Source organism: Felis catus, chromosome D3 (assembly GCF_018350175.1).
Source record: "Felis catus isolate Fca126 chromosome D3, F.catus_Fca126_mat1.0, whole genome shotgun sequence".
NCBI lineage: Eukaryota > Metazoa > Chordata > Mammalia > Carnivora > Felidae > Felis > Felis catus.
Genome location: NC_058379.1, coordinates 23796360 through 24949792, shown reverse-complemented (window position 1 = coordinate 24949792; position 1153433 = coordinate 23796360). Strand labels below are relative to the sequence as shown.

The 1153433-nt window shown below is 44.1% G+C and overlaps 7 protein-coding genes, 6 long non-coding RNA genes and 2 other non-coding genes across 51 annotated transcripts; 8 read left to right on the top strand and 7 right to left on the bottom strand.

The window, feature by feature from the left end:
* Positions 1-80667: 80667 nt before the first annotated feature.
* On the bottom strand, positions 80668-82871 carry LOC123381314. The gene is made up of 3 exons (XR_006588185.1): positions 82133-82871; positions 81500-81736; positions 80668-80936 (listed from the first exon to the last, which is right to left on the bottom strand). It is a non-coding gene; the product is annotated as an uncharacterized LOC123381314 (long non-coding RNA).
* Positions 82872-91949: 9078 nt separating this feature from the next.
* LOC109493286 lies at positions 91950-93736 on the top strand. Its single transcript, XR_002147432.3, has 3 exons — positions 91950-92399; positions 92874-93007; positions 93563-93736. It is a non-coding gene; the product is annotated as an uncharacterized LOC109493286 (long non-coding RNA).
* Positions 93737-106896: 13160 nt separating this feature from the next.
* LOC109493285 lies at positions 106897-108946 on the top strand. The gene is made up of 2 exons (XR_002147431.3): positions 106897-107806; positions 108580-108946. It is a non-coding gene; the product is annotated as an uncharacterized LOC109493285 (long non-coding RNA).
* A 25606-nt stretch (positions 108947-134552) lies between these two features.
* Positions 134553-179607, bottom strand: MN1 (MN1 proto-oncogene, transcriptional regulator). 3 transcript variants are annotated; one of them, XM_045041613.1, is made up of 2 exons: positions 175265-179604; positions 134553-134775 (listed from the first exon to the last, which is right to left on the bottom strand). In XM_045041613.1, the coding sequence occupies exons 1-2, from the start codon at positions 179067-179069 to the stop codon at positions 134594-134596; spliced, it is 3987 nt and encodes a 1328-aa protein (XP_044897548.1). In that variant the 5' UTR covers positions 179070-179604; the 3' UTR covers positions 134553-134593. The 3 variants fall into 3 exon arrangements, with proteins under 3 accessions (XP_044897548.1, XP_044897551.1, XP_044897550.1); XM_045041616.1 differs by lacking the exon at positions 134553-134775 and adding an exon at positions 137947-138033 and having other exon boundaries at positions 175265-179607; XM_045041615.1 differs by lacking the exon at positions 134553-134775 and adding an exon at positions 171977-172094 and having other exon boundaries at positions 175265-179607.
* A 42887-nt stretch (positions 179608-222494) lies between these two features.
* On the bottom strand, positions 222495-286673 carry PITPNB (phosphatidylinositol transfer protein beta). Of its 2 annotated transcripts, XM_003994761.6 has the most exons (12): positions 286544-286673; positions 281806-281836; positions 278651-278796; positions 267402-267493; positions 266756-266763; positions 266174-266248; positions 264503-264586; positions 244193-244270; positions 230914-231024; positions 229162-229284; positions 225750-225835; positions 222495-224546 (listed from the first exon to the last, which is right to left on the bottom strand). In XM_003994761.6, exons 1-11 carry the CDS (start codon positions 286561-286563, stop codon positions 225788-225790), a joined length of 816 nt encoding a protein of 271 aa, XP_003994810.1. In that variant the 5' UTR covers positions 286564-286673; the 3' UTR covers positions 222495-224546; positions 225750-225787. The 2 variants fall into 2 exon arrangements, with proteins under 2 accessions (XP_003994810.1, XP_003994811.1); XM_003994762.6 differs by lacking the exon at positions 225750-225835.
* A 62141-nt stretch (positions 286674-348814) lies between these two features.
* Positions 348815-976592, bottom strand: TTC28 (tetratricopeptide repeat domain 28). Of its 4 annotated transcripts, XM_023241623.2 has the most exons (23): positions 976375-976592; positions 937284-937562; positions 660636-660783; positions 650185-650457; positions 649092-649222; positions 530310-530817; positions 465642-466983; positions 463840-464363; positions 459941-460050; positions 457586-457715; positions 454954-455172; positions 452820-452985; positions 395454-395594; positions 379489-379633; positions 369583-369762; positions 366681-367401; positions 364432-364556; positions 361823-362054; positions 361178-361254; positions 359573-359596; positions 358728-358857; positions 355465-355572; positions 348815-354306 (listed from the first exon to the last, which is right to left on the bottom strand). In XM_023241623.2, the coding sequence occupies exons 1-23, from the start codon at positions 976474-976476 to the stop codon at positions 352673-352675; spliced, it is 7449 nt and encodes a 2482-aa protein (XP_023097391.2). In that variant the 5' UTR covers positions 976477-976592; the 3' UTR covers positions 348815-352672. The 4 variants fall into 4 exon arrangements, with proteins under 4 accessions (XP_023097391.2, XP_044898251.1, XP_044898252.1 ...); XM_045042316.1 differs by lacking the exon at positions 359573-359596; XM_045042317.1 differs by lacking the exon at positions 937284-937562.
* LOC102899825 lies at positions 429741-431834 on the top strand. Its single transcript, XR_002737244.2, has 3 exons — positions 429741-429934; positions 430487-430522; positions 431224-431834. It is a non-coding gene; the product is annotated as an uncharacterized LOC102899825 (long non-coding RNA).
* On the top strand, positions 511753-513683 carry LOC109493283. The gene is made up of 2 exons (XR_002147429.3): positions 511753-512775; positions 513110-513683. It is a non-coding gene; the product is annotated as an uncharacterized LOC109493283 (long non-coding RNA).
* On the bottom strand, positions 890653-890725 carry TRNAQ-CUG. The gene has a single exon. It is a non-coding gene; the product is annotated as a tRNA-Gln (tRNA).
* Positions 976593-982235: 5643 nt separating the features above from the next.
* CHEK2 (checkpoint kinase 2) lies at positions 982236-1029723 on the bottom strand. 25 transcript variants are annotated; one of them, XM_045042365.1, is made up of 17 exons: positions 1029572-1029590; positions 1026573-1026709; positions 1026217-1026390; positions 1025939-1025999; positions 1009398-1009522; positions 1009133-1009280; positions 1005923-1006013; positions 1001220-1001328; positions 998269-998322; positions 993618-993679; positions 991289-991388; positions 989884-989970; positions 988987-989150; positions 988673-988788; positions 987575-987660; positions 983288-983368; positions 982236-982459 (listed from the first exon to the last, which is right to left on the bottom strand). In XM_045042365.1, exons 6-17 carry the CDS (start codon positions 1009275-1009277, stop codon positions 982370-982372), a joined length of 1185 nt encoding a protein of 394 aa, XP_044898300.1. In that variant the 5' UTR covers positions 1009278-1009280; positions 1009398-1009522; positions 1025939-1025999; positions 1026217-1026390; positions 1026573-1026709; positions 1029572-1029590; the 3' UTR covers positions 982236-982369. The 25 variants fall into 25 exon arrangements, with proteins under 25 accessions (XP_044898300.1, XP_044898295.1, XP_044898294.1 ...); XM_045042360.1 differs by lacking the exons at positions 1025939-1025999; positions 1026217-1026390; positions 1029572-1029590 and adding exons at positions 1028117-1028275; positions 1028611-1028678; positions 1029036-1029156 and having other exon boundaries at positions 1026573-1026903; XM_045042359.1 differs by lacking the exons at positions 1025939-1025999; positions 1026217-1026390; positions 1029572-1029590 and adding exons at positions 1028117-1028275; positions 1028611-1028720; positions 1028813-1028938 and having other exon boundaries at positions 1026573-1026903.
* HSCB (HscB mitochondrial iron-sulfur cluster cochaperone) lies at positions 1029254-1060320 on the top strand. 7 transcript variants are annotated; one of them, XR_002147427.3, is made up of 7 exons: positions 1029258-1029603; positions 1031303-1031399; positions 1031750-1031839; positions 1032472-1032616; positions 1036516-1036563; positions 1059889-1059951; positions 1060075-1060320. XR_002147427.3 is itself a non-coding variant. In XM_019814842.3 (6 exons), the coding sequence occupies exons 1-6, from the start codon at positions 1029368-1029370 to the stop codon at positions 1054212-1054214; spliced, it is 654 nt and encodes a 217-aa protein (XP_019670401.1). In that variant the 5' UTR covers positions 1029257-1029367; the 3' UTR covers positions 1054215-1054474. The 7 variants fall into 7 exon arrangements, 6 of the variants coding, with proteins under 6 accessions (XP_019670400.1, XP_019670401.1, XP_019670403.1 ...); XM_019814842.3 differs by lacking the exons at positions 1059889-1059951; positions 1060075-1060320 and adding an exon at positions 1054177-1054474 and having other exon boundaries at positions 1029257-1029603; XM_003994765.5 differs by lacking the exons at positions 1059889-1059951; positions 1060075-1060320 and adding an exon at positions 1044860-1044998 and having other exon boundaries at positions 1029259-1029603.
* Positions 1060321-1062380: 2060 nt separating this feature from the next.
* CCDC117 (coiled-coil domain containing 117) lies at positions 1062381-1075166 on the top strand. The gene is made up of 5 exons (XM_023241615.2): positions 1062381-1062710; positions 1063384-1063434; positions 1068106-1068330; positions 1068770-1068907; positions 1072185-1075166. Exons 1-5 carry the CDS (start codon positions 1062529-1062531, stop codon positions 1072420-1072422), a joined length of 834 nt encoding a protein of 277 aa, XP_023097383.1. The 5' UTR covers positions 1062381-1062528; the 3' UTR covers positions 1072423-1075166.
* On the top strand, positions 1066819-1066921 carry LOC111557443. The gene has a single exon (XR_002737478.1). It is a non-coding gene; the product is annotated as a U6 spliceosomal RNA (small nuclear RNA).
* A 2622-nt stretch (positions 1075167-1077788) lies between the features above and the next one.
* XBP1 (X-box binding protein 1) lies at positions 1077789-1082683 on the bottom strand. Its single transcript, XM_023241614.2, is given in 6 exon segments — positions 1077789-1078934; positions 1079249-1079356; positions 1079359-1079394; positions 1080397-1080531; positions 1081337-1081433; positions 1082399-1082683. Coding segments are annotated over 6 exon segments (1176 nt in total). The 5' UTR covers positions 1082641-1082683; the 3' UTR covers positions 1077789-1078376.
* A 58270-nt stretch (positions 1082684-1140953) lies between these two features.
* On the top strand, positions 1140954-1147107 carry LOC123381356. Its single transcript, XR_006588246.1, has 2 exons — positions 1140954-1141012; positions 1146887-1147107. It is a non-coding gene; the product is annotated as an uncharacterized LOC123381356 (long non-coding RNA).
* Positions 1147108-1153433: the final 6326 nt, after the last annotated feature.

The following is a 1153433-nucleotide window of genomic DNA, read 5'->3' as shown; positions in this document are numbered from 1 at the left end:
ACTGAGCCGCCCAGGCGGGCGCCCCATTTTGGTTCCTCTTTTCAAATCTTGAAAAGAGACATCTGCCCAGCTTCTCATTCCACAGCTGAGCCCCCCCACCAGGAACCTCATCTCTGACCCTCCACCGCCCTCCCTCTGCTGCAGGGCATGGGGTCTGGGCAGGGGAGGTGTTGGGGATACAGATGCTTGGGGCTGCACCCTCGAGTCTCCAGCCAGCTCCAGCAGGGCAAGGTGAACCAAGTCACTCTATTCGTAATCTCCATAGCTGTCCTTCAGTTCTCCTCTCAGAAACACTTTGCCAGCTCCCTGCCAATGGCCAGTCCCTCTGCCACTTCCTCAGTCTGAGGGGTGGAACTGATAATTAAGTAATTTTTTCATTTGTCCACACAGAACTGGGGCAAGATGTAATCTCCAAAAACACATGGCTTGCTCTCAAAATTTATCTGTCCGTCCATCCATTCATCCACCCACCCACCCAACCATCCTTCCATCCATCCATCCATCCATCCACCCACTCACCCACCCAACCAGCCAGCCAGTCAACCATCTGTCTACCCATCCATCCACCCACCCAACCATCCATCCATCCATCCATCCATCCATCCATCCATCCATTCATCCATCCACTCACCCACCCAACCAGCCAGCCAGCCAACCATCTGTCTACCCATCCATCCACCCACCCACCCACCCACCCACCCAACCAACCAACCATCCATCCACCCACCCAACCATCCATCCATCCATCCATCCACCCACCCACCCACCCAACCAACCAACCATCCTTCCATCCATCCATCCATCCATCCATCCATCCATCCATTCATCCATCCACTCACCCACCCAACCAGCCACGCAGCCATTCATCCAACCATCCATCCATCCATCCATCCATCCATCCATCCATTCATCCATCCACCCACCCAACCATCCATCCATCCATCCATCCATCCATCCATCCATCCATCCACTCACCCACCCAACCAGCCAGCCAGCCAACCATCTGTCTATCCATCCATCCATCCATCCATCCATCCATCCATCCACCCATCCACCCACCCATCCATCCATCCACTCACCCACCCACCCACCCACCCAACCATCCTTCCATTCATCCATCGAACCATCCATCCATCCATCCATCCATCCATCCATCCATTCATCCATCCACTCACCCACCCAACCAGCCACCCAGCCAGCCATCCAACCATCTGTCTATCCATCCATCCATCCAACCATCCATCCATCCATCCATCCATCCATCCATCCATCCACTCACCCACCCACCCACCCACCCAACCATCCTTCCATCCATCCATCCATCCATCCACCCACCCAACCATCCATCCATCCATCCATCCACTCACCCACCCAACCAGCCAGCCAGCCAACCATCTGTCTACCCATCCATCCACCCATCCATCCATCCATCCATCCATTCATCCATCCATCCATCCATCCACCCATCCATCCATCCACTCACCCACCCACCCATCCACCCAACCATCCTTCCATTCATCCATCGAACCATCCATCTATCCATCCATTTATTCATCCATCCACCTATCCTTCTACACACCCACCCGTCTATCTATCCATCAATCCACCTACCCACCCACCCATCCCTCCTTTCATTCAACCAATGTTCATTGAGTACCTCCTCTGTATGTTCTACTACTACCGGAAAATCCAGGGCTGAAAATAGACCAGACATTACCCTCATAGAGTTCACAATCTTGCAGATATCAATCAAATAATCAACTGAATCATTGTTTCTCACTTCTTTTTTTTTAATTTTTTTTTAATTTATTTTGAGAAAGCGAGAGAGCACAAGTAGAGGAGGGTCAGAGAGAAGTAGAGACAGAATCCCAAGCAGGCTCTGCAACATCAGGGCAGAGCCCGATGTGGGGCTTGAACTCACGAACCGTGAGATCATGACCTGAACAGAGATCAAGCGTCGGACGCTTCTCCGACTGCACCACTCAGGTGCCCCTCACCGTTTCTCACTTCGAACTGATTCCCCCCGGTGGGCCCGGAGAAACCCTTGGAAAACCCAAATCCCTGACCCCCATTAGGCTGGAAACAATGACCCCCTCTAGACTACGGAGAAAATACCCTCTCGATCATCACTGCCAGAGACGGAAGGTGTTATAGCCTTTGAGAAGTGATTGTACTACAGCCCTGAAAATGTAAAATCTACCTTAGGGCCCTGTGAATCCCCCTCCCGGGAGTCTCTCCCACAGAAATAAATGTGCGGCACTTAAGGCCATGTGCTCTGAGAACGTTTCCCGCGGCATCCTGTGTGATGGCAAAAAATCAGAGAGGCAAAAACCCACACGAATGCTCTCAGTCAGGAAACAGTGAGTGCGGGAGGGTGTGTCCACACCACAGAATATTACAGAGCCCTTGACAGGAGGGGAAAAGGCTATACCAGTCAGCTCAAGAGTTTGCAGGAGATGTTTTGAGTGGGCAAAGCAAAGCGGAGGAAAGCGCGTGCGACACGCTCCCTTTGCTGTGAAGGGAGCCTCATTCACAAACCTTCACCCACGTTTTTGTATGTGTCTGGTTACGATGATGTGAGCACCGGGACAGTTATGACAATCGTAAAGGAATTAGGACCAGGTCGTTAACTCGGGTCACCTGGTCGGGCAGGTGGTCTGAGGTGGAAGGAGGGGGTGGAGGAAGCCGAGGAAAGAGAAGAGGGGAGATAAAACCGTCAGCGCTGAAGAAGCACACGGGCGACGTGACAGTTACACAGGTTCCTGAAATGACACACACGGGGAGGGTATCAGGGGATTTTAAAAGCTGGACAGAAAGGAAACTCGCCTGATCACGCCTCTCCCCACCCCCCACCCCAGCCCGCCCTCTGTCCTGCCACACGTCCTGTCTCTGGTCTCCTAGGCTCCCACGGAGACATAGCACGGGTTCCCCCACCTCTGTAAACAGCACCTACTGTTTACCAGGCCAGCTGTGGGGCTTTTTGAGCTGATTCATCAGCCTCATACGGCCCTGGGTTTACTCGTCTCTGTTCTGATCCATACTGTTCTTACCAAGTGCAATCACCTCCGTCCAAAGCGGCCTTTCCTTCTCGACGCTCAACTGCGTCTGACTGATTCCCGTTCTCGGAGAAGGAAACTGAGGTTCCGAGTGGCCCACATAGCTAGTGAGACAGGATTTGAGTGCAAGGCTCTGACCCTTAGGCCTGGACTCCTTCCCTTCCACAGAAAACTGCTCCTCGGAGAAGGAGGACAGGACGTGAGTCTGGTCCAGACGAAGCCATCTGAGGGTTAGACTCTCCCATCTCGGCTGGGGTCTTTGCTCAGACACATGTTCTGGAAACGCAGGGCCAGGAGTGGAAGCAGCCACCGCAGGCGTAGACGTGGTCAGGACCCCTCACGCCTCCCAGCGGGGAGAAGCCCTCGGCCCAGCCCCCCGCCTGTGGCCGTCACTACCGCTCACCTAATATTTACCTGCCTCATTGAACAGCCTCTCGCCGGTTCCCGACCTCCCAAGCACAAGCATCGTGACCTTCAGGGCAGGTACATAAATCAGCCGGCCTGTGGCCGGAAAGCAGGGGCGGGGCCCTGCCAGGCTTTAATCAGATGCTCCTGTCGTCGAGCTCTGCCCCCGCTGTTTGCGCCAGAAGTTTCCCCGAGCGCCCGAGGACAGAGGTTGCCTGAACAAGGCCTTATCGTTTGGAGCCTCTGCCGAACAGGCAGACGGGGAGCTATGGGCCATCGTAGGGCGTGGCTGTCCACTAAGATCTCTGACTGGGTGAGTGCCAGCCCAGAGAGGGGGAGCGCCTCGCCTGAGGCCACACAGCAATCTAACCAAAGCGGCCAATACTCCCCAATAACTCAGGAGAAGGCCACCTCGCATACAAAAATCCTCCTCCTCCTCCTCCTCCTCCCCCCTCTTCCCCCCTCCTCCCCCTCCTCCTCGTCATCCGGCAGCCATGGCCCATCCTGGAGGTCTTGCCAAGCCCCTGCCCGACGCTAAGGGCTCCACATGAGCGCCCTCAGAATCTAACACCCTTGGGCCATCTTACCACTTCTGCCCCCTTCCCATACCTCCCCAACTTCGTCTTTGTCTTTTTTTTTTTTACTCATTTTTTCCCACCTGAGTCTAAAGCAATAACGTCCACGAAACCACCGCCGGGATGCGCGCGTTAGGTGTGTGCCCAAAAGATACGAAAACAAACACACAAACAGGACACAGAAACGGTGCCCCCCTCCCCTCCCACTGAATGCAAAGTGCCCTTCGACGAGCGCCGTGAGCTTGCCCTTAACCTTCACGACGACCCTTCGTGGTGGGGAGACCACATGCCCATTTCAGCGGTGAGGCAAATGCAGGTCCACAAGGGCTCTCAGAGTAGCCTGGGCCACCAGCCCGAGAGAGGCAGAGACACGGTTCAGACCAGGGCTTGTGTGACAGGCTGAGGCTGGGCTCAAAGCCCTTCCATCTGCTGCTTCAAGGAGCCAAACGTGCCAGGACCCTCTCAACCCCGCTCGGCAATGGCAAATTACTAGAGGTGAAAGGCGTCACCCAGTCATCGGGGTTCCCCGTCTACAGATGCAGACACTGAGGCCCCGGGGGGCGAATCACCCAGCCACGGGCAGACCCCGAGCCGCCTCGACCCCTACCGCTGGCAGTCCCGAGGGGCCTTCCCGGCGCTTCTCCAACCTGCGTCCTGTCCTATACCTGTGTGCCTTTTACTTCCCGTGATATTTGTTTTGCTTCCTGAGATATTTGTCATTTTCTGAGATATGACAGGGGGAATGTCCGCTCAGTGAAGAAGCCAGGGAAAATGGATGAATCTTTCTACTGCACCGAGGCATAGAATCTTCTCAGGTGGGCCAAGGTCCAGGCCAGCCGGAGACAGGCGGAGGGAGCAGCGGCTGCAGAAAAAGAAGTTCCCTCACCACCCGCCCACCACCCCCCGCCCAAGAAACCCTGGAACAGCCACAGCACCTTCTTTGGAGTCCTGACCTCTGCACAAGGCCTTTCTCCTCCCAGAATGTTCTTCACCCCAAACTCGCCCACGGCCATTCAGCCTAAATGTCCCCGATGCTTCCCTGAGCAGCCTCTGCAGGTGAGACCCCTGTTTTTTCTCGTTCTCTGTTTTTACCAGGGAACCATCCAGCAGAACTCATAATCATGATTGCACCGGCGGGTTGACCCGATGAATGTCTCCCCCTGACTCCGCAGCTCCGTGAGGGTCAAAGGCCCGGTCTTCCTGGCTCCCTGCTGCTTACCAGCTCCAGGCACAGAGTGGGTCCTGAAGAAATAGTTGTTAAATGAACGCATGTATGAATGAGTGCCTTGCCTTGAAGACTAGACCCCTTATAAGTCTTAACATCCTCTTAGCACCCAGGGGAGGGAGGGAGGAAGGGAGGGAGGGAGGGAGGGAGGGGCACTGGGTGGCTCAGTCAGTTAAGCGTCTGACTTCGGCTCAGGTCACGATCCCATGGTTCTTGAGCTCGAGCCCCGCTTTGAGCTCTGGGCTGACAGCTCAGAGCCGGGAGCCTGCTTCCGATTCTGTGTCTCCCTCTCTCTCTTCCTCTCTCTCTCTCAAAAATAAATAAACGTTAAAAAAATTAAAAAAAAAAAAAAACAGGGGAGCCTAAAGCCCAGAGAGGGGAAAAGATTTGCCCAAGGTCACACAGCAAGACAGCAGCCAAGTATCAGAGTCTCTAGCACAGCCCTACTGGCCAGCCCTGCTCCCCCATTTTAGGCACCAGCGGCCGAGAAGGCTGGCACCGGCCGCGAGGGACCCTGGCAGGTGGCTGGCCAGAAGCCAGACTAATGCGGGCCTCCCGACTCTCCCTCCCGTGAGCCGCGCGGTCCCAGGCAGAAAGCAGTTGGGGAGATCGGCCCTCCTTGTCACAGACAATTGAATTCCAACCAATTTATCTGTCAGGACGGCACTCACAGACCCAAATCCTAGAGCTTATGACTCTGTAGTCAAAATACACCCCTGACGCCTTCCCCTTATGAATTATGGGCCCGCGTCTCAGGCGAAAGGCTCCAGCTGACCTACTTCCCTCTCGAGGCAGATCGGGAGGAGGGCTGCAGGCAGCGGCCTAGGGGGTTTTTACTTGCTGTCGGTGGATTCCCGTCCATCAGCTATGGGAATGGAGGGCTGGGCACTGGGGCGGCGCCTGGCTGGTCCTGGACAACTGTGCCAGCCGCGGCTCAGGGCCCAGCGGCCACGGCCCACAGATGGCCACGGCCCAGCGGCCACTGGCTTCTAGACATGAGTCGGGGGTGCAGATGAGGCCTGTCAGGGAGTCACCCAGGGCCTCTAAGGCCACCCGCCCAGAGAAAGGGGATGCAGCTTGCCCGGGGCAACCCACGTGTGCCTGAGAAGGTAAGGCAGGCACTGGTTTCTGCGTCTGCCTGTCTGTCGCTTCATTCATTCATTCATTCATTCAGGCTGTCATTCATTCATTCACTCACTCACTCAGTCAGCATCGACTCATCCCCGTGGCTTGTGGGAAAGACTCAAATTCTGGAGTCCGGCAGGAATTGGGCTCAGCTCCCGCCCCCCCCCCCCCGTCAGGCACGTTGCCCCCCCCCCCCGTTAATCTCTCCGTGCCTCACCTTGCTTATCTGTAAAATGGGATAAGAGCTCGATGGTGAGGCTATTGTGTGTAGCACAGGGCCCAGCACAAAGCAGCTGGTATCAGCCCTTGTAGTTACTATCAGGCCTCTAATTCAGCGCTGTGAAAAGACAGCAATCCTGGGAGCAGATGCATGAGCTAATTTCTTATTAACGAGTGTGACTGGGTGAGTAATTACTACATGCCAGGCACTGGAGCTTGACCCAGGGACAGGCGAAGAAACAGGTACCTGTAGGAGGGTACAGAGGGGCATGTATTCACAGAGGGCCTTCTGGAGGAGGAATCCTAAGCTGGGTTTTGCAGAACGAGTAGGAGTTTTCCGCAGAGAAGTAAGGGAAAGGCATGGCACACAATGGGAAGATCACGGTTAATAGCCTGGAGGCTCCAAAGGCCTCCTAGACTCAGGGAACGAGAAGGAGTTCCAGACAGCTGAACGTGGGGTGCATACGTGGACGAGGGAATCAATGAGGCCTGAACAGCAAAGCTGGGAAGCAATGACACTTAACCAGACTCGTGATTCCTGACGGTCCAACCACTGGTTCGGAGAGTCACCGAAGCCCTACTATGTGCCAGGCTCTTTACTGATGTTGCCTCCCTTACTCATCCAGCAGTCGGAGCTGGCTTCCATATCACCCTTCGGACAGATGGGAAAACTGAGGCCCCGAGAGTTAAATATCTGGCTATTCAAAGCCACACAGCCCGGGAAGGGAAAGAACCAGGATTCGAACATAGGTCCCTGGGTCTCCTCACTTCGCGCCTCTCCACGCATGCAGGCCTGGGCCAGGGGCAGTGTGGGTGATGCGAAATTGTCCGAATGTGGGCGTGCGCGTTGTGTGAGCAAATATATGCACGAGCACCCGTGAGTGTGTGAGTGCCGGGCCTGCCTGCAGTGTGGGCACGCGTGAATGAGCATACGAGTATGTCTGGGTAGATGTGTGCATGCGCGTGTGCATGGACACGTGCCTGCTGCGCGTGCTGGTGTGCGTTTGCGCAAACACGTGCACGCGCCTAGCCTGGGTAACGCACGGCCAGGCGTAAGTGCGCGTGTGGGTGCCCGTGCGTGTACACGTGGGCCTGACCACGGCCCATGCGCACGCGTGCACCCCTGTGTGCGCGCGCCGCGGCTGCATATAAGCCCTGAGCACGCGTGCGTGTGACTGCATTCCTTTGCCTGTGTGTGTATGCACGTGCACGCATGCGTACAGGCATGAACGCCTGCTATGGGGGATCCAGGCACGTGTGCGTGCGTCCCCGGAGGGGTGGGGGTCTCCCCACGTGCGCGTCTCCTGCCATCCCCTCCCCCCCCCCCAGCAACCTCCGGCACAAGCCCCAGAGGCTAGAAGATGGGCCTCGCTGCTCCTCTCAATGCCTCTCAAGCCAATGGTCCGACTCCGTCAATACCAGGAGGACGGACATTTTCAGGTAGTGATTTTCGTATAAAAAAAAATGACAGCCTCATAAATCAGGCCAAAGCTGCGGTCATCACAGCCTCAGGATTAAACACACCCGGCGGCTTGTTTCCGCATAAATCGCACGAATTGGACTTGGGCCAGGCTAGGTGAGGTGCTAGGTCAGTGCGGTCTGCGGGGGTCACTCTCTCCGCCGTCCGTCCGTGTGGGGCCCGGAACCTGCTGGGCAGGTCCCTAGAGGCAGATGCTGGAGGGTCAGAGGAACGGAGGGAGAGCCTCGGGCTCCTGCCCCAGCCGTGAGACTCCCCGCTGTGCATCTTCGGGCAGGTCAGTTGACCTTTCTGAGCCTCGGTCTCTCTCTTCTGTAAAATGGGAATATCGGTGACACTTCGCGGAGGTGTTTTGGGATTAGATGAGACGAAGCAGCAAGGACCTGGCTCCACGCAGTCCGTTCCCTGCTCCTGTGGTTTGCTCTCTTTTGCTGCCACGAGCTCAGATCTGGAGGCAAAGCCCCACCTCGGAGAGGGGACCCCGCGGGGCCCGCTCACCTCGTCTGGACGGGCGCTTCCTCCCCGGAACCCACAGATCCCTCAGGGAAGGAGAGGGAGGGGGCGGGCCGCCGTTTGAACGGCCTGGTCAGCTCTGGGCTGACGCTGCAGACAGCGCGGCCCGAGACGTCGTCTCGGCGGTGGCCCTCCTTCCGCGTGCTCCTGAACCCGTCCATCCGGAGGATCTTGCACCGCGATAGGGTAACATGTAAGCGTGGCCAGAATCCCAGGCCCTCCTCTGCGGCAACGCAAACCTCAGTTTCCTCATCTGCAAAATGGAGGCATACCTGCTTCCTAGAGGTGCCATCACGATTCAACAAGATAATCCATGAAAAGTACTTGTTAAGAATCCCTGGCTAGGGGCACCTGGGTGGCTCGGTCGGTTAAGCATCTGACTCTTGATTTCGGCTCAGGTCGTCGTCTCACGGTTGGTGGGTTCGAGCCCCGCGTCGGGCTCTGTGCACAGCTCGGAGCCTGGAGCCTGCTTGGGATTCTGTGTCTCCTCCTCTCCCTCTGCCCCTTCCTCTGCTCTCTGTCTGTCTCTCTCTTTCTCTCAAAAATAAATAAAAACATTTAAAAAAATTTAAAGCTGCACTTTGGTCCAGGTGAACTTGTGAAACGCACCTGGACACCCCTTAGCCCCATTGCCCCTCCCTGGTTGATAATACAGATCTGAAACGCCAGCCGGTGAAGCGGCCAGGGGGCGGGCCCTTCTCCTTGAGGAGCCCAGGTTGTCAAGCACCATGCCCTCTGCCCCCTTCCTGACCGGGGCCCCCGGGAGCCCCAGCTTTCTGCACCCCATCTCTCACCCACAGTGGGTCACCTGCTCACCTTTCTCCCAACACAGAGTCCCCATGTCTTTCCTTCCCTATTGCTCTGTGCCTGGAGCCTCGTGAACGTTTTGCAACTAATTCTGCTTCCTCTCTTCAAACTGTCCCAGTCAGGGCTGCCAGGACCTGACTCAGTTTCCCTCTCCTCCCCTTGCCCTTCTCTCCCGCCTCTGGCTCCTCCCTCCCTTCCCCTCCTCTTCCCTCTTCCCAGATTCCTCAAACTCCCCGAATCCGGTAGCCCTGGGTTCCCGTCCCGGCTGTAAGCTTCGGGCAAATTACGTCATGTCTCTGAGCTTGCTGCTAATAAAAGTCTTAGTCTCATCGGACTATTGAGGGAATTTTGTGAGAAAGTATACATAAGGCACTTAGCACCGTGCCGGCACCTAGCAGGCACTCAGTATACGCTCCTGCCTGTTACGGCTGCCCGTCCTCCTGCTGTTAGTACTGTTACTATCGTCCTTGGGCAAGAGAAAGCAGGGCAGGGTGATCGGGAAGAGGGAAGCGTCTCTGAAATATAATGTAACATGGCTCCTGTGGCGGATTGCAGGGAGGAGACCGCCAAGGGCGAAGAGACTAGGCCCCCGAAAACTTGTACGAAGTTTCCTAATACTCTGAGACGCCATCAAAGTTCCCAGTGTGGTCGGAGAAGATTGGCTTCCCCCGGGAACCAGCACAACATCCCTGTAAATCGCACCGGGTTAAATGGAGCCAGCGGAGTTGGAAACGCCTTCCCCACCCTCCCAATCTCCACCAAAGCAGCCTCCCAGGCCCCCTTCCTCAAAAGATGCTCAGATTCCAGGGCTGGGAATGGTGAGGCCCAGCCGGCTCTGGTCTGCAGCCCGTGGGGACCTGGGATCCCTCTGGAGCTGCCAGAGGACCAGAAGTCTCGGGTAAAGCCGCCCAGCGAGACTGACTTCCCCTCCATAGTGTGTCCTGTTCCCAGCAAGCAGCTCCCAGTGGGTCCTGCTTCTCTCCCGCTCAAGAACTCACCATGGCTGCCATAGCCTCACGGCCGCAGTCCAACTCCTCGTGCTGACACGTGAGGCCCCTTACAGGGGGCTTACACCTGCTTTCCCACCTCATTTCCTCGAGTCTCCATGCTTTCTCTACCCACAAATGCCACAGGTGGAGCCACACCAGGCTGTCCAGCCTGCCCCAGTGCCTCCCAGTCTTCAACTTCCTTCCAGACTATCTGCACAGGCTGCTCCCTCTGCCTAGAATTCCATTTGCTTCCTCCTTCCCTCTGGAGCACTTCTACTGATCCTTCAAGACCCACCTCACATGGTGCCTTCGCAGTGAAATTGGCATTGGCTCAGTGAAATTGACCTAGTTCATACAACAGTGGGCACACAAGCCTGTGACGTCACCCACGGAGACACAAGAGGTCACGGATAGAATGGCCCTTATGAATCATCTAGTGTCAGTCCTACTTTTCAGTAACAGGATTCTTTGTTCAAACCTAACTTTAAAGTGGAATTACAAAGTATAAAATGGATAAACGTAGGTCAGCCCCAGTGGAGGTGGGATAAGGGTCCACATTAGTTAGGAGTCTTTAGGTCACGAGTTATAGAAACTCAACTCATAATTGCTGAAGAGGAAAAAAAAAAGTGTTTAAGCTCATAGGCTCCTATAACTGAAAAGTTCTAGCCATCAGGTATGGCTGGATCCAGGAGTTGGAAAGACGGCATCGGGAATCTGTTTTGTATTTTGGTTTTATTTCCTTTTGCATTGGCTTCGTTCTCAGACAAGCTCCTCCCAAATCATGACCAAGATGACCCCCAAAGCCCTAGTCTCTCATTCCCCTGGCTCGGCCACCACAAAGGAAAAAGAGACTCATTCTAGCTAGTTCTAGGAAAAATACCAGGAAAAATGTTCAGTGGTTCTGATTGGCCACACATGAGTCATGTGATTGCTCTAAACCAAACACTGTGGCCAGGGCGATTTGCTGGTTTTACTGGCTAATCTCGGGTCAGAGCCACCCTCTAAAGCGAGGAGGTGGGTTCATCCCTCCAAAGCTACATAGACTAATAAGAGTGGGGGAAGAGAGATTCCCCAAGGGAAAATCAGGGTTCTAACACCCCAAAAAAGGAGTCTGGATGGTCTCCCCAAAACTGATGCCCACTCTGCTGAAATCTTATGTCCCATCTGCCTTTTTCTTAAGCTCCCAAGACCTTTTCTGAAACCCGGGGGCTCTGCAGGACATGCTTTGAAAACCGTACATCTAGTCCCATTCTACAGAAGGAAAAATAAAGCCAGAGAGGGAAAGTGGCTCCCCAAAAGTCACACAGCACACTCCATCCCCGCACTCCCAATCCTGAAAGAGCCCAAAGCCTCCTTGATGAATCTCTTCCCCGCTGGGTCCACAGCATCTCCATTACCCAGTTTGGCTGAAAGGATTTGTCAGTTGTCGGCTTGCTTGTCGAACTAAATTAATGCTTTACATTTCTCCTCCAGTTTGCAAACTTTTTAAAAATTAATCCCATCATTTCAACAAGTGTAACAACTAAATTATCATCTTTACATGATTAAGGAGCCTGCCGCGTCTTCTCTTGGCAAACACTGCATGCACATAATTTTACTAAATGTAATAAACCAACCATAGAACTATTAATTTTGCCATGGTATTCATAACAATTAGAAACGCATGAACCTTAAAATGATAAAAACCGAATGGAATACTGAAATTGCAGGAAATCCCCAACCCTCCCTTTACAGGCTGGAGACAATGTCATGAGATGCAGATTAGGGTCGAGAGATAGAAATTGGATGTCGTTTGCCTCATAGCTGCATGGTGATATACCCAGAATGTAACAGACCAGGGTAGGAGCACTTGGTTAGCTCCACGAAGCATCCCTCAAAATCTAGACGTCTATGGGAAACAAGGTACCAGGAAAAATTCCCCACCTGTTTGGAGCTTTAATAGCCTGTAAGAGAGTCTAGTCCTGAAATAGCAAATACATGGGGAAGATTCCATCACCGCATTTCCCACACCCATGGCAGACATTATTAATTGATCACAGAACTCTTTCCTGCCAAGGGCAGACATCTTGGCAATCTCAACACCTCCCTCCGAGGCAGGCGTTACCAATCAATCACAACATGCTCTTACTTACCGTTGCAAATTTAGCCCAATCCTGCAAGTTAACCGGGAGAGAAACTGCAGAGAGGAAAAGGCTGCAGAGAGGGAAATGACTTGCTCAAAGTCAAATAGAGATTCAGGGCAGAGTCTAAAGAGAAGTCGTAATGCTGTGGCTTTATCACTACAGGCCAAGAGGTTGAGCCCCCACTGACAGACTATTCCTGTCTTAACCTGCTAAAGAGAATGCTTTCTCTACAGATTCCTGGCAGATCAAATACCCCATCATCCTCTCTCCTTTTCCTTCTCCAACCACCTTATCAAATTTATACTGGCCCTTTTCTTTCCTGCATTATTGGTGGGACAGCCCATTGGTACAACTCTCCTAGAGAACAATTTGGCAGTCTGTATCGAAAACCTTCAGCATCAAATATCCTCTTGCTCAGAATTCCTAGGATTTATCCCAAGAATTTAAATGGACAAAGGCCCGGAGGTAATAGCCTAATAATTTGAAAATAGCCTAACAATTTCAATGATTTTAAAGACATTAAAGAAAGAGATTTATTAAGACAGAAGATGATAACAGTATTTTTTTAGTAACAAATACAAATTTTCAAACAGTATATGTAGTTTGGTGTCATTTCCACAAAAATAAACACGGACAGACATATATGTACGCAGGGTTGCCCTACACGGTGGCCCAGGTTGTGTACCGGACAACTATGATCACTCAAGAATGAGGTATGAAACGTGCCACTGGCAGTGGGCAATGCAACATCCCTGCATATAGCTTTAAAAGTATGAAAGGTTATCTGCCAAGATAGGAAGAGTGGCTACCGGTGAGAGTGATTTTATTTTTAATCCTCATCTTGATGTTCTAGTATTTTCATAATGAACATGGCTCACTTGTGTAAAACATGTAAAATAATAATTCTTCCAAAGCACTTCCTGCTGGAAATCCACTCGTTACATATCCTGGCTTATTTCATTATATATCCTGGCTTCGGCTTGTATCTGTGTGTCTGTGTGTGTGTGTGTGTGTGTGTGTGTGTGTGTTGCTTATTTTACAGTATTAAATAATCATTAATGAAGGACCTATGAGGCTCAGGCATTGTGCTGGGGACGCAATCTCCATCTTGATGAGTTTCAGATCTAATGAGAGGGACGTACATCAAGCAAATGACTTGCAAACCATTGTGAGCCAGAGCTGTGAGGGAGGGCTAGATAGAGCGTCCCGCCGTGGTGTGCCATGGGGGGAGGCTCTGGGAAGGCATCCAGAATGTTCCATAAGGTGCACTAGAAGGCAGCCTTGTCTTCCCCCAAGACTAAGCATCCGGTGGCAGATACTGTGCCTTGACATTCTTAGATCGCAGAACAAGAAGCCCAGATGCACCCCAATAGAGGCGGGGGCCAACTGGCTTCCAACGTGCACCCGTAGGTAGGGCGCTGAGCCTGACGCTCTCCATAACACTCAGTCTAATACCTCAGAACTTTGAAGTCAGCAGATCTGGGTTTGATCCTAGACAACAACTGAACCTCAGTTTCCTCGTCTGTGAGTTGAGAAGAAGCACAAGTTTCTAACTCCTGAGGATTAAAGCCACGCACGATGCCAGGCTCGGAAGAAATGTTCTGTCAGTGGTGGCATTTAGCATTTATTGTTGCTCGTATTATCTCGGGGGCTCGGCTGATGAAGGCAACAGCCCCACCCATGCTTTCCCACCGGGGCGAGCTCCCGTCGTCTCCGCCACGGAAGGCAGGGCCGGCCCAGAGGGCTGGGACAGCTGGTGGCAGAAGCGACCTAGATACCGCAACGTGCACCGCCCTCCCCTCCCCTCTGTCTACCATCCAGGCCCCGAGTGCTCGGCCCCAGACGTTTTTCCCCATAGACGGCAGCTCGTATCCTCCGAGGAAATTGCAGTCTGTGCATTTGTGACCCCTTCAGCAAAACTGAAGGTGATCTGAACAGGTCTGAGAAGTGGCATTTCCCTCGCCGGCCCCAGATGCTTCTCCGTCGGCCAAGAATCTCCCATTTAAGCTCGTTCCCGAATGAGAGGAGGTCGGCCCGGAGTCAGGAGTCCTGGCTTTCGGTGCTGGGTCTGTTGTAAGACTGGGCAAGGCTCCCTGGCCTCAGTTTCCCCACCTATAAATGGAGGGCTGGGTTTGAGGTTCCTACAGGGTCTCCTAACCCTGAGTCTGGCTGACTTTATTTTTTTTTTTTTAATGTTTTATTTATTTTTGAGAGAGAGAATGAGAGAGAGAGAGAGAGAGCAAGGTGGGGGTAGAGAGAGAGGGAGACAGAGGATCCAAAGCAGGCTCTGCACTGACAGCAGCAAACCCAACGTGGGGCTCGAACTCACAGACCCTGAGATCACGCCCTGAGCCGGAAGTTCAACCCACCGAGTCACCTAGGCCCCTGCAGTCTGATTCTCTGATACTGCACGGGTCTTGGCTTCAGACAAGCCTCCTTGTTGGGTATCTCCCTCCCCTCGGCCTGGGGCGATTTCCTTGCAGAGCCTCTGTGCCTTTGTACAGGCCCTTATACCTTCCAAAGGATGCTGTCCCCAGTCCAGTTTCCCTTCCCCGTCCTTGAAACAAAACCCAAACCACCTTTGCCCGAGGCCCTTCCCCGAACGACCACCGCAGGCTCCCAGCTCCCAGGGGAAGCAAGAGCCGTGAAGTCCAGGCCTGCCTCTGAGGAGCTCACGGCCTGGGGCAAGAGGATGGGAGCACGTTGTTTCCATATACCGCGGTTTTCCAGGGCTTTCCAAAGGGTAGCATGTGCAGACTGAGGTAGGAGAGAGGACACCCGTGCTATTGCTGGTGATCTGGTCGAGAGCGTGGGGCTCGGGCAGGTGAGTGGCAGCGGCCGGTGTGGGCCGGCAGGTGGGCGGGGTCCGGATCCGGTAAGTCCTTGAGAAGCTAGAGGAAAGATTTGGGGCGGGGGGGGGGTGAGTTGCATTTTGGAGGTGTCTCTGGCCGCTGTGTGGCCAGTGAACGGGGAGAGGGGACCGGGGAGTGCCCAGTGCAGTCCTCGAGGACAAGGAACTCGGCGGGACCAGTAGGGCAGTGGCGGTGAGGGCAGGGAGAGGCCGACAGACTCAAGACAGCTTTGTAAGGTAGGTTGTCAAGGCGTTGGGGACGGCTGTGCCTGGGGATTCGTGGGGGAGAGGAATTGAGGGCGCGTCCCGACAAGACAGAAGTGTTCCTCCTATGTACAAGGCAAACCACCGCAGAGGAGAACGAGGAGGGAAGGGGAGGGGGTGGTGGGTGCAGTCCGGGACGCGTTGGGTTCAAGGCATCAACTGTCTACACCGCAGATGCTCCAGAGCAAACAGATAGGTGCCAATAGCCACGTTGGTCCAAGGGCCCAGTAAATGAAGCCCCACAGAATGGACGCACTGCAGTGGAGAGGGGGCCGGGGTGTTCCATGAAGGCTCGGAGGGCCGTCTAGACCCTGAGGCCTGGCCAGGACGCCCTCGCCTCACCAGAGTCCTGTACCCACCGGAAGGCCCACTTCCAGATGTCAGAAGACCCGGGCTTGCCCCGGCGGCCGCTCTCCGGGCCTCGCAGGGTCGTCACGGGGGTCGGAAACCAGAAAGGGTGTGTGGGAAGGGGAAGGAGAACTTTCTCGGGGGGACAGAGGGAAAGTGCTAAGCAAGTCGTGCTGGGCATTGTTATCAACTGCCGGCCACCTGCCCAGCCACCCGCCCCTCCGGCCGGAAAATATTTACTTATTTTGAGAGAGAGAAAGAGAGTGAGCAGGGGAGGGGCAGAGAGAGAGGGAGAGAGAGAACCCCAAGTAGTCTCTACCCTGTCAGCACAGAGCCCAATGCAGGACTTGAACCCATGAACCGTGAGATCGTGACCTGGGCCAAAACCAAGGGTCAGACGTGGAACTGACTGAGCCACCCAGGCGCCCCCAGGCCCCAGCTTCTTAGGCCCGGATGGGCAAAGAGACGGCTCAGCCTCCCCGACAACCCCCAGAGATGCCCCAATCTGTGTCTCCGAGGGGCTGGGGGATGATCGTTGCCAGCAACCTGGTCCACACAGGGTCTGCCCACCGCCCCAGCTGGGACATCACCAGGACTCAATCGTGTCCCTTAATTGAGCAGCTTGTTCTGAAATGTGAGCGCTGGCCTCACGGCCAACCGGATAAGTCTTTCCGTTTGATTCGAAACTCCACATTTTTCCTCTTTAGAAACATGTCACTGACATTCCCCCGTTTCATTACTCTTGGTTGTCCGGCCCGGCCGTTAGGGAAATTGCCAGCCCGGGGAGGCTGCCTGTGCCCCACGCGGTCCTCGCTTGCCTGGACCGTGACCCACCCCCTTCCTGGGCTGCTGACCCTCCCTCCCCCAGCTCACAGGCCCCAGACCCCACAGGCTGCCCCCACCCCACCCCAGGCCTCCCCATGGCCGGCTCCCTGCCTTAGGTCTTGTCGGATGTCAGCTCCCCCTCTGCCAGGTGCTGACTGTGTCTCACCAAGTCCTGTCCCCTGTCCCCTCCCGGTCTCTCCCTATCTCTGCCTTTTATGGCCTCCGTCTCTCCTCCGGGCTGCCAGCACCTTCCTGCCTCTTTATATCTCCGCCTCTTTTTTCCTCCCACTCTGCATTTATGTATCCAACAAGCACATATTGAGCGCCTACTGTGGGCCAGGCACTTTCCGGAAGCTGGGGATGCGGCAGTAACATGCTGTCCCGAGTTCATGAGACAGTACACAAGAAGCCGACAGAGGCAGCAGATTATATTTTCCAGACATGACCACAGCAGTCACCCCCACCCCCCCAAACGGCAGGTGCGAGAGCCAAGGGAGTGGCTGTCCCTGTTTTAAGCCACTGAGTTACGCAGTACTCGACCCGGCAACATGGCCCCATGACGCCGGTGGGGACGAGCGCTAGCAAGAAGAATCAAGCCAGGTGAGGAGATGCGCAAAGTCAAGGTGAGGAGCAGGGGGGAGTGGAGCCGGGTAGAGAGGGGTCTCCCACCCAGCCCAGCCTGACGCCAGGGCCCACACGGCATCCACCACCCCCGCGGACATGCCGGGAACACGTCTGTTAGAGAAGAGGGGCCTCAGAGGGGCGCCCGGGTGGCTCGGGGGGTTAGGCGCCCGACTCCTGATTTTGGCCCAGGTCATGATCTCACAGTTCGTGGGTGCAAGCCGCGCCTGGGTTCCACAGCTGGCAGCGGGGAGCCTGCTTGAGATTCTCTGTCTCCCTCTTTCTCTGCCCCTCCCCTGCTCACTGCCTATCACTCTGTCTCCAGATAAGTAAATAAACAAACATTAAAAAGAAGGAGGAGAAGGAGAAGGGGAAGGGGAAGGGGAAGGGGAGGGGGGAGGGGAAGGGGAAAGGGAAGGGGAAGGAGAAGGAGAAAGGAAGGGGAAGGGGAAGGGGAGGGGGGAGGGGGAAGGAGATGGGGAAGGGGAAGGAGAAGGGGAAGGAGAAGGAGAAGGGGGAGGAGAGGGGGAGGGGGAGGGGGGAGGAGAAGGGGAGGGGGAGGGGGAGGGGGAAGGGGAAGGAGGAGAAGGAGAAGGAGAAAGGAAGGGGAAGGGGAAGGGGAGGGGGGAGGGGGAAGGAGAAGGGGGAGGGGGAAGGAGAAGGGGAAGGGGAGGGGGAGGGGGAGGGGGGAGGAGAAGGGAAAGGAGAAGGGGGAGGGGGAAGGAGAAGGAGAAAGGGAAGGGGAAGGGGAGGGGGTGGGGGGAGGGGGAGGGGGAAGGGGAAGGAGGAGAAGGAGAAGGAGAAGGAAAAGGAGAAGGGGAGCCTTCTGTCTAGTCTCACTCCTAGGACAAGAATTCCAACCCAGCCTCTGCTTGCATACTTCCGGTGATGGAGAGATCACTGCCCAGCCAGGCAGCCCCGTTGGATGGAACAGCTCTGGCTGTGAGAACCAGCCTCGTTCTGCCGAGGGGGGCCCGACGCCCTGCACTGCCTTCTGGGGCCCTGTGGACACAGACAGGGACATGGGTCCCCCCGACGGCCTACGGCCTCTTCTGGGCCCACGGTGACGCTTAAGGAAAGGACGGGACACCGTAAATGTAATCAGGAGCAGGGTGGAGTCCAGCCAGGGAAAACATCTGCCATCATACAGGGGAGGGGGTTACAGACGACATGTGGCCGAGCGTTTGAAGACTAGAAGTCCCGAGCCTGCATCACGACGTCCCTGAAATTTTAGCCAAGTCAGGCCTATTTGTTTGCAAGCTTTTCTGAGGGCACAGTCTACGAACCCTGACCCCCACCCCACCCCTTGCCAACATGAGAACAACTCCCCAAATAAAAACGTAGGTTTTACAGTCACCAAGACTTGTCACAGACTTGCTGTGTGACCTCGGGCAAGTGGCTGCCTCCCTCTGAGCCCCAGAGTCAAACCAGCAAGGATGCATTTGTGGCTCCCAGCAGTTTTTCCAAACTTCGCTGGTTGATGCGCCTCCGGCATGATCTCTGTGCTGATCTACTTAGGATATGCCTCTAAACTGACCTCCATCTTCTACTTGAAGTGATTTTTATGTTATTTTTAAAAGAATTGTATTTACTTAAATAAAGAGAGAGCATGGGAGGGGCAGAGAGAGAGAATCCCAAGCAGGCTCCACTCTGTCAGCGCAGAGCCCGATGCGGGGCTCGAACTCACGAACCCTGACCTGAGCTGAAATCAAGAGCCGGATGTTTCACCAACTGAGCCACCCAGGTGTCCCTAAAATTATTTTTCAAAGAAACTTTCTCTCCCCGCCTTCAATGGGAAACCAGCATTAGATGCCGTGGATAAAAAGGAACCATCAAAAGGAGGAAAAACTTAGAGACAAACACACTTCTCCACCTCACTTTACAAAAGGAGATAAACCAGGAAAGGAGTTAACAACACATTAGCACCCAACTGAGACTCTCTTGCTGGTGTTACCAGGAGGTTGAAGGGTAAACTACTGCCCGAGGACATGAACTGTTAAAAAACACCCTTTGTGCCACCAGGGCATCCCTCCCGGCCCTAGACAGGTGGTCCAGCCCTCGGGGAAGTCCTGACCTACGGCGACCAAGGCAGGGAGGGAATGATCTATAGAGTTCCAACAACGGCTTTTGGCCCACATCCCCCCGCTGACCAGCCAGGACGGGAAGTCCCAAAACTGCAGAAACCAAGAATGGGACGCTTCTACACTTGGGGACATTGGGAATGTGTCACCTTACAGACCACCATAGGCCTCCCAGACCCTGAACGCCAGCCAGCCTGGCTGCAGCCCAGACCTCGGAGAACGTGGGGGGTCAGCAAAAGGCTTGGGGCAGGGGCAGGAGCTCCGGCCCCAGGGGGGCTGCCCCGTTCTTTGTGGCAAACCCTTCCCTACACACACACACACACACACACACACACACACACACACAAACACACACACACACTGGGAACCTCGGTTTTGTCCAGCTCCTTTGTTCTCAGGTTATGTGTCCCTGAGTTAGCAGCCTTACTTCTTTGAGCCTGGGCTTCCTCCCTGTGCCTCAGTTGCCCCTCTGTACAGAACCAACTTATCCATCAGGCATGGCAGTCACAGAACCTAGGGCCCACAATAGCATTTGGGGCTTTGAAAATGTTTTCGTTTCTTTAAAATTTTTTTTTAATGTTTTTTGTTTGTTTGTTTTTGAGGGGGAGACAGAGCGCAAACAGGGGACGGGCAGAGAGAGAAGGAGACACAGAATCCGAAGCAGGCTCCAGGCTCTGAGCTGTCATCACAGGAGCCCGACACGGGGCTCGAACTCACGAACTGTGAGATCATGATCTGAGCTGAAGTCGGACGTTTATCCGACTGAGCCACCCAGGCGCCCCTGGTTTCTTCTAAAATCAGGAGAAAAAAAGAATTTTTGAACACAACAGTTTTCTATGTATAAAATTAATATTTTCATCGTTATACCAACATAGTCATAAAATACAATTTTTAGTATTTTTTTAATGGAGAAAGGGGCTCATGAAAACCAAAACGTGACCCCCTAGAAAACGGGGATGAGAAACGTGCCTGCGTGGAAAACTCTTGGCCCGGGATCCGGCACCTACTATATGCTCAACAAATGCTTTTATCGTGGTTCTTGGAGTCTGACACTGGTTTAGAAGTCAGGACATGGAAACCGTTCTGGGCCGTATTGTGTGATCTGTCTGATCTGTGTGATCTTTGGAAGCTGTCCCCTGGCTGGCCTCAGTTTCCCCAGCTGTCCAGGTGAGAGTCCCAGGGCCGGGGATCCTCTTCCGGCTCTTTCTCTGCCTTTCTGCTCGGAGAAGGAAGAAGCCACCCCCACACCCCCACACCCCCACACCCTCAGGGGAGGCAGACCAGCTCGGAACTGGAAGGCTCACTCTTCAAAATTATATTGTCTCCCACTCAGGTAAATATTACCAGTTCAGACAATAATTGTGGCGCCTCTCTCTCTCTCTCTCTCTTTTTTTTTTTTTTTTTTTTTTGTTTATTTTTTTAATTCCAGGATGTTTGATTTGGCCCAGACCCAGCTCCCAGTGTTTTCACTTGGCCATCTCTGATTCTTGCTCCCGGCACCAGATTTCCCTATGGGGACTGGTTAGAACCTCTTCCAGGGGGTTGATGAGCACAGTCTGGGCCGGGGGAAGTTCCTGATGGAGCCGGAGTTTGCAGGGTATAATCGCAGCAACCACTTCCTGAGCGCCTACTCTGTGCCTCATGCTGTTCCAGGCGCTGGGACTCTGCAGAAGAGACAAGAAGCATCTCTGGGAGGCAGTGCAGAGGGTAAGGCAGGCATAGAATACGTAAGTGCATGGGTGGCATGGAAGGGTAATGGGAAGGGAACTGGGAGAAGCAGAGGACAGGACAGGGCAGACGTCCCAGCAAAGGTCCCTCCTAAAAATAAGGGATGTCCAAGCTGAGGCCTGACACATGGAGGAGAGGGGAGGGAAGGGAGTCTTGGGCAGGTGGAATGGAATGTGCAAAGATGAAGGTTGTTTTCCAACCCAGTGAGGGACATTAGCCTCATTTTTCAGGTGAGGAAACTGAGGCTCAGAGAAGTCGCATACCCGGTAAATGGCGGAAACACCGCTTGCACACGGGCCTGGATGATTCTAAATTCTGACCGTAACAACTAGACTATGCTCTTCCCTGCCCCCAACCTCCTGCCCTGGCCTCGCCAGAGGAAAAGATCAGAACCGGACCACCTACTATGTCCAGAGAGGTTGTCTCCTCTGTGAAAGTAACTGCCAGTGCCCCAGATTCCACCATGAGACTCCATGGCTTATAAAATGTGACCCCCCCTCAGTGGGGCCCAGGGGCCCAGTGCTCTCCTCAGAGGGAACCCAAATGGGGACACTGAGGCTCAGGCAGCTGAAGCGCTTTGCTCAAAGTCACCCAGTGCCAGGGACAGAGACGTGGAGCTCCCGGTGCTAAGCCTCCCAGCCCCAGCCCTGTCTGTGGGCGGGACACCCCTCCCCGGACCCTCGCTTGGTGCCCCAGCCCCCTCCCGCCACTTCCCCAGGACAATGGGGTCTTTCACAACCAGACAAAGGGAAAAAGTTTAAAAGGCGAGAATTATGTTTCCACCCTGGCGAAGGGGGTGGGGCGGAGAGCCGGAGGAGAGGGGGGCTGGGAGGAGCCACCGCTGTAGAAACGGACGGTGCGTATTTATTCATGTCTGACACGACACAATTTGATTTTCCACATAAAAGATCAAATAATATTTCAGTTACAGTTAATTACACACCCCAAAAGCACATCAAAGGATGGTCCGAAGCCTCCCGGCCCTTGCTTCTCCGCATGCGCCCAGATTTCACGCCCCCTTTCCCGGCTAGCGAGGCGCAAGAGCTCAGCCTTTCACCCCCACAAGGGCCTTTGAGGCTGGACCCCAGGAGGCCAAGGTGCCTCCTGGCCCTCAGACCCCACCGCTGGGCTCCCAGGACGGTTTCATTGCCAATTGATGCCAGGTCTCCCCACCAAAATAGTAGCCCTGGTGGCAGTGTCTCACTAGGGTCCAGTATCCCCTGGAGGAGAAACACCCCCTACCTCCACCACCACTGTCCCCGCAGGCGGGAAGGGTTGAAAGGTGCGCCCCCTCATCTCCATTTGTTAGATGGGGAAACTGAGGCCCAGAAAGGTGAAGTGACTTGCCCGAGCTGACTGAGACGCTGCAGCCCAAATAACTTTAGATATGCAGAAGCAAAGCCCAAGCAGAGGGGCACCGGGGAGGTGTGACCGTGGAGGCTCAGCACCCACCTGGGGGCCTCGGCTGACCCTGCAGTGCTTCTCGAACAGTCATTTGTGCACAAGTGACAGACCCAGTGGTTGGAGAAAATTCTGGAAAGGCCGAGTCTGAGAATCACAGAATCTTAGGAACAGAATACTCGTGTAATAAGCTCAGATTAGCAGAGGCTGATGGGATCTTCAAATCACCAAGTTAGAAGACTCAAGAGCGAGGGGAGCCTGGGTGGCTCAGTCGGTTGAGCGTCCGACTTCGGCTCAGGTCATGATCTCACGGTCCGTGGGTTCGAACTCTGCGTCGGGCTCTGTGCTGATGGCTCAGAGCCTGGAGCCTGCTTCGGATCCTGTGTCTCTCTCTCTCTCTCTGCCCCTCCCCTGCTTGTACTCTGTCTGCCCCTCTCAAAAATCAGTAAACATTTAGAAACTTTTTTTAAAAAGAAAAGAAAAAATTCAAGAGCAGGAAGAGAGATTCCCAACCGATGTCCTTTCCAGGGCAATCATGAGGCCCAGAAAGGGTGTGTGCTCTGCCCAAGATCACCCAGCAGGTAGGGGCGGGGTCCTGGCCCCCTGGGGGCAGGTGGACAGCCTGTCCCTGCCTCTCAAATCTGGACACAGCCGCCAGCTGGACACCCCTGCACAGGCACTGTGTGCAGAGGGGTGGGGGGAAGCGGTTAGGCTGGCTTAGACTCAGAGCTTCTCAGAGGCACGGTCACCACACACCCACACCCTTTGTGTCCCTTTGTGTCCCTGCGCTCCGTGCCAGAAATCTCTCATGAGATCCACCTGCCTTCAGGAAGGGCCTTTGAAGGAGGCAGAAAGGGTCTGGTGCCAGCTGCCCCCAATGGTTGGAGCCCTGGGCAGCGCCCTGGGCGCCCTGGGCGAGCAGGGTGCAGAGATGAGGGCTGGGAGCCCCAGGAAAAGGGGGACCTGGCTCTGCCCACATGGAAGCATTGCCAGAGGTGGGGAACCCCCCAGTGCGGCTCCTTCTCCCCGCCACCCCCAGATCCTGAAAGAACCCAGGGCCCAGAGCTGGAATCTCTATGTGACCGAGAGGCCGGCCCGGACCGTGAGGTCACACAGGCAGCCCCTTCCCCCTGTCGGACCCTCTGCTTTCCCCCTGCTACAGGCTCGGGTCCGCGGGAAGCCCGGGGAAAGCAGCCTCGCTGCCGAAGGTTCTCGGCTGTGGGCACCGAGGGGGGTGGAGGCTGCCGGAGGGCGGGCAGGGGCCGGGCAGGGGGCAGGGGGGCAGGGTGAGGGCAGGAACTATTCTGGGCCTTTCTCCGGCACCCCTGCGCCCCGAAGCTCAGACAGCAAACGACCATCCTGTTTGCCAGGCAAAGATGTTTCCTGTGCAGGTCTGCGCCCCAGCCACCTTGGGACAGAGCCCCGCACGCCCCAGCGGGCTCCCCCTGCGCCCTTCAGCTGCCCCATCCCAGCAGCCTCGGGTCCCGGTTGCCCACACGAGAGTCAAAACACCGGACGCCATGAGCCGAAGACATCAATAAATTAGATCAACCATGGGGCTTGGCGCATAGTAGGTTCATGACTGAAATGTGTGGTTTTCTACGAAGACGCTCCTCGTAGTTTCCGGCACACGAGAGGGAGCTTGAGAGCAATGGCAGGCGATGGGCGCCCCCCCCCCACCGCCGGTCTGCCACGCTCCCCTCCCCTGCACTCAGCGCTGTTCCGCACACAGTGGGTGCCTTAGGGGCGTGTGCAGACCTTCCCCCTTGACATCATCGGTCTGTTTCCTTGAGGGCAGAGCTCTTTCATTTATCTCTGTGCTTTGCATATCGTCTGTGTTTCACAAATATTTATTGGATGGGTGGATGGACGGACGGATGGATGGACAGACGGAGGGACAGATGGACAGATGGATGGGTGGGTAGGGGAATGAATAGATAGACTGTTGGAAAGAAGAAGCGGATGGCTAACTGGATGAGTGGATGAGTGAAAAAGGAGAAACCAAGGGTGAAAACGCCACCCTTGTTACAGGACTCAAGCATCCTAGCTTCAAGCCAACTTAATCTGCTGTGCAACCTTGGCCAGTATAGTCACCCTCTCTGAGCCTGTTTCCTCATTTGTCAAACGTGCACGATGGCTCTGCCCCGACAGCTCCTTGGGAGGCCTAGAAGATTCCTTTTGGGGCTGGTGGGAATTACTTCCTAGCCCTGGACCGGTGCCGGGCCGCCCTGAGTCTCTGAGGGAGGCAGGCCTCACGGATGAGCTCTGGGGTGAGGCAGCCTGGCAGGTGATGGAGGCACAGAGGGCTCTAAGCCTGCACCCTGGTGGGCTCTAAGCCCGCGTGGCCGCCCTCATGGGCAGCAGCTCTTGCTCTAGTAAAATTGTATGGCCTCTGAGAGCAGGCAGAGGGCTGCTAGCGGTAACTTGCTAGAACTTTACGGCCAGCCTCCTCCCTCCTGGCCTGCCCTTCCTGAGCTCAATTCTCACCAAAACTGAGGCCCCTAGGCTTGGCCAGAGAGGCCTGAGACCCTCTGGCGGGGCAGGGGAAAAGGGGGCTGAAGTCAGAGCCACTCTAACTTTGTGGTGAAAGGCAGGGTGGGGCAATCTGGAAGATCTGGATCTGAGAAGCATTTGCTCGGCAAGACTGTGCGAGAGACTGAGTCACCCTGCGTCGGGTTCCAAAATTCCCTGTCACCTAAGGTCCCTTGGGGGAAAACAGGAATGTGGCCACAGCAGGTGCAATTGCCTCCTTTCGTCCCTGAGCGTGCCTGTTCGCTCCCACCACAGGGCCTTTGCACATGCTGCTTCCTGAGCCAGGTGCACCTTCTCAAACCGATCTGCATAGTGAACCAGGATACACGGGTGGCTCTGACGCGTGTAGACACGTGTGTGCAAGACGCGTATGTGAGTGCGTTTGTGACTCACCTGGCACACGTGTGGGCGTGTGAAGAGCATGGGCACGAGTAGGAAAATCCGGGGCCTCTGGTGGAGGGACACGCACGTGGTGCAAGTGTGCGGTGTGGCCACAGATGCCTGGGAAAGGGGGCAGCGCTCCCATTGGCGGGCGCTGCCTGGCCTATCATCACGCGTTAGCCCGCGAACCCAGTGTGGGCGTACTGGTATTATCTCCATTTCATAGAGGGAGAAACTGAGGCACCCAGGAACTCGCTGGAGAGGGGTTGCACCCATCTAGGAGGTGGAGCGGGAGGAGGGGGTGGCAAAGGAAGAGTCTCGCGTGGGCGTGGAGGGGCCGGGCTTGGGGTGAGCCCCCGTGGACCAGGGTGACTGTGGGGAGGGAAGGGGGGGGCCTGGGGACAGGGAGAGCAACAGGAGCCAGAGACTGGCAGAACAGAGCCGGCTGCACCCCTGACCCGGACCGGGGACTCTGGGATGCCGGTCCGGCTACCGGGTTGACTCCCGAGGGCTGTGCTCAGGCTGTGAGGCACCGGCCGGCGAGATCACCCCGGTCAGGCTGATTTACGGGCGCCCGCTGCAGGGGCCATGAGCTGCGGCCACATCTATTATTGATGAAGTTCCCGAGCCCCGCTTAAGCCGCCTGGCAGTGAGGGCTCCAATAGGGCCTGGACGCCCAGCCCGTGTCACTGGCTCCTCCCTCCATCCCCAGCGGAGGGACCAAGGGGAGAGAGTGCACAGGGACCTCGGGGCTGAAGTTCCATCTCTGTCCCAGCCCCGGAGGGGGGGGGGGATGGGGGCCTGCCGGGCTCTAGCGAGGACCCCCAGCAACGTGCTGTGTGACTTCAGGCCAGCTGCTTAACCTCTCTGACCCTTGGGCACGCATCGCCTAGACTGCAGCAGGGGACTGGACCAGTGACTCCCCTGCCTACCTCGGGCTGGCAGTGAGGCGGCATGAGCTTCCAGACTGGCCCGTCCAGGGGACCTGGGTACCAGTCCCTACTCCGGCCCTTCCCGGCAGAAAAGCAATGATGGGAGACGGAGTGGGGGGAGGGGGGACTTTAGTTGGGATTGAAGGGTCAACCTGGAGCCTGCTGGAGTAGAGGCTGGAAACATCAGGCCAGGAGCGGTGGGTAGAATGTTCCAGGCAGAGAACAGCCAGAACAAAGTGGTAGGAAGGAGGTGGGCAGCTTGTGAAGACCAGTAAAGACGAGGTGCACACACACACACACACACACACACACACACATGCCCGGAGTGGAGCCAGCCAGGAGAAGGGAGTCGCAAAAGGGGGGCAGAATTTGAACTCAGGACTGGGGCATGGAGAGAGGTTCCAGAGCTGCCTGTCCGGGGTCCTTGCCCCGCCCCCGGCCAGGAGGCTTCAGCAGCCGTCCCCACCTCCTCCTGGCTCCCAGCCCAGTTTGGCTCCTGTGAACTTTATATACCCCTTCTCATGTCCCCCCCACCTCTGGCAGGTTCCAGAGTCAGAAGGGAGACGCTCCCAGGAGGCACGGCCAGGACTCTGAACCTGGCCTGATTCTGTACATGAGGACACTAAGGCTCAGACAGGGCAAGCAACCTGCCCAAGACCACACAGCAGAACCCACCTCGTGAGCACTTGCTCTGCGGCAGATGCAGGGAAGAGAGGACCCCCCCACCACACACACACACATCCCACGTTCTCCTGAGCATCTCACCCTCCCGCCACCCATGGGCAGGGGGAGGCCTTGCTTCTGTGTCTCAGAAAGGAACTGGGCTCAGAGGAGAGACTTAGACTCAGGAGTGGTTTGAGAGGAAAGAGGGAGCTGAATTTCAGTTCGTGTTTTCTTCCTTTTTTAAGTTTATTAATTTTGAGAGAGAGAGAGAGAGAGAGAGAGAGAGAGAGAGAGAGAATCCCAAGCAGGCTCCACCCTGCCAGCACAGACCCGATGTGGGGCTTGAACTCACGAACTATGAGATCAGCACCTGAGCCGAAACCAAGAGCCAGGCGCCCCTGTCTGTAGTTCTTTTTTTTAATGTTTTTATTTATTTTTTAAAAAGAGAGAGAGACAGAGACAGAGCATGAGCATGAGCAGGGGAGGAGCAGAGAGAGAGGGGGGACACAGAATCCAAAGCGGGCTCGTCTCTGAGCCATCAGCACAGAGCCCAATGCAAGGCTCGAACTCACGGACCGCGAGATCATGACCTGAGCCGAAGTCGGACGCTTAACCGACTGAGCCACCCAGGCGACCCGTGTAGTTCTTTTCAATTGTCTTGGGACCTTCCTTTTCCTCCTCTTTTACTCAGTTCGTACAATATGTATCTTGTTCATTGTGGCTTCTTTCCCCTTTGGGTCCTCGCCTCACTCCCCTCCAGAAAGCAAAAAAAAAGAAGAAGAAAGGAAAAAGAAAACAAACAGGTTATTTGTGTAGCTGTGGGTTGTGTCCTTTTACATCTGCTCTCCGAGTCTCTCCTTTGGGGCAAAACAGGATTTGAAGTGAAATGAGGGTGACGCTGAGAAACAGAGACGGAGAGAGAAAGAGACAGAGAAACAGAGAAGCAGAGACAGAGACGAGAGAGACAGAGACTGGCAGAGACCGCGGAGAGGGAAGAGACACAATGAAGGAACAGCGCCGGAGTGGGACCCTGGCCAGGCTGAGGGCACAGATTTTCATCCCTGCAAGCAGAGAAGGCAGGGTTCTGAAGGCCCAAGCTGCCACTGGTGAGCAGGACCCAGTGGAATCCGTAACTGTAGGGGACACCCCTGGACTTTGTCGTAAAGTCTCCCGCCTTCTCTCCCCCTAGAGCACAGTCGCTCGATGAGACAGGATCAGAGCAGTGACTTCCCCATCCGATGTTCCGTCTGTGGAGAATAACGTCTCCAGACCTTGGCAGTCAGGGGGCTCTCGACGCCATGAGTGGGCAGGGGGTTCCCAAACAAGCGTCCCCAAGCACCTGGGTGCCGAGGAGCTACTGTCCTGCCGGTCAGGCTGGGCTGCTTTCTCCAGGAAAAGACGGGGAGCAACGGGGCAGTGACAGAACCAGCTGCTGAGCGACAAGAGGCTTCGAGATCGGCGGTGGGTGGGGGGTGCCCAGAGATGTTGTGTGACCCTCGACGAGTCGCCTGGTCTCTCTCGTCCTCCCCCTGCTCCCAAAGCCTTCTGTGAGCCAGGGGGAGCTTTTCAGACCAAAGGGGTATTATTATTTCTGTGTGTGGTCTTGTGGTTGTGTGAAAAGAAGGCTAAGAGACGGTTCAGGTTACAGGTTCGGAGCCACGCAGACCTGGGTTCGAATCCTGATTCTGCCACTTCCTAGCTGAGTGACCTCGGGCAGGTGCCTTCCTTCTCGGAGTCTCGGTTTCTGCATCTGCAAAACGGGTGTCAGCAGCCCCTGCCTCGTGAGCCGTTTGGAGTCAGTGAGTGGGGAGTGGAGGGCAGCTGGTGCTCTGGTGAGTATACAGTAGGCACTCAGTCATGCTGCTGGCTGCTTCCTCTCTGTCCTGAAGAGCAGGCCTTCTGCCAAGGCCAGCCGCCCCAGGGCTCCCGGCTCCCTCCTGAAAACACCTGTGTGGACCGACCCCTCCCTTCCAGCCTCATGGAATGAAAATTATGAAGAGGCCCATGCTTCTCCCTTGCCAACAAGGACCGAAAAATAAAAATTCCAAACTGTCCCAGGAGGCGGTTGGAGACTCGGGAAAGACTGCAGGGAAGACCCCGTCCCCTGAGCCCAGGGGGCTCGTCCTCTCGGATCCCAGGGCATCCTCATAGCTGCTCGAGAGCCTTCTGGACACAGAACCGCACCCCCCCACACACACACACACACCCCGGAGTGTAACACAAAGGCACTTAGGCGCGGCCGGGCGTGAGGAGGAGAGACTGGGAAAGTGCTTAGCTCTTTCTGGAGGATCTGAACGTTCTGGGCAGGAAAGCAGGTGCCACAGACTGTGAGACCGTGAGACCGTGAGACCATGAGACCGTGAGACCGTGAGACCCGGGGGCGATGCACAGACTGTGAGACCAGTGCCATTGAACATCCGGGCGACACAAGGCCACCTGATCCTCTTTGGCTCTCCTGATTACGGAGAAGGCCTCATCTGGGCTCTCCTGTGTCTCCCACATCTCCCAGGGAGGGTGCTGGGCTGGAGGGACCCCTGCATTTCTAATTCAGTAGTCACTTTTCCTTTACCGCAAGTTTGCAGTTCGAAGCAATGGTAGAAAGCTTCCCGAGGGAACCAAAAGCAAATCTCTTTTTTTTTTTTAATTTTTTTTCAACATTTTTATTTATTTTTGGGACAGAGAGAGACAGAGCATGAACGGGGGAGGGGCAGAGAGAGAGGGAGACACAGAATCGGAAACAGGCTCCAGGCTCTGAGCCATCAGCCCAGAGCCCGACGCGGGGCTCGAACTCCCGGACCGCGAGATCGTGACCTGGCTGAAGTCGGACGCTTAACCGACTGCGCCACCCAGGCGCCCCTGCGAATCTCTTTAAACAGGTTGAGGGGCGCCCGGGTGGCTCAGTCGGTTGAGCGTCCGACTTCAGCTCAGGTCATGATCTCGCAGTCCGTGAGTTTGAGCCCCGCGTCGGGCTCTGTGCTGACCGCTCGGAGCCTGGAGCCTGCTTCGGATTCTGCGTCTCCCTCCCTGCCCCTTCCCCACTCACGTTCTGTCTCAGTCTCTCAGAAACAAGCAAAATGTTCTTAAAATTTTTAAGAATAAAAAACAAACAGCCCCAGGTTAAGTTAGAAACAGTGCAGTGGGGTGTGGATGAGGTCAGCACTGGGAAGGAGGGATGGACGTTTGGGAAGGGTGTGGCCCAGCTCTCTGGACCGGTGGCTTTCAGGCCTCGTCTTCCCCAGGAGGGCACTCCTCGCGCGCCTGTTCGGCAGCCGCTGGCGCCTGGTGCCGGGTCGGGGATTTGTAATACTCTGCGCAGTCAAGCAGACACGGCCCGGCCCTCCGGAGCCCGCAGCCTATCAGGGAAACCGATACCTGGGATCCTCAGGGACTGTGAGTGGGGTGGGGGGTGGAGATTAGAGAGGGGGCAGGGAAGGCCCCCCGCAGAGGAGGTGCTGTATTTAAGCAGGCTCTGTTGGGAGCAGAGGCAAAGGCCCTGAGGCAGGAAAAGGAATTCTTGCCTCCCTGGAAGAATTCAAGGCAGCGGCGGACGAGGGAGGCGGGCTCCAGCCCACTGAGGATCTTGCGCGCCCCGGGGAGGAGTTGGGGGTTTGTTCTGGCTGCGATGGGGAGCCACTGGGTTGTTTTCGCTTTGTTTGGTTTAGTGTTTAAGTTTATTTATTTTGGGGGGTGGGGGGGAGCGTGAGCGAGGCAGAGGGAGAGGGAGAGAGAGAATCCCAAGCAGGCTCTGCGCTGTCAGCACATAGCCCAACACAGGGCTCCATCTCACCAACCATGAGATCGTGACCTGAGCCAAAATCAAGAGTCAGAACCCCAACTGACTGAGCCACGCAGGTGCCCCTGTTTTGTTTTTTAATCAGGAGAGGGGCTCGGTCCGGTTGGACTTTAACGAGACCCCCAGCCACCGCCCCCCCACCCCGCGCCACCCCTTGGACCGTGCACGGAAAGGGTCACAACAGAGGAGAGGAGGTCGAAAAGATCGTGGCCTCGACTGGGGTCCAGAAAAGCAGTCAGATCTGAAGATTTCATTGGAGGAAGAAGCGACGGGGCCGGGTGATTTATTCAGGCACCTAACAGGCACTTAGGAAGCGCCTGCTGTGTGCCCGACACCAATCCGGCCGCCGGGGAAACCTCACCGTTGCCGAATGACACCCACGGGGAATCCTGTCCTCGGGGGCTGACTCTCCAGGGGGTTTGCACCTGGCACCGTCCGCCCAGATCCGTAAGCGCCACACACACGCGTGGGCACGAGCCCACTAATCCCCTCTCTCGGGTCCACACGCCCACACCCATACACAAGCGCACCTGCCCCAGGCACCCGCACGCACACGCCCGGTGTCTTCACCTTTGCACACGCGCCGACCCACCGGCTTCGCTTGTAAAAATAACCTTAGCGATTACACTTCATCGAGCTGACGTCGCCAGCGAATAATTGAGATCCCCTCGCTCCCGCGGCACCTGGTGATTCATGGAGAATGCGCTTCGCCCTCGCCTCAGCCCCGCTGAACACCGCGAGCACTAAGAATACTTTCTTTTATTGTAGCGAATGACATTTGAATTCATTTTCCTGCCTATTATGCGCCGAGACGGCATTGACTGAGTGGTTATTACCTGCCCACCATTATGTAACATGACAGAAATACGACACGGCTCGCCGCGGTCGAAATGCCTCCGGGCCCGCCTGGACCCCGCGCGTCTCCCGGGCAAGAGGCGAGAGCGCTGCCTTGTAAGCCAGGTCCCGGCTCAGGCTTCGGGCAAATCGTCGGGTGGCCCGGGGCCTCAGCCTCCGCATCTGCTAAATGGGGGCGAGAGGGATGTGATGGGTGATCTCTGAGGAAATTTCCAGCTCTCGCGCAAGTCCCTTGGGGCTTAGGGAGCTGGGTCTCCTCCGAGGCCTCCCCTCTCCGGGGAGTGAGGCTGCCTTCCCTGGGAGGCTCACAACTCGTTCATTCACGGCGAGCGTGGTTCCGGACTGCCATCCGCCAGTCCTGCTCCAGGGATTGGGAAGACGTTGGCAAGCAGGGCGAAGTTCCTGCCTGACGGAGCTTCCGTTATAGTGACTGTTTCAGCAACAAATAGTTGTGAGTGAATGAACACATGCGTGGATGGATAGATAGATGGGCGAATGAATGAGTCTGGACTGGAAATGGAGGTTGGGGAGGGGTTGGTAGAGAATGGACATCAAGCCCTGGGGGTGGGCGGCAGATGCAAAGGCCCTGGGGCAGGAAAAGCCTGCCCCCTTGGAAAAACTAAAGGGGGGAGCGGGCAATGAGGCAGGTAAGATTAGGAAGAGCAAGAAAGGGCATCTGTGCTGAGCCCTGAGAGCTCCAGTGTAGGAGACAAGAAGAAAAGCTCACAGAGGAATCTGAAGAGGAGTGACCGGAGAAACGGAGCCCCAGGGCGAAGAAGTCTTGGGTCGGGGAGGGAAGGGGTGGTGGGGACATCAACAGTGTGGAGCCTTGGAGACAGCAGGAGAGGAGGGCCCTGGCTTGTCCGTGGCACCAGGGCTCCGTCCTGGCTGTGTTCAAGCTCTCCCCCCCCACCCGTGAATATTGGTCGAATGAATCCAGCAATGGCTTCCCCACCGTAACTGCTCTGTCGTGGCCTCAGAGCCACCACTCCCTGGGCCCGGCATAGAGCAAAGACACCCCTTGGAATCATCATTGTTTATCACAGGGCTATTCCTTGGGCACCTACTGCGTGCACCAGCCCTGAGGGCATTTTGCGTGCCTATCACGCGCCCTTGCCAATGACAGCAGGTGGTAAGAGTGTGACAACCCCATTTGACAGATGAGAAAATATACCCAGAGGGAAAGAGAACATTTCCAAGGTCAGCTAGCTCTCAAGGCAGGAGAGGGATTGGAGCCCAAACCTCTGGCTTCAGAGCCCGGAATCACCACCACTGACACACTAGGCGGGAGGACGCAGGAGGCACTTTGGTTGTTTGTTTGTTTGTTTTCATTAATGTTTATTTATTTTTGAGAGAGAGAGAGACAGAGCACGAGCAGGGGAGGGGCAGAGAGAGAGGGAGACACAGAATCCCAAGCAGGGTCCAGGCTCCGAGCGGTCAGCACAGAGCCCAGTGCGGGGCTCGAACCCACGAACTGTGAGATCATGACCCGAGCTGAAGCCGGACGCTCAACTGACTGAGCCACCCAGGCGCCCCTCAGGAGGCACTTTGTAAAGTAAAAATCCCTCTGCCTACAGGGGGTCCTTACCACTTGGGCCCCTGGGTACCAACTGGGGGCTGTATTTGGCTTTTCCAGGCCAGACCTCTATCCTCTTGGGTGCCCCCCACCCTCCCTCTCTAGACGCCAGCAGAATGGGGCTGGCACTGCTCCTGCCCTCTCTCCCACCCAGCAGCCACGCCTGGGAACCCCACTGCCCGCCACCCCACTGAGCCGGGTCCCCATTCCGCATGTTCAGTGGGGCCCACAAGTCCCCTACACAACGGCTGTCGATTATAGCACTGACACGTTAACCACCGAGTCCGGATGAGGAGCCACGCTCCACACTCCATTTAACGATGACCACATTATTTGACCCGATTCTTTTTTTTTTTTTTATGTTTATTTATTTATTTTGAGAGAGAGAGCGCGCGCAAGCAGGGGAGGGGCAGAGAGAAGGAGAGACAGCAGCCCAAGCAGGATCCGCACCGTCGGCACAGAGCCTGACTCGGGGCTCGAACTTCTGAGCCGTGAGATCATGACCTGAGCCGAGATCAAGAGCCAGACGTTTAACCGACTGCGCCACCCAGATGCCCCTGTTTGGCCTGCTTCTTAAGGCGCTGCCTTTGGCCTCCTGCCCCCCTCAGCATCGAGGCTGCTGGAAAGCCCCGCCTGATCACACACTGTGTCACCGGCCCTCGCCCCAGCCCCGTGTTCCCTAAGAGCAGCCCTCCATCACTCATCCAAGCCAGTAAGCCTGCCCTTGGCCTTTGTCCTTTGGTGTAAATATATCTTCCGATGCTTAACTTGCAAGTCGTCAGGGGGACAGGGCCCCACACGATGGGATTGGGGAGACGGGTCGATGGGGTCTCTGAGGACCCCCCCGTCTTGCCTTGGCCACCGCCCCGCACGCATGGTGTCCCAGCCTTGTTGAACTGAATCCCCTTCCACCCGGGAAGAAGCAGTGACCTGCTACCTCGCCAAGGCTTTGCCCACACTCTTCCCTCTGCCTGGAACACCCTTCCTTCCCTCCGTGCCTCTTCACCTGTCCCACCCAACCCTTCTCCCCAGCACCCCTCCCTCAGGCGGCTGCTGTGTAATCCTGACCTCTCTCTCCCCAATTCCTCCATGAACTTCACAGGGGCAGCAAGTATGTCCCGCTCAACGTCACTTCATAATACGGATCGTAAAAACAACGGATTATCGTAGCTACGATGCACCGAGCACCTATTAGGTGCCTGGCATAGCGCTAAGCCATTTACCATTACTCCTGCCTCAGGAATGAGGTTACCGGGACCCCCAGGTGGCCCAGCCGGTTAAGCGTCTGACTCTCGATTTCAGCTCAGGTCCACGAGCTCGAGCCCTGCATCAGGCTCAGCGCTGACAGCCCGCAGCCTGCTGGGGATTCTCTCTTTCCCTCTGTCTCTGCCCCTCCCCTGCTTACTGTCTATCTCTCTCAAAATAAATCAACATTAAAAAAAATTTTTTTAATAAAAAATAAGAAGAAATGAGGTTACCAGAGAGCCGAGAGGAAAAGCCACTCACTGCCCGTCCGATGTGGGCTGGGCTCCCAAACCCTTCACTGTCTCCAGGAAACAGAAGCTGCTTCCTGCTTCCAGCCCCAGCGGGAGGGGGAGGCCCCTGGCAAGGCGGGGTCATCCCAAGGCCTACAGCCCCTTCCCCAGTCCCCACCTGGGCCACAGACGCGAGGTTAGGGTCCAGTGGCTGTTCCACCCCCCTCCACCCCCTAAGAGCCCCGTGTTCGTACCATTACACCCCAGAGAAGGAATTTACTGTCTGGATCCTGAAACACGAAGGAAGACGTACTTACCAGTCATATCAACAGCATGGCCCCAGAGACCCGCTTCCCGCTTCCACAGAAATAAAATAAATACCCTGAGAGGGCCACTCCTTCCGGTGGGAAAGCCAGCCTTGGAGCTCTGGGGGGGCGTTGGGGCCGGTGTGGGGACATCTGGCCAGAGCCCATCCCCCTGGCAGCCTGGAGGGAAGATTCATGGAGCAAGATGGGGACTCCCCTCAATTCGGAGAGCGGCCTTGACCTTCCAGGCAGGGATGTTTTCTGCTTTCCGGACAAAGCTGTGTGCCCTGGGCCAAGTGGAGTGCCCTCTCTGGGCCTCCCACTTTCCTCACAGTCGAATGAGGGCTTTCTTTTTGGCCTCGGCTCCTCTGAGCATTGAGGCTCTATAAAAAGTGGGGAAATAGAGACCCAGGAAAGAAAGGAGGGGGTCCACACAGCAAGGCCAGCTGGCACTCAGACCAGCGCTGAATCTCAGATGGAGCAGCTCGAGTTCCCGCTGGTGGTTTTCAGACTGTCTTCCGTGGAACCCTGGGGGTTCCATGAAGCCCCTCAAGCCCCCTCCCCCATGGGGTATGGGTGGGAGAAAGCAAAGCAGGGCGTTCCAGCCACCCACCCACCCCCGTCCCCCACACAGGGCAGCCCTGCCCAACTGTCTTCTCTCTGGGGTTCTCCTCGATTTTGCTGGAACCCATGGTGCCACGGCTAAGAAGACAGAATAAGACCTATGGGATCAAAGCAGGCAGGATGGAAGAGGAGAGGAGAACATGAAAGGAAATGAGGGTTTCCTCCAGGAAACACAGTCGACTCGCATCCTCCCCAAGGCTGGTTCCCTTAATGCAGTTCCTGGTTCCTGAAGAGAAATAGGGAGCACTGGTTTTCCTGCCCCAGTGGGCATCGCCCCAAGAACACAGCCTCCCCAGCCCTGGGGAAACTTGACTGGCAAGTTTGGATGCTGCCTCCGGCCCCGACCCTGGCCGGGAGGAAGGGGACCCACCGCTGGAAAGGAAGGGTCCAAGGGGCTCCCTCTGGAATCCTGGTGGGGAGACACGGGCATCATCCCAAGCATGCTTGTTGAACCTGGGACCCTCGACAGGCCTGGGATTCCAGGAACTGTTTGTGGGGGCAGGGGAGCTCCAGGAACTGCTTGTGGGGGGCGGAGGGCTCCAGAAGGAGGAGCCAGCCATCCCAGGCAGTTCCAGGCCTGTGGGGCTGACTGGGCACATCCATGGTTCGTCCTGGGACCAGCCCAGCCCTCCTGAGCCCAGCCACATGCGCAGAGGTGACCTTCAGCCTTCGTCAAGTGCCCACACACAATACAAGTCACGCCCTTACCATCCCCGTGGGGCTCTCGAGCCTCAACCCAGACTGCTGAAGGATGGCATCGTCTGTGACCAAGGACCCACAGGCTCCCTGGGGGTCAACACAGGGACTCATCCTGAGGCCGGGGTGAGGGGTGGCGATGCCTGGGAGATTTGCGGAGGCCCCATCCCTTTGGAAATGGGGGCTGGTTTCTGATACCCTTTCCAAATGGCCCTCAAGAATTTCCCCCAAAGGTCCCGTGAGGGAACCCACAGCCCAGTTGATGGTGAGTTGGGGGCAATTTTTTTCTTAAGTGTATTTGTATTTGTTCCGAGAGATAGAGAACAAGCAGGGGAGGGGCAGAGAGAGAGAGAGAGAGAGAGAGAGGTAGACAGAGTCCCAAGCAGGCTCCGTGCTGTCAGTGCAGAGCCCGACATAGGCTCGAACCCCATGAACCGTGAGCTCACGACCTGAGCCGAAGTCAAGAGTCGGACGCTTAACTGACTGAGCCACCCAGGGGCCCCAGATGTGATTTTTACCTCAGTATATTCAAGTCGCAAGACAGAAAGAAAATGTCCAGAAAAAGAAAAAAAGAAAAAGACAATGACAGGGATTTTTCTTATCTCTTAACAATTTTTTTTACGTGTCTGGGGTAGCTGATTTACCCACAAATGAAGAAAGCCTCCTTCATACGGGGTAGGGGCAAGGGGGTCCTTCCCCCCTGCCCTCAGCCCTCCCCTGAACCTCCCCATCTCCCCTCCCTTCTATGCCCTGAGGTCTGAAATTCCTTTCACCAACATTGTTTGCTTGTTCATAAAGCCCTCTTAGTCTTTATCGGGTTTAACCTCCCCCACCCCCACCCCCAATATTTTCCGTGCGTTCCGATAGGCCATCGAGGACTTCAGGACATCAGGGGACTTTGGAGAATCAAAGGTTGGTAGCTGATGCCAGCTGTGAGGTCCAGGCCAACCCCATCCATTCAGATGCTGGGTGCTTTATCCAGATTGAGGTGGCCAGGGGTGGCCAGGCTCCTTGGTGCGCACAGTCCAGGATTTCCACAGTGGAAACATGAGAAAATCCCCGCTTTGTCGTCGATTAAAATTCCAGATTTGACATCTTGGTCATGGGGCTGTGAACTGGCCGTCAGACCATAAACCCCGGGCTGAACTGCGGGGACCCGTGGCTTGGAGCCTGGAGCCTGCTTCGGATTCTGTGTCTCCCTCTCTCTCTCTGCCCCTCCCCTGGCTCGTGCTCTGTTTCTCTCTCTCTATCTCTCTCAAAAATAAACATTTTTAAAAGTTTTAAATAAATAAAAAATCATCATAAATTTACAAAATAAAACGGGACTCCATTTCTCATCAGGGTTTGCTGCTGCTTGTCCTCACGTCCCATGTGCCGGGCAACAGCCACCCTAGTCTGCTCAGCAGTATGTGTCTCACTGTAAAATGAATACAAGGATGTCTGAAAGAGGGGTCTCTTACGTGTCAGGTCCTATTCCAAGCACCTCCCTCCTATTAGCTTACGCAGCCCCCCTGACAGTCCTCGAGGTGGGAACGATTGCCAATCAGCCCCCATTTTGCAGATGAGGAAACAGAGCCTCAGAGAGGTTATGGGACTTGCCTGAGGTCACACAGCACGTGCAAAGCGGGAATGCGACTCGAACTCAGGCAGTGCGGCACCAAAGGCCTCACGATAACTAAAACCGTTTCTCCTTCCCGGTGACGGGAGAGCAGGAGGCTTGGGGTCACCCAGAAGTCCTCGGGTCCCCCTTCCAACCCGACACCTTACAGCTGAGTGGTCTGGGCAAGTTCCCTCAGCCTCACGTCTCTATCTGTGAATCAGGAGACTGACACCTGCCACGGACCTAGTGGGTGTTCCCGGGGTGAGGGGAAGCCCTCTGGGGCCCACAACCCCCCGCAGGCCAGGAGGGCTGTGACCAAATCCCGCAGGGAAAGGAGAGAGGCTGGCCCAGGAGAAGGGCAGGGCTGGCTCACGGCCGGCCGGTTTTCTGTCTCTGAAATCGCTCCCAAAGAGGATGCCAGGTACGATATGAGTAAACCCACTCCTCATCGCCACGAGGACCCCACCTCCGGGGACCACGCGGCAGGGTCGGCAGTCACCTGGATGCCCCCACGCAGGTCTCTGTACACGCGGACTCACAAGCACCATCTCAGAGATGCCTCCCTCGGTCTGATACAGGACGCGCTCTTTTCCCTCCTGACAAGCCTGCATCCCGGAGTTTTAAAATACACGCAGAGGGGCGCCCGGGTGGCTCGGTCGGTTGAGCGTCCGACTTCGGCTCAGGTCATGATCTCGCCGTCTGTGAGTTCGAGCCCCAAGTCGAGCTCTGCGCTGGTGGCCTGGAGCCTGCTTCGGCTCTTCTGTCCCCCCCCCCCTCTCTGCCCCTCCCCTGCTTGTGCTCGCTGTCTCTCAAAAGTAAACATTAAAATAAATAAATCACTGGGGCGCCTGGGTGGCGCAGTCGGTTAAGCGTCCGACTTCAGCCAGGTCACGATCTCGCGGTCCGTGAGTTCGAGCCCCGCGTCGGGCTCTGGGCTGATGGCTCAGAGTCTGGAGCCTGTTTCGGATTCTGTGTCTCCCTCTCTCTCTGCCCCTCCCCCGTTCATGCTCTGTCTCTCTCTGTCCCAAAAATAAATAAATGTTGAAAAAAAAAATTAAAAAATAAATAAATAAATAAATAAATAAATAAATAAATCACTAAATAATACCTGTGGAGCCCCCAGACCGAAGGAGCGCGTCAGGTCATACAATAGTCAGGGCTACATCAGGAGGCCCAAGGTCCGGCCCAGGGCCTGGCAACCACGCCCTGGGCGGTCCTCAGCGAGTCCTCTTGGACCTCAGTGTTGCCACCCGCGAAATGGGAACGTGCTAGGGTCCCTGAGAACTAGTGCTCACTGAGTGCCTGCTGGGTGCCTCCCATCGGCAGGCCTGGGGTGGCATCTGATTTTTCATCCTCTGAAGGACCCGGGGTTGGGGGGGGGGGTGTCCTGAGGCACAGAGGCTCAGTTACCCACAGGCACACAGCCGAGAAACGGCGGGGGACCCCGGGACCCATGCTCCGTGGTCTCCGAAGGCAGCTTTGGGAGGAACGACGAGCCCCGTCCTCTGGAGTCGGGGCCCAGCTCACTCCCAGCTCCCTCCGGGGCATCCAAAATTCCTGTCCGCTTGGTGCTGGGGGATGGGGGGCTGCGGCAGGGCCCTCAGGATCCCACTGGGGTTTTACACTAACCACAGCCAAGCGGGACATGCCACTTCCTGCCCTGGGTAAACCTCACATCAACCCTGTGTGGGAAAGAGGACCGGTCCCATTTCACAGATGAGAAAACAGAGGCCCAGAGTGCTTAAGCAACTCCCCAAAGGCCCCCGTATTTGCTTCGTATGGCTCCTATAAGACATGCACACATTCGGTGGCTGAAAACAATGCGAATTTATTATAGTTCTGGAGGTCATGATTCCAAAATGAGCCTTCGAGGGGTAAACGCAAGGCGACAGCAGGGCTGTGTTTCTTCCGGAAGCTCTGGAAGAGAATCTGTTTCCTTGCGCTTCCCAGCTTCTAGAGGCTGCCTGCGTTCCTCGACTCAAGGCTCCTTTTCTGCATCTCCAAAGTGCGTCGCTCCGACCTCTGCCTCCGTCAGGACATCTCTGACTCACTGACCCTCTGCTCTTCCTATTAGAAGGACCTTCCTGCTCGTGCTGGGCCCACGCAGACAACCCAGGATAATCTCCCTGTCTCCAGATCCTCAATTTCAAAGTTTCTCTTGCCAGGTAAGGGCTCGAACTCACTGACCGCGAGATCATGACCTGAGCCGAGATCAAGAGTCGGACGCTTAACTGCCTGAGCCACCCAGGCGCCCCCAGAGTAAATAATTTTTTAATGTAAGTATGTCTCAGATAGTGCGTGGGGATATACTTATACCAAATTTCATTCATCATTTAATCTGAGATTAAAATCTAACTGGGCAGCCCATGTTTCGATTCGCTACATCTGGCAACGCTAAAAGCCAAATAAAATAATAATAATATCTCAGGAAGAAAAAGAAGCCCTGAATGAGATTTGGGTCCAAGGCTTAGATCCAGACAGGAGTCAGCCGGGACTACCTCATGTCCCCTTTCTGGACCTCAGTTTGTCCGTCTGTGAAATGGGGCTATGAGGGTCCCCCGCCCCCACAAGCAGATGCCATTGAGAGCACAAAGGACAAAGTGTGTGTGCACTAAAGAGACTCGTGCCCTCCACGGGAGCCGGCTCCAGCCCCCACTCCCCGTTCCCCGGGCCAGGGACTGAAGAGGCTATTCCCAGGGCCCAGCCCAGATGGGGCTTAAACTCCAGTCAGACAGGAGCCAATTTTCCCAGCTCATTATCCCAAACCAAATTAGGAGCAGCCTGGGCCGCGCCACTCGTGGCTTAATTGGGGCTCACAGACGTCCTCACCCCGTGGCTTCTTTCTTTGCTATTCCCCTGTCCCCAGCCGGGCCGTGCCTTGAGGGAGCCAAAAGCTGCCCAGGGCCTGCCACCTGGGCCCGCGCAGACGCCCCAGTGTAATCAATTAGAGCCAGGCCGGGCCCGGCTCGTAATGGGGTGCCGCTGGGCAGCTGGGCCCGGCATCGATCCCGGCCCCCGGTGACCCCCAGGGAGGCGAGGCAGCCAAGACGGCCACGCAGATGGCGGTCTCCAGGGCCCTCTGCCCCCACCCCCAGCCAGAGCTGGCCGGTGCACCTGATGGGCCCCAGATGAGCTTGGAGCCTGGACCTTGGTGTTTGGTGCCCCCAAAAGAGGCAGAAATATTCGGGAAACACTGCCCTGCTGGGGTCCAAGCGCCCCCCTTGATGGAGGTATTTTTCATCTCTTCAAAGCACCCAGATGCCCCCTCTGGCCCCTCTTCTGACCAGGCCCGCTGGGGAGCCACTCCAGAGGCTCTGAATGCAGCAGGGCACAGGCGGGGCCAGGGGCTTTCTCTGAAGAATCTTCTCCCAGGGGGGCCTCTCCCCGCTCCCTTCCCCATCACAAAGGTTGGTCAGGCTGGCAGGTGGGGGGCGGGAGGGGACAGGGAGGGGACCGGAAGCAGGCACAGGATTCCCATCTGGGGATCGGGGATCGTGAGGAGGCCTGGAGGGGAGGGGGTGGGACCCCCACTCGTCCATCAGTGCTGTCAGTGCCCCACACCCAACTCCCATCCCCCCAGGAAGCAGGGATGGAAGTTTGGGGACCGAGGGAGGGTGGCGTGGAGGGGACACTGTGGGAGGGGGCGGTGGAGACTCGGGGAAGTGACGGGCCTCCTGTGTGTGCGCGGGGCTGGGGTATGAGGCCGTGCGGGGGTGGGGTTCAAGGCTACATTGCCTGAGAGCAGGAATTTCTCTGGGTCTGGATGACCGTATCACCCAAGAGCACGCAGCAGGTGCTAGGAACTATTTGCAGTGTGGGCATAGCGTAGAATCTGTGTTTCTGAGCTCATGTGAGGGAGTGTGTGTGTGTGTGTGTGTGAGAGAGAGAGAGAGAGAGAGAGAGGCCGTGTGGCATTTTTTCTTCAGGTTGAGGATATACATCTAAGGATATATATCTAAGAAAGGACCTCAGGGCTTGTCTCCTTGGAGACTCCAGCCCCAGGAGCTCCCACCATGTTGGGGCCTCAGGCCTCAGCCACCTGCTAGACCTGCTAGGGGAGCTTCCCAGCCCCGGTCCTGGTGAAACATCAACTTGGGGGAAAATGATGTAATAAGAATAAAATAAACATCGCTTATCGTGACATCACCTCCCACCGCACCCCACCCCACCCAAGATAGATGCTTGAGTCTGAGCCCTCGCCACATACCTCCCTGTGTTCTCACGGCCTAGGGGGCAGGTACCAACAAGAGCCCATTTTACAGATGAGCAGAGTGAGGCTGGGCTCAGGGCTGAGCTGCCGACTGGAGATGCTGGGACGGGATACAAACCAGGCCTTAAGGAAAAGGCTGCCCGGGGGACACAAAGAAACAGGTTTCCTGTGGGGCTGGTGGCTTTGGGGGTTTCATTTTATTTATTTTGGGGGGGGGGTCATTTTATACACCAGGTGCCCATCACAACAATGTTTGTCGAATCAAATGGAAGCCAAGTCCAGCAGGCTTTAAGTCTGACACCAGCTACCCCTGGCCATGGTGACCTCGGGCATGTTCCTTACCCTCTCTGGTCCTGTTTCCCTGTCGGCACCCCCCCCCCAACAGCTTAGACCTCAGAGAGGGACAGAGATCTCTGTCCTGATAGAGGACTCCCCTGTCCCCCAGGAACCGATGAGAGGTCTGCCCAGCTACCGCTGACCCCCCTTGCCGGATGGGGAGCTCACTCCCTCCCAAAGCATCAGATTGCACAGTTGGCCACTTGAACCACACAGGAGAGGCGTGTGGACTGGGAAGCCAGACTGCCTGGGTTTGAGACTTGCCTCTCCTCACGTAGCCGTGTTACCAATCTAGCTGTGCCTCAGTATTCCCATCTGCAAAAGGGGGCTATCCACCTCACAGGTTTTTTGGTGATTTAGGGAAACACAGCTCCGCCTTTGAAGCTGCCCTTAATGCTATTTGAGTTGCTCTGAAGCCATCCACCCCTCTGTCTCCACCAAGAAAGGAAGCTTTGGAACCAGGGCAGGGTGGCGTGGAGAGGAGTTATTGTCACCAAAACCATGACCCTTGTCACCTCCGCTCATTAGCGCTCAAGCAAGAATGATCTCACCCATTTTACAGATGAGGAAACTGAGCCCCAGAGAGAGGAAGATGTTTGCTGAGTTCGCCCGGCCGCTTCCCGAGCAGTGAAGCAACCGTTCCCCTGGGGGTCTGGTCCCGCATCACGTCAGCCTCCTCCTCGTCTGTCTGAGGCCGAGCTGGGGTGGGCTGGGAGGGCAGAGAAAGGAGGGCGGGGGTCGAAGCTCCCCTCGGGCCAGCGGGCTGCGGTCCAGCCACCGGGCACAGGCTGGCTAATTGCCGACGCGCGGCCGCTGCCCTGGACCGTGACACAGGCCCCTGACAGACGTGATTTATGAGGGCCCTCGGCAAAGCGGAACCCACTCAATTGCCTATTACCTCACTTAGCAGACACCTTGTCACCGCCCAAGAGCCGGGTGTTAAAAATACAAACCAGGCAGCCGGCAGGCCCTGAGCGCTCGGGCCCTCCACCTGCTCCGAGCCAGATAACGCCCTGCCCTCCCCCTCGGGCCGGCCAGCCGGCTGATCTCCAGGAGAACACTCCGAGGCCAGATTAGCCATGCGGATGGCACCAGGCCCCAGCTTCTGGGTTGCGCAGCGGGCTGGGCAGAGCTCGGACGGGGCCCTGACGTTTAGACCAGTCTGCGGTCAGCACCCACCGCAGAGACGGGGACAACTGAGGCCCCGTGAGGCGTTGCTGCTTGTCTAAGGTCAGGGCCTGGATCCCAAGGGTGTCAGGGCCCCCACCCTCTGTGCCCCTGTCTCAACCCACCACTGACTCCACCCCAGCCCACTGGTTTGCTCGCTGCGGTTCTCATCCTCTGTGGTGGTCCAGCCTCCCCACCCCCGCGTCCGAGCCCCATATGCCGCGCCCTTCCTGGTTGGCATCCCACGGCCTTCCAAAACACCCCAACACAAATCTGGGTGCAGGTGGGCCCTCCCCCCGGGGCGTCCAGATCGCAGCCTCCCCCCCCCCCCCCCCAGGGAACACACGCAGCACCATCTGCATTATTCGAAGGCCAAGTGCACAATGACTCCGTGAGGCGCCTTGGTCGGAACTTATTAAGAACGTCAAGGTGTGCGTATCCCTGTGTGCATCCGTGTGTATGCATATCCGTGTGTGTGTCCGTGTGTGTCCGTGTGTGTGTGTGTGTGTGTGTGAGTCAATGTATGTGTCTGTCCGTGTGTGCATATCCGTGTGTGCATCCGTGTGTGTCTGTGTGTGTATGTGTATGTGTGTGTGTGGTCCTGTGTGTGTCTATGTCTGTGTGCATCTCTACAGGCCCTTACGTGCGCGTCCTGGGGGACGTTTTCAAACAACTGAGAACAAAGACCAAATCGAAAACAGTTGACTCATTAGGCGAAGCCTCACCCCTGCTGGTGAAACCTCCCTCCCGCCCTTGAACGATGGGACCCAGCCCTCCCCCGCCCCGACCCTACCCCACTGGTCCGTGTGAAGTCATCGGTTGGGGTCTGGGTACACTTCCGGAGCGGGGCTACTGGAGGCAGAACGGAACTGTGCCCGTGAGCCTCCGGGGGCTGGCGTCGGCAGCCTTCACTCACCCTCAGCAGAAAGTGGCCGGGGAACGTTTTCACCCCCTCCTTCCTTTATTCCGCAAACACATGGAGCCCCCCGCCCCGTTGTAATGATGGGGACCAGGGTGGCCACCAAATCCGGCCCTGTCTTCGGGGAGTTCACAGCCCAGTGAGCAATTTGGGTGGCACAGGGACCAGTCAGGGCCTAGAGGGGGCCACCAGCCCAGCCAAGGGGACAGGGGGGAGCTTCCTGGACGGGAGGGTGTCTGAGCAAAGACCTGCAAAGCAAGTTAGGAGCCAGAGCAAGAGGAGGGAGGGCCTCCAAGTGAAAGGGATGAACCAGCACAGCAGGTCCCTGGGGGCACCTCTTTGTTGGCTCCCCCCCAACTCCCGGTGCCCCTCCAGGCCTCCGTCTAAGCCTCCCCTGGTGTCCCACAAAGAAAACAAAACAGGGTGGGCCCCCCCCCCCATCTCCCCGGGCTTCCCCTTCAGAGGACACACCGGAGTGTGGCTAAGCTCGAAACTCCTGTCGCTAGATGGGGCACGCTTATCCACAGCTGTACCCCATAATCGACAACTGCCCCAGGCTCATAGGAGGTGCTCCGTGTCTGTTGCTCAAATGAGTGTGAGAGAAGACGGGAAGGCGTGCATCTGTTGGGACGAAAGATCCAGGAACAGCGGGAGCTGGAGAGATTAGCGCTATCGGGCCCTGTCCCCTCGAGACAGGGACCACGGCTGATACACATGTCACAGGTGGCCGCGATCGGGGGCACGGAGGCCCTGAGCCAAACCCTGCCTCTACCCCCTACCAGCTCCGTGACGTCACGAGACTCCCCTCTCTGCTCTGGGCCCCACTTGCCTCATCTGTAACGTGGGTCATGAAGAGGGTGAAACGAGTTAATGCAGGAAGTAGGTTTAGGACAGCATCTTGCACTTTGCAAATGCTCCGTGAATGTGGTCATTATGTGACTCCTATTCTCTGTCCCCCGCCCTGGGCACTCGGCGCCAGGCGGGACACTCGTGTGCTCTCAATGAACTGATACATCACCATCATCACTCGGGAAGACGGGTTGGGCCCTTGCTGGCCGTGGGCAGGGCTCGGTGTGACGGTAACAGCCCCTGACAGTCACGCAGATCCACCTGGGTGCCGCTCGCCTCCCCTTCCTCTTCCTGAGGAGCGGTCCTGAGGGCAGGTGCGGGCCAGAACTCTCTCTCTCTCCAGCATGACTCCGGGGCTTCTGCCAGTAGGCTTGCCCTCTGCTTCTCAACCCCTTGCTGTGTGACCTCTGGCTGGTTTTGTCCCTCTCTGAGCTCTGGGATAGATGAGCATCTCGGCCTCCTGGGGGTGTCCGAGCAGACTCAGGTCGAGGAGCCCCTGCCCAGAGAACAAATGTCCCCTGATCACAGGCTGATTAGCAAGTGTTGCCAGGCCTCAGAGACCCATCAAAGGCCCTGCCCCAAAATGGTACCTGCAACCGTCACGACTCCCCCACCTCCACGAGGCCCCAGCTCAAGTCCCCCAACCACACTGGGGTTGAAAAACAACGTCAAAAGAAGCTGCAATTGGGGCGCCTGGGTGGCTCAATTGGTTAAGCGTCCGACTCTTGATTTCGGCTCAGCTCGTGATCTCACAGTTTCGTGAGTTTGAGCCCCACGTCGGGCCTTACACTGACAGCACAGAGCCTGCTTGGGATTCTCTCTCTCTCTCTCTCTGTCCCCCCCCCCCCCCGCTCACACTCTGTCTCTCTCAAAATAAACTTAAAAAAAAAGGAAAAGAAAAAGAAGCTAGTTGTGGTCTTCCAACAAGGTCACGCATTCATTCAACAAACATTCCCGGCTGACTTGGAAGCTGGAGAAGCAGAGATGAGCCGACGTGGCCTCTGCCTGGAGGAGTTCATACTTCGGGTGCAAAGACAGCGTCTTCAGTCAGGACCGGGGCCCTGGAGGGGGACGATCAGGGAATGCCCCACTGACAGCTGACGCACCAAAGTGGAGATACGAGGATTGGAATTTGCTAGAGGGGAGGGAGTTCAGATAGAAGGAACAGCACATGCGGTGCGGGGGGAGGGGCGGGGGGGGCTGGAGAAAGAAGAGAGGGAGCACAGCGAGAGGGAGGATGCTGGGGGAGGAGAGGCTGGGTATTTTACAAGTGGGATTTTGCGTGGGTGTTTTCGGTCCGGATGGAGGGTCGGGCTGGCGCTAGCCAGCCCTGCAGGAGGAGAAACTGGGTGCTGACACCGGATACTGCCCACCACCCACCCGAGAGAAGTGGCTTATACGGCGTCCCGCACTGGGGGCTTTGCAGTCAAGGGATGGGGAGGAGGAGCCCGTGTGGGCCGCGTCAGGCCTGTCACGTGGTGCCTCCGAACACTCGAGGTTCTGACGGTGAGCGAATGGTGAAGTCAGCGGGGCATTCTCCCCCTTTCTCAGATGCAGACACTGAGGTCTGGAGATGCCAAGGCCAGTGTCATAGCCGGACCCGATCGATCCAAGGCCTCGTGACAATGAACTAGATTTTTTTGCCGAAAAGGCAGCCTCAGCACAGCACGCGCGCCGGGCCGAGCTGATGACTGATGATGTTGGTAACAGCCAACAGCTCGCATGGTCTTGTTCTAAGCACTGGACCCATTTGACTACCAACTCGTTTTCATCCTCGTGACCACCTACAAAGCAGGTGCTAATAGTATGCCCCTTTGACAGATGAAATAAAGCCACCAGCCCACCGGGAAGGGCTGCAGGAGGGTCCGCAGAGCCCCGGGTCCCCAGGGAGCATTTTTGTCCCCAGAACCTCCCCAATCCCTCCCTATTGCCCGCTCTGACTGGGAGCCCCGAGGCCAGAAGCCCCGAGGGGTTTGGTTCACACCTACCAGGTGGAAGCAGAAAGCAGTCTGGGGCTGGTAAGCAAAGCCAAAAGCCTGGGTTCAAATCCCAGCCCTACCCTGGCCCAGCCGTGGCTCCTTAGAACCACCACTGGCTTTTGTGAGCCTCAGTTTACTCTTCTGAGAAGTGGGAGCCCCTCCTCCCACCCGCTCTACCTCCCAGCGTGGAGGGTCGGGTCAAGCAGGCAGGAATATGCTTCCCTTCCTGCCGATGGGGAGGCTGAGGCCCAGAGGGGCTGGGAGTTGCCCAAGGCCCCCCACTGGGCGGGGACCAACCGCACCCACGGTCATAATGACAAGGGGGAGCAGAGGAGCACGGAGGGGCCAGGTGGCAATGTCTGAAGCTTCCCTGACTCCCAGGCAGGCCATCCTTAACCACAGAAGCGAGGGAAACACAGGTGCTGGAGTTGAACCCAGACAGACTCCTACGAGCCAGCCGGGTGGCCCTGGGCCAAGCACTAAACCTTTCTGAACTCTCTTTCGTCCTCCTCAAAATGGGGACAGTCACCGCAGGGTTTTCATGAGAATCTGGCGAGGCAGGAAGTGTGAAACTGCCTTTCTACAGGTGCAGCCTCGGAACTCCGAACTCGGAAAGTCGGCGGGAAGGGAAGGGGCTTGCCCGAGCCTATAGGGCACGCACGCGCACAGCGGCCAAGCAGAGAGATTCCCACCACCCCTACCTCGCCCACGGGTCTGTGGAAGGTTAGGGCCTTGCCAAGGATGGGGGAGCTGGGGGATGGGGACCAGGGAAGGACTCACAGAAGCCGGGGCCTCGGCGATCGCTGGAATGGTCCGGAAGGGCATTTCAGGAGGGGGCACAGCCTAGGCAAAGGCCCAGAAGTTGGACACCGTGAACGTGGGTGGAGAACAGCGGGCCATTTAAATGGCCAGGCCCAAGGACGCACGAAGGTCTGCCAAGAGGCATGCGGAAAGCGTCTTTTCCATCCATGCGTGTGTGCGCGCGCACGCGTGCGTGAGACCGAGTGTGTTTCCTCTGCCACAGAACGTTCCAGTATTTGTTTGCTCAGTTCCGACCCCCCTGCTGCCTCACTGCACCCCGTTTGCCAGTCTGCTCTCTCTCCCTCTCCCAGGGGCGCCATGGGTCACCGAAACCAAAACAAGCCCGTGCTCTGATCGTTAAACCAGATGCCCGGGCCCCATCCCGCCTGGGCCCCCTCCCGGGTCCGAATGAGCAATGGAGCCGCTAAGAAGGCCCCGCCTGGGCCGCATCAGCCCGTGGGGGGCCTCGGGTCCCAGGAGGGACAGGGCCAGACGAAGGGAAACCCAATCCCTGACACATGGAGATCATTTGCAGAAGGAACAAAATCCGTGACCGGCTCCAAATGGACACAGAGGGGAAGAAGGGGGGCTGGCCGGGGAGAGCTCAGGGCCAATGGGAAAGAGAACTGAGGCAGACTCCGGATCAGCCGCGGACCAGGTTCTAAGGCTGGCTCAGCGGCTGCTTTGCCAGGAGACCCGGGAAGGCTCCCACCCTCCCTGGGCCTCTGTGCCCTCCTCTCGGATACGGCGGGGACTGAAAGAGACCATCCACAGCACACAGCCATGCGTCAGCAAACAGGGTCGGTGTAGAGGTGAGGAAACTGAGGCCCAGAGAGGTTGTGTGATGTGCCAAAAGGCACACAGCAAGTCAGTGTACGAGTGGGGTTAGAATGGGGCACCGGGGTGACTCAGTCAGTTAAGCATATGACTTCAGCTCACGTTACGATCTTGCGGTTCATGAATTCGAGCCCCGCGTCAGGCTCTGTGCTGACAGCTCAGAGCCTGGAGCCACAGGGAGGCTTCGGAGACAGCCAAACGAGGCACGCGGTGGCCTTTTTCTCCCCAAAGGCAATTTCCCCTTCTTCCCGACTTACTGGGAATCTGAGGAGCCCCAGCCTACCCCCCGCCACCTGTAACTCATACACCACACAATATACCGCTTTAAAGTACAAATTCCAAGGCGGCTGGTATATGATTAATTTTTTAATTGTGGTGAAACACACATAACAAAGTTTGCCATTGTGAACATTTTCGTTGGACAATTCAGTTGCGTCAATTACGTTTCCGGTATCATAATGTTGGAAGCCATCACCCCAACGTTTTGTCTATTTTCACAACTTTTGCACCAACCCAAGGCAATTGGGCACCTAGGAAGCAATGACTGCCCCCCACCCCGGCTCCCCACAGCCCCTGTGAACCTCTCCTCTCCTTTCTGTCTCGAAGAATTTGCCTATATTGTAGACACATGGTGTAAGTAGAGCCACAACATTTGTCTTTTCAGGCCTGGCTTCTCTCACTTACCATTATGGGTTTTTTTTATTTTTATTTTTTTTAACGTTTATTTTATTTTCGAGACAGAGAGAGGCAGAGCATGAACAGGGGAGGGGCAGAGAGAGAGGGAGACACAGAATCGGAAGCAGGCTCCAGGCTCTGAGCCGTCAGCACAGAGCCCGACGCGGGGCTCGAACTCACGGACCGCGAGATCGTGACCTGAGCCGAAGTCGGCCGCTTAACCGACCGAGCCACCCAGGTGCCCCACCATTATGTTTTTAAGGCTCGCCCATGTGGTAGCATGGGGCAGTACTCTGTTCCTTTTTAAGGCTGAGTGATATTCCACGGTATGGATACCCCACATTTTTCTGTCCCCGTCCATCCGTGATGGGCACCTGGGCTATTTCCGCCTTTCGGCTGTTGTGGAGAGTGCGGCTACAAACCAGTCCCCGTGTACAGTCCCTTCAGGTGTCTACCCGGGAGCGAAATTGCCGGGTCAGAGGGGAACTCTAAGCTTCTTGAGAAGCCAAACCAGGACTGCACCAGGAGCCCGCAAGCCTCTGGCCCAGAGCCCAGCCTGCGGGAAGTTGCAGCGCCTGGGGCCCGGCTCCAGTCACCTCTCACTTGGACCTTCCCAGGAGACCCGACACCCTGCCCTCCCTGCCTCTGCCTCAGCCCCTCGAAGCTGGGAAGATGTCATTGCACCTTTGGATACGTGCCCCCCCCCCCCCCCAGCGCTCTCTCTGGATACAATCCCCTGGCACGGCGCCCTCCATGAGGCCCTCCGGGACACTGGGCTAGGCGGGGGTCCCCCTGAGGTCCTATTGTCGCCTCTGCCCACCCCCCCCCACGGCACTTCCTGGTGTGCTGGGCTTTCTTCTAACTCACCTGTCCCCCTCCTTGGCACAGAGCTCCTCAAGGTTAGAGACTGTCTTATTTATGATGCCTCGTGGTCTTCAAGCTAGGAGGTGCTCGCAAAATAGGCGCATTTCAGAGATGAAGGAACTGGGGCCCAGAGACAGCGACTGACGTGCCTGAGGACGCGCAGACGGCAGGTGAGGGTGACCTGAAACAGGTCTGATTCACGAAGACACTGGGTATCAAGTCCCTGGCACACAGCTGGTGTTTAAGTCATGCTAGGTGCTGCCCTCCTTCTTCCTCTCACCTTGGGGAGCCTCTACCCCCCTGGGTCCGGCTCAAGCCCTACCGCTGACCTGCTGTGTGACTTCGGGCAGGGCTGCTGCCCTCTCTGGGCCTCGGTTTCCCATCTGGGATCCGAGGGGGGCTGGAATTCGAGGCCTCTCTGGCCGCCACCACCCCCAAGCAGCTTCCTAACCGCTTAGCTGGCCCCTCAGCCGGCCCTCCTGCCCACAGGTAATTAGAAGAACGCAGTGGGGGTTGGGGGCAGAGGGAAGCCTCAGCAGGCGGCTCCTTCCTCTGAAAGGGGCCCCTCGATGCTGCCCGCCCAGCCCCCGCTGCGGGAACAAAAGGCCTTGTGGACGTTCAAAGCGAGGCGCTGGGCGGGAGGCCAGCGTGGGCGGCCGCAGAGATGGCCACGGGGCTCGTGGCGGGGATAGCCGGCGACTGGAAGCTGTCCCCATCCATCAGTCAGCGGTGACAGCTCCCGGGGCCCTGCGGCCCCCCGCAGCCCAGCCAGCTGACCATCCTGGCTGCAGCGGGCCCCCCCTCCCCCACCTGGTGGCTCCAGCCCGATGACCTGAATAATGGAGCCGCCGTGAGCATCCGGCCACGGCGACAGACATGTCTCTGAGCCTTGCGTCCCGTACTCCGCCACCGGGCTTACCTCCTCAGCCACATCCCTGGCCACTGGCCCCCACTGCGGAAAGACAGGCGTGACACATGTCACCGTCATTCTGATGGGGTGGTGGGGCCTGGCTGGGGGCCTGTGAGTCCAGGAGGTGACGGGAGCTAGGCCTTGGTTGCTGCCAGTGCTCTGTGTGACCCTGGGCGAGTCTTGGTCCCTCTCTGGGCCTCTGTTTCCCCTTTTGTGAAATGCAGGTGGCATATCTGATCTCTGCTATGTGACATCTGTTCTACTCAAGTGTCCGTGAAGACAAGTGAAGGCCATGGTGACATGAGCCGGGCAGACCTGGTTAGGGCTAGGGTTAGGGGTTAGGGCTAGGGGTTATGGTTAGGGTTTGGGGTTAGGGTTAGGGGTTAGGGGTTAGGGCTTCGTGTTAGGGTTAGTGTTAGGATTAGGGGTTAGGATTAGTGGTTAGAGGTTGAAGGTTAGGATTAGGGGTTAGGGGTTAGGCTTAGGAGTTAAGGCTAGGGTTAGGAGTTTGGGCTCAGTGTTAGGGTTAGAGTTAGGGTGAGCCGTTACTGGTTAGGGTTATGGTTGGCGGTTACAGTTTAGGGGTTAGGGCTAGGGTTACGAGTTATGGGTTGGAGCTAGGGTTAGGGGTTTGGGCTAGCATTAGGGTTAGGGTTAGCGGTTAGGTCTAGGGGTTATGATTAGGGTTTGTTGTTAGCCTTAGGGGTTAGGGCTAGGTGTTAAGGTTAGTGTTAGGATTAGGGGTTAGGGTTAATGGTTAGATGTTAGGGTAGCAGTTAGGGGTTAAGGCTAGGGTTAGGGGTAAGGCTAGGGTCAGGGTTTAGGACTAGGTTTAGGAGTTAAGGCTTGGTATTACACTTAGAGTTAGGGTTAAGGGTTACGTGTTAGGGTGAGGGCCAGGGTTTACAGGTTATGGGTTAGGGCCAGGTCACGGGTATGTGATAGGGTTACTATTTAAGGGTTAGGGTTAGTGTTAGGGTTAGGGTTAGGGTTAGTGTTAGGGTTAGGGTTAGTGTTGGGGTTAGGGTTCATCTATCATAGTGACCGTCTGGCCGCTGGAGTATCACGTATCAGCAAGGTTCAATCTCTAATGAGATTGTGGATCCAAAAAAGCCTTCACGGAATGTTCATATGCGGTTCTTGCTTTTTCTGAAAGTTTAAAAACCTGCCAGGCCGTGCCCTGTGTCATTTGTGACTCTACCCGTAAGGTAGTTCAAGCAAAGTTTGGGCATTATATGTCCAACTCGAGATGCCATCTCTCTTTATCCATGTTGTATGGCCCCTGGCAAGTCACTTAATGCCTCCTCGTTGGTGCCCCCAGTTCGAAGGATAATTTGAGAGATAAGCGAGGTGGTAAGTATGAAGCACCCAGCCTCGCGTGGAGCGGGTGTTCCGTCTTGGCGTTTCATCACGAGTGTGTGCCTGATGTCGTCTCTCGGTGCTCAGGACAGAGATGAAAATCGAGGATCCAGCCTATGGAACTCATACATATACAGCATGACCCCAACGACCAGGTCCTTATACCTATAGCGAGTGCTGAGTAGGAGAAACAATAAAGGGTCCGGGAAGGGGCCTCTGAGACAACATGAGAGATGAGTCAGGAAAAGCATTCTGGGCAGGAGGAATAGCAATTAAGTATGCTCAGCGTTAGGACCAAGGTGCAGGTGTTTGAGGGACCCGACGGTGGCCGCTGTGGCTGGAGGGAGTGTGCTGGAGGAAGAGGGACTAGATGGGACAAGGCAGCGGGTACACTCATTGGGCTTGCAATGCAGCTGGGTGACCTTGGGAGAGCTGCTTAGCCTCTCTGGTCTCCACACCGATGCCTGTCACTTGAGATCGACGCCCGGGTCTGCCTCGTGGCGTGCGAAGGGAGAAAGGAGCCTGTCAGCTACAGGGCTTGCAACACCCCCGGATGAAGTAAGCACTCAGTACCTGGGAGCTGTTCGTTTTCCTCGTCATTGTCGTCATCGGGAAGCACCCTTGAGCGGCTTGACAGGAACTATTGGCTTTCTGTCACCAGGTGGCTTTCTTTCCTAAAAGAACACTGGAGGCCGAGGGTGTCGACTGGTACAAGAACGTTCCTACAGCTTGGGTGGTAAAAGAAAAAAAAAATTGGAAACAACCTAAATGTCCATCACCGGGAGGATGATTCAATGAGTAGTGACATATTCATACCGTGGAAGAGTCTATCACGGTGACAGCGTGTCAGCTGGAGCGTCACGTATCAGCAAGGATCAGTCTCAAACGAGAACGTCGAGCCAAAAAAGCAATCACGGAACATACATATGGGATGCTTGCCTTTGCAGAAAGTTTAAAAACATGCCAAGCCGTGCCGTGTATCATTTGTGACTCCACACGTAAGGTAGTTCAAGCAAAGAGTGAGCCCAGGAATCATGTCTCCAACTCGGGAGGATCCGTTCTCCTGGGGGACTGACCTCCCCAGTGCCCACTGGCTCTCTTCTCTACTAGTTTGACCTGGTTTGTTGCCCGCTGGTCTTCCTTCAGTTGGAATGGAAGGTCCGTGAGGTCAGGGGCCTCGGCCTGAGCCGCTCTGTGCTGTGTCCCCAGTGCCTATAAGAGCGTCTGGAACATAGTGAGCTCTCAATACATATGTTCTGAATGGGCGACGCCTGGGGGGGTTCGGTCGGTTGGGCATCTGACTGCGGTTCATGAGTTCGAGCCCCGCGTCGGGCTCTGGGCTGACGGCTCGGAGCCTGGAGCCTGCTTCGGATTCTGTGTCTCCCTCTCTCTCTGCCCCTCCCCTGCTCGTGTTCTGTCTCTCAAAAAGTAAAAAAGCATTTAAAAAGTTGATATATATATTGAACGAAAGGAAGTGGAGAGGGAGGGAGAAATTAGCACTGCGGAGAGAAACACAGTAGGAAACACCACAGAGTCCCTGGTGACACCGGAGGGGTGGCCCAGAGCAGGGAGAAGGGCCATTCCCTCTCGCACCTCTGCCCCCCCACCCAGGGTGCCGCCCCTACCCCGTGGCCCCATCCTCCCCCCACCGCTGTACCCAACAGCTCCAGGAGCTGGAAGCAGAATGTGTACCCCAAGGGCAGCTCAGGAAAGGAGACGGGAGGCGAGAGCCTCGAAGGCCACAGGGACTCTGCCTGTCTTGGTATTTAAGAGATTTGTCGTCTGCATCAAAGTAGCCCAAGAAACACAAGTGCATCCACTACCCCCCCCCCACACACACACACACTGCCGGTCCCCATCTCTCCTGGACGCTGCAACAGCGTCCTTGGCCATTTCCCTGTCACCTCCCCAACACCCCCAGACCCCCTCCTCAGAGCTGGCCGGGCCGGTCTCCTGGCCCCGCCTCCACGGCCCCCACAGCCCTCAAGACACAGTCTTTGCCATGGCCAGAGATCTGGCCTGCTGCTCCCAGCATCGTCCCCCTACCGCCACCCCCCTCACCCTATGCCCCAGCTGCCTCCTCAGACGCCCCCCTCTCTCTCCCCACTCTGAGACTTTGCACATGCCTGTCCCTCCCCACCTCCCCTTCCCCCCCCCTTCCTCCCAGCTCCCAGCCACCAACCCTGGAAGGCTCCTCCTTGTCCTTCGGCAACTCAGCTTATATGCTCCCCACCGCCGCCGCCACCAGGAAGCCTTCCTGGCCTTCTCAGTCTGCCCCCGCACCCTGGGGTTCCGGCGACAAAGCCTGTCACATTTAGGAGCGCGAGCTGCAGCAGGACGGGAACCGCGTTCTACTCGTGACCGCACCCCAGCGCTTTGTCCAGGGCAGGTAACAGGTTAAACAGGTGAGTGAGTGAGAGAGTGAGCAAATGAACGAACCACCCCTGGACTTCCCGCCACCAGGAAAGTGGGCGTGAGCATTAGCATTCCCCTCGGCCCGGATTTCCCTGCAGGAAAATGCTGGGGCCCTAAGTCTCCGCGGGCATGAAATACAGCCCTGGGGGTGGGTGTCAGCACCAATGCTGAGAGCAGTCAGGCAGGACCAAACAGCAGGCCCATAAATTGCCCCGGAGCCGCTGCCCCGGAGGGCTCAGCCCAGAGGAGGCTCCCACTGGGGCCAGGCTGATCAGGAGGCAGAGGAGAAGGCTTGAGGGGCATGGGTGGCCTGCGAGGGGTTGAGTCTGAGGAACTTCAGACCCTGTAGGGTCCGTACAGATGTGCCCAGGACGTGGGGGCGCAGGGGGAGGGATTACTAACCCCTCTGAGCCTTCAGCTCACCCGAAGCCCTTTTAATTCACCCCTGTACCAACCGGGACGAAGGTGCATTCATCATGCCCCTGTTTCCAGGTGGGGAAACTGAGGCTCAGAGAGGTAACACGGCATGCCTGATGTCACATAGCTAATTAGTGGCCCAGAGGGGTGGGCTGAGCGAGGCCTGAGGATTTCAGTGGTGCCTGAAGGGAATGTCTAAGCGTTGTTGTGTGCTTTCTCAACTACTTTCTGTCCTTACAACTTCCTGTCTTCGGTGCCTCCCATACCCTCCAATTGCCTTTCACAACAGAGGGGGTGCAGGCCTCCCGAGATCTCAAGGAAGGGGAGGAACACCATCCAGTCAGGTGTCTCAGCACAGCGTTTTATTTTCATGGTGTTTCTGTTGGTGGTCACATATATTGGGTTCCCATTATTATCAGCAATGTGAAACTTCCTTTAAATATATATATATATTTGTGGGGGCACCCCAGTGGCTCAGGTGTTTAAGCATCTGACTTCCGCTCACATCATGACCTCACGGTTCATGGGTTCGAGCCCTGCATCGGGCTCTGTGCTGACAGCTGGGAGCCTGGAGCCTGCTTCGGATTCTGGGTCTCCCTCTCTCTCTGCCCCTCCCCCACTCACGTGCATGCGCACGTGCGCTCTCTCTCTCTCTTAAAAAAAAAAATATATATATATATATATACATATACATATATTTAAAAAAAAAATTTGTGTGTGTAAAGTGAACCAACTTACAGAAAACTATGGAGTGGACCATACCAGGGGTACTGAGCTATGGCCAAGTCCCACAGCACTCATGTCCTAACCTGCCACATCGGTCATTACGTGTGGTCACGACCCCTCTGTGAGGGAAGTCCACAGGGTAGGAAATTTTTGCCTGCTTAGTTTACGGATTTATCCCCAAGTGGCCTGGAACAGAGCTTGGCGCCTAATAAGTGCTCAATGAATATTTGCGAAAGAAAGATGGCGGCGATACAGGGGTGGGGTATCGCAACCTCGCGCAGCGGGCCCCAAGGAGTGCTTCCCGTGATTCTGAAATCCTGTGACCCCAAAGTTCTCATGTTTTCCGAGATGCGATGAGCCCCTACTGCAGACTTCCAAGTGCTTAGATCCCAGGATTCTCCACTCGGCAGTTGTCTGATTCCAGCGTTCTCTGCGCCTCAGCCCTTGTGCGGCTCAGCTGTGATAGGCGGTCACTCTCGGGGTCTAAGAATACGGCTGTTATTGTGTGATGCTGTGAGACAAGCAGGTCCAGACTGGGGAAGCAGGTGGTCCTGCTGATGTTGAGTGAGAGGAAGAGAGTGAGCGTTGGGAAAGGGGAGGGAGAAGGGGGGGGGGAGGGCGAGAGAAGGAAAGCGGGGAGACAGAAGAGAGAGGCGAGCAGAGATACGGAGGAGACAGAGGCCCCACATCCACGCATAGCCTGGCCGCTCATGATGCCTCCTCCCCACAGTCTTTCACCAGGACTAAGGGACAGGCTGCCCCCACGCCCCAGGGGTCACCTGGGCAGCGGGGCCTCCCTCCCCTCCCACAGGTGTGGTGTGACGTGGCTGAGCCCTCAAAGCATGAACTTGCTGAGGAAGACTAGGTAGAGGCTCTCCAGGCACAGGGGCTCGAGGAGGGGGTAGACACCCGTCTCCCGAATCCGGATCCTGGTGCCAGGGCTTCCGAGACACGTGTTGGCTGAACCCTTCCTCTGTGCCAGGCACACCTTAGGAACCATGCACACCTTTCCCATGTGATCCACACAGCAGCCCTGTGAGGGAGGTATGTTTGTCCCATTCTAAAGAAAAGAGAACTGAGGCACAGCAAGATTGTATATCTTGGCCTGGTCGAGAAAAAAAGAGCTTAATAAACATTGTGAGAATGGGTGGGTAGATGCATGAATGGAAGAAAGGATGGGTGGATAGATGACTAGGTGGGTAGATGGATGGACCAGTGGATGCGTGGATGGATGGATGGATGGATGGATGGATGGATGGATATACAGGTGGATGGTGAATGGATGGGTGGAAGGGTGAAAGGAAGGAAGGATGGATGGATGGATGGATGGATACACAGGTGGATGGTGGGTGGATGAGTACACATGTAGATGGGTGGATGGATGGACAGGTGAATGGATAGATGGATGGGTGGGTGGATGGATGGATGAGTGGATGGAAGGATGGAAGGAAGGAAGGAAGGAAGGAAGGAAGGAAGGAAGGAAGGATACATGGATGGTGGATGGATAGACAAATGAATGGATAGATGGATGGGTGGGTGGATGGATGGATGGATGGATGGAAGGATGGAAGGAAGGAAGGATGGTTGGATGGATGGATGGTTGGATACACAGGTGGATGGTGGATGGATGGACAGATGAATGGATAGATGAAGAGATGAACAAGTGGACAGGTGGACAGATGATTGGATGGATGGATGGTGGATGGATGGATGGATGGAAGGATGGAAGGAAGGAAGGATGGATGGATGGATGGATGGATACACAGATGGATGGTGGATGGATAGACAGATGAATGGATAGATGGATGGGTGGGTGGATGGATGGAAGGATGGATGGAAGGAAGGAAGGAAGGATGGATGGATGGATGGATACACAGGTGGATGGTGGGTAGACAAGTACACAGGTAGATGGGTGGATGGATGGACAGGTGAATGGATAGATGGATGGCTGGGTGGATAGATGGATGGATGGAAGGATGGAAGGATGGAAGGAAGGAAGGAAGGTTGGATGGATGGATGGATGGATACACAGATGGATGGTGGATGGATAGACAGATGAATGGATAGATGGATGGGTGGTTGGATCCACAGATGGGTGCATGGATAGATAGGCAGATGGATGGATGATAAATGGATAGATGGAGAGATGAACAAGTGGACAGGTGGACAGATGATTGGATGGATGGATGGTGGATGGATGGATGGATGGACAGAAGGGAAGGAGAGAGAATAACAGTTTAATGGATGACTACATGGCAAATAGCCCATCCTGGTACGGGAGGCCTCTCCTCTCCCCCAAAGTCATCCCAATCCTGTTCCAGACTTGTCCCTATAACTTAATATCAAGATAATGACCACAAGAAAGAACCACAAGGAGCTAAGAACAAAGCTTCAATTACTGGTGGCACCTGCCAGACAAGAAGAAACCAGCCCTGGGAACATAAAGAGCAAACCTTGAGCAAAGGTCTGAAGCGGGAGCCCAGTTGACCTTGGCATGTCTAAGGAGCACAGCTGAGAGCAATGGGGCCGGGGCCTTGTGAGGAACGAGAAGCCAAGGGCATGTGGTTGGCCGAGTTCACATTTGGTTTTAAAAGCCACAGGCTTTGAGGAGGGGGCTGACGTGACCGCTTACACTTGGCCAGGACGGCCTCCGCCTCTGGTGGAGAAGAGACCAGAAGGCACAGGAGGAGCAGAGCAGGCAGAGACGGTGGTGAGAGCGCGAGAGGGCAGAGGGTGGGTCTGGATACACTGGGAGACGGAGCCACCGGGCCTCGGAGGTGGGTGGTGCATGAAGGACTACCCAATCGGAAGCAAGCCATGGTGCCCCCCAGGCTTCTGGATCTAGGTTGTGAGATCATGGTGGGAGCGTATATTGAACCGGGGAAGCCTGGCTGGGGTGTCAGGCGGGGAGAGCCAGAGTTTTTCCTCTTGATTATTCATACAAAACATGGGTGGAGGGTCTCCTGGGTGCCTGGCACCGTGCTGGACTCACAAAGAATGTACCGACTCCCCCCACCTCCTGGCCACCCAGCACAGCGTGTACCCAACTAGCTTACCCACCAAATCCCCTGGGAGCGACACGGCCAAGTGTTCTGGGGTGTCAGGTTCTCCTCTCCCCTCCCCCGAGAGCAGCTGGCCCGATGACTGCCTCGCCAGGCCTCCCAGGGAGCCGGCAGCCTCCTCCAGTGGCCGTGTGTCCCTGGGTGCTAATCCCTCACCCTCCTCCGCCCGGACAGGTGCACACAGGACTTGCACAGTGGTGATCTGTGTCACCACCAGGGTCTATGCCCTCACAGCGGACAGAGCGACCACCAGCTGGCCCTCACCGGCTGTGTGACCTTGGGCCGGCCGCATTCCAGAAGTGACCACTCCTGGGGGCCGTCATGCTGCGGCCATCCTGTGCATAGCAACCTCTGCACGCCAGACTCTGAGGGAACAAAAATTAGGACCTCTCGGGACCCCCCCCCCCACTCCGCACCCTATAGTCCCCGCCCCGCAGCAGACGGATCCACACGGATTTCTAGAGTGAGGGCCTCCGGGGAAACTCAAGATCACATATCGCAGACACGCTTCCATCCATCCTGTCTTCACACCATCCTCAAGGAGACCAGGGGAGGAGCTGAGAGCCCATTGGATAGATGGGGAAATTGAGGTCCACGGAGGCAAAGGGTCTTGCCGGCTTGCATAGAGACTCTGAGGTGAGCCAGGTCTCAGACCCGCATGTCTGATGCCTAGCTGAATGTTCCTGGCTTGGCACCTGCTTCATCCGACCTAAAAACAGGCAGATGACCAGGTGGCCTGGAGGCTTTCAGACAGGGAGGAACGATTAAGAAAGGAGACGTGTTCTAGGAGGAGACCGATGAGAACTCGAGGGTCCCCCTCCGAACCCCCCCTCCTGATCGTTCCAATTCTATCCCTTCCAAAAAGGTTCCAAGAGGTCCCCGGATCCCACACAGGAGCCAGGCCTGGACAGATGAATCAGCCAGGGTTACACAAGGCTTTGCATGTTGCTAAATTTAAAACGGCAATGTGAACCTCGGGAAAACACTTGGGGGAAGGACGGGGGCCAAATAAAGAGCTTCGGACGCCGCCCCAGGCCCCCGGGGTGCAGCGGAGGGACGTAGTTCCCAGGTGCGACCAGAGAGGGGCTCCTAGATCCAGCCTTGCAGACAGCAGAAGCCTTACTCGCCCGCCCAGAGGGCTCTGCCGGCCTGCCCTGGTCCTATGAGCCATTCTCTGGTTCCTGACCGGGGAGCAGGGATCACTCCGGATTCCAGGATGGAAGGAAAAGAGAGAGAGAGACAGAGAAATGAGTGTCTTCAGCAGGGCTCGAGACAAATCCTAACACCTCCAGCAGAAAGAGCTGGCTAGGTTTCCCTCCAAACCCTTCCAGACAAATGAAGGTATTAATCAAGTTAATGAACACTGATATGAAATATTCTGCGCAAGCACAAATCCATACCTTACAAGCGCCCCTGGACGACTAGGTCGCGTCTGCCCGTCATGAGTACATATGTCACGCGCAACGCACACAGGTGCACAAAATACAGGCGTGTCCATGTGTTCCAGCATATGTGTGTACAGACATCCGCCCACATGGGCGTGTGTGAATGTGCTCGTGTGATAAGCCCAACATATGTGCCGGCTCGGATAAAATTCTGGACCCAACTCGCTGCACCCACCTCCCCCCTCCCTCGCCGACACATACATGCAAACACGCTCCATCGTCATCATAGCTGACCCCCGCGGAGAGCTTCATACGAGCCAAATTCCATTCTCCACGGTTATATACGCGCTATTCATTCAATCCTCACGACAAGGCTAAGTTCTATGATCATCCCCATTTTTGAGGTTCTGAGAGGTTACACACGTCTGGCAGCTGGCAGGGTTGAGATTTGAACCCAGGGAGGCTGGCAGCAGAATCGATGCTCTTAAACCCCACGGAGAAACAAGGGCCCTAATACACACACGAACACACAAATACATGCACTGGAAACTGTTCTTTCCGCTCGTGGGATTGTCACACACACATACACACACGCACACACACACACGCATATACATACTATGTAAGCACATGTATGAGAGTAAGAGGAAGAAAGACCCAAAGATGTGTGGGCCACAGGGCCTTTGCACCACATTCGCTCAACCAGGAACCTGGAAAAGGAGAGAAACTGAGAGGTGTAATGAGAAATGAGGGGCAAGTATTTTTAGAGGCAGGGTCAGGATCCGGGATGGGAAGGACATGACAAGGTCAGGAACAAAGAGCAAGAGCCCATGTTTGTGTCTTTCCTCCACCCACAAGACATTCCAACTTCTAGCCCAGCAAACTCCAGGCCCCTCGTGCCTGGTCTGCCTCACTGAGATAGGGCAACCCTCAGCTTCCTGATCCTTGGCATGGCCAGCGTGCCACCCCCCTTCCACTCATGCACGGCAGGGTGGTCAGCTGCTGCTCTGCAAGCAGGGGCCTGGTGGGGAGGGGACTAGGAGGAAGCAGGAGCCAAGTCCTCTAGGAGGCAAGAGCTTTGCCTGCAGAAATCACGGTCCGAGGCCTCGGTTTGGGCCTCCGTGTCCTCATCTGTAAAATGGACACGGTAGTAAAATCTGGGCCGCTGGGTGGTGAGGAGGATAAAATGAGGAAAGTCAGGTGCAGAGCTTGGCCAGGGCTGGGTTCTCGCGTACAGGCACCGTTAACGTTCCTATTGTTATTGTCATCGCTCTCTATGTTGGCTTTTTTGCCATTCACTGAACAGTGGAAGGAGGGGAGAACCTGAGGGAACCTGCCCTTGAAGGTTCTACCCCCCCCCCCACCGAGGGAAACCAAGGCACGGAGAGGGGGAGGGGCAGGGCAGAGCTGGGGACACTTCTAGGTCCCTTCACCACCAGGGGCCTGCAGCCAAGGGTCCACACAGGAGTAGAGCCCAGGAAGCTGCTAAGTGCCAGTGACACCCATACTGGTGGGGGGTGGCGGGGGGCTGCGGTTCCCCAGGTGGGGAAACAGAGGCACGGGCCTCGAGGTCACCTGCCCAGGATGCCAGAGCCAAGTAAACGATGAGACTCCAGCCAGTTCTGGCAAGTCTAAGATGTCCCCCACTCCAGCCAACCCCAAGGCCCCTGGTCTCCCGCTTCCCCCGGGGTCCAAACTCCAGACAGTGGCGTTTTCTTCCTGTCGCCCAGATGGCGCCTGTGTCTTTGTCTTGAAGGGTTGCCCCCTTCCCTTTTCTTTCTTCTCCCTTTCTTTCTTTCTCTCCCCCCCCCACCCCCAAGGAGGAGGAGGAAGGAGCAGCTCCCTGAATGGCACGTGAAAACAAAAGGGCTGCTCTCAGCCAGCCTGTGGCAATCGCACCACCCAGAGCTGGGGGATATGGAAATGAGCTGGTGTGTATGCAAATGAGGCTCCTGGGTGATTTGCATGGAGCCAGCCTGGGAGGGGCTGAGGTGGAGCAGGCGGGACAGGTGGCTGGGAATTCTGGGCAAGCTCCCCTTGGGCGCCCTTCCCCCAGGTACCTGGCTTCTCCAGGCCAGCCTCCCCTCCAGAAGTCCTCCCTGAATGCTCGAGCCTCTGCAGCGTGAGATACCTGGACAGCTGCTGGGGGTTTGATCATTCCTATTTATGTACATAAAATTAATTTTCTATTTGTTACCTCGTACGAACATATGGCTGGCTGGATTTTTTTTATTATATTTAGAGGGTAATTTTGATCTGACTTAACAAAGTTCTGCTGTGTGACAACCGAGTAAGAAAGACTGCCACAGTTAGGTGTTATGGATACAAAATATACAAAGGTGTCCCATCAGATCCCTGGGCTGAAAGCCCCAGGAGCGGGTTTTGATGTGGTTTGGGGTAATGCTGTGGTGCAGGGAGTGGGCTGAGGGTGTCGGGACATCCCAGCAGTGCCAGGGTGGGATGGATAAGGGGTGGGCAGAGGAAAGATAAGGCAAAAGGATGGGTAGATGAGGGGAGAAGCGAAAGAAGGGGAAAAGGAAAGGATGAGGGGGAGAGAGGAAGGATGATATATGAATGGATAGATGATGGCTGGCTGGCTGGATGGATGGATGGATGAAATGATGGAAGCATGGATGGATGAATGGATGGATGGATAGATGATGGGTGGATGAATGGATGGATGGATAGATGATGGGTGGATGGATGGATGGATGGATGGATGGATAGATGATGGGTGGATGAATGGATGGATGGATAGATGATGGGTGGATGGATGGATGGATGGATGGATAGATGATGGGTGGATGAATGGATGGATGGATAGATGATGGGTGGATGAATGGATGGATGGATAGATGATGGCTGGATGGCTGGATGGATGGATGGATAGATGATGGGTGGATGAATGGATGGATGGATAGATGATGGGTGGATGGATGGATGGATGGATGGATAGATGATGGGTGGATGGATGGATGGATGGATGGATAGATGATGGGTGGATGAATGGATGGATGAATGGATGGATGGATAGATGATGGCTGGCTGGATGGATGGATAGATGATGGGTGGATGAATGGATGGATGGATAGATGATGGGTGGATGAATGGATGGATGGATGGATGATGGGTGGATGAATGGATGGATGGATGGATGATGGGTGGATGAATGGATGGATGGATGGATGATGGGTGGATGAATGGATGGATGGATGGATGGATAGATGATGGGTGGATGAATGGATGGATGGATAGATGATGGGTGGATGAATGGATGGATGGATGGATGGATAGATGATGGGTGGATGAATGGATGGATGGATGGATGGATGGATAGATGATGGGTGGATGAATGGATGGATGGATAGATGATGGGCGGATGAATGGATGGATGGATGGATGATGGGTGGATGAATGGATGGATGGGAGGATGAAATGATGGCAGGGTGGGTGGTGGAAGGAAAGAAGGAAAGAAAAAAGGGGAAAGGGGAATAGAAGGTGCACTAGTTAGCTCAGACCACCAGGACAAAATACCGTAGACTGTATGGCTTAAACAACAGAAATTTATTTTCTCACTGTTCTGGAAGCTAGAAGTCTAAGATCAAGGTTCCAGCTGACTCAGTTCCCAGTGAGACCTCTCTTTGTGGCTTATAGATGGCTGCCTTCTGGCTGTGTCCTTGCATGGCCATTCCTCTGTATGTGTGCAGGGAAAGGGGTGGGGAGAGCATTCTGGGGTCTCTCCGTTTAAGGATACTAAACCTATGGAATCAGGGCCCTATCTTTATTACCTCATTTAAATGTAATGATTCCTCTAGAGTCCCCATCTCCAAATACAGCCACACTGGGGGTTACAGCTTCCAAGTATGAATTTTGGGGGGATACAAACATTCAGTCCAAGGTAGATGGGTGGACGGGTGGGTGAATGCGTAGACAATGAACATAACATCCTTCTCTTATTTCTTCATTCACTCAATAAGTCTTTCTAAAACATCTGCACCGAGGGCCAGGCTGGGCACTGGGACCAGAACAGAGAAGGAGGCAGGCCTGGTCCCCACCATCACAAAGTTCATAGAATATGTAGGCTGCCCTCCACAGAGAGCCTAGCAGAGAAGGGCCTGGATTCAGGGTCAGACATTCTGCCTTCAGATCCAGGCCGTGCCCTTTACCAGCTGAGTCACCTTGGGCTGTGGCCCTTGCCACGCGCGGTGTTTGGAGGAAAGCATACCCTCAGGGAAGGTCATGCTTCCTTCCAGAGACTGGCTGCCATTGGAGACTCATTGCACGGCCCTGGATACAGTCCCTCACTGGGCATCCCTTTCCTCCTCCATGAAACCAGGAGCTGGACCACATCCAGCTCCTTCCAACTACTCGATTTCCCTTTTTCTTGTCATGTTCCCTTTACCTCTGGGGAACTCAGCAGAAAATCTAGGAATTTTGTCAGCCCACTGCATAATTTCGCCCGGCATCATAATTCCACAATTATGTCACAGCCATCAGCCAATGCGAAATGTAGCCACCATCATGGCAGCCATTATCAAATATGGCCACCATCACGGAGAGCAGCGTTACTTCATTTTAATTCTCCACCTTCCGGTGAGAGCCAGAGGGCCCCTGTGGTAGGGTCCTGAAACAGCTCCCTTCCTACCTCTAGTGAGTGCCCCTGGGGCCACACTGCGCAGAGAGCTTCTCATTTAACATAGGAACTCAAACTCTCCCTGCTAGCACCCTAGAAAGGAGACCCATTCATAGCCTCATTGCCACAGTGCCAGGCGTCGGTACCCCATTGGAAAATCAAGTTTCCCCGGCATTCTGCAAGGTGAGCCATCCCAGAGAGCATGGAAGCACCGGTCAGGGAGGCAGACACCCTGAGATACAGTCCCAGCTCCACACGGCTGCACATGATCCCCATCCGGGTCTCAAACGCCCTAAGCCTGCAGCCAGCCTGCTGTGCAGCCTGGGCACGCCGTGTCCCACTCCGGGGCTTGGTTTCGTCCCTGGGTCCCAAGGGGCCCAGGGGCCACAGACCTTTTGAGGACCATCCAAGGCAATATCAAATAAGTTCCGGTACTCACCTGGGGTAGGCTTAGGAACCCCTCGGCGGAGCTCTGCCTCCTCTCTGGTGCCTCAGATCCCAGCCTCTCTGCTACATTCTTGCTTCACCCAAAACCATGTCGCTAGAGTTGGAGCAGAGAAAAAAAGTTTTCGGGGAACCCCTGAGTCCTCTCCCCATCCAACGGCGCTTCCAGACCCCGGGGCCAAGTTGTGCCCTCACCCTCCTCCAACGGCCGAGGCAGGCAGTAGAGGCTGGAGGAGGTCCAGGAGGCACGGGCAAGCCAGGAGACAGGTGACAACCCATTTGTTAGGCCCATGATGGGCAAGAAAGGAGGACCAGTGACAGGTCCCTCTCACTGCCTCAGGCCAGGGCGAGTAGGGCCAGGATGCGGCTGGGGACAGACTGCTCTGCCCACCTGTGTTCTGCCCCGCAGAGTTGGAGGGGTCCCACCAGGATCCCCACCCTGAGAAACACCAGAGGCTTATCACCACCCAATTTGGAGGGTGGTGGGGACAGGGAGTCTCCCCAGGGGTCAGCAGGAGAAGAGATCGGTAATTGTATCACCGTCATCATGATATTTAAGTGATCTAGTATTGACGCGGGTGTAGTAAGGCTCCCTTTGGGTTCAGACACCTCTGGGTTCAAACACAAGCCTGCTACTTCGTGACCCCGAGGGCTGCTTTGCCTCTACGAACCTTCGTTTTCTCGTCTGTGAAATGGGTAGAGAGGTCATTCCCGGTGGGGAGAGGTGTGGGGCAATTCCCACGGGCCCAGAGAGCTGTGCTCCATTGGCCCTTCCGCACGGCCACCGCAGGGTGGTTCTCATTCTGTTAGTCCCGTTTCAAGATGAGGGGCCTGCGTGGTGAAATCAGAAATAACTGCTATGATGATACAGAGTGAAGCTGGAATGAGGACTTAGGTCCATCTGACTCTGAGCCCCAGCTTGTTACACCCGCCTGGGAAGAGTTCCCCGGAGTCCCAGGCGAGGACGCACAGCACAGGCCTTGGAGACAGAGATCCAGGAGCCTGAGGACTGGGCTCTGCTGAGCAGCTTCGGACAGGTTCCTCAAGGTCTCTGGGCCTCCTGGGCCCCAAGTTGCTCCTGCAGGTTGGGGTGTGGGAGTTGGACCCGTCCATGTGGAAGTGCCCAGCTCGCGCCTGGCGAAGAGTGGCTTTGTTCCACCTCCATCCCTCTGCCCGCGGGTCCCGCCCCCTCCCCGATACCCCGACCCCGTCTCCCTGGGCCGCTCAATCCTTGCACAGCAAAGCCACCGTCAAAACAACAGAATGGCATTCTGCCAGCAGCGGGTTATCACTAACCCACAGGGGGGGCCCACGGGGCGCGCCGTCCTGCCCGTGCATTCACTCGGCAGTCACCTTCCACTTCACAGCAGGTGACAGATCTTGCCACAGAGCGAGTGAGGAGCTGGCCCAGGGTGTGACCCAGCTCTGCGGCCCACACAGGCCACATGGCCTCCGTGACTGGACAGCTACTGGCATTCAGGGGACCCTCCCGCGCCGCACGCAGCTACCCCCTTCCAAGAAGGTGGGAACCGGCCCTTAGAGATGGTTCCACTGAGCGCCCATTTTATGGCTTTGGAAACTGAGGCCTCAGGCCGCTCAAATATGTTCAGTGAGCTCCTTTACCGTGTCAGGCCCTGGGGACCAGTAAGGCCGAAACACAGGAGCATCTTTATTTTCAAGGTCACACGGGGAGGGGGTTGGGGCAGTCGAGGCTGGGTTAGCCTCCAGCCGGGATGAACAAGGTTCGTGGGTGGCCAGATTCCGGCTGTTCCACAGCCCATCTCATCCCCCGCCCCAGGTGTAGACCACGTTTCCGCGGTTCTTCCTTTACCTCTGCCTCTGCCCGGCCTGCTTGCTGTCAGTCCCCTGTCAGCCAGGGGACAGCTGGACCATCCCTGGCCCCAGACACGCCCCAAGGAGACAGTCCCACTTCCGGGTGTAATTACTGGCCGGCCATCTCCACGGGGCTCTTCGCATGGATTTCCTGGCGATTTAAGGTCTTCTCCGAATTCTATCAATAAATGAAGTTCTCAGGCCCACACTTTGAGGCGAGCAGTCCTGAGCTTCGGGAAGGTGAAAAAAATATCTCATCGCTAAACCGCAATGTCTTGCGAAATAGGATTCTGTGCCTTAACAGCTCTCTCCTCTTCGCTGCACTTGAATATTAAATGTTGTATTAATAGCTCACTCTTAATTATCCATGAGTAATGTACTACGGCTCGGAAATTAATGAAGGGAAGGACCCAAACGAGAATATTTCCCACTCCTCTGGGTGCCGCAGGGCTGATGGGAGGCAGGAGATTTGCATACGATTTGCATGAGATGCTGTGGGTTTGGTGGCCCTGGCAGGGAGAGTAGAAGGAAGACATGGGGGGGGGGGGGGGGGGGGCTGCTGTGGACCTGGCCATTTTCCAGCATTTTCCAAGGAGAGAACTCACCTCTCTCACTTCTCGTACCTCTCAGCTTTTGCCCTTCCTGGTCCCCCGGCCAGGAATGGCCACCTACCTACCTCCCTAAGTAGAACAAAAATGGGGCGCCTGGGGGGGCTCAGTCGGTTAAGCATCTGACTTCGGCTCAGGTCATGATCTAGCGGTTTGTGAGTTCAAGCCCCGCGTCGGGCTCTGTGCTGACAGCTCGGAGCCTGGAGCCTGCATCGGATTCTGTGTCTCCCTCGCTCTCTGCCCTGCCCCTGCTTGCACTCTGTCTCTCTCTCTCTCTCAAAAATAAATAATAAACATTAAAAAAATTTAAATAAGAAGTAGAACAAAAAGTACCACAATAACTACTATTTAAGGGCAATTTAACACTCAGACACGTAACCAATGTTATATGCTATGTGTTACATACCTAATGCACATGTACAAATACAAGTGTCCATGCATACTAATTCTCTCTCTCACACACACACACACACTTACCAGTTTTGAATTATTTCAGAAAATAACTCGGCAGTTGCTTAAAAAGTTAGACCCTACATGATCTCACCGTCGTGAGACTGAGCCCCCGAGTCAGCTAAGCGCAGAGCCTGCTTAACATTCTCTCTCTCCCCCCCCCTGCCCCTTCCCGGCTCACTCTCTCTCTCTCTAAAAAAAAGAAAACATTCAATTTAATTTAATTTAAAAAGTAAAACCTAGAGTTACCATGTGACCTAGCCATTCCTCCCCTAGGGACAGACCGAAGAGAAATGAGCACACACGAACAGGTGAAAATGTACGTGAATGTTCATAGCCGCGTAATTCGTGATGGTCAAAAGGTGAAAATAATCCAGGTGTCCGTCAACCAACAGACGGCAGATCAAGTGTGGTCGAGCCGTACAACGGAACTTAATTCGGCCACCAAAGGGGGTGATACACTCCACACTACAGCTCGGAGGTGCCTTGAACACATCACACAGTGTGAAGGAAGCCAGTGGCAGAGGACCGCATATCGTATGGCTTCATTTGCACGGGATGTCTAGACTAGGCAAATCTACAGAAACTAAGTAGATGGGAAGTTGCCAGAGGCAGGGGTGGGTGAAGGGCTTGGGGGCTAAGAGCTAAGGATACAGGGTTTCTTTTTGAGGTGATGACCCCGTTCTAGAATCCGTCATGATGATGCTTGTAAAATTCTTGAATAACCATTTATTTTTTTTTTTTTTAATTCTTGAATAACCATTTATTTTTATTTTTTTTTAATGTTTATTCCTGAGACAGAGAGAGACAGAGCATGAGTCGGGGAGGGGGGGCAGAGAGAGAGAGAGGGAGACACAGAATCCAAAGCAGGTTCCGGGCTCTGAGCTGTCGGCACAGAGCCTCAACCCACGAACCGCGAGATCGTGACCTGAGCCGAAGTCGGTCGCTCAACCGACTGAGCCACCCAGGCACCCCTTGAATAACCATCTTGAAAAAACCATCGAACTGTGCACTTCACATGGGTAAACTTTGTGGTATGTGAATTACGGCTCAATAAAGCACTACCAAAAAAAAAAACACCCACATACGTATACGCTATCCCATCTAGACTTTGCATATGCTGTTCCCACTGGCGGGAACACTGTTCCCCACCCTCCTTACTCTGAACAATGGCTGCCATCCCTCTGGGGGACTGAGATGCAGAGTCTCCGGTGGGGCATGTGGGGTCTGCACAGAGCTGTCCTACCTGTAGGCCAGCTGCACCCCTGACGGGCTGTGTGATCCCGGACAGGTCACTCTGCAGCCTTGGGCGTCTGCTGAGACCAAGCACGTGGGGTAGGTATCAGCGGACGGAGCTGAGCGGAAGACACTTAACTCAGGCTCTGACCTCAACTGGGTGCCCAGCGAGTTGTGGTCATCGGGCCACATCTTGCTGGGACACTGGAGGCCAGAGGGTGGCCGGGAAGCTGAGCAAAGCAGGATACAGCCAGCCCGGCCCCATTTGACGCCCAGAACAGGGGTGACAAGACTGGGGCCTTGCAGGGCAGGCAGGCCCCCGGCCAGGCCAGGGAAGGGATTTGCTGTTCCCATCTCCCTGCGGTGGGGGCGGGGGGGGGGGGGTCCCCGACCCTCACAGGTGCAAGGGGGCCTTGGCCTGTGGCCGGACTGATGCATCCCCCCGCTGTGCTGTCCCCCCGGGAGGGAAGCCAGAGGGCTAGGGGTGGGAGAGGGTCCCGACAGAGCCATGCACCCGGTCGCCGGTCTACAGGGCCTCAGCAGACCGCCAGCCACAGCCCCGGGACGGCCAGTGACCTTTTAGAACACGGATCCGGTCACGTCTCTCCCCTGCTTAAAACCCTCTTACCGCGGACCGTGAGACTGTGTGCCCTCGCCCTGTCCCCTCCCGCCAAAGCAGTCCCCGGGCCTTTGCCCTCGCCCTCCCTCTGGCCTCCTCGCCTCTCCCAACCCTTGAGCCTCAGCCGGGAGGTCAGCCCCCAAAGACACCACTTCTCCCCCCGCTCCGCTCTGTTCTCCCCCACCTCCACCCCGTCCTCAGTTCCCACAGCCCCAGTCGAGGACTGCAAACCGCTCCGCGATTTGTCTGGGTGAGACCCGGATTTTACAGCTTCCCTGGCGGACCGGAAGTTTCGGGAGAGCAGACACCCAGTCTGCCTGATTTGGCGTTGGTGCCCCAGGGCTGAGCACGGTTCCAGGTATACAGATGGTGCCCACTAGCGACCGTCCCGGCTCCCAGACCCGGGCCTGCCCCTGATTTGCTGCGAGACGTTGAACAGATCACACTTCCTCTTTAGATGATGAGCCAAATCTTTTTAGACAGGGGGCTCTTTCTCCTTTTTGATCAAAATTGTAGGTGACACCCCCTCCCCCCACCAATATCTAAAGGAGCCAGACACAGAGTCGTTCGGGCTCAGAGAAACTGGCGGGGGGAGTCCTCAGCCCCCAGGGACTGATTACGTTGACTGGGGATCCCCACACTTGGAATATCCCACTGCTGCGTTTACGTCTACGTGGATTTTTAGTGACGTGACGTAGAGCTAGCGGGTTATAAGATTATACAGCCGGTGTGATGCCAACCACGTAAAGAGAAAACCAGAGGGCAAAAGCCTCTGCGAGGAACTGCAGCCAGATGTCAACCTTGACAGTTCTGATGGTGGAAATAGGGGGCGGGAAGGGGGGGGGTGTTCTGCTCCTTCATACTTTTATCATTTTTCAAATTTTCCACGATGAATAGTTCTTTGTTCGTCAGAGTGAAAAGGTTACTAAAAAAAAAAAAAAACCTAAAAACATTTGAGAATGTAGGGCTAGATAATTTCTCAGGGTTCCTCCAGGTCTGGAAAATGCTTGAGCAGATAACAGGAGGGATTCTGGTCCCTTTCTAAAAGAAGAAAGGAGGAAAGGAAATGGGGGCATTTCAGAGAGAATGGCAGAGGGGTGCAGGGGACATCAACACCTGTGCCTTCACCCTTCCTTCCTTCCTTCCTTCTTTCCTTTCTTTCCTTCCTTCCTTCCTTCCTCCTTTCCTTCCTTCCTTCCTTTCCTTCCCCCCTTCCTTCCTTCCTTCCTTCCTTCCTTCCTTCCTTCTTTCCCTCCCCTCCCTCCCTCCTTCCTTCCTCCCTTCCTTCCTTCCTTCCTTCCTTCCTTCCTTCCTTCCTTCCTTTATTCTTCCTTCCTTCCTTCCTTCCTTCCTTCCTTCCTTTATTCTTTCCTTCCTTTATTCTTTCTTTCTTCCTTCTTTCCTTCCTTCCTTCCTTTCTTTATTCTTTCTTCCTTCCTTCTTTCCTTCCTTCCTTCCTTCCTTCCTTCCTTCCTTCCTTCCTTCTTTCTTCCTTCCTTCCTTTCTCTTCTTTGGTGGGGGCTTTTTTTTAAGTTTATTTATTTTGAGAGAGAGAGAGGCAGAGAGAGAATCCCAAACAGGCTCCACACTGTCAGCGCAGAGCCTGATGTGAGGCTCGATCTCATGAACCATGAGCTCTTGACCTGAGCTGATGACCGACTGAGCCGCCCAGGTGCCCCTTCACTGTTTTTTCTTGAGGTCTCCAGACTCCTCCTCATCTTGGCTACAGGCTTCTGGTTCCTTCCTTCCTTCCTTCGTTCATTCATTCATTCATTCATTCACTCACTCTCTCGCCTAACTCAAAGTTGCTTAGCATCCCTCCAACTTAAGGGTGTCATCGGTGAAATGGGGAGCTCTCTGTGAAATGGGGTGCCAGTATCCACCTCTAAGATTCACTGTGAGAACTCGTGGAGACCCAAACGTGTTTCATAAGGTACCTGGCGCCGAATAAATTCAAAATAAATGCATTAATACAAAGAAGACAAGGGGCGCCTGGGTGGCGCAGTCGGTTAAGCGTCCGACTTCAGCCAGGTCACGATCTCGCGGTCCGTGAGTTCGAGCCCTGCGTCGGGCTCTGGGCTGATGGCTCAGAGCCTGGAGCCTGTTTCCGATTCTGTGTCTCCCTCTCTCTCTCTGCCCCTCCCCCGTTCATGCTCTGTCTCTCTCTGTCCCAAAAATAAATAAACATTGAAAAAAAAAATTTAAAAAAAAAAAAAAATACAAAGAAGAGAAAAACAAGGTGCATATAACCCCACCACAAGGAACAAACCCAGACAACATTTTGGGTTCATTTACTCCACATGATTTTCTCTGTACAGATTGAGAGAGAGAAAACAATTTTCTACAAGAATCGGGATCGCATGAGAATTGTATTTTGGGGCACCTGGGTGGCTCAGTCAGTTAAGCGTCCAACTCTTGGCTCGGGACGTGATCTCATGGTTCATAGGACTGACCCCCACATCGGGCTCCACGCTGTCAGCACAGAGCCTGCTTGGGATTCTCTCCCTCCCTCTCTCTCTGCCCCTCCCCCTGCTCGCACACATGCACGTGCGCTCTCTCCCTCTCTCTCAAAATAAATAAATAAACGTAACAAACAGAATTCTCTTTTGCAACTTGATTTTTACTTTCAAGTAACAGCCTGAAAACTTTAATGTCACCAGATTTTCTTCCAGACCCCCATTTTTGTGGCCGAACCGTCTTTCCACCTAGACCGTATCTTAATTTATTTGGGCACTATTAGGAAAACTCTGTGAACAATAAGCCATCATAAAAAAGCAGCAAAATAAGCGATACCGGCTTCTTTCATGTTGGCCATTCTGTTTGTTTTTATTTGTTCACTGTAAACCATGCCGCAATGGACCTCCTCGCCAGTAAATCTTTGTGTGCAGGAAACAAATGTTTTCGGATTTCCAGGGGAACTGATCCCCAAAGCCAAGACTGTCAATACACCTCCCCGAGTGTTGTTGCCCCCAGGACGGGCTCGTAAGAAGGGGACACTCAGGGCCCCTGGGTGGCTCACTCTGTTAAGCGTCCTACTTTGGCTCTTGTCATGATCTCACGGTTCGTGGGTTCAAGCCCCGTGTCGGGCTCTGTGCTGACAGCTCAGAGCCTGGAGCCTGCTTCAGAGTCTGGGTCTCCCTCTATCTCCGCCCCTGCCTCGCTCACGCTCTGTCTCTCTGTTTCTCAAAAATAAATAAACATTAAAAGAAAGTATAGTGCTTTTCATCTTTTAGTTACTTCAATGGATACGCAAAATTGTAGCAAACCACCCTCCCGCTGGCTCTGCGTGAGGAAACCTATTCGCTCACACCATCACCAGCACTGGGTATCACAATCTGTATCGGTTAGTTACTGCTGCGTAACAAGCCACCACAAAACCAAGAGCTTCGAACGGTACGCATTTAGGACTTCTCCTGCGTCTGCGGGTCAGCTAGGCGGGTCTTCCCCGGGCTCACACAGGCATCTCTGGGTGGCTTCAGTGATCTTGACGTCTTGACGGGGGCTGTCCGACGTCCGTTCCACGTGGTCTCTCGCCCTCCCGAGGGCCAGCCCGGCTGGGTCCACCTGGTGGCGGCAGGGTCCACAGGGAACACGGGGGAGCCAGGAGGCCCCTTGAGGCCTAGGCTCAGAACAGGCAAGGCACCCCATGTCCCGCGTTCTGTTGGCCAAAACAAGTCACGTGACCGAGCCCTGATCCCTGGAAATGTATCATCTTCTGATGGGAAGAACCGTAAAGCCGCATGGCAAAGGGTCCAGACCCAGGGGAGAGTCAGAGAACTGAGAAAATGGTTGTGATCACTTTATCATATTTTTAGTGACATTTTCGAAACGGTTTTACAATTTTGTAACTTACACACACACGTGCACACACACACACACACACACACACATCGTCGTGTGTATGTATGGATCACTTACCGCCTACAAGACCCCCTTTCCTTTCCGTCTGTTATTACTGGCCATTCATCAAGGGACTCCCTGCACCCAAACGCTAGTTTCTACATCCACCCTGGAACACATTCCCCTCGGAAGTCCCGCTCGTGCCCCTTCTGGAAGCCAGCCGTCACCCCCACGCGGCGACTCCCCCTTCCCATAACGAATAGCTCGGGAGCCCGCAGGAGAGAGAGCTATGCCCGCCCACCGCCCGCACTCCCCCCCTGGGCAAGCCCCGTGATGACACCATCCATCACTGCCACCCTCGATGGCTGGGCGCCCCAGGCCCGGCCAAGGAGGGGAGGAAACGCTGCCCACAGCTCAGTGGAGCCCTTAATGATTACGTCAAGTGGCAAGCCATTTATTAGTCTCCTTAGCAGCCAAAAAAAATAAGGCCTGAGAAGCCGGCGAGCACCCTGGGGGGGGGGGGGGGGGGCTGTGGTTTTATTTTTTACGGCTGCTTCAAGCCTCAGACACTGACAGGGATGTGGAGGTGGGTGAGGCTTGGAGGCAAAGACAGGTGTGGGCAGGAGTTCTGGGCTCCAAGCCCGTGTCCACAGGGGGACCGTGGGCACAGAGTGGCCCGTCCGTGGTCACACAGCTGGGGCTAGGCTGGGTCTTCCCACAGGGCGACGTTGCCTCTCCCTTCGCGTCCTTATGAACAGCGTTTTACCGTAAATTGGCGTTGGACCCTCCCCGGGAGTTTGGTCAGTAGAAATTAGGAGAAGGCACAAGCGGAGAAAAACAGGGCGCTCCAGAGCGAGTGAGAACTGCAGGGCTCGCATCCCCCCCGCATTTAACTCCCTGAAGCCTCAGTTTTCTCATCTGGAAAATGGGCACGGTCAGGGTCCGTTTATGGGACCGATCTCTGCGGTCACACGGGGCCCCGAAGGGTCCGCACCAGCTTCAACGTTTCTCTGTTGCCGTCTTAAAATTCTTCCTAATTTTATCTTCTGAACCTGTGTTTGGTAAATGAGGGCCGGCGGGGCAATGGAGCGCGGCGTGCGGGCGAGCAGACAGGACAGGCAGAAGGAAAGAACAAGCTTTATATCTTAGTACCTTTATGGGCACTATTTCTGCGGTTTTGAACACGGAGCCCCCTGGCTTTATCGTGTACTGAGCCCCTAGCTTGGCACCTAGAGGGCCTCCCCGCTCCGGGCAAGGGCTCTGTCGTCTCCCCTTTCCCCCCACTCTTCCCCCTTCCATCAGAACCCCGGGGGTGTTGCCCCGGATGACATCCTCCCCTCTCCTCCTCCTGCCCCCTCCTCTTCCCTGCCCCCCCACGCCCCTCACAGCAGCCAGTCAAACCGCAGGACCCCTTCCATGGTTGCCCCAGCCCCCACACTGAGCCAGGACACCCCACTCTGGGCCCCAGATGTTCCCTCTCCCACCTCCGACTAACGGTGCTCAAGTTCCAGACGTTCTGCATTCTCGATCGCCTCTTAACAGCTCCCATTTATTGAGCACCTACTGTGCGCCAGGCCCCCGTGCGGAGCCTCCTCTGTGGGTCATCTCCCTGCCATCTTCCCAGGCGTCCCATGTCATAAGCGCTCTGAGTATCTTCAGCTCACAGGTGAAGAAACAGAGGCACAGAGCCCTCTGTTCACCTGCTCAGAGTTACATAGTAAGCGGCAGAGCTTAGATTTGAGCCTCACAGACCAGCTCCGGCACCCGCACCCTTAACCATCCCAGGACGTGTCCATTCTCTTGCACAAGCCAACACTTCCTCCAGGAACGCCCTTCTTGAAGGACTTCATCTGCCCTTAGCACTCCAAAAATATTCGCCAAGTCGATGAGCGAGTGCATAATTTTCTTCATTGCTGGCTGTGCGGCTTTGGGTAGATCACTCCCCCTCTCTGGGCTTCCATTTCCTCTTGCGTCCAAAGGGAGTGAGCTCAGCCCCACTCCCTTTGCCCACTGAGCAAAGACAGGCTCGGATTTACTGGGATTGGCTGAAGCGGCTGGGAGGGAGCAAGACAGAGGTAGCTGCCCCCTGGGGCCAAGATTATATCTGGGCCATGACTAAGCATGCTGAGCCCTGTCCCATCTGTCCGTCCAAGTCTGTCACTGTGGGGAGGGGTGTGGAGCCATGTCTCCGAGCTCCAGCCCACTAACACCTCCTCCCAAAAGGGGAGAGCTGGCCGCTGGGGCTACCTACTTCATCATTCCACTGTCCCCCCCACCCCCCACCTCCCAGGATCACAGCCCCTCCAGGGTCCACACCCTTCCTTCCTGGGCAGGAAGAGCCAGGAGGAGCCCAGGGCTGATCCAAGCTCCCCGTGCTGTGACCTTGAGAAAATCCTTTGTGCAGCCATCAAGCAGATATCCATTGTCCCACTAATCCTGCTAACCAGTGCCAGGCTCTGGGCCGACTCTGGGCCTATTTCTCCTTGAACTTTCCCCGCAACCCTGTGACTTGTGTCCCTCCCGTTAGATCCATTTCACGGAGACGGAAACCAACACACCGAGAAGGTCGAGACCAGCTGGGGATCACACAGAGGCTGGCTTGAGGCACTGGGCTTTGCCGCCCACCTTGGGCCGGCACTGGGGGGCACTGGCGGCCAAGGGTAAATCCAGAGCCCGCCTTTAAGAGGCTGCCGTGAGCAAGTACACGCATGTAAGTGACCCCTGTCACTCCTCACCCTCACCGAGGCATAAGACCCCTCCCAGAGCCCAGCCGCTCGCAGAAGGAGACAGACAGGTGCCCATCTCCCTGCTCAACCAACGTCAGCAGGCATTTGACTTCATCCCCCACCACCCGCCCCCCACCCCCTACCCCCGACAAGGTCAAGCTGCATGACCTTGGGGAAGTCTTTTTACCTCTCCGGACTGCCTTTTTCTCATTCATCAGTAGACCTGGCCCAACGAGTCAACCACGCAGCTTGTTTGGCTGGAGCCTCGAAACCATACGTAGAGGTTGGAAGCGAAGTCCCATTACCCAGATGTGGAAACTGAGTCTCAGAGAAAAGGAAGCTACCCATCTAAAGTCAGAAAGTGCATTAAGAGCATGGCAGAGGATGTGGGTGTCCACAGGGCACGGGTGCTGCCTGCCCAGACCTGACATGGGACCGCCAGAAGGGAGGGACTGTAACCCTTTCCTGGCCATGCTCCTCCCTCTCTTCGTCCTCCCCCTCCCCCTCCTGAGGCCTCCAAACAAAGATGCCTTTATCCAGACCTTAGCCACATTCCTCAGTGACACATGAGGACAAAGGCAGGGGGCCACCGGCAGCGACAGGAAAGCCCTGCCGCTCCAAACCAGTTTACTGCCTTCCCACGCCCTGCCCCCACCCGCGGGGGCCTCCCCGGGGCCTCCAGCCCAGCCCAGGGGAGCTCTGGGAGGAGGCTTGTCAACCCAGCCTCTCTTGCCCCTTTGGAGCTGAGCTCGTTGGCTGGTTGAGGAGGCCGGGCTCAGGCAGCCTGAGGCCTCAGGCAAGTCTCCGCCTCTCCCGGCCTCAGTTTCCTTGTCTGTAAAATGGGAATGGATGGCTGGGAGGGCTCAGTGAGCTAACACATCTGGGGAAGATGATCCTTGCTGGTGTCCTCAAGTTGCTTCTGGCTCCTTAGAGTGCCATTCTCAGAACTTTACACATGCTGTTCATTCCCTTGACCCAAAATGCTTCCACCCCTCATCTCCTCCCCATTAACTCCTGCAGGGCTTTTATTAAACACCCCCTCTTCCAGGCAGCCCACCCTGATAGCCAACACCCCCAGGCTGATTTAGGAGCCTCGCGTGGGCTCCCACATGCCCTGTGAGTCCCCATCACAGCTCCCAACAGCCTGAATCATCACTGCCTCTTGACCTGCTGTTCCCTCCACCAGGCTGGGTCTCTTAAGGGCAAATCCACAGCTGTGCTTGCGGAGAAAGGGGATGGATGGATGGATGGATGGATGGATGGATGGATGAAGTAACAGATGAGTGCAAGGCCCTGCTTCCCAGACCTGCTAAACCCAGAAAGAGAGGAGGGAAAAGGCCCAGGAGATCCCTAGGAGGGGAGGGGAGGGCAGGGTCAGGCATGCCTCCAGCCCAACAGCTAGAACTGGCCCCCTAACCCCATTCCATCCCCATTTTTGCCTCACCAAAAGTGAGGAGACCAGGCTACAGGGTTTCCGTGAAAAGAAAAAGTACAGGAACCTCCTCCTCTCCCGCCCCGCCCCTGCACAGCTCTCCCAAGAGAAAGAGCCCCCTTCTGAGAGCCAAAGCCCTCCAACCAAATCTGTACAATTTAGTGCCCAGATATTGCTAATGAGGCACTTATCCCATTGCCATGTTCACTCCCAGAGCACCTACTCTGTACCAGACAAGACAGAAAGTTCCACTGTCCCCAGGAACTCACAACCCGGACCCATAGTCCGAGAGCGACGTTGAGATGATCTGGCCAGACCAGAGAGGGGCAGATATTTGCCTAAGATCACACAGCAGAGTACAGCAAAGTGAGAATCAGGACCTGAGGTTCTAGACTCCTGGCCCAAGACACTCCCTTCTTTTCCAGTGCAGGTCAGGGTGGGACGGGAGGCCATGTGGCAGAGACCAAGAGAAGTAGGGATTGGGGGAGAGGGAGAAAGGAAGAGGTTCTGAGTGCCCAGTGTGTGCCAGGCCGGTGCGGGGCATTTCTCTCTCATCCAGGATGTCAGGAACCCTCCCAGCCTCCCTTCCCTGCCATGGGGCAGATAAGGAAACTGAGGCACAGGAGGGAGGGGTGAGACTGAGATTCAAGCCCCAGTCTGTTGAGTTGCAGAGGCTGGTCTTTTAACAACAAAAGTGGCCTGTGGATTCTTTCCTAGAGACCAGAAAGTACCGGAACAGCAAGAGCCTGGCTCAGGTGCTTAATAAACACCTTCCCTGGTTAAGGGAAGGGAGAAATAGCTACTCAAGGGCCACCCCCGTGTGTGTCCACATGGGACAGATGCCCAGGTGAGTGCAGGAAGCACGGGGGTCCTCCCCAGGCTCACCGAGTGACCGCACACGGCCACTGCCCACCCCAGCCCCAGCCCCAGACAGTCTCCAGCCTGGCTCCAGCTTGGATGGGCGGCCCCCAGGAGGCCGGTGGCCATTCAGCTGGACATAAAGGCTGCGTCTAAAAACAAACAAACGACTTCCGGGGCAGAGGGCAGGGAAGTGGTTCCAGGAGGGTGTTTGGGCAGCACGTCGGCCATTCAATCAGACCCGCTGGGCTGGGAGGGGAACGGCAGAGAATCAATCATGGGCCGTGTGTGTTTGCAGAAGGACGTGTGTGGCTGTGACAGCAGCGGGAGCCCCAGGGGAGGCCCCCCGGGGACACGTGTCCACCACCTGGGCTCCCACGCCCGCTGAGCCCCAGCGGGAACAGCTGCTAACATGCAGATTCCCAGGCCCTGGGCCACAACCCCGCGGCCCGATGGCGAACGCTGGGGTCCCGGGACGCTATGGTTTCTTTGAGGGTCCCCCAGACACTTCTGGTGAGCAACCAGGCCCGGGGACCCCCACGCTGCCCCCCCAGCCCCAGGCGAGGTCCTCAGGGTAGAATATGAAGGGTGGGAGGTTAGCGGGCAAAGGCAGGAGCCATCCACGGGAGGGATGGGGGCGGGGGGCGCTTTGCAGTCAGAAGACCTCAGTCTGTGTGTGTTTCTACAATAGCCGGCTCTAACCAAGGGGACACAGTTTGCCCAGTTACAAACTCAGTCCACCGGCTTCTCTCTGCCCCGACTCCGAGCCTGCCTCTAACACAAAGTAGGTGCTCAGTTAACGCTTGTGAAATGAGTGGACGAAACGTGCCTCGGTTTTGCTCTTCTTCTTCTGTCTTTCAATCTCTTCTCTGTCTCTGTTCCCCTCTCTCTCTACCTCACTCTCTGCCTCAAGCACAGCCTCTAGTAGTTGCTCAGTGAATATTCAGTGAATGAATGCCAGTCTGTGCGACGCTCTTTCTCATCTCCAACCCCCCCCCTCCCCCGCCCCGGCCCACCTGCGGTACCTGGAACCATCCACTCTCCAGCCAGGTTCGGGACACTCTACAAGTTCAGGAAGGAATGTCGAGGCTAAGGAGAGAGCCAGCCTGCCGGAGAGGCTGCATCCTTACCCCACCCTCAAGCCATAAGCGCCTTGCCGGCACCCCGGGGTTCCACCTTGCAGAGCACGGTCGCCCGTCTTTATTCCAGACAATCCCTCCTTCCCGGACCTGGTGATCACAGCCCTCTTCCGCAGCCCCAGCCCCTGCCTCTGTCCAACGCCTGCAAAAAGAAAACCATGGGACAATCTACTCAAGGCACAGATGGAGAAGATAAAGCAGGGAAGCCGGAACTACCCAGGGTCACCCAGAAAGTCGACGGCAGCCCCTAGGATCTCGAGGTTGGGGTGTTTTTTATCTCCCAAAGAGCCACTTAGAACCCCAGACTGGCAGAGGGCACCCGTTTTGTCCCAGTCTACCGCCCCACCATTTGTAGATGAGGACGCCGAGGCCCCGAAAGGTTAGGTGACCTGCCTGGGACCGTGTCAGGACCACAGTTCAGGCTTCGTGACACAACACTGATGTCCCAGCTGGAGCAGGAGATGTTGGGGTTATAGGTGAAGAACAACCGGTCGATCAAGAGTTAAGTCCTTAACACACTGGCCTCGCATCAGAACTTAGTTACAATGAGTCAAGGTCAACTTAACTAAACACGTCCCTCCCCCGCCCCAACGGGAGGCTAGGTAGGATGAGCAAATCCCCCGGCCCCCAGGATTTGAAGGGTGCCTGCCCCAAGCCGAGCCCTCACTTCTGGTCCCACACGTCTGCCTGGGTGTGAGTACCTACCTACTGCAGCTCGCTGTGTGACCCCTACACACAAACCTCTGCTTCGACTGGAGCCTGACAGGAGAAATAGTGATCTGTCCCAACGCGGGTGGAAAAACTGGCCGTACCGGATTTATGGAGAGATAGCAGTTGGCCCCCACATGACAGCTTCCCAAGGAATTTTCCAGGGCGTGTTGGCTGTTTGTGATGTTCCCCTTACACACCGTCCTCCGCGTGAGATGCAATCCCATGGGCTCTCTGGCAATTAAAAAAGAAACAAGAGACCTGGCACTTTTCTCCCATCTCTACCATAGTATAACCTACACGCACAAAGAAGCACACGCTGTAGGTCTACAGCTCAACAAAGGTTCACCGAGTAGACGTACCTGTATAACCGGCACCCAGAATTCCCCTCTCCTACCCCCTCCTAATCACTGCCCCCCCCCCCCCGGAGCTGGGGAGAATGGATATCCTGACCTACCTCACCATAGATCCCGTTCACCTACTTCTGTATGCCCTCTGCTATAATGAGCTGCTTTCCGGGAACATGACATCCCACAATGTAACCGTTTTACTCTTGATGATGTATCAATTAGCTATTGCTGGGTAACAAAGCTCCCCAAAGCTGGGTGCCTTAAAACAACAGCCATTTACTTAGCACGTGCGTCGGCTGGTAGATTTCGACGGGCGTCATCTAGGAGGTTCTTCTGGGCCGGGCTGAGCTGGGCTGATGTCGGCTGGGCTCACTCGCGTGTCTGCATCCGCGTGGCTGGGGCTGGCTGGTCGAGGAAGACGTCAGCTGGGGAAGCTCACCCACCCTCCAGCCGGGCAGCCGGGACTTCTCACACGGTGACTGCGGAGTTCCCGGAGAGCAAAGGGGAGCGTGCAACACCTCTCCAAGTCTTGGAACCAGCACGCATCACTTCTGCCGTGTCCTATTGGCCACAGCAAGCTGCAAGACCAGGCCAGGTTCCAGGGGAAAGGAAATTGACTCTGCTTCTTCATGGGATGGACTGCAAAGGACTGTGGCTGGTTTTGCAATTTACCGAGACAGGCATTCGGTAGTTTCCAGTTACAGCCCAGATGAATAATTCTGCTGTGAACATTCTAGTGCATGTCTTCCGATGATCACAGGACTTGTTTCTGCTGGGGATGTTCCCAGGAGTGGAGTCGCTGGGTTATAAAGAATGCCTTCATTCAGCCTACATAGACCCCATAGGGGCCGAACTGTTTGTCAGGCTAAGCAGAAGCTTCTAGGAGATTTGTTATCTTAAGGAAATCCCCCAAAGGGAGAATGTGCACATTCTGAAGCCCCGCCCACCTCCAGGCAAGCTCCTCCTTCATGCAGGAACTGCCCAGTCACCCTCTGTGGTTGATCAAAGCGTGCCCCACCCCCCCCAGAGACGCCTGCGTGCCTCAGTCGGTTAAGCATCCGACTCCTGACCTCGGCCCACGGTTCGTGAGTTCAAGCCCCGCATCAGGCTCTGCACTGATAGCTCAGAGCCCGCTTGGGATTCTGTCTCCCTCTCTCTCGGCCGCTCCCCTGCTTGCTCTCTATCTCTCTCTTTAAAAAATAAATAAATAAAAATAAGTAAACTTTGAAAAACAAAGAGTGTCCCCCCCCCCTCAAAATTCATATCCACTGAGAACCTAGGCATGTGACCCTCTGGAAACAGGGTCCCCGCAGATGCCCCCAAGTTACGATGAGCTCACACGGGTTAGAGTAAGCCCTTATTTAGTGGCCGGTGCCTTTAGCAGAGAATGGAGGGGAGACTTGGGTGCAGAGGCAGAGACATGCCAGGGGAAGGTCTGCCTCGTAACGACAGGGGCAAGTTTGGAGGGATGTCTCCATGAGCCAAAGACCCCCAAGAATTTCTGGCAACCACCAGAAGCCGGGAGAAGCAAGGAAGGATTCTCCCCTAGAGCCCTCAGAAGGAGCAGAGCCCCGTGGGCACTCGATTCCAGACTTCTGGCCTCCGGAACCGCGAGAGAATAAATCTCGGTTGTTTTATGCCCCCTAGTTTGTGGGACCTGTCTGTTACAGCAGCCCAGAGAAACCAGTATGCCCTGTTACCGTCTCCCCGCTCTGTGTCGTGGTCCAGAGCGGGAGCCGAGGACAAGCTCCTCTTTGCCCTTGGTACTTGACCTCTTCGTGCTGTTTGGTCCCCGGGGTCACACGGGGAAGCACGTTGCTCAGAAGATTTATCCCAAAGCACGCACGGGGCGCAGGCCCCGCGCAAGCACTGGCCGCCGGTTTGCCGTGATTTACTCCGACGCAGGGGGCCCCAGCCAACGAGCCTCTCTCATATATCAAAAAGGAAATCCTGAAGACATCCCTGTAAACGCAGCAGGGAGGAGAACCTGCCGCCGTAAACTTCCACGACATGGTGGCGTCTCTGGGCCATCTGCTGCTCTCCCCCATCCAGATGCGCTCAGCGGCTCCCTCCCACCTCATGGCTCACTTCTGCGACTCGGGGCACACCCCCGACACCCCCCTTCTCCCATCTTCTTGCTGCAGCATCGGCGGGCAGGGCCGTCTACGGGAGGGGCGCGCTCAGGGAACGGAGGGGGTCTGCATTACAGAACAGAGCCGGGTTCAAACCTCGGCTGAGCCACTGCTGTGTCTGGGCTCACTCCACGCTGTCTGTCTCTGAGTTTCAACTACCTTGTCTGTAAAATTAGAGAGCTTCCCTGGTGCGCAGGGCCGAAGGGAAACTTGAGTGAGAAAGCATCCTGCCCGACTCAATACACGCTAATTTCTCCTCTCGCTCCCTTCTGCTCCTGGTCATGAGTGACAGCAGCCCAACTCACAGTAGCTCAAGCCACAGCCGTTGTTTTCTCACAGACCTGAAAAGTTCACTTCAGGTATGGCTGGATCCAGGGGCTCAGCACACAGTTGGGACCTCCCCACATAGTTGGCACCCCCCCTGAGCCAAATCCGTATCCCACCAACTCCCCCCAGTGAGAAGACCCCACCCCACCCCTCCTCATCTGGGTCTTTCTGCCCTCCAATCGGCTGAAATAACCTTCCTCCATAGTGCCCTCCTTGGTTCATCCAGATGAGAATGGTTCCCATTTTTCCTTCCTTCTCCATGCTTTAGGCAACCTGGCTTTGCAAATTAATATTACGGCATATAAGATCTCTTCTCCTAAAAGACCATGAGTTGTTGGCCAGCGAGGGCCTATTTTATTCTCCTGTGTGTCCCCGATGCCTGGCACATAGCAGCTGCCCCGCTCCCATAAGACAGAAGGGGGTGACGCCTCTATTTACTCCCAGAGGCACTGAGTGGAGGCGAAAGCCCCCAGAAGGCACTTTCAGGAAGGGCACTGAACCATCAGAACTATACAGAGATGCAAAGGCCTGCCTTGTTAGATGGTGAGCTCCCTGTCACTGGAGGCAGACAAGCAAAGGCACCTTGGCAGGGAGACCCTTGCGAGAGGATTCAAGCAGCAGACAGGCAGTCGGTGACCTAGAATCTGAGCACCAGGAGAATTGGGTGGCGTCTATTTTTTTGCTCATCATTTTATGGTCGGGGTTTGACGCAACGCTTGGCTTGTAAGGGAACTTTTATTTATTTTTTATTTTTTTAACTCTTTTAATTAACAACATCCTTAATGCTTATTTATTTTTGAGAGAGAGAGAGAGAGAGAGAGACCATGAGCAGGGAAGGGGCAGAGAGAGAGAGGGAACCGAGAGAGCCCGATGCGGGGCTCGAGCTCAAGAACCATGAGATCATGACCCGAGCCAAAGTCAGCGCTTAACCGACTGAGCCACCCGGGCGCTCCTTGTAAGAGAATTTAAAATACTCCTGGGTGGCATCTGAATTTCTTTCTGTGCTCTCTGGCTTCTGCCGATCTGGCTCCCACCTTCCCCTCCAAACTATCTCCTCCCCATTCTCACTTCCCTCCAACCAGCTTCCTTTCTCTGCCCGCACAGGGCTTTCCTCATGCTGCTCTCGCTGCCCAGAATGCCCTTCCTGCAGAGCCTGGCATGGCCAGCCTCCAGATCTCAGGACAGATGCTATAGTCCCTTCCCAAGGAAGCTTGCCCTAACTACCTCGTTAAGGAACTGCTCTCCTCTCCCCGCGCCTCTCTGCACCATTTTCCGGTTCTATTTTTATCTGTTGTACTTGCCACCGTCTGTAATAATGCTATTGTTTTGTCCCCTGTCTCTCCAAGTCGAATGCAAGCTTGTTCCCTGCTACATCTCAGAGCTTGGCCCGGGGGCCTGGAGCACCGTAGATACTCAGTAAGTATTTGCAGACTGAGGTGTGTGTTTTAGGATAACATTAGATGCTAGAACAGGCAAGCCCCCAATTCAGTGGCTTGACACGATGATGGTGTTCTCATCGGTAGACAGCCCTCCAAGGACCCAGGCTCCTTCCATTTTCTGGCTCTCTCCTCCCCTAGGATCCCAGAGACTCTCACATTCAGCTGGTAGATGGAAAAAGGGAGAGAGCAAGGGATTTGGGGGTTGGGGGGAGGGGTTGTGAGCCAGGCCTAAACGTGGCTTATGTGGCTGCTGCCCACATTCTGTTAGTCAGAATTCAGTCACATGGGCGCACTGAAGAGCCAAGGAGGCTGGAAATACGGTCTATTTGCCTTGGAAGGAAGGGAAATGGGTTGGATGAGCAGGTGGCGGTCTCAGCCACAGGGGTGAATGAATGAATGAATGAATGAAAACAACGACTTTTGGGGGCACCTGCGCGGCTCAGTCAGCTCGTCTTCAGCTCAGGTCATGATCTCACGGTTCGTGAGTTCGAGCCCCGGGTCGGGCTCTGTGCTGACGGCTCAGAGCCTGGAGCCTGCTTCGGATTCTGTGTCTCCCTCTCGCACTTTCTGCCCCTCCCCCACTTGTGCTCTGTCTCTCTCTCTCTCTCTCTGTCTGTTTCTCAAAAATAAACATTAAAAAAAAAGAAAGAATAAAACGATCTTTTACGTATCTCGCAATTCAAGATCCCTTATAAGAGTCCGAGTCCTGCTGGCCAGTCGCTACCCGTCCTGTTATAACCGCACGGCTGGAATGATGGACACTCATGCCGGGGCCCAAATGCGTAGCCCAAGGAACAGACAGCCAGAGCGGCCAAGGTGCTGGATCCAGGTTTCAGCAACCCAGAGATCTGGGGCTTTGCTGAGAGAGAGGTACCTGCACGGAGCAATCCTCACCCCCTGCAGGGCAAGGGAGACTGGAGTCTGGCTCCGCCTGGGATACAGCCCGCCTCGCCTCGCCTCGCCTCGGGGGATAGGAGGGCAGCTCTCCAGGGAGTTTAGCTTACCTCCATAGGCATCAGGAAATATTTGCTGAGTGCCTTTCTCGGGGTTAGTAACTGGGAAGTGCTCAGGGCGCGCCTAGCATACCGTAAGCGCTAAGTAAGTGCTCGCTAGCATTACCCTTTTCATCCTTCCCAGGGACTCCATGCATTCACCCAATATCCGGTGCCCGTCCCTGCCCTTCGCTGAGTTCTTGGAAACTGGCAGTGAACAAGAAGGATGGAGCTGGAGAATTACAATAGACATCAATTGGCCCCCGACATCACTCAGCAATGGCACCAACGGAAGGAAAACCGCCTGGAGGAAGGTTCCAGGACTACCAGAGTGCCCCAAGAGACTTGACCCAGCCCCGTGGAGCCGAGCGGTCAGGTCTGGCTCACCCTCTCTGACCCCGCACGCGCGCGCACCCTCAGTTTGCGCTGGGGGCACCTGCAGTGGGGACATTCCCCCGGACAGGGCCTTCAGAGCCGGCCCGACCCCAGGAGATCCGGCCCATGCCAGCGCCCACGGCCCTGTCGTTCCCCACCAACCCGATGCTGCAGCAGCCTCCCTGAGACGGGGAACCCCCCCCCCAAATGGGGAGAGCCCAACGCGGAGGAGGGTCAGTGGCTGCGGGTGACAGCCGGCCTCCACGCTTCCCGTCTCTGGATCGCAAGGTAGAATTGTCCACCGGAGGAAGTGTCCTACGGCCGCCCTCCCCCAGGTCTTTCACCCCAATCAGCCGTTATTGGATTGAAAGTCAGCCGGCCGTATGTTCAGCTGTGAAGGCAAAGAGTCAGCTAAGTGGACGGGTACAAAATTCTGGAAAAAAGGCTATCAATGACTTGGTGTAAACACAGCCTACTCGAGGATTTAATAATACAGTTTAGCTTTCTGGGGATAACATCCTCACCTCTTTATATCATAAGAGCTTATTGCTTGATAGTCACACATTGGGATTTCATATCACGCATGCAAGTAAGGCGTGAATCTGGGGGGCTGGAGGGAGCGGGGTCCTCAACAGCTTGCCCCAGAGACCCCGCAGGTCTGGGACGAGCCGGCGTTGGGACAAGGGCCTGGCCACCAACCCCAGGAAAAGCCCCCCCAGGGAAAAGGTCGCCAGATCTGGAGGTCCCGAGCCCCCCATCACCACCAGCCATAGGAACAAAAGCCAGCCAACCTCTCCCTCCTGTCTGCACCCAGCCCCAGGAGCCGAGGGATGGGGGAAGGGGGCTGCAGGGGGAGGGCAGGAAGGGGGGGGGGAGAGTGGCAGGGGCCCGTTGCGCCTTCCTCAGGAGGCCAAGGGCACCCGGGACGTGGAAATTAAAAAGGAGGAGGGGAGGCCCAGCATATTAACTTCTTTAATCTTTCATTTCTGACACAGATTGTGGTCCCTCATTTCAAAGAATTTCAAGCTAATGTCTGGAGGGCAGAAAAATCTATTTCCCAATACGTGGCTCCGGCTTTTTCACCAATCGACTGCCCTTCCTGGTACAATCAGCCAAGCATTGATTTTTCTCTTTTTCTTTTTTTTCTTTCTCTCTCTCTCTCTCTCTTTTTTAATGCTAGAGCATCATCCAAAAATCTATCAATACAAACAACATCTTTGGAGAAAACACCAAGCTGCTTCTTAATTAACCCCGAAGCTGCTGGCCTGAGTTTGTGGGGCCATTTCTGGGAGCCTCAACCTGGGGACACATTTGTGTCCCTTCTCAGAGCATTAGTCTCTCTCCGGAATCTCCAGTATCCCTGTGTTGGAACGAACCCTGTAGCACTGGGACCACACGAGGCTATTTAAATGTAAAGTAATTGTCATTAGCTAAAATTCAAAATCGGGTTCCTCTGTCAAACGAGCCACACTTCAAGCGCTCAGTGAGCCACGTGCGGCCTGTGGCTACCATATTGGATAGCAGAGGCCTAGCGCATTCTGTCAGCAAAGAAAGTTCTGCTTTAGAAAAAAGGAAGCAGCAGCCAGGGACAGTATGTAAACAAATGTGTGTTCCACTAAAACCTGATTTACAGAAACAGGCATCGGGTCGAATTTGGCCCACTGGCCATAATCCAACTGTTGCTTGAGTGGCTTCATCAGAAAACATAAGGGTCTCAGAAGGTTGGAAATATCAGTGTTGGGGGCGCCTGGGTGGCTCAGTCGGCGAAGCTTCCGACTTCAGCTCAGGTCGTGATCTCGTGGTTCATGGGTTCGAGCCCCGCGTCGGGCTCTGTGCTGACAGCCTGGAGCCTGGAGGCTGCTTCGGATTCTCTCTCTCTCTCTCTGCCCCTCCTTGGCTCGCAGTCTGTCTCTTTCTCAAAAATAGATAAATATCAAAAAACAATGAAGAAATATTCGTGGTAGAACTCTAGAAAGGGCACGTACAGGTGTAAGGGCTGGAAACATTTCGTATCTTGGTTCGGGGGATGGTTCTACGGGGTAACGTGATATTTGTGCATTTTAGCGCCTACAAATTGTCTCTCAATTTTCAAAAAATCTTTAGAATGTGAGACTGTCCTAGGGAGATAGAATGCCTTGGAATGCCAGAATCCTTTAGGATTCCTGAGCAGTCTTATCGCATGGGACCCCACTGGGGTTTCGGAGGCCTCCCAGCTGGGGAAGATGCCTGGGGGCCTCCCGTGCGCAACCCCCTTCACCAGACCTGTAGTATTCGGAAGGGTTCTGGGGGCTGAGAAAAAAATTTAACAACGAGAGCGTCTGAAAGGTCCAATCTGTGTGTTTGTGGCTTTTAAGGAGGTGAGAATCCTTGAGAGAAGCCAATACGGGGCAGGACTTGGAACGGAACCCTGGTGGGCATGGGGGTGGGGTGCGGGGGGTGGGGTGGGACTGGGGCTGAGCCTGGAAGTTTCTGAGGCTCTAATGCCCACTTTGGCCAGGGCTCCTCCCATCTTCTATAGTTTGCACGTTGGGTTTCCGAGTAAGAACTCACCTGTGGAAATACTCCAGCTCAAATCGCTGCCTCTTGGCGCTGGAGTGTTTTAGCCCAAAGCGAGCGGCAGAGCGGAGAGGCAAAGGCACACGCTCTAGGGCCAGAAGGCGAGGTGCAGATCCTCGTGTTAGCTGTGTGACTCTGGGGAAGTCGCTTCCCCGCCCTGTGCCTCAGTTTCCCTCTTGGTTAAAAATGGGGTGAAGGATGGGACCCCATTTGCAGGTTGTTGGGAAAATAACATGCATTCGTGCTTGAAAAGCACTTTAAAGCAACGAGTGCTCAGCATCTGGTGTTGGTTAAAGAACAAGGACTTTGGAGTCAGCCTATGACCACCCCTTCATTCATTCCTCCAACGGTCTTTACAGATGGCGACACCAGACTTTGGGAAAGGGGGCAGACTGGCTAAGGCAGCTCTCTTTCCTTACCCCCCAGGCCCTACCCCATTGCTTATATTCCAGCCGCCCCACCTCCAGGTCCCCGCAGCCTGCCCCCTCGTTAGGATACCCAGGGCTCAGTCTTGAGGAGCTATCAGTGTCCGATGTCCCCGGAGTGAGCTGGGCAGAGAGAGGCTGTCCCAGAGCTGGCCCTGGCTGCCCTCGGCATCCCATCCCAATGGCCCAGACTCCCACCCGCGGGATCCTGTCCCCTGTCACCCCACAGCTGAAGGAGGCTCCACTCTGGGCCCACGAGTAGCCCGATGCACCTGCCCATCATCCATCCTGGTGGCCTCTTTCCCAGAGGAGCCCTCAGTCCCAGTCACTCACTTGACAACTATTTATAGGACCTACTACGTGACAGTCTGGGTTGCTGAAGGCAGAGGGGGGAAGAGAAACGCGGTCCACTCTTATGGACTTCATGTCTGGTTAGACGCTCAATAACTAAGTAAAGACCATTTCACTTGGCGATCAGTTAAGGAAAAAAAAATAACTGGACAGATTGGGAGGAGGTGTTGTCAGGGAGGGCTCCCTGGAGGAGGTGGCAAGCACCCAGAAACCCTACGGAGAGGAAAGAGCCAGACGCAATGCAGGTCTGGGCAAGGGGCATTCCAGGCAGAGGGAAAAGCCCGCAAGAGCAGTCAGTGCCCCACAGCCCTCTGTGTGCCTGTCTCCTGCCCGCTCTGTCATTCAATGACAGCGCCTGGCATGAGGGTCTGGGTTCAAATCCTGTTTCAATCCATTCTCAGCGGAGTGATCTCAGGCAAGGCCCCTCCTGGGCCTCAGTTTCCTCACTGAAAACTGGAGAGGCTCACGCACCTGCCGGGGGCTTCCAGTGAGGGTCAAAGCGGGGGTGTAAAGGGCTTAGCGCGATGCCCGCCTCGTAGTGAGTACTCCGCCAACATTAAGCCAAGACAGAAAATCCATCACCCCTGACGCCAGACAAGGCCTAATTATAGACGCCCAAAAGGTCTCTTTTCAGCTCCTTGTGACTCGGGACAAGGGCCAAGGAAGCTCGGGCTGCCCAAGCGAGGAAGGTTCTCCCTGCGGTCATGTGGTCTCTGCCAGCTGGCTGGCCCACTGCCCCTCTGCCGCTGGCCCTGTGGCACCTGGCCGAGCCAGACCTTGCAGCAGGCCGCACAGGGGGCAAGGGACAGGGACTCGGGCTGGCCTGACCGATGAGGAGCGGCAGGGGGGCACCTCGTTCTCCCCATCTGCCGAGGGGAAATACCCATGCAACTTGCTCCCCGGGGCTCTGTGAGGATTCAGAGAAGGGCCTGGTACTTAGGCGGTGCCCTGTTCCACCTCCCCAGTCTACAAGGACACGCGTAAATGTGAAATTAGTTGTAATGGAGGCAGATGTTCCCAGAGGCTTTCTTTTCTTTTCTTCAGCAAATAGATGCAGAGCCCCTTGATGTGTCTGGCTCTGTGTTAAGTGTTAGGTATACAAAAATGCCCATGACGGCCACCCAAGGGCTTACAGGGCCAATGAAGAGGGTCATTGAGGTGGCCGGGGCATGTTTAACCGGCTCAAAGAACAAACTAGCAGTTCTAGAAAGAACAGCCGCTCCTCTTTATTCTTCCACTGGCTTGTTTATTCAGCTCTGCAGGGCACCAGGCCTTGTCCAGCATGCCTTGGTGTCTGAAATCTGCTGGGCAGGAGGTGGGGGGACCTGATCTCCACCCCCGAATGTGGGACCCTCTGCCTTGACCTTGGCCTCCAAGATGACTGTACTTAGCTCAAGATCTGAGTTCAAGTTCTGGGCCTGCCCCTGCCCTTCTGGGCAAGTACGTTGCCCTGCTGTGCCTTAGTGTCCTCATCTATGACACGGGTGATGGTAACAATGACAAGGCTCCATCAGGGCTCTTTCGCGGGGTGTTGGCACACAGGTGATCTGTGTCTGTCTGGAGGATGATGATGATTCCAGCACCAGTACGAGCCTGGGCTCACCATTGGATGATTTGGGACAGGATTTTCCTACTCCGGGGCCATTTCCAGGCCATTCTCCGGAAATGAGAGTTCTGAGCTAAGTAGAGGTGACTACCCTAGATTCTTCCTTTCTTCCCGTTACCATAGAATTGTCGCCGGGAAGAGGTTGATCAGGCAGAGACTACATTTCCCAGCACCCCTGGCATCCGGGTTGGGTCACGTGACTCGCTCTGGCCCATGCACTATGGGAGGAAGCCGTGTGCATCACTTCAGGACCCGCACGGTTAACGAGTGCCTGTATTTACTCATCCCTTGTTTCCCCATCTGCCAGCCGAACGGACGGGACGCCAAGCCACATGCTGAAGAAGGTAGGACCACAGACGGAAGGAAGGGGCCAGAATCACTGCGTAGAGGGGGGCCACCCAACCGGGAATGCCAGCAGTGGTGTGATGTAATGAGAAACAAAGTTTTAGTGTGCCAGACCACAGAAGCCCCCATTGTCAATGTCAATGCGGCCAGCATCTCCTTAGTGACTACATACATACAAATGTCGTATATGCATCATCTGCTTTAACACTCAGCAAACTTCTAGAACCAATAACGCAAGCCGCTCATTTTGGGGGGCGGGGGGGTCATCTCTGCACCCAGTGTGCGGCTCGAACCCACGGCCCGGTCACCAAGAGTCGGGTGTCCTACCGACGGAGCCAGCCAGGCTCCCCGCAAGCCACTAATTTTTTTGAGCATTTAGTTGGGGCCAAGCACTATTTCCTCCTTTATCTTAACCACAATTCTATTAAGTTATAAGCTAGGCTCATAGGATTATTGGTATTCCCACATAATAGATGAGGGAACTGAGGCTCAAAAACATTCAACGAACTGCCCAGAGTCATCAGCGGGGAAGTGCAAGTAGCCAGGTGAGAAGCCGGAGTCCACATCCGAAACCGCTGTGCTCCCTGGCCTTCCAGAACCCACACAGGTGGGTGTGACAAGCCCAGCTTTACAAGCGAGGACGCAGAGGTTCACGGGAGGCCCCTAACTTGGCCGCAGTCACAGAACTAAGTGGCAGAGGCTGGCTTAGAACCCAGAGCTGTCCAGCTCCCCTCCTAGTGTGTTTGCCTCATCCACACGGCCGCCTCAGCTGCTGCCTCTTCCACAGGCGTTAAAGCCCTGGCCCTGTTTCCATCCACCGGTGTTACGGTGCCATGGCTAACGGCGACCCTGGCATCCACAGAGCCTGTTACGATGCTAAATAAATTTTTCTCTTGGCGGCCTTGGCGCTTATTAAGCACCTGGGAGGCTGTGAGTGCCTCACGCTGTCCAAAACACTCTTAATTACTGTCTAATCAAGATATCTTTCACCGCAGAAAAAAATCAGGAGAGGGGGGAAGGGTTCCGTGCGCGCAACTTTCACGGCCAGCGTTGGGCATCGCCTCCCAGCCATGGCATCCCCTGAGTCTCGGTCAGCGAAGGGGGGCGGAGAAATGAGGAGGGAGGGAAACCGTCTCTGAAAGAGGCTTTAACTTTCACCCAGCCTTCCCGCTCCGTGGACTTGATCTGGAGGTCAACGGGAACAAGCGAATGGTGAAGACGGACGGGCGAGAATACTACTCGTGATTCGGCTCAGTGTCGTCAAGGCGAAATATTGGAAACATCTAAAATGTTCAGCGTCAGGGCCCGTGTTAAATAAACAGGTGCATAGGTGTAAGGGAGTACTATGCAGTCGTTAAAAAGAACGCCCTGGAGCCATTTGGGCCGCCACAGAACAATCCAGAAGAAAAAGCTGCCTGCGGGACAATGCGCCTCCTGTTCTCCCATTCCAAAACGGTTACCGTCACCGCCAGCATGTTTTGAGAGCGTAAAATACTCTATTTCGGGGGATCCCATTCATGGCCTCACTCAACCCCTGCCAGAATCCTATGATGTAAGAGCTGTTACCTTATAGAGGAGGAAACAGAAGCTCAGAGAAGTTCAGTAACGCGTGGCCCAGGGTCACGTCCTTAGTGAGGGGCGGGGCTGGGATTCACACCCAGGAAGTCGGAAAGCCACCGCTAACCATGAAGGTGCACAGCCTCCCCAGACACAAACGAGCATCGTGGCTGACAGGACATTTCCGTTTCTTCGAAGTGGGGAGAGTGGGAGGTGCAGGGCGTGCGGGAGGTTGCTGGGAATCAAGGGGATCAAGTATTAACAGATCAAGAGGCGGGAAGCAAAGCCTATAGCTTTCAAAACATAAACTATTGGGAGCAAGACCTCCTACCTAAAACCAGGACCCCCAAAGGGCAAGAGACCTGAAGAAATAATGGAAGTAGGGGGAAAAAAAAACGCACACACAAGTGAAGGGCAGAAACATGGATTTTTGGGGCGCCTGGGTGGCTCAGTCAGTTAAGCATCAGACTTCGGCTCAGGTCATGATCTCGCGGTTTGTGAGTTCGAGCCCCGCGTCGGGCTCTGTGCTGACAGCTCAGAGCCTGGAGCCTGCTTTGGATTCTGGGTCTCCCTCTCTTTCTGTTCCTCCCCCACTCACTCTCTGTCTCTCTCTAAATAAATAAAGAAACATTTTTTTTAATTGTTTAAAGAAAAGAAACGCAGAGTTTTGTCTGGCTTGGCTTAGACTCGGTGAGGACAAAAAATTTCCCTTAAGAATTTGTCACCGTGGACCTACAAGGACACCACTTTGGAGTTTAAAGCTGTATCCCCCACATGGAAAGGAAGCTCCAAACTGAGACCAGGAAGGATGATGTCGTGGCGAACCAGGCAGAAGCAAATGCTAAATCTTTCTGGAAGGTACCAGACACACCCGCAAGCATAGCATCCAGGATTCCCGTAAATACTGGTCACGCCAAAGATGAGTTTGCAACCCCAGATTAACAAAGCACTACACAAATGTCTGGCAAGACACCAGAGGAACAGATTTCCCTCGAAGAGTTAGCCGTGAAGGGATAGTGTGGGGGCAAGACTGTGGCTTTTTACTTAATACACATCGGAGGCAGGTTGAATTTCTTAGAAGGAGCTCATACTGCTTTCTTCTTTCTACTTTAAAATACGAGATATTTGGGGCATCTGGGTGGCTCGGTCGGTTGAGTGTCCGACTCTTGATTCTGGCTCAGGTCCTGATCTCACGGTTCGTGAGATCGAGCCCCGCATCAGTCTCTGCGCAGACAGCAAGGAACCTGCTTGGAATTCTCTCTCTCTCTCTCTCTCTCTCTCTCCCTCTCTCTCCCGGCCTCTCCCCTGCTCTCTCTCTCTCTCAAAATAAAGGAACATTTTTAAATAAATAAATAAAATACAAGATATTTAAGCTGCACAGAAACACAAGAAGGAAGACAGGAGGGAGATGGGAAAAAAGAGAGGGGAAAAAAGCTTTTGTGGCCCCACTCCCCCCACCTCCAAGATTGTTCCCCCACCCCACCCCTCCCCCCCACCCCCGCTCTGGTCACGGTCGCTGGCCTTGGTGATGCTTCCTAGGACCGAGTTGGGATCCTTCCCATTTTCCAAGGATGTTCTCATATGTAGTGATCGGCTACTTCATGTGAAATCCATCACTGGGGTCTGTGGCCCTAAATTGCCTCCCCCAGAATCCTTTTAATTTTGCTCCTGGCATCAGTCGATTACCAATCTCCTTGTCTCTACCCCTCAAGGATCCCTCAAGCCCCACCCCCTTCCTCCTTCCCCAGCCCCTCCTCCGTCCCCAACACACCTCATGCCTTGCTCTGAGAGCATATTTTCTCAGCTCTTCTGCCCACCATCCTCCAGCCCATCCACCAGCCAGCAGCCAGTCTTCTTCCCAGCATGCAAATCGGATTCCTCGCCCTCTTGAAACGTCCCAGCGGGTTCCCTGTCGCTCAGAATAAACTACAAGTTCCTGGGTGACCCGGTCCCCACTGGCCCGGCCCCTGTGATCACCCACTGTGTCCCTCCTGTCCGCCTTCTTCTACTCACCCTGTTCCACTCACACTGGCCTCGTGCCAGGCCTATGACCACACAGCCCAGGCCGCCTGCACAGGGGCACAACCCGTTGCCTGGTCACATGTCCCCGCGCAGGGAAACCTCTTTCCGGTCTTCAGATTCAGGCTAAACACCTTTGCCTTCAGGAAGTCTCCCTGCGCCCGCCTAGAGCAGACGCTGTGGGTATCTGTGGTAATGATCCGCGCCCCCCCAAGGATGCCCATACCCTCACTCCAGACCCTGTGAATATGTGACCTTACCTGGCAATAGAGAGTTTGCAGGCATGATTCTGCTAAAGATCCTGAGATGGGAAGATTATCTTGGATTATCAGCGTGGGTCCGATGCCATCGTGAAGGTCCTCGTTAAGAAAGGGGGAGGGGGGGTGCCTGGGTGGCTCAGTCGGTTAAGTGGTCGACTTCGGCTCAGGTCATGATCTCGCGGTTTGTGAGTTCGAGCCCCGCGTCGGGCTCTGTGCTGACTGCTCAGAGCCTGGAGCCTGCTTCAGATTCTGTGTCTCCCTCTCTCTCTGCCCCTCCCCCGTTCATGCTCTGTCTCTCTCTGTCTCAAAAATAAATAAACGTTAAGAAAAAAATTTTTTTAAAAAGGGGGAGGGGGCTCATGGGGTGCCTGGGTGGCCCAGTCGGTTAGGCGTCCGACTTCAGCTCAGATCATGATCTCGCGGTTCGTGAGTTCGAGCCCCGCGTCGGGCTCTGGGCTGACGGCTCAGAGCCTGGAGCCTGCTTCGGGTTCTGCGTCTCACCCTCTCTCGGCCCCTCCTCCGCTCGCGGTCTGTCTCTCTCAAAAATAAATAAACGTTAAAACAATTAAAAAGAAAAAAGCAGTTTATCTTTTCCAGATACATCTCAAGCAGGACCTCTTTAGGTCTTCCTTTCTTGCCTTTTCGTAGACAACGCATTTGAGCCCCTTGGCCCACTTCCTCTGACACTTACTAATTTGGGTGCCTTGGCTCTCAAACGGGTTCCTTGGCAGGAACCCTGCCGGTTCCTCTCCATTCCCTAATGTTTGGCACACAGTAAGCGCCCAATGCTTGCTCACTTGTACAGCCTCCCCTCCTTGGCTGCAAACCTGAGAGGCCTGGGAGCTCCTCCCACACCCCTGTCCCATGATGGGTCCCAGGCCCAGCAGCTGGCCACAGCTGGAATCTGAACATGCTAAGAAGATTCCAAGAAGCCTCTAGAAGGAGAGAAAAAGAGATGGGGAGGCGGAGCCAAGGGACTGGGGCAGCGGGACAGGGCAACCCCTTCCTCCCCCAGCCCCATATCCCAGGCCCTAAGTCAGAATGAGGCACCCTTGCTCTGTGCCCCATCGGCATGGATGGTCCTGGAAAGAAGCTTCTCCATCCTGCTCGCAAGCTCCCCCTGGGTGGCGTTTGGAGGGCTCCAGGGGAGGGGGGTTATGAAGACACCCTTCTCCAAATCGCTGAACAAATAGATGAAGACAGGGACACTGAGTTCTGGATCCAGGGCCAGACTTGCCCCAGAAGGTCCACGCAGACAACCAGAGTGGTTCGACTGGAAGAAATGAACGAACACACTGCACACCCCCCCCCCCCCCACCCAGCCATGCATCCTGGGCAGGGCCTGGCCCGACTTGTCTCGGCCCTCCGGCAGGGCGGCTGTGACAGGTCAAGACGTGTGGTTAAAGCACTCCCTGGGACCTGCAAAAATGCACTCATCCCCTCGGTATACATTGGATGAACACCTACTGCGTGCCAGGCACCGTGCTAGGCTCTGAGGATCCGGCATAAAATGAAATGGGCAGAGAGAGTAAGGAGGGTGTCGGGACCCCTGGGTGGTTCAGTCCGTTGAGCATCTCACTTCGGCTCAGGTCATGATCTCGCGGTTCGTGAGTTCAAGCCCCGCGTCGGGCTCTGTGCTGACAGCTCAGAGGCTGGAGCCTGCTTCTGATTCTGTGTCTCCCTCTCTGTCCTTCCTCCACTCACTCTCTCTCTCTCTCAAAATAAATAAAGAAACATTAAACAAAATAATAGTAAATAAAGACCAAAAGAAGCCCAGGGAAAGTTTTGAGCAAAATCGGAGCCCACCCTCCGAGGAGCTCGAAACAGGTGTTTCCTCGCCTTGGCATTCGCAGACATCTGGGCTTTCCCCCCCAAAAAAAACCCTGCCTCCCCTTCCTGTGGGCAGCTGCTCCCAACTCTTGAATGCTCCTGGCACATTCTCAAAAATTAGAATCCTTGGCCACCCTGTCAAAACGATTAAATCACTAGACACGACACTAAACAAGTCAGGGATGGCGGTGAGAACCACAACACGGCATAACAAAGAATCCATGCCCGTCTCTCCTCGTATCTGGTCGCCATTTGCGTGGACTGCGCCCCGCCCTGTCCCAGTTCTCTTACATACTTCCAGGGGGAGTTCTGGCTCATGCCAGCAGACGCCTCATCTTTCTTTGGGTCAGTTTGACACTGGACTTCACCTCCTAACAACGGTGCTCCTTGCCATTGACCACGCCTTCTCAGTATGCGCCACGATGAAGCTTGGTTGGCCAGAAGGAGAGGGCGATGCCACTGTAAAGGCCTTCTGGGGAAGGATCCCCAGCCATCTGCTGGTGAGTAATGACTTGGGAATCGCAGGGGCCCCTGTTCTCCCCCCAGCTGGGTGCCCCCGGGGTCGATGGCATGAGTTGTCTGGGCTTCCTCCTTGCTGGGAATTAGATTCACCCACAGAGCTGGGAAGGAGTTGAAGCTGTCCAAGCCGGTGAAGGTCGGCGCGCTCATTCTGGAATGATCTCATGCAGCAGTGAGTCAGTGGTGTGGCTGTTGATTCCTCCATCAGACTTCTATCTGCCCCACACCTGGGCCTGCCCTCCAGGGCTTCTCGTGGCTTGGCGCCTGCTGATCTGGCCAGCCTCTCCTCCTCCCACATTCCACCTTTGCTTCCTAATTCCAGCCTCACCAAACCAGCCCATGGTTCCTCTTCATCCTCTGTACCTTTGCACCTGCTGGCCTGGCCATGTGGAACACCATTCCCCTCTTTCTGTCCCTGGCAAATTCATGCTCCATACCCAGCTAAAATGTCCCCTTCTCTGGGAAGCTCGTCAGTGTTGAGCCTGACTCGGATCCTCATCTGTCATTCTGGGGATGACACTCCCCCATCGGACAGGGAGATCCTCCGGGATGGACTCTGGGGTCTCATGCCCTCACAGTCCGCCAGCACCCAGTACCGACAGTCCCTTTGGTCCATGCACTTTAAACTCCCGGGCCTCAGTTTCCTCAGCTGGAGAATGGGATCATCGTTTCAGCCTCCCAGCCTTGTGGGGAGCTAGGCGTGTGGAGCTCCACACGGAAGGCGCACAGGTCAGGAGAAGCAAGTGGCTGCCCCTCACAGCAGCTGGGAGGCCAGAGCAATGCGGACCTCGGCCTAAGGTGGGGGGAGAAAGCAACAATTAGAAGCACAGACCATGGGTCATGGTCTGCTCAGAGCCACCTTCCTCCCTTGTCCTCCCCCGACCCTATGGAGCAGTCCCTGCCAGGCTAACACTCGCTGACCTCATACCACACCGGTCAAGAGACCAAAAGGAGAACTTTGTGCCCAGCCAAGGGCCAGCTGTCCTCACAGGAGTCACGAGGCTCGGCACAGAAAGCTGAACCCAAGGGTAGCCGAGGCTCTCGCCTCCTGCCCTCGGCAAGGCTGACACAGAACAAGGCAGGGCACCCCCAGGTCCTGGGGAAAGGGGTCTCCTGGTACCAGGAGCCTCCCACACATCACCTTAAATCCCACCCTAAGGGCACCTGGGTGGCGCAGTCGGTTAAGCGTCCGACTTCAGCCAGGTCACGATCTCGCGGTCCGTGAGTTCGAGCCCCGCGTCAGGCTCTGAGCTAATGGCTCGGAGCCTGGAGCCTGTTTCCGATTCTGTGTCTCCCTCTCTCTCTGCCCCTCCCCCGTTCATGCTCTGTCTCTCTCTGTCCCAAAAATAAATAAAAACGTTGAAAAAAAATTTTTTTTTAAATAAAAAAAAATAAAATAAAACTCAGTGAAAGTTTTTGCGGTCAACGTTGGTAGCCCGGGGACACCCTTCTACACCCCCGCGTTGGGATCGCTTGTTCTCTGGATGCAGCGAGGAGGCCTTTGGGAAATAGCAAATAAAGACTTGGGTTCTCATCAAGGCCCCTTGGTGCCTCCACCAAGGGTCCGAGGGCTCCTCCCCTGGGTAGCCCAGCTGAGCCGCCCCCATAACTCGCGGCCTGGACAGAGGAGGCTTGTGCCGGGAGGCTGAGCCTTAGTTGGCCCCTCCTTCTGCCTGGGGTGGGTCAGGACGAGGTGCAAATGCATGCTGTCACCCAGTGACCTGCAATTATTGAGTGCCTACTGTGTTTGCTGCCCAGAGAGTGGCTCTCTGGCACCTCTTCGCATGTGCCCTCGTGGTCCCACCTCCCAGGCTTTATGCCCGCTGGTCGGATCCCCCCCATCCTCTCAGCAAACACCCACTGATCCTCAGGGACAGGGCGGTACTCAGTCCCTTCTCTATTACCATGTGGGGGAGACAGCCAATCACTAAGTAAGTCAAGATTGCAGGGGGGGGTGGTGGGAGAAACAAGCTGAGCACCATGCAGAGAGTATGGTAAGTGTGCAGTCAGCGGGGACTGCCTGGAGGAAGAGGTCCCTGAGCTGAGAGCTTAGATGAGAAGACGCCGCCATGCAAAGGGCCGAGGGAGGATCCTGGATTGGGGGAGAGGAGTGAGAAGGATTTGCGCGGCCCCTGCCCCGCAGTGAGGCTCCATCAAGGTCATTCTCTGCGTCTGCCATCTGACCTTCAGCATTTGGCCACACCACCCTTCAGCGGCTGGTCTCCCATTGCAAAGCACTTGACAGTTTGTAAGACAGGTTCCTCCTCAAGAGCCTCCAGGCTCCTCACATCTGCCGTAAGATGCATAGACGAGGAAACTAAAGCTCGGAGGGGAAAATGGCATCCAAGGTCACACAGCTGGTGTCCCCTTCCTCACCCGGGCCCCTGCCCTTCTCCACCTGCCTCGCCATTTTCCCCAGTCGGCAGTGGCTGAGGGACCCCTGCCTGCATCCCCTCCCAGGCCCACCAGCCTCCCCAGAGGGGAGACAGCTCTGCACCAGCCCATATATAACCCACTCCACGTGCCTTCTCTGCATTAATAAATGGGGAACCAAGGGGTCATAAATCCTGGGGCTGCCAATGTCCCCGGGACCAGCTCTTTCTCTGGCCACGCACTAGTACTTTTTACAACCCATTAATTAGTCCCTCTAATAAAGTTTGACAAAATGATAACTTGCCCATGAAAAGTGTTGTAATAAATACATTTTCCCTAACTTTCAACCATTCGAGCATGGCCGCCTCATAAACCCTCCGCCATGGTTCACTGCCTTATTGTCTCTCTATATTTTTCCATCACCGTGGAAGTTCAGGGCCTGGGGCCTCATGGACTCAGGAGAGGCCTGGGCCTGACTCCGGGTGCCCGGCACCTCCGAGGAGACAGTCATGGGCCGTCCCTCCCCTGCTCACAGACCTGCACTGGCTCCCACCGCCCGGGACAGCGGTCCCTAAACTCAGGGATCATCTTCCTGAGTCCTGCTTTATCCCTGTGGCATCGGAACGAACAGCGTCTCTACATTATGTTGTCTTCAAACTGACGCGCTTTGAAAAATTCACTTTGCAAGGATATTTTATATCATCATTACAGAAAACTGGAGTGGAACCAGCCCTGAAAAGGAAATAAAAACAAACACGATGAAACAAAAGCTTGTCACCAAATCCCAGACAACCAGAACTACTGCTTGCCTATGCTCTGAGCCTGCAGCCCGCCTTGTCTCTGTTGGAAAGGGGGGCGGGGGGTCAGCCGGGACTAGAAAGGCGTAAAAGATGCATCAGCATAGAGTTGAGACTTTCTCCTCGGTGTAGACGGACGGTCTGAAATGGGACTGCAAGAACCTTCTTCCCCCTCGAAGAGTCTCTGTGGTTGAACGCCATGTCCCCAGAGGGTTCCGTTTTGCAGCCAGATTGGTACCCAGGGGGGCCCGGGAGAGGGTGCTGGCTAGAGACGCTATCTGGAAGCAGCAGGTGTATTTGCCATCACCTTCACATGAGACACCGTCCTTCACGTTGTAGGGAAAGTTGGGAGAACAGCCACTGTTCGTATGAGAGAGTAAGCACCCCAGGGCGTGGTTTGTGGGGAGCAGGCCGGAGGAGTACCAGAACATCACGTGGACCTTCACCGAGATCCGGTTAGCCGTCCGAGTCTCTGGGCTCACAGTCCCGAGCCTGCTTGGGATTCTCTCTCTCCCTCTCACTCTGCCCCTCCCGTGTGCTCTCTCTCTCTCAAAATAAATAAATAAACTTTTGAAAAATGGAATACTTAATGAAGGCATTACCTCCTTCCTGATCACTTTCTGATTACTTAACAAGAAGAAAGTCTCTGGGTATAAAGAAGAAGGAGGAGGAGAAAAAGAAAGAGGAGAAGGAGGAGGAGAAAACAAAGTCTCTGTCTGGTGCCTCCCCTTTGGCTCTGTCCCTTTGTGACAGACGACAAGCAGACCCCGGGCTCGGAGCCCTCCAGGACTGCAGCACCTGGCCGGGTTCTCGCAAAACTGCTCCGTTCTGTTTTCCCTGCATTTTGGTTTAAGGGCACCGACTATTTAGGGCAAGTGAAACGCACTTCTCGTTTACGATAGCAATATAACGTGTCCTTTTAAAATGCGCACCTTTAAGTTAAAAGGACGGGGCGATATAAAGAAAAGCGCCAAATACACGTGAGCACGGGTGGCCGTGAAGCCGAGGAAAGTCGTGAGTTGCAAGGTGAACGGTAGATGTGGGGGCGGCCCTGGCCGAGGGGCCCTCTTGGGGCGCGTGGCTGCCGCCAGCTGCACAGCCCGCTCGTCCCTGAACAGCAGCCCCTCACTCCACAGTTTACAAGGGCCCTTCCTAAGCTCAGTCTCAGCTGACGCGTCCCATGGCTAGTGACCCCTCTCCGCAGGCCTCGCCCAGGCCACATCAGTCACAGGCCGGGACGGGCATTTTACAGGCTCTGCCAAACCGCGCCTCGTCCGTAGCCTAAGAGGAGGGCGCGACATGAGCCCAAGCGGCCAGAGAAGGAGACTGAGGCTCAGAGAGGCTGAGGGACATTCCCAAAGCCACGGGGCAGCAGACTTGTTTCCTGTGGCTGCTGTAACGAATGACCACCAACTTGGAGGCTGAAAACAGCAGACATGTCTTCTTTTACAGTTCTAGAAGCCAGAAGTCTAAAATCAAGGTGTCAGCGGGGCCAAAGGCTTGGGGTGGGGGGGGCCTTCCTGGCCTCCTCCAGCTTCTGGAGGTCCCCAGGCCTTCCTCCGCGTGTGACTCTGTCCCTCCAGCCTCTGCCTCTGCCTTCACATGACCTCCTCCTCTGTGGCATCTCTCCTTCTGTTTCCGAGGACACCTGCCATCGGTTTTAAGGGCCATCTTAACCCAAGTGGATCTCATCTCAGCATCCTTAACTTAATTACATCTGCAAAGACTCTTTTTCCAAACAGTTACATTCACAGGATCTAGGGACCTCTTTCGGGGGCACCACCATTGCACCCACTACAAGCGGGGTGAGGATTGATACTCTGAGCGGAGGGTTCTGGATCTCCCTACTCTAGATGCGCACGCACACACACACACACACACACACACAGGAGCCCACCCCTGTTGCCCGTCCCACCACCTTCAGGCCCCTGTTTAATTAGGACAGAAGACTGAACTCTGCTCAATGATACCAGCCTCAACCCACCCACCTGCCTGGGGACCCATCTCTTTGAGGAAATTTATGGCCATAATTTAGTGGGTGAATTACGGCTGCCAGCACCCGTGCTGTGAGACTCGCCCGGGCACATTAAACCCACCCGCTGCCGCCCCTCCACGCCGGAGCCGCCCTCGGAGAGCCCATAAAACAGGGGGTGGCAGAGAACGGGGGCCCCCGTGGGAGCCCCGCGGAAGGCCCGGGACCGCAGCTGCTTCCGGAACTGGGCACAGAGGCCCAGGTCCCTGCCCAAGGGTTCCGTGGCTGGTTAAACTGTGGCGGGTCGTGTGCCCATTCTGGGTGCCAGCAGCCTGGCACGTGTCGAGCCTGGAGCAGTAGCACTGGCACGTCCACCGAATGGTTACAGGCGCAGGGACTCCGGGCCCCGCACTGCACGCAGACCCACATGTCAGCAGCCGCCCCCACCGAGGGATGTGTGAGCACAGTCACGTCTGAGAAGCGCTAGCGGAAAGCGCGGGTCGCCGCACAGCCCGTGCAAGCCCTGTGCACCTGTGAGGTGGCCCCAAACCTCTTGCAGACTTTCCTTCCTTTTCTTTTTAATGTCTTTTTTATTTGGGGGATGTTTTTTAATGTTTTTTTTTTTTTTGTCTTTTTAATTTTTCAATTTTTTTAAATCTTTTTAATGGTTTTCATGTTTTCTTATTTTTAAGAGAGACAGACTGCCAGCCGGAGAGGGGCAGAGAGTGAGGGAGACACAGAATCCAAAGCCTGACGAGGGCTGGAGCTCACAACGGCCAGATCCTGACCTGAGCCGAAGTCCGAAGTTCAACCGAGCGCCCCTCCCCCCCGCTTTTTTTTTTTTTTTAAATTAGAGCTGCCAGTGTCAGAGGTTAAGAAGCTCCAGACACTTTCAGTGATAAGGTTTCCTAGTGCCGTTAACACAGCCAGACGGATCCGATTTTTTTATTTCCTCCGAGCTGAGCTTTTAAAACGTTGAGGACCAAGGAAACCCTATTTCGCAGAGGTCAACACACAAACCCCCCTGTCCTGGAGGCTTGACTAGATTGAAGACAGAGGTAAATGAAAGCAATGACAATAATGATAATAAGGCCTCTGACCACAAGAGAAGGCGTGCAAACCCACGCCGAATAACCTCCAATCACCGAGGCAGGAGGCCACACAAGCCGAACTGGGGCGAGGGAAGATTGCAGAGGCTGCTGGAGCCGGCTGGCGAAATCCAGGAAGACTCCCTGGAGGAGAGGAGTCTCTCTTCCCCTGGCCTCGGGGCCCTCTACCCTTCCTGTGGTGACACACAGGCCTTCTCTCTGCCAGGCTGCAGCCTGGGCCTGGGTTTGCGGGCTCCCGCTTTGCACAAGTTGCCCTCTGCCGCTCTCTTCAGTCTCCTGGAGCTCAATCCAGGCAAAGATGCACTCAGAAGTGAAGTTCCAAATTAGGTTGTTTGGAATTCCTAACCGGTGCAATTAACAGATCCCAAACACTGTTAATTATGTTTCCCGTGGCCCGTGTACACAGAGGCCGATCGATCGGCCCCGGGCTGCCAATTACGGAGGCATCACAGCCTCCAGGCTCCCGGGGAGGGGTGCGCGGGGAGGTGACAAGGCTTGGGTGCCGGTGGGGGGCGGGGGTGAGCCTCTGGGGACTTGTCCCGGAGCGAGGCTTCACACAGACCCACCTGGTCATCTTTGAGGGGCGGCTGGCTGGCTCAAGCGGGACAGAGTAGGGACACCAAGACCCAGAGGGCAGGGTGCCACGAGGCCGCTTCACTTGGGAGGAAGAAAGTGACCTGATTTCTTTTTTTTTTTTTTTTAAGTTTACTTATTTATGTTGAGAGAGAGAGAGAGCACGAGCAGGGGAGGGGCAGAGAGGAAGAGAGGGAGAGAGAGAATCCCAAACCGGGTTCCTGCTGAGCGTGGGGCCCCATGCGGGGCTCAATCTCATGACCGCGAGATCATGACCCGAGTTGTCACCAAGAATCTGACATTTACCCGACTGAGCCGCTCAGGCGCCGCTCAAACGACCCGATTTCCGTGCGTACTGTTGTATGCGAGCAGCAGAGTGTGAGAGGTGTGTGTGCAGGCACGCGCGTGTCCAGACGTGGCTGTGGGTACACGTGTGCAAGCGCGTGCAGTGCCGTGAGCAGAGGGTGCATTCCGGAAGCTGTGGGTGTGAACACTCGCGTCTGAGAGCACGATGTGGTGAGTGGTGGAGATGGGTGGGGGCCGGGCTGAGTGTGAGCATATGTGTGAAAGGAAGAGTGTGTGTGTGTGTGTGTGTGTGAGAGAGAGAGAGAGAGAGAGAGAGAGAGAGAGGCGGTGAGAAAGCGAGCGTGCAGATGCCAGCCGTAGGAGGGGTCGTGTTCACGGGAGGGAGGGACGGCTCTGAGCGCAGGTGCACACGGCTGGAAGAGGGTGAGGCGGTGCGAGCGGAGGGCGCCCAGATGGTCAGGCAGTTAAGCCTCGGACTCGGTTTCCGCTCAGCTCAGGATCTCACGGTTTCCTGTTGGAGCCAGGCTCTGCGCTGACAGTGCGGAGCCTGCTTGGGATTCTCTCTCTCTCTCTCTCTCTCTCTCTCTGCCCCTCCCCCACTCATGCTGTCTCTGTCTCTCACAAGATAAATAAACTTAAAACAATGAAATTATTATTTAAAAAAAAAGGAGGTGTGAGGATGGGCACGGCGGGGGGAAGGTGAGCAGGTGCTGAGAGTGGGAATCGGTGGGAGCACGCGCGCTCGCAGGGGGCTCTCGGTGCGCATGTGCGCACGCACCGCCTCACTATTAGGCGTAGACCTCCCCTCCCCACCCTCCTCCACCCCCACCCTCCCCCCGGAAGGATGACACTTCCCCGCAGTCCTGGTGACCGCGTGCTTTGCTGCGGACAAGAGACTGTGAAGATGCCCTGTGTTCCCTTTGGGGCGGAGCTCGAAGAGCCAGGCTATGGTGCTCCCTTATCCTCCGCCACCCACCGCGGGAAGAGACAGTCCTCGCTGCCAGCCAGGGGGGGGGGGGGGGGGGGGGGGGGAGGAGCAGAGGCCACGCCCACGCGTGCTGGCGGGGGCGGGCGGGGGGGGAACCAGCCGCTGCTATTGCTCTGCCGTGCTGGGGCGCAGGACTGCTGGGGCTGCGATATAATCCAGCCCCCGCTGACCGTGTCCATGTGCGCGAGGGGACGTAGGGGTGAGCGGGCGAGACAGTGTGCGTGTGCGTGAAACGTCTGTTGCCCCGGCGGTCGGGGTGTTGGGGGTGTTTGTTACAGCCGCCTGACCCAGCGCACGCCGGCTGATGCAAGGACCGAGTGTCCTCGTGGCTGCAGGGACGGGGGAGAATTAAGGCGCGCGTGAGAGTGTGTGTGAGGATGCCCGCGAGAGGGAGACGTTGGGAGGGAGGAAGTGAGGCCACTGTGAGGGACACCATCCCCCTCCCTCCGCCCCCCACCGCCGTGTGCCTGCTCTGTCCCCGGGGCCCCAGGTCAGGCAGGGGTCAAGATCGGCACCCTGCCACACGGGGACTAGCCGCACCTGCGCTCCTTCCTCTTTACCTCGGAAACTTGTCTTGAATCTCTCAGCTCCTTCTCCCTGTCCTGCTGCCTCGTCCCTCCCTCCAGCCACCCTCGTCTCCATCTGGAGGGTACAGCTGCCTTCCTGTCTGGCTGCCCCCCACCCAGGCTTTTCTCCACACAGCCATCTTTCCAAACCCAAATTGGACCCTGTCACTCCTTTGTTTCAAAGCCTTCAGTGGTTCCCTGTGGCCCCATTACCCCCTCCTTCCCATGGCTAGCACCCTCAGCCTATGTCCCGTTCAACCTGTCAGGAGGCTTACACCTCCTCTCCCCTCGGGCCCTTTGCACATGCTGTTCCCTCCTCCCAGAATGCTTGTCCCTTATGCTCCCTAGTTCACCTCTCAGCCGCCGCCTCCTCAGGGAAGCCCTCCCTGATACACACTCTCGTCCCTCCACATGTCTCGCTTTTGAAGCACCGTATGCTCACGTCATGAACTTCGTCTCTCCCGGGAGTCTGTGGGCTCCTGGTTGGGCCAGGGCCTGCCCCGCCTGGCCACTGCCACCGCCACTGCCTGGCACACGGTAGGCACTTGATAAATGTTGGTGAGTGAGTGCAGGAATTAGTGAATGGGGCAGCCTCTCCATCTTCTCTGGCAGGCAGGGCGCTCGGGCCTCTGGGGGCAACTAGCAACGACTGAGCCCCTCCATTCAACACGGAACGGAGATACGATCTGTGTTATTCTCCCTCGTGAGGGCAGGTGTCCAGCCTGAACTCGTCATGAGGCAGCTTCGCATAGCAGAGCAGGACACATAGGTCGCTCTCCGGGGTGGGTTCGACTTAGCCAGCCTTTCCCAGGTTCCTGCAAGCGGCCAGGCTCCGTGTGGAGCACCAGGAGCCAAAGGCTGGAGCACCCCAGCCCCATCCCCGAAGGGACAGACCTCATGTGCTCTCACGGGGGAGAGGGGGTGAAGGGTCCAGGCAAGGAGTGGGGAGATCCGGCCTCAGCCGGCAAAGCAGGCTTGCACAGGATGGCATCCCTTCTACTAGACCCGGAAGGACAGGAAAAGGATTATCACACAGGACAAAAGCGAGGAGGGGCGGAGGGGTACGTGTTCCAGGTAGGGGCAGAGCATGAGCGAGATCTGGGAGCCAAGAAACTGATCTGCTCGAATCCTGGCTCTACCAGTGCAGAGGTCGTATGGGTACCATCCACCTTTGTCATCCCCAGAGCCTAGCACCGTAGCAGGTGCTCGAAAACTGTGGGGGAGGGGAGAGAGAAGTTTACTGCTCCGCAAGGCTTTTCTAAGTCAGTCCTCAAGCGCTGAGCTCAGACCGTGGTTCTGTCGTTTATCAGCCTTGTGAGCCGGGGCAGGTCACTTACCTCTTTGAGACTCAGTTTCCTCATCGGTAACATGAATACGAGGTTCACAGGCTGCTGGGATGGATACCTGCCTGCCCACCACCCATCCTCTCTTCCGGGATCTGCACACTGATTCTTCCTCGGGGACCATCCTCCCGCCTCCTGCAGTCGGTGAAGTTTGAGAGAGAACCCTTCCCCCAGCTGTCTCAAGGGCACAGGACCCAGGCGTGGCCAATCAAAGAACGCCACCCCCTGGTCTTATGATTGGTTCAGGAACGTGCATGTAACCCAAGTGCAATCAGTGATAATGAGCTCTGGAACTTGTGCTTGAGCTGTTGGGAAAGAGTTATTTTGGTCTGTTCATGGGGTTATTTGTGTTTGTGTGTTTGGGGGTGGGAGTGAGGGAGTTTCTGCTACGGTTCTGAGAGAATAAGATAGCTCTGGAACTGCCCAGAGTCCTTCAAATAGAGCCTGCTTGAAGACGAAAGCAGAGTCAGGAGAAGCCAAGTCCTAATGACATTATTTGAGCACCTGGATCCAGCTATGCCTGAAGGCGGCATTGAGCTTTTTGGTGCCTAGCACATAATAAGTATGATACAAATAGTGGCTGTTATTAGCAGCATAGAGTCTGGTAGACAGTAGGTGCTTGGCAATGTTAGTTCCTTTCTCCTTTCACTCCCATGCCCCTGAAAACATTGTAGAATTACTGCCATCCCTCTTTCTGCCGATTACAAATGCTTCACAGTGCATCGTGGGGCCCCGTTCAGGGCATGAGCAAAATGTGTTAATGACGGAACGTCTGTCAGAGCATTTTCCCATCAAGCTGTTCTTCTTCCCCCACTGAAGACACTCAGGGGACAAGACAGATGCTGAAAATAATGAGGCCCAGAGCTGCCATGATCTCTGCCTGGCAAATTCACAGCTTCCAGACATTCAGGCCCTGGGACAGCCTCGGGGTGGGGAGAAGGGGGATAGGGAACCTCAGAGGTATTCGGGTGCTGACACGTCTCCATCGCGCCAACAGTGGGTGCTAGGGACCGAGAGCTGAGGGCACGCCCCAATCTGCGGGGGTAGTCGGGCTATGAGTGCATTTAGTGTATGCCTGCTGGATGCTCGGATGCTGGGGGTACCGTGGTGAGTAGCACAGAGCCCTGCCTTCACTCAGGGCTGAGTCTAAAGGAAAAGACGGGCAGGTCAGCAAGCAGTCCCAGGAAGGAGTGTGGGGGAGCCATGGTTCCACATGGGGAGGGAACAGAGAAGGCTTCCTGGGGGCTGTTTGTGAGCTGAGTTGAGCCTTAACAGATGAGGGGAAGAGGGGTGGAGAGAGGCTCCCGCTCCGGGCAGGAGGAGGAAAGGAGGGAAGGAGAGAAATGGGGGCGCTCCAAGTACATCAGGGCCTAACAGATCTCGCTAAGGAGTGCAGGTTTTAACTGGGGCACTAGGGAGCCATGGAAGGGCTAGGAGCAAGGGCTGCCTGGCCTGACTGGATTGGGGTTCAAGAGAAACCTCTCCCACACCGTAGGGCAATGTAGAAGGAGAAATCCTGGAGGCCGTTAGAGCCCTTCAAGTGAGTGATCTTGGGGGCAGAATGACACAACAGATTCCAGGGGCAGAAGCAGCAGCCTGGGGGGGGGGGGGCGCGGGGGGAGATCCGAGGCAGGGTGGGAAAGGAGGCCCAGGGAAAAGATCTCAAGCTCAAGGCCTTGCCTCTTACGACCAGGCCGTAAAGTTCCTCCTCTGGAAAGCGGGGCTGAATAGTATGTGCCCTGCCAGACTCAGAGGGTTGGCATGAAAACTATGTGCAGGGGTGACTGGGACAGAGCCTGGAAAAGGGTAAAGCAGCAGAAAGCAATGTTCCTCGGTAAAGGGAATAAATGCAGCCACAGATCGATACACGAATGGGCGTGGCTGTGTTCCAATAAAACTTTATTTCTTGGCCCGCGGGTTGGAGCTGGCCAACTCCTGGTTTAAAGTGATACGCAGTGGGGTGCCTGGGTGGCCCAGTCGTTAAGAGTCCAACTCTGGATTTCCGCTCAGGTCGTGATCTCACAGTTCGTGGGTTCGAGCCCCACACCGGGCTCTGCACTGACATCACGGAGCCTGCTTGGGATTCTGTCTATCCTCTTTCTCTCCCCCTTCCCCTGCTTATGCTCCCGCGCTCTCTCTCTCTCTCCCCCTCCCTCCCTCTCTCAAAATAACTAAACATTTAAAAAATAAACTGATATGCAGACACCAAGCCTTCCTTTTCACCCTGGACATATCCTCTGTCTGAGCTCTTCCTACGTAAAGAAAGCTCTTCCTACTTTCTTCATCTCCATAGCCCGGAGGCAAAGAACATCCTGTTCCCTGGGCACCCATTTTATAGATGAAAAGGGGAAGAAGAAGGGGAACTTGCACTTAACTGGCACTTCAGGGGTGTTTTATTAACCGTTTATGAGGTAAATGACCGGACCTTGGAGATCCAATCCATGGATAGCACCCATACCCCCAGTTGCTAATCCCACACCCGTGGCAGACATCACTAATCAATCCCAGCACGCTTTTCCAGAGAGCAGCGAGTTGGCTTCCAGATTCTCCAGTCAGCATCCCGGGCAGCCACCTCCAGTCGAGGTCGACAACTGAGAAGAAATGGGATTGAAGTTCAACCCGCCTATGTTGTGGATGAAGGAATGGGAAGAGGGGCTCCCGGGAGGAGTCTCTGGGCCAGCTGGTACCCTCTGGCTGCCCGCTTTACCCAGCCGCTCCAGAAGCTCCAGAGCAGCCCTCATCCAGCTGGGCAGGGCGGGGGTGCCAGGGAGGAGCACAGCTGGGCAGCTGGCACGGGCTCACCCCAGTGCTTCCCGGCCCATCCGCGCCGCGATCGCTCTCTTCTCCGCCCGCCTGCTCCCTACAGCTGCTCTTTTGAAAGCCCCGCATGGGAAGCTGTTGATGTGGCTCTCTGTTCCCTTTTCAGACCATTGTCGTCTCTTTGGCGCCAGCCGTGGTCTTCTCTTGGCCGCTTAATTAACAGTATTATTAATGCTCAGAGGAAAGATCGCCTAGAGCCTTTCTCATAGCAACTCTCGCTTGGGAGTACGAACCGCAGGCAGACAGGAAGCAGGGGCCGGTGCCAGGAGATGCCCCCTCCCCACCTCCGGGGCCCTTCACTTGCCAATGCCCAGCTGGGCCGCTCGGCCCCACCTCCCCCCACCCCCCAGGGCAGCCAACGAAGGCAGGAGGGACGCAGAAGCGGCTTGCGGCAAACCTGTGTGCAGGTAACCAAGGCTGATGGATAAACCCTGTTCTGAGCTATGGGTGTAAGTCTTAGGCAAGAGACATGAGAGCCCAGCCCCAGGTTGGGCTCAGAAACCAACACTTGTGTTCTCACCAGCCCCATGCGGAGAAGCAGCAGAAAGAATAGATGGAAATCACGCCCAGTAGCTGTGTGACCTTGAGCCAACCCACCACTGTCTCTGTGCTCGGGTTCCTCTTGTGTGAAAGGAGCTTACAATGCACGCGGTCCTGGGCCAAGCCGCCCGTGCGCAAAATCGCACCCAGGCCTTGTTCTGGCAATCTCCTACCACGTAACAGATCACCCCAAAATTTGGGGTAGGGGCTCAGCAGAGATGGCTCACCTCTGCGCCTCCCAGCATCAGCTAAGGCAGAACCACGACTGAGTAGAGGGTCAACTTGGTCCATTCGCTCCGCTGACAGATCGGTCCTGGTTGGGAGCTCGGCTGGGGTCTCCCAGCCTAACCCTAGATCTAACCCTCGCCTAACCCTAACCCTAACCACGTTCCTAGCCACGGGCTGCCCGAGGTTCCTCGGAACGCGGTGGCCGGGGTTCCAGGAAGGAGCGTCCCAAGAGAACCAGTCACAAGTGCGTGGCATTTTTACGACCTAGCCTTGGAAGTCACAACGTCACCCGCACTGTTCCCTGGCGGTCCAGGCAGTCGCACATGCCCACCCAGGTTCAAGGTGAGAGGATTTAGACTCTACCTTTTGATGAGGGAGTGGTGAGCTCCTACCAGGGCACAACGGACGAAAAACATTGTCACGACCATCTTTGGAAAATACGGTCTGTTGCGTTCTTCAAAACAACCGCGAGGTAGGTACGGATATCACTATCCCCATTTCACAGATTAGGAAAATGAGGTTCAGAGGAGGTTAAACAATCTGCCCAAAGTCACACGGCCAAGTGGCTGAGCAGAGATTTGGACACGGGCAGTCTGACCTCAAAACTTAGGGCTTTCGTACTCTCTTCTTTTTTTCTTTTTTAGCTGCGAAGCATTTTTTTCTGATAAAATCTTCTAGGGAAGACCTGTGAAAGGCGGAGGTGGAGGGGACAAAGTGAGCGAGGGCCCTGCTGTGGCCTCCATGTTCTCAGGACCCCAAATTCCCAAGAAACTGTCTGAAAACCCCCAGGTAAGCTTCTCCCCAAGTCCCATCTAGGCAACGAGGAAACCTCATCCATCATCTAGGTGGTCCACCCGTTCCTCATCCCTGGGCCCATCATCTTGTTTTATGGGCCTCCTGAGTCTCTGATTCTCCTCCACGATAATCCTCACGACCCAGGTTGCTTATCCTAGCCCTATCCCCCCATCCCATCTCCTTGTTCTCATTGGAGGTGATGTGGGTTTGTGGGGTTTTTCTAATGTTTATTTACTTATTTTGAGAGAGAGAGAGAGAGAGCACGCATGCGAGTGGGGGAGGGGCAGAGAGACAGAGAGAGTGAGAGAATCCCAAGCAGGCTCCACGCTGTCAGCGTGGAGCCTAACGCAGGGCTCGATGCCACAAACCATGCGATCACAACCTGAGCTGAAACCAAGAGTCGGACGCGTAACTGACCGAACCACCCGGGTGCCCCTCGTTGGAGGTGATGTTTAAAACAGGTAAAGGAGGGTCAGGTGAAGGAGGGTGGGGGAAGGGTGGTCTAGGTGGAGGGATCAGCATGCACGAAAGCCCAGAGTACAGAGTAGCTTGGGGACGGAGCGTGAGCAGGAAGTGGCATAAGCTGAAGCTGGCAGGATGGCAGGGGTAGGGCAGGAAGGGGGGAGGTGGGAGGTGGGAGGGACTTTATTTTACGGACAATGGGGAGCAGAACCATGGAAGGGTTTCGAGCAGGGGAGAGAGCTGGGATCACATCCCATCTTCAGAAGGAGCACTCTGGCCATGGTATTATGGCCTTGGTTGGCAGGGGTGGGGTTGGAGGGGGCGGGGGTGGCTGGACTGGAGGGGATTCGGTCATTCTGGGACCACCGGCCCTTGGTGCTCAGAGCAGGTGGGGAAAGAATGCCTGGGGCTCTCTCTGGTTGGGGGACAGGGTGGCTGATCATTTCTAGCCGGGGCCACTGTCCCTGTGTCTACGAAACTCCCAACATGACAGCTCCCAGGGACACAGCATGAGATAGATGTTCGGAAGAGGGGTGACTCACCGGAGCCCCCCCCAAACTGCCAGCCTGGGTGCTCTGACGTCAGCCGGAGGCTTCTCCCTGGCCCCGACTGCTTGAGCATCACGTGGTGGCTTTGACAGGAACATGTTTTAACTTTAAAAAGAGGAGTTTAAAAATAGCCGCCTTGTCACGAGGTGCAGGGAAGAGAGACGTCCCCACTCACCCACCCACCCACCCACAGGAGAGAGGTGGAAAGTCACCGGCACCTCACAGAGCTGCGCCGGCGGGGGGCCACCCCCTCCTCGTCACCCTGAGCCGGATCGGGGCACCCTCGTGCAGGTTTCCTGGCGTCCTTGCGCTCAGGAGTCCTCTGCTGTGCCTTATGCAAATCATCTCGGCGTTCAGGGACATCTGCCAGCTTCGCTTCTCTCCTCTTGGGGCTCAGCGAGTGTGGGGAAAGAAGTTCCTGCAGCCATCATCGTGGGGAGGGGGGGCAGCTGTGATCCAGGGGAAGCTGAAGAGGTATCGCTCAGAGCCTGGCTCACCACACCGGTGCGCCTAGATTCAAGCCTTCTCCCTCTCCCCTCCTTGCTGGGTGACCCTGAGCAATTGATTTAACAACCTCTCTGGGCCTCGGTTTCCACATCTGTAAAATGGGACCCACGACCAGGGAGACCAGGGACGCACGGGGCGAGGGGGGCAACGTCTGGGAGGCTGGAGCCGGATCCCCCGTGTCGTCCACGCAGGTCCACTTCCCACCTCGGCTCTCGGCAGAGAGCATGGCCCGCGGGGACAGCCTGGGTGCCTTCGAGCTGCTTGATTAATGTTCCATTTAGTGCAATAAACAATACAATTACTCAACCCTTACAAACCCCACTCTGAGTGGGGTGGGCAGGCAGGGTGAGCAGGCAGGACCAGCCTTCCGAGTCAGCCCTGCGATTAATTGCAGGCACTTAAGCAGTTCTAGAAGCCTGTGTCACACCTCAGCCGCGGAAAGTGTGGCCGTTGGGGGGGCGGTGGACGAAGACGTTGTCTCGTGCGCCAGCAAAGGGGGCGCAGCCAGACATGGCTCAGGGAAGACACTCTCCCCTTCTCCCCCCTCTGGCGTTGCCTGTTCTCTGTCGCAGTGAACCTGCACGGCGAAATAATGACATAACCTCAGAGGCATCCAGTGCCAAGCCCTGATCGAGTGCTCCCACATCCGGAGTGGTTGCTCAGGTAGCTCGGCTCCTCTTGGCTGGGTTCACTCTCGTATCCGGGGCTCGACTGCAGTTGGCTAATCTAGGCCGGTCTCAGTGACTCCACTCCGTTCCGTGTGCCCCCCATCCTCCAGCAGGCTAGCCCAGGCTTCTTCCCTGTGGCAGCTGGGCAAGGGTTCAGGACAGAGTGGAGACAGCAAACCCCCTTGAAAGCCCAGGGCGGGCCTGCCATGGTGCCCTTTGGTGCCACGTTCTATTGGCTAACACAAGTCACAGGGCAGAGCCCGGCTTCAGGGCCTGGGAGAGAGACTCAACTTTCCAGGGAAGGAGCGGCAAAGCCACATTATTAAGCGGCATAGATAGGAGGGGCGCCTGGGGGGGCTCAGTCGGCTAAGCGTCCGACTTCGGCTCAGGTCATGATCTCACGGTTCGTGGGTTCGAGCCCCGCGTCAGGCTCTGTGCTGACAGCTCGGAGCCCGGAGCTGCTTCGGATTCTGTGTCTTCCTTTCTCTCTGCTCCTCCCATGCTCTCTCTCTGTCTCTCTCAAAAACAAATAAAACACGAAAAAAATAATAATAATAGGCGTAGATAAGAGAAGGGTTGGAGAGGAACTGAGGCCTTTTCCTTCAACCTAGCACCACCCACCCCACAGTATTGGATTTGTGTGCACCAGCAGAATAGCATAGACATTCTGGCTCCACCATTTGCCAGCTGTGGGACCTGGAGGGAGCCCCCTGGCCGCTCTGCATCTCCATTTCCTTATCTGTAAAATGGGGGTCACACTAAACACCGCCTCCGAGGGCACTGTAGGATACAATAAAATAATTCCTACGACAGGCTTAGCACGGTGGCTGGCACGGCACTGAGCTCTTCAGAAGTGGGGGTGATTATGATTATTAATATCTGTAAATAGGAATATTAATACCCATCTAGAGAGCAACTCTAAGAAACAATGAGGTTAATGAACCATGGAGGTGCCTTGGAAGCCAGGAAAGGCTTGCATTTATCAAAACCGCTTTAGTCGTATGAGACAGAAACGGAAGTCTAATTAGCTTAAGCAAAACAGAAGAAGTTCTCGGCTCTCGTCACCAAAACTTCTGTGAGGCGGGTAGGTGCGAGGATGCCAACCTCACCTGGACATTTCCTTTGTCTTCACCTGCTTCTCTCTTTACCGGACACCTTCTTTCTCTCAGACCAGCCTCTCTTCAGAGCCGCGGACATCCCACCCCCACCCCCACCCCCGACAGCTCAGGGATCTTCTCTATGGAGGAAAAGGAGCTGTCTCCATCCTGCCCAAGAGCAGAAATCCCAGGGAAGGGATCTGATTGGCCCAGTGTGAGTCACATGCCCATCTTTAAACCAATCACTGCAGTCCGGGGGTGGGATATTATGATTGGCAGCCCCATTCAGAAACACGTGTTGAGAAAAGCAAGAACAGGTGTCTGGAAGGGAAGGGAGTCTGGATAAACCCAAAAGGTCTGCTTTGGCTCTGCTCAGCCCTACTCTCCAGGGTCTGCTTGTGCCATTGAGCGGATAGAATCCCCTAAGTCCGAGCAAGGGAAAGAGACTCACCCAGGTCACACAGCAGGAAGATAAAACCTCATTCCCAACACTGTGTGATCCTGTGTCTCCCACAGGGAAGATCCTCTCACGCCCAGGCAGCCCTGCTCAGCACCTCGCCCAGCCTGGCCAAATTCCCCTGAATCTTGGTCCCTGTCCACGTGTCCCTGGCATGCTCACGGGATGAGCCGTGGTATTCGGTTGCTGGCACCTGGACGGGCCGCCACAGCCCCAGTGCTGCCGGTCCCGTTCCGCTGCGTCTGAGTTGTCAAACATCTCAGAAGCAATTGCCCACATATTTTAGGTCCGGCCAAGGCAGCCTGCCTTTGTCCAGAGTCATTCGCTGTATATTCCAAAAGAAATTGGATCCATATGCACCAAATTCCTCCACACTCGTCTCACACGGGCCAGGGTTTGGCACGAAAGGGCCGAGGGCTGTGGAAAGGCTTCTCCACCTTCCCCGGGGACCAGAGCACAGCCACCAATGCTGAGGGGATGACCAGCCCCCAGCCAAAGGGGCAGCCGGTGCCTTCAAAGTCTGAACCCATAGGATCAGAGCAGGACAAAGCCCGGGACAAGAGGAACCCTGCCACCTCAGTGCCCCCCGCCTGGGAGGAAGGCGGGGACACAGCCTCTCCCACCAGCGGCCTGAAAGCGGGAGGCGTGGAGTCCAGAGCACCGGTAGAATCTGTCCGCGGTCTCACTACCTCCAAAACCCCTGCTCCTGCTCAAAGCTCTGCCATGACTCCCACCGCCCACAGAATAAATCCCGAGCCCTTGCATAGGGCACAAGGGTCCTTCCTTCGCGAGACCCCGCCCCACTTTGTCACCCACACCCTGCAGTCTCAGGCACATCAAATGGTTTTCCTCTCTCCCAGGTAGAGGCTTTGCTTCTCCGCGGCTCCAGGCCATGCGCCCACAGCTCCCTCCACCCGCAGAGCAGAACGTTCCTCCCAGTTCCCTGTCAAACTCCCAGTGACTCCCCTGAGCTCGGCTCAAATGGCTCCTTCTTGATACAACTGCCACTAAAGTCTAGCTACACAGCATTGCCTGCGGAAGATTCTGGGCTTCTTTGTCATAAAGGGAGCTGAGCAAGAGGCAGGGTGGGGGGGATTGCTAAAGACACATTAGCACCAACAGTCGTCTCTCCCCGGTGTCATGGGAGCAGCCGGAAGGACGAGGCTCTCTCACTAGGGAATTTGATCATTTATCCCACGTCCCATGGAGGGGATTGTCACCCCACCCTTCAGGACCAGAAGGACGTGCCCGGCGGATGTTTCACGCAGGACTCAGCCTCCCCTGCCGTCCTCTCTGGGCAGAGCCAGCCTTATATTTTTAGGGGGTTCGCCTTTTCACGACTGAGGTTATGTCATTTATCCTTCTCTCGAGCAGACATCCCTGGCTCACATCTCGACCTCACCCTTTCTTGCCTCTTTGGACTTAGTTTCCCCGACCATACCGTGGTGGTACGAGAGGGCCCCGGGGAGCCCTTCCCGTCCCAGGCAGGAGACACAGGGGGGGGATCTGGCAGGCCTGTGCGCCATCCGGCAGGCCCGCCCACCCTGACTGTGAGAACAGGACCGACCTACCCAGCAGGTTGGCTGGAAGCTTCCACTGTGCCTCTGCTCCAGGTGAGCAGACTTGGAGAGGGGAATGCCCTCCTCCTTGCTCGGGGCTCTTGTGGGGCCTGAACGGTGCTCTCCGAGCACGGAACCCGGCACCCGGGAAAGCTCCAAAGACACTGGCTGTACCTGACTCCTGGCTCGCATCCATTCCGCTCCGGGAGGCCGGAGGCAGGAGAGCGGGCTGCGGAGGGATCCCGGGAGGCCACGAGCCCGGAGTGGCCAAACCCAATGCCCGTCCGCTCCGGGGATATGCCTTTAAAGCAGTAGACTGCGAGACAGAGGGTTTGGCTGGAACCGTAAAAAATAATAATAATGATAATTTCAGAGAAAATGCAAATGACCCATGAAAATGAGCTACAGATGGTACCTGACTCCCAAAAGAGTGCCACCCTGGTCCCCTCCTGGGCCCTACGTCAGCACCCCTCACCCTTCCCCCTCCCCACCCAGCTGACCCACTGTGCCCCCTAGGAGGGAGTTTCAGAGTAGCCAGCTGAGTGGGGGGGAGGGGGAGGGCGCAGCAGTCGCCTTCCTGATCGAGGAAAGGAGGGAGGGGCCAGACCTGCCTGTCATCTGCCTGCTGACCCGTGACTGCCTCAAACCACCTCAGCTGCTCACTCCTAGGGGTCAGGCCCTGCTCCGGGGATGCCATGAGGATTTGATCTGGTCCCTCTCTGCCCCAGGAGAGAGGCTGAGGCTCTAAAACGTCGATGCCCTAAAGGACAACTCCAAGCGAGGCTTGTCTACCTCACTGGCCCATCTCCTTACCACCCTTCCTGCTCTCCTTCCACTCCGGCCCCTCAGGCCTCCTTGTTGTTCTCTGCCCCCATCAAGTTCTTCCTGCCTCAGGGCCTTTGCACTTGCCAGTTCCCTGGCTGAAGGCAATTTTAAATCTCACCTCTTCAGAAGAACTTCTCTGATCCCCCAACACACAATAATCCCAACCGATTCTTTACTGAAGTGCCCAGTTCATGTGCTTCACGGCTGTTTTCACAACTAGTAACAGTGCACCGGATTGTGTTTGCTCGTTAACTGGTAGAGCTAAATTTATTTGTTCACCAGTGTTTCCCCAGGACCTCGCGCCATGCCAGGAACGCAGAGGTACTCGAGTATTTGTGAGGTGGAGAAATGGGATGTTCCTTGCCTGGCAGCTTGAAGAAACAAAGAATAGGCCATCTGAGAAGGGTTTTGAAGGATGAGTAAGAGTTCACCAGGTCAGGGGGGCGCGGGGGAGAGGTAGTGGAGGCAGAAAGAGCAGAGGGATGTGAGCAAGTGTGGCCCGGTTGTTCGGGGCCCACGGGTGAGATTCAAGTGGCCTGGGCTTAAAGCCAGTTCCCCCATTCGCAGTGAGTTTGGGGGAGTCGCTCAGTTCCCTGAGCTCCGTTTTCTCATCTCCAGGTTGATAGGGCGAGGGTTTGGTGAGAAGATTCGCAGGCTTGGCATGGTGCTGGGCTCACAGTCAGCTGCATAAACAAAGCAGCTGAGATTTTCATGCAGAGCCTCAGCTGAGGAAGGAAGGGAGGGAGGGAACCGGAGAGGGAAGAAGAGAGGGAGGGAGGGGGGGAGGGGGAAGGCGGCAGGAGGGAGGGAGGGAGAGAGGGAGGGAAAACCTGACACATCTCGGCCTTCAGCTCTGCCGGAGAGCCAGGTTCCAAGGAGAAATCTGGGCTAGGGACGTGGTCCAAGAATTGACCAGGTCGGGGATGGGGTTTGGGGTCACATGACCCCTGCGTCTCCCCTCTGGGGCCTCCAGCTCAAGCGTCTATCCATGCCTTCACCTCCCCTCCTCAAGGTCCTAGGCTTTGGCAGTTTTGCCCCGAAACCCTCTGCCGAGGCCGCGGCCTCCTCCGAAAGTGCCCTTTCTCCAGCTGCCGGAACCCTCAGCCACGACACCTTGGTCAGACGTTGTCACTAATGTCCCACCCTCTGGCCACTGAATCAAGGGGTGATCCGAGTTGTGGCCTCCGGTCTCGGGGTCTGGGAGCTTCTAGGCAGCGTCTCTAGGCTTGGAGGAGAGGGCCTCGTCCACCAGAGAGGGAGTGCCTCAAGGGCTGGGATCGGGTCAGTCTTGCCCGGCACATAGTAGAGAGTCAGCTAACATTTGTTAGCCGAGTAAATAAGCAAATGTTTGAACTACGGGAGGCGGGGAAATGAATGGCTTCTGTAGACTCATTTTCTTCTGTCCCTTCCCAGCACCAGCACCCCTCCCTGGGAGGCAAGCCTGATTTTCAATCCAAACACCAGAAGCTGAGGTCCCACCGGCGGGGGGCGAGGGGGGGGGCCCTAGTTTGGCAATCTACAACCTCATCTGGGCCTCTTTGGGCCTCAGCTTCCCCATCCGTAAGGGAAGCCGTGCCCGCGAACAGGGCCACCAGCTTCCCGAGCTGATGACCTACACAGTCCACAGGACCTCTTGCGCTCACAGGGGCCCGTGTTTCGTTTCAGGTTCTGCTGTCCCCATCTTAAAATTCATACTAGTTTTATCTTTGAACTTGGGTTTTCTTCTTGTTGTTGTTTTAAGTGTATTTATTTTGAGAGACAGAGAGAGAGAGAGCACGGGGGAGGGGAGAGAAGGAGGGAGAGAGAGCAAATCCCCAGCAGGCTCCACACAGGCAGAACCCCATGCGGGGCTCAAACTCACAAACCGGGCGATCGTGACCTGAGCTGAAATCAAGAGTCCCACGCTTAACCGACTGAGCCCCCGAGGCGCCCCTGAACTTGGGTTTTGTAAGTGAAGTTCCCGGAGACCAGGTGAGCCGAGGAAATACACGTAATTCACACGTCCGCTGCTGCCTCCCGCTGCCCGGTTCCCGTGTGTGGCTTTCTAGATTCCCGCTGTGTACGGGTGTCGGGCGAAAAGCAAATCCAGAAGAAGGCAAGCAGTCTGCACCTAAGACTGTGGCAGCTCCGAGGGGCCCCACTTTGCACGCGAACGTCCTCCGAATGCAGACAGAAGGCAGCGGGAGAAACACCCACGGACCGGACGGACAGCCAGAGAACTTCCTGGTCTCCCTTCTGATTCGCGTTCCCAGATGCTGAAAAGGAAGCTAGAACATAGAGTAACCTCTAATTCTTCTTCCTTCCAGTCTTCCCCCTCTCATCGGGGAGCGGGAGGCAGAGTGTTGGCAGAACGCGCGTGTCTCAAGAAGTGAAATAAAAACAGCCGAGCTCGGTTGGAGCAACATCGCCACGGCTCTCATTAAAACAAAATACACGCGGGCACGCGCACTCCGAATGCGAAACCGTGTGGTTTTAGCGATTCGGCGGAGGGACTAAAAGCCCTTCGATTTCTGCTTCAAGGTGGCCGTGCGCAGTATAAGGTTGAGCGGCCACATTCATGCTCATAACTTAAAAGCTTTAATTTTTCTTGGGCGCCTGGGTGGCTCAGTGGGTTAAGCATCTGACTTTTGCTTTCCGCTCAGGGCATAACCTCACGGTTTGTGAGTTCAAGCCCCATATCAGGCTCTGCGGTGACAGCGTGGATCCTGCTCAGGATTCTCTCCCTCTCTCTCTGACCCTCCCTCACTCGTGCTCTCTGAATAAACAAAGAAACAAACTTTTTTAAAAAATGAAAACAATAAAAGCTTAATTTTTCTTGGCTCAGAACCGCATTGAACAGCCAGTAAAAACCATCATGGCGAGTCGAGGGAGAGGCTCCAGAGGAAACGGAAAACTTTATATTTTAGTATGCTTTTCTCGGGCTTTTTGAACCAGGGGACCGTATTTTTATCTTGCACCAGGCCCTGTCAATTATGTAGCCGATCTGCCCTTAACTGGCAAGAAGACCAGCCCAGTGCACGGCCCACAGCCCTTGGTCCTCCAGTCCCAGAAGGAGCTGGCCTGGCCTCCCCACGACAAGGGGTTGGCAGTCACCAGGACGGGACAGCTGGATGACTGGGGTTTGCTCTCAACCTGAGCTTTACCATCTGGCCCAGATGTCAGAAGTCTACACCCCACATCCCGACGATCAAGTCAGAGAGTCTGGATGGGGGACCTGCCCTTCTGTGGCCTTTTTTTTTTCTTTTTAAATTTCTTACGTTATTTATTTTTGAGAGAGAGGGAGGGGCAGAGAGAGAGAGAGACATAGAATCGGAAGCAGGCTCCAGGCTCTGAGCTGTCAGCACAGAGCCCGACGCGGGTCTCAAACTCACGGACCGCGAGATCACGATCGGAGCCGAAGCCAGGCGCTCAACAGACTGAGCCGCCCAGGCACCCGTCTGTGGCCTTTTAACCATCCCCCGGCCCCTGCCCTAAGTGACACAGCTTCTGACCACAAGGGAGACACCCGCTGCAGACCCCAGAGAGAAAAGCTACTTTGTTTCCGAGCTTGAGCGGCTATAAATGCCTTCCACATCCAGTAGCTGTCATTCAGTCCTCCTGGAAGTCCTCCAAAGGGCTCCTTGAGCCCATTCGAGGGGTGAAGAGATTGAGGGCGGGGACAGCCTGGCTTGCCTTAAGTCACAGGGCCAGCAGGAGCTCCGACAGGATTTGAACTCAGGCCTAGCCGACAACCTTCCAGCGTTCCACACACATGCCTCCAGCCCCCAGTGGAGCCGGGCTCTGGGGACCGTTGACGATTCATTCCGGCACCGCCTTGCCCGCCGTGGGCACCAGTGGCTTATGGCCCAGGCTTGTTCTCTTATCTTCAAGCTGGTCGTGACCATGGTGTCCATTTCACAAGCCATTCACTATCCTATGCCCACACCCACCTTTAACACAATACCGGGGAAAGTTTCTGAGGAAACCTGAGTGCTCAGCGTAGGGTTAGGGGTTAGGGGTTAGGGGTTAGGGTTAGGGTTAGGATTAGGGTTCCTCATTGGCTTCCTCATCCTTAAATGAGGTTTGGTGACTCCACAAACCCGGCTACATGTAGACACGGGTGTAGACGTTAGGCCTCGCAGTCCAGGGTGCGCTCCGCAAAGCAGGGGCTTTGCTCCTGGGTCCTCCGAGGCTGACGCGGTATCCGGCATCTAGCAGATTCTCAATAAATATTTGCTGAATGAACGAAGGAGTGAGTGAATGAATTCTAGCAGTAAAGGATCACACTCTGTCACGCGCAATCCTGAAATCTAAAATCAGCAAGTTCTTAGATTCGTGTGTCCAGAAGCCTTTATTTTGCACCCTAATGAGACTATTCCCGTGCTTTCTTATATTTGATGGCAGCCCCCCGAAGGGTCACTGAGCACATGGGATACATCCTACGTTGCTCACCTTTTTAAGTTCTCCCAAATTCTGGATCTGGAAATACACGGGTTCCATGCAAGAGGGTCGCCTTGGCTTCTACATCAGCAATAGTCAACTGCGCACGCTATACATATAGGCAATGACCAGCCACCGCGAACCCGCATGTCCCCCAGTCACCCCATCTCACAGATGGGTAAATGGAGGACCCCGGAGGCGAGTCCTCAGGGTCTCACGGGGTTTGTGCGGCAGAAGCAGCCCTTCCCAGCTCTTGTTCTCTGCTCCTCCCTATACGCTTCCCCTCCCCCTCTGCCTGGCCTTGGTGCCTCAATGAGCCCTTTGTCCTCCGTGGGGCTCAGAACTCCTGAGGGTTCCTCCTTGGGACAAAGGCTGGAGGAGTAGAGGCTGCTCGGGGTGGTGGGGGGGCCTCCAAGGCAGGGCCAGGAAGAATGTGTTCCTGCGGTGAGATTCCCCTGGGGTCAGGCTCCTCCCACCCTTGGGGAAGGGCTGTAATGGTGGGGACAAAGGTTCCAGCCAAAGCGCGCACGGTCCAGGCGGTCCCCGCAGCCCCCACAAGCCCCCACTCCAGGCCTCATACATCCGGCCAGACCTGCAGGGCTCTAGCTCAAGCAAGAGGAGGAGTCAGAGAGGCAGAAGTTTCTACCTCCCACTGGAGGCGGAGGGCCAGAGGGGTGGCCGCCAGGAGCCCTTAGCCCGTACCACACCCTGCCCTGCCAGGAGGAGGGGGCACCAAAGTCGGGGGCCCCTTCCTCCCAGCCTCTCCGCCCAGCCTCTCTGCCCAGCCTCTCTTCCCCACCTCGTTGGTGACAACAGCCAAAAGGAAGAGGGAAGATTTGGCCAGGTCCTGCCCTGAGCAGGCAAAAGAGCATTTATCCAGGGATTACTGCACGGAGGGCACCAAGTGGGGCAGGAAAAACAAAACAAACCTGGCCCCGTGAACTTGAAAGCCTGGCGGGCTGTGTGTCTTCAGGTAAGTGGCTATGCCTCTCTGAGCTTCACTTGTCTCTCACCCAGTGGGAGCTGGCCAGGCCTGGCCCTGGGCCGAACACGATTGAATCTTCATGGCCCTGGAAGGGGGAGGTGCCGCCAGCTGCCCAGGTGACCTCAGCCAAGCGGCTTCACCTCTCTGTGCCTCTGTTCTGGTTCCTCCTGAGTCCCCACCATCGCTAGGAAAACAAGGTGACCACAGGGCCTTTGCTAGGAGGGATGAGTTTGTCGTCTGTTTGCTCAAACCTCTGTAAAAAGCACAAGTAGAAGAAGATGACCCCTTGCCAGCCCACAAGCTGGAGCTCAGATCTTCTGGGCATCGGCCAGCCACACAGCTCCTGGGCGAACTTGGCCCACAGATGTTTGCCTGAGCCTCCTTTCCTCATCTATAACCGAGGAAGGGTTCTGAGGCCCTCACTTCCCACGGCTGGTGGAGCACTATATGTACAGGATGGGTGCCTAGCCGGCACTTGGGGTACGGTAGGCAATCAATAACTGTTGGCTGGGCAGGTTCTGCTAACAGGCTAGGGTGTTCCCTCAATGCCCCCAGGAGTTCGCCATTTTCAATGTCCGCCTTCTATCTTTCCCTCGGAGAAAGCTTGCCTTGGGAGGCATCCAAGGCTGATACTGGTTGAAGCCCATTTTTCAGATGGAGAAAGTAAAGCCCAGAGAGGCGACTCTTGGCTGGTCAGTGGGGAATTTGGCACTGGCTTCCTCGCTCCACGTGTTCAGACCCCACCGTGGGCCCTGACCCGGCTGGGCTGGGGCTTCCTGGTGGCCACAGAGCACAGGCAGAGTTTGGGATGGGGATTCAGGCAGGCCTGGGTTCAAATCCCAGAAAATGGGGACAAGAAGCCTGAGTTTACAGTTGGAGCCTCGGAAGTCCCTGTGCACGTGCGCAGTGAGAGGCAAGCAGTACCCGCAGTGACAGCATTATTCCCGCCCTCCTTCCCACCCCGGAAAACCAGAAATGGGACCGGGAACCCCAAACCATCCCAAGATAAAAGGAGAGCTTCTAGCTCGAGTATGGGAGCATTCACGGCCATTCCCTGGTGCCCCCAGGTCTGCCTGCAGCCACAGGCCCCGAAGCTGTCGCCTCTGGCCTGGCAGCCTCTGCACACAGAAGTGCTTGTATCACCTCCCTCGCCAAAATAAAGTGAGATGAACAGCTGACACCCAGGGAGCTTTGATGGGAGCCGGAGATGCGCAAACCCGACAGACAGGCCAGGCCCAGGGAATGAGGTAGCAGGTGGGTGAGGATCGGGACACAGAAACTCAAGGGAACACTGTGGGATCTCAGGAGAGAGTCATAAGGCAAAGAGGATGCTGGGAGCTTACTTCAGTTTCAGTCTTGAAATGCCCCCGAGTAAGAGGGCCAGAGGGTAGGGACTGGATTCTGGAACCCCTTGCTGTTGTGTTTCTCGACAAAGCCCGCCGAGTGCAATCGTTATCACCACAGCCACCTCACTATTCCTCCAACGTGCCGAAGAGGCTCCCACCACAGGGCCTTTGCACATGCTGTTCCTGCTGTCCATATATCTCCTTGGCTTGCTCCCCTACTTTCTCAGCTTCTACTGCTGGCCCTTTATGAGGAAGCCTCCCTTTGCAGTCTAATGTCACCGTCTATTCCTACTTGTCTTCATACCAGGGCTCACTCAGGACCTGTTGTATATTTTGTGTGCGCAGCCATAAGCGGCCGCAGGAGTGTACATCAGCCAGAGGCAGAGTCTGAGCAATCGGCTCTCATCCCCAGACACAAGCGTCATTCTTCACCCCTTAACCTCAACAGTAGTCAAAGGTGAAGAGGTCCTCAAGCAAGAAAAGAGAACCGGGATCGGCCCCTTTTCTTCAACCCGTATCTCGTGAGGTCCTACTGTGTGCCAGGCCCTGTGCCGGCTGCTGTGGGTACAAAACAAACCTCCCCCCCGAGAGGAGCTACCCTGCAGCCAGACCTCCGGACGAGGGACGACGGGAGACGGCAGGGAGGCAGGGCATTTGGTTCTGACCCCATGGCTGACTGCTGCGTGACCTTGAGCAAGACACCGGACATTCTGAGCGTCTGTTTCTTCCCATGTAAATGGAGACACGGAGCGACATTTCTGGGAAGTCTGAGGCACGGTGGCACGAGAGGTGTGCAAACGCAGCCCTGAGCGACTCCCAACCTCCCAGCAACGCAGTCACCCTTTTTTCAACTCTGCAAACCTTTCTGTGGCTGCAAGGGGACGGTCTCTGCTCGTGCTACTGGGTCTTTGACACTTTTCCAACAGACAGAAGTCCTCGGGCCGAGAGCTTTCATCAGCCAACGGCGACATTGCCGTGTTTTCAAGGCGTTTATTTTAGGATTATGGTAGGATACCCTGGGACCTTTCCCCTAGACTCCCTCTATTCTGTTCCATTCTTCAGAGGAGGCACGCCCAAATTTCCATGTGACCCCAGCTGAAAATATGTCCAAAAGGTAGACAAGCAGCACAGAGGGTGCAAAAATACAGCCCAACACGCACAGTCAAATGACCCCCACCCAAGGTGGCTGAGGAGTCTACAGAGGAACGGCAAAGCTCTCCCAGCAATGCCACAGGACACCTGCACATTCTGGAAACAAAGAGCCCTTACCTTTGTCTCAAACCTGGACCAAAGTGTACCATCAAAAGCTAAACGCAAGACTGTCAGGCACGACCCTAGGGAGGAAACAGCTCTTGCCATAAAAGAAGCTTGATAAAATGGGTCGTATGGTGAAATTTTAAAACCTTCGCCCTTCAAAAGATCAAAACAAAAAGCCGCAGACTGGGAGAAAATATTTGCAACACACAGAGAAGGAGCTTGGATTAGGCGATGATAAAAAGACACTCAGCCAAATTTAAAAGAAAGAAGAAAGAAAAAGAAAGAAAGAAAGAAAGAAAGAAAGAAAGAAAGGAAGGAAGAAGAAGAAGAAGAAACAAAGAAAGAAGAAAAAAGAAAGGAAGAAAGAAAGAAAGAAGAAAGAAAGAAAAAAACTTGGGCAAAAGGTTTTAAGAGATACTTCGTGAGAGAAGATGTACTGATAGCAAATACATACATGAAAATATCCTCAACGTCATTAGGGAAATACACATTACAACCACGCTGAGATGTCACTACACCCATATTAGCATGGCTGAAGGTTAAAAAGACAGATAATATTGGGGCGCCTGGGTGGCTCAGTCAGTTAAGCAGCCGACTTCGGCTCAGGTCATGATCTCACGATCCGTGGGTTCGAGCCCCGCGTCGGGCTTTGTGCTGACAGCTGAGAGCCCGGAGCCTGTTTTGGATTCTGTGTCTCCCTCTCTCTGACCCTCCCCCATTCATGCTCTGTCTCTCTCTGTCTCAAAAATAAATAAACGTTAAAAAAAAAAAAGACAGATAATATCGAGAGTTGGCAAGGGTATTAGGAGGAACTAGAACTCCCATGCTAGGATTGCAAAGTGGTACAATTTTGAAAAACGGTAGTTCTTTTTTTTAAGTTTATTTCTTTTGAGAGGGAGAGAAAGAAAGAGATTGTGTGTGAGCAGGGGAGGGACCGAGAGAGAGAAGGAGAGAAAGAATCTCAAGCAGGCTCCACACTGTCAGTGCAGAGCCCAATGGTGGGGGGGGGGCTTGATCTCACAAAGCGTGAAATCATGACCTGCGGCGAAATCAAGAGTCAGACACTTAACCGACTGAGCCACCCAGGGGCCCCAGTTTGGTATTTTAAGAAGGGAAACATGTACCTGTGATATGACCCAGGCATTCCAGAAAAATAAAAGCCTAAGTCCACACAGAAGTTCGTATACACATGTTCAGTGGTACTTTTATTCCAGCTCCCTCAAAACTGGAAACAAATTTGTATCAACAGGTAAATGAATACACAGACTGGTTATGTCCACAGGAGGACATGCTACTCAGCAATAAAGAGGGAGGGGCTCCTGGCTCGTGCTTCCTTTTATAGGACATCAAGATGCAAGAATGGGAAAAGCTAATCAACATCCATAAGGGGTTCCTGGGTGGCTCAGATGGTTGGGCGTCTGACTTCGGCTCAGGTTATGATCTCACGGTTCGTGGGTTCGAGCCCCGCGTTGGGCTCTGTGCTGACAGCTCTGAGCCTGGAGCCTGTTTCAGATTCTGTCTCCCTCTCTCTCTCCAGCCCTTCCCCTCTCGAGCTCTGTCTCCCTCTCTCTCTCTCTCAAGAATAAATAAACATTAAAAAAAAATTTTAATAAAAAAACAAAAAAGGAAGTCCAACCCGTTGTTGCTTGAGGGGTGGGTTATTGACTGGAAGGGGCAGGAGGGAACCTTCTGGGGGAGTCTGTCCTGTCCTATGATCTTGGTTTGGATTACACAGGTGCAGACATTTGTGAAAATGCATCAAATTATACACTTGAGATCTGTGTGTTTCATCGTATATATTGTATATTATACCTCAGTTTTTTAAACGTGATAAAGGAGAGTGAGGAACGATGGGTTAAATAAACCAGCAAAAATCCCCTTCCAAGATGTAAAATTGTGCAACTACTTAGAAAGCAGGCTGGTGGTCCCTCAAAAAGTTAACCATGGGTTACCAAAGGACCGGGTGATTCCACACCAAGGTATACACCCAGGGGAATTGAAAACATATGTTCCTAGAGAAACTTCTACCTGAATGTTCACAGAAATATCATGTACAATAGCCAAAAAATGTGAGCAACCCTAATGTCCATCCTGGTGGCTAAATAAAAATGTGCTATAGTCATAGAGCAGAATAGTATTTAGCCATTAAAAAGGTGCAAACCTGGGTGCCTGGGTGGCTCAGTCGGTTGAGCGTTCCACTTCAGCTCAGGTCATGATCTCATGGCTCGTGGGTTCAAGCCCCACATGGGGCTCTGTGCTGACAGCTCAGAGCCTGGAGCCTGCTTCGCATTCTGTGTCTCCCTCTCTCTCTGCCCCTCCCCGCTCATGCTCTGTCTCTCTCTCTCTCTCTGAAAAATAAATAAACGTTCCAAAAACATTTAAAAAAAAAAAAAAGGTACACACCTGAGAACTTCAGGCTGAGTGAAAGCAGCCAATCACAAAGGACCACATATTGTACGATTCTGTTTATCTGAAATGTTTAGAACTGGCAGAGCCATAGAAGCAGGAAATACATTAGTGGTTGCCGGGGGCTAGAAGGAGGAGATCACGGGCATTTAGTGATCATGAGTACAGGATTTCATTTCGGGGTGATAGGAATGTTCTAGAAACGGATAGCAGGGATGGACGCACAACACTGTAAGTTTTTACCAAAATCCCTGGACTCTACACTTTAAAGTCATTTCGGGGGCATCTGGGTGGCTCAGTCAGTTAAGCGTCTGACTCTCGATCGTGGCTCGGGTCCTGATATGGTTGTGAGATCGAGCCCCACATCTGATAGTTATTTTGAGAGAGAGAGAGAGAGAGAGTCAAAGAGAGTATGAGTGCGAGTAGGGGAGGGGCAGAGGGAGAGAGAATCCCAAGCAGGCTCTGCGCCCCCAGCCCACGAACCGTGATGTCATGACCTAAGCCGAAATCAAGGGTCGGATGCTTAACCGACTGAGCCATCTAGGCTGTCCTTCATCCCCTGTCTTGAGATGGAGCCTCAACCCTCCGGAAGGTCAGTGCTGGGTGGAGAAGCTATGTGGCCGGACATCTGGCTAAGAAGGTGTTCCTCTGTCCAGATGGAAAGGTCAACTGCAACCTGTACCCTCCCCTGGAGCCCCCCGAGGCCAACATGCACCCCCACGTGGCAGCCCCCACGTCACATGTTCCCACCCCCCCCCCCCCAGTGATGTGCCAGTCCGTGGTTCTCCGGTTCTTGGGCCCTCTGCGACAGCAGGGGGACACAGCCCCTCAGTCATTTCACACTGACCTGAAGTCTCCCAAATGCCCACACCCAATGCTCATCATTCTGTCGTATCGCTTCCCTTCCTTGGGTGCTGAACGTGATCATACACCACTGTCATTTTGAGCAGGAGACCTTTAAAGGTTAGAGAGATTTTTAAGCGTCTCCAAATTAAAGTGGATATACGAGCCTTGTCCTTAAAACTCTATATTCTGACAAATATGCCTTTGCGTATATACAGAGACTCTGAACTGATAAAGGGAAGAAATACAACAAAATGTCTGCCCAATTAGGGTCAATTTATATGCTGGGATGAATAAGACGAACTCCTATTCAGCCTTCAAAACCCCACCCGGACATAACTTGCTGAAGGAAACCCTCCCTAAGCCCCCTACATGGGATTCATGAATCTCACAGAGTGACATTCATCCCTCATATTGCCATGGGCTATTGGGCATATTCTCACTTTTAACTGCAATTTACTTTGTCTCTCCACCCCCAAACCCCCTTTTGCAAACTACTGTTTTGCAATGACCTCGAGTCCGAGGCTGCAGGTACCAGAATGAAGCTGCGGCCCATAAGGTGGCAGAGCTTTTACGGGGCCGGGAACAGGGTTGGCGCTCATGGTAACCTTCAAGCTAGATGGCATGTGCTCCATTTCTGAGACAAGAAAATGGAGACCAGGCTTAAACCACCTGCCCACAGCACGTGGTTGTTCGCGGAGGAAGCAGCATCCAGCCCAGGAGAGCCCGAGCCCAACAGGCTGTCAGCTGTGCCCCGCTCTGAAAGGATACAGCGCTAGCAATTTATCCACATGGAGCCCTCCCACCTGCTGGGTCCACACGCGTTGTCTCCTGTAACTCCACAGATCTGACCCATTTCACAGATGAGGAAAAAGGGGAAGTGGGAGTCTCCAAATGTCGCTTGCAGGAGGTCACAAAGCTCCCTGGGAGCTGAACTCAGTGCTGGGACCCCAAAGAATAGCCACAGCAAGGCCACTCGGGTGGTCTCTCCTTGCCCCTTCCGTCCGGCACCCATCAGATACCAGAGGTTCTCAGTCCCAGGTGGCACCCAGTGGGTAGTGGCCAGGGATACTGCTGAACACCCCACAGTGCACAGGACAGCCCCACCGTAAAGAGTTATCCAACCCAGGCATCAACAGTGCCCAGGTTCCAAAACTCGGAGATGACCCAACTTAGAACAGCATCATCACACGCATGCACATGAGCACGTGTGCACGCACGCCCTGCAGCATCCAGACCTGTACTCCTGTCCCCCATGGAACCTGGGACAGACCTACGGAAAAAGGAGGGGGCAGAAGGAAAAGCAAGCAAAGCCCCGCCCACAAATGTACCACAGTCACCATTAACGTCATATTTATTGTTATTTAGCTGCTCAGGAAAACATATACAGGTATATACAATATGCATGAATACAGAAGACTGCACTTTACATATTTTTTTTAAAAAAGAAAGAAAAAAATAACACTCAATTTCATGAGCTATTGTCACAGTCTTCCAACCAAGCATTTCAGAAATGAATTTCTTTTAAGAGTCAAAAAAGATTACAGGATTGCCTAACACACAGCAGAGTTAAGATTTCATATTTTACATGTGCAATAACGTTTTCGTTTTCTTTCCCAAAAAAAAGTTTGCTATGCAGTACCGATTACCAGTGTTTGGAGTCTCGTGGGTTGGGCGTGTTTTTAATTTGCTTTGATTCTTTCCATTAAACCAAATTTAATGAAATAACATCCTTTTGCTTAAGGCTATTTTTAAAGCTGTTCCATTCTGGGGTCGTGGGGAGCAAGGAAGCTTAAAACTTCAGGGGTTTCCGACGTTGCGGGGACCTTGAGCTGATGGCCAGGTGCTAATGAACTCAACACAGGGAAAGTCAAGACGCTTGGCTCCCCGGCCTTAAGCAATTAAGGAGAAATCATTCCTGTTTAAAAAATAAAATAAAACGATGCAGCTTTCAACCTGTTGTACATGGAGGAATCAGAGGGGGTGTGGAGTTCTGCTCAGACTGTGACTGACCCTCCTGCAGCCCGGGGAAGGGGGACATTCTCTCTTTTTTTCCTCTGGAGGCAGAAAACGGTTCACACCTTCTGGAGGCTGATCAGTTCACAACCCCTTGCTTCTGCCTGCCTTCTACGGGGCCCGGGGCCGGGACTCTGGTCAGACAGTCCATGCAAGGACCTTCTAGTCTCAAGACCCCAGCCAAAAGGATCCCACCCCCGCCTTCGCGGGAAAGATGAGGGGGAGGGGAAAGAGTGAGATGACCCTCTTCTCCCTTTGTTGAAAAGTTCTTTGAAATAAAGTGTGGGTGTTGTATGGTGAGCCCCAAGCCTTCAGGTCACTTGCCAAAACACAACAACAAAAAAGCCAGGTCTGTGAACTCTTGGGGACCTGGGGGCAGAGGGGAGGGGACGCAAGGCTCAAAACGGGGCGTTCAGTAAGACTTGCTCTTGAACAAAAACTGAAGTCAAATAGGGGAGATACTGACGTGGGTGAGAGGCTATCCGCGGCTTCTTGTCTGGCCCACCTGGAATCTGTGTGCCCCCCACAGCCTCCCCACCCCCCCCCACCCCGCCGAGCCATACAAGCCTTTCGTAGGCGTCCACAGCACCCAAAGGTGCCTGCCCTACCAACTCTGGGCTCCCAATGACTGCCGGTCTGGGTCCCCCACTGGGTCCAGGAGCCCCGCTCTCTGATGCCACTCACCTAGCCGCCCCCCCTCTCAGCTCTGAGAGATTATTTCTTGGTGAGGCGCATAGGACTTGGCTCTTGTTTTGCAACAGGGTGACATTAAATCAAAAGATGGGTGGGGGGTATTCCGGGCTTACATAAAAAGGCCCAGGAATCAAAGTCATTGGTTCTATTCATTGTTTCCTTCCTATAACCCGCAGGAGCCCGCAAACCCCTGCAGAGAAATACACCCATGTTCGGAGAAGGGGGGCTTGGCAGGCTGAGCCTGAGGGCTCCTTCCCTGCCCTGGCAAACGCCCCATTCCTCCCAGGGATGGGAGGTTGGTTGCCCAGGTTGGAGGGGGAAAAACACAGATGGGGAGGTGGGGACAGAATGGGAGAGGTGAGGGAGATACACGCATCCCACCTCCTTCCTCCCACAATGCCTGCATGGGAACAGCTGTCGGCAAAGGTCAAGGGCTAAGAACTGATCCTCCCCTAACTTGGGCACCCACCACCCCAGCCGGGCCGGCTGCAGCAGGGCGGGAGCCAGGAGCCCCCAGAGGCTCTGCAAGCTGGAAAGGCACCATCCCCCATGCACACTAAGGCTGGTTAGCATAGCATGAAAATTCAGAGCCTGGGCGTTTGCACAGAGGCCCAGAAAAGGAGAGAAAAAACACCACTGTTGAACATTCCGACTCCTTCCCACTGAGCGGGCTGGACACATCATCACCTCCGTTGCAGAGAGGACAGCTTCCAGCAGAAGACAGAACGGAGCTGAAGGCTGAGCGTGTGTTTGTAGGAACAAAAAATATATCTCTCTCTATTTTCTTAGGGAACAGACAAAACAAAATCCCAGGCGGAAGACCTAAGGGGGGCATTAATTGTTTGGCTCCTGCCTGACTGATGACAGTTGGGTGTCAATATATAACATCGTGATGACAATTTGACTTTCACCCGGCAATCTTCCAGAACTACTATTCTCCAGGATTTCCATTTTAATAAGCAGTGAACAAAGCAAAAAGAAAAAAAAAAAAAAAAGAAAGAAAGAAAAGGCGGTGGGGTGGGGGGGAGGGGGAGAGGGACAAGAATAAAAGAGAATAAAAAAGAAAGTAACTCTTGTCTTATTATGAAATAACAATGCTTTGGACATACAGCAGCATGAAAATAAAACAAGGAAAGAGGTCATCTAAAAAACGTATGCCAAGATTACAGAAAAACGGGAATTATATCTAGCAGGAAAAAGGCTGAAGCAAAAGTTTGCTAACTGCAGAAGGGTTAACACTGGTAACATACTGTGGCAGACAAGTTTCTTTTTTAAAAAAATTTTTTGAGGCTTTTTTTTTTCCCCTTTAAATTAACCCTTTCCGGTCCATATGCCACTAAGCAGGTACCAACCTAGAAAAAAAAATCATCCACTCAGCAATAGTGGCCCTTTCAAATTACCAGGGGGGTGGGGTGGGCGGAGGGGGTCCGGGGCGGGAGGAGAGGGGGGTGGGGGGAGGAAAGGGCCCGGGGTGGGGGGGGGGGGGGGGGGAGGGGCATTTCTTGTCAATTCAAGTCAGGGCGGCCACGAACGTCCCGAATCTGTTGGAAATGTCGGAGTGCAGAGACCGCCAGGTGGGCACGGAGGCTCGGGCCTTGGTGTCACCCACGTCGTCTGTGCAGTGGACAGACAGGCACTGCAAGTGGTTGCCCGGCTGGGTGGCTGAGGCCTTATTTGCAGGGAGGTCATGGGCTGCAGAGAAAAAAAGGAAGAAAGGTTAGGAGCTTGCTCCGCTCTGCAGGAGGCCCTAAGGAGGGGGGGGGGGTGCGGAGTCGGAGAGACGTGCGTGGGAAGAGAGACACCGCCCACGCCCTCTTTTCATGCCTGAAGACCGTCAGAGGAGATCTAGAGACGTCTGGTTCAAATCCCCCTGAGGTTGCCTCTGACGTGGCTGGGAGACCTCCGCCAAGGGTAGGCCCCTGGCTCCGGGTCGGCTGTTTCCCTTCAGGAGATGGGAGAATTGGGCAAGGTTTGCCCATCTCTGACGGACTAGAGTTCCCAAAAGATTAACTGGATGTGGAATAAGTTGGGAAGGCTTCCTGGAGGAGGGGTATCTAAACTGGGCATTGAAGCATATGTAGGAGTTCGCCAGCTATACGGTCAAAGGGTGGAGGGGAGGACTGTCAGGGTCCAGAACACAGCTCATTCTCTTGTCATCCTCTGGACAGACACTCGCTAAGGGCCTACTACGTGCTGGGGACTTCCTGAAACAGCAGCAAACTGCTGAGACCAGTGTCCTTTGCCCACCCCAGCTGCTTCACGAAGGGACTTGCGCTGGTGCGGGTGAGGGAGTCGGTTCCTCCCCTACACCCTCAGCGAAAATCCCTTCAATTTCCTTCTCAGTCGCACAGCACCAGAAACACCACCGATCATAGTGATGTCTGGGTTCGACAGACTTGAGGGGCAAGAGAGTCTGACAACCACTCATAACTTAGTATGAATGACACTCAAAGAGAGCACGAGCTGGGAGTTCTAAGGCAAGGAAGGAATGGAACAGTCATTTAGGGGGCTGCTAACGCGCTGGAATTGGGGGTGGGGGCCCAGCTCCGGCCGAGGGAGCACACCCAGATACTGAACTCCGTGACCGGCCCGCCCTCCTCAGCGTGCTGTTGCGCAGGCCCGGCCAGGGCCCTGTGCCAGGCAGGAGTTACCCCGCCCAGCCCGCCCTCCGGGATTAAGGGGGGGAGGCCTCCCCTGGGAGCCGAGCCACGGCCTGCAGAGAAAATCCTCCCAGAGAATGGGCCAGGCTGTGACTAAGTGAGCTCCCACCCTGGAGCCCCAGAGACACCCAGCTCAGGACCGGCATGCTGGGAGGAGCTGGGACTGGGGAGAAGGACTCTCTCCCTGGCTCATTCATCCAGTTAACAAGCCTTTACGGAGTCCCTACTATGTGCCAGGCACGGCACTAGCCTTGCAGATCAGGGAGGATTCGGTTAAGGCAGACACCGTCTTCCTCCCCCTCCTGGGGTGGACAGCAAGATCAGGAGACAGCCTCGGTGGAGTCACAGGCTGGGGCTTGAACCCCTAATCCCTGCCACATTCCCCGGCTCTCTCCGAGCCTCAGTTCCTCATCGCCCCCCAGGTGGGGGCAATGTCACCTCCCTCGGGCCTTATAAAGGCCTGGCGCACAGAGCACTCCCCAGACGGGGCTGTTGGGACTGCCATCCGTTTCTGGGGCGGCCACGAGGTGAGGGGTCCTTGCGGCCATCCAGAGGCCCCCAAGCCTCGTCCCCACCTTAGGACTAGCCACGTGGGCCCGCTCCTGCCCACGAGACTGGAGTCTTTGCTCCCATTTCACAGAAGGGGAAGCTGAGCCAGAGGTTTCAAAGCTTGTTAGTGGTGGTGTCGCTGCTGATGCCACACCCAGGGCCTCCTGGGGACAAGGTACCCCACGAAGCTAGAGGCATCAGATTCAGGGTCCCCTAGCACACAGTGGGCCCCGGATTCCAGCCCCTACACCTCTGCTCTTGAGCCCAAGCTTGCCTTACTCCCAGTGACGCCCTGCTCCCTGGTCCCCGCAAAAGGGATTTTGCTCCAAGCACTGTGAGATCTGGATTGGGGGAGGGGAGCATCTGCCAGAGAGACACAGAGAGAGAGAGAAAATTCTGAAGGGGCTTCCTCACTTCATTTCGCACACATCGTCTCAAGAAGCCAACAGAGCAGTTGCCTGGGCCCATTTTACAGACGGGAAACCGAGGCCCCCTGCCAAAGTTTGCACAGCCGGAGAAAGACGAGACCCAGGCCCAAGCCCTGCCGCCGGGCTTCCTTGCCCTGAGGCTGTGGGATGAAGGGCGCGAGATGAAGGAACGTTCTCCAAGTTCTGTGCTCAGACGCAGGAGGCCTGGGGGCCCTTCTGGAAGCGGGCTTTGCTGAGCGACGCTTCCAGACTGACCCAAACGGCTACATTTCCTAAAGACGCTTTATTGCCAAGTTATGGACGACTCCTAAACACGCCGTGCGCCGTTTCTAGAAATAGCTGCTCCTCTTACTTGGGGAGGATTTAAGGAGGGAGTGTCAGGCATACAGCTGAACCTGTCCGTGTGTGATCTCATCCCAATCCCCCCCCCTCCCCGCAAGCCCAGCAGCTGGGTGCCCCTTCTCCCCAACTGGGGGCTCAGAGTGGGGGAGGGCCTCGCCCAATGTCACAGAGCATGGGCCCACGATTCCCCAGCCTCTGCCTGGGACGAGCCAGAGAGTCTGATATCCACGGGGAATATTTTTAAGAGAGAATATTATTCTTCAGTTCCTGACAACCCCAAAGCATGACCAAACTCATCCTCCCTCCGGATTCATTCCAGTCGGGGGGACCCAACACGCCCTAGGTCTGCCGCTACCCCCCCCACCCACCCCCACCCACCCCCCTCCGGCTGCGGATAAATCAGTCCCATGGAAGCGGCCTCAAGTCAGGGCCTGCCCCTACTCGAGAGAGGCCCTCACTCCCCGCTCCCCCGGGGGGCAGGCATGCGGCCCCCCAGGCCAGTACCCAGAGATACAACCACCCCTCGCTGAGCTCACAGGGTCAGGGGAGACCCTGCAGCTGCTCAGCGCACCGCGGAAACTGATGTGGAGTGTCACATTTTCCACTTGTTAGCTCTCAGCCTCCCCCGTCGGACTGTGCCTGCAGAGGGGAGAAGGTCTGTCTGTTTGCCACAGCACCCCATGCACAGGAGGTGCTCTGTTGGGACCTGTAGGCCGTGAAGTGAGCCTCATCCCTATTTGACAGATGGGAAGACTGAGGCCCCAGAGGGCATGGAACTGCCCTGGGGTCGCCGGGGGCCAGGCCACCAGCTTGGACCAGCCCTCTCCTTTTAGTCCAGGATTCCCCAAGGGCTGGGCTGAGGTGGAATCCCAGATCCCCCATACCTGGGCAGCTGGCCCCATCTGCAGAGTCTCAGTTTCTCCATCTGTAACTTGGGGATGGTGATCCCTGGCAGGCCCATCTCAGAGCGGCTTGGGGAGACCATACAAGAAAAAGAGGGGATAACAGTGTGCATGTGGGGGTCAGTCCTTGAGGCATCAACTCAAAATGTGTCACCCTGAATGTGCCTCCCCCCTGTGCAGGCAGCACAGGGGCCAAGGGGAGGAGCTTTGGGGTCACGGGACCCGATGTCACGCCCGCCCAGCAAGAAAGGGCTGCGGGGCAGTTTTTAAAGACATTCCCCTCTTGGCCAGAACAGACCACCTCAGTCCCCAATCCAGGGGCAGGGCCTGGAGCTGCCCCCCCCCACCCCGCCCCTGGCTGAGCGATCCCGCCCTTCCTCAGCTCCCCCTCCCTTAACAAGCTCAGCACTTGACTTGGTCATTTTTGCCACCAACTTGGAATCACGGTATCGGGGTACCGGCTGCCTCCGGCTCACCCCACTGTGAACATGAGACCGTGTCGGGTTTTGCCTTCAGTGCTTCTCCAGCCACGACAGGGGTCAGTGAATTCCACGAGGGGAAAGGCAGGACCCCGAGCCGGTGCAAAAGCAGGGAGCACACGAGTAACCCAAGTGATGCCACATTCCCTTACCGGGTTCAACAATGGCAGCGCCTGCCGTTTGCGGAGCACAGGACTTCTGCGCACTTCACTTGAGCCCCCCGAACCTCAGCCCCAGAAAATGGGGGAAATAATAGGACTGGCCGCCATGGAGGCTGTTACGAGGATTAAATGAAATGATCCATGTAAAAGGCTTAGCACGCGGCCTAGCACACAGCAAGCACACTCCCTGCCTGAGCGGGGAGACCCGCGGGGCCTGCCAGGACGGCCCGGGGACCCCTTTGGCCTGGGGTTGGAGGGAGGAGGGGAAAAGACACGCATCTGTCTCCCTGGGGACACCTCGTTGTTGATTTCACTTCTGGGGAGGCCGCCCACACCCATGGAGGGGACTGACTGAGCTTTCTTTTTCAGAGTCCGCAAAACAGACCTTGTCACCGCCTTGCCCTGCACTCAGTATCCCCAGGGCTGGGTTCCAATTCGCATGAGGCACGTGGCCCAGGGGTCGTGAGCTTGGTGGGGGCAGCTGCCCGCCCCCGCCTCCCCGCCCCGAACCAGGGCTTGGTGACACAGTACCTACCTACCCCTCTGTCCTCGAACCCTCAGAAAGGGGACTTCTGCCCGGCCACCTCCTGCCCACCCCACCCCCCCGCCCCCTGTTGCCGCCCTCCATACGGAAGGCCGGAGGTATGGGGGAGGGGGCTGTGGAGGTCAGGGTGGCCTCCCAACTGGCACCCAGATCAAGGGCCCCCCCGGGTACTGATCCAGGGTGTGGCCTGAGCAAGGTGCTAACCTGTGCTGTCACGGGCGAAGACTTGAGCACATGAGGAGCCTCCCCAAAAGGTTAGCTGCTCTCAGGATTATTACCCTCACTGTTCTTCAACAGCCCAGGGCCTTGCAGGCATCAGACCTAATACTGCCCGTACGCCAGCAGGGGATACTGGCCACGGGACCGTCTCTTCGTCTCCGTGGGCCCGTGGCGGGGGGGCGGGGGGTGTCTGCCCCACCCCCTGCCCACCAACGGGTGGGGGGACCGGGGTGCGATCCCAGGCGGAGCAGGCAAATTAGAATTCCGTGCGTATTTTTAACTCAAAGCTTATGTAAGGAGCAGTGTGGGCCCCAGCACACAATAGCGAATGACTCTCGCCCGACTCACCCTCGCCGGATTCCGACAAAGGGAAATGTATTTTGGTTTTTCCTTTATTTGGACCTGGCAGGGGGAGACACTGGCGTCTGACAGCTGCCACTCAGCTGGGGGGGGGGGGGGGGGGGGGCTGGGCCCCTGGGCCTGGAAGCAGAAGCAGGCCGGGGAGCCACGGGGTTGGGCCACGTCCCATCGGCCCTTCTGTCCTGCAGCCTGGGAGTCCCGTGGGCCCCCAGACACATCTGTGATCCTCCTGGCTCCTGTTCCCCATCTCCAAGAGAGGCCCGGCTAGCTCTGGACATTGAACATCGCCTTTCACTCCTGCCCAGGCCCCAGAGTCCAGGCACCAGGGAGGGAAGAGGCTGCCTCCAAAATCCACCTGCTTCTCTCCTGCCCCCCTGCCTCCACCCCGGTCCAGGCCCCCACTGTCTCCCGCCTGCGGTGGCCTTGTGCTGGCCCCCAAGCCCATTTCCCCCCGCTGTGAGTCAGGTGACTTTCCTAAAGCGTCAACCAGAGCAGGCCCCTCTCCTGCTTAAGCCTTCCATGGCTCCCCAGGGCCCCCAAGATAAAGCTCCCAGCTCCGCATAACCTGGCCTGCTCCCCTCTTGGGCCTCCAGCCTCAGAGTCTCAACAGAGCCCTGATCCTTCCCACCTCCACAACCCTGCTCCTGACGTTCCTTCTGCCTAGAACACCCTCTCCTCCTCACCCCTGCTGACTCCCACCATCCACCTGGCTGTCAGCCTTTTGGCAACGTTTCTCTGACGTCCCTACTCTGAGGCATGTGACCCCTCTCCCTGCTCACAGATGGCACCTCTGTCCCCAGGTCCCCCAGTGGCAAGGATAGCACCAGTGACCCCCTAGCACTGATACATCTCACCCTGGCAGAGGGGGAGTCCGGGTTCAGGGCCCCTCTGTCACAAGCAGCCAAAGATGGAAAACATCATGGTGGGGTGGGGGTGGGAGTGGTTTGGAGTCAGATGACCAAGGTCTGCATCTTGGTCCCTGGCACTTCCCCAGCAGGCTGACCTCGGGCAAATCACTGCCCCTCTCTGAGCCTCAGCTTCCTTCCCCGTGAAATGGGACAAGCACCCCACTCGTTGGCCAGTCACACCAGGCTCTCCGGTGCCCGGCACGCGGCAGGTGCTCAGGTAACGGCCACCAGCTATCACAGCAGACAGAAGCCACGGAAGGGAGTCTTGCCCAGGGGTGGCCAAAGTCCCCTTTCTAAGGCAGCACTAAGGCCCATCTCCAAGAACCCACCCCTGGGGATGTGGGGGACCCCTACCACCCAGCTGGAACCCTTCCGCAGAGCCCCACAACCCCAAAGCGGGCCGCTCCTCGGCTGCCCGTCCACAGTGCGTCCCCGGGCCGTGTCCCCTCCTCCGGGGAGGTACACAGGCTCCAGGAGACTCACCCACTTTGGGCTCAGAGCAGGAACAGCAAATCTAAACCGGATGCCGGCTGCACAAAGAGAGTCCATCCACAGAGCCACGAACCAAGCCGGAAAGTGGCAAACCCAAAGCCCCACACCAATCCTCCCCCACACTCGGCAGCTTTAGGGGAGCCCCGGCTCTGCGTGCGCTGAAGCCTAGATTCACATCCCACCCCCATCTGAATCTCACCAGCTCCGTGGCCTTGGGCCGGCTCAACTTGCTGAGCCTCAGTTTCCGCATCTGTAGAAGGGGATGACAATCCCTCCTGTGTCCAGTCCCTGTCAGAGGAGCCTGGTCTAGGGGCCCTGAAGGCAGACACACCCACGAGGATCCCAGCTGTCCCTCTGGTCCCTGGCGCACAGTAGGCACCCGATAAGGATTTGTTACATATTTTATGCTTTGCTGTGTGACCTTGGGCAGGTCACTCTCCCCCTCTGGGCCTGTTTGGGCCTCTCTAAGATGACTGATAGTAGACAGATATACAACCTCCTTGACTCTTTTTATTCCTTTGGGGAAATGAGATTTTACATTCGACGTGGGCAGGAAGTATCCCCACGTGAGGGGCACTAAGATACTCGGCCTGAATAAGCCCCAGGAAACGGCACCCGCAACCTCAGGGATCAGGAACGGGGGGCTGGTGGCTGGCGGCCTGACTGACTCTCCATCCGGGCATCTGCCGGCATCCCCTACCCTTTCTCTGCCCGCCCTTCAAGGACGGCTTCTGTGTCACTGTGACAAATGAGGAAAGGAAAAAGATGACCATGTCCCATGTCCCCAGTCCCATCAGCTCCAGGGATGTTAAGCGGGAGCACTGACCTCAGGCTCCCTGCGGGCCGGACCTCGGCCCGTATCTCATCGGATGACGCCAACACCTGGGGAGAGAGGGCCCGACACCCCAGCTCATTTCACAGGGGAGGAAACGGAGGTTCAGAGAGGGGACGTCGCTGACCCACGGTCACACAGCTAGCCAGTGGCCGAGCCTGGGTCACTCCCAGGTCTGTCTGATGCCAACGTGTGTGGGTGCATCAAAGTCACATGAAAAAGTAAGACGTCCCAGCCAAGGTGGCAGGTGTTACCCCCCCCAACCCCATCCCTCCTCTTTCCGTCTCCCTCTCAACACCCGCGCACTATTCTTTCTCAGTCTCCCTTGTTCTCTGTCTCTCTCTGCGTCTCTGGTGCTCTCTCTCCCTCCCTCCCCTCTTCCCCATCTTTCCCGGACACCAACGCTCGCTTTTTGGGGAAGGATCCTAAGGCTCACAGATGGGATGAGAATGACCCAGGGTGACAGAGTAGCCAAGGACAAAACCCGAGGCCCCATCCGAAGCTTTCTCCACGGACGCTGCCTGAGTTTCCACATCAGCCCCCTCTGATGGGGGCGACACGGAGCTTGCACGGGGGCTCCCGAGAGGTAGAAAGGGCCCCCCCACCAACGATCAGGGGGGGACCCTGTGAGGCCCCACCTTCCCCAGCCCCACGAGGGTGAAGAAGGGGCTCGCGCTGGCCCGCTGGGACAACGGAGTCTGGTGCGAGGCTCGGCCAGGCCCCTGGAAGGCTTCGGAAATTAATTGGAGTTGACTTGGCTGAGGGCAGCTGTCATTTAGATTGAGAACTGGCTGAGGGCTCCACTGAGGCGAAGCAGCAAGGGCATCGTGGGGACCAGGCTGCTGAGCGCTGGGAATGGGGGGCGGGGGCTGAATGCCGGAGACCTTCTGCAGCCCTGGAGGAGGAGACGGGGTGGCATCGGAGGCCCAGACTCCCCGGGATGGACGGGGCAGGCCCCTCACCCCAGCCCGAGCCTCCGATCGGGCTCCCTCTCCTGGCGCCTCTGGACACACAGCCAGTGACCTGTGACAGATGCAGCCCCGTGCACCCCCCGGGCCACTCCCGGCCTGTGTGCTGCAGAGACGTGACAGGCTGGGGAGGGGGGGGGGCTTCAGGCCGACCCCTGAGCCTGCCCCTTCCTTCTGACAGTGCCCACAGTGGCCCAGCAAGGGGGCCAGAGCAGGAAGACCACTCACGGCCCGCAGAGTCCAAAGCGCCAGGTTTCAGCCTCAGCCTTGGGGACGCGAGCTGCCCCCCCAGCCTGTGTTCTCATCCGTGAAATGGGGACGGAGGCAGTATTATTCTGAGAGAACCACCAGAAGGGTCCGGCGGGATCGCAAGCAGAGCAGTTAGCACCCTGCCAGGCACCAAGGACGCCCGGACAGACAGATGCTGCTATGAGCGTCTCTAGTAGGATTGTTAGATTTGAGACACTCTCCAGCCCCCGTCTCTGGCAGAGTGCTCCCAACCGTCTGTTTTCTCTCGCCTTCTCACTGGCAATTTGTTCCCCTTGGCACCGGAGCCACCCCCGGCCACCCCTGGCCAACCTATTGCTGGGTGGCCCTGGGCAGGATGCTGCCCCTCTCTGGGCTCCCGCCTGCGCACCTGTGCCCTGGGAGCGACCCAGCGCCAGGGTAGACACCTCCCCGGAGCCCCCAGCACCCTGCCTGGCGTGCAGCGGGCCCTTCAATAAATGTACTAAACTAAACTAAAACAAATACACACACACGTTCCTGTTGAGGTAGAGCCTCGTCGCTTTCAGCCCACGGAAGGAGAGACCAGATTTAGCGACACCTTGGAATTTAAAACAGTTTTTAAAGTGCTGATGCTTTAGGTGGAGGCTCTTGGGGACACCTGCCCCGCCCACCCATCCGGGGCCTGCGGGAGCTCTGCGGTCCTCCCACCGTGGGGGGCTGTGTGTCCCATAGTGCTTCTGCGTCCCCAAGGAAGGGCTCTGCACGGGGGTCAGTTGTGGAAGAGTCACGCGCTTTGCAGACAGGGGCTTGGATTCAAATCCCAACCCTGCCACCGTCAGGCTGGGGGACCCTGCATCAGCTCCTCGACCTGAGTCTCCACTTCCTCACCTGAAAAAATGTGTCCGGTCATTCCTGCCTTGCCGACAGGGGCAACGGGCTGGTACCCAGGTGCCTGGTACCCACAGGACCCTTGATGTCCCGTTCCCATCATCATTCTCCAAACCTGAGGCTTCCTCGGGCAGCCTGGAAGAGGGGGCCCTCGAGACAGCAATAACAGGAGGGCGATGGGCCAAAGCATCACTACTGAACAGGTGTGCCCAGCTGTATGTGGGGCACGGGACTCGGAGAAGTGATCCCAGCACAGAGCTCCCAGCACCCCCACCCAGAGTTCTCAGACTGATGGAGAGTTACTCCACAAACACGTAAGCGCAAAACAGAGCGTTGTCGCTCCCACAGCAAAAGGCTGGCCTGTGTCATCGACGCAGGGCACAGGTGGGGGTATCTGGGAAGAATTCACAGAGGAAAGGGCATACAGGGGGGCTTACGAATGCACATAAAGCTTCGCAGCAAGAGAAGCAAGAGGTACGCCCCAGGCCAGTGCCGTCAGGGGCCCCGATTCAAGGCGTGGGGGACAGGGAGGAGGAGAAATCTGCAAAGTTGAAATGAAGCCAGTCACAGGGGACCCTGGACGCCCCAGGAAGTGGCTCTGTTCCTGAGAGCAGAAGGGAGCCAAAGTAGGCTTGTGAGCCGGAGAGGGGCGTTGGGAATCTGTCAAAACGAGTAAGAAGCTCCCACCTCATCCATTCCAGCCTTAGCATGGGACACCTGACTTAGAAACACATTCCACTGGGGACAGGGTCCTTTGTGTTCCACCACTCTCAGCAAGAGGGGGGGTCCGATCCCAACCCCGAGAGAATGGTACTCTGGGAGAGCTCTGGTCTAACTGGATGGGCCGTTCCTCCCCAGCAGCTTCTGAGTTAGATGCCTATAACCCGGGTCCCCAAGAACCCTACTTCCGTCTTGCCATGTCTCAGCTGATGACCTCTGCAAGGCACTCCGCTCCACCTCTCTGTACCTCTACCTCCCTTCCACACGATGGACGTGAACATCGTGCCCTGTGCATTTACATAAACGAATTCTCTCTGAGGACACTGGTGGGGAAACCAAGGCACAAAAGACACACATCCCGGGTTATCCAACAGTAAGCAGAAGCATCGAGGGGAAGTTCCCTGATCTCTCTGCATCTGAGTTTCCCCATGTGTGAAATGAGACCACACACCTACCGGGCAGAGCAGCTGGGAGAATGAATACAATACCATTAACAATAACAGACAACAATTAGAGTTAATACCTGTCACAACCTCATCCCTCACCATAACCCTGGAGGACGGCTTCTATTCTCCCAACCCCTTTTTCACAGGTGAAGGACCTGCCAGCGTCAGCAACCTACAGTTCATGGATCAAGTCCGGCCCACTGTCTGACTTTATCAATAAAGTTTTATTGGTACACGGTCACACTCAAACACTTACATTTAGTCCATGGCTGTTTCATGCTACGGGGGCAGATTTGAGTAGTTGTGACAGAGACTCTGTAACCCATCAACGTAAAATATTCACTCTCAGGCCCTCTACAGTGAAAGTTGGCTGACCCTGAACCTGAGGCTTATAGAGATGACGTCACTTGTCTATGTGAGTTCACACAAGTAGGAAGGAGCAACCAGGCAGCCAGTAGGCACTCAATACATGCTTCCTAGAAACATGTTTATATGTGAACAATGCTGCTAATCTGTGAAGACCCTTAAGGAATCAGAAATGTCCTCCCTGTTCACTGTGTCCCTGGTATTCCTTCTCGGGCCACCTCCCTCCTCCCTGCCTTCTTATTTAAAAGTCAGTAGGGGCGCCTGGGTGGCTCAGTCGGTTAAGCGTCCGACTTCAGCTCAGGTCATGATCTCACAGTCTGTGAGTTCGAGCCCCGTGTCAGGCTCTGTGCTGACCGCTCAGAACCTGGAGCCTGTTTCAGATTCTGTGTCTCCCTCTCTCTCTGACCGTCCCCCGTTCATGCTCTGTCTCTCTCTGTCTCAAAAATAAATAAACGTTAAAAAAAAATCATTCCAGAATGTATCTACGACGCAGCAAAAGAGAAACGTGGGCCCTCCAAGGCAGAGTGAGTCAGCCACATCAGGCCAGGGGAGACGGGCGCCCCCCCCCAGAAGGAGGTTGTCACAGCTCAGTCTCCCCTCGTGGAAAGATAGGGACGGGCTGGGCACAAGCGGGCCCAAGGGGACACCAGTGGACAGAGCACAGGCCCTATGGCAGGCCCCGGGGTCTTCTCACTGGCTCATCTCGTTTATTCCCTCAGCGATCCTATCGGAGCCAAGGTCACACAGCGAGAAAGCGAAGCGTCGGAATCCAAACCCAGGTCTGTGTGAGTCCACGGGCCGTATTGTCTTACCCACCCGTGGCATCTGCCTGGCCTGGGGGAGAGAGATGGGTGGAACAAGGGAAGCTGGTCTGGGTTTGGGGGGAGCCGGTCGGTCACTCCCAGCAAAACAAGAGGGAACAGAGCCTCTGGATCGCCGGTGGCGGGCACACACATCCTGAGCTCCCGTGTTCCGAGGGATCTGGCAGGTCGGGCCTACACTTTAGAGGGGAGGTGTGCCTGCCACCCCAGCTTGCGTTCCCTCCCTCCCCTGCTGCAGGAAACCGGGGCCCAGCTCTGCCAGAAGCTGGCTGTGTGACTTCAAATGCATCACTCACCCTCTCTGGGCCGCCGTTCCCTTTTGTAAGTGGCAGGAGTCCCTACGGCCAGGCCTGTGATTCTGTGACCTAAAGAGGCCATCCAAGTAGGTACTGCCCACCCCAAATTCTGCTGTGGACTGACGGGAAAGGCTGGCTAAGCTGTACCTCGAGGACAGACAGGGAACGGCTCCGCCCTTTGTGTGCCCAGTGGGGCCTGCAATGCCCAGAGTGAGTCTCTGGGGTTGACCTGGGAAGAAGGTAGGGTATGGATTCTGCGGGGAAGGCGGGGGCCACCACATTCCTTCCATGGCAGAGGTCATACCCCCTTGTCCCTGTGGTTTTCTGAAAAGACTGGGCTAGCCGTGCTGTAAATTGGAGAAACTGAGGCCAGAGAGGAGTGAGTCAGGAGCAGAAGCGTGAATAGATCAGAGGACTCCTGCCTGCTTGCCCAAGCCAGCACTCAGTCCTCTCTTCATCCGTAAGGTCTGACAGTGGAGTTTGCAGTATGCTGTCACCAAGTGGTGGCAACACTACGCGTGCCTGCTCTCCCCTCTTTCTGGACCACTACGGTCACTTTTTTCTTCATCTAAGTCAACCCTTCTGTCTCCTCCTTCCTCAGGTAGGTCTTTCCAAGACCCTCAGTGGACTCCAAAGTGCACTGTATTATAACACCCAGTGCTAACCCTGACCCCTCATAGTTGTCCTACCCTCTACCTCAACCCCTAGAACACGAGTTCCATGAAATCAGAGCCTGGTCTCCCTTAATCACCACTGTGGCCCATGGTAGACCCTCAACCAGTTTGTGCTGACCCATCAATTCCTAGGAGCAGGCATAAACCCTAAAGGATCAGTGAAATAAGGAAGCTGAAACTACATCGCCTGGGCCTCCAGACAGACCTGCATAAGAACTTTTCAAGGCTTCCTGATGCCAATGAAGCAAGCCTTCATTAAGAGACTTTCCCACTGACCCCCACCCCAAAATTTACTGAGAGGGGCCACATCCCCTCACAGACTTATTATCCAGCAATGGAGGAATTACATCCACTTCCTTCCAAGTCTGGAGGCTACAATTCGCCCAATTTATTTTAGACCCTGCTCGTGCATGGGGAAGCCACAAAATGCAGATGCCTTTTGAACGGAAAGAAAAATTCGGTGGGGAGAGGCAGGGGTCCGCTGACAAATGCCAGAAATTCCCTCCCACCTTAGAACCACTACCCAGGAAGACCCCTTTCCCAACCAACACCCCCACCCAGCCCACCGTGATCTTAGGCACCCCTCCTGCCTACTGGCCCCGAGCCCCTGAACCCACTCAGACAGCCTCTGAGATGAGTATTCACGCGGACACCGGGCAAGGGAATCCGTTGAATAACCTCCAACATTCCCACCATCTCTGTGTTCCCTTCTTCTTCAGGGAAGGAGACCAGATCCCAGACACTCGTTCTAGAAGTTCCATGTCCATCCCTGCATCGGGACCTCCCACCAACCTACAGAAGGAGGGCCTGCTACTCCTTCGTAAAGGAGGCGGAAACAGGTGCACTTAAAGGAGGCCGAAACAGGTGCACAGAAGCGAGATGCCCGCCCAACGCCACGCAGCAAGGGAGCAACCGAGACAGGATGAAGTCAAGTCCTTTCCCCAAGGCTCGGGTACTTGCACAGTAAGCCAGAAAGACAGAGGAGAAGAGGGAGCGAAAAGAAGGGAGAGAGGAGAAGGAAAGAAAAAAAAGAAGATTCCCTCTCTCCTAAAGGGCTGTCACCCTCCCTTCCCTCCTGGTCCGCCCACTGTAAGTCTGGAAGCACCTGCCACTTTCTCGGGAGTGAGAAGAAGCTAGCATGCCATCCGACGAGGGCATCTGATCCAGGCCAGGCCCCGCCCACTGCAGGGTCTGAGCCCTGGGGAACCAGGCCTCTAGGGAGGGAAGCGGGACAATAGGGAAAAGCCTCTGCCCTCAGGTGCGTGGGTCACCCACCTGAGCGAAACTCTTGCAGAGGGAGGTTTCCAGTTGCCATGGGGGGAGGGTGGGGGGGCGCAGGGGGCAGGGCATCTGTTGCTAAGCAACAGGCTTGCACCAACAACCTACCCAGAGATCATGACATGCTTGGGTTATAACAAGTCCCTGATCTTGGGGGCCCCTATGACATAGCTCAGGAGCTCTGTGCATCTGAAACTGGGCTGTCCACGCTCTGGAAAACCGTGTGGATGATTCTCAAAAAATTAAAAATAGACCTACCCTATGACCCAGCAATAGCACTGCTAGGAATTTACCTAGGGGATACAGGAGTGCTGATGCCTAGGGGCACTTGTACCCCGATGTTTATAGCAGCACTCTCAACAATAGCCAAATTGTGGAAAGAGCCTAAATGTCCATCAACTGATGAATGGATAAAGAAATTGTGGTTTAGATACACAATGGAATACTACTTGGCAACGAGAAAGAATGAAATCCTGCCATTTGCAACAACGTGGATGGAACTGGAAAGTCTGAGTGTTACGCTGAGTGAAATAAGTCAGGCAGAGAAAGACAGGTATCATACGTTTTCACTCTTATGTGGATCTTGAGAAACTTAACCGAAGGCCATGAGGGAAGGGAAGGGGAAAAAATAGTTACAAACAGAGAGGGAGGGAGGCAAACCACAAGAGACTCTTAAATACAGGGCGCCTGGGTGGCGCAGTCAGTTAAGCGTCCGACTTCAGCCAGGTCACGATCTCGCGGTCCGTGAGTTCGAGCCCCGCGTCAGGCTCTGGGCTGTGGCTCGGAGCCTGGAGCCTGTTTCCGATTCTGTGTCTCCCTCTCTCTCTGCCCCTCCCCCGTTCATGCTCTGTCTCTCTCTGTCCCAAAAAAAAATAAACATTGAAAAAAAAAATTAAAAAAAAAAAAAAGAGACTCTTAAATACAGAGAACAAACGGAGGGTTGGTGGGGGGAGTCGGGGAGAAGGGAAAATGGGTGATGGGCATTGAGGAGGGCACCTGTTGGGGTGAGCTCTGGGTGTTGTATGTAAGCGATGAACCACGGGAATCTACTCCCAAAACCCAGAGCCCACTGTACATGCTGTATGTTAGCCAATTTGACATTAAATTATATTTTAAAAATAAATAAATAAATAAAATAAAATAAAATAAAATAAAATAAAACAATAAAACTGGGCTGTCCAACACGGCAGCCACTAGTCTCATGTGGCCTTTTAAGTTTAAAAATCAATTCCTCGGGGTGCCTAGGTGACTCAGTTGGTTAAGCATCCGACTTCGGCTCAGGTCACGATCTCACGGTCCGTGAGTTCGAGCCCCGCGTCAGGCTCTGTGCTGACAGCTCAGAGCCTGGAGCCTGCTTCAGATTCTGTGTTTCCCTCTCTCTGCCCCTCCCCAACTCATTCTCTCCCTCTCTCTCTCTCTCTCTCTGTCTCTCTCTCTCTCTCTCAAATAAATAAACATGAAAAAAATTAAAAACATAAAATAAAAATCAATTCCTGATTCACAACTAACCACGCTGCAAGTATTCAACAACCATCTGTGGCCGGTGGTCACTGTCCCTGACAGCACAGGCAGAGGACCTCTCCATCATCGTGGAAAGTTCTATTGGACGGCACTGGTCTAGAATTATCATCTACGAGGTCCCAGTCTGTGTCAACGGGTTTTCTTACAAAAGGCAAGCTCCATCGTTTTTCCAATAGAAGTTTCTATAGATGGAGGTAAACGGGGGGGGGGGGGCTGGGATAATCCTTTTCCCAGATTATCAACCACGAGGGACTCCCACCAAAACATATTTCCTCTTGAGCCCAAAGCACAGCACGGCCCGCTGACCGCTCACAGCCACTCCCTTCCGTGGAGCCCAGACACAGCCTCAGAGTCTTTCTCGACGCAGCGTGCGAGGCAGCCAGAACGAATCGATCCGGATTAGCAGGTGATATTCAGTCTAGAAATCTGACTGACCTCGCGCAGTCCCGGGAAGGGAGACACTGAGGCCCAGGGAAATACAGCTCTGGACGGCTGAAGTTCACACCCTCAAAAAGTGCCTGGATATGCAGTGACGGAAAACAAAAAAAAGTAGCAATAATAACGGTGATGCCTCTGTACTGATCATCCGCTCCGCGGCCAGCCCCGAGCCTCCATTTACACTGGTGCAATCCTTTATTGTCATGACAACCTATAACGTATGCATTATGATCTCTCCATTTTCCAGATGATGAGTGAAGGGAGGTGGAGAGATCCAAGGGGACCCACCCAAGGTCACACATTCGCTAACGGGGTGAGCATCATCTGATCTGGATAACTGGCACCTGGAGCCCTCCCAGGCAGGCCCTGGGCCAAGCGGAGAACGAGGGGTGCGCTCAGGCCCCCCACCTCTGCTTTTTCCCGGCTTTGTGACCTTGGACAAGGCACTTTCACTCTCTGGGTCTAGTCTCCCTGCCACGGGGGTAATAGGTCTTGCCTCGGTCGAAGAACTCAAAAATACGTGCGGATGCTGTATCCACGGTAAAAAGGAATGATTATCAGCCAGACTTTACAGTCCAAACCTGTTTTTAACTTACGCTAAAATCTACCATCAAAGGGATTTCGAGTCCAGAAAACGGTAAGGCCAACCGGTTCCATTTCTTGAGCAGCTTCTCTGTGCCACACGCCATGACTGCTTTCGCGTGACAAGAGCAAGGTTGGGTAGAAATGACAGAGACCGAGCGGCCGGCACAGCCACAAACCCTTCACATCCGACCCCTCACAGAAGAAGTTTGCTGACCCCTGCGCTAACTCATTGAAGGGGCAAAACTACCCCCGTTTTACAAATGAAACACCGAGGCTCGCGACGAAGGGAGGTGATTTGTCCGAAGTCCCACGGCCGGGCAGGAACTGCGGAAGTCTGGATTCCATTTCTGGAGGTCGACCCGCAGGGATCTTCTAGGAACAGCGGGTCGAGACACGTGCCAGGCCACCTGCTGGAAACACCAAGCCCAGTGGTATATTCGCCGAGGCTCCTCAGACATAAAGGAAGGGCGGGGGAGAGGGGCACACGCACAGCCTCTCAGCCAGCGCTGCCCACCGCCCCACGCCCTCTCAGCCTTGGCCTCGGGGAGAGCTCACCACTCCACGGGCAGCTCACGCCCAGCCGCCAGCAGGCCCGGCGCCTGGCCCGGTGGGCACCAGCTCGGCCTGTTTTATCCCACTGCCTCGTCGCCTCTCAGCAGAGAAATCGCCCAAGACTAATTGCAAGTAATATTTAATTTTATCAGGGATAATTACATGAAATTAATTCAGCTTCTACCTGGAAGCACTTTGTTACCATTCGCTTTCCCAAGTAGCTGGGGTGAGAAAAAGGAGGCAGGCAGGCAGGCAGGCAGGACAAGGGAGAGCCAGGGCCCCGACATACGCGCGGAGCAGGCAACGGGCAAGGTAATCAGGCGATGACGTAAGTGAGCGCCAACTGTATGCACGTGGGAAACGCTCCGCGGCACGGCACGGCGGTCACGCAACCCCAGGACAACCCTGCAGGCGGGCATGACGGACCCACCCCCCGACCGCCACTGCTTTGCAGAAGACGCCACAGGGTCCCAAAGGATCCCGGGCAGAGATCTGCGCGCCGTCGGGGAGAGATTCCTGCTTGGAATCGCCTGCATTCCTGCTCGGCCGCTTCCTGGGGGCATGACCCTGCACGGGCCAGCTCGCCTCTTGGGCCCAAGTTTCCTCATCTGTCAGATGGGTGAACTGCCACAGTGGTTTCCAGGAGTCGACAAAGTAGCCCAGACAACACGCTTGGCACGGGGTTTGGCACTCAGCAAGCGCTCCACGGAGGCAACCGCGACTATCATCATCGTCATCAAGAAGTGCTGCTTCCGAGCTGGGGCCTCCTGTCTCCACGGAACCCCGTCTGAGCCAGGGGTGGGGGAGGATCGGAAGAAGAATTTGGGGAAGGCCCGGCTTTCTCAGCCTCCCCAAGGAGACCCCACACACAGAACCTCCGAGCCAAGAAGTACAGATGAGGCCCCCAACAGGCCGAGAAACCCAGGCTGCTCCTCCCCAGGCTCTAGCTCTCCACCCGGCCCTCCAGGAGCCCCATTTGGGGGCACAGGCTCCCCCGGGGCACCAAGAAGAAAAGGGGGCCCCTCTCTCACAGCTGCTGTGGTTGCCAGCCTCCCAGAGGTCTGGGGGTGGGGGGGTGGCGGTCTGGAGCCGCTCTGAAAGGCCGCGGGCGCCGGGGGTTCATTTAGCTGTTTTCGGGTGGCTCCGATGAGTTCATTTTACCCCAGCAGAATATTAAACAGCTCCTGGGGAAACAGATGCTGGGCTTCGGTTTCAGAGGGAGGGAGGATGGGAGGCCACAGGCCGGCAAGGGGAGAATTCAAGTTCCCCTTCAGGCAGCTCTAAAGACCTTTCTAGGCTCGGTTCAGCCTGAGCCGTTGCCACGGTGACCGGTGACCAGTGACCAAATGCATGGCATCAGTGGGAGCCCAGGCTGGCACCCCCGAATACCTCACGTCACCTAGTCCTCACAGCCCCTGCCACGAGGCGAGAAATGTGCTATGCCCATTTTATAGAGGAGAAAACTGAGGCACAGAGTAGCAACCTGACTCACTCAAGGCCACACAGCAAAACGGCTGCGCTGAGATTTAAACATCACCTTGGTCCTCTGATCTCTCCCCATCCCCACGGCACCCTCTTGGAAACAGACGCCGAGCAAACGGTCTCGGGCAGACCCGAAGCTTCCAAGTGTCCCGTGTGTTCAGATTTCCCTCCACTCGGCAGAGACATGATCCCACTTTCTATCATTCTAATAATAATCTCTGACGTCTGAACAGCTTTGTTGGAGGCTACAGAAACGTCTGGGCATGTCGCTTCCTCTAAGCTTCGCTGCGATGTACCCATTCTGGGCAGGGAAACTGAGGCCTGGCCAGCAGAGTGGATCCCAGAGCCACTGCCCAGTTAAGGGCAAAGGCATGATGCAAATCCCCCTCTGCTCCCCCTGCAGATTCAAGGTCCGGACTCCTGCCCCCGCGGACAGAGGAAGCTGGCATGCCCTCCCACCTCCGGAGCACAGAGAGGTGGGGTGACTTCCCCAGGGCCACACAGCCTAGGCTCTGAAGTCAGCCCCTTGCGTACCCCCCGACCCCGCTCCCAGCTCTCACCGGCTCCCACCGGAAACCCTCACACTCCTGGCTATCCACACAGGTGCCAAGGGGTTTCTTTGGGAGTTTGTGGTTGCCTATAGTTTTTCCACCCCCCCGTATTTGGGGTAATTAGGGGATTACAAATCAATAACAAGTTAATATGCACCGGGTCTTGCCAGCTGTGAGTGGTCGGGTTACGGGCATGAGCGAATGTAGTCACCACAGAACCCCGAGGTGGATGCTGCCATCGTGCCCTCTTCACAGATGACAAAACCGAGGCTCGAAGAGAGTATTTATGGCCATTACCATATGGACCTCATGTGCTGGGAGCAGCTCTGCCAGGTGCTGACCTAAGCCGCTGACCTGACCCTGTCACCCTGACACCACCTCAGCCACACGTGCATTCTCCTGAGTCCCATTTTACAGACCATCTATGTGACCCCTGCCCTCGGATAACTCCACAGACGATGGAGACCTTTGGTCACCAGGCACGAACTCTGTACTATTTCCATGGACTGGTGGCGGGGGGTGCAGCTTGGCCCGGTGGGTGGAAAGATGGGGGTGCAGCTCCAGCTTTGCCACCTGCCAGCCACACCCACCCCTGCACCTCACTCACCTCATCTGTAAAATGGGTCCACAGAAGCAGCTGCTTCACAGGGGCGTGAGGATGCCGTGGGTGACTCAGAGAAGGCTCTGGCACAGGCTGGCCTCTCAAGGAATCCAAACGCCACCTCTGAGTCAGTCCCGTCCTCCCACTGGGCCCCAGAGAGCTCTAGGGATCAGGGTTCAGAAGAAGGACCCTAGTCCCATCCCTGCCTGGTACCAAATGGGAGACTCAGCACGTCACCACGGCCTCCAGGGCCTCGGTTCCCCCCCCCAACACTCTAAAACCCGGAACCCCCCGACTCTAGTGAAGACAGCAGGAAGAAGCACCCATACCCACAGGCAGGGGCTGGGCTCCAAAGGGTTAAGCTCGGCTCCGATTTCTCCCAAATGGCAAAGACAGAAGCTAAAAACCGCTGCCCTGCTCCCTGCTGCCTGAAGCCTGACCCCTGACATTTCCACTCCCAGCCGCACTTGCATTTAAAAAAAGGGAAGGAAGAAAATTTAACCATCCACACAGACAAACAGGTTGGGTGGTGGTAGGGGTGGGGGTGGCAAGGAAAGACGGGGGTGGGGGGGGGCTGCAGATTTCCTTTTGTAGAGTCCAGTTCACCGCCCTCCCCCCGCCCCTGCCAAAAAAAAATTTTTTTTTAAAGAAAGACCTAGAAGGGAGGCAGAAGGGGGAGAACAGAATAAAAAAGGTGGCAGACAAATTCTCCGGAATCACAGGGCACCACTAAATTTTCTGATTAATTAACCCTGAAAGGGGCCTCTCTCCCAGTCCTTCCTGGGGGAGGTTCTGGCTGGCGGAGCCCTGTTTGCGGAGCAAGCAAGCCTCTTTGGGGGGTGGGGGGGATTCACTCAGGGGTCCCAGGGCGGGGGGGGGGGGGTGGGGTGCTCAATCCCCTCTCGAGGCCTCGCTGTAGTTAAAGCCAAAGATGATAAGGAATTTATCAAACGAGATTTACACAGGGAAACCCTAATTAAGAGGTTAGTCTCCAGTTTAATTGCCTTCAAACCTAGGCAGGCAGGCCCAGACAGATGGATTTTCAGTCTGACCTCATTAAAATATAATAATAACCAAATAGAATACAGAGCAGAATCCCAAGTCCACAACGTGGCTAACAAGTAGGGGAGTGGGGCTCGGGGAGGGGCGGGGGGGGTGGGAAGGGCCGGGGGCCTGGCCTGACCCAGAATCCCCTCACGCTCGCATCCCCGGGGCTGGCCTCAGACCCCTGAGCTGGCCGGCATTGCCTCACCCACTCCTCTCTTGAGATCTGGTGATTCTGGACTCTTGGCCCTCGAGGCCTTTTCTCCTCCGGCCCCTGCCCCCCTTGAGGCTGGCACGCTGGAATATAAATTGGAAGCATGCATGCTCCCCCCCCAACCCCAGGTGGATGCTACATACCAGACAAAACGACTGCAGGCCTGGTCATCTGGGGTTAAGAATGGTTTTTGTTTTTGGCAGGGAATGTGGAGGAACCCAAAGGAACTGGCCGGGACATTGTTCCAGGAATGAAAGGGAGAGGGTTGAAAAAAGGGGTGGTGGGGGTTGGGAGACAGAGCAAACACCTGGGGAACCACAGCTGGGGATATTTTTCTGTCCCCCAGGGACTGGAGGGCAAAGAGTCTTTGTGACGGTTTTTAAAATGCAAGGAAGGGGGGCGCCTGGGTGGCTCAGTTGGCTCAGGTCACGATCTCGGGGGATCTGGGGGTTCGAGCCCCTGGTCCGGCTCGCTGCTGTCCGCCCAGAGCTGGCTTCCGGTCCTCTGTCTCCCTCTCTCTCTGTCCCTCCCCCACCCCTCCCTGGGCAGATAGGAGTTTACTTCCTACCCACACTCTTCTCCACCCCACTTTTGTTTGATTGAACCATAAATTAATGCTTGAGGCCGAAAACTCCAGCAGACGAGCTTGCTCAGCGTCACGTGGAGAGGAAACCCCAGCAAGATGAAAAGTCCTCCAGGTTTACACGGTTTTTCTGTCCCTAGTCGGTGACCCAGGCCGACGACAACGTAGCAGGTTCCTGGCGGCCAGGCACGGTCTGTAAGGGCTATTCACGGTATGTCTCCTAACAGCCCATGGAAACACGTCACTGTCCGCCTAGAGTCAAAATGTGATTAATACTCTTTACATTCTTTGTTAGCGTTGCTGCCGTAATTGCTAGAAAAGTTTCTAAGGTTAGCAAGGGACTGGTTTTCTAAGCCCTGCACTAACAGGGAACCTACGAAGTGGGTGTGCGGGACCAGGGTACTTGCAAACTCCAAGGGGCTCCGGGAAAGTGCACGATTCCTATCACGGATCCGTTTTCTCACTGCTTTGTGTTCTAAAACCCCCAGCCGTCTGGGGAATCCTTGCCCAACACAGCGGCCACCATCTCCACCCGCCACGGCACCTAGGATCACCTTCCCAGACCCTGCAAACTGCTCTCTGCCTGCTGGAAACCGAGTCGCCTGGTAAAGGGACACCCCCCACCACCACCTACTTTCTGCAGCGCGTTGCCCTTTCCCCTTGAAGGCTCCCGATTCCTCCTGCGGGGCGGGGGGGGGGGGTGCAAGGCCCGTCTTTATGTCAGAATTTAGTGACCTCTAGGATGTACCAAATGCTGGGTAAATTCATTAACTCCTGTAATCCTCGCTAAGACCCTGTTTAACCCAAAAAAACAGATGAGGACACGGAGGCCCAGGGCGGTGAAGGGACGGGTCCAGAGGGAGGCAGTGCTGGCCCAGACTTCGTGTGCTGTCCTCCTCCCTGATCTCTGGGGCGTAAAAGCCAGCGCTGAAGGCCAGCAGTCAGGGGACTAATGGAAAAGATTTGGGCACCCTGTGATGGCCCACCCAGGTCAGGGGGGGCGCTGGCATCGGTAACGAGCCTCAGGTGGGACGGGGGCTGTGTCCCGGGCCCCTGGGTCTCAGGCAAGCACGACCCATGGGAAGGAGGGGCTGGTGAAGACCAGTGTCGGGGATGGTGACGGGGCCAGCGGGGTGGGGACGAAGAATTCCAGTGTCCAGGGCGCCCTCCCTTCCCTACTCACCCCAGTCCCTCTGGAGGAAAACCCTCACAGCCCTCCCAGGTCTCAGGGCTGTTGGGGTGGCACTCAGCCCCCAGCCCTGGGACCAGGCAGGAGGCACCCCTGCATCTGACAGAGCCCCGGCCTTTGTTCATTCAGTCACTGGGCACCTACTGGCCACCAAGCGGCTGGGAGAGCTACCACCTGATGCTCATTCTGGTCTCGATACATACGTCGCAGTTGCCCAGCCATCCTGGGCACCCCAGCAGGCCCGCCCCAGACCCTCTTTCCTTACACTGGCCAGTTTCCTAGAGAACATTAACGATTGTTCTTTTTACCTGTGTTTCCTGGGTAATTCCCTCCCCCAACAGGCATGGTGCCTGCTTTGTTCACAGCTACGGTTCTGGCATGGTGCAGGGCACAGAGAAAGTAGGTGACAGATACATGGCAGATAGTCCCTGCCTATGGGGTCCCCAGAAGATACCAGTATTGACCCATTTGACAGACAGGCAGACTGAGGCTCAGCCAGGTTGCACGGCCTTGCCCCAGTCACACCAAGTCACCTGCCCGCCCCCAGGTCACTGCCCCTTCAACCTTGCGGGGAACCAAAGGTGAAGATCTCAATAGTCAATGGTGTGGCTGACATTTGCCAGAAGAGGGAGAGACCAGGAGCCCGTTCTATTTCGGGCATCTGTTGGTAAGAAATCAGCTTCCTGTCTTGTCCTTAGCGGTCCTGAGCATGGGATCCCAAGTCAGATGGGCCCAGGGGTGAACCGGCACTCTGCCCCCACTCCCAGCCAGGTGACCTTGAGCAGGTCACTCTGCCTCTCTGAGCCTCAGTTTCCTCATCTACAAAATGGGGCTTGGTATGATTGGTGCCCGGTGACTGTGGCCTGTTACAATTGCTTTGCAGCTCAGAGAGTCAGGGAGGAAAGCAAAAGAAAAGCTTCCAGAAGGTGGACGCCAGGCCCGGGTCACCCAGAGGCTCAGCCCTCTGCGCCTCCTCGGGCCGGCCTCGGCAGGGCCCGTGCCTTTCCTGTCCGGGTGACCTCTGTCAGGCATGGAGAACAATGCCTGGGAAGAGAAGGAAACAGAGTCTCCCTGGGCCGGGACATAAATCGTGGCCTGCCCAGATCAGGGAGCGGACGGACATCCCCCACACCCCCCACCTGTGGCAGGCTGAGCACTCCCCTTGGGCTTCGAGTGCCTTGTCCTGGGGGGGGGGGAGGGGGAACACGCCCCCTCTGCCCTAACCTGTGGCCCCCAGTGCTGCCAGACCAGGGATAGAGAGTTTCTGCCTCCTCAGAAGGGGCCGGGCGTGAAGAAAGAGGAGGGAACCCGACATTGTCTCAGAGACTCTGGGCTCAGATGCAACCCCTGTTAATTGCACATCTACAATGTGCCATCAGATCCCATCCCTCCGGCGCCCAACGCCCTCCCCAGGCTCCCCGTCATCCACACTCCTGACCTGATCGTGATGATAAGCCCAGAGTGGCCCAGCCCCTGCCTGCCTGGACCATCTCTCCCCGCTCACCAGCCCCCCCCCCCCCCCGCCCCCGGACACTGCCCGCTCCGTCCTGCCTCAGGCCAGGCCCCCGCACTTGCCGTGCCCCCAGCTGGAAGCTCATTCGTGCACACCCTGATGGGGCTCGCTCCAGGATGTGGAAACTGTTCAATATTCAGGGATTCTGCACGCCGGCCGAGGGCTGAAGTCGGCCACGGTTGGGAGTATTTCCGCCTAGGGAATCGGCGAACGCTACTGAGCAGAACTTCCTCCCTCCTCCCCCAGAGAGCCGGGTGTTGGGCAGTTACCAGCACAACACTGGCGGGTCCCTTCTCATTATTCAAGCGTCTCCCTTACCTGTCACCACCCCACAGAGGCATCCCTGGTGGCCCAGCCTAGAAACTCTCGTGCATGCCCCCTTCTCTTAAGTCTCCATACCCGGTCCTGCCCGCTGTATCATTCTGCGTGTTCGTCCATCTGTCCGTCCATCTGTCCACTCTCCTAGAATATAAACTCTGTGAGGGCAGAAGCTTTGGTCCGCCTGGCCCCTGGCTGCATCCCAGCACCTAGGACAGTGTTACCACGGGCTAAATGTTTCATTCACGTGTGTTGAATAAATACACATGCCAGGTGCTTTTGAATTCAGACTAGGCCAGGGGCGCCTGGGTGGCCCAGTCAGTAAAGCCTCTGACTCCTGACTTCGGCTCAGGTCATGATCTCACAGTTTGTGAGGTCAAGCCCCGCATCCAGCTCTGTGCTGACGGCACGGAGCCTGATTGGGATCCTCTTCTCTCTCTCTCTCTGCCCCTCCCCTGCTCTCTCTCTCTCTCAAAATAAATAAATAAACATTAAAAAAAAAAAAAAAAAAGGAATCCAGACCTGGCTATCATGGGTTGATTATTTTGAACCCCAGCCCTCCACCCTCCCAATCCCTCACTCAGCATGGTTCAGGGTTTCTCCGCACCGGCACATTTGACATTTGGGGCTTGGTAATTCTTCTCCGGAGAGGACTGGGGCAGGGACCTGTGCATCGTAGGATATTTAGCAACAGCCCCGACTTCTACCCACTAAATGCCAGCAACGGCTTCCCTCTCTGCAGTTGTGACAACCAGAAACATCTCCAGACATTGCCAAGCAATGGGGGGTAGGGGAGCGGGTGTCACATCATCCCCAGGTGAGGACCACGGCCAGACTCCTGAGGGAGGTGTCTTCCTCTCTCCAGCATATAGCCGAGGCCACTGAGGCTGGGGGAGGCGCCGTGACCTGACCAATGTGGGAACAGAGAGTGACTCCCCTCCAGTTGATTCCAAAGCCTTTGCTCTCACCAACGTACCCACCCCCCCGCTGCTCACCGTCCCCGCAGGGCACAGGGCTCATTGACCCCCACTGCAACCATCTTAACAGAGGGGCAAAGGGATTACACACGTGTGCCAGGTGAGGAAACTGAGGCTCACAGAGGCAAACCGCCTGCCCGAGGTCACACCGCGCACCAGCAGCGGGTCTGGGATTTGAACTCAGGCCTCGACAGCCAGCTCTTGCACCCTCGCTCTGGGGCAGGGCTGTTCCCGCACTCTCCAACGTGCTCGCTCGCTCTCTCTCTCTCTCTCTCTCTCTATTCAGCCCAAGCCTGCCAGGCTCCCGAGTCCCCACCTGAGGTGCCAGACACAAGGGTTTAATATTTTATCGCCAGCTCTCAAATTGTTTATGGCTGGCGCAGGCTCCTGGCAAAGTGCTCGGAGGCCGGGGACCGGCTCATCTCATGAATTCCTTCAATGAGAAGGCTGACCATTACTCACGCATATCAGGGAACTGTTCCTTCGGCGCCCGGGGAGAGCCGTCAGGAGGAAGAAAAATACCACAGCGCTGCTCTCCTAACGCCAGCAGCCCGTGCCTGACCGCGGCTGACCGCACCAGGCGGGGACCAGCCCACCGCGGTCCACGGGGGTCTGACCGCCCCACACAAGGAGAGGGTCCGGCAACGAGGCCCGAGATCGTCGCTGCGGGAGCAGGGAGTCCCAGCCCAGCCGTGCCCGAGGACCCTGCAACATTTACTCAGCACGTCCCCAGGGGCCGGCCCCGTGCTAAGCGCCAGATGCACAGCCCAGGCTGGGTGCCCTCCAGCCTGCACCACTTGATGGCAGAGGGCAAGTCACACACACGGCCTCTCTGTGACTCGTCGTCTCGTCCCCAAGATGGGACAAAAACAACAGCGGCAACACCAAGCTGGACATCCAAGCGTCGTGCATACGAAACATCTGGCATACAGTAGGCGGTCAATAAAAGCTGTGTGCTGGCACAGTGCCTCCTTTGTGACAGGCAGTCTTCTGAGTATCTGCTCGTGTATATATTAACTCGCCGAATCTCCCAGCCCCGTGAGATAGGAATGATTGGTGTCCCCTTTCGCCCATTAGGAAACGGAGGCACAGAGAGGTTAGGCAGCCTACCAAGGTCACACAGCCAAGAAATGGGAGCTGCTGGAGTTTGAACCCAGGGAGTCGGGCTCCAGAGCCTGTGTGCTTAACCACATCATTATGATCACCCTATTTAGCCTTATTCAGCTAAAATCGTCTGATTTAGCTCGCACAACACTTCTAGGAAGTAGGGACTACTTTTTTCGCTTTGCTCAATGTTCGGAGGAAACCAAGCTAAAAGCACTAAAAGGTGGCTACGGTCACACAGCTCAGAAGAGTCAAAGCACCAGGCCCGAGACCCAGACCGCTCGTCTGGCGGGATCCAGTGCTACTGCGGCTTCCCCCAAGGTCAGGAATTGTCTCCTAAACGACACCTACCTCCGTAAGAGGAAAGGGAGGAAGTGTCGCTGTCATCGGGAATATGTGTCACAGTGCTGTCTACAGAAGTTCTAGAGACTTCCGGTTTCAGAGGTCCCCAGCCCTAGTCGACACAAGGCCTAGCCAGGCAAAATCAGGAGGTCAAGAGCTAGTAAGGCAAGGCCAAGGCCAAGGGTTAGCTGTAGTCCAATCCTTATTCTGCAGCTGTGCTGTGTGACCATGGCCAGGTTGCTTGCCCTCTCTGGGCCTTGGCTATCTCAGCTGGCAAAGGCTGGGAGAAGGGGCCCAAAACTGGAAGAAGTCCTTTCCCCAGTCTAAAATCTTACCTCAATGTTTCCCTTAGCGCTGTTTCTTTTTTTATTATTTTGTTAAGCTTATTTATTTTGAGAGAGAGAGAGAGAGAGAGCCAGGGAGAGGCAGAGAGAGAGGGAGAGAGAGAACCCCATGCAGGCTCCGCACTGTCAGCGCAGGGCACGATGCGGGGCTCGAACCCACGGAACCGTGAGCCGAAATCGAGTGTCGGATGCTCAACCGACCGAGCCACCCAGGCGCCCCCTCAGCGCTGTTTCAACAGTGAAAACTACAAGCGCGTGTTTTAAGATGTTCACCTATCGCGACACCGCACGTCTAAGTTGCCAACGCAAGTCCACACAGTATCTCCACACATGCACACCCGGGCAGGAAAAACTGGGTCACCAGACACCAGCCGATGGCAGCCAGAACCATAAGCTCTCAAAGACTTTCCGCAACGAGGCCGCCGCAAGCTTCTGCTGGAATGCACGAAGCAGGCCTTCTAAGAAGGTCTGAATTTTCACTCCACCCCCAAAATGGCCACACAGGCCCTGGCAGAGAGCTGGCCCACAGGACCCCTCCTCAGCGTGTGCTCGGGGGCTAAGAGCACCCTCTCGCACAGCCCCCACATACTGGGGAGCAGAGAGTGGGCACCTGCGAGTCAGGGAGACGGGATGCTGGGGAACTTCCCCAGGGGAGGGGAGGAGGGGGGAGGGCAGTAAGGGGGCGAGGGGTGCCCGGCACGAACAGCTCGAATTTCAAGACCAGTTTCCGTACTTGTGGAAACCACCAAACACCGCCCCCCAAAACCCACCCCAGGAAGAAGGAAGGAAAAAAAAGAATGTGAGCAAACCCAGCCCTTCTCCCTGTGACAGAACCACCGTTTCTCTCCATCCTCCTGCATGACCTAACTTCAAAAAATCCTGGGTGCAAGGGGAGCAGGGAAGGGGCCTCCTGAAATCCGGGACACCAGTTTTTTTGCAGCCTTAAAAACAGATCAATTTTACTCTAAAGTTTAAAATGAAACATACCCCTGTTTGGGAAAAGAATTTCATTAGGACGAAAATATAATATAAAAATACCCATTTAGAAAGAATGTGCTATTAATTCTTCGCACTCTATACAGAAGGGAAAATTGCATTTTTATCTAAATGGTTTTTCTGCATAAGCCATTTACAATATTCTTTGCCTCTCTCTAATAGGTCCCTGCTACCATTAGTACTGGGACGACCAGGCTGAGGGCTGAAATCACCCTCAAACACATTTAATACATAACCCCTGAAAATCTATTCCAACAGGGACCTTAGCAAACAGGCCTGGCAGTCCCTTTTTAAGGAAGAAATAAATATTGCTGAGGGAGACCGAGGGCGGGGGGCGGTGGTTAGGAGTGGGGTACCGGTGGGGGAGAGAGGGGACAAGATGGTTTAAGTTAAAAGCAAATGCTCCGGGTCCCTTTAGGCAGCTGTAAAATCACAACGGGTCTTTGGCTGCACGATTGCAACCATTTGCGTGGCTGCGTGTGTAGAGATGTGTGTGCTGGTGTCAGGCACACACACGCACACACACGCGCGCGTGCACACACACGCGCACGCACACACACACGCACACACTCTCACGGGTTTCCATCAGACGAGCAAACAAGGAAAGGATGAAATTCAGGATATGAAAACAAACTATTTTTAAACGCTAAAGCAAACACGCCAAGAGAGTAATACTGCTATTTTCCCATTAAACTAAGTTCCTCTCAATTTGAAAAGCGAGAGTAATCTAAACAATGCTTCCAAACAAAATGCATGGAGTTCGGGGGTTGTGGCCTCCTTCGTTCTCAACAACGGGAAAAAAACCCTGCGTAGGAAAGCAAAACAGAGCAGGGACGGGGCCAGTCCTCTTTGCCACGTCCTGCCACGTCCCACCAAACGTGTCCTCCTCCACACCAGCGTGCCTGGATGTTCAGGCGTCCCCAACTTCAAAATGCAATACTTTTTCTTTTTTCCAAACAGTTAAAAAAAAAAAAAGTCTTCCAGTTCTTTCTCTCTTGGATTCCCAAAATAGCTACTTACTTAATACCAAATGTCGGGGAGCTAAATTAATTCATTAAAGAGATGTAGGGACTGTGATGGGCACGGAGCTGGGGGGTGGCGGGGCGGTGGCTGTGATTTCACTGCCAGGAGCCAGAACGCCTCGGGCCGCTCTCTTCCGGCTTTGCTGGGTCCATAAATTCTTCCTTTCAAAGCAGGAGTCCAGAAATGGCATAATTATAGCTGATACAGGTAACAGGTGTGCCCCTCCATCCCTCCCACCCCCTCCCACCACCATCTTCCAGATGAGCTTCTGGAAGATTTAGTGGTCTAGCCTGGGGTGTCGTAATTACAGGAAACGACTCCAGTTTTAAGGGTTAGATAAAGACCCTCTCCAAATTTAAGGCCAGGCACCAATGTCCATTAGACTTTAACGGGCCCACATAAAAAAAGAAATTGTATCCTCATCTCTCCAAATGCCTGTTTCCTCGGTGACTCAGGTTCATTTCGGGCTGGCTCCACGCCGAAAATACTCCTGTCCTGCCCTCGTTCCGCAAAGGCAAGGCCCTCGGTGGAAACCGATGTACAAGGAATTAAGCAAATGGGGTCTTGGCGGGGGGGGGCAGGAAATCATTCGCTCTAAAACTGTGATGGCCGAAACCCGTCTTTTAAAAAACAAATAACAAGGGAAGTGGAATTTTAACCCATCATCTGGAAGCAGAGAGCCGGGAAGGCTGTGGGGAGCCCAGGGAGGAAGAGGGGGGTACCCCGAGCCGCCCTGCCGAAGAGCCCTCACCATCAAGAGGACACACGCTCCCCTTCTGAGACTCAAGTGATCAGAAAGGCCAAAGCTGAGGGCTGTTTGGCTCTGTTTTGCCTTGTCCCAGCTTTTGAGACTCATGCATACTTTTTCTTCCTTCTTTGGAAGTCAAGCCATGCATTTCTCCAAAAGTTACGTGCGCGCACACCCCCAGCAGCTCCATTTGTCAAGGAAGCAGCATGGAGGGCGCTCCAAAAAGGTTTACGATTCGTCAGTCTTCTCCATGGCAGGACTCAGCTCCCAGGCAATTAACAGAAGTAATGCTCGAAAACTTTCCAGGGACCAAGGCACCAGGAGGAAACCCGTGTCTCCAAGGCTCCGGGAGGCTGGGTTTGCTGGACAACTGGGCTCTTTCTCCCTCCGCTCCCCACCACCCCACAAGTGATGGCTGAACGGGCCACTCGCCCTCTCTTCCTATCCTGGGGAGGTGGTGGGAATTGCAACCGGGGTTCTCTGCTCCGTCTTGGGGAGCGGGGCCCCCACGCACGCGCACCCACAATTATAATCCCAGCAAAATGCTTTCCACACTGAGCACAAAATAAATGCTTATTAACTAAACCGACCCAAAATAGTGAAATGTACAAGTAAATTAATCATGCCTCTCCCGGAGGCCTGACAGGATTACAAATTCGGCAAAAATTGACCACACGGAGATCAGTAAGCCTCTACTTAAAACTGAAAGGAACCAAAACTTTGTATGAGCTTCTTCTTGGGGGGAAAAAAACCATTTATTTGTTCATTTCTTATTAAGACTTCTCAGGCCTGTGTGTGTGTGTGTGTGTGTGTGTGTGCGTGTGCACAAGCAGAAACCGGCAAAAGGCATCCAAAGCTTTATGCCCAGACAATTTAGAAATAGTCACGGCATAAGGATCGTGAAATTGCTCGTGTTTAAAAAAGCCAAATTTTGGTCTACAGCCTCCGTTCCCTCAAATACTAAACAACCACCAAAAGTTACATTGCAGGGGACGAAAATGGTCAATTTGTTTTGAGCCAATTAGGCCTTGCTACAAAAGCATTAAAGGCTGCTGATGGCTGGACCGTGGGTCTCCCTCCGGAAGAGGAAGAAAAAGGAGACCCGAACCTCTGCGGCTCCTTTCCCCACTTGGCTTCTCTGGAGTCAGGGAAATCTTCCTCCTGCTGAATTCAACTGACTTGCCTTCCCTTTTTGCCTACCATTCAGAAAAAGGAAAAAAATATACATTGTGTAGGAGGGCGCTGCCTGCGTTTCCAGGCAGTTGGGGCCTGCCTGCGAGGTCTGTGAAAGGCAAGGTTATCCCCAAAGGGGCTGGGTGCTGGGAAGAAAGTCTCAGTGGTCACCTTATGGGGTCACCAGGGGAAAGGTCACTCCTTTTTCCCCACCCCCATCGTCCCTCTTTAATGGAAAGGTCCAGGCCCCTCTGCGAAACTCCGTGCATCTGTAGGGGGCCACATGGGGTCAACTCCTCTGCAGAAGGTGGCCACAGGCACTTTACAAGGGCTTGACCCACCCAGTGTCCGTCTGGGTCTTCGTCCTCTGCCCCCCCACCCCCGTGCACCTGCCTCAGCCACTCCCTAACCAAAACCGGGCTCTGATTGCTAAGAGACCCACCATTTCGGTCACCAGTCCCGTGCCGGATCCCTCCACATCTAGATTCTCCCCCAAAATCTGGGTCCATGTGGAGGCTCAAACCAGGAACTTTGTGTGCTTTCATGATGGCCAACGACAGCCCCCGAGCAATTCAGTCACCCCCAGACTCACCCAGGAAGTGTTCTGGGAATGACTTCCACACTGACAAATTATTCTGCACTCCTGAATCCCAAGTATCGGTAAATAACATTTCGACTCGTACGGACCCACTTCTCCCCGCTCCACCCACCCATCTAACTACCCTCTCTGAGAAAATCAACCGCACCCCAACCTCCATCCAGGCTTCCCACCGAGGGATGTTTTTCTCTCGCCTTCCAACTCCTAGGCAAAGAGAGCAAGGATATACACATCAGGCCTCTCGGGTCCTAACATTTGCAAAAGGACTCTTCCGACAGCCCACGCAGACAGGGCAGCACCCACTTACTTCTCTGTGAGTTCCCAACCAACCCTCGCTTTCTCGCAGGAAGGCTGAGCTTAGGAGATTTCACAGCAGGCTATGTTTTCTTCGGACTCCCCGCCCCCTCTCTGATCATAAGATGGTCCCTCAGAAGTATTTTACTCCTGGTGGTCGTTGCCAATCATTCGACAATGCTTGTGTTCCAAGATCCAAGGGCGTTTGAAAACACTGCTCCACGGTAACTGAAAAGGGTCATATCTTTTTGACACCCTACCCTGCCCTGGATGACTGGAAGCACAGGGAGCAATGGATATGTGTGTGCGTGTGTGTGTGTGTGTGTGCGCCCGTGCGCATGTGTGTGCAAGTGTGTGTGACGGGGTTCACTCATTAACTGTCACCTCACGTTCCAGGAGCTCCCAAATACAAGCAGGGACACCACACTGGGGCCCTCACTCAACTCGGGGGCATGCCACGCAAAGCCAGCTGCGTCAGAAAGGCCCGAGCCCGTGTTGGCCCAGAGACCCTCTGGACCCAACCTTTATGATCAAATTAAATCTTGGTGCCCCAACACTTGTTAAATTATTACCAGCGAGAAAAAGGGAAACCTAATTTTAAATCCTCAGAATCGATCTACGATCTATGAGCCACTCGGTTCTCACCAGACCGGCTGCCGGCAGGGGGAAATGGGGAAGACAGGGGCCACCGAGTGCCTCAGGACCAAAGTTAGTCCACGCTTCCTCCAAAGTCTGACAATCGCCGTCTATTTCTGACTAACCGTGGAGATCGTTTCGGGGTTTTTTTGTTTTTTGTTTTTTGTTTTTTTTTTTGAGACATGAAGGATAAAAGCAAGACCTGGTTCCCTCCCTCCCGGGGCGGTGGCGGTGAGGAGGAGGGGGGCGGTCTTTAAAGCACTCGACTTCCCAAAGAAGTCCACAGCAATGGGCCCCAAATAGGTCTCTGCCAAAGGGTCTCCCTGTCTCCCTGAACCACTCCCTGGCACATTTCCTAAGGCAAAACCAAACACTGGCACAGATAGGTCAGCCTGCAACCCCGAAAGCCAGGGGCCGCTGAAAGGTTGGGGATCCCAGGGCAAACATTTCACAAGGAGCCCAAGATCTTGCACAGAGAGGGAGAAGGTGGGAAAGGAGACAGAGACCGAGGCTTCAGGGTCAGCCAGTGGATCCCACCAGCCATTAGGCTGAGGTCTCTGGACCGCTGAGCTTTAAAGAGCAGAACACCACCAACCTGCTTGGTCACAAGGGGAGCCTGTGTTAGGGTGTTCGTTGAGGGTCTTCCCCTTGTGGGGGACAAATCTATTCCACATCAGATGCGCCTTCAGAGAGAGCCAATCGGTTACTGCGAATACACTCAGACCTCCAAACTGTTAAACTCAATTGCTTTTATGTTTAAAAGGGCATTTGGGTCCGTACGATGATGGATAAATCGTGAAAGGATTACGCACATGATCGCTATAAAGTTCTCCCTCGGATCCAGCTTTGCAAGGAAGCGGTGATTATGAAAACCTACCTGTTTTCTCAGCCAAGAGGGAGAATGAGAATTTGGGACGCCATAGCTAGGACGGACCCCCCACTCAGTAGGTACGGGAGCCGGGGGCGGGGGGCGGGCTGCCAGTCCAATGTGGCCTCGTCGGACCAAAGCTCAAAGCCATCAAGAACCTGAAAGAGCCCCTTAGATTTCAAGGTACGGGGGAGGGGGGACCCGTAGCAGTTCCTTCCCTGCTTCCTCTCCCGTGTCCTTTCTCGGCAAACACCATGTTGGGAGCAGACCCTTCATCTGCTTCCCAAACCTTGGAGGCCGCTGATTAAAATGCAGGCCAGCAGACAAAGCGGGCCTCGGCGTCCTGTAAGGATTGTACCCCGTGAGAATGCCGTCCCTCAACCGTCCCTCCTCACTCACACCCTGAGGTAACCGGTTGCCCTGCTGGGGCCGTGTGTCCCTGCCTGCTGTCACGCCGTGGCAAGGCGGCAGAACACGATCAGGGCCACCTCCTCGCTGGGCAACCCAATCGGGCACAATGTGCCGGGGTCCCCAAATCATCTCTTCCTTTGGGTCCCCTGCAGTTCCTCAGGGCCCGCGTGGCGTGGAGTTGGGGACGGTCAGCTGAACCGTCGTGCATCGAGACACAGAGGGTCCCCGAAGGCAAGGCCGTGACTAATTCGAAAGCCCAGCGTCGTCTCCTCCACGTTGGTACCAAAAGATTACAATAAAGGAGAGGAATTTCCATAAATGAGAAGCAGCGTCCGCTTCCCACAACTGGGAGGGGGAGGGGGGTGGGTGGTGGGCACTGATTCAAAGATTCGTCTCCCGGCTGGAGAGTGGGGTTAGCTGAACGCAGCCAGACAGACACCTCCACACACACACACTCACGCACACAACCCAGCAAGGGGCGATGTGCGTCTGCTACCGAAATACTCCAGATCAAAGTCACCCACAGCCCAGGAGGCCTGGGAGGCCGAGATTTCATAATTAGGATCTTCAAAATCCTCCGTCTATTTTTAGGACTTGTGCTCATTCAGTCCTTTACAGAATCAGAACCTGTCAGCTGATGCCATTGAGACTGAAGGTTTAGCAACTTTGTCCACTTGCCTTGGGAAAGCAGATTAAGGGAAAACTGGAGTGGCTGGATGATTTGATGGAGATACACTTGGCCGTGCATATGTATATGTGCGTGTGCTGGGGGGGGGGGCGCGTGGGGGAAGGAGGGGGGGGCTCCTTTACATGTTGAATTGCACGGAGCCTTGCTTTCCTCTCATGGGCCACAGGCAGGCCCAGACCCGACACCCACCTCGCCACGCTCTTTCGAGCCGGCCCCCAGACCACTTCCTTCGGCTTCCGTGTGTCCGAGAAGGTGAGGAAACTTGAAAATTTTCCACCAAATGTCTCTCTTCTCAATCACGCACTCATGTATATGCCAACATCTCCGCCACCAGCAATCAAAACCCACACTCAAATCTGTCCACCCAAGTCGGGCCTAAAAATAGACACCGTCCTAAAACAAACACACCGCTCGGCAAGTCACAATCCCGACTTGAGTCAAAATGATGAAGCCGGTTATTCCAGACCCTCCAGACTGAATATTTGGCTGGAACAAACAGGGGGACAGAGACGGAAGGACAGAGGTACCCCCACTGGTTACAGGGCCTGCCCTCCCTCCATCCCCGCCGGACAGACCCAGGTCCTCTCCGACATCAGAAGGTTTGGGGGTTTATGCTGCAATGTGCTGGGAGGCCTACTGGCCCCCCGCACACTCCCCGTCCCCGGACATCTGATCCTGTGACATAAAAGCTATAGCTTTTTATTCTCTAAAATTAACCAAACAGAGGTAAATACAGTGTTCCTTACTAGGAGTCTTTATCTCCTGAATGCCTTTGGCAAAGCAGATCACTCCCGGGGCAAAGAACACGACCCTATGTGATTGTCGGCCAAGCGGAGAAAAAGGTGATTTTGCTAAATCTTCCAGTGCGGAGTGGGTTCAGGAGAGCCTGTGAAAAATCCCAAGGACACAGTCAAGTTTGTCCTGCTAGAGTAGGAAGAATTTCCCCTCCTCTAATTTCACCTGGTCCTCCCGGACTGTTTATTAAAGATGTATATTTTATATCAGCAGAGAGTATCAAGTAACTTCTTGGCAAGGGCAGGATCTATTTTTCAGGACCTATTAAGATTTTCAGGGCCTATTAAGACTCTGTGTGGAAATTTAAATACCTCTGTCAGGCAAACAAAATCGTATCAGGAATCATAGAATTTCATTGCTAGAAAGAGATATTAGATTAACCAGCCCTCGCTCCCTTCCTAGAAACTTCAATAAAATAGAAGTACAGTTCAACAGTCCCTTACTTCCGGTCTGAAGGGCCTCACAAGAAATCTAAATGAATTTATATTAAAGAAAGCTATCCTTGAGGAAAACCCTTCAATCTACAAAAACCGTACACATTTATACACTCACAGGTACAGATTCACACATGGAAACAGAACAGAGGTCTCCGGTATAGATCGGGAGGCAGTGGCTATTTAAAATCAAAACAGCCAGAAAAACCCAGCGGTGGAAACCACAGCAAGTTCAACACCGATAAGCTTCAAACCCTTAAAAAATCCTTGTCCTTTATTAATATTTAGTAGAAATGCATAATTGCAGATGTGTGTGCTATGTTGGGGTTTTATGTCGGGAGGCGGGCAGAGAAGACAGGTTTATTACAGCCATGAAATATTAAACAAGCACCAAAGAACAGTAGTAGAATGTCCCGGACTAGCCGGGGAGCAAGCTGGCTGGAAAGTCAGCTGCACAAAGGGGGCTCCTATCTGTTTACATTACCCCTGATTAACACCTGCGAAGTTTTGGGTTACATCTTCCGGAGGCGCAAAAGTCACATGAAGGCATGCAACCCGTGCTGGGTGATTTCGCAGGGAAATGGGAAGGCAAGGAGCCTTGCCTTCCCCAAACAAGTCTGAGTGAGCCTAGAAAATTCTCTCCACGCTGTGGGCAGTGGGGGAAACGACTCAGGAAACAGCCCTAGGACCTCCCTCCTCCCCCCCGCCCCAGCCTGCTCCATGTCTAAGAAAACTCAGTGTCCAGATCCTGCCTGCCTACTATTTCTCAGCCCTGCTTACTGCTGTCTGACCGGCACGCTAAGAGAAGCATGAAATTCCAAAAATTTCTCCCGCATCACTGTAAAAAGATCATACTTCCAAAAAGGGCAGGATTGCATGCACAAGCATACATGAAGCCCTCTCCTATTTCAGTGTGTGTGAAGGAACGTTTCGAGACGACTCCGGCTTTCAGGACAGAGAGCAAGCAACGGAGTGGAAGTTTGGCAGGGATAAACTTATCACAGAATACGGTTAACTCAAGTTTTGAAAATCGTTTCAGGGCCCGGAGGGGGTGAACGTACTTTTTTCAGACTTAATTCCCTTTATCTGCAATCTCTCGGGGCTTTTTTTTCCTCCTCCTCTGTTTTGGAATTCCTCCAATAGCCACACACCTATTACAAGGATAGGTAGACGATGTTGCAAACTAGTCTCAAATTCATGTAATCCTCACTGATATAACAGATGTCTGAATAGGTCCCGAACTCAAGCTGGCTTTTTTTCTCTTCCCCCCCCCCCCCCACCGCCAGCCCCTCTGCACAACCTCACCCTTCCCCCACCCCAACTTTGTGCAAACAGAACCTCAAGATGAGATGCAGAGTTTCATTATTATAAAAGTTGTTTGGCGGGTGAAGAAGTCGGGAGAAGCGTCATTTGGAGAAGCTCGCTTACCTGGTAGAAAAAAAAAAATCCTAATCACACGTGATCCTGGCCTGGACTTTGCTAGAACTACAACTGGCCACTTGGGTTCCCTCCCCTCTGAAGGACATCTAGACCCCATAAGACAATCTGGGCACGTCCCACTGACTCCACGGCTTGTGCAGTTCTGAAGACTTATTCGTCCTCTCCAATCCCAGCACAGATCATTTCGTTAAATACCGACAAGCATTTTGTCATCGGAGCGAAGAATTTCAGAAACGGTGTTAATATTTAATCACATTAGTACTGGCGTGTTTTACGGCGTGACAAAATAAAATATCATTACCAAAACGGGCTTTGCCCGAGAGGGGGTGGCAGGGAAGGTCTTTGCCGGGGGCCGGAACCTCCAGAAGGTCTATTCAAAGCTGCCGGACACCCTGCCTCACGGCTGACGGGCCCACAGGCATGTGTTTAAGGGGAAGCAGAACGTTTTACTTTAAAAATTCTTCTTCGACTCTATTTTGAAGTGGCACACTTCACTCGGATTTCCAGCCAGGGGACTCGGGGGCCTGTTGAAGGCTCTGTGTACCTATTTATACAGCATGTGCAGATGGAGCCACAGGGTGTTATCATAATGAAAAGTTTAATCATCCTTATTTACTACCAGTAAGGGAGCGGGAATCAGATGCAGATACCTTATAAAGCCTTAACTAGCAGCCCCGAGGCTGCAGAAGCTGCAAGTGACCTCAATTCGGGGCTTTATCTAGGAAACTGTCCTTCCCACATCACAGAGTGGAAAACAAAGGAGGTCAAGTGGCTGTCCCTGCCTATGCTGCTAAGGAGGCCAGCCCCGCAGCCCGGTCCCTGAAGGAAGTCCCCCTCCGCGTGCAGGGGAGGGCTGCGGTTAGCTTACAGGGGAAATCAACCCTAAAGTGCCTAGCATCTGTTTCCAAAAAAATATTTTCGCTCCTCTGACTGTGATAATGAAACAAACAAAACAAAACGTATCTTTAGTGACATTTCTTCGTGCACAGCCCGCATTCTTTTTTTTTTTCTTTTTCTTTTTTTTTTTTTTTTTTTTTCCTGGAAAGGAAGATTAGTTGGGCTGGGAAGAGAGGGCTCTGTGACACCTTAAAAAAAAAAATCTTAAAACCACTCAATTCCTCTTCTCCTAGTCTACTGGAGGCCCTTCAGAAGACTCGAAGGCCACCAGCTACTGGTTTTTCTTCACTAATTCTCAGAATCAGGGGTTTTTAAAAAACTTTTCTCACCCCTATTTTGGCCAATATGTTCTTAATTACTGGGAGAGGGGGGAGGGGAGGACGGGGAGGGGGAGGGGCAGCCAGGCCCAGCCAGGTAGAAGTGACAGGGGCTGGGATTTGTGCTAACCAGCTATCGATCCATCCATCGGGAGGTAGGATCGAGATGTTGTGTACAAGAAAATAAAAGAGACGGGGTGGGTGGGGGAGGCGGCCCTGGGCATGCAGGGTGCGGTGTCCAACTCCATTTTAAAAAGGAAGGGGGGGAAGAAACAGGGAGCAGAAGCGGAGGGTCCCAAACTAACCAATTTATGGCCTTGCCTAGGAGAAGCCTGGAGAATGCTGATGCTAGCCTCGGCGTCTGCTGTGCATGCTAAACACCCAGCTTCAAATGAGAGAGCGGCGTCCCGGGCTGGGCAGGAGGCGAACAAAGAGAAAAGCCGCGAGGCCGCATTCATGAATTAGAAAAACCTAAGCGGGAAAGCTCCCCGGGACGGCGCGGTGAAAGCCCCGAGTTCCCCGAGCCACCCAACTCTGCACGCGCTTCCCCTCCCCCTGTCCCTCCTAAAACCTGCCGGCCACCTTAAACCCAGGGTCGGGAGGACCAGGCACACCAACACCGAGGAAGAGAACTCTAAGAGAGAGCAAGGATCTGGGGCCGCGGGTTTTAAAGGCAGAGGGTTCTATCGGCAGCGGCTGGCCCGGCCTCCACAGTAATATTGGGCCTGGTGAAACCCAGGAGAGGCAACTGGGGCTTAAAAGAAAAAGTGCGGATGGGGAGAGAGGGAATGAGGATGTTACCTAATTTTAAGAAGCAATTATCTGTGGGGTGGGGGGGGAAGGCCTCATTAAAACAAAATGGTTATCTAGTGCAGTCCGGTCCTCTTTTGGTTCAAAACAAAACAAAACAAAACAAAACAAACCTGTTAGTACTTTAACTGCAGTGGAGGTCCATTTACTAACCCCCACCCCACCCACCTTAAAGTTCCCACCCCCCACCCCCTCCAACCCCGGGCCTGGTGGGGAGGCTGCGCTCAGATTGCAAACACGAGCTGGGACCAGACATCTGTCACCAAAGCCTGGAGAGATATTGACAAACGCGGGTCCTTTGTGTCTTAAGAATATATACCCACATCCCCCCTACACAAATGATGCCCTGGCTGAGCCAAGCAGACCCCACCCCGGCCCCAGCACCCCCCCCCCCCCGCAACCAAATGTCAAGGAGATGCCCAGGGAAAGCGGGCCTGCCTCCCACCACCAGACAGGTCTCCAGGTTTCTAATGCAACTCTAATAGTTAAGAAGAGACAAAACAGCTATTCATTAGGAACAAATGTCAAATTAGGCGTTGCCTCTGAGTGATGCTGCTGACGCCAGCTCTGGTAACTTTTTTTTTCCCCCTAAAGATGCTGGCATACACAGCCTCAAGCTGGAGGCTCTGGATGACTAGGAAAAGGTGGGAAGGTATTAACACAACTTCCCAGGTACCCTACCAGGAAGGGGGGTGGGCAGGGGAGAGGCACGCAATTCCTACAAAGTAGAAGCGGCCCAAGTGAGGAGGGTGAGGAGGGGTCTTGGTGTGAAAGGAAAGGGGCCTGCCTAGTGGCCTGAGCACCACCGAGCAGCTCAGCTAAAAGTTGGTGAAGGGACTTTCAGATAATCCCCAAAGGGCTGCCATCTAAGTCCCCATGTGAGTGTGTACCTAGAATCTACCCAGCAGCGCCTGGAGGTTGGGGGGAGGGGCAAGTGGGGGATCTGCCCACAGAGCCCTTGCTGTACCCAAAGGAAGGGTATCCAGCCCCGGGCTGGGCACTACGAGGGCCCTGTGCCCTCCTCAGCCCCAAGGGATGGTCCCCTTGGATGGAGCATTCAAGGCGGAGGCTGAGGCCTGCGGTGGGGGGTGGGGACGGGTCTGGGGGAGTCGAGGAGGAAACAAGCGCATATACCTTCTTTGCTGTTGGGGTTCTGGGGTTTGGCCTTCTCCCAAGGTGCCAGCGTCTTGTCGTCGTCCGCGCCGTCGGCCAAGGCCTTGTCAGCGGGCATGTACCAGGTGGCGCTGTGCTCTGCCATCAGGGAGTCCAGGTCGATGGTGCTCATGGCGCTCTTGACCGCCTCGGAGCAGCAGCTGCCCAGCTCGCTGTCGCCATTCTGCGCGCCCGAGGACCCAACGGCGCACTCCCCCTTCTTGCCACCCTTGAGCCCCAGGGGCTGGTCCTCGGAGATGCTGAACTGCTGCCTCTGTAGCTGGATCTGCGCCTGGAGGATCTCCAGGGGGTGGATCTCGTCGGGGGGTGGCGCACCGCTGCTGCTCGTGGGGGTCCGGACCTGCTCCAGGCCCGGCGTGCCGGGATGGCCCGCGCCCCCGCCGTAGCTGTCAGGGGTGGAGGTAGAGGTAGACATGATGCCCAGGCCGAGCGGGGGCGGGGGCGCCTTAGGTCCGTGTTCCCCAGCGCCCACCCCACGGGGAGGGAGTTTGGGCGAGCCTGTCACCAGGGGGCTCCTACTCGCTTTGGCCAGGGCTGGGGGGTTGTCGGAGCTGGACGACACCTCGTCCTCGTTGGCGTAGCTCGTGCTCACCTCGTCTGAGGCAAACTCGCCCACGTGCGGGGAACTCCCGTCCGACTTGGCCCCGCCGTCCAGGGAAGCCATGAGGTCCGACTGGTCCCCCAGGAGCAACTCGGCCCCCTTCCCCCACGACGGCGACGTGAGCGCTTTCTCGTGAGGCGTAGGAGCCCCGCGAGCCTCGCTCGTGGAGCTTCCCCCGACGGCTGCGCCTGGCGCCTGCTGCTGCCCTGGGCTCACCCCAGGCGCGCCCCCGCTGTCTGGCGCGGCCGAGTACTTGTCGAAGAAGGTCCCGGGGCTCACGTGACCACTGTCCCTTTTTCTTCGACCCCGTCCCCGGCCGCCGCCCCCGGGGACCGGCTTGCCGTCGTTCCCGGATGTTGATTCCAGGGTGTAGTTTGGGGAGAGGCTCGTGCCGTCCCCCTGGGCGGGCGGGTTGGGCGGCCCCGAGGCTTTGGAGCCACTGTTACTAGTCCCCGACGGGCCTCCAGGCCCTGGGGCCCCAGGGGTGGTCCCCCCCGGGAAGTAATCCGAGCCCGGGTTGCCGGCCACAGCCGCGCCGTCGGTCTCGTTCTGGCTCAGTTTCCTCTTGCCCTCGGGCGGGTTCTTCTTGTTGAAGGTCACGTTGAGGTTGGGGGCCCCGAGGCTGGCGATCATGTTCTGGCAGGCGGTGGAGAGTGCGGCCAGGCAGCTCTGGCCGAACAGGTTGTCCTTGGAGCTGGGCTTGTTGAAGGAGCCCAGCGACAGCGCTCCCAGCTTACTGGCCGAGGTGCGCTGGCTGGGCTGGAAATCGGGCTGCGGCGGGTAGGCGCCCCCTCCGCTGCCGCCGCCCGTGCCTCCCCCGCCCCCGCCCGCGCTCGGGGGCGAGTTCACGCCCGGGCCGCTGTGTGGCGTGGCCTGCCGGTTCGCCGCGCTGAACGGGAAGCCAGGCTGGCCCCCGAGCGCCGGTGCTGTGAAATCCGGCGGCGGGGGCCTGCGCTCGGAGGGAGCGCTGGGCAGTCCCACCCCAGCCCCAGGCGACTGCAGTTGGCCCAGGCCGGCCAGGCTGCCCCCGAACTGCAGGCCGGGGGAGGGCAGCGCGGGCACGTGGCCCTCTCCGGGCATCCTCAGCGGCTCCTGCAGAGGGCCACGGAACAGCACTCCGGAGCCGCCGGGGGGAGGGGGCGGCGCCAGGCCGGGGTCGTGCGGGCCGCAGTCAGCCGGCAGGCCAGAGCCGCCCAGCCTGCGGGGCAGCAGGTCACCCGGCGGCGGGTGCGGACCTGGGAACCACGCGCTCTCCTGCGCCAAGTGAGGCGCCTGCTGCTCGAAAGTGCCCAGGCGCCCCGCGCCCGCGCTTTCGCGCTCAAAGTTCGGCTGGGCCAAGCCGCCCACCGGGCCACTGTGTACCAGGCCGCCCTGGCCCACGTCCCCGGGGTGGCCTAGCTGAGCCAGGTTCGGCTGGCGCAGCCGCTGCTGCTGATTCCGCGACGCCATCTGCTTAATCATGAGGGCTGCGTTTTGGCGCTGCTGCTGTTGCTGCTGCTGCTGCTGTTGCTGCTGCTGTTGCTGCTGCTGCAGGGACTGGTGGTCCGGGGCCGGATGCTGCAGGGGTGGCCCTGAGGGAAAGCTGTCGGGCACGGGCGGCGTGAACTCGCCGGGGAGGCCCGAATAGGCGGCGGAGGGCGAGAGGTGGTTGTCCAAAGCGCCGTTGGGCATGCTGCCGTTCCACGAGGCACAGCGGTCCACTCCCGCGCTGCCCGGGAAGTCAAAGCGCGGCCTCTTGGCCACGTTCATGTAGGGGGGCGCGTCGAAATGCTGCAGCCGCTGGTTGGGCGCCTGCTGGGGAGGGGGGTGCTGCATGTTGAACACAGGCTCCGAATAAGGGTGCATGCTCCGGTTCTCCAGCCGGTGGATGGGATACTCGAACTGTGCGTGCTGACTGGGCAGCATGGGGCCCCCGTCCTGCAGGCCGCCGCTGGGCGTGCCCGCCTCGCCCTGCTGGGGCCGCGGGAGCGCCGGCGGGCACGAATTTTGTCGGACCAGAAGCCCGGGTGGCGGCGGCTGCTGCGGCGGCGGCGGCGGAGGCTGCTGCGGCTGCTGCGGGGGCTGCTGCTGAGGGGGTGGCGGGGCCTGCTGGGGAGGCTGCATTAACGGGTGCCTGGAGCCTACTCCCGGCTCCAAACCCACCGGCATCTTGCGGGCCCCGCCGAATCTCTCGAAGAACACGCCGTGCTGCTGCTGCTGCTGCTGCTGTTGCTGTTGCTGCTGCTGCTGCTGCTGCTGCTGCTGCTGTTGCTGCTGCTGCTGCTGCTGCTGCTGTTGCTGCTGCTGCTGCTGCTGGGCGTGCATTTTGGACAAGCCCACCATACCTGCAGCTCTGGGCATGGCCGAGGCACCGGGGAAGGAGCCCCCGGGAACCTGGCGACCCGCCGCATAATGAGGCATCTGCCCTTCGGAATCGGAGGGCGAAAACATGTCGAAATGTCCCGAGGGCGCCTCGCCAGGGTAATTGTATTCCAGCGAGTCGACGGCTCCTTGGTTCGCCACCCTTCGGGGCTCCAGACTGTGGGAATCGGAGCCGCTGGAGGCGGGCAGGCCGTGAAAGGAGGCGGCTCGGTTAGGGCTCTGGTCCAGCGGCAAGCATGGGGCAGGCACCGCATGGCCCGAGGCGCCCGAACTGTGGAAGTCCGGGAGGTTCCCGGGTCTCTGCGGGCCGAAGCTCTCGGGCCCCTGGCTCTCCGCCATGTGGTCATAACCCTCAGCGAAGGGCGGCTGGCTGCCCAGGCCGGCGGCAGTGCCCCCGTAGCCAAGTAGGCGACCCCCGTGCAGGCATGAGGCCCCTGGGTCCGGACCGCCGAAGTTGCCCCCAAAGTGGGGGTGATGTTGATGGGGGTGGTGGCCTCCCGGGTGGCCGTGGTGCGGCTGCTGGCCTCCAAAGAATCCGTGCACCGGCTGTGCCTGCAGCCCCCCCGCGTGCAACTCCGAGTGACCACGCGCGTGGAAGCCGTAAGGCTCCATGTTCATGCTCAAGATCGGGGGCTCGCCCAGCGCGCTCATGGCAGGGTCCACGGGGCCAGGGGGTCCCCCCGCGTGGAAAGCCGGGGCCTTGAAGTGGGCATTCATGCTTAGTCCGGCCTCGTTAAAGTTCCTTTCGCCCTGGCCAGCGTTCCTGCTGTTGATCTGGGGCTCAAACTGGTCCAGCCCAAACATACTTGGCGGGGGGCGGGGGGATCAATAGGGCATGACAGCCTGCTCTCCGCGGCGCGCCTCCGGCCAGCTAAACGTTCCGGCCCAGGGTTGGGCGCTCCGGGACGCTCAGCACCGCGGGGGCGCAGTGCGCACGGCGGCCTCGCTTGCGTGTGGAGGCTGGGGGCTATCAGCTCCTCTCCCGAAGCTCTGGCTCTGCCGGACCCGGGCCTCTCACATCTTGCAGTGCCGCGAGGCCTCCAGGAGCCGTGCTGGGGGGCCCATGCCCCGGCAGTTGTCACAGACGCGGGTGGGTTTGCGCGGAGGGGACGGAGCTGCGGGCGAGTGGAGACAAAAAGTTAAGTGGGGGGGAAGGAGGCGGGAAGGAGGAAGGGAGAGCGGAGCGATCACCTTCTTAAGTCCGATCGGGGTCGGGTGGGAAGCCCCAGGACGTCTCCCGAAGCCTCCTGGAGTCCGTGGCGGAGCTGCTAAGGGGCCGAGCAAGGAGACCCTTCAAAGCCGTGGCTGGCGCCCGGGCATGGACAGAGCAGTCCCTCCCCGCCCCCCCGCCCCCCGGAGTCCCCGCGCTCCGCAGCCCAAGCCTCCGCCGAGCACGATCCGCTCGCACAGTCTCCGTCGGCCCCGAGCAAGCTGCTACTGTTTCTTCAGCGGGTCGGAGGGCCGGACGCTCGGCTCGGCATCACGGGTGCGGGCCCTGAGCCGAGGGCGAAGCGGGGCTGGGGAGGCGGCGGGCGCCCGGGGTCCGAGCCGAGGTTTGAGGGAAGGCGCGGTTCCCCCTGCTCCGTGGCGGGTGCTCTGCACCCCGGCGCGCCGCTTCGCGGCCACGTCCGCCGCCTGCCGCTTCTGTCCTCTTCTATTCGGTCTCTGAGTTCGAAGGGGTCTCCGCGCCCGGTTCCAGGCGCGGGCGGGCAGCGAGACGAGAGGTTGGGTCGCTCCGAGTCTCGGGTTCCGTGCCTCCGCTCCGAGGTGCTTCGCGAGTCCCCCTCGGACCCGAGGAGGGGGGCGTACGCGGGTTGGGGGGCCACGCTGGGCTAGCGGGCTGAGGCGTTCCGGCTACGCTCTACGAGCCCGGAATGGGGGGGCGGGGGCAATCCTGGGGGGGTCCGTGCACCCCTCTCCTGGCTGGCGGGGGGGCTCTGCGTGGGGCGTTCCGAGGGTCTCGGCTCCCCTCTCGGTGTCTGCCTCTCGCCCAGCGCCGGGAGAAGCAGCAACAAGTTTTGCATTTCAGCAATCAATTTCAGCCATTACATTTGCACCAATCAGCGCAGCCCGAGCTCCGGTCCCGGGGCGGGGCTCGCTCTTAAGGTGGTCCTGGTTGCTGGCTGCTGAGGCCCCCGCCATGAACCCGCACTTCGCCAGCTCCGGAGTACCCCGCTCGGGTTTTGCCTCGGGGTCCTGCGCCAGTGCGCTGGGGGGCGCGCCCTGGCCTCCTGGCGCATCGGGGTGGAGAGGGCGCCGGCGGAGAATGGCGGGAGCTTGGCTTTGTTCGCCCCCCTGCCCACTCACACAGTTTCCAACTCCCCACCCCTAACTGAAGCGAGACCTGCGGGTTGGGCAGGGGGCGGGGAGGTGGGCGGTAAGCGGTGCGGGGCGCTTAGACAATGGGGTCGCCAAGCAAAGCTCTCGGACTGAGCACGGAAAGTCGCTAAGAGTCAGCTGCGCTTCAGCCCCGGGGCGAACCCTCGGTTCTCCACCGCTGTCTGCCTACTAGTGGCACCCAAGTTAGCCGGCCCTCGGATTTTCCTGGAGGTGAAAGCAGACGGGGGATCCCGAAGTTAGGGTTCTCCTCGAAAGACCCGGGCGCTTGCTCACTTCTCACTAGGGCGCGCACAATTGTTCCCTGCCCGGGGTTCCCCGTTCTCGGTCGCCGGCTTCCGCCCAGGGGAGCCTTAACCGCTTGGCCACTTGTGGGGGGAGTGTGGAGCGGGGGGGGGGGTGCACCTCGGATGAACGCAGAGCCAGAAAGAAGACCCGCGCGCAGAAGGTGCACCGACCCGCTGGAGCATCCTACCCCGGACACCCGGGCCAAGGCCCAGGCCCTCTGCGGGCGCGAGGTTGGCCTCCTTAAGAGATCAATTAAACTGAAGAGGCCAAAGAACGGAATTGGGTTGTGATACTAAAATCAATAAGAGTAATTTAATATCTGCCCTGCTCTTTATGAAATATTTATCCCAATAATCTTAGTTAAAATGTTTAGATCTTCCTGATCCCCACTGAGGCTGAAATCTATCTTGCAATTAGAAGTTGGGAGTTAGAGGGGATGGAGGGTAGGGAAGGTGTTTATTCTGTGTGCCTGCGTGTGTGTGTGTGTGTGTGTGTGTGTGTGTGTTTTCCTCCCTAAAGTGCGCGTCAGGGAGGAAGGGGGAGAAGGCCTGTAATTTCCCTTGCCATAAAATAGCGCCAGGCGATTTCGCTAGCAGACCAGCATTCTTAGGAGAAGGGGAGGAAAAAAAAAAAAAGAACTTTCTTTGAAGTGCCCCTGATATCGCTATTAAATCTAAATAAAATTAAGCATGGTGTATAAAAATGCCTTTCCCCCCACAAAAGAAAGTGTTTATCACCCAAGTCTGTCTAGCGTTTGCTAAATTGCGCATGAAATCTGAAATGAAATAAACGTTATAATAAAACCAACCCCTGAGCCCTTTTTATTTAAAAACCTCAGATTAAGCACTCCACCGTCGCAGGCGGGAGTTAAAAAGTTACCACGTTGTGTGCACACGGATTCATCGCTCCCTGGAGTCATTGCTGGGAAGGCAGACTCTGGGTGTTCCAGAGCCAAAATGCCAGGGACACAGCTCAACTTCGGGTGAGGGGAGGACAGCGACCAGGGTCTCTTGAGGGACTCCGGGAGAAAATAACACCCCTCCCAAAAAGAATAAACATGAAAACAGGCAATAAAAACTTGCAACTTTGAAACTCAGAGAGCCGAAGCCAGCTCAGATCTAGGGCCCTTCCTGGGACCTTCCTGTGGTGGATGTCTACCCAGATTTTTTTTTTTCTTTTCGAAATTAAAAATGAAAATGACCCCCACCAAAAATGGGGTCCATAAATAAGCATCGGGAAGAAGTATTTGTACAGGGCGGTGGAGTTTTAAAAGGATTTTTCTGCAGGATCAGGTTGTTGGTCTGTGATTAAATATTGATTTTGTGTAATTAGTTTTCATGTGAACTATCCTCTTGCTGATAGCTTAGAGGTTTCAGAACTAGAAAGAAATGGAATCGGACATGGAAATTATTACTTAGCAAAGTGACAGGGAAGTGGGAGCCGGAAAAGACCGAGGCTTGGCTGATTTAGGCACAAAGAAATAGAGGTACTGGGTGGGCCTCCAGGGACCCCACCCACCCACCCAGTGCCCCAGGCCAGAGCAGGGGAGACCCTGAGCTTCCTGGTCAGGAAGGGGACGGCTAGAGGGGATGGTGGCCAAGGGGAAGACCCAGTTTGGGCAAAGGCCCGTGCAAAGCTCCTGACACCTGGTCACATACCTCATCCAGAGCCATCGGTGCCGGGTGCTGTGCGTCTCAGGAGGCCCTCTGTGAGGAGCATTATGTCTCCGTGCATGTCTGGAGGAAATAGTGGCAGTCGGACCTGTCTGGAGACCTGGGTGGGCCAGGGCAGTGGGAAGAATGGCCCACAGACCTGCAGTCCGGGGAGCCCCCCGTTGGGGTGTGTCCTAGGCCAAGGCATGACTTCACACGGGGGTGGGGGTCCCCTGAACACCTGGGCAGGTTTCCTGTGGAATAACTGTGTGCTCCAGGGAGGGGGTGTGGGACTATTTTTCTGGGGCTGTTTCCAAGAGTTCAGTCTACAAGGTGTGTGAGCGTCTGAAAGGAGGGTGTGTTGGGGCCTGGCTGGGTTTCTCTCCAGGATGTGTCTGGGTCACCTTTCCGTAATGTGCGGGAGGGCGACGTGCGGCTGCGTCCATGTCTTCGCCTGGGCGAGCGCGGCAGGGCACCTGCGTGTATCTGGGTACAGGCCTTCTCGGGTCTCCGGGTGTCTCCGTGAGTGTCCCCAGGAGAGGTGCTGTCTGTCCCCCAACCCTATGCCTCTGCGTGTGTGTAACGCCTGCGTTTGTACCCGCGGCTCTGTCTCTGCTCGAGCATGTGTGTTTTCTCTGTGAGTGTGAAAGTGGACATCGGTGCCCGTGGACGTGCCGGTGTGTGTGCCTCCACGGGGTGGGCGCCCCTGCGTGTGCCTGTGTGCGCGCTCGGCCTGCAAGAGCCTGCAGTTTCTTTGGAACAGACACATTGCCCCCTAGCGCTCAGACGACTCAAAGTCCCCACGGCGCAGAGCCGGGAGCAGCAGGGTCCACCCCCAGACCCTCCTCCTTCCTACTCCCCTTCCTCCAGCCCTGCTCTCCGAGGGGGGCTGCATGGGCCCGCATCCAGACAGGGGGGCCCCCTGGATGGAGAAAGGGGACAGCTGAACTGGGGGCCCCAGAGCTGAAGAGAGCCGCTCCCAGCTCGTGACAAGCAGGGGGATGCCTGGGATGGCCCCCAGTCAGCTACTGGAACCCTCCCTACTGGGGCTGAGAACCTGGCATATTCAAAAGAGCCCAGGAGCCCCAGTCTATGAAGGGGCCCCCACCAGCCAACACCCCATTCAACAAAAACGCAAAACAACCGATACTCAACACCCTTCACCCGGTACACACCCTGCTCTCACGCCCGCCCATCAGGTCCCCAACACCAACACAAGCACACAAACGCCCCTGTACACGCTTACACGTGTGCCTTCACACGCATATCCATAGTAGACGTGTGTGTACACAATCACACACGTGCACTCACATACACACCCATAGTGGACGTGTCTATACACACTCACACGTGTGCATTTACATACACATCCATAGTAGACGTGTGTGTACACACTCACATGCGTGCATTTACATACATAACCATAGTGGCCATGTCTGTACACACTCACACGTGCATTCACACACCTCCATAGTGGACATGTCTGTACACACCCACACGCGTGCATTCACACACACTTCCATAGTGGACATGTCGGTATACAATCACACGCGTGCATTCACACACACCCATAGTGGACGTGTCTATACACACTCACACGTGTGCATTCACACACACCCATAGTGGATGTGTCTATACACACTCACACGTGTGCATTCACACACACTTCCATAGTGGACATGTCTGTACACACTCACACGCGTGCATTCACACACACCCTCATAGTGGACATGTCTATACACACTCACACGCATGCATTCACACACACCTCCGTAGTGGACGTGTCTGTACACACACACGTGCATTCACACACACTTCCATAGTGGACGCGTGTATACAATTACACGCGTGCATTCACACACACCCATAGTGGACGTGTGTGTACACACTCACACGCGAGCATTCACACACACCCCCATAGTGGACATGTCTGTACACACTCACACGTGTGCATTCACACACACCTCCGTAGTGGACGTGTCTGTACACCATAATGGCTACTGGGGACGGAAGGCTCAGTGCTAATTGCTTTATGTCCAGGGTACCACTTCCTCCTCAGAAGGGGCCCGCGAGACAGGGGCTCTGAACCCATTTTACAGATGAGGACATGGAGCCTCACACCAGCCAGGTGAGTCTCCCAAAGTCAACCAGTGGCAAAGCTGGGATTCTGCGCCAGTCCACCTGCCCCTGAGTCCCGGCGCTTAACCGCTGCCTCAACGTTCAGGTACAGCACTTAGCACGTGTCAGGAACACGGGTAAGCGCCAAGAAATGTTGGCTACCTTTATCACAACTCCACTACTATCGCTATTCGAATTATTGTGGCCGTGACGAGTATTAGCAGTCTCTGTGGGTCCCTCTCTCCCACACAAACATGAGAAAACAGCGCCCACGCCCACATACATCCTCAGCCTTTTCTGCCCTAACCGCCTTGCCCTTTAGAGCCTGGGAGCGCGCAGGACTCCCAGCGGGCCCGAGTCTCTCTTGCAGCTAGTCTCCCAGGAGCCCCGGACGGGAACCTACTTTCCCCGAGGCCAAGGGTAGAGCGTCCACGGAATGACTCCCTCTCCTGAGTCAGCGGTGGAAAGGGCATGAGTTTTGGCATTCCATACCCAGATTCAGATCTTGTCTTCCCCGCTTTTGAGCTGGGCAACCTTGGACCACATACTTCCCTCTTCCTGGCCTCAGTTTCCCCTGGTGAAAAGGGGAATGAATGACGGCCAGTGCGGGCGGATCGTAAGGTTTGGAGGCAACGTTTAAAAAGTGGCCCAGAGCCTGAGAGATGCCCTCTCTTATTACCATTATTGTCGTTATTATTTCTTCTGTGTTTGGATCCAGGGAGGCGGAAGGCAAAACAGTGATCCCAGAGAAATCGGATTTATCTGACAAATCAGTCTTGCCTCACCAGCCAATCTTTGAGGGAAAGGATGACTCTGTTAGGTGGTCGCCTCAACGTCCCTGACTTCACACACTGTGCTGGTGTAACTGGGGGCAGGCCCAGCACCTGTCCAGGGAGGACCCAGGGCTGAGGCCTCCAGGAGGGCCCAGGTATGGCCAGGGCAGAGTACAGTAGCTCGCTAGAGGTTGGAAGGGATGAGACCCTCAAGGAGTCACAGGCTGCCGGTTGCTAAGCAACCACATCTCCTCCCTCTCTCTATGCACGATGCCCGATATTTGGGGGGGGGGTCTCTCCTCCATCTGTCCATTGAATAAATGTATATCGAGTGCCTACTATGTGCCAAGGCTCAGGAAAAAGTGGAAGTTGCAGCCCCAGCTCTCAAGTCAGACCAAAGAAACCGCCTCGCAGTATAAGCAAAAGGGACTACATTACACGCTAGAAGGGGCAAAATAACTGTGGTGGGAGGGAGGGACGACATTGAGGGATTCCCAGAGGTGGGTTTGGAAGGTAGAATAAAACTTCAACGACCAGCACAGAGTCAAGGGACTTTCGAAGCAGAGACATCTGATTATGGTACGCGGGGGAGGTTTGGGCAGCACTTTGTTCAGGGCTGGCTGAGGGAGAGGCTTGTCTAGAGGTCAAGAGATCAGGAGGGTCTGGGCTGAGAGGGACCACAAAGGCATCTGGGAAAGTTTGCCCATCGTTCTGGGGAATGATGAAAGGGTGTTAAGCAAAGCCAAGTGACACAGTCAGAGGTGAGTTTTAAAAGATCTTTGGAAGGTGCCTGGGTGGCTCAGTTGGTTATCGGCTCAGGTCACAATCTCATAGTTCATGACTTCAAGCCCCACATCAGGCTCTGCACTGACAGTGTGGAACCCGCTTGGGTTTCTCTCTCTCCCTCTCTCTCTCTGCCCCTTCCCCACGCTCGCTCTCTCTCGCTCTTTCGAAACAAACTGTTTATTTATTTATTTTGAGACAGAGAGAGAATCCCAAGCAGGCTCCACACTGTCAGTGCAGAGCCTGATGCGGGGCTCGAACTCATGGATCCGTGAGACCGTGACCTGAGCCAAAATCAAGACTCGGATGCTTAACCGCCTGAGCCAGCCAGGTGCCCCAATAAATAAACTTAAAAAAAAATTGTTTTTAAATAAAAGATCCTTGGAGACCCTCAGGGTCTCCTTGGCTTTCCAAGGTGGACCCAAAAGCCATCCTCACTGCTTTCCCTGGAAAACAGAGCCTGGGATGGGGAGAGTGACGTGCTTGTCCCCAAGCAGCCAGCACAGAGCCAGGCAGTACAAGCCGGCTTCCCCATGTCGGGGTTGTTTGCATGGACAGGGGCCCCCTCACTTCAGTGACTACAGATGCTGTCACCTGTTGATTAGGACTTCCCACCTGGCCCTCAGCTGGAGGAGGCCTAGGGACATTTACAAGGTGTCCTAGGTTCAAAGCCCAGTTCCCCCACCCCTGACCACACGACCATGGGCAAGATCTGGACTGGAGCTCCAATTTCCAAATCCAGAATCATACCTGTCTCCAAGGGTGTCAGGGAGGCTGAAAGCACCCAGGTCACACAATGGAATATATATTATATATAATTATTATATTACATTATAGTGCCTCATATATTATATTATGTAGCTATATATTATATTATATATATTATATTATATATATTATATTATATTGCTAACCTGTGAGGTGAGTTCTATGATTTTTCCTATTTTATAAAGGAGGAAACTGAAGCACAGAGAGGTGAAGGGATTTGCCCCAGGTCACCCAGCAAGTAAGAGGCACAGCAGGACTCACACCAGACCTGGCTTGACCCCCCCATCGGCCTCTATACCTGTCCGCAATCTATGCAGCCTCGGCTCCCCCCCCCCCAGGTCTGAGCCCCCCAGAGGCAGGAGGGGGAATTGGCCCAGCCAGAGAAACTCCTCCTTCCCCTGCCCTTGGGGACCCCCAGCCTGGGTTGAGGGCCCCCTCCTTCTCTTCTCCTTCCTGCCCAGCCCCTGCTCCCAGAGGCCTGTAGGGCCCGATCACAGCACGTCAGTATGACAGAGCCAGTGACCTTCCCCTTGAACCAGACCTGGAGAACTGGCCACTTTGCTGCTCACAGGGCTGGGCAGGGCCACCTATACGGGGAAAAGAGCTCTTGCCGCCAGAAAGCGTTGCAGCTTCCCGGGGACCCAGGCACCCGGGGGCCGAGTCTGTGACCTGCTTCCAGCACTGGGCCGTCCTTGAAGCCCAGCCATCCCTGGCACATGCTCCCCTCCCATGAGTCTAGCTCAGAGCCAGTACCCGCAGGCCTAGCTGTGACCTGGCAGACCAGAAGCAGGCCCACTGCTTGAAGGTATGAACACTGATAAGAGATGCCTCTCTTCTGAGCACAGAAACCCGCCTAGGCTTCATTTTATCTTGAAAGAGATCCTAGGAGCCGGGTCCCTCCACCATCCCTGCGAACTCGCTGGAGCCCACACGGCAGGGCCTGGTCTCAAACCGCGGTCCATAGGATCCCCAAGCTATCCGGCCAATCTCTCCGTCTCCGAGGTTTTCTCTTCCCCCAGACAGCATCCAGCTCTGAGCTTCTATTTTCCATTCTCTAAGCGGAGTGTGCTGAACCCAGGCCCCAGTCCCAAAATAACTCAAACCAGCTCCATGGGCTGGAACCAAAGTCCCGGCAACGCCATTGCCTGGTCCAGCCTCCCTCCGAAAAAGTTCTCTCTCCCGCAGCAAAACAACAGAGACCACGCACGAGGCGTCACGCACCACACGGTGAGTCAGAAAATTCGAAAGGTCGGCAGTGTTCATAATTATGCAACAAACCTGTTTAGCATGATCCCCCCCCCCAGCCCCCACCGCCTTCATTCCCTCCCTGCAGCAGTCAGCAGGGCGAGCTCATTACCACTGAGAATCTAGCTGGCAAACCAGCTTCGTAAACGGAGTCAAACAAGCATGTACATACGATGGGAAAACTTTGGACCAGCCCGTCGTTAGCCAAAGCCTTTCACATTACTTTGTCTGTTCCCTCACCCCCGCTGGGGAAGACTGCAACATGGTGGGGTCTCCATTGGGGTTGGGAGTTGGGGCACTGGGGAAACCACTCCAAGGCAGGGAGAAGGTCACCCAGACTTGGTCCTGCAGCGCCTGGGGCCGAGGACTCCTTCCAGGGACGATTCCTGCAAGGACCTGGAGTCTGCAGCCTTGTCCCGTGGGTCAGTGGCAGCGACAGCCGCTGGGGTTTGCCAGCTGGATCCCCTTAGCTTTCCACTTCGAAGGGAAGGGGCGGGCTGGTGTGGCTCAGAGCATCCCACAGATGTGAGATCTGTGACCTTGGACAGGTCATTCGCCCCCTGTGCCTCAGTTTCCTCATCTGTAAAAGCAGACCCCAGCAAATGGTGTTTGTGTGAAAAAGATGAAATGATGTCTCGAACCTCCCCTAGGAGGTAAGTGGGAGCCAGTGCAGAAAACCGGAGAGGGGGGGCGGCCTGGCAACTCACAACAGGAGGAACACGGTCTCCAGTTCTGAGTGCTCACTTGTGCCGGCCTCCGCACTGAATCCCCTCCGTAGGTTATTTCTAATTCCTAAGGCAAGAGGACACAGGGTTGTGTATGTGCCCATTTTATAGAGGGACCTTAGAGGAAGGTGCGGCGCTTTGGGAAGGAGCCTGGGGAGAATTGTTTTGAAATAGGCGCCTTCGCCTGTTCAGGCAAAAGACCCAGGCAGGAAATAAATAGAACTCCCTGGGGAAGGCTCAGACTCCCCCAGCCCACCCGACCCCTCAGGCTGTGGAGTGGACCAGGGGCTGGTGGGTTTTGAATGCCCTTCCCGCTCTAGTGAGGCAATAGAGCCCAGAGAGAGTCAGTAATGTGCTTATTGGAGTCAGATCCTTGGAAAAGTTCACAAATTATCGCTGTCTGGCCCGTGACAGTTCGAACAGCTCTCCCTCTGAGAGGGAGGCCCGGACAGTCTAGAGGTGCGCGGGATCAGCCTCGAGCACGGCCGCTCACAGTCGCTTTACCTCTCTGAGCCTCGGTTTCCCCATCCGTCAAATGGGGAGAATAGCAGTTGGTGGGGTTGTCAGGGGGGCGAACCCTGCACGGAGTACTTAGCACGTAGTTAACACTCAATAAACGGCAGTGCTACCGCGTGGAGCGAGGCCCCTGCAGGGCGGGCCCGGCTCCCACAGGGCGGCCCTGAGAAGGATTGATGAGGTGCCTGTGTCACACTTTTGCTCCCTCTCAGACCCTGGCTGTGCGGTTCGAGGCTCCGAGCTTGCATCCAGACCGGAGACCAGCACACCGCCGGCTCCGAGGAGGGGCAGCAGGCCGGGCGTCCCCACCCCGGGTCCTCTGGGCCAGGCCCCAGCTGCACAGGGCCCACCCTCCCCTGGCTCCCCCCCAGCTGGGGCCCAGCCACCTCTGACATTTGCCACCAGGCCACCTGGTGAGCTCCGGGCAGGCTCCCGGGCGCCAGCTGCCCCCACCTCTGGCTCGGATGAGCTCATCTGGGTTTGGTAACTTCCAAGGCCGCCAGGAATGTTTGCTCAAATGTTCCAGGCCCGGGGAGCAGAAAGAGCAGAACGGGGCCCCCGGCCCCGCTTGTGCATGCGGAAAGCAAGCTGCTATAACTCAGACAGGCTGGCTTCACCGGGCCAAGGAGATGAACGCCGCGTTTTGGAATCTATATCACCCAAAAGGAGAACGCCTCTTAAATCACAGGGATTCGGGCGAGAGCAAGGACCTCATGACACGCCGGGTGTGGGGCCACGAGGGAGGGACTCTCTCCAGGCACTGGACCTCCTCCTCCTGCCACCGATGTCCTGCCTACGCCTCCTTTGGAGGGATGTCAGGTGGAGGAAGCGAGGCCTGGAGGGGCTCACCCAGCCGTGACCATGCACACACGCACACGCACTCACACGCACGCACTCTCTCACATCCACATCCCCAGGCCCTGTCGACGCGTCTCCTGGCTCCTTCCCTTCCCCGGTTCTGGCCACCACCCCCCCGCCCAACACCCCGACCGCAGTCAGGATCGAAATCTGATCAGATCAGATCACACACACCCCTCCCCTGCCCCGCCCCCACCCTCCCCACACCCTTAACATGCACAGTGGATCCCAGTGTTGGGCAATGACGATCAAGTTCCTCGCCACGGTCTGCCAGCCACACCTTGTTTTTGTGTTTTGCAGAATTTGCAGGTGCAATGCCCACAGCTGGGAGGCTCTTTCCCACCCCTGCCCCCTTTCCCCCAGGTGAGGCATAGTCTCCCTCAGCTCAGCTACCGCATCCTTAGGGAAGTCTTCCCCAAAAGCTGACTTCAAAATGTTCTCTTCATCCCAGGCCTGGGTAGCGTGACATCCGTGACGGTGGACATCCATCCAGCTTTAGCTCGTGGGATCGTTCAACGACTCTCTGTCCACCCCACTCAATAGTGAGTGCCGGGCGGGGAGGGACTCTCCCTGGTTCTGGGTCCCTACTGTTTGCTGGCCCCAGGTAGGGACTGCTCAACATACATTTGCTGAATGAATGAATGAATGAATGAATGAAGACGTTGTGCCATCCAGAGAAAGTGGCAAGGTTGGGGGTCCAGAACATTTCTAAAACTCAATAGATTAAGCCCAACAGTTTTGCCAACCAGCAAGGGCCCTTGCAGTTCAGTCTTCCTTGTTCAGTCCCTCCGGCTCTGGGGCCTTCCCCTGGTCTCATTGTTACTTGTCTTTCTGGGCCCGGCAAACTCCTATTCATCCTGCAAGACCCCACTTCATGGGAGGGTTGTGACCGATTGATACGTTAAAAATCCATCTGGGGGTGGGGGTGTGCCTGGGTGGCTCAGTCACTTAAGCATCTGACTCTTGATTTCAGCTTAGGTCAAGATCCCAAGGTCGTGGGGTTGAGCCCTGTGTCGGCCTCCACACTGAGTATAGAGCCTGCTTAAGATTCTCTCTCTCTCTCTCTCTCTCTCTCTCTCCCCCCCCCGCCCCTCTCTCCCCCTTGTGCGCTCACTGTCTCTTTCTAAAAAATTAAAAATTAGAAAAAAGAAAGTGGGCTGGAGGTCACCAGGAGCTGGGGTAGGGGGCAGTGGGGAGTCACCATTTTATGGGTACAAAGTTTCTGTTCGGAGTGATGAAAAGGTTCTAGAAATGAGCAGTGGTGATAGTCGCACAACATTGTGAATATACTTAACGTCGCTGAACCTTACACTTATAAACGGTTAACATGGTAACTGTACATTATGTATGTTAATAATAAACAATCATAAAAGCCTTAAACTACCCAGGTAAGTACCCAAGTAAGATTTATCTGGTGAAACTTTTGTTTCATTTGTGTGTTTATTAGTGTATTTGTATAAAATATGTTTCTTACTTTGGGTCAACATCAAGTAATTTTGAAAAACCCTGCCTTTGGGGCAGGTGGGGCACGGATCCTCAGAAGCCTGCCCTGACCTTGGGGACAGTGACCAGCTCCCCGCTGTCCGTTCTCAGGCCCTTTTGCACCGAGTCTCAGCGCTCAGCAAGCATCCCTGTGGTCTAGCCTCACGTGTCTCTGTCGGTCACCAGAACTGGAGCACAAGCTCATGAGGGCCCAGGCCTGTGTCACATTTATCTCCATGCCCTCAAGACGCCAGGCTAGGTGCCGACACGTGACCAAGATGTAGGTGAGGCCAACAGTCCGAAGTCGGGATTCACCCTGACTTCAGGTCCCAGCCCCACCACTGTTACGCTGTGTGAGCTTGGGTGAGTCACTGCCTCTCTGGGCATTTAGCATCTACTGTGGGCCTGCCTTTTGTACGGCTCTGTTCTAGGCCCTGGAGAAACAATACTGAATAAGACTGACAAGATTCCACCCCTCGCAGAGCTGACCCCTTCAAGACCAGATTTGTGATATTGCATAAACCATCTTTTTCCTTCCTTCCTTCCTTCCTTCCTTCCTTCCTTCCTTCCTTCCTTCCTTCTTTCCTTCCTTCCTCCCACCCTTCCTTCCTTTCCTCCCTCCCTTTCTTCCTTCTTCTTCCCTCCCTCCTTTTCTCCCTCCCTCCCTTCCTTCCCTCTTCTCTCTCTTCCTTCTTTCTTTCTTCCTTCCTTCCTTCCTTTGTCCCTCCCTCCCTCCTTCCTTCCTTCCTCCCTCCTTCCTTCCCTCTCTCTCTCCCTCCCTTTCTTCCTCCTTCTGTCCCTTCCTTCCTTCCTCCCTTCCTTCCTTCCTTCCTTCCTTCCTTCCTTCCTTCGTCCCTCCCTCTCTCACTCCCTCCCTCCCTCCTTTCCTTCTTTCTTTCCTGCCTCCCTCCCTCTTTTCCTTCCTTCCTTCCTTCCTTCCTTCCTTCCTTCCTTCCTTCCTTCTTCCATTCCTGCTTCCTTCTTCCCTCCCTCCCCAAGGGTCTCACTGCTCACCCTTGTGTCATGTCACCAGCGGGAGGAAAACCATCTTCCAGCAGCTGCTAGATGGGTAGTGACCCCGTGCAGTAATGTCTTAGGGCTCCCATAAGAAAGCACCGCAAACTGCGTGGCTTCAAACAACAGGAATGTATTCTCTCAGAGTCCTGGAGGATAAAAGTCCAAAATCAAGGTGTTGGAGGGCCGTGCCCCCTCCAAAGGCTCTAGGGGAGGGTCCTTCCTTGCCTCTTCCAGCTTCTGTGGCCACCAGCCATGCTTGGCCTTCCCTCTAGTCTCTGCCTCCATCCCCACGTGGCCTCCTCCTCCTGTGTCTCTGTATCCAAATTTCCCTTTCTTTGTCCTACAAGGACACCGGTCATACTGAAGGTAGGGCCCACCCTAATCCAGTGCCTGCCACATTCTAACTTGATGACGTCTGCAAGTTCAAGCCCTGCGTCGGGCTCTGCTGACAATGCAGAGCCTGCTTGGGATCCTCTCTCTCTTACCCTCCCCTGTTCTTTCTCTAAACGAACAAACACATAAATAATAGCATTTCATTCTATTACAGTCAATCCACATTTCATCTCATGTGACATGTAATAGGTTCAGCCAATAATTAACAACAACAACAAAATTTTTTAAAAGAAGCTAGCTGCCGACCCGTTGGGTTTGAGCAACATACACATTAGCTTGTCCTCTAGGCAGAGGAAGAGTTTGATAGTGATTCTCCTCGTAGTCTTTAATTACGGGACAGGTTCCCCCAAACAGTTAATAATTATTTCCTAAAATGGAATTGTTTTTATAATTATGTTATTATGACAAGTATTTTATAACAATTATATCATTATAATAACGATTTTATAATAATTTTATTAAAAACGTATAATTTATTTCTGTTACTTTGGTCAACTGTATGCCACTGATAACTGTAATGATAACTCAAAATCAGATAACAGAAAAAACAAAATACTTTAACCCTTAGAGCTTCATAGTCAACAGAAAATGAGACAAATATTTTAAAATGTTAAAACTCTGTGTGCAGGGGCACCTGGGTGGCTCAGTAGGTTGAGTATCCAACTCTTGATATCGGCTCCTGTCATCATCCCAAGGTCATGGGATCAAGCCCTGAGTTGGGCTCTGCACTGAACCTGGAACCTGCTTGGGATTCTCTCTCCCGCTCTCTGCCCCTCCCCTACTCGTGCTTTCTTTCTCCCTCTCTCTCAAAAACAATAAATAAATTCAAATAAAAATAAACAAATAAACAAACAGATAATCTGTGTGCAGGGGCGTCTGGGTGGCTCAATCAGTAAGCGTCCAACTCTCAATTTTGGCTCAGGTCATATCTCATGGTGTGTGGGTTCAGGCCCTCATTAGGCTCTGTGCTGACAGCTGGGAGCCTGCTTAGGATTCTCTCTCTCCCTCTCTCTGCCCCCTCCCCCACTTGTGCTCTCTCTTTCTCTCTCGCTCTCAAATAAAAAATAAATAAATAAAAATAATAACTAAATAATCTGTGTGTAATAGTTTGGCCTGGAGACAACAGTGAGGACTGAGTCTGGGTGGTGACAGTAATATTTCTACAGTAATATTTCACGGGCTAACCCACTGAGATCCTGGTCATGTTTCTGGACCCTTCTGCTTCTGCCAAGACGTGGCACAGTGAGGAAGATCCAGTTTAGAGTCGAGAGGCCCTCCGGGGATCAGCCAGCAAGTTCAAAACCAGTCTCCACCCCGGGCTAGAACCAGCTTTCCTGACCCTCGCTTGTGCAATTCCTTAGACCCAGGAAATCAGAACCCCTCCCTCAACCCCCAGGAGGACTAACGTCTGCACAACTCCTCCAACCAAAGACTGCTACTTGAGAAGGCCTTGTAGCTCTGTGGAGTCGAATTTCGCCCTGGAGTCACCCAGAGCACAGAGGTGAATTCCACAGTCTCCCGGAGAGCCCAGGCTGGAGCCCAAGAAAGGGCAACGCTCTCCTGCACATCTCGAAGCTGAAGCGTCTCCACCACACCTCAGAGGCCCAGGGAAGCCTCAGCCCCCCAGGCGCAGACATTTGGGTGCCTCCTGGCAGTTCGAGGAGCGAGCGAAGGCGAGACGGTGAGCCCTGCTCACGCTGCTTCACGGCAGTACGTTTCAGTAACAACAGACCCTTCAACTTGGTTTGACAAGCCCCCTACCCCCAGACCTCTCTGGGGGCCGCATTTCTAAGACGAGTTCCGGACAGAACCCCACACCCACCCTGACCTCCGGCCATTTGGGAAACCACCCAGAGGGGCTCGACACTTTTTCAACCCCTTTTCCAACCCCTCTAAAGGAAATCTCATTCCCACGAAGCAGTCATTCCCTGTACCGTCTTCCCCCGGCCTCTGGTAACCGCCAGGCTGTGTGTTCTGTCTCTCCCGACTTGCCTGTTCTGGATACTTCATGTCGACGGGACCGTACAACATATGAGCTCTGCGCGAGGCTTGCTTCACGCAGCGTAAGGTCTTTGAGGTTCATTCAGGTGTCCGTACCTCATCCCTTTTCATGACTGAAGAATATTCCATTGCACGGATAGACCACGTGTTGTGTGTTCATTCATCCATTGACGGACACTTGGGTTATTTCTACCTTTTGGTTGCTGTGGATGGTACTTCGGCAGACAGCTGTGCTCATCAAGTTGCTTCTCGTCGAAGGAACCGACTGGGTGCCAGGCGTGGTAACGGGCATCAGGAAAGCGACAGGGAAAAAGCTAGGAACATGGCTGTTCCCTTTGAGCTCTGGGTCTGTGCCACACAGCATGAGATGACGAGGTGTGTGAAATTATAAAGCGGATCTCCTGCTGGACAGTTCCTCGTTTGCTTCTGCAGCTCCTGGCACATAGTAGGAGCTCAATCAATATTAGTTGAGTGAATGAACAAATGAATGAATGAATGAACCAATGTTTTTGTCCAACTCACTACTGGATCCCCAGTGCCTGGAACAGGCACAAACATACAGTATTCCATGTATGTTTGCTAAATGATTGGACCCAAAACCCAGTGTCTGGTCCCACCGAGAAGCATGGGGCTTACGTTCAGATCGTAGTTCAAATCCCAGCTGTGCCATTCACGTGTCGGGTGGCCTTGGCCAAGTCCTTCGCCTCCTCCTCATCCGGAAAGCTGGACTGGAGCTCTTGCCCCTCCTGAGGCTGCTGTGATGGATCACCACGGCCGGGCCACTTCAGGGAAGGGATTGTTGGCCCCTGCAGGGGTAAGGCCCTGCTGTATCACGTATCTGCTGGCCCTTCCTGCCCTGACAAAAGGCCCGATTTAACCCAGCGGCAGTCACCACTACCACGGCGGGAGCACAATACGGCAGGTTTGTGGCCGGCGACCGCCGATCAGATTTCGAGTAATATCCCCACCAGACTGCCCAGGCCAGCAGACAAAGGCCTCTTTGTTGCAAATATACTTTTTAAATCCCTAAAGATGTTAGAAGGGGAGATCACGCTGCGAAAACGCTGCAGAAATTGTGTAAGGAATGTATTTCGAATGCGAGGGTGTTCATTCGAATGGAATCTGCCCCGTGCTTTTTTGGGAACAAGATTAGCTCAGGGCAGACGTGGGCCTTGGACCCAGGCTGGGAAGTCTCTAAGGTGAAATAATCCTAACAGCCATCAGCACAGCGGTGCCAGCTGTGATTCACGGAACCTTTAACAGGTGCCAGCCGCCTACGCATGTTACTTCCATCCCTCAGCTCTTAGAGAGAGTTCGACTGGCAGTACCATTCTGTGGATGGGAAAACCAAGGTGGAGGGACGTGTTGGCCCGCGTGACACAGCCAGGCTTGAACGGGGTCTCTGGGACCTTCTAAACTATTTCCAGCCCCCTCCACATCCTGTTGACGGTCACAGATGTGGAATACATCCCCACCTCCAAGCTTTAAACCCCACCGGTCATCCGCGAGGACTTCTGACACCGCTCGGCCCCTCACACACCTTATTCCTTCAAGTTCACACGTGAGCACCTCTTCTGATGACCGTCTCACCTCCTCCGAGGCAATCCGCTGGCTCCAGACCATGCCTCCTCTGAGTTCTTAATTGAGGGCCGTGACGGTTCTCCAAGGCTGCGTCGTGCCCTAACACACACAGACACCTCAGGACTCCTCAGCACCAGGAGAGCGCTGGGGAGGACAGCTTGGATTCGAATCGGAAACACCAGCGCTACCTTGAGCTTCACAGGCTGCGTGGCTGAGAGGTTAAAAGTAGATTCCTGCTCCTCAGTAAATTCAACTTTAGAATTGCCAGATGACCCGGCAAGCCCACTCCTCGGTAGATACCCGAGGATATGAAAAAACAGATATTTGGGGGCGCCTGGGTGGCTCCATCGGTTAAGTGCCCGACTCTGGATTTTGGCTCAGGTCGTGATCTCGCGGTTTGTGGGGTCGAGCCCCGAATCGGGCTCTGTGCCGACCATGCGGAGGCTGCTTGGGATTCTCTCTCTTCCTCTCTCTGCCCCGCCCCCCGAATAAATAAATAAACTTAAAAAAAACACAGATGTCTGTTCCAACAAAAACTTAAGACACGAATGTACATCACAACGCTATTCCTAACAGCTGAAAGGTGGGGGGGGGGGGGGAACCCGGCGTCCGCCAACGGACAAATGCATAAACAAAATGTGGTGAATTCGTGTGATCGAGTATCATTCAGCAGTGAAAAGAGAGCGAACAACAGACACAGACAGACACACGCTACAGTATGGAGGAGCCCTGAAAACATTCCGCTAAACGAAAAGCCAGACACAAAAGGTCACATATTGTTACAATTCTGTTGCCGCGAAACATCCAGAATAGGCGGATCCATGGACACAGTGAGCAGATTAGTGGTTTGCCAGGTGCTCAGAGGAGAGGGGAGGGGGGCAGTTCCCGCTAATGGGTCCAGGGTCTTCTTTTGGGGTGACGTAAACATTTTGGAACTACCCCGGAGGTGGTGGTTATACAACAGTGTATATGTACTAAATGCCAATGAATGATACATTTAGCATGGTTAAAACGGTGGGTTTTAGGTTACGGGAATGTCACCACAATAAAAAAAAAAAAATTTGATGTCATCTCTCTGTGCCTCCGCGTCCCCTCCCTTCACACGGCTCTTTTGAGAACACGGCCAAATGGCGCATTTAAGGAGCTTCATACCCCATAAACAATAGCGGCCACTCTTTTTATTTTATTTTAGTCCCCAAACACCACTTTTCCGCCCCTGTGCCGAGATTCGGAGGGGAGGGGCCTTGGCAGAAGTCACACAATTAGGCAGGGGCTGCGGCAGGACTCTAATCCAGCTCGGTCCGGACCTCAGCTTATGTTTTTTTAATTTTTAGAAAAGGTTATTTATTTTTGAGAAGGAGACAGAGCACGAGTGGGGGAGGGGCAGAGAGAGAGGGAGACACAGAATCGGAAGCAGGCTCCAGGCTCCGAGCTGTCAGCACAGAACCCGACACGGGGCTCGAACTCACAGACCGGGAGATGGTGACCTGAGCCGAAATCAAGAGTCGGAGGCTTAACTGACTGAGCCACCCAGCGCCCCGCTCCCTGCTCTCTTAAAACTGGCCAGCAGCCTCTGTCCCAAGCTGGGATCAGTCTCAGGTGTGGACACTGGTTATCGTTTGGATTTTAGCCATAACAAGCTTTGGGCCAGTCCCTTCCCCTCTCTGGGGCTGACGTCAGTCTCCCCCTCTTTACAAAAGGTGAGTTTGGGCGACACCCAGGTTACCTGTCTTTGCGGTGCTGTCCCCTCCGCCCAAAATTCTCCCCTCATCCCTGTTCGCCAGCCGATGGCTCTGCCTCACCTGTTACACATCACCTGAACCTCACTTCCCAGTGGAAGCCCTGATGTTACATGTCTCCGTACTCCCTCAGGGGACACATCACAGTCCCCATTGTCCATGTGGCTGAAGGACACGTCTGCCTTGGTGGCTGCCGCAGCCCTGACGGAAGTGCCCAGACAGCATGCAAGTTAACGAGGAGGCGTAAGTGTCCGCATTCGTTTATTGACCTTCACTGGTGCCCCAGAATCTGTGCTGCCCCAAGTTCAACCTGTAGCCTCCTCGGTTAAGTTAAACATAGAGTCGTGCCTACGACCCAGCGAGCGCGCGCCTACGTATAGGCCCCAAAGAACTGAAAACAGGTGCTCCAGCAAAAACGCGTACCCAAGTGCTCAGTGGAAGGAACACAACGTCCCTCGACAGATGAACGGACACAGCGTGGTCTATCCGCACAGCGGAATATTACTCAGCCTTAAAAAGGAATGAAGTAGAAACACATGTTACCGCCTGGATGAAGCCTGACATCATTACGCGTCCGTGAAAGGAGCAAGTCACAAAAGACGGCGTGTTGTGCAATTCCGCTCGTGTGGGGTGGTCCAGAGCAGGCAAATCTATAGAAACAGAGAATATAGATTAGTGGTTGCCGGGAGCTCGGGGAGGAAGGGAGGAAGGAGTGACTGTTATAAGGGATTCAAGGTTTCCTTTGGATGTGAAAATGTTCCAGAACTAGTTAGAAGTGAGGGTTGCATAGGGGTGGCCAGGGGGTGGCTCAGTCGGTTGCGTGTCTGACTTCGGCTCCGGTCATGATCTCCCAGCTCGTGAGTTCGAGCCTTACGTCGAGCTCTGTGCTGACAGCTCGGAGCCCAGAGCCTGCTTGGGATTCTGTGTCTCCCTGCTCTCTGCCCCTCCCCCACTCACACTCTGTCTCTCTCCTTTTCGAGAATAAAGATTAAAAAATTAAAAAAAAAAAGAAGCAAGGGTTGCACAGCTTCGTAAATATACTCAACGCCACTGAATCGTTCCCTTTAAAGTGGTCGAGGGGCACCAGGGTGGCTCTGTCGGCTCAAGTCATGATCTCCTGGTTTGTGAGTTCGAGCCTTGCATCAGGCTCTGGGCTGACAGCCTAGAGCCTGCTTCAGATTCTGTGTCTCCCTTTCTCTCTGTGTCCCTCCCCCCTGGTCGTCTGTCTCTTAAAAATGAATAAATTAAAAAAAAATTTTAATGGCCAAAATTATCATTTTATATGTACTTTACCACAATTAAAAAAGAAAAAAAGCACTTGGGGGTGCCTGGGTGGTGCAGTTGGTTCAGCATCGGGCTCGTGATCTCAGCTCAGGTCATGAGCTCACAGTCCGTGAGTTCGAGCCCCGCATCCGGCTCTGCGCTGCTGGTGCGGAAACTGCTCGGGATCCTGTCTCTCCTTCTCTCTGTTCTTCCCCTGCTGTGCACTCACTCGCTCGCTTGTTCTTGCTCGCTCTCATAATAAACAAATAAACTTAAAAAAAAGAAAAGAGAACACTTGCATATCACTCCCCTTTCAGGCAAGAGGTGGCGTGGGGGCCGGAAAAGAGCATCAGAGGACACAGATCGGAGCTGAGCTCTTGCCCAACACGCTGGGCGCCCTTGGGCAGGCCGGCAAACCTCTCTGAGCATCTTTGTCCTCCTTCATGTTGCTCTCGGCCCCGCAGACCTCACAGGGCTCAGGGGAAGCTCAGGCAGGAGACCGCATAATGTTTCACATTGTGGTCATTGTATTGTGACCACGAGAGCAAAACAGGGCTTCGTGCAGTTGACCTCCCTTAGGTTGGTCAAGCCTTCTTCCTTTTTCCAAAGGGTGCTATTTCACCTTGTGCCCACAAAGTCCCTGGAAAGAAGGGAGGCCAGAGGTGAGGGGTGTTCTCTGTGTGTGACCTGCCGGGGGGTCTGCTTTCGAGAACGTGCCCTATGGGTGCACACACGAGGGGAGCCTTCTGGAGCCTGCCCGTGCCGGAAAATGCCCCCCTGTCTCACTGGCAATGTGTCTTGGTAAGTAAGGGGAGGGGTGGCAGGCCCGGGACACCTGTTGGCTCAGCGTGTCCCTTCCCACCTGCAGACTTTGCACATACTGTTCCCCGTGCCTGCAGCCCTCTTCCACTGTGTTAGCTTCCTGTTACTGCTGTAACAAACTGCTACAGGTCTCATGGCTTAAAATGACGCACATTTATTACTTTCCGGTTCTGGAGGTCAGGGTCTCACTAGGCTAAAATTAAGGCATTTCTTTCTGGAGGCTGGAGGCGAGATCTGGGTTCTGGGCTCTTTCAGCTTCTAGAGGCCTTCTTCCCTCACCTTCAGAGCCAGTAACGCTGCATCTCTCTGGCCCTCTTTCCGTAGTCACATCTCCCTCTGAACGGCCAGAAAGATGCTCTGCTTTGAGGGGCCCATGTGATTACAGCGTCCTTACCGACTACCCCCAGATAAACAGGAATAATCCCCCGTCTAGAGATTCTCAACCTTAATCGCATCTGCAAAGTCCCTTGTGCCACGCGAGGAAACGTAGTCACAGGTTTTGGGGCTTTATTGGGTACATTTGGGGTGCCACCGTACTGGGGGGGGGGGAACACAGTGGTGACCAGGACAAATGCAGCCTCTGCCAAATGGACCTCCCAGACTGGTGGGTCTCAGTATAGACGATCACTGCCTCCAGGAAGCCCTCCCTGACTATCCAAGGGGCTCCTAGGCCTCTGTGCTCCCCCTAGCCCAGTACCATCATCTTGTAAAGTCAACAGCCCATCTCTTCAACTGGATTCCTTAAGGTCAGGGAGTGTGTCTCATTCACTTCCGTAGTGCCAGGGCCCCCGTCTGGCGCAGAGCAGGCACTGAGGACACATGAGTTGAATGGGCTCCATCCCGGCTTCACTGCTTCCTGGCTGTGTGATCTTGGACAATCCCTTTGCCTCTCTCAGCCCAGTTTTGCCATTTCTAAAGTGGCTATACACAGCAGCACCTGGCTTCAGGCGTTGTTGCAAGAATTAAACCAGACGAGGTTCATCCTGCACACAGTAGGTGTTCAACAGTTTCTTTGTGTCGTTGTCTTGTGCCACGGAGGCAGATTCTGAGTTAGGTGACCGTTTGGGATGGATCCCAGGCCTCAGATTTCTCCATCAAAGAAGCAGGTCACAGGGGCATTCATCACGGCCTCAGCTAGGTGGTTGCAGGTGCCACCCCCCTGACCATAATTCCCCCAACAGAAGCACCAAACGCCCACTTTCAGAAGGCCGGTTGCAAGCTTGAAGGCCACGTCTTCGCTGGATATGCAGCAAGCAAGACGCATGAGGGGCGCCTGGGTGGCTCAGTCGGTTGAGCGTCCAACTTCGGCTCGGGTCATGATCTCACAGTTTGTGGGTTCGAGCCCCGCGTGGGGCTCTGTGCTGACGGCTCGGAGCCTGGAGCCTCCTTCCGATTCTGTGTCTCCTTCTCCCTCTGCTCCTCCCCCGCTCACGCTTCGTCTCACTCTGTTTCTCAAACATAAATAAATGTAAAGAAAGACACATGAAAGATGAAACCCTATCTATCTGCACACAGTGGGTGCTTACATCCACATCATGTGCTCAGGGGAGAGTCTGGACTTGGGAGTCACATAGAACCAGATTCAGATCGCCACTCTCCCGTAATCAATGATTTGCTGACCTTGGGCAAGTCCCATCGACTTCTCCGAACTTGATTTGGGGACAAGAGGACCTGCCTGCGAGGGAGAAATGAGATAAGGGAGAAGCACCAGGCACGTGGTCTGGTCTGGAAAGGACCAGATCCTTGCGAGCGATGATGAGCAGAGAAAAACCCCCATCACCGCTGAGGGGCGAGCCAGGAGACAGGGCCCCTGGAAATTACACAAGGTCAGTCTCTGATTTCCCGTAGCTTGGCGACTCCTACTCACCTCACAACTTTGGAAAATATTCTCTTAGCATTTGCAATTCTTGATCTGGGCCCAACACTGAAATTATTGCAGACTTTTTTCTTCTCCTCCTCCTCCTTTTTTGACAGCTTGAGCAAAAGGAGCTGTTTTTGAATTTCGGGAGGGGAAAAACACACGCGCACACATACACACACCAAACAGCATCGTTTTGCAGGACAAAATGTCCCCTGTGCTCCAGAGCGGGCGGCCCCAGCCCCGCTCCGGCTGGCCTCACAAACACTTAGTGTCACTGCAGGTTATGTAAGCGCGGTTTGGGCCTGCGAGGTTGGACGTGGCCTTGGGTTTTAAAAGGAGGCAGAGGAGTTTGGGTGAAGAGCCATTTGGCTCAAAATAAATCCAGGAACTCAATGCAGGGGGAAAAAAAAGTCCTCAAGACTCTAATCGAGGGAATATTCAGATGTATAGTTTGGAGCGTCAAGAACTCCAAAAACTCGGACCAGAGTTTGGCCAATGTGGCTTTCTCTGCCCCATCATGAGCATGCCTGACAGTAAGAGGCCAGGGAGTGCAGGGTGGGGTGGGGTCATAATGTGACCCCTTCAGTGGGACCCCAGTACTCCTGGAAGGCAAACACCAATCCTTAGCATTTTCAAAACCTGTGCCTTTGTTCACTAAGTTTACATCCCTTCTGTCGGGGCCCCAGATGTAGTGATTCCTACTGGCCGGTGACACCAAGGCAAGTAAGCAAGATCTTTCACCCAGTCGGGGGAAAGCAAGAGATGTAGGGCGCCCGACTCATCCTGATTTGCCTGAGACCTGCCCTGTTTTAAAACTGAAAGGCTTGGGCGCCTGGCTGGCTCAGCCGGTGAAGCGTCCGACTTCGGCTCAGGTCATGACCTCGCGGTTCGTGAGTTCGAGCCCCACGCTGGGCTCGGTGCTGACCGCTTGGAGCCTGGAGCCTGCTCGGATTCTGTGTCCCCCCCCCCCCCCCGTCCCTCCTCCGCTCACACTGTCTCTTTCCCTCAAAAGGAAATAAACTAAAATTTTTTTTAAAAATACTGAAAGGCTCGCCTTTAAGGAAACCCCTCAATCCGGGGTAGCCGGGGGCTGGTGGTCACCCTACAAGAGGGAGTAATAACGATGACCAGCATAGAGTATCTTCTAAGTGCCCTTGTCGTGCTAAGGCTTTATAAAAACATTGTTGCACTTCATTCCCTCAGCTACTTCTTCAGGTAGATTATGCCCATTTTACAGACCAGGCAACTGAGACTCAGAGGGGGAAGTCAAACAGCAAGAGAGTGGAAGATCCTCAGGAGCTTTTATTAAAATCAGAGATCCCTGGGCCCCACCCCTAGAGAATCCAGCTCAGTGGTTGGGGGAACCCTCCTAATGATTTTACAAACAAGTAATTTCAATGTGCAAAGCTCGACGAAGCTCCCCTGGGAATGGCCTTGGAACTGAACACAGAAAGGTAAGTTCAATAGGGACAAGTATTCAAGCCAAGGGAACAGCATGAGGAAGAACATAAAGTTGTGGGGACTGATGAGTGTGTATCTGAATATAATGCCCTTGAGGGACAGAGCAGGAGAGGAGACTGCTGTTGACAGACCCAGGTCCTTGAGCACCAGGGTCTGGACTTTATCCTGAAGGCATTGGGAGCCACGAGAGGGTTTAAAGAGTAGTAACAAGGTCAAATTTGTACTTTGGGAAGATGATTCCAGCTCCTATGCAGGAGTTACACCGGAAGGGGTTGTGACTGGGGTCAAGAGAACAGTTAGGAAGGAAGTAAAGAAACCGTGCTTGAGCAGTTTGAACTGGCTTGGAAATGCATTGACTTACATCATTGCATTAGCTTCAGGCATGGCTGCATCCAGGTGCTCAATTTAGAAACCAGCCTCTCTCCCTGTCTTGCCTCCGTTCCGGTGTCTTTCCAGATAGACCCTCTCTCTTTGACAATAGGAGATCCCCCAGAAACTCAAGGCTCGCCCCCTGTGGCTTAGCCACCCCACCAGAAAGAGTGTGTCTGTCCCATAGTACTTTCAGCCTAAGTCATAGTGTTACCATTTGCTGGCTCTCATAGGCCCATTTTTCAACCAATCACAGTGGTATCTCATTGGCCAGGTCTACACAAAGGCCCACACTTGGAGTGAGGAAGTGGGATCGGCCCCGCCCCAAATCCACAGTCTGGGATGGGAGGGAGACTGGTCCCCAGAGGAAAATCTGGATTCTGTTGTCCAGGAACCTCGATCATGACCTATGAGGGGCTAGAAATGGATCCCACTGGATTACCATCCCCATTTCCGTGAAGTGGAAACAGAGAGGTAAAGCCTCAAGCCACCTCTGGCCTAGAGCCGGGTTTGAACAGCGCCTGGAAGCCCCCAGAACAAATGGCTTCGTGTGGGAGACATGAAGGAAAGGGCCACAGGTTGGTGGAGCTGAGGTGCTGGGAAGCATGTGATACCCGAGGGACTGGCGGCCCAGGCACAGATGCACCACGACCCGCAGAGCTGTGGGGTCCGCGCGACAGGAGCAGGGGAGCAAAACAGCGCTGGGCGCCCCCTCACGGCCCAGCGCAGCATGACATGCACTGCGAGGTCGTTGCCCCGACCCCTGGGCCCCCTCCCTTGGGCTGTGAGCTCCAAGAAGGCAGGGACCTTGTCGCCTGTGTCCTCAGCACGCGCCCCGCGCACCGTGAGGCCCAAAGAATAGTTGTCAGATCAACGGGCGGCTGCCCTAATGGTCTTGCACACCTCAGGCACGGGAGGCTCACTGCCATGCGAGACAGTCTGTCCCTTGGTTGAATAGCCCTGCTAGAAACGCCACCCTCAACCCCCCGCAAAATGACAGCAAGATTCAGGGATCTCTCACTTTGGATTTGCTCCTCAGGAGAGAATTCGAATGTAGCAAAGACAAACGATCCACACGAAGATATTCGTTCCGGTGGTGGCGTCATGGCAGGAGTCTACGAACACCTCACTGGTGGCAAAGATTGTGTGCATGCATGAGTGCGTGTGTGTGTGTGTGTGTGCGAGAGAGTACGCGGGTGTATATGTGTGAGTGTGCGTATATGGATGAGCATGTGTGGGTGAGTGTGTGTGCTTTAGTTACTCCTGAAACACCACCGCAACGGACCCACTAGTAACCATGAAAAAACGTGAGCCACGAGGGGCGCCTGGGCGGCTCCGTCGGTTAAGCGTCTGGCTCCTGATTTCGGCTCAGGTCACGATCTCACAGCTCGGGAGTTCGAGCCCCGCGTCCGGCTCTGTGCTGACAGCTCGGAGCCCTGGAGCCTGCTTCGGATTCTGTGTCTCCCTCTCTCTCTCTTCCCTTAACCCACTCGCATTCTGTCTCTGTCTCTCTCAAAAATAAACAAACGTTTAAAAAAAATAAATAAAGTTTCTTTACGATTACATTCCCTCATCCCATAGATACTGTTATTCCCATTTCAGAGATGAGCAAACTGAGGCCAGGGAGGAGAAGCCATTCTGCACGTGGTGCTCCAGGGACGGACTGAGCAGCTGACCCTGAGTGGGTACCTTGAGCCATCCCCGGGGCCCGGGCCAGCCCCTTCCGCAGCCCTCCTGAGAGCTGAAGACAAAACTCTTGCCTCTGGGGACCTTCTCTTCTCCTTGCCGACCATTCCTGCACCCTCGCTCCACCCCACCCCCACCCTCCGCCCCGCACCTCCCCTGCCCCGAGACTCGGTCCCAAGTCTCCCGTGGCAGACCACACAGAGCATGGCCGGAGAAGGCTCTGCAACAGGCAAGACTGGCCTGGAAAACGTCCACACCGCCGCAGCCTGACTTCTGCATGAATCTCGAGAACAAAGGCCCCTGTGCCCACTTGGGCCGCGCCGCCAGGCGAGCAGACGGAGCAAAGTGTCAGAACCGCCCGGGGTGGCCATCTGCTCTCCAGTACACAATTAAATCTGACCCGGCAATTATGACTTTGAGGGCGGCGACGGCCTCAGAACCGCGGCGCGTCCCCGGGCACCAGGCTCAGCGGGGAGTTCTAGGGTGTCACCCACCAGCTAGGCAAAGAGACCCTTCTTCTAAGGGGAAGAAGTAACTTCTGTCTGTAGACAGGGCTGGCTTTGCCAGGCTACGCGCTCAGATAATCCTATTTACCCTCCCTGACAGCTCCTCGCGATGCGTGGTGCGTGGTTGTCTCCGTTTCACACAGGAGGAAACTGAAAAACAGCGTGTGGGCAGCGTCACCAGACCGGTGAGAGTCAGAGCTGGGCTTTGAATGAGCGCCCCGCCCCCCCCCTTCCTCCCGCACCAGCCCCAAACATGACCCTTCCCTCCAGCTCTGAGCTGCACGGCAGAAAGGAACACAACTCATTTCTCTCACCCCTCCCCGCCCCGAGCTCTTTGCTTTTGAGTCACTCTTTCAGGATCTTTCTTTAGACATAAGCCCCCTCCTCAGATACTCACTCAACGTACATCCGTGGAACGATGACTGTACCGCCAGAATCTGCAAGGAGGTAAGGAAGGCGGTGTGAGTAAAAGAGACAGCCTCTGCCTTCATGGGGTTCATAGACTAAACGGAGAGGCAACATTCAACAAGCACAAGGAGCTGGCAGTCAGCCAAGCACATGGCAAGGAGGGGACATGCCGCCATGAGAATGTGGGGCCACAGAGGGCTTCTCTGAGGAAGTGCCACATGGGCTAAGAGCTAAAGGTCCTGGGAGGTGATAAAGAAAGGAGGAAACAGTACTGTAGGCAGTAGAAACAGTATGTGCAAAGGCCCTGTGGTAGGATCCAAAAGGTCAGTGTCATAGGAGCATAGAAAATGTCAAGGAAATAAAATTAATTTTGACTAAGGGCGCCTGGGTGGCTCAGTCGGTTAAGCGTCTGACTCTTGATTTTGGCTCAGGTCATGATCTTGCAGTTCATGAGTTGGAGCCCTGCACCGATAGCACGAAGCCTACTTGGGATTCTCTCACTCCCTGTCTCTCTCAAAATACATAAACATTTAATTAAGTACTTAATTAATTAATAAGTTTTGATTAGCTCCTAACACCAGTGGCTCCAGCTAACGTTTGCTGTGTGGCCGCTGTACACTGACCCTGAGCTTCCTGTACCTAATCCCTTTAAATCTTTACAACACTTCCATGGGGAGGGTATTTCCCTCCTATCTTTCAGATAAAGGGAAATGGAAACTCAGACACCGAGAGTCTCCAAAGCTGGCCTTCGACCCCACCTGCATCCTCAGCCCGCATAGTTGGGGGGGGGGGTATTCCGTACTCAGCTCTGTGTGAGATATTTTATTTATTATACATTATTTCGATGCCTCCTTTCAGCAACCCGTGACACAGAGGCCTTTATCACCCCCATCGCACAGATGAGACAAGTGAGGCTCAGACAGGGCATGGGACCCGTCCAAGGTCACAGAGTGGGAAAGCCACAGAGCTGGGATCCAAACCCAGGTGAGCTGAGCCCCGAGCAGGGTTGCAGTAACTTCTAAGTGTCTGTGAGGGCCGGCACAGGCCTCACCCCGACGTCAGCCCCACCCCTGCACACAGAAGCCGGTGACAGATGCACACTGGATTCCTCGTCTTTTTGCCACTGTGGCCGTGTCTGCACCCTCGGCAGATCCTTGGGCTGAGCGCACCCCCGCTCCAGAACCGGCCATCCTGTGCAGTGGTCTGCCGATGGTTGTCTCAGGGCCTGGCCCCCCTCTCGTCCTCCCGGTGCACGGCGTGTCCAGCCAGCCTGCTTGCTCACCTGGCCAGAGAGTGCAGCCGCCGTGTGCAGGTGACCTCCCGGGTGGGCCAGGACACGTTGGCAGGGCATCGATTACAGGAATCATAAGTTTCTGTAAACTTGAAACTTCTGTAAATTTCCGGAAACCTGAGTCATCGATTACAGCCATCTAGTCCGGCAGGCAGCAAACGTTTCTCGGACCTCCATGTGCCTGGCAGTGCTATGCTCGCCAGCCTGGTACGGTAGAAACCATCAAGTGCCCACCATGCATCAGGCAGGCACCAAGCTGAAAATTCAAACGCGCTATCTTCAAATTAACGGGTGCGCGCGTAAGCATCCAAAAAACCCACTTCGCCAGATTTTACATCCCTTGCTTGCTGGCCATGGAAACTCGGGTGTGAGAATCACCTCGGAACCTCAGTTCTTCCATCCATAAAACGGGCACGAAATCAGCGTTCGTTTCATAGGGGTGTTGGGACGATTAAACTGGAGAGTTCCGGGAGGCACAGAGGCAGCACGCCGTCACCTGTACTGATGCTTCCTTTTCTTTTTTGTTTCTTCTTAGCACCGTATTTCACCAAATCTGGGACATGATCGGTTGTAAACCACATCCCAATTTTACAGCTATTAAAATGCAGAGTTGGCGGGGGGGTGGGATTTCTTAGAACTGACAGAAGACAGCCTTATTCCCGTTTTCCCTATCTGGGCACGGGGACTCGGGGCAGGGATAGAATACGCCTGTTTTCCCCGCTACGTTCCCCGCTTCCTGGCCCAGGATGGGGTCCCCGCCAGGCCACCCGGGTGTCAGGTTCAGGCAGATTTCGCCGTTAATGCCACGTTGCATGAGCCGACTCAACCCTTTGCAAGCCGTGGATTAACTTATTTTACTGCTGTGTCAAAGAGAAGCAGGAGTCTGGAGCAATTACGCTGATTGGGGACCCCACCCACCCGACACTCTCCTCCTGGCCTCCGCCGAGATGACTCAGCCCGAATTATCCTCCTAATTGTCTCAACCTGTGTGGACTCCCAGCTGGGGCCCTCCTTCCCCCAAACGCACAGAGCCAGTCCTTGAGGGCTGCAGACAGGAGGAAAGATCTGCCGTCTCTGAAATGGAATGTGGACTTCCAGGCCCTTCCAGCGTTCTTACAAACGCAGTCGGTTTTCGCTTCCCTCCGCCTTCCGTCCACCCACCCCTCTGCATGCGTGCCTGGGTGTCAGGGGCCTTTATGAGAGTTCCCGCTTGGAACAGAGGACCTCTCCCTTCGGGCATCCCCGCTTCTCCACCCCTGACCCTTGCCTTACGTTTGGGGACCTGCCTAAGGAAGGGGGAGCGTTCGATTTGAATCCCCCTTGAGGGGAGGGATGATCTTGCATTGACGTTTGGATCCCACCCAGCAGAGCCAGTGGCACAGAGAAGCTATGTTTGAGACACGTGGGTCGGATAAAGAGAAGGAAAAAAAAAAAAAAAAAAAAACAAACCCAACAAGAACCAAGGGGAAACCTGAGTCACGGCCAGGGAAAAGGAGACCTCCAAGGAATGGGGTGCTACAGCTGACCAGATTCCCGTAGCAGACCGAACAGCAAAAGCAACAGACACAACAGCCAGAACAGGCCGACGCAGCGGTGTTCCATGCAAATTAAGGGATCAGCAGAATCTCACAGGGAGACAGGAGGACCCACTAGGAGGTGGGTTTTTATATTCAGGATTCCGTAAAGCATCTTTTTTTTTTTTTTTTTTTTTTGGCCAAGAAAACTCCCCTACATTGGTTTTATGAATGCACAAGCCTTGGGAATTGAACAGGTATTCAATTCCCACAGAGGAGGCAGATTGAGGCTCATGGAAGCCAGGCCCGGACTGTGCCACCGTAGGCTGGGGGACATCGGGAGCCTGACTTATTTTTGAATATATTTTTTTTAAATGCCTGTTGATTTATTTTGAGAGGCGGGGAGGGGCAGAGAGAGAGGGAGGGAGAGAGAATCCCAAGCAGGCTCCATGCTGTCATCACAGAGCCCGAGCCGATATCAAGAGCTGGGTGCTTAACCGACTGAGCCACCCGGGCGCCCCTTTTGAACATTTTTCTTTAAGTAATCTCTATACCCAATGCGGGGCTCAACTCACTGACTTATTTTTGATTGACAGGTGCACAGGAATTAATGGATTCCCTCAAGGACACTCATCCAGGAGTACTCAACATTATCATCAGTCTGGACAGAACTTCCCCACCAATCCATTCCCCTTCCTGCTACCACAGAAATGGGCCATCACATTTTTAATGTAGTTGCATCCTCCCAGGACACCTGTCACCCGTTTATGTACATGTTTATGTATCCAAGAACAAAGAAGGATGCCTTGAGTAGGTAGTTTTTAAATGAACGTAAGAGACATCATCTTCTCATCATTGTTGCATTTTTTTTTCTCCATCAATACTAATTTTCAAGACTCATCCTTGCTGGTAAGTATAGAGGCAGCTCCCTTTTAACTCCTTTTTTTATAACTCCTCCTTTTAACTACTGTATAATATTCCATCACGTGACCACCCCCTATGTTATCTGTCCATTTCCCCACGGATGGACATGTAGGTTATTTCTAAGCCTGCCTTGCTAGACACTTCGGTTTCTTTCTTTAGTTCTCTGTTCTATAAAAATGAGGTACCACAGATGACTTCCAACTTTCCACGAGCTGCCCGCCTGCAGCACAGACCTCACCTCTCGAAAGTTCACAGTCCGATGGGAGAGATGGGACTTGCAGACTTGTACGTACGAAAAAGGAATTTCACTGCACAGCGGAACGGGGTGCCAAATACGTGTCTTAATTCTCATCTCTGCCGTCGGTCTCTAAACTTCTTCCCACCCTGAGAAAGCTTTCCACGGTGCCCAGCCCTCCTGGAAGAACGAACAAGGCCAGTGAGTGGTCTGGCACTGGGTGGGGGTGGGGTGGGGTGGGGTGCAGCGCCGCTGGTTTCGTAGGGAGGCCCTGCCTGGTCCGTCAATAACAGCCCAGGCTGGGCAACTTCCTGCCCCAGACTAGCAGGACGCATCGCACATCACGCAGCGGGAGTCCTCTCCTTGTTATTTATGTTGGCTGCAAAATCCAGGAAATCGCCACTGGATATATAGCCCAATGTCTCAGGATTAAATCCTGTTAGTATGAATCTCATTCCCCAGCACTCCCCTGGGATCCAGACCACGGGGCCTGCCCGATGGTGGATCCAGGTTTGTTGTTACAGGGGAAAAAGAAAGAAACCAGAGCCGTCGAGGAAGCTCGGAATCGGATGTATGGCCTGGAAGAAGCCGTGCCATATGCTTAATTGCGCTCCGATTACACAGAACGCTCCAGAATCGCTGCTCTGGGGTAGAGAGATGCTAATGGCCGTCATTACATTTGGACAGCCCTGTTCGGTTATGTTGTGATCTTTGCAACCACCGTGTGGTTCACTGAGAGTCGCCAGCCTAGTGTAACATGGGAGAAATGTTTGCATTTGCAAATGCGTCCTGAGAACCTTATACAAACCACACTTGGCTCCGGGAACTGAGGATAGGGAAAAATGGACGCTCGTGGAATCTCTAGTCCAGCTGGGAGAGACGCGCAGTATACACACACACGCATAAGTGCTGTGAAGGATAAAGAACTATGACACATAGGCACAGGGCCTGGTTTTATATGAGTTAGCCTGGGAAAGCCCCCTTGAAAAGGGAACATGAGCTGTGGGAGTGGAAGAGTGTTCCAGACAGCAGAAGCAGCCAGTGCAAAGGCCCTGAGGCGAGTTGCCTGGAGTGTTGGAGAAGCAGCCAGCAGGAGGCCAGTGTGGCTGGAGTGGACTGAGGGAGAGGCCTAGGAGGGGTGAGGGCAGAAAGAGGGTCAGAGTAGAGGGAATCTGTACTTCCGTCTGAGTTACATGGCAGGGCTTTGAGCAGAGGAGGGATGTGACCTGTTTGATACTTAAAGAAGCCCTCTGGCTCCTCTGTGGGAGGGGAAGGGGCCAGGTAGGAAGGTCTGGAGCAACCTCCCAGGAAGAAAGGATAGTGGCTGGGCCAGGTCAGCGTCGTCGTGATGGACGAGGTTCAGAAGGGTCGGGATTCTGGACCTATTTTGAAGGTGGAGCCCACACAATCTGAAGTGGAGAGGGAGAGACGCACTTGACCCAGTCAAGGGAGGCGTTGAGTGGGGCGTTGAGCCAGGTCTCCTCTTTGGCTGTTCCAGCTTCTTTCCACTGCAGCCTGTCGCTGGGGCCTTGATGCACTTGAACAAGCACGCTGACGGCCACTAAATCCAGTGGGTTCGCACAGGCGGGTTCAATCCCGGAAGGTGATCGCCTGGCTCCTAGAGTCGCAGACTCTACTCTTTGCATCTGCTCCCTCTTGCCAGCTTGATCCCGAGCAGGCTGTGGGACCAGGTTCCTGAGGCGAGGGTGGCGTGCTCACAGACAAAACCCCATGCAAACAATCCTTTGTGTTTGCACCACAATCCAGAGAAGAGGAGAGAAGAGGAGAGCCTTTCCATCTTTATCAGAGGAGGTGGCAGGTCTGTTACCCTGAGGCACCCGGGCAACTTGGAGTAACACCAGGGGTGGCGCTCAGGTGATGGGGAGGTCACATGGCTGGGCTCTGCCCGTGGAGGAGTGAAGGATCCTGGTGCTGAGATCCTGCTGGGGCCAGATACTAGTTCCCACTCCTTTCCCCTTGGCTCAGCTTATTTTCTGGGGTCCCTGGTCCCTGCTCCCCACAACCCCCACCCGGCTCCCCAGCCTGGAGATCTCACACATGAGTAAGTCTTCATGCACAGCTGTGATTGTCTGGGGAGAAGCAGACTTAAAACATTTGAAGGCACTCAGGGATGTCAAGCTGTGACAATCAGGTACAAGGCATCCGGCCTCTTGTTCATTCTGCCTACAGAAGCTCCCAGGACGATCAAGGAAGAAACAGCAATCCCGTCTTAGAACGTTCACAGTTTCACTCCATTCCATTTTAGAATTTCTTAGATCTAATTCCTTATTTGTTCCATCTTGGGACTTCTAAGGTTTTCATTCCCTTAAAAAAAAAAAAAAAATCCTAGATCTAATTCCTGCCCTAACTAGAATGTCCTTGATCTCATTTCTAATCAAGTCCATCCCAGAACTTTGGAAAAGTACATGGGAAACAGGTCTGGGTCACTTTCCCTACCATGGCTATTTGCTTGTATCTAATTATTCCTCCAGTTTGTTTGGAGTGTCGACTATAGGCCAGGCACAGAGCTGGGAACTAAGAATTCACAAGTGAACGGGGCAGAACCTCTTCTCCTGAGGGTCTCATGGCCGGCAGGGAGGCAAACACTCCACAGAAGTAAACGATGATGGTATCTGGTGCTAAATTCATGCAAAATGTCCTATAATCCACTCTGTGCCAGGCACACAAGCGAGAAAACATGGGCTCTGCGGGCACTTGTGGCTCCCTGCCCTGGTCCCCAAGTTCAGGTGCGCACCAGAATCACTGCTGGAAACTGATGCAAATGCAGAACCCTGGGCCTGAGACCTCAAAGGTTCTCATTCTGCAGGGCCGGGGTACGGCCCACGTAAGGTGACTGACAGTCCCCATTTGCCCAGACTTGAGGGTTTTCCCCGGGACGCAGGACTCCAGCACTAAACCAGCATAATTCTGAGCAAACTGGCACGGTTGGTCTCCCTTGGCCCAGGAGTCTGCATTTTTAAATCTTTTTTTTTTTTTTTGAAGTTTTTATTTTTGAGAGACAGAGAGAGACAGAGTGCAAGTGGGGGAGGGGCAGAGAGAGGAGGAGACACAGAATCCAAAACAGGCTCTAGGCTCTGAGCTGACAGCACAGAGCCCGACGCGGGGCTTAAACCCACAGACCGTGAGATCGTGACCTGAGCTGAAGTCAGACGCGCAACTGACTGAGCCACCCAGGCGCCCCCAGGAGTCTGCATTTTTATTTTATTTTTGTTTTTAATTTTTTTTATTAACATTTATTTTTTGAGAGTCAGAGAGAGACAGAGCACGAGCAGGGGAGGTGCAGAGAGAGGGAGACACAGAATCGGAAGCAGGCTCCAGGCTCTGAGCTGTCAGCACAGAGCCCGACGCGGGGCTCCAACCCACATGAGATCATGACCCGAGCCGAAGTCGGACGCTCAACCGACTGAGCCACCCAGGCGCCCCAGGAGTCTGCATTTTTAAAACGCAACCCCAGATGATTGAGATGTAGGCGGTCCACAGGGTCTCGTGGGAGCTGACCGGAGGCCCTGAGCCCCAGTCATCCCTGAGGGAGGTGGGGAGTTTGCACGGGCAAGGTTGGCTGGCCCGGGGGCAGGTAATCCAGGCACAGGAGCCGGTCTTGGGTGTAAAAGTGCCAGTTGAGTCTAAGCACCCTGAATCTGCTGACCTCGATCCCCTTCAGGCATTCCCAGCGTGGCAGGCTAATGTTGGGGAGAAGCAAAAATGAAAATGGATTGACGAGCCCAACTGGGCGGAGAAGACCGAGCTTGTCGATGAAGCTGAGCCAAATTTCCCGGCGGCCCCTGGCTGGGCACAGCTGAGCTACGGCTTCCGTGAGCTGCAGGATATTTGAAGTAAAGGCTCAACCTTGGAGAAGTATTAATGAAAATGTCACAGGCACTAAAGTCAAAGCAGATGCGAAGCCGGCTACACGGGCAGACAGAGCTGATAAGAAACAGCCCAGGAGAGAACAAAACCTCTTGAGATTAGGTCAAGGGCAGACCAAAAAAAAAAAAAAAAAAAAAAAAAAAAAAAAAAAAAAGACATCCGGGGGTCCCCCCATGGCAACTCGGAGGAAGGCTGTCGCTCCTATGAAACAAGCTGACATTTCTGCGCTGCTGTGTTATGTATCGACATCCCGACAGGGCAGCGTTCGGAGGCCTCCACATCGGCAAATAAATATTACGTCTCCATCTTCAGCTAAGCAGAGTTGTGGTGCATTCCTATTGCTTCATGTGGATTAACCATCTGGAAGTTGAATCAAGCCACAGAGTAAAGAATGGGATCCAATTTTGCATTCACCAAAATAAGCCGTACTAGTCTCAATTTATGGCAGATGGTTATGCAGTCTCAGCGGGCCAAAAAATCTCTCTGCAAAAGAATAAAGTTTATGCCAATTACTGTAATAGGAACCAGCACAACAACTGCGTGGGGTTGACTAAGATCGCAGATATCGTCGTACAGCACATAAACCACGGGGGGCCGGGCGAACGATGGGGACCCAGTTAATTCATTAAGATAACGCGAGAGAAATGAGGAGCAGAGTTAGTCATAAAACAGAAATATTTCCTCGCCAAGGATGGGAGGGGATCGGGGTGGAAGGGGCCTCAGCCGTGCTGCGGGCAGGGGCAGGGGAACGGTGGACGGTCAGTGGTTAAGGGAGACTGTGTGGCTGCTCCACACAAAAGGCACGGGAGGAGAGGGGTTGAATCGGGGCTCCTCGGCTCCATTCACTCCAAACAGATCTGTGGAGCATGGGACTGTGCAGTGGGCAGGCCCTGAGACCACAACAGTGGCGGGTGCTCCTGGCACCTGCCCTTAGGGATGCTGGCCTCATCGGGCGGTCAGGGGAAGCGTCTTTGAGGACCTGGACCCCCGGCTGAGGTGGAAGAAGGAAGTGGGGAGGGGAAGGGACTCCAGGCCTAGAGGACACCGTGGGCTTTGCTCACGAGATGCCGGATCACGGAGGCGAGGGGCCAGGATGGATGGGGTGGCCAGGCCCGACACGCAGGGCCTCTCGGGCACAGGGAGGAGGTTTGGCTCTGTCCTCAAAGCAAAGATGGAATGACTCAATCAACCTTCCTTTTGGAGCGAGCCCTTCCTGCAGGAAGCGCCGTCTCTTTTCAGCTGAGGGCAGCTTCTTGACCTGTGTGTGCCCTAGTGTCCTCAAGGATCGGGAAATGTGAGAACGCCCCACTCTCCCCAGGGGCGGTGTCAGGGTGCAAGTGTGGGCCGCAGCAGGGAATGTGCAGGTGGAGGAGAGACCCGCTCTCTCCCCCCACGAATGGCCCTGCCTGGGCAAAATGCTGCCGGGCCCTCCCAGCCGGCACCTGATCAGAGACCAACCTCCACCCAATCAGCACCCCTTACATGGGAAACTTTTGTGCCCTAATGAAGGCTGGAGAAAGGATTAGGCGGCTGGTTTGGGGGCACATCAGGCTACAAAAGGAAGTTGCTTGTCTCCTAAAAAATGTTAGTTCAGCTTTTGTACTTGCTTTTAAATGAGTGCTGCTGGCTTAAAGAATGGACATTTGGGGCTGAAAATAAGGTGACCAACTGTCCTAACTAAAGCGCAGGGCAAACGAAGTCCTGGCCAAACTAAGCCCAGGGCTGTCCCAGTCCAGCCTCCCAGGAAACTCCTCTCTCCTGGGTGAACTGGGATGGGCTGGTCGCCCTCAATGACTAGTAGGAGACCAATGAAGGGGTAAATCCAATGCTGCAGAGACTTTCACCCATTACTTACACATTTCCTGTCTCATGGCCACACTCCACGCTGGTGTTAGTACCCCAACCTTCACGGGCAGGACGCAGAGGCTCAGGGGGGCCGAGACTCACTCACTGGCCCGTTGCAGTAAGCGGACGTGGCCGACTCGGAACGCAGGCGTCGGACGCCGAAACCCCCTGTCCGGCGTGGCCTCTCGGAGAGACAGCAGCAGCGACCATTAGTAAAACCCAATGGCAGCGGTCGTGGTTGCCAAGCTCCACGTTCTCTGGGGAGGCTGACAAGGAAGGGAACAAAGTTCTTCGCAAGCAACAGTAATCCCCCTGTTCCTCGCCTGGCCAGACGACTCTTGCCGACTCACACAAAGGCCTGAGCAAACACAGGGGCTGCATCCTGGCCAAAAGGCCTGAGCAAACCAGCACTGCATCCTGGTGGCCCAGAGCCAGGGCTGGGCCAGGCTGTCCTCAGTCACCGGTAGAGCACCCCCAGACACACACACACACACAGCCTGGGGATCGAGAGGACCGACCGGGGTGGGGGAGGTGGGGGGAGGGTGAATTCCAGGGCGAGTGGGAGAAGCCCCCTCTGGAAGCCTGGGGCTCGCATGTGCGGGGAGCCCGCCAGCCGGAATGCAGGCGCTGACCTCAATCGCACAAGTGGAAAATCTGAGCCTGTTGGGCTCGGAAGGGGCCGGGAGGAATCCTGAAATCCTCCCCCACCCCCCCAGACGGCTTTCTGGCACGCGCCTCGGAAGAGCAGTGAGCTCATGGGCCACCAGATGATCTTATCCCCAGTGATAGAAGGCACTGCTGGGCATTCGCGGACGGGGAAGGGTTCTCGAGGCCTCGCGCATTACAAAAAGAGTTTTCAGTAAGGTTCTCCTGTGAAGTGAAACACTGAAGACGGTTCAGGGGGTCGGGGTGGGGGAGAGCTACCCACAATCCCACCACGTTAACAAAACAACCCCGGTGGCTCCCTTCCAGATGTTCACAGGCCGAGAGATTTCCTGCAGCTGAGGAGTGATTGCAGCTCTGATTTCTCACCTCCACGTTGCAGACATTGTTTGTGTTTCCACACGCATTTCAGAATTATCACTAAATCTCTTCCCCCGCTCCTCGCCCCCCGAGCACTCGGAGGTGGCATGGGTATGGAGAACCACAAACCCTCAATTTTCACAGCACCGTCACAGAAACCAAGCGGGAGGGCTGAGAGCGGGGGTGTGTGTGTGTCGGGGGAGGGGGGGGATGGGGGTGAAGGACTTATAAGCAGGAAGCCCTGCCTAAAGAGGCTGCCTCCGTTGGACATAAGGTGCAACATGGGAGCTGCCTGACACCCCAGACCGAGGGGGAAACCGGACACGGTCTAGGAAAAAACGTTTTCTCGGCTCTGGGCTCTGGGAAGAATCAGTTATGGAAGGGTGCTCCTAAGTGGTGTTTAAGAACAAAGGGTCCTCAACAGAATTTCTATCATTATGGCGGCTCCTTCCCTCGACCTTTGGTAAATGCCACAGGCATGGGACTCGGCGGGTCCTGAAAGACAGGGGGCAGGACGGGCAGCAGTTAGGAGTGACTCTGGTGCAGCCCCCTGGGTTAGAACCCCGGCTCTGCCGGCCGCCTCCAGCCCCCCCACCTGTTTGTGTAAATAAAGTTTTATTGGAACCCCACCACACTCACCCGTTTACATTACGTCTAAGGCTACCTCCGTGCTACAAAGGCAGACTTGAGTAGCTGCGACAGTCTGCGTGGCCCCAAAAGTCCAACGTATTTACCATACGGCCCTTTAGGGAGAAGGTTTGCCAACGCCTCATCTAAAGAAAGGAACGAGGGGGCCTGTGCGTGGTCTGTGCGCGGCTGTTCGGGGCCCGATTCTAAGCCTCCCTCCGGCCTTGCTCGGGAGAAGTCTCTTGTCCTACACGGTGCCTCTCTGGGAATGACATTTTGGAGCGACGGCTACAAAACACTCACAGAACCTCTTGGTAAGGCTGAGTTGTTTCAGGGCTTCCCAGGCCATGGGAAAATGGAGTCAGCGTTGCGACAACATGCCATCAGTATTCCAGGCTGCAGGGAGCCAGCGTGCAACGGGATGCCCAGAGGCGAAGCTTTTGTTTAGCACATACATTAATAAACACTGTAAGCCACTCCTCCGTTCCACTTCATGAACCTCCCTCAGTCTGCAGCGCAAGGCAATTCCGCCATCGACTGATTAGCAGGTGGTGTCAGAATATATAAGGGATCAACGAGGCAGAGGCATGTCACGGTGCTTTACTGCTTCTCAGAAATTCCAGGAGTAAACAGAATCGACCCAAGGTCGAGTGTCACGGACTCTGGGAAACAGGGCTGATTTTCTGGGCAAGGGCCCGGCTTTACCGCGCTCCATTAGGGGGGTCACGAAGCCAAGCTCTGGTTAACCTGTCCGCAGTGGTATCCCGAGAGCCAAATCTCAATCACGGAAAACGTGGAGGGCATCTGTGAGCTTTTCCAGGGGTGTAGCATTTAGCTTGGCGGCCACAGATGGTATCTCCTGGACGACAGACGACAGACAGTGATGTTAAAACATGCCAGTTGAGAAGTTTAGCTAAGCAGCATTATCTTCGCTGTATCCCGAACACCAACAGCTTTTGTTAGCGCGTCACAGCTCTGCCCTTCAACTTTCAGTTGGTACCGGTTGGGAGTCTGATGGCAAACAACAGCAACTGTCTTCCCAGGCTGAGCTCTATCTGTGGACGACATCCACACTACGCAGAGCAGACAGCAGCTCAGTCCCTTCCACCCGTGCCTGACCATCCAACGGCCACGAGGCAGAGGAGTATCATGGGCCCCACTTTACCAACAGCAGAATGAGCCTCTCGCTGGTCATGGGCTTTGGCTGCACTGGTCTCCTGGGCCTCTGGGAGCCACGCGGGTGTCAGAGCAGGGGTGCGGCACCGTCCGGGGTCTTCTAGAAAAGTCACGTCCAGCACAGCCTGATTAAGGGTATGCGTCCGTGCTCTAGACCAGAGCTTGGCAAACTACGGTGTCAGCGGCCAAATCCAGCCGGCTGCCTATTTGTGTAAGTAAAGTTTTGTCAGAACAGACACACAGATTTGTTTACAGACTGCCCGTGGCTGTTTCTGCGTTGCCAGGGCAGAGGAGAATGGCTGTGATACGCCGCATGACCCTGTAATGCCTAAAATGGTCACCACCCAGCCTTTTGCAGAAAGCTGACGGACCCCTACGCTAGATAAGAGGGTGGCTCATCAGAGCACAGCCTGGACTAGGCCGTATGAGAGGAGCAGGATTTCACAGGCGTTTGTGAGCACTTTTGAGACTCGTTGACCAACTAGGGTCCCTGGCTCGGGCAGCGCCGTCAGTGATGCAGGTCACGGACAGAAGAGCATACATCTGGGAAGAGGAGGACAGACACGGATTTGGCCGAAGACTCCTGGAGGTGCAAGAGTCGACCAAAACTCCGGTTTAGAGGTCCGAAGAGAGGAGAAAACGTGGGCCTGGAGCTCCCTCCTCTGTCCTCTTGCCACACTCACTACCGTCAGCTTCCAGAACTACCACCTCCTGTGGCAGCTAGCTGCCACACTTTCATTCTCCGAGGGCAGGAACCGGAGCGTACGGGTTTGGGGGCTGCGCTCCCCTCCCCCCAAGGGCTCCAAAGGGACCCTTGCACAGGGCGGGCAGGCATCTGCTGTGGGCAGACTGGGAAGTCTCAGAGTCCAAGTTCTCACAGGGAAGGAGGCAACAAGGGACAGGGTGGGGCGGGGGACGGCTGTGGCCCCTGCCCGGGCTGAGGTCCCGAGCTAACCTGGGATGCAAACCATCCAGGCACAGAAGATGAAGCGTCAATTCCCCGATTAGGGCAGCATGGAGCCTGCAGGTACCAAGCGAGGGGTGAGGACTGCTGCGGAGACCACGCCAGGGTGAAGGCTGGCTGCACGGAGACCAAGTGGTTTTCTCAGTGATCCCCCAGGAAGAGAGTGGGCATCTTCTTAGCTCTTGTTCCCTGTCCCTTGAACACGGGACACACCGGAGCCAAGCCAGAGAAAGGCGACCGGTGGGCAGCCGACGCTTTTCAAGGCTTCCGTGACTCTCGGGCCGCCAGGGCTGGGAACCCCTGGTTTACATACACGAGGAAGCCAGGAAGCAGTGGAGGCAAGCAGTTCTGAATTCCTTAAACAACAGGCTGACAACATGGCACTTCCAGAAGGAAGAAAGGGCCGGGCATCAGAGCACCAGGGGCCTCCAGCTGCCGAGCACGGCTTCAAATGCTCAGTGTGGCCTCAGATGACACGGCCTTGTGAGAGGCAGCTCTGGAATAACTGCAATTTCTACTTTTTCCCCATCCAATCTGGTTGAAGAACTGGTTTTGAAGAGACCGGCTGTTGCTTAACATTTCCAAGTCAGAGGACATAACCTCAAGTGACACTGGCGGGGTTCCCGGGAAGCACTCTGTCGGCAACAGATGCCCTGAGCTCGGAGGGACAATCTTCAACCTGTCCCCTAGCACCTTCCCTCCCTCCCCCGACCGCGGTAGTCTCCAAAACTACACTTGCCAGTGTGGACAATCTGAAAAAACTCAGAAGTCCTAAAACACTGTAACATTCAGTGGCTCTCATGCTATCAGATCTCAGGGTCTAAGAACAGGCAGAACTTTCTCCTTCCAAATGGTCAAGAACAGGGAATCCCACACTGACCCCGTCGGTGCAGCTGCTGAAAGATGAACAGAGCAACCGTCAGTGAAGTGTCTCTTCCTCCCTCAGAGACGTCAGGAGGAGGCTGGGCTGCGAAACCATCCAGCTTAGCAAGTTGGCAAGGGGAGAGAGAGGTGAGCTTTGGAAAAGCCAGGTGTTGGGTCCACAGTGATTTCAGATCAACCAGGAGGGAAATGAACGGAAGAAGGGAGCGATCACACCAAAGAGGGCGCACCACACGCTCGGGGATGCGACGCCTCAGCTGACCCTCAGCGCTCTGCAGCTGGGCGCTCCAGGGCTCAGCGAGCGGCCGGGAGGGGTGCGCCTGACCCCAGGCCCGCTGTTGGCAGCACTGGCCCGAGAGCGGCACTCTGGGCTCCTCGGGCCCCGGGCACCTGCTCAGCTGCCTTGAACCCGAACGTCTGCTTTGTCGTCTGTACGAAGCGGGCGAGGTCTAAGCGCTCTCTCCGTTATTGCACCGAGCTGTAATCAGCTGTGCACGCGCCTATCTCCCAGGCCGGGCTGTGGCGTTTACTCCCCTGGGTGCCTTCACTGAGCCCTGCCGCTCAGCATCCTGAACGGCAGACCGGCCCCACGAGTGCAGACACGAAGTCTGAGATAACACACTAAGAAGATCACCTCGGAAAAGAACATTCGGAAACATAACACTCTACATGCATCCACGCGTGTGGCCGGCCACCTCTGCTGACGCTGAGCGGCTCTAGAGTGTAAGGCGAGACCACGGGAAAATAGCTGCGAGGCGTCCAGAAACAGGAGAGTGGAAATGGCGAAGTCCTAAGAGAGTTTGTGAAGCGCTGCCCCGAACCAAAAAGCCGCCATCTTGAAACCATCAGACTGATGACAAAATCTTTACTGAGTGCTTTTGGAAATACTACGCGTTCTCCGTATTTATCCCCTTGAAATGTAATTTTTAAAGAACCTCGGAGACCAATAATAACCCTTCTTCAGTTTACTGCTTAGCTTTTAAAGGCAGAAAATTAAGAAACCAAACCTAACAGTTCAATGTGGCACAGGCACATTTCAAGAACGAGTTTGCAGTGAAAAATTAAAAAAAAAACCCACATCTTTTCTTTATTTTTCCCAGAGTGGTAGTGCCGCAAATTAGAGAATTGTTGAGAAAACGGCAGAGAAGTGGTCCACGGTGGTCTGAACCAGACGGGGCATCAGGGAAACAACCACTCAAGCACACAAGTGGCATTTTGTGATCAAATTTATTTTTTGTTTAAATTTCATTTACTTTGTTTTACTGTAATTTACACAAGAGACTGCCAAGTAAACTAGATATTTTACATTCACCACGCATTCCCTCAAATCTCCACAGTTGTTAGAAAAACATTAGAATCCATGCGCTGGGCTCTCATTTGCATGTGCGCCCCAGCTCCCGGTGACGCTACAGAGAGTTAAGTCCGTTAAAAGGAGAGGGCGAGACTCTTTATTTCACAAAATTAGCAATAATCTTCCTTGCACCAAACACTTTGCAGACAAAAATGATTATGCTTTGACAACACCTATCTTACAACAGTGCCCAGAGAGTAAACATCAGTCTTGATCCTGAGTACACGGAGGACATATGCAACGTGGGGTCCGTAGCCAAGGCTAACAGGGCATCGTGGGTGCGGCAGTGATCCTAAACACCCTGGTCCGAGTCACTGCCACCGCCTCGGTGGGGACACAGGGCGTGTGGGCAAACGAGAAGCGGGGCGGGCAGGACTGTCAGCAAATCAGATTACAAACTGATATGACCACAGGGGCCGGTGTGCTGTAGGAGGGACGAGAGGTTAAAGAAGACGGTTTGTGACCGGAAGGCTTCAACAATATCATTCTAGTCAAGCTTCCAGGACTGACAGGAGAAAACGGGTTTGGACAGAGAAAGCTGATAAAGATCTTACCTAGCTTCGTTTCCTTTTTTAAAGAAGGAAGAAGGAAGAAGGAAGAAGGAAGAAGACAAGGTGGCCGCGGCTGCTAACCAGCATGTTCGTGACGCTTACTCGTGACGGGTTCCAGTGGCGCCCTACTAGACAGCACTTCTAGTGAGGGCTAGGCCCTCAGCAGGGCCTCGGCCTAGGAAGGTGTGCGGACAGGCCAGTGCTGCCCCCCCAATTCCTCCCTCCCTCCCTGCTGTCTCAAAGGCGCCTTCTCTCTTAGGGTGTATTTCAATATGAAAAGAGCAAACCCTCATCACTATCTGTGTTCTACCTCATAAGCTGTGAGGAATCGAGATCATTTGCATAGTTTCCAAGCTCTAATTTCAGAAAACAGTCATTCCAGAAACAAGACTCTGCGGAAATGCTCTACTTCCAAGTTTTCCTGCAGCCTACAATGCTATTAATTTCTTCATCAATTTCTTTGCTTGCCTAACAGGAGCCTGAAAATTGTATAGTGTTTATTATAAATCACAAGCCGTCATCTCCATTTTTGCTAGGTTTGATGTAGAAAAATACTTGAAATTTAAAATACAAAAATCCAATAAAAACCGGAACTTTTTTTTTTTAAAACGATTTTTCCCTCAGGGCAAACAAGTTAAAAATTGGCAGGTAACTACACTCCTTACTAATAGACATTGTCCAATTTGAATTTAAGACAATAACCATCCAGAAATAAATCGGTATAAATACATTCAGAGTTTACATTCCAGATTCATTGGAATACCAAAAGATGTTGAATAAATTTTTCTGTGGGAGTCTGTTGCTTATGAGACTAAAATAAAATTTTATAAGAGACGGATTTAAAAGAACAGAAAAGTAATAAAAGGCTATGTTGTGTGTATACACACACACACACACACACACACACACACACACACACACACACACATTGGTCCACAATTCGACATTTATGAAACATACCAGCTAGTATTACATTGCAGTCAATTTGTCCATTAATGGTATTACTCTGATAATTATTAAAATCTGTTCCAGGTATATATATTGAAAATATTTTCTTTTGCATTCTTGCTGAAGATAGGTACAGTACTTTGGAGAAATTGTACTAATCCCTTCAGTATGTTTGTATGTACATATATACACGTGTGTGTGTTTTGATCTGTAGCTCTACATGCGTCTTATATACAGCTACAGACATACACACACAAACATATATACACACGTGGTTGGGAATCTGTGCACGTGAGTACATAATCACAAGCACACGTCTGGGAAACGTCAACACTGCAAGATACTGGTCAGATTCTTCTTCACTCATCACTGGCTGCACTTGTTCCCCTCACTTGACCTTGATTACGTAACTGTAAGAAAAGCAAAAGACAGTGCCATGTGTTAAAATACAGAGACACACAAAAAAATGTTATCATCTTGTCACACGTTCTCTGGGGCAGGGGGTGGGGGGGGATCCTCAACACGGCAAAACTTCTGGCAGAAAATGTACCCCATATACTACATTTTAAAACTTTAACCTCTTGAAGATTTTGGTCTTACTAATGGTATAACATCTTGTTTCATCAGAGGGAAAATAAATTGCAGGTGGAAATAAGTCACAGAACTTAGAACTTAACAAAAGTAACCATAACTTAATTTTTTTTTTTTTTTTTTTTTTTTAATGAACACTGAATTTAAACAAAGGGCTCTGGAGGAATCCTGGCAGAGTTCATTCATTCTTATTTGTACGACTACTTCTGTTCATGACTGAATACTTCATTTCTCCCGTGTTCAATAACTCGATAATTCGAGAGCAGGGAGCCCATGTGAGGGGGCAGCAAAGAGCCACAGTGAGGAGAGTGTTTTAATCTTGTTCTTTTCTTCAATAAACATTATAGTTCAATAGTAACAACTGATGATTTGTGTTTACTCACACTAGTTTCAGTACGTGGGGGAGATTTTGAGGCTCTTTTCTCCCCCTTGAGGAAAATCTCTTCTCTGGGTGTATAGATTTGTGTTAGGGAAATAAGGCCATAGAAATATTTTATATTACAGTGAAAACCAAAGTGTATCTATACATATTAAAGCTAACTATAAAGGTTAACTAAAGATTCAACATGATGGAAGGCATCCAGATGTTCAGAAAAAATTTCAGCTACAAGGAATCACTGAGGTTGGCCTTTATGGTATGGGACGAAGGAGCTCTGGTTTAAGATGTTTTTACATATTTCCTTACTAACCACATATGATCCTATTGAGAAATAGGTCAATTAAGTGGCCATCAATGAAAAATCAGCTGGCTTCTAGGATAACACTATGGTATGCTGGGCAGCTGGTGTGTGTCTGACCCTAACACTAAGAACTGGAGATGACTACATTCAACCTGCTCCCACAGATAGAACTCTTACAGAAGAATAACTCAAGTGTTCCATGTCAATCTCGAACATATGTATCTCTTTCAATTCTAAAAATTAAACCACATTGAACACTTAGTCTCTGCTCAGCAAGTTAACTACCCATTACCAAAAAGGTATTGGTTTTTAAACATTCTTTTTACCCGGGTCTTCACTTACACAGTTTGATATTGTCTCTGACCCTACAGGGGACTCATCTAGACATCAGCAGCCGACGTGCCTCGGACGGTACCCTTCTTACGCATCTAAACGTAAAATAAAATCATGAGCTGCCAAAATCACAGACTCTAAATTGGGTTAGTAAGCAGGGGGAGAAAAAAAGATCTAGGAAAGATTGTGAATGACCACTGCCTATTTATAACCACATCTACATTGAGAATGAAGTTCTGAGGCCCCTCCAGTAACACTGACCTAAGGAAAATCCTGCAAAAGGCTTTTCTTGTAACAGCACACACACAAAAAATGTGTATCTATTCTTGAATCTAGGAAACGGAAGCCTGCAGACTGATGATGTGGAATTATCAAAGACGGCCAAGGGTAAATGAACTGTTCACCAATACAATGTGAGAAAATGCCCCGACGGTCTGAGTCATATGTTCATAGTCCCTAGACCAGACAGGAAGCCATGAGGGGTGGCCACCTCTGCTGCTTCTGAGACCAGAGTCCCTGACAGGAGGAGTTCTTTATGGGAAGTTTATCTATAAGAGGGAGGACAAGAGGAAGAACAAGTGAGCATAGGCACAATGTATGAGAAACAAAGAAGGACACAAGGACACATCAGAAAGGACAGGCATTCATTACAGTAGCCTACGGACAATTTTTAAAAAACTCAATGAGAGAATCAGAAAAGAGCGGACAGAAAAGGAACAGATGTAATAAACACACTTCTGCAAGTAGGTCAACACTTCTCCCCGACCCCCAGAAGTGCCAGTTGTGAAATACAAGCACAAAGTTCACCCCCAGCACTTCTTCAGCAGCTAAGCCTAACCCCGCACTTCTCTTCAGGATTCCAGGCAGGGGCATTCCTGTCATGCCTAAGCTCTCAAGATGCAGTTCCTTTTCTCCAGGGCCAAAACCCATTTGAAAGAAATCCAGGTCTTAAAATATTTGTGAATTAAGAAGAGAATTATAATGTATCAAACTCCATCGTCAGGTGTCAGGGAAACAGGACGTCAAGAAAAGGGGAAATCCCTCTGTGGTGATGAGGACTCGGCAACCTCAAGCAACCTCAAGCCCCACCGTGAGGCAGGTGCTTTCTGGGTAGGCGCTTTGGCCTGCAGGCACGATGCCGCCCAGAGCCTGAAGACGCTCACAAACCAACCGTAGGGCTCAAAGCAACAGCAACGTGATGCGGAATAAAGCATTCCCCAATGACCCACAGCAAAATAACTTAAATGGGATTTTACGTGACGATGATCAGCATACAATGCTGAAATTGCCTTAAAACGTTTTTGCAATATTTAACAAAGAAACTGCCACGTCCCCCCAAGCCCTGAACCAGCAAGAGACTTCTACCGACGTCATGTGGGAATCCGTCAGTCTGAGCCGTACAGGCACGACAATGGTATCTTCGGATAAATGGGGCTTCTGTGTAACTACGCATCTACCTTATGGACCCGGCTTGGAGAAGCAAGAAGCTGAGCCTGCAAGGCCCATGGCAAGAGGTGGGAGCGGGCACCTCTACCTCCTGGTCAGGGAACTCACTGTGAGTACACTGGGACTGCTCTGATTTCTGCTGTCCTGACACTGAACTTGGCAAGGAAGGGAAGAGGTCCCTGCCAAGTTCTGTCTTGGGGTTCAGAGCTCAGACCACAGAGGGCTTCATCCCTCACCCTTCAACCATGACCTCTTCTCCTCATGTTCTGGACAGTCCTTGCAACATAAAAATGAAAACCAAAAGCGAACCTCCATCTTAAGGGCTCAAATTAAGAAAAACAGGTTTTATCTGAGCGCTGGTAAATCCTTTTTGAAGATACCAAGGCTGTGCCATGAGCTTAGTGAGAATGAATGTAATCATGCTGCTTTCTTTTTTAACGTTCAGCTGAGTCTAGCTGCCCAGAGGGGCTGGAGACAGGGCTGGCAGGTGTCTCTGGAGCACGTGGAGGGAGCAGAGCCAACCAGGGCAGGGGAGGAGGGACCAAAACTGGGTGCTGGTAGGAGTGCTTCTTAGAGAAGGGCATTGGACTCTTGAAAACGGGAAGACAGAAGTGGGAGAAGGGCATGGGGAAAAAAGGGGGGCAAGTAAACCATGGTTTACTCTTGGCTGTTTAAATATTTAGGGACCAGCCTAAAAATAAGGGGGTGAGGGAGAGTCCTCCCCACTTGCCATTCTACCACCCTACTTCCAAGACCCAGAACTGAAAGTCATACTCTCAGTGTGAGAAACAGAGGCAAAAGAGGTTTCTATTGTCTGGCCTAGAAACCGAACTCCAATTTACAATGTTGTCTCCATGGCAAAACAGGTTCCAAATTCCAAAAAATCAACTTAAAAACTTTTGGAACAAAATCCATTCATAAACTGGAGACTGCTGAAAGTTTACTTTCTGTATAAGATAAGGTTAAAACATTTTATTGCCTTATAAAGAAAATATGTCCTAGTCCTCTCAGAAGGTTTGTATAAAGCTAATTAGAAGCAGATCTGCCGTAATCACCAAAAGTAAGCAATTTTAAACACAGATTCTTTATGATGCTGTGTGCCAAATAGATTTCCTTCTGTGCCAAAGAACCTGATTTGCTGCCACTCTCCTGTGATTAAGTGGAGGTCCTGCCTCACACACAAGCGTCTGTCAAACGCTCCCGCCTTCAGGGCTTCCAAAACTAGGACCGCTGGCGGGACTCTGGACGACTGCATAGAAACCACCAGCCCATCCCAGACATTCCTTGGGCTCACGTCCCCCAAGAGGGCCTTACTTTCAACTGAAAAGCAGCGTGGCCCAGAGCAAAAGCAGAACCAGACACTTCTAAGAGGAAGTGGGAAGAACCCATCCCTGGCGGAAAGGGGGCGCTCACGCGCTGCAGGGTCTGCCCTGCCCGCGGGGGCTGGGCAGGAGCTGGGGCAGGCTTTAACTGCCAAACAGGGCTGGCTGACCTCCAGCCCAAGCATCACCCGAATTTCTGCCTAAAGCTTGCTAAAGAGCTAAGGATTAAGTGCTAGCTGTGGGAGGGAATCTCTGGAATGTGTGACAATATGGCTAGCCTTATCTAACTGACAGTGATAACAAAATGAGCCAAAGGCAACTTGGTCTGATAAAGTGAGTGTCTAAAAGGACTATGAACCAGGTCCCATCACAGAGAGCTGATGCATGACCAAGTATGAAACCACTGGGCATTTTACAGGTACAAACTCCAAGTCCATAAAGCTCTAGTCTACTTTCATGGAAGATGCTCAAATAAAGAGAAATCAGAACATGCAAAAGGATGTTAGTGTCTAAGAAACCCAATTCTGATGGAGGTATATATTTAAAAATGGCCTGTAATGACACTCTTCTTAATTCTAAGTCTACACTTACTAATAAGCACATACATAGTTAGAAAGGGGAAATGAGAGTTTCCACAGAGTGGGAAGTCTTACTGTTTCTAGTTCTTTCTGAGTTTCATCCTCCATTCTCCTAATGTCTTCCATTGTCAGATCAATCCACTTGTCAATCCAACAAAAAAGCTGGCGATGAAAGTTCGTAAATATCCTTTTTTCTTGCTTTTAAAACAAAGAAGAAAAGTAGTATAAGATGGCAAAAATAGAAGATTAGTAACATATTAACTTTTATATCCCAATTAACCCATGCAATCTACATATACTTGGAAAAGACCACTGTGTCTTTTGTATCATTTTGTAAAACAAAAGAAAAAGAAAAATCTCCCTGTGAAATGTGAAATCTCTCCCTGCAAAGGCAGCACAACATGTCAGGAACTGAAAAAAATGTGATGTGCACGTTGTGATCCAACATAAACTCCCGCTAGACGTGGTCTATTTGTACCTTTTTCTAAATCTGGTGACCAAGGGTCAACTCGATTTCTTCCGCTATAAAACAATACATGGTCATTCTTAACTTCTCTGCGATGCAAAGAATATTGTGAGGTTGAATATAATGTGTACGGAAACAAAAGAATCTTGGGTTCTTTGGAATAAGACGTTTATTTAAATTAAGGATTATTACATACTCTCCATCAATTTTTCTACTCTAACGTTACTCTTACTCTATAAAAAAACCATACATTTAATGAGTTGTTTTAATTGCTACGTTATTTAAATGTTACTAAAATTTCCCAAGAAGAGAGAAAAGCTCACTGAACAAAAACAGTACTTTAATACTTTTGGACAATCTTCAACTTTAAAATTTCTTTCCATGAACAGAAGGGACTTCATCAATTACATGTGTGACGAACTAGATTGTTAATCTATTACTATGATCCAAGAGGAAGCAAGGAAGCCAGTATTTACAGAGTGCCTACCATGGGCCAGCTGCAAGCAGGCCCAACAGTAATCACAGTGTCCAGCACATTAGGACCCTTTTTTAAAAAAAAATGTCAGAGTGGTTACAGCTAAAAAGTAGAAAAATTATGGTAGGACAGATACAACCATTTGTGGATTCAAAGGTACAACAGGGTTTCTTTATAATGATAATAGAAGAAATAGTCACACTACAGGAAAAGTAAACACCAAAGAAACTTTCCATATTTCTTATGTGTTTACAACATGTGTGTTTCTTTATACAGCTGCAATTTTCTCCTCCTTCTAGATCAAAGTGTCCATGTTACTTTCACTTTAATAAAGACAACATACGGAAGAGGTAATTAGGATTCGGGTCCTCAGATTCTGTCACCCTAGGTTCAGAGTGTAACTATTCTCAGTAAGGACCTCTAAGAAGACCTCCCACGAGAAAGTGCCAAGTACGTAAGAAAGTGTGTGTCTAGAGAGAGAGAGAGAGAGAGAGAGAGAGAGAGGTTGTGGGGGATGTGAGCAGGGAGCCAACTGAGGTCAGACAGAGGAGCCCCTCAGCAGGCAAGGCCTGGCCTCTCCCTCCAGCCAGTGCCAAGACCCCAGGAACCCTTGGGGACATGCTGTACACGGAGAGGGCTCTCTGTGAAAACAGCTGGGCAAACCATCGGGAAAGCATGTTGAACAAAACACGGCTACACTCCTCCCCAAAGAAAGCTCCTTAGAACCTGCTGGTATCTGTCTGCTGTTTCTAGGCAGAAAAGGGTAGAAAGGAATTATACAGAGACAATAACTGTTACCTAATAAGCGAGAAAAAGACATGGTAACAGAAAATATCCCACTAACAGCTACCTAAATTTAAGTCTCCGCATTTTGAACAGACGTTACCTTCTGAATGAAGTTTTCTACTTTGCTTTGCAGTCCCCACCACTTGAATTTGATGGTCACCAGCTTATAGGCACACATCTGAGGGCAGTCAGAGTTGTTTGCCAGCTCCTTCTAGATGACGAAAATTGAAAAGGAGAAATCGTGACTTCAATATTTGTTTTGATGAAAAGTGACCGTTGTGGAGTGACATCACAGACACAGGTGAAGAAAAGTACAATCTCACATGGGTTTAGTTTAGGTATTTGGAAATTCGAAATCATTTTAGCAACAGCAGCAGAATTCCCCTGCTGCAAACCCTCCTTCCACAGATGAAGTTACTTCTTGGCTCTACAGTTTAATAGGTGCACTGTTCTGCCTCAAATTACACTGTTCAGATTTTCTATTAAATACCAAATTCTATCCACGTCGTATCAGTAGTGAGCTTTAATACATAAGGGTTCACCTAACGCCATTACTGCACCGTCCCCATGGATGTGGTGAGGCACAATAAAGAACGATCAGGAAGTTTAGCCGTCTTCTGTGTCTTTCTAACGCTGGCATGTGGAGTGGCACTGTTTATTAACTGAGGTATTCTCACTACAAGGGGGATCTGAAAAGGGACGCGGCAAGCAGGAAAAACGGTCTACAATTACCAAGTGTTTGACATCCCGGCTTGAATTTGTACAAACGGTCACACCTCATAGTTGAAATGGCACAGTCAGGGAATCAAATCAAGAGTTGTTAGGGTAAAAAGGTGGTGGGGGGGGGGGCAGTATTTTTTTTTTTTTTAAAGGAGCAAGGGAAAGAAATGAGGGGCTATCTGGATGGAAAGAGACTAAAGAAGTATATAACGTCTATAATTTACTTTCAGAAAACAACGTTAAAAAGCAATTAGAATTTGGAACCTTAGATTATGTCACCCTAGGTTGAGCCAAAAAACTTTTAAATATGTACTTGTGTCAAGAGAGGGGGAGAGGGAAGGAGGGGAAGAGAGGGAACACAAAGATGGTGAAGCATCAACAATGGCCGAACCTAGGTAGAGGTGCTCACTGTTAGACGCTTTCGGTTTTTCGGTTAATTTTGAAATTTTCATTGTAAAAATAAGGCAGGGGATTGCAATCTATGGTTACTACTGCCCGTTTCTGTGAAACTTAGCACAGGCTTCTGCCTTAGCAAGTTCAGGATGCTCGTGTGTTTATTCGGGGGGAAGGGTTAAGTAGTGGGTGAGCCAGGAGCTCATGTGGGTCTCCTAAGGTGTGTGTGCAGGAGCCCGAGACAGTCCTGGGCCGACCCAGAAGAGCGCCTGGGACAGGCTCACTCACGGTAGCGAGCAAAAGCAGACACGGTCCCGGCTCTGGGGCTCCCAGTCTGTATGGAAAGCAGGCAGGTATCAAAGAATCACAGACTGCAGGCACGGACAGGGGAAAGGGCCATTCTGTAAACTCTCGGGCCAGGGCTGGTGCACCTGCAAGACAAAGGCTACGTCTCAGGACCCCTGTGGGGACTCAATCAGGTGGTGCGAGCCCCGTGCTTAGCTGGGGGAACTCAAGGGCTTACCACATATTACTTCACTCTCTTATTCTTTCATAGAGTAGGGATTACCGGTTTCAATTTGCAAAACAACTTTAGATAATGTTTCTCCAAAGAGTACAAGGTCATGCGGAACACCGTGGGGGCCCTTTTTATAAAAACGGGATGGCCAGGTGAAGAGATGAAGCAGTCTTTTAGGGGTTCCTCCCCCTCATTCACCACTGCTCTCAGCTTCACGCCACATTCAGGACATCACGACGCCAGCATCGGTCACACCGTGTGCCACAGTCCCTTCTTGTCAGCTGCAACCCATTCGTACATCCCACTTTCAGTACGTCCACTGTGTGTAGCCAGTATTCGTTCCATGCAGCCATCATGTACACAAATTCGAAAAATGACGAATTCCTAGGTCATATTCTAAAACCTCAAAATGATTCTTCATTTAAGCAATCACAGCACCAGACCACATTTCCCCCCAGGTCCTCAGTTAACGTTCTAAAGACAGGATAGATGGAAAAATTCTATCTTGGTATTATTAATATGACTCCAAAGTTCTACAGAGTCCTGCGTGATTGATCAACTTCTCTCAGAAAATCTCTTCGGTTGTAACATTTCATCTCATTAATGAGCTGGTACAGGGGTTAAATCGGTGAGGTACCACCACAAGCGTTTAAATAAAAACACGATATACAGCAAACTGTCCTGGTGTGGGTGAATTCTATGTCAACAGAAGAACTTGGCTGGCTGAGCTCTACTTTCCCATGACTTCCCTCCCATAAAACAGAGCACTAACATCATAATTCAGCAGGGATGCGTATGTACACACCCACACGTATCCGATCCCATACACTTTATGAACAGGTTTAATTCGGCAAGTATTAAGAGGGTGCCACTTACAACCCCATCTGTGCTAGGTGTTGTAAGAGGACACAAAAGCGGCCGGGAGAGAGGAGAGTAATTACATGTGCACAAATAATGACAAAACCACTATCCTTGGTGCTAAGGATCTCTGCCAGAAGGGACACCCTTCTGTCGCTGTGGCCCCGGCCTGAAACATATCTGCAGTCCCCCCTCCCTAGCCTGCAGACCCCACGCACTTCAGCTGGGCTCCTGTGTGTGGAACTAGCCCAGCAGCCTTCCACAAGACATAACTAGCTTCCGAGTGCCCAGCCTCACTGAGACTATCACACGGCTGGTCTTTCACAGATCGTTTTTTTTTCAGTAAGCAATGAGCCAGTATTGAGGTACTCTCTCATTCAACGAGCATCACTGAAAGCCTTCATGATGAAACACAATTTGAAGAAAACATGAAGAATATAGTATTTAAAATTATGAAATACACCTGCTAAACAGTAGCCTTAGACTAGAAGTAAGAGGATGTGGGTACAGTTCCCATTATGCAAAGTAACCTCCTATGTTAGGTGGGTAGGATCCTTAACCTCTCTGGGCCTTGCTTCTGCCAGTAAAAGGAAACACTGGGCTCAACTTTTCGTCTTCCACTGATGCAACGCTAAAAGGGTCAGTAAACTTAGTTCCTCCAGGGTCAGGGACGGCACATGTCCTTGGCATTCAGTGGCTTAAGACTTCCTATAATTTTGCATTTTATTCCATAATGGGCTTAGCAAAATATCCTCCTGCCTATGCACTTGGGCTGAATCGCCTCTGCGGCTAAGAACCTCTGATGCACCACTGATTAGCCCTAAGATACCTTCCAGACGGAACATTCCAAGGCCCTATTAATTATGGGCTGCTGATAGCTTCGTTCGGAAACTCCAAATCACTGGACACCTTAGTGTGCTAAATGAAAACCTTGGGTGTTTCCAGGAGAACACCGACTCCTCAGAATTCTACCATTTTATAAAAACGGCAGGAGGAAGCATGGTTCTAATTAAAGGGTAAGCGGAATTTAACACAAATATGCTTATACCACACTTGGGCTCCAAGAGCAGAGCATACACACATGACTCCAACAATTACCTAAGTTTGTTTCTCACACGCTTTCTAGTGACTCTGGCAGTCTGCTCAAATCAATTAAAGGAATAGTGGTAATTTACAAACAGTGATCTATAATATTTAGTTTAAGTCATGGGACAAAATGAACCCGTTCTCCAAACTATCTTCCTCAGACCTAAAATATACATTCCAGTCTCATCTGCTTTTTTTGTTTTTCCATACAACTTACAAGTGATTAAAAAAAAATTCAAAGAATATGTACAAGTTAAAAAACAAGTCAATGAAGAGCCTGCTGCCTTTATTTCTTAGCGTAATTCTTTACAGTATCAGCACCTCACAGTGTGAGGTGAGGGGACTTACAGAAACATAATGTCACCCACAGGAATAAACGGAGAACGTGGAAGCTACCTATTTTTAATATATATTATATATTATTAATACATATGTGAAATCTGGGGCGTTTGGGTGGCTCAGTTGGTTAGGTGTCCAACTCTTGATTTTGGTTCAGGTCATTATCTCACGGTTGTGAGATGGAGCCCCGCGTCAGGCTCACACTGGGCATAGAGCCTGCTTAAGATTCTCTCTCTGCCCCTCCATCTCTCAAAAAAAATTTTTTTTAAATATATGCAATATTTAAGGTCTCATTCAGTTCTTACAATGACTTATGCGATTTGCCTCTTAATTTGAGCTATGTATGACCTTAAGACTAGTGGTTAAGAAATGGCTTAAAAAGTGTCTATACCTAGGGGCATCTGGCTGACTCAGTCGGAAAAGCATGTGACTCTTGATGTCCGGGTACTGAGTTCAAGTCCCATGTGTTGGGTGTGGAGATTAAACAAACAAACGAGTCTCCAGGGGAGCCTTGGGTGGCTCAGTCAGTTAAGCATCTGACACTTGATTTCGGCTCAGGTCGTGACCTCACAGTTTGTGAGATCTATCGCCAGGTCAGGCTCTGCACCAACAGTGCGGAGCCCGCATGGGATTCTCTCTCTGCCCCTCCTCTGCTCTCTCTCAAAATAAATAAGCAAACATTAAAAAAAAAAAAAAAAAAAAAAAGTCTCCATACACAATGAAAATAAATAAATAAACATTTAGAAAAAGTCTCCACATGTAATGAAACAGAAAATAGGGAGACTGCCTAGACGTAGCTAAGTAAAAGCTGAAACAATCCTTGTGGCACCATCTTCTCGGAAGGGAATGTGACCCTCTGTCACTAAAAAGCCTTAAAGTTGTCCGTATCCTATGTATAACCCTTTAACCATGTAATTCCACTTCCAGAAACGTATCCCAATTCATCAGAAAACACTACGTATTTACTTATAACAGCAACAACGTGGACTTAATGGTGAAGTATTTTACAAGCCTTCCAAACAATGGGCTGCTACACACATAGACATTAAAAACCATCTTTTCAAAGAATGCTTAATAATGTAAAAATTTTTTAAAGGCACAATATGAACATAAACAGGTATCTATCCATGGTATAAACAACTATTAACAAAATACAGTACATAAATCAGGATATGTAACAGATAACAAGAATTAAATCGTGAGAATGTAATGGATTTTTACTTTCTTCTGTGTACAATTCTTTATTTCTGAAACTTAAGAAGTACACATCTTTCGTAATCAGAAAAAAACCCAACACGCTTCGACAATGCAAGAGTTTTTGCCCGAAGGTGACTATTTTAGGACAATGAATTCCTTTGCCCTAAATTATCTGGGTACTATTTTAAGTCTTCACTCTTCTTTTGACTATAAATAATCTAAATGTTTTCCTGCCTTTGGTTTTGAGATTTAATACATAAAAGCTAAACAAAATCAAGCTAAAAGCTGAATTAAGATCTTAAATAGATAACCTTAGTCCAGTCCATATTACATTTTTCCTAATCTTAAACTTCTAAAAGTAAAAATGAGGTACACAGGCAAAGTAAAATATGACATACTCTTCAGAGTCATCAGAAACATTCTTGTGAAAAGACGTGTGACTTTCAAAACGTGAAAAATCTCAATGGGGCAAATATTTGGCATTCCACATTCAGAGGACTGTTCTAGGATCCACAGAACCCAAAGGAGTTCCAGCTTGTCTGTCCAGTTCTCAGGATGTTCACTGGGGCAAAGCAAAGCTTCCTCTCTCGCCTTGAACAATACAAACGTTTTCCTCTTCATCAGGTAGAAAAATAAGCCCAAGGCAAATAAAGCCAAAATCAAAATTCAGATCATTCACACATTAATTCCGACTCAGCTCAAACTTCACATTTGCTAACCTAAAGCAAAAACAGGATTAACTCTTTCCTAAATCTAGTTGTAAATAAAATTACTTTGCTGATAAATATGAGTTTTATATAGATGAAAGCACAAACATTTAAAAGAACAATTGAAAATAAAAGGTAAAGACTGGCTGGTTACCAAAAGGCAAGAACAGTCAGGAGTTCTATAAAATGAAAACCACAGGCTAACAGAAGAACCCTAAATTATGACTCATCTTTACAGAATTTAAATTTCATCTGTAATGCAGCAAGCACAAGCTAGTGGAGAAAACGTTTCTAAAATTGTATTTCGTTTGTGTGTTCACTGAATTCCTTACATTTCATGTTTCTAACCATAAATGAAACCCCCAAACGCAAATCATGTTTTTAATTTAACAACGCATATTAGGTTACTCTGAGGTATGTGGACGAGGCCTAAGGGAGAGTAATGTATACTGGAGCCACGCAGCATAACTAAACAAAACGCAGCGTGTTTAACCGGAATGGCGAGCAATCAGCCCGAGTTATCCACAAGAACTAGTTTCTTGTATCTGTGACAAACAAATATAAACAAACGTACAAGACAATTAGGAAAAAAAAATGAAACAAGCCCAAAGGCATTATGGAAACTCATTTCCTAAAAACGTAGTCCTCTCACAATGCCACGCTACACGTCAACTCCACACACGCTCCTTCCTGGTCAAAATGCATGGGGATGGAGAAGGAATTGGTATGTGCTACAGATCACCAGATTAATACTCTGGAAGTACGCGGCAGGTTCTGGAAGGCTCACACTGCCTTCATATTTTAATTTCTCAATTTTAGGCAATCTGAATGCTCAATTTCAGCTGTTGATTTCATAATGTAAGTTTCCAACCCAGATTTCACTAAGAAAGTTAAAAATAAATGCACTGCTGGGGCTGTTGCCAGTGCACGCATCAGTAAATATCAACAGAGGATTACAGAATATATGTGAAGTATGTGTACTTAACTCTCAAGCAAAACCCAATTCCCCAACTCAGCCTCACCATTCCCTCAGTTTTGTTCGGATTTTTTTTTTTTTTTTTTTTTTTTTTTTTTTTTTGGCAGCCATTTAGACAGATCTACAGTGGACATCATATTCTCTGTAAGTACACAGCAAGTCCAACGTTTGGTTGCTTTTTATTTGGTTTAAGGCAGTTAACTTGAATCCAGCAAATACTTACTAAGCCTCTCCCAGGCACGAACCTCGGTGCTGGGCAGTGCCCCACGTTAAGTAGGTCAGACACAGAGCCCATGGCCGAAAACTCTAACAGGGACGAAGGGGGTGGGGAAGGAGGCCCAGTGAGCACACAGACCCCCCGCTCTGACAGGGGACACACCAAGTGCTATGGGAAGGTCATCAACAGAGGACTTCAGCAGAGTCCAGGGCTGGAAGATTCTTATCTGACTCGGCAAATGGGAAATGTTAAAGAGAGTAAGCAAATGCGAAAAAGAAGTTCAAAAGACTAAACTAATCACAGGCTAAACTAATTTCATGAAAACAGGCAAAATGAAGTGAAGACAGGAAAGCTTACTGCCTGTGACAGGATAATCAGTCACATTTTCCATGTCTCCAAACTTAGTGTTTGTGGAGCTCACACCCATTTTCCTAATCAGAACTATGACATGTGCTTCGTGCTTGTGTCCAATTACTCTAGGAGTGACACCATGTGCAAGGGAAACCACAGGTTCACTCTTCAGATAATGCTCGTGAAGAAAACACTGTCCCTGACAGTGTCAGTAAGAACCCTGCAAGGGGCCCATCCTGTCAGATCACCTCTCGAACCCAAGTAAGACACTCCATCTGTCTCCCTGCCTGCGTCCGTTGGTGCTGCCTGAGAACAGAGGCATTCAGTATCCACGATAAGGCTAGAACTACTCGTGTATCACTCCCGGGGCACTTAGCTTCTTGAAGACATGGGACAGATTTCTTGCTGTCCTCTGTAGGAATTGGGTAATTCACACAGACCAAGCGCTACTTATTTTTATACCGAATTAAAAACCTCATTTGCAAACCAGGTGCTCAAGAAAACAAAAACAAAACGAAAAAAACCTAGCCATGTTTTCAGGTCGGCTTTATTATACATAAGCTACAATATGGTCTAACCAGACACTAATTATTAAGTCTCTGTATGCCACCCACTATAGGTTTTTGAAAATGAGATGATAGGGAGGGAACATGTTTTAATGTCTTCACATCTTTCCCAGGACTGAGAGCCATGTCTAGATGAAGACAGGAAAGGACCCTCGGTCTCTCTCCTCGAGAGGCTATCAGGTGCTCATTAGCCTCTTGAGGGCTCTGGGCTGCCTTCTCGCAAGGCTCTATCTCAAAGAGATTTCCACAGCTGGGCTCTGAGCTCTCCCTCACCCCCGCTTCCCTTCTTCCCATCCCTGGCCAACAGAACCTTGTGGTATCTTCACTTCGGGCCACTGACAAGGCTCCCACCTTCTTTCCACAGATGAGAGGCGGGAGGAGAAAGGAGTCTTGGTAGTGTGGCAGGGAACAAATCAGCGTCCCTACAATCCACAGATGGCTGCCCTCCACTAGCTTGAAGGATCCAGATCAGCTTCACGGGTAATTCTAAAATGAGTCTAAAGCAGGACTGAGCAGGTAAACAGCACGACATACTGTTGTGAAAGCTCCAGCTGCCAGAACTTTCGCTCCAGACTGGAGTTCGAACATAAATAGGACGTGCCTTTATGGCTAGAAAAAGCATATGTACGCACACAAAGATAACATTAAAGAATCCCAATTTCTAGATCAACTTATTTATTTGACCTGATCACCTTATACCGCAATGTTGAGACACTGGATGGTTCCGAGACCCGTCAAGTACTCTAAGGGCCAGATACTCTGGCAAAGTCTCCTACAAAAGACCTTTATAGGCCTAATTCTTAACTATCTTATACATAGAGACAAAGAACTTTAAGTCTTCAGGAAGCGTCAGCATTAAATGAAGAAAGAAATTCGGCCTTGCCATAGGATGCAAATGACACCATAATCTTCAAAGATGGTGGTTCAATTTGTTAAGATGACAACCCTTCAGATCGGAAGAGGTAAACTTGAAAGCTAAAGGCATCCACACGTACACGGTTTGTGATAAACCATTAGAACAGGCAGCCATACCAATGTCATAGAACACACAAAGCCCTCAAAACATGGAAGAAACCAAAACATGTGCACACACACGTGTGCATGCAGTGCTATAAAGAAATAAACATTTACATCCGTAAGAAATGCACCAATCTACCTTGAAGCAAAAATCTTTACCAGGTTATAAATCCCTCCCCTATCAGTATGTACAGAATCACTTAAGTGTTGAACCCTAAATAACAAAATATAACTCATGTGCTCAGATTTAAAAAATTCTCTTTTCAGAAGGAAGATGAATCCATAACTAAAGCCTGCATCCCTGGGTTTGTAGTTTTTAAAAAATAAAAGGTATGTATCATACCCCAGGCAAAAAAAAAAAAAAAAAAAAAAAAAAGTCCGTACTCTAACCCAGTTTGAAAATATGAAAATCTACTCACTGGTGCTCCCCTGGCACCCTCAGGACCACTTACTAGCAAAGGTTCTCTAGCATTCATATGGCCTCTGCTCTTCGGCTGACCCACATTAAGCACTCGTAACACACACATGTTAAAGACAAGGGGTACAGACAAGTGAGTCAAGATGGGCTTGACGACTCCCAGCTATTAAGACAAGAGAACCCCTGGATACCAGACACAGAAAAGGGATAACTGTGTCATTAATAGGGCAGCTTGTGTATAGATCTCACCAACCCCCAGAGATGATGTGGCTTTTCATTTCCAAAGACCAAAGCTTCCTCCGCATTGGGAACGTAACACTCACTACTTCATTCAGTCCTGGCAACAACCTTCTAAGGCAGTGACAATGTCCTTCCCATTCTAGAGATGTGGAAACCCAGGCCCAGAACTAGGATTAAGTTAACGAAGTCACAGCCTATACCACAAGCGATAAGGAAATGGATTTCCCTCAGTGCCACTGTCACCTACAGATTCCCTGACCATTGGAAACGTACAAATGTTAACAGGAATTATCAAATTCTAGCAAATACCATGAGTACAGAGAGACACACACGTGGCCTGATGCAACAGGGCGTAAGAGATGCATACTGGTGATGTGGGGGTCAGAAAGCGTCACGTCTCCACCCACTACGCATCTCTGTGACTGGCACTGAATCAGGTGCCATAGAGATGTCAGACATCCTGCTGTTTCTCCTACAACTATTACCTGTGTTTCTCTGGCCAAGTTTCTCATCTATATAATGAAGCAGTTGTACTTACCCCACAGGAAGGTCGTGAAGATGAAACACGACCTCGCATAGCGCCTGGCACCAAGGAAAAGTGTCTTTTCCACTCTCCAGTCCGGCGTAGACAGCCAGTAAATACTGTGAGAGTTCAGAAGGAACACGCCAGCGTGGGGTAAGTAAGGAAGAGTTTGCAAGAGATCACAGAGTCTGAACCTGGTGCCGAATGCACTTTTGAATTTGTACTCGTGAAAGGGAGTTTCTCCTGAGGGGCGACGGGAAAGAAGACTGAAGGGAGAGGACGGGAGGGCGCACGGAAGGAAGGCCCGGAGCCGCCGCGGAGGGAGCGGGCAGCCCTTGCGCTCTTGCACAGGAGCATTCTGACAGACACTCTCGGGCAAGTGGGTCCAGAACAGGACTTCTTTTTCCTTTTCGCCTAATTACCACGTATTCCTCCCTTCTCTCCTAGTTCAGACGTACAGAAATCCCCAACTACCACCCAGCCCTACCATCAGTGCCATGGTGGGTATCGTCACTGGCAAACAGGGCCTGCCAAGCACAACTTAAATTTTTTTTTTAACGTTTTTATTTTTGAAGGAGAGAGAGAGAGAAAGAAAGAGCATGAGCAGGGGAGGAGCAGAGAGAGAGGGAGACACAGAATCTGAAACAGGCTCCAGGCTCTGAGCCGTCAGCACAGAGCCCGACGCGGGGCTCGAACTCACGGACCGCGAGATCATGACCTGAGCCGGAGTCGGACGCCCGACCGACTGAGCCACCCAGGCGCCCCAGGGCCTACTGAACACAATTACAGGAGATGCTGATAAGATCAAGTCAATCCACAGGTTCCTATTTTTCTATATGTTGTATTACCAGCTACCGTCATCCTTTTTAGTTTTCTTTCCTTCACAGGAATGCGTGGATGGCATGATTACAGTAGTCCCCCCTTATCCACGGGGAATATGTTCCAAGACCCCCAATGGATGCCTGAGACCATGGACAGTACCGAACTCTGTATACACTGTTTTTTCCTATATATGTACCTTTGATGAAGTGTAATCTATAAATTAGGCACAGTGAGAGATCAACAACTAATCACGAAACAGAACAATTATAGCAAAAACTGTAATAAAAGTTACATGAATGTGGTCTTTCTCTCTCTCTCAAAATATCTTCTTGTGCTGAACTCACCCTTCTTGTATGATGTGAGATGATAAAATGACCACTGAGATGAAGGGAGGGGATGACGCAGGCACTGTGATGCAGCGTCAGGTTACTGACCTTCTGACATCAGAAGGATCATGTGCTTCCAGAATGCAGTTGACCACGGATAAATGAAACCGTGGAAAGAAAAACCGCAGAGACAGGGGGGAACTACTAGTTATTTCTGGGATCATGGTAACTTAGTTAAGCTATAACTGAACTTTTAAGGGTAGCTACACTCACCATCATTTGGGTAAGGTTAATAACCAAGAGTTAAATAGGTAAAAAGGGATCACTATCAGTGAGCATTCTCCCAGAGAAATAATAAGTTATTGTTCCCCCCCTCCCCCGCGCGCGCGCGCGCGCGCACACACACACACACACACACACACACACACACACACACACACTGGGGGAAAAGACTGCTAAAATGCAACCTGAAAAAAATGTAAAATTCACATTCTTTCTAGAAAGTAAACCTATTCTAGAATTTTAATCATTAATTGATAATAAAAGACAAAGCAATGGCAGTCAAAAATCATAAATAAAAAAGGAATAAAAATCATCTTCCAGGTTCCTAAAACGTTGGAAATTAGGTAAAACTCACAGTGTCAAACTACATGTGCTGCCTGTTCTCAAACTGGGTGGGAGCTCCGACAGAAGAGACTGGAGCTCAAGCATGACAGCCCAGCATAAAATGGAGCATCGCCTTTTCAAGTGTGCACTTGAAAAGCTGACAATTTCAAGAAAATTTAATGTCTAATTCACCTGAGTCTCAACTTCGGGCCCCTCTCTTCCCTTGTAAAAGCATCATTAGCTAGAGTTAGTACTTACTGGAGCAAGATGGCCTTTGAGAAGATATGGCTGCCTTAGAGGCAGCCACCCATCTGCTGCTCCAACACGGCACTCCTTTTTGGAAGGCCAGGTTAAATCTCAAAGGGGAAAGACCTCTTCTCTGACTCATCAGTTCTAAGGTCCACATATAGAAATCTGCACAAGGATGGGGGAAATTCTTAAATCCACTGAACTAAGTTTAGATCACACATACTGAATTTGTTCCTTGATTTGTAAGTGACATAGATCACTTCCTGTGAATTCAAGTCAAAAGTCTACGGTCATGGCCATTCAACTGGGAGAATCTTGAACTGAACTCCACCCAGAGAACAAATGTAAAAATCAGAGAATTCTGAATCATTTCTCGTAGAACAGTCAGATCCATCCTTCATTTTAGCTGACGTGCAAGACAGTCCACACAACAGTCTGACACCCACCAAGAGCCACTCCACGGGTTACTTGTGGGGCTATCTGTCACAGTAATCCCCTATCTGCAAACAACAACTAACACCTAGAGGTCTTCTACCGATGACTGGTGACCGGCTTCGGCATAAACAGACTGGTTACCAAATAAAACGTGTTGGTGGAAATGTGCTCTGGGCACGTTTAGGTTTTAATGTTCCCCTGCTCCTGTCAAATTACCTGTAATCACTTGCCATCACCACAGTAAGCCCTCTTTAAGGGTCTCTCGTTTAGTTTAGTGGATGTCTTTAAAATGCCTTCTATTTCTATAGCAATTTAAATTATTACCTTGACATTGCTTTTCTCACTCCCGTGAATAAAGTAAGGGCGTGTTCTTTATTAGAAAGTGACTACTTGCCATCAAAATTGTTCTCTGGTGTTCCGGTTTCCAAGACGTAACTATTAAAAGGCCAGGAACACGAGCTCAGGTGAAGGGAACTTGTTCGGTTTCCACTAAGACTAAATTTAAACTATAAACCTTCATTTAACATGGATTTTTGTACTGCTTCAAGTCTCAAAAGAGAACACTACAATCCCCAAAGACTAAATCACTTGTCTCTTTTTAAGAGTTATCAGAATAGCATGATGCTGAAAGTGACAGTCTGGCTATGTTCTGTTTGTTAATGCAGCACAGACGTGCTGGCCAACTGCATCGCAAATACAACTATTTCTGTGCCATTTCTATTTTTCACTTAAACGTCACCAGCTCTCCCAGACCCGGGACCTGTCAAGTGGTCTGTTGCCAAGACTCTGCCTGTCAGAAAGGTCAGCATCCAGTACCTTCCAGTTGGGTCCCAAAGGGCCTCTCTTGGTCTTGACTGACTGGAATAACGCTGGGTCTTCATCAGCTTTGTAGTCCTGCAAAGCAAAACAAAGTCAGAGGCAGAGAAGGAACCCAGAGAAATTTCTTTAACCTTGCCAGAACAGCTCTTTGCAGCTACTAAAACACAGGACAGAAACTGATTAGGCTTATTACTGTGCCTTTGCGGAAAAGTAGGAAAACGCTTCGTTATGATAGTAAGTTTTGGGTTTGGTTCTGTTTTACACTTTAAGGCAAGATGACTACACAATATTTAGTAACAGAAGTCTTGACGAGCAAGCCACTGGTTACTGAAGAGCTCCACAAACCTTCCCACGTCTTTTAACAGTTTCAACATGTCGATACACATACAGGCACATTCAAGAAATAAAACCATCCCGGTCTTGACAATATCCATCGGTGATGACTGAGAGCTACCACTGTGGCCGGGAACGCAGATCAGAACTATCAATCCTGCGGCAGCACCCCCCCAGCCCGGCCCTGATCTCTTCCATGGCTGGGTCTGTGCTGGGTGCCTCAATGACAAGGCCAGCCTGTCCACACCCTTGTTCAGAGACCCGTAGGGTGCAAATCCCTCGGCTTGCTAATGGAAGCCCCTCGTCACAGGAGGTGAGCGAGGGGTTTATGCCTCCATCATAGAACTACCTCAGTTGTATCACGTCACAGCGGAACGGCCTTAAGACTGGTTTTATGCAAAGTCCTAGCGTGTGTAAATTCTATTTCCCTAACATCCTCTTCCTTATAGAATGGAGGAAATGAAAGAAGTAATCTTTTTCAACCTGCCTGCTCTACACATACACACATATACACACAACCTACAGATAGGAAAAAAACTACCTTAAAGAGTAAAGTTCAGATTTAAAAAAAGAAATGAGTTTCAATGGCCACAGTGAGCAGAGGTCAGCTGGTGACCTGAAAATACTACAAAGGGAGAGCCTTTGCCTTGTCACGCAGAATTCCTAAGCCCCTGAGCCTGGGGTCCTTCCCAACATTCATGGAAAGACCATGTACTTTAAGGAAAACACCCAGACAAGTCGTATGTGAAACATCACTGTTCTAGAGATAAAGGCAAGCACTGAACATCTCTAAGTATAATACAAACTTTCACAAATCAAAGAAAACATGTTGAGAGGCAGCCGCTCTGAGATTCAACATTTACTCAGTAGATGCACATGACGTGTCAGTAATTCCTAAAGAGAAAGTTAGACGTAAATTGTGTGAAGAAGGGAAAATGTGAGGTTCAAGTAGAAAACAACAATTCAAAAAGGGCCCAACAGTGTGCTAAAATTATTACACAAACATTTAGCTGGCTACACTGAGTCTTACTGCTTTAAGATCTGCAATGTGGTAGTAGGCATTAGGTCAGGCAGCACTATCCAGTTACGACAGACCAGAACAAGCCGCCTGCAAGGGGCCGGAGGACTTCTGGAGTTACATGTGTCTGGGCACATCACAGAAAGTTCAATTTCTGTCAACTAACGCGAATTCTTAAATTCCAATTTAGAGCCGCACCCTCAAAATTAACAACTTCACTGCTGAGAAAAGAAACCATCGTACAGGCAGTCTCAACACCAAGGTTAACAGTGCGCAACCAGCCGCTATAAACCATCATGTAACGCTATCAAATGTTTTCTCTAAGTCTGAGGCTTGGAATTAAAATCTAGAGACAAGCTTACTCTTCCCCCAAATTGAAAGTATTTAACATCCTATCAAATAATCACTTCTGACACCATGTCCCTCAATCGAATCTATTTATTCAGTAGCCACCACGTAGAAGGTAGCGTGCAGGATGCAAAGAGGGGAGCCCAAGGGGTCTGAGGACACAAGGAGAACCAGCACCTACCTGGTGCCAGCTCCTAGGAAGTCGCAATGGAGCTGGGAGAAAGGAAGAGGCAAACAAAGAACCGAAACCCCAGAGAGTAGGAGTTAACCGCCAACAGAGAACGGAGAGAATGAGAGTCAGAACTGAAATCAACGGACACAAGCCAAGGAAAGGCATTTTTAAAATCAGTTTTAACATCGTGTTTAAAAGGTAGAAAAACCTTAACTGCAAAGGTAGATGTTAAAAATTCTTGTGATTCAATTTTTAACTACCTGTATTACGTCCAGAGGCCTGGCCAGTGTTTACCATTTCAACCCACTTAAGTGGGGGGGCGGGGGGGGGGGGATACTTTTTTTTTTTTTTTTTAAATACCATCTCAGATGTGACCTCATTGTGGGCATGCCGTTCAAAATTTTTTCTTAATGCAAAATGTGAGATATGATGGAGCCTGGCATGGGCTGAATAGTAAATCGCACATTTCCTAAATCCGAGGGACTGTCAGAGCATGCTCCGCCATTTTATGTGACAAGAAGAAGGAACACAGCCAATGAAACATGCCATACCTGGCAGACAAACCCTAATTCTCAGTGTATTAAAACGGGAGGAAAAGCGGGCAAGGGAACCTCAGAACTGATGAAATGGAGCCCACAGAACGAACTTCTGTACGATTATGGCACCGGTGGAGGTCAAAACGAACAGACGGATCGGGTGGGCTTTGCTGACGACACCCCTTCAGGTCCTTCCCGACCCCAGCTCCGTACCAGGGTGCCCACCTCCGGGCCTTTCGATGCCTGTCTGACATACTAACTGAAGAGGGCAGAGTAACGCCTCAGAGCTTCTCCGCTCTGCACCTGTCACACTGTGGCAGAAAAAGCCTGTTTCCGAGCCTTTGTCGTTACTACCACGTACATACCCTGCGACACCTTTCGGAACTAAAGGATCCACAGAATTACGGAGGGAAACCCGCCCATGAAGACCATCCCAGCCGCCTCATTTGACAGATGAGGAAGCCACGGTCCCAACGACCAAATGGTATGGCTCTCCTAGCCCAGGACTTAACTCCAGCCTTCCTGGCCTCTGTCCCCGGCTCATTCTAGTGGACCACATGGGAGGCAGCAGAAGGGTGTCCACAACTGCCAGATAAGCAAAACCCATTTCAAAAACACCAAGAAGCAGCAGCAGCAGAGGCATCAAAGTGGATTTGCCTGTAAGGCAGGAGTGTGTGCGTATAAAATATCACACACACACACACACACACACACACACACACACGCACTCATGTATCTCCCAAGGTAAGTCTTCCCAGCTGTTTTCTCCTGACTAAAAAGCAGCAAACATTAAAGGTGTAACACTGAAAGTGTCACAAGACCCAATTATTAACAATAGCACCTTAACCCTGACAGATGAGGATAATGCATCTTGTCAAAACCCAGGAATTTTTTGTGTTTTAATGTTAGTTTGCATACGTAAATGTTTAATCAGTTGAATTAAGTGCCAAGGTATTACAAAGCAGGAGGCAGGTGTGGTTTTTAACAACGTCGGTTTTGTACCTTTATAACAAAACACTTAATTTTTCTGAACAGTTACATTCTTCGCTACGATTTTATTGTTGGATTGCTGGTTTGGTCTTTCTGCATTTGAAAACTGGCCGATTCATATCCGTATCACAATGAACAAATATATTCCTTCATGTATGACAGTTTCGGCATACAGAATGCAACCTCAGCTACCAATTATAGCTGCAAATGAGCAATAGTGTGGAATGAGACAGCCTGCTGGCTTTGTTAGTATTCTGTCTCCTTCGGGATCCCATGGGGAAAGGGGAGGCTCTGATGAAGAGAAGCCCTTGGCTCATGGTTTATTGTGCTTGCCACCAGCTGCAGACTTCTCATCTCATTAGTTCTTTTAGAATACTGTGGGTGAAGACAGCTGTAGCCTACTTGAGTCTTCAGCTCCTGGGTATTCTGAAGGCTGAATTTGCTATGCACTTTCTGTAATCCTTGGGAAAAAAAAAGCAAGCAAATTCACCAGGCCAAGGAAGTGTATTTTTAAAACGAGGTTTAAAATCGCGTTTAAAAGTAGAAAAATCTTATCGCTAAGGTGCACTGTGTTTAAAAATTTTTACGATCAAATTTTAATTATCTGTATGATGCCCAGAGGCCTGGCCAGGATAAGGGCTCGGTAAAACCATCATTATCAAGTTAGGTGTAATGTCCCCGGACACCCGTTCGCTCCACCAATACCAGGGCCTCGACGACAGAAAAACACAATGGTATCAGCATAAGGTACATTCGGATTAGTGGTAATACAACTCTATTTAATTGAAAACTCTCACTTAAGTAAAAAAGGAGGCAAGTGAAAGTCAAGACACCCTTTGGAGAACAAATAAAATATAATATGGGAAATAAATGGCTTACTGAGTCTCCATGCTGGAGCCACAGAGTACGTTCATTAAATTCTTATAAATAGCTGTTTTCTGTCACTGGAATACAAAAGTTGTGCTACCTCTTGGGTGTACATCTGTTAGTCTCTACAGCTCTCAACAGAAACTCTCAACAGAAACCAGATTCATTCTGAAGACAAAGAATATTAGTTTTATGAATCTCTTAGCAGAGTGGCTGTCCCCCCAAATGCAAGTACCAAATCTGTGCTGAGCCAACCTAAATGTCCTTGAGCCCAGATTTAACTCATGATTATGAATGGGAAGTGAGTGGGGGGGGGGGGGGGACCGGCAGGAGATTCTTGACAGCTTGTGGAAAAATCGAGATGAGCGCCACACGCCAGAAACTGCTCGGAGAACCAGGCATGGGTTGCCACAGGTGAGGCGAAATGGAGGCTAAGAAGAGGGCCTAAGCCACAGCATTAGCAGCCTCCGCACCTGCTCCTAAAAGGGCACCCTGCGCGAACCCCCGCTCCCCCCGCCCCGCCCCGCCCCCAGCACAAAGAAACCATTCTGCGGGGTAAAAAATAAAAACTTGAGAGAGATATTAGGATCCCGCAGCCTGCCGTAAAATGCTTTCCTTGAGCACAAGATGATTAATTAGGTGTCTATTCAAATAGCTCAAAGATAATCACGAAGTTGAGAATGCACGGGTATCGCCGCTCAACCTAGCAAAGCTTATTTCCTCTAATCACATCCTAAAAGTAAAGCCCAGGATGAGGGGGAGAAAACCAAATTAAATATGAAGATAAATAACAAACATCATCTATTAGCACTGCGCTTCATTTTTCAGTACGTATTGTGGCACTTGCAAAACAAGGCGTTCCTGGATCCTATCACCGCTGACCCCAGCGCATAACTAATTGGAGCTGACAAAATCCAAGCCAGACTCCAGAGGGGAAGCCCATGAAAAAAAAAATGTTTGCATTAAATTTTGCAACAGCAAGTAACAGAGGTGTAAAGACAAATAACATTTACGAACTTGTTTAAGAAACTCATTTCAACAGTTATTTTCAAATAAGCAGCTTTCTTTCCTATTTTTAATTACAGCTCCCCAAGGACCCCTCACCCTTTCAGGTTCCCACAGAGCACCATTAATATAGTATAAGTAAATCTCATTAATTCAGGTCCTACCACCTTGGAATTTATAATAATTCGGACAGGGGCTGGACTGAAGTTTATCTTTGCGTGATCTATGAAAAAAAGATTTGCTACACAAATTAATAGAGTAACAAGATCTCAGGAGGGCTGTTTAAACAGTTCAGAAGTGTTTTAGAGCAATTCAGAAGCATTCATTTGCATATAATTATTATGCTAATTACAAATCATTCTTATCTATTCATTAAAGCAGATTCCCAAAGGACCACTAATTGTCAATAACTTGTTGGCCTAGTTTCTGTTACTGAATGTACCTCTGAGGAACAAAACTGCATTAAAAAATATTCTCTAATTCAGCCTTCTCATTAATCCTTACCGGCTTCCCACCAATGAATCCTAAAAGGCTAATTTTTAAACAACTGCACTCAGAACAGAGAAATGCAGTCAAACCTACAGGGCTGAAGAGAACACTTTTTTTGTGATCTTTTTAATCTCCTGGAGACCCTGCATAGAGATCTGGGGTGGGAGTAGCGGTGGGGCTGAGCATGGGAAGGGGGCAGAGGCTGTCAACAGAGCTCTATGCTAAAAGGTGGCCATAGCTTAGAATAGTCAGGCTAGGGCACAGCCAGGCTAGGGGCACAGTGGGCTGGGTGCCTCTTCCATTCTTTCAGAGACCGCCAACACTGTCACGCTTATGAAGGCAGACCCCGAAAGCCTTTGGAAGGCTACAAATTAATAGAGAAATAGAAAGAAATCAATTTCAGCCCTGAAAAGAAGTTGCAACCAAAAGCCTGATGTGACAGGAACACCTGGCTGGCTCAGTTGTTGGAGCAAGCGACTCTTGATCTAGTGGCCGTTAAATTTGAGCCCCATGCTACTTAAAAAAATAAATAAAAATAAAATGAAAGTAAAAAAAAAACAACAAAAAAACAACCCTGAAGTGACAGACTCCATCTCCTCTTGCACACCTGCAGGGGAACCAGATAGTTGTGTTCTAGATGAGACTCAGGAAGGTGAGGTGCGGGGGAAAAGGAGTAAGCCCTTGGCGGGCGGGAAAAGGGATTCCTGGATAGCCCAGGGCTGGTGGGCTACTCCTGAGCCCTGCCCTCAGATAAGTGGGCTACTGGTTTGGGTAAGCCTATGTTTCATGCACAAATATACAATATATTTGTTACTGCCGCCTATTTACAGTTAAATACTGATTAGAGCATTTTAAAATGAATAACTCTTAATACTCTTGATATGAATGTTGAACATTACATTTTTAAAGATTAAATTGCAAATGCCTGAAATGTACGTAATGTGTTCAGGAAAAGTCTTACTTAACACAAAATGTATTTATTTCTTAAATGACAACAGATCATAAAACCTATCATATCAAATTCCTTAAACTAAAACCAGGGGAAAGCCCTAATGAATATTCAGGTGAGCCCTTTCCAGCAAAACCTCCATGTTGGTTTATGAGCTGACCTCAGACACAGCTGCTCCTAAGCCCCAGGACCCCAGTTAACCCATTAGCACTAATTTAACAAACATTAAGTAGGAAATAATTGCAGGGAAACAATTTTTTTTTTTTTACAGCAAGAGCAAAATCCAATAACCAGCACTATTCTTGCTACTATGTTTGGAGAACTTGTTATATGCCAGGCACATGCATTCTCCCAGCTAACCGTCACAATGCTGGAACACAGGTGATCCCACCATTTCTGGGGGTGGAGAAGTGAAATCCCTTGCCCTTGCAGAGCAGACGGGCCAAGACTCAAGGCAGCTCTGTCAACAACCTGGCCAACCACCACACTTTTGAATGCAAACATGTGATGGGATTTACGCTTTATCATCTGAGAGTACTCAAGTAATGAAGGGATCTTTGCTCCCCCTCTCCCTAAGAAAGAGTTACACTGCTGGGGTGCCTGGGTGCCTCAGTCGGTTGAGCGTCTGACTTTGGTTCAAGTCACGATCTCACGGCTCGTGAGTTTGAGCCCCAAGCCAGGCACAAGCCAGGCTCTGTGCTAACAGCCCAGAGTCTGGAGTCTGCTTCAGATTCTGTTTCCCTCACTCTTTGCCCCTCCCCAGCTCATGTGTGCGTATGCTCTCGCTCTCTCTCTCAAAAATAAACATTAAAAGGGGCGCCTGGGTGGCTCAGTCGGTTGAGCGTCCGACTTCGGCTCAGGTCACGATCTCACGGTTCGTGAGTTCGAGCCCCGCGTCGGGCTCTGGGCTGATGGCTCAGAGCCTGGAGCCTGCTTCCGATTCTGTGTCTCCCTCTCTCTCTGCCCCTCCCCCGTTCATGCTCTGTCTCTCTCTGTCCCAAAAATAAATAAACATTAAAAAAAATTAAAAAAAAAAAAAATAAAAATAAACATTAAAAAAATTAAAAAAAAAAAGAGTTGCACTGCTTTTAATAAAAAAAAAGGGGGGGTGGGAGGCTTTTATAAGGAGTACACTTAAAAAAAAAACTCGATTTGAAGCCATTTATGCGAATTTCTTTCAGCTGCTCAAAATGGCGTTTTCCCCCCAATCCAGAAACTAGAGCAACTCGACCTCACACCTCACCACCTCCACCGCCCCCCTACTTTTTTATTTTTAAAATATGGAAGAGATCAGAAGTAAACATTAAGTTAACAGGTTTTAGTGAAAAAGCATTTTGTGCAAAATAGACTTGTACATGCAGATTTTTAAGGGAAATTTAAAAGTCCTTGCTAAGATTTAACCAAGCTATGAACGAAGCAATATGTTATTTTCCCACAAGGGGGCACTGCCATGCAACTATGCCTTCAAATACACTAGGACATTCTCCAAATCCCCGGCTGGATGCAAATCTTCTAAGAGTTCCAAAAGTTGACCATGTAAGGGAGCAGAATAAAGTGGGGAACGTTTTTACATTTCTTTTCAATAAAAACCATGCCTATGTTTATTTGTATCTCCTTTAAGGATGGGGGGTAAACCTCTATAACTTACTACAAAAAGGATTTCGACAGTGGCTTGCTTCCCAGCATAGAAAAGGTGGGACAAGACGAGCATTTATTTGACAAGGGGAAATTTCTTAAGCAAATGCAAAATCACCGCTACCTTAAAAGCTATACTTGAGTTGTTTTGGTTTTTTCTTTCCCCCGAGTTCAAGGGGGCTACGATTACAGTTAGGAGCTGGGTCACACGTCTCCCCTCCTTACTCTGCACACGCTTTAATAAGGAACTCTTGGAGCTCTCGCACATACACCAGAGAGAAGTTTCTAACGCTTAGTCTACGTTCATTTTAACAGCAAAAGGAAGAGGTACTCTACTAGATCGAGTGTCTGCTCACGCCAAAGAGAACTGAAGCCGCATTTGGCAACCACAGGCTCTCCTTGGACTCGCTGGCTCTCAGTCACAAACTTCTAATAAACAAAAGCTCTTTTCAGGACTAAAGAATTAGGTAGCCCCTGCACAGCTCCGACAAGCAGAAAGCCCTTCTTAGGAAGCAAGCAGCTACAGCTGGAACAAAAGCAACATCTAGAATGCAGACCTTTTTGAAAAGCCGGGAGAGACGATGAAGTGAAGTAATGGTCGGTGCTGACTGCTATGGGTTATTATCCATCAAAGATTAATTTGGAAGGCCTATTAGGTTGACCCCAAAAATGTCATTTGTGTGGCTCAAAGCTGACAAATATGAACAATTTCACAAAGTTGGAGCTAATACTTAACTTTTTCTAGCCAGATTTCCTGTTTTTAGAAAAAATTTAGTCTTTTAAAGATTACATAGAAAGCATAATTTATGATTCTTGCATTTCCTTAAAATTAATGAAGTTTTTTTCTAAAGGCAGTACAGTAAAGCATATGTTGCCAAGACTATGCACTCAAATGTGTAACATCTGGGCACTGTCCCACAGAATGCCTGATCAAAGAAAAAGATAGGCCCAAATCCTTCCTAGAGCACGAGAAACAAGCATTGCTTAAGGTGTGACCAAAACTTACATGCCTAAATAAACAAACCAAGTTTCATCAGCTTTCCAAGGCTGACATTCAGGAAAAAGTATCTTTAAAAAACAAAAAAACAAAAAAACGGCAGTAACTAAACACAATATACACTCGTGGTTTAAAACAATTAAAAAGGGTCATTCATTGTTCAGGGTGCCTGGGTGGCTCAGCTGGTTAAGCATCTGACTCTTGATTTTGGCTCAGGTCACGGTCTCACGGTTTGTGGCACTGAGCCCCACACTGGGCTCTGCGCTGGCAGCATGGAGCCTGCTCCGGATTCTATCTGTCCTGCTCTCTGCCCTCCCCCCTCCGCTCTCTAAAAAAATAAACTTAGGGGCGCCTGGGTGGCGCAGTCGGTTAAGCATCCGACTTCAGCCAGGTCACGATCTCGCGGTCCGTGAGTTCGAGCCCCGCGTCGGGCTCTGGGCTGATGGCTCAGAGCCTGGAGCCTGTTTCCGATTCTGTGTCTCCCTCTCTCTCTGCCCCTCCCCCATTCATGTTCTGTCTCTCTCTGTCCCAAAAATAAACAAACGTTGAAAAAAATAAAAAAATAAATAAAAAAAATAAAAAAAAATAAAAAATAAACTTAGAAGTGTCAGAATGTTACACACTCAAGGGAACGGTGCATTCAAAGTAAAAAGAGCTAAATGCATGGAAAAGCAAGTCTTAAATATTCATTTTTCAAAGGCAAATGGGATTCAGAAAATCAGGTACTGCTTAGCACATTTCTACTCTCAACTAAAACTGCCTACCAAAACATACCAAATAAATGCATCATAAACAAAGAACAAATGGCCAAGGCCAGAAAGAACAAGCAAAAAGCCCAAACTTGTTTCTTTGAACATCACAATCCTTAAAGGGATTACCATGGAATTTCCACAAACGGCTTAAGGGAGCAGTTTAGAAGAGCCCAACAATTCCATTATCATCTTTTGGTGTACAACTAAAATGGGCCAGAACTCTTCTTTTAGTAAAGTACAAAACTCCAAACCTCTAGGCTCTAGTCAGCCTTCGAACTCGGACTTTGGCTACAGCCTGGAGCCCAGCACTGGTCTGTATCAGTTGTGTGGGTGGGGGTGGGGTGGGGGGAGGGGGGCGTCCTTTGGCACAGGGGCACTTAGCACCACCACACTCACTACACAAGCAACCAACTCCAAGTCACTTAGGAACACTTTAATCTGTTTGCTGATTAAGAATCTTGCACTCCCTTCAGACAGATACAATTTCTCTTTATCTGGAAAAATATTTACCATACCAACACAGAGCAAACAGTGAGTTCCAAAAGATGTTAGCTAAGTGCACATAAGAGAAAACGTATGGTGCTCTCTGTAAGCGCCCACACCAAAAGACATCTTAGGGGCTCCAATCCTTTTTTGTTCTCTTGCACAGATGCAAATTTCCAAATATCCCACCATCTAGCAGTTGCGGGAGGAGGTGACCAAGGCCACTAATGAAACTGCTATTTTGGGGAACCAGGGGAGATGGAAAGAACAGGTGGTTGATTGTTTGTTTAAAATAAATTAAGCATGCTCTTAACATATTGCAAAGGAAGGAACATCATATGGTGAGAAGATGCTCTAGAAAGACAAAAATAAGTCAGCAGCCCCACTTTTAAGTCCTGATTCCTCTTTCCAGTGCTTATGTGGCTCAGGGAAGTTACAGCACTTCCTCCTGGGCTCAAACTCCTTAACAGTGAAAATAAAGGCTGGGGTGAATGTTTTGGACCATGACCCTCAAAGAGTGCCCACTGTGCAATCTTCACTCTGTATCGTGTATACTTGAGCATGTCCCAAGTGTGAGCATGTACAGAAATCTCCTGGAGAGCTACGTGGAGCCCAGAGTGCTACCTGGACACTGACTGGGGAGGAAGCTAAAAATCTGCATTTCTAACAAGCTGTCCCTGGACAGACCAAGCTTGAAAGGAAAGGGACTTAAGCGTTTTGGCTGGAGTCCTAGCTAAGGCACTGAGAGGCAGGCTTGGGAGTTAGTTACAAGGCTCCCCAGAAGGCCTCAGAAGCCCTGAAAAGAACCTCTTTGCTTCCAATGGTCAGAGAACTGGACCTGTGAGCAGATCCAGCCCACAACTGGGACTCCCACAAGTACAGACCTGCCCCCCTAGCCACCGTGGGGGGGGGGTCTTCTCCAAAGGAAAACAAACAAGGGGGGTGAGGCTGAATGGGCTGGATTCCAGGAACTTCCAGGAAGGGTGAGCTGGACTGGCAGCCCACGCCCTCACCTGGGAGTGTCAGGGTCCCCTGGAGTGTGGAGGACCCCACTGTGACAAGGGAGTGGAGCCACGTGTTACTCCAGGCGCTAGGCTGGAAAAGCTGCTGGGGAGAAGGGTTCTACTGCCAAGAGGTGGCCCAGAGGGCAGTCCAGACTTGAGCAGTGTGTGGGGACCCAAGGCCCAGAGCTCAGGATGTCCAGCTCTGTCGGGCAGGCATCAGGGCTGCAGAGCAGCTTCAAGTCACGCCCTCCCCACCGCCCCCCAGGGGGGCATCTGCAAATGACAGGGACTGGGAGAAAAGGCGGAGAGTTGGGGTAAATCCGATGGGGCAATTACACTCACAGGCAGGTCGGGATGAAGGGACTGAGGGTAATGAGTAACAAGAGGTTAAAAGGAAGGTCAGAAAGAACAAAAGAAAGAAGAGGCATGAAATCTGAGCTTTAGTTTAGGAGCACAAGCCTACTGGGTCACTCACATTCAAAGGGGCTCCTTCAAGCTCTCTAGGGAAGTCCCCGAGAAGAACCCCGAACCCCATCAGTCGGAGCACACCCTCCACATCCTTTCTGTGACCCAGACACAACCTGGTGTGGTGAAACACCACTACAGTCACAAAACTGGGCACGTCTTGGTTTTGAAATGCCTCATCTGGGAAAAATCTTTCACCACAAGTGGATACACTCCAACATGCTGAAATAGGAGGGAAAAAAAACTCATTCCCTCTTTATATGAGCTGCATTTTAACAGGGAATAGATCTGTACTTTTATACTACGTCTTCCAAACAATGCTTTCCTACAAGTATTCGCTTATTACTGACACTTAAAAAACAGATGTTCAACTAAGTCATTTTGAGACCTGTGAGCCTTAAAATCCTGATTTAAACACTACTTCTACTTAAATCAATTCTTGGAAATAACAATAAAGTCACAGCATATACTACAGAGGTAGCAGATACTACAGAGGAAGGCTGATACAGTCCTTTCTGGTTACACATAAATACCTAAAAATGTGGTTCCAATTTCTTTTTGTTTTTTAAACCGTGCTCATTTTCTTTCAAATTACTTCCAAAAACGAAGGTCTCTCTGATGTTAATCGTGTGTACACTTCGGCTTACACTTTAAAGGGTCTTCCTCTCCTGGGAAGTGACTTTTGTATACAAATCATGAAAAGCTACTTAGACAAAGTGCTGGAGATGATTAAAAGGGGCCAGATTCACATTTATACCTTAAAAAAAAAAAAAAAAAGCAGAAGCAGATGTCAACTGACTCATTTGTATATATTTTGGAAATGAGTTGAAGATATGCATGTGCATTTCATCAGGACGTTTAAAGAAATCTCAACTTTTTTTTATTGTGGTTCTGTATCAACAACAACTGTAAAAATTTAAAAAAACATATATATATTCTGGTATCTTCCGTATGATAGAGAAAACCTTGATTCATTACAATGTGATCTAACTAAAACATTTTTCAATCTGACAGAAAGGTATTTGCTCATTCAGAAATGAATTTTTAGAACCGAGAGCATATCACCTACTTCATCACCTAGGATTAGTAAAGAAGGAACTAAAGCAGCATTTTGTTCATTCAATATTTGAATGATAAAAACATCAATTCCTCCAAACTGTCTTCTCCCCCTTCTTTTTTTTAGACAACACAAAGGAAAAAAATCTGCAAATTCTTTTTGATTCACCAAGCCTTTATTAAAAGTTCACTCGGTATCATGCACTGAGCATCTTGCTGGAAAGAAAGAGATGATGTCGTACCTCATCATCTCCTAGAAACACAGAGACGATGAGGTACAACAGAGTCTGGGCCCCCAAAGGGTACCCAATTTACTGTGGAAAAGAGGAAGGCTTTTCAGGAGCCATGCCAAGGTTAGATCTGAAATGGAAGAGGGGCTGGGACGGTGTGGGGATGGAGGAGGGGAGGGGGCTCAGGGATGTGTTCTCCTGGAATGGCTTGCCAAGCAGAAGGTAGCTTCGTTCTTAAGGGATGGAACACCTTAATACTTCACTACAATGCCTCTTTCCCCCAAAACAGGAAACCAGTTTTGAATAGTGGCCAAAGGAAACGGGGAGGGCGGAGAGGAGACGTTTATGCAGACATCCCAGAATCCTAAGCTTGTTTCATTAGGCAATCATGTATCTTCTAGGAAGCTACAGAGAATGGTGGCTATAGTAACAGTCCTATACAGACTTTCCATAAGTAATCAACAAAAAAAAGTGGATAAACCATATATTTATATATATGTATGTGTGTGTGTCTGTGTGTGTGTGTGTATATATATATATATGCAAATTACTGTGACCTGGGGTCAAATTCTTGTTCCTAGAGTTATTGTGACAATGTCACTCTTCAAATATGTAAATTATGTCAAAGGAGCCACTCAAATATTTAGTTACTCTGTGGGTCTTATCACATCCTTTCTGTGTACAGTGAGGTACAGTTCATAAGCACAAGCAAAAAACAGCAAAGTCTACAACAAGAGTGATATATGAGCTGTCTGACACCAGCAACCCAGCAGAGTTGATCCTTAAAGTAATCAACAGTCACTCTGAATTAAACTGTCCAGGGCTGTATTTGTGTTAAATCCCCCTGCAGTGACAGAAACCCCCCACCAGGTGGAGTTAACAGCAAGATTCACTTGCAAATTCTTGGGTTGGGTGTTTTTTTTTTTTTTTTTTAAATAAAGCTGATTTTATTTACTTTTGAGAGAGCATGCAGAAGCATGCATGCGTGAGTGAGGAGGGGCAGAGAGAAGAGAGAGAATCCTAAGCAGACTCCACACCAGCAGCACAGAGCCTAACATGGAGCTCAATCCCACAAACCGAGATCATGACCCGAGCAGAAATCCAGTCAAATGCTTAACCGACTGAGCCACGAAGGCACCCCCCAAATTCTTGGGTTTCCTGAACTCCCAACTATTTCACATTACTCCTGATTGGAGAGGAGACCTGGCTATTAATCCTCTCAAAATTACTAATTAACTGCTTTTATTTCTTTTAAAGCATGTTAATAGGCAGGAAAGAAATTCAGTCATTCAAGAAGTTTTTAGAAAAACTAGCTCATTCAAGAAAAACCAAAGTTCATTACCAACCAGATGAAAATCATGGATTCAGTAAGACTGAGACCAAAACCTCCAGGGGTTAAGGTGCCACAGCCTGAACTCTTGAGAGATCACCACACCCTCACAAGGTCTCCCTACTAAAAATCCACATCGTTGGTCCATAGTTACTAAACTCTCGATTCTAGTGTTCACTTTAATCCTTGAAGAGCGAGGTTTAGGTACTAAAAATTGACCGATGGCATGGCAGACGTGTCCCAAGAGGACTCCCACAACGAGTCACACTCCTGTACAAGCTCCTCCCCCGAGCACTGGTGGAACCCACGACATGCTTCTCACCAGCAGACTACATATGTGCGGCACAGGGCTGGCACTCCTTCGATGAGGTTGCCTTCCCTGGCCACCAAATTTGTGAGGCGTCGTGCAGCAACAGAAAACCGATACACTAAGCAAGAAGACGTCCCCCAACAGTTCGCTGCACACACGTCCGACAGACCTCGACTCTTCCACCCTGTTCCCCAGCCATCTGGCTCCCTCACCACCGTTCATGAAGGAATCACTACCGCCTTTCACTTTCTTCCCGACTGTCTCATACATGAGCAAGTACATGCATACAGATCTATTTTTCTCCCTTTTACGCTCTTACAAATGGAAGCATCCTATACGTACTCTTTTTTATCTTTCTCCCACATTACCTTGTGAAGGATTCCTGATCAGTACAAATAGAGCTCACTCCCTCTTAATGATCAAACTGAACTCCACTATACAGGTGACCCATAAGGTTCTTAGTCCCTGTTGATGGAGAAACATTTAGACGTCAGACTGTTTCCAGTCATACGTTTATACCTTTGTCACTTCATACTGAGTAGGATCAATTCCTAGAAATGGAATTCTGCTGGGTCAAAGGGCGTGTACATTTGTAATTCCGCAAAACAGGTTGTGCCGATTTACACACCCAGGGGCAATGTAAGTGGGTGCCTGTTTCTTCTCCCTCCTTGCCAACCCAGGTGTCAAGTTAACATCAAACTGATTTTATAAAATGTCTTGAGTCACAAAGATTAGTTTCATCATCATTCTCAAGCTCATCGGGTTCACTCAACAAATGCTGATGAAGTCCTCACTCTGAAAAGGGGATGAGTTTGAAAACATGGAGACCAAGATAGATCAATGAAACGAGTAAGAGCAGAAGGGTAGAGGATTCCAACGTGAATGAAATCTCCCTGGAAGAAATGCTGTCTGACCCTCAGGACACACAGGCCTCAGACAGAGAGGAAGGAGTACCGGAAGGCAGAACAGAACAAATAGCGGGGAAACGAAGCCAGCAGCTTGACGAGTGACAAAGCAGGGCCTTAGCTCTGAAACGGAAGACTGGAAAACTGGTGGAAAGAACTCTGGATTGAGAGTCAGAATTTCCATTGCTGGCAGTGGCTAAACGATCTTGGGAAAAGACTCGTTTACCTGGGCTTCAGTTTCCTGACTTGTAAAACAGGGTGGTTAGCCCCGAAATCAAACTTTCTGTGGCTGCAGAACTGTGTGTTCAAAGTCCATTTTATGGTGAAGACTAATGTCAGACAGGCAGGACTATGCTGGGAGAGGGGGACAGAGGGAACTCCTCAGCCCCATGTTCTAGTCACTCCATCCTGACAGCCAGAGAAACTGGTGAGCTCCAAGAAATTCTTAGGATTACACAAAACATGGTCTGAAAGCAATGAGGCTGAGGTAGCTCAGGTCCCCTTCGACTCTAAAAACTATTCCAACTTTCCCCTCAGTGTCAGATAACGCACCTGCACCTCCACTTGCCTACAATGCCTTCATTCACTGACTCAGGCACTGTTCAAGGAGCTGGGAAGACGACAGTTAAGAGTAAAAAAGACGCTTCCCTCCATGGTGCAATCTCTACTTAGGGAGAAGAGAAAAACAAACTTACAATGTCAGAGTAATGAGGATAAGAGAGAAAAAAGTAACGAGGGTGGGAGTAGACTATTCCACCCATCAAATCGTACTTTTCCTCATGTTACGCCTCCTCCATTCGGTCTTCCCAGATTTTCGTCCTCACACACTGTTCTTCTCTCTGAAATCCTGCAGCACTTTGGACCATGCATAAGGCTCTGCCATTTGTTCACCGTTTCACTGCACTGGGCTGGTCTCAGTCAGATTGCAAACCTCTGGGAGGTTCTGTACCACCCTGGACAGCTACTGCAGGGCTAGTCCAGCAGCACAGAACAGGCACTCAGTACCTGTGGACTGCTAAGACAACGCTGTCATTTGAGAATTGCAAATGTGTACTTTTCCCAACACCATGGACCAGAATTTTTAAGGAACATGAAAGAGCAGAATCAAATGAACCAATCAAAACAGAAAACCAAAGTGGATCTGGTTAAGAAGTAAAGATGGCCAGGTGGTCCAGATGTTTGCATTAGACGCTAATCCTAGGACAAACATTAACTATTCATGGCCAAATAGATGGGGTGGAAGCTGAAGGGAGGGTGTCAGGGTGAATGTCTGTGCCTGAAGTGTGGAAAGAAGAAGGTGAGTGGAAGAAAAGGGCAGACCCAGAGCCCCTGCCCCACTACGTCTCTTCCCTACCTCCTTGCTGGGATGGGCACCGGCCCCACAATTCACCCCCCGCCCACCAGGGCTTCACACACCCCTGGGTTTACAACTGCTCAGAGTATCCTCACCTCCCAGCACAGAGTTCCGTTCTCCCCTTTCACAGCGGTAAATGTGTATGTCAGGGTTCCTTTTGTGACGTCAAAAGGTCTGAGCATCCCTACATGGTATCAGCTGTATTTTTAGTATTCACAACTGACAAAACACATAAACAACTACTGTGACACAATGTCCACAGCAGCACCAGTTACAAGAGCCACAAGGTGGAAACAACCCAATGTCCATGCACAGATGAGCACATAAACAGACTGGACTGTTATCAGCCATAAAAAGAAATGAAATGATGGCACATCCTACAACGAGGATGAAAACACGCTGAAGTAACAGAAGCCAGACACAGAAGGTCATGTACTGTTATGAAGTCCACTTCTATGAATTATCCAGCAGAGGTAAATCCATGAAAACAGAAAACAGATTAGTGGTAGCCAACGGCTGGGGAGAAGGCAGAGAAGGGAGTGACCGTCAATGGGTGCAGGGCGTCCTTTCGGAGTGATGAAGACGTTCTGAAACTGGGTGATGGCGATGATGAGAATATACTTGTACAAAATGCCACCGAACTGTCCATCTTAAAGTGGTTAAAATGGTAAATGTTATGTGTGCTTCAACTCAAAAGTACTGTGAATTCAGTAAACTTTAAAATAAATTTCTATCTCACTAATCTCTAAAATGTAACTTGGAAAACAGGAGCTACGAACACTGAGTAATAAAACCACATATACATATTTATTTACTCCCCAACAATGCTTGGTTTGAACACAGGTCTCAGAACTCCTGCACAACTGTGGACAATAATGGCGAACATTTATTAAACTAGGTGGTGCTCTAAGTGCTCACATTTAACGCTGTGAGATAATTAGGCAGAGAGAGAGAGTAAACAACCCATCCGAGACTGAATAGCCAGCAGGTGGCAGAACCTCAAAATTTGAATCTGAAGCCAATCTAGTTTCAGAATGTATGTTTTTAGTCACAGCTCCATGGACTCACGATACAGACTCTTCTCATTTGGGCCCAATCCAGCTCTTTCCCTGCGGATCCATCCTAAACAACATTCCACACAGGGAAGCACCGCTCAGCCTTAGCGCAGCAGCTATCTCAAGTGCTGTTGTCATATGTCCTCGGGGCCAACAGTGCCTTTTCTCTCCTCGCTGAAGGCTGGCCTGGGGTCGAAGGCATGAGACCAAGGGCCTCCAGGGTTCTTGCACAATCAGCCTTCACTGCTCTTCCCACTTGCATTCATGCCTGCAAACACTGAGCACCCATTTTAGCCTGAGAACAAGAACAAAGAACCGCTCTTATGACGCCAGCAAGACCAAAGGTGTCTTGTATTCTGCAGGAGAACAACCTGGAATGCAAACCCATGAACCACAAGATCCGATCATTTTGTCTGGCCAGCACAACTTTTCCAAACACCAACAATACCACCTGAATGCCTTCCCTGGAGCACCCGTACGGCTGCTCGGCATGATCTGGTGATCTGTCGGTGCAGGCATGTAGGTCAGCCTGCCTCCGCCCACTAACCGACTCACGCACTGCTCACTCCCAAACACTGTCCTCCTACCACCATTCTTTCACACTCAGTGAATCGTGGCTGGAAAAGACACAGAGGGAAAAAAAGGCAAAACAGACACTTGAATATTGTTTTTAAAACAGAAAATACATTCACTTCTGAAGATTAAAAAAAAAAAATCCTATATCATTTCAAAGGTGGAATTCTCCTTAGAACTGAAAATAACTTCAAATCATAGCACAACTAAAATTTAAGAAGTTCTATGACAAGGGTCCCTCATTAGTGCTTACATTTCTATTAAGGGAGGATATCCTAACAAAACAGGATCCAGTCTAGCAGGTCACTGCTGGTAGTCTCGACCCCAGTGATTGCAGAGAAAAGGTGGGAGACCTCTGTTTTAGAAGGGTTACTTTTAAGTTGCAACAGCAAAACCAGACATTTAGTGTTGGGGTTTGTTTGTTTGTTTTTTAAGCTTATTTATTTTGATAGAGCATGAGCAGGGAAGCGCAGAGGGAGAGGGAGAGGGAGAGGGAGAGGGAGAGGGAGAGGGAGAGGGAGAGGGAGAGGGAGAGGGAGAGAATCCCAAGCAGGCTCCACGCTGTCAGCACGGAGCCCGATGCAGGGCTCAATGCCACCAACAATGAGATCACGACCTGAGCCAAAACCAAGAGTCAGACACTTAACCGACTGAGCCATCCAGGCACTTGTTGAGGTTATTTCTGTTCAACTTACAACGCTGCTCAGGTTCAGACAATAAGCACTGAAAATGAAACGGAAAGGCCATGAAATAAAAATCTAACTGAATACACTGGGCTTTCCCGTGACAGAAAGAAGGGATGCCTGCCACTCTTGTTTCAAAGCTTCTGCTCTCTGGACTAGCAGGAAAAGGGTCACTGGTTATCTTAACATATAAAAAGTCCACAACTGTGCCCTGCAAAACCAAGCAGCACCCAGCACACTCCAAGATAAGAACTGAGTTAATTTTCACAAGCTGCAGCAGAGTAATACAAGGGTCTTACTTTGGGAGAATGCAGGTCTTCACCTTTGGGGGCGGGGGGTGTTTTTATTAAGTCAAAAGCCTAAAGTACAAATATTTACATCTAGTAAAAGTCAAGATTAGGAAGCTGTACAACTGTTAAGCTTTCTTAACCACACTTTAAAAGTATAAGGGACCCGCATTATTTATAGAAGTTCAAGGGAGAATTCTTTTGTAAAATAATGTTAGTCCCTTTCCCCCCCAGTAAAAACAAACCTCTATATATCTCAGGTATACCAGCATTTCTCAAAGGGATCATTTGTGTAAAGGTGAAATCCACAATAAAGACAACCTTCTCTCCTACTCGCTGGTCTTTTTGTTGTACGGACCGACACCTGACCTCCAGACTCATTTCAGTGTAGAAATGCAGGCCGTAAAAGGAAGAGTGAAGATCATTTTTAGATTTAAGAGGCAGCAGGTTAAAATGTCACGGAGGACTATGCAGTACTTACTGCTGGTTCAACTTGACTTCGATCTGCAATATCTATGTGGACAATTTCAACAGTTTTCCACGTGTTCGGATCTAAACCATGTACCTAAAAATGACAAAGATAAATGAGACACAACAAACTGTAGACTATTCTTACTAGACAAAACTACTACAGTTATATATATAATCTTTATCTGAGCCTTTTGGAGCACAATATGAAGAATAAAAGAAACCCAAATTCCTACCTCACTAAATTAGTTGTCTGAAGTCTTAAGGGATCTACAAATCTTTTACCCCCTGTAGCCCTAAAAAATAAGTGTGGGGAAGGGGGAGGTGTGAGGATGCTGCCGATTAACAGAAACCCATCACCATTACTTCCTGGTAGCCCTTAGACATGAGCCATATAACCAAATGTACCGAACCTATGTTCAACCCAACGATACACAACAATGTTCTTGCAAGCCTTGAGTCCTAGACAAACATAAGGTGACATATTAGACTGCAAGAAGCTGCACTGTGTGGTTTAAAACCTATCCTGAATCTGATTATCCTAACGCTTTCCAGTTTCAGTAGGATCATCAATTCCTCCATTCCTTGTGTTGATTAATCATTTATTTCTGAAACTCCCTCTATGAACCAATTAAGAACGGTTTAAAAACCGCCACAGATACGCCCATTTGAGAGCTGGAAAAGGTACGTGAACTCATACACTGACTGCAGCATACCAAATCTTCTCATTTAGACTCGAAATTTTAGAATCACTATAAAAAAAACAACAGGAAATGTCAAATGATCTTCAGGAAGAAGAACTCAAATCAAATACAAGTCATAATTCAAAAGTTCTATTAATTGGCACCAATCACATTAAAGCAGAATCTACCATAACATGAACTTTCTCTCCTATGACAGCGCAGCACAAGGCTGGACAGTAGTTCTCAAACTGGAGCAGGCACAACACAGAGGACGCTGGACCCCCCAACCGGGGATTTTAGTTCAATAGGTATGGGATGGAGGCTGAGAAGGTGCACTTCTAACAAGCTCCCAGATGCTGCTCCTGGTCCAGAGGCCACATTTTGGACGGCCACTGGGCCAAGGGCATCAATCTATACCAGACGCCCTCCCCAAATTCTTTGACAAGCCTCATCAAAAGTTAATGATTACATTGAGTTCTAAATAATGATTTTCTTGAAATTTATTTTAGGGATAAATGTGCACCAACTTGTAAAAACCAGAAGCTTGTCAACATTTTTATAAAGTATTGAAAGCTGCTCTTCCCTCTCGCCTTTTGGCCATTTCTCTGACATCAACCCAGCCCCAGCCAAGTGGAGCAGAGGTGAAAATTAAAGCAGTCAAGTTTGCTTTGTAGACTCTGGCAAACATAGAGATGAAAAGGTGAAAAAAACCTGAAATTAATGGCTAAAATCGGTTTGGGGATGATCTGTGAATTTTATCTCTGCTCTCCCTATCCCAGATAAAAAACGGCAACCTCACCAGTCCACTCTCGCACCAAAGCAAGGGGACTGACAGGGAAAGCCCGTCTGTCGCTGGCTGCTTGCCTGCCTCACAGCAATCGAACGCACCCTGGTGTGTCCAGGTAGGTCTAAGGTAGATCATGGTCTGTCCATGACAAAATGGACTACGGTATTCCCATTTCCAGGGGCTTCTGCACTGAAAGCCCAGAGTTGAAACTTACATTTTCTAATGTTCCCAAGTCTGGTTTGTGCCATGTTTCAATTTTAATGAAGAAATCATCTTTCATATATTCATTCTGTAGAAAACACAACAGCAAAATAACAGTGATCTTTCACCGGTTCTTTGGGGCTCTTGTCTGCGGGAGCCTTCCCCCAGCGTAAGCATCTGCGCTTTGACTCTCTAAGACTGATCCTCAAGTGACAAAGAATGACTAGCTGCCTATTTTTATAGACTCACCAGGCAAACCAAATGCTGCATGCTTTTAAATAATTTAAACAACTCTACTTGTCATGCAGCATACAGGGCTAATATTAAAGAAGCTGAGAGGTTTGGTGAGCAAATACGGCATTCAAAGGAAGTAGCAGAAGCAAAATAAAGTCAACGGGGAGAGTTTGAGACAAGGCTGGAAAAAAACCCCATTAACTGGGAACATGCGGGAGTGTGTGGGCTGGTGGAAAGAGCACAGAGGAGCCATGCGGCGTTGGACAGTTTTAATTTAAAAAGTAAGCAGTGACTGAAAATAAACTATGTAAAGCAAAATTTAAAGATGCAGAGTATGTGACACGAAAATAGTTTTACTCACCGTTACAACTGAGTCATAATGGGCAGGTAGGCAATAAAAGGGGAAAAATTTCAGAATATTAATCAAAGTCAAAACAATCTGTCATATTACTTAATATCACGCAGATTAAACTACCTGAAAACACAGAACAATTAGTAGTTCATGTCTGCAAAGTTTCTACACGAGTGACACTACAGGATACCTTAGGTTATGAAATTAATAATTTTAAAACAATGGTAAAAGGAATAAGGTCACAAAAGCAATACATTACTTTAAGGCTAATTTAGCAAACAACAGGAAACTGTTTCAGAAGTCTGCCATATTCCCCCCCTATTATGTGGCAAGATGAGTACAATACTACTGAAACTACACCGAAAGACATTTTTGAGTGCGGATGACCTTTAAGGTCTCACCCCTGGAGCCAGTGCCATCAGCAAGGACCTCCAGGTGGCTGTCAGCAGGGAATGAATCAATGCCCCTCACAAAGGTCTCAGGAGAGGAACCCAGTGCAATCTCTCCTCTGCCACAGCACCTGCCATGACTCCCCAAGAACCCCACAGAGGGCTTTCTCAGGTGTCACCCTTCTCAAAGGCCTCGATACTGGGAGTCCCTCTCCCCCTGAGCAGTGGGGCAGAGGGGTAGAACGGCTGCCATGGACCAGGCTTACTTGTTCTACAGTAGGGGTATGCGTTCCAGGCTTTCTCGTGAAATACCAAGGAGCCCTCTGGAGCAATCATCCTCACGAATGCAGGAACTTTGCTGTGAGGAGAGAAATAGTGAATGTATTTTCAGTACTACCATTCCTTCTTTGTTGGCATCCACAGGGCTAGTTCAAGGAGTACCATCGTCAACAGTGATTACATTCTGAGTTTCATATTCCATGTTCAAGACTGTTATCAACAGTTTTATTTTCAATCCCAAAGTAACTAAGTGGAAAATTAATGTAAAAACAACAAAATGATTAGGAACATTTAACTGTATGCAGGATTTAAGGGGGGAGAAAAGAAACAAGTTTGTGTTGGGCTTCTGCTCTACTCCCTGATATGAAATCCAAAAGTTAACTGAGGCTATTCAACCTGTATATAATACAGCACAGAAGTTCTCTTACGTGGTTTAGATAGACCACACTCACTGTGGAACACAAAACAGCCCCCAGAATATTGGAGTGTCTCTGAATAAAAGCTTTCAAGTACATTGTACAGAATAAACCTAAAGAAAAATGACAATGTGAAGGACCCATGTAGAAATGTGATAGTAAAACATATCAAGTACAGGGGCGCTTGGATGGCTTAGTCAGGTAAGCGTCCAACTTCAGTTCAGGTCATGATCTCACAGTTGGTGAGTCTGAGCCTCGCACTGGGCTTGCTGCTGTCAGTGCAGTCTGCTTCTGATCTCTGCCCCTCCCCTGCTCATACCCTCCCTCTCTCAAAAACAAAATGAAAAACATCTAAAGCATATCAAATATAAAATTTTATATGTCTGGAAGATGAATGTTATTTGCTGCCTCAAGTATAGCTGGAAGAAGGTTAAGTACATAATACGGGAGTTTGTGCCAATTCATAGGACAGTCAGCAAAGATCCCAACAGTAAGTGGAAAAAAGACACGCAGGGATACATTACAAATAAAAAACACAACTGGCTAACCAACAAATGGGAAAATCAGTCTTTCCAGTCCTCAAAGAAATGTACATGAAACGACCACTTTTTTATTTTTTATTTTATTTATTTTGAGAGATAGGGGGTGGGGGGAGCACAAGCAGGGGAGGGGCAGAAAGAGAGGGAGAGAGAGAATCCCAAGCAGGCTCTGCACCGTCAGCATAGAGCCTGATGCGGGGCTTGAACTCACTAACCGTGAGATCATGACCTGAGCTGAAATCAAGAGTCCAGACACTTAACCAAGACTGAGCCATCCAGACACCCTTGAAATGACCACTCTTAATAGCTCAAGCCTACTGTAAAGAAGGCAGTTTTATGGGCACAGGCTTTTTATCCAGATCGGATTTAAATCCCAACATCACCACTTAGAAGCCGTGGGACACTGGACACATTACTTGGCTCTCTGAACTTGCTCATGAGTTGAACAGAGTCCCTATTACCTAACTTTGCAGGGTTATTGGGAGGATCCAATCAGATAACACCTGTAATGTGTTCAGCACATTGCATAGTACAGTGAGAGCCAAATTAACAGGACGTACTGCTTTTTAATTATCAGTTGACCTGGAGCTGAGTACTTTCAACGTGCCTTTCTTCTCTTATATCCAATAGCGCTGTGAGGTACACGTTAATTTATTATTTCATATAACCAGCATTGAAGTGGCTAATTGCAGGTCAAAACTATATCCTCCAACTTGAAGTCCTATACACTCTCTTCTGCATCCAAGTTGCTTCTCTGAGAACTTTCAAACACAACTTGATTTCCTAAAGTAAGAGAAAGAACAAACTAGGGAAACTTGGGCCCCAGAGAGGACTTCTGTCTCCTAAGAATCAGCAGTTGACCAGAGGACCCCCCTACACACACCTGTTGAATTCTGGAAGCTAAGCAAGGTAAATGAAAGGAACCCCACCAGCCAGAGAGCCATGCAGTGACAGAAGAGGTGGACAGCCCTTCCACTGTCTCCTCAGTACATAAGAATGTGCATATGACTTGGAGCTTCCCCTCCTGTGGCACATTAAACCACTGGAAAAGAAAAGCTGAAGCACCATTACATACAACATTAGAGCAAGATTCCAAAGGCATAAAGAGATTTACCTGTGCCTTTACATCCCGAAAAGATAGTAATACGGAGGAACTAATTCTTTGAGCACTCATTCTTTCCAAATCTTGGGAAGACTCATGTAAAGGGGCATGACTTCATAAAAATAAAGCTAAGAAACCGAAAATACTTTCACCTTAAAAGTCAACAAGTCCATATTACTTCTTTCATTGCTGAAGAACTGGAACCAAAATCCCTTCAACTGTGGGAGAGGTCCATTCGGGGTATAATGTTAACACATACGGGTGCTTTTCTAAACACAGCTACCAGATTACCTATCCATCTGAGTATGACAAAAAGATCTATCATGGATTCATTTGGTCAACTTGCTCAGAAACATATTTTAACTATCCTATTTATCCCTATAGTGCCCAAAAGTCTAAAAACTTTAAACATTCATCCAAAGTTCTAAAACTTGCTGACCCAAACAGAAGAAAATCGGTAGTCACTAAAGGCCAGCAAGAACCAAATCTACAAGAAAGTTTTGACATTTCTTCATTTTCCTCCCGAATGCCTATTACCTTATTTCCAGGATACTTTTCCACGATACCAATTCTAACAACAGATTTTGTTCTGACTTGGTTAAGAATGACCAAACCTTTGAGCCAGTTGTTTCAAACTCGCTGGCTTTTTACATTTAATACTAACAAACATCTTTCCTCAGTGAATCAAAATTATGGACTAAACAGAGAAAACACATAAACAGGGTAAGTAAATTTCAATTCTGCTTTAAGGGAGAAAAATCTTCACTGGTGGCAACTTTAAAATTTTCCTAACAAGGTGGTTCAAGCGTACCATTTATATGTAATTGGCTTTTCTACCTCACTTATCAACCTACCTAGCAAGTAATTTGTTTTGGAAGCTCAGGGTCTCACAAAAGGGACATATATTTACTGAATTACCAAGATGCAGGTAGGCCTTAAACAAATTAACAAGGACATTCCTCCTCTTGTTTTCCCAACTATCATGAAATGTTCTCTTGTGATAAACCAACATTCATGACAGGGCTTAACTCAAGATAGACACCTCTAGATTCAGCTGTTTAAGAGTCAGGCATAGAGGTGCCTGGGTAGCTCAGTCAGTTGAGCATCTGACTTCGGCTCAGGTCATGATCTCAAGGCTTGTGGGTTTGAGCCCCACATCAGGCTTTGTGCTGACAGTGCAGAGCCTACTTCAGATTCTCTGTCTCCCTCTCTCTCTGCCCCTCCTGCACGTGCACACACACATTCTCTCTCTAAAATAAACATTAAAAAAAAAATTAAGGCAAAAAATAATGTCCAAGAGCACAAAACGTTGTCATACATAGCCCTTTCCCCACCCCAATTCTAAATGCACACGAAGGATATCTAACTTCAGGGAAAAATTCAACCAAAATGTGTCATCAATTGTGTTGACAACACTAAGAGACAATTGTGGAGACAACTGTGGAGACAATACTAAGATCTGACGTCACTATAACAATGGCTGTGAACCCATTAAGTGGTTAAGACAATTCTGTCATAGTGGTACGGGAAAACAAAGGGCTTATGTGGTTTAAAAGATATGTAATAAATGACCATTATGTATACTGAACTCCTGATCTAGGAGCATAGTTTTTTTAAAAAATCTTGTTCCTGAGATATGTAATACCTTGGCAAATCATTTCAAACTGCACTTTTCCCATCAAAGTTTTATACCTACTTATAAACAAAATGAGCAAAACTGATCATTTCTATTTTTCCATCCTACATCCTACTGTGGATAAACACCAAAATGTAGAAAAAAACCTTATGAAAAAATCTGAAGACCAGATTAATCTGTCACAAATAAAATAATCTTTCATTTTATAATCAACTGAAACATACCTTAAATACATTGGGCACCTCACTCATTCATTCATTCACTCAAGTATTTACTGTCCATTGTATCAGGGGCTATGTAAATAACAGTACACCAACAATTCCTACCCTGAGCTCACCTTCCAGGGAAAGCAGCAGGAAACAGAGCAGTATATAACCAAAGGCAGTGAAATACCTCTCCCGAAGTGCAGTGAAGGAACAGAGAACTGGACAATTACGTACTGGGGTAAGGGTGCTCAAGGCCTCCCCGAGGAAGTGACACTACAACAGTGATCTGAGGGTGAGGAGGGCCAGCACATGAAGAGACAAGCCCCAGAATCCCATCAAATAGCAAAAGCCGTGGCCTACTTGGGTCCCTCTGAGGCCTCTGGCATGGCTAGCCTATAGTATAGGAGGAGAGGGACGGACACAAAATGATGATGGTGAGGTGAGCAGAGGGCAGACAGATCACACTGAGGCCCATTTTATAGACTAAAAGCATTGGGTTTTATTCCTTGTATGATGAGAAGCTACTGAAGGCTTAAAGGAGAATGACAAAACCAGATTTAAATTTTCAGAACTTAAAACTTTGTCACTTTAGTAGAGTCACGTTAGTAAATGAAAATTAACTGGAGTGCGCAAGAGTGGCAAAAATTAACTCAAAACGGATTAAAGATCTACACGTAAGAGCTAAAGCTATAAAATTCTTATTAGAAAACGTAGATGGGAAATCTTTGGGACCTTGGGTTGGACGATGGTTTCTTAAGTATGGCACCAAATAACAACAAAAGAAAAAATAAGTAAACTGGGCTTTTTCAAAATTATCAACTTTTTATGCTTTATAGGATACTATCAAGAAAGTGGGAAGAAAACTCACAGAATGGGGGAGAAAAAACTGCACATCATATATCTGATGGAGCTAGTTTCTATAATATATAAAGAAACTTACAACAAAACAGGCAATTAGAAAACAGGTAAAATATTTTAACAGATATTTCTCCAAAGAAAATCTACAAATTACTAGTAAGCACAGAAAAGATGCTCAACATCACTAATCAGCAGAGATATGCAAATCAAGACCTTGAAACACCATCTCACACCCATTAAGATGGCTATTACCAAAACAAAACCTGAAAATAACAAATATCATCAAAGATACGGAGACAAAGGAACCTTCACTCACTGTTGGTGGGAATGTAAAATGGTGCAGTGGCTTTGGAAACAGTCTGATAGTTTTTCAAAAAGTGAGGAGTGAACATATGACCCAACAATTTCAACTGTAGGAGAGTGCACGCATGCATGTATATACGCACCCTAAAAACATATGGCTACACAGAAACTTGTACCCAAGTGTTCACAACAGCATTATTTATAAGAGCCAAAAGAATGGGTAGCAAGAGATCAGTCTGGAAGCAACTGGAAAAGTTCAAGAGAAAACAGACAATGATAACTTGCATTAACGTGGTGGGGATGGAGATGGAAAAAATGGGTAGATTTAACAGGGAAAATTTACAAAATGAGTTAAAATCCTGATTTGTGGGAAGGAGTAAAATCACCAGACACAAATTGGCTAACTTTCAGGAGGTAGAACAAGGCTTTAAAGTTTTGAAGAGATATAGGGGCACCTGTGTGGCTCAGTCGGTTGAGCGACCGACTTTGGTTCAGGTCATGATCTCACAGTTTGTGAGTTCGAGCCCCACGTGTTGACAGCTCAGAGCCTGGAGCCTGCTTTGGATTCTGTGTCTCCCTCTCTCCGCCCTTCCCCCACTCATGCTCTGTCTCTGTCTCAGAAATAAACAAACATTAAAAAAAATTTTTTTTAAATAATAAATAAAATAACGTTTTGAAGAAATATCAAAAAGAGAGAGGGAAGGAAGTGTTTTTCACATAACAAAAGACAACAGCCATAAGAAACGTTAACATACAATGAGGAAACAATACACAACAGAAATTATTTCTGATAATCTTCTGGAACAGGATCATTCTTAATTTTTTTTTTTTTTTTTCAATGTTTATTTATTTTTGGGACAGAGAGAGACAGAGCATGAACGGGGGAGGGGCAGAGAGAGAGGGAGACACAGAATAGGAAACAGGCTCCAGGCTCTGAGCCATCAGCCCAGAGCCTGACGCGGGGCTCGAACTCACGGACCGCGAGATCGTGACCTGGCTGAAGTCGGACGCTTAACCGACTGCGCCACCCAGGCGCCCCTGGAACAGGATCATTCTTGACTTAGAAGTGTGAAAACTGTGCAGGGGCGCCTGGGTGGCTCAGTCAGTTAAGCGTCCAATTTTAGCTCAAGTCATGATCTCACAGTTAGTTCACTGGTTCAAGCACCGCACTGGCCTCTGTGCTGACAGCTCAGAGCCTGGAGCATGCTTCAGAGCCTGTCTCCCTCTCTCTCTACACCTCCCCCAATCACGCGTGCACTCTCTCTCTCTCTCTCATTCTCAAAAGTAAACATTAAAAAAAAATTTTTTTAAGTGCAAGCTGTGCAAAATTTAAGACTTAGAACTATATACAAAGAAAAAATTTTGTGTTGATGTCTAATTCTGGACTCAAGAATGAATTACTATATTTGCCTGATATTTATCAATGTCATACTTATTCAAAGATGCTCTCTGATGTGAATCATCTCATATAATCGATCTTTGTATTCTCAGGTGACTTTAAACTTCTCATTTTTAAACATGAACATAACTTTAGTTCCTGGCAAATGACTCTTTTGCCTACAAAAATGAGGTCTTTACTGGAACCACATGAAATTTTAAAATGATGTTCAATTAAACCTCTGCTGTTCCAATCTTTGGGGAATAAGATCATTCAGGAGTTGGCACAACTTTAAGAATTCTGCATCATCCAGGACTGACTGGAGATGGTGAAGACATAATGCTTACTATGAAGAATAAAAGAGTAAAGCTGATCTTCCCCAAGAAGGGAGAGAAAACAAAAAACAAAAGGACTGGTCAGTGTGTTCCTTCCTACAAAGTCTCAGGAGAGCTGCAAGTTTTTCTCTGAAATAACCATCTCAAAAGTTGCAACACACTTCCTTGCCTTGCTTCAAAATTCTTTGCCCAATAAAGTCTTTTCTCCCTCCCCACCGTCCACTGTTAAGTGTATATTAAACATAAGGAAACATACTCAAAACTTTTATGGTAAATGGGGTACAAGACAAATACGTACACATGAAACACATGGTCGGGTGTCAAAATGAGTAGATGTGACAAAAAGTAATGGGAAGAATAAAAGTAGTCAAGGGATGTCTCTGCAAAGGACAGCGCTGACTATGTGTGGGAAACTGAGGTTATGGGCAAGCCCGTATCACAAGAAAAGAACCTAACCAGCTGAACATGGCACTTCTGAAGGACAATGAAGAGACGGGCTTACTTAGATCCAATAGTCTGCACTCTGGACAGTTGTAACGGTTGAGAGGCATGGAGAAGTACACCTTGTCAAGCTTAACTTTATTCTGAAAGAAGGCTTGAGACTTTAAAGAGTTACAAGAACACGGGATATGGTGAAACCCATCATCTTGGAAGAATTTCTCAGTCAACTCCTTTGGTGTTCACTTCAGAAAATGGAAAATATTCTAACCCTCCCACAGAACTCAGCAGTAGAGCAAAGTGGTTAAAAGGGTAAGTTCTGGAATCACAATGCCTGCCTGGGTTCATGGCATGTCTCTGCTACCAACAGTAGTGACGCAGGGGCCAGTTACTTACACTTTTCTGGACTTTCGTTTCCTCACTAGAAAAGGCTGCTACGGGGAATCAATGAAGTCCCACATAGAATACTTACAGTGACCAGCGCACAGTAAGAATACAGTAAGGAAGAAGATCTAGTAAGAATACTAGATCTTCTGCTTACAATTACCATGGGCAGCTATTTACTGTAAGTTTTCAAAGGACATGGAAAGAATCTCATTATCCTGTAAAAAGATTACTATTTGAGATTCAAGGAAAGAAAAGTCCCCTGCAATGGTCACTAAATTATGGGTTTTTTAATACCTTGCCAAGACTGTTTCTCAATCTTCTGGTTAAGATGAAGTGTACATATCTTACCAAGAAGTGTCTTGCTGAAATGGGAAAGCATACTGGCCAGGGAATCCAGAGACGTTGATTCCACTGGGTAAAGCAAACCCCAAATTTCAAGTATCTCAAACGTAAAATAAGGTGTCGGTGGCCCTGGGCAACAAATTTCGCCAGCCAGGTTTGCAATTCTAGTGATGCTATAAAGTGAGAGTGCACATAGCACTAGAGATTACCCAATGGAGCAAATGCCAAAAAGGGGAACAGGGATTACTAGACACAACTTCCTCAGGGAAGGAACCCTAAAACTCTCTAGGAACTGTGGGTAAGTCTTCAGCATGTTAAACCTGCAGGATGCCCGCACAGGATACACGAGTCTGACAGGCTATGCCGCCAGCCCTGTGTCGTGACTGCCTTCTTTCCTATGGCCCAGCGAAGGCCCGGGCACTTACTGCTAAATGATTCTTTGCCCTTCCATAAAATAATTATCCTGTGGCTACTGTGCCATCGGCATGACACTGCTGACTCTGAGTGTGGACATCTGACTGCCTTGCCCTGGACCATTCTCTCCCCTGCACTACAGCAAAATCGGTTCTGGTTTTGTCTTTATTCCCAGACAGGTTTTCAGTGGTTCTTCACCACTGCCAGAGAGGCTATTACCTGCCACGCTGACCGAGACCCATTAGTGCCACCCTCTTTCCTTTCCCTTTCCTGTTTCAGGCCTCTCCATGCTGCTGTCCACAGCTGCTATGTTTGTGCGACAAAATCAGCCTTCTATGGGCATCAGATAGCCCTTACCATCCAATCAGACCCCCTTCCTCCCTTCTCACAGGACACCTGTGCTCTTGAGGTCCTGAGCGCTTGTTGTCCAGGACTTGGGACTGCCTACTTGTGACCAAAAGACCGTGGGATCAGAATCCAGAAAATCCAGGTCTCAGTCACCATTCTGCCATCTACTAGCTGTGTGACTTTGGGTAAACACGCACTTCAGTGTCCTCTGATGTACAACACGTATATTGCTTATTTTTCAGGACTGCCGTGAGAAGTAAATGAACACGTGACAGGGTAAAACCAAAGGGCACTGTGGAATGATTTTAGCTCTTTCTAGGAATGAAGAAACCATAAGTTCACTGGGAGGCTGGCCTCCGGAGAGCCGGTTTTCCTTTATTTAATCTATTAAAAGCCTGAGAGAAGTTCTGAAAGTCACCCCCAAATAAGCCCTTCAGAATATTAACAACTCTTGCACTACCCGTATTTATATGGCCCTCTTCAACTCAAAAGATTTCCTATTTATGGCTGGAATGTCATCTGAATCAGATGTTTCAAAACAGTTATCATTTTTTCCCTAATTAAACAATATAGAAGAGCAAAACAAATTTTTTTAAATCACCCATAATCCCACCACCAAGAGAAAAACATTCTTAACATTTTAATGAATCTCTTTATAGACTGTTTTCTGATTAGTTTTTTAAAAATATATGCATTGCATATTCATATTTACGTACATATCTAGCAACTAATCTTTTCCATGTAATGATATATCAAACATTTCCCCAATTGCCCACTCTCAGTTTTCAAATGAAGGGTATTTTGAATCTGTTTCAAGACTATTCACATATAGATATCATACAGCAACAGAAAGTTTTATGTATCAGACATTCTGGTTAATTTTAGAATCCCCAGAGAGTTAAATGTTTACAATAAAAAAAAGTTTTACATGTTGGTAAAATTCAATTAACGAGGAAGTGTACAATACTCTAAAAATAAGACTATTCAATATTACAAATGTTATGTAGATCATAACAACTAGAATGCCACATTTTTCTCTCAACTGACACATTTTTTTAGGTATACTTAGGGCACTAATAAATTAACAGGAACCATGAATAAGGCAGTCTCTATGGACAACTGATTGATCAGAATTATTGCCATTGTTCAAACCTGCATCAGAAACAAAGAAATGTTGTGTTCTAGGAGAAAATAAATACATAAATAAAATTTAAGATTCGATAAAGTCATAACCTTCTTTATATTCACGTGTCAGTATAAATCAAGCAGCTGTCTTAAACTGAAACAACAGGAAAAATACTGATCATCATAGCTCATCTACAACTTTGAGGAGCTCTACAAAAAACATGGGTGTTATTCATTCCAGTATGAAAAGAATAAAGGCAAGAAAAGATCAAAGATCTCTCCTACCTTTAATAAATTAGGGGGGAACTACTGAAAAAACGGACTCTTAAAAACCATTGATGATCTTTTGCCTTCCTTGGACAAACACTGGTATGCTTTTTCGGTTTTAAAATATTTATGCCAAAGATAGAGATCAGATGGCCAAACTTAGGAGAATGCAGAAAACAACTTCTATCAACCAAACAGATAAAAACAACGAACAAAAAAGATTTGAACAGTCAAGTCACATAAGAAATTCAAATGGTCCACTGATATAAACATTCAACTTCGCTAATAAAGAAATGCAAATTGAAACAAGAAACTATTTTTGTATATCTAACTGGCAAAAAACTAAACAGAGAAAATTATGGAAAATGAACACTATCAAATTCTTTGGGGGCAATCTGGCAGTAATATCAAAATTTTAAATGAACACGTCCTTGCAGCAATCCCACTTTTATACATTTCTCCTAGAGAAACAGTTACCGAAGGCATGAAGGCATGTACAACCACGTTCCCAGAAATCTTGTATGTAACACACAGAAAGGAAAATACCTAAAGCACCTATATTGACTCATCATTTACAGAATGGGTAAGTCAACTATGCTTTGTTCACCCTAGGAAATCTCACTCAGCCTTAAAAAAAATGCCACAGACATTAAGGACGTTCACGATGTGTCACTGCACAAAAGATAAAGGCAACTGCAGAAGTGTACGTATAGTATGATCCCATTTGTCGTAGAAAACAAAAAATAACACAAGTAACAGAGCTCTCAGTATATTTGTTTTTAAAGGCTTATTTGCATATGTATAGAAAATGATTCGGAAGGAGAAACTGCTTCTAGTGTTTCTCCCTGGGGTTACGGATATGTGATGGCAAGAGGTGGAGACTAAGTTTTTATTTTATAACCTTCTGTGTTGTCTGAATTTTTTAATAAGCAGTCATTACTTTTATAATTTAAAAATAACCAATAAATGGGGAGATTCTCTCAAAAAATTAAAATGCAACGCATTGTCGGAGTGAAATTTTAAGAAATACCTCAGAACACCTGCCAGGAAGTTAAGGGGTTACATGATCAACAATAAACTGGATAGTTAAGGCATCATTTTCAATAGAATGACTAAGCATCAAATGTGAACAATCAGCTTACCTTTTTAGGTGATAGATTTTGTGTGTATACTGTCCCTTTTCTCCATCTTTCTCGTAAGGTTCATTTTTTAAGACTTCGATTCCTTCTCCACCGCCAGTTTCATTCTTACTAGCTTCGGCAACAGAGTAAAGCTGTCCAACCTGATACTGGAATTTCAGAGCACAGAATTTCAGTAAGCTAGTAGTAACTGTGGAAACTTCCTATACTAAAATAGTACCATATATGATACTGAAAAGCATATCCAAAGCACTCAGCGCATTTGTTCCATGTGACAACAGGACTCAAATTAGAAATCAGTATGTTTAGGAAGACAAACACTAGATGATCATACAGCTTTAAGAAACTCTGTAATATTTTACAGGATTTCCATTATTTGAGAAAACTGCTAGTTACAAACACTCTGGGGCGCTTTAACATGTACCATTCACTTATCAAAAAAACACCTTGATGCTTGGCCCAACTTTTTGTATAATATACATTTGTGTTTTCCAAAGCACTTTCACATCCATTTTATCTCATTTAATTTCACAAAATTCTGAAAATGACAGGAATATAATTGTTACTCTGCCAATTAAGAAAGCTGAGCAACCAAAATACTATTCTTAACGATAAAGAGGAGATACATGAAGTATAATAATAAACCCTGAAAACGCAGAGAACCATTACAGCCCAAATTCTGGTGGACCTCTGGGGTCTTTTTTTCCCATAACTTCTGCCTGACATGCCCAATTTGGCCCTTGTCCACCAAAACAGAAGCGATGGTGGGTACTCAGGATCAAAACTGTTTATTGTAAAGTTCTCCAGTAAACAGAAATACTTTTTAAGGATTACACACATACAAGAATTATTATAAAAGGCAAGGAACTGCTGACAGTAGTTTCTATTTCATTAAAAAAATTTTTAATGTTTATTTATTTTTGAGAGAAAGAGAAACAGAGTGAGGGCAGGGGAAGAACAGAGAGAGAGGGAGACACAGAATCCGAAGCAGCTCCAGGCTCTGAGCTATTAGCACAGAGCCCAACGCAGGTCTTGACCTCATGAGCTGTGAGATCATGACCTGAGCCGAAGTCAGACCCTTAACCAACTGAGCCACCCAGGCGCCCCTACTGCATTTTAAAGTGAACCAGAATTCTCAATGGCCTGAACCAATACCTGTGAGTGGGGAGTGTTGTTCTGTGTCAATTTGGAGCTGCTAACAGTTCCAACAAATAATAAAAAACAAAGTTCTCATGTTCTAATTTGTTCTAGTGACTAGACCATGGCGCTATCTCCAATCTCTTCAAATTTGGCTAAATTTCTTCCTCCTGGTGAGGAAGGCCTAAAGAAGCGTTTTTCTTTTCTTTTTAAGCATGTTTTCAAAGCAAAGCTATCTCTAAAAATGAAATCATTCAAAATGAACATTTTATTTGAGACAAAAATAGGGGTAGTGGTAAGCTCAGTAAACACTCATTATCTAAAAAGCCCATGGGAGTTATGACACTGTCTTAAAGGTTAATTTAAATATACACTAACTCAATCACTCAATTTGGGTTTAGGAAGCTAGAACCAAACACGTTTCTTAAGAGCAACAAAAATAATTTCTGTAGGGGTTTTAGACTGCAGGAGGAGATATTTCATCTCTAGTTTTTGTAATAACACCACCAGGGTTGGTCCAGTAAGTTACAATCCTTAATTAAGTCCTTCAAAACGTACTTCTCAACACTGTCATATTTTTAAAGGAGGATTAAAATGTCTCTAAATCAGAAGATAAATTTAATCTCAGGCAGGAACAGAGTAACAAAACTTCACACAGAAACAACTAAACAGTATCCAAAAAAAATACATTAATGAACTGATATTCTATGGCATGCTACTAGGGTTTCATTCTCATTTTTAAGAGTAATTTAAAGACAGACGAGAGGTGTTTAGTAAATCTGAATAGAGGAAAAAGCCGAGATTATTTTGGATGACAACATCAAGACTCAAAAAGATTTCAACAAATTGATCTGACCAACTGAAACCAAAAGAAAAAATTTAACCAAAACAAACGTCAATTTCCACATTCAAGTTCAAACAATCAATCGCACAAGTAAAGCACAGGGGTGTCTGGCTTGAGTATTTTTATACAGGGAAACCTGAGGCACTACTGAGATGTATACAGCTGTGTTCAAGACTGCTTTGAACTATGCCAGCAGCTACTCATTTTTTGTTTCTGCATTTTTTTTTTCCTTTCTGTCTTCTGTCAGCTGTCACTTCTTAGGTTATCAGTTTGTTTTGTCCCACTTCCAATTCACTGCTTCTAATCTACTGTCAGCTCTAGGAAAACAAGAAAACTGAGCCAGTGCAAACTGTATGCGAGTTCTAGAAGGACCCAGCGGGCTTTGTGGGGTTTGCTACACAGATGTTTCTCCGGTTTTAGCCTCATTCCCGGCTATGCCACAGACAGCTACCACCGAAGGATGTACGAGTTCTGGATTGGATGTGTACTTCTGTACCATGTGCAGATCAAGGGAGACGATAAGCTCTCACAGTTACGTGCTGGTCAGGCTGTGTTTGGAATAGTGGTTTCAGCAGAGCAACAACTACGACGCATGTAGTGAGAGCAGCTGGTGAGGAAGTCTAGAGGTCATGTTAGACCAGGCCAAATGAATGCACTGGGAATGGTTAACCCTGTGACCTCATGTGGAGGAGAAGGAACAAAAGAACTCAAGGGGAGGAGCCAGAATGGCCCAAAGAAAACCTAAAGGGCTACCATATGCCAGTCAGAATAGGCTTATTTCCCCTGCACGAGTGGAAGGGACTGTAGACAACAAGCCTTACAGGAAAGCAGATTTGGGTATAAAGTCAAAGGTTTGAAATATCCGACAGTAAAACAGACTGTTTCTCTAAGCAGCAAGTTTCTTAGCCTTACAGTGCTCACACTGAGGTCGGAACCTCCTTTCTCTGCGATATTGTAGCCAGAATTCCTGAACTGGGCAGGAGATTAAACCACATTGTTTAGAGCCTTCTGAAACAAGGCAGTGTAACAGAATTCATTTATAATTAAGCATCTGTGATACACCATAATTCACTTGTACGAATGTAAAGGTAAGCGAACACAACAAGAATATGATTTGAGATTAATGTACCAAAACACAATGTATCAACAAAACAAACAGAAAACAAGCGAGACTTACCTCCTGAACAGAACATGGCAAAACCACACGGCTAAAACGACAAAAGAAAAAAAAAATATTTATCATGTATGAGAACACAGGTCTCTAGGTTTACAATAACTTTTACTTGAATTCAATGATAGCAGATCATCCAATACAAGAACGTCATTTAGAGAAGAGGGTCTTCACAATGTTTACAGCTCTAAATAAGAATTTTTAAACTGGTGGGGCGCCTGGGTGGCTCAGTTGGTTGAGCGCCGACTTCAGCTCAGGTCATGATCTCACAGTTCGTGGTTCGAGCCCCAAGTCAGGCTCTGTGCTGACAGCTCGGAACCTGGAGCCTGCTTCCGATTCTGTCTCCCTCTCTGGTCCTCCCCAGCTTGTTCTCTGTCTGTCTCTCTCAAAAATAAATAAACATTAAAAAAAATTTTTTTTTTAAATAAGTATTTTTAAACTGGGGAAGTAAGGTTACTGTTTCTGGGTCTCAATGATGATTCCCATTTAGTGTCCTCATTGTACCAGGACCCCAAATGCAGTTGCAGAGATTCTGGTGAGGAGAAAAGGAACAAGTGAAAACTCATCACTGAAAATTGCAGGGTGCCGAATATATTATCTTTGGACTGTGTGGTCAGGTTGCCCTCAGGCAATTTTTGGTATGGTTTCATTCTCCATCTCTACACTACGAATTTTGTTTTCATGATATCTCTCATTGGACATAGGTCTTGAACCACTTGAACGAACACTTCCAAAAATCGTTCCCCACTACCCAACTATTCCTCAGTTTTACTAAGAGAAAAACAAGTAAAAAGGTCCTTTGGACTTAAGAAGAATAAACTTTACCAAGGAAAACACTTTAAACTTTATAAATATAACCTTTCCAGGGTAGATTCAGTTTAAGGTTGACAGATGTTTGATCCTGTCCAAGAGTTTGTTACTGGACATACAAAAGGACCTAAAAGGAGGCTAATGCTCCTGAAAATATATTCCAAAAAAGAATACTGGGGTGAATTATTTTATGTCAGAATATTGCACTTTATCACCAGATTTTTATATGGAAGTATCTTCACTTATTTCCAGCATAAACTCTGAAAATCCCCGAGCATCAACTGTCTCGTGATAATAGCTGGTGTCCCAAGATAGCAACTTTTTTTTTTTTTTTGGCCTGATCCTTTTCAGACTTTTCCCTACTAATCGTTAAATGACACAGCAACGTCATTTAAAATTTTGTTTTAACTCTATTAAAAGGAGAGAAAAATCTCACAGCGGTCACCTCGATTTTCATTTTATAGAAAATTCACAACTTCTTCCTCATTCCAACTTCTCTTTGGCTGCACTGCCCACCCACCCCTCTTCCTATCCTCCTCAAACAGCTATGCTGGAGTGCTCACATCACCTTGATTTCCAATAGTATAAAACATGCCTCCTGTTATTCTCCCCTCCTTCACTAGGGGATCACTCAGCATTCTTTGTCTTTCTGATAATGGTCACCTAAAGACAAGTCACCAAGACTACTAATTCCTATTCTCATCAAGGATAAACTTGTTATACAAAAACTCCTTCCATACCTAATCCTTTTAACTGTCTCTTCAGAGTACACACTAACTTGCTATCTCAGTCACGCAAAATAAACTAGGGCCAAGCGGGTGCAGTGGTCAGAGGGGAAATAAGATACAGATGGAGAGTATATTTCGAAAGATAGAGAAAAATACAAAGATACAGGTTGGGAGCATATTTTCAGGACCTGGAATACAATGGTAAGAAATCTATTACATTTATTAGGCAACAAGGAATCCAGGAAGGTTGCTCCAAAAGAGAAGTGACATGACTACAGTTAATCTGAAGAAGCCATCTGTAGGTAATTAAAAACCATTAAGAAGCAGGATGTGGGGGAAAAGCCATCTTTGGGAAAGCTGGGCAAGGGTGTACAAAGGCCTGAACCAAGAAGATGGGCTGCAGAGGAAATGAAAGGAATAGAGAGGAAAGAGTTAAAGACTTCCCTGAACTTCCACAAAACCAAAGAATCACTGCTGAGTAATTTTAACAACTACTCACTGGTAGGAAGATCCCTATTTTTATACAACAGCACTTTCAGGGACTTATTTCACAAAATCTAAGTGGACTGATCGAGACATTCTGGATGAATGATGAGTCAAATAAATTCTCCAACATTTGCTTAATGAAAAGTGAAAGGAATAGATAGGCTCTGATTTTCTCTTCTTCTCAAAGTAGTACTCAACTTAGAGTGATTTGAAAATTGCCAAATTCTCTGAAAATCATCAGGAAAATAATACTCCAAATAAAACTAACAACTAGTTCTTTAAAATCAGGCCTTTCTGCGAACGGCAACTTCATCCATTGCTCAAGTAACAACTTGAAGGGAACTCCCCACCCTGAGAAGTCATTTTTAAACTTTTAATCCATGTCAAAAATAGATGACATTTTTTTAAAGAAAACAAACATTCGCCAAAGTATTTTACGGTTTACCAACATCTTCACAGAGGAATGACCTATTCATTGCTCCTGACCAAAAACAATTTTAGAAAGTTGACTTGCAAGCAGGAAGAATCATTTTTTCTTCGTCTAACAGCACTGAGCACTTACAGTATGCTAGCCTAGATGCTATGCTGGATACCAGGAATACTTAGAACAGTCTCTGCTCTCAAAAAGTTTAAGAGGAAAAAAAAAGTCTAGGGAGACACACAAGAGTGAACATCAAATGTAATTTATAACTCCGCAGGAAAAAAATTACACTTGGGCACATTACAGCATTCATTACCTCGGTGCATTTAAACTTTTATAATGAAAGTAATGGTTCACAAAAAGCGTATTGTGCAGATTCCCAGTGGGAACTGCTTTCCATGAGTTAGGTGGATACTCCTCACATAACTGTCAAAGGGATCTACTGAACACTTAATTCATATTTTAGGAAAGAGGAAATAACTCTAATAAAAATGACGAGATCGGTGATCTAAGATCAGTTCGGCAACCCACTTGCTATGTGACTTGGGCCAAGTCAATTTCCTTCTGTCTTGTTCCCTCCATTTGTCTTAATTTCTGCCACCTACCTACATTACAAAGATGTCAGTAATAAATAAAACTTTCATGATACAGTGTATAAATGACTTGGAAGAAAAGGTTTATATAAATCCAAAATTCAATACTATAAAGTTTAAGTGAAAATGTGTCTTTTCTCAGGACCCCGTCACTGATTAAAGTTGTAATTTTTCATTAATTTAACAAGTACTATTGAGCCCTTACTATGTTCCAAGGACTATTCTAAGAGCTGGGGATGTGGAAGTGAGCAAAAAGGAAAAATTCATGGAGCTTACATATAGTAAAAGAACACGTGTAGTAAAATAGATTTTAGAAAAGTATGTTGCACGTTAGACAGAATTGCTACTGACAACAATTACACAGGAAAGGCAAATACCAAATGGTGGGGATTGCAATTGGGTTTTCAGAGAGGGACTCCCTAAGAAGGTGATACTTAAGCAAAGACCTGAAGGAGGCAAGTTAGTTAATGAGATGAGGGAAGAGCACTTCAGGCAGAGAGAACAGCAAGCAGAAAGGCCCTGAACCAAGCGTTTTCCCTGAACTAATGAAAATGATAAGGAAGCTTGCGAGCTTGGAGTGGGCACGGGAAGGGTGGTAAATGTGATGAGAGCAGAAAAGAAAATAGCGTAAGACTTCTGTGCGCTATTGTAAGGGCTTTGTTTTTTATACACAGTGAAATGGGGGGGGGGGGTGGAAGGTAAGTAGAGAAACGACAGGAGTGACTTTTTAAAAGAAGTTTGAGAACATTAAAAATAAAGTGTCTGGAGATGGCTAAATTAAGCTGAAATTTGTTTAAGAATTTATAAAGAGAAGAGCAATTGAAAAGCCAAGGAACGGGCCACACTCGAAATCCCTAGTTGCCCACAGGATGCTGACGATACGAACCAGCTGTGACAGCTCAACAATCACGCCTAACCAGATTTCCTGTGATAGTCACAGCCCTTGCCGGTGGGAAATGCCGTAACTTTTCAGCAAAATCACTTTGCCCGTCCTGATGCACCTGAAAATCATTCCATGTGACAGACCACGTGTTAACTCCTCGTCTAAACCCCGTGAAGTAGGTGGAACCCAGAGTATCACCCCATCTTAAAGATGTGAAAACTGAGACTCAGAGCAGAGAGATGGCTCTCCTGGTAAGTCAACACAGCTGCCCTGGGGAGCGCACTTTTGCCAACTCCCAGCTCCTGCTTGAACTTCAGGGTGCCTACGTCCCACCTCGAGTCGCGGCACCAGGGCTGTCTTCACCTGGCAGACCTGTCTCCAGCGGGTTACAGGTAGGCTCCACCCCAGACGACAAATCACTGTCAGACCCACCGAGCCTCCCCATCCTCGGGGTCCGGCTCGATCCCACTGGCGGGCCTGCGGGTGGGCCCAGACTGAGACTGGGGTGGGGGGGTGGGAAGAAGGCGGGTCCCAGCGGAAACTCCCGGCCTCGCCTTCCCGAGCCACGCGCTCCGGCCGGGAACCCAGGCGCCTCCGCCCCAGGGGAGAAGGCGGCGGTGTTATCACGGCAACCTCAAGGGAGCGGGTCTGGGGGCGCGCAGTGGAAAGGCCTTCAGTGGGGCCGGGGGCGCGGGGGGGGGAGGGAGCGGCCACCTCGAGGTTCGTTCCTTTCTAGGAATATTCCGCTTCCGCCACTCCTCAGTCAATGAGTCTCCCACCACCGAGGTCCCGTAGCCCCGCACGCGCCCACCGACCCACTCACAATTCCTTGATCAGCACCATCTTCCCGGAACCCCCTCACAGCTGCCGCCGCTGCCGCCGCTACCGCCGCCGCCGCCGCTACCGCCCCTCACGGCGCCTGCGCGGCCCCGCCTCCTTGCCCCCACCCGAACCACTGCGGCGCCTGCGCGTCCACACCCTTCCGCCGCGACTCTTCGCGTCAGCGCGCGCGAGGGGCTAGCTCCGCCCCAGTCCCGCGCCCCACCCTAGGCTCACGGAGCCTCCACTGCGGCTGCGCGACTAGTTGGAAAGCGTGCACCTTCTGCGGTTGCGCAAACTGGGCTCGCGCTCGCACGTCCCTTAGGTGCCACTCCTCCCTACAGTCTAGTTTCCTCGGGTCGTGTGTGCAGCCTACGGTTTCTGGTGAGTTTTCTAGTCAGTTCCCTGGAAGTCGTGTTCTGGCAACCAGCGCTAAGCTTTCTCTCGCTGCTTTTGAGAAGAGGCCCTGTCCTTGACTGGCATGTCGTTCCGACGTCTACCGGAAAGTCTTGCTGACGCGGTGGGGAGGCCGACGCCACCGCGTTCTGTTCCCGTCGCGGGCCCCGTCGGATTGCGCGGGACACACAGAGGCTCACCTGGCTCACTGCTCACGTGCATGTACCAGCAGCTTCGTGAGTGCAGCCAGGGCCAGCAGGTGTGGCCACAGAGCTCCCCAACGCCCGAATCCACCCCAGAATCCAGTGACCCGATGGGAGGAGTGCCCACCACTCGCAGCGAGGGCCCCCGCGGGGAATAGAGGTGCTCGCCCTTAAGACCCAGGAAAGGGACCTGGGCTGGGAGGACAGTCGCGTGGCCATAGGGAACGCCCACGCGACCCCTTTCCCCCCTACCCCCCAGGCGCCCTTCTGCCCAAAAGCCTAGGAGGAGTGGTGGCCCCAGGAGTCATTAAAGCCAGGCACTGTTCTAGGCGCTGGGGATACACCTGGAAACAATCAGGGGGCACGCCCCCTGACCTCCCTTGGAAACAAATGAGAGAATTTGGCTTCCTATAAATAAGCTAAAATAGGGTAATGGAGGAGGCAGACTCATCAAGGGAAGGACTCTGGGGAGGCTATGGTTGAGCCTAATGGTATAAATTAGCCTAGCCTGTGAAGATAGTGGAGGAGACACTCCAGTTGGAGAAAGATAGTCCCTGAGGCTGGAATAAGCTTGGAGTATTTCAGGGCTGGTGGAGGGTAGGTGTGGCTAGAACGTCTTAAATGCGGGGGCAGAAATAAGTTGGGACTAAATAGGTCACTGGACCATAGTAAAGAATTTTAATTGTAAGAACCACGGGAAGCTGTTAAAAGGTTATCAAAAGAATTACATGAACGTTAAAACTTGTCCTATTATCTATATGATAGATACCGGATAGTATAGTATCTGATACTGGAATACATTCAATGGAGTTAGGGCTGTCTTGAAAGTAATAGAAGTGAAATTATTTACCAAAAAGCTAGAGATTTCCTCCTAAAGCAGTATCTGGGGATCATTTTCGTGATGCATGAAGCCCTTTGCTAGTTACTATGATTGCGAAGGTCCACGGAAACCTGCCCTTTTCAGGGAGTTTAGAAGTTGGGAGTAGCTTCCATCGATTGCGCACCTATTATATGCTAAGTATTGTGCGAGATGATGGAGATGCTTTATCTCATTTCCTCCTTAGAGCAACGTTATAAGATAGGTATTTTAGCATTCTTAAGAAAGGAAAGAAAATGAGGTACAGAGCGCCAAATTAAGTGAACTGTGCAAAAATCACTCAGCCAGCTTGTTTACAGAACCAGTTTTCAAATCCAGGTGTTAAAACCTTCCAAGTCTGGTCTTTCCACTACACTTTTTCTTTTCCTTTCTTTTCCTTTTTCCTTTTTCCTTTTTCCTTTTTCCTTTTTCCTTTTTCCTTTTTCCTTTTTCCTTTTTCCTTTTCTTTAAGAAAAAAGTAAGAGGTTGGGGCATGCAGACAATCTTTATAACAAATCATTGTTCTCAGTTATGGAAAAAAGAAAGTTACCAAATCTAGAAGATACTTAGAGATGATAATAAAGTACAAATTTGAATAGTATGCTCCTGTACATATATATATACATATATATGTATTAGAGTTACACACACAGAAATATGTTAGAAAATGTCCAAGGAGATAAATATTAATTGCCAAACTTGTAAGTAGTCATTTTATGTAGTAATTTCTCCCCAAATGTTATGCATGCTGCAAATATGCATAACAGCTTTAAAATATTTGGATGAGGGGCACCTGGGTGGCTCAGTCAGTTAAGCATCCAACTCTTAGTTTTGACTCAGGTTTCGATCTCACAGTTTGTGGGTTCCAGCCCTGCATCGGGCTCACTGCTGTCTGTGTGACCTTGGGATTCTCGGTCCCCCTCCCTCTCTGTTCCCCCACTTGTGCGCTCTCTCTCAAAAATAAATATTTGAAAAAAAATTGTGGATGAATTTGTGGTTGACCTGCTTTTATCAATCATTAAGAAAATTAGGATGTTGTATAACTCTTGGAGTCTTCCCACAAGTGTATGCTAATTTCATTGTCTGCTTAGCACAATTGCTGCTCATAGTTAGCACTCAAATGTTTGTAAAAGTGTGCTGGATGGAGCATAACTTTGAACCAGTATATCCTATGCATATTGTTTCAGATTCATATTAAAACATTCAATTACAGACCACAAGGATAAATTAAGAAAGCAACAAGTTTAGATGTATTTATTGAGGGAAAGAAACATACTAATTAAAATTAGGTTGACAATCCATGAAATCAAGATATTGTGCTTTATATCTGCTTTAGAGATAAAAGTGGGAGAATGAGGAAATATTGAAGAGAACTAGAAAGCAGCAAAGACATGAACCATTACCCCAAAATGAAAAAGGACACACAGAGAAATTACAAATAAAAAGGATGTTACAAATAAACAACTAACAGATTGCATGGCATAGTCTTATTTTGAAACTAAAGATGTTAGATCTTATGCATTTTGCAAATATGGGCGTAATACAGAATATAACTTCTAATTGGATGTAGAAAAAAAAATCCAACTTAAGCCTGATGTCTCTTGTTCTTTGTTCTTTCAGCCCTCAACAAAGGTAACCTTTACACACAAGATGTAGAATTAGTTAAATTCAATTGTACAAGCCTCCTATAATCACCAGTCTCATTTCTTGTATTGTTCTGGAGCAAAGAGCTCATTATAGTAAGAATAATGGTAGATTTTATTGAGGCAAATCAAGAGATTTCTGACCATGAGCAATGTTTGGAACACTTCTGCAGTAGTTGATAAAGTACAATTCTGGTCAAAGAAATTTGGTCTTTCAAATATTATAATTGAATTTCCCCTCTTTTTTTTTTTTCTTCCTAAACCAGATGTTCTTAACCAAAGGCTTTTTAGCGGGTGCTCAGGGAATTTGTGAACCACTGATAATATATACGTAATTTCATGCCTTTTTTCTGGGGGAGAGGTCTGTAGCTTACATTTGCCTTGCCTACTCTGCATTGGGTCTGTCCCATTTTGCCACCCTCCCATTTTAGATTTCTCTTGATTGAGACTCTCTATGAAAACTAGAAATATTTCCAAGAATGCCTTAATTTTGTCAAACCTTAGGGCATTGGTCATAATATTTTACCACTGTTGTTGACAGGATTGAGCTTTGCAGTAGAAAACCCTTGACCTGAATCCAGGCTCTGCTGCTGGGTCTGTACCTTGAGCGTATTATTCAATTGTTTGGAGATACTATAAAAGGAAAATCTACAACATAGGTTTGTTGTGGGGAATAATTTGTTGTGAGTTCCTCCCAACCATCTCCTTTCATCCCTGGAGGTAGCTACTATCATTAATCACTATTGATCCTAATGCATGAATAAAAATGCATGTATGTATACATGTGTTCTTATACATTCATATATGGCTATAACCCTTTCACTGCATATTCATATGTCGTTCTAACCTTTTCACCTGCAGTGCATACTACAGATTTCTGTATCATCACAGACATTTGGCATTGTCAGAATTTTTCATTTTTGCCACTTTATTGGTTTTAGAATGCCATCTCACCTATTCACTTGGCAATTCCCTGCAGGGTGTCGATCTCGCTGTTTACTATCCATGTTCATGGTTTTTTTTTTTTTGTTTTCCTATTTTTTTCTTCTTGATTTGTAGAGGATATATATATTTGTGTGTGTGTGTATACTCATATATACACAGTCATTTTGCATTTGAATTTTGTGTTGATTAGGTGCACTTTATATATATTTTTTCTATCTAGGGTTTGTTGTATCACTTTGTTTACAGCAGGGCTTCTCAACCTCTGCAGTATTGACATTTTGGGTCAGATTATACCTTGCTGTGGAGACTGTTGTGTGCCTTGTAGGATGTTTAGCAGCATCCCTGGCCTCTATCCACTAGATGCTGGTAGCACCTCTCCAGTCATGACAATTAAATATTTCTCCAGACATTGCCCAGTATCTGGGGGAAGGGGGCAAAATTGCCCGAGTTGAAAACCACTGGTTTATAGTGACTCTTGTGCAGTTATTTATCTTTAACAAAAGTTTATCTCACTAACATTTTTTTGAGTTTTTATATGCCAGGCCCTACATATTTCACATGACCTAACCCTAACCCGTTTACTCATCGTAGCACATATATAAAATAGGCATTATTATTACCCCTATTTTAAAAAGTAGAAACCTTCTGTATGTCTTCTAATGTGCAGAAAATGTTAATCAACTATACTAGGCTGTAATTTACATACAATAAGATGCATCCATTTTGAATACACAGTTTCAAGAATTCTGTCAAATGCTTTCATAATCCTTAAGGCAATCAAGGTGCAAGACATTTGAGTCTGTATAAAAGGTTTCCTCTTGTCTTTTTCCTGTCAGTCACCCCACAATTGCAGCCCCAGGCATGCATAGAACTGCTTTCAGTTGCTGTAAATTAGACATTTTTTAGCATATCCTATCATTGAATCACATAGTGTGTAGTTCACTACTTAGCACAGCTGAGTGATACTCCTCTGTATAGATAGATCAGATTTTGTTTATCCATTTACTTGTTGTTGGACTTTAGAGTTCTTCCCAGTGTTTGGCCATTATAAATAAAGTTGCTATGAATATTTGTGCAGAAGTCTTTCTGTAGATATGTTTTCATTTCTCTTGGGAAAGTTTTTCTTGGATCATAAGGGAAGTATATGTTTAATTGTAGCAGAAACTGCCAAATTGATATGCAAAGTGGTGGTGCTATTTTACATTGCCATGAGCAATGTATGAGTCTGATTCCTCCACATCCCTACCAACACATTTTAGCCATTCTAGTGGATGTGTTGAGGTATCTCATTGTAGTTTAATTTGCATCCCCCTGAAGACTAATGACATTGAGCACTTTTTTGTGTGCTTATTGGTCATTTGTGTAGCTTCTGTGTGAAGCATCTGTTCAGATCTTTTGCCCATTTTTTTTTAAGTTTATTTTGAGAGAGAGAGAGAGACAGCACAAGTGGGGGAGGGGAAGAGAGAATCCCAAGCAGGCTCTATGTGGTCAGCTCAGAGCCCGAAGAGGGGCTTGAACTCATGAAACCGTGAGATCATGACCTAAGCCAAAACCAAGAGTTGGACACTCAACTGACTGAGCCACCCAGGCACCCCTGCCCATTTTTAAATTGGTTTTTCTTTTTATTGTTGAGTCATAATAGTTCTTAACATATTCTAGATAGAAGTACTTTCTCAGACGTAGGTGTTGCAAAGAGTTTCTCCCAGTCCGTAGCTTGCCTTTTCATTTTCTTGTCGGCATATTTCAAACAGCAGAAGTTTTAAATTTTGAGGAAGTCTAGGCTATCAAGTTTTTTTGTTGTTTTTTTCTCTTAAGCATTTTTTAATGTTTATTTTGGGGGGGGAGGGGCAGAGAGAGTGGGGACAGAGGTTCCAAAGCAGACGGGCGCTGACAGCAGAGTCTGACGCAGGGCTTGAACTCACAAACCATGAGATTGTGACCTGAGCCCAAGTCCGGCACTTAACCAACCGAGTCACCCAGGTACCCCAATCAAGTTTTTTATTTTATTATCCGTGCTTTCTGTATCCTGCCGAAGAAATCATTGTTTATCCTACCCCCAAAGTCCCAAAGGCTTTATGTTACTATGTTTTCTTCTAGAAGTTTTAAAGTCTTTTACATTTAGGTCTGTGATACATTTCACGTTTTTCTCATTCAATTTTTTTATTGTGAAATACACATAAAATTTACCATCTTAACCACTTTTAAGGGTACAGTTCAGTAATATTAAATACATTCATAATGTTACACATCCATCCCCTTAGCTCTTTTCATCCTGTAAAACTGAAATTCTATTCCCATTAAATAACTCCATTCTTCCCTCTCCCTAGTCCCTGGCAACCGTCATTCTGCTTTCTGTCTCTATGATTTTGACTACTGTAAATAGCATATAAATGGAATCATTCAGTATTTGTCCTTTTGTGACTGGGTTATTTCACAGAAAAAAAGGTTCGTATTGTAACATGTATCAGAATTTCCTTCCTAAGGCTGAGTAACATTCCATGTTTGTATGTATAGACCATGTTTTGGTTATTCACCCTTCTGTTGATGGGCACTTGAGTCACTTTCACTTTCTGGCTATTGTAGATAATGCTAGTATGAACATGGGTGTACAAGTACCTCTTAGAGACCCTGTTTTCAATTCTGTTGGGTGTATACCCAGAAGTGAAATTACTGGATCATATGGTAATTCTGTTTTTAATTTTTTGAGGAATCACCGTCCTGGTTTTCATAGCTGCTGTGCTAGTGTGTGTTTCCACCACTAGTGTGTTAAGATTCCAGTTTCTTCACATCCTCTCCAACTCTTGTTATTTTCGGGTTTTTAGACAGTAGCCATTATAATGGGTATGAGGTGCTATCGCATTGTAATTTTGGTTTGCATTTCCCTAGTGATCAGTGATGTTGAGCATCTTTCCATGTACGTGTTGGCCATTTGAATCTCTTTTGAGAAATGTCTACTCACGTCCTTTATTTTCAAATTGGGTTTTTTTTGTCATTACTGTTAAGTTTTAGGAGTTCCTTATATACTCTGGATATTAATTCCGTATCAGATAGAAGACTTACAGATATTTTCTCCCAATCTGGGCTGCGTTTTTACTTTGTTGATATTGTCTGCACGTGCCCAAATTTTTGTAATTTTCATGATGTCCAGTTTATCTTTTTTTTCTTTAATTGCCTGTATCTTTGGTGTCATATCTGAGAAATCATTGCTAAATACAAGGTAATGAGGCTTTTGCCCTGTGTTTTCTTCTAAGAGTTTTTAAGTTTTAACTCTTATATTTAGATATTTGATTCATTTTGAGTTAATTGCTATATGTTAAGTAAGTTCTGACTTCATTCTTTTCCATGTGGGCATCCACTTTTCCCAGCAACATTTTTTGTAAAAACTCCTTTTTCCATGGGATGGTCATGTACCCTTGTCAAAAGTCATTTGACCATATATGCAGGGGCTTATTTCTGGGCTCTTTTCTGTTCATCCATCTATCTGTCTTTATGCCAGTAATACACTGTTTTGATTACTGTAGCTTTGTAGTAAGTTTTGGCTATTTGGGATCCCTCTGTATGAATTTTAGGATAGGTTTTTCCTTTTCTGCATTGGCATTTTGATAGAGATTGCACTGGGTGTGTAGGTGACCTTGGGTTGCTTCATTTTATGGGTGGGTACATGATAATTCCATTGTATAGTGCACTATAATTTCTTACCTGGCCTCACTGGGTTGTATCCGGTAGTTTCCCTTTACAAGAGTCCTGCAATAAATTGCCTTTAACATCACACATGTAGAATAGTAACTGTAAGGTATATTCCTGAAAGTGGAATTAAGCCAAGAGTATGTACTTTTGTAATTTTTACAGACTCTGCCAAAAAGTTCTCCATAAAGACTACCAATTTATGCTCCTACCAGGAGTGTATGAGAGTACCCATTTCCTCAAATTTTCCCAATGTATTTTTAAACATTTTTAAAAAACTTTTAATTGTAAAATAGAGTACAGATAAAAATTTTTACACAAAACAGATTAATTACAAATTAATTGTAAGGAGAACAACACTTGGTTATGTCTGCCAGACCAAGAAATAGAACTTTGCCAGTCTCTTCATAAGTTCTCCATGTACCTGTTTCAGCTACAACTCCCTTCTCCCTCCTTGACTTTTACAGGAATCACTTCTTTGCCTTTGTTTATAGTTTTGCTCACCTTAGTATGCATCCCTCAGATTCTGTTGTCTAATAATTGCTTCTTTTAATCTGCAGGTAATCCTATCCTGTTTCCCCCCCCATGCAGTTTGTTCAGGAAATCGTGTTTGATCTGTAGAATTTCCCCCACTCTGGATTTTGCTGTTCTCGGCAAACTGAGAGCTGACCAGGTTCAGCTGCGATATTTTTTGGCAAACTTACTTCATAGGTGGTAGTGTGTTCTTCCATTAAAAGAACACGGATATTTTCTCTTTTTGCAGTGATAGTAGGCATTTCCATTATTGCTAAATGCTTAGATCGACTAATTTATCGGGGATTGCAAATTGGTGATTTTTTTATTCAATAATTTCTTGATGTGTTGGCTGGAATGCTTCTATAAAGAGAAACTGGCCATCTAGTGGTAGGTACAATTTATGTAGGAAAGGCAGGAAAGAAACCTTTGATTTTTGCCCATTTTTTTAACCACTTTTCAAAATGAGAATTTGTTTTCTATCTTCCCCTAAAAGTGATCAATTACTATTTTTTAGTGTAGATTTAAACACATTTGAAGTACTGCTTTCTATACTATTTTTATTGTTGCCCACACTCTCCTATCTTGGGCCAGCTGAGCCTCTTCAAGTCGTCTCTGAGTCCTTTTGAGTGTTCCGGGTAGTCCTTGATAACTTTCTCTGTATCTCATATGGAAGGATCTGACATGAAAAGACCAATCTTGTACATTTTCTGCTGCCCCAGACTGGAATCTCCCATTTTGCCAAGAAACTTTGGTTTCTTTTGATGGCAAATAGTATTTCCAGAATGTAACCTTTGTGCTTGGGTAAGTCATGGCTAATGGGCTAGTAATTGTTTTTTTGGCCTTTTTGATAGGTATAGCTAAAAGACTTTGTACATTTGAAAGCATAGATAGCATATAAATGTATGAATCAGAAAAATAGAACATGAATTCTTGTTAGTGCGATTATGTAAATAAGATTTGTATATCATCTAAATATAACTTAACATATTTTGTTATGAATAGGTATTATGTATAAGTGATAGAATTTCCAAGCGTACAAACTATAAATTATATAAATATGAAAATAGTTTTTTGAAGATAAAGTACCTTATGATTTGATACTAATTAAAATCCAGGACTATAGAGTTTTTACTTAACCTCTTTTGTATCTTTATCTCCTCAACACCGAAAATCCTGGTTCCCACTGAAGAACTTACTATCTTCTATTTCTCCATTCCCGTTCTGCTTACAGCTCTCTTCCACCAAATTCTATTAGCTTTCAGTTTTATTACTTTTATGATTTAAAGGATTCAGAATTTTTGTCACTAAATTATTTGATTTAAGTGTATATTTTGAGGTATACTGACTTAAAAAGAAACCATAGAATTTAAAAAGCTTTAGTGGGCCTTGGGCATACCTGCCTCAGGTTTTCCCAGTGTAGAAGAGTGGTACCACTGAGAATTACCTGGGAACCTTGGCGAACTAGAATGAAGGTGGGAAAGCCAGTTTTAATGTTTTATGTGCATTCATTCATTTTCTGTTTTATTTATTTACTTTTTTATTTTAGAGAGCAAGAACGAACATGCAAGCAGGGGAGGGGGCAGAGGGGGAGAGAGGGAGAGAATCTGAAGCGGTCTCTACACGCAGCACGGAGCCCAACGTGGAGTTCCATCCCACAGCCCTGGGATCACGACCTGAGCCAAAATCAGGAGTCAGACACTCAACTGACTGAGCCACCCAGGCTCTGTTTTATTCTTTCATTGAGTTAACACTTATTAAGGCCCTCATGTAGCTGATGGTACTTATTGACATAGTCAAATATCCATGAAAAAGGATTCAGATGCCTCAATATTCTATTGAAGGAAATATTCGTAACTATTGAAACAGATGCTGAATTTTCCCTATTTCATATTTTATGGCAGAATGTGGTTTGAGACAACTAGTAGTATTATGATATTCAGGCAGTACTTTATTTTTTAATTTTTTTTTCAACGTTTTTATTTATTTTTGGGACAGAGAGGGACAGAGCATGAACGGGCGAGGGGCAGAGAGAGAGGGAGACACAGAATCAGAAACAGGCTCCAGGCTCTGAGCCATCAGCCCAGAGCCCAACGCGGGGCTCGAACTCACAGACCGCGAGATCGTGACCTGGCTGAAGTAGGACGCTTAACCAACTGCGCCACCCAGGCGCCCCTCAGGCAGTACTTTAGAAAGAGGGGCAAATGATACCTAAAGGTGTAGCTTGAGAAGTTTTATTTTTTTTCCATTTAGAACTATGCTAGGTTGAATAGCCTCCAAAATCTTGTGAATGTTTGGTTGAGGCTGGTTCTACAACTAGATCCCAGCGAGGCAACTAACACTACTGTACTCAAAGACTATATAAGTTTTGTTCTATGCAAACATCTTTTAAAGACTATTTAATGATCGTGCATATATGTGCATGTGTGCTAGCTTCCCCTCTGGACCATTTCTGTTAATGCCAGTGTGTTATAATGGAAGGGAATATTGGCTTTGGAGCCAAGAAAACTCTGCATCATTTATAGTATCTTAGTCCTATCTGTAATATAGTAATAATACATAATTTGAAATGTTAAATGGAAGATTTTTTTTTTTAAGTAAATAGAGTGGACAGTATTCAAAGACTGAATTTCCACTCATTCTCTTGGTCTCCATATCTGAAGAGATGTTCTTAATTACTCCCATTTCCTCTACCTTCTAACTAGGATTTCCTTTAAGTTTTTCACATTATTTTCTTTTCCATTTACATGGATACTATCTAATCTATGTCACCTTAGTCTCATGATTGAACTGGTTAGTATCTTTTGCTTGGTGTACAAGGGTGTTTGTTTTACATTTAAGAATTCCTCATATGGGTGCCTGGATGGCTCAGTCGGTTAAGCATCCGACTTCACCTCAGGTCACGATCTCGTGGTTCATGAGTTTGAACCCCGTGTCAGGCTCTGTGCTGACAGCTCAGAGCCTGGAGCCTGCTTTGGATTCTGTGTCTCCCTCTCTCTCTCTGCCCCTTCCCTGCTCATGCTCTGTCTCTCTCAAAAATAAGCATTAACATTTTTTTTAAAGAATTCTTTGTAAAATACTTCTGACATGAAGATAAAAGACTAATCTAATGAATATCTATATGCCTACCAGCTACTGAAGCAATCATTGCCAGTAAAGTTGAAGCCCTCATGTATACCTATATGATTGTATCTCCCTCTCTTATTTCTTGCCTTCTACCCAAAGAGTCACCATCCTGAATTATTATAGATTCAAAAATACCACATTTCTCTATCCAGAGATGATAAAGATATTCTAAAAGTTTTAAAGCTTCACATTTTGTATTTGGGTCATTAATCTACCTGGGACTTATTATTTTTTTTAATGTTTACTTATTTATTTTAAGAGCGAGAGAATGAGCGAGCAAGGAGGGGAGGTGTAGAGAGAGGGAAGAACAGAATCCCAAGCAGGATCCGCACAGTCAGCACAGAGCCCGATGCGGGGCTCAAACCCACAAACCATGAGATCACGACCTGAGCCAAAACCAAGAATCACACATTTAACTGACTGAGCCCCCCAGGTGGCCCTACCTGGACTTATTTTTTGAGTATGGTGTGAGGTATAAGGATCCAATATTTTCTTTCCCCACATGGATAACAATCTTACCATAATTTATAGTCTTTCCTCCGATATATATGCTAACTCTGATGTATATCAAACTTTTCCCGAGATCTCTTTATGTGTGACATTTTTGTAAAACGTGTGACTATTCTTGAAAAATCGGTTTTCTCCAGTTTTTGGACTATATTAGGCTAAACTTATTCATTGTGTTGTTCATATTTTCTAACTCGTGTGTGTGTGTGTGTGTGTGTGTGTGTGTGTGAGAGAGAGAGAGAGAGAGAGAGAGAGAGAGAGATACAACTGCTGACAGAGATGTGTTAAAATTTCCCCAATATAGTGATTGATGTATTTTTCTTTCCTTGTAGTTCTTTCAATTTTTTCCATATATTTTTGAGCCCATATGATTAGGTGCATAAAAAGTAGAACGTTTACATCTCTTAGGTGAATTGATGTTCTTACGATCTGTGATACCCCTCTAGCAATGCTTTTACCTTTCACCTGATGCTTATATAGCTATGCCAAGTTACTTTGGGTTAGCATTCTTTTGGAATATCTTTCTCTGTGCCTTTTTAAACTTGTTTGTTATTACAAAAGCAATTTTGTAATATCCAAGTTGGAAGACTGGAATGAATTCTCATGTGTGCATCACCTACCTTCAACAATTATCAATTTGGCATTCTTGTTTCATCTACTCTCCCTCCCCAGTTCATTTTGGTGATTTTTTTTTAATTTTAATTTTTATTTTTTAACGTTTATTTATTTTTGAGACAGAGAGAGACAGAGCATGAACGGGGGAAGGTCAGAGAGAGAGAGGGAGACACAGAATCTGAAGCAGGCTCTGGGCTCTGAGCTGTCAGCACAGAGCCCGACGCGGGGCTCGAACTCACGAACCGCAAGATCATGACCTGAGCTGAAGTCGGACGCTTAACCGACTGAGCCACCCAGGCGCCCCACACTTCGGTGATATTTTAAAGCAAATCCAAGCTATCAGGTACTTTTCCTACAAGTGTTATTGTTTTCCATTTCCTGACTATTCATCCTTACCTTCTATGTGGCTCTTGTTGACAGATTATAGCCAGATTATTGGGTTAGCCTTTATTTTGTGATTTTAATACATTCTAATACTCTTTCGAATGGTGGATTTTTCCATTTCACTCTCTCTTTGTATTCCCTGTCATCTTTTGGATTGAAGGAGTTTTCTCCCCTTTTTCTTACTCGGTTTTGTTCAGCCAACTTTTTTGGAATTTATATGTTTTTGTCTATTTCAATTTTTATCCTAGCTTTTATGACATGAATGTTTGAAGCGAGGGAGAGAGAGAGGAGAGAGCGAGAGGGAGAGCGAGAGGAGTAAAATTAAGCAGTATTTTTACTCTCCTCATGAATAATACAAGGACCTTAGAATAGTTTAACTTTGAACAAGAGTTGGAACAATTATACTGGACTTTATATTGGTCCCATCCTTCTTTTCTCTTACAAATCAAACATTTTTGTACCCATGTCATACAATCAACATTTATTTGGATTTGCTTACATATTTATCAGTATGTCTGCTCGTCATTCCTTTTGCATCCCAGCCCTACTATCTTGGATAATTTAAAATTTTTTTTCTTTAACATTTATTTATTTTTGAGAGACAGACCATGAGTGGGAGAGGGGCAGAGAGACGGAGACACAGAATCTGAAGCAGGCTTCAGGCTCTGAGCTGTCAGCACAGAGCCTGACACGGGGCTCAAACTCACAAACTGTGAGGTCATGACCTGAGCTGAAAGTCGGACGCTTAACCCACTGAGCCACCCAGGTGCCCCAGTCTTGGATGATTTTACTTTTCCCTGAAAGTCATGTTCTAAAGAATCTCTTGGTGGTAAATGACATATTTTTGGCTTGAAAATGACAGTATTTGAAATGAAAATAGTCTATCTTCATTCTTAATACTTTGATGTAGAATTCTAGGTTGAGATTTCAGGGTTTTGTTGTTTTGGGAGGGAGGTTTGGTTTTCCTTTTTTTGGCTTGTTTCAGATACCACGGCCCTGTCTCTAGCTCTCATTATTGAGGTAAAAGATGTTAGTCATCTAACTCCTGATCCTTTGTAGGTGGTTCATCTTTCCTCTCTAGTTTTTTTTTTTTTTTCAATTTTTTGAAATGTTTATTTATTTGAGAGAGAGAGCCCAAGCGGGGAAGGGGCTGAGGGAGAGGAGGACAGAGGATCCGAAGCAGGCTACATGTTGACAGAAATGAGTCCGATGTGGGGCTTGAACTCACAACCGTGAGATCATGACCTGAGCTGAAGTCAGATGCTCAACCAACTGAGCCACCCAGCTGCCCATTTCCCCTCTAGTTTTTTAAGGAAAGTTTTATTAAAATGTAACTTGTATCCAAAAAGTGCAAAAAATCATAAATATATCTCTTGGTGAGTTTTTAATAATTAACAACCACTCACATAAACACAGCTAGATCAAACAGAGCCCCGAAGTCCCTCTTGCAGTCCTTCCCAGGATTTACCATCCAGAGGTAATCACTCTCATCTTTTATCGTGATAGATTAGTTTTTCCTTATTTTGAACTTTTACATAGATGGAATAATAAAAGCAGCTTTCTTTTGTGTCTGTCTGGCTTAGCACTGTGTGAGATTCCTCTACAACTGTTCATTCCCATTGCTGTAAAATATTCCATTATAGGAATATATACCATTTAGCCATTTAACTGTTAATAGTCATTTGAGTTGTTTTCAGTTTTTGACTATTACAAATAGTGACACTATTCTTTAGTGACATTTGTACTAATTCTATTGTATATATACATAGATGGAGAATTGCTTACTGTAGTAAGAAACTGCCAAATTATTTTCAAAAGTGGTTGTGTCATTTTATGCTCCTAACAGAAATATATGAAAGTTCTGCTTGCTCCATAAACTCATCAGCATTGGTGTTCTCAATCTTTTTAATCTTAGTTATTGTGGTGGATGGATAATGTTATCTTCCTGTGGCTTTAATTTGAATTTCTCTGATGACTAATGTGCTTGTTGGCCATTCATATATCTTCATTCGTGAAGCATCTGTTCGAATTTCTTACCCATTTTTTTTTAAATTTTTTTTTCAACGTTTATTTTATTTTTGGGACAGAGAGACACAGAGCATGAACGGGGGAGGAGCAGAGAGAGAGGGAGACACAGAATTGGAAACAGGCTCCAGGCTCTGAGCCATTAGCCCAGAGCCTGACGCGGGGCTCGAACTCATGGACCGCGAGATCGTGACCTGGCTGAAGTCGGACGCTTAACCGACTGCGCCACCCAGGCGCCCCTCTTACCCATTTTTTTATTGAGGTATAGCAACATATAACATAGTAATTTGAGGTATACAACATAATAATTTGACATTTGTGTAGATTGCAAAATGATCACCACAGTAATTCTAGTTAACATCTGTCACCATATATACAGTAACAACTTTTTTTTCTTGTGATGATCTACGGTCTTAGCACCTTTTGAATATGCTATACAGTGCTATTAGCTGTAGTTACCATGCTGTATATCTCCATGACTTATTTATTTTATAACTGGAAGTTTGTACTTTTTTTAAAGTTTATTTTGAGAGAAAGAGCATATGTGAGCATGGAAGGGGTAGGGAGAGAGAATCCCAAGCAAGCCCTCACTATCACCATAGAGCCCAATGTGGGGCTCCAACCCATGAACTAAAATCAAGAGTTGGATGCTTAATCATCTGAGCCACCCAGGTGCCTCTGGAAGTTTGTACTTTTCAATCCCCTTTGCCAGTTTGACTCCCCCTCTTTCCCCTGCCTCTGGCAACCACCAGTCTGTCCTCTGTATCCATGAACTAGGTTTTTTTGTTTGTTATTTTTTTAAGATTCCACATATAAGAGAGATCATATGATGTTTGTTTGTCTTTCTCTTGCTTCCTTCACTTAACATAGTGCCCTCAGGATCCATCCATCCATGTTGTTGCAAATGGCAGGATGTCATTATTTTTATAGCCAAGTAATAGTTCTTTGTGTATATATACACCATATTTTCTTTGTCCATCAATAGACCCTTAGTTTGTTTCCATTGTAACCTTGGCTATTGTAAACAATGCTGGCAGTAAACCTGGGGGTACATATGTGTTTTTGAGTCAGTGTTTTCATTTTCTATGGTAAATGCCCAGAAGTAGAGTTACTGGGTCATGTGATGGTTCTATTTTTAATTTTTTGAGGAACTGCCATATTGTCCTCCATAGGGACTGCACCAGTTTACTTTGCTACTAACTGTACAAGGGTTCCCTTTCTCCACATCTTTGCCAATACTTGTTATTTCTTGTCTTTTTAATATAATAGCCATTCTAACATGTGAGGAGATACCTCATTGTGGTTTTGATTTGCATTTCCCTGGTGATTAGTGATGTTGAGCATGTTTTCATATACTTGTTAGTCATCTCTGTGTTGTCTTTATAAAAATGTCTATTTGAGCCAACCAGGCGCCCCAAATCCTCTGCCCATTTTTCAATAAAGTTTTTTGGTTTTTTGCATGAGTTCTTTGTTTTTTAGAGGTTAATGGGGATAGATCATTATTTTATTTTATTTTTTTAACATTTACTTATTTTGAGAGAAAGAGAGAGCTAGAGAATGTGAGCTGGGGAGGGGTAGAGAGAGAGGGAGTGAGAGAATCCCAAGCTGGCTCTGGGTTGTCAGCGCAGAGCCCAATGTGCGGCTAGAATTCACGAACCGGAAGACCATGATCTGAGCCGAAATCCAGAGTCAGATGCTTGACCGACTGAGCCACCCAGGTGCCCCATGAGTTCTTTATTTTGGATATTAACCCTTTATCAGATATATGATTTACAAATAATTTCTCCTATTTGGTATGTTGCCTTTTTATTTCACTGTTGGTTTCCTTTGCTCTCCAGAAGCTTTTTCATTTGATTTAGTCTCACTTTTGTTGCCTTTGCTTCTGGTGTCAAACACAAAAAATCATTGCCAAGACCAAAGTCAAGGAGCTTGCCATGTTTTTTTCTAGGAATTTTATGGTTTCAGATGTTGTTTTCAAAGCTTTGATCTATTTTGAGTTAATTTTTTTGTGTTTGGTATAAGGCAGTGGTCCAGTCTCATTCTTTTGTGCTTTGGCTGTCCAATTTTCCCAGCACCATTTATTGAAGAGACTGTTCTTTCCCCATTGTGCTGTTTTCTGGTTGTTTTTGTACCTCTTCTCTGTTCCTTCCTTTCTCTCTTTCCTTGTGATTTGGTGACTTTGTGTTATGTTTGGATTCCTTTGTGTGTGTGTGCACGTGCATGCAGTTATAGGTTTTTGGTTTGTGGTTACCATAAGGTTCATCTATAATACCCTCCTATATAGCAGTCTATTTTTTTTTTATTTTTTTTAATGTTTGTTTTTCACACAGAGAGAGACACAGAGCATGAGCAGGGGAGGGGCAGAGAGAGAAAGGGAGTCACAGAATCCGAAGCAGGCTCCAGGCTCTGAGCTGTCAGCACAGAGCCCGATGTGGGGCTCGAACTCACGAACCGGGAGATCATGACCTGAGCAGAAGTCAGACACTCAACCGACTGAGCCACCCAGGCACCCCAGCAGTCTATTTTTTGATGGTCACTTAAGTTCAAACACATTCTGAAAGTGCTACATTTTAATGTTCCATCTTATGTTTTTGATATCATTTTACATCTTTTTTATTTGTGAATACATTGTTATAGTTGTTTTTACTACTGCAGTTTTTAATTTTCATGCTAGCCCTTTAAGTGGCTGGTCCATTACTGTTATTATATCTGTTAGGTAGATCAGTTACAACTCCAGGTCTTGAAGGAGTGGTCCTATATAGAGGTGTCCCGTGGAGCCCGAAAGGACAATTCCCTTTGGCCACCAGAACCAGGTACTCCAAGAGTGGCCCTTGTGTGGGCTGTGTGCACCGTCCTGCTGGCTGCAGTGCCCAGCAACAACTGCTGCAAGCACACTGTGGCGGTGGGGGGCAGTGGGGGGCGGGTGCTCTTGGCACAGCTGGCTGAGGGGCCCAGCCTCAGCTACTGTGGGTATACTGGTGTGCAGGGCTAGCCCCTGGTGTGCCTGACCGCAGGGCCCGCCACAATTATTGCAGGTGTGCTGGTGGGTGAGAGCCACTTGGGGGGTGAAGCAGTCTCAGCCAAGGCTCCCTACTGTGCAGCAGCATGGGAACCACATTGGAGGGGCACCTGCTAGGGTGCATGGGTTGGCTGCACGGGTCCACAGGGGAACACCAGGGCAGGAGAGCAGTTCTAGCCAGGTAAATGGAAAATGTTAGAAATAGCACCTACCATTGCTAGACCAGCTAGGTAGAAGGAGGGTAATGAAAATGGTTCTCACCAGCACTTTTGTTCCCAGAGAAGGTATCCTACAGACCCCTGTCCCACCTGCACATGCCCTAAACTTACTAGATCATCGCGTAGGCTCAGGTGCTTTTCAAACTGCTGCCTCTGTGCTAGGTCTCAGAGCTAGTGAATTTGTGTGGGATACTTTAAGAGCAGAGTCTCTGTTTCCTGTAGCCGTCTAGCTCTCCCACTGTTAAGACCCACTGATTTTCAAAGCCAGACAGGGGTGTCTAGTGTGGGGCTTGAACCCTTCACTCTGCAGGGAAGGCTTTTGTACCTGGGGTATCCCTCCCACTTGGGTTGTTGGTTCTGAGCAGACCATGTCTCTGCCCTTCCTACCTCTTTCGATGTGTCATTTACTTTATATCTCTAGCTGTGGGAGAGCTGTTCTGCCAGTCTTTAGGCTGACCTCAAGAGAGTTGCTCTCTATATAGTTGTAGTCTTGGTGTGTCTGTGGACGGAGGTGAGCTCAGGATTCTCTTATCCTTCTCTCTTGATTCTCTCCCCACCTTTATTGTTTCTGATAAGAAATCAGCATTTTGAATCATTCATTGTTCCCTTATGTATAATGTGTTTTCCTCTGGCTGCTTTCAAGATTTTTCTATTTGATTTTGGTGTTCATCATTTGTGACTAGGTATATTTTTCTTTATATTTATCTTTGTTGGGGGTTTCTGAATTTCTTATAAGTTAATGTCTTTTACCCTGTTGAGTGAGCTTTTGGCCATTATTCATTTAGATTTTTTTTTTAATTTTCTCTCTTCTAGGAGTCCAATTTTACCTTTCCATTTTGTCCCAAGTCCCCAGGCCTCTGTTCATTTTTTAAAATATTTTTTTCTCAACCTGAGTGGCTCAGTTAATCATCTGACTTCAGCTCAGGTCATGATCTCACAGCTCGTGAGTTTGAGCCCTGTGTTGGGCTCTGTGACAGTTCAGAGCCTGCTTCAGATTCTGTGCCTCTGGTCTCTCTCTGCCCCCTCCCCTGCTCACACTCTGTCTCTCTCAAAAATAAATAAAGGTTAAAAAAATTTTAAGTATATTTTTCTCTATAAATATTGTCTAATTTCTACTGGTATCTCTTCAAGTTCATATATCCTTCTATTATCTTCAAACTGATGTTAACCCATCCAGAAAATTTTTTCTCTGTTAGATATTGTCATTTCAATAGTCCTTTTACATAGTTTCCATTTCTCTGCTGACTGTTTAATTTATTCATTCCTTACAAATATATTCTCCTTGTGTCCTTGAACATAATTGTAATAGCTACTTTAAATTCCTTGTTTATAAATTTCAACATGTGGGGTCCTCTCAGGGTCAGCCTTCACTTGAATGCTTCTGAGTATGGTTTGTACTTTCCTCCTTCTGTGAAGTACGTTTGGATTTTATCCCAGACATTGTGAATGATATGAAGACTTTGGATTCTGTTATATTCCTCCTAAGAGTATCGGGGGTTTTTTTTGTTCTTTTTTTTTTTTAAATCAGTCCATTCGGTTGGCTGAACTGGTACTAGAAACTTCTCTGCAATGGGTAGCAGCTGAAATTTGTGTTTGATCCTTTTACCATTATTGGCTACTTGGAGTCTGCCCTTCATGTGGGTGCTTTGGTGGTTAGCCAGATATTTGGGCAGTGTTTATGACACAATTTGAGGATACTCCTCTCTTGTTCTCTCCTTTGAAGCATTTTCTTTCTCACCAGCTGCAGTATTTGCCCTGACCTTTTTCCTATTAGACAAGAAAGTCTATAGATTTTTTAAAATCTGAATTTTTGCCTCTTGACATGGCATGGATTGGGGTCTGCCCAAAGTTGAAAGTGGAAGATTCACCCCACTGCTCAATGCTCCACTATGGAATCTTCTTCCTTCCTTCTCTTGATTGCTCTCCAGTGCTTTTAGGTAACTTTTAAAAATATATTTTGTCCAGAGTTTATAATTGTTATCTGTGGAATCATTATTTTCTGTAGGTGTTACTTGGCTATTATTAGAAGCAAAATCTCTGGACTTTTTTTAATGCCTTAGTTTTATTGACATTTGAGGAGAGCAGATTCACATGGGCCTTTTGGGCCCTATTTTAAGACATGAATTCTATGACAGCCAAAAATATTAGACGTGACTTTACCCTGAGCTTTGACTGTTACATTTGGCAGTAGTAACTGGGCCAGGGACCTTCCATTAACATTAGATCAAGTTATTTCTCTGACCCACAGGTCATGAGTACACTGCAGCCTTCTAGGGCCAGTCAACAAGTCTTACATTTCATAGTCATGTGGAGTCAAGTAAGGAAAAGTCCATTTCATGTGGTCAGTAAATGTTAAATCATTATGAGACACTGCTTCAGTCTTATAAATGATTCAAAATACTATATAATTTAGAGCAGTGATGGATTTGGGTGTGCCCAAGGAAAAGAAAATTGCCCACAATATGAGGAAGTTTCAGATACATAACCATCTGTGACTTGATGGAGGGGGGTGTAACATAAAGATGTATGATGCCATTTGTAAAACTAATTTCTCTTTCCATTTAATCTCTTGTTGCCTAAGAAAATGCAGCTAGTAATTAAGATACCATTTTGGTCTTGCTTGTAAGTGCAGTTGCCTTCATTAAATTTCACACTTGTGAAAAGGAGCTATTAAGAGACAGCCTAAGGTAACACTTTTGAATAGCTAACTTTGTTAAAAATACGTTTTCCAAATTTCTTGCAATAAAATGTAATTGCATTTTCTGTTTTCACTGGTGTAGAATCTTCTCACATATTATCTATTAGAGAGAGGACTCGGTGCTGGAGGGAATATTCTGCTAAACTGGAGGAGTACAGTGACTTCTGAGCTCTCCTTTCCCTGCCATTTATAATAAATAAAGTTTCATGGTTTCTCTAATTTTTCTTACAGTTCACTTCTCATAAGGTTAAGTAGTGGCGGGAGAGAGATTCCAGAATACATAGTATGTTAAGTGTCAAATTTTAAAAATTTAAATTTGAAAGTGTCAAATTTTTAAAAAAGTTATTAAACTGGTTAGGAAGCAATCAATAAATAATCCTTGAGCCTGCATTGCAACACTAGAGGACCTGATGGCATACCTATATAGTGAAAAACAAGGGGTATCTGGGTGGGTCAGTCGGTTGAGCATCCGACTTTGGCTCAGGTCATGATCTCGTGGCTCAGGTCATGATCTCGTGGTTCAAGTCCCGCATCAGGCTCCGTGCTGACAGCTCAGAGCCTGGAGCCTGCTTCAAATTCTCTGTCTTCCTCTCTTTCTTCCCCTCCCTCACTTGTTTTCTGTCTCTCTCTCTTTCTCTCTGAAAAATAAACATTTAAAAAATAATAAAAATTAAAGTGAAAAACAAAACAGGGTGGGGGAAAAAGGAAAAAAACATACAATTTTTTACTGCCAATAATAATACAAAAATCATAGCCAATGAAACCATGTTCTACCTTATAAAAACGGATACATAGTAAAATGTGTGCATCAATAGTGAATTTGTTATGACATGTCTTTACTACTTCAAGTGTTATGATTTTTCCATTAGAATTAAGTGTTCATTTCTGTGGCTGGTTGATGGTAAGTCTAGTATTCAAGATGAAAATGTTTTTAGATTAAATATTAGTATAACCCTTAAACACCCTATATCAGCTTAAGACAGATCTTAATTCAAATACTTTTATTAGTATGTCATATAAAAGAAACACGAAGTGCTTTTTTTTCTCTCCACTAATTGAAGTCCATTTCATATTTTTAAAAAGTGACAATATTAACATGCTTATTTCTAAAGCCCTTTCTGCACATAGATGATGTAAGCATTCTTTTCTATTTGTATTAATTTTAATCTCAAAAGACTATCTTTAAAAATGTCTAGTTTTCTTTTAGGTTTTTTTTTGTCATTAGCTGCTTAGCATTATTAATAGAATGTGCAGTTATTGATGATTTTCTGATGTGAATGCTTTTCTATAAAGAATGAGGCCAAAACTCTAAATTTGCTGAACTCAAGGGTAAGATGCTTTTGAATTCAACAATTTTTACTCTAATTCAAAATCAAATTACTCTAAGTTATATACTTCAGAGTGTGTTTTCTTCAAATAAACACATAAAAATCTATAACCTCATATATACAATGACTATTCAGACCAGTGGAAGAGAAATTATTTTCCAAAACAATCAAGTACTTAGGAATGAAGTTAGTGAAATGTTTAAAAGTTATATGAAGATAACTTTATGACATTCCTGAAATAAACAAATGTAGACTTGAACAAATAGACATTTTGTGTTCTTAAAAAGGATGTTTTAGTGTTGCAAAGATGTCAGTTTCTCTCCATATTAAAAAATAAGCACTGGGGTGCCTGGGTGGCTCAGTCAGCATCTGACTTCAGCTCAGGTCACGGTCTCACAGTTCATGAGTTTGAGTCCCGCATCAGGCTCTGTGCTGACAGCTCAGAGCCTGGAGCCTGCTTTGTATTCTGTGTCTCCCTCTCTCTCTGCCTCTCCCCTGGCCCCTCCCCTGTGCGTTCTCTCTCTCTCTCTCTTTCTCTCTCTCTCGCTCTCTCGCTCTCAAATATTAAAAGAAATTTTTTTAAATAAGCACATCCTAGTAAAAAATACCAAGTTTTTTTTTCAAGGAAACAGATTATATATAAAATTCACACGGAAAAATAAATAAGCAAAAATAGGAAATCCTCGAAAAAGAAAGGTAATGAATGATTGGAGTCTGGGTAGCCCTACCAAATATTGAAGCATGCCATAAAGCATTTACAATTCAAAAAGAGAGATGTGGTAACATTACGTATCAATGGGACAGAATAGAAACTCCAGAAATAGACCCATAAACATAGAGATTTGGTATATAGATATTGCCATCTCAAATCATTGGAGAAAAGATCACCGGATAGCAGTTGGGGGGGGGGGGTGGATATTGGATCTAAACCTCACACTGTATACCAAAATAAGTTCAAATAGATCAGAGATTTAATGTAAAAAATGAAACCATACAAGAGCTGGAAGAAAAACATGGATGAATTTCCTTTATAACCTGGTAGTGTCAAAAGCCTTTCTAACTCTGACTCATTCTAACTATCAAAGAAAAGATTGATGGTTGTGACTCTATAAAAATCAAGGAGCATTTGCATACCAAAAATACTAAAAGTCAATAGCAAACTGGGAAATAGTATTTGCAACCTATGTTACAGGGGCTAATCTTATTTATCTACGAGGAGCTCTCAAAAAATGAGTTCAGAAACCCAACAGAAAACTGGGCAGAAACTTGAACATTCAGTTCACAGGAAAGAGAGTCAAATGGCATTGAACACATTTAAAGATGCTCAAACCCACTCATAATAACTGAAGTTCAAATTAAAACCACAGTCTGTGATACAATAGAAAACTACTCAGCAATAAAAAGGAACAAACTATAGGTACCAATATTATGCTACGTGAGAGATGCCCTAACACAAGGTCTACATACTATGATTCCATTTATACAACGTCCTGGAAAAGGCAAAACCTTAGGGACAGACATCAGACCCGTGGTTGTCACAGACCAGGGGTGGAGGGATGGGACACAAGAGAAATGTATTGGGTGATGCAAATATTCTATAGTTTGGTTGTGGTTACACAAACATGTTTATCAAAACCCATCCAACTGTGAGCCAAAAAAGGTGAATGTTCCTGTATGTAAATTATACCTCAAAAAACCCTGAATTTTAAAACAATCAAAACCACACTGTGATATCATTTCTTTCTTACTGGCTTAGCAAAAACCTAAGCATTTTGTAAGACTTTTGGAGATGCCGTAGAGAAACAGGCACTCTCACAAGTAACTGGTAGTGCATAATGGCACGACCCTTTTGTAGGGGGATTTGGAAATTATATATGCATTTATTTTATCCGTTGACCTAGAAGTTGTAATAACAGCCTCAGAGTATATGCCATTGAGTATATAATTTATTATGTAACTGGTCCCCTTCTGGTGGACATTAAGATTTTTAACTTTCTTTTTAACTTTATTTCTATTACAAATAATGCTGCAAGGCAAAACCATCTCACACATATGCAGTATATCGGTAGGGAAAATTCTGGGAAATAGAATTGCTAGGTAGAATGAAAGGCGTGTGTTTAATTTTGAAGAGTAGTGTTAGCAAATTGCCACCAGTGTAGATGGTACCGATTTACACTCTTACCACTATCGTAGAACTATTTCCCCTCGGCCTTGCCAACAAACTGTGTTACCAAGTATTTGGATTTTTACCAAAATTACCTTATTTTAGTTTTATCCTTTGGTTAGTTTTCTAGTAAGCTGTTGGTCTCCTATATTACATTAGCCCTTTGCACTGTGAGTTATAAATATTTTTTCCACTTTGTCCATTATGTTTTGAGTTTGCCTTTAAGGATTTTTTTTTCCTGTAAACAAGTCTTCTATTTTTATGAGGTTAAATATCTTTCCTTTCATAGTTTATGTGTTTTGAGCCTAGTTAAAAAGGCCTTTCCCCATCTAAAGTTACTACAGAACTTTGCCATATTTTTTTCTAGCGTCTTTATCAAAGTGCTTTTCCATGTTTTACATTTAACTCTTTGATTTCATACGGTGTCCTGGTATATAGTGTGAGACAGAGATTCAATTGTATTGCTGGTTTTTTAGTTATCCTAACACCGTTTATTGAATAACCTATTTCCCTCCAGTGACTTGTGATACTGCCTCCACCGTGTATTAACTTTCCATGCATTAGATTCCAATTCTGTTCTCCCAGTTTTGTTTCATTTGTTTGCCTATTACATGCCAGAACCACACTTTTTAGGTTGAGGCTTTTACTGTTCGGTAAGGTTAGTGTCCCGTTCCTTCATTCTTTCATTCCATTCTTCTCTTTCCTTCCTTCCTTTCCTCCTCATCAGAGATTTTTTTTAGGTATCGCTACCTTTTTTATTTCCAAATGAACTTTTGAGTTGTCCTATCTAGTTGAATGACAAAACCCTCCAAAAATAGTGTTTGGTACTAATCAGAAACTTTTTTAAAAATTATTATTTATTTATTTAATTTACTTCCAAGTTAGTTAGCATCTAGTACAACAATGATTTCAGGAATAGATTCCTTAATGCCCCTTACCCATTTAGCCCATCCCCCCTGCCACAACCCCTCCAGTAACCCTGTTTATTCTCTGTATTTAAAAGTCTCTTGGGACACCTGGGTGGCTCAGTCAGTTAAGCATCTGACTTCAGCTCAGGTCATGATCTCATCATGGTCCATGAGTTCGAGCCCTGCATCAGGCTCTGTGCTGACAGTTCAGAGCCTGGAGCCTGCTTCAGATTCTGTGTCTCCCTCTCTCTCTACCCCTCCCCTGCTCACACTCTGTCTCTCTCTCTCTCTCAAAATAAATGAACATTAAAAAAAATTTTTTTTAAGTCTCTATGTTTTGTCCCCCTCTCTGTTTTTATATTTTTGCTTCCTTTCCCTTGTGTTCATCTGTTCTGTGTCTTAACGTCCTCATATGAGTGAAGTCATATGGTATTTGTCCCTCTGACTAATTTCACTTAACGTAATACCCTCTAGTTCTATCCACATAGTTGCAAATGGCAAGATTTCATTCTTTTTGATTGCTGAGTAATACTCCATTGTGTGTATATATACCACATCTTCTTTATCCATTCATCCTTTGATGGACATTTGGGCTCTTTCCATACTTTGGCAACTGTTGATAGTACTTCTATAAAACATGGGGGTGCATGTGCCCCTTCGAAACAGAATACCTGCATCTCTTGGATAAATACCTAGTAGTGCAATTGCTGGGTATAGGGTAGTTCTATTTTTAATTTTTGGAGGAATCTCCATACTGTTTTCCAGAGTGGCTGCACCAGTGTACACTCCCACCAGCAGTGCAAAAGAGATCCTCTCTTTCCATATCCTTGCCAACATCTGTTGTTGCCTGAGTTGTTAATGTTAGCCATTCTGACAGTTTTGAGGTTGTATCATTGTGGTTTTGATTTGTATTTTCCTGATGATGAGTGATGTTGAGCATTTTTTCATGTGTCGGTTGGCCATCTTGATGTCTTCTTTGGAGAAGTGTCTATTCACGTTTTTTGCCCATTTCTTGTTGAGTTTGAGAAGTTCTTTATAGATTTTTGGATACTAACCCTTTATCTGATACATCGTTTGCAAATATCTTCTCCCATTCCATCAGTTGCCTTTTAGTTTTGCTGATTGTTTCCTTCACTGTGCAGAAGCTTTTTATTTTGATGAGGTCCCAATAGTTCATTTTTGCTTTTGTTTCCTTTGCCTCCGGGGACATGTTGAGTAAGAGGTTGCTGCAGCCAAGGTCAAGAGGTTTTTGCCTGCTTTCTCCTCAAGGATTTTGATGGCTTCCTGTCTTACATTTAGATCTTTCATCCATTTTGAGTTTATTTTTGTGTATGGTGTAAGAAAGTGGTCCAGGTTCATTTTTCTGCATGCCGCTGTCCAGTTTTCCTAGCACCACTTGCTGAAGAGACTGTCCTTATTCCATTGGATATTCTTTCCTGCTTTGTCAAAGATTAGTTGGCCATACATTTGTGGGTCCATTTCTGGGTTCTCTATTCTGTTCCACTGATCTTAGTATCTGTTTTTATGCCAGTACCATACTGTCTTGATGATTACAGCTTAGTAGTATAGCTTAAAGTCTGGGATTGTGATGCCTCCTGCTTTGGTTTTCTTTTTCAAGATTGCTTTGGCTATTCGGGGTCTTTCTAGTTCCATACAAATTTTAGGATGTTTTTTTCTAGCTTTGTGAAGAATGCTGGTATTATTTTGATAGGGGTTGCATTGAATATGTAGATTGCTTTGGGTAGTATCAACATTTTAACAATATTTGTTCTTCTATCCAGGACATTGGAATCTTTTTTCGTTTTTTTTGGTGTCTTCTTCAATTTCTTTCATATGCTTTCTATAGTTTTCAATGCATAGATTTTTCACCCCTTTGGTTAGATTTATTCCTAGGTATTTTATGGTTTTTGGTGCAATTGTAAATGGGATCAATTCCTTGATTTCTCTTTCTGTTGCTTCATTGTTGGTGTATAGGAATGCAACCGATTTCTGTGCATTGATTTTATATCCTGCAACTTTAGTGTATCATGTCACCTGCCAAGAGTGAAAGTTTGACCTCCTCCTGGCCAATTTGGATGCCTTTTATTTCTTTGTGTGGTCTGATTGCTGAGGCTAAGATTTCCAGTACTGTGTTGAATAACAGTGGTAAGAGTGGACATCCCTATCTTGTTCCTGACCTTAGCGGGAAAGCTCTCAGTTTTTCCCCATTGAGGATGATATTAGCATTGGGTCTTTCATATATGGTTTTTATGATCTCGAGGTATGATCCTTCTATCCCTACTTTCTTGAGGGTTTTTATCAAGAAAGGATGCTGTATTTTGTCAAATGCTTTCTCTGCATCTATGGAGAGGATCATGTGGTTCTTGTCCTTTCTTTTATTGATGTGATGAATCACATTGATTGTCTTGCAGATATTGAACCAGCCCTGCATCCCAGGTATAAATCCCACTTGGTCATGGTGAATAATTTTTTTAATGTATTGTCGGATCTGGTTGGCTAATATCTTGTTGAGGATTTTTGTATCCATGTTCATCAGAGAAATTGGTCTATAGTTCTCCTTTTTAGTGGGGTCTTTGGTTTTGGAGTCAAGGTAATGCTGGCTTCATAGAATAAGTTTGGAAGTTTTCCTTCCATTTCTATTTTTTGGAACAGCTTCAAGAGAATAGGTGTTAACTCTTCCTTAAATGTTTGGTAGAATTCCCCTGGAAAGCCATCTGGCCCTGGACTCTTGTTTTTTGGCAGATTTTTGATTACTAATTCGATTTCCTTACTGGTTATGAGTCTGTTCAAATTTTCTATTTCTTTCTGTTTCAGTTTTGGTAGTTTATATGAGAAACTTATTTTTTAAATTAAAATTGTCTTAAATGTATAAATTAGCAACGAGAGAAGTTACATTTTCTTCCTAAGCGAGCACATAGCATACTTGATGCTTCAAATACTAGAATTTTTGGCTTTACATTTGAATGATTAAAATACTCAAAATAACATTAGATAGTACAATAGCAATAGCTACAATACAGTTACCACTAATGTAATAGCGTCTCACAATGTCTATGAAAGCATCACAATTACATTCACTAAGATGCTTTTAGCAGTGTGTCCCTTTTTGTGTGTAACTATTTACTTCTCGGACTATCTCCATATGTCCTAAGAAGCAGTTTCTAGTCATAAATGCTCTTAGGTATTAGCTTGATATTATGATAAAACTTTTCACCTATTCCTATTGTCTCCCTCTATCCCTTATCTTACCACTTGTTTAGATCAAATTGCATCATTAAAACACAAATATTATATGAATATTTTGAAAATCTGTAAGAATCAACTCAAAAAGCAGGAAACCACCAGATAGAAGCAACATTAAAAAAAAAACTTGCCAGTTATTCTATATACCAGAACTAATAGTTTGGAAAATATCATATAAGAAAAGACCCCATTTACAATAGCAATGGAACTACAATTACCTATGAAAAATAAATTTAACCAGAACACATACAAATATACATTTGAAGAAAATTATAAAATTTTAATAAATGAGAAATGTTTGAATACATAGAACAAGAAATTGGAAAACAGTATTATAAAACTTGCCTAAAATAATATTTGTATGTAATGCAATTCCAACAAAAATCACAAAAGTATCATTTGGAAGTTTAAGAGTTTATTTTATGAACAAAACAACATTTTTAGTTTAATAGGTTTATTTTAAAGTTTATCAAGAAGAGAAGAACCTGGAAAATTTTGAAGAGACATGCAAAAGACTTTCCCTGTAAGATATTAGAATGTGCTATAAAGCTACGGTATGTAAAACAGTGTGGATGTTTGGCAGGAGCATTGGATTAAAAAAGGAGGCGGAGAAGGAAAAGGAGGAGAAGCAGAAGCAGCAGCAGCCATAACATACCCGGAGCCTGTGTCAGTTTTTCCCCACCATTTTATCATGAAAATCTTCAAACGTGCAGAAGAGTTGGATTTTACAGCAAACACTCACATGCCCGGCACCTAGATTCTACCATTAACATTTTAGTGTTCTTGCTGTGTCTTATATCTATCCATGTAGTCCCCCTTCAGTCTAACCTTCTTTTCATTTTCAAAGTAAACCAGGTATCAGTGTTCTTCCCCTTTTTAAATCCTTGAGCATGTGTATTATTAACTGGAATGTTCTTTTCCTAATGGGGCTTTTATGTTTACAATTTTGGAACAGGGTAGACCTTTCTAAGCTTATCATAAAATGAAATTTTAAAGGGAAACATCAGGTACATTAGTAAATAAGTGAAAATTAATAAAATACCACCAGATTACCCCAAAGATTGCGATTTTAAACATAGGGAAAACCCAGTTTGGTCAAGAAGTTGAGGAGCCAAGCACGCTCAACGGTTGTTTATGAGTATTATATGTCCATGTGTAAATTGTGCAAAACCTTTGACCTAGTAATTCCATTTTAATTTGTTTCAAGGAAAAATACATATTAGGTTATTTAATAACATCATTTATAAGAGTGGAAAATTGGGGGCGCCTAGATGGCTTAGTTGGTTAAGCATCCAACTTCAGCTCAGGCCATGCTCTGGTGGTTCACGACTTGAAGCCCCACGTTGGGCTTTGTGCTGACAGCTCAGAACCTGGAGCCTGCTTCAGATTCTGTGTCTCCCTATCTCTCTGTTCTTCCCCAGCTCATGCCTTCTCTCTCTCTCTCTCTCTCTCTCTCTCTCTCTCTCTCTCTCTCTCTCTCTCAAAACTAGAGATTAAAAATTTTTTTAATTAAATGAAAAATTGAAAACTCAAAATAGGGAATTGACAAAGTAAATTATGGCCATTTATACTGTTGGGTCTGTGTATCTATTAATGATGATGAGTCATTGAAAACAAATTGGCACGTGTAAAGCTAGCCATATCAATAATTACATTAAATATGAACGAAGTAAGTATTCCAATCAAAGATGAAGTAGGCCTTGGGGCGCCTGGGTGGCGCAGTTGGTTAAGCGTCCGACTTCAGCCAGGTCACGATCTCGCGGTCCGTGAGTTCGAGCCCCGCGTCGGGCTCTGGGCTGATGGCTCAGAGCCTGGAGCCTGTTTCCGATTCTGTGTCTCCCTGTCTCTCTGCCCCTCCCCCGTTCATGCTCTGTCTCTCTCTGTCCCAAAAATAAATAAATGTTGAAAAAAAAAAAAAAAGATGAAGTAGGCCAAACTGCAAGATCCAAAATATATGCTGTATTCAAAAGACCTGAAATTCAAAGACACAAATAGGTTGAATATACAAGGATAGAGAGATGTGCACCATGTGGGCAGTAACCACAAAAGAGCTGGAGGAACTACATTAACATCAAGTGACGTAGACTTAAACATACTCCTGGAAACAAAGGAGAGCAATGTTTCATAATGACAGAAGGGCCAAAAATTCAGATTTTAAATATCATTAATGCACCTGAATGACAAAGCACGAAATATATGAAGCAAAAACACAAAATTCAAAGGAAGAAGAGACAAATTCAACAGCTATAGTTGGATATTTCAATAGTCTTAGTAATTAATATAAAACCTAGACAGAAGTCAGTAGGGATAGGGAAAACTTGAGTAGTATTATCCAAACTTTGTCTAATTGAAACACATAGAACTCTTCACCCAGTAGTGGCAGTATATGCTTTCCAGGTGCATATGGAGCATCATTTACAAGCTTAGAGGACTGAAGTTATTCAAATCATGTATTGAAATGCAAGAGAATTAGGAATCAACAAGTTATATTCTTCAACCACACATAATTAAATTAGAAATTAACAATAGAAATTTGGGAAATCCTTGAATACTTGGATATTAAACAATACACTTAAATCTATGAGTCAAAAAATCACAATGAATGTAAAATACATTGAACCAAATTAAGATGAATACACGTGAACATTTATGAGATGCAGCAGAGGCCGTGCTTAGAAGGTTATAACTTAAAACACATTAGGAAGATCCAAAATTAATAATCTAAATTTCCACCTGCAGTTAGAAGACCAGGAGCACCTGGATGGTTCTTTCGGTTGAACGTCCATCTTCGGCTCAGGTCGTGATCTTGTGGTCCGTGAGTTCGAGCCCCGCGTCAGGCTCTGTGCTGACAGCTCAGAGCCTGGAGCCTCCTTCAGATTCCATGTCTCCTTTCTCTCTGCCCCCACACACCCTCTCAAAACTAAATAAAACATAAAAAAAAAAAAAAAAAAAAAAGAAACAGAAGACCAAATCAATCTCCTGTAACTAGAAGGAAGTAAATAATAAAATTGATAACAGAAGTTGATAAACATAAAAAAATCAATGAAACCAAAAATTAGTTCTCTGAAAATATTTTTAAATATTGCCTTTTGCTTTACTAACCAAGGAAAAAGAAGACACAAATTACCAAAATGAGGACTGAATGAAGGGACATGATTATAAACCCTATAAAGAACTGTAAGAAGATATTATGAACTTCTCAAAATTCACAATGGCCATTGGGCAACTTAGAAGTCAGAAAGTAGACAATTAAAATGAAATAGACAAGTTCTTAGACACAAATGACCAAAACTGAATAAAAAAGAAATAGGTATTCTGAATATACGTGTATCGTTAAGAAATTGAATTAGTATTTAAATATCATCTAACAAAGAAGAGCCTCAGCTCAGATTGTTTTGCTGATGAATCCTACCACCTAAAAAATCAGTTCTTCACAAACTTGTCCAAAAAAAATAGAAGGGAACACTTCCCAACTTATTCTGTATGGCCATTTTTACTCTGATACTACAGACATCACAGGGAAAGAAAACTACAGACCAGTATCTCAAATATAGATACAAAGATCCTCAACAAAATGCTAGCAAACCAAATCCAGCAACGTATAAAAGTGTTTACACCAATACCAAGTGAGATTTATTGTGGAAATGCAAGGTTGTTTTAATATCCCCAAATCAATTAATGTACTATCCCATATTAATAGAATAAAGGCTAAATAACATCATTTCAGTAGATGCAGGAAAGACATTTGAAAAAGTTCAACAGTCCTTGATAAAAATCACTCAGCATACTAGGAATAGAAGGGAACTTCCTCAATATGGTAAAGGGCATCGAATAAAAACCCACAGCTAGCATTGTACTTGATGTGAGAGACTGATTTCTCCCTAAGACCATGAACAAAGCAAGAACATCTATTCTCCCCACTTCTGTTCAACATTGTGTTAGAACTTCTGGCCAGGACAATTAAGCAATAAAAATAAAAGCCATCCTTATTAGAAAGGAAGAAGTTAAGATCTCTGCAGATATTGTGATCTTGTACATTAAAAATCCTAAGGAATACACTGAAAAAATAACCAGGTTCAACAAGATGGTGGGATACAAAATCGGTATACAAAAATCAGGTGTATTGCTATTTGCTTTGAATGAACAAACCAAAAATGAAATTAAGAACTTAATTCAGGGGAGACCTGGGTGGCTCAGTCAGTTGAGGGGGCGACTCTTGATTTCAGCTCAGGTCATGATCTCACAGTTGTGGGTTCCAGCTCCAAATCGGGCTCCACACTAACAGATTCATTATTTCTCTCTCTCTCTCTCTCTCTCTCTCTCTCTCTCTCTCTCTCTCTCTCTCTCTCCCTCTCTCCTCCCCCACTCTTTTCCTCTTCCTCTCTCTCCCTCCCTCTCTCTCTCTCTTTCTCTCTCCCCCCCAGAAAATAAACTTTAAAAAATATTTTTAAAAAGGGGCACCTGGATGGCTCAGTCCGTTAAGTGTCTAACTCTTGGTTTCTGTGCAGGTCATGATCTCACAGTTCATGGGTTCAAGTCCCGCATCAGGATCTGCACTGATGGTGTGGAGCCTGTTGGGATTCATTCTCTCTCTCTCTCTCTCCCTCCCCCCTCCACTTGCACTATCTCTGTATCTCTCAAAATAAGTAAACTTAAATATTTAAAAAACAAAAAGAACCTAATTCATTACATGTATGGTAGCATCAAAAAGAATAAAATACTTAGGAATAAATTTAGCCCCGCAAAGTGCAAAACTTATCAGGTGGCCGGGTCTACCATAATAAAGCACCACAAACTGGTTGGATTAAACAACAGAAATTTATTTGGTCACAGTTCCCTTGGCTACAAATCCAAAATCAAGGTGTCAGCAAGGGGGGGTTCTTTCTGAGGACTGTGAGGGAGAATGTGTTCTATTTCTCTCTCGTAGCTTCTGGTGGTTTGCTTTCACATTCCTTGGCTTCTGCTGTATCGCCTTGATACTCAGTGTGTTTGTCTCTTTCTGTGTCCAAATTTCCCCCCTTAAAAAAATATTTATTTTGAGAGAGAGGGAAAAAGAATCCTAAGCAGGCTCCATGCTGACAAACATGAGATCATGACCTGAACCAAAATCAAGAGTTGGATGCTTAACCAACTGAGTGACCCATGTGCCTCCAAGTCTCCCCTTTTAATAAAGGCACCAGTCGTGATGAATTAGGGCCTACCCTGATGACTTCATCTTAACTCGGATCTATAAAGACCCTATTTCTGAATAAGATGACATTTACAGGTCCTGGGGATTAAGTCTTCAATATCTTTTGAGGGGACACAGTTTAACCCCATAACACTTGTACTCCAAAAGTACAAAACATCAAAGTTAAAGACTTAAATCTGTGGCGAGATTGCAGGAGTGCTGACAACATGGAATCCATCTTCGGCCCTCCATCTTGTTTCTGCCTGCGCGATGACCTCCATAGCGGCTACATGTTCCTGGCCCCATGGAGGTTAATGTATGCCTGACCAGAATGCAAGGAGGCTTCTTCTGATCTTCCCTAAAGTGCTACAGAAGACACCACTTTGGGTAACTAGTAGAGGTTCTCTGGTGCACAGAGTAGTTACCTAAATGGTAGTTACCTACCAGTGGCAACTACCATTTAGGTAATTACTCTGTGCCCCTTACTCCATAAAAGCTGGGGATTAAGGTCCAGACTGGGTGGAGAATGGCTGTGGACGGCCTGGATTGTCCATATACCTGCCTGATCGTCCGCCAGGAAGTGACCTTGAATAAAATGTGTAAATGGCATAGAGTGGCTTGCTTCATATCTCAGCATTAAAGTGCCTTCTCACTCTGGATGTTACATTGCTGACCCTCCTCTGCCCTCTAATGAAACACAGTCATGGCTATCAGAAGACTTATAGGATTATTAGTACTCTGTAAATTGATTGACAGATTCCATTCAATTCCTTCTTTACAGAAATTGACAAGCTGATCAAAAGTTCATGTGGAAATTCAAGGGACCCAGAATAGTCAAAGCAATCCTGAAAAAGAACAGTGTTGGTGGATTCACATATCCTGATTTTAAAACTTACTACAAAGCTACAATAATCAAAGCAATGTGTTACTGACAAAAATATAGGCATATAGACCAATGGAATATAAGTGAGACTTCAGAAATAAACCCACATGTCTCGGGTCAGTTGATTTTTGACAAGGGTATGAAGACAGGATGAGAAAGAATGAATTTGAACCCCCTGTTTATACAAAAGCGAGCTGAAAATGGATTAAAGACCTAAATGTTAGCTAAAACTATAAATCTCTTAGAAGAAAACACAGGCATAAAATCATTATGACTTTGGATTAAGCAATGGTTTGCTTAGCTGTGATATCAAAAATGAACAATAAAAGAAAAATGCATTGAACTTCATCTAAATCAAAACTTCTGTGCTTCAAAAAGCACCATGAAGAGAGTGAAAGATGACCTATGCACCTGGAGAAACTGTTTGTAAACCATATATTTATCTGATAAGGAGTTTTGCATCTAGAATAAAGCACTCCTACAATTCAGTAATACAAAGCCAGTCCAAATTAAAAAAATGAGCAAAGGATCTCAATAGACATTTCTCCAAGGTATATACAAATGGGTAAGAAACATATGAAAATATGTTCCAAGTCATGAGCCATCAGAGAAATGCAAATTAAAACCACAATATGGGGTACCTGGGAGCTTCAGTGAGTTAGAGCCTCACGTTGGGCTCTGTGCTGACAGCTCAGAGCCTGGAGCCTGCTTTGGATTCTGTGTATGTGTCTCTCTGCCCCTCCCCATCTTGTGCTCAGTCTCTCAAAAATAAATAAACATTAATTAAAAAAAAAATAAAAACCACAGTGCCTTCACTCCCACTAGAATGGCACTAGTGAAAAATGACAGATAATTAACAGGTGGTGGTGAGGATGGGGAGGAATCAGAAACCGCATCCACTGCCAGTGGGACGTAACATGGTATATCCACTTTCAGAAACAGCCCACATTTCTTTGAAATGTTACCCATAGTGTGGCTGTGTGATCCAGCAGTTTCGCTCCTAGGCGTAATTTCCAAGAGTAAATGAAAACCTACATCCACATGAAAACACTTCATAAATGCTCAAGCCATCATGATTCATAACAAATAGTGGAAATAACTCAAATGTCTGTCAGCCAAAGAGTGGTTAAGTAAAATGTGGTATATCCATACAATGGAATATTATTTAGCAATAAAAAAATGAGATACTCCTATATGGATGTAACACGGATAAGCCTTGAAACAAATTATGCTAAATGAAAGAATCCAGTCATGAAGACCACATATTGTTACATTTTCATTTATACAAAAGGTCCAGAACAGGCAAATCCACAGAAACATAAAATAGATTGGTGGCTTGTGGAAAATGGGGAGTGAATATAGGGGTTTTCTTGGGGGTGATAAAAATATCCTAAAATTGTGGTAATGATTGCACAACTCTGAATATACTGGCAACTACTGAATGTTTAATTTATGTGGATGAATCACATGGTATGTGAATTATATCTCAAGGCTGTTATAAAAAAAATGTCTCACCATGTTGATAGAAGTAGGGGAAAAAAGGATCATCTTCGATACAGAAAAATCATTTAACAAAATCTAACACTCATGTTTGATTAAAAACTCAACATATTAGGAATGGGAGGGAATTTCTTCAATATTATAAAGGCATCTTTAAAAAAACCAGATAACATCATACTTAATGATGAAAGACGGAATGGAAAAAAGACAAGGATGATTTTCACCTCATTGTTGGTCATAATTTCATGTTTCTTCACATGCCTGGTCATTTTTTTGGATGCCAGACATAATGAATTTTACCTTTTTGGGGTGCTGAATATTTTTGTATTGGTGACATATTTTGAGCTTTGTTGTGGAATACAGTGAAAGTAAAGTACTTGGAAACCATTTGATTCTTTTTTTTTTTTCAATGTTTATTTTTGAGAGAGTGTGAGTGGGCAAGGGACAGAGAGAGAGGGAGACGCAGAATCTGAAGCAGGCTTCACGCTCCGAACTGACAGCACAGAGCCCGACGCGGGGCTCGAACTCACAGACCGTGAGATCATGACCTGAGCCCAAGGTGGACGCTTAACCGACTGAGCCACCCAGGCGCCCCACCTTTTGGGTATTGCTTTAGAGACTTGTCTCACATGACCAGAGCAGTGGTCAGCTTCGGGCTAATTACTGCCCGCTCCTGGGCAAGACCCAGGGCTTCCTGAATCATGAATCTGGCTGGCTGGAGAGAGCGGGCACGTTTCTTAATCCTGTGTGGACACAGTTACATCTAATCCTGTCAGATGGTGCGCTCCCAGGCCTTGGGCATCTTCTTCACATGCACGTGCTGAGCATTACCCAGCCGAGTACTCAAGGTTGGTTGTCCCCAGATCTCCAGAGGTCTCTCAATACAGCTCTCTCCTCTCTGGTGTTCTGTTCTGCAAAGTAGTCACCTTGTTCTCTTTCTGCACCTGTGAGGAGTCCACCAGACTCCACGAGGTTTCCACTACTGGTATCATGTTCTGGAAACTACCAAGGCAGTAAGCTAGGACAGCTGGAGAGCTCTCTTCATTTGTTTCCTGTCTCTCAGGGTCACGGATCTCTGTTGCCTAACGTGTAGCGTCCTGAAAACTATGGTTTCATATATTTTGCCTGTTCCCTGGTTTCAGGCCGGGGGGTAAATGTGGTCACTATTACTCTGTGTTAGCCAGGAGCATGTGGCATATTAAACAAAGTTGACACGGCAATTTGCTGGGGAAAAGCTGGTCTTTGCAACATATGGTGGTGGACCAGTTGGCTGTTCAGGTGCAAGAAGGAGGCACAGGGGAAGGGAGAGGACTTAGACCCTTAGCACCATTCACTACAATCAATCCTAAATGAGTTATTCATAGGCCTGAATGTGAAATCTAAAACCATAAAGCGTCTAGAAGAAAATGACTTTCAGTGAGGCAGTGATTTTTACGTAACTCCTAGAAGGGTAATAAATTGGACTTTATACCTAGCAATTCCTAGGTATATACCAAAAGGATCGAAAGAAGGGGCTCACGCAGATAGCTGTATGCTGGTGTTCATAGCAGCGTTATTCACAGTAGCTAAAAGGGAGAAATAGCCCAAGTGTCTGTCAGCAGGTGAATGGGTCAACAAAATGTGGTCCACACGTGCGATGGAATGTCACTCATCCATAAAAAGGAATGAAATTCTGATGCCTTCTACAACGTAGATGAACGAACACCAAAAACGTTATGCTAAGTGAAAGAGCCAGGCACAAAAGGACAAATTGTACTTAACACGAAGTACCTAGAAGAGCAAATTCATAGTGACAGAGAGAATAAAGGCTTTTAGGGGTTGGGAGAGTGGGGAAGGAGTTACTGCTTAATGATGTGTTCCTTTCCAAGAGCTACCATAAGAGTCTACCACAAACTTGCACTGGCTTAAACAACAGACATTTATGGGGCGCCTGGGTGGCTCAGTCAGTTGCGTGTCCGACTGCGGCTCAGGTCGTGATCTCGCGGTTCGTGAGTTCATGAGCCCCGCGTCGGGCTCTGTGCTGACAGCCCAGAGCCTGGAACCTGCTTCGGATTCTGTGTCTCCCTCTGTCTCTGCCCCTCTCCCATTCACACTCTGTCTCTCTCTGTCTCAAGTAAGTGTTAAGAAAATTTAAAAGAAAACATTTATTGTCTCCATTTTGGAGGCTAGAAGTCCAAGATCAAGGTGTCAGCAAATCCCTGCTCCCTCTAAAACCTGTAGGTGAGTCCTTCCTTGCCTCTCTGGCTTCTGGTGGTTTGCTGGCATTCTTTGGTGTCTCTTGTAGATGCATAACTCCCATCCTTCATCTTCGCGTGGCATTTTCTCTGTGTCTTCATGTCACCGTTCCATGTTTTCCAGATTTCCCTTTTAAGGACACCAGTCACATTGGATGAGGCCCACTCTGATGACCTCATCTTATTACCTCTGTATAGACGATATTTCCAAGTAGGGTCACATTCTGGGGTTAGCACCTCAGCATCTCTTTTTGAGGGACATGACCCGTAACAAGTGGATACAGAGCTTCTCTTTAGGATGAAGAAATAATTCTGCAAACGTGTAGTGGTGACAGTTGCACAACATTGTGCATGGTCTTCATGCCTCCGAGTCGTGTACTTAATATGATTAAGATGGTAAATTTTGTGTTATGTATATTTCATCACAATTAAAAATGCTTGGAAGGATGGGGCGCCTCGGTGGTTCAGTCGGTTAAGCCTCCAACTTCGGCTCAGGTCATGATCTCATAGTCCATGAGGTCCAGCCCCGCGTCGGGGTCTGTGCTGACAGCTCGGAGCCTGGAGCCTTCTTCGGATTCTCTGTCTCCCTCCCTCTCTGCCCCTCCCCCATTCGTGTTCTCTCTCTCTCTCTCTCTCTCTCAAATAATGAATCAACCTTAAAACAGTTTTTAAAAAATGCTTGGAAGGACACTCAGCAAATGTTACATGTAGTTTTCTCTAAGTGATAGTGGGATGTGGGTGATTTTCCCTTTCTCTTCGGTAATTGTATGTTATTTTCAAATAAAAATATATTTTTTTTATAGTTAATCTTAGGAAGAGCATATATAAAAGTAAATTTCTCTCCATTCAAAGTTCCATCTTTAGTGGAAAATGAAACCTAGTTTCATGACATCCAGTTTGATAAGACAGAAGAAGCTTAGTGAAACTTTTCCCACCCTAAAATGTTTCTTCTTGTTTTTCTTCTCTAAGGGGTCTGGATGTTTGTAATTCAGATGTTTGAAGATCGTATCTTCTTCAGCATGAGACATAATTTTCTGTTCAGTGTTAGTAGAGCATGCCAATTCTGTTTTAAAAATGTAACCTAGAAATAAGTTCAAATTTAGATTCTCATTCTTTACCCTTAGGGAGTATTGGAAATGCCAAATGATTTCGTTTAGTTGTGATAAATCCAACCTCTGGAACTGCTACTTTGTGCTTGATTGTGCTAGTGTGCTGCTTTATGGAAAAATACTTATCCGTTCAGTTTTTAGGCATAATTTCAGATTTTGAATTAGTTGACCAAGGCCAGACTTAAAGTAACATGTCGATTTGGTTATAGTTTATCTTTGTACACATGCATTTGTAAACATCGTTTAATTGACAAAAAGGAATAGATCATTATTTTGAAGGACAGTGTTACCTCTTTTTCATGATCAATTGAAGAAAAAAATTCTCAATTTAAGTAACGTTTCTGCTTTATGGCAACTGTGGGCCAGTGAATCCAGAGTGCTTCTCAAATTAGAAATTTAGAATGGGGGCACCTGGGTGGCTCAGTTGGTTAAGCAACTGACTCTTGGTTTGAGCTCAGGTCATGATGTCGCAGTTTGTGGGTTTGATTCCTGCATTGGGCTCTGCATTGAAATTGCGGAGCCTGCTTGGTATTTCTCTCTCCCTCTCTCTTTCCCCCTCGTCAGCTTGCTCTCTCTTTCAAAAAATAAATAAACATACAAAATAAAAAAAAAAATGTAGAATGTCTTGATGTTTCCTTAAGTCACGCCGAATTTTCTTTTCGGCAAATTATCCTATGATATGATGTGTTGAAAGAAGAATTCTAAACTCATCTGGAAAATAATAGTAGGGAAATGTTTGTGTGTTAACCATATTCTAATCTAATCTGAGTTAAAAACTTTACTTTCATGATATCATTTTAAGGTTCAGCTTAATTTTCAGAAAATGGAAAGTAGAGTTACTCTTCATTGGCACTTTGCCCTTTAAAAAAACTTAATACAAGATTAGCAAGATATTAGAGCTGCGGTAATTGGATGTCTTTCAGGGTAATAAACCATTAAAGTTTATGAGTCACGTTAACAGAAAGTCCTCTCCACCATTTCCCTTTATCGGTTCGTTCTACAATAATCATAAAATCCTCTGCCTGGAGTTCAGAGCACAGCAAGGGAGAGAGGAAAAGCCAGAACAGAAACTCCAGAAAGTAACAAGCGCGAAGTGTTCGGTAACCTTTTGATCCTCAAGCTCGTGACAAATGTCCAGTGCTTCTTGGCTGGGGTGACACTTCCTCCCAGTGACTTGGTAACTCGTCTGTGGTCTCAAGGACTCAGAGACTCCCAGATACGTTTTCTGGAAGTCTTCCCAAAGCTACCTTGGTCATTAAAAAAAAAAAAGAAAAGAAAAGAAAAGGAGGAGGAGGAGGAGAAGGAGAAAAAGAAAAAAAGGTAAGAGCAACGTTGAGGGCTCTGGCCTTTGAGGAGTCACTTGGTCATTCCTAGTTGTTGGGGCTGCTGGTGGAAGCCTCCAGAAGGAGCAGGGTGTGGGCCACAAGCCAAGTCTCTGAGCATGGAGAGTATTGCCCCTTTCTGCCAATGTCAACCCCGAGTTTCGCAGTGAGAAGAGCACCTTGCTGTCCTTGTTGCTCTAAACCATCCCTACTTAGAGGGACTCTTAGGAAGAAGCCTTATGTGAATGAGTCACAGACCACGATCTAATAAAAGCCTCTCTGTAACTCATTTTCTCCCTTCACCCTCTTCTTTACCTGACTCTCTCTTTTTTAATGTTTATTTATTTTTGAGAGAGAAAGAGCATGAGCCAGGGGAGGGGCAGTGAGAGAGGGAGACACAGAATCCGAAACAGGCTCCAGGCTCTGAGCCGTCAGCACAGAGCCCGACGTGGGGCTCGAACTCACGAACCGCGAGATCATGACCTGAGCCGAAGTTGGAGGCTCAACTGACTAAGCCACCCAGGTGCCTTGCCATTTACTTGACTCTTAACTTTTAAGCCAATGGATTTTATTCTGTACTTTCACCTACAGCGCTCAAAGCCCTTTGGAAGTTGAAGAATATATATGTCTCTCCATGTGTTATTTAACAAGAATATCCAAATTGATACACTTACAAAAACAGGTTTTTCGGGGCACCTGGGTGGTTCAGTCGGTTGAGCGTCCGACTTCAGCCAGGTCACAATCTCACGGTCCGTGAGTTCGAGCCCCGCGTCGGGCTCTGGGCTGATGGCTCAGAGCCTGGAGCCTGTTTCCGATTCTGTGTCTCCCTCTCTCTGCCCCTCCCCCGTTCATGCTCTGTCTCTGTCCCCCCAAAAAATAAATAAACGTTGAAAAAAAAATTAAAAAAAAAAACAGGTTTTTCATGATTTGTGGAAGGCACTATGTAAATCTTACTGCATGTGGGTTTTCTTTCAAAAGAATCCTTTGATTACAGAGTTTCAAAACAAAAAAAGCCATTGTTTACAACTTATTTTTCCAAAAAGAATATGCTAAATGCCAGATGTTGTTTTGTGGCCAGGAAGATGTATCCAAAACATATCCTTCTATAGCAATATGGCAGCATCCTTCTGTGAATTCTGGAAGTTTGAACAGTCCCAGAGAAGTTCTCTGTGTGTTAGGATCAGGGTAGGAATGGGGTATAGTGGTTCAGGGACTGGGATGATCTCAGAAAGCAATCTGGTATCTACTCGGTTGTGAAATCACCGATATCTTTAGAACCTATACCCATAAAACCACGTTTACTGTTTTCTTTTGTTTAAAGATTACAGTGAAAGGAACCATTTTTAAGCCTCCATAGCCAGCCCAAAGGAATTTTTCATTTCTCACTCAGTTGTTTTTGCCCAAAGACTAGGAAAGAAACAACCCCACCCTGTTACCTCTGACGGGAAACTTTAGACCAGAATGTTCTCCTGTATACTCGTCTGGTGTGTGTCCACAATGCCTGATTAAAAATATAAATTTTGGTTCGTAAGTTCATGTCTATTGACGAAGCTGAATGTATATAGCTGTCTGTAGCCACATGGCAAATAGCCTATATACTATTACTCCTAAGTCCTGTTTGATAATGGCCATCCCACTCAGCCTTTCAAGATATAATAAAGCTTTATCAGTTATTCAAATCTGGACAGTTACTTGGACAGGCTCCAAATTAAACTGATAACCTTGACACAATGTCAAAACTAGCCGGGTGTTTTTGGAAGTTATTTGTCAATACAACGAAAGTTATTGGATATGGCCTGCATCAAACTTCCTGAGGATTACGTTTTCCAGAAAGTCCGTGATAAATGAAGCAAGGTTTTTATTTTAACCTCTTTGAACGGAAATGTTTCCACTTAGATTAGCAACAATTTTCAATAAAAAAGTTTCACTCTTAAAGAAAGGTAGAGAGAATCACATAATGAAAAGCCACATGTACCCTCCACCCTAGGAAATAAAACACCGTAAGTAGGATCGAAACTGTTGGCTGGCCGCCTGGACGGCTCAGGCCGTTGAGTGTCTGACTTCAGCTCAGGTCGTGATCTCACAGTTTGTGGGTTCGAGCCCCACGCCGGGCTCACTGCTGTCAGCCTGTCAGCTCAGAGCCTGAATGGGGTCTGTTTGGATTCCATGTGTCCCTCTCTCTCTGCCCCTCCCCTACTTGTGCTCTATCTCTGTCTCTCAAAAATAAATATACATTAAAAAAATTTTTTTAATGTTGGCATATTCCAGATTGTATTTTTACCTCCATACCCTCCCTGTAACTCTGCCCTTACAATTCCCATGCATGACCGTAATAGATTATTTTTACTCATCTCTGTTGATGGGATTTACCCATGCTGTATGTGCTGCTCTGGTTCATTCTTTTCCATTGCTGTGCATTTCGTCATTCTCTTCTTGGTGGGTATTTAAGTTGATTTTAACATTTTGTATAATAATACAACAAATGGCCATTCCAGTAGGTCTCTTCTTGGGCACATGTCAGTTTCTATAGACTATGTACTTAGGAGTTAAATTGCTGAGTCATAGGCTATAAACATCTTTCATACTCAATATCAAATTACTTTCCAAAATGTTTACACAGTTCACAGGTCAATAGTATCATAGAATGTCTTTCAATTTGAGTTTGTCTGATGTTCCCTCGTGATTAGATTCAGGTTTGGCAAGAATATCCCAGAAGTAAAGCCATGATCTTCTCAGTGCATCCCATTGAGGACTTTTGTTATAAAATGGCACATGATTCCAATTTGTCCCATTTCTGATGAAGTTTGCTTTGATCCCTTTATTAAAATGTTGTCTGCCAGGCTTCCCTGTGTAAAGTTACTCTTTTTCTCTTTGTAATTGGTAAATATTTTGTGGTGAGATACTTTGAAACAATGTAAATATCCCATTCTCCATATCCACTTCCCAGCCATCATAGAATAACAGGGTCCAGACTTACCCTGCAGTCTTAAACAGTAACAGAAATCTAACAGAATGTGGGAAACAGTAGTTTTGAGACACTGGGTGCCAGGCAGTGTTGGGTATTGAACCTTCAAATAAAGTGAGCCCCATGATTACTCCAGCTCACTGCCTAGAGAGAGTTTCCAGACCTCAACACAGGGAAGGGGCATTTGCACAAGCCCAGTGGTGTCTGTGAGTTGAGGTTGAAGATTTGGGGAAGTCAGTGTGGCTAGAGTTCATAGAGCAGAGTCGCTAAGAGGAGAGGAGAGAGCAAAAACAGAGTTCTGGAGATAGGCAAAAAGCCTGCAGCAAGTTTGTGAGGAAACTACCCAAGGCTGGGAATAGAACCACCATAATGAACAGACAGAACAATCTATAGAGCTCACAAGGACCGGAATAGAAATAGTTTATGTTCCCAACAGCCAGAGTGGAGAAACTTCATGATACATGGCTTTGGATAGAGCTCTCAGATGATCCCCTTGGTGGTGGAGCTGAATTAGCCTCCGACTATAGGTTGCTCTGCTCCTAACCTAACAAAGATTGAAAGCAAGCCCCCCAAAAGATCAGACTGTTTCCACATACCTTAATGATGTCTCAGAGCGAAGTGCAAAAGTATTTACAGAACAGCCCTTCTCCCCAAACCCCAGCTCCCTACAATGTAAAAATTACACTGTCTAGCATCTAACCAATAATCATCAAGGATGCAAAGTAGAAAAACGTGACCCTTAAGGGGAAGAAAACTCCTTCAAAACTGACAAGAAATGGCACAGATGATAGAATTAAAGAAACAAAGACATCGAAAGGCAATTCTAAGTATACTTCATGTTCCAGAAGGTTGAGGACAAAATGAGCGTGGTAAAGAGTCACATGGAAAAATCTTTAAAAAACAAATAAGCAAACACAGAAAAACAGACAAAAAAAAACCCACCCCAAATATTTCTGATAGAAACTATCTTATTCCTCATTTACTTTCAATATGTTCAACTTTTTTTGCACTTTTTCTGTGGACTCCGTTTCCCATTTAATGGATTGTGATTTGTTACTACCATTATTTATTTTGATATTCAAATTATACTTCATTTGGCCAGTGGACGCCCCAAAAGTTGTCATCTGTGCACTTTTGACATGCGCCACGCATTCTGAAAATCATCCATTTTCCAAGGACCTGAAATCATCCATTTTCCAAGGACCTCTGGTTTCTTTTAGCGGAGAACAGTATTTAGAAGCCAAGATCTGAACGTTAGGTGCTTTCATTCTTATGAGGCTGTGGCTGCTGCCAGGCCTTCCGCGTCGGAACCAGGGCATGTATCTATGTCTTTGAATTGATTGATTCTTCAACTGATAGATACATCAGTCAGTAATACAAACCATGAGTTTACATCAATGGCTCCCATTTCAATCCAGCACCGTATAGGGTTCATTCTAGTTTTCTGTATTTGGGTCTCTTCCAACAAGTGAGAAACCCAACTCCTCTTATCCTTAATATATTTGTGTATTTGATCAGTCCTGCTGTGTATGACGTGTCCCATGGCCACTATTGCCTCCACTTCTGCTTCCCTGGACGGATGCTCCCCTCACACACTCGGCCCCCAGTCTCCCACATGGGGCCATCCGCACCACCTTCCGTGTGGAAATCCTTCTCACCCAGCCTGTTCTCCAACACCCTGCACCACCTTCCCACCCCTCATGATGCCCTCCTCAGCCTGCTCAGACTCTCAGCCTTCCCATGGGGACGCCTACCTTACTCAGAACCATCTCAGGCTTTTGTTCTGAATGTTTGGGGAGGGAAAAGAGGAGAGAGAGCATGCTTAAGATGCCTTTTTGAAGCACAGAAGTTGGTTTCCTTTGTGGTTTATATTTTATTGCACGTGTCTTGTGAAATCTCTTCTTACTTTGCAATCCTAAGAATAGCCTATAGCGCTTACTGAAGTTATTTTTCACATTTAAGACTTTAATTCAGCTTGTTATTTTTTTTATGTGTGGTAACAAGTAGGGATCCAGTGTTTTTTCTTTTCTCTTTTTAAGATTTTAAGTAATCTTGGGGCATCTGGGTGGCTCAGTCGGTTGAGTGTCCGACTTTGGCTCAGGTCGTGATCTCATGGTTTGTTGAGCTCAAGCCCCGCATCAGGCTCTGTGCTGACAGTGTGGAGACTGCTTGGGATTCTCTCCCTCTCCCTCTCTCTCTGCCCCTCCCCTACTTGCTCTCTCTCTCAAAATAAATAAAAGATTTTTTTAATTTTTTTTTTCAACATTTATTTATTTTTTGGGGACAGAGAGAGACAGAGCATGAATGGAGGAGGGGCAGAGAGAGAGGGAGACACAGAATCGGAAACAGGCTCCAGGCTCTGAGCCGTCAGCACAGAGCCCAACGCGGGGCTCGAACTCCCGGACCGCGAGATCGTGACCTGGCTGAAGTCGGACGCTTAACCGACTGCGCCACCCAGGCGCCCCAATACAAGATTTTAAGTAATGTCACCCAACATGGGACTCGAATTCACAACCCCGAGATCAAGAGTCACACACTCTACCAACTGAGCCAGCCAAGTGCCCCTATTTTTTCTTTTGAAGTGGGTCCCAGCAATATTTATTGAATGGTTCATGTTTTCCCCACTGCTCTGCAGTTTCACTTCTGTAAGTATCAAGTTTCCATATCTGAGCTTTGTGTTGTATTAGTCTGGTTGTTTCTGTCTTGTTTACCAGGACTTCTCATTCAGACGGGGTCCAGTCAGGAAAACAAACTGCCCTCAAGTGCTTTTGAGCAGAGGTAGTATGGAGAACTGGGTGCTTACGAGCCCAGTGACAGGACCCGGAAGAAGAAATGTGGGAAGCGACCGACCTCCACCTGTCAAGGTTTGCCCCTGACTTTCAGGGTGTCGACAAGGTGCCGAAACCACAGGACATCTCTAGAAGTGATCAGCTGTCAACAAGACTTAGGCTGGCGATTTGCAAAAATCCCCCCTTGATGATGTTCCAGTCTCACATCTGCTAATGCCCGTCATGCGTGTGCCCCCACATTTCAGAGGGGCGCCTCGCATTGAGAAGCCAACCAGAAATCTGCTGGCAGAGTCCAGGGAAATGTAGCTCCTGCAGATGTCCGGTCCCGTGCGTCAGAGGAGAGCAGAGAAGGGGCATGACAGGATGGGTCTTCTGCAGACATTCTGGCATTGATCTACGTTGCTTGGACCCTGGCGTGGTGAAGCGGCCGTCCTCTCTCCACACTGACACCTTTGTCAGGCCGGCAGGGCCATCGTGTGGGCTTCGTACCTGCCGTGTGAGCTGTAAGGTGGTCGTGTTACATTTTCTGAAAACCTCAGGATTTTCATTGGACTTCTATCTAATTTTCAGACTGATTTTGGGAGAATTAACCCTTTTTTTTTTTAATGTTTATTCATTTTGAGACAGAGAGACAGAGCATGAACAGGGGAGGGGCAGAGAGAGAGGGAGACACAGAATCCGAAACAGGCTCCAGGCTCCAAGCTGTCAGCACAGAGCCTGACGCGGGGCTCGAACTCACGGACCGTGAGATCATGACCTGAGCCGAAGTCGGACACTTAACCGACTGAGCCACCCAGGCGCCCTAATGTTTATTTATTTTTGAGAGGGGGGGGAGAGAGAGAGAGAGCAAGCGAGCGAGCATGAGCAGGAGAGGGGCAGAAAGAGAGGGAGACACAGAATCCGAAATGGGCTCCAGGCTCTGAGCCGTCAGCACAGAGCCCAACGCGGGGCTCGAACTCACGAACTGTGAGATCATGACCTGAGCCGAAGTCAGACACTTAACCGACTGAGCCACCCAGGCGCCCTAATGTTTATTTATTTTTGGGGGGGGGGGGAGAGAGAGAGAGAGCATGAGCAGGAGAGGGGCAGAAAGAGAGGGAGACACAGAATCCGAAACGGGCTCCAGGCTCTGAGCTGTCAGCACAGAGCCCGACGCGGGGCTCGAACTCACGGACCGTGAGATCATGACCTGAGCTGAAGTCAGCCGCTTAACCGACTGAGCCACCCAGGCGCCCCAGGAGAATTAACCCTTTATGATATTCGGGCTTCCTAGTCATGAGAATAATCCATCTTTCTTTCTAAGGTCTTTTTAGTAAAGCTTTAGGACTTTCTGCATGAGGGCCCGCTGTATCTTTCATTATATTTAGTAATTCAACAACACTCAGTAAAAAATATGTGCTAGGCCCTATTCTAGATACTGGGGATATGATTGTGGACCCAAAATACCTCTTAATGGGCCTTCCAGACAATGAACTAATTATGATTTAATACGTGACCATGTAATAGTAAGAACTACGAGGAAAAGTAAACTGGCACAAAGGGGGTTGAACATCATGGCAAAGAAGCTTTTATAAATCATCTGGGAATTTGTAAGTAATGCTGCTGTAAACGTTGGGGTGCATGGATCCCTTTGAATTAGCGTTGTTGTATCCTTTGGGTAAATACTCAAAGTGTGATTGCTGGAGCATAGAGTAGTAGTTCCAACTTTTTAAAAAAATATTTATTTTATCTAATAATTTATCTTTTATAATTTACATCCAAGTTAATCAGCATATAGTGCAACAATGATTTCAGGAGTAGATTCCTTAGTGCCCCTCACCCATTTAGCCCATCCCCCCTCCTACAACCCCTTCCATAACCCTCAGTTTTTCTCCGTATTTGTGAGTCTCTTCTGTTTTGTCCCCCTCCCTGTTTTTATGTTATTTTTGTTTCCCTTCCCTTACGTTCATCTGTTGTGTCTCTTAAAGTCCTCATATGAGTGAAGCCATATGATATTTGTCTTTAATTTCGCTTAGCGTCATACCCTCCAATTCCATCCACGTAGTTGCAAATGGCAAGATTTCATTCTTTTTGATTGCCGAGTAATACTCCATCGTATATATATACCACAATCTTCTTTATCCATTCATCCATCGATGGACATTTGGGCTCTTTCCATACTTTGGCTATTGTTGATAGTGCTGCTATAAACATTGGGGTGCATGTGTCCCTTCAAAACAGCTTATCTGTATCCCTTGGATAAATACCTAGTAGTGCAATTGCTGGGACGTAGAGAATAATTTTTTTTAACGTTTGTTTATTTATTTTTTTTTTTAAATTTTTTTTTTCAACGTTTATTTATTTTTGGGACAGAGAGAGACAGAGCATGAACGGGGGAGGGGCAGAGAGAGAGGGAGACACAGAATCGGAAACAGGTTCCAGGCTCTGAGCCATCAGCCCAGAGCCTGACGCGGGGCTCGAACTCACGGACCGCAAGATCGTGACCTGGCTGAAGTCGGACGCTTAACCGACTGCGCCACCCAGGCGCCCCTAACGTTTGTTTATTTTTGAGAGAGCTAGGGAGGGGCGGAGAGAGAAAGAGAGAATCTCCAGCAGGCTTCACATCATCAGCGCAGAGCCTGATGCAGGGCTCGAACCCACGAACCATGAGATCATGACCTGAGACTAAATTAAGAGTTGGACGCTTAGCTGATTGAGCCCCTACTTTTAAATTTTTGAGGAGCCTCCACATGGTTTTCCACAGTGGCTGCACCAGCTTGCATTCCCACTGACAGTGCATGAGGGTTCCTTTTTCTCCACATCTGTTGTTTCTTGCAGCATCATTGACAATAGCCAAGATACAGAGGCAGCCCATGTGTCCATTGATTGATGAATGGATAAAGAAGATGTGGTCTCTCTATATAATGCAATAGTGTTTATCTATAAAAAGGAACACTGTATATTAACTAACCAGAAATAAAAACTGAAGAAAAATTGTCAGGGAAGTCCTCTGAGGAGGGGCGTTAGAACAGAAAGCTGCAGGGGGCGGTGAGCCAGCCAGGCGGACAATCGAGAAGGAGAACTGGTCAAGATGTCCGGGCAGGAGCGTGCTTACCACGTCCAAGAATCAGCAAGAAGGCCTCTGGCTGGAGCGGAGCGGGCTGCGAGGTGAGCGCTGGGGCCAGATCCCCCAGCAGTTCACAGGCATTCTAGAAGGCTAAAAGGAGCGCTTCGGAGCATACAGATGAGGTGAGCGGACATGCTTTACAGTGGCTGCTGTGGCCACCATGGGCGGAACAGCCCCCCAGGGACGAAGTCTGGCAGGAACAGGAGAGACCAGTGGGGAAACCGCTATGCTAGTCCAGGAGAGCAATGATGCGGGGCACGGAGCCAGCAGCCTGCAGGGGAGTGTTCGCGGTGGGTGAGAGCGAGGAAAAAGTTGAGCATGTCCTCATCAATCTAGTCCTGAACAACTGGACAGAGTTACCATTTTACTGAGATGTAGAAGATTTCAGGGGAAGAAGACTGGGGAGAAAAACCAGGGTCTGTTTTGTTTTTAACTTTATACATGTTGACTTATATAACACACATATAGAAAAGTACACAAATCATAATTGTACAACGTGATGAATTTTTTACCAAATGAACCCATCCAGGTAAACAAGTCTAAGTCTCCCTCCGCAGGAGTAAACGATATCCTAACTCTTACACCATAAATTTGTTTTGCTAGTTTTAGGACTTTATGTAAGTGGAAATACACGATATGTATTTTGTCTGGTTTCCTCAGATCAACGTTTTATTTGAGATACTCATCCATGTTTTACACATGGTCGCCATATGGCATTCCACTGGATGAATACACCACTGTTAATTTGTGCTTCAGTGGATCGTCCAATTGATCAAATATTTCCTTTATAGTTATTACTTTTTACATCCTGTTTAAGAAACATTTGCCTGCCTTCAGATCACGGAGACAGTCTTTTGTGTTCTCTTCGAAATATTTTCCCCAGATTTTCTGCCTTTTAGTTTTACCTTTTACAATTAGATGTGCAACCCACCAAGAATTGATTTGGGGGGGGGGGCACCTGGGTGTCTCAGTTGGTTGAGCTTCAGACTCTCAATTTCAGCTCAGGTCATGATCCCAGAGTCATGGGATCGAGCCCTGTGTTGGGGTCCACACTGAGTATGGAGCCTGCTGGGGATTCTCTCTCTCTCTACCTCTGCTCCTCACTCCTGCTTGTTCTCTCTCTCTCTCTCTCTCTCTCTCTCTCTCTCTCTCAAAAAAGTTAAAAAAGAAAAAATTTGATTTTTGTGTGTTGTATGTAGAGGTCACAATTGATTTTTGAAAAATATACCTGATTGACCCAGCTCTATTTATTGAAAAGTCCATTCTTTCTCCATGGTACTACAGTGTTATTTTTGTCATAAGGCAGGTGTGTGGGTCTGTTTCTGGGCTTCCTGTTGTGTTTCATTCATCTGTCTGTCCTTGTACCAATCACCTACTGTCTTAATTCTTACTGCTTTTTAATAGAGCTTAATTTCTGGCTGCAGAACCTGCCCAGCTTTGTTCTTTTTCCAGAATGCCTTGGATATTCTCAGCCCCTTTGGGTTGCCATATAAAATTTAGAATCAACCCGCTAATTTCCACCCACTCACCCTCCCCAAGCCCCTCCTGGGGCTTTTTATATAATTTACACACAATAAAATGTATACATTTTAAGGGCACAGCTCGATGAGTTTTGACCACTGTGTACACACTCATGAAATCAACACTGCAGTCAAGATCTAGAGCAGTTCCATTGCCCTCGAAAGCTCTGTCCCACCCCCTTGCAGTCCATCCCTTTTTCCTCCCAGAGACCACCACACTTTTGATCTGTATCACTGGAAGTTGGTTCTGACTCTCCTAGGACTTCGTATAAGTGGAATCAAAATATGAGCTCCTTTGTGCTCGACTGATCTGGCCCCCCATAAGGTTTCTGCTATTCACATGTGCTAGACATCAGTTCAGCCCTTCTTACTGTTAGAGAATGTTCCGCTGCAGGACTGGTCCCAACGCGTTTATCTGTTCAGATGCAGATAGCACCTGGCTCTCTTCCATCTAGGGGCTATGCTGAGAAAGCAACTGTGACCATTCTTGTACAAGTCTCTTTGTGGCCATCTCTTTTCATTCCTCGTGGCAGATACTTAGGCATAGAATCGGGCGTGTGTGTGTGTGAAGTTGCACGAGATGCTGCTGAACCATTTTCCAAAGCGGTTGTATCATTCCACACTCCCGTGAACAAGGGTGAGAGGTCTGATTGTCCTGCGTAGTTGCCGGCATTTGGTGTGACCCATCTTTTTAATTCAGCCACTCTAAAGGTGAGAAGTGCGTCTTTATTTCGATTTCAGTTTTCATGCCCAGATGGCTAATGATTCTGAGCACATTTTCATGTGCTTTTTGATCATCTATATATCTTCCTTTGTGAAGCGTCTGTTCAAATCTTTTGCCTTTATTGTTTGATATGTGAATATATATATTTCCCAGATGAAGGTCTTTTCTCAGGCAAAGGTACCACCATGAAAAATTACCAGGAATATCATGTTCTAGGCTGCACTTGCCTTTTCATAAATGTCAGTGATATCTTTTGAAGAGCAGAAGGCTTTAATTTTGATAGATTGCAATTTATTTATTCTTACATTTTTTAAGGCTTGTTTATTTTTGAGAGAGAGAGAGGGCAAGCAGGGAAGGGGCAGAGAGAAGAGAGGGAGACACAAGATCCGAAGCAGGCTCCGGGCTCCGAGCTGTCAGCCCAGAGCCCGACACGGGACTCAAACTCATGAACCTTGAGATCATGACCTGAGCCCAAGTCGGACATTTAACAGACTGAGCCACCCAGACGCCCCTATTCACTTTTCCTTTTATGTTCAGTGCTTTTTGTGCTCTCAAGAAATCTTTGCCTGACTCAGGATCAAAGATATTCTCGTATGTATATAGTTTTATGACTTCAGCTTTGTGTCTAGGTTTATGATCCATCTTGAATTAATTTTTGAGTATGGTTTGAGGTAATTGTTGAAGCTTTGTTCTTCTAAATGATGTGTAGTTGTTTTAGTACTATATATTGAAAATACTGTTCTTACTGTTGAATTACCTTGCCACCCCTTATTGGTAATCAGTTGACCATGTATGTCTGTGCTCTTGACCCTGCCCACTTATCTGCTTGTTTGTATGCCAAAACCACATAGTGTTAGTTGCTGTAACTTTAAAGTAAATTTTGAAGTCAACTTCAAGTTTGTTTTGACTATTCTAGATTCTTTGCACTTCCAAATAAGTTTTGGATTTAATTAGTCAGTTTCTGATAAAAAGTCTGCTAAGATTTTTTTTTTTTCCTGCCAGTACTTTGTTTGCAATTGTGTTGACTTTATAGATAAGTTTGGGGAGAAGTGATGTCTTAACGATATTAAGTATCCCATCCATGAACATAGTATCACTCTCAATTTATGTCTTAATTTTTCTCAGCAGTGTTTTGTAGTTTTCAATGTAGAAGTCTTCTCTTTCGTTAACTTTATCCCTAAGTGTTTTTTTTTTTCATCAACTTTACTGAGGTATAATTTACATATTATAAATTGTGCCCATTTTTACTCTACAGTTTAATATGTTTTAGTTGGTTATGTTTATTGATGTAATGGTAAACAGGACTGGTTTTATTTTCCAATGTTTGATGCTAGTTTATAGAAATAGAAACATCTGGTTGTGATGTCTCTTAAAATTCTTTTATTCTTCAAGAGTACATAGCCTCTATTTCTTCTTTATGATACTGGCTTGTTTATACATATGAATAAATTAAAATTATATTAAAAATTCAGATCCTCAGTCACACTATTTCAGTTGCTTCACGTGTCTAATGCCTACTGTGTTAAATAGCACAGATTGTCATTATTGCAGGAAGTTGTATTGAAAAGCACTGTGTGGGGGCACCCGGTGGCTCAGTCAGTTAAGCGTCTGACTTCAGCTCAGGTCATGATCTCGCGGTCCACGAGTTTGAGCCCTGCATCGGGCTCTGTGCTGACAGCTCAGAGCCTGGAGCCTGCTTCCGATTCTGTCACCGTCTCTCCCTGCCCCTCCCGCACTCACACTCTGTGCCTCTCAAAAATAAATAAACATTAAAGAAAAGAAAAGAAGAGAAAAGCACTGTGTGGAGTGGTTGGGTGCCCCCCCCCCCTTCTGGATTTGCCTCAGTGTTGTCTCATGATGTTGTGTAACTTGGTCTAATAATCTCTGTATTTACAGTGAATTGAAAGTGATATACATACATTTAAAAGCTTAATCAAATGCAGCTTAAACTTTTATTTTTAAAGTTTATTTTGAGAGGAAGAGAGCAGTGGGGGAGGGGCAGAGAGAGGGAGAGAGAATCCCAAGGAGGCTCCACACTGTCGGTGCAGAGCCCGATGTGGGGCTCAAACTCACAAACCATGACATCGTGACCTGAGCCAAAGTCGGGCACTTAACCAACTGAGCCACCCAGGTGCCCCCAGATTGAGCTTTTATTTGAAGACTACCTCACAAGTGATGCTGTATCCTTTGTACTGAATCACAAAGAACTAAGAATTGGTCAAAGATTTTGCTACATGGATACAGTTATTGGTCTTGTACTGGGGGCAAAATCTTGATTCAGGGGGGTGGGTCAGGAGTGAAGAGGAGGATGGAATTGGTGACACCAACAGTGACAGAAAGAGGAGGGGAGAAATGGTGTGTTCGCTGGATGGGAATCTGGGGCTCAGTTGGAGGGATTACAGCACGTTAATGCGCTGGTAGGCACGATGCACCCGCGAGGAAAAATCTGCCAGGGCGAGAAAGGGAGACTTCCTGACACGCTGGCGCTTAGTAGGCGAGTGAGAGCGGGTCTGGCAAGTGGAGGGGTTGGCCAGGGCGAGGGGCCCAGTGGGTCCCCCCGCAATCACGGGGCAGGTGAGCATGAGTCATACAGAAGAAGGCACTCGGGAGGGTCACCTGGGGGGCTCAGTTGGTTGAACATCCGACTTGGGCTCAGGTCATGATCTCGTGGTTCATGAGTTCGAGCCCCACATCAGGCTCCCTGCTGTCAGCGCAGAGCCCAGTTCAGATCCTCTGTACCCCCCCTCTCTCTGCCCCTCCCCTGCTCATGCTCTGTCTCTCTCTGTCTCAAAAATAAATAAAACCATTAAAAAGAATGTTTTTTATGATGCCACAGGTTCAAACATCCACAGTTATGGTCACTAGAAGAAAAAGAAAAGAGTCCCATTTAAGTCTCCCCAACTGGGAAGTCACAAGACGTGGAACCGTAGTGTAGCCTGGAACGTGGTTCCTTCGGGGACTTTCTTTGCCTCTCAAGGGGTCTTTGCTTCTGTTCTTTTCTCCTTACTCTCCCGCCGGCTTCTGCTCACGTCTAGTTTTTGCACCTCGGTGACTCTGGCTGCACGTGGCCATCCCGGCCCCACTGGCCACAGTTGACATCATCAGCTCTGGCTCTGGCTCTGGCTTCGGCTGCAAAGACCTGATGTAGACCTGGACTGAATTAGTGAGAAAAGGAATCTGATTGCAGGGACTTCTGAGGCTCTGACCTCCTGGGATCGCCCTGTTCTAGCCCAGTCAGCTACAGGCAGGAGGATAGAGTCCTCTGTGGTGCTCGGCCTCATCCGCCAGGGCTGGGCCGGGGCGGGGGGGGGGGGCATGTTTATTCAGTGAGGTATTTGAACTGTGTATAATCCAGGAGACAACAGTGTCTAATTAAGTGAAGTGCACAAGCTTTATTTTACGGACTTTTCAAATTAAATGTTTATTTATTTACTTTTGAGACAGAGAAAGAGAGAGATCATGAGGGGGGAGGGGCAAAGAGAGGGAGAATCCCAAGCAGGCTCCGAGCTGTCAGCACAGAGCCCGACGTGGGGCTCAAACTCATGAGCCGTGAGATCGTGACCTGAGCCGAAGTCAAGAGTCGGATGCCCAGCTGACTGAGCCTCTCAGGCGCCCCTGTTTTATAGGCTTTTAAACATCTCTTTTAACTTTGTTTATTTATTTTATTTACTTAAAAAAATTTTTTTTAATGTTTATTTGTTTTTGAGAGAGACAGAGACAGAATGCAAGTGGGTTAGGGGCAGAGAGAGAGGGAGGCACAATCCGAATCAGGCTCCAGGCTTTGAGCTGTCCGCACAGAGCCCAACACAGGGCTCGAACTCACGAGCTGTGAGATCATGACCTGAGCCAACGTCGGACGCTCAACTGACTGAGCCACCCAGGTGCCCCTCTGTTTATTTACTTTTTAATGGCTACGTTCTATTTATCGCTACAAACCCTCAGCAAATATTTGTAGAGTGATACAATGATTTGAAATGATAGATAAGAACTGCCTCCCCCCCCCCCCTTAATCACATATCAATTTTATTTTCTGCATTTTTGGTTCAAAAAGACAATGGCTACATATTTAAGAAAGCTCTGTAGGCGAGAGAGAAAAAAATTAGGCTTTTGGCAAAATGTCGCCAGGCAAATCAGAAGTTCCAATCAGCCAACTAGACTCCAAGGAGACTTTGCAGTTCTGCTACTGGGATTTTGCAAAGTTATTGTAGAATTTTAGGGGTGCGTGGGCGGCTCAGTCAGACTTCAGCTCAGGTCATGATCTTGAGATGGAGCCCCCCATTGGGCTCTGCCCTGACAGCATGGAGCCTGCTTGGGATCCTCACTCTCTCTTTCTGTGCCCCTCCCTGGCTCACGCACTCGCTTGCTCTCTCTCTCTCTCTCTCTCTCTCTCTCTCTCTCTCTCAAAATAAATAAACTTAAAAAAATAAAGTTATTGTAGAATTTTAAAACGTTTTATTTAACATAAATATATTGAGAATATTTATATATTTAAGAACAGTATTCTCTAAAACCCAAATGCACAGTTGCTACAAATTTCATAAATATCTTGAGATTGGATACAAATTCATTTGAGAGGCAAAGGGCTTCCTCAGTGTTAACTTGTCCCTTTAATGTATTCAGATCCAGATGTTTCAACCTCATTTGCTGGGGTGGATTCAGCCTTAGCCTGTCAGTTCCCTGCTGTTTACCATTATTTAGTATCATTAGAGACTGTGAGTGTGTGTGTAAAAAAGGCTTTAAACTGAGAAAGGTATCAAGCTGCGGTCCATGCCCAGAAATTCTGAGGTTAAAAACAACAAAATAGGGGCGCCTGGGTGGTGCAGTCGGTTAAGCGTCCGACTTCAGCCAGGTCACGATCTCGCGGTCCGTGAGTTCGAGCCCCGCGTCGGGCTCTGGGCTGATGGCTCAGAGCCTGGAGCCTGTTTCCGATTCTGTGTCTCCCTCTCTCTCTGTCCCTCCCCCGTTCATGCTCTGTCTCTCTCTGTCCCAGAAATAAATAAACGTTGAAAAAAAAATTAAAAAAAAAACAAAACAAAATAAAGCGACTAAATAAAGAATTGGAATACCAATACTAAAAAGCAGTTGCAGGAGCGCCTGGGTGGCTCAGTCGGTTAAGCGTCTGACTTTGGCTCAGGTCACTATCTCATGGTTTGTGGGTTCGAGTCCCACATCGGGCTCTGTGCTGACGGCTCAGAGCCTGGAGCCTGCTTCGGATTCTGTGTCTCCCTCTCTCTCTGCCCCTCCCTGCCGCTCGCACTCTGTCTCTGTCTAAAACTGAATAAACCCCCTAAAAAAAATTTTTTTTAAAGCAGTTGCAGTAGTGAAAAACAGTCCTGCACCTGTCTTTTGTATTGTATTAGCTCTCAGTTGAGGTCCTCAAGCGCATAACCAAATCTTCCTTGAGGCCCATTCTGTCCTTCCAGGAAGACATCTAACAAGACATATATTCCGCAATTGGATATGCAGCATTTTTCAACAGTACCAGAGACCACAGACCGTGTCTCCTATGGTAATAGGGACCACACTACCATGCTCGTAAATCCTTGCATGGCGCCATGGTAACCTTCGTCCCGAGATTTTCCCTGTAGATGATTATACTAAAGCCAATTCCTGCTTCAACAGTAATAGGGTAGAGTTCTTAAGAGATGGTAGAAAGGCTTAGAGTTTCCTTTACATTGACAGGTATTTTATGGCTCTTATAATAGGAGTATAAGAGAGTTGCTTCCTGCCTAATGACAACGTAAACCAAGTTCTCAGGGTAATCCTGTTCTCTGTAGTCAGATGGCGACTGGTTTTCCACACGTGAGGGTGTGTACAGATGCCTTTGGGTCAGGACTCTGGCCCCTCAGCAATGCCATGAGTGTGTCCGTCAGCAAGACTGATAATGCCCCAATAACTAATCCGTAGATCTACTTTCAAAGACACAGAGATTTAATGGCCAGTATTTTATGTAGGATATTTATGTCTAGATTCATAAATGAAATGGGCCTATTGCTTTCTTTTTTTAGACTGTTGATCTTGGAATTAAGAATACCGTCATGAAGGGACGCCTGGGTGGCTCAGTCGGTTATCTGACTCTTCCTCTCAGCTCAGGTTATCCTCTCACACTTTGTGAGTTCGAGCCCCGCATCGGGCTCTGTGCTGACAGTGCGCAGCCTGCTTGGGATTCTCTTTCTCTCTGCCCCTCTCCTGCTCTCTCTCTCTCTCAAAATAAGTAAATAAACTTTAAAAAGTTAACAAAAAAAGAATACCGTCATGAAATGATGTGAATATCTTTTATTATTTTTATGTTTTCTGAAGCAATTTGAAAAGAGATTTTTCTGGCCCTGAAAGTTTGCTGGGATACACGTGAAACCATCTGGGCCTGTACGGTTTTGAAGTCTCTAACGATACCTGAAGAGTCGGGTAAAAGGCAAGGAGGCACGATGGCCGTTGTAGCTTCATGGGCTTTGGTTTCTTTATTTTTCCCTTCTTGTGCCAGACCTTCTCATGTTTTTCCTAAAAGTCGAGAGAATCTAATTTATTGTCGTGCAGTTGCAAACACTGCGCCCGTTCTTGAATTCCTTATGGAAGCGTGCACACGTACGAGTGAGCAGAGCTGTGTGGCACCGTGCCGTGTGGAGTCCCTCGTGGTCGCTGCTTTGGAGCGGAATCCACCGCTTCCCTCCCCAGTGAAGGCGCCGTCGTCCTGCAGTCGAAGTCCGTCGTTCTGCGCCCCGTGTGTGGGCCTAAACCTTATGAGGCGCTACTTTGCATTTTCGCATATATTGGCACAAAATTGTTCGTAGTATTTTATTTTATTTTTTTAACGTTTATTTATTTTTGAGACAGAGAGAGACAGAGCATGAACGGGGGAGGGTCAGAGAGAGAGAGAGAGAGAGAGAGAGAGAGAGAGAGAGAGACGGAGAATCCGAAACAGGCTCCAGGCTCTGAGCTGTCAGCCCAGAGCCCGACGCGGGGCTCAAACTCACGGACCGCGAGATCATGACCTGAGCCGAAGTCGGACGCCCAACCGAGTGAGCCACCCAGGCGCCCCTGTTCGTAGTATTTTAATGTTTATTCTTTTTGTGTGTGTGTGTGAGAGGGAGAGAGCGGGGTGTGGCGGGGGGGGTGGTCAGAGAGAAGGGGAGAGAGAGATGGGTGGGGGGAGAGAGAGAGAGAATGAGAGAATCCCAAGCAGACTCGATCCACACTGTCCGTGCAGAGTCTGACTCGGGGCTGGAACCCATGAACCGGAGATCATGACCTGAGCCAAGACTAAGCATCGGACGCTTCCACGACTGAGCCACCCAGGGGCCCCATAGTATTTTAGGTTTTCATCTCTGCAGCACTTTGAGCTACATCCACTTTCTCTTTCTTTTCTTCTTCGGTCTTCACATACACAACCAGTCTTCCTAGCAGTGAGTGTACTTTATCTTTTTGGCAAACTTCACCCTTCTCAATCTTCTACATTGCTTTTTAATTTCTCTCTGTTCTTATCCCCTCTCTTCTGTTCCTTCTGGGTTCATTCTTTTGCTAACCTCTTGGATCAGTCGGCTAGCTCAGTGGTGAGGTTCTTTCCTAACACATGTCTGTACACGCGAGTAGGGTCACACTCACCCCTTCTTACTGGTTGGGGCTCATGCAGGTACATATTTTGAACCCTAGCTGTGAATATGAACCGTTAGGGGCTACGCATTTTTCTTTGAAATGCCACTTCAACTGCATCCCACTAATTTTTATGGGGTTTTAAATTAATTTTATTTTTTTTAATATCTTATTTATTTTTGAGAGTGCGAGCGGGGGGAGGGGCAGAAAGAGGGGGCAGAGGATCCGAGGCAGGCTCTGAGCTGATGGCAGTGAGCCTGATGTAGGGCTTGAACTCATGAACTGGGAGACCACGACCCAAGCTGAAGTCGGATGCTCAACCGACTGAGCCTCTCAGGCCCCTAATTTTATTAAGTTATTCTATAATTTACATATTCCTGAAATCATGGAAACAGAAATCAAATTATATATTTTACTTTTACTGGGGGGGAAATGACATTCTTTGTGGTCCGCTGTGAGAACTTCCAGTCTTGAATAAAACAAGTAAGAAACATTTCTGTCAATAAAAGTAAAGCCCCCGAACACCCAGGGTGGCTTTGGAGGCATCTATCGGCTTAGATGTGTAGTATTTTCTCGTTTCTCCCTTCACTTCTATGGTTCATATGCTCTGTTAGTGCATTTTAAAATACCCAAGTGTTTGGAACCTTCTCGCCTTCTTATTGGTGCTGACTTGGTGCTGTGTTCTCATCCCATGGAGGCCGGGATACAGACTCCTCAGTCTTTGCTGAGACTTGCTGCATGGCCTGTCCAGGATCTGTTTCCGTAGTGTGTCCCATGTGCTCTTGTGAAGAACGTGGATCCCCTGGCAGAGACCAGGTTCTCTGACGTTTCACGAGCCTGTTTGCCGAGTTATTGAAACCTGCCGTAGGCTTGCTGGCTTGTATTCTTGATCCATCGATTATTATTTTTTTTTTAATTTTTTTTTCAAAGTTTTTTATTTATTTTTGGGACAGAGAGAGACAGAGCATGAACGGGGGAGGGGCAGAGAGAGAGGGAGACACAGAATCGGAAACAGGCTCCAGGCTCCGAGCCATCAGCCCAGAGCCTGACGTGGGGCTCGAACTCCCGGACCGCGAGATCGTGATCTGGCTGAAGTCGGACGCTTAACCGACTGCACCACCCAGGCGCCCCGATCCATCGATTATTGAGAGCAGAAGGTGAGATCCCATTATAACAGTGCTGTCCTCCAAACACGTAGTTCTGCCCAGTTTTACTTGATCAATTTTGAAATGATATGATTTGCTGCATACAAATTAGAATTTTGCCTTTCTGCTAAGGTTTTTTAACATTAGAGAATGGATCTTCTTTGTTTTTATTAGTGCCTTTTACTTTCTATTTTGTTGACCTTTTATCGTCAACTGTTGGGCCTTGTGCTTTGGTAGGGTTCCCCCCCCCCCAAAGAGGCATATCGGGGTTTTTTTTGTTTGTTTGTTTGTTTGTTTGAACATTTATTTATTTTTGAAAGAGCACGAGTGTGGGAGGGGCGCAGAGCCTGACATGGGGCTCAAACTCGCGAACTGTGAGATCATGACCTGAGCTGAAGTCCGACACTTAACTGACTGAGCCACCCAGGTGTCCAGCGGCGTATCGTTTTTTTAAAGAGCATGTGGCATATTGCCATCATTATTACCCTTTAAGCTTATTTATTTCGAGAGAGAGAGTGTGCAATGGGGAGAAGTAAAGAGAGAGGGGGAGAGAGAATCCCAAAGAGGCTTCATGCTGTCAGTGCAGAGCCCAATGTGGGGCTCGGTCCCACGAACCGTGAGATCATGATATGGTGAGCTGAGATTGAAAGTTGGATGCTTGGGGCGCGCCTGGGTGGCTCAGTCGGTTGAGCATCCGGCTTCGGCTCAGGTCATGATCTCACAGTTCGTGAGTTTGAGCCCCACGTCGGGCTCTGTGCTGACAGCTCAGAGCCTGGAGCGTGCTTCCGATCTGTGTCTCCCTCTCTCTCTGCTTCTACCCAGCTCGTGCTCTGTCTCTCTCTCTCAAAAATAAATAAACATTAAAAAAAAAATTAAAAGAAAAAAGAAAAAAAAAGTTGGATGCTTAACTGACTGAGCCACCCAGACACCCCCATTCTCCTTTTTAATTGTTAAATTCAGTTCATTCGATTACATTTATTGCTAGTAGTTTTCTTTCATCTTACTTTACATTTGTCCTGCTTTTAAAAAACGGTTTCTGTTGTTCTCTTTTTTCTATTCCTTTAGATCAAGCAAGTTTTAAAAATATTTTTTTCTGGGCTCCCTCTGGCAGCACGTGTAACAAAAATATTTTTTTCCTCCATTAACTAGTTTGGTACAATCCTCTGTTTCTATTTGTGTGTCTAGCATGTGTTTAACTTACTCTAAAAATAGTCTATGCTTTCTTCTCTTCCAAACAACCTATAGCACTTTAACATCCGTGTGTTACACAGTATTGCCCGATATTTTTTTTGTTGCTATTTGCATAAGATGTTAATGTTTATACAATCACTATTTGTCTTTAATTTATTCACATTCACTTCGCTGCTCACACTTCCTTCCTGCTTCTCAGACGTTTACAGGTAGGACTGTTTTCCTTCTTTCTGGAATACCTCCTTTGGAAGTTTCTTTAGTTACAGGGGTCTGGTGGTAGTGAACTCTGTTTGTCAGCACATGTCCACGACTGTGGAATTTTCTGGTCCTCGGACTGGGATCGCAGATCAGAGGCGTTCAGTCTTCTAATTCACCACCCACCGGCAGGTCCTGTGCACCCTCTTGGGCTCTCCTCCTGGCAAACGTGAGGCTACAGTGTATTTATAAGGACTCCAAAATGACAGACTGCTCGTTAACGACCCAGGGCCATTCTGTGTCCCGCAAGGAAACCTGGAAAGTGCAGAATGTGTGCAGAAAGTGACTCAGACACAGCACTTAAAACCGTGGGAACTCATGCTTTAATAGACACTGAAATCACAAAGGAAGGCCAAGTGCCTTAACAATCTCAATAAAAATATGAAGTTCTTTTTACATGGTAAATTTCGTAATATAAAAAGTTTAATGCCATCTGGAAACTAATTTACAAAAAAAAAAAGTCCCTCTAGGCCAAGGATGGCTAACACGGCATACAAGGGGGTGGGGGGCGAGTGCCAAGCAGGGAAGGCGTCTGAGGCGGGGAGAGGTGACGGCATGTGTCCTCACATCTTTGAAAGAACCGTGACAAGCAAGGGCCCAGCTCACAAACCACGTGAACAATCCTTTCAGGTGAAACAACAAAATGTGTGATGAACATGACACAGTTTTCACCCTCTGCCTCCTTACTGAAAGCAACCAGAGTACCGCGCCCTATTTCTTCCACACTGAGCAGTAACTAACCAAGTGGTGGTGGGAGGTGGCAGGGGGGTCGGGGGTGGGGGTGGGGTGGGGGGGGGAGGGTCGGGCGTGTGCTGGGGACTTGCTGCAATGACCACTTACCGAGATTCACTGGGACGGCAGAGCGGGACAAGGACAGTGTGTCCTGCTGAGACCCAGCGAGGATCAGAGTGGACCACGATGTTTTTCAAACAGGATGAAGTGACAACATTTTCGTTTCACTACGCGCTAAGGCGGATCAAAACGTTAAGTTTCAGTAGCTCATTTTGTCCTGGTGTTTTGACTTGGTTATTAACAAGTTCGCCAACCGGTGAGAATTCAGATGGGATCTACCCCTTGCTTTGTGGTCATGCCAAGGAGGGAGATTTTATTGCTTGTGCTCAGTGTATCTGCATCTGATGGAGGAGGATGGGGGCAGGACATTCCAGTTTCCTGAGCTGAAAACGAAACGTATCCAATGCTTTCTGCACACGGTAAGGAAAAGATGGTTTTGTTCATTTTACCCACAGCCGTTGAATCATTCCAAGCGGGGCAAAGAGCCACGGACTGTGCGGGAGTCCTTTGCTTCTACCCCATGGCTCAGGGTTCCCATGCATGCCAACTTTATCCACGACTCGACACTCACGTTCCCTACACTGTAGAAACAAAACATTCTAATTGTGTTTTCTGTCTCCTGCACCAGGAGTCAGCACACTTTTTCTTAAAAGGTCAGGCATCCGGTATGGTAGGCTTTGTGGGCCAAGAGGCAAAATCGAGAATATTATGGAGGTACTTCTATAACTATTTAAACATGTGAAATCCATTGCTATCTCATGGCTATAAACAACGAGGCCTCCGACCAGATTCAGCCTGTGGGTCACGGTCTGCGAACCCCTGATCTGTACAAAGAAATCTGTGAATTATACAGTCTCACATAACTTTTAAGTGCATACTTTTTTTTTTTTTTCCATGGAGGAGCCTGAAAAATCTCCTGTGACTTGACATCCATTTCACTCATAAAGAAAACACCAAGACAGTAAACATAAGCAAGTGGCGATTCTACAGTGATTTTTAGGTTGGTCCTTATTGTTTCATCATGTTAAGCTTTCCTTCACTGAAGCTTATCTCTAGGACCGGAAAAAAAAAAAAAAAAAAAGGTCACGTACACCATTTGGTTTTTCGACACGAAACCTAAAACAATAGTGTGGTTACGACTAACACCGGGTCAGGGTCCACGAGACCTCCTAGCCGGCTCGATCACCACGGGAAGTGGTCTGGGTGGTAGGGGGCGTGCACTGGAGGTGGACAGGGGTGCGTGTGCTCACACGGGGAGCACACACCCCAGGCCGGTCCTCCGGGGCCGCTCGGCACTTGGGAAAGGGCGGAGATGGCTAAGAAAGGAACCGCCTGACTATCTACATCGGGATTCAGAAATTTACTCTGAGGTGTTGTGTTTGTTGTGGGGACCTGATTTCACTATCTAAATGCACAGTGCTATGAACTTGCTTTCATTGGCTACTCTGGGACTTCTATTACCGTTTGGTTTTTCCCTCCTGACACCAAGAACCTCGTGATTGCTTCTTCGTGAAGTGTCTGTCTTCCAGTGTCGGGGTCAGGGTGCGAACGGGACACCCTTGCTGTCTGTCGGGGTGAAGGCGAAAAAGGCCCTATGATGGGGCTCAGGGGGGAGTAACTCGCCGAGGAAATAGTCTCCTTCCCTCTCTTCAGGGTTCACCGAGTGACAGGGCAAGCGGTCAGTGTGTGCTGAGAAAGTGAGATCCTACCTGAGGCTAAAGACTCTACTTGGGGGTCTTAATGTTGGCGCCCCTCCCGCCACGCCTCTCACGTCCACTCCAGGTGTCGCGGGCCCAGCGGCCGCCCACCTCAGTGTGACACTCCCCACGGGGAGGGCGGGAGGATTTTAATTTTAGAATTCTGTAAAAGAGGTGTATTCGAATTCTCCAACTAAAGTTGGTCCTAGTGTGATTTTTAGCATTTCATCTCTTTCTTTAGAAGTCAATGCTTACCCCCACCTAGACTGTCTTTTGTCACAGCCTTGCTGACGAGAACCTGGGCATAAGGTCACGGCTGTTGGAGATGCCTACCCTGTTTGTTCAGGACAACACTTTCAGGAATGTCTATTTCCCTGCTCAGCAACCGTTTGGATGTAAATCCCAGCAAAAGCCACGCCCCCCCCCCATTCTTAGGCTGTGGACATTAAAGTGTAATGTCGGGGTGGGGGGGTGGGGGGGGAGGGGGCGGTCCCCGCTACACCGAGGGTGCCGCTCACAGACATGGGGAGCTGGGGCTGCAGGAGCCCGGGAATAGCTCTAGATGGGAGAGGTGGCAGAGGCCTGGAGTTGGGAAAAGAGAATAAAATTAAAGCAGCTGCCGAAGGGAATAGGAGCTGGAAGTTCCATTCTGGTTAAATCTAGTTAGCTGTGTTTTTTTTTTTTGTTTTTTTTTGTTTTTTTTTGTTTTTTTTTGCTTACAAGGAAACTGAATAATTTCAACCTCCCCCCTCCCCCGCAAACTTGATAATTACTTACTGATGACTATTCAAAATTTGACATTTTAAAAAATTTGAGCTTTTTAAAAATAATAGCTATAAATGCAAAGTACTATCGATAATAAAACCAAGTTGTTTATCCATGTACAAAAAAGGTCAATAATGTTTTCAAAGCACAAAGTTGCATTTTAAATCACAATTGCATAGTTCTAAAATGCCTGGAGAAGAGAGTTACATAAAATTTTTTTAGAAAATTCAAGTTTGGTTGACAGTGGGGCCCCAAGGACGTTTGTGGAGTTCAGGACGGAAGTGCTGTTGGACAGTGAGTTTATTGCATTGCTACTGTGATGTTATGCGATCATTCGACCAGAATTGCTACAGTTTAATTACAAATCATTGGCATTTTAAAAACCATTCTGTTTTTGGCTAATATCACACTTTCATGTAGAATTCAACTTAGATTTTATATATCCCTCCCCCAACCAGCACCTGAAAGCCTTTTAAAAAAGCTCTATTTGTATTTGTGTATAAAAGGTACTGCATATATGCCTCTTAGCAAAATATGTGCTCCCTTTCCTCTCCCCACCCAGAACCATGACCGTTTTGTAAAAAAAAAAATCCTGTGGAAGAGTCACATCAGAGATGAGAAGCAGGGAGTTCAAGGTAAACATTGGGTGAAGCATGTAGAAGATTCCACGAGCCTCCGGTACCGACACCACGGGAAGTTCTGGCTTGTGGTGGCTCTGGCCCAGGGTGGCCGCCGGCCGCGTGGATGGGGGCGCGGGGGGTGTGGCGGCGGCCCACGCCCCGAGGGAGCACCCAACGAGACGTGGCTGGTGGGGCCACCGCGCTCAGAGTGCGGGCGTGGGCCCGTGAGCGTGCGCCTGTCTCCGCGGCTGCTGCAGCCGGAGCCCGCGGCTGTGAGACGCGCTCTAGCATTTGGAGGAGGGGAAGAATCTCCCCGGGGACAGAAACTTGTAGCCGTTGCCAGAGGGAAGTCTGAAAGGGCGGGCGGGAGCCGGTGCGGGCGGGCCGGCGGGCAGGGGCAGCGTGCCCAGTGCCGTGGTCTCCGTGCGCCAGTGGCCGTTGGGAGGCGCTTTTTGTGGCGTTTCTCCAGGCTGCTGCATGGACAGTTCCTTAAGCTCCAGCTTGTCCACTCCCTCCTCCTTCTTGTTGTGCCGAGGAGACAAATTTAGGAGACTGAGGACGTCTCTTTTGGAAGTCATCGTCCCAGGGGGGCCCCGGAATATTTTCACTGGTCCCGCGGAATGCTGGGGTGCGCTCTGCCAGAACATCTTCAGGTTGTGCACGGCCTGCACCTTCTCGTCGATGGCTGCCATCTTCAGTTTGTCTATGTCGGGGGCGTCGGCGGGACTGGAGCGGGCAGAACCGGCCGACGAGTAGGAGAGGGCCGGGGACGGCGCGCTCCCGGCAGGAGACTGATGGCCGGAGCTGGGGGACACGTTCCTCGGCGACTTGGAAATGTGAGCACTGTAAGGAGAGCTGGGGTACTTGAGTTTAAAGAGAGGCTGGTCGGGCAGGGAGGTGTGGGAGTCCGCGCCGGGCGACGGCCGACCCCCGTGCTGGCTCGGGCTGTCTTTGACGGACGCCTCCGAGCTGGTGGGGCTGCTGTACCCTGAGCTCACCTTGGGGAGGGACGAGCTTCTGGCTGGGGGCTTTGGTTTAGCAGCGACCGGTGACGGCTGACCCTTGGGGTGCGAGAGGGGAGGCCTGCTGAACGCGCTGGTCTCTGACGCCCTGAAGACGGCCCCGCCGTTGGGCCCGGGGCCGCCGCCGTCCTCTGGGTGACTGTTCTTGCTGCCCTGGCCGCCGCCCCTCTGCAGCCGCTCCACGGCGATGAGATGACTTTGCGTCTCCTCTAGAATTTTCTGGGCCAACTCTTGTGGATCCAGCTTTGGGTTGCTCTCTTCTTGGGATTTCACGGTGCTGTCGGTTTCTGTGCTCGACTGGTCCGATTCTCCCGTGTCTGAACTTGCTAGTTTGCCAACCTTTTGGAAGGGAGAGTTGGGGCTGGGAATCAGAGTCATTTTAACCGGAGAGTTGGGTGTGCTCACGCTGCCCTTGGAGCTTACCGAAACCTTCACGCCCCCGGCCGTCCCCACTCGCGACTGCTTGTGATCCGGCGAGAAGCGCAGCTTCCGGTTTTCCGGGTAGGCCGCCAACGGCTCGGTGCTGATGATGGAGAAGCCCTCGTATTCTTCTTCATCTTTGCCGCCCGCAGGGCGGGTCTGGGGGGACAGCTGGCCCCGAGGCAGGGTGGACCGCTGCGGGTAGGCGTTCTTGGACCGGTCGTAGTCCTGCCGGCCGCGGGGGCCCCCGCCTTCCGATCCCGCCTCGGGCTTGGAGACGAAGCTCATGGAGGAGGCGATGGAGCTCAGGCTGTACACGGAGATGGCGTCCGAGGCAATGCTGTCCGCACCGGTGGGGGAGAAGGGCGGGTGCTGGTAGCTGAGGGGCAGGGCATTGGAGACGGACTGGGCCGAGGCCAGAGACTCCAGGGAGGATGAGCTGTCGAGGCTGAGGCGCTTGGGCAGCTCGGTAGAATCTGAGACAAGACATAAGTGCCCAGAGGGCAGTTAGAATTCTCTGTGGCTTCGATGTTATTTTCAAGGTCACAAGCATCCCTTTACGCGCAGGAGCTAGCTGGGGGCTGTGGATGTGCTGCGTGCACACAATCTGAATTTACCCCGGAATCCTGGGGAATGAGGTCCCGCCGGGAAGGGTAAGTGTCGTGGCTCGTGCTCCGAGCGGGGCCTGTGGGCCGTCTGTGCTGCCCCCGTCCTGAACTCACAGCCACTACCTTCTGGATTCCAGCAGCCTCCTCAGGGTCATTTACACTCTCTCTCTGCGTTGCCTTTCCTCCTCCCCCTTCTCCTAGCCCCTTCTTCCCCCCGCCCCCAACCCCCTCCACTCGAACCTCTGCCCTCCCTCGTTCCTGTAAACGTCATCGGCAGCATCCATGCTGCCAAACCCACTGTTCACTGCCCAGGTTCACAGTTGGTCGCTCCCTGCCCTCACTGACCTCTCCTTCCCGGGACACCTCCTCGTCTTTGCAAACTGTGAACCCCAGAGTGATCACAGGACACAGTCCTCTCCCCGCCGGCCTCTCCCTGAACTTCAGACTCCTGTAACCAGCCGCCGGCACAGGTGTCTAACGGCCATTTCAGAACTGAACGTGTCCAAGATGGAACTCAGGCCCGTTCCTCCTGCCACTTCCAAGGTCTCAGCAAAAGGTGGCGTTTGTTCCCCAAAACAAGGTATTGCCTGTGACCCTCCCTTCCTGTGACGTACACCCTTCAGCAGATCCCGTTGATTCTGCCCTCAGACCAGGGCCACCATCCTTGCCAGCATCCAGGCACCAGCCTCTGAGAGTGGCAGGCAGGCAGAGTGCCCCCAGGGGACTGAAAGCTGCTTCCAGCATGAATGACCGGGACCCGCCCCTCCCTGAGTCAGCGGCTGCCACCCCGTCTCGTCCCATCCTCTGCGTGTCCTCTTCACCGCACTAGGCGACACCTTGTCTCTACCACGTGTCGTGATCATGAGTTGGTGTGTTGACCGCCTTTGGACAGTTCTGAACACTTATGCCAAAACTACACGTTCACTTTTCCTTCCCTTCCCAAGATGCAGCCAGGCTGGCACGGGCATCTGCACCCCGGGCACACGGGGGGCGGCATGGAGGGGGTGGCGGGGGAGAGGCGCTTACCGAAGAGCGCGAGCAGAGACTGCAGGGCAAAGTGCACGGTTCGCCGGTTGGCTTGTTTCCCGGTTTTCAGGATTACTTCCTCCTGACCCACTTCACAGAGATCGAACCCTGGGGGAGCAAAGAATGTAAACATCTGCTTCCGTAGGGAAGAGTCCACGTCTGGAAAAGGCTGAGAGCCGCGGGGCTCCTTGGATGGTCTCACGGGAAGCTCCGCGGGCCCCTCAGCAAGCGCCCAGCCTGGGGTGGCCCCGGGTGCCAGTGCGGGGCCCCCCCGAGTGCAGAGTGTGCACCTGGAGGCCTGGCTCCCTCCCTCCTGCCCGTCCTGGAGCACCGGCAGCTTTCCCACCCTCAGCTGTGTTCCCGAGAGCCCCTGGTCCCAATCAGTCGGGCTCATTCCTTCCAAGAACCGTGCACTGAAAAAAGACTTGAAGAGGGACAAAAACCGGCCACTCCATTCGGCCCGGGGTCCAACGCTTAAAGCTGGTGCCCGGGAAGGTGGAGGCTTCTTAAGGGCAGGGACGGTGTCTTCACACGTGCTCAGCGTCTGCTTTCTGGGCCGAGCCACCCCACTGGGACTGCGCTCTGTTTGTTCTGCTGAAGTCCAGGGGGACCGCTCCCTGACGCCAACGGCTCTACTGAGATGCGGAGCGGGCACAGCAAAGGGCAGGAGCCGCCCGAGCAGGAGGCGAGCTACCGAGCTGCCACCAGCGCACGGAGACTTATTAGAGACCTCCCAAAGGCACCTGGCGCACTTCTCCCTGGGAGGCACACGGGAAGAAGGAGCCAAACGCAGACGCCGTGGCCAAAGGCTGTGTGCACAGACAGGATGTAGGGCCCGCGGAGCCCTCAGCACCCAACGTCTGCGTCCAGCCTCCCGCAGCGGATCACTGAGCGCCGCCTGCAACTGCGGAAGCGCTTGGTGCCGACGGCCCAGGGGGCAGGCACCTGTGATCCCGGGCCCTTCCCTCCTCTGACGTACAGTCTGCCGTAGCCTGCATGCTGTGCATGTCATGGCCGAGTGTTCGCCAAAGCAGAAGGGTGTCTACGTTTTCATTCTTATTCCAGGGTTCTGATACGGGTCTGGCGCTAATTCCTCTGGGAATTCGGTTCACTCGAGGAGCTACCTCGGCCTTCCGGTTGCTCTGAGACATTTTCCCCTCTGGGCTCAGAAATAAACAGTCCCTGGAAGCAGCAGGAAGGTCTCCGAGAACTCAGCATTTCAGGGCGAATAACTAATTCATATTAAATGTAAGATTTTGGTTAGAAACCTCTACTTCTAGCAGAACGATGTGACTTGGTTCCTCCAACAACACTGAAGTAAATAGCCAACAGCCCTGTGATGGGTTGTGATGGCTCCTGCTGGGTGCCGAGGGCTGGAAAGAGGGCACCCGGTGCCTCAGAGCCCTCAAGAGTGAGGGAGTCACTTGTCCAGATGCCCAGCCTGCAGAGACTTTTCCTCCTCCGGTCCCAGTCCAGGCACACTGGGTCGCCCCTTGAATATCAGTGGATTTGGAAAGTGCCAGGAAGTAGGAAATTACCCACAATTCCCAACACCGAGGAGAGCTAACAATCCACTTGGAAATATCCAGTTCACCGGTGAGGAGGGCTGGCTGTCAGACCCACACTGAAGGGAGGAGGTGTGGGCCCTGCATGAGGAAGACAGCTTTTCCTTTATAGAGAAAGGTCTTGGCTCCGTCTTCCCTCACCTGGGTCCTGTGTCACTGCTCCAGGGACAGGCCTGTCCTAGAGGTCAAACGAGATTCCTCCTGAGTGTGGACCTGGCTAACTGCTACTGACTATATTTACTTAGATATTAATTTGCTACGTTTATACCAAGAAGACTGTGCTTTAAGTCCACAGAAAGAGTACAAATCATAAAGGATGTCAGAGCATTGACTTATAGAGATTCAGAGTCCCTATGGGGCTTTGGGGGTTCCCCCATTAAAAGCAAACAGAGCCAGGGGCGCCTGGGTGGCTCAGTTGGTTAAGCGTCCGACTCTTGATTTTGGCTCAGGTCATGATCTCACCCTTCGTCGGGCTCTGTGCTGAGAGCATGGAGCCTGCTTGGGATTCTGTCTCTCCCTCTCTCTCTCAAAATAAATAAACATTAAAAAATAATAATTAAAAAACAAAAAAAGCAAATGGAGCCAGCCCTAAGTTGAGGCGGGCCGGGAAAGGTCACCTGCAAAATGGGTTATAAATGAGGCCTTATGCTGAATATCCAGGTTTCACAAGCAGAAGAAAACTGCCTAAGGACTTGCTGCTCTGCCATGTTGGATGGCCTGGTCCCCCTGACAGTGACTCGAAGCTGTGTCATCCTCCGGAACCCCCACTCCCTCAGGTTCAGACAAAGGCCTTCCCGTGGCCTCATCTGTCCCTGTGCCTCCTGCACCAGCATGGGTGCCTCACACATATGCTCACCGATGGCTCTTCCCTCTGGCTGGGTCTTTCCCCCTGAAGACACCCACCTGCCTCCCTGCCTCCTACCCCTGCAGCCATTGCTAGGACCCTAATGCTTCTGCCTGTGACCTAAGGTGCTCCCCTTAGGCCAAGTGTCTACCATATCTGCCCACGAGGCTGACAACTCTAGGGGCGCACGGTCCTCTGCTCAGTGCTGCACCCCCAGAGCCTAGCACCTTGCCTCACAGGACCCAGGCGTTCGCAGAGAAGCTGGTGGAGGGAATGGCTCCCGGGCAAATCACACAGGCACTTAAGTGGGACAGGAGAGCAGCCTGCAGCCTCTTGTGGTTTTCGTATCCAGAAACACATCTAGTAAAGGAGCAATGATGTCAAGCTGCCTCGCCATGTTACAGTGTCACAAAAGGAACAGAAAGCATCTGGGTGCACAAGAATCCTGGTGCGTGCAGTTCTAGGTCCCCAGCACCAAATCTAACAAATCTAACGGAGTTTCAACAGTAGGATAGAGACCGACCCTAAAACCCTTATTTTGTGACTTTGTTTTCTTTAGCTTTTAATCATGGCTTGATCCCCAATGGTGCTGAAAGCTAGCGCGTTTATATTAAGATGATGCCTAGAAATGAGAGATGAGACCAAAAGGTAGGTAGGGGAGATGGAACCAGGCTGGAGGGCCGTTTGGAAACTGGGCTAAAGTGCTGGAATCTTTGAACCATCTTTACATAACAAAACAGCTAAGAAAACACAAAGACCCCTAAGAATCTACCAGCCTTCCCCAATAGAAACTGGGAGAAACAGGGTTTTAAAAAACAGGAGTGAAGACGTGGGCGAAGGGTGCCCCGTCCTACCTAGAGCCGCCAGGAACTCATGACAGCCCGGGAGCCGCCACAGCTGGACGCTGATGGACACCTGGATGGGGGCCGAGGCGAAGTCCTGCTCCTTCTCGCCCGCCTGCAGCTGAACCAGCACCTGGTGGAGCTGAGGGACAAGAACAGGTGAGCCCCGCGCCTTCCCAGCGCCTCTGTCCCCTCCAGCCCGCCTACCATTTGTCCCCTGTATCGCTTCTGCGTCACCTGGTGCTGTCATCCCTAATGACCTCACACGTGCCCAGCACTGGAAGTTCCTTGTATGGCACCTCACGCCTACCGTCTTGGCTCCTCTGGGGAGGCTCAGGGGAGGGGGGGGGTCACAGGTCAGGGCAGACGCACCTCTTCCCTCCGCGCACTGGTGCTGGGGTTCGGGGGCTAGAAGAGGGGTGGGTTGTAGGACTGGCCGGCCCCCTCGTTAGTCTTTATTAGAACCCTCTTGATGATCTCGAGTTACACGGTGAAGGTATGTTCTAGAGCCTTAGCGCTCACAGAAGAACCCACACGACCCATTCGAGTGCCCGTGGCGACTCGGGTCAGGGTCACTTAAAGTCACTTCCGCCCCTGCTGTTCTGGTGGAGCTTGAGAGGTCAAATCAAGAACACAAGAAGGGTGGAGCAGGAAAGGGGGAGCCAGAGCAGAGGAAGAGGGCAGTCGCGCGAGGTGGTGGCCAGCGGCCGGGGTCAGCTCAGCCCGGGGCGCGCGTGGGCAGGTGCACGGGGCTCCCACAGCACGTGCGCCTGAGCTCACAGCGGGCCCGGGGGACGCGGGGGTGGCGGGTGCAGGGGCTCACCTGACAACAGTTGCTACTTAAAGTAGTTACTCACCATTCCAACCATATTTTTAACAGCCTTCGGCCAGCAGATTATAAGAAAAAGAAAGAAAAAGAGAGAGAAAGAAGAGAGTTTAGACTCAAGCACAGGTTGTTATGCAACACGAGCTGCTTACTGCTTTAGGAAGCGCCACACCAGGCCCGCGGCTCTGACCGGGAGGGGAGAGGAGCGAGAGTCAGCAGGGACACACAGGAAAACAAACAGCCACACCAGGCCAGACGCGGTCAGGGGTAGCCAGGCCCTGCCCTTCCTTGCCAGGAGAGGAGCAGGGCAGGCAGGACTCGGGTGGGAGGCGGGGGGAGGGGGTGCATAGGCCATGTACAGGCCACTCTAGAAACGTCCGTGGTTCCAGAGTGACTCAAGAAATATCCACCGTCTGCTGGCCATGGGGGGCAGCCCCGGACATGGTGCCTGGGGCCCAGCGGGATAGGAGGCAGAAAGTCCCTGTGATGCCACCCAAAGCAAGAAATCAAGCAGCTGGGTTTTGGGACCTCGGCCTTGCCCTGCAGATGTAATTCTAGAGTTCTCTTTCTTGTAGAGCACAGGCTTCCAGCCCTCCTGGGTTCAGGACGTTCTAGAAGTGCCTTCCTGATTCTCTCCAAAAAGGAGATGTAACACGCCTACTGCAGAGCGAGCAGGAACTAAAGAAGGGGCCATGTCATTGAGCTACGGTGTTCCAGATCTGGGCTGGAAACAACCCCAGGTAGGTGGGGGGCTCCAGGCACTCAGATTTTCAGAGGTTAATCCTAGACAGAACAGCTTTATTTCTGCACAGAAACATTAACATCTAATATGAAAGCTGATAAATAATATATATTGTTTTTTCAAATTATTACACTACAAGATGACCAGAGACAACTGTCCTGTGTAATTCATGGTCGCTCTACCATCTGGAAGCCCTCCCACACACAGCGGTCACCCTGGGGTTCACCATGTCACTTCCTCCCCTTGTTCCAGACCCTCACTGGCAGTAAGAAGGTCAGGAGCTCTGAGGACAAGTTGGGAAGGGCCTACATGATACTGAGAGTTAGACTCTTCCTGATTGCTGAATTAGATCTACGTTCCTTCAAAGAAAGCACATTTTTAAAAACCTGCTAACCAATATCTTGCATTAGAGTTGACTTTGTGTTCACGGCTGTGGCTACTTTGTTTCAGGCAGGGTTCGTACTCTGATCTGGACACCTGTTGTGGACCTGGCAGGCTAGCCCTACACCTGCTGGCTGAGGGAATGTGGCTCTAACACTTGTCAGCAGAAAAAGCTGGCGGTCGGGGGTGACAAGGTGCAGGAGGCCACTGAATAGTTCAGGAAATGGCCTGAGACTGCAGGGGACAGGGGCCCCTTAGGCATCCTCTGATGCCTTACTGCTCTCGGAACCCAGTGCCCAGAGAGGACAGCACAAGCATCTGCCCCCTGTGCATGCACATGCCTGGGGGGCCGTTTCACCCCCAGCCCTTGCCTTTTCTTTCTAATCCCAAAGGCTGAAAAAAGCAAAAGACAGTGTTACTTGCAGATTCCTATTTAGGGCCAAATCACCCCGTCTTTCCAGCTTGGCACGGCCCTCGGGCCTGGGCTCAGCCGCCCTAGCTAGCTCAACTCACCCGGCTGATGAGCTGCTCGCCAGTCTCCGAGGCAGTGATGAGCTTGCAGAGGGCTTGGAGGGCAGGGTTGGGCAGACCTAAACCAAGAAGAAGGTGCGTGTTACCCAGAAGAGCCTCTGCACTCACAGCCCTCCCCAGGCTAAGAGCCTGAGACACTCTGCGTCGGTGGCGTTTTCAAAAGCGTGGGACAGCCAGGCATGTGAGTCTATGTCTGACTTGAGAAAGGAGAGAAGGGGCTCAGAGAAAGGCCAGTCCTGCCCCTGCTGCAATCCTCCAGGTGTGTGGTCACGTTCCTGGGATCCCAGCCCTGGCTCAGGCAGCATCACCTCTGAGTGATACACAAAAGTCAGCCCTGAGCGCCTGCAGCCTGCTTGATGCTGGGGTTTGGCCACACAGCTCTGTCAGATCCGAAGCTGCCAATGAAATATTAAGGCAGCTACTGTCCGCCCAGACTTCCTCCGTGTGACTCCAGGAAGAGGCAGAGCCAGGGCCGTGCCCTGCTGAGGCAGAGAATGCTTTGCTATTTCAGATCTGCTCCACGTGAGGAGAGGTCTGTGTCTGCGACCCTGCCATGTTTTGGGACACTCGCTCCTTTCCAGCTGTGAGAGCCAGCATCCCTATGAATGCAGGGACCGTGAGGCTCACCCAGCAGGGACTGGATCGTGCTGCTGCAATGCTGGAGCCGGTCGCCCGGGTCGGAGGTCGGGAAGAAGACCGCTGCGGGCAGGCCGCTGGCAGGGGGGTCCAGCCGGAAGCCCACGGCGGTGAGGAGGGCCTGCCAGCCGGGGATGCCGCCCACTTTGTTCTCCACGCTCTGCTGGGACGTGTACATGGCGTTGCGCTGCCCGTTCTGGATGCGCTGCAGGGACTTCTCCACCTGCAAGGGCGACGGGGAGTGAAGCGCCACTCCGGGCAGGGGCAGGGGCCAGCCCCGGTTTCTCTCCCGGTGGCTCTGGGGACACACAAAGCCTAAGGCATGAAGCCAGTACGCGGCTGCCTGCTGCCCCCTGGGCACCCAGGCCTGGGGATCCTGACACCGTGGCAGCGGCCCGGCTTCTCGCAGGGGAGGGCACGAAGGGAAAGAAGGTTCCGGTGCACGCCAGCGAGGGCCGGGAGACTCGGAAGAATTCTGGCCCCTCCCGAGCCCACTCTTCTCCCGGCTCTCCCCCACAGACACTCAAGTGACTCATCTAAAACCCGCTCTCAGGCCTGCCTCAAACCGTGTAGCGGTGCCCCATCACTAGGACAAACCTTCAGGCCCCCGAACCCTCTTCGCTGGCCCACACACCTCACACACAGCCAGCGGTCCCCATCGCGGGGCTCTGGCTGGCGGCGCCCTTCTTCCCCGTGCCCCTGACTCCCCCTTCGTCCCTCGGCAGTGACCTCTAGAACCCATGCCTCCCCTTCCACCTCAGGTCCCCCTCCCACCTGCCAGGGCCGAAGCCATGCCTGGCACACGCTGGGCTCAGTGTGTCCAGTCACTACTGAGTCCACTCTCCCCGTGAGCACCTCCCACAGCCTCCGGCCTCCCCGCAGGTTTCTCTCCTTAGGGGAAAGCTCCGTCCCTCCGGAGATCCCGTGTGCTCCAGGGCACGTGTGCCATCACTGGAGGGGCAGAAGAACCGTCCAGGATGTCACCTGAGAATTTTCTCACAGTACGACCCTGGGATGCTGGGAACTGACTTCACAGGCAGGACAGGAGTGATCCTGGGCGGGACAACCAGCTGGCTGGCTGGCACGCCTTGGAGACATGCTGCCCACTGGGGCCCAGGGGGTACCCAGGGTAGTTAGGAGGCAAGGGCTGGTGAACTTGACCCATGGCCCCTGTACTCACCCTGGGAAACGAAGCCAAGAAAGAAGAGACAGCCCTTAAATGTGCCTGAGGGGCCGCAGGGCTGAGTGGGGAGCAGAGAGACCTGGCTCTGGCTCCAAGCCTGGTCTGGGAGAAGAAAGCCAAAGGGGTAGAGAGGGCACTTCAGTTCTCTCAGAAAAGCAGCTTGGGGGCTGCAGCAAGGAAGGAGGGGACTCGGGGGGGGGGGGCGGTGACGGGGCCGGAGAAGGTCCTAAGCCGAGCAGCCGAATCACTCTGTGCGGTTTCTGGGCACAGGTCCGAATCAGCCAGGAGAGTCTCCCCAAATTCTCAGAGCAGTGAGCTCAGCTACCTGGAGCAGGTGGTGTGGGCTGCCTCAAGTCTGGCCCGCGGGCCGCCTGGGGTTTGCAGGTGACCTCCTTCCTACCTGGCCACACACTGATGTCAGGCAGACCCTGAGCTCAGGAAACATACAGGACCGACCTACCACCAGGATCGCACTGAGCGCCCCCGCCCGGGCCCCGGGCCCATGGGGGCAATAAGCGTGCCCAGCTGAGCGGACGTGCCCACCGGAACCCGGCCCCCAAAGTAAGCTCCCTGCTCAAAGCCGCCAGCCTGCTCCCAGGGCCTGTGTGGATCCCAGGGCCCCACGTCCTCTCTCTCGAGCTTGGACAGAGCCACGGCGTGTGCACCTCTGTCCTCTGGGGTGGCAGCGGGCAGCTGTTTGCATCGGGTCTGGAAAGAGCGTGGATGTGGCATGGACTGTCCACCCACGCGGACCCCCCGGGCTGGGGCGGGGCCGGTCTTCCCTGTGCAGAGCTCCATGGAGGCTGACGGTTCTAAATTGTTAGAAGCCGCCTTCCAGGTTACCAAGTGGGAGAGCGGAAGGGATGTCGTGTCACTGCTTCTTGGCCCGATGTATAACTTTTAAATGTGTGGACGCTGATGTGGGGCCTCTGTCTATACCCTCGCGCCGGCCCCACAGAGGCTGGGATTGGCCAAATGCAGGGTCAGCGCTGGACTCTTCCTCCAACCAAATTTCAGGGAAGGCCCGTGCCGTTTGACTCTAAAATACCACCTCTCAGCCACTAGGACCCTACTGTGTTCCAGCTACTCACCTGTTCTCTAATCCTCCCGATGACCTTGAAAAATTCAAAGTTTTATCCCCCCTTCAGGATGGGGAAACTGAGGCTCAGGGAGACAGGCGAGTTGCCCAAGGCCACATGGCCCAGAAGCAGCCGCGACGTGGGCCCCAGGACCTCGGCAAAGACTGCCACAGCCGTGCCCAGGACACGGGTCGTGCCTGCCGCTCGACCAATTGGCTCAACCGGTTGAGGGGACGGTGCCCCCTCCACCTGCTCGTGTCCCCCGGTGCCAGGGAAACGCCACAGCCTCCCCTCCTCTCGAGGGCGTCTGCCCCCGGGAGCCTGGGTGAGGCGCTTACCAGGTGCAGCAGCACTCGCAGGGCGTCCCGTGCGCGCTCCGGGTGCTGGAGGATCTCCGTGAGGGCCTGGCCGATGAGCGACGAGGGGCTGTTGAGCTTAACGTCGCTCCCGATGAGCAGGAACCCTGTGGAGAACCGAGGAGGGCGTCTCTGAGCCCGCCCTCCCCTCGGTACCTCACAGCCGCCAGGCCAAGAGGGGCCCTCGCGGCAAAGCGGAAGGATGGATGGCGGGGATGTCTAACTCACCGGGGGACCCTAAGGTGCCTTTCTGTCCCCTCCCTTTTAGGAACTGATACTGTTTCGCTGCTCGGGGAGTGGTGGGCACTCGGGGAAGTGCCTCCGTCCTGCTGCACAGGAAGTGAGGGCAGAAGAGGCCGTGGGGGTCCCTGGGCTGATGGGCCGGGCCCCCGGGACCCCTTCCCTGGCTTGGCCACCATCCCCAGGAACACCGGAGACACCCTTGTGTCTGTCTGGAACATGTCCGGGGACGGGGCCACCAGCCGCGGCGCAGGAGGCATCCTTCTCTAGCCGTAGGAACAAGCAGGCAGCCGGGGCGGGGGGACCCACGCAGTGCCTGGGGGAGGGACGGAGGGGTCTCCTCAAGCCACCAAGCAAGCTGAGGACCAAGCTGCCCCCAGATAATGGAGAAAAGGGGATTTCCAAGGGCACGAAGGAGGCAGGGCTGTTTTTAAGGTGAGCAGGGCAGCACCATTCAGACACCGCTGTCCCCAGCACTGAGCGGTGACTTGTGTGTTGTCCGTCGCTAAAACAAGGACAAAGACGCCACATCCATCAACACGTTGGGAAGATCGGGGGAGGGATCCCCCAGAGAGGCGCAGGGTCCTGTCAGAAGCGCCAAGCATGGGGGCCCAAGCCCCTCTGACTGTGGGGAGCACACAAAAGCAGACGTCAGTGCCGCCAGGCCAGCCGTCATGGGGCTGCCGCCACCGGCCCTGCTTGCCGCATCTCTCGGTGGGGAAGCAGTTGAACAACACAGCCCGGCCCCCGGCCCTCCCCTCGCGGAACAGCCGCTGCCAGGAGGTTTCTCTTCAGCTGCATGAGGAAACGGTAGATTCTGTCCTGTTCTTTCCAAATGCCTTTTAGCAAAACGCTACGGCTGTGCCGCTGCGTGAAGCAAGCAAATGTTTCCATTTCTGAACAACACGGCTCGGTGGCCGGGCACCACCGCTGGCCCTCGCCGCTGCCGGGGTGTGGGCCCCCGGGTCCGCCTCGGGCCTCCCCTCCTTTGCAAGATGGCGCCACCCCTAGCAGCAGACGCAAACCCGCCTTATTTGGAGAGGAAGGGTGAGGCGAAAGCCATCTTGTTCCCGGTTTTTAAACGTATACGTGGATTAAAACGAAATATAAATGTTTGAAAGGGGTGTGTTTGGCATTTCTGTTTCTCGAGACTAAGACACTGTGTTTACGGGTCGGTCCCATTGCTACGGCACTGATGGGAACTTGGCCTTTGCTCTGGAGTGTCCTGGGAGGTGCAGGGGCCGCCCCTGAGAGACAGCCACAGGCTGACACATCGTGGGGTGCGTCAGCGACGTGGCCCTTGCGGGGTGAGGCTGGGGGGCGGGGCGGACTCTTCGTGCTGGCAGTCTGTCGGGGAGGGCTTCCCGCACGGGAGGGTCCCCAGGTCAGCCCCTGTCCCACCTGTGACCAGACGTCACAGACGACACTGTCCCCTCACTCCCAGACCTCCGAGCCCATGGCAGGCCCACCCGGAGCACGTGCTGTCTGTCGTAGCACACGTGGCACAGACACTGAACCCGCCCCCCCAGACGGTCCACACACGGACGAGGAGTTCTCACCCTCTTGTGACCAGTGAGGGCGCTGAGCTCCAGGAAGGGTGAGGCTCCGGTCACAGAGCCCAGGCGTGGGGCTAGGTCAAGCCCAGGTCTCCCGATGACCAAACCCAGGGTCCTTCTACCACACGGCTCTTTCCTACAGTCCCTCAAGGGACTTCACGCGAAGGTGCCATAAAATGGGTCATCCAGCATACACGTACGTGTCAGGAAAGGTCGACCCTCACGCTCCAATGGCAAACTATTCTGCGGCTCCCTCGTCAAAAAGACCACTTTAACACCGTGGGTGTAAACGACTGACTTGGCAGAAGGCCAGTCTCCGCAAACACCGCCCTCTCCCTGCGCCTCCTCGGGGCCCCGCGCTGCCCTCCTCACCCCCAGCCGGGGGCTGGCCGTGAGGACCGAGCCCCGGGGTCCGCCAGCGGCCCGTGCTCCTACCTGCCCAGTTGGATGGGTGCGAGAAGGCCTTGCTGCTCTGCACCGCCTTCATGGCCTCCCCCAGGGCAGCGCTGGCTTTCAGGCCGTTCAGCAGGGATGAGTAGAGGGCGTGGAGAAACATCTTGGAAGCGGCCACAGGCACGGGCCACAGGGACACGAGGACACACTGCGCGCCGGCAGCCAGGAAGGCCCGCGTCAACGCGACGACCCCGTCCGCCGTGACCTTGCTGTGGGACTCCTGAGAGGAGCCGAGGACCACCAGCTTCACGGGAAGCCGCAGGTCCAGGACGTCGGCGGCCGTGAGCAGCAGCTCCTGCAGGGGCGGACAGTCCGAGATGCTGTCCCCGTCGCTGGCGTCGTCCTGCACCCGCAGGGACTCGGGGATCGTGTAGGGGTGGCCGAAGGAGCTCTTGCCGCCGGCCGGGTTGCCGTCAGCGCCGGGGGTGAGGACCAAGGCCGACAGTTTCCAAGAGATGTGGGTGGCGAAGTGGACGCACTCGGCCTGGGTCAGGGCACTCATGACCCTCTCCTTGGTGGCCACGCTGCCCACCAGGGGCTGGCAGCCCAGCAGCTCTGACACCATGTAGGCTTCCTCCTCAGCCGACGGCATCGGCCCCCACAGCCATCTGTCCATCACCGCCGGCGGGAGCTTCGGGTTACCGACCACGGCCGCCATGGACGTGGAGCTGGAGGACGTGGGCGGGTTCTTCCTCAGGTGAGACTAGGGAGGGAAGACAGACCAGCGGGCCACCCGTCAGAGGGTGGCCCGCTGCCCCGGTGGCGGCAGCCGGCTCGGCCGCAGGCTTCCGGGCAGTGCAGGGCTGGGCCTGGCTCGGCTGCACCTGTTCCCCCACTGACCTCGTTCGCTCAAACGTTCCACACCTTTTAGACCCGGGTGCTCGTCTCACGGAGAATTACACAGTGATTCTCCATGTGACAAGCTCTTGACAGTTGGGACCGGACAGGAGAAAGGGCCTCTCCCGTTTGTGAAGCCCTGGGGGGCCGGGGGCAGGAGGTGAGGGCATGTGGTGCCCGCCTGCCCCACGCGTCTCACTCCCGCAGACCTCCCTGCGGGCCCTGAAATAAGGGGGACACTCATTCCCCAGGAGTCAGGGCTCTGGGAGTGACCAAAGGCAAGTCAGTCTTGGCGGAGCCAGGGCTAACTTAACACACTCTGTACTGGAGAGATCACGGCTGGCCTCTGCTCCCTGTGCTGCAAAATAGAAACATCACTGAATTATAAAATCGCACAGGGGCACCTGGGTGGCTCGGTCGGTTGGGCGTCTGACTTCGGCTCAGGTCATGATCTCACTGTCTGTGAGTTCGAGCCCCACGTTGGGATCTGTGCTGACAGCTCAGAGCCTGGAGCCTGTTTTGGATTCTGTGTCTCCCTCTCTCTCTCTGCCCCTCCCCTGTTCATGCTCTGTCTCTCTCTGTCTCAAAAATAAATAAACGTTAAAAAAATTAAAAAAATAAAATAAAACCACACAAAGTCCAGCGAAGTTCTGGTTGCCCCCCAGAGGTGCCTTTCGATGCTGTGGGGGAAACATCAAGTATCAAGTTATTTCAGAATAACTTGCTGGTGGCTCCACTAGGTGGATACCTCGGACTCGGCAGGAGAAGCGCCTGCCGGGCGTCGGGCAGGAGACGGGCCTCTCCCTCTTCCTGGCTACGGTGGCAAACAGCCAGCTCACTGTTGTCATCAGCACGAAGCTCTCTCAACACGGGCCGCCTCTGCCCCTCAGGGTGCCTCTGGCAGCAGGTGCAGCGAGAGGCCCTCCGTGCGGGACAGTGCCCAACGGGGCCAGCTCCCTTCGCATCTGGGGTTCAGAGTCGGCCACGGCCACACAAAATACTCAGAGGAAATAATTTCTTTCACTTCGAACTAATTCTGTTCCATGAGAAGGTTACAATCCAGCCACTGAAAACGGTCAAACAACTAAGGTGTCCCAAGCCCCGCGAGGCAGAAGCTGACCTGGTTTGAACCATGTCAATGACCAAGGTCAACAGGGGCGAAGGCAGATCCCAAGGGGGCTGTCCACACCCAGGGCGTGGGGTTTGGGTTCTTAAACGAGCCACTTTCTCCCACTAGGAGGGGCCCCGACTGAGCCGGCTCTGTGGGGCTCCGAGAGCGCCAGCACTTGAGGCCATTTTCAAGTTTGAAGACTGGGCAGGGCAGCTGGGCCGCCAGAGTGCATGCCCAGCGGGTCGGGGGCCGTGAGGGTCTGTGGGTTTGGAGAAGGGGAAGAGGATCGGGGTTGGCTGGAAGGCTCTCCTATCAGGTGGGTGGGCCGAGGGTGGCTGTGGGGTGAGACCCATGACTCTGTGGATGGCCTACTGTCGCCCTCTTGATTTTTGTGGACATCGCTTCTCACACTGACTCTTGTGCGGAATGAGACCCAAATCCCTGTCTGTCCCCTGAAAGCCACCTCGTTTGTACTCAGTTCTTTCGTTGGCCTGTGAGACCCATTTCCACTTGACGGTAATCTCATGTGTCCGCCAGCCCTGTCTGCGGCCCCTCCGCCGTGGGCAGACTCAGCGCCCGGTCAGCATGAGGTCGGGGGCGCCGGGGGAAACCACGTTCCTCAGATACTCAGCCTGGCCTCGGGCCTGACCCGGTGCCTCCGAGTAGCTCCCAACCTTGATGTCACGGCAAAGACCTCTGGAGAGAAATGACACACATCACGGCTTCCTGGGACAGCAAAGGACGGTCAGGGGTCAGGAGGGCTGCCCCCCGACCTCCGGACAGATCTACTCCCAGGGCAACCTACCGGGCCGCAAACAACAACATTAACATTGCGAAGGTATCACACCCTAACCCCCAGGAGCCCAGGCTGGCCAGGAAGACCGTCCTCCGGGCGCCCACCCCACCGCGAGGCACCGCGGTGGGTGCGAGGCTTACCTTGGCCTGTGGGCTGAGGGAGCGGATGGACGGCACGGCGATGAGGGCGAAGCGCTCGTACAGGTACTCGTTGGAGGAGCTTCCCTTCAGGAGGGCGAAGGGGATGAGGTAGAGCTCCCCCTCCAGGACCAGGACCAGCTGCCGGTGCCGGCCCACGGGGCCGCTGGAGTGCATCAGGCCCTGTTGGGAAGCGTGGACACCTGAGCCGGGGCCCGGCAGGTGGGGACCTGCCTGCACCGGGCGTTGCCGAGCCACGTACACGGATGCACCCAGGAAGCACCGGGCAGGCCCAAAGCGTCCATGTGGAGAGCGTGGGTGGTGGCTTGGGGTGCTGCCCACGGGAGCACCACCCCGTGGGGGCTTCTGTCTGCCTCACGGGCCCCACCCAAGGGGGAGGTTGGGAGCCAGTCCTGTGTTTTATTTTATTTTCAGAGAGTGTATGCGAGCGGGGGAAGGGCAGAGCGGGGAGAGAGAGAGAATCTCAAACGGAACGCAGAGCCCGATGCGGGGCTTAATCCCATGACCCTGGGATCGTGACCTGAGCCGAAATTAAGAGGCGGACACTCAACTGACTGAGCCACCCAGGCGCCCCAGGGGGCCAGTCTTTTTAAGTCAGCAGGGCAGGGTGAGAGACCAGGTCACCAGTCAAGGAGGGGGGTGTCCCACAAAGACCAGGACTGGCCCCAGTAGGTCTATGGGAGGCAGGGAATTGTTCCAGAAAGAGCCCTGTGAGTCATTTACCACCGAGGGCCAGGCCAGAGGATGCCGCGTTGGTCCGGAAACCCTAACAGCAGTGTAGGCGTGATTCCTCTGTGACACCGTTACTGGGCCCAGGCTGAGTGTGAACAGAGACAAAGCCAAGGCCGCTGCCACACAAGGGGACGCCACCCGGAGCCTACCCGGGGAGAAGACTGAGCGAGAGCATGGGGCGTCCGGCTGCTGGCTGGCCCTGGCCCTGGCTCTGGGGACAGTCACAGCCAGACGCCCGTCACCCCCACCCCCGCTGGCCTGTGCTCCGCAGGAGTGAATGTGCGCGCCTAATCCGTCTGACGTGCTGCTGTGGGCGCTCGACCGAGGCTGCAGAAGGCACTCAGCTAACCCAAAGTGACATGTGCCTGGCGGGACATTCAGTCCGTACAAACCCCCTGTGGCTCTTTCACTTTTTAAAAATTCTAGATGCATCGAAAGAAAGCAGAGATAAAAACTATTAGGCCAATTTGCTTGCTGTTCACTTTAAGAGCTATTTCCCAAGAAGGGGTAAAGGAATCACTGTACAACTGAGGGAGGAGGAAGTGGGCTGTGTCACACTGTGTGATGAATTTCTGGGTGGGCCCAGGGAGGCGAGGAGGGCCAGGTGCCTGCTTGGGCTTGGGAGTCCCCTGGGCCTGGTGGGAGTTCCCACCCACCGTGGCCACGCTGAGGGGCCCCCCCGGCCCTGCAGGTGGAGGTGGCCCCGGGAAGCTGCCCTGGATGGCAGTGCCCCGACCTTGCTGATGGGTCAGCAGCCTTACCGGAGACAACCACTCACTGCTCAGCGGGGGCCTCCCTGCCCGACATGTGGGCAATGTGGGGGCTCGGGCTACTGCCATGTGCAAAACCGGGCCCACTCTCGGCTGGTCCAGGGTCACCAGGCATTTGGTGGATGAGATACAGGCCCCACCCTCAGAGGCCCTCCTGGGACTCCAGCTGCCAGGGGCTGAAGCCCCCGATAAGTCTCTGCTGGCTGTCACCCCATAGATCCCGGGCTTCCCTGGGACCCACACCACTCCCGGACAAGCCCTCAGTCATGACAGCACACACACGCGGGGATCAGAATGAACAGAAGGGTCCTGGGCCAGTGAGAGCTGTAATGCCGAGGCTGGAGGCCATTCAGAGAGGCGTCACTGGAAGGGTCTTTGTACGGACTCTGTGAACTCTGCCTGCAAGACCTTATCGGGGGCCCCAGCCTAAACGTGGGTGATGTCATGTCCCCGAAGGCAGCATGGGTGTCTTCTCTGACAATAAATTCTGATCTCTACGAGGGGCAGTCAGCGTCATGTGGCCCTGCTATTGGGAGTCACTCTCCCTCACCAGGTGACAGCTTCTCCATCAGCCAGGAAGACTGTGGACCGGGGGGAAGCCAGAGAAGTTAGGAGTCCGGGCCTGCTCGCAAGCTTACAACGGTGTACTCAGAAAATGTACATAAGAATCCCTTACTGAACGAGGTGGTATTAACACAGAAGCCTAAAATGTCAGCCCCAGAGGGTGGCGGTACCCACCCAGGGCGTGACGACGGCCCTGCCAGGAGGCCGCCCTGGCTTGTGAGGGCTGGGGAGGGCCTGGCCCGGGCAGAGGAGGCCCGTGAGGTCAGCAGAGAACAAGGCTGGGGAGAGATGTAGAAGGCAGGCTAGGGAGGGCCCCGCCCAAGGTCAGACAGGAAAGCACGGCTCATGTCGGCTATAAGCACCTGCCATACGCTCTCTGCTGAGGAGCCTCCGATGAATGTGCAGAGGTAGGCCTGCGTCACAGGGGATGGGGCTGTGCATGCTAACGCAGATGAGGAGACAGCACGGAGAGAACGGGACAGAAGACTTGCCGGGACTTGGTGAAGAGTGACCTCGGTCGTGAGGAGAGGGAAGTCTCTGGAATTCTAGCCTGGAGATGGGGACAGTTTTCTCTGAGTGGACTGCGTCTGGGTCTGATACAGAGGTCTGGGTTCTCCTGGAATGGTGCCTCATGGCTGGTACTGAGCTGCACATGCGCACAGTCCTGGGTGGGGGCCCTGAATGGGACCCCTGTGCAGACAGTGTGGAAGGAGGCAGGCGACAGCAGCACCGGCTTGCGGGCAGACGGGCCCCACAGCAGACTGACAGCTCCAGTTAAAAGATATGGGGAACGGACTGAACATGTTGGAAAAGATGCCCTGGAAACTGTCTTCTGAATTTTCTGCCTCCAAGGATACACGTGCACTGCCTTTTTACCAAAAGATTAGCTATAATCCAATGTGAACTTGAAAATGGAAAATAAAGTGATGTCTCTATCCAAATTACATATCATCTATTAGATGGAAAAAGGAAAGACAATTCAAAGAAAGGCTCCTCTGTGCCTCCGAATGTCAGTCTAGAAAGGGTATTTGCTGGCTTCTTAAGAGTCCTGGGCTTGTAAGATAACGGGCTCAGCATCAGCCCCACACCGGCAACTAATACATTCCAACAAATTCCAGCAAAGACTCAGACTTTCTGACTTCTGAAGTGTCTAGAAATGGATCTTTTGAAATAGCATAAGATCAGAAGGCCAGGGGTGCTAAAACCTGTCTACTCCCCCAGTGACCTTGCCCATCCCAGTGTGTGCCAGGCCCGGGATGGAAAAGGGAGAGACCGAGTGCCCCAAAAGGCAGGCCTGGCAATGAGTGGACTCAGGCTAAGCTCAGTCTTTGCACGGGGGGCGGGCTATTCCTTTAGACAGGGCAGGCAGCGGGCACCCTGGAGGTGGGTGTGAGCGGCTGTTAGACTCTCAGCTCCTGGCACCTTGTCAACACCTGCCCTGTGACTGGGTTCCTGCAGCCAGGTCTCCTGTGGAGGAAGCTCGCTGCCGAGCTTTCTCAGGGGAAGGCACGGAGGGCCAATGCCAAGGGAAGGCCTAGGTCAGCGGTAGGTGCAGGGACGTGCAGCGGAGCCCAGGGCGTGTCTGTCTGGGACCCTGCAGTCTTGGCCTGGCGATAACCTTCCCACAGCCCTTTCCACATGAAAACCAGGTCCCGGGGACCCTGTGCACTCAGCAGGCCCCTGCCCCGGCAGGCACCTGGACTCTCACTGCATACCCTTGCCAACTGGAAGCCGACTGTCTGCCCGCCTGCCCCCATGCAGAGATGGCTTTTGCTTGCCGGCAGCTCAAGACGTGCTCCAGCCTGGCCAAACCAGCGGTTTGCTACCCAGTGGGCTGAACCACACCTTCCCTGGTGTCCACCTTTTCTTGGGTAAACTCCATGATGCCTGTGTCCTGGCTTCTGGCTTAAGAGCTATGTGCTGCACACAGGTCACCAGGGTTCGGAGGATCCGCCTGCACCCTCCATGTACAGGGAGCTTCGTTGTCACTAGAGGACACAGGAAGCCCCTCAGAGTGCATCACAGACCAGAGGAATAAACACCCCTGATCCTGGGTCCGTGAGTTTTCGGGCAGATTCGATTTGGGATAAAATGGACTTTACTGTCTACAAGGATTCCAGAAGCAAGAACTGCTTGGAATCTGGCCACTACAGAGCTGTGTTACAGGCTTGGGATTTTCTTCCTGACTCGTATTTTTGCTCAAGTGAATTGATCAGACCTTTCTAAGGTAGGGAAACCTCTTCCGTGATGTTTCTGGGAGATCCCGGCATCAGGGAAGGCTGCACACGGTCTCAGCAAATATCACAAACCTGTTGGAAGTAACGCTCAGACCATGACTAAAATCTATAGACTGTACACACTGCAATCCAACAAGAAAAGCAGGAGTACGGGTCAACCCCTTCGACTATGTTCTTTGGCCAGACAACAAACCACTGGTTTGCCTGAAGAACCAAATAAAGGGAGGGGTTCGGAATTTAGGTCCTGGGGAAAAGTGACCATCCTCCAGCCAGAGCCGGAAGGGTCTGCCGGCCAGGAGTGTTCAGCTCCAGCTAAATCAGCCAGAGGGGTTGCGTAAGCCGCAGGGGCCTTGGACAAAATTGGCCTTCTCTTTCTCGACAGACCTGGTAACAATGAGCCCTTGTGCCCTCAGGGGCAGGAACCTGCCAGGAGAGGCTGAGACAGCTGCTGTGGAACATCCACTCGAACAGAGCCAGAACCCAGCGTTGGCCCAGGTGGGAACAGCACTCACCTCATGGGAGCCTGCTCTCCCCGCCGGTTTTGGTACCCCAGAAACCGAATGGAGCTAGCTTATTGCCTCCATTTTTCCTTCTCCTAATCAGTTGTAGAAATGTTTGCTGTCCTCGTTTGAATATTACTGCAGATGTCTCACTCAGAAATCCATTAGACAGGCTGGTGGTGGGGCGGCCAGCCCTGAGCATGCCAGTCTCAAGGACCTCATCTTCCACTCCGCAGTCTGGAGTGTAGGTCTGATTGTTTCTAGGGACAAATACTCCCTGGCCATCTCCAAACCCTCAATCTATGTACAAAACAGGCACCCAGGTGGTTGTCTCCTGGGGCATTGCTCTGGGGTAAACTGGTTTATCAAGCTAACTGGATTTTGCAAGAGTCCTCTCCCCCAGAGCAATAATTCAAGGTACAACCCAGGCAGAGCTGAGCTGCGCACCACCCCCCCCCCCCCGCCCCCACCGCACCTTGCAGGCATTGATGAGAGGTCTCATGCTTCCCAGAGACCCGGTGCTCAGGAAGGCAGTTTCCCAACCTAACAGACCTGAACTGCAAGTTTTAAGCACGTTTCTGGGGATCCTGAAACAGGTAAGCCCACGTCAACAGGCGGGACAGGAATATTTTTCCCTCTTATCCTGGTCAGTCACTCTTTCAGTCTGTCCTACAACCTTGATTTTACGACTGTAAATATAGGAAACGGGGAATTTCGGTAAATGGAAGTAATGATAAGGATGACAGGGGACTATAGGAGTCCAAACTCCAATGATCCTGAAAGGGCCCCAAATCTGGACCTGTGGACAATGATTCGAGCAAATCCTGGGCAGTTCCCTGTTCTACGTCTGGCATCTTGATCAAGCAGCCTCTGGCTTTGGGTGAAGCCCCGTGTGCAAACTGAGGGGGTGAATTGGGACCTGAGTGAACAAGGGCTTCCCCTGAGCAGCCCAGGGGGGCCTCTTAAGTCCAGGCCCAGAAGCATGGCTTACTGTCTTTTACTCTAGTTTGAGTAAAAATGAATGCCAGGGACACAAACAGGGTCCAGTCCCTTTCACACTAAGCACTTGCAACTTTTCTTCGGTGACATTTCCTCTCGTGGGTGTCAGACAGGACTTCACTTAATGTCTGATGATGGGTCACGTGCAGATGCGGCCGGGCCCTCCTGGAAGAGAGCCGGACGTGCTCGTCCCTGACAGCAAAGGACGGCGTGGTTCCAGGAAAGAGCCACGGCAGGGTTTCCCTTAAGCCAGATTAAATCAAATACTGGTAGAAGCCTAGGGTAAAATATTATTTTGTTCCACTTTTCATACTGTCTGACCTAGTCCCTTAGCCATAGGACTGGGGCTAAACAAAGGCAGTTGTTCAAATAATTATAAGCCCCATGTGAAGAGGCTAATCGTTTTAGTCTTGAAGTGTCAGTGATTCATAAGCTTGGACCTTCGGCTTTGATTTGTCTTTTCATTGAAAATGTGGAAGAGGGTCTGACCCTGCCTGGGAGCTGACGGGGCCGGGAGCGGGCGGGCGGTGTCCTATCGCCCTCTAGTGGCCGCCAGAGCAGGCGGGTGTGCTGGCCTTAGGAAGTGAGAGGAAGCTCCAGGCCCCCTCCTCCACCTAGGCGGCCCGCTTGAGGAGGCGTCGCTGCAGCCCATCCCACCTGACATTCCCACACGGGATAGCCACCCGCTTTGCACCTCCTCCTCCGTGTCCGGGACGGTGTGTCCCCAACACATGTCAACAAGTACCTGGTGAATGAATGGATGAAACTTCTCAGTCAAGTGTTTTTACTGAAACACCACGGATCCCTTCAGAGAGCCTAGGAAAAGCTCTTGCTCTGACCATTTACTTTAATGGCCTTTGACAGGTTTCACTCTGGCTCCTTTGAGGCCGCCCACACTCCTTCACCGTATTTGAACACCTCGGCCACAAAAGAAAAGAGTTTAACTATCAGGGACTAAGGATACGCTTTCGAACTTAATGCCCCGTGTCAAGGTCAGACTGCACCCCGAAGGTGGGCGCGTGGGGCTCTGTCACATGTGTTCGTACAGTGTAGTTCCTGAACTGCATGCTGGCCAGTGGGTCTGGTGGCGGGGCTTTTCCCTTCCTTGGGTAATGCCACGAAGGCTGATTTCATTCGCTGTTATAACTTGTTGAGGGCCGTAAGCCTTCCCCTCCCCAGTCACCACCTTCCCCTGGCTCAGTGGGGTGGGTGTGGGTCCCCTGCGGGCATGCATGATCCTACCCTGAAGTAAGCTAGAATCCTGGCACCTTGCGGGTTGGCGGGGTCAGGGTCTCACTGGATTCCAAGGTGTGTAAGAGCAGGCCCAGCCCCTTCCTCCTGCTTCCCGACCTCCGGGAAAGCTCTCAAGTGCCGCAAAGTGGCCACAGAAAACCCAAGGGCTGATTCGTGCCTTGGGTCCTCTGCTTTGTATGACAGACTAGTCCCAAACAGCAAGTGCAGCATTCCACAAACATCACTGAGTGTCAACGTGTCCCAGGCCCTGTGCCAGCTGCTGAGGACACAGATGAGGGACCACCCTCGCCTTCAGGGAGTGTGGGGTGGGCAGCAAGAGAGGGAAGGTGAGGCTTGCCAAGAGCTAAGCTCTGAGTCCGGTGAGGTATGGGGTGCCATGAAAGACATGGGGCATACGTGGAACCCCAGTGGCGGGTGGGGAGGGGGATGAAGCCTGCAGGGTGGTGGGAAAAGAGGGCAAGGAAGGTTTCAAGGAGGAGGGCGCACGTGAGCTGGCCCAGAGAGAGGCGAGGAGCTCGTCAACTCCAGATGACCTGAGCTTCCAAGTATGCGCTTGGTCACAGCCAGTCTCCCCCTCTGCCCTCCGCCCCCTGCCCCTCCTCACCGCTCCCACCAGCCCCTTGCACGTGCAGGGACTAAATAATCTGGGACCCAGGTGCAAAAGGAGAAATGCACTCACTCAGAAGGCCCGAGTCAGTGAAAGAATGGAGGGTCCCAATAGCCTTCAGAGGGGCCGGGGGATCAGTGCACGATGCAGAGCTCAGGGCGGCAGGGAGTGGTAGTAAGTCACCAAAACGGTCTTTGTGACGACTGATGGCAGTAAAGAAAACCTGAAAAATCAGCCTAAGGGTACAGGTGTATATTGCTTCCCTGAGATGCGGCACACAAATCACACTCTGATAGCATGCTGTCGGAGGTGCTCTGAGCTGGGGCGCTCTCTGCAGTCCTGGCCCTTCCTTAAAAAGAGGACGCCGAGGGGACAATGGTCCTAAGAACAGGACAGCCCAGCGCATTGCAGGAAAGGAGGAGACAGGACTGGGCCTCTGTGCTGACGGGCCCAGGGGCCCGGGGTGCTGGGAGGGGCAGTGACCGGGTCACAGCAGCCACCTCTCACCAGGGACTCTCTCTGCTTCTGCTGCCCTGCGTGCCCCTCAGATCCCGCTAAGCCCAGCCCTGCTCTGACCTGACACACTCTGTGGGGTCGTCCTCATTTTCTAATGAGGACACAGGTACTCGAGGAGGAGAAACAGCTTGGCCAAGGTCACCCAGCCAGGGGAGGGCAGCGTCAGACAGGAGTCCAGACGGCCGGCCGCCCCTGGCTCCCTGAGCGAGGGAAGTCTGGAGGGCCCAGGCAGGGGGCACGGCCTCCTGAAAAATACCGGACGAGTGCCACGTGTCCTTGGCCAAATGCTTCTGCATTTCCTGGGGATGAGGAATCACTGTCAACGCGGGGTTTCCCGAGGAGGCACATCACCTCTGCCAGCGGGCTGCAGTGGGCGAGGGTGCTGCCGAGGGGCCACCCCAACGTCTGCAAGACAAACCTCCCACCTGGCTGCACACAGCAGCCAGGACGTGCGGGCTGGGAAGGCCGGCGGCCTGCTGTCCAAGGGCCCGTCAAGCACGTCCTCCCTGTCTGAGAGCCGGGCCCCCACAGATGCAGGCACTCTGGGCTCTCCGTGGGGTCTGTTAAGGACTGCCTGTCAGGGACACATTGAAGACCTAGCCCCCTGTGGAATGGTACTGGCGGGGGGGCGGGGGGAGGGGTGGGACATAATTCGGTTTAGATGAGGTCATGCGAACGGAACCCCCATGATGGGGCCGGTGCCCTTACAAGAAGAGCAAGGCACCAGAGCCTCCGTGTGAGGACACAGTGGGAAGAGGGTTGTCTGCACCCGGGAAGAGGGGCTTCACCAAGAAACTGAATATGCTGGCACCCTCACCTGGGACCTGAAGCCTCTGGAGCCATGAGAAATAGATGTGTGCTTTCTAAACCACCCGGTCCACACCGTTTTGTTAAAGCAGCCAGAGAAGACTAACACACAGTCACATACAAACGCGTCTGATAGGTTCACCATTCAGATTCAAAAGATCCCCGAGCCCTTTGGGTTCCCCAACCCAGGCGGAGAACCGTGTCCAGATGGAAGGATGATGTGCGAAGACCAGAGCCACAGAAACCCATCAGGGGCCGTTCTCAACCTTTTCAAGAAATCCAAAGTGAAAGGGTGTCTTTGATGCTGGACTCTGGGGTGGAGTCAGTGGCCCCTGACGGTGGCAGGGGCCGACGGATCCGTTCTCGGCAGACAGCACGGCCCTGGCAGGAGCTGCTCTGGCAAGACCCTCGGACGACAGGTGGGAGGCGGGGAAGCAGTCCCGCAGGGTGAGACAGAGCCACGGGCACAGCCCTCTTGGATCTGCTCGGGGCCCACGCCGATGGCGCGCTCGCGGCTGACCACGGTGGGCGTGTGCACAGCCCCGCGCCTCCCTGGGCCTCCCGGAGTCTGGTCTGATGAGAGGAGGGAGGAGGGCAGCCCTTCACCGTGTACCTGACGCAGCTGAGGCCAGATGTGCCTGGCTGGAAAGGAGGAGAGCTCCGACTTTAGCCTGGCAGCTGGAACCCGGGGCGTCACGCACTAACCAGCAGCCAACCCAGAAAGCGCTTCCAGACACCGACTGAGAAGCTGGACAGAGAAGGTTTGTGTTCTGGAAACCACCCCACCCCCCACCCCGGTTGTCTCAGGAGCCCATGGTGTATCTGAGGGGCACACATGGGCGTTGAGCGGTAAATGATGCGTCCTGACGCCTAGAAGCCTCTTGGCCCCGGGAGGCACTTACCCCTTCCATGGGCGCTATGAGCAGGTCGTACAGAGCGCGGAGCGGGGGCCTGGCGAACGAGCTCTGCCTCCGGGGGAGAGAGGAGGTCCCGTCCTTGATCGGCGACATGGTGTTGCTGACCAAGCTCGTCATGCTCTGGCAGCTCCTGGGGAGAGAAGGGCCAGGGGATTAGGCAGGGCACACGCGGGGCGGGCGGGGATGCGCCACTTGCTCCACAGCGCTCCGGGTCCCGGAAAGGGCAGGCAGGAGGCTGCACAGCGGGGGCCGGCCGGGCCTCCCTCCCGGCTTCGCCTTCCTCACCTTCCTTTCAGGTGATTTTCACAGAGCAGTGAGCACTGACAGAAACCGCAGGGCAAACCAGCTGCACACAACAGCTTACATTTCCATAGAGTTTTCCTGCATCCTCAAACGTCCCAAAGTGCTGTTCAAAGGATTTAATTACATCCTTGTGTGGAGCGACCGTGTGCAGGCAAACGAACGTGAGGACCATTGGAATCAGCGGCAGCCCCCAGGCTGATGGGGAGGGCCGTGCCAACTAATCTCTGGGCCGGAGCTGCGGACGAGACAAGGGACGTGTTGGCCCCAACCCAGGGCTCAGGTCAGCCGCCGGGTACCCGCCTGAGCCCCTCGAGGCACAAGGCCCTGCAGACCCCCTGGCCGGGCATTCCCTGCACAGCGGGTCTGCTCGAGTGGGTCTGTGTGTGGCTGCAGGCTTCTGTTTGCTTTTTAGCTTGTGCTCCGGTGTTGCCAGGCAGTTTTATTGGTACAGGTGGCATTCTTGATCCAAGGACCCCGAGTTTCACACTCCCAACACAGGACGAGAACATTCATTTCCTGGGGCACCTGGGTGGCTCAGTTGGTTAAATGTCCGACTCTTGATTTCGGCTCAGGTCATGATCTCATGGTTCTGTGAGCTGTCAGCACGGAGCCTGCATGGGACTCTCTCACCCCCTCTTGCTCTCTGCCCTTCCCCTGCTCTCTCTCTCTCTCAAAATAAATAAATAAACATTAAAAAAAGAAAGAAAGAAAGAAAAGAAAATGTTTCCTGAGCACCAGTTATCTGCTAGGCACTGATGTCGGCCCTGGGGACCTACAGAGGACACGCAGCAAAGGTGAGCAGAAGAGACAGCAGGCAGGGAAACACGCCTATTTACAATGGAGGGACCGGGCTGCCCCCACTCTTCCCTCTGAACCTGCCCTGTCACTCAGCCAGTGTGGCCTCAGCACAGCCTCTGGGGACATTCTCTGCATGACGGCTGGACAGTCAGTAGTCTCTCAACCTTGTTTCAGACACTCTGCTCATCTTTGGAGTTGCCGCTACGTCCTCAAGGACCTTAAGGGGAAAGACCAGGTCTGACACGAGATACACCTCCGAGCTTTGGTAAATACTCTGGGCTGCTGGCGGTGGTGGCAGCTGGGGCGTTTCCTGAGAAAAGACCAAAAGGCAGCTTTCCCTCCTGGGCCTGGCCGGGATCCACAACTATCGAAAGAAGTGATGTGAGAGATCCAATTTGCGTTTTCCAGGTAGAGTTTCTACCCCCTGGCCTTCCCCCCCTGGTCAGTGTTCTTGGCGACGTCCCGCTTGACCTAAATTCTAGGGCTGTGCCAAGCTGAGCTGTGAGTGCCCCCGGCACCCCCTACCCCCTGCAAGAGGAGGGAGAGCAGAGGACTCGGAGGCCTGAGAGCCTGCTCACGTCCGCCCCTCTGTCTCGCCTGCTCAGGAAACATGTCATTACAAGCGACTGGGCGGAGGTGCATCTTTGCCATCAGAGCCAGTGAAGCAGAGATAACCCTGGAGTGACACTCGCAGGCTCTCTTAATTCCACAGGATACACCGCAAAGAGCAGTGCTCCCCCAAAGGAGAGAGCCAAATTGCTGTCCAGAGGAGCCGCTCTGGTGGAACGCAGTCTGTCACGGGCCTGTGTGCACATGCGTGTTATTGGCAGACGGAGATCACGGCCCTGCCATCGGATCGGCAGGACAGGGCGGCAACAGACCGCTGGGTGCCCTCTGCACTCCCTAGACAGGCGTCCGCCCGGATGGTGGGCCTGTGACCCCACAGGAGGCCTCTGAGTCTGATCGGTCCAGCTGCAGGTGTCCAGGGAGAGTGCTAGGTCCCCAGACGAGGCTGTGGCCACAGGTCTTCACATCGACTGATGGGGCACCCCACAAATCCCAAGGCTCTGAACTAACAAGCTTCTTCTGGAGAAAGAGACCCCCATGAGCTGCCCTCTGGGGTAACAGGAGACCAGCACAATCCAAGCTGCATGGGGGAGCCCCAAGCATTCCACTTACTCCCCAAACTTGGAACCACGTGCTGATTCCCCCGCTGCTGGCAGTGTGAGGTGCTGAAATATGGATTCTGGAAGTGGCCAAGGAAGTGCCTGGGAAGGAAGATGTCTGGAGGGAGTTAGGGAGATGGGGAGGTACGCGGGGAACAGACCTGCTAGGTGCGAATCCCAGCCTGGGGCTCTAGGCCTCGCTTTCTGCACCTGCACAACCGGGAAATGCTGCCCACGGGCACAGAGTGGCAGGATGGGAGAAAGGGCTGCAAAGCACGCAGCACTGAAAGTCACTGGGAGTCTCAGCTGACGGGACAGCGAGTGAGGCAAAGGCCTGGGCAGGAGGGTGGGACGCGGGCTGGGATTCCAGATCGCAAGCACAGATGGCCGTGGCGTCTTCTTATTGAAACCCACGGAGTGCCAGAGGCATCTAAAGGGGCCAACAACGCTGACCTATTCCACACGTGCTGCTGCCCTCGATGGGACAGGCCTGCGGGGTCCCTGCACCGGGCTGCAAGGAAAGGGGACGGTTCCAGCAGGGGTCTGGGGGCACCAAATCACAAGACGCTGACCAACTGCTGGTCAGGCAGAGCCAAGAGAGGGCTTTCCGGGAGAGGGCCGTTCGATGTGGGCACCATCATCTGGAGTCAGCTGCCTGTGGACAAGGTGGAGAAGGCCATTCCAAGCTGAGGGAACAATGTGGGGGAAGGCACAGATGTCAGGGACAGAGACCGGGGTGCCTGGGGCAGTGAGTGTAGGGGGACAAGCATGCCAGGTGGGCCTGTGGCTCTGAGATTGTGCTGTGGGGAGGCCGTGAACCTCCTTAAGCATCAGGCTTGCCCGAACAGGAAGCTCCTCCACCCAGGCTAATTCCTTCCCTGGGGTGATCCGAGGAGGCCCGTCTGCAATCTACATCCTTCCCTCAGAACTTCCCCACTAGTGTCCGGGGCTGGGCTTGGCAGAGCCCCCGCGATCAGCCCGTGTACAGCCCACCTCGCCCCTGGCCGGCTTCAGTGGACAACCAGTCAGATGTCTCTGGCTGGGGCTGGTAGACACATGGACGATCAAGGTGCCTGTTTACTCTGAGGAGGTTTCATGGGACACACTCTTGGGGCATCTGTTTCTAGGGAGCGCAGATTCTTCAAGAACCAGGACCTGGGCACCCCAGGTCACACAAACCCGCAGCGGACGCCCCATGTTTGAGCCTCAGCCGAGCCACCCTGCCTGGGGCACCTGACTATGTCCTGTTCTCTCCCAGGCTGTCGAGCCCACCCACACATCATCTATACTTGCTGACTGCTGCCCCTGGATGCCACGGGAGTGCCGTCTCTCAGCCTCTTACCCTGGTCCCTCGCGAGGCCTGCTGGGTCACAGATGAGCCACCTCTGGAGCAACAGCTCCTGGGCACTGACCCCAGCCAGCCCAGCCTGGGCGGGCACACCTGCACCTGAACACATGGCTTCTTACACAGGTCAGGCAGGAAGCCCCAGAGATCAAGCCTCTGACCTGTGCTTCTATTCAGTGGAAGGCACCTATCCCTAGAGATACCATTTTCAAAGTAAAACCAAAAGCCGAGAAAATAGTTTGTGTTTGAAAAAAAACTGACCAACCTGAAACCACAATTTGAGGTCAAAGTAAATCCTCTTGACCTTCCTTCCCTGAACGAGAGGCATACTGTTGCTCATGCTTGAGCCAGCCACTGCGGGGGGCTCATGTGCCCTCTGCAGGCAGGACCGCCGGCTGCTTTCCTGCTCTGGCACCCCCCCCCCCCCCCGCCACACCGGGCTATGCCTGGACAGCAGCAGTGTGTGCTGGTCCCCGCCGGAAAGCTGGCCCGGGGGAGGGAAGGAATCGGAAGGCGGCACACCAAGGCCAAAAGCGACTGAGCACCCCGTGGACCCCAGGGCCCTCCTGAGGTGCAGGCCCGGGGAGGGTCGCAGGCCAGGACCTTGGGGGCAGTGGTGGTGCCCCTGCCACCCTGTGTAGACTGCAACCAACGAGCCCCCCCTTCATGTGCTGCTTCTGTTTTCACCACAATATGTACAGTGACCTCCCACAGCTATTTACTGGGGTACGTTTGCCCAGACATCTGCATAAAGGCCTATTCAATAATTCAAAACAGCCAAGCAGGCGGCTCCTTAGCCCTGAGCCTGGGAACGCTTACCCACAGCAGCAGACCTCCCGGCGGCCTCTGTCCCCTACTGGCCATGGGACTCTGGCAAGCACGTCACTCTCCTACCTCCCTCTTTTCCTCGCTTGTAAAACGAAGGGGTTGGACTAATGTCCTTGTGGGTCTCTTCTAGTCTTAATAATAAATTAAAAATCGGGGAGCCTGGGTGGCGCAGTCGGTTAAGCGTCCGACTTCAGCCAGGTCACCATCTCGCGGTCCGTGAGTTCGAGCCCCGCGTCGGGCTCTGGGCTGATGGCTCAGAGCCTGGAGCCTGTTTCCGATTCTGTGTCTCCCTCTCTCTCTGCCCCTCCCCCGTTCATGCTCTGTCTCTCTCTGTCCCAAAAATAAATAAACGTTGAAAAAAAAAAAAAAACTTAAAAAAAAAATAAATTAAAAATCAACTCAGTCTAGGAAACTGCTGAGATGATGGTGGCTTTTCTGGCCCCTGTGCTGACCGACAGGGCCCAGAGCCCAGCAGCCCTCTCTGTGCTCGCCTGGTATGACACCCGTCCCGGGGAGAGGTTCAGAGTCACGGCCAAATGGCAGCGGGTGCCCAGGCTCTGAGCCCCTGATGGCAGTGGGTGGTGGGTGTGAAGGGGCGTGTGGGACGGTACGCCCCTGTCGTCCTCCTTGCAGGCACACCTGCCTCTTCCCTGGTGCGGCCACCATGGTAGAGGAGAGGCCATGGAGTGGGCTGGGGGTCCTCTGGGGTGGGACCTTGGTTACTGAACTGCTTTGCCTTCTGTGGGGCCTTTTAGGCTGGCTGACTTCTCTGTGCCTCAGAAATCTGACTCTAAGAGAGAGAAAAATGCTTTCCACTTATCAGAATGGGAGGGCTGACTGAGATGCAGACGATTCCCAGGTGGCAGGAGTGTGAGCCATAGGAGGGGTGCATCCAGGCACCTGCCAGACTGGCCACGTCCACATGCCTCTCTCAGGGTCCTAGGAGGCATGGTTGCTCTCCTTTACAGATGAGGAACCAAGGCTCCCAGAAGGTAAGAGACCTGTACAAGGACACAGAGCAGGCCAGGGGCCAGGTGGGCCTCCCACCTGGTGGGGGAGGGGTTTTCACACTGAGTGACCTGCCAACCTGCACCTGCCCCTGGACACCCCCCCCGCCCCCCGCCTTCCCCGCTGCTGGGTCTGTGCTGGGCAGCTGACAGTCGGGAGCCTCTCCTGGGGGCTGCTCTGCTTCTCTGGGCTTTTTGGGATCTGCAAGGAGGGGCCAGGCTGCCGGGATTCACGGCAGCACCACCGCGCAGCTCCAGCAGGTGGCACTGGCCCCCTTTCCTCAAGGCCTGTCCGTTTATTGCCAGGGACCCCGTGGGGCTAATTGACAGCCTAACTCTCAGCAGAGATTTTCTCACACCACACCGTCTTTATTAGCTCATTCCTCAGATGATTTTTATTAATTTACTCCTGGAGAAATATTCGTTTTCTCCACCGCATGGCTGTCTGCGTGGTGGTGGGAAAAGGAGAGGGAGCGAGCCCAGATCCAGGGAGCAGGGAGGCCGGCAGGCAAGGCGGAAGCTGCCGGGTCTCTGCACGCACAGGATGCAGAGCTGGAGATGATGTGTGAAGCACTACCGGGGAGGGCAGAGGCATTGGGGTGTAGTTTATGTCTCGGGAATGATGACAAACACCAGGCGGCCTGGGCGGCACTCGCCGCTCATGAATCTCCCTTCAGGGACGAAGAGATCTATTCCCCATGCAGGGCGATTTATAACTGGGATGGGCCTGCAGAAGACCCCGCGAGCTCGGACGCGCTCGGGCTCACACACGCCGAAGCAGCCCAGGCTGTGGCTGTGTCTGGGCTGGACGTGTGCCTGCCCGGTGTGAACAAGCCCAGCATGAGGGGAGGCAGTGGGGGGAGGAAGTCCCCATCCAAACCGTGGCACTGTGTGGGCACCAAGCCAGTCGCCCCTCCCGTCAGGGCTCCATTTGAGGAGGGGAGCTAGGTCACTGTGCACACGGCTGAGCGGGCTAGGCATCCCCACCGCACCACACACATCGGTCTCTCGCACTTTCATACCCAAACATGGAGAGCAGAACAAGCAGGTGGAAACAAGGGAGCAGGGGCCCGATCTCGCTTGCTCGAGAGAGACTAAAATGGGTTCCTGCTCAAGCTTGACAACTCCAGGAACGGCCAGAGCCACCGGGCCTGGAGATTCCGTCCCACTGTCCCTGCGGCACGGAGACAGGAACCAGCGACCCAGAGCTGAGTGCAACCAGAAGCCTTCACTGCGTATGAACAGACGGGCTTTGGCTTTCCCCTACGTGCACTTGGACCCTGAGGCAGGCAGGCCTTCGAGGGCAGACCCTGGCGGACTGTGAACAGGACTCCCTCTGCGGGGGAGGCAAGAGGCCCCGGCAGAGCACAGGGGAGCCGCTAGGAAAGCTGCCATTTCATGAAAAGGCAGAGGGGCAAACCAGGGCAAACCAGCGCTGCTGGGGCTCTGGCCCTCAAGTGCCAGGAAAATCCACTGCTCAGTCTCTCAAGCAGCGTGTGCTTACTGGTCACCCAGGGTGACTGCGGACGGGCATCAGTGAAGGGAGGAAGCGTCAATCCCCTGAAGACGGAGCGAAGCCTGAGATGGCCAGAATGTGTGCGTGTGCATATGTGGCCTTACAGCCTGGCCGCAGGCAGGAGGGCTGAGGCCACCATGGAGCACATTGTCCTTCCCCACCTCCTTCCTGGGCCCCATCCATGTTTCCCACCAGACACTCGGGGCCTTCCCCCCTGTCTGTCTGTCCGGATGGAGGGCTGTGGAGTAAGGTGAACCAGGAACACTCACCACAGGGCACACCCAGCCCTGGCATCTTCAGGACCAGCAGGAGGGAGAGGAGGGGAGGAGCAGGAAGGGAAGTAACTGATGGGGGGCATCCTCTGGGGTGGGTGCCCCTCCTCAGTGCGGTCGGGCAACAGGAAGCCTGCAGCCTGGGGGGTGGCCTGTGTGCTCTGGGGAGCCCAAGGCCTAGAGCTGTGTTGATCTCAGGCCCCGAACTTCCGTCTGGAGTGCGCCCTCTCCCCCCACATGGCAGACCCTGCATGGAGCACCAGTTTCCAGGGACCCTCCGTGAGCGGACCTGGCCTCCTGGTCAGGGCTGTGCAGGGAGCAGGGAGGAGGAGGAGGCTGCTCCCCGTAGTGGGGAGCCTGCTGCAAGTGCGGCCGCATTTTCTCAGCTGTATTTCCTCCTCGGCTCGGTTAAGGGCTCCTTACCCTCTCGGGATGTCTTCATCGCACATTTTCACTTTCTAACGGCCACTTTGGGCAGCTCACTCTCTGTGCTCACAGCCGCAGGGTAAGTCAGGCGGCCTGTCCTGGGCCCCGGGGGAGTCCTGCCTCTGCTCCTCTCAGGCCTTGAGAGCCCCTCCACCTTGGTCAGTGGGGAATTCCTCACAGCCGAGCACTGTTCTTGGGAGAGGCCCCCACCAGACAGTGAGCGGAGCCATGTGGCTCCGTCCTCCCTGCCCTCAGCCCTGCCCAGGATGCTTCAAAATCCCCTCCAGGACTCTGAATGCTGAACTGAGTCTTCTGAGGGATGGGAGCCGGCCCGAGATTTGAATAAGTACCTGGGGTTTAAGGTACTAGTGGAAAAAATTAATTGGCAAATCCATTATATTCAAGTAGCCAGAGATGCCTCAATTCAATTTAAAAAGGACTCTGATACCATTCAGTGACTCCTGCTGAACATCCTCCCATGAAGGGTTGTCTCCTCTGGGAGATGAAGGCTGTCAAATGCATTTTAAGTACTTATTCAATAAGCTGTCAGCACTTTCTGCCTACTCACCTCCTTAATTACCAAGTGGCTGGCTCACCAGGTCTGGCTCCCTCCTCAGGAGAAGAGCCACGAGGCTGGGTGGGCCCACCCAGGCAGGGACCCTGGCTTCCCAGCAATGCTGGCTCCTCTTTAGCTCAAGGACCAGCCTGGGATTCCACGTGGCTTCTCTTCTCTTGCTCTTGGAATGTTGGGTTTGCGGGCAGGTTCACGGCCTAGGTGAATGGCTGTGGCACAAAGCTCTACCAAGAGGGCTTGGGCCCACCCTCCCATGGGAGACACAGCCTCTGCCCACTTGGGGTGCTTTGCTGTGGCCATCTGTCCTTTGCCATAACGTGCATGAGGCTCCATGGCCAAAGCTGCAGATGGTCGCCTTGGGAAAACTTTATGCCCAGGCCAGGCTTGCACGGGCTTTACCCGCTGACTACAGACAGCGCTCGGGACAGATGGCCCAAGCCAGGCAGTCAGTGGGGGACAGCTTTATCGTGTACTCTGGGATGGAGAGAAGAAAAGATGATCCTGTGTGTGCTGGCCTGTCCAGCTGATGCGTGTCCCGCAACGCAGGAAAACTCTTCTCCAGAGGACCTTGCCCTCATACACAGTTTGTGAGTCAAACCTGTCTGCCTCCCCTGCACCTAACAAGCCTATGAAGTCTCACCTACTAGCTCATAAAGAACCTCCAGGGCCATATTAGTATCGTCCAAAGACAGAAAGTACTACCTCCGGAGGTAGTGAGCTCCCTGTCACTGGAGGAGTTCAAGCAAAGGCAGTGATCATGTGGTAGGGGTGTTAGATGGGCGGTGATCTGGGGACATGAGCATTGTCTCTGGAGACTGACAGATGTGGATCCTAATGCTGCCTCTGTTACTTACTAGCTGCGGGACCTTGGGCAACTAATTTAGCTTCTCTGAGCCTCAGGGCCCTCATCTGTAAAAAGGGGTTGCAATTGTACCCCTCAAGGCTGTTGTAGGGATTGACTAAGATAATACATGTAAAGCCCTAAGCACAGTGTTGGGAAGTAACCAACAGGCATTCACCACTATCATCATCATCACTATTGTTAGCAGTTAATGTCTGTCTCAATCCTGGCTGGCCTGCCTTCCTTCTTTCCTTCCTTCCCTCCTTCCTTCCTTCCTTCCTTCCTCCCTCCCTCCCTTCCTTCTCTCCTTCTTCTACCCATTCTTCCTTCCTCCCTCCCACCCTCCTTCCTACCTTCCTCCCTCCCTTCCTTCCACAAATAAACAAGTACCTGCACCCACTGAACATAAGGCAGGTGGTGAGGTGCCCCGGGGGATAAAGAGAGAAATCAGATATGATCCAGCCTTGGAGGAGCATGGGGCCTGGGTCGTGACAGGACACGGATATCCATAACTAAAACACAAGGCAAAAGGCGGTGGCTCCTTTCTCGACAGATAGAGTGCCAGAGAATTTCAGAGAAGGAGAAAAGTATTCTAGTTAGGGCAACCCAAGATGGATTTGTGAAAAGGGCTGCTGGAGACAGCACCTCAGGGGAAAGCCTTCCCTGGCCATGTCCCGTGCCCAAGTCAAGGTCTTGAGGTGAGAAGGGGCAGGGCCAGGGTCCCTTTAGGTTAGGACAGAGGGTACTGGAGAATGGGGTGGGAGGTGGGAATGATGGCAAGGCCGGGCCATGAGGACTCAAAGACCAAACCCTGCCACTTCAGTCCCCTGGGGCCCCAAGAGAGAAGGTGATTATTCAGGACATGAGCTCCAGCCAGAGCAGGACAGCGAAGACCAGCGGCCCGCAGGCTGGGTGGGTGGTGAGGGCAGTAGCATGGGCAATGGGGGCTCAGACGGCGGGAGGGCCAAGCCCAGCTCTGCGCTGACAGGGTGGGAGACTTGGGCCACTAACTGCTGAGTGACGGCAACCTTGCAAGCATGCCCCTAGGACTGCATTAAATGGCCATCTCAGGGGGACAGGGAGCCCCCAGGAAGGGTCATGGCAGTGGGAACAGACAGAGGGATGTAGACCATAAATGTCACAGGGTTGACCCGGCAGGTCTTGGCAGTGACTTGCATTTGGGAAGAGAGCTCCCCAGGGGGTGTGCGGGCAGGGGGGTAGCCTAGCGGTTACTGGGAACGTAGGAGGAGCCCCTAGGAAGGCTCAGCCTCAGCACCGCACTGGGCATGGGCTTCAGGCAAAGTTGGAGCAGCACTTCCATATGAAGCACCTGAGGACTCTGCTAACACCAGACCGTGAGTCGCTAAGTCTGGGTCAGGGTCGGGCCGGGGCCAGGCCAACACTGGCTGGGCTGACCTCTCTGCTTTGGCACACGTTCCATATATAACTTTTATTCCCCTTCCTCTACCTTTATTTTCCCTCTCTCATGCTGTTCTCCTCCATTTATTTCTCTATGATCTGGTGGCATTTGTATATTTTGGTAAAACTGTCTTAAGTAAGTCCTGGAACAAGAAAGTGAATAAACGAGTGACAAAACATTATTTATAAATTAAATTGTGCCTTATATATTGGTAAGCTTGATGGTCAGGGGCAGCCTGCGGGGAATCCTTTCGCATTTTGAATAAACTTGTCACTACCCGGTAGGCATCACTGTACAGTGACTTCTGGTAGAGCATTCCAGATGTCACAGTGGCACCTTACTTGTATATGTGCCGCCTGCGGAGAAGCACAGACTGGGGCGTGGGGGGGCCCATGTGTTAACCTGGCAGATGCCTCGCGGCAGGGGAACTGGACAGGCAGGGGCCTCGAGGAGGGCTGGCTAGCGGTGCCTACCATTCAGTTGGACGCCAGGACAGGGGCTCCTGCTTGAGGCCCGGTGACGAGACCCACCTCTGCCACAGCTGTTGGCAGGAAGGCCTCTGGGCAGGGGGAGACACAGAGGGGCTGGCCCAGCTCAGAGTTGGGGAGAACGCTCAGCCCCCTTGTTGGAGCCAGCAAGAGAGCAGAATAGAGTCCTGGCCCAGAGTCACAGGGCCACCACCAAAGAGCAGAGGGCAGGGCTGGCGGGACACCAGCCAGAAGCTGCGAGTTTGGAACCTCGAGGCTCAAGGTCGGGGCTGTGGCTATAACAGACATTTCATTGGGTCTGCATCGTTTATTCAGTCTTTCTGGTATTTGGGGGACAGAGAGAGGCTGTAAGGGAAGGAAGCATCAAGCTATCCAGTCAGGTTCTGGGGCGGAGAGTCAGTTCACCACCCCCCGCCTCAACCGCCACGCACACACACACAAAATGGGCCTTTGGTGCCATAGGAGCCTCAGACCCAGGTGGGGAGAGAAAGAAACTGCTTACTACACAGCAGATCTGTCTTTCTATCACCACACTGATGGCATCCTCCTGACAACTCCCACTGTCATCGCCATTTTCCAGATGGAAAAATAAAAGGCTCAAGGTCACCCACTAATAAAAGTTCCCAAATCCAGGTCTGCCTAGCCCCAGAGCCCTAAGTCCCCTCCCCCACCCCTCACTCTGCTGCACCACAGAAAAATGTCCAGGCGTACAGAACACAGGCATAACCAGAACACCGTCTGTACGGGACCTCCCAGTCTGCTGCAGACCTTGGTGGCACTGCTGCGGCCTGCTTCGGGGAGGTGCCAGAGGCAGGTGTGATATGGATGCTTATAAAGAACTGTAAGCACATGTCCATGCAGACCCATGCATGACACAGATGCAGAGAAACACGGGTTTGTGCACTCTCCGGTGTACTGACTGGGCTGACCTTGCAGAGTCAGCTTTATTCCTCTCCGGTCCCTGCTCTTCCCCAGGCCTCTAGGAATCTGGGGCAGAAGTGGTCCCCAGCCTCTTGTCCAGTGCACATCTCATCCCATCTCACCTCCCCCGCAGACCAGGCTTTTGCTCATGAAGTTGAAGGGCAGGGCAGGCTCTGGAGCCCTCCTCCCTCCCCACTGCCAAGGCCTGACTCTCTGGGGTTGAGGGCGGGGGTGGGGGAGGAATCAAGTGCTGTTGATGCCCCTCCAGGTGACTCCCTGTCCCCAACATGGGGCAGTCAGATCTGGGGGGGGGCAGTCCCCCAGTGCTGCCCCAGGCTGCACAGCCCGTGACTCATTGCTGAGGTCCTCTGCCCAGCAGGCAGCCCCTCAGTGGCCGAGTCCACATGATATACCTATTGGAAAAGGCCTGTGCCAGAGCCACACTAGATATGGCCGTGCAGACCACACCATGGCCTGCCCACTCTTGCCCAGGCCTTCCTTTAGGCTCTCCTCTTCCTGCCCCGACAGTCACAGGGGGCTGGTTTCTATGGGATGGTGACACCTCTCCTCTTCTTTACAGGAACCCAGCCTTTGTGAGGGACTCTCTTGGGGCACTCAGACCAGGCCCAGGACCCTCACTTGCCAATTCCCCTACCTGTCTTCTTTTAGAGGCAGTGGGTGTGTGGCTAGGGTGCTGGCTAGAGGTTGCAGAGACCTGAAGGAAGGCCCTGGTGCCTATCTCTAGAATGAGGATACTTAACACTTCTTTGTCCACTGTTTAGGCTGTCGCCACTCATCTCTGGACAACAGGGAAGCCCCTTGGCACACCGTGTCACACACAGCCATACATGTGGAAAAGTAAAGACATATGGTGCACACTATACCAATGGTAGCAACAGAAAGGAGGACATTCCTCTCTGGGAGACCTGTCCTCATTGATCCTGGATGGGTGCACCTTCAATGCCAAGGCACTGCCCTTGGACCTTGAATCCATTATGCAGTCGAAAGCTGTCCAATTCTTCCTCCGCTTTCCTGTAGCAATTGTGATCCGACTGCTCCCAGGTTTGGCCCCACATATGTGTGTGCGTGTATGTGCACACACGTGTATACACGCGCGTGCACACACACTCCTCATACACACATACCCCCCGCCACACGCACACGGGCACTGGCCTTCCAGTCTTCAGCATAAGTTCCAGAACACTCTGCAGGATAAGGGGCAGCCTCTCTGAGGCCTGCAGCTCCGTCCTGCAGCTCCGTCCTCTCTGAGGCCCGCAGCACCAGGGTCAGGGTGCTAAACAAGAGAAGAGTCCTCCTTTTTTCTCATTAGTGGTCCCTGCCCTGAGCTCAAGCAGTGTTTTCTACCAAAGTTCACAGGCAACAAGAAAAACAGTGGGTATGGAGACCTCAAACTCAAAGACAGAACAAAGAGCCAGTCCTGGGGAGGCAAGAGAGAAGACTCTGATGCCAGGTCTCACGTGACTTGCACCAGCCGTGGCAGCCTCGTTGCCAAACCAGGCCAGCAAACCATCCCGGAACAAAAAGGCCAAAGAGCCCACGAATCACCGAGCCGGAGAGCCCCGGGGAGGGGAGCTGGTGCTGCCCCAGTGCACAAGGCCCCACACACATGGCTGCCTCCACTTCACCTCTGTGGGCTCCTGGGGGGTGGGGCGGGGAGAGTGGGGAAGGGAGCACTCTGCAAGCCCTTAGTCAGGATCAGGCGTCTGCAGAAAAGCCACTTCTTAGCCGTTTCTGTTCAGAGACAAACCAGCTCACCTCCTCAATGACATTGCTGGACATGTAAGGGGCAGAGAGGAAGGCCTGGGACCCCAGGGCAGGGCACACGGCAGCCGTCGAGGTGCAAGGAATGTGTGGGGGGTGCGGGCTGGCAGAGCAGCTGGGAAGAGTGACCTGAAATCCAGCTTTGGCACTGCTCCTGCGCAGGTCTCCAGCCCCTGGCCCACGTGTGCCCCTCAGCTGTGAAATGCAAGGCTGGACTGGATGCACGCAAGGGCCTGCGCTGCTCCAGCTGACAAGGACACCTTGGCCTCTGTGGTCCCTCCCTTAGCTCTACTCCCCTTGGATGAAAGCCAGAGCCTCCTTCCCGGGTGCATCGGGGGGGGGGGGGCGGCAGAGGGGACCTGGCATGGCAAACTGTCCTAGGCCTCATGGGCTTGCTACGTGGAAGCTGAACAAACACAGGCTGTCTCCCTCATGCAATCTGCCCTCAGAAACCTCTAGAAGGTGAGGATTGGAAGTATCTGTGGATGCTGCTGAGGGAACTAAGCGTAGAGCAGTGGGCAGTGAGGCCCAGGCTCCCCACCCAGCCCGAGGCTGAGATTGCATTGTTTAAATGAACCCACAAATTAATCCATAGTACTGATTGTGCTCATAGGACCCATGTTAGAACAGATCTGAAGGACAAAAACCATTTTCCCAAACGATCAGCTCCATGATCCACAATTCACACCACTTCACACCCAGGGATGATGAACTAGGATCTCAGGTATACCTGGTCTGACCCCTTTCTAACATACGCCTAAAGCCCCGGACGAGGGGCTCCCGACCGCTGGTGGGCCTGTGATCAGGCCGCCACGGATGCCTGATGGCCTGCCTTTGGCATTCTCTCACGTGAAAGACATGAGGTGCCATTGGAAGAGGAAGGGGAAGAGGAGGTGAGGCCACAGCCCTAGGTGGCCCCCACTTGCTGCACGCAAATCTCATCCCTTCCCAAGTTTATCCCTCCACCTTATCTTAGGAATTCAAGCTCAGCACTGTCCTTCCCACTTTACTCAAAACAGTACACCCAGCAGGTGTATGGCACCTCCTATGCATTAGGAAGTCCGTCAATATGTTATTTATACGTTAGCTCCTTTAGTACCCGTGTTAAGGGAACCCTTCAAGGTAGAAAGCCTGTCCCCATTCCGGTGATGAGGAAACAGCCTGACAGTGTTCACACAGCTGGCGAGCGGCAAAAGCAGAACCCGAGCCCTTCACGCCGTGGTCCCCAACCACGATGGCCACACCTGGCAGTCAAGAGTCACCTGCTTCCCAGGCGGAGACCCTGGCAGAAGGGGACATGAGCCCAGGCCCGGTCCCCTGCCTCCTCCCACCTGGCCATGTCCCTACACGAAACTAAAAGGACGGGGCAATGAACCAGCTTAAAGTTGTGGTCTCCTTCAACCAAGCTGCGAATTCCTACATCCCTGGCCCTTGGCTTCCATCCCATTCAGCAAGCCCCTGGGAAAGTAAACACACATTTGTCACCCCGACAGCACAATAACGGGAGGAAACCAGGGCCTGCAGCAGGAGCGGACAGGGCACACCACAGCCCACAGAGCAGGGCCGCCAGGCAGGGTACAGTCACTTCCCTCCTGCGTTCCAGGCTCGACCTGCTGCCCTTTAAAGTCAAGGCTGTGGCAGGGACCCAAGTGTCTGGGATGTCTTTCTGGAAAAGTTTATCTGGCTGTGGCTGGGCAACCAAATGAAAACGGGACAGTTGCCCCTCACCACCCAACTGCCTGCCCCCGTTTATCTGGATGTAGCTCGGTTATTACCCATGATGAAAAGATGGGGGTGTGCGGGTTGGCAGTTTCAAGCCCTATTTGGTCAAGTACTGGAGAGACTGGGTCTCAGGGTGGATGGGTGGGCTGGGGTCTGGACAAGTTCTCCCCCAGGAAGGCTGGCATCCCTGCTCTCCGTGGCTCCCCTCAATCTCCGGCGTCTGGCCCACAGGTTACTGACAAAAGTGGCCCAGAAGTAGGTGGCTCTGCTCTGTGTGGCTTCTGCCTGCTGTTCGGGCGGCCGGGTGGCTCTCTGCTACATGAAGAGGGGCCTCCCGTCCCACACAAACGCAGATTCTCACATCTAGCCTGTCACTGTTTCCTCGCTCGACCCAGAGGTGCTGCTGTGGCCCCGAGGCCCTGACGAGCGCGGGGCTGTGGAAACTCATTGGAAACTCATGACACGGGCCAGAAGCCCAAACGGCCAGAAGGAGCGTCAGCGCGATCCTGCAACCGGGCTGGAGGACAGAGCCCGCACGCACCTGTTAAAGAGGTTATTGCGGCGAACCATCCGCAGAAAGCCAGTGGGGTCGGTAACCGAGTTGAGCTTGTTGTTCATCTCTTCAAACTGCTGGTCCGTGAGGTCTCCGGCTTCGCTCTCTGTCTCACTGCTGGCACAGGGCCTGCAAGGGAAATCGCAGGGTCAGCCAGTCGGAGAAAGACGCGCTCAGCTGTGGAAGTCTGCTCGAGGGCCCGTGCCACTTCCCTGCCCCGCGCAGGCCTGGTACTCAGGGCCTCCCCGAGGCGGCATCACCCAGTGCCCCCTCGGTGTCCCTGTGGCCCTCTTCCCTCCTCCATCTAGGGCTTCTCGAGATGCACTGTGGTTGGTCGTTGCTGGCTGTCGCCCCAACTCGGCTGTGAGCTCTATCGACAGTAGATGCTGTGCCTGAACCAGTGTCGCACTCCCGGCATCCAACAGACACCCGAAAGCGCTCAACAGCCGGAGCAGAGCCCGGGTGGGTGTGGCGGTGTGCAAACTCCCCAACCCACGTTCCGGTCTAGCCCATTCCAGAAATGGTAACTGAGAGCCTCACGTGCGCCAGGCACCATGCCGGGCCTACGGGACACGCGGCCTGAAAAGGCAATTTCCCCGCAAGGAGACGGATACACGTACAAGTGGCTATAATGCCAGGCAGAGCGGGCACTGTTTGAAATGGAGGCTTGAGAAGCGTTGCTGATTGGGGCCCATTTGGCAAGCTCATCATGAGGAGACTACAATTTTCAAATTAATAAATTCATATTTCCCCTGTGACAGACTGCAATAGAACATCTACAATGGGTTTTAAATAAACAGAAATACCCAGGAGTGCCTCGATTCATCAGCACGATTAAAATGACAAAAAGCTTATGAGCTGTAAACGCTGAGTACTTGTGGCCCAACGTGACCCAGAAAGTGGGCGAAGGAGTGAGTGCATCAGAGGCAGCGCTGCCCATCTGGAGCCCGTCCCCCTCACACCTTACAGGTGTCGCCACACCTCACAGGGCCTTGAGGCTGATACAGCAGCCCTGCCTGCCCGCCTTAGCATAAGAGTCACACTCAGACTTTGTGCTGCCCAGACAATGACTCTGTTTGAGGTCTCCTGCTGACTAAGAACCAGGGTGGAAGAGAGGAGGGCATCAGGGCCCTGGAGGAAGAAGACAGCCGCCAGGCACAAACCTCTCAATGCTGCAGAAGTGGGGCCTAGAGAGGGATGGGCATCCCGGCATCCAGAGGGAACAGGCTCTGCACATCAACACGTGGGTTTAAGGTGAACTTGACCTGCTTAAAACAGGCTGGTGAACCTGTGACATCAGAATGTCATGACAGGAAGGGCAATGAGCCCCTCACTGGGTCGTTATGGAGCCACACAGTGTGAGAAGCTGCCCGAAGAGCCTGAATGCTCTGTGTGAATGTTAAGCCTGGTGTGATGGGCCAACCTGACTGGGTCCCTCCGGGATGACTCTGGGTGTATCTGTGGGGGTGTTTCTGGATGAGGTTGACATCTGAATCTGAAGACTGAGGAAAGCAAACTGCCCTGGCCACCGTGTGGGAGCCCCGTCCAATCCGCTGAGGGCCTGAACAGAACACAGAGGCTGAGTTAAGAGAGAATTCCATCTCTCCCTGACTGTCTTCAAGCTGGGCCATTAGTCTTCTCCTGCCTTCAGGCCTGGACTCAGACTGGAACTTACTCCATTGGCTCTCCTAAGTCCCTAGCTTGCTGATGGCAGATCTTGGGACTTCTCGGCCTTCCTTACCATGTGAGCCAATTTCTTGAGTGTGTGTGTGTGTGTGTGTGTGTGTGTGTGTGTGTGTTGCCCTATTCGTTCCATTTCTCTGGAGAACCCACACTAACAGCCGGTAATTAGGCACCAGAGCCCTGATTCAGCCATGTTCCTTACAGAAGGTCGTGCAAAGGCCTGGTCCCTGGGAAAGGTTCCCAAGGACTGAAGCCCTAAAGGTGTCAAAAGTGGAGCAGTCTTCAAAGACAGCACAGAGGTATGCTTTGCGGGCCAGCTACTCGGCTTCACCCCAGAACCATGCCAACAGCTGGTACAGCCATTAGCCCGCTTTCCTTCCGGGTGCACACTATCTGGACAGCACTTCAAAGCCAGCACAGGGCCTGGCATGCAATGAGTATGCAACAAGAAACTGGTGAATGAATGAATGGCGCAAGCCAGAGAGCACTTTTTAATATGCAAAGTATTTCCCATTTTATTGTCTGTGACGTGGCTCTTCTTGTCTCCAACTTACTTCTGAGGAGACTGAGTTCAGAGAAGCCAAGGAACTTGGCCAAGGAGCCCCAAGTGGTAGAGCCAGGCGTGAACCCAGGTCTTAGGTGTCTCCTTCCCCACTCAGCCTCTCCCCTCTAAGGCTCCAGGCCTGTCACTCCCAGCTGGCGTTTGGCTAGGTGGGGGCAGGGGTGAATATGGGAAGCAAGAGAAAGCAGGAACCATCTGAGCACCTAAACAAATCACCCTGGCTTCCACCCTGCTGGAGAGCAGGGAGTGAGGTTTAATTCCTCTCTCCGCCCACGGGCAGCAGCTGAACAGGCGAGCAGCTGAAGGTTTGAAATGCTCCCTTGGGGGCCGAGGGCCCTTCACAGAGACCCTGGTAAATATCACTCAACAAGCTCCTCTGTCCAGGGACACATTCATCATCTGAATGCGACTGCCTGCTTGGAGCTGAGAAATCTGCTTGTCATTCGGTGCTTTGCAAAAGGGAGAAGAATTGGCCGGAACCAGTATCAGCCTCCATTATCTTGCAGTTCCACTCTTGCTGTCAGCCGCAGACAGAGCCCTCAGAATCTCATGCTTAATGGGGTTGTTTCCTATTTTCTGACCCTTCAGAGTATTAACACCGAAGGGAAAAACAAACAGGCGATGTCACAGACAAAGGAATCTTCCATTTACAAAACAAGCCTCGTCTCTACAGCAGGGATCCCAAGAGTGCCTTTGTGTCACGGTCACCATCGCCACCCCCCATCTCTCTGAGAGACCTTCTAGAGATGGCACGGCACCTAGTCTGATTCCATTCACTCTGACTCCACAGATTACTGGGCAGGACCCATGTGCAAGGACTGCAGAGGCTAAACAGAGGAGGGTCACACCACACCTGTCTTCAAGGCACTTATAAGCTCGTATGACTAGAGGCTACCGGCTCAGGTGGCTTATGAAGGAGCACATGGAGGGTACCAGCCTACGACCAAGACAGGGAGGGCATAAAAGAATCTGCTGCAGCCGAGAGGCATCTTGAAGAATATAACTTTGGTAGGTAAAGACTTGGGGGAGTGCTTCCTGGCACAGAAAGTGGGATGAGCAAAGGTGTGGAGACAAGGTAGTGTGGGGGCTCTTTGGGGCCAAGGAGATAGTCCAGCTGAGCTGGAGCAGAGGGTACGAGTGGCAGAGGAGGAGGAATACATGGTGGAGGGCTTGGAACTTGGAAGGCAGTTGAGAACTGTCAGCCCAGGCCTCTGAACATGGGGTGATGGGCTCAGGGCTGCTGTTTTGGGAGACAGTCAACTGGCCCAGAGAGGAGAATGTGGGGTAGTTGGGTGGCTATTACCAGCACCCACTCAGAAGCAGCCCTGAAGGCCCAGGGTTAAGCTCACTGAAGCCTGATCAGCCCCAGGAACCCACCAGAAGCCCCATTCTTGGGAGCTACTGTGCTAATACATTAAGGTGCCTGCGCTTCGACAAGCCAGGTGAGGCGAGTTTTCCATAGAGCTCTGGGCTCTGAAATCTTGATAGGAGCTCCTTCCTCTGCTCTAAGTCTCTGTTCCCTGTAGAAACAGACTGTCTGGGCTGGCTCCCCCGACTTTTGTTTCTCTATATTGTCACCAACATGGTTCTGGCTTGTCTTGTGGTTGGGCCAGCCCCGTTAGTCCAGACATATGAACTAGGGTGGCAAGGTTAAACTGACAGGAGAAATGTTACTAGAAAGAGAACTTATTTGCCTGGGCAACTCACAGAAGGGACAAGTAGCAGTTAAAATATGGCGGATGGGCAACTGGTGGCAAATGGAGAAACTGAAAGTAGAAGTTGGTCTCAGGGGGAAGAGGAGTGGGTTCAGTTTGGACATGCTGAACATGCAGACAAGAAGGGTAGTTGGTGACGCCAAGTATACAGATGTTGACTCAGTTATTTAGACACTTCCTTCCAGAATGCCTGTAGGCTATGGAAATCCAGGTCTGGTGCTCAGGGGAGAGGTCAGGATCAACTCTCTGATGCCTCATTCATTTGTTCACTCAACAAATGTTCCTAAGTATTTTTTACAAATATCCTGCTATACTGGGTTCTGGCTCCAGGTAAAACAGAGTAAGCACATTCCACCCCATCCTTCCTGCTGGATACAACTCTAAACCATGGATGGACTGCATGAAACAGCTATCTGAGGAATGTGAAAAGTAAATAATATCAGGCAGATTGGGGAAGAAGACCAGAAACTAAAGTGCCACCAAATCAATAGTGAGCTTCACATTGTTCTGTCTCTGGAATCCCTCAGCCAGGTCTCCATGCAGCCCAAAACACAGAAGTGGGCATCAGTGGGAACAGACAAAGCTCTGGGAGGAGCCCTATATTTCTTACTCAGAGAGAACAGAAAAAAGCCACCCCCTTTTCTTATTCTCTCATCTCTGTTCTCATGTTCCAGGCCACAAACGTTCCTGAGTTAGTAGTGGCAGTGAGAGCAGCAGCGAGGGCGGGAAGGAGTCCAACTCTAAGGGAAAGGAAAACTTTGGGTGTAACCAGAGGAAATGTGGCCCCATAAGGGCAGGGTAACCCCTCTGCTTTTTCTCTTCCTTTCTCCCCCTGACCCTCGGTCCATGATGTGAAAGGCCCTGCAGGAAAGGTGTAGCGAAGGGGTGGGGTGACAGTGTAAATAAAGCTCCAGCTTTTTGATGAGTGGGCCAAAAAGAAGAGCCCTGGGGAATTGAAAACCACTGGTGACAACACAGGTAAGGATTGAGGAAAGGGAACACATATAGTTGTTTATGAATTCCTGGATTCACCCCAAGTTGCACATGTGTAGATCTGACCCTAAAGATTATGAGAACCTAAACACAAGATGGGCCGCTGCCCAGTTCCTGAACAGGCCACTGAACAGTGCACCTGTGGGGCAGACTTGAGGAGCATGGTAAAAACTTTGAAAATGGAATTTACAATGAAAGCTGGTCACAGCTTATGACCTGAATCCCAACTGCCTACCTAAACAAAAACACCAATATCCTCCATAGGAGTCAAACAAGACCCAGAGTTTAACACAATTCAATAACATAATTCAAAATGTCCAGGATATAATCCCAAATTACTCAGCATCTGGATAACTAGGAAAATCTCAACTTGCAGGGGAAAAAGCAATCACCAGATGCCTTTTGGAATTGTGCTAGAATAACACAAATGTTGGAACTGTTTGCCAAAGACCTTAAAGCAACTATTTAAAAGTGCTACACATAAGGGCAAGACTCTTGCAAAGACGGCAAGAAAGAAGATCTCAACAAAGCACATGAGCTATTAGGAAGGAGCAAATGAAGGGCACCTGGTTGGCTCAGTTGATAGAACACATGACTCTTGATCTCAGGGCTGTGAGTTCAGGCCCCATGTTGGGCATGGTACCTACTTAATAATAATATTTTTTTTTTAAAAGAAGGAGCAAATGAAAAATTTGGAACTAAAAACAAATAACTGAAATGAAACCTCACAGTAGGGGCTCAATAGCAGAATGGAGATAAGAGAAGAAAATCGATGGACCTAAAGATAGAAAAGCAATAGAGATGATCCAATCTGATCAATAGAAAAAAAAAGAGTTGTGTTTGTTTTGTTTTGTTTTCTGTAAAATGGACAAACCCAAGGGACCTGTGGTTCTATACCAAAAGACCTAACGTTTATGTATTCAGAGCCCACGAATGAGAGGAGAAAGAGTGTACAGCAGAAAAACATGGAGGGAATAATGAATGAAAATTTCCCAAATTTGGTGTCAGACATAAATCTACAGATCAAGAAGCTGAGTGAACCACAAACAGAATAAACCAAGGGAAATGCATGACCAGATGCATCATATTAAATGGCAGACAACTAAAGACAAAGAAAAAAAAATCTTGAAAGCAACCAGAGATAAAATATGCATTATGCATAGGGAAAATAATAATTCAAACAACTGAGGATTTCTCATCAGAGACCGTGGATACTCAGAAGGAAATGGAAATTTATTTTTTAAATGTTGAAAAAAAAAAAAAGAATGACCAACCTAGAATTCCATGTCCAGTGAAAATATCCTTCATAAACGATAGTGAAATAAAAACATTCTCAGATGAAGGAAAACTGGCACCTGGAGGTTACAGACATACTCTCTTGTTCATGCCTATGCAATCTATCCCCTCCCTGAGGGTGGGTAGGACCTATGACTTTCCTCTAACCAACAGAATATGGCACAGTGATGGGTGTCACTTCTGTGATTATGTTATATAAGACTCTAACTTCTACTGCCTCTTGGTTTGTACATGGCTGAGGTAAGCAGCCATGTTGGGGAGGACTACATGGCAAGTAATCCAGCACGGTGTTTGGCCAACAGCCAGGAAGGAGCTGAGACTCTCAGTCCAACAGGCTAAAAAGAAATAAATGCTGCCAATAATCAGGTAAGCTTGGAAATGGATTCTTCTCCAGTCAAGCATTTAGACAAAACCTCAACTGTAACTAATACTTTGATTACAGCCTCAAGACAGACTCTGAAACAGAGGACCAAACTAAGCCATGCCAGGGTCCTGACCCATAGAAGTGGTGGGATAATAAATTTTTATTGTTTAAGCCACTAAATTTTTGGGAATTTGTTATTCAGCAATATATAACTGATATAAAAAGTAAGAGAATTCATTAATAGATGACCTACACTAAAATAATTGTTAAAGAAACTTATTCAGACAGAAGGGAAATGATACCAGAAGGAAACAAGGAACATCAGGGAAGAAGGGAGAGTAACAAATATTAAATGTCTGAGTAAACATAATAGACTATTCTTCTCCTAACACTGTTCGATGGAATCTTAATGTATGTAGATGCAGTATACAAGACAAATGCAAGATGAGGGTGGAGGGAAAGGTCACTCCATGGTGGTAAGATTTCTACATTTCACTTGAATTAATAAAATATCAATAGTATAGAGCTTGCAGACTGTGAAAAGTATGTATATTATAATCTCTGGAGCAACCATTAAAGAGCTATAAAAAGAGATCTAGTCAAAGATATAAGAGATACATTACAATAGGTTTTTAAAAAAAGTTCAAGTAACCCAAAAGAAGGAAGAGAAAACAGAGTAATGTAAATTGAAAAACAAAACAAATATTAATATGACATACATAAATCAACAGGTATCAATAATTATATTAAATATAAATGGTCTAAACATGACATCAACAGAATGGAATTAAAAAACATGACCCAATTAAATGCTTCTACAAGAGATTCACTTTGAATAAAATGAAACAGGTAAGTTAAAAGTAAAAAGATATAAAAAGATATACCATGCAAACACTATTCAATACAAAGCTGGGGTTGGGGCGCCTGGGTGGCGCAGTCAGTTAAGCATCCGACTTCAGCCAGGTCACGATCTCGCGGTCCGTGAGTTCGAGCCCTGCGTCGGGCTCTGGGCTGATGGCTCAGAGCCTGGAGCCTGCTTCCAATTCTGTGTCTCCCTCTCTCTCTGCCCCTCCCCCGTTCATGCTCTGTCTCTCTCTGTCCCAAAAATAAATAAATGTTGAAAACAAAAACAAAAACAAAAACAAAAAAGCAAAAAAACAAAAAAACAAAGCTGGGGTGCCTGGGTGGCTCTGTCAGTTAAGCATCCAACTTCAGCTCAGATCATAATCTCACAGTTTGTGGGTTTGAGCCCCAAGTTGGGCTCTGTGCTGACAGCTCAGAGCCTGGAGCCTGCTTCAGATTTGTATCTCCCTCTCTCTCTGCCCCTCCCCTGCTCACACTCCTTCTCGGTTTCCCAAAAATTACTAAATGTTAAAAAAATTAAAAAACAACAAAGCTGGAATGGTTATGTATATGAAGATCAAATTAGACTTCAGAGCAAAGAAAACTACCAGGAATAGAGAGAAATATTACACAATGACAAAAGATCCAACTCACCAAGAACATAAAATGATTCTAAGTGTGTATTTACCTATCAACAGAGTTTCAAAATACATGATGCAAAAACTGACAGAACTGAAAGAAGTGGCTGAATTGGCAGAGGCTTTCCACATACTTTTCTCACTAGCTGACAGAATTGGTAAACAGAAAATCAACAAAATTATAGAAGAATTGAACAACATCATCAACTGACTGAATAAAACTGACATTTAGAGAACACTACACCCAATAACAGCAGAATATAAATTCTTGTCAAATGCATACAGAACATTCCCCAAGATAGGCCATACCCTGGGTGGTAAAACAAACCTTAACAAATTTAAAATAATTGCAAATTTGCAAAACATGTCTTCTGCCCACCATGGAATTAGATTTGAAAGAGAGAAAAGAAAGATAACAGGGAGATCTCCAAACACTTGGAAACTAAGCAACACTTCTAAATAACTGTCAAAGAAGACTTAAGGGAAATTAAAAAATATTTTTAGCTGAAAAAAACGGAAAATACAACATAAAATCTGTGGGCTATATATAAAGCCTTAGAGTTACCTTTATAGCATTAAGTGTTTATATTAGAAAAAAGATCTGGGGGTGCTTGGCTAGCTCAGTTGGTATAGCATGTGACTCTTGATCTCAGGGTCATGAGTTCAAGCCCCACATTGGACATGGAGCCCACTTAAAATTAAAAATAAAAATGTAAAACAAAAAAAGAAAAAAGATCTGATATTAATAATCTAAACTTGAGCTTTCAGAAACTAGGGGGAAAAAAGCAAAACAAACCAAAACAAGAGGGAAAAAAATAATAGAGCAGAAATCATGAAACTGAAAAGAGGAAAACAAACCTTAAACATTTTTTTGTTAATGTTTTATTTATTTTTGAGAAAGAGACAGAAACAGAGTGCAAGTAGGAGAGGAGCAAAGAGAGAGGGAGACACAGAATCCAACACAGGGCTCAAACTCACAAACTGCAAGATCATGACCTGACCTGAAGTCGGACACTCAACTGACTGAGCCACCCAGGTGCCCCTAAAACAAATCTTTTAAAAAAAAATCAATGAAACAAAAACTTGGTTCTCTTTAAAAGAAATCAATAAAATTGATAAGCCTCTGTCCAGATAGACCAAATATATAAGAGGGAATGCAAAAATTATCAATATCAGAGATGAAAGAGGAAACCTAACTAGTGAGCTCAAGGAAATTAAAAGGATAATAAGAGAATACTACAAACAACTCTACACATATGAATTCAACAACTTAGATGAAATGGACTAATTACTCAAAAACCGCAAACCACTAAAACTCATCCAAAATAAAACAGATAACCTGAATAGTCCTACAACTACCAAAGAATTATATTCATAGTTGAAAACTATCCAAAATGACATCCAGGTCCAGATGGTTTCAATGGTAAATTCTATCAAACATTTAAAGAAGAAATAATACTAACTCTACACAATCACTTCTGGCAACTAGAGGAAAGAACATTTTCCAGCTCATTTTATGCAGCCTGTATTACCCTGATACCAAAAGTGGACAAAGATAACATGAGGAAAAAAAACTCTACAAACCAATATTCCATAGATCAAGTGAAAACAGACATAAAAACAATCAACAAAGCATCATCAAATAGAATTCGGCAACATATACAAAGAATTATATACTACAGTCAGAGGGGAATAGGGCTAATCCTGGAACATAAGGCTTATTCAATATTTGAAAAATCAGTCAATATAATCTACCATATTAACAGACTAAAGAAAAAGATACATGTTTATATCAATTGATACAGAAAAGCATATGACAAAATCTGACATCAACTTATGATAAAAATTTGCAAATGAGCAATATAAAAGAACATGTCATCGACCTGATAAAGAGCAACTACAACAAGCCTGCAGCTAATATCACACTTACCTTGGGGACAAGGTAAGTATGTCAGTTCACACCATTCATATTCAACACAGAGCTGGGAGTCCTTATCAGTGCAAAAAGGCAAGAGAAAGAAACAAAAGTCCTATGGATTGGAAAGGAAGAAAAGAAAGTATCTATTCAAAGAAGACAAGATTGTTATGTAGAAAATGCTAAGGAATATACAAAAAGACTACTAAAGCCATTGAGTTTCATAAAGTTGGAGGATATAAAAGCAATGTACAAGGGGTGCCTGGGTGGCTCAGTTGGTTAAGCATCCAACTTTGGCTCAGGTCATGATCTCATAGTTCATGGGTTTGAGCCCCACACCAGGCTCTATGCTGACAGTGCGGAGCCTGCTTGGGATTCTCTGTCTGTCTGTCTGTCTGTCTGTCTGTCTCTCTCTGCCCTTCCCTGGCTCGTGCTCTCTCTCTCTCTCTCTCTCTCTCTCTCTCAAGAATAAACAAATAAATGTTAAAAAAAAAAAACAATGCACAAAAAGTCAGTATTTTTACATAGTAGCAGCAAACAATTCCAAACTGAAATTTTAAAAACGATCTCATTTATAATAGCTCCCAAAATGAAATACGTAGGTATAAATCTAACAAAATATATACAAGAGGGGCACCTGGGTGGCTCAATCGGTTAAACATTCAACTCTTGGTTTCGGCTCAGGTCATGATCTCATGGTTCATGAGATCGAGCTCCAGATCAGGCTCCATGCTGTCAGCATGGAGCCCATTTGGGATTCTCTCTCTGCCTCTCCCTATGCCCCTCCCCTGCTTGTTCTCTGTCTCTCTCTCTCTCAAAATAAACAAGTAAACATTAAAAAAATTTAAAAAAATATACATAAGATTTGTAGGCTGAAAACTACAAAATGCTGATGAAGGAAATCAAAGATCTAAATAAGCAGAGAGGCATATCGTGTTCATGGGTTTTAATTCAATATAATAAAGACAGCAATTTTCCCCAAACTGATCTACAAGTTTAACATAATTCCAGTCAAAATCTCAAGACATCTTTGTAGCTACAGAGAAGCTGATTCTAAAATTTATATAAAAAGACAAATGAGCTAAAGCAGGTAAAACAATTCTGAAGGAGGGGCACCTGGGTGGCTCAGTTGGTTAAGCGTCTTGATTTTGGCTCAGGTCATGGACTTGTGGTCATGAGATCAAGCGCCCACATTGGGCTCTGTGCTGAGCATGGAGCCTCCTTGAGATTCTCTTTCTCCCTCTCCCTCTCTCTCTACCCCTCCCCTACTTGTGCTCTCTCTTAAAAAAATAATTTTTTCAAGAAGTATAACTTAGCTGGAAGAATGACTGACAGATTTTAAGACTTACTATAAAGTTACGGTCACAAAGAGAGTGTGGTATTAGTAAAAGTATGGACATGTAGATCAATGGAACAGAACAGAGCCCCAAAATAGACACCTGAATACAGCCAATTAACTTTTGACAAAATGCAGAGACAATTTAGTAGAGGAAGCAGAGTCTCCAATAAATGGCTTGGGGACAACTGGGTATCCACATACCAAAAAAAAAAAAAAGAGAGAGAGAGAGAGAGAGCCCTGTAAAATGAACCTCAGACTAAACTTTACACCTTACACAAAAAGTAATTCAAAATGAATCACAAATCTAAGTATAAAAATGTAAAACTCTAGAACTTTTAGAAGAAGATATGGGAGAAAACTTTGTGACCTAAGGTTAATGACAGACTTCTTCAACATTTTACAAGAACATGATGCATAAGGAAATAATTGATAGAACTGATGTCATAAAAATTAAACTTATGCTCTGTGAAAGACACTGTCGAGAGAAGAAGATGACAAGCTACAGACCAAAAGAAAATATTTGCAAACCACATTATCTGTCAAAGGACATGTATCCCGAATATATAAAGACCTTTCAAACTCAACAAGATGAAAACATACAACTCAATTTTGAAAAGTGGGCAAAAGATTTGAATGATCACTTCACCAAAGAGAATGTAAGAATGGCACAATGTAAGAAATAAGCACATGAAGAGGTGTTCGGTATCTTGGCCATAAGAGAAATGCAAATTTAAACCACGACAAGATACTGACAATGCTGACAATATCAGGTGCTGACAAGATGGAGGAACTGGAACGCTCATCTACTGCAAGTGGGGGAAGCAGAAGGGTACAGTCATTCTGGAACGTGCTCTGAAGTTTCTTACACAGTGAACGATATATTTACTATATGACCCAGAGAGTCTACTCCTGAGGAAATGAACTTATTTACCCTGCAAACCCTCAGGTAGTAATCAGTGAATGTTTCAAGCAGTTCTAGTCGTAATTGCCCCAAACCAGAACCAACCCAAAGGTTCTTCTATGAGTGTAAGCAAACAAGTATATCCATACAATGGAATACTCAGTAATAAAGAGGAATGAGCTGCTGATACAGTCAACAATACAGAAGACTCAAAAATTTTAGGTTGAGTGAAAGAAGCCTGTGTTGAAAGGTTATGTAAATAGTATGATTCTATTTATAGGACATTCTCCAAAGGAAAACACCATAGTGACAAAGAACTGATCAGTGGTTGCCGGGGATTAGGGGTAGAGGGAGTTATACAGTAGAGCTATAAAAGATATAGTTATTTGGGGCACCTGGGAGGTTCAGTTGGTTGAGTGTCCGACTTTGGCTCAGGTCATGATCTTGCAGTTCATGGGTTCAAGCCCTACATCAGGCTCTCTTCTGTCTGTACAGAGCACTCTCTCTGCACCTCCCCGCTCGGACTGTCTCTCTCTCTCTCAAAAATAAATAAACATTAAAGAAAAAGATAATAGTTATTTAGGATGATGGAAGTGTTCTGTATCCTGATTGTGGTGGCAGTCACACAAACCTACATATGGATTAAAATTCATGGAACCGTACACCAAAAGAGTAACTGTGACTGTGTGCCAGTTACCCATTTATTGCCTCTGTGCTCCAAATTCATCCCTCATTGCCTGCTCCAAAATAATGGATCATGGCCATTTAAGGGCCAGCTGGCACAGTTTTGAGCTTTGTCAGCAGAGGGCGCTGGAGAGACATAGAGGAGGAAGAGGTTTTTTGCCTTCCTGGTTGCAGCGTGCTGGTTCAGCAGGCTCCTGAAGCAGGCGCAGCTTCCCTGGGGTCTGGCTCCTTCTGCATGGGCAGCTTCTCCAGTGTGCAGATCATGAGGTGCAAGCAGTTTCTCTGGCATCTGGCTTTTGCCCCACCAGAGGTTTCTCCAGGACCTCGTTCCTGCAGCGGCGGGGGCAGGGGGACTTTCTCCACAGCACCACTTCTGCAAAACACAGCAGCCGGCACCCCCAGGGGTCATCAGCCTCCCGTGGTAACCACTCCTTGGGTGGTTCTGTAGTAGATGAAGGTATCTCCCTTTCCTCAGCACCCTGGAGAACATATGTTTGCAAACTCTGAGGGTGGATTTCCAGCAAGTTCCACTAGTGTGAGACCACGGCAACTTCTCCAAACAGGTCCACATCTCAGCCCTCAGTTGGGAGTGGGGACCCTCTTCCTTGGGCACTCTGTCTCAGTCCTCAAGGGCAGTGACTGCTCCTTGTATCTGTGATTCCTGTGTTTTTTAGAATACTTTCACTAGCGAATCCCTCTAATCTAATCTCTGTTACAGTTTACAAGGATTTTTAAGTTCATTTATTTAAAGGGAGAGGCAGAGAGAGGGAGAGAGAGAATCCCAAGCAGGCTCTGCACTGTCAGCACAGAGCCTGACACGGGGCTCGATCCCATCAACTGTGATACCGTGACCTGAGCTGAGATCAAGAATCGGACGCTTAACTGACTGAGCCACCCAGGTGCCCCACACTTAACAATTCTTTATCTTAAATTATCCCTGTTCGAATTAGCATGGTTCCTTGTTCCTGCTTTGGTCCTGGCTGGTACATACTGTAAGTTAAACTTAAATAAAATAAAATAAATCCTGCTAGCACCAAATCCTGAGAGGGATTTAGAAAGGTAAGATACACTTTGGTGCCACACATTCATCCATCCGGTCATCAGGTCAACCAACCTCAAAAACATTCATTGTGTGACCAGTGTGTGCCCAGCTCTTGGCTGGGATTATTCCAAATGAAAACAAGCCTCTGCCCCTGAAAAGCTCTGAGAAGGTGCTAGATGGGCACACTAATCCCTGCAACACAAGAAAATAAATTGACACGGTGGTGTGTGTATGTAGGTGTGTGTGTATGTGTGTACACAGAGAGAGGCTAAGTGAACAATCGGCAGGCGATGGGAGAGAGAGGATAAAGGTGAGAGTATGAATAAGTAAACAGCCAGGGGTCGTGTAGAAAGAGTCCCTGGAGCACTTTGACTCATGGCCTGGCTTTGGCCACTCTTCCAAGGGCTGTGTTGTGAAATAGAAGGAACAGTGGAGAAGTGTTGGCTCTGCAGATAAAACCAGTAGTCACGGTTCAGCAAAGGGGAGACCAGAAGGCCTCGGGGGAGAGGATGGGAGCCAGGTGGCAAGGCAGGAGGAGTGGAGGGGGGCACTCCTGACCCAGTCAGCTGCCCAGCACTGGCAAGCCGGGGATGCACCAAACCTCTCTTCTCCCCGTTCTGCTCACATTCCAGTCCTATTGACCCAGCTTAGGACTCTTGGCTGGCCTATCTGTCCTGCCCTCTGGGCCTGATCACCACACTGTCTCCTCTTTCCTGCGGCTCTTGAGGCCTAAGGTTTCTGGCTCGGACTTGGCCCTTTCTACTCCTGGACCTCCGAGAGAGGCAGAGGTCTCTGTTCTTGCTCCAGGCCCCTGACCTGGCACTTCCCTGCTGGCCGGAGTCCAGGCTGGATCCCGCCCCAGCCCCTGCATGGAGTTGGGTGGATGGCTGAGGTTTAGATCATCTCAGTCACAGAGAACAATGAAGGCGAAAGGTTAAAGTCAGTAGAGGACGACAGCACGGGACCTGGAGCGGGGCTGAGAGGGGACGGTCCAGCAGGTGGGCCGCAGCTTCTCTGTGGTGCCCACCTGCCCTGCCAACATCTGCTCCCGGGACCCCAGGAGAAACCCAGCCCCCGCCTACTCCAGGGAATATAAATCATGCCATCGCCACAGGCAGGCTCCAGAATGCTGTTCACATGCAGCTCTCCCCCAAGAGATGGAAACGGCCCATGAATCAAGCACCACAGAGCTGTGCCAGAGCCCATTCTCTTCTCAGGGACAGGGCTTGGCAAGAGGCTCGGGAGAGGATTTTCATTTGTAAGTATGGCCTCCTGATCTCTCCAAGTACACACTCTCCGTCATCTCTCTGACAGTTGTGACTGAAGCTCCACACTTTTATTTATGTCTCGAGACCCCTTGCTAACTCATTCTTTCTTCCTCCCCGCGAAAGCATCTCCTGGCTTCTTTTGCGCTGATAACCAATTCCTTGCCAAAGACCAGCCGCTTGCAACCCTGAAGATAGAAATGGTGCATGAGAGACCGACCCATCTTCGGTTTCTGGTGCACAGGGCGGTGAGGCAGCTCGTATGCCAGTAGCCCTGTGGGATCACATCGGGGCAGGAAAATGCCCCTTCTTGCAAAGCAAAGACCTCTGTGTAATTGACAATACTTGAGGAAGCAAGAGTTACTCGATTTGCCGCCACTGTGTATTATCATGTGGGGCTTCCTGATTGCAAGAGGCCACGTCTGACTGGTGCACCCAGGTTAGAGAACCGCAGGGCTGCACAGCAGAGCATGTCTTAAAGATATGAACAGATGTGCCTATGATAAGTAATGTGGATGCCCACCAGGCTTTACACGGCCACTCTGCCAATAGCTGAAAAAGACCCATTTATCCCAGAAGCCACTTAGCAAGAATCCCAGAAACTCTGGGACTTCGGGAACTCAAGATTTCTGAGACCTCTGAAATTTTCCCAGGCAAATTATTTGCTAGACACTGTCTGTTTTTTTTTTTTTTTTTAATAGAGACTAGAAGTGAACCTTTAAGATAAAAGGAGCCTTGGGCTTACTTTTAGGGAGAACAAGAAAAGGCGAAGCTGGAGAAAAAGCATCCTATTCCATGCATTGTCTGACATAAGAGAAAAATCCAGAAGCAGAGATGTGAGGCTTTAAAGCAGGAAAGCAGGCCATTCCTTCAGGAGGAGAGAAGGTGGTGGCGTACTAGGCAGCACTGGGGCATCTGCCCTGATCGTAAAGATTCTATTCTAGAAACTGCCTCCCTGATCCACAGGGTCACGGGCGTGAGTTCCCAGTGCCAAGTTCATACCCGAGGACCCCCAGTGCTGACTGGGCCACAGGTGGACATCAGGTCCAATCAGGTTCCTTTCCCCGACATTTGTGCATTGGAGTTCAGGGAGATCTGAGCGTGACTTCCTGTGGCTAGCTCAGTAAGCTGTATGTGAGCCCAGGGGCCATTCTCCCACTCTGGGACTGAGAGCAGGCAGCAAGGAGTGTGTTGTACTTTCAACTGCAAACTGGACATCTGCAGTAGGAAGTGTTCATGAAGCAGATGGCCGAGTGGCGGTGAGAACCAGCCTGCCCCATGCAGCCCCGGGACTCCCCACTGCTTTCCTTTTCTGTTCCAGGCTTGCCTTGGATTTCACGGGACTCCTCATCCCCATAACCTTATTAAGCCCCCCTCTTTGGTTTAAGCAAACTTCTGAGAGGCCTGCTGTGGGGGGCGGGGGACTGGAAGGCGACCTCAGGGACCATGTGGCCTTCCTGCAGAGCTAGAAGCTGCTCTGGCATCCTTCAACCTTGTGGGGCACATGGGGAATAGGCCAGCAAGAGTCAATGGGTGGGAAGAATGTGAGCTGCATGCTGGAGGAAGGTGCTAGAATCACCCATGAGGACAAGGACAATGTGAAGGCTATTCTCAGAAAATCCCTCCCTGTGAGTGCACTCATATCATTGTCCAGACTTTACAACCACAGGGGATGTGGTCCAGCAAGCACACACTGTGAAGTCAAACCCACTAGATCAAATCCACACTAGGGAGTGGCCCCTCCAGCATTCCGTGTTGACACTGCCCTGCAGGTATTAGCATTTCTCATCAGAAAGCCAAAGTCACTGTCATACACTCCTCTCTCTAGAAATGCTTCTCTTGTCTATTACTCTAGAAGTTGCTTTTCCCTGTATCATCTCAAGATTGTTAATCCACACTATTATCTAACAGTTACCAGAGAACAAACCTTCTGTGGATCTGAAGACAAATGATTGTTTACCTGCCAGGAATCTATACACACATAATACACACACACACACACACACACACACACACACACACACACACAGAAGCAGTAAGTTCTGATATGTGCTATGGTTGTTAAGATTATAATAAAATGTCTCTTCTGGGGCATCTGGGTGGCTCAGTCGGTTGAGCATCCGACTCTTGATTTCGACTCAGGTTATGATCTCAGGGAAGTAGGATCAAGCCCTGTGTTGGGCTCTACGCTGAGCATGGAGCCTGCTTAGGATTCTCTCTCTCCCTCTCTCCCTCTCCCCTTCTCGCATGCTTGCTCTCGCTCTCTCAAAAAATATTAATTAGTTAATTAATATGTAGATAGCGAAATAAATAAAAATTCTTCTTCTGAAGTGCCTTGTTCAGATGATCATTTGAATCAAAAACCAAAAAGCCCTGGTGTCTGGGGTCCAAAACAGATGTGCGATTTTAACTCGAAAGCCCTTTGTAAATACTCTGCTCATCTTATGACCTGGAATTATCTAGTCTGTACTTAAGTGTTGTGAGGAAGAACACGGGATTTTTTTCCCAGCTTTTCTTCTCTTGGTAAACACAGCGATCCAACAAATGAGAAGGTCTTACTTCCGCCTGTTCAATAGCCTGTGTGCAAGAAGCGGAAAGAGTGTAATCAATTGGAGGGCCCCATTACTTGGGCTCTTGAGTTTTGAAATCTTTGCTGAGAAAGTGTTGGCCATGGGGTCCTCCTCCCCTGATGACATGGAACTCTCTGCCATCAATTTGGCCTTGTCACATCAGTAATGCCCAAGTCGACACATAAGGACACAGTTGTTGCAGTAGAGGTGGCCGCAGCCCTGCAATCTGGGAGACCCAGGTGTGAACTTCTGTGAACACACATGTGTATTGTGTACGCGCCCAGATATGTCCAGGAAAGAGAGCCATCCCGGCTGCACAGGGTTGCTCTGAGCACCAGATGATGAGAGCACAGGTGAAGCCCTTTGTGCAGATGGAAGCTGTCATTGTGTCGTTGTGACAAGCACTTAATGGAAATGTTAGCCATACCAATATTTGGCAGCAATGTGCGCTTTGCTTGGTGAAAACAGCAAAAGTAGAAGTAAAATATACTTACTTGCGGCAAATATTTAAATTGGTTCAAAAGGTAACCAAGTGAAAACGTAAATGCTGCTCTGTGCTCCCACCAAGTGGACACCGCTCCCTTTGTGTGTGACTCGAGGGGCCCGTAGGACAGCTGTTACGTGTGCGAATGTGCGCATATGGGCGGTGGGTGTGTTGGACACGTGTATAGGGAGCAGAGTTTCAGAACGAGACCTTTCTGAGATGCCCAGACAGCAAATGCCAGCCACTGGAGGACGGGCGCTCGGTCTCAGCTCCACGTACACAGATGCACACAGGAGGTGGCTCTGAGACTGTGCCCCCGGATCTTGGGTCCCCAGCCATATCAGGGGTCAGAGAGGACCCCAAGAAAAAGGAATGAGGAGGCTGGAGAAGAGAGTTCTTTGGAGAGAGCTACCCCCATACAGCGAATCCCTTTGGGGCAAGGAGTGAAGGGCACCTCTCCTACTTTAAGCCTGGAGGGCGTGTTCTCATGGGGGGTACCACTCAGAGAGCTTGGAAATGTGCACCCTGAAGGCAGGAGAGAGACTGACTGTTGCTAAGTGGAGTCTTACTGCTCAGCTGGGAGCAGGGGACTGGCCGGCGCTGCTAGAGTTTGTGGGGCTCTGGGATACAAGGGTGTTTCGCGCAACCAGATGTGGTCCACGGTGGAGGCGGGGAGCTGGCACGTCTCATCTCAGGCTCCGCCCAACAAGGCCACCTGGAGAGGCCAGACGAGGTGGACCGTAGGATGCCAACGGCTGAGAAGATGTCTCAGGGTCTCTGCAGAAGAAAGACAGAAGGGGCACCTGGGTGGCTCAATCGGTTATGTGTCTGACTCTTAATTTCGGCTCAGGTCATGATCTCATGGTTTGTAGGTTCGAGCCCCACAATGGGCTCTGTGCTGACCGTGCAGAGCCTGCTTGGGATTCTCTGTCTCCCCCTCTCTCTGCCCCTCCCCTGCTCCTGCTCTGTCTCTCTCTCAAAAATAAATAAATAAACTTAAAAAAAAAAAAGAAGAAGAAGAAGACAGGACGAGAGGCACATCTCTCCAAGTGCAGCAAGCTGCAGGACACCTCTGAAGAGCCTACAAAGGACCCACATGAAGCAAGATTCCACTTTAACCATCTGCCACCTAACCACACACCTAACCGAAGCCGCCTAACCACACAACAAGGGTCCTGTCTCCTTATCTGCCCTCCCTCCACCCCTTGTGATAGCAGTGAGTGAGCAGGCCTGCCCCTCACCCTCAGTAAATCTCCGGCCCAGACCAGGCCAGGTGTGATACTTTCCTGGGCCATCATGGGACAGACCCTCGCTGCTGTGTCCGACCACATTCAGGTGAGTGGGAGAAAGACTAACGTGGCCTTGTAATTTATTTGATAAGAAGAATACACTCTGGCTGTCTCCCCTTCCTGGATCCAGGAAACCACTGCCTTTCGGTGTGGAGGAAGGGAGGCATCCATATCCTCCTCCTGGATGATGTCCTAGAGTCAAGCTTTTGGCCAAAATTGAAGGCAGAACTGCTCTGTTCCTCCCACTCCCCAAAATGGGGTTCTGCACTCAGAACCAGCTTCCTGAGCTTTTGAGCAAGAGGCCACACTTGTCTACATGGGAGATGTTTTCTGCCTGGGAAACCCACAACTGACTGGGCTCCTGGTCTCTGAGAAGGGAAGGCGAGGGAGCCGAAGTGTCAAGAACACAGAGTCCCGGGTCCTCCTGGACTGGAGGGCCTGCAAGGCACAAGCTGCTCTGGGAGATCCCACAAAGTGTAAGAGTCTGTGGCCTCAGGAGCTCCCAGATGAAAAGCAGAGCTGAAATACGGATGGATGTGACCACACCACAAGCCAGGAGCTGCAAAGGTCCGATGCAGAAGGACACAGGGGCCAGTGGCAGGAGGGGTGACCTTGTATGGCCTCGCAGAGGTGGTGGACTTTAGGACGACTCAAGGAATGAGGGTTGGGGCAGGTGGGAGGGACAGAGTAGGGTATTTTGGGGGAGGAAACAGCTAAAGCAAAAGGACAGAGGTGGCATTAAGATGGAAATATTGTCAGACGAATCATCCTAAAGCCAGCAGCCCAATTAGGCATTAGCTGCACGAACACCACAGATGCTGGCCTAGAAGACAGGGTGCAGAAGCATGGTGCTGGAGACCACTGTCATCCTTTCCAGGCCTGCTCCATCCGGACCAGCCTACTCTCCATCTCACAAACCTACACTGCAGGTGTCATTTCTGGTTTGCTTTGGCCGTGCCCCCAACCTGGACTCCCCCTCTACATCACTCCTGACCCTCCCACCACGCAAGTGGGAATTATGTCTCTCTCTCAAAACCAGCTCAGATGCCTTCTCCTCTAGAAGTTTCCCCTGGGCACCTCTGTCCAAAAGTGAGCTCCTCATACCTTCAGGGCAACAACTCCTAAGCTCCAGACATAGAGCTGGTTACCCCCTCTCTGGATAGACAGGTGTGGGGGCAGGAACCCTTTCTCACATGTCCCTGGTCCTCACAAGGCCTAGCGCAGGGCAAGCTCCGCACAGGCTGGGTAGCTGCATAGGGACTACCAAGGGCCTCTCTGGACGCATCAGAGGGCCTGGGAGATGTGTCTCAGCACCAGCCCTGTGCCACTGATACAACTGTGAAATGGTTGGGGCACCTGGTGGCTCAGTTGGTTAAGTGTCCGACTTCCGCTCAGGTGATGATCTCGCGGTTCGTGAGTTCGAGCCCCGTGTCCGGCTCTGTGCTGACAGCTCGGAGCCTGGAGCCTGCTTCAGATTCTGTGTCTCCCTCTCTCTCTGCCCCTCCCCGGCTTGCACTCTGTTTCTCTCTCTCTCAAAAATAAATAAATGTAAAAAAAAAAATTAAAAGACAGCAATAACTGCGAAATGGTACCAATGCCAAAAACCCCACCATAAGTTTAGCCTCAGCCCCTCCCAGAGAACCAAATCAGTCACTGGAACAAGGAAACGGGCACCTTTATATAAATAGCGGGTCAAGTAATTGTAAGATGCCTTTCTTCCATTTCCTTCCTGGAATCTTGAACTTTCCTTCTATGAGGCGACCAGAGAAAGGGGCAATTGTTACAGAAGGATTTTTTGAAAACCAGAGTTGGATCTTGGGCAAAACTTCTGGAGTGCTGGAGGCCACTGTGCCCTTGGAGGCTGGTCTGCGGCACTTTCTAAAACAGGCCTCGGCTACTCCTTTCCCCACCCCAGTTGGGGACTGTCTAGGGGCTCACAGGGGCCCCGCCTCTCCTCATTGTGGGTGCCCGCGTGTGGGCACGGGTGAAATGGGGAGGGTGTGCATTTGTCAGGCTGGGGGTGTCTGCAAGTGTGTGGCAGTGAGGACATGAGATGAGCGTGTGTGTCACGTGGATGTCGCGTGAGGGGTGTGTGTGAACAAGTCACAGTGTGAAGTGAGAGCGTCACATGAGCGCTGTGTGTGGGAGAGGTGTGTCTTGTGAGGGTGTGTCACATGCGGGGGAGCGAGGGTGGGTGCAGACAGAGTATCCTATCAGGTGAGAGGCTCTGGGCCCTTCCCCTGGGCATCTGAAATCAGGTACGCCTTCTCATCTGTAGGGCCCCTCAATTCCAGACCCAGAGGGCAATAGCATTGACTCGTGTCATTAATAAGAGCTGAAGCAAACAGCTGAGCACCAGGGCCCTGCTGGCAAAGCTGGGGGGTACATCTTACCTCTCTTAAAGGTGTTTTGAGGGAGACTCGGAATTTCAGGCACTTGCCCAAGGCTCTAACTGCCAATAAGCAGCAGAACTGGGCTCTGGAGCCAGGGGAGCTCGAGTCCAGGCCTGTGTCTTCCCACACACCAATCCAGCCCCCAAGGGCTCAGAAGCTGCCTGATCCATGGTCACATTTTCTAAAGGCAATCGGGGACTCTGAGGCCCAAAGTCTACAGGGGTGGTTCCATTAGCTCAGCCCTCCGAGCAGCAGGAGCTCCTATATGCTGTGCATGCTTTTAAATTCCACTTGATTCTATGTTCTTATGGAAAACAGGCTATTAGAACAGAAAATGGTCTTCAAAGATCACCATGAGGTCCATTTCCCTTGAACACTAAGACCCAGGAAGGTCGCTGGGAGGAACATTTGCATATGTGACATACACACTACATACTGTTCAGAGGCATTTATATGGAGAGGGGTTTGAGCAGCACAAAGGTAGAGTGTAGTCTGGGCACACCTTTTACTGGCCGTTAACAAGAGACAGCGTTTAAAGATTTGGGGTCAGTGTTTAAAGATTTTGGTTTCCTACCACGGCATTAATACAGGTTAGGTTAAAAAGCCAAAGGGCTCCTTTAACAAATGAAAAAGAGATGACGGGTTTAGGAAAATGAGAATATTATAGCAAAGCTCCTTTTGTGTCTGCTCGTAATGTGAGTCCTGCAGCTAACCTTCCACGGAAAGCTGTGAGAATGCCCCTCAGAGTTGTTACAAATGCAATCAGCCCTAATATAGCATAATGCAAATGCATATTCCGATGCTGTGTGATCTCCTTAATGAGGAAAACTAGAAGGGCTGTGTGGTAGTTTTACCTACAGTCCTCCAAACCTAGGTGAATTGCACAACTTTGAAATTTCTTGTACAAATAATGTCACCAGAGCTACCCAATGGAGTCTGTTCGGTGTGGATAATGAGACCTCTTGGCAGAGCAAGTCAAGGTATGACTAGAGGCTCAAAAAAGGTGTGGGGAGAGGTTATTTTTCACATGAGGTGTAGTCCCTTAAAGCTAGGGTGACTTGGAAAATCCCGATTCCCTAGATCTCTTGTGAGACCTTTTAATGAAAATGGAAAGACAAGAGGCCAGGGGGAAAGTGACTCCCATGCTTCCAGAAGGAATCACGGTGAGTCTTTGATCTCCCCATCTCTGTGCTGGTTTTGAATAGTCATTTCTGTTATTGTTTAGATTGAACTTTGGGCGGAAACAGCTGTCTGTTCACGAGCAGCGTTTTCCTGAGAAGATCTCCAGGAGCCCTAGTTTTCGGAAACAAGTCCAAGTAATACGGGCTTTGCCTTTGTGAATATCGAAGGCTTTTACCTCTGGGGGAGAACCTTTCCCCGCACCCCAACCCACTCTCTCAGCAAAGCATATTTCCCTCTCTCTAATTGGATTTTCTAAAAGGATCCGTTTCCTCTTCTCTATTCCAGATGCTCGCGGTACAGCACTGTACAAAAAGCCGCTGGCTGGTGTCGTTCTTGTCTTTTTCTGCCACATTAACCCGGTAGGGGGTTTAACAGCTCGAGATTTTGAAAAGCTGTTGTCAAGTCGTGAAAGCCCCCAAATGCAACTTAAATGGTTATTAGCTGGTGGGAAACGTCCCCTGCATTCTAATACCTCCATTTAAATAACAATAATAGAGCAAATAATAACAATAAGAGTAAACTCCATGCCTTCGCAGCCATGATTATACCCCACTACCCATAGCCTTGCTCGGTCCACAGCTAATTTACTCGGGGCCAGGGGGTGAGGGTGCAGCCTTTGGCTTGGTGCGCAAGCCTGATTTTGCAGCTGGCCAGCAGGGGTCGCCCGAGTCATCCAGCAGCCAAACCGGAGCTTTCCATGACATCCTGGATAATTCCTTTAAACAATCCAAGGCATAGACAAAAGAGCCAAGGGGGTTCCTTGCTCTATTAAAAGCGCTGAAACACATGTATTTGCCAAATGGAAAGGTGCAGAATTAATTGGAAAAGAGATGGAATTTGTATTCCTCAGCTCCCTTGGGGGTTTTATAATTAATAAATATTTGTAAAGCCTTTGATAAGTATGAAGTACCATATATGTGCTAAACAAAACAAGCTTTTGTAAGCATCAGAATATACTTGTAGTACATTCCATGTTAGATGAAAGAGATGAAAAGTAAGAATAAGAGAACTGATAATAGTGCCACATAGTGACCCTCTGTCCTGTGCCTGGTATTTTCCTTTTATTATTTTCATCATAATGATCCATCAAGGTAGACGTTATTATTATTCCCAATTCATAGAGCATTTTGTTAAAAGCTCTACAAGATTCAGTCACTTTTGCCCCAGGAAGCCCAGCCAGTCAGTGGAAGAGCTCAGATTTAAACTGGGCTTTCTATCCAACCCTTCCCAACTCCCAAATGGCGTTCTTTCTACACCCCTTTTGTATATAGCCAGCATACCAAAATGTATGAATTCCTTATTCCAAGGATTCCCTAAAATAAATCCTACCACAGAAAAGAAAAAACAAAGATCAGCCATTTTCAAGAATAATTAATTAAGTACAAATTGTGTAAGTAATACCAAAAAAAGAAAAATTGAGTTGGCTATAGGGCTTCTAAAATAATGTCTCAAGTGCTTTTATTTCCTTATGTATATTCAATACTCTATAAAATGTCTACAGATGTGAAAATTATAGTAAATATGTTCTGCAGTCTTAATTGCTAAACGATTACAAACTAACTAAACAAGAGGTGGCAGGTTGCCCTGTGGCTTTATTCATCTCTTTCCGGAGAGCAGCAAAATCATAAAGTCTTCTCCGACACAACAGGTTTCTATGGTTACGCGAGAGGTAAATATATTATATGTCCTGTGCGACGTGAAAGGACCAGCCAGGCGCTGTGTGTGCAGCAGACCCCCAGAGGGAGAGCACTCATGTAGATGGCACTCCACAGCCAGCTAAATATTTGTTTCTAGGTTTACAACAGGGTAGGAGCAGTGCTCGAGAGACTGCCTACATAGCTCGGTGGCTGTATCGGCATGTTGGTCACAAAGAAAGGCAAAGAATGAAATGGCTCCTGCTGTGTCAGCCTTCAGAACCAGGCCTTGGTGAGCCACGTGAGGCAGAGGCTTTATCCATCGTCCCTCTGGATCAGGATGGCCTATCTTCTCCCACTGGGCATCTGCACAGAATCTACTTGGATCCAAATTATTCTGCCAGTGGTCTGCTTTCTCTTTTCTTTCTTTTTTTTTTTAAACCTTAAGGAAGCATAACTCGGTAGTGGCTGCTGAGCAATCAAATAAGGGAAGTAGTTTCCATTCAAGATAGGATAGAGTTGAGAATTACTACCCCTGAATCTAGGATTTACTACATGTATCACGAGAAGCAACAAATTGCAATATCCTGCGTCATTAAGGCTCAGTATAGAATATTGGCAAAATCCAAATTCAAAGAGCAAGGGTAATAACAGCTTAGATCACCCCAGAGCTATTTTTATGGCATGAATTGTGAAGCAATGTTAAATGGAGAAATGCTGCTGCCCATTAAACAGAATCCCTAAAACCCTAGACTGTGGTCTCTCCCTGCTTAACCCTGAAGGGTTTCACAGATTGCCTGCCCTTGACTGCACATATTCCAGAGGCTCAGGATCCTAGAAAGTAGTAACTAAGGCAGCTACATTTATTTTTTCCTTCTTAATGATTAGAGAGAAGAAAAGGAAGGCAGGTCAAGAACTCCTAGGCAAAAAAAGAAGCATGCTCCTTTGGAAAGACTGTTTTTACCCAAAGAAAGTGCCCCCTGGTATCATTTGGAGCAAAGAGTAATGCCTGCTGATGGACACTTTTGCTTTTAAGGTTTTCAGAATACATTAAACGATTCTTTTAAATGTAAATGTAATCTAGTGCTTGTTAGCCAAATGAAGGCTTAAATCCCTGGAACATTTACCCAGTCAGTCAAAAGGGATGATTTGGGTCAGGAAAATAGCATAGGGACCCCTTTAGCAGAAGAAATGGCATATATGCATATCTGGCCCTCCTGAAGAGAATGTAAGGAAGCTGCTTTTCTCAGCTGTCTCCCGGGGTCCAGAAATGTGGCGAAGGCAGGAATGATGAGATGGACCAAAGGGAAGGCAGTGGTAATCCCAGGACGGTCCCGCGTGCAGAAGAGCGCTTGCCGAAACAAGGCCTCCTAATGAGTAGTTTGGATTGATTTGAAGACACGGAAATATCAGGCTGAGGCTGTTGCCAAAGGACCCTCCTGGGTGTCAGACCATCTCAGCTGGCTGTTTTCTGCGCCAAACACAACGCAAAACCAACATTTCCGGGCTGAAATACAGGGTTCCAAGTGTGTCATTTGGATTTCATTTTACAACCAGGGTTTGAGCCGGTCTTTGGCCCAGATAAAAAGAAAAGGAGGTGGGGACCAAATCAAAGATGAGATAAGGGTGTTGCAAAGAAACAGAGCAGAGAGAGGATGGTGATGGCTTCCAACTCATGAACCGCCATCTTGTCCCTTTATGTCATGTGATAATCCTGATAAGCAGCCAACACCCCACTGTGGGTTCCCCTCCAGCACATATCTGCTGCTATCATCAATCCCCAGCTCATGTCACTCTAGACCCTCGGAATGTTCCACCCTCTCATTAGATGTCCCACATCACCCCCACCAATAAACTCTGCCTAATACTCACCTCCTGTGTGAAGGCAATCTCTCTGACTACTCCCGATTGCCTTTGAACACCCAGATCCTTTCATCTAACGTTAGCATTTGACGGTTTAATTATGTGAAATATAAGACCGACTTTCTGCTCTAAAATGTTATCATTAGTTTCACAGAAAGGCTGAGAGAGCACCCACAGCAAAGAGAGGGTCCTTGTCTTTGAGGTCACTGTGTTTCTGGAGTGCCATACTGCAGCAAATCTGGGCTGGGTCCATTCTACTGCTTCTGTGTGTTTGGACAAGTTCAGCAAGTCTGGCAAGTGGGTAAAAGCCATGATAAATCAATATATTTAGTAGACAGTGCTGAATGAAAAGCACAGTGAAAAACAGGTAATTTCTATTCATTCATGCATCAAATATTTGCTAAGCCCTGTCCATGCAGAGACAAGAGAGGGCGTTACACAGACACCATCTCTGCCCTCCTAGAGCTGCCGCTCAAGAGAGAGGGACACAAGGAACTACACAAAATAGTGCTGGGTGACCGGTGGGCAGAGGGACACTCAAGCTACACTCGGAGCCCTCAAGAAGCTATGGAATGGTTACTGAAAGACACAAAGGACACAGTCACAAAGCAACTCCATATGTGTGGGACAAAGTGGGACAGAATGGAATGGGCTGCAAGTATGGGCGGTCTTTGGAAAAAAAGAAGAGGCATGCTATTTGTGGAGTTAGAGAAGCTAAGCCCCCTGAAGGACACCAAGGATTTAGATGAATGGAAAGAAAAGAAGAAGAATAGACCTTTGCTGAATGTCTGACAGAGATTAAGGGCTGTGCTAGGAACTTCCTGGACATTCTCCAGTGTTAAGGCTCACAACTCTGTGAAGTAGAGATCAGAATGCCCATGTTACAGAGGTGAAAAGTGAGTCTAAAAAATGTTAAACAATTTGCCTAAAATGGCATAGTTAGTAACTGGTGAGGCCAAGATTTGGCAAAGTTTAATGATTTTCCATCTACCATCCACCTCCCCTCCCTCTCTCCCCATTACCATCACTGTCCACACAAGGCTTCTCTATCCAACACCCACCTGGCACCCATCCCGTCATCCCTAGGTCCCACTCATGGTTCTTTCCCCACTGGCAACTATTCTAATGTGTTTACTGCATATAATTTTGTCTGAACTTCTACCCCTAAATCTAGACATAGGCATTTTAATCATGTAAGTGATACTGTATTATACATTTTATCCTCTTATTTTTCCATGATGTTTTTAAGATACACATGTCCATGTTGCAGTTCTACATTTTCCCAAAAACTCTACTATGAGAAAATTAAACATAAAGGAAACTTGAAAGAATTTTATAATAAATACCCAAATACTTATTGCCTAGATTCTAACATTAACATTTTAGTAAAATCGCTTTATTGCATATCTATCCAACGATTTTTCTCTTTCCATTCATAAACTCACTTTGTATTTTGGATGCAACTCAAAATAAATTTACAGGCTTCAATTAAAGTTCCCCTAAATACTTCAGAAGGTATGTTACTGGAGTACAATATTTGTTTATAGTTTTTAATTTAAAATTTATATACAGTAAAAAAGTAAAAAACAATTACATAAAAAGGACTGCACAAATCTCAACGTACATTCAAAGATTTCTGACAAAAGTATGCACTGGGTCCAAAAACCTATCAAGATATAGAGTATTAGTCTCCCCCTAGAAAGTTCCTTCAGCTTTCTTCCTAGTTAATCTCTGCCCTCACCACCCCAGAGGCAAACACTGTTCTGATTTTTTTCCACCATAGATCCATTAAGCATGTTCTATAACTTCCGATAAATGGAATCATACAGTACATATTCTTCTGTAGAAGGCTTTCAGGCAGTAAAGTATTTTTGAGATTCATCCATGCCATTGTCTGTATCCGCAGGTTGTTGCTTTTGATTGTTGAGTACGACTATACTATATGACTCCTGTTGATAGACATCTGAGCTGTTTCTCGTTTTGGGATGTTATGAATAGCGCTGCTAATAACATTCACATAGAATCCTTTTTGTGAACGTAGATTTTCATTTTCCTTGCGTAAATACCTAGGAGTGAAACTGCCGGCACATAGGGTAGATATATGTTTAGTTTCATAAAAGCTGCTGGAACTTTTTCCAGGGTGAATATATATTTATAGCCACTCCAATAATACATGAATGTTCCTGACACCTCACCAATGTTTGTGTTGTCAGTCTTTTAAATCTGATCCATTCTGGTGGGAATGTGGTATTCTCTTGTGGTTTAACCTACATTTCCTTGATGACACGTGATGGTAAATATTTTTTGGATGGGCACATTGCCATTGTCACATAACTTTATGAGCTGTATGTTTGAAACTTTCTCCATTTTTAAATTGGATTGTTTGCCATCTTACCATTGAGTTGTAGGAACTCTTCACATATTCTGGGGTACCAGTCTTTTGTCAGATATATGATTTGTAGCTTGATTATTCATTTTATTCATGATGTCTTTTTAGGGACATTGAGCATTAAACTTTGATGAAACCTAATGTATACTTTTTTCTTTTATACCTATTATTTTTTATGACCTGTCTACCCCTAAATCAAGAATGTACTTTCCTCTGATATTTTCGGCTATTATGTTAAAGTGTATGATCTATCTTGAATTGACTTCTGTGTTTGGTACGAGGTAAGAGTTGAGATTCATTTTTTTTTCTCATGGGGATACCCATTTGTTCTAGCATCATTTGTTGAAAAGACTTTTCTTTCCCCCATTGGATTGCTTTGGCATCTCTGTCAAAAATCAAATGACCATTTAAGTGTAGGTCTGTATCTGGGCTCTCTATTCTGCTCTACTGATCTTCTTGTTAATTCTTATGCACCACACTGTCTTGATTACTATAGGTCTATAGTGAATCTTGGAGTCAGGTGGTATAAATCCTACTACTTTATTTTTTTTCAATATTGCTGTGGGTATTCTAGGTCAAGGGTCAGCAAACTTTTATCTAGAGCCAGATGGCCATATGGTGTGTGTCATAACTACCCAACACTGCCATTACAGCATAAAAGTAGCTACAGATGATATGTAAACAAATGAGTGCGGCTGTTCCAATAAAAGTTTATTTACAAAACTGGCGGGTCCACAGGCCATAGTTTATGAACCTCTCTGTACTAGGTCCTTTGCATTTCCATGTAAATTTTAGGACGGCTTATCAATTTGGGGATTATGATTGGTATAATGTTGAACCAATAAATGACTTAGGGGGAATTATCATCTTAACAGTACTGAGTCTTCCAATATGTTAATACAGTCAAGTATATTGACTGATTTTTTAATGTTAAACCACCCTTGAATTCCTGGGATAAACCCTACTTGGTCATGCTACATTGTTTGCTAATGTTTTGCTAAATATTTTTGCACCTGTGTTCATGAGGGATATTCTTCTGTGATTTTTTTTTCCTGATATCATTGTCAGATTTTTGTCTCATAGTACAAATGAAAGAGCATTTCCCCTTCTACTTTCTGAAAGGATTTGTATAAAATGGTGGGGTTTTTCTTAACTCTTTGATAGAATTAATCAGTGAAACCATCCAGGCTTTAAGCGAGCTTGTTGTTAAAAGGTTTTTTAATGAGTTAAAATTTCTCTAATAGATATGGGGCTATTCATATTTTGTTTCATCTGGTATTGGTTTTGGTACAATGCATTTTTCAAGGAATTTTTCCATTTCATTTTAGTTGCCATATTAATTGGTCCATAATATTCTCCTATCCTTTCAGTGTCCATAAGATCTGAAGCAATTATGTTTCTTTCAGCTCTTACATTCATAATTCATGCTCTGTCTCTTCTTAGCCAGGCTCACTAGGGGTTTATCAATTGTTTTCTCTTTTCAAAGAAGCAATTTCTGGCTTGGTGATTTTTTTCTACAATGCTTTTCTGTTTTCTCTTTCACTGATTCTGCTTTTATCCTTATCATTTCCTTCTTTCTAATTCACTTTGGGTTTGCTGTGTTCTTCTAACTTTTCTAGGTGTAAACGTAGGTCATTGACTTTCCATCTTTCCCTATTTGTTATATAAATATTTAAAGCTATAAATGTCCCTCTATGTGGGTTTAGCTACAGGTCACAAATTTTGATATGTTGATTTTCATGACCATTTATTAGAAATATTTTTTAAATTTCCTTTTTGTTTCCTCTTTGACCTATGGATTATTTAGAAGTGTGTTTAATTTCCAAATATCTGAAATCAGAACACATGCTCTATAGTATTTCAATAATTAATTTATTGAGATTGGTTTTATGATCTATCTTGTTAGAGGTACTATAGGGCGCTTGAAAAGAATGTGTATTCTTTGATTTGGGGATGTAGTGGCCCATAAATATAATTAGGTCAAGGTGTTTGATGGTGTTTTTCTATCATCTATGTTTTACTGGTTTTTAGTTTTTTTTTCTAATTGTTTTATCAAATTCTAATTGTTCTCTCAATAAAGAGTAGTGTTTAAATCACCAAATAGAATTGCAGAAATACCTACTGCTCCCTTTAATTCTATCACATTTTCTTCATGTAATTTGAAACTCTGTCACTAGGCAAAAATACATTTATGGTCTTTATGTATTTTGAGTGAATTAATCCTTTTATCATTAAGAAATGTCCCTCTTGGGGTGCCTGGGTGGCTCAGTCGGTTAAGCATCTGACTTTGGCTCAGGTTATGATCTCGTGGTTCACAGGTTCAAGCCTCATGTTGGGCTCTGTACTGACAGCTCAGACAGAGCCTGGAGGCTGCTTCAGATTCTGTGTCTCTCCCCTCTCTGCCCATCCCCTGCTCGTGCTCTGTCTCTCAAAAATGAAAGGAAGAAAGAAAGAAAGAAAGAAAGAAAGAAAGAAAGAAAGAAAGAAAGAAAGAAAGAAAAAGAAAGAAAGAAATGTCCCTCTTTATCTTTGGTAATATTCTGTCCTGAGATCTATTTTATCTGACTGAAGGCACTCCAGTTTTCTTTACACCTCCTGCTAGTGTGGTGTGTCTTTTACCATGAATTTACTTTCAATCTACTTGTAAATAGCAGATATTTTGGTTCTGCTTTAAAAAATCATTTTAACATCTCTTCTTTAATTAGAGTAGTTAATTCCTTAATACTTAATGAAAGTAATAATATGTTGGATGTAAGTCCTACCATTTTATTACTTTCTGTTTGTTCCCTATGGGCTCTTTACCCCTCTTCCCCCTCTCCTACCTTCTTTTGGATTATCTGAATGTTTTCTAAAATTCTGTTTTAATCTACATTGGCTTTTGAGCTATACATCATTTTGTTTTCTAAAGTGGTGGTTCTAGGGATTACAACATACATCCTTTTCAAAGCATCATTTCAAGTAAAAAAGTAGAAACCTTGCAAATGATTGGTCCATTTCACACCACCTCCAGTTTTCATCATATACGGGATATGTCATGCAGCTATAGTATAAACATCATGGAATGCTCTGATTTTTAAATTTGTTTTATAACATCTCTTTAAAAATTTTTTTTTATTATTTTTTTTTGAGAGACAGAGCGCGAGCAGGGGAGGGGCAGAGAGAAAGGGAGACACAGAATCCGAAGCAGGCTCTAGGCTCCGAGATGACAGCATAGAGCCTGACACGGGGCTTAAACTCATAAACTGTGAGATCATGACCTGAACCAAACTCAGATGCTTAACTGACTGAGCCACCCCAGCGCCCCTGTTATATATCGTCTTATGTACTTAAAAAAAAAAAAATAACAGGAAACTGGTCTTTTGTTTTCCATTTCTGGAAAACATCTATTTTCCATTTCTGATGGTCTTTATTTCTTCTTGAAGATACAAGTTTCCACCCAGTATTTCCCTTCAACTGGTGAACTTCTTTGAGTACTCCTTGTAGCTTAGATCTTATGATATAAATACCCTCAGCTTTTTTTGGTTTTAATCTGAAAATATCTTTATTTTGCCTTCATTTTTGAAACATTCTTTTGCTCTTTATGGAATTTTTTTTTTAAGTTTACTTATTTATTTTTGGAAGAGAGAAGAGACAGCGTGTGCACGTGAGGCAGAGAGAGGGAGGGGGAGAATCCCAAGCAGGCTCCATGCTGTCAGCGCAGAGCCTGACTCAGGGCTCCAACTCGCCAAATTAGATAGTGACCTGAACCGAAATCAGGAGTTGGATGCTTAACTGACTGAGCCACACAGTCACCCCTGCTCTTTATAGAATTTTTGATTGACAGTTTCTTTCTTCAACATTTTAAAGACATCATTCCAAAGCCTTCCGCCCTCCATTCTTTCTAATTAGAAATTCATGTCACTTGAATCACTGTTCCCTTCTGAGTAATGTTGATTTGCTCTGGCTGCTTTCAGAATTTTCTCTATCTTATTCACAAAAGTTTGGCTTACGATGTACCAAAGCATGGCTTTTTAAAATTTATGTTGCTTGGGGTTCTCTGAGATTCTTGAATTTTTAAATGTATGCCTTTCACCAGATTTGGGAATGTTTTGATCATCTTCAAATATTTTCCCTACTTCATACTCTCATTCTTTTTTTTCTTGAACTCTGATTATATGCATGTGAGATCTTTTGATATTGTCCCACAGATTTATAAGGCTCTTTTCTTTTCTTTCCCTCTAATCTTTTTATCTCTCCTAAAATTAGATATTTCCCACTGGTCTATCTTCAAGTTTACTCTTTCCTGTGCCAGTCCCATTCTGTTGTTAAGCTCATCCAGTGAATTTTTAATTTTAGATATTATTATTTTTCAGTTTTAAAATTTCCACAGTGTTCTTTTTCAAAGTTTCTAGTTGTCTGTTGAATTGTATTTTATATGTTTCATTACTTTATGTATATTTGAAATATACCTGATAACATATTTTTATGTATTTTATATATTTATATGTTATTCTGCCTTATATTTTCATTCGTTGTGAGTTATAAACGCTTTGAAATCCCTAATTCCAACAGTGGCATCATCTCAAGGTTGGTTATCAGTTGACTGTCTTTTCTCTTAGAATGGAGTCCCCTTTTCCTGCTTCTTTAAACGTCAACTAATTGTTCAGTGTATCCAGGACATTGTGAAAGTTAAGATGTGAATTCTGTTACTTTCCTCTAAAGAGTATTGATCTTGTTGTTGTTGTTGTTGTTGTTGTTGTTAAGTAGGCACTTGACTTGATGGGATTCAGGTGGAAAAATCTGTCTCTTGAGTACCAATTCAAATCTCAGTTTTGTTCTATCTTTAGCCAGAATCTGTCCCAAGCATTTGCAGTTCAGGGGTCGGCCAGACATGCGGGCAGAGTTTCTACGCAGGCTGTAGTGGCCCTGAATACTGTCATCTTACTTTTCAGACCGGAACGGCTGCAGCGTTCTGTCGAAGCTTTAAATGCCACATGTGGCTGCTGAGGGTGGTCTGATCTTAGGCTAAAAGCCACAAAAATGGCAAACGCCCTCCGTGCCATCTCTCTCTTCCGTGTTTTGACGCCCGTCCGGAATCTGCTTGCATGTGTTCACTCTCTAGTACCTTCAGGTAGGTGGTTTCGCCTCCCCGCCTAAGATCTTAGTTGTCACCTGTGGGAGGACTGTCCTGGAAGGAACTTCTTTTGCCCCGGAAATACCGGAAGTGGAACCATTACGACGCGTCCCCGCACAATGTGCAGTGGTGCACTTCCGCCCTTGACCTAGCCGCTCTGCCGGGCACGGAGGCCCAGCTTGATTTCAACTCCCCGGTGACATAAACAACGCATTCCGGTGCCTTTCCACCACGCGTGTCTGTGGCAGCAAGGCATCTGAGCGAAGATTCCACCCCAAACAAAAGCAAAGGGCCGGCACGCGAGGAGGCAGAGTAAGTGCTGAAATGAGTCACCACAGCCTTGTCATCAGGGGAGCGGCAGGAGGGCTGCGGTTTAGGAGAGTCCTTGTCCCTGCGGGGGGGGGGGGGGGGTTGTTGTCCTGGACAGCACAGAGACTGGGGCCCACGAATCTGTCCGGTGTCGTTTCTGAGCTCAGCTGTGACGGGGTATGAACCAGGAGAAGCATGGTGGGCAGGGCCAGGGGTAGATGTAGAACTGACAGGGGCGGACTGCTGTTTCTGTGGAAGAGGGACGGGTGCACTACTGCTGGGCGCTTGAAATTTAGTTTGCGAGGCTGCCCTCAGAAGCGCGAAGATGAGAGAGTGGAAGGAATGTACTAGAGCTCCGTGTCTGTGGTTTGGTATCTCGGGAGGCTGATGGTATCACTGACACCACAGATGGGGGAGAGAGAATGACTTCAGGCTGGGAAGGAGTCTCCCAACAACCTCCCGGGCCTGACTTCAAACCTCTCTGATTCCATGTTTCCGAGTGTGGTTTTATGATCCCGTTATTTATGTTCTCAAGCTTATTTGTGTTACTTCTAGGCCTTCATCTTGATGGTAACAGCCTGAAACCAGGAAGTAAGCTTTTACTTCTTTAATATTCGATGGGATTTTTTTTTTTTTGGTATTTATTTTTTAATGTTTATTTGTTTTTGAGAGAGAGAGAGACAGAGCACGAGCGGGGGAGGGGCAGAGACAGAGACAGAGACACAGATTCCGAAGCAGGCTCCAGGCTCTGAGCTGTCAGCACAGAACCCGCCGTGGGACTCGAACTCACAAGTCGTGAGATCATGACCTGAGCCACCCAGGTGCCCCTATATTCTATGATAATTTTAACAGAGTTCAACACTGGAGTTTTTGTCATCTTCTTAATAACTACTAATAATCAAGACTTGTACCACTCTGTTGGATCTTTAAATAAATAAAGTATCTCTGTCACAGGGATAATAACCATTTCTGCTCTGGCCACCCAATCTAGGAGGCAACACTGCGTGGCAGAAATAGGCATAGATCTGGATTTGAATTCCAGCTCTACCACTTTCAAGTTGTATAACCACTGGCAGCTTACTTCATCTCTCTGTGCCTTAGTTTCCTCAACTGTAAAATGGGTTAATACCATCCAGCTGACAAGGCTGTGCGGCATCAAATGACATTTGTAAAGCACCTGGCACAATGCCTAGAACAGAGAAGGGCTGAGGTTGGTTATAATGAGATATTTTTCTTGGGGTGGGTCGTTAACGACCCCTCACAGTACTGCTTCTTCCAATATTTTATTGCAGGTGAGAAACAAAAGGATTTCTAAAATCAGAACAGAGTCCATTTACAACTCTAAGTGTGTGGTCATGGAGAAGAATCCCCCTCACATCAGACCTGCATCACTGGACAGAAGTATGAACTCAAGGGGGAACAATTGAGCATCTCTGGTCTCATGCTGCCACTGATTAGCCGTAAGACATAATGAAAGGCACTTACTTTCTCTTCACCTCAGTTTTATGAGCTGTAAAATGAAGATAATAATACCTGCTCTTACCTATTTTCTAGATTGTAATAAGGGTAGAACGAGACATGGAATAAATATGTTATGGCTATAAAATATCAGGTAAAAATCAATGTTTTATTGTTAAACAGGCCTGATTCCCCTCCCCCAAATAACTTCAAACTTTTAACATCAGCTCCGAGTTGAGAAGTAAGGTTGCAAAATAGGTTTACTGCACGTATTGTCAAATACTATGGCTGCCATCCAGAAGCAAGGAGACAGACGAATCAAGAGTGAGTGGGTGGGACACCTGGGTGACTGAGTCGGTTAAGTGTCTGACTTTGGCTCAGGTCATGATCTCACACTCCGTGAGTTCAAGCCCTGCTTCGGGCTCTGTGCTGATGGCTCAGAGCCCGGAGCCTGCTTCAGATTCTGTGTCTCCCCTTCTTTCTGCACCTCTCCTGCTCTCTCTCTCTCTCTCTCTCTCTCTCTCTCTCTCTCTCTCTCAAAAATAAATAAGCATTGAAAAAAAAAAAGAGTGAAGGGCTGAGATTTCTTGTCTGGAAAGGTACCGAGGAAACTGTAACACTGGCAACTCCAAGAAGGAGAATTAGGTGGTAAGAAAAAGAGATGAGAGGGAGGTCGTTCACCATTTTCCCTCTGGAACGCTTGAATTTTGTACCATGTGTGCATACAACTTCTTCAAAACCAAAAATAAAAATGTAAATAATGAGTGAATAGGAGATGAATGTTACGAGAGCTATCAGGCATCAATGCATCATTTTGATACATTATAGTCAGGAATGTGTGGCCTTCCTTATCACATCCAGAAACCAACGGTGCCTCCAGAATTCTGGCCAGGCCACCCCCTTGCATAGAGTCTTGGCAGCAGCCGCTAAACCTCACGAGGCCAGCCAGGCTGAACTCTTACCACGCAAGGGTATTTCCTTTCAGTGATTATGGACACACGTTCTCTTCCCAGAGTGGCACATGCAAGGGTCATTATGCTTCCCACCAAGATGAGATTCTTCCAAAGAAGGAAGTGGAAACCCATGGATGCAGAAGAAAGTACTGGTTATTCTGCCACAGTTCATGATCTACATACTTAGCCCTCGGTTCTTTCTCCACTGACTTGGTGTGTGCTCTGAGGTCACTGAGAACCTTTAACCTAAGTTAGCGGACATTCTTTCCAGACTGCGCTGCCATAATGACATCATTATTCTTCATAAAATGATCGGGCCAACAAGCGTCAGGCATGCTGTGATCATTTTTCATTTAAGAAAACACCCTATAAGGCCATAATAATTTAAGAAAACATGTTTTCTAAGCTAAACTGAGGGCCCGTGAGCTTCTTTGACAGCTCTGCGGCTGTAATATTTTAGGACAGCTCACATATTACTCCTCCTCTGCCCTGCAGAAAAAGGAGACCATTTCTTCCTACTGTTTTCTTTATTTTTTACTGACACCATGACGAAAGTATTCAATTTTAATTCTTTTTTTTTTAATATGAAATTTATTGTCAAATTGGTTTCCATACAATACCCAGTGCTCATCCCAACAGGTGCTCTCTTCAATGCCCATCACCCACCCTCCCCTCCCTCCCATCCCCCATCAACGCTCAGTTTATTCTCAGTTTTTAAGAGTCTCTTATGGTTTGGCTCCCTCCCTCTCTAACTTTTTTGTTTTTTTCCTTCCCCTCCCCCATGGTCTTCTGTTAAGTTTCTCAGGATCCACATAAGAGTGAAAACATATGGTATCTGTCTTTCTCTGTATGACTTATTTCACTTAGCAGAACACTCTCCAGTTCCATCCACGTTGCTACAAAGGGCCATATTTCATTCTTACTCATTGCCAAGTAGTATTCCATTGTGTATATAAACCACAATTTCTTTATCCATTCATCAGTTGATGGACATTTAGGCTCTTTCCATAATCTGGCCATTGTTGAACGTGCTGATATAAATTTTAGGGTACAAGTGCCCCTATGCATCAGCACTCCTGTATTCCTAGCAGTGCTATTGCTGGGTCATAGGGTAGATCTATTTTTAATTTTTTGTGTAAATAGGCTAGAAAGAGACTTTGGTACCATTTCAGATGGTAGGCTGTCTCTGAGTCAGGCCCTGGTTGTGGCTGGTGGTTTGAAAGAGAAGAGGTTTTGAGGGCGCCTGGGTGGCTCAGTCGGTTGAGTGTCTAACTTCGGCTCAGGTCATGATCTCATGGTTTGTGGGTTCGAGCCTTGTGTTGGGCTCACAGAGCCTGCTTTGGGTTCTCTGTCTCCCTCTCTCTCTTTGCCCCTCCCCCTCTCATGCTCTGTCTCAAAAATAAATAAACATTAAAAAAAGATTGGGAAAAAAAAAAAGCGAAGGGGTTTGGGTTTGCACTGCGCATGGCTAAAACCTTGCTGGTCCCCCTGAATATTTATCCTGGATAGGTAATTTTCCACCAACACAAAGACATTACTTAGGAAAGGTACATATTTTATGCATGACTTACTCTTAGAGCATTTGCTAGACCAACTTAGAATATTATTTCCTGGTTTCCTCTAAAACTAGAAAGTGAACCTTCCCCCACTGGCATGCACAGTATTTCTTGCTTGAAGGCTCAACATGACTTTTAACTGTCCAGCAGGTTTTTAAAATGGTTCTCTTCTTTTCCTTAAAATAATAGACAATGTAAAATATTTAACCCAAGAGCCTCAGGCAGAAAGGGCAAAATGATCTTGAGATCTCACTGGACAATTTGGACCACAGGTTTTTCTCAGATGCGAACATCTGGCCCCTGGCTACAGGGAGAGCCACCCTGACCCCCACCCCCCTCCGCCTGCGTCCACATAACATCTGGCTCCTTTGCACCTGTAATAACAGGGTATTTGGGTCAACGTTCTTCCGATACTTTATATTTCGACTGTGTTGCCGTCCCCACATCTCCTTAAGTGTGGCAGCTCTCCGTCCCTTGCCTCAGCTCATGCTGTGCCCTCCACCTGGATTTCATGCTGCTTTGTTGGCAAGCAAAAACCTGCTGCATCTCGCTTTCAGCTCAAGCAGCACCTCCTCCAGGAAGCCTCTTCTGACTGAGCTCTCCCTGAGGCACAGGTGGCTTCTCTGACCTCTGTGTGTCTCTCCCAATTTTCTCATAATTATTGACAGCTACAGTAATTGGCAATTACATGTAGGCTTATGTGCCCAGCTCTCCTGTACTGCTTTTTGGCATTATTGTTTTATAGTTACAAAAACTCCACGAGATTGAATGCTTGCCCAAGGTCATGCAGCTAGTAAGCAGCAGAGTCAGGATTGGGCATGTTTGTGTATTGTTTCTCTCCTATTAGATGGAGAGCACTGGGCACCTGGGTGGCTCAGTCGGTTAAGCCGAAACTATTAGTTTCGAAACTGCAATAATCTTGCAGTTTTGTGAGTTCGAGCCCCAGGTCAGGCTCTGCAGTGGCAGCATGGAGCCTGCTTGGGATTCTCTCTCTCCCTCTCTCTCTGCCCCTCCCCTACTTGCACTCTGTCTCTCTCAAAATAAATAAATAAATAAATAGACAAATTAAAAAAAAAAGGTGGAGAGCACCTTGCAGCAGGAAATCTATTGATTTCATCCCTGTAATCCCAATATCCAGCAGAGGACCAGGAAGACTGTATGCATTTGACAAATGTTTGCTGAATGGAGGTCTCACGAATTAGGTTTCTCACAAATAAAACTGATGGCAATATGTCTTCTAATATGAAATACTAAAAATTCCAGCTTCTAGAAAAGATTTGGAAATTTAGGGAGCAGGTAAACTTGGTGCCCATTGTAAGATGAATGCTGGCCCTTTGTGAAACTTATACTTGTGCTTCTGGATGTCTCTATTCATGACACCCACAAACCTGCCGGTCTGTCTCCTCAAGGTCAGGGAATAAGTCTTTTCCTTTGAACTCTCGAGCCCCAGCACAGTGAGTGGCATTATGGGGATAGTCAGCAAATAGCTGCTGGATGAATAAACGGGTAAAAGATTTCAAGCTTTATTTGGACGCAAGGCTAACTTACTTGGAAAGATGCTTCTAAAATTGTCCACGATATCTTTATTCCAAACACTTCCCAGCTGTTCTTGCCCCCAGAGTTGCATCACACTAAGTGACTCTTTATTTACTTCTTCTTTTCTATCTTTTTCTTATCCAGCTTCAGATGCATCTTGGAACCCATATGCCCAAGCTATGTAGAAGGAGACCAGTCTACTCATACACTATTGACTTAAATTGAGCTCATCTTAAAGCGTAGTGTTACACAGGAAACAATTCAGAACTTCATTATCTCAGCTCAAATTCCATTTCTATAAATACTGTTACAAACTCCAGGCAAACTCACATGTCTCAAACATAGGAAAAGCTCTATTATAGTCAAAGATTTTGCACAGGCCTTGGCAAATCTAACAAGAGCTTATCCACAATAAATACTTGCCTCCTGAGAGAGACGAATGGCTTGATGGAAAGAGCTGCAGACTGGAGGCTGGGGGCCTGAGTTCAAGTTCTGACTTTATTCTTTAGCTGTGTGACCCCGGATGTGTCCTTGTCTCGAAAGGAGGCATCCTACCGATCTCAAAGGGCTACTGTAAAGATAAACCAAGGCACTATATATGAAGATGCCTGGCAGACATTCTAGAAAGTACCACGTACACAACAGGTGGTGCTGTTATTGTTAGAGCTGATACCTCACTCCACTCTGAGCTCCCAGATGCTTGCTTCTCTCCTCTCTTCTAGTCCCCACGGGCAAAGGGCTTAAGCCTCTGAAGTCTCTACTTCTTTAAAATTGCGTCTCTCTTTCAAATAAAGTCAAATATACAACAGATCCAAGTCTGTTTCAAGGTTGAGCTAAAATCACCAAGGCAATTATTTAGGGAGAGTTCAGGGAATTGTATGTAAGATTAAACGATCACTTTAATGTTTGAACAGAAAATACGTAACTTCTCAAGGACTGTTGAATTATTTCTTTCATGATATGTCTTGATATGGACTATTTTCATTTCAAGAAGTATCTAGGGTAATGAAGGATTTCTTTTTTGAAAATATTCTTCAAGTCAAAGGACTTTTATTTCTCAATGAGAAACCAGTCTCCTTGCTCTCAAATTCACCATAGTAAGATTATTTAAATGATGTGTTTGACTGCACTGGAACAGAATGTTTTTCTACTTTTTCATCTTGTATATTTTTCCACATTTTTCTTCCTTCCATTTTACTGCTGAGGCCAGTGAGACTAGAGAATACCCAGTATTGGAGACTCAATGGAAGTTTTCAGAAGGGGAGGAGAAAAGTCGACCAAAATCTCCACAGGGACAGCAAAAGTCTGCAAAGGCAGTGAATGAGTCATTTTCTGTAGGTCTTTTTCTCATCCTCAAACAAAATCATTTGAGGACGGAATTCTAGAGTCCCAGGAGGCATGCTGGCACTCTTTGTTTATGAGAAGCCCTTTCTAAAGCCCACCCTTGAATTCCAGGTCTGGCATTTAACTAGCTATGAATCCTTGACAATTCATTGAGTTGGCTCCAAGTTTCAGCTATGTAACATGGGAACCACAATCACAGCCTCAGAGGATATTAAAAACATCTATGAGTTTGTACACCTGTGTCTGACATGTGGAAAATGGCCACGTGAGGCCATTTCCCTCTTCTTTGCAACCTGAGAGGTCCTCATAGGGAGGACCATTAACTTGGCATGACAGAGCACCCACCAAGGCATGTTATGCATCTTGGTTTATTAATATTATTTAATAGTGTAAGATGAAATGAAAGCTGTATCCATCTAGTGGAAAATCCTATCTACCACGGGAAAATGACTCGTATTTTACAGACTCCGGATTCTTTTGCCTGTTTGACTCATTTTCGAAGACAAGTTAGACAAATAGCTTTTTTTCCTCCTTGCAACTTTCTTCCAACTATAACTCTATCTCTTTTAAATTTAGCCATTTCCAACATTCAAAAATGCTGTAATCCAAAGCCCTTACCCACTATAAACTATGCTGAGTTTTTATCTCTGGGGCTTAAAACTCAACATTGAACCAAAGTAGGAGGAAGGAGACAAGAGAAATACAACAAAACTTTAGTTTATGCTTGATTGAAAGAAAGTCTGTACAGACAGACAGACACACACACACATACGCATACACTCTTCTTATACTTTTTCATTTTACTGTGGTGTTAGCCCAGTTTGCTCATTCTGTACCCTTCTTTGGAAATGGTTTTTCTCATACATTGCCAGACCAATTCTAGCATTGATCAGAAATGGTCCTAGCTTTATTTATCCAAAGGATACAAAAATGCTGGTTCAAAGGGGCACATGCATCCCAATGTTTATAACAGCAGCACTATCAATAATAGCCAAATTACGGAAAGAGCCCAAATGTCCATTGATTGACAAATAGATAAAGAAGATGTAGCATACACACACACACACACACACACACACACACACACACACACACACACTGGAATATTACTTGGTGACCAAAAAGAATGAAATCTTGTCATTTCCAACAATGTGAATGGAACTAGAATGTATTATGTTAAGTGAAATAAGTCAGAGAAAGATAAATATCATATGATTTCATACATATGTGGAATTTAAGAAACAAAACAGATGAATATAGGGGAAGGGAAGGAAAAATAAGAGAGAGGGATGCAAACCATAAGAGACTGCTAAATACAGAGAAAAATGGAGGGTTGCTGGAGAGGTGTTGGACAGGGGGATAGGCTAAATGGATGATGGGGCATTAAAGAGGGTACTTGTTCGGATGAGCACTGGGTGCTATATGTAAGTGATGAATCACTAAATTCTACTCCTGAAATCATTATTACACTGTATCTTAACTAACCTGGATTTAAATAAAATTTAAAAATTAAAAAAAAGAAACCTTCCTAGCTTCAGCTTTCATGTAATTATGAATAAGCCATGTTCATATGGAAAAATGAAAAGGGAGGCCCATTTCATTTAGTCATTCAGTGACTAATTCCCTGAGAGCCAGCTACGTTCCAGGTACTGTACTGACGATAAATTAGACCCAATCCCCACCCTCAATGGATCTCTAGTCCAGAAGGGGTGGGGGGAGACATTAGAAAATGAACCCTACATAATAAATAATACTGTGATGAGCGGCAGCCAAGAAGGAAACAGGGAAACCCAAAAACCCACAGCAGCAGAACTACCCGGACCTGACAAATAGCTTTTTCTGAAACAACCCCACAGAGACGTTCTACGTTCTCAACAGAACACAAGGGATGCATGTGGCACCCAAAGCATCATTAAGGAACAAGCCCAAAAGAAGAGATGGTTTTCAGTGGATACCTACAGGAAAGGAAATCAATGTCAGGTACCACTTGGTTTTTCCATTTCATCTTCACAAGAAAGGCTGTTTGCAACCTTGAGGTGATAATCAATATGTGATGTATACCGTTTCAACCTGGTCGGTTCTAATTAATAAATGTATATGGGGGCACCTGGGTGGCTCAGTCGGTTGAGCATCCAACTTCAGCTCATGATCTCAGAGTTCGTGAGTTCGAGCCCCACATTGGCCTCTGTGCTGACAGCTCAGAACCTGGAGCCTGCCTCAGATTCTGTATCTCCCTCTCTCTCTGACCCTCCCCCGCTCATGTTCTCTCTCTCTCTCTCTCTCTCTCTCTCTCTCTCTCCAAAATAAATAAACATTAAAAAAATAAAATAAATGTATATGTTAACTTACAGTAAGATCTGAAAGTTATCCCATGCCTGTATCCTTTCATGGACAGGATATGTTAATCCGACTTCTGGTTTTAGATGGAGGCATCCACTGTTGCTTGGCCCACCTGTGACATTAAGGGTGAGGACACAGAAAACGGACTGCAGCCCATATCAGCAACATGCTCGAGGGGGACCTGCGTGATCAGGCAGGGGAGGGCAATGAGTGTGGGACAGCTCTGAGCCAAGTCCTGAGATGGGAAGGTACTCGAGTCCTTCCTGAAAGCAGGAAGCTTTTGTGAGGGCTGCCAGAAAAATGAAGTGTTCTCTCCTGATGTTTCTAATTAGCAGTGAGATGAGCGGCATGCGCAGGAATAAAGAAAAAGACAAGTTTATGATGATAACTTTGTCTCCATCAGACGGTATGTTTTTGGAAGTGACAGATCCTTAAATCAATTCTGCCTCTCCCTGCTTATTAGCACTGACTCCTCACTGCATTAGCATAACTCTATCAAAAGCCAGGAAAGAACATCTCATTACTTCTGAAGCCTTAACGAGTTTAATGGGTTCCAGTGAATCCAAAGAGTTTCATGTGCTGGCCTACGGGTCGAGTTGTGTAATGTGGATGTTAGTTCGAGGTCTGCCTTAACTACCAGATCTGGGGAAGTCCACCTCTTCGAGTGTCTGGGATAACACCCTGCTTTCACGCTACTGTGCAGGGGTGGGAGTGGGAAAGAAAAGGCCAGATGCTAACTCTGAAACACGTGTTAGCGCTTGTGTCATGCTTTGCTACACGGATGATGACACACCAAGCATACATTAATGATGCTCTATCGACTACGTGTCAGGAGCGGGTGTCTTCCCACTTTGGAGGTGCCCCCCGCAGTTCGTTCTTGCCCTCTTTCTATTACCCACTCATCCGGTGAACCTTCCTGGAGGCCTCTTAGGTAATAGGCACTGCTAAGAGCTAGCAATGTAGAGATAAGACGTGAGCACATGGCATTCACGGACCCTCCTCGTTGGCAGACTGAGCTGATTTATACAATTGAATTCCAGTTAACCAACAGGGATACATCAGAGTTCTATGCACTGAGTGCCCAGACTTTTCTAAATCCTGGATGGGAGGTAGAAAGAGGGGAGGGGCAGGGTGGGTGAGCTCCACAGCAGCACCCCCTACTTTGTCTCATCTCCTTGGTACCTCCCCGCATTTTGGCTTCTATCCACCTCTGTATGTAATTCCCGCCTTCAGAAAAAGCAATGCCCTGGGAGAAAACCCCAGGGGATCCTAAGCTGGCAGAATCAGAAAGCAAATGTGTAGGCACGGGGACTACATGCACGGTGTGGAGGTGGTTGGGGGAAGAACTGGCCCCTATTCGAACAGAGAGTTCACACCAGGAGATAGAGGGGGATAGGCTGTACAGGACAATGGAGCCGGAGGACCAGCTTTACCTGAAGGTACTCCCTGGCCACCACCATGCTCTGTGGGCTGTGCTGTATGCAGAAGTGCTCGGATGACAGAGGAGCTTTCACAGAAGTGCTCAGATAGCAAAGGGCCAGGAGCACTGAAGGAGGAGAAGGGGACAGAAAGGCCAGGCTGGTCATGGGGGGCATGCATGCCGTAGTAAGAGCCTGGCCCAGAGCAGGAGAGAAGAGAGCAAATGGGCAGGATCAAATGGAGTTTAGTGACTGATTATAGAAACAGCAACAGAGGAAAGGGAAACTTCAGAACAAATGATTCAAAGCCCTCAAAACTAAAGAACTTGGGGAGGAAAGATGGAGCCTTTAAAACAAATGGGAAAAATTGGGACTAACAGTGACAGACAGGGGAGCTGCCTGAGAAAAGGTATGATTTTGCATGTGCTGAGCTACAGGTGAATTCCAGAGGGAAGGTCAAGCCTAGAAACCACAGGAAACACGGGGCTAGGGATGTAGATGTGTGCCCTTGCGGAAGATTATGTTTCCAAGGGCAAGCCCAAAGGCGAGTGAGAAGAAGATGGAAAACCATCGAAGGAGATGAAGATGTGCTTGCAAAACCTCACCCGCCTGTGTGTGTGCTGTGTTGAGGGGAGAGAGATACAAGTAGAAAAAGGGTCAACAATCAGATGCCGAAGGGACCCAAAGCATGAGGCCTGAACAAGGATCATCCTTTTTTTTTTTTTTTAATTTTTTTTTCAACGTTTTTTATTTATTTTTGGGACAGAGAGAGACAGAGCATGAACGGGGGAGGGGCAGAGAGAGAGGGAGACACAGAATCGGAAACAGGCTCCAGGCTCCGAGCCATCAGCCCAGAGCCCGACGCGGGGCTTGAACTCACGGACCGCGAGATCGTGACCTGGCTGAAGTCGGACGCTGAACCGACTGCGCCACCCAGGCGCCCCCATCCTTTTTTTTTTTAAGTTTATTTATTTATTTTGAGAGAAAGCACAAGTGGGGGAGGGGCAGAGAGGGAAGGAGAGAGAGAACGAGCGGGGGAGGGGCAGAAAGAGAGAGAGAGAATCTGAAGCAGTTTCCGCACCATCAGCACAGAGCCTGATGTGGGGCTGGAACTCACAAACCATGAGATCGTGACCAGAGCCGAAGTCGGACGCTCAACTGACCGAGCCATCCAGGCGCCCCAGCAAGGATCATCCTTATCTGTCTCCAGGTCTCTATGGGTCGGGGACAGTGGGAGACAGTGTTACTGTTGAGCTCATATTCACTCTGTGGGAGAGAGATACTTCCTGCCTCACTGATGTCCGGCTTAATACGTGATTTGCTTTAGCCAATGGAACATGAGTGGATGAGAGGTGAGCAGGGCTTTAAAAGTGTCTGTTTTCCTTGGTCCTTTACAATCCTGATTTCTGCTATGAGGAGAGTCTTATCTAGTCACCACTGGTCACAGAAAGATGAGACACAAGGACCTAAGCCCAACAGGCAGCCTAAGGAGAACCAGCCCAGGTGATCTGCAGCCCCAGAGCAAGAAATACATGTTTGTGGTTAGAAGTCTCTAAAATCTTCAAGTGTTCATGACACTACTGGAGGCAAACCCCATTGTGTGGAGCACAATGTGAGCTGTGGGCCTGACACAGTAAAATGCACTCTTTTAAGGATGGCACCCCTCCAGGGCCTCCTTACCACTGTGCTCAAATCATAAAAGTACAAACAGGATGAAAAACAATGCCTATTTTAGCCAGTTCAAAGACGAAACTTGGTGGCTATACTGGGGTCATTTTCCCAAAGCAAGGTAAGTCAAGAGTTATATATTAAATGTCTTAAATATCGATTGTTAGATAAAGCTGCACAGAATCAATCAGAAAGAAAAGGCCAGGGAATTTCACTGGGGCAAAGGGCAGGATACACAGAGTCAGGGATATTGAGATTTGACTAGTTCAAAGAATTTTTACAAAATTGGTCATGGCAACAGCCAGCCAACAGTTGAAGTGAAACTGAGAAGGAAGAACTGAATGTCTTGATTGGTCAATAGATTTGCCCCACCCTTTGGGGCCAATGAACAAAGCTTTGGGGCGATGAACAAAGGATCCGAGACAAGAGACAAAAGAAGAAATGCATGGGGTTGCCTGGGTGGCTTGGTCCGTTGGGCATCCAGCTCTTGATTTTGGCTCAGGTCATGATCTCCCAGTTCATGAGTTCGAGCCCCTTATTGGGCTGAGCACTGACAACACCGAGCCTGCTTGGGATTCTCTTCCTCTCCCCCTCTCTGCCTCTCTCTCCCCCAGAATAACTAAATAAACTTAAAAAAAAAATGTCTGGGGTAATAGTGTCCCTGCAAGTTCTTCATGGCATCTACCAAATGCCCCCCCACCCCCAACTGTGGCCTGGGTGCAGAAATGTCAGCTCCTGGCCCAGGAAAACCCAGGCCGTTCATGATTCCAGGCCTCACATGGGCTGAATGACAGGCATGTAACACTTTCCCCTGCATCACTGCTGTCTGCTTTTTGTCTTTAGGCTGATTCTACCATTTGCCAGATCATCCCCGCCACGGATAATGGGAAACTCGGCAATTTCAAGAATTTTGCTTTTTAAAAAAGTTCATCAAAAATGTGAAAGGGGATTCAATTTAGCTATGTCAGAGGTCAGACGAGAAGACCAACTACACTTACCCTTCTTGGTAAGCTGCTGACACACTAAGAAGCTTTACCGAATGAAAGTTTCTTTTTAAAAAAATTTTTTTAAAATATTCATTCATTTTTGAAAGAGAGACAGAACATGAGCGGGGGAGGGGCAGAGAGAGAGGGAGACACAGAATCCGAAGCAGGCTCCAGGCTTTGAGCTGTCAGCAAAGAGCCTGACGCGGGGCTTGAAGCCACAGACCGCGAGATCATGACCTGAGCCAAAGTCAGACGTGCACGTAGGTGCCCCTCGAACGAAGTTTCTGAGCTTATTTTGTATTCAGCCTTTTGGGAAGAAGCTAAATTCGGGAAATCAGGGGCCCAAGACCAGAGTCTATAGTGTGTTCCACTCATTTCTGCAGCTGTCTCTCTTCAGTGATGTAATCCCTAACCTGGCATCATCTTTTTTTTTTTTTTTTTCCCCTCAAACACATATAGTGAGCCCGAGTGAGTCACCTGATGGATAAAGCCTGCCTTCTGGAACCCAGCCATGTCCCAAGAAGACAGGACACAAGAGACCCAGACAGGTAGACCCACCCAACAGAAAAGGAGCCCAACTTCAGATCCTGCAACAAAGAGGTGAGCCTCAGGAGGCAGCAGCTGAGTGACTGTGATGTGGGAGACAATTCTGCAGCACAGGACAGGTGAACCTCCTCTTGCAAATCGCCATTCATCATCAGGAGGCCTTGGGCCTCTGTGCCTTCACCTGGGGAGGCATTCCCTTGCTCACAGTGACTATTCTCCCCTCACTCCTCAGGGCTCAGATCAGATGTCACCTCTCTGGAGGCCTCTTGAACCACTGCCTTACCTCCAAATAGCCAGAGTGAGGTGCAGCCTTCTTTGTTTAGACCTTTACCATAACATTTTGCACGTGGTGGATTAATAATTTACACATTTGTTGCATGTTTCACACTGTGAGCTACTGCAAGGCCAAGAATTCCAGCTATTATTCATGCATGTATCTCCAGGCTCAGAACCAGCTCTGGCACAGATTGACTACACGCTCATAAAACATTTTCAAAATGGTACTACCCTAATTTAGAATGAAATTGGAAACTCTTTGTTTTAAGAAACAAAATAAATGCCCCCCAATTATTATATCCACTCTAACCTCACCTAATTCTGGAAATGATTTGGGATAAGAAAACAAATATTTGATTTAAAAAAAATTTTTTTTAATGTTTTATTTATTTTTGAGACAGAGCATGAGCAGGGGAGGGGCAGAGAGAGAGGGAGACACAGAATCGGAAGCAGCCTCCAGGCTCTGAGCTGTCAGCATAGAGCCCGACACGGGGCTCGAACTCACGAACTGTGAGATCATGACCTGAGCCAAAGTCGGATGCTCTACCGACTGAGCCACACAGGTGCCCCAATATTTGATTTTTAAAAGAAAAACTTACTAGGTTGGATTAACTGGAAGGTCAGCCTTGATTAGCAAAAAGCCAGAGTTAGAAAATATTATAAAAATAATTTTAAACTTTCAAATACCAACTGTAACTTAAAATAAGCCAACAGTATAACATTGGCAGTCTTGGGTACTTGCTTAAAAGAACAGATACAAATAATTTAAATCAGTCTGTCAATTGTCTATTTACATGGATTAAATATGTCCTAGTTGCAGTCTGGCTTTTGCAATTTGTTTAAGAAACCTGCCTTTTTTTTTTTTTTTTTTCCTTTTTCTTTTCTGGGGGTTGGGAGAATCTCTTTGGGATTGGATTCATCATAACCTTTGATTGATCCATGCATGGCCTGCTTTCATCGACTTACTTAGTAATTTTTAATAACTTAATAAGTGCTCACAAAACCACTATGCAAAACAAAAGCCAGAGAATAACACATATCTTATCTGTTACCTCCCATGGAGCCCATGCCCTGCCTGCCGAGCCCGAGGAAAATTCCATCACAAATCCCATGGTCATGGTCCCCTGCCTGTCCTTTCTATACAAGTTTTATTGCATCTAAATGTATTCCTAAAAGCATGTTTTTATTTTAGTTGTTTCAACTCTATTAAGAGGACAGCAAGCCATAGGTCATAGTTGGGGATCTGCCTTTTTTCACCTATTATTCTATTTCTAAGATGTAGCTGCAAGTTTGGGTTGACCGATGCTCATCTCTTTGCTACTTAATATTCCATTTTGGGACTATTATTCATCCACTCTCTCACTGTTGGCATGTGAGTTGCCAGTATTTTGCTGTTGTTTACAGCGCAGTTCTAAAAATTCTTGCTCATGTACAACAGTGTCTCTTGGATGTTATGCCTACGGTGTATACCTGGGTCAAAGGCTGTGTAAATGCTCAGCGCTCAAAGGTAATGCCAAGCTGTGTTCTGATGCAGCTGTTCCTGTTTATTCTCCACCAGCCGCATATGAGGTATCGCATGGACCCACATCAACACTTGTCAGACCTAACCACTGCCACTTGTTACCAGTCTAGAACTAACTGAAGGCATCAGCATTTACAAACTGGCACAACCTAAATTAATCCATGAAGTCAGAAAATGTACTGGATTATAAAAGTAACTTGCTGTAAAAAATTTAGAAATACGGAAAAGCACTGAAAGAAACAAAAATAACAGCTATAATTTATCAAGGTTTAATATTCATTACCAGGAAGGAATATTTCCCCTATTATGAGTGCAGTCTATAATCACAATTTATTTAAAATCCCTTGGGAGCACTCCTTCCAGACCCACTAGTCTTCTCGCCGGTCAGCTTAGCGTCGCCAAAGTGCCACTGCCCTGTCCCAGGTGCCAGGCAAACAGCAAGACTCTGGCTAAATATCAGAATTAAAAACTGAAGATGTGTTTTGAAATTCATAACATCTCCCTTATGGGAGGTTCATGTTCTGTACAGTGGCTTCAATCTATGCCTCTTTTGATCTGGGAGGAAGGAAGGGACTGGAATTCTTATTAAACACTTAATAAAAGCGGTTCTTTTATTTTAAATCCATTTTCAGAAACTCCTTTGTAGCACTGTACTTCCTTTCAGCAGCAAGATGCCATTAAGGAAAGCAAAAACGGTCTGCAGAATAACAAGGACACCACAGCCAGGCTGTGGGTAATTGAATGAAGGTGTTCCCCAAGGCACGGAGACTCAATTTCTAGGGGCACGGTGTATTTTACATCCACTAGAAAGAGAGAATCAGTAAATCAGCCCAGCAGGGACAGAGAATCTGCTCACAGCACATCTTCTGGTGACCGGAACTCAAATTTATGGACATCTCACTATGGGCCAGGCAGTGTGTTAGCAGCGCGTGTTCAGAGAGGACACAGCACCTGCTTTCCATGGTAGCACCGTCTTCCCGGGGAAGACACACGAGTCAGGTGATTAGGAAGCAAGGAAGAACGAAGTAAGTGCCATTATTAGGCACCACTGAGGGGGAGCAAAAACCAGATTTGGACCTGGGGCTCTGGGTTGTCCTGGTGGAAACGGTGTGATTGAACAGGGCTCTAATGGGTGATCAGAATTATCTGTAGGAAAGGTAAGGCAATTCTGGCAGCAGGGAGAAGGACTCAATTCATTCACAGAGTCAGCTGGTTGCTCACTTAATAAGCATATACAATGTCACAGGACTGCCCCAGGCCCTGGGTATGCAGAGGTGAATGAAATCAACATGGAAACTTCTAAAGTTACCACTGAAGCAGGAGTTGGAAGGCTGAGAGGGAACCAGCCATGCCAACAGCAGTAGGAAGAAATTTACAGAGAAGGAAGGGCAGGAGCATAACCTTAAGGTAGGAAAGCCCTTGGAAGAGCTTGAAAGGGGAGGGGCATAAAGGGGGGCACACAGGGACATGTCAAGCTGAAGGAGTAGAGATGCCATTCAAAGGACAGAGGCCAGGTCACCTTGGCTTGCAGGCCGCCAACAAGGAATGTGAAGTCTAAAAACCCTCAGAACCTTTGAAGGGGATTAATTGTGTTTGGGGTACTTTGTGATGGGGAGGACAAGGAAGCACAGTCCCAAATCCATCTATGAAGGGTCACTCTGGCTGAAGGGGACTGGGAGGCAGAGAGAGGGGACAGCAGCGGTGGTTCAGGATAGAGACAATGGGGAGCTGCACTATACTTATCATGGTGGGGACAGAGTAGACAGATTCACGTGTATCTTTCACGCCTTTGCTTCCATACTATTTTTCCACAGTGGCCGCAGCATTTTACATTCCTACCAACAGAACACAAGAGTTCTGATGTCTTCACATCTTTGCCAACACTTGTTATTTTCTGATTTTTTGATAGTGGCCATTTTAACGAGTGTGAGGGGACATCTCATCGTGATTTTTTTTTTTTAATTTTGAAAAAGAGAGAATCTTCTTATGTAGGCTCCACGCTCAGCACAGAGCCCAGTTGCAGGGCTGAATCTCACAACCCTGGGATCATGACCTGAGCTGAAATCAAGAGTTGGATGCTCAACCCACTAAGCCACCCAGGCGCCCCTCTCCTTGTGGTTTTGATTTGCATTTTCCTGATGATTAGTGATGTTGAGCATCTTCTCCTGTGCTTGTTGGCCATCTGTTAATCTTCTCCAGAGAATGTCTATGCAAGTCCTTTGCCCATTTTTGAGTCAGATTGTTTGTTTTTGTTGTTAGGTTGTAAGAGTTCTTTATATACTCTAAATATTAACCTCTTATCAGACATGGTTTGAAAATATTTTCTCCCATTCCACAGGTTGCCTTTGCACTCTGTCGATTGCTTCCTTTGTTGTGCAGAAGTCTAAATTTCATGTCGCTCCACTTGTGTAATTTTGCTTTTGTTACCTGTACTTCGGGTGTCATAGCCAGGCAACTGTTGCCCAGTCCAATGCCACGAAGCTTTTCCTAGGAGTTTTACACTGTCATGTCTTATGTTTTAGGTTTTTAACTCATTTTGAGTTAACTTTCATATATGGTGTACGACAAGGGTCCGACTTCATTCTTTGGCATGTGGCTATCTAGTCTTCCCAGCACCATTTGTCAAAGAGACTATCCTTCTCCCTAATGTGTAGCGTTGGCACTCTTGTCAAAGATCACTTGACCTGTATGTCGGGGTTTCATTCTGGGCTATGTTATTCCATTAGCCTGTGTGTCTTTGTCTTTATGCCAGTACCTCACCGTTTTGATTACTGCAACTTTGTAATGTTCTGAAATCAGGAAGTTTGTGGCCTTTGGCTTTGTTTTGCTTCTTCAACATCGCTTCGGCTTTTTTTGGTCCTTTGAGATTCCAAATGAATTTAGGTTTTTTTTTTTTTTCTATTTTTGCAAAAAAACGCCATCAGAATTTTGATAGGGATTACAATGAATCTGTAGATTGCTTTGGGTAGTATGGACATTTTAATAACATCAGTTCTTCCAACCCATGAATATGGCATGTCTTTCCATTCACTTGTGTCTTCTTTAATTTCTTTCAGCAATATTTTGCAGTTTTCAGTATATAAGTCTTTCACCTCTTGAGTTAAATTTATTCCTAAGTATTTCATTCCTTTTGATGCTATCATACATGGGATTGTTTTCTTAATTTCCTTCTAAAATTATGCATTGTTAGTATATAGAATGCAACTGATTTTTGAGTGTTGATTTTGTATCTTACAACTCTGCTGAATATGTTTATTAGTTCTTTTTCTTATAAGTTTATTTATTTTGAGAGAGAGAGAGAGAGAGAGAGAGAGAGAGAGAGAGAGCGCACATTTGCAAGCAGGGGAGGAGCAGAGAGAAGCAGGCTCCATGCTGTCAGTGCAGAGCCCGATGTGGAGCTCGATCCCATGAACAGTGAGATCATGACCTGAGCTGAAATCAAAATCTGGATGCTCAACTGAGTGACCCACCCAGGCACCCCTGTTTATTTGTTCTAATGGGGTTTTTTTGGTATAATCTTTAGGGGTTTCTACATATAATATCATGTCATCTTTGACCAGGCATCATTTTACTTCTTCCTTTGCAATTTGGAGGACTTTATTTCTTTTTCTTGCCTAATTACTGTGGTTTGGACTTCCAGTACTATGTTGAATAGAACTGGCAAGAGAGGGCACTCTCGCCTTGTTCCTGATCTTACAGGGAAAGCTTTTAGTTTTTACCACTGAGTATGATACTAGCTGCAAGCTTTTCATACGTGGACTCTATTATGTTGAGGTAATTTCCTTCTTTTTCTAGTTTGTTGAGTGTTCCCCACCATCCCCCCCCCCCATTATGGAAAGACGTTAAATTGTGTCAAATGTCTTTTCTGCAACTATTGAGATGGTCATGTGGTTTTTGTTCTTCATTCTGTTGATGTGGTATGTATTACAATGACTGAGTTAGGAGAGAAATGGAGAAACTCAAGAGTTGGGATTTGGATATTTTAGATGAGAGATACCCAGAAGATACCCATGCAGGGATGTTTAGTGAGCAGCTGCACTTACAGATTCAGTGGTTAAAGATGCCTGAGTTAGAGTGAAGGGGGAGAAGGCACAGGGTACATTCAGAGGACAGAGAAAAAGGTATCGTAGCTGGAACATGGTGTTCACCAAGAGACAAGATGGAAAATAAACCCAGAATGCCTTCCTAGAGCTAGATCATGGTGCCAGGCTTCAAAACTTGGATTTTATTCTCTGTAAACCTATTACAGAAAGGTTTCCTTTTTCCCCCTCTTTGAGTGATAGAACTGCTTATTCGTGGCTATTTATTCCTAATATAAAAAGTAATATATGCCCATTGTGACAAAACTGAAAATAAGGAAAAGTATGAAGAATAAAATACTAAGCATCTATAATTCTACCATCCACCTATAATTACCACTAACACTATAGTCTGTTTCCCTCCAAGGATTTTTTTCTTACTTTTCATACCCATAATTTACATATATTACAAAATTTAAGTTATATTATATATAATAAATCTATATCCTATTTTTTCATATAATATTTTGTCACAAACATATGGCTATGTCATTAAAAAATCTCTGTGAACATAATTTAATTACAATGTAATATTAATGTATGTAAAATAATTTGACCTTCAATTATTGTGGACATTCAGGTTTTTAAAATTTTCTATAATATATAGACCTATTATAAATAGTCCTATGTACACTTCTTTACTCCATTTCCAAAGTGAGAATTATGGGGTCACAGCATTAACATTTTAAAGATTTTTGATACTACTGGCAAATTATTTTTAGAAAGGCTAGAACACTTTATATCCCTACTGTATAGACTGCTCATTCACTGCATCTTTATTACTATTAAGCATTACTACTTTAAAAATATTTAACAATTCAATAGATGAAAAATAATTTGTCATTGAAATTTTCATACTGTTTTCATGAAACTGTGAGGCAGAAACCAGAGTCTCACAAAACTCCATTCTAGTAAATTCAAATCATGCTACTGAACTGTTCAATTTTGAGTTTGAGCTCACAAAATATGAACACATTTCTAGTAAGACTAGTCCAAAGCAGCAGAAAAGACCTTACTTCTGGCAGTCTAAACTGGGTATCGAAGCTACCAAGGACAGCCCAACAAAGTCATGCTAAGCATCAAGCCACCTGACCTAAAGATCCCCAAAGACTCATCCTAACTTGTCTGTACAGAGCAGAGGAAAAGATTAACATGGGGAATATAAGCCAGTTACGGTCCCTCCACTCTCCCATTGATGAAGAACTGAACTATAACCCAAAAGCCATTTTTTTCAATTCAAAAGTCACCTGGAAGCAAAATTACTCAACCTCTAGTATCATATAAAAGAACAGCTTGGACACAAGTGTTTGGAGTTAAACATGGTACCCAATGGGAGGTGGGAGTAGGCACTGGGAAGAGTCCAAGGGTAGTCCCCTTCCTCCTTATGATGAATATTAATCTAGACTGGGATCAAGTAAAATCTATATTTTCACACAGGCTCAGCCCCATCGTGGTTGGTTTGGACTGAGCTGACCCAGGTGTGGCCACGATGGTGCCACATGGTACAAAGCAGGTATTCCCATAGTTGTGGAAGGGGATGGGAGGTGGCAGGAGGATAAGAGAGCATGAAGACTGCAGGTCTACTATGGGAACAGACTTCCAATGGAACTTCAAGTCCCTTAGCCACGAGTCTCTTTTTGACAGTGAAACAAATGGGCGCTGCCGAAATCTGCTCTCCTTTCTCTCCCTCATTTTGTGTTTCCACCACTGGCCAACCATCCTCTTTAACACTCGCTTGGGATATGCAATACCTTAGGTCAGGTTACGGTGGAATCAGACTGGCTGATGTGCCTTTCTGTCTGCTGAAGCAGCTTTGCACAGCCCTAGACTAACCTATTTTATGGTCATGTATCATTAAATTTCAGAGAACAGCCTTACTTCCAAGTTCTTGGGATTACCACACTGTCAAGCCCCTGTAATCACCACGCTACTACCCAGGGTTAAGGAAAGGGATGCCCCAGGATGCACCACAGCCTTAGAAGAAATAAGACAACACTGTGTGCACGTGGCTGAAGCCTGTTCATACTTTATGCACACAGAAGCTGGAGATGACATTCTTACATGCTTCGGCTATTTTCTCAAAATATGATATTAATTTTGATAATTAAAAACAGAACAAGCAGTGGCCTGGGAGTCTGGGTGAGATCTCTGTTGTTGCGATCCTGGCTTTGACACTAACTTGGCTGTCAGCAGTCTTATTCCATGCTGGCTTCTGTTAAATAAAGGAGTTCAGCTAGAAGACCCTCCAGCACCTTCCACACTTGACATGACATTATCCAAGTGCATCTAAGAACTCGTCTCCAACTTCATAAATATCTCAAAGATCAATCCAGCTGCTGGCATTGACCAACACACACTCGGGAGTCTGGGATAAGCATCTCTAAAGAATTATGGGGATATCTTAGGATTTCCATGATTTCGCAACTGAAATCACTCAAGAGACAAGCAGATGTCCTGGGGACCTGACACCAGCTAACACAGCAGATTCTCTGACATATGGACCTTCTCGACACTTGTTAAGCACAGGATAGACTGGGACGCCAGGAAATTCTGCTACCACCCAGCTCTATGGTACCCTCTTCTTTTGATTTTCCCCAGGAGCAGGGTGCTTGTAGAAGTGATTTTCCATATGTAAAATAGTCAATCATGATAAAATGTTTCCATAAGCATACAGCTTTTATAATCTCTGCAAAAAGCACTTCCCTTCTCTGTTCTCCATACTAGGAGTTCAACTTCCTTCACCTCATCCCCACAGCACACAGATTTGTGCATAGATCCTGTCACTAGTGTCAAATTACTTTCCCAGACAGGCGTTCAGCTACAACAAACAAACTCATTATTAATCGGTTTATAAGCCCCAAATCATCTCAGTTTTAATTAGCTGGGATGTTAAATTCGAAGTCCTGTGTATGTTTAAACATTCTACAAACTCTCCTTAGAAAATGGGCATCTCCGATGAGGCCTTTCCCCGTCTGAAAGGAAATTACCAGAAAGAATAAAGACAGCCCACAAAGGGGTTTGCACTCCAGAGACACATATTTGTTTCTCCTGCAGCAACTGTGAATAGACTAAGCACAAAAGTGCAAATTCCAAAAGATTTCTTCCATTTAGCTGGAACAGGCTGTTTACAAAAGAAAGAAAGAAAAAAAAACCAACAACCCTAGGATTGTATCTGAAGAAGGGGCTAGGGACGCTGTACCACTTGCCTTGAGTAGTAAGACTCCACCCCCAGGGCCTCCCGCACACTGGCGATGTGCTGCTCCAGGGCCGAGCTCGTGGCTGTTGGAAGGGCCGCACTACTGGCAGTCTGGAAGTCGCCGGAGTTTTCCGCTGTGTTATCACCCAGGTAGTGTTCGTGAAACTTCAGAATTCCTGAAACAAGACAGGCACAGCCAACATTATGCACGATTGGGGTCTCAGGAGGGAGAGGTGGAGGGTGGGGCACAGCCTTCTCTGGCAAGCATGCCATCCAAAGCAATCAAGAAAGAAATCCTTCACAAAGAAATGTGAAGAAATCCTGAAATCCGAGGTCACGAGAGAGCTTTCCCAAATTTGGTCAGTACCCCCTTCTACAGCTTCCGCCATCAAATTTGGTGCTTGAAACCAGGGAATTCAACATAAGGCTTCTGCTTTTGAAGATATACTCAGAAGCTCATGGAATGGTGACTTCATATGTATTTTGAAATAGCGGCTTCTCAGAAGCACCAAATAGGGAAGGTTTTCTTTCTCGAATAGTGCATGAACATGCCAAGGTATATTCTCCCCAGAAGCTGAAATCCTGAACACAAATACAACTAGCCAAGTGGAAACTGTGTTACTCAAAGACCTTTCATTTCACAAAAGCAAGGCAAAATAAATGTGTAGTACAAAGGCCAGATAAAAAATGTTTCCAGCCATTTTTAAATAAGACTAACTGGTCAACCATCATTAATGGATTAAAGGAGCAAAAAATTATGGCTGCATGAAACTGAAGCAATCCATAGTGGTTTTCTGGCAATAAACACAGGACATATTCTCAAATGGTAATGAGGTGTGTCAGCCCCGGAAAATGCTGGTCCTCTCTGATTGGATTAGAGCCCCAGTGAAAGCTTCAGAGTCTCATTAAGAGCAAAGAGGAAGGGAAAGAGAAACAATAGGAGCCTCATTATACATGGCTCATTATTACAGAGATTTGGATATACCACCTGTCAAATCATGTCCCCAAAACATAACAATGACAGAGAGAAAGAGCTTGATGCCTCCATCACCAGCCGTGTCTTCCGAGGTATCGGTGTCCCTCTGAGGGGGCTGGGATACACAGGGATCCATTCCATTGTAGCTGACACTCACCAAGTCACCATGAACATCACAACTAAAACCTTCAGCGTAGAAAGGTCAGAATGTTCTTTATGGAAAGCCCATAAAAAAACATGGGATTAAGGGGAAAAGATTATAAAAAATAAGGCTGAGGCACAGAATGTATGGGCAGGAGTGCTCAGAAGCCAAGAGGCATCTGAGAGTTGTCATTTAGCCATCGTATCTGTTGTTTTTTTTTTTTTTTTTTAAATCAAAGGGATAGAAACACAATCAAGAAAATCTTGTCAATTCTCTCTGGCAGTTGAACTTTTTGAAACTGGCTTACAGATAGTCAAGAAGCCCATTCTTCAAGGTTCCCAATTATAAGATCCACTTCCCCAGTCAATAAACTCTAATTGGATCTGGTGTCTCCAACGTGGTAAAGCCATCAGCATTTTATTATGCAAAAAATATGGCCCTAACAGCTAATTAGTGGTTCTGTATTTAGTGAAACTGTTTCAGCCTGAACATTTAATGCCGATTTAATCAAAGGGGGTTTTTACTTCTAAAATAGATTTACAACAGAACTGGTTAAAATGGGTTCTGCTAAACTCAGAAATTCCAAGCATAAGACTTCATTTATATACTGTGACAAGAGTTGCCATTCTCATTTTAGTCTGTTTACCATGACAAAGGGTCACAATTATTAAATCATATCTAGAAAGAACTCGTTAGGACTTACAGTCAGCGCTTTATTAGCTAATGAACAACAGCTGCCTAAAAATAGGGCTGCTGGTGAAATTACTCCTCCCGCTCTTCGTGTTCCTTGATAAATGCTTCCACATTCACCAGCGAGGAGCAGCGATTTCTTGGGGGAACGGGAAAGCTGGGCTGTCTTATTAATTGACCACCCCGCCATGGAATATCCGCCGTGGCTGAGGTTTTGCTGAAAGCCGACGCCAGCTCCTTAGTCTGATCTATGGTAATGCACCTCTTCCACCTCTATTCCTAAGACTTTCGCAGTCTAGCGTCTTAATTGCCGGTTCCCACAGAAAGAGATCTTACCTGCCCCAGGAGCAAGCAGCCAGCTATACAGGTAGCCAGCGGCCAGGGAATAGTAAAGCACTAGTGCCCTCTGGCCATTAACCATCTCTAAGATCTGATCAATGGTGACTGGGGAGTACGGGTCGGAGTCCTGCTGTCCTGTCTGTCGTTCTACCAGAAGATCGGCAAATGCCCTCGTCCGTCCTCTTTCTGCCACGGCCAGGGCTTCATCATGATGGCCTAGGACACAAAAGTCATAAGGTGAGGAATCCCTGGAGAGTGTGTTTGTCCACCAAGGGCCATCGGCCACAGAGGCCCTGGGCAGAAACCTCACTGTCTCTGCATCCCTATGTGGGGCCCAGTCTCAGTTTCAAACCCAACCCCCTGCCTCAGATGCTAAGTACAGTGCCTACTCTTCTAAAACCCCAGTTTCAGGGGCACCTGGGTGGCTCAGTCTGTTGAGCGTCTGACTTCGGCTCAGGTCATGATCTCCTGGTTCATGAGTTCAAGCCCTGCATCGGGCTCTCTACTGACACCCCAAGCACATTTCATATCCCCTGTCCCCCTCTTTCTCTGCCTCTCCCCTGCTTATGCATGCTCTCTCTCTCTCTCTCAAAAATAAACATTAAGAAGAAAAAAATAAAACCCCACAGTTTCAGATTCCACACCACCCTAAGCCACTTTCCCCCCATCCGCAGCCACACCCCAAGAGAGTCAACTTTGTTCAGAGGATGGTTCTGAGCCCCGCTCGTTCTCCAACCCACAGCCTGAGCTGCTCCCTGGCCTCCTGGCATCTGACCCCCTTCACTTTAGCTGTTTGGACCTAATGCTTTGCACTCGGTTACCCCTCTCACTTTGCCGCTCAACTTCGATTCTGATTTGGCCTTGGCAGACAAGCCCTCCAGGATGTGCAAAGTCCTGACCATCTTTCTATCTCCCTTAGCTGTGGCCCCTCTATGCATCGCATTGTCCAGCCCCACTTGCACACCAGTCCCCCACTCCCAAGTTATACCTCTCTGCCTTTACACAAGCCAGACCCTCTGCTCAGTGTGTCTTTTCCCTGTTCATTGACCTGGTCTCAAAAGGAGGGTCCTAACAGTCACCCTGCCTATTTCGAAGGGCTACTGTAAAGATTGACTGCAGTGCTGTGTGTGAGGATGCCTGGATAGCTTATTCAAAGTACCACATAGAGAAAGGTGATATTATTATGGTGAGAGCTGATCCTTCATTCCATTCCAGGCTCCCACACACTCGCTTCTTCTTCTCTGCTTTTGTAGTCCCCAGGGGGAAAGGGTTTAAACCTCTGAAGCCTTTAGTTCTTTGAAACTGCTTCTCTCTTTCAGAGCTTCTTCTTAGTCTTTCAATCCAATTTCTGAGCTCGCTTTCCCTAAGACACTAGTCTGTTATCTACTTTAGAAGTTAATGCACAAACATGAGGGCACAAAAAAATAGAAAGCAACATGCTTTCAAGCAAGGACTGTTTAGAGTGTTTAGAAGGAAAATAATGCAGAAGCTTTGCTTGCATCATAAACAGAGATATAGAAGATTTGCCGGAATGAGGGCCCAAAGCGAGAGCAGGCAGAGGCAGGAGACCAGATGCTGCCACTCCCAGACACGTCAAGGATGCCTAGCTTCCTGCAGTTCCAGCATCAGTAGAAAGGGGGGATTTATATGTGTGTATGCAAATGTGTTCTTTTACCCTATTAAGTTATTAACTGGAACAGCAGGGATGATTTCTGTGCACATTGGAAAATCGGCCCCAAAGTGTTAGGCAGACTTAACACTGTGATTATAATAGATAATAAATTGTAATCCCAGGCAATGAGCACATTTAATAGATACGTTTTTCAAGGGGAAGTTCTGAGCATTCACAGACACGCAGCAGAGGCCAGGTTACTGACGAGGCCTCGACATCCAACCTCCAAGACCTTGTCAGTTCTGCCGAATACCTCCTCCACCCAAGTTCTGGGTTTGGGGAAACGGTCTGCAGAGCCGGACAGGCCTGAGAAGAGGCAGAGGGCAGGGGAGCGGGAAGAGGCGACTGTTCAGGCACCAGTGAGGGAGATACATGCTGCCCCAGTGCGAGGCAGCGCCCAGGCCCGGGAGAATTACCCCTGAGCACGCCCCAGCCCGGAGGGCAGACCCAGACGGTAAAGACATTCACTTGACAGCAAAGTAAAAGCTGTGTGGCAGAGGAGACAGGGAAGAGGCCAGGCATCTCCTCAGGTACTCCCCCCAGGTATTAACAGTGAGAGGGAACCTGAGGGGGCAACGCCTGGCTCAAGCATCTCTAACCCCAGGATACTTTCTTTAGCTCCTGGGTCTGTCCGCCAAAACGCTTTGTTCTCACAGCACCCGAGTTTCTTTTACCCTCGCTCTAGTCACACCATATGGACTCACTGACTTCTGCCTTTCAACGGGCTAACTGCTTCTTCAGGTCAGGAACCAGGCCCCCAGGGCTGGCACACAGCCCACACATAGTAGGCGCCCCACAGATATTTGTTGAATGAAACGAACAAAGGTTCAATGACTGGGTTGCAGTTGTGGCTTCACTGTCTGTCGTAACAACAGATCGTATTTGGTCACAGCCATCGCCGAACGACTCAGACACACAGGTGCACATGCACGAAGCGGGAACCCCAGCCGCTCTCACCGAGGCTGACGAGCACCCGCTGCAAGGCCTGGTAGGAGGAAGTCTGCAGGTCAAAGAGGGACAGTTTGTAGTCTGTGCTCAGCTGCGCCTCATGTCGGATTGTTTCAAACAAGGCCGATGCCCTGTAGAGCTGCAAGCAGGACACAGAGAACATTATTCACTCCCTGGAAACCACCGTCCAGCTGTCCACTGACCAGAGACAACTTCTGCACACGACTTGGTGCACAACGTAAAAACGATTTTTTAGAAGGTTTCAAAGGATGAATCTTTATTTCCAGTTAGGTCCTCGTGAACCTGAAAAGGCATCAATCAGATCACACCACATAAATTATAGTTTATGTGCTCAATTAGAATAGGGGATCTAAAAAACAAAGGTTATGGACTTACAGTGTGAAAGTTGTGGGGGAGGAAAAAACCCAGCTATGAATCTAGTCAAGTGCTGATTTGGATTAAAACAAACAAAAGGCCTCTCCCCTTGTCATCAAGCGGCCGTAATTTACCACCAAGGCCTCAGGGAGCCCAAGGACTGGAATGAGAACAAGTGGGGAGCAGGCAGGCTGGAAATGGCCGAGGCTGGGGGAAATGAGCTAAGGCAGCCACACTTTCAGGAGGAGGGCAGCTTTTTGCTGGCAGTTCAGCCGAATCAAACACCACCCTCCGCAACAGTGACCAGGGTCAGGTCTTCCCTGGCTTCCTCCGGAGCCACACCCGATCACAGGGACACCCGCAGGACCAGATGCTTGACGCTCCTAAAAAGACACCATCCTGCTGGGACGCCTGGGTGGTTCAGTCGGTTAAGCAGCTGGCTCTTGATTTCCGCTCAGGTCACAATCTCATGGTTCATGAAATCAAGCCCCATATCAGGCTCTGTACTGTCAGCATGGAGCCTGCCTGGGATTCTGTGTCTCCCTTTCTCTCTGCCCCTCTGCATGCATGTGCTTGTTCACTCTCTCTCTCTCAATAAATAAAAAACTTAAAAAAAAAAAAAAAGACACTGTCCTGCTGCTTTAAGTGGTTTCTCCACCAATGAGACTACAAGACATTTCTCTCTTTTTAATGTTTATTTCTTTTAGAGAGAGAGAGAGAGAGAGAGAGAGAGAGCGCAAGCAGGGGAGGAGCAGAGAGAGAGGGAGACACAGAATCCGAAGCAGGCTCCAGGCTCTGAGATGTCAGCACAGAGCCTGATGCAGGACTGGAACTCATTAACTGCGAGATCATGACCTGAGCCAAAGTCGGACACTCAACTGACTGAGCCACCCAGGTGCCCCAAGACTTTTCTCTAATATTTATATGCTGGAAATTTATATGCTAGAATTTTAAGTTCATGCAAATTTAAAAAATGGAAAGAATTTGGCTCAGGTCATGATCTCGCGGCTAGAGTTCGAGCCCTACGTCAGGCTCTGTGCTGGGAGCTCAGAGCCTTGAGCCTGCTTTGGATTCTGTGTCTCCTCCACTCTCTTTGCCCCTCCCCCACTCGTGGTTCCCCCCCCTTCTAAAAAGTAAACATTAAAAAAATTTTTTTAATGGAAAGAATTCCAAGACTAAGAGACTTAGACTTAGTATCCCCAACTCTACCACTAATTAATTATGTGACTTTGGGCAAGATCTGGAGCCTCAGATTCTTTTCTATAAACGGGATGGTCATCATTTTACCTCACAGGGTTATGTGAAGAATAAATTCAGTGAGTGACTGTACTTGAAAAATTGAAAATCGTTATAGCAGTATAAGTTTTAATTTTTAAAACAAGGAAATAATTAATTCTTTAAACTGCCTTTAATAGTTTAAAAAGTAAAGGGGTGCCTGGGTGGCTCAGTCGGTTGAGCGTCCGACTTCGGCTCAGGTCATGATCTCACGGTCTGTGAGTTCGAGCCCCGCGTCGGGCTCTGTGCTGATAGCTCGGAGCCTGGAGCCTGCTTCGGATTCTGTGTCTCCCTCTCTCTCTGCCCCTCCCCCGCTCATGCTCTGTCTCTCTCTGTCATAAATAAATAAACATAAAAAAATTTAAAAAATAGTTTAAAAAGTAGAGTAGAATACCATAACATTCTAGGATGCCAAGGCACAAATTCCTGAATTACTTCTGTCATAAAATGCATGTAATTTCATATTACGGTTTAATGAGGAACAGTAGCACATAATATAGGAATTCCAAAGAAATCATTGAGAAATCTATCATACAAGTGAGTAAGAATCTTCACTGTGGTTCAACACTTCTGGGTCAGAGATCCTATACATTGACCCAAGGGTAGAGGTTATAGCACCTTCCAGCAAATGTCATCACTACCAGGACAATAATCCCAAGGTCTTCCGTGCTTCTGGAAACAAAATCCACCTGGGACAGGTGTTCCTCCGCTCACCTGGTGTTGGGCTTCCTCCAGATTCCCACTAGCCCAAAGGGACAGACCAAGACCGTGGCGAATTTTGGCTTCATCTTCTCTTCGGCCCAGTTGCTCAGCTAACCTTAAACCTGAAATCAGAGAAATTTTAAGGACACATAAAAGACAATTCCACCCTGCCCAGGAGTCCTGGCAGGGCATTCTGCCTCAGGTGGATACAAAGAATGCTAACAACACAGCTAAATAAATTGCAGGACAAAAGTACAATCAGCCAAGGCAGAGTAAGCATTCCCTTCAGATTCTGTGTTGGTAGCGACCTTTCCAGGCCACTCCAAGATGCCCTGGCAAGAGCTGAGGTGATGGGTCTCAGCAGGAAACAGGTTTGCAGGGCAGGCAGAAACAGTGAAATGAATGAACCTAACCTGGCCCCCTCCCAGATGTGAAATCCCCAGCTTTGCAAATGAAAACTCCTGGCCTATAAATTTATCTAACTTAATTCTTTGGCAGGCAAAGGCTTTTTCCTGACAGTTCCATAGTCAAGTGCAGAAGCCAACCTAATACTTCTTCCTATCTCACGTACATAGCATCCAGTCAGTGTTTATGGGAGACACATCTGATGTTCTCCCCAAAGCAGAATGCTCACACAGTCTGACCCTGCCTTCTGTTACTGATGCCGCTGATGCATTTCATGTCCAATCTGTTTTTCCTTTAAGGCTGAGACTTTGATGTGCCCCAGCAGGGTTGTAGAACAAGTGCTATTATGAGTTGAAAGCCTTAAATGAGACTGTCCTCATTCTAATGGCCTTCAGAGGGACACCTGCAGTTTGGGTCACTTACCTACAGCAAGCTTCTGGCTTCCAGGACACCAGCCACCTCCAGGGCTTTGTGGGAGCCAAATCTGAGGGCAACCATTTATTGTACTGGCCACTAAGTGGTTCTCAGGATGGCTTTGTCCTCATGATTTGGCCCTCTGTACGCAGGAGTTCCCTTGTGCAGAAGACACCATGAAGGCTCCCACACTACAGCTATACACACAAAGGAAGGACTTCCTTTTTTGAATCTAATTTAGAGTGCATGGGAGCCTGCCTCTGAGCATGCTGGGCCCATGCAATTTCTGACTTTTGAAAAGGAACGGAGTCAGTTGAGATGATAATAGAAGTGATATTCAGGTTCCCGCTCATAAAATGTATGCATTTCAAAATGCACATAACTCAGAAAACTTAGAAGCACCACATTATGTTTAAATCATGTCACTGGGTAACAAAAATAATACTTGGAAATTATTCACATTTTAAAATACTTCCTAGAATAGGAACACAGATGGAAGAAGATGGTTCTTGGTGACAACCAGGGGAACGCTGGTTGTTTTAATCTTCAACATGCTGACCATATTCATTCTTCAATATGACTATCCCTGCTAGACCTGGGTCTATGAGTCAGAAGTAAAATTCATTGAGGTAGCTAGCCTCCCTAGAAAGTTCTCTGTGAGCAAGGACTTTTTTCCCCACTGGATCTCCTCATGTTGGACACACTCCAGTCCAAAGTCAGGTTTAACAATGAAGAGCTAAAAGCCACTACTAGGCAGACATAGTACCTGTCCTGCCTGTTCCTATCTGCCTCTGCTCTTAGGGATCTAACCCACCCGTCCAGCATCCCTGAAGTCTGGTTTGCTAGGAACTAGCTGCATGTAACTCTGCACAGGTCACTGAATTGCTCTAGGCTTCTTTCTTCATTTGCAAAAAGAGAGAAAGCTGGACAAGACCAGTGGCTTTAACCGGGGATGTCTATACAAATCACCTGGAGCACTTATACAGAAATCTCAGAGCAGGCCCCACCTGGGAGGTTCTGGTGCACTGGGCAAGGTGACGCTGACTCACAGCCCTCTCCGAAAGCCAGAGAGGGAGACAGTGCCAAGGTGGTCTCTGACTGAACCGTTCCCCCAGTGCAAGATGCTGCAGACGTGACTCAGAGCTCTCAGAAAGGGCCTCCCAGGTGTCCGCACCTGTAACAGCTCATGAGAAGAGGCATCTAACTTGGCTCAGGGGACACACCAGGCTCTCTGGTGGAGCACATCCACGGAACAGACACCAGGGAGATGCCACAATAAGAATTTAGATCTCTGCAAGACTTAAAATTACAAGAAACAATAAAAATGAAATTGAGAGTTTTCCATAAATATAGAATTATGTTACAAGGTCTTGGGCAAAAGCAGCTGCTTTATGGAAACAATATTTCAGGAAGTACAAAAGAACACAGCTGAGAGGTTGTCATACGCTGGGTCTGAATTTAATAGTTTTCCCAAATTCAACTGCAAATCGCCCCCAGTCTGTTGGAATTTTACCACAGTCAAGTTTCGGGAAACCAAAAGCCAACTCTCATATTTAATGCATTGAAGCAGAGCTGCCATTGAGTGGGAGCCAGAGAAGGTCTGGGAAGTGGCTCCCAGCCTCTCGGTAACCTCTCAGCCTGCAGGCCAGAGCAATCCCTGCTCTGCGCAGAGGATGACAGCAAACCGTCAGCTCCTGGCCCATTCTCCACTTTGCTTCCTGCTTCCCTCGCTCCTGGCTTCCCAGCTGGGGCTCAGGAGTAAGGGGGAATATTTGACTACTCCAGCCTCCCCAAGGAGACTTGGGAGGTTAGAAACAACTCCGCACAGGGTCTTGTGTAGTTCCTGGGCTTAGAAACCTTGGGCTGGGCCCCATTACACCCCAGACTGACCATATGGTCAGGACCAAGCCACTGGACTCTCCGAGCCTCAGGTCATTTGGCTGTGAATGCGAATAAAGACACACCTCCCTTGGGGCGCCTGGGTGGCGCAGTCGGTTAAGCGTCCGACTTCAGCCAGGTCACGATCTCGCGGTCCGTGAGTTCGAGCCCCGCGTCAGGCTCTGGGCTGATGGCTCGGAGCCTGGAGCCTGTTTCCGATTCTGTGTCTCCCTCTCTCTCTGACCCTCCCCCATTCATGCTCTGTCTCTCTCTGTCCCAAAAATAAATAAAAACATTGGAAAAAAAAATTAAAAAAAAAAAAAAAGACACACCTCCCAAGGTTACTGTGAGAATTAAATCCAATTAAAGAGACTATATATGTGAAGAGCCCTAGAAACTATAAATGAGAGTTTTTACTTCAAGTCGGCAACTATTTCCTTTGACTAGTGAGCCAAGAACATCGTATCTGCCATTTTTCCCGCCCAGGATGGAAAGATGTTATGTGCCCGTGTGAGGGGAAGTGCTTTCCCGAGTAGTAGCTGCGTGGAACCTGACAGCAGCAGAGGCGGGGGTGGGGGTTGGGAGTGGTGGAGGGGGAAGGGAAGGAGGAGGAAGAGAAGGCCGTGGCAGGGGCAATCACTTTCTGTCACTTGTGCCAGGCACAAGGCTGCCACAGCACCAGCTCAAGCACTGTGGACAATATACACCGGGAAGGAAGCCTGGCCAACTGCTGGAGTGACCCTCAGACTGGATTAGATCTCAGCTGCCACATCAAAATTGACTTCTATACAGTTTTGTTACAGTTTACGTATTTTCTAGAAGGACAACAGGGCTTGCAACAGATGGGTCTTTTCCTAGGATTCAGGCCCTTAAATTTCACATGACTAAATCTTACACAATTCCTCTTGTATGGGAAAGTGTTGTTTGCTCTCAAGAGCAAGGGCTCTGAAGAGCAGAGAGGGCATCAGCTCCTTGGGCAGCTGGCTACCAGTGTTACACAACCCAGGTAACATGTTCTGGGCAACGGAACGCCTTTGTGCTGTTAAGGAACACCCGGGGGGGCACCGCGGTTTGGGGTTGAACTAACGATATGGCCTCTGAGCTCCTCACTCCAAGCAGAGGCAGTCACTCAAACTGTGTACCCTTCCTTCCGAGTAGACTCTGAACTCGATCTCAGAGTACACCGAGAGGCCACCGCAGACCTTTTCACTCACCTTCCTGTAAGTACATTACTGCCTGGGAATAGTTCTGCAAGGCATGATGGGTCCTTCCAAGGCTGCTATATGACACCGTCTTGGCCACCAGGTCGTTCATCTGTGCCGCGATGCTCAAGTGCTGTTCTTGATAGACCACAGCCCTCTCGAAGGTGCCCAGGGATTCGTATGTCAGGCCCAGGTTCCCGTAGGCTCGCCCCTGGCACGTGGGGTTATTGGTTTCCTCTGCTATCTGCAGGTCAAGCTGGTGGTACTGCAGGGCTGTATCATACTCCCCCATCTGCTGGTAAACGCCACCGAGGCCACAGGCCGCGTCACTTTCCAGCGCTCGATCTTTCATCTCTCTAGCAATGTTCAGTTGGCGTTCCAGGCAGGAAATGGCTTGTTCGTAATTCCCTAATTGGCTGTGCAGACTTCCTAGCTCTCCATAGGCCTGGGCTTTATTAAAGGCCTCCCCGAGCTCATGGGCGACCACGAGCCTCTTTTCAAAGCACACGAGGGCCTGCTGCAAGCTCCCCATTGCCCTGTGGGGATGTAGACAGAAAAGCAATGATATTATTTTGTGCAGGTGCAGACATGCTAAAGCCCCTGAGAAAATGAAAAGCATTTGTCACTGTCACTTACTATAGAAGCTCTTAACTCCTCTTCTAGCTAGAATCTATCATGTGCCCTTAGAGTGAGATACAGGGGAATTTCATAATCTGGAAAGCAATTCAAAAGTCATCTCTTAGTGACCTTCCCAAGAGCTTGAGATTCAATGGGATATACACCCCAGAGGAAACATAAAATATATTAATAGGCACAATGATAGCAAGTGAACTGTTTGGTTCTTTGGGCCTCCCAATTTCCACTACCGCTTAGACTATGTTTTTGAAATCACTTTACAATGGCTATAAATCTTTCACCCTGAGCTCCTCAGAGCACTCTGTGGGTGATGATTTAGTTTGACCCTTGCCCTTCCTCCACTCCAGGAGCCCTAATCCCCTGCTGATCTGGAAGGGCCGTAAATTCTGCAGACACAGACACCTTCTTGGGTTCCCCACATTCAGAAGGAAAGCATCACCTTGGCCAACAGTGTCTTTTTTGTGCTGCTAAGAGATGACATGATAAGGCTGGGAAGAGCATGGATGTTGGCGGCAGACCAAGCCAGTTGTGTGGGGCACATGAATTCCTTTCCCCGAGCCTCTGTTTCCGGATGATAGTAAATCCCACATCCCAAAGCAGATCATAGTAAGTGTAGAGTAATACAGGACTGCCATAAATATTAAGCAAGATATCACTGCAAGGTGCCTGGCATGATGATGATAGCATATGTTTACTCACTCCTGCCATCCTCAGATGACTTTCCCTAAAAGCAATAAAGTGGGAGTCCTAGTAATTGGTGGGGATAGATGTTATGTTAATAAACACAAATTCGTATAATGTGAGAGGCCTTCGGTAAACGTCAGTTGAATGGATGCATTCACCTTTCCTGTTCCCATTATCCCTTTTATCCTGCTCACTATGAATGCAGTCAAAAAAGCACTGTATTTTGGGTCAGACAGCCCTGGGTTCGACTCTGGGTTGTCCTTTCTAAGCTGTGCAATCTTGGACGTTGACCTAACCTCTCTGGGCCTTAGTTTCTTCCTCCATAAGGGTAATAACATCCCTGCTACATTCACAAAATTATCGGAGGAGCCAAATAAGACACGTATGAAAATGCTTTGTAGTTAACAAGCTGTCATGCAGACTTAAGTTGCCATTACTGCCACAGATGCTCTTTGTGCGTGTCATCGACCACATTCGTCCCCTGTCATTTTTACCTGTGTCCATTTCCTAGCCCCCGGTAAGCCTTGGCTTGGTCTTGCATGCGATTAAGACTCTGGGCAACAGACAGATACTGCTCGTAGTACTTGATAGCTTCCTCATAGTCACCCAGGGCCTCGTAGCAATCTCCCAGGTTGCCGTAGGCCCGGCCCCTGTCGAGCACAGACTCATTTCCACTTAGCTGCTGCAGCATGGCCAGCTGCTGCTCGAAGTAGCCAATGGCTTCTTCCATCACATTCATGTTCATCTTTGTGATGCCCATGTTGCCATAGACCTGGGCTTCCAGACTGGGGTCCTTCAGCTTCTGCCCTAGATCCAGCTGCTCTTCGTAACACTTGAACGCCATTGTGTATTTCCCCAGGGCCATGTAGACAGCAGCCAGGTGCCCGTGAGCTCTGCACTCCCCCGACAAATCGCTCAGCTCCTGATAGACCTCTAGTTCCTGCGTGTGATAACCCAAGGCCTTGTCGTATTTCTGGATCATGCGGTACGCCGTGCCCAGTGCTGCATACGCACTGGCTTCCAGTCTTCTGTCCTTTACATGGTGAGCTAAGCCCAGCTGCTGCTCATAGAATTTTATTGCACCGTTTATATCTTTTTTACAGATGAATATATCACCCAGGTTCCCTAGGGCTCGAAATTTAGCCTGGGAATTATTCAGGGACTGGGCGAGGGACAGTAGGTACTTTTGACACTCTTCAGCTTTGCTGAAGTTCAGCAGAGCCTTGAAGGCTAGGCCCAAGTTGCAGTAAGCTTTCGCCTGGCTCAATTTGTCGTGAAGGTCTTTGGCCAGCGCCAGATCCTGCTCATAGTACTTTACTGCCTCCTGGTAATTTCCAAGGCAGTAATGGGCATAGCCGAGATTGTGGCAGACCTTCCCTTCTCCTTCCATGTCTTGAAGGTCAGGAGTGAGACGCAGGTACTGTTCATAATAGGGGGCGGCCTGGACATACTCCCCCCGAGAGCAGTGGAAGTTGCCCAGGTTGCTGAGGGCCCGGGCCTCGCTCTGGATGTCACGAAGCTCCCGAGCAATGTTCAGGTGGTTCTGATAATGTTGCAGGGCCCGGTCATGGGCACCCAGGGCCTGGTAAGCCACAGCCAGGTTCCCGTGTGTGGATGCCTGGGAGGCACGGTCATTCACTTCCATGGAGATCTGCAGCTCCTGCCGGTGGTACTTGACAGCCTGGTCGTACATGCCCAGAGCACTGTAGGCATTACCCATGTTCCCATAGGCACGACCCTGGGCAGCGTAGTCACTCAGCTCCTGGGCGATGCACAGGTGGGTCTTGTGGAGTTTCAGTGCAGTATCATAATCGCCTTTCATCTGGTGTATGATTCCTGAGAAAGAGAATAAAGGAATAGAAAGAGGTTAGAATAACTGATGAGCAATTTGGGGAAAAAAAATGTCATTCGCAACTCAATTTATACTCAAATAAAATCCAGATGAATTAGAGAATTTAAAGTAACAGAAGGTAGCATTAAATATTTATCAGCTCTCCAGAGGGGAGATAGCTTTCTAAGTTTTGAAGCAACAGGAAAACAAAACCAAAAACAAACAAACAAAAAAAAACAAAAAGGACACGTTTGATTACAAAATTAAGAAGTTTTGTACTGAAATAAATATCTAAAATTTAAAGGCAAACACAGTGCTGGAATATATGTGAAACGTACATGACAAAACCCAATAGCTATTGTGTATAAAGATTTCACTTGGTTTGATTAAAAAAAAAATCAAAACCCCAATTTACTGAAACAGGCAAAGAACAGTAAGTGTGAGCAGACAACTCACATCCAAGAAATACAAAGAGTAACCACAGGGGAAAATGCTAATTTCTTTTAATAATCAAAGAAATGCAAAATAAAGCCATCCTGCAATACCATTTTCCTTCAACTTAATTAGCAAACAAAAAACTTAGGAACCACCCTATACTGAGGAGGTTGCCCCGAAATTGGTAAACACATCACTGGCTGGACATCAAGGAGAAGAGACCGTACAGGAGCGCGATGACAAGAGCCACAAACATGGTCCTGCTCAGACCCCGCAATCCTACTCCGGGGAATATATTCACAGGAAATCACTTGACAAATGCAAAAGCTATTCACATAACAATCTTCACTACAGCATTTATAGATTAGTGGGAAATCAGAAACATCTGAAACAGCCAACACTGGGGGGCTGTGGAAGTACATTTTGGTATATCAACTCGACAGAGGATTATGCAGTCATTAAAAGATAATTATGAAGTCTATGTAGAAAAATGGGGGGAAAAGGTTCTTCCGCTAATAAGTGGAAAAAGCAGAAAACAATGCCGCACGCTCCCTGTGACAACATCTAGGAAAATAAATGTGCGCACATGGACAGGACCTTGAGGGGATTATGCAAAAATGGAAACTGTCGCCTTGTGAGGTGATGGCATTTGAATGATTTTTTTGTTCCAAAATTTCTTGTAATTCTGTCTATAGCTTTTACAGTCGATAATAACAGCACTTTAAACCACCCTCATAAACTATGCTATAGCTGCTAAGCTATTGTTTCTACAAGCAGTTCAAAATGGGATAGATCATCAATATAAAAAATATAAAGTAGTTCCAAAGGAGGGATATCATCAAAGTAACTTGGCAGACACCTTTAAGCAGAGCCTGGCTCATCCCAGTGGGGCCTGGGGTGAGGTGGGGCGGGGCGGGGGGGACACTGGAAAAGATGGAGAGAATCTAGTACACAAACAGGTTTCTCCTTGCCCTTGGCTTTGAACACACTCTTCCACGACTTAGTGTGTGACTTTTTCAGTGACGACCTAAACCTGCAGAAGTACAAAAACACAAAAACACCAAGCTGGGTTCTTGTTAAGCGTCTGAACTGAAAATAGACACGCCGAGAAAGAAAGTTGTCAAAATGCAGCCCCCACAATTTGCTTATCTCTGTGACACATTTCATTCACTCGCTCATGCGCTGGGCCGGGATTTACCGCGTGCTAAGCCTTGTGGTAGGCAGAGGGGGCAGACAGTGAAACCAGACACAAGGCTGCCCTCAGAGAGCACACAGGGTGTATAAGGGGGACAGTCAGGAAACAAATAATGTCAGCACACATCAGAAACGCTGAGGCGAGGTGGGGAGAGAGGAGCGCATGAGGGCTGCCCTTCTGGCCAACGTCCTCTCCTGCCTGGGGTAGAGGTCTGCCCCTCCATAGGAGTTGCCCAGCCAGCTCTTTGATGTGAACTAGACTCAGGATACTGGATAAATCATTTAGCCTCTCTGCGCTTTTCGTAGTTCATCTATAAAGTGAGGAAAATAATAATCTCGATGCCAATCTGAGAGGCCAGTGGTAAGGATCAGATGAAATAAAGTATGTGCAAGGGCACTATAAACTGCAGACTGAAATTCAAATATTAGTAACTGAAATTAGGCTGAAAATAGGCTTCCTGGAAAGGAAATCCTCAAGGTGGTAGAGTTAAACAAACTATGGTTAATTAGTCTGTGCATTTTCTTATGAGTGTAAAATATTTCCCAATTTAAAAATAACCCAATCTATCCCCCAAACCAAGAGCACATTGTATATAATGTATGTTAGCTAACTCGACAATAAATTTTATTAGGAAAAAAAAAACTCGGTAAATCATGGTCTTCTATATAATGGAATAACATAGTGCCATTAAAGATGGTGAAGGAGGGGGGGTGGTGCCTGGGTGGCTTATCAGTTATGTGTCCGACTTCAGCTCAGGTCATGATCTTGAAGTTTGTGGGTTCGAGCCCTGCGTTGGGCTCCATACTGACAGAACAGAGCCTGGACCCTGCGTTGGATTCTGTGTTTCCCTCTCTCTCTGCCCCTCCCCCATTCGTTCTCTCTCTCTCTCTCTCTCTCTCTCTCTCTCTCTCTCTCTCTCTCAAAAATAAACATTAAAACAATTTTTTTAATGGTGAAGTAGGAAAAAACCCTTTTGAGTTTGCCCTACAACAAGTGAAACTTAATTAAAAAAAAATGGTGGGGCACCTGGGTGGCTCTCCTTGTCTGTCTGACTCTTGATTTTGGCTCAGGTCATGATCCCAGGGTTGTGGGATCAAGCCCCATGGTGGGCTCTTCCCTGAGCATGGAGCCTGCTTAAGATTCTCATTCTCTCTCTCTTTGCCCCTCTCCCCCATTCACTCTCTCTAAAATAAAATTTAAAAGAAAATGGTGAAGTAGAAGATTATATAACGACACGGAAAAATTACAATGTTAATGGAATATATGGCCACAAAACAGTACATTTTAATAAAAACATTAATGTGTACATGCATGCTTACATTTGTATGTACACATACAGCATAGAATTTATTTAAATGTTAACAGTAATAATCTGGGTGGTGAAATTGCAGGTATTTTTTCATTTTGCTTACCTGTATTTTAAGTGTGTTTTTTTTTTTCCTATGATGAATGCATAACACTTGGCTTAAAAATTACTGAAAGTATTTTTAAAGCTCTGATCCATCGAGCAAAGTAATACTCCTGGGGATTGGGTCAGGTCATTCCCTGCGTTGGAGATGTCACCGGTATCCTTGCTGGAAGGATCAGGTTTTTCAGAACCTGTCTCAAGGTTAGAAACTCTAAGCTAACCAAGAGGCAATACCTTAGCATCACCTAGAACCCCATTAGTGGTGAAAAATTCTTAGTGACAAACATTTCAGTTCTGAAGACCTGAATTTGGCCTGTATCCCTAAACTGCCTTTACGTAAAAAGAAAATTTTTTAGATTTCAAATTGCCAGGAATTCTTCAAGGATATGAATCATTTGCTCCCTCTGTCCTCAGCTTCTGTGTTTCTGAAATGAGAGTGAAAATATCTGCCCAGACAAGAGTCCGTGGGTGGGAACAGAGTCAGAGCTGGGGAGGGCAGCAGGGGTGCCCACATTTCCCTCTGAGCACTTGCTCCCACAGCAAAGCCTTTGCATTGATCCCTCCCCTCCCCCACAGCTTTTGGATTTCTTTGCAATGGTTTTTAAAGCCAATATGATCATTAGTTGGTTTCCAAGATGATGTTAAGATGTTAAGCCATGTGAGCCCTTCAGAGAAGGCAATGGAGGCAGTGGAGGAAGCTTGAGTGTTTTGCATGCTCCCTGCCACCAAGGACACAGGTCTCCCTTGCTAGTCCCCCCATACACCATCCTCCAGGAAATTGGCTAAGTGTCTGGAAGGCACATGACCATGGAAAAGGCACAGAACTTGAAGTCAGCAGTTGTGTTTTAAAGCACAATGGGAATGGCTCCCATCTTATTTGGCTGGGTACCTTTGAAATAGTCAACTGAGGTCTCTGAACCAACCTTCCTTCCTCTTCCTTCCTTCCTCCCTCCCTCCCTCCCTCCCTTCCTTCCTTTCCCTTTCTTTCCTAACTAAAAACTTTTTGGCATTTTTGTTTTCTTATTTAGGTCAGGTTACACCATCTCAGAGAAATGGTATGAGAATCATAAGAGTGTGTATCAATAGGCTTTGTGACCTGCAGCGTGCTGTCTGAACGCAGTACCAGCGGTATTTAGACAGAGACAGAAAGGAAAGGAATTCTCTGTTTCCTCGCATGGCCTCAAGAGTCTGGCTTAGTTAATAGGGAGCAGTTGGGATGATAATGGCTACCCAGGGTTCAATGAGTTGTGAAAGAAACTGCCTGCTGGTGATGGCAAAATGATCTGACCCCCAGCCAGCTCGCCCGCGCACTCCCCTTCCTCCTCCCCTTCTTCCTCGTCTGCCACTTCCAAGGCTCTATAGAGAATCATCGGAAGATTCTCCAAAACAGACTTCTGGACAGGGGTGAGGGTAGGAGGCGACGGGCCTGGCTGAAATGGGAACTTTATCATCTTGCCCTGTGTCTCCACTGTCGCAGCCTCTGCCAGCCTGGAGAATTCTGAACAGAACATTACACACTCTTGGCAGCCGTTCTCTTGGTTGAGGCAACATAAAAGCGGCCCTGAGAACTGCCAGCAGAGTGACTGCACATGCTGAGGAGATAATCTGCAGATCCTCCTTCCCTTTCGAGACCACAGCTTGATTTTCCAGGGCCGTCACTCAGATGAAGACTTACAGAGAGCCTGTCAGCAGGGGTGTGCTAGGTGACAACGTGCTGCAGGGGAGGGGGATTAAATGAAGATTAGCGGGGCAGAAGATCCTCACAAAGCCGCGTTCCTACAAGGGCGCGTGGAGAAAGGACACATGCGTATGGATTTATACGTCACCACGGTAGGCCTCTGCCTTGGCATCAGGAATGGTCACTGCCTGGGATTAAGAATACCTACTTCAAAAGCTGTTGGGAGGGCCCAGGAGACGATGCTTAAGACAAGCCAGCACCAGGGCCTGGGACATAGTAAATGCTCAATACAGTCTGCTTTGTATGATTAGCCATGACCAGCTAAGACCAAGGGGTATGGGATGAGCTAAGCAGAATTTCTACTGCAGTTAGAACATTTAGCGTTTCAGCAGTGACTTCCATCTGGCTGCCTTTTCTCTTGTGAATTCTCTGGAAGCAGGGCTTCAGCCTGCCTCCACAAACAACGGAGGTGCTCTTCTCACTTACTGAAGGTATGATTGCTCTACTTATGAATAGTATGTGATCCAAGTGGGGCTTTAAGAGCTCATCTGTTCTCTCCCACTGCTTTCCAGCGGGGTGGGATCTGTCGCAGCCTAGCTAAAGCCCCAGCTATTCTCAAGGGAAATGGTGAGCTGGGGGAGCCGGAAGAGGCTCTCCCTCAGGCTGACGTTATGAGTGACGTGACCCAGGCCCAGTGAGAGGAAGTGAGGCCATGGCAGAGTGGAGGGAGGGACTCTAGGCGCACGGGCCCTCAGCTGTACCAGCCCATCTGCTTCCAAACAGGAGGCATAAAGGAACTGTTATCAGTCTCCTGGGGGTGGGGGGTACATGGGACAGCAGCTGTGCTAAGAAGTTCTCCTCTGTTAGAAATACATCTAGAAGTATTCACAGATGAAACGACATAGTGGCTGTGGTATGCTTTAAAAACACTCCAGGAGGGGAGAGAAGTGAGCACGTGTGGGTGGGTGGGTGTGGGTGCATTTATGAAAATAGATGAAAGCAGATTAGCAAAATGGTGATAACTGGGTTATGGGTACGTGGGGGTTCATTATACCATCCCCTCTACCGTGTGTGGGAGTGTGTGTGGGGGTGTGACAAGTTCCATAACAGAAAGATAAACCAAGTAATCAAGACGTTCAGAGAGATCTGTGCTGGCACATCCGTCTGTAGTTCCTTTTGGGTCAGGAAACTTCCCCATAGCTAAGTCCTGATGTGGATATTCAGGTTCATTTTTTCTGTCTTTGGGACCTCGCGAGAGACAGAAATCAGCTGGTCAGCAGCGTGTATGGGTATACCAGCCTCCATATCCCTTCTCTGGGCTGAGAGGACTGAGAAAACACAGTGCCGTGTCCTGCCGCTGTGATTTACTTATGCTGACAATGTTGAGTTTTACCTTCACTTTCAAAGGATCGGCACCCGTTATTCCAGCTCATTTGGCTCCCTGAATCCTCTCCCTCTCAAGCCTCCACACAGAGTTTTCCCACAATGTACCTAAAATGTCCCCAGGCTTGGAGTGGGGAGGAGGGGACAGAGCTGCCTAGTAAACAGATGGCTGGAACCGAAGGCACGAGAGCAAAGTGCTCTGTGTTGGAAATGCAACCAACTGGATGTTTTATCTCATTTTCGGGTTACTATTTGTGAGCCTGGAGACCAGCCCATTATTTTTGCCATTGGAGGACAGCAAAGGTACAGAAATCTTTACATGCGCTCAATTTCAAAATTAACTTCTCATGTGATTTTAGCCACAAGCATGTTCCTGGTAGGTAAGCTCTTCTGAAAACCAGTGCCTGGCCCTCTACTTGATAATCTCCTTCATGCTTCAAAGCAAACCTGTGAGGTCACTATTGTGGTCTCAGAGAGGTTTCAAGAACTCACTTGGGCCTGTAGAGCTCCAAGTGACAGGCCTGATACTGGGACCTAGGAATGAAGCTGGAATGCCTTCCAGTGAAAGGCGGTCACGATTTTGGACCCACTCGTTCTACATTAATGTCAGGATTCTGTTGTGGCAAACCAAGCTTGTGGCAGCTATGAAAGAACAAATTGCTGGTCTGGCTAAATCCGTATCTAAAGCAGAGAGGTGTACATCAGAGAACAGGAAATCCTAAGAGGTGTAGGAATGCAGGAGGAGTAGGCAGATGTAATCACTTGTGGGGGCGTCACCTCTGGAGAACTCTTGGGCCACCACGAGGCTCTTCCGCCATCATTTATCTTAATTACATCTGTCTACCTTTTCTATGCAACCTACCAGGCTCTTCCTGTTCCTCCAAAGGGTAAGTGAAGTTAAGGGCCTGTTATCTTCTTTTGCTTCAGCAGCAATTGGGGATGTCTTCTGTGACACTGAGTTCAGGGGCACTTCTGTCCCAGGTGCCAACTGCCCTCCCCTTCTGTTTCAGTTCTGAGGAGCCCACTATAACAAGGTTGAGGAAATCCCTCATACGCCACCTCTCCCTCCCACAGACAGACTCCACTGAAAACTGTCTTTTTCTAACCCCGCTTTCCTGAGGTATAATTGACAAAACTGTATATATTTAAAGGATAGAATGTGATGATTTGATATGCGTATTCACTGTGAAATGATTACCACAATCAAGTTAATTAACACATCCATCACCTTTTTTTGCAGTGTGAATACCTAAAGATCTATTATTCTCTTAGCTACAATAGGTATGACTAACTACAGCCACTGCCCTGTACTTTAGATCCTCAGAATTCATTCATCTGACAATCAAACTTGCAGGAAATACAATGCTGCTGAAAGAGAAACAGAGAGGCCCTATTTGCTCAACCCCTGGCCCCTGAGGCTCTCCTTAGGCTGAACAGAGGCACAGTTTAGTTCCTCTGTCACCCCCTCTTGCCACCATCCCAAAGGTGTGTGCTGAATGACAGTGACAAGAAGCCAGCCCGGAGTCCACTGGAGCCCACACTTATTTCACTGCCTTCATACATGGCCCCACTTCCTACTTCCCTCAGAGAGTTAAAACCAAGGCTGCAGGTGAACAGCTCGGAAAATCCCGGGGCCTGTACGGCTGTAAATCCTGAGGCAGTGGGGAAGATTAATTGTACCATGAAGTAGGGGAAGTAATAATTAAACCTATTAAAAAGGAGGTGGCTGGAGAGGGGTGCTCCGGAGATGGATGATGAGGTAGGAAGTGCTAGGCACAGTCATCCCTAACGGCTGTGGCCTGGCCACTGTGAGAGAACTTGGTAGGAAGCCCGGAGCAGAGTGAAAAATACGCTGGGCCTGCCTGGCGCAGCCCCGCCATTAGTCACTGTTTGGAGAAGGCAAAGTGTGCCTGGTTTTCATTCTGAATCACAATAAGAGGAGGGAAGCACCCTCATAAGTTAACAATGCAGAGAATGTTACAGGGAGTTCGTTTCAATACGAAACAAACATTTCTTTTGTTTCAAGGTCTGGGGTTCAATCACTGAAATGCAGAGATAACTGGTTCTGCTTCTCCCTTGAGCTGAGCCATAGAAAACTGGGCCAGTCCCACCTCCCGGGAGCACCTGCAGAGTCCCTCTGGCCTGCAGAGTAGAGGGCACACCAGTGACAATGGCATTTACAGACTTTGCGCGGACCCGGTACCAACCCGGCCAGTCCTGCCCCATGCTCCTTATGTATGGTACACCAGCCAAAGAAGCAGCCCCACTGGCCCTTTGGCTCAGTCCCACCCTACCTGGTATGCCTGGCTTTCCCATCGCATTTGCTTGGTTTGAGCTGCCTTTCTCCCCTCATCTGTGGTAGACTCTATAATGTTCCCTCCTCTGGTTCTCTTCTACACCCAGATGTGTATTTCCTACTCAGAAGAACTCAGGCATGGCCAAGGGACTTGTTTTGCCCAATGGAATGTGAGTGGAAGCGATGTGTTCCTTCCAGACAGAAGCACTTAAGAGCTGGAGTACAATATTCCGTGCTCTCTCTTCCCCTTCCTGCCTGACTGCCGAAGCTACGCGTTCCAGATGGCGCTGCTGCTATTGGAAGGTGGAGCCGTGGCAGGCCCTGATTCGTGAGGAGTATCCGGGTGTTACATGAGCCTGTGGTAGCCTGGGTGTGAACAGAATACTCTGTTGTTTTGGACCACTGAGATCTGTGGGCTGTTGTTACTGCACCAGACCCTAGCACATCCTCATGGACGTACCATCCAATATCAACCCTCCAAGCCCTTGTCATAACCTACAGTTTCAAACTGTCCGTGTCAGGGGAAAGACACCTACTAACAGAAGTTTCCTGAAGGGATTCTGAGTCATCCATTCCTCTGGATGTCCTGAACTCTAGCCCTGAATCAAGCGAGACCACTGAAATCCATAACTTGAACAAATGACCGTGAACCCACACTGAACAGGCTTCAGTGAATTGAGGTTTAATCTTAACACCCTAGGCTTAGTTGATTTTTTCTTCAAATTTGTTATTAGAAAAAGCACACCGAAATCTATTATAATCTTTGCTGCTAAAATTTTAGCTATACTATAAATTTTGTTACCATAATCCCATATATAAAAATGTCTCGAGAAATTTCTTTTAGAATTCAGCTTTCCTGAGGAATTCTATGCTCCCATCTTTTGGGTTCATAAGAATTATGTGTTTCTCTTTTTGCTTTGGCCACAAGGAAGTTCTCACTTAGATATGAAATGCTAATGATAACAACCATGTTAGCCTGTAGAGACTAACACTGTCTCATGCCCTTAGGAAAGTAACTACTTTTCGTGGCCTCCTGTTTTCACCTCTCTCAGATGATGATTATGAAGATCAAATAAAACAGTGAATGCCAAGGTGTAATACTCCATTTTCTAGGGGCTGATATTATTTCAAACAGCTTCAGTTACCCCCGTCCTCAATATTGCAAATAACAAAATCAAAATATGCCACTCCCTACACCATTATATTACTGTAGAGTGTAATTCGCTCTAAGTCTTAGATGCCATCTTATTTCCAAGGCAAGCACACCAAAGGGAAGTTGATAACAGCTTCTCTCGTCCAAGAAGAACACAAAGTTATGGGCTCTTGAGAATATTATAGCCAAGCTCTGCATGTGACATGAGAATGGGGCCCATTGCCTTAAGAGTCTCAGTCTGTGCATATAGGAGAGGAGACTCCTCCCACCCCCAAGGACATTTGAAAATGAGATGGGGCATTTTTGGTTGTCACAATATCTGGGAGCCCACACTGTCGGGTTGGGGGTGGGGCCAGAGGGACCAGACAGCCTGCACCATGTGGGAGAAGTCCTGCACAATAAAGAACATCACACCCTCAAATGTCAATACACCACAGTGAGAAACACTGGATACTCTGAGGTGATTTTATACCCTGGCACTAATTAATAATCTGAAACAAAAAAAACAAAGACAACTTCTGTCCTGTCATCCAGCTGAAGTTGTTAAAATAAATCATCAAAATTAATTATTTGGGAAGTATTTTGGCTGGCATCCAATAATTTAAGCAAAACACTGAGAAACTAGGAACCTTAATTCTAAAATCTGGCTTACTGGCTGAATCTTAATGTTAAAATCTGGCTTACTGACTGACTGCCTTCACCAGTTTCTTACCCATGAAATATAATTCACTAGGAAGATAAATTAAAAGATACCTACAGGGGTGCCTGGCTGCCTGAGTCGGAAGAGTGTGTTGACTCCTGATCTCAGAGTCATGCGTTCAAGCCCTACATTGGGTGTAGAGATATTTAAATAAAAACATTAAAAATTAAAAAAAAAAGAGACACCTATAATGGGGCTTCTTTCCAATTTCATTATGATAACTAATAAGGGAGAGGGGAACCTTCCTAAATCATAAAAATAGTAGTAGCACTAATAATAGTGACAATAATACACAAAATTCTCCTTTGTGAGCTGATTGAATTCCTGACACCAAGAACCAACTGTGTGGGCTCCCAAAGATGCATTTCCAGCTCGGACTTCTCTCTGAAATGTTAGTCTCCTAAATCTGTCTACTGGATGGACCTCAAGTAACCTAAAACTCAATGTTTCCAAAGCTGTTTGTTGAATTGTTGAGCAGAATCCAATGAAACACTTCATGGCACTTGTCAGTTTTCAAAGTCCTTGGGCCTCCATTAACTTCTCTGACTCTAGAACAAAGGCAGGGTTGGGGGGGGGAGGGGTTCTGCTTTCGAAGACACTCACAAAAGCCACAGGGCCGCTAAGTTACAGAGCTAGGACCTGAACCCAGGCTCAATGCCTCCCCCTACCCCCGCCCAGCACCTTCCCCCTGAATTATTTTGCCCCTTTGAGAGTCTGAGGCAGCAAGTGCTGCAGAATTCAGCTGTGCAATCTGGGGTGAGGACAAAGCCCATCCCCCAGGAATGCGCCATTCCGTCAGCCCAGAGAGGACAAGAAGATGGCACAGTGTGCCCAGACCAACAGGGAGCCCTGGAAACAGACAGGGAAAGGGAGGAGCAGCAGAAGAGCTGGCCAAAAGAACAGCCCTTCAAAAATGATTTCACTTTGCAAATTCAATTGCAAAGACAGATGGATTTTCCAGCCAGGCTGGAGAGCAAATTATAAAATCTGCTTTCCCAAGGCAATCGGGTCTGAAAAGCTTCATTTTAAAAATTCACACTGGATAGAAAACTCAAACTCTATGATTGTGTGAAGTGTTCTAGCTAGATTAAGCATAATGCTATCAAAACAAGTGATTCATATATTCTGCTCATTTTTCTATTAGTACATGGGCTTTTGGTGAGGGCAATTTCAAAAACATGGAAAAGAGCAAGATGGGATTAAAACTGTGAATCCATTTACTGCTTTCAGTTTTCCTTCTCTTTCTGCTTAATTGAGAGGGATTTACTTAGGAAATTAGAGGCTCCTGAGGCTGGCTCACTCATGCATAGCACAGAGATGATATTTAAACATGTACTAGAAAGCTCTTGTGAACTGCTTTAAATCTGAAGTCCCATTTACCTCCTTTATTCAAGTTGTAGACTCCCGAGATAAGGGGAACCTGTAGAAACCACCGGAACTCGGGCTTCCCAGAACATTTGTTAGTTCTTGACATATCTCAACCTCGCTACGTTAGGAAGGGGTGGGTCCCTGTCTGTGCATCTGGCCAGATCAGTCAGCTGTCCATCTACACTCTTACCTCTGGCCAACCACTTCTTCCACCTACATACAAATAAAAGAACCACCTAACCTCTTCTCCTCTGATTATATACAGGAACATTAATGCAGAATACAATCAGTGTCAAGAGCCAGAGCAGACAATTTTAAAGCTTCTGTGGCTTTCTTTTTGTCCTTTTGGTGTGCATATTTTTACATTACTGGGATTCCATAATGATCAAAATTGAACATAATAATCTCAAGTATATTTTTTCAATTATACAAATAATACATGTCAAAAAAAGGCTTCCAGAAGACAGCAAAGTTTGGCTCAGCCAACACTCATTTTCAACTTCCTGCTTCCCCTAGCTGTCCCTGGCTGTGGGGCTGGAAAGCTTTCCCAGTCTCCCTTGCAGTTAGGGAGACACTATCATGGTCAGTAGACAAAATCAGGAGTGTCCTGGCATTTTAGAAAAGCAATCGCTTCTCTGAAATAAATAAAAGGATACTGAAGCAATTGGCTCAGCATCCCTTGCTTCTACTGACTTGAACAAGTCATGATGCCTGGAACTTCAGCAGCCACCATGTGACCATGAAGCATAAGGTACTAGCCTGAGTAAAAGGCCAAAAGAATTAGTTGCAGAGTAATAGCCCCTGTTATTCTTACCCTCTGAACCAATGTCAGATACCTCACACTGTGTTGTGAGAAAAATAAGCCCCTGTTGGCTTCAGGCATTTAAATAAGATTTCCTATTTCTTAGCCAAGGGATTACTGTTACCATATTCAATGTCAGAAATATGAAATACAGAAGAGCTCTCTCTCACTTGGTGACTGTCTGAAATAATCATTGCTAACATTCTAGTATGGTTCCTGACAATCTGTTTTGGTGTTGGTTTCCATTGTTTTGGTTATATTATCAAGATCATATTACATGTGCTGATTTTTAAAGATAATGAAAACAAAGCCAGGTCCTTCCTTAAAGGAAGATAGTAATAAAAAGAATTTTGATGACAGGTATCTGCCAACAGGTCTTTGTTTAAAATTAGGTCATTTGACGGGGCGCCTGGGTGGCTCAGTTGGTTAAGCGTCCAACTTCGGCTCAGGTCATGATCTCTCGCTCTGTGAGTTCCAGCCCCGTGTTGGGCTCTGTGCTGACAGCTTAGAGCCTGGAGCCTGCTTCAGATTCTGTGTGTGTCTCCCTCTCTCTCTGGCCCTCCCCCATTCATGCTCTGTCTCTCTCTGTGTCAAAAACAAATAAACGTTAAAAAAAAATTTTTTTTTAAATAAAATTAGGTCATTTGATATGAATTTAAAGGATGTAGACAATCATCATTTCTCATTTCTTGGTAATGAAAATGACCATTTCTCTAAGCTCTGCTTTGTAGAATAAAAGAATGCTTTCAGTTCAGTAACCCTTCTGACTGTGTTTTGACAATGTAAAAGTAACTATGCTTTTTTTTTTTTTTTTACTTAAAAGAGAGAGAGAATGCAAGTGAGCATGAGCAGGGGAGAGGGGCGTGGCAGGGGGGAGAGAGATAAGGAGAGGGAGAGAGGGAGGGAGGGAGGGAGGGGGAGAGAGAGAGAGAGAGAGAGAGAAAGAGAGAATCCCAAACAGGCTTCATGCTCAGTGCAGAGCTTGATCTCATGAACCATGTGGTCATGACCTGAGCCAAAATCAAGAGTTGGATGCTCAACCAGGTGCTGGGCCAGAAGTATATCAATTATGGCTTTCAGGGATATCATACTGTACAAGAGACTCCATTCGAGACCTGAGGTGAAGGATGTGGCAAAAGAAACACATTTTCTGGTATCGGTCAAGGAGCCAAAGAAGGGCGGTTGACAGGAGCGTGGCAGGTTCAAACTTCTCTTGGTAGACATCAACCGACTACAATGTGGGAGCAAGATGGGAAAAAGACCCTCAAGTCCTATGCTAATATCTCCTAATTCTTGTCTTTGTCTCTGTATTCTAGCAGAGCTAGAATATTCCACTTCACTGATTAGGCTTCCCACTATATCCGTTATGCCCAGTTCCACCTTTATTATGGGTTTTATATGGCTAGGTTCCTTGCAATTCTTCCTTCTTTTTTTAAAAAACATTTATTTATTTATTTTGAGGGGGGAAGGGCAGGGAAAGAGGTAGGTAGAGAATCCCAAGCAGGCTCCACACTGTCAGCACAGAGCCTGATGCAGGGGCTCGATCCCACAAATTGTGAGATCATGACCAGAGCGGAAACCAAGTCAGAGGTGTAACCGACTGAGCTACCCAGGAACCCCTGCGATTCTTCCTTCTATAACCCGTCTTCTTTTCCAGCTGCTCCTTGTCCCCCATATCAGCCTGTGTTCTCCTTATGATTTCCTATCCTGTTTTGTGTCTTTTTGCATCTACCAAGGATGCCAAACTGGTAGAAACTTTTCTCTTAGTTCCTACAGTAGACAATTTTTAAAGCTCTACTTACCTTCTGAAAATCAAGGTTGCCTCTGTCTTATTCTTTAGAAATTTTTCATTTATCTCTATTTTTTTTTTCTGTCTGACCTTCAAATAAGGCAAGCTGTATCTAATATTTACTCGTAAATAAAGTACGTGGTTTGTGCTCCAATGGGATTTGGCCCCATTCTCCACGTGCTTGGGCGCTGGCCAAATCCTGGTCTCGGATCTATAGTTAGATGACAGAAGGATGATAAATACAGTGTCTAGAGCAATCCTGGTATATAGTAATAGCCACTTAAATAGCCAAAATTACTGAGAACTTACTCTGTGCCAGGCACCATTCTAAGTATTTTATATGTGTTGATGTAATTTTCACAAGAGCATATGAGTTAAGTACTATAATTATCCTCACTTTCCAGATGAGTCAGAGAGGTTAAGGAATTTTTGCTCAAGGTCATACAATGAGAAAGTAACAAGCTGGGATTTGAACTCGGGCAGTCTGATTCTAAAGTCCACGCTCTTTTTTCTTTTAAGTTTATTTATTTATTTTGAGAGGGGGGAGGGCAGCGAGAGACGGAGAGAGAATCCCAAGCAGGCTCCACACTGTCAGCAAGGAGCCTGAACCGTGAGAGCATGACCTGAGCCGAAATCAAGAGCTGGCTGCGTAACAAACTGAGCCATCCAGGCATCCCTAAAGTTTAAGCTCTTAACCATTATATTTGATAGCATTTAGTGGTACCAGGGCAATAAACCAATGCTTCTGTGGGCAGGATATGCAGGTAGAAAATGGAAAACTGGGGGGAAAGCACTACCTATGCTTAGTGGCTTCTAAATCATCTCTGGATTGCTCACCTGAGATAAAGTCATGGGTCTTCAGTTGTGTCAGGTTTTCATTTCATCAACTTGCCATGGGGGTGGGGGAAGGTGACCCTTTAGGACAAAGTCCTACAGGTTCTCTAATACTGAGAAGACGGATCCGAAACTGGATGGATTCTAAAATGCATATCCAGCCTCACCTTCCACGTCTCACAGTGTGAACCCTCCACCCCAGCTAGCTCTCCTCTGTGTTCTTCAAAGGAGTGAACTGAATACATTGCACACCCTAGAGAAATAATAACAGTGGCAATTATGATGACTGAGTGTTACATAGATCTTGCCTCCAAAGAGCTCACTATGCTCTCATCTCTGTCTTCCCTTTATCTTTATAGTATTACTCGGAGGGATGCAAGGTTATTAATCATTCATTTTCCAGATGGAGAAATTGAAGTACAAAGAAGGGGAGCAACCTACTCAAAGTCAGACAGCTGGTGACGGTTAGTATGTACCTGTTTCCTATCTCATCTCTTTAGGCTCGGGTCCTGAGAGCCCTCCAGAGTGCAAAATAACTTGATTTATTAATCTCTGTTGGCCTGGACATAATTCGCTAAACTGCCTTTATCGTTCTTTCGGCAAACATTTACCGCAGTGCCACAGTGGGTCTCAGGGATAAGAGATGATGAACACGAGGTGCCTGCTCACAACCTGGATGGGGAAGCACGATCACAACACAGGGTAGTATGGGAATGAAGATGCCTGCAAACAAAACACAGAGCCTCCAAGCACTGCCAGGTGCTCGTCCTGATGACCACTGATGCTGCCCAAGTCTCTCTCTCTTTTTTTTTTTATTTAAAAAAAATTTTTATGTTTATTTATTTTTGAGAGAGACAGAGTGTGAGGGGGGAGGGGCAGAGAGAGGGAGACACAGATTCTGAAGCAGGCTCCAGGCTCTGAGCTGTCAGCACAGAGCCCTACACGGGGCTCGAACCCACGGACTCCAAGATCATGACCTGATCTCCTGCTCGTCTCTTCTAAAGTGGGGGACAAAAGAATAAAAAATGCTTTCATAGGGCACCTGGGTGGCTCAGTCAGTTAAGCATCAGACTCTTGATTTTGGCTCAGGTACACACTCTTGTGGTTTGTAGATTCGAGCCAGCTCTGTGTCCAGCTCTGTGCTGACAATATGGAGCTTGCTTGGGATTCTTTCTCTCTCCCTCTTTCCCTGTCCCTCCCCCACTTTCTCTCTCTCTCTCTCTCTCTCTCTCTCTCTCTCTCTCTCAAAATAAATATTTAAAAAAGTGCTTTCACACCTTGAACTTTGGTAATGCAAAATAGTACAGATCAATACTGTGTTAGCCTACAGGGAGGATTTGTATTTCCTTTTAATATGGGGTTATCTGGGGGTGCCTGGGTGGCTCAGTCGGTTAAGCATCCGACTTCAGCTCGGGTCATGATCTCACGGTCTGTGAGTTCGAGCCCCATGTCGGGCTCTGTGTTGACAGCTCAGAGCCTGGAGCCTGCTTCCAATTCTGTGTCTCCCTCTCTCTCTGCCCCTCCCCTGCTCATGCTCTGTCTTTCTCTGTCTCAAAAATAAATACAAACATTAAAAAAATATTTTTAATATGGGCTTATCTGCAATAGTTCAAAAAGGTCTGTTTGAAAAAATGATTATCACCAGTCATTAAGACATGTTAATTGGCTTAATGGTGATTTTTTAAAACAATCATTAATGAAATTTATTTGGCATAAAAATGAATTCATAAGTAATACACAAATACTTTAAACATACCGATCCATTAAATTTTTTAAAATGTTGCATAGCTCATTACAAAAAACTGGGTAAGAAACAAAAGGATGAGTTTTCTCTTATGAGGCATCTGCATAAATTAGGTGAAAAAAAAAATACCACACTTGGGGCTTAGAGACTGCACGTACCCGTCTACAATTCTTAGAGGGTCTGGGGAAATGGAAATTAAAAAGCAGCAAAGTCACTACATTCTCTGTTACTGAAAGACACTGCATCCCTGAGGCAGAGAGCAACACACAAAACAAGAAAGAATACTTTGTCCTAGAGCGGGCTGGAGAGGAAAGGAGAGAGAGAGAGTGAATCTGGCTCTCCGGACAGGCAGATGTGAAATGATTCACGGTAGCATTGAGTGGTTTCTACACTGACCAGAGTCTCCCAGTTTCTGGAGTAATGAACAACGCATCCTGATAACAGTTCCTAAACGACAAGCTGCCAGGTGTTGCCAGTGAAGGACAAGCATCGCTTCCCCAAAGAATAAGCATGGTCTTTCCTTAATGTAATCTAATTGTGAAATTATTTAATCTAATTATTAGGCTGGACATATCATGCAAGTTGATCAAAATCACAAACGTAACTATAGTTGGCTTGATGATAGGGTACTACGGGCTTCCAGTGTTTTGTAACCCAACGTTGGGCAGGAGTTCCAGCCTCTCCTGGTATGTGAGGTTAATCCATGTTCCCTATTCCTCTTCATGTCCTGCTTTCTACAACAGTTCATTCAAATACAGAGTGACTCCAATCTAAGCAGGTGCAAAGACAATATCTCCACAAAAGTAATGGTAGTTCTTGAGATCTGCTGGCCTTTAGAGTCACTCTCTAGTCTGTACTATATAAATGTAGATCGAAAATGGAAAGGTCTATGCCTTACCCTTCTAGTGGGAAGGGCTGCCATTATGTAAATACAGGGTCATAGCAAAGTAATCATCTAGTTTTGTGTTTTCCATACCTTGCTCCACAGAGCAGCTGTGTCCCATGAGAGGCCAACAGATGTCCTGAGACACATGTGTCTTCTGTGGTCGACTGTATACGAAGCACTGGATTAAACGAAGTTAATATAGGACTTCTCAGCACCTTTCAGATGCTAATATCTGCAGGATGAATTTCCTGGAGGGGGATCTACTATCCCAAATTATTTCATCACAGAAAGATAGCTTTTACCCACATCTCCCAGAAGAGGGATTCTATAGAACAGTTTGTGATCTAGCCAGTTTTTAAAAATATTCTAATGAAGTAAAACATCTATTGTTCAGATAGATTCTTAAAAAGTTTGATATGACTATATTCATTACAAAGTTAAGCCCTATTAAAAACACATGTTACTGACACGAAGAACCAAGGGGTCACCAGGCCTGGGAGACACAGGTAACTTTTCTCTAGGCTGGGCTGACAAACAGTCTGTCGAAGTTGGAATCAGTCATTTTGTTGAAATTTTGATATATGACAGCATCTACAGCTGAGGGTCTCTAAGAAGCATGACTGTATTATTTCACTGAGTGTAGAGATAACAGCCTAAGGAACACAGCATTACACCTTTCCCAATGTGGGGATTTAAAAGTAGAAAATGGTAGCCAGATCAAGAGTTGGATGCTTAACTCATTGAGCCACCCAGGCGCCCCTAATATATTGTTAAGTAAAATGTATTATTAAAATGAATCTCACTTTTTTTTTTACCTTTTAAAAATATGACTCACATTTAAATTACAAATGTGGCTCCCATTATCTATTGGGCTTTGCTGCTCTAGCCGTTTGTCTACCCTTCGAGACTGTGAGCTCTGTGAGTCAGATGACCTTACCTTCTTCATTCTTAGAGTTCAGTGTCTGGCTCACATCAGAGCCACCAAAAGTCTTTGTTGAACTAACCTGAATTCCCAGGGATAGACTCTATAGCATTAGACTCTCCTTCTTATTAAAAAGTGTGGCAGAGAGAAAACCACATGGGCTGTTTGACATTATTTTGAGTTGAATCGAAGCTCCAGCAAATTGTTTACTTTCTCTGAACCTCAGTTTGCTCACCTGAGAAGCGGGGTAAGGTGGGGACTAAATGAAATACTTATATAATGCACATAGCCAGATCCCATCACCAAATGATGGAGGATTAGAATTTTGCCCTTTGAAACATTTCCGTGCCTAAATACTTGAGACCCACTTGCAGACTTACCAGATTTTAAGTAAGGGTGATTGGAGCTGAGGGCCAGGCTGTGTAAGGAGTAAGATAAGAGAACTGTGCTCATCATAAAAATAACAGAAGGTATCTATCTGCCTTTAGACATTTAGCTGTATCTCGATGGACGCAGTCAATTTTTCTTTCCCTGGACACAATGCGATTGTTGTGTTTAACAATGCATGAAATGCTTTAGGTATTTATGCCACTGCTCTGTCTGCCACCTCAAAGTCTACTCATACAACAAGTAAACCGAGGCAGGTGAGCTGTTCCTGATGGAGGAACTGTCAACAGTGCCAAACAGACATTTTGTCTGTAAATCAGTGGGTCTCAACCTTGAAGGGCACAGTAGAGTCATATGGGGAGCTTTTAAAAATCTCAGACTGCAGACCAATTAAATCAGAACCTCTGAGGGTGAGTGCTATGGTCTGAGTGCTTATATTCCTGTGATATTTATATATTGAAACCCTAACCTCCAAAGGTGATGGTATTAGTAGTTGGGCCTTTGGGAGATGATTAGGTCATGAGGGTGGAGCCCTCATGAACGGGAGGTGTACCTTATAAGAGAGGCTCCAGAGATATCCCCAGCCCCCTCTGCCATGACCCGGGAGAAGATCACCCAACCACACCCAACCATGCCGGCACCCTCATCTCAGACTTTTTTTTTAAGATTTTATTTTTAAGTAATCTCTACACCCAATGTGGGGCTCAAATTTACAACCCTGAGATCAAGAGTCGCATGATCCACCAACTGAGCCAGCCAGGCGCCCCACCCCTCAACTCCCAGTTCCATCCTCCAGAGCAGTAAATTTCTGTTTTTAAGCTACCGCATCGGTGGTATTTTGTTCTAGCAGCTCGAACGCACTAAGACAGTGGAGTGGGCATCCGTGTTCTGTAATGTCCCCCAGGCAGTCCAAAATGCAGCCAAGGCTGAAGTCCGCTGTAGTATCCCCTTCTTATTCTAGCATGTTCTTGAACACTTGCAAAGAGCAGGGGCTCTGAGATCAGGGAACTACGCAGGCTCAGGCTCTAGCGTTTCTTGGCTGTGTGATCTTGGGTGGCTCACTTACCCTCTTGAGCTTCGTCTTCCTCAACTGTAACATGAGGCTAATAACCCCTTCCTCATGAGGTGTGGTGAGGGTAAATGGGTCTCATCACCTATGCAGAGTGAATGGTGTACAGCAGGGGCTTAAGGAATGGCTGTTGCCATCATCATTATTTCCCTCACCTCAGGGGAAGTGATTCCTGCATGTGGTGAGGTCAATATCACTTTCTCCTATGTTCATGCTATGCTGGCAGGGGAGTGATACACATAAAAGTACTTTGCAGACCAAGGCTTCTCAAACCCTAATGTGCATGAGAATCACAGGGGACCTTGTTAACATACAGAAGCTGATTTCCTAAGTCTGAGGTGGGGCTGAGGGGCCGCATTTCTAATAAGTTCCCAGGAGATGAGATGCTACTGATCCGTGGGCCACACTTTGAGTACCAAGACTGTAAATGGGACAGCTCTTTACAGAAGTGAAACATCACTACTATTTCCTTAACGTACCTTTGGGAAATATCATCATATACCTACTCTCTTGAATCTTCAAAATGTTTCTTTGAGAGGCTTTATAGCAAGTTTAACACCTATAAAGAAACTAGTCTAAATCAGAGATCTTATATGAAAACTTTAAAGGTTTAAGCTCGTTGGTTTTCTCTTTAATAGTCTTTTCCTTTTTGCTATTAGTCAACATCTGATTCAACTTAAGGCACACATATCTGGATCACAAGAGTGTGGAAAACACCCTTGCCCTTCTTTCCCCCAAGAATTAAAGATATTTCTCCCTTTGTTTGCTTCTGAGGAAAAGCAGAAGATGCAGTAGTAACTCCAAGGAGCTTTGGGATTCTCCCACGCCTTGTGGAAAACAACAATAAGCTGCCTCTTTGATGCTTCAGAAACCTCCCTCATTTTGTCTTCATAATGACAGTGGTGTTTCCCAACGCCCATAGTTCTGTTCTAGCATAATAATCTTACATTAAAATAATCTGTGTGCTCCCTATCACAATGATAGTGGAATTTTTGTTTTATACATATGGACCCAGCTTTACATAGAAACGTCCTCAAAAAATTGTGCATAAGAAACTTCTGGGTAAATCAAACACTATTTTAGATGCAGAAAAACAGCTGGCTAGTTAAGGTGTCCACGTAAAATAATTTTGAAAACCACCCTTGAAAATCTACTCTGGCTTTTGGAAAATTTGGATTTCCGTTTTGCTACACAAGTGGAGCGACTCACCTCCACCAGTGATCACTTCTACAGAGGTTCCCCCAGCCCTATCGATTCTGTTTTCTTGCTTTTTGGGGGGGATACAACTTTATCTGTCACCACAGAGGAGTAGGCATTTGGTGGTTTGGGATAACAACTACAACGGCCAGGATGCCCAACAAACATGCACTGGTGATGCCTGCTATGTAAGTATATAACTCAGGGCCAGGTGCTGGAGGTGTTCAGGCAAGTGTCCGACTTCGGCTCAGGTCATGATTCACAGTCTGTGAGTTCAAGCCCCACTTTGGGGCTCAGAGCCTGGAGCCTGCTTCGGATTCTGTGTCTCCCTCTCTCTCTCTCTGCCCCTTCCCCATGCATGCCCTGCCCCTGTTTCTCAAAAATAATAAAGGTTAAAAAATTTTTAAAAAGATTTATCAGATAATTGGGTATTATGTTGAGAGGTTTCGTTCTGTTTCTAAGGTTAAAAAAAAAAAAAGCTTCTTCAAGGTAAATATCTTTTGGCTAAAGACCAGTTCCTTGATCAATTTTATGAGATTTGTATATCTACCATGTACCAACTCTCTGACCTTGAGTAAGCCTCAGTAAGACCTTGAGTAACACCTCTCTAAGCCTCAGTTTCCATATCCATAATATGGTCATAACACCTACTACAAAGGCTTATTCTAAGGATTAAGTGAGATGCACATTAAGGGCTTAGCACAGTGCCTGGTGGAATCAATGCTCAATAAATGGTAGCTATTATAATTTTTATTATATGGCACTGAATATTCAATTGGTTGTTATGATTATTTTCTTCTGTCCCTGGACTAATCCCTAAAACAGCACTGGGGGAAGACACCATTCATTAGAAAGATTGAGAAATCTGGATTTCAGAAAATTGTGGCCATTATGCAAAGTAAGCTACAGACAGACCACTAATGCTATGACATCTCCGTGACCACCGTCTCCAAGGTCACACTCTAGGGAAAAGGAAAAATGTCCACCTATATGCAACTAAAAAAAAAATAGAAAAGAAGAGAATGAGGAGATACTAAAAATCAGCTGCAAAAGTCCTTGGATATCAACGTGTGAATGCTTCCAATGTATATCCTTTGAGGGTGGGGAGGTAGAATCCATCAGGTGCTATCACGTTTTGTTGCTCCTTAAAATTACATATTTTAATAAGGCGGCCCTTTTGAGACGGAATAGAGAGAGAGGCATTGGTGGCCACTCATCCAGTCATCTCCATACCCATCATAAACAAAACTCTCAGCCTGGTGACTTCAATAGGATCTGCAATATAGCACTGAAACAGTCGGGGGACATGTGTTTTTCTCTTGGCTTCACCATGAATCTGTTGTGTGAGTTCAGACTAGCCACAGATCTCCCCCAAAATAAGTTTTCTTATCAGCAACATGGAGGAGTTAGACTAAATAATATTTTATTAAAAGCTTTCTCAATTCTGACATTTCATGGTGCTGAGATCCTTTTAATACTAAAATATGCTAATATTCTGATTTTCTCACAGGTCTCTGACAGTGTCCGGAAGCACCCCACTAACAGCTTGATTCAGGCGATGAGTGAACGGTACCAAAGGGCAGAAGCCACCTCAAATTCTTCAGCAAATACAAATGCAGTAAACTAGGGGCGCCTGGGTGGCTCAGTCGGTTAAGCGTCCGACTTCAGCTCAGGTCATGATCTCACAGTCCGTGAGTTCGAGCCCCGCGTCGGGCTCTGTGCTGACAGCTCAGAGCCTGGAGCCTGCTTCGGATTCTGTGTCTCCCTCTCTCTCTGACCCTCCCCCATTCATGCTCTGTCTCTCTCTGTCTCAAAAATAAATAAACATTAAAAAGAAATGCAGTAAACTATAGAATATGCCAGTGGCTTTTGCAAATGCCTCCAAGTGCTTCTGGAAGTCAAGTAGGTTGAAGAATTAGAAGAGTTCACCAGTTTGGGCATCCAGATTTGGCGTTCTGAGACCATATGAGCAAAATCAGTTGTTTCTTGAGGGTTCAGAATGGTAACCAGGATTTTGACAAGAGCAAAAAAGCACTGTTCTCAACCCCAGCCCTGACTCTGGCTGGCTCAGTGATCTTTTTGTTTTTCTTTTTCTTTTTAAATCTTTTACTTTGAAATAATTACACTTCCACAGAAAGTTGGAAAGACAGTATGGAGACTTTATTCTCTGGAATCAATACCTAGGAGGGAATTTCTGGGTCATATGGTAAGTCAACATCCTTCAGGGTGGCTTTACCGTTTTGCATTCCCACAAGCAAAGTAGAAGAGTTCCTACTGCTCTGCTCCCTCACTGTATTTGGAATTATCAGATTTTTGTTTTCATTTTTCCATTCTTCATTAATTAATATGATCATGGGAGTTTTCTTCTTGAGCCTGTTAATATGGTGGTTTACGTTGACTTATTTTTTTTTAAATATGAAATTTATTGTCAAATTGGTTTCCATACAACACCCAGTGCTCATTCTAACAGGTCCCCTCCTCAATACCCATAACCCACCCTCCCTCCCTCCCTCCCACCCCCCATCAACCCTCAGTTTGTTCTCAGTTTTTAAGAGTCTCTTACGTTTTGGCTCCCTCCCTCTCTAACCTCTTTTTTTTTTCTTCCTTCCCCTCCCCCATGGGTTGACTTATTTTCAAATATTGAACCAGTCTTGCATTCCTAGTATGAATCCCTCTGGTCGTAGTTTATAATTCTTTTTATATGTCGCTGAATTCTATTGGCTGATATTTTGTTAAGAATTTTGGATCTATGTTCATTGTATATACATGCATATATATGCACATGATTTTTTTAAATGTTTTTGCTTGGTTTTGGCATCAGGGTAATATTGGCTTCACAGAATTCAGTTGGGAAGTGTTCCCTCCTCTTCTATTTTCTGGAAGAGATTGCAGCATTGGTGTTAATTCTTCTTTAAATGTTTGGCAGAGTTCTGCAGTGAAACCATCTAAACTTAAAGATTTCTTTTTGAAGAAGTTTTTAATGAAGAATCCAATTTGCTCAGCAGTTAAAAGACTATTCAAATTCTCTAGTACACATTGGGCAAGCTGTCGTAGCTTGTACTTTTCAAGGAATTAGTCCATTTTATGTAAGTTGTCAAATTTATGGGTGTAGAGTTGTTCATAGCATTTTGCTGTTCACAAGGTCTATAGTGATATTCCCTGATTCATTCCCAATATTAGTAATTTGTGTCTTCTATTTACCTTTGTCAGTGTCGCTACACGTTTGCCAATTTTATTGATGTTTTCAAAGAACCAGCTCTTGGTGTTATTGATTTTTCTCTATTGTTTTTCTGTTTTCAATTTCATTTGATTTCTGCTCTTGCCTTTATATTTCCTTCCTCTGTCTTGTTTTGGGTTTATTTTGTTTTTCTTTTTTCTAGTTTCTTCACGTGGAAGCTTAGATTATTGATTTGAGACTTCGCCTCTTGTCTAATGTAATCATTCAGTGCTATAAATTTCCCTCTCAGCACTACTTTAGTTGATTCCCACAAATTCTGACATGTTGTATTTTCATTTTCATTCAGTTCAATGTATGTTTTCATTTTTCTTAAGACTTTCTCTTTAACCCATTTGTCATTTAAGAGTGTGTTCAGTTTCCAAGTGTTTGGAGATTTTCTACCTATCTTTGTTATTGACTTCTAGCGTGATTCCATTGTGGCCAGAGAACATACTCGGATTTCAATTACTGCACATTTGTGGAAGTTTGTTTTATGGCTCAGGATACGGTTTACCTTGTCATGTTCTGTAGGTGTCTGGAAAGAATGCATTCTTCTGTTGCTGAGTGGAGTGTTCTGTAAATGTCAGATCCTGTCGGCTGATGGCGTTGTTGGGTCCTTCCGTATGAATTCTTGCTGATCGAAGAGTCCTCTGTATTTACCTGTATTTTTGCTCTTGTGTTCTTCCTTCCTAATGTTACAAAACTCTTTCCTTCAGCGTTTTCTTCCTGTTAAAAGCACTTCCTCTGGCCATTTTAGAGTAATATTCTCTTAGTTTTCCTTCAACTGAGAATGTATTCATTTCCATTTTTACTGGTTATAGAATGTTGGGTTGAAACAATTCTTCTTTCAGGATTTGAAAAATGTTATGCCACATCCTCTGACCTCCATGGTTTCCAATAATTCGACTGCCATTTGAATTGTTTTTCCCCTATAGGTAATGTGTTTTTTTCCCCTCTGGTTGCTTTCAGGGTTTTTTTTCCTTTGGGTTTAGTTTTCTGAAGTTTGACTAGGATGTGTCTTGGTGTAAATTTCCTAGGGTTTGTCCTACTGAAGTCTGTTCAGCTTCTTGAATCTGTAGGTTCATGTTTCCTGCTGGTTTGAGGAAATTTTCTTCCTATTTCTCCTATTCTCTTTTAGCCCCTTTTTGAGACTCAAATAACACAAATAACTCAAATAACTGAAAAAACACAAAGTAGTCCCACATGTCCCTGAGGCTCTACTCATTTTTTTTCAGTCTGTTTTCTCTTTGTTTCTCAGATTGGATAATTCCCATTGCTCCATCTTCAAGTTTATTGATTCTTTCTTTTGTCCTCTCCATTCTGCTGTAGAGCCCATCTGCTGTGCTTTCATTTGTTACTGTAATTTTTTAGTTCTAAAATCTCCATTTGGTCCTTCTTCATACCTTCTATTTATTTGCTGAGGCTCTTCATTTTTTCCATTTGTTTCAAGCATGTTCCTAATTGCTCATTACAGCATTTTTGTGATGTTTGCTTTAAACTCTGTTAGATAATTCCAACATCTGTGTTGTCTTGGTGTTAGCATCCATTAGCTATCTTTTCTCATCAAGTTTGAGATCTTCCTGGTTCTTAGTATGATGAGTGAGATTCAATTGAAACCTGACCTTTTTGGATATCATAACATTCTGAATCTTATTTAAATCTTGTGTTTTGGCAGGTAAAGAGGAGAAAACAACCCTGTCACTGCCAGGTTGGGGTAGAAGCCCAGGTCTGTGCACTTAGCCTCTGTTGAGGGAACTCTCTACTATGGAGTTCATCACCATGTTGTTCTTTGGGCCCTGAGATCCCTAGCTGGTCTACCCTCTTCTTTCTACCTTTCTGAGTGTTGTTTATGTGTCCAGGATTTTTAGTTTTACTTGAGAGGATGGAAGAGGCATTTTTGTTTGCTGGGTAGGCATGGAAGTTTAGCCACCACTGATATTAGCCTGGTGGGGAAGGGTAGGGTCACCTCATTACTATGCCTCACATGGCCTCTACTGATACCATGAGAAGGGGGTGGCCTTGTTACCACACTCTACTGAGAGGTGGTAAAAGTCCTGACTCTCCAGTAGGCCTTCAGAGAAGAGATAGGAGGGGTACCTTGTTCTTGGTGGGTAAGGGTGTAAGTATAGGCTCAGCATGTGTTACCCACCGACTTGGAACAGCAAGGGGGTAGTGGCCTCATTACCACTGATTAGTGATGAAAGTCTTGACTCTCTGCTATGTCTCCTTGGACCCCACCCCAGGAAGGGGAGGGAAGAAAATACATGGTTACCAGCAGGAGACAGTGGAAATCTAAGCTCCTCACATGGTGGGAGATGAAAGTTGCACCTGATAGGATAAAATTTCTGGCTTCTCAGTTGTCTTCTCTGGTAGTACCCCAGCAGGTGAGCTGGGGGGCCTTGTCACAGTCTGGCAAAGGTAAAAAGTTTCGGCTCTCCACTCAGCTTTTGCTGATGTGTGCGGGTGGGGCGTCAGTTCCTTCAGCGGTGTTGGCTGGAGTACAGAAGGCTAACAATTTTCTGTCTTGGTAGGCTGAGTTTCTGGCTGGAGAGTAAGCTTTACTTGGGGCTTTTGGGGGAGGGGAGGGGTTGTCTGCACCCATTGGCTCTCCAGGTTGCTACTTTCTCCAAAGTCCAGTCTGGGATATATGAAGCAAAAAAGAGACCAGGGAACTCACCATCATGTCATTTCTTGGGTCCTAAGGTCCCTAAGTCAGTATCTGCCTTCTTCTCTCTACCTTTCTGAGTCTTCTTATGTTTGTGTTATATATAATGTATAGAGTTTTTAGTTGTTCTTAGTGGAAGAAATAAGAAAAGTATGTCTGTTCCATTTTCTTAGAAATGGAAGTTGGTGGCATAATCTTGAGCAAGTCATTTCACCTCCCTAATAAAGAATTAATGTGCCCAGTGCTTAACAAAGGGAAAGGTAAATAAATGATAATTAAGGTAAATCAAATGAAATTGAAATGTCTTAAAATGATGGCAGTTCTGGGACGCCTAGGTGGCTCAGTCGATTAAACATCCGACTTCAGCTCAGGTCATGATCCTGAGGTTTGTGAGTTCGAGCCCCAGGTCAGGCTCTGTGCTGACAGTTCAGAGCCTAGAGCCTGCTCCCGATTCTGTGTCTCCCTCTCTCTCTGCCCCTCCCCTGCTCATGCTCTGTCTATCTCTCTCACTCTCAAAAATAAACATTAAAATTTTTTTTTATATAAAATGATGACAGTTTCATCCTGATCTGGGATGAAGAGAAATTAAGAGTGAATCAGTCCATGTTACTCTGTGTTTGATTTCCAGTATTACTTTCTTTAAAAAAAAAAAAAAAAACAACTTTACCTTTTACAACTGAAAACGTGCTTATTCACATTATAAAAGCAGTCTTTACAAAATAAGCCCAATGGTTTATTAACTCCATTAAGGAGCTGAATTTAAAAAAATTTACCCTCTGGACAATGTATTCCAGTTTTTGTTAAGCAGAGTTGTTGAAAAGCAAAACCCCAGCACTAAGAGGAGCTCTAGAAGCCAAAAGAAGGAGGAATCCCAGGAAGGGTGTCACGGGTGGCAGACAGGGGGAAGAGTTCAGGTAAAGGAAGCGTCAGATCAGAACACTGGATACTTTAGCAAAAGAAACTGAAAAGAGAGGTGGGAGAGGGATGGGAGGAGGGAAGGCAGCTGTAGGGCACTTGAAACGTAAATGGGATTCGAGAAAGGAGAACGCGACAGGAAGGGGAACAGAGAGGCGAAGCCAGGTTTGAAAGGGGAGGGGAGGAAATACAGGCATTTACACCTGAGAGCTGCTGAGAGTACTATGTACTTGTTATTCTGTTAGCCATTTCTGAAGAAAGATCAAAAAGCCTTACAAACAGAAGAGATGTATGGAATAAATACACTGAAGAAATAACTCCAAAATTGACTACTCTTTGAACTTTATATACTGTAGAGTCGTGCTTCTCAAACTATCTTGTGAAGGGCTAGTTTGGGGGCTCTTTACATCCCACAGCCTGTTGCAGTGAAATGCAAGAAAATATCACAGCAACGTCCCGTTGCTATACTGCTTACTCTTGCTTTTCTCTCCTTATCTTCTCAGGGGCAGGAACAGATAGTCCCCAGACTGGCTCTAGCCTGCGCCTAGAGCACCGCTGTTCCCTGAAGCTGGACTTGGGGCTGCACAGATCTCTAATTCAAAGCCTGACTTCTCAATTGAGCTCCAGATGTGCAGGGAAATGTCTAACGTGAGGGCATTCTGTTTCCGTGCCCCTGCTTGTACTAATCAGGGTAGGCTAGGTTACGCTGTCACAAAAAACACTCCAGGCTCAGAGGTTTACCACATGTCTGATTCTTACTCACCCCGCACGTCCAAGGTGAGTTGGCAGGAGGTTCTGTTCTACACCCCTCCCCCACCTCAGTGGCTGTGGCAGGAACACAGACACTGTGCATTTTCCATGGCCTCCCCTTTCATTGGCTAGACGTAGTAACCCATCCTTCCCAGGGAAGCTGGGGAACAGACGTGCCACTTTAACCATAAACAACACAGAGAAAGGTCTGTCCAAGTTCGACTGGAAAACAACTAGTGTAGAACTACTTCTCTCTTCCCTCACTCCAGTGTGCTGGGCGAGGGGGCACGGAAAAGGACAGGTGACTCTTACTTAACCAGTATTTTCTTGGCAATGCTGCCCTTTGCGTAGGCATTCAAATGCTGACTCCCATTTGTGGGAGTCTTTTATTTTTTTAGAGAGAGAAAGACAGAGAGAGAGAGAGAGAGAGAGAGAGAGAGAGAGAGAGAGAGAATGCAAGCAGGGGAGAGGGGCAGAGAGGGAGAGAGAGAATCCCAAGTGGGCTCCACGCTCAGTGTGGAGCCCAACGAGTAGGGTTCGATCCCATGACCCTGGATGGGATCATGAGCTGAGCCTAAATCAAAAGTCAGATGTTCAACTGATGGAGCCACCCTGGCACCCCCGTGGGAGTCTTGTATAAACTGTTGAGAGCCTCTGGGCAGAGACCTACCCATTATGCGATCCCTGATATGGGAACCCTCTTACAGATCCCACCTGTAGAGTTACACCCCACAGTTTCATGCTGCTGGGGTTTCCTCAGCCAAAAGAAGCTCTTGTGGGAGGGGTTCTGGAGAGTTGTCTCAAGCCAACTTATACACCCCTTGGGCCACAGGAAATCTGTGTGTATTTGGTTTGCCAAATAAGCGAGTGCCTGTTCTCTGCTGCTGGCCCATCTCCACTTTGCTCCTCTCCCTCTCAGGAAGGTACAAACAGCAGAACAACAAATTCACTACAGAATCAGACATCTGTCTGAAGAATATGACTCCCATTCCCTCAGGTACCTCAGATGTGATGAATACTTCTCTTAGCGGCTCCTTCTTGGCTTGAAGGGGGGAATACCACTATGTTCCTCTACCAGGAGATGAAGTTGGAACATTTCTCACAGCATGGGGCTGACTTCTCCCAAAGTGAGTGGCCCAAGTGGGAGAGAGCCAAGCAGAAGCTGTATCCGTTTTATGACTTTGCCTCCAAAGTCACACAGCATCACTTCTGCCATATTCTATCAGTTAGAAGGTTGTCCCTAATGACCCACCTTCAAGGGAAGGAGAATGAGACTCTCCTTTTTGAAAGAAGGAGGGTCAGGGAATATGTGGATGTATTTTAAAATCACCACACTCCCAAACCCTTTCTAATTCAGTCTGTGGGAATGAACTCGTATCAACCAGCCAGACTCGGAAGCAAACAAATGTCTGACACAGAAATCATTATAATCTCAAGATACCGTAAAAAGCTGTCAGAACTCTGCTTTTATAAATGTTTAATAACGGGTAACAGGATGAACTGCTAGACTCTTGGGAAATGAGATCCAAAAATCTTCAAATGTTCCAATAAATCTCTTTCTGCCACAAATTTTTATAAAACACGGAGCAAATGTTTACAAGTATTTGCACAAGGGAAAGCTTTAATAACCACTAAAGTAAGCGAGTTGAAAGTGTGAGATTCTGCATCTTTCCTCCTACCCAGGACCCACGCCCACTCCAGCAGAAGCCCATCTCTCCACCTGCATGGATGATGGAAGAAGGAAACAATCCAGGAACACATTGCTGTTTAGAATCGTAATGATTTGGTCAATGCAGCTCTGGCTTTAATAGCTTGGGAAAATCCTGAGGCTTATCAAGGCCAAACAACTGGCCCAGAGATAACCCCACAGGGAGGACAGGAGAGGCCCTGTGCCCCTACGACTCCACAGCCTCAGCTCCTAATCACTAGGTGGCGGTGCCTCTCCTAAGCACCAAAACATAACTCAATATGCAGGAAAAGATCGGAGGTGGCTTCTGTTCCATTAAAAGGAAATCAATATCGTTGAACTGAACTCAAAGATACGAACAAAAATAGAGGACACTTCAAATGAACAAAGAATAACAATGACCACTAGTTCTCAAAACACAGATACTTAAAAAGACAAACACGGGCATGAATCACGAGGCTCCAAATTTTCCGGCTAACTATCAGGATTACAGAACAACTGCTTTCATCCTGAGTTTGGTGGGGGGTGGGGGGGGAAGGGTAGAGTGTTGTGGGAAAGAGGACAGGGTGGAGTTGAGGGGATTGAGGGAGATGCATGTTACCAAAACAGAAACATTTAATGAAAGCCTTCTGAGGGTCATGCGTTGCACGAGGGGGCACAATCCAAGCTCAAAGGGCCTGACGCCAGGCCTTCAGGGAGCTCACAGCCTAGATGGGAGGAGAGGCATGGAGGAAATAAGAACACCATGTCGTGATACGTGAAGCAACAGAAAAAGAAGACACGCTTCTATGAAATGAGCAAATGCCTCTAATACCCAGTGAGTGCCACTTCTGTGGTACATTCCTGAATCAAGGAGAGGACGGTAAGGAGGACAAACCCTTACCATCCAGTAACCAGGATAGGATGGCCTTAATCACTGTTCTTATTTCAATTAAGACATTTTAATCAGGACAGTTTTTAGAAATAGGAAACTGTCAGAAATTCAAAGGCTATCCACGGCAGGAGGGAGATTAAGGAGAGTAAGCCCGATACAAGGAAGGAAAATAAAACAGAAACTCATTTGCCTGGGCATTAGAAATGCCACGCTTTCACACTGCTTGGCCACAAACCAGCTCTGTGATTTCAATCCCTCAACTTCTCTGAGGTGCCATTTAGTTTTGATCTGTTCTGTTTTTCTCAACATTAGAGGGATTGGATTATGCAATCACCACAGTCCTCCTCTTGCTCTAAAATTTGTGATCCTAGTGCTCAAGGAAAGTCTCTTTCCCTCTTAGGTGCCACCTCTCCCCGACATGGTTCTCTTTGGCTTCAGCCCCAAGCCAAACCTCTTTTCTCTCCCCTCCCGGCTTACCCCCTGCTAATAACCAGGATCATAGCACTGACCCAGATGATTTCTGTGGAACCATCTGCCACAGGTCAGTAGCTCCTGTGCTAAGGAGGGTGGTCCTCCAGCATGGTGACCTTGGGGGAAACTTGTTCATGGGCTTGGATCTGGGTGTAGTCTTGGCTTCTTGGGTGATCCTGGATATGTGCATTCCCTGCCCATCAGGTCAAGTGAGTCTGCCCTGACTCTCTACAGGGTTGTTAATGGGGATAAAATGAAGTTCATAAAGCACTGTACAAATACAGAATATTACAGTGATGACCATGACGGCTGACTGCTCTGGATTCGGGGGCTCCTCTGGCCAGAGGTCTTGCTGGGACAGAGCTGTGTGCTGTATTGCTCCCTGAGAGGAAACTTGATGTGAAACAGACACAGCCTCATGACTGATGTGCTGCTGAATCACTCCCCAGAGCAGCTAGTGGCTCTAGAACTAATAAGGTCCCAGTGGACTCTTTCTCTGAAGAAGCTTTTAATGTTACCGTGAACTGACAGCAACACTGTCCACATCAGCCCAACTCAGATCACAGTCTCTAGCACACATCATGTTAGAAATTCTAACTGTAGAACTTTTCTGTCACTTCCCACTTGGGTCAACATTCATACCACCCACTGTCCCATGTGAAGTTCCAAGGAGTTAAGATCTCTATTTGTTAAAATTGACTTTTGGACTCCCCAAAAGACTTTCATGGGACAATGGGCATTTAGGGTCACTAAGCCATCCATCCACAGGCTGGAACTTTCCTGAAATGGCCAATTTCATGTATTCTTCCTTTCAGTAAAGGAAAAGATTAACTGCATAATTAAATATAGTTAATTTTTATAACTCCCTTGAATATTTATGCATATAAATAAATTCATAATCAGAAATTAGTATTTTTTTTTTCAGATCAGATTCTTGAGTCTCGACTTTTTACTTGGAAAATATGGGTACTATAAATTTTATAAACTCTGAGTTAGCCAGCATGGTCATAGAGTATAAATCTGTAATATTTATTTATTTATTTATTTATTTATTTATTTATTTATTTAGAGAGCACACAAGCAGGGTGGGAAGGACAGAGGGAGAGGGAGGGAGAGAATCCCAAGCAGGCTCCACTCTCAGCGTGGAGCCCAATGCGGGGCTTCATCCCATGACCCTGAGATCATGATCTCAGCCAAAATAAAGAGTTGGATGCTTACCCAACTGAGCCACCCAGGTGCCCCATATCTAATCTTTAAATGCAAAAGAAAAAGGAGAGGAGTAGGAAGAATATCAACAAAACACTAAATATATTCATGCAAGCAAGGCTTTATTAGCTGCATTTTCACAGATGATGAAACTGGTTTAGAGAGGTCCAATAGCAAGTAAGTTACAAGCGTGGAATTTGAACCCAAGTTTGGCTCACTCCGAAATGCACTCTTGCTTCCTTCAGGTCTTGGCGCAAGCTTTACGTCCCCACAGAAGCCTTCTTTGACCTCACCATGTAAAATATCCCATCCGTACTCCGATTCCCTCCTTTCTATCCATCCTCTTGCTGTTCTTTTCTATCCCCTAACCTGCCTTCATTTTCCTACGTGGCACTTATTTATTTGTTTAAAATCCAGATCTCCTGTACTGGAGCGTAAGCTGAGGTTCTGTTTCATTCATTGCTTTATCTCCAATGCCTATAATCGTGCCCGAGACAGGGTGCTCACTAAACAGTAAATAAACAAATGAATACAAAATCCTAAGTGCATGCATTTTTCATCACATCTCACTGGAGGGTATGGTTAAGAAAGCAGATATGTACATTCATATACATGTCTTACTTCATAGTTCTGTCCATATTCTGGATGGTTTGATCATAGAGTGAAGGTTCAAACTGAACCTTGTGGAGACAACACATCAGTATTTGTAGTAACAGATGAATGTAGCTCTTATCTTCTTATGTCCTTTCTATCAGCTCTGTAACAGTAATTGATACACAGGACCCTTTTCATGAAGGGTCCAAGAACTTGGTGGGATGATTTTTATCTTACTTCCACCACGCAAAGGACAATTTAAGACCATACAAACCTCCCAGATTCTTCATATAGTTGATTCCACAACCACTAAACCTCTTCTGATTCACCAACATGAGCCACATCAACATGAGAACAAGGGCTTCATTTATTACAACAAAACAGTCTCTTTAGTGCTTATGAAGTAACTGCAATTTTTGGCCCATTTAAATAATTTTGCATTTAAAGGAGGCTCTGTTTCCAGGTCTTTCTGAAATAGTTGGAAGATAAACGTAGTAAAAATGCATTTCAACAAAGAGGAACTAAACAGATTATGGAGCTTTTGGGTCATCTGGGATTATGTGGGAGTTATCATTCACTATCTCATCAGGCACTTACCCCAGGAAGATAAAACTTTAAAAAGAAAGTGATGACTCCAAGGGTACATCATCAGGGCACACACTTACTTTGTTCAGATAGGACGAGCATCCGATAAATGTCGATTCGCTAACCATGTATAGCTTTAACGTTAACAGACACTCTGCTGTGAATCACATACCTAATATTCAGCAGTGTGGCCTGCAACAGAGGGGTGAGCCGTGTCTGTGGCGGGGGGATGTTGGGGGAAGGGGATATGCTCTTCTCCCCGATACCCATAAGCAGAATGCTGTTGCACAGACCCATTGTGTGTTTTTATAATTACCCAAATTCTCTTCCTTTGTCAGAATTCATTCTCGGTAACAGCTTGAGCAATGTAGCAATCATGCTCTGAAATGACTTGTAAACCACAGACACAAATATTTGGGCCAAGAATGTGGAATCCATTGCTGTCACATTCCATTATTTCTGGTGGAGCAAGTCACTAACATTTTGGAATCTAGATCATAAATTATGCAGAGCCTCAGCAAAAGAGCTGAGGACACAGACCGCTATAATAAAATTCCTGTTACTGGAGCCATAAAAACAGAACAAAGGAAAAGGCAAAGAAGGAAAATCAGGGTTGGACTTCTCTGACAGTCCTTGTCCACCATTGTTAGCGGTTTGACAAAATGAAAATGTCACATTTGGGAAGCCATCAGACAAGCCAAAAAGGATAAGATGGGCATACTGTCATTCATAAACGCCACCACGAGATTCCCCAGAATAAAGTGAGCTTTTTGAAGAAAGTGTGAATGTTGACATAAATTAAAGTCCTTAAATGTACAACAGAGCCATCCGTACATTTTTCATGAGTCTCAAAGAAGGGGACATGCCCTTCAACCACGGCACCTGGGCAGTGGCCACATTTTCTGTTGGGATGTATTATAAAATGGCAGAAGAGGAGAAGCTCTATGTCACTACGTAATCTGGAACAAGTCCTTTCTCCTCTCTGTGGAAACTGGGTTAATGGTGGAGCTGGAACTAAAACCCTCATCTCTTCACACCCAACCCACTGAGTTTTCTCTGGCCTAAGTGATGCCTCAAGCATGGTAGGTGTCCAAAGTTATTTGGTGGGCAGATGGGTGGAAGAGTAAGTCGATGTTTGGGTAAATGGATAAACGGACAAATAAATGAAAAAAACAAAGCCAACCTCTGTGTGGTTCATAGTCAGAAAAGGCCAAAGAGAACACATCATTCGAATACTTTAGAAATAAAGAACTGAAAAGCCAGACAGATCATATTTAGCAACCACTGCTAATCTGACTCCAAGAATTCTGTTTTTTTTCAAGTCTAACTTTGTGTTGGAGAGCACTAGTGTACGTGTGTGTGTGCGTGTGTCCCCAAAAGAATGAGTATGAGAACGAGTATAGGTCAATATGTTTCTTAAATGGGACTGCTATTATCTGACAACACTGAGTATGACTCCATTCTTGGAGATGCACCATGAACAAGGGAGAGCAAAGAAGGCGAAGTGGGCAAAGGCCCTAGTACAGAGACAGACTAAGGGTCAGGCACATACTCTATAAGCACACTACTGCTTCTGGAATTATTACAATCATATTTAGAACAAAACAAAATGCTTTTCAAGATCATATAGAAGGTCTGAAATGTGAAAACAGAAAAAAGGGGGGCCCAGTACAAGTTAAAACCATATAAGGGAAGAGTTATTTTTTCCCCCAACATGGGAGGAAGCTCTTCTTCTAGCAAATCCCACAGTTCAAAAGGAACTAGCTCCAATCATCTGTCTAGGTCGGCAATCTTCAAATCTTCCCCAAAGAAGTACTACTTTAAATTTCTCCAGAGCCTTGACATCACTCAGGAGGAGGGAAAGGGAGGGCAGAAGAAGGAAAAGGTCCTAGTGATGTTGCACAGAGGGGAGGTCTCAGTGCAAGGCCAGCCATGATTTTCTGAGGCTGTGCTGTGTGCCTGGCATCGGGCAAAGCACTTGGCATACGCTGTCTCGTTTAATCCTTGCAGGAGCTGCAGACTGGACCCTCACCCAGGAGGTTCTATTCTTAACTTCATTTTACAGACGAGGCAACTGAAGTTTGAAGAGCTTCTAGGGGGGTGTGGGTGGCTCATTTAGTTGACCGTCCGACTCTTGATTTCAGCTCAGGTCATGATCTCACGGTTCAAGAGTTCAAGCCCCACGTTGGGCTTTGCACTGACAGCACGAAGCCTGCTTGGAATTCTCTCTCTCTGCCTCTCTCTCTCCCCTCCCCCACTCTCTCTTGCTGTCTCTCAAAATAAATAAATAAAAAAACACTAACCAAAGGTTTAAAAATGAAGAGCTTCTAGAATTTTCCCAAGGCCACATGTTCCTAAATGGCAGAGCTAGGACGTAAACCCAGGCCTGTCCTCTCTGACACAGCCTCCCTGCCCTCTGGGAATCCCAGGAAGCTGTGGCTTTTACCAGGCTTCATAGAAGAAGATGGTTTAGAAATCTACCAGGTATGCCTTCAAGTTCTGTCAAGACTATGATTTGAGATCACTGGTCAGAGTTTTAAAAATCTGGGTTCATCATTATGAAACAACTGGCAGTTTTTGTCTTTCTTTGGTAAAAGCCTTCTGGGAAGCCAAAATTGCTGTGCTATGGTCATTCCTTACCCACGTCTGCATTTTAACATCCAGCTAATTGAGATGAGTGGAGACATCTGTAAGCTTATTTTAAAAGAGACAAATCTCTCATAGCATAACAACAGCAGTACCACTTACTGAGTGCTTGCTATGTGCTAAGCACTACTCATCAATTCATGAGGCATCAAAGATTAACAAGCAGAGAGCTAAGCACGGGGAATACAAATGCATCAGATGGGGAGCCCGCAGTTTCTCCAAGGGCCTGCAGCCTGAAGGGAGAGACAGACCAGGAGGCGGAGCAGGCAGGGCAGCGAGCATGCTCCCTGCCTCTCAGGCACGGAGCACTGCGAGGGTGCAGAAGAGCGCCGATGTGGGTTTGTGAAAGCTTCATAACACCGCAGGACGGAACCTGAGAGCCAAAAAGATGAAGTAATGTGAAAGGTGCATAGCTATGAAATGGGCTGACCCAGGTTTACCTCACTTCAAAACCACGCTCCGCCCATCACTCACTGCAGCTTCGCAGGGAAATGTCGCCCTTAAAGCTTCTCCCACAGGTTTTCTATCTTACAAGGGAGAGGCTGAACTAACAGAACACGTCGACTTTAAAGTTCTCAGTAGGGTCACATCAATGTGACTCTTACTTGTTTAGTATCTAACAGTCATCAAAGCACTGTCACGTTCACATTTTCATTTTGAGCTTAATCACCATCTTAAAAAGAACAAATTAGATGGCCTTCTCTAGGTCAGAAAACTGAGGCCCAGAAGGAGAAGTGATTCATGAAAGGTAGGGTTCAGAGCTCTGGTTTGGGCCCTCGAACGGCTAACTCCCAGTCCAGCCACCTCCGAGTCACAGAACACTAACTTATCACACCTGCTTAACTTTTTCCTTTCTTGGTATCCAAAACTGACTGCCTTACCCCAAAGATCAGTGAAAGGTGGCAGCCATGTTAGAATCTGGGGTATGTTCTCTCTTAGTCAATGTTTTGATTTGGATTTTTTTCCATGGGTCTCTTTCATTTGAAATGTTTCTGGTCAGAAGGATGCAAGCCAGTGACAACAGAGTGTTTCAGTCAGAGATAAAGAGATCAGAAGTAGGAGTGATGTCACCAAGATGGCAGAGTAGGAGACCCCAGCCTCTGTCCCCCAACAAAGATCAACAGTTAGGCAGCTGTCCATGAACAAAACAGCTCTAGGAGAGCTGTGGAGTCAACTTACAAAACTTCAGCAACACAGTGAGACAAAAAAACTTGAGAATAATCACATACAAAGGAAAGGAATAACAGCTTCAATTTGCCTGCATCATCCCATCCCCCAAGCCAGCACTGCTCAGTGCCAGAAGGGAACTTTCCCACTGGAACTTTCTCCCTTCACTGAGAAAAAAAGAGCAGGATAAACAACTAGCTTCCTAGTCTTTTGGTGTACCACATGATGTCCCTGCTTCAGTTTAACCCCACCTAGAGGCCAGCAAAGCTGGAGACACACTGAGAAGGAACAAGGAAGAAAAGTAGGGCCTACCAGTAGCAGCCACACAGTAGGAATGTCTGTGATTCACAGTGAATTGCTCTGTAGAAGACTGCATTGCTTTTATGAACACTGAAGAGACCAAGAGCAAGCATAGCCGCTGCAAACTATCTACAGATTTCACCGGTTTTCAACCCGTATCTGTTCAAGTTTGCCGATGCCAGCCACCTGAGTGCCTCCCCGCCTCTCTTTTCCCTCACTGGAGCCCAGGAACTGCACAAGAAGGAAGCCTAGGCCCATGCTGCTGTGCAAGTGTAAAACACCAGCCTACTCCCCTGCAACTGACCCCCACCACTATATGCATGCTCAGGGCTAGCCCCGCCAGCTGTCCACCTGCATGCCCCTGGCTGAACTCCCATCACTGGCCTCCAGTGCCATGCACACAATCAGAGAAAGACTGTGAGTCATGAGAGAACACAATGAAATGTAAATGGATTAAAGTCTCCAATCAAAAGGCACAGACTGGTTGAATGGATGAAAAAAAAAAAAAAAAGACCCAACTATATGCTGCCAATAACAAACTCACTTCAGCCTCAAGGACACATAGAGGCTCCAAGTGAAGGGATAGAAAGAGATACTACAAGCAAATGGAAACCAAAACAGAAGGGGTAGTTACATTCATATCACACAAAATAGACTTCTAAGTAAAAAAACTGTAATAAAAGATAAAGAGGTTCATTATATAATAAAAAGGTCTATCTGTCAAAAGGATGTAACAATTGTACATAGATATGTATCCAACATAGGAGCACCTACACATATTAAACAAACAAACATTAACATCTGAAGGGAGTAACAGACAACAATAAGATAAAAGTAGGGACTTCAATACCTCACTTTCAACAATAGATAGATCATCCAGACCAGAAATCAATAAGGGAATCCTGGATTTACATAACATTTCAGACCAAATGGGCTTCAGAGACATCTACAGAACATTCCATCCAACAGCAGCAGAATATAACATATTCTTCTCACACACACGGAACATTCTCCAGGACAGATCATATGTTGGGTCAGAAAACAAGTCTCAGCAAATTTTAAGATTGAAATTATGCCAAATATCTTTTCTGACCACAATGGTATGAAACTAAGAAATTAATCACAGGCAGAAACTGGAAATTTTACAAATATGTGAAAATTAACACACCCCTAAACAACCACTGGTCAGAGAAGACATTAAAAAATATCTTGAAACAATGAAAATGTGAACACGACATGCTATAACTTACAGAAATTTGCGAGGGCAGTACTAAGAGGCAAGTTGATGGTGGTAGGTGCCTATATAAGAAAGAAGAAAGATCTCAAATAAATAACCTAACTTTACACCTCAACAAACCAGAAAGACAAGAACAAACTAAGTCCAAAGTTGGCAGAAGGAAGAGGATAATAAAGACCCGAGGAGAAATCAGTAATAGAAAAGTCATAGAAAAGATCAGCAAAACTAAGAGCTGGTTTTCTTTTCGGGTAAAGAAAACTGACAAATTTTTAGCTAGGCTTATCAAGAAAAAAGGGGAGAGGACCCAAGATCAATAAAATGTTAAATACAAAGGAGACATCACAACTGATATCACAGAAATACAAAAGAGGCTATCATGAACAATTAGATGCCAACAAATTTGACAATCTGGAAGAAACAGATAAATGCCTAGAAACATATAACCTACCAAGTCTGAATCATGAAGTAATACAAAATCTGAACAGAACAATAACAAGAGATTGTATCAGTAATCAAAAACCTCCCAATAAAGAAAAGTCCAAGACCAGGTGGCTTCACAGGTAAATTCTAGCAAACATTTGAAGAATTAATGCTAATTCTTCCTAAACTCTTGCAACAAATTAAAAATGAGGGAACACTTCTGAACTCATTTTACACAGTCAGCATTACCCTGATACCAAAGCTGAATAAGGATATTACAAGAAAACAAAACTATAGGCCAATACCCCTGAGGAACACACAAGCAAAAATTCTCAATGAAATACTAGCAAACTGAATCCAACAGCACATGAAAGGAATCATACACCATGATCAAGTGGGATGTACTTCTGGGATGAATCATCTCAAAGATGATTTAACATATGCAAATCAAAAATATAATACATCCCATTAACAGAACGAAAAGACAAAAATCATATGATCATCTCAGTAGATGAAGAAAGAGCATTTGACAAAATTCAACATCCTTCAACATTCAACCTCCCAACTAATTGGGTATAGAAAGAACGCACTTCAGCATAATAAAGGTCATAAATGACAAGCCCACAGCTAACACCATACTCAGTGATGAAAGGTTGAAAGCTTTCCCTCTGAGATCAGGAACAAGATGAGAATGCTCACTTTCACTACTCTTATTCAACACAGTACTGGAAATCCTAGCCAGAGCAGTTAGGCAAACAAACAAACAAACAAACAAAAGGCATCCAAATCAGAAAGGAAGAAGTAAAACTGCCTCTGTTTGCTGATGACAGGATCAACATATGGAAAACCCTAAAGACTCTACCCAAAACTGTTAGGCTTAATGAATTAATTCAGTAAAATTTCAGGATACAAAATCAACATATAAATGTTGATTTATATATTGAGTGGGGATGCCTGTGTCGCTCAGTCGGTTAAGCATCCGACTTTGGCTCAGGTCATGATCTCACAGCTCGTGAGTTCGACCCCGCTTCAGGCTCTGTGCTGACAGTTCGGAGCCTGGAGCCTGCTTTGGATTCTGTGTCTCCCTCTCTCTCTGCCCCTCCCCTGCACATGCTCGCTCGCTCTCTCTCTCTCTCTCTCTCTCTCTCTCTCTCTCTCTCAAAAATAAAAACATTAAAAAAAATCATTTGCTGGCACCTGCAGGGTCAGCACTGATTTTTATATGTTGATTTGGTTTCCTGATTGAAAGGGGCACATGCACCCCGATCTTCATAGCAGCACTGTCAACAATAGCCAAATTACGGAAGGAGCCTAAATGTCCACTGACTGGTGAATGGATCAAGAAGGTGTGATATTTATACACACACATACATATACACACAATGAAATACTACCTGGTGATCAAAAAGAATGAAATCTTGCCATTTGCAACAATGTGGATGAAACTAGAGTGTATTATGCTAAGCAAAATAAGTCAGTCAGAGTAAGACAACTATCGTATGATTTCACTCATATGTGGAATTTAAGAAACAAAACAGATGAACACAGGGAAGGGAAGGAAAAATAACATAACAACAGGGAAGGAGGCAAACCATAAGAGACTCTTAAATACGGAGAACAAACTGAGGGTTGCTGGAGGGGCAGTGGGTGGGGAGATAGGCTAAATGGGCGATGGGCATTAAGGAGGGCACTTGTTGGGATGAGCACTGGGTGTTATATGTAAGTGATGAATCACTGGGTTCTATTCCTGAAACCAGTGCTACACTGTATGTTAACTAACTCGAATTTAAATAAATAAAATTTTTAAAAATCAGTTGCATTTCTACATACTAATAATAAACTATCAAAAAAGAAAAGAAAACACTCCCACTTATAATAGTATCAGAAACAATAAAATACTTAGGAATAAATTTAACCAAGGGCATGAAAGATCTATATGCTGAAAGCTGTAAGACATCGGTGAAAGAAACTGAAGACACAAATAAACGGAAAGGTATCATGTGCTCACAGATTAGGAGAGTTGATATTTTTAAAGTGTCCATACTACTCAAAGACATCTACAGAGTCACTGCAATCCCTACCAAAATTCAAATGGCATTTTGCCCAGAAATATAAAAAGCGACCCTAAAATTCATATGGAACCACAAAACAAACCCCTGAATAGCCAAAGCAATCTCCAGAAGGAACACAGCCAAAAGTATCACACTTTCTGATTTCAAACTATATTACAGAACTATAATAATCATAACACTATGGTATTTGGCATAAAAATGGACACACAGACCAATGGAACAGAATTGAGAGACCAGAAATAAACCCATGCATACATGGTCAACTAATATTTGACAAGGAAACCAAGAATACTCAGTGGGGAAAGGATAGCTTCTTCAATAAATGGTGCTGGGAAAACCAAAGATCCACATGCAAGAGAATGAAACTGGACCCCTATCTTACACTACTCACAAAAATTAAGTGAAAATAGATTAAGGACTTAAATATAAAACATGAAGAAAACGCATAGAAGAAAACACAGGGGAAAAGCTCTTTGACATCAGTCTTATTAGCAAGGGTTATTTTGGATACGATACGAGAAGAATAAACAAGTGTAGTACTAAATCAACCTAGTAAGTTTCCACACAGCAAAAGAAACAATCAACAAAATGAAAAGGCAGCCTATGGAAAGGGAGAAAATATTTGCAAACCATATCTGATAAGAGGTTAATATCCAAAGTACATAGGAACTCACACAACTCAACAGCAGAGAAACAATCTAATTTTAAAATGGGCAGAAGATGTGAATAGATGTTTTTCCAAAGACATACAAATGGCTAACAAGCACATGAAAAGGTGCTTAGTATCACTAATCATCAGGGAAGTGCAAATCAAAACCACAATGAGATGTCATCTCACACCTGTTAGAATGGCTGTTATCAAAAAGACAAGAGATTAATGCCGGGGCACCCGGGTGGCTCAGTCGGTTAAGTGTCCGACTTCGGCTCAGGCCATGATCTCATGGTTTGTGAGTTCGAGCCCCGCGTTGGGCTCTGTGCTGACAGCTCAGAGACTCAGAGCCTGGAGCCTGCTTCAGATTCTGTGTCTCCCTCTCTCTCTGCCCCTCCCCCTGTCTGTCTGTCCATCTGTCTCTCTCTCAAAAATAAATAAACACTAAAAAAGAGAGAGAGATAAATGCTGAAGGATGCAGAGGAAAGGGGAACCCTGGCACACTGTTGGTTATGTAAACTGGTGCAGCCACTATGGAAAGCAGTATGGAGGTTTCTCAAAAAATTAAAAATAGAACTACCTTATGATCCAGCAATCCCACTTCTGGGTACATATCTGAGGATGAAAACACTATCTCAAAAAGGTAATCTGCATTCCCAGGTTCATTACAGCATTATTCTTAATAGTCAAGACAAAGAAAATAGTTAAGCATCCACTGATGGGTGAATGGATAAAGAAAATGTATTATATATGTAAAATATATAATAAATGCATAATACGTGTAATATATATAAATATATACAAAATATATATTTAAAAATATGTTTTACATTGACATATGAATTATATACAATAATATATTACTAATTTTGTATTTATATATATTACATATACATATGTAATGGAATGTTAATCATAAAAAAGAAGGAAATCCTGCCACTTGCAACAACATAATGGATCTTGAGAGCATTATGCTAAGTGAAATGACAGAGCAAGACAAATACTGTATAATCTCACTTATATGTGGAGTCTAGAAATATCAGACTCACAGAAACAGGATAATAGTGGTTGTCAGGGGCTGAGGGGTGGGGGAAGTGGAGAGACTTTGGTCAGTTAGAAGAATAAGTTTGAGTATCTAATGTACAGCACAATGACTATTGTCATCCACACTATCCTGTACACTTGAAACCTGCGGTGAGTGTAGGGCTTTAATGAGCTCAGCATAACAACAAAACGGTGGCTGTGTGGGGTGAAGGGTGTGTTTACTAACCTCATCGTGGTAAAACATTTCACAATATGTACACGTATCAAATAATCACACTGTATACCTTAAGCCTATACAACAGTTGACGTGTCGACGATTCTGTCTCAAGAAAGCTGGAGGGGGGAAAAAAAGAGATGAAGAAATAAAATGTACTGTTGGTCCTTGATAACCACCTTCAACTTTCAATGGATCAGAATTGTCTGAAGCGTAAGAAATGCTATGGATTTCAGTAGTATTTTCACCTTTCTCTTAGCATCTTAGTTTTGGATTAACAAATGGTATACTCCTCCCACACATAATAGAAAACTATGATGATGATAGTGATTATAATATTTTTGAGCATTTATTATGTGCCAGGCATTGTTCTAAGGGCTTTATGCATATTAACTCAAGGTGCTATAATTATGCTGATTTCACAGATGAAGAAACCAAGGCAGAGAACAACTGAGCACCTTGTCCAATATCACAAAGCCCGTAAGTGGCATAGTTGGGATCCAAAGTCAGGCCATCTGACTCCAGCAGTCAGGTGTTTCATAGGCATGCTAGATGCAGGGCGACTCTATATCCTGTATCCCGGGGGTGCCTGGGACTGTCCCGGTGATAAATTACACAGTCATCCTTGCTGTACAATACTGTAAAAGCCTGTAGTGTTAGCAGTGAAGACGAGCCACCTGTGAATGGCACATCTCAGTGATCAAAATGGGGAAACCAGCATACAACCTCAGTGGTTTCTATGGTACCAGGAAGGAAAAAGAACAGTCCGACAGGATTCTTATGCAGAACGTCACCGCATCAGAGGGCAGAAAGGGAGTAGGGGAGAAAGGTCATAAAGGCATATTCACCAAAGGATTTAGCACATAGGTACTTCTGACTCCCTTTGTCACACACAAAGTAGGGCAGGTTCTTCACTGACGACAAAGAGGATGTCTTTCTCCATCAGGCATTTAAGAAGCACCAGGAGTTGTCAAGGCAGACATGCCAGCTCGCCGGATGGTGCTGTGAACTGGAGAACACCATCTGTTTTGTTAAGGTTGACAGTCTGAAATTTCTGGTTAAACTCCAGATCTCCTTGTTGTGAAGGGCTTGATAACTTTTAGTCCATTACCTTCTGCTTACTGAGTCACAGAGCATATTATATCTCCCTCCAGAGCACTCCAACAGCTGGGCCATGTTATAAGCTGTCTTTGTCTTATTCGGTATTAGATAATGGATTTGATGGGACCTTCCATCTGAATCAAGGAAATGCAATTACAGAATTGCTGTTGTTTCCAATAAGTGGCCAACTCTGACATTCTGGCTCAAGAACGCAAATCCGTTACTTTTTTGCCAGTGGGGTTGTTCTGATGAGGGCTTGCTTTACAAGCACATTGGACACATAACAACAAAGCATTTACTTCACTTTTTAATTGCTCTTGGAAACATTTTAAATGGCACCGATGTAATCTTTACTAGAAAATGAAAGCGTTCACTTCCCCAAGTAACTTAACTCTTCAAAGGAGGGCAGAAAGGACCACTTTATAAAATTCATTGAAAACTGAGTGCCTGTATTCAGGAGCTAACAAAGCTGTTTTCAGAGTCAAGTGGGGACACGCTGAGTCAGCAATACCCACTAGAAGTTGCATTCCAGCTTTAATCCAATTCAACAAATGCAATTTCTGCTGTGTCAGAGACAGCCTTAAGAAGAATTTGCAGAACAACATGCTGAAAATGGCTCTTGGTGAAAGCTACGTTTTGACGGCACCAAGAAATTACTAATTATGCTGAAGAGAGTCTTAAACACTTGAGCCTCTTGTGGATTTCATGCTGGAAAAGAGAGGAGAGTTCAGGTTGAGGTATGTGAGCAGCCACACTTCTGCCCTGCGTTCAGTCTGTAGGTGTGGTATGCGTGTCCCGTAGAAAGCGGGATGAGAGAGACTGAAAAGAAGCCGTGGATGAAGGGAAATGCTCAGTTTCCATTTTTTCCAGTTACAATGTCAAATGGTCCTAGTCACTCAAAAGTGCTAGAGCTTTAGCTCTTTCCTAAATAATTTTCGGCATTCGCTTTAGAGAGGCAGTGGGGCATGATGTAGAGCGCAGACTTTAGGTTCAGACGGCTCTGGGCTCAAAGCCCAGCTCTGCCACACACTTTCCGGGGGACCTTTGACAACTAACCTCTCTGTTCTTTAGGTTTTTCATTTCGGAATGGGAATAAGAAGCCATACCTTTGTGAATTTTTAAGTGAGCTAATAAAACACTGCCGAAGAAGCTACATCAAGTATAGCGCTAGCACACTGGAGGAGGTCCAGGAGTGTCACTGCTTTCATCATTATCATGACTTCTGTGCTACTTCAAGGGTGTGTTGGAGAGATCACAAAGGCCTTTTCATATATTCTCTATGAAACCTGTTATTTGAATACCTAAAAAGTACAGCTAGTATCAGTTTCCTAAGGCTAAGTGTTAAATGCAGAGAATAGACCATTAAGTTCATGTACTTAAAAGAAGAAACAGTGTGATACTCTAGTGATCTTCTTGTCCAAAAGTAACAAATATTAGGGTTCTTCAAACCTGCACAAAGGGCCTTGCTTTGTAAACTTCTTGGCTGAAGATCCAAAACGGTTAATATATTATTTAGTTAGCCGACTAATCAGACTGTCTCATTTAGCTATCGGGAGAAGGACTGTGTAAAAGAAAGAGAAAAATCTGCTCGATTCAGTATTCCTAACTGCAGGGAGTAAAATTAAAATGGCATCATAAAACCTAATCACTGCCTGCTGGTTTCACTATTTCTCAAGCTGATTATATTTTTGGTTCATTTAAAAGGCTTTAGGAATCAAGTTCCAGCTTCCATATACATTGTCTTTCCATGAAAAGATTGTAGAGTTTCGACTTTTTAGAGCAATAAAGAGTTTTAGCGATCATTTACACCGATGAGAATGTGAAGGTCCGATATAAAATATACAGAAACTGCCATTGTTTCCCAGAATTAGCCTTCTTGGCAATGGGATCAGAGGCAGCCGGAATGATATCTGAACTTAAAGGGAGCAGTAAGGCACAAACGGATGAACACAGTAAATATGAAAGAGGTGAGAAATTATTTGGACTTCAGACTCCAGTTAGTAATTCCAGGCATTTTCCATAGTGCTTGGCTCTCACCATCCTTCATCCATCCAAATTACAACATGCGCTGTGCCTACTGTGGACCAAACATTGGACACTAGGTAATAAGGACACAAAAAATTTAAGATACAGACCTTACCTATTCTTGGCATTTATGATCTAGTTGGTAAATAATGATAATACTTAATAAGTGCCAAGCACAAAACATAAGGGGAACACCAAATTTCCTAGAAGAGCCTGGGGGGCTTGATTAAGAGTATAGGGCATCTGTCTGAAGTATGAACAAATAAATAAGACTTCAAAGGCTTGAGAGAAAGAGAAAGATATTCAGGGTGGAAGAAATGACATGGGAAAAGCCATGGAGGTATAAAAGTGCTCCGAGGTTTGGAAAGCAATGAGTGTGAGGGGTGATAATGGCAGAAAGTGGCATCACTGAGATGAACGGGGGCCAGTTCCTCACAGAAGAGTATTCTGACAACCTGCCTCCCTCTTTTTTTTTTTTATTTTTTTTCAACGTTTTTTATTTATTTTTGGGACAGAGAGAGACAGAGCATGAACAGGGGAGGGGCAGAGAGAGAGGGAGACACAGAATCGGAAACAGGCTCCAGGCTCTGAGCCACCAGCCCAGAGCCCGACGCGGGGCTCGAACTCACGGACCGCGAGATCGTGACCTGGCTGAAGTCGGACGCTTAACCGACTGCGCCACCCAGGCGCCCCAACCCGCCTCCCTCTTAAGTTTACACCCCCGTAATCCTTTCTGAAATCACAAAGTACTTTCCCTGTGAGCACTTGAATCGCCTGGTTTGTCTACCAAACAGCCACTGGCCGGTTCTGGTACACAGTAGGTGCTCAATACCATACCTTTGAATGCTGAGGGCTGTCAAAAAATACACATGCCAGGTATAAACAGAGAAACTCGGTTTTATCCTTCCTACACAAGGAAAAATCCAGTTGTTCATTTTTGTGTTTCTCTCCTCAGAGCCTCCTTTACTACTCACACAGAACGGACTTCAGACACTTCTGGTCACCAAACGTGTAGGGGGTTTTCCCCAAAACAACAAGCAAGTCGTTGACACCAGCTGGATGTCCTACAGTATCATTCTGACACGATCCACCCAGAGACAGCGTCAGCCCTCACAGGTAAGGAAGGGCTCAGTCTCACAGGATTGCCCCCCAGGCCCACATCAGACGCCAGCTGCAAGCTCAGGTTACCACCTGTGCTGCTGACTGGCCGGTTACGGGCTGGCGGTTCCCCATGAGCTCCTCCTCAGGTTTGATTAACTTGCTAGAGCAAGAACTCAGGGAAATGCTTACTTACATTTACCAGTGTATTAAAAGATACAATAAAGAACACAGATGAACAATCAGATGAAGGGATACACAGGGCAGGTCTGGGAGGGTCCCAAGCCCAGGAGCTTCTGTCCCCCTGGAGTTGGGGTGCATCACTCTCCTGGTATGGACGTGTTCACTGACCCAGAAGCTCTCCGAAACCCCCTACCACGGGGATTTTATGGAGGCTCCCTCTGGTCAGCATGATCAATTATTAACTTCATTTCCAGCCCCTCCCTACTCTCTAGGTGGTGCTGAAAACTACAACCTTCTCTTCTTGGCCTGGTCTTTCTGGTCGTGAGGCCCCCATCCAGGAGCCATCCAGTTCACTCAGTCACCTCATTAGAACAAAGGTGCTCCTAGTGTTCTTATCATGTATGGAATGAATGAGTTTTAGGTGCTCTGTGCCAGGAACTGGGGGCAGATATGTATATCATATACACAATATGTGTATATATGTAATACATATATACTATATATATATATATATATATATATTTATATATTTATATATACATAAAATCTCACACCAGGCCTAGGATTTTGGACTTCATCCTGAAGTTAATGGAGATCCACTGCAGGGTTGTAAGTAGAGAAATGATTTGATAAGATTGAGCCTTGAGCAGTTGGGGTTTTGAGAGGGTTACCGTGAAAGAAATGTGGAAAATAATCTGGAGAAACTAGGAGACCAACATGGAGGAAAATGCTGTAATGACCCAGGCAAGAGATGACAAGAGTGAAAACACAGCCTTGCAGATGCAAGTTGTATGGGGAGGCAGACTTCTCAGGACTTTTGACCAAGCAGGTCTGGGCCATGAGGGAAGGAGGCAGGGATCCCAGGAGAACTCTGAGATTTCTGGGTTGGGCACTGAGATTGCATTGCCGTGTTCAGAAAAAGGGAACACACAACATGAGGTCACAGACTTGTAGAGAGACCTCTTTGGGGCCTCTGGATGAGGGTGTGTGGGAAGCAGGAATAGACGGGTATCTCAGAAGGAAGTCTGATCGCTCTCTGCCCCTCCCCCACTCATTCTCATTCTCTCTCTCAAAATAAATAAATAAACATTAAAAAAAAAAAAAGCAGTGAGGTCTGGGTTTGGGAAGGTGGTGCATGGTAGTGAAAGCCACAGGCCTGGGTGGAATCAAGAAAAACGTACATTTCCAGGTGCACTCTACCCCTGAATGCAATGTGTTTTTAAAAGTAAACCTTTAAAGTATAACATTTTGTCAGAAAGGTATGAGACTGCAGGCATACAATTCAGCACATTTTCCCAAGGTGAGCAGAGCCACATAACTACCATTCAGATCAGGAAGCAGCACACTACCAGGATCCCTGCAATGCACTTCCCAGCAAAGGCACTCACGGCCACAATCGTGGCGGAGGCTTAGAGACCTGGAGTCTGCACCTCTAACGCAAAGATGTCTGTAAACAGAACCCACCGGGCCAGAGAACCACAGAGACCGTCTGAACAATCACATGCCATGCCATCTCATGTCTAAGAGGCCCGATGCTAATACTCTACCTTTTCTGCTGTTATTTCAATTTTCTGCAGAAAAAATTGGTCAAACGTAAATTCCTCCAAAGTTACCCCAAACAGATGGCTTCCTTAAGGAACCAACATGAAACTAAGAGCAGAGCCAAGTGATTCTGGAAGAAAGACCCCAAAGCTTATCGCCGTCACGTAACAGGGTCCAGCGTGCAGCGCCCGGCACAGATGGCAGGACCCAGGGTCACATCTGCACCCATCGCTGCTGGCAAAGCAAGGGGTAACAAAGGAACGGCTACAGATGGAAAGACTTAGGGACAGGCAGGTGTGGGAGGTGCCAGCGCCAGGTGTGGGTGGCAGGAGCCCATGACTAACATCAGTGTGAGGCCTCCCTGCTCACCGCGTGGTGCCAGGCAGCACCGTTCGCAGGAAAGAGCCACAGAAGAGGAACTGAAAGTAGGACGTGTGCCAAAGTGGCAGTGCTCCTGGCAGGCGGTGCCCACCTAAGCCTGCGAAAACACAACTGTGTTCAGAAATCAATGTTCTTCAAAGTGATCACTCAAGGGTTCCTCTCTGAAGTCCTAACAGAAGTGTTATCAATGCTCAGGACCGGGCTGCCTAATGGGAAATGCCCCCATGGGAGCTTTTGACTCATAAACCTATTCAGCCTCACATGTTCATAATCATTTGTGTAAAAAGAAAAAAGCTCCAAGCACTAATTAGAAAGATAGAGCTGTTGTATTTTCCTCCGGATCACCTTATCTTCTTTATTCAGTTCTTGAAGACTCAGCTATTAAAAGAAATTAAGTAATTCATCAAGCCCATTTCAATTACCTGCTGCTGATAACATCAGATTACAATTAGCATCTACAAATGAACCAAGTGCCAACTGCCAAGCTGAAACATAAGCTAATTTACTGCAAGACTCTGCCTGCTGGAGACAGAACTCTGGGATCTGGCAGCAAGCATCCACTTCATTATTCCAACAACAGTTTTGCAGCCTCTCCTGCAACGGTCCAAAGTGCGGCTCTGACCAAGATTTACCGCCCCGTCTGCCTCTGCTCACATGTTTACAGATGCACTGTATCTGTAAGCAAATCACAGCTCCTTTTAAATAGCAATGTCTAGACAAGCAGGGTGACAAATCTTGACCTAAAGTAGAGAGTAAATATTATTAATATTTATTAGGCACTGATAGGTGTGGGGCACAGCACGGGATGTGCATGTCACAACCTTAATGAGGGTCTGAATCATCTTCTGTGAATCCTCTGGTGCTTGATCAGAAAAACTCCTGTCTTGGTTGATGCTCCCCATTTCTCATTTTTCCTTTCAGGCAGGGAAAGCACATTCCTGTTACTTTCTTTAGATGTCTAGAAATATCTTTTTCCATCTCTGGGTCACTTTTTTTTTTTTTTTTTTTTTTGCTATTTACATTTCCCCTTTTCATGACACTTAACAGGAACTGCTTTGAATGGAAAGCAGAGGTGCGTGCTTTGGCTTCCTATACCATGGACATTATTAGATTCTGACGATCTGTGTAGTCTCAGCTACACTTTTCAAGCAGAACTAACTGCTCAGTGAATGTGTGGGTCCCAGAGGGGGCCTGTGAGCTGTATTAAAGGACAGCATACGGACCCGAGTTTGGATCTTGCCACTGAATTTGAGCCAGCATCTTTCCTTCTATGCCTACCACACAGCTTTGTAGTGAGAATGAAATAATGTACGCAAAGTGTCTATCTCAGTGCAAGTACTCAATAGACAACAGCTTCTCTGGGAAAAGAGAAGAAAGGGCTCTTCCGTTCTGATGGTGCCTATACTTCTCTAGGAGCACTTGCTGTTTTGTCCCTGGGCACAAGCAGGGACCACTGCTTCAAGGTGACCTATAACCCTTCTAGTGGCGCTTCTTCTTTTCCATCTTCTACTATGAAGGGTTGGGTGGGGGGGACGGTGTGCAGAAGAGGAAGCATCATTGGCTTTGAGCCCTAGGCGGGGTAATCCTAGCATAGCTCCTTAGTGGAGTCCACCCTTCTAGTGGGTATGTTCCCTCACAGAAGGGTCTGTGGACATGGATCAAATCAGAGACCTGAAGTCCAGCCTCAAGTCTGCCTCTCACTCTATAATCTTGGGTGACGCACAAACATTCGGTAATCTCTGAATAACAATAGTTTACTTCACAGGGCTATTAGAAAGACCAACAAGTGCTGTAAAACACAAATATGGTGAAATCACATTGCCATGCCAAGAACTTCTAAGGGATGTCTCAAAGACCCTTTGGCATCTTGAGCAGTTATTTTGAAAATGGCCCCATATGGGGCACCGGGGTGGCTCAGTCAGTTAAGTGTCCAACTTTGGCTAGATCATGATCTCATGGGTTTGTGGGTTTGAGACCCACATCAGGCTCTGTGCTGACAGCTCAGAGCCTGGAGCCTGCTTCGGGTTCGGTGTCTCCCTCTCTCTCTGCACCTTCTCTGCTCATGCTCTCTCTCTCTTTCTCTGTCTCAAAAAATAAATAAACATTAAAAAGAAGTTAAAAAAAAATGAAGATGGCTCCACAAATCACACTGTGGATTTCCAAAGAAAACACTCAGTGTAAATTAATTACTACCCACAATTATTATAAACATTTTACTTATAAAGCCAGGTCTCTCTCCCTGTCTCCAACACATAAAAATTGAAATGTGAAAAACAGATGAAATAGAGTGAGTGCCAGGTTACAGAATATTTTTTCATATACAAAGTAAATTTATCATAAGATTTTTTAGAATACTGAGTTCTACATATCTTCATAGTCATGATTTAATTCATAAAATTTATTCAGGAATAATATATAATTAAGGTACAATATGTGTATCCATTATGTAGACCTATATGATGGTGTTGTCCCCCTTTCCTTGGGGATTCAGAACTTTCTGATTCACATTGCCAAAATTTAATTTTTCAATATAGTTATTTAGGTGACATTTCTTAAATCTTAGAATTAGAACAGCTGAAAGTCAGCGCTTCTGGCGATTATCATTTATCATTTGCGGCACTGCAAATGAGAGGCCTGACGTTTACCCACCAGAAGAGCTACCAAACTTTTACTCTGACACATGACTCCCAGGATGGTTTGAAAACATGGTACAAAAAGGCCAAGCATTGTTTTATGAGATCTTAATGAGTCTTTCACACTATGGATCTCCTGAGACTAAATGGATCGAGTTTTTTTAACCTACCTGGGCTGTGATTTTCTCATATGTAAAATTAATTAATACTCCTGACCTCATAGGTTTGTGGAGAGGATTAAATATGAAAGTGAATGCAAATGTGGCATAGAGCAGGTCTCAGTACATGCCTGTTAGATGGAAAACCATAAGCTCCATAGGGGCTGGAACTACATTGGTTTTTCTCATTAAAATGTAGGCACTAATGTGCCTATCTCATAACTAATGTTCAATAAATGTTTGTTGAACAAAAGAATGAATGATTAAATGAACAAATGAATTCATGAACCACTTCCTTTTCTCTCCCAAAGAAGCTACCTTCTAGATCTGTCTTTTCGACTAAAAAGGGACAGTTATTTTTTAAATTTCAATTATTTTCCATAGATGGATTGTTAGATATTTGACCCCAGGATTTGATGGGGTCTCTCTCTCTCATATTTGACCCAATACTAGAAACAAAACCAGCCTGGACACTGTTGTATGTGGGAAGTAGCTTCTGAAATGTGTTCACCTTTATACATATTCCAGGGGCATAGTGGCAAACTAAGAGGTCACCCTCATCTGGAAGGAAGGCTATAATGGAGGGAGAGAGAGAGGGGAAAAGAGGCAGGAGAGGGAAGGGGAGGGGAGGGGAGGGGAGGGGAGGGGAGGGGAGGGGAGGGGAGGGGAGGGGAGGGAAGGGAAGGGAAGGGAAGGGAAGGGAAGGGAAGGGAAGGGAAGGGAAGGGAAGGGAGAGAGAAAAAAAACAAAGAAAAGGAAAAAAAGGAAGAAAAGTGAAAGGAAGGGAGGGAGGAAGGAAAGAAAAACTGAAACTAGCCATCCTTTTAGTGGTCTCCCTTCTCACTTTCCTGACTGTAGCTCACCCCAAGTAAGATGAGAGGCAATTGTCTCCAGTGAATGAGAAGACCTAGGATGATGACTGAGGACTTTAACTGAGGCTTTGTTCCAGTGACCTACTCTACGGCCTGAGATCTGACTCCAAAGTGCCTAAATTAGGATCATAAAGAAGGCCACCAAAAACCCAGAGGCTACAGAAGTACTGTCATGCGACTACAGTTGTTTTGAGTATAAAAGAAAAGATGGACATTTTCTAAGCCAAAATTAGCATTAACAATATTTTCACAAAGACACATGCTTAGAAAACAGCTAGGCTATTTGTTATTGTTCATAAGAAATTTGAAGAGTCTAAGTCATTTCTACTTCTTTTATCTTAAAATAAATAAAGGTGGATAATAAATATCAGTACGTGCTGAACACCAAGGACAAAGATTTCTTGTCTTCTCTACCTTCTCTCCATCTCCACAAGTTCTAGCCACTTCCCCCTCAGATGTGCACAGGAAGTTTCTATTGTCAGAAAACCTTCTTAATGGCTCAAATCTCATTGTCCTTGGCTTCTGTGATATCAAAGTGATATGTCCTCCACGTCCTGAAGCTCTCTTCTCCCTAACCTCAACCTGGATCCCCTCTACCCTCTGTGATCCTAACTCAGTCTCACTGGCTGGCTTTCTGTCTTTATCTTATAATGCCATTGAGATGATGCCCTCTTAATACCTCTTTCCAGTAGCATTTAATCATGTTACATTAAGTGAGAGAAATGCATATGGGACATGCACAAAACCAAACATCACCTGCTTCCCCAAACTAGTTCTTCCTGTCAGCCTTCCTGTTTCTTTTAAAAGGAACCACTCTTCCTCCAATCATCTGGGCACAACATCTGGGGATAAGCTTTCACTCATTCAATCTAACTATATAAGCATTTACTGAGTATCCACTATGTAGATATAGTTATAGGGGTTCTACTCAGTGATACAGAGACTGTAGATAGAATGCTGTTCATACTTCCATTGAGTTCTAATCCAGTAGAGGTACCTATACAAGTACACAAATAACCAAAATTTGTGATTGAATATAAATAAGAGAAATTTTGTAAGTGTTCCTAGGGCTGAGATGAGAGAAAGACTTACTTTTTATCAAGAGACTTCAAGTAGTGAACAGTATTTAGAATGATCCTAAAAAAAAGATGGGTAAACGTTAAACGAGCAAGATAGGGATGCAAAAGGCCTAAGTGGAAAAAATAGCTTGAGGAAATATAGTCAAGGATAAGAGCACAGCCAGTGTGGTGAGATAAAGGGAAGGTGGAAAAGCCCAATTTCAGGGAAAGTAAATAGTATGTACAGAGGAACAGTGCAGTTAAATACTAGAAATCGTGACAAGCCCCACTTTAAGGTAAGGACCCTGACCACACAGCTGTGTGCACTGTGGAGCAACTACTACCTGCAGAGCAGTTTTGGGAGAATCGGTCTCATACTGATGTGTGGGGTGGAGGAAACATGGAAGGGAGGGCATGGTGGTAAGGAAAACCCAACTAGTAGGCTAATGCAGCCACCTGGGCAACCAGGAAGGGACAATGAAAGAAAAGAACCCTTATGAGAATATTTATTTGACAACTGTTAGACTGTCAGTCAACTGAGAAAAAAAGGGAAGAAAGCAAAGATGATTTGAGATTTCTAAGACAGGCTGAATAATGCCACCCCCGCCCCCATATGTCCGCGTCCTACTTCCTAGAGCCTGTGAATGTCACTTTATATGACAAAAGGGCCTTTGCAGGTGTGATTAAATTAAGGGCTTTGAGGTGAGGAGACTGTCCTAGATTGTGCAGGGGAGTCTGATGTAATCATGACAGTCTTTGTAAGAGGGATGCGAAAGGAGTCGGGGCGGCAGAGAGGGCAGTGCAGTGACAGAAGCAGAAAGGAATGCTGCACGCCATACGTGGAGTAAGAGGCACAAGCCAAGGAATCCAGGCAGCCACTGGAAGCTGACTGTCCCCTAGAGCCTGCAGAAGAAACCAGCCTTGTTGATAAAATAAATTTGTGTTAAGCCACTAAGTTTGTGGCTGTTACAGCAGCAATGGAAAATTAGTACAGATAGCCAGAGGAGTAAGGCTGTCATCACCAAACTTAGAGAAGCTAGAAGAACTCAATTTAGGACAAAGAGACTTCACATCTGGACTCACTAACTCTGACAGATCAGCATGAAAATCGGAAGGAGTATCCACCAGGCCAATGGAAATTTGCAAATGATGCTCAGGCAGGAGGTTAGTGCTGGTGCGTATGGATTGAGAAACAATGCACACTAAAGCTGTAGTTGAAGGTACGCTGGTAAAAACAGTAAAGGGAGATATACAAAGAAAGAACAGAAAACAATCAAGGAACAAAAGACAAGAACTCCCATATTTAACAAATGGCAATACAATGGAAAGGAACCGTTAAAAATAAGGTAGGTTATCTGAATGACACAGAAAAAGGCCTTAGAAGGTAGAATTAAAAAAGCAGGCTGTAGGAAAGTCTATGTACTATGATGGAAGTTTTGGAAAAAAAGGAATAATCTGTAGACATGTGTATATTTATACATAGGATTGTATTGCCACGTGTTTATGTACATACTAAAAAGGTCTGGAAAGATTCTAACCAAATTGTTAACAGTGGTGAACTGTGAGAAGTGGAACAGGGAAGGTAAATAATGTAAGAAGGTGGATCTTTCTCTACTTTATTCACTTTGGTATCATAAGATTTTTTTTTCTTTTACAGAAGTGAGTATCACTTTTGTAACTTTTTTAAATTGCTTATTTTTTTTTTTTTAAAGAGGGACAATAAAAGCCAATGTAAAAGGTCCAGAAAGAGCAGTCAAGAAGAAAATCAGGAGGGCAGTACTTCACAGACAATAGAAGAGGAGAGAATTTCAAGGAAAAGTCTGAGGATACAAATGCTGCATATGACTAGGGAAATTTAGAACTGTCGGGGCGCCTGGGTGGCTCAGTCGGTTAAGCGGCCGACTTCAGCTCAGGTCATGATCTCGCGGTCCGTGAGTTTGAGCCCCGCGTCGGGCTCTGGGCTGATGGCTCAGAGCCTGCAGCCTGCTTCTGATTCTGTGTCTCCCTCTCTCTCTGCCCCTCCCCTGTTCATGTTCTGTCTCTCTCTGTCTCAAAAAAAAAAAAAAAAAAAAGTTAAAAAAAATTAAGAAAAAAAAAAAAGAACTGTCAAAAGATCTCTCAACTCAGCCATGAGGAGATCACTGTTGATCTTTCCAGGGCACAAAGGTGCCCAAGGCAAACTTTAATGGTCCGAAATGAATAGGAGGAGCTCCACTTCCAGTAATGGAGGAGAAGCTCCTTTCAGACCAGCCCATGTCTATATAAAGCCCAACTTTATAGTTATAAGGTCTCAGGGGGTGGGGAGTGGCCGGGAGGGATGCAGGGGGAGGAATCCACAAAGAGACCCAGTGTAACCAAAATCAGTGAGGAACTGTAGGAGGGTTGGAGTTGACCCTTTGAAGAAAGGAATAGCATTGGTTAAGTCTCCTATTTTTGAAATGCCAGGGAACCTTTTTTTTGGGGGGGGGGGTGTTGTGGCCAGAGGGAAAGCCCCAATTAGTGACATGTGGTCAGGCTACAACACAGGTAGAAACACAATGTTACTGGCTTGGAGAACTAGAAGAATGAGCCACAGTGGGAAGCCTTCAATTCTGAGTATAAATTCTACCCCAATCTCTATCTCCTGAAATATGCATGTGCAAGGCTGAATCTAAGCAGCCTAGTTAAAGCTAAAAGATCAGAACACACATTTCAGCTGCAGCCCACCACAAAGACTGAATTTGGAGCTTGAATTAAGCCAAGTTAACGGGTAAAAGATCAACAACAACAAAATACTGTTAAGAGAAATATATCAGAATCCATAGTCTCTCTAAAGTAACATTTACAATATTGGATATAATCCCATATTATTAAATATACAAAGAAACATTAAATGTGACTCATATTCAAAACAAAAGGCAATCAATGCACACTTCTGTGACTATATTAAAAACCACTGAATTATACACTTTAATTGGGTAAACTGCACAGTATGTGAATTATATCTCAATAAAGCTGTTATAAAACAACATTAACAACAGGCAATCAATAGGGTCTACCTCTGAAATAGACTCTTAACTACAGACAACAAACTGATGGTTACCAGACGGAAGGCCGGTGGGGAGGTAGGTGAAACAGGTGAAGGGGATTAAGAGTATATTCACCATGAGGAGCACGGAGTAATGTATAGAATGGTTGAATCACTATATTGTATACCTGAAACTAACACAACATTGTATGTTAACTATACTGGATTTAAAAAATAACGGGGTCTAACTCTGAGGTGACTCACACAGGCTTAGCAAACAAGGTTTTAAAAGCTTTTGTAGGGGCGCCTGGGTGGCGCAGTCGGTTAAGCGTCCGACTTCAGCCAGGTCACAATCTCGTGGTCCGTGAGTTCGAGCCCCGCGTCAGACTCTGGGCTGATGGCTCAGAGCCTGGAGCCTGTTTCCGATTCTGTGTCTCCCTCTCTCTCTGACCCTCCCCCGTTCATGCTCTGTCTCTCTCTGTCCCAAAAATAAATAAACGTTGAAAAAAAATAAAAAAATAAATAAAAGCTTTTGTAATAAATAGGCTTGGCTATGTACAGGAAAAATAGATGTAGTGAGCAAACATAAATCTTAGCAGAAAAACTGAAATGTTTATTAATAGAAACAAATTCTAAAGCTAAAAATACAATATATGTCTGATAAAAAATTCACTTACGCAGTAAAGAATTAACCTTGCCCAAAGAGAGGTCTGGACTTTACCCTCAGCTCTGGGAAGCAATCTCTAAGCCCTCAGAATGCTCTAAGAGTGTCTTTGTTTACGTGAGGGTGTTGACCATTGCCAAATAGTTGATGCTAACCGTGTGATTTACAGTGGGGCTTTTCAGCTCAACCTTCGGAGGGCTGGAAATGAAGATCGCCCAAGCAGGTGGTCAACCTATCTACGAGACCAAGATCCAATAAAAACTGGACAGCGAGGCTCAAGTGAGCCTCTCTGATTGATAATAGTCTGTGCATATTGTCAGATATTGTTGCTTTTCAGGCACTGGCACTGTCTGTGACTCTACTGGGAGAAGACAACGGAAAGCTTCCTGCTTAGAACTCTCCTGCCATGTGTCTCTTCCCTTGGCTGACTTTAATCTGAATCCTTTCGTTGTAGTAAACCATAACCATGAGTATACCAGCTGTCAGTGAATTCTGGGAGTCTTTCTAGTGAATTACTGAACCCGAGGGTGGTCTTGGAGACCCATGCTCATGGTTGATGTCTGAAGTGAGAATAGTCTTTGGGAATCTCAAACTTGGTATCACTGGATGGGTTTAAAAGCAGACTGGACATGACAGAATAAGGAGTTATTGAACTTAAAGGCAGATTAACAGAAATTTTCAAATCTGAAGAATATAGAGAAAAAAAGATTTAAAATGTGAACAGACCCTCAGTAATACATAGCACAATATTGAAAGACTTAAGAGTAATGCAGAGTCTCATGAACAGAGGAAAGAGGGAATGGGCAAGAAGAAACATTTGAAAAAATAATAGGTAAAAAATTCCTAAGTTTGGGGAAAGATCTGTATCTGTAGATTCTAAAGCTCAAAGTAGCAGAGGAAGGAAAAATATAATGAAATCCACATTTAGGTAAATTTCAGTTAAACTGCTAAAAACCAAAGTAGAGAAAATCTTGAAAGCAATCAAGAAAGAATTAGCACATGCTCTACATACTTTCAATTCTACTAACATATCATCAAAATAATAGTGACCAAAAAACAATGGAAAGACTACTTGAAACTGCTTTTTTAAAAAAAATCCATCAACCTAGAATTCTGTATCCACCAAAAATATCCTTCAAGAACAAAGGTGAATAAAGACATTTTAAAGTAAGTAAAAATGAAAAGAATTCATTACTAGCACACCTGCACTACAAGAAATGCTACATGAAGTTCTTTAGACTGAAGATAAATGATACCAGATGGAAACTCGGATCTCCATGAATGACTGCAAGTACCATAAATGATAAATAAGTGCGTAAACAGAAAATCTATTTCCTCTTAATTCTTTAATATAACTGTATAGAACAAAAAAACACACTGTATTGTGAAGTTTACAAAGAATATAGACATAGTAATATATGTGACAACTACAGCATAAAGAACAGGGAGTAAGGAATCAATGGGTTTATAAAGTTGTGAGGCGCTTACATTTTAAGGGAAGTGGTGTGGCATTAGCTCAAAGTAGATTGTGAAAATTTAAGGATAATATAATGCAATCTTCGAGCAACCACTAAAATAAATGCAAAGGGGTAAAGCTAAAAAGCAAATAGACAAGTTAAAATAAAACCTATCTGACTAAATTAACCACAGATTGTAGGAAAGGAAGAACAGAAAACAAAATATAAATGGGACAAACAGAAAACCAACAGTAAAATGACAGACCTAAATATAACACCAATAATGACATCAAATGTTAAATGAGTGAAATTCTCTAATTAAGAGGCCATGATTGTCAAAATCAATAAAAAAGCAAAATCAAACTAGATGTTATCTGCAGTTAACAAACTAAAGACACAGATTAAATAGAAAGTAAAGAGATGGAAAAAGATGGACCATACAAACAACAGGTATAAGAAAGTAGCAGTGAGTATATTTGTAGAAGATAAAGTAGACTTCAAGACAAAAAGGTATGACCATTGACAAAAAAAGAAATATTTCATAATGATAAAAGGGTCAATCTGTCAGGAAGACAAACACACAAATGAACATTTGTCCAATGACAGAATTTCAAAGTCTATGAAGCCATGTTTCACAGAAGCAAATGGAGAAACAGACAATATCACAATAATAATTGGAGATTTAACAATCTCCTTAGCAATTGACAAAACATACAGACAAAAAAGAAAGAAAGAAAGAAAATCAAAACAAAGATGACCTGAGCAGCACCATCACCACTGTGACTGACATCTATGACATTACATCTGCTGAAATCCTACAAAGTATGTTTTCTGACCACAATGAAATTAAGCTAAATTTAAAAATAAATAAACTAAATTTGATGATAATAATGTGTCTAGGAAAATCCAAAATATTTAAAATTAAATAAGCCATCTAGGAGGTAAAGAGAAATCACAAATGATCCTAGAAAATATTTTAAGTTCAGTGAAGATAAAAACATACTCTGGTAAAAATTATTAGATGCAGGTAAAGCAGTGTTTAAAGAAATTTTATATTTTTAAATGCTTGTATTAAAAAGAAAGGTCAAGGTCAATCACCTGAGGTTTGACTTTAAGAAGCTAGCAAAGTCAGTAGCAAGAAGAAAATGATAAAAAAAAAAAAAACAACCAGAAATAAGTGAAATAGAAAAGAGACAACAAGCAATAAAAAAATTAACAAAAGCAAAACTCAGTTCTTCAAAAAGATCAAGAAAACTGATAAATCTCTAAGTAGAATGATCCAGAAACGGGGGCGGGGGGGGGGGGTGGTGAGGTGGTTTTCAGGTACAAAATACAAACTACCAGTAACAAAACTGAAAGAGGGCACCTCACTAGATAGCCTACAAGCACTAAAAAGAAAATAAGAAAATATTATGAACAACTTAATGTCACTAAATTCAACACTTAGATGAAACGAGCAAAGTCTCTGGAAAATACAACTTACCAAACCTGACACAAGATGATAAAGAAAATCTGAATGGTCAATACGCACAGCCTTCTAAACTCCACGTTCCAAGCCCTCCAATCTATCCTACGTGCCACTCACTTGCCTTCCTTAAATATCTAGTCTATCTTCTTACTCCTACGTTTCAAAACCCTCAGGAGTTTCTGCTAGTGTATCTCTTGCCTAGTTTTCATACTAATCTGCCATCCTCTAGTGTATTCCTGAAGGGTACTCTGCCACCGTCCTTCAGACATGCCAATCCGTTCTTTTACATATGCCTTCCCATCAATGCCATCTCATTCCTGGCCAAATCTCACCTATTATTCAAGGTGTAAAGAGGTCTATAATCTCCTCCAAGAAGTTTCCAGGCTATTCTCAGCCCTTGGGGTCTTCCTTCTTGCAATTTCACGGAAACGCCAGCATCACTAATACTGTCTTGTAGAGAAGCCACTGTTGCCCTATGTATTTGTCTTATTTTCCCTACTAAATTGTAAGCTCTTTGAGGGCAAAGTTTTTTTTTTTTTTTTTTAACATTTCTATCCCTAGGGCAACTATTCCAGGATTCAACACTGAGTAATGATTCAATAAACACTTGCAATCTATTGAATGAATATATAATGCCAAGAGCTTATTTCTACGGTTCTTATCAGACTCTCTAGACTCTCATTCGGATCTCGATACTATCTTCAGAGTAATCTCCAGGGATCTGCCAGACATTTTCTAACAACTATATTCAGGAAACATATGGTTACAATAAACAGAGGTAGAGGTGACGGAGGAGTGCTAAAATTATATAAATAGACAAGGGGGTGCCTTGGTTTTGTAGGTCGTAAGAAAAGGGGGCTGAGTTTTACCTTCCGCTGCTACTAATACCTGATAAACATACACTAGTAGCAATAAGGCGACCTTCTCCTTGTCCTCTCCCTGCCCTGAGTCCATGTGGACACAGAACAAACAATGGGACTCGGGGATGAGTTCAGCTCATACTTGCAAATGCATCTGTTCCCTCCATTCATCGTGTACCCACATCTGTTTGAGTAGAAACAAGGTAACAGTGTCTTCTAAAAAGCAGCCAGTTACCAATACTTACTGTCTCTCACCATGACATATAAATTCCACCAAATTTATGTCTTAATTATAACCAAGTACTATCAAACAGTGACTGCAAATCTAACTTATTTAAATAGATCTTTCAAAAATAATTTTGCATTTATACTAAAACTAGCAGCGTCATTTGTGAATACACACACTTTTGAGGCAAAAATACGGTTTCCTGTGGCATTAAAGCCACCAAGTAAAGAAATCCCTTTAAACAAAATTCTTCTCAAATTCCCTTCCATTGATGACTTCCTAGCAGCTTCTCTTTCATTTAAAGCAAACATAGCTTTTATATCCTGATTTCATTCTCTTTCTCTCTAATTAGATAAATCTGGTTGCTCTTCTCTCTAAACAGATTACAAGGTTGGGGTGTTTTGTTTTTCCAGTATTCAGAATTCTAATCCTTGCAGCACTGTGATGGCAGGAAGGACCGTGTGATTTAGACCAGGCAGGCTCTAAGGAAATATATCTAAAAGAAATACACAACACACACAATGCGGAGATTCTTTTGACTACAGACACACAGATTCCTGTAAGAGATAGTGGGCTACCTCAGCTATTTCCAGCCCCATGGCATTGACCCTGAAATCCCGCAAGCAATCCTGTCCTTACCCAGATTGGAGGACGCTCGCCCCTCTGCAGCCCGGTCCTTGAGATCTTCAGCAATGCCCAGCTGCTGCTCATGGTACTGTTTAGCTCTCTCCAAATCCTGCATGCACCTGGCAGCATGGCCCAGGCCGGCATAGGCCCGCATCTCAATGGCCTTCTCCATCAACTCCTGTGCCAGCTCCAGCACGTAGTTGTGATAAGACATGGCCTTGTCAAAGTTTCTCCTGTAGTGATAGGCACTGCCCAGGTTGCTGTAGGCCCGGGCCTCTTCTCGCTTGTTCCCCAGGTCCTTGGCTATCTTCAGATGCTGCTCATGGCACTGCACAGCGTTCTCAAAGTCACCCATGGCAATATACACAGCTCCCATGTTGCCAAGTTCTCGGGCCTCCGAAAGCTCATCTTTGGATTGCTTGGCAAGAAGAACACACTGTTTGTGACTGGCCAGTGCATTGGGGTAGTCACCAATGGCTGTGTACACGTGGCCCAGACTGCTCAGGGCTGATGAAGCTGCCTGGATGGGGAAAGGATAAAGCAGAGAATGAAAAGCACATCAGAAAGTGGCTTTGGCTTGTTTTAGCAGATAAAACGTTCAGGGTTTGCCTGTGACCATCCAACTCAACTCCTAATGGTGTTTCTATCAGTGGGCTGCAGACCTGTGCACAACTGAAAAAGAGCCCATCCAAACAGCAAGTTCCTAATAAAAGACAACTGTAGTTTAATCAGTAACTTTTAATACCTAATCTCATAGAAACATAGAAAAAGGCTGTGTTCCGTATAACCTTCATTTTAGTTTAAAGACTTATTGACATTTCTAGTATTCTGCTATAACTCTGTTAATGGCCACTAACCTCTGTAGTGTAAGAAAATGTTGAGGAAAACCAGAATTAGTTATGACATATAATATAGCCGAGGAAATTCATGAAAAATCCATGCTTGGGTCTTTGCATTCTTGGGCATTTCTCTAATGCTTTCTCCCAAAGCAAATGGATAGATTAGTGGTAAGGGAGATGTTTAGGATGATAATTGATAATTTTGTGACTCAGGACCCACTGGAGGATCCTGTTCTCTTATCTTTTTGTTCCCTCAGTGGGACTTTATCAGTGCTGATTACCACGGAGGGCTTAGATTTGGACAAACCCCAGAGGAAAAAATGGGTGGTTCCAACCTAGGCCTCTAACTGGGGGGGGGGGGTCGGTCCCCATCTGGCCTCACCACCTCTTTTCAGGCCCACACTGACTCTTCCAGCTTTGTTCCTCATGCCTAGAGGCTCTTCTGACCCTGGCCTCTGTGCACAAAGATGCTATATTCCTCGTCTCCTCACAATGCTGGCCTCACCTGTGGTTCTTGTGTAAAGAAAAGTACGTGAGCCTTTTTTGTCTTAAAGGTTTCAGAAAAGGACTGTATGTTGATAGAGTGAACCCAATAGGGACAACAAAAACAACAAAAGAGTTACTAGGGTTCTGGAATCTTCCCCAAGTGTATATAGTCTTGGATTCTAGGTCTTTGGTTTCTAACTCCTTTGCAGAGACATAAAAGGGAAGTTACACTGGGCTTTTTCTAACCTCCTTATTTTTTTAATTGCTAATAATTAAGTTTTTATTTAAATTCCAGTTAATGAACATACAGTGTAATATTAGTTTTGGGTGTAGAATTTAGTGATTCGACACTTCCATACGATACCCGGTTATATGCTCATCACAAGTGCCCTTCTTAATCCCATCACCTGTTTAACCCATCTCCCACCCACCTTTTGATTCTACAAGTTGGAGACTTGCCTACCCTTCCCTTCCTTCATACTGTGCCTACAGCTAAACCCATGTATCCTTCTTTCTTCATAATGAACCCTCTTCTCGACAGGAGCATGTGATCCCGGCAGAACCAAGGGTGTGCTCAGTCACAGGTAGGCAAATGATTTCCACTGGGGCCCCAAAGCTAGGGAATAACAAGGAAGCAAGGCTGTCCCACCTGGAGCAAGGGTATTTCTTTATGAGATGTGTTCTTCGTACACTTCAGAACACTTTTATTAATATTTTATAGAAGTGAGTGATTTGCCACTCTATTTCTTTGCCTGCGAAATAGCAGTTCTTGATCAAAATAATTCAAGCACTGACCGTCTTTATGGTATCTGCAAATTGTGTATTTGCAAAGGGTTCCATATCATTTTAAGTTGCTTTTATCATTTCACAGATGTTCCAACAAAGAGATTTGGGAAAACAGAGGGGAAATAAATACTTAGAAATTTACTTTTTTGGGTTTTTCTCTGAGTAGAGAAGAGCACAAATGATTCCAGAGAGGTCACAATGCTGCAGTAGTGTGTTTCTAGCAGGAGCAGCAATGACGTCACCAAAGAGCACACCACTTGGACATATCCTGGTCTCAGCTTCCCACTTGAGGAGTCTCTTTGGGACAAGGTTAGAAGTGCACATCAGCACATTGCACACGGGCCTTTCTGCTGCCCACACCTCCCCTCCCCCCACCCAACAGTCTCCTTTTCCTCCTTTGCTGCAGGCCTAGGGACTCAGAGCCTCTTTCCTCTTCTTCTGTAATGGGTCCTCCCACCTCACTCTCTGGGGTTCTCCACCCAAGCCTGGTTAAGGAGCAGAACACAGTCCACTAACCCTCCTACCTAGAAATCTTTGTTGCACACAGATTTTTCACTAAAGAGCTAGTGTAACTTAGAATCAGACACACTTGGGGTGCTTGGGTGGCTCAGATGGTTAAGCACCCAACTTTTGATTTCAGCTCAGGTCATGATCTCATGGTTCATGGGATCAAGCCCTGCGACAGGCTCTGCACTGGCAGTGTGGAGCCTGCTTGGAATTCTCTTTCTCTCCTTCTGTCTCTGCCCCACCCCCTCTCACATTATCTGTCTCTCAAAATAAAGAAACTTCAAAAAAGAAAAAAAAAGAGAATCAGACACATTTGATTTAAAACTGTACTGCCCATTACTAGCTCTGGGACCTTTAGAAACTTAACTGCTCTGAGCCTCAGTTTTCCAGACAGTTCTAGGTCCCAGCAGTGCACCAGGAATTGAGTGTTTTCAAACTCAGCCATGAGCCTCCGTCAAATGTAAAAAACATAAATAATTCACTAGATAATTCCAAATCGTAGATCTGGTTGGAGGCAATGAGCCCTCAAACACTGCAGGGGATGGACTTTATAAGGCCTGGGGCAGGCACAACACCCCAGGCATCTCTGATCCTAGGAACTTCCAGCTTATGGCAAATGATAGCCACGGGATCTCCTGCTTCGGATTTTCATTTCTCTAAATGCTACGGAGACACAGGAGCTCCATGGCTGAAGTTCTCTGAACATAAGGAAAGGGAGTATTGGGGCATTTCCCCTCTGGGGTGTGGGAAAATGAGGGGAGGACTACTATATTCGCTCTTCCTGGGGCACCCTCCAGTTACTAGGCAGCGCCATCAGGCTGTGGCTCTCCATGGCAGGTATCCCAGAAACCAGCATCTCTAGAAAGGATAATATAATTTATGAAGCACACATCACAGCCTCTGAAATTAGAGAGGCAGTCTTGATGCAATATAAGGATGGAACAGGATTTAGTCAGAAGCCCTGGCTGTGTAACCCCGAGAAGTCACTTCACTCCTTCATCCAGATTTCCTTTATATGTAAATTGGACTGATAAGGACAGTGTACATACTTTCCAAGGCAAGGATGGGGACAGATGAAGCAGTGCATGTGAGTGTCCTGCAGAAACCATAAAGTTCTCTGTGAGTGCATCACTAAGGTGTGGATGGATGGTTTACGACTGCAAGCTGGCTGGGCGAAGCTCTGTCACCTAGCAGAAGGCAGTAATGGCAACTGAAAACATCAGTCATTATGACCAAACAACTATATTCCTATCAGTTGCCACAGGAAATAAAGTCCAGTGTTTTACAGCCCTTGGGCAAATAACATGGGATGATATTTATCAGCTAAGTGAATTACAAATTAATCACTTGTCTTTGTTCCTGTTCCTGTAGAATAAGCTTAGATCTGAAACATGGTTTCGGGCTGTTAACGAGAATCTGAAGATCCACCCTCTATAGGGAATCACAGGCCCCACCTCAAGCAGATGCTACATTTGCCACTAAGGTTCACGCTGCCTTTGTAGATTAATCTCTTTGAGATTTTTGTGCTAGAATAGCAGCAGCTGCTTCCCACAGTGGAAACATTTTGGAACATCTGTATTTGAATACTAAAATGCACACAAACAGTTATGCTAACAAACTATCTGGTTGGGATAAGACAATACTTTTCTCTTTCTACAGGATATAAATTACTCATGTTCCTGCCAAAGCATGATATCAGCTGTAGACATAGCACACAGGAGTCCTCACCCTTTGCTCTGTGACCTGAATATTTGCAGAAGAACCACATCTGACAAGTCTGTTTCATGAGACTAAAGAAGGAAATTTGCTCATACATTTTCAAACCTTTAAACTTTTAGCTTGAGCATAAAATAGAGAAAGTTTAAACTACCCAAACTATAACCACATTGATAACATGACCATTAAAGATTATTTTATTTTACTTTATTTTCCATTAAAGATTATTTTAAAGCCTATGATTGTTTTCCTTCACATCTAGCAATCCCCCCCAACTCTTACTGTATGTATTTTTCATATGGGTTATATTTTGTGGGGAGATTAACTGCACATACAAAGAATACTGCAGGTAGTTTCTTAAAGGGGTAAATACAGGGGCATCGGGGTGGCTCAATCAGTTAAGCGACCGACTTGGGCTCAGGTCATGATCTCAGGGTTTGTGAGTTCGAGCCCCGCATCGGGCTCTCTGTTATCAATGCAGAGCCTGCTTTGGATGCTCTGTCTCCCTCTCTCTGCCCCTCCCCTGCTTGGTCTTGCGTGCTCTCTCTCTCTCAAAAATAAACATTAAAAAAAGGGGGGGGGGATACACTAGCTAGTACCAGAAATGTGGTTTTTCTTCTTTACTGACTAAATCCACATGCACCTTGTATTCCATGCCTGCGAGTTCAGCATCCACAATCCCAAGGTCCTAGGTTAACCCACTACAACCCAAGAGGGAGAGCGATGTAGAAGAAAAGGGACAGACTCTCAGATCAGGCACACACAGGTTCAATGACAAACTGTGTGATGCTGCACAAGTTATGTGATGTTTTTGAGCCCCAGTTTCCTTGTCTGTAAAATGGGACAATACCTTCCAGTGCTGTGGTGAGTACTAAATAAAAAGTTTAAAGATGTGGTAGAAAATGACCAGAAAATAGAACATGAAGTTATGTCACCAGAACTAAAAAGACAACACAAGACGCTTGCCCCACTGATGGTAAGATGTATAATCATTTTCATATACTGAAGCGCATTACTCATATTCTTCTTCAAATGTAGGCATGAGAAAATTCGCCCTTTACCCAGGGGTATTCTAGAATCATTGGCACATCCAACACTTAATATTGCTAAAAGCACTTTACTTCAAGTGGTCAAAGCCGACACAGACATTGGCATATTTAGGGTCTGTCGGTTGATTTGTTCATCTTTTCGTCCATTCGTGAAAAGTCTCTAGGCTTACATAAACATAGTCAACTAATTTTTGACAAAGGAGCAAAGGTAATTCAATGGATAAAGGATAGTCTTTTCAACAAAGGGTACTAGAGCAACCAGACATGCACATATGCAAAAAGGTCAACCTAGACGCAGACCTTACATCTTTAACACAAGCTGACTTGAAATGGCTCATAGATCAAAATGTAAAATGCAGAACTATAAAACTCCTAGAAGATAGCATGAGAGAAAATCTAGGGGACCTGGGGTTTGGCAATTGAATTTTCAGATATAAGACCAAAGGCATGACCCATGGGGGAAAAAAGTGATAAGTTGAACTTTATTTAAAAGTGCTATGTAGGGGCGCCCGGGTGGCTCAGTCGGTTCAGCATCCAACTCTCGGTTTTGGTTCAGGTCATGATCTCACGGTTTCATGAGTTCAAGCCCCACACTGGGCTCTGCACTTACGGTATGGAACCTGCTTGATATCCTCTCTCTCTCCCCCTCTCTGCCCCTCCCCTACTCATGCAGTGTATCTCTCAAATAAATAAATAAACGTAAAAAAAAACTGCTCTGCAAAAGATACTGTTAAGAAAATAAAAAGATAAGCTATAGGCTGGGAGAAAATATTTGCAAAACACATATCTGACAAAAGGCTTGTATCCAAAATATGCAAACAAACAAATAAACAAAACCTTAAAAGCTTAACAAAAAATTAAAAAAAAAAAACAATTTTAAAATGGGCAAAAGATCTGAATAGACACCCTCACCAAAGAAGATATAATGATGGCAAATAAGCATAAGAAAAGATGCTTCACATCATATGCTACCAGGGAATTGAAAATTCAAACAATGAGATAGCACTACACACCTATTAGAATAACTAAAATCCAAAAAACTAACAACACAGAATGCTGGTGAGGATGTGGAGCAACAGGAACTCTCATTTCATTGTTGGCAGGAATGCAAAATGGGACAGGCACTTTGGAAGACAGTTGGGCAGTCTCCTACAAACTAAGCATATTCTTACCATATGATCCAGCAATCCTGCTCCCATGTACTGACCCTAATGAAATAAAAACTTATATTCACACAAAAGCCTGCATATGAATTTATAATTACTAAAAACTGGAAGCAACCAAGACGTCCTCCAAAAGGTGAATGCATAAACCCTGGGACATCCTTACAATGGAATATTACTCAGTGCTGAAAAGAAAGGATGGTGCCACAAAGAGACATCCAGGAACCCTTAAATATACATTGCTTAATGAAAGAAGCCAGTCTGAAAAGGTTGCATACTGTATGATCCCAACTATTGACATTCTGTAAAAGGCAAAACTACAGAAAAAGAAAAAAGAAAACAGGAAATCAGTGGTTGCAGGGAAAGAATGAATAAATAAGTGGAGTACAGAGAATTTTTAGGACAGTGAAACGCTTCTGCATGATACCTAAATGGTGGCCACAGGACATAATGCATTGTCAATAGGCTGTACAATACCAACAGTGAACCCTAATGTAAACGATGTAAACTGTAAACTTCAGCTGGCAATAATATACCAATATTGATTTGTCATTTGGTTTTTTTTTAATTTTTTTTAACGTTTATTTATTTTTGAGACAGAGAGAGACAGAGTGTGAACAGGGGAGGGGCAGAGAGAGAGGGAGACACAGAATCTGAAACAGGCTCCAGGCTCTGAGCTGTCAGCACAGAGCCTGATGCGGGGCTCGAAGTCACAGACCGTGAGATCATGACCTGAGCCGAAGTCGGACGCTCAACCAACCGAGCCACCCAGGCACCCCTGATTTGTCATTTGTAACAACTGTATCACACTAACACAAAATGTTAAGAATAGGGCAAACTGAGTGGAGGAGAGCAAGCAAGTGGGATCTCTCTGTACTATCTCCTCGATTCTCTATAAATCTAAAAGTGCTCTACAAAATGAAGTCTATTAATTTAAAAATAAATAAATTGGGAGTTTTGCTCCTTTGAGGAGTGGATAATTCTGGGAAATGGTAACAGTATGAACAAAGGCATGACGTCTGACAGTGTATGTAATTATTGGAGAGCAAGAAGCCACTCAGACCTGGGAGTAGGGACAGTAGCTACAGGGGAGCAGGTATGGAGAAGTTCTATCTGCCCGTCAATTTGCAAAATCTAAAGCGTTTTCCATTTCCGTGTATGTTGCTTCATTTGATCATTATGACAACTCTTTGAAGTGTGTTGTTATTATCATATACATTTGTGAGATAACACTAGATTCAAAGTGTTAACGTGACATGCCTAAAAGTATGCAGTTAATTGCAAAACCAGGGTTCAGACCCACACACTTCAGACCCTAGTTCTCATGCTCATTTGACTACATTACAGTTGAGCCTCCACTGAGGAATTTACAATCCACCCAGTGAGGCAATAGTGGCCACCAGTTTAAGCAGGGGGCTGACCCGATCAGATCCGTACTTTCATGTATTTCCATGAAACAGGTAAAAAGAGGGGAGATCAGTAGTCCCAACAACATAATGCTTCGCTGAAATGACAACCAGTTAGAATATAATAAGATTTATTTTAAGCACCGTTGATATCTAACGCAGTCTTTCGAGATGTTCACAAATATTCTGGCTTCTCTCCTTCCAAGCAGGTAAGATTCCCATCGCTGCCTACATGAAGTCGGGTGTGAGTGGCTACATGACCTTCTTTGGCCAATACATGTAATCGCATCCAGGTGAAACTTGAGGAACGGTGGGTGCTTCACTGTGTCCTCTCTTCCTTTTGCCACACACTGCTTCACCAGGATTGAACTTCAAGTGACAAGCAGAGCAATATGGCACAGAGCTGACCCTGGCTGACCCTGGCTGACCCATAATGACTATGCACTGGGCACAAGAAAGGAATCTTTGTTGTTTTAAGCCACTGAGATTTGGGGATTTATTGTTATTATAGCATAAGCTGGCCTAGGCCTTATCAATGTGATACTTAGCATAAGTCAGTAATTTTCATGCTCTAGTCATCATAGTTAAAGTTAGCACTACCTAGTCATTCAATTATTTGAATTATCATGTTTCTGGATGATGAGAGTTTAGGCATTTGCCAATTACCATAGGCTATGGATGTGGAAATTTTAGATATTTTTATAGAAAAACTAAATCTGAGAAGATTTAAGTACTAAAATCAGAACTTAGTTAATCTTCTTAAAAGCTTTCTTTAAAAAATTTTTTTTAATGTTTATTTATTTTTTGAGAAAGAGACACAGAGCGTGAGCAGGGGAGGGGTCTCAACCCAGAGACAAGTGCCTACTTGGTAATACTTTAGCCAAACTGGAGGCCTCTTTAGAGGGAATCAATAGCCACCCCAATAGAAAACTTCAGAAACAGGAGACTGAATTAGGTTCTATGGGGTCTGTGCACTTCCTACAGTCTGAAATGACACACACTCTATTTAATAACTGTACTGTAGCTTGAAAAGTTACCCTTATCAGCAACTGAGCTGATAAAGTAAGTCTGTGTAAAAGGTTAATGGTCATGAACACTCAGAGTGACCTACTCAACAGTCACACAAAACCAACTGGACAAAAATAATCAAAAGAAATTATTATCTGTATTATTGAGGACATTGTCCACAGTATTACCCAATGTCATCTTTTTAAAGACCAATGGAAACATTTCTTTCAGATTTCAATGCTTCTACCAAGGAGATGCTATGGTTTTATCTTTTTAAAAAACTGTGAATATTATAAGTGGTCAAATTTACCTTTTTGTTTGGATTACCAGGAAGCTTATGGCTCGATGCAGAGTTTCCCTAGACAGAATCCCATAATATGTGTGGACTCTGTCCTGGCTTCAGCCTTATGACATAATCCTAATGCGCTCATTACTCTGATTTCCTCCCATATATGTTTTATGCCCTGCTCCCACAAATCCTTCTTGGATTTAAATAGAGAATAAAACAAATCAACAAAACACAAACAAAATAATTAAATACTGAAGCTGTTGGTAAGAAGAATGCTTCCTGAAAGGGGATCTCTAAGATTTGTGAACAGCCAACAGCCTGAGGAAGAGACTTAAATACCACCCAAACCGGCAAGTTTTAATTATATGGTCTTTGGGATTCTTCAATCATTTTTGTGCGTGTGTGCTCAATAATTGGTGCCAGCTTTATCATACTCAATCTAACTAGTTTGTCCCAATACCTAAAGCTAGGGTTGGAGGCCTGTTGTGCACTTGTTACTGAAAAGAAAAGAGGGTGGTTTGTGCACATCTGAATTCTTTCCACCACGTACTATGCCAAAGTGGGAACAGTTGGTTTGAATCTATGACTCTGAGCTTAGAGAATGGTTAGCGGTCGTTACAGCTTCTCCATAGTAACCTGTCAGCCTTTTCTAATAGTGTGGGGCCAGAGGAGCTTTCGTAATAATTATTTTTATCAAAATTATATTAGGGTTGGAAGAATAACACAGTGTCAGAAAGATCTATTACCTAGACCTAAGAGTTGCTATCACAGGTGATAAATTATTTATAATGCCCAGCATTAATACAGCAATGTTTTCGAACCAAGGATTTGTAAATGTCCTTTGCAGATGCAAATTAACAGATTAATAAGGAAACAAGCTTTCTTGTATGAGAAGCTGAGATGACAGATTAGCTATTAAGAGCAATTTATAGGTCATAAGATATGAAAGTTGGCAAGAAACACCACCTCGGCTGGCTCTATAAATAGTAAAACTGCATTTAGTTTCCCAGAGGTATCCTGTTAGACATTTTAATTATACCATAAAAACTGCCAGAATTTATAATGGTTTCATTTTTTAAAAAACTTGATGCTCCATGTAAACTTGATGCAATACAACAGGCATCTGTACTATGTGCTGTAACTGCCAAGTTGCAGCCTACGGAAGAGCGTGTGCTACTTCTCACGAAGGTCCTCAAGCGGTAAGGTCGATGCTGAACACCAGAGGAAAGAAATGCTACTTCCTAACATCTCCTCCAGGTAACTTAAGGATTCCTCTCCCTCCTTCAACATCCTAACACCTCCCACTGCAGCCCCATGCTATCCACCTAGGATGCTTTTTCCAAACAACTGTCTCCATTCTACATAGCTCTTGGGCCACGAAATGATGACCATGTAAAAATCCTAGAGTCTTGGTAGTCCTTTTAGGGAGTTGACTTTACCTTACTTCCTTGAAATAGTTAAGATCATTTTTGGAAACTTATTTCCCATTCTCAGTTTCACCTACATCTTCGGTTTTATTTGGGGGAGTGATAGGCAGATAACCTAGTCCCAAATAAGTTTTTAAATGACATAATCCACTCAAGTTTCTTATGCGATAATTGGACCTGGGTTAGGAGACATATTCTGCCAAAATGCTGTCTCAGTCCAATCAAAACTGTTCCGTTCTACACTTGCCGGCCAACCTGACTTTGAGTAGGCTATAAAACATTGTTCTGTAGGGGGTTGGAGTGTACTCAGTCACCCTTTGAAGACAGTACTTACACTGAATCGTAAAATCTTGGCTTTGGCTGGGCAGGATATAACAGAGAAATTTGGAGAGAGAGACAGACAGAAAGCATGTATGTGTTCGAGCGCATATACAAGGGGCAGAAGAGACATTTCTTAGAGGGATGAAAGCCCAAGAAAGGACAGCTTATTTGCAGGGGCCAGCAGATAATGGTTTAAGCAAGAAATTTTTAAACTGGATGGGAAGGAGACCCCAGGGGTCCTGGAAATATGTTAGGAAATCAAGAAACAACTGAGAACTTCTGCTACCACTCAGGAAGGAATATCAATACAGCCCGTTCACTGTAAAGGATAGGTCCTAATGCAGACTTAGACCTGAAATGCATGGCTTCTGACTGTTCAAGAATAAATGGCCCACAATCTCAGCTCTCTGTACATTTGCTCACTCCAGAAAATCCATTCTATTGCTGTTGGATGATTCCAAACTCAGATTTCTGAACAAGAGACGGAAAATTTTAGAGCTGGAAGAGACCACCGAATCCACCAGTTTTCAAACTTTGCTTAAAACAAATTACAAATATGTGTGATTTGTGTGATTAAAGTATACTTGTTTAGGTTAACTTGGACTAGGGTTTACTCTTCTCCCCAAGCTATTAAGAGAATCGATGGCACCCTGAAGGATTCTGTACGGCAGAGTTTGAAAACCACTTACCAATAAAACTCCAATGTCTTTTGATGTAGAAATTAAGGCCAAGTGATGTCAAGTACCTTGTCCAAGGGTCAACCCACTAAATGACCAGCAAGGGCAAGTCTAGAACCTAGGACTTCAGGTCCCCCCACTGGTACCTCCTCACTCTGCTTTGCAAAATCCCACCACGCCATCTCACAGTCACCTCAACCTCAAGCCCTCACTGCCTTTCCCAAGTCTCCTTCACTCTTGTGACTTCCATGATAAACAAAAGAAGTGAATGCTATCACTATTTCTTCCAACCAGTCAAAAGTTCAGCATTATCTATCATTCACTTTTCCCTGTCTTATGGCCCTCACATTCAGTGACCACCCAAGACCAGCTTTATTAGATTTCTGAAATTATTATTACACTAGTTTTTATTTAATAATCTTTACTCTAATGCCAATGGTTTATATACGAGATCCACTTAGAATGAATTTCTGACAGTTTTATTTTAAATAATAAATATTATTCTTCAAAATTATGTGGCAGTGTTAACAGAAAAGGTTGGTGATACATTTTAAATACATGCTGCTTTTCTCTCTAAAATCCCAGCTGGCTATTCAGTGACAAATTCAATGGCAAACTTTAATTAAACTTTAGTAACTTTTCTAACAGCTACAGATTCTGTCTCCTGAATAATAATGGACTTAGCAATGCCAAGGTAATACAGTGATTAGAACTATCTAGGTTTGAATACTCTCTCTGCTGGCTATGTTCCCTTAAGGAAGTTATTGTCTCTGTCCTTGTTTCCTTATCTATAAAGTGGGGGTAACGATATCTGTCTCATGGAATTGTTATAAGCAGTCATTTAAAGAGCTTAGAATTGTGCCTGGCATGTAACAAGTATTCAGTTACTGCTAGCTGTTATTACAGATGCTAAATACTAATAAAATTGAGTAAATTAGGTAATTTTAAAGTCATATATTTATATTCACTTAATCTGTTTTGTACATTTATTTAAAATTTAAATGCACTAAATTAGTGCCTTCCTTCAGCTCTCTCATTATATTAATTTAAAAAACCTGAAAATGTCATTTCCCTTGTGTTGCATTTGTCACTGTTCCTCTGGCACAAAATTTATTTGGGCATGCAAGCACATAACATTCCTTTTTGGGAATCCCCAAAGAAAGGAGACATTACACCAAGATCTAAAAAAGGAACATAACACAGTCACTGAAGAAAACCAAAATTTTAATTAATATCCTAGCTTATTTTTTTAAATATTAGCTTACTATACAAATATCCAAATTGACATTAAACATAGGTTACACTGATAGATAGAATTTCTAATTACAAGTATGATCAAAATTTTCACCATGTTAGTTTTTATGTTTGTTTTTCAGTGGTATGCTTGTTTTGGATGAAAGTGAACACCAGAAAACATATTAAAGTTTCGAAGGAAATATGCTCTAAAGCAAAAAGAGATGATTCATATATTTTCTATTTAAAGCAATAAGAAAGGATGTAGGAAGGAGTGAAGGGGAAAGGAGCGTAGCAGGAGACAGGTTTAGATGGGGGCTTCTGGAAGCCAAGAGTTGTCTTATTCATCTCTGTAACTCCGGCCTCTAGCACGCTGCCTGGCACTCAACAAACACTTGAAGAACAAGACTGATGGTCACTGGACTTGCGGTCTGCCCAAGGATATAAAGGAAGAAAATTCTATCCTCCAAAGTAAGAATGCCAGAATGAGCATGTGGTACCAGCACCTCTCCGTAAGCAAAATTGTGGTTCACTAAAACTTTCCTACTCAGGTGCCACCTTGGTGTTTGTCTATGCCGAAGTCATGAATCCCCCCCATATTCGTCCGTGCCCTTCTTCTACTTGCTACTCCTCATCCTATCAGTCATATTCTTTTCTTTTTTTTTTTAATATTTATTTATTTTTGAGAGAGTGCAAGTGGGGGAGGGGTAGAGAGAGAGGGACAGAGGGTCCGAAGTGGGTGCTGCACTGACAGGCTGACAGCAGCAAGCCTGATGTGGGGCTCAAACTCACCAACCACGAGATTATGACCTAAGCTAAAGTCAGACATTCAACTGACCAAGCCACCCAGGCGCCCCTCAATCAGTCATATTCTTGCTAAATCGTAGGAAATCTCCCTTTTACCTTCTCATTGTTCACATGAGACATAAAGGGATTAAACAGGAGCCACTATTATTTTTTGTTATATTACTGTTATATATATTACTATTCTTCCTAAGAATAATTATTATGGTACTCCAGATTAAAGTCTAGGAAAATTAGAAAAATTCAGATTCTTTCTGGGTGCCATTAAAATCTTTCTTAGAAAAAAAAGTATGTCATAAGTATAACTACTATTCAGTGAGAGCGAGGCACACCACATTTTGTCAATTCAAAGTTGTCATCAATTTAAGAAGCACTTTACAATAGGTACCACAAATAAAGGGACAACAGTGTTGCAATTCAACAATGACGGCATGCTTACTCATTGAATTTAAGATCATCCTGGTTTCGGAGATACTAAAATGTGAAAAAAAAATGTACATCTGTGAGTCAGTGAATTATGATGTATCGGGTGCTTTATTTACATTATCCCTAATCCCCACCAGGACCTATATGGTAGGAAATTTTACCTTCATTTTGCAGATGAGGAAACAGCATTAAGCAACTGGTTCAAAGTCAAATAAACAGCATGGTTTGGATTTATACCTAGGCCTACCGGACTGTAAATCTGAGTATTTCCATCAGGTTGCAATTCTTCCAGAAATCTCAGAGCAAAAACCGAAGAAGAAGGCAAAGGCACCGGTTCTGAAGAGGACTCATTATTATTGCTGTTTACAATCAGGTGCTTAGAAGAGCTTAGCGGGCAGGTGTTTCTAATTTGCCATATTTAATAAAAAATGGCTATTGTCCAACTGTATCACAAACTGGATACAGACCTGGAATTTTATTAAGACTGAGGGAGAAAACACCTGCAACAATTCTCCTACACTGTAGTAGCACCTTACAATTTTTTATTCCCTCTACCCTAGATAGAAAAATGACCTGTAGACATCTTCCAGTTTGCCAGCCTACCATGAGTCTAAAAAGAGATGCATTTTATTTGATTAATACTATCCTCAGGATTATATATAAATGTTGACATATAAAGTGAAAAGTTTAGAGAGTGTGCCAAGTCTAGGACTGGTTAATGTGTCTGGCGTGCCTGAAACATTCCAGAAAGTAGCTCCCAAACGTCTATAATTACAGACATTCAGAGGATAGGTTCTGATTCAGGTTTAAGTTTACTCTATGTTAGGGACAGAGATGATTTTCCACAGTGGTATCGGGCTGTGAGTTCAGGCAGGACCATTTAAATGTCCCTTAGTAATGTATGTATGCTGGGAGCAGGACAGGAAAGAAGAATTAGCCCAACTCCTAGAATGGCAGCATCCATCTCCAGAAGGTTCTATTCAAAGTCTTATGGCATTAAAGAGAGACTACTGGGAAGTGTATCATTTTATGGAAACCACAGAAGCTTCTCTCTACGAAAAAACCTGGGATTAGGAGTGGATTGGTTTACCTGGCTCCTAGTGAATGCTGAAAGGGGAGGTAATGATTGGGTCGCCGCTACAGAGAGAAAGCACCAGGAGGGAGAAGGTGGAGCAGTGAGTGATGACACCTGGAATGACGCCCCCTTCCACACGGGGAGGGGGGGGATACAGACTCTTCCTGTTCTGGCTTCTCCCCAAGAAAGTAGCAGCACATTTTCCCCAGAATACACACATGTTGTATCATATCCGATTACAAGGAAAGTTTATTTTACTTACTTTTATGGCTCAGAAGAGGAAGAGAGAGGGAAGAAATAAGGAGAAAACCAGAGGATAAATAAAGTTTTGCTTCCAAGATCTAAGATTACTCTACTGGTAGTGACTCTCCAGGTACTTGCTTATGTACTTGTAACTTATGAAAAACAGGTAGAAATGCCAAAAAGGGGCATTAAGTGACAGTAAGGATTAAGATGAACATACAGAAGGAATGAAAATTTTTAAAAATGGAAAGAAGTAAAAAAAAAAACAAAACTAATACTAAAACATTAATCTATCACAAATTTCACTAATGTGAAAGTGTGACACCTGGAATTTAATTTAAAAGAAACAGAGAAACTTGCTTTGCATTCAAGGAGTTGCCCAAAAGACAGAACTTTTGATTTTTTTTTTTTTTTTAGCCTCATTTTTAGTGTAACAAAATTAAACTTGCTGAACCGGTCGGTGATAAGAGGCAGAGGCCACTATCCATCCACACAACCTCACTTGGGCTCCATTCAGGGATCTGCGTCTTTCCCAGCAGAATGCAGATGTGCCCAAGCGCGAGTTACACTCCCCCCTGGGATGCTTCCTCCTACCTCTTCTCTCTAACAAGATAAACAGTGGCCCTCAGACTTCTCATGGGTGCCATCAGAGGCAAAACCAGAGCAGTGCATTAAACACGCGTTGGGTACTTGAGAGCTGTGTGGTGATTAAGTCAGCTGGGGGCATCAAGGATGTGCTTCAGGGGGCTGGTAATAAGAAGCGGGGAGATATATTCATCATTGGATACTTAATAAAATCCTCTGCATAACAATGCCCACTGGGAATTCTAAGTAACTCGAGCATACTGTGAATAACAGCTGCATCCAAAGGAGCTGGGCCTCACCACAATGGCAGAATCTAGCCTGGCACTGCAGGCACTCTGCTTCCAGAAACATCAAGAAAACAAATGCTTTGCGAAACTACCAAAGAATAGCTACCATTGATTGATTCACTCGTTCATTCAACAAACTTTGGAGTGCTCACTATGTCCTGGGCCCTAGGGACAGAGAGTAAAATGAGATAAGGCATCTGCCCAGCTTAGGAGACAGACAGGAAAAAAGTCAGTGCAATAGACCTCTGGGTGACTTGGGCAAATGGAAACCCCCAAGTTTCTCAACTTCTGGTCAGAAACCCCAGTAAAACAACAGTGAAAGAATTTTTTTTTTAAGCTGTAAGCCCATAAAAACAAGAAGATTGAGAAAGATGACAGCAGAGGAGAGAGATCCTCAAAAATTTGGAAGATGGAAAGCAGATGGATGGATGGTAACTGATTCACTAGGACAGGAAGAACGGAAACCAAACTGCCTGCAAGGAGGGGTGCCAAGTGCAGCTGCAGAACGCTGGAATGAGAGGGAATTGAGGCACTGAGGCTTCTGAAGTTCAGGGGAAGGGATTCAGAGCTGAAACACAGGATGGGATATAAGCTTATGTAAGAAGCAAGAAGCAATTAGAGCCTAGATCTGCTTCCCCAACCTGGCAGAAGATGGAAACCTACTTCCTGCAGACATTTAGAGGTGAAGATAGAAATGAAAGGCTACAGGGCCACCCGGGTGGCTCAGTCAGTTAAGCGTCCGACCTCGGCTCAGGTCATGATCTCGCAGTCTGTGGGTTCAAGCCCCACTGTGTTGACAGCTTACAGCCTAGAGTCTGCTTCAGATTCTGTGTCTCCCTCTCTCTGCCCCTCCCCTGCTCATGCTCTGTATCTCTCTCTCTCTCTCTCTCTCTCTCTCTCTCTCAAAAATAAATAAAGATTAAAAAAATTAAAAAGAAAAAAGAAATGAAATGCTACACTAAACCACAGGGAGATTGTGAAAATCTGCATTCTGAATGGTGAGATTCTTTTCACTGGACACCCCTCTCCATATCACAAGCCCCTTTGCTCTGCTCAGTTTCTTATTTTAAAGACTTTTTTTGTTGTTGTTGCTTACTTATTTATTTTTGAGAGAGAGACAGAATGAGAAGAGGAGGGGCAGAGAGAAGGGGCACAGAGGATCCGAAGCAGGCTCTGTACTGACAGCAGAGAGCCCAAAGCAGGGCTCGAACTCATGAACCATGAGATCATGACCTGAGCTGAAGTCAGAAGCCACCCAGGCGCTCCTCTGCTCATTTCTACTATGCTGGCGGCTACATGTATATATTCTGGCAGGAGACTAGAAGTTTCTGGGGAAATTGGTTCAAAGAATATGGTGCACATATAAACATGAGGGGATTCCCCAAATTAAAAAATAAACAAAACAAAACCCCTCACAGTCTTTTCAACCTGCCTTGAAATCTTTCTGTGCACAAGACCCACCCAAGCATACAGAGTCTCCTATCAGTTTTTAGTGCCTCACTCCCCATATGAGCAGTCAGCCAAAGATTACTAGACATTTGAGGGATATTTCCTCAAAGAAAGACACGGTCACTGAAAGACAGTGACCAAAATGACCAAACAAACAAAGAGCTCAAGAGGGAACAGATGTAATGAAAGGATGGGGAAAAAACTTCCAAAAAATTATAAAGTCTTCAGGGAAATCAAATAAGACTGTAGCCAGGAACTTCTGAATGCCACACAAAAGAACTTTCAGAGGACAAGAGAGAAGCGTTCAATGTTTTAAATGACAGCAGAAAATAGCCAAAGTAGAGCAAACCGAAGTAGGATTTTTAAAAACAAACAGAAAAGGGAGAGAGAACAACAAATAACACAATTAGAGCATCAACCCAAGAAAATTCATATCTGACTAATAAAAAGTTCTAGCTGTAGAGAACAAAGAAAATGGAGAGGAATAAATTATAAAAAAAATGTTTAAAGAAAATTTCCCATAAATTAAGCACATGAGGTTCTAGACAATGAAGAAGAATAAAAAAGAATCACTATGAAATTTCAGGACGATAGAAATAAAGAAAAGATCCCAAAATATTCCAGAGACAAAGATCTGCCAATACACAAATAACTAGAAATCAGTAGCATTTGACTTCTCAAAGGCAATTGAAAGCTAAAAGACAATGGGTCGGGGAGCCTGGGTGGCTCAGTCAGCTGTGCGGTTGAGCGTCCAACTTCAGCTCAGGTCAGGATCTCATGGCTCATGAGTTCCAGCCCCAAGTCAGGCTCCATGCTGACAGTGCAAAGCCCGCTTTGGATTCTTTCTCTCCCTGTCTCTCTGCCCCACCCCTGACTTTCCCTCTCTCTCAAAAATAAACATTAAAAAAAAAAAAGACAATGCCTCAAATACAGTCAAAACTTCGGGGGGCGCCTGGGTGGCTCGGTCGGTTAAGCGTCCGACTTCGGCTCAGGTCATGATCTCGCGGTCCATGAGTTTGAGCCCCACGTCGGCTCTGTGCTGACTGCTCAGAGCCTGGAGCCTGTTTCGGATTCTGTGTCTCCCTCTCTCTCTGCCCCTCCCCCATTCATGCTCTGTCTCTCTCTGTCTCAAAAATAAATAAACGTTAAAAAAAAAATTAAAAAAAGAAACAAAACTTCGGGAGGAAAACATTCTAATCTAGAATTCTACTCCTAGCCAAACTACAAATCAGTTGAAAGCAAGATTAAAGAATTTCCAGATATTTAAAGTCTCAAAAACTTTCCCTGTCATGCACCTTTTCTCAAGGAACTAATGAGAATGTGCTCTAGCAACATATGTGTGTAAACCAAAAAAGAAAATGCAATTTAGGAAACAGAGGCTACAAGACAGGAAAGCGGCAAAGGAATTCTCAGGATCATGGGGAGGGAAGTCAGGGAGGGAAGAAGGGGAGCTGTGAAGGGCCCTACAGGACAACTAGTCAAGCTTGGAGCAGGACACAAAAGCCTGCAAGAAGGATTTCTCTAGAAAAAATAAAAGGTATGGATTACCTGATATGTCTGGCTCTAGAAAAGAGTTTTATAATTCAGTTAAAAATTCTTATGTTAGTGATTGGCATGTAAGCAAAACCACAGCAACAAAAACGAAAGTAATAATTAATTCTAGTTTTGCAATACAGAAAGATTACCCGGGCAGTGAGGAGGATGAACTGTGGCAGGGACCGGACTGGAGACAAGGAACATAGGAGTTGAGTGACAAAGGTGGGAGGAAGTTGTAAGGCCTGAACCAGAGCAACAGTAGAGGGGATGGAGGTGGGGCCAACTTAAGGGAATGGAGAGTTTGGAAGGTAACTTCAAGCTCAATCTGGAACCTTTTTTTTTTTTAATGTTTATTTATTTGTTTTGAGAGAGAGAGAGAGGGAACATGCATGCGAGCGGGGGAAGAGGGAGAAAAAGAGAGAGAGAAACCCAAGCAGGCTCTGCAATGACAGCGTAGAGCCCAACGCGGGGCTCCATCCCATGAACTGCAAGGTCACGACCTGAGCTGAAATCAAGAGTCAGCTGCATTAACTGACTGAGCCACCCAGGTGCCCTCAATCTGTAACCTTAATCACAGAGTGTTGCTGATAAGAAGCTAAGGCAAAGGGAGAATTTTTAAAGAAAATAAAGTCATCACAATCACAGTTAATTAACTGGGTAGAGCACTCAATTTTGCTTTTCTCATTAACAAGCCTAAGTAGTTTCAAAAGAACTCAACAAATCTAGGTACTACTAGACCACTCTATTGGCTCCTTTAATAGACAACAGAATTAGGAAAGTATTGTTATTCCCCATTTTATAGGCCAGGCATAGAGAGGTGAAGTAATGTACCCATGGTCACACAGCTGAAGAGTGTTAAGAGATTCAAACCCAAGCCAGCTGGGTCTACAACCTATTCTCTTAACTGCAGTGCTTACTGTAATAACTACTTAACATAATAATGATCACCTAGGGGTGTCTGGGTAGCTCAGTCAGTTAAGCATTCAGATTTCAGCCCAGGTCATGATCTCACAGTTTGTGGGTTCGAGCCCTGCATCGGGTTCTGCGCTTAAGCATGGGAGCCTGCTTCGGATTCTCTCTCCCCTTTTCTCTGCTCTTCCCCTCCCCCAAGTAAATAAAGTTAAAAACTGAAAAATAATAATTATCACCTAGTATCAGAGGACTCTGTGCCAGACACTGGCCTACACATTTTATGTATATTTACCCACGTGATCTTCAGAACAATCCTATGAGATAAATATTATTATCATCCTCATTTCACAGGTAAGAGATAAAGTGACTTGCCAAGGCCACCCAACTAGGAAGTCACAGTGCCAGGATTCAAGCCCAGTCATTCCAGCTCCAGAATGAGCTGTGCTACATTGTGGGGCTGCACCTATCACTATACCATATCACCTTCTCCGAAGTTGTCTTGATTCCTCTCAATCTCTTTCTTTCCCTATATCCAATGACTGGCAAATCCTACTGAATCTACCTCTGAGGTATGCCTAATGTAGCACATGCTGGCCAGCAAACATGTTTTATTTGGTTTGCACACAGTTACTTTTTTTTTTTTTAATCAGGAAACCTCACATAAAAGTCCAGGTTTACAACTTCCCTATGAACAACATAAAAATCGAGATAGGACAACACCAACCGACACTCTCACATAGGAAAACCCATCTAACTGAAGAGTCGCTGTTCTGGTCAGACAGTGTATATATGCATTTCCACCAGTCTAAGCATACTTCATTCATTCATCTACCCACTAGATGAGACCCAGCCTGGCTCCTTTTGGGCATCTGCTTTTTGAGACCCCTGTTCTTACCTCGGACCCTTCCTACTCTGGGCCTTTGCCTCTCAAGTGCATTTGCTTTCACAGCCTCCTAATGGGTCCTACAGCCTCTACCTCCTCCACACTACTCACTTAATTTCCCTAAAGCATAGCTCTGATTATGCCATCCCTTTGCTTAAAAACCTTTGATGACTTCCCAATGCATACTAATCCAACCCCTAGGCTTGGCAAGTAATGATTTTCACAATGTGATGCCAACCTCCTTTTTGCTATTATCTCCCTCCTTACAACCCAGACCTCCTGGCATATTTGTTGTTCTCTAAACATCCACAAAATTTCCTGCTTCAAGGCCATGGTTCATATTTGTGTTAAATTTTTAATCATAAGAAACATATTTAAATGCAAGTTTATCTTTTCAAATCATGCTAAAGGCTTCTTTAAAAATCCTGGTTATAAGATCAATGGAGAAATAAAGGATTATCAAGAAAATGGAAATGGAACAATTGGTTAAAAATATACAGTTCTTCAAAATAAATAAGACAAATAAAAAAAGGTTAAACATGAAAAGAAGAACACAAAAACCTAGAAGAAATTATAGGTGATTACTTAATCTCTGAACGGGGAAGGAATTGCTAAGTCTAAAAACAATAAAATTCCCAGAGAATAAAATCAAAAGATATGACTGTACAAAAAATTTTGATTTCGCTATGTCTAAAACATGGCAAACATCACAAAGGAAATTAAACGGCAAGAAAAAAACAGGTGCCATAAATAAAGGATGAAAAAAACATACAATTCACCAACAGAAAGTAAAAAACTGAACATGGAAAAATTCTTTTTCATTAGTAATCAAGGGAACACAAAAGAAAATGAGATTCTATTTCAACTTTCAAGTAGCAAAGTATAAAAAAAAAATTATTAAAACAAAACTCATTGCATCCGTGAGAACAAGTGAGGCAGTTACTCTCATGGGCTGCTGATAAGAAGACAAACTGATGAAGCCTTTCTGAAAAGCAACTTGACAGAACAAATCAAAAGTCCTAAAAATGTCCCTTGATGCAGTATTTTTACTTCTAGTCTCAAGACCAGGAATTTTCGGCTGTGGCACAGGTGATATTTTGGGCTGGATAGTTCTTCACTGTTGGGGGGCTGTCTTGGGCCTTGTAGGGTGTTTAGAAGCATCCCTGACCTCCACCCACTAGATGCCAGCATGCCAGTAGTTTCTCCTCCAAGCCTCCCTTCTCCAGTGCTGCACCAAGTTGTGACAACCAAACACGTCTCCAGACATTGTCCCCTAGGGGTGGGAGTGGGGCGGGGGGGGGGGGGGCGGCAGTAAACAAATCTTTCCCATTTGAGAACCACTGTTCTATATAAACAAAATAATGAGAAAATTAGATGAAGATTTTTGCAGGTAAGTTGTCACAACACTGTAAGACAAAATTATAAACATGTTAGATGCTCAATAATAACAGAATGGTTAAATAAATTATGGCATGACCATATTATGAGGTACAATACAGTTACTTCTTTTTTTATTAATTTTTTTAAATGTTTATTTATTTTTGAGAGACACAGAGCATGAGGGGGAGGGGCAGCGAGAAAAGGAGACACAGAATCCAAAGCAGGATCCAGGCTCCAAGCTGTCAGCACAGAACCCAACACGGGGCTCGAACTCACAAACCGCAAGATCACGACTGAACTGAAGTTGGACACTTAACTGACTGAGCCACGCAGGCATCCCCATATAGTTATTTCAAATGGTGTTTTCAAAACAATAAAACAAAAAAAAAAAATTCTACCAGTGAGAATAACACCAGCTGCTGTAATGAAGGCCAAATTTTTACTAATTTAGCACCAAAAAAGTTTATTTCTTGTACAGTCCAAGGTGGTGCCAGACTGGCAGACACAGAGCAGGGTGGAGGTGGGGCTCAGTCCCACACAGGCTTTCAGAAACGCTGGCTTCCAGCAGTTCGGCCATCTTCACTCTGTAGTGTCAGTGTCAACCTAGCAGCTGGAAAAAGAGCTTGAATGATCGTGGCTGGGAGTTTTTTATGGGTCAGACCTAGACCTAGACATTCACATTCTATTATCCAGAATTGGGTCACAGGCCACTACTAACGGCATAGGGGGCTGGTATATGTAACCTAGTCATGGGTCCAGAAAAAAGAGAACATAGATTTGGTAAACCAATAGTTCAGTCTCTGTCCAAGTCATGAATGATATAATGTTAAGTAAGCAGAGTGGGATAATACACTGTATATATAATGCAATCACAATCTATTTCTTTTTACATGTTCCCAGAAACGAGAGTAATATCTTGCAACCCAGAAATTCTACTTCTAAAAATATTCTCTAGAGAGATACACACAAAGAAATAGGTATAAAGATAATAAAAAAAAAATCACAGTCTAAATGATCATATGGGAGACAGATCAAACTATGGCAAACCCATATTCTGGAATACTACCCATAAAAGAAAAAAGGTAGAACTATATGAACCATGTTGGAGATATCTCTAAGGCATCCTGTTAAAGGCAAAAAAGTAAGAGGTAGAACAATAAAGTATGGTGTCACATTTAAAAAGCATAAAACTAGGGGCACCTGGGTGGCTCAGTCAATTAAGCGTCCGACTTTGGCTCAGGCCATGATGTCGAGGTCCATGGGTTCGAGCCCCGCGTCGGGCTCTGTGCTGACAGCTCAGAGCCTGGAGCCTGCTTCTGATTCTGTGTTTCCCTCTCTCTCTGCCCCTCCCCCACCCCCCCTTCTCTCTCTCAAAAATAAATAAACATTAAAAATTTTTAAATAAAACTAAAAAATAAAAAGCATAAAACTAAATTGTGTATGTGTGAGCATACACGTGTTCATAGAACAAGGTCTGGAAGAGGGTTTCTCAACAGTGGCACTACTAACATTTAGGACAAAATAGTTCTCTGTTGGATAGGGAGAACTTGTCCTTTGCCTTGGAGGATGTTTAGCCACATCCCTGGCCTTTACCCACTAGATGCCAATAACAACTCCGCCCACATCCCCCCATGCCTCCCCCCCCACCCAGAAAATACACACTAAATGGACAAAAGTGTTATTCTGGGAGGACGAGGGGAAGAGATGGAATAGGAACAAAAGGTACATTCATTTTACGTGTGATGTTTTTAAAATTTTTTTTTTCAACGTTTATTTATTTTTGGGACAGAGAGAGACAGAGCATGAACGGGGGAGGGGCAGAGAGAGAGGGAGACACAGAATCAGAAACAGGCTCCAGGCTCTGAGCCATCAGCCCAGAGCCTGACGCGGGGCTCGAACTCCCGGACCGCGAGATCGTGACCTGGCTGAAGTCGGACGCTTAACCGACTGCGCCACCCAGGCGCCCCTACGTGTGATGTTTTAAAAATTTATCATGAAAATCTATCCATGTATATCTACATACCGTTTAAAGTATGTAAAGTAATATTAACAATAATTATTTTTGAGTCATAAAACAATGGTTGACATTTGTTTTTTTCTGTATAACTTATTTACATATACTGATCCAGAAAATTTTTAAATAAACCTTATTTTTGAAGAAAATGACAAAGACTGAAAAAAATACAAAATGTTAACAATGCTCGCAGATGGAAAATGAGTTGACATGTCATTTTTGTCTTTTTGATCATTGCTTTCTATATTTTCTATAGCAGTATGCACTGATTTACAATTCAAAAAAGTTTTGCTTTTTAGAAATCCTAGTCTTCTTAACTCTGAATTAAAAAGAACAGTCCCAAAAGCATAAATTAGGACCGTTAAATGGGGTCAGAGAGTTGTTACCTGGCTCCTCTTTACAAGGCAGTTCAAAATCCTAGCCACAGAGATGTGACCCAGGGTTGGGAATGAACAGCTTAGAACTGGGTCTAGAATTGCAGGGCTAGGAAGACAGCTCCTCTGAGAACTTAAGAGCCACAGGAGGGCAGTTAGGGCCCAGAATGGGGAACAAACAAACCAATAATACAGTCTTGAAGGCTCCCATCTCCAGCTAGCAATTAAGGAGCAATATAAACAGAGTGGTTGGTTAGAAGGCTGGAAATGGCCTGGGGACGCCACTAGGTAGGAGACAGATTAAAAACTCTGCTGAGATAAGCAGTTCATAATAGGTTCTCAGAGACTTGCTCTACTTGATTTACAAGTCGGAAAGTTAGGTTGTACATTACTCTATAAATGAGTAATAATTTTAGTTTTTATTTTTAATTTTTTTTAACGTTTCTTTATTTTTGACAGAGAGAGAGAGAGAGAGAGAGAGAGAGAGAGAGAGAGAGAGAGAGAGCATGAGCGGGGGAGGGTCAGAGAGAGAGGGAGACACAGAATCTGAAACGGGCTCCAAGCTCTGAGCTGTCAGCACAGAACCTGATGCGGGGCTCGAACTCACGGACCGTGAGATCTTGACCTGAGCCGAAGTCAGACGCTCAACAGACTGAGCCACCGAGGCACCCCTAGTTTTTATTTTTAAAAAGCACAATTTTATTTCTTTGGGAAATCTCTGTCTTCTGGCCAATCCATTTGTGAAGGAAAAACAGTATTTCATTCAGCACACACTGTGTGACAGGCAGTATACGTACACTGGCTCACTGACAACAAGCTGGAGTTGGATGGTGTTGTCTCACTTCAAAGGCTAGGAAATTGAGGGCCAGTCAGGTCCTCCAACAAGGAGCACACAGCGAGGAACATGGAGGAGCAGCATTTAATGGCTCTCGAAATTCATTCCAACAACCAAACCAAATTTTCTGAGTGCCCATTACCTGTCAGCTAGGCTGGGAATAGAACAAGGACCATGATACACTCTGCTTTCCTTAACAGTGAAAGGCTGGCAGAGAGCACAGACTTCGAACAAGAAGTTACTGTACAGTGTTTGATGAAGCCTGGGCAAGTGCCAGAGATGAGGGGAAAACAGCAATACTTAACTCTGGGTAGGGATCAGAGAAGGCCTAGAGAAACTGAAATTTAAAATGAAGCCTGGACCAACAGGTACATGAGAAGATGCTCAACATCACCAATCATCAAGGAAATGAAACTCAAAACCTCAATGAGCTATCACCTTATACCTGTTAGAATGGCTATTATCGAGAGAGAGAGAGAGAGAAGAAAGAAATAACATGCGTGGGCCAGGATGTGGAGAAAAGGGAAGCCTGGTGCACTGTTTATGGGAATGTAAATTGGTGCAGCCAATATGGGAGGCAGGACAGTGGTTCCTCAAACAATTAACAAGTAGAAGAACCTTACCATCCAGTTTCTGCCTCTGGGTTTTATCTGAAAAAAATGAAAACACAATCTCGAAAAGAAAGATACAGGACGTCTATTTTCATTACAGTGTTGTGTTCTCTCTTTTTTAAATGTTTGTTTATTTCGAGAGAGAGAGAGAAGGAGAGAATGGGTGAGGAAGGGGCAGAGAGGGAGGGAGAGAGAGAATCCCAAGCAGGCTGCGGCACTGTCAGTGCAGAGCCTGATGCAGGGCTCCAACTGAGGAACTGTGAGCAGAAACCAGGAGTCAGATGCTTACCCAACTGAGCCACCCAGGTGCCCCTCATCACAGCGTTATTTTCAATAGCTAATGTGGAAACAACCTCTGTGTCCCTGAAGGGAAGCATGGATAAAAAAATCTTGCTGTATACACACACACACATAAACTCACAAGGGAAGACTATTCAGCCCTAAAAAAAGAAGGAAATCTTGTCATTTGTAACAAACGAATGGACCCTGAAGGTATTCATGCTAAGTGAAATAAGTCAGAAAGAGAAAGACAAAAAGGAGCTTGTAGATACAGAGAACAAATAGACTGGTGGTTGCCAGAAACAGGGAGAGGGGTGGGGAGGTGAAATGGGTGAGAAGGTCAAAAGGCATGAACTTCCAGTTATAAAATAAGTAAGTCATGGGGATGTGATGTCCAGCGTGGTGACTGTGGTTAATAACACTGTACTGCACATCTGAAAGTTGCTAGGAGAGTAGATCGTAAAAGTCTTCATCACAAGAAAAAAAATTTTGTAACTGTGAGGACGGATGTTAACTAGACTTATTATTAGGTGGGCATTTCTCAGTATATACAGATATCAAATTATTATGTTGTACACCTGAAACTAATTTATACCTCAATTATACCTCAATTTTAAAAAGAGGGTGTGGAATAAAGCTTGAAGAGTAAGTCAAATTAGATAGGTGAGGTGAGGGCACCTGGGTGGCTCAGCTGATTAAACATATGACCAGCTCAGGTCATGATCTCACGGTTCCCGAGTTCAAGGCCCGCATCAGATGAGGTCGAGCCCTGCTACAGGTAAGCCCCACTTCGCTCTCTCTCTCCCTCCCTCCTCCCCCCGCCCCACTGTCTTTCTCTCTCTGCCCCTTACTCACTTATGTCCTCTCTCAAAAATAAAAAAGGAAAAGAAAAAAAGGTGAAGTGAGACAGGGTAGGTGGACAAAAAGCAAGAGGCAAAGGAGAGCATGGAACTTCCGAGTTACTGGAAAAAACTCAGTATAGGTGAGTCATTGGATGGCACAGAGAATTGTGAGGAAGAAGATGAGACAGGATGACAGGGACAGCCCGCAGAGTGCCCAGCAGAGAGGATGAAAGGAGGAAATGAGCAAGGAAAGGGTGTGGTCTGGGTTGGAAGCAAAAAACTTGGAGGGGAGCTAGTGCGGACACAGAATGATCAGGTAAGAGGCTGGGTGTATCAAGTCCAAGTGAGAGATGAATGTAGCTGGAACGGAGGTGATGGCCCTGGGATTAGAGAGAAGTGAGCAGATTTGAGAAAAATATAGGATACAAAATTAAACGAAATTAGCATTTGAGTAGAGCTTCAGTGGCCAAATGAAATAACCTACTATGAGGATGAATTCTGTGCTAATCTTTACATGTTGCCTGTCATATGTCATGTTAGAGATCCTGTTATGTCTCATCCCATAGCAATCCTGTGAGATAGTGTTTAACCTCATTTCACAGAGGAAGCAGAGGCTCAGATAGCTTTTGTCACTCCGCCTCAGTCTCACAGCTGTCAAGGGGCACGGCTGGGATTCAGACCTTGGTCACCTTGATCGGTCTGACTTCACAGAGCCCTGGCTCTTTTCAAAATACCACCCCACATCTCAACAGATTCCTAGGGCACCTGGGTGGCTCAGTCAATTCAACATCTCTTCATTTAGGCTTTGGTCACGATCTCACAGTTTGTGGGTTCAAGCTCTGCATTGGGCTCTGTCTGTGCTGATGGTGCAGAGCCTGCTTGGGATTCTTTCTTCTTCTCTGCCTCTCCCTCTCAAAATAAATAAACAAACAAATACATAAACATACAAACAGATTCCAAAAGTCTGAAATCCTCCTTTCACTCAAGAGTTTAGAAAAAGAGAGAAACAAGGATAGGTAGAGTTTTCCTTGCCTCATCATTCTGTACCTTAGATTTATAAAGCTATAAAGATGTCACACTAGCCGGGACCTTGGTCATCCAAGAACCATTGAGTTTTATAGCTATCCTAGAGGGACTTCTGAAGTGTACGCACGGTCTCTTTCCTCCTAATGCCAATGCCACCAAAGCTCTCTTTTTTCTACCCTGAGTATAGCTTTATTTGTTTTAAAATATAATTTATTGTCAAACTGGCTAACATACAGCATGTACAGTGGGCTCTGGGTTTTGGGGGTAGGTTCCCGTGGTTCATCGCTTACATACAACACCCAGAGCTCATCCCAACAAGTGCCCTCCTCAATGCCCATCACCCATTTTCCCCTCTCCCCAAACCCCCATCCCCCACCAACCTTCAGTTTGTTCTCTGTATTTAAGAGTCTCTTATGATTTGCTTCCCTCCCTCTCTATTTGTAACTATTGTTTTCCCCTTCCCTTCTCTCATGGTCTTCTGTTAAGTTTCTCAAATTCCTCATATGAGTGAAAACATATGATACATGTCTTTCTCTGACTGACTTATTTCACTCAGCGTAATACCTTCTGGTTCCATCCATGCTGCTGCAAACGGCATGATTTCATTCTTTCTCATTGCCAAGTATTATTCCATTGTATATATAAACCACATCTTCTTTATCCATTAGTCAGTTGATGGACATTTAGGCTCTTTCCATAATTTGGCTATTGTTGAAAGGGCTGCTATAAACATTGGGGTACATGTGCCCCTAGGCATCAGCACTCCTGTATCCCTTGGGTAAATTCCTAGTAGTGCTATTGCTGGATCATAGGGTAGTTCTATTTTTAGTTTTTTGAGGAAACTCCACACTGTTTTCCAGAGTGGCTGTGCCAGTTTGCATTCCCACCAACAGTGCAAGAGGGTTCCCATTTCTCCACATCCTCACCAACATCTGTTGTTTTCTGAGTCGTTAATTTTAGCCACTCTGACCAGTGTGAGGTGGTATCTCAGTGTGGTTTTGATTTGTATTTCCCTGATGATGAGCGATGTTGAGCATCTTTTCATGTGTCTGTTGGCCATCTGGATGTCTTCTTTGTAAAGTGTCTATTCATGTCTTCTGCCCATTTCTTCACTGGATTATTTGTTTTTTGAGTGTTGAGTCTGCCACCAAAGCTTTCTATGTGGTAATTTAGGGCTGGTTTTCCTTTTGTTTTTAATTTTTTGACATTAAAAAAAACCTTTTAATGTGTATTTATTTTTGAGAGACAGAGACAGAGACAGAGTGCAAGTGGGGGAGGGGCAGAGAGAGAGAGGGAGACAAAAAATCCGAAGCAGGTTCCAGTTTCTGTCAGCACAGAGCCCAGTGAGGGGCTTAAACCCACGAACTGTGCAATCATGACCTGAGCCGAAGTCAGACGGGTAACCAACTGAGCCACCCAGGAGCCCCTAATTTTTTGACAAAGAAAAGCATGAGAAAAGAAATAATACAATGAATACCTATGACCCAGCTTTCACTAATCTTAACATTCTCCCATATTTGCCTCAGATTTTTCTTTTCTAAGGAAAAGAAACATTACAGATACAGTTTACCTCCTTCTCCCCTTTCCAGAGTAACCATTATCCTGAATCTCCATGCACATTTGATACTATTACTGTTATTATGAATTCCTAAAAATTATTAGTGTTTTTGTATGTTTTCAAATTTTATATAAATGGTAACACTGTACATATCATTCTGCAGCTTTGCTTCCCCATGCTTATTTGTACATACTTGTATTTTTTAGTGGAACACAGCATGGTGAAGAGAGGCAAGCATGGACTTTGGGATGGCCAGGTAGGCATCTTGGCTTTTTCACTGAGGCCCTCAAGCAAGTCCAGAGCTTGTGATTTGTAAAATGCAGATAAAGAGCTAAGCAAGGCTATGAGGGTGTAAGATAGTTCCTATCTTTAGGCCTGGCACAAAGCAAATATTTCAATGGATGTTAACCATTATTTGTCCCAATAGAATAGTGTATACTCAATAAATGCTACTATTTTCATTGTAATTTGTAAGCTCTTCCCATTTGTTCAGGAATCCTACATTTTAGAATGGCACCAAGAACCCCAATGTCTGACTGTACTCATGTAACAGGAGGAGTGATAATTTCCAGGTCAAGTCTCTGTGAATTTTTATATATTCCCCTATCCAGCGGGGCTTGGCTTGTTTACTTTAATGGCCAAATTAAACCGCTCTATCTTTGATCTCTGCTGAATACCATACTAAAAGCCTAATCCTGTCCCCTAGCCCCTTCTCCTGCCCACCTCCCCTGTGGACTAACCCATCCCACCACAATTCTGTGTCATCCATATATCTGATGAGCATCCATCTGTGTTTTCAATAAAGATGCTCAACTCAGCCCAGTACTAACACCAGCATTGCTGCTGACGTCATCTCTGCCTCACCCTCACAAGAAGACCGACACTGTGCCTTCAAAAGCTCTCCTGATTATGTTACTGTTCCATAAAAAAAGAAAAACGTTGATTCGTTGCCTTTTTTTAAGGCCTTGATTCCACTTCTCAGACCTACCTCTGCCTGTCAAAACGTCATCCATTCTTCATGATTCCTCTCAACTACCAACTCTTTGATAAAATCCATCCTGACTTTCCCCTCCCTGACAGGGGTAATGACTTCTCTCTCTTCTCAACACCCGACCACGTGCCTGTTGCACAGAGCTCGGCAAGGAGTTAGCTCTGCATAGCCCTGATTCTCTGCAAGCTCCTGTGAGGAAAGACATCCTCCTCACTTCTCGCAGGATTCAGAGGTGCTCATTATGAATGTGCCAAGTTGAACTCAGTAACTACTAAGACTTGGGACACTACGATGGGACGTTAGCTCATACGCAAACCGCAGCTACCATGTAGAGAAGGCCAATCTGCTTATTCCGGTATCCACTAGGATTAAAGACCTTTGTCTGAGGGGCGTTAATAATAACAACCAGCAGGAGCCTCTACCATGCCTGGTCCTTTATCCGTGTTAGTTCTATTCTCATATTAACCCTGCAAGAGAAGTGGAATTGTCCCCATTTTCCAGACTGTGCTAAAACTATAATTCACATCCAGGTTTGTCTACCTATGAAGCCCATCCTCCCCCCACTCCATGTGTCCAACATAATAAACACTCACATCTCATCGTGGAACAACTACCTGCCATACAGAACTGGGACTGAGGCAAGGGGTACAATGAGTAAGTAAATCAGTACATCCTCAGACACAGCCAAACATTAAGTCATAAAACACCCATAATCTTTCCCAAGATTCCTAAGCCCCTAGTACTGCCAACCCCCAGAAAAAATCCCAATCCATCTAGGATATTAATTATGATAAAAACTTATTAAATACTTATAAGTGCTAAACACTACAGGGAATGCAAGAAAAACACTGCTGTGTACCTATGCTCTTTTCAAAGAAAATGAAGTGTCTAAATGATGAGGACTCCAGGTAGCAGTAAATACTACTTTATCATTTGCAATTCCCCAACCCTCTCTTTAAAACTGTGTATTATTGGGCACCGGGGTGGCTCAGTCAGTGGAGCATCTGACTTCGGCTCAGGTCATGATCTCATGGTTCAGGGGTTTGAGTCCCGCATCAGGCTCTACACTGACAGCCCAGAGCCTGGAGCCTGCTTCCAATTCTGTGTCTCCCTCTCTCTCTGCCCTTCTCCTGCTGTTCTCTCTCTCTCTCTCTCTCTCTCTCTCTCTCTCTCTCTCTCAAAAATTAAATAAACAGTAAACAAAACAAAAAACAAAACCTGTGTAATGTTTATTTAGTCTCTTGGATTTTAGACCAAATGCCAAAAACTAATACATTTCAGGAAAAACAGGATCTTAGTGGAGAGCATACAACCAACTCACTATTGGCCCTATTCCTATCATAAGGGTCCTTGTGAAATATTATCTATAGTTTTTTCACATTTCTTGGCTCCTTCTTGGACTGAAATGGAATAAAAAGGGCTTAAGCCTTTTAGATGAATACAGTGAAGATGAAGGGATGCTCTTTTACTTAAATGCCAGAAACACATACATACACACACGCATAACTCTGTTGAACCTCATTCACTTCTCCATAGATCTGGGTTTTTTTTTCTTATAAATATCCTCAAATTTTTAAGACTCATTTTTCTCAGAACCTCTATTCAAGGTGCTGCGACAAAATAATTAATACGTGTGACAAGACCACAAAAGATCATGTGCACCTGAAGCCCAGATGAGAATTTACACCTGATGATAATTCTGCCTGGCTGCCCGTACTCCAGGGTCAAGTTGATATTAAATTTTCATAAAATGACACTTCCATCTAGCGGCTTCCAAAGGACTGAAGGAATTGCGATTAACATAGGAAAATATCAGAGAGGTGAATGAGTGACCTATTTGACGGGTACGAATTAAATGAGAATTTTCAACAATGAAGATGTTAAATGAACAAAAGAATAAAACATTTGATGGGATACATACAAGTTAAACAGGGCACAGCCAACTCTGAAATTAAGGTATGATTTCCTAGATCAGGGAAGGAGCCCAATAAGCCCAAATCGTCTTCCCTTGCTCATGCATGAATTCCTTTAACAGGCCACAGAATCATTTATTTCACCATTAGAGATCCAGCTGAAATGGAAATAACCCCTTGGAAGAAGTAGCACATTGATTTTCATGAAAAACATTGATTCCCCTCCTCCCCCACTGATTCACACTAAGGTTTAAGTATATGATGAGTACGAGAGGGTTACTGCAGACTCTGTCTGCACAAACCCCTAAATACTCATGAAATGTCAAAAAAGAGGGGCACGTTACTAGAAATTGAGAAAGGGAGAGGTAGAGTCCTAGGGTCTAAAGCAAAACATCATTGCTTTAAAATTCCACCTAAGTCCCTTGGAAGCCAGCTTGCAAAATCTACTCCCATGATTATTCTAATTATGAATTGGGTCAGCTGTGAGATATTCTACAGTAATTGCTAATTAAAATACAAAAGTCTATGATCGCACACTGGTAAGTGATGATAAATATATGCATTTACAGAAGGATGGGAAAATCCTAAGGTTTTGGTTAACAAATGCTCTAGTCTCCTCAGATTTCTTTGTATAAAATCTATGTTTACTATGGGCCCTGGCACAAGTTATGATCATATAGCACCTCCAGATCTTTTGCTGTTTAATTCTATGGAGAAGTAACAAAATGTGTCCACTTTCTAATCATCTCTCAACTTTAATAACATTAGATGCTAATTACAGTATTTGTGCTAACCCAAGCAGCAGTTAAGTGTCTAGAGCCAATGCAAGAGAACATAGTTTGTCATATAGCTCAGACATTAGGCCATAAAGGAAAATTTAGCCTACTTTGCTGATGTACAAATCTGGTTAATATGTCCCTTGCAATAGATGAGCTCTGATTAGTATTTTCTCTGTTAAATCATTTAAGACCTGGGAGCTGCATTTTGCCTTAAATAGCACTAGGGCTGCATAAACAAAAGAGATGGGTCTTCTCATCAGGGCTTTGAAAAGTCACTGAATTTTGGCTATGGGGAGGCCAAAAAAAGAAAAGTGACACATTTCTATCCTGGGAGCCACACTAGATTCTAGTTGCCATCCTCATTAGTACTTTACTCAGCACTATTGCAAGAAACAGCCACTCAAAAGTAATTTAAGTGCAATTGACTCATGTTGTTACAGATAATGGCCAGAAGTCTGTACTCCGGGCAGAAGAGGGGGGAGGGGCCAAGGCAATAAAACTTGAAGGACAAAGAGAGAAAGGGCTAGTCAGGACAAGTAATTCATTCTAACATTTCAACACTGGATAATATAAATTGTTATTAGGTAAATTTGGGACAATCCTCCGAATGTAAGTGATATTTAGACTGTTCTAGTTGGGGATTATCCATTACCGAGGCTATCTATGAGTTGAATATAGTACCCTTAAGAAGAAAATGCTGAGTGCAAATAACCAACAAACCACTAAGTGCTTTGAAGTAGATGCCACTTGATTTCACGGGGCTGAGTAGCTGTAAAAAGAGGCACAAAAAATAGGCCTTCAATAAAACTTCAATCACTATGAGTTAATTCATCCTAAAAATCACTGTAGCATTCCAGTAGAAAAATACAAAAAAACTCAGAAAACACTGACCTGCAAACACTATCCTTGAATGTATGGCATAGTGAAAAGGGCAAGGGTCTACCTTTGGAATCAGAAAGATGTGGAAATGAATCTTGGCTCTACTATACTACTTAACATGCATGACCTTGGGCAAGTTACTTATCCCTCTGGGTCTCAGTTTATTCAGCCTACAAAATGAGGCCAAAAACACCTACCCTTGTAGATTTTTAACTATGGAAACCCACAGCAGAGCACCTAGAACACAGCAGGTGTACAGAAGAAAAAGATGTTTCTAAACTCAGCATTAGAGCTGTCAAGATCAACACCAAAGGGTGGGTTTCAGAGACACTGGGAAGCTAGAGGCAGAGACATGGTTCAGGGACACACAGGAATGCTCTCTATTTTCTCTCGTGCAAGGGGTTGACATTGCTCCCACTAAGCCTGGTGGAGGACCCAGGAGCACCTTTAGTTTGTAAACATACTTAAAAGAAGCACATATGCTGTAAGTGTAAGTTTCTGGAGCTGTGGTTTCATCTTGAAAATAAAAGGATGTGTGTGACTCATCAACTTGTATTCATTAAATACATACAGCTTTGTGGATATCAATCATACATCAATAAAGTGGTTTAAAATAAATAACAGATAAAGTATAATAGTTTTTAAAAGGGTTATAAAGTAGGAGGTACTCAACATGGTAGAACTTGACTTCCAGGATGGTCTCAGGAGGCTGTGTACCCTGTAGGCAACCAAGGGGCAAGAAAAACACTAGGCTGCACCCCTGACCACTCTGCATTAGCCACCTCGGTTCTACGAGCCCTATGTACATGACACAGTAAATCTAGAGCTTGCAGGAGGGGCGTGGTTGTATGTGTAGTCTCTTCCCCCCATTCCACAACTTACCTAAAATACTGCAAGGTGCTTAGTATTTAATAAATAAGGGACACACAGATTTCCCAAGAAGCACTGATATCTACCAATCCCAATTTCTTAATGACTAAAGACAAAGTAACTTAGTATTAGTCAAATCTAATAGTGTTTACTATGCTTCTTGTTCTCCTTCACCAGCCCTCATGAACACTCCACCCTACATTAGGCTCTTCAGCCCTATGATATGTGACTAAAACAAAGGAATGGCAGAGGTCGCTGGAGTTGCTGCACACTTACAGGGTGGGTTGGTATAAAGGGCACCACACTAGAGGAATCGGCAGAACGAGGGTCAAGTCCCAGCTCTCAGTCTGAACAATTTCTAACTTCCTTGTGCCACAGCCAGAAAACCATAAAGTTCAAAGATTCTGGACATCTAGGAATATAACCGGCCACACACTTACATATGACCTCCCCTGATTCACCGGTCATGGCTAGAGTCTACACTTGCACAACACTCACTTGTCTTTTTCTACAGAAATTAACAACCTATGAATTCAAGTTATAACAACCCAATCGTCTTCTAAAATACAGTATTTTGACCTCTAACCAAAATGTAAAAAACATATTTTCAAACCTCAAAGATGGGAAAAAGCTATCCTCAACAACCTGAAACTGACGCTAAGATTGATAGACCTGAAATGTCAGACAATTGTGTGCTCAGATTTTAGACTACAGGTGCTGATCCTCTACCTACTAGAGGGTCAATCGCCAATCATTCAGAAGAGCAATTGCTCATTAGAATCATCAGGGACCCGCCAAGGAAAATTACTTTATAGCCACTGACTCAAAACAGGTCAGTTGAATTAAAAGGTTTCTCAGAAACACACTCTTGTGAATCAGACTTAGCATACACCGAGAGATCACCGCTCTCATTGCTTCATAGAGATCTATAGACGGGCTACCACCAAACTAGCTGAGAAACTTCAGGGAAATCATTTCACTTCTCTACACTTCAGTCTCCTTAGCTGTAAAAAGGGAAATGGGATCAGATGCTCTACGTGGTAGCTTTTAATGCTGAAATACCATGTTCACTCATAGCTGCTACTATAGTGCTACCATTTCATACACTACCAAAGGAAGGCAGTTTTTTTTTTTTTAATGTTTATTTCTGAGAAAGAGACAGAGACAGAGACAGAGAGGCAGGGGCAGGAAGGGCAAAGAGAGAGGGAGACACAGTCTGAAGCAGTCTCCAGGCTCCGAGCTGTCAGCACAGAGCCCAATGCAGGGCTCGAACCCACAAACTGTGAGATCATGACCTGAGCTGAAGGTGGATGCTTGACTGACTGAGCCACGCTGGCGCCCCAAGAAGGCAGAAGTTCTAATGATAGATCACATTAACTGCCTTTTATTGTGGAAAGTGTCTCCCGTGCCCTCTTTGTTCCTTGTCTCCTTATTTGGCAATTTTCTTCCCTACAATAGTGGCCTTACTGTGGAATTTACCTCTAAGGAAATTAAAGCAAGGCCATCTCAAGTTGGCAAATCTCTAAAATGATTTTAAAGCATGCACACATATGTATGTGAGGATATGTTTGTGAGCATAGGTATACTGCGGTTGAATCAGAAGACCAGGATCCTAGCGACTATGTACAAAATGGGAATAAACCCATCTTCTCTACTTCTATTAGGGATACTGTAAGAATCAAATAAAGAAGTATGGAAAGAACTCTGTTAATTATTAGGCATAGTGCATATATAAGGCATGTATTTATTAACTTTTCTTACTCTTATATATGAAGGGTCCCTTAAAATCAGACAGAAAAAATCCAGACTTACACAGACTACAGGCTCACTAAATTCTGACTCACGAAAAACTTACATACTAGAAAAGACTGTGAATGAAAAGCACCATACCATTCAATAGACATTTTTTGGTAAGCCCTTACCCTATAGCAGAGCTTATTGGGCTAGGTGCTTAGGTATACACATGCCTAAGTTCTGAGAGGACAGGCACTTTGGGTCACTGCTGCATCCTCAGCACCCAGCATAACAACTGAGAGGGGCAGGGGGCACTGACCATTTGCAGAATGAATGAATGAGACGTTCCTATCACTGAATTGTTTACAGTATGGAGACTTCGCACATGACAAGCGCAGTAATTATCACTGCTTATTTGGAAAAAAGTTCATATGTTCAGGGCATGAATGAGGGAGTGAACAATTCAATTTGGACTGGGTATGGACAGAAAGTCAAAAAAACCTTTGGAGAAGAGGTGAACTTGGACTGAGCCTTCAGTGCATAAAATCATTAGAGTCCAACTCTCCTTTAGCCATAAGGTATCAGAGCGAGATATGTGGTGGCGCGTGTAGTTATGTGTTGGAGAGTGGGGTATAGTTACGTGTTGCAGAGTGGGGTGTAGTTACATGTTGCAAAGTAGGGTGTCATTACGTGGTATAGATTGGGGAGTAGTTATGTGTTGCAGAATGGGGGTAGTTACGTGTTGTAGAGTGGGGTGTTTATGTCATCTCTGCTCTGCATACTCCTACTGTGTTGAATTTGTAGGCCTTACATGGCCTCATTTATATATGGGGGAAAGTTTAAAAGAACAAAGCAAAAGGTAGTCACTGAGGAAGAGGGGATATTGGCAGTTTCCACAAAGGCCTAGCAACATCACACTCATTAATAATCCTGATGTCCACTAAAGCTGTTGATGACAATAAATATTAGTTTCAATAATAAATTTCATGTGATGAAAACATTTGGCTCTAATGTGGAGAAAACATTAAATACCCACAGATATAGGCAAGAGGTTTGCTGTAGTCAGTTCTAGCATATTCATTAGGTGTCATTAAGTGGTCCAAGTCAGAGGACTCACTGCTCCTAAAAGCTGAGTGTTAATGACTACCCAAGATACACATCGTCCTAAAGCTGTGGTCCCAAGAATCACTCTACTACACAAGAAAGATGGAAGGGAAATAATTAACAACCCCAATTTATATGGCTTCTAGACTGCAAGGCTAAGGAATTATTTCAATGGCAAGTTGGGCTACAACCTACATAAACTGGTTAGTAGAACAGTCTACAGTTTTGAACCATTAAAATGGAGTGTAACTTGCTAGAAAAATCTACAAACAACCTAACAATAAATTCAGACATGAATATACAACAGGTTTCACTACATACTTATTTATTCAGCCAAGTCATGTCTAATTCATGGATTCTATTTAGGAGAAAGAAATTGTTGTGATGGAGGAAAGTGGTAATTGTATATAATCTCCAAATATCATCAGACTTCTTTCTCAAAAGCAAAATCAAGGCTAATAAAGAATAAAGGTGAGTGCTCGCTTCGGCAGCACATATACTAAAAAAGAATAAAGGTGAAACAGGCTCATCATCTTTAGTGATGGGACTATGTATCTTTAAAGTGGGCATTAAGGAGGGCACTTGTTGGTATGAACACTGGGTGTTATATGTGAGTGATGAATCCCTGGATTCTACCCCTGAAGCCAAGACTACACTGTATGTTAGCTAACTAGAGAATAAAAATATAAATACATAAATAAGATAAAGTGCCTTATCAAGTTAGTCTGCTTATAACATTCCATTTTTGTTTCAGGGTAAACATGTAGGTATAGCAAACAACACAGTATAAAAGCATCAGTTCCAAAAACACTTTTTGATCTCAGAACCCCTTTTACACACCAATATTCAATATATGAGAAGCTAAAAATTGCAAGAAAATTTAAATATTAACTATTAATAATAATAAACCCATTATAGGTGAATATAAATAATAACCCATCATACATAATATAAGTAACTCGATTCTCTGGAAAAAAAGAATAATGAAAAGAGTGGCATAATTTTACATTTTTTAAAAACCTTTAATGTTTGATTAATAGAAGACAGCTGGATTTTGCTATCTGTTTCTGTAATCAATCTGTTGCAACTGGTGTTTGGCTTGAAATATATAAAATCCAGCCTCACACATATATGGAAGTAGAAAAGGGGTAACTGTGGATATTATTCTGCAATACTATACAAAAATGTGACAAGTGATAATTTTTTAAAGGTTAGTTACAGTGTGGAATTTGGGACTGTATCAAACTTTCTTTACTCAGAGTAAAATACACTGGTCTATCCTACACTTTGAATGGATCTTTTACCTATTCATTTGGAATATCACCCACTGGTTACTTGGAAAATACATTCACTGAGTGTACAAATCTTTCAAATGTTGACACATTTCATGATACAATATGAAAATCTCACCACCAATCTCATCAGAAAAAAAAGTATTGGGAGTCAAGCTCAGAATCACACTGATGAATACAAGTTTTCCAAAATTCTAAGTTTTCCTTAAAAACCTTGAATTGGTAACAAATACTACTTTTCTTGAAATGATAGGCTCATTCATTCTTTTCATTCATGTTCTAACTGAAGTATAATTGATATACGCTATCCTATTCACCTCAGGTATGTATCATGGTGATTCAATATTTTTATACATTACAAAATGATCCCCATGGTAGGTCTAGTTACCTCATCTGTCACCATATGAAGTTTTTATAATATTATTGATGATATTCCCTATGCTGCAAATTACACCTCCATGACTTATTTATAACTGGAAGTTCAGACCTCCTAATCCCCCTCACCTATTCTGCCTGCCCTCCAACCCCTCCCCCTCTGGTTACCAACAGTTTGTTTCCTCTGTCTACGAGTCTGTTTCTGTTTTATCTTGTTTATTTTGTTTTTTAGATTCCATATGTAAGTGAAATCACACAGTATTTATCTTTGTCTGACTGAGTTCACTTAGCATAATACACCCCAGGTCTGTTCATATTGCCATAAATGGTAAGATTTCATTCTTTTTTATGGCTGAGTAATATTCCAGTGTGTGTGTGTGTGTGTGTGTGTGTGTGTGTGTGTGTGAGAGAGAGAGAGAGAGAGAGAGAGAGAGAGAGAGAGAGAGAGAGAGAGAAAGAGAGAGAGAGACAGGGAGAGAGAGATATGTATGATTTTCAAATATCTTTTCCCATTCAGTAGATTGTCTTTTTATTTTATTGATGGTTCCTTCACTGGGCAAAAACTTTTCAGTTTGATGTAATCCCATTTGTTTTTTTAGCTTTATATATGTATACATAGCCAATCTGACAGATGTGAGGTGATATCTCATTGTGGTTTTGATTTGCATTTTCCTGATGATTAGTGATGTGGCTGTTGGCCATCTGTGTATCTTCTTCAGAAAAAAATGTCTACTCAAGTCCTTTGCCCATTTTTTAATCAGGTTGTTTTGTTTTTGATACTAAGTTGTGTGGGTTCTTTATATATTTTGGATATTAACCCCTTATTGGGAGAATGATTTGCAATTATCTTCTCCCATTCAGTAGGTTGCCTTTTCGTTTTGTTGATGGTTTCCTTTGCTATGCAAAAGCTTTTTAGCTTGATGTAATCCCATTTGTTTATTTTAGCTTTTGTTGCCTTTGCCTGTCACTCATTCATTCTGGATAAAATTTCTCCATACACTGAAGTCTGGATAACCAGTTTTTCTGTCAGTCATTCTTTCAAGTAAAAAAATAAAATAAAATAAATGTGTTCCATGGGTGGGGAGGGAAACAGCCACTCAGCTCACAACCCAAACAACTGCCCAAGTGCTTTTCTTCTAGACAACCATAGTACTTTGGTTGGCATGCAGGAGAGGTGACTTATATATACCACCCATTTGGTCACACGGAATATTAAAAAGTGATGTACTCAAGGACTGAGTTTCAACAAAACTAATGTTTTTTACTGCTTCATTGAGGACATTCTTAAGTGAAACTGGCCTTTCCCCCCCCCCCTCCTCCTTTTAACTGCAAGTTTATAGCAGTGAAAAATATAATGACTTCTAGTACAGTTTGGTGCTGTTGCCCAGATTTATGCTAAGGCACCAGTGGTTTTCCCCACCATTGCTTTTGTACCAGGAGTGCAAACATCAATGCAGTAAAGACAAAATGAAACAACCCCCCCACCCCCAACAACATGGATAACACCTTAGAACCATTATGAAAGTAATTTTGACATCGTACATTCCCTACAAGGATCTCAGGGACCCCAAGGGGTACACAGATCAGAATCTGAGAATTGCTGGTGCATAGGAAAAAGTACTGAAGTCATTAGGATTTAAATTCTGTCTCTGAGACTTACTAGCTGTGCGCTCTTGGGCACATTACTTAACCCCTCTGGCCTTAGTTTGCTCACTTAACAAAATGAAGATTTAAAAATAACTCCATTTCCTACACCTGCTGTGAAGATCATATGAAATGTTAAACAAGTAGCAAAGTACTCAGTAGGTGTCCATAAAATGTTATTTTTAACTCTCTTTCCCCTACATAAAATACAGATTATCCCAGGGGCTCCTGGGTGGCTCAGGCAGTTTAGTGTCCGACTCTTGATCTCGGCTCAGGTCATGATCTCATAGTTAGTGAGTTCGAGCCCCATGTTGGGCTCTGTGATGGCAGTATGGAGCCTGCTTGGGATTCTGTCTCTCCTTGTCTCTGTCCTTCCCCTGCTCACATGTGCTTGCTCTCTACCTCTCTCAAAATAAATAAATAAACCTCAAAAAAATACAGATTATCCCATTTTTACATATACGTTAACGAGGTTAAATGAATGAAGATCAGAAACACTAGGAATAAACAGGAAAATCACTATACGAATGATGCATAAGGGCACCTGGGTGGCTCAGTCAGTTGCTTAACCAACTCTTAATTTCAGTTTAGGTCATGATCTGAGGGTCGTGGGATCAAGCCCTGGGTGGGGTTCCATGTTGACAGTGCAGAGCCTACTTGGGATTCTCTCCTTCTCTCTCTCCCTCCCTCTCTCTCTGCCCCTCCCTTGCTTGTGCTCATGCTCTCTCCCTCTCAAAATAAATAAACATTAAAAAAAGAATGATGCATAAATAATAGATCTAATCTGTTCTGAAACCTAAAGATTTTAAAATGCTTTGGACAAATGTTTACATTTTCTGCCAGCGAACATTTGTAAACTGTCTCACTTCAAATGGGACAGTAAATACTCTTCCTGAAGCATTTATTACTGTATTTCAGACATTACTGGCACCTTCCCCAACACTTTCAAGAATACCTTTAAGAATTCATTTGTTTTTTCTTTGTTCTCTGCCACACACAAGGTTGAACTCAACATAGACTCTGTGATTTTTTAGTTTTCCCTACTACAGCTGCTGGATCCCATCTGGTGTCCCTTATCTAGGACACCTGTTTCAGGAATGAGACAATTAAGGTGATGAGCCAGTTCCTTGTAGAAAATAAAAATTTCCCATTTCCTTAGGAATGTTAGTAGGAGAGAGAAAAGAAAATGTTTAATAAAGCACAACTACACATCTAATTACCAGATGTCAAGTATTTAACCAGAACAGATACTCTAATTGTTCTATCTTGTTTTGCTCCACAGAGACACTGTATTCGTTATCTATTGCTGCATAACAAAATTAGCACAGGCTTAGTAACTTAAAATAACACACATTTATTTCACATAGTTCTTTGACTCGGGAGTCCAGGCACAGCTTAGCTGGGTCCCCTGAAAGGTTATAATCAGGGTGTCCGCCAGGATTCTCATTTGGAGGTTCAGATGGGGAAGGACCTGCTCTCATGTTCCTGTAGTAATTGGCAGTATTCAGTTCCTTGCCATTGTAAGACAGAGAGCTTCGTTCTGTTTGTTGTTGTTGGCTGTCAGTAGAGACTGCCCTCAGCTCCTCAAGGCCACCTGCAATGCTTTGCCACACAGAGATCCCCAACATGGCTGCTTAGTTCCTCATGGCCAATACGGGAGAGACTCCAGCAAGATGGGCGCCATGGTCTAATATGACATAATCACATACATAGAGTCATGTATATCCTGTCACTTTTGCCACATCCTATTGGTTACAAGCAGGTCATAGGTCCTTCCCACATTCAAGGGGAAGGGATCATACAAGGGCATGAACACCAGGAAGCAGGGTTCATGGGGACCATGTTAAGAGTGTGTGTACCAGACACACTGGAGCATGCAACGTGGCCAGTGGGAATAGAAAGACGCTGAAAAGTGCCAAGGTTAGGGTGATAATAATTCATGAATTTGACAGTTATGGGGAAGGAGATTATAGGCTTATTATCAATATAAGTTTATGTCCATAGAGATCAATAGATCTAGGTGAGAAGTGAGATAGTATTGCTGTATAAGAAAGTCTGATTTGGTGGGTTGGATACAACTGGAAGAATTAAGAGGCACTCACAATAAGTAGGTGATGATGTGGTGTAGCTCCAGAAAAGCTGTCAGGTGGAACAGGACTCTGGTGAGCAGTGGGAATATGGAAAGAAGAACCTAAGCTCTAGGAGGAGGGCTGATAAGACATACACTCCTTGTCTGGGCTCCAGCTGAGGAGGCAGAAGCCTACAGCAAGTTCTAGTTCTGGGAATTGGAAAGCTAATTAGGAAACCAAGCAAAAGCCCAGTCACATAGGACCAGGTGAATAAGCATACAGCAAGTGTCCAATTACAGAGCTCAGGAAGCTTGTGAGTGTGTGGGCATACTACAGTCTAGGGCAGCAAAATGAATTCTAGATTCCATTGGTTAATAACCCAGAACCACTTTTGCTCCAGAAGACTGACTTGGGCCAGGGACTAAGGTGAAGCTGAACTTTAAGATATTGATATTGAGAGCGAAGCCAGAGAAGACAAGAGAAGACAGAACTGGTCCCTGATAGTCTGTCATTTCACAGGACACAGGAGTCCATAGCACATTACAGTCTAAATCCACAGTATGATATAAATGCCCCCCAAATCCAGCCTCGGTTGGCCCATTTAGTCTTATTTCCCTCTGTGTTGACACTCCCTAGATTGAAACCACTGGAACAGCCTGCCATGTCCCAAACATAGCTTGAACTTGAATGCCTCTGAGTCTTATCTTTGTTTACTCTGCCTGGAGTGCCCCCTATCTCCTCCATCTACATCTGGGGAACCCTTACTTGCCTTTCAGGACCTGGTTCAAATGGTACTTTCTCTGTAAAATGTGCCCACTATTCAGACTGCTGCTGCAGCACTTAATGATTGTTTGCTTTGTGTGTCTTTATCTTAATAGTCTAGAGGGATGAGAAGGAAAAGGCTTTATCTGCCCACTCAACTTTGTATCCTTTACACCTGGCATAGTGGCTGGCATCTCATGGTTACTCAGTAAAAGTTACTGAAACAACATACCCAGGAAACAATTAAATCATGCTTTACTGATCTTGCATTAGGAGCCTAATTCTGTTCCCCTACCCTCGCCAACACCCCTCATCCTGTTGCTACACACCCACTTCTTGAGATATTGACGGCAGCTCTATGTATATGCCTGGGTTCACATAACTGCTGCTCTTTAATGGGCATTAATGCAGTTGAAGCCTGACATAGTGGGCTGAAAAAACAGCACTAAATCTTTTATGGACAAACTGCAAATCTGCGTGCACAGTCAGACATTTCCCCTGTTGACCCTGAGCTCTGATCACCAGATGTGAGAAGTAAAGCAGAACACAACACCCACATGTTTTCAAAAGACAGAAAATCCCAAGTGTAGTTCACAACTGCCACTGTGGGTAACCCAGAAAATCCACATGACCTGAAGGTGATTTTAAGTCCCTCTCCCTTTGCTGACAAGAAAAACATAAGCCTTGGCACTTGGTATCTTTAGCATATGAAGCTACAGTAAAAGTATTTCCTCTTCAAAATTCATTCTGCATGTGAGAATGGCTTCCTTCTGCCCTTGCATGGGAGATTTTAATGACTAAACCTAACGTACAAGCACAAAGTTGGATCGCAGACACGGCAATGACTATTTCTGAGGCTGGCTATTGAGTTCAGCACTAAAAAATGCTCTGAAGCTCTGTACCTTCACTGGAGCAAGAGAGGAAAGGGTTATTCATCATCCTCAGACATACACAACAGTATCAGTCAATTCTTCTCTATGGCAAAAGATTTTAAGTTGAAATGAATCCTTCAAATCTGATTGTTAATGTACAAGATGACCCCTACGGGGAGTGGCTGGAAACAAGGTCTCAGCTAATCTGCATGATACCTTTTTGGTCTCTTAATATGGATATTAAACCCTGGAAATGGGAACAAATTATGCACACATCTTTTCATTTTATTTTAAAATATGCATAGATCCAGGTTTTAAAATGGCCCTTTGGCCTACGACAATAAAAACTCCATTCATAATGAGGAATAAGCATTAGATATGCTGACCAAAAAAAAAGAGAGAGAGAGAACTAATTTGCTTAATATGTCCTTAGAGTCGATCTGGTGGAGAGAACATGTCCAAGAACTGGAAGGCCCTTCTGTCAAGACGCTCTCAGCACAACCCTGAACATAGCAGGTGCATTCCATGGGGAGAGTTGGTGAGAGCCAGCATCTCCTGTACCATCACGGCTGTCTGCTTGCTTTTCAGTCCTTCCTTCTTTCCATTCCACAGATATTCATTGAGAGCTTACTCAGTGCTATCACTACAATAGACTCTTGCCTCCAAAAACAGAATTTACATAGTAGCATAAGTAAGAAATTAAGGATGTGAAAAAGGAAGTTTTAAATCACAGTAGGTGAAGCCAACAAAGTCCCTTTGGAAAGCATACTTGGCTTACGTCTCCAAAAGAAAATTGAAATTGAGAAAATATTTATTTCCACTGTTCATTGTTAAAAGTTTAAGGAAAGCTATTATAATGATTTTGGCTTTTATAATCCATTTCCATGAGCTTCAAACATCTGTGCATTAGAACTTAATTATGTGAACTGGATTTGATCTGTTTTTACATCTCTACAGTTGGCCACAGTAGTGGAACTTCCTGAATGATTAGAGCTTGAACTTCCTAAAGAGATTTATTTGAAAAGGTCTCACTGGCAAATGGCAGAAGTATTTTACAGCAAACAAACAACAACCAAACAAGTGGCTAATTTCAAGATTTAATGTGCACATGATATCTATGTGAATAAACATTTGCTACTATATCAGAAAAACGGAAAATAAAAAGGAATAGCTTTCTAAACTAATGCAGTATACAAGAATGTTACATAAACTAATATTAGGAAGACATAAAAATTCACCAAAATCCTGATATTAAACCTATCCTTTCACACGATCTTTGGCTTTTGTGGCCAAATCCCAGCAGACTAATATTCATACAGATATTAATAATTCATAAAACACTTTCCATGTTATTTCTTTCAATCCTCTATAGCAGTGGTTCTCAACAAAAGTGATGTTCCTACAGAGCACATCTGGCAATGTCTGAAAACATGTTTGGTTGTCAGCTGGGGTGGGGGTGGGAGTTGCTACTGGCAACTAGTTGGTAGAGGTCAAGAGTGCTGCTAAACATCCTATAAAGCACAGGAAAGCCCCACCACAAAGGATGATCCAGCCCCATAGATCAATGCTGAGGTGGAGAAGTCCTGCATTAAGCGGTGCTTCCTTAGTGTCCATATTCATCACATGAGGTTAAAATGCAATGTTTGGGGCAGGGCCAGGGATTCTGCATTTCTCACCAGCTCCCAGGTGATACTGACGTTGCTGATCCATAAGGTACCAAGGTTCTATACCACCACATGTAGTATTCAGCGTGCCTGTCTTATGCAGCCCTTCTCAAGAATCTGTTTTCAAAGCCCCAGGTGAGTGGGCTACATGACTCCATCCTTCCAGCCATGGTTCGTTATACCTCGATGAATCCCAGATCCCAGCTGAGGCAGTCGGATGACCTCTTGTGAGAATCTGGTATCAGGCCTCAGGGACTCAAGAGTTTTTGCTGAAGACTAGGAGCTAGCAATCGATTCTAGAAACTAGAAACTTATGTAGGGCTAGTTTAAGAACACACAGTTCAGGATGGCTGTGTACCTGGCCAATATGCAAAGACAAACAGAAGGTTCTAAACTAGGGAGGAAAGGAGAGAGTGAGAAGGAAGGAAGGAGGAAGGGAGGGAATGCCTGATGAGAGACAAATATGAGAGAGTGATCTCACCTTGGTTCCAGTCCCTCCTGGGGCTCCGGCTGAATTTTCTGCCCCAGAATTCATTAGATACTTCTATATCCTGTGATTACATTCCTTTTTTTGCTTAAACTAGTTTAAGAAGGTTTCTTTGCTTAAGATTATCGATTCCTGACAAAAATGTGTTCACAATGACCCTCTTCAACGTTGCAATGTGTAACTAAGGCTCAGAGGTTAACAAACATACCCAACATTAGCAAGAATCAGTAAGTGGCAAAGCACAAATTCTTTACCTCCAAACCCCATGCTTATTAAACTACACAGTCTGCCTATCAATGATCCCATAACAAACCTTACAATTACGCCATATCTCAGAGAAAGACAAGAGTTCCTCAAATTTTCATTCCATGAGCCCAAGTTACTCATTCTTGCTTCCACTGGGGGTGGGGGGTGGGGGGAAGTCCCCAATCAACTCCTCAAATTGAGATTAACTTTCCTGCCACGGGTGAACAATAACACATATATTAAAAGAAAGTATAGGGATCTGAAGAAGGGTAGAACGGCATGGATAATTCAAAACAGCACGCAATTTATTTACTAAGGTAAATGACATAAAATAAACAGCATATATTTGAAATAAGTGTACAATTTGATAAGCTTTGACCTATGCATACGTCATGATAGGCAACATGGTGAACATATCCCATTACCCCCCAAAGCTTCCTCATGCCCCTTGTTAATCCCTACTCTTTGACCCTCCCCACTTGTCCCCACCCCCAGGCAACTACTGATTTGTTTTCTGTACCTAAAGATTAGTTTGCATTTTCTAGAGTTTTATATAAATGGAATCACATAGTATGTACTCTATGGGGTGGGGGTAGGTTTCTTTACTCAACTTAATTGTTTTGAGATTCATCCATGCTGTTACATGTATCAATAGTTTGTTCCTTTTTATTAGTGACAAGCATTCCATTGTTTGGATAAAACCACAATTTGTTTATCCATTTGCCTGTTGAGGGACTTTTGAGATTTTCTTCCCAGTTTTTTGGCTATTACAAACAAAGCTGCTATGAATGTTCATGTACAAGTCTTTGTGTACGCAAATGCTTTCTTTTCTTTAGGGTAAATACCTATGAGTGACAATGCTGGATAGTATGGTAGGTGTTTAAATTTTTAGGAAACTGGGAATGCAAGCTGGTGCAGCCACTCTGGAAAACAGTACAGAGGTTCCTCAAAAAAAACCTAAAAAATAGAACTACCCTATGACCCAGCAATTGCACTTTCTTTTAGGAACAACAGTGAAATAAACATTTTTAAAATAAATAAATAAACAGAATGAATGCTGTTCATTGTTGAGGGGTTACTCAATTCCTAGAAATACACACAGCTATCTCATTTAATCCTTAGAGCAATGCTGTATGATCAATAGTATCATTCCCATTTTAATAGTAAGGAAATGTCCAAAGTTATAAGCCAGGCAGATGTGAGATTTAAACCATTTTCTAGCTCCAAATCCTACTGGGGAGTTTGAGAAGGTCAAGGAGCAGGGTGCCTAACCAAAGACAGGCATCACAACTTCCTAAAAAGCTTTCAAAAATGTACATGCTCAAACCAATTGCTTTACTATACACTAGCAATGAACAATCTGAAAAAGAAATCAAGAAAACAATTCCATTTGTGATAGCATAAAAAATAAAAATAAACATAAATTGAATAAATAAACAAATTTAACTAAGAAAACAAAGGACTTATACACTGAAAACCACAAAAGAAATTAAAAGAAACTAAAAGAAATTAAAGAAGACACACATAATGGAAACATATTCCATGTTCGTGGATTAGAAGACCTGGTATTGTTAAGATTACAATACTACTCAAAATGATCTGCAGATGCAATACAATTCCTACAAAATTTCTATGGCATTTTTTACAGAAATAAAAAAAAAATCAACCCATCCTAAAATTCATATGGAATCTCAAGGGACCCTATATAGCCTAAATAATCCCAAAAAAAGAAAAAGTTGGAAGACTCCCACTTCCTAATTTCAAATCTAGAAAGACAGAGCAATCAAAAACAGTGTGGTACTAACATAAAGACGGATTTATAGGCCGATGGAATGGAATTGAGAGCCTGATAATAAACTCTCACATATATGATCAACAGTTTTTCCATCAGAATGCCAAAACCATTCAGTGGGGCAGATAACAGTCTTTTCAACAAACAGTGCTGCAAAACTGGATATCCAAATGCAAAGGAATGAGGTTAGACCCTCAGATTACACCATATTCAGAATTCAATCATAACTGATCAAACACCTAAATCAAAGAGCTAAAACTATGAAAACTCCTAGAAGAAAATATATAGGAAAATCTTTGTGGCCTTGGATTTGGCAGTGGTTTCTTAAATATGATGCCAAAAGCAAAGCAACAAAAGAAAAAACAGAAAAACTGAAATTCATCAAAATTAAAAATTTTGTGCAAAAAACACTATTAAAGGAGTGAAAAGACAATGCAAACAATGGGAGAGAATATTTGCAAATAATACACTTGATAAAGGATTAATTTTCAGAATATATAAAGAATTGCAACTCAACAACAAAAAAACAAACAACCCAGGTCAAAAACAGGCAAAGGATTTGAATAGACATTTCCCCAAAGAAGCTATACAAATGGCCAAGACGTATATGAAAAGCCATTTGACATCACTGGTCATTAGTAAAATGCAAATCAAAAGCACAATGAGGGTGCCTGGCTGCCTGGGTGGGAGGAACATGTGACTCTTGATCTCAGGGTCATGAGTTTGAGCCCCATGTTGGTATAGGGATTACTAAAATAAATCTTTAAAAAAATCCCAATGAAATACCGCTTAACACCCATTAGGACGCTATTATGTTGGGAAGGGAAGGGAAGGGAAGGACAGAACAAGTTTTGATGAGGACCTGGAGAAATTAGAAGCCTTGTGCTCTGCTGGTGGGAATGTAAACAATGCAGCAGCTGTGGAAAACAGTATGATGACTCCTCAAAAAATTAAACACAGGATTCCCATATGACTCAGCAACCTCACTACTGGGAAAATACCCAAAAGAATTGAAAGCAGGGACCCAAAAAGACAGTTGTATAACCATATTCACAGCAGCATTCTCTACAAGAGCCAACAGGTAGAAGCAACCCAAGTGTCCATCACACATGAATAGATACACAAAATGCAGTATATACATAAAATAAAATATTATTCAGACTAAAAAACGAAGGTAATTCTGATGCATGCTATTACACAGATGAATCTTGAAGACATTCTGCTATGTGAAATAAGGAAGACACAAAAGAACAAAGATACAATTCCTTTATAAGAGATATCTAGGGTAGTCATATTCCTTTGTAAGAGATACACAGGGTAGAAAAAGAAAGCAGAATGGTGGTCACCAGGTGCCGGGAGGGGACAGGGAGGAGAATGTGAAGTTAGTGTTTAACAGGTACATACTTTAAGGTGGCAAGATGAAAAAGTTCTGAAGGTGGATGGTGGTGATGGCTGCACAATGTCAATGCACTTAATGCCACTGAACTGTATCCCTAAAAATGGTTAAAATGGTAAGCTCTGTTATGTTTTACCAAAATAAAAAGTAGATTAAAAAAAAGATACATGCTCAGACTACAACCTGGATCTGAGAAGAGTCACTCTAAGATAATGCAGGCCCCTTTATGGGTAGAAATTATTTTTTAAATTTTACTTAAATCAACAAATGGAATAAAAATATATTCCACATTATTTAAAAATAAAAAACACCCTGCAATAAGATAATCAAATTAGTTTCAAAGGAAAAATAGCTAATCTTGGATCTCTTGAATAGATTATCTACTACCTTTAAAAACGACACAAAAAGGGGCACCGCGGTGGCTAAGCTGGTTGAGCGTCTGACTTTGGCTCAGGCCATGATCTCACCGTCGATGAGTTTGAGCCCCTGGTCGAGCTCTGTGCTGACAGCTGGGAGCCAGGAGCCTGCTTCAGATTCTCTGTGCTGACAGCTGGAGCCTGCTTCAGATTCTGTCTCCCTCTCTCTCTGCCCCTCCCCTGCTCACACTCTGTCTCTCTCTCTCTCAAAAATAAACATTAAAAAAAATCACACACAAAAAAACACATAAGCCTTCCATTTTTCTTTAAAATACAAGCTAAAAAATTAAGATAGTTAAAATAAGGGGAGACGAGTGGATCAAGAAGATAATTAACTTTTAAGAGCTGTATTAATGAACAACTATCAATGTTTCCAGCAAAGGCCAACTCTAAAACTTTTCAGTTCAACTTGGTAGCCCTATACTAATGCAAACTAATAAGATATGGAACCGACTAGAGCTCATTTGAATACTCCAGATTCAATTAATTTCATTTTCTTATTCTCCTAACCATTGAGATTGTCTAATTAAAGTCAATGGATCCTCAAAACAATGTTCCAGGTTAGTAGAAGGCAAAAAAGCAGGGCTTTCTAAGAGCTGCTAGTCATGAAAGCTTGTTCCCCACCAGCCCCTTCCATTCTATAAGCATAAGAATCAGGAGTGAAGAATGATCACCCAGGGTGGATAGCAAGAACTCTAAAGCCTCATTCTGAGCTCTCTGGGTTAGACACAGCATAACTTCTCAAAAATCTCTTCTTCCAGATATAAAGGATGTTTTCCATTCTCAATGAGAGGACTGTGAGAATTACGGGTCTAGAAAACATTTTGAGATGTTTAAATTTTAAAAAAAAATCTTAAAAAGGGAAAAATTCTATTGCTAATGACTACCTCATGATGTGGTAATAAATAGGATACACACACACACACACACACACACACACACACACACACACAGTGTGTCTGGGTTCCAGACGGAATATTCAAAGAGTGGGAACCTGCTCTCCAGCCTGGTCACCAGCTGACAGACGCCAGTTGGAAATTAAAGAATGGAAAAAGCCATTGTGGCGGTAGCCTGTATGCTGCAATGGCAGATTCTGATTGGCGTCACTTCTGTGAAAAGGAACAGATCCTGACAAAGAAAAATGCAGGCTCTTGTTCTACTTGCAATGGTCACATCAGCCCAAGTGGCAGTATGATGTACAAGAGAGACAGTGAAACACTGAAGGCAAATATCCCTGGCCACGGAAAGGCCCGTTCCAGCTAAGCTGAGGCAGAATTTCTAGTGGACGGGCAGCAGTTCATATGGAGCTCTGCTGGCTGTAAAAGGCTTATTGATCCTGCTGAAGCTTTCTGCAGGTTATTAAATCTAACTCAAGAGATCCAGACAAGACTTATTACAATCCACTCACAGGCGAATGCAACAGAAGAGTGCACCTTCACACCAGGGGCAAGTTCTTTGTCTCTTCATTGCCTAGAAAAGAAAACCCCCTTCTCATTCTCAAGTGATGCCTGGAACATCACAGGAGATCCTTCAAAGGAGATTCCTCAAGAGCATTTCCTTCACATGACACGACAGAATCATCCATGGGCTTTTCTTGTATTACACTAATATTTGGGGACATAGAGAGAGGCTGGGAGGGGTTTAGCAGAAACGGGATATTTTCCCTTGGAAGTATATCCTTGTAATGCCAGCTGGGAAGGGTCTGAACACTAAGTCAAGAGTGAGCTGAACCCCAATTTTTTTCTTTATTGGCAGGAAAAGTTTCCCAGACCTGTAAACCCTTGAGCTCTTGTTCACTCCAGTGCTAGGATTCTAATCCTTCTCAGCTGAGAGCAGTGACCTAATAGGAAGTCTAACCACATTACTCAATTCTTTGTGTGAGTTTTAGACAAAAAATATACATAAGTAAGGGAGATGTGTATGACTACAAGGGAAGCTTGTACTGGTAAAACATGTTTCAAGTATTTTACAGGTATGAATGATAATAAATAATAGTATATAACATTGCTGATCCCTCTATCTGACCTTACTTAGGTATGTTCTAACGTTAGTATCTCCAGCTTTTCTTTCAAACCTCTTCATGCCTCAGATGTGGACTACAGAATCCAGCACGTGTATTAGTGGGCTAGAGATTGGGTTGGGGGGAGCACGCACAGATGGATTAAGCATTGTCTCTGCACATGAGGAACCAAATGTCCACAGGAGGAGACAGATACATAAAACAAATGCCCATATAAGATGATAAGTGCTTTAATACAGGAGCTATGGAAATCCTAAGAGAAAATCATAGCATCCGAGTCTGGGTTTTGAACACAAGGCAAGAGAATGGGCCCAGAGTCTTATTTCTAATTTTTAATTCCAAATCCCTGCAGAGGTCAAAATGCACAGCTTGTATCTAATAACTCTTCTAACTCCTCCTAGAATCACAAGATAAACCCGATACAAGAGGGGCTGGTGTCTGTAGATCACAGCTGGGAACAGCTCCGAATTCTGTTTGGTTTACAAGTCCTATGGGGGGTCGTGGAATGTTAGCAGTTTACACATGGCTGATGGGGAGAGGCTATACAAGAGCCGTCAGGAGCTCAGCTCTGACAGACCAGGCATGGCCATTAGGAAAGTCCATGAAAATAAATGTCTGGAAGGAAGATATTTGTTGTTCCAAGGAATAAAAGAAGTCTACCATCAGGTCATTTCCCTCTAACCATATATTAATTCCAGCTTTGATAATAGCAAAGAAACAAGGAAAAATGGTTTATTTCAAGGAAACTTAAAGTATCAATCAATGGCTTGAAATTTTCAGGGAAGTTTTCTTTCTGATTTGCTACAAGGCTTAAATATTTATTCTAGACTTAGGCACTTACAGGCCACGGTAGTTCTCAGCAGTGCTGAGAAAGTACCTAGCAGAGAACTGGGAGCCATGGATACTTGTTTAAAGTGTGAACCTATAGCCATGTAAGTCAAGTATAGATTTTCTTACATCAGACAAGCTACTGATGGGGAATGCCAGCCTCCAAGTCCTTGTTAAGGGAAACTGCTTCTTTATCCCAGACCCTGATGAGAGCCACAGCTGGCTGTCTTGAGTACCACAGTATTTCAACCACCCATCAGAGCTGGTTGAATCAGCATCAGCATCTGACCAAAAAATGACCTGGTTCGTGGTCCGGAATTAAAAAAAAAAAAAAAAAAAAAAAAAAAAGAGCTCCAATCAGATTAATCTACTTTCAGGAATTTAAACTAATAAATTAATTAAACTAATAAATATTAAGAGAATGAGGCAGTTAAGAGTGAAGCTAAAGCTGAAAGGATACATGAAAAGAGAGGCCTCACGGGGCAGCCTTGGCGCCATGGGCACTCACAGCAAAGCCGCGTGATGACAGGATGACTCTCAGAGAGCGGCAGAGTCCTCAAGAGAGAGACACTGATTGGCTCATGGGATGGAGCAGCCAAAGCTGGTGGTCCTTAACGGAGTTTCTATTCCAGGGTCCATGTATTCTCATACTAAACTTCTGTTCTCTTCATGCATTTTTCACAAATTTCTGTTTCTTTTTTTTAAAAAAAATTAATGTTTATTTTTGAGAGAGAGAGAGAGAGCATGCACGCGGGTCAGGGAGGGGCAGAGAGAGAGGGAGACACAGAATCCGAAGTAGGTTAGGTTCTGAGCTGTCAGCACAGAGCCCGACACGGGGCTCAAACTCACGAACTGCGGGATCATAACCCGAGCCAAAGTAGGAAGCTTAACCGACTGAGCTACCCAGGTGCCCCTTACAAATTTCTGTTTCCTGAAACCAAAAGAACTCAAGTACAATCTTCATTTTATAAAGGAAGAAACTAAGACTTAGTGTAATTATATAATCAGTTTAGTGGTAGGGCTAAGATTGATTCCTGTATGTGGCTCAAGACAGAAAATAGCATGAACAGATAAAATAGTTTGACTAATGTATCTTGCAGATTTATGACTAAATGCTTTTTCTTCTATTTGGGGTTCCTTTGGTGACATTACATTGTTTATGTAGTGTTTTTTTTTTTAAGATGAGAATGTATTTTTTTTTTTAACATTTATTCATTTTTGAAAGGCAGAGAGAGAGCGTGAACGGGGGAGGGGCAGAGAGAGAGGGAGACACAGAAACAGAAGCAGGCTCCAGGCTCCGAGCTATCAGCACAGAGCCCGACGTGGGGCTTGAACTCACAGACCGCGAGATCATGACCTGAGCCGAAGTCGGCCACTTAACCGACTGAGCCACCCAGGCGCCCCTGTAGTTTTTTAAAGCTTACATTTAAATTTAATTTAGATTTCCTTTACTGTGGTATGATTATTGATAATACAATATTATTTGAGCATTAAAATTCTGGATTTTTTTCAGTGATAATTTGGGAGAAAATCAAGCACATTGGTAGAAAGAGTAATGTAAAGTGCTCTCAATAAATCTATATTTGAGTTTTGGATATTTCTTCATACTTTACTGCTTTTAGATAGTACCATATAGATCACACAATTATGTTCATATTTTAATTATTTTAATTTTCCTTCATTATCAGAAGATGTCTCTATATCTCATGCCATGCACACATTTTTATTATTGCACTATTTATACACTCTTCTAGAATACTGCCATGTTATTTACCATGTGAATATTTGTCCATTATATAACTAGTGAAATAGTGAAAAATAAAATGATAATAAAAAACCAACCCAGGCCGTTGATTCTCTAGTTGCACATATATATTCTGAGTATTGTTCAGACATTAAAAATTTACCAGCAATACATTACACTACTCAAAGCCATGTGCTGTATTTGTTACAAGAGCACAAGGACCCATAACTAATGTGCATTCTACAGCCTAATACATCATTGGCTAAATGACAATGGAAGAATTTGCTAAAATTGTTAGGGAAAAGGGAATTCACCAGGACTCCAAACTCCACTTTCTATTATACTAGCCTCATCTTCTAACTTAAAGACCTTACAGAATTAGGGAGAGCCAGAGATCCCCTGAAGTATTTATCCATACCTAGTGAAACAAAGGGGTAAATAATTTACTTCTAAATTAGACCTACAATGCTGAACTGTTCCAGTGGGGTTGAGAACTTACACATAATAAGCTCTTAAAATATATTCACTGATAGGCAATCAGCCAATGATTACCTCCAACTTAAGTTGTGATCTTTTACATTACCTTCAAGGGAAGGGCGAATATGTATTACGAGTGCTTTTTCTTGGAGTCTTTTTGGATACACAGTATGATGAGGTTTGAGTCAAATAATATTAGAAAAGGAAAGACTGAGGTGATTAACCTGGCCCACTCATAAGGCAGATGGGAAATCAAACTCCAGAGAGATGAAACAACTTTTCCAGAGTCACAAAGGATGTCATGTCAAAGCCACGGCAAGTCTCCAGAATCCCTTTCTCTTAGGCCAGGCTTTACTATTCCTCTAGTTATTCTCATAATATCTCATTGGTTTATTTATTTTATATTTTTTCCATTCTAAAATAGGCAAGACCAGAGACCAGAGGAGGAAGTAACATTTGTACTAGCATTTGATATCTCATCTACTGCCTTTCTCAGCTGCATGTAGGAAAGATGCTTCTCCCCCACAGAATCTCCACAGGAATCAGTGGCAAACTTAACAATCTTGAAAACTCAATGTTCTCCTTGCCTTTAACAATTTCGTATATTTAAGGTGAAACACTGATTTAAGTGAGGTTCTAACTAAAATGGGTAAGAGTGGCATTTAAATATGGGCTTTCAAGCTATAAGGGAAGACTAGCCCTATCAGATATGAAAACACACCAAAAGTCTCTAGGATGAAACAGTGCAGTAGCAGCAACTGTACAGACAAAGTGAACAGAACAGAATACAAAGTACATAAGGAAATTTAAAATATGATGATCATAGCATCTCAAGGCGCTGAGGCAGTGATGGACTTTTCAATAAATGTTGATGGGGAAAACTGAAGAGCTTTTGGAAAAAGATAAAATAGGTTCCATACTTCAGACCATACACAAGAATAAACTCAAAAGGGATCCTAGATAAAAATGTAAAAACTGAAATCATAGGATTGTTCCACTGTTCACTTGGTTAAGCTTGGAACTACATTTCCCAGAGCCCTCTTCCCCACAGGGTTTCAAGTTCGAGTAGGGCCACAAAAGAAACTTGTGAAAAGTTCGGGAGGCAGAACTGAAGCAGCAGCCCCTATTCTCAGAGAGGCGTCATGGTCTAGTATGGTGGCGGGCAGATGGAGAACCGCCTGGGATGTTCCAGAATGTATCTTTCTCCACTGCTCCCCATCCAGGTTTTCATTCTCACTGCTGACCAATAGCAGGCCCAGCACTCCTCCCCCCACCCTCAGATGCCAGGCAGTACTTACACCAAGGCAACAGCTTCCCCACAGACCCCTCCATGAACTTCCCCTTCACAATCCCACCTCAGCAGCTGAACATGCTCAGCTTCTGAGATTCCTTTCCAACCTCCAACGTGTCTGCTGTGCCAGTGTTTTAGGAGGAAAGATTAGTGACTTTTCCACTGATCCGCCAAGCCCTCCTATCTGGACTTTCATTTCCTTAGCTACTGCCACATTTGTGTAAGGTCTAACTCCTTCATTAAACCCTTCATACCCTAACACTCAGAGTGGATTTGTTTGCACGGCTCTTGCAACTATTGGTCTTGGAAATGGAGTTCTAAGGTAACAGAATGACAGAGAATCTAGAATTGCTTCTCTCTCTCTCTCTCTCTCTCTCTCTTTTTTTTTTTTTTTTTTTTTTTTTTTGAGAGAGAGAGAGAAAGCATGAGCAGGGAAGGGACAGAGAGAGAGAGGGAGACAGAGAATCCCAAGCAGGCTCCATGCAGCCAGCATGCAGACGTGGGGCTCAAACTCAAGAAACTAAGATCATGACCTGAGCCGAAATTAAGAGTCAGACGCTTAACCGACTGAGCCACCCAGGCGCCCCGGGCTCTTTTTTCTGACTGAACTTAAAGGGGTTAGCAACCCTGTAGCCAGTGTTAAATGGGATACTGACAATGCATGGCATGTAGTGGGGAGATGGATTATAGAAGTATTACCTGTAGTCACCAGGGCAAGAAGCTGCTGGCAAGGCATGCATTAGTGGAAATAGAGTATAAAGACTGAGGGCTTGATTGATTGCTTCTAAGCATGGTTGGAGAACCTGAAGACAGAAAATTATGAGCTCAGCACTTTAAATTCCCAGCCCAAGGTCAGATTAGGAAACCAGAAAGCTTCTATGAGTAGCCTGAAAGAAGCTCTTATTTTCGGAAGCCAGATTTAAGATTTTTGTAAAGTAATGTTGGCATTAGTAGGTAGAAATGGGGCCACTGAAAAAAAGGATAAAGACATATGGGTATATTCTAATGAAACTGAGGACCTCAAACCCCAAGGGTTAGTCTTCTCTTGCCTGATAACCTATAATGAATAGCCTCCCCTGAGCAGTTGGCTTGAAGAAGATGCTAATCTTCCTTGAGCCCTGACCCCACCCCTATCACCTCCCACTGCCTCTAGACTAGGGTTTCTCCATCCTGGCACTCCTGACATTTTGGGATGAATAACTGTCACATGGGAATGTCCTATGCGCTGTGGGATGCTGAGCAGCATCCCTGGCTTCTATCCACTAGATTCCAGTAGCACCCCACCCATAGGTGTGACCAATAAAAACACCTCCAAATATCCCCTTGGGGGGCAAAATTGCCTCCACTTGAGAACAAGTGTTCTAGGCCAATAACTAGTCTCAGTACTGGCAGCCGCAGGGGTGACATGTGAGGAGGAACCAAACACCAGCAGAATTAAAAGATTTTGTAGTTCATACCACCAGAAACCTGAGGACCGTATTTGAGAACTGATCTTAATGGTGCCACAGTGAAAGGAATATAATGAAGGACAAATTGATTCGTGGAAATTCAGTGAGCCCAAGCAACTGGCAGCAGGCTCAACAATTTGGATATCTGACTAAAATCTGGTACTTCCATCTCCTCCTGTTCCTTTTCCCCCACTTTTATCCCAGCTTCTTCTGGATCAATGAGCAATTTTTAGGATTTCGTTTTCTCTCTTCTATTGGCTTACTAGTTCTCTTATTCTCTGGCCCATCCCTACCCCCATTGACACCCCCCCTCCATCTCTCTCTCTCTCTCTCTCTCTCTCTCTCTCTCTCAGTGGATGTTCTCACAGCCTCTTCAACTGGGATTCTAGGACAGAATGAAGCCCTAATGCCCTAAGGTAGGCACTGTATGCAATGCTTTAACTCTTCTTCTCTGCATTGCAGAATGGTACTAATTACATTCCACCCTTAGGAGAATTGAGACAACAGTCACTCAAATAATTTTCTGGGTTTTGCAGTTGCAGTAAGGAACTCCCCTGGAAAAAGGCTGCTAGGGTTTCCAGTATACATCTTGAACTTATTACAGTCTACCTTTAAATAATATTACACTGCTTCCTATAGAAGGTAAGAACTTTACGACAGCCTCTTGTCCTTTGAGCTAGTATTGTAATACATACTTCAGCATGTATAAGCCCCACAACACATGACTATTATTTCTGCTTTACACAGTAAATTATCTTTAAATAAATGGAAAATACAAGGGAACATGTCAGTTACATTTATCCACATATTTGCATTTTAAGCTCTTTCCTTTGTGTGGACCCGAGTTTCTCTTTGGTATCATTTTCCTTTCACCTGAAAAGCTTCTTTTAATAGTCACCCAGTGCAAGTCTGCTGGCAACAATTTTTTTTCAGCTTTCGTTTGTCTGAAAAGGTCTTTACTTCATCTTCACTTCTCAAGTATATATTGCCACGTATAGAAGTCTAGGGTGACTTTTTTTCTTTTGGCATTTCAAAGATGCCATTCTATTGTTTTCCCGCTTGTATTGCTTCTGAGGAGAAGTCAGCATTTTATCTTCGTTCCCCAGTATGTAATACCTTTTTTTCTCTGGTTGCTCTTCAGACATTCTCCTTATCTTGTATTTTCAAGTTTGATTGTAGCATGCCTCAATGTGGGTCTACTTTATGTTTATCCCGCATAGATGGTGTCTACTGAGCTTCTTGGTTATATAATTTTCATATTATTAGGAAATTCCTGGGTCATTATTTCTTCAGTATTTGTATGCCTTATTTGGGGAATTCAATTACACATGTGAGAGAACACTTAAAATTTCCAATGGACCACTGAGGCTCTATTAATTTTCCTTGGCCATCTTCCCTTTTCTTCAATTTGGATGGATTCTACTGTTCCACCTTTAGGGTCTTTGATCTTTTCTTCAAGCTGTGTCTAATCTGTTAGTAAGCCCACCTGGTAATCTTTCATCTTCAATGTTGTGTTTTCCCAATCTAGAAGTTTCCTTTGGTTCTTTTTGATAGCTTCCACCTCTCTCTTCATTATAGCAAGTGTTTTCTTTTAAATGCTTGAACATATTATTTTTTTTATTTTTTATTTTTAAAGCATAGTTGACATACTAGTTTCAGGTGTGTAACATAGAGAATTGACAATAACATTAGGAAATGTTCACCATGATAAGTGAAATTACCCTCTGTCATCAAAGTCATGACAATATTATTGACTATATTCCCTACACTATACTTTTCATCACCATAACTTGTGTATTTTGTTACCGCGAGTTTGTATGTATCTTGTAACCCCCTTGACTTACTCTGCCCATTTCCTCCATCCCCTTCCCCTGTAGTAATCACCAATTTGAAATCCTTGAACATATTTATAATACCTGTTTTAAAGTACCTACCTGTTAATTTCAACATGTGTATCACTTATTTGCAGATCAATTCATTTCAAGACTTCCTTTGAAGTTTGTTAGGATGGGCCCAGCATAGCCTTTACCAGGGATATTTAGTCCTACTCCTGGCATTTTTCAAGTCTCTCCTCAATGCTGTGGGCATTTAACCAGGTCTTTCCAGTCTGTCCCCATGGTAGTTCTAGTTGTTGATCAATACAGCTCCCAAGTAGTCGTTTTGTCTGGCTTCACGGAAACCAGCCTTATGCAAACACAGCTTTGCACATCCAAAGTGCACATCCAAGACCCAGAAGATCCACATGTCCTCTTGATTTCCAGAAGTCTTTCTTTTTTCACCCATCCCTGTTGCTGTTCCACAAATTCCAAATACTTCAGACTCCTCAAACTATGACCTATTTTTCCTCTACTCAGTGAGACTACTGTGTACTGTTTGGGTTCCATTCCCTGCACCATGACCTATTAAGTGCCTCTAGGTAGAACCAGGGTAATTTAAGACTCAATTATCTTATTTCCTCTCTCTCAGGGATCAGAGTCCTGTACTATTTGTTTAATGTTTGAAAACAGTTTTTTTCCATGGGTATTGGGCAATGTTCTAGTTGTTTACAGTGCAAGGACTAATTTATTCCTCGTTATTTCATTATGATCAAATTAGAATTTTCATTCTTTTTCTTTCCTTTTTGTCCCCCCACTTCCCTTCTATCTAACAGAGTCTGTTCAATAGAACTTTCTACAATGAGAGAAATATTCTATAATCTTCTCTGTTCAACATGGTAGCCAACAGCCACATGTGGCCATTGAGAAGTTAAAAGTGGTTAGTAACTTCTGGTTTTAGCTTAAAAATGTAGAACACTGGAAAGAGCACCACTCCATCACAAAACTGGACAAAATATAAATCACTGTGTTTTCATGAACTGATCGGACAATGGAGGTCACAGGGCAGACAACTAACCTGAAATCTAGAGAAAGACAAGCAACTTTAGAAACAGGACCTAAGCATTTGCTACCTGAGACATAAGCTGTCAAACACCATAAAGCCAATAAGAAGATTAAACTAAAACTTTTTAATCAACTGCTAAAGGCTTAGTGTGGTCTGGCATAATAATGTAAAGCTCCCTAGAGAATATCAACACAGAGGGGTTATCACCCTCTTGCACCCTCCTTCTCCTCCAGAAACTACCAGGTTCTCACAGGAGAGATCAAGAAAAAAGGAATGGAGATAACAGGCATATTCTCATGATGCTGTAGAAGACTTTAAGCCCCCAAGGGTTAGCTTTCCCTTGTCTGAGAGCCCATAGTTGCCTTTCCTGAAGTAATTGCCTTGAAGGAGAGGCAAATCTTTCTGAGACCTACCCCGACCCCCATGCCCCCACCACATCTCACTGCTTATAAATCAGGGTTGCTCATCATTGGCACTATTGATATTGGGAGATACATAATTATTATGGGGGCGTCCTGTGTATTGTAGGATATTTATTTTTAGCAACATCCCTGAACTCTATTCATTATATGACAGAAATAAATGAATTTAACTGTATTTCAAATGAATAATATAATTATATCAAAGAATGCGAACCCAAGGAACTTGCGAATCAAACTTTTGAACTTTTGATTATGCACCCTCAGACAAAGACAAAAACAGCCCTAAACAAATACTGAATCCAATTAGGGAGTTTGTTTTTCACAGTAGTGTGAACTGGTACTTCTGCAACAAATTTTTGTACTCAAAAGGACTGAGAAAATGCATTGAGGATAACAGAAGTCTGGTTTCTCACTACGGAAGAAAGGCGTTACAAATACAGAAAGAAGGAAGCCTAGAATGAATACTTGTTATGGTTTAGACTGGAAGTGGAGGTATCTGCAGGGAGTAATGATTTTTAACACATGATTTTTTAAACAGTTAAATGTAGAAATAGCTATAGATGTATATGTGTATGTATATATACACATGTATGTGCATGTGTAACATATGTATCTGTATATACATCTGCATATACACAAAGATATATAGAAAGAAAAGAGAAAGATATTATGTATACACCTATTTTTCCCCACCTTAGTTTACAGAGAGGAATGCTGATAACACATTAGCAATGAGCACACCTATAGTTAAAATCTTGATTTCTAAATCCATTTTCTCCTCTAAAAGGAACCCAGGATAGTTGGAGAAATGGTGGGTTCTGATACTTGGGCAGGGAATGTAGCTTATGAGCCTGGAATATTCTGTTACACCAGAAAGTAAAGAAATGCTCAAAAAATAATAGAAAATGTCAAAGGACATATGAATCAGCTTAAAAGGGTTCCCAAGTCTGGGACAACTTGAGAATCAAATCAAATTAAACAAAAATAGAAACAGACTTTTAATCCATTTACCGAAATAAAAAATAAATTAAGAATCCATGAGACCATGCCAATATAAATGAATAAACAAAGGGTAGAAAAGGGAAAGCTCTGTTTTCTCTGGTAAATGTCAACTAACAAAAGTAGAAGGGATAAACAGGAAATATATGTAGTCTACTCTCAAAATGTATCCCCACGAGTTACTTAAAAATTACAAATAAAAAAGTGACTTCAAAGTAAAGAAACTTGGCAGACCCCCACCTGAAATAAGTGATCAAAATTCACCTGCCCAGGAATGAGGCATTCCAAAACCCTGTGGCTCCTGAGAGGATGCATTGAGAAAAGTCAGCATCACTTCTGTAGGATTCCTGTCCCCAGAATGCATAACTGGAATCTAATCATCAGTACACATCAGACAAACCCAAACTGAGGGAAATTCTACAAAAGAAAGAGTCTGTACTCTTCCAAAGTGTCAAGGTCATGAAAGACAAAGAAAGACTGAGAAATTATTCAGATAAAAGGAGGATTAAGAAGAAATGAAAACTAAATGCAATGAATAATCCTGGATTGGATTCTAGACCAGGAAGAAAACAGCCAGACTGAATGTTATTGGGACAATTGACAACATTTAAGTATGAGCTGTGGAGTTAATAATAGTATTGAATCAATGTAAATTTCCTGAATTTGGTTAACTGTGCTATATATAGATATAGATATAGATATAGATATAGATATAGATATAGATTCCTTATTCCCAGTTACAAATCAAAGAATTTAAGGGTAAAAAGGAAATGTTGATAATATGCTCTCAAAAGTTTCAAGATAAAAAAATATACAGAGATCTATTTTTAATTTTTTGAGGAACCTCCACAGGGTTGATGGAGGGTGAGAGGGAGGGGAAAATGGGTGATGGGCATTGAGGAGGGCACCTATTGGGATGAGCACTGGGTGTTGTATGGAAACCAATTTGACAATAAATTTCATAATAAAAAAAAATATATATAGAGAGAGAGAACACAACATAGTCAAAATAATGATTGAACCTGGGTAAAGGGCACACAAGAGTTCTTATACTACTCTCTTTTTTTTTAAGAGTTTTTTTTTTTTTTTAATTTCCAGAATAATTAACATGCAGTGTTATTATTAGTTTCAGGTACAAAATATAGTGATTCAACAATTCTATACATTACTCACTGCTCGTCATGGTAAGTGTACTCTTTGTACTACTCTTACAACTTTTTTGTAAGTTTGGAATTATTTAGAAAAACAAGTCACCACAAAATGTGCCTCCTCTCTTCTCATGATTCCAATACGGGGCTTAAAGTAATTCAGTTATAACAATGTAAGAAAGTGATCATGAAGCAGAGAAAGGTAAATTAAACAATCAAAGGATTGGGATGTATCACATGGTTATATACTAAAAAGACCATACTCTTTTGGAAGTTAAAAAACAAAACAAACAACAAAAAAACCACTAAGCGAGGATATGAATGAAGCATTTATAATCACAAACAAGATGGCTGAACACTAGAAGTACCAAAAGCTTAAAAGGAGTACTTTGAAGAAAGGAAGGATTCATTAATAAAATGGCACAGCAGGGGCGCCTGGGTGGCTCAGTCAGTTAACCATCAGACATTGGCTCAGGTCATGATCTCAGTTTGTGAGTTTGAGCCCCATCTCGGGCTTTCTGCTGTCAGCACTGAGCCCGCTTCAGATCCTCTGTCTTCCTCTCTCTCTGCCCCTCCCCAGCTCATGCTCTGTCTCTCTGTCTCTCTCTCTCAAAATAAATAAACATTAATTTTTTTAATTTAACCCAATAAATAAACAAACAAATAGATAAATAAATAAAATGGCACAGCAGAAACTATTTTTAGGGATCTTCCTACCAAGACGCAGATTATCCCCGGTTAACCTGTTCCCTCCATAAGACACACTGCCCAGTGCCACAGCATACCCATCACTTATGACTGCTGTCTACTCTCCAGTATTCCCTGGCACCTTTAACTAATGGAGCAGTACACTTACCAGAACTCTGCTATGACTGCTCCCAAACAAGTTCATGTCACATTTATTTGTTACAGTAATTATATAAGGTAAACTCATGAACTATGAGCTCAAAAACAAAGCTCTTATTTCTTGGAAAACAACACTAAATTCTTTAGAAAGATAATGAATTCAAGGTGAATTCAATATAGGTCAAATAATTATCAAAAATTTTTTAAATCATAAAAATCTAGAGAGGTTCTACACCCAGATTTCTTTGCAAATGATATACTCAACTCCTCCTTCTCTTTGAAGAAACTGAAATTGTAAGTGGATACGGTTTATGTAAGAGCAAGTCTACCGAAATCTAAGGACTAAATTAAAAGAAAAGGCCTTGGGTTGTTGGGTCAGTGTTTCTTCTAGTTTGTGTTAGTTGAAATAATATGCCTTGATATGTACATATCCTTGTTATGATTTCTATTCTAAATGACTTTTCCTATTAACCAATTACTGGTGTTGACTGGTTTAGATAAGTTTCAACTTTACTTAAGGTCTAAGACCAATAACCTGTAAAGACAGAGGTAATAATAACAGATTCATTTCAGATGGCATGTTAAAATTGAACTGACATAAAGTTGGGCCACCATGCCCTGAGACAGTGCTTCTCAAGCTGTTCTTCCTACACTGGCCCTGATCTGCAAACTACTTGTTACTGGTGCGCAATAAGATATGTACAGAAATTGAGAGTAAGTACAGAAACATTTTTATCGAATCGACATAGTCATTTATCTATTTAACCTAATTTAAAAATTCTGGCTTATATATCTATCTTTAAAAAATTTATTTCATCTTTGTTTTGATTTTGCTTTTGTTGTATTTTACAAATGTGTCAATTTGTGATGGGTTGTTTTTGTTTTCTGTTTTTTCAAGATTTTATCTTCAGTAATCTCTATACCCAACACGGGGCTCAAGCCCACAACCTCGAGATCAAGAGTCTCACACCACTGACTGAGCCAGCCAGGCACCCTGCAATGGGTTGTTAATTTAAGACTGATTCCGGGGCGCCTGGGTGGCTCAGTCAGTTAAGCATCCCTCTTCAGCTGAGGTCATGATCTCGTTATCTGTGAGTTCGAGCCCTGTGTTGGGCTCTGTGCTAACGGCTCAGAGTCTGGAGCCTGCTTCAGATTCTGTCTCCCTCTCTGTGTGCCCCTCCCTGGCTCACGTTCTATCTCTCTCTCTCAAAAATAAACATTAAAAAAATTAAAAATAAAAAGACTGATCCTTGGCCACAGAATGTGAAAAGCCTTGCCCTAGTACAGTGTAAGCTTTGATGCTCCTATCATGACTACAGACTATAGACAACTACAGAGATAGGCAAAGTAAGATCTGAGCTGGCAGGGAAATTCTTGGAGTTTTAGGCTTGAATTACAGGGAATAGGGAACAGATATCTTCTGTACACCCAGCTCACTGCTTTAGTGACCTCACAAGCTATGTGGAGGGGGATGGGAACCAGGCCAAGTGAGAGTATCCTCTGGTATAGAGAAGACAAGCAGGCTAAGATAAAAGTGAACAGGAGAGGGGATAGGGGGAGATCAGACAAGGAAAGCGGAGTAAACATAGAATAGCTTTTTCCCCAATTCCCTTGAACCTAGACAGTTCATCAATTCATTCAACAAATATTTATTGAGCTCCTATCATGTGACATGCACTGTTACAGGCACAACACAGAGAAATCTCTGCCTTTGAGGAGATTATATACATTTTTTTCTTTCTTTTTTTTTGAGAGAGAGAGAGAGAGAGAGAGAGAGAGAGAAAGTGAGAGTGTGTGGGGGAGGGGCAGAGGGAGAGAGAGAATCTTAAGTAGGCTCCACACTGGGTGCGGATCTCATGACCCTGAGATCATGACCTGAGCTGAAATCAAGAGGTAGATGCTTAATTGACTATACCACCCAGGTGCCCCTTTGGAGTTCATGTTCTGAAGGTAAGAAAGAGACAGTAAGAAAAATCAATTACTATACATATTTATTTTTCAGACCTAAGATGTCATTGAGTGTTAGATGCATTAGAATGTCGGAGATGTCAAAGCATGAAATACATATATGCCAAGAAGCAAACAACATGGCAATAAGTTAGATGGTACTAAGTTCAGAGGAGAAAATAAAGCAGGGAGGGAGGCCAGGCAGGGTTGGGGCAGGTTTGAATAAAGGCCTGGAGGAGGAGAGCGAGCGAGCGAGCGAGCGAGCGAGCTAAGCAGAGAGCTGGGAGAAAACACAGCAAAAGCACAAAGTCTAAACGGAGATGAGCCACTGCTTTACCGTGCAGAATGCTTTCACAGGATGATGTGGATCCGCTCTGAGAAATCTCTTCCTACCACATTTACAGTTTGCCTTTATCTCCTTTCAACTCTAGGAGAAATATTTCACTGAGAAATAATTTACCTCAGTTTTTTAAATCAAAAGGCAGGCCAAGAAGGCTTTAACTATGGAGAGGAAAAAGACTCACATAAACACACAGCTACACCTAAGTCAGAGAACAGATACATGCTATCAAATGCCTTAACTGATCACAAGATTATTCTCTTGCTAGCAGGGTATAAAGAAGGGAAATAAAAATCTGAAAAAAGCTTCTAAAGAGAAACCTGAAGCTCTGCATTTTCTTTTCCCCAAGTACTAAATGCATGCTCTGAATTCTCAGCACCTCTGCTTCCAGGGCTCTTGATACATTCATTATTCAATGTTTTTAATTCACGACAAATTACATCCAAATTTCCTCACTCATGTTCATTTATGGGACATTTTTATCTTGTCATCTTTTTTCATGTACCGTGCAAGCAAGAAGAGAACATCCAGCACAACATACCCTTCAGAAACAAGCTAATGGCACAATTTGGTGTCAATTTCACAGCTCAGTGAAGTGAAAGTGATCTAGCTGGCCATCCACACACACCTAGGAGGAGGTCTACTGAGAGTGCCCAGCCTTGATGTTCCCTGTGTCATGCCTACAAGCAAGATAAGTTCAAGTGGAGACATTATGTATTAAGAGCGAGAGCAGTTATCATTCAGATGCCCTTACAGCTTGCTAGAACAGAATGCAGAAAGAGAAAGCAGGCCAGGCCTTCATTTTTATATTGTGGAAAGTTGTTTTTCAGAAGTCATGCTTACATTCACAAATGGCAGGGAACAGTAGCTTCCCTTTGGGGTTATGATAACATTTAGAAGCAGAAATTTCTTTTAACAGATACATGAAAACTGAGTAACTATTTTAACAGTTTTCCATGCTTCATGATGGGGAAAAAATCATAGACTTACAACTATTTTTAATATAAAACCAAAATGCAGTAGGAAAATTACATACCTCCTAGTATTAACAATTACCGTAATACCAATACTATCATTTGTTAGCACACAATAATGATACCATTTCACCCTTAGGCCATTTCTGTAAAGTAAAGGGGTATATATTAATGATTTCCCTATTTTACAGGGAAAGGAACTGAATCTGAGGTGACATAGTTAATAAATGATATAGTCAGAACTTAAACCGTGTTTTTCAGTGGGGGATTAGACTAGATAGTCTCTGGGGCCCTTTTCTGATGTTTAACATTCTGTGATTCTTAGAGGAGCTAATTTTGTCACTTTGCATACAATACCCTACATTACTACTTACTTGTTTCATGTGTCAATATTTTAAATCCCCCATAGACCCTAGCAGACTTGTATGTGGTAATGATCTCAGTGACCAAGTATGTGGCAACTTCGTATGTATAAATAAACTCACTGAATCCTCACACCAAAGACATAGGAACTATCCCCATTTTCTTTTTTTAAAGTTTTTTTTTCAAGTTTACTTATTTTGAGAGAAAGAGAGAGAGAGCATAAGTGGGGAGGAGTGGAGAGGAAGAGGGAGACAGAGAATCCCAAGCAGGCTCCGTGCTATGAGAGCAGAGTCCGATGCTGGGCTCAAACTCACGAACCATGAGATCATGATCTGAGCTGAAATTGAGTTGGATGCTTAACCAACTGAGCCACCCAAGTGACCCTATCCCCATTTTCAAACAAGAAGCTAAGGCTCAAAAGGGCCAAGCTGCATGCCAATCATAGTCTAGTAAGTGGTGAGTTCAGCTTTCCCCCCAGGTCCCAGACTTGAAAGCTCCTCTCACTCCTGTTTCGCTATATGGCCTCCTGGGGGAATAGTAAGGAGAGGGAAGGCCAAGTATGGCAAACCAGTAAAAACAGTAAGATAGAATAAAAGGCGAGGGTATGCTATACTCCCATCTTAAAAGTTTTTAAACCATTGTGTACACATCCCAGCACCTGGTTAGGAAAATGCATTTCTTGAGGGTAAACAGCACGCAAGCACATGCTGAAGCCGTAAGAAACCACCAGAGCCCAGGCTCAGAACAAGATCTGTCCGACTCTGGACAGCCATGCCAAATAAAACAGAACAATGATTAAGATCGAGATATGAGGCACTCCTCCTAAGATACGACTTTTCTGCTAACTGTAAACAACAGAAGATGTGGCTGCTGGGTGCCTCCGAGGCCCACGAGAGACAACACTCAATAAAGAGTGTCTCTAGTGACAACCTTTACGAAGGAAAACAGATTGTACGGTTTGTATAACTGGGCTCTTCAATCAAGGAAAATTGAAAGAGTCACACTGCTGGCCAGTTCTTTAGTAGGAACTTTCTCATGATGTGGGTGTGCGAGGCACTGGGATAAGGGATTTAATGAGAATCATATGTGACGGTGTCTGAGTGAGGCTCAGAGTTGCTTACAAGGCAGTTCACCTCAGTTCAAGAATCACCAGTGACTGCCTGTGCGTTATTCGAGGCACTGGGCTGGGCTGGGCACCTAAGGGTGCATGGGGAAACGCATGTAGGCCAGCCTTCAGGAGACAGAGACAGGAACACTGCTTCAATATCAGTAGGGTAAGAGAGGGGCCTGCCTATGACAGATGACATCTCACCATTCTCCCAGCACGCAGAGGAGGAGGATGCCAAACTCAGGCTGAGGGAAAAGAAATAGGGAAGGCTGATCTAAGTCTTACAAAATGAGAATACTTTACCTTCACTAAGAGGAGAAAGGCCTTGTCAACAAGAGGCAGAAATAAGCAGAGGTCAAGGGAAGGCCAAAAATGGTCTGATATATGTGGCTGGCTAATAGCAATTCAGCCTTCTAGAAGTAACAAAAGGGATGGGGCCACAGAGAAGGCAGAACCTGGTCTTGAATGATGTTGACTATCATGAGTCATTGAAAGGTTTCAGCAAGGTAGATACATGGCCAGATTTGCATTTTGAATACATTTCCCTCCAGAAGCACCTAACAAAATGCGTGTTCTTTGCAAATGAGTTTGGATATTCTTAAGAAATAATATCCTTGTATAATAAACATTCTAAAAGAACTAAGTCACACTGTTTGCTGCTTCCTTGTAACAGGGCCCGAGCGCCAGTCAGTATCAGTAAGTGGCCTATGATAAATGACCCATTCAACTCTGTAGTAAGGCTAGGGACAGAGAGGGGTCTGAAGTGTCCCTAATGGAAACAGCATGTGTTCTTGTATTTGTATTCACTGAACACACCACATGTGGTGCCCACACATGGCTGAAAACTCCAGGAAACCTTAGAGCCCCCATCTATCTCCCTGACAGTTCTCACTGTAGCCAGCTTAGAAACCAGGGGCCAGGCTGGGGGTTGAATTTACTTTAATCTCAACTTCTTTCTTGGGGTCTCATTCGCCATGGAAAAAATGAGAGTTGATTCCAGAGGTGCTCTTTAATTAAGGAGGACATTAGAATTGAAAACAAAGCACAATTCTCAACACTGCCAACTATGAAAATATTGTGAAGGTAGCCAATATATACCCTACCATATACACTACCCAAATAAATAGGTAGGTTTTTTTTTTTTTATTTCCAGCTCAATAATCAGTAAAGAAGAAAGACTTGGAATATGATCCCATTTTCTGGTCGTAGCTCTGTCCTTCATAATATACACCCGCTGAAGCCACACTAGAGTGAGCTCTCCATTCATGTTTACTTACGGAGAGAGAAAGGATCCTACCCAAAGTGCCTTGTAAACCTATATGGCTTCTGATCCATAAGGTTAAGAATAAAGATCCACACTCTCATCTCACATCATAGTTCTCCTAATTCATTAGCCTAGCTTCTCCACTTTTCCACATGGTAAGAACAAACGAGAAACTTAAAGCCCTATGGTGTATTTAACACAGGGAGGAAATGCAGAACCATGAAAGTTGTTTCCTTTTATACCAACCTTACCAAACATAAATACTACTCATGTTCATTAATAATAGGTAGGACTCGCAGGAATAATATTAATTCCTTAATGCCCCCAATTCTTCCATTTGTATTGTATAACTTAATTCTTTATAGAGCCTAATAATCTATTCCCAGAAGAAAACCACAAGAAGACAAACGAAGTACCATAACTGGGGAAGTGAGAATAACATAAAGGTTTGACCTGACAGCTCTTGAAATGAGACAAACCCAGGTTTCAGACCCCAACTCCACCGCTTGGGAGCTTTAACCCTGAGCCTGCTCGTCTGTAAAATGAGGACAAGAACAGTATCTGCTCCACTGGGTGGCTGTGAGGATTAACTAAGTGCGTGCATAGAAAGTTTTTGCTTCAGTATCTGGCACATTGAAAACGTTCAATATATATAAGCTCTAATTATCTTTACCATCATTACTTCTCAAAGGGTAGCGAGGTGACCCTCCATCTCCGCAGATCTTAGAAGTAGGTAGAACAAAATCTCCCACGGGTAATTTTTTTAAAAAAATACATCTTTAAAATTAATTTTGAATTATGCAAGTAGTACATGAAGACATTCTCCTTTGCCAGAGATAATTTAAGTGAATTCCTACTTGGGAGTCAGAGGGCTGAATGAGATAATGTCTTATAATCTCTTGGAGCTCTAAGAACTGATGAATTTCCCAAGGACAAGGGCAAAAGGGCAGCACCTCCGCCAGGACTTGTAATGCAGCTGGGATTCAGCCAAGCTTCACTTCCCCCGCGGCAGCCTTGTATGCCCTCCATGGCCGCCTTGAGCTCTCACTGAGACGGGCAGGCCCTTAATGGTAAACACATTGTCCAACAAAATGAGAGGATGGATGTGTTTCCAGCTCAGGAAACTTAATAAAAATTCTTTATCTATTTTATTGAAAACTCAGTTCTGAGACATTACCTCAGAGGTCAGGCCGTAAGACCAGCCACTCACTCGCTATTTCATGTTGAGACCAATTCACTGTTCCTCAGAGCAGCATCTTTGAGATTTCGCTCCTCTCGTAGTGATTAAAATGAGGACTCTCAGCCACTTAAATATAACATTTCAATTAACATTCAACTAAGAAGTTAATTCTACACATCAGAGAGGTGTCGGATGTAAGTAACTGGCAAATCATGGTCCTGGAAGACAGTTGTGAGATTCATAAACCATTTTCAATATTTCAAAGGCCTCTAGGAAACTGTAAACGGTGCAGTGTAACTAAAATGTCACATTTCTCTACTGTGTCTGGAATTACATCAGCATAGTACAGTCATGATGATATTCATACTGATCGTTTCAGTGTGATGTTTTCTTTTTTAATGTCCTTAGAGGACATAAACAGAGAAGACCATACAGGCATTCTTTGGTTTATTTATTTATTCACTTATCATATTTCAAAATTCAGAACTTCACTACACTCTTCAGATTTCAAGTTTAGTTTTCTGATTATTCTCTTTATAGCATCACTTTTAAAGAAAGGCTACTTTAATTTTAACTTAAAACTCACTTAAATGCTTTAAACTACAGGGGTACCTGGGTGGCTCAGTCAGTTGAGCCTGATTCTTGATTTCAGCTCAGGTCATGATCTCACGGCTCCTGAGAATGAGCCCCACACTGGGCTCCATACTGACACTGCTGAGCCTGCTTGGGATTCTGTCTCTCTCTCTCTGTCCCTCCCCTTCTTGCACATGTTCTCTCTCTCAAAAATAAATAAATAAACTTTAAAAATGCTTTAAACTACATTTATAAATTTAATATATTCAGTTCCCTTTAGAAGTTCTCTAGTTATCTGACAGAGAGTATGGGTAATTCCTGTAACTAAATGTTCAAATATGATAATTCTTGGGCTCTCTAAAATATTCCAAAATTTGTATGAACTTAGGCATTCTAACTCAAAATCGTAAGTCTAATCAATTACTCAATTACATGTATTAAGAATCACAAGGCTGACCCATTAGTCTATTAGGCCAAATTCTCTTAAATTTGCAAAGTACATATTTTCTAATGCAAAAATGTCAATATTTGAATTTGAATAACTTCTTTATTTTAATATATAATTCTAAAATGATGCTTACCCACTGAGGATAGGCTTATGCCATCCCGAACAATATTGAGGCTTCTCTTGGGAAGTAATTTTAGGGGTTAAGTTAGCTGCTTGAGGCTGCATAGTGACTGGGAGGCTGGCTGGGATGTGAGCCTCCAGATGCAGACATCAGGAGCTCATTCTCACAACCTGATGGCAGGGTAGGCCCATTTCTGTGGTTGGCATGTAGCAGACAACAGAAGCTAAAGAAGGAGGTAGGCAACTAGCCCAGGGCTTGAGTTATATGATTCTCTCATTTTCAAATCGTCATTTCGGTGGCTGTGCCCTTGATAGGAAATTGGCATCTGAGTGTCATAAGGCAATATTTGATTCAATAGCCGGAGCTTTTAAGAAACATGGCCATGATGGGTTTTGATTGGCATTACTTTAAAAATGAGAGAGTGAGCTTATTATTATTCAATACTGAGTTTGTTTGAAAGCCCAACTTAAAAAAAAAAAAAATGAGAGGGTGAAGAGATACACAGATGGGAACCATAAAAGGCCTTTTAGTAAGAAGTTTGGAAGCTACTGGTTTAGACAAAGAATTGGCCAAATCCCACCCACCACCTATTTTTATAAATAAAGTTTAATTGGAACACAGCCACACCCATTTGTTTGTCTATGGCTGTTTTTATGCTACAACGGCACAATTTCATAATTGCAACTGGCCCAAAAAACCTAAAGTATTTGCCACCTGGTCTTTTACTGAAAAAGTTTGCCAACACCAGGGTTAGAGGAATAGCCACAGAACTGGAAATGAGAACTGGACTCTGATACTGCTAGAAGAAACAAAAATATAATATGTATGAATCACTAAAAGGTAAAATGATTCACAAATATATGCTGGCTTATGATCAGTAATTAATTGAACAATCTTAACCAATTTATTCAACCTATTTTGAGCTGTGTTTCATAGTCTAATGTATAGAACAGTAATATCTATCCTAGCCAATGATATGAAAACATGAGAAAATGCTTACTCTGAAACATTAAAAGGGCTATGAAATAGGTTACCTCCATTCCATTATCCATAAAAAATATCCTGGATCAAAAAACTCTTCCCTCCCTCCCTGCCTGCCTCTCAGTATTCCATATTCCATGTGATTAAAGGCAAAACACATACATACCAAGACCATGAACATTTATCCTAGACCCCCAAGACAACTGGTTATTATCCATGTCAGCTAGCTGTAAGACATTCTCACTCAGTTACTAACTTGTTTTAGGAGAGGAAATCAAACTGTTTTATACCCAGTAAGGACACAAGTCAGAAACTGCTACAAAATTATTCAGCATCATAACTTGTGCATATGAGTAACATGCTACGACTCTCTTTCCAGAACAGCCAAGGGCCGATCCGATATAGAGTGGTTTCACTGCTATCTTTTTCTCCAACTCAAATAAGGCAATTCCAGCAGTGTCAACAACTTCCGTCCCGCTATCCAAGAGAAGCGACACCACTGGTTAACATCATTGACAACTCCCTAACGAAAACAGAACTCCAGTATGGCACTGAGAAATAAGATGATAAGGTCTCCAATCACCATTTTTAACCTGCCACACCCGCTCCTGAAATGGTCTGAGTTGAGAATGGCCGCAAGATCAAGAAAGGAGGGGAGGAGGCGGATGATGGCATGTATTTCTATAAAACTGAAGCCAGATAATTAAGCTCTAACTGCCATGATTAAACCCATAAATGCAAATGGTGGTGTCTCATCTCTGAGAAGCATTTATCTAAATGAAACAGCTGAAACCAGAGAGAAGCTGTTCATTTGCAGTAAGCTGGATGCTGGAATCTTTTTTTCCCCTCATTTCAGAATGCCAGGTTCATCTCTATTTAGCACTGCTGGAGTCTTTGAAAGATGAGGACATTAGCGGAAAGACTCAGGTTTGTGTTCAAAGGCCACAAAAGACCTGGCACCATTCTTTGGCAGAAGCAGACTATGGGGGCAGATATGATGGTAGTTAACTCACCTGGCAAGCCCAGATCAATGTTCTGCCCCTCTGCTCCTCCCCCAATAGGAGTTATTAGTTACATACTTGTTTTAGAAACATGACTGACTCAGCACCAACAGTAGGAAGCCAAAGAACAGCATAACGTGGATGTAAAGATACCCAAATATACACCTTCCCATTAGATGACAAGACAGGGTTTAGGTACTCCAGGGCTCACTCGTTCTATAAATACTGTTTGCTGTTACTAGTGTTTTCTGAAAAAGTCACATCATTTTAAAGACACTTGCAAAAAGCTTACATAGATATTTCAGAGAATTGACTAGAAAACAAAATATTAAATGAAAATTAAATACTCCTGGGGCACCTGGGTGGCTCAGTTGGTTGAATGTCCGACTTCAGCTCAGGTCATGATCTCACACTCCGTGAGTTCGAGCCCCACGTCAGGCTCTGTGCTGACAGCTCAGAGCCTGAAGCCTGCTTCAGATTCTGTGTCTCCCCCTCTCTCTGCCCTTCTCCTGCTCATGCTCTGTCTCAAAAAAAAAATTTTTTTTTTAAAGAAAATTAAATACTCCTGAGGAGTATATATTTCTACTTCTGGGAAATTTTCTAAATATAACTTAAGGAAAAATCCACCATATAAAATATCTGTATAGTTTAATGTTTTTTTTAGAGGAACACATTTTAATAATGTAATGGAAACAACTGTTTTGACTTTCAAATTTTAAGCAAATTTAAGTTTTACATATCTAAAACTTAGAGAAATCGTCATAGCATGGCATTTTCTTGAACTTATTTTAATAACAGATTGAATCATCAAGTCAGATTTTATTCACATTCCAAAACACCAAAACCGCAAGTTACCTAAATCACCACTAGGTAACAATACAATGTCCCTGCAATGCAATGATTTATTGCTCCCTAACATATTATACATTATACATTTATTTCTTCAGTATCTCTTGCATACGAATGGAAGCTCCATGGGGCAGGGACTTTGCTGTCTTAGTCACTACTGTGACCTCAGCACTCAGCACACAATACTTGGCACATAGTAGGTATCCTATCTATACCTATATGAGTATAATATGAATGAATAATGAGGATCATAACTTGTATGGTAGTAGGAATAGAGAGGAGATATCTAAGGAGATATGTAGAATAGCATTTCCTGATATCTGGCTAGATGAGGAGTTGAGGGAGAAAGAGAGGACGAATCTATGGTAAGAGGCCAGGTTTCCTTTGAATGACCAGGAAAACAGTGTCATCATTAAGTGGTATCAGGAATTCATGCAGAGAAATGAGTTTTGAGAGGAAAGTAATGAGCCCAGGTTTAGATAAGCTTAGATTGGGGCACCTAAATGTGTATGTCTGGTGGGCCAATGGATATACGAGGAAAGGAAGGGTAAGTCTGAAAACACATTTTTGTTAAAAGTTACAATACTGAAAATACAGGGGAACATACAAAGAGAGAATGTAGAGAAAAACACAGTGAACGATAAACTTGAAGAACATCAACATTTGGTGAGTGGGTATCTTTGGGAAAGCCCAAGAATGAAAGTAAAAAAAATGCAAAGTGCTGACAGAATCAGAAGAGAAAAAGCCAAGGAAGGAGAACATCTCAAAAAGAGAAATTCAGTACTTCTGAACGAGCAGGAAATGTATGGTAGGATAAGAGGCTGAAAAGTATCCCTGGGACTTGACAAAATGGAAATCAGTCACTGAAAAAAAGGTATAGTCTAGTAAGGAAAGAAAAGACACACTACAGAGAGTGACTAAAGCCTGGATGTGGACCACCTCCCATTAAAATACATAGAAATGTCAGATATAATAATATGCTAAAATCTCCCAGGTGCTACAAACAGAGGGAACCCAAAACCAAAATATTAAATATGGGAGCCGGTAGGGTGGTGGTCCAGGGCCCTGATGAGGAATAATAATTGAATGGGGTGGGGGAAAGCTGGCCTGAGGTTCAAAGGAGGCAGACAACCAGAACTGATACTCTTACTATAAAGCAAGGACCCTGGAGAGGCCTCCCCTTTGTACTCCCCACGACCAACTCCACGGAAATGGGATGAGAAAACCTATCCCTGGAAGACACAAGAAACCTTGTCATCTGTCTTCTGCATACAAACACCGCATCCAGGGGAAAATGAAAACCCCAGGTCTGAGTGACGCACAGCTGTTGAGTCTGAATTTAAACCTCCCAAATTGTATGGAATCTTGAACCAAGAAACCAATATGAAGAACCAGTTCTAAGCCAGGGAAAAACCCTAGTTTCTTCAGCAGAAGCCAATGCAAAGTCAATCTGCAGGAACTCTTCCACAATCACTCCCAATACAGATGGGTGCACAATTTGAAAAAGGCATAGACCACATAAGAAAGTCGTTCACCATGAGGGAGCCACAAGACATAACAAATAGAGAATTTGAACCCCTGAAGTGTGGATGTCATTAGTGCTAATACCAAATATTTCCAGCCTTTTGCCTTCGAGGCACATAATATTGCACCTTTTAGCCCACTTGTAGGTGAGCAACATGTGTTCGTTCCACTTTAAGACCCTTCTTTTCACTCTCCTTGAGCAGCAACCAGTGATGGCTGATCAAGATGGTGATTTCAAGATGGTGGCTGATCTCTCAGTCTGGGTCTCCAAGTGACTACAATGAGCAGAGACTCTCTGGCGACCAACAAAGAACATACGGCATAAAAAAATACATGCACCTTTGTTGTTCCAAACCATTAAGATTTTAGGGCTGGCTGCTATTGTGGGATACCCTAGCCTGTCCTGTGTGAAAGGAGTTTGGTTTACAAAAGCTTATAACACAAAAATTTCAACATGATCAACGAGATTTTTTTAAAAAAAGAGTGATTAGAAAGTCAGAAAGTGTCAGTACTAACTGTAGACCTACAGATTATGTTTTGGAGAAATGTAGCCCACATTGGTGGTAAAGAAATAGCACAGGAACTAAAAAGGGACACAAGGTCATGGGAATTTTTTTTTAACATAGAAGAGACTTGAAGATATTCATAAGGATGGTGGTGAGGAGAAAGAGGTTAACATTAAGTGTTAAAGACAAAAGAAAAACTATGTATCACTTACTCAATTTATTAAGCTTTTTAAGCAAATCTTATAGAAAGTCTTAGTGGATTCTGGGACATCTGGGTGGTTCAGTCAGTTAAGCGTCTGACTCTAGATTTCTGCTCAGGTCATGGTCTCACAGTTTGTGGAATGGAGCCCCACATCAGGCTCTGCATTGACAGCTTGGAGCCTGCTTGGGATTCTCTCTTCCTTTGCTCTCTGCCCCTCCCCTACTCACGCTCTCTCTCTCTCTCTCAAAATAAATAAACTTAAAAAGAATTGTTTTTAAATAGAAAAAAAGTCTTAGCTGATTCTTACCACCACTGTCCTCAGAGAAATCTTACTTCTTTTCTTTACGCTAATTAAAAGCCACTGGTAAAAGACCCCGAGAATTTTCCCCAAAGAATAAAATACTTGCTCTCTATACACTTTTTTAGTCCTCCTATCTTCCACATTCATTAGCTGAAGCCAAATATAATTTTATAAACATACTATAATTGGAATTAGTTGGAGCCCTAAAGTAGTGGACACCACCTAGCAATGCTCTTGTAACTGGTCTCTGAGAGCTGTGCCCTACGATAGATAATCTGTTCTTGAAACTGTGAACAAAGGTTTAATGTTCACAGGTCAAACTGGAATTTCATGTTACAAGGGAAGTTCCTGTTCTACAATTACATCCAAGCTGGGATCTTCAAGGACGCATTTTCAACATTTTACATATGTTCTTCAGCCTTATTCTTTTCCTTCATTTACCAGGAGAAGTCAAAGAAACAGTCAAATTGAGGACAAAGATGTACTATTTTGGGCAGGGCCAGTAATTTTTCATCTTTATCTCAACTGTATTAGTTTATGAGACCTACATATCTTTTTTTGCTAGTATTAGCACTTTTATATTTAAATTTCCATTTATTTGTATAAAGTAAGGGCAAAATGCAAAATATATAAATAATTACATAACCTCACTTGCAATACAGATGCCAACAAGACATCTGCAATGTCTAAAACTGGAGAGTGACCTGAACTCTTTCATTGAGCATATGAAAAATGCTTGAAAATTCACTGGACAGTAACCCCAACAGTAACAAAAATGGCTAACAATTTATAAAGGAGGAGGGGTGCCTGGGTGGCTCAGTCAGTTAAGCATCCGACTCGGTTTCAGCTCAGGTCACGATCTTGCAGTTTCATGCGTTCGAGCCCTACAGCAGGCTCTGCGCTTGACAGTGCAGAGCCTGTTTGGGATTTTCTCTCTCTCCCCCTCTCTCTGCCCCTCCCCTACTCACGCTGTCTCTGTATCTCTCGGAAAAAAAAATAATAAATAAACTTAAAAAAAAGTTAAAATGTTATAAAGGAGGAAACTCAAAGGCTAACAAAGACTATCAGTAGATGCTGCTCAAATTCTTTAGTAATGAAAGAAACGCATATTAAAATGCTGAGGAAGCATTTTTATTCTTGTTACAGCACCAAAAATTAGAATGTTGAAGAATGCCAGGTGTTGATGGAAATGTGAGACACAGGAACATATTTGTAGATGTACAGACTAATACACCTACCACAGGGAAGAACGTGGCAGTTTGGGGTTAATCAAATATATATATATATATATATATATATATATATATATATATATATATATATCTCCTGTGACCTCACACTTCCACCTCTGAGTGTACGTTTCAAAGAAATTCCCATACAGGTCCAGACACACAGGTCCAGAAAGGAACAAACACAATGGTGAAAAGCACTGCCTGTGGTGATGGGAAACCGAAGACAATATCTGGTTTTCCATCACTGTGGGGGGCAGGGGAGTCAATTGGTAAAATGGGGTAGATGTGGACATATCATGGGCAAGCCGTAGCTCTTCAGAAGCAATTTATTGTTGCTATAATTGTTGTAACCTCCCTGTTTACTCATCTGCCTTTCGTTCTGGATTGTGAGCTCTTCAAAGACAGGGACTGGATCTTGCTCATCTTTGTATCACAGTCATCATACATTATTCCTAACCCATAAGAGATGCTCATTAAATATTCAATGAATGAATAAAAATGAATTTAATAAAACTTTTAAGATGCAAAAACAAACCATACAAAGTCTGAGAATACAATTTTCACTTCTACATAAAACAACAATTTGGCAGTAACAGCAAGAACGGTGGCAATTTCACATTTTGTTTTTTTCCGTTTGTACTCAGAGTGCTAGAGATAACAAAGTAATTGATGTTGGTTCAGAAATGCTTAGGTATGTCACAAAGCTATGAGAAATGGCTGTATCTCTAAAATGTAAGACAAATGCTAGAAAAATTTAGTCCAGACTATTGTAGATATCCTCAGATCAAATCACATTTCTAAGGAAAAAATGTGTTTCATGTTCAATGGATGGAGCATCAAATGTGAAAAGACAGCTCAATGGGTTTGCATCATGATTTTTTTTTTAAAAAAAAGAACCAGCCAGCCACCTTTATGTATGATGTCTAGAATCCACTAAGAGCAGCTATAATGGAAATGTCAGATGAAACTACTTCACTATTTGCCTTTAAAAGTGTTGTGCTGCATTTTAAAGACACTTAGATATTTGGCATTAAAAACTGTGGTGACAGGGTCACATGACTTCTCTCAGAGGAAATTGCAAGGAAAGGGGAAAAGGACAGTAGGAGACAGCGTCTGGCAGTCGAGGCAGAAAGTCGGTCTTTAGCCCCAAACCCTGACTCCTGAGGTTTTCCTCTAATCACAACAAATCAGCTGTCAATGCATTTATCAGAAAAATGTCTTGCCACAATTCTGGTCTTTTTGGTTCATGCCATGTTCTCTTAGATGAATGCTTCAGAGAAAAGACGGTAACAGATGTGGAAGACGTAATAATTTATTAGGAACTAGCAGAGTTTGTGCTTTGTTTAGGGCACGCACATGTCCTAAAGCATAATCTCATGGGACATAAATGTACGTCTGAACAATTCTCTTTTTATGAAGCACGAGTGGAAGAAGTGAAAAACTGGTAGTTGTGATTTTGAACTATAAAATTTTGTGTTAAAGAAGACAAATTTTGGACCAACTCTCCAGGACACTACTGTGTCCATTCTTTTTAGCTAATGGAACAGAAGGGGTGTGTTTTATCCATCTAGAAAAGAATGGGGCTGGAAGTTTCCTTCTTATTTCCTTTTGATAAATATATGATAGAAAGAAATCCCAACAAGTCAGACAGCTAAAAAATAAAGCCTCTATTTCTTTGTGGCAAGAACTAGAATTAACATCATAGTACGAAGTAAGTTTCCACATAGCCTACGGCTGTTTTTTTTTTAAAGACAAAAAAAAGGGGGGCGCCTGGGCGGCTCAGTCGGTTAAGCGGCCGACTTCGGCTCAGGTCATGATCTTGCGGTCCATGAGCTCAGCCCCGCGTGGGGCTCTGCGCTGACGGCTCAGAGCCTGGAGCCCGTTTCGGATTCTGTGTCTCCCTCTCTCTCTGACCCTCCCCCGTTCATGCTGTCTCTCCCTGTCTCAAAAATAAATAAACATTAAAAAAAAATTTTTTTTTAAATAAAGACAAAAAAAGGAACTCATTTTAACATGACAGATTTGGAAAATAAAAGGTGAAATTGTCAAAATCCAGAAACCAAATGAACAGGCTTTGCAAAAACAAAGCAGAACAAAACAACAATAGCAACAACCAAATCTATCAATGGAATAACAGCATCTTCTGAATTAATCTGGTCTTTGTATAACTTGTTTGGCATGACTGGGCATCCTGTAAATATGTTGTGTAAAGAATGATGGGCCAGTGTCTCCTGGACTCAGGACCAATCCATCTCTGGACTATGCCATGCCAGAGGGCTGCCCTCTGTCTCAGGCCATGCCAGAGGGCTGCCCTGTCCTTTCATGTGACACCAGTCGTAATTACAGGAGAGAATAGCACAGTACTCTACATCACCTACTCCTATTTCCAAAGCATCATTCCTAATTTCCTCCTACTTCTCCTTATTACCCTTGGTCCTGAGAAAGAAACTGTCACTGCATTCACTGTACGAGATCATAATATGCCTACTGTCTCCTCATCCAGGAACTTCCTGGAAGGGATCCTTCCATCCTGTTTGTGACTCCGATCCCCCTCCTGGCCCGCTGGAAATGCAGATGGTAAAAATCTGTACCTTTCTCTTAGCCTGAGATCACCCTTATTTAGATTCTTGAGTTCTCCCAAGGACAATTAGCTCATCTAACAAATACTTACTGAGGATCTACTATGTGTGATGCATTATTTTAGATGCTGTGGATGCAACAGGTAACAAAATACTACAAAAAATTCTGTTTTCATGCAACAACATTCTAGTAGGAATAAACAGACAATAAAAAAATTAAATGAGGTAAGGATGTAGTCAGTAGAGTAGAAGACGTCACCTGCCCTGGAGAAAAATAGAGCAGGAAGAGGGATAGGAAATACTGGCAACAAGGTGATCTGAGCAGGCCACACCGAGAAGGACCAGTGTGCCTAAACCAGGGGAGGGAGTAGCAAGAGAGGTTAGAGAGAAACAAAAGATGTGACCTTGAAGGCCACTTGGAGGCCACTGTCTGATGTGAACCTGTTTTAGTGTTTTTTGTTTTTTTTTTTTATGTTTAGTCATTTTTGAAAGACAGAGAGAGACAGAGCACAAGCAGGAGTGGGGTGGAGAGAGAGGGGGACACAGAATCTGAAGCAGGCTCCAGGCTCTGAGCTGCCAGCACAGAGCCCGACGTGGGGCTTGAACTCACGAACCATGATATCATGACCTGAGCCAAAGTCAGATGCTCAACCGACGAAGCCACCCAGGCGTCCCTGTTTTAGTGGTTTTGAGCAGCAAAGAGGCATACTGTCTGAGTTACTAGTTTTTTTTTTAAGCAAATTTATTTATTTTTGAGAGAGAGAGAGAGAAAGAGCAAGCATGAATGGGGGAGGGCAGAGAGAGAGAGGGAGAGAGAGAGAATCCCAAGCAGGCTCCACACCGTTAGCGCAGAGCCCAACGCGGGGCTGGAACTCATGAACCATGATGATGTCATTACCTGAGCTGAAATCAGGAGTCGGACGCTTAACCGACGGAATCATCCAGGCACTCCTGAGTTTACTATTTTAACTGGATCTTCCTGGTAGATGTTAACAGGTGTTCCACATAAAAAGAATTCAAATAAATTTTGAATTTATTAACCCTCTCCAAATAATCCCTTTATGATTAACAAAGCGCCTTAACACACTTAAAGCTCTGAGAACTCTGCTGGAAAAAAGCCTACTAAGCTTACTTTTAAACCTTAGGCATCACATACCCACTATGTCCATAGAACCCTTTTATTATTAGAACACCTTGGGGCGCCTGGGTGGCGCAGTCGGTTAAGCGTCCGACTTCAGCCAGGTCACGATCTCGCGGTCTGTGAGTTCGAGCCCCGCGTCGGGCTCTGGGTTGATGGCTCAGAGCCTGGAGCCTGTTTCCGATTCTGTGTCTCCCTCTCTCTCTGCCCCTCCCCTGTTCATGCTCTGTCTCTCTCTGTCCCAAAAATAAATAAACGTTGAAAAAAAAATTTTTTTAGAACACCTTTTCACATCTTACACAACCAGTTTAGAACCCAGTCCAGGAAACACGGGGCTAGGTGATCTTTTAAGGTCATTTGAGATCTAACATCCTAAGTTTCTGTATCAGAAATATTTTAATAGAAGATTCCTAAGTAAACCGCTATTACACAGGGTCAACAAAATGAATTATGAAAAACAGATGAAACAACTTCAGGCTTCAGATATCTATCCTTTCCCTCTCTTGCTACAGTGAAACAATGACAAAGAGAAGGGAATCAGGAACACTTGGAAGCGAGGTCAGCAAAATCAGCAAAATTCCTCCACATGCTGTAATACTAGGCAAAATTCAAAGTTAAGGTCATCAGTTCGAGCAAAGACTCCTCACGGGCTCTTGTTTGTCACCTAGTAGTTGTACAGCTTGAACTATTACAACTAACACAACCCTGCGGCCACTTGCATTTGACACAACCCCACAGCCATTTGTATCTGACACAAATGTTGATCTCAGCTACTGACTTTGTAAATTAGAATTTATGCAAACAATAGTTCTAAGCCACTAAACTAGAAAAACAGAGTTTTCCACACTGCAGCAAGGCTAAATTGGAATTACATTTTTCAAAGCAATATATTCATTATCCAATTGGTTTCTTTGATCTTCTCTTATTCACATCAAAGTATCCCAAATAAGTCTCACATGTCCACAGTATCTCTTAGCCACTGAAACTTAATAAAAACGAACGGCCTATTTCTATAGCTTCATCTGTGATACAATTAACTACGGGATTTTTCTTTTAAAGTTAAAAAATATGTATGAAGTAAAATCAGTCTTAATGAAGAGATCTAGACTGACAGATCTAGCATAGGACTCTTTGTTAAGAATGCCGACAAGTCATGATACAGAAATCACTCAGTGAAGCCCTCAGGCGGAGATTGGCCACCGAACATTAGCCTAAAGGGTCTGACTTTTCCGTCCTAAGGGCAGGTAAATATAAACAATCTGTCATCCCACAAACCCCAACTGACAGTGACGAACCAGAGCCTTCCTCAAGGAGAGAGGTGGTTCATGAGTCTGGAGAAGGACTACCAGAGGTCAAGCCCATCATGAGACCATGAGAGGTCTAATATGGTTGACAAATGAACTTAGTAGGTACAAGGTAGGAGCCAAGTTACAGAGCCTAAATTAGGATGGCAGGCAGGGGCAGATCAAGAATTAGGACTGGAAAATAATAGGAAGAGGAGGGCGGGTAAGCAGAGAAGGTGGTCTGGAAGAATTCCAGAATAAAGGTTATGATGGACAAAGTAAATTTTAAGGAGGCCACGGGATAGTCTTTCATGGTGAAGCTTTATGTTAGGTGTTGAGTGAGATAAGTAAGAGCAAATGAGATAGTTTCTGGCATCAAGAAATAAACAGTAATAATAACAAACATCTATTACATGCTTACAAGGGACTATGCATGAGGCTAATGTGTGACATGCATTTAATCTCTTTAATAGCCCTGTGCAGTATTTTCTATTTTTGTCCCCATTTTACAGGTAAGTAAACAAAGGTTTAAAGATGCTGAAAAGTTAACTCAAGTTCTTAAAAAAATAAAACTCATACAACTCAATAACAAAATATAAACAACCCAATTAAAAAATGGGCAGAAGATCTGAATAGACACTTGCCCAAAGAAGACATCCAGATGGCTAACAGGTACGTGAAAAGATGTTCAGCATCACTGATCATCAGAGAGATGCAAATCAAAACCACAACAAGGTATCACCTACCCCGTCAGAATGGCTAAAATAAAAAAACACACAAATAACAAAGGTTGGCAAGGATGTAGAGGAAAAGGAACTTTTGTGCACTGTTGGTGTGAATGTAAATTGGTGCAGCCACTATGGAAAACAGTATGGAGGTTCCCCCCCAAAATTAAAAATAGAACAACCTTATGATCCAGCAATCTCACCTCTGGGTATTTATCTGAAGAAAATGAAAACACTAATTCAAAAAGATGTATACACTCCCACGTTCACTGAAGCATTATTTATAATAGACAATGTATAAAAACAGCCTAAGTGTCCATCAGTGGGTGAATAAAAATTATACACATATATGCACACACAGACACAGACACACACACACACACACACACACACACACATTCACACACACACTGAAATATCATTCAGCTCTAAGAAAGAATGAATGAATCTTGGGGTGCCTCGGTGGCTCAGTTGGTTAAGTGTCTGACTCCTGATTTCGTCTCAGGTCATGATCTCACGGTTTATGAGTTCAAGCCCCCACACTGGGCTCCATGCTGACAGCACAGACAGAAAGACCAACTCAGAGACTGCCACCTCAGATTGCCTCTTCCGTCATTTGTGGAACAACACAGAAGCTAAAAACAATTTTAAATGTGTTCAGCAGAAGATGATGAGAGCTTGGACAGGGCCCAATGCCTGCCTTGGCTGTGGAGAACGTGAGAGGGGAGTGTGGCTGCCAGGTCTCAGCACTGGGCATCAGGGGATCCAGGAAATCAGAGAGACCACGTGGGAGGGAGAGGAAATGAAGACCTCAGGTTTGGACCCGATGAACTGAGGATCATGACACACACAGGCAGAGCTGCAGCGCAGGAAGTCTACAACAAGGGTTTGAAATTTAGGAGCAAGGTCTTGGACGAAGATATAAATCTGGTGATTTCTTAATGATTCCTCATCTTCCCTCACAGATAATAGTACTCAATATTAGGGTAAGCCACACAAAACTACCAGTGTTCTTTTTTTTTTTAATTTTTTTTAATGTTTATTTATTTTTGAGACAGAGAGAGACAGAGCATGAATGGGGGAGGGTCAGAGAGAGGGAGACACAGAATCTGAAACAGGCTCCAGGCTCTGAGCTGTCAGCACAGAGCCCGACGCGGGGCTCGAACTCACAGACCGCGAGATCATGACCTGAGCTGAAGTCGGCCGCTTAACTGACTGAGCCACCCAGGCACCCCTATTTTTTTGACCTACAAAAATGACAATTTTAACAAAATGATCTACTTGATCCATGAGTACAATACGTGAATATACAGTATTTGTAAAATGGACTCTGCAACAGATATTTCACAAAGAGTCTGAAAAAAAAAAGTGATTAACATATACTTGTGTTTCCTGTGCCCATTGTTTTTTTTAATGTGGTTTTGAAAAATTATTCTTATTAGCAACTTACACAAATTACACAATTAATGGAACTGTAAAGACTGATGGATTGCTCAATTGTAATTTCAAGCAAATGTCTTTTGTGGGGTCATGCATACAATGCATCCATCCTATGATTTTTCTGCCTCTGTGAGGAACTGGTAGCTTCAGCTTTCCAAATGGCTTATCAGTGCTCATTAATTCACTCTCTCCCAGTCAGCCTTTGTGAAGGGAAGCAATGAAAAGAGGTGAGCACCAGATCAGCTGCTGAAGTATTTCCTCAAAGAAGGCACCTCAGTCTCCACACATGCAAAGCCTACTTCTGAGAAGGTACTGCATGTACCCCACGGGACACAAGAGGCTCGGTAAACGGTAGCTAATGTTATGATGTCACAGTTTTGCCAAACGACCAGCTGCACTACTCAACAACCATCTCCTATGCCAGGTTGCTAAAGACTGACCTCTACCAACTTATTTACACACTTAGAATTCTGACAAGACTAATATTAGAAGGCGTAATGTTGAAACAAAAAGTCAAAGTCATTTGGCCAAGATAACACAGTAAATGAGACAAATACTCAGAAAAACTATGCAGTAGCCACCGAATCATAAAAATCTCACCATAGAAAATAGCCTTAAAAACTTGTCAACATTCCTTCAAACACACCCAGAGAGAGGTGAAGAAGCCCAAACATTTCAGGGATAGCAATAGTGATTAGAGTGATTCAGAGTTCTTGTAGATTTTTGTGGGCATTAAATGGAAAAAGATATGAAAGGGCCAGGCAAGCTAATTCTAGTCAACTGTTGTTCTGCTCTTCCTTCTGAGGACACGAACAGTAAGTTATATTACTTCCTCAAAAGGAATCATATTGAAAACAACACATATTAAGGTATTTGTAACCTGGAGGTATCACTTTCAGTCATGCTCATTTATGAGATGATGAAGCCACCACCGCACTGTGGTACAGTGATTGCACTGATAGCCCCAATTCTTCACGCCTCCCATTGAGGATGTGGTGTTGACTCTGGGCTAAGTCAAGGCCATTTGCTTAGGCCAATAAGATGTTAGCAAATGTGACAGAAGCAGAAGCTTGGCACGCACTTGTGACTCTCTGCCTTCACCTTAAAAGCAAGCCCAGGATGATCCACTGGAGGATGAGACACATGGAACAGAGTCTGTTTGATCCACATGTCCCAGGGAAAGTCTCAGATATAAGAGAAAGGCTACCTAGCCACCACCTAGCTGACTTCAGCTGACTGCAGGCATGGAAGTAAATGCTGCTGAGCCCAGCTCTGATCAGAGATTTGCAAGCAAAAATAAGCGCATATTGTTTTATGCCACTGAGCTTTTCTGGTTGTTTTGTCATTGGGTATTACTGTAGCAGTAGGAAAATGATATACATGATTATTAAGCATGTGAAAATTGTTTACTCCCTAACCCTATAAAAGCCGAGGCTCCACCAGAATGACTATATGACAGCATCCCAACAGTGATATAAGTTATGTGTGTGTGTGAACAAGGATTTGGGAAATCATTGTTCTTCAGGTGTTTGTAAATAGTTAGATTTTAACATAGAGTTGTATCAAGTAAGGGACCTTTCCTATTATACTACTTTTAAACTCAAAATCAGAAGGCATCAATGACATTGAGTTGCCAAGATTCTGTCCATTTGAGAAAATTATCTTGCATAGTAGTTGATTTCCTAGATGCATGTGGGGGAGTAGTAAGGTATTATACTAAACACAGGCTAAATCATCTGCAGTATCTTTCCTATTTTCAATTTCTGTGATTGTTTATTCTACACCTTGAAAGAAGCCAGTTACCTAACTATACAGAAACATTAGTTTCTAGTGAGAAGGAAAAGCAGCTGGATTTCTAGTCCTATTTCCTGGAAAGACTTCTCCAGTATTCGAGAGTCTAATCTTGGCATATCAATCTAGAAGAAACTTTATAAGCTGGGAAATTCATTCCTTTTAATAGCCACTCAGGACACTAAAACAGCTAGGTGCCAGGGCAAATCACACTTAGCAAACTGGAATAAGGCAAGCCAAATATCTGTTTCTGAAATTGGGTGGGAGGAAGGCCCAAGTCATTGCTTTCTTGCGATCCTTTACCTATGTCCAGCTCTTTATGTAACCAGGAGAAATAAAATAGAACAAGAAGAAAACATGGATGTCTGAGAGTCATAATACCTAATGTGCTAAGGATATAAAATATCTGGAGTTCTTCAGAGGATCATCATATAAATTAACCTAGCACTATTGATCCTATTGTCCAATCGCCACACATGAATTAAACCGGGCAGTACATAATCAGAAGTGGTTATTTTCTGGACATATTAAAGCCAATAACATCAATTAGAATGTCTCTAAAGTCAAATGTTTTTGTCAAGGTTTCAGTAATTGCTTCTGCAATCTCTCTAAAATGATTTATATCCCACATTCCTATGTAACAGTACAGGACAGAGATCAAGTCCTTTGGGACTAGGGCTGGTCAGCCTCAGTGAAATCCTTTTACTGACATTTTCCAAGTTTAATATCAGGTATTTTGTCTTATTTAAACCTAAAGGGCATGTCAAAGTCTAGCTGCCATCAAGAACAGGCTCTTTCTGGGGCGCATGGGCAGCTCAGTCGGCTGACCGCCTGACTTTGGCTCAGGTAATGATCTCACAGTATGTGGGTTCAAGCCCCACATCAGGCTCTGTGTTGACAGCTTGGAGCCTGCTTCAGATTCTGTGTCTTCCTCTGTCTCTGCCCCTCCCCGACTCGTGCTCTGTCACTCTCACAAAAATAAACATTAAAAAAAATTAAAAAAAAAAAAAGAGCAGGCTCTTTCTTGTCCGTTTAGAATAGAGATGCATACTCTGTACACTCAAGAGATTAAAAGCAAATAGAGTATATGAACCAGATTAATGGTCTGGTCCCTGCAGCCCTAGCAGAGAGTTTACTTAAAATGAAAGCTTTGGATGCTGATCCAACTTTTTAGATTTAACCAAGGTTCTCACTCGAACGGCCCTTGTAACAGTATTAGCACTGAAATCCTCCAGCTCATTCTTTCCAAGGCCACTAGAAACAAGAGTACTGCAGAGAAATGTGATCCAGACTACTGCCTGCAGTGGGCGCAGGAAAGGAACACTACAAGTTCAACAGCAGGGACAGGGTGGGGTGTATGCCAAGAAAAATCCTTTTAAAAGACTGATTCATAAGGTTGGGTAAAAATCTTTTCATCCAGGTCACTGAAACACATCCTTGAAAGCAGACTGACTTCAAGACTCATCTATGTTAATGATATATGTGGGAATGAAAGCCAGTTGCCACGGTAATGCATACTTAGTAGCAAGAACCATTGAACCAGAGCAGGCTCTGTGACATAGTAGTTTGAAAATATCTGATTCTAAGAGAGAATCAGTTTTCCTTTCAAGCTGTAATGAGAATTCCAGATCTTCCACAAGTATGCATTTAATGGGAAATGCAATGATCCTCACCATACCTTCATGTCTAAGTCCTACTTTTTCCCCCTTTTACAGATTAATGAAGAATTAGTTTTTTGTTAATGGTGGTGGTGTTCCTTATCTAGACATCTAGTTTCTTACTTATTAGCTCCTAGACGCCCTTCACTTCATCAGTCTTTTTGAGAAAAGCAGTAACATTTCTTCTTCAGTCAAAATTGTTTAATTTCTACTTCTCTATTTTGGCAAGGAAGAGTAACACGCTTATTTACAATGGCAATCTATTTTTTCTGATCCATTTTCTATTACTTAAAAAAAATCTCCTTACACTTAGGATCATAAAGAAAAGACACCCTATCTTTAATAAAATGCCTAATTCAGGTCTTAACGTGCTGGCCAGTGAATACTTGAATACTGCCAATACCCAGCGGCCTTCTGGCAGCCGTGGGCCTTCTAAAAGCTGTTCTCTGGCAATAGTCTTTCACGCAAGCACTAATTTTATTATAGTGAGTTTATGATTTTCTCTCATTTCCCTGCTATTTTTAAATGTGGGGCTGTAATAGGAGGCGTCTAGAGGCCCAAGAGATGAAGGAACCGTTGCACACTGTTGGGTCTCTGTGGTATCAGTGGCCTTTGGAAGCTAAGAATTCAAATGCAATGTCAAAGAGTATTTGAATACAGGGTCCCTCAGGGGAACTCTGCCCAACGAGAAACACATTGCTTTGCTCTCTTCGTTTTCCTTTTAATTTCTGCTTTCAAGTCCTTGTGGTCTCTCAACACTCTTCCCAGTTTTGTTCTTTAAAGTTATTTTTGTACATTGCCCATCCTAGCCAGACCTAGTTAGCTACATTTAACAACATTGTCTTGGGGGATGAGTTTTTGACTTCTTGCATCATGTACCAATACTGACAGCTGTAAAACAATAAAGCGGCTTGTGATGCGAACGAGACTTTGCAAGAAGGCATGCCAAAGTTACTAGATGTCATGCTACATGAAACTTTGGGATGCAAGCTTTCAGAAAGATTGGCTCTGAATTAGCTTAATATATGCTAATCAGAAAAAAAATTGAGAGTAGACTGATTCTTCAAGGATCATTTGTCGGGATAAAGAAAAACATTTATGAAGTGGTGAGGGGGAGAACTGTGTGCTTTTCTTAAAAGCTTACTTTTAATAACTGAGATAAGCAGAGCTCTCACATAGGTAAGTGGTAACTGAACGCCCTGGACCCATCCTGTACTACACCAATCAATCTCTATAGTCAGAAAAGTGGGGAGAAGCCCAGGATAAAGCCCAAGCTGCACAATGATAAATACCAAAGAAGCACCCTTACTTTAAGTTAGAATAAAACATACGTGAAAAAGTGAGAACTGAGATGGGAATCGGAAAGCCTGCGGATTAGTTCCAAATCTATCCCGAATCAGCTAGCTACATAGACAACCCACGCAACTTGGTTTCTTCACCTATAAAATGAGAAAAGTGCCAGAGATGATCTCCCTAAGTCCTTTCCATCTCTAAAATTCTTTTTCTGGAATTTTTATGTGTCTCCAGGCCTGGATACAAAGGAATCACCGAGTTATTTCCTGTTGCTTACCTTAATGGAATTACTAATTTATTTCCTGTTGCTTACCTTAGCTTATTTTCATTTCTTATTGTCTCAATTCTTATGAAGAAAGTAAAAGGCAAAAGACAAAAAAGAGACACACTAGGGAAACATTTGAATCCTAAAATGACATTAAAAAAAAAAAGGGAGCAAATAATAGGAATGTTAGTCTTCAGGATTACGTTCATTCTTAAAAAAAAAAAAAAAAAAAAAGGAAAAAAAAACCCAGAGAGATGAGAAAAGTCACAAGCACATAAAATTATGGCTCTGGCAATACTATTAAATAGCAATAATCCCTGGATCAGACATTGCCTAACAAATGTACTTTGTCTGGAAAAGCTGTGAGCCCAAAGCAACACGAGAATTCTTCCCCAGACTGTCATCAAGTACAGATTACACTCTGCCATTTTAAAAATAAAACAAACAAACAAACACTTTAAAGTAGTTTCTACATACAGGGGTCAAACACGAAGCAATATTTATTCTCCATAAATGTCTTCTTCTATTTACATATTTCCATTACCTGTGTTTTACTTTTCCTAACATAAAAACTAAAAGGTAAATTGAATGCAACCCAGATGCTACTTTATACTTCCCTGTACAGCACGAGAAACCAGGTAATCAAGCTATGCTGCTGTAAAGCAACTGTCAATGGCTCCTCTATGGATCTATGGATCCATAAACCAGATCAAACTCTCTGGGCAGAGTCAGCTCTGTTCACTCTGTGGTGTATCCTCTGAATTTACAAATAACTTTATCCTTTGTAAGAGAGGGTATCAACATGACTGATAAATAAGACTAAGATTATCCAAACATTCTGGGACGCCTGGGTGGCTCAGTCGGTTAAGTGTCCAACTTCAGCTTCGGTCATGATCTCATGGTTCATGGGTTTGAGCCCCAAGTTGGGTTCTGTGCTGACAGCTCAGAGCTTGGAGCCTGCTTTGGATTCTGTGTCTCCCTCTCTCTCTGCCCCTCTCCTGCTTGTGCTCTCTCTCTCAAAAATAAACATTAAAAAAAATTATAAAAAATTTAAAAAGATTACCCAAACATTCTGCAAGTAAACTGCGAAAGTCCCAGACAATATTCTTTGGTTTAGCACCACTGCACATGATTCTATAGATAAGTCATACATATCTTACTCTTCTCTGACACACCCACAGAGCTAAGCTATTATAGTTAATAAATACTTTTCTATAGGGCTAGAGATGGGCATAATCTGGTAATATTCTTTGTGAATTATCCTCTCTAGATTGAAAAAAAACTCATTTTATATATAGAATCTAACAAAAGGGGGAACATTTCATCTTAAATGTGGGTATGTTAAAGAGTATAGGTAGGGCTTCCTAGATGTGCTTGTGACTTTACAATGTTATAACAACTTCAAAATGTAAGCTCTTTTTTTATATAATATAAAGTCCATCAGAGCACTATCATCACTCAACTGGGTCAAGGTTGAGTTGATTTTATAGAATGCTGGTTAGACATGGTTTATGACCTCAGTTAAGTGAGTAGAAGTCACAAATACTACATTATCAGTGATGCAGTGTAAAAGCCAATGGACTAGAAGCTGAGAGCCTCTGATGTGAGAACAGTCATTAATGGGCTGGATGGTAGGTCTTTCTGTCATAGGGTCCTCACTGTCTCTGCTACAAAATGAAGTCAAGGTATCTCTAAGATCTTTATATGACCCCAAAGCTGTGATTCTAAATAAATAAACATCAGGAATCAAAATATTCATTGGTAAAAAGTACATAATAAACTATTTCCAGCTATGACAGACCAATCTGTAGCAAAAGAATTAATTTGCTAAACACAACTGGAAAAAAAATGGATTAAAAAAAAACCATTTGAAGGTACTGTTGTGGTATCAAGGCATTCAAGACTTAAGTGACCAAGAACTTGGACAAATTAAAACTCACTTAGGTGAGTATGATGTTCTCTGGAGAAATTTTCCAATTTGAAAGGGTCATGGAAAAAAAGTTGAGAGGTCAAGCAAAAAAGGGGCTACTATGAAGCACAGAAATTTAGTAGATCTTTCGGCAATCACATGGGACTAAAGAAATACAACCTGATGTTCAGGACTACCAATGAAGTTGGGATTTGACCAATAGTATAGAAAAGAGAATCCAAGAGCCTGAGCCATCTTTACCCTCAAGACAGTCACTCACTATTTTAGAACTAGCACGCACCTACAGGAGAAGACCAGTAGAAAGTAACTGCAATAAACCACGTTACTGGCATTCCCATGGTACTGGTAAGATAAAAATTAATGCTCATTCTGCCATGGTGGTGGGATGGGAAAGGACCCTCAGGTTTACAGTTGGGACTGCTGAAGGAGTAAAGCCTCCAAGTAAAGTTGAACCAGAAATTGATCTGATTGAAACCCAGCTCTGAAATAATTCATTCTTATCTGCATTAAGATGATCTTCTCCTCTCCTAAATGCCTATCAGATATTAAAGAAAATTCTACCTGGGGGAAGATAATATCATTGAAATCTCTTAATATTTTCACACAAAAAGGCAAGTACTCAATAAAAAAAAAAAAATGAACCAGGCACAACAAAAAAAGGACAAAGAGAAAATAGAAGAAAAAGAAGAAAAAGAAAATAGCAACAAGCCCGTGAATTATCAGACATGAAATTTAAACAAATTGTGATTAACATGTTCTTGAAAAAATGATAATATGGAGAATTTCTTTTTTTTTTTTAATGTTTTTTTATTTATTTTTTGAGACAGAGAGAGACAGAGCATGAGCAGGAGAGGGGCAGAGAGAGAGGGAGACACAGAATCCACAGTAGGCTCCAGGCTCTGAGCTGTCAGCACAGAGCCCGACGCGGGGCTCGAACTCACAGACTGCGGGATCATGACCTGAGCTGAAGTCGGACACTTAACCGACTGAGCCACCCAGGCGCCCCAATATGGAGAATTTCAACAGAGAACTAGAATATATGAAACAATAATCAAACTGATATTCTAGAAAAATAAAATTACCTAAATTAAGGATGTGGTAGACAGGCTTCATATGAAGGTAGACACAGCTAAAGAGAGAATATTTGTGGGGCACCTGGGTGGCTCAGTCATTTAAGTGTCTGATTCTTCATCTTTTGGCGTAGGTCCTGATCTCATGGTTCGTGAGTTCTGGCCCCGCATCGGTCTCTGCACTGACAGCACAGAGCCTGCTTGGGATTCTCCCTCTCCCTCTTGGCCCTTCCCCCCAAACATGCTCTCCCCGTCTCTCAAAGTAAATAAATAAACTTAAAAAAAAGATCTCTATTGTGATCTAGAATACAGGACAGTAAAAATACCTAGGCAGAAACACACAGATAAAAAGGATGGAAAATACAACGGAAAGCATAAGATACAAATGGAACATGGTGAAAAGGTATAACTCACATGCAAGTGGAGGCCCAGAACAGGAAGACAGAAAAAACAGTGTAGACGCAGTATCTGAAGAGGTGATAGCTGACAATGTTGCAGTACTGATTAAAACATCGAGCCACAATTTAAGAAGCTCAGTGAATGTCACACAGAATAAATACAAAGCAAACCGCGGCTAGCAAATATCATAGTAAAAGTGCTGAAAACTAAAGACAAGAAAAAGCAAGAAGAGGGGCAAAAAACATCTTCAAAGGATCCACAAAACACTGAAAAAGTTTTCAAAAGAAAAAATAGAAATGATCAAAATGAATAAATAAATAAATAATATATATCCATATAATAGAAAACTACATAGAAGTGAGAATATATGAATATTGCTACAGGCATCAATCTTAATGAATCTAACAAATATAATGCTGAGCAAAAAAGCAGGCAAGCACAAAAGAGTATCGACATACTATATAAATCCTTTTGTATAAAGTTCAAAAAAGGACTTTTAACCTAACTTTTAACTCTTAACCTACACTATTATAAGTCAGAATAGAGGTTATCCTTTGAGGGTAGTTAACATTGGAAGGAGATAAGAACAAAACTACCAGGTTGCTGGTAACATTCTAGCTCCTGATCTGAGTGAGGTTAAACAGGTATGTTCACTATGTGACAAATCACTTTAAAAAATGATGTGTGCACTTTTCTGTGTATATACTGTATTTCAATAAAAGTTTACTTAAGGGGCACCTGGCTGGCTCAGTTGGTTAAGCATCCGACTTCAGTTCAGGTCATGATCTCACAGTTCATGAGTTCAAGCCCCACATCAGGCTCTGTGCTGACAGCTTAGAGCCTGGGGCCTGCTTTGGATTCTGTGTCTCCCTCTCTCTCTGCCCCTCCCCCACTCACACTCTGTCTCTCTCTCTTAAAAATAAATAAACATAAATAAAAATTTTTAAGTTTACTTAAACATATGCACACATTAACTGTAGTCCTTAAATTGCAAATTCATTTCACAAATGATCCATAGACAATTTGATTCCTTTCTACCTACTGTTTAATAACATATCTTTGAACTATCCATTCCTTGGGTTCAAGAATGAGATAATCTTAGAAAAAGAAGATAAAGCTTTAAGTTCATCTACAGATTATAAAGTGACCAAGGTACTGAGGGCCAAACTGGAAACTTGATCACATAAGATGTTTGTTTCTATAAGGAAACAATTTCTTTAATGTTTATTTTTGAGGGGGGGGGGTTGTCGGTGGGGGAAGGGGCAGGGACAGAGAGAGAGGAAGACAGAATCCGAAGCAGGCTCCAGGCTCTGAGCTGTCAGCACAGAGCCTGATGCAGGGCTCGAACTCACAGACTGCAAGAACATTACCTGAGCCGAAGTGGGACACTTAACCAAGTGAGCCACCCAGGGGCCCCATCTATAAGGAAACAATTTCAAATGTAAGCAAAACAAGGGGCACCTGGGTGGCTCAGTCATTCAAGCATCTGACTTCAGCCTAGGTCATGATCTCACTGGTCTGGAACTCTAGCCCCACATTGGGCTCTGTGCTGATACCTCAGAGCCTGGAGCCTGCTTCAGATTCTGTGTCTCCCTCTCTCTCTTTGCTCCTCCCCCACTCACACTCTGTGTCTCTCTCTCAAAAATAAATCAAAACCAAAAAAAAATTTTTTTTAATTTTAAAAAACAAATGTAAGCAAAACAAAAAGACTCTAAACAAGAGGGAAGTAATTATTTACTAAGAGCAATGCCCCCTGCCCCCCAAAGAAAAGAATATGGATTGTAGGAAAGATGCTGGTAAGGATGTATTAGGAGATGAGTAATTGGATAGGATGGATCAAGAAAATAAAGACAATATCTTGAACCTCACAGGAAGGGGTCCATTCGTGATAGACCAAAAATTCAGCAATCACTGGACGACCAAGAACTTTAAAATAGGATGGACTATTAGGCTGCATTACCTAAGCCTTCTATGAAATTCTACATTCCTAAGGCGACTTTCAGAAAATCCATCAGTCTGCTGTAAAAGCCTTAGCAAAGCCCTTTCTCACCTCACGTATATTTCGCTTGAAACAAAGAGAACACCCTTAATAAATTCCCACCATCATGAGTTTGTCTAAGACAAGACCAGGACATGCTTTGTGATAAAGACTGTTCACAGAGCTGTCTTTCAATCTGGCAGCTGTTCTTTCCTAGCCATTCTTCCAGGCTCTCATACGCAGTGAAGGTGGCTTTAAACCTGGACAACGTTAGGAACCAGAAACCCAGCACAGGCTTTACAGGTACTGACTGTTCTTCCATTCCAGTCATTTAGTAAAGGAAGCTCTTACCAGATTCTGCTGAGCCTTGGGAAAGACAGTCGCTGATGGAAATATTCCTACTTGAACTTAAAATTTTTCTTACATCAAAACGCCCCCTCCAACCTCTCCCTTTTAAAGAAGGCACTCCAGTCGTTTTTCTGGAGAGAGTGAAGGTATTCTGCACTAAAGAAAAGTGACAGGTGTTAACCTATGGTTGGGAAAGAGGAAGTTTCTTTGAAAAGAATTGTTTTCAAACTATGCTTTTGACCACTACGCTCCATTACACTGAGACGGCGAGAAGACTGAACCAGTAGCTGTGGTGCTAGAAGGAACCTGGCATGTTTGGTTTAGAAAGGCTGGCCAAGTGGTTCTGATCCTCCAGCTGAAGCAGCACAGGACAACAAATTACATGACACACAAAAAGTGACAGGCTTTGGAGACAGCTTTATAGATGGCTAAGAGATCAACAAAATGGGGACTGTCACCACCGTTTTTATAGGGGTACTTCAAATGTGTCGATACTCAAATCTTGGCTAGCCTAAACTGCTGGGACCAAGAAACAGTAAAATTATACACCAAAGGAAAAATAAGCACCTCACCGATTTGGACTCAGGAGAGAGATGAATCTGAGTTGGTAAGATTTGATTAGACAAGATAGAGGTATGAGACTGTCAAATATAGACAGTAACCAGAACTGCTCTAATAGCTGCTTTCACGGCTAAAGAAGAATACCGGCAGGGACTCCCACGGCAGCTAACACTTACCAACTGACCACATGCTTTGTGCTGAACATTATGCTGAATATTTTATTGCATATTATCCCTACTTTATGGATTAGGAGACTGAGGCTAAAACAAGCTTAAGTAACTTACTCAAAGTCACACAACTAGATAAGTGTCAGAGTGAGGACCCAGCCAAAGTCTGTGTGATGCTAATCATACTCTGCTTATAAATTCTGACGAGCATAATTAATTCCTTATATGCCTCATATTTCTGGACAACTTGGGAATCCTATTGTCTTGAGAATTTTATCCATCTTGTAATCATTTTAGCCTCTTGGTTTGCCTAGTAAAACCTCCTGAAAGAGTTAAAAGGTAAAAATTTAGGCTTAACCAATGATCACAAATTCTAAATAGAATCAGTTTAATTAACTAATTAGTAAAGTATTTTCAGAGACTCAAATGGTAATAAAAGAGAGAGAGAGAGAGAGAGAGAGAGGGAGGGGGAGAAAATTCTTGGCACTCTTAACCTCAATCTTGCAGAAAGGCCCACAGACATACTCTGATATACCTCTAGAAACCAGGGGACACCTGGTTAGTGAGTCTCAGAATAATGTGGATTAAGAAAGAAAAGCAATAAACAATTCAATGGTGATTTCTTTGGGATGTGATTTCTCTGTAGAAAAGAAGAACTTTGAGATTCATACGTGTTTTATGGTAATTAGAGTAAAGTGTTGTTATTCAGGGAGAATAAAAGATTCTGATTAGTGCTTTGAAAACAGACTTTTTGATAGTGAACTAAAATTCAAAATAAGAAAGGATTCCTAATTTGGATCATCTGTAGCAGTGGATGGGAAGGACATTGTTTTTACAATCTATTCTCATCAGATTTTAATTGTTCTAACCCACAATGACATAAAATTAAACAAACCTCAGTGATGTCCTTACAAAATTAAAATGGACTGTCGGAAATTATGGCTTTTGTTGTTGTTTTTGTTTTGGAAATTATCTTTTTTAAAAGCTGGACACCCAGGATAGATTTCATTTCAACAAGGATTAACGATTTGTACCAAAAAATTTTATTCCAAGAAGCTAGCAGAATGTGTTTCATATTGTTTTCCAAAACCATGATTCTAGTCCTTATTAGCTAGCTGTGTGATCTAAAGAAAAATCACCCATCCTTCTGTAGCCTTCGTCTTCTCAACTAGATAGTAGGAATAATACCACTAATTTGCTTCAGTTTCTCCAAGTTTCCATGGTCCCCAGGAAAAGAGAAGTCCAAGGTTAAAAATCGACGGAGTGCCAGTGAGTCCAGCAGCTGTTCTGTTGGAGCAGAGGCCCCATCTGGGCCCCCCATCAGACCAGAATGGCAGTGTCTTACCATTACAGATGGTCCTTAGTGACTTTAGGAACAATAGCCCTCAAACTCCTCTCAGTCCGGCAATAATGCTTCTGCCTCCCATAGGTCAGAGTCTAAGTCCTTTAATTTCAACTCTTTGTGCTCAAATTTCTTCACTCTTGGTTCAGCTCACTGTCCCTAATAATGGTACCATATGCATCATCAAGCAGAAGGCTTTTGGTATATTAGCCCAGGGAGCCTGTCTCTTTGGGAAATTACTGAAGAGCATCACGTTATATAAAAATCTACTCCTTATTCTAGGATGTGTGGGAATAACATGAAAAAAATAAGAATTTTTTTGTAAATAGTAAATATTTTAATCACATACACATAATTCATGATCACTGATTGTCATTTTAGATGACTAGGACATAACATTCTACAGACAGCATCATTATAGAGAACACATTTGACTACTTTAGGATCTTTAGAAGTGCCACACGTGATCACAAAAGAAAACCATTCTTAAATATAGCAAATTGAAGCAATTCACTGTCGATCTTGGGCAAGTCACTTCATTTCTATAGATTCCCTATTCCTTAGGATAAAATGAAAGGGTTAGCTCTGGTGATTTCTAATAAGCTGCATAAAATACTTTTTTCCGTGAGACCTGTATCTTACTCCCTACCCCATCCCACCACCTTATGGTAAAGAAGAGGTGAATCCCCACAGCCAATACTACAAGAAAAGGTCATTGGCCATGCAATCAAGGTGAGCGCCCCCACCTTCACTAAAGCAGAGATCAGACTGCACTCACTCCCTCCTTCCACTCACACACCCAAAGTACTTTACAAGGCTATTGTGTAATTCATAGATTTCTGACATTTAGTTAAACCTGGTTTTGCCAATACATGAATATTTTGTTGCAGTGCTACTCCAGGATATGCTGGAGAGACAGAAGAGACAGAAAGGAGTGGGGAGTTGTGGTAAGGTCTTGTTTTCATAGCATGGGGGGCAGAGATAGCAGCATCTAGTGAAATTCATTCCACATGGGTCAGCTCCCACCAAGAGACTGATCATTAGAAATACTGCTTAGGGGCGCCTGGGTGGCTCAGTCGGTTAAGCCTCCGAGTTCAGCTCAGGTCACGATCTCACGGTCCGGGAGCTCGAGCCCCGCGTCAGGCTCTGGGCTGATGGCTCAGAGCCTGGAGCCTGCTTCCGATTCTGTGTCTCCCTCTCTCTCTGCCCCTCCCCCGTTCATGCTCTGTCTCTGTCTCAAAAATAAATAAACGTTTAAAAAAATTTTTTTTAAAAAGAAATAATGCTTATTCCTCTTTTACCACCTAATCCTTTGTTCTTCAATTTTTCCAACATTTTGTGGTGAAAAATCACAAAGACAAAGTAAAGTTTTAAGAATTATACAGTGAATATATATGTGTGTATATATATATATATATATATATATATATATATATATATATATGATACAGGAGTATATTAAAGTATTTTATTCAGGGAGAATAAAACATTCTGATTAGTGCTTTGAAAACACGACTTTTTGATAGTGAACTAAAATTCGTACGTGTGAACTAAAATATATATGTATATTTCATTCCTTCTCATTGCCACGTAGTACTCCATTGTGTATATAAACCACAATTTCTTTATCCTTTCATCAGTTGATGGACATTTAGGCTCTTTCCACAATTTGGCTATTGTTGAGAGTGCTGCTATAAACACTGGGGTACAAGTGCCCCTATGCATCAGTACTCCTGTATCCCTTGGGTAAATTCCTAGCAGTGCTACTGCTGGGTCATAGGGTAGGTGGATCCTGAGAAACTTAACAGAAACCCATTGGGGAGGGGAAGGAAAAAAAAAAGAGGTTAGAGTGGGAGAGAGCCAAAGCATAAGAGACTCCTAAAAACTGAGAACAAACTGAGGGTTGATGGGGGGTGGGAGGGAGGGGAGGGTGGGTGATGGGTATTGAAGAGGGCATCTTTTGGGATGAGCACTGGGTGTTGTATGGAAACCAATTTGACAATAAATTTCATATATTAAAAAAATAGTATTGGATTAAAACCCGAAGTATAATATATATATATATATGTATACATATCATATATGTATGTGTATGTATGTATGTATGATATGTATACATATCATATATGTATGTATATATGATATGTATACATATCATATACGTATATCATATCATATACGTATATTATATACGTATATATATCATATATGCATGTATAAAGATTCTGCAATTACTAACGATTTACTAAACGTGCTTTACCCAGAAAGTTCATTTATATCCCTTCTCAGTCAATCCTGGCCCCCATTTTGGCTCCCAAAGGCAAACACTGATCTGTTTTCACCACAGATTAGTTTTGTTTGTTCTAGAACTTGTTGCTAAAGCAATCGTAAAATACATTCTTTTGTTTTTTACTTCTTTCACACAATCTCATGTTTCTGAGATTCATTCATGTTGCTGCATGTATTTCACAACTATATAGCAGTTTATCCATCCATTCTTCCATTGAGAAATATTTGGGCTATTCTCAGATTTTGCTATTATGAATAAAACTGCTATGAACATTCTTGTACAGGTCATTTTGTGGACTTATGTTTTCAATTCTCTGGGGTGAATACCTAGGCGAGGACTTGGTAAGCCAAAGGGTGAACGTATGTTTAGATTTTAAAGAAACTGCAAGACCTTTTCCTAAAGTGCTTTTACCATTCACATTTCTAACAAGGAAAATCCAATATGTGACATCCATGTATGCCTCAGAATCCTACAATTTGATGCTATAATTTTGGCTTTAAGCAGCCATATGCATATTTTCTAAATTATAAGGAAAAAAGTATAAGCAGTACTTTATATTTACCAACCTATTTATTATTTATGGTGCTGTTCCTCTTTCTCGAAGATCCATTTTCTTGAGTTTCCATTTGATACCATTTGCCATAAGCCTGGAAATCCTCCCTCAATCTTTCCTATAGTGCAGGTCTGTTGAGTCTTCTTGGTTTTCACTTATCTTTATATATCTTCTTGAAATATTCTTGAAAATTCTTTTTGCTCATTCTTGAATTCTGGGCTAACAGGGTTTGTTTGTTTTCCTTTCAGCATTTTAAAACTTGTGTTCTGTCTTCAGGACTCTAATATTTCTCGTAAGAAATCAGCCATCATTAGTACAGTTGGTCCCTCTCTATGTAATGGGTAATTTTTCCCTGGTTACTTTCAAGAGTTTTTTCTTTATAATTGGTTTATAGTCATTTCCCTATAAATTGCATAGGTGTGGTTTCCTTTGTATTTATTATGCTGGAGTTTAGCTAGATTTTTAGAAACTATAAATTTATTTTTAAAAAGTTTAGGGAAATTTTAGTCATATTTCTACCAACATTTTTTCATTATTTTGTTTATTTTATCCTCCACACAACATTGTGTGTGTGTGTGTGTGTGTGTGTGTGTGTGTGTGTGTGTGTGTATCATCCTCTGTCCCACAAGACAATGAGGCTCTGTTAATTCTTTTCAATCTATTTTCTCTCATTTTCAGATTAGATCATTTCAATTGACCCAACTTCAAGTTCATATTTCCTTCTCTGTCATCTCCAATATTCAACCCACTCAGTGAATGTTTTTATTTCAGATATTGTACTTTTCAGGGCTAAAATTTTCATTTTACTTTCTTTAATTTTTTTTTAGTATATTTTTAAATAATTTTTTAAATGTTTATTTATTTTTGACAGAGTGTGAGTCGGGGAGGGGCAGAGAGAGAGGGAGACACAGAATCCGAAGCAGGTTCCAGGCTCTGAGCTGTCAGCACAGAGCCTGAGGCGGGGCTCAAACTCACAGACTGTGAGATCATGACCTGACCCGATGTCAGACACTTAACCAACTGAGCCACCCAGGCACCCCTACTTTCTCATAGTTTCTATTCCTCTATTGATATTTTCTTTCCATTTATTATGAGCGTATTTTACTTTCCATATTTGAATATAGCTATAACTTTAAAAACTCGTATCTATTAATTCCAACCTTTGGGTCATTTGGGGTTGGTCTCATTGCATGCCTCTTCTCTTCAGTATAAATCATTTCCCGGTTTCTTCCTATGACTAATAATTTTAGAATATATCCTGAACATTGTGAATGATACACTGTAGACACCCAGGACTTTGTTATAGTACCCCTACAGAGTATCAACTTTTTTGTTTTTGCAGGCAGTTAACCCCAACAAACTCAAACACCAAACTGCCCTAAAGTGAGCAGCAGCTGAAATCTCTTCAGTTCCTTCAGCCTTAGCCAAATTGCTTGGATGCTTGGAATCTGCCCTCATATGCTTCAGAGATTACTCAGAAATTTGATCAGAATTTATACGTAGAGGGGCATCTGGGTGGCTCCAGCTCTTGGTTGCGGCTCAGGTCATCATCTCACAGCTTCATGGGTTTGAGCCCCACATTGGACTCTGTGCTGGCAGCACAGAGCCTGTTTGGGGTTCTCTCTCCCTCTCCCTCTCTCTCTACCCCTCCCCGTTTTGTGCTATCTCTGTGTCTCTCCAAAAATAAGTAAATAAACGTTAGGGGAAAAAATAATTTACACATAGAATCTGGGTCTTCTCTTTGTAGATCTCTCCTTTCCAGGATACCCTCCTTACTTTCTGGTTACTGTTGTTGAGGACAACTCGGTCCTCTGATTCTACAACCAGTAACGCTGCAGGTTTCTGTATACATTTCAGTAGCATTGTGGTGTATGGTGCTGACACTCTGGCAATAAAAACATTAAAAATAGGGAATTATTATTTAGAATGGCCAAATTATGGAAACAGCCCAAGTGTCCATCAGCAGATGAATGGATAAAGAAGATGTGGTATATATGTACATGTTGCCATTGCAACAACATGGATGGATCTAGAGGGTATAACGCTAATAAATGAAATAAGCCAAAGAAAGACAAATACCATTTGATTTCACTCATACGTGGAATTTAAGAAACAAATGAACAAAAGTAATAGAGAGACAAACCAAAAAAACAGACTCTTAACCACAGAGAACAAACAGATGATTATAGAGGGGAGGTGGATGGGGCGGATGAGTAAAATAGGTGAAGGGGATTAAGAGTACACTTATTTTGATGAGCATTGGGTAATATACAGAATTACTGAATCACTATATTGTACACTTGAAACTAATATAACAGTGTAAGTTAACTACACTGGTATTAAAATGCAATTTAAAAAAAAACGGAAATTCATCTAGTGTTATTCCCTTCTTCCAAGTGTCAATTCTCCTTCAATTTCTGCTGGCTTTTGGTCACTCTCCAGCACCTCCATGCAACTGTTTGTTTTATATTCTTCCCAAAGTTCATAGTTGTTATATGTGGCTAGCTACATTGCCATTATCAGAAGCAGAATCTTCCCTCTTATCCTGTGTATCAACAGAAAATACAGATGAGTCTAGTATAAATGTCAGGTACTATGGAAAAATGAAGGTGGTCTGTGATTCACACTGATGCACATTTTTCCCTCTTATTAAAAATCAGAACTACAAAAAACTTCAATAGTTCTACTTGATAAAACTTTGAGATAATAGATTTTTTTTTCTGTGATATCTGATATGGCAGCCACTAACCACATGGGCTATTGAGCACTTAAAATGTAGTTGTTGTGACTGGGGAATTGAGTTGTTTACCTTAATTCTAATTAATTAATTTAATGTAACTACTCTTGGCTAATGGCTATGACACTGAACAATAAAACATGATCTGATCTGGTCTTCCTGTTTATAGATGGTGAACCAGCAATCAGAGGGCTCCCAAAAGAGGTCTATATATGGCCACTAGTTGCAAAACCAGGATTCGAATTCAGCTCTCCTTATTCCTAGTCTGAAGTTTCTTCTACTCTGTAGAAGAGACTACAAAACACTAGGCCTGGAAGAGGATACCCAAAATGGGTAATGGGTGAAGCGATGATAAAGCAGAACTTGAAAAAATTAGCTGGAGAATGGAACAGCTAGGGGCAGAATGATTTGCAAACATATCAGACATTACACATACATACTCATGTATTCACTGGGTTTGCAATTTCTTTTGAGGCAAGAGCTATTTTATCAGTATGAGAAAAAGAGCTTTTTATAAGTCATTACAGGCTCAAAAGCTCTGGCTCAGCTAATTTGTAATACAAAGTACAAAGAGCACAATCAAGAAATTGATGTCCTATCTCCATTCCTCACAAGTGTCTACTTTCCAACTCTTCAGTGATTTGAAGAGTTACAGCTTAAGAATCTTATTTGTTTCTTAAAAGCCTGTAAGATACACACCACTGAAAAGATTGCCAAGCATTCCCCTCCTGAACTTAATACTCCCTATGAGGACATGGTTCTCTGCTAAACTGGAATGCTTTTTACCTTTTAACCTACACTCCTGTACTACTGGAAGTAAAATAATTATTTCACTACATTCTTTGCCTCTGTCTCTGTGTGTCTCTCTCTCACCGCCTCCCCCCCCACAAATTTTTGTGTGGATTTCATACTAATATACTAATACACACAGTGTAGAAAATACTGCAAAAAGGTCCAAGAAAAATAGCATTGTTTTCAGAGAAAGAGCTGTGGTCACGATGATGTCATCAAAAATTGTCTAATTAATTTCCTGTAGCTACATCCTAAAGGAAATCTGGAAGGATCAATTTTCTCAAAAAGTCAAGTAGTCCTTTGGCAGGGAGAAGGACAGGGGCAGTAACAGTTTCTGTAAACCCACAGGTTCATAAATTGACAATGATTATCATTTATCTTTACTTTTCAAAATCACAAAGAATGAAATTTCATTTTAAAAATCTTCTATGTCAGGGTGCCTAGGTGGCTCAGTCGGTTAAGAGTCCGACTTCGGCTGGCGTCATGATCTCACGGTTTGTGGGTTCGAGCCCCGCATCGGGCTCTGTGCTGACAGCTCGGAGCCTGGAGCCTGCTTCAGATTCTGTCTCTCCCTCTCTCTCTGTTCCTCCCCCACTTGCACTCTGTCTCTCTCTCTCTCTCAAAAGTAAATAAAGATTTAAAAAATCTTTTTTTCATCTTTTATGTGATAGATATTATCAAAATATAGTCTTCTGAATGTAAACTTTAGATTTTAGTTACTGACACAAAGGAGCTGCAGAAAAGGAGAGTAAACTTAGTTGGTATTTACAACTGGGCTTCCATAAGTCTTCCTCTCCAGCTCTGAATAAAATGAAGACCACCATTCCTAAGAACCAAGATGATGAAAGCACTCTTTACCTCCTATAACCCTCAATGTTTTTCCTCTAGGCTGATACGCATTTATGGACACTGGACTGGAACACTGCAGATGGCTTACCGGAATATTTGAGCCCCTTGAGGGCAAGAACAATGGCACATTCACCTTTATACCCAAAGGCATTATAGCATCTGGGGCATAGTAAACATGTGTTGAATGAGCGAATGAATGAGATTATAGATATAAATAAGCTATTCTCCTCTCCCTCCAGAAGCTGCCAATTACACAATGGGGAGAAGAGCACCATTACAAACAAATGATAAGTGCTATAACTGAGATATCACTAGAGGCTACACTTTGCCAGTCAATTTGAAAAAAAAAAAACAAAAAAAAAAACAAACTAAAAGACTGATATCAAGTGCTTACAGGCTTAGAACAACCTTTTGTGTGTACAATTTGGGAAAATCTTTTAATTTAAAATGTGTATAATAGCTGTGCACCCAGGAGTCCCACTTATTAGACACTACTCCTAAATGTATATAAAGTGACTTGTACAAGGTCTTTTTTGTTGCGACCATGTTTGCAAAAAGAAAAAAAATCTCCCTGAACATTCCATCAGCAGACGAGTGGTATATCCATAATACATAGCACTACACAGAAGTTCAAAAGAACGTGGTTGATCTACATGTGCTAACATGAAAAGAGGTTTAAGACTATTAAGTGAAAAAACTATTTGTAAAACAATATCATATTTTCACATATGAAAAACAGAACCCTAACAGAAAATGGGCTACAGCCATGCTGCCTAATACAAATGTAATAATTTAAACTTTCTAGTAACCACATAAAAATGTAAAACAAGAAAAGTGGAATTAATAACATATTTTATTTAATCCAATGTATCCAAAATATTATTATACTGCAGTCAATGTAAAAACTTAGTAATGAGATACTTTGCATTGTTTTCATTGTAAGGCCTCAAAGTTTAGTGTGTATTTTACACTTACAGCACATCTCAATTCAAACTATTCACATTTTAAATGCGAACAGCTACATATGCGAACAGCTACATATGGTAGTGGCCACCATAGTGGGCAGTGTAGATCTAGAAGGGAAATTCTTCAAACTGGTAACCGGGGTCGCTTCTGGAAAGGATAACGTTTGAATCTTTTACATCAATAATTAATTCGTATATTACTTACACAATGGTAAAAACATAAGAATGAAAAACAAAGTGGTATGGGAATATAAATGTCTGAGCAAATTGACCTGTTCCAAGGGTTGTTGAATATCTGGGATCAAGGAGGAAAACCTGGGAAAAATAAAATTTTAAAATACCATTTACAATAGAGAACTAATGGTTACCACAGGGAAGGTGGATGGGGGGGTGGGTGAAATTGGTGAAGGGGATTAGGAGTACGCTTATCATGATGAGCACTAAGCAATGTATAGAATTGTTAAATAATTATATTGTACACTTGAAGCTAATATAACATTGTATGTTAATTACACTAGAGTTTAAACATAAATAAAATACTGCTGAATTAAAGGAAAATAATAAAATATCATTTACAATAAAAGGCACAGGTGCACACGCACACACACCTAACACCTAAGGATAAAACTAAAGGAAATTATGCAATAGTTCTACACTGAAAACTATAAAACATTGCTGGAATAGATTTTACAAGGCTTAAATAAATGCAGAAATATACCATGTTCATGGACTATTAGATTCAAATATACTTACAGATTCAATGCTATCCTAATCAAAATCCCAGCAGGATATTTGAGTGAAGGAAAGGGGAACAATAAGCTTATTTTAAAATACATAGATTTACTTACATGTATATAAATGTAAATAACCTGGAATAGCCAAAGCAATCCTAAAGAAAAATAAAGCTACTAGAATTCCAGACTCATTAAAAAGCTGCAGTAATTAGGCAATATGCCACTGGCGTAGACAAAGAAATCAACAACACAGAAAAGAGAGTCCTTATATACCTTACACCTGACTTACGACAAAAGGAGCATATAGTGTGGTCTTGTGAATATATGGTTCTGTGTTAATTGGATATGTATATGAGGGAAAAAGCTGAACTTTGATCCCAAACCAAACACAAATGTAAATTCCAAGTGGCAGGAGACCTAAATGCAAAAGGTAGAACAGTAAAGCCTCACAGAAAAATATTTTGATGACCTTGGGATACACAAACATTCTCTTAAACAGAACACAAAAGGGATTAACCATTAAAAAAAAAAAAAGATTGGTAAAGTGGGCTTCACCAACATTTGTATGATAATGAGTAAAAAGATAAAAATTTTAAAAGAGCTTTCATGGTGCAGAGGCAATTTAATGAAACCCGAATACGGAACATATTGCTGAGGGGTCAAAGAAGGGGTCTTCTATGCAGACCAGAATGAGTAAAGATACGGAGGGGAAAGTATAAGGCACATTTAACAAAGTATGAGAAGCAGGCTAGTATGAACAGATGCTAAGGCGTGTGACATACTGAGTAGCTGAAGCAATGGGAAAAGGTTATTAAGGGGGTTGGACTTTATCCTGAAGGCAAGAGAAAGCTGTCAAAGGATTTTAGGCAGGAAAACTGTGTGATCAGAACTAAATTTTTGAGGGATAACTCATAGATCTCTGTAGGTGATGGATCAAATTGAGAAGAAACTAGAATCAGGGCAGAGGTAAAACAGATTTCACAAATTACAGTATTTACACTTTCCAGTATGACAAGAAGTACACAAAGCTACCTAGCAAATAAACAGCACTTTTTCCAAGAGTGTTGAGTTTACTTGACTATCTGGGGGAAAACAATTTTACACTGAATTAAACTCTAATATTACATAGGCATGTGCAACTGCACGTGACTCGTTTAAATGATGGTGCCAAAGATAATGCCAATAATAACAGTAGCACCATTTTTGAATTCACTGTGCTAAGAAAACACTTTACATGAACTCATTTGATTCTCACAACAATAAACAAAGTAGTTACTACTAGAATCACTTCCTCTATGTAACTACACACGCAGGGACGCCTGGGTGGCTCAGTCAGTTAAGCGTCTGACTTCAGCTCAGGTCATGATCTCACAGTTCGTGGGTTCAAGCCCCGCATCAGGCTCTGTGTTGACAGCTCAGAACCTGGAGCCTGCTTCGGATTCTGTGTATCCTTCTCTCTCTGCCCCTCCCCAACCAGCGCTCTGTCTCTGTCTCTCAAAAAATAAAATCAAAATGTTAACTACACACACAGAGTTATCTACTCAGATATTTGTGTTTCCATATACCTTGTTCTTTTTATTTTTTTTTTTAGTTTTATTTATTTTATTTTGAGAGGGGGGAGGGGCAGACAGAGAGGGAGAGAGTGTATCCCAAGCAGGCTCCATGTTGTCAGAGCAAAGCCCGACATGGGGCTCGATCTCACAACCCTGGGATCATGGCCTGAGCCTAAATCAAGAGTTGGACACTTAATCAACCGAGCCACCCAGGTGTCCCTTTTTACTTTTTATTTATCTGCTATTAAGGCTTCACATCCTTTATATTGCTGATGATGTAACTTGGTATAACTACTTCGGAAAGCTGGTAAAAATTAATAAGTCTAAACACATGTATGAAGAAACATTGCTGATGTTTCCCAAAAGACAGCTACAAAAATGCTTACTAGCAGCTTTTTCATAAAAGCCAAACATTAGAAATAACTCCCATGTCCATCACACCTAGAAGAGTCAAATAATTTTCAGAGTCACATGGTTAATAAGTGTCAGAGCCAAAGTTCAAGTTTGTCTAATACTGAAGTTCACATTCTCAGGCACTGCACTACACTTGAAAGAAATTACCTAGTTAACGGCGGCAACTTCAGGCTGTGCTCATAGGTCCGAGCGGTTGACACCTCTCCTTTACTTGTAGGAGAGTACGTGTTAGAAAGAGTGGGAAGTTCTACAACAGTCCAGGCAAAAGATGGCATGAGAGAACACAGGAACAAGCCAGAGGTGAGAGTTAGGTGGCCTGGCAACAGGAGGACAAACAGCGAATGCAGAAATAGGCACCGACTGAGGGCTAAGTTAGGAACTGAAGGTGGGTGTCCAGGAAGCAGTTGGATAAAGAAATATGACACCCAGGAGAGAAATCAGACTGATGAAAAAACCTTCAGAGTCATCAGCATATTTGCATATCAGATTCCTAAATAGAGAACAACATCTCTAATACAGTATAATTTATGCACTCATCTGGCAATTAATATTAGCTCATAGGAAGGTCTCTATGGGCACCTGAAATTAATTTTCAAACCATTAGAGCAGATAGAAGGTTAGTTAGAATGAAAAATTCCTGTGGAGAAGGTATCACCTCCCCTATTAAGTTTCTGAGAGTAATTGTATAAAAGAAAAACCTACTGCTTTTTAAGTACGTGGACAGAGTGGTTTCAGGCTGTTACCTCACTATTTGAGAAAATATTAAAATATACTAGAGCCAAAGATATAAAATGCAGAAAGATGTAGCTTGGTATCCTCATAACAACACCATTCACAGTGGTTAGCTTTTGCTTCAAAAGTCAGTGTCCTTGGGGCACCTGGGTGGCTCAGTCGGTTAAGCGGCCGACTTTGGCTCAGGTCATGATCTCGCGGTCAGTGAGTTCAAGCCCCGCATCAGGCTCTGTGCTGACAGCTCAGAGCCTGGAGCCTGTTTCAGATTCTGTGTCTCCCTCTCTCTGACCCTCCCCTGTTCATGCTCTGTCTCTCTCTGTCTCAAGAATAAATAAACGTTAAAAAAATTTAAAAAAAAAAGTCAGTGTCCTATATTTTATTTCAATATCAAAATAACGCAAAAGGGAAACCAAGGTACATTTTGAGGTCACAGATACAATGTAAGAGTAGGGTAATCATAGAAAGCACATTCTCTGATGGGGCACGTGGGTGGCTCAGTTGTCTGAACGTCCATCTCTTGATTTTGGTTCAGGTTATGACCCCAGGGACATGGGGTCAAGTCCTGCATTGGGCTCCACGCTGAGCATGGAGCCTGCTTAAGATTCTCTCTCTCTAAAAATTTAAAAAAAAAAAAAAAGTACATTCTCTAGCTTTTTGTACTCAAGAGGAAGAGTGATTCTTTTGGGGAGAATTCTCAGAGTTCCACCAGTGCAAAAGTTAAGAGAAAAAAAAGGTAGAGATATAACATAAGGAAAGAAATGCACAAAACTATCATTATTTGCAAAAAACTTCCATTACAAGAAAATTCACAAGAATCAACAAAAAATTATGAGCTAGGAGAGAATTTTCACATGCACCAAAACATGCAAAACATGTAAAACAAACACCTTTCCTATATATCATCAGTACCTAGTTTGTTTTGCTTTGTTGTGTTTCCTTAAGATTTTATTTTTAAGCAATCTCCACACCCACCGTTGGGCTCAAACTCACAACCCCAAGATCAAGAATTGCACGCATCAAAAACTGAGCCACCCACGTGCCCCCATCAGTACCTAAATTTAGAAACCTACACACAATGGAAAGAAATATCCTATTTCCAATGAGATACATTAAATATCTAGGAAAAAATTGCATTGAATTGTGTAAATTCTTTATATATTTTAGATCTTAATCCCTTATTGAATATATCATTTGCAAATATTTTCTCCCATTCAGTAGGTTGCCTTTTTGTTTTGTTTGCTTTTCTTTGCTGTGCAAAAGCTTTTTTTCCTTTTTTGATGTAATCCCAATGGTTTGTGGGTTTGTTTTTGTTTTTGTTTTTTTTGGTTTTGCTTTTGTTTCCCTTGCCTTAAGAAACATATCTAGAAAAAATGTTGTAGCCAATGTCAGAGAAATTATTACTTGTGCACTCTTCTAGGACTCATTTAGGACTAGGACTCATTTAGGTCTTAAATCCATTTTGAGTTTATTTTTGTATATGGTGTTAGAAGTGGTCTAATTTCTTTTTTTTTTTTTTTAAGTTTATTTATATAGTTTGGAAGAGAGAAAGATGTGGGAGGGACAGAGAGAAAGGGAGAGAGAATCCCGTGCAGGCTCTGCACTGTCAGCACAGAGCCCAATGCGGGGCTCGAACTCACAAACCGAGAGATCATGACCTGAGCCAGAGTCAGACATTTAGGTGACTGAGCCCCACAAGTGTCCCAGAAGTGGTCTAATTTCATTCCACATGTACAGTTTTCCCAACATCATTTACTGAAGAGACTGTCTTTTCCCCATTTCATATTCTTGCCTCCTTTGTCATACTTTAATTGACCATATAAATGTGGGGTTATTTCTGGGTTCTATATTCTGTTCCACTGATCTATGTGTCTGTTTTGTGCCAGTACCATATTATTTTGATTACTACAGCTTTGTAGTATATCTTATAATCTGGAATTGTGATATTCCAGGTTTGTTTTTATGTAGCCCTAAAAAAAAGATGAGACCATGCCATTTGCAACAACATGGATGGAGCTAGAATGTATTATGCTAAGTGAAATAAGTCAGACTGAGAAAGACAATTACCATATGATTTCACTCATATGTGGAATCTAAAAAAACAAATGAGTAAACAAACAAAAAGCAGAATCAGAACTAAAAATACAAAGAACAAACTGATGGATGCCAGAAGGGAGGGGATGGATGGGGAAAATGAGTCAAAGGAGTGGGAGATACAGGCTTCCGGTTACGGAATGAGAAGTTGCAGGAATAAACTTCACAGCCATAGGGAATACAGTCAGTGATATTGTAATAGTGTTGTGTGGTGACAGATGGTAGCTACATTGTGGTGAGCAATATATAAACTTGTAAAACCATTATGTTGTACACCTGAAACTAATGTAACATTGTGTGTCAACTACATTCAAATAAAAATAAATAAATATGGAAAAACTCTCCCTAAACGTATCGATCGCTGAAGGGCATAAAAGGTGAAACGCAAGAGCAGACCAGGCTCCTCAACAGAAGACCAACTATTGAAAGGACATCAATTTATCCATGATTAATATGTAAATTTAATATAATTCCAACAAAAATACCAATGGAAGAGTCTCCAAAATTCAACAAAGTGATTTTAAAGTTCATTTGGGGGTACTGAGGGAAGATAAGAATATTCTAGATTTTTTTTTAAAGAATAATGTTATGAAGCTTATAGCAGATATAAAATGTGCAATAAAGCAACAATAATTAAAACTGTGCATTAGAACACAAATTGTCCAACAGCTCACTGGGCTGATACTGCAAGGCCTAGTATCAGATCAATATTAAATAACCAACATCAAAAAAAAACATAAAAAAATAAAATAATCAAATATCACAACAGAAAAAAAAGGATGAGTATTCAAGCTTTTTATAAAAGAAATTTTTAAAAATAGTCAGCCCCAGGGGCACCTGAGTGGCTCAGTTGGTGAGGCGACTAACTTCAGCTCAGGTCATGATCTCTCCGTTTTTGAGTTCAAGCCCCGCATCGGGCTCTGTGCTAACAGCTCAGAGCCTGGAGCCTACTTCAGATTCTGTTCTCCCCCTCTCTCTACCCCTCCCGTGGCTCACACTCTGTGTCTCTCTGTCTCTCAATAATAATAAATAAACATTAAAAAAAAAAGTCAGCCCCAATAGCAATTAAAGAAATGCAAAGTAAAACAGCAATCAATATACCACTTTTTGGTTTTACTTATCAAGCTGACATTTTAGTTTATGTTATTTATTAGTTAGTAATTCCAAGTGTTGGCCAGTGCAGGGAAATAGAACCTCTGATACATTGCTGGTAGGACAGAAAACAGATATAGCCTTTCTGAGAGCTATTTAACATTAAGTATCAGAAGCCTTAATATGATTTTTCCAAGCAAGCCTACTTTTAATAATTTAGCCAAAGGAAATGATGAGAAATATGTTCAAAGATTTATCTACAAAGATGTTTTTCCAGATTTTATAATACCAAAAATTTTGAAGCTAAATATATAACAGCAGGGGTAGAGATGAAATAATTTGTGATAAAACCATACGACTTCAGTAGAAATTTCATAAAATGCAGAAATGGGGGCGTCTAGGTGGTTCAGTTGGTTAAGCGTCCGACTTTGGCTCAGGTCATGATCTCACAGTTTGTAAGTTCAAGTCCTGCATCAGGCTCTGCAGTGGCAGCTCAGAGCCTGCTTTGGATCCTCTGTCTCCCTCTCTCACTGCCCCTCCCCTGCTCGCTCTCTCTCTCTCTCTCTCTCTCTCTCTCTCTCAAAAATAAATGAGATGAACATTTTTTTAAATTAAAAATAAATAAACAAAATGCAGAAAGATAAAAAATTAAGTGGAAAAAATTAACAAAAAAACAAGTTATAAAAGTATCATAGTAGGATTTCAATTTTTCTCTGAATAAACAATTACATGTGCATATTTGCTAAAAGATTATACCCAAAATATTGAAAGGATGGTAGGCTTATGGCTGGTTATTTTCATTAATTTTTTATATAACTGGGTGAAATTAATAACTATTACTTTTTTAAAAAACTAGGAGTCTGTGACTAAAACAAACAGGATGGTACAAAATAGTATCAGACCTTTGTTAACGGTATGAACTAGCTTATCCCTCATGACTGATATGGTGACCAGGTTTTAGAACCCCGCACGCCAATTTCTACATCTCACTCAGGGGCCAGCTTGAGTTCCACCTGTTTCACAAAGCTCGCCCAGGTCTATACCTTGGAGTCTCTGTCTCCTCTGGAATTTGAGAATCTTGGCAGCGATTAAAGAGAATGCTCATTATTTATTGCTCAAGCGCTGTATTAATAATACTTTTGTTATATTCAAGTTCTGTCTCAAAGAAAACATCAGCCCTTCAAGAGGAGAGACCCCCACACCCATTGTCTAGACCCAGAACCCTCAGCACAGTGCTCTACACATGTTAGGTGCTTTGCGAGCAGGCATCACACTTCACTGAATTACATCACAGAAGACTAGCCAACTAAAACTTTGAAACTGAATGAAATACGCATTACTGCAATAATTTCTTTGTATGTTCCTTTAAGTTCTAGACCAATATTAACTCCAGTCTTCAAAACCATTGGCTGGTTTCAGGGATGTGGGAATGAAGATTCCCTGTTTAATTAAGGCAGAGAAGCAGCAGCACTCAACTGCAACCTTAAAAATTAAGGGAAAAGGTAAGAAAAAAGCATTAAATTTTCAAGAAAATGAATGGTACCCTAGGATTCCAGGGGCAAACACAACAGAAGAGACACTGTGAGAGAAAAGAGGAATTCTACAGGTCAGTCTAGAAATCAGATAAATATGCTTTGGCAATACAGAGCAGGGGCATGGGCTAGATAGAACATCCCAAAACAAGGTTTCCCCTGTGGCCGACACTAACTGGCAACCAGAATGGGCAACAGTGAAAATGAAATAGTCAGGAGGGGGGTGTAAAAATTATTCCAGTTTTGATAATGAGAAACTTTGAAGAGAAAATTAATGGGAAAAAAAATACAATTAATGGGATTTTCAGCTTGGAAAAGGAGAGGCCACAGGCCATTAATTATGGCTGAACATTCTCTGTCTAGTCCCAGAGGGGATAAAATCAGTCTTACTTATACATAAGAAGGGTTTCCCAAAAGGCAGGTTTGTGAACTAGTGTGGTGGTGAAGTAGAGGCCAAAAGAGGGGGAGATGGAGTGGCTGTGGCAGGCAGAAATTTGAAGATGGGAAGATTTGGGGAGGCAACTGGTTCCAGTATTATCTCAAAGTCCCTTCCATGCTTATAATTTAATGATTTCTTATTATTATACAGCAAAGGTTTATAAAACCCAGATAATACAGGCTATAGAAAATTACACTATTAAGAAGAGGGAAGCCAGAAAATTTTCACTTCTCCTTTTTAATACCTATGATAATCCTATGCCCTAATTACAAGTCTTTGGACCCAATTCAGTAATTGGGCTAATATATATGCATCCCAAAGGTCAGGACAATAGAGTACAAATGCAGCTTTTGACATATGTATAGCCATGCGAGCCTTCACTAAATGGCCCTGTTAGACAACTATGCTGGTTTAGTTCTTAAACCTGGCTCTCACTTAATGCCATCAGTATATCTGCATCTAGAAGTCTCTTTTCATTCCCTCAACATGAAGAAGTCAGATTATCTGGCTTTTAAGAACTGTTTGTAAACTAAGAGTAAATAAACAAAGAGAAAAGTCTTTAGTATTATCTTGAGAATAAAATCACCTGAAGTCCATCTCCCTTGAATGATATATTTTGGCAGTTTTCAAAGGCTTTTTTCTGACATCCATGGATGAGAGAGACTTTATGGAAGTCTCTCCCATTCTCAAGGGGAGATTCCAGCACACCACTGAAACAAAGGTTTTTTTTCTTCCCCAGTTCGCTCCTAGTGACTGACCGTGTTCTAGAGACTTGAAGATGCTGAGTCATTTAAATAATATAATTAATCTCTATAATGTCCCACAGTGAAATTCTAAGATAACTAAATATAATAACTAAATATATTTCCCAACACATAGATTGATTCATAAATTTGTTATTACCTCTCCTATTACCCTCCTCTTGTTAATAATATTATAGTATAGAAGCTACCATTTATGCAATTCCAAGTACCATGCTAGGCACTTTACATATATATATTATTTATAATCCTATCACAGTTGTGTATGGGATAAATACAATCATTATTTTCTAAATAAGAAAACAGGCAAAGAGGAATTAAGTAATACTTTCCCCAAGATCTCTGAGCCAGGAAGTACCAGAACAGGGATTCCAATCTGAGTCTATTTCGCTCCAAACCCCACCCTCTCTCCGCTTGGCAGGCACTTTCTCATCATGCTGCATCTACTGGATACCAACTCTCTGAGAAGATTACATTCCGTTTCTCTAATAAAGATAGACAGTATTCTTTATCATTATAATTCATGTCTCTCAATCAGACTTACTATGCTTCTACCACCTGAGTTAAAAATCCATCAAAGACACAACATGAAGAGCTTGCACTAAAAATACCCCATCTCAAATAAAGCAAATGTGTGTTTCTTTAACTTAACAGATATATCATGAAGATACATTTTTTGTTAATTTTACATAGGTCTCTTCCTTTCATATTTGAATAGAATAAGAGCAATGCATCTAACGATGCAGGCTGTTAGATCCTGAGGTCAGGGGCCAAGTCTTATCCATCTCTGTACCCTCAAGGTCTATATGTGGTAGACATTCAATACCTGATTGTTGATGAAAGATAGAGTCAATGATCATCAACTTCTAAAAGCAACATTTTAGGGTGCCTAAAACATTTTGAATGGCAAAAAAAGACTCCATGTTTCCAAAAAAATGTATAAGGTCTGCAGGTAAACTTCCTACCTCTCGATCCTTGAGTTTCATGGCGAGCACCAACTGGTGCCTGTGGTTAGTGAGAGCCTCCCGATAATTTCCTTTGGAGAAGAATGCAGAGCCCAGATTCCCATGAGCTCGGCATTCTCCTGTCTGGTCACCTGGGTTGGATTTTAAAAAAAGATAAAATTTCTCTAAGTTATAGTGTTAATTATAATTTGTAATGCCCATATTAATTTAAGAACCACAGATTTACTAGCTAAGATTTCACTTCCCTTCTTTTAGAAAAGTACTTTCTTCTTCTCCAAGACTCTATGTAGTAAGTTATGGTCCTAGAACTTGAATCTCTGGACAGTAACTGTAGTTATAACATACAACTACAGTCGGGGATGTAGGGGTCCTAGAAATGAGAGGATAAAGAACTTGACACAAACCAGCTGTTAGGAGTCAGCTCAATGCTCTGCTAATGACCTCTGGTTCTGAACAACCATCAGCTTGTTGATTCAGTGATTTAACTACAAACCTACTATGATGTGTTGCTTCTTTGCAAGTATGCTGATGGCAGACTTACCGTGTCTCTGCTCTTACTGCAATCCTGCAAGTCACTGAATAATTGCTGTGACAACAACCGTAATCATAAGCCACATGCATTTTACAAATGAGGAAATGGTAGCACAGACAGCTGAGGCAACTTGCAGAAGGTCATATGGCTAGTAAGCGGCAGAGCCAGGGTGCTAAACTCAGCAGTCTGGCTCCACAGGCCCCACTCTTAACCAGTGCACTGTACTACTGCCTCTGACAAAATGGTGACGCCTCCTAAGGGAGGCAAAAATTAAAATTAAGATGAAAGATTCACCCATCAATACTATCATTTGGAATATTAAATCTGTGAGCCCAAATCTCTGAAGAGGGCAATGAATATGTTAATCCATATATCTTGGCCTTTGGGGAGCCTTGGTATCTTGTTAGAAGAAAAGCCCTGGAGACCCAAGCACTCTAAAACACAGAATGTTCTAGAGACGCACTCACTTTTCATTGCATGTGCTATCCCTATCCATGTCAGGCTAATCAGTTTTCTTTATTTCCTTTCTGTACTGAAATAAAAGACAGAAGCATACCCTACCTAAGGTCTTGGCTACATCCAAGTCCTGCTGCATGTATCCAGTACTCTTCTCTGTGTTTCCAAGAGACCAGTAAGCACTGCTCAGGGCGGAGAAAACCGAACCTCTCAGTTTGAGGCTGCAGGTGCCAATCTTGAGAGCAGCTTCTAAGACAACCACAGAGGCGCCATGATGGCCAGCTGTCAGGAGTTCCTGCCCAACCACAGATACGACCACAAAGGGGCTCTTGTCCAGTTTCATTTTCTGAAGCTGCTGATAAGTGGGCTCGAGGGAGTCTGGGAAAAAAAAAAATGGAAAGGAGAATGTAGGATGATATACAAAACAATCTTTTGTAATATGCTTTAAAACATTTGTTTATTTGTTTGTCATACCTTTTTATGGGCTATTTCGAGAACAAACTCTTCAACCTTTACTCTAGCACTACCCTCAGGGTCTGCTTATACATAGGACTCGGTAACCCCAATCTTAGTCCGGTAATTTCCTTCTCTCCACTGCGCATGCATATACCACACTCACCTTCTCTTCCACTCTTTCTTTGAATATGATGTGCCACTTTCCCTGAACAGTTCTCCCTCCTCTGTCCTGCTGTCCTCTCAAAATCTTACAAGCACGGGGCACCTGGGTGACTCAGTCAGTTAAGGGTCTGCTTCAGCTCAGGTCATGATCTCACGGTTCATGAGTCTGAGCCCCCCATCAGGATTCTCTGTCTCCCTCTCTCTCTCTGCCCCTCCCCTAGTCATACATGCTCTCTCTTTAAATAAATAAATAAACTTTAAAAAAAATCTTACAAGCACACCCCTCAACTTCTGACTCTACCATGTGGTATTCTCAGGCCCTCCAGCCCACATTACTCTGTATCTAAACTTCTGCCGCATTTTTAGAGTTAATATTGCACAGTTTGACCCCTAAGTATTTTAGACTTGTTCCATGTGTGTTAATTTTTAAGACATTTCCCCGGCTAAATCTGAAGACCGCTGTAGGAGTGTTTAAAGGTTTATAGTAATTCCATAGCAATTGGCACAATGTGGGCACTAAATTGAAAACTTACCATTGCCACACCATTGCCACATAGGTGATAGTCCCTAACCCATCTGGCATTCAATAAATGTTTGTGCAATCTGAATCCGAATGTCTGATTAATAAAACTCCATCCACCTTTTCCCTAGATGATGCAATAAAAGACGCTCTCCCAACGAAATCTCCATCATCCTCACTGCAGCCCAGTGTCCACTGCTGCTTCAAAGACCAGTATGACCAAATAAAAAAGTATTAGGGCTCCTGGGTGGCCCAGTCGGCTGAGCATCTGACTTCAGTTCAGGTCATGATCTTCACAGTTCATGACTTCGAGACCCATGTTGGTCTCTATGCTAACAGCTCAGAGCCTGGAGCCTGCTTCGGATCCTATGTCTCCCTCTTTCTCTCTGCCCCTCCCCTGCTTGTATTCTGCCTCTCTCTCAAAAATAAATAAAACATAAAAGAAAACAAATTTTAAAGTATTATTAGTTTTTGCCGTGGTGACAAATGAAACCATAAAATCATCTGCATTTGCTAAGATAAGACAGAAGACAAAATTAATGTTAATCGCATTTTATTTTCACATGGTGTCTGGAAAGGACAGAGACTAGGGGTCAGAAAGCCACGAAAAGATTCTTTCCTTCTGAAGCTAGGTTTGAATGTGGATGACCTCTAAGTGCCTTCTCCCTCTTCTCCCATTTTTTCAAAAGACAATTGCAGAGCCAATGGCTATAACCCTACACTGATGTGGCACTTAGAACGCATTTGTTAGCTTTCCTGAAAAACTATTTCACATTAGTTGTTCCAGTGTGCACATGTAAAAAACTATTAAAAGGCTGGTCTCTTTAAATCTTGAATCTCTCAGCCAACAGTACTGCATTAAAATGTAATTTTTACAATTTATGACTTTGAATTTCAGCTCTACACTAAGGAGCTCTCGTCTGAATCAACATTACCACAGAAACCTCGAAACCTACTGGTGCCTAAAGCATTTTTCCCCTTCAATCAGATCACTAAGCAGAGAACAAAGAACATTTTTACACCTGTCAAGATGCAAGCGTGCACAGTACCAGTAAACACTAGCTAACCAATAGGGTTAAATACAGGCACAAGAACCCAGGAATTACTGGAATAGAAAAGACCAGTACCATACTGAAATAAATGTGAACAGAATTTGGTGGTACCCGCTGATGGGTTTGGCAGCCAATGATGATCACATTAGCGTCCCACCAGTCAATTAGCAGAAGCAAAAATAATAGAACTTAGAGATGAAAAGACCTTGAAAATACCCATTTTAAAAATGATGAATCTAAATATTTAAGTGATTCATCCAAGGTCAGACAGTTTGGGACAGAGCCAAGACAAGAACCCATTGTAGGCCTCTACGTCCAGGCCCTATGACACCACACCAGGCAAAATTCTTAGTTGTTGACAAAAGAAACCAGTCTTGGCTGGTTATAAGTAGAAAAGAAATGCACAGAGGAGCTATTGCCAAACGTGAAAAATCAGGCCTCCAGACCCACAGTCAAAATCATGCCACAAAAGCTCCACAGTGAAAACAACATGAATGTTGCAACTCAACACAGGAGACCACAGGTTCCACAGCTGCCTCCATCACTACTCCATGCCACCCTTAGAAAACAGATGTCACGACTGCCAACCAACACGACCAGAACAAATTCTGTGCTACCCTTTCTTCTTTGAACCTTTAGCTCCTGATTCACAGGTGGATCCTAGCTTCACAGGAGGATGGGAAAATTAGGATCTGATATTCTCAGCTTTTACTTTGGAAGGAAGGCAGTAGGCAGAAGTATAACATAGGGAATTGCCAAAACACAGCAAGAGGGTTCAGACACAGAGAGCCCAAAATGACTAATGGCCAGCAAAGATACCATGCTTCAGCTGGTGATTTTTCCTTTAAACATGGCAGCCATGGCCAAGGTCAAAAGAGGAGCCTTCTAATTGAGCCGCTAAAACTACAGAACGGTATAAAGAAGACAGAACATTGCCACAGTTGGAGGACTGAGGGAAATACCTGGAAGATTACCCCCGCCAAAAAAAAAAAGAAATCTTCAATTCTACAAATGTTCAGTAAATAAAAATGAAGTTGGAGGTACAAGAGGTAAAAGATAAAATCTTCATTTGCAGTATATAGGAAGGAGAATGTAAATACATTAAAAGATAAATGCAAGCTCATATACAGTGTATGTTACAAGAGTTTAGAAAAGGGAGTGACTTAAAGGTAATCAGAAAGCTTCATGGAAGTATAACTTGATTAAGTGAAGAAAGAGTAGGTAGGACTTAAACAAGTCTTTGTTTTTTTTCTGAGAGTAGAGGGTATTTTACGTAGAAGTTTTATCCTAAAGAAAGGTCCCAGAAGAAGATAGGTACATGGAATGATAGAGAATGATGAAGAGGCCAGCTTGAATGGACCAGAGACTATTACGAGGAAGGAAGCAAATGTGAAATAATGGAGGAAACACTTAGTGAAGAATAAAGAGACCTGGATTTCAAAGCCACACAGCCTCGGTCTTACTGTGTCAAATGTATAGATTGCGATTCTGGTGACGGTTACATAAATCTATACATGTGATAGATATGTATATGTCTATACATATTATGTACCTGTATGCATAAATATATACATGTGTGTACATCTATGCATGTGCACAGATATATACACAAAAGTCCATTTCACTTTATGTAAATTTAACATTTTTAATGTCAAATTTCTCTGCTTTTGGAGGTAATTATGTCCCCTTGGCCCACACTCACTAGTCAGAAGTTCTAATTAGCAGGCGTGCATGCTTTTGATAAATAAAAGTGGTAGGACAAGTTTTCCTGATGTATAAAAAGTACAGGCTAGATTAGTTGTCTCTGAGATTCTTTCCAACTCTACTATTCTATTATTCTAATTCCTATTCTAGAGTAAATGCAGACTCTTAGTAAAGGGACTAATTTTGTGATTTTATCAGGCTAGGTGAAACAGAGATTTGGCAGCTGTTAGGATGTTTTTCCTTCTAGAAACTATGCATGATATATGAAATAGCCAATATTAAGCCAACTCCACAAGAATGTAGAGGTCCTCTACAACATTCATTGAACACCAGTTATGTGCTTTCTAAATGCACAGCCTTTAAGAATTTAAGATGAACACAGTCACATTTCCTGACATGTGAAGAGCTTTTAGGAATGTAGTAGAGACCATTAATAACAATCATATTTGGCTAAGAGATATACTATATTTCATCAGTTCTGAGATACACATTTATTCACATATCAACATCTCTGGATTTGGGATTTAATGTCTCTGAACATGATAGTGCCTCACAGTGGTATGTCACTTCTGTGTCTAAAGGGTTCCAACAGAGCTCTTTCAGTTTATATAAAATAAAAAGTTAAATGACAAGAATTGTGTCATCATTTAAACATCAACATTTTCTTAGTAACATAAAATAATGATACAACTCTTGAGTCAGAATTCTTGGCATTCTCCTTTCCCAAAGGAGAAAAGTGCTAACCCTACCCACGTAGGTCTGGGAATTCTTTCCACAGGAAGGGACCTCTTACTAGAAATTGAAGATATAAGGGGGGGCCTGGGCGGCTCAGTCAGTTAAGTGTCCAACTTCGGCTCAGGTCATGATCTCACGGTTTGTGAGTTCGAGCCCCATATCGGGCTCTGTGCTGACAGCTCAGAGCCTGGAGCCTGCTTCAGATTCTGTGTCTCCCTCTCTCTCTGCCCCTCCCCTGCTCTCTCTCTCTCTCTCTCTTTCTCAAAAATAAACAAACATTTAAAAGAATTTAAAAAAAAGAAATTGAAGATATAAGAAACTGTTTTTCAGGAACTGCAGGTTGTTTTAGTTGAGGATGTCCTGGAGATGAGAATGAAAGAGAGGAAAGATCTCTGCTACTAAGGAGGCTGTGGCCTCTATCCTGTAAGCAATGGAGAAAACAGAATTATGAATAAAAGAACGACCTATCAGACTTACATTTTAGAAAGTTCATTCTGGGAGAAAAACAAAGCATGGACTGGTTTAGAAGAGATAAAAGCCAAGAAAACCAGTTAGAAGCAAAGTCCTGAATTTTCAACAACAAAAGAAATGGAGAACAAGGGATAAATTTCAGACACAGAATAAAAAAATTTTTAGAATTTGAGGAATAAATGCATTTAACAGACACAATGCCTTATTCCAAAGGAATGATACTGTACTCACTCTCTCCTATGGATTACCTTCAAGGTAATTAACATTTTTACAGACTTGAATTTGTCTACAGCACTATGAAGACCTTCTGGAGTCTTCCAAGTTACCCTCATAACATTTCCATACATACATGATTAAAAAGGCTTCAATTTTCCTGAAAACCTCGTGATACTACTACCAATTATTCTTGGATACACCACTAAAATATAGTACTGAGCTGCAAATCCGGAAGACTGACAGAAAGAATCCTGAAATGAATTTCCAAAACGGTGACTCAAAGAGAGAACAGCAACTATCGAAAGGTAAGAAAGTAAGCAAAGTATGATGAGGGTAAAGTATTCCCAAAAAACAAAATTTAGAGGTAAGGCTCATAACATGCATTTAATTTTAATTTTCATCTTTCCTTAGGGTAATTCCTTAAAAAGGAAACTGAAGACTGCTGGGCTTGTCACAAAAGGACAGCTATTGTATGATTCCACTTACAGGAGGTATCCAGAGTACTTAAATGCAGGACTGAAAACAGCATGGTAGTTGCCCCAAGCCGGGAAGAGGGGGAGTAGGGAGTTACTATTTAATGGGGACAGAGTATCAACGTGGGAAGATGAAAAAGTTCTGGATGGTGCTGATGATGGCATAACCCTATAAAGGACATAAGGCCCCTGAATTGTATCATTAAAAATGGTTAAAATTGGACAATTTTATGTTACATATATTGTACCACAATTAGAAAACTTTTGGTTTATACAAAAAGTCAAACTTAACCCTCCTCAAGAAAACAAAAGGAAAGAAAAGAAAAACAACTGACATGTTCAGTACTTTGTCTAAGTGCTTTGCCACATTTTCCCAAGTTTGTCTGTATAAGGTTTCTAAAAGGATTCAGAGGCCTTCCACAGAAATAAAGGTAGAGAACACAGAAGTCAGAATGGGTAGAAAGTCAGGAAAAGGCAATAAAACTCAGCATACAGACAGGCCAACTCTAAGGGCTGGCCCAGTTCCTTAAGGTGGCCAGGACACTGGGCTCTATGCTTCGTAGAGGACAAAGCAAAAGGAGCAGGGATCACTTTTAAAATTCCTAGACCTTTATATATATGTACAATGGAGTATTACTCAGCAATCAAAAAGAATGAAATCTTGCCATTTGCAACTACGTGGATGGAACTAGAGGGTATTATACTAAGCGAAATTAGAGAAAGACAAATATCATATGACTTCACTCATGAGGACTTTAAGACAGAACACAAGGGAAGGGAAGTAAAAAGAACATAAAAACAGGGAGGGGGACAAAACATAAGAGACTCTTAAATAAGGAGAACAAACAGGGTTCCTGGAGGGGTTGTGGGCGGGGAGATGGGCTAAATGGGTAAGGGGCACCAAGGAATCCACTCCTGAAATCATTGTTGCACTACATGCTAACTAACTTGGATGTAAATTTAAAAAATAAAAAAAAATTCACAAAAGGAATAATTTTGGGATAAAAAAATAAAAATAAAATAAAATTCCTAGACCTTGAAAAAAAATTTTTTTAATGTTTACTTATTTTTTGGAGAGAGAGAGAACGCCCGTGTGAGTGAGGGAGTGGCAGAGAGAGAGGGAGACACAGAATCCAAAGCAGGCTCCGGGCTCCGAGCTGAACTCACAGACCGCGAGATCATGAATGACCTGAGCTGAACCCACTAAGCCACCCAGATCTCTTACATAAATTCCCAGATCTTTTAAATAAAAATATACCTACTCGGGAGAAATACACTCTTCCTGACACTGAGGCCCGAGACCAAATTTTCCAGTGAGTGCTCAGCAAGAGGACCACATACAGTAGCACAGTGTTCATTCCACACAACGCCGTGCCTGTCAAAAATCCAAGAGCAGGCTTACTACTGCTGCTATGTGCACTCCTCAGCGAGGAGCACATCGCACTGAAGAGGGGAAGGTGGCCTGCAAGGACCAGCTTACGCTTTCTGGTGCTGGATTCTCAAAACAACATCAGGAGGTGTATATTGTCATTTCCCTCTTACGGGTAAGGACTGAGGTGTAGAGAAAGGAAGCAACCTTGCTCAGTCAATGAAATAGCAAATGGCAGCACTGGGATTCGGTTCCAGTCTTTTTTTTTTTTAACATAACATTTCAGAAAACAGGCCTCCTGTGAAGTGACTGCCACCTAAAAGAAAATCAGAGAAAGAGCTCACCGAGGGGGGGTGGCAATTAGGCAAATAAAAGGTGAGCCCCAACTTGACCCTCAGAGAAAAGCTTATACATTCAACAGCCATTTTCCACCAGCACTCCTTAAATTAGCTTCCCTGGATCCTCTGGAGCTGGTAGAAACACCACGACAGGTGATAGCCCATAAATGTAATAGTCTTTAGATTACCAAATTAACGGGAGGAGAGAAAATATACACAAGAGAACCCTCAGCAAGAAGCAGCCCTGGCGTCTTTAGAGGAACAAATAAAGGTAAACTCAATCTCACTTTGTAATTATATTATTGAATTTGGGTGGCAATAGCACTATCCTATCCCATCCAAATTTGCATAAGCATTTATAAGATACAATGTGCTGAGATTGCTGACAGACTATCTCAAAAGGAGAAACAGAAAATAGTGAAAGGATAACTTGAGAAGGTCATGAAAAAGAGTATCATTTTATATTTATGCTTATTTTTACATTTTCATTAATGATTTAAGGAAATACATTATATATAAGGACGTAAATATATCCACAGGAGAAGTAGTTTAACTGATCTCTTGGTTGGTGAACATGAGTGAAATCATAAAAATAAAGTAAAACAGACTTACGAATTCAGTTAGCAGTATCAGCAACACTATAAAAAAATCAAGTAAGTTTCAATATGGATAAATAGAACATATTTATGTGGGAACAGGGCATATTAACATAGATTGGCCCTACCTTTAAAAATAATGAAATCTTAGGGCACCTGGGTGGTTCAGTCGATTGAGTGTCCGACTCTTGGTTTCAGCTCAGGTCATGATCTCACAGTTCCTGGGTTGGAGCCCCTGCTTGAGATGCTCACTCTCTCCCTCTCTCCCTGCCCCTCCCCTGCACGTGCTCTCTCTCCCTCTCTCTCTCTCTCAAAATAAAAATAAACTTAAAAAAAAAAAAAGAAATCTTGAAACTTCCCCAGAAGACCAAACCACAGGGATGCTATGCACACCACTAGAGCTTTGTTTCCTTATAGAAGCACCTGGACTAGGGAGCTTTCTCTTTTGCATTTAAGAATTGTAAAAGAAGAAAACCAAAACCAGAAAAACGATGTAACAGATCAGACCTATATGTAAAGTGACCCAAACTGCACAGATACACAACAATGGCAGGAACTCAGAAAGCTGCAGGAGGCTAAAATAAACAGTGGGTAAAAAATGGGCAGCAAATGATGACAGATTTTGTGAATTGCAACCATATGACAAAAAGAGAGGTCATTAAGATGTGAAATGATGCACAGAACAACACCGTGCCAAGGAACAGCCTCTATAAAATGTTGATAAGAGAAGCCCACCTGGAATAGGTACGGGGGTAAAGGCAATGCTAAAAATAAATGAGATAAATCAAATCGCCTTAAGGAAAGAGAAGAAAATACTGAAGTGCTCCAGGCACCTGTAAGATGCGGCTTTCTCCAGGGTCAGCCTTAGGTCATTCGGTATAAGATAGGAGAAAATGCAGCACAGAAAACCCTAAGGGGGACAGGACAGCAGCACTGAACTCTTTCTGGAAGTGCAGGAAGGTTTTCTTACATTTATCTAAACAAATTGCTTCAAAGGCAAAATGGTAAGTATGATTCTGCTGATCTCAACACATTCACTCCAATATTCTAAGGCAGCCCCAGAAACACCTCAGAATAAAGAAGTGATATCTTCAAGAACTATATATATATACATATATATCCCATGTAAATGTATATATATTCCATGTAAATTACTTGCAGAAGGATGTAGGGAGAGAATGAGAAAATGCCAGAAAATGGCAAGGAGAGACAGATTGATTTTTGTTGTTGTTGTCCACTTCCCCCACCCGCCCCAAGCCCTGGAGCTCCAAAGCGCATCTGTTCTAAGTCAGAGTTTATTAACAGCAGGTCCCCCAGTGGGAGAAGCCATTAGGTTCCTACAAGCTAAGACTCAGCTTTGTATGGGGTTATAAAATCACATGAGGAGAGATTTCCTTATCACTTTTTTTCTAAAACATGAAATATTCAACTTTCAGGAAAACATTTTTTATAGCTATGAATTGCCCAGAGATGGAGTACCATTTAGTTCATCAAACTTTTACTTAGCTTTTATTTTGAGCCAAATAGTGTATGAGCCAGTATATTAAAACTATATAATGCCACAAACATTTTCAAAACTAGATGTCTAATGACACTGCCATCAAAAATTTTAGGTTCATTCAGAAACGTACCATTTCAGAGACAAAGTTCTGCCTGACATAATCTAATATGGAATATTATTCGCTGTCTACTATTTGCCACCAATCTGCCTCAGTGTATCCATCACTGCAAAGATGACTATTGGTGTACCCTTTCAGCCTAATCTGTCCAAGAGCTCATTCAGCAAAAATCCATGTTTCTCAAAGTGAAGTCAATCGGTTTGGGGCCTTAGAACTCCTCCAACCTTTGATACTGGTTCCAATCCACTGTTTTTCCAGAATACCAATTGGTATAAAACAGAAGTAACAACAGGAGAAAACCATGTAAACTAGTGTCTGTCTTTTCTCTTTCCTTTTAATTCAACATAGTTTTTTCATGTTCCTCTGAAAAACAGACATAGCCTACAGTTAGATCCATTATTTCCTTTTACGCAATGTTAGAATATCTAATGTCTTCTCTCATTTATTTCTAGATGGCATATTGGTCCAACTGAGCAAATCAATTTACTACTAGAGGTGTTGTGATTTAGAGGTACGGAATCTCAGAACTATTTTTTTAAAAAGTATTCTTTGGATAACCCTGAAATCCAGAAAAGTTAATTCACTCACCCTAGTCATAAAGTTAGTTTATGAAAAATGTGAAAATATAATCCAGGTCCGTAAGCTTCTGCACCAGTGTTCTTACCACCATCCTGTTCTGCCTCATTAACACCAGCCATGGACAGTGATTCTTGATCTTCCTTTGTGTAAAATATCCAATCTTGGCCAAAGCAATAACCTACCAATTCTCAATGTCCAAAGTCTTCAAAGGCTAGGAATGTCCTACTTTAAATTAGTGTCAGACCAAACACTTTCATCATATTTACCTCTCATGGGAGATTTCATGGCCGCTTCTACCATCCCCACCAGAAGCTGGAGACTCTTGGGGTCCTGAGCCAGTCCAGATGCAAAGGCTGCCAGGGCATCGGCATGACGTCCGAGGTACTGGAGGGCAACACCCTGTCGGAAGTATGCCTGGGAAGAAAGAAAAGATAATGCGCGTTTTACTTATATACTATGCTCGAAGAAGGCTGATGGTGATTATTAGAAAAACTGGTCAGCAGACCTAAAACTGACATCATCTTGGTTCAAAAACCTAGTAAATAGTTTGAAATCAATTCTGATTTCTTCCAGCATAATAAAATGTTAGCATACTTCTTTCAAGGAAATGATATTAAAACTTTCACTCTTTGGGGCTTCTGGCTGGCTCAGGTGGAAGAGCATGCAACTCTTTTTTTTTAAACAAAGTTTTTTTTAACGTTTATTTCTTTTTGAGAGAGAGAGAGAAATAGAGTGCGTGCATGCACTTGAGCAAGCCTGAGTGGGAGAGGGGCAGACAGAGAGGGAAACAGAATCTGAAGGCTCAAACCCACAAACCGTGAGATCATGACCTGAGCCAAAGTCGGACACTTAACCGACTGAGCCACTCAGGCACCCACAGCATGCGACTCTTGATCTTGGGATCATAAGTTCAAGCCCCAAGTGGGGTGTAGAGATCACTGAAATAAATTTTATTTATTTATTTTTTTATTTTTTTTTCAATGTTTATTTATTTTTTGGGGACAGAGAGAGACAGAGCATGAACGGGGGAGGGGCAGAGAGAGAGGGAGACACAGAATCGGAAACAGGCTCCAGGCTCTGAGCCATCAGCCCAGAGCCTGACGCGGGGCTCAAGCTCCCGGACCGCGAGATCGTGACCTGGCTGAAATCGGACGCTTAACCAACTGCGCCACCCAGGCGCCCCTGAAATAAATTTTAAAAACTTAAAAAATTTTTTAAACTTTCACTCTTGTCACTTCTAGAACATTTATTAATTTTATCACATTCTTTGGCATTTATTTACAAATCCCTTTTAATGTTTTCTTGATAATTTTTAAAATACATTTTAGCCCGCCTTTAAGCTCCTCAAAGTCAAGGTGTTTGGAAATTTTTTTATATCTCACCAAAGTATCTGGTACAGTGCAAGATAAATGAGAGACACTCAAATTCTGATTATTTCAAATTTTCCTCTTTTCTATAATTAAAGGGAAAAATCAATGTGTGATGGTTATTAAGATAATTTTAATAATGAGTGCTATAATATAGCTACATTTAATGTGGTGTTTCAGACATAATATTTAAAAGCTGTTATCTATGTATGCTTAGAAACAAAATAAGATTACTGGCCTTTGTGTTCTTTAATTGGATTAGTTTGAAAAACTAGTATGATCAATTCTGATTAGAAGAAAACAGCCTTCCTTCCAGCTAATTGCAAAAAGGGCCAGAAAATTAATAAAATATTTAAATTTTAGAATAGTCTTAAGAACATGCAGTTTGTTTTCAAGCACACAGAGTCAAAAGAAGTAAAGAAGCAAAATGTTACTAGTATATAACCAGGTAAGGACCTTGTACCTGATTAAATGATACATAAAAATGACATTAATGGCTCACCTAGGGGACTCAGTCAGTTGAGTGTCTGATTTCAGCTCAGGTCACAGAGCCTGCTCAGATCCTCTGTCCTCCTCTCTCTTGGCCCCTCCCCTACTCATGCTCTCACTCAAAAATTAATAAAAACATTAAAAAAAAAATTAGGGCACCTCGGTGGCTCAGTCAGTTAAGCATCCAACTTCGGCTCAGGTCACAATCTCACAGTTCGTGAGTTCAAGCCTCGTATCGGGCTCTGTGCTGACAGTGTGGAGCCTGCTCGGGATTCTTTTTCTCTCCCTCTTTTTCTGCCCCTCCCCAACTTGCGTTTTCTCTTTTTCTCTCTCAAAATAAATAAACTTAAAAACATGTTCTAAATGACATTAATATATTCATGGCCTATATGGCATCTGTTTCTAAAATACCTGGCCTCGTATTTAACTTAAATACTCTTCTAATATGATATGTTTGTAACACAAATTTAACTCTTTCAGTCCAATACACTTTGAAATTGTCACTGATTATATTCATGGGATCTAAATGAAGCTTCAAACAACTCCTAAAACTATCACTCAGTAAACTTAATAATTTTATAATTTTGTATATTACATACACACTGAGATCTCTCGCACTTATCATGTTTATAAAACATAGGTACTTACCTTATCTTATTTCATTTTTATAACTACTCTTTGAAGTAATTTAAGACAGGTAATACTATTAAGTGTTTCTATTAAGAAACAATCCATAAACAGAATGAATCCTCAATTATGGGCTATTCAGAGTCCTATTAGTTTAAACTACCAGCAGCTGTTAAAACTCAGACCCTAGTACGACAATAACCTGTAAATGCACTTTCATTACTAATTCATAAGATCATTTCCTTTCAATGGACTCAGCCACTGTTTTAATCTTTAATGTGTTTATAGATATTTTTCACTACACTTTGCACGTCACATTTTAGGTGATTTCTAGAATCCAAGAGGCAATATATAACATAGGAATTGAATAATATTATATTGAATAATAAAATATTTAAAATATTTATTGGACTCCCCTTACATTCTGTTGGTCTGTAATTATGTATTCTTTTTGTGGTTCTTTTCTCATTAACTCATAATCAGAATAGTTAATTTTATTGTGTACTTTCTCTGTGTTAGGTACACTGTGTGAAATTCTTTTTATTCAATCACAGTAACCCACAGTCTATGTCTTACCATCAGCAAGTGAACTCCATAGTGGCATTTCTGTCACAAAAGTATAGAGAACTAATTTTTATTCAGCAGCTATTTGTACATGCAATGAATATATGAATATATGTACATGCAATGAATATTCCAAATAAAAACAGCTATAGTTTAGCTTTAGTGCAGCATTTGTAGAAAATGTAAACTAAAATAAGTATACTTATTTATATAATATATATACATGTATATATGCCAAATACCTGTAAATTATAATTATTTATGGAAAGAGATAAAAATCTCTGTGGTTATTGATTTCAGGTATATATTTTAAGAAACAAAAATCTATTATGGTAATCATTTCAATTACAGTTACAATACATGTAAATCAAATCATGCTTTGTACACCTTAAACTTATAGTGCTGTTATTTCAGTGAAGTTGGGGGAGAAAAACACACAAAAATCCTATAGTAGTCTCGATGAATTCTGATAACTTCTTGTATATTTAAAACAAAACATTATCATTCATTACTTCACCGAAAGAACAACCGATTTCCCTGTCAGACAACGAAATCATTTATCTATTCTGTGTAGGTAAGCAAAGTCCAGTGTTAAATGTAAGTTAAGGTCTCAAGTTTTACACAGTAGTTACAAAAAAGAAGAGTATGCATGTTTTGTTTTCTTAGGGCACTCAAAAACAAGATGAGAAAAAGTACGACTTGGCCATACTGCCCACAACCTGGCTTCTTTTCTTTAGAAGGTTTCGAAAAGAGATGTAAGAGAGAAGACTTAAAGGTCTCTCTTATGCCCCTCCAGAATCCCCAACTCAACTTTATAAGATTTCCTCAGTGAAAAGCTTAAAAGTTGTATCCCTGTCAAGACATAGCACAATTAGTCCAAACTCATAGATTTGGACTCCCCCAACTTTTTTCTATACGATATTCATTGCATGTACATATGTTCATATATTCATTGGATGTACAAATAGCTGCTGAATAAAAATTAGTTCTCTATACTTTTGTGAGAGAAATGCTACTATGGAGTTCACTTGATGATGATAAGATAGACTGTGGGTTACTGTGATTGAATAAAAAGAATTTCGCGGTGTGCCTGACACAGAGTAAGTACACAATAAAATTAGCTATTCTAATTATTAGTTAATGAGAAAAGAACGACAAAAAACACATAATTACAGACCAACAGAATATAAGGGGAGTCCAATAAATATTTTAAATATTTTATTGTTCAATATCATTCAATTCCTATCAATGCTTCATTCACTTCTCTCCTTGTTCCCTAAAAGACTGTCTGCAACTGGGAACCCACTGCTTCCAGACAAAATTTGAACCACCTGACTAAAACAAATCAGTATTATCAGGTCTTGGGAGATGTAGCGGCCACCCACAGGATCCTATGCCAGTCTTTTTCAAAGCAAAGGTCAAGATGTGCTGAGATCCACAGGATTTCCCACAGCTTCAAGAAAACTCATGTGATCTGCTGTAGCCCATCTGCTTCTTCCCTACTGGTCCCTGCTACTACTTTTTCTCTTACCATCACAGATTTCACAGGAAGCTGCTTCATCTGGGAAAGGGGCAAATTTTTATCATTTGAGATTGAGTAGAGACAGTATATGGGCAGCAGCGAGGGAAGGTGGGGCCCAGGAAGCCAGGTCGAACACTTGATGTCTCAACAACCCCCTCACATACACCACATTCTGGCCAGCAGGTGGAAAAGGAAGGGCAATGCAGCAGATGGAAAAGGAAGGGCAATGTGGATTCACTACCGAGAGCACCTATACCTGAGAACAATGGTTTTAACCTGAAGTTTTAGCTAAGAAGCGAAATTTGGAGGGAGTTGGTGAACACACGGGACTAAAAGTGGGATGCCTAGAGTTTCAAGTGTTGGCACTCATTCATTTCTTGTTGTTCATCACAAAGAACCCTCAATGATCAGTCCACACATGCCACTAAATGATCTCACAAATAATAAAAATACAGTTGGGTCACCAGAATAAGTTTCCATGCTTCCTTCCTTCCATTAAATTCCCTAAAAATATATAGCATTAGGCACTGCGATGTGTACCACAAATACAAAGAAGCAGTCAGGGCTCCTACCTTCAAGCGATGCACAGTCTAGAGAGGAAGAATATGAAAAGCTCTAAATATCTTGACTGCTACCTTCAGTAACCACTTACTAATAGTAAGGGCTTGTAATATTTTAGCAATAATGAAAAAAATGTAACTAATGACCAAAGTCTTTATGCCCTGTTTTTAAAACTGTTGATACTTGCTTTTTTATTATGTGGCCATTCCTCTCATCTCAGAGAGTTTGCAATGGACTGAATGTTTGTGTCCCTCCATATTGCTATGTTGAAACCTAATCCCCATGGTGATGATATTTGGAGATGGAGTTTTAGGGAAGTGATTAGGTCATGTGAATGGAGCCCCCCATGAACGTGATTAGCAAGCATCCTTATAAAAGAGATCCCAGAGCTCGGTACCCCTTCTGCCATGTAAGAACACAGCAAGGAAACGGCCAGCTATTAACCAGGAAGTAGGCCCTTACTGGACACCTGCCGTCACCTTGATCTTGGACTTTCAAGCAAGCAATAAATGTTTGTTGTTTAAGCCACCCAGTCTATGGTATTTTGTTATAGCAGTCCAGATGGACTAAAACAGGGTTAAAGTACAAATACTCAAAAACTAAACATGGGAAACAATAAGTTATTCACCCCTCAAGCACCCCTGGAGTTTGACCGTAAGCCTTTACTTCCAGCATTCCATTTCTGGTTTCCAATTCTATTTTTTTTCATTTTCTTTTTTTTAATGTTTATTTATTTTTGAAAGAGAGAGAGAGAGACAGAGACAGAGTGTGAGCAGGGGAGGGGCAGAGAGAGAGGGAGACAGAGAAGCCAAAGCAGGCTCCAGGCTCTAAGCTGTCAGCACAGAACCTGACGTGGGGCTCAAACTCATGAGCTGTGAGATCACAACCTGAGCCGAAGTCAGACGCTTAACCGACTGAGCCACCCAGGCACCCCTGGTTTCCAATTCTAAAACATCACTGAACTCAGTAATAACATAACATCCTACTCTCCCACAGCTCAAATGAGTGATAAGGTAAATTACTATGCATGTAGGTTCATGTGTATATTCAGGACATAAAATATAGAACAAATACATGTAATATATAATGCTACACAAAATTAAGTGTGTTTGCTTACATGTACAATCTATTACTTAGTTCAATCATTCACAAATATTCTGCTTCAGTTTAATCTGTACTTTCTCACGTTATACTCTAATATTCCTAATCTGTCTTTCACGGTTTGAATTTGAACATTTTTACATTTTCTCAAGATTAAATAAGTCTATAACATGGTGATATACTTTTCTAGCCAATCATACCACCTGCTACCACATCATCACCACCTTTTTCAACGATGTTTATAAATTGTGTAATTATTTTACTGAGTTTTCCTTTACTATTTTATTTAAAAATGAGTAGTAATAAGGAAAATAGAAATGCCAATTCTAGCTTTTTAAAAGGCAGCTGTATTAATCTATAATTTAACACGACTGGTTGAAAAATGAAAATGATTACAGGGTGCCAAAAGCAGAAAAACTTTCACATCCCTGGATGTACACGGTACAACTAAGCACGGTTTTGTTGCGATGGCGAAGAATAAAACCAGAGACGATGTAAAAATGATTCTTGAAAGGAAAGGCCTGATTTGATATTTCATTTTTTAGTTATCTAGGAATGAACACTTTCCACTCACTGAACCTGTCAATCTCTAGTTTAGTATTGTCCTACTTAATATTTTATATATTTGACTTTCATATACTTCTCCAGGAATGCTTTGTATGGGAAAATAAAAGACTATTACTTAAAAGATATGCATATGAGCAAAATGTAAATATGCACACATCACCGACCATAAAATTATATAATATAAATTACACATGATATCACATAAAACTGTGATATATAAAAATGAAGGCACAGGACCCATATCCTTACTTAGTTTTCACCATCTTACATCATAGATACCCATATGGATACATACGTGCACATTAATTTTGTTATGTATATTGTTGTGTAAGTTTCCCTTAGACAAAGGGAGAGAATACTAGAACTTCTTGCAGTAATATAACTGTTCTCTGTACTATCTAATAATGGTAGCCACTAGCCAGCCACACTTGGCCACTGAGCACTTGAAATGTGCCTAAAGTGACTAAGAAATTAAAGTTTAAATTTTATTTCATTTCAATTACTTTAAATTTAAATAGCTACAAGTGGCTAGTGGCTACTGCATTGGACAACGCAGTTCTAAAATTAGGTCCTCCTCTAGCAACAGACCTCCAAAGACAAATCTACACTGAAAGTTGAAAGGGGAGATATTAGGGGCACCTGGGTCGCCTATTGGTTGAGCGTCCGACTCTTGATTTCAGCTCAGATCACCATCTCTGGGTCATGGAATCAAGCCTCACATTGGGCTCTGCCTGCTTAAGATTCTCTCTCTCTCCCCCTCTGTCCCTTTCCCCACTCGTGCTCTATCTAAAATAAAAAAAAAAAAAAAGAAAGGGGAGATATTAAACAAGACTAATAACTACTGAACTAAAGCTCTGAATGAGAGCTATGTGCCTTACTCCCAAGGCACCTGTGGTGGAAGAGAAAGGACTCATTAGGCTCTCTGGAATCCTATCCTAATTACTTTTTAGCTGTGTGCCTTTGGCCAGGGCACTTAATGTAACTTCACCAAACTTCATGTTTCATTTCCACTTATAGAGAAGATAATAATGATGACCTCAAAGTGTTGTAACAATGACTGCTGACTGATACCACATGAAATATAAAACACAAGTAGCTACTTTTTAAAAACTTGAACTGAATTTCTCACTAACCTTCCTCTTATTTGGTATTTGCTGTTTAATCAAGTGGCTCATCTGCTTCACCACCTTTTTTTTTTAACTTTTTTTTTATTACTTATTTTTGAGAGACAGAGAGGGAGCATGAGCAGGGGAGGGGCAGAAAGAAAGGGAGACACAGAATCTGAAGGGAGGCTCCAGGCTCTGTCAGCACAGAGCCTGACACGGGGCTAGGACCCACAAACCATGACATCATGACCTGAGCCCAAGTCGGACGCTTAACCGACTGAGCCACCCAGGCGCCCCTGATTCACCAGCTTTTGATCAGAAATCACCTTCGGTGAAGTGGGTGAGGGACTGATAAAAATTAGGCATAAAACAAAAATAAGTGATCATAATGATCACCTTGAGTCACTAGGAAAATAGTTATGCTTGGCATCTTCTGTTTAAGAAGCCTGTAAAGTAGGAAATGCGTTTGAAGGAAATTTTAAAATCGTAAGTGTTTTTAAAAATGTTCACACTTTGGGGTGCCTGGGTGGCTCAGTTGGTTAAGCATCCAACTCTTGATTTTGGCTCAGATCTCGATCTCATGACCTCAAAGCCATGAGATGGAGCCCCGCATGGGGAGCCTGCTTAAGATTGTCTCTCTCCCTCTCCTCTGCCCCTCGCACATTCCCACTCCCTCTCGCTCACTTTCATTCTCTCTCACACAAAAAAATAAAACGTTTACACTTTGGCAGTTGATTGTGTAAGCTTCAATTTTCTAGTAAATTCATTATTTGGAAAAACATCATATGCAGTTTAAATAAGGTCCATCGACCCAGGTGAAAAAGAAGAAGGAGGTGGCAGAAAATAGATGACCAAAAAAATCTATCTATAGAAACATGAAACAGTCTTCCAGAGACTTTATACTGATAACACTGATGAGAATTACAAGGTGTTGTAAGGCCCAAGCCTGACACCTATTTTAGAATTAATGAGAGCCCCGCCTTGCTATATATAAGCAGTCCCGCCACTGTAAATCATCATTAAGTTCTACGGCATATAAGTAGGTGTTTTATTTCCCCCCAGTTTTTCTGGTTATTTGTTGAACTGCTAATCCTGTACCCCGCACAGGGCTAGGTGCTTTCCATAGTTTATCACTAACCCTCATGCTATCTTGCAAGAAGTTCCTACAATACCTTTTGCCCAAAAGAGGTGGTTATGAAACTTGCCCCAAATCACACAGTTACAAAGCGAGACAGACCCACTGCCAAACTATTTCTCTTTCCAGTATTCCACACTACCTCTTTGATAAATTAATGGTGTGCAATTAACCTCTAAATCAAGGTTTTTGTCTGAGAACTCTTATGCTCACAAAATTCACTCTATGCAGGCAGAAATGAAGGAAAATCAGAAATGACACAGAAAATTTATGAACATGAATATTTAATCTCTATTCCATTAGCAACCGTTGATTGTAGAACAATTTTTAATGAATTGAATGGAGGAAAAATTCATTTCATTAACCTTTCATATAAATGTATTATTATTGAACCAAACAGGCCACTGTACTTGCAACTCAGTTCGATGTTAATTAGATTACAAGCATGAGGCTTTAAATCATCAAGAAACAAAAGGAGCCATCAGCAAGCTTCTCAGCCAATGCTTGTTTGTTTGCTGGCTGAAATGGATTTCTACCTGCAATACAATTTGCTAGGCTTCTTTTATTTTCTGACATTTTCAAGTGAATTTTCTCTTGCTTCTGTCTGCTGACACTTTATATTAAAAGTAAAAATAAAAATAAAGAAAACCCTGAGAATCAGCAAAGAACACATTCTTCATGTAGCAATATGTTTTACCTGCTCAGCTGGGAGTAATCATTCCTATCTCTCCAGAAAACTACACTTCTATTTTTTTACTAGTCTGCCTGATTATATGCTGAAAGCACATGCAAGAGATTGGAAGCTATTTTAGCAAACACCATTATTGAGTTTGCAACCCAGAGTCAGAGGCCCAAATGGCCTAAACATAATGTTCTAACCAAATCTGCAGCTGTGAATTGTTTTTCTCCCCAACATCGGCTCTGGGTTCATTTAATATCAATTTCTAAAGGAAATCGTCTCTCAGTCCTGATTGTTTCATATTGTATCAGCTATTTCCCCAAATTAATTTTTAACTAATTGTATCAAAAGTGTTAAGGTAAAAAAATTACAAGGAAATCCTATTTTAAAAATAAATTAGAAATCTGATAAGAAGTTAAAGAAAAGATGAAATGACAACCAGGAGTTAAATAACTAAGTAGATGTCATTTTCTAGTGTTGGAGGGACTCCCAATGTTAATGTTTATGTCAGATTATAAAACGTGTGTACCATCATCTGGAGTTTCTCTTCTAAGCTTTAAAAATAAACAGTGAAAGAAGTCTGAGGTCCCTTAGAGCAATGGTTCTGAACTTTCCATATCTTGTGCCTTCACTCTATGGGTGTGGCATAGGAGGGGTGTAAAATCATGCCAAGAGGAAAACCAGAGAATTTCCTGAACATTCTCCAAGAAATCACCTGGCTTTCACATGAGTTCTATGCCCCTACCCTACCAATTCTCAATTAATCCTGGAACACAGAGTTTGTGTGCCTTCACACACACAGCCTGCTCCTGGGGAATGTGCGAAGACCAGAAGCAAAACGGAAACAAAATAGTGGTGGACAGAGAGAATGGTGGATGTGGAAAAACAGTGAAGCTAACGATGTGGGAATTAAAAAAGACTGAATTCTCACCTACTTATTGAAAAAAAAAAAAAAACAGTTGGCATGTCACCTACCATAATGTAGCTATACCTAAACCATGCCAGGTTAATGGGAATGCGTTCCTTCCAGAAAGCAGCCTAACAGAACTGACTGCCATAAGTGCTGTGTATTGGGATATAGGAGTTCTACCTAAGGTTTCTGTGAGCACATGAAACTCCGCCATCAGTAACTCACTCCATAATTTTTCTATCAACCCTTCTTTTTCTCATAAAATGATAACTTAAATGGGAGTCCATAGCATTCTACCATGGAGAAAGGCAAAGCTGTACAATGCCATAACACATCTCCTGAAACGTCACATTTATTTGAAGTTGCTGGGAGAGAATTTTTTAAATTAATGACCTTTATTTTTAGAGCAGTTGTAGATTCACTGCAAAATTGAATGAAAATTACAAAGAATTCCCATATAAGCATTGTTCTGACACACTCAGGACTTCCCCCACTATCAGCATCCTGCCCCATAGTGGTACTTTTTTTTTTTTTAAACAATCAATGGGGAATTATTTTTATATGAGAAATTCTAGAAGAAAATGAAGAACTCACATAATTTCTTAAAAAGGAAAACATAAAGAAATGCCCATCTCTACTCTGCCGACAGTCCTAATCCCTGGAAGAACCCCTCTCTTCTGACTTGAGATGTTTGGCAAAGCAAAATTTGAGAAGCACTGCAAACACTACAGGCAACCTAACCTTTGTCAAGGGGTTCGGCTGCTAGCTCAGAGGAGGAGTCTCCAGAAAAGAGTAGGTATTCGGGAAAGGGACATAAAGAAGGTGACATGAGCAAGGGGTGAGAGCAGAGCTGAAAGTAAGAATACATGCCCTCAAAAGGCTTGCACAAGGATTTCACTCGTGTTTTTCTAAATGAGAAACTTCGCTGCCTCTATCTTTCCCCTTCCTACGTTATATAGTCTTTCCACATTGGTGCATGTGTGTTCAGGCAGCACATAGCACAATGAAAAACAAAAAAAAGGAAAATGTCTGCCTTTTGATACTTACTAGCACAAAAATGTAACTGTACACTTTATATCTTTTCAAAAGAGAAGGGGGTTCCATTACTCCATAGGCAACATGGAGTAAGCATCCAGTCTTTCCCACTGAATACAACTACAACCTAGAAAGACTTTATGGAACAGCTGAGGACTCTGAACGGTAAATGGTAGCTGATGAATTAAGGAAAGAGTCCAGAATTCAAAGTAGTACCAAATCAGCAATGGGTTTTCCATTTTGTTTATCCTTCCCATCTGGTATTACCTGGCTTGGATTCAAAAGCGGCTCAAAATAAGGAAGTACTCATTGGATTCAAACAGAAAACACTCCAAAAAAAGTCTCTTCCATCTGGTCAAAGAAGCAAAAAAGAGGACTCCTGAGGGTGAGAGTGGAGAAAATCCTGTGTTTTAAATCCTCTTTCCATTCTTTCCCAGTCTAACACTCCAGGCAAGTAACGAGGGAGGGATAGCAATAGTTGCTGGACAGGCAGCCCAAATTTTGATGAAGGGGACCCTTTCCTCTGGTCACAAGAGCTATGGTCCCAAGAGTACAGGATGAGTCCCAATGTGTTTTTTTTTTTTTTTCCTCTGTCTCTCTCTGCCCTCTTACTATTTGATGCCTCATATAGAAGTAATGATGGGATATGCCTGGCAAAGCAGGGAAAGTCCCAGTTTGGGCTCGAGGATGGGAAGGGAGGTGGACAGCCAGAGAGCTGGGAAGTGTCAAGGAGATCAGATGATAGGAGGGAGCTTTTGAGAGGTGTTATGGATCTGACCCTAAATATCATACCAAAGGCTTTGAGAACAAAACTCTAGGATATAAACTACCACCTAGTTCTCAGACTGGCCAACAGGTGATAGATACATACAAAAAGAAAGGTCCTAGTAGAACTTGAAAGGTTCTGAAAACTTAACTTGACATTGGAACCAAAGTCCATAAAACGTGGGTCAGGGCTTATACCCTAAACCTAACCAATTGTCAACTGTTTATTAAAACAAAACAACAAAAAACTCCATGAGCTAATCTAGCTTTCCCCTTAGAAAGGAAAATGGCTTTTATTTTATGGTTGGAAAAACTAAGGTAAAAAAGGTTCAAGTTCACGGTGCCGTCCTCTGAGCACATTACCCCTGTGAACAGGCAGTTCTTTTCTGCACATACTATTTACAGAGACTTTAATCCTGAAAGGGTTTATGCCAGGGATTCAGGTTTCCCATTTTCTTTCTTTGTTTTTGTTTTCTTAGGTAGTTATTTATGTGACTGTCCTCCTAACTAAATGGACCAATCTGGGCATAAACCATTTTCTCATTTTCTCTGCTTATAGAAAGGAATGGTTTATTTCAGCACTACAGATAACATCTTGAAGTCTCGGGAGGATGACAAATTGAAACAGTCTCTTTCTTGCCTAACATTTCTTACCCAAGAGTCAAGTGATGATGTTAAGGAACAAACCTCTCTTCTCCTGACAATTTGCACTTATTTTCTTAATAGCCCTGCTAAGATTCAATGAATTTCAGTTTGCTTAGAGCCTACTTAGTGCCTGCCAACAGGCACAGGAAGCTCTCATTCATCAGCATAATAGTCCTTTCCGTGATGCATTCCTATTGAAATTATGGCAGCAATTCCAAAAAAGAAACATCAGAGATGGGGCAAATGAATTCCCTTTCAAAAAGAGCCATCAGAAAAGTATAGCACTTCCTACATAACTAGAAACTTAAAACATTATTTTGATTGAGAAATGTTCAGAAATTTCATTCAGGTTATCACTTAAATGCAATATACATATCAAATATGATCAACATAATATCAAGTACCTATTCAATGGGATTATCTATATTTTACAAAATCATCTGAAAACAGGCACAACCACCAAAACAACTACATAACTCTATTAATAAACCTAGGTCTTGGTAATCGTGCACCAACAGTAACATTCACAGTCAACTGGTGCCTGGATTGGCTAAACAGTTCCAGATTAATGCTCTTGTTTGACCTGGTATGGTCACTTGCACCACATCACTCTGGTATGCCATTGGACGCGTAGCTTTTGTTGGAACAACGATGGATTCTGCATCTCTCCCGAATGTTACAAGTTGCTAAACTGGAAGCTCCCTCTATCATTTAAGCTCTCTCTGAAACTTTTAGACTGAAACATTTTCTAGTATCATTCATTGACAAGTTTCAAACTGCAGAATCAAAATGATTTCACATTTTTTATTAATTTAATCGTTCATGGTTTTTTCTGTAATTCTATCACCTTTTATCAAAAATGTGTTCTCCACCTACTGTGTATAAATGAATTCAGTGCTACAGGGGTATATAAGAAGAGATCATTAATCTCAGCTTTCAGAAAGCAAATAATCAACCTGGGGAGATACATAAAAACTGCACATCAAATAATTAAGGAATTATTTCAAAGCAACATATAAACAAGTGCATGGAAAAACTGAATAGGGGTCTTCCCCAACTTACAAAGGGACTGTCTTCTAAAACTTAACTTTTGAGTCAGTTACTCAGCATGTTTTAAGCATTTTCACCATAAAAAGAAATTATCCTCTAAAGTATGGTTACGTTACCCAGCCAGTTCACAATGATCTACTTCAAACAAAATGTCACTGGACCACAGGACTAGCAATATTAAGGTAAGGATCAGAAATGAAATTGATATGTGTTAGCATGTGGCAAGCTCCTTCACATAAGTAATGTTATTTAGTCTTAATAATCCTGTAAGGCAGACTATGTCTTTCTTTAAAGATAAGGGTCCTGGGTGGCTCAGTTGGTTAAGCGTCTGACTTTGGCTCAGGTCATGATCTCACAGTTCATGAGTTTGAGCCCCACGTCAGGCTCCACGCTGACAGTACAGAGCCTGCTTGGGATTCTGTCTCTCTCTCTCTGACTCTTCCCCTCTCTGTCCATCCCCTACTCAATGCTCTCTCTCAAATAAATAAAAATTTTTAAAAATTATTTAAAAACATAAAGATAAGAGTCCTGAGGCTAATAAAGGGTAAGTCACTTGTCCAAGGTAATAGCTTGTTAAGCGACAGAACACAGATTCAAACCCAGAACTGTCTAACTCTGAAGCCAGGTCTCCATTCCTATAGCGTGCAGCTTCCCGCTAAAACATTTACAAGGAAACACTTTTTCTGTGCTCCAAATAGGAATGTCAGGAATATGTTCCACAGACTGAGTGCTCTTGAAGTACAGAGACGATGCCTTTTCATCTTTGCGTTTCCAAGGTGGTTATTTGACACAGAGTCAGTACCCGATGATTACTGAATGAACGAACAAATGAACGAATGAATTAATGGAAAGTGAGTTCTTTCAAAGCAGGGGTATTTTTTATTCATATCTGCATAGATACAACCTACCACAGAGATATAATGTATCCATCAATAAATATTTATTAACCTAATAATTCCATTCCACTAGCACACCTTCTCTCATTCTGCTTTTCCTAAATTTGCAATCCTAGCTGCTTCCGCATTCATGCCTTGAACTCCATGTCTTTCACAATCTCAGCTCTCTCCTTCCTTTGCTCAGACGCTGAAATCCAGAAAGACTAAATCCATATTTACATCTTTTATATGGCTCAGCATGCTCCCCAGCCAGGACAGATATGAATTTAACCTAGCAAGCTTTACCCATAACGCTCTTGGATCTCTGAGTTTGAAAAAGATGCACTGCCCCTTGGGGAGAAATTATCCAAACTAATATCAATGAAGTGGATTTATCCTGTCCAGAGGAAATGCAAATGTACTTGGTTGCATCAACTTTCTGAAACTACACTTCTAAAGCAAATTAAGAAACCCATTTCAAGTTGTTTGAAAGGAATGTTGGCTGACACTTGCAAATTAGTCTTCTACAGAGAAGCAGCTCTAATTCTGCAGCTTATCATTTCAAATGATCTTACAGATGAATATTCAGATCCTACATCAATTTTTAATGCAATGGATAGATTCCCCAAAGCTTAAAAACTAGGTTCTACTTCATAATCTGTCATTCTCTCTACCTTCTTGCAGGATACATTAATTTTTTAATAAGTTCTTTTAAGTAGCTCCTAAGATACATTTTTAACCACTACAAGTTCAAAAACGATATGCAAAGCCCCTAATTTAGTTGATATCCAATGTAAAGAATCCTTATTAATTATAAAATTGTGACCATAATTAAATAAAAATATAGATGTGATGGAAACACAGGTTCTGAAACTCTCATACTAAAAGTCTTCGAAAAAAAGACAAATCATTTTCTTAAGCTCCCAGATGAACGCATTTAATATCCTTATATCAACCATGTTGATTATTTTCAAAATCATCCTGAATATTATTAATGGCAAATGTTAAACGACCAAATATCCTGTAATATTGATAAGTACTCTCTAAAGACATGGCTCAGCAATTTCAGTGTATACACTTCGTGACACAAGAGAACCAGCAGTACTTTAAGAACAACAACAAAATCTTCATCCCCTTCAGCACAATTGGCTCAGAGCAACGAAAGAGAAATACTTGTTTTTAAAACATACTTTATATCTACATTTAAATGCCTAATTAATCCTAATAATCAAATGCAACCACTAACCACTTTCTTCACAAGATCTCTTTTTTATTTCCATAAACTCTGGAATTTAATGGAAATCATTGTGTCATTATGGCCAGGGTAATAAATGCCTATTGGTCAATAAGCTCTGAACCTTAACAGGCAGTTAACTAATTCAGTTGGAAATAAGACCAATAGTTCTAATGGCCTCTAATTTCACTGCAAGAGTCCAGCCTTATGAACTATAGATGGTTTTCGTGAGCTCTTCCTATAGCAGAGGACAGCAATTTAAATGTAAAAAACATGCATCTGAAATTCAAGCGCTTACACTGATTTCACTTGCCAGGGAGACCACAGATCAGAAGAGGTCCTTCCTGAAGAAATATTTCAGCGCAACAAGCAGAGCCAACGCAAACAAAAATAAAACGATTTTAAATTACAAGAGCTCAATTTAGTCTATTTGAAAATCATTCAAAATTTCTTATGGTTATTTCAAACAATGTGAATAGTTTGCTTTAAGACTGGACAAAAGTAACAACTGTAAAAACACCTTGTAATCAAAACAAAAAGGGAGGCTTCGAAAGTTGATCTCTTCCTGCTGTCTCACTCATCCTCCCCTGAGAGTGAAGGCCTCTAGATTTCAACATAAATAGATAGAACTTAGTATACGGATATCAGTATACTGGAAATCAAAACAGTCTGGAGACATCAGTATCCGCTCAAAACCTGATCCTTTTAGCTTTTGTCTCACGTTGCAACGGCAGAAAGAGCCCTTGAAGCGATGAGGTCAGAATGTCCCTTTGCCCTATGATGCCAAGGGGTGACTTCTAGGTGAAAATGAACGAGGTTATGTTCATCGTTCTGCCAACGTTCAATTCAGACCTGAGTGTTCGCTGCTTCCATCCAGCCTTCAGCAGTAGCTACACCTACCTCTAGGAAAATCTCTTAAGTTACATATTTGGTCTCCTTTATTCCAAATGACATTTAATTTAAAAAGCATTTACATGCCAAAATTCAAAATTCTTATACTTACTCATCACTTACTTTGTTAACTGTGGTGAAAGAAATTAACGTTCTCTGGTACCAAATTTTTTACAAACCTAAAGAAAATAAATTGCTGTATTTTCTAGTCTCTAGTTCAATCATAATCGCATTTCCCGTAAAACATTTAGACTAGATTAATCTTCCTGATAGCACAGCAATTAAAACAGTAACAATATATGGTAGCAAACTGGAACACTGTACAGGGAGTAAAGAAACCTTGGGTTGGTCCAACCCTTGTTACTGACCTGCTATGTTAATGTCAATTACCTTCCCTCTCTGGGCCTCCATTCCACCATTTCTAAAGTGAGGGGTTGGGTTAAGTAATCTCTTAAGGTTCCTTAAAACTGTAACATTCTAAAACCCTACCTCTTCTATGAAATGAGATCTTTATTTATAGAGTGGCTAACTACTGAGGCATTCCAAATATCTCCTTAATACTTCCACATTCACAACCATTTAGAGCCTTGTGATTGCCACACTTGGTTTCATTTCAATGTCTCCTTTTCAAACACCTTCTTCCTAAAGAGAAAACCTAATGTAAGAGTTTTGTGTAAGAAATCTGCCACACCCATCCCCCACAAAGCAAAGCAAGCTTTTCCTTTTAACAAAACATTTGCAATTGGCAAAGAAGGGTGTGAGCCAGTCTATTTCTTTTCCATGTGTTAATGAACCACCTATTGCCAAATGGAACTCTTTCCTTAATTCCAGACCAGCAAACACCATTTTCTGATGAAGTAAAATGACAAAGTACTAATTAGAAGGAGCCTAATCTGAAGTCACAATTCTCATTAATTGGAAGTTACTACAGTAATTATTAACAAGTCACATTATCATCAGACCAAAGAAAACGTCAAAATTGATTTATGCACTCAGGAGTCTCTAATAAATAGGGTCTGCATCCAAGGTCCTCTCTAAAATGACCAGAGTAAAGAAAATAACATTTTACAGGTTAATGAATCCCTTGAAAATAACCACATTTTTCATGGCTCAGAGGCCTTTTTCCAGTACTAAGCATACCCTGAAATATTGAATTAAACTAGATGACCAGAAAGAGAAAATACTTTAAGGTCTCCAAAGAGTACAACATCCAGCATCTCCAAAAGCCTACAAGGATCACAATGAGAACTAAGGCGCTGACGATCCGAAGATGCATCCATCTTCAAGGTCAAAAGAGTACTGTCTTAGTTTAACTGGCTAATTAAGATGAATTGAAGATAAATGAAAACAAGAATTGTGGGCATTTGGAGACCAATATATTAAAACAGTAGAGCAAGGGAAAAAGCTGCTCAATTAATTGCAAAGTCATAAAAACATGGGTACATTTCATGTTTCTTTTGAAATCTGTCAGACTTCCTGATTCTTATGGGGTTTTTTTTCAATTTTGAACTAGCTCAGCCTATATCATAAAAACATGTTCATGTTAGCAAATTTTGGTATGTATTTGCACTCAGGACATACTTTTAAAAACTGTTGTTTTGTGTTAAATTTCCTAATTGCTACATATGGTCTAGGTTAAAAAAAAAAAAGTGTTCTCAGAGCATAATTAACATGTTAATGTGATGGTGACGTGAAAAGGTAATATTACCTATTTTACAGTACAGTTTGCAATTTGGACTCAAGTTCTTTACACTAAAACATTTTTCATATTATTAATCAAGTAAAATCATGTATTTCTCAACAAAAAGGTAGAATAAGTTTAAGGTTTTTCTTTCAAAGGGATTTAAGCTACATTTACTTTAAAGTATTTGTAGTATTCTCATTAAAGAATATGTGTTCATTCTAGAAAATTTAAGAAAAATATAAAAGCACAACAAAAGTAAGCCCATTGTTTAATCCTACCACACAGAGATCACTTTGATTTTAGCTTTTATACTGCCAATATTTTTCTATTCAGACCTAAGACATATATTATCTTATAAAACTTGGAATTACTCTAACCTTTTCTTTGGGCTTAAATTGGTTTAAAATAGTCATTTCGTTATATAATCTTCACAGACAAAAGTAGACAAAGCAAGATGAAGTTAATTTACAAGACCCATGATTTTATGTACGTATGTATGTATGTATGTATGATACACACAAAAGTGTGTATAAAATTAAAAATATACACACCTGCATATATGTAAAATCATGTGTTAGAAACTCATCTTTCATACAGATCCAATCAAATTTATATTTCAGAGCTGAAATCACACCATAATTTTGTCAAATAAATGTATCCATGCAGCATGTCTAATTTGTAAAGCAAATTGTTGATCATATTATAATTATAGAATGGAGACTAACAGATAAGAGAAACTAGAATAGCTTAAACTATAAAGTATTTTTCAAACAAATGTGAGAAATTAACATACACATTCAGACCTACACTAAAATTTTTATTAGACCCACAAGAGGAAATTCCAAACACCTTTTAATTCACATCAGCCTCTGCTAGTAGAGAACCAGGCTATTCTTACAAAAAAAGTTAAATGAAAAGAATTTTTTTCACTCTGACAACTTCTGGTTGGTGGCAGAAGGGAATATATGGACACATGTACACAGAGTGAAAAAATACAACGCCTTATAAATGATGTATACAAAACCTATAAACTTATCTAATAGTCAACTATCTCCAAAATACAGAATCCAAGAAGTTGTTTAAATTTAGAATAAAATGCAGTAGAGATTAGATAGAAAAACCCAGATGGGAAACTCATGTGTGTTTTTAGAAGTTTCCTATACAAAGGAGTAACAATGTCCTCAATTTAATTCAAGAATTCCAAAGGATTACTTTTATGGAGCACAGGTAAGTCCTTTTTGTGAGATTTGTAGAATGTGGCACTGGAGATGAATATAATTTCATTTGGAACATGTGCAAACGTCTATAAACATCTACTGAAGCCCATTCTGTTTGCAGCGACATTTTCACTGAGTTCTGCATTCTGCGCACCAGTACAGCTGCTCAACAGCTTTCAAATGCTGGTATAAAACTAGTTTCTACCTATTTAAAAAATTACATGAACAGTAAAAACTTGGATTAATCCAGTGTTCTGGTATTTTTAATTTCCTTGGGAGCTTATAGAAAGGATGAAGGGAAGGATTCTTTACTTCAACATTAAGCATATGCTGTTGTTTATATGTGAACACAACCAAAGATAGATATAAATATATAGATATGGATATATACAGATATAGATATACAGATATAGATACAGATGATATAGATAGATATATAGATATATAGATATAGATATAGATATAGATATAGATATAGATATAGATATAGATATATAGATATAGATATAGAGACACAGACACAGATATAGATATAGACAGACATAAACATAATCATTACATATCACTATATACATATATCACTGTTGCTTTTCAGTAATATTATAGAATTCAACAGAAACAAATAACACTTGTTATTTTAAACAGCCTCAGTCATTCTACTAGTCATTTGGTGTCTGGTCTATGCCCATGAAAGAATGTGCTAGCCATACTCACAGCCATCCTGTGATCACTGGTCTAACAATCTAGTGCACTGTCTTATAACTCAGAAATCAGCCCATGTTCAAAACAAGTGCATTTAAGCTGCATTTTGAAGAAGAACCACTAACCAGAGAGAATGAAACACATATCCCCTGAAGCAATATTCCCAAGAAAATAACAGCCAATTCAACCGTGTTCTCTCTAAAATAACCTAACTCAAAATTTCTTCAGCTTTCCTTCCTGATACAAAGAATCTGATCTCAAGATATTTTTGAAACATGGGTAAGACTCAACACATGACAAATACCTTGCCGCTAGTACTGAACCACGATCCTACCTGCCAAACCCAAGAGTCTGAAAGCATGAAGGAAACTGTAGGGCTGAGCCTCTAACATGCTGAAAAACAGGGAATGTTTAAAAGAAACATAACTGAGAATAATAAATCCATTCTTCTGACTGGAATTATTAGCAATGAGAATTATTATAATTAACAACCACACAGGCGCTCCATTTATGCGCCAATCTCAAAGTTATTTTATAATCATCCTAATTCTATAATCTGCATGAAATAAGATATAGCTCACCATTGGGATAAGGAAGTTTCCCAAAGGGATGAGAAAATGAGTCTCCCCAACCTTAATTAGGAGGAGGAAGGGGGATTTTCTCTTCTTTCATCTCCAGAGGAACTGGTAAGGCTCTAGCTCTATGAAAACCAGAGGCTGAATTCTTTTACGAATAAGGAGTGGAAGAGGAAGGATAAGAAAGAAAAGTACTAACACGGGTAGACCCTTACATATAGGACATGTTATATAAATTAATGCTCTCAACCACCCTGAAACATAAGAATTAGTCATTTATTTTTTCAAGTGAGGGATAGGAGCCTCTGCGAAGCTGGGCACATTGCCCTATGTCACACACACTCTATTACCAAATGAGCTGGGATTCAAACTCAGATCTAACTTTCAAAGCCTCTGTTCTTTCCCATTGTAGTATGCCGCCTCCCCGACTGAAGTTTTATTTAGCACGGTTTAGTCATAATACCTTTCTGTATCAAAATAAATAGCTTTAACCAGCTGGTCTTAATATTACAGGAACTGAAATTAAAAAGAAAAACCCACAACAGCCACAAATATTTGGAACCACAAAGGAGTATGTCATACTACAGCCAATAAAGGGCTAGTTAACAGAACTTCCAAAGCTAGACCCCCAAAATAAAAGCTCACAGGAAAGAAAAAAAAATAATAACTGCTGCCAAAATGCTAATAATCACCCCCTAAAATTCCTTATACAGTACACGGGACTATTGACTCCTCGAGTCCAGAACCATCTCCTTCGCCAGCCAGCCCTCCTGCTCTCCTGTTTCCCTCAAGCCCCACTCCCCTTAGCTCAGGACACAGAGTCAGCTGAGGTGCCTGCAATGACCTTTTATGGATCTGCCTGAGCTTGCTCACAGAGCCCAAGGCAAAGCAACTTTGAGCATTTGGCAAAGAAACTCAGTTTTAGTTGTTTTTATTTTTAAAAGAAAACATCATCACAAAAACATTAATGCTCCGGTTACATAAACAAGAAAAATTTCTTATGAAGCTCACTCTTCTTTTTTTTTTTTCCAAAGACTTTTACTGCATAGAAATCAGAACCTAAAACCCAGAAAGGCATATTATATTGGTTTTTCAAAAACTACAAAGAGCCATAAAACTACAGGGCTTGAAGGGATCTTAAATAGTTACATAGTCCATCATTTCACTTCAAACAAAATTATATTAAAGTATTTAAAATAATTGAGAATTCATTCAATGTTAAAACCTTTTCTCAGAAAAAAAGTCAGCATTCACAAGCAAGAAATTATTTCATATGTAACTACACTGAATCATTCATTCTGTCTTACAAACCTGTACGTTCTTATTAAATCTTCAGGGTAGGAGTTGGTGGCAGGGATGGTTTGTGTGGAAGAAAGGAAAACAAACATTAAATGTCAGGCACGAACTACCCTGGATGTTTTTTATATATATGTTATCAGTTAACCTCTGTAACAATCTGTGAGATAGGTATGATTAGCCCAACTTCCTGAGCAGAAGTTAAGGTTCAGAAAGGTAAATAAATTGCCCAAGGCCATGAGGTAATAGGTGGCAGATCTGGGACAGGAACCCAGGTCTGTCTAACTCTTCACATGTCGGTTCACAGTTTATCACTGTTTATACCAGATATGGCCAACCTTGTCAAAATGGGGCACAAAAGTTTTACACTGCTTTCATTCTAATGTGTCATGCTGGATTAGGGACAGCAACTTGAATAGCTGGGGCTGAAGCTGTGTGTTGGACAACAGTTCTTATTCGCAACACTGGCTCTACTTCATGCTCCCTGGAGAAAGATCTAAAAGCCCGGAGGGGCAACACCAGCTCCAAATTCTCACCAGAGTCTGAGAATGGTATTTAAACTGGTTGGCAATGGGCCACAGAATATCAGGGAAATATCCAAAAGCTACTACCCGTCAGGGCAGGTGGCTGACAAAAGCCCCTGCAAGTGACAAGGAGTGGGACTTGCTGATATAACCTCCTCGAGTAGCCATGAAAATGGCCTAACAGCGGGGCTTGGTACATACTCCACAGATGGCCAGTCTCTGAAACGTGCAAGATTTCTTACATATAGACAACGCAGGTATTGTAGAGGAAGGGGAGTAGGGAGAGAATACAGTGAAATAAAGACACCCAATCCAGGGGCACCTGGGTGGCTCCAGTGGGTTAAGCATCTGACTTCAGCTCAGGTCATGATCTCATGGTTCCTGAGTTCAAGCCCCACATTGGGCTCGCTGCGGTCAGCTCAGAGTCCACTTTGGATCCTCTGCCCACCTCTCTCTGTGCCCCCCCCCCCACTCATGCTCTTGCTCTGAAAAAATAAATAAAACATTAAAAACAAACAAACGCACAATGTCTGATCCACTGTTCCAAGGAGATGGGGTAGGGGCTGAGAGTTGGACAAGCACACTGCATAGCACAGCAACAAAGAAAGCAACCAACTTAAAAGGAAACAACAACAACAAATAAATAAATAAATAAATAAATAAATAAATAAATAAATAAATAAATAAATAGAAACAAAACAAAAAAAACCGTGAAAATCAAGAAACAAGCAAGCAAAAAAAAAAAAAAAAAAAAAAAAAAGCCAAACCCAAAAATATTCAGTGAAGTACTCAGGGTGGAAACAAACTGAAGATTGTAAAGGAAAAGTTCTTCAAAGTCCCTGCCCTTTTCTCTTCTGTACATGCTCCTCCAGTTCCTTTTACTTACCACTGTTCTCCATTTACAGCACATTCCATTCAATTTCATATTTCATCCCCAGGGTTTCGTTAATAGAGTTTCACCACAGGTAGCTTGAGATACAATGATCAATATATTACTCAGCACTAATGTGCATGCATAAAGCACCTAACTGCCCCAGATCAACAACACATTTACTCCTAACAGATTCAGGGCAGGTGAGCCTACCAAGAAGGATGGCAGGAAGAACAGTACCCATGCCAACTCACACGTTTTGAGAAAGGGTCTTAACGCAACGGGGTTTTGACATCTCCCTTCAGAACTATTAGATTGGTATCAACCAATCAAAATGAAAGACAGGCCTGCCACTCAAATATGAAGCAAACAGGAAGGAGCCAGGCACACGCCTTTCCAGTGTTCCAAGTTAGTCTAGAACCTGTGCCTTGGCTTCAGACAGGCCACCTAGTGCTGGAGGGCTGTGGTAGGAGAAAAATCCCCCATAAAAGTTATAGAAGAAAACAACCATTACTCTCCTAGCCACCAAGAACTGCAAAACTCAGAGAGGTCTCAGTTTGTCAAAAGAAAATATGAAAGCAGTAGCTGCACCCTCAGCCTCTGTCCACATGCATGGTGGCCCTCAAGTCCTCTCATGTGCCTCCTATCCTTGAAAGGTGGAATATAGCTGAGGGGCTCAGGCTCGCTGAGGCTCCAAGAAGATACTAGGTATAAGCCTAGCCCAACATACCACCTGAGGTTATCTGAGCCCAAGATAAAACACACAGATTTCCTAAAGTCCTTGGATTTGCTCTCACCTTAGAGGAGGTGAGGTTTCACTGAAGCTCAGTGGAACTAGACCAACTTCCCCATGTTTGAATCAAAACAGGGCAGATGTCCACAGGCTGAAGATATACCCAATTATTTGGGGGCTGACTTTCAAACATGTGGAGCTTTCATTCATGATCGAATGCTATTTAAGAGTTATAGACTACTGCCAACCAATCGATGGCTTCTGATCCCATACTCCCTGCTCAAGTGAACATGGAGAAACGAAATGTCAGGCTCTTTAAACATGCCAAATGGAAATCAAAGTGAAATGCTGAAGGAGAAGTGACAGCTCAGTGTTTCTCTCTGGTATAAATTCCCTGATGTTCCCTCTTAAAAGAATCATCCCGGCCCTTTCCTGTTTGACATTTCCTTCCCAGCTCAAGCTAAAGTGGGCCCTGTGCATAATCACTGATGAACTAAATGCCCACAAGACCACCTCAAGTGACACACACAGTGCCCTGACACAAAAAACAAAATCAATAATCTGCTGCTCTATGTCACATGGAAATCCTGACTGCTGTCAGCAGACAGGAGGAAGAGGCTTGGGGGTTGCAGTAGAGACAATTAGAGCCCTTGGAAAAGCAGAGCAGAAAGTAATGAAACCTCCCCAAGTTCATCAGTTACACACACACACACACACACACACACACACACACACACACACACTCGTGAAATGAAAAGGCCATGTAGCCAGAGGTCATATTTTTCCAGTCTGCTAAATTAAAGTGACTGAAAACCTCTGTAATTACATAGAAACAGATGAAATTGTTATCTTAACTAAATTGTAAATGCACTTTAAATGTCATAAGTTTTGATGCAATTTAATATTTTAAATGGACATTGCTCAGTATAGTGACTGATTTTCTACCAAGCAGATGGGGACATAATCCATGTCCATTACCAAGACTGAACAAACGCCCATCCATCTGCCTGAGCAGTACAAAAAGATACTGCAGAGAAAGTGAAGAGCAAACGCTCTCTGCCTGGAGTTACAGAAAAGAGCACTGGAAAGGAGCCAAGGGGCCTGAGTTCCCATCGCAATGCTACCAGTTACTCTGTGACCTCAGGCAAGTCACAACCTCTCTGGGCCTCAGTTTCCTCTTCTGTGAAACAGAGATCAATAACCCCTGACATACCTGTGTCACAAGTTACTATGAGGACAAAATGAGATCAAATAAGTAAAAATGTTCTGTAAACAGTCAGATACAAATATATGCAGTTATGATGATTCATGCCATTATGTATTGGGGGCAAAATAGGAAAACAAATCATTTTGTACTGTAACCCGGAAGAGATTTGAATTATCTTTCCACTAATAAGTTGTTTTAAAAAAGAAAGTGGATGAATGACATGATCCCAGTGTACTTCCCTTAATCCCCCAGAATCCCTGACACTTTAAAAACTAACCCAGCATATGTTACAGTGAACAGGAGACAGTAATGTTATCTTCAGGTACAAAACAAGCATACCTGTCCAGTATGCACCCAGAAGGTTGAAAGAGTAAGTAAATGTACTTTTTTTTCATGTCTAACTCATTAGCAGAGAGCAACATAAGCACTGGAGAGAAACAGATCCATTATCTCTCACCTTTCTTTGTCCCTTCCTACACACACAGTATATAAAACAGCAACTAAAGAAGGCTGTAAGAGTGGTACTTAAGTGGCAAGTTTAAACATTAAGCACATTCCAGATAAAGCACAGTTGTCTCATAGGTATTTCAACTTATTTTTCTATTATGCATTCTGTGCACCTAGCAGATTTACTAGCAACTTAAGAACTGAAGGGACTGTGTACATGAATTTATACTGTAAGAAAACCTGGATCTTTATTCTTAGTTTCTAGGCTTTTTGAAGTACTAATAGTATTAGTTATCTGTTCATCAAAAAAAAAAAAAAAGTTGTTTTTTTTCATGGTTTAATGTGTTTTGCTTAGGCTCCAAAAATTTGCTTTGGGGTTAATCACAAGAATGGAAAGTTTTAGCTTCGATGAAATATTTTTTGAGGTCTGGATTAGGTTAAACTAGAATATATTTCACACTTTGAGCTGTACAGGACTCCATGGATGAAGCTGTATTTTTATAATCTGTCTTTTTTGTAACAGGAGGCTCCACCAGACTGCTAAAGGGGTCCATCCCACCCCACCCCCACCCCAACACACACACATACACACACATACACTTAAGAATCCCTGAGTTCGTGGGAAGCCATCACAACAATGCCATCAGAAACAAAGACGGCTGGAGTTAATGTACCGATAGTGGAGAAACAAAAAATGATTCAAGAGCTTTTTAGGAGACCCCCCACCCTTACCCAACTTTAGATTTTAAAGCACCACTCTATGAACATAGAGGAACAGATAATTTTTATAGTAAATAAAGTTTGAGAATCACCGTTATAATCTTCAAGAAACATTTCTTCAAAGCTGTTAAGAAAGGACTGGTAACACAGCACACAGAGTGCATCCTAACAACCTGTGCTCTGCAAACAAAAGAACTCACTCTCATAACAAACAGATCTCAATTTTATATGTGTAGAAAAAGGGTTGTTTAGTCCACCTAAAAGGAAAAATACCACCTAAATAAAAAGGAGAACATCATGTCTTAATACAGTCTTCCATCGTTTCAGCCTTGGGCTCACTTGATCTGAAGAATTCCATATATGCTCTGAGAGGTGAAAAGCCTTTGTGAATAATTGAAGACAAAATAATGAAACCCTAGAATGTCAGAGACATAATATAGTTTTGTAGAATTCATCATGGAGCTTTTAAATTCCCAAATACTACATGCTGAATAATTTATTCCTGTGTCAATATGGGGCCAGCAGATGTTCATTCAAAGCCAATATTAACCCTCCTCAAGCTGAAGAGCAGAAAAATAGGCTCTGCCTGAGATGCAAAGAGGCACTTAGTTTAAGTGAGATTATCTTGGTATTTATGAGAAAATTAAAGCAGCTTTGGAAATCAAGAAAAAACACACTACTTAGTCGGCAATCTTTTATCAAAGTCTGCTTATAAAGATAAGGAGGTGAATTTCATGAAAAAACACAAATGGTTGGTACAGGGGGAGCTGATAACACTGCTCTTTCCTTTCAGAAGAGTCCCTGGGGGCTTTTCACTGATTCTGTCTAAGAATATCTTTTAGTGGCTTATTGATATGTACCTCCCTCTTTGGATCACTAATTCCTGATGCAGTTTTGAACTCTCTACTGTGTTTGGTTTCTGGGTATTCTTCTTTCTACAACCCACCCTCTAATTCAGTTCACTTTAATTAAAATAGGGTATGTAGTTCATCTAAAAAGAGAGAAAGGCAGTTAAAAACAAAAACAAAAACAAAACACAAAAAACCAATAAGCAACAATAAACTTTAAAGTCTCACCAATGGTCTACTACACTTCAAAACTGGAAACCAATGCCTTAGATCTCATACATTCATTCAGTCATTCAACAGCTAGTTACTGAGTACCAACTCTATACAAAGTATTACACTAGAGCTGAAAAAAGAGGAAATGTTTAATCAAAGATTCTAAAGACTTATTGGAGAAATGTACATGTACATGTCCAGATATCTGCAGAGGCTTCCAATATGGCAAAAATGGCATACTGGACTCCTCTGGAAAGACAGCAGGCAATGTGAAAACACAAAATGAGTAGATTCTATGAAAATAATTTTAGGCTACATGTCCAAGCTTGTATCTAAGGAAGGGAACTCCCCAAGTGCTAGAAACAAAGGATATAAAGACAGAGTGGTGAGCAGGAGCTAAAGCCAATAGCTTCCAGGAAGAGTGAGTACTGGAATTAGTCATAGGCTTTAGCCACTAGAAGAGCACAATGATGCCACCTTGGGGAGAGGTGCCCGGGTGGCACTTTTCATGCATGCTGCTCAGTGGACATGAACTACCTGAGTAAAACCAAGAATCACCAAGGTCTGCCCATGAAGACTGGGGAAACCTCACCTACCACCCAGAGTGGTGATGTAGATGGCAGAATTTGCACCACAAGAGTTAGGCATCATCCAACAGACTAAAAGAAACTTTAAGACAACTATGTTTAAAATGTTGAAGAAGACAAACAACGTAAGAGAAGTAACAGGGTAAAAATGGGCAGTATGAAAAATGACGAGGCATGTTTGAAAAAAGAATCAAATAGAAACTCTAGAAATAAAAGGAGGAAGGGACCTTATTTGGTGGAAAGGACCTCAATAGGTAGCCTGAACAATACAAAGCAGATAATTAGCGACCAGGAAGATTAACCCAAGGAAATCACCCAAAATGCAGGACAGATGAGGAGATAAATACAGGAAGGAAAAAGAAGGTGAAGCAAGGAAGACAGAATACGATAGTTCAGAACACATCTAACAAGGGTTCCAGAAGAGAATACAGAGAAAAATAAGATAAAGACATCACTGAGGAGTTATAACTGGGAGAGACCTTATTTTTACAAATGACAAAACTCCAGCCCAGAATCATCTTCAATCATACAAGCTTGTTAGAGGTGAAGCCGGCAGAACAGATCATCAGCTGCCCACTCTTCCATTATCGAACATAAACCCAAAGGATAATCCCATTAAAAAGAAACCACATAAGCCTAAATATTTTTAGCTATCTTATTGAGTATTAAAGTGTGTCTGACTTTGCACTAGAAATCTTTATATGTTATTACATTTAATTTTCATAACAACCCTATTTTTATTTTCATTTTACAGTTGAGATAACTGAGGCTCAAACAGAAATCACTTGCCCAGTCCTACAAGTAGCGAATGCCAGAGCCTGAATTCAGACAAAGATATGTCTGATCCCAAAAACCATACTCTTACTCACTATATAACAATGCCTCTATAGTGATACAGCTTTAAAATAATAAGGCATCTCTAAAAGTTACAAAGATCAAATTTATTACACAACAGTCTCACTGCATACTTGGAGCATGATTTTTATTTTAAGAATTATACACCAGTGGGTTGCCTGGGTGGCTCAGTTGGTTGAGCGTCTAACTTCAGTTAAGGGCATGATCTCATGGTTTGTGAGTATGAGCCCTGCGTTGGGCTCTGTACTGACAGCTCAGAGCCTGGATCCTGCTTTCGATTCTGTGTCTCCCTCTCCCTCTCCCTCTGCCCTTCCCCTCTTAGCATTCTGTCTCTCTGTCTCTCAAAAATAAATAAACATTTTAAAAAATCTTTTAAAAAGAATTATCGATCAGTTTAGTATATTTTGTATTGCCTTACATGTTGGCAACTATAGGAAACTTCTAAAGGACTCAAATTTTTGCAGCACTCACAAATTTTTTCAATCTGCTACTTTTAAAATTTAAATGAATGAAGGTAGGGGTGCTTGGGTGGCTCAGTCAGTTAAGTGACTGACTCTCGATTTTGGTCACGAATCTCACCGTCCTGAGATTAAGTCCCACATTGGGCGCCAAGCTGGGTGTGGAACCTGCGTAAGATTCTCTCTCAACCTGTCCTTTGCTCCTCCCCCACTCCAACATGTGCTCTCTCTCGAAAAAAATAAAATGAAATAAATTCCTTAAATGAATGAGTGTATTAAAGGCAGACAGAACAGAAACCTATCCTAAAATTTGTATGTACTCTCAAGGTTTCCCAAATAGCCAAAATAATCCTGAAAAAGAACAACAAATTTGGAGGACTTGTATTTCGATTTCAAAACTTATTACAAAGCTACACTAATCAAAACAGTGTTATACTGGCATAAACACAGACATAGGCTAATGGAATAGAATACAGAGCCCCAAAATAAACATTCATATATACATTCAGTTGATTTTCAATACAGGTGCCAAGTCCATTCAATGCGGAAAGGACAGTCTTTTCAACAAATGATGCCAGGCAAACTGTATATCCATATGCAAAACAATAAAACTGGACCCTTATCTTATACCACATACAAAAATTAACTCAAATGGATCAAAGACCTAAACATTAGAGCTAAAAAGTATACAACTCTTAAAAGAGTTCATGACATTGTGTTTGGTAATGTGCTTGTGGTTATTAACACCAAAAGGACAGGCAACAAAAGAAAAAAAATAGACAAATTGAACATTATCAAAACTCTCATATAACAAAGGATGCTATCAAAAGTGAAAAGACACCCTACAAAATGGGAGAAAATATTTACAAATCAAATATTTGATAAGGGATTAATATCCCAGAATATGTAAAAAACTCTTTTTAATTTTTTTTTAAGGTTCACTGCATTTTGGAAAGAGAGAGAGAGAGAGAGACATAGCACGAGTCGGGGAGGAGCAGAGAGAGAGAGAGGGAAACACAGAATCCGAAACTGGCTCCAGGCTCCAAGCTGTTAGCACAGAGCCCAACAACAGGGCTTGAACCATGAGATCATGACCTGAGCTGAAGTCAGTGCTTAACCAACTGAGCCACCCAGGTGCCCCTGTAAAGAACTCTTACAATCATCAATAACAAAAAGCTATCAACCCAATATAAAAGTGGGCCAAAAACTTGAATAGTTATTTCTCCAACAAAGATACAAAAATGGCCGACAAGCACATGAGAAGATACTCAATGTCATTAGTTATTAGGAAAATCAAAACCACAATAAGATACCACTTCCCAATCATTAGTGTGGCTAGCACCAAAAAATGGAGGAAAAAAAGTGTTGGTGAGGATGTAAAGAAAGTGGGATCTGGTGAATTACAGGTGGAAATGTAAAATGGTGTGGCATCCAACTCTTGATTTCAGCTCAGGTCATGATCCCAGAGTCATGGGATCGAGCCCTCTATTGGGCTCCATGCTGAGCATGGAGCCTGCTTAAGATTCTCTCTCTCCCTCTGCCCCTCTCTCCTGCTCATTCTCTCTCTCTCTCTAAAATATACATAAATAGGGGCGCCTGGGTGGCGCAGTCGGTTAAGCGTCCGACTTCAGCCAGGTCACGATCTCGCGGTCCGTGAGTTCGAGCCCCGCGTCAGGCTCTGGGCTGATGGCTCAGAGCCTGGAGCCTGCTTCCGATTCTGTGTCTCCCTCTCTCTCTGCCCCTCCCCCGTTCATGCTCTGTCTCTCTCTGTCCCAAAAATAAATAAACGTTGAAAAAAAAATTTTTTTTAAATAAAATAAAATATACATAAATAAATAACAGAATCTTGACATAATCTCAAAATAATAATTACTGCTATTATCTGTTGAGCACAATACGCCAGCCACCGTGCTCAAATAAACTTCTTAACAACACCATGTTACATATTAGTATCATCCCAACTTTACAAGTAAGGGAGATTCACAGACGTTATAATCTACTTGCCTTTATTTATATACATGCTATAAGGGAAAATATTTTCAAAAAATAAATTGGAGATATTTTTATTTATAAAAGCATCTTTTCCTGTTTGGAAACTGAATTATCACGGAAAGCTTTTTCTCATTAGAAATTTCATCCAACATAATTTAAAATTTTAAATTGATTTTGCACACGCTGGAATTTTTGTTATCATCTCTATTGCATCAAGAAAGGCATATGCACACAACATTTAATTTAAAAAAAAAAGAGGAATGAGAAAGGAAAGTAAGATTTGTCAAGCATCAGATCATGTGCCAAACACTGTACCAAGCATTTTAAGTATTTTATCTCATTTAGTCCTGTCAATTGGGGAGGTAGAATTATTTACACTTTACAGATAAAGAAACAAAAATATAGTAACCCACAATACTCCTATTCACTACTTTCAAAATCTGATAAATATTCTATTCAAGTAGGAGCCAATTAATTCCAATTGCCTAGGGAATCAAAGAATAGTAGTCACTGCCAAAAACTATCCCAGATACCTGAAGCAGCCAATATGACAGCTGCCCCCAGCATGTCGCATGGCTGAGTATTAAAAAGCCCAACAGATCTCACACCCAAACACAGTGTGCAAGGGCAGAAGATCATCCTGCTGTACTATTGAGTCAAGAAGAACGGATTGTGTGGCCTTCTGCTCCAGCACTAGCCCATGACAGCTGAAAAGACAGCCAAATACGGATGGCCCTGAGCCATGTTAAGGGGGTTCACACTGTCCTCCCATATTTGCATATAAAGACTAGATTCTAAAGCGTCTTCTGGTGCTTTGGAAAATGAAAGCTTTCGAATCTCAGTTCAAGAATGTACAGCAAAAACCATGCAATACATTTTCAGTAAATATTTGGAAATGATTATATTTAACTTTTACCTCTCGATCATCTTATTAACATGCAAACATGTTCATTTCTCTTAAAACAAACAAACCAACAAACAAAAAACGAAGAACCCTTCCCTCCATTTTATCTCCTCCTCGGGCTACCTCTCTTCCCTACTCTTCCAGGCCAGTCTTTTGAACAAGTTTGTTTCAATTGCTGTCTACACGCTCACCTTGCACTCACTCCTACATACACTCCTAACTGGCTACTTCCTACTCCACCCTTACCAAACTGCTCTTGTCAAAGTCTCTATTACCTATCCTCATTGGGGCCTTGAAGGGGCTCAGAGAAATCCCTAGGGCCCTGTAGGGCAGAGTTTGAAAACGACTATACTTGGGCCTTGGTTATATATTTTGTGGGGCAACTGCATAATTTGTGGAGGCCAGCGCAAAATAAAAATCGGGGGCCTGTTTAAAAGAAGGAGAAAGAGCTTTTCCCTTTTTTTCTATCGTCTTTCTCTAAACAAGTTATGGTATTTTTTAAATTTCCTACTGCACATCGGGGCACGAGGATGTTCATGGGTCGATGCAGATTCTCACAGGTCGATGGGAACCACCAATGACTCGGTGCACAGGGTACACGCTGGATCCACTCCTATGCCCATACCCGAGTTCCTGCCAGGAATGGTGGGTGGCAGCAGTCTCTGGACAGGAGCAAGAGTGGGCAGCCAAGAATTCATCCCAGGGAGCTGAGAAGTAGCCAAACACTGGATCCTACAGGCTCCACGCCCACAGCGCATGCTCTATCATCCCATCTGACTTCCACTTCAAAATACAATGTCTTTTTATGTTTATTTATTTATTTATTTATTTATTTATTTATTGTTTAACGTTTATTTATTTTTGAGACAGGGAGAGACACAGCATGAACGGGGGAGGGGCAGAGAGAGAGGGAGACACAGAATCGGAAGCAGGCTCCAGGCTCTGAGCCATCAGGCCAGAGCCCGACGCGGGGCTTGAACTCGGGGACCTCGAGATCGTGACCTGAGCTGAAGTCGGACGCTTAACCGACTGAGCCACCCAGGCGCCCCTATGTTTATTTATTTTTGAGAGAGAGAGAGAGACAGAGCATGAGTGGGGGAGGGGCAGAGGAGGCAGACACAGAATCTGAAGCAGGATCCAGGCTTTGAGCTGTCAGCCCAGAGCCCAATGTGGGGCTCGAACTCACAAATTGTGAGATTTGAAAACCCAATTGATCAGACGCTCGACCGACTGAGCCACCCAGGCACCCCCAAAATACAATTATTCAGAATTTCACACAACGATCACAGCACATTAAATTCCAAGCACAGGACCCACTTCTGAGCATGAGATCTTAGGTAACCGCACTGGCTGCATTCCCACGAAGCCGGCCCTCGCTATGCTACGTGATAATCATAATCCCACCTAACATCTGCATAAAACATCATAGTCCACAAAATAGTTCCAATTTCATTCTAGGCTCACAATAAACCTATAAATAGAGATGCATAGATAGCCTCACTTTACAGATAAAACACTGACTCGGAAGGTGAAATGCATTGCCTGAGGCATGGAAAAGCAGGTATTAAACCCACACCTTCGGACTCCAAGTTCTTTCCAGCGTAATGTGCTTCCTAACCAAAGGGCAGATGGGAGGGGATGAGAACAGTGACCATTTCTCTACATGAGCCACTGGTTTCATCATTAGTTGGAAATTATTTCTGTCAAATTTCTGCCAATTCCAGTCAGATTTGAAAACCCAACTGATTTTTTTTTTTAACATTCTAGAATACAGTGGCTTTACATAAACACGTAGTCTATAAAAAAGAAACAGTATCAGCTGCAAAGGTAGTTTTTTCCCCAATGTACTCCATCCAGTATGCGCACCTTGCCTCACCAACCTTGGACCCCCTAAACACACATCAATCACCAGCAGCCAGCCACAAAGGACTAGAGAGCCAGCGGATGAAACCGTTCTACAATATACTTCCACTACAGGAGAGCTGATTCCTTGATTTGGTTGGGAGAAAGTTCAACTAAATGCCAGATAGGTAGTAATATGAGGGATGACAGGAAGTACTTAGCTGGGAGATATGAAAAGCAAGGAGGGAGTTATCTTCTTCAACCTGACTCTTCCTTACCATGATTCCAGCTACTTTAGAGAGCTCAGTCTATCTAGACGGTGAAGTTGTTGCTAATCTTCTTCATGTTAACATAAAGTACTTTATTTTGAGAACTCAACTCTCAACTCATTCGTTTCCTAATTCAGTTACTCAAAAACTTCCCCTGAAAGCACAAAGAGAGCATTTTTGGTTGAACTAATATGCATTTGTTACAACCATTCGCACTGGTGACCCTTCACACTGGCTGATCACCCAGAAAATATCCAAGGAAAAAGAAGTACAACTGAACGTTAGATCCAAATAGCACAATCTCTCAGCTCACTAGAGCAGAATCTCTCTCTAATACATTGGTCACAGGCTATATTACTAGCTCTTTTTATCCTATCTCTAGGTAGAAAAGCTATAATTTAAACTGACAGCATTACTTGTCATGAAGTCTGTAGGTTTACAATTTCTAAATGTCAGTTTGAACTTCTGACTAGTTCCTTGGAGCACTACTGTTTGTTTCTAAATGAGGCAACTTGTCAGCTCTGCATACATAAAAGCAGTTAATCAGCAATTTGCAGTGCGACACAAGAGGAATCAGCTGGTATGCTAATAGTGAGCCCACAAAGCACCTCCAATTAGGACAGAAAGCCTTGTCCTAAGCCAATAATATCCTCATATATCACAAAATTTATCCTACTACTCAATAGATGAAACATTTTATGCCAAGGAACTTATTATTTTGAAGTAATTGTCTGCCTCCGGCCTGACATACCCATGTTCCCACTGGCCTATCATGGAGAAGCCGCAGGCAGTGAGTGAGTGAGTGAGTGAGTGAGGACCACCATGATTCCTGACCCTCCCCACTGTGGCTTCTATTCAGTTCCCAGTGGGTTCCTCTTTTTTTTTCTTCCTCAAAAATTTTTTCATGTTTATTTTTTTTTTCCATGTTCATTTATTTTTGAGAGAGAGCAAGTGAGAGCACGTGCGCACGCGCTCTCGCACAAGTGGGGGAGGGGCAGAGAGCGAGGGAACAGAATCTGAAGCAGGCTCCAGGGATCTCTGAGCTGTCAGCACTGAGCCTGGTGCAGGGCTCGAACCCACAGACTGTGAGATTATGCCCTAAGCCAAAGTCAGATGCTCAACTGACTAAGCTGCTCAGTTGCCCCTCCAGTGGGTTCTTATTCTTGGCCCTGTCCCTGTTTCCTGTTCTGCTGCCCCCTTTTCTATGCGGTCTTCATATCTCCTGTCTTCAGCTCTCTAAGTAAAATGAGATGGGATCTTACCTGAGAAGTATCCCGGTTCCTCTAACCTTCTAGAAAATGACTGAAACTATACACAGAGATCCATTCCTAAAACAGTAACAATGATAATGCTAATAATCAGATTGTTGTATTAGTAAGAATACCCAGTCCAGGCATAGAAGCACTTTGGCATAGTCTTAACTACTACCAGATTTGAGCCTATGGTCTGGATTTTAGAATACATATTAGAATGACTAAAATTAAACACTAAGTAAAGGAAAGGGGTCTAAAAGACTTTTAAAGGAAATGTCTTCCATTATCTCCAGTGCTTATCTCAGGTGTCCTAACAGGATCATATTGGGGGGGGGGGGGGAATGGTTTGTTTGCCTGTAGTCATGGACCTCACCCACTTAGGCAATAACCTTTGTCTGTGATAGCCTCTCAAATCAGATTTTGAACTGATCAAGCAAATTTGGTTTAGTGATTGAAGGAAAAGAGCTGCCAGCCAGAATCCAATAATCTATTTTTTTCTCATATGAGACACATTTTACTGGAGTTACAGGATAATGCTTCTGAATATGCTTCAGGGTTTTTCTTTGCGCCCAAGACGTTGGTGGAGGAGGGCATGTAGAGGGGTGGAATCCTTTCTGGATCTGATGGCACTCACCTGCCTATCAACTAACAGATAGTATATGGGCAGATCCCAAGAAACAGAACATGGCTCATGGTAAGCCCACATGCCACCAGGCAACTGTTGAGCAGACACTCACTGGTAACCAGAGAAGCCATGTCTATGGATCACAATAGGCTAGCGTACAGGGGGAAATTCTGAGACACTGGAGTGGGCTCTTACCAATGTCAGGCTTTGATGGCTCATCATGAGATCGTTTGGCCTGGGAGAGTGAGACTGGCAGAGCCAGAGCAGAGTTCTGATCTACATACGCTCAGGTTGCCCCTATTCTGAGCAGGGCATAGGATATTACAGAGATAGTGTATACCGTGAGATCACTACCTAAACCTCTCTGCCTCCATTTACAGAAGAGAAAATCAAAGCCCAGAAGTCATTTGCCCAAGAAGACATGGAACTAGTCAAGTCAAGTCTGTTCTAAAACATCTAATCCCTAATCCAACACATTTACTTCTCCTCCTTCTCTCCTTTCTTCCTCTCCCTCCCTTCTTCCATCTTCCCTCCTCACCCCCCATCCCACGCCAGCAGCAGCAGCATCTTGAAGCAGCCAATGTCTTTCTTGAAACAAAATTTTAGCTAGAAATCCACGATATAAAATAGATTTTTTAGGGCCTGCCTAAATGCAAACAGAGAAGGGAGACAGTGTATGTGCCAGAATCCTACCTGCTTAACTGAGTCTGCAAACTCCTCTGGGATCCTAGGCAGAACATTGTGATCATGGGAACCTCTTCCTTGATAGCTTGCAATAAAGCTAGCTACAAATACTAATTAGGATCATGTTTTTATATAAAAGTATTATTTTCTGAAACACTGGCAAAGTATACATTGGGAAGGCAGGTGCTTTTAAAAATGTTATTTTCTTGTGTGTTTTATTTCAAGACTTTATTTTTGGGGGGCAGTTTCAGCTTCATAGCAAAATTGAGAGAAATTTACAGAAATTTCCTATATGCACCGCCCTCCCCCCCACATACATAGCTTCCTCCATTATCAATATCCCCCACCAGAATGGTACATTTGTTCCCGTTGATAAACCTACATTAACATAACACATCATTATCACCCAAAACCCATAGTTTACATTAAAGTTCACTCTTAGTGTTATACCTTCTGTGGGTTTAGACAATGTATTACAATATGTATCCACCATTATAACATCATGCAGAGGAGTGTCGCTGCCCTAAACATCCTCTGAGCCACACCTAATTTTTTGTTTTAAAACAAAGTCCAACATTCTCAGAGTTGGGTACAAGGGTATCCTTGCCAGGACATCAATACCAAATCTGAAACTGACAAACACTAATTTTCTTTCGATACCATCAGCATACACAAACAACTCTAATGTGATACATTTATTTAGGTGACACTCAAAATTAGGAAATAAGGTCATGAAATGATTGACAATAATGAAAAATAAGTATCATTCCTAACAGCTTAGCTACCAGAAAAAAAGGCACAGGAACCTGAAAACACAGAAGCAAGCTTTGGGACACTATTTGTAGCAGAAAACATACATGGAATTACCACATGCAAACACCAGACATCCGATATCTTATTCCCTTGGGTGACTCTTTTCATTAGTGCTAATGGGCTCAGGGCCTCTGTTTGGAGACTGTTTCTGCAAATGCTAGAAGAACACAAATCTTGTTCTGTTTGGTGAAGACCATTGCCATAAACAAGAAAAAAAATGAAATCGGTGTGTTGACATTAACACATGTACACATGCATATTTGTCTGTGTATTGCTTCTAATCACTTCCTTTAATTTGAATTTATTAGTCTTTAGAAATCTTGCCAAACATTACTGAGTAACACAGTGTAAAACGAGTACCAAAATTAGATCCCACGGACATTTCTAATTAAATCTCTTTCATTGGGATAAAGAATTTTTTAAAACTATGTGCAAAAAGGCAATGGCATTAAATGTCATTCACCACAAGGAGCTTAAAAGCAGTACCACAAAATATGGCACGTATCAACTGTATATTCAGTAAACACCGATTTGCACATGGTTAAACGCTAAACACTATGTAAATCTGCCCCCCCCCCATAAATAAGCATGTGTCACAATTCAGCAGCTGTTAACTCAACAATTTCTTTCCTCTTCCTTTACAGGTATATATGTTGAAAATACCATTCTCCACATACATTTCTTGGTTACTGTCTTTTGTTATTTTCCTTGATAATTTACTAACTGCATTTAACTATGTAAAGACACAATACCAAGAAGGCTGTTGAAGTTGATAAAGAAACCCACGGACATATATGTAGTCCTATCAAAGATTTCCTATAGCACATTTGACGTTCTGATCACAAAGGTGAACCAAATGTAAACACAATGTATTTTCTTCTCAATGAGTTTTTCTTTTAAAATACTCACTTCTACTTTCCTCTCCCTTCTCTCAAGCACCGATTCTTCTAACATTTTCTTACTTAGCAAGTTCTAGCCATTGAGATACAAAGATGAATTAGTCATGATGTTGGTACCGTCTTAGTCTGTTAAGAAAGACAGGTAATGCAGGCCATCAGGATAGAAACTAGCAAGTACTCTGTAGAGGTCTACAGTGCTTTCGTGGCACAAAGGGAGCAGTTAACTTAGACAATGGGAGGTTTCGCGGAAGCATTTGGATGGACTTCACAAAGGAGTTGGTGATTCACTGGGAAAAGGGTATCTTAGGCAGAGGGAAGAAGTTGTGGGAAAGCACAGAGGCATGAAAGCCAATGACACAGTCAGGGGAACTGAAAGCAATTCCACACCGTAAAACAGGGAGAGATGGGAAGAATCTAGTCACGGTAGGAGATGAACAAGGAGAGTTGAAATGGGGCCAGATTATTAAAGGTCCTGTTTATTTTCTAAAATTCATTGTTTTTAGACAAAGGACAAAGGCAAGGCAGTGAAGAAAGGATAGACTTTTCAACAAAGGATGCTGAAACAACTGAATATCCATATACCCTCTCAAGTGTGGATCCATAATTCAGACCAAAAATCAATTAAAATCAACCTTAGACCAAAACATAAAACATAAAACTATAGTTATGCCTAGAAGAAAACAGGAGAAAATCTTTGTGACTCTGGAGTAAGCACAGATTTCTTGGATATGACACCCACCAAAAACACAATTCATAAAATGACAGATTGAAAAAATGGACTTCAACAAAATTAAAAGCTGCTGCTCCTCAAAAGACAATCAGGAGAATAAAAAGATAAACCAGTGACGGAAAGAAAACTTCCAAAGCATATATCCAATAAAGGTCTTATATTCAGGGTAAAAAGAACTCTCAAAATTCAATGAGCAGAAGACCAAAAACCCAATTTTTAAAAATTAGCCGACCAAAGATGTATGGATGGCAAATAACCACAAGAAAAAAAATGTTCAACATCATTAGGCACTCCCGAAATGAAAATTAAAGCCATAATGAGATACTACTCCTATGCACCTATTAAAGTGACCAAAATTAAAACACTGACCACACATGCCAAGTGTTGGTGAGGATGAGGAGAAACTAGAACTCTCATAAACTCACAGTGGGAATGTACAATGATGCAACCAGCTTTGAAAACAGCTTGGCAGTTTCTTAAACAGTTGAACATACGCCTGCTATATGATTCAGCCATTCCACTCCTAGGTACGTAAGAGGAGATGAAATATATATCCAAAGACTTGTACACATATTCTTATAGAAGCCTGATTTATTAAAAAAACAAAACAAAACAAAACAAAACTGGAAACCACCCAAGTGTCCATTAACAGGTGAATGGATAAATACATTGTGGTATATCCATACATGGGAACTACTCCTCAGTAAAAAGGAATGAACTATTGACCTATGCAACAACAGAATTGCCATCTCAAGATAATTATTCCGGGTGACAGAAAGTAGACACAAGAATATATACTCTATGATTCCATTTCTATAAAAATCTAGAAAATGCAAATGAATTTATAAAAAGGATACTGGTTGCCACGTGGGGAGGGCATTGCCCATAGGAACTACAAGGGCACAGCCACAGAAACTTTTGAGGATGGTGAATGCCGTGAGGATGGTTTCATGGGCATGCACAGACGTCAACACTCATCCAACACTACACTTTAAGTATGTCCCATTTATTGTATGTCACTTATATCCCAATAAAGTTATTTTTTAAAAAGCATTAAAGGGTCGTATTCAAGTATGAACAATCATCTCACTTCTACCTTGCTTTCATTCTTCTTTGCAAGAGCACTGACTTATGGGAGACAATGCAAAAAGGCACTCTCTGAGTTTTGCATTTCAGACAGTTTTCCATATTTGTGACAAGGTTACATATGATAAAGTGAATAAAGTAAACAAGGATGGAATATGCAAGTTGGAAGAGCTTAAACTTTTCAGGTACCTCCAGAAGCAATCTGCTATCTATAAAGTAGCTGCTTTTCCTTGTTTTTTTTTTTCTTTTTTAAACTACCCAAACAATTTATTTGGAACCTATTTATTCCATGACTCCAAAGCTTAGTGATACATAATAGTCTTATTTTTAATTTTACTATAATGACGAAAAACTACCAAGACTGCTTCCATCCCATCATGGTAACAGGATGCTGTAATACTACTGTGAAATCCCATTTGAATGTGAACACTACAACATGTAAATGCTCTGTCTAGTAAGATGCGTGTTTAAACTGACAGAACAGTGAAAAGTGCTTAAAGAATGTGCAAAAACATTTAAGAGAGTGAGAAGACTTTAAAATTTTTAACAACACCCATTTCAAGAATTTATAAAAATAGGGGCATCTGGGTGGCTCAATTGGTTAAGCGTCCATCTCTTGATCTTGATCTTGGTTCACGGTTCATGGGATCAAACCCCACATTGGGCTGTGTGCTGACCGAGCAGAGTCGGCTTGGTATTCTCTCTCTCTCTCTCTCTCTCTCTCTCTCTCTCTCTCTCTGACCGTCTCCCACTCATGTTCTTACTCTCTCTCAAAATAAATATATAAATTTTTTTAAGTTTATAAAAACATACCAACAAAATAATACTCTTTAATACTTCAGCTTTCCTACATATGTGCCCTAAAAAAATAAATGCTCTAAAAAGGGTAACAAATTAAACCATATTAGAAGGGAAGTAGTTCCAACAGGCCAGAATGAGATCATGTCTCACCAAGGGTGCATACACTTGAAGTTACTCTCTCAAACTACAACGGTAAGACAGTGTACGTTAGATCTGAAACAAAGACTTACGAGAGTGTCTGGCTTTTCAAGGAGTCACCACTTAGGAGTATCCACTGCTTCTTTGTCTATCCTAAACCACTTTCACGAAACACACACACACACACACACACACACACACACACACACACACACACACGTACGAACCCCAAAACCAAAACGACAGCAAAAGAAAACCACCCAGCTCTTTTCTTAAAAGTCTAGATTTGAAAAGTTAATACTAGAGTAGTAGTATACTCTGAAGAGTATGATGATCAGGGACTACAAATGAACCAGGGTGTCAGGAAGATACTGGCCCCATTATCAGGGCCAGGAGTTATTACTTATCGTGTGTAGCTCCCTCTAAGTAGGCAGTGCAAGGGGGACTAGCAAGGCTAGAGAACTCTCCTATCTTGAACACAAAAGGGTTACATTTAAGGGCAGACTGAAGCACTTATTTGTTTGTAAATTACTAAAAGTTGTTAGGATTTCACTGTTGTTTTGTTTGTTGTTTTTAAGAAAGAACTTTCTCATTCAAAGGGTAGGGTCTCACAGTACTACATGTGACTCTAATGGCTTACAAATAAACCGAGGCTTATAAACCTCTAGAAAGGTAGTAAGTGAGTGGGGGGGGGGGGGGGGGAGGGCCTGGAGGGCAATCCAAGTTGTATCGTGAAGGTACGTTGGCTACAGGCATATTTGAAAAAGGTTACATTCTGTGTGATCAGTTGTAACAAGTACTATAATTAGATTAATAACACATCACTCAAATGAAAAGATCAGGTGCTAAAATAGAAAGAATCCTTTCTTAATATAATCCATGTACATCAGAGAACTGGTCATGTTTTAAAAATGAACTGGCAGGTTCTTCAAACGTTCATGCTTAATTTAAAGTATCTTTCATCAGCTTGAAAAGAAAATGTCAATTTGACCAACTAGCATGTCTCTTTTTCTTGAGTATAATAAAGATTTACAAAAGTAAATAAAATCTACAGAACAAGTGGATTTTGGCTTTTGGCATTTATATAGAACTCCTTCTTCTTAAAGTATTCACAAGGCACAGTAAAAATTATTTGTAAAAAGCTTAAATGATAGATGTTAAAAATACATATAAATAAGATTAACAGGAATGTAACAGTAAGCATGAGATGAAACCACAGATGTGCTTCATTTTACATTAAGGCTGAATTCTATGTGTAAATCAAAATGTACCTTTTCTGTGCTAATAATTGTTTGCTGTCCCCTACTCCCTTATCCATACCCTGCCTTGTTGGCTCCCTCTATGCACCAGGAGGCCAACCTCTATGGACAACCATGGCTCTCTTACCCCCAGCCTCAGGTTGGGCCCAGCCAATGGGAGATCATAATGCAAGAGGAGAGAGGTACCAAAGTATTCCTGATCCCTCTCCCACAACTCCTCAGCTCTCTCTCTGCTTCAACATACTGTTTCAGTGACTTCATTCCTCCACAATTACAACTTCTAGCACATAGATTTCTTCAATGCCAGCGCTCAGGCTTCATCAGAAAACCAGTGCCTGATATCTTACTATCCTTTTTCAGTTATTTTAACCGTCCACAAACCTCTGTAAATGGTGCCTTCATTAAATTCTCTTCAGTTAAACTCTTTATTTTGGGGGGGAGGGGGGATTATTAAGATTTTTAAATTTTAAATTTGTTAGTTAACATACACTGCAGTATTGGTTTCAGTGATTCATCACATACATACAACATCCATTGCTCATCACAATAAATAGTACCCATCTCCCATCTAGCTCATCTTCCACCCACCTCCCTCCATCAACCCTCAGTTTGTTCTCTATAGTTAAGAGTCTTTTTTTTTAATTTACATTCAAGTTAGTTAACATATGTAAACTCTGGCTCTCTATATACTGCACTTCTTTAAAGCAAGATACACCTGTTTTGAGGGATAAATGGACATTTTATATAAAGAATATTCTACATTTTGTCCAATCTCATATTCCCCATCTATCCAAACCTGTGATACCAATGATGGCACATACCAATCTGCAATACCACTGAATTTATAATTATAAATGATAAAAAAAATCAAGTCTTATGGCAGAAGATAAATAATCACCTATAGTTTCTTGATAATTCAGTAATTTGGTAGAAAATATATAGTACATAAAACTTTGAAACACTGAATCCAAGGAACATTCAAACCAGATGCAGACCACTGCATCTAACAAACCATTTATAGAAAAAAAGACTCAAATTCATAAAGAACTCAGTTTTTTTAAGTTATTTATTTATTTGTTTTTGAGAAAGTGGGGGAGGGGCAGCAAGAGAATCCCAAGCCGGCTCCACGCTGTGAGCATGGAGCCCGCAGCAGGGCTCGACCTCACAAACTGCGAGATCCTGACCTGAGCCGAAACCCAGAGTCAGACGCTTAACGGACTGAGCCACCCAGGCGCCCCAAGAGCTCAGCTTTTCAAGGCCCTACTCATTCTACCTTGCATCCGCATTTCTTTTTCACCAAAACTAAAATGCAACATATGTTTCCAAAAACAACAGTATCTTCTAAAATAGTTATTAATTATCCTTCTGTTCAGTGATAATAAGTATAGTGTCCACAGCACTAAAAAGTAAAAAGCACTCAGCTGGGCCTTTTAGGCTTCAAATTATCAAGTATTAGATGTTATGTCCCAATAGTGATAGCTCCAGGTAGTTTCACAAATATGAACTATGTCCAATACCAGCCCAAGCAAACTGTTTGGGAAGAAAATTCTGTTGTAATTAGACAGTGTATTCTAAAGTAAGTAAAAATGGAGGGGCCTGGGTGGCTGTCTGTTGAATGTCTGACTCCCGATTTCAGGTCAGGTCATGATCCCAGGTTCCTGGGATTGAGCCCCACACTGGACTCTGCACTGAGCATGGAGACTGCTTAAGACTCACTCTCTCGCTCTCTCTCTCTCTCTCTCTCTCTCTCTCTATCCATCCCTCTACCCCACTTGCACACACTCTCTCTATAAATAAAAAATGAAGTAGACAAAAATGATTTTTTGCTTACATTACCCCTTACCTACACTAGTAGAGATAATAAAGAGATGAATGAAATGTATTGATTAATCTTAATTAAACCCAGAACATAACAAGCCCTATTTTTACAGGAAAAGAAATTTACATTTTCATGAAGAAATGATCCAAACAAGAATCTGAACAAACTAACCGCCAATATTTGAAATGTCCTTTACCTAACGACTTTAAAAATCACAGAATGTCCTGGCTAAAAGGAGCCTTGGAGACCATCTAGTTGAACTCATATTTTACAGATGAGGAACTCAATGCTCAAGATTAAGTTTAATTGGTCTAAAATTACTAGCTAGCTAGCTAGTTCTAGACTAAGCTGGTTTAAAATTAGTAGCTAAATAGCTGTTCTGGACTAAATCTTAGGAGCCAATGGATGTATGGCTGCAAAAAGTATGACTTCTTGAAAGGTAGTATTTAGACTACGGGAGGAAGTCAGCTATCAGCTAGGATTACTGGATTCTGAATGACCACCGTAGCCTTCTGTAATGACCAAACCAGCCTGGGGGATTTATGTGCTTTTCTAATACTTTTGAGGGAACCATGATCACCTCTAGGATGTCTTAATGTCTAGCATCCCTACGGTGAATAAAAATTCAGCACCCCCACAACCCATCCCTGGCATTGCTTCTTATCTCTGAGAACAGGGAGACAGAAGGCTTTGGCTTAGGCTCAAAATGGGAAATACGCCATCAACATCATTAAATACTGGTCAACATTCTTCATTGAACATGACTGTGCTCTACAATGTAATTCTGTGAGTGTGGTGTGAGCATGCATGAGAGAGCAAGAAAGAGAAGGAATAGGCTGAAGGAGGAGATAAGCAGAGAGAGGCAGGTTGTCAGAGAGAGGAGATAAAGGGGGAAGGCAGAGGAGGGGAAAGCAGAGAGAAGCAGAGGAAGACAAGGCAGAAATACATGGAGAAGGTAAGACAGAAAACGTGTAAAAACAAAAGCAGAGAAAGACAGAGGTGGAGAGACACACAGATCAAAAGGCAGAACTACAAAAAAGGCGGAGAATAACATAGTGAAACAACACTATGAACTCTTGCTATTCAACGCTGTCCTTGGCCCAGAAGCATTAGCACCACCTGAGAATTAGTTAGAAGGCAGAAACTGAGGTCTTGTCCCAGATCCACCAAATCAGAATCTGTGTTTTTAAGAATATCTCGCAGGTGATTCAGGCACTACTCCCATTAACTCTGTTTACTCAAGGTCATTTTAACTGTTATTAAAGCGGTGAAATGACTGTTTCCATATGCAGAGTCACAGGGTTCCATCACTTGGAAACCCAGTATAAACGTTCATCTCTGACCAGGTAGCCTGCATGCAGACATATAGATCCAACCTAACCACCCTTGCTACCACTTTTGTTCCCACGGTAGGTTCACATCCAAGAACTTAATAGTAATAGCCATTTGTTGCCCTAGAAATTTTCTTTCAAGAGTTCAGAAAACAGGAAACCTTCAAGACTGACAAATGACAGATTTAATCAGGTAACTCTGAATTGATTGTTCATAGTGGGAAAACTTCTGGGCAGCTATTAAAAAAGATATAATTTCCTTTTTTAAAAAAATTTAAGATGTAGCACCCATCCCATGATGACACATGTATTTAAGATATTCTGCATCTCAGATACAGAGTAAACATATAGTAATTTCACTACGGGATGTTTTTATTAAACAGCCAAGCACATAATTATAGGATTTTCAGTGTAAAATTACTCCCGCTTTGAAACTCCAGCATTTTTTCTCTCCCCACAGTCCCAGTCATATTCCCTGAACCCTCTGCCAGTTGCCACTTCCTCTCCTCCACCTCCCTATTGTTCATGCTTTGTCTTATTTATCATTTTTTTCCCAAAGGAAGAAAGTAAGTATAAGACACTGATATCTATTTTTCCAAGATTATGCTCTTCGTGCTATGCACTCGGTAGAAACAATAACTATTCCTAACAGAGGGGCCAGGGTGGGGACTCTGGGATGCTGAGGGTCAGCTTCTCCTTCTCCTCCTTCCTTTTCCCTTCACCCTTTCAATGAGCCAGGACCCCTTGCCCCTGCCAGTATGACCTAGCTAGCAAATGTCTAAGTGGGAAAAGCAGCAAGACTTGTGCTACATGGGAGCAAACACTGCAGTCAGAAGAACTGAGCTCTTTCTTAAGGTAGGAATATTTCCATCAGTAAAACTTGGGTGAGCTAATTAATACCTTCCAAAACAGTCTATGCTTCTGACTGGAGTTTGCATTTAGCTGAATCTCCCTTTTCTTCTAATATACAGCAAAGGGGTGAAGAATACCACAAAAGCAGGGTAGATGAGCATGGAGAGCAAGTTTAAAGAGAGTAGGGGGGCACTGGATATCGGGGAGCTCACCCCTACTGATAAGTTCATATATGGCAGTACCTTTACATAATTCACTGGATTCTTTCATTTATTTATTTATTCAAATAAATCAAGTGCCTACTAAATGCCAGGTATTGTGCCAGATATTCAACATAAACATGAAAATATAAGGCAAGTTCATTCCTATTTCTACACACACACACACACACACACACACACACACACACACCACCTTGGAGTTTGACTTTCATTTTAACTCCTTCAGATACTTTATGAAGCCCTTCCTTAATATGGTAGACAAAGGTTTAATTGCTTGCAAGCATCCAATGTTTTGTGAAAGATGAGAAAATCAAGAGGATCCCAAATGCCCAGGCTGCTTTGTTCACATAGTGACACTTAGCATCCTAGGGCATTGTAGGTCTATTGACAGAATTCTTCCATTGCAGAAGAGGAACACCCATGAAGAACATGAAGAACATTCAAGTCCAGAGATTCCAACCACATCTTCAAAACTACCACTGTTTAACATCTGCACTTACTAGACATTTTAATTACGAGAACGGGGACCACTGACTGCAGATTTATCATCTAGAGTAATCTGTTTAATATTTTTTAAAGTTAGTTTTAAAGATAATTATGAAAGATATAATCAGTAGCGAAGGAAATAAATAACCACCAAATAGCTATGCTAAGTTTACGGGACTGGACCAAAAATAGCTTCTGAAATTGACAGCAATCTTCTGCCTAAATCTATAAACAATGTAGGTAAAATAACAAAAATTGGTCAAACAGGCTCTTTAAAAGAATACAACTATTCCAATACTAGGGAAAGTAAAGGGAAGAAGATAAAATACCACAAATAGGACATAATAATTAACATATAATTAACTGCCCCAAAGGAAATTCTCTCCCTGTAAGAACATTATAGTGCAGGCAAAAAATGTGAAATAAATGTTGAAGTGCTTTTTGTTTTGTTTTTGTTTCTAATAGCAAACACAGAGAAACACAGACATTTTCAAAATAAGGACTATTTTTCAAAGGGAACAATTGGAAACGTCCATCATTTGAAACATCCTGTCTCCCTTCTTTGCTTTAAATTCCACAAAAGTTATTTCGAGCTTATTGCTTTGATCAGATTTAGCTGTAAGTAATTATATTTAGTCATAGACATTTGATCTATAAATGGAATCTACTAAAGGAATTACTGTAACTTCCATGAAATTGGCAAATAACAGCTCTATGAGGTGATTCTAGAAAAGCTTTATCCTGGGGCGCCTGGGTGGCTCAGTCGTTTCAGCGTCCGACTTCAGCTCAGGTCATGATCTCACTGCTCGTGGATTGGAGCCCCGTGTGGGGCTCTGTGCTGACAGCTCAGAACCTAGAGCCTGCTTCAGATTCTGTGTCTCCCTCTCTCTCTCTACCCTCTACCCCCCTCATGCTCTGTTTCTCTCTCTCAAAAATAAACATTAAAAATTTTTTTTAAAAAGAAGACCTTTATCCCGAAAAGACAATGCAATAAATGTACCTACATAGAAGGTAATTGCTTTCAAAATGAAAATCTCTCGAGTATAGTTACACATCTACATTTTGAAGACAGAACTATCATTTAATAGTGTCCTACACAAATATGTATTAATTTCTCAATAATCACTCATTTTGGAGAAGTAAAAGTGAAAGAAAAATTATGTTCTTTTCATAGATATCATACAAATAATATCTATACATTGAATGCTGGCCACTAAGCAAAATCAAAACAGTAAGACTTCCCATGATCCTTTCCCTGGAACAATAGAACGTCCACTGCAGATGATACAGTATGCAAATCCAGACACAAGTAAAATGTGTCACTAGGAAAAAGCACGGGTAGTGCAAACAACCCTTAAACAGGAGTTGCACAGTCACTGGTCTACCTGTGGCTCTGTCATCTACTAGCTTTTTGGCCCTAAGTTCATCACTTTTCTTTTCTGAGCCTCAGGTTCCTCACTGAGAAACAGAGATATAGATATAAGCATCAAATAAGATAATGTATGTGAATACATTCTATAAACTATAAAGTGATACTCAAATACTGGTATATATATTATATATTATATATATATATTAGTTAGTATATATATTATATATTATATATTATATATATATTAGTTATATATTAGAAAGAAAAGACCACTAACAGAAAACCACTACCTACAAAGTTGGAGTTAGACATGATGATTTCAATTTCAGATCTCTGGTAGTAACTTTACTACCAGGAAAGCTAATAGCCACCATTTACCTACCGTTTACTAAGTCCTAGCTGTGTGACAGCCATTGTGCTAAAGGGTTTTATGTACGTTAATTTAATTCTCCCAACAACCATATAACGTATGTGGTGTTGCCCCATTTTACAAATAAGGCAACTGAGGAATAGGCAAGCGGAAGAACTACACTGCAGCTTAGGAAAAGGGGAAGCAAGGATTTCAGTCCAAGTCTGACTCTATAGACTGTGTTCCTAATTGCGATACTGTTCTGACTTTGAGGGCGGAAAAAGGTTTCAAAGAAAGTTACTACGTTCTACATTGATTAGGGTATTAAGAATAATGTTTTAGGCATGATAATTAAATAAATAAATAAACAAACAAACAAACAAACAAACAAATAAATAAACAAACGGGGGAGTGGGGAGGGAGAAAAACACTAATAGTTCTTGTTTTTTTAATACTTATAAGTCAGTTCAAAGTGAATCTGAATAAAAAAGACTGGCTCATGATCCTAGTTCCCCAGACTAGCTCAAACCATTCTCTACCCCTCTGGTGCCAGTAGTAATAACTGACATTCACTGAGTACTTAGTTTGGGTCAGGAACCGCAGTAAGTGCTTTATGTGATTCATCTTATTCAATCCTCACAAATCCATAAATATCATCTTCATTTTATAGATGAGTACACTAGAACATAGGAGATTAAATAACTTGCTCAAATTCTGTCTCTAGGAAAGATGGAATAATAGGGACAAGACTTATCTACCTAATTACTTAACTGAAAAGCTGGGAGGAAATACACAAGAAATGACAGTTTCCAGACACTGGACAAGAGGCAGCAAAGGGCAATGAGCCCTGAGAGAGGACGAAGGAAGATGTAAGCCATATGACTGGCCAGGCTCACGGCACGGAGAGTTTTCGGTTATGGAAGAATCCAGCAGTCCCCTTAGCTGAGAAGACTGCATGGGGAGCTCAAAAGGCTATGGTGGGTAGAATTCACGTGCAGAATACTGGAGAGGAGAGAGCTGCACTGAGAGAAAACTGTGGAGATCTTCAGAGGGTCCTCCCACCTCAATCTTCATCTGAAAATTGATCTGCACATCAGTTTGAGAAAATTATCCAAGGCTGGGGAAAGAACCACCAGAAAGAAGCCGGTGGAACCAACTCTCTGGACCTCAGAGAAGGCCAGGAATATTCTTCTCACCAGCCAGAATGAAAAAACAAAACAAAACAAAAAAAACTCACAATTTGTGGGACATGAAGTATTCTAAAGGGTACTGCCCCAATAGTGGGGCAAAATTAGTCTGGACTAAAGGCTGCTCTGGCCTACCTAACAAATGTTAAAAAGCAAGCCTCAAAAGGATCAAACAATTTCCAAGTAATTTACAACAACAAAACTTCACAACAATTTATTTTTTATTTTTTATTTTTACATTTTTATTTATTTTTGAGAGACACAGAGAGACAGAGCATAAGTCGGGGAGGGGCAGAGAGAGAGGGAGAGAGGAATCCCAAGCAGGCTCCAGGCTCTGAGCTGTCAGCACAGAGCCCGACGCAGAGCTCGAACTCACAATCTGTGAGATCATGACCTGAGCTGAAGTTGGACGCTTAACTGACTGAGCTACCCAGGCGCCCCCACAACAAAAATTTAAAATATTGTGTAAATACAAGAGTACCTAGAATCTGAAAAAGTAAAATCCACCATATCTGACATCCAATCAAAAATTATCAGGGGGCGCCTGGGTGGCTCAGTCGGTTGGGTGTCCAACTTCAGCTCAGGTCATGATCTCATGGTTCATTGGTTCTAACCCTGCATCAGGCTCTGTGCTGACAGCTAGGAGCTTGAAGCCTGCTTTGGATTCTGTGTCTCCCTCCTCTCTGCCCCTCCCCCACTCACGTTCTGTCTCTCTCTCTCTCTCTCTCTCAAAAATAAATAAACATTAAAAAAGGTTTTTTTTTTTAACTATCAGGCAAGCAAATAAGTAGGAAAATACAAAAATAAATAGACATTAAAAAAAACAAGGCACATCATGATCAATTTTCTTAAATGCATTAATAAAGGGAAAAGTCTTAAAAGCAGCCAGAAAAAATAAAGATTTAACACAAGAAGAATGGCAACACACTTCTTTTTGTACACAATGCAAAAAGACAAGTGAAGCAACACCTTTAAATCTCTGAAAGAAATTTCTAGACTTCATGAAAATATCTTTCAAACATCACAGCAAAAAATAAAAGAAGAAGACATGTTCAGACATACAAAAGCTGACACAGAAAACAGTATAGTAGTTCCTCAAAAAAAATTAAAAAAAAAAAAAAGAACTACCATACGATCCAGCAATTTCACTTCTGGGTATGTGACCCCCAAAATCTGAAAGCAGGGACTCAAACAGATATCTGTACACCAGCGCTCACAGCAGCATCATTCACAATAGCCAAAAGGTGGAGGCAACCCAAGTTTCTATTGACAGATGAACCAATAAACACAATGTGGTAAATCCTTATGTACGATGGAATACTATTCTGCTTTAGAAAGGAAATTCTGATACACACATACACAGGTTCCTGCTATAACAAACATGAACCTTGAGGACATTTTACTAAGTGACATAAACCTGTCACAAAAAGAAAAATAAGATATGATTCCACTTATATAGATACCTAGAGTAGTCAGTCGTATTCATAGAGACAATGTAGAATGGTGATTGGCAAGGAATGGGGGGAGGCAGGAATGGGGAGCTATTGTGTTAATAGGCACACAGTTTCAGATTTGCAAGATGAAAAGAGTTCTGGGGATTGGTTGCACAACAATGTGAATGCACTGAACATTACAGAACTATACACTGAAAAATGGTTATGATGGTAAATTTTATGTGTATTTTATCTCATGCGTGGAATTTGAGAAATTCAACATATGTACATAGGGGAAGAGAAGGAAAAATAGATAAAAACAGAGAGGGAGTCAAACCACAAGAGACTGTTAAATACAGAGAACAAACTGAGGGTTGATGGGGGTGTGTTACAGGGGTGACAGGCATTGAGGAGGGCACTTTTCGAGATGAGCACTGGGTGTCATATGTAAGAGATGAATCACTGCATTCTACTCCTGGAGCCAAGACTACAATGTATGTTAACTAACTTGAAAATAAATTGAATGAGGGGCGTCTGGGTGGCGCAGTCAGTTAAGCGTCCGACTTCAGCCAGGTCACGATCTCGCGGTCCGTGAGTTCAAGCCCCGCATCGGGCTCTGGGCTGATGGCTTGGAGCCTGGAGCCTGTTTCCGATTCTATGTCTCCCTCTCTCTCTGCCCCTCCCCCGTTCATGCTCTGTCTCTCTCTGTCCCAAAAATAAATAAACGTTGAAAAAAAAAATTAAAAAAAAAAAAGAAAATAAATTGAATGAGTGAATGAATGATTGAATAACTGGATGAATGAATGAAAGAAAGAAAGAAAGAAAGAAAGAAAGAAAGAAAGAAAGAAAGAAAGAAAGAAAGAAAGAAAGAAAGAAAGAAAGAAAGAAATAGGTATGTCTGGGTGGCTTGGTCGGTTGGGTACCTGACTCTTGATTTTGGCTCAGGTCATGATCCCAGAGTCATGGGATCAAGCTCCACATCTGTTTCCACGCTGAGCATCGAGCCTGCTTAAGATTCTTTCTCTCCCTCTGCCCCTCTCCCCCACTCATCCTCTCTCTCTCACTCTCTCTCCCTCAAATAAATAAATAAATAAACAAATAAAAATATTTTTTAAAGGTGAAAAAATTCATCATTAGCAGAACTGCACTACAAAAAAAAATGTTAAAGGAAAGACTGACAAAGACAAGGAAGGCAAGCCACATATTAGAGGCAACTTAAGGAGAGGCAGTGTGGGATCCTTGACTGTATCCTAGAGCAGAAGGACATTAGTGGAAAAACTGGTGAAATTTTGTATGGGCTGTAATTTTGTTAATAATACTGTACCTATGTTAATTTATTAGTTTTGATAACTATACTATGGTTAATCAAAATGTGAACATTAAAGGAAGCTATGTGAAGACTATATAGGAACTCTCTGTTCTGTTTCTGCAAATTTTCTATGAAGTCTAAAATTATCCCAAAACAAAGGTTTTTTTTAAAAGAAGAAAGCATTGTTACCATACCACTTCTGAGAAGAGTTAAAAGTTCCGCTGTTAATATACATGAATAAAGTCCAAAGTGAGCATATTTTAGGTCTTAGAGGAAAGAGAAGCAATTTTGTTTTGTCTGTTTTAAACAGGAGTATACAGGAGAATAAAGTCATCAAATGCTGCTGGAACAACACAAAAATCATGGTATACATTTATCAAAATAAAAAATGCCTCCTTCCCAAGGTTGTGACACATGTGACACAAAACTAACCCAACCAATGTGGGGATCCAGGCACATAAGAAATGCAGGAGGAGCTAAGAATAAGGAACATGCTTAAAAGGAGTGGGCTGTGTAATTCTGTGTGCTGTAGGAAATCCAATTACTTATAATCAGTCCCTTCTGCTAAAGAGTAATAATCTGTTGGTTAAATTTCCATAAGAAAAAGCATGTTTTTTCCTCTACTGTTTTTGTCCATGGGATACATGTATTTAATTCTCAACCTTCTTATCCACTCCAATCCTGAGAGGCAGTTTTATGGAGTAGAAAAAGCATGAAACTGACGCTAAATTTATTGATCAGCTACTCTGTGCCAGGTACTGGTCTACATACTTTATACATGGGTTATCTGATAATCCATTTAATCCTCACAACAAGCCTAAAGAGAATGTGCTATTATACCCATTTTTATAGATGAGTGCCCTAGTCCTAACTTTTCCACTATGTCACAGGGAAAGTTGACATGAATTACAACTTCTCTGGGCCCTCAGAAACCAACACCTGTTAAATGTCACTGCCAGCATTTGTTTCACGCCTGCCTTACCTATCCTATTCTGAACTACTACAGGGTGGGACACTATTTACCTTGGTATTAGGCACACACATGCGTTAGATTTTCAGTGTTTAAAGAGAGATTGTTGGGTGAGAAAGCTGAACTAACTAGAAAAACGAACCACTCAAGTTTCTCACAGCTCTTACCATAAAAAAAAAAGAAAAAAAAAATCAGGAGACCCAGTGGAAGGAATAGACTAAGGATGAGGAATTTGGGGTCTGGTCCCAGCTCCACCACTGACTAGCTATGTGGTCTTAGGCAACTCACAAACCTCTCTAAGATTTCAAACCAGTGCCATAGAAATTATAATATCTGTCCTTCTTGATTCAGCAGATTGTTGTGAGGAATGAATGAGTCTACTTTAAAGGCTTACTGCAAACCTAAAAGAGATAAAATATATAAAGCTCCTGGTGCAAGATCAGTGCCCAATGGTATCAGTTCCTTCCCTTCCAACACAAAGATTCAAAGACGGAGCTGCCTTATTAGTAAATGGTGCCTTCCTGTCTGCAGCATTTTAGGAACCTGGCATTTTCACTCTGACGATACTTTTTGTGGTATCCTACAAATGTTGGTATAGAGAGTGATTCATCATGTAAACTAAAATCACAGCTTGCAAGTAAATGCAAACTGCAAATTATAGGGAGAAGAGAGGTTTAAAAATGTACTTAAAAATAATAAAAACTCAAGTGAAGTCACTTAATCCAATATTTTATTGGAAATTGGACCACCTCCAATTCTCTTAAGGGTACCACAGTTTGGTAACCAGATGTTAATACTGTTCCTCTGCCAAAGAAAACTGCAAGATTTAAAGACTATTTTTTCCTTAAAAATTATGTTCTATTTATATTTCAAAACATATTCCTCTGATACCTCAGCAGATTAGGTTAAAAACTAAGTATCCCTTCAATCTCCACACTGCTCTAAGACCTATCTGACGTGCACTAGCAGGAGGCACTGGAAGAGAAAGTACCTACTCGTTATTTGGCTAAAGAACAAAATGGACCACAGTAGACAGCCAGACCCAAATTCAAATTTACTAAAAGATAAGCATTATGGAAGCAGCCCAGACCCAATAGAACTTAATTACTCTATTGTAACTAGCAACATGAGCTTTATTAAGGGATGGGTGCAGTAGTCATGAAGGAACGTGACTGTTAAGATGATCCAAGCTATCAAAAGAAATAAAGCAAACCATCATCCAAACCAACCAAATGTCAAATTAAAGCAAATCCTCTGCATTCTCCCTCAAGATACAAAAGTGAATATACTAATCTATAGTATCATAGTAGCAATTATGACAACTATACCAAGGCATTTTATTACTTCCTATTAGACTTGGCAAGAGCTCTGAGCTGCTTCGCCACATCATCACTTGAGTAGTCCCTCAACCCCAAAGCTGTTTCTGACATAAACGAGGCACAGAAAATATGATATTCACCTGTGTCATCTTCAGAGAATAGATAACAGATCAGATTTTATTTTTTGACAGGATGACCTATGGACCTGACCTTTGGCAAGTGCTTCTAAGTTCATCAGCTATCCAACACAAGTAAATGAAGAAATGAACAAGACAGCTGGAATGCACAACACTGGACCAAACCCACATATCTGAGCAAATAAATACCTCATCTGAAAATCTTAATTATCAGTGAATATGAGAGCCAAACTAGATCAAATCAATCTTCAAGTGGCTACAGCCAATGGTCATATTAATATCAGATAAAAAGTAGACCTCAAAACAAAGAATAGAGACAGAGATAAAGAGGGATACTTCATAATTACAAAAGGGTGAATTCATCAGAAAGACATTATGATCACAGGGGTGGCTCAGTCGGTTAAGCGTCTTGACTCGGTTCGTGGGATCAAGCCCCGCGTGGGATTCTCTCTCCCTCTCTTTCTCTCTGTCCCACCCCCCAAATAAATAAACATTTTTAAAAAGACAGTATCATCACAAATGTGTACATACCTCATAAAAGAACTTCAAAATGTAGGAAGTTATCTATTCTTTGTCACTAACTCATCTCACATTTTCTGGAAACCTTCCCCACCAAAAACTTCTCTAAGCAAGATCACCAATAATCTCTGTGCTGTCAAATCCATTGATAAATTCTCAGTCTCATCTTAACTGACCAGTCAGTTCCTCACTCTTGAAATGTGGACTCAAGGACTCCATTCTCTCTCCATTCTTCTAAAGTCTAACGTCTTTCCAGTTAAGAAGTGCATTAGACAAGAGATGGCTGCAGAAAGAACAGTTGAAGTCATTCATTCACTGGCCATTCCTTCTTGGTTTCCTTTCCTGGTTTCTGATCTTCTCTTTTGAATATCCAGTCCCCAATACTTGGCTTTCAGACATCTTTTCTATCATGTTTATTGCTTTATTTATGCACTTTCTTTGATGAAAATCAAAGACTTTGAGACACTTAACCTTTGCCCGCAGTAGTGACATGTTAATCTCATATTGTCCACATTTCCTCACCTATCTCTATTTACAGTTTGTGATTTCAGGGTAACTGACCAGTTGTGATCTGCAACTCTCAAATTTATAACTCCATTAAATCCCAAATGTATAGTCAAATCTCCACTTAGATACCTAATAGGCATCAAAAACTGAAGTCTTCATTCCAACTCCCTCCCTCTAAAACCTCTTTTATGTACATTCTTCCCATTGCTCAATAAATAGCAACTCCATTCTACCAGTGAGTGGCTCAGGACAAATACCTTGGTTCTTGGTTTCATAGCCCATATGAAATCCTTCAGCAAATCTAATTAATCCTACTTTTTAAAAAATATCCAGAATCCAACTAATTCCCATCATTCTACTGCTATCACTTTGGTCCAAGCCATCATTTTCTCTTGTGTATATTAAAACAAGGGCCTCCCAATTGATCTCATGGATCGGACGCTTGTGTCATATAACCTACAGTCCACACGGCAGCTAGAATCATTCTGTTGAGCAACAGTCTGATCATGTCACTACTTTGCTCAAAGCCCTCTGATGTCTTCCCATTACAGTAAAGTCCAAAGTCCCTACCATGGCCTTCAAACCTGGCCTGATCTGCCCTCTCCACAACAACCTCTTTGACCTCATCTTCTATCATTATGCCCTTCATTTTCTCCAGTCCAGCCAAACTGTTCCCCTCCCTAGTCTGAGTGCAACAAGCATATTTCCTCTTGTGGGCCTTTACCTTTGATGCCCTCTGCCTGAACTACTCTTTTTCCCCCCAGGAGCCACATGGCTTTCCTCCAGGTGTCTGCTCATACACCACTTCTTAAGAAATGCCTCTCTATCCTACCCAAGATAAAATTGCATCCCATCCCAACGTATTTACATATTCTCTCTCTCCCCCCTCCATACTAGAATATAAACTCCTTGAAAGCAGGGACTTTGTTTTGTTCAATGCTAAACCCCCTATTGCCTAAGTCAGTTTTGGATGTGTGATAAATACGCATTGTATATCTGGTGACCAAATGAAGACATTGTCTCTCAGTTAAATGGGTATCTTCAATACTTCCCCTCCCTTATCACCTTCATTCCTGTGAAGTTCTTTCAAGTCTACATCCATAATCCTTCTTTATATCGCTCCAATTATACTACCACCGGCTTCCCATTGTCTGTCTTCTGCAACAGGCTTACATTTCTGCATTCAACCTCTTGTCTAATACACTTGCCAAGTGGAAAGATGATAGACTTCAAAAATAAGACAAGTATGGACTTCCCTTGAGCAGTCGATTACCAGCTATATGAACTTGAACAAATCATTTCAGGGTTTCAGTTTGCTTACTTGTAAATAGAGAAGATTAAACCTGCTCTTTTTTTCAACTTTATTGTTTAAAAAAGTTAAGCACATGAGTACACTGTAGTAAAAATTCAAATAATAGGTAAGTATATAAGTAACAAGTGACAGTTCCCCAGTAACACCACCTCCAACCCCACTTCCCTCCACAGAGGGAAACTCTGGTAGCCACCGACCATGCCTTTCCAGGCTTTTCTGTTCGCTGACGTTCATGGACACACCTAACCCTTTTTCTTTCTAACATATTAGGATCACCATTCTAAATAGGCCATGAATAACACCTACTCTTACAAATTTTATAAACCTTATTTTTAAAAACAGTTTTAGGTTCAAGACCGAACAAAGGTTGGTCTTGAAAAGTTCCCTTGTAAGACCACCATACACAGAAAACCTACTTTTTCAGGACTATTATGAGGAATAAATAAGAATATAAAGCATATAAGGTTAGTAGCAGTGTACATGGTAGGCACTTAACTATCATGCGTTTGCTTTCCTTTCTGAACTCTGATCATATATTCCCTGGCTCAAAATTTTAACTGGCTCACAACTATATACAGAATAAATTAAATTAAAAAAAAAAACAAACTTTTTTTTAAGAGCGAGCACGTGAGCAGGGGTGAGGGAGAGAGAATCTCTCTCACAGGGGCTCGATTCCACGACCCTGGTACCATGACCTGAGCCAAAATCAAGAGCCGGATGCTCAGCCAACTGAGCCACCCAGATGCTCCAGAATAAATCAAACCAAATCTTGAGTCTGGTATCCAAAGGCTTCCACAATTTGACTCTACTCTGCTTTTCCAACTTTATCTTTTACTAAACACCCCCCATCAATGAACCAACACACAAACTTTACTCCACCCACAACTCTACTCACTATTTCTGATCACATTCAGCATTTTCCTATGTGTATTCTTTGCTTTAAAAGTACTTTTCTCTTCCAGTAGGTCTGCCAAAATCTTGCTCTCCTTCTAAGCCCCACTCAAATTCCATTTTTTACTAGAAGATGTCCACAGTTTTATCAGTTGGCATTTATCTCTCTTTCTCCTACACTTTCATGTTACTTTGTTTATGCCTCTTTTCCCACTCCCTCTTGATGGGCAGGGACCACATCTTAGTCAGCAATTAGCACAGTGCTATGCAATACTTGGTGTTCAGAAAAACTGCTGACTTGAATTCACTGACCTATACAATCACAAGTTACTAAAGAGAGCTAGAGATCCATCCCTAAAATATTTATCTTTGAATGGGTACTAAGTCAGATATAAGTATTCTCTCTGCTCTATGACTCTATGAAAGACTCTTCACTGAGAGTTTTTTTAAAATATGCCTTGGGGTGAAAGAGAGGAAGTATGAGGGAGAAAAAACACTGACAATCTCATAGCTGTAGAATCTTAAATATTGTAGAACTCCTCAGAAGCATTAATGTTTTTTATTAAGTTTTTTAAATTCCAGTAAAGTTCACAGACATAGTTATATTCAACAATATCGTGATTCAACAATTCTGTACATTAATCAGTGCTCATCATGGTGAGTATACGCTTTAATCCCCTTCACCTATTTTACCTACCCTCCAGCCCCCTCCCCTCTGACAACCCATAACGTTAGTCATTTGATAATCATGCACTTTGTTATTTCTTGCAGTACTGTCTTGAGCCCTTTTGAAACCTTTCATCGTGTAACTTTACTTCTCATATTCTCAACTAGATGATCAATTCCCTGTAGGCAGAGTCTATATCTCGTTCTTTTACAGTCTGTTCTGCAACAACCCATGTTTCTATAGCACCACTTAGCTCATGTCAATAGCATATTGAAGTCGTATTGGTTCATATGTGATTTTTTTTCTCTTACACAAGAGGAGCTGGAAGAGCAGACTAGAATTATAACCTTCAGAGGGAAAAGTAAAATGGCTTCAGCTAGGCTGCTACGCAGACATGGCCTTTTGCTCCATTTAAGAAAAATAAAAAGTGAATGCTTATACACAAGGCTAAGAGAGGTATAATTTCTGGTTCTCATCTCAGGGCTAGTCTTACCTCCTTCCATGCCCACCAGTGGCTCAGGGCTCCGGGCTCCACTTTCAAATGCATTATCTCACACTTCTGCAAGTCAACATTTTTTATTCTTTTTTTTTTTAGTACATTTTTAATATCTATGGCAACTTTCCACTGTCCCCCACCACCACCCCTCATGCTGAGCTGCCTGCCTGGGCTGTAAGGCTATTGGGTTTTTTTGATTCTGTGGTTCAGAGTTGCATAGATTTTTTAAAGTAGTCTACACCTACCTTTATTTTTTTCCCATAAACCTTATTACTTTTAGTGTATAATTTTGTAGAATGTATACATATCATATCATATCATATCATATCATATCATATCATATCATATATCATAGCAAAAGCCTTTTTATCCAAAGTTACTAGCACAGTGCCTTGGATACAACACTTACAAGTTTATTGCATTTAATTTGGAAAACAACTCAAGACGTTGTATTTTACCACTGTTCCCATGATCTCAAATCTCAAATCCAAATTGTGGGGTTCCTAAAATCCCTCAGCCTCACATAAGGAGTCCTTCACTGCTAAGGTTTTTGTTCCTCATACCAAAATCACTACCTAGACGGTTTCAGCTGATGCAAGATTCAACTTACTGTTATAAACAAAACCTAATCTGCAACAGTATCAGGATGACTCGCACACCCCAATAATCAATGTGACCTCTCTGCTTGGTGATGCTAAACTTCTGGACAAAATGAATGGAAAAGCCGAGACAAACAGGGACTGTGTTCTATTCACTTTCACAGCTGCTTGGGCTACTGCCCAATCTCCTTAATGAGGGTGGTCTCTTGCTTTGTTTTCATGAAACCTATAGCATGTAGAACGCACAGCATTTCAATAGTGCAGCCTTCAGGATATTATATTGTCCCCGGTTGCTTGATATTTTGTCTCTCTCCTCCTCAGGATAGTCAGAAACACATTGGAGCTGTAACAGTCGCTATGACTCCTTGTGAACCAGCTTAAATGATCTACTTCTTGTCAACAAGATGAATAACCAGCATACCATTTTAGGCAAAAGTCTCCATGCTTTAATTCTGAATTTCAAGTCCCCAGGCAGGGACTTGAATTTCAGATGAAAAATTTGGAGATTAGAAGTACCATATCCCCAATCAGGTCTGACAATGCTGCTTTAACCCAATTTAGAGATGGGTACAATGCATGCGCATATTTTCAAGGATATAGCAACAGGATTTGTTTTGAACACACACAAATATCTACCATACATTTTTTTTTTTTTTTATAAAGCAAATCAACCTCCCTTTTTCCTTTATTCTTCAGGGAGGCAGTTGCAGTGCCAGAAAACATTTTCCTTCATAAAACAGCAACAATCCCAATATTCATTGTTATTGTGTATTTATATAAACCTTGTGTAAACAACCCCCATGTCCTTGTAGGGCTATGTCATCACTGGCATACGCTGCTCAACCAAATTATTTACATTACAAAATATATTCAAACAAAAGCAACATTTTTAAACACCATGTACCCAAGGCCTAATCACCATTTGGATATGAACTGTGGCTCATCTTTCATTAAAGCAGGCAAAATCAAGAAAGGCACTGATAAATTTCATATTTCTTAGAGTCTGAAAAATACAACTGTAACTCATACAAAAAAATTCACCTTTGAATTTTATTTGTTTGTTTGTTCGTTTGTTTGTTTTTAAAGAGAAACAAAGGGGAGAGGGGCCAAGGGAGAGGGAGAGTCTTAAACAGGCTCCATCCGTGCTCATCACAGAGGCCAACACACGGTTTGATCCCATGACACTGGGTTCATGACCTGAGCCAAAATCAAGAGTTGGATGCTCAAATGACTGAGTCACTCAGGAGCCCTCCACCTTCGAGTTATACTCTTAGGCCCTAAGTTCTAGAATTCTAAAATATCAACTTTAAAGTAGCCTCAAGATCAGATATTCCAACCACCTCATTTTCACACAAGAAAATCTAATCCTACAGTGTGGAAGTGACTGGTCTAAGGTCACAATGCTAGAATTAACAGGTCTGCTAGTTCTTGAGTACCACAGTTCTTTTCTTTACAGCTTGAAAAAAATGATTTTAAATCAGATTTTGAAATGTAAAATATCATCCATAGGAATTTTTTGCAGATTTCTGAACTGTATATGCTAATTTAGTAACTGTACTTAGTTAACTCTGTTTTCTTCTTATAAAGTGGTCTGTATTTCTAGCACCAAGATGACATTCCCTTGAAACTCCAAACAATTTTGGCAGCCTTTTCCATCTATTGGGATGTGCTAAGAAAATATACGCTACATTAAATATTTGTTGAAATAGAATCATTAGGAAGCAAATTCATTAGGAAAACAACCAATTAATAGTCACACTTACTAAGTACCAGGCACTGTAATAAGAGTATTGCCTAATTTAACCCTTACCAATCTTAGGAAGTGAGTATTACTGATATCACCATTTGATAAGATGAGGAAACTGAAAGAAAGAGATTAAATAATTAGCCAGGATCAAATATCACCTAGGAAATTGCAGAGCAAGGATTCTATCCCAGACCTTCTAGCTCCAGAGCCCATGCTCTTAACCACTAATACTACAGGGTCTCTCTATAAGAAAAGCATAGATTCCCCCCCAAAAGAATAGACATTATTTTTCTATAATGGACATAATTTTTCTTTTTTTCAGACTAGCTGAAATTTGAAAGATTAACTAGACTACGTTTCATTGAATGACAAAATTTCCAAGTTCAAGGAAACCCAGAAGTCATTAATCCAAGTCCTCCACTTCAAACACAAAGGAACTGATGCTCAGAGAAGTTAAGTGATATGTCCAAGGTCACACAGCTGTTTGGTGACAGAACCTATTTGTCATTATAGGCTAATGTTCTTCCCATTATTCCTCATTGCTCCCCTCTGCTAACAGACAAGCTAGCGAATGTACTATTTGAAGTAGCAATACTAGGTATCGGATAAATAGTCTAAAAAGAAAACCTGACTTGGGGGAAGTAGAATTTCTAAAGAGCGACACATCAAAGAACAAAGTATGTGTGTAATTTGGTGATTACATGTTCCACAAACAGGCAGAAAAGATTTCACTAGCTCAAAGAAAGTCAAAGCCAAAGGTTACATTCTCCCTTAGAAAATAAGAGATATTTTTCTGGAATTGATTGGCCCTAACTGAGCATGGTCCAAAATGATGTCTGGCAGTAAAAGCACTGTGTCCACTGCCTGGCTGTTCACACCTGGCCACATGGCTCAACTTGTAAAGGCCATAATTCTGAGTTATCAGTTTGTGGATGCAAGTGTTAAACAAAGCCTACAGCAGCAGCCCAGATCATTTCCTCCTCCCCCCCTTTTTTAATGAAGCCACAAATTCAGTGGAGTCTGGAGATTTAAATTCTAATCATTTTCCCTTTGCCCTTTAACACTGGTGCTCCCAAGGGAACCTTTACTTCCAAGCATTACTATTCTAGGCCCCTGAATCAATAACCCACAGCTCTAAAAGGCAAGAATGCCAAGTAAATGCTGTTCTCTCTCCCTCCCCATCCCAATTAAAGAAAATGAAATCTATAAGGCTGTGCAAGAGCCTCCAATAGACATACTATAATAATAAAAACCACTCAGAACATTTCAAACCAGACTAAACAAAATGCTGTTCTCCACTTGCTTGCGCACAGCGGCCATGCGAGAATCCAGCTGACTCTGTTCAGGAAGAATGCTTCTCAAAAGACGGCACCTAAATCTCTGACGGTCTTTTTGTCCCTGCTCCACATCCAAACCCACCCAAAGCGCCACTGACTCACCTTGCTCCTCTGTGCACAGGATGAGATCTACCCATCCGCAGCTGGGTCTCTGCGCTCCCCATTCCACTTGGCACGGAGGAGCTTGGCTGTGCGGCAAACCAACCCAATATTAGGAATAAAAATAATCTGAGATTTCAGTTTAATGAATATTTATTAGCGAGTATTTATATGCCAAACACCGAGCCACACACTGGGAACAAAGTAAAGAAAAAAGTCTAGTTCCTGGTTCCAATAATCTTACTGTCTAGTAAGGCAAAGAGGCAAGCGAACAAACAAAAATCTAACAAAAACACCTACAGTTCTGTAGCCCTTCATAACCTTATAAAAGTCTTATAAAACTTGTGCATCCCTTTATAGCTCATTGATCCTCACAACAGTCCTGAGGTAGGTAAGACAGTTCCTACTATCCCTTCTTAACAGATGAAAACACAAATTTGGAGTCCAGACGTGCTATGAATAAGAGGCAAGACAAGTATCACACCACAAAGCTAATGCCAAAGAGTGCATTTAATGAAACCACAAATACCGTTGCATCATAATTATATGAGAAAGCTCAGCCAGGCAGTGAACAGCTCTAACAGAAAAACAGCGCCGAAAGAGTGACCAAAAAATATATAGCAACCAAGGATGCTTTTACAGGCTCCAAAAGTCTGTGATACCCTGATTGTAACTCTACTGAATTGTTGCTGATTTGTTTAGTGCTATTCTGTTTTATTCCCTTCAATTATGTCACCAAAACTCTATTAGAAAATACGCCGCAAACATAAAAAGCTGAGAAATGATGACCTAAGAACACAGGAAGTAAGTCGTGGTAGAGAACCAAGTTTCCCATCTTTCATTCAGGGCTCTTTGTATTATAAAACACAGTCTCTCAAACTGTACAAAGGAAATTCAGGTCACATGAATTTCCTTTTGGAAAAGACTCCTTTAATACTCCAGAGCACTTTCAGTCCAAGATCCCTGGGTATGTCCCAAGTCTCAGGTAGCCTCAAAATTAATCCCTAGAATCTCACACATCCTCAGAATTTGTGAACACAGCCCTAATATCTTTTGTTTTTTAATGTTTATTTGGGGGGGGGGGTGTGTGCAGAGAGAGAGGGAGACACAGAATCCAAAGCAGGCTCCAGACTCTGAGCTGTCAGCACAGAGCCTGATGCAGGGCTCAAACCCATGGACCATGAGATCGTGTCCTGAGCAGAGATCAAACGTTTAACCGACTGAGCCACCCAGGCATCCTAACCTAAATATCTTAAAGGTGTCTAGACCAGACTGGAAGCTCTGAAAGTCCAGTTCAAACCCCATCTACAAGATGACCCCAGGGCTAAAATGGCTCCAGAAACAAAGGTGTTATGTAACGTACAGTATAAACCTTGTGAGGCTAGAACACCAGTCCCCATCCCATTTCAAACCACAGAGGATTTGGTAAGTGCCTAAAATGGTCATCCTAAGAACCAGGAAGCCCAAGTGGTTATAGTTGCCCCACATGTGTGCTCTGGAGAGATGGAAAGAGGGGGCCAGGAGAGAAAGACAACAGAGGAGGGAGATGTGGAAGAAAGGAGAGGTGGGAAGGGAGGCAGAAAGAGAGAGAATGATTATGGGGGGGTGAGGGGAGGGAACTCTGGGAACAAGAAATGTAAATGTGGACGTAAATTAAGGGATGAAAGTTGTAAATGTGCTCCCTCTTCAGTCAGCCTCAGTTTCTATGAGCCTCCCCTGGTGTGACACTGCCATGCTGAGGGTGGTTCTAGTGTATAAAGCATTACTTTTCCCTAAACATCATGTCCATAAATGCAAGCCAAGTATATCTGGGGCTCAACCAAAGAAATGTTGCTTTGTTCTAACACTGGGGGAAAAATCTGCTGTGTCGAGTTTACTGATCTCTGACATGGAATTTTTAGAGGGACTTTTCAAGGTCACTTTGACTATTCCAGTTTTCACTTTAGGTACTGACTTTGGAACCTACTTCCCAAGTAAGGTGCAGCTTCATAAAATTTTTCTCAGGGTACATGTGACTCCCCTGCCACCTGAGTATCTCCAGCCTTTTGCCATCATTCCTTCTCCTAATTTACTGTTTATCCTTTCCATATCCCTCTTCCTATTTCAATTTAGAAAGCAGGACTGCAATAAATAGCTGGTTCAAAAATAATGTGAGGTTTTGGGGCGCCTGGGTGACAGTCAGTTGAGTGTCCGACTTCGGGTCAGGTCATGATCTTGTGGTTTGTGGGTTCAAGCCCGGAGCCTGCTTCGGATTCTGTGTCTCCCCTCTCTCTGCCCAGTTGTTCTCTCTGTCTCTCAAAAACAAATAAATGTTTAAAAAAACACTTTTTTTTTAAATGTAAGTTTTTAAGCGTCAACGTGGACTGAAGAAACCAATGATTGTTTTTATTTTTTATTTTCTAACTTTAGGGATTTGGCAATGAAAATTCATTGCATTGCTGATGATCCTAATATATGATGCACTTCAAGTCTACCAGACTTTTTCATTTTGCAGCCAACTGTCTCCTGTCAGCCTTTGTTTGAAAATTCTTAACTCCTGGGGATTTCTGCCAAACTCTTAATACCATGAACTCGGCATTATCTCTATAAAATTTAAATCTCAGGCTGGCTTCCCTAGCCACCCAGATCATTTCTGAGCTCTTTCCAGTATAATCTGCGTATAAGAAGAGAAACTGATTTTATTATCATTCTGAAACATAATTAGGAAGGCAAATTTCTCATCATCACAAAAGTTGATAAATTTATCTTAAATGCTATCACTTAGAAGAAGTTTTTTTTATTCTTGATGTTTTGTATTATCAAAGTCGCTGTACTTAAGTCGTCCAGGCACTTGGTCCCTTGTCGTGCCTCACCTGGCCCCACACCAACAGCCATCGTCCTCAACAACCGAAAGGAGATTCTACCAGATACTTCTCTTCAACAGCCAATTTTCCAAACAGCCTTCTATAATAATAATAGAAGATGTGCACTGTAGGAAATTAGAAAATGCCAATGAGCCAAAAAAAAAAAAAGTTTTTTTTTTTTAAATAAACATTTCACATTCCCAACATCCAGAGATAGCACTGTTAACATCTTCATGTGTATCTTATTAGGTCTTTCCCTTTGGCCCATGTACACATACTTACATGCTTATTTTCATGCAAAAAGCATTATATGCCACATACTCTTCTGCAGCCTGCTTTTTAAAGGCTTCGCCTTTCTATCTCAGTAAGTTTCCATCTTATCTAACGCCCAGCCCAAATTCAGTTCTCTCCCATGGACCCCGGCTGATTTGTCCAAATTAGTATCAAATCTACAATCAGCAGCAGCCAATTTTTACTTGAAGCTATCTCTCCCAAGCCAGGTATGACCTGCCTTCTTCCCTTTGCCAAGGGAAGTCTTTCTGCCAGGACTCCTCCCCTGAGCCCCAATATACGTATAGTTACATATAGTAGTAATAGCAGCAGCAGCAGCAACAACACCACCACCTTACACTTGGAAACATCTCATCATCATACACATACAGAGCTTAATGCAAAGCAAAAACTTCTGAGTTAGTAAGCAACTCATCCTCAGTCTGGAAAAAACAGAACTTTGAAGTTAGAGGCTCTATCATCCAGAATGATGGAGAAGATCTAAATGAATTTGTGACTCAATATGTAAATATTGTCTAAAATATTTAGAAAAGCCCGGATGGTAAAAGCAGCAGTGACATTAGTAGTGAATATTAATATATTTCTCGTATTACTGTTTCAGGTCCCTATATTTTAAATAAGTGTGTGTACACAAGAAATCCAATGAGATCCAATCTAATTTCTTCAATTCCTAGACTCTGAAACATTTTTAAAAATACACGTACATATTCAAACACTGAAAAGGCAGACATTTTATTCTTATTTTATTTTTAAAGATTTTATTTTTAAGTAATCTCTACACCCAACATGGGGCTAGAACTTACAACCCGAGATCAAGGGTGGCATGCTCTACTGAGCCAACCAGGCGCCCCTTATTCTTATTTTAAATAAATGTTTCAGGGACACCTGGGTAGCTCAGTTGGTTAAACGTCCAACTCATGATTTCGGCTCGGATCATGATCTTGCAGTTCATGAGATCGAGCCCTGTGTAGGGCTCCACACTGACAGCACGGAGCCTGCTTGGGATATTCTCTCTCCCTCTCTCTCTGTCTCTCTCTCTGCCCTGCTCATGTTCTCTCTCTTCTCAAAAATAAAATAAAATTAAAAAAAAACTTTAATGTTTCAGCTTCTTTAATTCTTGTTTACATTTGAGTTGAGAAAGAAGATAGAAGTAGTAAGGGCAGGAGAAATGGGGGTCAGGGAGGTCTGATAAGAAAGATAACACAGAATAGTTTACAGTCTAAAAAGAAAACAAAAAGTTAGGTTGGTAGAGATCCAGAGAGAAAGGTAAACAAAAGTAAAATTCAAAAGCATATTATAGCCAGTCGAGGAACCAGTAAGAGAGAAGCAAATATTTAATGGCTAAAATGACCCTTCCTCTAAAGGCACGGCCTTATATTAGCAGCAACAAGGTTACTCAAGCAATTTGTCCACAATAACATAAAATCCAAAGCTTTTAAATGCTCCTAAAGGAAACGGAGAGAATTCAAATTCAGAAATCTATTTGTACTCCTTCACTCATTCCAAAGTATTTGTCAAAATCCCCAATGTGCCAAGCTCAGTGCTGACCAATAAACATGCATGTCACACATCCCTGATGTCAAGATAATTATTAGCAAATTAACACAGTCTCTTTATCAGCATGTAAGTAGAATATTTAAATCATAAAATATCCTTAAGAAGAAGAGCCACCACTGACAACTTATCATTTTATCCAGCTCAAATAATATTCTTAATTGGCTCAAGTCTCCTAAGGAAGATCAATCATCCACTAAACAAACTAAACCGTTAGACTCACAGCAAAGCACAGACAAAAATCAACTACTGTGCTGATCTATGATGCCAAGCCTACTTATCAACTTGTTGGAAAAGATCTGTGCATTTAATTCACAGCTGCCATGTTTCAGACACAGGGTTTTCTAATTGACCCCTTTCTTACATAAAAGTCAAGATGTCCCACTCATCTGCTTACCGGTTGAGTTCCTCTACCCTCAGTCCCAAATTTAAAGTCTGATTTCAATACTAATTACTCTTAAACGTGGGCTTCCCAACAGTACATCTCTCTATAAACACTAATGCACTGGAGACTGAAGCCTTCAGCTCAACCCCTGAAATGGTAGAGTAGGAAGTGCATACACAATACCACCACTTTACATGAACTTGTCAGAAGAAGCATTGGGATGGTAGGCTTAGGAGAACATCTGTTTTCAGTAGCACTGGTAGATGGATGAAGGAGGAAAAAATAAGTTCCTGGTGTCCACACTGAATAATGCCTAACGTGGTGACAGGAGACACCGGGCTTACAAGCACTGTCGTTTGTAAAGCATAGAAGATTATTAAAAATCCTGTGGTGGCAAATGCAAAAAAAAAAAAAAAAAAGAGCTATTAATACTCTCCTTTACCTGAAAGCACCCTGGAGTGTTAGTTAAGTAACTCACTCCATAATTCATTCTGATCATCACATGTTATTGGTTTGTGATCTTTGATAATGTGTTGAAAGCTCTCCTTCCTGGGCTTCTATGACTTAGAACTTTTGGCAGTACTTCTTTGTCAGCCTGTCTCTAATTTTTTTCTTCCTCTTAAAGCACACGACTCTAGAAATCATGCAGCACACCTGTGTCAGATGGATCCAGGTTCAAGTCCCAGATCACTAATTATGAATTCCAAGACTGTCGGCAAGTTATTGACCCAGTCTTAGACTCAGTTTCCTCCCCTGTAGAGCAGCCATTCTAAAATCCTCTTGCAGTATTGTTAGGATGTGAAGTAGGTAATGATGTCAACACGGTGCCTAGAACGCAGGAGGAACTCAGTAAATGGCAGCTATTATTATCATTAGCGTTGACAATTTTCCTCCACTTCGTCTGTGCTTCTGTTTCAGCCCCATTTGCGAAACTGGAAATGAACTTCAAAAGTTTGATCTCCACTCGTGCTCTTACAACCAAGATTTCAGATGTTCTAATTATTTAGAACTAGTCAGGTCACAGACTAGTAAGAGGTCCGCACAGCTTCTATACAATCTCCCAATCTCTGGAAGGTAATTTAACCTATGGAAGTAGTCAGTTTCAAAGGTTGTAGGTACCGTGATTTCATATCTCTCAACTGTGCATCAATCTGTTCATTAAGCAAACCAAGAGATATACACGAAAGTTTACTGACAGACTCCTGCCAAACTTACCAGAAGGAACACAGATTACAATCTTTGCTCTTTGCTACTGGCTAATTGTCTATGGTTACTGGCCAAATCCCCAGCATGACTACTACAAGGCTGACACATGCAAAAACAACTGGCCCCAAAACATTTTGTTTTACTCACAGACTATCCAGTTATGAACAAAGCTGCTACCCCCTTATAACATTAGTGATACTGAAGTCCAAAAGGGGTATGGCAATGAATGGACAGATGGGTTCCACGTGACTGTTCAACTTATTAAGTGGACAATTACCGTGATCCCTTGTTAAACATGACACCAGGTTCTCAAGTCAAAGCGTGGCTAACATTTGTCCATGTTCTCTCCTGTGGTAGGCCCTTTGTACAGATACTATCCTGAGTCAGCTGTCTCCATGAAGGCCCATTTTGCCCTGCTTCCACCTACCTTCCTCAAGTGCTTCAGGAAAAGCACTAAACAGGGGCCTCTTTGACTCCCAACATACCTGGCAGCTGATCAAAGCTGTCTCTTGACCGTAAATAGCATCCTCTCTCACAAATGCCCTATTTCTTCAGTTTTACACACAACAAGAGTGTAAGAGGCTACAGGAGAGCACGAGACAGGTTTTACTTGGCTTCTTGCCAAAACTGGTGAACAGTTTTGTGTGTTTCAAAGCACTGATGGGTCTCATTTTGTCATAAAAACCATCTCTGCAGCCATTCACACCACAGGTCTGAGGAGGTCAGTCAGAGCTGGAAAGGCAATCGGAAAGACAGATTTTTTTTTTTAAGTAAAGAAACATCTGCCCAAAAAGCTGAAGTAACAAGCTTCCATCCTCATGTGACTGGCTTAGCTTTTGATCCCTCTGCTTCTAAAATGACAGGCTCTAGAAGCAAAAGACACACAACCACTAATAAAAAGACAACCTGAATACAAATAAGATGGGGAAAAAACCCAGAATATATGCATTGCTTTTTTAACACAAACACACAAAAAGGAAATGATGTTGTTGGCAAATGTGGACCACTGTTCTACAGACACTTGATATCCTCTCCAAGGCGCTGGCCTCCCCATCATCCCAGCCTGTTCTCTCTACAGCTACTCACTCAGCCCACACCCCAGCGCCTCACCTCTGGTTTCCTCCTTCTCTCCAGTCATTCTTTCTACTACCTCTCTCCTACTCACCCCTGATTTCCTTTCTCCTATCTTCTCAAGTGTCCCTATAGGACTTACTACTAGCAGCATTAACAGTGGCATTATCATTAGCTGCCAAAATCCTAATGTTTGTTTTACGAGAATTATCGAGGGAGGACAGAGCTCTAAGGAAGATGGGGTCTGGGGAAATGAGAATGAGAATGATCACCACACCAAGGGTCAGAAAAGAGTGGGAGAGCAGCTGTAGCGTTTATTTTCAGATTCATAAAGGGCTGCGATTCAAAATGAGCAGCGACTGATCAAAGCAGGGCTCGATCGAATATTTTACTTTCTAATTCTTCCTCAAATGCATGGCAGGTTTTTTCTGTTTGCCAGTGAGTTTACCTTTTAATAGTGTGTTTTGCCAGAACAGGAGCTCAGAGCTATCACTGATGAATGAAGAATTCTATCTTCAAACTGAGTTTTCTTAAAGAAGGCTTGATAGACTTGGTATTCAGTCTGCAAGGTTTTGTTGATTCTGCTAAGAGGATCATGTCAGTTTCTTCTCCTCTAAAATTCAGCATGCAAAAGTGCTTTTTAAAATGATCTTGACTGGGGCACCTGGGTAGCTCAGCTGGTTGAGCATCTGACTTCGGCTCCGATCATGATCTCGAGGCTTGTGGGTTCCGGCCCCACATCAGGCTCTGTGCTGACAGCTCAGAGCCTGAAGCTGCTTTGGATTCTGTGTCTCCCCTCTCTCTGCCCCTCCCCTGCTCACACTCTGTCTCTCTCGCTCAAAAATAATAAAATAATAAACATTAAAAATTTTTAAATGATCTTGACTTAGTGTTTTTGAGATTTTAAAATAAAAACATCACTATATACCTAAAAACAGGTTTTCAATCCCTTCTCAAGGCAGGGAATATGATGATATAAAATAGATTAAAGTCTATGGTAAGATGTCATTTCTTTCTATTGTCCTTTCAGTCAACAAACATTACTGAGAACCACAATGTGCAAGCCATTGCACTAGGCTCTACGGGAGACCAGAGAGTTGTCAGTCATAGAGCCTGCCTTTAAGGAAAAGTATTTATATAACATGTTTATACAAATAGCTACAGCACAAAGTAGAAAGAGGATACAGAGGAAGCACTCTGGGAATTCAGAGAAGGAAGAAATCAATTTCAGTTGAGGGACTTGTAGAAAAGACAGTAGGTATTTCAGACAAGAGGCTATTTCACCATGTACTAGCATTTCAATATTTGTGAACTTCTCTGGCTAGCTAAATCTTACCCTCTGGAATTTATAGGTACTCCATTTGTTGTTAGTGTTCCTGGTCATAACACTTCTCAGTTTCTTCTTCTATTCATTGAAATGAAAATATAAGAAAACAAAAAAAGGACTCCAACTATTTTCTTAATTTTTTAGTTTTATTTAAATCCAAGTTAGTTAACATATAGTGTGATAATGATTTCAGGAGTAGAATTTAGTGATTCATCACTTACCTATAACACCCAGTGCTCATGCCAACAAGTGCCCTCCTTAAACTATTAAATCACAATAAAATTGGTAAAGGGACTGGAATACAAGCATAATTCACTCATCCATTTGTATTTGATAGCAATAATCCCCCAGCAACTAGAAAACACACTTATCTTATTAACGAGACTGGAATTATTTCAATTAGGTATCTCCACATGCACCAACTGTTAGAAATCAGACTGTTTTGAAACAGTTGTTAATGACTTCACACGGCAAACGTTTTCCTGAATTTCAGGGGGAAATCTATGATTGAGACAGATGGGGAAGAGCCTGGCCCTGCTGTGTAACAGAGGAACAGCCTTGTGGGCCTAGAAATGCATTTTCCACTGGGATCCAGCAAAACAATCCTAAAGACACCCAGAAAGACAATCAGAAACTTTGGCAACATCTGCTACATTAAAAGTTCAAAACCTGGCACCAGTAAACATCCAGTTATGGGAAGAAATGCTTTAGCTCGGAAGCAAATCTCTAAATTTCAAACTCATATAACATCTACTGAGAACATCAGGAGTCCAAGGTCTAACCCTAGTCCTCTGCTTAACCTGGGTGAATTTGTGCTCTGCCTCTACTGAACGCTTCCCTTAGACAAGAAACAGGACTCATAATAGAGTTCCATTCAATGTTTCACTTCCTGTAGGAAAGGAGGTTGTTTTTAGCCTACTAATTCATGGAAATGCTTTAAATCTTTGAAAAGGCTGTTAATATATTTACAGAAATATTTACAGGGTCAATTTTGACCCTCTGGGGAGGGACATGCCCTAGAAATTCTAACCTGTGCTGAGGTATGTATGTGGTCTGCCTGAAGCAAGTTGGAGATACGTTCTTTTAGTTGTTTTTAACACATTCTATGTTTTATCAACTGGGTAAGTACTATCCTTTTGACACTTCATAGGTGAGTATCGGCCCACCTATTGAGAATAAATCCATCAAAAATGGCACACTATTAAAAATTCATTCATTTTCACTTATTTTCTAGCCTAATTCAGAAGAAAAGTAATAGAGTTCTCTTCTAATGTGTCTTGTCTTTTCCTAGACCTAGGCTAAAAATACTTCTGGAAAAAATAGGAGGGAGAAAAGCAAACACAAGTACAGCAATGCTCGTTTCCAAGGTTTATGGTATGCTGGGGCCTAGTAGTTCTCCAAGTGTGTGATGAACAACAAAGGTCTTTTCCTGGTATGCCTATCTAGCCTGCCCCAGGCTCCCTGGGCTCTAAGGTTTGGAAATATGAAAAAACAGTTATGTACATACGTGTCCTCTCTCTCTCTCTCTCAGCATTTTATATAAGGTTTTGGTGTTTGGATAAAACAGAATGTCTTTTGATTCTCCATAAGGCTGAGGGTCAAGGGAAGTAGAGCCTAGTAATCCGCTTACCTGCTTCACTGATTAAATTTTTGAGCTCCAATCTTCTTTTACAAGAAAGAAAAAAAATTTACAGCTGTTACAAGGTATAATAACATCTTTACTCTGGGTATTTCTGCAGTATAATATACACTGCTATTTGCACATATAGTAAATACAACAAGGACTGAATTACCCTAGTGACAAATCTCTTATCTCCTCCATTTTTCTAGTTCTCACACAGCCAATCTCTTCCATTGGTGCTTAATGACCAAACACTCATTCTATTGGATCTGGCACAATGCCAAGTATACAACCCAAGAAACTGAATTGAATGTCACAGAGTCAACATTTTGACTAAGGGAAGTGAGTTTGATACAGAAGTTAAGGCCACGGGCTTTCAATTAACTATCAGGATGACAAGTAGAGGCTGGTTCTGTTCAATGATAATATTCCAGAAAAGATGTTTGTTAATTTTTAGTAATCTCTTATATTCTGGTTGCATGGGAAGAATTACTATAAACTCAGCTATAGTTTCTCCTGTTTTGTAAACACATTTTTCAAAGTAGACTTAATTAATAAGATGTAAGTAAGCAGAGGGCACCTGGGTGGCTCAGTCAGTTAAGCACCTGACTTTGGCTCAGGTCATGATCTTGTGGTTCGTGAGTTCCCACCCTACATTGGGTTCTGAGCTGACAGCTCAGAGCATGGAACCTGCTTGGGATTCTGTGTCTCCCTCTCTCTCTCTCTCTGCCCCTCCCTGACTTGTGCTCGCTCGCTCGCTCTCTCTCCCTCTCTCTCTCTCAAAAATAAATAAACTTAAAAAAAAAGCAAGCAGGCTTCCTAAAAGTTGCAAAGGATTGAAAATAACAATAAAGTTTCTAAAATATCACTACTGAATGTGGCAAACACACAACTTGCCAGTCCCATTTACCAATGAGTTGCCTGAGTTCTTTAGAAAGAACAAGGTGATTGGATCAAGTGTCATCTAAGGTACTTTCTACCAAGAAGATTCTGGGGTGCCTGAGTGGCTCAGTCGGTTAAGCATCCAACTTCTGCTCAGGTCATGATCTCACAGTCCATGAGTTCGAGCCTCACGTTGGGCTCTGTGCTGACAGCTCAGAGCCTGGAGCCTGCTTCAGATTGTGTCTCCCTCTCTCTCTGCCCCTCCCCTACTCATGCTCACTTGCTCTCGCTCTCTCTCTCTCTCTCTCAAAAATAAATAAACATTAAAGTTTTTTTAAAAAAAGATTCCATGATTCTCAAGGTAATGTTTCATTTCATAATACAATTAGCAAATACTTTGAGAAAAATGTCCCAACTTTTATTTTTTTAGTGTTTACTTCTTTTTGAGAGGGTGTGAGAGCACATACTCACGCGCAGGAGAGGGGCAGAGAGAGAAGGGAACAGAGGATCTGAAGGGGGCTCTGTGCAGACAGCAGAGAACCCAATGCAGGGCTCGAACTCATGAACCACAAGATCATGACCTGAGCCGAAGTCAGACGCTTCACCACCTGAGCCAACCAGGTGCCCCCCAACTTTTATTTTAAAAGCTCAGTCTTAAAGCCAGGGCTTTTCTGCATCTGCTCTGCAACGACCACAGACCACCAACATGTATGAAATTAACCTGTAATTAAAATGAACTCTTCAAGCAAATCCTGATCACCTCGAACTCTGAGAGAGATGGTGAAGGAGAACTGCTTCTCATTAACAGAAGATACAGTCACTACAAGTCACTTAAGAACCAGGCAACAAAGTATTTCTTGCACAGAATTTCTTCAGATCATGTTTCATTATTCATTAAACTTGGAGCCGAATCCTTTCTGAGCTACCGCAGGGTGAAGGAATCAGTTCCAAGCTTCCAGCTGCAATTTATGACTCTTATCATTGCTTCCCTATCCTCCTTGCAACGTTATACAATATCCGCCTTCAAGATGTGGGAGTTTCACTCCACCCTTCTCCTGCTGTGAAAAATTGGTGATAATCATGGGAAGAAAAATAACAATTGTTAAATAATATGGTTCTAACCTTAAAACTAAAAGAGAGGTCACTCTCATAATCATGTCTATTGTTTACTGACTCCTATATTATTAAAGAGCTAAGAAAGTACATCTTTCAGAATCAAAGAAACAGTGTAGAGGTCATCCAGCGCAGTCTCCTCCCTAATGCCTAAATCCCACCAACAGCAGCCCTACAGCACATAACTGAGCATCTCCAGTAACAGAAAACTCACTACTTTCAGAGGGAGAGAATTTCATACCTTGAGACCATTTTAACTTTCGAAAGTTATCCTTTATATGAAACAAATAAGCCAAGACATGTTCCTGTCATTTCCACCAACTGGTCCTTGCACTATTTTTTTAAAGATGTAATTAATATACCATCAAATGTACCCCTGGCACACTTTTTAAGACAATGTGGAACACAGCTCATTCTTCTTCCATGTGATAATCCTTCAAATACTTGAGGGCAGTACAATAGGCCCCTTCCTACTACTAAATAAATCCACTTCCTTCTGTCACTTCTCATTTGAAATAGTCTAAAAGCCACCCCTGTCGTCCACTATTTTGGCTGTGGTGCTGATTCTGAGTATACCCAGCTAGTCTATACTCATCTCAAAGTTACTTATGCTTCATCATAAACATGGTAAATAATGAATAAAAATAAATTATGGAACCCTAATAAACATTTTAGAGTGAGAAGTAACAGAGATTGTATGAATGTGAGAGAAAAGAGGAAATTATGACTTGTAAGCACAGACCTTCGTAATCAACAGATGATGTCTGGGATTCAGAAAGAATGAGATCAAAGAGAGAGAAAGCCAAGGAGGCTGTGAGGAGCCTGAGAAAGGCGAAAGCAATATGATAACAAAACTGGTATGTAGTGAGATAAAATCAGTCAAGTGTTTGAATGAAGAGTTTAGGTACACTTAGGAGGATAAAAAGATAAAATGTCTAGAAATAGAGAAAAGTAGTAATTTGGTGAAGCAGCAAATACAGTGAATATAGAGGGCAGAATCCTTTTTCAATCTTTTCAGAGAAAAGAATTCCATCTTTAATGATACAAACTTCAATATACAGTCTTTTTCATTAAAAACTCTTCACCTTGGACACGGATAAAACAAAACACAAAGATAACCCGAACAGCTCTCTCTAAAACAATGATTTGGGTACGCTATGGCTAAGACTTGATTTTTGCTCAATTATTTTCATGTTTGTAAGAAAAAAAGTGATGAACTAGATTCTCTTGCTTTACAGGTAAATTTTGTTTTAATTTTTTTTAAAGTTTATTTATTTTTGTGTGAGAGAGACAGAGTGCAAGTGAGGGAGGGGCAGAGAAAGAGGGAGACACAGAATCTGAAGCAGGTTCCAGGCTCCGAGCTGTCAGCACAGAGCCCAACATGGCGCAAACCTGCAGACCATGAGATCATTACCCTAAGTCGGACGCTCCACCAACTAAGCCACCCAGGAGCCCTTACAGGTTAAATTTTTTTTTTTAATTTTTTTTTTCAACGTTTATTTATTTTTGGGACAGAGAGAGACAGAGCATGAACGGGGGAGGGGCAGAGAGAGAGGGAGACACAGAATTGGAAACAGGCTCCAGGCTCTAAGCCATCAGCCCAGAGCCTGACGCGGGGCTTGAACTCACAGACCGTGAGATCGTGACCTGGCTGAAGTCGGACGCTTAACCGACTGCGCCACCCAGGCGCCCCAAATTTTTAAATATTCTAATGAAAATCTGTTCAGAAGGTGTTAATTTTTTAAACATATTCAGCAAAACTCCTGATCAAATTCTTCCAACAGGTTTCAGATAAAAGCAGCATTATATTTTTATGATGCTTGGTCACCCTTACAATTTCTCTCAAGTCCAGCTGCAGAGTCAATGACAGCCACACGTGCAGACCCTAGCTATCCAGAGCCAGAAAAGCAACTGCAGAGTTATTCAACTCTTAAGGGAAGGCATTACCACTCACAGTTCAGCCATGTTTATCATATTTAGTAATCTAAAAGCGAGCCTTTTCCAATAGCCCATTCCCGAAACACAGTGTTGAAAGGAATCATCTTTGTCCATCCTCAGAACCTCAAAAAGAGGTTCTCCAAAGGACAGGGTCCCTGCTGTAAGAAGTCATCAGAAAGCAGCACTTACAAGATAGAACCGTGTTCCTTGACAACTAAATGAGAACTACAACCTTTCCAAAAAGGCACCAGATTAAATGATGCCAGCAGGAAAGTACCAGTTTCACGGCAACGGTTATAATGTCAGTTTAGTGGCCTTCACTCCATAGTCCTGCTCTCCATAGTCATAAAGGTGGTGAAAAGTGGTACCTTAGAAAAAGACCAGTCCTAATCACTGTAAGAACTACAGCTACAACGTCTACTGTTAGCGAGCAGTACACAAGCAGAAGCAAATGTAATGCTCAAATCATTTACATGTTCTTTATAAGAGATATGAGAAACAACCAAACTCAAAGTCCTTTGTTGTCCATCTGACATCTGGCAAACAGAATCCAAACACACGAGTCTTCCGGATCCTGTTCTCTAAAAGTTCTAGACCTTGCCAGAGTTTTCTAAAATCAAGACCACCCCCACATCAACGTTGTTTCAAAATAAAATATTTTAAAGCACTGTAATTTCAAAGTAATAAGAACAGTACAGTGGCGTAAAAGTTATAAGAAGAGAGAAGGCAAGTTCACAAGTAGGTTGACAAGTCACTACTGGCCCTTTTACCCTGTTCTAGTTGGAGAGGGAAGCTGGGACTTCATAAGTTCCCACAACAATATGTCTTAATAAGACCAAAGACTGCCTTCAGGCATCGGAAGATTTGTCACATGGGAGATGAGTGAAGGCTGTGCCGGATGGTCAGAACCAACATGTTAGTCCAGCTCTGTTACTCCTTGACCAAGAACTACTGCAAGATACCTCAGGAGTTAGCAGGTCGTCTTGCTACCCCTTCTCCACAGCTACTCCTTTCCGGTTCATCTTGCACCATGCAGTCTGAGGCAGACCGTGACAGAGAGAGAAAAGATGACCATGGTTCTTTCCCAAGTTTGGAAAACGTATCTTGGATTTCGCGGCCTCCTACCAAAACTAAAGCTCCTAATCTCAGCATACAGACTTCACAACATGACCCCATCTATCTTCCCCTGCCTTCCCTCCCTCCGATTTCCCACCAAGCTCATTAAGATCCCACCACAGTGACCTCCACCTACCAGGCAGGCCATGTGTTTCACAATTCTACACCAGACCCACCCTTCCCGGATCCATCCTCCACCTGACAAAATTTACTCCTTTAATGCCTGCTCTGCTCTCGGGGTTCAAGTTTGTCACTCAGCTTGTTGACTTCATAGTTTTCACACATACTGTGTTTTCTTATAATCTTTTCTCTTTCTGTGTTTAGGAAGGTTGATGCTTGGTGACAGAATGGGCAGGGATTGGGGCAGGTGGGCTGCGAGTAGACAGGAATGCAAAACAGTTGTAGGCAAACGTTCTCCATTTAAAATATTTTATCTAAACCCTTGGTTGTCAGCTTTTTAAAAAATCATCTCACTTGCTGCATTATTTAGATCTCTAATGTCTAGGAGCACATTCAGGTGAGCTTTTAGGAAGAATCCAGGCACCAACATGCTTAATTGACTCCTTTAAGATCAGACTATTTTTAGGCATCTGATGTATCATTGAAAAACAATGTGAGCTGCATTCTATTTTCATGAAATAGTGGGAGATAAAAGCTTAAATGCTATTAATGAACTCTAGTACTTACACTGATACTGGAAGCAGCCTAGAAGGCAGCCGCAGGGGTTATACTCAATTTTGTTATAGGAAAACTTATTTTAAATGTATAATGCAGAAGGAATGCCTTATACTTCAAAATGCCTTGTCAACATCATTTAGGATGGTAAAGAAACAAATCTATGTTTTCAGAAATTTCAAATTGAGGGTTCAAAAAAAACTGGGTAGCTTCCCCTACCATTCCCATGATATGTGGTCCCTATCACTTATGATGATATGAACAGCAGAACAAATGAGGGAGAACTATTTGCTTTGGGTTGCTCAAAAGCAAAGTCCAAGAATAGCCAAGTGACATAAAAAAGCAGCAGAGAGGTGCAAAGCTTGTGTCATCTTGGGGAACCTGGGTGGCTCACTCAGTTAAGTGTCTGACTCTTGATTTCAGCTCAGGTCGTGATCTCGCAGTTCATGCAGTTCTTGCAGTTCATAATAGCACGGAGCCTGCTTGGGATTCTCTCTCTCTCTCTCTCTCTCTCTCTCTCTCTCTCTCTCTCTCAAAATAAATAAATGAACATTTTTTAAAAAGCTGTGTCACCTTAGGTTTTGAAGGGGATACTATAAATAATGAGAAGAATAAACTACTAAATCAAACTCAGAAACAATTCTCTGTTTAATTCACCATGAAACCTAGACGCATGTCAAAGCTTAGATGAGCTTAAATATTTTGATTTACCTATTTCTATTAGTAACATGTCACCTCATCGTCTAATATTTTTGTTCTGTGCAGCACATCTGAATGGAGACTTCACTTCTCTCCTAAGTAAAACAAGTGCACAAAAGAAAGAAGACTGTCCTCTGGCTTGAACTCCTTTGGTTAGAATTCACACCAGGAAATGACCTTTCAGAAACAAGCACCCTGCACAGACGCGGCATAGTTCTCTAGCGATCAACAGTAAATCTGAAGCTGATCAGACAGGAACTGGGGAGTGCCTGCAGGAAGCAGTATCTGAAACATCTGCAATGCTAACAGCACCCCTCTAAAATAATGTAAGGTGATGGAGAGTGTGGGGAGAGCCCAATGTGTTATGTTCTGAGAAGATAGGTCTTGTCAGACTAAACTGTCTCAGGACTGAGAAGTTAGTTCTGAGTTCAAAACTGCAGCAGAGTTAGCCTATGGTGGGAAAAGCATTCTTGATGGAGACAAACCACCCAGAGGCAAGTGCTTCAGAGAGGCAGGGGCAGTGTAGACAAACAGGACGGAAAAGGAACAAGTGTCTCAAGAGCCAAGGTTATCTGTCCAAATATTCACATTAGTGGGGAAAGGGGGAAGAACTAAAGAGAGGACAGGACGAGGACGTAAGCCTGTCCCCTGAGGGAGGAGAAGTGAACATGCAATGACCTAAGCACCAAAAGTGGAGTAAAATCCTGCTAATTTTCCAATAAATTCCCACTCTGTATCGTTCAATTTCCTATTTTTTTTAGTGTTTATTTATTTTTGAGACAGAGAGACAGAACACGAGTGGGGGAGGGGCAGAGAGAGAAAGAGGGAGACACAGAATCCAAAGCAGGCTTCAGGCTCTGAGCTGTCGGCACAGAGCCCGACGCGGGGCTCAAACTCTCGGACTGTGAGATCATGACCTGAGCCCAAGTCGGAGGCTTAACTGACCAAGCCACCCAGGTGCCCCCAATTTTCCATTTTGTACAGAAACTTCAAGAAATACCTTCCTTTGAAATAAATGGAGTAAGGGGCGCATGGGTGGCTCAGTCGGTGAAGCGTCTGACTTCGGCTCAGGTCATAATCTCGCAGTGCGTGAGTTCGAGCCCCGTGTCAGGCTCTGTGCGGACAGCTCAGAGCCTGAAGCCTGCTTCGGATTCTGTGTCTCCCTCTCTCTCTGCCCCTCCCTTGCTCATGCTCTGTGTCTCTCTGTCTCTCAATAATAAATGAAGGTTAAAAAAATGTTTTTAATAAAAAAATAAATAAATGGTGTAATAGGCAATAATCAGTACAATATTTACAACTTTTAAAAACATGTAATCAGACTGGACAGACTTGATCGATTTACTTTTAATATTTTAATGGCATAATATGTTGAATTATGGCAAAACCAATGATCTAAAACTGTATTCCAGTAAAATAACTTAGACAGGGTCTCAGAGTATAATTCACAAGCTTAATTAAAATTGGCCTAATATGAACACTGCCAGATGGATTGAAAAGTGGCTCTGAGATCACATAGGAAAATGATAAAGGAAAATATGTCAAATGGGAGGAGGGCCTGCTGCATGTGCCAGGGTTGGTATCGGGTCTGAGTTTAATTAACACATTCGTTAAATGACAAGAGAAAAATAGGATAATATCGGATAGATGAAATTCCCTTGAGATAAATAAGAAAATTTTTAAGCAAAGAAATAATTACAGAAAAGTGGAGCTTATCTTCTGGAGTCATACAGATAAGCATTATCATTGTTATTAGAAAAAAATAATATACATGGTATGGATTTAAGGAAAAAATGTATCACTTTATTGAATCAGAATGAAACATATGTTCAATGTGAGTCGAGAACTATGGGGAAATCACATTTAGAAATTAATAGAGAGTAGTTTAAACAGAGATTTACTTATAATAGACCATAGTGACCACAAGGTAAATATGATTTGAAACTCCCTTTCACAGAAATTATAATAATGTATTGCTTTACAGTTTCCCAATTGCTTTCACATATATTATCCCTTGAGACCCTCATAACAATCTCTGAGGCAGGCGAGGTTCCTTATCCAGTTTTACAGATAGGAAGCCTGAGGCTCTGCATTGGTACATAATGTGCCTGTGATTACACAGCTAGGACACAGACGAAATGCCAGCAAACCTCAATTTTCTGACTTACATCTCAATGAAAGGAAAGGGATAACATCACTGGAAGAAAAAGCTTAGGCTCCTACAGTTGTAAATCTTCCTTCAGTGCTTTACCAGGCAGTTCAGCCTCTAAACTGGGCAAAATCCAAATAATGATGCAACTTATTAAAAGAGCCAAAATAATTTCCAAAAAAATCTTTAAAATGCCAAACGCATACATTTCCCACACTTTGCAAACTTCAATAAAAAGTTTAAGAATGTATATATTTACAAAGGGCACAAATTTTCTGGAAAAGTCCTTGAGTAAGGAAAAGGACATAAAAGCTTTCTTCTAAAGAAGTTCCAACATTTCAGGGTACCTGGGTGGCTCAGTCAGTTAAGCGTCTGACTTTGGCTCAGGTCAGGATCTCAGTTTGTCAATTCGAGCCCCACATGGGCTCTATACTGTCAGCACCACTCTGGATCCTCCGTCCCTGTCCCTCTCTGCCCTTCTCCTGTGTGTGTGTGTGTGTGTGTGTGTGTGTGTGTGTGTGTGTGGTGTGTGCGCACGTGCACACGGCTCTGTCTCTCTCAAAAATAAATAAACATTAAAAAAACATACAGAAGTTCCAACATTTCAAGATTAAAATTTGAGTTTTCCTGAATATTTCTATATGAAAGAAGACTCTACATAAATTGCCTGATTTTAATTTGCGCAAGTATACAGAACTTGAGAAACCACATTGGAGAAGCCATTCTCGGTGGGGCTTTTTTTTCCTTTATGTTGATTTATTTATTTTGAGAGGGAGAGAGAGCAATGGGGAAGGGGGAGAGAGAGAGAGAGAGAGAGAGAGAGAGAGAGAGAAAGAATCTGAAGCAGACTCCATGCTCCAAGCTGTCAGCACAGAGCCCAACGGGGGGCTTTGAACCCACAAACCATGAGACCATGACCTGAGCGAAAGTTGGAAGCTTAACTGACTGAGTCCCCCAGGTACCCCCAACACTCTCAGTGGTTCTAAGGAGTACACTCAACAGTCTTATTCTCCAACTCTAGTTCCATTAATTTCAGCCTACTAGATCCTAATATTCTATGGATCAGTTGTTTTAACTCTACCCTTTGAAAGACTTCCTCTTAGCAAAGACATTTATCAGTTGAGAGGACATTAGAGGAAAATATACTGACAGAGTCACGGTTTCCTACAGAATTCCAAACAGTCGCAGCAGGCAATGCCCCTCTGTGTATCAATTTGAAGTGAGAGAAAGTATTTAGACATCCTGTGGCCATTTCTTACTGAATACAAAGTCCCAAACCTCTACACCCAAACAACTTTTACTTTGCTAGAGACAAACCAGAGGAAGATTTGCCAAGCTACAAAATGGAATTTGCTGCTGCGGCTGCTGCTGTTGTTGTTGTTGTTATACTCCTAGAATATTCTTTTCTTACATTCATCAATCTTACTGCTTTTTGATAAAACACAACAAGTTAGGTGAGCTCCAGCAACATGGCCTGGCTCAGTTTCCTTGCTCCGAGGCTTTAAGTTACTAGTACCAATCCTTATGAGCCACTTGGGAAAGCACAGTGCACAACATCGAAACAAAAGGCTGGCTGAGATAGTAACATGCTCCACAAAGATAGCTGGGAACATTCGAACCAAACAGGAAGACTGCAGTGAAAGGAAAGATTTAGAACCCATATGATAAAATGTCATTACATCAATTCGATCAACCAATATTCGCTGAGCACCCTCTCCCTATATAAAGAACACATTCATAGAAAATGGCACATCCATAGCATAGCCATAATATTAATAACTTTCCAAAAAGCAATTTTTCAAAGCGAATTTCTTATAACATAGTCAGTTTTTCCCCAGTGTGGACAAAATTCAGAAACACATTTGCTTTACAATTGCAAGAAGAAGTACCTTATGCTGACATGAACCCTAGGAAAAAGAATGAACTCACTGTGTTCTATGTTGGAAAGAAATTCTAAAAAGGCAGACGACATATGGCTGACTTAGATGACTCAGGAATTTACAAGAGTTAGATTCTATCTACCTACCAAACACTGTGGTAGACATGTTCACATAGTTTTATTACCAAGGCATATGCACATGCATTTTCATTACGTTAGTAAGTTACAATACCCCAAGTCAAGCTGCCTGACAGAAAAATGGCACAATGTTTGATTACTAATCTACATATCAGGCAAAGCTCTGATGGAAACCCAACAGCTCTGAGTCTGAAACCTCAAGATCTCTCACTGCATGGATGAGGACAGTTGGTATGATTCTTAACCCAGGAATTACTGCGGCTTTGAAAATATTAGCTATCTGGGCTCCAAATGATAGTACTCTATCGTTTCTTTAAAATATAAGCAACTTCTCACAGTACTCCCAACACACTAAAATACAGATCTTTTCCCTTTTGTCTGACTGCAGCTAAGAAAATCCAGTTTTAAACAGCACGCAGGTATAATCCACAATCGAGGCAATCTCTTAAGATTTGAGTAAAGAAGAATTAAGAGGGAAAACCTTGAGAAGACAGTAATTGGGCCATTGGAGTTTCTTCTCACTAATTATCCCAGAGTGGCCATTAGCTATGTAACCAAGGAGGAAAGTGTGTCAGACTTCAGCGAAGCTGTGTCTTCAGCATCTTATGGAATGCACCCTAAAGCCACTGTGTAATTAACTGCCAGGAAAATGCTGAGCGAGTAGAATAAAGAAGCTATAACAAATCAAATAATACTGCACAGTTCAACCCTCAATGACAGCAGTTGAACTGCTTAGAACTTCAAAATACTCATCAGCACACATTCCCTTTTCAGAATCTAGAGAAAACAGATTTTTGGTTGAGTGAAGAAGCAAGCAAAAATACAGGCTACAAAAGAGCCTGAACATCACAGAAATTTTCAGCAATAGGACTTTCTTTACCTAGCCGCCCCTCATGATGTTATAGGAACTTAGCTATCAGTGATGCTCAAAGCATAAGCCACAAGGAACCTGTAGGGTTTTTCCAAAAATCTAAGTGCATTACATACTGTGGTCAAAAACAGAGAGAATAGACCAAAAAAAAAAAAAAATTGAGTCCCTTAGAGGAATTTACTGTGGGGTACTCTCCAATACGACCTTAAAACTTTTTATTTTTAGTACATTTTACTGGTTCAACAAATATTTATTGAGCACTTATGTGCCTATAGCTAAGAACAAATTCCCATTCCACTTGAACAGTGAAATTTCAAGCATCAAATAACTAAGCATAGATTGAGATAAAACATGTCTATTTGTTTTCTTTTGATTTGAGAACTTAGGAATGACAGGAGGAAGGTTATATTCTTAGTGAGCAAAAAAAAAAAAAAAAAAAAAAAAAAGCTCGTGAGGAAGTCTATCTTCCAAAGCTGGCTGGACAGAATCACAGAGAACTTAAAATCTTGAACTTGAACCCTACCCAAGATGTACTGAGACAAACTAAGAGCAGAGTCCAAAAACATGCACCTTTTAAGACTCTTAGGCCTAGATAATTATAATGACCAGCCAGATTTAAGAATCACCCTTCCACTGGATATTTGGTCTCTCTTAAAGAACCAAAAAGCTAAATAGCCCTTATTAAATAAACATGGAATCATAACTAAAAATTCTATATAACTACAAAGCCACAATTACTCATTGTATCAACATTTCCCCCTTTCAAACTCATTACTTGGAAAAACGAACATCGTTTCTTAAAATACCTTCATCCCCCATATTCACTTGTGGAAATTCCATCCATCTTTCATGACAAATGAAAATGCTATTTCTTTCAAGAAGCCTTCTCTGTGATCCCTGGCAGAACTTATTCCCTCCCCGTGTTCCACACTACCTGATAACAGGTTTCTTCTAATCTTTCTTATATCATGCTAGCTTGTTTGCATTAGTCACCCTGACAAGAAGTTAACTGCTTTAACAGATGCAACCTCACCTATTGAGACACAACTACTGAGAACCTCTATACCTACTCGAGCATATAATTCTTTGCTCAAAGCAGATATTCCACACACTTTATTAATTGAACTAAAACTCACAAACCAGAAGAGAACTTTAGTCTTTTCTTCTGAGAGCATTATTAAGAAACACAGCTGACTTAGGACCCTTGCTGAAAACATGGATGTTAAATACCAAGCAACCAACTAAATAAGAAAACAATGGAATGTCAGCATTCTGGTTAAACTAGAGCCCTCAATCATGAGCAAACTGACCATGACAAAACACAACACCTGTTTCTCTCACTTTAAATAAAATCTCAGTCCATTAAGTATAAAATTGCAGTTTCTGTTTCGCTTCTTCCAAGTATTATACATATACAGATAGCTTAGAATGCCATTTTCCCAGTAGCAGCTCTAAAATGAGTCTGAGATTCAGTGCATTTCTAAGGAAAAGAACTACAGATGATTATAAGTAAAAGGAAAATGTTCCCAAATCCATATTACAAGATACTCATTTATACATTTATCAGAAGTTAAGCAATTGAGTTACCCAGCTTATCATGAAAGGCTGATTTATTTCATATAAGGTAAGCTTGATTTTGAAAAGTTTCATCTTTGATTCTTTGGCAGCTGCTACTGGTGTTTGTACAGCCCTTGTCATCACCCCAGATGACTGCTGATTGACAGAACTAATAGATTTTGTTTTAATTGTAAAAGAAGACAGATGAAAGGTTTTGGCTGGATGACTAACTGCTCATGTTGAGTAATAAACATGCTGATTTCTCTCCCCCCATATTAAAAATCTATTTTTAATTCACTATTAATAAGTAGGATTGCAATTTTTTTTAACGTTTATTTATTTTTGAGACAGAGAGAGACAGAGCATGAATGAAGGAGGGTCAGAGAGAGGGAGACACAGAATCTCAAACAGGCTCCAGGCTCTGAGCTGTCAGCACAGAGCCTAACGCGGGGCTCAAACTCACGGACTGTGAGATCATGACCTGAGCCAAAGTCAGCCAATTTACCAACTGAGCCACCCAGGTGCCCCAGGATTGCAATTTTTAAAAATGGCATGAGTATAATACAAAAGTTCAAGTGTACGTATTTGAAAAACTAAATTTTTCTAAATTTGATACCAATTAGAAATTACTAAATACAAACCTAGGTGAAAGTTAAGTACTTTCCTGGTAGTTTCTTGTCTCTGCAGCTGTAGTAATTCTCAAAACCACACTTAAAAGTACAGAGACTGAGAGAGAGAGAGCACATGCCTCAAATCTTTGACCTTCTGGCTATCTCTTTTTTCTCCCCAAGCAGTTGACAGAAAGCAACTCTAATTCTGTTTTCATAGTCAAAAAAAAAACAAGAAATACAACATTTAGACATAAGGTTAGCTGAGACACACCTGGAGAAGACAGCGAGGTCTTCATTCTTTTTGCTATATTTTTTATTAATTGATGTATGTTCAAATGCATAACGCCATATTTCATCCCACAACTATACACCATATTTATGACTGACCAAATAAAAGTTCTATACCATTAAAATGGCACAAGAAAGACTTTACTCTGCTACAGAGCTGCAACCTGCAGAGGCTAGTGCTGTTATTAACCAACGACCAAGTGTTCAAGAAAGAGCCATAACGTATCTGGTGTACCTGACAAGCAGTCTGTAAAGATGCTGTAATAGGACCTCCTATTGTGCTCCCATGTATTTCTAGGTATTTCTTTCCACTTTCTTCCTTGCTTTTGTTCTATATCACCTAACTACAGAAAAGGAGCGTGGCATATCCTATTCTGTTCCTTCCTTATACACACATATCCAAAAGGATGCCTAAAAGATACCTTGAGGGGCGCCTGGGTGGCTCAGTCGGTTGAGCGTCCGTCCGACTTCGACTCAGGTTGTGATCTCACAGTTCGTGGGTTCGAGCCCCGCGTCAGGCTCTGTGCTGACCTCTTGCTCAGAGCCTGGAGCCTGCTTCAGATTCTGTGTCTCCTTCTCTCTCTGCCCCTCCCCCACTCACGCTTTGTCTCACTCTGTTTCTCAAAAATAAATAAATGTAAAAATAAATAAAGAAATAAAAATAAAAGATACCTTGACTTTCAAAATTAAACAAAGCTTCAACCCTGGAAAATTGGTTCATCTCAATCTAGGAAAATACAAATAACAGAGTGAGACCTTTAAAAAGAATTTTGATTCCATTTTACATAGTAATTTACTGGCATTTTTTGAAGAAAACTACAAATAAGCACATCATCAAAAAAAATAGGAGACCAAGAGAGGTGTCTTATATTTCTCTGATGACTAATGAAGTTGGAATGTTTTTTCCATATACATTAGCAATAATTACCATTTTATGGATGATTATCTACTTGAAGAAGAATATCATTTACACAAGAACTGATGAAATTATATAATTGTTTAAGGCATTTACCAAAATGCCTATAGTGCTATCTCAAATCAAGAAGAGCTATAATAAGTTCATAGTCGGGGCACCTGGGTGGCTCAGTCAGTTAAGCGTCTGACTTAGGCTCAGGTCATGATCTCATGGTTTGTGGGTTCAAGCCCTGTGTCCGGCTTTGTGCTGACAGCCTGGAGCCTGCTTTGGATTCTGTGTCTCCCACTTCCCTCTGTCTCTCCCCAGCTCACTCATTCTGATTATTATTAATAATTTTTATTATTAAAAATAATAAGTTCATAGTCAAGAAAAAACAGCAAGAAATGTGGTCTAATATATACACTTTAAACAGATTCAGTGGAGAGGTCATGATCTTCAGTTCTATTTCTCTTAAAAATGATCACTGGAATTTTTAAAGAGGAAAGGAATAAATGAATAGATGTATCTCTGGTAAGTCCACAAAGCACAGAATGTTATACTCAACACAATAATAATAATGTAAAGCTCAACAACATGAAAAGAAAGAGGCCTTCCTCTCACTTTATACCTGAATGGCCTCCCTGCTAAATGGCTTTGATGAGCAGTCAGAGAGGGGTTCTATACACACATAGGCAAACATATGGACGGGCTTCAGAGGTCAATGGTCAAAAGCCTTTTTGGAACCATGTAACTCAACACTACAAACACTCACATTTTTTCATTTGTGTTCTAAAACCTCATATATCTCTAAATTCTACTAGTCTGCACCTTTTGCCATTCAATAACATTAAATAAGTTTTATCTGTGCCTCTAGAAGAAGCTTAAAAGCATTTTAAAACTCAGAAAGCCCTTATTTCATAACCACTAAAAGTCTAATTTTTATTTCAAAAATCAATTGTATATATTTTTAAATGTGTTTTTAACATTAACGACTCCTAACAATGAATAATAAACTGCAGTTTACTGTTTCCAGCCACCTACTTCTTCACTCAAAATACTGAAAGCACAGGTCAGTTTTTTTCATGAAGGAAATCCAGCTCTTCCAGACCATGTATCTGACATGAGAAAGATTCCAGATGAACACTCAAAAACCTGAAGACTGCTACAGATCCTTGATATTCCTAAAGATCTCCGGATCATTCCAACTCCCCCACACAAGTCACTAAGATATGACTGAAAATTTTAGACAACACTTTTCAGACCCTCAATGGTTCTATAAATATCGGACTTCAATAATTTATGAGGCCATTAAAATAAATCCTGCCGTGCAAATAAACTCTAAAGTCCATTAAGTTACATCATTACAATAGCTACATTAACCTTACCTGTCTGCGCAAAACCAGAGCAATGCTTCCAAGCGCTGATGACGGCCCCTGCAGACGACAGAGGCCATCATGATGAAGAGGAGGGTGGAGGACACCGCACAGCAGGGAGGAGGCAGAGGACACTAGCAGTAATCCAGATGTGGGTGTATTTATGACAAGGTTCAATATGAGGTTGCTGGGTGGCCAGCCATGCTCACTCATTAGCTAAGCAACTCACAGGTGACACAGGGGCCACTGTGGGCTTCATCAAGGTCACAAATTTCTAGATCACTCTTTGGGATCACTAGAGCAATTTAAATTTGGATGTTGAATGTTACATCTGGAAATGCCAAGTTGTTTGGTCTATTTAACTCGTGTAAAATTAACCTTATGAAATAACTTGGGAAGATACCTAATAAAATAATTGGAAGTGAAAACATGCAATAAAAGGTTGTCCTTGCATTGACTTAACAGATGCTGCATTAAACATTAGAAAATATGACTAAGAAATATATTTTCCTGCTTATTTATCATTTTTTCATGCTATTTATATCAAGGAATATAGAAAATCGGGCTCTTACAAATTACTTGCCCATCACACTTTACACTCCCACAATAAACAAATAAGTAAATAAACAAATGTGTTGTAATGTTTCACATCATCCTGCCTTTGCCTATGGTGATGTATAGGTGTTTCCGCCTGAAACAAAAACCTTCTGCCAAGTGTTGGGAAACCATCTGTATTTCCCTCAGTGCTCCTTTCTCAGTGGTCCCATATTTGTAGTATATACTTTCATAGGAACACTGCATTATACTTAAACACTAATATATGCTTCCCAACTCTACCCTGGCAGAAATCGTGCCTTTTTAGGTCATTTTAAAGTCTTATTTCCTTATTCAGGCCATAGTATAAGTCTGATAACAACTTCCTTTGAATATAGCCCCAGGAAAGAGCATCTCATATCTGATTCTGTGTTTGTGCCATAGCTGTTTCCAGTAAAGTTCTTTCTCACCACTTGGCTTTGATATGAGGTCATTTCTCACCTCTGGGCTTTACCATACCAAACTATAACCACATTTAGTCAAACATTTAGATCTTTGCTAATTTCCAGTTAGCCCCTATCCATATGTTCCCCTTTCACAAACCTCCTGGATTAGATCAGTAAGGAATGGCTGCTTGGCAGCTGTTTGCCATTCAATTTTGCTACCACTAAAGCATGTGAATATTTCATTGTTTAGGCATTGCAGAGACTCTCAGCAAACATTTACTCTGGGTTCTTGGATTAGAAGAACATTTGTGGTAGGCAAAAGGTAAATAATAAACCACAATGCTACTCAACCAGTGACCTAAAAGCCTTTTGACATCTGACTCTATTGCTTACTAAATCATTGTGCATATAAACAAAGATCCGACCCTCTGTTTCTACTACAAATTATATTTCAAAAACATTAGTTCTTCAGTTATTTGATTTATTTAAAATAAGCTAAAGTAAGGCACAATAGTTCAGTGGCTTGTAAACTAACATAAAAAGTATCAAATATGAATTCATCTATTACAGACTTACTAAATACAGCTGGATGTGTCACTTAATATAAGCTGTCAGAACTCTGGTTTCCTCCAATATAAGCCTATTATACAAATTTCAACTATAAGGGAGTAATATCCATGAATTTTCAGTTCTGTGTAACAGAAACAAAAACAAATTCAATATATTCAAAGGCACTTGCTGAAGGCCTTGCATAGTCAGGCACTATGCTGGGCACACGGAAGAAGATGAGCAAGAGCCATCATTACTCTTAGGGGCTTAAGATCTAGTGGGAGAAAGCGATATAGACAAGCAACGGCAATGCACAATTAGTTCACTGAAGACAGGGATAGAGTCTTACTCATCATCCCCTTCCCTGATATGTTGAATGGCCGATATATTGTGTTTAACAAACACATGTTGAATGAATGAATTAATCAATCAATTCATTGATCAATTGACCAAACTGCGAATATTATTCTAATACTAAGGGAAAATAGTGCAGTGAAAGAATGGATCAATTCCAACTGGTGAATCTCAGAGAGCCTCATAGAAAGAGGTCTTGAGAGGCCCTGAAGGAGGAGTTCAGTTTGATCAAGTTGAGATGGAATGTGGGACTTTGCAGGCAGAGTAAGGGAAAATCTTCCTCACTAACAAAGCCCAACAGTATCTCCTCAGTCTCACTTTCCCTGGGGTCCACCACTTAGATGTTGTTGTCACCATCTCACTGGAACCAAGAGGTGTGTTGTTTGCCTCATCAGAATTCATTTTTTTATTTTAAATTTTTTTTAATGTTTATTTATTTTTTGAGACAGAGAGAGACAGAGCATGAATGGGGGAGGGGCAGAGAGAGAGGGAGACACAGAATCGGAAGCAGGCTCCAGGCTCTGAGCCATCAGCCCAGAGCCCGACGCGGGGCTCAAACTCACGAACCGCGAGATCGTGACCTGAGCTGAAGTCGGACGCTCAACCGACTGAGCCACCCAGGCGCCCCTGCCTCATCAGAATTCATAAGCACTTGCTCAATATCTGTTCAGTGAATGACCCAACTTAGTGGGAGTGGAGAAAAACAACGACAAAACCTTCCTTTGGTTTTCTGAATCTGCATTAAGTTAGTTGGGTTGCCCCAGGAATTGCATGAGGTCTCTCTCATTTCTAAAATAGTTACATTCTGTATAAAGATGTGGTGTGTGTGTGTGTGTGTGTGTGTGTGTGTGTATACACACACACACACAATACATACATTGGAATATTACTTAGCCATCAAAAAGAAAAAATCTTGCCATTTGCAATGACATGGATGGAGCTAAAATGTACTATGCTCACTGAAATAAGTCAGTCAGAGAGAGAGACAAATACCATATGATTTCACGCACATGCGGAATTTAAGAAACAAAACGGATGAACATATGGGAAGGGAGGGGAAAATATAAGAGAGGGAAACAAACCACAAGAGACTCTTAACAATAGAGAACAAATGGAGGGTTTATGGAGGAAGTGGATAAGGGGATAAGGAAGTGGATAAGGGGTGGGCCAGATGGGCCAGGATGAGCACTGGGTGTAGTATGTAAGTGATGAATCAGTGAATTCTACTCCTGAAACCACTGTATGTTAACTAAAATTTAAATGAAAAAAAAAAGTCACATTTTAACCCCAGACAGTCTCTACAATTTCTCAGGTTTCTTATTTTATACTTCCTAAGGCTACTTTGATGGAAGGGGACTGTTTGGTTATGCATCGTGCAAGAGCTAACCGGAATATTTTGACAAGACTTAAAACATGCTCCACCCACTCAATTCCTGTTCTCATCTAAGCTATCTGGCAAGAGTAGACAAACTCAATGGCTCTCTCTGACCTCCTGCTAATCAAGTTCAGATTATGCAGTAAAAGCTCCAAAAGAATAATAGCACCCCATTGAAAAAAAAAAACAAGAAGTAACCAGACAACCAAACAATTCATACAGTATCAGAGATTTAACTACTACAGTTCATACCATCATAGGCAGCATCACACTCAGAGATTCTTTCCATACCACCTCAAACTTACCTGTCCTTAAAGAGTCAGGAAGGAAAAGAAAGGGTCCCTGAGTGGCTCAGTCAGTTAAGCATCCAACTCGGTTTCGGCTCAGGTCATGATCTCACGGTTTTGTGAGTTCAAGCCCCTCATCAGCCTCTGCAATGGCAGCCCAGAGCCTGTTGGGATTCTGTCTCCCCCCTTCTCTCTGCCCCTTCCCCACTCACACTGTGTCTGTCCCGCTCAAAATAAAAATAAACTTAAAAAAAATTTTTTTTAATTTAAAAAAAAAGTCAGGAAGGGACATGTTTTCCCAATTGTGAAATTCACCGAAGTAATTCAGCTCTCTTATCTAACTTGATATTGTTAAAAATTTTAGTCCTTTAATAACAAAGTGAAACCTTCATAATATTTTTCAGGAAAAACAGTAGGGAAATGTCTTAAGCACTGTAAAAATTAAATGTGAGAAAAATACTTTGGCACTTAGCAATATTTTCATATCTCTAGGGAAATGTTAAATCCAGGAGCCTGATAAATGGATTTCACTATGTCACATTTTAATAACATTTTGTAGCCTTTACAAGAATTTTTTTAACCTTTCTGCTGCTACCATTATTTTTCTATCACATCTCTCTACTCCTATAGTCTTCTCGTTTTATTTCCTTCTCTTACCTTCTTTCTTGTTATTTCCTTCTAATTAATTTCAGTCCATAAGAAAAGAGTATTTCCATATTGATTAGGTATATGAATTCTTTCATCTAATCCAAAAACAAAGATAAAGAAAGGAAGCAATTCCCAAAACAGTCTCTTTAATAAATAATGCTTGGACAACTAGACAGCTACATGCAAAAGAATGAAACTGGACCACTTTCTAACACCATAAACAAAAATTAACTCAAAGCGGATTAAAGACCTATATATGAGATCTAAAACCATAAAAATCCTAGAAGAGATCACAGGCAGTAATTTCTCTTACACTGGCCATTGCAACACATTTCTAGACATGTCTTCTAAGGCAAAGGAAACAAAAGCAAAATTAAACTATTGGGACTACGTCAAAATAAAAAGCCTTTGCAACAGCAGAAGAAACTGCCAACAAAACAAAAAGACAACTTATAGAACTGAAGAAGATATTTGCAAATATATATCTGACAAGGGGTTAATATCCAAAAAAGTATAAAGAACTTACACAATTCAACACCAAAACAAACAAACAATCCAATTAAAAAATGGGCAGAGGGGGCGCCTGGGTGGCGCAGTCGGTTAAGCGTCCGACTTCAGCCAGGTCACGATCTCGCGGTCCGTGAGTTCGAGCCCCGCGTTGGGCTCTGGGCTGATGGCTCGGAGCCTGGAGCCTGTTTCCGATTCTGTGTCTCCCTCTCTCTCTGCCCCTCCCCCGTTCATGCTCTGTCTCTCTCTGTCCCCAAAAAAATAAACGTTGGAAAAAAAAAAATTAAAAAAAAAATGGGCAGAGGACCTGAAGAGACATTTTTGCAAAGAAGACACACAGATGGCAACACATGAAAAGATGCTAAACATCACTAATCATCAGGAAAATGCAAATCAAAAACATGATATCACCTTACACCTATAATAATGGCTAAAAAAAAAAGACAAGAAATAACAAGTGTTGGCAAGAATGTAAAGAAAAAGGAACCCTCATACAGTGTTAGTGAGGATGAAAATTGGTACAGCCACTATAGAAACCAGTATGGAGGTTCCTCAAAAAAGTAAAAATAGAGGGGCACCTGGGTGGCTCAGTCGGGTGGGCAACTGACTTTGGCTCAGGTCATGATCTCACAGTTCGTGAGTTCGAGCCCTGCATCGGGCTCTGTGTGGACAGCTCAGAGCCTGGAGCCTGCTTTGGATTCTGTGTCTCCCTCTCTCTGCCCCTCCCCCACTCACACTCTGTCTCTCTTGCTCTCAAAAATAAATATTAAAAAAATATATTTAAAAAAAATTAAAAATAGAATTACTATATGACCCAATAATTCCACTACTGGATATTTACCCAAAGAAAATGAAAACACGAATTCAAAAAGATATATGTACCCCTACATTTATTGCATTATTTACAACAGCCAAGATATAGAAGCAACTTAACTGTCCATCAGTAGAAAAATGAGTAACGAAGATGTGGTGTATATACACAGTGGAATATCACACAGCCATAAAAAAGATTGAGATTATGCCATTTGCAAAAACATGGATGGACCTAGAAGGTATTATGCTAAGTGAAATAAGTCAAACAAAGAAAGACAAAGACCATATGAATTCATTCATATGTAGAATCTAAAAAACAAAACATGTGAATAAAACAAAAAGCAGAATCAGACCTATAAATACAGAGAACAAACTGATGGTTGCCAGAGGGGAGAGGATGGGAGATGGGCAAAATGGGTGAAGAGGAGAGGGAGATAATAGGCTTCTAGCTATGGAATAAATAAGCCACAGAATTAGTATATGTGCTGCCGAAGCGAGCACAGTAAGCCACAGAATTAATGTTACAGCATAAGGAATATAGTCAATGAAATTATAATAGCATGACAGATGACAGCTATACTTGTGGTGAGCACAGTGTAATGCATACATCTGTCAAACCACTATGCTCTACACCTGAAACTAATGCAACATTATGTATCAACTATACTAAAAAAAATTTTTTTTAATAAATTTTTAAAAAGTTAAAATAAGGGGCGCCTGGGTAGCTTAGTCGGTTGAGCGACCGACTTCGGCTCAGGTCATGATCTCACAGCTCGTGAGTTCGAGCCCCATGTTGGGCTCTGTGCTGACAGCTCAGAGCCTGGAGCCTACTTCGGATTCTGTGTCTCCCTCTCTCTCCGCCCCTAACCCACTCACATCCTGTCTCTGTCTCTCTCAAAAATAAATAAACATTAAAAAAAATTTTTTTAAAGAGGCCTTATTTAGGAAATATTTCGTTGAATAAAGACAAAGAAGTCTCTTCTTTCTTTCTTCCTTTCTTTTCTTTCTTTCTTAATTGTAGGACTTCACACAACCCTCACAGTATGCCAAATCAAATCTCCAAAAGGAAGACCGTGTGTACACCTCTTCCAAATTTATTCAACCATAGAATTTTTCCTCCTCAGTGACTCTAATGGAATACACTTTGAGAATTGCTTTCTTAAATTAGAAATTAAGGGAAAAAATTAATATACATATAATATATTTAAAAAGGTCTGTATATTAAAGTATTTTTTTAAGGAAGACATTATGTCACAAGGAGGAAAGAAGGAAGGAAGCAAGCTCAAGGTAGCACTCATTTGATTAAGAATCCAACTGCGAAAACTAGTATGATTGGAGGTGGATACGTAGGAAATGCACGTTTATCTCCAAAGTATTAAAAGGAAATCAAACTATGATACGATAACATGGAAATAATAAATGAACTCAGAATGTGGTGAACCCTTTAAAATTAGTTTACTTTTGAAAATCATTGTAATAAAAATGAAAGAATAAGTGTTGAGAAAGTCTTTATTCTAGATATACACACTGGTTATTAACTTAGACAACTTCTACACATAGTTCAATGCTTAGCTCACATCACCTCCTCCTCCTCTTGTCTACTGCTTTTCAATGTTCCCATAGCACCCCATATGTGGTACCGTTGTTATCATATTGTATTGTAATAATTTATTTTCTCCTCTGACTTCCTGTCTAGACTGTAAGCTTCTTGAGAATGGGGATCATATTATATCTGATTCTGTACTCCCAACATCTAACACTTCATAAATTATTAGTGTGCTTATACTTAGTAAATTAGTTGGTTCTCTCAAATTCAGTAATTACTAACTTACTTAGCAAACATTCATAAGATTAAACTGAACTATCCCAAAGTTTGAGATAATGGAGTTACCATTGAGCATTACTCATTTTTCCTCCTCATTATGAAATAAACAGCCAGCCTCTGGCACATAATGGGCCCTCAATAAGTGCATATTGAAATAATTATTCAATCAATTAACCCTAGTTTGACGACAAGCTTAGGTCTTAGTAGAAAGGGCAGGACATTTCAAAATCAAAGAGCTCTTGAATCACTTGTGGCTTTGGCCACTCACTAGCTCCACCTGATCCTACCTAAAACCTGCTATACTATACTCAAGCATGGCTTCTGACTGCTGCTAAGTATTGTACCTGGCATCAGGGGAAAAAGAAATTTTAGCACCAATGCACCAGTCTCAACTCACTGCAGCCAAAAGAAATTCGTGTATAATGTGAAGAAACGGGTGCTAATTGAAAACTCAGAATTGTCTAAGCCACCCCAGCAGCTCTGAAGACTGAAATCACTTATTTTTGTAGACAGTCTATGCCTAACAATGAGTTAGTTTTCCATACTTAGCACCTTTGTCACCTATGGAGACATGTGTCCATCATTTCTTTTTCAATATTCCAATTAATTATAGTCTAGTATAAATCCATTCTTCCCAATCCAATTTTCTGTCTTAACTACATACAAGTTACCTTTCCCAGATGGTATAATTAACTACTTAAAAATAAAAAAGTAGTCAGAATGTTGTCTTCATAAAAATGCCCAAAGACACAGCATTCCTTTTAAGTCATCACAACTACCCATCAGCCTAAAGGCCATCCACCTAAATTTTAAAATCTCCAGGGAATAACATGACAGGTGAATGCTCCAAGCTCTAGTTAAAGACTCTTTTCACCACCCAGACTATGGCTTCTTGGGGAGTTTATTCTCCTAGTAGAGATGTACAATTCTTTTACAATTTGCTTAGGATGGACATGTAACTTCTCTCCAACAAGAGCTCTGGAATATGACTTTTTTTTTTTAAGTGAAGACTGCATTTAACAGAAATTCAAACAGAAGCATGAACTAAAAGGGTAATTTCAGATGTAGTGAAAAGCTGTAATGTCCATTCAAAGTAATGAAGGCACACGGCATTAATCTCCTAAAAAGATTCAAATGCTATGAGAAGAGCAATTCTATTTCTTAGTAGGAACAAATTAAGATGATTTCCCTTACAGAAATTGCCATAATTACAAGTAATTATCTTGTACTCTCTAAATTTACCACTATAGCACATTCTGCAAATATCATTCCCTTCAAGTACTTTATTTGGAAATACAGGAGAGATTGTCGCTTTGTGAATTGTGCTACAGACCTCAAACTGATTGTTTAACAGTACTACATAGTATGTGTAGTAAAGAGATGACATTCTGAAGTTGGAAGGCCTTGGAATTCCAAATTTATGATATTCCTATCATCAGGTAACTAATACTACCCAAGAGAGTACAAACAAAATGAGAATGGCAAACATTCAAAGATAAACTTGAGTCAAATGTGGACTTACACAGAAACAATGAAGAGACTCATTCTGATATGCATAAGGCAATCATGAAAAACATATAAACAGCTGCTGTAGTATTTATAAAAATCCTTGCAGAGCCAAATAAAATCCCATCATTTGCAACCTACTCAGTTTTTCATTTTCCTTTAATAAGAAAGTGTGAGAAAAACCAGTTACTCATCAAGCATTAAGAGGAGAATAAGCATGGGAAAACCTAATTTCACCATCTTTGGGGCCAATTACTGTCCGGATTTCAGCTGGCATTTGAAGCTTATCCTCCAGCCAAAGTGGGATTCCTTACCATGTTGTAAAAACATGCTCAAAGCTTGCCTTTCCCTACGCTGTTCTCACTGCCTGGAATGGCCTCCTCATCTCCGTCTGGTAAAAATCAGCCCACCAAGTCTAGTTGAAATGCCTCTCCACCACGCGGACTCTCTTGGTCTATGAATTCTTGTTGCAAACTCCAACCAAACTCTTCCCTTTCTTCTACCAAGTCAGCTGTGACTTCTCCTTTTATGGACTCTTTCCAGTGATACTTAACATATGCCACCTCCCATTTCAGTTATTTGAGCACTGGCCTCATCCTCCCTTCTAGAGAAAATGTGTCTTCTTCATATTTGCATCCTCAACAGCTTTAGTAAATATTCAGTAATTTGATCATTTAAAAGAAATTTGATTTTTAAAATTATTCCCATTTAAAAGGATGTATCGTTGGGATGTCTGGTGGCTTAGTTGGTTAAGCATCCGACCTCAGCTCAGGTCATGTTCTCATAGTTCCTGAGTTTGAGCCCCACATCGCAGGTCTCGAACTGTCAGTGTGGAGCCTGCTTGAGATTCTGTCTCTCTCCCTCTTCTCTCTGCCTGCCCTTCCCCCATTTGTGCACATGGGCACTTTCTCTCTCTCTCTCTCTCTCTCTCAAAAATAAATAAACTCAAAATAAAAATTTAGAAGAGCATGTATCATGGAAACAGTCTCTAAAATGGCTACAGAATCCATTAAGAAATTATACACATTTTAAACTCTCAACAAATATCTGGTTCTATTTATCCAAAACCTGTACAATTTTATATTAGTGTTTAAAACTCACCCATGATGAGATTATAACCTCTGTGCCTATTAACTTCCCTGGTTTATTTGGTCAATATAAGTGTTAATTATACTTGCATATGTAGTAACACAGTCAGTGACCTATAGTTGAAGATCTTTCCTTTAACTGGTATCTCTTAAAGTTAGAATTTTTCTGTTTAAATTTTTAAGAGATAAATCTATACACTTTCTCCACATTTTTATCCTCTTTTAATCAGCTTCTAAATGTCAGCAGAATAGCCTATAGATTTATGATAAATTTAAATTATATAAATTTATAATTTAAAAATTGGCTTTAGAAATTTGACATTCTCACTCACTCTTAATCCAGTATGGTGCAACACAAAGATACAGTATATATTCACTTTAAAAAATAAAAGAGAGTTCTGTTCAAATTAACACAGACAATTTACCCACAGTTACAATTATTTACTGAAAATACTGGTTTCCATAATAACCCAGTTCTTCTAAATTGTTTGTTTCGTGACCACTATAAATGGGATAGCATTTATATGGTTCATTAAAATTTCTCAAGAACCATAGCTATCATGAGAAATAATTAGAACAGAGACAAGGACATCCTGGTATGATTTACTTACCAGTGAGGTCTATTTCACATTTGTGTAAACCTACATAAACCATTTACTTTTCAGATAAGTTATTTCATCTTTATTGCTAATAGTCATGATTTTTTCTTCCCTGACTCTTGGTTCTTTTGCATCAACTATTTTGACCCAGAACTCATCCTCCCATATGAAGTATGTGAAGTTTGTCACCCACATCCTCTATTTCCACTTTCAACTGTTTTTCCTCTCTCCCCATATCACAGACCCCTTCTTAGAAGGTGGAGGATACTGATAAAGTATTCCCCAGACCAAGAAGGCACTTTAAGACCAAAAAACAGAGCAATATGTTTACACCCCATATGTTTACAAAGAGTTTTATTCAGGGCAACTTCCTGACAGGGGTATCTGGCAGATGGATGATCCAGGTTGTAGGCAACCATTCTCTGCCCCACCCTCCACCTCTATTCTCTGCCCTGTTTGGACCTCAAGCCACAGCTTTTATAAAGGTAGGGGGACAGTGGTGAGGTCCTGGGGTAGTTCTCCAAAGGGGCACCATCTGTGCACCAGAGGCTCACTACTAGTTATCTAAAGTGGATCCTTTAAGGTAGGATCTGAACAAGACTTCCTGCATTCTGGTCAAGGCACCCGTTACCCTCCGGGGGCCTGGAACGCGTACCACGGAGGCAGGTCGTCGCATGGGCAGGGACAAGCTGCAGGGCCAGAGATGGAGTCAGTGTTTCTGCACTCCCACACCCCTGATTGCTGCTTCTCGGCTACTCGTGGTCCCCATCAAAGTAACCCCATCCTCCACCTCAAGTGAGGCCTCTCAGTGACTAAGGTCCTGATGGTTCATGAATACCTCCCTACCAGCTATGATAAGAGGTTATACAGATTCCGTATCTGAATGTCTTGCTAAGCAACGGCAAAACTAAGAGCAAACAAATGCTACTATTTGTTTTCATATATTCATTTTACTATGGATTTTTAAAGGATGAGCACAAAGGAATTTTAGGGAAATAAGTCACAGAAGATGTAGCTGAAAACAAAGCAAATTTCTCGTGTCTTTTTTTATAAACAAGCCCAACCCTAGGGAAGCCCAAATTCCTAGGGAAGTACAAGAAGTACAGCCCAGTGGATATGGCCTCCACTTGGAACACTCAGACCTGGGGCCTGAAAAGCTATGTGATTCTAAAGGTGCCAGTTGGGGCACCTGGGGCACTCAGCCGGCTAGGCATCTGACTTCAGCTCAGGTCATGATCTTGTGGTTTGTGGCTTTGAGCCCTGCATCTGGCTCTGTGCTGGTGGCTCTGGGCTGACAGCTCAGGGCCTGGAGCCTGCTTCGGATTCTTCTCTCTCTGCCCCTCCCCTGTTTATACTCTGTCTCTCAAAAATGAATAAACATTAAAAAAAATTTAAAAAAAGAAAACAAAGGTGCCAGTTTACCCTACTGGTTGGGACTCTGCTTCCTCATCTGGAACACGAAGCACTCCTTAAGGTCCTTTCGTTCCGAAAAATGTTTTAGTCTCAGTATCATAAATACTGTCTAGCAAGAGCCTAGGCTAAAACCAAAAATGTTGTTTAAGTAATATTTGTGTCAATAAAAAAATAATGTTTTAGTTAATTAATGTGTAACTAATTACTATTTAAATAAATCCCACATCCTTCGGTCACTTCTTCTCAAAGGCAATCACATACATTCCCTAAGATACGCAATTCTACCCTTCACATTAACTACTGCTGCTGGTTCCTTCTGTGTGTATACATGAACAAGTTATTTTTAAAAATGCCAAGCCAGACACACCAAAGCAAAGACAAAGAAAAGAAAAACGACAGTGGTATTTATCAAATCAATTCAAATGTTTTCATTTTCAAACCCTGTGATCATGCCTCCTCATATATATCTAACTCTTGGTAATCAACAGCATAGTAAATATCTCACTTATCAAAAGGTCACTTATTTAACCACCTCAACAACCTAAAACCTAGCCTAAAACCAGAAAGTATTAAAAAAGCAAAAAACAAAAAACCTCTATGCTGTCAAAATAGAAAGCCACAGTTCACACTCTAAAGTTCACATACTTGTAAGAGAAACCCTCGTTCTGAGTACTTACTTTCGTCTTAATCACAAGCTAAGACTCAGTTAGCTGGGTTTCCTACCCACCACAGACAGGAAACAGATACACACAACAAACCGCAGGAGGTAGGCACATGACAGCAGCATTACTGTGGGCAACATGGAGAGACAGAAAAAAACTCTACAAAGAAGACGTAAAAGTATTTTTAAAGAATCAAGGAACAATCTAGGGTCATTCGGTATAGGAACAAGTAACTCTACATTCCTTAAAAACTCCTATAGTATTGCTATACTATAGCAAAGTAGAATAACTCATGTTTGTGATAATATCCTAAGCAATCAGAAGTTTGTAATTTTTTTAAGTTTATTTATTTATTTTGAGAGAGAGAGAGAGAGTACGCCCAAGTGGGGAAGGAACAGAGAGAGAACAAGAGAGAGAGGATCCCAAGTAGGCTCCACACCGTCAGCACAGAGCCCAATGTGGGGCCCGAACCCACAAACCATGAGATGATGACCCAAGCTGAAATCAAGAGTCGGACGCTTGACTGAATGAACCACCCAGGTGCCCATCAATCAGAAGTCTGATTCACATTTAGTACCTTCTCTTTAAGAAGGCAGGAAATGTGTAATACATTTTAGAAAACTTCACATCAAAAAAAATGTTTGAAATTTAACAAGGGTTGGCAGTTGATGAATTAAGTTTGAATTAACAAGGAATTCACAAGAACACCATAGATAAACTAAATATTAGTGTAGTGATTTTCCAAAGAAACCATAGTGACTTTGAAATTAATTCATAATTAATCCCCCAAACACATTTTAGTCTTTTTTTAAAATTTTTTTTTTCAACGTTTATTTATTTTTGGGACAGAGAGAGACAGAGCATGAACGGGGGAGGGGCAGAGAGAGAGGGAGACACAGAATCGGAAGCAGGCTCCAGGCTCTGAGCCATCAGCCCAGAGCCCGACGCGGGGCTCGAACTCACGGACCGCGAGATCGTGACCTGGCTGAAGTCGGACGCTTAACCGACTGCGCCACCCAGGCGCCCCCACATTTTAGTCTTAATTTCAATATTTATCACCACCATTCCTAACCCCCCAAATATTAATTAAACCATACTAAATTTCCATTTTTGTAGGTAAAAGATGGTCAAACGTCAACAATTTCACAGTTCAACCTAAAATCTTTGCCAAAATTATTAATAATAAAACAAAGTGGTTTGCATTTTATCTTTTCTATCTCAAGCCTACCCTCTATCAGAAAAAGCTAATTATTAAGTAATGAAGACCCAAAATCCAACCAAAATGAAAATGAGTCCACAGTCACCCCCTATGACATTTTCTTTCTACTCCTCAAAAACAACAACCTTATTTATGCCTGAAAATCTCAACTCCACAAACACACACAGCTCCAACAATACCCGATAGGTCTGGGCTTAAGCACTATAGTTTTTCATAGACACCACAGTTGAACATAATACTGAAATGTGTGCATGCATACCTATTACGTTCATTTATAAATATTTAAAAAATAAAATATGCTTAACAACTAATTGTCAGAGCAGTTAAGTATGATCCAAATAAATATAATGAACACTCAAGGGTGTGTGTGTGTGTGTGTGTGTGTGTGTGTGTTTTAATGTTTATTTATTTTGAGAGACAGAGAGCGAGCATGAGGAGAGGAGGGTTGGGGGGGGGGGGCGGGGAGCAGAGAGAATCCCAAGCAGGCTCCATACTGTCAGTGCAGAGCCCAACGTGGGGCTCAATCCCACAAACCGTGAGATCATGACCTGAGTTGAAATCAAGAGTCAGACGCACAACCAACGGAACCACCCAGGCGCCCCATGGACACTCGAGGTTTTTAGTTATATAAAGTAAGTTGGGATTCAGTCTGCTTTCAGATTCAAAATATTGTATTTTGATGTTCCTCAAAACAAGGAACACCTATATTGGACAAACTAGAATAAGGAATAATTTATCAATGGGGGAAAAAAGCTATTTCTAATCTTGCCAGTGTTGTTATGCCAACATAGGATATAACAAAGTTATCCTAGGATGTGCAAAAAAGTTTCCTTATGAGTTTCTTCCTTCCCTGTGCCCAGCTAGTATCTTTCTAGGTTCAAGTCTACACGTACTGCATTTTGGGAGAGTACGTGTCCAAACACAAGGAGTTCCCACAATGACCTCCTGGCTCCCAACTCCACGTTGACCCTATTCCAAATGTCAACTGCTCTCTAACTCAGAATTGCCTCCATATGTGTGCCTCTACAAGTATGAATCCCCTGACATGATATAAATACAAAATATTATCTCCCACAAATTAAATAATGCTAGCAATATGGGTGCATTCAAGAATGGACAGTTGCTTACATAATCAGACAGAACCCTGAGAAATTTCAGTCCTTTAAGAATCCAAACTGAGAGACATCTACCAGCAAAAGCTTATGTGCAGCTTTGATAACTGTCATCAAGCCTATTTCATGTATCTTTTCTAAAAATGCTAAATTTATTACACAGAAGGTATAAGCCAAATGACACAATTTTGTTTTTTTTCTTAAAATATATGCTAAAAGCATAGAATACTCAAAATCACAAAGACAGAATACCCTAACACAATAAATAACCAAGGGCTCAATCATATGAGAATACTCCTCTTAGCTACAAAAACCTAAAAGGCGGGTTGGGGGACTGCGGGGGGCGGAGAGACACCAAAAAAGTTCAGGACAAAAGATTCATATAAATCCTGAAAATGTCTGTTAAATGATGTAATTTTTATAGCTTTCCATAAAACTACATGGTTTTAACACATCAATAAAAGCAAACTCCTAAAGCAGAGACATACATTGTTATTAATGATTCAATGAATTCACCGTGGAAGCTAAAGCTGGCGGGGCCAGCCAGGACTTCAGGTTTTCTCTTGCTCCCGCTGTGTTTTGCACAGTGTGTCATCACTGTAACTGACTAGCAAAGTGAAGGTGGCTGCTGGCGCCCTTTTTTGAGGTTGGGCCAATTAAACTCTGTAGCCTCTCACACTGGCAATGTTTACTGGCTAGCTCCTGAACACTCAAGGTGCCAAATCAGATTTTCTCCTCGCTGACTTCCTTCACTTCTTATCAAGTCTATCCACCGTTCCCAGCTTCGCGAATGTTCCTGGAAGTAGCTTTCTATAGATGACCATTCCTTACCAATCTTACAGAATCAAAAATATTTAAGGCTAAAGGGAACAAAGATTTACTCTGGGGGTTTACAACCACGGTGTTGCTGTACTGATGTCAGGGGATGTGTCACATACAACTGTTAACTTTCTCTCCCCTTTTTTTCAATTGGGGCGAAACGTATATAATACAAAATTAACCATTTTAAAGAGGTTTTTTTTTTTTATTTTAGAGAGAGACAAAGACAGAGACAGAGACAGAGCATGAGCATGAGCAGGGGAGAGGAGCAGAGGGAGAGAGAGAGAGGGAGAGAGAGAGAGGGAGAGAGAGAGAGAGAGAGAGAGAGAGAGAGAGAGAGAGAGAATCTCAAACAGGTTCCATGCTCAGTGCTGAGCCTGATGCAGGGCTCTATCCCACAACCCTGGAATCATGACCTGAGCTGAAATCAAGAGTCAGACTGTCAAATAAACCCCCCCAAAAAAAGGGGGGGGGGCCTGGGTGGCTCAGTCGGTTAAGCACCTGACTTTGGCTCAGGTCATGATCTCAGGTTCGTGAGTTCGAGCCCTGTGTTGAGCTCTGTGCTGACAGCTCAGAGCCTGGAGCCTGCTTCAGATTCTGTGTCTCCCTCTCTCTCTGCCCCTCCCCCACTCATGCTCGCTCACTCTCCCTCTCTCTCTCTCTCTCTCTCAAAATAAATGAACATTAAAAAAAAAAAAGAGTCAGATGCTCAACCAACTGAGCCACCCAGGCGCCCCACAAAATTAGCCATTTTAAAGGGTACAATGCAGTTGCACACAGTACATTCACAACATTGTGCAGCCACTACCTCATAACTGTGACTTTTTCTTTTTCTTTTAATGTTTATTTATTTTGAGAGAGAGAATGAGTGGGGGAGGGGCAGAAAGAAAGAGGGAGAGAGACAATCCCAAGGAGGCTCCATGCTGCCAGTGCACAGGCCGCTGCAGGGCTCGATCTCACAAAACATGAGATCAGGACCTGAGCCGAAATCAAGAGTCAGACGCTTACTTAACCAACTGAGCCACCCAGGCACCCCTGTGACTTCATTTTTAATGGGTGCATAGTTAAGATTACCCCTTCAATGAATCACCCTCCCTCGGAGTCAATATGGTGTTCTAAGAGGGTGAGAAATGGGCAGATATAAACTTGCACGTTAGGCATCTTCAATACCTGGCAAAGTCAACCAACTGGCTGAAGATCACTGACCACCTCTTTCCATAGATGCATTACATTTTTTCAAACATTCACTCATTCAGTTATGACCCTGTAACATTCCACTGGTAGAGACGGACACACTGACAGCTACAGTGCAGGGCTATGACTGTAGCCCATACAAGTACAGTCAAAGGAGAGTGTTGCCAGCTATGCCCAGCAATGACAGAAGAATTCACGAAGGAGAAGAAGACTGAGTTAGCTCTCAGAGTCATGACCAGTGACGAAAGGAAGGTAAATTAAGGAGAGTACTACAAGGAGAAGAGATTGGAGGCAAAGAAGGAGTAAACGCAAATGCACGGCAGCCATGCCCTGATGAGCCATGGCCAGCTGCATTGTAGGATACAGTCACACCAACAGGCAAAAATGCAGTAAGCACATTTTAGGTGCGAGGCGCTCCTCGTACGCATTTTACATCATATCCTCATAGTCATACTAGGAGCTAAGTGCCATTCGCCTTCAGTAGATGAGACATCTGAGGTCTAGAGAGGTTAAGGAATGGCTACACAGCTACAAAGCGGCTGAGCGAGGCAGTCAATTCACAGCCAGGCCGTCTAGCTGCAGAGCCCATCCTCTTCATCTCTATACAGTCTACACTACAATTTCCTTTCTTCTTCTTCTTCTTCTTCTTCTTCTTCTTCTTCTTCTTCTTCTTCTAATAAAATTAGTCACTTAAGGCACAATCTTTCATGATGGAAACTACAGTCGACCACAGCACACTGAAGGTCAACAAACGACTGACAGGAACAGTGAGGGGGCACCACTAAGGATCCCTGGCGGCCTCTGAACCAGTGAGCACACAAGTGGCAAGCCATACTGGAAGATCAGCAAAACTTGATTTGTTTCTTATTCTTTTAAATTAAAAAAAAAAAAACCATAAAAACAGAAGTTTTCGTATTTTCCTCATAACCCAGTTATTTTCTTCCACATCCCCTAACCCAAGGTGTGCCTACCCACTTGGAAGACCTCTACTAAACAATGGAGAGACACAGCAGGGTTTTAAGGAGGTGAATAATGTGAACATGTGTGGGGGCAGGAGGAGGGGAGGAGGCTAACAATAACTCTAAGAGGAGTAAGAAGGAAAAACCAGAGGAAAAAAAAAGAGACCAGGAAAAGAAAAATCATTAGGATGCCATTTGCAAGACATCCAGCAAGTGATAATGAGGTGCTAACCTATAACAGTGGGGGGTCACATGTGAAAGATTAAATGACATGCCCAAGGACACAAGTCATGGGAAGCGCCAGAACAAAAACCTCGGTCTCTAGGTTGCACTGACCTGGGAACGGTGTATAGAATGGATTTGCAGAAAGACCTTTATCATGAAATTTGTGAGACTTCTCTTTACACGTACTTTTGTCCACAATGTTGGATTATTTTTAAGTCTAATTTTATACTATTACATTAAAAGGGGGGGGGGGCACCTGGGTGGCTCAGTCGACTAAGCGTCTGCCTTTGGCTCAGGCCAGGATCTCACAGCTCCTGAGTTCGAGCCCAGCATCAGGCTCCGTGCTAACAGCTCGGAGCCTGGAGCCTGCTTCGGATTCTGTGTCTCCCTCTCTCTCTGCCCCTCCCTCGTTCATGCATTGCCTCATTCTCTCTCTTTCTGTCTCTAATATAAATAAACATTAAAAAGAATTTTTTTTTAATTTGAGACTTTTCACTTTCAAATCCAGAAACAAAATACTTTATCATAGAGAAAGTACAGGGATTTGAAATACACCCTTCTGTAAAAGGAATAAGCTATTCCAAGACACAGATTTACAGGATGGAATCCTTACAAGTGAGCTTCCAAACAAGCTTTTTAAATGAAGTGCTATCAGAGAAGTCATTTAAGAAGCCAGATTCACATTGTATTAATGTGACAAGTATAACAAGATAAATACATCATATGATTCTCAAATGACATAATTAATGTCGCTTATGTGACATATTCCTATTAATGATCTTTTATTATGTGTGAACAGTAAAATAACATTAGATAAGCAATGAAAAAATCCAATCAGCAGCAGCTTTCCTGCAGGTTTTGACTGCAGTCTTATTTACACAGTGTTATCTGATACTAATCCTTGGATTTTAAAGAGCAGGAATCACTTCAGAATTGTAAACAAACATGTTTCTATGCAATGAGCATTTTAATTACTATCATTTCTGCAAGTACAAGATAAAAATAATGTGTGGTATGATAGCCTCACAGGGGAAAGTATATTTTGCCAGGCCAATAAGGTTACATTAATAAAAGGATCATGACACTGAATCAGGAGTCTGGTCCATGGCTCCTGGTAGTATGTCATTTTAACAATGAATGCCATGGATATTCTGTGGAAAGTGTGGCTGTCCCCTCCCTTCCTAACATTCTCTACAAAAGACCAGAATCAAGTGTCAAAATATTCTGGTGCTCTTTAATAATCCACTACAGTCTAGTATCTATGAATCAATTGAAATATTTTGTATCTTTTCTTACATGTAAACTTACTACTACCTCTTAGAATAAGAAAGTCTAAAGACCCAAGTTTTACCAAGTAATAGTTCTTTTTTACTTTTACGTCAATATTTATTGAGCAACTATATTACCCTGGACACCAAAAAAACAGGTATGAGATATGGTTCCCAAACTCAAGGAACTTGAAGTGTAATTGAGAGGCTGGATACGAAAAGAGATTTTTTAAAAGATTGCTATCTCATGGTTTCATGAGTTTGAGCCCCAAGTTGGGCTCTGTACTGGCATCACGGAAACTGCTTCAGATTCTCTCTCTCCCCTCTCTCTCTTTCTGCTCCTTCCTCACTCATGCTGTCTCTGTCTCTCTCAAAATAAATAAATAAACTTTAAAAATTTAGTTAAAAAAAAAGATTGGTATCAATAAAAGGCACTCAGCCTAGAAGAGCATAGATTCTAAATGCTCCAAGAATTCAGAGGTAGATAAAATCACTGTGTCTCTTCAAGAAGGAGAGGGAAGAAGAGCATCTTGGTGCCAGTATCCAGAAATGAGGGAGCAGAGCTATGGCTAACCTTCTTATATACTGAGATCACCTCAGCAATCAGCCTTTATCTTTCCTGGATAAACTCCCAAGTACAGGGGTGAAGAACACACATCCTGAAGTAAACAAGGGCTGGTCCAATCCTGCCATGCTATGTGACTCTGGCTAAGTCATTGCATCTCTCTAAACCTGTTTCCTTCTCTGTAAAATGCAACATATAACACCTGCCACCTCACTGAAAAAGAATTAAATGAATGGATACGAGAACAAGTAGAGATGCCTACTGGCATGAAAAAAATGGCAGCATGATATTAAATGTCATTCTTACCACGATGCAATCACAGTTGCACAGAATCTTACTTTTTAGGGAGAATTACAGGGCTCTGGGTAGGAGGTCCCCTATGCTCTGGAAGACTGGGTCCTAAGTTCCTCACTGGTTGTGAGGGTGAAACGTGATTAATCACGTCTTGGTGGTTTCTTGGCAAAAAGTTTAGGAGACCCTAATTGAATATTGGAGCACACATCTTGAATTTTAGTATTCAGTTTAACTCAGCAAATAAAGAAAGAGGACTAAGGAGCTCCCCTCCATCAGGTATCCCAGCTGTATTCTCAGAGACAAAGCAGCCTAGAAGCTATGGTCATTCTCTTAGAGTTATCCCAGAATTGATAAAAGCCAGGACTGGTAGCTGACAGGACACCAGGACAGCGAGTTACCAACCAATCCTAGTCATAAAGCCCAGCTATAGACAAATGCTATTTGGGGCAGCCAGCATTCTATAGATGATCTTCCCAGCTTTGTTAAAATCACATCAATGCAGTATCACTTTTCATCTGTAGCGTAAAGGATTTTTATGAAACAGTTTGGCAAAACACATGGCATGTGACTATTCTGCTACAAATGTGTTAGCAGACCCAGCCAGAAACCATGGCAATGATCTGATCATGAGAGTATTCTTGAAAGAATAAGAAAATAAACCTAATTTTTATAAAGACTTACTGTTGCCCTACCGGTTTTGAATACTGAGTATTGTCCAAAGAAGCTTCCATTTCCAATGTAGAAACATCAAGAATTGTTCTCAAGCCACCACCAAAAAATCACACAGTATTTGATGGCTCAGCTTATTTTTTAATCTTCTATGAACTCTGCAGAATTCTATCTGGATCTTTAGAACATGATGGTTTGGGATTATGAATACAGTGGATAAACACAACCTTCTGTTATAGCCATTTAAGCATCATAGAGTGAGTAAATACTGCAGAGTGAATCCTAACACTTGAAACAGAATCTTCCAGAGTCCAGAAATCCACCTGACTGCCAAGAATAATACTTCCGTGGTTCAAGCAATACCAGTACCCAGAGGGGTTTCCACAGACATAACTGCATGAGTTACTGCATATTGGGTAAAATAGAAAAAACAGACATTTATGAATGTATAGTTTGCAGACGTCTTAAAAGTACTCATAAATATGCAATTTACAAATACAGAAGAAATGGGGGAGCACTTTAGGAATACACAGTATCTGTTTAAATTGCTTAATTATATGGTTTCTTCTATGGTTTTCCTCAACCTGACTCTGAATGTGATTGGGGATTAGAAGGAGGTGATACGTGGATCTCTTTTAACTAAAGTACATGAAACCAATCTCACTGAAAGAAGCTCTACGATGAGAACTAATATATGAGAGATTCTGACTTCAGGAGGAGGTAGAAATGACTTAGTGTCAGAGATCAAAATTGCATTAATTACATATCAAAGAAAACCTTTCAATTTACCAGGCTATACTAAAGCATGGTTTGTTAGATTCTCTAGCAATATAGCAAACGCACAATATCAGAGAATCATCTCCCACATGATTTCTATCTCAACTCTGGTATAAAACGCGGTATCACACATCATGCCACAAAGAAGGAGTCAGTTTGGCTAGTTCAAGTAAAACACCATCCAGCTGCTAACCGAGACAGGTCAAGGCTGGGGAGGGGCACACCACATTCAGTTCGCTGTGCTTTCCTTTAGAAGAATGTCAATAAAAACCATGGCCAAACGAGGTATTTGGGGGGGGGGGGGGGGGAGGGCGGGGGGAGGTCCTGCTATGCAGTGAACCACTGGGTTCACCTAACAGCGCCAGTCAGACAAGTTAGCAAAAGGGAACCCTAGCCAAACCTACAGCCGCCAACAACTTAAAGAAAGCTGTCTTTCTCCCTGAGCGTCCTGGGGTAGGGACCAGTCCCACATTTAGAAACGTTATTTCTGGGACCAATAGCAATTTATTTTGATAGAACCACTGGATTTTTTTTTTCTTGAGTTCTCAACAAAGGAGCCATATTAGGAAATAATCTCGCAAAAAGCAAAGTGCCCCCTCCCCCTCTTCCCCACGATCGATGCACACACGCCCGTGCACGCTGACACGCACAGACACACACCCGTGCACAATGGCCGGCGCGCGCACTCGCGCGGGCCCACGCGGCAGCCCGGGAGCCCCGCAGGCAGAAGGCCTGGGCCGGCCCCAGGCGCCGGGGCAGGAGGCCCCGCGGCCGGGCTGCCCGGGAACCAGCTGCTGGGCGGTTGTGCTGGGGATGTTCGCCCCCCAGCGGGGCCCTTGGGAAGCAGCTGCCAGAGGCTCGCAACCTATTAACCCCTTGGGGAAGTAGGTGCTGCAACACCCACCTGCAGGGACGCTGGAATGTATGGGGGGGGGGAGGGTGCGGCCCCAAATGGCCCCCCCAGAGACAGGGCGCCACCGAATCCTTGGACTCTGGCAGCTCTTGGCTGGGTCCTTGCAAAGCTAATTGTATGGGGGGGGGGGAGGGTGCGGCCCCAAATGGCCCCCCCAGAGACAGGGCGCCACCGAATCCTTGGACTCTGGCAGCTCTTGGCTGGGTCCTTGCAAAGCTAATCGTGTCGCTGGCTTCACGGGGCTTCTAAAGCAACCGGGTGTTTCTGAGCTGTCACCCCTGAGACTCCAGGCACACCAAGAAGGAAAAACTTAAGAGGGCAGTGGACGCAGGCTAGACTTAGTAACTCGTCCCTGGGGGACTGGCGCCAAGTCCCTAAAGGGACTGAGATGCTTGGACCGGTCAGCCCAGCAAACTACAGGAGGGATGGAGGGACCCGAGGGCAACCGCCCCCAGTCACCCTTCCCTGGGTCGGGCATCAGGGCCCCGTCCCCGCTCCAGGACACTTACCTTCTTCCGGGGCTGCCATTTCATCATATTTGTACAGCCGATACGTGGAACATCAAGATGCTGGCTGGGGGCTGGGGGCAGATGCAGGGCAGCCGCGACTGCAAGTCATGCTGCCTCCCTCCCACCCCCTAATTCTTCCCCATATTCACTGCGAAGGGAAAAAGCCCAGGAGAGTCCAGTCTTTTCGCCTTCAGTTCAATGAAAAGTATCCCCACACCACGAACACACTTCCCACCGGGCTAGGAAGTCCCAGCAGCAACCAGCGTACTCCTGCCAGAGCGGGGCATTTTCCCCCACCCCAGCCAAGCGCCTGCAAAAGGAGCCTGCGGCAGGGGGTCTCCAAGCCGGCTGCAGAGACCCTCCCTCAGAGAACAGACTCAGGACGAGAGCTGCTGCAGAAACGGAGCCGGGCTCCTGCCATCCAAACCCCTTTTGGCGAATTCTCCTCTTCTCAAAAAAAAAAAGATTAGACAAGCAATCAAACCCTCACGCGCAGCCTGGAGCAACTCCCAAAATTCTGGGTGTATTTCTCGTTTGTAAAATTTAGCAAAGAAAATTCCAAAGATCTGTAATCAGAGCTTCTTTACGCTGCTTTTTCTTCCTTCTTGGCTAACTTGGGGAAAGGATCTGCCTTTCCCGAAATGCCTACCTTCCCTGAACACTGTAAATAGGAAAACTTGGTTTGTGTGTTTAGATTTTTTTTTTTTAATTCCCAAGAACCTTAGTGGGGAAAGGCTGGAAGGAAATCCTGCAAGAACCCAACTCCACAGCTCAGTCTGCACTAATGACTTCCTTCCCTTCAGTGTGAGCACAGCCTGCCCAGCTCCAGCCACACAGAGCAAACGGTTTCTGGGTCTTAGTGCCACGACATCTGCTCCAAAGCAAAAAGTAAGCATACAGTTTGAGAGGCACCCAGCAGCTCCCAAGGAATCAGAGCCAGAAGAGACCTACAAAATCAGGAAACCATTTCAAAAGATGTATTTCAATTTGTGAGTTACATCAAGAGAAAACAAAAAAGGAACAGAAAAGGACTCTAGTCCAAAAAGCTACAAAATCTCAATGTGTGATCTGAAGAAAAAAGATTTCAGGTATGTTAAAAAAATAAAAAAATTTAATCAAGAAAAAACTCTGCTTCTCTAAATCTAGCACTAATTTCATTCATCTTCTGTAAAATGATCCCATCCTATTTAAGGAGATACATCTCCAAACGCAAGATACTATGTAATTCCACTATTATTTGTCATCCAACATGTCTATCAAGTCCTATCCCACCATGAGGCTATTTTGATAGATGGGAATATAATGGCTGGTGTAAGCTTCTAGAATACTAATGTACATAATAACAGTAACTGATGTACTATGAGTCCAAGTTCCAGCAACATTTAACTTATTAGTGTCCGAGTTCTATATGCATTGGCAGGATTGGCTGATGTAGGTGATTCTATGCAGATTGGACACTAACCGTATCTGATTATAAATGTTACTAAAATACACAAAACAGTTATCAGAAACAGGTTACTTTTGAGATCTTTTCTAAGCCTAAGAGTCTGAAATTCAATAGTGAAAGCATTACCTTTTTTATAATAATAATATTAACAATTACAGCTGAATGAATAGGTATTGTATCTTAAACCACTACTCCGTGCCAGGATCTATGCCTACATTCATTATCTGAAGCCCTGCAGGGAAGGTCTTATCGTTCCATTTTCCAAATGAGGACACTGAGATTCAGAGGGGTCACATGCTCAACCAAGACCACAACGCACGGAAGGTGCTGGGGCTGGTATTCAGACCCACAATAATGTGATTCCAGGGCCCATGAGCTATTGACAATGTGCATCATAGCTACCTCTCATCTCAGTAGAACTATATTAAGTGCCTATGACCTAAGCACCTATTATTTGCCAGCCCTTGTTCCAGGCACTAGAAATATGAGTAGGAGGCTGTCCCTGCTCTTGAAACTACATACAGTAGTCAGCAGTCAAATAATACCAGCAAATAACACCAATACTCTGTATATGTTCTGACATACCCAAATCATTCTACACAGCTTAATGTGGTTACCCTGCTAGCATGCAAAGGTCAGTAAATTGCAAACCAAATTCGTCTATCTACCCCAAAATCAGTTTCTCTTCCTAGCTTTCCTTCATCTGTCCATAGCACTGTTATCATCCCAGGATAACAAAACCTTGACATCATTCCTTATATTTAACCACCAAGTCCTTTCCCTTCTTTCTTAGACATCACTTTCAAACTCCTATTGCTGATCTCTGAAGCAAGAGCCTCACCAAACAAACATACACTAGGTACAAACATACACTAGATACAAAGCAAAATTTAGGACAGAAAGGTGTAATGACGAGTCCCTATGCTAGAGGAAGTTACAAAGAAGTTAGGACAAAACAGAGGACACATAAGAAGACAACCAGGCATTGCCTTAGTCAGTTAAACAACAAAGGACGTGGTCAGCAGTTGTGCCAGGAGTTAGAGGCAGAAATCATTGTCAACAGGGATGGTCAAGGAAGGTTTCACAAAGGAATGTGAAGTAAACATTCAGAGGAGATACAACTCATTCTAGAGCCAAAAGCCAAGGTGCTTACCATGGTCAGTAATTGATCTTCAGGATCTGGACCCTTCTACCTTTCAGAACTCATCTCTTAGCGCTCTCCTGCTCGCTTTCTCCGCTCCTGCTCTATTGACCACCTCACTGTCCCAAGGGTGCACCCTTGGGACATATACTTGTTGCACCCTCTGTCTGAATCACTCTTCCTTCAGATAGCCTCTTGTTTCTCTCCCTTGGTTCCTTCAGGACTTTGTTCAAATTACCATATTAGAAAGGCTGTCTCTCACCATTCCTTCTAAAATAATAGCACCACGGCCCACACACCACTACGTTCTATCTTCCTTATTCTGCTACAATTTACTTCACAGCCCTTATGACATATATTTTATTTGTCTGCTTAATGTCTTATTCATCTCACAAGAACATAAATTCCAAGGGAGCGGGGACTATGCTCTGCTATAATACCAACACCCAGTGAAAAATACCTGACACAATCAGCGATCATTAAATATTTGTTGAATGAAAGAAAGAGAAAAGGAGAAGAGTATGAACAAAAGAGACAAGCATATATAAGATGTATTCAAGATACACAATACTGACCTGCCTAAAATATAAGGCTTAAGTATGAGAACGTTAGAAGCAGAGTCTTTGCCTTGTTCAGTTTTTGTAGTCTTCTGTGCCCCAAGTTGTATCTGGCACAGCAGAAGTGCTCAGTATTTAATGGAAAAAAGAATGAATGGGGACAGGTGGGTGTGGGGGTAGGTGTTAAAGGGTGAATGAGTGAAAGTCAGTTCCGTCCTATACAAAGTAAAAGGTACTTTGGTAAGGTATTCTGCAACCAAATGGTAGGGGATGTTGTAAGGCAGAGAAATTTGGACTTTATCCTATAGAAGGCACTGAAGGTGTTCACGGTAGGAAAAGGGCATTAATTGAAGCAGCATTCTTTTATTTTTACATTTTTAGTACATATATTTAAATTGTCTACAGGACATTACTATTAATTTCCCAGTCACCTAGTTCTACTTTTTTTAATTCCAGTATAGTTAGCACACAGTGTCCCATTAGCTTCAGGCATACAATACAGTGATTCAACACTTCCATACATCACCCAGTGCTCATCACAACAAGGGCACTCCCTAACCATCACCTATTTTCCCCCATCCGCCTCCCCTCTGGTAACCATCTTCCCCACCTCCCCTCTGGAAACCATCAGTTTGTTCTCTACAATTAAGTCTCTTTTTATTTCCCCTTTGTTCGTTTGTTTTGCTTCTTAAATTCCACAGATGAGTGAAATCATATTGCATTTGTCTTTCTCTGACTAACTCATTTTGGTTAGCATTATACTCTAGCTCCATCCACATCATTGCAAATGGCAAGTTTTCATTCTTTTTATGACTGAATAATATTCCATTATGGTATGTATACCACATCTCCTTTATCCATTCATCTATCCATGGACACTTTGCTTCCACAATTTGGCGATTGCACATAATGCTGCTGTCAACACAGGGGTGCATGTGTCCCTTTGAATTAGTGCTTTTGTATTTTTTGGGTAAAGCAGCATTTTTAAGCAATCTAATATAGAACAAAATATTAAACCAAAATATTAATTATAAGGCTGTTTTTTATATAAACCTTTAGATTTTTTAAAACTATGTAAACTATTTAAATGCTTATTACTCTGACCATTTGACAGATATCAAAACTAAATTTCAGAGGGGTTAAGAAACTTGTTCAATGCCACACAGCAAGCCAATGGCAATGGAAGGGCTAGAACCCAAGGCTTATAAATCAACACCTCAGTGATGAAAGCGGGAACCTACAACTGCTTAGGGGGTCAAGGAAAAAGTTTCTATTTTCTACTCTGCCTCTGACTTACTGATATAACGAAAATTTTCAAAAGGGCAAGGCAGGTGACATGACTAAGTAAAACAGTCAGGGATAAGACAAAAGAGAATTGTGAATATGGTAAACCTTGAGGATACATAAATAATGTAAAAGACGAAGCTGAGACATAACTTTTGTCAATTGATATCATGCAGGAATATCAGTCTAACAGTGCCAGATACTCTAAATTTTCATGAGAAGCTAAAAATTTCCTGATTTTTAACCGTTTGCTCAAAAATTTTAAAGCATCCTAAGAGGCCAAACAAAACATGCCTGTAGGTCTAAATTCCATCTGCATGTCATAATTTGTGACTGCTGACTTAAGCCACTCAAGGCTTTACTTTCCCATATGTAAATTAAGGGACCTACATGGTTCCTAAACCCGGGGGCTGTTCTGAAAGTCGTCTGTGAAGCCATATGCACACCATGCACAGACTGTGGGCTGAAGAGTAATCTCCCATACTCAGACCATGTTGGACTTAAAAAAAGACAAAGTTATTTAAAATGGGGAAGGGGGCCCTGAAAACAGTGGACTGTTATCAGAAAAAAAAAGAGAAAATATATGTATGTTTCTATGAAAAGTCAGACTCAATCCAAAACTCTAAAGTGAGGGGCACCTGGGTGGCTCAGTTGGCTAAGCATCCAACTCTTGATTTCAGCTCAGGTCATGATCTCGCAGTTTGTGAGTTCGAGTCCTTTATCAAGGCTCTGCTCTGGCAGCACAGAACCTGCTTGGGATTCTCTCTCTTCTCTCTCTACCCTCCCCACTTGCATTCTCTCTCTCTCCAGTGTAAATAAACTTTTAAAAATTAAAAAAAAAAAATAAAACTCCCAAGTGATACAAGGTTTTAAACTCATTTTCAATCATTTAGGTTTATGTCCCTTGGATCACTTATTTGTATGGCATTTCTTCCCCTGCTGTCTGGGGAGTATTTCAGGTTTCATTTAACAGGTACCACACGATAGAGGACCATTACCTAGAAGCCTTTAAATACCAATACGATCTTAAATCACCTTATTTATTTTATGTCTTTATTTTGCTTAATCCAAATTGAATCAGTAATTCTATCTGAAATATTTATAAAATTACTATTATACCAATACACTTTCTCCATCAGTAATTATTTATAGAAAACCACCAAGCTAACACAGTTCAAAATGTTGTAATTTAGCTTCTTGTTTCAAAGATCCAATATCAAACAGCAAGAACACAGTTTCTCAGATCCACAGCTACTAAAAGGCATTTTTACAACTGCTTTATTTTTTAACATAGCACTTCGTAAATCATTTCTCTAAAAGCAGATATTGTAAAACAGCTTTTTAAATTGTATTTTCCTCAATAACTACTTGTCTATTCAAATCTGAACAAAAGCAAGAAAGAGGAAATGAATAAAGAAAACATACCTTTTTTCATTGTTGTAAATTTTCTTGAGATTTCCTAAGGAATGAGATGTCTATCTTTGATCACAGGGTAAATGCCTGAAAAAGCCAGCCTCATATTTATTTACATTTATTGTGTTTATAAGTAGAATATTCAACTCAATGTAAAACAGTATTTAGAAAATATACTAATTTTCCTAAAGATCAAATTATTTTCAAGTATCAACTAACTAAAGAGGTGGTAGGAAAGTAAAGGAACAAAGGGAGAAGTGTATTTGAGATAAAAAAAAATTTTGCCTCATTAGTGATATTTCACACATTTGTTTGCTTTCAGAATGTAAAGGCCTTGCTTTGCTAAAAAAAAAAAAAAAAAAAAAAAAAAACTAAAATAAGTTGTTACAGTAAGAATTCTGCTACCACAGCCAAGCTGATGCGGGACTCTGTTCCCGTTCCTCAGGAGGGAAACTGATCCAGAAAGGATCACCTCTAACCTTAGCCATCTCACTTCCTTCCACTCTCAGGCAGAGTCAGAGAAAAAAGTCCAATCCTTTAATTCCAACACACACCGACTCAAGAACTCATTATAAACAAGGGACTGTACTACAGTGTGGGAGGAGACAAAAATGCATCACGTGATTTTTGCCCTTGAGAAGACAGCAGTCTGAAGAACACGACAAGCAGACGACTAATAAAAATAACAACAGCAACTAACGAACACTTACGCATCTTGCTATTTTTCTGACTCTTTAGACCCGAACTCTTGGCACAAGCTAAGAGCTAGAAGAATGAACTAACTATAATGGTATATTCCCTCATTAAGACTAGGGAAGCCCTAAAGGGTAATTAATTCTGACAGTGGCAAATGAGAAAGGTTTTGCAGGTAAGGTGGGACAATATCCTTTCAACAAGCAGAGAAGAGGCTTGGGGAGCACTGTTCCAGACTGAAGAAATGGAGCCAAACATGAGCCAAAACATGGAAGTGTGGAAAGTGTGGGCCACATTAGCAAAGCATCCACTAGATCTGAAACCTGTAACACAAGGCAAGGTGTGGTGGAGTCAAGGTGAGAAGGCTGTCAATGATATTATCTTCACAGTAATAACTTTTATTTATTGAGTATGTACAAAGTATTGAAGTATTTCATATATTTTTTATTTCATTGATTCTTCCTAACACTTTCATGAGGAGGAACTATTATCTTGCCCATTTTACAGAAGAGGAAATTAAGATTAATGGGTTAAGTAAATTCCCAAAGTATTATGGCTAGAAAGTGTCAAAAGGAAATTTAACTCACATTCTAAAGCCTTGTTCGTTCCTAACTCCTGACTTAGAACACAATGATGAGCAGCATAGGGTTTTAATCAAGGTATTGGCAAATTCACTTGATTTTTATGCTAACTCTGAAAGGAAGTACTGTGAGTGACAGAAAGAACAGGAGAATAAAAACAGGAAGACCAAGTAAGTTTCTGTCGCAATTGCTCAATAACAGAGGAAGAGGCCTTGAATTAAGACAGCAGAAACAGAAAAAGGATCTTAAGAGACATTTCATAAGTAAAACAGGTCCTATATACCTGATAGAGCAGGATCTCAAAATATTTCATCATCCTTTAAGAAAAGACACAGCCCACTAACTGAGGTAGGGATCACAGAAAGAACAAGTAGGTACTAAATTCAATTCGAGACCAAGTCAGAGTACTGATAAGAGATACACAGGAATGTGGAGTAGGTAGGTAGAAAGGGGTGTTCTCTGGAGTCAAGGAAACATATCTATAGCTATAGATTTGGGGGTCATCCACATAATGATGATATTAAAAAGTTTTCAGTTAAAAGATCCCCTCAGGGTTGGAGTTCGAAGCAAGAAGATGCGAGAGAGAGAGAGAGAGAGAGAGAGAGGGAGAGAGAAAACACAGAATTGAATTTGGAGTAATGCTATAGTCTTAAATACCAGACTGTCCAGTGGAGACAGGTGGGAGATCTGAGACAGTAATTTTTATTGGCCAATACTGCCTGATTCAAACCTTAGATCCACCATATACTAGCTGTATGACTTTGATTACTTCTTTTTTCCGTACCTTAATCTCTAATTCTATAAAATGTAGGTAATAATAGCCCCTACATAAACGTGGCTGTTGGGAGGATTAAGTTACATATATTTAACATATATAATACGTTCCATACATAATGCTATATGTTTAATATTGTTGTGGTTGTTTTACTGTGCTAATCTGATTTTTTTTTTCTTTCTTTATCACACCATGGGTTTTGTCCTGGTGTTAAGACCAATAAACTGCCAGAACTAATGTTCATGTGTTTCAGTGGTATAATTTTTTTTTTTAATGTTTTATTTATCCTGAGAGGTAGAGTGCACGCACACACGCACACGAGAGGGGGAGGGGCAGAGAGAAAGAGAGGGAGAGAGAATCCCAAGCAGGCTCCACACTGTCAGCACAGAGCCCAACATGGGGCTCGACCTCACAAACCATGAGATCATGACCTGAGTCGAAATCAAAAGTCAGATGCTTAACCAGCTGAGCCACCCAGGTGCCCCATAATCGTTTTTCTAACAGGACTTCTGCTTCTGTTCACAAGAGAGTAACTGGGACCAAGTTTACTCTCCTGACATAAGTAGAATATTGGATACAATATAGGAAAAATACTGTTTCCATACCGTTTCAGATAGCAGGCAGCACAGTACTATGAACACTGAGAGAAGCAAAACAAATGATGTGAGCCCTATGATCAGATCACCCTGGCTTTCTGCCTAGAGGCACTTTCTGGACCACAGAGCAGGAAGGGGATCACAAGCAGAGCACAATGGGCTTGCTGAGTTGAGGAGATCATAATTTGAGAACAAAATATCTGGAACATTCAGGGTAGCAAAATGGAGAAGATGAACTCTAAGGAGGTTACAGGGACAAGGTGTTCCAGAAATCAACACACAGGGGCTCCTTAAGTCTTGCCTGAATACAAAGGTGCCCAGTATAGGGTGAAACACCACAAGGCTAGGCAAAGGGAAGCCATAAGCTGAACAACTGCCAGAGCTCACCAGGGCTGCAAGACTTTCATGTTCCAACAGCCAGAATAGGGGGAACACCCAGGACATTCAGAAAAGATCTCAGAAAAGTCACGTCTTTACAGAAGGGTAAACTAGCCTAAAGTACAGGGGACCTTTGATCTATACAGATTTGAACTGCATGGGTTCACTTACACAAAGATTTTTTTCAATAAATACAGTACAGTACTGTAAACTTACTTTCTCTTCCTTATGATTTTCTTTTGTTGTTAAGTTTATTTATTTATTTTGAGAGAGAGAGAGCACGCATGAGCGTGGAAGGCAGAGTGAGAGGGAGAGAGAATCCCAAGCTGGCTCCGCACTGTTAGCACAGAGCCAGACTCCGAGCTCAGTCTCATGAATCATGAGATCGTGAACTGAGCCAAAATCAAGAGTTGGACACTCAACCGACTGAGCTAACCAGGTGCCCCATCTTCCTTATGATTTCTTTAACAACATGTCCTTTCCTCCAGCTTAATTATAAGAACACAGTACACAATACATATAGCAAACAAAATATGAGTTAATTAACTATTTATCTTCTCACTATGGCTTCTGGTCAACAGAGGCTATAAGCAGTTAAGTTTTTGGGGAGTCAAAAGTTATATGTGGATTTTCGACCTTGCAAGGAAGAGGGGGGTTGACACCCCAACCCCCACATTGTTCAAGAGTCAATTGTATACTCTAAATTCACCTCAACAACACTTCAAAACAAATCTTGAAAGAGGCAAATTCAATCTACAAGTAACTTAACTATCTGCCAGAACAAAGTCTGACACTCTTTGAAGGAAGACAACAAAATCGAGCACTCACTGACAAAGCCCAGCATTCATTTTCCCATAACACTTACCAACGAACATGGTGCTAATCTGGAAATGCTCTGATATCTCTTTGGCAAACAATTAGTCTTCTATGCTAAGAATGCTATGACTGTATTATAATTTTTCTCATATAAATAAGATCAATGAACTTATTGGGACTTTAGTCGTGTTCTTTCTCTGTACCAGAGAACCATAGCCTCAGAGCATGTGTAATTTTGCTGTTATATAATGTATCAGTCTGGGAGAAACTGCAGCATATGTTATCTTCAGCTAAAATTTACAGAATTTGGGGCACCTGGGTGGCTCAGTAGGTTCAGCGTCCAACTTCAGCTGAGGTCATGATCTCACAGTTTGTGAGCCCTGCATCGGGCTCTGCACTGACTGTGCGGAGCCTGCTTGGGATTCTCTTTCTCTCCCTCTCTCTGCCCCTGTCCTGCTCTCTCTCTCAAAATAAATAAACTTTAAAACAAAATAGAATAGAATATATAGAATTTATCTGAAGTAGATTCAGTGGTCAGATATTTGGGTCAGAATATGCACCTTTGGATTTATTAACCTTCCTAAAGAAATCCTGAGTGTGCCACAGTAGTAATTTTGTGTGTGTGTGTGTGTGTGTGTGTGTTAATATGTCAAATTTTACTTTAAAAAGATGCTTGAACTTGCACCTTATTTACTTGAGTGTTTTTAGCTAAAAGAGGCTATACTTCTCTGGCTATGGTTAAAAAAGAAAATAGGGAAGTGAATCTCTTTCCAATCCTAGGGCAGGAAATAGACAATGAGAAAAGAAATTGAGTAGAAATATTATTCTTGAGGTCCATTTGGAGGCCCTCTAATGACTTGTTTAACTCTATGTTATAAATTTATAAGCAACCAAACAGATTACATTCACAAAACTGACACTTTTTTTATGGCGGTTGTTGAACTGCCCAAAATCTGAACTCCCATCTGGTCTGGGGGGAATTTTCTCATTAGCTAAGTCTTGATGAACACAGGGAATATTTCTCATCCTGGAAACCAATTGGGGGTAATTACGCCACCATCTGATAGCTAGGATGAAGACACACACCTAGGCTCAATTCTTTGTCAGAACTTTGAATGTGAAGCAAGTTTCACAAAGAACAGTGATGGAGAGAATTTACTCTGGCAGCAGCCACAGCAACATCCAAGTTACTACGATCTTCAGTGCCAAGCAGAGCTCATCACGGTCTCTGTCTTCCAGCTCAGGCAGTGGTGGTTCCAGCTCTGGCACCCAGGGTTGCTGTGGCACCATTATGACTGAGACCTAGGTACCCTTTGATTGAAGCAGTCCCAATTGTTTTCTGTTACTTGCAACTAAGAACCCCAGCTGACTCACACAGAGACATTTGATTTTGCTTATATTGAAACACAAATTCTTCCTGCATGAAGAGACATGTATATATGTTGGAAAGCCTTAAGGCCCAGTCTTCTGCCTTCTTTTCTGCCTGTAATTACTCCCTCAGATATCTCAGCCACTCCCAAGCCTCTAAATACCATCTCTGAATTGATGGCACCCACATTGATGTCTCAAATACCTACTACCTCTTTCCTGAGCTCCAGACTTGTATAAATAACTGCCCACACAGCATCTTCACTAAGAAATCTAGCAGAAATCTCAGACTTGCATAGCCAAAACCAAACTCTCGACTTTCCACCACAAATCCAGTCCTTCTTTGGTCTTATTTTATTTCAACTAACAGCATCTCTAATCATCCAGGTAACTTTACAGTTGCTTGGATTCCTCTCCTTGCCTTGCCCTCAACATCTAACTAGCAAGTCCTCAAATCTCTACCTAGAAATTCTAATCCAAATTCTGCCACTTCTCATTACCTCTACGCCTTCTTCTTTATGCCATTAATATCAACTGGACCACTACAATAGATTCCACTTTGCTTCCTGTGATTTAGTCTCTCCATGTAGCCAGAATGATCTTTCTACAATGTAAACTAGATTATGCATTTCTCCTGTTTAAAATTCACTTAAGGGGGTGCGTGGCTGAGTATGCAACTCTTGATTTTGGGGTTGTGAGTTTGAGCCCCACGTTGGATGCAGAGATTACTTAAATATAAAATCTTTAAAAAAGAAAAAAACACTCAAGGCCTTCCTTTGCACAAAGAATAAAATATGAAGCCTTTACCATGGCCTACAAGGCCCTACATGATCTAACTTCTACCTTTTACCATCATCCCTTACCATGCTTTCCCTTCACTGTGCTGTAGCCAGACCTGCCCTCATATGCTTCCTTCATGACCTTGATGGTTGTAGCTATATCTGCCTGGAATTCTCTTCCTCCAGAATAGGTATTTCCTTCACAATAGGCAAGTCTCTTTTCAAATAGCAAGTCCTCAAAGAGGTCTCCTCATCAAATTTAATTCCCCTTCTCACGTTCATTAGTTTATTACTTTGTTCTCTTCAAAGCACATGTTATAATTTGTAATTGTATTCTTTATTCATTTGATCTGTGTGTCACCCAACAGATCGTAAGGTCTATGGAGTGGTATCTGTATTGTTCAGCACTACTGAGTCCAATATTTAGAACAGTTCCCAGCACATGCTAGGTACTCATTAAATAACTGTTGAATGAATGAGTGAATTTAATGTCAGTTACAGGATAAGATTAAACACATAGAGTTTTCTTTCCAGTAAAATTTTCAGCAAGGAATTTATTCATTTATCAAGGGATATTTGTAAAACATCTGGCCTAAGTTTAAAGATGTTCAATGAAAAGAAATACAAGCTTCTGAAAATAAGCAATAATTATTCTTAAAAATAATTTTTGTCCAATAATGTTTTGCATTGAAGGAATTCCAGTACTATCACTTTCTATTTTCATTTGTATTAGGGAAAATCTTACATTACCCAAAATGGATGGATAAAACGATCTTTAGATAGTTTAATAAATAAATTAAAAACACTCTGAAATCCTTAGATGAAGTACAAATCACTTGTCAAAAGTACAATCTCATTTGTCAAAACATGAAAATGAAAAAAGAGAAGACACAGAAATAACAGGCTCAGAGCTGCCAAACTGACAGGCTGTCTTAAGTAAGATAGTCAAAACATTCATATGCTAATTTTTTAAAGTGCTGTCTATCTGGCCACCCATAAAAACATGAGAGGGCTTTTTCTTCTGATTTCAAAAGTATATGAATGGGTCAGACAGTGGACACTCTGCCAAATTAAGCAACAGGAATTAAGGTCCTAAAGAATTTTCCATTCTTCTGAATGTACATGTAAGACAACTACTAACTGACCTGCATGATAAGTAATTCCGAAGATCCAATCCCTACAAAAACTCTTATCAATTACACCATGGAACATAACCCCTGGCAGTCATCTGCGTATAGAACACAATGCAAAAGATAACTTCCCATGTTAGCAGCTGGAGTTTGCTCTATACTATAAATGGCAAAAATCGAATAGCAAAACACTACAAAAATAGGGCTAAAGATGTAAATAAAATGTACAAATATTATTTGTAATTATTTTCCTTTTTTTAAGTTTATTTATTTTTGAGAGAGAGGAGGAATGCAAGCAGGAGAAGGGCAGAGAGAGAAAATCCCGAATAGGCTCTGCCCTGTCAGGGCAGAGCCCGAAGGGTGGTCAATCTCAGAAACCGGGGAGATCATGACCTGAGGAGAAACAAGAGTCAGACGCTTAACCAACAGAGCCACCCAGGTGCCCCAATTGTTTTTTGTTTTTTTTTTCATTTAATATTTTAAATGGTTGCCTTGTTCACATTTCTTCTAAGCATTCCTCCCTCTTGTAACATCAATAATTCTAAACAAAAGAGCATCTCCTTGAAATGTTCCCTCCATTGGGTTGATGCACTCACCATCAAATGCACACTTTCATGAGTCACCCCACTTCCTGTGATGTGGAATCCAGTCTAGCAATAAAACTGAAGTTTTGCTCAAATACACTTTGGTAAGAATGCTGATGTTTCTAGACTTGGATTCAGATATTCTGCCGCTAAAAATAAGAGTGACCACATTTGTACGATTACATTTGATTATATGATTACATTTATGTGAAATGTCCAGAACAGGAAAATCTACAGAGACAGAAAGCAGATTAGTAACTGCTAGGGTCTTAGGGCTGGAAGAAATGTGGGGTGGCTGCTAACGGGTACAGGGTTTCTTTTAGGTGAGACCAAAATGTTCTGGAATTGGATAGGAGTTGCACAACTTTGTGAATATATGGGGGGAAAAAAACGCTGAATTGTACACTTTCTTAAAAGGGTGAATTTTATGGTAGGTGAATTATATTGCAATAAAGCTGTTATTTAAAAAAAGCTGTTATAAATGTGGTCAGCTTTCTCCAATTCACAAGGAAGTTAATACATAATTCTCTGTACTTAAAACTTCTCTCACAAATTTTTTAAGTCTTTGGCATGAGCAGTCAATTTGTCTTCTAGCACGAGACAACAAAAATAAACAATTAGCAAATGACTGTTAGCATGAAAACTTGAGAAAACAAATCAACATTCTTAGTTGAATGGGCTACTTTATTCACAGATATGTGCGGATGATAGAAATCTGTTATAAGTATGTATCACAGAATCATTGTTTTATGTTTTTTTATTTTTTTCAATGTTTTATTCATTCTTGAGAGAGAGAGAGAGAGAGAGAGAGCATGAGCGAGGGAGGAGCAGAGAGAGAAAGGGACACAGAATCCAAAGCAGACCCCAGGCTGTGAGCTGTCAACACAGAGCCTGAGGCGGGGCTCGAATTCACGAGCCACAAGATCATGACCTGAGCCGAAGTCAGACGCTCAACCGACTGAGCCACCCAGGTGCCCCTCACAGAATCATTTTGTAATTATCACTGTCTATGGTGCGTTTGAAAGATGTAATAAAATATGTCACTATTCCACAGCATTCTGCCAAGAATGCCATGGCTATATATGGTGTCTTGTTTAGACACGTTAGAGCCACTGAAACACAACAAAGCTACTAAGACCAAATAAAGTTGAAACTAATCTTTGTCTTTATAACAACATATACTAGCCTAACATATCTCATCCATGACTACAAACTCTTACAAAAAACAACCTTTGCACAAACCTTTTCTCAACCCCACAAAAAAGTAGGTGGAAAGGTTGTTTCTTACAATCCCCACCACTTCAAAGATAAAATTTTAAGATTCCAATCCTAAAACACAGTGCCTATTATAAGTGTCAAAATCTGTTCCAACTTTAAACCTAAAGACAAAACAAAAAATCTGCTTCCTGAAGCATGGTCGGATCTTAATGACAAATAAGTCACAATTTGCATATCTGAAAATCCAAAACTCATGTTGTATATAGAAATTTCTAGCTTCTTAGAGCTATTCTTCTGTATATAAATTTTAAATTGTTGTCATAGTCAAATCAAATAGTGTCATACTGTTTTCATTACTGCTTTTTTTTAAATATTTATTTACTTTTTTTGAGAGAAAGAGAGAACAAGTGTAGGGGAGGGACAGAGACAGGAAGAAAAAGAATCCTAAACAGGCTCCATTCTGTGAGCCCAGGGCCCAATGTGGGACTTGATCTCACTAACCATAAGATCATGACCTGAGCAGAAATCAAGAGTCAGATGTTTAACCAACTGAGCCACCCAGATACCCCTTACTATTGCTTTTTTTAAAAATATGATTTATTACATTATAGGATTAATCCCCTTTTATTAGCTTTATTTTTGAAAAAATAATTAAAATAATCTTTGATATTCTAACCTATTCATTCCCACACAAATTTCAAATTAATCATGTCAATGTTTCAGGAAAAATTTAGTTGATATTTTTAACCATTTTTGTTATATAAAATCATACATAGTTCTTATTCATATTGTTCCTAAATAATTTTTTCTCTGATAAATGTGCCTTTTTTCCCCACTAAACTTTCTAATTTAGGTGGAATCCTACTTATTATCTTGAGCTGTTATTTTTTCTAGTATCTTAGTCAACTTACTTGGATTTTTCTAGTATAAAATATATTTGCAGCAAATATTTTTGTTTTAATTTTATACAAAAATATGTTTTAATATTTTACCTCAAAAAACTTAGAGTATAATTCAAAACAATAATAAAGCACATTTAAATGAATAAGAAAGCAGTGTCTAAGGATTTCTAGAGATAGAAAACTAAATGAATTAAACAAAGTAACAAATTCATCCAAACAGAAATACCAAACCTATGAAAGTAGATTTCAGCTTGAAGGTAGTATGGACTTTATTTCAAATTTAATTCTAAAAACCACTCTTAAATGGGTGAGACAGTTTGAAAAATTCCAGATGTATCTAAGCCTGGTTTTCAATAACTTTCATGATAATCTCCCCTGAAATAGTTCTAATACAAACCAGGATTTTGGTAAAGACAAAAACATCAAAAGATATGTTCCTGAATAAGAGGCTTAATCTTTTTTTAAAGTCAGTTTCTGAAAGATAGCATTAAAATGTTTACCAGGATAGTAACAACGTACTCTGGTTTTATCAGATCATTAATGTCTCATGTACCCCAGTAAAAGACATTGAACACAACATCCAAAGCCCAGAAGGTCTCCTACCTGCAGGTGTGTGTGTGTGTGGGTGTCTATGTGTGTTTTGACAGAGGGGATGGGAGTAGAAAATAGTTTCATTTGGGAGTTTTATATTCCTACTCCAAGATACTATTTTTTTCCCAATAGCTTAAAGAAGGTGGATAGAACCTGACAGAAACTGCCCTGTTCTATAACCTTTCTCTCAAAACAGGGTCAAAGCGCCACTTGCTTCCTTCATCCAGGTCAGGCCCATCCATACTCCAAGACCAGATCCAGTTTTTGGCTGGAAGTATGTATTAGCAGCCTCCCTTCTTTTTTTTTTTTTTTTTTTTTTTTACTGCTACTGCTCCATATTATGCAATTGCCTTGCCCTTGTCCTAAGTCTCCAAACCTGAGGCTTGACTCCTTGGTGCCCTTACCCAAATAGTTTTCTTCTTTATCTCTGAATACCCATAAATCTGAACCAATGCCTGGCTCTTGCCCTCAAGAAGACCTTGACACCTGGCCTACTATCTGGCTCTGATATTTGGTATGCACCTTCTTATCTAGATTGTCCTCTATTCTCACTCAGGGCACCTGGGTGGCTCCGTCAGTTAAGCATCCGACTTCGGCTCAGGTCATGATCTCACCATTTGTGGGTTCGAGCCCCATGTCAGACTCTGTGCTGACAGCTTAGATACCATGTCTCCCTGCTGCTTCAGATACTATGTCTCCCTCTCTCTCTGCCCCCCGCCTTTCTCTCTCTCAAAAATAAATAAACATTAAAAAAAACTTTTAGATTGTCCTCTATTCTCAAATGGCAGTCATTTTGGGAAATGTTGCTTGTGCTGGGAGGAAAAATGAGGAGGTGGAGGAACATGTTCATTGAGAAAAAGGGTTCAATACAAACAAATACACATTTTTAAATGCTTAAGATGCTGTGATGACATGTACATTTTGCCACCATAAAAAAATTGAAAATAAATACAAATAATAGAAGTGAACCTCGGAATCTATAGGAAGAGAATAACTATTTGATGAGACTGTAAAGCCAACTACTGTTATCAGGACGAAAGAACGAATGGAAAAAGCCAGGTCAGAGTTGAAGTATATTAACATGTTGGCATTAGTACCAGGATGTTTGAATACAGAGATAAAGTCATGGGTAAGATAAAGGTTAGTTACAGTGAAATATTTTTTTATTTAACTAATTTTAATTTAAAAGTTAAAATTCAGGGCACCTGGGTGGCTCAGTCAGTTAAGCATCTGACTCTTGATCTCAGCTCAGGTCTGGATCTCAGGGTCCTGAGTTCAAGCCCCACATTGGGCTCCATGCTGGGCGTGGAGCCTACTTTAAAAAAAAAAAAAGTTAAAAATGTATTGTGATAAAAATGCAAACAGATAGAAAGGTATAAAATAAAAATTTAAACTCATCCTTTCTATCACTGCTAAATTCTTCTATGCATATAGAAACATTTTTTTCCAACTCACATGACAGAATACTTCACATAGGGATTTGCAACTTGCTTTTCCACCCAAAAGAATATCTAGGACAGGGGCACCTGGGTGGCTCAGTCGGTTAAGTGACCGACTCTTGATTTCAGTTCAGGTCATCATCTCACAGTTTGTGAGTCTGAGCCCTGAGTCAGCCTCTAGGCTGACAGTGTGGTGCCTGCTTGGCATTCTCTCTCTCTCCCTCTCTCTCTGCCCCTCCCCCACTCACGCATGCATGCGCACACACACATTCTCTCTCTCTCTCTCTCTCTCTCTCTCTCTCTCTTTCTCTCAAAATACGTAAAATAAACTTAAAAAAAAAAGAATATCTAGGACATTTCCTGAGGTACCTCCTTTAATTTTAAATGGCTACATTATATTCAAAACACAGTAACTTAACCATAGGATCTGATTACCTACTGTCTGCCTCTTAAAGAACATCTGGCACACTCCATGCTTGTTCCCCGTTGTGCCTCCTTGCCTACTGTCATTACTGCATTTCTATAGTTATCTTCCAATTGCCTAAAACTTGGTTACAAGCAGAATTTCTGTCATTTCATCTTTATATCTCCAGTACCTGCAATAGTGCCTAGTAAACAATGATACTTAATTGCTTACTTTGTTGAATAAATGAATGATCATTGACCTATCCAAAGATAAATGGCTAATGAGTGGCAGAAATAGCACTATAAATTCTCAATCTAGCCCCCTGTTTCCATTGGACCTTATGGTTCTATTGAGTCTATCTTAAAAATACCCTGCTACCTACAATATCAAATCCAATTTTTCCCTTGGTTTTTAATAAGGTCATCTATAATCTGGGCTTATTCTCTCTTGCCAACCCTAACCTCCCTAACTCTAAATCAGGCTACCTTGGTCTATAAACAGTGGTCTCTTCTCTGCCCTTTCTACCAGTTATGCTCACGCTGATCCAGACCATGGCACAACCTGGAATTCTCTCCCTTCTCGTGTCCTGCCACCCCCATCACAGCCATCATTTGCCAGCTAACTTATCTCGTATCTTCTCTTCTCTAAACCCATATTATAGTTGTACTTAGGGGCACCTGGGTAGCTCAGTCAGTTAAGTGTCCGATTTCAGCTCAGGTCATGATCTGATGGTTTGTGAGTCTGACCCCTGCGTCAGGCTCTGTGCTGACAGCTCAGAACCAGAAGCCTGCTTTGGATTCTGTATCTCCCTCTCTCTGCCTCTCCTCCACTCATGCGTGCACGTGCTCTCTCTCGCTCTCTCTCTCTTTCTCTCTCCCTCCCTCCCTCCCTCAAAAATAAACCATAAAAAAATTAAAAGAATCCCTCCTTCTGAGAGATTGTTTGGAGATTCTAGTAGGGGAGCACACCCTGACATATACCCTTGAATCAAAGAATGGTCCTCCTCTTTGGGAGAAGGTTGTCTTCTTCAACTGAGCTTGCAGCTTCAGGAGGGACATACATGGAGCACTGAGGGAAGAAGGGGACACTGCCCAGCCAGCCAGATCAGCCAAATCAACCCCAGCAATCAATGGGGTGACAGATGTCACAGCCAGATCACCCTCACATCCAGAATCCCTCCCTTTGAGATGAGTAAAATTCCTGCTTTAGTGATGTCAGGCTTGGCCATATCACTAGCTTTGGCCAACAGAATGAGAGAAATGGCATATACCACATCAGAACAGAATTTTAAGATCTATCACATAGTTCCATCACATCTCTTTTTCTTCTGCTATGAGACCGGCATGTCTCATATAGGGCTGAGCCCAGTCTGGGTCCTGGAAGAAAAAAGTTGTGGAGCAGGCAATTGACCTGTAGCCAATGTAGAATATGCAACGTGAGTGAGAACTAAACCTTTGTACTTGTAAGCCACTGAGATTTGGGCGTTGTTACCCCAGCATAATATAGCATAAGCGAATACTCCCAAATAATACTCCTCACGCTGTTGCTTTCCCCGCCCCTAGCTTTCCAGTCTATACAACAACAACATTAGAAATTCCAAGAGAATACTTGGGGAGTCACATGGCATTCCCCCTAAACCTAGTCCAAGTAGAGCTGGGGGCTTCCAAGAAAATTAATCATAAAGATTGAGAGTACCTGTGGTAAGAGAAGACTGGCATCTCCTTCCCCATTTGGAAGATCAGTTAGACCAGCTGCTCAGGCATTTTAGAACACAGATTTGTGGGCCCCATCAGGGCCAAGAATTTACATGACTAATAAATTTCCAGGTGATGCTGATGGTGCTGGTTTAGGTACCACTTTTTAAGAACAACTGGCTTAGACTATCAACAATAGCCAAAGTATGGAAAGATCCCAAATGTCCCTCAATGGATGAATGGATAAAGAAAATGTGGTGTATATATATATACAATGGAGTATTAGTCGGCAATCAAAAAGAATGAAATCTTGCCATTTGCAACTATGTGAATGGAACTAGAGGGTATTATGCTAAGTGAAATTAGTCAGTCACAGAAAGACAAAAATCACATGACTTTACTCATATGAGGACTTTAGGAGACAAAACAGATGAACATAAGGGAAGGGAAACAAAAATAATATAAAAACAGGGAGGAGGAAAAAACAGAAGAGACTCATAAATATGGAGAACAAACTGAGGGTTGCTGGAGGGGTTGTGGGAGCGGGGATGGGCTAAATGGGCAAGGGGCATAAAGGAATCTACTCCTGAAATCATTGTTGCACTACATGCTAACTAATTTGGATGTAAATTTTAAAAAATAAAATAAAAAAACAAAGAACAACTGGCTTAGGCACTGAATAACTGATCAGGCCTGATAATCCGAAAGAACTAGCAGAGAGGGGGCAACAGTGGAATACCTTAAACTCCCATCACTGGCATGGCAAAGATGCAAGAATTTCCAAAATACAGACACCACTCAAGATAGCTTGGGACATCTTACTGGTATCCCACCCCAGCGGACTGCCTAGTGGCAAGGACATTCCAGCAGCAGGAAGCTTCTGACTGTACCACTAGAGGTGGAGGCTGACAGGCTGGAAGGCACAGAAGTGGAACTTAGTCTCTCATATTAAGAAACTGCATTGGAGAAGTTCCTGAAGGGTCCTCCAAAATATTCATACATGTGACTCCGTAAGAGAACCAGCATTTTGGACACCTACCAATGTTGACCAGAGAAACTGCAACCATCAACAGTGAGTGAGCTACAACTGACCAATAAAGTGAGAGAAACATTTAACCCTTTCCAACTTATTCCTTCTAATACAATGGAAATTCTAGAGACCCAGAAGACATGGGGAAGAAGTTTTCCAGATGAAGCCTGGGCCACTGGCTTCAGAGAAAGGAGAAGGGAAGAACTTTAAACTGTATGTAATACTGGAGTTTTAAAATGGACCAGAATGAATTTTTTAATACCCAAAAGCACACAGAAAGTTATGGAATCTGGAAACTGCCCAGAAAGAGGGATTTGGCAGAGCGTGGCTGAAAGAAGTGATTGTAGAAAAAAGGAAAAACATGTCATGTTTGCACTCCATAGAATTGGTGAAGAAGCCAGATGTTAATTTACCATATCGGCACCTTCGTTTTCCTGATTACACGCATATCTTTTATAATCTCTTGATGATGCTTACTTTTCAATTTTCTTTACGAAAGGCTTTTCCTATCTATGAAAAAGACTAAATTAGAATGTGATAAGATTCTATTGGTCTTCATTTGCTCATTTCAGAAGAGAAAAATGTCTCAGACTTGTATCTTCTTTAGAACAGAATTTAAAATGAAATCTCCTTTCTCTCTCAGTATCAGGACTTGTAGGATATCTCCACTTTTTCTACTATCTCCCCTGTTATCACTTCATTTTCAACACGAGAAAAGATGATACTTGCCAGTATTGACCCTCCCAGGATTTTTATATCCACCTAACTGAACTACAGCAGTCTTCACTGCTTTAATATCCTCTTCCAGAACAGGAGGAAGCAATACCACTTGGAAGCCATTTATATTAAGCCACATTTCAACTCACAAAAGAACCTGACCTGATACTGTGGTCTTTTATAGACTTAACACCAGATGCTTTCCATTTTATAGACTCCCCCAAAACTTCAGTTTCTTACTGCATTTCTGCACCTCTGTGTCCGGTGATCATATACAATCAGCAGAACTATAAAACTGGTTATGGACTTAGGTAATTTCTCTCATTTGGAAGAAAACTATTTTCTTTAGTTGTCTTCCTGAAACACAATTATTGAGGTAAACTCTACGTGTAGAAAAGTTGCAGGAATATAATAGGTTGGACATAGATATTGAGATAAAAACCAGAAGCCAGATTTTAATTTTCCTTAAATATTTTTTTAAGTTTATTTATTTATTTTGAGAGAGGGCTCACATGAGCGGGGGGGCTGGGGGGACAGAGAGACGGAGAGAATCCCAGGTAGGCTCCATGCTGACAGAGTAGGGTTTGATCTCATAAACCGTGAGATCATGATCTGAGCCAAAATCAAGAGTTGGACACTTAAAAGACTGAGCCATCCAGGTACCCAGATTTTAATTTTTTTTAAATATATATCTAAATTCTAGAGATGGTCAATTCCCCAACTTTATTACAGGCACAAAATAAGTCCTATCTTGGGATGATTATTTTACTCAAGGTTAGATTTAGCTGCAGGTACCACATAGCTCAAAATAATAGTGGGTTAACTAAGAGAGAAGTTTAATTTTCTCTGATATAAACAAAGTTCAGTGATCAGAAGCCTAACGCTGATATACCATCAAGGGTCCACTCCCTTCTCTTGCCTATCCCCATCTTCAACACACAGCTTTCCACTACAGTCCAGCTAGCTCCTTAAGCACGAGCCATCATATCCACATTTCAGCCAATAGGAAGGAGAAACACGGAAAGAAAAGCATATCCCTCCCTATAAAGATATGTCCTAGAAATTGTACATGACACTTCTCATTATATCCCACCTGCCAGAATTTCATTTTATGAGTACACCCGAGCTGTGAAGGTGGGAAATCTCTATGGAGATCTCTATTCTGGGTGGCCAAAAGTCCAGTTAATCATTGCAGAGTTTATTGCTAACAGAAGAAAAGGAAGTGAATACTGGGGAACAGTGAGCAGTTTCTGCCACAGTGATGATCACATTTCACTGTTTTTGAGCACCAGAACTTAAATTGTGACCTCAGGCAAGTCAATTTACAATTTCTCACTCAAAAGTCTCCCAGTTCTTGGCATGAAGAACATCAACTAGAAATACGTAGAGTACGAAATTCCAGTCATAATATGAGTAAGTTCTTGAGATCTAATGTACAGTATGGGGATTACAGTTAATAATAATGCATTGTACACTTGAAAGTTGCTGAGAGAGTAGATCTTGAATGTTCTCACTACAAAAACAGAGAGAGAGAGAGAGATGGTTATTATGTGACATGATAGAGATGTTTGCTAACACTATGGTGGTAATCATTTGCAATATATAAGTGTTTTACCCAATGTTCTATGTCAACTATATCTCAATAAAGCTGGGGGGGGGGGTGGATGAAAAAATGGCAGAAATTATAAGGTTATACTGAGAATACCAAGAGATTCATAACCTAGAGGCAACAGTAAATTTACTAAGGATTTTGGGTAGCCTTTGAGCAATGAAAAAAAAAAAAAACAAAACCACGATGATTTGATGCTGTTTCCTCTTTCCCCTTGAGATTCCCTCTTCTGTGTTACAGGTACAGACATCAAAAATTCCACTATACAGCATGAATGCTGTATAAAAGATGGTATACCAAACAAAAGTAATAAATCTAAAGAAATCATAGCGTACCAAGAATGTGAAATGTGATTTGGCACTAAGACTATCAAAGAGCAGCACAGTGCGTGATTAATCCTGCATGGCCACATTTACATCTCTAATTTGCTCATATAAATGCATTAAGCCAGATGGTTTTAGAGACCAGCACTCTGCATGTACTCGTGGGTCAGCACTCAAATCTTCTGCACTTTAAGAAGCCTGGGTGCCCAGGCTTTGGCAGCACCCACCCCTCACTCTTCATTAGTTTCCTAGCATAACCCCTTTATTCTTATTTCCCCATGTCCCATAATCAGCATTCTCACATCCACTATACCTAGGCCAGTATCTACTGAACTTTCTAAGTAATATAGTAGAGGGATGTGAAGAGACAACTATTACTTTAACTTAGAACATATTCATCAGACAATTTTGAAAATGGGTACTTTAGGGGCGCCTGGGTGGCGCAGTCGGTTAAGCGTCTGACTTCAGCCAGGTCACGATCTCGCGGTCCGTGAGTTCGAGCCCCGCGTCGGGCTCTGGGCTGATGGCTCAGAGCCTAGAGCCTGTTTCCGATTCTGTGTCTCCCTCTCTCTCTGCCCCTCCCCCGTTCATACTCTCTCTCTGTCCCAAAAATAAATAAACGTTGAAAAAAAATTTTTAAAAAGAAAATGGGTACTTTATTCTATTTGTGAAAAATTAGCATCCTTACCAAGAAATAGGAATTGTATGTTTTACTAGTTATAAATCCTATTCCATCTTTTAAAGAATAATCCATCCTAATAACTAGAATTCTTGAAAATTCAATAAAAATTACAAAGCCAAGACTTTTATTTGTTAAATTTTAATACTGATTTTCAATTATTATAATAACTCTGTACTTATTGATCTGTTGGCAGATCAATCTGTTAGCTCCAACCAGACACATCATGTGAGCCTATTCAGTAAGGCAGCTGTGGTGGCAATTTGTTTCTAGACTAACAATATACTGTTGAATATGGTCATTTTCTTCTATCTCAAGTGCCATCAATTAATGGATCATCAATTAGTCTTCCGTATGGAATTGTCGTATTAGGAATTATACATGACAAGCATATATCAAAGAAAGGCATGCCTCAAGCATTCACAAGCTTAGAATTTTTTTTGTCTCTGACAATAAAAGAAATCTGTAAGATCCCAGAAAAGATGTGTTTTATTTTAAAGAAATAAAATACAAAGTAAGGATGCTATGCAAATATAATTGTATGTCCAAAAGGAAAACATCCCCAAAGAACGCAGGCATGATTTTGGAGCCACAGACACAATCCTCTGTGAGAAGAAGCTGAATGGACCCCCATGGCAAATCCACAGCCAGTCTACAAATGGTAGGAGCAGTTAAGGGAGGGGATCTTCAGGTTCACGATGTAAATCAGAGCTGCACCTATTGCCCAGGTTGCAACCCCAAGATCCACAGAATCTATTTATTTCACTGGAAAAAGCTATTTAAATCAACAATCTCAGGCGAACTATCTAATTCTCAGTCTATGTGTCCTATCCCTCCTCTAAACTTGGACTGTCATTTCTTTCTTCCTCTCCTTCTGTCACACATGTTAAGAGTTTACCTCTTATGCTGCTGTGTTGAGGGCCCCAATTGTAGAACTGGCTCTCATTTGGCTTTGAGAGCAAAGGGATAATTATCATTCAGTTTCAATGATTTCGTGGTAGAGCCATCCTTCTCATTACAACCAAAGCATTCCAATTATGATTTTTAAGAACATGTATTTATTCTGTCTCTGGTTATGACTAAGTTAACAACCTCAGTTTAGGTCTCCTACTTACCCTTGTTTCTCTGAGAACTGCACCTCCTCAATATGACTGAGAGTTTGAAACCATGTTTGTTCCACGTAAATCTGCTTCCCGCCCCAGGAAGATGGACTAGGGTTGGACATCTTGCCAAGTTAGGCTTCAAATAGGAATCTGGAACTGACACTCAATTCTATTATCTACAATCACATTATCTTGGACTATTCTCTTGTGAACCCAGGATGTAAAGCTGCCTTTGTAGGTTAGGTATGCTCGGTACCTATATTGCAAAACAGAGAAAGCTGGTCTTCAGAAAAAGAAGCATGAACAGCTGCAGACAGAGGTACAGCAATAAGAGACTGGTAAACTGAATAATTGCTCCCAAATATATCCAGGTCCTAATCCCTAGAACTAGTGAATGTTACCTTATATAGCAAAAAATAGTTTGCAGATGTAATCTAGTGAAGGATCTTGAGATGGGGATTATCAAGGTAAGCCCTAAATATAATTACAAGTGTCCTCATAAGAGAAAGGCACAGGCATGGGGCGCCTGGGTGGCTCAATCAGTTGAGCGTCCAGCTTTTGATTTCAGCTCAGGTCATGATCCCAGGGTCATGGGATGGAGCCCCTCATCAGGCTCCACACTGAGCATGGAGCCTGCTTAAGATTCTCTCTCTCTTTCCCACTACCCCTCTCCCCCACTCACATGTATTCTCCTCCCTCCCTCTCTCTCTATCTCTAATAAAAAAAATGTAATAAAAAAAGAGAGAGAGGAAGAGGCACAGGGAGACATTACTACAGAAGAAGGCAATGTACTGATAAAACAAGATGGAAGAGGGGACATGAGCTACGGGATGTGAGAAATGTAGCTCTAGAAGATGGAAAAGACACAGAACACAGATTCTCTCCTACAGCTTCTGGGAAAACATGGCCCTGACAACACCTTGATTTGGGCCCCCTGAAACTGATTTCTGACTTCTGAGCCTCCATAACTTAAAGAGAATAAATTTATTATTTAAGCCACTAACTGCATGGTAATTTGTTTCCAGTGGCAACAGGAAACTAATACAGAGACCATGCGGCCCTACAGAGAGACATTGAGAAAGTGGTTGCCTGAGTTCCTAACTGCTTTTTTTTTTCCCATTCCTTCAAGTGCTGGCTTGCACATCTTGCCATTAGGTTCCACAAGATACCAGTATTTTGTTATATTATATCAACATTTTACTCACACCAACCAGAGTATCAGGTAAAATGTAAAGCAAGTCCAATAAAATGAAGTATAAGAAGATAGGCAGTGCATTCCTATACACCAATAATGAAGCAGCAGAAAGAGAAACAAGGAATCGATCCCATTTATAACTGCACCAAAAACCATAAGATACCTAGGAATAAACCTAACCAAAGAGGTCAAAGATCTTTACACTGAAAACTACAGAAAGCTTATGAAAGAAACTGAAGATGACACAAAGAAATGGGAAAACTATTGCCCATGGATTGAAAGAACAAATATTGTTAAAATGTCGATACTACCCAAAGCAATCTACACATTCAACACAATCCCTGTCAAAATAACACCAGTATTATTTGCAGAGCTAGAACAAACAATCCTAAAATTTATGTGGAATCAGAAAAGACCCCAAATATCCAAAGTAATGTTGAAAAAGAAAACCAAAGCTAGAGGCTTACAATTCCAGACTTCAAGATGTATTACAAAGCTGTAATCATCAGGACAGTATGGTACTGGCACAAAAACAGACACTCGGGTCAACAGAACAGAATAGAAAACACAGAAATGGACTCACAAATGTATGGCCAACTAATCTTCAACAAAGCAGGAAAGAGTATCCAATGGAAAAAAAGACAGTCTCTTCAGCAAATGGTGCTGGGAAAACTGGACAGCGACATTCAGAAGAATGAAACTGGAACACTTTTTTACACTATATACAAAAATAAATTCAAAATGGATGAAAGACCTAAATATGAGACAGGAAATGATCAAATTCCTACAGGAGAAAACAGGCAGTAACCTCTTTGACCTCAGCCACAGCAACTTCTTACTAGACATGTCTGCAGAGGCAAGGGAAATAAAAAGCAAAAATGAATTACTGGAACTTCATTAAGATAAAAAGCTTCTGGGGGCGCCTGGGTGGCTCAGTCGGTTAAGCGGCCAACTTCGGCTCAGGTCATGATCTCACGGTCCGTGAGTTCGAGCCCCACATCGGGCTCTGTGCTGACAGCTCACAGCCTGGAGCCTGTTTCGGATTCTGTGTCTCCCTCTCTCTGACCCTCCCCCATTCATGCTCTGTCTCTCTCTGTGTCAAAAATAAATAAACGTTAAAAAAATTTTTTTAAAAGATAAAAAGCTTCTGCACGGTGAAGGAAACAATCAAAAAATTAAAAGGCAACTAATGGAATGGGAGAAGATATTTGCAAATGACATATCAGATAAAGGGTTAGTATCCAAAATCTATAAAGAACTTATCAAACTCAACACCCAAAAAACAAATACTCCAGTGAATAAATGGGCAAAAGACATGAATAGACACTTTTTCAAAGAAGACATCCAGATGGCTAGTAGACACATGAAAAGATGCTCAATATCACTCATCATAAGAGAAATACAAATCAAAATGACAATGAGATACTATCTCACACCTGTGAGAATGGCTAAATTTAACAACTCAGGAAACAACAGTTGTTGACAAGGATGTGGAAAAAGGGGAACCCTTTTGCACTGTTGCTGGGAATGCAAACTGGTGCAGCCACTCTGGAAAATAGTATGGAGTTTCCTCAAAAAATTAAAAATAGAACTACCTTACGACTCAGCAACTGCACTACTAGGTAGTTACCCAAAGGATACAAAAATGCTGATTCAAAGGGGCATATGCACCCCAATGTTTATAGTGAGTGGTGCTATCAACCAATAGCCAAAGTATGGAAAAGGCCCAAATGTCCATTGACTGGTGTATGTGTGTGTGTGTATGTGTATATATATATATATATATATACATATATATATGTATACATACATATGTATACATATATATATGTATACATACATATGTATACATACATACATATATACATATATATATGTATACATATACATATATATATATATATATATATATATATATATACACACATACACACACACACATATACATACATATATGGTATATATATACAATGGAATACTTACTCAGTGATCAAAAAGACTGAAATTTTGCCATTTGCTACAACATGGATGGAACTAGAATGCATTATGCTAAGCTAAATAAGTCAGTCAGAGAAAGACAAATATCTTTGATTTTACTCTTATGTGAAATTTAAGAAACACAACATATGAACACAGGGGAAGGGAACGAAAAATAAGATAACAGAGAGGGAGGCAAACCTAAGAAACTCGTAAATACAGAGAAAAAACTGAGGGTTGCTGAGAGGAGGTGGGTGGGAGGATGGGCTAAATGGGTGATGGGCATTAAGGAGGGCACTTGTTGGAGGGGTGCCTGGGTGGCTCTGTCGGTTAAGTGGCCGACTTCGGCTCAGGTCATGATCTCACAGTTCGTGGGTTTGAGCCCCATGTCAGGCTCTGTGCTGACAGCCCAGAGCCTGCAGCCTCCTTCAAATTCTGTGTCTCCCTCTCTCTCTGCCCCTCCCCTGCTCTCACTCTGTCACTCTGTCTGTCTCTCAAAAATAAATAAACATTTAAGAAAAAAAAATGGAGGTCACTTGTTGGGATGAATACTGGGTGTCATATGTAAGTAATGAATCACTGGGTTCTACTCCTGAAATCAACACTACATTGTATGCTAACTAAATTGAATTTAAATAAATAAATTTTTAAAAAGAAGCTATGTCGTATAATTGGAAAAGAACCATAATACATGGTATCTAGATAAAAATGTACTTGCCACAAGGTCAAAAACAATGCCCCAAATTTCTACCACAGTAGTCACTCTGTAGTTAATAAATATTATCTCTAGAATGTCTTGCCTTAAAATGAAACTCTATTTCTACCTGAAAGTGGAATTTCCCAATATAAATCCATCAACCGAACACATCACTATGGATTTGTCAACAAAATAATGTAACAAAATATTATTATATTTGGCCCTAAAAATAGGACAAAGAAAAGGTATATTTGCAAGAAGGACATTGGAAGAGACTGGAACCTAAAATAGCATCTAAAAAAGGAAAATTCAGTAAGGTGGTTGTGATACAGTAAGAAAAACATATTTGGTCTTTGTCCTGGGGTCTTGGCACACAGCTCCTAAAATCCTTGGCATCTCTGGAGTGGTATTTGTCTTTGGTATGCTAATGAGATAACTGGTTGATGAGGGCTAGTATCCAGAAAGACTAAGACATGCTTAGAGATTTGGAACTTTCAGCCCCACCCTCTGACCTCTAGAGAAGGGAAAGGAACTGGAGGCTGAGTTAATCATCAAGGACCAATGATTTAATCAATTACACCTACATAATGAAACCTCCCTATAAGCCCCAAGTGATGAGGCTCTAAGAGGCTTCTGGGTTGGTGAACACCTCAAGGTGCTGAGAGGGTGGTGCACCCAAAGAGGATATGGAAGCTCTGTGCCCCTCCCCCCATACTTTGTCCTATTCATCACTTCCATAAAATGTTTCCCTGAGTCGTGTCAGCTGTTATAGCAAATTATTGAACCTAAGGAGGAGTCATAGTAACCCCTGATTTATAGTCAGTTGGTCAGATGTACAGGTGGCAAACTGGAACTTGTAACTGGTGTCTAAAGTGGGGCAGTTTTGTGGGATGTAGCTCTTATTTAACCAGTAGTTTGTGCTAACTCTAGTTACTTAGTGTCATAAGGGAAATGAATTGTAGGACCCTCACATGGGGTCTGGAGAATCAGAGAACCAGTTGCTAGTGCAGCAAAACCCCACGTGCTTGTAAAGAAAAAGGAGGAGGTTTTAGCGGGAAGAGTACAGTCGATGAGAAGTAGGTACCCAGACAAAATTAGATACAAAACCCAGAGATGAAATGAGCAGACTCTGCCCACATATCAGCCGAAGGACTACAGATTTAAGGATCAACAGAGAAACCATAATGTGCTATACAAATCACACCTATTTTAAAAGCTTATTACAGAAATCAGATCCTCCCAATATGAATCACTAGATCTCAAAATAAGAGAAGCAGTTTTCCATTTCAACAAGGAGAAACAAATAGGTTCACTAAATCTTTTCATGTTTCAAAGCCTAGAAGTTGTACTTTTTTAATGAAAATTATTAGTCTGTCAGTCTGTTATTTACCTTTTTAATGGAATGTATGCACAGCTCTGTTTCCAAAGAGTATTCTCCTTGCTTGTAGTACCTTAATGGGGCAGACCATTATAGTGCTGGAATTCCTAGTACCTCAATCTTCAATTCACATTAAAAGGCAAGATGTCATTAGGAACTGTTTGATTGGTGATGCAGAAAAACAAAATCCTAACATAGCACAAACCTAATCCAGTTTTAAATACTAAGGCTAAAATCATGGGAAATAAAGATATACTAACGTAGCAAGGACTCTGTGACAAAAGAAAATGATGGGGGGGGGAGAAGGGGGACGGTGCACGGATGGGGATGCATCCTTAACATAAATTGGAAAGATATTGTATCATTTGGTGAAGAAAAAGCAGAATGTCATGAACAATCCAGAGCTAAAGTGTCCATTTATCACTTGGAAACAACAGAGAATATGGAAGGTCAGAGCAAGGGAGCAATCGCCCAAACAGGATTATTCGTGAACTCTAAATGCTTGTCACTAATTACAAATTATCCACTAATACTGTGAAATGATCAAATAGGTTAATACAGGATTTGAATTAATCTTCCTGGGTTTAAGATTTTACTCTAATCCACTGAACCTTGGAATCAGTGAAGTGCAATTCTGTATAAGATGAGAAAGAACACTGAGAACATTAACATAATATTCCAATCTCTTGCCAGGCCAGTCTCAGATACATCTCTTTTGCTCAGGCAAAAACTTAGTGCTTCATGTTCTGACCTTTACTAGGATCTACCTGTTAAAGAAAGGTCCATTTGAAGTCCGAAAGCATCTTTGAGCTTCTGGAGGGCAGTGACTGTGCTCAATGTATCTTTGAATCTTCAGTGCTTAATAAATGATGTATGATTGGTTGATAAATGACACAAGTTAACATCAAAAACCTCTCTTCAAAGATTCTGTTTTTCTTGTACAGCTAATTAAAGCCCCAAATATAAAATCATACTCTAACCAACTAAGAAACACAAAAGAGCATCTACTTATATCTATCATTTCTTTACTAATTTATATCAAATATCATATCTACCTCTCACATTCCTATGCTTGATCCTGGATGATTTTCTTCCTGATGTCCCTATCACTCTCTTTTTAATACAATGACATTTCTTTGGTTAAATAGCTGCTATTCTCTTTACAAAGAATAGTAGTAAAGACTGTCTTGTATAGTTATTCTTTAACCAGTGAAGATTATGAGCCTCTAGCAGTGAAGAAACAATTATTGTGGGAGATGGGAAGTAAAATAGGAGAACTGCAATCTATTATATGTCCTGGGTGGTAGTTTCCCAAGTGTTTGCTCAGTGATAAATTACACATCTTGTTTTGTATACTTTTGCACTTGTAAATTACACTTTGATCAAAAAATGTATATGTGTGTGTATCCTCAAATGCATAAACAGGGAAACTGCAAGCATGCAATAAGAACAGGTTACTTTAAAACAAAAACAACATCAACACAACACTTCAGAGTATCAAAAAGAACTCTTGGAAATTAAATATAGAATAAAAATTAAGGATGCACTAGGAAGACAGAAAGATAAAAAGAAGGAAGGAAAAGGATTTGAAATCAAGAGAGAAAAGACAGGGAAAAAAATTCAAAGATCAATCCAGAAGAGCCAACATATGCATAACAAATATTCCGGCAAAAGCCAATAAAGTAAAACACAGGGAGAAAATCATCAAAGAAATGATTCAAGAAAATTCCAAAGGTGGTGAGCATAACAGAAAATACAAACTTGTTGAAACACTGTGTTGTATACCTGAAACTAATGTAATGTTGTATGTCAACTATAATTTTAAAAAGGAAAATTTCAAAGGATATTAATTTCCAGATTGAAAAATCCCACAAAGTGCCCAATACAATGAATAAAAATACACTCACATCAAGGCATCATATCAAGAAATTTGAGAACACTGAAAATCTTATGAGCTTCTAGAGAAAGGAAGATACTAAAGTTATCATGAAGAAAGTATTTGGAATCAGAATGGCTTTAGACCTCTCAACAGCAACACTCTACTTAAGCTTTGGGTGAGTTTCTAAGTCTTGCAAAAGAATGGCAAAAGAGCCTTAACTAAAATATTACCCATCTCATTGTATTTGAGGATAGTGTAACTCAAAAAATAAAAAGTGACCCATAATTGTTCCTATAAACAGAAAAGATATCTTTATAATGAAATGAAAATAAAATGGTATATGGTTAAAAATAATAAAATCAATTCATTTGATACATGTCAAAAATATTCTTGTCATGGGCTGAATTCATAAGTTGAATCCCAAGCCCTAGTATCTCAGAATGTGACTGTATTTGGAGACAGTATGTTTAAAGGGTAATTAGAGTAAAATAAGGTCATATGGGTGGGCCTTGATCCAACATGCTAGTGTTCTTTTAAGAACAAGAGATTAGGACACAGATACGCACACAGGAAAGACCATGTGCACGCAGAAGAAGAAGGCAGCCATCTACACGCCAAGGAGAGAAGTCTCAGAAGAAATCAACCCTGCTGACACCTTGATCTCAGACTTCCAGACTCTAGAACCATGAGAAAATAAATTTCCGTTGTGTATGCCATCCAGTCTGTGGTACTTTGTTCTGGCAGCCCTGGCAAGTTAATACAATTTTGTTAATACCCTGTTAAAATAATGACTAGTGGCTGAACATGGTGAATTAATAAACACATGCATTTAGGTCTCTTTGTCTTCCAAAATGCCACTAAAATGACAATACAAGGTTTTTATAAATGGCATAAACTCAATGAAAAAAATATCAGGAGAAGAAGCAAAACCAGCAAAGTTTTAAAAGCTAGAAAGCACATGGACAAGTGGAACTGACTTAGCAGAACCAAAACTTAAGCCAGTGAGGAACACTGTGAAGCGACCCAATTTAGACTGCAGGGAGCCCATCAGGCTCAGGAAGTGGCAGCACCCCCTACCTCTGGAAGCTGAGAAGGCAGGCTAGCAACAGGAAGATGAGTTGAAAATCTGTTTAAGAAGCAGGTACACTTGCTCCTCCCTCTTCTGGCAGAAGTCTGGAGAAAAGAAAGCAAGGGTCTCTGGGCTGACAGGTAATAGTCATGGTTGCAGGGTTCCAGGGTGAAAACAGGTGGATGAATTAAAGACTGACATATTTGGCTCTCAGAACACTGACAGGCAGCCAAACATAAATCTTCAGGCAGGAAAACGAAGAGTTGTTGCTGGAGAATCTATCTATACCCAAAAGGGGTTAAAAAAGACCCAAAGGAATTCTATAGCTCAGCCAGATCACCATCTGATGAAAAGCACAGAAAATAAGTCTCACCCTTTGCTTAGAGAGTCCATTAAGTTTTACCATACCTCACTCTTAAATCTAAGCAGAAAATATGATGGTAGACATATTCTAGAAAACATCTAATATAAAAAGCAGACACCAAAACTAACAGGAAAAAATAAGGTGGGAAAAAATAGAGAATATGTATACAGGTAAAAATTTCAAAAATGTATCAATAACCTCAAAGATAGTAAGAGAAAATACTGCCTGAATGAAACAAGAACAGAGTGTACTAAAAAAGAACACTGGCGGGTGCCTGGGTGGCTCAGTCGGTTAAGCGGCCAACTTCGACCCAGGTCATGATCTCACGGTTCATGAGTTCAAGCTCCTCATCGGGTTCTGTGCTGACAGCTCAGAGTCTGGAACCTGCTTCAGATTCTATGTCTCCCTCTCTCTCTGCCCCTCCCCCGCTCATGTTCTGTCTCTTTCTCTCTCTCAAAAATAAACATTAAAAAAAATTATTTAAAAAATTGGGGAGGGGGCAAAGGGGACATACATACTACAACACAAACTGACCTGGAAAGCACTATGTTAAATGAAGCCAGAAATAAAAGGCAATGTGTTATATGATTCCATAGTTATGAAATGTCCAGATAGGCAAAGCCAAAGAAGCAGAAAGTAGATTTGTTTTTGCCAGGGGTTGGAGAATAAGGAGAAAAGAGAATAATTAATAAGTAGGGATTTTTGGAATGATGAAAATGTTCTGGAATTATATTATGGTGATGGTAGCACAGCCTTATGAGTAAACTGAAAACCAATGCATTGGATATATTTTTTTAATGGTGGACTTTATGGTATGTGGATTATATCTCAATTTTTTAAAGAATTTTTTAAAAATGTTTATTTATTTTTGAGACAGAGAGAGACAGAGAGACAGAGCGCGAGTAGGGGAGGGATAGAAAGAGGGACAGAGGATCCAAATTAGGCTCTGCGCAGACAGCAGAGCCTGATGTGGAGCTCAAACTCACAAACAATGAGACCACGACCTGAACTGAAGTTGGATGCTTAACCGACTGAGCCACTGAGGTGCCCCTAAAAAGGAATTTTTAACAGATTTTTTTAAAAGGCTCCATACCCAACAGGGGGCTTGAACGACTGAGCCAACCAGGCACCCCAAAAAGAAATTTTTGAAATTAAAGAAATTACTCAATAGAAGATTTGAAACACAGGGTAGAGGAGATGTCCCAGAAAGTAGAGCAAAATGGCAAAGCAATGAAATTAGGAGATAAAAACTGTAAGAAAATTAAATGACGGGTCCATAAGGTTGAAAATCCCAGTAATAAAAATTCTAGGAAGAGAGAGTAGACAAAAGGAGTAAACTATAAAATTCTATGCCTGTAAGTTCTGTAAAACATTTACCTGAAAACAGAGAATCAAAACATCCATGTTAAGGTACATTGTTGTGAAACTACAGAACACTAGGGATAAAGAAAAGATCTTAGAAGCTTGTAAAGAGAGAGGAGCAGAAAAACAGCTTTCCTACCAAGAATCAGGAATCAGAATAGTACTGGACTCCTCAGTTGCCACAATGAAAACTAGAAAATGATGAATCAATGCCTTAAGAATTCTGAAAATAATTTCTAAGCTAGAATTAATTGTGAGAATAAAATATATCTCTTATGCTTCTTTTCTTAGGAAAGAACTGGAGAGCATGCTCTACCAAAATGAGAGAATCAACCAAAAAAGATGAATACACAGCATTCATGGAAAAGAAGATCCAAAAGGTGAGAGGCAGATAGATTCCCCCAATGATGATAAAGGGAAATCCTTGGACAACAGCTATACTGCAGAGATAAAACAAGAGAGAAGGAAAAGGAGAAAGGGAGGCTCAAATTACAAAGCAAAATATGCACTACCTTTTTTGGTTGGCTTTTGTATATGTGAAGAATCAGGTTTCATTCATCAATCCATCAATAAAGGTTTATTCTTATTTATATTCCAAGTGATAACATAAATGTTGTAATGAAGAAGATGCCACTCAGACCCCGAATGAATTAATAAATGAGGAATTAATGCTATAAATGTACTTGAAGTAAGTTGTTACCCAAGTTTCTAAATGCCCACTTAACGGGAATTTGGACCCACATACTGAAGACGTATGAATGGGGAATCACTAACCCAAGAGCCATAGTGTATGGGATGGGTCTGCCAAGTCTGTCTGCTTCTGTCAAAAACAGTGCTCCCTTCCAAGCAGAAGGCATGAACTAGTTTTTTCCTATAATAGTTGCAACAAAATCTGCTGTCAATGAAATCAGTCCCTATTTTGCCTCATTATAATCCATAGTTCTACATAAAAGCCAGAGTAATTATTTAATTTGTATGATCTCTTCAAATATAATATTTGATATAACAAGAGATATATTGAAGATTACATTTAAGTTATAAACCAATCCAAGACCAGAACATTACCAACAACTTGCATCTACCTCCGCCACTCCTTCCACCTGCCTCCTGCCTGAGGAAATACTCTTAATGCAGTCTTTACCATCTTCTTGCCTTTTTTGACATAGTTTTATCACATTATGCCTGAACAAAATATTATTTAGTTTTGTTTGCTTATTAACTTTATCAATGATGCATACAATTGTAGTTCATTCATTTTCCCTAATATGTAATACTATAATGCATGAATATGCACAATTTATCCTTTACCCTGTCCATGGACATGGGTAGTACTTGTACTCATGGCGTGCTTGTACAAGAGTTTGTCTATCTAGGAGCGAAACCTGCTAGGATGTAGAGTATAAAGTTTAAAATTCAACTTTCAAAATACTGCCAAATTGTTTCAAAATCAATTATACCAGTTAACATTCCCACTACGGCACTTCTATAATGGCACTTCTTTTTTTTTTTTTAAGATTTTTATTTTCAAGTAATCTCTACACCCAACATGGGATTTGAACTCATAACTCTGAGATCAAGAGTCACAAGCTCTACGAACTGAGCTAGTCAGGTGCCCCTATAATGGCACTTCTATAAATCTATTAGGAGAACGTAGTATTTCACTTCGTCTTAATTTGCATTTCCTTGATTATTAATTGTAATGGTACAATTTTAAAAAGCAATTTCAATAAAATTGAAATACACTAAACCATATGATTCAACAGTTCCACTCTCAGTATTTGCTCAAGAAAAATGGAAAAAATTCACAAAAGACTTGTTTACATAAAAATATTTATAGCAATTTTATTCATAATAGTCAAAAAACTGGAAACCACTCAGATGTCCATCAACAGATGAATAAAGAAATTTTAGTATAGCCAAACCAGTATACATTACCTAGCAGCAAAAATAAATGAATTGCTAATGCCTGAGACAATAAGGATGAATGTTACAGACATTATGTTGAGTGAAAGGAGCCAGATACAAAATATTCTATCAGAATATCTCCACTGATAAGAAGTTCTGTAACATGTACAACTAATCTGTGACTTCTAATGTAGATGTTAGATGTTCAATATCTTGATTGGTATAGTGGGTACATGTGTGCACACATTTGTCAAAACTCATCACCAAATTTTACTACGTTTAAATGTAGCTTGGATTGGGGTACTTGGGTGGCTCAGTCAGTTGAGCTTCCGACTTTGGCTCAGGTCATAATCTCTGTGCTGACAGCTCAGAGCCTGGACCCGGCTTTGGATTCTGTGTCTCCCTCTCTGTCTCCCTCACCTGCTCACACTCTGTCTCTCTGTCTCCCTCTCAAAAATAAAGAAACATTTAAAAAAACTTAAACGTACCTTGGATTTATCAAAAACAAAACATGAATCAGACGATGTCATCCCCCAGCTCCAAATCCAGCATAGTTTCCCAACTGCTCTTAGATTAAAACTCAAGCTCCTTCCCATAATCTACAGGGCAATGAATGAATTAGCCTATTTCCTCTAAGCCTTGCCTATTTTTCTATCCCTTGTTACTACATTCCAATAATATTGGCCTTCCCAATGTTTATTAAAAATTCCAAATTCTCTTTTAAAAAATAAAATACAAGGTGAAAAAGAGAAGGGAGAAGAACCAAGAAAAAGCAGTAATCACAATGTATGAACTTGACTTGGATTCTGACTGATACAAGATGTAAAAGAAAATTATTTACAGCATTTATGCTACACTGATGGCATTAATAAACTCAATGAAAGGCTTTCGTGAATTCACCCCCTTGGTCCTGCGTCCTTATCGCCTCCTCCCACTCTGACTTGGTTTTTGCTCAGTGGCACATTAGCAAAGGTGAGGCAAGCAGAGGCTTGAAAAACATTCATTCATTTGTACCTTCTCTCTTGAACAACTGAGCTTTGCTCTTGCTCCTGTGTTTTCATCATGAAAACACGCCCAAGATTGCCAAATGGAAGAAAAGATACGTGGGGCAGAATCAAGTTGCCCAGTCAAGACCCTAAATATTTGAAAATCCCAACCAAGATCAACAAAATCACCTAGTCCACCCAAAGCTGACCACAGATACACGAGTAAGTCCTTCCAGCCCAGCTTCGAGCAACAGAACCATCCAGCTGATCCACAGACTCTTGTTTACTCTCTAGTATACCTCTGAGGTCTTATGGTTGTTATATTGCATAATTGTGACAACAGATAACTGGTAAAGCATTTATGAGACAAATGCAAGTTAAATGCTGGCTAGATATTTGATAATATTTTTTAAAACACTGTTAATTTTTTTCTAGTTATAATCATATTCTGGTCATTTTTTAAAAAGAGCCCTTATCTTTTAGATATACACTGAAATATTCTTAGAAAGAACAATATGAGGTCTAGAAAATAATATGTCAAATAATAAGGTGGGGTGAGAAGGTTCATCACTGAAACTGATGATGAGTATATCATTACACTGTACTTTTCTGTATGTTTGAATCTTTCCATTATAAAAAGTGGCGCTTTTTTTTTTTCCAATCTAAGCTAACCAATCCCAGGGTCTTTGCACTTGCTAGTACTTCTGCCACAGCTCACCGAGGTCTCAGTTAAAATGTTACTGTCCCAGAGAGGGCTTCTTTAACTACCCTGTCTAAAGTAGACCCTCTCCAAGTCACTCTGTAGCACATCTGATGACTGTCTTCTCTGTACTTTGATCGTCTAAAATCATCTTGTTCATTTATTTGTTATTTTCTGTTTCACCACCTCCACACTCCCAAATGTAAACTCTAGGAGGCAGGTAACTTCCTATCTTGTTCACTTCTGATTTTCCAGCATCTAGCACACGTTTGACTCATAGGTGCTCAAAAATTAAAAAAAAAAAAAAAAAAAAAGGAAAGAAATCAAACCACAGCTTCCTGAACTGACTTTCAAATGCTTAAGTTGAGGCAGTGTACGTGGGCTAAGTACAAGGGAGAAGAAATACTTCCGAGATGTCTTTATAGAGCTAAAACCACACGGGGTAGTAAATGCAGAGTAGCAAGCTGATCGAATCAATGGTCTCTCTTGATAACATACAAGCAGTAGATGGAATGAGGAGAGTCATATTAGCTTAGGTTATGAACTACAAGCAGCATGGTTTTTCCATAATAACCACTGCATTTCCAGGGTTTGTATCGGGGGGAGTACAACCCCATTAGGGGGACGTTGAGTGCTAACGCACAGATATCCTCACCATAAACTTTCCTGCTAAAGGTAGTAAATATTTTTTGCTTCGGGACTATAAAGACCTATCTAATCACAGGAGGATGACAAATCTGACCTTAATATGATTTTACACCACTGACTCCTTGTTGAATTGAAGAGAATTTCTATTCTAGTAGGCTGCTCTGATTTCCCCTTTCAGAATTAAGCCTCTAATGAATTAAGTATTCAAGTCAGTGAATCAAAATTACTTAACAAACTTTTTCAAAGGACAGTAGGTAACAGGTGATAATCATAAATCTCAAAGCTTAAAATGACAAGTGTGTAAATTCTGACACTAACCTCAAAATAATCATCTCCCCCCACTCGTATATCCAGTGCCCCCAGCCTCTTCATCCTTACTATTCCGCCATCCATTCTCAACTTATCTCTTCCCTTTCTCCTTTTCTGCCATATCCATTCCAGTCCCTCGTCTTATCCTTTCTTCCCTTCCCTTCCAAGCTTCTGTTAAAAGGAACTCTTTTGTTTTTTTAAATATTTACTGAATAATATAAGAGATGAAAAATAAAACTATAAAAAGATATGGTTTTTACCTATCACATTGAGCATCTCCCTCCTGAGGGAGAGAAAAAAGGCAAACGGCAAGCTCGTATTACAGAAGACGAGGCAAAGCCAAATGGGGGTTATCAATATGCAGATTTTACAAGTCTCCAGATGTGAACTGTCAGTCACAATGATTACCACAGCAATCTCACAAAGGCTATATATGAGAAACAAGAGTGCTGCTACAAGCATTCATTCTAAAAGCATTTGTTTAATGAGTTGGGAAAATTCTTGCAAACATATCCAACAATTTTCTTTCTCTTGTTTTTCAGACACTTGTTTCTCATGTAACTAAACTCTGCATAGAGCCTAAAGTTTTACGCCAACTATCTTGCTATAAAATTAAAATCTTACACTTGTGACCTCACCATCAACTTTCTGGCAATAATACCAGGTCACAGACTCCACAGAAAGACTTAGGAATATAAGCTCAGTAGGAATCTTGAAATGCTCAGAAAATTAATTAGTATTTGGCATGCCGTTTAAAAAGCCTTTCATTCTGGTTCTGTCAAAAGCAGTCTGGCACATTTCTCCAGCATACTAACAATCTGATGACTGGTAAACCGATGTTTTATTTAGGTCCTTTCTACAGTTCTTCAGTGTTTCATTTGCATACATACATAAGAACCAAGTCAAAATCTGAGGTTCTGGAGGAAGAAGGGGCATTGCATTTGTCACTTAGCCTACTTTTAATGTTTTTCAATGCTTTTAAGCCCACTCCCTATCAAATGAAACAATGGTAAGAATAGCTAGGGAAGAAAACGCAGCAAGAAAGAGAAAATAGAGTCAAGTGTTCACAGCTACAAAAAAAGAGAAGTTACCTTGCTGATTTTCTTACTGTATTTTCAAATTCATTAATTTAAAAGAATAATCACCCCTTATTACAGGGCAGACCCCATTTTTTTTCATGGCTGTACATACCAGATAGGTTGATCATCCTCATTCCGTAAATGGATCAGCTGAGGATTACTGAGGTTAGATAGTTTCTCCAAGGTCAAGGTCACACAGCCAGCAGATAGCTGAGAAGGCATGCAAGTTCAGGTCTGTTTCCAAAAGCCTGTGCCCTTAACCACTGTGCTACTCTGTTATTCTATTCTTTGTTATATATTATATTACATCTATAAAATTTACCCAACATAAGAATCTAACTATTTCAAGACAGGTGCTTTTAAAAGAATGAAATGTTTCTTTTTAACTTCTATTTCTGTCATTTATATGACAGGTGACCTACCACAGAAATTTCAGTTGCTCATTATTAATTTCCATAGAAAAGCAGTTACAATCTACATTTTAGAATAACTCTGGGCTTACTGCTTATATATTCCCCCATTTTGAGAGATGCCTATAATAGGGCAACCATTGCCAATAATTAAACACATGGGAATACAAACAGGAAAGGAAACATGGGTAGAGTGAGGGGAAAAAGTACTTCCCAACTAAAGAACATACCTACAAGGCCTAACTTGAGTTCTGAAAACACCAAGTCTGGACACCTGGTTATAACTTACAATAATCCAAATTTATCTGGATTCTGATTAGCAAAATGCAGGAAGTCTGCATGTGACAATCACTGTGGAGCCCAACAAAGCTACAGAATGAAACTTTGTGAAAATATGGGTATAGGGAATTTGTTCTATTTTGAAGAAGAGCAAGCTTCCCTAGCTGCTGGGGTAAAATGACTGGATTCAAATGTTGAGACAGAATTTTAATTTCTCCTTCATTCCCCTCGGAAGAAAGATCATGTCACTCAACAGCGATACTTCTAGCCAATTAAAGGATGGTTTGGGGCTGCAATGCTTCCATTCACCTCCAAGCTGGAAATATTTCAGCTGTAATATAAGATCCACAGTAAGGATAAAGTAAGGAAGGGTAGGTAAAATGAGCTCTGTCACATAGGCAGTCAGTCTCCTGGGAAGGAAAGAGCCAAAGAATGAGCATCTCCGAGCTTGACAAGTGAGCAGCACAGTCACGGAGATTCTATATGCACCAGCAATCTTACTTATGCTGCTCTGTCCCTCCTATTACATGGGTTTTAGGAACTATTTCTGTATGTGCTCCATGTCACTCAAGTCTTTTCCTTCTCCCATATGAATCAAAACTTCAGTAGAATTTTAGTTTCATCATTGCTTGTTCCCACTCTCCCATTTTGCTCAGATCCCAGAGCTAGTAATTGGAAGTCTTACACAGTATCCTATACACAGCAAACACTCAAAACAGACCACACTCATTGTTCAGCAAGCAAGCATTTTAAAAAATAATTTATTGAAGTAAAATTCATATAACATAAAATCAACCATTTTATGTTTATTTATTTTGAGAGAGAGAGAGAGACAGAGAGAGACAGAGAGAGAATCTCAAGCAGGCTCCATACATAGCACAGCGCCTGACTCCGGGCTCAAACTCACAAACCATTGAAGTCATGACCTGAGCCGAAACCAAGAGATGCACGCTTAACTGACTGAGTCACCCAGGAGTCCCAAAATTAACCACTGTAAAGTGAACAATTCAGTGGCATCTAGTACATTTAGAATGCTGTACAACCACCACCTCTATCTGGGTCCAAAACACTTCCATCACTCCAAAGTAAAACCCCACATCCATTAAGCATTTTCTCCCCAATTCGCCCCTGTCTGTCGGCTCCTAAAAACCATCATTCTGTATTCTGTCTCCATGAATTTGTCTATTCTGGACATTTCATATAATATCATATAATATGTGACCTTCTGTGTCTAGCTTTTCTCACTTAGCAGAATGTTGTTAAGGCACATTCATGTGATAGTATATATCAGATTGCCATTCTTTTTATAGCTAAATAATATTTTATTGTATGCATATACCACAATTTGTTTACCCATTTATTCATTGATGGATGTGCTGGCTGCTGTAACAGTGTTGTTACAAACATGGATGCATATGCATTTATTTGAGTACTTGTTTTCAATTCTTTTGGGTGTATACCTAGGAGTGAAATTTCAGGGTCACGGGGTAATTCTACATTTAACTTTTTGAGAAACTGTCAAACTGGTTTCCACAGCCCAACAAGCATTTCTCTTTTTAAAATGTTTATTTATTTTGAAAGAAAGAGTGAGCACACGTGCAAGTGGGGGAGGGGCAGGGAGAGAGGGATAGTGAGAATCTGAAGCAGGCTCCATGCCTTCAGCACAGAGCCCAAAGTGGGGCTTGATCTTACCAACCATGAGATCATGACCTGAGCCGAAACCAAGAGTCAGACGCTCAACCAACTGAGCTACCCAGGAGCCCCTCAACAAGCATTTCAAAGCATCAACCATATGGTAAAGTCCCTGTTCTCATGACATTTACAGTCTAGTATGAAAAAAACACCATAAACTAATTACTAATTACATATATAAATATATGCATGTGTATATGTGTATATATACACATATATAGTGTGTGTGTGTGTGTGTGTGTGTGTGTGTGTGTGTATATATATATATATATATATAAAAGATCATATCAGATGGTGGTAAGTGATACGAAAAAATTAAGCAGAGTAGGATACAGAGAGTTATGGAAGGGTACTATTTCATACAGAGTGATCAAGAAAGACCTCTCTGATACACAAACGACATGAAACAAGATCATTAAATACTTTTAGACACCTCAATAGTCAGTGAAACATTATTTTTTATGAAATGTGATTGCTTATATGACATTTTTTCAAAGTACTTTCATCTTTTTTGCTAGAATAATCTTCCCTTTGTGACTTTTTTCTGAATGTTAATTCAGACTGGTAACTCTATATAAAGATTCTTACTATTTATTTTGTTCAACACAAAATAACACCCACCTGGTGAATTCTGTATGCCCTGTGGCAACAAACCTACATTTCTGATATGGTTACAGTTTAGAGGTAATCACCAAATAAAATGTTATATAATGTCAAGACTCTATAACCTCAAACCATCCATTTCCCAAAAGAATGTAACTAGCAAATTATGAACTCAGATAAAATATTAAACCCCAAATGTGGGGCAAATACACTTGGCTAAGGGTTAGAAACCCCACTTCCTGCTCCACTACCTTGGGAAAGTCAGTTACCTTTTCCAGATTTCAATTTTCAGAAAGTGTGGTGGGGAGAGGGCAGAAATAATGTCCAAGTTTCCTTCTGGTCTAAAGTTGAAGAGATAGGTTTTGAATAGTACATCTAGAAGTCACTAAGAGGTAGGTAAAGAAACCCAAACATAACACTATAATAACATAGTGCCTTGGCTATCTTTAAGTCAATTTAGTTGAGTGAAAAGATGGCTATCCATAATCCTACTTTACAAAATAGCCCCCGTTTATACAGGTGAAGTGAGAAATCAGAAGGTTATACCCCAAATCAGGATCACCATCTACATTGCCAAGGAACTCTAGGATCAACGTAACATATATTGAAGGGTAGTAATGTACAGAAAGAATTTTAGCTCAGCACAGAATATCATAAAACTGTCTTCTGAGTGCCTAATACATGTCTGGTATAGTTAAGCAAATATACATACATACATTACATATAACATATACACGCATATGAATAGAGAGAGAGAGAAATCCCATTTTACACATGAGAAACTAAGACTGATAAAGTATATGTTAAAGATATACACAATAAAAGTGGGATTCTAACTCAGATAGGATTGAATGATTCCAAGTACACTATTATAGTGAAAGATCTTAACAAAAGATAGATTAAACTTAAGTTTTCACTTAAGTTCACAATATTTCATTTATATAAATGAACTCAGGTTGTAAACAAAACCCAATATCCTGGCTAAAATCAAATCAACTTTCTTAAGTTTTTTCATCTAAAATTTGCCTCTTATATTTCTTCAGTCTAAACTCAAACTCCCTTATTAACTACTTATTTGACTTTCTTTTTTTCACAGACAACATATCTTTTAGAATAAAATTCTCCATTGTAGAATGCTAGTTCTTAACATATTTTCCACCCACACTCTGTCCCCCACCGGGTGATTTCACTGACTACTGTCATTAGAGTGCTTATGACTCCCACATTAATCCTGAGCCTTAACCTCCCTACTAAGGTACAGACTCCTATGTCCAACTACCTCTCAAACATTTCCAGCTACATGTTTCAGAGCATCTCAACTTTAACAAGGACAAGACATAATTTTGTAGTTTCCTTGACATATCTATACCTCTGCCAGTCTTCCTTTACTATAAATAGTACCTCTATCCAATTGATCACTCCAGGTTAAAACTTATAATTCATCCTTGATTCTTACCTTTCTCTCCTCCCTATATCCATCCTACCACCTAGTCCTGTCAGCTCTACAACCAAAGTCCTTGTCTCTCCTTCTCTTCTGCTCCTTGCCTAGTTCAAGTCAGCACTGGCACACACTCAAACTACTGCCGTAAGACTTGCCTCCTAACTGATCTCCTTTCCTGACCTCCCATAATCTGCACAGCGACCACAGTGATCTTTTTAAATCACTGATCAGATGACGGCACTTTGAGGCTTAAAACTCTTCAGCGGCTTACCGCTGCACTCACATGAAATCCACACGTCTTACCAAAGCCTACGGCAAAGCCTCATGACCAGGTCTCTGCCAAACTCCCTGACACAGTTGCCTATCACAACTCTTCACTCTCCTTGTTCCTGCACACTGATCTTCCTGGACCTCAAGTATACCAAGTTCATTTCTCTCTCACAGTCTTTGCATTTGTTGTCTTCTCTATCAGGAAACTTTGTCCCCAAATCTGTATGTGGCTAGCTCCATCTTGTCATTCATGCCTCAGTTCAAAATGTTATCTCCTCACTGAGACCACATCACTCTCTATCTCATCAAACATTTTATTTTCTTAAAGCATTATCATTATCTGGAATGATTTTTCTAGTGTATTTATCACTAGATTCCTCTCACAAACATGTAAGTTATTTGATAGCAGAAATCTGGTTTTTGTTTATTGTTGTATCCCAAATACAAAAAAAAAAAAAAATCCCTACCACATAGAAGACACTTGATAAATTTTAAATGAATAAATGAACAAATAAACCTACAAAGTACTTTTAAAAGTTAAAATTATTGTATTTTTAACATTTATTTATTTTTGAGAGAGAAAGCACGCAAGCAAGCAGGGGAGGGGCAGAGAGAGTGGGACAGAGGATTCAAAGCAGGCTCCATGCTGACAAGCACAGAGCCTGATGCAGGGCTCGAACCCACAAACTGCGAGATCATGACCTGCGCCAAAGTCAGACGTTTAACTGACTGAGCCACTGAGGCACCCCAATATATAGTTAAAAATTATTAAACTATCCTCTACCAACTAATGCAGAATGTGTGTCTAACTCACCTTTCCATTTCCAGAGAATTTCTACAGTCAGTACCTTGTACACTGGACATGTACAAAAAATAATGATTGAAACAATGAAGCAAATTATGTTCTAAAGTGTTTAGAATATCCTTAACTATATACTTACAATATTCTTAATTATATACATTTATATTAACATTTATTGAGTAGTATACACCAGGCTCTGCTCTAAATGCTTTATGTATTATCTCATTTGATACTCTTAACAACTCTATGAGGTAAGCAATATCATTATCCACATTTTCCAGATGTAGGGTCTAAACAAAAAGAGCTGGGGGGTACCAGGGTGGCTCAGGTTGCTTAAGCATCCAACTTCGGCTCAGAGTATGATCTCACGGTTCAGGAGTTCCAGCCCTGGTGTCAGCTGTGCTGACAGCTCAGAGCCTGGAGCCTGCTTCAGATTCTGTGTCTCCCCCTCTCTGCTCTTACCCCGCTCACGCTCTTTCTCTCTCTCAAAAATAAATAAACATTAAAAATTTTTTAATAAATAAATAAAAATAAGATAAAAATAAAGAAATAAAAACAATTTTTAAATAAAGAGCTGAAATAACTTGCCCAACATAACACAACTGGTAAGTAGCAGAGCTAAAATTTGAACCTAGACATTTCTCCTCGCAACAAGTACTGGTATCAGCTAAATGAATATTCTAAGAAACTTAGGTCTTTTCAGAGAACGTGTGGTTCTTCCAAACTTAAGTAAGACAAAAGTTTATTTAGCTCACAGTTTTGAGACAGTCTCACCTGATTGTTACTTTATGTCAGAACAGGTAACCTTATAGAATAGTTTTCTCTGCTATGAGGTCCCAGACAATGCCAGAACAATCTGTGAGCAGTGAAAGAACTGTATAGCATAAACGTAACTCATAATCACTGGAGGGAGAAATTGGGTTTATAGCTTACTATTAAGTATATGATCCACTGTGAAATTTAACAGGGTACTGCAGAAGTGGAAAAAATTCTGAAATGTTTGGCTACACATATGAAAAGTGATATGAAATATACCACTTCACAACAGGGTTGGTGAAAAGTTAGTAAGAGCTTCTATTTTTTCATAACATATCATTCAACTCTATAAAGACTGATAAGCAATAGCCTTTTGTCCTTGCTCTTCAAAAGCTCTGGTACAGTCATCACCCAACTGTTTTATTTACAGTTTTAAGATTCCAGCACTTCAGAATGCCAAACCTACTTGTAAAAAGAGGCAAACCCCATGGTTTGCCATGTTTAATATCTGGAACTCCTCTGATCCCTCCCTGGAAGCCTCAGGAGTGGACAACCTCAAAAATGTTCCCTATAGTCATGCCTTAAATTTAAGTCTATAATTATTCTCTTCCTCTGCTTCTCCAGGTCCTCTACCAAAGATCACTGCATGGATCCTAACTCATGATAGCCTGGGCCAGAAAGGAAAACCCTCCATAACGCCATCCCCAAAAGAACCTTGAATGACAAGACGATGTACATTTTCACTGAAATAATCCAATGAAAGTATATACAACAAGAGGAGTAAGTAAGCAAAAGGTTAAGAGAAAAGAATAGCAGACCAACCTTTCAACTATTCTCTGAAATCTACACTCTTCTGGGCTATCTTAGAATCCTCAAACATGATTTATGTGTCTGATCTGTCTCCTCGGCTTGACACTAAGTACACTGAATAGCATAGCATCTGTAAATCTCCCTAATAAAAATATCTGTAAATTGCTCCCCCTAGAATACCCCTCAAAGTCCAGTATATTTTTACTATGCTGTCAGTTTTCTGCCATGATATTATGACAGGGTTATTTCATTTTAAAGGTTACCATTCCTTCAACTGCCAAATATCAGTGATCACAGAGGCAAATAATGGAACAGCATTTCTGTAATCTACATAGAGTCAACATTTTTTTCAAAGGTTGCGAGTGAATGAGATGATTCAATAATTCTAAAACCTAGTCGGATGAGAAAATTAGAAAGACTTCCAAATCTTAGGAAAACTAAAGTCCTTCCACTGTGAAACCGGTATCATATCATAACTGAATCAAGCCATTCCATTCCACTTCATTTTTAGTTATATGTAAGTCAATATCCTATATATATTATAAAATAATCTGAAAACCAGAATAATCTGTAACAGTGGCTTTTATACAGCCTTTCTTTAATTTTAATATAAAAATATAAACTGCTATCTTAACTCAAAGTCCTTGCTTAATTCCTAATTGACTTCACTTCCATCTTTGCCTTCCTATATCTTTTCTCATTTGGTCGACTTTAAATATATTCATGCCAATTCTCCATGTTCTCACCAGCATGATTAAAAATTTTTTATACAGCACTGGTATGGGAGATGATTGATAACAATCTGATTTTTTTTCAAATTGTTTCCTTGCTGGGTCTGTGGGGTGAAAAAAAATGTTAAAAGTGATTTAAATGCTAGATTTTCTGAAATCCCAGTTTTTCAGATGAGTATCAAAAGAGAAAGAAAATGAGCATGTAGTCATTCTACCTTTAAAATGAGAAGTCCACTGTGAAAATAGAGAAAAGATATATTCAAAGAGACTGAGTGATAAACTGCTCAAGCCATTTTCTGAAAAGAAATTGCATTTCTGGTTGTAACTGTTAAAATTATAGAAAACAACTCCCTGTTCTTCAAAAACCACTAAATTATGTCCCCCATATCATAGGTATTATTATTTTGAAAATGTAAAGGTATTAAGAGCAAAATTACATTGTTAATAAATGTGAGTAATGAGCTGTTGTGCTGGATGACAACTGTGGTAAAATATACACAATACTAACCCATCTTGCCAAAAAAAAGACAAAGAGTAATAAAGACAATTCTAAAATTGATTAAATCACTTTAAAAGAGAGGTGGACACCTTTGAAGTTCTTTAGCATGCCATTTTCTTCCTATGGATATTGCACAAATGTCTTTGTCTTAAGTGTAGTAAAATTACAAATACAGACTCATACTGAGGAAAATTGCTTTTACTTATCAGGTGGAAAGAAACAAGAAAGCCTTGAAAAACAGGTATTTCCAGGGAAGAAAAGTAAAGCAGGAAAGTGAAGGTATAATAAAAGGACTATAATCAGAGATATGGGAGGAAGACAAAGTGCATTAATTAATTTTCTTTAAGAAATGAGACTAGCTGCACACTGAGATGAATTGTCTCATTTGCCAAGTGTCCCAAGTGGCAAAGTCAAACAAATAACTCTGTAATTCTTCATTAGTATTTCATCAAGTTTAACCATTTGCAGTCTGCCAAAAAAAGGAGGGGAAAGGATCTCTCAAATCTTATGAGAATTACAACTAATCAACTTTTACGTGTATTTTCCAATATCTTCCTTTGGTGAAACAACCAAGTGCCAAATGAAAATGGCAGAAATACAGAGCAAAACCAAATAAGATAAACAGCAGGAAGGTCCCACTCATGGTGGGAGGCCACAGGGACACAGCAAAGCCAAATCCTTCAGAACTGGGTTTAAATTCTCAGTCTTCCACTTCCCAGTTAAATGCCTTTGCCCCATTTATTTACTACCTCAAGTCTCCATTTTCACAAACATACAAGATGAAGGATACACCAGCACCGCGGGGCCATGGTGAGAAGATCATGACAACATCATATATGTAAGTTACCTGACTCTTACCTTTGTAAATGTCAATTCCCCTAATAAAGTACACACGTCAGGCAAATATTCATTTAAATGTTTCATATTTACTGTTAAATGTTCAAAACTTTGAGTTTACTATGTGATCTTCCGTAGCCAAATGACTCTCGCTCAACATTTAGTTGAGAAATTTAGTCTTCAATTTTTATGTACTTTCACCACAGAGGTAAGACTTTAGGAAAGATTTGTTATAAATTTCCTTTTCCTCTGGACATAAACTTTTTTTCCTCAGCCCCAGGAAAAGGTAAAATTTTAAAGCAAACCCTAGCTTTTATAACACATAAGACATTATTTTCCAAAATTAAAATACCTTATCATGTTTATAATTATAAAATTAATAAATTTTCCTTATTTTTTTAAGCTGGATATTATAAAAAATATTATAAAGAAGCATTTTTTTAATCACTTGAAATCCTACCACCCAGAGATAATAATGGTTAAGGCTTTGATCTATAAATAAACATAAACACACACCCCTCCATCTTAGACTTCTTTCTCTGTGCAAATGTATACATAGATTTTAATAAAAACTAGGAGATTAACACACTTCAAATAGGCTTTGAATGTCTTTTATTAACTATATAAAATCATAAGAACAACAACTAGAATAAAATGACAGATACAGTGGTATCATAGGAAACAGAAATAAAGCATATTGCTTTTTAAAAAAAAAAAACTAGGGGCGCCTGGGTGGCGCAGTCGGTTAAGTGTCCGACTTCAGCCAGGTCACGATCTCGCGGTCCGTGAGTTCGAGCCCCGCGTCGGGCTCTGGGCTGATGGCTCAGAGCCTGGAGCCTGTTTCCGATTCTGTGTCTCCCTCTCTCTCTGCCCCTCCCCCGTTCATGCTCTGTCTCTCTCTGTCCCAAAAATAAATAAAACGTGGAAAAAAAATTTTTAAATAAATAAATAAATAAATAAATAAATAAATAAATAAATAAATAAAAAATAAATAAAAAAACTATATTTTATCTCTACATTAAAAGATATTTACACTTCCAGAAGGTCAGAATTCAAAGCTTTATTTCTGTTTCCTATGATACCACTGTATCTGTCAAGCATGTGAAGAACATATTCCTCCAAAATCTCACCCTGAGAGTACTTTAAAATTTCACCCTTCGTGAACTGAAGCTTGATTTTAAAATAGCCATGATTTTTTTTTAATCAGTCATCTATAACTTTTTGCTCTTAACTGCCTAAATAGGGGAAACAGTACCCTGTTTTTCTGAGTAACTAAGTCTACATTCACAGTACATTAATAAAGAAAGGCTAGGTTACACAACAGCAACACAAGTCTAAAGCACTGTGACTTTAAAGAACAAGGTTGCTTTCATGGCTCTCCCTCTATGTCCACTACTCTGCTCTTCACAGTTCTCACTCAGGGATAAAAGCTGCAAGATTTTCTACCTTATAAAACAAGAGGAAAAGGAGAAGGAAGAGTAAGGGGAAGAACGGTAGGAGGAGGAGAAAGAAGGAGAAGAAGAAATAATAATAACAACAATTCACTAGTCTTTGGAGAATGTAAAGGAACCGATTCATTACTGTGAAAATAGGAAAATGAGGGAAAGAAGCACTCATCCTTCTTCTCTACAGGAACCACAACACAGGTAACCAAACAGCTGACTGGGGAGGTGCAGGGGATAGGTTTATAGAAGTTTCTACCTAATAAATGCAGATGGAACAAAATTAGAATATCTTCATTTTGCAACCCCAAATTAATGTAAGGGTCCAGGCAATGATCACCAGTGGCTGCTAACAACACAAATGAGAAAACAAGACATTAGTGCCTCAGGACAGAGGTATGCGACAACACTTCTGAAGTGGTCTTGCCCCCCTACACGTGCACACACACACACACACACACGCACACACAAAACTGCAATAGTGAGTCTAACAAAGCATCTAAATCAAACTATTAGGTTGTAGTTTTTAGGAAACGGAAGAGACACCATAACATGTTAAAGATAACACAAGGATATAATCAGCAAAGTCCAGACTGAAAAACAATATGATGATTGACTCTGTTTCTTCAAGTAATTTTCAAGAGGATAGAGAAAGCAAGAGAGCAAGAGAGCCAGCGAGTGAGAGAGTAAGAACATTTGAAGGGGGGGAGGGGTGGAGACACTAAGAAATTTACAACACATAGCAAGCAATATGTAGATCTTAATTTAGATCATGAGTCAAATATGCTATGGGATGAAAATGGGAACCATTAATGAAACAATGAGGGAAATCTGAACACTGATTAAACTATCTGAAGATAATGAGAAATTACTGTTAATTATATTTATGTGTAATGACTGTGTGGTTATGTTCCTCATTTTTTAAAAATATCTTTTGCCTTTAGAAATACATATTGAAATATTTTTAAATGAAATAATAATGTCCAAGACTGCTTCAAAATAACAGATAAAAAAGGATTGGCCAGGATTTAGTAATTGTACATAGGAACTGCTCTCTCTCTACTTGTATATACCTAAAGTTTTCATAATAAAAAGTTTATAAAGCAGTTAGACCTCCCCAGTCACCCAGATATCTATTTTCAAACTATGTAAGAGCTGTTTCCCCCACCCCAGCAGAAGATGGCATAGATTTGTCCTCTAGAGAGGTTAAAACATTGGGTCTCTGGTATAAGGGGCACCAGGCACCATCAAGTGTAGGATACTGCATGAAATGAGAATTAATTTGAGGCACCTGGCTGGCTCAGGTGGAAAAGTGCGCAACTCTCAATCTCAGGGTTGTGAGGTCCAGTGCCACAGCGGGTGTAGAGATTAAAAAAAAAAGAATTAAACTTAAAAAAATGAAAAATTAAAGTTTATTTAATGAATGTTGAGATTCTTCTCTAACCTCCTTCAAGTTGACTTCAAGAGCATTGGCAGTAAGAAGACTACACTTCAGGACAGAAGCTGAAACAGTCTTCATTACAGAATCTCACAATCCGGGGCGCCTGGGTGGCGCAGTCGGTTAAGCGTCCGACTTCAGCCAGGTCACGATCTCGCGGTCCGTGAGTTCGAGCCCCGCGTCGGGCTCTGGGCTGATGGCTCAGAGCCTGGAGCCTGTTTCCGATTCCGTGTCTCCCTTTCTCTCTGCCCCTCCCCCGTTCATGCTCTGTCTCTCTCTGTCCCAAAAATTAATAAACGTTGAAAAAAAAAATTTAAAAAAAAGAATCTCACAATCCTAAGAGAAAAGGCATAAAAAGACTGACATCAGGAGTTCCTCCCAAAGACACAGCCCAGCCAGTCAACCAATACCAGCATGTACTCTTAAATAGTGCACAAAATTCAAAGACTATCTAACATTTGAGAAAAGCATTTGTTTTTTTTTGTTTGTTTTTTTGTTTTTTTGTTTTTAATTTTTTTTTTCAACTTTTTTTTGGGACAGAGAGAGACAGAGCATGAATGGGGGAGGGGCAGAGAGAGAGGGAGACACAGAATCAGAAACAGGCTCCAGGCTCCGAGCCATCAGCCCAGAGCCTGACACGGGGCTCGAACTCAAGGACCACGAGATCGTGACCTGGCTGAAGTCGGACGCTTAACTGACTGCGCCACCCAGGCGCCCCAAAGCATTTGAATATAAAAGATAAAAATTTAAAATACCGAAGGAAGAGGGGGAAAGGGAGGGAGGGGAAACTTGGAAGAAATAGCCTAAAGAAGAAAATTTCAAGACAACTATTATACCCTTTGAGAAATGAGAAAACATTGCATATATAAAACAAGAATGGAAAGCTAGAAAAAAGGAAAAATCAGAAAACAAAGTTCTTAGAAATAAATAAGAGATATTTAAAAACCAAACAGAAGAGTTAAGATTATAGAGCTGAAGAAATATTGCAGAAAACAGATTTAGGAACAAGAGAGATGGAAAACAAGAGGGAAAAGGAAATATTAAATTAGCTAAGAGATTAGGGGTGCCTGGGAGGCTCAGTCAGTTTGGCGTCCAACTTCGGCTCAGGTCATGATCTCGCAGTTCACGGGTTCAAGCCCTACGTCGGGCTCTGTGCTGACGGCTCAGAGCCTGGAGCCTGTTTCAGATTCTGTGTCTCCCTCTCTCTCTCTGCCCCTCCCCCACTCACACTCTTTCTCCCTCTCTCTGTCTCTAAAATAAACATTAAGTAAAAAAAAAAAAAAACTGGCTAAGAGATTAGATATCAGAATAGAAGTAGTTTAAGAAATGAGACAGAAAATTATGAAAATGAAATTAAAGAAATTAAAGAAATTTCCCAGAATTAAAGTACATGAGTTTTTAGTATTGGGAGCTGGCCATTAAGTGTCCTGCACAATTTAAGAAAACAAACTGCTTAGAACACATTAAAGACAGGGTGCGCCTGGGGTGGTTCAGTCCGTTAAGCATCTGACTCTTGATTTCGGCTAGGGTCATGATCTCACAGTTCGTGAGTTCAAGCCCCAAGTCGGGCTCTGCCCTGACAGTGCAAAGTCTGCTTAGGATACTCTCCCCCCCCCCCTGCCCCACCCCTGCTTGTGCTCGCTCTCTCTCTCTCTCTCTCTCTCAAAATAAATAAACTTAAAAAAAAAAAAAAGAACACACTAAATACAAAGAAGATTCTATAAGCTTCCAGAGCTAAAAAAGTTTTCATATAAAAAATTAAGATTTTAAATTGCATCAGAATTTTCAGCAGCAAAAAGAGAACAATGGCTGAGTAATCGATTACTTCAAAACTCAGAGGAGAAATAATTCCTAATCTACATTACTATAACCAGCCAAACTATTCATCTCTTGTGAGAGTAAATTAAGACATGGCTAGCAACACATGCAAGGTTTCAACATTTGTCTTCACTTGTTTCATTTCTCACACAACAGCTAAAGAATGTGTACCTCTAAAACAATAACGATGGGAAGATGACATGGGATCCAAAAAATAATGAATCAAACGTAAGAGAGGGATAAGAGGTATCCCTCAGTTATAGTAAATGATGAGTGTAACAACAGCTGTAGAGGAACTGGTACCAACTGAAACAGTTTGGAAGGCTCCAGAGAGATTTCTTCAACAATAGAAAATTGTTAGAATGTCTCATGTGTCTGAACATATTAATATAAATTTCACAGGAAGATTTAGGGGACTTAATTCATAATATATAATATTATATATATTATATAATTATAATATATAATATATATAATATATTATATTATAATATATAATTATATAATTAAATAATATATAATAATATATAATATATAATATATAATTAAATAATATATAATTATAATATATAATATATATAATATATATAATATATATAATATATAATATATATTCACCACCCCCAATCTCCTTGTGTCACAGCCATTAAGTTCCATGCTGCCAAATCCAACAGTTGAAAATTTTTTGAATAAAAAGAAAATGGAAATACAACATACAAAAATCTATGGGATGCTGCTAAAAACAGTTCTAAGAGGAAAGTTTAATAAATACTTACATTAAGGGAAGGGACCTCAAATGAATAACTTAATTTTACAGGTCAGCAAACTTAAAAAAGAAAAACTAAGTCCAAAGTTAGCAGAAGGAAACAAATAAAGGTCAGAGCATGAATAAATGAAACAGAACAGAAAAGCAACAGAAAGACAAAGCTAAGAGTTGTTTTTTGAAAAAATCAACACAACTGACAAACCTTAGCTAGAATAAGAAAAACTTAAGAGAAAAAACTCTGAGAAAAACTCAGAAGACTCAAATAAAATCACACATAGATATGATATATATGTGTGTATATATATGTGTGTTTGTGTGTATACAGAGAGAGAGAGAGAGAGAGAGAGAGAGAGAGAGAGAATATAATACAGAGAGAAACTGCTAGGCCCTTAAAAATAAAGAAGCACAAATTCATGGCTCCTGTCCTGAAAAAACTATAGTTAAGGAGACAGCATACACAGATAAGATAACATAAGATTTCAATTCTAAATTAGCCTATTAGGTAAACTCCAGCACCATGATTTGTTTTTTATAGAAATCTTTTAGTTTTTTTAACTTTATTTTATTTTTTTTTAATTTACATCCAAGTTAGTTAGTATATAGTGCAGTAATGATTTCAGGAGTAGAATCCAGTGATTCATCCCCTACATATAACACCCAGTGGTCATCCCAACAAGTGTCTTCCTTAATGTCCCTTGCCCATTTAGCCCATCCCCCCACACACAACCCCTACAGCAACCCTCAGTTTGTTCTCTGTATTTAATAGTCTCTTATGGTTTGTCCCCTCCCTGTTGTTATATTATTTTTGCTTCCCTTCCCTTATGTTCATATCATTTGTATCTTAAATTCCACATATAAGTGAAGTCATATGATATTTGTCTTTCTCTGACTAATTTCACTTAACAGAATACACTCTAGTTCCATCCAGGCTGTTTCAAACAGCAAGATTTCATTCATTTTGATTGCCAAGTAATACTGCATTGTTTGTATGTATGTATGTATGTATGTATATATGTGCGTGTGTGTGTGTATATATATGTGTATATATATATGTATATATATAAATGTATACACACACACACACATATACATCTTCTTTATCCATTCATCTGTCAATGGACATTTGGACTCTTTTCACACTTTGGCTATTATTGATACTGCTGCTATAAATATTGGGGTGTACGTGCCCCTTGGAAACAGCACAACTGTATCCTTTGGATAAATATCTAACAGCAGCATCATGATTTTTTAAATAACAACTTTATTGAGATATAATTCACATACCATAAAATTCATTAAAGTATACAATTCAGTGATTTCAGTATAATCCATCACCACGGTCAACTTTAGAACATTTTCATCATTCCAAAAACAAACTTCATATCCATTAGCAGTCACTCCCCATTTCTGCTTCCTCCTAGGTCCTGGAAACCAGTAATTTACTGTCTGTCTCTACTGATTTGCCTACTGTGATAATTTCATATAAGTGAAATTATACAATATATGATCTTGTTTCTTTCACTTACAACTTACATTTTCAAGGTTCATTCACGTTGTAGCATGTATCAATACTTTATTCCTTTTTATGGCTGAATAATATTCTATTGTATGGCTATATCACATTTTCTCCACCCAATCAATAGTTGATGTACATTTGGGTTGTTTCTAATTTTTGAATATTATGAACCATGCTGCTACAAACATTCTTGTAAAAGTTTTTGTGTGAACATGTTTTCAATTCCCTTGATGTATCACTAGGAGTAGAATCACTGAGTCATATGGTAACTCTAATGTTTTGAGAAGCTGCCAAACAATTTTCCAAAGTGGTACCATTTTATACACCCACCAGCAGTGTATGAGGGTTCTAGTTTATCCACATTCTCATGAATATTTGTCACTGCCTTTTGTTTTTCATTTTAGCCATCCCAGTGGGCCCAACACTATAATTTTTGAAAATACATCTTATCATTTCACAATATATGTGTATATCAAATCATCACATTGTGCTCTTTAAACTTACACAACGTTATATGTATAAAGCTGGAAAAAATGAGGTACACATATTGTTGGAACTGGAAATACACACACACACACACACACACACACACACACACACACACCCCTTAGGGACTGCATCAAACTAAAAAGCTTCTTCAAAGCAAAGAAAACCATCAACAAAATGAGAAGGCAACCTACAGAATAGGAGACTGTATTTGCAAATCATGGGTTAATATCCAAAATATATAAAGAACTCCTACAACTCAAAGAACAATCCAATTTAAATCTTCAGACTAATAGACATTTTTCCAAAAATGACATCTTCAGACTAACTAAATAAACATTTTTCCAAAAATGACATATTGAGGGCCAATAGGTACATGAAAAGGTGCTGAACATCACTAAACAGGAAAATAAAAATCTAAACCATGAGATATCACCTCATACCTGTTTGAATGGTTATCATCAAAATGACAACAGATAACATCTAGTATTGATGAGGATGTGAAATAGGGAACCCTTGTGTGCTACTGGTGGAAATGTAAATTGGTGCAGCCACAATGGAAAACAGTATGGAGGGTCCTCAAAAAATTAAAACTCCGGGGCACCTGGGTGGCTCAGTCGGTTGAGCGTCCGACTTCAGCTCAGGTCATGATCTCACGGTTTGTGGGTTCAAGCCCCACCCTGCTGACAGCTCAGAGCCGGAAGCCTGCTTTAGATTCTGTGTCCCCCTCTCTTTCTGCCCGTCCCCCGCTCATGCTCTGTCTCTCTCTGTCTCTCAAAAGTGAATAAAGATTTTTTAAAAATTTTAATATTTTAAAAAATTTTTTAAAAATTAAAAATTCAACTACCATATGCTCTAGCAATCCCATTTCTGGGTAGATATCCAAAGGCAATGAACACAGGATATTGAAGAGACATCTCCATTCCCATGTTCACTGGAGCATTACTCACAACAGCCAAAAGATGAAAAAAAAAAAAAACTAAATTTCCATCAAGGGATGAGTGGATAAACAATGATATGGTATATATATATATATACAATGGAATATCATTCTGGCATTAGAAAGAAGGAAATCCTGCCATTTGTGACATAATGGATAAACCCTGAGAACATCATGCTAAACAAAATAAGCCAGACAAAGACAAATACGGCATAGTATCACTTACATACATAAAATTGAAAAAAAAAAAAAAAGTCAAACTCAAAGAAACAGAGACTAAAACAGTGGTTGCCGAGGCTAGGGGATGGTAAAATAGGGAGAGATGGTAAAAGGGTACAAACTCTCAGCTATAAGATGAAAAAGACCTTGGTTGATACCATTGTATTATATAACTAAAAGTAGCTGAGAGTAAAATGTAAATGTTCACACCAAAAACAAACAAATACATGAAGTGATAAATATATTAACTAAATGGGGGGAACCCATTCACAATGTATATCAAATCACTATGATGTATCTTCAAATATCTTATAATTTTGTTAATTATATCTCAATGAAGCTAATAAAAAATAATACTGTACTTTAATTCTAACATCCTTCCAAACAATATAAAGTACTGAATAAATATTTGTTCAATTGATGTGATAATGTTAAATCTTTTGGAGAGCCTGCAAAAGCGAGGGAAGCCTCCAAGAAGGAATCATCACTGCCTTAACCTAAAAGACTTCCATGAGCTCTCTGACAGCTCCCGCACTTGTCTGGAATCATCCATGCACATGTTTTGCTGTTAGAATTCCACGGTCAGTGTGGCTCAGATAATTTATTTTAATCATTGTGTCTATATGGCTTTCTCAAGCTCGCTCATAAAACAGGAAGTTAAGAATTCAGAGGTAATGTCAGAGACATGTACTAACCTTTCAAAAATATTTTTCTTACAGAAGGATCCATCATTACAAACAGAAGATGATTACAAAATGGCCATAGTAGAAGTACTCTAATGTAGGTCCAACTGGCCCTTAATATTCAGATTAGTTTTATCCTTTGATTAATATATAATCTTGCTAGGACACAGTTAATTACATTAAAGTCTACAATATGCAGAAACCTCAACATTTATAATAGACAATTTCTTATCACAATAATCCCATAATTTTCATTAGCAGTAATAATTTCTATTTGTTAGCAGTAACAATTTTCCACATGATTCCTGACAACTTGAGTTTCATAAAGCTGTACAAAGAATAAAATAAAGATTTAGATAACAGTTTCACAAAATGAGACAAGAAGAAGAAAAACTAGAAACAGACCACTTGAGGTACTGCACTTTGTGGCTGGAATAAAAATCACATCCCCCACTCCACTATACTTGCCTTTATTTTTATTACAAGCTTGAAAAACAGGGTGTCCCTTTTTTTTAAGTATAAATAACATACAGTGTTATATTAGTTTCCAGTGTACAATATATGATTCAACAATTCCATACATTACATCACAGTAAGTGTACTCTTAATCCCTTTTATCTATTTCACCCACCCTCCCACCGACATCCTCTCTGGCAGCCATAAGTTTGTTCTCTGTATTGCCTCTTGTTTTTTGTTTGTTGTTTTGTTTCTTAAATTCCACATATGAATGAAATCATACGGTATTTGTCTTTCTCTGACTTATTTCACTTAGCATTATACCCTCTTAGATCCCCATGTTGTTGCAGACAGCAAGATCTCATTGTTATTCTTTTTATGGCTGACTAACATCACATTTTATAGATATAGATGATACAGATATATAGATATAGATATAGATATAGATATCACATCTTTTTTATCCATTCCTCTATTGATGGACACTAGGGTTGCTTCCATATCTTAGCTACTGTAAATAATGCTACAATAAACATACAGGTGAATGTATCTTGTTGAATTGGTGTTTTTATGTTCTTTGGTGAGATACCTAGTAGTGGGATCACTGCATCATATGGTAATGCTATTTTTAATTTTTTGAGGTAACTCCACACTGGTTTCCACCGTGGCTGCACCAGTTCACATTCCCACCAAAGCTGCACCAAGGTTCCTTTGCCTCTACATCCTCACCAACACTTGTTATTTCTTATCTTTTTAATTCTAGACATTCTGACAAGCGTAAGGTGTTATCTCATTGTGGTTTCAATTTGCATTTCCCTGACATTTAGTGATGTGGAGCATCTTTTCATGTGTTTGTTGGCCCTTTTCTGTATCTTCTTTCAAAAAATGTCTATTAGGGTCCTCTGCTCATTTTTAATTGGATTATTTGGGGGGTTTTGTGTTGAGTTGTATAAATTCTTCACAAATTTTAGACACTAATCCCCTATTAAATATATTATTTGCAAATATTTTCTCCCATTCAGTAGGTTGCCTTGTCATTTTGTTGATAATTTCTTTCACTGTGCAAGAGGTTCTTGGTGTATCCCAATAGTTTAATTTTGCCTTTGTTTCCCTTGCCTTAGAAGACATATCTAAAAAACAGTTTCTATGGCCAATGTCCAAGAAATTACTGCCTATGTTTCCCTCTAGGAGTTTTATGGTTTCAGATCTCACATTTAGGTCTTTAATCCATAGTGAGCCTATTTTTGTGTATGATATAAGAAAGTGGTCCAGTTTTCCGAGAACCACTTGTTGAAAAATCTTTCCTCCATTGCATATTCTTGCCTCCTCTGTCATAGATTAATTGACCGTATAAGCATAGATTTATTTCTGGGCTCTCTATTCTGTTCCATTAATCTATGTGTCTGTTTTTGTGCCAGTACCATACTGAAAACCAAGGTATCTTACCTGATAAAATTTCAGAGGCCAGAGGAATATTTCTTCCTGGTGTGAAATTTGCACATTTCAGAAAATATTTCTCAGTGTCTATTTCTAGACTTCTGCAAAAACTGGTAAAAAATAAAAACTTACAGAATACTACATGCCAAGCATATTAGGCACTAGATGTACCAATAAAGAAATAAAAATGACCATTTTTCTCAAGGAGTTCACAGTCTAGTGAATACATGAAATATAAGCATCATAAAAGCTAACATTTATTGAGCAACTAACATGAGATAGGAACTATATTAAAATCTTTAGATGGATTCAAACCCAGGCTCTCTGACTCTGGGCCTGTTGTTAATCATATGAAAATGTAGATATGTAAGATGTTTCAGGTGAGGAAATCACCTGAATCTCAAAGCAGGAAATGATATAGTGTGTGAAGGAAACTGTGAATAGTTCAGAGTACATGGAAAAACAAGTTAGAGACAAGGAGTGCAAGAATTGGGGCTGAAAATTTTAGTAGCAGTCAGGTCATGAAGGGTCTGGAATGCCATGCTGATGAAAAATTAAGGAAGACCTGTATCATGTTCATGGATTGGAAGATTCACTATTAAGATGTCAGTCCTTACCAAATTTATCTATAGAGTCAATGTAATATAATCAAAATGCTAGCTAGTTTTGGTAGAACCTGATAAGCTGATTCAAAAATTTATGTATAAATGCAAAGGACCTAGAATAGCCAAATAGTTTTTAAAAAGAACAACGTTGGAGGACTCACTACCTGACTTCCAAACTAACTGTAAAGAGACCGTAATCAAGACAGTGTGATGATGTTGTCATGATACATGTATAAATCAAAGGAACAGAATAAAGAATTCTGAAACAGACTCAAGTGTATATAAAGTCAACCCATTTTCAACAAAATTAGCAAGTTAAGTCAATTGTGAAAAAGATGGTTTTTCAGTTAATGGTACTTTAACAACTTGGTATCTATATAGAAAAAAAAAGTGCATCTCAAAACCTTAACTCACACCATACACAAAAATTAACTCAAAGTTGACCACAGACCAGATGTAAGAGCTAAAACTACAAAACTCTAGAAGATATTCACCATCTTTAAGTACACAAAGATTTCCTAGACATGACACAAAAAGCATGAAATCATTAAAAGAAATATGTGATAAATTTGACTTCACCAAAATTTTAAACTTCTGATCTTTGGAAGATGCCATTAAGAAAATCAAAATGCAAACCAGACTAGGAGAAAATATTCTCAATGCATATGACTGAAGAAGGATTTGATCCAGAATATATATTTAACTCAATAACAAGAAGAAAACAACCCAACTAAAAGTTGGCCAAGAAATCTGAACAGATACTTTACAAGAGTAGATATACCAGGGCACCTGGGTGGCTTAGTTGGTTAAGCATCCAACTTCAGCTCAGATCATGATCTCACAGTTCATGGGTTCAAGCCCTGCATAAGGCTCTGTGCTGACAGCTCAGAGTCTGGAGCCTGCTTTGGATTCTGTATCTCCTCCTCTCTCTGCCCCTCTCCCACTTGTTCTCTGTCTCTCTCTCTCTCTCTCTCTCTCTCTCTCTCTCTCTCTCTCTCTGTCTCTCTCTCAAAAGAAAATAAACATTAAAAAAAATAATAAAAGTAGATATACTAATAGCCAATAAGCACAGAAAAAGATGCATAATTCATCAAAGAAATGGAAATTTAAAACCACAATAAAACACCATTACACATCCAAAAGAATGGCTAAAATTAAAAACAATAGCAAGAGGTCAAAGGAGAAATCATCAGGGAAATTAGAAAATATCTTTTCAGGGGCAGAAGTGAGCAAGAGGCAGAGAGAGAGACAGAGAATCCCAGGAGGGGCAGAGGGAGGGAGAAATGGAGAGAGAGAGAGAGAGAGAGGGAGGCAGGGCCCAACAGATGTGGGGCTCATGCTCACCAGAAGCAAGGCATGAGCTCACCCAAAGGGGTTCAAGCTAACTAAAGTGGGAATCGTCTTCACCCAAGGCAGTGCTCAAGCTCATCCAATGTGGACTCCAACTCACAAACCATGAGATCATGACCTGAGCCAAAGTCAGATGCTTAATGACTGAGCCACCCAGGTGCCCAAATTAGAAAAATAAAAGTGAAAATACAACCTACCAAAACTTATGGGATGTAGTGAAAGTAGTACTAAGAGGGAGGTTTACTGCCATAAATATTTAAATTTAAAAATAAGGAAAGTCTCTTCAGCACCTGGGTGACTCAGTCAGTAAAGCATCCAACTCTTGATTTCAGCTCAGGTCACAATCTCATGGTTAGTGAGATCATGCCCGCATGAGACTGTGCACTGATATCATGGAGCCTGCTTGGTATTCTCTCTCTCCCTCTCCTTCTGGCCCTCCCCCATGTTCTCTCTCTAAATAAATAAATGAACAAATAAATATTTTTTTAAAATAAAAGTAAGAAAGTTCTCAAATAAATAACCTAACTTTACAGCTCAAGGAATTAGAGGGGGGAAAAAAAAGGACAAACTAAACCCAATGTTAGCAGAAGGAAATAATAAAGATGTAAAGATTAAAGGGAAAAGAAATGAAATAGATAAAAATAATAGCAAAATTCAATGAGTCAATGAGTCAATGAGTCAATTCAATGAGTCAATTCAATGAGTCAATTCAATGAGTCAATTCAATGAGTCAAAAGATCAACAAAATTGACAAACCCTTTTTTCTTAGATAAGAAGAAAAAGAGAGAAGATTCAAATAACTACAACCAGAAATGAAAGAGAAGACATTACAATGGATGCTACAGAATAAAAGGATTATAATAAACTACTATGAACAGTTACATGCTAACAAATTGGATAACCTAAAAGAATGAATAAATTCCTAGAAACATACAACATATCAAGACTGAATTACAAAGAAAAAGTATGAACAAAACTATAACTAGTAAGGAGATTGAACCAGCAATAAAAACTTCCCAACAGGGGCACCTGGGTGGCTCAGTCAGTTAAGCATCTGAATCTGGCTCAGGTCATGATCTCGCAGTTCATGGGTTTGTGCCCCGCATCGGCTCTGTGCTGACAGCTCAGAGCCTGGAGCCAGCTTCAATTCTATGTCTCCCTCTCTCTCTGCCCCTCCCCGGCTCACATTCTGTCTCTCCCTCTCTCTCTCAAAAATAAATAAACATTTTAAAAATTTTTTAAAGAAAAAACATTTGACAAAATTCAACACCCTTTCATGATAAAAAACACTCAACAAACTAGGAGTAGAAGGAAACTACCTCAACAATATAAAAGCTATATCTGAAAAGCCCACAATTAACATCACACTCAATGATAAAAATTGAAAGCTTTCCTTCTAAGATCAGGAACAAGGCAAAGTTCCCCACTCTTGCCACCTCTACTCAACATGGTCCTTGAAGTCCTTGCCAGAGCAATAAGGCAAGAAAAAGGAATAAAATGGATTCAAATTGGGAAGGAAGATGTAAAATTACAATAACATAATATTTCTTAAATATAGAAAACCCTACAGATTCCTCCTACAAAAAAACATGTTAGAATAAATGAATTCAGCAAAGTTGCAGGATACAAAATCAACACACAAAAATCAATGTGTTTCTATACACTAACAATGAACAATCCAAGTAAAAAAAAAAAAAAAGAAAGAAAAAGAAAAAAAAAAGAGGGGCACCTGGGTGGCTCAGTCAATTGAGCATCCATCCGGCTCTTGGTTTCCACTCAGGGTTGTGATCTCATGGTTCATGGGGTTGAGCTGCACATTGGGCTCTGCACTGACAGCACAGAGCCAGCCTATTTGGGATTCTCTCTCTTCCTCTCTACCTTCCCCCACGCACACTCACACATGCTCTCTCTCTCTCAAAATAAATAAGGATTGAAAAGAAAAAGAATCCCATATACATCCCATTTAGCATCAGAAAATATATATTTAGGAGTAATTTAAATAAGGAGGCAAGGGGCGCCTGGGTGGCGCAGTCGGTTAAGCGTCCGACTTCAGCCAGGTCACGATCTTGCGGTCCGTGAGTTCGAGCCCCGCGTCAGGCTTTGGGCTGATGGCTCAGAGCCTGGAGCCTGTTTCCGATTCTGTGTCTCTCTCTCTCTCTGCCCCTCCCCCGTTCATGCTCTGTCTCTCTCTGTCCCCCAAAAATAAATAAACGTTGAAAAAAAATTTTAAATAAATAAATAAATAAGGAGGCAAAAGACTTACACAATTAAAACTAAAATATTGCTGAAAGAAATTAAAGATGATACAAATATATATTAAAGCCATCCCACATTCATGGATTGAAAAACTTCATATTGTTTAAATGTGCATACTATCCACCCTGGGAAGAACATAAAACTTTATCCCCACCTCTAACCATTTACATAAATTCAACTCAGGTGAATTATAAATCTAAATGTAAAATAATAAAGCTTCTAGAATAAACATAAGAGTACATCTCCATGACCCTGATGAAGGTAAACAAAGATATAAAAACACCGTCGTAAGGAAAAAGAATGGTACATCGGACTACATCAAAATTAAGAACTTTTGTTTATCAAAAGCTATCATTAGAAAAATAGAATGGCAAATCAGAGTAGAAGAAAATATGTGCAATGCATGTCTTAACCAAGAGTTTGTATCCAGATTATATAAAGAGCTTTTACCACAAATCAGTACGAAAAAAACAAAAAAAAATCAACAGGAGACTTCAATAGGCACTTCACAAATTAGGACACCCAAATGGCCAGTAAACAAAACATGTTCAACTTCACCAATCAAGAAAGAAAACATAAATGAAAGCCGTAATGAGATATCACTACACAATCACAAGAATGACTAAAATTAAATAGACTGAAAATAACAAATGTCAGCAAGGATGTGGAAAATCTTGAAGTCTCATAAACTGCTTGTGGGAGTTCAAATTCGCACAACTGTGTGGCATTACCTATGAAGTTGAACACACACTTACCCTATGACCCACTAATTACATTCCCAGGTACAGCCAGTGGAAATGCGTACACATATGCATTCAAAGATATACCCAAAAATGATCACAGCATCCTTATTCATAATAACCGAAACCTAGAAACAATCCAAATATCCAACAACAATAGAATGGAAAAGTACACTTTTGTATATACAGCATTAAAAGTGACAAACTACAGTTTGTTCATATGTAACAAACTGACCTATGTAGTATAAGTTAACCTCATAAACATTCTGTGAAGCTAAAGGAGGCAAACACACAGAAGCCACCAAAGAACATGTATTGTTGGATTCCATTTAAAGGAGGGTTGGGTGCCTGGCTGGCTCTATGGACTGTGGACTATGTGACTTTTGATCTTGGGTTGTGAGTTCCAACCCCACACTGGGCAGAGAGATTACTTAAAAAAATAAATCAATCAAAAATCTTTTAAAAATAAAAATAATAATAATAAAGAAAGGTCTAAATCTATCATGTAAGATATCAGAACAGTAGTTATCTTTAGAGTTGGGTGAGGAAGTAATGATTGGGAGGGGCCAAAATAAATGCTTCTATAACATTGGTAATATTCCGTTTCTTCAATTTGAGTGGTGGTTATATGGGTATGGTCACTCTTGTACATTCATGATTTTGCACTTTTCTCTGTCTATATTATATATAAACAAAATGGAGTTTTAAGTTAATGTGGGTCATAACTACAACCACGGCAGTGGGAATAGAGAGGAGAACATGAAATTTTTTTTAATTGCAGGATGCTCTATTTGATATAATAAGGGATACAAAATAAATATGATTAGAACATTACTTCAAAACACATATACCTTATGTTGTACATTCCTATATAGACACTTCATATATAAATAAATAAATGTTTATTTATGTTTTAAAGAAAGAGAGAGACAGAGAGCAAGTGGAGGAGGGGCAGAGAGACAGAGAGACACAGAATCTGAGCTGTCAGCACAGAGCCCAAAGTGGAGCTTGAACCTATGAACCGTGAGATCATGACCTGAACCAAAGTTGGATGCTTAACTGACTGAGCCACCCAGGTGCCCCAACACTTCACATTTTGAATCTCAGAACAGCTATACTACAGATCTGATAAAGTCAGTTTGAAATATATGATATTTATTCCTATTCTACTTTTTTTTTTTTTAAGTAGGTTCCACACCCAACATGGGGCTCAAACTCACGACCCTGAAGTCAAGAGTCACATGCTCTGGCTTGACTAAGCCAGCCAAGAACCCCTCCTATTCTACTTAACAAGATCTCCTTCAAGAACAACTTTTATATAAGTCTGAATAAATCTTTTGACTATTTTTAATAAATCTATCTATTGATCCAGATTTTTTTTTAATGAATTACAGGGGTGCCTGGGTGGCTCACCCAGTTAAGCGTCCAACTTTTTGGTATCAGTCCAGGTCTTGATCTCAGGGTCATAAGTTCAAGCCCCCTTTTGGGGTCCATGCTGGGTATGGAGCCTACAACCAATCAAGCAAGCAAGCAAGCAATCAAGAATTAGAATCTTACTGAGTTCTTTCCCAAGTAAATTTCAAAACTTATTTTCATGATAATGCAAATAGGTAAGACGAGTTAACAGTTTTCAATATGCTATCTTTTGGCTTTTTTTACATAATCTATGCAATGTTAAAAAATATACTTTTTTAAAATCATCACTTACCTGTTCACTTTTTTATATCTATTCTCTTTTCACGCAACGAATTTTTTAAATGCCATTAAGTTTTGAAATTCATAGTATGTTCTGATGTTTTAAGTTAAAGGACTGATTGTTACTAAAAGCTTTCTTTAGTATCTATAAAAGCATTATGTTTTTTCACCAAATCTTTTTAAGGCTTACATAGTTAATATAGTACTCTCATACATATTTCCCAAATGTAACAGAATTACTATTTTTGGCGATGGTCTGTAACAATCAGTCAGAGAAGAGCTGCTGTTTCTGCAATGTAGCACCAGCACCTGTCAACTGTAGCCTAACCCCCATTATTCCTGCACCTGAGAGAGGTGCAGCCCGGAAAATGTTTGTCAACTGATTTCAGTATCCCTAAGTATCACTTACTTACTGGCACCACAATGAGAATCAATGCAGGCTCCTTTCTAAAGAAATTACAAAGGAAAATGTAAAGGCAGCACCCAGAGTTCCTTCTAAAGAGCTGCCTACAAGATTGTGTCACTAAGGCTGCCGTGGCAGAAGTCGTGGATAACACAGATCATCCTCAATTCTTCAAAAGCCAGAGGAAAGGGAGTAATCCTTTAAAGCAAGCATAAAAGCAAATGTATCCTAGTTTGGGTTATATATGTTATTAATAAAAATTGACCATATAATACCCTATGATAACACCATAAATGTACCCATAAAAGTCCAGGGCTGGCTTCTGGCAGCTTTTTTTTTTTTTTTTTTTGCATTTTTAAATTTAGACCAGAAGTTTGTATTCCTTCATACTGCATCACACATTGCCTCATGGATAGTAGACACAAAGCTCTGTTGAAGTTTTTGCTAAAAAGCATTAGATTTGGACCCTAATCCCAGCTACCTCTTTAGACATCTTTTCTCTCATTCTTTGTGCTCCAAACACACTTGCCTAATTTCAGTTTCTAAATATAACAACAGTCTTCCTCTCCCGTCCATGCTGCTCCCTCTACCTGGAACACTCCCCCCACCTCCTCCCCTTTCTTCAGAATTCAGATGAAGTATTTCCCCAGGGAATTCCAGAGTAGGTCAGGTCTTCTTGGTTGTACACTCTCATTTTGCATTGTACTCCTTCACACCATTAATCACAATTGTAATTAAATAATTAATTCCATGATTGATTGCTTTAATATCTGGCTCTCCCTTAGGATGTAAGTGCCACGAGTTTTCACAACTTTATTCCCAGTGCCTTTTACAAGCAGACTCAAAATGAGTATCTGTTGATAAATAAATGAGTTTGAACCCTAGCTTTACAAATTACTAAGTAAATTTGAAAAGGCCACTTAATATCACTGGGCTTCAGTTTCCATATCTATGAAGTGATGATAACAAAAAGGCTATCTTCCTGAATTGTTGGGATTTATGGAAAACTAAACCTTAAAATGTTGTGTCAGAATGTTCATCTATTATTATTCTCAACAATGATACTTCACACTGCACTATAGCTAATGTTGTCTTTGGCTATATCTTAATAGTATTAGCTAAAGTCTTTTAAAACATCTCATAGATTATCAAGATGCTAATACAAAATGGAACTATCTGACAAAAATTAATAAGCAGTCATCAGTTCCAGTCAGTAAAAGCTTGTGACAGAGTCCAAGCACTGTGTAACAATTGCCAGTTTCATAATAACTGTCCATCTCACATGAAAGCCTGGCAGGCCCACTGTAATTCATGCTTCAGAAAGAAGAATTTTCTGTGGAGCCAGCCTTATGAGCAAATACACCGGTTAAAGTGTGGATCAATAGTGGAAAGATGAGCTTCTCCAATTCACTCACAACTATACTTGAGTCAATAGATTCATGTAAATCAATAATTTGTTATATTTGTTACATTTATGGATTTTGATCTTTAATATAAACCTGGCATTAAAACAATATCCATTTCTTTTCCTGTGTTCTACAGTAATCTGATCATGAATATGGCAAAGGAAAAAACCATTTTCCCTCTCACCTGTGCAGTAAATAAAAACCAACTGTTCATTAACCCCTTTTGGTATCTTTTTTCTGGTAACTGTCTTCATGAAAGGACTTAAAAAATTGTATGTAAACAACTAAAAGCTAGATGCACAAAGGGTAATCATTAATCATATGTAATTTTATATCTTTGGTTATATACTTTTAGATATTCCTATAGTATCCTATACATATATGAATGTGTATATATGCCTGTATGTACGTATACATGTATATATATGTATGCACATACGCGTCTCTCACACACACATATATAGGATACTATACATACCTATACACACACACACACGTGTATGTGTGTGTATAAATTCAATACTTGCTACACTATATTATAATTATGCGGTGTTTACCTGTATCTTCTCCTAGAAAGTGAGTTCTTTGATGTCATAGTCGATATCTTTTAAATCTGTATCTTCAGGAGTGCCTGGCTGGCTTAGTTGGTAGAGCATGCAACTCTTGATCTCAGGGTCATGAGTTCAAACCCCACACTGGATATAGAGCTTACTTTAAAAAAAAAAAAAATCTGTACTCTCAGCACCTAGAGCAGTGTTTCAGTATAGTAAGCATTCAGTGAATGTTTGTTAATGGATTTTAAAGTTTCTCTCCATCATAACATTGTTTCTGACACCTGATTCATACTTTATAACAGTTACCCTCTGGGGTTGTCCACTCCCAGCTCTGAAGGGAGACATGCTCTTAACAAAAAATGCTTTCCTAGCATACAGACAGACATTACACACATATGGGGGTGTGCCTGGGTGTCTCAGTGAGTTAAGCCTCTAACTCTTGATTTCGGCTCAGGTCATGATCTCACAGTTCGTGAGATCAAGCCCACGTGCGGCTGTGTGCTCAGAGCACAGAACCTGTCTGGGATTCTCTCCCTCTCTCTCTGCCTCCCCCTGATTGCTTGCGTGCGTGCTCTCTCTCTCTCTCTCTCCCTCTCTCTCAAAATAAATACATTTTTAAAAAAAGAAAAAGAAAATCCAGTGAGAAGGCTAGGGTGATATAAAGGCGAAATAAGATTGTCTACTAGCTGATAATTTTTAAATTTTTATACAGATTCATTATACTTTGTTCCCTATATCTGCATATGTTTGAAATTTTCCATAATAGAACTTTTTACCTGAAAAAGAGTAATTTTCCATATAAATTTTGCATACTATGCTGCTTTTTCCAACATTTTCACCTGGAATTTTTTTCTTTAGTACTCATGCTTTGAACTACACACTAAGTGGTGGTTATTAACCAGCCCATACTTTGAATTTCTGATGCAAAGTCAGGAAGATATTAGCTTCTGTATTTTATCTATAGTAGTCATGCCCTGATACAAAATGAAAAGATTCAGCGTGAGAGTTAATGTGTAAAGTAATAGCTTCAGCCACCTCACTATTTAATCCCACCCACTGCTTCCTTGGTTCAAATTTTGGGAGCTGAAATGGAAGGGTGCATTGACTCTAGTCCAAAAGGCAGCATTTCCTTTTTAAAACAAAAACTGATTTCTTTCTAAAAACGAGATTTCTAAAAGCATTTTAATGGCATGAGAAAATCTCATGATATACTATTAAGCAAAAATAGTCAAGAAAATATTAATTTCAAAGGGTTTCTGAATTTTATAAAAATTAAAATATACACTTATGTGTATATACACGCACATATGTGTTCATGTATACAAGCATGTGTACATATACAGAAAGAAATCTAGAAGGAAATAGATCAAAATGTTAAAGTTTTGTTACATATTTTATTATTTAATTAAAATTCTATTATATACTTTTTTATGTTTTCTGTATTTACTATAAGATCTAATGCCCAAGTGTGCAAATATGGCTTTTGTTTTCATAAAATTAAAATCACACTGTTTGTTACATGAAATGGTCTTTATGTATAAAACAAGAGTTGAAGATTTTAAGATCGCGTATATTCAGGCTTAAGAAAAATCACACTGGAGTTTTACTAAGGACACCGTGACTTGCTAATAAAAAATTAAGAATGAAATAACTGGGTATTCACATTTTTGCATTTCCACGTATTCTTCGATCTTATGGGCTATAAATTCCTAACAGGAATCAATTGCTTTATTTATTTGACATATCCATTATGTACCATTAGTGCATAATGTCTTAAATAATAGTAATGAGAATAATTAAAACACAACAATTATATCCTTTCTGATATATTAATGAGTGGAACAATGATTAGCACCACGAATCTCTCAGATAACCCAGCTCTACTGGGAAAAGGAGAACAATTTGGCAAGTTAGCTGAATCAATTAATCATTTCCATCTGCTGTAGACCACGCACGCTAAAATACTCTCCCAGCTTTACTTTAATGGAGAAAATGGAACTTTCATTTGGTGTTCATATCATATCAATAGAAAGAACATGCTGAATAAGGCCTTCAGAATGGACTACTTTGAGAGCCAACAAAAGGCCGGAAGCTGGAGAATTAAGAAGAGAAAACCTTACACGGAGTATTCGTACTTGGCAGCTACTGGTGATTTGATCAGGCTCAGGACAGAACATTCTTGTTTTACTTCTCTGTATTTTCATAAAAATGATTTTTCCATTCCAACACTTACATATGCCTGTGCACGGCAGTGAGAATAGCATTCACTGACTCTCAATACATATGGTATGCATTCAATGACATCATTCACCACTACGTTTGCCAAGTCGAACCTCTCCTATAGACCACCAAAACACAGTTTCACAGTCCCTGTGGGGCTAAAAGAGTAGTTCCAAAGCAACAGGTCAGTCCGGCAGAATGAAGAGGTTATTAATGTTTCATCCCATATACTCCATACCCTCCCTGTCCCCTAATAAATAAAAACCTTTGTAATCTTGTAATGTATTCAGCTTTTATTAACTCTTTCACTGTTGTTTTGCATAGTGAAGCGAATGCAGACTTGATGCCTCTTAGTGCTACAGTGCTCTAGCAGGTGCTGTTTACTGTCTTTTTATGCAAGAGATTACAGAGTGAATTTTTATTACGAAGATAGATGAAAATTACTAGGCGAGTTGTAAATCATAATCCGTGTAACTGAAATTTTTAATTAATGATGATGAAATAAAAATCAAAGCAGCTTTTCTATCAGAGAAAAGCTTTCAATAACATTCTGATTTTCTAATTTAAACATCCACTTAAAAGATTTTTAAATGATTGTATAATGGATTATATGATCTTTCAAGATACTTAGAAACCTTGGTAATTATTTTCAAAGAGGTATTAAAGGCCCTTAATTATTCTGAAACCAGTAAAAGAACTGGAGGAAAAAGCAACAGTACTCACATAAAATTTTTGTTTTTCCATTGTTCTGTAATAATCAACTACACATGTAAGTGCAGGAAAAGTAAAGTAAAAAGATATTGCTGAAAGATTTCAGGTGGGGTCTTGCTTCATGGCATGCTGGTTATTAAGATAGTTTAGTAAATAGCAGAGCCCTTAGCACAAACTGTTCAGGGTTTTAAGGCAAATGTCAAGAACCCTAAGCTTTGAGCAATGCAATAGAGTTTAGAGGAGAGCACTCTTTGTCGAAGGGCCTCAGCACCTCTTCATTGAGCCCTCTTCACAGGAGGCTGGGACACAGGTTAGTCACTATCCATGTGTACATGCAGTGGGGCCTCAAATCTTGCAAATTACAAAGTGTGTCCGGGTTTTTTTTTTTTAATGTTTATTTATTTATTTTGAGAGAGAGAGACCAGGGTAGAGGGAGAGAGAGAAGGAGAGAGAAAATCCCAAGCAGGCTCAGCGCTGTCGGCACAGAACCCGATATCGGGCTCAATCTCACAACTGTGAGATCATGACCTGAAGCGAAATCGAGTCGGATGCTTAACGAACTGAGCCACTCAGGCGCCCCAAGTCAGGTATTATATAACAAACTTATTATATATATTTTTATAAAAATGGATGGTAACATATTTCTATTTGTAAGAAAATTTTCAGTGAATTCATGTGACTTGGAAAAGAGATTTTATCCACGTTTTTACATAAATAGTAAGCAAATATGACAATGCCATGAATTTTCTGAAGCATGATCATGTCTACTAGACATTGTGATGCTTCTTAAGAATTATTTAAGCATTTCAAAACCAAAATCTATTTAGAAATGTAAGACAACAGTGGCTCTGAAAAATCAATGATTAAAATGTAAAATACATGCCATTCTCCAGGATAACGATAGTTTTCATGTGTCATCAATAATATTCAGTACAACTCACTGGTCTGTAACGAGTAGATAATACTCACTACAACCCATTTTGTAGCTGAGGAACTTGGGTTCCGAAACGATACCTTGCCCAGGGTTGCAGTTAGTAAGTGGTAGAGCTAGGTTTTCAAACCAAGTGTTTCTGACTCTAAAGCTTTCCTCTACACCAAACTGACCAAATTTAAAGAGACTGACTATAAAAGTATAAAGCTCCAATTCTCTAAGGACTAGTTAGTAGAAAAGATTGGGACAAGAACTACGGTTTCTGTAATATGGAAGTAAAAAAATAAAAGCAGAAATCTTCCAGCATTCTTTGACAGCCAGGTAAAGATAAATCTATTAACTAAGATCAAATAAATACTAACTGTTCAGTCAAAATACATGTAACTCAAACTTCTCCCCAACTCCCAGTATGTACTGGATGCCCAGATATAGTTCATTTCTAAAGTTCTGTCATTCTATTTGTTGTCCAGTGTTGAGGACAATAGTCCCCTAAAACCAAGAGACAAAACTGCCTCCCCAAAGGTAAAAATTAATGGGCCCTAATTAAAACAATCAAGTGTAAGGAAGTGGCTGAAGAATATCTTCCAATCAGCTTTTGCCCAAAGCAGAGCTTCAGTAATGACATGGCACAGCCAACAAAATTACCAATCTAAAGAGAAAAAGAAAAAGTTCCACCAAAGATAGTCAAGTACCCACCCTCTCACTTCCCCCGAACCACTTTCCTCCACCCAAAAAGAAATACAGAGAACTCTAGGCAGAGCCTCGTGGAGACAGAATCATAGCTAGTGAACTTCCAGTTAGGTCCAGCATGCAAGCCAATGGCAAGGCTATCTTTGTGGTAAAAAAACTCTTGTGTACCCCTAAACTATGTAAGGTCTCAACCATCAGACTTCAAGAATTCAAGATCTTCCTTTCCCAATAGCCAGGTTAACTTAGAGTCCCACAGTTCATCCAACTGAAAAAACTTCATAAGGTCATTTAAATTTCTTAAAAATACTTGTTAAGTACATATTAAAGCAACAGTCTGACTATTCTAATTAAAACTGGGAAGAAAATTCTTGCAACTCTTTACTTCCCCAACACTGCTTCAATACTTCACAATATTTTAAATGTGAACTCATTCAAAATGACTACTGAGCAACTTCTCTGAAGTTTTTAGACAGAGGATTTTCAAACATTTATTAACCATCTATAAGGTATCTACTATAAATAACAAATATTCTGCTGTCTCTCTTTCTCTGTGGGCATTGCTAATGCTGGGCAAAGATCAAGAAGTTGACAATAAACAGTAGATATATTACGCTCAGCAATTTTTAGCAGAAATCTTCAAATATTCCAGTCATTGGCTTTTTCTGGCTTCAGCATGGAGATTTCAGATTCATGAAAATGAAGACTGCTGTAGAGCTTCAGCATAGATTTCAGTGAATTGAGATGTTAAGTGGTTGGTTTATATTAATAGATAACTGTTCTAAGATCACAGATGACAGACATACGTTTCTGAGAATTAGTATGTAAGATTAAACAAGTCTAAACACTTAACACAGGAACAAACCAAACTGATGCTGAAGTAAAACGTCTGGCAGACTTCGTCTATCAATTAGGAAACACATAACAGGTCTCTGAACATTCAGGAATGATGTAATTTAACCCATTAGAGGCTGCTAGCCTCAGGGCCTAAAAAATAAAAATGATGGAAACATTACAGACCGGGCTATAGTCTGTACAAAAGAAGATTCAGTTCTTCTTGTCCTGTTAACTAACTGGCTATGTATTTAGGCAAAGCACTTAATTTCTCTGGACCTCAACTTCATTACCCATTAAATTTTAAAAAGCTACCCCAGCTACCTACCCTCTAATGTCCTAAAATGATATTCTTATTTTTTAGGAGAATTTGCCATTGGTAACCTAGTCTCCTGAGAAGTAGCAAATCAAAGATAGTGAACCAGAGAGGGAAGAGGAAAGTGCAACAGAAGCAAACCATTGGTAACGGCATAGGTAGAAGCTGACCAAAATATTTTAACAACCAGGGATCCTTACAGTGATCTGGGTCTGTTAGGAATAGAAGAAAACAACTCTTCTCTCAATGGAGTATTTAATAGGCCTTATTTCTCTTCTGTCACTTCAGTTTTGCTTTGGTCATTTTACTAAACTAGAGGATGAAGAAAAACAGACAAGACAGAAGTAAAATTTATCACTTTCGAGTGTTGACAGGTAAAGCAAAACCCAAAACTATTTGTGAGCCTATGTTCTACTTAGGACAGATTAAAGAGAAAAAGAGAAAGTGTATCCTTTGAGTATGTCTGTAAGCTACACACTACTTTACAGTTATAATACTTTATTAGGCAATGAGACAAATTGATTTACACAAGAACCAATTTCTAGAGTTCCAAATGGGGGAAGGTAGGAAAAATATATTGGGTTGCAGGTCATATGACTTGGGCTTGAGACCTAATTCTACCCAAAAGCAACAAATAGAAGACAGAAGGCAAGTCATAGTCTTTTCAAGTTCAGCTCTTAATTGGAAAATTAAAGACGGTAACGTTTATCTTCACAAAGTTGAAAGGACCAAATGAGTGTAAATCTTTCAAAGTGTTTTATAATTATATAAAAACTTTTCACAAACTAGTGTCTCATATGCACATCTTATAAATCTCTAACTCCAAGGTGTGAAGTAATTAATATCAAAATTTTACCTACTTACAGTGAATAACTAGTATAGATATGCATAGATATGAATAGATATAAATAAACTATAAAAGTTAGTACGTTTCTCTAACCAACACTGCTCAACGCACTCATTAACAAAAGCAGCAAGATTACTCAGCTAGGTCAAAACACTGATTTCAGGTACAATGAAGTAGTTTGTTACAGACCAACTCTTCCATCAAAAGTATTCCCAAAAATCCAATTTTTTAAAATATTTTTAAGTTTACCTATTTATTTTGAGAGAGAGAGAGAGAGCATGAGCAGAGGAGGGGCAGAGAGAGAGGGAGAGATAAAGAATCCCAAGCAGGCTCTGCACTGCCAGTGCAGAGCCCAGTGAGAGGCTTGAACTCACAAACCCCAAGATCATGACCTGAGCCAAAACCGAGAGTCAGTCAGACACTTCACTGACTGAGCCACCCAGCACCCCTCAAATATTTTTAATTTTTTTTTCATGTTTATTTATATTTGAGAGAGAGAGAGAGAGCAAACAGGGGAGGGCAGAGAGAGAGGGGAAACACAGAATCTGAAGCAGGCTCTAGGCTCTGAGCTGTCAGCACAGAGCCCAATGCAGGGCTCGAACTCATGAACCATGAGATCATGACCTGAGTCCAAGTCAGACACTTAACCAACTCAGCCGCCCAGGCGTCCCTTAAATATTGCTTTAAGTTTATTTATTGAAGTAATCTCTACATCCAACATGAGGCTCAAACTCAAGACCCTGAGATCAAGAGTCACATGCTCCTCCAACTAAGCCAGCCAGCCATCCCCAAATAATATATATTTTTAAAAGTGTTTGACATCGGAGAGCTGATAAAGCAGCTAGGACTAGAGAATCCAAGATTCCAGAGAGGAGACAAGAATAGAAAGGTGAGCAGATAATCTGCTGCCCCTCTTTCCCCAGAGGCATCACTAATTCTGGGCAAAGGTCAAGAGACTGAGAATCCATTTAGGCTTCCCTCCAGACAGAAGGTTGCTTCTGGAAAACAGAAATAAGCAAAGCGTTTGCTTGTCTCCTAGGACTAGTAAAACAAAATTAGAAACTTGAAGGGCCAAGATCTCAGAGAGGAGAACGAGGTAGAGAACTAAACCTGACATACAGCCAGCTTTCTCCTTAAGACACGTGCCAAATAGCGCAGGACAAAAGGCTAAGCAGAAAACTTTCAAAAAGCAGGAAAAAAGACAAGAATTAGAGTTCAGCACCTATCAGAGCAAGAAGCTCTGGTGAACACAAAGAGCTCTCAGTTGGAAGTTCCAGAAGGCTAGTTTTAGCTCAATCTGATTGGATTAAAGTAAGCAATCCCACTCTATCTGCCTAGCAGAGGAAATAGAACCTCTCCAGAAGAAAACATCATGTCTACACACAGTGTCCACCTTTCTATGAAAATTCACCAGATATGCCAGGAAAGACAAGGCAGACAACCAAGAGAAAAAACAAACAAGAAAATCACAGGTGATTCAGAAAATAGAGGCACCTGGGCAGCTCATTTGGTTAAGCAACCGACTCTTAATTTCAGTTCAGGTCATGATCTCATGGTCCTGTCAGGCTCTGTGTGCTGAGCGTGGAGCCTGCTTAAGATTCTTTCTCCCCCTGCCCCTCCACAACTTGGGCTCTCTCTCAAAAAATAAAAATTAAAAAAAAATCAAAAATTAAAAAATAATAAAATCACAGACAATTCAGAAAATAGAGTTAGTAATCAAAAACTTTTAAAGTACCATGATTAATATGTTTAAGACAATGGAGAAACAAATGGAAAATACTGAAAAAAGATTGAGAGTTTCAGCTGAGAATTAAAATATACCAAAAATATAAAATTAATCAAACAGAAAACATCTGAAATTTGGATTCAGTAGATGAATTTTTTTAAAAAAATTTTTTTTAACGTTTATTTATTTTTGAGACAGAGAGAGATAGAGCATGAACGGGGTGGGTCAGAGAGAGAGGGAGACACAGAATCTGAAATAGGCTCCAGGCTCTGAGCTGTCAGCACAGAGCCTGATGCGGGGCTCGAACTCACTGGCCGCGAGATCGTGACCTGAGCTGAAGTCAGACACTTAGCTGACTGAGCCACCCAGGCGCCCCTATTCAGTAGATGAATTTAACAGCAGATTACTATTAAACTAGAAGATGGCCAATAGAAAATAATGAATTGAGGCTGAGCAGGAGAAAAAAATTTTTTAAAGAACGAAGTATTAATACATGCTATCATATACATGAGCCTAGTAAACTATCTCAATGAATGAAACCAGGCACAAAAGACCACATATTGTATAATTCCTTTTTTTTTTTTTTTTTTTTTAGATTTTATTTGGGGTTGTCTGGGTGGCTCAGTCAATTAAGCATCTGACTCTTCATATCAGATCATGATTTCATGGTCATGGGATTGAGCCTGTGTTGGGCTCCTTGCTAAGCATACAGCCTTCTTGGGATTCTCTCCCTCTCTCTGCCCATCCTTCCCCTCAAAATAAATTAACATTTTTCAAAAAAGATTTAAGTAATCTCTACACCCAATATGGGGCTCTAACTCACAACCCCAAGACCAAGAGTCACATGCTCTACCAACCAAGACAACTAAACACTCCTGGAGGATTCTATTTATAAGAAATGTCCATAATAGGAAAATCCACAGAGAAAGAAAGTAGATTAGTAATTGCCAGAGGCTGGGAGGTTTAGGGGGATAGGGAAAGTGGGTAGTGACTGCTAATGGGTATAAGATTTCTTTTTGCAATGCTAAAAATATTCTTGAAATTAGACAGTAGTGATGCATGCATAACTATGTGAATATACTAAAAGCTACTGAATTATATACTTTAAAAAAATATACATAATGGTATGTGGATTATATCTCAATAAACCTGTTGCTGGAAATAAATGGAACAAAACCCAATATGTGACCTACAAGAGACACACTTTAAATATAAAGATACAGAAAGATCAAAAGTATAAGGATAGAAAAAGATACAACACATAAACAGTATCAAAAGAAGGCTGGTTTAGCAACATGAGTATCAGACTTTAACAAAAGTAACATTACCACAGATAGAGACATTTGATAGCAATAATATTAAAAGTTAATCCAGCAATACGATATCACAATTTTAAATCCATATACTTTGAGGGCACCTGGGTGGCTCAGTATGTTGGATGTCCAACTTCGGCTCAGGTCATGATCTCACCGTTTGTGGGTTTGAGCCCCACCCTGGGCTCTGTGCTGACAGCTCGGAGCCTAAAGCCTGCTTCAGATTGTGTCTCCCTCTCTCTCTGCTCCTCCCCTGCTTATGCTCTGTCTCTGTCTCTCTCAAAAATAAATAAACATTAAAAAAAAAACTAAAAAAAAACTATATACTTTCACATGATAAACTGGGTTATTATCCAATAAACATACACTTCTTTCTGCATCTCACTAAAGGTATTCTCCCCTACTCTTTTTAATGTTGGGCTTGGCCATGTTACTTCCATTAGCCAATAGATTCTCAGTGAGCATGACACGAGAGGTCTTAAATGTGCTACACAGTTTAGATTGAATCTTGTGCTCACTGATCTACCATAAGAAGAGAATGTCCCAAATAGTCTTACTCCATCAGCAGGAGCTACAAAACAATGACACCAGAAGTGGAACTAAACTCAACCTGCAGTCCAAAGCAGAACTTCAAAGTCAACCCCAGGCCCATGAGCAAAAAAAATAAATGCTTACTGTTATATGCTGCACAGATGTCTAAGGCTTCTTTTTCATGCTGCAAAAGCTAGCTAATACAATCCAAAAATATATCGAAATATATACTGCAAAAATTGACAAAACAGAGGAAAGTCAGACAAACCCACACTTACTGTGAAAACTTCAAATACTTCTTTTAATTGTTGACAGAGAGAGCAGACAGAAAATCTACAAGAGAACTGAGGAACTGAATATCCATTTGGGTTTAAAATAACAAAGCATTATATCTCCTTGGTTAATAATAAAATTTGAGTAATCTGAAAAGATTGCAGAAGGTATTATTTGTCATGTTCTCACAAACAAGGGTAAAACTGAAGTTCAGGTCCTACATATAGCTCACTCTTAGCTTGAGGTTTAGCTTTAGCTTTAGAAAATGTGCCCTTCAATGCCTGCTTCACAGGTTTGGGATAAAGTCACGTACAACACTTAGGCATGTAAACTACTAGATATCACCCCATTTCTCTGCTTCCATTCACAGCTATGCTTCCCCCAAGATACTGTCCCCCAATCTGGCTAACCCCCAACGTTCTCAAAACCCCCCTCACTCTTCCTCTCATATGAATATAGTGTCTGGCAGGACCACTCCACTGACACCACCTACCAAAGCCAACAATATCTTCACGTTGGCAAATGCAATGGTCACTTCTCTGAAATCATCTCACTCAACCTCTCACTTGCCTTTGGCACATCTGACTGTGACTCTTCATTGAACAGCAGTCTTTCTCAGCCTCAATGACACTGCTCTTCCACTGTTGCTTCTCTTGCCCTGGCATTTCCCTTTCAGTCTCCTTTACTGACTGTCCAGCTCAAGCTCTAAATGCAAGAGATTCACAGGATTCAGTACAAAGCCCTCTTCTCTTACTTAAACTACACATGATCCATAGTGAGCCCATACTATTCCAAGGCTTTAAATGCCATTTACATGCCAGTGATTCCTAACTTTTATCTCTAGCCCTGACCTCCGCTCTGAGCTGCAGATTCAAATATCGAACTGCCTATTTGGTATCTCCCCTTAAGTTTATCCAAGGTGTCTCAAATTTAACATGTCCTAAACGGAACTCTTGATTTCATTCCTCTCCTGCACTAGTCTGTCCCTCCATACAGTTAAAAAAAAAAAAAAAAAAAAAAAAAAACAGAAACCTCAAAGACATCTTGCCTTCTTTTTTTTATTATTATTGCCATGTGGTATTGACTACTTTTCCTTCAATCTGTGAATTTCTTTCAGCATATATGTATTTCTTTTAATATTATCAAGTTTTGTTTTTTAACTCCAGCAAAGTTAACATGCAGTGTTAAATCAGTTTCAGGTATACAATACAGTGACCCAACAGTTCTATATTTGTGCTCATCATGATAAGTGCCCTCCTTAATCCCCATCACCTATTTCACCCCTCCCCCAACCACTTCCCCTCTTGTAACCATCAGTTTGTTCTCTATACTTAAGAGTCTGTTTCTTCATTTGTCTCCTTTTTTCCCCTTTGTTCATTTGTTTTCTTTCTTAAACTCTACATATTAGTGAAATCATACAGTATTTGTCTTTCTCTGGCCAGTTTATTTCGCTTAGCATTATAGTCTCTAGCTCTATCCATGTTGTTGCAAATGGCAAGATTTCATTCCTTTTTATGGCTGCATAATATTCCATTGTATGTATATATACTATACACACACACACACACACAGATACATACATATATAACGGGCTGCTTCTATATCTTGGATGTTATAAATAACACTGCTATAAACACAGGGGTGCATGTATCCCTTCAAATTAGCGTTTTTGTATTCTTTGGGTTAATACCCAATAGTGCAATTGCTACTCAGGGAGTTCTATTTTTAATTTTTTGAGGAACCTCTATATTGTTTTCCACAGTGGCTGCACAGTTTGCATTCCCACCAACAGTGCACAAAGGTTCCTTTTCCTCAACATCCTTGCCAACACTTGCTGTTTCTTGTGTTTCTGGTTTTAGCCATCCCGACAGGTGTCATCTTTGACTCTTTCTTTGCCCTGTACCACATTTCATTAGCAAGTCCCATCAGTGCTATCTCCAAAATTTATCTCCTATATGCTCACTTCTTTCCAAACGCTACTACCAAAGTCCAAGATATCACCACATTTGACCTAGACACCAGAGTAGACTCCTATCTGCCCATTTTCACTTTTGTCCCCCCTATAATCTATTTTCCTCCCAGCGTCCAGAGTGACCTTCTTAAAATGCAATTCAGGTCATGCCACTTCTCTAATTGAACCCATCAAATGGCTTCTTACTGCTCTAAAAATAAAGCTTCTACATGTTCTGGCCCCTGCCCACCTGCCCAATCTCTTCTCTGACCACTCTGTACCTCAAGCACTGTACTGCATCCTGGAGCCCCTCTGGCAGCACACACACAGAACACAAAGTATCTCTCTTACCTCAAAGAATTCACGCTCCAGGCTCCTCACAAAGCTAAATGCTTCTTAGCTTCCAGGTCTCATATTAAAAGTCATCTTCTTAGGAATGTTTCCCTAACCAGCCTCTCTAAATCAGGTCTCTCCTATTATTCCCTAATACTGTGCATTTACCTCTTAGTATTTATCACAACATATATTATTTTACTTATTGTCTGTCTTCTCAGCTAGTATATAAATATGAAAATTCTGTAATCACAGATTCTAAGTCTATTTTTTCACTGCTGTATCACCAGTGCCTAAAAAGGCAAAGCAGGTAAAATGTCAAAAGCATATGAAGCTGCTAAGTGTCATTAAAAGGAGCCCAAAGATCCCTGTTCTCACGTATTCAGGGTATTAATTTTAAAATAAATAATTCAGTTAACCTCGTGACAGATTTACACTATAACCCTAATGAGGATTGGCAATTCTGAAATCCAAAGAGGAGACAATTTGGAAACACAGAGGCCTTCCCACTGCGTTTACCAAGAGACCTCATAGTTGAGTCTTGGTGTGTTTTTATCCACCCTTTGATTGGCTCCATGCTATTGGAAGCCAGGTTATCCAAGTGTTTCCTAACAGAAATTTTTCAGTTAAAAGGGTGTGAGCCCCCCAAAAAAGGTGTGAGCCCATTCCAAAGGAAAAACTACACGACCTGAATCATCACTGCCACCATCACCGGGATGGGGCTAGGCTGATCCCTTAAGACACTCTTCCAGACAGCACAGATCAACAACACTCGGCCTAGGAAGCCACAGAGATCCGCCCTTCAGGCACTTCAATGAGCCCTGCTCTCTCAGGCTCTCAAAGGGAAGGCAGGACAGTGGGGACAAGGCAGGAAAGGCAGTATCTGCGAGTCTCCTACGTGCTCGGCACTTTCCATGTACTGTCTCATCGGGCCTCGAAATAGCCCAATGAGTCTGCTGCATCATTACTCCTATTTTATAAGCAAGGACACAGACCCTCAGAAAGATTAGATGATTTACTCATGGTCACTCAGCGAGCAAAGAAAATAGCAGAGCCACGGTTCAATGCCAAGCCTATTGTTGAAATGACTACTCTTTTCAGAAACCTAAGGGAGGCACAAAAAAAGGTTAACTAGCCTGAATATGATCTAAGGCGAGTCCTAGTTGAAGCCCTTGCAAAGTATGCTCCATAACCTTCCAGCAGGCCCTCCATCTAATTTATGTTTTACCCAGAAGACAGAAACAACACTCTGTGCTTCACAAACTAATATGAAAACCACTTGGCAAAGAGGCAGTGGTGGAGAAGAAAACCAAACCACAGGAAAACATGGTGCATCTTCTTGCAGTATCAATTTTGCTCACTGGAAAGTAACCTGAATCATCTATTATTAAATACAACATGTTATGAAGTAAAATGCAAAATTCATATGAATCACTAAGTTTAAAAAAGAGTTCACCCACTCTCATCGGCCAGCTCTGGACAAACTTCACAAGAAGCAGTAATAAACTCTGTCTTTAGGGATACACTGATAGAAAACTTGAAGAAGCACTTAAGCAAATTATCCTAGGTTAAGTAATAATTTAGGTAACATGAGGCAAAAGAGAACAATGGTTTTTAAATTTTTATAATTTTCTCATCAGAAAAGTAGAGAATTAAAAAGGCTGGTGATGAAGATAAGCAAACTGGAAATCTAAGGAACAAGATAAAGTGTAAGTTTTTAAGCCAAACAAAATCACAAAGAATTGGACAAGTTGCCTTTAACTGAAAGCCATAAAATGCAAATTACTCAAGACCATATTAATAATTATTTAACAAGGAATGAGATAATGATGATTTTGCCCCTCCATTTTTCATTTGTTTCCGTTCCTTATAATTTACCAAGGCCTGAAGTCTGTTGAGTCTCAGGAGAAGGGGAATTAACCAGCCAAATATTATTTATATGGCAGTCTCCCTATGCCTTTTGGAAACCTCTATCAATAAAAACTTTCAAGCCTGCAATACTATGTGGCAGGGAACTATGGAGACTAATCATAACCTATTATATCAGAACCTAGATTAAGATAAATCAGCCATTCTAGCTTCATTAGTAAGTCGCTTCCCTAAAGGGCCTGCTTTAGGAAAATAAAAAGCTAATGATGCCATTATTTAATAGTTTTTTGTCCTCTCCTATCAATCTATGCAGTCATTGCTGAGTACTTGTTTGCACCTTCAAAATACATCACAACAGGGCAGCTATGAAGGTGAGAGCTTCAAGCGTGGGAACAGCTGATTGTTCACACAAAATTTTTCTCTGTATTAGTGATTTTTTCTTCCTTTTCAAAAACATAATGCCTTCCCTTAGGCTTGCTTATGCTCCCAAAAGATGCTTCTTACTCAAAAAGCCATACTGTCCAAAATCCCCTCTACTAAAGTTACTTCTTTGGTGGAAGCATAATTTTCAGAAAGACCCTTTTAATAAGAAAATATATAATTGGTGAGATTTAACCTGTCAAGTCAAGGGTATCTTTTTAGGTGTGCCTGGGTGACTCAGCCAGTTAAATGTCCCACTCTTGATCTCAGCTCAGGTCATGATCTCAGTTTTTTTAGATCAAGCCCCATGTCGAGCCCCACATGGGGCTCTGCAGCACGTGCTTGGGATTCTCTTTCTCTCTCCCGCTCAGCGCGGGTTCATATTCTCTCTCTCTCTCTCTCTCTATCTCTCTCCTTCTCCCTCTCCCTCTCCCTCTCTCACTCTCTCTCCTCTCAAAATAAATAAACTTTAAAAACAAAAAGGAATATATTTTCAAATACGAGCAATGACTGATCACTTACTATGTGCTGGCACTGAGCTAAACATTACATTCATTTCCACATTTAACCCTCACAGGAAACCTATGAGATAAACATTTTATTTCCATTTTACAGAGGTAGAAACTGAGGCTCAGATAGATTAGGTAATTTGTTCAGAGTCACATCTGTAAGTAGTAAAACAGTGAACTGAAGCCTGATCTGCCAGAACCCAAATAGCTAAAATCTTAAAAAGCAGGAACCTAAATAAATTCAATAGAAAACAAGTATATTTTAATAACAATAGCAGTGGCAATACTAAGGATTTTTATGAGGTACTTAATAAATGCCAAGAACTTTACATTGATTATCTCATATATGTTCCCTCCTTTTACCTTTTCCCCTACTTTTCCTTTTCTGTCTTCAAATCTACATGAAGGCAAAATAGTAGTTAGTAAGAAAACCTGGAGGAGGAATAGTGTGAAAAAACAGATCCTGAATAATTCACAGTTTTATCAAAATTCCCCCTTATTAAAACTATTTTTAACACAGTCTGTTTGAAATTTTAAAAAGTCATTTTTGAGGGGTGATGAATGAACATGAATAAGTAATTTACCCTCAAAAAATTAACAGTAGCCAGTAAATATATGCAAAATGTGACCCTTACTAGGAATCAAAGAAATGTAAATTGACAAAGAAACCATTCTTTACCTACAAAAAATACAAAGTTTTTTTTTTTTTAATTATAACTTGCAGCACTGGCAAAGGCACAATGAAAATAAGCACTCTCATATGCCTCTGATGAATATATAAATTAATAAAACCTTTTTGGAAGGCCACAAAAATCAGAGCAATGCCCTAATTGTAATTATAATTGAGGGAATTTATACTAAGGAACAATCCTGGGCATGTATTATTTTAATGTTGAAAATTAGAAGCTATCTGCAGGACCCCAGATAGAAAGATAGTTAAATAAATCATAACAAAATTATAGTATCTGCATATAATAAAACAGTATTTAATTATTCCAAGTCACATTTTTCAAAACTTTCTATAACAGTGAAAAGTTGCTCAGGGCATATCAGATGGAAAAAATGTTTACTGGACTTACTGGTGAGCACTTAAATTACTTGTAACTTTTCTTTATACTTAATATATCTTTAAAATGGTCACAACTATGGGGCGCCTGGGTGGCGCAGTCGGTTAAGCGTCCGACTTCAGCCAGGTCACGATCTCGCGGTCCGGGAGTTCGAGCCCCGCGTCGGGCTCTGGGCTGATGGCTCAGAGCCTGGAGCCTGCTTCCGATTCTGTGTCTCCCTCTCTCTCTGCCCCTCCCCCGTTCATGCTCTGTCTCTCTCTCTCCCAAAAATAAATAAACGTTGAAAAAAAAAAAATTAAAAAAAATAAAGTAAAATAAAAATGGTCACAACTAAACATTCTGGCCTTTAACAAAATCTTTTCATCCAAAATTTTGTTTTTATTTAGTTACTCTCTAACACAAATCGTTCAGGCAGAAATTCATTCACATATTTTTCAGGTGAACTTAGATTAAAAGTAGGATCACTCTGGGGAAAGGAAAAAATTTTTAAACTGGGACAACATTTCTCCTTTTACAAATAATTTTATTTAAATTCTGATTATCTATATTCCATGAGGTTTCCGACAAGAAGGACATAAATGCTACAAATGAAGTCTGTGCAGGTGTCCTGAATGTAACAAATTCATTCTTATATCCTAAATATTAATTTAAAAACACAGGAACATGAAAATAAATCTGTAAACCAACAAAATACATTTTTAAGAAGAATTAACTGACCTATTATAAACCTAACAGTATTTTTTACTTATAAGTACATAGTACAATACTTAGAAATATTTGCATGGCGTTCTAGATTGAAATCCAATTTAGCAAACACCTACTGAGAATCTACCATGCTCCCTGTAACATAAGAATTCATCACAACAAGAAGAGATGGCACCCCATTTTTGCACTTAAGAGGCTGCCATTCTAATGAACAAGCCAGACACCTCAGGACACTTTTTTGACTTCTTATACCAACACTATGAACAAATTTGTGCTTATTCATACATCTGTAAGTATGGGACATGCACTGTGAAATATCTGCACTCAAATACTAGCTGTAAGGACCTCTCTGAGCTTCAATATCCTTGATCTGAAAAACTACTAGAGGGGTGCCTGGGTGGCTCAGCCCAACTTCAGTCTGACTGGCTGGAAGTATCTGACTTCAGCTCAGGTCATGATCTCGCGGTCCGTGGGTTCAAGCCCCACGTCGGGCTCTGTACTGACAGCTCAGAGCCTGGAGCCTGTTTCGGATTCTGGGTACCCCCCCCCCGCCCCTCCCCCGCTCATGCCCTGTGTGTCTCTCTCTGTCAAAAATAAAACATTAAAAAAAAATTTTTTTAACTACTAGAGATAACAACTACCTAATATTGTAGTTGAAATAAAATAACATATTTCATTTCATTCATGGTAAATGTTCAATATATGCTGGATATAATTACTCTACCAAATATCTTCCACAGCTTTAAATTTTTCTTTCTGTAAAAAAATGCAGGTTCCACCTCCAATAATGGCAGAGGGGTTAATAGAGTCCCTCCCAAATAAATGTCACAAATGATGAACAAATTGTAAAAAATAACTATTAAAGGAAAATAACCACCAGGATCAGGCAGAAGGTGGAAAGGAGTCAACCCTTGAAAGAAGAGGACTGCAGTTGGCAAGAATTGTACATGTGTATACACATACATATATATATATATATATATATGTATATATATATATATGTATATATATATATGTATATATATACATATATATATATATACATATATATATATGGCTTTCTGTCTAAGAACACTCCCAACCACACAGTGCGGGTCAGCTCAGACTCAAACACAAAGTGTCTTACTGACCTGAGAATTAGACGATGAATTTGTCTGTTATTAACTTATTGTCTCTCAGCCTCAAATTCACCCTTCAATGCCTGCTCTGCAATAATGGATGGAAGTCTCCCTTACAGTCAACCTGATATTGAGCTTTCTTGGTAGAGGGCACCAGAGGACCAATGTAGAAGAAGGAGTTCTCCTGATTGATTTTTTCTAACTGCTGCATTGGGGATCAGTGGTCTCAGGACATCTGGTGGTGCTCTGACCCAGCGAAGTGTTAAGAACATACAGTCCCTTAGCAAATTCATAGCTCCTGACTCATCCTGGTGATTACTTTTCTGCAGCCCTCTCCACATAGATGCTGCACACTCTAGGCCTCCTGCCCACAATGATGCCTCAACTGCTGCTTGCTCCTTCCCCTGGAGGTTCCTACAACCCTCCCAATGCCATATCCCAACCAATGTGGACACCATGCACTCCAGGCTTCTTGCATGACTGGTACCACAGTTCATCTGCATTCCCATGGGACTGGTCACCAGACTCAGGTGACCAGTGTAAGGCTTATCTATGCCCAAGAGTTGCTTAGTGCTTGTTTATAAGTTGCAGACCAGCTTCGGCCCAGGCAAACCAGAAACCTCTACCATCCAATAGGCTACAACTACACCTTGCCCAAGAAGGTCCCCAGTCCTGAGGAAGGGACACCCTTCCAGGTTTGTCCATTCTTGGGTACTCTCCCTAAACATTAGGGTACTCTGGAGAATCCTCCTAACTCTTATAGACACACTATTATCACAGCTTAATAATTCTTTATACTAAACTTCCTATGTTTAAATCACTGTCTCCTCCTTGGACCCAGACTGATACAGGATTATTACAGGATGTGGTCGAAAGAGACTTCCAACTATGGGATTCTGGGATTGCTCTGTTTGGGTCCTTGGGTTTAAAGGAAGAATGAGCTCCTTGCCAATGGGAAATGAGATGCTAATAACCCATGGCATGCAGTAACATCACAGTTGATCAAAATATCACCTGTAGTTGTTTATAATAAAGTAACAACTGAAGCAACTGCCTTGGTGTATTCCACAATTTTGATGACTGTAAGGACTGTGATGTGAGATGAATTCTTGTTAAATGCACTTCAGTGCTTACAGAGAGAAAAATGACAAACTCAAGTCTGTTGACTCTCAGCTCAAGTCATGGTCTGAGCTTCCATGACAGCCCTAAAAAAATATTTTATTTCTTATAGACACAAGGCATATCTTGCTAAAATCAAACACCCAATTTAATTGTTCGGGTTGCTGAATGACAACAACAGTTAAATTCATAGTCTCAACGAGTGTTTCATCTGAAATTTAGGACACTGATTGAGAAAGAATGGGATATTGAAACTTGAAATAGGAAGATTACATATAAGAAATAATAAGGCTATTGTCAAATCACTGTTTCATACCTGAAATTAATGTAATATTCCATGCCAACTACACTTGTTAAAAAAATTTTTTTTAAAGAAATGAGGCCAGGGGCACCTGGGTGGCTCAATCAGTTGGGCATCCGATTGTTGATTTAGGCTCAGGTCATGATCTCATGATAACTGGGATCTAGCTCCACATCAGGCTCTGTGCTGACAGCGCAGGGCCTACTTGGAATTCTCTCTCCTTCTGCCACTTCCCTGCTCATGAGTGCACACGCTCGTGCACGTGTACTCTCTCTCTCACAATAAATAAACATTTTTAAAAAATAAAGAAATGAGACTAGAAGACAGTATCTTTAAATGTTGAAAGAAAAACTGTCCATCTAGAATTCTTCAAAAATTAAGGCAAAATAATTTCTGGAAAAGTAAAAACTGAGGTCTGCAAGCCACCCCTATGAAAATTCTAAAGAAAAATTTTCAAGCTGAATTGATACCGCAAGAAAACTCAGATTTTTCGGAAAGAATGAAAACAGAAAATATGGTAAATTTGTGAGTCAACATGAAAAACATACTTTTTTGGGGGCACCTGGGTGGCTCAACTGGCTTAAGCTGGGTGGCTTAACCAGCATCTGACTTCAGCTCAGGTCATGATCTCATGGTTTGTGAGCTCAAGCCCCAGTTTGGGTGAGCTCGAGCCCCACTTCAGGTAAACATGAGCCCCACTTTGGATGAATACAAGCCCCTCAATGGGAGAGCTCAAGCCCTACTTTGGGTGAACATGAGCCCTGCTTTGAGTGACCCCGGCTTCTCTCTCTCTGCCCTTCATGGGATTCCCTCCCTCCCTCCCTTGCTCTCTCTCGCTCTTTCCCTCCCTCCCTCCCTTTCTCTGCCCCTTGCTCACTTATGCCCTCTCTCTCTCTCAAAAAAAAAAAAAAAAAGAAAAGAAAAAACATATCTTTCCCTCCCTCCCTTTCTCTGCCCCTTGCTCACTTATGCCCTCTCTCTCTCTCAAAATAAATAAATAAATAAATAAATAAATAAATAAATAAATATAAAAACATATCTTTTCTTCTCTTAATTTCTAAAGGACACATGACTGTTTAAAGCAAAAGTCAAAACACTATATTGTAGGGTTTATACTGTATGTTGCAATATCACAAATATCACAAAAAACAGGGACATAATAAACAGAATTATACTGTAATAAAGTTCTCACTTTTTATGTGAGTTGGTACCATATTACCTCTCAGTAGATTATTAAGGATAAATATTATAATCCCTAGAGTAGCATATTAAGCATTGTAAGGAAGTTTGCTTAAAAAGTCAATATAGGTGAGGCGACTGGGTGGCTCAGTTGGTTAGGTGTCCAGCTCTTAGTTTCAGCTCAGGTCATGATCTCACAAGTTGTGAGATCAAGCCCCACATTGGGTTCTGCACTGGGCATAAAGCCTGCTTAAGATTCTCTCTCTCCCTCTGCCCTGCCCCAGCAAGACTGTGCGTGCTATCTCCCTCCCTCCCTCTTTCTCTCTTTCCCCCCAAAAAAAGTCAATGTAGGACTTAAAATGGAATAAAGTTCACATGTCATAATTCTGTAATATTTTAACATGCAAAAATATTTTGATTTACACTTTACTGGGGATTTTGTGAATTTTATTTGCTTTTCAATTTCTGAAATACCCTTTATGCTTTAATTTTTTTGGTTTCATTTTCAAACAGACTACTTTAAAGAGAATAACTTGAATACATCTGAAGTATCCATAGAAATCAAAGTGAAACACATAAATAAGCAAGGAGACACATAAGTTTAAAAATACCAATAACATGTAATCAATAAAAAAGGATGGAAGCTTATATTTTTTTAATTTCAATAAATTAAAAGGACAGAGCTACTTCCTCACCATCATAGAGATATATGTATGTATAGATAGCCCAACATAAAAACCAGCATCTTATTTAATGAGGAAACCTCAGAACTACAAAGTCAACACTGTTCTAAAAGTAACAGTTCATGTAATTAAGTAAGAGAATAAAAGTTTAAACTTGGGAAGAAGAAAGTAAAGCTATATTGCAAATAATAAGGTTAAATTACTGGAAAATGCAAAGAAATTAACTAGAAAAACTGTTTTTTAAAAAACCAATAAAATTAATATAAAAATTAATGGTTTTCAAATATATAAGCAGTAATCTAAATTAAAGATATAAGGAGTGAAATTATTCCATTTACGGGAGTAACAAAGAAAGATGAATGACCTAAGAATCAAGTTAACAAGAAAAGGACAAGATCTACATGATAAAATCTTTTAAAACTACTAAGGACAAAATAAACATGATGGTCTATAATGGACAGAAACACTCAATGACATAAAGGTATCAATTTTTTATCTATAATTTTATTGTTTTATAAATGTAATGCAATCTCAAAAAATACCAACAGAATTTTTAATTAGGCAACTTGATTCTAAAAAGAACAAAAAAAAATGTGAGTAAAACTGGGAAGATATTCAAAAAAATAAGTAATAAGGAATACCAATCCAACTCAGACATTACACTTTCGTTTTATATTCTAATGCTACGATAATTAAAAGCATTGTTATATGAACATACAGACACATCAACAAAAAAGAAAAGAGAATCCAGAGACAAGTCAAATATACATAAAAATTTAGAACATGATAAAGATGAAATTTTGTATCAGTGGGAAAAAGATAGATGGGTAGTCACCTTGAAAAAAAAAAAGAATCCTCTCATACCAAAATGAATTGTGGATTAATTACAGATTTAAATATTAAAATGAGCATTTTAGAAATCTTACAGTAAGGAAGGTCTTTTAAGGAATGGTTAAAAGACCCAGAAACATAAAATATTAAAAGATAAAAATACATAAAAACTGAAATTTTTATGTGGTAAAAAATAAATAACAAAAACCCAGCATAAATAAAGTCAAAAGGCAAATAATAATCTAAGATAAATATAAAAGTTACAAGTAAATTATCCATTATAGCCCTGTATATAATAGCAAGAGCTTGAAAATAATCCATTAATGGAGGATTGTTAAATTATAATGCATCCAGGTGTTCAATATAAAGCCACTGAGGGGAGCCTGGGTGGCTTAGGGTTAAACATTAACTCTTGATTTCAACTCAAGTCATGATCTCATGGTTTGTGAGTTCCAGCCCCACATCGGGCTCATGCTGACAGTGTGGAGCCTGCTTGGGATTCTCTCTCTCCCTCTCTCTCCCCTCCCCGGAGCTTGCTCTCTCTCTCTCTCTCTCTCTCCCTCAAAAATAAACAAGCATTTAAAAAAAGCAGCTGAAAAGTAGTTCTCTATAAACAGATATAGAAAAAATTTTTAAATACAGAAAGAATAAAAACATGGGACACAACAATGTAGGTAACAGCATGTGCATATGCGTATAATTTTAATACATATAGAGGTATACTTTGATATGCACAGGCTATTTGTGCTAGTACAAACAAGAAACTGGTAAGGAATATTACTTCTAGAAAGGGGCTCTGGAGACAGAAACTAGATTCATCAAATTTGGGGTGGGGTAATAAGGTGATAGACATATTTCTATAGATAATCTTTAGCTCATTTCATACTTAGAACTATGTGCACGTCTTACATAATTAAAATAGTTAATTTTTAAAGGATTGGGGTGATAAACTTTAACAGAAATTAAGAACTAATAACCACTTATGCAGTTGTGCCTCTCTGCGCAGGAGGCTGTTTCTAAACGAGATACTATGCAAACTCACAGATATCAGAATAGCATTTTACCAGATAGTTAGAATGTGCAGTATTTATGAATGAATGCCCTTTGTACTATGATATCCGATACTCTAAAACCATATTCATCCTTGATTTGTTATTTAACTAGATCAAATAAGGAACAAACTTTGCCAGAGCCAGAAGCCAGATCCTTCATTTTTAAACAGTTTAACTGGCTTCAAAACTTAGAATTCAATCTGCAGTGACATTTATAGATATAATATAAAATGACAGAATTTTGCAACTGAAAAGCTTAAGATCTTAGGTCAGTCTAATAGGCTTCCTTCATTTTATACAGGAAAAAAATGGAAATTTTACTAGTTTCAGTATGTCTAAAGACATATACCACAAATCAATGGCAAAATGAGAATGAATCTTTCCAAATCCAATCTCCATTCCATATGTCAGGTTGTATCATTCCACTCTCCTAACATTACCATAAAACAAGGGGAGACTAGTTAAAAGGCAAGAAGAAAAGATCAGACTACCTTCACAGACCTGCATTCAAAATGAATCTCTGACAGACTTCTATGTTCTTTACCACATTCTCAAAAGTGTTATGAACTACATTAAAACCAGTGGTGACTTCCAGCCACAATAAGGTAATAGAGACCACATTTATGCTCTGCCACAACTAGAAAACTCAACAAAATATGTGAACCAACTGTTTTTAGGCACTGAACAACAGGCAACACAAAACTGTGATGCCTGAAAGAAGGGGAACAACTGAGACAAGCCCTATGGTGGGCCCTACTTTCTGCCTTTTAGGACCTTGTGCCTCTTAGGAATATTCTGGAGCACAGAGAGAAATCCAAAACAAGGCACAAAGGTCTGGCTGAGTAGGAGTCGGAGGTCAAGGTTCAAGACTAAAGCAGTTGAAGGTGAAAAGCGGACTCCCAAAGGGGAGGAAGCTACACAGATCTGTAAATAACTACCTACTAGAACACAGCCAAACACTTTTTAAAGGAAGACAACAAAATCCAAACACACAAAGGAAAACATTACCAATGCCCATAATCCAATCAAAAATGTCAGAAATGAAAATGAACAAATCAGGAGACTATAGATGCTGGAGAGGATGTGGAGAAACGGAAACCCTCTTGCACTGTTGGTGGGAACACAAATTGGTGCAGCCACTCTGGAAAACAGTGTGGAGGTTCCTCAGAAAATTAAAAATAGACCCACCCTATGACCCAGCAATAGCACTGCTAGGAATTTACCCAAGGGATACAGGAGTACTGATGCATAGGGGCACTTGTACCCCAATGTTTATAGCAGCACTTTCAACAATAGCCAAATTATGGAAAGAGCCTAAATGTCCATCAACTGATGAATGGATAAAGAAATTGTGGTTTATGTACACAATGGAGTACTACGTGGCAATGAGAAAGAATGAAATATGGCCCTTTGTAGCAACATAGATGGAACTGGAGAGTGTGATGCTAAGTGAAATAAGCCATACAGAGAAAGACAGATACCATATGGATTCACTCTTATGTGGATCCTGAGAAACTTAACGGAAACCCATGGGGGAGGGGAAGGAAAAAAAAAAAGAGGTTAGAGTGGAAGACAGCCAAAGCATAAGAGACTCTTAAAAACTGAGAACAAACTTAGGGTTGATGGGGGGTGGGAGGGAGGGGAGGGTGGGTGATGGGTATTGACGAGGGCACCTTTTGGGATGAGCACTGGGTGTTGAATGGAAACCAATTTGACAATAAACTTCATATATTGACAAATAAAAAAATAATAAAATAAAGAAAAATAAAAACAAAAAAAATGTCAGAAATGTTAAAAAGTAAGGAGAATGTGAAACATAACCAGGAAAAAAAACAATCAATAAACATAACCCAAAATGACAGAAATTATAAAATTAGACAATGAAATTTTTTTTTCATTTTTTTTTTTCTTATTTATTTTTGGGACAGAGAGAGACAGAGCATGAACGGGGGAGGGGCAGAGAGAGAAGGAGACACAGAATCGGAAACAGGCTCCAGGCTCCGAGCCATCAGCCCAGAGCCTGACGTGGGGCTCGAACTCACGGACCGCGAGATCGTGACCTGGCTGAAGTCGGACGCTTAACCGACTGCACCACCCAGGCGCCCCTAGACAATGAAATTTAAAACAATACTATAACTACGTTCAAGTGTTTAAAACTACATTTTTAAATATTATATATAAACAGAATATACATTCTGGAATGGGAATTATTATTTAATGGATACAAAGTTTCTATTTTGCAAGATGGAAAAAACTTGCGGAGTTGATGGTGGTGAGGGTTCCACAAAAATGTGAATGTACTAAATGCCCCAAACTATATGCTCAAAACAAAATTTATTAAAACAATAAAATGTCTTATTTATTTATTTATTTTTAAATATTTATTTATTCTTGAGAGAGAGCGCGAGAGAGCGCAACCGAGCACAGGATGGGGAGGGGCAGAGAGAGAGAGAGGGAGACAGAGAAACGAAGCAGGCTCCTGGCCAAATTGTCAGCTCAATGCAGGGCTCAAACCCACAAACCATGAGATCATGACTTGAGCTAAAGTCAGATGCCCAACCTACTGAGCCACCCAGGCTTCCCATAAAAATAAATAAATTTATTAAAAATATTACATTAGACATCAATAACAAAAAGCTATCACAGAAATCCTGCAATTTTAATTAAAACACTCTTCAGGGTCAAGGGACAGAAATATTTTTGAAGTGGTTGAAAATAATCACACAACATTTAAAAATTTGTAGAATACACCTAGAGCAGTGCTTGGAGGGAAACATATATCTTCAAGTGGTTACAGTAGAGAAGTCAAGTCCAAAATCAATGAAATAAGAGTAAGAGCAAAGTAAACTCAAAATAAGAATGAAGGAATAATAAAAATAAGAACAACTATCATGGTGCCTGGTTGGCTCAGTCGGGTAAGCATCCAACTCTTAAAAAAAAAAAGAAAGAAAGCATCTAACTCTTGATTTCGGCTCAACTCACAATCTCACAATTCATGAGTTGGAGCCCCACATCGGTGAGATCGAGTTCCATGTAAGGCTCTATGCTGATGGTGTGGAGTCGGCTTAGGATTCTCTCTCTCTCTCCCTCCCCTACTCATGCTCTCTCAAAATAAATAAACTTAAAAGAGAACAAATATCAATAATTTTTTTTAAATATATAAAGACAATCAATTGCACCAAAAGCTGTTTTCTGAAAAATTAATAAAAGTGTTAAAATGCTAGTTAGTCATTAAGAAAAAAAAGAGACAAGGCATAAATTACCAATATCAGGAATGGCAAAAGGGGATATTACTATAAATTTTATAGACATTAAAAGGCTATTACAGGAATACTATGAACAGTATTACACCAATAAGTTAAAAATCTTAAAGGAAAAGGACAAATTTCATTTTGAGAAACATGATTACCAGAACTGGTTCAAAAAACAGAAAATCTGAAAAGCCCTATATCTAGTAAGACAGTTGAATTTATAATCTAAAAGCCATCCCATGAAGAAAGTTCCAGGCCCAGAAAACTTTACTGGTTAATTCTATCAATACATAAATAGGGAAATGCCAATTCTGTGCAAACATTTTCAGGAAAGATAGACAGACAAAACACTTTCACACTGCTGATAAAGCCAACATTACACTGATACTGGAAGCAGACAAAAATATTACAAGAAAACTACAAACCAATATCTCTCATAAACAAAGATGAAAAATTCTGAACAAAATTTTAGGAAATCAAATTTAATAGTATCTAAAAAAACAGTAATACACCATGACCAAGTGAGATTTATTTTCAAATGTTAAACAAATCTTGCATTCCTAGAACACATCCCACCTGATCGGTTTAACATATGAAAATGAATTAATGTAATTCATTATGTAATTCTGCCATATTAGATTAAAAAAAGAGAACCATGTGATCAATTCAATAGATGTAAAAAAACAAATGATAGCATTCAAGATCCATTTATAACTTTTTTTAAAAACCTTCAACAAATAACTAGAAGGGAACTTTCTCAATTATGATGTGAGCTTCTACAAGAAAATCTATAACTGGGGTGCCTGGGTAGCTCAGTCGGTTAAGCATCTGACTCTTGGTCTCAGCTCAGGTCATGATCTCATGGTTTGTGAGTTTGAGCCCTGCATTGCGGCTTCTGTACTGACAGTTCAGAGCCTGCTTGGGATTCTCTCTCTCCCTTTCTCTCTGCTCCTTCTGTGCTCACTTGCGCATGGTCTCTTTCTCTCTCTCTGTCTCTCTCCCTCCCTCTCAAAATAAATAAACTGTTTTAAAAAAAAAAAGAAAATCTACAGCTAACATCATATTGGATATGAATGACTGTATTTTCTCCCTAAGATGGGGATATACATTATCACCACCTCTCTTAAACAATGAACTGCAGATTCTGGCCAGTGCAATAAGGCAACAAAAAGCCTAAGGAATCTACAAATAAACAAAAACCTTAAATAAGTGAATTTAGAAAGGTCAAAGGATAGAAGGTCAATAAATAAAAGTCAACTGTATTTCCTATACTAGCAACAGACAATTGCTATTTGAAATTTCAATTCCTAATTTCAAATAAAAATACTTTTAGACAATATCATTTACGTCATCCAAAAACATTGAACAGTTAAAGATAAATTTAACAAAACATATATAAGAAAAATTACACTCCTGAGAGAAATTAAATAAAATGAAATAGAGAGCTATACCAAATTTCTGGATTGAAAGACTCAATATTCTTAAGATGTCATTTGGTATCCACATTATAGATTCAATGCAATCACAATAAAAACTACAATAAACTTTTTTTGTAAAAGTGGTAAGCTGATTTTAAATTTTATATGGAAATGCAAAGATCCTAGGCTAGCTAGAGCAATTGTGGAAGACAACAAAGTTGGAGGGCTTACTCTACCTGATTTCAAGGCATATTATAAACTTACAGTAATCGAAACTGTGGTATTTGCGCAAGGATTGATACAATATAGGGACGCTTGGGTGGCTCTATAGGTTAAGCGTCAGACTCTTGATTTCAACACAGGTCATGATCTCACAGTTTATGAAACAGAGCCCTGTGTCAGGCTCTATGCTCTTAGCTTGGGATTCTCTCTCTCCTCTTTCTCTCTGCCCCTCCCCCCACTTTTGCAAGCTCTCTCTCAAAAATAAATACCTTTTTAAAAAAGATAGATGTATCAGTAGAACATGGTAGAAAATTCAGATATAGACCTTATGTATATGGTCAACTGACTGCTGACAAAGGTGTCAAAGGATCGATGGGGAATTAAATGAATGTCAATATTACCTTGTGCCATACACAAAAATTAACCCGAGGCAGGTATAGACTTAAATGTAAAAGTGAAAAACATGACACTTACCGAAGAAAACGTATGAGAAAATCTTTGGGGTGGGAAAAGGTTTTATGGACAGCACACATAAAGCATACTCCATAAAAGAAAATGTTGATATATTAGATCTTGCCAAAATAAAATTTTTCTTCTATAAACTGTTAAGAAAATTAAAAAGTAACACTGAAGATAACACAAGCAAATGGAAAGATATTCCATATTCATGGATTGGAAGAATACTGTTAAAGCAATCTACAGATTCAATGCAATCCCTATCGAAATTCCAATGGCATTTTCCACAGGAATAGAACAAACAATCCTAAAATTGATATGGAACCACCAAAGACCCCAAATAACCAAGGAATCTTGAGAAAGAAGAACAGAGCTAGAGGTATCATGCTTCCTGATTTCACACTATATTGAAAAGCTAAAGTAATCAAAACAGTATGGTGTTGGTATAAAAACAGACACATAGGTCAATGGAACAGAATAAAGAGCCTAGAAATAAACGCACACATACATGGTCACATCCACATACAACTTACAACAAAGAAGCCAAGACCATATGATGGGGAAAGAACAGTTTCTTCAATAAATGATGTTGGGAAAACTGGACAGTCACACATGCAAAAGAATGAAACACAAAAATCAACTCGAAATAAATGCTTGAAAATAAGGCCTGAGGGGCACCTGGGTGTCTCAATCGGTTGAGTGTCTGACTCCTGATTTCAGCTCAGGTCATGATCTCACAGTTTGTGGGTTCAAGCCCTGCATCAAGCTCTATGCTGACAGTGCAGAGCCTGGTTGGGATTCACTCTCTCCCTCTCTCTCTCTCTCTCTCTCTCTCTCTCTCTCTCTCTCTGCCCTTTCTGTGCTCTCTCACTGTCTCTCAAAAATAAATAAACTCTAAAAGAAGAAGAAGAAGAAGAAGAAGAAGAAGAAGAAGAAGAAGAAGAAAAGACCACCTGAAACCGTAAAACCCCTAAAAGAAAACATAGGAAATAAGCTTCCTGACACTAGTCTTGGTGAGGAATTTTTGAATTTGACACCAAAAGCAAAGACAACAAAAGCAAAAATTAAACAAGTGGGATTGTATCAAACTAAAAAGCTACACAGCAAAGGAAACAATCAACAAAATTAAAAGGCAACCCACCAAATGGGAGAAAATACTTGCAAATTATGTATCTGACAAGGGGTTAATATCTAAAATATGTTAAAAAATCCAATTAAAAAATGACAGAGGACCTAAATAGACATTTCCCCATACAGATGACAAACAGGTACATGAAAATGTAGTCAACATCCCTAATCATCAGAAAATGCAAGTCAAAATCACAATGATATATCACCTCACCACCTGTTAGAATGTCTATTATCAAAAAGACAAGAGAAAACTTGGCAAGGATGTGGAAAAAGAGGAATCTTTGTACACAGATGATGGAAATGTAAATTGGTATATGGAAAATAGTATGAAGGTTCCTCAGTGAAGGAAATGAAAACATTAACTTGAAAGATATATGTACACCCATGTTTACTGCAGGATTATGCAATAGCCAAGACATGGAAGCAACCTAAGTGTCTATCAATGGATGAATGGACAAAGAAAATGCAGTATATATATACAATGGAATAATATTCAGCTACAAAAAGGAATGAAATCTTACCATTTGCAACAACATGGATGGACCTTGAGGGCACTATGCTAAGTGAAATAATGCAGACAGAGAAAGGCAAACACTTATGATCTCACTTACGTGTGGAATCTAAAAAAAGAACTCATAGATACAGAGAACAAAATGATGGTTGCCAGAGGCAGAGAATGGAGGGGGTCGGGGGCAAAATGAGTGAAGGTGGTTAAAAGGCACAAACATCAGTTATAAAATAAGTAAGTCATGGAGATATAATGCACAGCGTGGTGACTATAGCTAATAATACTGAATTGTATATTTGAAAGTTGCTATAAGAGTAATCTTAAAAGCTCTCATCATAAGGAAAAGAGTCTGTAGCTATATGTGGTGATGGATGTTAACTAGAGTTGTTGTGGTGATCATTTTGCAGTCTATACAAATGTCAGATCATTATATTGTACATCTAACAACTAACATAATTAGTGTTATGTATGTCAATTATATCTCAATTAAAAAAATGAAAAAGTAAGTTTCAGACCAGGAATAAATATTCACAATATATATCCAAGAAAAGATTCCAGAAAATATTGAGAATTCCTACTAACCAATAGTATAAACTATAAATAACCCATTAAAAACACAAACTAGGGCACCTAGGTAGCTCAGTCTGTTGAGAGTCCAATTCATGATTTCAGCTCAGGTCATAATCCCAGGGTCATGGGATCAAGCCCCGCATTGGGCTCTGTGCTGAGCGTGAGGCCTGCTTAAGATCCACTCTCTCTCTCTCTCTGCCCTTTCCCCTCCACACACGCACACACTCTCTCTCTTCCAATCTCTTTCTAAAATAAATTTAAACTTTTTTAAAAAACACACAAACTGAAAAGACACTTTATAAAAGATATTTGAATGGTCAGTAAGCACATGAAAAAGTGCCAAACGTTAGGAATCAGGCTAAAACACAGGACAACCACAATGAAGTATCATAATACATGCATCCAAATAGCTAAAATTAAAAAGACTGAGCACACCAGGTGTTGACAAGCATGTCAAGCAACTGGAACTCTACATTGCTAGTGGGAATATAAAATGGTACACACACTTTGGCACTTATCTGGGGATGGGCATTTTCTCCCCCTCCCCCCCCCACCCCGTGTGTGTGTGTGTGTGTGTGTGTGTGTGTGTGTGTGTGTGTGTTTCAGTTATGCTACAACCTTCTATGGCTGTGCTGTCCGGTGACTGGGACTGCCAAATAAATTTTTCCCGGCACAAATGCAGCCAAAGATTCATTTAATCACCATCATCCTCCTATATACCAGCTGAATAAATGAAGGAGAAATAGTAGAAGCCTCTACACTTAATTTATTTCAACTAAGTGGTTCTACCATTAATAAATGATGTAAAACTCCACTCAAGATTCTCATCTGTCTTATAAAGTATGCAAAATACTTCCTGCCTCTCATACTAAGTGTCCTGTCTGTTGTCTTTCCACCTCTAGTCTATGAATCTAGTATTCTAAGTCACAACTTTATACTGCAATCAAATCCAAGAAGCTATCATTTTTTATTTAACATCTATGGGCTGTAGTCATGAAAAATTTACTCACTGTAATATGGCTGGATTCCTTCCACAGTCAGACTCTTACGATATAATGCAATATTCTTAAGGTCATTTGAAGGCTGAGGCATGTTAAAGAAAAATAGAATAAGGGGCATCTAGCTGTCTCAGTCAGAAGAACATGTGACTCTTGATCTCAGGGTCTTGAGTTCGAGCCCTATGTTGGGTGTGGAGATTACTTTTTTTAAAGAGTATAATAAGGGGCGCCTGGGTGGCGCAGTCGGTTAAGCGTCCGACTTCAGCCAGGTCACGATCTCGCGGTCCGTGAGTTCGAGCCCCGCGTCGGGCTCTGGGCTGATGGCTCAGAGCCTGGAGCCTGTTTCTGATTCTGTGTCTCCCTCTCTCTCTGCCCCTCCCCCGTTCATGCTCTGTCTCTCTCTGTCCCAAAAATAAATAAACGTTGAAAAAAAATTTAAAAAAAAAAGAGTATAATAAGATAATTCTTGGGGCACCTGAGTGGCTCAGTCAGTTGAGCGTCTGACTTCGGCCTCAGGTCATGATCTCACAGTTTGTGGGTTGGAGCCCTGCATCAGGCTGTGCTGACAGCTTGCTTAGAGCCTGGAGCCTGCTTCAGATTCTGTGTCTCCTTCACTCTCTGCCCCTCCCTCACTCACGCTTTGTCTCACTCTGTTTCTCAAAAATAAATAAATGTAAAAAGAGTATAATAAGATAATTCTAGAGACATGTATAACTTAATTCTCAATAGCCAAAAGAAAAAAAAAATTAAACTGTGCAAAACCAGAGTTTATGTTCTTTCTACCCCTATCTCCTACTAAATCCTGTTCTTAGGGAAAGATTAAGAAAAATCATTCATAGTTAGCTTAACAAGGACCATTCTCTAAAGATATGTATTTTAACAATGGATAGTTAAAATTACTTAATCTTTAGCCAGTGTTTAAAGTGAAGACATCTTTATAGTTTTTTTACCCACTACAATCACTCCATCAAGAATACTATGTATGGGGCGCCTGGGTGGCTCAGTCAGTTAAGCCTCCGACTTCGGCTCAGGTCATGATCTTACAATCTGTGAGTTTGAGCCCCGCATCGGGCTCTGTGCTGACAGCTCGGAGCCTGGAGCCTGCTTCCGATTCTGTGTCTCCCTCTCTCTCTGCCCCTCCCCTACTCATGCTCTGTCTCTCTCTATCTCAAAAATAAATAAAACATAATTGATTACATAAAAAAAATATGTAAACATATGTAAACAAATAAAACATAAAAAAATTTTAAAAAATAGAATACTATGTATGAAAACTGTAGCTCTCTAATTTCTTTCTAATCACCCAACACTGCTGCTCTCTTTTAAATTATTTTATGTTACATAATTCTAATGAACCAGTCTTTTTATTATTACTTAAATGTTGTCTAACAAAGGACAAAAGCTCTATCAAGTGACATTTGATTTTCTTCCCCCACCTCAACAACCACGTCTTTGACACTGACTTATACTAAGGGAGAGGAGTACAATTTATGGTCACCATAAGGGATCTAGCCTAGTCCCCAATCATCTTGGAAGGATAACATAGTCCCCAAAGCAAGCCTGAGGATTCAACTCTGTTCTGGGGCAGGGCACAGGCGGACTCCAATACAAAGAATTAGTAAACTTGGTTTTGTGCTTTCAGTTATCAATCTCCATCGAAAATATCTTCCTAGAGATCCGACCAGAGGCATCTAAAGCTAGACTGGGCATCCCACATCTATTCTACCATGGACCAACATTCTGGAGGCTCTACCAAACTAGAGTAATCTGATAAGTAGGTATCTGTTAGAAGGTGTATTTAGTATTAAACTGTTACTATATCCTAATGTTCAGAATTTGGATAGATAGTTCAGACTAACTCTTCTTGTACTAGATCAATAAATATTGAGAGGCTAAAATCAATCAACAATGCTTGCACTTGGACAGCTCATACAAATTGTATTACTTTTAAATATAATATATAATAAAAATATAAATATAAGTAAAGCTAATCAAGAACTGAGCAGTACGACAAAAAGATACTTCTGGCTCATAAAAGTGAAAGTATATACCTTGTGAACAATTGTTAGCTTCATTCTGTTAGGAACATAAACATATCCCCCAATTGAGTATTTTTAACCATATTGCAATTGTTAGGTATTTTATTATATATATATATATATATATATATATATATATATATATATATATATATGAATTTCATTCCCAGCTATATTGTTCTATTGCCCACAGAGATTCATAAATTTTAGAACTGAAAGAAAACTCAAAGATTACTTCACTGGGTTCTCATAATCTGGTTTCTGCAATAAGGAAAATGAACAATTTTATTCAAAAAGCATATAACTAATTAACAGGCAAGGGTAGAGAGAGAACTCAGTTCTTCTCATTACCAGTCTATATTGTACAGTTCCATCCAATAACTAAATTCAATCCTGACTGTTACACTACAAAGACCCATAACATTATACCAACCTATAATTCTCTCCAGGTGAAGCTCTGAGCAAAACTGCAATGTGAGGGGTGACTAGGTGGCTCAGTCAGTCACCGACTCAGTCAGCTCAGTCACCGACTCTTGCTCCCCATTCCAGTCAAGATCTTATGGTTTGTGATATCGAGCCATGCACTGGGCTCTGCACTGTGCTTGGGATTCTCTCTCTTCCTCTCTCTCTCTCTCTCTCTCTGCCCCTCCCCTGCTCACCTGTGCACACTTACGAGCACACTCACTCTCTCTCAAAATAAAGAAAGCAACATTTTTTAAAAAACCATAACGTGGTGGCACCTGGTTAAGCATCAGTAGATTAAGCGTCTGACTTCGGCTCAGGTCATGATCTCATGGGTTGTAGGTTTGAGCCCCACACTGGGCTCTGTGCTGACAGCTCAGAGCCTGGAGCCTGCTCTGGATTCTGTGTCTCCCTCTCTGTCTGCCCCTTCCCCGCTTGCACTCTCTCTCTTTCTCTCTCTCAAAAATAAGTAGACATTAATAAATAATTAATTAATTAAAAACGAAATGTGGATATGGGGCACCTGGATGGCTCAATCAGTTAAGTGTCCAACTCTTGGTTTCAGCTCAGACCATGATCTCGCGGCTCATGAGTTTGAGACCTGTGCACTGTCAGCATGTAGGCTGCCTGGGATTTTCTCTCTTTCCTTCTCTGCCCTTCCCCTGCTCACATGCTCTGTCTCTCTCACTCCCAAAAATAAATAAATAAACTTTTAAAATATAAAATAAAATAAAAAACTGTAATGGGGAGAAAATCTGTCATTGGTTCTTCAAGCCTCTTTTCTGCCATTTGTCCTTTAACTTGTGGTGCTCCCTTACTATTTTTCATACTTCACCAGCATTCGAAGAGTTTATATTCTTTCTACCACCTTTCTATTAAATACTAATCTTGGGAAAAGACTGAAAAATAAATTCACTGTAAGCTGAGCATGGTCCCTTCTCCAAAGATATGTGTTTTATTGGTGGGCAAAGAAAATAATCAATTGATTCTGGCACCTCAAGGTGTTGAGGAAATAGGGTGTGTGGTGAGCAAAGAGACCTTAAAGTCTGGTATCATACCACAGTGGTGACCTCTGAATAATCAGGCAAGCTCAGCCTATCCCACACCATTTAAAGTTATATTTTTTTAAGTCATCATGAAATATTAGTCATAAATCTTGAAGTGATGCTGGTTTGCCAGTTTTCACAGTGGGCAGCTTTACTGATACTAACGTTACCATATCTTGCCGCCTATACCTCTATGGAACCATCTAACCAACTAGCTGAGAGGCTGCGGGTGAGGCAGGCTACTGGCAGACGGATATAGCTAAGAGCAGATCAGTTTTGACTGTAAATGGCAAAACTACAATTCGGAATCTAAATTCTTTGCTCAAAACACCACTTACCAATACCACCTTATTACAGTTTATTATTTTCCAATAGGTTATTTTTTTATAGGCCCATAAACGTCTTTTCTCATTTCCCTATCAGCCATGTTCTCCTCACCTATAATGCTGCCCATATTCACATCCAATTCCTAACAATCCTTTAAGATTTAAGTCCCACTTTCTTCAAGAACGCTTCAACTGACCTTTCAACTATAAATTCTGATAATTAGCACTCCAAATATCATGTTTTAAAATTGTTTTAATGTTTCCTCCAAATGGTAATGCCTCTAAATTCTAATTATTTAGCATATAATTATTGATTATTGTCTATTGTTCAGTCTGGTTTTCTGCATCTTATGATACCTGAGGGCTCTAAATTTCCTGAGGGCAACCACCAAGTCCTTCCCATTCATTCAACTACCCTTCAGTAAATGTTTACTGTTGTTGGGCCCTCTGCTAGGTACCAGGAAGACAAAAATAAAAACAAACAGCCCTATTCTCCAAGGATTTAGAGTCTACCCTTCTTATTTTCAAGTGTATCTTAATTCTTTTGTCTTCATCACAGTGCCTAGTATGTTAATAAGTCATCAAATATTTGCCAAATATCTGTTTAGTGATGAACAAGAACATCACTAAATCTAAAAATACACAACTGTATCTTATAGTTCAGATACCTGTTCAAATGAAGAGCTATGTTATATGCCTATTACATTTGACAAATCTGTAAAACAAAACTGTGCTTTATTTGCTAACAGGAAGAGAAAAATAACTGTAGAAATCATGGCCATTAACCTTTTTCCTCAATCTAAAGATCAGAGATCACTAGTTTTATAAAACACAACATAATTATATCATACACCAAATCTCCACATTTCTATATTTCATAAGCTGAAGTTTTAAAGTTACTTCTTCTCACAAATAAGGTCTGCACTTTAATTTCGCAAAAATTGTAGTGCATTGAGAATTGTGATAAATTCTTAAGATCAAGGATAACCATCTTCTGTATAGCTGTTCAGTGAAATGATATTTTGTAGTGATGAGCTACAACAATTTAACAGATAACATTTTTCCATTTATAAAGAGTGACTCTTCACTATATTCCTGAAAAAAAAATGAGGTAAATGATATTATTGACATTTTACAGGAGCAGACAGTAAATTCTTTTAAAGAATTTCTTAGGGCCAGAGAGTCATAATGCCAGAATTCTGACTATAATTCATTTTGAAATTTTAGTCAAAGCAGCTTAAAACCTCATTTCCCCTCAAAAGTGTAAAATGTCAGTAAGGTTTATCTACATTAGCATGGTTTCATTATTCCTTATTCAAGCTATAATTTTTTAAAGACAAGATGGTTTTAGTCATTTCATCAATCACATGATTTCTACACACCTATTCAAATAACTTAGTGTCCAGGAATCAGCTGTAACTGCAACGACTTTTCCCTGTAACCAACATTGCTAATGATTAATCAAGCTTCCATGCCCTGCTTCTATCAGGAGTTCACCTTTCCCCTTTGCATGGTGGCAAAGCTAACATAAAAAATGGTCTCTAAAATTATTTTACTCTATATAAAACTATAAAAAGAGAAGAATGAAACATTAAAAGGTATTCATGTTCCATAAGTTCTATTTTATTGTAGAATAACATCAATGGAATGATTTAATGGACTTGCACTTCAGCAAAGCATTTGATGAATCTTGACAGAAGTTTACCTACCACTCCCAACACTAAAAAAATAAAAATAAAAAACTAGTGGAACAATCCCAATGAAGTTATTTTGAGTTATTTCAAAGGACAACCCTGGGTGTATTCAGTAGTCATTCACTTAAAATAGATCAGATGTTCTACATTTTTATTGGCCAATTAGAACCATAATCTGCTAATATAGAATGTTATGGCTACCTGAGCCACTGGTGAAATATAGGGATATCTGGACATTTATGCTACCTAAGTGGAAGGAAATGGTAAAAATATTCATTCTAACTCACATTTCACAACCTGCCCTTCACCGATGTAAATCTGATACAATATACAGTAATCTTGGAAATTTCCAGTTAAAAAACAATCATCTGAAGGCTTGGCCAAAATTGATGCTAATTGTTGGCAGGAGGCCTCAACTTTTTGACATTTGAGCCTTTCCCTGGGCTGCTTGAATGTCTTCATGATATGGTGGCCGGCTTCATACAGAATGAGTGATCCAAGAATGGGCAAGGTAGAAGCCACAATTTCTTCCATGACTTAGCCTTTAGAAGTCATACTTCTTCATTTGCACAATATCCTATTTATTATGAAGGTCAGCCCTGTTAAGTGTGGGAGAGAACTACATAAGAGTGTGAATGATAAAGGAAGGAAGGAATTATTGTGGACCATCTTGGAAGCTGCCTATGAGATATAGTTTTTACCTCCTATGTGTTTAGGTATGAATTTATTTCATTTATTCTGCTTTGTATATATTGTGTTTCCTATAACTATACATTCAAGTCAACAATTCTTTAAATTCTCACCCAATAACTCTTCAAATATTGTCTCTCCTGCATTTTCTAGTCTCATTTTCTGGAATTCTGATATTAGACCTACATTATACCTTTTTATTCCATTTCTCTTAACCTATCATATAATCCATTTTTCTGCCTCTGTGATGCATTCTGTGATTTCTTCAAATCCATCTTCCAGTTCATTAGTTCTCTCTTTAGCTGTGTCTAATTTGCTGCTTAACCAAGCCACAAAGAAGTTTTTATTCCAACAATATTTTTCACTTCTAGATATTCTAACTGGTTTTTTTCCTAGTCATATTTGATAAAGCTTTTCTTTACATATTTTATGCATTTTTATTTAATATTCTACACCTGATCCTTCCAATATCTGAAGTCCTCAGAGGTCTAAATCTGTTGTATTTTCAGCAAACTCCTGAACAATAACTTGTCTCCTTGCATGGTTGGTGATCTTTGATTATGACCTTCATATGTACTTGATCTTAATCTGAGAGAATCCTGGGGGGCGGGGGCAACTCAAGAATCTTTTCCTTCATAGAGAATTTATATTTGCTTCTGCCAGGAACCATGGGGCTCTATCAATCTCATTTTAGCTCCCTTCTATGATACTTGGCTTAAAGCTAGAATCTCACATTCAGCTTTCTTACTTTGTCATCAGCCTAAAGCTTGGACTCTTAACCACTGTGCTGATATGGGCATTTACATGCAGAGTTAACATTTCAAGTATGTTTATCATTTACTGTTCCTGTGTCAGTTCACAGTTTTTAGTTGGGGTGTTGTTTTTGTTGTTTTGTTTTGCTTTGCATTTGAAAGATGTCACATTTCCCTTAATTTCTGTAAGTCCAGCAACCCATTATTCAATGGCTTGCAGCGAAAGGTCCCTTTAACCTAACTTATCTAGTATTCTTTCAGAAGTGAAAGTTCTCAAGTCCTTTCCTTATCCATTCACCTTTTACCAGACAAACAATTCCAGAGAAACTACCATGGATTCATTTTAATATTGATCATAAACAATTCATCATTTAGAGTTCATTTGCATAGTAAGATGTAGATTATCACCAAAACCCAAAAATATGTCAGTATTTTAATCATATAGCACCTCATTAATGTGGATGTCATTAATGTAGACATTAACATGTAATGAGGACACAGCATGTCAGAAATACTGCCAAGACTGAATAACAGAATTCCCTGAGGAATTTCAGTTTCTTTATTTCCAACTGCATAGTGAACCTAAAAAGAGTTGCTATGTAGAGGGTCTGCTCAAAATTGATTGCTTAAAAAATGGTTTACATGAGTTGATAATGCCTATAGCAATCTCTACCTAATCAACATGCTTAGGAATACTTTTTCTGCAAAGGTTAATTGATATGCCCTAATCCAAAATATTGGTTAAATTGTCATTAAATACAGCTGCCCTTGAACAACACATGTTTGAAACACATGGGTCCACTTAATACATAATTTTTTTCCCTACTGTATAGTACTATAAATGTATTTTCTCTACCTTATAATTTTCTTAATAACATTTTCTCTAACTTACCTTATTGTAAGAATATAGTATATAATACATATAACATATAAAATATGTGTTAGTCAACTGCATATGTTGTCAGTAAGACTTCCAGTCAACAGTAAACTGTTAGAGTTAAGTTGGGGGGCGAGGGGGAGTCAAAAATTATACATGAATTTTCAACTGCACAGGGTTGGTGGGGGGAGGTCAGTGCCCCAACACCCATGCTGTTCAAGGGCCAACTGTAGTTTGATTTAGCCAAACTTGTGTAATTGACCAGTTCAAATAATACTAAAACCTCAGCTTCTAATGTATCAAAATATACTCCAGCTGCAATAACTTTAGCTTTTTGTTTGCTTGCTTAAATACTTGTGTTTTAAAAGTTATTTTTTAATTTTTTAAATGTTTATTTTTGAGAGAGAGAACGCACACACAAGTCAGGGAGGGACAGAGAGAGGGGGAGACACAGAATCTGAAACAGGCTCCAGGCTCTGAGCTGTCAGCACAGAGCATGATGTGGGGCTTGAACCCACAAACCATGAGATCATGACCTGAGCCCAAGTCAGACGCTTAACTGACTGAGCCACCCAGGCACCCCAAGTTTTTTTTAAGTAATCTCTACACCCAACATGGGGCTCAAATCACAACCTGTAAGATCAAGGATCACATGCTCTGCCAACTGAGACAGCCAGGTGCCCCTAAATACTTTAGTTTTTAAAGTTCAACCTTTTCAAATATTATACCTAAAACCCATAACACTCACCCCATACCCAACTATCAAGTCTGTTTATTCTGCCTCCTGAATTTGCCTACAACTCTCCATCCCTATTGCCAATGTCCCAGCATAAGGCACTATTTGTCAATTCTCTTCTGTGTAGCTGCAACAACATTCTATTTCCCCAATTCTAATGTTGCCTTTCTGTAATCCACCATCCATACTATATCAAAGTGGCCTTTCTTCAGAACATATCTCAGTATTTGACATAAGAGATCAGTCCTCTTTCACTTAACTTCCAGGATATCATATTGTCCAGTTTTTTCTCTTACTACATTGGCTGCTCTTCCTCAGGTTCCTTTGCTCATCTGTCCACCTCTTGCCAAATCTTAAATGTCAAAGTGCCATAGGGGTCTTCTCTCTTCTGTATGTGTGTATGTATGTGTATATGTGTGTGTGTGTGTATGTGTGTGTGTGTGTGTATTTATATTTTTTTCTAAGGATCTCATCGAGTTTTATTATAACTTCAATTACCATCTATGTGCTAATGAACACCAAATTTACAGCCTGAGCACTGATTCTCTCCCATGGGCCAAAATACCTACTTGTCATCGCCACTTGGATACCTAAGAGGAATCTCAAATTTAAACAGAATTTTTAAAAATACTCTGGGTTTTATACTACTCCCTTCCAAAAAACGTCTACTTTTCCTTCAATCTTTCCCATCTCAGAAGTAGCTTCAGCACTCACTCAGTTCACAGGTCAAGGAACTAACAGTCATCCTCTCTTTCTCTTACAATCCACATTCAAATTCTTCAGCAAATCCTATTGACTGTATCTGCCAAATATATCCTAAATTCAACTATTCTCACCACTTCAACAGCTAATACTCTGGTCCAAGTCATCATTATTTTCTTCCTAGATGGTGGCAACAAGCCTCCTAACTGAACTTCCTGCTTCTAACCTCACCCCTTTATACTCTATCCTCTATGAGAAGCCAGAGTGATCTTTTCAAAACTTAAGTCACATTGCTCCCCTCAAAACTTTGCAATTGCTTTCATTCACATTTAAAAGATAATCCAACTTCTTATTATGGCTTACAGGGTCCTATTAAGCAAGGACTCGGGCTGTACCTATCTCTCTGACCTCATTCCATACCTGTCTTCTCATTCATAAACTTCTTGTAATTCCTCCAACATATGAAGCTCATTCCAACCCAGATACTTTTCACAATCTGTTTTCTCTTCCTGGAAGTCTTTCCACAGATCTTCATAGGACTCACTTTCTTACTTCATTCAGGTCTCTGCTCAAATGTCTACTCAGAGAAATCTTCTTGGATGATCTCCTCAGGGTGAACTTCCCTGATCACTCCACCTAAAATTACTTCCTCTCCTTCATTTTCTATCTCCTTACCTTACTTTGTTTCTTCTATAGCATTTATCAAGATGATTCTGAAATTATACTGTATATTTGTCCATCTGTTGCCTGCAACAGAATGCAAATTCCAGGAGGCAGGAACTTTGCCATGTTACCTCTGTAGCCCCAGGCTTAGAAGAGCATCTGACATGCTCTATGTAATTAATGAATATAATGTTATTCCTCTGCTAGGAAAAAACCCTCAATGGTTTCCCATTGGCTTTCAGGTAAACTCCAATCTGTTTAACATAAATTATAAAACCCACTATGATACAGTTCCTGTCTCAACTGGAACCACTCTCTCAATGCTGAACCTGGAATGCTCTTCCATATCCTCTCTCTCTCTCACATCCAGCTAACCTCTAATCATTGTTTAAGTCTCATCTTAAATGAGACTTATCACTTAAGAGATGCTGTCCCTGAATCACCCAACTAGGTGAACCATGCTTAATCCCTGCCGTGTGCTCTTATACTATCCTGTTTTTTCCCTATCAGGAAGTATTAGCTTTGTAATTACTCAATAGTTATATGCCCTGTCAAAATAAAGTATTCCTTGAGAGCATGTCTGAATTGTATATCATTATATTTCTAATATCGAACAGAATATCTGGCACATATGGGATGCTCAAGTATTTATGGAATGTCAGAATGAATCATTAAAATGTACACTCACACAAAAAGGTGAAATAGATGCTTAGACCACCTTTAGAATACTGAGTAAGCATGGTAATTAAGTACTTTTAGTAAAAATAAATAATGGGGCAGGGCACTTGGGTGGCTCAGTCACTTGAGTGTTTTAACTCTTGATTTCGGCTCAGGTCTCAATCCCACGGTTGTGGGATCAAGCCCCACATCAGGCTCTGTGCTGAGCATAGAATCTGCTTAAGATTCTCTGTCTCTCCCTCTGCCTTCTCCCCCGCTTGTGTGCTCACTCTCTCATTCATAAATAAATAAAGGCAAAAAACTTGTAATGGAAAATGAATCATGTAATATGTGAAGAAGAGAATAAGCCACCTTTATTGAAGTTAATTAAAAATGACTTCATAGAAGACAGACACAGGAACAACTACTTTGTATTTGTATCTTCATTATAGATATCGTAAAAATATATGTGTTTGAGCAAAATAAGTTATTTTACATTTATGACATGTAAAGATGAGTTTGAGGGACACTGTCATGAAGATTTAATTTTGAAGACTTATCTCTGAAAGGGCAAGATAAAGTTGGTTTCAAGGATGGTGTAAAAACTAGAGACTCAAACCAATTGCCACTGCCAGGGTAAATATCATTGTTAGAGTGACACTGAAAAATGCAAGCAAACAAGAATAAGCATATAAATTCTCCTACTTCCTGACTTCCAGTCTCCTTCTAGCACTTTGCACTAGAAGAAGAGAGCAGCTGGCAAAAAAGAAAAAAAAAAAAAAAGTAGTTTGCAGAGTCCCATCCCCAAGATCACAGTGTATAAAAAGGTAGGTTTGGAGCTTGAGAAACAATAGTTGACCAACCAGCACACCAAGCTTAGTGTCAAAGATTACCAAAAGCCCAAAAGAAGTCCTCTGACATCAAAGCCAATCACTCCATCAGAGGAAGGCTGTTAAGGTGTTTCAAGAAAAGAAACTAATATAACATTATATGTCAACTAGATTTCAATAATAAAAATAAAATGAATACATACTGGGGTACCAGGTAGCTCAGTTGGTTGCATGTCTGACTCTTTATTTCGGCTCAGGTCATGATCCCTGGGCATGGGATTGAGACCTGCATCGGGCTCTGCACTGAGCATGGAGCTTGCTTAAGATTCATTCATTCTCTCTCTCTCTCTCTCTCTCTCTCTCTCTCTCCTCTCTCTCTCTCTCCCCTCCTGCTTCCCCTCTCCCCCACTTGCTCTCTCTAAAAAAAAAAAAGAACACCTATTAATGAACAAAAAGAGTCAATCAAAAAAAAAATAGAAATCTATAGAAATATTTTAAAAGAATTCTTTTGCTCAAAGACCTTAAATGGGATATGTATATTTGTTATCCATTTCTTACCAATGACACTGTCAATAATGCTGTGACCATGCTAAAGGGCAGAGAAAACAATATAACATATATAGAAATCAAGTCTTGAAAATTTCTGGGATTCTTTGATATGAGGCAAGTAATTCCTGTCAAAGAAATTGTGAGTTGAAATGATGTGCTTTGCACCTACTATAAACACCTTTGCAAATCAAGGTGTTTAACAATTCTTACCATCAAAACCAAAGATTAATGCAAAGAAGATATACAAATGACCAATAAGCACATGAAAAGATGCTCAACATCATGAGTCACTAGGGAAATCCAAATGAAAACCACAAGGAGGTACCAATTTACATTCACTAGGATAGCTATAATTTTAAAAAATGGAGATAACAAGTGAGGTTGTAGGGAAATTGGAGCCCTTATAAACTGCTAGTAGGAATGTAAAATAGTGGAACGGCTGTGGAAAACAGGTTGGCAGTTTCTCTAAAAGTTACATGTAGGATTACTACATGACCCATGTGATGTTGTGATATAAGGAATACATATTTGGTCCTCATCCCCAGTGCCTGGCACAGAGGTCCTAGCACTCTTGGAATTTCCTGAGTGACAGGAGTGAGGAGAGTCTTTTGTTATTCATAATAAGCCCCTTTCATCTATATCTGAATTTGTGCTAATGAGGTAGCTCTTGGAGGATGGGGATCGCTTGCCACAGGAACCAACCATGTGATTAGAAGGTTGGAACTTTCAGCTCCACGCCCAACTTCTGAGACTAGAAGGGCTGAAGACTTACTTCAATCACCAATGGCCAATGTCTTAATCAATCATGTCTACATAATTGAACCTCCATAAAAAAACCTTAACTAAAGGGGTTCAGAGAGCTTCTGGGTTGGTAAACATATTGAGGTGCTGGGAGAGTGGCATGCTCAGAAAGGCCATGGAAGCTCCACGCCCCTTCCCACAGACTTTGCCCTATGCTTTTCCATTTGGCTGTTCCTGAGTTGTATCCTTTATACTAAATGAGTGCCAGTAAGTAAAGCACTTTCCTGAGTTCCGTGAGCTGTTCCAGCAAATTAACAAACCCAAGAGGGGTTTGCGAGAATTCCCAATTTATAGCCATTTGGTCAGAAGTTCAAGTGACAACCTAGGACTTGGAATTAATATCTGAAGTGGGGGAGCAGTCTCATGGACTGAACCCTTAACTGTGGAATCTATGTCAACCCCAGGTAGTTAGGGTCAGAACTGAATTAAACTGTAAGAGATCCAGTTGGTGTCCACAGAGAATAAGAAAATTGCTTGTGGTGAAGAATCCACACATTTGGTGTCAGGGGTAGTATAAAAGTGTTAAGTGTAAAAGGAAATGATAGTTTTCTTCTTTTACCCAGGAATTCCACGTCTAGATATATACTCTTAAAAAAGTGAAAACAGGGACACCTGACTGGCTCAGTCAGTGGAGCATGTGATCTTGATCTCGGGGTTGTCAGTTCAAGCCCCACGTTGGGCACAGAGCTTACTTTAAAAAAAAAAAAGTGAAAACAGCACTCAAACAAATGCATGTACACACAAGTTCATAGCACCAATATTCACAATAAGCAAAAGGTGTAACTAGCCCAAAAGTCTGTCAATGGATAAACAAATTATAATATATATACACAATGAAATAGTATCCAGGAATAAAAAGGAATGTGGTACTGATAAATACTACAAAGTAGATGAATCTCAAACACATTACGCTAAGTGAAAGAAACCACACACAAAAGATCACATATTGTATGATTCTAGCTATGTGAAATTTACATAATAGGTAAATCCACCATCAGGATGCACATTGGTGGCTGGCAGGGGGTAAGGGGAGGGAGATATGGGGAACAACTGCTTACGAAGTATGGAGTTTCCTTTTGGGGTGATGAAAATGTTTTGGAAAAACTAAAGACAGGTGGTGGATGCACAATATTTCAAATGTACTAAATCCCACTGAATGGTTTACTTTAAAATGGTTCCTTCTATTTAATGTCAATTTCACCTCCTTTAAGTGTAAAATTTTTGAAATAATTTTTTTAAACTCTAAGGTTGAAATCAGATGCAGTGTCTTTATTTTTATTCATTCATTCATTCACTCATTTATTCAATAAGCTCCATGCCCAATGTGGGTCTTGAACTCACAACCCTGTGATCCAGAGTCACATGCCCTACCAACTGAGCCAGCCAGGCACCGCTCTAAAGCTGAAACCAAATTAATGTCAAAGAACTTACAAGATGCCACTTCAAGGAGTACTCCACAAAATAGATTTAATGGTCTATTCAGACTTAATTCTTTTATTTGCCAAATTTGGTTTTACTTTAATTTTTTAAGGAAGTAACCACTAAGTTTTTAGTTTTTACATTAAAATGATATTACCATAATGCTTTACACACAATTGTTTCATTTTTGTCTGAGATAGTCTCTCCATACGTTTTCCACTCAACACTCTAAATATCTGAACAACACTACACAATGCATAAAGTGGCTCACTCTAGCAGTGAATTTTCAAAGAGCTAGTCATACTTCAAGGAATATGAGAATACTTCAAAGAAAATAAGAGAACATATATAAACTTCAAAACATTTCGAATCATTCTGATCCCTCTCTCCCTGTGCTCATCTCACCTTGCCCCACCTCTGCTATCAATCTTGAGAACCACTCACTGGTCTACAAATTATATTTATTCCAATGCAAAACACTAAAGTGGAAACAAATGTGTTGACGTACTATTTTGGGGTGAAGGTACAGGAAGGGAAGTGATCAATAGCCTTCATTAGGCTCTCAAAAGAGAAATATGACCCAACTCCACCAAAGGTGAAAATCCCTGCTACATTCAGCGAGGATCATCCATATATAGTACAGTTCTCCAGGCTGACAATTTAACAATCCACAGCAGAGAACAACTATCACTCACTTCAGCTGGGAAGACAAGAGAAACAATATATCTGGGTAATACAGGCCTATGCTCTGTCTCTAGAAAAAGAAAATTAAGAACAATTTTAATTTACCAAAATATCCACAAAAAATTAAATTGCTCCAAATGTACCAAAAAGGACATTTTAGGATACCTGGTTGAATTTAATAAGATATGGTACTTGGAGTGGCTAGTAACACTATCAAAAGGAATTCCTTGATTACACATTTTGATATATTCTTAAAACACATATATTCACATAATCCATCTTTCAAAGAACTGGATCTGATCCAAGAGTTTCCAAATGAAAAGCAGCTAAAATGGAATCTGCACATCCCAGCCAACTTCTGGAAATGCCATAAGAATATAAAAATAGCTCTTACTAACTGCTTACTAATTTCAAATTCGGTTTTGAGACTACATCTCACAAATCATGACTGAGAATGACTGATTCAGAGTTGGAAAAGTATATTTACTATTACAGATGGAAAAAGTTCAGTAGTGCTGAAATCATGTTAAAAGGAGATGACAAAATTTTTCCTGATATATAATGAAATGATTAATTAATATAATTGGGATGATATTTTTGGATTCTCCCTTATTGGCAAATTTCTCTCCCTATACCTGCCATTGTAGCTCCAGTCAAGGGGGTAGGACACATACTACACTTCAGAAAAGAAACAGCAATGAAATAAAGGACCTTCCAAATGTTAGGAGGAAAGAGAAAGCCCACCCCTTCTATGCCTAGTATGTAAACAAGGGAAAAATCGAATATAGCACAAGGCTTTTGCCTAGCTCCCCACATGAAGCCCTGAGAAAAGACCATCATGCAGGATGCTCCTGGGGCAATATGGTCTGGAAGGAGGAACAACAGAATCTTAGCAGAGGAAAGAAGCAAATAAATGAGCTTGAGGCAACACTCCTGACTCCTATGACCTACATATATAAAGAGGATCCAGAAGCTTCATAAGCTCTGGAAGTATCAATCCCAAAGGATCTAAGCAATCAAGTAAGTCCAAGACAAGATTAGAGAAGCAACCCACAATGGATACCAATGAAGACCAATGACCAGTACAGAATTTCAAGATACTCTCTACCACCTTCACAAAATCACCTGAACCCACCCCCATAGCACTTAAACAGCATCTTGATGTACAGCAGGGGCAAGCAGTGGGAATAATCTGAAAGACTGAGCATATACCTAAGAGAAGCTGAATTAGCTAATGAAAGTGACATTAATGAGCAAGTTCAAGCTGTGTAACGCTGTGTTCCCTTGCCTAACACCACCCAACTGGGTGAGAGGCTTGTAAGGAAGATTAGGATCATTACAAAAAATAAAGAAGCTATATTTTCTTTGAGTAAGATGCAAAATTTTCAAACTTGCTAACAATGTTTACTAATTTTTATTTCATTTTCCTTTTTTCATTTCCTTTTCTTTTGTTTCCATTTTGTAAAAACAAATCAAAATTCAAAATTACTATCATAAACATCCTCAGGTAAGACACTACTCCATGAAACAAGACAAGGTAGTTAAAAAAAAAAAAGCAAAGGAAAAGTTCTTAGAAATTAGAAATAAGATAACAGAAACAAAAATCTCAGCATAAGAATTAAAAGATAAAACAGAAAATATCCTACAAAGCAGAACAAAAAGACAAAAATCACAGAAAAGATAGTAAAACTAGAGAGTCTAGGAATTACAATATCTGTAAAAGAGAAGTGCAAGAAAATGTAACAAGATGTTAAAGGTGTAAATCAATAATAAAGAAAACAGAATTGATGACATAAATTTCCAAATTAAAAGAAATTATCAAATTATATAGACCCAAACTAGTATTCTTCAAATAAAAAATATCACCAAAAAATTTCATAATATGGGGACCCCTGCGTGGCTCAGTTGGTTAGGCAGCTGACTCTTGTTTTCGGCTCAGGTCATGATGCCAGGGTTGTGGGATCAAGCCCCATGTCAGGCTCCATGCTGAGTCGAGAGCCTGCTTAAGATTCTCTCTGCCCCTCTCCCTCATTCACATGCACTCTCTCTCTCTCTCTCTCAAATTAAAAAAAAAAAGAAATTTCATAATACTATGATTAAAAAGAAAATGCTTTAAAACTTCCATATGGAATAAACAGGTTTGACACAAAGAAGGATTCAGAAGGTCTTCAGATTGAGAAAGTCTGGTGGAATGGCAACCCAGGCAAACGACAAGCAAAACCTGAGGAAAAATAACTTCTAACCTAGAATTCTATAAGCAGTCAAAATATCAAGTGTAAGTCAAAAGAAACAGGTATTCTTCAAACCTGCAGTGTCTCAGCCAACCTACCTCCCATCCACTCATTCTCAGGAAGCTACTGACCGAAGTATACCACCAAAAGGAGGGAATGAATAACACGTGAAGAAGATATGGAATCAATTCCATATTTAACTCAAGCAAAGGGAATTTTCAGGCGGATAGAGAAGGGAGATCCAAAAATGACAACTGCACATTCGGGGAAAGAGCAACCAGTCCTAACCGAAACCAGTCAGCAGAGCCATCCTCCAGAAGAGGAAGTTGATGGAACACTCAGTGTGTCTAAATGCAATGAGAAGACATTTAGAGAATTAGGGGGTAGTTTGGTAATGGATAAGTAATACATACATAGAAAAACTGGGGGACAATTATCAATGACTCAAGAGAAAGTTTTCTAAGGAAAAGTAATCACAGCATGCCAAATAATTCAGCTGTGAATTACCTGTTCAGAGTAATACCAATACAAATAATCAATTCTAATCCACACAAATTTTGGATATAATTACACTGGGAGAATGAGAGTATAGGAAGTGTGTATATAAGTGAGAGAGGGGGAAAAAGAGTTGAATCCTCATCTTTCATGTGGGACAATAGATAATACCTTAAAATTCACAGCAAAAGTGGTGATGGCTGTGTGGCAATGAGAATGTACTTAATGCCACTAAATTGTACACTTAAAAATGGTTAAAATAGTAAATTTTATGTTATATATATTAACTGCAACCAAAAAGAAAAGAAAAGGTAGGGGCTCTGGGTGGCTCAGTCGGTTAAACGTCAGACTCTTGGAGCCCCATGTAAGGCTCCACAGTGGGCGTAGAGCCTGCTTGAGATTCTCTCTCTCCCTCTCACTCTGCCCCTCCCCTACATGTACACTCTCCTCCTCTTTAAAAAACAAAAGGTAAAAGCAAAAGCATACAGGAGGTAAATGACAAAACAAACTGCTAAGACTTGAACTTTGTTGCCTTTAAAGAGAAGGAAGCTAGATGGTTGAGGGAGGGTAAGGAGCGGCAAGATATTGCAGGGGAGCGTAGGAGTTCCTCAGGCCTTTAAAAGAGTTATATGGGGGCATCTGAGTCGCTCAGTCAGTGAAGCGTCAGACTCTAGATTTCAGCTCAGGTCATGATCTCACGGTTCATGAATTTGAGCCCCACGTGGGGTTCTGTGCTGACAGCATGGAGCCTGCTTATGATTCTCTCTCTCCCTCTCACTCTGCCCCTCTCCTGCTCGCACACTCTTTCACTCTCTCTCAAAAATAAATAAACTTTAAAAACTAAGTAAAATAAATAAAAAAGGTATGTAACTTTGATAAAAATTAAAATTAAATTTAAAAAACTAATCAGGAAATTTTAAAGCTGGCCCTTTTTTTCCTGTCTATATAGGTAAGATTTAGACTACTCTTAATTTGATCTTTCAAGTACAACATACATGGGGCGCCTGGGTGGTGTCCGATGTCAGCGCAGAGCCTGTTTGGGATTCTCTCAACTTTTCACCTCTGCCCCTCGCCTGCTCACGCTTACTCACTCACTCTTTCTGAAAATAACAAACTTTAAAATAAAATAAAGTTCAACATACAAAATTATGATATGCATGAACATTTGAGGAAAGCGTATGTCCTGAATAGGTCTATGCTCATAAAAATATGTTTATGCCTATTACCCAAAGCAAAGTATATGAGGCTACATGCAATTTTGGACATTAGCCAGATTAAGCAAAATAAAACTATGCAGAGTAAATCTCTGGCACCACTTCTTCTACCTGACTCAAATTTCTGTATCATAACTAGAGCCCTGCATATCCGTTCTAATTGAAGGAAATAATCTGGATAAATGAATTTAACATGAAACTATGCAAATTCTCTATTACATTCCCTTAGCAATTTAGATACCATGAATTCAGAATTTACAATAATTCAGAAAAGATACATTCTTTTTAAGAACATGTTTAGAAATTAGAGATTAATTTACTATGCTTTCAAATCAAGAATCAGCCATAAGTTTTAGTTATTTAAGTAGTTAAAAGTGCATTACAACTTATTCAATTGGCAAACAATTTAAACTGTGTTAGCCAAGTATTGGCAAGAATATGGAGCAATAAGAACTCTCAAATTTATCCTGCTGGTGGCAGGGTACATTGGAACAAAACTTTGAACACCAATTTTGCATTATGTATTAAAGGTGAAAATATGTATGCTCTGCAACCCAGCAATTTAACTGTAAGAGGAACTCTCTTACAAAGAATTGTTCATAGCCATATTCAGAATGTTCATAACAGGGAAAACTTGGAAATACGAATAGTGAAATACATAAATAAATTGTAGTGTGTTTATGCCAATGGAATTCTATAAAGAGGTAAAAATGAACAAGCATTGACTATATTGATCAAAATTGATGAATATGAAAACATGGCAATGACCTAAAGAAATAGGTCACAGAAGAATACTTAAAAGATCATTCTATTTATAAAAAATTTCAAGAACAAAAAACTCTAGGTATTGTATTAAGAGAATGATTTATCATAAAAACCAGAACACTGTTTACCATATTGGGAGAGTGAGATACGCAGGAAGCAGCATGTAAGGTAAGGCAGTATGTAAGGTACTGGTAATGTTGGTTTTGTTTTTGTTTTTTTTTTTTAATGTTTATTTATTTTTGAGAGAGAGACAGAGCATGAGCATGAGCAGGGGAGGGACAGAGAGAGAGGGAAACACAGAATCTGAAGCAGCCCCAAGCTCTGAGCCACCAGCACAGAGCCCAATGCACGGCTCGAACTTGGCAAACCGCGAGATCATGACCCAAGCTGAAGCCAGATGCCCAACCGACTGAGCCACCCAGGCGCCCCAGTTACTGGTAATGTTCTATTTCTTTTTGGAGGTAGTTATAGAACTGTTCACATTATAATTATTTTTAAAGGTACACATACACATTTTTTGTATAGTTATGTAATATTTCACAAAAAGTAAAGAAAAATTAATCCTATAAAAAAAGAGGAACATTAAAAATTGAGAAAAATGCATTGCGTTAATGTGAGCCTATTGTGAGTAACTTTTTCATTAATTATTTCACATATTAGCATTTAAATACAGTGTAGTTCATAATATTAACTGTACCTAAAAGTAAAAAAATTTTACTTTATTGCTTGTTTCTTTTTAACTTTAATTAAATACTTGACTCAGTTCAGCAACTACTGAGAACTTATTATGCACCAGGCATGGATTAAGCACTGGGGATACCATGACAAAGAAGTCATAGCCCACAGCCCTGCCCTCGAATGGCCTGAGGACAAAGATATACAAACAGAAAAATATTTTAATTAATATCTATTTTATCCTGATTAAAGCAATATTTTTTCAGTATTTAAACCTTATAATCTCAAAGTAAAAATGAGGTAACAAAATACTTCTATGATTCCCACTACAAAAATAGAACCACTTTGAACATCTTGTACCAGTAATTGTCACTGAATCCTCGTCACCATAAATCCTATCACCCTTGCCAATGCCTGGGCATGAAACCCAATTCGAGGCTATGAGAAAGAAAGGGAAGTCAGCTGGGAACTTCTGGGAAAGATGTGCACACTCCTAAAGGAGAAACAGGAAGAGAGAGCTCTTCTTCACTCTCTGGAGGTTCTCATATCTGGGAACTGTTGTGGCCAATTGGCTACCAGCCTGATGACAGGCCAACATAGCACATTGCCTCAAATAGATAAACTGAAATTTATATGACCATCTACCTAATATAGGGCTTTTGGGTTGTCTTCGGTTTTTCATTATTTTTTTGAATTATCTTTGTATTTCATGTTATTTCTTTAAAATATATATCTAGGCAAACAGATAATTTCAATGTACTGTATGACAAAAAGCAATAAGGCTACACATAGGGTAATAAGAAAACACAGGGAATAGATACTCTGTCCAGCCTGTAGGTAGTTTTTGACTTAATACTCCTACTCCACCAAATAATAGGTAATTATATAGGTTGGAAGGGTAAGTGTACCTTCCTAATTTTCTCATTACAGTGCTATGTCTTTTAATGTGATTCTTCTCCAAATCTTGTTAAAGAACCATGCCATCTTTTTTATTTTTTTCCTCAGTGAAATGTTTCTACTTTTTCCACCAGCTTTATTGAGATATAGTTGACATATAACATTATATAGGTTTAAGGTATATAATGATTTGAGATATGTATATATTGCAAAATGATTATCACAATAAGTTAATACCCATCACCTCACAGTTAACATTCTTTTTCTCGTAAATAGAACTTTAAAGATCTACTTTCTTGGCAACCTTCAAATATACCATACAGCAGTCACCATGCTGTGCATTAAATTTCCAGAACTTAGTTCTTATAACTGGAAGTTTGTACCTTTTGGCCACCTTCATTCATTTCCCTGTCCCTCACCCCCACCGAGTAACTACCAATATGTTCTTTAACAAGCTGTGGCCATCTTGCACCACAAAGCCATATCATCGGTTTCACTTTCCACTATTTCAGTTGTCCGCAGTCAACTGCGGTCCAGAAGCAAATAATATTCCTTTCCAACACATCATCAGAAGGTCCACAGCAGCCTAATGATCAGTCACAATGCCTACATCATTCACCTCGTTTCATCTCATCACATAGGCATTTATCATCTCATATCATCACAAAAAAAAAAAGAGTACACTAAGATATTTTGAGAGAGACCACATTCATAAGACTTTCATTGCAGTATATTATTATAATTGCTCTATTTTATTATTAGTTATTGGTAATCTCTTACTGCACCAATTTTATAAGTTAAACTTTATCATAGGTATGTATGTATGTACAGGAAAAAAAATATGTATAAAGTTTGTTACTATCCACAGTTTTAGGCATCTACTGGGAGTCTTGGAATGTATCCCTGTGGATAAAGGGAGACTACTCTATCTCTTTACCTCTCTACAGAGATTCCCTTTATGACATGTTCAATTTATTCAGGAGTCCCTTGAATTCACCCATCTCCTTAGAACTAATGCCATTTTTACACAAATTTCGAACATGGCTATGTTTAACTAAGCATTTACTAAAAAAATATTTACCAAACACCAGTAATGCTAAACACTATATAAAATGTAGAATAAAATATTCTTCACACTGAATATAGAATCAAAATTATTTTTACCTGCTTTTCTTTGATAAATCTGGAATTCCTAAAGTAATCTATAAAATATGGTATTTTGGGAGAAAAGAACTGGCTCGTTGGGTTTTACAAAGGCTGTCTCAGGAAGCTAAAATCCCAGGGGTTTCAAACTATAGTTGACTCCTGAACAACATGGTTTTGAACTGCATGAGTCCACTTATACGCATATTTCTTCCAGTAAATATAATACAGTACTGTAAATACTTACATTTTCTTAGTAACATTTTCTTTTCTCTAGTTTACTTTATTGTAAGAATACAGTATATACTACAAATAGCAAACAAAATATATGTTAATTAACTGTTTATGTTACCAGTATAGCTTCCAGTCGGCAGTAGATTATTAGTAGTTAACTCTTTGGGGAGTGAAAAGTAATATGGAATTTCAACTGCAATGAGTGGGGGGGGGGGGTCGGTGCCCCTAACCTCTGTGTTGTTCAAGGGTCAACTGTGTATCTTCTAGGACTAGTGAAAATTAGTATTTGTTTAGACCAAATATTCTCATACTATCATTGTTTGATTTTGCAATAGCGCTCTTCCTTAAAAATAATTTTTAAAAATATATCTATGTTAAATAAATAGTAAGTTTTACTTTAATAGTTTTACATCATCCTTGAGATAACTGATATACCTTAGAATGTCACAAAATAGCAATCTGCTAGCAAATTAAGTAATATCAGGAAATTCCAAACAATAAATATGTAGTATGTTGTGATTTCATGGAGAAAGGTCTAAAAAAAGTATTTAAAGAAACTAACAATCATGAGTAATTATCAGACACATGCATACAGTCTGAAATTTCAACAAGTGAGAGCAAGATGCCACTAACAAACAGAATTCAGTGATTTTATCTATAGATATCACCACAAGAACATTTCTTCCTTTTGCCACATAGTTATTTTCCTATGTATCCATGTTACCTGGCATGATCTTATTAGTAGATCATGTATCATAAATAACACACTGATGTATGTGGCATCTCAAGTACCTGAGATAAGGCCTAAAAGAGAGTCAAGTGTATTTGAAAGAGTGTCTTATTTAGAATGTTTTGGCAAACACAATGTTTTTATCTCAAAATAATATCTGGTTCATTTTTTTTAAACAAAGCAATATTATTATTATTATTATTATTATTATTATTATTATTACAAGCAAATATTCATGCCTATAATTACCATCTATTTTTCTCAGCTAAGAATGGGTGATTGATGACCAAGCTCATCTAGTATTGAGACTTAGACTGTCTTAAAAATATTTGCTATAACATTAAGGAGTGATGGGGAGAAGAAGATCCCAGAAAACAAAGGGGAAAATGCTTCTTAGTGCCACCAAGAAGCTATGATAAAAAAAGTTCCATGGTTAAACACCAAGCAGCCTTAAAAATACACACAGATTATGGCTCACAGAGGATAAATAAAATGAGCCAAATGATCCAAGATGTTGAAAATGCTCCATATTTCTTTCAGGGAATACCTGGTTGGTAACAACATTCTATAAAAACAGTCTAACAGTTGCAACTGTGTATTATTTAAGGAGGACTAAGGTGAGATGACATCTAATTATTTTTTAATATCAGAGTAGTAAATGTGCAAATGAGAAAAGGAGATTGAAATCCATGAAATGGTATATGTTGAATTTCAGGATAACCCATCATGACTAGAGAACTAGCAAATCCAAAAAAGTCCATTAAAGTTTTATGTCTAAAAAATTGGAATGCATCTTTTTTACAAATTAAAGACAGATTGTAAAGAGAGGGTTGGAGTTGGAAAGTTCCCTGCTCATCAAATTAAAAACAAGAGCTCTATTCATAAAAAAAAAAAAAAAAAAAGAAAAAAGAAAAAAAATTTAAAAGAATACTTATGTGGTCAAGTCACATTCTTTGTTCTGAAGTTTTTATATGCAACTTGGGGTGAGCATTTTACTTGTGATTCATAAAGAATCAATGTAAGTAAAGACAAGTTTAACAGGGGCTCCTAGAGCACATGAGTACATTCCAGGTGATACGTAAGTAGCCGTGTAAGATACCGTAAGAAAGGAGAAAACACACCCTAAATACCCAAAGGAAGGAGTGTGGTCACATGACCAACAGCTGGACTTGATTAAAAAGAAATACCAGGTTAGGCGCTATGGTAGTTCTTCCATAGTTACATGACAACACAAATGAGAAATGCTACATTTCTCACAGGCTGTTGCCTAGTGATCTCAATGCCTGCCCCTTTATCCACCCTCACAGTACAACCACTTCTCCCTTTCTTCCTCTGCAGCACTGCAGTATTCTCATCTTACAACATCATTTTTTAAAAGAACTTTATGAGGAAATGGAGCAAGTGTAAATAAAAAATCAGCTTCACTTATAATCTGTGATTCGTTTTCACTTTCACAAGCACGACAAAATACAAATTGAAGTTTCCTCGTGAGTAAAAGATATAAATGTAGACAAACTACTTTAAGTAGATTACATTGTGCTGGGACAGTAGAATGCCTGCTTTCTGAGGATCCAATGTTCAAATGCAGGATAGAAAGCGGATGACAAATGTAACACATCTTTCTTTCTTAAAATTGGCTGTGCAGTAAGGCAGGAGGTTAATACACAATGTAGTACTATGGAAACAACATAGTTTTACTGAACTGTGAACTAAAGAGTTACATTAAATACCCACAATTCCTTGTGAAAATCTCTTTGTTTTTCTGCTTGTCAGCATCTGCATTTTACAGCTGCCTCCTTCAGTATGGACCCTGTCTTGTAGAAGTTTGGGAACTTAAAACATTAATATCCAGGAGCTTAAAAACATCACAGCACTAATAACTTACACAGATGGGAGTAAAACAGTCACAGCATTCTTAACTATAAGCTGAACAGAAAATAAATCTAAAAACTAGTGATGACGATTTACAGAATATAAGAGCAAAATTATCTCTTTCAGCTTGGCAAAAGCATTTATACTTGCAAAATTTTCCTATAAGCCAAAAAAGGAGACAGATTAATATCAGGTCTAAGGTAACATTTACCAAAAGGTTAAAATCCCAAGAAACTATTTCTCAATCAACTTATTATTTTCTTATAATAATAAAAGTACTTTTTTTGAGATAAATGCTCAACCTGATGCAAAAAAGTATCATTTAATCAATGAGATTCTTTTTATTCCTCGTAGTTCAATATAATGACAGAAGTTATTGATATCAATATAATGACAGAAGCTCCTGCCCCTCCCGACACCATAATCACTCCTGCGGATCTTTTAAAGTAGTCCTCAGGGGCGCCTGCATGGTTCAGTCAGTTGGGCGTCTGACTTGATTTCGGCTCAGGTCATGATCTTACGGTTTGCTGGTTCAAGCTCTGCACTGGGCTCTGCATTGGTGGCACAGAGCCTGCTTGGGATTCTCTATCTCCTTCCCCCTCCTCCAGTCATGTACATGCTCTCTCTGTTTCTATCTCTCTCAAAGTAAATGAATAAAAACATTCTTAAAAAAATAAAGTACTCCTCATTTCAAGGCAGCTCCAGCTTCTCCCTGAGAACCCTGACTCTGCAGGTTAACAATATGAGCTCTCGAGCATCATCACCTCTTGGCCAACCTCACCAGGTCTGGTATAATGCCAATCTGTCTCCCTTTCTCAAAAAAAATTCTGAATTTAGATGAGAACTGTCCAAAAGGACTTTATGTGATAATGAGAATATTCTGTATCTGAGCTGCCTGTGGTAGCTATGAATCATATGTGGCTACTGAACACATGAAATGTGGCTAGTGTGACTGAGGAACTGACTTCTTATATTTTATTCAACTGCAACTAAATATAAATTTAAGTAGCTGCATATGACTAGTAACCTACCAGAGACAGCACAAATCTAGAGCAAGAGTACTTCTTCTCCTACCGGAAATCATTTATTTTATCCTGTAGATGATGGGAGAGTTACTCAAAGGTTGGACTTAACGTTTTAGAAAGTGTTTTCTGGCTGCTTTTTGGGAGTATGATTTTAGAGGCTGGGAAGGGAAAGAAAATGCTGAAGGTCTGTAAAGTACTCATCGGATTTGGCAATTACAAGGTCTCTGGTAATCTCAGAATGAGAATTTAGAGTGGAGAAGTGGGGTTATAAACTTCAGTGGAAACAGAGATTGCAAATTCAGACCACTGTTTCAAGAAGTCTGGCTTCGAAGGAAGAAAGAGAGGAAGTAGGGAACAAATATCATGAAGAACCTCTCGTGTGCCAGAATTTTAAAGAAGGAGCTTCACATTGATTACTCCATTTCCTTTGCTTAATCTTCAAACCTGCAATAAACCTCCTCTTACAGAAATTGAGAAATGAAGCCTCAGAGGGGCTGACTTGCTCAGGGACACTCTGGTAGGTCTGGGATTATAAAACTAGAGTCTTTTTCAGGCCAAACTTCATTCTCTTGAAGGTCAAGCAGAAATGCAGGACGGATCTGTGGAAAGATTAAAGATAGGAAAGAGTGATAGAGTAATTAATGAGCAAGGCTCTGGAGAAGATAGGGAGAAATAGAGTCTAGACAAGAGATATTAACCTCGGATGAGAACAGGAAAATCCGTTCCTCTGAGATGGAAACATAGAAATCCAGTAAGTGTGAATGTGTACATGTTTATACTACAAGGGGTTTAGGGATGACAGGAAACAGCTGAAATTAAAACCTGATGATCTTTATTTTCCCTGTGAAGCAGAAGGCAAGACCTTGCGTGAGAAGATGAGAGCAAAAGTTTAAAGAGGATGGTCTGACCTAGCCATGATGGAGAGAAAGGGAGGAATGGGCCTGAGACCCAAAAGAAAAAAATTTTTTTTTAAGTTTTTAACGTTTATTTATTTTTTTACAGACAGAGACAGAGCACAAGTGGAGAAGGGGCAGAGAAAGAAAGAGAGAGACAGAATCCGAAGCAGGCTCCAGGCTCTGAGCTGTCAGCACAGAGCCCGACGCGGGGCTTGAAACCACAAACCGTGAGAACATGACCTGAGTCGAAGTCAAATGCCCAATCAACTGAGCTACCCAGGTGCCCCCCCCCAAAATTTTGTCTTAATGTTTATTTATTTTTGAGAGAGAGAGCGGGAGGGAAGGAGGGAGGGAGAGGGCGAGAGAGAGATGCGAGTGGAGGAGGGGCAGATAGAGGGAGACAGAATTGGCAGCAGGTTTGGCACTATCAGTGCAGAGCCTGACATGGGGCTCAAACCTAGCAACCAACGGTGAGATCATGACCTGAGCCAAAATCAAGAGTCAGACACCTAACCAAGACACCCAGATGCCCCCAGACCTATTCAGATCTTGAATTGTGAACTGTAAAATGGTCTTCCTAAATTAAATAAACATTATTTTTTTAATTTCTAAAGTATCAATGATTTTCCTTAAAGCAGAAAAAATATATACTAATAAAAACATGATGTTACTAAGAGCATAATATAAGTTAAAATATGTATAAAGCTATAAACTTCAGTAATGAAGCACTATGCTTTCTGGCATTAATAACTATAACCCATTTATCTTTATATATCATTTAAGCTTGGCTATGATAGAAACAAAGTTAAAATTTTTTAAACATCATAAATAATTCCTGGCTTCCATTTAGGATGTATAATGCTTGAAACAGAGTTGCTCCCACTTGTCCAATAAGAAAAAAGTGGGTAATCTAAACAAATATAATTTTTCTGGAGACTATAACTTAGAGAGCTAAGGTTGTAGGACAACCAACTACCCTGAAATCTAAGGAAAGACAGATTACTCCAAAGAGAAAAAGGAGGCAAACACTTGCTTACTTGGGCACATACCAAGGTGCTCTACACCTGTAGAAAAAAATTCAGCTGAATTTTTTAACTGCTAAAAGCCAAATGTGGGCTAGCATGAGAGTGGAAAACCCCTGGGAGCCACAGAACAAGAGGAGCCTGCACCTACTCACAGATTCTTCTCTGGAGACCTTACCGGGTGCTGGGGAGAAAGTGTGGGGGCAAAGTAAGAAACCAAAGAAGGCCTCCTTTGAGCTGCAGGCCCAGGAAAGGGAAGCAGCAGCTGTTCCAAGGAATGCCTCAAGCCCCTTCTGAATCGTTCTACCCCACAGAACAAAAGCCAAAACCTGACTGGGAGAAGGGATCAGAAAAACACACAAGGCAGGGGAAGAGACAGGGAAATCTCCACCTCTGAGAGAACTGGAATCAGGAACACTAATAGGACCCCAACCCAGCAACTGCCTAAAGCTGAGGCTGAACCAGGACAACAGAAAACACCCATCCCCCACCCCCAGTACCAGGTTAGGAGGCACTGAGTAACAAATAATAGCAGATCCACTGCTGGGGGAAAGGCAGGAATGTGGAAAAAAGCCCTCTCTGAAGTGCAGATTCAGAGGGAAGCTGAGGGTGGATCAGATTTTGAGGAAAAGTCTCTGGTAAACCAACCCTCGCCTGGGCACAAGATAAAACACCAGATGAATCTGAAGCACTTGGAAGACTAAGGAAACCCAAACTCAGCTCAGCTTCTGTCCAACCTAACACAATTCCTACAACAAAGGCCAAGCAAAAGAAGAAGAATGACCATTTCCAAGCATAAATAATAGTGACTTCTACCCAAAGATGTCCGCTTTCAATCAAAACATGAAACACAAAGAAGCAAGAAAAGATAACATACCTTCAAGAGACAATGCAATCAATAGAATCAGCCCAGATATTGGAACTAACATATAGAGAATTTAAAATCACTGAGATTAACATGGTAGATTAGTGGGAAAAGCCTTTTTCCTTAAAGCATCCTTTTTTTTTTTTTTTTTTTTAAAGAAAGAGCGCATGAGCAGGAAACAGGGGCAGAGGAGGACAGAGGGGGGGCGGGAAGAGAGAGAGAGAGAGAGAGAGAGAATGAATATCAAGCAGGCTCCACATTGAGCACAGAGCCCAACACAGGGCTCAATCTCACAACCCTGGGATCATGACCAGAGCCAAAATCAAGAATTGGACACTCAACTGACTGAGCCACCCAGGCATCCCCAGAAAAGCCTTTCTAAAAATTACAATAGTTGAAATGGAAAAGGCATAGCTTTAGGTCTATCTTCCCAACTTGATTCTTAGTTCCTTCAAAGCAGGATCCAAGTTCATTTCTCTTTGCTTCCCTAGCATCTAGCACAACCAGCAGATCTGACATTAGCACAACAGTACAAAAAATGAAATACATTTTTGAACTTGAAGACCCTCAACTGCCATTAGCAGACAAAGTAGTAAGCCAAACTTCAATCCCAGAACCACAGACAGAGCTTCAATTTTGGGTGGACTTCTGCACTTTTACTTGTAATTTTCTAAACTGACTATGAATAACTAAACCCAGGGTCTGCATGCTGCTCCTGGAGCTCTTGAAAACTTGTTCATTTATATTACGAAACTGCCTTTTGATTGGTTATTCTGTTCTAAAGACTACAATCCTTAAGTAAATGACTCTAATGTAAAAATAACTTATGAGGTGTATTTCTAAAAATGATCTCACATTTTCAGATCCTAGAGAAAAAAAACTACACATCTTTCATTGAGCATCATCCTTCACTTATATACATATTATGCTCAAGCCTTCTTAGCTCTCATTTCTCTTTTACCACTTAAGAAAAATAAAGCAGCACTGAGATATTCTTAACTGAGACCTTCCAATTCTTACCTCAAGCATTCCTAACTCCTAAAAGATAAAACTACCAGCCCCCTATTTTCCAACCTCCAATTTATCTAAATAATCTTGTACATTCTTCACAACACTTTCCCTAAAGGGACTGTTATATGTAAGTCCAGTTTTATAGAGCCTATGGGGGTTTTGGCAACTTCCTTCAATTATCTCCAGCTGAATTATAAAAATAACAATGAACTCGAAAAGGTTCCTATAACTTCCTATTTGATCTCATGGGCATATTCCAATTTCTAAATCTTATATGGGGTCTCAGTAATCTTCCCCATGAAAAATTAGAATAAATCTGCAAGAACTTTCAAAATTCCCAGCAATGATGCAAAATATTTGCTTATGCAATGAATTAGCAAGATCAATGAACCTTTGCAAGACAATTACAGAAATTGTAATTTTTTCAAAAATTTTTTTCTAGAATGTTTTCTATATGCTATCATAAACTTCCACACCCACTTTAAACTAAACCCACTATCTTCAGGAATGATAATCACACAGCATCTTTTGATATCATACACATTTTCATGTAACTTGATCGTGCCCGTGTTCGATGATAACCGCCCAACAATGCTTCCAAGATGCCACTTTCTCTCATTTCTTTCTGCATCACTCACCACTCTCTTTTGCTTGTTGTCTGTCTTCTCCCTGACCTCTGAATGGAAGAGCACCTCCAGACTCAGTCCTTAGACCACTTCTCTTTTCCATTTAACTCTCCTCAGTAATTCCATCTGGTATCACCATTTTAAATACAAATATATATCTCTGGCTCCCACTTCTGTCAAACTCTGGACTTACATATTTAACTGCCTACTCAACACTTCACTTGGATATCTTTTAGTTATCTCAAATTCAGTATGTCCAAAACTAAACCCCTGATCTTTTTCCCAATCCAACTCCAACCACAAACTTCTCCATTGCAGGTGATGGCAATCTAATCCTTCTACTTGCTCAGGCAAAACACCTAGGAATCCTCTCGAACTTCCTCCAAATATGGTTGGCACTATTTCAAAAGATATCCAAAACCTGACCACTTCTCACTACCCCTCCTCTACCACCACCATCTCTCACATGGATTACCGCAGTGGCCTCGTAACAGGTCTCTGTGCTCTTATTCTGAGGCCCCAAAACCCATTCTTAATACAGCAGCCAGAGTAATCCTCTTAAAAGGTAAGTTAGATTATCACTTCTCTGCTTAAAACCCTCTAATGGCTCCACATATCCCCAGTAAAAGCTCAAGTTCTTACAATGGCTTACAATGACCTACATGATCTGGTCCCCCTAATGTCCTGTTAATTTCCCCTTTGCTCATTCACTCTATCCACATGAAATTCTTTTTTTCAGATGTGCCAAGTACCCTCCTAAGAGCTTTTGCTTTAGCTGTTCCCTCTACTTTTCCTCCAGATACCTTCATGGTTAACTTCCTCACTTCCTTCAACTCATTGTTCAAATACTACCTTTTGTATAAAACCTACCCTCACTCCCACCCGTTACGTTCCTTTTGTTCCACAGCACTTACCACTTTCTAATGTACCATATATTTATTTTGATTATTGTTTATTTCTCTCCTGTCCCATTAGAAAGCTACGTCCGAGCTGATGGCAACTTTTTCTTTTGGTTCAAAGATATATCCCAAGTGCTTATATTATCCAGCATATAATAGACACCCAATTAACATTTGCAGAATGAAATTCCCAAAAATCATAAGTCAATGGCCTGCCAGTGGCTAAGGAATGTAACAGACCACAACTGCTAAGAGCCGTAAGCCATGATTCTTTTTGTTCATTCTACCCTCACATTATTTGTAGGGCCAGTACTGTGGCCCTGCAATTAATGGCACACCTTTGCATGTGACAGTTTCAAGCTGTTGTTCTTAAGAAAATAAAAATATGATTTTAATCCAAAAGGGACCATACCTGACTGCAAAATTTTGCATACACATAGTATTGAGAGTACACGCGTTGTTTGCAAGTAAAACCAAGTTTAAAAGAATCATAATTTTCAGGGCACCTAGATGGCTCAGTCAGTTAAGTATGTGACTCTTCATTTTGGCTCAGGTCATGATCTCATGGTTCATGAATTCTAGCCTTGTGTCAGGCAGGCCCTATGCTGACAGTGTGAAGCCTGCTTGTGATTCTCTCTCTCCCCCTTTCTCTCTGCCTCTCCCCTGCTTGCTCTCTCAAACTAAAAAATAAACTTTAATAAATTTTTTAAAAAGAATTATAATTTTAGAAAGTAGAATTAAAATTTAAAGCTTCAAAGTGATTTTAATAAATTTGTGAAATGGTCCATAAAAAAAAAGCAAGATGGCCCCTAATAAGTAAAAATATTAATTGCAAAAAGTATACAATTTTAAGTAAGATTCACATAGAGTTCTGCTGTCTACAAACTGTTTTCAGAAAACCTCTAATTTGATCTTATATACGTGTATTATCAACCCCATTTTGTAGATGTGGTAACTGAGGCTAACAGAAGTTAGGTAAACTTTCCAAGGTGACTCAGCTAGTAAGCAGAGATTCCTAGATTCAATTTCAAGTCCATGTACTTTTTTAAAATTTTGAAATAATCACAGAATCAGAAAAGTTGTAAAAATAATACAGACTCATGCAGCCTTTACTATGTTCCCTCCAATGGTTACATCTTACATAAATATAGTATGATATCAAAACCATGAATTCATATTGGTCTGTATACTTTTTATTATGGTGCCTGGTTCATGATAATGAACCACAAACAATACGACTCAAAGATTTTTCTTAACTCCAGTGAAGATAACTTATGCAAATGAGCTAAGAGGTAATTACTAGGTATACACTATTTTACCCTGACAACTATAGGAATATTACATTCCATTTGGGTATTTATGTTTAATAATATAAATAATATAGCAGAAAAGGAAGATATGATTAGATATGATTAGAAGATATGAAATTATGATTAGAAGATGATAAAGTGGGCAAAGTTGATTTGATAAACTTTTCTTCACTTATGTGGTTGGTTATGATGATGCTATCGACTAGTTATAAAGTCATCTTTGCTCTGGATAATTCACAAAAACTAATGAGTCTCACTAATGACCATTTGTCAATTTCAAACTCAGTAGATTTCTTTTTCCTCCTCCCTTTTGCTTCATGACAGTCTTTATAACCTGCTTGATTCTTAGGGAAACTTTTTCCATCATTTGCTTTCAGGATACTGCGCTCGTTCAATTCTCCTTTTTTTGTGATCTTTTCTGTTGTGTATAACCTATTACCTTTTATCAAAAATCTCTGAATCCTTTCTTAAAGTACAGGTAAGAATCACAATCCCATTTGGAACACAGCAGTTTTTCCAGGCCGGCATCTATTGACCACTGTCTGGGTTACTTAGCACAACCCTCTACTATTTTAAGACACCTCTATATTTCCCAGAAACCCCTTCCCCATATAGATCTGGGTCAGATTTTGCAGGTGAAAGGAATGCAAGTGAAATCTGGAAAGAGGAGAAGCCATTACTCACTGTGGGTGGACGGAGGCAGATGTTAGATTCATAGCAGCTTTGGAGCACGGCAGCTTTTGCTTGAGAATCACTTGCTTTATTGTTGCAGCCCAAGACACACAAGAGAAGCATCCTCAAAGATGATTGATAATTGCAGCAGTTTCCCAATCAGCTTTTGAGAACTCTGGAGGTCTTCAGTGTCTGCTTTCCTGACCTTCCAGCAGAAGAAGCCTTCCTGACTTCCCAAGGTGACTCCTCTGACATTCACTCTGCCAGCTCTTCCAAGATTCATGTAAGCCCTAATTCCCAGATCATTCCTAACATAGCCCATTTTCCTTACCAATTGTAAACTTAACAACGACATAGATATAGACTAGGTAGGTAGATAGATAGATAGATAGATCGATCTAACCTTATGTGGATGTAAAGATTTATACATTTGTCAAATACCCTGGGAAGGGTAGAAACAACTTCATAAACAACAGTTGCCTTTGGGGAGGGAAACTGAATGGCCAGAGGACAGGAATGGAAGGAAAACTTATTTTTTACTATACACCCTTTTGAACCTTCTTGAATTTCATACTATAAGCATATACACCTATTAAAATATGAAATGATTACTTAAAAGTTATATGCCCACATAATTATTGTTTTATGCCCCTATGGGCCCCATGGACCCAGAAGTTTTTTCTGTCCATGGTCCCTGCTCAAACGTCTGAACTGTAAGGAGAAGTGGTATAGGAAGGGAAGAATGACTTCTCAGGAATGAGGTTTTGTACTCCCAGAGAAAAGATCTATTGGTCAAGCCTTCTCCAGTTTGGAAGAATTTTTCTCATTCATTCCTTGTTATATTTAACAACTACTTTTAAATGATACAAAGACAAGGGGCACCTGGGAGGCTCAGTCAGTTAAGCATCTGACTCCAGCTTAGGTCATGATCTTGTGGCTTGTGAGTTCAAGCCCCGCGTTGGGCTCTGTACTGACAGCTCAGAGCCTGGAGCCTGTTTCGGATTCTGTGTCTGCCTCTCTCTCTGCCCCTCCCCCACTCATGCTCTGTCTCTCTCTGTCTGTCAAAAATGAATAAACATTAAAAAAAATTAAAACTGAATAGTTTTGGGGTGCCTGGGTGGCTCAGCCGGTTGAGTGGCCAGCTCTTGATTTCAGCTCAGGTCATGATCTCACAGTCGTGGGATCAAGCCCCAGGACAGGCTCTGCACTGAGCGTGGAGCCTGCCTGGGATTCTCTCTCTCCCCCATTCTCTCTGCCCTCTCCCCCATTCATTCGCTCTCTCTCAAATAAGTAAACATTTTCAAAAAAGGATATTGTTCTTTCTCAATTCTTATAAATTACAATGGAGGAAAATATATTCCTTGCACTTACCTGTTAGTGAGCCCCAAACAAATTAAAATAATTGTAATGGGAAGTCTTATGCTGGAGCTCAAATATTTTTAAAAGCATTTCCTTGTGTTCTTGATGACAGAAGACAAAGAGTACAAAAAACAACCTATGTAACATAAAGCTATGCAGTTTTTAGTACAGATTATAGTAATGAGGATGCGTAGGCAGGTGAAAATGCAGTCAATCAAGCTTTAGCAAAGACCCCATCTCTGAACTGGTACCTTACGCTGCCAATCTGCTTAAGTTACCTAGGTTGACAGCATGACCTAAACTATGTATGTGCTGACTCTAAAATTAGTATCAGGAAAATATTCATGTAAGTATAAGGGTAGAATAACAGGGAGGAAGATGAGGAGTTTCATACCTTCACATCTCCGTAAAGTATATAATGTCACAGAGTGTTTGGGGGAAAAAAGGGGGGGGGTGGTTAATACAAAAACATCAAAATCAAGTCTCAACGCCTATTCTGAAATTAGTTAAAATGCTAGTTCTCATCAACAACACATAACTTCCAAAAAACAGTAATTAATTAAACAATATGGGGTCCTGGGTGGCTCAGTTAAGCGTCCAACTCTAGATTTTGGCTCTGGTCATGACCTCACGGTTTGTGAGTTTGAGCTCTGCGTGGGGTTCCACACTGACAGAGTGGAGCCTGCCTGGGATTCTGTCTCCCTCTCTGCCCCTCCACTGCTTGCTTTCTAACTCTCTCTCAAAATAAATAAATAAACATAAAAAAAAAAAGATTCCCTCTCTCCTTCTTTCTCTGTCCCTCCCCACTTGCACTCTCACAGTTATGAGAAAAAAAAAGAAAAGAAAAGAAAAGAAAAGAAAAGAAAAGCAAAGAAAAGAAAAGAAAAGAAAAGAAAAGAAAAGAAAAGAAAAGATGTGCCAAACCACCTTCTAAAAATATTATCTAACCTGTCAGCATCCAGATCTTTGTCACAGAGAAATAAAACCAGTTTTTAAGTGTCCACTGGTACTTTAAGGAAGCTCTGAAACCAGTATTCCCAATGAGAATTTCCTAAAATTTTACTGATACATTGCATTATGTAAAAACAACTCTCAAACACCCTCTACAACAGAAAACCTTTGTAAATGGCATCTTTTTGTTTCTGCACTAATTATCTTTATTTAAAATATCTCAAGTCTAACAAACTCAGTATTCCTTTACAATATTTATTGAGCACTTTACTATGTGTCAGGCACCAAACTGTCCCTGGAGGATATAAATGAAGAAGACAATGTCCCAGCCCTCAAGAAGCTCACGGTCTAGGAATACAGATAAAACTAAAAATTATAATACAGTGTGATAAGTCAGTACTTAGGGTAGGGATAAGGGTAGGACATTATGAGAGCACACAGAAGGGCTCCCAAGAAGAACCTGTAAATGCCCAACTGCTTCACTGTTAAAAAAAAGAAAAAAAATCTTTAAAATGTTTGCATTTAGAAAACACTGTTATTGGTATGTTAATACAAAAAACCCTTAAGTGGGATACAAGAATAAAATACTAAGAATAATAATCTTTTTTTTTTTATTATTTTTAAGTAATCTCTACACCTAGTGTGGGGCTCAAAACTACAACCCTGAGATCAAAAGTCTCATGCTCTACCAACTAAGCCAGCCAGGTGCCCCTAAGAATAATATTCTTTTTGATAGTTGCTAACTCTAATTCTGTGAAGATGGTTAACGCTAACTTTCTGAAGTAGGACTCTTTAAGGAGATACTAAAACATGAAGGCCTCTACGACGTGGGGGAAAAAAAATGCCATAAGTTGAGAATCACTCAAGCTGTAAGCTACTGTTAACTAACAGTATTAAGTGTACCTTATCCCTTAGTAATTTATGGCAGAAACAAAAGTTGAAACTCAATGCCAAAATAAATTTAAAGAGTCAACGTATTGAAATTCCAATCTATTCATAACTTTTAGAAAAAAGTCTATAACACAGTTGAACCTTCAAAAATGTGGTTTTGAACTACATGGATTTTTTACAGTACTATAAACATATTTTCTCTTCCTGATGATTTTCTTAATAACATTTTCTTTTCTCTAACTTCCTTTATTGTAAAAATACAATATATAATATATATAATATACAAAATATGTGTCAGTCAACTGTTTACGTTACTGGTAAGGCTTCCAGTCAACAGTAGGCTATTAGCAGTTAAATTCTGGGGGGTCAAAAGTTATACATCCACTTTCAACTGCACAGTGGTCAGCAACTTTAACCCCTGCATCGTCGTTCAAGACTCAACTAGATAGAATAGGATAGTATAATATAGTATAAAATGAGGTACCCCTATGAATACAACAATCCCTAGATATCTTTAGACTCCAAGTACTGTAATAGACAGGATCCTCTCTCTGAGGAAGGAAAAACTCTTAAACACAAGATAACACAATACTATGGGAAAAGGAATATTAAAATATCTGTTGAAACCTTCACTATCTGATCAATAAGAAGGGGAGTCTCTGCATGTAAATCAAGTCAGTAATCACTAACAGTTCTCACTGCTCTTTAGCTTGCCTAAGCACAAAATCTTCTTAGTATAGTACTGCCTCCTGGGGGCTACAGCACCTTACTACTCTTCTGAGAAACCACTGGTGTAAACAGAAAATATAGATATTGTTTTCTACTAAAAACACAATGCAAAAATACGTCAAATAACAAACAGGCCTGTCCTAAATAATCTCTTTTTTTAAGTATAGTATCATATTTATTTCTATCTGAATAAGTGGGAATAAAGTACACAATAAAACTTAATTATAGAAAGTGGTTGTTAATATGATTAAGAACATCAGGGCTTATACAGCATTTTGCATTTTCAAAGCACTTAACCAACATTAAACGATTAATCTTTATAACATTCTTGAGGTCAATATCATCACTATCTTTTTTACAGAAAAGTAAATAGCAAGGTTAAGTGAAGTATTAGAAATTCAAGAACTAATCAGTAAGTAATCAGCAAAGTGCCACAGAATAGTCTAATGTGAAATATGAAGCACTAATACATTAACTCATCTCTAATACCCCATGACCTATCTCTAGGAGACATTAGTTACTCTTTTATCGGTGGTCCCTTAGCATTTTATAGATCCATCTATTATAAGGATTAATACTTTTGCATTATAGATATTGAATTGCCAGTCTTTGTGACTAAACTCTGTACCTCCACAAGACTTTGCATAGTGTCGATCATATAACAAGGGACAACAATGAATCATTCAGCCATCTGTCCAACTATTAAGCATTAACTATGGTTAATGCTGTTATAATCAGATGCTATTCTGGACATAGGGGTACAGTGGTAAAAAAAAAAAATACAGAGAACAAACTGAGTGTTGCTGGTGGGATGTTGTGTGGGAGGATAGGCTAAATGGGCAATGGGCATTAAGGAGGGCACTTGTTGGGATGAGCACTGGGTGCTATATGTTAGTGATGAATCACTAAATTCTATTCCTGAAATCATTATTACACTATATGTTAACTAACTTGGATTTAAATTAAACAATTTTTTTTTTTTTTTTTTTTTTTTTTTTGGAGAGAGAGCCAAGCCCCCTACTCTCATGGGGCATACATGCTAGGAGGCAAAGGCAGGTGACAAAAAAAAAAAAAAAACTATCAGGTAGTAAAGAGAAAATTAATGAGGGCAATGTGACCACAGACAGATAAGTAGTTACATTAGATTAGGTAGTAATATTCACGCTGATATTTGAATGTAAGAAACAACCAGCGGCACCTGAGTGGCTCAGTCGGTTAATCATCCGACTCTTGATTTCAGCTCAGGTCATGGTCTCATGGTTGGTGGGATCAAGCCCCGCACTGGACTTTGCGCTGACAGTGTGGAACTTGCTTGGAATTGTCTCTCTCCCTCTCTCTCTGCCTCTCCCCAGCTCTCACACCTACTCACTCTCTCTTTCTCTCAACATAATATTGAAAGAAAGAAAGAAAGGAAGGAAGGAAGGAAGGAAGGAAGGAAGGAAGGAAGGAAGGAAGGAAGGAAGGAAGGAAGGAAAGAAAGAAAGAAAGAAAGAAAGAAAGAAAGAAAGAAAGAAAGAAAGAAAGAAAGAAAGAAAGAAAGAAAGAAAGAAAGAAAGAAAGAAAGAAAGAAACAAAGAATCAGCCATAACTATATGGGGAAAAGACAATTCCAAATTGTGGCAAATGCAAAAGGTCCAAAAAGGCAAAAAAAACACAAATATTCAAGGAACCGAAAAAAAATTTTTTATGTTTTATTTTATTTTTGAGAGAGATAGATAGAGTGTGAGCAAGGGAGGAACAGAGAGAGAGGGAGACAGAATCTGAAGCAAGCTGTCAGCACAGAGCCCGATGTGGGGCTCAAACTCACAAACTGTGAGATCATGACCTGAGCCGAAGTCTACATTTAACCAACTAAGTCACCCAGGCACCCCGAGGAACAGAAAAATTTTTTAAAAGACTGTGGTTAAAGTGGGCCAATGAGTGAGGGACAGAAGATGAATCAGAGAGGTGGTAGGAGCCAAACAAAGGTTTTTTTGTGGCCATGACAAGAATTGTATTCTGGGGTGCCTGGGTGGCTCAGTCGGTAAAGCGGCCAACTTCGGCTCAGGGCATGATCTCACAGTCCGTGGGTTCGAGGCCCGCGTCGGGCTCTGTGCTGACAGCTCAGAGCCTGGAGCCTGTTTCGGATTCTGTGTCTCCCTCTCTCTGACCCTCCCCCGTTCATGCTCTGTCTCTCTCTGTCTCAAAAATAAATAAATGTTAAAAAAAAAAAAATTTTTTTAAAGAATTGTATTCTAAGTGAGATGAGAAGTTATTTAAGACTCCATCACATGTATGTGCCCATTTGAATTGCTGCACTTGAGTATTAGGTACCACTAAAAGGAAAATTAATGCTGAGAAAGGAAAATTACTGTGCTATTGGTTAGGGAGCCTTTCTGTTTTAATAAATTACTTTTTAGTGAAAAGTTATTTTATAATTAAATCTTCAGACTAAAGGATAAAACAGCAGTGTCTACTAATATTTTAATAGAAGTTAGAATAATGAGATTTTGACAGTCATTATTGGAAGGAACTGAAGAGCTCCTGCATAAACCGCTGTACATTATAGATGTGACTATAGTAGGATCCCATGCTAATTGCTTATTAATTTTGCAAAACCTAAGATAGCTCCAAATAGCTCATGATGAGTGCCAGACAGACATCTGGAGAGGAGGTTCCTGAGTGAAAGAATGGAAGTGTCGTTAAACATGATAAATCTCTTCCTCTTACCCAAGAAACCAGAATGGAAAAGGTAACATACACTTAGAAGAACAGTTCTCACCATATGAACTGAACAAAATACAGAAGAGGCCTTAAAAATTAAGGGCTAGTTTATATTTCACCTGAAATGACAGAGGTGCTGCAGAAGCCTCAAGGCTAATACCAGGCTATCCCACCAAGATCCAGTTAAATTTAACTTCACAAATAAATCCCTGCAGAGTATATTATCATTAGCTCCCTCTAGTTAGTACGTTCCTGAACATGTGATATATTAAACTTTGTGTACTTTTTACCCTTTTTAATGTGTTTTTTAAATGTGGTTAAAAAAACCCACAACATATAAAAATACCATTTTAGCTATTTTTAAGTGTACAGCTCAGCTGTGCAATGAATCTCCAGAACGTTTTTCATCTTGCAAAACTAAAATTCCATACCCACTGAACAACTCCTTTTCTCCCTCCCTCTAGTCACTGGCAACCACCTTTCCACTTTGTGTTTCTATGCCACTCTCACTGCTAAGAGCACATTGTAACAGTACCCAAGCCACTCTAAAAGAAACTACGCGTACAAACTTTTTTTTAAGATTTTATTTTTAAGTAATCTCTATACCCAACATGGGGCTTGAACTCACGACCCTGAGATCAAGAGTTGCATGCTCTCCTGACTGAGCCGGTCAGGTGCCCTGTGTACAAGCTTTTGATATTGGTATTCTAGTTAGTTTTTGTTTAAACACAATTTTATCCCTGTTTCTTAAACCAAAATGTGGATAGTAGAAGGGTTAAAACTGCCTCCATTATGTGGACAGGAACACAAAAGAAGAGCCTCAGAATTATACTGCAAGGTACATGACACTATTTCCAATTAACAAAACTATTAAAGAGAAGCAGAATTACTGGCTACGAGCAGTATGGCAACAGGCCAATATGATGTGCTCTGTATGGAAAAACACAGTACATACAGAGGGAAAATGAGTATTGGACTTAAAATAAAAAAGACTAAAATTTGAGAATAGCCTAATAGATAATAAAATTCCCTTACATTTTTAATCCTTTTATATGTTACAAAGAAATTCCACATACACCAATTCATCGAGTCAAGTCACAATCTCTGTGAAACTGGGATTAAAAAGCCAGCCATGCTGGGGCACCTGGGTGGCTCAGTCGGTGAGACATCCAACTTCGGCTCAGGTCATGATCTCACGGCCTGTGAGTTTGAGCCCTGTGTCAGGCTCTTTGCTGACTGACGGCTCAGAGCCTGGAGTCTGCTTCAGATTCTGTGTCTGCCTCTCTCTATGCTCCTGCCCCACTCACACTCTGTCTGTCTCTCTCGCTCAAAAATGAATAAACATTGAAAAAGTATATTGAAAATGTTTTTTAAATTAAAATAAAATAAAATGCCTGCCATGCTGACCTCATAGGGTTGAAACAAGGAAAAAGTTGTAATAATAAATGGAAATGTAATTTGAAAGGTGTAAACACTTCTACATATATACAAATTGTCTAAAGGTAAATCAAAAAATGTATTGCTTATAACCATGGAATGGTTGACATGGTATTATGCATGCAATTACTATTTACTAAAAATTTGTCAAATAATGTATACAGAACCCTAAATATATAGAGAGAGCAAAATTTCCTCAATTTGGTGCACAGAAAATGAGCTCTCTTAAATCTGTTAATTGTGAGATGAAAGTTAAAAGAAGGTCAAAATATCAATCTACATACTACATATAATACGAACAAAAAGAGGCAGGATTATGGGTGTGGTTATTCACGACACAGAGCAGCAAATCTTTAGAAAAATACACTATATGTAAGTAAATTTTCCAAAAGTAATTTCTTTTTGATTTAGTGATTTGGTAAATTGCAAAACTATGAGTGAATTCCTTGTTGAATGAAAATTTCAAGGGCACAAGCACAGGCATGATTCTGTACAGGACAAATTAACACTAAAATCAAGAACATATCTATTTCTCTGTGACACCATATATTTATAAAGCTATGTGGGATTTACAGGAAGAATCCTACATCTCACTCTTTAAAATTTAATATATTAAATTTAAGAATATAATCAAGAAAGCCATACAAAGTCGTTTATCTCCATCTCTAAACTGTACCAATTTAACCTATAATTGCCTACACAAATCAAATGTAAGAGGGTTTTATTATTATCTAGTAGGCAGGCAAGGCAATCTCAAATTCTGAACCTTTGATAACAAACTCTTCATAATCACCTTTTTAATTCCACCCCCATTTAAAAGGAATGATTTGGGTTTTTTTCCATCTGTATTTTTTTTAGTATATGAAATTTATTGTCAGACTGGTTTCCATACAACACCCAGTGCTCATCCCAAAAGATGCCCTCTTCAATACCCATCACCTACCCAGGAATGATTTGTTTATGACACTATTTGCTAATCTTCTATTATCACTTGATACAATGGCTCATAAACCCACACCAAAGTTGATCTGATTCCAAAGGGATCCACAAAATCAAAGCAATTCAGTCCATGATGGCTCCAGGTAAAGGGAGCTCTAGCTCCATGGTGATCAGAAGAGGGCTATACATTGAGATTTTAAATATTTTAATGTTTATTTATTTTTGAGGAGGGGCTGGTTAGGGGCCGACAGAGGATCCCAAGCACGCTCCTCACTGACAGCAGAGAGCCCAATGCGGGGCTTGAACTCAAGAACTGTGAGATCATGGCCTCAGCCGAAGTTGGACACTCAACCGACTGAGCCACCCACACTCAGTGGCCCGTATACATGGAGATTTTAATACGATCATAAATACCATGAGGTATAAAGGTGCTACTTCAATTAAATATGGTCCCAAAAATCAAAAGTCACTTGTTTTCCAGGTGTCTTTGTAACCAGACTAACAAGTTATCCTTCAGAATATAGCAAAACTTAGCAATTATCCAACTAATTTCAATTCTCCCAGTCAATAAGAAAATACAAGTCTTTAGTTATGATACTTCCATTCTTCCTCTCAACAAATATTTATTGAAAGTCTACAATATGCCAAACACTTACTATTACTAGCCTGACCACCCAACATAGCTGACAACAGTCACAAAACCTTCATGTAAAAACAATCGTATAATGAAACCTTCTAAGCCTTTTTCAAAATAATTTATGATCAAGGACATATCCTTCAATAAATGCATTAATTAAATATAATAAAATTTGATGTCAAGTGTGTGAAAGTTAATGTAAGGAACAAAACCAGGAAACAACATTCTTTCCTCTTACAATAACAAGATTGGGTAAAATGCATTGAATATTTATTTTACTTGTAAATCTTTAATCTCTTCAAAAAATGCACATATATTAACACGATACATCGAACTACTGAAAGCCACAAAATATAGAAGTGTTAACTGTAAGTTAGACACAAGAGGGCGCACAAGTCTAGAAGATTCATAAAACCAAAGGCAAGTTGAATTTTACTCAAAAATTTGCAGCTTTTAATGCAAGATCATATGGATGTATAAAAGACTTTATGCATGCACAAGAAGCCAATTACACTGAAAATTATTCACTGTATTATTAGAACCATAATAAACTTACCATAGGAAATAGACCTCTGACTTTTAGAAATTGATGCAAATGTGTATCATACTAATATTCACTATTTAATTCTCAAGCACTGAATATTCTGTCTACAATAACTATTCCAAGAGTCGCCGACCAATCCCAAACGGTAGGCTATGATTTCATTAATTCATTCTCTCGTGAAATAACAAACTACCTGAGGAGGTTTTTGTTTGTTTTTGTTTTCGTTTTGTTTTGTTTTTAGAGAAAGAGAGAGAGAGAGAGAAATAGGGCACAAGTGAGTGAGGGGCAGAGAGAGAGAGAGAGAGACAGAGAGAGAGAGACAGAGAGAGGAAGGAAGCTGGGCTCACCTAAAGCAAGGCTCCTGTTCACCAGAAGCCTGTGAGATCACCAGATGCAGGACTGGGACTCCCCAACGTAAGATCACTACCTGAGCTGAAGTCAGATGGAGCCTATAGGCAGGAACATAATCCAAAGTAATTCCAGAGCACAGTCTTCCTGCCCCAAGATTCACAGGAGAATATAATACCCACACACAGAGTTCCAGGTAAGTAGCTCTATTCAGCTTTATACAGTAATAATATTGGCTGTGTGTGACACATGGAATTATTCTAAATGCCAATAGTTTTATATTGTGCCTAACTCCTACAGAGAAGAGAAGAGGCACCCAACAGAGGGCCTGGCATGATACTGAACAGGCACAAAAATATTTTATTTTTATATAACTATGCTAAAGATACAAAAAAGAGAGATGAACTGGCTGCCAGGATTAAGAGTCAGGCAAAAAGTCCAAACCAGTAGCAGTGAGCCTCAGGCTAGGTAAAAGCTGACAGTCCAGCTTTTAGGATTAAAAATATATTATTTTAGTGATTAAAGGTCAGGGCACAAACCAAGGAAATAACAATCAGGAACCCTCTAATGGTCAAAATCTAGTCAATCAAATAAACTACTTATGTGAGCAGGTGGTACAGACCTGATACTAGAGTTTATCTGAACTAAACTGCTAATATATTTCTTGCCAGGTACATCATCCAGAGCCAGAAAAGAAAGGGCATCTATAAAGTATAATCCTGGGCAATCGCTGAAATTTTAATAGGGTCTATGGATTGCATAGCAGTGTTGCATCAATGTTAATGTCTTGATTTTAATGGTTTTATTACTGTTAGATATCAGCGTGCTCTCAATATATACCTAAGGATTTAGGGATGATGGGACATCATATCTACAACTTACTCTCAAATGGTTGAGAAAATAACAATAATAGGTAAGGGAAAATATAAGCCAAATATGATAAAATGTTAATAACTGGAGGATCCAGAGGAAGGATATATACAAAAGTACTTTGACCTAGGGGCACCTGGAGTGTATGACTCTTGGTTTTGGTTCAGGTCATCATCTCAAAGCTCATGGGATAGAGCCCCACGTCAGGCTCTTTGCTGACAGCACAAACCCTGCTTGGGATTCTTTTCTCTTTTTTTCTCTCTCTCTCTCTCAAAATAAACATTTTTTTAAAAAGTACTTTGAACTCATGTCACAACTTTTCTATATGTTTCACATTATTCCAAAATTCAAAATATAAAAACATAAGTAAATAAAATTTATAGTTGCTCTAACAGTGGAGTGTAGCATATTTAAAAAAGAAGTATCTAAACTAATAAACACATGACATTATTTCAAAATTAAAAGTTAAAAATTAAAATAAATGTTTTGACAATATATTATATCTCAAAAATTGTCTAAACTAATAAACACATGAGGCAATAATAACTGCAGTTCTTAAAAGCCTCACTGGACTTCAATTAGCAAGAAAAAATATTTCCCTTAAATTAAGTTACAAGATACTCCTTCCAGAGAATGCAAATTAACATAACAACAGAAATATTCTATAAAGTTATCTCCAAGTGCCTTTTAAAATATATTGTAAAAATAAAGCTTTTCATAGACCTCTCCAAAACTGCAACTGTATGAGGCACCTGGGTGTCTCAGTCGGTTGAGCGTCCAACTCTTGGTTTCAGCTCAGGTCATGACTTCACAGTTCTGGGTTCAGTGAGTTTGAGCCCTGCATTGTTGGGCTCTGTGTTGGCAGTGGAGAGCCTGCTTGGGATTCTCTCTCTCCCTCTCTCTCTGCCCCACCCCTATTCACGCTGTCTCTCTCTCTCAAACTAAATAAACTTTTTTAAAAATGCAACTATGTAATTAATTAATCTCAAGAAAAAAATTACTAAATTTAATCAATAACCAGATTTATTCAATGACTTCCAGTGTTTCTACAGTAACACAAATATAAAAAACATATTCTAATTTTGGTAGTAGTAATACTTCAATTTCAAAAAAAAGATAAATCTTATTTACATATATGGGTCATCTACCAATCTTATCATTTAAAAATATTTTGGGAGAGCACCTGGGTAGCTCAGTTGGTTAAGCAACCAACTCTTGATTTCAGCTCAGGTCATGATCTCACAGTTTGTGGGATCAATCCCCACATCAGGCTCTATGCTGACAGCGCAGAGCCTGCATGGGATTCTCTCTCTCCCTCTGTCTCTGCCCCTCCCCTGCTTGCACTTGCACACACACACACGCACACACTTTCTCTCAAAATAAATAAATAAACATTTTTTAAAGTATGTATATTTTTTGGAAAAACTTTCTTTGACACTGTTTCTGGAGTTGCTTTCATAACTTCTAATCTGAATTTTTTTTTTTGAGACTTACTGAAACATGCTTTTATGAAATGACTATGAAAATCCCTGGGATAGTTTACTCTCTTCGTTAACATGAAAAATGCTACCAAGCTTTTATTACAGGAACCAAGACAAACAGAAACCTTTAAAAGGCTGGGTATTCTAATACATTTTAAATAATATCACCCACAAAGTGTTTATCTACAGTTTAATCAACTGTCAAGTATAAATGACAAGAAAACTTTCACTTTATTTAAAACAATGCATTCACATTCCTTAGTGGTAAATACATACTATCTGGGAGCTGGAAGGAAACTTGTTACTTATCATACTTATCATGTTTATAACTTTGTCATTAAAACATTCTTAAAAATGAATTATGATAAACAAATCTGAGAATTTAAATAACTGAGCTCCTATTTCCTGAATTTCCTTTACAGCAAGACTTCCCTTCTTGTCAGACTTCCTGAATAATTTCCCAAGGACAAAGCATGCACCTTAAAGTAGTTGGTTCTATCCCACAAAAGCCTGGTTCCCAATAAGATGCTGTGGATCAGCACTACTTCAGGCTGAAATTTATGAGAAAAATGCCTCTCGGTGAAAAACTGGTTTTTCATCTCCAATCAACAATAGTAAAATAAAAAATAAATGCATAAATAAGTAAACAATGAGTGAGCTTTAAGAAAGGCTCACTTCAACACTAAGGAGAAAAAGCTACCAGTCACATGGTGGCAACTAGAAAATGTACTTTTCTCTGTAGTCTGTTTGAAATCTTTCTTGAATAACAAAGAAACAAAGACTACTTTTGCCTTCATAAATGTACCCAAGAAAAAAACCTTGCAAACTACTTTTGCCTCATCTCCTATTAAAGATTACCATTTTCTTCTTAAATAAAAAAAGTCAAAAATATTAAATTGCAATATTATACACCTGTTAAAAACAATTCAGTATAGGGCACCTGGGTGGGCCATCAGTTAAGCATCCAACTCCTGATTTTGGCTCAGGTCATAATCTCACCGTTTGTGAGCACAGAGCCTGGTATTCTCTCTCTCCCTCTCTCTCTTCCCCTCCCCTACTTGCACACATGAGTACATTCTCTCTCAAAATAAATTTTTAAAAAACTTTAAAAAAATAATAATTAGGTATATAAATTAACAGAAAAATAAACACACTGCAAATCTAACATATAAAAAGTATTCCTTTTTAGGGCACCTAGGTGTGTCAGTCGGTTAAGCATCCAACTCTTGATCTCAGCTCAGGTCATGATCTCACGGTTCATGGGTTTGAGCCCCAAATTGGGCTCCTTGCTGACACTGCAAGCCTGCTTGGGATTCTCTCTGTTGCCCCCTCTCTCTGCGCCTCCCTTCCTCTCTCTTTCTCTCTAAATAAGTAAATAAACAAACAAAACTTAAAAAAACAGGCTAACGAAAAAATTAAAAGAAAAATCTAGGAAATTAGATGTTCATAGAGGGCTTTGAAAAACTCTAGAATATTCTTGTGAATGTAGGAATGTATAGGGCTATACACCTGCCCAAGAAAGACTCAAGAACACCCTAATCTCTTACCTCTGGCTGAACTTGAGGTTCTACACCAACAGGAAGTAAAAGCTAAGACAAGGTTGTAACCTGCCAGAGTACTGAAGATATGCCCAACACACACAGGGAACTCTTTAACAAAGGCTAGAAGACTTATTCATTCAAGGCATTCATTGAGGGCGGGGGAGGCACTGGCTGGGGGCGGGGGGAGGGGGGGGGACATTTATAGAATCTCTGTCCCATCAAAGCTGACCACTAAGTTATCCAAGCACAGATTTCAGTGGATGCACATGACAAAGAATATAGACTTTAAAAAATTAGTCCAGAGGGGCGCCTGGGTGGCTCAGTTGGTTGAGCGGCCGACTTCGGCTCAGGTCATGATCTCGCGGTACGTGAGTTCGAGCCCCACGTCGGGCTCTGTGCTGACCACTCGGAGCCTGGAGCCTGTTTCCGATTCTGTGTCTCCCTCTCTCTCTGCCCCTCCCCCGTTCATGCTCTGTCTCTCTCTGTCCCAAAAATAAATAAAAAATGTTGAAAAAAAAATTTTTTTAAATAAAAAAAATAAAATAAAATTCAATGCATTTAAAACACTTTGTTTACTTGTAATGACAAGTAAAAGGCAAAAAAAACTGCACTGTCAGAGTCTGGTTTATATTATAGGAAAGTGAAATTGAATAGTATCCTCAACATCTTATGAACATAACAGTGTTAAAACTTAAAAGAGAATTCTGAACTCTTAAAATCTCTTAACTGATGAACTCTTTTGTTTAGGCAAGTAGTACAGTATACGGATAAAGGAAAAACTCTTCAGAATCAGATAGGATAGAGCTGGGTTAAAGTCCAACTCTTTTACTAGTTGGATGTACTAGACAAGTTATTTAATCTCTCACTGTAAATGTTCACTATTGTAAAGTTGGGCTAATAATTATATCTAACTTCTAAGATTGTGAGTATAAAATTGATACACAAATAAAAAGATTCAGACAATCTTTTGGTAAATAACCATTCAACAAAAGCTATTAGATTTTGTTACTATTATAATATAGGTAAACCAAAAGGAAACATGGGACCAAGATATTAACATTTTTTTTTTTACATATAACTGTCATCAGGTATACCTGACAATGTATAATATTCTCTCATTAAGAATTATACTTGATAATAGGATTCTCTCATCAAGTATAATCAAAAAATGAAAATATGAAAGAGCTTTAAATTCATTCAGAAAGACAAGGTATTCGTGGTATGCTTTACAATTAATGGGAAAGTCCTGCTGTGGAACTTTCCCTTATATAGTTTTTATATAGTTACACCATATGAAAATCTACCATTCCTTTGGTTTTCTTTTCCTATGGTACCCTTAAAGAATATAACTATTTTTTATAACTCATAATTCACACTGAAATGATATAAACTACTTCACAATAGACTTGTCTGAAAAGATGTGATTCAAGAAAATTCCAGACCAGAAAGATCTAGGGTAAAAAGTTAAAACAAAATACAAACAACTAAAGAGGGGTATGTTCTAGGAAGGGGGGTACGTGAATATGTACCGCACTAAGTGTATAATCTGACTGACAAAGAATACTGGGGGAAATTACAAGGATGGCTGCAGATTCTTCCCTTTCTATATATATGCCCTTGGGTAATCCCATCCTACATGGTTCTGGGCTTGGCCATGTGACCTACTCTGCCCCAGAGGATAATAGCATATTTGGTAGAAAGAGAGTCGTCAGAAAATGCTTGCACATTGCTGCTTCCACTCTCCTGTAGTTGGGGGAATCCTACAATTGCCATGGGAAGAAGCTCGGGAAAACCTGTAAAATGATGAGAGGCACAAGGCCCAGTTAAATAAATGGTTGTTATTTTAAGTCACTGTTTTGGAGTGATTTGTTACAAAGCAAAAACCAGTGGATACAAGTACAGACCAATGATGCATTTTTTCTTTAATCATGGAAAAGAAGCAGAATACCAAAACAATGAAAAAAGATGAATATGCTAAATTTTAAAAAAGGAGACAAAGCAACTGAATACCATTATCAGAGGAAAAAGCAGAACGATGCTTGCATTTATAGTAAATGCCTAATAGATATTTACTGAAATCAAATAAATGAAATATAGCATACTTTAAAAAGACCAGTAGGATCTGATAAGTTATTCAAAAGAGTATATGTCCTCTATAAGTGGCAAAAAATAATTCCTCCCCTTCCCTCTGCAACAGATATATCTTAATGGAATATTTTACCCATTTTGTCATCACACTTTTTGAAAAATGATCAGTAGGAACTGGAAAGATTCAGAAAATTACTGAGATTATTATAAAGTGAAGAGAAATGGTCAAAAAATTATTGGATAGTTTGAAAAAAAATTATGTGTGTCTAAATACAAATATCACCATGAGGGTGATCACCATTAATAATCATAATATATTAAAAAAACTATATGTGAAAAATGCTCTGCTAAGTGCCTACCATTATTTTATTTAATCCTCAATACAACCCTTTCAAGTTTGTGATATTAACCCAAATTACAAATGGGAAAACTGAGGCATATGAAAGTGAAGCAACGTGTAAGGAGGAAATAACTTAGCTCCAACTCCAAAAACCCGCAGTTCTTGCTTCACACGTATATTGTTTCAATATACGAGGATTTCAGTTACCACAGTTAAATTACACCAATTCCCTAATACCACAATTCAAATTTCAATTACCATGGTATATTAACTGTGAGTAAATGCATAAAGTACAAATGCATAAAGTGCTGGTTTTTCAGTCCACAATTGCTACATAATTAAGAGTTATGCATCATGATTAATGACCAATCACATCACTCGATTCAAAGTCTGTGATGATTGGTCACTGCATACATCTGTTATTCAGCTCACACAGAAACAGCAAAAAGGTGGTTGTGTTGCCCCTTTATCTTCCAGTGACAAACCCGTGGGGACATTTTATAAAAATGGGTTTTGGAAAAGGAGAATTGAGGAACAAAGATGAATGCAGCAAAGAAATAAAAAGTGATAATGCTGAAGATAAAATTCAGCTCAAACACAAAGAGAGTTATAGAAGAAATAGTGGACAATGGGAATGTTGACACAGCCACTGTTGAAGAGGTCCAGTTAGAAGAACTTTGAGAATGAACTTGTCAACGTAAATGAGGAAAGTGGTTGTGACCAAAAGGCTAAAATGTTCCAGAGAACATTATTCTGGCAAAATTACTGTAACTGCAGGAATGCTCAGAGATATTTCACACTGAAGATTAACATTTTATAAGCTGACCCAAACTAGAAAGTAGTATGACAATTCACCAAGGCACAGAAAAGATACTCTGTACTGTAATTTATACGATGAGAAGAAAGCAACAAGAACAATTCAAATAACTACAGAGAAGTTTTATACAAAAAAATAAAACATTCTCAATGTTTCTAACATTTTAAAGCACAATGTACTAAATATCTGTTTTAATAGTTTTTCCATTCTTGGGGCACCTGGATGGCTCTCAGTTAAGTGTCCAACTTTGGCTTGGGTCATGATTTTGCCATTCACGAGTTCGAGCCCCACACTGGACTCTGTGCTGACCACCCAGAGCCTGAAGCCTGCTTTCAATTCTGTGTCTCCCTCTCTCTCTGCCCCTCCCCCTTGCACGTGCATGTGTGTGTGTGAGCTTGTGTGCATGCGCGTGCAGGCACAATTTCTCTCTCTCTCTCTCAAAAATAAACATCAAAAGTTTTTTAAGTAAAAAATTTAAAAAAAATTTAAAAAGGCCACAGAACAGTTGAAATCATTGCAAAGTTCATGTAAGATTTTTTAGCTTGTACAGTTGCTTCTATGGTACTGTCCTACCATGAAAGTGAAGACTGCCTGTACATCCTATTTACATTATACTATGCTAACTCACTAAACACATGAAAGGTTTTAAGGTGGGAGATTTGAAAGAAATGTTAGATCCCTTCCACAACTGATTAAAAAGTGAACTAAATCTATTGAGGAAATTGGCTAATTAAAAAAAAAAGAAAACTTATATTGTCAAAGCTTATGGTCTGTGACATCTACTTCCTTAGAAGTCTTCAAGAAGGAAATGCACAATTATATCTCTTTTCTCTTTGACTTAGACACTAAAGTGAAAAGAAAAATTTAAGGAGGGACGGCTGGGTGGCTCAGTCGGTTAAGCGTCCAAGTTCGGCTCAAGTCATGATCTCACAGTTCATGAGTTCAAGCCCTGCATCAGGCTCTGTGCTTTGAACACAGAGCCTGCTTCAGATCCTCTGTCCCTCTCTCTCTCTGCAATGTCTGGGCTATAGTAGAAGACAAGGTTTCCAGGCACTTTCAAGCTAAAGACTCAGATACACTCAAGTAACATACATTTATATATATATATATAAAACAATATAAATAATTAATTGAAATTAGCAAAATGACTATCATATTCACAGAAGCTCAATGTAGCTTTCAGGGAAAGATGAGAATTGAATTAGGCAAGCAGAAGCAAGGAACAAAACTCCAGGCACAGTTTGGCATAAACAGGAAGGAAGGAAAAAAAGGAAAAGACACAATCGATAAGAAGAGCAGGTTTGTCATCCCAGCAGCAAGTAATAAAGGGGGAAATATAACATTTGTGCAGAGTCTTGAATATCAGGTTACTTGGAAACACGAAACAACAGAAAGTTTTTCATTAGAGTATTGTTACAATAAAAAAATTCACGACAGGGGCGCCTGGGTGGCTCAGTCGGTTAAGCGTCTGAATTAAGCTCAGGTCATGATCTCACAGTCCGTGAGTTCGAGCCCTGCGTCAGGCAGCTCAGAGCCTGGAGCCTGCTTTGGATTCTGTGTCTCCCTCTCTCTCTGCCCCTCCCCTGCTCATTCTCTGTCTCTCTCTGTCTCAAAAATAAATAAAAACATTAAAAAAACTTTTTTTTTAACTCACAACAAAGTAAGAATGAAACTATAATAACCTGGACTATAATACTGGCTGTGAAAATACACTGCATAAGATATATAAGGAATACAGAATGCAGAAGGGCTATTCACCAATATAATGAATGAATGAAAAAGGAAACAGAAATAAATATTGTAAATGAATAAGACGAGTAACTAGGAACAATGACCCTAAAAAGAGAATTCAAAACATCAGGAAAGCTACTTGGCCTAAGGAAGCAAGATGACTTTGTTGGGATCCACTGAAAATGAGGAACCTTAGATCACTGAGAAGACATCACTTCTGTTTCCACTAACTACTGAGCAAGATCCTAGTGAACCCACTCCCACAAAGAAAACAACTACAAAATCTAGATACAACACAAAAATAACCTACCTGAAAGCACTGGAGAGTGAATAAAAGCCAACAGATTCTGGAGGAAGAGAGCTGTTAAGTGAGTTCCCAATCAGAGTGGTGACCAGGGTGACTGGAGCACTGTCATTCTGGCTGGGGAAATCAGAATACTGAAGCACAGGAAACCACTACCTGTGGCCAAGGAGGAAAAGAATCCCAGAAGGACAAGAACCAGAAAAGAGATACTTAAATTCTGTCTACCCACATCTTTGGCTAATCCTTGAGTAGCTCAAATAAAGACAAAATATCTGTACTGAAACTAGAGCTGCAATTCAAGAAACAAAGTATGCAATTCTATTCTAACCAAGATAATAGCCTGCCAGGGGCCCCTGGGTGGCTCAGTCAGTTGAGTGTCTGACTCTTGATTCTGGCTTGGATCATGATACCAGGGTTGTGGGATTGAGCCCACAATCTGAGTGTAGAGCCTACTTAAGACTCTCTATCTTCCTCTGCCCCTGTACCCTCTCCCTCTCTCTGTCTCTAAAAAAAATAACAATTAAAATAATAACAACCTGCCAAACAACATCAATAACAATCAAAAACAATGAAAAACTCTCAAAAGAAAAGAACAAATCAACTCAAAAAGTAGTCAAATAAACCAATAAACATCAGGAAAAGAATAACAGGAAAAAACAGAGAATACAAATAAAATGGTACAGAAAAAAAAATCAACATCAATAATTACATTAAATGTTAATGAACACAGATTCCAATTAAAAGGCAGAGACTGGAAAAATTGATTTAAAAAGCAAGAAACAGGAGTGCCTGGGTGGTTCAGTCAGTTGAGCATCCAAGTCTTGATTTCCACTCATGATATGAACTCTCTGTTCATGAGATTGAGTCCTGCATCAGGCCCTGTGCTGACAGCATGGAGAATGCTTGGGATTCTCTGTCTCCCTCTACATCTGCTCCTCTCTGAGCTCACTCACTTTTCTGTCTCTCTCTCTCAAAAATAAACTTTTTTTAAAAAAGAAATAATATATATTGTCAAAAAAAGATGAATATGAAATGTAAAGACCCAGAGAAGTTGAAAATATATGGATAGAAAAGATAAATAATGCAAAGAGTAAGAATAAAAAAACTGAAGTGGCTATATTAGAATCAAGCAAGATCTACCTTACGACAATAATTACTACCAGAGATAAAAAGGGACCTAGCACAATGATAAAAGGATCAATTCATCAAGAACACAGAATAATAATAAAGTGGTATATGTTAATAACAGAGCTTTAAAAATCATGAAGCAAAAATTCACAATATTAAAAAAAAGAACCAATTCCAAAATCTTAGTTGTGGATTTTAACTTCTCTATTCTAACAATTGATGGAATAATTAGACCAAAAAATAATAAGTCATCAAAGACCTAGAAGACATCAACAGTATCAATCACCTTGAGTTAACTGATATCTATAGAACTACACCTAACAACTACAGAATACATATTCCTTTCAGGCACTCATAGCAGGTTTCACCAGGATAAAACATGATGGGCCATAAAACAAGCCCCAGTAAATTTTAAAAAGTTAATATCATGTCAATTGTGTTCTTCATCCACAATGGGATTAAGTTAGATATCAACAATAAGATAACTTTAAAAATAAGAAATATTAGGAAATTTGACAATATACTTCTAAAATAACCCATGGATCAAGTAAGTACTGCCAAGAAAATTCAAAACTATTCTAAACAGAATGACAAAACAGGACATCAAAATTTGTGGGATGCAGCAAAAGCAGTACTAGCAAAGAAAATTTTGGCTTTAAGTGCTTATATTTCTTAAAAAAAGAAGAAAGGGCACCTGGGTAGCTCAGTTGGTTAAGCATCCAACTCGCTCAGGTCAAGATATCACAGTCATAAGATCAAATCCTGCATCAGGATCTGTGCTGGATGCAGAGCCGGCTTAAGATTCTCTCTCTCCCTCTCCCTTTGCCCCTCCCCACAAAAAAATTAAATTAAAGTTAAAAAAAAAAAAAAAGATTTAAGGGGTGCCTGGGTGGCTCAGGCAGTTAAGTCTTCAATTCTTGGTTCCAGTTCAGGTCATGATCTCATGGTTCATGAGTTGAGCCCCACATCGGGCTCTGCACTGGCAACACGGAGCCTGCTTGGGATTCTCTCTCTCTCCCTGCCCCTCCTCCACTCACTCTGTCTCTCTCTCAAAATAAATTTAAAAATTAAAAAAAAAAAAAAAAAAAGAATATTTAAGAGCAATGGCCTAAGTTCTCATCTTAAGAAAAAAAAGGAAGGGGCGCCTGGGTGGCTCAATCATAAGTGTCCAACTTCACCTCAGGTCATGATCTCACTGTTTGTGGGTTTGAGCCCCATGTCAGGCTCTGTGCTGACAGCTCAGAGCCTGGAGCCTGTTTCAGATTCTGTGTCTCCCTCTCTCTGCCCCTCCCCCACTCACACTCTGTCTCTCTCAAAAATAAATATTAAAAAAAAAAAAAAGAAAAAGGAAGAGAGAGCAAATTAAACGTAAAATAATTATAAAGAAGGAAATAAAGAGCAGAAATTGATGGAAGAGAAAATGTACAATAATATTCAAAATCAATGAAATTAATAGCTGATTGTCTGGAAAGATGAATAATATTGATCAATCTCTAAACAGACTAATGAGATAAGACAGAGAAATTAATTAATATCAAATTAATAACAGGAATGAAAGAAAGGACATCACTAAAGATCCTACAGAAATTAAAAGGATAGTAAGGGAATGTTATCAACAAATTTATAGCAATAAATTTGCAACCCAAATTAAATGTAAAAATTTAAGTGAAACAAACAAAATACCAAACTAAGAAGAAACAGAAAACTTGAATGGTCTTATATCAATCAGAGAAATTGAATTCATAATTAAAACTTTGCCACAGAAGCGTCTGGGTGGCTCAGTCAGTTGAGCGTCTAACTCTTGATCTCTGCTCAGGTACTGATCTTGAGGTTCATGGGGTCAAGACTGGCATCAGGCTCTGTGCTGGCAGCGTGCAGCCTGCTCGGGATTCTTTCTCTTCCTTTCTCTACCCCTCCCTCCCCCTCAAAATAAATAAATAAACTTTAAAATATAAAAAGATAAAAATAAAACCTTCTCATAAAGAAAACTACATGCAATTATGGCTTAATTGGTGAATTCTACCAAATATTTAAGAAATAAACAATGCCAATCCAACAAAAACTCTTTCAAAAAATACAAGAGAGAACACTTCATTGTATGAAGCCAGTATCACTCTGATACCAAAATCAAAGACATCATCAGAAAAGAAAACAGATCAGTATCTTTCACAAAGATGCAAAAACTCTTAACAAAATTATAGTAAATCATATCCAACAATATATAAAAGGGATTAAGACATAATAACTAAGTGGTATTTACCCCATGGAAGGCAAGCTTGGCCTAACATTCCAAAACAGAATCAATTTAATTTATGATATTAACAGACTAAATGAGAAAAAAATTATAATTTCAATTAATGAAGAAAAAAATGACAAAATTCAACACTCAGTCATAACAGAAATTGAAAGGAACATCCTCCACCAGATTAAGGACATCATTCTCAACAAAGAAAAGCTCAATGCCTTCCCACTAGGATCAAGAATGAATAAGGAAGTTTGCTGTCACCATTTCTACTCAGAATTAGACTGGATATCCTAACAGATACAATGGATCAAGAGAAAGAAATAAAAAGCATATGCAAAAGAAAAAAAGACCTGTCATGACTTACAGGTTATATGATCATGTGCAGAAAAAATCCTAAGGCATCTGCAAAAAACCCCACTAGAACTTGATAGTGAATTTAACAGGGTCACGTGATACAAAGTACAAAAATACATTCCATTTCCATATACTAGCAATGAAGAAATAGAAAATAAAATTTTTTAAATCGATTTATAATAGCATCAAAAAGCAAAATACTTAGGAATAAATTTAATAAAATATGTACAAGACTGAACACTAGAAACTACAAAAGGTTACAAAGGAAAACGAAAGAAGGACTAAATAAATGGGGACAGATACCATGTTCATGATTAGAAAACTGAATAAAGTTAAGGTGGCAATTCTTTCCAAACTGCTCTAAAAGTTCAATGCAACCCCATTAATTTCCCAGGAGGTTTTTTGAAAAACATTGATAAGCTGGTTTCATAACTTATATAAAAATACAAAGACTAATAATATCAAAAACAACCTAGGAAAAGAAGAATACAGATGAAAGACTCAGGGGAGCCTGGATGGCTCAGTCAGTTAAATGTCCCAACTCTTGATTTTGGCTCAAGTCATGATCTCAGTTCGTGAGATCAAGTCCCATGTTGGGCTCCAAGCTGACAGCAAGGAACCTGCTTGGGATTCTTCCTCCCTCTCTACCCCTCCCCAACTCAAACATGCATTCTCTCTCTCTCTCTCTCTCTCTCTCTCTCTCTCTCTCTCTCTCTCTCTCTTTCAAAATAAATAAACATTAAAAAAAAAAAAAGATGGAAAACTCACAATATCTGATGTCAAGACTTACAATAAAGCTACAGTAATCAAGATAGTGTGCATTTAGGGCATAGGATAGATAGGTCAGTGGAACAAAATAGAGACCAATAATAGCACCATACTTTATGGGGTCAAATGAATTGTGACAAAGGCACCAAAGATCATTCAATGGGGAAAGGATAGTCTTTTCAACAAATGTTGCTGGAACATGATTATCTATATTGAAAAAATAATAATAAATCTTGACCCCTATCTCACAACATACCGCAAAATTTACTTGAAATGAATCAAAGACCGAAAGGTAAGAACTATAAAAATTCTAGAAGAAAACCTAAGAAAAACTTTATAACCCTGAGTAAGATAAATATTTCTTAAACAGGACACAAAAAGAATGAACATAAACAGACAATAGCTAAGAGGCAGTTAGAGATAACTCATAATTTGGTAATAACACTGGGCTTATTCTTTTTAGAGGCTTTCATAACCTCTTTTGCAGCCCATAACACACCAAACTCATTTCTCATTCAGACAAAATAGACACAAATAAAAGACTCTATCCAATCACTGGAGCCCTGAGATATTTACATAAAAAATTACCATAGAGGGATGCCTGGGTGCCTCAGTTGGTTAAGTGTCTGACTTCAGCTCAGGTCTCACTGTTCGTGAGTTTGAACCCCGCATCAGGCTCTGTGCTGACAGCTCAGAGCCTGGAGCCTGCTTCAGATTCTGTGTCTCCCTCTCTCTCTGACCCTCCCCTGTTCACACTCTGTCTCTCTCTCTCTCTCTCTCTCTCTCTCTCTCTCTCTCTCTCAAAATAAAATAAACATTTTTAAAACACTTTTTTTAATTACCATAAATAGAAATTAGAATTAATGTTTTCCCTAATCAAACTAGACAATAATGACATTTCAGAAAAAGACTTCAAAAGGCAAAAAGATTTTTTTTTTTAATTTTTTTTTTCAATGTTTATTTATTTTTGGGACAGAGAGAGACAGAGCATGAGTGGGGGAGGGGCAGAGAGAGAGGGAGACACAGAATCGGAAACAGGCTCCAGGCTCCGAGCCATCAGCCCAGAGCCTGACGCGGGGCTCGAACTCACGGACCGCGAGATCGTGACCTGGCTGAAGTCGGACGCTTAACCGACTGCGCCACCCAGGCGCCCCGGCAAAAAGATTTTAATGAGAAAGTTAGAAAAGCCAAAATAGAAAGACCAATAATAGCCCCACACTTTTATGCTCAAATGATTTGTGACAAAGGCACTAAAGATAATTCAATGGGGAAAAGATAGTCTTTTCAGCAAAGGAAAAAAAAATTGATAAAATTTCAACAGACATATCTTTACAACAAAACAGTACAACTTAACCTTCTTTTATATTGTAAGTATATTCCTAGAAAACTAAGTATAAAATAAAGTTTTTATGAAATGGAAAGAATTTATACAGTAGTGGAAATTTCTTTATAAATTAATTTTATTATGAATCACATTGTATATGAAAACCCTTTCATGATTTCAATAATAAAAACTAATTTACATGTTACATAATTCTAGATATTCCTAACTTAGTTTTCCTTGAAGCCAAATATGGAGCTGAAATATTAATGCAAATGGTAAACATAGAACAACTTCACTTATAAGGGGAAAAACATCAGAGACTAAAACTTGGTAAGATTACCTTAAAAGGTTGATTTTTTTTATCTATAATCATAAAAGTGCACCTTTTTCAGCTATTGTGTGTGTGTGTGCTAAATCGCAAGACGGTGACAAAAGAAAGTAGAATGACAGAAAAAGGAAAAAGATGAAAGTTTTAAAATGTTCACAAATATAGGAAGGACATAAAATAAGTGGATCCAAAAAAGGAAAGAATGGAAATACTTAATTTGAGAATTAAGCTATTTACCAGGCTCGTTGCAATCAACCACAGGTTTAAAAGAAAAAGGGAAAGAGAAAGAGAAGACACATGCCAAGCTTTGCTAGAATAACTTACTTACTTGTACCTTCAATAAAAATGTCACAATCATAGCTATTATCTATCAAATGCATACTATGTACAAGTAACAAATTATCTCTGACTCTTAAATGGCCTCACAAGATAGGTATTATTATTCCATTTATCTTAACCCTAGAGAGGTTAAGAAATTTACCAAAAGCCAGACAAAAGAGAGCCATTAACAAAAGAGAAGGAATTTGAACCTGGGTCTGTCCTTTGAAAACAGCATTCTAACCCCCAAGTGGTGTCCTATAACAATTTTTTCAAATAGATTTTGTTTGATTTGCAGTAATTATAGTTACAAAACAACTCTGTTAGGGAATTACACAATACTAAACAATTCATGAGGCAGCAGCAATACTGGAAATTCCACTGAACGAGGCCAAAAGTAGCTACCACAAAGTATAAATTAATATAACTATAGCATTAATAAGACAGTAAGAATATTTTTTAAATCTCTAGCAAATATCCATGAGCCTTTGTTAATGCAACAGAAAGCCAAAAATGGTATCAAATGGTTTCGTGGCTCAATAAAAAGGATCTCAAACACTTCAGTACATCTTAACGGGGGTTAGACAGCAAACAGGCACACTGAAAATAAAGTATATACAAAACAAAGATCATTCAAACCTTAAACTATCCAAGGGAACATAGATAATTAAAATGATGTATTAGGAAAAAAAGTTTTTCTGGTTAAATACCACTCTGAAAACAAGCAATGATTGACAGAATAAAATTAATTCTTTTAAATTCAAAGAAAAAAAAATCTCCATCTAAAACATCTGTGTAAAAAGGAGATGTGGAAACCTATATAAATGACTAAAATGTATCCTATCAAGAAGCTGAGTAGAAAAAAAATTCAAATTTCAAACATACAGGAAAAGAATTAAACTTGGAGAGCACTATTACAAAGCATAAAAAAGGAAGCCATTCACTAGCATACCAGCTCAATGAAGCCATTCAACATTTTGCTGAAGTACAGAGTATCAAAATATTAACAACTGCAAATTCAATGAAATGTTACATTAAAATAAGAAATCAGCACAAAAGATTCTGTGAAAGTAAATGAAATTTCTACCTTTGGCCATTTGGGATTGAGAAGTCGAGCTTTGATTGCATCGTCCAGTGCCTTGTCATACTGCTGGATTTTCATATAGGCTGCAGATCTATTGCTGTATAAGATGCAGTTCTGAGGGTCAACAGCCAGGGCTTCATTGTACAGAACAATAGCTGTATGAAAATCTCCATCATGACAGGCCTGGTTACTCTGACGAACTTTCTCAACAAATTCAGCTTTGCTCAACACTGGTCCATCAGGACTTCTCCGACCAATAGTCTTAGCACCAAAGAGAGGAATCTACAAACAAAGAAACTTTGTCAGATAATCCAGAGGGTTTCTTTGTCTGAATTTCAAGAGAAGAGGGACATTCTGGGGTGCCTGGGTGGTCCAGTTGGTTGAACGTCTGACTTCGGCTCAGGTCATGATCTCACGGTTCGTGAGTTCAAGTCCCTTAATCTGGCTCTTGCTGTCAGCGCAGAGCCTGCTTCAGATCTTCTGTCCCCCTCTCTCTCTGCCCCTTCCCTGCCTGTGCTCTCTCAAAAGTAAAAATAAATAAATAAAAGAACAGAGACATTCTTCATGGTATGCTTTATATAGTAAACTTTTGTAGCCTGAAAGTTAATAACCTTTCAAAGAAGCAGCCAACATAGTACTTTGAATGCATATGTATCTGTTTTATGCATATATATACGCATATATACATATGTATCTGTATCTGTTTTATACATAACTATAACTATATACATATAGTTATAAACATACATATTTAGGGGTACTTGAGTGGCTCCGTTGGTTAAGCATCCTAATCTTGATCTCTGCTCACATTGTGTTCTTGTGGTTCGTGAAATCGAGTCCTACATCAGGCTCTGCACTCACGGAGGAACTTGCTTGGGATTCTCTCTCTCCCTCTCTCTCTGCCTCTCTCTCTCAAAACAAACTTTAAAAAACATGCATATTTATATTTATATTTTTTGGATTGACAGAATGACTGAATAAATGAATGAATGAATGAATGAATGAATGAGAGAATGCAAAAGAATACTTAGACTTTTTCCTGGCAATTTACAGTTCTACTAAGTGAGGGTGCCTGGCTGGCTCACTCAGTAGAGCATGAGACTCTTGATCTTGGGACCTGAGTTAAAGCCACATGTTGGGTGTAGAGATTACATACACACGTGCATAAAGTTATTTATATTAAGGGAAAAAATACAAATACAAGTCAATACAGAAAACATGATCTAAACTATATTAAGATAGTTGCACTCAGAAAATGAAATAAATGATCAAAATAATAACTATGCTAAGTTATCTCTGGATATAAAATTATGGGTTATCTTTATTTTTTTTTTATTTTTTTAATGTTTATTTATTTTTGAGAGAGAGAGAGAGAGGAGGGGTGGGGCAGACAGAGAAGGAGACACAGAATCTGAAAGAGGCTCCAGGCTCCGAGCTGTCAGCACAGAGCCCAACGCGGGGCTTGAACTCATAGACCACGAGATCATGACCTGAGCCGAAGTCAGGCACTCAACCAACTGAGCCACCCACGCACCCCAGAGTTACCTTTCTTATCCAAATGTTATACAGTAAGTATATGTGAATTCTAAAATTAAAAAATTTTTTAAATTTAAAAACATAAATTTTAATGTATCAATGAATCTTTTAGACTGACAAATTTGGTAATTGGGCTTCTACCATGGAATTTCAAAGACAAACACCAGTTCTTGGAAATCACCAAAAAGAAAAACAAAATACCTGCCGTAAACCGTATCTTGGCAATTTAAGACCCGTTTTTTATGTTGATTTCTTCCAAATCATTAAGTTTCCTATGACTTAATAACACTGACCTTAAAACCAAAGGGAGTGAATGAGTCAAACGTTACTTATTTTTAAAATAGGAAAATTAGGAACTGCATCAGTGCCAAGAGAAGAAACTTAAGACATCAGTATCCCGAGAGACAGTTTGCAATTCCAAGCAGACTTGCCCTGAGTACAATTAAAACAAAAAGTGTAAAGTATAATTTTCTTCCTCATGTCTTTCTTTAAGACTAAGTCCCTCCACTCAAAAGAACACAGGGGTGCCTGGCTGGCTCGAATGGTAGAGCATGTGACTCTTAATCTCAGGGTTATGAGTTCGAGTCCCATGTTGGGTATAGAGATTACTTAAATAAATAAATCTTAAAAAAAAAAAAAAAAAAAAGAGGACAGATCTGAGATGTAACACAACCAATACTTAAAAAGTACCAGACTCTTCACGGAGGACAAAGGACAAATTCCACAGAAAGGAGGAAAAAAGCAGAGCTAATCTTCACACAGACAATTACTATTTTTCCCGTTTACAGGAATATCATGAACTAGATTTCCATGACAATTTGAAACATTAAAAATATTCTTGGGGCGCCTGGGTGGCTCAGTTAGTTGTGGGTCCGACTCTTGGTTTCCAGCTCAGGTCCTGATCTCACAGTTCGAGAATTCGAGCCCTGCATTGGACTCTGTGCTGGCAGTGCAGAGCCTGCTTGAGATTCTCTCTCCCTCTCTCTCTCTGTGCATTCTTTCTCTCAAAATAAAATAAAATTAATAATAATAAAATATATTCTAGAAATGTCCAATATCAGTGTTCAAGTTATATCTCTCAACTTCCTCATTCTGGAAGTGACAAACCAAGATTGTATTCTGGTTAGTCTGTTGTTGCTGTTTTAAATTATGATCATGAAACATACTGTTTGAAAATTAACGGACTATGTAACATTGACTCTTGATTCTTAATTTTTTTATCCACATCATCAAACCAATGTATTGAGATACTGACAATGTATAAAACTGATTTCATTTTGGAAAATATAGTCATCAGGAGTCCAAAATAAGGGCAGTACTAGCCATAAGTTATGAAAACCAATTCTATATTTGAAAACTCAAGGGTATGACATAAAAATATAAATAACAGCCTTTAACAGTAAAATGGTTAGCTTCAAATGTAGCTTAAAAGTGAAAAAGACATGATCCTACTATTAGAGCATCCCCTCCCTACTTCTCAGAGTAATAATTTGGTTCAATGCCAACACAAATAAGAATCAAATTAAGAAAAGTTCTGCATTCCACTACCTCCATATACAGTAATATAAAGTAACATTTCCCAAATTATGCACCCCTAAGAACCCTAGGTCCTCAGGATACTTGGAGGAACAAGGAAAACGAGTTTCTGCTTTAGTGGAAGACCTCAGAGCTTTTATTTTACACACCGTGAATCTGAGACAGGAGATACCATACACATGAGATCGAAGGATCTTTTTGGTAGAGTATGTTCCCAGACAGGAAGTTGCTAAAACTCTGTTATAAACTAGAGCGCCTAGCTGGCCCAGTTGGTAGAGTATGTGACCCCTGATCTCAGAGTCATGAGTTCAAGCCCCATGTTGGGTGTAGAGCCTACTTAAAAAACAAACAAACAAAAACCCTCTGGTATAAACTACTAAATAAAGCCTCTGAGAGCAAAGTAAAACACCATGGAAAAGTGCTAGTGCAGACAGATTATAAATACTAGATTATAAATAAATACTAAATCACCACCACCACGTGTCCATAAATTTAAAAGAAAAAGGCACTCTAATAAGTGTCCACAGAAGCTTCTAAACTGTCAAACTATGCCTGTTTCTAATAAGCTAGTTATGGTGTTATCCTTAGGAGGCTAATAAATAGCATTTTGTGTACGGTTAAAAAAAGGAATATAATCTACCTAGTTCCTCTTTATCTTCTCTGCTATTAATAAACTTGGCATGACAGAGAGGGGGGAAAAAAGGCCCCTGCATGTATTTCAGATTATATATACAGTACTTGGAACAACTGGCCATATTAAATTCAGAAACAGAGTGGATAATACCATGGAGATTTTAAAAAATAAAATCAAATTTCAGGGCTCCTAGGTGGCTCAGTCGTTAAGCATCTGACTTTGGCTCAGGTCATGATCTCACAGTTCGTGAGTTCAAGTCTCTCATCAGGTGAGCTCAAGCCCCACTTCAGGTAAAAGCATGATCCCACTTTGGGTGAACCCCACTTATTTCTCCCTCTCTCTCTCTCTCTCTCTCTCTCTCTCTATCCCTTCTGGGATTCTGTCTCTCTGCCCCTCACTCACTTGTGCTCTTTCTCTCTCAAAAAAATAAACTAAAATAAAATAAACTTCTGAATCACTAATTTAGTTAGATTAACTGATTATAATATTCTTTCTTTTCTCATATATTTCCAGTATTTACAGTTTAAGGATGTCAACAAATATTAACATGGTCGATATTTTTCAATGATCCTCTGACAAACTCATCTTGAAATGATAGTGGCAATAACATAAGTGAAATAGGCTCAGAATACTCAGCCACGTACAATTACTAAACTGTAATAGTTCCAGACCAGTTATAAATTTTGAGCATTCAAATGATACAGAAAAATACTTATCATCCTTTATATCAAAAAATGATACATGAATCAAAGAATTAAATGTTTAAAATAAACTATTAAATTATTAAAATGAAATATAGAAGAATTTTTTATCATATAAGCTAAGGAAGGCCTTTCTAATTATAACACAACCTAAAGACATAAAAGACATAAATCTGACAACATAAAAGCTTTAAATATCTAAGAAAAAATAAATTTAAAAAAAGTGAAAATATGAGTAACAAATCAATTTTAAAACTCTTTGCAACATAAGCTAATTTTCTTACTATGTAAAAATCTACAAATAAAAAATCCAATGGACAAAGAATATGCACAGGCAGATAAGAAAGGAGATCCACATAGCTTTTAAGCACATTTTTTTTAATGTGTGACTTCAGTTTTTTTGTTTTTTCTTTTAAAGTAAGCTCCAGGTCCAACATGGAGCTTAAACTCTCGAACCTGAGATCAAGAGTCACGTGCTCTACCAACAGAGCCAGCCAGGCACCCCATGACTTCAGTTATTTTAAAAGAAAATTAAACCTTGAGATATTATTTTTCTTCTCTCATACTAATGGAAAAAAATTATCAGTACATTTTCATAGTAAGGGGAATAAAGAAAAAGTTACATTCATACATAGTTGAAGGAAGTGGTAAATGATATGATTTCATTATAGAACCAAGGAATAGTTACAAAAGGTACGTATCCTTTGAATTCTAGAAATTTTTCCCACTTCTGGTAATTTATCCTGAAGGCACATTTACCTATGTAAGCAAAGTCACATATGCAAGATATTCATAACAGCATCATTTGTATTAGCATGAGGTTAGAAATAACCTAAATGTTAGACAACAGAAAAACAGTTTTCATTACATCAAAATAATCAGATCAATAATTGACACTACAAATCCAGCCAAAAGAATGAGGCAGGTTTTACATACTGATGTGGAAAAACAGAAAAGAATCAAGTTGCAGAACAGCAATACAGAATATGTTATATCCCATGAAAAAAGGGGTGGGGGAGGAAATAATACATAAACATACACACAGTTACATGCTTAAATATATATGGATTAATTATGCCAGAAACAATACATAAACCAGTAGAGTAACTGCCTCAATAGAAAATTATTTCAGGACTGGAAAGGATTAGGAAGGTACCCAACATTTCCATTTTATACTATCTGATATTTTACTATATGCATATATTAGCTTTTTTCAAAATATGAAAAAAAAACCTCTGAAAACAGAGCATAGCTTACTATTATATATTAGGGCATATATATATATATATATATATATATATATATATATAGTTGTAGAATCTGTTCACTTTCTAAGTATGTCTGGATGAGAAGACAAAAGAGAGATACAAAACCAGCCTTTGTCCCCTGGCCCAGAGCTGCATGGCCTACAGGAAGGGGGCTACCACTTTTTAAGTCTTACAAAGGTATTCTCAACTCACCAAGTTATTCTTATGCCTAGAGAGTAGGACCTTTTTTGAATTTACACCAAAGTCCCATATGGATAACACATATTAGTTGTATATTTCAAAAACAAAATAGGTTAAGACAAAATCTCACTGGAGAACTGACCTTATAATAAAGAATTCAATGTACATCCCAAAACTAAACTATATAATACCTCAAATTAGCAACTTTGTGGATGGGTTTACAAGATGTGACATAACAAATGGCAGGATTAATAAACTGGAAGAAAAGTCCGTAGAAAATACCCAAAATGAAATACACCCAAAAAGAAAGGGGTGGGGGAGAAAGTTAGGTACACAAGAGACATAATAAGAAACATGCCTAAGAAGTCTAACACACCTACAGTGAAATCTCAGAAGAAAGAGAAGGAAGTAGAAGCAATATTTGAATACCTCATGACCAAGAATTTTCTAAAACCGATGAAACACAATGCATAGAATATTGAACCAACTGTTAAGAACTTCGTTCAACCCCAAAATAACAAAAAAACTAGACCTACACAAATCATGGTCAAACTCCTAACAACCAAAAACAAAGAGAAAATGTTAAAACAGATAGAGGACAGGAAAAGACACATTATCTTCAAAGCTTAACAGAAATGAGGGAAGATGAAATAGCTAACCTAAAAGTCTATACCCAGAGAAAATATTGTTCAAAAATGAAGTTGAAACAGGAGCCATCATACAGTGCTGGTAGAATTTTAAATGGTAAAGTTACTCTGGAAAACGGTTTGTCACATCCTCAAAAAGTTAAACATGGAGCTATCATATGACCCAGCAATTCCACTCCAAAGCATTTACCCAAATGAATTGTTGTGTTCCATACAACTTGTACACAAATATTTACAGAAGCATTATTTATAAAAGCCAACAACTCAAATGTCCATCAACTGATGAATGAATAAACAAAATGTGGCATAGCCATACAATGGAACAATGAAAAGGAATAAACTACTGACACACATGAGCACATGGATGAATCTTTAAAACACTATGTTAAGGGAAAGAAGCCAGACACAAGGCCACACTTCGTATGATTCCATTTATATCAAATGTCCATGAAAGGCATGCCCATTGAGACAGAAAGCAAATTACTGGTTGCCAGGGGGCTAGAGGTAGGGGAAAATGGGTGACCCAATGAGGGCTTTTTTTGAAGGTGATGGAAATGTTCTGGAATTAGTGGTGATGGTTGTGAATATACTAAAAAAACACTGAATTGTATGCTTTTAAATGGTGAATTTTATGGTATGCTAATGTATCACAATTTTTCAAAAGGTAAAATAAATATTTGTACAAACAAACCAAAACCAAAGGAATGCATCAACAATAGGCCTTCACTAAAAGAAATATTGAAGGAAAACAGAAATGTAGTAAGAAAGGAATAAAAATAATAATATAATAGTTGTAAATAAATACTATTATTCTAACTATAATTACTTGTGAAGTTTAAGATAGATGGCTAGATAACACAAAATACAGGAGGTAATTAATAAATGGAGATCAATAACAAAACATGTTTTATGTCAGACCGAGAAAGTCATTATGAGAAAGCATGTTTTCTAGAAATTATAAAAAGTATAAGCTTGCCACCCCACAAAATGCTAATAGTTCATAACTGTTTACTTCTCTATTTTCAGTAAAAATTCAGGCTTTTTGAAGGCTTTAAATTTTAACATATGCAATTAAAGCCACTAAGTTTTGCAGAAAAGGAATCTTCAGAAAAGAATTTTAAGCTGGTTATGACTGGCTAAGATTAGAATAAATTTAATTAAGCAAATGAACTTTTTAATATATTTTTTACTTTTTTTCTTTGAGAGAGAGAGACAGAGACAGAGCACAAGAGGGGGAGAGAGGCAGAGGGAGAGAGAGTAACAATCTTAAGCAAGATGCACACTCAGCGTGGAGCCCAACACAGCACTCAATCCCACAACCCTGGGACCATGACCTGAGGAGAAATCAAGACTGGATGTTCAACTGACTGAGCCACTCAGGCACCCCAAGCAAATAAGCTTTAATATAAAAAGTAAGTTGGTACAAAATTAGAATTTGGCTGTCTCTCTGCTAAAAGGACAACGTTTTCTTGGACTCTTGGTCTGCTCTTGCTGAGAGAATATGAAAGATTTTTCTTCACCTCTTAACGTAATCTTCAGAGAAAACAAAGATTGTGTGTCCTGGCAAAATAATTTACTGTGTTGACTTTATCAGGTGTTTAATTACTCAAGAAAGCTGAATCTTCTCTATTTTTTTAAAATTTTTTAAAATGTTTATTTTTGAGAGAGAGGCAAAGAGCCCGAGTGGGGGAGCAATAGAGAGAGAGGGAGACACACAATCTGAAGCAGGCTCCAGGCTCTGTGCTGTCAGCACAGAGCACGATGCGGGGCTCGAACCCACAAACCATGGGATCATGACCTGAGCCAAAGCCAGGCACTTAATCAACTGAGCCACTGAGGTAACCCTAAATCCTCTCTGTTAAAAGAGCTATGGTTTTTTGGTTTTTGTTAGTTGGGTTTCTTTACAATGAGGTAACTTTCTGTATTTGCCTGCAAGTCTTTTATGGTCACTATGCTTAGATGGATAACTGTTGTTTCACAATAACCTACCTGACCAAGTATTTTAAAACCTTTGAGATTTTTGACAAACTTCCCCAAACCAAATCCTAAATGCAGTTCTTTTAACTTTGGGATTTTTCAGAGGGTCTCTGGAATATCTCAAAAGATTTATTCTCTCTCTCCTTCTAAAAAAGTAATGTTAAAATAATTAGGGCTATTTGATGTTACATTATATTGGAAGCATTATCAAAAAATAATACTAAGCTTTCTTTCTGTTACCTTTGTATATGTATACCTTATAAGTATGCTAGAAATTGTATGAAATTCTTAGAAATCTGATATACTCTGGTATATAATGTTATCAGTCATAATTCCAGTTATTTTAAAATGTTGTGTATCACAGAAATAACCAAATTTCCTTGTTTCCACTGTAATGAACTCTCTCATCAGATCTTTAACAATGGGGATTTAAAATCTTTTGTCATTTACAGAGTTATTGTTGTACTCAAATGTTTTGCAAAAGTGTTTCATTGTCAAGAAGATTAATGGAGGGATGCCTGAGTGGCTCAGTCGGTTGGGTGTCCAACTCTTGATTTCAGTTCAGGTTATGATCTCATGGTTTGTAAGTTCAAGCCAGGCATCGGGGCTCCGCACTGACAGTATGGGGCCTGCTTGTGATTCTTTCTCTCTCCTTCTCTCTCTGCCCCTCCCCTGCTCATGTGCATTCTCTCTCTCTCTCTCTTCCTCTCTGTCTCAAATAAACTTAAAAAAAAAAAAAAAAAAAAGAGAAGATTCATGGAAAGGATTTTGACAAGTACAGAGTTCTGAAAGCTTTAAAATCATAAACTAAACTGGATTCAAGCAAAAAAAGTACTAATTATATGGGACTGAATTAACTAAGGAGGAATATTATAAATTTGTATGACTTTTCGCCTGAAACATTGCTGGCTTTTTAATGTTTTGGGTTTTTCCCCAGCTTTAAATATACTTTTTCTCTTAGGCTACCTATGACTTATAATTTGGTAAAGTACCCCATTGTAAACAAAGATAAAAGACTTACTTTTTCTCCCCATTTGATCCATTCAGAATTCAGAAACTCCTGAGGTATTATCTTCATAGCACTTTAGCTGGTTTTTTTTTTTCTTTTAATGTTTATTTATTTTTGAAGGAGACAGAGAGGGAGACACAGAATCCAAAGCAGGCTCCAGGCTCTGAGCTGCCAGCACAGAGCCTGATAAGGGACTAGAACTCACAAACTGTGAGATCATGACCTGAGCTGAAGTCAGACGCTCAACCGACTAAGCCACCCAGGTGCCCCCAGTTATTTACATAAGTTCATTAAGAATATGTTCTCCATATAACAGGACACAATTGGAAATGTTGCCAAGGCTTTGACTGGAAAAGTACTGCAAGTAAAATCTGATGGTCAGTCCTTGGCTTGGCTTGGCTTCCTAGCCTCAGAGGCTTTTAAGAATCCCACCCGAGATAAAAAGTTTCAGCAAAACAGCCTTAAAAAGAGCTTATATGGTCCATCACTATTCTTGCTACATTTATGTAAGTAATCAAGCCAAGTTAGATGCAAACAAATTAGTTTTACTATAATTATCTTTTGTAGAGGAAAAAAAAGGGGGTAACTGTAGAGAGAAAAATTATGTTTGTGTACCTTTGCCTAGATTAGCCTCTAATCCTGTCAATTGCCTTTGAGGTTTCGTTATATACATGTGACTGGATTAGATCCTGAATTCTAAGTTTCCTCAAATATCTGTCTACAACTCTCCAAATTAACATTTCCAATTTTCTCCCACCTTCTAATTTAGTCTCCTTAAGAACAAAGACTTCCCACAAATCTCCCTGGAAAGGACTACACCAGGGTTTCCTCACTACCCAGTCGGCAGCCAAACCTCAGAGACTCGGGTCTCTGGGATATATCCTTGAATCTTGGGTATATACCTCACAGCTGAGTAAGTTTCCACCTGACATCTGGTCCTATACACCAGCTGGACACCTCAAAATCAAATTAACTAAAAAGAGCAGGAGCTGACCTCAAGATAAACTGCTCCCAATGCCACATCAAGACTACATACTCTCTCGGGCACCGGGGTGGCTCAGTCAGTTAAGTGTCTGACTTCAGCTCAGGTCATGATCTCACAGTTCGTGAGTTCAAGCCCCGCATCAGGCTCTGTGCTGACAGCTTAGAGCCTGGAGCCTGCTTCAAATTCTATGTCTCCCTCTCACTCTGCTCCTCCCCTGCTCATGCTCTCTCTCTCCTTCAAAAATAAAAACATTTTTAAAAAATTAAAAAAAAAAAAAACTACATACTTTAACTAAACATGAAATCCTCTTCTTTCTTTCCTTTACTCAGCACTGGCCTGGAAACATAATGCCATCATTCATGTATCCCAGACCATTGTTAAGGGTAACAAACTTTCAACTGCTGGATTTTTCATCAAGAGCTCTGATCTATCCATGATGCTAGAGACACTCCCCCCACCCCACTCTGGTCTTTTTCCTGTCTCTGGTTAACAACCCCAAACTTGGGGAACTTTATGTACAAGCTCTAGACAAAGAAAGGAACATAGGCAAGGATAACCAGAATAAAAAAGCATGTGTGGTCTACAAACCCTTAAAATTTCACTGTCTTCCACGGCTGTCACCTTTCCAGTACTGAACCATGGACTGAAATGGGAATTACCAGGAGGCACTCATGATTCTAGATTTGCTTCCTTTGGCAGGGCCCTACTTCCCTGGCCAACACCACCTGCTGCACCTGGATTAACACTCATGGAGAAGCTGAAACTCAGGTACATAAGATTACTGAGCAAGCCACTTGGCTTAAAAAGATGACTCCTTCAGGGCGCCTGGGTGGCTCAGTTGGTTAAGCATCCAACTTTGGCTCAGGTCATGATCTTGAGGTCCGTGAGTTCGAGCCCCTCATCAGGCCCTGTGCTAACAGCTGGGAACCTGTAGCCTGCTTTGGATTCTGTGTCTCCCTCTCTCTCTCTCTCTGCCCCTTTCCTGATCACACTCTCTCATTCTCTATCAAAAATAAATATTATGGGGCGCCTGGGTGGCACAGTCGGTTAAGCGTCCGACTTCAGCCAGGTCATGATCTCGCGGTCCGTGAGTTTGAGCCCCGCGTCGGGCTCTGGGCTGATGGCTCAGAGCCTGGAGCCTGTTTCCGATTCTGTGTCTCCCTCTCTCTCTGCCCCTCCCCCGTTCATGCTCTGTCTCTCTCTGTCCCAAAAATAAATAAACGTTGAAAAAAAAATTTTTTTTAATAAATATTAAAAAAAATTTTTTTTCAAGTGACCCTTCCAATGAGGTCTTTCTTTGACCTACCTGATTTTGATTTGTTTGGGTCTTAGGGACCACGGTAAGTGAACTCCAGATGTTGGGAATTATCCTGCTTATCATAGTCATAGCAGTCTCCCTAGAATGCTGTATTCTCTCAAAGGCTTTAAACGCATTTGCTCACACTTACCACCAAGCAAATGATCTTCCTAAGACTGGAACGTCAGAAAAGGAACAAAGAGAATGACCAACTTTAAAAAAATGTGAACCTGAAGTTGTGCCCTGTGAATATAAGAGATTAAGCAACAAATGTCATGAACACCACACAAAGGATCCACAAAAACTTCAAGAACTTCAGAGCAATAGATGGGAGTGACATTAATGATTTAAATTTTTATCCTCTCAGTTAATGTGAGAGTCTGATCAAAAGGGATGATTAGGAGTGCCTGGGTGGCTCAGCTGGTTAAGTGTCGACTCTTGATTTCAGCTCAAGGTCATCATCTTGCAGTTCATAAGTTCCAGCTCGGCATCGGGCTCTGAGCTGGCACTGGCAGCAAGGAGGCTGCTTGGGATTCCCTCCCTCTCTGTCCCTTCCCTGCCTGCACCCTCCCCCCTCAAAAAAGGAACAACAGGCCCAAAATGGAGTTCACTTGCCCCATGACAGCAAATCAAGACCTAATATCTAACCTAATTGTAGTTTCAACCTCTCTCAGGGATGTAACCTGTAACAACTCAGTCTGGAATTACCTGATCAGCACTAGTGAGATAATTTGCATGACAGCCCTCCACCCCCACCCTTCCCCCAAAGGAAGGTGACCTTGCCTGAAACAATCCACTCTTTGTTAGAAACTTCCTTTTTCTGACCCCTTTTCCCTATAAAAGCCCTCCATTCTGTGTCTCCCCACAGCTCCTTTCTACTTGCTAGTCAGAATCTGCCTGATTCAAGAATCACTGAATAAAGCCATTAGATCTTCACATCTACTCAGATGAATTTTGTTTTTTAACAAACATAAATCTGATATTCATAACTTTGTGTTTCTATACTGTTCTATTAACTTGAGATGATTATAAATAAGTTGATATCATTTTATTAGGTAAACAGCCAACCCCCTTCTTTTAAGACTAATGTGGAAAATAGCAAGGCCATCCCATGCCTGGGGGGGTCGGCATCTGCCCACTCCAGCCCATCCAAACAACAGACACTCAAAACACACATGTCAAAGTTAGTTATTAAAATGTCAAATTCGGGGCACCTGGGTGGTGCAGTCGGTTAAGCGTCCGCCTTCAGCCAGGTCACGATCTCGCGGTCGGTGAGTTCGGGCCCCGCGTCAGGCTCTGGGCTGATGGCTCGGAGCCTGGAGCCTGTTGCCGATTCTGTGTCTCCCTCTCTCTCTGCCCCTCCCCCATTCATGCTCTGTCTCTCTCTGTCCCAAAAATAAATAAAAAACGTTGAAAAAAAAATTTTTTTTAAATGTCAAATTCAACCAAGTTACAAATACATGCAACTTAAACTAACATATAAGCATAATTTACGTTATATCATGCCCTTAAATTTTCAGCAATTTTCACACCATTTTTCAGCAATTATGACAAATAATAAAAATTCCTGAGGGTATTATTTATCTCTGAGCTTACTAGTACTTTCATGTTCTTCTTTTTTGAAATGCATTTTATGACAGGTGAACTAGTGAATAAAAACCACTAAATAACCTTTGTTCCTGTTATAATATCCATTTTTGTAAAACTATGACTCTCATACAAATATGAAATGAACACACTTCAAAGACTTTACTTAACTCATCAATTAATGAGTAACCCAGTAAAATGTTCAAAGTACCCCACATGTATAGGCAATCAAAAATGATGAAATAAATTTCTCTGCAAATAGATGCAAACTGGCCTTTCCAAAGGAAGAAAGTGAAATCAATTGCCCCTCCACCTGGAAATAATCATTTGCGTATCTGTGGACAAGAATAATTTGCATTGCTATCAGTTTGGACAATGAACAGAAGTATAAAGCAGTTCAAAGACCATGAAAGGTGAAAACTTCATAGAATCAGATAATCCAGAAGGGTACACACATTCCAGGCAACCTACTCAACGGAAGGCACCTAGTAATCTTTTTCCAAATCCATTTCAAGTCTTTCACTACTTTACCAGAAAGTCCCAAAGTGAAGTGCACTAGAATCAAGGAAAAGGAACTACCTTTTATTGAAATAAATATGACCAAAAAAAGCCCACCATGAGATAATTAGAAGGAAAGAATGCTGCAAATGAACAGACTCAATCCAGAACCTAGGAATGCATAATTGATGAAAATATAAATCTCTGTGTATTCAACATCAACGAGAGGAGAATACAACGAAGGTCAAAGGATAGAAATACAGGATTCGAAACTTGACACTAATAGACTTACAAAGGGATATTTTAATCCAATGTAAGGGTCATGGTTGGCAGGAAAGGTCCCTGATCACCCTGATGTGATGTAGGCCAGGGGTAAACAGCCAAGAAAGAATTCTTGAGACATATTTGGTGCAAAACGGTACTTTTATTAAAGCATGGGGACAGGACCCATGGGCAGGAGAAGCTCCTCTGTGAGGAGAGATGGATTACATACTTCTAATGGGGGGAGGGGTAGGACATAAAGGAAGTTTCTAAAGGAATTTTCATCTGTTAAAGAATACTTGTAGGATCCTGGAGGTCTGGCTATTGTCAAGCTAACGTTGTTTTCTGCCTCTAGCAAAGCATTAACATTAAGGCAGTTGTGAATTCCTTGAGGAATGTCCTACTCTGCCCATTTCAGGTATTTGTCAATGGGCTGCAAATTATAAGGAAATTGAATTTTTCTATTTCTTTTGACTTTGTCCACCTCATCAACAAGTGTTGTGTAAGGTATAAAAAATGATTAGAGTCTAACCCCTCGTCCACTTCCATCTTTTTTTTTTTTAACGTTTATTTATTTTGAGAGATCGACAGAGTGTGAGAGGGTGTGCGGCAGAGAGGGAGACACAGAGTCCGAAGCAGGATCCAGGCTCCAAGCTGTCAGCACAGAGCCCCACGTGGGGCTTGAGCTCACGAACCGCAAGATCATGACCTGAGCTGAAGTCGGCCGCTTAACCAACTGAGCTACCCAGGCGCCCCCCACTTCCATTGTTTTAAAGTTAATTTTGAGAATTTGAAGTCACTTTAACAAAATCTAGATCAGGGCTCAGAAAACTTCAACTGCCTGTTCTTGGAAATAAAGTTTTATTGCAATGTAGCCACGTCCATTTATTTATACATTGTTTAAGTCTGCTTTTGTGTTACAATGGCAGACTTTAGTATCGCAACAAAGACTACAGCCCATAAAACCTAAAGTATCTACTGTCAGGCCCTTTTTAAAAGTTTGCCACCATCTGATCTGGATCAATCATTGCCAATACTTTCTCCTCTCTTGACTCCTTTCAGACATCAAAACTTTCTTCTGATTTCTTAGCTGTACATTTTAAGACAGCTAATTGAGAAATACAAACACCAAAGGCTACTCTGAATTCAGTACTGTCTTTAAATAAATGTATATTTTATGAATCAGACAGTATCTATACAAATTTGGGGGGAAAGAAGCATGCACGTAAACAAGTTATTTTGTTTACTCAGTCTACAGGTAATTCTTGGTGTAGCTGTGAACTGAACCATGGACCTCCCTTGTGTAGCCGGGGTGCTGGGATGAAAGTACACCTGACTCCAGGTGTCCCACGCAGACCAGGTTTCGTCTCTCGCAGCTGCCAAAATCCAAAGCCAGAGAGACAACAGTGGTGAACCAAATGAGGAATTTATTCCACCGAGGCCGGCCAACACCGGGAAGACGGGGGACTAGAGTCTCAAAGACTGTCTCCAAAGTGCCAAAAATACTTGCAGGTTTATATAAGGAAAATGTGGGCCAAAAGTCGGCGATGTGTGCACGTGGGCTCTAAAGGTCCAGCCACTATAAGGGTGTCCATCAGGAGGGGTCTTGCTGGTTGAGAGCAGTCCTTATTGCTTGAGGATAGTTTTCATCCCCCCCTCCCCCAGTGGATACTCTGCTCAGGGTCTTTTGCCTGAGTTAAGAGATGCAGCTGCAAATAACTTAATCAATTAGAAAGTTTGAGGTCAAAACGGAAGTTAAGTCGTCTTTCACTTGGAGTCCACAAAACAGTGAACTGCTGGGAGTTTCCTGGCTACGGAGAATAAAAGGCTATGGTGCCTAATCAATTCTGCTAACTGTCACCAGAAATAGCTTGATGATGAGGAACATAAGGCAAGCTGAGGGCAAAGCACAAGCTAACAACCCCCACCCCCCACCCCCAGGTGGGATATGTGTGACATTCCTCAGGCACTCCCGGCAGCCCAAGAACAAAGGAAAGGAAACAAATGGTTAACTGATAGAGATCACAGTCATACAGAACATGAGTCTCCATCAGTTTACCAGTACCTTAGTAAATTGCAAGAAAAAGGCAATCTTATCAATAGCTTCATTTCCAGAAACCTATAGATTCAGTTTCTTAGAAGCCCTTAATATCATCCTCCCTCCATAGTGATGTCGGGAACAAAGGCAAGGAGGAAATGGCAGGTAAAATTAAATTTTTCATAACCTGCAGCCCATTGACAAATACTTGAGATAAATACAGAGTATATAACATTTCTCCAGGAACCCCCTACTGTCCTAATGTTAATCCCTCATTAGAGAAAAAATAGCTTGACAATAGCAAGCCCTCAGTAACTCAGGAGTCCTCTTTAGCATACGGAAGTCCTCCTGGAGGCCTCCCTTTTGCCTCTACTTCCCCAAATCCATCGTATATAATCAGTCACTCTTCACACCCCTAGTGCAGCTCTTCCTGCCCACAGGTCCTGTCCCTGTGCTTTAATAAAATCACCTTTTTGAACCAAAGACGTCTTCAAGAATTCTTTATTGGCCGTCAGCTTCGAACCCCCACCACTGCAAAATCTCACCATTGATATCAACTACTCAATTGTTTTTACCAGACGTCATTTAAAATGTAAAAAAACCTCAGTAATCTTGGTTTATTTAGTTAGTTACTTAAGGGAATATTTCGTAGTAATCTGACCTGGAGAATTCAAAGGGGAGTTATGTTACACAGAACTGAAAGTTTATAGAAACACTTGAGATTTTGTTCTATGGTTTATGTGGATGTCTGCTTAGATATTTTTCATATCAAAATCTTCTAAGCCATGATTTAATTGCACAACTTTGAGATTATCATTTGTTCCAGAACTGAAATAGACAAATATTTCCTCAGAAAATGCTGTCAGCCAATAGGATGGTCCTTCAATCAGATGAGACACCAGGTTAAACATCACAATATTGCAAAAAGGGAATTGACTGCATCTTTACCATTCGCCCATTTGATCCCTACTGTATAAATATGCCCTCAGGGCACACCCTGTCCCAAGCCCTCATCAGAAAATACAACCTCCTATCGTTTGCTGTCTAGAAAGGTTTTTTCCTTTTGTCACCAGCCAGATCCCAAGACCTGATCCTTACTGCCCACCTGCTTGTACTCACTAACCTTCGTCTTACAGTTTTTTCCTGAGCTCTTCTTTCCTTCTTTCCAGCTTACCTCTTAACTCAGGGGAAGGAAACCCAAAACCACCCCTCAGGTGACAGCAACTGTCCTGACAAGACCTCCCACCGGCTCAGACCACCCAGACCTCCAGACCTCGACCGCTTGAACTAAACTCCTGACGTTCGCCTGCAGAGATGGGCCATCGAGTGACCCCTGGAACGAATGGCAATTACCCTTAGCTCATTACACTAAAATCCCCATCCAAAGAGGAGCACAAGCCTCATTTACATAACATACAATGTAAGTATAGGCATGTTTCCTTAAGGCGCATGTGTGACCTTATTCCCACCTCTACATAGGATGACAAGGCTTCCCTTCTAAATATTCATCCTAATCCTAAACAAAAGGTACCCATTCTCTCTCCCCCCTGCCAACCCCTTCTCTCTCCTTCTCTCTCATTCTGGGAGTCACAGCTCTGGAAGCTATTTCCCGTAAACTCCTTATTTGCTGCAAATAAACTTTGTGCAACAATTCACCTGGTATAGTTTCTATGACCCACCAAGGAGGATACCCATGTTGGTTCAGTTACACTTTCATTAGCCTAAATCTGCCTCCTGATTAATTTCCACACACTGGTCTAAGTTTTCTGCCCTAAACAACATATTAAGTGTTCTGCCTTCAGACAGTATACCCAACTCTCACATCTTTTGTATGCTTCTTATAGCGTGTGTGGTTTAAGACAGTTGTGTGCTGAACTTCTGTCCCTGCAACATTTCCTTTTCACTTGGGAGAAAGAGCAAGGGAGAGGAGAAGAAAAGGAACGAGTACATTATAAAAGGGCTGGTTGGATAAGTTAGGGTGCCTGTTCATTTCTATTTGATAAGGTATAGCTCTCCCACCACTTCCCCATTTAAAAGCCCAAGTGCCCTCTTTGCAACTACATGGATGGACCTGGAGGGTATTATGCTAAGCGAAATTAGTCAGAGAAAGACAAATATCATATGACTTCACTCATATGAGGGCTTTAAGAGACAAAACAGATGAACATAAGGGAAACAAAAATAATATAAAAACAGGGAGGGGGACAAAACAGAAGAGACTCATAAATATGGAGAACAGAGGGTTACTGGAGGGGGTATGGGGGGGGGGGGCTAAATGCATAAGGGGCACTAAGGAATCTACTCCTGAAATCACTGTTGCACTATATGCTAACTAATTTGGATATAAATTAAAAAAAAAAAAAAAAAAAAAAAAAAAAAAGCCCAAGTGCCCTCAGTAACTTGTAAGGGCTGAAAAGTAGCAATCTAGTAAATCCTTAATTAAGGACTGTGTACACCTAAGCCAGCTTATGCCTTCCCAGAACTGAGAGGCTGCTAAAAGCATGCTCAGGAACTATACAGGAATGACTGCCCAGTGGCTTTAAAAAAAAAAAAAGTCTCCCTAGTATTTCCTTTCCCTTCCCTCACTGTGGAGTGTTTTCTCAAGAAAACAAGTTATCACAAATTTGTCACTTCAATCATCCCCAGTGGACCAGTAAATCTTTAGGTGAGGAACAGGAAATGATGATACTAAGACTGTAACAATATTTTCATTAATGAATACTAAGACTGCATTCATTAACTTAGTGATTGAAGATAGTTCATGTGGAGCTTATAGACAACCCAAAACTTCTTCCCATATATGCTGATAAGTAAGGTTTTTTTCATAGGTTTGTTTTTTTTTTTTATTTTTTTCAATGTTTATTTGAGACAGAGTGTGAGCAAGGAAAGAGCAGAGAGAGAGAGGGAGAGAGAGAATCCCAAGCAGGCTCCACGCTGTCAGCTCTGAGCCCAACTCAGGGCTTGATCTCATGAACTGAAATCAAGAGTCAGATGTGGGGCGCCTGGGTGGCTCAGTGGGTTGCGTGTCCAACTTCAGCTCAGGTCATGATCTCATGGTTCGTGAGTTTGAGCCCCACATCGGGCTCTCTGCTGTCAGCACGGAGCCCACTTTGGATCTTCTGTCCTCCCCTGAGCCCCACCCCTGCTCATGTGTGCATGCTCTGCTCCTTCTCTAAAAAATAAAAAATTTTTTTAATTGTTTAAAGAGTCAGATGTTTAACCAACTGAAACACCCAGGCACATCTCATGTGTTTTTGAACCTAAATGGAAAAACTCACTTATAATTGATTAGTTTTGCCTTGGTTTATCAACATACTCACTTATGGAGCACATACTCTTGCCAGGCATTTACTAAGGACTGGACATAAAAAAAGAAAAGCAGACATGGTCCCTGCCCTCAAGATTACAGAATATATACCTTCATGGTTTCATTATGCTGTTCTAGTATATCACTACCCCTTTGAATTCTAATTCTTTCAGTGTAGTATACACCTGTCTAAAATTTGTGAAACTCTCATGCCTTCATCTAAGAAACAGTATTATTGTATGAGACTAGATTTAAAAAATAGAGTCCTGTGTTTTGGTACAGACTTCCTGCAGGTTTTTATCACCTCTATGATTCCCTAATTCAACAAGTTTATTATCTTCACATCTACAAGAGTCATGTTCATAAGATTATCATGGGATACTTTATAAAATTATTTAGGAAAATCAAGATATACTATGTCATCTTAGAACCCTTAAAAAAAAAAAAAGGTAATGACAAGTTCTTAAGCAAACCCATGTTGGCTACTAGTCCTTATCACCTCTATCCGTATCAGCCAGGATCAGTCAGAAGACAGGAATCATACCTGTTATTTAAAAAGACAGAACTTGGGGCGCCTGGGTGGCGCAGTCGGTTAAGCGTCCGACTTCAGCCAGGTCACAATCTCGCGGTCCGGGAGTTCGAGCCCCGCGTCAGGCTCTGGGCTGATGGCTCAGAGCCTGGAGCCTGTTTCCGATTCTGTGTCTCCCTCTCTCTCTGCCCCTCCCCCGTTCATGCTCTGTCTCTGTGTCCCAAAAATAAATAAACGTTGAAAAAAAAAATTTTTTTTTAAAAGACAGAACTTAATATAAGATTTGTTAACGAGTAGGAAGTTTCTAGGTAAATGGCTGAAGGGGCAAAAAGAGAACTCTAAGGAATCACAGAAGTAGCAACTGCAGAAAGCAGGTACCATGCCCAGGGCTCTGCTAACAAAAGCTTAGAAGAGGGGTCCAGGGCACTTAAAGTCAGACTTCTGAGGAGAAGGCGCTGCTCAGCTGGGGCAGGTGTCTCTGAATTCCAAGGAGAGAAACCATGGGCCTGGCACCCAGACCTCTAAAGAGGAGCATTAGCTGCTGGTGCAAGCGGTCTCTGAAGAAAGCTTGATGAAACCAGTCCTCAAGTGTTGGAAAAACTACAAACAGCATCAGGTCACAGCTACAGGCAGGTCCTGCTGCTGCCAGGATGAAGAAGTGTTGTTAGGGTGTCACTCACAAAAACAGCAGAGAGGAAGGCCGCAGGAAGCAAAGAAGAAAGACCAGTCCCTGCCTGCCTGCCCTTCCAGCCCTTTACTGCCCCCAATCTGCCAGCCACAGGGAGCGGCAGGCCATGCAGAAATGTGGCTTGCCAGTCCCAGGCCCCAGGTTCACAAAGCAGAAAAAACAAGATAAAGTTGGAGCTAAGAGATAATTGGCAGAATACTTTCTGCTCTAAGGTCACATAAACTGTTTAATCTACAACTTTGTGCAGGGCATCAAAATCAATGATATCAATCTGTATCCAACACTTAATGATCTCCCACTACCCTGAGGAGTAAGAAAGATGGTAGTAATAACGGCAACAGCAAAAAACACACCAAACATTTATTTAGCGTTTACTACATTCCTGGAACTGTTTTAAATAGCATATATGGGGGCGCCTGGGTGGCGCAGTCGGTTAAGCGTCCGACTTCAGCCAGGTCACGATCTCGCGGTCCGGGAGTTCGAGCCCCGCGTCAGGCTCTGGGCTGACAGCTCAGAGCCTGGAGCCTGTTTCCAATTCTGTGTCTCCCTCTCTCTCTGCCCCTCCCCCGTTCATGCTCTGTCTCTCTCTGTCCCAAAAATAAATAAACGTTGAAAAAATAACGTTGAAAAAACGTTGAAAAAATAAACGTTGAAAAAAAAATAAAAAAAAAATAAATAGCATATATGTATTAATTCATTTAATCCTTACAACAGCCTTACTGTGAAGTAGGAAATGGTAGTAGTCTCACTTTATACACAGGACAATAAGGTTCAGATCCTATGCTTGTGATCACTATATATGCTACAAGGCCACGATACACAACTTCCTCTAAATTGAAGTCAGCCTTTGAAGTGTAACACTGGTTGAACACAACTTGCTTACATGCTTTATAAAGTTCATATCTGGATTTGTAGGTGGACAGAAAATCTATCTATAGATATATTCTCACATGTGGAGTATTTTTTAAGACTCTCTGCTGAGAACATCCAACCTGGCAACAAACTCCTGGAACCCTGAGCAATAAAGGATAAAATGGACAGAAAATTAAGCAATGAAATGATCTTCCACACTGCGAAATAAAACTACCACCTTCACTACTGTCACACTCAGAAATCAGAAGTAAGTTAATTCATGGTAGATGCATACAATTTATTTTATAAATTGTTATTTAAATAGACTGAAGCTCACAAATATCCTGGGGTGAGAACATAACACAAAGAATCTCTGATCTTTAATACTAAATACATGTCTTACGTACAAACTTTTTATAAGTGTAAGTTTAATAAAATATTTTTTACTTTCTTGCAGTACTGCTAACCATAATTATATATCTTTTTAGTGTCATGACTGAGGATTTAGGATTACAAAAGCCAATGTTAAAATACTGCTTCATCTTAAGCCACTATTTACAAAAAGTAATAAAACACTACACAAGAAACAAAATTAAAAAAAAAAATTTAGAGGCACCTGCGTGGCTCAGTCAAGACTGACTCTTGATTTCAGCTCAGGTCATGATCTCACAGTTTGTGAGACCAAGCCCTGCATCGGGCTCCATGCTGACAGTGTGGAGCCTGCTTGGGATTCTCTCTCTCCCTCTCTCTCTCTTTGCCCCTTCCCTACTTGCACTTGCATACATTCTCTCTCTCTCTTCTCTCAAAATAAATAAAATTAAAGAAAATTTTTTTCAGGCAAATCAATACAAATTTCACAACTCCCTCTGTAAAATCAATCAAACTACTACAATGGTAGGAAAACAAGCACACTTTAAAAAAATTTAACTATGTAAACACATGAATTAATTCCAGCTCTTCCAACCTCAATAAGAAATAAATATGTACTCCAAAGTATAAGTAATCATATGTCTATACACCTGCTGCCCTGTTTATAAAGGGCCCTGCATTGGGCTCTGCACTGCTGATGCACGGAGCCTGCTTGAGATTCGCTCTCGCTCTCTCTCTCCCTCTCTCTCAAAATAAAATAAACTTAAAAAAAAGGCGAGGGGGGGAGGAGTCAACTGGGTGGCTCAGTTGGTTGAGTGTGTGACTTCAGCTCAGGTCATGGTCTCACAGTTTGAGAGTTCAATCCTCACATCTGGCTTTGCGCTGACAACGCAGAGCTGGCTGGTATTCTCTGTCCCCCTCTCTATCCCTCCCCCACTCGCACTCTTCTCTCTCAAAAATAAACGTTAAAAAAAATTAATAAAAAAGTAGCAGCGTAAAATGCCTCCAGACATTCAACTATTTCAACTCTCTTTATTTTAAAAATAATAAGCTCAAAGATTAATATTTATTAAGTAAATACCTACATTTTCGTGCCACCGGAAATTCAAATGAAGAATACTCCAATGAAGAATTTCTAGAATCTATTTTTTAATAACAAAAAAACTTATTTCAGGAAATTAGAATTGTATACATCCATTTTGCAAACCTAGCCTTGGGCTAAAATCCTGAATCAGTAAATGATTTACAGTATTAATATGTTGTGTCTTTAGTTAACAATTTTTAATTTGCACTATAAACACTGATTCCTCATCAACATTAAGAAGGGAAGATACAAGCAGTCATTTTCCCCTGGTTCCTTAACACACTATACAGTCTGACCCCTCACTTGGACCCCAAGGGTGGGGATGGTGGGCCCATCCCTGTATGTGGCCATCACCAGTCTTGTCCTCATGTCCTCTCACACTCGACTACTGTCTGTTCTCTCCCAACTTGCCCCCCTCAAAGACTGATGACCACTCACCCCACTGAGTTGGCCATGGGAGAGGAGAAGCCAATGGAGACCACTGCCTATTCCCCAGGGAATGTGTCCAGCAGCTCCTGGTCAAAGCACTATTGCTAAAAGCTATCTCTGGAGTGCTGTAGGGCCCCCTCCCTCAGCACACACCTCTGGGGAAAGTGGATGCATATTAACTCATGAGGATTTTCCTCACCGATAATAAATGAAGACAACCTCAAAAAACAAAACAAAACAAAAAAAAAGCAGTGGTCTTATTTTCTAATTCTTTTTATTTCAGAGATACATATGAAATTAGAATCATTCCTTTACTATCTTAAAAATCGTTTTTATTTATAGCCTTATTTCATTTAATACTTTTCTTCATTTCATTAATACTTTTAATCCCCATGCTTCATTCAAGAAACATTTATTTTAGGTACTACATTATTAGTTTAATAACCGTTTTGTAACCTCAAATACTTAAAGAATTAAACCACTTACATTGTAGTTAATTTTAACTTTGACTGATAAAAAGTTACTAGATGATAAAATTCAAGAATAAACTTAGTATCAAACAGTCATCCCCTTGCTCTATCATTATAGAAACTTGAATTCCAGAATACCGTGCCAACATAACCTTAAACCTCACAGTAAAAACTAGTTTTTAACAAGACATTCAAGGAATTGCCTATATTACTGTCTTGCAATAACTCTAACATTTAATAGCAAAAGATAGCTATAATTGATCCTATTTGCTTAATGATCATTCAAATCAAAGACCAACTAGTACAATGTTTAAGAATATAGACTCTAGGGGCGCCTGGGTGGCTCAGTTGGTTGGGCATCTGACTTCGGCTCAGGTCATGATCTCACAGGTTGTGAGTTCGAGCCCCATGTCAGGCTCTGTGCTGACAGCTCGGAGCATGGAACCTGCTTCGGATTCTGTGTCTCCCTCTCTCTCTGCCCCTCCCATGCTCATGCTCTCTCTCTCTCTGTCTCTCAATAATAAATAAATGTAAAAAATAAAAATAAAAAAGAATATAGACTCTAGAGCTAGAGTGCTAAATCACAGTCCAGGATAATATGTGATCTTGAGCAAGTTACTTGATAACCTCACTTTACCTCAGTGTCCTCGTATGTAAAATGGTAATAGCAACGGTACCTACCTCATAAGGTAGTAGGAGGACTAAATGAGTTAATATGCAAAAAGGACTAAGAACAGTGTCAGACACATAGTAAGCACAATATGTTAGCTACAATAATCTGAACCCAACAGACTCTATACTTATTTTTTTTTTTTTAAACAAACCCTGTGTGGAGGGCTGACTTTCAACAGATTGCAGCAAGGGAGCTGCTCTGCTACCGATGAAATCCCAACCCAGAAGCAGGTCATCTTTGAATGGGTTAGCACCAGGTTCCCAAGGAGCAAGCATTGCTTGATGGGTGTTGAGGGGGCGGCCCCCTTACCAGTGGCATCCCGTTTCCCAGGGACAAAGGGACAGACTCTATACGTATGAAAGGAACACTGCCCCCATACAACTACTCTACAATTTACGTGGTTCTCCTAAATACACCTGATGGAAATTTTATTTTTTAATATATTTGGAATTTATGGCCAATTTCCTGAACAATTTTTATAAATGGTTTTCATAAATCTTTGTGGAGATTGGGAAGCTCTTAAATTTAACAAGAGCATTATTTGACAGTGGAACAACTTTCAAAACTCCTGTATCTGCATAAGCTAAAAGGATCCAAGACAGCACTCAGTACAAAAACATTACATACAGAACAAAAGGAATTGTGGCAGTGTTTTTAGCACTTTCTCAGGAAATTGTGCAATCTGCTATAATACAATTTTCCTAATGATAAGAAACTACACACAAGGCCAAATGCCCTACGAAGGTGCCTGAATTCCAAAATCATATTACAAACATGCAAATTCCTGAGAGAGCATACCCAGATGTGTAACCAGTTAACTCCAAAATAAAAGGTACTATGCCAACCCAAGTGCTTAGCTTTTTTTAATATATGTACTCCTTAATATCAAATTGCACTAACAAAATATCAGGAAACTAAGCTGCTAGTCTCAGAGGACAGGTCACAAGGAAAATCTTATGAAGTTGACAGTGTCCTCTGTTCTACAACTTGGCACAGTAATCTTACAAGCACATGAGGGTCAATATACTACCATTAAAAATGCTGTCACTTACAGACCTGTTTATTTCAAAGTTCAGACACACACCCTAACATGTCCGTGCAACATTTACTTCACAGAAACTCGCATTCCTATTTATTTCAGATGTACTCTACATAAATGCTTAGTGAACATTTTATTTTAGATAATGCAAAGACAGATTCTACAAATCTCAACTATTTCCCAAAATATATCTAGCTATTACAAAGTATTAATAATCTAAATCAAACTAATGAGAGAATGTAAGGGTTTATTATTAGAGTCAATCTGGGGCACCTGGGTGGCTCAGTCAGTTAAGCGTCTGATTTTGGCTCAGGTCATGATCTCACAGTTCATGAGTTCAAGCCCCAGGTCAGGCTCTGTGCTGACACCTCAGAGCCTGGAGCCTCCTTCGAATTCTGTGACTCCCTCTCTCTCTGTCCCTCCCCTGCTCATGTGCTCGCGCTCGCTCGCTCGCTCTCTCTCTCTCTCTCTCAAAAATAAATAGACATTATTATTAGAGTCAATCTACTTTTCCATATGCTTGAAATTATTGATACATATATACTCTATTTTTAAACTATTACTTTTGGATTTCCTTTGTCACTCCATAAGACAGCTTTAGATGACAGGATCATCTTAGATGACAGGTATAATCCTGCTCATTTATCATGTACTAGGGAAAACAAAAATGAGAGAGGGGCAAATAAAGACTATAGGAGAAGATTTTTTTTTTTAGGAGAATATCTTTAATGGCATTTTAAAAGATTAGACATTCTTTTCATTTTCTAGTTGATTTTCTTTATACCTCTAGTAAGATCTATTTCACATATCATAAAATTCATCCTATTTTCTTAAAGTTTATTTATTTTCAGAGAGAAAGAGACAGCACAAGTAGGGGAGGGGCAGAGAGAGAGAGGGAGGGAGAGAATCCCAAGCAGGCTCTGCGCTGCCAGCAGAGAGCCCGACCTCACTAAACCATGAGATCATGACCTGAGCCAAAACCAAGAGTCAGACACTTAACCAACTAAGCCACCCAGGCTCTCCAAATTTATCCTACTGAACTGTGAAGCTCAGTGGTTTTTTATTTATTCAGAGTTTTGTAACCATTACCACAATTTTAATATTTCAATCACCCACAAAAGAAGCCCCATACCCATTAACAGTCATTCCCCACTCATTCACCCCAAGTCCCTGGCTAATACTAATCCACTTTCTGCATCTGTGGATTTGCCTATCCTGAATATTTCACATAAACGGAATCAAACAATATGTGATCTCTTGTGACTAGCTTCTTTCACTCAGAATATTTTCAAGGTTTATATCATATCATGTGTTAATACTTCTTCCTTTTGAATGGCTGAGTAATATTCCACTGTATGAATATACCACATTTTGTTGATTCACTCAAGCGTTAATTGATATACTTACAGGTTGTATCAACTAAATGTCCATGCTGCCATGAACATTCGTGTGTTTGTGTAGACAAAGTTTCTCATTTCTCTCTACATATATAATCGGAGTAGAATTACTGTACCATATGCAAGCTCCATGTTTAGCATCCTAAAGAAATGCCAAACTGTTTTCCTCAATGGCTGAGCCACTTCTCATTCTCACCAGCAATGTATGAGGGGACTCCAATTTCTCCACATCCTCACCAGCACTTCTTATTATCATTTTTACTGTTAAGGCATCCTCGTAGGTGTGAAGTGGTATCTCACTGTGGTTTTGACCTTACTGCCCTGATGACTAATACCTTTTCGTGTGTTTATGGTCACTTGTACATATTCTTTGAGAAGTATATATTCAAAGACTTTGTTCATTTTTTCATTGGATTGTCTTTTAATGGTTTTTTTTGTTTGTTTGTTTTGAAGGAGAGAGAAACTGAGCATAAGCAGGGGAAGAGCAGAGAGAGAGGGAGACACAGAATCCAGAGCAGGCTCCAGGCTCTGAGCTGTCAGCACAGAGCCCGATGCAAGACTCGAACTCATGAACTGTGAGATCATGACCTGAGCCGAAGTAGGACGCTTAACCAGCTGAGCCACCCAGACGCCCCAAATTGGATTGTCTTATCATGAGTTGTAAGAGTTCTTTATATATATATTTTTAATTTTAATGTTATTTGAGAGAGCACACGCATGCACAGGCATGCACAAGCAGGACAGGGACAGAGACAGAGAGAATCCCAAGCAGACCCTGTGCAGTCAGCACCAGCTGGACACAGGGCTCAATCCCATGAACCATGAGATCATGACCTGAGCCAAAATCAAGAGGTGGATGCTTAATGGACTGAGCCACCCAGGAGCCCCAGAGTTCTTTATGTATTCTTTTTTTTTTTTTTTTAACGTTTATTTATTTTTGAGACAGAGAGAGACACAGCATGAACGGGGGAGGGGCAGAGAGAGAGGGAGACACAGAATCGGAAACAGGCTCCAGGCTCTGAGCCATCAGCCCAGAGCCCGACGCGGGGCTCGAACTCGCGGACCGCGAGATCGTGACCTGGCTGAAGTCGGACGCCTAACCGACTGCGCCACCCAGGCGCCCCAATGTATTCTTGACACAAGTCCGTTACCACACACAGATTTGTAAGTATTTTCTTCCATTATGTGGGATTTCTTCACTTTCCTTTTTTTTTTTTAATAAGGAAGCCATCGGTGCATAACCTATTAACAGATTAACAGACAAGGCCTGTAGATATATTTCTTCTTGGACACACCCACAGTAAAGCCACAAACAGCCTTAGCATGCTTAGCTAGGTGGTCTTAGCATGCTGTCCTGGGAAACGAAGTCTCTAGAAATGATGCAGCCCTCTGTGGGCTCAAATCTTCTTCATTCTAAGTCTTCATGAAGTTTTTTGTCCAGACTATTGGTCAGGACCTAGCTGTATTTTCCATCCTTCACATCCTTTTGTCTGTTCCAGAACCAGTCTGAGATCTTATACTGGTGTGAATTCTGCATAATACTGATCACACATTCCACCTCATCCTCAAAGAGTCTTTTGCCCTCTTGGTAAGGTGGATGTCTCTGCTTTCCTCAACACCACATGCACATATCTTTACCCCACATCCTTAACTGCAGTGATGGCAAAGTCTATTTTCCACTGCTCATCAATACTTGCAAAACGTGCTGGAACTCTCAGGGATTACGAGAGACATGATGGAGGCTCTAACAGCAGCATGTAGGCCTCCTATGGAAGGCCTCTTTTCACTTTCTAGATGCTGTCCTTTGACACACACAAGTGTCAATTTTTAATTAAGTCCAATTTACCTACTTTTTCTTTTGTTACTTGTCTTTTTGGTATTTAAGAAATCACCTCCTATGGGGCACCTGGCTGGCTCAGTCAGTAGAACATGCAACTATTGTTTATTCTGGGTTGTGAGTCCAAGCCCCATGTTGGGCATAGAAATTACTCAAGAAAAATAAAGTAAAAATCACTGCCTAACCCAAGGTCACAAAAATTTACTCCTGTTTTCTTTTTTTAATGTTTATTTATTTTCGAGAGAGAGAACACGAGCACAAGTGGGGGAGGGGCAAAGAAAGCCGGGGAGAGAGGATCCAAAGCAGGCTCTGTGCTGACAGCAGAGAGCCCATTGCAGGGCTCAAACTCAGGAACTGTGAGATCATGACCCCAGCAGAAGCCAAATGCTTAAACAACTGAGCCACCCAGGAGTCCCTACTGCTTTGTTTCTAGTAAGAGTTTCATTATTTTTGCCCTTATGTTTGGGTCTTTGATGCATTTTGAGTTTATTTTTGTGTATAGTGTGAGGCAAGGATTCAAATTCATTCTTTTGCATGTGGACATCTAGTTGTCTAACACCATTTGTTGAAAAGACCATTCTTTCCCCCACTGAATGGTCTTTACACCATTGTTGAGAATCAACTAACCATAAATGTGGGAAATTTACACAATTTACCCAAAGGACTCTCAATTACATTGATCTATGTTATTCTAATGCCAGTACCACACTGACTTAATTACTATCGTTTCATAGATTTTAAAATAGGGAAGTGTGAGTTCTCAAAGTTTGTTCTTTTTCAAGATTGTCTTGGCTATTCTGGGTACCCCACACTTCCATCTGGATTTTAGGATAAGCTTACAGATTTCTGCACAAAAAGGCGGATGGGATTTTGATAGGGAATGCACTGACTCTGTACATCACTTGGGGAAACACTGCCATGTTAAGTTAACAATGTTAAGTCTCTGGTCCATGAACATGGAATGTCAAGATTAGACATATTCTTATTTTATCTTTTTTTAACGTTTATTTACTTTTGAGAGAAAAAGAGAGAGCGCAAGCCAGGGAGGGGCAGAGAGAAAGACACCCCAAGGAATGTAGTTTTAAAGTAAGAATACATCTGGAGAGTATGATTCCTACGATGACTAACATTAGAGGACAATAATCTGAGTAATTTTCAACATCAAAGGGCTATTCTTCATGCAATTCTACAAATACAATGAATATTGACAAGCTTTTCCTACCCTTTGCTGAACTAAGTTATAGTAAGTTAAAACATTAATTACCATGGCAATTTTTAAACTTCCACGATAGTAAACTTACCCAATGATAGCATAGAAATGCCAAATGTATAATCATGGAATGAGAAGCCACATACAATTATATGCCTTCCCTTACTTAACACTCACTATTAAAAAACGCTAACCTATTTTTTACTCTTGCAAAATTACAACACAAAGCCAGGTTTGCTGTTACTTAGACCACCTATTTTTTTTTTTTTAATATTTATTATTTTTTGAGAGAGAGTGTGTGTAAGCAGGGGAGGTACAAAGAGGAAGATACAGAATCCAAAGCAGGCTCCAGGCTCTGAGCTATCAGCACAGAGCCCAATGTGGAGCTCAAACACACAAGCTGTGAGATCATGACCTGAGCTGAAGTCGGACGCTTAATCCACTGAGCCACACAGGCGCCCCAAACACCTGCTATTTCTCAGCAATTCCACGCTTTATCCACAAAATAGTACCACATCCTCATTATAAATTATCATTTGTCAACCAGAATCTCAACAAATCATATTTCAGATTGCTGCAAGTTATCTTTTCTCTATTCATCATTTAAAATAATGCATGTTAGGGGCACCTGGCTAGCTCAGTAGAGCATGTGACTCTTGATATCAGCGTCATGAGTTTAAGCCCCACATTGGGCATAGAGCTTACTTAATTAAAAAGAAAATACCCAGGCTCCTTGGTGGCTCAGTCAGTTAAGCGTCTGACTTCGGCTCAGGTCACGATCTCACGGTCCATGAGTTCAAGCCCCACGTCGGGCTCTGTGCTGACAGCTCAGAGCCTGGAGCCTGCTTTGGATTCTGCGTCTCCCTCTCTCTCTGTCCCTCCCCCACACGTGGTCTGTCTCTCAAAAATAAGTAAATCCTAAAAAAAAAAAAATTAAATAATAAATACCCACTAAAATAATGCACGTTCTTCAGACTGGAATATCCTCCCTTAGAGGTAATATAGCCTCAAGATGAAAAATAAGGCAATTAGAGACACGCTGTCACATCTATTTCCCTCCCCCATTTTCTGTCCTACTCTCTAGTTACTGTTACTGCCTTCTCAACCTCCTAATACCACTTCTGATCTCTAGTAAAAGGGACTAGTTAAAAAATAAAAAGACACTACAGCAAAACTTGGTTTGCAAGCATAATCTGTTCCAGAAACATGCTTGTAATCCAAAGTACTTGTATATCAAAGCGAATCTCCCCATAAGAAATAATGGAAACTCAGATGATTTGTTCCACAACTCAAAAATATTCATATAAAAATGATTACACTACTGTAATATAATATAAAATATAAAGAAAATACAAAAAAATAAAGAAAAATAAATTAACCTGCACTTACCTTTGAAAACCTTCGTGGCTGGTGTGAGGGAGACAAGAGAGAGGAGGGTTATTATTGTGCAGGAAAACTTTCCCTATCACTAACTGATGCTGACTACAGTACAGTATTAACAAAGTCTTGTCATCTAGTGCATTTAATGTACCCGGCAATCAGGCAGCAGAGGAAAGGGTCTGCACCTGCAGGCAGCCTGACCCAGAAGGAAGCAAAGCATTCCTAAGCTTACTCTCATATGGAAAAGCAAAGGACTGTCCAGAGGTGCTTCGAAGGGACAAAAAACACACTAGTGCCAGTTGTGGGCCCCTTCCGACGTTCCGAAAAATCACTGATTCCTGCTAAACACCATGGCCTGAGACCGAGCATCTGAGCCTGGAAGATGATCATCCACAGTCCCGCAGGGAGAGACAGAAAGAGAGAAGAACCACTGGGCTCAGTTGTGATCATATGACGTTCGGCATCACGTACTACTCGTATTGCAAGACATCCCTTCTTTATGAAGTTAAAATTTATTAGAAATGTTTGCTCATCTTGCGGAACACTCGCAGAACAAATTACTCACAATCCAAGGTTTTACTGTATCACCACTGCTTTCCCATTCTCAACAGCAAGAAAATACTAATGATAAAACGAGCCTTATGTTACAACGGTAAATTGTATAATCTAGTCAAAAAATTTAACTTGTATCCATGAAGTCTTTTTATATAGTGCCTAGTTCATAGTAAACAGAGGAACAAGATAAATGACACCACATGTAAACCACCAGAAAAAGCCAGAAAATAGGACATTCTTTAGGACAACTGTTTTGGTCTCTTTGATGAGTCAGTGTTATGAAAAAAGGGACCATGTGAGATTAAGAGAGACTTAAGTGACAATAAGATATGATTAGATACTGATTCTGGATTAGATCCTAAATTAGACACTGATTTTGACACAAAATCTTTCAAGAATATTTTGGGACAGATTGGGAAAACAATGATTGAATAATGCGAAAGCACTTAGTAAGAGGAAACTACTTAAATGGAAAGTGGGGGGTGGATCAACTGAAGAAAAAACATTTCAAAACAGTACCTACATATGTTTATCACACAAACCAGCAATCCCACTCTTAAATACTTACTCTTTATATATATATATATATATATATATATATATATATGTGTGTGTGTGTGTATATATATATATATATATATATATATATATAAAACACACAAAGACTTGTATGTGAATGTTCATAGTAGCTCTCTTCACAATCACCAAAAACTGGAAAAACAGGTCCATTAACTGGTGAATGGATAACAAATTGCAGGACACAGAAAATGGAGTAGCACTCAGTAATAACAAGGAACAGTCTATTACTTCTACTGACTGTGGTGGTGACTTCAAAACTACATATATTTGTCACAATTCACACAACTACAACAGAAAAGTATGGGCAAGGTCTAAGGCCAAATGTTGATATATATATGTGGTCACAATTTCTATATTGCCTTGGACCTCTGAGGACTAGATCTTAGCAAAATGAAAGGGTTTGCTGACTTTGGTGGTATTAAAGTTCAACATTATCTGAGATATACAAACTCAAGTCATTTGCGAATTGATCATGAATGTCCCTCAACGTCCACTCAGTGTAGGTGTAACTCCTATATTATTCTCATTGTTACTATTTTGAATTAAAAATGAAGAATGATTCTTGGGGGAAAAAAAAAGAATTCACATAAGTATACACTTAAAATTAGTAAATTTTATTGTATGCAAATTATACCTACATAAAGCCAATTTTTAAAGTTTATTAAAAATTTTTAATCTAATTTAAATTTAATAAAAAATTTTAAGTTTACTTATTTATTTTGAGAGAGTGTGTATGTGAGTAGGGGAAGGGCAGAGAAAGAGGGAGACAATCCCAGCAGGCTCCATGCTGTCAACATGGAGCCCGTGGCAGGACTCAATCCCATGAACCATGAGATCATGAACTAAGCATGAAATCAAGAGTCGGACGCTTAACTGACTGAGCCACCCAGAGGCCCCATAAAGCTGATTTTTAAAGATTATTTTGTGTATTTTTATCTTGTCTTAGTTGAAATACCTATAAACATTTGTGTATATGTATGCAAATATTGTTGGATAAAAAGATGCACAAAAAAGTTGAGAAAGATATGTATTTAAAAAATTTTTTTAACATTTACTCATTTTTGAGAGACAGAGTGCAAGCAGAGGTGGGGCAGAGAGAGAGAGGGAGACACAGAATCTGAAGCAGGCTCCAGGCTCTGAGCTGTCAGCACAGAGCCCAACGTGGGGCTCAAACTCACAAACCGTGAGATCATGACCTGAGCCAAAGTCTAAGGCTTAACCGACAGAGCCACCCAGGCGCCCCAAGAAAGATACCTATTTAGGTATTAATAGTAGTAATCCCCATATTGGTAGTATTATAACTTTATTTTTTTTTCTTTGGCTTGTCTTTTAAATTATTTTAAATTGTTTTTTAAATTTTGTGCAATGTATATGGACAACTGTCATAATAATAAAAGGGGTTTTTTAAACAAAGATCAATTTTGATTTAAAATTTTCTTATAGACATGTCTATGAGTTATCAATCTGTGGGTTTGTGGGTTATAAATTTAATTACAGTTGTGAATTTGGAGGTAAGTTTTTATTGTCAAAATAATATTTACAAGGTAAATAATTATTTTCTTTGGATCATAGTGAATACACATTCAATGAATATGGTATGTTCCAGCAACGTATTTGGATTACACTGTGTGTCTGTTTTCTTCCCAAATAGCAACCTACTCTGGCTACTGAAAAAAACACAAAAATAAGACTAATATTAAATTTAAGCATCAGGTTTGGCTCTAACAGAGTTTTGTTTTGTTTTCAAGTATTTATTTATTTTTGAGACACACACACACACACACAGTGGGGGAGGGGCAGAGACGAGAGAGAGAGAGAGAGAGAGAGAGAGAGAGAGAGAGAGAGAGACACAGAGAGACAGAGAATCCCAAGCAGGTTCCACGGTGTCAGTGAGCCAGAGCCAGATGTGGGCTCAAACTCATGAAACTGTGAGATCACAACCTGAGCCAAGATCACAAGTCAGGACTCAACCTACTGAACCACCTAGGTGCCACAGCTCTAACAGGGTTTTTTTTTAAAAACAGCAATCACTCAAAATAAACAAGAATTGTAACCATCAAATTCAATGAAAAATATATTACTTCTGCTTTTAGGAGAAATAGGTAATAAAAGAACAGCACATTAATAAGAACTATGGTGTAAAAAGAAATATTTCTGAGTTACACTTTTATTATTTTTAATAACACTTACCAAAATAATGCATTATCAAATACCCTATATAGTAGCCTAGATTTAGGTAATTGCTTTTACAATACAATTGTGAGGTGTTAGAGACTTTTTCACTACTCCTCAAGTACTCACAGGGATGTCTTAGATCACAGAAAAGTAATGGGGACAGGAAGAGGTTTGAGGTTTTTGCCTGTGGCTTTTCTTTGTGGGTTTGGGGTCTATAGGGGATTTTTTTTTTTTTTTTTTTTTTTTTTTGGTCTACGGTTTTGGGTTTGTTTGGGAAGCTTTTTTGGTTTTGTTTGTTTGGGTTTGGTGTTTTGCTTGCTTTTTGTTTTTTGGCTTGCTTTTAAATTGAGTTATTTTAACAGAATAAGATAACAAACATCAAATTCCCACCACATGTGAGGCATTGTTCTTAATACCTATCAACATTTTCTCTTATTTAACACTTCTTTGGGATGGATATTACTGTTCCATTGTACAAATGAGAACACTGAAATGTATAACAGGTAAGAATTGTCAAAACACATAGAACTGGTAAGTAGCAGAGCCAAAACCTAGAAAATGTGAGCAGTCTACTACTAAATGATGAGATCAAAAGATTTAGCCAAAATTCAACTATATTTCTTCTACATACCAGCAATGAACTAGTGATAAACAATAACAATATGAAATTTTAAAAACAGTTCCACGTATAATAGCATCAAATAAAACACTAATAAATTTTTGAAAAAAGGTCAAGTCTTGGACCTGAAAGCTACAAAACACCAATGAAAGGGCAGATTAAACACAATCTCTATAAAAATCCAAGCTAATTTTTTGGCGAAAATTAAAAAACTGATCCTAAAATCCATTAAGTAAGGGACCCAGAAAAACCAAAACAGTCTTGAAAAAGAACAAAGTTACAGGATTTACATTTAATTTCAAAACGTATTACAGAGCTACTATAATCAAATAGTATAGTACTGGTAGAGGGTAGACAATAGAATAGAATTCAGAGTCCTAAAATAAAACCTAGCAGGGACACCTGGGTGGCTCAGTCGGGTAAGCATCAACTCTGGATTTCAGCTCAGGTCACGATCTCATGGTTTGTGAGATGGGAGTCCCGCAGCATGCTCCTTGCTGACAGCAAGGAGTCTATTTGGGATATTCATTCATTCTCTCTCTCTCTCCCTCCCTCTCTCTCTCTCTCTCTCTCTCTCTTCCCCTCCCCCACTCTCTCATGCTCTCCCTCTCTCTCAAATAAATTAATAAACTTAAAACAAATAAATAATAAAAATAAAACCTAACACATAATCAGCTGGGTTTCAATAGGGTACAAAGACCATTCACTGGGCTTAAAAGCAATCCTTTCAATATATAGTCCTGGGACAACTGGATCACTATATGCAAAAGAACGAATGTGGACCATTACCTTACACCACACACAAAAATTAACTCAAAATAGATCAACAACCTCAATATAAGGGCTCAAAAAAACATAAACTCTTAGAAGAAAGTACAGGGGTAAATCTTCATGACCTTGGATTTGGCAGTGGATTCTTAGATATGACACCAGAAGTATGAACAGCAAAAGAAAAAACAAATAAATTGGACTTCATCACTTAAAAACTTTGTTTTTCAACAAAAGACAGTATCAAAAAAGTGAAAAGACAACCTACAGAATGGGAAAAAGTATTTGTAAATCATATATCTGATTATGGTTTAGTATCCAGAATATTTAAATAACTCCTACAACTCAATACAAATAACTCAATTAAAAAAATGGACCAAGGATCTGAATAGTCATTTCTCCAAAGAAGATATACAAATGGCCAGTAAGCACACACACAAAATCCCCAATATCAGTAGTCAGCAAGGAAATGTAAATCAAAATGGCAAGGAGTTACCATTTTAGATCTACTAGGATGGCTAAAGAGAAACAAATACAGAGAGAGACAGTAACAAGTATTGGCAAGGATATAGAGAAATGAACCCTCATACTCTGCTGGTGGGAATGTAAACAATGTAGTAGTGCCATAGGAACAGTCTGCCAGCTCCTCAAAAGGTTAAAATAGAGTTACCATATGATCCAGCAATTAGAATATGCCCAAGAGAAAATAAAACATATGTCCACACTAAAACTTATACATAAATGTTCATAGCAGCAATATTCATAATAACCAAAAAAAAAAAAAGGAAAATACACACATGTCTATTGATGGATAAATGCATAAACAAAATGTGGTACATCCATCAATGGAATATTATCCAGTAATAAAAAGGAATGAAATATTTATACATGCTACAACATGGATGAACCTCAAAAGGACTATGAGGAGTGAAAGAAGCCAGACTACTATAAGATCACATCATGTGAAATGTCCAGAATAGCTCAATGCCAGCAGCTGGTCAAAGGGGAATAAGGAATGGTAACACGCACAAAATTTCTTTGAAGTACGATGAAAATGCTCTAAAAGCAGATAAGGTGATGTTGGGCATAGAGTGAATCTACACTGAAAAGGTTAATTTTAGGGTAGGTGAATTATACCTCAACAAAGTTGAGTTTGTTTTTTCTTTTTAAGACACTTAAAAAATTGCAATGATGGGGATGTGATGTACAGCGTGGTGACTATGGTTAATAATACTGAATTATATATTTGAAAGGTGCTAAGACAGTAGATCTTGAAAGTTCTCATCACAAGAAAAAAAAATGTAACTATGTATGGTGATGAATGTTAACTGGACTTATTGTGGTGATCATTTTGCAATATCAACAAAAATTAAATCATTATGTTATACCTGAAACTAATGTTAGATGTCAATTGTATCTCAATTAAAAAATTTTTTTAAAATCCACATAAACTGCAAAAATGACTCAAAGAATAAAGAACCTAATTTTTCTGCCTCAGATGCAATCTCAACTCCTAAAGTCCTGTCTTCCTATATATTCATATTTTTCCAGTCAAAAAAAGAGAGTGAAATGAAATCAACTACTGAAATTCAAAAAAAAAAAAAAAAAAAACTAGCCCTGAAATATCAAGTCACTTTCAAACAATTCTATTTTAGCATTAACTCTGAACTAAACATTAATCTCACTTTCAAAATGTTGCATAAAAACCACAAATGCTCAGAAGGTCTAAGCAAACAGCCAACTTTTCTGAATAAACAGTAATTCAGATTTGCTTTGATAAAATGTAAATATTTACCTGCCTCAAAGGAACAAAATCCTTTAAGCCTAGTGTTCCCAAATGATGAAGAGAAAGAAGCACGCATTTTTTTTTTTATTCAGGCGTTGTTTTAGAATTAATTTTAACACAGCTAGGGTATACAAAGCTGATAGTTTGCACTAAGCAATGTACGCTCTGATTTTGCCTACAACATAAAGTCACAGAAGTTGGGACCTGAGAAAAATCACATTTTACAGTAAATCTGACAGATATTAATCTCAAAAGCTCCTGAAAATGTCTCAAGAACTCCTATTTTGGAAACTCTCTGAGTTAGTCAGTCTTCCTACAAATAATGAATGACCATCTACCGTGTGCCAAGCACTGCGCCGGTACCAGGATGCCATGGTGAGCTCCAAACAGAACAGGTCCCTGGCTGCTGGCAGCTTACTCTGAAACAGTGCCTGTCGAACCTGCCTGACCCTAACAACTTGGGAGAGTGTGAAAAATTCAAACTCTGCTCCTCTGCCTTGGAGAGTCGGAGTCCACGGCCCTGGGAAGAGTTGTGACGCCAGTATTCTTACCAAGCTACGGCTTGTTTCCTCCGCCCGGGCGGTTTGGGAAGCCAAATCCTCAGGGCCATCCCGTCCCGCCCTCTGAGAGCCACACCTCCAAAGCCCATTTTGCTCAGCATCCTTCACCCCGACCGACACCCCCAAAGGCACCATGAAGCCAGGAAGGATGTCAAGCATTCCAAAATCACGCTGCGCCGAGCCACGGACAGACTTGGTTGCTTCCAGGGACGGACCGCTTACTCCCTGTGATTCCACCTGGGGCTGTCGGCACCTGAGTCTCCCAGGGCTGCACCGACACCTGTCTCCGAGCGGCTGCCATCTCCCTCTCCTGTGGGCCCTGGGCGGGGGGCAGCCGCCGCCCTGCGGGAGCGAAGGCAACAGGGGAGACGCGGTGCGCAGTAGGCGCCTACTGTATACACCCCCCCCCCACCCACTGCGCGCGCGCGCGCACATACACACTCTTTCGAAACCGAGCTGGGCAGGCAGCGGACCGAATCCCGCCGCAGAACGGCGCGAGGCGGGACAACTCGAAGCCGCACGGCGGGACGGGTTCCGCCTCGCGGGCGCTCGTCAGTCGCCGAGGCCCGGCCCGGCTCGCACCGACGGAGTTTCACAAAGAAAGTCTCCCGGCCCGCGCCCCTCACGCACTCACCGGCGCCGGCGCCGGCGGCGACTCCGGCTCCCGCCGCCTACGGCTCCGTGCCGGGGTCGGCCCCGGTGTTGGCTCGGGAGCCGGCGGCGGCGACTGCTCCATCCCCGCGGGGCCCGGGCCGCGTCCGCCTCGAGCTAACGGTCCCGCCAGCTAGGCGCGCGCGCCGGCCCCGCGCGCCATGTTCCCGCCGTACCGCGCGCCGCCGCGGCAACCCACACCACCCCCCCGCAACCGCGCACGCGCGCACGCGCCGCACCAGCTCCCCGCGCGCCTCCGAGGGTCCCCCCAACCGCGCAAGCGCGCACTCGCCGCGCCCCTTCCCCGCGCGCCCCGCCTTGCGCCCTCCGGAGCCGGCCGCTGTTCCCGGCGTCGAGCCCACCCCCTCCGCACCCGTCCGGCCGGGCTGCAGCGCTCGCCGTTCCGTACTGAGCGCCGCCGCCTGCCGCACTGCGGACGACCCCCGGCCCGGCCCCCAGCCCCCGCACTGCCCTTTCGGCTTCTCGCGTCGCGCCGGGCTGGCGGCGAGGGTCTGGGCCGGGAGGGAATTAGCCCTAATATATGCCGGGGGAGGAGGTGGGTGGAGAACGCCGCTAAGGTGATGAGATCCCCGTCGTGGAAGTGTGCAAGCACGTGCGCGAGAGTTAGGTGGTACAGTGAATGCCCATGTCCCCCGGACAGCCAGACTCAAGGGAGAAGCTGAGCTCGGGTCCCAGTCTCCACCATCCTTTGCGTGATTCGGGTAATGTCTCTGGGGGCCTGTTTCTCCTTAATCAGGAAGGCCAACAACGAAGGCATGTTTGGGAGGGCTTGATGAAACAATCCAGGTGGTGCCGGCACCGAGCCTAGTACTTACCAATTGGTGGTCGGGTGACAAGACCTAAGTACTTTTGTGTACTGGTTAAAGCCGGGGGCTCTGGAGAAGGGAAGTCTCAGTTCAAGTCTGGCCTCCACCTCTCGCGAAAAGAAACCTTTACCAGGTGACTTGATTGAGCCACAGGGCCTTGGTTTCTAAATCAGCAAATGGGGAGAAGGGCAGTAATGCCTCACAGGGTGGACGTAACCTTTCGGATGATGCCAAGCCTTCTAGGCTTCTCTGGTACAATTCTGGCCCTATCCTTCCAAGACTCCTAAGAGTTTAACGAAAGGGGCTCTGCTCCCAAACTCTGTGGTGTAATTAGCTGGGAGGGGTTCACTCAACCTTGGGGCTGGAGGGACTGTTACTTCCCACATCTTCGCTTTCCATCCTCTGCCCCAAACCTCTCTGAAAACCCAAAAGTTGGCAGAAAAACAACAGCAGTGAATGTCTTCCCTACTAGAAAAAGTCTCCAAGGGTTTCTCGGAGTTTGTAAATGGTTGAATTTACTAGTGTGACCTTTTACAGACACAAGTGACAACAATAATTCAACCTGGAATAGAACAAAAAGGGAAACCTATTTAAAAGCCCTGGGGTCGTACCACACTGCAGGCATAGCTGGATCCAGGTGCTCAAGCAGTGACCTAAATCTTGAATCTCTTTCAGCTCTGCTTCCCTCCTTGATGTCTTTCTCTTACAGCTCTCTCCAGTGTCCGGGGCAGCACCAAGGTCACATATGACCGGGAAAGCAGGAGCTGTTTGCCAACAATCCCAGCCAGTCTCAGGGCTGACTTCCGTTGTACTCATGTGGATCACAAGTCCTTACCTGAGCCAATCACAGCAAGATTGGCCAAACCCGGCTAGATTGAGCCCCTCTAGGAAGAGGATGGGGTCAGCCCTTCCAGAGGACATGGGGTGAGGACGAGTGGGAGGAGGGATGCCTCTCCCAGAGAAATGGCAAGCCGGTTACCACAAGAGACATGAGGTGAGGACAGGCACAAAAAGGATTATCCAGGCATGCAGCAGGGCCACCGTGGGGCAACATTACAAGGGAGTGGCAGTTACTTCAGGCACTGGGAAATGCCCCTGCACCTCTGCTCCCACCATCCACCCAGTCCTGACATTTCCCAAATGTTTGGTCAAAGGCATCTCACTTATCTGCCTGTCCTGTGTGCCCTCCCCCTCCCCCACAAGCCGAACAGATTATGTTACTTCCCTGCTCAAGGACTTTCTGTGGCTCCCTCATGGCCACTTATGCGGCCCTCCCATCTTTAACGATGGAGGCCAACACGGATAGATTGCTAATCACATGCCAGGCACTTCAAATGGACCACCCCCACCCCCCACCCCCGAATCCTCACAAACACCATTTGATGTTGGTACTTTTCTTGCACTCACCGTACAGATACGGAAAGAAAAGCTCATCAACTTCGAAGCCAAAGTCAGGAAGCGCAGGGAGCTCAGACTGGCACAATACTGCTACCATTTATGTTGCCACCCCAGCTCCACTTGCTCCTTTCAACGCCCTGGGCCCACCTCCAGGTGGGAGGCCAGTGGGAGGAGCTCCACCAGGGAAGGAAACCCTTGGCACCCCATCAGCTTCCATAGTACGGAGACAGGCAGACCCTTAGCTTTACCATCTCCCCCTTTCTCCCCATACTTCATGGGAAAAAGAAAAAGAATTCCCTCCACAGAAAACTAGAGTAAGGTCAGAAAGAGGAAGTGGATGCCAGGTGGTAGCCCCAAAAAAGCAGCAGAAATCTCCTTATTGATGAATGTTAGCTTCCGGTGGTCTCTATAACAAATTACCACAAACTGGGTAGCTTAAAACAACACAAATTGGGGCACCTGGATGGCTCGGTCAGTTAAGCGTCCAACCTCGGCTCAGGTCATGATCTCACAGTTCACAAGTTCGAGCCCCGCGTTGGTCTCTGTGCTGACAGCTCAGAGTCTGGAGCCTGCTGTAGATTCTGTGTCTCCCTCTCTCTCTGTCCCTCCACCCACACGCTGTGTCTGTCTCTCGCTCTCGCTCTCTCAAAAATAAACATTTAAACACACACACATACACAAACTTATTCTCTTATAGTTCTGTAGTTCAGAAGTCTGATATCATTTCCACTGGTGAAAGTCAAAGTGTAAAGGACTGTTTCCTTCAGGAGAGGCTGAGGGGAGGATCCATTTCATCCCTTTTTTCCAGCTTCTAGTGGCTGCCTGTATTCCTTGGCTTGTGGCCCCTTCCTCCTTCTTCTAAGTGGCTCACTCATCTCTTCTGACTCCTGTGTCCCTCGTAAAAGAACATTGTGATGACATTGGACCCCTCCAGAAAAGACAGGATAATCTTCCCATCTCAGGATCCTTAACTCAACTGATATCTGTAAAATCTCTTTTGCCACATAAAGGAACAGATTCGTACATTCTGGGGATTAGGATGAGGTCATCTTTGGGAGACATTATTCTGCCTACTATGGTAGGTATAATCAGAGGGAGCTAATATAAAGTGCTCTGGAAATGGAGAAGGGCTGGCTGACTCTGCACCAAGAGGGAAAAAATGCCCTAAGAAACCACAGCCTTCACATTAAATATTCAAATGAGCTAAAAACCCATCTAGCTTGGCAATCTCAGCCTCATTCCTTTAAATATGCAAACCATTCAAATCCCCATCTACCCCCCCCCCCCCCACACACACACACACACATCAGGCCAGCCAAGCCTCAGAATGCTTGCACACCCTTCTAATGGAAATCACCAACCACTACCCAACTGCCCAGGGCAACAGCTATGTGCCCCTGATGCCCTGGCTGGTTTATCAGTGGCATCTGAACCAAGGCATTCAACTCTTACCATGGCCAGTGAGCTACAATGTAGCTACTAGCCAAAGTTATAAGACGAGCAACTCCTGGCATGGCAGGTGAGCTACAATGTGGCCAACCAGCCAAAGTTAAAACAGAAGCAAAAATCAGTGAGTCAGAAAGAGACAAGACGAGCCAGGCATTACAACTGCCTGGGCTCCTGCTGGATCCCAGGCCCAGCCACCTATACTTTGAAATAAATCTCCTTTTTCATGAAGTGACTTGAATGGATTTCTGTTCCTTGCCACCAAGGTGTCCCAACTTCCACAGATCATGGGGCTGTACCCATTCATAATAATTGGATACACTGGCATTCAGGATTTAGAGATCAGTCTCTTGTGAGTTTTGTCAGTGTGAGTCAATATCCCTGAGTCTGACTGTATATGGGCCTAAGGAGATGAGGAATATTAGTTTTAGAATCAGAAAGATCTGGGTTGAGTCCCACCTCTGCCATTTGCTGTATGACAGTGGACAATTCACTTTCCTCCTTCAGCCTGGGTTCTTCACCTACAACACGAGGGCAGTCAGAGGATTTAGCCCAAAGAAATCGCTGTAAGAACTGGAATAGACCAACCAAGGGAGGGGCTTTAGACATGTTCACATGCCTTATTTGCATTTCCAACATCTAAACAGCTCAGAGACACCTGGGTGGCTCAGTCAGTTAAGCGTCTGACTGTTGGTTTCCGCTCACGTCAAGATCTCGCTATTCATGGGTTTAAGCCCTGCATCAGGCTCCATGCTGACAGTGTGGAGCCTGCCTGGGATTCTCTGTCTCCCTCTCTCTCTGCCCCTCCTCAGCTGGCACAAGCTCTCTTTCAAAATAAACTTAAAAACAAGGGGCGCCTGGGTGGCGCAGTCGGTTAAGCGTCCAACTTCAGCCAGGTCACGATCTCGCGGTCCGTGAGTTCGAGCCCCGCGTCAGGCTCTGGGCTGATGGCTCAGAGCCTGGAGCCTGTTTCCGATTCTGTGTCTCCCTCTCTCTCTGCCCCTCCCCCGTTCATGCTCTGTCTCTCTCTCTCTCTGTCCCAAAAAATAAATAAACGTTGAAAAAAAAAAAAATTAAAAAAAAAAAAAACTTAAAAACAAAAAAAACCCAAACAGCTCTAAAACCTGAGAGTTATCCATAACTCATTTCACTGGAAAAACTGACCTGCACTGACACGAGGCTACTTACAGTCTTCTCTTAACCCTTTTATTTTGAATATTTGCTGCAAAATATTTAAATGTTTGGTTACAGGACTCTGCTGACTGTACACATAAGAGTCAGTGTATTCTTCCTAAAATGAGAAAAATTTCAAATTTTACAACTTTTCTGGTCCCATAGTTGCAGGGACCATGGACCTGTATATTCATGAAGGTCAAGATGAGAATCTAAAACTGGCCCGCGGTATATGGTACCAAGGTACCTCCCATCTTACGAGACGAGGACTCTGGCAGCCAGCCAGTCTCTACTAACTCTACCTCAGCCTTGCTGTGCCACTTTCCCTGCAACTTTCTGAGGGGCTTTTCAAATTTGTATGCGGCTCACCCAGGCTGAGACCAGGGATACGTTCTGAGAAACCCAACAGGTTCCAGCCAACATAGAGCACCAGACAAAAAGCACACAACTTCAGGGGCGCCTGAGTGGCTCAATCGGTTAAACGTCTAACTCTTTTTTTTTTTTTTTAATTTTTTTTTTTTAATGTTTTCATTTATTTTTGAGACAGAGAGAGACAGAGCATGAGCAGGGGAGGGGCAGAGAGAGAGGGAGACACAGAATCTGAAGCAGGCTCCAGGTTCTGAGCCATCAGCCCAGAGCCTGACGCGGGGCTCGAACTCACGGACCGCGAGACCGTGACCTGAGCCAAAGTCAGACGCTCAACCCACTGAGCTACCCAGGCGCCCCGTAAACGTCTAACTCTTGATTTCAGCTCAGCTCATGATCCCAGGTTTGAGAGTTCAGGCCCCGCGTCAGGCTCTGTGCTGACAGCATGCCTGGAGCCTGCCTGGGATTCTCTCTTTTCCTCTCTCTCTGCCCCTCCCCTGCTCATGCACTCGCTCACGCTCTCTCAAAAATAAATAAGCATTTCAGAAAAAAAGCACGCAACTTCAAATACACAAAAAAGGCAATGAAAGTAAAGAGCTCAGCCTCAAGCAGAAGCACAAAGCCCAGGTTCCACTAGGTTTAGAATTGTGTATTGATGATCGTGGAAAAGGAACCGTCCCCACAATTACGATACAAACTATAAAACACAGACTTCAAGAAAGTGGCAGCAGGGTCCAAGAAGGCAGGTTGCTTTCATTCAGCCAGTGTTCACGACACAGCAGCACACACAGCCAGACGCTTTGTGGCGTCAGCCTCCTCTGCTTCCCCTTCAAGAAGTCGCTTTCGACTCGTGGAAGGCTGGAAATAAAAAGGGAAGAATGTTCAAAGAGAACTGTCGGCTTTAAGATTATCAAAGTGTCCCACTAATGCTTCCGGTAAGTTTGGAGCATTTCATGTGCAACTTCTAGTACCAAGAATTAGGAGTCGTCCCCCTGGACACCTGAGTCCCCACCATGCCTCCCTGGACTCAGACATGCTTATCAAATGGACATTTCTGTCTCCCTTGTGGCTTGTGAGCACTTGATGTAATACTGACATTAAGCAGCATAACCGCCCTCCCTCCCCTCTGTCATCTTCTCCTAAATTATGAAGTTTAAAGGGACTACAATACCTCTTGCTGGGAGCCCCAAATCTTGCTCTTTTTTGGGAAGACCATCTTTTTTGTGTGTGTCTTTATTTTCCCATTGATAAAATACCCAGGGGACATTAGGAAGGGGAATGTTATTCACCAAGAGAAGGCAGGATAGTAATGAATAGATATTGAAGTATACTAACAACTTTGGGGGAAATAAAATTGTAACCAATAAATAATCAACCACTCACCCAGATTTTAAATTTTCAACAAGTTTAAATTTGAACTCCTACTAGAGTCTTCCAATTCTGCCTTGCAGGAGACCTCTTGAATGACAATCCCTAGCTGTGCTTGTTTAATGCATTAAACACACTCTTCATTATTAAATCTTCTAAGGGTGCTAGGGCCAATCAAGTGGAAACAAAATATCTACGACGTTATTCCAAAAAAATATTAAGCAATTGCTACTAAGGAGACCTTTCAAGCTCCTCACCCTTGCTCGTTAGTTCTTTAAAACTGAGGATACTACATTTAATGACCATCATCCGAAATACCTGGGCTGGGACTTGGGGTACAGTCGTCGACTTATTTTCTTCAAAAAGCAAATTCTGAAATTTTCTCTTCATGTCCTCATCCTGTGAAGAAATGAAAAAACCTAAGTGGGCTGTGTCTGAAAGAACGAAAGTTCCTAGGAATCCTAGACAGGTCTAGGATGCCCCTGGAAAGAGGAAAGTGGGTAAGGACACCCAGTCAGTCCACCAAAAGGCACGCTCTTGCTAAGGCTCCAGCAGGGAAAGAACCAGGCGCTCCTCTCCTCTGCCTTCTCAGAGGAATCTAATCAGCAGTCAATGCTTAGTCAACACTGGCTGAATCAAACCCACAGGCCTCAGCTGTCAGGAGTGCAGAGACAACCACAGACATTAGCAGTCAAGAGACTTTCAGGACTAGCATCCCAGATCCTGAGAGATGGCAATCGAGAAGCCAGAGGCTGGGACTAGCTCAGTTCCCTGAGGGCTGACTCCCTGCAGCTCCCCAAATCTTTCCAGGAGGTGCCCACTCCCTGTGCCAACAATAAGGTCATTTACTAGGGCCACCCTAACCAAGCAACCCAGCACCCCAGAAAAATTCTCCCAGCAAGTGCTACACAAGTCACCAGAAGGACTTCAAGCCCACAATATCCCAGAGCTAATGAGAAAGGAAGACAGATGAACAGGTCATACATAGCATTACAGGGATTTTGTGCTGCTAGACAGAGAAGCTGGGAGAGGGGTGCATGTGCACACACAGAAATCCTGCCCACATGTCTGTGAGGGTAATTCCCACCTCCAGGAATGTTCACTTCCGCAAGGCTCAAGGATTTGCATCTGGGAACCCTGAAAGGTAACCAGGCACAGCTCTCCCCACCTTCAGAAAGGTGAACATCCAGGACTAGGATGGGGCCAGGTAGAAGCCCGGCTCAGCCACTAACAAGGAGTGTGCGCACAATATGGACCCACAGCTGCCTGATTCCGAAGTCCCAGGATTCCCACCCCCCGCACTGAGCCAAGAGCAACACAGGGTGGAGGTAGCGGGGAGCAGAGGACATAGGGGTGAAGGCCTCCAACATTCAGCAGTTCGAGGCGTATATAACTGCAGTGCTCGGGGATTAAGACACCTGTTGTGTATTGAGGAGCTGGATCACCCGCTTCGATCACACTGTTTTCTGCATCACTCCATGTAGCGCCCACTGCCCATTTTGAGAGCACCAGGTTCATCCGGATTCTGCTCTACAATCTCCCTTAGAATCTCACCTCCTATGTAATGCCACTCTCAAAATTCCTTCCCTTATTTCCTCCTATACCTGCTCACAGCCTCCACCGGCAATGCCCTCCTTGCCCTCCTGCCCATCCACCTCAACCACCTTCTCATTTACTCAGTGAACAAATACTTTGTGAGCAACCTTAGGAGCCAGGTACCATAAAAGTCACAGGTGCCTCCATGTCAGAGGGACAAAACCAACACTGAAAATGCTGCTCCCCATTGTTATGGACTAAGATATGTCCACCTCCACCCCCGTAGTTCATATGTGAAAGCCCTAACCCCCCAGTGACTATTTGGAGACAGGGCCTTTAAAGAGGTAATTAAGTTAAAATAAGGCTGTTAGGGTGGGGCCGCAATCCGATACAACGGATGTCCTCATTAGAAGAGAGACACCAGGGATGTGAGCACAGAGAAAAGACCACGTGAGGACAGAGAGAAGACAGCCATCTGCACGGCAAGGAGAAAGGCTTCAGGAGAAACCGAATCTGCCAACATCTTGAAACTGGGACTTCTAGCCCCTTGAATGGGGAGGATATGAATTCCTGCCATGTAAGCCACCCAGCCTGTGCTATTTTGTTATAGCAGCCTCAGCAAACTGATACAGCCACGTCATCCCCAGGCCACTGATTTAGATGCTCTTCATATTGTGTGAACCTGTGAGCACCTGAAGCCCCTATCTCATTCTGAGCACCCCCCCATACTCTGCACCTACTCTTGTTACCACGTGTATCCCACTGCTCGCCTGTGACTGTGGTCGGGGTTGGCCCCCACCCAGACCATCAGCTCCGCAAGTCCAGGACTTAACTTATTCTTCTCTGCATCCCCAGTTAAGTGTTGACACATCAACTCATTAACTGTCCTCTGAAAGAATGAACGCATGAGGAAATGAAACCACACCCCATGCCCCAAATGGCAACTCTTCAGTACAGCCAAACAGAACTGACCACACGCCTATTTTGGCCTGTATTTAAACAAGTTGTCAGTTAGCAATAACATGGAAAAGGAGCTCATTAAATACGGCAGGTAGCAATGGGTATCTGAAAACAGCCTTCCTTTCAGAGCTTTACAACCTATTCAAAAATATTAAACTGTAATATGCCTCAAAGACAAGTAGGAAGGAATTCTCTATTTCAAGAAGTAAATATGAGGCCAAAAAGTCGACATAAAGGATGTTCCCCAAACTGAACTGTTAATAACAGGAGAGACTGGAACTCACATTCCAAACACTCCATCCAGGGCCAGACCCACAAAACCATTTGGCTTCTTCAAAAATACTGGATTTTCCCAAAATAAAACCTAAACTATCACTAGCAGATGATTTATGTGGGCAGCGTCTGCACTCTGGTCCTCACTCTGTGTCGAGTTCCACGGTTTGCAGCAAAAACACAATGTGGACAAAAGAGTATTCAAGTGAGACCCCCATGGCAGGGCTGAACTTCACCTTTTCCTCAGTTGTTAGTAACAGTTTTCTTTGGAGACAAACAGAACAAGAAAAACAGGCTATGCTCCTTCGTAAATTTCAGGCAGCTACAGACCCTGTTCCCTGACCTAACCGGCAAGCTCTGTTTTTTTCAAGATTAACACAGCTCCTCCACCTCCACATCTGGCCCCAAGAGTTTCCCTATTAGGGCACATAAAAAGAGCCAAGAGGCATGTTTTTCTTTTTCACCAAAATTAAATCCCCACATGCAAAGGCACCCTTTGTTTCCAAATTCCTTTTCTCCAGGGTCCTGCTGTTTCAAATCTGTGTGGTCTATTAAGTGCTAAATCATCTGACAGATTTCTTGGGGTCGGAGGGAGACTGCTGTTTCCAGGGCAATAGCCCAAACAAATGTATCTACTTTTTTTTTTTTTTTTTCTTTTAAGGATTTGTTGTTCTCCACCTGAGCCAGCGCGGGAGCAACACGTTAGGTGTGGAGGGCTGGAACAGAGAAAGAATAGAGGCAGTCTTCCGAGAGTTCCAGAAGCAGAGTTCTGAGAATGAATGGCCCCAAGGAGTTCCTGGACCAGGTGATCCCCACAGTACTTGAGCCTCTAGCTCAAGCCAACTGGTTAAGTTCCCCATCCCCATAGGAAACAGACCAACTAGAAGTTAACAAGAATGGGTATGTCTGTGCTTGAATGGAACCGTACTTAACAGAAGGTCTGACATCCATCAGAAAACCTGCCCCAACCATGCTGGAGCTAATTCTAAAACCAAAGTTTAGTCCAGCAAAGCCACAAAGGACTTCCAAGTCTGGCAGCTAGAATGAGGTCAGGGTATAATCTAACAGCAGCCACAACCCCTAGAGGGGCACATAGGTAATACAGACTTCAAAGATCCAGGTAACTTTGCAGTAATGGCATGTTTATTCGCCATGAATAAGAAGTGGGACCCTTAGTGGCACCTGGGTGGCTCAGTCTATTATTGAGCGTCTGACTCTTGATTTCGGCTCAGGTCATGATCTCATAGTCATGAGATCGAGCCCCATGTCAGGCTCATGTGCCCGTGAGCCTGCTTAAGATGCTCCTTCTGGTCCTGCCCCCCCCCCCCCCAAAAAAGAAGTGAGACCCTGTATGCCCAATTACTTAGGCTTAAACAAATAGCCAGATTCTCCCCCAGAGAATCTGCCCTCCTCCTCCCGTGACTTAAGGTTGAAGGCAGCTGGAATGCAGCCAACCCCACCTGTTCAGGGTGAGAGGTTTGAGGAAAGAGGATGACACAGCTGGGGGTGGAGGTTTACAGCTGGAACAACCTCTCAAAGTACCACAGCCAAAATGCACACTCAGGGAACCCGAGTGGGCCTAGGACAGGCCATAAAGTGAGCTTGTCTACCCCAGGAGTCACAAGTTAAGTTGGGACGGTTATATCCAAAGATACACTTATACTCACGACCCATATACACACATAAACATACCCGACACACTTAAAGCTCAATCTCAAGCAAGTGCATTAAACAGACTCAACAAAGCAAACGTGTTTGCAACTTTTTCCTCATCCCTCAGGCACAGCTGAGAGCTGCCCATAGAGTTCATGCTAGCGAGCACTGCCCCATACCCACCTGAAGCCATGGGTGTCTTAAAGCCTCCTCTGTCGTAAAACGCACCTTTGGATCCACTATTAGCAGCTTCTTGACAAGGTCCAGAGCTAAAGCAATAAGATAATTTATCACATCACAGTGAAAACGGTAGATATATTAAATCCACAAAATTAAAGTATGCCAGAATCACAGGCCAACATCCAGAAAGACAGAGGGGGGGCTAAGGTCATTGCCAGCCAACAGGTGTGGTGGACAGGGTCCCCTGTCCTCCTCTCTGTATTTAGAGCTCTCTGAGAAAACCAGGAATGACCTCGATGCCCCCATCTCTCCCTGCTTGCACATCACAACCTCTTCGCCCCCTGTTCCCTCGCTCGTTGCTGGATTCAACTTCAAACTAATTAAATCTGAACTACTGCCTCATTCTAAGACGCTCAGGATGCTCGGCCAACTCTCCCGAGACCCATGGAATGACAGAGAGAGTTTCTCAGCCAGCAACAGGCTCCCTGGAACTGGAGGTTTGGCAGAAACAAAGCTTAACAGCAATCACCATGCTGAGACTGCCTTTCTACTGCAACAGTATTATTCCTTTCACATTCTAAGATTTAACAGAATCACCTATGTTACTTCACATTTAGTTTTAGTTTTCTACTTGCCCTTTTGAGAATTACAAAGTTACACTTTTACATCCTAAAATGCAAAGTAATTACTTTTGTTCTTACATGCTCATTCACAGGAGACTTTGTAACTGAAAAGTTACTTATTATTTTGTACCCTTAATAGGTACAGGGCACTTGCTTCTGTTCCACTTACCCTCACAAAAACCCCTTAAGGTAAAGTTTATTGTACCTGCTTTACATATAAAGGAAAGGGTGACTCAGAGAGGTTACGTATCTTGCCTAAGGTCACATAGCTAGGAAGTAGCCAACCCAAAACATGAGTCTCACTTAGCCTGGTTGAGGAGCCCATGTTCTTAATAACTTCCTCTGCCCCTCAAAAGGTGCAAAACAAACAATAGAAAATAAGAAGTAACAGGAGAAACATAACAACTTGAAAAGAAATTCCCACCACGGCACACACATTTTACCAAACGACAAATTCTTAACCTTTTCATATCCATACCCTTCTCTGAGACCTCTGCCCAGACTTCGGGAATGAAGTTGAATTTTCCACTGGTGATCTGATCCTTCAAGGACACTTGAGTCTTATGCTCAGAGAAAGGTGGATACCCACTAAGGCTTAACATCGGTAGAGAAAGAAAGGAAAAGAAATCAAGTAGCATTCTCAGTGGCATTTGGACATATAGATTAGATTTTTCTTTAAATCAACGGTCAAGATAAGTCACCCAGATTAAACACAAGCTCTCTACCTGGGCACGTTTCTGTTTTCACCTAACTACTTCCAACCAGACTCTGAAGCAATGAAACTTTTCTTACCAAATAAAAAGAATAACTCCTAAACTCCAGCAATCCACAGCTCGGTTATATCCAGCAGTCCCAAAGGAATTAAGAACCTCAGGAGCCAGGTAGGTAGGGGTACCACATAAGGTTCTCATGAGAGAGGTCTCCCCCAAAATCTTAGACTGCCCAAAATCAGTAATCTAAAATTAAGGACAAAAGCGAATCATTTTTAATGGCAAAATAAAATTAAACGATCAGCATAGTCTGCCACTCCCAAAAGCTATGCAGGCTAGATCAGCTCCTATCCTATACAGTCCATGCCTGCTGTTAAAATCTGGAATTTTGTTTAAACTAAAATTTCAAAGTGAAGAAAGCTGAAGGTTTTTTCTCCAACTTATCCGTGGTTCTCTGTAACCTTACAAGAGGTTTGTAACCCTTATCATAGACTCTAGGGTCCTAATCAGTTATCCATGGTTTCTTTTAGGCTCTGGTTTCTCAACCAATATCCCAACACTGGAATAACTGAGGAGCTTGGAAAAAATACTTGGCACCCGGATGCCACCTTCAGTGATTGTGAGATGCAGTGTGGGTGTCGTGATTTTTATTTATTTATTTATTTTTAATTAATAGGAGATTCTATAGGAAGCCAGGCTTGGGAAGCACCACCTTAGAAAGCAGGAGAAGATAAGGGATGTGATTCTCATCCATCTAGACCCCTCCTTCCATTCTCAGAACAAAAGTGGCTCGTATAAAGAGGAGCTCAGTAAATGCCCATAAGACTCTGAATCAAAGCAATACCACCTGGTCTCTAAAATAACTGCTAATAGTGGAAGGGTCAAGTTCTCTACCTTTTTATGCTCCCACTTTTTACTTGATGAATCTTTAAAGTTTATGAATAGAAATTTGGGGTGGCCACAGAAAGAGTTTTCTTACCTTTATAAGACAGTCCTCTTTTTGGGATGAGAGTAAAACATTCTCTGGCTTTAAGTCCCGATGTATAATGCCGTTTTCATGAAGGTACTACACAGAAAAGGAGGCATGACCCTCAGGTTTATGGAGTAGGTATGTGAGTAAAGACAGACAGACAAGACACACACACACACACACACACACACCTTACAGCTGGGATGAAACCATAAGCCAGGTTACTCACAACCACATTACCCCAAATCACAGAAAACTACTGGGTAAAGGGCTTAGTGTTTATAAATTTGTTTTCAAGAAAATCTTTAGGGGCACCTGGCTGGCTCAGGCAGTAGATCTTGCAACTCTTGATCTCAGGGTTGTCAGTTTGAGCCCCACATTAGGGGTGGAGATTACTTAAAAAGAAAATCTTAAAAAAAAAAAAAAAGAAAGAAAATCTTTAAAACGTAGGAAAAATGATATTTGCAACTATGTGGATGGAACCAGAGGGTATTATGCTAAGCGAAATTAGAGAAAGACAAATATCATATGACTTCACTCATATGAGGACTTTAAGAGACAAAACAGATGAACATAAGGAAAGGGAAACAAAAATAATATAAAAACAGAGAGGGGGACAAAACATGAGACTCATAAATATGGAGAACAAACAGAGGGTTCCTGGAGGGGGTTTGGGGGGGGGGGATGAACTAAATGGGTAAAGGGCATTAAGGAATCTACTCCTGAAATCATTGTTGCACTATATGCTAATTTGGATGTAAATTTAAAAAGATTTAAAAAGTAGGGAAGATGAAAAATGCAACTTATGACAATAGACCGTTCATTTCACTCTTCAAAATAATAAATATCCCTTCATATAGGCAGAAATCTAAGGTGTCAATTTCATTTATAAAAATGTAAATGAGTGATTAAAGGATTTTGAAAATTTATTAAAGTAAAGCATAAAAATTCCACCAAAATTATGTACTTGGTCATTCACTTCCTGAGAATTTTTTTAAAAAAATTTTTAATGCTAATTTATTTCTAAGAGAGGGAGAGAGACAGAGCGTGAGTGCAGGAGGGGCAGAGAGAGAGGGAGACCCAGAATCCAAAGCAGGCTCCAGGCTCTGAGCTGTCAGCACAGAGCCCAAAACAGGGGCTTGAACTCACGAGCTGTGAAATCATGACCTGAGCGGAAGTGGAAAAATCTCAACTGACTGAGCCACGGAGGCACCCAGATCTCACGTTCTGTGAGACAGCCCTGTGTCAGGCTCTGTGCTGACAGAGTGGAGCCTGCTTGGGATTCTCTCTCCTTCTCTCTCTCTCTCTCTGCCCCTCCCCCACATGTATATGCTGGCTCACGCTCCCCCTCTCTCTCAAAATAAATAAATAAACTTAAAAAAAAAAAAAAAAAAGAACTGAGGGCTTCTCTTACCTGTACGGCCAGGAGCATCTGGTAAAAATAGAGCTTGCACGTAGCTTCTTTCAGGCGTTTATTCCCCACCACCCTGTCAAACAGCTCTCCTCCTTCCATCCTGAAACAGACAGGCAAAGCAGGGGGTGGTTCTTGGGTGGAAGATAGTAACACAAACAAAACAAACTCATTCAGACGGGCAAAGAGCTGCCCTTTTTATTCTCACGAGGACTCCCGTTTGTACAAACAATGAGGTAGTAAGTCTCCTGTCCACAGTGAAGATGTCCTTGTTGGAAACTAAGGAACGGGGAAAGATGGAAGGAGTGGGCAGTGGGCACTCAGGAGCTTTTAAGAATCTGACTCGGCAGACGGGAGGCAGAGCCCAGGAGTCTGCGTTTTCATCATGCACCCCAGCTGATTCAGAGACTGAGACAGAGCGGCAAACTGGAGCCCGCAATCAGACGGCGGGTGTCTGAACCCTAGCCCCACCATTCCTAGCTCTGGAGCTTTGGACAAGTTACACACCCTCTCTGAGCTTGTTTCTGCCTCTTAAAAAAATAGGGACAATCCTCCCCCTACCTTGATGGCTGTGGTAAAAATTAAGAGATAATTCATGGAGGTAAGGCGCCTGGCACAAGTGGCTGTTTGGCAGGGTTATTCAATTCCTCTGAACTTCAGTTTCCTTTTCTGTAAAGTGGGACTAAAGATCGTAACCCATCCGTAACCTGTAAGTAACATGGATGACTGTTAATGAAGGGTACATGAGTCAATCCATGTAAAGTGCTTGGAGCAGTAATTGGCTCATAGTAAGTAATTAGCATCAGTGACTGTTACTGTATTACTTCTGTTTTAACTAGGTCCAAGCAGACAGCAACAGATATTCCCTCAAGCACCACAGGGGCCATCCAGTCTCTCCCAGTGCTATGATTGAGGCTGTTTACTATAAATTTTTTTTTTTTTAAGTTTATAGTTTCTCCTTCCCTGAATGCTTTTTTTTTTTTTTTTTTTTTAATTTTCATCCAAATTAGTTAGCATATAGTGCAACAATGATTTCGGGAGTAGATTCCTTAGTAGTAGAATCCCTTACCCATTTAGCCCATTCGCCCTCCCCACAACCCCTCCCGTAACCCTCAGTTTGTTCTCCATATTGATGAGTCTCTTAAGTTTTGTCCCCCTCCCTGTTTTTATATTATTTTTGTTTCCCTTCTCTTATGTTCCTCTGTTTTTATCTCTTAAAGTCCTCATATGAGTGAAGTCATGATTTTTGTCTTTCTCTGACTAATTTCACTTAGCATAATACCTCCAGTTTCCATCCACGTAGTTGCAAATGGCAAGATTTCATTCTTTTTGATTCCAAGTAATACTCCATTACACATCTTCTTTATCCATTCATCCATCGAGGGACATTTGGGCTCTTTCCATGCTTTGGCTATTGTTGATAGTGCTACTATAAGCATTGGGGTGCATGTGTCCCTTCGAAACAGCACACCTGTATCCCTTGGATAAATACCTAGTAGTGCAACTGCTGGGTCGTAGGGTAGTTCTGTTTTTAGTTTTTTGAGGAACCTCCATACTGTTTTCCAGAGTGGCTGCACCAGCTTGCATTCCCATGTTTACTATAAAATCTTACTCACCAACCTCCTTAGCCACTGGATACCACTCAGGAGCAAAGCCTTGCCTGTCTGCTCTAACAGCCACTCCCAGAAACACTACATATTTACATAGAAATGAACATCAAGACAGGCCCCTTCCATGAATGAGCCAGGAAATTATTCTGGTCACACCACAGAAGACAGGACTTTGTGGTTACTGAAAGAACCCAGCAAGTAAACCAGCACTGAGAAGATAATGAGGTGTCACCATGCCCCTAAGCACTGTGATCCCAAGCAGAAACATCCACCCAGGCAGATATTTCAGAGTAGTAATAGCCACCTGTGGTTGAACAACTGTGTGTGCCAGGTACTCTGCTGGGCACTTTCCATCCTTTATAGTATCTGATCTTTATGACTCTACATATGGGGAGTATCACTATTAGCACCCCACCCCCACCAACACTAGGAAAATAAATAAGAGTCAAGGACATGAAGTAAACTAACTCACAAGCAGTCACCTGCACAGCAGAATTCAAACCCAGACCTCAGACCCAGGGCCTGGAACCTCTAAGCCATATGCCTTTGGAAACATTGGGAGGACTTTAGATTTAGTACTAACCCCACATGCACACTTGGTGGGCCCCACCACCACATACATATGATGAGAGTCCCCAGGATGAGAAATGCAAGCCAGCATTGGATTTTTTGGTGGTTTATAAGCACTTGAATGGAAACAAATAGAAAACTTTATTACTTACAATTCCAAAACAATATAATAATCTTCAGCCTCAAAAAAGTCTTTAATCTTGATGATACAAGGCTAAGAGGGGAAAAAAGAGGAAATGTAGTGAGAAACTCCCAAGAGGAAAACCACAGAAGCAGAATGGAGGCATTTGCCCCCCTGCCTCAAGGCACTCTAAAGTTCACATAGCAGAAAAGGCAAAACAGCCTGTCAGCACAGAGCCAGATGCAGGGTTCAAACTCACAAACCCATGAGATTATGACCTGAGCCGAAATCAAGAGTCAGACGCTTAATCAAATGAGCCACCCAGGCACCCCTAATACTATGATTTTATACTTAGAAAGCACACCTATTGTTTTTACAATGTGAAGATAGACAGTAGAGTTGAGTGGTCTGGGTAAGTAAAAAATGTGGTAAGTATCTCTCAGGGACATACCCCACCCCAAGCAGAGAGAAGGCTTGTAGTTATTATCAAAATTAAAGGGAAGGGACGCCTGAGTGGCTCAGTGGGTTAAGGGTCCGACTTCAGCTCAGGTCATGATCTCGCGGCTTGTGAGTTCCAGCCCTGCATCAGGCTCTGTGCTCACAGCTCAGAGCCTGGAGCCTGCTTTGGATTCTGTGTCTCCCCCTCTCTCCGCCCCTCCCCTGCTCACGTTCTATCAAAAATGAACTAACATTAAAAAAAATAAAAAATAAATTAAAGGGAAGAGAGTTACACGATTTTTAGATTTTAGAGTAAGAAGAGTAGCAAAACTCACCAGAGTGACTGTCCTACAAAGCAAATTTCATCACATCCAATGCTCTGATTAAAATCCTCCTAGTGGTACAGGGCACCTGAGTGGCTAAGTCTGTTAAGCATCCAACTGTGGATTTCAGCTCATGGTTCATGGGATTAAGCCCTGCATCTGGCTCTGTGCCGATAGCGTGCAGTCTGTTTAGGATTCTCTCTCTCCCTCTCTCTCTGCCCCTCCCCTGCTTGCTCACTCTCTCTTAAAATAAATAAATAAACTTTAAAATCCTTCAAGTCGTAGCTTCCCATAATGAACTGTTGAACAGCAGTGAAGGGATGCCCCACTGCTTCCCCAGCACCATGGATCCTGGAAACATAATGCCGAGTGGAAGAGGCAAGTCACAAAAGACTTCAGAGTGTATGGAGTAGCTTCAATTGCATGGTCAGGTTTTCATTCTTTTTTATTATTATTATTTTTGAAACAGAGAGGAAGTGCAAGCGGGGGGGGGGGGGGGAAGCAGAAAGAGAGGGAGAGAATCCCAAGCAGGCTCTGCACTGCCAGCTAAGAGCCCAGTGTGGGGCTCGAAGCCACGACAATGAGATCATGACCTGGGCCAAAATGAAGAGTTGGACACTTAACCAACTGAGCCACCCAGGCACCCCCTCAAGTTTTCATTCTTAAGTTGAATGGTTAGTTCTTAGGTGTTCATTTCATTGCTTTGCTTCATAATTTATTGTTTTACATGTGCCAAATGTTACATAATTTAAACATATTTAAAGGAAGGAAAGGAGACCAATCAGGAGGGAGAGATGGAAGGAAATAGAAGAAAGACAGAAAGTAAGACAAGAGGAAAGCAAACCTTCGGAAACCTAACTTTTCAGCAGGAATTAGCAAACCCTGGAGACCCAGCCTTGTCCTGCCCCTACCCCCCCCCCCCCCCCGACCATGGCCAAATCTCCAGCTCCCGGTCCCATACATCCTCCTCTCCAGACCACAAAACACCCTGCCTACCCCAGACTTGCTGCGTTCTTTCCCAATGTCACACCTCTGCTTGCTGCCCTCCTGCCTGGTGATCCAGCCCTCTGGGCACACCTGGTCTCCAGCATCAGGCCCCAGCTCGAATGTCACCCTCGGGATGCATCCGCAGTCCCCTGTGTTGGTTCTCATCCATGTGGCCTCATGCTGCATCTTCAACATTTGTCTCCCCATCAGACTGCGACCTCCAGGAGGGCAGAAAAGGGAAACTAACACCCACCACGGGTCTCCTTTCATCAGGCGCTTGACAGGCTGAGTCAAGTCTTATTTCTCTTTCTAGAACCAACACTCAGCAGAGCAGCTGGCACACAGGAGACATTCATGTGCTGCGCAGATTAACGAGAACAATGGCAGTAACAGAAACACCACTGAAGGCAGACTCTACCACCACATGTTGGTCATGGCACACACACCATGAGAGTGAGGCTGAGAGCAAACCAGCTCTGCCACTCCTTACCTATGATCCCAGCACATTTGGCTCTGCGTGACCAGCTGTATTGCCACAAAAATGAAGACACTGGATACGCACTGTAATGTTATACTAAGAGGAATGGAAAGGGGAACTAAGATTCTCATATGCTGTCACAGGAAGGCAACAGGCTATCTAAAATCGATAGGGATACCTGGGTGGCTCAGTCGGTTAAGAGTCCGACATCAGCTCAGGTCGTGATCTCACAGTTCGTGAGTTTGAGCCCTGCGTCAGGCTCCACGCTGACAGTGCAAAGCCAGCTTGGGATTCTCTCTCCCTCTGTCTCCGCCCCTCCCCTACCTGTACACGCATGCGCTCTCGCTCTCTCTCTCAAAATAAGTTAATAAACTTAAAAAGAATTTGACCATAAAAAAATAAGATTGATAAACCAAGAGATAGCAGTTTATGTATATTATGTAGAAATACGGAGATAAATTCATTCAAACAAAAAACAGATCCAAGAGTTTTAAAATGTTTGGGGGGGGGGGGGCGTGGGGGCTACAGACCTACAGTCTGTGTATGAACCTTTGAGCAATATTTGACTCTCTAGATCATATGCATGTGATATCCTGATATAATAAAGCAGAAGTAGAAGAAAAGGCACACATGGAAAAGGAACAGAAATTGAGAGGAACAGATGAGAGCTGCTTGGTTCTGCCTGGCATCATCAGGCCAGCGCCCACCTGGGAATGGACTGGTCTGGGAGCTGGCAGAGCACGAGGAGGTGCCCAACAGTCAGAGCCTGCAGGACTGCATCCTCTAAGGTACCACCATCTCTAGGGTCATTCGTTGGCTGGAGTGTCGAGGCTGAAGGTGTCTCTCATGAACCGGAGGCTACTACCCTAAACCTTCCAGTTAGATCACACAGGGAAAAGTTTAGGGAATGGCAGTGATTTCTCCAGACCGCAAAACATTCCCCCAAGCGTGTTCTCCATGCGGAAAGCTTGGCAAGCACATCTCATCGAATTCCTACACTGACCTTTAAGGTATGTATCCATATTGTCTCCACTGCAGAGATAAAGAAACAGGGGCGTTGAAAAATGAAATGACCTTCTCAGAGCCAGGAGGTAAGAGAGATGGGAGTGGGAACCCTGGTCTGTCTCCCCACTAGGCTGAAACCAGAGGAGGGGAGGGATGGCCAAGTCCATTTGTGCTCACCACCCCCGGGCCTAGAAGGCAGGCTGGCACAGTAAGTGTTTAACAACAGACTGAATCAATGCCTGGCTCCAAACGCCAGGCTCTACTCATTATCCCCCAAATGCACTCATGAGCCTGTGTTTCATTTCCAAGAGCTTTCCACATGCCCTTGTAAATTGCCAAGAAATTCTCTCCAGAGATCTTTTTTGAGGGTTCTCAATTCTTCTCGACTGCAGTGGACATTGGATTTGTATAAATGTTATGTTTGGGAATCCTCTGACATCAGAAAAAACTCTCTGAGGATTCTGGTTATCTTAGGGGTATGTTTGAAGCAACCCCACCCCAGAAAATTAGAGGGCTCCTCTCTTTAACAAGAGATTCCAGATCCCTTGGGGTGGGGGGGAGGCTAATTCAGGGGGCACCTGGGTGTCTTAGTCAATGAGTGTCCAACTTCAGCTTAGGTCATGATCTCATGGTTCATGGGTTCAGTCCCACGTTGGGCTCTCTGCTGTCAGCACAGAGCCTGCTTCTTTTCTCACTTCTTAAAAGACAGACTCAATGGTGCACGCCTGGGTGGCTCAGTCAGTTAAATGTCTGACTTTGGCTCAGGTCATGATCTCATGGTTCGTGGTTTCAAGCCCCGCATCCGGCTCTGTGCTGACAGCTCAGAGCCTGGAGCCTGCTTTGGATTCTGTGTCTCCCTCTCTCTGCCCCTACTATGTTCATGCTCTGTCTCTCTCTCTCTCTCTCTCCTCTCTCTCTCTCTCTCAAAAATAAACATTCAAAAAAAAAAAAAAAGACTCACTTTCTAGTGAGACAAGGCACAAAAAACGACAGCAACTATTCACACCCACCGAGGTAAATGGAAATCAGTACCACAAGTATTTACAGGTATTGAAAACAGGTATAATTAAGCCAAATTTACCAAATAGGCACTGTCTTCCCATAAACAATATGAGATAAAATATTAGGGAAATTTACCATGCATTTTGGTCAAAAACTCACTCAGTGGAAATATCACAGTTATTTAATCATGAAATCTTTATACAGTATTGTCCTCTCAAAATTTCAGAGCAAAGCTTTTCCCATCTACATTATAGCTAAACACATACACCCATACATGTGTACCCACACATGTATACACGTACACACACACACACACACACACACACACACACATTTAAGGAATGCAAGTTAATACTAGCTTGATTACACTGAAATACTTTATACAACTCCCATATTTTGAGAGGAAAGAATGTAAGTAAGTCTGGGTCAGATTTTACAGCAATACTTACATGATTTAGTTTTTTCAAAATTTCTATTTCTGTTTCAACATTGAGAGCCGGATCCTTTGATAAAAAAATAACATTCAAGTTTATTAATAATAATAATAGTCAACACTTGGAAAATGCTTAGTTAAAGCTTAGATGAGTAAAAGCTGTCTGAGTTCCACACTTAGCGCCTACTCATCAAGGATTAGAGGTCAATCAATTAAATAACTCCCCTAAAAATCACTCTGCAAAGTGCTTGGCAAATGGTAAGCATTCAGTAAACAACCAGACCCTATGCCAACCTCTTTATTTAAGAGTCATCTTGGGGGGCGCCTGGGTGGCTCAGTCAGTTAAGCATCAGACTCTTGATTTTGGCTCAGGTCATGATCTCATGGTTTGTGAGTTTGAGCCTCACATCAGGCTCTGCACTGACCCTGCAGAGCCTGCTTGGGATTTTCTCTCTCTCCCTCTCTCTCTTTCTCTCTCCCCTCCCCTTCTCGTGCTCTCTCAAAAAAAAAACAAACAAAAAAGTGAACTTAAAAAAATATTTAAAAAAAAAAAGAATTATTGTACTTAATAAGTCTCAAAATCCCAAAGTGAACTGGGTTCTAGAATTATCCCCAGTTCACAGATGGAGTAACTGAGGCTCAGAGAAAGGAAGCCACTTGCTCCAGTTCTCACAGCCAGAAACAAGTGTGTTTCCACTGTTCTCATGCTTACCTGGCAAGCTCTGTCTCTGTCTCTCTTTTTTTTAAGTTTTTATTGAAATTCCAGTTAGCTAACATACAATGTAATATTAGTTGTAAGCTCTCTCTGGCTGTACAATTGTTTATACTCATAAAAGTGATACAACAAATAAACACCACAGACAAGAGGTATTTAATTAAATTACATAAGGAAAATGTCAAGCCACATTTCTAATAATAGAGCAGACACAGTTTCCAATTTACTGCAGGCTAACATATTTAGTGAGACACCAATGAGAGGAAGCATCAGGGGACCGAAGTTGCTCTCTGTTCCAATTCCAAAAGGATGAATCGAGTTACTCAGCCTCAAGGGCTACACCCTCCAAAGCAAAGAGGATATAGAATTACATATTTATGTAAAATGGACTTCGGCTAAGAAACCCAGATGTTTAATTTTAAAAGCCTGCCTCTTCCTGTAAGCTGTTAAACTCATTACCATGGCAGGACATACTCTGATGATAGAGAGGTCTAAAAGAGTCCAATCTGATTTGAAAGATGAAATTAAGAGGTAAAATTTTGCTCCAAGTCTTCAAGAATGGTAGGTATTTTCTTCCCCACCACACACCCCCAACAGGAAACAAATCCAGAATCACAGGGGAAAAAGATCTGTAACAAAGTGAACACAGAAAGGAAATTCCTCTTGCTATGTGAAAATGGCATTGTCTTGGGGGCAGAGGTGGGGGGGGGGGGGGATTGATCTTTAAAGAACATTAAAGTATAATGGCCAGAAACAGCTGGCCACAAAGGAAAATGTGATTAGAGACCTCATTTTACATTATTCTGTTGGGTCGTGTGTTAAAAGACCAATACGTTTGACCATTTCACCAACACAGTAAATGTATATTACAGAATGCGATAAAATGAATGGCTACTATATAGAGCCTGTTAAATAATTAGGATTTTTAAAAATCTATAGATGCTAAGGTATTCACTCCTTCATTATTGGGAAGAGCAAAGGATTAGAAATTACCTAAATGATCAAACAGAGAAATGGGTGAATAAATTACAATAAAGTTCATGAAATAGAGGCTCAATCATCAAAAAGCATCAATTAGGGGAAAGTTTATGCATTAATGCTTATGTGGAAAAGTAGAACACAAAACTGTATATACAGTATGACTTCAACCATCTAAAAATGCAAATTTGTATGAACAAGGACTAGAAGGAAAAAGAAAACTGCAAACAGCTGTGGAGTTACAATGGCGGGATATATAGCCAGGTTGTTTTTTCCCCTCAATTTCCTTTTTTTTTTTTTTTTTTTAATGTTTATTTATTTATTTTTGAGAGAGAGAGAGAGAGAGAGAGAGAGAGAGAGCTTGAGGGAGAAAGAAAGAGAGAAAGAGAATGAGCAGGGGAGGGGCAGAGAGAGGGAAGAGAGAATCCCAAGCAGGTTCTGTGCTCAGTGCAGAGCCCCACGTGGGGCTCAAACTCGCGAACTGTAAGATCATGAGCTGAATTCAAGAGGAACACTCAAACAACTGAGCCACCCAGGCACCCCCCAATTTCCTTTCATGTACTGTAAAACTTGTAACAACTTGGGGGAGGGGGGGAGCACTTCTTGCTGGTACATTATGTACAACAAAATATTTCTGGAACCAAACTATGGATAAGTAACTTTCTAGGTTAGTTGAATATACTCAAAATATTTCAATGCTGTTTAATACAAATTCATGTATGTGAACAATGAATTCTTCCTAACACTGAAAATCACCACTCCAGGGGCACCTAGGTGGCTCAGTCGGTTAAGCATTTGACTTTGGCTCATGTCATGATCTCACGGTTTTGTGCATCTGAGCCTAGCATTGGGCTCTGCACAGATAGTGCGAAGTCTGTTTGGGATTCTCTCTCTTTCCCTCTCTCTCTGCCCCTCCCCTGCTCACTTTCCCTCTTTCTCAAAATAAATAAATAAAAACTTAAAAAAAAGAAAAAACTCACCACTCTAAAATTATTTGGGGAAGTTAAGAAGTGCTAAAAACAGCTGAGCAGGGAGCCTAGGTGGCTCAGTCGGTTAAGCGTCCAACTTCGGCTCAGATCATGATCTCATAGTTGGTGGGTTCGAGCCCCGCGTCGGGCTCTGTGCTGACAGCTCAGAGCCTGGAGCCTGCTTCAGATTCTGTGTCTCCCTCTTGCTCTGCCCCTATCCCAACTCATGCTCTGTTTCTATCTCAAAAATAAACATTAAAAAATGAATAAATAAATAGCTGAGCATGCACAAACACAGGTACTTACTGCCTCTCTCTCAGAGCCAACAGCAAACTTCCTTTTGCTGATGATTTTTATGGCTACTTTCTTACATGTTTTCCTCTCAAAAGCTAGCTTCACCTCACCACAGGCACCGCTACGGAGAGAAACATAAAATGATCAATTGTCAGAATGGTTCATCATTCCTGATCTGGGCTTAACTTTAGCCCAGATCAGTTTAGAAGTTAAGCGCTGTCCACATACAACCCTTCCATTGTCCCTGTTTTCAAACCACACAATGAAACTTAACCAATGTAAAATGTCAAGGGCATAAGTGAATGTGGACCATCCAATTGTACTGTGTCAGCTCCAAATTCCACTTTTTGAGCTGAGTGATACAGACTTAAGTATTATTGGCACCCCAGAATGTGAAATCCTCAGAAAGACACTAAGAACAAATAAGACAGAAATTACTTATCCTAGAGGCAGAGAAACATCACTGAGAACAAAGTCCTAAACAAAAATGAGTGCCTGACACAAGTTACAGCAGATAACTGTAACTGTAAATGAATTATTTTCATTGATATGCTCTTTCTTATTCAAAGTGCCATAGTTGATGCCATAAACTGCACCCTAAATAAAATCACAATAACTAACAACCAAAAGTATTATGCGATTAACTTAATTGCAGCAAACTCTTAAAGATTTGCAATTAATTGGGATACTATAATGGAAGAGGAATAATACCCAGGATACAGGTAACCCAATAGACTCTGTTCTCCAAAGCCTGGGTCAGCCCAAGGTAGTGGCTACTCAATCATTCATTACATGCCCCAAGCAGACTATAACTATTGTGAGTTTGGGGTGGGAAGGTAGGTTTGTCAAGACACCCTTTTTATTGTGTATTGTATGTATACATAAAAATTACCACTGTTATCATTTTAAAATCTACAATTCAGTGGCATTAAGTACATCCACAATGTTGTGTAACCATCACCCCCATCTAGCTCCAGAATTTTTCATGAGATCAAATGGAAACTCCACCCCCATTCTATCCTTCTCCCAGCTGCTGGGAACCACTAATCTGCTTTCTCAATAGATTTGCCTATTCTGAATATCTCGTATCAATGAAATTACACAATATGTGGCCCTTTGTGTCTGGCTTCTCTCACTCATGTTTTCAAGGTTAGCCCATGCTGTAGCATGGGTCAATATTTCATTCCTTTTTGTGGCTAAATAATATTCCATTGTATGGATATATCACATTTTGTTTACCTATTTGTGGATGGAGATTTGGGTTGTTTCCACTTTTTGGATACATGCTGTGAACATTCATGCATAAATTTTTACTTAAACACCTATTGTCAACTGGGAGACGGGAATTATATACCTACAAGGGGAATCACGGGTCACAGGGTAATTCTATGCTTAACTTGTTGAGAAACCAAGGAACTATTTTCCACCGTGGCTACATCATTTTACATTCCCACCAGTAAGTAGTATACAGGGGATCTCATTTCTCTACATCCTCACAAACACTTGCTACTTTCTGTTTCTTTATGATGGTAATCCTAGTGGCTGTGAAGCAGTAACCCTTGTGGTTTTGATTTGCATTTCCCTCATGATAAATGATGCGGAGTATCTTCTTATGTGGTTTTTGGTCATTTGTAGATCTTTGGAGAAGTCTATTTAAATCCTTTGTCCATTGTACAAATTGGTCATTTGTAGATCTTTGGAGAAGGCTATTTAAATCCTTTGCCCATTTGTAAAGTGGGTTGTTTTTGTTGTTGACTTGTAAGAGTTCTTTTTGATGAATACTAGATCCTTATCAGATAAATGATCTGCAAATATTTTCTCTCATTCCATGGGTTGTGTTTCACTCCCTTGATAGTGTCTTGATGCACTAAAGTTGTTAAATTTGATGAAGTCTAAATTATCTATTTTTCTTTCTTTTGTTGCTTGTGCTTCTGGTGCCATAATTAAGAAACTACTGCCAGGGCACCTGGGTGGCTCAGTCAGTTAAGCGTCCGACTTCGACTCAGGTCATGACCTCATGATTGGTGAGTTCGGGCTCCACATCGGGCTCTGTGCTGACAGCCCAGAACCTGGAGCCTGCTTCGGTGTCTGTATCTCCCTTTCTCTCTCTCTCTTTCTCAAAAATGAATAAACATTAAAAAAAAAAAAAAAGAAAGAAAGAAAAGAAAAGAAACCAAGAAACCAATGCCAAACCTAAGGTCCTGAAGAGTTACCTCTGTTTTCTTTTTACAGTTTTATAGCTGTATCTCTTACATTCAGTTTTTTTCCTTTTGAGTTAATTTTTGTATATGGTGTGAGAAAATGGTCCGTTTAACTATTATTGTTTAAAATCTGCTCAAAACACTTTCCAATTCCCCTTCTGATCACAGTCACCTTTTGCCTGAGAAATCTTCCCTGAGTCAATATAGCTCTAATGGAGAGTCTGTAAGAGTACTGTGGGATGACGTGTAACCAAAATCGAGCCAATCAACGTTTCCCCTGGAATCAAATGTTGATGTTGGGGAAAAGTTCTCTCTGCAGTGGTTTCTACCAGGAAGAAGATAATGAATGTGGGGCTTCTGGAAGCCATTCTTCCTGCCACACAGAGAAAACAAATCTATAGGAAGACAACCAGTAGTAGCTAAATCAATACATGGAGCCAGTGCCCTGGCAACACTGGAGGAGCCCTTAAATCCAGCCACATATACAGCCACATAGAGCATCAGAATTCAAAGAGTGACATAAAGCCCTAAAGGCCACCTGGTCCAGTCATACCTGAAAACAGCTGTGCCCATGTATCTCCTGCTTACAAGAGCCAATAAATTTCTTTTTTTACCTGACTCAGGTGAGTTAAGTTTCTGTCACCTGATAGAAGATTTGTGTTGAATCCTCCCTTAGAAAAAATAAGAGTCCCATGCATTTCTTAGGGGTGCGCACAAATTTGGCTATAAACTTCCAAGCACCAATGCAATTGTGAAAATACAGTGAGTTACTGAATTTAATATCCATAAACTAAAATATCTCCCACAGATGGCTGCAAAGAGTACACTGTGTTTGATTCTGTGTGGCAGGAATATGGGTGATTATTTCCTTCTATTAACTTCTACTTTCATGTTTCCAAAAATGTCAATAAAGAGAAAGGCCTTTGGGAGAGGGGGAAGGGTGGGAGAGTGAAGAACATGGTACAATGTGGTAAAAGTGTCCCTAAGGATGTGGCTCTCAAAGTAGGATTAGGCAACCACTAAGGAACCCCAAGATGCTTTTAATGTATCCACAAAGTCAAACTATTTGCAGAGTAACACTAAGACATCATATGCCTTTTTCATCCTCATTCTCTCATGAGGATACAGCGTTTTCCAGAGGCTATGTGGCATGTGACAACAGACTGAACAAGGACGCAAATATCAGGATCTAGCCATTTTCTAGTAAGCCAGATAGCAAAGAGATAGGCAAAAATGTGAAACAGCGCCTCTCTTCTCACTAATCTTTATTTAAACAATTATTCTGCATTAAAAACATTATTTGGGGGCACCTGGGTGGCTTAGTCAGTGAAGCATCCAACTTTGGCTCAGGTCATGATATCGCAGTTCATGAATCCGAGTCCCACGTCTGGCTCTGTGCTGACAGCTCAGAGCCTGCAGCCAGCCTGCTTCTGATTCTGTGTCTCCTGCTCTCTGCCCCTCCCCCACTCGTGCTCTGTCTCTCTCTCCCTGTCTCTCAAAAAAATAAACATTTAAAAATTTTAAAACACAGTTATCTTAACCTAAATTGGGTTCTTTAATGCATTAACAAATATTATAAATGTCTCCATTTGAATTTCTAATATAGCAAATATCAACAGATATCAGCCACAAAAGCTCTTGGGTGCCCTCGGTAATTTTTAAGAATGTAAGGGGTCCTGAAACCAAAAATTTTGAGAACTTTGCCATATTCAGTGGTCAGTTTCATTTCAGTTCCCAAGATGTCACAAATTCTGAAGAAGGCAGAAATGCAGTAAATGTTTCTTTTTAGAAGGTAATGAAAATGTTTCACAACTCTGTGAATGTTAAAAATCACTAAATCGTTAAGAGTGCCTGGGATGCTCAGTTAGTTAAGCGTCCAACTTCGGCTCAGGTCATGATCTCACTGTTCGTGGATTCAAGCCCCACGTCGAGCTCTGTGCAGACAGCTCAGAGCCTGGAACCTGCTTCGGATTCTGTGTCTCCCTCTCTCTCTGCCCCTCACCCACTCATGTTCTGTCTCTCTCTCTCAAAAATAAACATTAAAAAGAAAATTTTTAATAAAAAATAATAAGCATTAAAAAAATTAAAAATCACTAAATTGTACACTTTCCATGTGTGAATTGTATGGTATGTAACAACTTTTTTTTTAATGTTATTATTTATTCATTTTTAAGTAACCTCTACACCCAACATGGGGCTCGAACTCACAACCCTGAGATCAAGAGTCGCATGCTCTTCCAACTGAGATTAAGAGTCGCTCTTCTGAGTAAAAGCCAGGCGCCCCTGTGAATACCAACTTTTTTAAAGCCACTTTATTGAGGTATCAAAGATAAAATGTATAAGGAAAACTCTTCATTTCAACTGATGATAGTCAAGTAAATGAATAACATGCCTATCACAAATAGGTGTCCTACAAATACAAATGTTATAAACCAGGAACAAGAACCTAATCAATGACAAATGTTTAGAAAAAAAATGAACTGCAATTTCTGTAACAACAAAAAAACAATTTACCTTCCGAGAGTTTTTGACATGATGTATTCTTCTCTTAATTCCTTAGGATAAACTGACTGATCATCTACAGTCAGGTCAAAAAATACAAAAACTAAGGGGGAAAGGGCAGAAATAGGTCTCATTAATTCATTCGATAAAGATAAAATGGTCCTAAAATTTAGTAAACATATGGAATATAAGACAACTGTTTTCAATTACATTTAACACCTAACCCTAAAGGAATTGGTTAGCCAGTTTAACCCCTGTTATGAAACCCAGAGAAACCCATGGACAATGACAGTCAAATCTCATTCTTCAATAGAAATACACAACATCATCTCATGTTAGTGCAGGAAATCCACACATATATGCTAATCTTATTCCTCAGTCTCAGAATATTAGTCAACTGCAACTAATATAAAACACCCATGCAGATTAGCATAAACCCAGAACCAAAAAGCAATCAGTTCGAGCATAGAAAAAAATGTTCTAGACATATAAACATCCCAAAAAAATTAGACCATAGGTCATCACACTAGTATTATTTCTCTTTGTCATTCATAGACCTTTACATGTCTGGCATTTTATAGTGCAAACCATCTTGAACCTGCTTGTAAAGTTAAATAAATAGCATTTCCCCCCAAATCCCCTTTTTCTCCATTATTTGGGTTGTATTCCAGAAAAAGAAAAAAAATAACCCCACTCATTTAAAAATTTAACCATCCACGTGAACCAAGGCTGCAATCAATTATCGACATTTCAATTCTACAAAATCAATAGTAAATTTGCAACTGCCTGCAATATCTTGAAACAGTAAAATGTGTTAAGACCCTTGAGTTTCTCAGATTTCAGGCAACAGGTTTTGACCTCCCTGGAGTAACCAAGAGTTCTAGTCTCTGGCACAAATCTGAGCCACCTGAGTGTGCTTCATTCCAGGCTGGTCTGCACAAGACAGACACTTGCATAGTGAAGGAAACCTTCCAGCAAACCAACAGTTTCTCTGTGTTCATGGATATTTATGAACCTAGATGTTCCAGTGGCATCTGAGAATCTGGGAATTTGAGGGGCTCTGGAGGGCTACATCTCACAGATGTCAAGGTCTACTTCAAGAGCTACAAATTCAGTTGTCCATACAAGCCAAGGTCATGTACACAGGGAAGGCTGGGTTGAGGGTGGGACAACGTGGAGCAATGAGGACTTGAACGGGGAAAACATGCCGTCCATCTAAACCAGGAAGGCTCTACTGAGCACTGGCAAATCCTCCAGTTATGGAATTATAGGCTCAGTATGGCCAGGCAGTGCACCTTTTTCAAAGCAATCTAGATTTTGACGTTAAAGTACAAATAACAAATGCCTAATAAAATGTCAATAAACTGAATGCCATCTGCAGAGTGCCAGTCTGATCTATTTCAATTAAGGCCACCTTTAGCCCATATAACACATCTGTTCAGAACAGAACAGTTGCCCCGTAGATGGACCAACTACGAAAAGGTGGCACACAGCTGGTCAAGTAAGACAGGCCAAATTTCAGCATTCAGATGTCACCTGCACCAGGTGCTCTCAAACAGCAAAACCCTATGCAGCTGCCCTGACTATAATTATCAGATTGAAAACAAAATAGTCATAAATAGGGAAAACTGTCATAAAATGCATTTTAGGATGCCCGGGGTGGCCATCGTTCCCAGATGCCAGGCTGAAGACTGACTGCCTAAGAATCACCTAAGCAAGATTTTTTAATTTTTTTTTTTTTTAACATTTATTTATTTTTGGGACAGAGAGAGACAGAGCATGAACGGGGGAGGGGCAGAGAGAGAGGGAGACACAGAATCCGAAACAGGCTCCAGGCTCCGAGCAGTCAGCACAGAGCCCGACACGGGGCTCGAACTCATGGACAGTGAGATCGTGACCTGAGCCGAAGTCGGACGCTTAACCGACTGAGCCACCCAGGCGCCCCAAGCAAGATTTTTTAAATCCCTGGACCTACTAGACCAGGATCTGTGGGGCAGCGTTTGTGAGCATCTAGTTTTTTTTTAAGTTTATTTATTTTGAGAGAGGGAGAGAGCACACACACACGAGTGGGGGAGGGGCAGAGAGAGAGGGAGAGAGAATCCCAAGCAGGCTCTCCACACTGTCAGCACAGATCCCAGAGTGTGGCTTGAACGCACAAACCAGGAGATCATGACCCGAGTCAAAGTAGGACATTTAACCACTGAGCCACCCAGGCACCCCGTGGAGATCTATTATTTTTAAGTTATTACCCACACACACTCCCTTCCCATTCATTCAACCCTCAGATAGTTTTGTGAAATTCTGCGGGTTTGTTTGTTTTTAATCAAAGAAACAAAAGTATTCCTTTTGTCCAAGGATTTAAAATCACTGTGAGATTACATGTAACTCTTTAGGTTGCTTTAATTCCTTCTGTGCTGAATGACAGCTGTTCATTTTAGATGTGATATTAGTAGTTTTAGGAACGGCTGCTTATAAAATGCTGCCTGATGATGACAATAAACATCAAAACTTTCAGACAATCACCAAGTGGTAACTAAGAAAATAGACAGTTTGGGGTTTTTTTTAATGTTTATTTATTTATTTTGAGAGAAAGAGGGCACATGTGTGCACAAAGGGGAGGGGCAGAGAGAAAGGGAGAGAGAGAATCTCATGGGGCTCAATCTCATGAACTGTGAGACAATGATCTGAGACAAAATGAAAAGTTGACACTCAACTGACTGAGCCACCCAGGTGCCCCAAGAAGGAAGAAGGTTTAAACTGAGATTCTTACAGGAAAAACCTAATGCCTGGCATATAAACAAACTTCAATAAATATATGTGCAATTAATGAATGGAAGGAACGAAAGGGAAGAATGAGAAAGGAAGGGAAGAAGGAAAGAGGGAGGGAGAAGAATTAATGGTCTAAAACAACAACTCACTGACATCTAAGACTGATGCGGTACAAACTGGATCAATCAATGAACAATGAAACATCTTAAGCAATATCATCCCATTGACAGCATACAGCCTTAAATAAAACTTATCACAGCAGTTAAACTTTAGAAATTCAATCTTGATAGACATCTTTCCTAATTTAAGGATGCACCCAGGACTGAGTTGAATCCTGAATACTAACCGTCTTACTTTACGTAACTAAACCATACTCGGCAAAGGGCATAATGTCGATCTTCCCTTTACAGGAGAGGAAAAAAAGATTCAGTAACCAGAAGATAGTAATGTTACCTTTATTACTCCACACTGAAAGTGCAATTTCAGAATTGTTACTCAAAGGAAGGCGTCTTCCTTTCCCTACAAGCTCTCTATTTACAAAGGTTCCATTCCCACTGTGATCTTCTATGTATGCGATGTAAGAGTTTTTGGGACCCATTTCCTAAAATAGAGAACATTTTATTTCAAAGTTTTAACAGTGGGGAGTGACAGTGCTAAGATATCTCACGGTGAAGGACTAGATTACCGATTTTCCCAAACATGGATTTCTGTCACCTACTCTGAAAATCCGAAAGTGTTTCTTGCTGTAAGTCCGGTATTTATCCGTTCTTTTCAGCAGTGGCTCATCAAAGCAGTATTCGCAGCTCCTATCTCTCCCAAACCAGTAGCTGTCATTAACACACTCTGTAACACAAAAGTATACACCGGAGTGCTGTCGAATTTCATGCATCAAACACCTTTAAAAACTGCTTGCAAAATGTAATCAGAGGAAAATAACCTAAGAAAGCAATCAAGCTTACAGATACCTTTATCAAAACGATACAGGAATAAAAATGAGGGAGGAGGAAAAGAACAATTTTCCAATGAGTTCAATAAATCGTGACTTATACATACCTATGAAATAACAAGCCGTCATTAAAAGTTCTCAAGCAATTATTAATGATTTCAAAAAACACTTAAAATCAAATAACTTCCTACTCATGACCCTCCTGAGGCTTCCCATCGTACTTACTATGAAATGTGCACTCCTCCCCATGGCAGGCTAGATGCTCAGGATCCAGCCCCTGCTTCCCTCCCTGCCTCACCTCGCACCGCTCCCCTTGATCACTCTACTTAGTCCCTCTGGTGGCTTCCATCGCCCCATGTCGGGTTCAGCCCCCACCTTGTGGCCTTTGCATTCTCTGTTCAAACACAGCTACTTGCATAGTCATCTTGCTTTGTGTCTAGACTCAAACTGTCATCTTCCACTCAGCTTTCTGTATTAGCAGACCCCTACCTCGTCATCCATTATCATGACATCCCATTTTGTCTCCCTCTAAGTATGGACCATAATTGGAAGTTATCTTGATTATTTATATATTGTCTCCCCACACACCCCTTTTAGAACAAACTCCAGGAGTTTGCCTTGGGTCTCCTGTGTTTTAGTTCCAGCACCAAGGACAATGAATATAGTAGGCAAGTAAATGTTGATAAAGACAGACCAGGCAAAATGTTAGCACCTCATATCACAAAGTACTAATTTCCCTAATATATGTCAAGTTCCTACAAATAAAAACAGATAAACAATCCAGTAAAAAATGGGTAAAGGATATGAAGAGACAATTTACAAGAGACAGAAATACAAATGGCTCAAAAATACGAAAAAATGGCCGAGGTAAAAAAAAAAATTTTTTTAATTTAAAAACCAGGGGAACCTGGTAGAACACACAACTCTTTTTTTTTTCCTTTTTTAATGTTTACTTTTTGAGAGAGCAAGAGACGGAGCGCAAGCAGAGTAGGGACAGAGAGAGAGGGAGACACAGAATCCAAAGCAGGATCCAAGCTCCAAGCTGTCAGCACAGAGCCCGACAAGAGGCTCAAACTCATGAACCATGAGATCATGACCTGAGCTGAAGTTGGATGCTTAACCGACTAAACCACCCAGGCACCCCATAGAGCATGCAACTTTTGATCTTGGGATTGTGAGTTCGAGCACCACGTTAGGTGTAGAGACTACTTAAAAATAAAATATTTTTAAAAAATGAAATTTAAAAAATGCATAAACATGTACACATTTAAAAAAAATTTTAAATTTTAATTTTAATTTAGTACATTACAATTTCATATTTCAGGGTGCCTGGGTAGCTCAACTGGTTAAGTGTCCGACTCTTGATTTTGGCTCAGGTCATGATCTCACGGGTCATGAGTTCGGGCCCTGCGTCAGGCTCTGCACTAACAGCTTGGAGCCTGCTTGGGATTGTGTGTGTGTATGTGTCTCTCTCTGCCCCTCCCCTACTCACTCCTCTGTCTCTCTGTCTCTGTCTCTCAAAAGAAATTAAACATTAAAAAAAATGTTTTTAAACAATTGTGGTACTTATATATAATGGAATATATATATATGTAGATATATATATGCATTTTTTTTTAAGTAGGCTCCACACCTGATGTGGAGCTTGAACTCATGACCCTGAGATCAAGAGTCTCATGCTCTGACTGAGTTAACCAGGTGCCCCTATCATGGAATATTATTCAGCCATAAAAAATAAATGCTACAACCCATACATGCCACGACATGTATAAACCTTGAAAGCATTAGAAGAAGCCAGACACAAAAAAACCATGAGTTGTATGATTACATTTATATGAAATATCCAGAATACTTTAATCCATAGAAATGAAATACAGATTACTGGTTGCCAGGGGCAGGAGGAGAGACAAAAGGGAAGTGACTGCTTAACAGGTGCAGGGTTTTATTTTGGAGTAACAGAAGTGTTTCAGAACTAGACAAAGGTTGTGATGGCACTGAACTGTTCACTTTAAAATGGTTAATCTGGGGCCCCTGGCTGGCTCAGTCAGAAGAGCATGCAATTCTTGATTGTAGGATCATGAGTTTGAGCCCCACACTGGGTGCAGAGATTAATTAAATAAAGAGACTCAGAAAAAAAATTAAAGAACATAAAGTGGTTAATTTTATGTCATGTGCATTTCACTGTGAGGTTTTTATTTTTTAGGTTTATTTATTTTGAGAGAGAGAGAGAGCACACATACTTACGAACCGTGAGATCATAACCTGAGCTGAAATCAAGACTCGGACACTTACCCTACCGAGCCACCCAGGCACCCCACACAACAATTTTTAAAAATTACATAGACACACATAACTGGCCCAGAAATCCCACTTCTAGGAATTTATCCTATGGATAGAGGCATATGTATTATGAAAGGATATAAGGACAAAACTAAAAAGTTATTCACTATAGCATTATTCTTACAGCAAAAGATTACAAACATCTTAAATCTCCATTAGTAAGGGATAACTTCAAAAAAACTTACATCTATAAAAAGGAATGAGAATCTTTACATTCTGAGATAAGGATATCTAAGATACAATGCTGAGTATTAAACGCCAGTTGCAAGCAATGTGTTATGAATTATAATTAATCTAAAAATAAAAGGAAAATAAGAATATACAGGCACGTAGCAATACGGCATCATCCATTACAAAGTAAAGCCATGCCGACTCAAAGACCCAGCAATTCAACTCAGTCTCTACCCCACAGACACATCTGCCAATTGACCAAGGAGACAACCACAAGGATGTTCAAGGAGTCTTGCTTACAGGAACAAAAACTGGAAGCAACCTAAGTATCTGTTAATAGGGGAAGGAATAAATGAACCATGGTATTTCTACTAGAAATGCAGAACTTCTGCACCAGCTGGGACAAGGAAGGGCATGGAGAATTCATCAGGACACTAACAGTCCAAGGATGGTGGACAGAGACTGTAAGAAGTGGGCCCCTACAAAAGGGTCTGTTCTGACCTTTGCTGATCAGGAGAGCCCCCAGGCAGAAGCGTGGAGGAGGGCAGGGAGAACAAGGGAGGAGGCAAGGGGACCAGAAGTTCTCAGAAAGACAATGAGAGGTATGAATCCAGGGAAGGATGGGTCCATCTTCCCAGTAGGGAAGGGGTGCAGGTGAGAAGGTGTGTAGGGAGAGCAACAGATACACTGGTTTTGGCAAGTGAACTGAAAATTACGTAAGTTAAAAAAAAAAAAAGAATGAAAGAAAGAAAAAGAAAATTTAGGTAAGCAATTTTCTTTTAGGGATTCTAGACCTCTCTGAAGTTCGAATTCACTGTCCTCCCTCTCAAAGGATCCTATATCACAGACAAAAAAATTAAAATCATCTGGGATAAGTTAACCCATCTCTCCCTTTGATCCCCATTCAGCTCTGACCTTTGGCCTATCATCTTCACCTTTGCTTTAACATCCCCCCCCCCCCGCCGCCCCATTTTACAGATGAGGATGGTGAGGCTCAGAGAGGTAGCCTCACTTGCCTGAGGTCACACAGCTAGATGGTGACAGAGCTAGGACCTGAACCCATGTCTTTCTGACTACGGCACCCTCACTCTTTCCCAGCTTCAGCCCTTAAGCTACACTCTCACCCTTATTTTCTTCCTACTCAAGCATTTTTAATCTCTTCCTCTACCAGTTTCTCTCATGCTCATTTCAAACAGGAACAAGCCTCCCTTGGGCTCCACACTCCCCTTTGGTTGCTAACTTTCATCACGTTTCTTTTTTTTTAATTTTTTTTTTCAACGTTTTTTTATTTATTTTTGGGACAGAGAGAGACAGAGCATGAACGGGGGAGGGGCAGAGAGAGAGAGGGAGACACAGAATCGGAAACAGGCTCCAGGCTCTGAGCCATCAGCCCAGAGCCCGACGCGGGGCTCGAACTCACGGACCACGAGATCGTGACCTGGCTGAAGTCAGATGCTTAACCGACTGCGCCACCCAGGCGCCCTTTCATCACGTTTCTTACAGCATACTTACTTCTTTCTCAATGGCAGGTTAAGGACATAGGTTTAAAGTTGAAAAGTTGTAGGATCAAATCCTGCCTCTACCAACTCTGGGCTATATGACTGTAGACAAGTTAATCAATCAAGTGAGGCTTAGAGCCTCCGTTTGCTCTTCTGTAAAATGGAGGTAAGAATAAAAATAGTCTCTCATTAGATTATTTTGAAATTTAAATAAAATAGTCCCAACACTTCACCCAAAGAAAGCGTACATTCTTCTCAAAGGCTTATGAAAAATATTCTCCAAGATAGAACATAAGCTAGAGCGAGAAACCTACTCCATGAACATAAAAGAACAGAAATCACACAAAGTATGTTCTCTAATAACAACGTAATGAAATTAGAGCTCAAAAACACAAAGAAATTTAGCAAATTCCCATTTAAGCAGAATTAACTAAAAAAACCAAAGGGACAAAGAAAAAAAATCATTAAGGAAAATTAAGAAATACTTTGAAATGAATGAAATGAGAAAACAACATACCAAAACTTATGGGATGCAGCTTAAACATTTCTTAGGGAAATTTACAGTTGTTAATGTCTAAGTTACAAAATAAAGATTTTATGTCAATAACCTAACATTCCTTAAGACGTTGAAAAAGAGAAGCAAGCAAAATCTAAAACAAGCAGAGGGAAAAAAATAAAAATCAGAGCAGAGGGGCGCCTGGGTGGCTCAGTAGGTTAAGCATCTAACTCATTTCAGCTCAGGTCATGATCTCACAGTCATAAGACTGAGCCCTGCAAGAGGCTCTATGCTGAGCTTGGAACCTGCTTAAGATTCTCTCCCTCTGCCACTTCCCCATGTGCCCTTTCCCCATTTGCGTACTCTTCCTCTCTCAAAAAAAAAAAAAAAAAAAAAAAATTCAGAGCAGAAATAAATAGAAAATACAAAGATAATTAAGAAAATCAATGGAACTGCGGCTCCTGGGTGGCTCAGTCAGTTGAGCATCCAATTCTTGGTTTCAGCTCAGGTCATGATCTCACAGTCAGAAGATTGAGCCCTGTGTTGGGCTCAACGCCAAGCAGAGCCTGCTTGGATTCTCTCCCTCTCTCTCTCTGCCCCTCTCCCCACTCACATTCTCTCAAAATAAATAAACTTTAATTAAAAAAAAAAAAGAAAAGAAAAGAAGTTGGGGGGAGGGCAGGGGAGGCGCGCCTAAGTGGCTCAGTTGGTTGAGCGTCTGACTCTTGATTTTGGCTCAGGTCCTGATCTCACAGTTCATGGTTCAAGCCCAAGCCCAGCATTGGGCTCTGTGTGGACAGTGTGGAGCCTGCCTGGGATTCTCTCTCCTTCTCTCTCTGCCCCTCCCCCACTCATGCTATCTCTGTCTCTGTCAAAATAAATAAATAAATTTTAAAAAATAATAATGAAGTCAAAAGCTGGGTTTTATTTTTAATATTTTATTTTTAAGTAATCTCTATACCCAATGTGGGGCTCAAACCCACAATCCTAAGATCAAGTGTAACATGCTCCACCGACTGAACCAAGCAGTCTAAAAGATAGCTTCATTTTAAATTCTACCAAACATTTAAAGAACTAATACCAATTCCCAAACTCTTCCAAGAAATACAGGAGGAAGGAAACTTCTCAACTCATTCTGAGGCTACTAATACCCTTATGCCAAAAGCAAAGACATCAGAAGACAGCAACAGACCAACAGGCCTCAGCAAACCAAATCCAGCAACATGTAAAAGGGATTAGATATGACCAAGTCAGAATTAGCCCAGGAAAACATGGTTGGGTTAGTATCTGAAAAATAATTAATGTAACATGCAATCACAATACAATACACAACAAAACCACAAGACCATCTCAGTAGACAGAAAAGGCTTTGACAAAACCCAATATCCTTCATGATTCAAAACAATAGTGACAACGATAAAAATAAATGAGGAATAGCAGGGAACTTCTTCACCCTGAGAAAAAGCACTTATTGAACCGCCTATGGCTGACCACATAGTGAAAGCTTCCCCCTTAACATCAAAATAAGACAAGAATATCTGCTCTTACAATGTTTTTTTAAATGTCTATTTATTTATTTTTGAAACACAGCTTGGGGAAAGACAGAGAGAGAGAGGGAGAGAATCCCAAGCAGGATCTACACTGTCAGCACAGAGCCCAACACGGGGCTCAATCCCATGAACCATGAGATCATGACATGAGCTAAAATCAAGGGTCAGACGCTTAGCCAACTGAGCTATCCGGGTGCCCCTACTTTTTATTCATTGTACTAGAGATTCAAACCAGGGCACTGAAAGGAAGGAAGGAAGGAAGGAAGGAAGGAAGGAAGGAAGGAAGGAAGGAAGGAAGGAAGGAAGGAGGGAGGGAGGGAGGGAAGGAGCAAATGTATCTCTATTCACAGATAACATAATCTTATGTAGAAAATACTAAAGAACCCACTAAAAACTATTGGATCTAATTAACAAATTCAGCAACATTACAGAATACAAGATTAATATACAAAAAAAAAAAAAAAAAAACCCAAAAACCCCACTTGTTCACGAGCAATGAACTAACTAACCTAAAATGAAGTTTAAAAATAATTCCTTTTGGGGTGCCTAACTGGCTTAGTTGGTACAGCATGTGACTCTTTAGATTTGGGATCATGAGTTCAAACTCCATGTTGGATGTAGAGTTAAAAAACATATGTATATTTAAAAATACTAATAAGTACATTTATGATAGCATAAAAAGAATAAAATACTTAGGAATAAATTTAACAAAAGAAGTACAAATCTAATACTATAAAAACTATAAAATATTGCTGAGAAAGAATTTGAAAGACTTTTGTAAATGTTCATGGATGGGGTACCCAGGTGGCTCAGTCGGTTAAGAATTGACTTTGCCTCAGGTCATGATCTCGAGATTCATGAGCTTGAGCCCCACGTTGGACTCTGTGCTGACAGCTCAGAGCCTGGATCCTGCTTCAGATTCTGTGTCTCCCTCTCTCTCTGCCTCTCTCGCTTGCACTCTGTCTCTCTCTCAAAAATAAACATTAAAAAAAAAGTTTTAAATAAATAAATAAATAAATAAATAAATAAATAAATCAGTCATACTATTGGAAAGATAGCAAAATGCCCATACTACTGACATACACAATCCCTGCCAAAATCCCAGCTGCCTTCTTTGCAGAAATTAGCAATCTGAAACTAAAATTCTTATGTTAATATGAAGACACAGACTATCCAAAATAATCTTGAAAATGAAGTACAAAGTTGAAAGAGTTACCAATGTTTTGCAATTTCAAAACTTACTCCAAAGCTACCATCATTAAGATGTTATGGTACTAGCATAAGGACAGACATACAGATGAATAGGGAAGAAATGAAGGACCAAAAATAAACCACATTTATAGTCAATTAACTTTGAAAAAGAGTGCCAAAACAGTTCACTGGGAAAAGAATAGTCTGTTCAAGAAATGGTACTAGGACAAGTAGATATCCACATTCAAAACAATAGTTAGAACCCTTACCTCACACCATATACAAAAATCAACTCACACAAAATCAAAGGCTAACTGTAGTAGGAACCATAATTATAAAACTCAAAGAAGAAAGAATAGTAATGAAGCCTTGTAATCTTGGGTTAAGCAATGCTTTCTTAATAATGACACTAAAAGCACAAGTGACAAAAGAGAGAAATTGGCCACAATTCAAGTTTGAAATTAGTGTATCAAAGAACATCATCAAGAAAGCGAAAAAGAAGGGCACCTGGGAGGCTCAGTCAGTTGAGCACCCGGGTCTTGGTTTCAGGTCATGATTTCAGTTCGTGAGTTCAAGCCCCATGTAAGGCTCCGCATTGACAGTGCTGAGTCTGCTTGAAGTTTTCTCTCTCCCTCTCTCTCAAAATAAATAAACAAACTTTTAAAAAAAGATAACAAAAAAGAAACCCAAAGAATGGAAGTAATATTTGCAAAACATATATCTGATAAGGGATTTATATCTAGAACATATAAAGAACACTTACAAATCAGCTATAAAAAGGGGCGCCTGGGTGGCTCAGTTGGTTGGGTGACCGACTTTGGTTCAGGTCATGATCTCACAGTTTGTGAGTTCAAGCCCTGCGTCAGGCTCTGTGCTGACAGCTCAGAGACTGGAGCCTGTTTTGGATTCTGTGTCTCCTCCTCTCTCTACCCTTCTTCCCGTGCTCACGCTCTGTGTCTGTCTCTCAATAATAAATAAACGTCAGGGCGCCTGGGTGGCTCAGTCGGTTGGGCATCCGACTTCGGCTCAGGTCATGATCTCGCGGTCTGTGAGTTCAAGCCCCGCGTCGGGCTCTGTGCTCACAGCTCAGAGCCTGGAGCCTGTTTCGGATTTTGTGTCTCCCTCTTTCTCTGACCCTCCCCTGTTCATGATCTCTCTCTGTTTAAAAAATAAACGTTTAAGAAAAAAAAATTAAAAAATAAATAAACGTTAAAAAATTTTTTTTAAAAAATCAGCTATAAAAAGATTAAAAATCCAATTAAAAATTAACAAAGGCTCTGAATAGAAATTTCTCCAAAGACTATATGAAATAACCAACAAATACCTAGAAAATGTTCAATTATCATTAGTCATCAGGAAAATGCAAATCAAAACCACAATGAGGGGTGCCTGGGTAGCTCAGTCAGTTAAGTACCTGACTTCAGCTCAGGTCATGATCACAGTTCATGAGTTCAAGCCCCGCACTAGGCTCTGTGATGGCAGTGCAGAGCCCACTTCAGATCCTCTGTCTCCCTCTCTCTCTGCCCCTCACCCGCTCATGCGCACACACACACTCTCTCTCCCTCTCTCTCTCTCTCTCAAAAATAAACAAACATTGGGAATGCAAGCTGGTGCAGTCAGTCTGGAAAACAGTATAGAGGTTCCTCAAAAAACTAAAAACAGAACTACCCTATGACCCAGCAATTGCACTACTAGGCATTTATCCAAGGGATACAGGTGTGCCATTTCGAAGGGACACGTGCACCCCCATGTTTATAGCAGCACTATCAACAATAGCCAAAGTATGGAAAGAGCCCAAAAGATAGATGAATGGATAAAGAAAGTGTGGTATATATATATATACAATGGAGTATTACTCAGCAATCAAAAAGAATGAAATCTTGCCATCTGCAACTATGTGGATGGAACCGGAGGGTATTATGCTAAGTGAAATTAGTCACAGAAAGACAAAAATCATATGACTTCACTCATATGAGGACTTTAAGAAACAAAACATGAACATAAGGGAGGGAAACAAAAATAATATAAAAACAGGGAGGGGGACAAAACAGAAGAGCCTCATAAATATGGAGAACAAACTGAGGGTTACGGGAGGGGTTGTGGCAGAGGGGATGGGCTAAATGGGTAAGGGGCACTAAGGAATCTACTCCTGAAATCATTGTTGCACTATATGCTAACTAATTTGGATGTAAATTAAAAAATAAATAAATAAAACAAGTTTAAAAAAAAAAAGCTAAACTAAAATAAATAAATAGATAAACATTTAGAAACAAAAATAAAATTTAAAAAGCCCAATGAGATCATTTCACACTAGAATGACTATAGTTAAAAAGACACATAGTAAGTTGGGGCAAAATGTAGAGAAGTTGGAACCTTCATACACCGCTGGTGGGAATATAGAATGGTGCAGCTGCTGTGGAAAACAGTTTAGTGGTTCCTTAAAATATTAATCATAGAGTCTTCCGTGGGAAGCTGTTGAAGTGGGAGTCCCCTAAGCTCACCTCATGTCAGACACAACTAGATAACCCACATTAGTGTAAATAACTCAGAAAGCAGCCCAAAGATTGGCAGAACAGACCCTCCGCAACTAAATGTTAGAAAAGAAGTCATACCGATGAGAGTAGGAAGGACAGAGATGCAGAAGGGAGTCAAACAAACTTGCAGGACTGTCCATGAGGTAGGGACACCGTAGCACAAAGAAAGGAAAGAAACAGACCCTCACACTGGGGAGCATGCATGAGGAAGAGGAATCCCTATAACACACTGCTTTGAGTTCTTACAATCAGCAGCGATTAGCACCTGGAACTTTAAAAAATCAGCAGTCTCCCTGGGAGGGTGAGAGGAAACGGAGTCCTTGCCCTTAAGGAAACAGCACAACAAAGACCATGGCAGAGATACAGCATAGAAGTAGCAATGTGAAAAGTACCTGGGTTACACAGGAAGGACTTTTACTAGTCTCAGAACAAATACTGGAGAAGCAGGAATATTTGGGAGACTTCTCTCCAGGAACAGAGGAGCTGCTAGGCACCATTTCCCTCCCCCACTCCTTGGCCTACACACAAAAACACCTACAGCTACAGGAACCTGTGTAGCACCAACCCTTGGTACCTAGGTTATTAACAGCACCACATTGCCCCAAGTTCTTCTGTGGACACGCCTGCTCCAGCCAGGCCCAGGCTCTAGGTCCCCTCCCACAGCAGACCTACACACACTTTGCTTACACCATGCACCCATGTCCCCCTGCAGACCTGCCACCCTCTAATAGGCCCTAGGCCGGAACCCGTTCAAAGTGGTGCCACAAGCCTGGCAGTGTGCAAGTAGTCCTGACAAGGGCCAGCGCCACTCCAAAGTGACTCCTGCACTAGGGGGAGGGAAAGATAATAACCACACACACCAGTCCAACTAGGGCCTCAGCAGTGGGCTGGGAGCAAACATCTGGTCTGACTACAGGCCCCACCCACCAATGAAAGATTCTCAGGGGACAACACATGGAAAGTGACCTGCAGCCTGATGCTACCTCATTTCTGGCAAACGCCTGGTCTGACTCAACTGGATCCCTAGGCGGCCTCAAATTGTCCCACTAACAACACAGGGACCAGTCCCTGCCCACAACAGGCAAAGACAGCCATCACAGATGACTGGAATGAAGGAAAAATTACCTCAACCGCAACAGTAGGGTACAGGAAACACACATATGAGACACCCCGAAGCTTCAGGTTCTGTGAACAAGGAACACTGCATTGCAGAGCACTACATGACCTCTTCTTCCTAAAGCCATTACTTTCAAGAGCAGAAGATGTAGCTGACTTTCCTAATACATAGAAACATACACAGTGAGTCGAACAAAATGAGGAGACAGATGAATACTTTACAAATGAAAGAACAGGACAAAATCACAGCAGAAGAGGCTAATTGCAACAAACATAAGTAATATACTTGATAGAGAATTTAAAGTAATGATTGGGGCACTCGGGTGGCTCAGTCAATTAAGCCTCTGACTCTTGATTTCAGCTCAGGTCAAGATCTCACAGTTCATGAGTCTGCGCCCCACACGGGGCTCTGTGCTGACAGCATGGAGCCTGCTTAGGATTCTCTCTCTTCCTCTCTCTCTGTCCTTCCCCCGCTTGCACACTCTCTCAAAATTAATAAACTTAAAATAATAATAATAAAAATAATGATCAAAGAGTAGAGGACCTCATGAGAACCTTAACAAAGATATGGAAAATATAGAAAAGATCCAATCAGAGATAAAGAACTCAATAACTGAAATTAAAAATACACTTAGAGGGAATAAATAGCAGACTAGAGGAAGCAAAAAAAAAAAATGGATCAACGACTTGGAGGACAGTGTAATGGAAAGCAATCAAGCTGCACAGGAGAGAGAAAAATAATAATTATAAATGAAAGAAGACTTAGGGAACTCAGCAAGACCGTCAAGTGTAATAACATTCACATTGTAGGGATCCCAGAAGGACAAGAGAAAAGGGAGAAAAAGAGAGAGAAAATTTATTTGAAAAATTAACAGCTGAAAACTTCCCTAATCTGGGGAAGGAAACAGTCACCCAGATGAAGAAGGCACAAAGAGCCCCCAACAAAATCAATCCAAGGACTTCCTCACCAAGACACAGCAATTATAAGGACAAAAAGTAGTGGGCACATGGATGGCTCAGTAGGTTAAGAATTCGACTCTTTTTTTAAATTTTTTTTTCAACTTTTTTTATTTATTTTTGACACAGAGAGAGACAGAGCATGAACAGGGGAGGGCCAGAGAGAGGGAGACACAGAATCGGAAACAGGCTCCAGGCTCTGAGCCATCAGCCCAGAGCCTGACGCGGGGCTCGAACTCACGGACAGCGAGATCGTGACCTGGCTGAAGTCGGACGCTTAACCGACTGCGCCACCCAGGCGCCCCAAGAATTTGACTCTTAATTTCAGCTCAGGTCATGATCTCATGGTTCATGAGATTGAGTCCCGTGTCAGCTGTGAGCTGACACTACAAAACCCACTTGAGATTCTCTCTCTCTCTCCCTCTCTCTCTGCCCATCACCCACTTGCACACACAAGCTCTTTCTCTCTCAAAATGAGTAAATAATTGTTAAAAAAAAAAAAAAGGACAAGAAGTAGTGATAACCAGAGAATTTTAACGTTTATTTATTTTTGGGACAGAGAGAGAGCATGAACGGGGGAGGGGCAGAGAGAGAGGGAGACACAGAATCGGAAACAGGCTCCAGGCTCCGAGCCATCAGCCCAGAGCCTGACGCGGGGCTCGAACTCACGGACCGCGAGATCGTGACCTGGTTGAAGTCGGACGCTTAACCGACTGCGCCACCCAGGCGCCCCTAACCAGAGAATTTTAAAAGCAGTAAGAGAGAAGAAAACAGTTACATACAAGGGAAACCCATATGGCTAACAGCTGATTTTTCACCAGAAACCTAACAGGCCAGAGGGGAATGACATGACATATTCAAAGTGCTGAAACAAGAAAACCTGCAGCAAAGAATACTCTAACAAGTCTAGGATTCAGAATAGAACAGATTGTTTCTCAAACAAAAGTTAAGGAATACATGACCATTAAACCACCCCCAAGAAATGTTAAAAGGGACTTTGAGTAGAAAGGAAAGGTCATAAGCAGACCACAGGCAAAGTAAGAAAAGTAAAAAGCACAAAAGCAGTAAAATTAAGTACGACAAAACCTTGGATTGCATATAACTTGTTCTGTGAGTGTTCCACAAGACGAGCAAACATTTCTAATAAATTTTAACTTGATAAACAAGTGATGTCTTGCAAGAGTAGTACGTGTATGAGTAGTATGTAACGCCAAATGTCACATGATAACAACTGAGCCAATGGTTCTTGAAATTTGCTTTGATATACGAGTGCTTTGGATCACAAGCATGTTTCCAGAATGAATTAGGCTTGCATACCAAGGTTTTACTGTATATCTATAAAAATCAGTCAAAGGGGGGGGGGGGGGCGCCCAGGTGGCTCAGTCTGTTAAGTGTATATATACCCACACACAAATACACACAATGGAACATTATTTAGCCATTAAAAAAGTATGAAATCTTGCCATTTGCAACAACATGGATGGACTTTGAAGGCATTGTAAGTGAAATAAGTCAAAGAAAGACAAACACTGTATAATCTCACTTAAGTGTCTTATATGTAGAATCTAAAACACCTAAACTCGGGGCACCTGAGTGGCTCAGTTGGTTGAGCGGCTGACTTCAGCTCAGGTCATCATCTCACAGGTTGAAGGCTCATGAGTTCAAGCCCTACATCGGGTTCTGTGCTGACAGCTCAGAGCCTGGAACCTGCTTCCGATTCTGTGTCTCCCTCTCTCTCTGCCTATCTCCTGCTCATGCTCTATGTGTCTCTCCCTCTCAAAAATAAACACTAAAAAAAATTTTTAAGTAAATAAATAAAAATAAAAAACCTAAACTCATATAAACAAGAGTGGTGGTTACCAGGGACTGGAGAGTAGGGGAAATGGGGAGATATTCATTACAGAGTACACACTTCCAAGTATAAGATGAGTAAGTTCTGGGGATCTAATGTACAGCATGGTGATTACAGTTAATAATATTACATTATATACTTGAAAGCTGCTAAGAGCATAGATCTTAAATGTTCTCACCACAAAAAAGAAATGGTAATTATGGGATGTGATGGAAATGTTAGTAAACACTATGGTGGTAATCATTTTCCAATTTGTAACTACATCAAATTGACACATTGTACACCTTAAATTTACACAATGTTACATGTCAATTATATGTAAAGTTTGGGGAGGGGAGGGGAGAGAAACAATTAAAAAAATTTTTTTTAACATTTATTCATTTTTGAGAGTGAGACAGACAAAGCATGAGCAGGGGAAGGGCAGAGAGAGAGGGAAACACAGAATCTGAAGCAGGCTCCAGGCTCCGAGCTGTCAGCACAGAGCCCGGCACAGGGTTTGAAATCACAGATGTTGAGATCATGATTGAGCCATGATCTCATGATTGACCGACTGAGCCACCCAGGCGCCCCTAGAGGAACAATTTTATAAATAGATAATGGTGATAGTTGCACATTTTGTGAATGTACTTAATGCCACTAAATTGTATACTTAATGGTTACAGTGACAAAACTTTTTGTTGTATCTATTTTCCCACAATAAAAATAAGTAAACACTGGTGCCTACTGGCTCAATCAGTAGAGCATGCAACTCTCGATCTCAGGGCCATGAGTTCAAGCCCCACATTGGGCACAGAGCTCACTTTAGTAATAATAATAATAATAATAATAATAATAATAATATAATAAGCAACATTAAAAATACTTAGGAATACCTGTGCTCGCTTCGGCAGCACATATACTAAAAATACTTAGGAATACTTTCTTTTTTTAAGTATAAGACTTGTATACTGAAAACTATAAAACATCACAGAAAGAAATTAAAGAATACCTAAATAAATGGAAAAACATCCCATGTTCATGGATTAGAAGACTTAATATTAGATGTCAATAATCCCCAAATTAATCTATAGATTCAATGTAATCCCTATCAAAATCTAAGCTGCCTTCTTTGCAGGAAGTGTCAACTTTGTTCTAAAATTCATATGGAAATGTAAGGGACCCAGAATAGTCAAAACAATCTTGAAAAAGAGGAACAAATCAGGGCTCACACTCTGGATTTCACAACTTACTACAAAGCAACAGTAATCAAGATTTTTGTGGTACTTGCATAAAAGGATAGACATAGACCAGGGGCATCTGGGTGGCTTAGTCGGTTAAGCATCCAACTTCAGCTCAGGTCATGATCTCATGGTTCATGAGTTCAAGCCCCACGTTAGGCTCTGTGCTGACAGCTCAGAGCCTGGAGCATGTTTCAGATTCTGTGTCTCTCCCCCCCCCCCCCCCCACCTCATGCTCTTTCTCAAAAATAAGTAAACATTAAAAAAATTAAAAAAAAAAAAAAAAAGAATAGACATAGATCAATAAAATGTTATTGAAAAGTCCAGAAATAGACCCTCGGATTTATGGCCAAATAATTTTTGACAAGGGTGCCAAGACCATTCAACAGAAAAAGAATAGTCTCTTCAAGAAAGTGCTCAAACACAGGGTGCCTGAGTGGCTCAGTCAGTTGGGCAACTGATTCTTGATCTTGGCTCAGGTCATTATCTCACGGTTCATGAATTTGAGGCCCATGTCAGGCTCTGTGCTAACAGTGTGGAGCCTGCTTGGAATTCTCTCCCCTGTTCTCTCTACCCCTACCTCTCTCTCTCTCTCTCTCTCTCTCTCTCTCTCTCTCTCTCTCTCAAAATAAATAAACAAAATAAAATTTGAAAAAAGGATGTGCTCAACTAGGATACTCACATGCAAAAGAATAAATGTGGACCTCTGCCTCATACGATAAACAAAAAGCAACTCAAAATGGATCAGGGTAAGGTCTAAACATATAAAACATTTAGAAGAAAACAGGTGTGAATCAATAACAATTATGATAGCTCCTTATGGAGCATCATATACTTTATGCTGTTCACCCTATCAGGATCCTCACATATATGTAATCCCACTTTTAAAAGTGATGGACATTGCAACTACATGGATGGAACTAGAGGGTATTGTGCTAAACGAAATTAGCCAGAAAAAGACAAATATCATATGCCTTCACTCATATGAGGAATTAAAGATACAAAACAGATGAACACGCAGAAGGGAAGCAAAAAGAATATAAAAACAGGGAGGGGGACAAAACATAAGGGACTCTTAAATATAGAGAGTAAACAAAGGGTTTCAGAAGGGGTTGTGGGGGAGGGGGGGAATGGGCTAAATGCATAAGGGGCATTAAGGAATCTACTCCTGAAATCATTGTTGCACTACATGCTAACTAACTTGGATGTAAATTCAAAAAAAAATGTAAGTAATTAATTAAAAATAAATAAATAATAAGTAAATAAATAAAAGTGATGCAGCCCACTCACCCTTTCTCCCCTTATCTGTTTCCCACCCACCATACATCAGCCCCACCCCTATCTTAAAACTATGGCTTAAAATGAGTACAAAATAGCTTCAGATACTTACTTCTCAATTTAAAGTTGTACCTATAAACATTCCTATATTATTTCTCCATTTTCTACTGTTTCTTTTTCAGGTCATCAAAGTTGGACATGAAATAAAGAGTGATAAGGTACAAATAATACATTAATCATTCACTTTTAATATTAAAATGCTATTTCAAACACACACATAGCAAGGCCTTCCTACTGGAATCAGGAAGTGTCAGAGAGGATGAATGTATTTAAACTGCAGGGTTGACTATTTTGAGATAAAATCAAGTAACAGTCAACAAACAGCCTTACATATTCTGAAACTGTAAGAGGGATGTTCTAAAGCTGCCACAGGAGGGGTTAAGTGGTGAAGTTTCTGTGATGAGTCCAAAACTGTTTGCAAGTTTGAATGAATCAGCATTTTTCTTGGGAAAGGGTCCACTGCTCTCCTCAGACAGACAGAACATTACAGATGCCCAATAACACCTGTTGAAAGAATAAACGAAGGGGGATCCACAGCAAGTGAGAGTCAGTAAACTCCCCCAAAACTGCTTTCTTGGTTCCAACTTTCATCACCTTCCAACTCCGGGATCATTCCAGACGGTCTTAAGCTTTCTATTACAACTCTCTACAATTAAAATATTACACAATATAACCAAGGGTCTTACCAAGATTGGTGAATCCATCCTGAAGAGCCCACAATCGAGCCCAAGGGGCAGGGACAGGCTCCTCCGGTTCTTGGTCCTCGGGAATCGAACAGAGTTCCTGGGTGGACACCGTGTCTAAGGAGCTCAGAGTCCCCGAGCTGGAATGAGAGGACTGGCTGGATGTGGGTGCTGTGTTGGTGGAAGAGCTGGACGTGCCCTGCGAGTGTGAGGAGGAGCCATGTGTCTGGGAGGAGATGCCTTGCGACTGCGAGAAGCTGCCTTGGGACTGTGAACAGGCACCACTGCCATGGGGCGGCTGACCCTCCACATCCATCTCCCGAGACATTACGACCTCAAAAATAAGTGGCCAATAATAAGATAAGTTTCAAGGAACAAGACTTGAAGGTCAAGAGTGAAGGACGGACATATTTACATCAGAAAAAAAAAAAAAATCCGGAGCATGCATGTTCTGCAAGAGTTAAAATTCTAACAGTCTATGGGAAGCCTGCGTGGCTTAGTCAGTTGAGCATCCAACCCCTGATTTCGGGTTAGGTCATGATCTCACGGTTTGTGAGATGGAGCCCCACATTGGGCTCTGTGCTGACATGGAAGAGTCTGCTAGGCTCTCTCTCTCCCTCTCCCTCTCCCTCTCTCTCTCTCTCTCTCCACCCCTCCCCCTCCACACATGAGTGCACACTCTCTTTCTCTCTCTCAAAATCAATCAACTTTAAAAAAAAATTAAATATTTCAAAAATATAGATCTAAATAGCTCTATAGTTCTTGTGGGCTGAGGTTGCCATCAGATCACTTTCACCAGATCAGTGTTTTGTAGGGCAGCCACAAACCACAGGGAAAAGAAAGAAAAAAATTATTTGAAGGTTATAAATAAGCTAAAAGCAATTAACTAAGTTGGGGGTGGGAGAGAAGACTGATAACAGCTTACATTCATCTAATTTTTTAATTTTTTTTTTAATTAGAAATGAAACCTAAAAAGGTATTCACTAATACAATCAACACTACACTTAAATTTCATGTTTTGAACAAGAAAGAAAGGGAATGTTAGTGTGGATTGGAGTAGAAGATGATTAAAGAGAAACTATATACTAACTCACGGCACCACTCAAGAGGTGACCATTTATGTAAAATGTCACTAATGCCCCTCCTCCCCCAAACCTGCCCCAAGACTGTGCAGACCACATCCTGTTTGTTCATTCTAGATTCCTTGACTCCTAACTAAGGGCCAGGCTACTTAATGAGACAGAACACAAAGACTGCTCTAAACAACTCCACCTAGCACTTTGTGATGCTAAGTTACTATGCTCATCTTTTCAGCATCCTAAATGGCCTTCCAGCCCAACAAAATTCTGCCGAAACCATTAGAGGTTCCCACCCTTGTTTAGAATTAACTTGATGGACAGTTTAATAACAGAAATTATAGTAAAGTCAATCCTTAACTTTAAATCCCTAATGTGATTTTTATAAAGAGGGGAGAGGGGCATTCTCTCTTCTCCCCAGATATCCATACTCAGGTATTCCTCCAGGAGAACATAGTAAACATTACTCACACTGACATTTATATAGCTTTCCAAATACAAAGATCCTGATGACTTCTTCTTAAGCCACACCAGTAAGGTGATGCCAGAGCTGAATACGCCAGCTCTAATACTACCTCGGTCAAGGTTGCAACCTCTTTCAGCTTTCTGAGCGAGACTTCACCCTGAAAACTGGGAAAAGACTGTGTCAAGTAGTGGCTGCTATCCTTGCTTATTGGTAAGGGTCCACCAAACGGAAAACACATTACTCTCAGCCATGAGGAGGAAGTATATGGAAAGGTTAGAGGCAAACAAATCTGGAGTAGATAGATCTTGAGGATTAAATGAGATGACACATGAACGTTCCTCCCCCAGCAATGCTTGATAATTGGGAGAACAGAATTCCAGTCCCAAAGAATCAGACAACCGGAAAAGGGTTTACAAGTGTAACACATTTTTTTTTCCAAATAGAGAAACTGAATCCCAAGGTGGACTGGTGCCCTCGCCAAGCCATCCCACACACTTACTTATGGACACTCGCAGGGCATCCTCTTACACAGGTCAGTGTGTTTCCAGTTCCTGCAGCGCCTAGCAGCTAAGAGTGAGTTCTCAATAGGTTTTTTTTTCGAAATTGAATCTAAAATATGGTAATAATTACTAACATGTATATAACTCTTTACAAAGCAACTTCCCTCTGATTTTGAAGAACACAACTTTGTTCTTTCTTACCATGCACGTCTGGGCCAGTTTCAGCTTGTAAGTAACAGGGGAAGTGAACTTCACCTCGAAGTTCATCTACGAAGGAAGACAGTCGCCCACGCGTTCCTCTCCTCCCCCAAACCAAGCTCAAAAACCAAAGTGAAAATTCGGGAGATTCAGCTCGCATCAAGACCCCAAGAACGGGAATCGAACCCCCCAAACACCCAAGAGAAAGTTCCCCGCTATGACTCACCGCGTGAGCCCACCTGCAGCCACACAACTCACAGCAGCCGCAGCCAGCACGGTGGCGCTAAACAAGCACATACGAACTCCACCCTCAGCCAATCAAAACAGCCCTCCGCCGCCGCCAGACCAATGAAAAGCAGCCGATGTGGTCGTCTACGCGTAGCCTCAATGCTTTCTGGGAGTTGTAGTTTAATATGAGGAGCGGGATTCCCAGAATCCAGGTTCCCCCGGGTTATCCCGCCCCCTTAGCTGCCCAGCCAATCAGCAGCAGTAGTCTGGTTGGGCCCTCGCTCACGGTTTCCCCCCACAGGTGACCGTGGCGAGACAGGCCGCGGCCAGATGTGGGGCGGAAGGACCGGCGCCTTGCTCCGGGTGTGGGGGCTGTGGCCCGCAGGGGTCCGCGGACGGAGACCTCTAGGCTGCAATGCTGCGTCTCTGGCCGGAAACAATTCCCCCCAGTGTTGGAACTGCGGCGGCCCAGGGGTCCCCAAGCGGGGAGACGGGTTCTTCTGCCCACAGTGCCGCGCGCTGCAGCCACCTGACCTCACTCGAGATTACTTCAGCCTCATGGACTGGTACGGAAGGCGGTTTCAGGAAATGCGCCGGGCGAGAGACACATCCGGGACTGGCGAACTAGCGTGGAGGGCCGATCATGCTTGGGAAGGAGAAGGCGGGACCCGTTAGGTCGATGGGCGGAGCCCTAGAGAACTGGGGGCGGGGACTGGGAGGGTGGGATTGCGGCCGGTGAGAGAGGAAATTGAGGGGTGGGCCTAAGGATAGGCTTTTGATCGATAGAGACCAGAATGGAGGGAGGATTGGAAGGGCGGGGATGGAATTCTGGGGGAATTGAAGGAGGCTTCAGTGGAGGGAGGGTTGGGACCTGAGAAGGGAAACTGAGGGGCGGGGCCTGAGGGAAATGTACTGGAGTGCCAGAGAAAGCAGACTTGAAGGACAGGGTCAAAATGGTTAAAGTTGGAGTGAGGATTTTCAGAAAGGGGTACTGAGGTGTTATGCAAAATAAGGGAGTAAATGAGCTTCCAGGTTTGTGAACACATGGAGATGTTGGGAGAATAGTGCGCCTAGAGGGCTTGGGAGCTCCCCGGAACTTTCCACCTACGCATCTCTTCCATCTGACTGCTCCTGAGTTACATCCCTTTATAATAAATGGATAATCTAGTAAGAAAAACAAACAAAATAGGGTGTAAAAGCACCGAAAAACTGAACGTTGTGGTCTGAGTCTGAGGGAGAAGGAAGATTTGGAAGGAGAGAGACTGAGAAATGACTTTTTCCTGTTTTCCTCCAATGGTCGAGGAGCTTGGAGAGAGGTGAAGTTTGGACCGAGCCAAACTATTATGACGGCAGACTCCACGAATAGAAAGTGAAAGGGACTGGGTTAAAATAAAGTGGGAGACTAAGATGAAGGGACCTGGCCTCTCAAAAGATCGGGTGGGATTCGAAATGGTCCCCTTAACTCTGGGATCTGCCCCTGCCAGTCACTGCATACTTACGATGGGCTGCAGTAACACTATCCTTTAAGTTCTTGGAACACGCCCATCTCGTTCGCACCTCAGGGCCTTTGCATGTTCCCTCTGCCTCTGCATGACTTTTTCCTCTCATCTTTGATTATTTTTTTTTTAAGTGTATTTATTTATGTGGTGGGGTTGGGCTGGGCAGAGAGAGAGGATCCCAAGCAGCTTCCAGAACACAGGGCTCAAACTCATGAACCCTGAGATAATGACCAAGAGTGTGTCACCTAACTGTGCCAACCAGGCACCCCTGATTATTTTTCATCATTATTCAGGTCTCAGCTCAAATGTCATCTCTTTGTCCACCACATCTACCCCTTTCTCTGACCTTTTTCTCTCTTTTTTTTTTTTAATTTTTTTAATGTTTATTTATTTTTGAGACAGAGAGAGACAGAGCATGAACGGGGGAGGGTCAGAAAGAGGGAGACACAGGATCTGAAACAGGCTCTAGGCTCTGAGCTGTCAGCACAGAGCCTGACGCTCGAACTCACAGACCGTGAGATCATGACCTGAGCTGAAGTCGGCCGCGTAACCAACCGAGCCGCCCAGGTTCCCCTTTTCTTTCCTTTTTTTTTTTTTTTTTAATTTTTTTGACCCTTTTCTCTTTCACAGCACCTACCACTTTTTAAGGTTATCTCTCTCTCTACATGTTTATTGCATCTTCCCCCATGAGAACAGGAACCAGGCCCACAGTATAAAAATACAAAAATGTTTGAGGCATGAATTTTATCTCCCAATTTCCTTACAGCAACCGTGCCTTCGGAGTGGACACAGCGAAGCTCCAGAATAGGTACCAGCAGCTACAGCGTCTTGTCCACCCTGATTTCTTCAGCCAGAGGTCTCAGGTAGCCTGTGAGCCACCCCTAATCATACCCAAACACTAGTGCGTGGTGGGGTGGGTGGCAGTGGCTTTGCAGTAATGTGATTATCAGAGACAGAGCTAAACAGCCAGCTCCACCCTGGGACAGCTTGACCCCAGACTGCCAGGCCCTGGATCTGCCCTGCACTCACAGCTTTTACCTGACTTCCCGGAAGAGTTAGAACCCATCTGTTGAAAATAAAGACAGCTCATCCCACACCAGTTCTACTTTGATGACTTCCTTAGGTGCCGGCCCATCAGTATTTTATGAAACAGTTTGTGAATGTAATGTGGCTATACCGATGGTAATAAGATTATCTTCATCTCCACTAACAGACTGAAAAAGACTTCTCAGAGAAGCATGCGACCCTGGTGAATGATGCCTATAAGACCCTCCTGGCCCCGCTGAGCAGGGGACTATACCTTGTAAGGTGATTTCCCAACCCTTCTATGCGTGACTACATGGTATCCATTGTGCTGTGGGACAGCTGCTCCCCTGTATTCAGCAGAAGAGTGCTTGAGACCTGAGTTAGTCTAGGGACCCAAAAATAATTAGCCTCAAAGACACTGAATGGAGATCGTTTTCTCTGAATACTTGTAAATCTGCTTGCCTGATTGCATATTTTTTTTTTTTTTTTTTACCATTTTCTCTAAATTTCAAGGATTGGATGGCGATGGCATTTAGGGAAGAGTAATTTGGGTTTTTGTTTGTTTGGTTTTTTGGTGGGGAGGAGCAGAGGGAAGAGTTTAGCACCTTAGAATTTTAGGATTTAGTAGAATCTTTACAAATATCTAGTTCAGTCTCCCGAGTGGAGGAATGACTCCTCCAGGGTTACACAGTCCCAGGGAGCAGAGAGAAATCCTGTCCCAGCTCTCTTATGTCAGTGTGACTTTCTCATACCCTACCTTCACACTCTCACTATTAAGACAGTTCCGTTTTTGTTTTTGTTTTTGTTTTTTTTATGCATGGTATTCTGTTCTGAAGGGTGAGTAGGATTTATGACTCTGGCCACAGTTTCTTCAACCAACCTTACTTTCTCTGCTTCATGTCCCAATAGCTAAAGCTCCATGGAGTAGAGATTCCCGAAGGGACAGATTATGCAATGGACCAGCAATTCCTCATGGAAATAATGGAAATCAATGAAAAACTTGCAGAAGCTCAAAGTGAAGCTGCTATGAAAGAGGTTGAATCTATTGTCAGAGGTAAAAGATAAAATACCACTGAATGCATTTTATTGCTGTTGTGAGTACATGCCCAAGGTTAAGTGGAGAACGAATATGAAAACTACATATTGGTCATCATAATGATTCAGGGAGTATGTTTTTTCTTGATTATACTGAAAGCAATTTTGTCTGAAGTTTAGACTTGCAACATCCATAGCTTGCCGGAAGGCAGCCTTAAACCAAGAATGTAATAGTATTTTGCAGATTGCAATCCTCCTTCCTACCCATGACATCATTTAAAAAAAATGTTTTTATTTACTCTTGAAGGAGAGAGATAGAACGTGAGTGGGGGTGGGGCAGAGAGAGAGGGAGACACAGAATCCCAAGCAGACTCCAGGCTCTGAGCTGTCAGCACAGATCCCGATGCGGGGCTCAAACTCACAATCTGTGAGATCATGACCTGAGTGAAGTTGGTTGCCCAGCTGACTGAGCCACCCAGGCGCCCCCGCATGACATTATTTAGATGTTATTATTGTCTCTGACAAAAATAAATAGGGCTTTCTGTGCACTGACAGTGTGGAACCTGCTTGGGATTCTCTCTCTCTCCCTCTCTCTCTACTCCTTCCCCTGGTAAAATAAATGAATAAAAACTTAAAAAAAAAAAGAGCCTGGGTGGCTCAGTTGGTTGGACGTCCAACTTGGTCTCAGGTCATGATCTCATGTGTCCGTGGGTTCGAGCCCTGCATCAGGCTCTACACTGACACCTCAGAGCCTGGAGCCTGCTTCAGATTCTGTGTCTCCCTCTCTCTCTGCCCCTTCCCGCCTTGTGCTCGCTTGCTCTCTCTCTTGCTGTCTCAAAAATAAGGAAATAAACATTAAAAAAAAAAAAAGAATAAATAGGACTTAAAAGTTCATGGAAATGCCCAAGGTCACCTTGCAGAGCAAAGACTGAAAAACTGACTTCTGATCTCATTGCTTCGTTTTCCATCTTATTGCATAGTGTATCAGTCAGGGGTCTCCAGAGAAACAGAACCAATAGTCTATATGTATATACATGGAGAGAGAGAGAGAGGGAGAGAAAGAGAGAAACCTATTTTAAGGAATTGGCTTACATAATTGTGAGAGCTAGCAAGTCTAAACTATGGAGGGCAGACCAGCAGGCTGGGAAACTCAGGCAGGACTTCCATGCCCACATTATCAAAGCTAATCTTTACTTAAAGTCAACTGGCTGTAAATGTTAATCACATCTACAAAATACCTTCACGGCAACATCCAGACTAGCATTTGACCAAACAACTGGACCATAGCCCAACCAAGTTGACACATAAAATTAACCATGCCATGTACAAAAGTTTCCAAATTCTCCCGATTGTATGCACGTATGTACTTTCACAAACGTTTGTGGCATGCCTACTATGTATCAAGCATTGTGCACGACACAGTGAATAAGAAACACACGGCCCGGGCCCGTGTCTTCATGGAGTTTATATATTTCAACTCATTGTGTCCAAAATGGAGTTCATGAGCCTCTCCCCTCCCTCCTTAAAAAAACTACTCCTCTGCTGATGTTCCCTAAGTAAATGACACCATCCAGTTGCAAAGTCCAAAACACTGAGGAGGCATTCTTAACAACTTATCCTCCCTTACCCCCGTAGGCAGTCGTCACCAAATCTTGAAATGCCAACCTTCTAAATGTGACCCAAATCTGTGTTTTCACTGCCAGCACCCTGTTCCAAGCTACCATTCATTCTCACTGGGACAACTGCAGTAGCTCTAGACTGGTCTAGCTGTACCCTCACTCAAATATATTCCTACATTGTGATTTGTGTGATCTTTTGAAACCCAAGTCTAATCACATTACCCTTGGTCTTACTTTAAAATTTAACTGGCTTCCCAGTTAAAGATCAAAGTCTTATGGGCTTCCAGGGACCTGTATGGTCTGTCTTCTTCCTCCCAATTGCCTCTCCACCTTAGGCACACAGGCTATTTCTAGTTCTTCATCTGTATCAAGCACCTTTCTACCCTAGGGCCTTTGCACAGGCTGTTCTTTTGCTTGAAACCCTCTTCTACTTCTAGTTAACTCTTCTTCCTCCAGATCTGGGGGCAATCATCCCTTCCTCAGAGAATCCTCAGAGAACCTCTTTATCTATACCTTTTGACAGTGGACACTCCCCCCTTGTAGGACCAATCACAGTTGTAACCTTACTGTTCTACATGAGATTATTTGACCAATTTCAACCTCCCTCCCTCCTTGGACTGGAAGTTCTGCAGAGGCAGAAATTGTATCTGCTTTTTGGTCCCCTCATATCCTCAGCCCGTGGAATACTATTCACAGAGTATATTGGTGTATAACAGGGGCTCAGTAAATAGTGAGTGAATCATGATCAAAGAATTACTTGTTTAAAAGCAGTAAAATGACAATTGGTGAGGGGAGGTCTATCAGCCAGGAGTGTATCAACAGCCTTACACCTGGGTGGTGTTGGGAGAAGAATTCAGTGCTTGCAATTAGAAGCCCCATCTGCAAAGCTTTGGAAGGCAGAGGACTATGATGCTGTACTGTAAGGGAGTCTTGGGTGCACTGTCAACACTGCCACTGAATTTATGTGTGACCTTGAGCAAGTGACTTCACCCCTCCGAGCCTCAGTTTCCTTATCTGTAAAATGGAGATAACATCAGTACTGGTTGTTACAAGGATTAAAGTAAATGAAATAAAACAGGTAAAACGCTTAACACAGTGTCTGGCCTGTAGCAGGTGCTTAGTCATTGGTGGGGGTTATTCTAGCCCTAGAGTAAATGTCTGGTTTTGAACAGGTCACTGACCTTCGTTTAGATTAATTCCTAAGTTTCTTTCCCTATAGGCACCTGCTAAGGCCCAAGGTTAGTGCGTATTTGAGGGCATAGGGCTAGTTAGATCTGGGACAGAACTTCAGAGCCTCTAGACTCCTAAGCCAGTGTTCTTTTGCCAACGCCACATTGCCAGTTTCCTGCCACTGTATGAGAATCTGGACACTTGGGGTCTGTTCCCAGCTCCTCCACTCAACCGACCATGTGACCATAGGGCCATCTCCCAATACCTGTAACTGCCTGCAATGCGGATATAACATGTTTGAAAATGCTTTGAAAGCAAGCACCATATAAATGATTGATACTATTTATATCTGGAAAACACACATAAAATTCTTCATTTTCTAATGAAGACCCAGCAGAAACATCAGGTGGCCGCTTCTCTACCTCGTTTGGCATCTTCTCTCTTATGGTACAACATAATCTAAATGTTTCATTTTCCTGGGCGGCTGTAGAAGTTGCAAGAGATTGCTTGAAACGCTGTAATGCCCTGCCCTAGGCAATCCTAGCTTGCTAATTTTCTCCTGCTTGAAATCTGGAAGATTCATACTACTCGATGGAGATAATCAAAGCATTTCCTTGTCCTGTTTATTTTATTTATTTATTTTTATGACTCTATAGCCATTTTACAAGACGTAGTGATTGCCCTTCAGACCTTTTTTTTTTTTTATGTTTATTTATTTTTGAGAGAGAGAGAGGGACAGAGAAAGAGAGACAGAGGATCCCAAGAGGGCTCCATGCTGACAGCAAGGACCCTGATGTGGGGCTCGAACTCACAAACCGTGAGATCATGACCTGAGCTAGAATCTGCTGTTTAACCAACTGAGCCACCCGGACGCCCCACCCCTCAGACCTTTCGTAAGTAGAAAAACATAATGTAACTAGGGTCAGCTGCACCAAACAGGAGCTGTCTTCATGGGACATGTGGAGACAGAGCTTATGAGGCCTTACCCTGGAATCTAAGCTCCCCGTCATGTGTTGTGTTGTGTTGTGTTGTGTTGTGTTGTGTTGTGCTGTAACCAGCTACAAAGTGTTACCCTGACATCATTAGTCTATTTGAATAGAAAAATTAAGATACCGATTTTCTCTTTCAGCTAAACAGAAGGAATTGAGTGACAATGTGAGCAAAGCTTTTGAACAAGGTACTTTCTTCATTTCTTGACTTTCTTAAATATGAAAATAGATTGCAAGCACTGAGGTATAACTCTCCATTCAATAAGTAGCTATTATATATCCATCCTAGGATAGGTACATGAGGAGCTATAAAATATAGGCAAGCCTACATTTCTCCCTTCAAGGATTCACAGCCTTGCTAGAGAACCAAGCGGTATGCCAAAAAACAGTGATATGCCAGAGAAAGATTAGATGAAAGTGCTTCTATTCCCCTTTAGCAAGTGGGAGAAGTGAAGGTGAGGGTTGTAGGCTGAGGCCAACAGAGACAGATCCTGAGGGCAAGGCTGCACAATCAACATTTGGCAAAGCCTGCACACCCCTTTCTTCTGCAAAGCCCAGGAGGAGAAGCCCGTGGCAGAGCTGTGCCCAAATTACAAATATGGGCTATTCATCCTGGTCCCATTGCTCCTGGTTCCCAGGTTGAAGAGATAGGGTCTTTTTCTAGCTATTTTGAAGCAAGAACAGTCTTTTTCTCCATCCCAGACTTATGCCACCCCTTAAATAACAAAATAATGGCCTTTTACCCTTTACCTGAGAGATCATTTGATTGTGGGAAGCAAAAGGCCACTCAAGCTAGCCCAGATCAAAAGGAGATTATTATAATGAATTGGGACTATCTCCCAGAATCCAAAGAGAAAGTCCCTGTGATGATTATAGTACACAGTGTGATAAGAGCTCTTCTGGGGCAAAGCCTGGGGACCAGAAAGCAGTCTGGAACCAAAGCTGTGGTCACGGACTCGGTGCCTCTGGCAATTCCATTCCATCGTCTCCTCACTGTAAACCAGCCCCATCACCTTCCTCATTAGCGTGCAGTGCTCCAAAATGCCCTCCCTCACGGGATGACTCTTTAGTCCTCCTTGGTCTATTACCTTATAAGAACAAAGACTTTGACCATCTGATTAGAGTCCCCTAGACCCATCTCTGGATTCCTGAGAGAGGGGATTTGATGGAGCCAGATGCCCATTCCAGTCCAGCTAGTGCTGAGGGCATAGGCTTATACAGGGTGCCGCCCAGTTTGCAGGGACTGTAGGAGCCCATTCGGAGGCATAGGCAGAGGGAAGGTCTTTAAAAAGATGTGAGAGAAAGCTAGATTAACAGCAGAAGAGTCTGGAACCTAGCCTGATACATCTGCCTGAAATCCATGAACCCAGCCCACTGGCTAAGATGTTCACGTATTCCACCATCTCCTAGCACATGTTGGCAGATTTTTATGTTTTTGATTAAGAAATATAATTTTTAAGAAGACTACACAATACATAAGTACAATTTAAGGAATAAAAACAAAAACACCCATGTCCCTACCGCTCAGCTTAAGAAATAGAACATGCACAGAAGATATACAAATGGCCAATAAGCACATGGGAAGATGTGTAGCATCACTAATGATTAGGCAAATGGAAATCAAAACCACAGTGAGATACTACCTCATACTCATTAGGATGGCTATTAGAAAACCCAGAAAATGACAAGTATTGGTGAGGGTCTAGAGACATTGAAACCCTTGTGCATTAGTGAAGGGGATGTAATACAGTGCAGCCACCACTGTGGAAAACAGTACGGTATTTCCTCAAAAAGTTAAAAATAGAATTACCATACAATCCAGCAATTCCACTTCTTTTTTTTTTTTTTTTAAGTTTATTTATTTGTTGGAGTGGGAGGAGAGAGAGGGAGAGAGAGAAATCCAAAGAAAGCTCTGCGCAGAGCCTGATGCGGGGGTCAGACTCACCAACTGTGAGATCATGACCTGAGCCGAAATCAAGAGCCAGAGGCTTAACTGACTGAGCCACCCAGGCACCCCCAGCAATTCCACTTCTGAGTTTACCCCTGAAGAATTGACTCAAAGAGATACTTGCATACTGTCAAAGATAAAGCCATATACTAGTTAAAGTTGTAAGGATAGGTTTTGATCAGTAATAACTATCGCCATAGGGAAAAGAGTGCGGTGTGAACTGAACTCCAATTTGTACAGAGATGACTGAGCATTTTAAATTAAAGGGAGAATGAGGGAGTAGGGAGGGGGGGTGAGTGTTGTCTCAGTAGAGTCTGGGAAATGAAAATTACAAAAATGGGAAGGTAGGGGGGGTTGGTCCATGTGAAACCGACCTGGGTTGCTAACTGGGGCTTAATTAGAGTGGGGCTCAGACACTAAGAGACAGGCCCTATTTTCTAGTGTTCGCTGCAACAAACAGTATGAAAGAGACAGCAAGAGACATTCTTCTTTCTCGGAACAATGGAAGTCCATTTCTCATTCGATCTCCCTTTGTTTATTAAGATCTAGCTGAACCATCTGTTGCTACTTGGTAGCAGAAGATATTTACTGGATGACATGAGCAGTCAGGCATTTAATGAGGAGCATCTCTATGGAAACAAAAAGAAAAACAAAGATTAATGGTGGGAGCAGACTATAAAGCCAGTTTCTGAGTCCAGAGGGTGGGCAGTCACTTAAGACTCTAAACTCTTAAGCATCTTTACATGGTGGTATGAGGATGCCAGTGACAATCTGATAGATATCTTAGTTTATAGCTTGAATGCCAGTAGTGATGGCATAGACATCAATGTCACAGTCATGGCTACTTCCCAGAGCAGAGCATGGAAGACACAGGAGTTCTGGTGGATTTTCTGGGTAGCCCAAGTGGCAGCAATGGTTGCCCACACGTGATTTGTAGTGACAGGTTCTTTGATGTTTATATCAAGTTGTCTGGCATCAGCTTACAGGGCTTTTTCAGATCCTGGAAGAAAGGGCAACCACAAGACAAGCTGAGTCCCAATAAGGACCTGGGCAGTCAGGTTTTAGTTCTCAGTGATGCCAAGTCAGGAGAGAAGGAGAAAAATGGGAAACAGAAATTTGGAGAGTTGTAGGCAAATATTGAAGGAAACTAGGAGGATTAAGAATTTGCTAAGGGCTAAAAAAAAAAAAAAGAATTTGCTAAGGGCTGACAAAATGTGTAAGATGGCAGGAAGGATCCAGTTCGGTTTTCGGGAAGATAACAACCTCAGAGACAATGAGCAGAAATAGATTCTGGGTGTGACATACTTTTCCACTGTCATGAAATTTCTCTCTAAGTCACCCCCCTTTTTAATCAAATGTTATCAGTGGGGTGCCTGGGTGGCTCAGTCAGTTAAGGCTCCGACTCTTGATTTCAGCTCAGGTCATGATCTCACGGTTTGTGAGTTCAACCCCCACATTGGGCTCTGTGCTGGCAGCTCAGAGACTGCTTGGGATTCTCTCTCTCCCTCTTTCTCTGCTCCTCCCCCCCCCCAAAATAAATTTAAAAAGTTAAAAAAAAAAGGTTATCAAAGTAAGAATAGTTTTGTTTGCAAAATAATTTTAGTTGCATTAAAGTTGGCCTAATTATTAACATGAGTGAAATGAGAATGGTAATCAACCATACAGATTAAGTTTCCTTTATGGAACCTTTTATAAGGAATCTCAGATTGGACTTTAAAAAGCCTCTTAATGCTAGGAATTCAAGTGAAGAATTCACTGTCAGACATCACCTGCACTACCTATGGACTTGGGTGAATTCCTCTTTTCTCGAGGTTTCCCAAAACATCCTAAATTTCCTGGGCCTATTGGGAAATGACCTACTTTACTCACCTGTAAGGCTGGGAACCCTATAAGCCAAGTGCCAGCCCAGTTTTTTCCTAGAGGGCTTTGTAAGCTTTGGCTCCATAAAGTCAACCTTACCTCCTTAAAATTGTCCATTCTGTCTGATTTTATGCATCATTTTCAAATGTGACATTCCTATCAAAGCTTTGGTCATAAAACCAATGTTTCAAATTATGTTCTATTCTATTGACTATCTTCCTGAGCCTAGCAAATAGATACAGTGCCATGAAAATAATAGTGTCTTTCTCTGATGGACTTATTTTGCTATGCATTATACTCTCTAGTTCCATCCATGTTGTTGCATATGGCAAGATTTCATTCTTTTTTTATGGCTGAGAAATATCCCATTCATCAGTAGCGGACACTGGGGCTGTTACCATAATTTGGCTATTGTAGACAATGCCGCTATAAACATCAGGGTGCATGTCTCCCTTCGAATTAGTATTTTTGTATTCTTTGGGTTAATACCTTGTAGTGTGCAATTGCTGGGTCATAAGGTGGTTCTATTTTTAACTTTTTGAGGAATCTCCATCCTGTTTTCCAGAGTGGCTGTACCAGTTTGCATTTAAGAAACAAAACAAATGAGAAGTGCCTGGGTGGCTCAGTCAGTTAAGCATCTGACTTCAGCTCAGGTCATGATCTCATGGTTCATGAGTCTGAACCCTACATTGGACTCTCTGCTGTAAGAGCAGAGCCCACTTGGGATCCTCTGTCCCAATCTTTCTCTGCCCCTCCACCGCTCACACGTGTGTGTGTGTGTGGGGGGGGGGGGGGGGCAATTATGTGCACTCTCTTAGAAATAAATAAACGTTAAAATTTTTTTTCAATAAATGAAACAAATGATTATATGGGAAAAAAAGAGGAAGACAAACCAAGAAACACACTTCTAACTCTATATAGAGAACAAACTGATGGTTACCAGAGGGAAGGTGGGTGAGGCGATGGGTTAAGTAGGTGACGGGGATTAAGGAGATGAGCATTGGGTGTTGTATTTAAGTGCTGAATCACTAAATTGTATACCTGAAACTAATATGACATGTTATGTTAGCTAACTGGAATTTAAGTAAAAACTTAAATAAATACATAAATATTTTTTAAATGTATGTTTATTTATTTATTTATTTATTTATTTATTTATTTATTTATTTATTTATTTATTTTTGAGAGAGAGCACACACACAAGCAGGGAAGGAGCAGACAGAAAGGGACACAGAGAATCCCAAGCAGGCTTGCTGCCAGCACAGAGCTCACTGCAGGGTTCTAACTCATGAACCATGAGATCATGACCTGAGCCAATATCAAGAATCTGTGCTCAATCAACTGAGCCCCTAAATATTTTTTTTAAAAACAAGACTAAAACTTCCTGGATCGTTAAGTCATAAACCCATACGCTTTTTTGGCTTTGTTTTTATTATATATGTATGTATGTATGTATTTTTATTTTAAGGAGAGAGAGCACAGGTGGGGAGAGAGACAGAGAGAGAGAATCTTAAGCAGGCTGCACCATCAGTATGGAGCCCAACACAGGGCTCGATCCCGTGACCCTGGGATCACGACCTGAGCCAAAATCAAGACTTTTTCTTTAGGGTTTTGAAAATCCTAACTTCATTTATCATTTTAGTCTCAGGGTTATTTAAGCAATGCCATCAGAAGGCTATACCTCAGGAGTACCTGGTACAATCCTTTTTCGAGGGTCTCTGAGACAGGCCCTTTTTGTTAACTACAGTAGTCTGCCATGTAGCTGGTTGCAAGAGCTTGTAGGAAAGCATCAGCGTAAAGCAACAACTCTCTGTGGATAGCAGAAGACTTAAAGTGACCACGGTTAAAGACCTGATGAAAGATCATTGTAAAAATACTACGGTTGACAAGGAACTGTGGTTGTTTCTGTAACACAGCACATTTTGAAATAATAGCTAGGCTGATCAGAATATGCAAGAACCTATTATAGATAGAGCATTGACAAATTTCTGGGAACTTTATAAGATTTCTGAAATAATAGCATTCTACCCATACAAATATAACCTCCAGAAAGTTAAGTATCTCTTCTTTGACAATGCTTCCCATGTAATATAATTTCATCGAATAAACCTAATTAGTTTTAACATCTCTCCTTTTAGAAGGTGAGAGAACAAATCCTTTGAGGTTCTCCAGGGACCCTCAGAAAATTCAAACTTAGTTTTAGGTCAGGAAGACTTTATTTAGAATTTGATTTTGGGAAGTTGTCTGAAATGTCGAATGCTTTAAATATTTTAGGATCATAGGTCACTGTGAAACAATACTTAGTTATCCACTTAACAATGTGATGATAAAATATTTCAAAGGCAAATATAAGCGGTAACATGAAAAATAAAGAACCTTAGCTCCAAATAGGGAGAAGACTCTTCTCTGAAGCAATGAAAGACATGATAAAGACAACATGAAGCACAGAAAGTTACTTTGATAAGACACACAATGTATGTTTCCTAGGCAGATTACTCAAAAGGTTAAGAAAAATATTTTGCAGTCTTTTATTAAGAGCAGACCAATGACCCAAGAAACTTTGTCATTTTAACAGAACGAAAACCAAACTCTGGTTTTCTATCAGTGCGCTATTGACGTTAAAGTTCATTTCAAGGGGCGCCTGGCTGGCTCAGTCAGTGGAGTGTGCGACTCTTGATCTTAGGGGTATGAGTTTGAGCCCACATTAGGTGTAGAGATTACTTGAGAAAAATAAAATAAAATCTTAAAAAAAAATAAAACTAAAAAACTAAAATTCATTTCAAAAATATGTATAAATCCATTTAATCTTAATCAGCTTTGACCTCACAACATAAAATTCCTTTTCCACAAATGCTCTACAACTTTCAATATCCATTCATACTTTGTTCGATTCCTTCCTTCCTTCACATTCTACTTTAGGACAAAATTACTCTTTTATCTTCACAGAAACATATTCTTCATTCTTCGTGTACTTTTCATATAAAAACATATCCTACGTTTCTTCCAATCTTTGTACCCTGCAGTTGTAGTCATATTTTTTTATATATTGATTATACATTTTAACCATTAGTAAGCTTTATTTTACTAGGAAGTAGACAATTGAGAACTATAATATGCCAGTATTCTGTATTAGTAAGCAAATTTATGACTATACCATCTCATAAACTGTAGAGGTATATATGCTTCCTATAATACATTTTTTTTTTAATATGGCAAGAACATGTTTATTAAGAGACTCAAAATCCTTGGCCTCTCTGGACCATATAAAAATAAATAGCCAATGGACACCTAGGTGGCTCAAGTCAGTTAAGCATCCAACTCTTGATTTCCACTCAGGTCATGGGATTGAGCCCCAAGTTGGGCCCTGCACTGGCAGCATGGAGCCTGCTTAGAATTCTCTCTCTCCCCCCCTCTCTCTCTCTGCCCCACCCCAGCTCACACACACTCTCTCTCTCTCTCTCAAAGTAAATGAAAATTTATATATATAAATAAATAAATAGACAAAAATATATAAATTTCGGGGTATCTGGGTGGCTCAGTCAGTTAAGCGTCCGACTCTTGATTTCAGCTGTCATGATCTCACGGTTTCGTGAGTTCGAGCCCGGCATGGGCTCTGTGCTGACAGCAGGGAGCCTGCTTTAGATTCTGCTCCTCCCCTCTTTCTCTCTAAAATAAATTAACTTAAAAAAAAAAAAGTATATAAACTTAAACTTTTGCTTAATAGTAAATGTTTTAGTAGTGCCTGTGTGGCTCATACAGTTAAGCATCATTCTTCAACTCAGGTCACGATCTCAGCCCCGTGCCATTAGGCAGGGTGAGTTCAAGCCCCACACATCAGGCTCTCTGCTGTCAGCGCAGAGCCCACTTGGGATCTTCTGTCCCCCTCTCTCTGCCCCTCCTCTGCTCTCTCTCTCTCTCTCTAAACAATAAATAAACATTTAAAAAATAGTAAATGTTTTAGCACTTTATCTTATTTAGAAATTATTTAGATATTTCATGAATATCCATTATTTAACTTAGTTTACTTAGCAAGACTAAGGTTTCAAGTTGCCAGGAAGATTTTGGACATGATTTTTAGGCAGCATATTATAAAACATAATTTTTGTTGGGATAAAAAAAGTTTGTCAGAATGATTTAATTTGAGTAATATCAGATTTACCATCTCTAGAATCTTAAACATCTAGTTAAATATAATATTAGGTTATTTGACCAGTAAGTCCAAATAGAATGAAAATGTATGTTTGCATTTTATTTAATGTTAGCAACTCTATAAACATGCCTATTTTATTAAACCCAACAATATCAAGTTAGTCTTATTTACCAAAGATTTATACAAATTATGTGGCAATGAAAAATATTTGAGTTGGCTCCTATAATTCTGGAAGTTTTAGAAGACTTCGTTTACATAAGAACTTATTTCTAAGCCAATTAAGATACAACTCCTTTAAGGGATTTTATAAATTAATTTGGTAATCCCATCTGGAGATAGAGAAATATCATTCATATATATACATACATATATACATATATATATGATACACACATAGACACAAATACAGATAGTTCAGTTTTCATTTTTAAATTTTATCTGTAACTCAGACTGGCTACCTTGGTCAGTAGAGTTGGTTTATTCTTGTTGAAATGAAGCCTCACATTAATGTCTCTGTTTATTTCAGATGATTTTGAAAAAGCCAAGGAAATTTTAACAAAGATGAGATACTTTTCAAATGTAGAAGAAAAGATCAAGTTAAAGAAGATACCTCTCTAATGATTACTAGTTTAAAAGTTTTAAAAATAAAGTTCTTATATATTTCTTTTCTGGCTTCTGCTAATTGAGACTAGAGATGCTTTGACCGCTTATAGCATCTTAGTTAAACCCGTGGCTCAAACATCATGGGATGTCAGAGTTTGTCATGAGAGGAAACAGTGTAGCCAGAGCTTGGGTGGTCCATTCTTTGTGTGATACTTAATACAGCATGCTCCCCCTCTAGGCCAGTGAGGAAGTGGGGATGTGGCCAGCTTGAGGCCCTGGCGAAGGGGTTGGCAAGTTTTTACTACAAAGAGCCAGATAGCAAATACTTTAGGCCCTGTGGCCCATACTGCCTCTGTTGTAACTACTCAACTCTGTCATTGTAGCTTTTGGTCTACAAAACAGGCAGGGGACTAGATTTGTTCCAGGCTTTCCCAACGTCCACCCTAGAACCACATCTTCTTTCTAATTAGTAGTGCTCTTGTTACCACAAACTGCATTCAGTTTGGTAACCATGCAGAGCTGCCTAAGAATCTCTCAGGCCTACATTTCAGAATGTAGATAATATTTATTACCAGTTAGTCTGGTATTTAACACCAACCCCATTTCCAGCTTCACCTTGGTGGGGTTGGAGCAGTTTTAATTTCTTTCTGGACAGTTGACACTCTCTTCTCTATTCCCCCACTCCTCTAATCCACCCAAAGAACAACTCCTGCTTACTCTTTTGGATCCTTGGAAATTCAGATTAAGTTCTTGATTCATTTCTAGAAGGAAAAAAAGGTCCCCCCTTTTTTTAAGTCTCTGGATTAAGGAAGATTAAAATAGAAAATTCTGCTTAAAAAATTACAAGAACTGAATGGGTGGCTCAGTCATTTAAGCATCCAACTTTTGATTTTGGCTCAGGTCATGATCCCAGGGTCATGGGATCAAGCCCCACATCGGGCTCTGCACCAAGTCTGGAGCCTGCTTAAGATTTTCTCTCTTTCCCTCTGCCCTTGTCCCCCACTGGTGTGTGCGCTCGCTCTCTCTCTCTCTCTCTCTCACTCAAATAAAAATAATAATAAATAAACAGAAAGAAATTCCAAGATGGGCGCCTGGCTGGCTCAGTCGGAGAGACATGTGACTCAATCTCAAGAGTTGTGAGTTTGAGGCCCACATTGGGTGTAGAGATTACTAAAACATCAATAAACTTGAAAGAAAGGAAAGGAGAGGAGGGGAAGGGAGGGGAGGAAGGAAGGAAGGAATCTGAAATGACAACTCTTGGAGAGAATTATTTGTTTATAATTGAAAAGTGAGAACCAAGGTTTAACTCCTAGAGCTTAAAACTGTGGCTCTTTGGGGCACCTGGGTGGCTCAGTCAGTTGAGTGTCCGACTTCAGCTCAGGTCATGATCTTTGGATTCATGAATTCGAGCCCTGCAACAGGCTCTGTGCCGACAGCTCAGAGCCTGGAGCCTGCTTCAGATTCTGTGTCCCTCTCTCTCTGCTCCTCCCCCCACTCATGCTCTGTCTCTCAAAGATAAATAAACGTTAAAAGAATTTTAAAAATGTTTTTTAAAACTGTGACTCCTTTGCATCCTCCCTCATCCTTGTCTAAGAAATTTACATCTCATGAATCCTAATCCTGTTATACTGAGTTTGTTAACATTTTAGGATTTATGGATCTTCTGAAGGCAAATTAACCACAGCAGCTGTCTGGCTTAATGGTATTTAGGAATATCAGCACAATCACCAACTCTCTCACATTTTACGAGGAGAATGAGTTATTTGTCTAAAAACACACAGGGAGTCTTTAAGTAAACAATTACAATGCAAGCAAATGTCCTGATTAAATTGGGTGCTTCTGCAAAGGAATAGGAGATGAAAGCAGTGCTTGAAGTACTTCTGCAGACAATCTTCATTCCTCCTTCAGAACAATGACCAGAACCAACACAATCTGACCACAAAAAGAGATCAGATAAACATCTTTGGAGGAATTTCAAAGAAACTTTTCCCCTACCTGTTGCCATTAGCTGGGAAGCTCACTATGCCTCCCAGCAAACTACTTCTGATTTAAGGGATAAAAAAAAAAAAAAAAAAAAAAAAAAAATTATTTCTGAGTCTGGGATTACTTTTTTTTGTTTTTCCTTCACTCTTTCAAATTCTTTCCCTGTTAGTGTAAAGTCTAAGTTTAGTGGGACTTCTCAATCCAGGAACCCTTGCACGTATTTCCTGACAAAGCCCTTATGGGGAAGTATACTTCCTGGCATCTGCAAGGTTAGTAGCCCTATTTGGATTAAAGGGTTTTTTTTTTTAGTTTTTTTTAATGTTTATTTATATTTGAGAAAGAGAGAGACAGAGTGCAAATGGGGGAGGGGCTGAGAGGAGACAGAATCTGAAGCAGGCCTCATCCAGGCTCTGAGCTGTCAGCACAGAGCCTGAAGCGGGACTCCAACTCACGGACCACGAGATAATGACCTGAGCCAAAGTCAGACGTTTAACTGACTGAGCCACCCAGGCACCCCTCTTTTTTTTTTTTAATTTAAGTAATCTCTACACCCAATGTGGAGCTGGAACTCACAACCCCAAGATCAGGAGTCACATACTCTTCAGACTGAGCCAGCCAGGTACCAAGTGAAACAAATTAAGCACTCACCTCCCTCCCCACATTATTCCCAATATAGAAAAAATGTATCAGAACAATAAGAGGTTTTGATTAATTTGTGATTATTTCTTCTCCAACTCTGCTGTTCAGACAGGCCCAGTCTTGTGGATTGGATGGGCCCCCCAAAAAATTTACATGGTGAAGCCCTAACCCCCAGTGTGGCTATACTCAGAGATGGTACCTCCAAGGCACGAAGGTTAAATGAGGTCATAAGGGTAAGGCTGTCATCAGACAGGATTCATGTCCTTATGAGAAAAGATACTTTCTCCCTACACTCATGCACTAGGGAAAAATCTTGTGAGAAAGCCAGAGGGAAGGCAGCCAGGAACAGACTCCTCACCGGAAATAGAAACTAACCATGCTGGCACCTTGATCTTGGATTTCCAGCCTCCAGACCATGAGAAAATTAACTTCTATTGTTTAAGTCACCCAGTCTGAGGTATTTTGTTATGGGATCTGACCTGTCTGATACACCTGGATTTGAATCCTAGCTCTGCCACCCGTTTGCTTGAGTCCACAATTACGCTAAGCTTCATTTCCTGTCTTTAAAATGGTGATAATAATACCTATTTCACAGGATTGTTGTAAGGATCAAATGAAATAAATTATCTAAACAAATTGTTTAGCCCAGTGCATCGCATATGGGAAGCACTCAAATGTGACTTTTAAAATTATAATAACTACTGGGGCACCTAAGTGGCTCAGTCAGTTAGGTGACTGACTTTGGCTCAGGGTCATGATCTCACAGTCCATGAGTTCAAGCCCCATGTTGGGCTCTGTCCTGACAGCTCAGAGCCTGGAGCTTACTTCCAATTCTGTGTCTCCCTCTCTCTCTGGCCCTCCCCAGCTTTCACTCTGTCTCTCTTTCTCTCAAAATTAAACAAAAATTAATTAATTAAAAAAATTTTTTTAACGTTTTATTTATTTTTGAGACAGAGAGAAACAGAGCATGAATGGGGGAGGGGCAGAGAGAGAGGGAGACACAGAATCGGAAGCAGGTTCCAGGCTCTGAGCCATCAGCCCAGAGCCCAACGCGGGGCTCGAACTCACGGACTGCGAGATCGTGACCTGAGCTGAAGTTGGACGCTTAACCGACTGAGCCACCCAGGCGCCCCAATTAATTAATTAATTAATTAAAATAAAATTATAATGACTACTTTTATTATTTGGCAACAAAGTCATATCTTTTCGCATCAGAGTAAACAATACCCCTTCAGCAGAGTTTCAAGCACCTACTTTGTGCAAGAGAATGTTCAGCCCTGGAAGAAATGCATAAACAGATGCTTCCTGTCTATTTGGGGATTATACCAATAATCAAAACAATAATAAAAGTTCCCATTGCTAGGGAGACTGGTTGGCTCAGTCAGTAGAGCATGTGACTCTTGATCTTGGGGTCATGAGTTTGAGCCCCATATTAGGTTCAGAGATTAGTTTTAAAAAATCAGTCAAAAAAAAAAAAAAAGTTCCTATTTGCTCCATAGTTACTATGTGTAACATTTTGCATGAATCTATCAAATTACACCCAATTCAGCTCATTTCACAGATGAAGAAACAAGCTCCCAGAATATAAGTCAAGAGCCATGATTCAAACCCAAGTCTACCTCAGCCTGTGCTCTTAGGGAGGCTGAACCCACCAGATTAAGTACCAGCCAAGAAGATAAAACAATTTGTACACCAGGGGCCATTTACCAGGGCCCACATCATGCCAAACAGAAGCAGGACTTGACCCAAGTCCCTATTTCCAAGGCCTGCACATACAGCTTCACTGGGCATAGGGAGGGATCGCTCTCAGGTAAGAAGGTTTCAGGGAAGAGGGGGAGTGGAGTCCAGACAGGCAGAGAGAAGCTGTATCATGTGTCCCCAAGCCCCATCCCCTGGTTGAATGACTCTCTAGGAAATCTCACAGGACTTGGTATATCGTCCTACTCATGGCTACGATGTATTACAATGAAAGGATCAAAAGCCAACTCAACAAAGGGAAAAGGCACATGGGATGAAGTCCAATGGCAACCAGGCACAGGCTTTTAGGGGTCCTCTCCCAGGAAGTCCCACAGGGCACACTCATTCCGCCAGCAACAAGCTATGACAACCTCTGTGAAAATGTCATCTGCAAAGGGAAGCTCATTAGAGACTCAGGACCCGGACTGTTTCTTGAGCACTGGTCATATGAGCACTGATTGCCTAGCATGTGCCAGAATTCTAGACTCCCAGAAGGAAAAACACGTAGTCAGCATAAACTACATTGTTTCTACAATTTAGGTACAGTGGGCCAGTCTTAGCAATCCTGGGAATAATTAAACTCTCCCCAAATCCAAATTCCCAGCCAAGGGCCTTTCTAAGGATACGCAATCTCAGGACTGCTATGTTAACTTTTTTTCTGCGCAAGAGCCAAGGACGTTCGCATCAGAGCAGAGGGAATTCTATAACAAATAATCCAAAAGCAGAGAGGAAGGCGCCTCCATTGCTGAAGGGCTTTTTCCCATCTCTGTGGCTGCCACCAAGCAAAGAGAAGGATGCTGCTCTGAGTCAAGATAGCAGTCAGGCCTCCTAGGGTGTTCAATAGCAGGTGACAGAGCCTGTGCCTGACTTGCAGGTAAAGCTTTACTTTGACAAAGAATTCTTCTGGTTCTGTCACTTGTTACGACATGTAGAATGTATCAGAGGTGGCCAGATAAAAAAAATACAACACACCATCTTGTCCTTTCTCGGGGTCACAGTCAGGAGGCAGAAGAATCATCAGAAATGAATCGTCAGGGGCTCCTGGGTGGCTCAGTCGGTTAATGTCCGACTTAGGCTCAGATCATGATCTCACAGTTCATGAGTTCAAACCCCACGTCAGGCTCTGTGCTAACAGCTCGGAGCCTGGAGCCTGCTTTAGATTCTGTGTGTCCCTCTCTCTCTGCCACTCCCCCACTCATTCTCTCTCTGTCTCTCTGTCTCTCTCTCTCTCTCTCTCTCATAAATAAACATTTTTTAAAAATTAAAAAAAGAAAACAAGAAACAAATCATCAGAGTACTGAGGGGTACTCTGGGCTTCAGGCAGAAAACAAACACATGGATGACAGGGGGAGAGAGGGGAGGGTGGGTATTGGGGAGGGGTGAGGTCTTCAAGGAAATGCCCCATCTCAAAGCCGGGGAGGAAGGGGAGACACAACTCAACCCTGGTAATTGGTGCCATGGAGAGATTCAGACACTGTGTTGACAAGTCTCATGACTTTTTTCAAGAGAGAAGCTGGAATTGAGATTTTAACAGGATATTTCCCTGGGACTGCAGAGACCATGGAAGCACCAAGCAAGAAACACCTAACTCAGCTGGGGTAAGGGGAGACGCAGGATGGGCTCTGCAGAGGAGATGATGTGAGAGCAGTAAGGTTAAAAAAAAGAAAAAAGAGAGCCCACCTAGTGGACTAAGGAAAGAAGAAATCATGTTATGAATTACATTTGTGAGACTGCAGATTTCACAAAATCAGACTGAACTGGGTTTCACATCTGGTGCTTCCTCTTCTGTGTGACCTTGAACTGTTGTCTGAGTTTCTAATCTGTAAAACATGGAAAGCCATAGCACCACCCTCAACAATGAGGACATATGTATAGGACAACAGAAGTGAGGAGAATATAAAGGATATCAGAAGTGAGGAGTATATAAACAGTGCACATAAAGTACTTAGCACAAAGCTGGACACTGCACTCAGCAAATATTACTAGAAGCACAGAATGAGATGGGAGCAGAGAGGAAGGGCCTTTGGCCTCAGCGGGGTGTTAGGGGCAGAATTGTGGAAGCTTCCTGAAGACATTTGGTGTTTCCAGATAGGTAGGCAGGAGACATGGCATACAAATGAAGGAGAATCTACTGCACTGGGGTTGGTGGGGGGAAGTAGGGGAGGGGCAGAGATGGTATTGAGAGAGAGGCAGCTTGGTTAGGAAGAGAAGTACAGTTGACGCCCTTTTTTCCCCTAAGTTTATTTATTTTGAGAGGGGGAGGGTCAGAGAAAGAGAGAGAGAGAGAGAGACAGAATCCCAAGCAGGCTCCACGCTGCCAGCACAGAGCCCAATACAGAGCTTGAACCCACAAAGCTGTGAGATTGTGACCTGAGCCAAAACCAAGAGTCAGATGCTTAACTGACTGAGCCATCCAGGTGCCCCTGAAGATTTTATTTTTAAGTAATTTCTACACCCAATGTGGGACTTGAACTTATAACCCTGAGATCAAGAGTCACATGCTCTACCAACTGAGCCAGCCAGGCACCCCATGTAATGTATATTTTACCACAATTTAAAAAAAGAAACAAAATGTGCTCCTGACCACCATTTATACTGCAAACGTTGGTTGAGAAGCCATCACTTCTGTCTATGCTGTTTTTGTATATGTGTGTGCTTTTATCATTATGATAATATTTCCTATTTTGTCTGGCTTTCTTAGTTTCAAATTTTCAGAGAAGTGGAAGAAAGCTCACTAAACCCCTATGTATCTCTTACTCACAGTAGTGCCAACCCCCCTAGCATATGTTAGGGAAAAAATGGCACACACCACTAGAATCTCCCTAGAATATGCTAGAAAAAGAATGGGGTGGCCAGTATGAAAGGTGGCTGGGAGGGGGTGGGGGCACCCTCTCCGGAAGGTGCCCGCCCCCCCTCCCAGTATTACAGTCCTGGGGAATTAAAAAAAAAACTGGGGAGGACGTCTGGGTGGCTCAGTGGGTTAAGTATCTGACTTTGGCTCAGGTCATGATCTCATGGCCCATGGGTCTGAGCCCTGTGTAGAGTTCTGTGCTGACAGTTCAGAGCCTGGAGACTGCTTCAGATTCTATGTCTCCTTCTCTCCTCTCCCTCTGTCCCTCCCCCACTTCCACTCTATCTCTGTCTCTCTTTCAAAAACAAACATTAAAAAAAAATTTTTTTTAATTCATCATAAAAAAAAAAATAGGAAGAAGTAGAAGAAAAAAATGGCCCACAACACTAACAAGCTAGATGGTTTCTATTGCACACAGATCTAAGCCAACTTGCCCATGCGTGGCTATTGGGTTCCTTTAGGAAGGTGTTACTCTAAGGAAGGTGTTACTCTAACTAACTACTCAAAGTTAGTTACTCTACCATAACTTCTACCAGATTTGTTGTTTTTTTTTTTAAGTTGTGTATATACCATAAGGTTCAACTGTCTAAAGTGTACAGCTCAATGGTTTTAAGCCGCTAGGTGGCTCAGTCAGTTGAGCGTCCAACTTTGGCTCAGGTCATGATTTTGCAGTTGACAAGTTCGAGCCCCGTGGCCGGCTCTGTGCAGACAGCTCAGAGCCTGGAGCCTGCTTCAGATTCTGTGTGTGTCTCTCTCTCTGCCCCTCCCCTGCTCATACTCTGTCTCTGTCTCAAAAAGAAAATAAACATTAAAAAAAAATTGTAGGGGCACCAAGATGGCTCAGGTGGTTAAGCATCCAACTCTTAGTTTTGGCTCAGGTCGTGATCTCACGGCTTCGTGGGTTGGAGCCTGGCATCGGGCTCTGTGCTGGCAGCATGGAGCCTGCTTGGGATTCTCTCTCTCTTCTCTCTCCCTCTCTCTCTCTCTCTCTGACCCTTCCCCACTCATGCTGTCTCTGTCTCTCTCTCAAAATAAATAAATAAACTAAAAAAAAAAAACAAATTATAGACCACATCACCGTGTTATGCAGGTAAAACATCTCTGGGTAAAACTTCATTAATAAAGTTTCAGATTTTTTAAAACACATGTGAGGACTGTGAAAACCAAGTTTAATGAGTAGCTAAGAATTTGTACAGTAGCCCTTCCATTGTTTCTTGGAACAATGTGGAAACAAGGAAGGTATTTCATTTCTCAGACTAATTGCCCATTTATTCTGCCCCGGTAATGGGCACCGAAGAAACCAAGGAATTTCGTGGGTATTCTCATTGACATTAACTCCAAAGAGCCGTGTGAGAATCCCTAATTTCAAGCCTACTCTTGCCAGAATCCATTCTACAAGGTGCTCCAAGAGTTTAGAGTGGGAGCGCTTGTCATTGCCTGCAATCTACAGTAACTCCCCTTCTGGCTCCAAAAACACCACAAACATTTCCTATACTGGAAAGGTCTGTTTGCATGCAAAAGATGGCAGTTGTTATCCGAGAAAAGGACAAATGTATGCAAAAATTTGGAGGTGAGAGGGAGGAACAGAGAAATTCAATGGAAAACAGAGGAAAATCCAAACTGCTGGCTGCAGACATCAGGTAGGGAGTGGGAAGAGATGAAGCTGGGAGGTAGGCAGGGGAGGGATCCTGAAGGAAAAGGAGTCTGGTAAGGAGGCTAGACCTTCACCCGAGAGTAATAGGGAGTCATGGAAGGGTTTAAGGCAGGGGAGGAACACATCAGGATTGCATAGTGGACAAATATCTCTGTCTGTGCTATGGCTAACAGGCTGGAGGAGCTAGAGTAGAGCAGGAAGACTGGCTAGGCGGTTCCAGCAAGCAAGAGATCATGGAGCCTGCAGGGTCATAGTGGTACCAATATCCCACTTTCTGCAAAGTCCTACTTGCTTATGGGAGGAAGCTGCCACCCACTGGGACTGTGCTTACCAAGCAAGTGATATTATCTGTCTTGCCCCTTCTCTCCTGCCCCAGGCTCTCTTGTTGATGTTGATCTGAGAAGCCACATGTAGATGCCTCATCACCACGATCAGTGTTCACCATGACCATGCCAATGTCAAGATGACCCAGTTAGTCAACTAATAATAAACAAGGAAAAAAGTGGACAGGAGACCTAGACTAAAGGAGACTCAAGAGACAAGGAGACAAGGAGACAAGAGACAAGAGACAAGGAGACTCAAGAGACAAGGCAGTGTTGAATCATGATGCCATCTATAAAAAGACATTTAGAGACACTTGGGAAAATGTGATTACAGATTAGGTGATTTTATTTTTTATATATATTTTAAAAATTTATGTATTTATTTTGAAAGAAAGAGTGAGAGCAGGGGAGGGGCAGAGAGAGAGGGAGAAAGAGAGAATCTCAAGCAGGCTCCACACTGTCATCACAGAGTCCAATGTGGGGCTTGAACTCACCAACTCCGAGATCATGACCTGAACCAAAATCAAGAGTTGGACACTTAACCAACTGAGCCACCCAGGCACCATGGGTGTTTTTAAAGAATCATTACTTTTGTTACGTGTGATAATAGCATTTGGTTACTTTTCTTTCTTTTTTAAGCATTTGTTAGAGATAAACACTAAAACATTCACAGATAAAATATGACTCTGGGATTTGATTTAAAATAATCATGAAAAACTCCCATGACCTAATACAGTATTTCCTATTTACATATCATATCCCCTTATTATCCTCATATGAACTTTTTTTTTTAATTTTAGAGAGAGAGCGTACACAAGTCGGGAAGAGTGGCAGAGGGGGAGAGAGAGAACCCCAAGCAGGAGAGCCTAACACAGGGCTCAATCCCTGACCCTGGGACCATGACCCAAGCTGAAATCGAGAGTCAGATGCTTCACTGACTGAGCCACCCAGGCACTCCTGCACACATTTTTTTCATACCAGTAGTCAAAATATATCAATACTCTTATGATCTGAACATTTATGAACAAATGCTGCTTTTGAGAAGGCACCCTTTGGTGGCTGGGTGGCTCAGTTGGTTAAGTGTCTCTTTGTTTCAGCTCAGGTCATGATCTTATGGTTTGTGAGTTCAAGCCCCACGTCAGGCTCTATGCTGACAGCACAGAGCCTGCTTAGGATTGTCTCTCTTCTTCTCTCTCTGCCCCTCCCCTGCTCACACACACACTCTCTCTCTCAAAATAAATAAATAAACTTTAAAAATAAGATAAAGTAAAAAGTTCCAGTTATTTTGCCTCCAAAAGATGATGCGTTTATTCAGGAATAAAAGAAAATTGCAATTTGGGTGAAAAATGCTGCAGCAAAACCATAGGCAAGTCCAGGGAACAAAAAGTCCCTTTTTAAGGAGAAAAGGGATATGTCCTGGAGGATGTTACAAACTAAAAGTCCATTGGAGTAAACTGGGAGTTCGAAGTATGGTGGCTTTTCATTGGCTGAGCTGTTGCCTGATGAGGAAAGCGTCTCCTCCTGGGCTGGAATAGTAGAGTAGAATCCACCTGCAAGATCAAGTCTGGCTTTTCCTGTTGGGTTTGCAATTGACTGCAAGTAGTAGGGCATGAGAGCTCCCCCTGCCAAACCCCCCCGGCTTCATTTTTTGGTGTGGTTTCCCATTACTGATTTTTCACACAACCCATTTCCTAGTTCATAGATGGCCATCTTTTTGCTGTGTCCTCACCTAATGTGAGGGGCAAGGGAGTTTCTTTCATAAGAGTATTAATCCCATTCATGAAGTCTCCACCCTCATGACCTAATCACCTCCCAGAAGCCCCACCTTCTAATGCCACTACATTAGGGGTTCATATTTCAACATATGAATTTGGTGGTGGGGGGGTAGGGGTGGAGGGAATAACACAAATATTCAGTCCATTGTATTTGTCATATTGAACATATTTATTTCAAAAACATTTATCTGGGGTACCTGGCTGGCTTGGTGGGTGAATCATGCAACTCTTAATCTCAAGGTTGTGAGTCTGAGCCCCACACTGGGTAGAGACTACATAAAAATGAAAAAAAAACCTTGGGGCAACTTGGTGGCTAGTTGGTTAAGCGTCCGGCTTCGGCTCAAGCCATGATCTCACAGTTCACGAGTTTGAGCCCTGCATCAGGCTCTGTGTGGACAGCTCAGAGCCTGGAGCCTGCTTTGGATTCTGTGCCTCCCTCTCTCTCTGCCCCTCCCCTGCTCGTGCTCTGTCTCTGTCTCAAAAATAAATAAACATTAAAAAAATTTTTTTAAATTAAATAACATTTAAAAAATCTTAAGTAAAAACCAAAACCATGTATCCTTTGTCTGACTACAAAGTAACACATATTCCTTGGAAAAAATAAAAGCTTAAAATTTACACCCACAAAGTGCAAGTTCTGATAACCCCACCCCTCATGGGTCATTGCCATCAAGTTTGGTTTGGTATCTTTTCTTCCAGAAGGGATAAAGCTTAATACTTTTGTATTAATATCCTATGAAGGTTGTTTCTTGCTAAGTTCTATTAACTACTGTGATTAATTATGTAGACAAATTATTTATCCTCTCTAAGCTTTAGTTTTATCACCTTTATATAGAATCATACGTGTACCTGTGGCCCTGTTATGAGAGTAAAATGAGAAAATGTGGAGTTTTTGTGTGTGTGTTATTCACTAGCACACAGATACGTGTGTGCACATGTTACTGAATGATCTGTCATAGCCACTGACTCAGGAAATGAACAGGTGAGCTCTGGCGAGCGGCGCAGACAACTGCTCTGTCCCGGGAAATCCCAAGGGGGCTGGGCAAATCAAAAGCATAGCTGCCGCTTGGGTTTGCCAACACTGTTGCTAAACAAACTCTGATAAACTCATTGCAAGGAAAGCTGATCACTCAAAAGTCAAGGATCTGGAAAAGAGAGAGAAATTTATTTTGGCAGAGGTAGAAGACTCAAGCCTTAACACCTGACCTTTCCAATTGCAAGATGGATACCTAGAGTTTTATAGAAAGAGGTTCAGGGGGGTACCTGTAAGAAAACAAGCAGAGAGCACGTGATCGTGGGTGGGGTTTGCAGTGTTCAGCCTACCAAGGGCAGGGAAAGGGATGTGTCGGGTGTGGAGGTCTTCTAGGCATTCCATTGCTATCAGGGCTTTTCTGGTCTCGTAAATGGAATGTTCTGGTAATTGTGAATGCCTCAAGAAAGGGCAATAAGAAATAACTGTTTGGAGTCTATAAATGAGCAAGACAGCTTCTGTGTACACATGCACACAAATAAGAAAAAAGACTAGAGGTGGGCCTGGGTGAATCAGTCGAGAGTCAGACTCTTGATTTTGGCTCAGGTCATGATCCCAGAGTCTTGGGATCAAGCCCCAAGCTGGGCTCTGCACTGAGTGTGAAGTCTGCTTGGGATTCTCTCTCCTCTCTCTCTCTCTCTTTCTCTCTCTCCCTCTGCCCCTCTCCCTACTTGCACGATCTCTCTCTCTCTCTAAAATAAAATTTAAAAACAACAAAATTAAAAAAGAAAAAAGACTCAGAGGATATTCATATAATGGAGCTCCCTGTGGGATGGTACTAAGGCTTTTTATTTTTATTTTTTGGCTCTCTATATTTTTATCACCACCTCCACTCATTTTCTGCTAGAGTCTGTGTTAGTTTTATAACCAGAAAATACTGGTTTTGTTCTTAAAGACGACAGATAGGATGAGCCACCAGGAGAAGAGTCAGGAGGATATTGTCTAAATGTCTGTATGTCTGACCCAGCAACTGCATGAGAGATTGACTGGAAGTCACTTCAAAGAGGCAGGCCTGGATTGTCACTGAAAAGAAGAGATGCTCTCAGCAGCCACCATCAAATTCTGTACCCGCTCTTCCCAGTCTACTGTAGGAGACGATGCACAATAATCCTCAGTCTTTTGCTTCTAGGGTCTGAAGTCCCAAGGAGTCTGTGTCTCACAGAGACACAGGGCTTTCTGCCAGGGAATTCAAACAGATGGAGCAAAGCCTAGCATGTTACGTCAGTGTCTAAGGTTGACGTGGGGTTGAAATCCTTCACTTATGCATAAGGAAACTGGGCACCGTAACTTGCCTCAATGTTCTCATCTGTAAAATGGGGAGTAATAAAAGCATCTAACTCATGGCGTTATTGTGAAGAATACTTGACCTGATATTCGACCTGCAAATAGGAAGAACCTAATAAATTATTAATTCTAGTACATTGCCTGGTAAGGGATATACAACTTAGTATAGAAGTGTGAACTAAAGAATGAATTTGGATGGGCTTTCAAGAAATACAATTAGGTGGACAGTGGTTTTACAATGATATTTAGAGTATGACAGTTGTAGAGGTCAATGCCACAAAACAAGCCACTTTTTTTTTTTAATTTTTTTTTCAACGTTTTTATTTATTTTTGGGACAGAGAGAGACAGAGCATGAACAGGGGAGGGGCAGAGAGAGAGGGAGACACAGAATCGGAAACAGGCTCCAGGCTCCGAGCCATCAGCCCAGAGCCTGATGCGGGGCTCGAACTCCTGGACCGCGAGATCGTGACCTGGCTGAAGTCGGATGCCCAACCGACTGCGCTACCCAGGCGCCCCAAAACAAGCCACTTTTGCGTGAATGTTATTTTAAGTTAAAATAGAGCGTCTGGGTGGCTCAGTCGGTTAAGTGTCCGACATGGGCTCAGGTCGTGATCTCCCGGTCTGTGAGTTCCAGCCCCACGTCAGGCTCTGTGCTGACAGCTCAGAGCTCAGAGCCTGGAGCCCACTTCTGATTCTGTGTCTCCCTCTCTCTCTCTGGCCCTCCCCGCTCATGCTCTGTCTCTCTCTGTGAAAAATGAACATTAAAAAAAAAAAAAAAAAAAGAGAGAGCGAAACCCAACAGATTTAAGAAAAGCTCTTTACCACCCCCTAAACTGCTTGCTTTACCAGGAAGAGAGCCATTAACAGAGATTCTTCTTTACCAAGAAACTTACATACATAATAAGGGAAGCTTTGTTTTCCAGAAACATCTCCCTACACCTTTTTGCTAATGGTCTCCCTCTCACTTTGTATCCTGTTTGTTTTGTTTTGTTTGTTTATTTTTATTTTATTAAATTTTGTAAAATGTTTATTTATTTTTGAGAGAGACAGATTGCGCGTGAGTGGGGGAGGTACAGAGAGAGACGCACACAGAATCTGAAGCAGACTCCAGGCTCTGAGCTGTCAGCTCAGACACTCAGGCTCAAACCTAGGAATCACAAATTCATGACCTGAGACAAAGTCAGACGCTTAACTGACTGAGCCACCCAGGTGCCCCTATTTTTTTTATTTTTGAGGGGGAGTGTTGGAGGGGCAGAGAGAGGGGGGGATAGACGATCTGAAGCAGGCTGTGTGCTTGCTGACAGCAGAGAGCCTGATGTGGGTTTCAAACTCAGGCACCGGAAGCTTATGACATGAGCTGAAGTCAGCCACTTAACTGACTGATCCACTGAGGAGACCCCCCCTTTGTGTCCTTGACCCCCACCCTCTCTTTACCTCATATAAGCCCCTTTTGTTGCCTATGTTTGGAATTTCTTATCTATGAGGATTCCCCCTATGCACAAAATTAAGTTTGATATTCTCTTGTTAATCTGTCCCATGTCAATTTGATTCAGTCCAGCTAGAGGGACTTGAAGGGCAGGGGAAAATTCTTCCTCCCCAACACTCCCTTTTCATAAATATATATTTACATTTACATGTGTATATAATATCATCTGAAAGGGTATTTTTTTTTCAGGGGAAGAATGAAGTGGCCATTTGTAGAAATGACCCAGGAGACTATCTTTTATATCCAATTGAGGTAAGTAGGGTGCTACCTTATGGAGGCAAAACTGGATTCTAAATGCCACTAAGAAAACTTAAACCTAATCTAGGATATTACATTAGGCAAAAGAGTTTCATGCTTTTCTCTTTTTTTCCTTAGACTATAATGAGGGCAAGGGAAATGGAGAAAGATGAAAAGAATTTGGAAGCATTTCACAAATAAAGCCCATAGGAATTTCTAACTGATTAAGTATGGGGGTGAACAAGAAGGAGGCATCAATGATGACGCTTAGGTTTTGGGTTAGAAACAGAAAAGCATCTTCTGACAGCTGTAACTGGCTTGGTACTATCTATCACATAGACTTTGGTGTCTTCCTTTTATTTTTTTATTTTTAAAAATTTTTTAATGTTTATTTTTGACAGAGAGAGAGAGAGAGAGAGAGAGACACAGAGCATGAACGGGGGAGGGTCAGAGAGAGAGAGACACAGAATCTGAAACAGGCTTCAGGCTCCGAGCTGTCAGCCCAGAGCCCGACGCGGGGCTCGAACTCACAGACTGCGAGATCATGACCTGAGCTGAAGTCGGATGCTCAACTGACTGAGCCACCCAGGCGCCCCTGGTGTCTTCCTTTAAAATTTTTTTTTAATGTTTATTTTTGAGAGAGAGAGAGAGAGACAGAGCGTGAATGGGGGAGGAGCAGAGAGAGGGAGACACAGAATCGGAAGCAGCCTCCAGGCTCTGAGCTGTCAGCACAGAGCCCGATGCGGGGTTGGAACTCACGAACCCTGAGATCATGATCTGAGCCAAAGTCGGACGCTCAACTGACTGAGCCACCCAGGCACCCCAGTATCTTCCTTTTAAACAACTTCACAGGACGTCACCATCAAACAAGGACTGAGATGTGACTTTGACGGATCAAGATAGAAACAAGACCACTTTGTAATCGTGTCTGAACACAGACAAAAATGTGATCACGCAAACCACAAAATTGGCCAAACATCCCCCTAGCTGATATGAAGGACTGTTGCTTCCTCACCAGGTTTAGCTTGCCTTCATTCTTCCCACCTTCTTGAAAAGACTAAGTTACCCAACCATAGAATTATCCTTTTCTGACAATATAATTTCTAGAACAAAGCCCTGCTTCCTTGATCCTTCCCCCCCAAATCACCTAAGACAGTCCCAAATCCTAAAAGAAGCTTTTCCTTTTTCTTTTCTTTTTCTTTTTATGTTTATTTTTTCAGAGAAAGAGAAAGAGAGAGAGTAAGCAGGGGAAGTACAGAGAGAGGGGAGGACAGAGACTCCGGTGTGGGCTCTGCGCGGTCAGCAAAGCGCCCAGTGCAGGGCTGGAATCCGCAGACCCTGAGACTTTGACCTGGGCCGAAGTCGACGCTAAACCAACCGAGCCACCCAGGTGGCCCTAGAAGAAGCTTTTTCTTTTTTTTTTTTTTTTCTCTTTTTTAACGTTTTATTTATTTTTGAGACAGAGAGACAGAGCATGAACGGGGGAGGGGCAGAGAGAGAGGGAGACACAGAATCGGAAGCAGGCTCCAGGCTCTGAGCCGTCAGCCCAGAGCCTGACGCGGGGCTCGAACTCACGGACTGCGAGATCGTGACCTGAGCTGAAGTCGGCCGCTTAACCCACTGAGCCACCCAGGTGGCCCTAGAAGAAGCTTTTTCTAACACCGTCTTACTGAGACACTCCCTCACTGTAAGCAATCAGTAAATCTATCTTTGTTCAGTTACAGGTATGTTCTTGGTGGTCTTTGGCTAAAGGGCATTTAAGCAACTAGACTGGATGATACTGTCATTCTCTGAGATGGGAAAAATGGTACGATCAGTGGTTGCGGCGGACTAACTCTGCTGGGCCCTCTGGCAAGAGTGTCTGTGGATCCAGTCACAGGCTGGAAGACTTGCCAGTACCTCTCACAAGCCTCCTGAGGTTCTTCCTGATCCTCCCAGCAGGTCTCACTAAGGAAACACTAACTTCATTTACATTAGAACATGGAAAGAAATAATAGCTGATATTTCACGAATATGTGCTATGTGCCAAGAATTGTTCTGGTGCCAAGCATTGTTCTAAGGGATCTATTCTTTGCTTGTTTTTTAAAGTAGGAGTTACGCCTAGTGCGTGGCTCGAACTCATGACCTGGAGATGAAGCGTCCCAAGCTCGCTGAGCCAGTCAGCCACCCCAAGAGCTACATGTTTTTATTCATTTAATTCTCTCATCCACCCTAAGAAGATAGGTACTATTATTACCAGGTTTTACTATTGAGAAAACTGAGGTACAGAGGTGTGAGAATTGGAACCTATTTCACACTCAAGGCTCTTCAGAGCCATCCTCCAGCCCCAGCCAGCTGAGCCGACGCAGCCATCTTGTTTGTAGTCCTCTTCGACTGCAACTCCCAGCACCCTTCGCGACAGCAGCTCTCCACACACAACAAATCCCGGCGTGCCCCTCGGCGGCCCGGGGTGGAGGGTTCTAGAAGGCGTGACGTGGGGTCGAGAGCGGGCTCAGAGGCGGGCGCCTCTCAGCAGTCGCTGTGGCCGCAGCTGCCGGGCCTGGGGACGCGGGCGGCCGGGGCCGCGGACGCAGCCTCCTCGTCTCCCCGGCCATGGCCGCGCTCGGCCGGCCCTTCAGCGGCCTCCCTCTGAGCGGCGGCCCGGACTTCCTGCAGCCGCCGCCGGCCTTCCCCGGCCGGGCCTTCCCGCCGGGAGTGGACGGCGCCGAGCTGGCCCCGCGGCCGGGACCCCGCGCCTCCCCGAGCAGCCCCGGCGGGAGCGCGGCGCGCGGACGGTGAGGAGCCGGCGGGGCGGGCGGGCGCGGAGCTCCGGCTCATTAATCCCCACGACCCTCCGCGGGGGGCTCCTGAGCCCCCACATAGCGGATGAGAAACTGATCCCCAGGGACGTTAACTGTAAGTCGCTTGGGGCCACACAGCCCGGGAGTCCGGGGAGTCCGGGGAGGACCGCGGCAGGCCTGCGCTTCCGAAAAGTGAGCAGACTTTGCCGAGCTTGTCCACTTCGGGCCGGGGGTGGAACCCGGGCCGCCCGGAGCCCGGCCGTCCGTCCCCTCGGCGCGGCCGCCAGGGCTAACTTTCAGCGCTTCTCAGACACACACTCGGTTTCTCATCTGCAAAGAGGGACAGAAATGGGTCCTGCTAGTGAGACCGTGGAAGTAAAGTGCTTAGCACAGTGCCTGCCCCTAGAAACGTTTTCCCCACGTCGGTCCCTCCGGATTCATTTCCCACTCTCTTGACAAAGTGAGAAGTTGAGATTTCAACTTCTGACTCCGCCGGGACCACCCAACCAGACCGACCTTGTGATCTGGATATCCAATCCCAGTCGGGAAGGAAGGGGACAAGCCAGTACTTGTGGCATCGGCAAGATTATTGGGGAAAGGAAGAGTGGATGCCGAAAGCACGGGCTCAGTAAAGTTCTCAATTGACTGATTTTGTTTGTTTCAACAGTGTTTCAGTTCGCTGTAAAAAGAAACACAAGCGAGAGGAGGAGGATGACGAGTAAGTTTCAGGTGCCATTTATTCACTTTATGGTCATTTAATCTATTTTATATTCTCAGTTACCTAAAAGTGAAAAGGTGAAACGTTAGGCATCTGTGCAAGGAGGCACAAGGAACTGCTAACATTGGTCGCCTTTTAGGGAAAGTAACTGGGTAGCTGGCATGCCGGAGGGAGACTTCTCTCTGTGATCCTTAGCGATGTTTGAGTTTTCATCCATGTAAATATTATTACGTGCAGAAAGTAAAAGAATTTCAAGTGTGCAAAAGGGTAAAAATTGTAAAGTGTTGGAGTGCATGCTCCCCTTTCTCCACAGATGCAACCCCTGTTACCTGTTTCCAGTTTCTCCTTTGGAAGATAATCTAAAAACTTACCGAGTTTGTAACTGTATATACCTCAGGTTTTCTACATTTCTAAGAAGGTAACTTCACATTGTGTAACACTTTGATCTTTTCATTTTGCTGTCCTGTGGCTTGTTGCATATGGGCAGGTAGACCTCTACCTCATTTCTTTTGCAACATTGAATAGAATTCTGTTGTAAGTAGGTATAGATCATTAACCAGTCTCCTGTCCGTGGCTTTCTAAATTCTTTCTAGTCTTTTGCTTTTACTGTAGGTTAAATCTACCATGCCCTTCTTTTTTAAAGTTCCTTGTAGGGGCGCCTGGGTGGCTCAGTCGGTTAAGCGTCCGACTTTGGCTCAGGTCATGATCTCTGGGTTGCTGAGTTCAAGCCCCACGTCGGGCTCTGTTCTGACAGCTCAGAACCTGGAGCCTGCTGGATTCTGTGTCTCCCTCTCTCTCTCTGCTCTTCCCCTGCTTGCGCTCGCTCTGTCTGTCTGTCTCTCTCTGTCTCAAAAATAAACATTAAAAAAAAAAGTTCCTCGTGTATATGTACAAGTAGGTTAATGGATTTTTAGATGGGGTATGGCATGCATTTTAAATTTGAACAAGAGTTGTTGCCAATTTATATTCCTTTTAACAAGTGGAAATGGTTGCTTCTCCATCTTGTCACCAGAACTGTATTTTCAAACTGTTCGTTTGTTTGTTTGTTTTTAAACTTTTTTTTTTTTTAATTTTTTTTTTCAACGTTTATTTATTTTTGGGACAGAGAGAGACAGAGCATGAACGGGGGAGGGGCAGAGAGAGAGGGAGACACAGAATCGGAAGCAGGCTCCAGGCTCTGAGCCATCAGCCCAGAGCCCAACGCGGGGCTCGAACTCAGGGACCGCGAGATTGTGACCTGGCTGAAGTCGGACGCTTAACCGACTGCGCCACCCAGGCGCCCCTAAACTTTTTTTTTTTAACCTCACTTCCGGGTAAAATAATTACATCTCCTAGACAGGCAGTGTAATAGAAAAATGAGTGAAAGAATCTCTCAAAGAAGATATCGAAATGACCAACCAAAAGAAAGGTGTTCATTTAACTTTATCAGTCTTTAGGAAAATGCCTAGTAAAAGCCTCAGTGTGATCTACTTTGCCACCAGATATTGGAGCACCCAGTAACTCTGCAATACTATAGATGAGAATGTAAATTGGTACAAGCACTTTGGGAAATAGTTTGGCATTATCTAGTAAGTTGAAGGCATACCTACTCTGTTACCCAAACGTTCCACTTTGAGTAGGTACACACTCACAGCAGGAGGCACGCACAAGGTTCATAGCGTCCTTGTTCATAATAGCTCTAAGCTGGAAGAGACCCATAGGTCCCTCAACAGTAAAATGGGCAAATTAAATTCATACAAACGAATTCTATTCAGTACAAAGGGGCAAAAGAGAATGTATTGCATTTATCAACATGGATATGTCTTATAAGCATAATATGAGCAAAAAAAAAAAAAAAAATCCCAAGAATGTATACAGTACAATTTCCTAAGTATAAGGTTGAAAGCCAGCCATAGTTTTGCCCTAAACATTGTTTAGGGATGCATATTTACGTGCTTGATAATGTATTTTTTAAAAGAAGTAAATACTATAATACAGTGTTTACCTGTAGGATGGAGAATATAGAGTACCATTTTGGGATGTTGGCAGAGGTCTGTATCTTGAATGTTATTATTTTTTTTAATGCTTATTATTTTGAGAGAGAGCAGAGGAGGGGCAGAGAGTGAGAAGGGAGAATCCCAAGCAGGCTCTGCACTGTCAGCACAGAGCCTGATGTGGGGCTCAAATTCACAAACTGAGATCATGACCTGCGCCAAAACCGAGAGTCAGATGCTTAACCGACTGAACCACCCACGCGCTCCTACAAATGTTATTTTTATGGATGCATATTTTCTAATTATTCATTGAATTGTATAAGTGTAGGATTTCATAGTTAAAATATGATCACTGTTTTAACTTATATCTTGTAAGTTAAAGTTACGTCGAACATCTTTTCATTTAATGCATTCGTGTTTCATTGTGTCAGTTGTTCATGTTTGTGCAGATTTCCTTTTGCCGTATTGATCTTTCTCTTGTTCATCCATAAGAAATCTTTACGAAAGAAATCAGTAGTTTGTTATGTGTGTTATGCTTCCCCAAAATTTGTCATTTGCCTTTTAACTTTGTGTAGGTTTTGTTTGTTTTTTGGCCAGCAGAAACTTTGGATTTTCTAACTTTTTGAAGCATAGGCTAAATAGATTTGAAAGTTGTGTCAGTTTAAAAACCATCAGGCCAGACAGGATTTAGGTTCTTAATTGCCTTGGGATTGCTGCGCATACATAGGGACCTCTTCGCTCTTGTCTTTTGGAGTACTCTATAAGACATACTTGAATAAAGAGTCCCAGTGTTAAAAGTTTGAAGCGTAAAATCTGTTGGCTTAAAAAGTTAACCACCTTTGGAGTGCCTGTCTGGCTCAGTTGGTAGAGCATGCAATGGGGTTGTCAGTTCAAGCTCCACATTGGGTGTAAAGCTTACTTTAAAAACTAAATAAAACCATCTTTAATTTACAGATGAAGAGATTGAGGCCCTGAGAATGAGGAACTTGACATTTGGATATCTAATGCGTGCTGCCCACCTGCCACTTCCATAGCTCTTATCTGTACTTTGAAGTCTTTTATATCACATTTTCTTTGGAGCTTAATTATCATTGATCTCTAATTGCTTGCAAATGGACCTACAAGGCATGAGATAATTTAGTCCAAATCGTGTTGGAGGTTAGAGATCAGAACACAACTCTTACACTCAGTTGCATTTCGTAGTTGAATTATTGGATGTGCTAGGAAATGATCTGTTCTCTCCAGATAGATGTATTCTTTTTCTTAGCTGGTTTTGTGTGTATAGTTTCTCCTGCTTTCCAAAACACCACACCATAAAACTATCCACTATTACAGAAATATTTGATGTATAGCTAGACATTTTAAATACTTTCTTATCAGTTAAAACCAACTATAAACTAAACATATTATTGTGCTCACTTCAGCAGCATGTGTACTAAAAATTGGAATGATACAGAGATTAGCATGTCTCCTGTGCAAGGATGATACACAGATTCGTGGAGTTACATATATTCAGATTATAGCTATAGTTGTGAGCATAGCATAAGATTTAGAGTTGTTGAATCACTATGTTGTGCACCGTAAACTAATGTAACACTGTGTCAACTATGCTAAAAAGAAAAAAAGACCTCAAAAAACTAAACCATTTTTTAAAAACATTTAATAGTTGATTCCAATAAAAGTCTAGGTTCAAGAGAGCATTGTCAGATTTTATATTGCCAGAGACTTTAATGTTGATTTTTGTATCCTTTTTTTTTAAAGTTGATTTTTGTAGTTGTACCGTGAATAGAAATTTCTTGTAAAATACATACCACTTCCTTTGACCTTCAGTTTAGAGAGTCAGAAGCTGTGGTAGCCATTAACAAATTTTTTTTTTTTTTTTTTTTAGTTGCAGAGCTGTGTTCTGTTTCTGACATTGCACTTGCTGATGCCCAAGCAATAAAGTACTTCTGGTCTAAATACTTAACTAGAATAGGACCAGTTGTCTATTTAACCTGCTTCAGAGTGTTTTCAACTAAATTGGGCATGTTGTAGTACATGCAATTACTAGTTCATGGCACAAGCTTGAACTGTTGAACTTCCTGTAAGGAGGCCGCAAGTTCCAGTGAGAATGGCATAAGAGCTAGGACTTGGGAGCTTTGGTGTCTGGTGCCCAACGTGTAACTCTACCTTATATGACAAAGAGACTCAGAGCCAAATCATAGTCTCTGACATTCTGGAGAGGATCAAGAGAATCATCTACAGCCTATTGGAACATACCTGATCAAGCATGTATTTTCGTCCTGCAGGAGTATAGAACACCTGTAGACTATCTCCCCATGTGGAGCAAGCAGAATTGTGGCAAAATATGGCTGGTGCTGAATTGCTGCTTTGTGGTTTTGGTTTCTGTACTTTCCACGTGACCTACCCAGAGCCAAATAGGAATGACTTTAAGTTCCCACATTGAATACTTCTAATCCGAGAAAGCAAAATCTTGCAGGTACAGTCTGATATAGTAGAGAGCAGTAGAAGAAAACATCTCAAGGAGGCTGTCAAAATGACAGAAAATGCAAAATTCTCCATCTTGCAATCACACACTATCAAAAATTAGAGTTTTTTGTATAAGAGTTTAGGCATAGGGATTAGACATAGGGATGATAAATATTTTATTTATATGATTCTGAATTTTCATTGATTTTTTTTTTTTTTTTTTTTCCAGTTGTCCAGTAAGAAAGAAAAGGCTAACTGAAGCAGGGCTGTGTGCTGGTCCTAATGACTGGATTCTTTGTGCACATCAGGATATAGAGAGTCATGGAGTAAATCCGTGTACTAGTGGCCTCTCTGCACCTGGCATGCTAGATGTAATTTGTGAAGAAATGGATCAGACAACGGGAGAACCACAGTGTGAAGTTGCCCGAAGGAGGCTTCAGGAAATTGAGGACAGGTGAATGGGTAGTGTATGTTGCTGGCTTCTTGTTAGTCTCATGTGCCATCTCTGCTCTCTTAAGCTAGTCTAATTAGTCAGTTTGGTCATAATGGTGATCCTCAATCTCTCAGACTATGAACTCAAAGTTTACACGTTAAATGTTAAAGTAAGTTCTTCTCATAGAACTTTGCTGGATGTTAGTGTTTCTGAATATTAATTTTTGGTTTATGGGAGTTTTCAGGGACATGTTCTTCAAATTTGATTGCATCTGATGTAAAACTTGTGTTAAATACTGAGTAACTCTTCTGCCTGTACTTTCTTCACTCAGCCTCATGTTTTACTTGATCTTTTCCTATAGCGTCTGTTGCTTTTATTATTTTTTAAATTTTGTTCAATTGCTACAGTACATAACAGCTTGACTAATTTTTCTTTCTCTGCTTCTGCTGCCTTTATTTAGGATAATTGATGAAGATGAAGAAGTTGAAGCTGACAGAAATATTAACCATCTCCCCAGTCTTGTTCTTTCTGACACCATGAAAACAGGTTTGAAGAGGGAATTTGATGAAGTCTTTACAAAGAAAATGATTGAGTCCATGTAAGTGTTGGTTCCTGGTTTCCCTTTAATTGTGATCTTGAAGGGAGACCTGGTGGTGTCTCCAGACAAGGCCCGTGCTATCCTAGTCTTGTCTCCTGCTCACCATCCCAATGAAAGTACAATAGGTTTTCTATTTAGCTTAGTCTGGATACAGACTTTTTTCTTAGTTAACTGTGGGTGAACAAGATACTGTGCATGGACAAGTTTGAAGTATACATACCTTCTTAACCTCAGATTCTTTTGAAGTTCTGAAGTGGGTGACCATCTAATACTTCAGGATGGGAGGGTTGACGGTAGCCTATTCTCTTAAAGTATTGTTGTAGGATATGGAACCACATTTCAAAAGCTCTTGTTTACCAGCCTCTCTCAGTTGTTCAGGAACACCATTAAGACCTAGAAAACAGGTGCCTGGGTGGCTCAGTTAAGTGTCCGACTTCGGCTTAGGTCATGATTTCACCACTCATGAGCCCTGCATCAGGCTCTGTGCTGACAGCTCAGAGCCTGGAGTCTGTTTTGGATTCTGTGTCTCCCTCTCTCTCTGCCCCTTTCCCACTCTGTCTCTCTCTCTCTCAAAAATAAATAGCATTAAAGAAAGATTTTTAATAAAAATAAAAAATAAAAAGACCTTAAAAATAAACCAGAAGAAATCTACCATCAGCCAAAACAGTTACCACAAAGGCCACAATCCAAAGCTCGTGTTCTTGTCTCATAGTGGATAGTCTCTCAGGGCTTTAGCTCTAAGCCAGTTTGCTCTTAAGTTAGACCCAGCTTACTGAGCTCAGGTACCTGGATTCTTAGATCATCAGAGTAGAAACGAAGAAACAGCAAGTGAGAGCAGTACAAACTCATAGTAGTGAGTAGTGACAATACAGTGTGAGGACTAGAGCGGAAACTAGAAAGCACACATAACCTAAAAAGCAAAGCAGCCTGGGGCCATTAACATAAAAACTAATGCTAGTCTGTAATTCCTATAGTCCTTGAGCTTACAAGATCTGAAGCCATCATTATCCACGTGTAAAGTAATAGTCAAGTCACAAAGTGCCATTTAGGTGTTGCCTGGAAAATACCGTAGACAGATTTGATACTTTGTGAGGGTAAGTGTCAGATATCTGAAAAAACCTCTTAGGACACCAGCCCCAGTGATGCCAAGCAGATGAGGCATTATTGCCTTTGGCCACAGTGGGTTGAGCTGCTGCTTGATGTTAGATCACAGAGGTTTTGCATTAGCCCCCTAGCTCGAGCTTATAATTAACTAACCAGCCCTGAGAGTGGGTAAATAGCCAAGAGTAAACAGGTCATGTTGCCCTACAGCCTAAAAAAAATAGCAATTTCTGCTCTCAGTAGTTTTCCAGAAGCTAACCTTTGGGAGTATTCTTCATTGTGGTTTATTTAGTTTTATTTGCCTTTAGGTTCCAGAAACCATCAAACCATCACTGGATGGAGGAGGACTGAGGGGCAGGCAGGCCCTGGCAACATAATCGTTTAGACTTATTGCAAAAAGCATTATACTTCATAGTTATACTAAGCAAAAGGTATACAGAGATGCTTTTAATGTGTTTGGTCAGTGTTTCATTTATAGTTTAGGGGCACCTGGGTGGCTCAGTCGGTTGAGCATCTATCTGGCTTCGGCTCCGGTTATGATCTCATGGATCGTGGATTCGAGCCCCACATCGGACTCTGTGCTGACTGCTCAGAACCTGGAGCCTGCTTCGGATTCTGTGTCTCCCTCTCTCTCTGCCCCTCCCCCTCTTGCGCTGTGTCTCTCTCTCTCTCTCTCTCTCTCTCTCTCTCTCAAAAATAAATAAACGTAAAAAATTTATAATAGTTTAGTAGAAGATAGTAGCTCATATCTACTAATATTAACCACAGTTTGAGAAACTTATAACAGCATTGAATCAAGGGCCTCTTTTTTTTTTCTTTTTTTAATCTAATTTATTTTTTATAGTTTACATCCAAGTTAGCATATGGTGCAACAATGATTTCAGGAATAGAATCCTTAAGCCCCTTACCCATTTAGCCCATCCCCCACAACCCCTCCAGCAACCCTCTGTTTATTCTCTATATTTAAGAGTCTCTTATGTTTTGTCTCCCTCCCTGTTTTTATATTGCTTTTGCTTCCCTTCCCTTATGTTCATCTGTTTTGTATCTTAAAGTCCTCACATGAGTGAAGTCATATATTTGTCTTTCTCTAATTTCACTTAGCATAATAAGGGGCCTCTTTTTCACATTGGATGTTTATATTGCTTTTATTTTTAAATATTTTAAGTAATCTCGGGACACCTGGGTGGCTCAGTCGGTTAAGTGCCCGACTTCGGCTCAGGTCATGATCTCATGGTTTGTGAGTTCGGGCCCCACGTGGGGCTCTGTGCTGACGGCTAAGAGCCTGGAGCCTGCCTCAGATTGTCTCCCTCTCTTTCTGTTCTTCCCCCCACTTGCCCTCTGTCTCTTTCTGTCTCTCAAATATAAATAAACATTAAAAAAAAATTTTTTTAAGTCATCTCTATGCCCAGTGTGGGGCTTGAACTTAACAACCCTGAGATCAAGAGTCACATGCTCTTCTGACTGAGCCAGTCAGTTACCCCTGTGTTAGTTTTAATCACAGCATCAGTACAGCTGGTTGGTTTGGTTAAAAATGCATGCAGAACTGTAAAATTATATGTATTTGCGTGTCTTTCTAAAGATATGTTTGGATCATCACAAGTCTATTTTTTGTTTTTTTTGTTTTTTTTCTGTTTTTAGTTTATGTACTTAGGGGCACGTGGGTGGCTCAGTCAGATAAGCGTCTGACTCTTGACTTCTGTTCAGATCATGATCTCACGATTTGTGAGTTTGAGCCCTGCATGGGTCTTAACGCTGACAGTGCAGAGCCTGCTTGGGATTCTCTCTCTCTCTGCCACCCCCTCCTTCCCCCTCTCACTTGCACTCTCTCTCAAAATAAATAAAATTTTAAAAGAAAAAAATAAAGTTTACTTATTTTGAGAGAGAAAGAGAGAACGAGCAGGGGAGGGGCAAAGAGAGGGAGAGAGGATCTGAAGTGGGCTTTGTGCTGATAGCAGAGAGCCGGATGCAGGGCTTGAACTCAAGAACCATGAGATCATGACCTGAGCTGAAGTTGGATGCTCAACTGACTGAGCCACCCAGGTACCCCATAAGTCTCCTAGTTTGATGCCATCAGTTCTTAACTCTAGATATTTGGTAGTAAACATTAGCTTTTCAACATGTATCCTTTATTTCTGTATCCTAAAAGTTTTGATAAAGTCTGTGTTTTATGTCTTAGGAGCCGTCCTTCCATGGAGCTTGTGCTCTGGAAACCTCTCCCTGAACTCCTTTCTGATAAGCCAAAGCCGTCATCTAATGCTAAGAACTACACAGGAGAGAGCCAAACCAAGCATGCAGCTGCCGGCACTGCCTTCCCTGGGAGAACTGAACTGTTCTTGGAACCTCGGCAAACAGGGATCCCTGTTTACAGTGGTTTGGAGACAGCCGCTTGCACAGAAGAAGAGATGGAACTCTAGAAACCAGTTTCTATGCTAAAGTTGTCAAATTTTAGAAGGCTCATGTATTTAGTCGTGAGCCTACTTGTATAGTATAGGGACTTGAAAGTTTTATAAAACGGGTGTAATAATATCTCCACCTGTGATTTGGGGTGGGACTCTTCATTTTGGGTAGCCATTTCTTGAATCCAACTTTTTGCCAAGGAAGCTTGTCTCAAGGGAAAAGCAGTTTTCCAGGGGGCTTATTAAGGGAATGTGAAATTGCGGCCTGCAGAGGCAAGTATAAAAGCTGTGTATCTAAGGGTGACTTAAGTCATCTGTTACATTATCTAAACCATTCAGATAATCAGAGAAAATTCAGATGCTTGAATCTGAAAAAGATGCATTAAGAAAGAAGGATGCTCCTACTATGACTGTGCCCTGACAGTTGAGTCACAACTTCCATCTATGGATATAGGAGCTCTGTTTACGATGGTGACTGTGTATGATTGGGAAGAGGAGGGAGAAAAGCAGTAGCTTAAGCCTGTTGCTAAGAGATTTAACAGAGGCTCTGAAACTTGTATGTTGTCCGTTCTGTGTATCTATATTGATTTAATAGCTGGTAGCATTGTGGCTCACCTCTTAGCCTCTGCAAATGCAACGAAAATAGAAAAGGTTTTTCCTTCAAGGCTTTTTTGCCTTGTGCTACTGTTGCTCCTTGGTTTCCCTTGCACGACTCTTCAGGAGTGTTTACAACGTAATTAACTTTGAACGATAGTTAAAAAGTGATTGTGAGGCAACCCATGTGTAAATTGGCTACGGAAGAAAGTTCCCTTAAGTAATCCCAAGGAACTGCCATGTCAGCTAAGCCCAGCATTGATAGATATTTTTAAAAGGTTATGCCTATGTTAGCAAGTCGAGTATTTTAGTGTTAACGTAGAAAACAGTGACAGAATAATGAACTGAGAACATATGGGTGAGTGACATTGAGATGTACTGAACTAGCCACTTTGCCTGGTGCTTCAGCTGTTGGTGCAGTAAACCTCAGAGTTAATAGAGAACAGCTTCCTGCTAATAGGACATCTTCATCTTGAGGAACTAAACCAGGCTCAAGGTGTCCTTTGGGGATAACCAGGATTGAAGTTTTTTTATTTCTCAGGAAGGGCTCTTCTGTGTGGCAAGGACTCAGTAGTGCCGATTAAAACAACACTTCCTTTAGTGCTACAGAATATCCACTATAACTTATTAAATGAGTGTAATAGTGTAATACTGGCCCTTAAAACACACAATGGGAGACCACCCCAGTTCTTTTTGTTCTGTTTTGTTTTCCGGGTTTCTTCCTCCTTTGTAGGAATTAGATATCTTATGTAGAAAAAAAAATGGTTTATGCCAAGTAGAGGTGACTTTTGAGAAACCAGCTCCCAGGCATTTTTGAAACCCATGCTGAAATCCCTCCCCTTGTAACAGATGGCGTAGAAGTAACAAGTCTGTTCATTGGACTGTTTCTTCCTTTGCCTGTTGTTCCTGCTTTCTCTATTTCTGTCTGGATAGTCAGGAAAAGATTTAATGTTTAATATTTAAACAATATTTAATGTCTACACAGTAAAATTATCCGAACTTCAAACCAGTATTAAAACCAGTTGGAAACCAGCTAATAGTTTCTTAATCTCAGATTTAGAGATGAATGTAAACTGTATTCTGTTGAAATGTGCAAGTGTTTGATTCATGCTGTTTGAAAAACTCCTGCCTTTAGGTCATTGTTTAATGGGACCAACTTACAAAGTTTGTAGCCTTAAAGAAATCGCCGTGCTAAAAAATTTTGTTCTGGTGTAACTTAAAAACGTGAACTGACCATCCAGAATTTGGAGTTCGTCCCAGTGTTAGGGTGGAAGGGGTGACGACTTTCCAGAGAAGGACCCAAAACACACTAAGAGTGTCTTCGATAGGAATTGTGGGGCAAGCCTCTGCTCGAAGGTCTGTATGAGGAAAAGGAGGAACAGCTCCAAAACAAGGTTCTGATACCACTGGTAACTATAGGAGAGAATTAAGAATCTGTTCATTAAAATCCAAACAACTTGTTTCAGGAGTCAGATTATCTGACGTGATTAATTATTTCTGCAGGAAAATGGATGTTTAATGCTCCTTTTTAAACTTTATCTTTTTGCATATGTTTGTACAGAAATTTTCTTCATCCTTGTGGTGCTTATTCATCTGAGCCGTTTCCACAGTCTCCATGCCTCTGCTTTGTTTTTCTTTTATAGTGTAAGGCTTTTGCTTTTGCCTTAAGGTTTCCCTAGGGAATCAACAGGTCTTTTCATTTCGTACAGCTTTGAAGCATGGATCAAACATTGGCTTATTATGCTAATGTGTGAAGAGAAAAACTATCTAAAGCAGGTGAGCTTTAATGAACAAATGTATATTTTCTCTGAGTTTGAGTAGGTGTGTGTGGGTTTTTTTTTTTTTTAATATAAAGTTAAGTCCAGTTCTCAAAAATATTAATCAGTCGTTAAAAAAAAAAAAAAAAAAAACAACTCATTTTCAAAAAAGGTGCAAATATAAAATTTAGAAAAAAACAAACTAGGGTGTGGGGCTAGAACCATGAGAAGAAATGCTTATTTATAAGCAGGTTCGTTAATTATTTTGGATTTGAAATTTGGTTTCATTATTTAATAGTGACAAGAATGGTGTAGTACTAGGAAGGTTCTGGAAGATACTGTCAACTTTAAAATGAGAATCTGGTGTTTCTGTATTTTATTGTTTTCAATAAAACTTCTTAAGTGTTTTGATTTTGAGGTATTTGTATTCCTGCACGTAAGTAAACAAAATTAACTACCTCTTTCTTTTAAATTGTATTTAAAGCAGCATTCATATTAGTGAGGGGCTTAAGTTTATTTTGAAGAGGTGACTATGTTGGGTTATAAGTAAGCTTCATAAATGAATTAGCTATTTCCAAAATAAACTAGGTTTTGCTGTTCTAAAACCCACAGAATGCTTTCCACTCTACTTAGCAATTTGCTGTCAGTCAATAGCATTGATTGGCAGTCGTGACTGATTTCCAGTATTCAGATGGCAGTAGTGACAGTCTTCAAAACTGTTTAAATACAGAGTTGGAAACAGTATATGGACTTCACAGCATTTTTGTTTTTACAAGTTGGGGACCTTTAAAAATAGGGAATAAGAAAATTGCATGGTATTTGGTTAGTGGTCATTCCCTAAGAGTTGACAGGTCACTGGGTGGCAGTGTTGCCTGCATATTTACAATCTTGATAACCGTGAATCCCTGAATCGTGGGCAGGCGGAGTTAAGTTTGGGGTGCAGTTGTGGAAAACTCAGGATATTGTTTTTCATTAAAATTTGGAAATCACAGCTAAAAGTTACCTACCCTCGTTATTTTACAGATTTGGAGACTAAAGCTTAAGTAGTGAATGACAGTTTAGTATTAGAATCAAACTCAGCAGGTTCAGTGTTCTTCCTACTTGACCATTGGTTTTACAGTCTTCTCATAGAATACCTTAAAATGTCATTTAAATTTCATTGAAATAATCTGCGATAGAGTGTGGTTCAGTCAGTGTGATACTAAACTCCTTGAGAAAATACAGTTTTGTGTATATCTGTCTGGTCCAAATACTCTGCCAGTGGCATTTTAGAGCTCAGTTGCATGCATTTAGACTACAGCTCCAGCAAGACAAGGATGTTGTCTTTCGACAACTGATTAGTGGGTAAACAGGCCCGTCTTCCTGTCCTTTAATGAACTTGAGAAGTCCCCAGGTAAAGATTTCATTCTTAGCATAATAGAATTTAACTGATAAAATCTTTCTGGAGTAGGCAGGGTTACCTTTTGCCTACAGTTCTGTTCCTACCTTATGTCTGCTCCAGTAGCATACCTAGTAGAAAAGCAAGGGGGCACATATACATTGGTGTGACAAGACCCAGGAAAATGGTGTGCAGACATTTGTCACCTGATTCACTTTCAGTTATGGACAGCCCTCTGCATCTAATAGAAATCTTGCTTTGGTTTTGCAGAAGGAGATCTTGATTTTTATTTCTGACCAATTTGTTTCAGTAAGATATCCTTAAATAACAGGTGTTTTGTCAAGGCTGAGCAGTGTTGGGTCATTTTCACCCATCTGTGCAGGAAATGAAAACCCTGAAGATCAACGCAGGTTATGTATGTCCTGTGTTATCCCTGTTCGTACAGCTGCCTCTTTCATGTGATGTCATTCAATGTAAATTATTTGAGCCTCAATCTCCAGATGCTTCTGCAATTATGATGGAGAGTGGCTAAAATTCATCTGTAATTGCATTTGCCTAGACAATCCCTAAATAGACACCCAGCACTTAGGTTTTCAGTTATAGAAAATCAGGTGATCAGATTTTTAATCATGGGGACAGCTGGAGGCTGTTGTACATTTATAATACAGAAACTGAGCCTAAGCAAGCTTGCATTGCCAAGAATAGGATTGAGCTCTGGCCTTAGTGACCAGGGATTTTAGGCTGTCATGTGGACATGCCTCCAATCACACCAAACATATCCCCTTATACTTGGCTGAAAGTATAGCCTGCTTTGTCTTGCTGCTTGGGATTCTTTGAATCCTTTTGTCTACACTCCTTTACTTTGACCTCTCCAGTGGTAGGCTTAATATTGGCACAGGATGCTGGCATAGGTGAAATGATTTCTGAGGGAAGCCCTTCAGTACCTTCTAAGAGGATTCCAAGGAAAAAAACGCACATGAAGGATGAGGTTATCATCTCTATAGCTTTGGGGTAATGATGTGTCAGATTTTTCCTTGAACAGGTTCATTCTGTGAAACAAATTCCAGGGTATATAAAATACTGTAAGATTAAAATCCCTAAGTGGATTAGGGGAAAATAGCTAAATTTGAGTGCTTGGGATGGTGCCTAAGTGTACATATACCAAGAGCTTATAATGTATCACCTCTAGCAACCTTTAGATAGTGACTATTATGCCCCTTTACAGGTGAGAAAGTGATGTTACATGTCCAGGATTACCTGGCAAACCAGTGGCAGACTTAAATTTGAGTCTAGAAAATGTTAATCCCTGTAAAAATGCCAAGAGAATCTTGATATTTAATGGCATGTTTTCCTCTTAAGATGGTATATAGCAAAATAATGGTTAAGTCTTCTAGCTTGGTCACTTAACGTCTGTAATATTGGCCAGTAAAGCTAAAGAAGCTCAGAAATACAGTTAACTACTCAAAGAATAGGTTCCTATTACTTATGGCAGCCAAGAATCGAAGCAGGCAGTAAGTAAGGGGGTTAAACTTCCTGTCGCTTTAAAAAGCGGCATGCTATGCTCCCTGAAGTTGGATAAATTACTATCGTGGCAATCAGTGAAACAAAACAGTTAAGACTTAAAAAGCCCAAGAAGAAATCAAAGAACAAAGACATTGCATTGCACTTTTTAATTGCACAGGTAGTTTTAAATAAATGGAGAAAGCACCTTCCAAAAGTTACACTAGCAGGGAAAGATTTCATCAAGCATTTACATAGTAAATTTCCATAGTTTTACAAAAGATTCTTGATCTTTACTTGAACTGTACATGAGGGAAAGGAGTCCCCTCAGGTAGGTGTTCTCTCTGCTTGCAGAAGCAAACTAAAGGACCTAAAATCGGAGACGAGCCTGGGATGCCAAGAAGGGAGAAAAATGATAAAGGGCCATTCATAAATTCCATGTCTAAGACACTTGTCCAGTGACCCTTACAGAAGAATTTTAGGGCAAACTTCTGCCCTTAAGATAAAGGTACAACCTCAAAAGCTGTGATTCTAGATTATAGTAATAAATTTGAGTACCTTGGACTGCTGGATGACAAAAGACAATACTTGGGGTGACCTATAAAGTTTGAACAAATACTTTAGAGGAATTCCCTAGGACTGTACACCCTCTACTTTGGCTTTGTGAATGAAGCATAGGCTTCTCTGCTATCTTCCAGGCAGTGTAATAGTCAAGGCAAAGGGCGACAGCATTGGATCATTCCTTAGACACTAATCAGCTGGGGAAAGAGTTCATTGGCAAAAGTGTCCTCCCAAGAATGGTCTACACCAAGCAGAGAGGACATGTCGCTGAAGGGGGAAGGGGAGCCCTCATATCCACAGTCACTATAAGCATCCAGTAAACAGGAAGATGGCTTCGGGCAGTGGCTGGGTGAAAGTAGATCTGAGGTGCCCAGTTCTGGAATGAAGTCATCTTCTACAAGTTCTTCCTTCACTGAGACAGTGAATTCAGGGTGATCTTTCTCTGAGGGGCTGAAAGGTGCTTCCTCAATTTTCACTACCACATTTGCTTGGTTCTCTGTCTCAGAGGGTATCTCTAAGACGAGGGGCTTGGTATACACGTGGTCAAAACGAATCAGTTCATTAATGGCTTCCAGCTTGGCTGATGACGTCCCCAGTGACGGAGAAGGGGAGGCCGGTAAGGAACTGGGTCCTTCTGGGTAGACCTCTGGTTGTTCCTCCAGGCTGGTAGACTCTGGGGAAGGACATCTGAAGAACATGACTGGATCCAAGTTGAACAGAATGCCCAACAGGATATCAGACTGCAAGAGGCAAAAATTCAATGGAATCCAATCATTAGAACGCACCCAAGAATCTACCTTAGAACACTACTAGGTCCCACAATGTAAGTTAATCATTATGCAATAGGATGACCTCCGAGACCCACAGACCCATTTACCTACACCTCACTCTGTGCTCTAAACCATCCGCAGATAGGGAAGACCGTCAATATTCACTTCTAACCCAACCAAAACCAACTTCTCCTGCCCTCCTCTGCCTGGTTAGGGATATCAGCCATCAAACAGATGGAATTAACAAGTTATAGACCTTTTCACTAAATCCCAATAACCCCTACCTCAGAGTCTGAAGAGTCAACACCGTCAGAATCCATGGGGAGATGTTCTGGAGGGGTGACAACTGGGCCTGCACCTGCTGCAGAGGTGCACGTAGTCTGAGTGCTGCGGACTCAGCAGACCCGGCCACCGGCCTCGCTCCATTCCCCTAGGAGGAAAGACCACCGTGGATGAACAGCTCAAACTGCTGAGTCCTCAAGGAAACACTCACCAGGCAACTGTGGTTCTCTACTTTCAAGAAAGCTAGAAAACTATTCTTTAGAGCTGAAACCTTTCCCTTACCTTTGTTACCTTTCCATTTTATGGAGTCCTCGACAAGAAGAGGAGGAAAGGTTAAGACTAACTTCATTGTCATTTTCTATGCAATGAAACATTTTCACTCCCCAAGCAAAGATTCACAAAGGACTGAAATTCTTAAATAATATCTTCAGAGATGTTCTCCATAATAATGTTTTTTTTTTTTAATTTTTTTATGTCTTTATTTTGAGAGAGAGACAGAGCACAAGCAGGGGGAGGGTCAGAGAGAGGGAGACACAGAATCCCAAGCAGGCTCCAGGCTCTGAGCTGTCAGCACAGAGCCTCACACAGGCCTTGAACCCACAGACTGTGAGATTCTGACCTGAGCTGAAGTCGGACGCTTAACCGACTGAGCCACCCAGGGCCCCCATCCATAATAATGTCCTTAATAAAGTACTGCAGTGCATTTAGGCCCCAAATCTTTCTGGACAGTAATTTCTTACAGACTAGAACGGCCCTACTGTCAATCTTAGACCACTTAAGTGATCTCAATAAATGGGCCAGGTCCATACATTAAAACCCATGCATCACCTTCTATCAGAGGGGTGTCACCATCAAAATGAATCCTTTCCCTACTTACTCATATTCATCAAAAAACCACTATAGTTTTAGTAGCGTTTGGTCAGATTTGACTGGCTCTGTTTCTCTAGTTCTCCTTAATGCTGACATGGTACATTCTGTTGGCTATCAGTATTGTTAGTACTTGCTTTTAGAGAGCTGTGTAACTTATTTTAATTATTAGGCTCTAGTACTATTGACTACCCAGTTGAAAAACGAGTTTAAGTGTCATTAAGGGGTCATGTCACTTAGAACCAGTTCTCACACAGGACATCAGATACAGGAGACAACTCACCTTGGTCTGGGTCTCTGCCTCCTCTTCAGTAAGCAGGGCATCCATCCCCAACCGCTGTCTTAACTCTTGGTTCTCTACTACAAGGCCATGCGTCTTCTCTCGTAAAAGCTGATTTTCTAGCAAGAGTTTCTGGTTCTGTGAAAAAGTTCATAAGAAGCTATTAAAACATCCAGTTCTTTCCCTTAAGGGTCCACCTGGTGAAGTTTCACTACAGCTCGTTTCCCTTCCTTCTCCTTCACCTTTTGGAAAACACTGATACAGTTGTTCACAGTAGGTATTCTAAGGAAAGGTCATAGTCATGAAAAATAAGAAGTGCCATTTTGTGGGGTCACAAATAGCACAATGCCTCTAACTACTAATATAGACCCAGCAAAGGGTGACTTGTGACTTTAAATACAATGGCAAAAAAAAATCCTATCTTGAACTAGCAAGTAATAATAGAAGTGACAACAGCGAACCATAAAATCAAAATATGTTTAAACGTGTGTGTTTTCCTTATCGTATTTTGCTGGCAACAATTTAAGATTAGGTAATCAGTGGACCATAGAAGGGGAAGGGACACGTTAGCAGACTTTTGGCCAAGCCAGGAAGGGTCTCAGGTTTAAGCGACAATTTCCTATCTGCTTTTAGGAATTTCTTAGTACTAACTTGATAAACGTAATGTTGTGATGTTGTAACTCGCCAACTCTGAGACAGATCTCACACGGATGGAAGCCAGCAGGTCCCAGCGGGTGATCGCTTCTGCTCTCCTCAAGCTTCACCACTTAACCACTTAATTACCTAGCTCCCCTAATTTAGACTAGTTTAACTTCCAATTAACTGTCCAATTGTATTCTACAGAGACGGAAACAACTTGGGATAGGCAGCCAACATCAGAACATTCACCAAGGAAGGATGTACGAGAAATAAAAGGTAAGAGTTTGACCTTAAGTATTTTTACCTCTTCCTCCAAATCTACCACTTGCTGCTCCAGCTCACTCATTCGAGCTTTCTTTCGGTCTCTGGCAGTCTGAGCTGCCACTCTGTTTTTCAGTTTCCTGAGAACAGAAGAGACATACCACAGAGTCATTCCCAAACCTTATTTATATCTTTATTTGGAAACTTGGCCAGCTGCTGCTTTCATTTTCACTTAACAGTATACGGTAGACTAAGGTAAAATACACTCCAGGCTCCTCCCCTCAATGGAACGAAACAAAAAATACAGCTTTTTTCATGGATCTAGCTTGAAAAACTGCTTCATTCTTCCCCATATTGCGTCATCCACACCCCCCGTCGCATCCCGGCCACAGCAAGGACGCTGGACACAAATACTACTCATCTTGCATCATAAGAGATTTCCTCCTCCCCTTTTTTCACTCCCTCCGAGAACTCAAATAAGGGAGAGGCGGATGCCTTTCGCCCTTGCCGACATTCTGGGCAGTCCCGGGACACCTGGGCCCGTGTCTGCTCAAGGAGGCACTTATGTCACAAAAGGCACACCGATCACAGAAGAACTAACATTTGAGGAGAGGTGAATACGTGGCATTTCTCAGCCGATCTTTCCAAAGACCTCATGAAATAGATACCATCTTAAGAACGCGGAGACTAAGTTTGACTAGTGAGCCTCACAGACCTCACAGCCCTTCCAACAATTGTCATTCCGGCTCCGCGCCTTCCCAAAATAGTAGGTAAACCAGGAAAAGGCTCCTTGACTCCCTGCTACTGCCCAAATTCAGAAACATTGAATGACAGGTCTGCGGTCACATAGCATGAGGACTCGGAACCCATGTGCCCGAACACCCAGCTCTATGTATCTCTGACATTAGAGACAAAATTGGGCTAGTGGGGGATTAAAAAAAAAAAAAAAAAAAAGGCCTAGGCGGCCCCGCACTCCCGACTTCCTGCCCCGCCCCGCCCCACGCCACGCTGGCACCGCACCGGTCAGGCCAAGGGCGCCCGAGCGCGGCAGGCGGCCAGTCCCCGGCCCCTCGCCCTCAGCGTCCGCGCTCCGACCCTCGCCCACCTCCGCAGCGCCTTCTCCTCGGGGCTCAGGTGCGTGAGGCGCTGTCGCTTGCGCGCCTGGGGTGGCCCCCCGCTCGCCGCCTCCGGGCTGGCCCCTCGTTGGCCCGGCACCATAAGTGGCAGAGCCCGGCCGGCCGGGGCTCCGGCGGCGGCGGCAGCGGCGGCGGCGGCGGGCTTGCCGGACAGAAGCAGCACTTTGGGGGCCCCGGCGGCCGGGCTCTGCGCGGATGCCACCACCACCATGGCCAGAGAGCGTGTACGCCAGTGCGCGCCGCCGCCGCCGTCCTCGGGGCGGCCCCGCCGCACCCAGACTTTCTACGGTCGTGGCCCTCCGCGATTGGCCAGCGCCGCGTGACGCGTGGCCGCTCTCGGCACCCATTGGTCCGGCCGGCCCCTAGGAGGCGGGGCCTGAGCGTCCAGCGTGGCGGCTGCGAGGCCCAAGCAGGAGGGGGAGGGGGCGGGGGCGGACCGGGAGGACCCCGGGATGCGGCCTGGAGGGCCTGAAGATTCCAGGTCTCTTCTGCAAGGGCCCGGAGACCCGCGGAATTTCCTCATCGGACGGATTTTTATCCCCTAGGCTGACGCAATTCCACCTAGAACGCCTGTGTTTAATTCCAAACGAAGAGATTTCCAGACTGATGATTTTATACCAAGACCGCTTGTCACCAGCAGGCTGTCACCTCTGCCCGACCATATTTTATGTCGTGCGCCACGTCGGGCTCCAAGTGGAGCGGAAAGTCGGGAGAGCGCGCCAGCGGGGCCTTGGATTAGAGAAAAGCCTGCAAGGAATTCCGCGAAATAAAGAGTGTTTAGGGAATGAGATCGCGCGTTTTATAACTAGGCTTGGCTCTTAGGTGAGGTTTCATAAACTGAGGCTTGTGATCTCCGAGTGGAAGGAATACATGTAATTTTAATTTGCATTTCTAAATTTTCTATTATGAGCATACTTTTTTCATTTCACGTGTTAAAACGAGGGTCCCGGGGTCTACCTTCAGCCCCCCTGGCACGCGGAGAGGATCGAGGCTCCTGCCCTGACAGCTCAGGAGCAATTTAGGCACATAAATTTATTAGAATCGAGAAATCCGTGGAATCACTCCCCACAGGCATGTTCACTTCTTTTGAAGCAAATTACAAAATGTTAAGTTCCCTGGAATTACAAAGTGATAACTTTAGCAAGTACTTACCGCTTCCCCTGTGCTTAGCACCGTAATGGGTTCCAGGGATGCAAACATTAGTGAAACTAGCTGGTGGCTGGCACTACTCAAAAAGTGAAAAGATAGAATGGGTTTAGGTAATTTTTCAGTGTCATTAAGTCGGATTAGCTCTTCAATTATATTTTGGTGGGGAGGAAACAGGACAGGAAGAGGGAACTAAATCAAATCAGTCTTTTGATATACAGATCCGTTCTCAAGAGGCACAATTTCTGTTATTCCCAGAACTGGGCCATGAGTCTCCCACAGTACACTGAGCTAGCTTGTGCACCTCAGGGCGGCCTGAGCATACACTGCTTCAGAGAACTGGAAAAGAGGGTTGGGAGGTGATCAGAGAAGCCCCTGTTAGTCCAGCAGGGTGTATGTGAGTAACCATGTGGAGAAGGGCAGAGAAGAAGAGGTGGATGGAGTGCGTTTTGGTCTTGGTTAATGGGGTAGAAATGGAATGTTGAAATTGACTCCTCCAGTTTTGTTTTCAAGGCTTTTTCAAGGCTTTTATCTTTTTGATAAACATTTAAAATCATGCTCAAAAACAGTAATATGACCCAATGCAGATTACTATCCATGAAGTCTCAAACACTGAAGTCCAAACCTTTGAACAGTTTCATATCCTCTTTGTGAGAGTAATCTGATGTTTCTTGCATCAGGTGCCATTAATATTTTTAAACATTTACTAGGCACTTGTGATAAGAGATATATAAAACACAAAGTTCTTAGTCTTTGTGAAATGCAGGAAACAGTAATGACAAGCCATAGGTCATTAAGTCTAAATAGATGTCAGTGTAAAACAAAACAAGACAAAACAAAACAAAACCCAGTTACGATTTGAAACTAAAATTCAAAAACTGCTCTAATGTGGTAGCCACTAACCACATGGGGCTATTAAGCACTTGAAATGTTGCTAATCTGAATTAAAATTTGCTGCAGGGGCGCCTGGGTGGCGCAGTGGTTAAGCGTCCGACTTCAGCCAGGTCACGATCTCGCGGTCCGTGAGTTCGAGCCCCGCGTCGGGCTCTGGGCTGATGGCTCAGAGCCTGGAGCCTGTTTCCGATTCGGTGTCTCCCTCTCTCGCTGCCCTCCCCCGTTCATGCTCTGTCTCTCTCTGTCCCAAAAATAAATAAAAAAATTAAAAAAAATTTGCTGCAAATGTGAAATACATCCTCAGTTTGAAAACTTAGTATAAAAAAAAAAGAATGTAAAATATCTGGTTGATCAGTTTTTATATTGATTATATGTTGAAGTGATAGTATGTTTGATATTTTGAGTTAAACTGCTTTTTAGAAATTGGTTTCACCTGTTTCTTTTTTTTAATTGGCTACTGGAACATCAAAAAAAATTTTTTTAATCTTTATTTATTTTTGGGAGAGAGAGAATGTGTGAGCAGGGGAGGAGCAGAAAGAGAGGGAGATACAGAATCCAAACCAGGCTCCAGGCTCTGAGCTGTCAGCACAGAGTCCAACAGGGGGCTCGAACTCATGAACCATGAGATCATGACCTGGGTTGAAGTTGGACACTCAACCGACTGAGCCACCCAGGCGCCCCTGGAACATTTTAAATTATGCAAGTGGCTTGCAATCTGTTTCTGTTGGATAGCACTGGTCTATATGATATCAATGTGGGAGATGACACAGATAAAGAGAAGAAAGGGAAATGAAAGTGTGCTAAGGTTCTTGCCTGCCTCATTCAGGGAAAAGGTATGCATAATGATTAATCCTAGATGCTATTAGAATAAGTAGATGTGTTAATATTGATTTTAGAATTGGGGTGCATGTACCCCTAAGGATATACAAAGATTTTCCAAGCAACATGTGGGTACATGGATAAAATCTCTTTTCCAAGGTCCAAATCCTTGAGAATGGTACCTCTGAAGCAGATTCTTTTTCCTACTTTGTTTTTTTGGTTTGTTTTGTCTTTAAATGTTTATTTTTGAGAGAGACAGAGTGCAAGTGGGAGAGGGGCAGAGAGAGAGGGAGACACAGAATCTGAAACAGGCCCCAGGCTCTGAGCTGTCAGCACAGAGCCCAGTGCAGGGCTCCAACTCGTGAACCTCGAGATCATGACTTGAGCCAAAGTTGGACGCCCAACCGACTGGGCCATCCAGGCGCCCTTGTTTTGTTTTGTTTTTTAAGTAAGCTCTACACCCAATGTGGGGGTCAAACTCATGACCTCCAGATCAAGAGTCACATGCTCTAACTACTTAGCCAACCAGGCACCCCTCACCTTGTTTTTTGAGTTACCATTCTTGCATTCTGCAGAAGGGTAGACCCTCTTCTCACTCACGTTTAATCTTCCTACGGTGCTTTGCCCTGAGGTAGAAAAATCTCAGGGGGTCTATGGGGTACCTGGCTGGCTCATTGGTAGGACATGTGACTCTTGATCTCAGGAGTTGGGGTTGACAATTCAAGCCCCACGTTGGGTGCAGAGATTACTTAAAAATAAAATCTTAAAAAAAAAAAAAAAGAAAAGAAAAATCTCTGAGGGTCCAAACAAATAGGTCAGTTTAACTATTAGTGATGGTGTTGAGAAAGGAAATGACACTCATCAGTGAGTATCAAATCTCTTTCCAGCTGCACTGGTTCTGATTTTTTGTTTTCTTCTTCTTTTAAATATTTATTTATTTATTTATTTTGAGAAAGAGAGCACAAGCGGGAGAGGAGCAGAGAGAGAGACAGAGGGAACAAAGAGCTCTGACATACTTCTCACTCAGATGCCTTACTCAGACTCCCCAATTAACTTTTTACTGTGTTTGCCTGATCAATCCCTCTCTCCCTTCTCTCTCTGTATGTATGTATGTAAGAGTGTATTCGTTTTTTTCCTGAACAATTTATGAATAAGTTGCAGATAAGATGCCCCATTACTCCTAACTACTTCGCACATATTTCCTAAAAACCAAGGCATATTCTCTTCATAACTGCAGCACAACCATCAAAATCAGGAAATTAACATACGTATAGATGCAACATCACCATCTGGTCCTCGCACTCCATTCAAATTTCTCTGATTGTTCCAATAATGTCTTCTAAAGTCCCATATCCAGTCAAAGATCAAATATGGCATATGGTGATGACCATGTCTCTTTAGTGTCCTTTCATTGGGAACAGTTCCTTGGTCTTTTCTTGTCTTTTCTGACCTTGACATTTTTGAAATGTACAGATAAGCCACAGGTTGGGTTTGTCTGATGTTACTTCATGATTTATGCATTTAGGGCAGCAATATCACAGTGTTGCTGTGTTTTTCTTAGTGCATCATATCAGGAGGTACATGATGTTGACTTGTCCCATAACCAGTGATTATACCTATAACTATAAATTGGTTAAGATGTCTGTTAAGTTTCTCCACTCTGAAGTTAATTATTAAGTATTACACTTATTACTAAGTATTTTATCAAAGATATTTTAAGATATCTACCTATCCTGTTTTTTTATTAGACTTTCACCCACGGTTTTAGTATCCATTGATGCTTCTTGCCTAAATTAATTGTTACTATAATGATTACCAAATAGCAATTTCCTAATTCCATCATTCCTTCTCCATTTTTACCTGGAATTCTACCATGAGATAGAACTTTCTCTTCTTATTTATTTACTTATATCACTATCCACTCATAAAGTCTTATTTTACTCAGTGGGTTAAAAAGACTCTATCACTACATTATTTTATTCTCAAACTGCCTCAGGCTCAGCCAATGAGAACCCGCCTTTTAAAGTTGTGGTAAAATATACATAACATAAAATCTACCATCGTAGCCATTTTTAGGCATGCAATTCAGTGGCCTTAAGTACTTTCACATTGTTGTAAAACCATCACCAACATCCATCTCCAGAACTCTTGCATCATCCCAAACAGAAACTCTGTGTCCATGAAACAATAATTCTCTAGCCCTCCAGCCCCTAGTTATTCTTAGAATAGCCCCTCTATTCTATTTTCTGTCTCTGTTAATTTGCCTCTTCTAGGTGCCTTGTGTGAGTGGAATTATACAACATTTGTCCCTTTGTATTTGATTCATTTCACTTAATATAATGTCTTCAAGGCTATGTGTGTTGTAGCATGTATCAGAGTCTCTTTTTGACATGTGTCCTCTCTGACATGTCCTAATCTCTGTTTGAGCATGTCTTTATTTTCTGGTAAAATAAGATATTCCATACTCATTCTTTCACAGGCCCCACCTTGGAATTGGCCATTTCTCCAATGAGCTCTGACTCCTTTTAGTGGAAAATGATGTTTAGTGACACAGATATGGGCACTAGGTGTGCTCCCTGCTCTAGGGGATCATCGCTTCTAGGTCCTCTCAGTGGATGGAATTAGGAGATACATTTATTGTGCATGCATATGCATATCCACATATATAGAGAGATATAGAAAGAGACTTATGTACATTTATACTTATTTTTATATCCATCTATCTGTATTAAAAGCTCATGAGTGCACACCAATGACTCCAATCCAGTCCAGCACCAAAGAGTTTTTTCTAGCCTTTCCTCTTTTCATAATTTTAACTCAGTTAATTGACACAGGCTCCCATTAATCTCAATATGGTTACTTATTTGCTAAATCCTCATGTATGCAAATATTTGTAACCACCCTGTTAGCAATGGTTAGTTGAATCCTCAGACCTGGAACGTACCAACCCTCCACCACAGCCAGCCACTCTTGGTCAAATCCTTGGCTCATATTTTAAAATGCGTATTCACATTCCATTGGACACATTTAAAAGAATGATTTGAAAAAGTTTTATTTTAAAATGTCAATACTCCCAGTTATGTTAGAAATGACATTTAAGCTTATGATGAGGAACTTTAGGTGTTAAATTTAAAATATACGGGGGGTATGTAGTTTTACTAAATTGTTTTAGGGACCAGGTGAACAAAAAAGTTTTAAGACCCTTGTTGCAGAACCAAAACATTAGGAAAGACAAAGACAGACAGGTGAGCAACTGAGGCAAAGAACAAGAAAGCATTATTCCAGAAATTACAAGGAAAGAGGAAAACATGAGAAACATAGTAAGTACAAAACATGAAATAATATGGAAGGAATAAGGCCAAGTATATAAATAATAAAAATTAAATGTGAATGGATTATATTATCTTTGTAAAAGAGAAAGCCTCTCTTGAGTGAAAAATCCAAGATCTAACCATATGCTGTCTACAATTGATACACATAAAACCAAATAGGGTAAGAATGGAGAATGGCTTATTGGACAGATGTTCACAGAACGAAAGCCTACGTAGCAATATTAACAATCAGACAAAGTAGAGTTTAAGGCAAAGGCATTAAAAAAGGACAAAAAACGGTATTTCATGATGATTAAAGGCACAAGCTATCAGTCATAAATCTTTATAGAGTAACATCATTTTGAAATGAACAAAACAGAGACTGAAAATAAATGGTGACAGTAACAGATCCGCAGTCACAAGGGGAGACGAATACACCTCTCTCAGAAACAACGGATGGAGCAGACAAACAAGTTGGAATAGCGCAATTAGCAAGCTTGATCGAACAGAGAACTTTCTCCCTGTTAAAAGATAAACTGAGGCATATTAAACATTTTTAAGAGTTTGAGCAAAAATCGAATGGGGCAGTGCCCAGCTGGAAGTGGTTAGGAGGATACCACCCACAGGAGCTGGGGAAAGACTTCGGTGGAGAAGAGGTAGAAGCAAAGCAAGAATTGTTCGGTTGGCCGTAGTTTAAAATGGTTGCATTATGGGGTGCCTGGGTGGCTCAGTCAGTTAAGCATCCGACTTCAGCTCATGTCGTGATCTCACAGTCCATGAGTTCGAGCCCCGTGTCGGGCTCTGCTGACAGTGCACAGCCTGGAGCTTGCTTTGGATTCTGTGGTCTTCCTCTCTCTCCGCCCCTCCCCCATTCATGCTCTTTTTCTCAAAAATAAATAAACATTCAATAAAGAAATAAAATGGTTGCATTATTTGGGAAGGCTTAGTAGGCTATTAGTGATTTGTTGTCTTTAGGTTTTGATTTGTTTTTAATTTTTTTTAATGTTTATTTTTTTTTTTGAGAGAGGACAGAGACAGAATGCAAGCAGGGGAGGGGCAGAGAGAGAGGGAGACACAGAATCTGAAGCAGGCTCCAGGCTCTGAGCTGTCAGCACAGCGCCTGACCTGGAGCTTGAACTACTGAACTGCAAGATCATGACCCGAGCAGAAGTCGGGCACTTAACTGACTGAGCACCCAGGCGTGCCCCCTTTTTGTTAAATTTTTTTTTAATGTTAGGTTTTGATTTCTTAACATCAAGACATTACAGCCCTAGGTTTTAGTTTGCTTACATGCTTACATAGGCTACTAAAGCATTAGAGCCACCCCAGTCTAATAGCCCCTTGTTTAATTAATGTAACACCCCCAACCAAGGACAAGTTGTGTTTTTTTAAGTTTATGTATTTATTTTGAGAAAGAGAGTGTGCGTGCACAAGTGGGGAAAGGACAGAGAGAGAGAGGGAGAGAGAGAATCCCAAGCAAGCTCAGCACTATCAGCTCAGAGCCCAACATGAGGTCGGATCTCACAAACTATGAGACCATGACCTCAGCTGAAATCAAGAGTCAGATGCTTAACCGACTGAGTCACCCAGGTGCTGCTAACCAAAAACATGTTTTTATTCAAATGAGAAACATTTCCAAAATTTGATCCCATTTTACTCTTTTTATTATTGTTAAAGTGTAGTTGGCACCCAATGTTACATTAGCTATAGGTGTATAACATAATGGTTGACAACTCAATACATTCGTTATTCTGTGCTCAGCACAAGCAGAGCTGACATCTGTCACACACATCACTATTATAATATCATTGACTATATTCCCTATGCTGAATCTTTCCTCCTCATGACTGATCTCATTTTACTCTTGAAGAATGAGACTGACCATTGTGCTATAGGTTTAGAAATGGAATTGCTGGGGTGCCTGAGTGGCTCCATCGGTTTAACTTGTGGTTCCTGATCTCATGGTTCATGAGTTCAAGCCTCGATTCGGGCTCTGTGTTGACAGCTCAGAGCCCAGAGCCTGCTTTGGATTCTGTGTGTGGCTCTGTGCCCCTCCCCCTGGGCATGCTCACTCGCTCTCTCTCTCTCAAAGAATGAATAAAAATTAAAAAAAATTAAAAAAAATTTTTTTTAAACATTTATTTATTTTTGAGACAGAGAGAGACAGAGCATGAACGGGGGAGGGGCAGAGAGAGAGGGAGACACAGAATTGGAAGCAGGCTCCAGGCTTTGAGCCATCAGCCCAGAGCCTGACGCGGGGCTCGAACTCACGGACAGCGAGATCGTGACCTGAGCTGAAGTCGGAGGCTCAACTGACTGAGCCACCCAGGCGCCCGAAAAAAAAAATTTTTAATGGAATTGTTCTCACATTTTGACTTCTGTGAATAAAGCTGTGGTGAGCATTTGTGTACAAATCTTTTTTTTTTTTTAATTTTTTAATGTTTATTTATTTGAGAGAGAGAGAGAGAGAGACCGAGCGTAAGCAAGGGAGGGACAGAGAGAGAGGAAGACTCAGAATCCGAAGCAGGATCCAGACTCTGATCTGTCAGCACAGAGCCCAAGGCAGGGCTGGAACCCTCGAACCTGGAGATCATGACCTGAGCCGAAGTCAGACGCTTAACTGACTGAGCCACTTAGGCGCCCCGGGTACAAATCTTTGTGTGAAAGAAATCCTTGTATTTTCATTTCTTTTGACTAAATACCTAGGAGTGAAATTGTGAGATGGTGTGGTAGGTGTATGTTTAACTTTTTTAGAAACTGCCAGTTTTCCACACTGGTTTTACCATTTTACATTCCCACTAGTGATGTACTGTTTTCTTTTTCTTTTTTTCTAATGTTTATTTATTTTTGAGAGAGAGAGAGAGAGAGAGAGAGGGAGGGAATGAGTAAGGGAGGGGCAGAGAGAGAGGGAGACAGAGGATCCAAAGCGGACTCTACACTGAGAGTGGAGAGCCCAATGCAGGTCAAACTCCCAAACCTTGAGATCATGACCTGAGCGGAAGTCAGATGCTTAACCCACTGAGCCACTCAGGCACCCCTCGATGTACTGTTTATTTTTCTTATGTCATTATTGTAGATAGTTATTTAACTTTTCATTAATACTCAACTTTTCATCATGTTGTATGTTTTTTTCAACTGGATTTCAATATGCTCAGAAGAAGTAGAAGCCATGTGCTAATCTCCTTTGCTCATCTATGTTTAATATAGTCTTGAGTACTAAGCATTCAATAAATATTTTGGGGGGCCACCTGGATGGCTCAGTCAGTTGAGCCCTCAACTCTTCATTTCAGCTCAGGTTTGTGGGATCAAACCCACACTGATTGTAGAGCCTACTTGAGATTCTCTCTCTCACTCTCTCTGCCCCTCTCGCCAGCTCATGTGCTCTCTCTCTCTCTCTCAAATAAACAAATAAATAAAATTTTAAAAATGTTTTTGAATGATTATTCAACTATTAGGTTGTCTGCAATATGTTTTTTTTTTTTTTTGCAATATATTTTAAAAGATAGAAAATCTTTTATATTACCCTGGAAGATTGCTACATAATACCATTTTCTTAAACGCAGAATTCAACATAAGATTGGTTTATACTGGACTCATTACAAAAGCCTGGAATGTGCTCATTTTAAGACACTAAGGCAATCTTCCTTATTAAGAAAAAAACAATTGTTCAAAGTGTCCAGCTGAAAGCATTCAGTTTCCAGATTCCCTTGAAACTATGGATAGCCATGTAATAATGCAATTTCTGCTAATGGAAAGTGGAAGTTCTAGGCAGAGAGGATTCCAGAAAAGTTGTTAAATGTAGACTCAACTGGGATTCCTTTCGTATTTTGCCTGTTGCCCTTTTCCTCCTAACCCTTTCTTCTTGCCTGGAATGCCGATAAAAGGGCAAACGACTAAGAAGTCAGCAGCCATCTTGCAATATGAGGAAGGAGGCCACATGCTAAGGATGACAGAGAAGAAAGACAGAAGGAGTCTGGGTTCCTCATGGCATCATGGAGTGGCCCTCAAGCCCGAACCTAGCTCTGGATGATCCACTTCCCAATCCGAAGTTATGCGAGAAATAGAAATACCGTGGTGGCTAGGTTGTTGATACACACCATACAACGCAGTCCTCACTTCATACGGGCACTTTTCCCCCCACATTGCCCTAAGTGAGATTTCCCAAACACTGTCCTTATTTTTCTTGTGAATGGGTTACTAGCCCTGCTGGGGAACAAGTATTCTTGAATAGGACAACTGGAAGTAGATGGGTCCCAGGGACATAATTTTTATCAGTGGCACTTTCTTCTGATACCAGGAAAAGAGATGAGTCATTTACCATCACTATTTTGTGGCCAGGAAAATTGGGGTTCAAAAGGACAAAATAATCAGCCTAAGGCTATAGATTACTTTTCCAGTTTATTTGTCCGTCCCACACACCAGTCCTACCATTTTTCCTGGAATGTCCTTTCCCCCTGAGTTTGCTTGGCAAATGCATGTTTCTCTCCCTGTTTAAACCATAGTTTCTCAACCTCGACATTATTGACATTTGGGGCCACACAGTTCTTTGTTGTGGGGTGGGGTGGGAGGACTATCCTGTGCATCATAGGATTTCAGCAGCATCTCAGACCTCTACCCACTGGATGCCAGCGGCACCCCCCACCCAGTTATGACAACCAAAATTGTCTCCAAACATTACCAATGCCCACTGAGAGCCAAGATCTACCCCCCCCCCCACCCATCGAGAACCACCGCTTTAAACTTGTGCCAAAAATCACTCCACTCTGCACCTGCTTCGTTCCCATGTGGTCCTCCACAGATGCCCAGCAAAACACCTGTGACACTTGACGGTTCAAATTTACCTGCCTGGATCTCCCTATTGGGCCATAAGCTCCTTGAAGGTGAGGATTGCATCTGACTCATCTTAATATTCCCCTGTTTGTTGACTCAATAGATTTAAAGATGGTTCAGGGGCGCCTGGGTGGCTCAGGTGGTAAGTGTCTGACTCCTGATTTCGGCTCAGGTCATGATCTCACGCTCCGTGGGTTCAAGCCCTGAGTCGGGCTCTGCGCTGTCAGCACAGAGCCTGCTTGAGATTCTCTGTCTCTCTCTGCCTCTCCTCTGCTCACACGCTCTCTCCCTCTCTCTCTCTCAAAGATAAATAAATACACATTTAAAAAATGGTTCAGGAGAAGAATGGGAATAAAATTCAGGAATTCTGGCTTTCTGATACCATGATTTTGATACTCATTGTTGAAGACTCATATGTGTCCCCTTGCTTTGCTTGGCATCATATTTTATAGACTCCCATACTGTAGTCAAGAGGCAGATTCTAGCAAAAAATGTACTAATTGTTCTTGTTTTAAACACCAACTACACTGGAAAAGGGAAGCAAATATTCTAAGACAACTTTATATTCTCACAAGGAAAAATGAAAAACTTATTTATTTATTTATTTATTTATTTATTTATTTATTTATTTATTTTTGAGAGAGAGAACACAAGCACAAGCAGGAAGGGGCAGAGACGGAGAGAGAGAATCCCAAGCAGGCTCCACAGTGCCAGTGCAGAACCCAATGTGGGGCTCCATCTCATGAACTGTGAGATCATGACCTGCATGGAAGTCAAGAGTCAGACACTTAACTGACTGAGCCACGCAGGCGCCCCCGAAAACTTTTTTTTGAATGTTTATTCATTTTTGAGAGAGACAGCATGAGCAAGGGAGGAGCAGAGAGAGAGGGGGGGACAGAGGATCTGAAGTGGACTCTCTCAGCGAGAGATCGATGTGGGGCTCGATCTCATGAACTGTGAGCTCATGACCGGAGCCAAAATCAGATACTCAACCAGCTGAGCCACCCAGGTGCCTATGAAAAACTCTTAATGATACAGGGAAGCATGAAGAGCAGAGTCCTATATAATATTTTTGTTTCCCTAATGAAATCAAAGTTGCATCTTAGCCTTGCAGAAAGAGCTATGTACCCCCTCTCCAGTTCCAGTTTCCCCTAATGTCATTTTTCAAGACCGTGGTACATCTGTCACAACTAAGAAACCAATCTTGAATGCACAGGGCTTCGTTACCTGCTAGGAATGAAGTCTTTTGGTTTCTAGGACTAGTGAACCAAGTGCTGTTAATTTTACTAGTGTGTTTTTAAAGCAGGACGTCTGTGAACCGTTTAAGTCATGTTGAGACTCTGAGCCTGTGGACAGGAAATCCTCCTGGTCACGTTGATGAATGTTCCCTTCAATCCTGCGGCTGCCCGCCCCTTTCTGGAGAATGGTTGCAACACTTCCTGACTTTCATTTGTGTGTATTAAGGTTCTAAGAAATTCAATACTCCTGTGGTTTCTGCAAAACGCTGCAGTTCATTTGCCCAGTAAGCTAAACAGGGGCTAAAGGACACAACAACAAAAGGAAAAGATTCGTTTGAGAAGTGGAAAGATATCACTTGCCTCTCTTCTTTCACCTGGCATTGACCCAGAGCAGTAAATGGCTCTGCATCGGGTGTTGTCTCTTTAAAGAAAGTGCAAACACTCCATTGTCCACACCTCTATTGACACCAAGGTTCAAAGGCGGCAAGAGAAGCAAGTCTTACCTTACTTGAAAGGAGTTTAAGTGCTGCAGGCTCCCTGCATTAGTACTGGGAGAATAAATATCAATTCACTGGTTTCCAAAATTTTTTTCTAAGTTTTTTTAATGTTTATTTATTTTTGAGAGAGAGACCGAGTGTGAGCGGGGGTGGGGCAGAGAGAGATGGAGACACAGAATCCGAAGCAGGCTCCAGGCTCTGAACCGTCAGCACAGAGCCCGACACGGGGCTTGAGCTCACAAACCGTGAGATCATAACCTGAGCCAAAGTCAGACACTCAACCGACTGAGCCACCCAGGCGCCCCTGGTTTCAAACATTTTAAAATCAACTTTTTGTTTTGGCTTCATTTTAGATTTACAGAAAAGCTGCAAAGCCAGTACAGTGTACGATAAAAAAAAAAAAAATACAGTAAAACCTTGGATTGTAACTTGTTCTGCGAGTGCTCCACCAAATAAGCAAACATTTCTAATAAGTTTTTAACTTGATAAATGAGCGATGACTTACAATATGAGTAGTACTTGATAGCGAACATCACATGATCACAACTGAGCCCAGTGGTTCTCTCTTTCTGTCTCTCCCTGCGGGACTGTGGATGATCATCTTCCAGGCTCAGATGCTCGGTCTCAGGCCATGGTGTTTAGCAGGAATCAGTGATTTTTCGGAACGTCGGAAGGGGCCCACAACTGGCACTAGTGTGTTTTTTGTCCCTTCGAAGCACCTCTGGACAGTCCTTTGCTTTTCCATATGAGAGTAAGCTTAGGAATGCTTTGCTTCCTTCTGGGTCAGGCTGCCTGCAGGTGCAGACCCTTTCCTCTGCTGCCTGATTGCCGGGTACATTAAATGCACTAGATGACAAGACTTTGTTAATACTGTACTGTAGTCAGCATCAGTTAGTGATAGGGAAAGTTTTCCTGCACAATAATAACCCTCCTCTCTCTTGTCTCCCTCACACCAGCCACGAAGGTTTTCAAAGGTAAGAGCAGGTTAATTTATTTTTCTTTATTTTTTTGTATTTTCTTTATTATTTTGTATTATATTACAGTATTGTAATAATTTTTAAATAAATTTTTAAATGTTCATTTATTTTTGAGAGAGAGAGAGAGAGACAGAGAGACAAAGCTTGAGCAGGGGAGGGGCAGAGAGAGAGAGAGAGAGAGAGAGAGGGAGACACAGAATCTGAAGCAGGCTCCAGGCTCTGAACTGTCAGCACAGAGCCTGTCCGGGGCTCAAATTCACGAACCTCGGGATCATGACCTGAACCGAAGTCAGGCACTTAACTAACTGAGCCACCAAGGAGCCCCTGTAATCATGTTTATATGAATATTTTGGGGTTGTAAGATGAATCATCTGAGTTTCCATCATTCCTTATGGGGAAATTTGCTTTGATATACGAGTGCTTTGGCTTACAAGCATGTTTCCAGAACGAGTTATGTTCGCAAACCAAGGTTTTACTGTATTCCCATACACCCTTCCCCACCCAGGACCAGTTCCCCCTAATGTTATCACCTGACATTACCAGTGGTACATTGGTCAAAGTTAAGCAACCAACACTCACACATTGCTATTAACTAAACTCGAGACTTTATTTGGACTTCACCAGTTTTTCCCTTAATATCTGTTTTCCGTTTCGGGATCCTGCCTTGTTTTTGATTCCTTAGCTTCTGTGTGGTATATCTATTTTTCCAAAATATTTCATGACTAACTTCAGTAAAGGATATTTATTTGAGGAACTGACTTGACTCAGGTTCAACCTTCTGAGACACATACATAACCCGAGGCTTTGACTCCAAAATAATAGACTGAATCTCCCCCCCCCCATCCCCCTTTAGTCAGGTGGCTTTGTCTGCAGGTGATGCTGTGAGCTTTTACATGAGCCAAAGGGAGAATGGCCTAGGGGTTCTCAACAACAACAACAAAATCCCGGGGCACCTGGCTGGCTCAGTTGGTAGGACTTACAACTCTTGATCTCCTGTTGTGATTCTGAGACCCACATTGGGGACAGAATTCACTAAAAATAAATATATAAATACATAAATACATAAATCATCTTTAAAAATTAATTAATTAGAGAGAGAGCATGAGTAGGGGAGAGGGGCAGAGGGAGAGAAAGAGAATTTTAAGCAGGCTCCACATTCAGTGTGGAGCCTAAATCAGGGCTTGATCCCATGACCCTGGGATCATGACCTGAGCTGAAATCAAGAGTAGGATGCTCAACAGACTGAGCCACCCAGGTGTCCCATTCCTCTTTTTTATTTATAGCTGACTTTGTACATTTGATATTCATGTACCATTGAAAAGACAGCAAGCCATACCATTTCATTCTCTCATAAACTTTTTTTTTTTTTTTCTCATGAAAACAGCCAAGATTTATGTGGTTCCAAGAGCCAGTTGGGTAAAATATAGACCAAACTCTGGTTTGGTGAATAAAGGGAATGTGAGAAGAGAAAAGCTTTAAGAGAGGAGGAAGAAAAAGAATTATGTTTGCTTCAGAGAACATCGAGACAGAGGCCATCCATCTTCCATTTCTAGGCCCTGTAAGAATGGTCATTGCAGGGGCGCCTGGGTGGCGCAGTCGGTTAAGCGTCCGACTTCAGCCAGGTCACGATCTCGCGGTCCAGGAGTTCGAGCCCCGCGTCAGGCTCTGGGCTGATGGCTCAGAGCCTGGAGTCTGTTTCCCATTCTGTGTCTCCCTCTCTCTCTGACCCTCCCCCGTTCATGCTCTGTCTCTCTCTGTCCGAAAAATAAATAAACGTTGAAAAAAAAATTTAAAAAAAAGAATGGTCATTGCAGCCTGGGGATGGAAAGGGGGGAGTGTGGGCCTTGGCTTGTGACATGGATGGACACAGTGTAGGTTTTCAGCTCTAACACATCCTAGTTAGGTAACCTTGGACAAGTTACTTAACCTCTCTGAGCCTCAGTTTCCTTCTCAGTAAAATGAGACTCAAGTAATTTTTTTTAATGTTTACTTTTGAGAGAGAGAGCACACATGCGTGAGCACGAGTTGGGGAGAGGCAGAGAGAGAGAGAGGGGGACAGAGGATCCAAAGTGGACTCTGTGCCAATAGCAGACAGCCCCGATGTGGGGCTCAAATTCACAAACTGCGAGATCATGACCTGAGCTGAAGTCGGATGATTAACCGACTGAGCCGCCCAGGTGCCCCTGAGAATCAAATATTGAACAAGATAATGCACTTAACACAGTGGGTGACACAGGGAAAGCATAAATATGTGTGTGAAGCGTTATAGTTACCAAGGGCCGTCTACCCTAATGCCACCGGGCATTCTCACATTTTCTCTAGCTTACCATTAATCTCATCCTTTCTTCCATCTTTTGGTATTTGGCAGCCCAGAGGTTTGACAGGTCCCAGAAGGCTAAGCAGAACAATTGAGGGTCTAGTCTTTAAAACATGTCAGTAACTATAAAATTTGGTCACCCGTCATAAGCAGGGACAGAGTCTACAAAGCAGGAAAAGTGTCATAGCAATGGACACCAGGTGAGCGTTCCCCAGTTGTTCCCTCCCCCACCCTGAGAACAATTGATCCCTGGTCTGGCCACAGGCTGCCAATGATCTACCCTGTTAGTGTGACCTGGGATAGCATTCCCAGCAGAGGGCTGCAAACATTTGCTGAGCACACGGACCCGTGACCTATGGTGAGATTCCGGGGGTTGAGTTTGGCTTACACCATAGCTGAGGGTTGGTGGCTTGTGGGGCCTGCTCTGCACAGAACAAGCAAGCAAAGCTGTGTGGTCTGGGGAAGAAGAAGTTGGGATTTTAAAGTGGGACCCCATTGTGTTTTACAAGACACAATCATTTTCTGTTTGCAAATGACTTGTATTTCCCAGCATATATTCTCAGAATTATAGAATTTATTATAGCCCTTAAGACCTACCATGTTTTCCGGGCACCTGGGTGGCTCAGTCCATAAAACGTCGGGCTGACTCTTGGTTTCAGCTCAGGTCATGATCTCCCAGTTTCGTGAGTTCAAGCCCCAAGTTGGGCTCTGCGCTGGCACCATAAAGCCTGCTTGGGATTCTCTGTCTCCCTCTCTCTCTGCCCCTCCCCCACTCATGCTGTCTCTGTCTCTCTCTCAAAATAAATAAATAAACTTAAAAAGCAAAAAAGGCCTACACTGTTTTTCCAAAAACACTTATCGTTGTCTGTACCTGTGGCAACCTGCAGCCTCTTGGGGAGCTGAGGGGTAGAGGACCCATCGCTGCACCTGAGCTATGGGTACGATGTAGGTTAGCACCTGAGTGATGGATACAATGGAGGTTAGAGCTTGGCTCTAACTCCAGGAGGACCTGGAGTACACTGCGAACTTCTTCAAAAGATTCCTTTGTTGTTGTTGTTTGAAGAGGCAGGAATGTGCGTGCATGAAAGCAACCCAACGGAGTGCCCGGAACACAGGAAGGAGCTTGTTTTTGTTTAGTTCCAGGCTCCAGAGCAAGTGCAGCTCACTCAGCCTGAGCCATTCTGACTTCACTTCAGGAGGCTCTGCCACCAGGAAGGTGGTTGCAACAGGAACAAACACCTGCTCGTGAGCTCTCCCTGCCCACAAATGGCCTCCTGGGCATGTGGCAATGCTGTGTAGGGGACGGAGGGCGCACCGATTTGGTCTCTGAGCCCACCCAGGGGGGCAGCTCTGTACAGAGACAGGTGCAGCGGCCGAAGGAATGAACTCAGATTCTCTGACATCCCACAGATGCAAACTAGGGGGCAGGGTGTCTTTTAGAGTCACCTCCCAGGTGACCAGATGACTTTAAAGCTCAAAGGGTCTGTGAGTCTGACTTTTTCTTACCTTCTGGGACAGATAAAGGAGGACAGAGATAGCTTTCCTGGCTACAGCTCCGGATGGGAATAAACATTTCTCAATTGACGTGTTTCACCCAGGTCATGAAAACTCAGAATTCTCAGGCTAGGGTTGCCTGGGTGGCTCAGTCAGTTAAGCGTCTGACTTCAGCTCAGGTCATGATCTCATGGTTTTTGAGTTCGGGCCCTGTGTCGGGTTCTGTGCTGACAGCTCAGAGCCTGGAGCCTGCTTTGGATTCTGTGTCTCCCTCTCTCTCTGCCCCTCCCCCCCTCACCCCCCCATTCTCTCTCTCTCTCTCTCTCTCTCTCTCTCTCTCTCTCTCTCAAAAATAAGTAAATAAATATTTTTTAAAAATTAGAAAAAGAAAGAAATCTCGGGCTTTCAGGAAGTGGATTGTCTAAGTTTTACTTGAAACTTTGGGGTGGGGGGATTCACAACAAAGTTTTCTAAAGGGACTCTCTCATCTTGATCATCCAAGTGTCCCACACCCCCCAGTTACCAGCAAGAAGAGAGAGAACAATTTGCCTTTGTATCAACTTGAGGTTCTCCTGAACATCTCCACCCTGACCCAATGTACAACCATTTGCTTTTGATGATTTTTACTTGGTTTCCAGGAACTGGGTGTCCACACACAGTACACTGTTATTTCCAGCATCGTGATCGGATTCACTGCCAGAAAACCTTGATTTCAGCTCATCCATTCATCCTGGGCTCTGTCCTACCTCTCCCTTGCTCTCAAGGGAGAAGAGCCTAGAAGAGCAAAGAGACAAATAAATAATTTCCAGTGCAGTATAACTGCACCCATCCCTATGGTGGTACTGAGGCAGAGGGCCATAAGGAAAGGCTTCATAAAGGAGATATTCTCATGGGCTTTGAAGGATGAGTAGGAGTTTGCACAAGATTTAGCTTTTCTTTTACCCCTGACCCTTCTCTTTTCTAGAGAAGCTTAGACGCCACCTGGCCCCTGAGATAGAGAAGTTCATCTGGTGCTAAAAAAGACCTGAAACTAACACACAAAAAATATATTCAGCCTTTAACATCTGTGAATATTCTCAAAACTAAGTGGGTAAGAAGATCCTTCTGAATTTCTTTGTACTTATTTTAACCCTCCTGAGACATGCCTTGCTCCTCCTCTCTCCTCATCCTCAGCACTCTTGAAGGTGTCCTTAATATTTCTCATTTAACCAACAACTATTCCTAAAAACTGGAAGCAAGGATACAAGGGAGAAAAGGTGGGGGAGGATTTTTTTACCCCCACCCCCACTCTGCCCTTGTTTGGCTTTTCAATTCTGCAGTCACTCCCTCTCCCGTTTCCTGCTCTCTTTCTCTAAAGCAGCCAGAAGGGACTTTCGGGTGTCTGAGCTCACATCCTTCTGTTACTCTCCCTTGGAGTCCCAGGGAGAGGCTATCTCTTGGGGTCAGGAGTCGGCATGGGAACTCAGGGCTCCTAAGACCGTGCTCCCTGGACCTATCCTGCCTCCTCACTTTGCACAGTGAGGTAGCTCTGACCTTTTCTATTTCATCCTGTTTTGTTTTGTTTTGTTTTGTTTTTTCCTCTACATCCCACGTGGTGGCTTGGCAATCAGAAATCAACACTATTTCTTCCTTGGCGTTTCTTGGGTTTAATTAATTATTTAATTAATTTTATTATTAAAAAATATTTTTTATTTGTTTATTTTGAGAGAGAGAGAGAGAGAGAACACGGTGGGGAGGAACAGAGAGAGGGAGAGAGAGAATCCCAAGCAGGCCTCACGCTGACAGCTCAAGCCTGATGCGGGGCTTGAACTCAGGAGTCGTGAGATCATGACCTGAGCCAAAATCAAGAGCCCGTCGTTCAAGTGACTGAGCCACCCAGGCACCCCTATTTACTTATTTAAAGTAGTCTCCATGGTATGGAGTCCAACACGGGCTTGAATTCACAACTGTGAGATCATGACCCGAGCTGAGATCAAGAGTCGGATGGCTCAACAGACTGAGCCACCCAGGCGCCCCCAACCTCCCTGGCATTTCTTAAATGTATCCCACTTCAGTTAAAAACTCAAAAGACAGAGGCCCCATAGACTTTGAAACCTTCTGCTTGCCTTCTGGGCTCAGCCACTGGCTTGACAGGTCCCACTGGCTCTCCTGGGAGAGTGGGCAGCTGATGAAATCCAGAGGCCCTGAAACCTCCCTTCTGGAAAGTGCCCTTGTTTGCATATCCTGGTTCCAGAACAGGAACCTCCTGTTGGAAATCGATCGGGGAGGTAACGTTCGGGATTGAGTGGATTTGCTTGGAGCTGCAGGCAGCCGCCTTCCCAGAGAAAGACAGAACCTGTTTTTACTGATTAAAATCTCCCTTGTTTGTTCACTTTCTACTTTGAAAAGTTCTTGGAACCTTTTTCCAGGAAGAAGCCTGGTAGGAGGAAGTCAGGGCAGCGAAGAACATCAAGCCTTGTTTTTGTCCTCCTGAGTCTAAAGCTCCTTTTTATTGTCAAGGAAACAGGCACGAGGGTGTGTGAAATAAGTCAGTAGTGCAAACAATAGCAGACGAGCACGGGGCGTGTACCAGATGCCGTGCAAGGCCCTGGCATCCGTTCTGACTTTTATTCCTGCGGGGTACGAACTGCCTCCATTTCTCAGAGGAGGAAGGTTGAGAGGTCAAGCCCAAGGTCATGCCACTCGTCAGTGGTAGAATGGGGACTGGAGCCTAGATCCCTGTGACTTCAGCTATTGCCTGGAATCCTGGAGGTTACACACAGGCCAGGCTCATTGCTTATAGGCCGTGAGGCTTCTGAGGTGACCACCCCCTCCCCTTTCAGTGATTTGCATTTTATTCGATAGAAACTGAAAACTGAAGTCAAGGTGTCTGAAACCAGCAAAAGGATGTACCTTTCTGTCTCTTTTGCCACTGCCGTTCCTTGGTTGGGGAGTAGACTGGTGGGGCCTAGGTGACATTTACTGTGCAAACAACAGACTGGGAACCAGGCAGAGCCCACACCTAGCTGAGTAAATAGCACCTGGAGGCCCAGGCAGGGCCTGCAAGGTCCCAAAGTGCAGCCTTGCTTTGAGAGACAACCAAGAGAATGTACCCCTGGGCTAGAAGCCAGAAGCTCAGAGCTCTGGTCCCGGTGCTGTCATTATTAACACGCGTGCCTCTCCATTCCTCCTCTTGAGGTAGAGGAACTCAGCCCGATGAGGTTTCGGGTCCAATGTGGCTGCAGGAGTTTGGCAGGAGCAGTGCAGCTCAGTGGTTGGGCATGCAGAGAGTGGAAGAATCCAGTTGCCCGGGTTCAAGCATCAGCTTTACCTCTTACAAACTCTGTGACTCTAGACAAGTCCTTAACTTTTCAGAGACCCTGTCTTCCTATCATACATCTAAGAATACTAGTAGAACCCACCCCATAGGGTTGTCAAGACGTTACGTAAGAATGCCCAGCACAATTCTAGAATATACTGTCATGGCCACAAGGGTCCTTTCCTTAGACTCTGTTTTGGTGGGGAATTAGAAATGCAATTAAAGCAAAAGTGAACAAACTAGAGGAGGAGGAGGAGAAGTTAGAAGTTACAGCTAACATCTCATAGTTAAGTCTCAGTTCAGCGCTGGCACATAGGAAACACGGCATGTTGGGAACTATTAGTGGTTCTCTAATTCTGCGGATATTCACCGAATGCTTGGCAGATGTGGGGCTTTTTACTAGTTCTGGCGGTTATAAAAAGATATTTACACATGGACCTTTTCCCAAACAACCCCCAGTCTAGGAGGAGACACACACAAATATCTATGACAGAGAAGTAACAGGGTCATGAGGGGATTAGGAATCTGCCCTGATGCTTCAGGAAATTATCCGGAGGCCCAGACGCAGTAAGACTCCTGGGAGGGCATGGACTTTGTGGTCACACATAGCACTTTTTCAGTCCCGATTTTGACACTAATCAGCTGGATAATCTTGGACAATTTACATCACTTCTTCTTTTTTTTTTATTTTTGTTTTTTTAACGTTTATTCATTTTTGAGAAATAGAGACAGAGCATGAGCGGGGAAGGGGCAGAGAGAGGGAGACACAGAATGTGAAGCAGGCTCCAGGCTCCGAGCTGTCAGCACAGAGCCCGACGTGGGGCTTGAACTCACGAACTGCGAGATCATGACCCCAGCTGAAGTTGGATGCTTAACCAACTGAGCCACCAAGGTGCCCCCAATTTACATAACTTCTCTGAGCTATCTTCTCCTCTTGTGATGGTTAATTTTATGAGTCGATCTGGCTGAACTGTAAGACCCAGTTATTCTACTGAGAGTAATCTAGACGTCGCTGTGGAAATATTTTGTAGACATGGTCGACATCTCAATCAGCTGACTTTAGGTAAAGGAGACTGTCCTGAGTGGGTCTCATCCAATCGGTGAAAGGCCTTAAGAGCAAAACTAAGGTTTCTCTGAAGAAGAAGAAATTTCACCTATGGATTGCTGTGTTGGCTCCTGCACCAAGTCTCCAGCCTGCCAATCTGCCCTAAAAATTTCAAACATGCCAGCCCACAGTCGTATAAGCCAATTCCTCAAGATAAATCATGTGTATGTAGGGGCACCTGGGTGGCTCAGTTGGTTGAACATCCGACTTCAGCTCAGGTCATGATCTCATGGTTCATGAGTTTAAGCCCCACATCAGGCTCCCAGCTGTCAGTGCAGAGCCCGTTTTGGATCCTCTGCCTCCTCTCTCTGCCCCTCCCCCACTTGCATTTTCTCTCTCTCTCTCTCTCTCTCTCTCTCTCAAAATTAAACATTAAAAAATTTTTTTTAAGTTTAAAAAATCATGTATATGTAGATCATATATATATATATATATCATTTATATATCATATGTGATTGTGTCTATACACACACACATGCTGTATGATATATATCACATATACTAGTTCTGTTTCTCTGAGAGTAGGCAAGCAGAAATGCTACTTCTCTTTCACTTCCCTGATTGTCCTCAACCTCATCTAGCCCTTGGTCCTCTCAGTTCCCTGACACCTCATCATGAAAGCAAAGAACTTGGACCTGGAATGTCCAAGTTCACCCTCCTTATGGCTGTGTAGTTCACCCTCCTCTATGTGTAGATGAAGACATTCAGGTTGAGAATCCAAGCAATTTGTCCCAGGTCTCAAAGACTATACTGGACACATGGGGCTAACATTTAGGGCTGCATTGCAAGGTTGGCATAGAGTAAAATTTGCCTTGGGTGCAAAATTTCAGAGAGTGCCCCCAAATTCAGTAATTGAGATTTTAAAATATTTTGCTGCAATATTTTTAAAAATATAAATTAATTCAAAAAACTATAATGCACAAAATATCACATTTTCTCTTTAAGTAGGCTTCATGCCCAATGTGGGGCTTGAACTCATGACCCTGAGATTGAGAGTCACATGCTCTACCGAGTCAGCCAGGCACCCCCACAAAGTATCACTTTTTTTTTTAGAGATAGAGCACAAGCTGGGGAGAGGGGCAGGGTGGGGGGGGGGGAAGAGAGAGAGAGAGAGAGAGAGAGAGAGAGAGAGAGAGAGAGAGAGAGAATCTCAAGTAGGCTCCACCCTCTGCATGGAGCCCGACAATGGGGCTTGATCCCATGACCCTGCGATCGTGACCTGAGCTGAAATCAACAATCGGATGCCCAACCAACTGAGCCACCCAGGCACCCCAAAGTATCACATTTTTAAACAAAGAAGGATCATGATTGTTGGATTTTCCTTTTGCTGTAGACACTGATGTGGTCAGTTGCCTATGTCTGTTGGACACACTGTATTAGACACAGCATCACATGCTACTCATAGTATTCTTTATTACTGTGCATGTGGTTTCCTCTGCCCATCAAGTCCTCTCATAGGTGACCAGCTGTCCTGGTGTGCCCGGGACTGAGGGGTTTCCCAGGATATAGGACGTTTCTTGGGTAATCTGAGATAGTCTCAGCAAACCAGGATGGTTGTTTGTCCTATCCGAGAAGGAAGCAGGGACTGGATTTTAGGCGCTTTTGTACCCTTGAGCCCCTTGGTTACACTGAGTCATTATTATTGATTGAATTTGCCCTTTGTGGGGGAGTGCTTGGCAGGCACTGAGCACAGCCCTAATCAGTTGCTTATCTGAGGCCCAGAAAGGCTGACTTGGCCAGGCTCCACTGGCAAATCCCTGATGCTCCAGAGCCAAGCCTGTTGGCCTCCCAAGTGTCCTGCCTGCTGCTGCTTATTCATGACCATCTCTGAGATTCCTAAAATATGAATCCACCTTGTGTAACCAGTAAGGGCTTATTTGCCTAAAACCTGCCCAGGAAGCTGTACTCCATTTTTTAAAAAAGTTTATTTTTCAGAGAGAGAGAGAGAGAGAACGAGTGAGCAGGGGAGGGGCAGACAGAGAGGGAGACACAGGATCCAAAGCAGGCTCCAGGCTCTGAGCTATCAGCACAGAGCCAGATGTGGGGCTCCTGTTGACAAACCACGAGATCACGACATGAGCCAAAGTCGGATGTTTAACCTATTGAGCCACCCAGGCGCCCCTCCATCGTTTTTGTTTTGTTTTGTTTTGCTTTGCTTTGTTTTTTTTACAAACAAATACTCTGCCTTTTGAAACTTTCTGTGCTTTAGACACAAATGGGCATTTTGCTTCAAAGATCGTTATATCGTGCCTTCAGCTAAGAACAGGATTAAGTAGGATAATGTGTAAAAACCACCTTGCATAGTCCCTTGTGAGAGACTATTTTGTTTTCCTTCTCTCTAGTTCTCCTCTGAGTCTACAATGTAACAACTGGGGTGCCTGGGTGGCTCAGTTCGTTAAGCGACTGACTTCGGCTCAGGTCATGATCTCGCAGTTTGTGAGTTCGAGCCCCGCATCAGGCTCTGTGCTGACAGCTCAGAGTCTGGAGCCTACTTCAAATTCTGTGTCTCCGCCTCTCTCTACCACCCTCGGGCCCTGCTCACACTCCGTGTCTCTCTGTCTCTCAATAATAAATAAATGTTAAAAAAAAAATGCAACGACTGTATGATTCCATTTTTACAGTCGGTAGGACACATAATCAATTCATTTATTCATCCATTTATTCCAAAATGTCTTATTGTTCACCTACTGTGCGCCAAGCATAACTTTAGGTAGTAGGTCCTAAGGGTATGGTGGTAAACAAAACCTCCCCAAAACCAATAATGGAATGCACCTACAAGTCAGAAATCATCCCTATTATGACTGTTTCAAGTGAATTCTGAGTAGATGGAACTTAGCAGGTGGCCACAGTTCTCCCCGGTGCTGCTGCTATTCCTGTATTTAAAACACCTGCTATTGTTTGCGGGTTGCTAACATTTACTTTGGTCTTTATGTCAATGCCATTTGTAGAATGAGCCAGCTGTGGAGCTTTTTTTCTCTTTCCACATTGGCACTGAATTGTGCTTTATTGGTCAGAAAATAAAACACCGCTCGTGTAGATAGCGCCAGCCTAACCTTCAAGACTGATCTGAGCAGGGACCTTCTGCTTAAGATGAAGAGTAGGCTTCATGGCTGAAGAGTAGGGATCATGGCTTGATCATCTGGCTTAATTTTACTTTACCTAGTGTTGTTTCTGTCTTCCTCCCTTTCTTTAGCGCCCTTGTTAGTAATTCCCCTCGGCCTGTGGGATTTTACCAGACTGTTGAGAACTGATGAACCGTAGACAGTAAAGGTTGGACAGAAAGCAGATCAGTGGTTGCCAAGTGCTGGGGGTGGGGAAGAACCAGAGGGTGACTGCTGAGTGGGGAATGGGGTCTTCTCTAGGGGTTAATGAAAATAGAACTTTGGAACTAGATAGAGGTGGTGGTTTCACAACACTGAATGTACTAAATGCCACTGCCTTGTACACTTTATGTTATGTGAATTTCATTTAAATAAAAAAAGGAACAAAACATTATGTTAAATGAAAGGAGCCAGGTACAAAAGAGTATAACCTGTATGAATCTGTTTATATGAAGTTCAAGAACAGGCTAACCTAACCTATGGTGATAGAAATCAGAAAAATGGTTGCCATGAGGGGAGAGGAAAGAAGTTGGAGGGGACTTTCTGCAGTGGTGAAAATATTCTACATCTTGTTTCGGGCAGTGGTTACAGAGCCCCAAAGTATCAAATCGTATGTCAAGATCTGTGAATTTGATCGTTTTTAAGATCTGTGAATTGTTGGGGCACCTGGGTGGCTCAGTCCGTTGAGCGTCCGACTCCGGCTCAAGTCATTATCTCGTGGTTTGTGGGTTTGAGCCCCGCATCAGGCTCTGTGCTGACAGCTCAGAGCCTGGAGCCTGCTTCTGTTTCTGTGTCTCCCTCTGTCTCTGCCCCTACCCCGCCTGTGCTCTGTCTCTCTCTCAAAGATAAATAAACATTAAAAAAAAAAAAAATCTGTGAATTGTTGATGTTAATTATACCTCATTTAAAGAATAAAAATGGGAAAAAAATAAATAAAAATAAAAATGGAGGGGCACCTGAGTGGCTCAGTTAGTGTCTGACTCTGGATTTTAGCTCAGGTCATGATCTCACCACCATGAGACCGAGCTCCTCATGATGCTCCGTGCTGTGAACACAGAGCCTGCTTGGGATTCTCTCTCTCTCCCTCTTGCTCTGCTCCTCCCCTATTTGCATGTGTGCACGATCTCTCTCTCACTCTCTCAAAAGAAATAAATTAACTTAAAAATAAATAAATAAATAAATAAAATGGGAAAAATTTTAAGTTGAAAAAGAAAAGGAAAGGTGAATATCCTAGAGAAAAGAAAAAAAAAAAATAGAAGGCAAGGACCCGGTGATATCTGACTCAAATTTCCCCGGAGTCGATTCATCCATTTTTAAATGTATTGCTCCAGGGGCGCCTGGGTGGCTCAGTCAGCTACGTGTCCTGCTCTTGGTTTCAGCTCAGGTCATGATCTCGCGGTTCATGAGTTTGAGCCCGACATCCGGCTCTGTGCTGTGTGGAGCCTGCTTGGGATTCTCTCTCTCCCTCTCCATGCCCCACTCATGCAGTCTCATCTCTCTTAAAATAAATAAACTTAAAAAAATTTTTTTTAAATGTATTACTCTGAAGAACTGTCTTCTGACACGGGCTTTTGGCTTTTGTATATAATTTTATTTCTTTATTTTTTAGTTAAAAAATTTTTTTTAATTTAGGGAGAAAGAGATCGCAGGCAGAGGAGGGGGCAGAGGGAGGGAGAGAAATAATCTTAAGCAGGCTCCACACTCAGAGCAGAGCCCGATGGGTGGCTCCACCCCATGATCCTGGGATCATGACCTGAGCCAAAATCAAAAGTCCAGTGCTCGACTGACTGAGCCACACAGGCGGCCCCATAGTTTTATTTCTGATAACTTCAGACACTTTGGGCTAAAAGAGCCTGATCTCAAGCATGATATTGTGTTTAGAAAGACTTTAACAAAGTAGTTACCAGCCTTGGCTTGGCAGTCAGATGCTCTGGATTTGCTTCCGGAGTGGTTTGATTCTTGCCTCATCCATCCACTTTGGCCACTTGGTAGTTGTGTGACTTTGGCTAAGTTGCCTAACCTCTCAAGGCGTGGCTTCCTCTTGAGGTAAAAGCAGGGACGGCATCTCCCTAGCAGTGCTGTTGTGAGGACTGAATGAACCAATGCCCGGGGCCTGGCACAGGGAAGGTGCACAGAAAGCATGGCCAGGTGAGTAGGATTGCCAGGTAAAATGCAGGATGTCTAGTTACATTTGAATTTCAAATAAACAACAAATAATTTTTGGCATATGATTGTTATGAGTTGAATGTTTGTACCCCACCCCCACCCCTAAATTTATATGTTGAAGCCCTAACCCCCAGTGTGGCTGTATTTGGAGGAAGGATTAAGTGAGACCTAAGAGTGAGGCCCTGATCCAATAGAATTAGTGTCTTCATAAGAAGACACACCAGGGGCACTGGGTGACTCAGTTGGTTGAGCATCTGACTCTTGATTTCAGTTCAGGTCATGATCCCAGAGTTATGGGATTGAGCCCCGAGTCCAGATCCATGCTGAGCATGGAGCCTGCTTAAAATTCTCTCTCTCTCTCTCTCTCTCTCTCTCTCTCTCTCTCATTCTGTCTCTCTCTCCCACTGCCCCTCTCCCCCACTCATGTGCTCTCTCTAAAAAAAAAAAAGCACCAGAGAGTATTCACTTGTTCTCTCTGTGCCCCCAACACCCTGCACAAAGAGGTCATATGAGCACACAATGAGAAGGCAGCTACATGCAAGCTAGGAAGGGAGCCCTCATCAGAAACGGAATTGGCCAAAATTTTGATCTTGGACTTCTCAGTCTCTAGAACTTTGAGACTCAGCCAAACCGACTAATCAAGTGTCAGGATAGAATAAAGAATTTCTTAAAACATTTGAGGACTCAAAAAGTGTATCTCAGGGCACCGGGGTGGCTCAGTCAGTTAAGCATCTGACTCTCGATTTCAGTTTAGGTCACAATCTCACAGTTTGTGAGATGGAACCTTATATCAGGCTCTGTACTGACAGAGCCTGCTCTCTCTGCCCCTCCCCCATCTTTCTCTCTCTCAAAATAAATGAATAAACTTAAAAAAAAAAGTGTGTCTTGCCATTCCCACAGAATGGGAGGGAAAAATGCACATTTCTATTTGATAACGGACTTGTATTTAGAGTACATAAAGTATTACGATTCAATAATAAAAAGACAACCCAATAAAAAATAAGTAAAGGATCTGAGGAAAACATTTCTCCAAAGCAGACATACAATTGGCCAAAAAGCACATGAAAAGATGCTCCACATCATTAGTCATTAGGGAAAGGCAAATTAAAAGCACAATGAGGTACCCACTTCATACCCATGAGACTATAATAAAAAAGAGAGATAATAACAAGTGTTGATGAGGATAGAAATTGGAACCAACCCTCACCCACTGCTAATAGGTACAGTATTTAAAATGGTGCAGCTGCTTTGGAAAACAGCCTGTCAGTTTCTCAAAACGTGAAACATAGAGTTACCATATGACCTTGAAGTTCCACTCCTAGGTATATACCTAAGAAACATGATAATATGTCTGCACAAAAACTTGTACACAAATTTTCTTCCTTCCTTCCTTCCTTCCTTCCTTCCTTCCTTCCTTCCTTCCTTCCTTCCTTCCTTTTCTTTTCCTTTTCTTTCTTTCTTTCTTTCTTTCTTTCTTTCTTTCTTTCAAGATTTTATCTTTAAGTAATCTCTACACCCAACACAGGGCTTGAACCCTCAACTCCAGGATCAAGAGTTGCATGCTCCTGAGTGAGCCAGCCAGGTGCCCCTGTACACAAATTTTCATAGCTGCATTATTCATAATAGCCAAAAATTGTGATAACCCAATGCCCATCAAATGATGAATGGAGGTATAAAATTTGGTATATCCAGATGTATGTATGGTATCCATACAATGGAATATTATTTGGCAATAAAAATTGAAAGCAGAGACTCAAGATATTTGTACATCCATATTCACAGCAACATTATTCACAAATAACCAAAAGGTGGAAGCAACCCAATGGATGAATGAATAAACAAAATGTATCGTATACATACAATGGAATATTTTTCAGTCTTTAAAAGGAAAGAAATTTTGATACAACAAGAGTGAACCTTGAGGTTATCATGCTAAGTGAAATAAGCCAGTCACAAGCCAGTGTACGATTCCACTGATATGAGGTACTTAGAGTAGCCAAGTTCATAGAGGCAGAAAGTAAAACAATGATTGCCAGGACCTGGGGGAAGGGAGAATAGGGGGCCATTTGATGGGTATAGAGTTTCAGTTTTATGAGATGAAAAGAATTCTAGAGATGGATAGTGGTGATGGTTGCACAACAGTGTGAATGTACTTAACATTACTAAACTATACACTTAAAAATGGTTAATATGGTAAGTTTTACGCTATGTGTATTTTACCATGATATAAATGAATGAATGAATAAATGAATGAATGAATGAATGAAGTACTGATACAGGCTACAACACGGATGAATCCTGAAAACTTCATGCTGAGTGAAAGAAGCTAGTCACAAAGGGCCATATATTCTATGATTCCATGTTATGAAATGTCCATAACAGGCAAATTTATACAGACAGAAAAGTGGTTGCCAGGGGCTGGGGTGGTGGTATGGTGAGAGGGATTAGGAGGATAATTTTATACTTTAAGCCAGTTAATGGTATGGAATGTGACTTTTATCTAAATTGAGCTGTTAATAATGTATGTTGAATATGTTTAGAAAAGTAAAGACTGGATGTGTTTTATGAGAATAAGGAACTATCCCAAGAAATAATGGCATGGGATCCAGGAGACAGAGACTCCCACATAGGATGGGATTGGGATAAAGGGAATCTGAGGAGAAAGGTGGTACCACAGGCTAAGAGAGCAAGTGGTCTGCATCGGAACAGGAGGGCTCTGGATAGGAATAGAAAAAAATCTACTAAAAAAAAAAGAAAGAAAAGAAAAAGAAAAAGAAAAAATCTACTAAGTGCTTGGTTAAAAAAAGAAAAACACAAAAAACAATAGATACATAGAAAAGTAAGGCAATGAAAAACCAAGGCAGTTATTAATTACAGGAAAAACAAAAAGCTGTAAAAGAAGAAGTTTAGGGGCAACTAGGTTGCTCAGTCAGTTAAACATCTGACTCTTGATTATAGCTCAGGTCATGATGTCACGGTTCATGAGATTGAGCCCTTTGTCATCAGGCTCTGTACTGACAACAGAGAGCCTGCTTGGGATTCTCTCTCTCCCTCTTTCTCTGCCCCTCTCCCACTCACACACATGCACACATTCTCTCTCTCTCTCAGAATACATAAATAAACTTAAAAAAAAGAAAATGTTTAATTATCATACACTATGCATCTCAGCTGTGAATAATTACATCATCATAACATTGCTCACCATTAATAAAAATAATGACATAAAAATCATTGGGAGAATGAAGGAAGGTGGAAGAGGTTGTGAAAAGAGAATTAATTCCTCATGTGCAAGTCAATTAATGATGTCAAAGATTGATAATTGAGATAGATCAATGCAAGGCTATTATTTAAGAAATGGAGATGATATAACAGGAAGTAATAGCAAGGAAGTTGCCTCTGAGGAGGAAGATTGGGAAGAGGAGAGGGAAGGGATAGGCAAACCTGGATTTTGTTGTAAGCCTTTATATATTTTTTTAAGTAGACTTCATGCCCACTGTGGGGACCAATGCAGGTCTTGAACTCATGACCCTGAGATCAAGACCTTAGCTGAGATCAAGAGTTGAACACTTAACTGACTGAGCCACCCAGGTGCCCCTGTTGTAAGCCTTTTAAATCTGCCTCGACTAAAAACAAAACAAGCTATATGCACGTGTTTTTAAATGTATTTTAAAAAATGGAAACTAGAATCAATTTTGCATGGCCATTTCCTATTCAGGAAACATGGGGTTAATTTTAGAGCTCAGAGCACCTAGAGGGAGGAGACCAATGGGAGAATTGGAAGAGAGTTGTCCCAGCAGAGGACATTGTCCTCCACCTTCTCAGCTGTGTCTAATGCCTGGGGCCTCCTACAGGAAACCCAACACTGGGCTAGCCTCTTCCCTTGCTCTTTTCTTCACCATCTGAAGTTACAGGTTCTGGGTGCCACACAGTGGCACACCCAGAACGCTCTTGCCCTTCAGCCCCTGTACCTCTGGGAATCTTTCCAGCACCTCTTCCCAAACTTGCTGGACCATCTTGCTTGCTCTCACGTGCCCAGCCTTGGCTTCCTATAGGACTCTTGCCCAACACCTACTTTCCTGAACTTGACGCTTGGGACTTCCCCTGGTTTTCCTCACTGGTACTCAGACTCTAAATTCTCTGATACTCCACCCCCCACAGCTACAGGCAACCCCACCTTCAGACCAGTCCCTGGAGCCCTGGCCTGGGTAGAAGCCAGGATCCACCTGCCTGACCAAGAAGAAACGTCATGCTGAGAGAACTGTCACATCTGTCTGTAATCACAGGCTCCTCACTGGTGACTTGGGAGAAATTATTTCTATTGTGAAGATTCAAAATGTATAGCAGTGAGAACTGTGACTGGCACATAGTAGGCTTGAGGAAATTATCAGGTAAAGAAACACTGAAGGGGTGCCTGAGTGGCTCAGTTGGTTGAGCATCTGACTTGGGCTCAGGTCATGATCTCATGGTTTGTAGGTTCAAGCCCCATGTCAGGCTTTCTGCTCTCAGTGGGAAGCCTGCTTTGGATCCTCTGTCTCTCTCTCTCTCTGCCCTTCCCCCATGCATGCTCTCTCTCTCTCTCTCTCTCTCTCTCTCTCTCTCTCTCTCTCTCTCTGTCTAGAAAGAAAGAAAGAAAGAAAGAAAGAGAAACACTGAAGTAGAATTTCAAGTAACACTGAGAAATAGCAACAGATAGCTGGCTTGGTGTGCATGAGGGCAGCAGGAATAAATGGAAATTTCTAGAAGCAAATCCAAGCAGAAAGTTTAAGATTTCACAGTTCTGAATGAACAAAACAAAGCAGAGCTGTGTTTATAACTGGATGGTCTTCTATGCCCATCCTTGGGACCCTGACACTTTTGGCCACAGACAGAGACACAGAGAGTCACCATCTTTAAGAGCAAAACAAGGCTATATTCATCCAGGATTCCTCTTCCGCCTTGCCCTCCCTTCCATTTCAGAACATCCCCAGTCCCCTGTAGCGGGTCTGCGCCTTCTCAACCCCTCAATTGTGCCTTGACCTTCGGTGGGCTAAAAGACTTTTTGCTTTACTTTCTCTAGAATTGACTCCCCATTGACGGTCCAACTATTTAAGAGTTCATGTCAGCATTTCCCTTGGAAAGTTCCTACTGACTCTGAGTTTCCTCAATTTCATGACTCTTTCATCAACATCTTTTCATGTCACGATCAATAAAAAATAAGAGAGCTTCTAAATATAATGTGCATGACTGTATTTAACTTTTGCAGCTTGTTTATTTCAAGAAATGCTGCTTGGAGGGCTAGGAATCTTTAAACCACATTAAGATATTTGACTTGGATCCATTTTTCATGGGAAGCTGGTACTTGACTGATTCCAGACTTCCAGAATTCACAGTTCAGTAAGAGGTTTTTAAAGTTTATTTATTTGGGGTGCCTGGGTGGCTCAGTCAGTTAAGCGTCTGACTTCGGCTCAGGTCATGATCTCACGGTCTGTGAGTTCGAGCCCCGCATTGGGCTCTGTGCTGACAGCTCAGAGCCCAGAGCCTGTTTTGGATTCTGTGTCTCCCTCTCTCTCTGAACCTCCCCTGTTCGTGCTCTGTCTCTCTCTGTCTCAAAAAAATAAATAAAAGTTAAAAAAAAATAAAGTTTATTTATTTATTTGGGGGGGAGGGAGGGCAGAGAGAGAAGGAGAAAGAGAGAATCCCAAGCAGGCTCTGCACTGTTAGTGCAGAATCTGATGTGGGGCTTGAACTCACAAACTGGGAGATCATGACCTAAGCAGAAATCAAGAGTCAGATGCTTAACTGACTAAGCCACCCAGGCACGCTAGTAAGATTTTTTTTTAAAGGTGGTGGTCAGGGAGGTCCTCACAATAGGAATACCCATCTATTACCACTCAGATAAAAAGGACACACTCTCAGAATATAGAATGGCCTTTTATTTTTATTCTTAATTTTTTAATGTTTTTTTTTTCTTTTTGAGAGAGAGTGCAAGCGGGAGCAGGGACGAGAGAGGGGGACAGAGGCTCTGATGTGGGCTTTGAGCTGACAGCAGGGAGCCCCATGTGGGACTTGAACTCACGAACCTCAAAACCATGACTTGAGCTGAAACTGGATGCTCAACCGACTAAGCCATTCAGGCGCCCCTATTTATTTTTATTTTTATTTGAGAGAGAGAGAGAGAGAGAGCGGGAAAGGGGGCAGAGGGAGAGAGAGGGAGACTCTCATGCAGGCTCCATGCTCAGTGAGGAGCTCCAGGGCCGAATCCCCTGACTCTGGGATCATGACCTGAGCTGAAACCAAGACTCAGACACTGAACCAACTGAGCCACCCAGGCGCCCTTGACCTTGTAAATTTAGTATATTAAGCTTTTTTTTTTTTTTTTTAATGCCCTACATTGTGCTTATTTTTCTCATTTCTCTGCTGTCCTGTGGTTGGGCCTCCAGAAACAAACCATCTAGGGCGTGTGGTGATGGCACTGAAAAGAGCTGCACGGCCATCTAGTGGCCAGTCGTCCTCACTGCACATGCAAGTGACTGCCTTTCCTGCCAATAGTTCCCCCAAATGGTGAACTCACACCTTGGGTTTCCTGGCATGAAGATCAACCTTTGCTACTTCATGGAAGTTTTGAAATTCATTTTATAAATGTTCCTACAGTCTCGGACTTCAAAATATTGCTTCACCATAAATCTGAAGAGTGAGTTTCCAGCCACTGAATGGTGATTCTGAGCAGTGTTTCCTGAGTTAGACAGGTCTGGGTTACAATTTACTGTCTGGGTGGCTTTGGGCAATTTATTTAAACCCTCTGACCCTCCATTTCCTCTTGTACAACGGAGACAGTAACAGTGGACAGAGTTGTTCTGAAGATAAAGGGAAGTGTGCATGTCATGTATTTGTGGCTGTTCCTGATAGGTGAGCATTGCTATTGATTTGTTCAATGCTTATGGAAAGATGGCGTAGTCCAGGTAAGGGACAGAAAATCACCCCCCGAAACAGGCCTAAGTAAAAGGTTCAATATGAGATGCCTGAGCAGTATCTCAAAAATCCTTCACTTCTTTTCAATAATGTTTTATCGGGTTTTTTTGGTTTTGTTTTTGTTTGGTATAGAGATCATACACAACTTAGAAAAAAAATTTTAATAAAAAATGTTTTAATGTTTATTTATGTTTGAAAGACACACATACACACACACACAGAGCGAGAGAGAGAGAGAGAGAGAGTGGATGGGGGAAGGGCAGAGAGAGATAGAGACAGAATCTGAAGCAGGCTCTGAGCTCCAAGCTGTCAGCACAGAGCCCGATGGATGTGGGGTCAAACCCATGAGCCGTGAGATCATGATCTGAGCCGAACTCAGTCACTTAATGGATTGAGCCACCCAGGCACCCCTAAAAAATTTTTTTTAATGTTTATTTTATTTTATTTTTTTGAGAGAGAGAGAGCATGAACGGGGGAGAGGCAGAGAGAGAGGGAGACACAGAATCCAAAGCAGGCTCCAGGCTCTGAGCTGTCAGCACAGAGCCCAATGCAGGGCTCGAACTCACAAACCGCGAGATCATGACCTAAGCCAAAAATGCTTGCTTAACCAACCAAGCTACCTAGGTGCCCCACAACATTTTAAAAAAAATATTTTATTTCATTTTTTTAAAGGTTTGTTTCTTTTTGAGAGAGAGATTACAAGCAGGAGAGGGGTAGAGGGAAGGGAGGCAGAGGCTCCGAAGCAGGCTCTGCACTGATAGCAGTGAGCCTGATGTGGGGCTCGAACCCTTGAACCATGAGAGCATGATCTGAGCCAAAGTCAGTCGCTGAACAGACTGAGCCACCCAGGTGCCCCTTTAAGATTTTATTTTGAAGTAATCTTTATACCTAATGTAGGACTCAAACTCACAACCCAGAGGTCAAAGTTGCATGCTGTACAAATGAGCCAGCCAAGTGCCCCCATGCACAAATTTTTTTATATTGATTTCTAGATATTTTCATTTTTGATGCTGTTGTATATTGTGTTTTTTTACATTTCATTTTATAATTGGTGCTGTGTATACAAGTAGGTTTTTGATCTGTATCTTGCAAACTTGTTAATTTATTTATTCTCATACTTTATTTTTAGATTAATTTGGGCTTTCTCTGTGCACAATCATGTCCCTATTGACAGTTGCAGTTTTATCTCTTTCTTTCCAAACTTTCCTTTTTTAAAAAAAATATTTTATTTAGTTTTGAGAGAGGGCATGTAGGGGAAGGTCAGAGAGAGAGGGGGACAGAGGATCCAAAGCGGGCTCCTCGGCGCTGACAGCAGCGAGCCTGATGTGGGGCTCCAACTCACGAACTGTGAGATCGTGACCTGAGCTGAAGTCGGACACTCAACCAACTGAGCCACCCAGGCTCCCCGAACTTATGACTCTTGATCTCAGGGTTGTAAATTCAAGCCCCATGTTGGGTGTAGAGATTAGTTAACAAAATAAAATCTTGAAAAAAACAAACAAACAAACAAACAGCGGCTATATCAGGACGGGAGTGTGGGAAGAAGTTGTATGACATTATGGGGAGCTTTGTTTTTTTTAAGTCGGCTTCACGCCCAGCACAGGGCCCGACATGGGGCTTGAACTCAGAACCCTGAGATCAAGACCTGAGCTGAGACCAAGGATCACTTAACCAACTGAGCCACCCAGGTGTCCTGGCAAAGTTTTATTTTCTAGAAGATAAGTTACTTTAGCATCTGAATAATTGACAGCAAACAGATTTCTTTTGTCATCAGTAAAAATAAAGCCAAAGGACAATTTAATTACGCCAGTAAAACGTTAACAAGCATCAAACAGTGAAACAGATCATTCTCAGAGCTGATGTGATGATCTGTCCAAGTACGTATTTTTTTGCTAACTTTTTCTCGTCATCGTGTTTTCAGTCTCTGCTTAGACTCTCTCTTTCTAATTCACCCTGGATTGCAGCATATAGCGAGATTTGGCTTCTGTGCCGGATGCTCTTGGTGTCCTGCCCAGTCCTCTTCATAGGCCAGTGCACCTACCTTCCAGCTGGTGTGGGTGTTGGCTGCTAAAAGCGCAGGGCTCCAGGCTTCTTTGGAAGATTCTCTTAGCTAATGGGAGCTGCCCTGCCAGGAGATGCCTGGGAGGTTACACAGACGGCCAGCTTGGCCCATGGCCAATGACTGACTAACAGGGTGGGGTATAAAGCCCAGTTCCCTGGCCTCAAGGCAGGACAAACCACGCAATGTAATAAATACCCCAGAGCTCCCTGTGGGGTCAGGCTGCGGCTAGACCTCTCCTGAAAGTTCTTATTTGCTTGGCTCCTTCCCCAGCTCCGTCCAGCTTCCCCTCACTTCTGTACAGGTTTCTCCCGAGGGCCCCCCTCAGTCAGTCACTTGCAAGAGAATCCCCACCTGCCTCAGTCTCTGCTTCTGGGGAGCCCGAATTTAAGTCTCTGAGAGTGGTCTCCCTTTGTCCAGGGCCCATCTGTGCCTTCTGTGATTTGGGGAGGGGATACCTGTTAGGCAGCCAGGGAAGAGCTGGGGCAGAGGTGGTTGGAGCAGGGCCTAGAAACGTTCCACTGGTTGAAGTAGCAACTTAAAAAAAAAAAAAGTCTATTTATTTATTTGGAGAGAGAGAGAAAGAAGGACAGAGAAGGGGAAGGGCAAAGAGAGAGGGAGAGAGAATCCCTAGCAGGCTAGGCACTGTCATGATGCACCGAGCCTGACGCGGGGCTCAAACCTACAAACCATGAGATCATGACCTGAGATGAAGTCAGACGCATAACCATCTGAGCCACCCAGGCACCCCCAAGTCACAACTTTTCTAAAAGCCGGAAGATGAGGGGGTGGCTGGCTGGCTCAGGAAGAAGGAGCGATCTCAGGGTTGTGAGTTTGAGTCCCACACTGGGTGTAGAGATTACTTAAATAAATACATCAACTTTAAAACAAACAAACAAACAAACAAACAAACAAACAAAAACATGGGGCGCCTGGGTGGCTGAGCTGGTTGAGCGTCCGGCTCTTGATCTTGGCTCAGGTCATGATCTCAGGGTCGTGGGATCCAGCCCCTCATCAGGCTCCAAGCTGAGTGTGGAGCCTCTTGAGATTCTCTCTCTCTCCCCCTCTGCCCCTCTCCCCTGCTTGCACATGCTCTCTCTCTCTCTCTCTCTAAAAAAAAGTAAGAGGTGTCTTCCTTCATCGGCGCAGCTTCTAAGGTGCTATAAGGCCAATATTTAACACCCAGGGGAGTGGCCTCCTCTAGCCTCCACTGACTCTACCTGGCTCACTTCAACTCAGCCCAGACATCACCAGACCAGCAGGTCAGGGGTGAAAGGGTGACATTGGGACAACAGATTACTCGTATGGAAAAAAATAGGGTGGCTTAGTCGGTTACGTGTCCGACTCTCGGTTTCAGTTCAGGTCACGACTTCACCGTTTGTGGGATCGAGCCCTGTGTCAGTCTCTGCACCCAGTGTATGGAGCCTGCCAGGGATCCTCTCTCTCCCTCTTTCTCTGCCTCTCTCACTCTCTCTCTCAAAATAAATACATAAACCTTTTGAAAAAAAGTAGGATTCGTTCCCTATGTCACATGAGACCACAAATGAACTTTAGATGTATCAAAGCTCTAAATATGAAAAAATGATGGGGCGCCTGGGTGGCTCAGTCGGTTAAGCGGCCGACTTCGGCTCAGGTCACGATCTCACGGTCTGTGAGTTCGAGCCCCTCGTCGGGCTCTGTGCTGACGGCTCAGAGCCTGGAGCCTGTTTCAGATTCTGTGTCTCTGACCCTCCCCTGTTCATGCTCTGTCTCTCCCTGTCTCAAAAATAAATAAAACGTTTAAAAAAAAAAAAATGAAACCTGATGACTTCAGAAGAACTTTAGAAGACAATGTAAGAAGGCACCTGGATGGCTCAGCTGGTTGAGCATCTGACTCTTGGTTTGGGCTCAGGGCGTGGTCTCACAGTTTGTGAGAGCCCCACATCAGGCTCTGTGCTGACAGTGTGGAGCCTGCTTGGGATTCTCTCTCTCTCCCCCCCACCCTCTCTGCCCCTCCCCCACTCATACTGTTTCTGTCTCTCCCAAAATAAATAAATAAACTTAAAAAAAAAAGGTATCTGTATGGCAGATGCGTCATAAAATGAAAAGCAAAAGTCTTGATAGTATCAGATGGCGGCTTCCAACTTACTTTGTGGGTCTCACTCACAGGGCTTCTGCCTGGAGGGGTGTCTTACCCTTGAAGCCATATTGTCACCCTTCCCCTCACCTGTTGTCTGTGACCACCGATAATGGGCAAGACTGTGAACCAGACCCCCCCAAGGTTGGGCCAAGTTTGAGAACTGGTGAAGCAGGTGGCTGGGACCCAGTTGAAATCATTTTCACTTGGCTTTTCTTTTTTTTTTTTTTTTTTTAATTTTTTTTTCAACTTTTTAAATTTATTTTTGGGACAGAGAGAGAGAGAGCATGAACGGGGGAGGGGCAGAGAGAGAGGGAGACACAGAATCGGAAGCAGGCTCCAGGCTCTGAGCCATCAGCCCAGAGCCTGACGCGGGGCTCGAACTCACAGACCGCGAGATCGTGACCTGGCTGAAGTCGGACGCTTAACCGACTGCGCCACCCAGGCGCCCCTCACTTGGCTTTTCTATAGAAGCTGCCAAAGAGCTGTGAGTGAGAAGGGAATATTTGACACGGAAGGTGCCCTTGGCCCTGGTCCTCAGAGGTGCCCCTGAAGTCCCAGTGGCCTCAGCTTTTCTAAGCGGATGAGGAATGTTCCCCAGCAGAGGGATCTAGAACCTTGGGGATCATGTGTCCCTTTTTATTCTGGAAGAGGGAGTATGTCAACCATTGTGATGTGAGCCTGTCTGTCTGACTTATAAATTCAAATCTCCTTGTTACCTGTCACATGTGGGCCTTATTTCTCGCTGCCCTGTAAAGCCTGCTTGAAGTTTCAGCTGCAGCAGGGCTGGCCTGGGTGGCCACAGACTATAGGTTTGTTTTTTTTTTTTTATTAAAAAAATTTTTTTTAATGTTTATTTTTGAAACAGAGAAAGAGAGAGACAGAGGGTGAGTGGGGGAGGAGCAGAGAGAGGGAGATGCAGAATCCAAAGCAGGCTCCAGGCTCTGAGCTGTCAGCACAGAACCCGACATGGAGCTTGAACTCATGAACTGTGAGATCATGACCCAAGCCAAGTCGGATGCTTAACCGAATGAGCCACCCAGGCATGCCTACCTAACGTCCTTTTTCTGTTCTGGGATTCCATATGCAATACTGTAGTGCAGTTAGTTGTTGAGTCTCTCTGGGCCCCTCTTGACAGAAACAGTTTCTCAGACTCCCCATGTTTTTGAAGACCTTGACTGTTTTTTGCTTTTGTTTTAGAAAGAGAAAGAGGGGATCCTGGGTGGCTCAGTTGGTTGGGTGTCTGACTTTGGCTCAGATCATGATCTCACGGTTTGTGTGTTTGAGCCCCACGTTGGGCTCTGGGCTGACAGCTCAGAGCCTGGAACCTGCTTCAGATTCTGTGTCTCTCTCTCTGCCCCTCCCCTGCTCACACTCTGTCTCTCTCTCTCTTAAGAATAAACATGTAAAAAAAAATTTTTTTTTAATCTTTACTTATTGGGAATGCAAGCTAGAACAGCCACTCTGGAACACAGTATGGAGGTTCCTCAAAAAACTAAAAATAGACCTACCCTACGACCCAACAATTGCATACTAGGTATTTATCCAAGGGATACAGGTGTGCTGTTTTGAAGGGACATATGCACCCCAATGTTTATAGCAGCCCTTTCAACAATAGCCAAAGTATGGAAAGAGCTCAAATGTCCATCGATGGATGAATGGATAAAGAAGATGTGGTATATATATATATATATATATATATATATATACACACACACAATGGAGTATTACTCGGTAATCAAAAAGAATGAAATCTTGCCATTTGCAGCTACATGGATGGAACTGGAGGGTATTATGCTAAGTGAAATTACTCAGTCTGAGAAAGACAAATATCATATGACTTCACTCATATGAGGACTTTAAGAGACAAAACAGATGAACATAAAGGGAAGGGAAACAAAAATAATATAAAAACAGGGAGGGGGACAAAGCATAAGAGACTCATAAATATGGAGAACAAACAGAGGGTTACTGGAGGAGGTGTTGGGGGGGATGGGCTAAATGGATAAGGGATATTAAGGAATCTACTCCTGAAATCATTGTTGCACTATATGCTAACTAATTTGGATGTAAATTTAAAAAATAAAATGAATAAAAAATAAAAAAAATAAACAGCAAAAAAAAATCTTTATTTATTTTTAAATCATTTATTTTATTTAGATCATGACCTGATCCAATGTTGGATGTCAACCAACTGAGCCACCCACGTACCCTTGCGCATGATTCATCTTTTTTTTTTTTTAATATTTATTTATTTTTGAGAAACAGAGATACAGAGTGCAAGTGGGGGAGGGGCAGAGAGAGAGAGGGAGACAGAGAGTCTGAAGCAGGCTCCAGGCTCTGAGCTGTCAGCACAGAACCCAACATGGGGCTTGAACCCAGGAAAGGTGGGATCATGACCTGGGCCAAAGTCGGATGCTTAACTGACCTGAGACACCCAGGTGCTCCGGGATGTGATTCATTTTTATGTCACTGTTGATGTTGACCTTGATTACCTGGCTGAGGTAGCACAGGTCAGCTTTCCCAAATGTTAAGATTCTCTTTTTGCCTGTTTTCCAGACTTTACTCTTTGGAAGGGTGTCACTATGTACAGCCCACACCTAAGGAAGAAGGAGTTACACCCTCCTCGAGGACAGAGTTGCTACATATTACTTAGAACTCTACTGCATGGGAGATTTGTCTTTTCTTTCCTATTTGTTTCTTTATTCAATCACTATATCAGTGTTGACTCAAGGGTAAATAAATATTTTACACTTTGGGCTATGATCTAACACTACAACTTTATTTATTTTATTGTTCAAATTGTTCCAGCCTCGATCGTTTTGATCTGTGTCCCTTTTACATGTCTCCATCAACGTATGATTGCTGCTGGGCTCTTCCTTATCCTGTCACTACAAGATGCTCCAGGCTCATCTTGTATATTTCCTGCCCCAGTCCTAGGATCCCCTATTTCTCCAAAGAGTTCTGGTTCCTTTACTTGGAAAATGGTATTAGAAACCAAGATCTGGACTCAAGATGTGCTCAGTCATGGTCCTTTTTATTATTACAGATCTTAGGGCTACATTTGGATCTTTAAAATTTTTTTTACAGCAAAACCAATTCATTTGTTACTAAAGATGATCCTCTGTGCCTAACGAAAAAGTCCTTGCAAGCTGCCACAAAGCCGTAGTTGTGTGGCTGCATTTTTCAAAGATCAAAAATGAAGTGTGTATCAAATCAACATTTTGTACACCTTAAACTTACACAATGTTATGTGTCAATTATATTTCAGTAAAACTAGAGATGTAAGGAAATAAATAATAAAATGTTTTTAAAAAATAAAGTGAGGGGCACCTGGGTGGCTCAGTCGGTTAAACATCTGACTGTCAGCTCAGGTCATGATCTCACAGATTGTGGGTTTGAGCCCCGCATCAGGCTCTGTGCTGACAGCTCAGAACCTGGATCCTGCTTCAGATTCTGTGTCTCCCTCTCTCTCTCTCTGGCCCTCCCCTGCTCGTGCTCTGTGGCTCTCTCTCAAAAATAAACATTAAAAAAAATTAAAATAAATAAAAATAAAGTGAATTTAGTAATTATTCACAGAGCATTTCAATTACTAGTCTTCAAAAGGTGGAAAGCAGGATGGAGAAAAAACAATATCAACCTCTGCCCACAGCCCCTATCCATCTACAAGTATTTATCTTCCTCTGGGCTAAGCACCAAAAATTCAGGATGAAAGGCTCAATGGATCAGTAAGGATGATTTTGTTAACAAGTGACAGAACTCCATTTAAGCTAGCATAAACAAAAGCAAACAAACAAAAGCAAAACAAAAACAAACAAGCAAAAAAACCCCCACAACCCATTAATGATTCACATTTACTAGAAAGTCTAGAGATGGACTTCAGGCATGAATGGTTCCAGGCCCTTGAAAGATATCACCGTGGCTCCCCTGACCCCATCTTTATTTATTTCCCTTTGTGCATCGGCCTCGTTCTTGCCGAATCAGATGGCTTTTTCCATGGGGTCTGAGAAAATGGCAAGAAGCTCCAGTTCACCTTGAGCTTATCACTTATGATCTTAAAGGAAGAGAAGTCCCCATGTCCCAGTTTCCTTACATCACAGCTCAGGGAAGACTTTGATTGGCCCTACTAGGCTTCCATACCCAGGCCTAAACCAGTCCCTGTGGACATGGGGATGGGTGTTCTGATTGGCCAGCCTAGACCACATGCTCAGGGCTCAGCTGGGTGGTGGCGGCGGAGGGACAGAGCACTGTGAATGAGAGCCTTCCCTGGACCACAGGAGCTGGGAAAAGGTAGGCTGAGAGGGGAGAGCATGCTGTAATAGATACACAGCTAGCACTGGCTTTCAAATAATTCCTCTCCCCCCTACCCCAGCTTCATTCATCTGCTGTGCCCTCCACGGGACTCTGTACACCCCATCTCTGCAACTTTCATGTCTGTCATCTTCCTCACCAGACCAGGAGTTTGTGTAGGGCAGAGAATCCCCAGGGCTCACAGGGCTTAATGGATAATGACCAGGACCCTGTGCCTATGACCAAGGAGTTAAAACAGGGGGAGATAAATCTAAGCAATTATCACAGATATGGCCAAGGCCACAATAAACAATAAGGACGTGGACCAGTTCCACTGGGGGGCAGGAGGGGAGATCGCAGCCCTGCCTAGATGAGGGTCCAAATCAGGAAAGGTAGAGGGGGCATTTCTCTTTCTTTCCGCCTCCCCCACCCCCCAACGACCCAGCATATGGACCTCCCCATCCCTTTCTGTGCTCATGCGGTTTCTTACTATGTAAGTTTTGGAAGAACCCACTCACTTCCCACCCCAGAAACCCCCAAACACCAGATACCAGCTTACCCCTGCCCCTAAGTGTCTAGGCTTGGCCACCCTACTGCAACTAAGGCAGTACTTGCTTTGCAGAATCACTTTGATGATTACATGGGGTCAAAAAGCACACAAAACAGCTCCAATACATACTTGACCCTCAGTAGTTGTGACTCCTTTCTCTATCTTGGGGAATGGTGGAAGGGGAGAGGAGCACAGAACATTCGGGATGTGTGTTTGAACTTCTGACTTCTTTTTTAAAAATTTTTTTAATGTTTATTTTTGAGATAGAGAGAGAGACACAGAGTGTGAGCAGGGGAGGGGCAGAGAGAGAGGGACACACAAAATCCGAAGCAGGCTCCAGGCTCTGAGCTGTCGGCACAGAGCCCGACGTGGGACTCGAACCCACGGATCATGAGATCATGACCCGAGCTGAAATCAGATACTTAACCAACTGAGCCACCCAGGCACCCATCTTCAGACTTATTTCTGTTGGTATTGTTGGGGGAGTGTTTTTAGAGGTTCTTCTATCCAATGTAGTATGGCAGTCATTAAATTGTCCCACTTAGAGCCTCTGCTGGGGGAGCATGTTTGACTGGCAGATCCAGGTGCTGCCCCTCTGAATCCACCCTGTGTTTGCTTGTCGAGGCTTCCCAGCCAATGAGCGAGCACAGTGTGGGTACTGGTGCCATTCCTAGCAGATATGGGATGCTTACAGCACACAACTTTGGCTCAGGGACCCCTGATTGGCCTAGCTGAAACTACTAGAACTGTAGAGGCACCTGAGACTCTTCTTACCCAATTCTCTTTCCTTCCCCTCCTTTTTGCAGGTGTGAGACCTGCATCAAGGCTCTCTCTGCCTTCTCTAGCCCCTGACCCTTTATTGTCCACAGGTGTCTCTCCCATAAACCTCTTGCGCATCTAATCCCATCCCGGTGTCTGCTCCTTGGAGCAGATATATTCGTATTTTTGGAACTTTTTGTTCCAATGCCAAGCAGGCATTGCCCAGGATATGGAAATCCTGTTAATTTATTCAGCTTCACCAGAGAGAAGTATAGTCACCACCAGCAGGTAAGTGAGCCTTCAGGCGTCAAGGGAAAAAGATTACAGAGATCTTGCCAATGCAACGTGAACAGAAGATGTTAAGAGGGGCTTTTTAAAAAATTTTTTTAATGTTTATTTATTTTTGAGAGAGAGAGAGCAAGAGAGAGCAAGCAGGGGTGTGGCAGAGAGAGGGAGGGAGACACGGATTCTGAAGCAGGCTCCAGGCTCTGAGCTGTCAGCACAGAGCCCGATGTGGGGCTCAAACCCATGGACCTTGAGATCATGACCCGAGCCGAACTCAGACGCTTAACCGACTGAGCCACTCAGGCACTCCAAGAGGGGCTTTGATAAAATTTTTTTTAAGGGGGTCGACTCAGCTGGCATGTCTTTTGCTCTTGCCTGGAATGTAGAGGAGGTGGTAGGGACAGAACAGCCGTCTTGTGACCAGGAGGAGATGATCCCGAGGTTCATAGCCTACACACTGGGGGTGAGGAATAATAGATGGAGTGGGGGGTCTCTGCTAGCATCGAGGACCCACCGTTACAAGCTCTAGACTTCCCACCTGTGGACTTCTTGTTACATGAGAGGAATAAGACCTCTACTTGGTTAAGCCAAGATTTTCTGTTATATGGAGCCAAACCAATTCCTAACTTGTACAAAGCTTGAGAAAGAAAGGTGGGGAATGACAAGTGGTTCACAGGACTGGAGAGAAGGAAAGATAGAGATGATGAGGCTGGAGGCATGAACAGGGACCAGATCACAAAGAGTCTTTGAAGGCTTGCTTAGGAACTTGGGCTTTATCCTGGAGGCTTTTCCTCGAGACTGAAGGTGGACCGTTCTGAAGGGGAAAAACTGTCTTCCTGACCCTCTCGCCACCATAGTATTCACTGAAAGTACTTTTATTGTAATGTCGAAGCTTAACACTAGATATGAACTCCTTACAGAACCATAGAACCACATTGACAAGTAAAAAGTGCAGTTGTCCACGATTTCATGTGACAGACAATGTTATTTTGCTGGAACTGAATTACCGCTCACAGCGAGGAGATGCTGCTGACTGCAATGGCCCAGTTCTCTGAGTTTGCCCTGCTTATGGGACCTTGGTCAGGCTGGCTCTGTTTGCCCACAGCTTTCCTCCATTGAGTATTTACAACATCTGGTCTTCGTAGTGTGGGCTCTGGAGTCACCTGCTGTGGTAGACCAGGGGCTCCCCCACTTACCAGCTGTGTGCTTTGGGCAGATGACTTCACATCGCACAGCCTCAGTTTCTCAAGAGTACAATGGTGGTGATAATACCTACCTCACAGGGAGAGTGAAATGAAGTAATTCGTGTAAAATGCTTAGGACAGTGTGCTTTCATTCGTGGTAGTATAAGTGCTAGAAGGAAGGGAGAGAGAGAGGAGAAGGGGGTCTCCAAAACGCCCCACTGTATACCATGCTGGGATGGCACCAGATTTCACTTGATGCGAATATAAATTTGATTTATATAAAATGCAAATTTTAAGCATTAAGTGCAACTCTGTTCTTTTTTAATTAGCCCATGACAATTAAAGTAGTGCTATTTCCTCTCCATGGCGATAGCAAACACCAACAAAAACTGTTTTGGTGCATATTAACTTTGTTCATCAAAATTTCTGCTTCTGGGTCATGATCTCCCGGCCATGAGATTGAGCCCCTTGTCTGGATCTGCTGGGCACAGAGCCTGCTGGAGATTCTCTCTCTTCCTCTTTCTCTGCCCCTCCCCAGCTTGTGCACACAGTCTCTCTCTCTCTCTCTCTCAAAATTAAAAAGTAATAATTAAAAATTTCCTGGGGCACCCAGGTGGCCCAGTTGGTTAAGTGTTTGGCTCTTGATTTCAGCTCAGGTCATGATCTCATGGTTTGTGAGTTCAAGCCCCACCTTGGGCTCTGTGCTGACAGTGTGGACATGCTTGGGATTCTCTGTCTCCCTCTCTCTCTCTCTCTGCCCCTCCCCTGCTCATGCACATGCTCTCTCTCTCAAAAATAAATAAATAAATAAACTTAAAAACATATTTCTGCCTCTGTCTTCTGAGTACCTATGGACTAATGAGTTGTGAGCTGGGCCAGAGCATTTAAGTGCTGGTGTGAGATCTTTCAGAGTTCTTTCCCTCTGTCATGGCAGCCAGTAATTTTCCAAATAGGGGCTACATTGGTATCATCCTGGCATTTGGAGGCAAGGGACATGGAGCAAAGCACCAGCCAGCATATAAAGGATATGTAGCATGAGATACTGGTAAACTCTGATTGTTACAAAACATTGAAGTTTGGGGACTATTTGTTACGGCAGCAAAATCTAGCGTATCCTGACTAATACAGGCACTGAATTTGAGTGGCAATACTGTAACATAGAGAGGTCATTTGGATGATCCAGAATGTGTTTATATTAAGTTGTTTACACTATTAAAACCAAACATTAAAATGCTCTTAAACATGATACTGCAGTTATGTAAGAAAACATCCTTATTCTTAAGAGATGTATTTTTAAGTAAATGGGAGTAGAATGTTTTCATATTAACAACTTACTTTCAAACAGCTCAGCAAAAGTTAAACAGAAAGATAGGGCAAAAGGTTGGTAGGTTGCGATTCTAAATGACAGCTATATACATTGTTTTGTCCACTTTTCTGTGAGTTTGAAATTTTAAAGAAATCTAGAGAACTCAGGGAGCCCCAAGAATAGGTTATTAGCTCCAGGTTTAAGAAGCAGTTGTGGCCAGTGGGGGACAGTAGAGAAGGGACAGGATCAGATTTTTGATCCCAAACATTAGTTTGGCACCTGAAGAACACACTGGGCCAAGGTGTGGCCCAGAGTGATCTAGGCAAGAGTGGCAGTGGAATGGAGAGGGGGCAGTGTATCTGAAGCACCTTCTGGAAGTAGAATGGATAGGGCTTGATGGCAGCTTCTGAGTGGCAGAGCTGGGAGTCAATTGCCTTCCTCCCACGTCTATTCCTGTGCTGTCCAGAGGAGTGGCCAACAACCACACATGGCTATTAAAATTTAATTAACTACAATGAAAGAAAATTGAAAATTCCATTCTTCTGTCATACTGGTCACATTTCAAGCACTCAATTGCCATCCCTGGCTTCTAGCCATAGTATTAGGGCAAATATAGCCCATTTCCATCATCATAGAAATTCTGTTGGAATGTGGTGATCTATACCTCTTCCATTTTATTATTCTGTTCCCCTACCCAGTCTCAAATGAATAATATGTTTCCCTGCTCTCTAGAAGCTCACAACCAGGTAACCAAAAGACTTAAAAATTTTTTTTAAGTTTATTTATTTATTTTGAGAGAGAGAGCACACACATGCACAAGCAGGAGTGGGAGGAGGGGAAGACAGAGAGGAGGGAGAATTCCAAGCAGGCTCCAGGCTGTTAGGGTGAAGCTCCATGCGGGGCTCGAACTCACAAACCATGAGCTCATGACCTAGGCTGAAATGAAAAATTGGTTGCCTAACTGACTGAGCCACCTAGGCACCCCCAAAAGACTTTAATATTATGTAGAACTGTGTTGAGATACATTCACAAGATGTGGAGAGCTTTCTGTGGGAGTTCAGAGGAGATAGCAAGCATCCCTGGGAGAAAGTAGCATTAACGGAACATTGCAGATTACAGGAAAATGGAGAGGGACATGCGGGGAGGCATTTGAGCCTGATGGCAAGCAGGATATTTTCCTGCTTCCCTGGAAAAAAAGATTGCAGATGGCCCATTACCTCTGTCAGTTCTCCCCAAATTGATCTATAGGGTCCAAATAATCCCAATCAAAGTCCCAGCAGGGAGTGTGAGTGTGTGTGTATCAGCAAAGTGACTCTAAAATTTATAGGGAAATGCAAAAGACCTAGGATAGCCAAGGTAATATCAAAGAAGAACAAAGCTGGGAGACAGAAACTACCAGATTTTGCAACGTTCTTTTTTTTTTTTTATTTTTTATTTTTATTAAAAGATTTTTTTTAATGTTCATTTATTTTTGAGACAGAGAGAGACAGAGCATGAGCAGGGGAGGGGCAGAGAGAGAGGGAGACACAGAATCTGAAGCAGGCTCCAGGCTCTGAGCTGTCAGCACAGAGCCCAATGCAGGGCTCGAACTCGTCAACCGCGAGATCATGACCTGAGCCGAAGTTGGACGCTCAACTGACTGAGCCACCTAGGCACCCTGGGATTTTGAAATTTTCTAAAAAGCTACAGCAAATCAGACAATGTGGTACTGGTGCAAGGTGGGCAAATAGGCCAACCCATGGAACATGGGGTCCAGAAACAGACCCCCACATAGACAGTCACCAGATTTATCACAAAAGTGACACTACAGTACTCTGGGAGAAACAATGGTCTTTTCAATAAACAATCTAGGTAAATTTGATTTCTGTACGGAGGAAAATGAACCTGGACTCATACTTCACAACAATACACAAAAACTAATTAGAGATACATCATAGACTTAAATCTGAAACAAATCAAGCATCCAGAATAGGAGACCATTTCATGACCTCCGGGTAGGCAAAGATTCCTTAAATAGGACATGAAAAGCATAACTATAAAAGTTTTGTGATTAAGAGGTCATTAAAATTAATAACTTCCACTCATCAAAATAGAACATTAAGAGAGTGAAAAGGTAAGACCCAGAGAGAAAGAAATGTGTCTGGAAAAAGCCAAATATCCAGACCATATAAAGCACTCTTACAAATCAATAAGAAATGACAAGACAATCCATTTTTTTATTACGGTAAAATACACATAACATAAAATTTACCATTGTAAAATTTTTGTGTTTTTTTAAGTTTTTATTTTTTTATTTTTTTAGAGTAATCTCTACCCCCCAGTGTGGGACTCAAAGTCACCACCCTGAGATCAAGATTTGCATGCTCTATCAACTGAGCCAGCCAGGCACCCCCACCACTATAAATTTTTTAAAATGTGCCATTCAGTGATATTAAATACATCCACAATGTTGTGCGACCATCACCTCTGTCTACTTCCAGAACTTTTTAATCACCCGAAATAGAAACTCTATACCCATGAAGCAGTCACTCCCCGTTCACTCCTCCCCTCACACCCTGGTAACCACTGACTTGCTGTCTCTATGTGTTTGCCTACTCTGGACATTTCATATAAATGGAATCATATAATACGTGGCCTTTTGGAACTGGCTTCTTTTATTTAACATAATGTTTTCAAGGTTCATCCATGTTGTACTTCATTTCTTTTTACGGCCAAATAATATTCCATCGTATGGGTGTACCACATTTTGTTTTTCCATTCAACAGTTGATGGACGTTTGAGTTATTTCTGTATTCTGACTATTGTTAATAGAGTCACTATGAACATTTGTATACAAGTTTTTATACAAATGTAGATGTATGTTTTCAATTCTTTTCCTTTTAAATTTTTTTTTAATGTTTATTTTTAAGAGAAAGAGAGAGAGAGAGACAGAGCACAAGTGAGGGAGGGACAGAGAGAGAAGGAGACACAGAATCCAAAGCAGGCTCCAGGCTTTGAGCTGTCAGCACAGAGCCCGACGTGGGGTTCGAACTCACAAACTGTGAGATCATGACCTGAGCCAAGGTTGGACGCTTAACTGACTGAGCCACCCAGTTGCCCCCCGCCCCAGTTCTTTTGAGGATAATACCTAGGAGTGGAATTGCTAGGTTACATGCTAATTCTACATTTAGCTTATTGTGGGACCACCAAAATGTTTTCCACAATGGCTATACCGTTATACATTCCCACCAACAATGTATGAGGGTTCTGACTTCTCTGCATTCTTGCCAGTACTTGGTATTTTCCCTTCTTTGTTTTAATGGCCATCCTAGTGGGTGTGAAGTAGTAGCTCACTGTGGTTTTGATTTGCATTTCCCTAATCACTAGTGACATCAAACATCTTTTCATGTGCTTGGTGGCTGTGCATATATCTTCTTTGAAATAATGTCCACTCAAGTTTTTGCCCATTTTGTAATTGAGTTGTGGGAATTCTGTATATATTCTGGATACTAGACTGTTATATATGATTTGCACATATTTCCTCCCATTCAATGGGTAGACAATTCACAGTTTTAACATGGGCAATGAACCTGCACAGATATTTCACAGAAAAGAATATCAAGATGACCAATAAACTATAGGAAATGACCAATAAAATATGAAAAGCTGCTCAACATCTTTTTTTCCACAAGAGAAAAGTAAATAGAAACCGTAAAAGGATACCATGACATCCTTACCAGAATGGCTAAAACTAAAAAGACTGACTTCCAAAGCGTTGATGAAGAACAACCATAATTCTCTTATTTGTTGATGGGAACACATATCGATACAACCACTTTGAAAAAATATTTGGCAGTAGTTACTAAGTCGAAATATGTGCATACTCTGACCCAGCAATTCCACTCATTGGCATGTACCCAACAGAAGTGAATATTACGTCTACCAAAGGATATGTTCAGGAATGTTCTTTGCAGCTTCATTCATAATAGCTTCAAACTGGAAACAGCCCAAATGTCCATCAACATGTTATCAGATTCCACTACTATAAAGTTTAGAAACAGATAAACTGAATCCATGCTGATGGAAGTCAGAATAATGGCTACCCTTAGGTGAGAGCTGAGTGGGGGTGGGGCATGAGAGAACATGCTGGAAATGTTTCAATTCTTGATCCGAGTGGATATTACATGGGTGTGATAAACGTAAAATTCCTCGAGCTATACACTGGCACCTTTTCCTCAACATTTAAGTGGAAGGACCACATCCCCTCCATCGTCCTGATGCCCCGGCCCTGCCTTATTTCTCTCCATAGTAGTTACGGTTATTACTCAGCTGTCAGTCAGCTCAGGCTGCCATAACACAATAAGAGGTTTAAACAAGAGGCATCTATTCTCTCACAGTTCTGGAGGCTGGGAAGTCCAAGATCAATGTTCTGGCTGATCTGATTTCTGGTGAGAGTTCTCCCGTGGCTTTCATGCAGCCGCCTTCTGACTGTGTACTCACATGATCTCTTTGTGCACTTGGGGGCAGAGAGATCAAGTGAGTGCTCTCTGGTGCCTCTCCTTATAAGGATACTGATCCTATCGGATCAGGGCCTCACTCATTTAACCTTATAGGCTCTATCTCTGAACACAGTCACACTGGGGCTTAGGGCTTCAATGTATGGATTGGGGGGGGGGGGGGGAGGACACAAATATCCAGTCGGTGACACCACCATGTTCGGCTACTGACTTATTTATCATTTATCTCCCCCAGTTGAAGCGTAGTTTCCCTGAGGGTAGAGATTCTGTTCTGGCTACTGTGGCAACCCCAATGCCAATGACAGTGCCCAGCAAGGAGAAGGAGCTCCATGAGTGTTTGTTGAATAAATGAAAGAAGGATGAGTTAAGTGCTACTAAGCCCAGCGTCTGGCACATGGAAATACGAAGTAGGTGATAAGGGCTACCATGGTCATTATGCTTGCTTTCTTTCTTTCTTTCTTTCTTTCTTTCTTTCTTTCTTTCTTTTTAAAAGTAATTTTTAAGTTTATTTGTTTTGAGAGAGAGAGAGAGAGAGAGAGAGAGGCAGAGAGAGGGGGAAAGAGAGAGAACCCCAAGCAGGCTCTGTGATATCAGCACAGAGGCTGTGGTGGGGCTCAAACTCATGAACTGTGAGATCACAACCGGAGCCGAGATCACGAGTAGGGTGCTTAACCAACTTAGCCACCAAGGCACCCTTTCTTTTTCTTTTTCTTCTTTTTCTTTTTCTTTTTCTTTTTCTTTTTCTTTTTCTTTTTCTTTTTCTTTTTCTTCTTTTTCTTCTTCTTCTTCTTCTTCTTCTTCTTCTTCTTCTTCTTTTTCTTTTCTTTTTTAAATCCATAAGAGTGTATTTGTTTTGTTTTGTTTTTGAGAGTTGCCAACTTTTTATTTTCCATGAACAGACAAAAACCAAATCCGCTGTCATATACAACCTCCTCCTAAGAAGGTCACCGTAACAACAAAAGTGTAGGAGGGAAGTCATCTCAGAACAGCAGATTTATTGCTCCCAGACAGGACAGGTAGCAATCAATGTTCATAAAACTATTTGGGTTTGTTTTTTGTTTTTGTTTTTTTGAGAGATAGAGCACGTGAGCTGGGGAGGCACAGAGGGAGAGGGAGACAGAGAATTACAACCAGACTCCACACTCAGTGTGGACATGGGGCTCAATCCCACAACCGTGAGATCACGACTTGAGCCAAAATCAAGAATCAGACCCTTGGGGCGCCTGGGTGTCTCAGTCAGTTAAGTGGCCGACTTCGGCTCAGGCCACGATCTCGCGGTCTGTGAGTTCGAGCCCCACGTCGGGCTCTGTGCTGACAGCTCAGAGCCTGGAGCCTGCTTTGGATTCTGTGTCTCCCTCTCTCTGACCCTCCCCTGTTCATGCTCTGTCTCTCCCTGTCTCAAAAATAAATAAATGTTAATAAAAAAAAATTTAAGAATCAGACCCTTAACTAACTGAACCACCCAGGTGCGTTGCTCCTTGTGCTTTCTTTCTTTCTTTTTTCTTTTAATTTTTTTTTCAACATTTATTTATTTTTGGGACAGAGAGAGACAGAGTGTGAACAAGGGAGGGGCAGAGAGAGAGGGAGACACAGAATCGGAAACAGGCTCCAGGCTCTGAGCCATCAGCCCAGAGCCCCACGCGGGGCTCGAACTCACGGACCGCGGTGACCTGGCTGAAGTCGGACGCTCAACCGACTGCGCCACCCAGGCGCCCCTCCTTGTGCTTTAAGCCTCAGGGTACTCAGTATATCACCCAAAGTTTCTGCCATCAAAGAATTTACATTCTAGAAGAAGAAAGATTTTTATGTTCATTTTGCTGTGTGTTTTATAGCATGTACTATGTTGGGTCATTACTTCTTTTAAGAAAATTACTTCTTTTTTAAAAAAAATTTTAGCTTTTGTTAATTTTTGAGAGACAGAGAGAGACAGAGCATGAACAGGGAAGGGGCAGAGAGAGAGCGAGACGCAGAATCCAAAGCAGACTCTAGGCTCCGAGCTGTCAGCACAGATCCCGACGCAGGGCTTGAACCCATGAACTGTGAGATCGTGACCTGAGCCGAAGTTGGCCACTTAACCGACTGAGCCACCCAGGTGCCCCAAGAAAATCATTTCTTAGTTTATCATTCTGCTAAGTGGTCTGAGTACAGGAGCTAAACTTTAGGACTTGGTTCCACTTTTTTTACTTCATCACTACGTTGCCATATGTTCTGGTGATTCCCTTTCCTTCCTGAACTTCCTTACTAATCTGTTAGGATTAGTGTCCTTATAAGAACTTGAAATAAAGGGTTTTGATTGAATTAAGATCTCTGAGATCACTTTGCAGCTGGAAAATGTTACAAGTCTCCTAGAGTGCTGTTTTTGTTTCTGCCACCAGGGGGCAATACAACCAGAGTATTGGCACGCATTCTGCTATTACAGTTCCTGCTGTTTGATAAAGGAGTTGATGCAGAAAAATGATTGCCCTCTGCTTTGGTCATAAGCCCACACATTCAAGCCTTCTATGGCTGGTCAGAGATCAGACTTCCATCAGAGGGAACGGGGCTGGATCACCCATGACATCTTGCACCCATCACTTTTCTGTCACGGAACACGGATGTGGTTGGAAAGATGGCATCTGAATAATGAATTGCCTGTGAATGACAGACACCCAGAAGGAGGAAAACTGAGATATGGACGGAGATGTTTCTTTGGAAGAGCGAATAGTTTAGTAATACTGTCTTGCTATGATGTCCAGATGAGACCCGTTTGTGGTGGGAAGGTCTACTGCATAGAGCCTGAACGCTCATCCAGTGACACATTTGTGTGACCTTGGATAAGTGACTTCCCCTCCAAATATCAGTTTCTACATATTAAATAAGAAAAAGAGACCTATACATAGCAAATGCATATCCTGTATGCCTTCCCACCACCTCCTGTATCTGGCAGGTATCTCGCCAGTCTTAAGAAACTTTCCCTACTGAGTCTAGACACAGCCTCAGAATATTTTTCAGCATTACATCTGGTGGGAGTTGGCCTGTGAGGTGAAACATTTTTTCCCTCTCTGTTGACCTTGAAATATTTCTCAAACTCTTTCCAGTGCCAGCATTTTATGGTAATGGGGTTTTAATAGCCGAGACCTCTCTGCATTGACCAACTTAGGCTGGTTCTGGGTTGTTTGGGTCAGTATTTCAATGACTTTGTACATTGGGTGGAGACGGGAAAGTTTTTTTGCTTTATGTGATTATAATGCTTAGCAAGGGTTGAAGAATGTGATGCTGTAGCCCACTGGCTTAGCAAAAAGTCTTTACTTGTGTGGAGAGGTTGGTTGGCATGTTCCAAAGCAATTAAGAGGTAGGAGAGCATGTACTCAACTTTGCCCTGACCTTCAGATCTTAGCTTGAAATTTCCAGATCCAGGTGCAGAATGTGGTACCTTTAGGCATGAAGATCAGGTTCTTCCAAGTAAATTTGGAATTAACTTGGACCCCACTCCTGGAAGATGTCTCTATTCTATGATATTACCACTATCCACTTAAAAATGGGTGCAAGAAAAATGCGTCCTCTTAATAGTATTACTGGAGTAGAAATCAGAGCTGGGTTCTGTTCTTGGCATCACCCTTTACAAGCTGAGTGACTAAACATCTCAGAACCTCAGTCCTCCCACCTGTAAAATGGGAGTAATTGTACCTGTTCTATCTATCTGAGGTTCTGAGGGTCAAATGAGATTATATTGCAAAGGGCAATGCACAATACAGGATATGGAATTTTATAGGGACCATGGGGGACATTTTTATCATCTTGCACTCGGTCAAGGAACTAAAGATTTTGGAGCTCTTATGCATTGCTGGCAGGAATGTACATCAGGGCAACTTTCCAGAGGCAATATGAATCAAAAGCCTTAAAAATGTGTGTGCCTGCCATATACCCACTAGATTGGCTCAGATAAAAAAGGCACACAAGGGGCATCTGGGTGGCTCAGTTGGTACAGCATATACTCAGTCTGACTCTTGATTTCGGCTCGGGTCATGGGATGGAGCCCCACACCAGGCTCTGCGCTGAGCTTGGAGCCTGCTTACTATTCTCTCTCTCTCTCTCTCTCTCTCTCTCTCTCTCTCTCTCCCCCTGCCCCACTCCCCCCCTTCTCTCTCTCTGAAAATTATAAAAAAATTTTAGAAAATACACAAAAGTACCATCTCAGGCGCCTGGCTGGCTCAGTCGGTAGAGCATGTGACTCTTGATCTCCGGGTCATGAGTTTGAGCCCCACATTGGATATAGAGATTACTTAAAAAAAAAAGTGCCACCTCAAAAAACTATATATCATCTAATTCCATTTATATAAAGTTGAAAAACAGGCAAAACTCCTTTGGGGTATCGAAGTCAGGATGCTGGTTACACCTACAGGGAAGGTAGGGCAAGGAGTAAGTATTAAGAGGGCTGCTGGTGAGGCAGGATAATGCTGTTTCTTGATTTAGTTTCTTGATTTAGTTCCACAGATATGTTCATTGTATAAAACTTTATCAAGCTGTGCGCTTAGGATTTTTGTACCTCTTGGCAAGCATATTAACCTTCAATAAAAAGTTTAGTAAATAATATTCATGCCCTGACCAGAAACTCTACTTTCTTTTTTTTTAATTAAAACTTTTTTTTTTTTTTTTTAGAGTGAGAGAGTGCAAGTAGGGGAGAGGGGCAGAGGGAGAGAGAGAGAGTTTTAAGCAGGCTCCCTACTCAGTGCAGAGCCCAACACAGAGCTCAATCCCACCACCCTGGGATCATGACCTGAACTGAAATCAAGAGTAGGATGCTCAACCGACTGAGCCACTCAGGCGCCCCCAGAAACTTTATTTTCAAGACTTAATTTTTCAGGGGCACCAGACTGGCTCAGGTGGCAGGGCATGTGACTCTTGGTCTCAGGGCTCTAATTTTGAGCCCCACATTGGGTGTAGAGATCACTTGAAAATAAAAAAAAAAATCTTAAAAAAGAGTTAATTTTTTAAGCTAAAATATTTATTAAGCAAATATTGGTGATAACTAGCTTGGATTGAGAGGTGTGCCTCTTTGTTATAGTGTCTTTTTTTTTTTTTTTTTTTTTTTTTAAGTAGTCTTCACTCCCAGCATGGGGCTTGAACTCCTAACCCTAAGATCAAGACCTGAGCTGAGATCAAGAGTTGGATGCTTGGGTCACCTGGGTGGCTTAGTCGGTTAAGTGTCTGACTTCAGCTCAGGTCATGATCTCACAGTTTGTGAATTTGAGCTCCACATTGGGCTCTGTGCTGACAGCTCAGAGCCTGGAGCCTGCTTTGGATTCTGGGTCTCCCTCTCTCTCTGCCCTTCCCCTGCTCATGCTCTGTGTCTCTCAAAAATAAATAAACATAAAAAAAAAAAAAGACTTGGATGCCTAACCAACTGAGCCACCAGGCACCCCTCTATAGTGTCTTTTTTTTTTTTTTTTTATATAGTCGCTACAGGTTTTTTTTCTTAGAATTTACTTGGTATATATTTTTTCCCATCCTTTTATTTTTTTATGAATTTTTATGATAAAATTTACCATATTAGCCATTTTGAATACACAATTAATTTGGTGCCATTAAGTACATTCACAATGTTGTACAGCAACCATCGCTATCCACTTCCAGAACATTTTCATCATCCCAAACCAAAAACCCTGTCCCCGTTAAGCAATGACTTTCGCAGCCCCTGGAAACCACTATTCATTCACTTTTCTGTCTCTGCAAATTTCTGTCTGTGTATGTGCCTATTCTAGGTACTGCACACAAGTGGAATAACGTAAAGTTTGTCTTTCTGTGTTTGGCTTATTTCACTGTGCATGATGTTTTCACAGTTCATCCACATTGTAGCATGTATCAAGACTTAATTTTTTAAGGCTCCACAATATTCCATTGTGTGGCTATACCACATTTTGTTTTTCCATCCATCTGTTGAGAAACATTGGGTTGATCCACTTTTTGATTATTGTGAATAATGCTGCCGTGAATGTTGGTGTACAAATTCCTGCTTTCAATTCTTTTGCGAATGTACCTAGAGGTGGAATTGCTGATCATACAGTGATTTTATGCTTAACTTTTTGAGTACCTGCCAAACTTTTGTGCACATGCTGCAATTTTATATTACCACAAGCAGTGCAAGAATGTTCCAATTTATCTACATCCTCACTGACACTGGTTATTTTATGTTTTTTGTTTTTGTTGGTCTGTCTTTGGGTTTGCTGTTTTTGGTTATGGCCAGACTATTGGGTAGGAAGTAGAATCTCATCATGTGTTTTTTTTTTAATGTTTATTTATTTGTTTTGAAGAGGGGGGAGGGCAGAGAAAGAGGGGGGAGAGAGAATCCCAAGCAGTCTCCACACTGTCAGCACAGAGTGCGATGTGGGGCTCAAACTCATGAACCGTGAGATCATGACCTGAGCTACAGTCGGATGCTTAACTGACTGAGCCACCCAGGCATCCCTTTTTAATTTTAAGTAATCTCTACATCTAACGTGGGGCTCAAACTTACAACCCTGAGATCAAGAGTTGCATGCTCTACCAAATGAGCCAACCCAGCCCCCAGTGTCTTTTTTTTTTTTTTAAACAGAAGATTTAAAGTTTGATTTGTCTCTTTTTTCCTTTATGGTATGACTTGTTTAAGAAATCTTTTCCTACTCCAAAGTCAAAACAATATTCATCTCTATTTCCTTCAAAAACTTTTGAAGTTTTGCTTTTCAAGTTCAGGAATTTGACCTCCTTGGAATTGATTTGTGGGTATGTGGTGATGCAGGGGATCTCCCTCGTTTTCCTATTTGGATAATAAGTTGTCTGTTCACCAGATGCTCAGCAATCAGTGACATTGACTAATGTCATTCTCCTACTTAAAATTCTCCCGTGGCTTTCCAGTGCTGCAAGGGGAAGCTTGAGTCTTCTTGCCTCACTCTTCTGGGCATTGCACAAACTCCCTCTTACCATCTCCCTGTGTGCCAACCAACCAGACTATTCCCTCCAACCTCCACTGGCTTTGTTCCTGTACTACTTGGCATATCCATAATCTTCTGGTCTCAGTTCTAGTTGTATTGGGTTGAATGGTGGCTCCTCCAAAGATATATCCACCCAGAATCTGTAAACTTGATCTTATCTGTTTTTTTAAATTTTATTTTAATTACAGTATAGTTGACATACATACAGTGTTATGTTAGTTTCAGGTGTGTAATATAGTGATTCAGCAATTCCATATTTAACTCAGTGCTCATCAAGGTAAGTGTACCCCTTTTTTTTTTACATGCATCCTTTTGTTTATTGCAGCATTATTTATAATAGCCAAGATATGGAATCCATCAACGGAAGTGTCCATCGATAGATGAATAAAGAAGGCATGATACACCCACACACTGGAATATTACTCAGCCATAAAAAAGAATGAGATCAAGGTAAGGGTACTCTTAATCCCCTCCACCTATTTCACCCCTCCCCCATCCACCTCCTCTCTGGTAACCATCTGTTTGTTTTTAGTAGTTAGGAGTCTGTGTTTTGGTTTGTCTCTTTTTTTCCCTTTGTTCATTTGTTTTGTTTCTTAGATTCCACATGAGTGAAACCAGTGGTATTTATCTTTTCTCTGACTGACTTCTTTCACTTAGCATTATACCCTCTAGACTCATCCATGTTGTTGCAAATGGCAAGATTTCGTTCTTTTTAATGGCTGAGTAATATTCCATTATATATATGTATATATACTCTTTTACATTTTCTTTTTCCATTCATATTATGTATGTATATATTTCCATCCATATTCCATTATATATATATTCCATTATATATATGTTCCATTATATATATATATATTCCATTACATATATATATATATATATACATATATATATATTTCCATATATATACATATATTCTTTCACATTTTCTTTTTCCATTTATCTATCAATGAACACTGGGGCTGCTTCCATAATTTGGCAATTATAAGTAATGCTGCAATAAACATAGGAATTCAGGTATCCTTTTGTTTTTTTCATGTATCCTTTTGAATTAGTGTTTTCATATTCTTTGGGTAAATACCCAGTAGTGTGATTACTGGGTCATAGGGTAGTTCTATTTTTAACTTTTTGAGGAAACTCCATACTGTTATCCACAGTGGCTGCCCAGTTTGTATTCCCACCAACAGTTCAAGAAGGTTCCTTTTTCTCCACATCCTTGCCAACACTTGTTGTTTCTTGTGTTTTTTATTTTAGCCATTCTGACAGGTGTGAGGTGATGTCTCATTGCAGTTTTATTTGTCTTTTCTGGATGATGAATGATGTTGAGCATCTTTCCATGTGTCTGTTGGCCATCTGGATGTCTTCTTTGGAAAAATGTCTGCCCATTTTAGTTGGATTATTGGGGTTTTTTTGGCATTGAGTTGTACAAGTTTCTTCTATATTTTGGATACTAATCCTTTATCAGATATGTCATTTGCAAATATCTTCTCCCATTCAGTGGGTTGCCTTTTAGCTTTGCTGTGCAGAAGCTTTTTATTTTGATGTAGTCCCAAGAGTTTATTTTTGCTTTAGTTTTCCTGGCCTCAGGAGACATATCTAGAAAAATGTTGTTATGGCCACTGTCAAAGAAATTACTGCCTATGCTCTTTCTGGGACTTTTATTGGGAAGAGGGTTTCTGCAAAGGTAACTAAGATAAGATTCTCAAGATGAGATCATCCTGAATTACCTGGGGGAACTTGAATCCAATAGCAAGTGTCCTTATAAGAAACTGAAGATGAAGAGACACACGGAGAGAAGAGAAGTCCATGCGAAGATGGAGACAGAGACTAGAGGGATGCAGTCAAGGGAACTCTTCAAGCCAGGGAACCCTAGAAGCCACCAGAAGCTGGGAGAGTCAAGGAAGGATCCTCCCCTAGAGTCTTTGGAGGGAGCATGGTCCTGGTGACACCCTGATTTCAGACTTCTGGTCCCCAGAACTGTGAGAGAATATACTGCTGTCACTGTATAGCACTGTATAGCACTGTAGGGACGCTAATATAAGCTGGAGTAGGGAGCCAGAAAGGCTGGGGGACAGGGAGCCTAGACTAGAGGGCTGGAAAAGATGAGGTAGGTCCAAATCCCCAGCCAGGAGGCCAGTTCACTCCCCCAGGCTGAGGAGGGGAGACAGCAGCCATAAATGGAAATCACAGGGCCACACTGGAGGGACCCTGGGCTCCCAGTATCCTCAGTGGAATGAGTGAATACACTCCAGACACCTTGAGATACCTCATTTACAGAAGAGAGAGGCCATAGGGACCCCAAAGAGGCTTAGGGAGCACTGGGCAGTGAGGAAGTCGACATGTCGACTGTTGCGGTGGACCACAGAGGTGGAATAATCTCAAAGAGAAGCTAAGGGCTAGCCGAGCATGACTGAAAGCAGGGTGGGGAAGGTCAAGAGGGCAACGAGGCAGGGGTAGATGCCAGCAGGCTAAAGGACAATTCTGGGACAGGGCAGGGGGAGGGCTCTCTGTGTCTTTGGGCTTCTTTGATCCCTGGGCCACTTTGGCAGGAACAGAGCCTTGAGCACCAATGGGGTCATGTCTGTTTAAACAAAATCAAACACCGGAGGTAAATTATTAACTCGTTGAAGAAACAAACAGGAGTGTAGGCCATATCACCAGCACCAGGAGCCTCGTGGAAGTTAAGAAGTCCTGCTTATCAGGAGTGGTTCCCCTAGGCTAGTCCAAGTATGGCCTGAGAAACTTCTACGAGTGAGTCACAGTGCCAGGCTCTAGGAGAACGGATGCATAAAGACAGTCAGCATCGGCCCTCCGCTCCAAACTGGAGGTAATCAGAACTCACAGCCTCTCACTGTGCCCTCCACGGCCCATGCATCATCTCACATCATCCTCATGCTGATTCCCTGAGTTGTGCGAGGATTGCCTACATTTCATAGACCAGGAAACCCAAGCCCAGAGAGGGAGAGAACCTGTCCAGCCACACACCTCACCAGTGGTGGAGGAAGACAAAGGGGGCTGGCTTCAACAAAAAGGAGGATGAGTTGTTAGGATTCAGGGTGTGTTTAGGAACCTCAGGATAGTAAGTAGAGCTGGGCCTCCTAGAAAACAGGGGTCAGGACCAGCAAAGCCATCATGGGGCAAGGTAGCCACTGTCCCCTTGTCTTCCTCTTTCTGGGATTGCTGAGTCTCCCAATTCTACTTGCCACTTATTTTGTTCTTCCCTCACTTTTGGGGACAAGAGCAAGGGTTCTGGCATCAGGGTGGGATCCAGTCCTGGCCTCACTATTTATTACCTCTGTGACCTCAGGCAAGCCGCTTCCTCCCCACTTCCCCACCTATAAAATGAGGATTCTATGGTCCCCGTGTGGGGATCAAAGGAGAAAACATGCACAAAGGCCTAGGCATAGTGCTGGGTGCATTATAAATGCTCAATATTGGTGCTGTTGTTATCATTTTGCATGATAGGAAGTAGCCTCCCCAGCCCTCTTGGCTTTAGCGCTACCCATCAACTTACTAGCACCCGGCTCTGACTTCTTCAGCCAGAGAACCAACCACAGCAAGGGAGAGTGGCAGGGTCCTTTTGTTCACGCACAGTCTTGGGTGTGTGGGGGCTAGTTTTAAGAAAAGTGGAGTCAAGAAGCTGAGCAGACTAAAGGGTTTCTGTTATAGAAATCTCCACTGCAAGGTCTTGTGATCAGAAAACTGATTGGCCAACTTTCCAGCTCCCTCCATCATGATCCCTTTGGGTATAGGGGGAGGGCAGTCAAGCTGGGGGAAGAGCAGGATGAAGGCTTAAAGGTGGGAAAAGGTCTGCTGGCTGCTCACCTATGGGCCATGGAAAGTACAGAAGGGGCAGGAAGGATGGTGTGGGGCCCCATCAGGAAAAACCTTGAATGTCAGGACTTTATTTTGGCATAGACTCAAGAGCCATTCATTCATTTAACAAATATTTATCATGTGCCAACTGAATGTAAGGCGTTTTGCCAGGGATTACCTACCAAAGCAAAAGGCATGGTTCTTGTCCTGAAGGAGTTGAATGGTTTATAGGAGGAAACAGACAGAAATGGATGCATGTTGGGCAACAGGATCCAGATTCTAAAAGAAATCTGCTTAAGGTGCCACAGGAGCAGGGGGAGAAGCATCTGCCCACCCAGGGGTGGGGAGCCAGGCAAAGAGAAGGCAACGGCTGCATCTGATTTTGCTTTGGTGGGTTCTGCCTGCCCAGCATCCATTCAACCATTCCTATGAGGAAACAGTCAGCCAATCTCTCTCCATGTGGTTAAAAGGGACTGACCCCAGTCTGTCCTGCTTGGGAGAAGGGCAAATGAGCCAGGTCTAGTCAATCAGCATATCCCATCGCCTTGGCTAAAGTGATTGGTTCAGTGAGATGTGTCAACCAATTCTGGCCAATGAGAGTCAATGCATGACTTGGGTTGGAGCTGAGAGGAAAGAAGCTCCCTCTTCCCTGGGAGTGTTGGCAGGATGGATAATAAGAGCCTGAAAGAGAGGGGCCAAGGTGTAGAAACCAAGAAAAATGACATCTCAGAGGCAAGTGGAGTGGAGAGCTGGAGAGAGAAGACACTGACAAACATCCTTTGAGCCCCTGGACCAGCTCCTGGGTATCCTTGGACCTTGAATCTATGTAAGTCATTAAATTCCCTTCTTTGGTTAGGGCAGGTTTGAGTTGAATTTCTGTTGCTGTGAGAGAAAAGATTCAATCAGTCTCTCTCCCAGCCCAGACTTCCAGTTTTCTTATTGTCAAACAATTCTGGTAACAGTTTCTTCTGTACATTCCATATGTTGTGAATCATTAAAGTCCACTCATTTGGACTCTTATGTAATATTTCATTGCATGGATATGTCAGATGTTACTCATTTCGTTCTTCTGTGGATGGGCATTTGGGCTCTTTCCTAGTTTTTGCTCTTGTGAATAGGGCTTCTCTTAACATACGGTACATGTCTTACTTACAATAGCCTGTGGGTTAGTTTCAAGGTCCTAGTTTTCAATTTGGATGATAGGATCATGGGTGTTATTATATTATTAAAAATAATTAACTAACCAACTAAATGAAAGTGGGCCAATGATGTGTGTGTCATGACTAACCTAATTCCATTCATGTGGAGTTCAGAGAGAAACTGGAAAATACTATATATATATATGCTGTGATGTACCCTGTATTTTGTGTATAGCAACAGGTCTTGGACCTCTTACTATACTGGCACATAGAGATCTCTTTCATTTTTAACTGTTGCAGAATATTCTGCTAATGGACATCTCTTTATTTATTTATGTTTAAGATTTTACTTTTAAGTAATCTCTACACCCAATGTAGGGCTCGAACTCACAACCCCAAGATCGAGAGTCACGTGCTCTACTGACTGAGCTAGCCAGGTGCCCCACAACATATCATAATTTAAATGTTTAAGCATTCTATCATGGAAAATTTCAAACATATACAAAAGAAGGCATGTGGTATGACGGAGTTCCATGTATCCAACAGCCAGCTTCAGTAATTATCAACATCTGGCTAATCTTGTTTCGTCTCTACACACACCCATACTCCCTCCCCCACCTTGTCTATTTTAAAGCAAATCTAGGCTTATTATATGACTGTCCATAACTTCTCCTCTGTTGGGGTTGCAGGTTGTTACCACTCCGTGGCTTCTGTGAACAGTGATGAATTAAAGGTCCCATATAAATAAATCTTTGCATGCAGGTATAAAAGAAACTGAAGAATAAGCTTATATTAGTGAACTTGTTTGATCTAAAGGGCAGATAAAAAAAAAAGAGAGACAAAAACAAAACTGAAATCAAAGAATGGATGAATTCCACATTCGGACAGAATTTGCCTGGCTGTCCTCCGAAAGAGTTGCCCAGTTCATACTTTGCATCAATTCTTTGGTATTTTTCAAATTTCAGTCTCATTATTGCTTCATTTTGGGCTACTCTTTCTTTCTTTCTTTCTTTCTTTCTTTCTTTCTTTCTTTCTTTCTTTCTTTCTTTCCTTCTTTCTTTCTTCCCTTTCTTCCTTTCTTTCTTTCCTTCCTTCCTTCCTCCCCCTTCCCTCCATCTCTCTCTTTCTTTCTTTTTTTCTTTCTCTTTCTTTCATTGAACTATAGCTGACACACGGTGTTACATTAGTTTTGGATGTACAATATAGTGATTCAACAACTCTATATCCTATGCTATGCTCACAAGGGTAGCTGACCATCTGTCACCATGTATACAACCATACATTCTGTAACTGGAAGTGTGTATCTCCCACTCCCCTGTACACATTTTGCTTCCTGTTTCTTGATTTTTCTCTTTTCTCTTAGATGGAAACAGGGAAGATGCTCAGAACAAGGAGAGCAGTAAAGCCACTCTCACAGCTGTTCTTGGGAAGGGATTGTCAACTTCTTGGTACCTGGTGGCTGTGGCTTCCAAAAGCCTCAAGGCTTTAGCTGACTAAGGTGGGAAAATGTGGCACTGCAACAAGCCAGTGCCCCTTCCCCCAAACAAATAAAGCAAACTTGTGGGATGTATTTCTTCCACATGGCATCTGTGTCCAGTGTTTAATTGTTCCAGACAGCACCTGCTTATAAATTGGAACGTAGAAGCTAGAGAAGGCTGTGCTGGATAATTTTTATTGATCTAAGGTTCGGGATCTTGATTTTCTCAGCCATCATGTGAACAACTATGTTATATAATCTCTAGGGTGTCTTCTGGCAATAAAATGCAAGGCCTCTCTGAATCCTACATCATATTTGGAGATTACAGTTTTGTTGCTTTCTAAATAAGAGTTTATTTCTTCTAAGTGTTCTCAAGTTGAAATAAGGAACTTTAGTCTGAGTATTCATTCATTCATCTATCCATTCACTTAATATACTGAACATGTCTTTATTGGAAATCTTTGGTTTTAGAATTCTTTCTCATTTTTCTTGATGAGAAAAATTTGTGGCAGGAGGAGAAGGCCTGAAGATCTCAAGATAAAATTATGTTTGACTCAATTGCTTTTAGTAAAATTTGGGTTTCTTGACCTACTTTGATTTCAGAGTTTCAGAGATTTCAGAGTTGGTTTTATGGTGTATGTGTCTGTTTATTCCCTATTGCCACTGAAGCTGTCATTGAACTAGTCGACTTTGCTGTTATATTTGTCTGGAGTCTTTTGTTATGAGGGTGGATCCAGGGGCTCCAATGATGAAACCAAGTATCTTCCCTCTTCTTTTTTCTTTTTATTTATTTATTTATTTAAAAAAAATTTTTTTTTCAACGTTTATTTATTTTTGGGACAGAGAGAGACAGAGCATGAACAGGGGAGGGGCAGAGAGAGAGGGAGACACAGAATCGGAAACAGGCTCCAGGCTCCGAGCCATCAGCCCAGAGCCTGATGCGGGGCTCGAACTCCCGGACTGCGAGATCATGACCTGGCTGAAGTCGGACGCTTAACCGACTGCGCCACCCAGGCGCCCCAGTATCTTCCCTCTTCTTGCTTGTCTCCTCTCAGATTATCTCTACTTCTCTTCTATAGCAGCAGTGTTTTCCAGATGGTTGGGGGAAAATACCCACAAATAGCTTAAATTTACCTAATCCTGCGGTTTCAAATCCTATAGGAGAAGACAGACCTTCTCTCTCCCAGTTTCCAATGGATCAAAGTTCAGAGAAGACTCTGATTGGCCTTGCTTTGGTCACATATCTACTTCCGAACATATTGTAGCTAGGGGAGCAGAGTACTTTGATTGGTAATTTGGGGTCACATGCCCCTGTGATTGACAGCCCCAGAGAGATGAGGTCAGCTAGGAAGTGGTGATCACCCTTAGGAAGGGATGCTGAATCAACAATTTCTGTTCATTACCATCTCCCCTCAAATGGGTGTTGCTTTCTACCTAGCATGAATGGAGTGTAGCTTTCCACATTCTCATCCATTCTCTCTTCTCTCCTGTTAACTCACCTCTGTGCTAAGCTACCCTGTCCTGTACAGCTGGACAAAAGCAAGTGATTAGTCATTATTTTCTTCTATTGTTTTCTCTCAGCCCTTTTTTTTTTTTTTTTTTTAATTTCAAATAGAGGTATAATCAATGCAACCCGTCTTATCTTTCAAAGCTCTAATGACCCCTCATCTGCTATCAGCCTTTCGTGGTCAAGTAGGCATGTGATTACATTTCCACTTCAGTTAAATACTGCATCCTGAAGGCAGGTGCCTCTTGTGGTTTAGGGTACTGCCCGCCCCCCGCCCCCAACCGTCTCCTTTATATGGTGCAGTATTTACACTTCTCAGATCTTGGAATCCACCCTACCAATCTAGCCATGATAGTTTTACGACCTGGTCCAATCAGCATCTACTTTGTCAGACTCCTCTTCTGTGTCTTCTGGACCAACAAATGGCCTATGGATGTGCTTATTTGGCCCCACCTAGCAATAAAAATTTTTAAAATCTGTTGTAAACTTCTTAAAAACCAGAAGATGCTAAAAATATACCTGCTTTTTTGCTTCTTTTGAACAAATCACAAGATCTGTGAATCCTGGACCCACATTCCCCAGAGCAACAATGTGTGGTAATAGCCCTCTGGACGGACCATGTATTCTGAGGCCACCGCGCCCAAGATGTCCCTGCCCGAGGCCCCTTTGCCATTTACCTTCTCACTGGGGGTTATTTTAGCTTACACCTGGCCACCTCACTCAGTCACATTCCCTGCATGGCCCCTGGAGCATTGTTTGAATTTGTGACTCCTGGTTGGGTGGCCATTGCAAATCAGGGACAGGTTGAAGCAGGGTTTAAACCACTGATGAATCGGGGCCCAGATTGGCCTTCTGCCTCAAGGCTCAAAGTAGACATAGATTGATGGTATACTTCAAAGGTGGAAGAGACACTTCTAAGAGTTTTGAAAGCATTGCCACTACTTGTCTGTAGAATATCTATTGTACCTTTCAAGAGAATTATATGATGTTTAAATACAATCAATGAAAGTTTACAGAAATAGATATAAATACTGTGGAAGAATGCTAGCAAGTTTCAAATTTGAATCACCTTAACGAAGCAAGAGGAGTTTAAAACTCGCAGAATTACTTTGTAAAAGAAAGTGCTTTCTATCATCACGCTGTAGGATTTCTCTGTCCCATACAGTAATAAGTGTTTGCAGAAGGAGGGAAGAAAGGAAAGAAACTACTTGGTTACAGGGATTGGCTCATCCAGTATTTTTAAATTTAGTTTTTATTTGCAAATAATTAGAAGAAGAAGTTGCAAAAGTAGTACTGAGAGGTCCTGTGTTAGTTTTCCGTAACGCTAGCATCTTCCATAACTATAGGCCAATCCCTTTTCGTATTCCAGTGACACGTAGTAGGTGTTCAGTCAAGTTTATTGAATGAATGTGTTTGCACATAGAACATGAATGTTATCATCTATTGATTTAGTAGGCCAGTCTATTTTATTACCTTTGAATAAGTAGCATATGCTCATGGAGCTAATTCAATAGGTACAAAGGGTATACAGGGAAAAATAGGTCTCCCTCCTTTCCCTGCCTCCCAGTCACCCAGATGCCTCTTCAGAGGCAACTGTTTATTCATTTCTTATGTCTCCTTCCACACATAGTTAATGTTTGCAAACCTTCATGAATATGTTGTCTACTTACCCACTCCCATCTATTGTAACATAGCATATACACATCTTTTTCACTTAGCAGTATATATTGAAGATCATTCAATATAAGTTCTTTATTTTTTTATGTTTTTTAATTTATTTTTGAAAGAGAGAGAGAGAGAGATGGAGCATGAGTGGGGAAGAGGCAGAGAGAGAGAGGGAGACACAGAATCTGAAGCAGGATTCAGGCTCTGAGCTGTCAGCACAGAGCCGGACGTGGGACTTGAACTCGCAGACTGCAAGATCATGACCTGAGCCGAAGTGGGATGCTTAACTGACTGAGTCACCCAAGCACCTGGTTCTTTATTTTTTAAATGGCTATTCAATATGGGTTCTCTTATATGTTAAGTGAGTATACCATAATTTATTTAATTCCCTATTGATGGACATTTAGGTTATTTCTTGCCTTTTATTATTAAAAATAATACTGCAATGAATATCCATGTCTTTTTATTTAGCATAGATATAGTTTCTTTAGATACTAAAGGATACTTCCCTATTTGGTTATTTATGTATTTATTTATTTATTTATGTTCATTTTTGAGAGAGAAACTGAGCGCAAGCAGAGGAGGGACAGAGAGAAAGGGAGACACAGAATTTGAAGCAGGCTCCAGGCTCTGAGCTGTCAGCACAGAGCCTGACGTGGGGCTGGAACCCACGGACTGCAAGATCATGACCTGAACTGAAATCGGATGCTTTACCGACTGAGCCACCCAGGTGCCCCCCTATTTGGTCATTTAAATAGAACTTCGATGGCAGAAAGTTTCCCAAAGCTTTGTGAGATTTTTGGCCTAAGTCAGTGAGATTTACCAAAGATCTGGCACCTTTAACTGATGCTGATGCACCTGTTCTTGGTTATTTTCATCTGAGCTGCATCTCATAAGCAGAGAAGAGCACAAGATAAGTTACGCTCAGAATGGCCTAACTAGGGATGTTCCACGAAAAATAATGAATGAGTACTACTTCTCTTCACTCCTATCACTTGATTCACTTACCCTAGCCAATGGGTCTTATCTCTCATTTGAAGTTATTTCCCATCTCCCCTCACTGCCCATCAGGTTTTGGTGAAATTTCATTACTCAGTAAGTATCTCCATTTCTAAACAGCTTTACACTGGTGAGAGATGAATTGTGTTACCTTTGTGTTGCTGGCCTGTGTTTAATTAACGATGTATTTCTTTTAAGCAGAGTTTTAAATATTGAAGCCAGTTTCTTTTTTGACCCTTGTCTGGGTTTTCTTTATCGCAATCCTTAAGAGGAAGGATTGCTGCCCTTCTCCACATTCAGAATTTATTTTGGTCCCATGAAGTCCAGTGCTCCTAAACAGCTGTTAGTTAACAAGCTGCCCCAAATGTCCTGGAAAATGGGAGGGATACAAAACGATGAGCTTATCACTCATTCATTTAGTCATTAATTCATGCAACAAATATGTATTGAGTGCCTACTCTGGGCCAGGCAGTCTTGGCCTAAGTCAGTGACCAAGACAAGATCCTTGCCATTATAGAGTTTGTTCTCTGGCATGTGTGTATGTGGGGCGTGGAAGAGAGACAAAAATAAATAAGCAAATTATTTCGTATGTTAGAAGGTGATAAATGCCAGGGGGGTGGCCGACTAAGGGAGATTGGGATTTGGGGACGGGGACACACTACCATTTTAAATAGAGCAGCCTGGGTACTGAGGGTGTGAGCCTTCAAAGAGTAGAGAATATCCTTACACAGTATCCCGTGTGTATGTGTGTGTGTGTGTGTGTGTGTGTGTTTGCATGAAAATACCACTAAAGACTTTGAATTTTTTTAACAACTGTATTGAGATATAATTGGCATACGATTAAATTCATCATTTTACAGTGTATAATTCAGTGGGTTTTAGTATATTTACAGAGTTGTGCAACCATCAGCATTATCTAATTCCAGAACATTTTCATCACCCCCGAAAGAAACCCATTAGCAGTCACTACCCATTCCTGCCTCCCTTCAGCCTCTTGGCAACCACTAATTTACTTTCTGTCTCTGTAGATTTGCCTATTCTGGACATTTCATATAAATGGAATCACACACTATGTGGTCCTTTGTGACTGGCCTCTTTCACTTACCCTAATGTTCATTCATGTTGTAGCTTGTATCAGTACTTCATTCCATTGTATGGATATACTGTTTTTGTTGACTCATTCATCAGTGGATGGTAACCTTGAATTTTAAATATTGCAGTTGTCATGGGTGGGCTGTAGTAATTGACTTCCCTTTTAATGACTGGACTGTGCCACCTCTGGGGAGATTTCAGGACTGATGTTGCCCAGATCCAGCCGGCACCGGTTAGGCTTGATTCTGAGGAAACTAAGAGGCTGCTGTATATGCAAAGCCCTGCTTTCCCAGGTGCCTCCCTCCTAAGCAGAAACTCTGGGTGGTCCAAATGCGGCAGCGCAGATCCATGGGTTTTTTTTCATGTATTTTCTATTCCACATTTTGAAAATATTTTTTCTATTTTAAAATGTAACCTTGGTAAGTTGTTTATTCAAGACAATGCTCAATGAGTTTTCTTTTCTTTTCGTCTTTTTAATATTTTGGGTGTGGTAGCAAGTAGAAGCAGATCATCCTAACCAAATATTTGCTAATATCCGAACAAAGCCATTTTGCTGAAAGAAAGAAAACTCCACGGGGGAAGTGGGAATTGAATCCCAGTTTTGAGGGGTTCGATTCTCATAGGACTAGATGACGAAGAAATAGGCATGCTCCAAAGAGGAGCAGGTTGTTGAAAGTTTATCTTCTGGGAGGTTGGGGACCCCTGGGACCTGGAGCATGTCTTTGGTACATTAATTTGGCAGCCATCATTCTGTGCATAAAGAGTGATGGTGTTGGAATCCTCTGGCCTTCTGCACACGGATAGACTCAGTTTCAGAACCCCTCTGGGGGCTGTTTGAGTTACAGTCTCTGGGGCTGCAGAAAGATGAACTCCATCAGAATCCAACGGCTAAAAGCCTCCCCTCGCTGCCCGCCACCACCAAACAGTTGAGAGTAACTGTCTTAGTGACACCGGTGCAGAACCACACGCTGCCCTGCAAGGCTGAGTTGCAAACGGCCCTGACCCGCGGGGGCCTTTCTCATTCGATCCCATTCGAGGTGGGGGTGAGAGTGGAGAGCCGGGTGCGGGCTCCCAGGAACTGTGGATTGGGGTCGCAGAGCCGCGAAGGACAAGGCCCTAACTACCACATCGGACCAGGAGGCGTGGGGCCTCCAGAGAGAATGCAGTCGC

What these genes read in the sequence shown, in the direction of transcription:
- CCDC117 (XM_023241615.2), top strand. Translation starts at nt 1,062,529, where the DNA reads ATGGCCGCGCTCGGCCGGCCCTTCAGCGGCCTCCCTCTGAGCGGCGGC. An exon ending in GGGAGCGCGGCGCGCGGACG is followed by an intron (nt 1,062,711 to 1,063,383) that starts GTGAGGAGCCGG and finishes TTGTTTCAACAG; the next exon opens with TGTTTCAGTTCGCTGTAAAA. An exon ending in CTTCAGGAAATTGAGGACAG is followed by an intron (nt 1,068,331 to 1,068,769) that starts GTGAATGGGTAG and finishes GCCTTTATTTAG; the next exon opens with GATAATTGATGAAGATGAAG.
- CHEK2 (XM_045042354.1), bottom strand. Translation starts at nt 1,028,878, where the DNA reads ATGAACTTCGAGGTGAAGTTCACTTCCCCTGTTACTTACAAGCTGAAA. An exon ending in TTGGCTCTGAGAGAGAGGCA is followed by an intron (nt 998,323 to 1,001,219) that starts GTAAGTACCTGT and finishes TTTTTATCAAAG; the next exon opens with GATCCGGCTCTCAATGTTGA. An exon ending in GGCAGAGGTCTCAGAGAAGG is followed by an intron (nt 987,661 to 988,672) that starts GTATGGATATGA and finishes TTATTGCTTTAG; the next exon opens with CTCTGGACCTTGTCAAGAAG.
- TTC28 (XM_023241623.2), bottom strand. Translation starts at nt 976,476, where the DNA reads ATGGAGCAGTCGCCGCCGCCGGCTCCCGAGCCAACACCGGGGCCGACC. An exon ending in GGGCTAGGAAATGGACACAG is followed by an intron (nt 464,364 to 465,641) that starts GTAAAAATGACA and finishes ACATCCCCACAG; the next exon opens with GGCAATGGGGAGCTTGCAGC. An exon ending in GCGAGCAGCTCATCAGCCGG is followed by an intron (nt 359,597 to 361,177) that starts GTGAGTTGAGCT and finishes TGCTGGCCGAAG; the next exon opens with GCTGTTAAAAATATGGTTGG.
- HSCB (XM_003994765.5), top strand. Translation starts at nt 1,029,368, where the DNA reads ATGTGGGGCGGAAGGACCGGCGCCTTGCTCCGGGTGTGGGGGCTGTGG. An exon ending in TCTTCAGCCAGAGGTCTCAG is followed by an intron (nt 1,031,400 to 1,031,749) that starts GTAGCCTGTGAG and finishes CTCCACTAACAG; the next exon opens with ACTGAAAAAGACTTCTCAGA. An exon ending in GAGCAAAGCTTTTGAACAAG is followed by an intron (nt 1,036,564 to 1,044,859) that starts GTACTTTCTTCA and finishes TGTTTATTTCAG; the next exon opens with ATGATTTTGAAAAAGCCAAG.
- MN1 (XM_045041613.1), bottom strand. Translation starts at nt 179,069, where the DNA reads ATGTTTGGGCTGGACCAGTTTGAGCCCCAGATCAACAGCAGGAACGCT. An exon ending in GAACCCCAACAGCAAAGAAG is followed by an intron (nt 134,776 to 175,264) that starts GTATATGCGCTT and finishes TTTTCTCTGCAG; the next exon opens with CCCATGACCTCCCTGCAAAT.
- PITPNB (XM_003994762.6), bottom strand. Translation starts at nt 286,563, where the DNA reads ATGGTGCTGATCAAGGAATT. An exon ending in ATGGTGCTGATCAAGGAATT is followed by an intron (nt 281,837 to 286,543) that starts GTGAGTGGGTCG and finishes TTGTCGTTTTAG; the next exon opens with CCGTGTGGTTTTGCCATGTT. An exon ending in TGCCATGTTCTGTTCAGGAG is followed by an intron (nt 278,797 to 281,805) that starts GTAAGTCTCGCT and finishes CTGAAATTCCAG; the next exon opens with TATCAGGTTGGACAGCTTTA.